Consider the following 1,118,444-nt stretch of genomic DNA (forward strand, 5'->3'; position numbering starts at 1 on the left):
CGAGGGAAATGAACGCTGCCAAAAAACCACATTTTTCTTTCAAAAATGTTCTATTTCTTGAAAAAATCATAGGGTTTTTATGCCTTTATGAGAAAGAACATTTGCATAGTTCTACTCACAGAGGCTTTTCCCTATACATAAACACGGCTCATTGATGCTTAACGTTGCTGAGCCAGTTGAAAATAAATTAAATTAAAATAAAATAAAAAACTAGATCAGGTGACTAGTTTGAGGTGATTTTTCATGATTTCTTTGAAAAAATTACAACTAATCCTAATTATGTATAATGTCAAGATAGCGATAAAGTTTATGCGACAAAGTTTGAGATCTTATCAAAATATGAACTTTCGTCCAAGACATCAACTTTCTATCGTTCATAATTTCTGGAATATAAGGCATTTTTGTATGGAGACTTCTGACTCGTAACATTTTTGTGTGTAAACTCTCGCGTTAGACATGTTCTTGACATGTTTTTTAATAGAAAAAAGTTAGCAGAGCATGTAAATCTCGATGATTTATAATAAAAATGTTACGAAATAAACATTAATAGTAATTGTTCAAAGAAAAACATGAAAAAGTTGTTGTTCGAAAAACTTTTTCCCTGTTAAAGTGCCCATCTTCCGATGTAGGAACGACTTGTTGGAAATTGTAAGGGCTGCTCAAATATTTTTTTCGAATTTAGAAAAACATGTTTTCGAGAAAAATTATTTTTAATTTTCAAAATATTTTTTTTCCAATAATTATTTTTTAAGTTTTTTTTAGCAAAATTTCCAAAAAAAAATTGTATTTTTTAATGAAAATTTAAATAATTTCCTACATTTCATCCTTTGACCAAAATTTGTTACTTATTATAGTTTTTGAGTTATATTTTTTTTGTGAAATATCAAGAAATTTGTTTATTGTCTTTTTCAAAAAGAAGTCCTTTTGAATATTTCAAATATGTAAAGTTGCTTAAAAGACCCATGTGTATTTATTAATTTATTCCGTTCCTGAGGAAAATATGTCGCCCTACTAAACTCGAGTAGCTTTTTATAAAACTAGAGTTAAGAGTTTGGCTCCTCAAAACATATGTAACTGAGCCTGTAAATATAAAATAAAAAAACCTGTTCATTTATTACCAGTCCTCAAAATTAATGAGTGGTAAATTATGATGAATAATGAATAATAAATTTTCAGCAGTTGATGGTGACAAGCTTATAACGCTTTGCTTCGCTGTAAACATTACTGATAACCCAGCGAACTTTGCCAGTTTAGGGAACTGCTTCGTGTGACCACCATTCGGAATGTTTTCACATAACGGCCATTTCGTTAATAATAGGATTTTTCGTTAGTAATCGGATTTTTCGCGACTATTCCGCCGTTCCATGTCAAACCGATATATTCGATCTCAGATTTTCGGCTCATGTCTTTACAATTGTTACTCAGTTATTTCCTGATGGATTTATGAGATTTTTGCATCAATCGATCTGAGCCATCCATAACTATTCATCACAATGATGAAAAATGTACAGGCAAACCTGTCTTTGCGGGAGGATAGGGACCATATAAAAAAAATCGTACAAAACCTCCAGTAGCTTTGAAAAATCGGTACATCGGTACATAATTTGAAAAAGCTTTTTTTGTGCGGTAGATAGGGACCACATAAAGAAAGTTTCCCTAAGAAAATATCTCAAATCCACGCCATTCACCGTTCAATTTCCATTGGTTCCCCTGCTTTGCGATGGGACAGTTTTACTTTTCGGTTGCGTGTGGCTGTGTTGTGCTTTTAGCTGCATGTCGAAAAATGTTGCTGTTGGAAATCATGTCCTGCGCAACTTTGAGAATTTGTTGAAAGGATGAGAATGATTTGAGAAGTGGATAATTTAGACGCAAATATGCTTTTTTCGCACTGAAAGGCATATAAAATATCGAAAAAAACTAAACGAACGATAACTCTGTCAAATATGCTTCTTTTCGCATACCGCACAAAAAAGTCGCACGAGAACAAAAAAAATTGCACAAGAAAAAAATAACACAAAAAAAGACCACACAAAAAAGGTTTGCCTTTATATCATATGATACCAACTACAAACAATCGAAAAATTTCCAAATGGAAATACCTCGATCTGATCAGTCGAAATTGAAGATACAAGCTTCCTTTCGTACTCCCAATTATTGTTCAGCCATTTTCTGATAGATTTACGAGAGTTACAACACATACTTCAAAACCAAGGTGCCTGGAGAAATCGCCATTGCAAATACATGAAGGTAGGGGAAGCATTTATCCCCACCGAAATGTGAGATCCAGATTGAGAGATCCAAAACGAAAACCAATGTGAGTTCCCACTCGAGAACAGATCGTCCGGTTAATTAATGTCTGTTTTCCCTCATGCGGCGAGAAAAAATTGGAAAAGTAAAGGAATATTTGAAAAAGTTATTAGAGTTAGTCCAATTGAAATTCGCACTGAGGCATATCGTGTTGCGTTAGGTTTGAAGTGAAAATTGGAAATGAGTTGAATAAATACTCAGAAAGTAAATATTATAAAAGAAAACGACCTTTTCAATTTCAAATATGTTTTCTCTATAATAAAATAACATGGTTTTTGTGATGAGAAAAAAAATGATAATTGTGTTCGATAATGATAATTGTCTTATATGGTCCGGGAGGTGCATTTAAGTGAAAATTAGCATTTAAGCTCGACAGTTATTCTCTAGACAAAAACTGTCTTCGACAAAGTTGTTACATATTATAGAGCGCTCATTTTTATGTTATCAAAAATAGGGTGACCAATATTGTCGATGAAATAAAAAATCTAACTTTCTCATCTTTATAGATAGAGGTAAACATAGTTCGACAATGTTGTAGTCCCAGTAATTTGAGACATCTTTGTAGAACAATGTTTTTTTCTATCTCGTGAAATAACCGATATAGTGCCTTTTTTCTAAGTTACGTTGGGGTTACCATGAAAAACACTGTTTTTTTACTCTATCTTTTGTATTTCAAATTCTACATATAGATTGTCTTCGGAAGACTTTTAGAACTTACTAATACCTACATTTTGCGATGCAGAACTTATCAATATCTTAATACTAAAGGGTGTGTCACATCAAATTGCATCACGGAAAAAACGCTGTAGAAATTTAATTTTTAGGAATTATATCTTCAGCTTTCGCTTATAATCAGATAAGAGTGTATAGATCACGTTGGCCATGCTTCACTGTCAATTTTTCGTAAATTTGGAAAAAGAGCGTCGTGAATTAATCCTGTGCTCTCATTTCGAGAATCCGGAGTTGTCACATCGGGACATCGGTAAGGTGCTGGGAATCGTCCAATCCACGGTCAGCAGAATACTAAAACGATACTTCGAGAACCTAACCATCGACCGGAAGGTGAAGAACGGCAAAAATGGATGCTCCGTATAAGGAAGGAAATAGGAAGGTGCGAGCATATGGGCTTGGGCTCGAAGTATGAATAAAAAGAAAATGCCAAAAGTTGTTTAATAGTTTTTATTTTACTGTCTAAAATTTTCAAAAGGATCGGTCTACTGGGCGAGTTTCTACAGCGTTTTTTCCGTGATGCAATTTGATGTGACACACCCCTTACTCAAAGTTATTGATGTTTTTTACCCAAAAACTCATGAATTCAATTTAAATTTACTTAAACACAAGAAATAACATAGTTTCGAGAATCGCATATAATATAGAGTGAAATTTTCATTTCAAATTTTTTATGTTTGCCCCAGAAAGAATGACAATCAAATGAAAAGAGCGTGTTTTTTGGGAAGAAATATCAATAACTTCAAGTGGAGTTGAGATATTGACAAGTTCTGCATCGCAAAATGTTTTTATTAGTAAGCTTTAAAAGTCTTTCGAAGACAGTTTGTATTTAGGATTTGAAATATGAAAGTTAGATCAAAAACAGTTTTTTTCATGGAGACCCTAACGTAACTTAGAAAAAAGGCACTATATCGGTTATTTCAAGAGATAGAAAAAAACCTTGTTTTACAAGGATGTCTCAAATAACTGGGACTACAACATTATCGAACAATGTTTACATCTATTCATAAGGATAAGAAAGTTAGATTTTTTAATTTCATCAAAAATGTTGGTCACCCTATTTTTGATAACATAAAAATGAGCGCTCTATCATATGTAACAACTTTTTTTAAGACACTTTTGGTCTGAAGAATAACTGTCGAGCTCTAAATGCTAACTTCCACTTAAATACATCTCCTGGACCATTGTGCATTGGCGAGTTTTTTTTTCTTAATTTCGGAATCGTACGTCAACTGTGCGGTCGTGTTTCGGACACCCCTCCCGTGATTATTTTACTATATTCAATGTTCAGGTTTCAAGCAATTGCAACATAATACAGTGTCTTTCAGATTAAACGCTCACGCAAAAAAAAAATCGAGAAGCTCCTTATAATTTTTTTTCGCTCCGTCGATGGTAACACTGCATTCCCCACTTCGGGACGATAATATTCGGCTACTCGTTCAGTCTGATCGGATGGTTTTTAGTGTCTAGATGTACAATTTACAAGAACGTGTAGTGAAATCGTATTACTCGAGCACCCAAACCCTTAATGAAACTTTGTCCTCTTATGGTAAGAATTTCAACATTTCTAGTCGTCGATTACTTCCTCTGGGGGTACGTGAAGGACCGTTGCTATGTTAAAAAGCCACAAAATTTGGAGGAACTTAAAGAAGAAATAACTCGGATTTTCGACAGCATCGAAGTCGTAATGTTAGAGTTGTGCATGAACAGTTTTGTTCACCATTTAAAACACTTTATCGATAAAAGGTAACATCTAAAATTTCCTAAAATAAGCTTTATTTACGTTTTTTTTAAATAAAAATCGTTTCACTTCTGTAGAAGTTATTAAAATTTGTTGCATGAGCGTCTAATCTGAAAGACCCTGTATTTATCGCAATAACGATTTTGCGTATAGGCCTGGTTTAGATGGCTTACCATCAACACGAATGAACAGTAAGAAGTGCAACGAAGTACTTCAGAATCATTTACTGATGTTTTTGCATAAAAAAAATATGATAATTGGGTCATTTGGCATCAACTCATAAAATCCGGAAGGTTTCATGAATAGGGACTTCAGATTCTGGACTGGTCTAGAACTTATGAGGAGTGATCATACGAATAGTAGATGCAGCTTACAAGCAGTATGAGTGATTTGAAGAGCTTACTCTGAGTAGAACGAGATTCACTCTAAAACATGGCACAGCTTGTTTGAAACCACCCCGAATGGGTTATTTGAACTAACTGAGAACTAAAGATAACCAACGAATTAGAATCTTCTTGTAATTCATGTGAAATTTACGTGAATTTTGTAAAGGAGTGAGAGTTTTTCCATCTGGTTCTATAGTTCTGAAATACTGGAATTTTAGTTTTTTGAATGTTTCGCACCGGGACACAACAATAATGTCCGAATGGCCAGGATTATAAATGAAGATAGCTATTATATCCTACACTATATACTTCAATTCAACCGACTTCTTACATATCTCTGGAAATTCAGAAAAAAATGAAGGTGTTCTATAGTTGTGAAAAGCAATGTATACGTTTGAAATCACGTAATGATTCGATACATGCCTCATTTTCAATTTCGTAAAGTGATCCCCCTATATGAAAGCAAAGACGTAGTCAGACGTCAACAAAGTTAAACCAGATGATCGGACTACCGTTACTTGATGGTATATTGGACCTTTAAAAAAATAATAAAAAATATATAAATGCGTATATTGAAAAAAAAATCAGATAAAATACATGAATAAGTCATTTTCCACACAGTCTTTATTCAAAATCAAGTGTTTTTTGTCCAAAAAAGTAAAACTGGAAAACTGAAACGGAAAAAAATAATACAAAAATGCTTTGAAATGTGGTTCAAATGCTTGCTAAAATATTTATATCTTAAAAAAGAATATTTTGAAAACAATATGATTATTTCCAACGACACAAATCTTTTTCGAATAAGGTTCAAAATATGTAAGGTTTTTTTTATGGTTTTTCTATGTTCCAGGTTGCTTCATCGAGCCAGTGCAGCGGTAACTCTATCTGATAGCCTACGGAAGGAAAAAACAAACCCCCGACAAGTGATATGACACGACTGCAGCGCTAAGATAGAGCAAACGGTGTCAACCGCAATGCAGCTACAGAAACGTTAACAAACAAACCTAGCGTATCCCCTCGAGATGCGGCTGCTTGTCCTTCAGGCACCAACAAAAAATCACCATGCATTTGTATGAATCGGAACGACATGAAATTTGATTATTAATTGTTTTTACGCTATGGGCAAACATCATGTACATACATTTCGTGTTCATGCATGATTTTGAATAGAGTAAAATGTTCCAAAATAAATAATTCATGATTATAAATTGTGTCTTCATACTGATAGAGCTTTGATCCAGTTGGTAAATGATTCTGGTGAACTGTTTGCTTTCCAATGAGTTTCAGTGTACAATGTCAAATCTGAAGAAGTACATTGAAACCATGCCTCAAATACCCGACTTGCATCGCATCCCAAAGACACCACCATCACGTCCTCTAGAATGCACCCGAATATGTGCATTCGAGAATCCATTTCCGCCGAAATCCCAAAACCTCCGCACGGCGGGCTATAAACTAGTGGAGCGATGCATCATCTTCCAAGTCACGAACGGTTTCCCGGTGGCGTACTTAACTACATTCTGCTGCTGCTTTACGATCACGATCCATGTCACGACGGCCAGCAGTCATCGTAGATCCACCCGAGCAAGTCACCCCCGCGAGAGATCATTCATAAGCTCTTTTTCGACTTCCAGCGCAAGCGAGTGCAACACCCCTCTCCCCTCGCCCTTTCGGGACAGCAGCACCCACTTAACGCCCACTTCGATTCAGGACGATAAAATGCAATCTTCATAACTTTGATGCACTCTTCTGTTTATCCCCCCCCCCTTTTCAGAGCAACCGGAGCACATCCCGTTCATACAAGCTAAACAGACAGGGCGAATATGAAATATTACATATAAGGTAGGTATTTTATTCGACCGAAGCAACGATACGAAACACGTCGGTTGGGAACAAACCGGAACATGCTTTCGGTACGGGAAGCTCGTATTTTGCGGACAAAAAGAGAACGGAGCAGATGAGTTAGTACTTTGCTGCTTACTAACTCACTTGCTTTCTCGTTATTTATTTGGATGCATCGGTGGATGCAAGGCGATCTGCACGGAGAATATGTGGAAATAACACGTTGATTGAATGCTCCGGTATGCTGAACACAGGCGTTTTTTTTTGTTTCGCTATTCCATAAGGTGATTCATTTGAAAGTTCTTTTTTGAGAATAATAAAATTATGGAATGTTGCGTCCAAGACATATCCAGATTGTTGACGTATAATACGGAATTATTTTATTCAGTTAGCTTGTTCATTATTTTTAATATTGTTTTATAATAATACGATACGAAATTGGAGAATTCAATCTTTAGTGGATATTTTTGGTGTCAGACGTTCGGTCTCAGCAGTTCGTAACGGGACACTCGTTGCTGATCCCACCAAATGTTAATAATTACTCTAAAAATGATCTTACGGTAAAAGACTTGAAGGGGGTTTCCAACACTTTCTAGCAAACGCTGGTTTGATATGATGTTAGCTTTGAGCTAGAAAAATTATTCATTTCAGTTTATGTTTTAACAAATATTTGATTTACCTACAAATTTAAGAAACCGATAGCAATTAAATATGAGTGTGGGTCGTCCGATTCTACGTTGCTGTATTTATGACTAAATTTAGGTTTTATTAATTAACTATCCAGGTTAACTATACTATTAACTATGTAGGTTTGATCAAATTTACTTACTTTCAGGGTAATAAGATTAGATTAATTAATAGGAATAAGTATTGATTAAGCGAATAAAGGAGGAAAAAAATTAAAGTAGGTTGTGTCCGAGATACGACCGCATTTTGGACGCAGAACTACGATGTTATTTAAAATAATTCTGTGAAATTTTAGAAATAACTGTTTAGTAGAATGGTTTGATTACCCTGAAATGTTTTTTTTTCTATTGTAGGATCAGTTGACGATAGTTGATTCATTCTTGCCTTCGCAGAACAATACACTAACTGATCGTATGTCGCAATTTGTTTCATGTCAATGCATTGAAAATTTACCTCGAACGCTATTCCAGTGGTCTTTTCCACAATTGACATGGACTCGGCTACAGTAGATTATATACTTATTGCACCAGCTCCATTATTCCACATCTCATTAGTACATCAATCTTTCTTTGGCACCGTATGGAAAGAACAACAATGGCAATACTTGTAAGTGTGAAATATAATGCTACATGTTCTTTAGTATTGTCTCAGTGGAATCGCACCTCTAGACATCGATCGTACAACGAAAACCAACTAGCACCAAACAAGCGTTCAACATAGCATGCATATAGAGCCATACATTGGTGGCTTGAAGCTACTAGGAATATAAACATCTCTCATCATTTTGCGCTATTCTCAAAAGAAACGCCTAACTTGATGATTCCCAACACAATTGTGTACCACAGAATCTTAATGCATTGGCGTCAGTTTGATGCAATGACTGCGAAGCCAGAGACATCAGCGAGATAATAATTTGGTCGCGTCTACAGCTCAATCCCACTCTCTGATCTCTCTTCATTTGTCGAATACATCTTTCGCCTTTTACAGCTGAATCCAAAACGAAGACATGTGATGACGCAAAACATGGAAGAACAAGCTGTAATCATTGCTTTGAATACAGCACGATACTGAAAGCACGACAGTGGAACTCCATACAAATCATTTGTCGAAAATTGTCTCCTTTTTCACCGCTTGTTTACATCGAGGAACATATTTTTTTCCACTATGTTTCGTAGGAGAGTGTATGCATACTGACAGATTTCTACTACGAGGTGTTTAATAAAGGTTGAGTGATGGGAATGTTTATGTTTATATATGAATTATCGTACGATTCAATTAAAGGCATCCATAAATTTGAGCAAATATTGATAAAAGATTTCTAGCAGTTCTTGATGTATATTGCTTGATTTGGTTACTGTGTAAGTTGTTTGAAACGTAGGTTTAGTGTAATGATTTTGTTTTGAGGTTTATATTCACAAATATACAAGTATTACTAATATAAATTGCATGTATATGATGCGCCTAGCCAGCTCATACATGCAAACGTGGAGGCGATATACATGATAATTATCGTTTATATAACATCATAACATCCAATTTCGTACGCATATGCCAGTTATACACATCATACATTACTCCAATTTTAGATTTTTTTACGATTTAATGTTTGCTGGGCATTTTCTGGGCAGTCCCGAAGGCAGTTTTGAAATGTTAAAATATGAATGTTATTTGATTACTTGAAACATGTAGTACTGAACTTTATTTAACCATTTCTATATGAATTTCGCGATATTTGCACTAAAACACAATCGACAATCAGAAATGACGTATCCGATTACAACTCTTTCGTATAGGGCAACAGGGCGAACATCCTATGTATCCTATGTAAGAGCTTTAACTGCCCTAGAATCATAAATCAGATAGCCGTGCGAGATAGCTGCGGCTTGATAATCCAAACAACCGGAGTTCAAATCCCATCGGAACAATTTTATAGCCATCACATTTATATCCCTAAAAGTAAATTAATTAATTCCCTATTTTTACAAACATAAATTTTTATAAAAATTCTATATACATACAAAAATGGTGATTCCCGGGGCTGAACATTTTACTTTAATATTTTCCGCCGTTTTTTTATGCCATGAATCGTATATTCTTTTTTTTATAGTGACATTCAAAAAATTTCGGCTGGTTCGTCACTTTTACTTCCATTTTTGGAAGTATGTCGGGAGTGAGAATTGAACTCGTGATCTCTGCGTGAGAGGTATGGATGTTACTACTACGCCAGATCGCCTCCACAATTGTATATTCGTATGACAACAAACTTAATAGGTATTACCTAATAACCTTGCATGTACAGTAAGTTACCTCTAATTCGATATCTAGGTAATTGGACAGACCTGTAATGGAACACGAATAATTGGACATTGTCTAATTGGATATTTTCGTAAACATCGAGTTTGGGACCCAAATTATGACCCCAGATTGATAGTCGCCACCAGACGTCGACACTGTACCACTGTCATCGTGAATGTCCACTTAGAGGGCACAATAACCTCTAATGCGACATTTAGTAGTGCCTCGGTATCGAATTAGAGGTAACTTACTGTATATACTATTTAGGCGCATCATATACCACCCAAAATATCGGATATTCGATGCTCTATATACGATAGTTATAGCAACTTTAACTTTCACTTTTCTTGAAACCGGAAATACTCAGACTTAAAAATAATTTTTAACGTAATTTTCCAAACATACATGCATTTACAGAAATCTATAATAATAATTATAATTATCACAATCATTTTTCGACATTCTTTGTTTTTGTTGTCTGTAGTAAATCGTATATACCAATTCGCAAGCAGATATCAGGTATGAATATCGCCTCCACTTTTGCATGTATAAGTCAGTTAAGCGCATCATATACCACCCAAATATGGGATATATAATGATGTATATACGATTATAATGTTTGCTGGGCAGTAATGCTGTGAATGCTGTTGCAAGTGGAAAATAAATGTGTGTTCGTTGCTTATGATGTGAACATAAAGAACAATTTAATACAGAAATTTACATTCAATGCGACATGCCGAGGCACCACTCAGTGTCGTATTGGAGGCGATTTTGGCCTACATGTCGCATTAAATATAACTTACTGTATATTTAAACAATACTGTATATATAAACAAACTTTTGCGTTAGATTTAAGTACGAAGTAATAATTGCATTCTTGTGGTAAAGCTAATATATTCTGCTAATCCATATTTTTGAGGAGTTCGGATTGAGCGTCGATTGCAGACAGACGCGTTTGTGCTCTGTGCTATTCCTCACATGTTCTTTTGTTTTCATGTTTTTCTGATTTAAAACCAAGTGCTTCGGTTTTACGAGAAAGTGATACGGAATGAAGAACGGATTCATTGGAGTTTTTCGAAACTTTTTAGACAACTAAAGAAAGCAATTGATTAATGCAACTGCTGAAAACTATTTTGTTTTTGCATGACGATTGCGTAACATGGAGAGACATTTTTTGGTACAGTCCGTCTTGTTATGATATAGGGGTAGTGGGGGCAAATTGGTCATGGGGGGGCAAAGTGGTCACCTGCTTGTTTGGTAGTATATCTATTGACTATAGATGCCGTATTGATAGTCACCTTATGTTTGAAGAATTTAATGACTTTTGAGTCACTCTGTACTTCAGTGGAGCTCTCGCATGTCAAAATACAAATGAAAACAGAAATTACTCTCTCGATAGCCATTTGGCCGTAGTTCTTTGCGCATGGTATCTAAGGAATTTCTCATGAAATTTAGTTTATTCAATCTGATATGTTGGACAAATCATCAGTTTGGACGACTGTTCACATATTCTAGGAGAGGTGATCAGATAATTTGTTGAATCTCACCGATTAATTAGCATACAAATTATTTTCATGTTTGGGGGCAAAGTGGTCATAGGTGAATAACAACTTACAATGTTATGTTTACTAAAGCTGATATACCTCATCACATTCTGCTCTTGAAGAAGATCCTTTCTTGGTTTTGACCCTGGATAAATATGCCACTCCAACTAAACCAAGCCTCATTATGCGGAACGTTATGTGTTTCTTACTACGTTTTTGTATGCAAGAGAAAATTAAAATTGAGACTCTAGGCGAACAGACCAAGCTTATTTCATACATGTACCTATTGTAACAAATATAATTTAAACAAATTTGGACGAAAAAACGCATAAATCTCTCCCATTTAGCTTGATATGTGTGGGTGACCACTTTGCCCCGACTAAAGGGTGTGTCACATCAAATTGCATCACGGAAAAAACGCTGTAGAAATTTAATTCTGACGTAGGACTACGTCTAACCGGAAGATATAGGGGGTGAAATGGAAATCTAGGCACTGAACAAGTAGGAAAAAATGCAAGATTTGGAACGCTTATAACTCGAGCATTTCTCAATAGATCGCAAAGGTTTTTGCATCAATTGATAGGAAATATATCTACGCATCTATCATAACGAATAACATTTCATTTTTCTTGAGATAAATAATTGAATAATTGTGAAATATCAAGCATTGTCAAAATGCACTATGTGCCCATTTTTGATTGGTCCATTTTGTGCTCCTCAGATCGTACCGACCAAAACGGGCAACCAGAGCAGCAGCGAATTAGAATGAAGCACGATTGGAAAAGAAAAAGGAAAAAAAAATGAACGAAACATTGGTCGCAGTCTCACACATGCGTAATTTTCGAGCCAGCCAGTCAGCTTAAAAATCCCCGCTCCGCTGCCGTAACGATCATTCTCATTCAAACCGTACACCACATCGGTTCGCATCACAACACATCAACAAACTAACACAAGCAGCCATGTCTGGACATGGCAAAGGAGGAAAAGTGAAGGGAAAGGCAAAATCCCGCTTTAACCGTGTTGGACTGCAGTTTCCCGTAGGTGTATTCGCCAATTGCTCCGCAAGGGTAGCTAGGCCGAGCGCGTTATTACCAGTGCACCAGTCCACCTAGCCGCCGTTATAGAGTTTCGGCTGCCGAAGTGATCGAGTTGGCTGGCAAAACTGCTAGCGCTTTGGTTCGGTGGGCATCAAGACAACAACAGGCAGACGCAAACGCAATCACAAAACGGCAGCAGGTAGCAGAAGAAAGAAGTTTGTTCTTCATACAAACTGCTTTGGTGGCAAATCCAGAACAAGGCGGCATCGAGGGCGTTCGAAATGGTTTTTTTCAAAACCACGAGTACTAAGTTTTCTAAATTGGAACCATTCCATAGAACAAGGCGCTTTTCAGGGCCATTAAACCTTCCAAAAAAGAGTTTAGGAAATACAGTTCAATGCTTTCTAAAACAATATCCAAAATAATAATAAAACACAAATTGATTTTTTCATAATTTGTTTGCCAGGATATGATGAGTATGTGAATTTGGCAGTTGTTCTGAGCTTATTGAATTTCACCAATTCTTAAATTGCTTCTAGATTGAAAGTACAGTAATTTACACTTATCTCGACATTTAGCTAATTGGACGGACATGTGATGCGACTTATTTAGTTGGACATTTTTGTAAACATAGAGATCCAAATTATGACCCCACATTGAAAGTCGACACTGTACCACTGTCATCGCAAATGTTCAATTACAGGTTAAAATTACCTCCAATCCGATAATGAGTGGTGGTAATGCGACGTGCCATTGAATGTAATTTACTGTAAAATATGTCACAAGCTGGATGGGAAGAAATTTTCCAACTGTGAAAGCTGTGGCGAGTGGCAAATGCAATCGCTAAACAGAAAGGTTTAGCCGAACAAGATGGGGATATCGAGTGATTACAAAACAATAAACTCTTTAGATTGAAGATAATTTTGTGATCCTGAAAAGGACCCTTTTTAGCCTGCATGTGAATCCAACGAGCGAACAAATCGTAATGAATGTATTTTTTTGCCATCGCTCCCTTCTAACGCTCATTCGTTCGTCTCTTTGGACTCGCCCCTCTGGCTGAATCTGCTGATTTGTCTCTATCCTGTGAGTGTGTACCGCTAGAGTATAAAACACGCGGACCCCAAAAAAATATCTTATTTTCTTTCAAACCGTAAACCCGTGTGGTTGTACGGCATTGGCATCGTGGACGGAGCACCAGTATACCTAACAGCGATTATAGAGTTTCGGCCGTCGGAGTGCTCGAGTTGGCTTGCAAAGCTGCTCACGACAATCAGAAAACCCGCATCAAGAACAGAGCAGCTTCGGTTCGGCGCTCATCAAGACAACAATTAGTTTCAGTGAGTGGCAAAGTGTTTCTCCGGCACGTCGCATTAAATGTAATTTACTGAACAATATGTCACAAGCTGGATGGGAAGAAATTTTCCAACTGTGAAAGCTGTGGCGAGTGGTAAACGCAACAGCTAAACAGGAGTGTTTAACCGAACAAGATGAGAATATCGAGTGATAACAAAAACACAACACCAAAGGTTCTTTTCAGAACCATCAACATATTCATAAAGAGTAAACAGTAAACTAATCCGTTTTTCAGGTAGATAGGTAGGTATTCACGTAGAAGAAGAAAATAAAACAATATATTTAAAATATATATTTAACAAAAGCTTTCCCCTTTGTATAGTCCTACGTCACTCCGGTTATGTCCCCGACATTACCCACCCGTCTTTTTTTCTAGGAATTATATCTTCAGCTTTCGCTTATAATCAGATAAGAGTGTATAGATCACGTTGGCCATGCTTCACTGTCAATTTTTCGTAAATTTGGAAAAATGTCGTCGAACGAAATAGAGCGTCGTGGATTAATCCTGCGCACTCATTTCGAGAATCCGGAGTTGTCACATCGGGACATCGGTAAGATGCTGGGAATCGTCCAATCCACGGTCAGCAGAGTACTAAAACGATACTTCGAGAACCTAACCATCGACCGGAAGGTGAAGAACGGCAAAAATGGATGCTCCGTCAGTGAAAAAGATCACAAGCGTGTAGTTAAGCAGTTTAGACGTGATCCGAGAAGTTCGGTCCGGGATGTCGCCAATAAGCTGAATTAATCAAGTTCATTCGTCCAGCGGACCAAGCAGCAGGAGGGCCTGCGTACATACAAAGTTCAGAAGGCTCCTAACCGCGACGAAAGGCAAAACATGGTGGGGAAGACGCGAGCCCGGAAGCTGTACACCGAAATGCTGACGAAGCCGCATTGCCTGGTAATGGACGACGAAACCTACTTCAAAGCGGACTTTCGTCAGCTGCCGGGCCTGTTGTTCTTCTCCGCAGAGGACAAATTCAGCGTTCCGGAGGAGATTCGCAAGCAGAAACTATCCAAGTTTGCCAAAAAGTTCATGGTGTGGCAAGCGATCTGCTCTTGCGGAAAGCGGAGCGCCCCCTACGTGATGACCGGCACGGTAAACGGGCAGGTTTACCTTAAGGAGTGCCTACAGAAGCGCTTACTACCACTATTGAAGCAGCACGAGGGTCCGACCATCTTCTGGCCGGATCTCGCTTCGTGCCACTATTCAAAGGACGTGTTGGAGTGGTACGAAGCCAACGGGGTCACCTTCGTGCCAAAGGAAATGAACCCGCCCAACGCGCCGGAGCTTCGCCCAATAGAGAAATATTGGGCGATTTTGAAGCAGGCCCTCCGGAAGAACCCAAAAGTTGTCAAATCGGAGGCGGACTTCAAGAGAAAATGGATTTCTGTTCAAAAAAAACTACATCCTGACGTTGTACAGAACTTATGGACGGGGTAAAGAGGAAGGTGCGAGCATACGGGCTTGGGTTCGAAGTATGAATAAAAAGAAAATGCCAAAAGTTGTTTAATAGTTTTTATTTTACTGTCTAAAAATTTCAAAAGGATCGGTCTACTGGGCGAATTTCTACAGCGGTTTTTCCGTAATGCAATTTGATGTGACACACCCTTTAGGTGACCACTTTACCACCAAGCAAAAAAAAAGTTCGATTTTCACCTTTTTTCTAATGATGAAAAGTGTACTATTTTGAATTTTTATATTGAAAGCCATTTGCTATCTTGAAGAATAATAAGTTGAACTATAATATTCTTCGAAAAACGGGATTTAAATCGGTATGTGGGCGCTGGAAATGGGCATATTCCTTAGGGTTACCACTTTGCCCCCACTTCCCCTACGTTATTTTTCTTCGCGTTTGTGTGTGCTTGCAAAACAGATAGTGAAGTGGCAGTGAAATGAAATCTACTGAAAGTAGAAGATCAAAGTTTATGAGTTAAATCTATATTAGGCATTTTCGCCTCAGGTGAACCCGGACCGCTTTCCGGTTGACTCGGTCATATTCATGTTCCATCGTGTTCTTTTTTCTTTCACCGAGTGATGCAAACTGTAAGAGTTTGTGTGTGCGTTAGTCGTTCATAATCAAAGCCGAATCGTGTGTAAAAGGCTTGGTGGCCACAAGATATATAATGGAATTTTATTCGAGTGGTATTATCACGATGATCGGAGACATAATAGACATAAGCAGTCAATTGTCAAGCAAATATATCCCACAGCTAAGTTTTCTCTATCTTTCTAATCAATTCTAATCAATTTTATCTTTTGTCATATATTTTATCCAAAAGTTTTCATTATCTAGTTATAATTTGTTAAAATTCCTTGTATATTCTGATGGGAAATGTGTAAGTGTGTAGAAGAAAAACTCCAGCCCAGTGCATACTAACGAATAACTCTCACTTATATTCCCTCAGTCATCTAACCGTCGATTTGCTTTATTTGCTTTTAAAACAAAGTTTTAAAAACATAAGAATCGTCATTTTTGTTGAAAACCTAGTCGTATCTTTTATGTTCTTGAGGAGCACAAAATTCGAAAAATGTAAAAGTTTTCTTGGTAAATGGCTATCAATCGTAATAAAATATTCATTGCCATCATTTAAACAGAAATTCAACCATTGGCTTGCTTTTCTTGTGAGTTTTTCATTGTTTTGTTTGAGATATTTGTGTAATTTTGGGCATGCAGTATTGTGTACGGCTTACAAAATATTATGGTGTAATTAATGGGTGAAAATTGAGAAAAAATTAAAATTAAATTACAGTAATTCATAGAAAAGATTTCATCTTATTCCGCCGAACAGTTGAGAGTTCACGTTTTTAGAATCACACCACTAACCGCAGTGAATCCTGATTTTTCTTAACCATTCCCACTAACAACTATCCCTTCCATGATAAACGCTAGGGAACCACGCTATAGAGGCGACCCATCTGGCCTTCGGGCGGCGAATATCATACTAACATTCCTTCCCTTCCCCTGGTGACTAAGTACGTGTCCGACGTTGTTATTGACCATTTGAAGCTCGAATCACCGAAAATTGCACAACGAGAATGATTTACTAGTCCCAAGCGTCATTCTGTGTGTTCTTTGTGCAATTTGGTTAATTCAGGTCAATCACGGAGAGCAACTACGAATTGTACAGTCTACCCAAGCTCAAGCTCTGCTAATCCATATTTTTAAGCTCGTGATCACTGGAATAGCTTGCCAGTAGTTTTCTGAATGAGACTGTTTTTAAATTTCCAGACCTATGCAAAAAGTTTACTGTGCAATTCTTTCTCGCACAGAGGTTGATCAAAATGTGTAGTATCATAGATTTAGAGGTTCAGATACATAGAGAATTATGCCAAATAAAAATTTAAAAAAAAACATTTTAAAATGTATTTTTAGGGAAAATCGATAGATAGAGTTTATACATTAAGTATCATGGTATAAACATTTATTTAATCCTCACTTTGCACCTGTTGTTTATACATGGTCACGCATAATTTAGCCTGGATTTCGTTTAACAAATGTACTGAGGCATTTCTCCCTCGTATTTTTACAAATAATTTTGAATTGATAATTGCGTTCACAGTTTCTGTAGCGAGATGGCTTCAAACATTTGTCTTGTTCGTTATATTGCGAAAAATACGATTTTCATCACTACTATGTTTGACACATTTGACAGTAGCAAAAACTGTTCGAATTGTCTGATTGAGTTTGTTAATTATTGCACAAAATGATCGAATATTTAAAAATTTGTTTATCTTGTTACAAAATCTGTATAAAATCTGCATGGATATCCAATAATCTGTAAACTGTATAGCCAGATTCTTGGTCAAAACTCTATATCATTACAGATAAATATGTATATGTGGCAACACTGCTCACTTGCCGTTGTGCAGACCGGAATATGTTTCCCTAAAACGTACTTTTAAACTGAGAAGCCTGGGAAAGTCGTCATTTCGGATACTAGAGGTGAATGAACTTTCCCGTTTCGAGAACTACGTAAACATGAGATGTGTAATAATTTCAAAGGGAAATGTACAATACAATGTTCGTTTGACAATTCTTCCGTTCACATATTTTGGTAGTCCTAGGCATCATATCAAACGTAAAAGGACGTTCATAAAATTTATTTGTAACGAAGAACATAATCTATTACAATAACTTCGATGCATTCTAAAATAATATTCGAAGTGGTAAACAAGTGGATTGCATAATATAATTGTGTAGTCGAAAATATGCGGCCGTGTCCTAGATACAACCCCTTACAATTAAAAAAAAAATCAAAGCTCGAAAGTCAGTTGGCTACAGCTACGCAAAGAACTGAATTCTCATAAAAAAAATCGTATCGGAATCTGTCTTCAAATCCCATCTGGAAACAGTACCTCAAATGAATCACAATGTAGATCTAATTATATCTTATTGGATAGAATCAATTTCCGAATTAAAATTAAACCCAATGAAAACCCTCGTGGAACGAGATTGAAATGTTACTTTTTTTACATGTTTATACCTTGAAGATGCTTCATATCCATTCGAAACTGTTACGTTTTACCTTCAGCTAGCATTTCAATGTTGATGTTTGCCAGCATTTTGTGAACTCACGCCGATGCGTTGATCCACAAAAAGCGCACATATTTGACTTCGAATGACGAAGCGTTACAGGCATGTTTACATTGGATGGAGGATTTTGCTCTCTGCCGTATGTCTGTCACACAGGAATACAAAAAAAAAATAAGCGAGAACCACTGTGAAAAAGAATGTCAAGATGTGTTCCATTCGTTTTTGTGCCACAAAATATGTCCCCTCGTACCAAAGCTGTCGAAATCGTCCCCAATGGGAGGCAACGGCGGCGTTGGCGGCGCGGTAGCCCCCAGCAGACAGATCACCATCAGAGATCGTTCTAATGTATCTAATTAGGCTTAGTTGTTGACTCAGTGTCAACATTTCTTCTTTTATGCCTCGGATCAACGTGACGTTATGATGTATTCATGCAAGTGAGCGCGGTTCCCTCCCTCGGAAAAATTCCAACGCAGGGCGCCATGAGTAAACAGATTTTGTGTAACGCGCAAACAGGGTTCGTTCGCTTAATTAAATAATAAACTTTCGACTAAATCTGTGGAAATGAAGTTATTTCCAACGTTCGGCTACTTTTTCCCGCTTCAGTTGGGGAAAATGATATTAGGGAAATTGCTTTGCGAAAAAACCTTTAAATCTCCCCTCAAATGGATCTCATCAGAGTGAAAAAGTGCTGCTTATTTGATGCCTAAAAAGCAAATAGGATCAATTTATCCCATTAAACTGTAATGAGTCACCGCTGCCGCTCAGAGGCGGCTCGAAATCAAGCGAATCCTGTTTACTTTGAATGAATCAATCCTTGAACGGTTCGATTGAAACCCACCCAACGGATCAGCGCGCATTTCCATCGATGGTTGGAGACGAAAAAACGAGAAAATATATATAAAAAAAAAAGAGAAAACAAACCACAATTCCTCATCAACACGGTCACGGCACATTGCCCCCATTCGCCAGCTGATCCCCCGACATCGTATAGCCTCTCTTTTTTTTCATTTGCAATCGCTGTCGTATTTTGCATACCACGCTTCACGCTTCCTGATTGATTGCTTCCGATTGGCTGAGTTTGATTTTTGTAGAGGAGAGGCATTTAACAATTTTAATTACACCAATGTCAGAGGTTCCCTTCCCTTCTTCTGTTGTTCTTCGGGTTACGTGGGTTACGTGTGCATGAGTTTTCTTTTCTGTTGGATTTTTGTTCATTGTATTTTAATCAACCAACCTACACTGTTATTACGAGTTCAATTGGAATAGGGACCGATCGAAAAATAGGGAACTGTTATCACTCCCTAAAATATTGAAGTATATAAGGAACCAGTAGATATCCCCTCCTTTTTCTGAAGAGAATATGTCACCCTTCTAAACTCGAGTCGACCGCGAGTAATCGGTTTCCTATATTATTAACATTAGAATTAAGGAAAAATGTATATATACTAGTAATAATACAGTAAGGAGTTCGGCTCCTTTAAACCTATGTAACTGAGCCTGTAAAAATAAACGATTTAAATAAAAATGAGGAACCAGTAATATATTAGGTTGGGGAAAAAGGAATCCATTATTATCACGATAGTTGGCTTTAGTGATCACTATCTCGCGTAATATCGATCGTACAATTTCAAGTTTAGGCTCGTTGTAAAGGTGACATTCCACACAAAAAAACATTCTTTGCTGTTTTCTGCTTGTTTCATTCAATTGTGAGTTACAGAGTGTTAACAATTAAGGTCAATAAGAGAAAATTCGATACATTTTACACTTTTTCTTTCGAAAAGGCGAAAAATGCAAGCTAGGCCGCTGAAATTGTGAATGGTGTTAACGGTGCTGATACTGTAACATACTCAATACGTGCAACTATGTTTTTAATTTTTTTTGTTAATTTTTAATTATTTAAAACAAAAATATTTGTTTTAGTGCAATACACTAAATTCAGATCTCTGCAACTTCCTGAATGATAAGTGCCGAATCGAAACCTGTGTAATGGGGGGATAGATCAAGACTACAATTTTCGGATATTAAACGCATCAACTCGCTCGGGATACTTTTTAAAGACTGCCTATCATTTTATTTCTAGGTAGGATATATATGAATTCTTTGGACAAAGTGTAATTGTGTTAGTGTTATATTCACTGTGGGTTCATCCCATTTCGTATAATTGTTACATCCGGACACCCAGCCTTCATCGATGTCCTCATCGAATTCAAATAGTTCACAAAAGCACGAGTAATTTAATTTTCAACAATGTTTTCTTCTTCCTCATTGTCATCATTGCTACGCACTGTTTCCTCCGAATCCGCCTCAAAACCCGGAACAGTCTTGATCTCGTAACGATCATTAGCACACACCTTGGACACGATGAATGGTCCTTTGTATCAGGGCTCCAATTTACGACTTCCGCCCGGAACGTACTGATCCTTAGCCACCAGGACCAAATCGTTTACTTGATACATCTCTGCTTCACGTCGATGATCGTCGAAGTATCTCTTTTGCCGCGCTTGACTCATCTGCGTGGCGTGCTACACTAGTTCACGTAGCTTTCTTGACGGCATCCGGACATCGTCACTTTCCACCTTTATTACCGCAACCAGAGAAGTTGGCGAAACTCCAGTCGTTGCCTTCGGTGCCGTATTTATCGCACTCTGCACTGTTTTCACCTTTTCGTCCCTCTTTCGATCAGCTTCATCCACCATGGTACGAATGGCAGTCAATACTGCACTCTACTTGCCCGTTTCCTCTCGGGGCTCCTACCAACACAAGGTTTATGCCATAGTCTCCACAGTACTTCCGAAGTATATTCGGGGTAAATGCGGTTCCTCGACCGGTCACGATTCGGGACGGTAACACAAAAACACTCGACATTTCCTCTAGCATCCACACCACTGGTTGTGTATTGGTTGACTTCACTGCCTTCATCAGGAAACGGTCCTAAGTGATCCATATGCACTGTATAGAACGGTATGGGCGTCTTAGGGATCTTGTTGAGGAATCCCTCAGAACGGCCTTGGTTCAACTTGAAAAACGCAAACTTGGGGCACGATACTGTCGAAAACGCTCAACGCTTGCCACCACAGCTAACATTTCGAGCTCATAACTGTGATAAACCGCTTCTGTCTTCGAGTTTTCCTTGCTAAAGTAGCTCACCGGCTTCCAACACTCATCCACTTTTTGCAACAAAATCTCCGCCATTCCAAGCATCCGTGTGCAACTCTGCATTGTGCATTCTTTATCCGCTCAAACGCCTGCTGTTATTCTGCTGCCCACACAAACTCGACCTCTTTCCGCAGTAAGCGAAACAGGGGTTCCGCAATAATGTAGTTCTGCACAAATCTTCAGAAGAACCCTGACAGCCACAGAAACTGCTGGACCGTATGCACTTTCTCCGGAACAGGAAACTAAGAAACAGCCTTAATTTTCTTCTGACCTTCCGCACGAATCCCAGAAATTCGACTTGGCCTTTGAAGAACTGATTCTTTTTTAAGTTTATCGTAAATCTTTCTTCTCGCAATGCAACCAACAGTTTCTCCAACTCAGTCAACAATTCTTCTCCACTATTGCCCAGTAGAATCAAATCGTCAATGTATGCCACCATTACGATTTCCTGCTTCCGTAACTGCTCCACGATCTTATTCCGTTCGACAAAGCGAATGGCATGCGAATGTAACTATAATGTCCATTTACCGTCGAGAACACCGTATAGTTTTGGCTCTCGGGCTCTAGTGGAATTTGATAATATCCGCTGCAGAGGTCAACCGTCACAAACAGTATCGCACCTGTCAGTTTTTGGAGACACGACTCTATGTCTGGCATCGGGAACTTGTCTTTCACAGTACACGGGTTCAACAAGCGGTAATCAACTGCCAACCGAAATTCGTTGTTTTTCTTCGGAATCAAAACAACTTGACTATTGTAAGGTGACTCGGTTTCGGCTATTATTCTGGCTTCAAGCATCTCATGTACAAACTCCGACAAAACACTCACTCGCACATACTCCAGCTTACAAGTTTTCACGTATATAGGCTCATCACTGATCAAACTGACCTTCACTTAGGTTGAAGTAGCACAACTCATCTCACTCATCTGCATGGCAAAGCAGTCTCGATAGTTGTTGACCATCACTGTTTATCTGCTCTTTGGTTATTGGGTCTACTTCGGATTATACATCGATCGTATACATGCGAACCACAGAGTCATCATTACTACCTCTCGCCCGAGAATGTTCACCCGATGGTGATGAGGGTTTAGCTGCAGCCTACCATTCAAACTTAACGTCCCCTTTGCGTTTCACCATCACTAGTCCGTCACGATCGATGATATCTTCGCCCAAAATCACTGCCGTATCTTGGGACCAAGTCGGCACCACCTGAAGCTCCACAGGTAAAATCACACCGTCAACCTGCAAATCAGCGCACACTTTCGACGTAACGTTGGTCTCTATCTTTCCGAATCCTCAGAGGACTTTCTGGCTAGGTTTCACTTCTCCCACATCCTTCGCCATCTTTTCCTGTATGGTCGACACCGTTCCTCCTGTGCTCTCATCGCAACACCATCCACCAGCACATTTTTGACGAAAATACTCTTCTGGTCCAACATCTGCATCGTCTTAGAGTTTAGACCTTTTGATTCCCGTTTGTGGCTAGTCTTAGGACACTCTTTCTTCATGTGATCTTCTTTTTTGCATAGATGGCACACCACATTAGGACAACGTCATGCAATATGTCCCGGTTGGTGTCACTGGAAGCAAACATCAACGAAAGACTCACTGTTCCGTTGACTAGAGTGTCCAGGCGGGCTAGGTTCGAATTTGGGGAGTACTACTGCATAAACACGATCGATCCACCTCTTCAAGCAACTTCTCCACCGTATCTATCTTGCCTATCGTCATCCCCGCACTTTTCACATATTGACGAAGCCCACTTGTAATGTACGTTACTGTGGTTTCTTCATCGAAGGCCACCTTTTCTCTCTCGAATGCCTGTATCTTATACACATACTCCTCTACAGTCTCTCCGGACTTACATTTGCAAGAGGAATTTTTCTTCGACGGAAACCCCTTGACGATTTCGGCTTTGAACGATCTCCACTCTCGCCAAGCCTTCGGACAACCGTCCAACCACAACTTCGCACAACAACCGAGATTCAATCTAGCGCAGTGTAATCGTATGTCCGATGACCACTCATACACATAACCAATATCGTCTATAGACTTTACTCATGTTTCGGCCGACAAACTTGACGGTATCTTCGGGTCAAACTTCAGGATCACTGTCACTCATAACACTCGCTCCAACGCGAGTCGTCGGTTAGAGTCAGAGTTACTTAACGGATACTACTCTGTCAGAGCTATCCGTCTATTGTCCCCAGCGCACAATACCCCTTTCAGCCAATACTCAACTGTACTGACGTTCTTGCTCTGGGATTAGTAGCAAGAAAGTAACTCTACTAAATCCACCACTTCAACTAAGGACCGTATCGTTAATTATGGGTACGCTCAAAACACAGCTTTATTTCAAATATTGCATTTATTTTTCAGTTCTGATATCAAAATATTGTATCTTATGAATGAAAGAAAGGAGTAACAGTAAAAAATAATCAAGATTCTGATTTTCGCGCCAATGATCGCACCTGCTTCTTGATGTCCCTCATTAGGTTCTGGACAACCGTCTCATCGACTTGTTTGCTCACATTTATCCAATCCTTTTTGAACTGCTCAAGGTCATCGGCTGCCTTGTCCTTCTTCCGCAGTCGTCCCTTCATCAAAGCCCAAAATTTTTCAATAGGTCTTATTTGCGGACAATTTGGAGGATTCATCTCCTTTTCCACAAAATCGACATTATTCTCGCGATACCAATCCAAGGTCAAACGTGCATAGTGGCATGATGACAAATCAGGCCAAAATAGTGTCGGACCAGTGTGCTTTCGGATGAGCGGTAACACACGCTTTTGGAGACATTCTTTCCGGTAAATTTCACCATTCATATTCCCGAGAGTGAAGAAAGGAGATGATTTCATGCCACATTGACAAACAGCTTGCCAAACCAGCACTTTCTTACCGAATTTTTCGCAAAAAATTGACTTCTCCGCGTTCGGGACATCTGTTCCTTGCTTTACAGTGTAAAACTGTGCCCCAGGAAGAGTTTTGTAGTCCAGTTTGACGTAGGTTTCATCATCCATGACGATGCACAGTTCGCGTTTGCTTAAAATCCCATCGTAAAGCTTACGGGCACGGGTTTTCACGGAACTTGCCTGAATTTGGCTGCGTTTGGGACATTTTTGCTTTCTATATGCCTTCAGTGAGTTACGTTCTTTGGCACGTTGAACCATACCGATTGATGTTCCACACTTTTTTGCGCAATCCCGTATCGATAATTCCTTTTTTCTTTCAAATTGCCTGCAAATCTTTTTATCCAAGTTTGGCTTGGATGGCCCAGGTTTTCTGCCGCGACCGGGTAGATCCTTCAATGTATTATGCATACCAAATCGCTTGATAGCGTTTTGGACCGCATGGACGCTTACTCCTTCCGCCTTCGCCAATTTTCTCATTGATATTCCTGTTTCGGAGCAGTATCTGGTCACAATGGATTTTCGTTTTTCTTCTGTTAGCCCTCTCATGATTGCACTTTTAGGAAAAAACGATCTTTTAACAATGCTAACTGAACGCTAACTGTGTCAACAACAGGAGAAAAATAAACAGCTGTCAAAACAAGCTATAGTCTTTTTCAGACGGAGACTCTAAGGCGTACCCATAAATAACGATACGGTCCTTAGCTTTACGCTCACACAAAATAAATAGCTACACAGCTCGATTCTAGCTATATTGCACTTGCTGGCACTTCGAATGATTAGGCGGCATGCGGTTTTGCTTATCAGTCTCGATCCCGTGCCTCACACGCACTCTAGCGTATCACCACCGCGACATTCCCACACGAGATATACTCGCGATTAACATCACCGACTAGTTTTACACGCTCTAGTTCGGCATTACCCGAGTTATCTATCCTGTCTACAGTATGTAATGGGAGATAGATCAAGACTACAGTTTTCGGATATTAAACGTATCAACTCGCACTGGATACTTTTAAGAGACTGCCTATCATTTTATTCTTTCTTTCTTTCTTTGTTTTTAAGAGGCTTTAAACTTTGCAGTTCATTCGCCTCTAACATTTTTTTTTTCGCAGACTTATCTCACTTCTTAACTAGGCGAACCTAGCCAGAATTTTCACCTGCCCCCGGGCTTCTGAATGCCAAAGGGGGACTAGGCTCTGCGGAATGCACGTATCTGCATGCTCGTGCTGTTTCAGTCCTGACCGAGAAATTGTCGGACAATCGCGCAGGTGCTAAGGATGACCGACTTTTGGATGCCGGCCAATTCCTTCTCCATGTTCAACACCTTTAGCGCTTCCAGAAGTGTCTTCGGGACAATTCCAGTTCCAGAGAGAACGACTGGAACAATTCTTGGGACCTCCCTTAGCCCCCACAGTTCCTTGAGCTCCACGGCCAATGGACGGTACTTGCAGATTTTGCGACCGTGGGTCTCCTCCAGATTCTGGTTCAGTGGAATAGCGACATCGATGATGGTGACTTTGCGGTCGCTCTTGTCGTAAACCATTATATCTGGACGGTTGTGGTGGATCGAGAGGTCGGTCAGAACAGTGCGATCCCAGTACAGCTTGAAACGGTCATTTTCCAGGACAGGTGCAGGCAGGTACCGGTAGTTTGGTACGTTGTCTTCCAGTAGAGCACATTGGAGCGCCAGTTGTCGATGAACAATACGGGCCACGTTGTTGTGGCGCTCGGTGTAGGCTGCGTTGGCCAAAACGGGACAGCCTCCCATAATGTGCTCTGTTTTCACCTGGTTGATGGCACATCCGGCAAATGTCATCAACGTTTTGATGCCAGACGTACCGCCTGCAGTTTCTCGTCGGCATTATCCTGTCCTGGATGGCTATCATGTCAGCTTCTACTACTGAAGAGAGTTCACCACGCGTTAGCCACAGATTAGATGCGGCCTTGTCGACGTGTGGCCGATCCAGTTGATGGGGGTAGGCACCATGCACTGCCTTCTGCTTCCAAGCTGCAATCTTCTCCTCCACTGTCTGCAGATTGCAGTTGAGTTGGTACTCCGCTTGCGCCAAGTGCAGAGCGCTGTATCCTCTGTCGGCGGCGCAGACAGCCCGGTATAGCGCGTTCTGCGAAGTACTCGCGCAGTTGTCGTACCTGGGCAACACACAGTGCAGATATGTCGACTATTCCAAGTCCCCCTTCTTTGCGTGGCAGTGAAACTCTCTCCAGTGCCGATTGAGGATGGTGCATTCCGGCCTCTTTAAATGCTTTCCTCATCCTCCTCTCAAGGTCCTCTAGGTCAGTTTTGCTCCATTTGACTACACCAAAATTGAAGGTCAGCAGGGGAACCGCGAATGTGTTGATCGCGCGTACCTTGTTCCCCGCGTTGAGGAAAGTCCTCAGGACACAGTTCACTCGACTCAAGAACTTGTCTCGCAGCTCCGTCTTGATGTCGGAGTGGCGAATCCCGCTGAGCTGTCGGAATCCAAGATATTTATAGGATTCGCCACGAACCATGTCTCTTATGAACTCGCCGTCATAGACCTCGTAACCTCCGGATTCGGTAAGCTGCCCTTTCAGCAGATGGACACAGCGGCACTTGTCAAGGCCGAACTCCATGCAGATGTCCCTGCTTATGTCTTCGACAACCCGGATAGCTACACCTAGACGCTGACGTGAATCAGCGTAGACCTTGAGATCATCCATGTAGAAGGTATGGGTCACTTCTTCGTGGGCGCCGTCGCCATACCTTATTTTATAGCCATGACCGTTTCTATTGAGCATCCTACTGAGGGGGTTCAGTGCCAGACAAAACCAAAGCGGGCTGAAAGAGTCGCCTTGGAATATCCCCCTCTTTATCTTTATCTGCAGCATTTTTTTGTTTTTAATTGGCAGACTTATCTCACTTCTTAACTAGGCGAACCTAGCCAGAATTTTCACCTGCCCCCGGGCTTCTGAATGCCAAAGGGGGACTAGGCTCTGCGGAATGCACGTATCTGCATGCTCGTGCTGTTTCAGTCCTGACCGAGAAATTGTCGGACAATCGCGCAGGTGCTAAGGATGACCGACTTTTGGATGCCGGCCAATTCCTTCTCCATGTTCAACACCTTTAGCGCTTCCAGAAGTGTCTTCGGGACAATTCCAGTTCCAGAGAGAACGACTGGAACAATTCTTGGGACCTCCCTTAGCCCCCACAGTTCCTTGAGCTCCACGGCCAATGGACGGTACTTGCAGATTTTGCGACCGTGGGTCTCCTCCAGATTCTGGTTCAGTGGAATAGCGACATCGATGATGGTGACTTTGCGGTCGCTCTTGTCGTAAACCATTATATCTGGACGGTTGTGGTGGATCGAGAGGTCGGTCAGAACAGTGCGATCCCAGTACAGCTTGAAACGGTCATTTTCCAGGACAGGTGCAGGCAGGTACCGGTAGTTTGGTACGTTGTCTTCCAGTAGAGCACATTGGAGCGCCAGTTGTCGATGAACAATACGGGCCACGTTGTTGTGGCGCTCGGTGTAGGCTGCGTTGGCCAAAACGGGACAGCCTCCCATAATGTGCTCTATGTTTTCACCTGGTTGATGGCACATCCGGCAAATGTCATCAACGTCTTGATGCCAGACGTACCGCCTGCAGTTTCTCGTCGGCATTATCCTGTCCTGGATGGCTATCATGTCGGCTTCTACTACTGAAGAGAGTTCACCACGCGTTAGCCACAGATTAGATGCGGCCTTGTCGACGTGTGGCCGGTCCAGTTGATGGGGGTGGGCACCATGCACTGCCTTCTGCTTCCAAGCTGCAATCTTCTCCTCCACTGTCTGCAGATTGCAGTTGAGTTGGTACCCCGCTTGCGCCAAGTGCAGAGCGCTGTATCCTCTGTCGGCGGCGCAGACAGCCCGGTATAGCGCGTTTTGGTTGGCGCGTTTTGGTTGGCGCGTTTTGGTTGGCGCGTTCTGCGAAGTACTCGCGCAGTTGTCGTACCTGGGCAACACACAGTGCAGATATGTCGACTATTCCAAGTCCCCCTTCTTTGCGTGGCAGTGAAACTCTCTCCAGAGCCGATTGAGGATGGTGCATTCCGGCCTCTTTGAATGCTTTCCTCATCCTCCTCTCAAGGTCCTCTAGGTCAGTTTTGCTCCATTTGACTACACCAAAACTGAAGGTCAGCAGGGGAACCGCGAATGTGTTGATCGCGCGTACCTTGTTCCCCGCGTTGAGGAAAGTCCTCAGGACACAGTTCACTCGACTCAAGAACTTGTCTCGCAGCTCCGTCTTGATGTCGGAGTGGCGAATCCCGGTGAGCTGTCGGAATCCAAGATATTTATAGGATTCGCCACGAACCATGTCTCTTATGAACTCGCCGTCATAGACCTCGTAACCTCCGGATTCGGTAAGCTGCCCTTTCAGCAGATGGACACAGCGGCACTTGTCAAGGCCGAACTCCATGCAGATGTCCCTGCTTATGTCTTCGACAACCCGGATAGCTACACCTAGACGCTGACGTGAATCAGCGTAGACCTTGAGATCATCCATGTAGAAGGTATGGGTCACTTCTTCGTGAGCGCCGTCGCCATACCTTATTTTATAGCCATGACCGTTTCTATTGAGCGTCCTACTGAGGGGGTTCAGTGCCAGACAAAACCAAAGCGGGCTGAAAGAGTCGCCTTGGAATATCCCCCTCTTTATCTGCAGCGTTCTAGACTGCAACACATTTTCCCCATCACTGAGGTGCAGAGACGTACTCCACTGCCTCATCGCATGCTGCAGGAACCTAACGACGACGGGATCAATTTTGTAGAGCTCCAATACCCGGACGAGAAACGAGTGAGGTATGGAGTCCTATGCCTTCCTATAGTCTATATAGGCCATACTTAGGTTCCGCTGGTTATATACCGCCTGGCCGACTATGGCTGCGTCGATGATGGCCTGGTCTTTGCAGCCATGCGTATTTTTCCTGCATCCTTTCTGCTCTTCTGCGATGATGTGATGCTGTTCGCAGTGAGCAGAAACTTTGGCGGTAATTATGCTGCTCAGTATTTTGTACAGACTCGATAGGCACGTTATCGGTCTGTACTTTGATGGGTTCAATGTGTTGCTGTCTTTCGGGAGGAAGAAGGTGACGCCACGGGTGGCGAATTCAGGAAGGTTGTGTGGGTCACGTAGCACCTTGTTCAAGCACTCAGCTATCTTTGGATGTGCGACGGTCAGCTTTTTGTGCCAAAGATTCTGGACACCATCGGGGCCCGGTGCTGCCCAGTTCCTCAGGTATCGCGAGGCTTCGCGGACATCGTTCTCTCCGACGATGATAGCTGGCATCTCTCCAATTTCACCACAACTCTCCTCCTCCCGTCTTAACCACATTTGCCCGTCCTATCCTAAACTTTTGGCGGTCGCCACAGCAGCACAGTAAACTTTCAGTTGCAGCTCCTCCATGTTCTCAGCATCAACCAAGTGCAGCGGAAGAACGTGCTCGTTCATGAGCTTTACTGCACTTGTCAGCCTGCGGGAATGCTGCAACTTCGGGATCCTGGGGCGCGACAAAGGGTCCGTGTCGCGGAACTGTGAGATCGCCTCGTCGTAATGGAAGACCAGATCGCGTAGTAGTTGTTGATCTGGCTGTGGATCTTCCGGCTCAGGGGGTTGTTGTACTGTGGCCTCCACTGGTGCTGATTCGCGTGCCCCACTCGCGAATGAATTGCTCAGCCGTACTGAACTTCGTCTCGACACATCGCTTGCTCTGCTTGTTCTGGAGCTTAGTTCTCTCTGCACCTGCTGCTTGATCTTGTCGACTTGCGTTTGGGAGAGCATATTGTTGCGTACAATCGCTCTACGCCTCGCGTTCATCGCGTTTTGGTCAAGCCTCCCGACGAACTCTGGATACGCTTCCTCGAACATTGCGAGTATTCGAGGGCGACCGCTCATGTCCGTCTCCAAAGCAGTGCAGATGTAATAGGCGCGGATCACGAATTCGTTCATTTCGTGTGTCCACATGATCCGTCGCCTAGTAGTACCCACAAGTGTGGACGACTGTCGTCTGACAGTCGCAACACGTCTCGTAGGCGCAGCGTTTCTTGGGTGATGTCGATGGCTGCTGTTTCCGTGTGGCGGTAGCTCTTCGGGTTGAACCCGGCTGGTGGCCCGCTCTTGCACATCGCCCTCCAGCCGCTGGCCGCTCGCTCTTACGCCCGTTCCAGGACCAGCTCCAGTTCGGGGACCCTCCTCGGGCGATCGCATTCTAAGTATTCTTCGTGAACGTAGCTCCATTTTCTGGGTGTATCTCCTTTGCCCGGGAGACAGCGGGTTGGCAAGGCCTCCATGACCCGGGAGGCCTTCCCCGGGAGAGATATAGCGCTCTGACTCGCTCGCACCCCCTCACTTAGCCACTTTCGACACCCGTTCTCGGAGCCAAGACCAGGTGTGTGTTTCCAGTTCACGCCCGATCTAAAAATGTCGTCATATGATCTTCGTGGAGGCGTGAGATAGGAACATTTGAGACCAACAGGTAGGCTCCTACCCTAGTGTTGATCCCCATTTGAGAACAATTTTTTATTTTTTTTTTTTATTTCTAGGTAGGATATATACATATAAATTCTTTGGACAAAGTGTAATTGTGTAAGTGTTATATTCCCTGTGGTTTATCCCATTTCGTATAATTGTTACACCTGTATAGACAATGTTTTTTGTTTTGCAAGTGGAAAAGTTTTGAATGTCAGGAAATGTGTTTGTCAACGATACAATACTCTCGTTAACTGGGCAGATTTCGGTTCTCAACAGAGAGATTTTAATAAATCCACTCATTACCGTAGTTTAAAATTTCCAGGAAAACATAAATAACCAACTCACTTTACGCCATATTGGTGAAAACAAACAAATTTTACACACCGGAATCGTAAATGCTGAATTCTCAACAAAATTCAAAACAATTGGCTACAAAAAAACTGTACAGTTGAACATTTGAAGCAACGCTAAACCAATGGATAAAGAGAAACATCGTCACGTATGATAAATGCAAAGCGTGAAAAAAGTCACTTCCAGTGTTCCAGTCATGGTGGGTGTGAATTCCGTCGTATTTTGTAGATCTGTTTTGCTTCGTTTTTTTTTTTGTTGTGCTACTGTTTTACGCCCCCGTAAAACTGTTGGACAAAACTGGACAACATTAAAATTACATCGAATGGGATTTCCCCCCGAATTCGCTTCCGGTGTTGAGGGCATGGAACAGTTGAGGCACTGAGGTAGGAGACTGTCTGGTTTCACACGACGTTGATTGTGAAATGTTCATTTAGAGCGTGCCTTTTTTATTTTTATTTTTTGTTCAATGTATGTATGTTGTTTGGTACACCACACGGAGAGACGCCCGTTTGGTTTGCCCCACTTCACGTGGTTTTAATTTGCATAATATTTGAATGTAGAACGAACTTTGAAACTGTAACATGGACCATAATTAAGTTCTTTTTTATTTCATTTTCGTGCTCCTTCTAAGCATATGTGCGACTGTTATGAGTTTCATTGTTGGAGAAAAGCACAACCTTCCGGGATCGGTGTTGATTTACGGCAGTATGGAGTCTGTGACCAATCACAACCGACAACGCTTCGACTGGTTGATTTCGATCCTTTCCTTTCCGTTCGGCGTCATCTCCGGAGATACCTGACACCGTGTACCGCTATACCGGGGACAATGGCGATCTCACCAAAAACCGCATAGCTTTTCACGCCCTGCGCGAGTTTTTCATCAAACAAACAAACAAAACCGCACTTTTGCACCCAGTCTTTCGAGCCTGCACAATCCCACGCGAGTCATCCAGTTTGAAGGGACACGAGAGAGCATAGATACATATTTGTTTTCAGGTGAACTGCTTTTGTGACTTCATTTTGGTCGCGTCGAAGCTGCGGCGGATGCACCGATCCGGCTGCTGAAAATTTGTTTGTTTGTCTTCTATCCGTCCGGGTTTGTGGCTGGCTTAGTGGGGTAACTCTGGAGGCTCGATTGGTATGTGAACTGTGGGCTATGCGTTGTGGAGCTGCGTGTGGTGTGCCGATGGAGCTGGCGGAAGTCGTCAATCGGGAGATCACAAATCATCCCAGAATAGCTCTGACTAAACAATGCTGACACTGAACGAGTGGGAATAATTGAGTGCGCTTAAAAGATTAACACCGTTCAAATGCGAGAGCGGTGTCAGTGACAGTTTAGCGTTGATATATTTTGTTGCTTTCTGCTGAGCTAGCAATTAGTTTTATTAATGGATTAAATTGGAATTTGAATCAGCACATATTTATGTTAGTTATATTTGTTTTTTATCGTATTGGATTGTCCCTGCGGCGTAATGGCTATATTTTACCAACAATGTGTGCGCATTGTTGACTGCTACGGTATGAGGCTCGCTCTTATGGTAAAATTTCCCATTGAAGCCAGCCAAAGAATCCTTCGTACATGGGTACGATGATACACACCCATAAACCAGTCAACGCGGCATTATAAACTGCCTCTTGCAGACGGCTAGAAATGATGACTTACGAGCGATTCGAAAGGGCAACGGTGCGTTTTCACGAACCGTCTGGTTTTGCTGAGTGTCGCTCAAATTCACACTTTCACTCTGCCTTTTGGCTCAAACGCAAATGGCTGAACGTGTGAAAAAATTGGCTTCAAAGCATTTTCAAGCGTTCGAGAAATGCAATTTTCAGTCAATGTCACGCTTCATTCAGGTTTTCAAATTCACGATTGACATTTCTCTACAAAGTGTAAATATATTGTGCTCTATTTACTTCAAGCTGTTGTTATTGATACGGTGACTACGGAGCTTTCCCAGCCACAATGACCGGCGAATGCATTTGGATTAGTAAACTGCGTACTTCCCACGAATGGAGATTTTTTTAATTAAAAACAGGAAGTGGGTTATATCTGTGGTATAACCGCAAGGGTGATGTAGGACTTTATGCAACGTATTTCCGAGCGTGCCACGTCACGCTTGTGAATAAACGGACATCTCTCACAAGAATTTTCCATCGAAAGATCGGTGAGGCAAGGAGATCCGATGTCGATGATACTTTTTGTACTCTATCTCCATCCGTTACTTACACGACTAAAGCGAATCTGTGACGGAGATTTATGTGTTGCGTACGCAGATGACATCAGCGTAATTGCAACATCTACAGATAAAATCGAACGCATGAATGAGTTGTTCAGCCGGTTCGAATCGGTTGCAGGTGTGAAATTGAATAGACACAAAACGACTGCGATTGATGTGGGAATGATCGACGAAAATCGGTTGGTTGTGCCGTGGCTTCAGACAGGAGTGGTGATAAAAATTCTGGGGATAATGTTTACAAATTCAATACGAGCAATGATTAAACTGAATTGGGATGCGGTGGCTACGCGTATAACGCTAAATATCTGGCTACACTTGCTTCGGGATCTCACACTTACACAAAAAGTGACTCTGCTAAATACGTTTGTGTCATCGAGAATGTGGTATCTAGCATCAAACATTGGACCGAATAATGTCCACATAACAAAAATCACGTCTGCTATGGGGTCATTCCTGTGGAGAAGTCTACCAGCACGTGTCCCGATGCAGCAACTATCGCGTAGCAAAGAAAACGGTGGATTGAACTTGCAGCTACCAGCATTTAAATGCAAAGCGCTGCTCTTCAACCGACATCTTCAAGAGATCGATTCGATGCCATTTTATAATTTCATCCGAACTCGATCAAATCCTCAGATAGCAAATATGCCTTGTCTAAGAGAAATAGTGAAACAAGTACCCCTCCTTCCACTTCCACTCCAACAAAACCCATCCAGTGAGCTGATCCATCGTTTCTTTATTGAGAAAACAGAACTTCCAAGAGTGGAAAGAAATCACCCAGCAACGAATTGGCGTCAACTGTGGAGAAATATATCGTCGACAGGGCTATCCTCGAGCCTAAGAAGCTCAATGTACCTTTCCGTGAATGAAAAAGTGGAACATCGAAGACTGTTGAACATCATACAGCGTGCAGATGGATCTAACTGCCTTCACTATTACCCACAAGTATAGTGAGTGCCCGCGTGTGGTAGCAGCGTGGACCTTCATTCAACGAAAGTTATCTACCGCACTTGGCGGTTGGCAGAGACCATCATTCGATGAAGTGATGCGTCCAACACTAAAAAATATTGAACACAATAGACGGAAAATGTTCCTAAAAACAACAGTAAATTATGTAAAATTCGTGAATAAGGCTGACAATAACGTTGATGTGAATGCGTTAAACTTAAATAGAAGTTTAACATAAATGAATAAGGTTTTATTTTTAAAAAGCTGAACTAATTATTGTATGAAAATAAACATGAAATAAACAAAACTATGACTATTAAACAAAATTTTCTTAAATGCGATTTTCAGCAATACTTGGTCAAATTCTGAAGGGTTGAGGCTTGAAGGAGAATTGGAGAGATTGGAGAGATTAGGATTCTCTACGCTAGATGGTAGATTGAATCGAGTTGCAGATTCCTTCTGTAAACGATTTCTGGACAGTAAGGTGTTTCATTGATCAAGGAAAAATATTTTCAGAAATGGCCACCAACTATCCAGTCCCTGGTCACGATAGCCGGTTGAAGTTATGTATCTATAATAACTATCTTCATTTATGAGACTTGTTTATACATTTCGTTGTTTCAATCAGACGCAGGACTTTGAAAAACCGAAATGTAAGTGTTTTATCTATAATTATTATGAAACAATTGTATTTCGGCACCAGAAAAGAATTTGTAATTCTTTTAAAAAACTTGGCCCGTAATGTAATGTAACGTATATACATTATGCTGCCAATGAATGTATGGGAAAAAAATCGACTCTAAAATTTCAAAAGTTACCCTATGGAGGGTGGTGCAAAGCGGTCAAAGTTTAAGATTTTTTGAAAATCGAAATTTCGAGATAACAGTAGATCTCGACGAGTAATGCAATTTTAAGATATTTGGCACCAAACATTTTCTTTGAAAATCCCGATTTTCGACGATTTTTCGTTTTTCAAAAACACTCAAATTTTAACATCTGTTACACTAATAGATGAAGTTCAAATGAGTTAATGTTTTGCATAGGGTATATTATTGTGCAAATCAAAATTTAGCAGCAAGTTCCGAATGAAAAATCGAGATAACTATTTCTATTGGTACCCAAAACCATACGTTTCATCTCGTATTCCGTAAAAAGCTGATATCCCAGAGTGTCGATTTTTGACAAAAACAAATTTCGAGATGACACTAGATCTCGACGTTTCATGCAATTCAAAACATTTGGCATCAATATTGTTTTTGGAAAACCCCGATTTGCTTTACTCCCCCCTTTGGTGATTTTTCGATTTTAAAAAAATCCGCTTTGCACCACTCTTCCTTGAGTCTGATTGAGCTGATATTTGGCATAGTATGTTTTTTCGAGGTGGTGAACACTTTTTATGGGGTAACTTTTTGAAATTAGAGATGACCATTTTCATTGATGCTTCTGAATCAGGGCGCTTTTTTATCCGGACACTTTTTCATTACATTCAATGTTATGCCAAAACCATGACATTTTTTGCATGTTGCATTGATGTGACTGATAGTTACTATTGTGTCAATTTAATTTTGTGTCAAACATGGTACCTAACTGTGAACAAAAAAATGTAAAAATTCAAAAATCAATGTGAATTTCACAAACCAATGTCCGTAATAAAAAGCACATTCAGAAAATGATTTTAAATCCGGACGGTCAAAACTTGACGATTAAATTTCTCATTGAAGGAGTCGCATAAGGGTATGTTAGATGCCTTAGTATGGAGTGTGGAGCAAAGATTTTCGATCAGGGAAACCGCAAAACTCTTCGGTATACAGGACGGGGTCGATTATATGACCCGTTTGTATGTACGTGGGTAACTTTGTAACTTGGTCTGTAGCGCTGTCCCACATTAATAGAAATCTAACCTTTTCCTGTTGACCGATTGATCTGAAATTTGGAACACACCTTTATATCTGCAGTCATTATAAAACTGCGTTTTTCATAATCTTGAAAATCCAAAATGACGGCCACTATGAAATGGCGGATTTCATATTTTCTCTAAACCCCATCAATATGGGTATCAAACGAAAGGGCTTGACTAGTAGAACACAGTTATTTATGAAAAAGTCAAATACAGCAAAAAATGGCGCCATATATATGCAAAAAATTGCGCCATATATATTTTTCCAACCCTTATCAATATAGGTATCAATGAAAACGCTTGATTAGTAGAATACAATTATTAATGAAAAATGTAAATCCAACATTGCGGCCATTACAAAATAGTGGATAACATATTTTCTCGGAACCTCATCAATATGGGTATCAAACGAAAGGGATTGACCAGTATAACACAGTTGTTTCTGAAAAATTCAAATTCAAAATGGCCGCCAGCACAAAATGGCGCTATATATAATTTTTTTCCAAATCTTATCACTATGAGTATCAAATGAAAGGGCTTGATTAGTAGAATACAATTATTGATGAAAAATGTAAACCCAAGATGACAGTCGCTACAAAATGGTGGAATACATATATTCTCAGAACTCCATCAATATGGGTATCAAACGAAAGGAAGTGACTAGTAAAACACAGTTATTTATGAAAAATACAAATCCAAAATGGCCGCCACCACAAAATGGTGCCATACATTTTTTTTTCAAAATTGCATCAAAATGTGTATCAAATGAAAGGGCTTGACTATTAAAACACAGTTATTTATGAAAAATGCAAATCCAAAATGGGCCACGTCAGATTTCCATTACCTACTTTTAGTTGCTTCGTTACATGCCCAACGAGTTTATTTTATCCTCATCAATGCCATGGATTAATGAAAAAAGGGGTGTGATAATTACTAACTGCTACTTGCCTAATTATTTTCTAGCTTTTAGTACATCATTTGTATTGATATTATGTTTAATCATAATGAAACCGCTGAACTTAAAAAGTGTTTTTTAATTATTTAATTTTTAGGTTTTTAGTACATTATCTGCATCATTAGTATATTTCTCTACAATAAAACCATTCATCCATTTCTTCAAAATTTTGGATTTGCGTTTTTCATGAAGAACCGTGTTCTACTAGTCAATCTCTTTCGTTTGATATCCATATTGACGGGGTTTTGAAAAAATATGAATTCCGCCATTTTGTAGCGGTCGCAATCTTGGATTTATATTTTTCATCAATAACTGTATTCTACTAGTCAAGCTCTTTCATTTGATACCCATATTGATAAGGTTTTGAAAAAAAATATGGCGCCATCTTGTAGTGGCGGCCATTTTGGATTTCCATTTTTCATGAATAACTGTCTACTAGTCAATACCTTTCATTCAATACCCATAATGATGAGGTTTAGAGAAAATATGTAATCCGCCATTTTGTAGCGGCCGCCATCTTGGATTTACATTTTTCATCGATAACTTTGTTCTGCTAGTCAAGCCCTTTCGTTAGATACCCATATTAATGGGGTTCTGAGAGCATATGTAATCCGCCATTTTGGATTTACATTTTTCATAAATGTCTGTATTCTACTGATCAAGCCTTTTCATTTGATACTCATATTGATAGGATTTTGAAAATATATATAAATGGCGCCATCTTGTAGAAGTCATCTTGTGAAAATACAATAAATAATTGAACTAATAAAAAAACTTTTGTACCAAACCCGTTTCCATTTAGTCCCGCTACTTATGACGCTCCCGTTAATAAGTTCTACAATAATTAATAAATAATTTCTCTCAAAGAATTGCAAAAAAAACAGGTGTCCGGATTTAAAAGCATGATTAAAAAAGTGTCCGGATTTAAAATCACGACACGATGAAAGAAATTTCAAATTTTGAACAAATATAACATGACTTTGTGGAGTTCTGTGATTCATAACATAGACTTTAGACCTAACAAGGCCTTCTAATTTCATAGGAACGCTAATTTTTAGTGCTATGATATGTCTATATTTTTTAGTAGTTGAAGTTATATTCGTAAGCGCTTAAGCGTCCGGATTTCGATGCATTACTATATACATATTTCGCATTAATTTCAACGTGTTACTAAAGAGCTGGTCGATCTTCAATCTCGATCATTTCAAACAACCCATTCGGAGTGTTTTTAACCGAGAGGCCGCATGTAGCGATTTGTATCTTATTCTAACACTCCGACACTGCGTGTTATCTACATTCTCTCTTCGCACGATCACTTCCCATTATGTCTTAACTGGGATTTGAATCCCCTATTCAATGAACCGTACCATGGTCACCCGACTTTTAGAAGCGATCATAAAATTTTTGTTGAAATTGAACAATCAATGGTCCAATTATGTATGATAATTTGAATAATTAAAATGTCATATAGCTTAAGGAGATGCTATTCTTCCCGAACAAGCTAGCAATTTTACGAACGAACAACCGAATCATTATTGACCCACTCAGAAATCCTGATTCTCGTTCGATAGGCTATGAACGCAGTATCAGAGTAAGTGATTCGCCATGTTCCATCATCGCCGCCGTCACCTGTCAGTCCAAAAACCGACTATATGTAGTTCCTATCGCATCCCCCACGGGGTGCCCACGGCCAAATCGGGCGAATTATTTTCCCCTTGGGTGACCGCGATAAAGATGTCATCCGCAATTATGGTAATCGCCACGCACCCTAAAAAGCCATCCGTCGGCGATACTTTTCGCACTCGATAAACAGTCTGTCACAGCCGGTATCAGATAGTGTCACTCATTTGTGGTTCGGCTCGGTACCGCGAAGGCGTGATTAATTTAAATATGTTTATATTTGTTGTATTTCCCGATGAATCAATACGTCGGCACTCCGGGACTCAAGGCGACAGCTATTCACATTCGTCGCCCGAAAATCTCCTTGAAACCGATTCTAGGCGCTTGATGTGTGTGGATTAGATAGCGACACTTCACATCGTGAATGTTATCAAGCTTATACACCCTCGAAGCGACCAGTGTGGAACTTGCTGTAATGTGTGATGTTTGTTTGTTCATGTAGTGCTCCGAGCGGAAAATGGCTGAGAACTGACACACTAGCGAAGGATATTTCATCCCAGGGGCTCCGGAGTAGGAGACGCTATCTAAAACGCTAATGGCGTAAATGTTATCTGCTACTCTCTGATTGCTGACTGTGAGCAGTTTCCATAGCCGATACGACGATATGTACTTTTTTATCGCTCACTGTTTCTCCGTTGTTGGATTCAAGCTTTGCGGTTTGTGGTTACGAAAGAACGAAGCTTCGAAGCGGCGAAAGAGCAGCACAAAATGCATTAAATGGTTTAACTTTTGCTTCGATTATCATAATTTCTTGATCTTCTGTAGCAGTATATCCACTAATCGAATGGCAAAAGTGAATCGAGCCCGAGACTGAGTGCACTCCCGGGGCAAAGAGCGAACGGAACCACACATGGGGATGGCACCGATTGCGGGGTAAAACTTTCACCCTGCTAAATGGCAAATTTCTGAGGCGCGACAGGGATGCATTCTTGGCTACGGCCACTATGGTTCTCGCTTCCACTCTTTTGCATTCACACAGTCTGGGAAAATTTTCCGGAACCATCCCTGCCGAAAAATAAGTTTCTCTGCGATCGGGACTAAAAAGCATCGCTCTCCCCATGGGCTATCACGAAATCGAATCTCCGACAGCTCTTGCTCCTTGTTCGATAAGGTTCTGATTTAGTTTTTGTATTCTTCCTCGTCGCTCGGCTCAGTTTGCGGTATGGTGAAGGCAACTTTGTCTGCTAGTTATGACCCGAAATAAGGTTAGAGCTAGGCGACAGATATTCGGAGCGTAAGATTTTCGCTGCCACATCCGGGGGCTCTATGGATGTGGATGTGGATTTTACTACCAACCAGGGGTACGATGATGGATATGTATGGAGGAAACTGTTACAGCCGCCTTGGCGTTCATTCCGGTAAGATCGGAGAGACAGACTGTGGTGTGTGTTTTGGAACCGAGCGAGTTCTTTGAGTTATTTTGTTGTCGGCAGTTCGTGCTCCACCAAACCGGGAAAACTTCTTTGGCCTTTTGTAGAAAACAGGATGTGTGCTTTTCAAAGATTGTGTAGCGTTTAATGTTTTTTTTACATCGTGTCGTACCAGCTTTTGAACGTTGTGTTATTATTTTCAATAATCTGATATTTAAAGCAAATTTGCGCATTTCATTGGAACACTTTGTATAACTCGAAAAAAAATTATTGCACCTACATTTTTTGTTTTGTTTGTAAGTTTGAGTATAAAAATACAATACAAAAGGGGTTGAAAAGTATTTTATACCTATAAATCAATAGTATTGTAGCGAGTAAATAGTATTGAAGGGTGCTTCGAATAGAATTTGGTCCCTTATTTTTATTCACTGCTGTGTGGAGGCGATCAGGCGTAATGGTAACATCCATGCCTCTCACGAAGAGATCACGAGTTCAATTTTCACCCCCGACTTTCTTCCAAAAATTGAAGTGAAAGTGACGAACCAGCCGAAATGTGTTGATATATAATATTTTTTTCTCTATTATAGTGACTATAATAGAGAAAACAAATATTCACTGCAGCGCCCCTAGTTGTCATATCGAAAAACTATTGACAGTGTTTTGATCCGGATGTATTGTTTATTCAGTAGTGGAAATTTCATCAAGTTTGAAGGTCACATTCAAATGTTATCGACGATGGAACGCGAGATGCGGGAAAAAAATTTGCACATTCACGTTGAGAACCCGACGTGGTCAGGAGGAAAGATCGAAAATTCCTGAAATTTTCAAAATCGAACCAATATGGCATAGAGGTGGAACACATGCCCGGAGAGGCTTGCCGTCATATCATGCTAGCAAACACCCCAACAAGGCGCTGAAACAAAACCTGGTTGCTAAAATTGGTACATAAGATGCATAGGATGGCCGGTGATAATGTTTACCTTGCCGAGCGTATAGGGAGTGTTGCGTGTAGGTTCAAATTTGTTTAGGCATATAAGGGGCCTGGCCGGGTAAGGGAGTAAAAAGTGCCCCCAAACCAAATCACTAGCCGTATGGCAAATATTCTATAGGATACTAAATAAGAAATTTTGGCGGTTTTTTTGAACCCCTATGTAGGATCTATAGTGAAAAACGTACTTTTTCGTTTATTCCACGCCATCCTCAAAAGCTTCGAGACAAAAATTTAAAAAAAATATACTGCATGTTCATCTCACTGCGGTGTATCAAGAAAAATATCAAAAATTGAAGTACAGGTCGGACTCGATTATATATAGTCGACCATTTTTTTTCAACAATTATTTTCAAATCCTATACATAATCGAATCTCAAGAAAACAATTTTTTCATTAATGTATAAATGTCAAACATTGATAGAAAAATAGCATATTTTTTGTGATTCGATAATGTATTAGATTCGAAAATTAACGTTGAAAAATATTGAAATTTTGATTTTTTTTTTGGGATTCAGAGATTCAGTACTACTCTAATTTATATTAAAATGTATTCCTACGGCTTTTCTAGATATGTGTGATTTTTTTCAGTGTTGTGCGGTACAAAAAATTTTGTTTTTATATTTCCAAAGGGCGAGAGTAAAAGTGCCCCCAAACCAAATCACCAGCTGTATGGAAAGTATTGTATAGGGTGCTAAATATGAAATTTTGACAGTAGTACCATATATTTTTGTCCTTATATGGTACACCATAGGATCTACGGTGAAAATGCATTCTCAATAACTTTGAGACAAAAATAAGAAAAAAATACTGAAAGTACATCTTACTAAGGTGTATCAATAAATATCTTCAAACATTTTTTCTTCAAAAAATCTAATAATAATAAAAAAATTATAGGAGGTTGTGTCCAAGATACGACCGCATTGTTGACGTAGAACTAAACTGTTATTTTTTATAAGTTGCTTGTTTATACCTTCGGATATTATTCTATAGTGCTGTGAAATTTTAGAAACAACTGCTTAGTAGAATAATCTCTGAAATGTTTTTTCATTGTAGAATTAGTTGACGATAATTGATTGATGATTCATTCTTGCCCTCGCAAAACAATACACTAGCTGATCATATGTCGCAATTAATTTCATGTCAATGTATTGAAAATTTACGTTGAACGCTATTCCGGTGGCCTTTTTCGCAATTGACATAGACTCGGATACAGTCGATTATATACATGTTGCACCAGCACCATTATTCCACATCTCATAACTACATCAATATATCTAACTACTAGGAATATAAACACTTCTCATCATTTTACGTTATTCCCAAAAGAAACTATTCTGTTTATATCACTGGCCTCGAAAAAAGTTGCATTACTTTCTCATGCTCGAGATAAGCGCAGCTGCCACCCTTAGTGGAGGAAATTTTTTACTGCCAAACGAAACCTAATCACATACAACATTCCAGAACGACATTCAAGATGCTTGGTATTCCCCAAATGACACAACCTTAATGCCTGCTTCGCCATAACGACAGTTTAATGCATTCATGCAATTTCAAAGACACCAACAAAACAAAACAAACAATGTTAACTGCTTGGAAAAAAACTGAATTATGTCACACAGCTCGACTGCGAATTCGCTGATAAGTTTGTCAATAGCGACAGCCTTCACCACCAGTGGGGGGAGCTTGATTTTGGTTACAGCCTGGGTAACGGCGCTTACATTTTCGACCGACACGCCGAAGTCGCCTACTTCGCTGTTGTTCGATGCGGTGTCACTCACGAAGGCTTGATTCAGTGCGAGCGCTTTTCACTGCACCAACATCGCGTGCTTCACTAGATGACGCTTGCCTCGAAATTTGATTGCCCCTGGCAATGCGTTCGCTCTTTGCAGTGCTCGAGGCAGCCTTCCTCTTCTTCTTGCTCATCACACACTACGCGAAGCGTCCAATTTATGACGCGGATAGAAAAATAAACGATACGAATAACGCCAAAAACGAACTGAAAAAACCACACGACGATATCCAAGTTGGATTACCACTGGTGGGGTCCAATCTTAGATCGAAGCGCAGCAAAAGCAAAGTGAACTGGATTGCTCAACAGTCCGATGCCGAATGAAAGTTTGCCTCAGCGAGATCCACTGTTTATACTCTAGGCAAGTATTCCCCTTCATCGTTCTTCTTTTCCTTCGTTCACGGAGACTTTAAATCCTACGATTTCCCCTTCGCTGCTCGTCGATAAGTTGCTCGTTATTGACAGCTCTGTTCGGGAAAGCACACAAATGGTCAGAACAAATGTATGGGAAAATGGAAACGCTTAAAGTTTTCATGTATTTTAACCATTAGCAAACCAGGAGATTCTAATGTATAGCATATTAAACAAATCTTAGGGAATTTCCGATTCGTTTACTATGTAAATCACCAAAATCCGTTCGCGGCAAAAATAGTTATTAACGTCAACTTTATTTCATAAAAACGTGACCTGTTTTCTGATTTGGCACCCTTAATGAAAGACGTAGTTCTACGTCAAAAAAATTAAATACGTGGTACAAAATTTTTTTTATATATTTTCTGGCATTTCGAATTTAAAAAAAAATAATTTTGAGACCCATTCCTGCTCTTATTTTTATTTTAATGCGTTAGTATATGTCTTTTTTTTTTCTACATGTAGCATAATTTTTTCCTGAATTTTTCAGAACATTGCGAGACACAAATTTTTGTTTTCAACGGTCTGCATTATTATTTTTATCTCCTTGAAATCGATTTTTTTTCCATTGTAAGAATAAAATGAAAAAAATAGTAATAGTTTTCATTTTTTCAAATGCTCTTCTCATTGATCCGAATGATCTTTCCACAAGGACTTTATGTTTTCTCACAGAGCTATATCGTACTGCTGACTTCTATGAATTTGGTTAACCGTCTAAATCCAATGAAAAGATAATCTCATATATTTTAAGATACGAGATTTTTTTTGTACAGCGCAATGCTTTAAATATACCGACAAAGTTAAGACATATAAAAAACAAAATTTAAATAAATATAAGAGCAGTATTGGGTCTCTAAATTCAAAATAAATTAAAAATGTCCAAAGGCCAACATTTTTTTTGTGCAATCTTCTTAAAAACTCAAGACAAAATTACGCTACATGTGGAGAAAACAACTCATACGAACGTATTTGAATAAAAATTACAGAAAATTTTTGTTTTCAAAATTTCGAAATGCCTGAAAATATGTATTTTTTTTGTGTACCACGTGTACACTCTAAAAATTCTGAAAAAAATCACACATACCTAAAATAGACGTAGGAAGTCATTTGAATTCAAACTAGAGTAGTACTGAATATCAAAATCAAAAAAATTAAATAAAATTAATTTAAAATAGAAATAAAAAACTAATTTAATTTTTTTTTGATTTTTTGATGAAACAAATTGTTTGAAAATATTGATCGATACACTTTAGTAAGAAATACTTTCAGTATTACTTTTTTTTCATATTTTTGTCTCAAAGCTATTGAGAATGGCGTGAAAAAAAACGAAAAGGTGCATTTTTCATCATAGATCCTATGTTGTACTATATAGGAACTCATATATATGGTACTAATGTCAAAATTTCATATTACAATATTTTCCATACAGCTGGTGATTTGGTTTGGGGCACGTTTTACTCCCGTATCCAGCCAGGCTCTTTGGAAGTATAAATAAAAATTGTACCGCGCAACACTGGAAAAAAATTACACATATCTAGAAAAGCCGTAGGAATACAATCTATCTATCTATATATATAAAAATGGATTTCTGTCTGTCTGTCTGTCTGATTCTTATGGACTCGGAAACTACTGAACCGATCAACATGAAAATTGGTATGTAGGGGGTTTTGAGGCCGGGGAAGGTTTTCGTGATAGTTTGAGACCCCTCCCCCCTTTCTAAGGGGGTCTGCCATACAAATGAAACACAAGTTTCTGCATTACTCGAGAATTATTCAAGCAAATGAATCCAAATTGAGCATATTGAGGTATTGGGGTGCAATAAATGTTTCTATGGTGGTAAGACTCTAACTAACTCGACGCCTAACTTAGTTAGTTAGACTCTTAGACTATAACTCGACGCCTAACTTAGTTAGTTAGACTCTTAGACTCTAACTAACTAAGACGCCTAACTCGAAAACTTATCAAGCAAATGGATCTGAATTTGACATGTGGAGGTTTTAGGGGGCAAGAAACGTTTCTAAGGTGGTCCAACTAAGGTGGGAGCTGCCATAGAAATTAAACATAGATTTCTGCATAACTCGAGAACCAATCAAGCAAATGGAACCATGGAACCAAAAATGGTGGTTTGACACAGGGTGCTGAACAACTCGAGAACTAATCAAACAAATGGAATTGAACTTTGCATACAGAGGTTTAAGGGATCGATAAACGTTTCTGTAGTGGTTCGACAATTCTCCCTCCTCTCTAAGGGGAGGCTACCATACAAATGAAACACAAATTTCTGCATAACTCGAAAACTAATCAATCAAATGGAGACAAATTTGGCATGTGAAGGTTTTTGAATATGAGAAATGTTTCTATGATGGTATGACACCCCTCCATTCTCTGAAATGGAGATGGGGTCCCGTAAAAAATAAAACACATATTTGAACATTCCAACCAAACGTGACAATTGAATTTTTTTTTAATGTGCACTCCTATATCTTCTTCTATCTATATAAATAAAAATGGATCACCGAATGTGTTGATAAGAGCGAAACTCGAGAAAGGAATTGTCCGATTTGGTGCTGTCTTTATTCTATCATATTTTCTGTATCAAACATTTATTTCATGTAACGGAGAAACATGTTATTTGCAAGTGGTTGAAAAATCTTGAGCGAGCACTGTGTCTGAAAATAATCTGTTATTATAATGACGAGTTTTGGTAGAAGTACTAGGAATTTTATAGTGAAAGGTAATTTTAAAGGGTACATTTTCTAATCAATGAACATTTCTGCGATTGGACCTATGAACGTGCGCTTAGTAAAAAAACGTGAATGTGATAACGAAAAATATGGGCGGGACGAAGTTTGCCGGGTCAGCTAGTATATATATATATATATATATATATATATATGTATATATATATATATATATATATATATATATATGTATACATATATATATATATATATATATATATATATATATATATATATATATATATATATATATATATATATATATATATATATATATATATATATATATATATATATATATATATATATATATATATATATATGTATGTATATATATATATATTTTTTTAAGATGCAAACGGTATATGAAACTCAAAACAAGAACTAACAACTACAAAAGGACATTCGATGTTCAAAGTCATCAAGTTAAAAGAAAATTGGGCTGCGCAACATTTCTCCGTGAAGCCAATGATTCCAGTCCTATCAGTTTGCAGCGATCCCCGGGATGACGTTTATGCTCTCGGGTCCAAAATTTGAAGAATTTTCTATTTTTTATAGGCATCGTGTATAATAGCTGCATTTATCACAAGATAACCTTTGACTGATGATAGGCTGAGTACATTGTTAATAGTTGCAGATATTTGATCGATACTAAGATTTCGTTGACATTTTTCGTCGACAATCTCATAGAATTTCGTCCTCTAATTTCGTTTCTAACCAGGGCAATGAAAAAAACGTGAAGAACGGCTCTGGAATCCACCGATGAAGTGGTAAACGCAGGTCACCAGGGATTTTTGTATCGTTCAAAGTTGGATTGAAGAAATGTTGTACTTTTTTCCCACTCCAATAAAAATAATGTTTGTGCATACGTTCTCATAATATTAACCACCAAAAATAAAATTATTATGTTTGATGGTTACCTTCATGTGTAACAAAAAAATTGGAGAAGGTAACAAAAAAATCTACCGATTTTTGGATGATTTGGTGTGGAATTTCTCTTTGTAATAGATTACATACATAATGTCTTGAACCATTTTTTCTACTGTAAGAGTATCATTTTCAACCAATTATTCAAAATGATTTTACCCGTGTCATGCGACATAACGTGACAAAACAACATATAAATTTCAAACAAGTAAGATAAGACATGACAGTTCGGCTGAAAAGTTTATATGGTAACACCGCAAAACTTTTTTTTTGCAATATTCAATTTCATTATTCAACATATCTGCCTTCGAGGGTGATACAGCAATCATAGCAATTGTTGCACCTTTTCGATACCATTTTAATGGTACTCTTTCTGTTTTTCCTCAAAATAGGCCTCAGTTTCGGTAATCACTTCATCATCGGTCTTAAATTGCTTGCCAACGAGCATTCTCTTCAGGTCTGCGAACAGAAAATAGTCGCTGAATGCCAGATTCTGAGAATACGGTGGATGCGGAAACAATTCGAAGCCCAATTCATGCAATTTTGCCGTCGTTTTCATTGATTTGTGATTTTTCCATTGTTTCACAATAACACAAGTTGCTTCACTCTCAATGCTGTAACTCACGAACCAATCGACTGATTGCTGTCAAATGATGACACGTATCCATTGAAAGATGGTGCTTTGTGATAGTCAAGTAGATTTTTTGCAAGAGGCGCCATCTAGACGTCAACCTTATAAACTTTTCAGCCGAACTGTTAGTGGCGACTCAATTTTAATCAGCAAACATGGCTTTTTATATCCACTGTCTTAAACGGAAATGTTAAAAGTGCTGTGGCACTTAATCCTATCGCAAGGGCCTTCGGAAGTAGTTACCCTTAAACCAATAGAATACCATTTTATGCGACGATAAAGACTTCCTCCCTTCTAAATTTGACGCAACCATATCCATAAGCTATAATTCCTATGGGATTGTCTCTGTCTGGAGTAAAGAAAAAAAAATCTAAACAGGTAATAAAATTCCAATATTTCTCTCAAAACTCCGCCGCAGTCTCCATTCGATTCCACAGATAACAGCAGCTTTGTCTCAAGACGCTTAATTCTGCCATGAAACAATGTGAGGCAACCATTTCTGGATCTTGGTTCAGAGATTACAATTTTACTGCTCGGTAGATAACGTTAAATTTTTCACTTCAATTTGTCTTAAATTGAAAACAGCTCGTAAAACATGACACATAAGAAGTACTTCGCCCTGGGACAAGTGCCACTTTCGGACGAATTATTGCTCATATAACGTCGTTCGGGGCAAGAAAGTGTTGAAGTGAAAATAAACATTTTGATTACTCACCGCTTCCAACCGATACACGGGTCCAACTTGGAATGACCCGTCCGACAGAGAAAACCAAGGAAACCCACAAGAAAGCAGGATTGATGGGATTTTCGGCTTTCCCGTTTGCCCCTTCATTCACACCCTCGTTAGGATTTATGCCTGTAACGTTTCACTTTAATAAGCCCATTTTATCTCCAACTCATCTCACTCTCCCTGGCCGACTGGTCGGAAAAAGGATCACCAGCATATGTGGATGGCAATACTTAAGGCCTCTCCAATCGGTTCCTTCCGTTGAGTCCTGCCCATCGTGTCGATTCATTTTTTTTCTGCTTTATTTTCATCCCATCGCTGTAATGTTATCAACACTAAATTTATCGACTCATAAAGCATCCGGTGGTGATGGTAGGGGGGAAAAAGAAGGGCAATGCTTCTAGTGAAGGAATGCTGCGAGCAAATGGCTTCGTTTGAAGTACTAGAAAAGGGATGGCCTTCGTAAAATGGACCCGTATTTTTATCCAGCTTTTTTCTTGTTCATACCGATCGCCGCTCACTGAAACATTACCGAACACAAATCAAACCGTGAAAATCTAACCCCGAATCAGTAATTGAAGAGGAAAGGGAACGGGGGTGATCGATACGGATTTCCACATGCCGACAGATATCAAAGTCAATTTTCTGCCCGAGGATTGGCTCTTTTTCATTTATTTATTTATTTATTTGCACCCAAAACCAAGACCGATGCGGTTTCATGCGGTGCCGTTTGAGAAGTAACATCAATTTCGTTTGCTAGGGGAAGGGGGCCGGCATTGCGGCATGAACGGAGTGTATGTTCCGGTGAACGATCAAAACAACAAGCAAGACGCTAGGCCCGAAACCAGCGCGCGTCCTGAAGCGTATTGGATTTCCTGGAAGCTTCTATGTTTTGATGGGACATTGACCGGAACGGGAAGAGCGAAGTGAATTAACTTGATGGGGAATTCTGTTAACTGTAACAAGGAAAAATTCGTTGAAATTTTTAAGCGAAATAAAAAAAGATAGCCTTAGAAATGTATTGCAATCGCTCATGATGGAGTTTTTGCAATGTCATCGTGTGGGGCTACTTTGGAGCTTTTTTCTAGTTTTTTCACTTCATGATATTATTATAGGGCGGATTCGATTATATTCAGTTTTTGATTTCTTTTCATTGTATACCTATGATAGAACCCCGTATTTATTTATGGATGAATCCTGTATTGTAATATAAAAGAAGAATTTCATTTATAATCCATCCGCTTAAAGCCGGAAAACATCTTACTCACATCAAAAAAAATAAATTTATCCAGGATCTCTAGGAAGTGATAGACGATCATATCATAAAAATAAAATAAGTTAAAAAAAACTTTTTAAGTTAAACGGTTTAGTTGTGATTATACATAATAATGTACTAAAAGCTAGAAAATAATTAGGCAAGTAGCAGTTAGCAGTTATCACACCTCTCCTTCATTAGTCAAGGGCATTGATAAGACTGAAATAAAATCGTGGGACACATCATGAAGTCGCTAATTGTGGAAAATGGAAATCCAATGTGCCCCACGATTTTAATTTAGGCTTATCAATGCCCTAGACTAATAAAGGAGAGGTGTGATAACTTCTAACTGCTACTTGCCTAATTATTTTCTAGCTATTAGTACATTGTTATGTTTAATCATAATTAAACCGTTCAACATAAAAACTTTTTTTTACTTATTTTATTTTCTAGTTTTTGTTACATTATCTGTTTCATTAGAACATTTCTCTAAAATAAAACCATTGTACTGTATTCTATCTGTCAAATAATTTCATTTGATACCGATATTGAGTGGATTGCAGAAAATACATAGTGTGTTCTCCAAGTCAAGTTCGTTCGTTTGATACACATATCTCAATCAACCTTTTTTTGAGATGATAGGTGTGATCCAAATTTCAAATCAATCGGTCAACAGAAAGGGGTTCAAATTTCCATTAATGTGGGTCAGCGCTACAGACAAACATGTTACAAACATACAAACATACAAACATACAAACATACAAACACACAAACATACAAATATACAAACATACAAACATACAAACATACAAACATACAAACATACAAACATACAAACATACAAACATACAAACATACAAACATACAAACATACAAACATACAAACATACAAACATACAAACATACAAACATACAAACATACAAACATACAAACATACAAACATACAAACATACAAACATACAAACATACAAACATACAAACATACAAACATACAAACATACAAACATACAAACATACAAACATACAAACATACAAACATACAAACATACAAACATACAAACATACAAACATACAAACATACAAACATACAAACATACAAACATACAAACATACAAACATACAAACATACAAACATACAAACATACAAACATACAAACATACAAACATACAAACATACAAACATACAAACATACAAACATACAAACATACAAACATACAAACATACAAACATACAAACATACAAACATACAAACATACAAACATACAAACATACAAACATACAAACATACAAACATACAAACATACAAACATACAAACATACAAACATACAAACATACAAACATACAAACATACAAACATACAAACATACAAACATACAAACATACAAACATACAAACATACAAACATACAAACATACAAACATACAAACATACAAACATACAAACATACAAACATACAAACATACAAACATACAAACATACAAACATACAAACATACAAACATACAAACATACAAACATACAAACATACAAACATACAAACATACAAACATACAAACATACAAACATACAAACATACAAACATACAAACATACAAACATACAAACATTCAAACAGATTACAGGGCAAGCTAAATAAAACCGTTTAAAAATCCTTTACGCATATGAGCGAACCTCAAAAATGACAGAATTATTGAGCTTTTTATTGTTCTGGGATCTGTTTGTCTTAAGCTGACTCTACTTCAAAAAGTATGGTACGTAGGATCATTCTTTTGCTATCATTTGAAAGATGAGAAAATTTGATATAGAATATAGTTGTGAAACATCTAATTAGTAGAAAAAATAATCATAATTAACCTGATTGTTTCTATCAACCAAAGCTCTCAAGCCGCTCTACAATTTATTCTTTGACAGCCAACTTCTATCTTTCTTAATTTCGCTGGAGTATTGCTATAAACGATTCCTGGGGAGAATTCATTCAAAATCTTAAAAAAGTATTATTTTTACTCCACTATACTTCTTCTTCTTCTTGAATGGCGTTAACGTTTCCTGTGGAACTTTGGCCGTCTCAGCGTATGCATTAACTAGCGTCATTCATTAATACTTAGTTGAGATTTCTTAAGGCAAATAACACGCCTTGAATGTATTCCGAGGGGCAAACTCTTTAATATGCGTGACCACAGTGCAAGTCGAAGGAAATTTCTCTGACGAAAAATCCCCCGGCCAGAACGGGAATCGAACCCGAGCACCCGGATGGATTTTTATGTGTATCGTATGATGATTCTATGCGGCCAGGACAACTTCAGTCTACGATGTCATGATTGTGACTACAATTTATGGTCGAATTGGACACAAAGGAATAGAACGAACGACTGCAATTCCTACGCCACAATCAACAGAAGCAGCGTGAGGAAAAATAAATTCACTTGCTAGATGCTGTCATGAGCAAAGCCGACACAGCCTTTGATATTGCCAGGCTAGAATACAATGAATCGTCGTGACAGTACGTGTGTTCGAGCAAAAAATGAAGTCTTTAATGAGCCTCATTACGATATTACATGACATGACATTTTTTGGAATTGAATGGACTACCTCATACAGTTATTTTTAGTTTGGTTAGTCGTCAAAATACACCCTGATCAAATCGATAGTTTAATTTCCTCGGAAATTCCAGATCCGTCTACATATCAACTACTCACCTTCATTCTGAAGTCCGATAGTGTCAGAATTGTTCGAACGAATCGCAATCTTTCATTCTGTAATCCATTCGACTCAAGTCGAAACACACAACTCGACAAATACGACATTGAGTTTCGTGTTCCAGTTCTGTGAATCAAAAATGGCAATGAATTAGCGTGGAATAATCACGCTCTTAAAACCAAAATTATGTTGAATTTGAGTCAAACGGCTTTCAGAAGGCAAACGCCGATTTCGATCGAATTTCAATTTAATCGGTTTCCGGAATATGGGTCACAGTTCGATATTATTACCTCAAGCAAGGTTCATGGCCCATTTTTTTTTGTTTAACTGCCAAAATATTCACTAGAAAAAATAGCAGAACAACGTTTGTCGAGCCATCTAGTAGAACTATAAATTGTCTGATATTTAGCCTTTTTCATATTTTCATATCAGAAAAAGCAATTGAAACGGATCAATTGAGGACACGATAATTTTGGGCTTCCTCAGTTAATTCAATCACGTCAAGAGTATAGTTAAACGAAACAATTTTCCAGGCGGAACTTTCAGATTCCCCTTTGTTCGAGACTCAACCGGTACGAGCAATCAAATTCGCCAAAACAAATTCCCGAAAATCACGAATTCCACTTTTATAAATTAAGCCCAAGCATCCCTAATTAGAAATGAAATTACATCGCAACTGAAATAGCAGTTTCGTGGTCAAAGTAGTGATGAAACGGATGATGGTTTGGCCGGATAACGGATATTCGGATATTTATTTCCGAATACGAAATAGAGATTGCATTTTTTTATTCATTCCACGCCGACAGCTTGGAGAAGTCGCACGCGCTTTGTGTACGTCCCGTTAGTGTAATTGGATACCGTTAGTGAAGCTATTTTTTCCCGCATTGGTACTTATTAGTGTCGCGCGTGAGCTAAATACAGTGTTCGCGATAGCAGAGAAGAAAAGTTCACTTCAGCCAAAATTGGCAAAGCGTCTGGCTTTTGGTTTTCACCATATCATCGCCATTACTATCGGCATCAGACATCGGTGGTCAATCCCACACAGTGTGAAAGCGTGAAGAAGCACTTTTTGGTGGTGGTAGTGTTCGATTGCCATCTCACTTGCGCGGAGCGCCCAGCACGCAATCAGCCGAGCGTCAAGTTCGGCTGCACCGGTGGGTGCGTTTAGGTATTTAAGAGTACATAATTTTTAAGATTTGATAGTTTTAAGATTTAAAAAAATATATTGTATTTTTTAACTGCCGCATAATCATGGCAGAAGGGGAAAAAGAGTTTCCTAATATGGAAACCTCTGACTCCGAAAGTAATACCGCTTTAGTTGTGCAAACGGCGGCAGGAAAATCGCTAAAGCGAAATACCACTTCGGAAGAAGAGTCATCCCACTTCAAAAAACCCCCCTCGAAAAAACTCGCAACCCTCTCCTCTCAATCCCCTGAACCATCCACTTTAACTCAACCCCCGATCTCGCATCCCTCATCTGTGGCTTCCGATCCCCCTCAATCATCCACCTCCTCACCCCCCTCTATCGTCACCGTTTCCGCTCAACCATCGACCTCGTCTTCCTCCTCCGCTGTCTCCGCTCCCCGTGTCAAGATCTATCCGGAAGATGCATCTGGAAATTGCTCATGGGTTGTTTTCTTCCGGCCCAAACCAAACGGGAAACCGCTCAATGTAATTCAGATCATGAAAGATCTGTCAAAAAATTATTCCTCCGTGGTTGAAATTTGTAAAGTTAGACCGAACAAACTACGTGTTGTCGTGGCTGATCGCAAGCAAGCTAACGAGATTGTTGTCGACAACCGGTTCATACTAGAATATCGCGCATATGTGCCCTGCCATATCGTAGAAATTTCGGGGGTGATTACAGAAACGGGTCTGACGAGTGAATTAATAAAACAGGGAGATGGCAGATTTAAAAAGCTTCCTTTGACAAAAGTTAAAGTTTTGGACTGTCATCAAAAAGTGTCCCAGGAAGAGGGAAAAACAAAATTCACGCCGTCCGGCTCGTTTCGAGTAACTTTTGCTGGTTCCGCCCTCCCTGACTACGTTATGGTGGACAAATTGAGGCTTCCAGTACGACTCTTCGTGCCAAAGCCCATGACTTGCAACAAATGCAAATCAGTTGGTCATACAGCAGATTATTGCGCCAACAAGGAGCGCTGTGCCACTTGCGGAGAGCAACATGTTGGGAAATCCTGCAGTGCGACTGAGCATAAGTGTCCATATTGCGGGGGATCCCCACTCAGCTTGTGAAACTTATAAGAGTCGCTGGGATAAACAGAAGCGCTCTTTGAAGGAACGCTCAAAGAGCACTTTTGCGGAAATTTTAAAGGGCGCTTCTCCACTGGCTCAAGAACAACAACCAATCAACACACATAATGTCTTCGCCACGTTGCCAGTTGACGAAATAGAAGCGGACACAGCTAACGGGGGCACACCATTTATTTTCCAAGGAAATCCCCGGCGCAAAAATGTGACCATTCCCAAAATTCAACCACAAGTCCCTCCGGTGATAACCCCTGTTAGCTTGCCTAAAAAATCGAGTGCAACGGATAAGCAAAATCAGGTTCCTCCTGGCTTCCGTGGGAATAGTTCACCTTCGAATGACCCAGCACTTGAGGGGACATCAAAAAACCCAAATGTCCCTGTTTTTCCGTCCAGTTCAACTTCCCAATCGGGATTTATAAAGTTGACTGACATTTTGGATCAAATCTTCATGTGTTTTAATGTTTCCGACTCCATCAGAACCATTGTCACCGCAATGCTTCCACTATTAAAGACAATTTTGCAGCAATTGATGCAAACATGGCCCCTCCTTGCAATGATTATCTCTCTTGATGTCTAATTTAAATAGAGAGGTCGGAGATATCACTGTTCTACAGTGGAATTGTCGTAGTCTTATCCCTAAATTGGATACATTCAAATTTTTAATTCATAAGTTCAATTGTGATGTTTTTGCTCTGTCCGAAACATGGCTTTCTTCGCGAGATGATCTCTCTTTCCACGATTTTAATATTATACGCTTGGACCGCGATGACAGATACGGAGGGGTGCTATTGGGGATCAATAAGTGCCACTCATTTTTTCGAATTGACCTTCCACCTATTGGAGGGATCGAAGCTGTTGCTTGTCATGCAAACATCAGAGGCAAAGACCTTTGTATTGTCAGCTTGTATTGGCCTCCGAGAGCTGCGGTTAGCCGCAAGCAACTTGTTGACATGTGCTCACTTCTTCCTGAGCTACGATTGATCTTGGGAGACTTCAACTCTCACGGAACTACCTGGGGGCAATGTTGGTGATTGACGAGAGAATCGACGAAAGCATCCAACTTTTTTCAGCATGTGAAAACAACTTCTTCAATCAATGTGTTCGTCTCGCATCATACGATACCACTCAGTGAGTGAGCGAATCCAAACATGTGGTAGACAAGTTCATTCTGTCTCGTAAGTAGAAAGAACAGCAGGTCTGTCGACCAATGATTCGCTCTCCGTCGATCGGATTTGTGTGCCGATGAGACAGAGAAGGATCGCCAAGCGATAATTTTCCCGTGATTTTACTCATTTGAACAATTATCATACCGACAGCAAGCGTTTTAAAGGGCCAATGCAGCAAATGTCTGTATATTGTGATGCATACCGTACAAATATTAATAAGCAGGGAACAAAGCGGCGATTTTTATTCGATCAGTTGTTTTTGAATGTCCCCTACTTATTCTTAAAATTTATCAGGTGTAATACATATTTTAGATTAATGTGGGTTAATTGTATATGCGATAAAAGATGTTATGATTTGTAAATGCTTGTGGTACAGTAGTTTGCTTCCGAAGAATAGCAGCATAAAGGACATTGGAAAACCGCCAGCAAGTAACTTTTAACGACCAAAAAAAACAGGACCACCGGTAACGTAAAGAAGAAAACATCGAATAAAAAAGTCTGGTGCATGAGAATATACACACAGATATGATATGAAATTGATAGCAAGAATTTTTATGTTATCCGGATGGTCAATATTTACCAGTTTTCGCATGGAGTATAGCGTTTCACCAATCGATGGAAAATAAATACGATACAGTAATATTCCGAATATACATATTTCAGTTTTTGCGGAATGTTCCTTCAGGAAAGATATGAAGTTCTAATGTAAATCCGAAAGAACTTTTCACACCATCAAATAACGTTACGTTCCAGATTGTATCCATTATTTCTCCCAACAAAACGTTTTTAACCTGTTTTTAACCCTAATATACTCGCGCAAATGGTCTCCCAGACCGAAAATCAATAATTTTGTTTTAAAGAGGATGAATTAAATCACTTTAAAAACTGAGTTAAGGCGAAGAACACATATTAATAGATTATCACGTATTCTGCAAGGAATATTGAACAGCTTTTCTTCTGTTAAGAACTTAATAACAGAAAAGGTTACAATTATGATTCTTTGGGGTTATATTGAAATTATTTTAATATAAGTTAAGAAAGAGTAAGTACAGGTCGGACTCGATTATTCGGAGGCTCGATCATCCGGAATTTTTGACTCGATCATCCGGAGTATTTTGGTTTGGATTTTTTTTGATCGAAAGTTTTGAACAATTTGTTAATATACTTTATAAATATATAGTTATTTGAACAAATTTGTACGAAGCTAGATAGAGGAGAGAGCTGCAAAAGGGGTTGGTCTATACAATTAGTTTCGATTATCAGCAGTAAATTTATATACGTTGGCAATTCCAAATTTAAATGAACATCGATTTAATATTTAAACATACCTAATATGATAATTTAATGAAACATGGATGTAGTTAGGATGAGCAGTGTCTGTTTAGTATGTTTTAATTCGGTTGTTGGGGTAGGAGTGTTGAGATTGTTGCAAAGAATACAAAATAAGTGATTAATCTTTGAATCCGCTTGGATAGTCCTTTGATTTATTGGATTCTCAAAAGATGTCTATTTCGCATCTTCATATGTTACGATATTATCGCAGAATAGATTTAATTTAATTTAATTTTTTTCTTGCAAATTATTGTTTAATTTGGTTTAAAAATAAATTCATGAGTAACGATGTGCATTAGAGTGCCAATGAGAATGGTCATCTCAAATTTACGAATGGGACTTCCTGAAAAAAAAAAGATTACCTCGAAAAAATACACCATACAACATTTTAGCTCATTCAGACTTTACTTGCTGTTGTCGTAAAGACGCCAAAGTTTGAGTCTTCCGAAAACCATAGAATCACCGTTCATGCGTTTATGCGTTCTTCTACAGCCGACAACGGGATCAATGGAATCATTCGGTACCTCGTCCCAAGCCTCGGCCACCCAAAACATACCATCCCTAATGTTGATTCGCTTAACCATCTCATCGAACTCTCCTTGGCTCCTGGATGCCAAGCTTTTGCTTGTATTTGGACTTGATCATTTGAATAATATTTTGGTTCATGAGCTGTAACAAGGCAATGTTTTTTTTCGAATTTCAAAACATTATTCCTTCCCCATGGGGCGCTAGTCAATTTGTGGCTAAGATACTGCATTGTACAAATAAGTCAGTGTAAATAATAGTTATTTTACGTTTACCGAGAGATTTCCTTTTAATTTTCATATGATTCAATTATCCGGAAAATTCGATCATCCGGAGTGAAAATAAAATCATAATTCCGTTTCATCTCTAGTCGAGAGTGAGCAGTCTGAGAAACTGATCATCCATTGCAGACCATTGGACAAAACGATTTCTTCAAAGATTTGGTGTTTTTTGCGAAAGCCATCAAAGTCCAGCGCGGATACAACCAGGTTACAAAACTAGAGGGACGAGATCTAGCTTCATGAGGATGCATCGTATGCCTTTTCGAAATTTACAATAAATCGGTCTAGCCAGCAAGTAATCAACTACCCATCCCCTCTTGGATGATGCCTACACACGCTATTAATGATTTTTCCACACGCTACCAATGATACATCATTGATTTTTTATACAAGTTATCTCAAAAGCTTATTTCAATAAGTGCGATCGTTTGCCCCATAGGCTGCGAACTTGTGCCTCCACTATTGGACAAAAATCCGCTTTTGACAATTTGTATTATAATAAATATTGGACAAGAAAAATTCGAAGCATTTATAGATTGCGTTTCGAAGGTTATATATAGTTACTATTTAGTAAGCAAACTGAACCCTATTGGCTTTCCTTTTAAAAGTTATTAGACGACAACTGCGCACCTGCGAGCATTAGCACATCGAAAAGTTATATTTTCATCGCATCGCATTTTTGCCTTGCGATTCAATTCTTTTCTGAGAGTGACACCACTCTATCACAAAGCGATTCGATCCAAAGCTCCGAGGCTAAGCACCCAATCGGATCAGGAAACGAAAGTAAAGCGACGGCAGAAACTAACGAACGAATCATAAAATGATACAAGCAAGCATCGATGAACACGCGCACAAATACCAAACGATGACTCTCACGCTGTGTTCATTCAGTGTTTTCGTTGACACGTCAGTTTTCTTTTTCATGAGTGATTTAAAACATATTATTGTGTGCGTTGAATGAATCAAATAAGAGAATTGAACGAGCGCTCGTTGATACGATTGGAACCATCCTTGCCTGGGGGAACAGTACGACGACAACCGTTCATTGTTGATATATGACCTTTGTAACAGCTTCAATATGACCGTTTTGAATACTGGGGAAACAACACGTGTACCTAAACCTCCTGTTAAACCAAGTGCTCTTGACCTCTCGCTTTGCTCGAATTCACTATCGTTAGATTGCAAGTGGAATGTAATTCAGGATCCCAACGGTAGTGATCACATGCCAATCAAAATTTCCATCACCAATGGGTCAAATTCTTCTGAATCTATAAACATGGCATATGACCTCATAAGACACATTGACTGGAATAAATATTCGGACGCGGTTGCTCTAGCTATCAATGCCATAAATGGTTTACCTCCATTAGAGGAGTATAACTTCCTTTCTCGTTTGATTCATGATAGCGCAGTTCGCGCTCAAACGAAACCCATCTCAGGTTCCACCATTCGCCGGAGGCCTCCCAATCCATGGTGGGATAACCAGTGTTCCAAGCTTTATCAGGATAAATCGAACGCATTCAAAGCTTTTCGGAAACGTGGAACCCTTGAAAATTTTCAAACGTATTTATACCTTGAGAATCAGTTCAAAAATTTGATCAAAGGGAAAAAAACGTGCTTATTGGCGAAATTTCTTGGGAGGTTTGTCACGAGAAACGTCAATGAAAAAATTATGGAAAGTGGCTCGAAACATGAGAAATCGTTCTTCAACGAATGAAAGCGAAGAATATTCACATCGGTGGATTTGTGAAAAAAATAGTTCGAGATATACCACAAGAAAGGTGCGATCTTGATTCCGAGTTTTCGATGGTAGAATTCTCTCTTGCTCTCCTTTCTTGTAACAATTCTGCCCCAGGATCGGATAGAATTAAGTTCAACTTGTTGAAAAACCTCCCTGATGTTGCGAAACATCGCTTGTTGAATTTATTCAATCGGTTTCTGGAGCATAATATTGTTCCAGATGACTGGAGATAAGTACGAATTATAGCTATTCAAAAACCCGGAAAACCTGCGTCCGACTTCAATTCGTACCGCCCTATAGCAATGCTGTCTTGTATATGGAAATTGTTGGAGAAAATGATCTTGTTTCGCCTTGATCGATGGGTTGAAACGAATGGCCTACTCTCAGATACACAATATGGGTTCCGCAGGGGCAAGGGGACGAATGATTGTCTTGCGTTGCTTTCTTCAGAAATTCAAATGGCTTACGCCGAAAAAAAAACAAATGGCTTCAGTATTCTTGGACATAAAGGGGGCCTTTGATTCTGTTTCAATAGAGGTTTTGTCAGACAAATTACACTCTCGGGGTCTGCCGTCTCTATTGAATAATATGTTATATAACTTGCTTTGTGAGAAACATTTGAACTTTTCTCACGGAGATTCGGCAGTAAGTCGGTTCTCTTACATGGGCCTCCCCCAGGGCTCATGTTTAAGCCCCCTTTTGTACAACTTCTATGTAAGCGACATCGACAATTGCCTTACACAAAATTGCAGCCTAAGACAACTTGCAGATGATGGAGTGGTGTCTGTCGTAGGATCAAACGAATCCGACCTGCAAGGACCCTTACAAGATACTTTGAACAATTTTTCAACCTGGGCCATTGGGCTAGGGATCGAATTCTCCACGGAGAAAACAGAGATGGTGGTTTTTTCTAGGAAGCATAGACCAGCAAAACCAAAGCTTCAACTTTTGGGTACACCGATCACTCATGCTATGTCATTCAAGTATCTTGGGGTCTGATTCGACTCCAAATGTACTTGGGGGGCCCATATTAGGTATCTGAGTAAAAAATGCCAACAAAGAATAAACTTTCTCCGTACAATTACCGGCACCTGGTGGGGAGCCCATCCCGAAGATCTTATAATGTTGTATCGAACAACTATTCTCTCAGTGATGGAGTATGGCAGTTTCTGTTTTCAATCAGCTGCCAAAACACACTTCATTAAACTCGAGCGAATTCAGTATCTTTGTCTCCGTATTGCGTTGGGATGTATGCCTTCAACGCATACCATGATCCTCGAGGTTTTGGCAGGCGTACTCCCACTAAAAAGATCGCTTCAATTTATTATCTCTTCGGTTCTTCATCCGGTGTAAGGTTATGAATCCATTGGTGATCGGAAATTTTGAGCAGCTGATCGGGCTAAATTTTCATTCTGGATTCATGACTTCATATCATGAATTCATCTCCATGCAGGTTGATCCTTCTTCGTATATTCCCAACCGTGTTTGTTTTCCTGACTACATCAATTCCTCTGTACATTTTGATCTGTTCATGAAGGAGAAAATCCATGGAATTCCAGATTATCATCGATCGGGGATCGTTCCTACGATCTTCAATGCAAAGTATGGGCGTATCAATTGTGATAATATGTACTTTACTGATGGGTCCTCTATGAATGAGTCCACAGGATTTGGAGTGTTCAACGAATTTTTTAGCACCTCCCACAGTCTTCAGAATCCTTGCTCAGTGTATATTGCTGAATTGGCAGCAATACACTGGGCGCTGAACAGCGTCGCCTCACGACCTGTTGAACACTATTACATTGTAACGAATAGTCTTAGCTCTGTCGAAGCTATCCGTTCAGTGAGGCCGGAAAAGCACTCGCCGTACTTCCTTGAGAGAATACGAGAAATTTTGAGTGCTTTATCCAGACGCTGTTATGTCATCACCTTTGTCTGGGTCACTTCACATTGCTCAATTCCGGGTAATGAGAGGGCTGACTCATTAGCAAAGGTGGGTGCGATTGAAGGCGATATTTATCAGCGTCAAATCGCCTTCAATGAATTTTACTCTTTAGTCCGTAAATATACAATCGCTAACTGGCAACGCAAATGGAACGAAGATGAATTGGGCCGGTGGCTCCACTCAATTATCCCTAAGGTTAGCCTCAAACCATGGTTCAAAAGTCTGGACTTGAGTCGGGACTTTATTCGAACCTTCTCTCGACTCATGTCCAATCATTGTTCGTTAGACGCGCTACTTTTTCGTTTTAATCTTGCCGACAGCAATCTCTGCGTTTGTGGCCATGGTTACCACGACATCGAACACGTTGTTTGGTCGTGCGAGTTGTATCTTGTCGCCAGATCGAATTTAGAAAACTCCCTTCGGGCTTGAGGAAAGCAACCCAATGTGCCGGTGAGAGATGTGTTGGCTCGGCTAGATCTTGATTATATGTCCCAAATATATGTTTTCCTTAAAGCCATCGATCTTCGAGTGTGATGTTCTTACATCCTTTACCCCTCCTTTTCGTCCTTCGCGAACTATCAGTTCCCTTCCTACTAACATTAGAATAAGTTGAATTGTAAATACATATTAGATGTAAGGATAGTTTTAAGAATTGAGTGTGAAGTGTCAGTGTGAATGAGAATGTGAATGTGAATGTGAGTGCGAGTGTAAACACACATCTCCTTACATCCCATCCTTTTCCCAATCAAAGTGTGTCACCCTTCTAAACTCGAGTCGACCGCGAGTAATCGGTTTCCTATTTTATTAACCATAGAATTAAGGAAACATGTTAATATTTTATAGTAAAAATATATTTAAGAGCGTGGCTCCTTTAAACCTATGTAACTGAGCCTGTAAAAATAAACGGATTAATAAAAAAAAATAATAATTTTTTTATTATATTTTTTTTCTTTTGGAAAAAATATCCTATGAATAGTGTTCACGTTTCCTACAAGGGATTTTTTTTTCTAATAACGTTTTCATATTATAAAAATGAGATTTTTCTGGATTTTTTTCAGAGATATAATACCTGTCAAAGGAAACATAATAGGTTAAATTGACTCAAACGTTACACGCAAAGCCCACGACACATTTTGGAACTGTCTCTTTGCAGTAATGTTTATAGCGAAAGATTGTTCTCTGTAGCTGCCCTGGTGTAAACGAAGCAAAGCGTATTTGTTTGTTAATATCAACTGCTGAAAATTTACTATTCATTTACATAATTTACCACTTGTTAATTTTGAGTACTGTTGACGTAGAACTACCTCTTTAATTTCTATATAGGAGGGTCACTCTACGAAATTGAAAATGAGGCTTTCAAACGCATATTATGAAAATCGTTATTGTGACATATCCTTTGTTGTATATCATTAGACAGGAAATTTATCCAGCATTTTTTCTACTTAAACATAAACAGTGAATATAGTAAATAAAAGTAAACAATTTTACGATTAAAACGGGTATGTTATTTCGATTCTACTAGCCATTCATTTCCCCCACAACGCAACGAGTAATCGTTTTGCCTACAATTCGAGCATTAGCTAACAATGTGAGTTGATGCGTATTATGAATTATTCTCCATTTAATAGGCATTTATCAGTTGGCAGAATCAATGGAGGGATGATCTTGGATGGTTTTAGTTCATTTTCCTCAAAGATTTGGTGAGAAGCTGTTTCAGAAGGTTAAGCGTTGATAGAGATTTTATTAGATTGATGTTCAGGTTTTTGTCCAATCAATTCATGCTCAATTCCATGTTTACAGTGTAACAATGTATGTAATTGTGTGTAAAACAATGTATGTAATTGTTGTCCAGGATATCATAGTATTGAACATGGAAAAAATTGAATGAAATATTTACGGTAACCTAACCATGTACCGACAGGTTCGACGAATAGACCGAAAAAATATGTTAAGCATCCAGTAAGCGAATATTTGCTTGTCATGTTTTGTGTCTCGGGCTTCCCGCTTAGCAACACATTTGGCCTTTCATTTTTATTTATATAGATAAGAGATATATAGAAGATAAAGGAGCGTTATTTCGCCTGAAAATCCATTTCCACCTTCGAACAAAGATCAAATATGGAATGGGCTAACAACGCTTTTCATGATGTGATTTTGGAACATATGGGAATTCAATTTTCCGAATTTTCCGACCTTCTTTCAGAGTTTTCCTATGTTTCTTTCCGCTATATTGATCTTCGGGAAAAGGCGAATACTGCAGAATAACGACGGCTCAAATCGGACCATTGTTTCCTCGGATTTTCCGCTTAGCAACGCCTTTGGCCTTCCATTTTTATTTATATAGATAGGAGATAGATAGAAGATAAAGGAGTGCGTTATTTCGCCTGAAAATGCATTTCCACCATCGAACAAAGATCAATTTCGTTAGTGCAAACATGGAATGGGCTAACAACGCTTATCGTGAGTAAATTTCGAAAATAGGGGAAGTCAATTTTTCGCAAATTTTCCTTCAGAGTTTTTCGAAAATTTTCCGATTTTTCTCTTACCTTAGCTATTAATCTACGGGAGGAGAAGAACACAACAAAATAAAGACGGCTCAAATCGAACCATTCCTTCCTCGGGTTTTCCGCTTAGCAACACATATGGCCTTTCATTTTTATTCATATAGATTACACGTTGAATAAATTTTATCTGTCGAAAAAAGTCAAATATTTGGCTTCGGCCAAACAGTATATGAGCACCCTTGGGAGTAATTGTGTTATTATATTGTCCGCTTCATTTCTCTGAATTCACTTGTCCGTTCTCCATTCCTTTCCCTATAAATAAGCAGAGTTTAGCACCCGATGAGAACATTTTACTACTGCAGCTACACGAATTTCTCAAGAGAGTACTCATGTCCATAGGATACTTAATGGAAATCACAAGTTGTTACAGGGAGCCGACCTGGCGTAGTGGTAACATCCATACCTCTCATGCAAAGAACACGAGTTCAATTCTCACTCCCAACATTCTTCCAAAACTGGAAGTAAAAGTGACGAACCAGCCAAAATGTGTTGAAAGTACTATAATAGAAAAAAAAATAAAACAAGTTGTTACAATCCACCACAAATCCCCCTCCCCCTTGGTATAAACAGTAAAATAAGTTGAAATGTAAATATACAATAGTTATACGAATAGATTTAATAATTGAGTGTGACCATCAACATTGTAACAATTCCCTTATACCGTTCTGAATCATATTTCGGACGCTTAAGGCATATGATGCAGAAAACAGATCTAAACTTTATGCACAGGTATTATTTGGTTGATATGTTTAATAAATTAGTTCATTATGCCTTTAAGCTTCCTACTTTGGTACCTATTTGATTGAAAACGTAAAAAAAACATCGAATAAAATGCTTTTCAAATGAAGCGAATAAGAATCAAACTTCGGACACTAAATCATATTTCGGACAGATTGAATTCAAATTTCGGACACTTGGACTTGGACGAAAATTACATTACACTTGATTTTATTTTATAGTAAACTGCGAAACACTTACCAAGCAATCACAGTAAACTGTTATCGATGATGAGAACTGATGAAAAACGGGATAAATTTAAATATTTATGAATGGGTAAATTCTATGTGCTCACGCTAAGGAAAAGTCAAACACAAACGATAATGAGTAGTGTTGTGAGATTTCTGCCGATTATGTTATAGTTCGAATGTAGTTCTCATGTGAAACGGTAGTGAAACCAAGGGATTACTCTAAAGAAGCTATTGTGATATTAATTTAATAGTTATATCATCAGTGCATTAAGCATTTCAAGATATTAGAACAAAGTGTCCGAAATATGATGCAGAACGGTATCTCATTCTTTTCCTGAAAGAATATGTCACCCTTCTAAACTCGAGTAAACCGCGAGTAATCGGTTTTCCTTCTTACTAACCATAGTGTTAGGAAAATTGTATATGTATAGTTTAAAAAATATATTCAAGAATTCGGCTCCTTTAAACTAATGTAACTGAGCCTGTAAAAATAAACGATTTATATAAAAAAAATAAAAAAAAATCCACCATAAATAATGTTCCGGAAAACATGATAACGTAGGAGAAAATGCTATTTTTATCCATTACTAGCTGACCCGACAAACTTTGTTATGCCCAAAATGTATTTTTTTTTGTTATCAATACTTTTACACATTCACGTTTTCTTGCAAAGCGAACGTTCACAGATCCAAGCGCCAAACTGTTCATTGATTGATCTTCGATATTGACCCGTTAAAATGTCCCTTTACTATAAATTTCCTATTAACTCAACCAAAACTCGTTATTGTAATATCGAATTATCTTCAGACAAAATTCTCGTTCAAGATTTTTCAACCATTTGCAAATAACATGGTTCTCACTCACAAGTAATAAAGGGTGTGTCACATCAAATTGCATCACGGAAAAAACGCTGTAGAAATTTTATTTTTAGGAATTATATCTTCAGCTTTCGCTTATAATCAGATAAGAGTGTATAGATCACGTTGGCCATGCTTCACTGTCAATTTTTCTTAAATTTGGAAAAATGTCGTCGAACGAAAAAGAGCGTCGTGAATTAATCCTGTGCACTCATTTCGAGAATCCGGAGTTGTCACATCGGGACATCGGTAAGATGCTGGGAATCGTCCAATCCACGGTCAGCAGAGTACTAAAACGATACTTGGAGAACCTAACCATCGACCGGAAGGAGAAGAACGGCAAAATGGATGCTCCGTCAGTGAAAAAGATCACAAGCGCGAAGTTAAGCAGTTTAGACGTGATCCGAGAAGTTCGGTCCGGGATGTCGCCAATAAGCTGAATTTGTCAAGTTCATTCGTCCAGCGGACCAAGCAGCGGGAGGGCCTGCGTACATACAAGGTTCAGAAGGCTCCTAACCGCGACGAAAGGCAATACATGGTGGGGAAGACGCGAGCCCGGAAGCTGTACACCGAAATTCTGACGAAGCCGCATTGCCTGGTGCTGGACGACGAAACCTACATCAAAGCGGACTTTCGTCAGCTGCCGGGCCTGTTGTTCTTCTCCGCAGAGGACAAATTCAGCGTTCCGGAGGAGATTCGCAATTAGAAACTATCCAAGTTTGCCAAAAAGTACATGGTGTGGCAAGCGATCTGTTCTTGCGGAAAGCGGAGCGCCCCCTTCGTGATGACCGGCACGGTAAACGGGCAGGTTTACCTTAAGGAGTGCCTACAGAAGCGCTTACTACCACTATTGAAGCAGCACGAGGGCCCGACCATCTTCTGGCCGGATCTCGCTTCGTGCCACTATTCAAAGGACGTGTTGGAGTGGTACGAAGCCAACGGGGCGCCGGAGCTTCGCCCAATAGAGAAATATTGGGCTATTATGAAGCAGGCCCTCCGGAAGAACCCAAAAGTTGTCAAATCGGAGGCGGACTTCAAGAGAAAATGGATTTCTGTTCAAAAAAAACTACAACCTGGCGTTGTACAGAACCTTATGGACGGGGTAAAGAGGAAGGTGCGAGCATACGGGCTTGGGCTCGAAGTATGAATAAAAAGAAAATGCCAAAAGTTGTTTAATAGTTTTTATTTTACTGTCTAAAATTTTCAAAAGGATCGGTCTACTGGGCGAATTTCTACAGTGTTTTTTTCCGTGATGCAATTTGATGTGACACACCCTTTACATATTTGATACAGAAAATATAATAAAATGATGACATCTCGAATCGAACGATTCCTTTCTCGAGTTTCGCGCTTATCCCTTTGCTTGATTAGATCTCGGGATATGAATAAAGGGCCTGGCCGGGTAAGGGAGTAAAAGTGCCCCCAAACCAAATCACCAGCTGTATGGCAAATATTCTATAGGATATTAAATAACAAATTTTGGCGGTCTATTTGAACCCCTATGTGATTTGACGTAGGATCTATAGTGAAAAACATACTTTTTCGTTTATTTCACGCCATCCTCAAAAGCTTCGAGATAAAAATTTGAAAAAAAAATACTAAATTTGCATTTTACTACGGTGTATCAATAAAAATTATCAAAAAAATAATTTATCAAAAATTGAAGTACTAGAAACATATTGAAATTTTGAAAAAATTTTTGGGATTGAGAGATTCAGTACTACTCTAATTTATATTTAAATGTGTTCCTACGGTTTTCCTAGATATGTGTGAGTTTTCCAGTTTTTTCAGTGTTGCGCGGTACAAGAAATTAGTTTTTTTATGCTTCCAAAGGGTCTGGCTGGGTAAGGGAGTAAGAAGTGCCCTCAAACCAAATCACCAGCTGTATGGAAAATATTGTATAGAGTACTAAATAAAACAGTCTGGCAGTAGTACCATATATTTGAGTCCTTATATGGTACACCATAGGATCAAAATATATGGTACACTATGGTGAAAAATGCACCTTCTCGTTTTTTTCACGCCATTCTCAATAGCTTTGAGACAAAAATATGGAAAAAAAATACTGAAAGTACATCTTACTAAGTTGTATCGATAAATTTTTCTTGATACACCGTAGTAGAATGCACATTAAGTATTTTTTCAAATTTTTATCTCGAAGCTTTTGAGGATGGCGTGAAAAAAACGAAAAAGTACGTTCTTCACTATAGATCCTACGTCAAACCACATAGGGGTTCAAATAAACCGCCAAAATTTGTTATTTAATATCCTATACAATATTTGCCATACAGCTGGTGATTTGGTTTGGGGGCACTTTTTACTCCCTTACCCGACCAGGCCCTTTGCATTTCAATTGTATGGCAGCAATAATCAAACTGATTATGATTTCTGTTCGTGAGACTCGAATAGCTGTACCGGAACTCGAAGAAGATAGAATATGTCACAGTGTCACAGGTAATATAGAGTAAGTATAGAGAATGGGCCATTTGAAAGGATTGAAGACAATGATTTTGAGGAAGATGGACAAGTAAGTGAATGCATACAGATATCAACTATAAATATCAGCTCTGTAATATCAGCAGAAAACAATTCACACAGAATGAAAAACAGTATATGAGCTAAAAAAAGTGATTTGTACTGCGCATTCTTATAACTCGAATTATTAACGAGTTATAAGAATGTGCAGTACAAATCACTTTTTTTAAGCTCATATACTGTTTTTAAGAAATGAACGAGAAATTGCTATGAGAAAAGCTTTGCAACAAAAATCTCGATATGTTATGTTGCATTGTGTAATAACATGTTGTATTACAGCTCATGTGATAAATGTAATAAATGTTTCTCTATATATTTTGCAAGTAACAGGGAAAACAAAAGTGTTTAAATTATATATATTGGAGATTTTTTATCACAAAAAAAACAGTTCCGAATACATCACCCGAATGTTTTTTTAATGATGTTTATAGGTTATTGTGTTATAATTTATCTTATTTTCATGAAAAAATTTTTTTTTTGGTGTCCGGTATCCGGCTGGATAGTGGTTAACCATCCGGTCAATGTTCACTATCCAGCCGGATACCGGATAGTTACCGGATATCTGTTTCATCTCTAGTTAAAAACCATATCTACCAGTTTCGTTGTAATTTGTTACATTGCTTATGAAATGTCAAAATAGGTCATAGTCTTTTCATCCACTCACAACCATCTCTATTTGGATGGAATATTTTGTCAACGGCAATGGCAATGGCAATGATTACAGACCTCCAGTGTCTGGCAGTATCGATAACAATAAATAACAACTTTCTTCTCCTGCTGAAATCATTGTTGCTTTGAAGCTCCGACTATCAATTGAGAACGCTATTTTCCCTCCGTCAAAACATTGCAAACCTGCCTTCACTCTGACAAGTCTTACCATCAGCATGAAAGACGGCGATGTAAACCAAACGCGTCGTCCACTTGAATCCAGCTGATCCCAAGTTCCACTTCTCGGAAACTAACGAAATCGTTGTATTTATTTTCTACAGCGTCAATCCGATATGCCAAGTCGCCAAGATTGACGACCATCGTTTGGGGCCGCATAGTAGTGCTAGGCGTCGTGCGGATGTGTGGATGTGGTTTCACTTTTTCCCTATCCATTTTCGGAGACCTCACTCTGCGGAAAATATTCGCAGTAGATAGCAGCCGCTATCTTGCCCACCCGCTCGGGAGAGGCAAAATGATAGAAAATTGAGACTATGACACGTTGAGACCGGATGAGTGATGAAGTGAATGATGATAATCCGATGCAGAGTGGATTGAGCGATAGACGAGATAAATCGCTGCAGCGTAGGGGGAAAGGAAGAAAAACAAACTGAACACGAGTAAGAAGGATTGCGAAGCATCCCGAGGATTGATGACGCTAGAGAGTTGCTATGAAACTAGCAGTCAGGCTAACGTCAACAACTCCATTCGTCTGAGATTTGATAACACCAAAATAAAACTGGTGCCAATCAGAGCCAGGAATTGATTGGGGTCTAGAGGGTTGGGAAGAAACAAGCAGGTTCCATCGGAATTTGGCTGAAAAATTCAATTACAATCACTTTACATTTCGAAAGACATATGTGTACAATTTTTCAATCAATTAAACCTTTTTTCACGTGCTCACAGGTCCCTGATTGACATTAACAGGTGACACAGATGGGTCGTTCATGAACTTTTTCCTTGACGCACCCTCGATGACAATATCACAACATTTTCAGCCCATCTACATCCAGACCAGGGGATTGATCCCTACTCTCTCAAAATCTCATTACGAGCTTCAACCGATGTTTCATGTTTTCCTGCAATCTCACGCTGGGCTGAGAGCATCCTTTCACTTCTCGAGCATCCTCACCGTATCGAAGTGAGAAAAATCTGTGCCTTTGGCACGTTCACCCAAATCTGAAGCGGAGATTTACACACCTTCAGGTTATATATCATTATGTTCTTTTTCCACAGTTCGGGCAGGTAATGTGTGTTCAACACAAGAAGTCGCAGCGGAGATGAGAAGAAAAACAAAACAGTGTTACACTGACACGAACAGCTTGGAGGGATTTTTGTTTTACGCAGGTTGAGGTATATTGAACATATGCACTGTTTCCATTTGTGTTTAGAGAGATTCCAGTGTGGCCATTGAACGGACAAAGGGAGAAACCGGAAACGCAGTTGCAGTGGGAGGCTGGGTGTGAAGAATTGCATTAACATCGAGTCTGCGGTTCAATGGTCAGACTGAATGTTATCAGGTTTGTTTGAAGTTCACAGAAGTTTGGGGAAACAAATGTGCAGAACAGAAATGGTTAGTTCTCCTACTCTAGATGAATAATAAGTTTTGTATGTGAGCAGCTGCTAAGAATCCCACATTACAATCGATATATCCTCAAGCCACTCCTTAGAAGGACCACTGGAGGTAAGAAAGATTAAGGACATTCAAGGAGAATTGAATTACAGAACAAATCATCCAAGCGAGACGCGATTGTTATGATATTATTTTAATTTCAAATGCGGGATACCGATCCGATACAAATTTTGTAAATGGCATCTTTCCGCTTTGATGGGGGTTCAGAGGACTGGTTGAAACGACGGTTCAGAAATTTTATTTCACTCTTCATTTTCTAACATGTATTGCTAAGTTTCCTGCAGATGAATCTCAATTTTAAATTGAATAACATACACGGTATTAGCTAGCTGATCCGAATGTTTTCAAAGGAAAGAATCATGTTTGATGAAAAAATCCTTTTACGCATTTGGAAATATTGAGGGGGGTTTCCGTAGCCACATTGATTGCGCGATCGTTTAGTAAGCGATCGATCTTAAGTTCAAAACTCAGGGCCCTCATTTGACCATCTTTGTGTTGTTACAGAATAACTACGTCCACGCAACAATCATCAGCGATGTAGATCGTTTCACGGTCGAAATAAGATCGATTCATCCATACAACTGCTCTGCTCTGCAAAACACATCGGGCTGCTGTTCTATAAATAACTCAACAATGATCAATCAACTGTCTCCGCTGACCGGTCTAACTGGATAATGGAAGAACAGAGAGAAAACTCTTACGCCTAAATGGCTACTGTGTAAATGTGTACCATATGAATTGGTATAGAAGGGAATACTCTAACGCCGAAAAATGGCAACTGTGTAATTTGCTAATTATAGATATGATAAACATGTGACATGTACACGATTAAAATTCAGCTCTGTTACAGCTAAAATGCTAATGAGCCTAAAATAAAACAAAAGGGATAAAAAAAGTTATTGAGCTTTTTTTAATGGATCTGTCTGCTGTAGAAGGGTCTATTTCAGTATTATACAAATGAAGCATAAATTTCTGCATAACTCGAAAACTAATCAATCAAATGGAGCCAAATTTGGCATGTGAAGGTTTTGAGGGATACGAAACGTTTCTATGGTGAATAAATTTTTCCATAAATCAAGAATTAATAAAGCAAATAGAGCCAAATTTGGCATATGGAGGTTTTAGGGGGACAACAAACGTTTCAATGATGAACAGATACTCCTCCCCTCTCTCTAAGGTGGGGCTGCCATACAAATGAGGCATAAATTTCTCCATAACTCAAGAACTAATCAAGCAAACAGAGCCAAATTTGGCATGTGAAGGTTCTAAGGGGCACGAAACGTTTCTATGGTGAATAGACACTCCTTTCCCCTCTCTAAGGGGAGACTACCATACAAATAGAACACAAATTTCTGCATAACTCGAGAACCAATCGATCAAATCAAGCCAAATTTGGCATGTGGAGGTTTTAGGGGCACAAAACGTGCCTCTGGTGATTTCAGATTTCTTCCCCCTCTATAGAGGGGGGCTGCCATACAAATGAAACCCAAATTTCTATATAATTCGAAAACTAATCGAAAAAATGGAACCAAATTTGATATGTGGAGGTTTGAGGGTGCAATAAATGTTTCTATAGTGGTTACATACCCCTTCCCTCCTCTCTAAGTGGAGTGCCATACAAATGAAAGAAAGTCTACATAACTCATGAACTAATCAAGCAAACGGAAAAAAATTTGGCATATGTGGAATTTAAGGGGCAATAATTGTAGATATGACGGTTTGACAGTTTCTTCCTGTCTAAAGGCAAAGGGGCTGCCATACAAATGAAACACAAACTTCTATATAACTCGATAACTAATCAAGCAAATGGAGCAAAATTTGGGATGTGAGGGTTTTTGGATACGAGAAATGTTTCTATGATGGCATGAAACCCCTCTCTCCTCTGAAATGGAGAGGGAGTCCAGTAAAAATAATACACATATTTCAACCAAACATATTCCAACCAAACATGATAATTGAAAATTAGGAAAATTCAAATTTGCATATGTTCTACAATTACATAATAACAAACATTGTTAGTCCATTTGATGTTTGGGCTAACGAAATTGATTTTTGTTCGAAACTGGAAATGGATTTTAATGTGATAAAACGCACTTCTATACCTTCTTTTATCTGTATAAAAAAATGGATCGCCGAATGTGTTGATAATAGCAAAACTCGAGAAAGGAATTGTCCGATTTAGGTCTTTATTCTATCATATTTTCTGTATCAATCGCTTAGTAATAAAACGTGAATGTGATAACGAAAAATAGATTTTGGGCGAAACGAAGTTTGCCGGGTCAACTAGTTTAAAATAAAAAGAAAGAATTCTAAAAGAAAGGAACGCATATGTATGTTTCGCAGTGGAAATCATCATTTAGATCAATTCTACAGATCTAAACGATAACATACAAACTCTCTCGAAATATATTCGTTGTTTTTACCAACCAAAATATTCTAGAAATAAATTAAACTGAAGTCGCTTTTTATGCGGTTTTTTTATACGCGTTTATATTTTACGCGGTTTTCGGAATTGACGCGGTTTTTTTACCCGGGTTTCGGAATTTACGCGGTTTTTTTTACGCGGCACGTATCAATCGCGTAAAAATTCAATATGCTAATTGATGTGACTTTTCACGAAATAAGTTTGTATTGTATCACTGATTAGCAGCTGAGAATTAAAAGAAGATACAGATAGCATGATTGTAGCATGCAGAATATGGGTAGCATTTTAAACTAATAATTCACTGTTTGTTGAGCTTGAGCTTGAGCTTGAGCTTGGGTAGACTGTACAATTCGTAGTTGCTCTCCTTGATTGACCTGAACCAACCAAATTGCACAAAGAACACACAGAATGACGCTTGGGACTAGCAAATCATTCTCGTTGTGCAATTTTCGGTGATTCGAGCTTTAAATGGTCAATAACGACGCCGGCCACGTCCTTACAGTCACCAGGGGAAGGGAAGGAATGTTAGTATGATATTCGCCGCCCGAAGGCCAGAAGGGTCGCCTCTATAGCGTGATTCCCTAGCGTTTATCATGGAAGGGATAGTTGTTAGTGGGAATGGTTAAGAAAAATCAGGATTCACTGCGGTAAGTGATGTGATTCTAAAAACGTGAACTCATATCTCAACACGCGGCAGAGGTCTCTAGGTATCCTGACAAGGAAAACCTGTAACAATAATTTCTCGCACGCATTTGTTATCAAAATTCAATCGCAACTGCGAAAATTTAACTGTAGGATACCTGAAAAGGTAACCGAGAGAACTCCTCTCAAACCAATCGGACCAGTGATTATTCAATGCGCGTAGTCTTTAACCCCAGAATAAAACAATGATAAGTTATGAATTATATAATTGAAGAACTTAGCATGGGTTCTTGCCAAATAATGATGTTTGCAATTCCTCCGAGGTATATGGTGATATTTTCACAGCGGTACGCACTCAAACTCGAACTACGCGTTGGTTGATGTTCATATTCCCGTTATTGTAGCAACAGAGGTAGAAACGAGAGAAGCTATACTCACCAAATAGAGCATTCTCAGAGCATTTCTCAGGCTCTGTGCCTATCGGCTCTCTCACTTAACGAGCAAGCATAACGAGTGTATCACACGCGAAGAAGGTGAGTTCAAAAACACACCCGGGAGGAAAAAAAAAATAAAACTAACACGCTCTCCCGAGAAAAAAAACTAACACATTGACATCGGGCACACAAAGCGAGAAAATTTCACCGTCGGCGTTAGCGTTTTCTATAATTTTAACTAATAGAAACCACGTTTGTAACCGGCATTATTATGAAATTTCTCCAAATAACGATACGGAGAACTTCGGGGACAACACTTTGCAATCACAACTAACGTTTTGCCACCACTTATAGAGAAACGAACACGAAAAACATTTAAGGAAGGAGCAAACGAAAAAGCGTCTACTCTCGATGACTACTCCCGCGAGACTCCAAACTAATAATTCACTGTTTGTTAGATTTTTACACGGATTGTAAAATCTACCCGGTTTATTTTTACGCGGATTTTGGAATCTACGCGGTTTTTTTCATGTACGGATTTTGGAATTTACGCGGTTTTTGTTTACGCGGCACGTATCCCCCGCGTAAAAAGCGACTCCAGTGTATAGGTAAGAACACCGTTTGCCGGGTCAGCTAGTATGCTAACCATTACGATTCTCAAAACCTTAATGGCTAAAATTAACGAAATTTGTTCAATAAAGTTTCACTTATGCATCTTAGTTAAAATGAGTTTTTTTTTCCCAAAATATATATTTTATTAAGGCACATGTGGCGTTAGCCTGACGGGGCCGGGAGTCCAATATTTTGACAATTTTTGTCTTACAACTATGTTAGTAATATGTAACCGATTACTCGCGGTTGGCTCGAGGTTAGTATTACAAGTGTTCTCATAATTGGTATGTCGCAGTCTTCGATGCTCTGTACGTGTGCCCGGCACGGGATACTTCCTATTGGGATGCAGCTGACCATTAATCAGCAACGCCCCCCTAGTCTGTACCCCATATCTAGCGTGGTGCGCCTTTCTCGCCTCGAGGAATCCAGGATAGAATGGTCACTAGCCGGCGCAATCATCAGCTCGTGTAGAGTTGTCATGAGCGGTACAACCTTTGGCTCTTGTTGAATGATCAGTGGACTGCACAACCTTCGGCCCGTGCATCTGTAAAGAGTGTGTGTATGTATTGCCGCGACTAAGTAAAAGTTTATCGATCGGATAGGAGGGATATGAAACGGGGGCACAGCGAAGGAAACATCATTAAACGTCGACATCGGCGTTTCTGAGGAACAGCTATAGATGAAGCAGAAGATCAGGATCCCGGTTACCTAAGATAAAATGAGTTGAAAGAGTTAAAATATTCTTATTCCGGACAATTTTTTGCAGTTTGTTTTTAATATTTTCAATTTTGACGAAGTTTTTTATTGAACGGATTATATTATGCAGACCAGTGCCTTAGAATATCAACAAATATTCACGAGAAACGAATACGATTTTGTTCCAGTGTAAATGACTTTTTTTCAGCTTGAAACACACTGCCCTCATTATATTGATGACAATAACAAACGAGATCATTTTGTTCATATCGCTGTTGCATGAGTAAATTTGCTATAATGAATGAATGCGACATTGAGTGGGGTCCATAACTTCGCTGTTATTTATATTTTGGATATTAAAAGCAACAAATTGATATTCATCACATCCGAAACGATATTCGTTCTGGCAGTGAATTTAGGTTCAAAATAAATTTTATTTGTCGAGACGGTAGCAACGGCATATGCAGAATGGATACAACGAGTGGTTTTAGCTACCGTCAAGTCATTTGCGACATCGGGAATTTCATAGGGTATTTCCGATCACGGCATCCGGCAACTGCAAAACCCGACCGCACACAGCAGCCTCAGGTTAGAAGTTAACAACAGCTGATATTCATTTAGCTGAAATGAAATTCAGTTCTGACGTTTCCGATAATCAAGATGAAAATGACACTGGGTGGAAAAAATAAACATCAAAACATATTGAAGGACAAAAGTTCATTTGCTCATATTCAATGGTTGCCTGGATCTGTCTCTTTGATTTTCGTTTAGAATATATAGGTTTTCGAAGCAACCTAGCCCGAAAATCTATGCATTTGATCTTAGCGAAGATGATTTTTTCCAACACTGATGTAGACTATTTAAATTTTTTAAATCATCTTTTTTTCAATTTGTATTGATCTCTATTATGTCTGTCATGATTTTGGAGATGATGGACTATTTTTATTTTGCCGTTTTTATAGTTGTACTAGCTGACCCGGCAAACTTCGTTCCGCCTAACATTTGTTTTTTGTCATCAATACCCTCAAACATTCACGATTTCTTACAATGATCAAGTTCATGGGTCCAATCGCAGAACTGTTCATTGATTGATCTTCTAATCGACCTGTTGAATTTACCTTTTACTATAAAATTCCTAGTATTTCTAACAAAACTCATTATTATAATATCAGATTATTTTCAGACACAATTCTCCTTCAAGATTTTTCAACCACTTGCAAATAACATGGTTTTCCGTTACATGGAATAAATGTTTTATATTTTTATTGGTATAGATAGAAGAAGATATAGAAGTGCGTTTCACCACATTAAAATCCATTTCCAGTTTCGAACAAAGATCAATTTCGTTAGCGCAAACATCAAATGAACTAACAGCACTTGTCACTATGTAATTGTAGAACATATGGGAATTAAATTTTCCGAATGTTCCCTTTTCCATTCAGAGTTTTCCGAAAATTTTCAATTGTCATGTTTGAATGGAATATTTTTGGTTGAAATATGTGTAGTATTTTTATGGGACCCCCTCTCCATTCCAGAGGAGAGTGGAATGTCATACCATCATAGAAACATTTCTCATACCCATCTCTCACATCCCAAATTGTGCTTGATTAGTTCTCGAGTTACGCAGATGGTTTTGTTTTTTTTAAATGTATGTTTCATTTGTATGATAGTTAACCAACCCCCCTCATAGCGAGAGGAGGAGAGTCTATTCACCATGGAAACATTTCGTGTCCCCTAAAACATTCGCATGACAAATTTGGCATTTGCTTGATTAATTTTCGGATTACGCAGAAATTTGTATTTCATTTGTATGGCAGCCCCCCCCCCCTTAGAGAGGAGGGGTGGAGTGTCTAACCACCGTAAAATATTTATTGCACCCTAAAACCTCCACATGCCAAATTTGGTTTCATTTGCTTGATTAATTCTCGAGCTATGCAGAAATTTGTGTTTCATTTTTATGGCAGCCGTATCTAACCACCATAGAATCATTTATTGCACCCTAAAACCTCCACATGCCAAATTTCGTTCAATTTGCTTGATAAATTACCGAGTAATGTAGAAATTTGTGTTTAATTTATATGATAGCACCCCTCCCCCCTCTTAGAGAGGGAGAAGGGTATTATATTTTGTAACGAATACTCGATGATTTATTATAACGTATTTATTATCTTGTCTTTACTCTTCAAACGTACATATCAAACTGATGGCGGGCTCTCATTGTTCTTCTACCGCACTCTTCTGCTCTATTCATGCTAACGCACACACACTACTAAACGATAGTTACGAGGGGTGCATTCATAATGCAACAGAGGGGTCTCAAACTATCACGAAAACCTTCCCCGGCCCCAAAAACCCCCACATACCAATTTTCACGTTGATCGGTTCAGTAGTTTCCGAGTCCATAAGAATCAGACAGACAGACAGAAATCCATTTATATATATATATATATATATATATATATATATATATATATATATAGATTAGTTAAAAAAGATAAAAGTAGTCTACAAAAGTGTGAGCGTCGCGCGCGTAGCACAGATATAAAGGACATTAAATTGAAAGTTTTTTAAGTGCCGGTCTAAGAATTTTTCGTAAAGGAAATTTTCTCGATTTCTCTGAATTTCATAGTCAATTCAATCCAAAACAAAGCTGGCAGCTGGACTTTGGTGGACTTTGATGGACTTTGTTGGACCACTTGGCTGCAAGGGCCTTGTCGGGACCTTATCGGCTCTTTGGCGGACATGACTAAGTATTGGCTTGACTTTTGAGATTGCAATTTTTTTAACAGATATACTGTAAATAAAATCAGATCGTTTTTTATGTTTGCTAAACTGATTTCAATGTTGAGAATAAAAATTATCTTTTAGATAACTCGTCTTGCTCAAACCTCTGTAGGGGATGGAGGCGGGACCATCATCATCATAAAAAAAAATCCATTGCAAATCAAAGGTGGCGTTCGTTCTATGCATACAGTGAAGAGAGAAAATATGACAACTTAAGCTCCTCCCGTTGATAGCTTTTTTGGATATCGGTTTGGTAACGGTTTGGGATTTCAGGCACATAGTCTTGCTCCAGCCACCATTTCAACTTTATATCAATGTGAATCAGTAACGTCTAAAACAAATTGGAGTTTACTAGTTTACTGGAGACACAAAATGCTCCCTAGACAAACCCCTCCCCCAGAATTCCTCTTAGAGAAAAATCAAGGTTTTTTGCGCAAGTCTCGTCGAGAGCCGTTTTATCCATCGGGTCGGCCAAGTTGAACTTTTTTTTGTCGGAGAAAATCACATGCGAGAATTTCAGTTGAATGGATGTTTAGTGGTCTGAGAGCATAACATTTAAAAAGCAACCAAGAAGAAGCACAATGTTGAAGAACTTTGTCAAACCTTTTTCCAATCTTGAGACCATTTTTGATCTATAATGTTTTGGGAACGTTTCAATGCCCGCCAAACCGTTGAAACCAACTTAAGTACAGCACGAATCGATCAACTCATCACTGTATTCGATGCTTTTTGATAATTGACGCTCATCTCTCTCTCTCTCTTTTCGGCCATATTTTGCGGGGGTTTTAAGGAAATTTGAGACAACACAGTAACTAAGCTCTATTCCTCTTGCAATTTTCCTGATCTCCCATCCTGTCTCCGGGAAAGCCAAAATTTGTCCTTGTTCTTGTTCACTTAGTTTTTTTTCTGTTTACCTATATTAACAAAATACTGTGACCTGAATCATGATAGTGATATAAGTAATGAATCTCGCAATAATCAAATAAGAGAACCAAGTGATCGTATCTTTTTGAAATGGGATATTTACTTACTATATCTCGAATTCAACACGCGTGTGAACAGAAGGGTTCTATTTGGATCTTTTATTTGTATTAGTGTCACAATTAATCGATTGTAATGATTCGTTTAGGGTGGCTCACAACACGGGAAGAACGAATAATCGAGGGTGATCGTATCATTATGAAAAACACTGTAGTAATAAATATGGCTGAGAAATGTGAGAGATAGATGGGTCTCGTGTCGTTACGTCTCTCTGTCTCTTCGAAACAACACAACAAAGCAACAATCATTATATTTTTTTGCTTCTGTTCACCTGTTTTGTTTACAACTTCTTGCCAACAGATTTCGATGATTCGCATACCAATCATATAGTTTAAACTAATACAGCTGGTATCATATAGTTTAAAAATTAGAGCGTGGCAACCATGGAATGCGTCGGGCATATGTCGATTGGGTGAACGAACAAGAGCAGCAAAATGCTGAATTTTCGCATCAAATTTTCTTCAGCGATGAGGCACATTTCGAGCTCGGTGGCTATGTGAACACCCAAAATTTCCATTTATGTGGCTCAGAAAATCCACACGTGATTGTTGAGAGGCCATTGCATCCGCCAAAAGTCACTGTTTGGTGCGCATTATGGTCTGGTGGAGTCATCGGGCCGTATTTCTTTGAAAATGAGGACGGCGAGACGGTAACTGTGAATGGTGAGCGCTATGGCCGCATGTAAACCGATTTTTTGTTGCCACAAATTGAAGATATGGATACGGATGACATGTGGTTTCAGCAGGACGGCGCCACGTGCCACACAACACGACCGAACATGGCCATATTGCGAACGAAATTTGAGGGACGCATAATTTCGCGTTTTGGTGATGCCAATTGGCCGTCCAGAACATGCTATTTGAACCCGCTAGACTTTTTTTTGTGGGGTTATGCGAAAGACCGTGTCTAGGCCAACTTTCCGCAAACTCTTAAAGATTTGAAAAACAACATTCGTGAAGTTATGACCGAGATACCGCCCCATATGTGCCGAAAAGTCATCGAAAATTACCTGTTCCGGATCAAGGTGTGCGAGGAAGCCCTAGGTGGGATGATGTTGTATTTCACACATAATGGCATAAACCAAACTTTAATTTGAAATAAAAATTTCATCGAAATTCGAATTCTAAGTGTGTTTTATTTCAATTTACTTTCGGAATTTAAAGTTGGATAACCCTGTACATACACTGTGGTGGAAGTAAAGATTGCAATTTATGCTGCGCCCGATGGCAACTTGCTCAAATGGTCTGAGCGGAAAACTACACTTTTCTATTTCTATTAACCAGTTTCGCTCCTGCCAATGAGTGGTCAACGTCTCTCTAGAGACTCGATAGTGTGTCATGTTGCGAATAAAATCGTGGTGCGATTCGGTTCGCAACGTCATATACAAGAGGAAACTCGAAGAAATGATAGAGAGTGTCGGTTTTCGTGCCGATTCATGCCTGTAAAGAGCGTTTGTGTATGCTTGCACACGCACATATTGTTAGTTTTTCTGTGTTGCCAAATGTATATTAAAATGATTACAACTAGGCGGTTTTACGGGTTTGTTAATTAGAAGAGTGGAATAATGTTGGTGATGGGACATAAATTATAATCGTCGTGTGTTATCGTATATGAACTGGAACCTTTACCGGTATAGCTATAACAATAAGGTGAAAAATAACGCTTGAGATGATTTCTCATTATTATTGTGTTCGTCGTATTATTCACGTGCGTGAAGCAATGAACCATGACGTAAATATCTCCAGTTGATTCTACAAAACCACGGCTCATTCCACAACAATAAAGAATTCTTCTAAAGATTTATTTCAAAAATTTCGATTCATTCTAAAATAATACCCGAAACGATAAACAAGCAGATTGAATAATATAATCTCATAGTCCTACTTTGGATATGCAGTTGTGTCCCACACACAACCCCTTACAATTTTCATTTCATCCTTAGGGTCCATCATTCAGAACTAGGGTAGTTTGGGTAGTGTTTGATTTTCGTGTTTTTTTTAGATTTATTACCCAAAGAGACCCCAGACATTCATATTTTTTCGGTATGTTTAGACTTTTTTACAAGAATTATCAGATATTTGAGATACACACGACAAAATAATTAGAGGAACAGAATGCGAAGTCGGAAATTTCAAGTGATTTTTGACATGCTGTATCTTCGTGAAAAATCAACGCATATCGATGGGATGCACATCATTTTGAAGCTACATCTTTCAGGTATTACAATATTTTACGTACATATTTTTATATTGGTGTGTGTAGGTGTAGTGGACAACAATATCGGGAAGAAATGAAAAATCGATTTTCTTTATTTTTCAAGAAAATTCTGGACTAATCCAATCTCTTGCCAACCAACTCAACAGCTAATCCAATTAACCTTATCAATCAGCTTTTTTGGTTCCAAGAACGTTCCTGTAGGACCTTCCCACACAGAAATATTTCAGTTTGAATGAAAAATTACCCCTTCGTCTCCGATGATGAATAATTCAATAAACAACCATCGCATCGCAAATCGAAAGGCAGTTTTGAAAACTACAATAAATTCTGCACAAGGATAATTTATTACTTAGACGAAAAAAAAAATATTTAAATTTTTTGCACCGATTTCAAAAAAGTGCCAAAAACAGGATTTTTATAGTGTTCTACAGAATTCGCTGTAGTTCTGCAAATATCGCAGTTAGTTCTAATGTTTGCAGGCAAATGTTTAGCCTAGTGTATTCTCTAAACATCTGTGAACGTTTCATATTGATACGTTCAGCCGTTTTTTCTAACCGATTTTTCAAAGTTTGGAGTGAATTAGAGGAGTATTTAATCACAATCGTATCAGAAGTACAAAATCCTACGTGACTCTCTGAACGAACGATTCATAACTTTCGTTTTCATGCGTTTGTATGTACAAATATTGTAAGGAGTGATGATACTCACACATGTTCATACGCATTTCCACACATACACGCACTCCACACCCACAAACTCTTGAAGACGAAAGTTACGAATCGTTCATTCTGAGAGTCGCTTAGGATTTTATACTTCTGGTACGATTTGCGATTAAATGCTCCTCTAATTTACTCCAAACTTTGAAAAATCGGCTAGAAAAAACGGCTGAATGTATCAATATGCAAACATTAGAGTTAACTGCGCTATTTGCAGAACTACAGTGGATTTTGTAAAACACTATAAAAATCCTGTTTTTGGCACTTTTTTGAAATCGATGCAAAAAAATTTATTTTTTTTTCCGTCAAAGTAACAAATTATTCTTGTGCAGCATTTACTGGAGTTTTTAAAACTGTCTCTCGATTTGCGGCACGATGGTTGTTTATTGAATTATTCATCATTAAAGAAGAAATTTTTCATTCAAACTGAAATATCTCTGTTTGGGAAGGTCCTACAGAAACGCTCTTGGAACCAAATAAAAGCTGATGGAGAAGGTTAATTGTATTTGCTGTTGAATTGGTTGGCAAAAATTTGGGTTAGTCCAGAATATTCTTGAAAAAACAAAGAAAAATCGATTTTAAATTTCTTCCCGTTATTGTTGCCCACTACACCAACATTTACCAAGATAATAATATGTACGAAAAATATTGTAATACCTGAAAGTTGTAGCTTCAAAATGATGCGCCTCCCATCGATATGCGTTGATCTTTCACGAAGATACAGCATGTCAAAAATCGCTTAAAATATCCGACTTCGCGCTCTGTTCCTGTAATTTTTTTGTCGAGTGTACTTTTGTTTTTTTTTTCATTTTTGAGACAATTTTTTTTCAATGTAGTGTTGTTAAATTTTAAAAAACCATGCGTCTCCATTGACTCACTATATCGGAACTACCATTATGGAGACGAATGATTTTTTACGTAGGACTACGTCTTTCATTTCGGTACTGGGGTGGTATGTTCAATGTTCCGAAAACGAGGAAGTCGTAAGTATTCGTTCGAGGAGCTTTCACTCGCTTCATTGCTCTATCCCGTATCACTTTTTCTCGCTTATTTCTCTGGATATTTTCCAGCTACCGACAGTCGAAATTGGGCCCCACAAGAAACTGAGCGCTGGGCGACGAACGTGTTGAATGGTGAAAAATCACTAAACTAGGTAATTTCGAATGCTTTACATCTGCTCATCAAAATAAATACTGAAAAAAGTTGGGGCGGTCGTTAACCGACCCTAAAAAGGTGCTGTTTATACTCCCTAATTGTTTAACGCATTTACTCAGAGGCGTTGCCATCAAGGGCTCGGCTCATCGGGTGGCACTCACTACCGGGGGAACACATTTGATAGTGTTATTATAAGGCGTTGATGAACTCACGTCCGGCGTAAACGTGTTGTTGCACGTGTTTGTGTTTGTGTGTTTGTGTATGAACATGCGCGTGTACCTGTGCGTGGGCGTTTGTGTTTGCGATTTGACCGTTCAACATTGACCGTTATCCGTTGTCCGTTGAGCTTTATTTTCATATGTTACTTATGTCATTTCCAGCTGATTGAAAGTAGATTCGCTGCGAACGATTGAGGGTCAGCTAAAGGCCATGATTGGCGTAGAGCAGCTCCATTCTGAATAATTAATTTAATAAAAAGTCGAACCTGTAATCAAATTTTATGTCCTTCCATTTTTCCACAGCTTTCGTAGCTTCAAGAATAATCCACTTTGTCACAAGAGTTTGGTTTTAGAACTCTAAAATTCATGTTTGTGATAGAACAATGAAATGTCACAACAGAGAGGTGCAAAAATGAAAAAAGATGCATAAAAATTCATAATATAGTGTTTTGTTTGGCCTTTTTTGTTTTTTTTTTCCAAAAAAATCTTATTTTTTAACGATTCAGATGATCGACATATCAAATTATGTTCATTCTTGTTACTTCTGCGTAATTCACATATCGTAAACAATACACATTTTTACTTTTATCTTCTTCGAACCTTGATACATTAAAGTCAAAGATTAAATAGATAGAGCAGCTTGCGTATTACGTATATTGTAATTTGATCGTGGCGACCCTTAAAATTTGATTATAAGTAAAGATGATAAACAATAATTATTAACAGTTTGGTGCAGCATCTAATCTAATTTTTTTATTTTTAGACTTATCTCACTTCTTAACTAGGCGAACCTAGCCAGAATTTTCACCTGCCCCCGGGCTTCTGAATGCCAAAGGGGGACTAGGCTCTGCGGAATGCACGTATCTGCATGCTCGTGCTGTTTTAGTCCTGACCGAGGAATTGTCGGACAATCGCGCAGGTGCTAAGGATGACCGACTTTTGGATGCCGGCCAATTCCTTCTCGATGTTCAACACCTTTAGCGCTTCCAGAAGTGTCTTCGGGATAATTCCAGTTCCAGAGAGAACGACTGGAACAATTCTTGGGATCTCCCTTAGCCCCCACAGTTCCTTGAGCTCCACGGCCAATGGTCGGTACTTGCAGATTTTGCGACCGTGGGTCTCCTCCAGATTCTGGTTCAGTGGAATAGCGACATCGATGATGGTGACTTTGCGGTCGCTCTTGTCGTAAACCATTATATCTGGCCGGTTGTGGTGGATCGAGAGGTCGGTCAGAACAGTGCGATCCCAGTACAGCTTGAAACGGTCATTTTCCAGGACAGGTGCAGGCAGGTACCGGTAGTTTGGTACGTTGTCTTCCAGTAGAACACATTGGAGCGCCAGTTGTCGATGAACAATACGGGCCACGTTGTTGTGGCGCTCGGTGTAGGCTGCGTTGGCCAAAACGGGACAGCCTCCCATAATGTGCTCTATGTTTTCACCTGGTTGATGGCACATCCGGCAAATGTCATCAACGTCTTGATGCCAGACGTACCGCCTGCAGTTTCTCGTCGGCATTATCCTGTCTTGGATGGCTATCATGTCGGCTTCTACTACTGAAGAGAGTTCACCACGCGTTAGCCACAGATTAGATGCGGCCTTGTCGACGTGTGGCCGGTCCAGTTGATGGGGGTGGGCACCATGCACTGCCTTCTGCTTCCAAGCTGCAATCTTCTCCTCCACTGTCTGCAGATTGCAGTTGAGTTGGTACTCCGCTTGCGCCAAGTGCAGAGCGCTGTATCCTCTGTCGGCGGCGCAGACAGCCCGGTATAGCGCGTTTTGGTTGGCGCGTTCTGCGAAGTACTCGCGCAGTTGTCGTACCTGGGCAACACACAGTGCAGAAATGTCGACGATTCCAAGTCCCCCTTCTTTGCGTGGTAGTGAAACTCTCTCCAGTGCCGATTGAGGATGGTGCATTCCGGCCTCTTTGAATGCTTTCCTCATCCTCCTCTCAAGGTCCTCTAGGTTAGTTTTGCTCCATTTGACTACACCAAAACTGAAGGTCAGCAGGGGAACCGCGAATGTGTTGATCGCGCGTACCTTGTTCCCCGCGTTGAGGAAAGTCCTCAGGACACAGTTCACTCGACTCAAGAACTTGTCTCGCAGCTCCGTCTTGATGTCGGAGTGGCGAATCCCGGTGAGCTGTCGGAATCCAAGATATTTATAGGATTCGCCACGAACCATGTCTCTTATAAACTCGCCGTCATAGACCTCGTAGCCTCCGGATTCGGTAAGTTGTCCTTTCAGCAGGTGGACACAGCGACACTTGTCGAGGCCGAACTCCATACAGATGTCCCTGCTTATGTCTTCGACAACCCGGATAGCTACACCTAGACGCTGACGTGAATCAGCGTAGACCTTGAGATCGTCCATGTAAAAGGTATGGGTCACTTCTTCGTGGGCGCCGTCGCCATACCTTATTTTATAGCCATGACCGTTTCTATTGAGCGTCCTACTGAGGGGGTTCAGTGCCAGACAAAACCAAAGCGGGCTGAAAGAGTCGCCTTGGAATATCCCCCTCTTTATCTGCAGCGTTCTAGACTGCAACACATTTTCCCCATCACTGAGGTGCAGAGACGTACTCCACTGCCTCATCGCATGCTGCAGGAACCTAACGACGACGGGATCAATTTTGTAGAGCTCCAATACCCGGACGAGAAACGAGTGAGGTATGGAGTCATAAGCCTTCCTGTAATCGATGTAGGCCATACTTAGGTTCCGCTGGTTATATACCGCCTGGCCGACTATGGCTGCGTCGATGATGGCCTGGTCTTTGCAGCCATGCGTATTTTTCCTGCATCCTTTCTGCTCTTCTGCGATGATGTGATGCTGTTCGCAGTGAGCAGAAACTTTGGCGGTAATTATGCTGCTCAGTATTTTGTACAGACTCGATAGGCACGTTATCGGTCTGTACTTTGATGGGTTCAATGTGTTGCTGTCTTTCGGGAGGAGGAAGGTGACGCCACGGGTGGCGAATTCAGGAAGGTTGTGTGGGTCACGTAGCACCTTGTTGAAGCACTCAGCTATCTTTCGATGTGCGACGGTCAGCTTCTTGTGCCAGAAGTTCTGAACACCGTCGGGACCCGGTGCTGCCCAGTTGCTCAGGTACCGCGAGGCTTCGCGGACATCGTTCTCTCCGACGATGATAGCTGGCATCTCTCCAATTTCACCACAACTCTCCTCCTCCCGTCTTAACCACATTTGCCCGTCGCGATGTTCTACTGGGGTCTCCCAAATACCAGCCCAGAAGTTCGTCACATCGCTAATATCTGGCAAACCTTCGCGGTAGTCGGGCTTCTCGTCGCTAATGTGGTCGTAGAACGCTTTTTCGTTATCTCTGAACATCCGATTTTGTTCCTGGCGCTTTGCAGAGTCAGAGTAACGTTTCAGCCGTTTAGTTAGGACGCTCAATTGCTGTACCAGTGTGTCGAGTTTTTCCGTCAGCTGGTGAGCTCCCAGCTGGCGAAGTTCAGTAGGCCGCACGATCACAGCAACTTGGCGACATAATTTCGCCGATCTGCTGCCTCTTTTGTACGCCATCAGTCTTCCAATTGCGGCGCGCTTGTTTAGGATCCGTTGCTCCAATCTCCTTCGCCATGGAGGCTCACGCCTTTCACGGAGATGTTGGAGCAGTCCGCCTCTTGGCCTAATACGGTATCCTAAACTTTTGGCGGTCGCCACAGCAGCACAGTAAACTTTCAGTTGCAGCTCCTCCATGTTCTCAGCATCAACCAAGTGCAGCGGAAGAACGTGCTCGTTCATGAGCTTTACTGCACTTGTCAGCCTGCGGGAATGCTGCAACTTCGGGATCCTGGGGCGCGACAAAGGGTCCGTGTCGCGGAACTGTGAGATCGCCTCGTCGTAATGGAAGACCAGATCGCGTAGTAGTTGTTGATCTGGCTGTGGATCTTCCGGCTCAGGGGGTTGTTGTACTGTGGCCTCCACTGGTGCTGATTCGCGTGCCCCACTCGCGAATGAATTGCTCAGCCGTACTGAACTTCGTCTCGACACATCGCTTGCTCTGCTTGTTCTGGAGCTTAGTTCTCTCTGCACCTGCTGCTTGATCTCGTCGACTTGCGTTTGGGAGAGCATATTGTTGCGTACAATCGCTCTACGCCTCGCGTTCATCGCGTTTTGGTCAAGCCTCCCGACGAACTCTGGATACGCTTCCTCGAACATTGCGAGTATTCGAGGGCGACCGCTCATGTCCGTCTCCAAAGCAGTGCAGATGTAATAGGCGCGGATCACGAATTCATTCATTTCATGTGTCCACATGATCCGTCGCCTAGTAGTACCCACAAGTGTGGACGACTGTCGTCTGACAGTCGCAACACGCCTCGTAGGCGCAGCGTTTCGTTGGTGATGTCGATGGCTGCTGTTTCCGTGTGGCGGTAGCTCTTCGGGTTGAACCCGGCTGGTGGCCCGCTCTTGCACATCGCCCTCCAGCCGCTGGCCGCTCGCTCTTACGCCCGTTCCAGGACCAGCTCCAGTTCGGGGACCCTCCTCGGGCGATCGCATTCTGAGTATTCTTCGTGAACGTAGCTCCATTTTCTGGGTGTATCTCCTTTGCCCGGGAGACAGCGGGTTGGCAAGGCCTCCATGACCCGGGAGGCCTTCCCCGGGAGAGATATAGCGCTCTGACTCGCTCGCACCCCCTCACTTAGCCACTTTCGACACCCGTTCTCGGAGCCAAGACCAGGTGTGTGTTTCCAGTTCACGCCCGATCTAAAAATGTCGTCATATGATCTTCGTGGAGGCGTGAGATAGGAACATTTGAGACCAACAGGTAGGCTCCTACCCTAGTGTTGATCCCCATTTGAGAACCAAAATTATTTTTTTATTTTTATTTTTTTCTTTTTTCAACTTTTTTCAGATTTTTGTACGGTTTTTGGAAGAACTATCGTTGTTGATGAAGAATTGCGTATTGTGACAAGTAGATATTTATTTTAATTATATGAGACTAAATTTGAAATATCTTGAAAACGGTTTATATGAAGTTCATTGTTACGAGCTTCATGATTTTAATCATGAACTGACGAATTTCATGCCAACTCATCTTAGGAGTTGGAAGTACCATTTTAGATAGCAGCGAAACACATGGGTCTTTTAAGCAGCTTTCTGTACTTGAAATATTCAAAATAGGAATTAGACTACTTTTTAAAGGGGCCAAAATTGTTTTCTTATTTTTTTGGAAAAAAAAATATAACTCAAAAACTATAATACCTACGAAATTCGGGTCAAAAGAAGAAATGTAGGAAATTGTTTTTCCTAAAAAAAATACCAATTTAAAAAATAAATTAGCCTGAAAACATGTATCTCAAATATTAGAATTCATTTTTCTCAAAAACGTATTTCTATTTAAATTCTCAAAAAAAAAATATATATGGATAGCCCTTACAATTTCCAACAAGTTGCCCATACATCGGAAGATGGGCACTTTTACAGGGAAAAAGTTTTTCTAACAACAACTTTTTCATGTTTTACTTGAAAAAATTACAACTAATACTAAATTTCTTCGAAGTCAAGATAGTAATATAGTGTATTCTACATAGTTTAAAAAAAAAAAAAGTTTCACTCGTTTCATTTTCGTGTGTAAAGGGTGTGTCACATCAAATTGCATCACGGAAAAAACGCTGTAGAAATTTAATTTTTAGGAGTTATATCTTCAGCTTTCGCTTATAATCAGATAAGAGTGTATAGATCACGTTGGCCATGCTTCACTGTCAATTTTTCGTAAATTTGGAAAAATGTCGTCGAACGAAAAAGAGCGTCGTGAATTAATCCTGCGCACTCATTTCGAGAATCCGGAGTTGTCACATAGGGACATCGGTAAGATGCTGGGAATCGTCCAATCCACGGTCAGCAGAGTACTAAAACGATACTTGGAGAACCTAACCATCGACCGGAAGGTGAAGAACGGCAAAAATGGATGCTCCGTCAGTGAAAAAGATCACAAGCGCGTTGTTAAGCAGTTTAGACGTGATCCGAGAAGTTCGGTCCGGGATGTCGCCAATAAGCTGGATTTGTCAAGTTCATTCGTCCAGCGGACCAAGCAGCGGGAGGGCCTGCGTACATACAAGGTTCAGAAGGCTACTAACCGCGACAAAAGGCAAAACATGGTGGGGAAGACGTGAGCCCGGAAGCTGTACACCGATATGCTGACGAAGCCACATTGCCTGGTAATGGATGACGAAACCTACGTCAAAGCGGACTTTCGTCAGCTGCCGGGCCTGTTGTTCTTCTCCGCAGAGGACAAATTCAGCGTTCCGGAGGAGATTCGCAAGCAGAAACTATCCAAGTTTGCCAAAAAGTACATGGTGTGGCAAGCGATCTGCTCTTGTGTAAAGCGGAGCGCCCCACTTCGTGATGACCGGCACGGTAAACGGGCAGGTTTACCTTAAGGAGTGCCTACAGAAGCGCTTACTACCACAATTGAAGCAGCACGAGGGCCCGACCATCTTCTGGCCGGATCTCGCTTCGTGCCACTATTCAAAGGACGTGTTGGAGTGGTATGAAGCCAACGGGGTCACCTTCGTGCCAAAGGAAATGAACCCCAATAGAGAAATATTGGGCGATTATGAAGCAGGCCCTCCGGAAGAACCCAAAAGTTGTCAAATCGGAGGCGGACTTCAAGAGAAAATGGATTTCTGTTCAAAAAAAAAAATTACACCCTGACGTTGTACAGAACCTTATGGACGGGGTAAAGAGGAAGGTGCGAGCATACGGGCTTGGGCTCGAAGTATGAATAAAAAGAAAATTCCAAAAGTTGTTTAATAGTTTTTATTTTACTGTCTAAAATTTTCAAAAGGATCGGTCTACTGGGCGAATTTCTACAGCGTTTTATCCGTGATGCAATTTGATGTGACACACCCTTTAAATTCTCGCGTTTAACATGTTCTTGACATGTTTCTGAATAAAAATGAGTTAGCAGAGCATGTAAATCATGATAACTTATACATACAAATGTTACGAATTAAACATTAATAGTATTTTTTCAATGAAAAACATGAAAAAGTTGTCGTTCGAAGAACTTTTTCCCTGTAAAATTGCCCATCTCCCGATGTATGGACGACTTGTTGGAAATTATAAGAGCTATTCATATAATGTTTTTGATAATTAAAAAAAAAATACTAGAGAAATGAATTTAAATTTTTTGAATAATTTTTTTTTCAGGTTATTTTCTTTCATTTATTATAGTTTTTGAGTTATAACTTTTTGTGAAAAAATGGTCCTTTTGAAAAAGTAGGCTATTCATATCTATTTTTCAGAATTTTTAGAAAACATGTTTTCGAGAAAAATGAATTTTAATTTCAAAATATTTTTTTCCTAATATTTTTTCAAAAATTTACTCGATATTTTCCAATGAAAACAAAAATAATTTCCTACATTTTATTCTTTGACTCAAATTTTGTAGATCTAATAGATTTTGTGTGAGAATTTTTTTTGAAATTTTGAGTTTTTTCAATTTTTTCCGAAAATCTTACCTTTAAAACTATAAGATCTACAAAATGTTGGTTAAAGAATGAAATGTAAAGAATTATTTATGTTTTCATTTAAAAATATCAAGCAAATTTTTTTACATGAAAAAGCTGTTGTTAGAATAAACATTTTCCCTGTAAAAGTACCCATCTAACGATGTATGGACGACTTGTTGGAAAATTCATATAATTTTTTTTTTGAGAATTTAAAAAAAAAACTTTTTTGAGAAGAATAAATTTAATTTTTTTAAATATTTGTTTTCTGCGAAATTTGTTTGAGAATTTTAAAAAAATAGTTTTTTGAGATGAATAAAATTTTTGCAGACTTATCTCACTTCTTAACTAGGCGAACCTAGCCAGAATTTTCACCTGCCCCCGGGCTTCTGAATGCCAAAGGGGGACTAGGCTCTGCGGAATGCACGTATCTGCATGCTCGTGCTGTTTTAGTCCTGACCGAGGAATTGTCGGACAATCGCGCAGGTGCTAAGGATGACCGACTTTTGGATGCCGGCCAATTCCTTCTCGATGTTCAACACCTTTAGCGCTTCCAGAAGTGTCTTCGGGATAATTCCAGTTCCAGAGAGAACGACTGGAACAATTCTTGGGACCTCCCTTAGCCCCCACAGTTCCTTGAGCTCCACGGCCAATGGTCGGTACTTGCAGATTTTGCGACCGTGGGTCTCCTCCAGATTCTGGTTCAGTGGAATAGCGACATCGATGATGGTGACTTTGCGGTCGCTCTTGTCGTAAACCATTATATCTGGGCGGTTGTGGTGGATCGAGAGGTCGGTCAGAACAGTGCGATCCCAGTACAGCTTGAAACGGTCATTTTCCAGGACAGGTGCAGGCAGGTACCGGTAGATTGGTACGTTGTCTTCCAGTAGAGCACATTGGAGCGCCAGTTGTCGATGAACAATACGGGCCACGTTGTTGTGGCGCTCGGTGTAGGCTGCGTTGGCCAAAACGGGACAGCCTCCCATAATGTGTTCTATGTTTTCACCTGGTTGATGGCACATCCGGCAAATGTCATCAACGTCTTGATGCCAGACGTACCGCCTGCAGTTTCTCGTCGGCATTATCCTGTCCTGGATGGCTATCATGTCGGCTTCTACTACTGAAGAGAGTTCACCACGCGTTAGCCACAGATTAGATGCGGCCTTGTCGACGTGTGGCCGGTCCAGTTGATGGGGGTGGGCACCATGCACTGCCTTCTGCTTCCAAGCTGCAATCTTCTCCTCCACTGTCTGCAGATTGCAGTTGAGTTGGTACTCCGCTTGCGCCAAGTGCAGAGCGCTGTATCCTCTGTCGGCGGCGCAGACAGCCCGGTATAGCGCGTTTTGGTTGGCGCGTTCTGCGAAGTACTCGCGCAGTTGTCGTACCTGGGCAACACACAGTGCAGAAATGTCGACGATTCCAAGTCCCCCTTCTTTGCGTGGTAGTGAAACTCTCTCCAGTGCCGATTGAGGATGGTGCATTTCGGCCTCTTTGAATGCTTTCCTCATCCTCCTCTCAAGGTCCTCTAGGTCAGTTTTGCTCCATTTGACTACACCAAAACTGAAGGTCAGCAGGGGAACCGCGAATGTGTTGATCGCGCGTACCTTGTTCCCCGCGTTGAGGAAAGTCCTCAGGACACAGTTCACTCGACTCAAGAACTTGTCTCGCAGCTCCGTCTTGATGTCGGAGTGGCGAATCCCGGTGAGCTGTCGGAATCCAAGATATTTATAGGATTCGCCACGAACCATGTCTCTTATAAACTCGCCGTCATAGACCTCGTAGCCTCCGGATTCGGTAAGTTGTCCTTTCAGCAGGTGGACACAGCGACACTTGTCGAGGCCGAACTCCATACAGATGTCCCTGCTTATGTCTTCGACAACCCGGATAGCTACACCTAGACGCTGACGTGAATCAGCGTAGACCTTGAGATCGTCCATGTAAAAGGTATGGGTCACTTCTTCGTGGGCGCCGTCGCCATACCTTATTTTATAGCCATGACCGTTTCTATTGAGCGTCCTACTGAGGGGGTTCAGTGCCAGACAAAACCAAAGCGGGCTGAAAGAGTCGCCTTGGAATATCCCCCTCTTTATCTGCAGCGTTCTAGACTGCAACACATTTTCCCCATCACTGAGGTGCAGAGACGTACTCCACTGCCTCATCGCATGCTGCAGGAACCTAACGACGACGGGATCAATTTTGTAGAGCTCCAATACCCGGACGAGAAACGAGTGAGGTATGGAGTCATAAGCCTTCCTGTAATCGATATAGGCCATGCTTAGGTTCCGCTGGTTATAAACCGCCTGGCCGACTATGGCTGCGTCGATGATGGCCTGGTCTTTGCAGCCATGCGTATTTTTTCTGCATCCTTTCTGCTCTTCTGCGATGATATGGTGTTGTTCGCAGTGGGCAGAAACTTTGACGGTTATGATGCTGCTTAATATCTTGTACAGACTCGATAGGCACGTTATCGGCCTGTACTTTGATGGGTTCAATGTGTTGCTGTCTTTCGGGAGGAGGAATGTGACGCCACGGGTGGCGAATTCAGGTAGGTTGTGTGGGTCACGTAGCACCTTGTTGAAGCACTCAGCTATCTTTTGATGTGCGACGGTCAGCTTCTTGTGCCAGAAGTTCTGAACACCATCGGGGCCCGGTGCTGCCCAGTTCCTCAGGTACCGCGAGGCTTCGCGGACATCGTTCTCTTCGACGATGATAGCGATGATTTATTTTTTAAAATATTTTTTTTCAGCGAATTTTTTTTTCAAAAAAATTTTGGTATTTTTTTCATAAAAATTTAAACAATTTTCTACATATCATATTTGACACCTTTCATTCTAAGCCCCTCAATTGTTTTATTTCAAATTTAAAGTTAATATCCTCAAAATTCCCAGAGTTCCCGGCAATTTTACTACCTTTAAGCTTCAATATCATTTTTATATTTCGAATATCTTAAATTCAATTCGGATGAAACCACAGCGATGAAAGCGTATGAAAGCTGAGAACCTTATCTCTGTTGAAAATAAGTACTTCTTGATTTTTTTGTTAAAAATTGTAACAAAGTCACAGTCACAGTTTTAACTTACAACACACCTGAGATTTGTGGTGTTTCACACCCAATTCTATCCCTCGTATAAATTCTAAACTGTTTAGTTATAGGAAAAGTCTATTTGTATGTTTGGCAACATATCACCTTAAAATCGTTTATAGTATCTATCTAATTATATATCGAGCATTGTTGGTTCCGAGGCGGTCTAGACGGCGAACTTAATTATCGATTTAAAAAGACACTTCATCACTTTACAGACACGAACGATGTGATACTTAGCCGCTAATACCAGACGCTGGTTCCTCGTGCCTGTGAATTAATGATATCGTCTAATGACTTCACAGCGAGACGGGCCGTTCTCAAGAAGAAGAAAAATAACTCTTCAACTTTTATAGGGCAATGGCAATAAGGTGCACACAAAGTTTTCGAGAAAACGAAACGACACTACACGTGTCAAAGATTACAACCACGTTGGCATGGCAATGGCGAACCGAAGGAAATTGTGCCACCGCTCTCAGTTTTCACTGAATTGAAGCAATCGAAAACAAGAGGAACTGATTTGTTGCTTTTCTCGGAATCTGATGAGGTCTCGCATGGCGTAATGAGTTCATGAACTCTCGGAGAAACCTGAAAATTTGTGGAATGCACAAAATTGCGAGACGCTATGATGTTTGAATTAAAGAGAAAGGAATTAGCGAAACAAAACTCAAGTTATGACAAAATGGCAAGTGCATTCAGTCGAAAATCCTCCATTCTGTCCATTCATTGATTTTTCAATTCTATAATCAGTGTTTTTTTTTGTTCTGTCGAAAAATTTTCCTTAGCGGTGAATCAATTTTTTTGCTGAACGGATACATTAAAATAATAACCTGAAACGTAGTTGTGACCAACATTTACATGAAAAGATCTTTAAAAAAATAAATGGCAGGAATTTATTTTTAGCCCCCAATAATACATGTTATATCGCTTACAATTTTTCTGGGTTTGTAAATTAAAAACCAAACGCTTAAAAAATCATCTTTTAATTATACAGTTGAAACTAGTTGGATTTGACGGGGAAGGGACCTGCATTTTTCATCGTTTGTTTTATTTTTTTGAAATACGAGATTTCCTTTCAATGCTGCCCGGAGATTGATAACCCATTAAGAAACAATCGAATTACAGCAACTTTCATACTTATCGGAGACGGACTGTTCTGCGGTCAGTATTCAGTTTTTCCGCCAAGTCATAATCCGAGATGCTGAGATCAGCCTTGACTACACGAATGGCCTTCAACTGCAGATGCAGAACCAGAGCAGACCGAGCAGAACTGCTTACAGCCAACAAGCTTGGAAATCCGACTACTGGAAGCGACGCTATTGCCAAAATGTCCAATGGGACCAAAGTGACCCATTTCTGAACGATCTAAGCTTAATTCTTAATTCTCAACTGGTGTAGCATAAGCTCTATGCTCTACCTAGGTAGAGATCCCAGGTCGCGGTGTGACTTTTGCTATGATCTTATTGGATGATTCCGACCCCTTTGCTTGCTCTGAATTTGAACTACCAGGTTCAGCCCACCCTGAAGATTGTTATCACAATTAAGTATCCTAGTGGTAAATCCAAGGTTCACCCATAGTTATGAGCCTACGTACAAAATATTTATTTATCCAGTCTTCGCAAAAAAAAAATTGTCGGACAGACTAAAATTAAACTATTGATTTTTACGCTAAACACATTTCTGGTCATACCAAATTCAAACAAGTAATACACTTCATTGAACCGTTGGCAACAAACACCCAATGGATTATTTTGTCCGTATAGAGTAAAGGGTGTGTCACATCAAATTGCATCACGGAAAAACGCTGTATAAATTCAATTTTTAGGAATTATATCTTCAGCTTTCGCTTATAATCAGATAAGAGTGTATAGATCACGTTGGCCATGCTTCACTGTCAATTTTTCGTAAATTTGGAAAAATGTCGTCGAACGAAAGAGGGCGTCGTGAATTAATCCTGCGCACTCATTTCGAGAATCCGTAGTTGTCACATCGGGACATCGGTAAGATGCTGGGAATCGTCCAATCCACGGTCAGCAGAGTACTAAAACGATACTTCGAGAACCTAACCATCGACCGGAAGGTGAAAAACGGCAAAAATGGATGCTCCGTCAGTGAAAAAGATCACAAGCGCGTAGTTAAGCAGTTTAGACGTGATCCGAGAAGTTCGGTCCGGGATGTCGCCAATAAGCTGAATTTGTCAAGTTCATTCGTCCAGCGGACCAAGCAGCGGGAGGGGCTGCGTACATACTAGGTTCAGAAGGCTCCTAACCGCGACGAAAGGCAAAACATGGTGGGGAAGACGCGAGCCCGGAAGCTGTACAAATGCTGACAAAGCCGAAAGCTTCGAAATGCTGACGAAGCCGCATTGCCTGGTAATGGACGACGAAACCTACGTCAAAGCGGACTTTCGTCAGCTGCCGGGCCTGTTGTTCTTCTCCGCAGAGGACAAATTCAGCGTTCCGGAGGAGATTCGCAAGCAGAAACTATCCATGTTTGCCAAAAAGTACATGGTGTGGCAAGCGATCTGCTCTTGCGGAAAGCGGAGCGCCCCCTTCGTAATGACCGGCACGGTAAACGGGCAGGTTTACCTTAAGGAGTGCCTACAGAAGCGCTTACTACCACTATTGAAGCAGCACGAGGGCTCGACCATCTTCTGGCCGGATCTCGCTTCGTGCCACTATTCAAAGGACGTGTTGGAGTGGTACGAAGCCAACGGGGTCACCTTCGTGCCAAAGGAAATGAACCCGCCCAACGCGCCGGAGCTTCGCCCAATAGAGAAATATTGGGCGATTATGAAGCAGGCCCTCCGGAAGAACCCAAAAGTTGTCAAATCGGAGGCGGACTTCAAGAGAGAATGGATTTCTGTTCAAAAAAAACTACAACCTGAAGTTGTACAGAACCTTATGGACGGGGTAAAGAGGAAGGTGCGAGCATACGGGCTTGGGCTCGAAGTATGAATAAAAAGAAAATGCCAAAAGTTGTTTAATAGTTTTTATTTTACTGTCTAAAATTTTCAAAAGGATCGGTCTACTGGGCGAATTTCTACAGCGTTTTTTCCGTGATGCAATTTGATGTGACACACCCTTTACGATGCGCTGTTTGCCGGAAGAAAACAAATTGTTTGGTTGATCTACCTGGAGCGTTTATTCGAAGCTTGCCCAAAATTTCTGCACAGCCAAGATTGTCATTAAGAAGGTCGAAAATCAGCAGTCTATGGAGAAACTCTCGCCGTTTTTGCGGTGCACAATGGTCCAGGAGGCACATTTAAGTGGAAATTAGCGTTTAGTGCTCGAAAAATAAATTTAAAGAGATTTTCGAATTTCGGATGTTTTCTCGAGCTCCGTAAAAATAAAATAAAGAATATTTTTACTATCCATTATATCATTATCTATCTTTTAACAATAAAACAAAAATTGAACGGATAAAAAATATTCATAACTAGAATAGTTAGGAGCTGATGAAGTGAGATGGTTAATAAAAAAGTTGTGCCATGGCGTACCCGATTCCTGCCCTTCTGGTTATCTGAAACAAACAAATCGGTCAGATTCTGAATCAGTAAAGATGCCGCTATCGCATGAACCTCGGACAAGTCGAACACATCTTTTTTGACAAAATGGCGGCCGTTTGAAAAACAAAATGCGGTGCAGATTGTATTCATATAAATTATACACGAATCAATTCATTAGAACTTGAGATATCGTGTACACCAGTTTGAAAAAAACTAGTATCGAGAAAAACGCGTTTGAAGTTCATTGTTATAGCCGTACCAGTTTAGATACCGCATCTTAGTGATGGCTCTAACTTGGTAAATAATAGGATTTTTGATAAATCCTTTCTAGGGTATATTCTTGAATGCCTAAACTTCAGAAATATGAAGGAAAAAAAAATGATGAGTGTTCATAAACTTTTTATATTTTTGCAGAAAAATCTGAACTTTTCGATAACATGTATAAAATTGGGGTCTCTTTAAAAAAATAATTATTCTATCAAAACACTTTTTATTTGCACTCAAGAAATCGTAAATCGGGGAAGCGGTTCGAAAATTACAAATTTCTAAATGAGCGTATCAAAAAAAAAACCTTTCTCAAAAACCCTAGTTCTGGATAATATGAAATAAACAAAAAATACGGATCTAAAATTTTGACATAGAACTACATATTTCATTAGTAGTGCCAAATCAGAAAACAGATTACGATTTTATGGAAAAAGTTAATATTTCAATATTTTTCGCTATTCTCGCTACGAATGAATTCTGATGATTTGTATACCAATCGAATCGGAAATCCCCTAAGACTTGTTGAATATGCAATACATTACGATTCCCCAATCTGTAACTAGTTAAAATTAACGAATACTGGGAGCATTCCCATTTTCCCATACATTAGTTCTGCTCAATTGTGTGCTTACCCGAGATGAAGAATAGAAAGTGGGAAGATTCACGGGTTTTAAATGGATTAAACTTTGATTGTATTAGTAGCCAGGAAGATAGGAAGTTCACATACCAGGCATATCAGTCAGTTACTCAAATGGTACAAAATTGAATGTGTCAACGAATAACGTTGAAAAGAAACTAATCACATATTTCCAAAACACATTTTTCACATCATGAAAACAAAATCACGAAATGTGTTTAGTGCAACTTCATGGAAGTTTATCTCTTGTCAGCAATTTTTATTACTTTTTTCACAATTGGGGTGTTGAAAGCTTCATTCGTCTAAAACTAAGACGCAATCGGAAAACTTTTCGTCTCAATCTAGGTCATACGAAGTCAATTAAATTTATTTTTAAGTGCATTTTACATGGAAAATTTGCAACCTTTTTTCCCATGCACTGTTAAATGTTTATCCATCAAAGGAACAAAAGATTATGTGACTCTGACTTTGTTCGTTTACGTTTTTGGTCGACATAACGAGAAGTAAAATTTAATTGAAAAACTATTTCGTTCATTTCATCTGCTTATTTTTACTTTTAATAATAACACTTTTCCTTTGTAGTGGACTATTATTCTTCTTCTTCTTCAATGGCACTAACGTTCCTAGAGGAACTTCGCCGTCTCAACGTAGTATTACTTGCGTCATTTTTATTAGTACTTAGTTGAGATTTCTATACCAAATAACACGCCTTGAATGCATTCTGAGTGGCAAGCTCTAGAATACGCGTGATCACAGTGCAAGTCGGAGGAAATTTCTTTGACGAAAAATTCCCCCGACCAGAACGGGAATCGAACCCGAACACCCGACATGTTAGTTATGACGCTAACCACTCGGCCACGGGAGCACAGTGGACTATTATAAGAAATGTAAAATACATAAACAAAATATGTGACGTCACAGATTTAAAAATCTTTCCACCTTTTATTTTCCATCTCGGTGCTTACCTGCCCGTGTTGTCTATAAGATTCTACTTATACATCTGTGAGTTACAATATTCAAACACCACTACGAATCAAATGCAGCTTCGTTTTTTTATTGAAACTTAAGCTTTTTCCGTTGACAACTCATTTGTCATAAAAGGAACGATTCATGAATTTTAGCACATATTCTTTTTTTCGCCATCGCTCAGTTAATGGATTTCATCAATGACTTATACCCATGCATTTGCTCTGTTCATTTCAACGTTATATCATTACGGATCAATAAGGTGTCGTGCACAAATTACGTAACGAGAGAAGGGGAGAGGGAGATCGGGATTGCGTTATTCACTGTGTGTTAGCGGCAGGAATTGTGCTACGTAATGGGGGTCCAAAATTCGTATACCAATCATCGAATAGATCGAATTGATATAGCAGTTAAGCACAATCGAAATATAGGTTGGGGAAAAAGTTATCCATTATTTTCTCGATAGCTGACTTTAGTGATCAATATCTCGCGTAATATCGATCATACAATTCAAGGTTAGGCTCGTTGTAAAGGTGACATTTCACACTAAAAAATCTTTTGCTGTTATTTGTTTGTGCACTCTGTTGTAAGTTACAGCGTGTTAACCATGAAGGTCAACAAGGAGAAAATTCGGTACATTTTACACTTTTTCTTTTAAGAAGGCAAAAATGCAAGCCAGATCACTGAAACTGTGAATGGTGTTTATGGTATCAATGCTGCAACAATAAAATACGTGCAATTTGATTTATTTAAAAGAATTTTTTTTTTCAATTTAAAAAAAAATAATTTTTTAGTGCACTGAAGTAAAATTCAGATCTCTACTGTCAAAAAATGGACCGTCTTGAAGCTATCGATTAACCAGAAACGTCCATAATTAGCCAACCAAAGGGGTGTTATATTCCATCAGGTTAACGCAAGACCACACAACTCCGAGAGCTTGATTGGGATGTTAAAATGAATCCACCATATAGTCCGGACCTGGCATCAAGCAATTACCACCTTTTTCTTACATTGCAAAATTTCCAGAGTGATAAGAAATGGGGATCAAGAGAAGACTGTAAAAATCTATTGCTAGAGTTTTTCGTCAATAAGGGCCAACACTTCTATGATAGAGACACAATGAAGCTACCTTTAGAATGGCAACAAATTTTCCAACAAAACGGAGCAACCCAAATCGGACAATCAGAAGCATATTAAAAATAGTTTTGAATTTCACCCAAAAATAATGGATTACTTTTTCCCCAACCTAATAATAATCAAGCGCATATTAATCGCACGCTTAGCATTCAAATGGAATGTTTTGTCCTACTGTGGAGAGTGGAAATATTGCAATTTAGGCTCCGCCCGATGGCAACCTGCTTACACAGTACAACCATTCCATACAAATGAAACACGAATTTCTGCATTACTCGAGAATTAATCAAGCAAACGAAACCAAATTTAGCATGTGGAGGTTTTAGGACGCAATAAACGTTTCTAAGGTGGTAAGACACTCCACCCCATTCTGTAAGGGGGGCCGCCATACAAATGAAACACAAATTTTAGAAATAATATATATATATATATATATATATATATATATATATATATATATATATATATATATATATATATATATATATATAAGTTACCCACTGGATCAACCACGAGCCCAACAAATAGTCCACGTAGTGGAGGCGATCTGGCGTAGTGGTAACATCCATGCCTCTCACGCTGAAGGTCACGAGTTCAATTCTCACTCCCGACATTCTTCCAAAAATGGAAGTAAAAAGTGACGAACCAGCCAAATGAGTTGAAAATCACTATAATACAGATAAAAAAAAAAAAAAAAATAGTCCACGTACCCTAACGAGTTATCCAGCGAATCGCCCACAAGCCCAACAAATGGTCCACGTACCCTAGCAGATAGTCCACGTGCCCCAAAGAAGGTCGTTCAACCACATAGCGATCACCAGCACCAAGTTTATCGGGAACGCAACATCAGCAGTGACGAGTCCAGAGGCCAATCAATCGCATATCGCTACATCATCGATCAGAGTGCTTGGTGCACGCATATTGCACCATCGACATTTCAAGCGCACCGAAACACCGATGAACGAAATCCATTGATCAGCAACCCCGATGCCAATGACGAAAAAACCGCAGTCAGCAGAACGTGGCAGCCGGATGCCTGGTTAGGGTCTTGAGTTTAGTTTTAAGTTAGAAAAATAAAGTCAGTCTTTTCCCAATATATAACTGTGACGGTTCGGTCCTTGTAGTTTTTAAAAACTCCCCCGAACCTCCAAACCCGTTAACTGGCGCAGTCGATTTACGAACTTGTTCCCGCGGTTCAAGTAAAGTGAAGTTAAGTTTAAATGAATAATTGAAATAAATGAAATAAAGAGGCCCAAATGTGAAGTTTGTTTTGTGCAAAAGAAGTGAGGAAAAGAATGCTAAGTGTTCCAACCCAAGAACATTAAGTGATTCATATGAATTGTGGAACATTAACGGAAGACAATACTTGTGTTTTGAGCACATAGGAAAGGACTCAAACAATACTAGTATTTTATAAGGAAAGCAGAAAAAGTGTATTATGTACTCGAAAAAAAAAAGAACCAAGTGTGATTAGTTGTAACACCGGTTACATGCAACGTTCATTCGTAGCTGCTTTGCTACTTTGCGTGACGCGGAGAAAACCTGAGCGACGGACGGAAAGAGCAACCAGAACGGAACCATAAAACCAAAAGAAATGCTGGTATTATTATTAATATTGTGAGTGTCTTATAATTTTTTAAAACCATTTTTATTTGGATAAATTTTACAATTACAATTTACAACATTTACATGTATTAAAAAAGGAAAATTAAAAACAAAACTAAATCTTGGCTGTATAATCCACCGGTAAAGTGCTAATCTCATACCGTGTTGGATGTTGATCACGTAGCAGAGCGAATATCTGTTGTAGACGTGATCAGCGCAGCAAGATAAAGTTATGACAATCACTATAAAACCAATCCACCGGGTTAAAGGTGCGTAATCTAATCGTACAGCAGAGCGCATATCTGTTGAAAGTGCGAATAGCTCGAGGAAATCTGCTAAAATAAAAGCGTCCCACCGATTAAAGGTGTCTAAAACAAAAGTCGATCCACAGAGCAGAGCGCATATCTGCATAACTGTGTGCAGCAGAAAGTACTTGATTAAAAATAAAACAGTTCAAAATCGGCGTATATATTTTTTCCTCCAAACATTTATTTCATTAATTTCAATTTAATTATTTATGGATTAAGTAATTTTAACATATAACAACAAATATCTAATATTTCTTTTTCCAAGTATTTTTGATAGATGAAAAAGTATTGTCCTTACAATTTGTGTGAAATGAATCCAGAAAACGAAGACTTTAATCCCTCTCAAATACCTCCGTTCCAAAACCTTAACACATTACCTCCAACCCAACCTAATCCTCCACCCCTTCCAAGCAGAAATAAACGCTAACGAAGAACAAAACGACTCTTTATCAGATGCAGCCACTCAACATTCTGCAGACACTGATGATTCAGAGTTTATTTCTTGTACAGAAAAATCTGTCAACATGTTCTCTAATCAAATTATTTTAAATATTGGTCCTAATGCAAATGAATCCACCGGAGAACAAATATTTCCTAAGGTTTTCAGACATACGTTCACTAAAATTAATTATGGAATTCCCATCCTACTAAGAATTTTTAAAGATTGTATGGATCCAAATCGCGTGAACAGTATCTATTGCCCCGAAAACCTTATAAGCACGCTTCAAATAGTCTACAAAAACTACTTTTCTCGTGTTAAAACATTCAAAATACTAATCTCTCAAAAATTACTCATATACCTCAAAACAGTGGATGAACAAAATGAAATTATAGAAACTACACATGAAAGAGCTCATAGAGGGATCGAAAATTTATCAGCCATAAGTCAAAAATATTTCTTTCCCAAAATGAAGAAAAAGATAAGAACATTCGTAATTTTATGCAATATTTGCAAATCTGCCAAATACGAAAGACATCCATACAAACTAAAGATAGCCCAAACTCCAATACCTAAAAAACCGCTAGACATAGTCCATGTTGATATATTCATATGTCAACCAAACACATTCATATCTGTTGTAGACAAACTATCAAAATTTGGAATGCTCTTCCCAATCAAATCGAGATCGATTCCGGATGTCCGTTCAGGATTGACAAAATTCTTCTCAACAATGAACCAGCACTAAAGTCCGTTGAAGTAAGAGGTATGTTAGAAGAACTAGGAGTCGAAACATATTTCACGCCGTCCAATAAAAGCGAAGTGAATGCAATTGTTGAACGATTCCACTCAACAATTGAAGAAATGTTTCGCTGTTGTAAATCGAAACATGAGGGTTTGAGTAAAAAAGAGTTGTTTAGAGTCACCGTAGCACTTTATAACGACACTATTCACTCTTCAACCAAGATGCGACCCAAAGAAGTATTCCTTGGAATAAAAGAGGGAGAGGTGAGACCCAATAATATTGAAGAAATTGTTAGGAAAAGAAATGAAATTTACAACGAAGCAACATTAGCCCTCATAAAAAAACAAAAACAGGATTTACAGCACCACAACAAGAACAAGGAAGCTGACCCACCACTGGAAACGGACGAATCAGTATACGTCGCGCGCCAAGGGGTCAAAAGTAAAACGAAGGATAAGTATAAACGGTATCAAATCGCAAGAGATAACTCAAAAACCTTTCAAGATCAAAATGGAAGAACGATACATAAAACAAAAATAAGACGTCAGAGGAAATGACGTCTCGAAACCCAAAGTAGTACTCACATATTTTTTCTATTCCAGATTAGCCCTTGATGTTACAGCAGAAGTGACGATAACAGACCTCACGCGACATGATGGAATAATAGCGTTCAGCGAGAGAGAAGCGAAGATTATCACATCTCAACATTTCCATCTCCACATCGTGGACTTGGAAAAGTTCGAAAGTAGTTTCACCAACCTCCAGTATACGTTAAACCAGTTCGAACGACAAAATTTCACGAAACCATACCTTAAAACATTGGACATTAGGTTGAAACCCATACACCGACAGAAACGAGGACTCTTAAACCCATTGGGAACGTTTATCAAATCATTGACCGGTAATTTAGACGACGACGACTTACAATTAATCCGACAGACGATAGAAAATTCCAAAACCAAAACCAACACACTTATTGACAACAACAACCGACAAATTAGAATCAATCAGCAATTCGAGACAAAAATTAACGATTTAATTAAACACGTAAACGAAAACCAAATTGAGGTTTTAAGAAGAATATCGAGAATTGCCAATAACGTAAACACAGAATATGAAAATCATCTAAAAGGAATAGTTCACGATCTATTTTTCAATCTAGATCTACTAAACAACCAACTAAGAGACATTTTTGAAATTGTACAACTATCGAAAATAGGGATTTTATCTAGGGCAATATTAAACAATAATGAAACAGAGTTTGCACTAGAAAAATTAGAAGAACAAAATGTTCACATTAACAATATTGATCAAATTTATGAATTTCTTAGTATAGAAACACATCATGAAAGTACAAAAATAATATTTGTAATCAAGATCCCAATATTTATGTCAGAAAAATTCCGATATCTTAGATTTTAAACATTACCAAGAAAAAACAAAATTATATCAACACCTTTCAATATTGCCATTGTCAGTAAAGAGTTAAGTTTTGCCACAAATATGGCATGTACCATTGTCGAACAATATAGAATTTGCAATAGACAGGAGATTGCAAATATAACAGGCGACGATTGTATCCACAACGCCCTTCGAGGAGACGACGCATCCTGCCCGTACGAGAATCATCGAGACATCATGAACATCACACTCATCGACAGCCACACTTTGATCATTAAGAACGCAATCCAACCAGCGGTACTGAGCTCGAACTGCAATATCAAAAACCGAATGATAACAGGAACGATATTAGTAAAATATCCCAATTGCTCTCTCATCATAAACGGCGCAAAGTACGAAGACGAAAAAACAACACACAACCATGAAATCAAAGTCATCCCAACCATAGGAGTGGATTTTATTTGAAGAGAAGCAACAACTTTCCGGAAGAGGTAAAACTAGAGAATAACACCACAGCCATAGCGTCTTCTTTCTCCACAGATCAAGAACAAATAGAACCATCCTTGAAACATCAACCAAATCTAAATTCACCTGTAACTGAGGACACCCATCAATGCAAAATTCATCAAACAAAGGATAATGCACAATTTAAAGATTCGGGACGAATCTTCCCCCCGGGAAGGAGTAGTTACCCACTGGATCAACCACGAGCCCAACAAAAAGTCCACGTACCCTAACGAGTTATCCAGCGAATCGCCCACAAGCCCAACAAATGGTCCACGTACCCTAGCAGATAGTCCACGTGCCCCAAAGGAGGTCGTTCAACCACATAGCGATCACCAGCACCAAGTTTATCGGGAACGCAACATCAGCAGTGACGAGTCCAGAGGCCAATCAATCGCATATCGCTACATCATCGATCAGAGTGCTTGGTGCACGCATATTGCACCATCGACATTTCAAGTGCACCGAAACACCGATGAATGAAATCCATTGATCAGCAACCCCGATGCCAATGACGAAAAAACCTCAGTCAGCAGAACGTGGCAGCCGGATGCCTGGTTAGGGTCTTGAGTTTAGTTTTAAGTTAGAAAAATAAAGTCAGTCTTTTCCCAATATTCAACTGTGACGGTTCGGTCCTTGTAGTTTTTAAAAACTCCCCCGAACCTCCAAACCCGTTAACTTATATATATATATATATATATATATATATATATATATATATATATATATATATATATATATATATGTCCCATATATATATATATATATATATATATATATATATATATATATATATATATATATATATATATATATATATATATATATATATATAAGTTAACGGGTTTGGAGGTTCGGGGGAGTTTTTAAAAACTACAAGGACCGAACCGTCACAGTTGAATATTGGGAAAAGACTGACTTTATTTTTCTAACTTAAAACTAAACTCAAGACCCTAACCAGGCATCCGGCTGCCACGTTCTGCTGACTGAGGTTTTTTCGTCATTGGCATCGGGGTTGCTGATCAATGGATTTCATTCATCGGTGTTTCGGTGCACTTGAAATGTCGATGGTGCAATATGCGTGCACCAAGCACTCTGATCGATGATGTAGCGATTTTGGGGCCGGGGAAGGTTTTCGTGATACTTGTGACCCCACCCCTCTCTCTAACGGGGGGCTGCCATACAAATTGAGCACAAATTTCTTCATTGCTCGGGAATTCATCAAGCAAATAAAACGAAATTTGGCATATGGAGGTTTTAGGGTGCAATAAATGATTCTATGGTGGTTAAACTCTTCACCACCTCTCAAAGGTGGGGGGGTGCCATACAAACGAAACACAAATTTCCGCGTTGCTCCATAATTAATCAAGCAAACGAAACCAAATTTGGCATGTGAAAGTTTTAGGGTGCAATACATGATTCTATGGTGGTTAGACTCTCCACTCCACCTCTCTAAGGGGGGGCTGCCACACAAATGGAACACAAATTTCAACATAACTCGAGAACTAATCAAGCAAATGGAACCAAATTAGGCTGTTGCTTATCGGTCCTCCCCCAACAGCTCCCGCAGGTGAGTGTGGACACGATTCGGCTGTCAGTGGTCTGGCTGACACAACGTAGTTATGAAGAAATCAAATTATCTAAAATCTGTCAGTGTCCATGTGCTATATGAAACGTCCCATACCAGAAAAACAAAAAGAGGAAAACACAAAGCAATGGACTAAAATAGAAGGAATAAATATGAAAGAAAAACTAACATTTAGTTCAGCGAATATTTCTAAAGTGTAGGCGAAGATAATGAAAAATATCTATAAGTGTGTTAAAAATTTAAAAAAGATTGAATTTGGCCAAGTTTTTCAACTATCCACAACCATTAATGAATTGTACTGATGTGGTACGGCAGACGCATAGGAAGAATTCATTTATTTATCTATAACTAGCTGACCCGGCAAACTTCGTCCCGCCCAAAATTATGCTATATGTTATTTGCAAGTGGATGAAAAATATTGCACAAAAATTGTGTCTGAAAATAATTAGTTATTGGAATGTTGAGTTTCGGTAGAAGGCGGGACGAAGTTTGCCGGGTCAGCTAGTTTTCTATATATTAGCAAACATAGCGCTATTTGTACGAAACGGAATCAAATTTTAGCGTCGCACCAATACTTACCCAATTTTTGCAAAGCATTTCGGCTGTTTCATGATCGAAAGAAACTTCACGTCAATAAATAATCCCTGCATAATTATTTATTCACGGTTTTTATCTTTTAAACTCCCTTTCCAACTCACCCTCATAACAATTGTTTCTATGGCCTTTTCTACTTCTCTTTCTCCCTTCGGTACTATATTTTCTCATTGTCCTAGTTTCAAGTTCGCTTTTCCCATTTTGTTTCCTTCTAACGGCGCGGGTCTCAATCAGTACCACTTCCAACATATTTTCGTTTATTATTTCCCGTTTTTTCTGTTCGAATAACTCCGTTCTAAAAAAAACAATCTCTCAAAATGGTTTAATCTTATTTTCCTCCTCACCATGTGGTGAATATTTGAAGTTCTTAACGTTCTTCCATACACTTGAATTTCTCTTTTTTGTCCCGTTTCTATTTTATTATTATTTTACATTGAGTTTATCTTGAGACCTTCCGTCATCTCTGTTCATATTTTAAAAATTGTATCCCCTTCGGACTATTTACATCTCACAACGTCTTTCCCTTCACTGGTGTAACTTTTGTTCTGTTATTATTTGTAAATGGTTTCGATTGAAAATTGAAGTGGTTTCCTCGTGTACTGCCTTCGTCGTTAATCATTATTTGTTCCTGTCTCCAATAGCGACTCTGGTTTTTGTTCTTTTTTTTTTTTTGTTAGTATTTTATGTATAAAAATTATTACATATCATCTGTTTTGATTATTACTGTTTTTATTCGTTCTCCCTCCCAACTTTCGCGTCCGCGTTCACACTCAACATTATTTACAAACATTACTGGTTCTCGTTTTCTTCTCGCTTGCCTTAAACTTTAGCTTTAGTTAGATAGAAGATTTCAATGTGTCGTAGATTGAATTGTAAGTTAGTTTAGGTAGATTCAAAGTGTAGCTTGTGGCCGAAGTTCCACACTTCCGTTCGGCCATTCTACTCGTTACATATACATTTGAATTGTTTTGGTTTCTTTCGTTTGATTTCTAATTTGTAGACATTCACTTGAGTGTTCCGCTGGATAGATCACGCGGATCGATTCCTGTTTCTGTTTATTGTTGCAACATCGTTGATGACAAGATGGCGATGAAAATGAGTGTTTATGAGCCGTGGGCGGGTCGTTTCGGATTTGACTTCTGCTCAAAACTTAGGACGAATCTGGGCCCGGATTTCCTATCAAAAACGGGTCGCGTTGTGCAGCAGTCGCTCGGTTGGTCCGCTTGGCAGACCGGACGAGATCACCGATTCCGGCGTGCTGCAGTGGGGTGGTCGTTCCGGGAGGGTGTGCAGAAGGCTCGACGGCTGGAAATAAGACGGTTCATAGCTGAAGGTTGCGATCAATGGGGGTTGTTCAGCAGCTATGTGGATTTATCGGGATATAACTCGGTGAAAGTGGCCAGAGGGCAAGATGTGCCGCTTGGGCCGGGGAGCGGCTCACTTTCTTGGGATAGAGTGATTGCTGGTTGAGGCGGAGGAGGTGGTAGTGGAAGCAGAAACTAAAAATCAAGATTGAAAATGAAATATAAAATAAAATAAGTTTTTCTATACCATCATTAGTTCGATACTTATTTCGTTACGCAAATTACAATCGATTGTGATCATTTCCCTTCCCTTTTCAATCATTCAATGCGTGATTTATCGAGAACGAGAACGAGAAAGGATTTGGGTTCGAAATTAACAAATATTGAGCCAACCCTTGAATGGTTCATTTTTTTTCTCTCTTATTTCATCCCCGCAGCATCCCCACCCTCCTTCACCACAACAAAACATCAATCAAGCAATTTTGGTGTACGACCTTCAAAGGCAACCACAGCCGGAGAGATGGGGTGAGCGTGAACGAGATTTCTTTTCAAATCAAACCCACAACCTCCCAATGACACGCCGGTTAGGGGTTTGTCCTGATTGTGCGGGAAGCCATTAAGAAATGGATTCGAATTTTACAATCGCTCTTTGCTCCCATTTCCGTCGTCCCACATTCGACGGTTTTCAGTCCAACAGCGCGCACAGTATCAATATGTGATCGGTTGCGTTTTTCCAGGACCGGCATTCCGTCTTGGGCTGGGATGAGGATGTGTGTGAGCAGCTTCACCCCGAAAGTGGAGCAGATGAAAAGCGGATGACGGGTTTGATTAATTACCATCGGCTGATTGCTTCTGGATTGTGTTCGAAGGCAGTTATCGGGTTGCGGAAACCGGTGCGTGGGCGACATGTGATTGGATCGATTTTGTTTATACCTCCCCGAACGTGTGCGACGCGTTTCACGGCGCGACGCAAATGATATGGTTACGTCAATTTACACGGGAATCCATTTCATTAGGGTGAATTATGCGTCGATAATTGACTTGATCAATGAAATTTGTTGTCGTATCTACTTGGGGAGGTTGATTTCGATATAATTGTAATATGGAGTAGAAAATATGTAATTGGTTTCGGTTTGATGCCTTTTGGTTTCTTATTTTCGTTGAACGATCCTCATTGAATTGCGACGTACTAAAACCAGAATTATCAATACGCCGCACCTGAATAAACTTCATACAATTCTCTTCGCAGATAGTATGACTCATAGTTGTGCAGGGGTAAAAGATAAGGTCGGAGCGATCCCGAATAAATAAATTAATCTGTTGCTTTTACGATCGTATGACTCAAAGTTTATTTTTATATAGAGATAGGGTCTAGGTTAAGAAAAGCTTATCTCGAATCCCTTTAGCTTGATTGAGGAGGCAATAGAATGTAAGATAAGAGAAACATGAAATAGTATATATGAAAAAGGAGAGAAGAATAAAGGGGTCTGCTGGTTGGTGTCGGCCGGTGAGTGTCGGGAGTTGTACGTTAAGGAGAACAGTTGTTTCCCTTACAATCAAAATAAAATCCAGTAGCCTAGACCGCTAGGCTAGGTTGGCGGTTCCAAATGATGTCTAAATAATGAGTTTTTTGAAAATCGAAAAATCACCCAAGGGAGGAGTAACGGAAATCGGGGTTTCGAAAGCCCCATTATGTGGAACGTTATGTGTTTCTTACTACGTTTTTGTATGCATGTGAAACTTTAAATTGAGACTCTAGATGAATATGCCAAACTGATTTTATACATGTATCTACTATATCAAATATGATTCGAACAAATTTGGACGGAAAAACGCACAAATCTATCCAATTTAGCTTGATATGTACAAGTGACCACTTTGCACCCACTAGGTGACCACTTTACCTCCAAGCAAAAAAAAAGTTCGGTTTTTCACCTTTTTGTATATCCATAAAAAATGTACCATTTTGAATTTTTATAGTGAAAGCCGTTTGCTATCTTGAACAACAATGAGTTCAACTATGATATTCTACGAAAAACGGGATTTGAAGCGGTATGTGGACGCTGGAAATGGGCACATTCCTTAGGGTGACCACTATGCTCCCACTTCCCCTAGCTATTTTTATTGGCACCCTAAACCATACTTTCGTTTCGTATTCCGAAAAAGCTTTTCCCCCAAGAAAATAACTCCAATCCACGCCGTTCACCGTTCAATTTCCTTTTGTTTCCCTGCTTTGCGATGGGACAGTTTGCCTCTTCGGTTGCGCGGGGCTGTTTTGTGCTTTTAGTTGCATGCTGAAACGTGATGCTGTTAAGACACGTCCACATTACGCCAATCGGCCTTGGCCGCCCGGTAAAGCCGACTAAATGTGGACGTACCGCCCGGGCTTGCCGACGTGCCGGAAACCGACTCGAATCAAACCGAACCCAACCCGAAATAAGTGGGTCCGGTTCGAGAAAGTCGAACCAAAACAAAACGAAGTAAATTAGCGTGCTTCGTGCATCCGATGGGACTTCGGCTTCGTGAACCCGATGGGGCGTCCACATTACATAATGAACCGAATATGACGCCTGGTACAGGCCGATCGACATCATTCGGCATAATGTGGACGCGCCATTAGATATCATGTCATACGAAAACTTAGAAAAACTTAGAGCATTTGATGGAAGAAGGGGAATTATTTCAGAAGTGGATAATTGAGACGCAAATATGCTTTTTTCGCACTGAAATGCATATAAATCATCGAAAAAAAACTAAATGGACGATAACTTCGTCAAATATGTTTCTTTTCTTACACCGCACAAAAAAAAATCGCACAAAAAAAGCCGCACAAAAAAAATCGCACAAAGAAAACCGCACAAAAACAGGCTTTACTGTATATTAGAGTGCCAATGAAAATGGCCATCTCGAATTTTCAAAGCGAACTTGATCAAAAATGTTGATTCCCACGAAAAGCTATCCTGTGCAAAATATCAGCTCAATCAGACTTCATTTACTAGTGTGGCACAGTGGTCAAAGTTTGCGTTTGCATACCCTGACTCCTCCCTCTACAAAATATCAGCTCAATCGGACTTCATTTACTAGTGTCGCACAGCGGTCAAAATTTTAGTTTTTGGAAAATCGAAAAATAACCCAAGTAAAGGAAATCGGGATTTTAAAAAAATGATGCCAAATGTCTTGAAATCGCCTGAAACGTCGAGATCTACTGTTATCTCGAAAAACAATTATGTCAAAAATCGACTTTTCAGGCAAAAACGACCGGGTGTTGAAAAGTCAATTTTTGATAACAATTTTTTGTTCGAATTAACAGCAAATCTCGACGTTTGATAGTTTTGTTCTTTGTCGCAAAACATTTGACCGGTATTTTTTTTATTTTTTCATTACGGTGATGATTTCCATTTTAAGGTTGTCCGAAAAATCAGCTTTTTCCACTTTTTTCAAAAAAATAACTTGAAGAAAATTATAACTTTTGAACTACTGAGCCGATTCAGATGGTCGACAAATCAAAATATTTTGAAAAAATACCAGAGTTGCACAAATTTGAATTTTTGGTTCCATTATTATTGATCGTATTTGTTTTTTATAGTTTTCATGGTCTCTGGACCAAAGGCACTATATTTTTTTATATATATTTTTTGAAAGCTGAGAATTTTTTACATATCATATCTCGAACCAGAGAGACGTTTTTCTTTTGTTTTTAAGTTATGATTTTTCAAAGTTAACCGTAATTATTTCGCAATTATTCATTGTATTATTTATAGCTTACATGGTCTCGGGACCAAGGGCGATATATTTTTTTATATTTTTTCTTGAAAGCTGAGTTTTTTTCACAAAACATATCCAAAAGTCAGAGAGTCGTTTTTTGGTTTGTAGAGACGACTAGTGGGTAGGAATTAAAATTCATCTGTTATATTTTTCATACTTTTTACTCTAAAGAACGAGAATCGTTTTAAGATGATATAATTTTCATTTTCCGGTTTAAAACTATGATATAACTGAGTTCTGGAAATTTTCTTCACATGATTATAACGGGTTTTAAGTTTTTTTCCATTGCTTTATAGCTTGTCGTCTCTATTTTTTTTGCATTTACCTGAGATACCTTTACCTGGTACATGTTTTTCATTGTCCTTAATATCTACCGATAACTATACTGATTCCTATTTTCTACTTATTTAGCTACCTGTGCAAAAACATGTCAACTTTGAAAAATCATAACTCAAAAACTAAAAAAACGCTTCTCTGAATTTTGGATATGTTATGTGAAAAAACTCAGCTATCAAGAAAGAATATAAAAAATAGCGCCCTTGGCCCTGAAACCATGCAAACTATAAAAAACTAATACAATAAATAATTACAATAAATAATACAATAACTAATACTATAATTATTTTTTTCAAAAAAGACTATCTAATTGACTTTAATTTTATGTGTCGATCATCTGAATCGGGCGGGAGATAAAAAGTTATGAATTTTTGTGTTGGAAAAAGAGGAATGATTTTTCGAATCATCGGTTAATTTTGGAAAATCATAATTCAAAAACGAAAAAAACGCCTCGCTGGTTCCAACATATGTTAGGTGAAAAATTCTCAGCTTTCCAGAAAAAATATAAAAAAATATAGCGCCTTTGGTCCCGAGACTATGGAAACAATAAAAAACGACTACAATCAATAATAACGAGAGCAGTATTCGAATTTTCTGCAGGTATGGTATTTTTTTAAAAAACTTAGCTTTAATTTGATATGTCGATCATCTGAATCGGTCTAGTAGTTCAAAAGTTATGAATATAAAAAAGGGGCATTTTTGAAAAACAAGAGAAAAAAGTTGATTTTTCGGACAACCCTAAAAAGTTATTGGTCACCCTACTGAAAAAATAAAAAAAACGGGTCTAATGCTTTGCGATAAAGAACAAAACTACCACTTTTCACAAAAATCTGAGAGCCACTATATCGGTTTGGCATGGAATGGCTGTATATATAGATTGGTCTACCCAACCTGCCATTTTTACCAGACATCGCTCTCTCAGGGTTGATAAACGACTGGATGAAGCTTACCATCGGTACTTCGTGTACTTGCAGGCATCAAATATACTCTACTCGTGGACCTTAGCTTCTTGGCCAGTAACTCCTATCCCTACCTCCTCGCGGTGCCGACCGGGGTACGAGTAATCGTAGTGATGATCGGGTATACAACCCCGGTGGGATCTTGGTCGTAAAAATGAAACGCACGTAGAAATTCGAGACAGGACAACAGGACTTGACCCTAGCAAAGAACACGGACAAGAGATGGGACACTCGAGACATGGAATTGCCATTCTCTCAACTTTATTATTACTCATTCGATAATATTGAGAGCCCGTAATTTCAACATCGTAGCGCTACAGGAGGTGTATTGGAAGAGTTCGATCATTTCTAAACCATCTACCAGAGCTGTGGCAACACACATGAACTGGGTACAGCCTTCACCGTGATGGGGGGAATGCAGAAACGGATTATTGACTGGTGGCCAATCAACGAAAGCATGTGCAGATTCATAATGTGAGGCCACTTCTCCAACATCAGCATCAATAACGTCCACAGCCCCCATCTAGAGAGCATCGAAGACGTTGAAGAATAGTTCTGCGCGCTGCTAGAGCGTGGATATGATCGCTACCCAAAACACGACATCAATATCGTCATCGGTAATTTGAACGCTCAGGTCGGCCAAGAGGACGAGTTCAGTTCAATAATTGCCAGGTTCAGCGACCATCCGCGAAACAACAAAAATGGCCTTATACTTATCGACATCGACTGGTAAAGATGACTTCGCAGCGGAGTTCTTCAAGGTAGGTCCGGGAAACTTGTAGAGCGTATACACCGATTGAAAGTCAGGATCTGGGACACAGAACTGCTACCAGAGGAGTGGAAAGATGGGGTAATCTCCCGTCAAGCAAAAGGTACTTCCTAGATCTTTCGTTTATTTCACTTATTCGTGGCATAATCACCGCTGCTGTATTAATGGGTTTTAAATAAAAAATGAGAATAAAGAGCGTAAAATTTTCTTTCTCCAAGAAAATTGCTCTTTGGGCTCCCTAGAAACAGTAGGCGTGTTTGGTTTTGCTAGTTTGAATTTAGTCAAAGTAAAGATGGCGTCGAAACAGTACGTGCTCCGCGAACGCATTGTACGGTTCTACGAAACGCATTTCCAGCAAGGAAAAAAGTTCACGGTGGCACATTTTAAGGAAGAAAATGTTCCTGTCAGTACGGTATATCGTATCCTGGGTTCCCTGAACGTAGAGCGGAAGGTCGGAAGTGGTCGTCCGGTGACAATAATGACGAAGCAGAGGAAGACATCGTTATAGAAGCTGTTTGACAACAAGGACGCAACCAGCCTGCGTGACGCCGGTCGGAAATATGGCTGCTCCCACGTATTGATCCATCGGACCCTCAAGATGGAAGGAATCGTCTGCAGGAAGAAGACGAGGTCGCCGGAGTACACGGAGGAGCAGATTGAGAAGGTTAAATCACAGTGTCGGTGGATGACCAAAAAATACCGCAAGACGTCTTTCGTTCTGGACGACGAAAGCTATTTTCCGCTGTCCAAAACGCATATTCCAGGAAATGATAATTACTACTCCAGCGACAAGTCATCCACACCACCTGAAGTGAAATACAAGTTCAAGCACAAGTTTGAAAAAAAGGTTATGTTGTACATCGCCATTTCCGACCGGGGTATTTCACCTTGGTTTAAGCCGAGCGGTCTGGCAATCAACCAACAAATCTATCGAGAATATTGCCTCGATAAAATCCTGCTGCCGTTCCTGAACGAACATCACTTGTCTGGCCGGACAAGGCGTCTTCCCATTACGCCAAGAAGACGCTGGCGTATCTTGAGGAGGAAAAGATACCGTTCGTGCCGAAAGATCGTAACCCAACAAACTTGCCCCAGTGCCGCCCAATAGAGGATTTCTTTAGCTCACTCAGTGCCCTAGTGTATAAAAACAATTGGAGGGCCAAGGACACGAAGCAACTGACTACAAGAATCCGGAATTGTATCCGGAAAATGGACGTAAGTGCCGTACAACGTTCTTGTGAGAGCATCACGACTAAGTTGCGTCGAACAGCAGACCACGGCCCTTACTCAAACATTCACTGACAATTTTTTGAAGAAAATACATTATATTATTAATAAAAAATAATGAAATCGATGAAAAAAAAAGTTTTGAAAATTGAAAAAATTCTCATTTTTATTTAATACCCGTTATCATCACTATGAAGGAGAAAAAATGTAGTCGAAGGAGCTTGAACGGAAAAATGTCCTGGATTCAATCCAACGTGTCGAAGATTTCGTGACGAACTTCAATGATGAACGTGATGCAAATGAAGTATCAATACGTCTAGCTCGACTGGATACTCTCATGGAAACGTTCGAATCGATCCAAGGAGAATACGAAGTATTTTACAATAGTGCTGAATTTGTGGCGGTTAATGCAAAAGTGAGAGCGAAGGTTGAAGAGAAATTCTTTCGTGTAAAAGGTGGTCTCGTCAGCAAGCGCCCTACTCTTCCTCTAACTCCAATAGACTCTACGATCCATCATGGTGTCCCAGCCATTTCTCATGTTGCCAGTGTGAAGCTCCGTACCATCGAATTACCACAGTTTGATGGTAACCTGAATGAATGGTTGACATTCCACGATTCCTTTTCCTCGTTGATTTACGCGTCACCAGTAATCCCCTGTATGCAAAAAATCCAGTACCTACGCTTCCACCTTGCGAAGCGATGCCCTCAAATGGATTGAGTCCTTAACAATTACGGCGAATTATTATGCAGTAGTTTGGGAAGCCCCTCGAAATCGATATTCAAATATCTACTTGCTAAAAAAGAAACATCTACAGTCTCTGATGGTCCACTTGAAGTTGTCGGGAAAATCTGCTGTAGGGCTACGTGCTGTTCTGGATGACTTCCAACGACATGTGAAAATATTGAGCAATTTGAGTTTTCGAAAAATCAATCCACACGCATAACAGAGTAGTTTTATACAGCTTTCTTACATCGCTCGAAAATCAACAAGTACCAGTATTATGTGCTATAAGCTAAATTTACATTTGAATCACATTCTTTGCAAAGTCCAAACATGCCTTTCATGATAGTCTTTTTGCCGATAATGTCCTTCAACTGGACAGATCATTTCATTGTAAATTTGCATGGTTATGCTTGTAGGCCAAAAAACAACAAAAATGCATTTTCCCAACACGAATGGTCTCCTATGCAAATATGGGCAGTGTGTTTGTAAAGTCCGCCAACTGCCGGACTGCTCCTACCGAAGCCTGTATTGCTCTGTTCGTCTGCTTCAGTACAAAAGCTGTACACATTGAGCTGGTGGGAGACTTATCCACAGCCTCCTTTCTCTCCGCTCTCCAACGGCTCGTAGCTAGACGAAACAAGCCCGATAATATTTTTTTCGGACAACGCCAGAAACTTCGTCTGTGCACGAAATCAATTGCACGTAGGGGAACTGAGGGGGATGTGGTCACCCTAAGGAACATGCCCATTTCCTGTGTCCACATACCACTAAAATTCCCGTTCTTCGAAGAATATTGTAGCTCAGCTTATTGTAGTTCAAGATAGTAAGCGGTTTTTATTATGAAAATTAAAAATAGTACATTTTTCATTATTAGAAAAATAGTTGAAAAATCGCTAGAACAGATAGATTTATGCGTGTTTTCTTGAATAAATTTGTTTAAATCTTTATTGAAATAGTAGGTACATGTATGAAATGATCTAGGCCTCTTCACCTAGAATTGTAATTGAAATTTTCTCATACATACAAAAACGTAGTAGGAAACACATAACGTTTTTGAAAATGAGGCTTGGTTTTGGTTGGAGTGGAATATTTTTCCTGGGTCAAAACCACAAAGCGGACCTCTTTAGGGAGCAGAAAATGATAAGGTATATCAGCTTTTGAAAACAGAACATTGTCAGTAGTAATCCTCCACTGACCACTTTGCCCCCAAACAACGAAATGCGAAATACGCGAAATAATCGCTGAAATTGAACAAAATATCTGTCTCCGCCCAGAGAGGTATCTGAACGGAGTTCCGAAGAGTTGTGTATAGAGTAGAGAGTCCTGTCTACAGCGCCAATATGTCTCCGCCCAGATAGTTTCTGAGCAGAGTTTCGAAGTAGAGTAGACTGGCTACCCGATGTAGTAGAGAAATGATAAGATCGAATATAGACAAGATGGCTGATCTATACTGATCGATGAGTTTATTGCGACTGACCGAGCTCTGAAGGAAGGAAGGTCTTGTATTATAGAGACTTTAAACTTTTGCAGTTCATTCGTCTCTAGCCTTGAGAAAGGCCCTTTGAAAACTCTACTCTATTCTACTCCAGCGCTACCACCTCCACCCTCTTGCCTCGAGAAAGGCACTCGATCCCTCGCCGTCCAGCTCGTCCAGCAACGATGTTGTCCAGTCGGTGTCCACACAAAGAATGACCGAGCTCTGAAGGAAGGAAGGAAGGTATTGAATTAGAGAGACTTTAAACTCTGAGAGTTCATTCGTCTCTACCGAGCTCTGAACATTTCGTGCCCTATTTATATGATTGGCCCATAGCCCTTCGAATAGTCTATAGCAATTGTTTCTTTGGTCGGGTTCCTTCTCGAAAGTTCGCTATAAACAATTACGCGTTGTATAGCGGGTTCGTTTCCATCCGTTCCTGTTCTATGACAATTGGGTTGTCATTGTTTATTTGTTGTGATTGTTTATACGTTGTTTTGTCATGCTGTTGTTTTGTGTTTTGTGATCCGTCGCTTGTGTGTACCCAAATAATTAGTGTTCTGATTAGGTAATTGTTCCTGGTGTTGAGGTAAGTGAAAACAAATATCTTGTGTTATTAACATACTTATCGATACTGTTTTTCAGGTGCGGATCTAGGCCTGATGCTGTTGCTGTTGATTTTATATAGTGTTTTAGTGCTTATATTTTTTATGTTGAGTGTCTTGTTTTGTTTTGTTTTAATAAAGTGTTGAAAGTAGAATTTGTGTTCTCGTTTCTTTTATATGTTCAATATCTGTTCTCCTCCACTAGAATATGTGAACAGTCGTTCAAACTGTTGATTTGTCGCAAATATCAGGTCAAATAAACTAAATTACACTAGAAATACCTGGAATTCGAAACGCATAAAACAACGCCTGATTGGCTACCGAGAGAGCGTTTTTTGTTTTTATTTATTTCTTGACATGCGACAGCTCCACTGTAGTACAGGGTTACTAAAAAGTTATGAAATTCTTCAAACATAAGATGACTATCAATACGGTGTCAATAGTCAATAGTTATACTACTAAACAAGCAGGTGACCACTTTACCCACACTACCCCTACTTTATCAAATGTTCTCAAATCCTAAAGAAATCGATTATATCGCTACCGCTCTCGCAAATGAAGGAATACGATGGAATATGATCCCCCGTGCGCCCCCAGCTTCGGCGGCTTGTGGGAATGCGGTGAATGTGGCAAAAAAACATTGTCTTCGTCAGATAGGCAGCACCTCTCTACTGTACGAGGACTTGGTCACGATACTGTCGCAAGTATAAAGTGCGATGAACTCTTGACCATTAGCACCATTATCGGAGGATCCTAACGACTTCGAAGCCCCTACCTTACCCAGATATGAAGGACGTTTCAGTGAACCGGCTGAGGAACAGGCACCCGATTATCCAGCAGAACCAGCAGCAGTGTTGGTACCAGTGAAAAACAGAGTACCTTAAGAAGCTCCAACGACAGGCCACCATGCATCAGCGTCCCATTGATCTCAAAGTCGGCCAAGTGGTCAAGTTTTACCACCAGTGCGATGGCCACTAGTTCGCCTCTTGGAGCTGCATCCTGAGTAGGGCGGAGTGACTTTTGTGGTTACAGTACGTACCTCAACTGGTACGACATTCGAGCGAGCTGTGACGAAACTTTGTCCATTGCCTACGATGGACGAAGAAGAGACGAGTATGCAGAGTAATACATCACCCAACCCGGATGACATCGGGACGAACCAACCGGAGCTATTGTGAATTCCAAACCCGAAGACGAAGAACTACCGCCGTGCGGGACTTCTTTTGAAATGCGCGGCTACTTTTGACATAAATTTTTTTCAATAGTTTCTTATAAAATTACATATTTAAAACATGTATTATATGTGACAATTCGTTCATACAATACCTTCCTACCATTTCACTTTGACTGTTTTTTTAACCGCAACTACTCCTTGCCAGTAAATTAAAAAACTCCAAACGTCGAGCGGTAGTGATTTGAAGCTCCAGAAACAATGTTTCTGTGAACATTGTTCCTACAATTCTAAATACTGGTAAGTGTGTAAACTTATCAGAAAACTTTTCGTTTGTCATATATCAACAGCAGCAACGTTATTTTATCGTTGAAACTAGTTATTTTTGAAGAAAAAATTGAAAGCGATAAATTTTCCACCGTCAGCCATATTGTAAGGTTATGTAAGGTTTAGTTAAAAAATGGCGAGGAACTATCGGAAGGATAATAATGCTCGGAAATATACTGTAGTTTCTGCAGTAGATTCAAGGGCGTGCCTGAAAAAGTCAAATCCGAAGAAATGTCTCACACAGAAGCCGCAAGGCAACTCAATTGCAGCCGATAAACAATATACAACAAGCTATGCGAATCGTACTAGAAACAGCCTGGACATCAGAAAATTTTCACCGAGGCGGAAGAATTATCGTTTTCGGACCATCTCGGCTGCTTGTCTGAGTGGGGCTTCCCTGTTGCAACCGATGATCTGCGGGAAATATTTCGAATTTATTTGACAAAGCAGGAAAGGAAAGTGCTAACTTTCGTAAATAACAAACCTTCACGGAACTGGGTTGCACGATTTCAGCAACTGAGCAAACGTTTTGCACAAAATATAAAGCTAAATCGCGCAGCAATAACACGTGAAACAATCGCAGAGTACATGGCCAACTTAAAAGAATGGCTGGAAGGTGTTCCGGCTTCCAATATGTTTAATTACGACGAGAGGAATTTGTCAGATGATCCGTGTAAGAAGCTTGCCAACTGCAAGCGTGGCTCAGAGTACTTTGAAAACGTGAGGAACTTCAGTTAAAGCGCGCTACACATACAGCGTCATCGTCACCGTCCCGTCAACTATTCTCTTGGACTTATTTTGCCGACGTCAAATTTGCCGGTGATTGTGTATGTGAATGCTACCATACGATTTCTATGGGAGAATATTTGACATTTCATTCCATTACGTTACGTTCACGGTGACGGGACGTTGTATGTGCAGCGCACTTAATCCGCAACTTCCGTTATGTTTTGCGGAAGTGCAACTGGAGAACTGTTGCCACCATACGTGGTGTTCAAGGCAGAACATTTATGGGATTCTTGGACACTTAATGGCCCTCAAGGAACACGCTACAATCGAAGTACTTCTGGCTGGTTCGACGAAAGAATTTTCGAGGACTGGTTCAAGACACTTTTTCTTCCAGCTATAAGGCATATGAACGGGCCAATTGCGCTGATCGAAGACAATCTGCGTGGCGCGCCTTTCGTGAGGGTTCTATGAACGCAACTATTCCCGAAAGTCGCCTCGGAAGCCTTATCAGTGAACGTTTGAAGACACTAGCACCACACACTATATAAATTCTAACATCGGGCTTCCAGAAGTGCGGTATAGTACCATGGAACCCCCACGAACTCATTAACCAGCTGCCATCCGGTAGCTTAAATCTCGAGATGATAGGAGACTCTTTCAAACAATTTCTAAAGGAACATCATAACGACGTGATGAGCTGTCCAGTTAGGCCTCAACCGAAGAAAAGATTAAAGATTTTTCCTGGAAAAAGTGTTTCTCCTGATGAAATTCCAAAACGTGATTCGAAACTCACATCTAAGACACCCGGTAAAAGGGGAGAAAAGTCCTAAATCAGCGGTAGCCAATATGCGGCCCGCAGCCTGATTTGAAGAAAAAAAATAATATGAGCGAAATAAAGAATATAGTTAAAAATTCTTGTTAATGGTGTGTGTTCAAGCTGATCATTTTCTGTTTTTTTCTGTTTCTTCCATGCTAATTTAACCTTCTGAAAATTGTTCTCGTTAGTACTCAAAGGATATTTTCACGTTTTTGGTTCTGTTCTGCTTACACTCGCATAAATTCGGGCAAGTAACGTCAGTAAAACCGTGTTTTTACGTTGTCAGTTACTCGGTTGTGAGTAAACGTCAAACGATTCGAAGAATTACGAGCGTACCCATACCATGAATTTGACATTTGATTTGTATGATTTGCATATTTTTATCGCTGTGAAACCTGCACTAGTAAAAAAAGGAAAGTGGCTGACGAAGGACATGTGTTCCAGGGAAAATTTTCTGAAATATACTTTTTTACGTGTATAAATCTTGGTTTAATTGATTTTTTAATGAAGCTGCTGCTGTTTTAAAGGTACAATCTGAAACGAAAATATGAGTCAAAACATGCGTCAAAAAAGAACAAGTTGGAGCGAAAATTGCTTGCTTGCAAGTTTTTAAGAACGAGCTGCCGACTATGTATTTTAATCAGTGATGATAGATGAGAGAAGGATTTCGAAGTTACCGAGGAATTGGGTTGCCTTTCTCCTATGGATGTAGGATTCGAGGATGTCTTTAAGGATGTCGTCCAAATCATCAATCAACTCGCACACATTGGATCATCGTGAGTTCCAAGCTTCTTTTCTTCTTTTCTCTTTCACTCGGAAACAAACTCAAGTACAAAAAAACAAAGGGGAAAATTCAATTTTACCCATTTTCTGACATTGAGAATTTCCCAAGTGTCGACAACTAGGAAAAATGTTGATGCATTCCAGTCGATTTATGCTGATTTTTCTCGCAGATTTTGGTACTACAAAGCACATGGAAGAATTCTCCAATTGTCTCTACCCTATTCAGTTTCGATGATGTACATACCGCTGAAAACATGCAGATGACTCATTGAAACGCAGTGTGATTTAGAGTTGCGAAACAAATTTGAAAACCAGATTATACTCCAGATTTGTTCCAGAAGTCCGATTTCAAGAACTAATAAGACATGCTCATTTTATAACTTCTATGTTTGAATCCACAAATATTTGTTAGCAAATGATTCAGTTATGAAAGAAGTGAAATCCAAGTCAAGGAACAGAATCACTTACTATCTCTCACATTCAAGCTGATTTACATAAAATGGCTCAAGAAAAGTACATTGTACATACATTGAATAAAATAGCAATAAGTTTTATATTTCGAACGAATGCCTTTTCCATTGAATAAATCCGTAAAGTCATGCTTGCACATCAAATTTAGGTGAAAACAATACAAGAAACACAGTACATAGATTATTTTTTGATGACCCAATAACATTTTTTGTCCACATTGGTATTTACAAAAAAAAGTGCCACCTCGGGACAGCAACTGTTAATTTGTTTCATTTTCCAAAATGGAACACTAATTGGACACCTGCAACGATGAGTTAACTGCGACACGGTGAATTTCGGATGAAAACGCAAACACGTAGATCGATCTAACCAAACGCCTCACCTGCCTCGTAAAACATGCAGTGCGACATGCACACAATAAAAAAAACTCACTAATTAGCCCCAATCAAATTGGAATCGAATAAAAAATCAAACCATTTCGCTTTTCGGTTTGCTTGGCGCATTTAGTTCACCAAATTGCCGTTGCATTTTTTAAAGCAGTTAATAATCAAACCGAGTTACTTTTTTATTCTACAAATCAATCAACCTCAAACCAGACCAAACCAATTCAGATCAGTAAAAAACGCAAATCCATAAAAAAAATATGTATGAAAACCAACAAAAATTAAACCGAGAGTAGAATCAATGAATATTTAGGAAGCCATTGAAATGATGTCCGGAGAGACGCACGGGAGATAGGAACATTGAGGAATAACGATAATGAACATTCGCGTTCCAATGGTTCACCGTTGCGGGGGTGTGAAATTGGAATCAGACCGGATTTCTAAGCGCGAGGATCGATTTTTGTTGTCGGGGAAGGAAAAAAAAGTTCTAATCCCGGCCCTGTGCGGACATGGCCCGAAACAAGCACGGTGGCGGTAGTGAATGGGAACAGTGGAACTTACCGCTTCAGTTGAACATAATGATGGATTGCTGACTGGCACGTGGCCAGCAAACAGGGGCGGGGGTGGGAAACGTTCCGTGAGGCCTGCCGCCGAGGTGGGTGGTGGGACCAGTATCCCCAGCGGCGCCGACTGCTGCTGCTGCTGCTGCTGATGTTGATGCTGTTGCTGCTGTTGGCTGTGCGAAATAGGAATGCCAGGCCTGGTATTTGTGTAAACTAAATTTGTTGAATGTACTGACGGATGGTGTGCCAAATCAATCTAAATTATGTTTTATTTCGGTGTGCGATGGGTTGTGAATCCAGTTCCGCGAGAGAGGATTCCGGTTCATTGTTCCGTTCGGAATGAGTGATGTGTACATGTAATCATATTAAAATTGTAGATGTATGAGATATTTATATAGTGCTGAGAAGAATAAAACATTGTGATATGCATTTCGAACGGGAGAACTGCTCTTGTGTTGCCGAATGGACAGCTATGGAGTACATTTCTATGCTTTGAAATAATATGCTCAAATGTTCAATAACTTCGCCTTAATATTCTTGTTTTGTAATTTCACTGCATGATGCAATGAAACCGTGATTATTTGTTTATTATGGAAGTTGTCTCGATTTCTGAGCACTGGAAAATAGTAAAGTCTGCTTCATTTAATATTGGAACAAATTCTTTTGCTCATTGTGGCGCTCATAGTGGACGGATTTGGAAACTTTTTTCACCCACGTGTCGGGAAATTCATTACCTTTCACCATGTATTTATGTCATAACACCAAACGATAGCATTTTGTAAACAACCGCCATGGAAGCCGAACGGAGAGATAAAATTGTGCACAGTTTTCTTGAAAATCCATTGTTGTCGGCATCTAAGCTAGCTAAACAGCTTAAAATGCCCAGAAATACCGTATGGCGTGTTATCAAGCAGTACAAAGAAACATTGACGACGGTTCGGAAGCCGCATTCGAAGCGTCGGAGTGGAACTGTCGACCGGAAACTGCGTGGGAAAGTCATCAAGGCCGTCAAGAGGAATCCCAATCTTTCAGACCGCGATTTGGCCAATAAGTTCCAGGCCGCTCACAGTACGGTGCCGGGAAGGAATAAGGTCATTCCGAGCCAGCAAACAGCCAAATCGGACGCTGAAACAGAACAATGTGGCCAGAATCCGTGCTCGAAAGCTGTACGACCAAGTGCTGACCAAGTTCGACGGATGTATTCTGATGGACGATGAGACCTACGTGAAGGCGGACTTTGGGCAAATCCCAGGTCAAAAATTTTATTTGGTGACGGCTCGGGGGGATGTACCTGCAAAATTTAAGTTCGTGTTTGCGGATAAATTCGCCCGCAAGTACATGATTTGGCAGGGAATATGCAGTTGTGGACAGAAAACCAAAGTCTTTCTCACTGACAAGACAATGACATCAGAAGTCTACTAAAAAGAGTGCCTACAGAAACGGATTCTGCCGTTTATTCGTGCCCACGACCGTCCAGTAATGTTTTGGCCGGACCTCGCAAGCTGCCATTACAGCAAAACGGTTATGGAATGGTACGCAACGAACGGGGTCAGCGTAATACCGAAGGACCTCAACCCCCCAAACTGCCCCCAGTTCCGGCCGATAGAGAAATACTGGGCAATCACGAAGCGGAGGCTTAAGGCAAAGGGAAAACTTGTTAGGAACATGACTCAAATGAAGAACTGGTGGAATCAAATCGCCAAAACGGTGGACGAAAAGGGTGTGCGCCGCCTAATGTGTCGTATTACGGGAAAAGTACGAGAATTTATTCGAAACAGCAATGAATATTTTTTTTAATTTTTTTTTATGAAAGAGTAAAGAAAATGCTACATTTGTATGAAAAACAAATTATGAATTCGTTAATAAATGACTGAACTACACGCAATTGTTTGTGTTCCAATATTAAATGAAGCAGACTTTAATGTGGATATTAGGGTGTCAATGAATGTTTGAGAAAAAATCGACCATAAAATTTCAAAAAAATTACCCTATACAAAATGTTCACCACCTCGAAAAAGCACCCTATGCCGAATTTCAGCTCAATCGGACTTAAGGGAGAGTGGCGCAGAGCGGTCTGTTTGAGTTTTTTTGAAAATCGAAAAATCACCCAAGAAGGGAAGTAAAGGAAATCGGGATTTTCGAAAAAAAAATGTTTGATGCAAACTGTGTTGAAATTGCATGAAACGTCGAGATCTAGTGACATCTCGTTTTTTTTTCAAAAATAGGCATTCTGAGTCTTAGTTTTTTTCGGAGTACGAAACGAAAAGTATGGTTTTGGGTGCCAATAAAAATAGTTATCTCGATTTATCATTCAGAACTCGCTACGAAATGTTGATTTGCACGATAATATAGCCTATGCAAAATATAAGCTCATTCGGACTTCATTTACTAGTGTCACAGAGGCTAAAAATTGAGTTTTTTGAAAACCGAAAAATCACCGGATATCGGGGTTTAAAAAAAAATGATGCCAAATATCTTAAAATTGCATGACACGTCGAGATTTACATTTATCTAAAAAAAAAAAATGTTTTGTTAAAAATCGATTTTCAGGCGGAAAAACGACCAAGCGCCAAAATACATTTTTTTTTACAAAAAAAATTCGAGGTGACTGTAAATCTCGACGATTAATGCAATTTTAAGACATTTGACATTAAACTTTTTTTTGAAACCTCGATTTTCGGTGATTTTTTGTATTTCAAAAAGCTCAAATTTTAACGTTTGTGACACCAGTAAATGAAGTCCGAATGATATCGTGCAAATCAACCTTCTGTAGCAAGTTCCGAATGAAAAATCGAGATAACTATTTTTATTGGCACCCAAAACCACACTTTTCATTTTGTACACCGAAAAAAACTAAGACCCAGAATGACGATTTTTTGACAAAAAAAAATTTTTTCGAGATGACACTAGACGTTTCATGAAATGTCAAGACATTTGGCATCAAATTTTTTTTTTCGAAAACCCCAATTTCTCCCCCCTTGGGTGATTTTTTAATTTTCAAAAAACTCAAACTTTGACCGCTTTGCGCCACTCTCCCTTAAGTCCGATGATATTTTGCGTAGGGTGTTTTTTCGAGGTGGTCTACATTTCTTATAAATAGTGTAACTTTTTGAAATTCGAGATGACCATTTTCATTGGCACCATAGCCTACATTGTATGGGCTCATTGGAAAATGACACTCCAGAGCAACAGAGCGTGAAGTCGAAATTTTTAATTGATGCTTTAACTTCGTGAAATATCAAGGCATAAAGATGGGATGTACATCATTTTAAAGCTTTAACTTTCAAGTTTTGGAATATTTCACGAACACATTTTTAACTTGGTGTATTTGTTATCGGGAACAAAATCGATTCTTTCAATGCTTTTGTGGATTAAAACAATTTTTTACGACCTAAGTCAACAGTACATCCGATTAACATTATCAAACAGATTCCGCTTGATTTCTGTAGGAACCTTCAATACAGAAATATTTTTTGTTTGAATGGAAAATTACCTCTTCTTCTTTGATGATAAATACTTCAACAAACAATTATCGCACCGCAAATAAAATCGCAGTTCTGAGAACTCCAATAAACTCTATACAAGTCGGACTCGATTATATGTGATTCGATTATATACAATTTTGGACTCGATTATATACAGTTAAAAAATACATATTTTTTTCAATGTTTCAAATATGAGTTATTGCACCAAAAAATGTTACCTTTCAACGTTAAGGTGTAAAATTGAGTGGGTTTTATGCACTGCGTTTCACAACTATAGAACTATAACTATAGATGGAATCATCAGAATCATTTATTGCTGTTTTTACATCAGAAACAGTGTGATAATTGGGCAATCTGGCATCAATTCATTAAATCCGGAAAGTCAAGGCATGGTTTATTAAATTATAGATTCTGGACTGGCCAGCTTGTTTACCAGATCAAACCTCTATCAAGAACTTATGAGGAGTGATCCAGCTTACAAGTTGTATGAGTGATTTGAAGAGCTATAACGAGCAGTAAGTTGACCTACGAGTTAGAAACTTATTGTAATTGATGTGAAATTGACGTTAATTTAGTATAGGAGTGGGAGTTTTTCCATCTGGAACTTTTTTTATTGTTTCGCGTCTGGACACAACAATTAAGTTCAAATGGCCAGTCTTTTAAATGAAGGTAGTTATTACATCGTACACTATATACATCAATTCAACAGACTTCTTACATATTGTCGGTAACTCAGAAAAAATGAGTGGATTTATAGTTGCGAAACGCACTGCCGTTCTACGCATAGTTGTCCCATGTTACTTTTTGACAATCTCCACTTTTCTTCATAAAGCGATGTTTTTATGCCTAGTCTACCGGAAAAACACAAAAAAAAGTTGTAGTTTACTCCAAGCTCTTATAAAAACAACATCAAGTTCAATTGTCTCACGTTGATATTTTATTCATAATATATTTTTTTTGTAGATCCATATCGAATAAGTCGGTTCAAGTACAAGATTTTTATGTCACGCTTTCAGCAGGGCTAATATACTCATTTCTGGTTTAGAAGAATGAACTAATTCTCAAACAAATAAAAAAAAAAGTTTAACAGAACACATGTACACATTGTTAGCGAATGCCTAATAACAACGAGATATATAAAGGGTGTGTCACATCAAATTGGTTCACGGAAAAAACGCTGTAGAAATTCGCCCAGTAGACCGATTCTTTTGAAAATTTTAGACAGTAAAATAAAAACTATTAAACAACTTTTGGCATTTTCTTTTTATTCATATTTCGAGCCCAAGCCCGTACGCTCGCACCTTCCTCTTTACCCCGTCCATAAGGTTCTGTACAACGTCAGGTTGTAGTTTTTTTTAACAGAAATCCATTTTCTCTAGAAGTCCGCCTCCGATTTGACAACTTTTGGGTTCTTCCGGAGGGCCTGCTTCATAATCGCCCAATATTTCTCTATTGGGCGAAGCTCCGGCGCGTTGGGCGGGTTCATTTCCTTTGGCACGAAGGTGACCCCGTTGGCTTCGTACCACTCCAACACGTCCTTTGAATAGTGGCATGAAGCGAGATCCGGCCAGAAGATGGTCGGGCCCTCGTGCTGCTTCAATAGTGGTAGTAAGCGCTTCTGTAGGCACTCCTTAAGGTAAACCTGCCCGTTTATCGTGCCGGTCATCACGAAGGGGGCGCTCCACTTTCCGCAAGAGCAGATCGCTTGCCACACCATGTACTTTTTGGCAAACTTGGATAGTTTCTGCTTGCGAATCTCCTCCGGAACGCTGAATTTGTCCTCTGCGGAGAAGAACAACAGGCCCGGCAGCTGACGAAAGTCCGCTTTGACGTAGGTTTCGTCATCCATTACCAGGCAATGCGGCTTCGTCAGCATTTCGGTGTACAGCTTCCGGGCTCGCGTCTTCCCCACCATGTTTTGCCTTTCGTCGCGGTTAGGAGCCTTCTGAACTTTGTATGTACGCAGGCCCTCCCGCTGCTTGGTCCGCTGGACGAATGAACTTGACAAATTCAGCTTATTGGCGACATCCCGGACCGAACTTCTCGGATCACGTCTAAACTGCTTAACTACGCGCCTGTGATCTTTTTCACTGACGGAGCATCCATTTTTGCCGTTCTACACCTTCCGGTCGATGGTTAGGTTCTCGAAGTATCGTTTTAGTACTCTGCTGACCGTGGATTGGACGATTCCCAGCATCTTACCGATGTCCCGATGTGACAACTCCGGATTCTCGAAATGAGTGCACAGGATTCATTCACGACGCTCTTTTTCGTTCGACGACATTTTTCCAAATTTACGAAAAATTGACAGTGAAGCATGTCCAACGTAATCTATACACTCTTATCTGATTATAAGCGAAAGCTGAAGATATAATTCCTAAAAATTAAATTTCTACAGCGTTTTTTCCATGATGCAATTTGATGTGACACACCCTTTATTCTGCAAAGTATTGCAGATTACTCCCTTCTTCATAAAACGATTGTTCTATGCATAATCTATCGGAAAAATACAAAAAAACGTATTGCTTGTTCCCAGTATTTCAAAAAACAACATCAAGTTCAATTGTCCCATGTTGATATTCTAGGCATATTTTTAAGCCTGTAACCAAGATTGATTGATTCAAATGAGGGGATCTTTTCACATTTCATTAAATAATAGTTCTCTGCTTATAAAAACCCAGTGTATTGCTAAACCGGAATGCTTAAAGCTTTTGGTAGACACATTTGCTAGAAAACTCTGAATGCGTTTTTCTCAGTTGCAACTATGCGTAGAACGGCAGCGCAGTGGAGTCAAAATCGTAGTTTTTAAAGATTTTGCTTGAATTTTCACCAGGAATTGTTTATATCGATATTGTAGCGAAATTAAGATAGATAGAAGTTGGGTGTCAAAGAACAAATTGTAGAGCGGTTAGAAAAATAATTTAATTGATAGGAACAATCAAGTTCAATGTGAATTTTTAGGATAAAATTAATAATAACACATTGAAAATTACAAAATGTTATTTAAATCCACTAATTTAGATCTTTCACAACTATATTCTGTACTAAATTTTCTCATCTTTCTAAGGTTTGAGGCAACAGAGTCCGAAACAAACAAAAAGTTCTATAACTGGGTCATTGTTGAAATTCGAACATATGCGTAGAAGGATTTTTTTCATCAAATATGATTCTCTATCACCTCCCGAATGAATTCGGATTTTTATATGCGAAAGGTATTTTATGACTTCAAGGGGATGTATCAAAAATTAAATTCTTCTTTTATATTCAAAAAACGAAAAATATATGCATAAAAACCGATTAGAGAAAACAATTTTTTTGATTCATTACAAACAGGATTCGATTTAATAGAGTGAAAATAAATCCGAAACAGTAAATAATCGAGTCCGCCCTGCATTAGGTTTATCTGTTGCTTTGACGAAATAAATTCATTCACATTTTTTTTGCACTGATTTGGAAAATAGATAATTTTGTAAATATTACAGTAAGTTCTAATGAACGATTCGTAGCTTTAGTTTTCATGAGTTTTTGGGTAAGGAGCGTGTGTGGGTGTATTTGTGGAAATGCGATTGTCTTCACTCCTTGCAATCCTCATACCCACCAACGCATGAAACCCAAAGTTACGAATCGCTCATTCCGAAGATACGCATATCCTTTTGTACTTCCGGTACGATTTGCAATGAAGTAACCCTCTGATTTAGTTCAAATTTCGATCGTTCGGCAAAAAAAATGACTGAACGTATCAATATGAAATGTTCATAAGGGTTTTGGGGTTTTGTGGCCTATTATCTAAACATTTTTCTGTCAACATTTTAAAGTTTTCCAATATTAACAAACTTACAGAAGATTTTCCAAAACACTACCAAAAACTGTTTTGGAACTTTTCTGAAGTCGATACAAAAAAAAATTTTTTTTTTTCGTCAAAGCGACAAATCAACCTTACAGAATTTTTTATAGAATTTTCAAAACTGCCTGTTCTTTAAACTTATGTAACTGAGCCTGTAAAAATAAACGGATGGATAAATAAAACTGCCTATCCATTTGCGGTGCGATAATTGTTTATTGAATCGTTCATCATCGAAGATGAAAGGGTAATTTTCCATTCAAACAAATGTATCTCTGTACTGAAATATCCAACAGGAACGTTCTAGAAATCAAATGAAATCTGGTTGATAAGTTCGATTGGATTACCTCTAGACTTAGTTATACAGCCATTCCAAGCCAAACCGATATAGTGGTGCTCAGATTTCCTGGAACTTTTGCTTTTTCAACGTAGGTATTATTTGCGTCATTTTTATCATTAGTACTCAGTTGGCATTTCTATGGCGAAGAACAAGCCTTGAATGTATTCTGATAGAATATAATATTTATTGGTGAATAAATGAGCATTTTTGTCACAATAATAAAACTGATTTTCTCCTACATTGAATGTTTTTGATGATAGAGATTATTGGTATAGATTTTTGGAAGAAAAACTACAGATAAAAAGATTTTTACCACTTCTGGTACAGACGAAAATGTGACAACACTCACCCGAACTCGATCACGGAGCACAAACATAACTCAAAAAATCATCGACACTCTCTTTTGGTCATAACTTAGCTGCAAACACACCCTCAGCTGTATTTGACAATGTGGAAGATAGTTCAGAACCTCATCTATCGGATTCTGTAGCAAACTCACATTGGAACGTTTTTGCAGTTGAGTTTTTAACTAAAGAGAAAGTTGATGAAGAAAAATCGATCAAATAACTTACACCCCTTTCATTCTGAGCCCCTCAAGTGTGATTTTGTCATTTTTTGGAGAAAAAAGAGGAAAAAAATATTTTTCGTACCACCCTAAAATGGAAACGGGAACCCTAAAGTAAAAATAAAAAAAAGACAGGTCTAATATTTTTCGATAAGGAACAAAACTTCAGTTCTTCACGAAAATGTGGAAACTACTATAACTATTTGGCATGGAATTGTTGCATGTACAGTGATACAAACTCGTAATCGCACCCCATTACGCAGATCTCTTTTTCCTTCATTTGAAAGTCGAAAAGAAGCTTTTGGAACATTCTATTTAGACGAAGTTATAGTGTCATATGAGACTGGAAAGGTTTGCTATCTGTTTTCAGAATAATGGTTTATATTTCTCTGAAAAAGGCGAATGTATTTGCGAGTGCATGAAAATTGACTCAAACTCATATTCGTACGGTGGTTGAAATTCCAACTCGATTTCGACGGCGATGATCAATTACAGATTTAAATCTTTAGTATGGTACCCTTTTTCATTGCAACAGTCTCTGGATGCTTTTAGCCATTAGCTTTTTTGTGTATTCGGAAGGGTATCCCTTTTTTCATCAAGTGGTTTTTAAAATCGTTATTTTTATAAATTTAATGGTTTCTTACTTTCCTAGTCTGATTACTCCCTAGGTTTTTTACCGAGATTGATGTCGTGAGATTGTGGAGGAGTATCAATGACTTTTAATGCAACCATGTACGAACTTTATGTGCCTTGTACTTTGGGTCATTGTCTTGGTAAAACTTGAATCCCTTGATCCCATCCCATTTTGTTGACACTTTGCTTTTCATTTCATTTTCCTTCAGAAAAATCGAGATATTGTCGAGATAACACCAGATCTCGACGTTTCATGTAATTTGAAGAAATGTAACATCGAAATGTTTTTTAAACCCCGATTTCGAACGTAAAAAAAAACTAAGCTTTGAGCGTTTTGAGGCACCCCTAAATCATGTCCGATTGAGCTGAAATTTTGCACAGGTCATTTTTTTGGGAACAATGATTTTTTTTTGGGAACTATGATCGGTTCTCTGAATTCGATGATGATTTTTTTCCATACATTCATTGTCACTCAGGCCAGAAGTCCCAGAAGGTCGATTTTCGGCCAAACATTTTTTTCCGCTATAACACCAGATCTCGACGTTTTACACATTTTTTAATTATTTGGCATCGAAAAAAAATTACTATTTTCCTAATTTCATGTAGGGGAAGACGGGGTAAGACCGCTCAGCGGGGTAAGACGGGCCACTTCTAGTTTTATATACGAAATCCTCAGTTTTTTGGCAAATATGTTACGCAAAAAGCATGATTACCCTATTTTTGTCGTTTCGAAATACTTGGCAACACCTGAGCGCACGAAATATCAAAATTGTAAACGAAACAATATTTTCGTCCATTGCGGTTGCAAGCGATCTAATTTCCAAGGCAACCAAAATAAGGATTTTTCCAGCAAAAACTGTGTATTCAGTTGATTGTCAGTGTCCCAATCCTTCAGTAGATTGTTCCGGTTCTTTCTGCGTTAAAAGGTATGTAAAATGTAATATAAAATGCGTGAAAATTGCAAAATGTGCTCTGGGGGGAAGACGGTCCACTTTCGACGGGGTAAAAGCGCCATACTTCGTGATATTGAATGATTTTCAAATCAAATAAAATACCATCTTTTTGCTCGTCTCTTTACACACAAATGCCCCGAAAGTACATAAGGAAGTCGTCGAATAATCGTCCTTATAGATACCGATAATTTGGTAATTTTTTCACGAATATTTGCAAAACTCTGCACGTGGAATATTGATGGCCATTTCAGAAGTTTGTGTGTAGTTTATGAACAACCCTGAACATTTAGTACCTTAGACAACACTGTTCCTGTTATTTTTACTAGACTATACTGTTTGAAAATAGCATCTCTCCGTTTTACTCCGTCCTGGTCCTTCTTACCCCGCCAGCGAAATAAAAAGCAACTTTTTATCAATTCAAAAATTAATGAAAAAACGCAAAAAAAAGTTATACAATCAACAGTTACACATTTTTAGTAGTAGATTATTAGATACTCAATGATATGTAGTACAACAAATAGGGGAAATCCTGAAGGACGTTTAAATGAAAATTGGTTTTCTTAGGGGGACGGTCTAACCCCGTCTTTCTCTAGTCCTCCCTTGGAAGATTTTCGCGGGTCAAAATTTTCAGCGCTTTGTGGCACCCCTAAATCATGTCCGATTGAGCTGAAATTTTGCACAAGTAATTTTTTTGGCCAATAAACACTTGGCCAAAAACTTTTTCTGAACTTTTGCTTTTTCAACGTAGGTATTATTTGCGTCATTTTTATCATTAGTACTCAGTTGGCATTTCTATGGCGAAGAACAAGCCTTGAATGTATTCTGATAGAATATAATATTTATTGGTGAATAAATGAGCATTTTTGTCACAATAATAAAACTGATTTTCTCCTACATTGAATGTTTTTGATGATAGAGATTATTGGTATAGATTTTTGGAAGAAAAACTACAGATAAAAAGATTTTTACCACTTCTGGTACAGACGAAAATGTGACAACACTCACCCGAACTCGATCACGGAGCACAAACATAACTCAAAAAATCATCGACACTCTCTTTTGGTCATAACTTAGCTGCAAACACACCCTCAGCTGTATTTGACAATGTGGAAGATAGTTCAGAACCTCATCTATCGGATTCTGTAGCAAACTCACATTGGAACGTTTTTGCAGTTGAGTTTTTAACTAAAGAGAAAGTTGATGAAGAAAAATCGATCAAATAACTTACACCCCTTTCATTCTGAGCCCCTCAAGTGTGATTTTGTCATTTTTTGGAGAAAAAAGAGGAAAAAAATATTTTTCGTACCACCCTAAAATGGAAACGGGAACCCTAAAGTAAAAATAAAAAAAAGACAGGTCTAATATTTTTCGATAAGGAACAAAACTTCAGTTCTTCACGAAAATGTGGAAACTACTATAACTATTTGGCATGGAATTGTTGCATGTACAGTGATACAAACTCGTAATCGCACCCCATTACGCAGATCTCTTTTTCCTTCATTTGAAAGTCGAAAAGAAGCTTTTGGAACATTCTATTTAGACGAAGTTATAGTGTCATATGAGACTGGAAAGGTTTGCTATCTGTTTTCAGAATAATGGTTTATATTTCTCTGAAAAAGGCGAATGTATTTGCGAGTGCATGAAAATTGACTCAAACTCATATTCGTACGGTGGTTGAAATTCCAACTCGATTTCGACGGCGATGATCAATTACAGATTTAAATCTTTAGTATGGTACCCTTTTTCATTGCAACAGTCTCTGGATGCTTTTAGCCATTAGCTTTTTTGTGTATTCGGAAGGGTATCCCTTTTTTCATCAAGTGGTTTTTAAAATCGTTATTTTTATAAATTTAATGGTTTCTTACTTTCCTAGTCTGATTACTCCCTAGGTTTTTTACCGAGATTGATGTCGTGAGATTGTGGAGGAGTATCAATGACTTTTAATGCAACCATGTACGAACTTTATGTGCCTTGTACTTTGGGTCATTGTCTTGGTAAAACTTGAATCCCTTGATCCCATCCCATTTTGTTGACACTTTGCTTTTCATTTCATTTTCCTTCAGAAAAATCGAGATATTGTCGAGATAACACCAGATCTCGACGTTTCATGTAATTTGAAGAAATGTAACATCGAAATGTTTTTTAAACCCCGATTTCGAACGTAAAAAAAAACTAAGCTTTGAGCGTTTTGAGGCACCCCTAAATCATGTCCGATTGAGCTGAAATTTTGCACAGGTCATTTTTTTGGGAACAATGATTTTTTTTTGGGAACTATGATCGGTTCTCTGAATTCGATGATGATTTTTTTCCATACATTCATTGTCACTCAGGCCAGAAGTCCCAGAAGGTCGATTTTCGGCCAAACATTTTTTTCCGCTATAACACCAGATCTCGACGTTTTACACATTTTTTAATTATTTGGCATCGAAAAAAAATTACTATTTTCCTAATTTCATGTAGGGGAAGACGGGGTAAGACCGCTCAGCGGGGTAAGACGGGCCACTTCTAGTTTTATATACGAAATCCTCAGTTTTTTGGCAAATATGTTACGCAAAAAGCATGATTACCCTATTTTTGTCGTTTCGAAATACTTGGCAACACCTGAGCGCACGAAATATCAAAATTGTAAACGAAACAATATTTTCGTCCATTGCGGTTGCAAGCGATCTAATTTCCAAGGCAACCAAAATAAGGATTTTTCCAGCAAAAACTGTGTATTCAGTTGATTGTCAGTGTCCCAATCCTTCAGTAGATTGTTCCGGTTCTTTCTGCGTTAAAAGGTATGTAAAATGTAATATAAAATGCGTGAAAATTGCAAAATGTGCTCTGGGGGGAAGACGGTCCACTTTCGACGGGGTAAAAGCGCCATACTTCGTGATATTGAATGATTTTCAAATCAAATAAAATACCATCTTTTTGCTCGTCTCTTTACACACAAATGCCCCGAAAGTACATAAGGAAGTCGTCGAATAATCGTCCTTATAGATACCGATAATTTGGTAATTTTTTCACGAATATTTGCAAAACTCTGCACGTGGAATATTGATGGCCATTTCAGAAGTTTGTGTGTAGTTTATGAACAACCCTGAACATTTAGTACCTTAGACAACACTGTTCCTGTTATTTTTACTAGACTATACTGTTTGAAAATAGCATCTCTCCGTTTTACTCCGTCCTGGTCCTTCTTACCCCGCCAGCGAAATAAAAAGCAACTTTTTATCAATTCAAAAATTAATGAAAAAACGCAAAAAAAAGTTATACAATCAACAGTTACACATTTTTAGTAGTAGATTATTAGATACTCAATGATATGTAGTACAACAAATAGGGGAAATCCTGAAGGACGTTTAAATGAAAATTGGTTTTCTTAGGGGGACGGTCTAACCCCGTCTTTCTCTAGTCCTCCCTTGGAAGATTTTCGCGGGTCAAAATTTTCAGCGCTTTGTGGCACCCCTAAATCATGTCCGATTGAGCTGAAATTTTGCACAAGTAATTTTTTTGGCCAATAAACAACATGGTCAGTTTTTGAATTTTGACATGACCATTTTCGTATTCACCCTAATGTATATACAGGGCGGGCTCGATTATATATAGTCTCGGATTTCTTGTCACTGTATATAATCGAGGAGGTGGTTTGAATTTCAACAATGACAGAGTCTTGGAATTTTTTTTTGTTTGTTTCGGACTCTGTGGCCTTAAACTGCCGCTACTATAATAAGGACGCTACTGTGACGATTCTGTTGCTTTCATTTGAAAGATGATAGAAATTAGTAAAGGATATAGTAATGTTACATCTAAATTAGTGGGATTTCAAGTGAAAAACTTAAAAGGTAGTAATTTTTGATATATTATTTTCAATTTTATCCTAAAAAATAATATTAAATTTGATAGTTTCTATCGATCAATTAAAGCTCTCTAACTGCTCTACAATTTGTTCTTTGACACCCAACTTCTATCTTCTTTTATTTCGCTGTAATATCGATATAAATAATTCCTGGTGAAAATTCAAGCAAAATCTTCGAAAATCACGAATTTTACCCCACTTTTGTATCGATATTGCCAAATTGTGAAGTATAGAAGTTGGGCGTCAAAGAACAAATTGTAGAACGGTGAGAGAGTTTCAATTCAATTGATAGAAACAATCAAATTTAATATAAAGTTTTAGGATAAAATCATAATAACCCATTAAAAATATTAACTTTTAAGTTTTTCACTTCCAAAATGTTTTTTAAAATTCACTTATTAAGATGTTCCACCACTATATCCTGTACTAAATTTTCTCATTTTTCAAATGAAAATAACAGGATCAGCTTACGTAGCGTACTTTTTAATGTTGACCCAGTTTGAGGCAACAGAGCCCCAAAAAAAAAAGTTCTATAACTCAGCTATTGTATGCGTAGAAGGATTTTTTTTTCTGTGAGAAAGGTGTTTTCTGACTTCAAGAGGATGAATCAAAAATTCTTCTTTTATATTCAAGAAACCAAAAATACATGCATAAAAAACGAATAAAACAATTTTTTTGACTCGATTATATACAGGGAAAAGAAATCAAAGACTGTATATAATCGAGTCCTAGGAAATTTATAGTGAAAGAAAATTGTGAAAGGTCAATTAGACGATCAATCAATGCATAGTTCTGCGGTTGGACCCAAGAACGTTCGTTTTATAAGAAAACGTGAATGTTTGAAAGTATTGATAACAGAATATCCATTTTGGGCGGGACGAAGTTTTCCGGGTCAGAAGCAGTAAATAGAAACATAAAAAAGCAGAGTTTTAAAAACTTTCATTCGATACATAATGTATAATTTAGTTGTTGTAGATAATGACATAAACTATGAATCTCTTAGAAATTATATGATACTAGCTGACCCTGCAAACTTCGTCTCGCCCAAAATGGTTTTTTGTTATAAACACTTTCAAACATTCATGTTTTCTTACTAAGCGAGCGTCCATGTGTTCAATCGCAGAACTGCTCATTGGTTAATTGTGACCCTTGCAAATCCCTTTAACTTTAGATTTCCTAGTACTTCTACCAGCACTCGTCATAATGAATGTCACGATATCCACGCAAAAACGGTTGGAGAGAGGATTTCAGAACATGTATGTAATCTTTGAATGATGTGAAAGCTATCTTGAGCTTTCCAGTTGCACAGAATCCCACCCAAACCATGCACGAGCCTCCACCAAAATTCCTGGTTGAAAAGTACTGTTCCTTCTTCCGTAAATCGTGCCAATACCCGTTGAAACTATCAGGACCATGCAAATTGAACTTTTTTTCGTCACTGAAGATAACCTTGCGAAGTTAAAAGTAAAAAAAATTGAGGAACTTTTCGTTATGGTATATAGCAAGGCGTTATACTATAGGTGGACCGCAATGTCAAAATTGCTGTTCGACCATTGCTCGTACAAAAAAACAGTGCAGAAGGATGTTTTTAGTATATATTTTCGCTTCTAGCCGCGCCTTTCTTTCCAAGCAAGACGTACTTCTGTTTGGCTCTCATCGGCAGGGAAGATCTGGAAAGGGCTGTTACAAGTAATTGGTTTTGCAAAAAGGCTAGAGAAAAGGAGGTTGACAATGATTGCAACAGATTCGTGTTAACTTTTCAAAATAGTTACTGTTACAGTTGTTGTACTAATTTGCCATATATTACAGGAAAGTAACCAGCAGCGTTGGATATTATAATCAAGGGAAATCCTGAGCCTTGAATTTTGTGTTTTTTGTTTTGTAAACACCCTGGCAATACTGCTGATATTTGAGATATAAATTAGATTAAGAGAGTGCACTATTTTTCACGAATATATATTTGCTTATTTTTTCTTCAGTTATTTTCCTCAGCGAGTTGATATGAAACCATAACCACACAACCAAACAAAAAGTAAATAACTCTGAAAGCTACGTCACGCTACTCGTCTCACGTCTTGTCATGAAAGTGTCAAGAACGAAACACCTATCGTTTCAGCATCTTGGTATATAGCAAAGTGTATTCTTTTGAAAACGTCCTTCGTCATGACATACCATGCCCCACTGTTGATTCATGTGAGCTTTGGCAAAACTCAGACGTCTTTCGATGTGAGATGGTGTAAGATTAGGAGCTTTAACCTTTTTAGTTCTCTTTATGTAAGGACTTTTTACCAAAATTTGACGAATTGTCTCCAATGAAACATTCAAATTCAAAGATTGCTTCATTTGCATAAGCGATTTTGAAATATTCGAAGCTGTTCTAATTATTTCCCGCTTATCCGGTCAGAGAACTTCGATTTACGTGAAGCTCTCTTCATTTTACCGTATCCTTGGGGATTCGTCAAATGATTGAGAAATACTTGATGGGATCGTCCAATCCGACAATCCGATTTCTCTAATTCCAACATTTTCTTGGTGAAATGCATCGATTTGTCCTTTTTTCTATCCGTGAGCACTTTTCCTTTCGGAATTTTCCAGATTTATTAATTAAACTAACTAAAAACAACGGAAAACGTGAGTGGTATTATAGAAACTTGACACTTGAAAAATACAGAAACATTTGTTTACGCTCAACGCTTGCACACACACATGTAAATCATTCAGTATATGATAGTTACCAATACAAATACACTAGAATATAAATTGAAGCGTTGTTTGTTTACAATGACACAAAACAGCAAGATCATACCCTGGTCTTATAGAAGTTGGACAGAGTATATAGCGGTAACCGATAACGTAGTTGAGACGCGATTTTTTTTTTGTTCGATTACTTCGGGCTATCGACGAAGAATAAAAACGAGTTGAAGTTGAAAAAAATTTGGTTGGATACTGTTGAAAAAATGAAAATATTGTTTGTGATAAAGGGCCTGGCCGGGTAAGGGAGTAAAAAGTGTCCCCAAACCAAATCACTAGCTGTATGGCAAATATTGTAAAGGATATTAAATAAGAAATTTTGGTGGTTTATTTGAACCCCTATGTGGTTTGACGTAGGATCTATAGTGAAAAACGTACTTTTTCGATTATTTCACGCCATCCTCAAAAAATCCGAGATATAAATTTGAAAAAAATAGTGAATGTGCATATTACTACGGTGTATCAAAAAAAATTATCAAAAAAAAATTCATCAAAAATTTTAGTACTAAAAAATATTGAAATTTTGATTTTTTTTTTTTGGGGTTTAGAGATTCAGTACTATTCTAATTCATATTTTAACGTATTTCTACGGCGTTTCTAGATACGTGTGATTTTTTTCAGATTTTTTTCAGTGTTGCGCGGTACCAAAAAATATTTTTTTTATATTTCCAAAGAGTGGTTAGGTAAGGGAGTAAAAAGTGCCCCCAAACCAAATCACTAGCTGTATGGCAAATATTGTAAAGGATATTAAATAAGAAATTTTGGTGGTTTATTTGAACCCCTATGTGGTTTGATGTAGGATCTATAGTGAAAAACGTACTTTTTCGTTTATTTCACGCCATCCTCAATAGATCCGAGATAAAAATTTGAAAAAAATACTGAATGTACATCTTACCACGGTGTATCAAGAAAAACTATCAAAAAAATATTTCATCAAAAATTTTAGTACCAAAAAAAATATTTAAATTTTGAAAAAAAAATTTTGGGATTTAGAGATTCAGTACTACTCTAATTCATATTTAAATGTGCTCTTACGGATTTTCTAGATTGATAAATATCTTCAAGCTGTTTTTGTTCAAATATCTAATAATAAAAATAAAATAATAAAACAATAATAATACACAGTACAAAAAAATGTTATAGATTTTCTGGCATTTCGAAACTTTGAAAAAAAAATATAACTATGAGACAAATCCGATTTGTTTTTTTTTTTAAATTTCAATCTTTCAATTGAAAACCACGAATACAATAAAATAATCGTTTACAAAAAAATCAAAATAATAATGCAGACGATGAAGAAAATTATTTTTGTGTCACACATTGCTCTTAAAAATTCAGTAAAAATTACGCCACATGTAGAAAAAAGACACATACGAACGCATTTAAATAAAAATTTGAGCAGGAGTGGGTCTCAAAGTTATATATTTTTTTCAAAATTTCGAAATGCCAGAAAATCTATAACATTTTTTGTACTGTGTATTTTTTTTATTTTATTTTTATTATTAGATATTTGAAAAAAAAAAACAGTTTGAAGATATTTATCAATCTAGAAAATCCGTAAGAGCACATTTGAATATGAATTAGAGTAGTACTGAATCTCTAAATCCCAAAAAAAATTTTTCAGAATTTAAATATTTTTTTTAGTACTAAAATTTTTGATGAAATTTTGTTTGATAATTTTTCTTGATACACCGTGGTAAGATGTACATTCAGTATTTTTTTCAAATTTTTATCTCAGATCTATTGATTATTATTTATTTATTTGTGACACTTTACCACTAAAATGCGTGGCATTCGTGTCATAGATCTATTGAGGATGGCGTGAAATAAACGAAAAAGTACGTTTTTCACTATAGATCCTACGTCAAACCACATAGGGGTTCAAATAAACCACCAAAATTTCTTATTTAATATCCTTTACAATATTTGCCATACAGCTAGTGATTTGGTTTGGGGACACTTTTTACTCCCTTACCTAACCACTCTTTGGAAATATAAAAAAAATATTTTTTGATACCGCGCAACACTGAAAAAAATCTGAAAAAAAATCACACATATCTAGAAAAGCAGTAGAAACACATTAAAATATGAATTAGAGTAGTACTGAATCTCTAAATCTCAAAAAAAAAATTTCATGATTTCAATATTTTTTTTGGTACTAAAATTTTGATGAAATTTTTTTTTGATAATTTTTCTTGATACACCGTAGTGAGATGCACATTCAGTATTTTTTTTCAAATTTTTATCTCGGATCTTTTGAGGGTGGCGTGAAATAAACGAAAAAGTACGTTTTTCACTATAGATCCTACGTCAAACCACATAGGGGTTCAAATAAACCGCCAAAACTTCTTATTTAATATCCTTTACAATATTTGCCATACAGCTAGTGATTTGGTTTGGGGGCACTTTTTACTCCCTTACCCGGCCAGGCCCTTTGATGGATGGAGCGAAGAAGGAAGTGCGGGAATTCGGAATGGGAGAGGAAATTTATATTAATTAGGCCTTTATTTCCTGAAAGTTTAAAAAATTTCCGATGAAAAACGTAATTTTGGTGTCTTAACTTTATGTGTGCAATTTTTATCGAATACACCCTTTGTCACTTTGTTTGTCCATTTGTTTATTCACTCTAAGTCGAGAAGCTGAGCAAATGATCGATATTGCAAATGTAGCCCAATGATACATATTTTTAGATTATGCCGCCCACAATGTGTTCTTTTGTGAAATGGGACGTTTCCGTTATGCGTTGAAATTATGTTTTGGAAAGTTCTTATGGGTCAATTCTGGCGGTTCCACTACATTTACGCTTCGGGTTAAAACGTGATTGCACAAATTTCTCATTAATTCAAGTGAGATACTACCACGAACATTGCTGAAGTGCACTGCAAAAATGTAAATTTGGCGAAATCCGCCCAATCGGGAACGTCAATTTGGATGTTAAACACCGACCGGTGTTCGGTGGCACGGAATTTCAATATCAACTCACCGCCACCGATTTCCACTGATGCTTATAGTGGCTGTGCGCAACGTTCTGTGAAGCGAACCTTGAACGGAACGAATGACCGTTTCGTTGAAATCAGAATAACTCATTTCAATTATCGTAAATCTTGATTCTCGCGGCCAGCAACGCTTCCGGTGTTAGATCTAACAACAAATTAAGAAAATTCCCACTGTCAGCAGTTCTCCGCTGTGACCGAAAAGGATCTCGGGACGTCGAATTACCTGCGCGTAGATCGTTGGCTCGCTCCGTTTTATGTCGGACTGCCGCGGTCGACCGAGGGTTGCACTGACGTACATTTGCTGCTTCTGCTGCATCTGACCGCCGGCCATGCTCGTCAGGTCGGCGTACGTTAGATCGTGCTGTGCGTTTCGGCAGCGGCATACGGAAAGGAACGATACAATCATTAACTCAACTCACCAACCATTTTCGGCTGACTAACTCACCTTGTGGCCATCGCTTCCGTACCCGCCTATCACCGCCGTCGGGATTATGCCGCTATGCACGGGAATGTAATTTTGATTATCAACCAGCGCCGTGGGGTAGACATTCTGCTGCATACAGCTGCCATCGCGCATCGTCGCGTAGAACGTCCGGCTGTCGTAGGTCCCACCGGGGGGACCAACACCGGCCGGTCCCAGCAATCCGCCGCCTCCTCCTCCAACGCCCAAACCAACCTGTTGATGCTGCTGCTCGGCCAGCGCCGCGGTTGCATACAATCGCGGATGGGCACCGCTGTTGAGCCACTCGAACGCTTTCTCATCTTCTTCCAAAAGGTGTGGAAGTTTCCCTGTGAAATGCAGAGAGACTGAAACTTATGGCGGCACGAGAGTTCTTGGTGTGTACGCTGGTGGGGACAATTTCGAAGTTATCGTACCGACTTCTGGATAATTATTTTGTTGTTGATTATCAATAATTGATTCGTGTTCTACTGTACGGTCGTATCAGATAAATTTATTCGAAAGAAAATTTGAATTGCTTCGGGTAAGAAGAGGACTTGAGCTTCAAACAAATAGTGCGATGGGGCAGCTCCATTTCGACACATTTATATATTGTTTTCATTATATGTTCAAATATTACTAGACACGTTGGCTGCTGAAGCGATCATCTTAAATCATCTCGTAAAAACATCACCACGCAACGCTCACAGCGAACCCCGGTCAATCACGCTTACCTTGCGGGATGATGTCCGGGTTTTTCTCGATGCTGTCGATGCTTCCGTTGCACTGCTGCTCCGTGAGTGGCTGCTCGGGCAGAGACTGGCTAATGCCGGAGGCATCGTTCGTCGATATATTGCTACAGTCTCGATCCCTGCCGGCCGAGCCCCGCAAACGGGTGATGCAAACGATAATGGACGCTATCGAGATGATGGCCGCCACCACTCCGAGCAGCGTGCCGATGAAAGGCTTTATTTGATGCAACGTCGGCGCGTACACCAGCGATAGATCTGCAAAATGAAGTGAGTCCAATTTAGGCGAGCATTATAAACAGCGGAAGGAGCCGTCTTTTTACGACGGGACACAGGAGACTTTCAGCGAAGCAATTAAAACTTTTGATTATTGGACGATTTTCGATCATTTTTGCAACCAATTTCGGCGCTCGTTACCTGGCAACGTCTGGAACCGAGTGATGAATTTACGTTCCGTTCGCTGGAAGCTGTCGTTTGATGTTGTTGCCCCAATTTATTGACCACAAGTCTGGATGGAACTAATTTTTAGAGGGGGTGGGAGAGGAGCGCTCGCATGCAGTAGCTGTTTCATCTTGCTTCGACTTTGAACTCATCTAGCTAATTACTCCACCTGAAAATCAATTGAAGTTCAGAAAACTTCACTCACCAGTTTGCTTTTCCGGATTCTTCAAAGTAAAAGCCTGTAGATAGGTTGGTTCGCTCGAACCCTTGGAGTTTTTGGCTGACAGGAAAATATTATAACCGATGCCCGGTTCCAGTCCCTTCAGCTCAAAGACCGGGAGCCTAAGAATGAGACAACGGTTCAAACATGAATGGTGCGGAATCTCTGCCGGCTAATTATTGCTACCTTGTCCTGATGGTTCCGATCAGCTGGCGACTGCCAACGACGTACATCTCCGCTTGGAACTCCTGCTGCAAGCCCCCGTCGAAACCTTCCAGACATTCGATTTGAAGCATGTCGAACGTTTGGTTGAGAATGGTACAGTTGGACAGCGAGTCGGGTTTGCCTGTGGAAATTGAAGAGTAAGGAGGTTTTGTTGGGAGCAATCAGCTTGTATTATAACTTACCCGCTGGAATGAGACTGAAAACACAAGGATCGGCTTGTGTTCCAATCTCGTTACTTCCCCAACATAGCAGAGTCCCATAATCCTGTGGGAACATGAGGAAAGGATCGCAATTACGACATTGCTTAAGAATTATATTGCGATTGAATAATATTGTTCACCATGTCAAATTTAGGTTATCAGAGCTCCCGGTCACAAAAAAAAAGTTGAATGAATATACACAATGACGAAAATATGATTTCCTTTCTAATAGGGCAGGTATTTTCAAACTATTTTGAGTGAGAGACCCCCCTACCTGAATGAAGTGATACCATCGATCCCTATAGCCAAATTTTTGTTTGAAATTGCTATCTCTTGTTTTTTTTCTACACACAATATACACACCAATTTTTTGATGAAAATTCAACAAAATAAATAGACATAAAAATCTGTAAATATCAAGTGTAACTAATATTTATTCATACAAATTACATACAAAAATTCAGTGTGATAGATGAAGCTGATGACTATCTACCAATCTCTTTGAATTCGGTTCAATATTGGTGAGTCGAAGCCTTAAATCTCCCATTCGTTGATTTGCAATCGGTGTCATTGTTTTGTCAAAATGTTTATTACTACACTGAAGCCTTTTTCGACAAGGTATGATGATGGAAAAGCGATATGGTATTTTTCAGCAACGTTCAACAATGCAGGAGACTGTGTTCCAATGTTATGTTGCAACCAGAACTTCTGATAGCCTTTGTTGAACTTCGGTAATCTTTTCTTCTTGCATTATGACATTGGCTTCTTGCATGGCTAAGATACTGTATGGATTTATTATCCACTAGCTGACCCGGCAAACTTCGTCCCGCCCAAAATTTGTTTTTTGTTATCAATACCTTGAAACATTCACGTTTTCTTACTATGAGCAAGTTCATGGGTCCAATCGGAGATCTGTTCATTGATTTATTTTCTAATCGACCTCATTGTATTTACCTTTTACTAGAAAATTCCTAGTATTTCTAACAAAACTCATCATTATAATCATCATTCTCCGTTAAATGGAATAAATGTTTTATACAAAAAAAAAAACGATAGAATAAAGACAGTCCAAAATCGGACAATTCCTTCCTCGAGTTCTGCTCTTATCAATACATTCGGCGATAATTTTTTATTGGTATAGATAGACGAAGATATAGGAGTGCATTTAATCGTGCATAGAACATATGGTAATTTAATTTTCCGAATTTTCCAATTTTCCTTCAGTTTTCCGAAAATTTTCAATTGTCATGTTTGGTTGGAATATTTTTGGTTGAAATATGTGTAATATTTTTAATATTTTTTTGGGACCCCCTCTCCATTCCAGAGGAGGGAGGGGTTTCATACCATCATAGAAACATTTCTCATACCCAAAAACCCTCACATCCCAAATTGCGTAGGAGAGCACCCCTCAGAGAGAGGGTAGGAGTGTCTATTCACCATGGAAACGTTTCGTGTCCCCTAAAACATTCCCATGACAAATTAGACTCCATTTGCTTGATTAATTTTCGAGTAATGTAGAAATTTGTGTTTCATTTGTATGGCAGCCCAGTTTCCGCATTTGTTAAAATTATCACAAAAGCTTCAAGACGATGTTCTATTCTCATATGTTGCTCACTTTTATGCATTACACAAGGATTTTACTGAGAAGTTTGAGGAAATCCTAAATTTACAAATTCCTCAATCTCTATGTACATAAAAATGGATTTCTGTCTGTCTGTCTGTCTGTCTGATTCTTATGGACTCGGAAACCAATCGACACGAAAATTGGTATGTAGGGGTTTTTGGGGTCGGGGATGGTTCTTATGATAGTTCGAAACCCCTCCCCTCTCTCTAAAGGGGGGCTACCATACAAATGAAACACAAATTTCTGCAAAATCAAAATTAATCAAGCAACCCAAACCTAATTTGGCATGTGAAGGTTTCAAGATGCAATAAATGTATCTATGGTGGTTAGACATTCCTCCCTCCCCCCTCTTTTTCCACCATTCATATTCATACTATACTATAAATTCAAATTATAACGTACCCTCGATATAACGTACACATTTCCAAAGTGAAAAGGAAAATTTTTTTCAATATTTTTTTTTCTGATAGAACAATGAATTATCTGTATTGTGATGCTAAAACAAGTTTTGTACTTTCAATCAATCCCGAAATACAGCTGGTTTTGTGATTCCGGATTCTAAATCAACAGTACGAAGGGAAACATCATGAGAAAGGCTGGCTTCGTCTTCTGATTGAAGTTATACATTAACTTTACTAAAAAAGCAACACAATAAAGTATTATAGACTACGTTTGTGAGTACTTTATTATGCTTCGATATAACGTACAATTCTATACAACATACAATTTTGAAAGTGGAATGTACGTTATATCGAAGTTTACCTGTAATATGTTGCTTGGTAGCAAAATTGAACTGAATAATACGAGGGTCTGTAAAAGGATAAAACGACGTTTCCTCTGCAAAGTATCGTCGACTAGCTGGTAGCTTGCGTCCAGAACCGTGCCGAGTGCAAAGGGTTAAATTATATGTGTGGCAAATACAGATCAAATCAAAACCTGCCTGAAGGATTTGTACGCTTAAACACATGATCTTACATGAACTTTTTCACCCTGTTTTACTTCTCACTTCTTTCCATATTTTACGAACTTGTGTACGCTCATCAACTTGTTGAGTTTGAAAAGTACAAGAATAATACTTTCTATTAAAATATTAGTCATTCTTATAACAAGTTGGAACACGTAACACAACTTATACAGTATCTTGAATATTTCAAATAAGAACTTGTGTGAATCAATAGGGGTCCATTTCTAGACCTCGTCGACCCCCAAATTCAGTTTTGGTTCATGTCGACCCCCGGGAAACTGATATCGACCCCAGAGGGTCGATATCGACCACTTTGAGAAACCCTGTAATAGGGTAATGATATATCCTTACTACAAAAACTGTTTTTCAATGCCCTGGCAATGACTAGACTAAACTGATAAACTGATATTACAAGTCGCTATGTTTTCTAAGTTTGTTAGTTCGTGGACGGCGGATTGTACAACTGAGAAAGATAGATAGGACGATGAGATGCTACCGCAAACACTTATTTAGATATTGAGATATCGTGTTTTAAACTTGATTAAAAAAGTTTAACTTCATTTGAAGAGCAAGTTTCTGTATTGTATTTTTTGCCAAATAAATGTATATAAATGTATTTTGAACTCTATTACTTCGTTTCTAATATCGCGTTAAAGATGAACTCTATCGTATGACCAAGCTCGAAAGCTGTTTGAAATTGTCAAAAGTGGAATGCAAATTATGTCTTGAATACTAAACAAACACTTAATAATTTTTGTAAAGAAATCAAAGCTCATCATTATAATATAAATTAATTATCAAACACAATTATCGTTCAAGATTCACTTGCAAAAAAAAACTTGTTACTCCATCACATAGAATTCACATATATACATATATAATACATATTTGATACGGAAAAGTTAATTTTACGATGGGGGTTTTACAAGATCTGTAGAACGAATTCCGTGCCCTAAAAGCAAAATTGCTCGGAAGGAAATCACTGTTTCAGGAGACAAACTATTGCAAGATTGAGCTTGAGCTTGAACTTGAGCTTGGGTAGACTGTACAATTCGTAATTGCTCTCCGTGATTGACCTGAACCAACTAAATTGCACAGAGAACACACTGAATGACGCTTGGGACCAGTAAATCATTCTCGTTGGGCAATTTTCGGTGATTCGAGCTTTAAATGGTCAATAACGACGCCGGCCACGTCCTTACAGTCACCAGGGGAAGGGGAGGAATGTTAGTATGAGTTTCGTCGCCCGAAGGCGCCCGCTGCGTACAGGAATTACAGAAGCTTGAACAAAGCCTTATATTTTGTTCACCAAAATCACATCTAAACAAATTTGCGAGTCAACCCAAATGAATTTTGAAAATACATTGATAGTCAAAGGAAAGAGTCTGGACTGCCCGTCGTGATGAAGCGTGACAAACAGGGAAAGTGTTTATGAGTTGTTCAGGGATCAGTTCAAGAGTGTCTTTGTTAGCGAATGTCTCGGTGACGATCAAGTTTCTGCATCTGTCAGTAATGTTCCCTGCCTCTCATCTGTCGCAGCCTCTCCTGAAATAAACGCTACGGTTGTACAAGGTTCCTGCTGTAAATTAAAAAAATCCTGGACTGCTGGACCCGACGGTATCCATCTGTCATTCTGAAGATGTGCTCTACTACTCTCTCGTTACCTTTGAGTATACTATTCCGTCGCTCTATTCTATGTGAACTTTTCCGAGTGCATGGAAGAAGTCATTTGTGTTCCCAGTCTTCAAAAAAGGCTGCAAATAAGATTATAGAGGAATCGCCTTTACATAAAGTGACCAGATGATAAGAGGTCTAACGCGGGACACAAATAACAAAACGTTATGTATATACGTTATGGGAACATATACCATAGTTTAGCGAGTCAGAACTGATATGTATTATTTTTTTCTAAGTATCGGCACTCAGTTGTGATTTTTCGGTGGTTTAGATTTTGTTTGCGCCTGAAAATCACTCGCTCAATCAGAGCATTTACGCCTGGCAAGCACGGTTCGAATTCTACAATTTTCTTTGAAAAAGAAATTACGAATATTACCGAATGGAATGCTCGAATTTTTTCTTAAATCTTTCGTTTATTAAGCCTAAAACGAAACTTATTCAAGGCTGTTGATTCGCAGCAGCAGCACTGTCAAGCAACTTGATGATTTTTTCATACTGCAAGCTCCACCCCACAGCGAAGGAGTTGGACATCCTGAGGCACTTAGTGTCCGCCAGATATAGCCAATCTGGTATTTACAACATCATATCCCTGCTGCTCCTTAAGCGGGGACATCGAAGCAACTGGCCAAACGGTGAAGGAGAATCTGGTCAAACTGGACATTTTTATGTGGAAGCGTCAGATGAGACCGGCCGTATCTGAGCAGCAAGCAATCACTCAGAAGGAGTAGCTTGAGGTGCTGGTGAAAATCCTCTTTCCGGCCAAAGAAGTGAAAAACTTCTTTTTCACTGGTGAAAAACTTCTTTCCGTGCTTATAATGAAAGACGAGACGTACTTGATGCTAGAATTTAACGAATGGCAGGGGATCGGGTACTTTATGTTCCCCAGGTAAGCGATGACTTCGAATATATCATCCACACCAACTTCTCGAAGAAGGTCCTTCTCTGACAGATGTGAAGCGAATGTCCAAGCCGCTCTTCTTTCTAATCATATTGTGAACGGGGAGATATATAGTACGAAGTGATTGCCGGAAGTTGCGAAGGTGATGTGGTCTTTATGCCGAATCTGGGATCAGCCCATTATGCCAAAAGATCACTGGAGGATGGATCGGCTGGAGATAAACATTGTCGCGAAGACCGCCAACCTTCTCAACACTCCCCAGCTGCGACCGTTAAAAACTTTTGGGTGAATGATCAAAATGGAGAGACAGTCGACCACCAAAGCCACGAAAATGTAAAAAAACACGCCGACATACATCTTTTCATCGACCATGGTTGGGGTTCCGACCAACTTCCGTAAGACCGCCCAGCGCTTCATTCACGATACTTCATCAAACAACCCTCCCTCTTCCTGTCGAGTATAGACTAGTTTCTCCGGCTTATTTAAAACGTTAAGCCCTGACCGAGCTAGGAACCAAAGATGATCTTTTCGTTTGACTCGCGTCGGTCCCTGCGGATCAATAGGGGACTTTTATAAAAATCATTTTCCATTTTTGTTGCTGTCGCTTCCAGTTGACACTCTCTAAACAAAAAGCCCACTGTCGGTGCGATGAACCCAGCTCAACGTATTAGTCTTAGGATGTATTAGAAGCGCTCTTGAACAGTCTGCCAAATAAAAGTTTGTTTTTTGAGGTTCATCCATTTAAGAAAATCAACATGATTAGATTGTGATATTGAAATATACTGATATCGCGGGACATTTTCGTTTCTTTTGCCAAACGCGGGATGTTTCGCGGGACATTTTGTTGAAATGCGGGACGTCTGGTCACTTTACCTTTACACATCATGTATTGCTCGTTCTCTAGAATCGCGACAGCAGATCGATGCAATATGTACTGATTTTTCATCGGCTTTTGACAAAATCGCAGTAGCTTAACTTGAACAACTGGTGTTCCACGGCCCCTTCCTCAGTTGGTTACGTTCTTCCCTCCTCAATCGTGAGATGTCAGTGAAAATAGGCGAATCCACTCCTTTTCGTGTGTCATCTGGCGTTCCACAAGGGAGTCATCTCCGTCCGTATATTTTCCTGCTGTATCTCAATGACGTTAATTTACATTTGAGATGCTTCAAACTATCCTATGCAGACGACTTTAAGCCTTCCTTCCTGTGAAGTCTACCGAAGATGCAGAATTTCTACAACAGCAGCTGAATACTTTCGCGGAATGGTGCACAACCAATAGAATGGTTTTGAATCCTTCGAAATGTTCTGTCATTTCGTTTACACGCAAGAGATCTTCCATTATTTTTGAGTACAAGTTGCGCAGTGAAATTTTAAACCGTGTTAATGTCCTTGGGATCATGTTAGATTCCAAGTTAACCTTTCGAGATCACATCTCATACATCACCTCTAAGGCGTCTAAAACTCATGGTTTTATTTTTCGTGCAACAAAACATTTCGATGCCTGTATAGTATGGTCTCCGTACTACAATAATAGTATCCAGTGAATTGAGTCGATTCAACGGAAATTCGTTAGTTTTGCCCTCCGAAAATTGCAGAGGAATGACCCATTGAATCTTCCTAGGTATGAAGATCGTTGCCAGCTAATTGATTTACAATTATTAGCTTCAAGAATAGAGGTAACCAAGGCATTATTTACTGCCGACCTTATTTCTTCAAATATAGACTTCCCTGAACTCCTTCGGTTGATTAATTTATATATTCATCATCGTGTATTACGCTCACACAGCTTTTTACACATACCACCTGCCCGAACCAATTACGGTTACGGAACCTGTAACAAGTATGTGTCGTGTAATTAATCGTTGTAGTTCATGTTTCGACTTCCATCTGTCTCGTGCGTTCCTTAAAAAGCTCTATTCTGTGACACTTGTGTAATAGTTAGATGTAGCTCGTAGTAGAAATAGTAGTAGCTGTAGTAATAGCAGTAGATTTATGTTGATTAGGGCAAACGTTAGGCCTGTTGACATTTGTAAAATAAAATAAAATAAAATAAACAAAGGGGGTAGCGAAATATATTATTTTAACCATTTGCGGTCGGAATTCATTTTCCTTAGAAGGGATTCTCTTATATTTCCACGCTAATAATGTTTTGCTCATACCGAGTACCGTTACCTATTATTCATAGAAACTTCTTATACATTCGTGAAAAATTTCACTAGGCATTGAAATTCTTTAGAAAAAATGTAATCTATGACATCGTTGAATAAAGTATTTAGTATGATTCCTTGCTATGGAGGCTGAGAGCAGACAAACGACCGCAAAGGGTTAATATATTCTAGTATTTATCGTATGTACCCTTCATTGATATTCAATCGCGTTGGCGGAGATTTTATAGTGGGAAACCTGAGAATGTAACCGAGAGAACTTCTTTTTTTTTGCTTGCTAAATAAATATATAAATCCTTTGACCATTGACCATACAATAATTAAACAGAAAAAAACAAATCGCCAGCTATTTTGCCGCAAAACATCAGCGTCTGGCCCACTGTGAACTTATATTGATTCACAAATGGCGTCGCATTAGTGTTAGTGAACGTGTCCGTACATGTACGTTCGTACGATCACCTGATACGATAGAGAAAAGATGAGTACTTTTACATGGAAAATGTTTTTCTAACAACCATTAATCCAAGTTTGTTTAAACTCAAGATAGCGATATAGTGTATTCGATAAAGTTTTAGATCTTATTAAAACATGAACTTTTGTCGAAGACGTTAACTTCATATCTTTCATAGTTTCTTGAATATATGACATCAGAAAGAGTTTTTCTAACAACTTTTTCATGTTTTCTTCGAAAAAATACTATTAATGTTTAACTCGTAACACCTTTATGTATAAATTGTCGCGATTTACATGTTCTGCAAACTTTTTTTCTTTTCAGAAACAAGAACATGTCAACCGCGACAATTTACACACAAAAATGTTACGAGTAAAACATTATTTTTACAGTAGTCTCCATACAAAAATGTCTTCTTCTTCTTCTTCTTCTTAAATGGCACTAACGCTCCTAAAGGAACTTCGCCGTCTCAACGAAGCATTAATTGCGTCATTTTTATTAGTACTTAGTTGAGATTTCTATGCCAAATAACACGCCTTAAATGCATTCTGAGTGGCGAGCTCTAGAATATGCGTGAGTACAGTACAAGTCGGAGGAAATTTCTTGACGAAAAATTTCCCCGACCAGAACGGGAGTCGAACCCGAACCCCCGGCATGTTAGGTGTAACGCTATCCAGCACAGAAAAAAAGTCATATATTCCAAAAAATATAAGAGATAGAAAGACATAAGTTCATATTTTTTCTTGAGATCTAAAACATTGTCAAACACACTATATCAGCATCGAGCCCAATTTTTTTTTCAGTGCCATTTAAATATGAAAATTTAAACAATTCCAACATTTCATCCTTGTTTGAAGATTGCAAATATGCAAAGTTGCTTAAATGCTTAATGTCTTTAAACACACAACGTTTCACTGCTATCTGTGATGTTGCTGCCAACCCCTAAGACTAGTTGGCAATTCGTCTATAGTGCCACGAGTACAATGGTCTGTTGCTTGGCGACACTTTGGCCACTCCTGTTCTATTGGATCGAACAGTATTGCCAGCCGACAAGAAAAAAAAATTGGATTTCTCATTTGGTCAATAGTTAGTTTAAAAAAAAAAAATATATATATATATATATATATATATATATATATATATATATATATATATATATAAATATATATATATATATATATATATATATATATATATATATATATATATATAACACTCTTCATTGCAATAGGTGCGTAGAAATATTTCCCATCGATAGATGCAAATGTGTCCGCGATCTATCACGAAAAGACGTTCAAAACCTTTCGAGTTTCGTTGCATGCACACTTTTTAGGTTTCCATTTCGCAGGAACTAGTTCTACGTTCAAAATCATTCGAATGTACCAAGAATCTCAAAATGAGAGCGAACCGCTAATTCTTTAGGCATCCAATCTTTGTTCACCAATGCTGCATATGTTTGTTTTCTGAAACCATTTCACTTTAAGGACACGAAATTCGTTCTCCAGATCTTGGAAAACCCTATCGTAGAACCCTGGAAACACTTCGTTGATGCTTGTTAAATTGGAAAACTTTCTGGGATTCAACATTGCAGCAGCATTAAGCCTCGAATTATTTAAATCGACTCTTCCTCATTTGCTTGATCAGCTTCACGCAAGAACTGCTACGAATATTCTTAAAAAATATCCGCTTTGGCCATTTATTGTTCTGATAGTTTCTTCTGCGTAGAATGTTTAGATAAAAATCTTTTAGCTTTTAGCTTTAGCATGTAGCATCGTGAATTATGATTTTTTAAGCCTGGAACAAACAATTATTCTGTTGATCTGGGGCAAAATATACTCTGAAAAAGCAACAAAGATGATGTCATCGAGTCATTGAGGGCATTCAGAACACTTACTGCCAGTCAAGCAGTCTGAATTTTGTCACAGTTATACTGAATTCTTCTTCATGTATAGTACACTTCCAAAAGCTTCCAAAAATCTGTATCACAATCTGTACCATTCAAAATATTTATTGCCTTGAAAAATCTGTACAAAAAATAGTACTCAAATCTCAATTTATACATTTGTTTGATAACTATTACACACACTTTTTCTAAACTTTGACTGCATCAGTTATTAAAAATTACGAGCTGTCCTATGCTGTTCAATCAAATGGATTTAAGATTGTGATCATCGTATCGTTACTTTATCAATTTAGATGTTTAGTTTTTTTGTTGTTCTAATCGGAAAAAATCCTTTACAGCTACCGAGGAGTGAGGCATAGTAAGTATATTAAAATGCGAGCGAACTGTCATTTCTTCTCATGCAACCGATTTTTGTAGAGCAGGAATTTTATTACGGAGCATTCTCATATTTAGGCACAGTATAGTGTGCATTCCCCATCATAAAAATATGAAAACACTTCAAATACTTCTGTAATCTATGTAATCTGTACCGTACAGAAACTGTACTAAAAAATCCAAAAAGTCTGTACCTTTCCAGAAAAATCTGTACGTGTGGCAACACTGGTCCTAGGATGAATTAAAGTCGCAGCTTAAGTTACGCAAATACTTTGTACTAATTTACCTGTATGAAGCTCTAAAGTTACAAAAAAAAACAAACCTCAAGGCATGTTGTTTTGTTCCCGAGGCATATATATCCGAAACCTATGCGGCACCATTTGAATGCAAGTGAGAGACATAGCAAGGATGACCATAATTCAGCACGCTACACCTCACAAGAATCCCTTTTGTCAAATCTAGGTAATTGTTCTCCTCACCGTTTCGCTTTCTTTTGTTCCATTTTTAGCGAGGGTCCGATTTATGGCACCAATTTGAATATTTTACACTCACTCTAAAATAATGCCAACCAAGATCAGATTACTGGCGGGAAAATTGTTTGTAGTGGCCCCATTTCCGTGACCCGTCCTCATTCCCGACATCAGACCAACAACAGAAAACTCTTCACGGGGATACCATTACCTACTTTCTTTGTCAGACTGCATCGGACAGAGAAAAAGGTTCCACCTAGGAAAGCTCATTTTTCTTGCGGTCCGCACACTGTAGCATCTCGGGGAAGGAATCCCGATGCACCTTCTGCCGTGTGCACATTTCTGCCAAAGAAACACCTTTTTCCATTACGGTGGTTTCTTTCCATTCGGCGGGTCGTCCGGAGAGTATCGCGGTTGCTTGACATGGGACAGGTCGCCAGGACGAGCTCAGTTCTGATGAGGTGGGTTCGCGTCTGTGTATGTGCGCTTTATCCACACGTTCCACGAAGTTGAAGCACTAACGAAGTTTGACCCTCGAGGAAATAACCTGCCACGACTCTCGCTATCCCACCATAATAACGCCAACGTCCAACCCGTGAAATTCACGCTAGGTGATGCAAGATAAGACATCTCCGACATGCCTCGTATACATGCTGCGGACTTTCCTACCCACGTTTATATGAAAGGGGATTGCGGGTGGAAGAGGGCAACCTTCTTAATATGCATAAAAAAAATCCAAAGCGAACAAGAGCACACACCATTTTCAGTGCGGTCGAGGCAAGGTAAAGCAAACAGCTATTATGTTTTCAATTATCATAATTTCTTGTTTACCGTCTCGTTTTCGTGAAATTTCTTCGTCCGTGTGGGAGGATGAAGCTGGCGACGCGGGTTTACCCCTTTTTCACGCTATCAAGCGGTCGGCCAGCATTCGAATGCAGTTTTACATTTTTTGTTCTGCAGGTGGGAACGAACGAGTCAAGATGCCGGTGACTTTCACCATCTGATTATGTTTGTAATCTGTGACGGAGAGCTGCGGGCAGTGGGAATAATTGAATTCGAAAGTAGTGGTTAATGCAATGGAAATTGTTATCATTCCGCTCGTATTCAGATCGGGAATCGTATAAAGGAAAAACGTGAATGTTAAATAATTTTACTATAACATTTCTATACAAGCACGGGTTTCATTCAGGAGTAATGCATTTTTAAGTTTCTGTAATTACGTCAAATCGTGCTATGAGTTTGTGACCGGCGCCTCCTGGTGAACCCAGCTGAACCAACGTTCGTCTTGCTGCACTTTTAATGTGTCACACTGACACGTGATCACACTATTTCCAGTGCCATGAATATGGAAAAAATGCCTTCCCCAATGGGTGCTCACATCCATCCTCGGCCAGAGCACTGGACACTGCTCGCCCGTAAGGAGAGCTTTCGCTCCGTGCTCCGAAAGGATGGAATGTCATGAATAAATAAATGCTGATATGATCACGGTAATGGTTCGTGCTGCGGAAGGAGACATTTCGAGGTTGGTCGGGAGGATGGATGGGCCTGCTGTAATCAGAAAGCGTCACCTATCGCCAGAATGAAGTGTGTTTCGGTCGTTCGGAGTGTCGTAAGGATTGCCATTATTATTATAATACACCAGCCGTCACGATTTCGATGGTGGCTGCTGCTGCTGAATGATGATGATGAGCACGATGATTCTGATGATGATGAGGCGAATACTGATGTGAGCACACCATTATTTGTGGCGGTTGGGAGTAAAAATCGCAACTCGGCGAACGGAAAGACTCTTTGATGGATGACCCCCGTCACACTGCGAATTTCTGCCCCCATCTACTCTTACCACCGAAAACCTTGAGATAGGGCCATGTTAATGTGGGAATTGAGTCTGATACACTCCGGTTGTTGCCATGGTGGCAACGGGGATGAGGGTGATGTTGATGATGATGGCGATGACGATGTTTGCCTCGGATTCGTGGAAGTGATATAATTATTCGTTCCAAGCCACCGACAGGAGCTTGTAGATTCTCGGATTTTCTCGCGCGAACGCTCAACCCCGAGTGACATATTAGACAATCTGTTGGGACTTGGAATTTGGATGTAAATCATGCTAACAGCGTGGAACGAATTCGCAACAGCGATGGGACAATCAATTTGGCCACGAATGGAGACGACGGGCGCTCGCTTCGGATCTCGTGGATATTAAGCCATCTTGCGATGATGGATTAGCTACTGATAAGTGACGAACGGGAACCTGAATTTGGGAGGGAAAAATATTTCCCAAATTTGACATGTTTTTCAGAGCCCCACCCCTCCTCTGTTACGATTAGATAGAGCGCACACGTTGTGCAACGCCGTTTGAATCAATCTTCCTTACACTTACACTCTCGCTGATCGGTTTGAAGCGGAAGATGCTCTTCGCATGCTCGCTGCTCACATGCGTCGAGGGTATGTCCAGCGTTTCCGACACCGAGGTGTTATGCTTCCACACGAAAGTGACATCCGTTGGATTCGCCTCTAGCTCGCAGGCAATTTTAGCCAGCTCGTAACGACCAACGTGGTACGTCGTGACCAGTCCGGGCCGGCAAACGGGGGCAACTGGAAAAGGAGAGTAAATTGATTAGACCACGAGACCATGAAGTGTGACGATGTAAAGCGATTTGCGTGTAACCAATTAATGCTGTACATTGTGCACTGACTTCTGGAATACATTTAGCAAAGGCTCATTACAGTCAGTTATTACACGGTGCGACAAATAAATACACTCCTGTCGAAGAACATAGCGTAGGTTGCACGTATGATCGAGTATGGTTCTATAACGTTTTTCCTAATACCAATCACCAAAACACATTTACTCGAACAATATTCGCCCGTGATTCATTAACTAGAAGGTCATTCATCCATGTGTCACAATTACCCAAATGTAACGTTTATTTCAATATTACATAATTAAGAATAAAGAAGAAGAATGAAAAAAAATATAGGAGGTTGTGTCCAAGACACGACCACATTGTTGACGTAGAACTGTTATTTTTTTCAAGACGCTTGGTAATAACTTCGGATATTGTTTCAGAATGCTGCGAAGTTCTAGAAATAACTGTTTAGTAGAATGGTTTGGTCGCCCTGAAATGGTTTTGACGTAGGATTACGTCTTTCGGGAACATGTTGGGGTATAAATTGAAAATCGAAAATCGAGCACATCGTGAAAATTGTCCAATTTCAAACGCATATTGCTCAGTCATTTCATGATGGATTGATGAAATTTTTGCGTCAATCGATTTCGCCACTCCAAAACAATTTTTTATATTGAAGATAATAATATATATAATGAAACTAACTATCGAACTATTGAAAAATTTCAACCCCTATCCTAACGGAAATAACCACATCTGATTGGTCCAAATTTACGACACGTGTGGCGGGTCCCTAACAGAGACATCAAAACCAATCTACCTGGGGGAAATCGGCTTTGCAAATACATGATAGTAGGGGGAGCTTTTGCTCCCACCGAAATGTTGCTTCGTGGAATTGCATATCAATGACTGATCGTGTATTGTGAAAAATTTATCACAAGTGTAAGTGTAAAATATATGGTAGCAGTTGTGTTGAAAATTATTTGATATATGAAACGATTTATTTCAATTTTCATAAATAAAAACCAAGGTGTGTTCCCGCTCGAGAACGGGTCGTTTGGTCACCAAATCATTATCAAAGAGTTTAACGATGTAATTCTTCAAACATATCCAAAATCAACAGATAGCCTAACGGAATCCTACGTCAACCATGCGGTTGTGTCTCGGACACAACTCTCCTATGACTTTTTTCTTGTAGAATCAGTTCACGATTATTGATTGATGATTCATTCTTGCCCTCGCACTTTGTTTCATGTCAATGCGTTGAAAATTTACCTCGAACGCTATTTCGGTGGCCTTTTGACATACACACGGCTACAGGCGATTATACACTTGTTGCACCTGCACCATGTGCTCCCGTGGCCGAGTGGTTAGCGTCATAACTAACATGCCGGGTGTTCGGGTTCGATTCCCGTTCTGGTCGGGGGAATTTTTCGTCAAAGAAATTTCCTCCGACTTGCACTGTGATCACGCGTATTCTAGAGCATGCCACTCAGAATGCATTCAAGGCGTGTTATTTGGCATAGAAATCTCAACTAAGTACTAATAAAAATGACGCAAGTAATACTACGTTGAGACGGTGAAGTTCCTCTAGGAACGTTAGTGCCATTGAAGAAGAAGAAGACCTGCACCATTATTCCACATCTCATAGCTACATTAATCTTTCTTTGGCACCGAATGGAAACAACAACAATGGCAATACTTGCAAGTATCAAATATCATGCTACATGTTATTTAGTATTGTCTCAGTGGAATCGCACCTCTAGACATCGTTCGTGCAACGAAAACCAACCAGCACCAAACAAGCGTTCAACATAGCATACATACAGAGCCATACATTGTTGGCTTGAAATGACTAAGAATATAAACACTTCTCATCATTTTGCGTTATTCTCAAAAGAAACGCTTCTGTTAACATTACTGGCCTTGAAAAAAGTTGCATTACTTTCTCATGCACGAGATAAACGCAGCTGTTATCCTTAGTGGAGAAAATTTACTGGCTAGCGAAACCCAACCACATATAAAATTCTAGAACGACATTTACTTTCTTGGTGACTACATAAACGAAATAAATTCTGTCTGTTAACTCAATAACCTCGAAAAGAGCTGCTTCATTATGATCAAGGTTAGCGCAAATGCAATCTTTTTTGAAGGCAGTTTTGCGATTGGCAACCGAACCCAAATAACACACAACATTTCAACTCGACATTCACTATGGTTTAGCTTGATATTCCTCAAATAATTATGTGACGCACAACCTTAACGCCTGCTTCGCCATAGCAACAGTTCTATGAATTGATGCAATGTCATAGGCACCAACGAAGCCCTCATGAGGACGCAAAATAAGCGATGTTAAGTGCTTTGGATATAGAAAAAGTCTGAATATATGCCTCAGCAGCGATCCATTATGCATACCCTAGCGCAAATATTCCTCTTCCGCTACCTCCCTCTATGTTTATATTTACTATCGCAGCTGCATGATTTGCACCACCAAACAATCGTCCATAATTAGCATTAGCATTGAGCAAGTTGCACAATATCGTAGGTGGTACGAATTCAGAACTGTTAAGTTAAAAAGTAGCCTCCATCCGTTGCTGATGACCGGTAATATATCTTAGATGAATGCATGTTTTCTCCAACAGTTAAGAACTGTCCTGGCCACGTCCTTGCAACTGCTAAGGAAAGGGAAGGAATGTTAGTTTGACATTTACTTAAGAGAGATGCAGAGAACTCTACGACCTCTCATAAATATCTCGGGAATTTAGGAATGTGTTAGTAGGGAAGGTAAACCATAGGATACACTCAGCCGTTGTTACTGGCGTAGCTTGTAATTATTAATAACTATAAAAGTAACTATAACTATAACTATAACTATAACTATAACTATAACTATAACTATAACTATAACTATAACTATAACTATAACTATAACTATAACTATAACTATAACTATAACTATAACTATAACTATAACTATAACTATAACTATAACTATAACTTTAACTATAACTATAACTATAACTATAACTATAACTATAACTATAACTATAACTATAACTATAACTATAACTATAACTATAACTATAACTATAACTATAACTATAACTATAACTATAACTATAACTATAACTATAACTATAACTATAACTATAACTATAACTATAACTATAACTATAACTATAACTATAACTATAACTATAACTATAACTATAACTATAACTATAACTATAACTATAACTATAACTATAACTATAACTATAACTATAACTATAACTATAACTATAACTATAACTATAACTATAACTATAACTATAACTATAAGTATAACTATAACTAGCCGTGGAGCTGCCGGCCTAGAATAGCACTTCGGGTCTTGGTCCCTGTCCCTGTCGTAGAAGGCGACTAATCGGGTGACAACGCGAGTAAGGGCGCGGTAAAGCCTATGGAGATTGCACGGGGGAAATACCGTGTACAGGAGCAACGTAGGGAGTGCCGAGCACATCAGGGTTGACGCCAGTAAGATCCTGATTACGACATACTGGTACGACACGGAAAACGGACATGTTAAGGATGAGAACTACTTTCGACGCTAAAGGCTGACAATCGTGCTATCCTGTTCCCTGAGTAAGGAAGGGTGACACCTTCCTGAAACGGCGTGTGGGCTAATAGCGCGGTTGCCCCCGTCCCGGTAATAACTTGGCAAGTCTTCGGGTACGTTCGATGCTCGTCTAGGCTCAGGCACTAGGTACTAGGCGTCAGATGTCACATTCCTGACTTGCGCTGATCTGGCTCTGAACACGGTCCCCATGAAGGACCGTGTCAACCCCCTGCATGGCCTCACTGCTTGCATAGATAACCATGGGATCACTGATAGCGACTATGTGCAACGAGCGGAGATAGCGGCCCGGAGTTGGGACCCAACAACAAAAATGAGTTTCCAAACAAATTCAACAGAAATCGAGAGCGAAATCGAAGAGGTAGGCATCTTTGCCAGAAGGGGACAGGTGATGAGATCTCCGCCGCTGAGCCAACCACCAGCACCAAAATCCACAAGCGATAAATACATCGGAGAGCAGCCAAACCTGCAACACGAGAAAACTAAGCTGGGTGAGGCCAAAAGGGCATCTGATGAACTCTACGAGTACATTAAGCCTCGCAGTAACGTTCACGCCGTCATAAGGACCTTGACGATTAAAATCAAATCGGCGCTTGCAGCAGCCGAACGCGAGCAACAATTCTGGAGAGCAAAAGCTGAAAAGGCGGAGAACGCACTGAAAGAGAATGTGCAGAGTAAGCCGATAGAAGCGATCTCGACACCAATGAGTGACAGTACCCCGTTAACCGCGAAAAGGAAAAGACTAACTCCTGAAGAGAAAAGGGCAGCAAAGAAACAGAAAGATGGTAGCGAAGTGGCTAATGATGAAAGCAAACAGAACAACGAAGAGATAAATGAGTGGAAAAAGATCGAAAGAAAGAAAAAAGAAGAGAAGAAGAAAGAAAAATTAAAGCCTAGGCTGGAGAGGCCAAAGCCGGACGCTCTGATTGTGGCTACAGCGGGCGCTGCAACATATGCTGAGATCTTGCGGAAAGTAAAAGAGGATCCGTCCCTGAAAAATCTCGGAGAAAACGTGGCCAAAGTAAGGCGAACTCAAAATGGACAATTGCTGTTCGAATTAAAGAAGGACCCAACGATTAAAAGCTCAACTTATAAAGAGCTTGTCGAGAAATCGTTGGGCGAAACAGCGAAAGTGAAAGCTCTGTCCCAAGAAACAGTGGTAGAATGTAGAAACCTGGATGAGATCACTACAGATACCGAATTGAAAGAAGCCCTGAATGAACAGTTTAAGCTGGGAGAAGTCCCCATATCAATCAGGTTGAGGAAAGCATTTGGAAATACCCAAATAGCAACCTTAAGACTGCCAAGAACCGCAGCCAGCAAGCTGTTGGAGGCTGGTAAGATGAAAGTCGGATGGACGGTGTGCTCCCTGAGAGCTATCCAGCAAGTATCTAGGTGTTTCAAATGCATGGACTTTGGCCACCAAGCAAAGTACTGTAAAGGACCTGACAGATCGGAGCTCTGTATAAGATGCGGCGACAAGGGGCATTTGGCAAAGAATTGTACGAAGCCCCCAAGGTGCTTGCTCTGCACGACTGAGGAAGAGAAGGACCACGCTACAGGGGGACCGAGATGCCCGGTCTTTAAAAGGGCGATGGCAGCAATAACCAAATGGAGGTAACCCAGATAAACCTGAATCACTGCGACACGGCGCAACAATTGCTATGGCAAGCCGCATCAGAAACCAAATGCGATGTAGCGATCATAGCAGAGCCGTATCAAGTACCTCCAGATAACGGAAACTGGGTGACCGACAAAGCTAGAATAGCTGCAGTGAAGACAACGGGAAGATACCCCATCCAGGAAGTGGTATCCAACGCATATGAAGGGTTCGTGATAGCCAAAATAAATGGAATCTTCGTATGTAGCTGCTATGCCCCCCCGAGATGGACGATAGAGCAGTTTGATCAGATGCTCCACAATCTAACCGAAGATCTCGTAGGAAGGAGCCCTATAGTCATCGGCGGAGACTTCAATGCCTGGGCAGTGGAATGGGGTAGCAGATTTACCAACACGAGGGGCTTTAGTCTGCTGGAAGCTCTGGCAAAGCTGAATGTGAGACTGGCCAATGAAGGTTGCACCAGCACCTTCCATAGAGATGGTCGAGAATCAATTATTGATGTCACATTTTGCAGTCCGACACTGGCATCAAACATTAATTGGAGAGTGTGTGATGATTATACTCACAGCGACCACCAAGCAATTCGCTATACCGTCGGCAGCCAGAACTTAGTAAAAAGACGAATAATGAGAACAGAGGGTCGAAGATGGAAGTCGAAGGAATTCGACAAAAATCTCTTCCTGGAAGCACTCCGAGAGGAACGATCAGTCAATAACACGAGCGCCAGTGAATTGACAAGTATAATGGTGAGAGCATGTGACGTCGCCATGCCGAGAAAAAGAACACCGAAAAACGAACGCTGCCCAGTTTATTGGTGGAACGAGGTGATTAACTCCCTTCGCTCGGACTGTCTCCGAGCGAGAAGGAGAATGCAGAGGGCTAGAACTACTAGCGAAAGAATAGAGCGTAGAGAATTATTCAAAACGGCAAAAGCCGCCCTTAAGCACGAAATCAGATCCAGCAAGAGAAACTGCTTCAAAGAGTTATGTCGCGATGCCGATGCGAACCCTTGGGGCACAGCATATAGGGTAGTGATGGCCAAAATCAGAGGCCCATCGATGCCCCGTGAAAGCTGTCCGGATAAGCTGAAGAAAATCGTAGAAGGTCTCTTCCCGAAGCATGATCCGATTACCTGGCCAGCAACGCCATATGGCGATGATGAAGAACGCGTCGAGAGAGTGTCAACAGAGGAGCTGATTACGGCAGCAAGAAAATTAAAAGTCAACAAAACACCTGGCCCCGACGGAATCCCAAATGTGGCGGTTAAAGCCGCAATACAAGCGAACTCTGACATTTTCAGGGCAACGCTGCAAAAGTGCCTGGATGAGGGGTACTTTCCAGACATGTGGAAGAAGCAGAGACTGGTGCTACTGCCAAAACCAGGGAAGCCACCAGGGGATCCATCCTCGTATAGACCGATTTGCCTCCTTGATACCCTTGGGAAACTGTTAGAGAAGATCATCCTCAACAGGCTGTCGAGATGCACAGAAAGTGAACACGGACTCTCGAGGATGCAGTTCGGATTTCGGAAAAATAAATCTACGGTGGATGCCATCTTGTCAGTTGTCGAAGCAGCTGAAAAAGTGTTGAAGCAGAAAAAACGTGGAAATCGATTTTGCGCAGTAATTACGGTCGACGTAAAAAATGCGTTCAACAGTGCCAGCTGGGAAGCTATCGCCGAAGCGTTGCACAGACTGACGGTACCAAACTATGTTTGTAAGATCCTGAAAAGCTATTTCGAGAACCGAGTTTTGATTTATGACACAGACATGGGACAGGAGTCATTTAACATAACAGCGGGTGTCCCACAGGGTTCCATCTTGGGTCCAACACTATGGAATGGAATGTACGATGAAGTGCTGAGGTTGAAGCTTCCGCAGGGTGTAGTGATTACCGGCTTCGCCGACGATATATCCTTGACGGTAACAGGCAAGTCCCGAGAGGAGGTAGAAATGTTGGCTACTGAGGCAATACAAACTGTTGAAGATTGGATGAACGATGCTAAACTGAGGATCGCACACCACAAAACAGAAATGGTGATAATCAGCAACCACAGAGCAGTACAGCAGGCAGAAATAACAGTTGGGGCGCATACTATCGTCTCCAAACGCGAACTTAAATACCTGGGTGTTATAATAGACGACCGACTCAATTTTAAGAGCCACGTGAAATACGCGTGTGAAAAAGCGGCTAAAGTTTCCACGGCGTTTGCTAGGATAATGCCCAATAATGCAGGGCCAAGCAGTAGTAAGAGGCGCCTTCTGGCCAGTGTAGCCACTTCGATATTGCGATACGGTGGTCCGGCTTGGACAGCAGCGCTTAAATTACAACAAAACCGTAGACTGTTGAACAGAACTTACCGGATGACGGCGATGAGAGTAGCCAGTGCCTATAAAACGATATCTGCGGAGGCGGTATGTGTCATAGCCGGATTGGTTCCCATCGAAATCACTCTGAGCGAAGATAGTGTGTGCTACAATCTGAGAACGACAAGCACACAGAGCAATAGAGCAGCTCGAGTAACAGCAAGAGCCGACTCCATGAGGAAGTGGCAGCAGGAGTGGAACAGCACCCCTAACGGTAGATGGACCCACAGACTGATCCCAAATATAATCAATTGGGTACAAAGAAAGCACGGTGAAGTCAATTTCCACTTGACGCAATTCTTATCCGGACATGGTTGCTTTAGACGGTACTTGCACAGATTCGGCCATGCAAGTTCACCGTTTTGCCCTGAGTGTGATGGAATAGAGGAAACGCCGGAGCACGTGGTTTTCTACTGTCCTCGCTTTGTCCAAGAAAGAGAACAAATGTACCGGGAGATCAGCCCAGATGTGAACGCTGGAAACGTTGTTCAACGAATGTGCGAAAAAGAGAGCACGTGGAATGCGGTTAATTCTGCTATTACCAAAATACTCACGATGCTCCAACGAAGATGGAGAGAAGAACAAAGAAGTAGCAATTCATAGAGATGAGTGCATGAGCACAGCCTCCTCCCGAAGTAATACCAAACGGTGGTTCCGGGGGGGGAAAGGCAAGGCGCATAGGAGGTGGTTTTAGTGAGTAAGAATCTCACACTACCCAGTCAACATGGCGACTGGGTGTCTATGAAGATCTCCACCTTCTTCACCAAAAAAAAAAAAAAAAAAAAAAGTATAACTATAACTATAACTATAACTATAACTATAACTATAACTATAACTATAACTATAACTATAACTATAACTATAACTATAACTATAACTATAACTATAACTATAACTATAACTATAACTATAACTATAACTATAACTATAACTATAACTATAACTATAACTATAACTATAACTATAACTATAACTATAACTATAACTATAACTATAACTATAACTATAACTATAACTATAACTATAACTATAACTATAACTATAACTATAACTATAACTATAACTATAACTATAACTATAACTATAACTATAACTATAACTATAACTATAACTATAACTATAACTATAACTATAACTATAACTATAACTATAACTATAACTATAACTATAACTATAACTATAACTATAACTATAACTATAACTATAACTATAACTATAACTATAACTATAACTATTATTATAACTGCAGCGACCTCATAACAAGAGACGGATTTGTTTACCCATGTTTGTGATAGGGACCGATCGAGGAAAAATAAACATATCTTTATCGCACAATCCTTTGTGCGGATCGTGTGAATCATAGAATACATTTTATGATAGGCTCGGGTAGATCCCGAATAAATAAATACATCTCTCTTGACGATCCTTGTTTGTGGATCGTGTGAATCATAGGTCTAGTTTTACGATAGAGTTTTGTTTATGTTTTGGTGTTACGATAGCGGGGACCTTATCGTAAGTTCGTTTTGTTCATTATAAACAAAGTAGGTAATAGATTGAACCAACTCTACCTGAATAGTCAGTCGGTAGGAATTAGGATACATTAGGTTTCGTTAAGATGAATCAGAAAAATAAAAGGAGTGGATCATCAGCTACGCGGAAGGACGGTTGGTGCTTCCTGTTAATGGAACAAGTAGTGTTTTATTTAAAATCAAAGAAAATGCCCTAGGTCGCTCGGCCAGGTTCGTTCATAACAACTATTACTTGATGATACAAAAGTACTCCAGACTACCGAATATTGTCTCGTTAAGTGCTGTGTAAAAAGAATTGGTTTGTTAAATTAAGATATAATTTTAATTTATAAAGGGGTAAATCTGTGGGAGTGACATTGCTCTAATTCTCTCTTATCCCATAGGCACAACCCACAATACCCAATGATCTAAGCGAATATTTAATTTAGTAATATAGAACGATTACACCGAGTGCAGAATTGTATCTCCTCGATGCTACCTAAGCAGGCGTCGAATATGCCACGCACACAAGGCTACACACAGCTGTCGCTTGAAGCAGGCAAAGAACAAAATGGGTGGGTTATATCTATGATACAACCGCAAGGTTGACGTGGGACTTGCATGCATTTGCAATGCCGATTTCCCCAGAACACATTTCAGTCGGAACAAAAATACCCCCGACATGCATGAATGGGCCGACCATGCCAATTTCCTCAGACACCTTGGTTCTGAAATCTGTGTTGGGGAAATACATTTCAGCCGAAACAAAAATTATCCCGACTTGCATGTGTTTGCAATGCCAATTTCTCCACGCTCCTTCAATTTACAGTCTGTGTTAATGAAACAAATTTCAGTCGGAAGAAAAATACCCCAAGCCTGCATGAATTGGCAAGGCCAAATCCCCCCGATACCATGGTGCTGAAAACTGTGTTGGGGAAACACATTTCAGTCGGAACAAAAATACCCCCGACTTGCATGAAATCGCAATTCCAATTTCCCCATGCTCCATGGATTTGAAATCTGTGTTAGGGAACATATTTCATTCGGAAAAAAATGCCTCCGACTTGCATGAATTTTAATGCCAATTTCCCCACGCTCCTTGGATTCCAAGCTTGTTTTAAGGAAATACATTTCAGTCGGAACAAAAATACCTCCGACCTGCATGAATTTGCAATGACAACACCCCGAGACACCTTGATTCTGAAGTCTGTGTGCAATGCTAATTTTCTCACGCTCCATGAATTTGAAGTCTGTGGTAGGAAAACACATTTCAGCCGAAACAAAAATACCCCCGACTTTCATGTATTTGCAATGCCGAATTCTCCAACACTACTTGGTTTTGAAGTCTGTGTTAGGGAACACATTTCGGTGAGAACATATACTTATACTTCCATACTTCCATGTATTTGAAATGCTGATTTCCCCAAGACTGCTTGGTTATGATGGCTGTGTTGAGGAAACCGTAAAACGGGCCAATCAAAACGAGGTAGTTAGGGCGATTAGATAACGCTTAACATTTTACAGTTATTCAATTGTTTATCTAATGAAAAATAACATTATATTAATTGCGATAAATGCGTAGAAATATTCCCTATCAATTGATGCAAACATCTTTCCAATCCAGTTAGAAATGTTCGAGTTATAAGCATTAGGAATCTTTCAATTTTTCCTGCATGTTCTGTGTTTAGGTTTTCATATTACCCCACATATACTCCGGTTAGACGTAGTCCCACGTAAAAAAAATCATCGACAGTAAAATACTTTTTTAAAAATGTCCCACACTCATACTGCACTCGAACCGAAGAAAAAGCCGAAAAATAAAACCGAGCTAATCAAACATGTGTGAACTGATTGAAAGATACGCAATTTCAGCCGAAGTCAAATGTGTACTCGGAAACGAGGAAACGATGAGCGATTCAAAACGCATTAAAAAAACACGAAGGCTGCTCAAGCGAGACTCCACCACCAAACAATCGTCCATCATAGCATCAAAATATTAGATGATTGTTGCATCGCGACAGGACCAATGCACACGTGAGCAGATACAAATGGGGTTTCAGCGAAGCAAAGATGTGCTATTTGTACATATGGGTTATGAAGCACGCACGTACGCACACAAAGCCTTATATCGATGGCTTGAAGCAACTAAATATACACACACACTTATCTCCGCTTTACGCTCTGCTCAACAGAAGCCCTTTCTATTAATATTTCCGGTCTTGATTAGCTTAGCTTTCATTCTTGGTGGACATAGATTTGCTACTGTCATGCGACACCAAATCATACACAAAATTCCAGACCAATTATTTTATTCCCCACACAATTGTGTAGTTCAGAACCTTAATGGAATGGCATCAATTCGATGTAATGATTGCAATGCCACAGACATCAGCGAGTAAGTCATTTGGTCACGTCCACAGCTCAATCCGAAACGAAGACATGTGATGACGCAAAACAAGGCGGAACTAGTGATGTTCATTGTTTCGTATCTAGAACGATACTGAAAGTTTGCCTCAGCGAGATACAAGATTTATGCTATAGCCAAATATTCTCCTTCGTTCTTAATCTTCTTCTTTTCTTCGTTCACGGAGACTTTAAATCATTCCCCTTCGTTGTTCGTAAATTGCTCGTTATTGACAGCACGGGTGGAGAAGCTCACAAATTAGCAGAACAAATGTATGGGAAAATGGAAATGCTTCTAGTTTTCATCAATTTAACACCACGGGATTATAATATATAGCATAATAAACAAATCTTGGGGAATTTTCGATTCGTTTGGTGTGTAAATCGCCAAAATCCGTTCGCGATAAAATAGTTATTAATGTTAACTTTATTTCATAAAAAGGTGACCTGTCTTCTGATTTGGCGCCCTTAAAGAAAGACGCAGTCCTACGTCAAAAAATATCTACAAGGTCAACCAATAGGGTTTTACAACTGGCTATGTGTACTTGGAACACTCTGACTGAACCAAGGCATACTCAACTGGGGATAGTCGGCGGACTATGAAGAAATTTTCCTTCGTACTCAATTAGAAATGAGTTTTGGCTTCTTCCAGTAGTTTCTCCGTCAAAATGACTCAACAGTCATTCGGGTGTTTAGTTGCTATCTCATTGTACGACTCGACTATCGCATTTCATTCTTCCCCGCCTAGTGGACGTGAATGCATATTGTAGTCATTTTCCCCAAAATGAATTCGTTTCTCTCTGTCTCTCATGTATCACGTATGCATGGGTCGATGTTTAAGTTCAACGTGGTTTGACTAGATACTAGTAGATGTACCAGAGCTAGATTTTTTTGTATCGAACACAAAAATTACTCACACGTATAAAAAAGCGTGCAGTGTTGTGTTCAGAAACACTGACAAATTTGTGAATTTTGTTGATATAAACCCATTTTTCTGTATGTTTTTTTTTTTCACAAAATCCAACTCGGAGACAAAGTGAACTAAAATTTTGTTTAGAATTCTTCCCAAACTAAACGCCATTTTACCCGCTATTTAAAAATACTAACGCGAGCACCTTCATAGCATACTTGATAACTGTCTGAGTTCGTTGGTTTCAGTTCACGGTGGGTAGACAATAAACTGTCCATTGCAGGCGTAACTACTTTTTTTTATCATAAATAAAGTTTTCGTTTCACTATTTATAGATGTAAAAATAAGATTGTGTACGCGGGTAACAAGATTCATGTCAGGGGGAGTAGAAGTGTGGATTGAAGTCAGGTTGAATGAAGAGGCAGATTTGTATGCATCAGTCACATCAATTAGAATAACCATTGACCATTGTCATCCTCGCTCTCAACGCTCGTCAATTCATTTTCCACTCAATTTAAATGATGTTGACGGCGAATGCCGAAGTAGTTCTAGTCGAAGTCGATTTTCATTTATCATCTTCGAAGATTTCGTACCCTTTTTATTACCATTAATTGTTTTTTTTATTTTGTTACATTGTCCTAACTGACTGAACACCGACCATATGAAAAGGATTTTTTTTCGAACCCAGTTTTTTTTTCGATCTTTGATATGTATTTCATCGCACTACATAGGTATTGTGTCAGCCAATAAGCAGTCTTATGCTTTGTTTTGCTTGTTCTGATGTGTAAGTACGAGTTTTTTGAAGGGAGTAAAGATTTTATGTAACTTGTTTGAAACTGGCAGTGCGAAAAGAGCACTGCTAAAGGGTGTGTCACATCAAATTGCATCACGGAAAAAACGCTGTAGAAATTTAATTTTTAGGAATTATATCTTCAGCTTTCGCTTTCGCTATATAAGAGTGTATAGATCACGTTGGCCATGCTCCACTGTCAATTTTTCGTAAATTTGGAAAAATGTCGTCGAACGAAAAAGAGCGTCGTGAATTATTCTTCTACACTCATTTCGAGAATCCGGAGTTGTCACATCGGGACATCGGTAAGATGCTGGGAATCGTCCAATCCACGGTCAGCAGAGTACTAAAACGATACTTCGAGAACCTAACCACCGACCGGAAGGTGAAGAACGGCAAAAATGGATGCTCCGTCAGTGAAAAAGATCACAAGCGTGTAGTTAAGCAGTTTAGACGTGATCCGAGAAGTTCGGTCCGGGATGTCGCCAATAAGCTGAATTTGTCAAGTTCATTCGTCCAGCGGACCAAGCAGCGGGAGGGCCTGCGTACATACAAGGTTCAGAAGGCTCCTAACCGCGACGAAAGGCAAAACACGGTGGGGAAGACGCGAGCCCGGAAGCTGTACACCGAAATGCTGACGAAGCCGCATTGCCTGGTAATGGACGACGAAACCTACGTCAAAGCGGACTTTCGTCAGCTGCCGGGCCTGTTGTTCTTCTCCGCAGAGGACAAATTCAGCGTTCCGGAGGATATTCGCAAGCAGAAACTATCCAAGTTTGCCAAAAAGTACATGGTGTGGCAAGCGATCTGCTCTTGCGGAAAGCGGAGCGCCTCCTTCGTGATGACCGGCACGGTAAACGGGCAGGTTTACCTTAAGGAGTGCCTACAGAAGCACTTACTACCACTATTGAAGCAGCACGAGGGCCCGACCATCTTCTGGCCGGATCTCGCTTCGTGCCACTGTTCAAAGGACGTGTTGGAGTGGTATGAAGCCAACGGGGTCACCTTCGTGCCAAAGGAAATGAACCCCAATAGAGAAATATTGGGCGATTATGAAGCAGGCCCTCCGGAAGAACCCAAAAGTTGTCAAATCGGAGGCGGATTTCAAGAGAAAATGGATTTCTGTTCAAAAAAAACTACAACCTGACGTTGTACAGAACCTTATGGACGGGGTAAAGAGGAAGGTGCGAGCATACGGGCTTGGGCTCGAAGTATGAATAAAAAGAAAATGCCAAAAGTTATTCAATAGTTTTTATTTTACTGTCTAAAATTTTCAAAAGAATCGGTCTACTGGGCAAATTTCTACAGCGTTATTTCCTTGATGCAATTTGATGTGACACACCCTTTAGTTTAAAAAAAAAATCCATTGCTTGAATCATTCCCACCCTTCCATCAAATGCAAAATTTTATGCATGACATGATTTTTAATGACAAGAAATTCCGAAAAAAAACTCCCACGCCTTCGATTAATTGTTCGAGGTTATCATGTAACTATGATATCGAGTATGACAGTTTATTAAGGATACTCAAGTAAGGATTTAATTGGATTAACTTTCAGATCTAGATATAGAGCAATTCCACCTCATCAGTTGGCGCAGACTCGACCCTCTCCGATGTTTTAGAAATTTGATACTCGTGATGGTACTACCTAAAATCATAATTTTCATTATCAAATGAGCAATTTAAATTACGACTAATTTTTCAAAAGGACGTATTCAAAATCATTGAGCTTTTTTGACGTAGGACTACGTCTTTCATTTCTATACCGGGGTGTAAAATCAAAGTTTCGAAAACGAAAGCGTTACGCCGGAGACCGAGATTTTGAGCGTTAATAGCTCCTAAACAACTGAACGAAATGGTATGATAAACACTTCATTCGAAAGATAAAATGTCTACGCGTTCAATACTTGTTACATTTTGATCCAAAAACTTGTTTCAATAGTCTTAAAATTGCTTTCAAAACAGGCTATTGAAATCACCAATCGGTATATAAGCGAGCGCCGCTCGGAAATCCACTCAGTTCTAATTGAACAGCGATTGGAGCATGTTGTCGCTGTTGTGGTAAAGCTCTTCGTTTATCATGAAAGCGCGGATGAACGGTGTCACCAAGAGCCTGTTTGTGCACCTTAGGCCAGACACGAATCCATCTGGAGGAGAGTGATGCCACAAACGGTTCCCCGGAAAGATCTCGAAGCAGCCGCTACACACACACACACACACGCGCGGACTTCTTTCCGTTTGGATGCCATTCAGCATCGAGAAAGATCCGGAAAATAATCTGCCAGTTCCTCTGGGAATTCCAGTATCGAGGGAAATGTGGAAATATCTAATCGTTACTGAAAATAATCTGCCAGTTCCTCTGGGAATTTAAAAATACATTCATGTGAAAGAGTTTATTTGAATGTTTTCTATCCATGTAACTCTGTGACCAAATACATTTGGTTTTGTGATTTTTCAATCAATCGCAATTAACAGGATAGCTTCTGAAGATTATTCTTCCCCATCAGTAGGATATTTTCATATCCAATATTGCATGCATAAAACCTTGTACCTCCAACGTAACGCTCTCGTTTTCGAAGTCCCCCAAATATTCATTTATTTATTCATTCACAATGGATTCCGATTCAACTTCAAACAAAGGATCACTGAATCAACGATAGCCCTACGTCACCATTGCGGTTATACCATAGATATAACCCACTTTCTGTTTTTTTTCAAAAAAATTGAAATTCTAAACCCAGATTTTTGTTTGACAAAGTTGTTGAAAAATTAACGAACTTTCTAGGAAAAATAACGTTTTAAATGTACTGTTAAAAAGTCATACTCAAAAATAGAATTAAATATTAATAACTTTTATATCTCAAAAGTATGATTTATCATCAGCGAAAACTATTGTGGTCGAAACGCCTTGATCCGACGCGAATGGTGGCCAAGCAAGGATTATCGGTCAGGTAGGATTCACTCTGTGTATGATTAGATTGGCCAGGACAATTTCAGACAACACAAATTGATTGCGACTTTCCAAAAGCTCCGGCCACTTAGTTAAAAGGTTCTGATGCATCAATTCCATTGTCCGGACCTGGCACCAAGTGAATACCATATGTTCCTGTCTATGATTTTGCCGGTGAGAAATTCGCCCAAGAATCTTGTGAAAATCGACTGTCCCATTATTTTACCAATATGAACGTAGGTTACTGTAAGAGTGGAGTAATGATTCCTCCGAAATGGAAACAAATAATCGAACTAAATGGAAGCGAATCATTCTTACTCTGCTGAATTAAGTACTGAAATTGGCGTCAAAATAATAGATTTTTCCCCCTAACTTAAGACTATGGAAATCTTCGTATTCAGGAATTGATCATTAATAATGTATTCGTGATTATTTCTAGTACAAAATACCCTAAATTATACTCATATTTTCGTCCACAAAAGCTGTACTTCGCATTCTTTGCAAACACAGGCAATCTGTAGAATTCTCGACCGGAACCTACAAAATTTTGTTTGTCCCGAGAAAAGGGTAGCAGAATAAAAACAATGGTTTACACGCTTCCCGCAACCCAATTAAACGCCCCAAACTTACACTTGATATCCAGATGAACCGGATTACTCTCGCCATCGCCCTCTCGGTTGCTGCCCACGCAAGTGTAAATACCGGCCCTCGAGCGGCTCACATTCTGCAGCACCAGGCTCTGGTTGGACACGATTATCCCCTCCGAAGGATTGCTGAGTAGCTCATTTCCCTGAAAGTGAAAAACGAATTAGTAGAGTAAGTCCGGATCCGAAACACCACCAGAATCCGTAACAAACATCATAATCATAACGGCCCAATTGCACGTAAACCGGTTTGTATGAAGAGGAAGATGTCGGGGTCGTGTTTTATAATAGGATAATGGAGAATTTTAGCGATTCGTTTATACTTAATAATGTATACGTGGTGAGGAGCAGAGCCTCCACCCGAAAAGATGCAGCTAGGCATAAAAAACAAGATAATTGCGGTAACCATCGATTAAACGTTTGATTCCAGAGACACACTTAATCTACATCTTTATCCTTCACGGCGGATGTTTGGGTCCGTTTCGGGATGATTAGAATGGTTTTATAGAATGATTAGATTAAATTCAAACTTTGATCAATCGGTCACCAAAGCAATGAATAAGTTTTCTTTGCTACAACCATCGTCTAATATATGTTATTTTAAGCGGGAAATCAAAACAATTTCCCTTAATTGTTCAATGCGGAAGGAACGGAACACTGCTTGCCATCATAAAACCGAACGATATCCGTTAAGCATAGAGGATATGAGCATTATTGTAGCCTCCGGTGTTTTGGCCAAAAAAAATTGTCGCGGTGAATCTCTTTCACCCTGAACTAAGAGTGCACGAAACCCTTCTGGAAAACTGTAAAAAAGGCAGTTGCTTTATCACGACACCACACGGAGCAGCTGGATTAATTTATTTTTCGCTACGTAAGGTGTGTTGTGTTACTGCATCGAGGGGGTGGAGGGTATTGCTTCAGAAGTGTTGTCATAAAACAGCACTCTAATGGCACACATACTCTACAAGCTCCCCCACATACGCATTCAAACACGTACAGGCACGATGTTTTGTAACGCAATTTACCTGATGTCGCCAGATAACTTTGTACACCCACGGGTTTGACTTGATGTTGCACTCGAAGTAGACGTCAGCGCCCTCCCGGATCGACGAAGTGTTGTTGTAGTTGGTGCCGTACTCGAGCGACACGACGGGAACGTCTGCGGAATAAAAAGGTTCAAGAGTTTTAATATACACTTCATTGATTTTCATACAGCGCGGCTGTTCCCTAGCTAATGGTGATGTTATTGGAAAAATCAGTAGGAAATGGTTGGAAAAAATTTAAATAACATACTTGAATGAAAGTTGACTTTGATTCCACTATCAAAATAAATTCAGTTCGCTTTCAGTGCAGTGTGATGCATGTTATATCAAATTGTTTTCCAGAACTTTTGATATGTTTATGAAAAATGTACAACACCAGTTACAGAGTAACTGGGAAAAATGCGATCGATTGTATTGTTCTCTTTTTTTATTCTTACTTTTTTTTCTTTCCTATGAATGAGTCAGAAGTGAAGCAAAGGACATTCTCCAAACTTCATCTCAGAAGGTCGGTGTTAATTCAGACAGGACTATGTGACATTTTTTGATTTCGAGAAAAAAAAACTAATTTGAAATTTAGTGATATGAGGTTTTCGTTGATCATTCGAAAAAATTTCGATCCGTTATTTCTGCTGCACGCTTGATTTTCCAAATCTGGTATATGTGCTATGTAGCGCAATCAATAATTCGAAATATCTGACTTTGTGACTTGGTCCCCCTTGACCAACACCGATCATTTGCAAAATTTGTCATTCCACTATATTCCTAACCGATATAGTGGTTCTCAAAATTTCGTGAAAATCGGTAGTTTTCGCAAAATATTAGACCCGTATTTCTTTTTTTTTTGTCAATAGGGAGGGTGCCCATTTTTTCACAAAAATGACTTTTTTCAAAAATTCATAAATTAAAACCATTGGACCGATTAAGATTATCGATATATCAAACTGAAGCCAACGAGCTAGTCTTCTTTAAAAAAAATTTTGAAAAACCATAACTCCAAATCGAAAAACACACCTGATTTTTGGATATTTTATGCAAAAGAAAAACCTCAGCTTCGAAGAAAAAATATGAAAAATATAGCGTCCTCTATTTTAAGCCATGTGAACTAGAAAAACAAAGACAATCAATAGTTTCGAGATCGACATCGAATGTTTTCGCAAGTGCTTTAAAGAAGACTAGATTCATTGGCTCCAATTTTAAATATATCGATCATCTGAATCGGTCCAATGGTTCTAAATATATGAATTTTTAAAAAAAAGGCATTTTTTGGGAAAAATTGGCACCTTCACGACAAAACAAAAAAAATACCTGTTCTTAATGAATGGATTACAGTGAATCTTCAATTTCCACGAATAAGGAGGTAGAAGACTGACAATATAAGATATCTTTAAATGTCCAACATTTGCAACAGAATTCTTTTTATTAACAAACTAGCTGACTCGGAGAACTTCGTCCCACCCACAATAGATAGATTTTTTTTATCCCATTTATTTATTAAAGGCTCATTAGCATTTTAGCTGTAACAGAGCCGAATTTTAATCGTGTACATGTCACATGGTTATCATATCTATAATTAGCACATTACACAGTTGCCATTTGCCAGTATTTCTTCTATACCATTACATATGGTACATTCACACAGTAGCCATTTAGGCGTAAGAGTATTCTTTCTGTTCTTCCATTATCCAGTTGGACCACCGGACAGCGGAGACAGTTGATTGATCATTGTTGAGTTATTTATAGAACAGCAGCCCGATGTGTCTTGCAGAGCAGAGCAGTTGTATGGATGAATCGATCTTATTTCGACCGTGGATCGATTTCCATCGCTGATGATTGTTGCGTGGACGTAGCTATTCTGTAACAACACAAAGATGGTCAATGAGGGCCCTGAGTTTTGAACTCACGATCGATCGCTTACTAAGCGAACGCGCAACCAATGTGGCTACGGAGACCCCCGAATAGATAGATTGATATAAATCATTTTGAACACTCAAGTTCCCACAGAAATTATTCTTATGGACTTAATCTATACTCGCGGTATATACTGGTCAACTTCGATATAACGTACATTTCACTTTAAAAATTGTACGTTTTATCGAATTGTACGTTATATCGAAGCACAATAAAAAACTCAGAAATATAGCTCATATTACTTTATTGTGGTATTGTTTGGGAAGAAATAGAAAAAAATGATGACAGAATCCAACTGGAAGGTGAAGCCAACCTTTCTCATTTCCCTGCATACTGTTGATTGAGGGTAAATAGAAAAATGACCGCTTACTTGTCAAAAAGTTTTTTCCCAGTAACAGAGCCATTTTCCGATGGAGAGTTCTGTTGGTAGTTATATCGACTATTCATGTTATTTTCGTTCAGAATTTTAATTGAAAAAAAAGATTATAAGCGTCATTTTCATATGTTTTATTTTGTGATTTTTTTATGTTTTATGTTTATGACCGAAATATTGTTGTGTTTTTGAATTATTTTCTCTTGAAAAATGCTAATAACTTAAAACTTCAGAAAAATTCCAACTCAAAAATTATAAGAACTTCATAATTTTGGTCAGACAATGAAATAAAGGAAATTGTCCAAGCTTTCATGAAAAAATAGCAAACGCTGTTAAAAAAAACCATTAAAAAAATATTTTGTAAATTAATATTAGTTAATATATGAATATTCCATACAAATACCAACAAGTCTTTCATACATTTGTAGAGGGGCACTGTTACTTTTGGTATTTTTATACGAATTATACGAAAAAATACGTTTCAAATAATTTTGAAGTATATTTTTTCAGTGTAATTTTATTTATGTACTAACTGACCCGGCAAACTTCGTCCCGCCCAAAATTATTTTTTTTTGTTATCAATACCTTCAATCATTCAAGTTTTCTTACCAAGCGCAAGTTCATGAGTTCAATCGCAGAACTGTTCATTGATTGATCTTCTAATCGACCCCGTTGAATTTACCTTTTACTAAAAAATTCCTAGTACTTCTACTAAAACTCATCATTATAATATCAGATTATTTTCAGACACAATTCTCGTTCAAGATTTTTCACTTGCAAATAACATGTTTCTCCGTTACATGGAATAAATGTTTGATACAGAAAATATGATAGAATAAAAACAGATCCCTCCCCTCTTCTCCCCTTCGAGAGGGGGGAGGAGTGTCTATTCACCATAGAAACGTTTCGTGCCCCCTAAAATCTTCACATGCCAAATTTGGCTCCATTTGCTTGATTAGTTCTCGAGTTATGCAGAAATTTGTTTTTAATTTGTATGACAGCCCACCCTAGGAGAGGGGGGAGGAGTGTCGAACCATCATAGAAATATTTATTGCATTCTAAAACCTCCACATGCCAAATTTGGTTTCGTTTTCTTGATTAGTTCTCGAATTATGCAGAAATTTGTGTTTCATTTGTATAGGAGACCCCCTTAGAGAGGGGAAAGAGTGTCAAACCACCTTAGAAATGTTTCTTCCCCATAAAACCCGGACATGCCAAATTTAGCTCCGTTTGCTTGATTAGTTCATGAATCATGCGGAAATGTATGCTTCATTTGTATGGCAGCCCCCCTTTTCCCTCAGAGAGAAGGGAGGAGTGTCTATTCGCCATAGACACGTTTTGTGTCCCCTAAAACCTTCGCATGCCAAATTTCGTATTTTCTTGATTAGTTTTCGAGTCATGCAGAAATTTGTCTTTCATTTGTATGGCAGCTCCCCCCTTAGAGAGGGGGTGGAGTGTCTATTAACCGTGAAAACATTTATTGCGCCCTGAAACCTCCATATACCTAATTTGGTTTCGTTCTCGAGTTATGCAGAAATTTGTGTTTCATTTGCAGCCTCCCCCCTAAAGAAGGGAGGAGGAGTATCTAACCACCAAAGAATCATTTCTTGCACCCTGAAATCTCCACATGCCAAATTTGGTTTCGATTGCTTGATTAATTCTAGAGTAATGCAGAAATTTGTGTTTATGGCAGTGTATGGCAGCCCCCCTCAGAGAGAGTGGTGAACTATCTTACCACCCTACAATCATTTAGTGCATCCTAAAACCTCCACATGCCAAATTTGGTTGCATTTGCTAGATTTATTCTCGAGTAATGTAGAAATTCGTGTTTCATTTGTATGGCAGCCCCCCCCCTAAGAGAGGGGGGAGGAGTATATAACCACCGTAAAAACATTTATTGCACCCTAAAACCTTCACATGCCAAATTTGGTTTCGTTTTCTTGATTAATTCTCGAGTAATGTAGAAATTCGTGTTTCATTTGTATGGCAGCCCCCCCTAAGAGAGGGGGGAGGAGTATATAACCACCGTAAAAACATTTATTGCACCCTAAAACCTTCGCATGCCAAATTTGGTTTCGTTCTCTTGATTAATTCTCTAGTAATGCAGAAAATTGTGTTTATTTTGTATGGCAGAACCTACATCAATCCTGATACTGACTGTTTAAATCCGTTGCTCCGTTCTTGAGTTAAATCGTGAGGAACGGACACCAAATCATGTTTATTCATATAGATCAAGTTTATAAATACATAGTAACATTTACTTGATTTATTTGAAACTCATTGTTGAAAAAAAAACAATATTTATTTGAAGTTCATTGTGAAAACAAACATAAACGAAACATAACCGTTATTGAATTGAATGTATGGTGAAAATAAAAACATTTTTCATTTGAAATTCATTTTGGATTATGTTTAAGCAATTGTTTATTTTTCTTCCTTGTCTTGAATTTCGGTTCTGAAGATTCCAACGCTTTGCCATGGAGCGCTGTTGCTTCGTTGCACTGTTGTGGGGTTTAAAAAAAAGATGATGGTTCCTCAAAAAGCTAGAAGCCCAATTTATTCCTACCAGTTTTGCAACTTGGTTGAATTCGTGCTGGAGGCTGTTGGCTTCCGCAAAATCAAACGTCAGTCGACGTGAATCTTTGAGAGTCATACCATAGAAAGCTTTGTCTAGTGCTCTGCAGTGGTCCACCAGATCCTCAGGCTGCTCACTCGTAAATACTTGTCTGAACCACCCTAGGTGCTCGCTGGCATATCCCAGCAGAAGTCGGAATGTCAATGAAAGAAGATACAAATCATAAATCACTTACTGATATGAGCCTCTTCCTCAGAGCTAATTCAGAAATACCGAGTTCTGCCGCAATCCGACGCTTCGAGACTCTCTCCCGAAGCCTCTGTCGGGCCATTTGAGCATTTCTGGAGTGCATTTCTTCAAATCAGTTCTCTTCTTGTGGGTCCCGTTAAAAATTTGGTTGAAAACATTCCTTTTTGGATTGGAATTATGTTGTTGAATTTATGTTGTTCATAATGTAGTGTGTTTTTTGAAACAATATGAAATCAGTAATTTCATAGCGGCGGCCAAGTTGGAGATTGAAGATTGAAGTGTACCAAATTTCAGATCAATCAGTCAACAGGAACGGGGTAACATTTTTATTAATGCGGGATAACCCTTCATCCTTACAAACAGTTCAAGTTGAATGAATCTGTTTAAAAAGTAGTTGGCTCGGTGCAATCTGGGTCTTAAAATTACTTAATCCAACCCTATTTACTGTTTTCTAGTTTCTGAACGAAGGATTTTCCATGTGAAACATGGTGAATTTTTTTTCGCCTCTTCCGCTTGAAAAGACTCATAACTTTTGCATGTTTTTTAGGATCCACTGGCTTTGTCGGGCTGCAACTTCCGGGTTTGCAGGTGATGGTAAGACTTTCCATCGCAATCGTTGTTGCTTATTCATTTCTATTTTAGAAACGATTGAAAATTCAAAATACACAAAGAGAAAGAAACCCCAATTGAGAGCATGACAAACACTTTTGATCAAGTGAGAATATGTTTTAATCTGTTCTTCCACGCTAGAAACCGTTGTGTTTGGGGAAAATTTTTAGAATGCCACACGAAAGTGTCAACAAGTAAATGATGATTGCGATATGAACATTAACTAATCAAATAACCCTATCATCCGTAATGAAATTATAAATAGAATACTGTCGTGTCTCGCTCTCGTGAATCTCCATGCGTCCAAAATGAACCAAAAAAATTTGGGAACTCGGTACGTGTAGTTTCCGAAAGGTCGGATACTATCAATTCAAATAACCTGGGAAGTACGACAGAGCGAAGTGCTGATCATATACTCGAATAGCTATATCGTGAATGAAGCGATGGCAAATCAGAGAGCAAAGCTCCCCTTTGGCCTGATTGATAACTAATCCGTATCACAGTGATGACGAAGGGAAAGAGATTCGGGGATTTAGTGGAATTTGTATAAATTTTGCAGATTACCAGCGCTACCACTGGCACATGTAGGGGGTGCAGTCTGATCGATGCTATTACCCTATCTTTTCTAGTGCAATAACTTCATCAATATATTCCAGCCTCTTTTGATGGATGCTGACTCCCCTAAGTGGAATCAAGCTGCATAAAGTGTTGTCATCACGATGAACTCTCCCTGCATATTTACTATGCCATAGAAGCTGATACTGATATCATCCATTACTCCACGTTGTTTATAGGTTCATAGGGTTGTGCACATGGAAGGAGGGTTGAATATCCCTTTTATACTACAGTCAAAGCTCTCTATAATGACATGTCTAAAGGTCCCTTCAAAATCGCATAGAAATTCTTGTCTTTATTGCGACATTTCTCCATAACGACCTTTCGCTATAACGACACATTATCGCTTCTATTTACTAAAACATAACATTCTCTATTGCAGCAATTTTCAATTTTACTCTACTCTTAGTATGTGTGTCAATGTCAGTGCCTACGAACGTAAATAGTCTATGTTGTGTATTATAAGGTTTAATCAACTTTGAGTATCTGTTCACGCCCAATTGATTTAAATTTTCGGATACTTACAAAAACAGAAATTGTTGTACAAAAATCCCGTCCTACAATAAAATTGCATTAAATTTGCAATAAATTTAGAAATGAATGTTTTGTTTGCGCAATTGTTATATAGATAAGGCTTTTGATATCAAATTCAGGCAATAACTTAAAGTATCGTTTGTTCCACTTCGAAAACATTCACTGTTCAAAATGGGTTGAAATACACGAAAATGTTCAACGCTAAAAATAAATTGGACCTAGTTCAAAGGTTCGAAAAAGGTACTCAAAAGACAACATTGTCTATTGAATTCAATGTGCCGCACAATGCGAATTCATTCATCATCAAAAATATGGACCAGAAAAAAGATGGACTAAATAGAGGGTAAGACTATTGGCTTCAATGATGTTTAATTGGTATATTTCGTCCGGCGATGAGATAAATAAAATCAATCATTAATTAAATCAGAACCTGACGAAGCATTCAACAATGAAACTATAAGCCCACCCAGCAAGCAGATGCTTTCCAGATTATCTATGCTAGTTTATTATTAAAAAAATCAATTAAAAAACTGATATTTTTTCCTATCTAGAAAAAAAATGGTATCGAACGAAGGAGCTGAAGATGGTTAGACATCAATTGTTTTTGTTTCTAATATAATTTGATTGTTTTTCGTGAGCTTGGGCGTCTCTCTCTCTCTCTCTCTCCTTTCTTTCTTTGTTTTTAAGAGGCTTTAAACTTTGCAGTTCATTCGCCTCTAATCTCTCTCTCTCTCCTTATAGCGACATTTAAGCTCTCTATAGCGACAATCTTTTACAGCGACAATTCTCTATAACGACGGTCCCTTGCGATGTCGCTATAGAGAGCTTCCACTGTATATCGATAGTCAATTTTGGTGTCTCACTTCAGGTTAACCTTTGTATGCGAGTTTGTGGCTTTGCCACAGTCTTGTTTATCATGTTCTCCACCTATGATCCGATAACAATGTAATCCCTTTTCCATTTTTGAAATAACTGAAGCCTGGAAATACTCACGATATATATCCAGCTTCCAACCATCTTCTTTGCCGGCGTCCGGAATAACGGCCATCTCCGCCCGGCAGGATAGATATTTGCCTTTGTCATTGATGGTAGGCCGGAACGATAGAATGGACACAGTGATGTTGCCTTCGGGGTCGGTCTAGAAATAGAAAAATCGAACGAAATATTGTTAGTAAGACACGTGAATTACCACTGAGAATGTTTTCATGCGATACATCCTCAGTTCCACGAAAAACCGGGAACTCTTTCTACAGTAGAAACCGTCGACCGGTCGCGCAAACTGGAGGAAAGTTTTCCGAAAAAAAATGAACAACCACAGGATTACAATTCAATTTGTGAACATTTCTTCCTAATTAGTCTTACGTTTAATGTCTCCTTCTATCAATTTGAATTTTCTAGATAAAATTGTTTCAAATTTATTTCTCAAATTATTTCCGCGGTATAATTCAATTGGTCTCTTAATACACAACATCGACCAATGTTTTATGGATGATAGGTGCGCACCGTCAGAGGGACGTAACACCTCAATGGGCATATGAATTTGAGGTTGCGAATTAAGCACACCTTCTATTTACGTGAATGCGTTCCTCTGTGTTTTATCAGTTGGTTGTCAAATGGAATCAAATTTCTGATGAAGCTCTTGTTGCATACGTTTAGCACCCACAGAATTAGACCTGCAGTCGCTGTACAAGCCTACAGATGTACCTCTCCGTGCGATAAAGTTTCGTAGAGCCATTATGCAGAAGCTTGTCAACGAGTTATCCACCTCAATAAGGACGGCTCTCGTTGTGAGACATGTTAATATAACACCTCAGTACTTTTCGGCTCTTCGTCCTAAAAGTAACTCAATTGGGCCAAAACAATCGGCTCCCACGTGTGCAAACGGCCTGGTATACGCAGAGAATCTTCCCGCAAGTAATTCTACCATTTCCGGCGGTTGAGGAAGGACATTTCGGTTGCTGAACCATTGACAGTTTCTGCGGATTTTAGCGAGCAACTTCCTTAGGCATTTTTGACGCACTTCATTGACCACGATTTCTCCAACATTGTGATTTCCTTTTGATATACATCTCCTTACGCTTGCCGATAATGATATTTTTCAGCATTCCGTAGTTCTTCACTAAATAAAGGCCCTGTGATGAGTGTACCCTCGCGAATATGACATTAAAGATTCGAGCAGAACCGATGAACATATCCCGTCACTGCAAGCGTCCGTAGAAAACCTGCAGACGTCTATTATTGGTACATGGAAATAGGTCCCCGTGCAAAAATGGGCCGGGTATCTTCGTCCTGTATCAGGAACTCGGAACCTTTATACCACCTACTATCTAACTTTGAATTGGATCGGTCATCGTGTCCCGTCATCGGCTACATTGATTTAAGTCGGAGGGCATCTCCACTCGCGTTGTTCTTTTGTCTCTAAGAATGCGCTTATTGACGAATTTCATGCCAACTCGACAATAAAAATTCTCAAAAAAATATATATGAATAGCCCTAACAATTTTCAACAAGTCGTCCATACATCGGAAGATGGGCACATTTACAGTTTTTTTACAACAACTTTTTCATGTTTTCTTTGAAGAAATTACAACTGATCTTAACTTGATTAAAAAAATACCTTTTTGAGAAAAATTATTTTTAATTTTTGAAATATTTTTTTTTCAACGAAATTTTTTTTCCAAAAAAATTGGAATTTTTTTGTGAAAATTTAATTTTCTACATTTCATTCTTTGACCAGACTTTATAGGTATCATAGTTTTAAGTTATAAATTTTTGTAAAAAAATAAGGAAAAAAATGGCTTTTTCCAAAAAGTAGTCTTATTCTTATTCAAATATTTCATTTATGCAAAGTTGCTTAAATTACTCATGTCTCTACACTCACAACGTTTCACTACTATCTGAGATGGTGCTGCCAACTCCTAAGACGAGTTGGCATGAAATTCGTCTATTCTTGATCCGACGAAAGAACTCCAAAGTTTGTTGTTATCCCGTAACACACATAATACGTTCCGTGAATCAGTCCAGAACGTTCGCAGTTAAATTTTTCATAACCATTGCCGCTAATTTGGTTCCGAGAACTGCGGCCTGAAGCTCCAACCGTGAAATAGAAGTATATTTAAAAAGTGCTACCCGAGTCTTGGCAGCCAAGAACGTCGTTTGATTCTGTTGCAAGCGGACACGGTCCGCGGAGGAGCGTCGAACGACAATGAAGGATCTCTGTCAAGGCAGTAGGAGAAGGAGTTTGGATTGGCCTCTTGGCCCTTTTCAGGGCCAGAGACAGTTGAAGTGCAAAAGTTTAATGTCTCTATAATGCAACACATCATCATCGTCATCATCATCTTGGCAGCCACTAACATTCGCCAACGCATTATACCGCCCTTCCTTTTGTAAATCACAGGAATATAACTGCCAACACCAGTGCCACAACTTATTGAAATTTATTCACGAATGGAGGAATTGACTTTTTCCCAGCGTCGGTTATTTTCTTATTCTCTTATGTTGAAACTCAATTCTCTTATGTTGAAACTCAATACTCAATGACCAGCGCAGTCACCGAATCTGAACTATATAGAGAACCTATGGCAGATCATGAAAAGGTCGGTGTACACGGAGAAGTCGAAGAATAAGCAGCAAGTGTGGGATAGGATCCAAGCCTGTTGGCACGCCATCCCGGTCACCACGTGGCAGAAGTTGGTGGAATCCATGTCGAACTGGGTATGTGAAGTGTTGCGTTACATGACCAAGTACTAATCCTAGAAGCTTTTTTCGGAATGCATTTTCTTGTTTTTTTTTACCATGAATTTTAAAACAGGTCTTAATTTTTTTCGCGTCGTTTTAGTTGTTAAGTATCCTTGAAACGCAGTTTTTAATGAATGAATGACTGTTGCTTTAACTACAGATCACGATATCGTATTGGCAAACGGCCGATTGAAGGTGCGCCAGATACCTGAAACAGTAGGCATCTCAAAAGACCGCGTGGATCATATCCCGCATGAAATTTTGGGCATGAGAAAGCTGTCGGCGCGATGGGTGCCGCGTTTGCTCACTCCGGACAACAAACGCAACCGTGAAATCACTTCAGAGCATTGTTTGTCGCTGTTTAAGCGCAATCCAAAGGAGTTTCTGCGTCATTCCGTGTCCGTCGACGAAACATGCACCAGACACACCAGTACACACCAGAGACCAAGGAACAGTCGAAACAGTGGACTTCACCCGGCGAACGTGCTCCGAAGAAGGCGACGACTGTCTAATCGGCCGGAAATGTGTTGGCCACCGTTTTCTGGGATTCACAAGGTGTGATCTACATCGGCTGCCAGGAGACAGGTCACAGGGCTCTATTACCGAATTATTGGGCCGATTCGACGCCAAAGTGCACAAAAAACGGCCCCATTTGGTGATGAAAACGTGTTATTACACCATGACAACGCACCGGCTCACACCTCCGCCGTCGCCACGGTCAAGTTGGTCGAATTACACTACGAACTGCAGCCCCATCCACCGTATTCTCCAGATTTGGTCCCGTGTGACTTTTTTTTTGTCTCCAAACTTGAAAAAGTCACTCGCCGGACAGAAATTTAAGCCAAATGAGGAACTCGAGAAAACGTATTTTTCAGATGGATTAAAGAAGTTGGAGCATCGCCGGGTCAAGTGTATCGAGCTAAAAGGAGACTATGTTGAGAAATAAATGGCCACTTTTCCAAAATTTCTGGTTTTTTTTTGTAGGCTAAGTACTTATCGGACTGCCCTCATATGTTGCCAACTTTCTTCTTATTCTTCTGTAGGTGCATTGTACCACTGCGACCATTAGTTTGATCTATTGTAGTGCACTCCAGTTTGCTATGTATGCAGTGTCAGCTCGTCCCATCACTCAGGGAATAAGTGATAGTCGCACCAGAACTTTGCATATCCCCCCTCCCCCTCCCCGAAGGTATTACTTCATTTATGAAGTTCTTTACCTATTCAGCAGACCAAATCTCGTTATGTATAAGAACACCCCTTCCAAGAATTCGCAGTCTTCGCTGAATTAGTGTACTGCTTTGACACAGTAAATGTTCCGAAGTCTCAGCTTTCGAAATTGCAGAAACGACAATTATCATCTGCCAGTTTTCCGATTTTTTTAAAGGTGATACCTGCTCGGACAGTGTCCGGTCAATAAACCGGTTAATGTACTCAAATCTGCCTTATTTAAGCTGAGTAGGTTGCGTGTTATTCTGTTACAAGGTGTAATGAATAATTTGGATTGTCTTGGTGTTGCTAGATAGTTGATAGTTTACATGTGCATGCTTTTACTGCATTGAGAGCTGCTTGGCTATTTGAGAAGATACAGATATTGGTATACCTGTATTTTCTAGTCAAACAAATATTTGTACATGTTAGAATAGCTTGTATTTCTGCCGGAAAAACTGTAGGTCACTGTCCCATTGGAATTGACATGTCGATTCCTGGTCCAGTAATCCCAGCTCCCGTAGATTTACCAATTTTAGATCCATCGTTTTGGGACCATCTTCTACCCATTCGTTGCGATTGAATTCAATCACTTTGAAGGGAACACTGAAGTTAGTCTTTGTTTCCATCCAGTCTTCATTCATGCTTACTATAGTGTTCAGTTGAAAATCTTTCAGGATTTGTAAATACCCTGTGAGATCTCCTTCTAGAAAATGTTCTATACGTTTCAGCCTAAGAGCACCTTTTTCCGCTTCAAGTTGCACATATTGGTGCAAGGGTAGAAGGTGTACACCTCCCAATCTATGAGGTGGAATCTTATACTTTCTTTTTCTGGTAAATGGAATTATGACTGTTTTTGAAGGATTAACACTAAGTCCTTCCAAGTTACACCATTTGAGTGTGTAGTTAAGGGCTGTTTGCATTCTATTGGAAATAGTATACTCACATTTACCCCTCACTAAGATGATTATGTCATCAGCAAAACCAATGACTTCGTATCCTAAATTAGCTAGGTTATTAAGAAAATTAGACAATTAGAGACCACAACAGAGGAGACAGAACTTCATCTTGAAGGCAACCTCTAGTTTGTTTCGTTGTTGGAGTAGATCCTCCTAATTTAGCTGTTATTAGTCGGTTGGTTAGCATGGCATGTTTCCAGTTGGAGATGCAGATGTCAAAACTAAATTTTTTCATAGCCTTATTTATAGAGTTGTAGGATTTGTCAAATGCTCCCTCAATATCAAAAAAAACTGTAAGTGAGATTTCTTTAGCATCAAAACGAGCCTCTGTATCTGTTTTCAACAAATCTTGGTGGACTCCCGAGCTGCGGAAACTTCGCAACCATCTCCGAAAAGCACGCAACCGATATTTCCATACAAAAAAAATGTAGCAGACAAAGCAACACTTCGCGAGATTGAATTGGAATATAAAGTCATTCTTTCTGCAACGCATGAAAACTATTTGCATAGAATTCAGACTACCGTCAAACAGGATCCTTCTCGCTTCTGGGATTACATCAAGCACCTGAAAGCTGGCAAGAGCATCCCTGGCTATGTAAACTTGCATGGAATGACATCTCGCTCAAATTCGGAAGCAGCCAATCTTTTCGCTACTTTCTTTGAGAGCGTGTTCAGTAAGGCGTCACCCGTTCAACGACAAAACTGCTTTGAGTATGTTACTCCGCACAACATTCATGTTCCATGCATCCAGTTTTCTCAAGACGATGTTCGAAAAGCTCACGAAGACATCGATTCGAAGAAAGGTTCCGGAACAGATGATCTGTCTCTTGTGCTGTTGAAGAACTGTGCCGCTTCACTCTCGATGCCTATCGCTGCAATTTTTAACCGCTCACTTCAGGATAAAGTATTTCCACTGGCATGGAAAATGGAATCCATAGTACCGATTCATAAATCCGGAAGATACAGTTGTGTCACCAATTACCGTGGTGTTTCAATACTGTGCAGCCTAAGTAAAGTGTTCGAAAAACTGATTCACGCAGTTTTGTACAGAGTTGTTTCACCGATGATCTCTAACAGCCAACACGGTTTCATGAAACGACGTTCTACAACAACAAATCGTATGTGCTATGTGTCAGAAATATAACGGCTGTTAGAATCTAAGCAGCAAGTGGACTCGGTATATGTAGATTTCGCGAAAGCTTTCGATACAGTGCCGCATAACCTCATCATTAAAATATTGAATCACTTAGGATTTCCGAATTGGATTACTGAATGGCTGCATTCTTATTTATCAGCCCGCAAGGCTTTCGTCGTGGTGAATTCCGTGCGCTCTAGGACATTCAACATTCCATCTGGTGTGCCTCAAGGGAGTGTCCTGGGCCCATTGATATTCATCATATATATCAACGACCTGTATAAGTTGCTTTCGTCATCCAAACTTGGTTTCGCCGATGATTTAAAAATTTTCCGTGTGATTACATCCATCAGCGATTGTGCCACAATACAAGAGGATATAAATCGTCTACTGATCTGGTGCGGTGACAACGGTATGCGCGTAAACAGTAAGAAATGTAAAACAATATCATACACTCGCTGCAAAAACTTCATTAGTCATCATTATTATATGGGATTGGATTCTCTGGAACGTGTGAATTCGATTTGTGATCTGGGAGTAACGATCGACTCTAAATTGAAGTTTAACGAGCACATAAGTATCGCAACCGCCAAAGCATACACTGTACTTGGTTTTATTCGTCGTCATGCCTCAGGTTTCACCGATGTGTATTGCCTCAAAACGCTGTACTGTTCACTGGTTCGCAGTATTTTGGAATATGCTTCTCCGGTTTGGTCTCCATTCCAAGTTACGCAAATGCTTGCAATAGAGCGGATTCAGAGAAGTTTCATGCGGTTTGCCTTGCGTCAGCTCCCATGGAATGACCCAGTCAACCTTCCCAGCTATCCTGACCGCTGCAAGCTGATCAATTTGGAAACCCTATCTGACAGGCGTAAGAAACTACAGCGACTTTTCATCTTCGACCTCATAACAGACAACGTGGATTGCCTCGAACTGCTACAGCAGGTTCCGTGGAATATTCCTCCTCGCCGATTTACGAATTCTCCATTGTTTCTAATACCTTTCCACAGAACGATCTATGGTTTTAACAATTGTTTTTGTTTGTGTTTGCGATCGTTTAATGATGTTTGTGAGGAGTTTGATTTTACTTTGACCAAAAATGTATTTAGTGTTAGAATAAGAAATTTAAATTAATTTATTATAAAAGTAAACATTCTGTACGACGTTGTCGAAGATGGTGAATAATAAATAAAAGACTTCCCAATTTTTTAAATTAACGTGTGAAGCGCTGTTTCAGTTGCTTTATTTGCTTGGTAGGCAAACTTAAATTTGTTCAATGGTCTCCTATTCAAATATGATGATTTGATATGGAGATCAATGACCTTTTCCATCATTTTTGAGATGGCAGATGTTAGACTAATTGGTCTATACGCTTTGGGAGTCGTCCTGTCACGTTTGCCAGCCTTGGGAATAAATATAACCCGGACTTCTCGCCATTTACTAGGAATGTAGCTTAGTACCATACTAGCTCTAAACATCTCCATTAGAAGAGGGACAGTGATATCCTTGCTTTTTTGTAACATCACCGGATAAATCCCGTCTGGTCCTGGAGATTTAAAGGGCTTCAAGGAATCCACTGCCCACTCAACCCTTGACTTCGTGAATACCGTCCTAGCCAATTCATTAGCTCTATTCTCGTCTCTGATTAGACAAGATTGAGCTGTATTGAAGACCTGCGCGTGTCCGGAAGTCAATTGGATTGAGCCTTAGAAGTGTATTTCCATCATGATACTAAGTGTTTCCTGGGAATCGGTTGTATATTGACCATTTCCTTTTTTCAGACTACCAAGTCCGTTGGTGTGATGCTTAGATAGGGCTTTATGAAGTCTTGCTACAACAGGTAAACTTTCTACCTGTTCACAGGTGAACTTCCAATCCCTTTTCTTAGATTTACGGTTTTCTTTGTTACATTCTGTTAGACAGTTTTGTGATCTGGCCAATCAGAGGTTTTTGCTTTGTTGAAGAGTTTTCTAGACAATTTTCTAAGCCTTTCAAGTTGTTTGTTCCACCAAGATGCATTTGAATTTGTTTTTGCTTCAGTGGACAGTTATCTTCTAAGGTAGATTTAATATTGGTTTCAAATTCTGATGAAACTATTTCAAGCTGTTCAGTGGAAAAAATACTTTCCACTGATATCAAAATTTTCTCCTGAAGTTAGGAATGATAACTATCCCAATTTGTTTTTCTCGGATCTCTGAATTGTTCGATCAAAGATCCCAGAATTATAATTAAACATTAGATGTTTATGATCAGATAGAGATTCTTCATTTGACACATGCCAATTTTGTATCTTATCTGATAGTTTAGAACTACATAGTGTTAGATCAAGAACTTCTTGTCTAATAGAGTTAACAAACGCTGGGTCGTTTCCTTGGTTACAAATGCTAATATAATTTGACATTAAATATTCAAGCAAACATTCACCTCTAACATTGACTTCGCTACTGCCCCAGACCATATGGTGGGCATTGGCGTCACATCCAATGATGAATTGTTTTTGATATTTAATTTACAGTGTTGTATCAGCGCAGCAAACTGCAAATGGAGGAACTTCAACGTTGTCTCCTGGGAAACAAGCCGAAGTGACGATGATAACGGTTTTCCCTCGGGTCGTCGGAACCTCCAATTGTATTGCCACGATGTCACGATTGATAAATTGTGTGATCGGTACATACCTAATGTTATTCCGTATAAGAATTACTGCTCTTGGTGCAGTTTGTGTGCTGTCACAGAGAAGCTTACATTTTGTGTAGAGATTCCTCGAATCCTAGAATTATAGAACCAAGGCTCTTGAATAAGAGCCAAATCCAAAGTTGCGTGAATGAACCTTCTGCTTAGGATACTGCTTCCTCCCTTGGAGTGATGAAGGTTCACCTGAATAAACTTTTTTCTGTCCAGCATTTTGTTCGTCTCCATTATGCAGGGAGAGGCTGCCGGAACCCGAAAAGCTTGTTAGGATTGTTCATGTGAGTCCCATGAGTTGCGAGGTAAAGAAGGGCAGCTACATCAGTGACGCGCTTAATGCAGTAAGGGCGGGAAATACTGTGGAGGCAGGGTATTTGATGACACCCCCCCCCCCAACATTCAACCCTCGGCACGGGTCGCGTAACACCTTGGCTTAGGGGTTCATCCATTACGTTCTTTCTATAACAACAATAGGTAACAGCTATTACAACCATCCGCCTTTTTTGGGGCTTTGGACCCACTGCTCTGGTTCTCAATAGTTTCAGGTTCTTTTTCGGACATGCTACTATAGAGATCCGTCATTCGCAGGCGGAGTTCCAACTTTAACAGTATGCCAATAGTTCGACATTCGCCACATGGAATATATTAGTAAGGTCAAACGTGTACACCTTGAAAATTCAAAAGTGTACAAATGTATTACTTATGACTGCATTCAGCGAGCGGTTTTCCTGAAGAGTATATAATCAAATCAATTAAAATTAGTTGATTCGTTTAAACGCGAATTCTATTGAATGGCTTTTTTTGTTCATAACCAGTGTGGCATAAAAAATGCTGACAAAGGGTGGCTGTTGAATGTAAGCAAACATCTTTGCTCGGGTGGAAAACCATGGCTTGCACGACTGAATAGATTAAATTGCACTATCTACGGAAAACACTCAATTTTAGGGCCATTCTGGTAGACAAATAGATCATTACCTTGCAGCAGGCGTCAAATTACGATAAGACACGTTGCACAGGACCCCTCCAACATCGAAAACAGAAAACACAGTGCGGGGGAGAAAATCACGTCGTTAGAGCGCACGTGATCGCACGGCAAACATCGAGTCGTTAAATGATTATTCGCTAGTTCAACTGATTCCTGTTACTTCACTGTCGCCTTAAGTTGTACTAGATACAATTTGGAACAAATCACAAATACGCAAACAAACACTTAAACGTCGTTGAAAAGTTGATTAAATAGACAGTAGAACCATGACCGACGTCACGGTAGCAAGGGGCCATCATGGACAAGGTTTCCACCACCACAACACCGCTTCCGGGCGGGATGATTCGTGAACTCCATGGAACATTATTCCGGTAGCACTTCATCAAAGCAATTTATCTCAACAATAGAAATTATGGCGTTCAATAATAAACAATAATCCCACTCGATGTCATCCTTCGCTTCTAATCTGCGCGACCAAAGTGCTCGCGTTTTTGGTGCTGCTCTCTGGTCCACCCCCCTCTCGAAACACGGTGAGTAATTCCTGTCGAGCACTTTTCCACTCGTTCACTTTTAATCTCTACTCACACTCTTCGCACGTTCCGCCCATTCATTCCTGCGTTAAGGGGAACCGAACCCTCTTTCATTTCGGAAACATGAATTATTGTTGGCTGCTTTAAACAATTTGCTGGAAATTGTTGCCATCAGGTTTAAATAATTACTCGTTTTTATTGTCTGTTTTCATCCCATCCTCCAGCGTCATTATCATCGAAATAATTAAATAACATGCGCATGAGTAATAAATTTGAATTTGAAATATTCAGTGCGAGTATACTGAATTGTTTGCTGTCGTTTTCCTCCCCGGTTATCTAATTGAGGGTTTGACTTTGTTCAACTGTATGGTGATTAAAATAATCCAAACAAAGAATACACTATTCTGACGATATTATAATCGTGCAATTATGAGTACATCATTGATGAACTGGTCAGAGCTACGCGTACAATTTTGATGTGTTCATTATGTATGGATCAAATGTTACCCACGAAACAAAAAACTTCAACTCATCGAAACCAATGGCAACGCTATCATGCAAAACAACTACTCAACGCCACCCACACCTCCACTTACACTCCACTGACCGACGAAAGTAATGAACAATTTTCAATTTTGTGGTCGCAGAACGGTAAATCACAAACGATTCTCGCCAGCCCCGTCGGGAAGAGCGCGATTACGTATCGCTCCGACCACCAGAACGACATAATTTCAGCAAACCAATCGTGTTCAATGGAAAATCGGGAACACCGTCCACGATAAACTGGCGCGTGGCGCACTGGAAGGAAGTGCCCCACCCACGTAGTGTTATCCCGATAACCCCGGAAAATGATAAAAAAAGACCACCATGGTCCGCAGAATGTAGAATTTTTGTCGATTGGTCCGGCCCGTTTGTGCGTTTCGGAGGCGCAAATAGATCGGCGCGTTTCCTGGGATCTCGCGGCAGCAGGTATGGGAACGGGGACTCCGCTATATATTCAAATTGAATGCGGGTCGGAAAGAATGACTATAATGGTGATATCATTATAATGGTATTGTCATTACATTAGGGAAACTTTACAGTGGGTGTTTTTCCTGTGATGAAAATTATTCTGAAATGTTGCATTATAATTATACCACAAATACAATGTGATGGATATAGTGACTATTAAAAAAAATTGCTTTCCAAGCATCAGAAAATTGGTGCAAAATATATTGGTGCCTTGAGTGCATGTAAGTTCCGATCGTAAAAAAACAATGGGTAGGTTATATATAGGGTTGGGGAAAAAGAAATGTCGTATTTCTGATCGAAATTTGACGCTTTATTTAACATACTTAAAATTATCCAATTGAGGTCAAATATGCGCCGTTTTGTTCGCAAACTTGTTGTCATTTAGAAGGCAACTTAATTATCTCCCCCTTATAAAACCCCCCCTCCTTATTTGCAAAAAAAATCAGAAGTCAGTTTTCGCAAGCTTCTTTTGAGGCCAACTTAGTATCACCATGAGCGTTTTGCATGGACCGGAAGAGATGATAATCACTTGGAGCCAGGTCCGGACTATACGGTGGGTGCAATAGGACATCCCATCCGAGTTCCCGTAGCTTCTGGCGGGTCATAAAAGATGTGTGAGGCCGAGCGTTGTCCTGGTGGAAAACAACACCATTCCTATTGATCATTTCTGACCGCTTCTGGTCAATCGCCTGCTTCAAACGGTCAAGCTGCTCACAGTAGAGAACTGAGTTGAGAGTCTGGCCATAGTTGAGCAGCTCATAGTGGATGATTCCCTTCCAATCCTACCCAATACACAGCAAAACCTTCCTGGCCGTCCATCCGGGCTTGGCGATGGTTTGGGCCGGCTCACCGCGCTTCGACCACGACTTTTTGCGCTTTAAAGGGTGTGTCACATCAAATTGCATCACGGAAAAAACGCTGTAGAAATTTAATTTTTAGGAATTATATCTTCAGCTTTTGCTTATAATCAGATAAGAGTGTATAGATCACGTTGGCCATGCTTCACTGTCAAGTTTTCGTAAATTTGGAAAAATGTCGTCGAACGAAAAAGAGCGTCGTGAATTAATCCTGCGCACTCATTTCGAGAATCCGGAGTTGTCACATCGGGACATCGGTAAGATGCTGGGAATCGTCCAATCCACGGTCAGCAGAGTACTAAAACGATACTTCGAGAACCTAACCATCGACCGGAAGGTGAAGAACGGCAAAAATGGATGCTCCGTCAGTGAAAAAGATCACAAGCGCCTAGTTAAGCAGTTTAGACATGATCCGAGAAGTTCAGTCCGGGATGTCGCTGTATTAATATGTAATAAGCTGTATTTGTCAAGTTCATTCGTCCAGAGGACCAAGCAGCGGGAGGGCCTGCGTACATACAAGGTTCAGAAGGCTCCTAACCGCGACGAAAGGCAAAACATGGTGGGGAAGACGCGAGCCCGGAAGCTGTACACCGAAATGCTGACGAAACCGCATTGCCTGGTAATGGACGACGAAACCTACGTCAAAGCGGACTTTCGTCAGCTGCCGGACCTGTTGTTCTTCTCCGCAGAGGACAAATTCAGCGTTCCGGAGGAGATTCGCAAGCAGAAACTATCCAAGTTTGCCAAAAAGTACATGGTGTGGCAAGCGATCTGCTCTTGCGGAAAGCGGAGCGCCCCCTTCGTGATGACTGGCACGGTAAACGGGCAGGTTTACCTTAAGGAGTGCCTACAGAAGCGCTTACTACCACTATTGAAGCAGCACGAGGGCCCGACCATCTTCCGGCCGGATCTCGCTTCGTGCCACTATTCAAAGGACGTGTTGGAGTGGTACGAAGCCAACGGGGTCACCTTCGTGCCAAAGGAAATGAACCCGCCCAACGCGCCGGAATTTCGCCCAATAGAGAAATATTGGGCGATTATGAAGCAGGCCCTCCGGAAGAACCCAAAGTTGTCAAATCGGAGACGGACTTCAAGAGAAAATGGATTTCTGTTAAAAAAAAAACTACAACCTGACGTTGTACAGAACCTTATGGACGGGGTAAAGAGGAAGGTGCGAGCATACGGGCTTGGGCTCGAAGTATGAATAAAAAGAAAATGCCAAAAGTTGTTTAATAGTTTTTATTTTACTGTCTAAAATTTTCAAAAGGATCGGTCTACTGGGCGAAATTCTACAGCGTTTTTTCCGTGATGCAATTTGATGTGACACACCCTTTAGTTTTCTTTTATAACTTTAACTTTCTGAGTGTTTATTCAACTCAATGCGAATTTTAACTGGACTAGCAGCATTTAATACTATATGTAGAGCATATGGGAAATCACTTTTTCTAATATTTCTTCACTTTTCCAATTTTTCTCGCCGTATAAACTTTCCCTGGGTGAAAATAAACACAACAAAACAGACAGCTTAAACCAAACGACCCGTTCTCGAGCGGTAACACTTCTTCTTGAACGGCGTTAACCCTCTCTGTGGAACTTTTGCCGTCTCAACGTATGCATTAACTAGCGTCATTTATTAATACTTAGTTGAGATTTCTTTAGCCAAATAACACGCCGATGGCAAGCTCTAGAATACGGGTGACCACAGTTCAAGTCGAAGAAAATTTCTTTGACGAAAAATCCTCCGGCCAGAACGGGAATCGAACCCGAACACCCGGCATGATAATGTGAGACGCTAATCAGTCGGCCACGGGTGCACCCTCGAGCGGGAACACACCTTGGGTTTTATTTATGAAAATTGAAATAAATCGTTTCATATAATTTCATATTTAAATTTTGCACTATACACGATCGGTCATTGATATGAAATTTTACGAAGCAACCAACATTAAAGTTCCAAATTTAAATTTTATTTGCTAGAATTAATCGTATCACTCACCTTACTTGCAATATAAAAATGCCCCCGACTTACATATATTTGCAATGCCGATTTCTCCCGGGCACCTTGTTTTTGATGTCTCTGTTAGGAAACACATCTCGGTACGAACAAAAATTCCCCCTACTTTCATGTATTCGCAATGTCGGTTTCTCCCGTGCAGCTTGGTTTTGATGTCTCTCTAAGGGACCCGTCGCATGTGTCGTCAATTTCGACCAATCAGAAGTAGGTATTTCCGTTAGGATAGGGGTTGAGTTTTTTCAATTGTTCGATAGTTAGTTTCATGACATATATTATTTTGTTCAATATAAAAAATTGTTATTGAGTGCCGAAATCGATTGACGCAAAAATTTCACCAATCCATCATGAAATGACTGAGCAATAAGCGTTTGAAATTGGACAATTTTCACGATGTGCTCGATTTTCGATTTTCAATTTGTACCCCAATATTTTCCCGAAAGACGTAATCCTACGTCAAAAATATAAAAGAAAATTATCTTTTCCATCTAAATATGTTTTCTCTATAATAAAGTAACATGTTTTTACTGATTAGAAAAATTGATAAATGTGTTCGGCATTGATATTTTTTTTATTACATTGGTGAGTTTTTTTTTATTTCATCCACACGGAACACAGGAGGCATCTCATCTAGGATCACAAAGGGTGGTTTTCATCATATCTCATTCCACTACGGCTTCTTCTATCGTGATACGCACTATCCAACGAATAATTTCCATCCTTCTGTAATCCTTCTTTATTCAAGGTTGTACGGCATCATCGTCCACTGCTGATATCGTACGAAAGGAGTAAAATATGTTTAAGAGACGACCCTGCATCTGTGAGCTACAATTTTTACAAAGCCGACTTTTCTAGCATCTCTGATGTCTTGATTGAAATCATTTGGGACGAAATTTTAGATAATGACAACGCTAACAGTGCAGTACAGACGTTCTATAATGTTTTGGCCTATGTCATTGATCGACACGTTCCCAAAAAGGATAAAGGACAACCCTGGCAAACTTTGGAGCTTCGCCACCTTGAATCGCGAAAAAGAGCTGCCCTGAGGAGATTTTCAATACAACGAACTTCTAATGTCAAGAATCTTTTACCGGCGTATAAACAGCGTTTACCACAAGCTCAGTCCAAGTTTTTTTAGACGATATCAACGTAATCTACAAAACAATTTTAGAAGAAATCCTAAATCGTTCTGTAAATTTGTCAATAAACAGCGCAAGGAAGATGGATTGCCTTCTACAATGTCACACAAGGTTACGGCAAGTTCAGATACAGAAGAGATATGTCGTTTATTCTCGAAAAAGTCCTCCACTGTGTTCTCTGATCGCTAACTATCTACAACGGAAGTTGCTTCCGCTGCCAGGAATTTTCCGTCAATGAGCTACTCCTTCAGCAGCTTCGATGTTGCGGAATCCCAGATTCTCACCGCCGCCACTAACTAAAACTTCTGTTAGTCCAGGCCCAGATGGTATTCCATCCATGCTATTGAAAAGATGCATAAATAGTTTAGCGACGCCATTGTTGTATCTCTTCCGGCTTTCCTTGACTTCGGGAACTTTTCCTGAGCTTTGGAAAATAATCGAAATGTTTCCGGTACACAAGAAAGGTGATAAGCAAAACGTCGATAACTTTCGCGGTATATCATCGCTTTGTGCTGCTTCGAAACTTTTTTGAATTAGTAGTGATGGAACCCGTCTTCTCGTTTTGCAAACAGTACATAACTGATGACCAGCATGGATTTATGCCGAAACGCTCAACATCGACGAACCTGTTAGTATTTTCAAATTATGTAGTGGATAGTTTGTCACGGCATAGCCAAACTGATGCCATCTATACGGACTTGACTGCTGCATTCGACAAGATTCATCACGACATCGCAATCGCAAAACTGGAAAAGCTCGGATTCACAGGAAGGATGTTAGATTGGTTCAAATCCTATCTCAAAGAACGAAAACTTCGCGTTACCGGTGATAGCAGCTCCAACATTTTTTCTGCAGCTTCCGGTATTCCTCAAGGAAGCCACCTCGGACCCCTGGTCTTCCTAATCTACAGGGTTTTCCATTTCGGGCTTCCGAAAGTATACAGCCCTGCGCTGACAACCGTTTGACATAGCTGTCAACCAAAGCGTCATATCGTTAGTTGAATGTCTGCCATTTTACAATATGGATCGTTTTAGCATCGCACAACATATTAATTTTGTTAAATCTATCTATATATATAAAAATGGAGTGATGTCTGTCTGTCTGTCTGATTCTTATAGACTCGGAAACTACTGAACCGATCGACATGAAAATTGGTATGTAGGGGTTCTTGGGGCCGAGGAAGGTTTTCGTGATATTTTGAGACCCCTCCCCCCTCTCTAAGGAGGGGCTGCCATACAAATGAAACACAAATTTCTGCATTACTCGGAAATCAACCAAGCAAACGAAACCAAAGTTGGCATGTGAAAGTTTTAGGGTGCAATAAATGTTTCTATGATGGTTAGACAGTCCTTCCCCCACTCAAAGGGGGGGCTGCCATACAAATGAAACACAAATTTCTGCATTACTCGAGAATTAATCAAGCAAATGAAACCAAATTTGGCATGTGGAGGTTTTAGGATGCAATAAATGTTTCTATGGTGTTAAGATACTCCTTCCCCCTCTCTTAGAGGGGGCTGCCGTACAAATGAAACACAAATTTTTGCATTACCCGAGAATTAATCAAGCAAATTAAACCAAATTAGGCATATGGAAACTTTAGGGTGCAATGAATGTTTCTATGGTGGTTAGATACCCCTCCCCCCTCTCTTAGGGGTGGCTGCCATACAAATAAAACACAAATTTCTGCATTACTCGAGAATTAATCAAGTAAATGGGCGGGATGAAGTTTGCCGGGTTAGCTAGTTATAGTATAAAAATGATGAAAAACCGGCAAATGTTTTTCGAGCATTACCGTCGGATTTTGGTCGTCATGGACGGCCTACAGAGCACACAATCGCTAATGTAGTGCGTAAATTCGAACAAACTGGATCCGTAGCGGATATTGTGACGCCTGTGCATCATCTGAAACTAAGCCCTCTCTCTCGTCCAGCTGCCCGCATGGACTCTTTATATTCTCTCCCAAGGATGGCTCAATTTCAGCCTTTCTATATTAGCTAGTAAAGGAAAACACACTCTTATAGGTTACCTAACGAGACGGCGTTTATTAACTCGATTCTGACCTACTTCCCTAGCTCCTATTTTGTATTACAGTACTCACAGGTGTATTGGGTATTGTGTCAGGGCCCGCCGCTGCCTCTGCATCCGCTGGACCAGTTCCAGACCGAAACGTTGCACTGGTTAGGGGTGTTCTGTATCGCCGTATCCTCCGCCTCTTCTGGACCAGTTTCTAACCGGAATATTGCCCCGGTTGGGTATAAGAATGCTCCTTCTTTCGGCTCGATATCTCCTCGAACTCCCGTTCCTTGACTGGTGCACAGGAACCGGGATGTTCCACTCGTTTTCGTTTGTCGGCACAGTTATTGCTAGCGCGTACCACAGAACTCGCGCACAAATGAACTCCGATGTTTTATCTAGTGGAGTCTGAACACAACTTTTCAGACAGGTTTATCAACGATGATGGATGGAATATGTCTATTCTCTATCTCGTGTCTCAAGCAAGTCCCCTCTTCTCCGGCCGGAATTTCCTCCAACCAGCCGAGTAATAATTGGGATCGATTTATCCCGCCAGGAATCCACTCGTACTAATCGTAAAGCCTTTTATTTTGTGGTGTGTAGTGGTTGCTGTATATAAACCCTGGTTTCGTGTAATGTTTGTTGCCTGTGCGCCGTCCTTTTAATTCTAGCTAGCTCGTCTTTTATTAACTAAATTTTAATTTCGTTTCATATAGCTTTTATTTTTATCAATTGGGTGCATAGTTTCATTGTTGTGTAAATGTCCCTAAGTAGCTTTTTTTTTCCTATATTTTAATGCCGTGGGTTGAAATAGAACCCCGAACAATATAAACGAACAGGTGACCTGTCACACTACCGCACCGCTCGGGTAAAAAAAAATAATGCAGTTATTTTTTTTTTTAATTAAATCTCTAAATTACATAACTAAGACATGCATAACGAAATATCAACGAATTTGAATAAATTATATACAGACGAAAAATTATCATAAATATCTCAAATATATATTTTTTGAGTATCATTGAATGAATTGATTCTTTTGTTTGGATCGATTTTTATAGGACCATGTCAAGGTCATCGATACGCGTCGGAAAAACGCACTCTTACTATCACTGCAGATGCGGACAATGATCAGAAACAAGAAACAATCGTTTACTCTTTCCTGTACCTAAACCTACAATCAGAAATACTGAATCAAGAGAACAAACCTCGCCTCATCTCTTATTTTTTTTTACTGTCACAAAAAATCCGTTTGGACAAAAATCATACTCTCTCATTAAATCGCCATTCATTCAAAACATTCATACACCCCCATCATTCATCCATCATCTCATAGAACATAATTAGAAAAACTACTTACGACTAGCAATATATTAGGGTACCCTATTCTAATTTGATTGTTTTATCTACGCATCTCATGAGAAACGTGATTATAATCGATTAAGTATCCAGTGTTATACTCCAATATATTTGTCGCACTCCTCTCACATCGAGAGTATAAATGTCAAACATATGGAATAAAACCACTGTGTATTTTTAATTTGTAAATGGTGGCTACATGTATACGCAACCTTACAAAACGAATGTCGACTTGTTGACGTTTCTGATCTACTGTCTATTGTTTCGTGATTGTTCAGCGAGAACGTCAAGAGCGGTTCACATGTTACGCTGTTCTCGTGTGGAGAACATGAAAAATTCGCGATTATGATGACGCCTACACAGGTAAGTATATATCCCCTAATGAAATGTTTATCTTTCTTTTAGGTTCTTCTCGTGATGGAAGGTATCGGAAAAGGATAATGCGAAGAAACGAAAGGAAGTATCCGATCATGATGTTCCCGCGTTTTTCATTCCCGCTATTCAACTTTTGAGGTTAATTACTATGGACGAAATAAACGATTGATTGATACTCTTTTATCCGGGCTTCAAGTGGATAACCGGCCATACTCCAAGACTCCGACCAGAGAGGTCCTCCAACTCATACGACGACGTACCACGCTTACTTTTGACCCGACATGGCAGGAACTGACGACCATATTTGGCATTTTTTTTTCCCAAAATATATTTTTTTATTAAGGCACATGTGGCGTTAGCCTGACGGGGCCGGGAGTCCAATATTTTGACAATTTTTGTCTTACAACTATGTTAGTAATATGTAACCGATTACTCGCGGTTGGCTCGAGGTTAGTATTACAATTGTTCTCATAATTGGTATGTTGCAGTCTTCGATGCTCTGTACGTGTGCCCGACACGGGATATTTGGCATTGTAACTATCGGCCGCGCTAGATTGCTTCATGTTTCTACGATAGACAAGCTGACCAGGGACGAATGACTTTACAAACTTCCGATGACGTAGGTTGTATTTGGAGCTAGACGACTCATGAGCTTTAACTAAATTCCTACTGACGATATCATATAGATCTGCTTCTTACGCTCTTCTCGTTGCTCTGATTGGGTGAGTGATTCTTCGTGACTAGCCAAACAGTGATCCGATCCGACTTCTGACAACTCGTGACCGCGCGTGATGAAAAACGGAGTGTGACCTGTCGACGAGTGAACACTAGTATTCAGAACCATTTCAATTTCTGGGATCTTTGTGTCCCACAATCGCTGATCCTCCTGGACGTACGTCCTAATTGCGGCGTTGATCGTTCGGTTAACTCTATCTACAGGGTTGGCCTGCGAGTGATATCTTGAATTGAGCCAGTGAGTTATCTTGAACCGATCCAAGAGTTGCTTAAACTCTTTTGAAAGGAAACAACTCGCGTTATCCGTAATAATGATTTCTGGTTCTTAGAAACCACTGGTCCTTTAGAATGGAACACAAGGATGAACTAACGACATTTCTGACAGGCTGTATCATGACCCACTTTGAGAAGTAGTCGGTCGCGACCAATATGTGCTGGTTTCCGCGCCGACTGCGGGGGAGGGGTCCGATATAATCGACTGACACGATCTGCCATGGACGACTGGCTAAGCGCATCTTTCCCATTTCTGGAGCTACCGGTACCGAAGCTGCTTTGACTTCTTTGCAGGTAGCACACTGCTGACAGTATCGGCGAATTTCAGTTGCCATTCGGGGCCAGTAAAATCTCTGCCGTACCCGGGCGAGTGTTTTATCGTATCCTGGATGGAATACTTCGTCGTGGCAGTTCCTAAGAATCTGGGCGATTTCTCCTGCTTTTGGGACCTGCTTCCATTCGAATCGGGAATCATATGGGTGGTCTTGGCTGGTCACAAATTTGTACAACCTAGAGTTTTCGATTCTAAAATCGACGTAATCTTCCGGTCGTTCCGCTACTTTCTGCCGCATGGAAGTATACCAAGGTGTTTCCGGTACATCTTGAACCACAGCAACGCTCCGCGATAGGACGTCAGAGACCACATTCTCCTTGCCTTTGCGGTGAACTACCGTCATGTTATACTGCTGCAGATCAAGCGCCCATCTACTACACCTGGATCCAACCTTCCATTTAGTGGTGAGGATGTGAGTGAGAGCGGAGGAGTCGGTCACTACCGTAAAGTGATAGCCTTCGATGTAACCACGGAAAGCATCGATAGCGAGAATTGCTGCCAAAGCTTCTTTCTCTGCTGCGTTGTAGTTCTTCTGTGGCGTCGTCAACTTATGCGAGTAGTATAAAATGACACGTTCTCCGTCCTCTTGTTGCTGAGTTAGCACGGCAGCAACCGCCACATCACTCGCATCCGTTTGAATCGCAAGCTCACGTGAAAAGTCTGGACTCCCGAGAATAGGGGCTGAGATAAGACGCTCCTTGATCTCGCAAAACGCCTGTTCAGCGTCATCATTCCAATGAATGACCTTCGACTTAGTCTGTAACAGGTCAGTCAGGGCGGACGTTGTCCCACTGAAGTTTTGAATAAATCGGCGATAATAATTTGCCGTTCCTAGGAATCTTCAGAGCTTGGTTACCGAAGTCGGTCGTTCATATTCGACGATTGGCCGGATTTTTTCAGGATTCGCTCGAAGACCATCAGTACCCAGAAGATAACCTAGGAATGGAATTTCGCTCACTCCAAACTGGGACTTCTCCAAGTTTATACTAAGGTTAGTCTCTTTCAGACGGCGCGCAATTTCAACGAGAAGCTGCACGTGATGCTCGAACGTCGAACGTGACTACGACGATGTCGTCAAGGTACACGAAAACGTACGGCTCCAGTACACCATGACCTAGAACATTGTCCATTAATCTGGCCAGTGTGGCCGGACTTTTTACTAGACCGAAAGGCATTCTGGTGTACTGGAACAACCTTTTGCCCTGCACACAGAATGCCGTGTATTTTTGTGAAGTGGGTTCCAGCGGAACCTGCAAAAAGGCTTCTGATAAGTTGATTGTACTTAAATACTTCGCTTTGGGAAGCTGTCCCAGGATGCGACCAGGGTGGGGCAAAGGGTATGCATCACGCACAGTTCTCTCGTTGATTTTGCGCGCGTCTAAACAGAGTCTAACTTTAGTAGGCTTGATTACAGGTACACAGTTCAACGACCAGTCCGAACTGCTCCGTTCAATTATCCCTACATCTAACAATCTCTTCAACTCTTTAGCCACCAACTCCTGCATCTTCGGGGACATTACACAGGGAAATTGTCTAACCGGTGGTTTGTCTTTCCACTCCTCATTAATGACGATGCGATGTTCAGCAAGTGGTGTGATAGTTAGCTGATCCGCCTTTGCTGGGAGAAACAGCCGTTTTATCTCCTCAACTTTTTGACGTTCGTCATCTGACAGAATCGTTTCGACTCTAAGTTGATCAATTGTTGCTACGTTCCTGAGATCCTGCAACAACTCTCTCTGAAGTATAGTGGGCTGAATCTGAAACTTTCTCCAGAAATCCATACCACATAAACAGTCGAGAGATAAATTCTGGATAACCAGGGTCGGAACAATCTTGATCATATCCAGAAAACGAAATGGAAGGTAAACTTGACCAAGAATTTGGAGTTTATCGCCACTAGCTGACTTCAAGCAAATGTGTTTAGGTGCACTGCAAAGCTTCTTAGTCTTTAATCGGGCAAAGACGCTTTCGCTAATTATAGTGAAATTGCTTCCGCTGTCCAAAAGAGCTTTAAGAGGAAGGCTATAAATTTTAACATCCACAAAAGGACGATTATCATTTGGAAATGGATAAGTAATGTTACATATTTCTTCGGTCCGGGAATAACTGTCTTCGGTGGTGGTTTCCCAGAAAACTGGTGTGGTTTTAAGGTTGGTTGGTGGAGTTACGCTTCCGAATTCTGCGAACGGCGATTTTCGCTCGCTCGTGGTCCGTTTTTTTATACAATACGGACAAAAGCTAGTAGGAAAACCATGTAAACCACATTTTTCACAGAAAAGACGTCGCAATTGACGACACATTACCAAATGATGACCAGGAGTCCCACAATTGAAACAAGTGTTGGGTCCTGGGGGTCTATGTCCTTGAACTTCCTGCTCAAGAGTGAGTTGAGGACGAGAAGAAGTGCCAGATGGACCGGCAATTGGTGATTTTGGTTTGTTTGAATTCGAATTTGGAGACAGTTTTTGCGAGTGGTGAGAGGCACCAGTATTAGTCGGTTGTGAATTTCTCGACTGGCTCGACAAATTTTGTTGGTTTTTATGTTGGCTTTGTGGCTCCTTAAATGGACCTGAAAATCGATTCTGTTGTTGTTGTGTTGGTGACTGAACTGGTTTCGGACAGTCTCTGCGAGGCGCGTCCTGATTGTCGATCGCTTGGACAGTCTTCTCATTTCCGAATATCTTGTTATATGCTGAGAAATTCAGCGCGTCTAGCTTCTGACCCGCTCCCACGAGTGTTTCAAGGTTCACAATCGGAATGAAAGTCATCTGCCTTTTGTAGTCGACTCTCATGTTTTGCTGCAATATTTGGACCTTTTCGTAATCCGGAATCTGTATGCACATCGTTCTGAATAACTTTTCCATCTCAAAATAGTATTCGTGAAACGATTCTTGTTTCTGCTGTCTCCGCTGAAAGATCTTCATTTTGATTAGCGCATCTAGGTCCGGGTGCATATAAGTTCGACGCAATTCGAACACTAGATACTCCCAATTCATCAACCGTCCGGTTGATCGTTGCGTCATATACCAATTCAGGGCTGATCCCGTGAAGAGATGTATAGCAGATTCGAACAATTCCCGATCGGATACATGTTCGGCAAGTGATAGGGCTTGAACTAATTCTAGGAATTCGTTCAGCCCTAAACCTTGATCACTTCCACTGTACTTTGTGATATTTCATTTGGATACCGGTAAAGTATGGCATGATTGATAAGGTGAAAATAACGAAGCATGGGCGCTATTATGAACAGGTTGCGGATTGGGCACGGAAGCACCAGCAGGGGCGGTATTTTGCGTGCGAGATACAAATGGATGAAGTGAATTTTGATCAAATGGATAGAGCTTTGGCTCATTCCGAGGATGAGAAAGTCCTTCGGTTAGATTGAAAGGTGGAAAATTTTGACTGGGATTACAAGATTCAAAAGGATTAAGGAAAGAAGAAGAGATACGGTCAGTTTGTACAGCAATGTTTCTAACTTCCTTTCGTTTTGATAACTCTTTCGATGTCGTAGATCCTTGCATGTAGGGAACGGATCCAATCAAAATTGATTTGTCTCTTAACCATTGACTGAATAGCTTTCTGTCCGCTAGTGTTCTGTTGATTTAACTCATCACTATCGTCCTCACTCAAGTCAACTTCGTTAATCGCTTCTGCGGAAGGAGATAGATTCTGAACTTCCTCCGGTGTTTGAACATCGTCTTGTTGACCTAAAAACTGACCCAAAACTCCGACAATTTTTACTAGCAAGCTTTGTATCCCACTGTGGAGGTTAGGTGAACTTCTGGAGATTGTAAGTAAGCGAACTATTTTCGCTCCGTAGTGTACTAATCGGTGATGCAAACGTGTTGTTTCTCCTCATCTTGTTCTAAATCTACCATGTTAATAAGATTCGTACATTGATTCGAACATTCAGTAAGGTCGTTCGTGGGATCAACTGGAAGGAACATAGAAGTTTCGTTATTCCCTTCTCCCTCCGCCTTCAAACGATCTCTCAAAAACTTCCGTCTACGGGCGAGATTCATGTCTCTGGTAATAATAACGCATCTTGCCGTTAACTCATAATCGAGTTCTTCTTCAGTGAGATAGTCGACTCTCATGCCATAGTACCATTTCATCAAACGAGTACTTGCTTCGTCGTAAGTAAGAACTGATTGTGCCATTTTTGTCTATTTTTTTTAATTACGAAAAACCTAATGAATCAACTAACGAACAGAATAAAGAAATAAATTTGTATTAAACCAAAAACTTCAGTTAGTGAAGTTAAAATTAAAAAAAAGGTAAGCATGCATATCCGAAAAAACCCAAAAATTCAACCAAAAATCCGGAAACTCACAAAAATTTCAAGAAAATATTATCAAATATCACGATTATTGCGAATGCCGTGTAACAAAACCTGATCCGAAACTCAATACCGATGACTGACGGAGTAGATACAGGATTTTCAACTCTGTTTCCTATGAATGACCACTTCCGACAACACAGTATATAGTATCGGCGAGTTGTCTTATCGTCATCTGCTTTAACCTGCAAATTTCCTTCTGCAATCGTTCCTCAAAAAAGAATCACACTACGCGACAATTGAAAAGAATTTCTAATTCGTTGAAATTTCTCCGGGAGACCGGTAGAAAAATGGATTTACTTCCGGTTTGGGAAGTAAACCTCTTTTTCTTTTGCGTTGGGCGCCAGTGAAACTAAGCCCTCTGTCACGTCCAGCTGCCCGCATGGACTCTTTATATTCTCTCCCAAGGATGGCTCAATTTCAGCCTTTCTATATTAGCTAGTAAAGGAAAACACACTCTTATAGGTTACCTAACGAGACGGCGTTTATTTGCTCGATTCTGACCTACTTCCCTAGCTCCTATTTTGTATTACAGTACTCACAGGTGTATTGGGTATTGTGTCAGGGCCCGCCGCTGCCTCTGCATCCGCTGGACCAGTTCCAGACCGAAACGTTGCACTGGTTAGGGGTGTTCTGTATCGCCGTATTCTCCGCCTCTTCTGGACCAGTTTCTAACCGGAATATTGCCCCGGTTGGGTATAAGAATGCTCCTTCTTTCGGCTCGATATCTCCTCGAACTCCCGTTCCTTGACTGGTGCACAGGAACCGGGATGTTCCACTCGTTTTCGTTTGTCGGCACAGTTATTGCTAGCGCGTACCACAGAACTCGCGCACAAATGAACTCCGACGTTTTATCTAGTGGAGTCTGAACACAACTTTTCAGACAGGTTTATCAACGATGATGGATGGAATATGTCTATTCTCTATCTCGTGTCTCAAGCAAGTCCCCTCTTCTCCGGCCGGAATTTCCTCCAACCAGCCGAGTAATAATTGGGATCGATTTATCCCGCCAGGAATCCACTCGTACTAATCGTAAAGCCTTTTATTTTGTGGTGTGTAGTGGTTGCTGTATATAAACCCTGGTTTCGTGTAATGTTTGTTGCCTGTGCGCCGTCCTTTTAATTCTAGCTAGCTCGTCTTTTATTAACTAAATTTTAATTTCGTTTCATATAGGTTTTATTTTTATCAATTGGGTGCATAGTTTCATTTTTGTGTAAATGTCCCTAAGTAGCTTTTTTCCCATAAATAGATGTGTGTTTTGCCTTTTTTTTCCTATATTTTAATGCCGTGGGTTGAAATAGAACCCCGAACAATATAAACGAACAGGTGACCTGTCACACATCGTAATGTGCGTTCGGCCGAAAATATTGCTGCTGTTGCTGCCAGTGTGGAGGATGACCCGAATGTTTCGATTCCACGGCGTGCTCAGCAATTGGGCTTGTGAAACACATCATTGTGGCGAATTTTGCATTTGGACTTGCACCTACATCCATATAAATTCCAACTGGTACAAAAATTAGAGTGTGGTGACCATGGAATGCGCCGGGCATACGTCGCTTGGATGAACGAACAACAGCAGCAAAATGCTGAATTTTCGCATCAAATTTTCTTCAGCGATGAGGCACATTTCGAGCTCGGTGGCTATGTGAACACCCAAAATTTCCGTGTATGGGGCTCAGAAAATCCACACGTGCCATTGCATCCGCCAAAAGTCACTGTTTGGTGCGCATTATGGTCTGGTGGAGTCATCGGGCCGTATTTCTTTAAAAATGAGGATGGCGAGACGGTAACTGTGCGCTATGGCCGCATATTAACCGATTTTTTTTGCCACAAATTGAAGATATGGATACGGATGACATGTGGTTTCAGCAGGACGGCGCCACGTGCCACACAACACGACCGAACATGGTCATATTGCGAACGAAATTTGAGGGACGCATAATTTCGCGTTTTGGTGATGCCAATTGGCCGTCCAGATCATGCGATTTGAGCCCGCTAGGCTTTTTTTTGTGGGGTTATGCGAAAGACCGTGTCTATTCCAACTCTCCGCAAAATCTTGAACATTTGAAAGACAACATTCGTGAAGTTATGACCGAGATACCGCCCCATATGTGCCGAAAAGTCATCGAAAATTACCTGTTCCGGATCAAGGTGTGCGAGGAAGCCCTAGGTGGACATTTGAATGATGTTGTATTTCACACATAATGGCATAAACCAAACTTTAATTTGAAATAAAAGTTTCATTGAAATTCGAATTCTAAGTGTGTTTTATTTCAATTTACTTTCGGAATTTAAAGTTGGAAAACCCTGTACTTCAACGACATTTGCTTGGCATTAGAAGGATCTCGCGTTTCGTATGCGGATAATTTAAAAATCTATTACCGTATTAGTTCTGTAGCCGACTGCTGGTTTCTTCAACGACAACTGGATATTGTAGTCGAATGGTGCGCCACGAACTGTATGGTTATAAATCCATTAAAATGTTCCACGATATCCTTCTCTAGAAAAAGAACCGATCACGTTCGAATACGTTCTCTCTGGTGTCCCCATTCCCCATTCCGCCCTATCAAACTGGCATTAAGAGAATCGAGTCCGTTCAGAGAAGATTCATTCGGTACGTACTTCGCCTGCTTCCATGGCGCAATCCTCATCAGCTTCCTAGTTACGAAACCCGATGCTTATTGATCCATCTGGATTCACTGCACCGCAGAAGAACGCTAGCTAATCTTTGTTTGTAGCGGATACACTCACTGGTCGCGTCGATTCTCCAGAAATTTTAAGCCACCCAAATCTCAACGTACCACCTCGACGGTTGCGGAGAGTTCCTTTTCTGCGGACCATACTTCGGCGAACTAACTATGGCATGTACACAGCAATAGCAAGCCTTCAGCCGGCATTCTACACAGTTTCTTCGGCATTTGATAATTATATCATTTGGACCACTGTAGTCTGTTGATGCCAGAACAAATAAACAAATAAAGAGTAATTCAAAATATTTTTTTTAATTGTGATAGACGCGTAGAAATATTTCCTATCAAAAATACAAACACAAAAACGAGTTTGTAATGAGTAATGATGGAATGCTTTATTCCAGTATATTCCTCTTGCTCTAAGCTCGTATTGATTGAAACATTCAAACACTTCACTAGGAATTTATTGTGCTACACAATACGATTAATGTCAGCCAAAACCAAACTCCGAAAACCCACAGTTTTACGCTCGTCATCATTAATGCATGATTTATTCCCACCCCGCGGTTACCCGAAAATGGAAAGCGGGAAACATCGTCAACCAGAGTTCAGCGAATAATTATCTGTGCAATAATTATTTCGTTCACCGAAATGAGGCAGACGTGGCAACCACAGCAAAACAGTTTTGGCTGAGGACGAAATGATTATAGTTGATGTGGGTTACAGCTGTGGTGGGCCCATTTCACTCCCATCGGTCCCTGGCCCTTTCCAGGTTCACGGCAGCGATAACCGAGTGATGGAAAATGTGGGTTCTTGGAAAACTCACTGGTTTTCAAACATCTGTTCGGATCGGATAATCCCGAGAGACGAATAATGAAGCTGCGCTTTGAACTATGCATAGCAAAAAAAAAAACAGTTGAAGCTTGACAACGTGGACGATACGGCGCTACGGTTGAGGGTTCATTCGCGCAAACATAATGCCCTCGATGAGCTGAAACCCAATTCACACCTAATGGTGGACAATTAAAAAGCGAAACTACGCCTCGTCTACTGTTCTCACGCAATTTGTTTTAATTTTATGACCGTTTCTTCTCGATGGGGTGCTCATTGTGCACTTGGCCCATTTGGAGTGCCGTTCTAATCCAAAGCGAACGTGGCAAGAAACAGAACCAAAATCGGAAGTGCTTGGCTGCTGCTGTTCCAGTTCAGTCCGGGCTCATCCGACCGGTGATAAATTTACGGTTGTTGTTATTGTTATTCGACGGAATTTGCATACAAATTGCATGTGTTATCGAGGTCGGGACTCAGAAGGAAGAATAACGGCAATGCAAACCAACGTTGTCGTGTCGGGTTGTTGTTTTTGCTGTTGACACCAGGCGCCTATCATCTTCGATGGTTTTTTGACGTAAAGCTACGTCTACCTTTACTGATGTCAAATCAGAAAAGATGTCACGTTTTTATAAACATGTTTTAAATTATTACCTGCTTTTTTCTGCGAAAGGATTTTGATGATTTACATACTAATCAAATCGGAATTGCTCTAATATTTGTTTCATATGCTGTGAATCTGAAAAATAGTTGAAATTGCAAAAATGAAATGGAAGCATTCCGGCACATTCCACATATGGAGACTGTTGGAGATACTTTTTCATTGGTTCCTTATATTATTGAAATGACTTGAAATTATGAACTTAACAATTCGAAATTTGTTTTACATCAAACTTTTATTAACACTGGCAACGAATACTGCGTGCTCTTGCAAGCGAATTCATTGGATGATTATACATGACTAATTTCGAATCTGTGTGGGCCGTATCTTTATAGGCTTTGTAGCGGGAAAAGTGAGAAACTGGGAGAGTAATGCATCTTAGCTGAACTAAACGTGCTTCAAGTGAATTAGGATTTTATAGCGAATAATAATGATAGCTTCAACACAGACGAATTCCGAAAAAGAAGGTTGGGTGGTACCAAAGACATAAAGGGCCTGATTACGAACATCACTGTCACGTACGCTTTCACGTCACTTACACTTCACATAGGCCCCTATTCTGTATTTCGATCGATTCGAAATATTTCGAACGACTTGATAACATTGCATTCTATCAGTCTTATTCTGTATTCCGACGGATTTCCATTTCGTTCGAGTTTTAATTTCATGTTCCCTATTTCGAAAGTTTCGGCCATTTAATGTTCGTTTCGAAATGGACAAAACGTTAGAAATAGGGAATGCGAAATTATAATTCGAACGAAATAACGGTTTCGAACGAAAGGCAAATCCGTCGGAATACAGAATAGCGCTGTTAATCTTTTTGTGTTTATCATAATTGTCACGGACAGTTGCGTGTAAAAATAAACTCCGTGAAGTGAAAGAGTTTATTCCCGTTTATAAGAGACATGTCAGTTGGATAATTTCGGGCGTTTGAACGTTATGTCGGTTGCATGATTTCGGACGTTTGAACGTTATGAAGGTAAAATTTATACAGTGTATGAGATAATATTCCATTTCATTATGCGTATGTTTTAGAACGACAAGTTTGCGATTATATCTCGATGATTCGGTATTTCAATGCCAACTGTTCGGATTCATCCCATGATTCATGGTGCGTTAGATCGCTCGAACGAATCGCTCGCTGGTTCGAAGATGAGAAATACTTGGTTGCTCGTGAATAATGTATTTGTTGAACAAATGGGAATGTAATTTTATTTCCTCTTTCTATAAATTATTCTAGAGATAAAACATGATTATTATGTATAATAATGAACATCTCGTATATTCTTTTTCTTAGCTCTGTCTAACTCGTCTGAATAGTGATAAGCATTTATTATAGGTCAAGGTTAGAATCATTTTGCAAGAACCATTTCTACAATTTTGTTGAATAATAATACCTTTATTAACTCATAGAAAATTCGAATTCATCCACCTCACGATCAGTATAATCTGAGCTACTTCTATACGAGATTCTGAATTTCAATCCTTTTATCCTTCCTATTCTAGTGTAATTTGATGTACGGGAGACGAGATTTGATTTAATTATTCAAACAGAAACTGGTTAACAGCATCGGTCAGAAACATAATCTTCATATAAAACATCTGATGGATTTCAAGGAATTTTCTAAAAGCAGAAAATGATGCAGATTTTCTTCAGACGGATACCAAAAATATGAAAAAAGAATTTCAAAACAGTATCTTGTGAATGCTTTGCCATGATAGACTAATTTTTTCCTTGTTTGAAACTTATTATCAGTTCATCTTGTTCGTTCAGAACGGTCGGCCGTTTTTCGTCAAAGATATTCCTTCTGACTTGCATTGTGGTCACACACATTCTAGAGCTTGCCACTCAGAGTACATTCAAGGCGTATTGTTTGGTATAGAAATCTGAACTAAGTACTACTATAAATAATGCAAGTAATACGACGATGAGAAGGCGAACGTTGGGAACGTTAGTGCTATTGAAGAAGAACATGGAGAGAGCGATGTGCGTTAACGATGAATTCCAGATGATTGTTTTTTCTTCGAATCACAATTTCTCGCGTCATTGTGCTGACACCTTCTATGATTTTAGTAACGCTTGCGCACTGAATCTAGACACGTGCTCTTCTGCAGATTTTTTATCAGAATTGATGACAACAACGTGATTGTCGAACAAGTGTGATTTGAAGTATTTCAATAACTGTGATGTGCTTATTCAAACATGCTTCCAGCATAGACGAAGCAAGGCTACTTGCGAGTGTGTGGATGAAAGTTCGTTCTAGCGCCATCTGTCATTTAACAACATAAATAAATTCGTTCTGTTTGAAAAACGACCGACGGTTAAATTATTTGAATATTGTTTGTACAAAACTACTAAAATCACGATTAGAAATAGGGCGTGGGGGTTTAAATTTGTGGTTATATGTATTGTTTGAAGCAAAATTTAAGAACAAAAAATATTCAGATTTTTTTTTCTGCATAGAAAAATACATTCACCTGCGAGACGTTATCATTAGCAACGACGAACCGCTTTTTCCAACTCAAAACGCAATGTAATTGTCGTTACAATACAGCATTGTGTGTTTAAACAAAAATGAGGTCTCTAATTAGGTTTATTACAACATTACACGTATTTAGTCCCACACGCTGCTGGTTGTATTCGGTTGGATAGCAATAGCGAGGATTACGTCATATACGCGTTTTTTCCGTTTTTGAGTTATGATTTTTCAAAGTTAACCGATGGTCCAAAAATCATTTTTCACTTTTTTTCCAAAGATGTCTTTGTTCAAAAATGTATTACTTTTGAACGATTGGACCGGTTCAGATGGTCGATATATCAAATTAAAGCCAATTAGCTAGCCTTGACGCATGACGCATTTGCCAATTGATTGAATTCTAGTCGCATACATCCAGTCTAGTCGCATAGAAATATTGAACGAAGACTGAAAACATGTTATATTTGAAAAATCATAACTTAAAAACGAAAAATAACACATCTATGATTTTTGGATATGTTATGTAAAAAAACCTCAGTGATTGGCTTTAATTTGATATGTCGATCATCTCAATCGGTCCAGTAGCTCAAAAGTTATGAATTTTTCTGTTGGAACAAAGGAAAAAATTGATTTAAAACTCAAGAACGAAAAAAATACGCCTCGCTGGTTTCGACATATGGTATGTGGAAAATCCTCAAATTTCTAGAAAAAAATACAAAAAAATAAAGCTCGTTTGGTCCCGAGACTATGAAAACAATAAAAAACGAATACAATCAATAATAACGAGAGCAGAATTCGAATTTTCTGCAGGTATAGTATTTTTTCAAAAAAGACCAGATTGGCTTCAATTTGATATGTCGATCGTCTGAATCAGTCTAGTAGTTCAATAGTTATGAATTTTTGGAAAAGTCATATTTGGAAAAAGAGGAAAAAGTTGGTTTTTCGGACAACCCTAAAATAGAAACGATCACCCTACTGAAAAATAAAAAAACGGTTCTAATGTTTTGCGATAAAGAACAAAACTACCGTTTTTCACGAAAATCTGAGAACCACTACATCGACTAGTTTTGGTAGAAGAACTAGGAAATTTATAGCAAAAAGGAAATTGTAAATGGCCAATTAGAAGATCTATCAATGAGGGGTTCTGTTATTATTATTATTTATTGGAGGGAAAAGCCCACAAAGTGGGCGCAAAACCTCATCTTTTACATATCAACAGACTACATAAAATCCTACAGATACATTTACCTAAACCTAATCTTAAACTAAACGGGAAAACATTAAAAAGGGTCTGGATACAAAAACAATCAATTAATAAGAAGAATACTAAGAATAATAATAATTCTTAAGCCTAACACGGGACACATTGAAATCGAAACAATTGTAACACTTATTGAACGCCTTGCACATGCCGGTTACCGGCTCATTTGCACCGTAGTTCGTACGAAAGACTGGGACGTTTAAAAATAGTAAGAACGTAGATTCACGCGTCTGATGTTGATGTTCAGTTGTTGCAATAATGCACCACAATCAATATCAGATCGCAACAGATCAGCGATAAATATAGATTTCGAAACGTCGCAGCGAACGCTTAGTAACTGTAGTTCCATTAAAATGCATCGGCATTTATAATCTGGAAGATTGAGCCGATTCCTCCAAGGTAACCAACGAAGAGCAAACCGTACGAATTTTCGTTGGATGGATTCGATGCGATTCACACCGTTACCGTAAAAAGGAGCCCATACTACCGAGCAGTACTCAAGTGTTGAGCGAACCAAAGATGAGTAGAGAGCTTTCAAACAAGAAACATTACTGAATTCTTTGGCGAACCGAAAAATGAAACCGAGTTGACTTGACGCCTTGGCGGAAACGTAATCAACCTGATCCTTAAAGATTAGTTTCGAATCAAGTATGACACCCAATTTTTTTATGTTTGACTCACGATTGATAATATGATCCGTCAGGTAATATGCGAAACAGATTGGCGATTTTTTCCTGCAGAACGTGATAACTGCACATTTTGAGGCGTTTAGCACCATTCTGTTCTTGTGACACCAATCAATCAATACAATTTGAAATCGTCGGCGTAAGACAGCTTCATGCAACGAATAGAAAAATTAACGTCGTTCAAATAGAGTAAAAAGATGAAGGGTCCTAGGTGACTACCCTGAGGTACGCCAGAAGATACTGGAAACGATTCGGAAATATGATTACCTATTTTTACTGCCATATGACGACCGGTAAGGTATGAGCGAAGCCAATTAAGAAGAGAGCCGTGGAAGCCAAGTAACTCTAATTTGGCAATTACAATGTCATGATAAATTTTATCAAATGCAGACGAGAGATCGGTGTAAATAGCGTCGACCTGATGTCCCTTTACCATCTCGCGTATGATTGAAGAGGTGTATTGTACAAGATTTGTAGCAGTAGATCTCTTCGGCATAAACCCGTGTTGCTCGGAGGCAATGTAGCTGGAACAATTGTACCTCGAACAATCCAGCACCAACAGTTCAAATAGTTTAGAGACTGTTATTGAACCCACGAACGTTCGCTTGGTAAGAAAACGGGAATGTTCGAAAGATTTATATAAAAAAATCAATTTTAGGAGTTACTAAGTCCGCCGGGTCAGCTAGTGTACAATAAATAAGTATATGTGACATCATGGTGAAAGATATGAGAGAGTCAATTTTGATCTTCCAGTTGACCTTAGAGGTTTGAGCTTAGAGGCGAATTATCTATATAAATTGTGATATATAAATAAGAAGAAGATCGTGATGCACACTCAATGCAGTGAGTACATTGACATAAATAAACAAATCACGACATATTGTGTGTAGAATAAGGGGGATCGATTCAAGACCACCTAAACTTGCTATTAAAAATATCATTTGAGGGGCTTAGAATGAAAGGGGTGTAAGTGATTTGATCGATATCTCTACATCGACTCTCTCTTTTGGTCATAACTTAGCTGCAAATACATTCCCAGCTGTATTTGACAATGTGGAAGATAGGTCAGAACCTCATCTATCGGATTCTATAGCAATCTTAAATTGGGACGTTTTTGCAGTTGAGTTATTAACTAAAGAAAAAGTTGATGAAGAGAAATCGATCAAGTCACTTACACCCCTTGCATTCTAAGCCCCCCATTTCAAATGTCGATGAATTCCAAAATAGAATCCGAAGTTTGTAACGAGATCCTGTCTCACAGGAGGAATTGGATCCTCGTTAACACCTAAACGTCAGCATAAACCACAACTTCCAAGAATCAGGGCACACACACAACTAAGGCATAAAAAGCACCGGGTTTCCCCGCACTCACCGTATTTTGTTGCTGGAGTTAGATGTCATCATATCACCACGATCAGGGAGTGATCTTTCCGCCAGCCGGAAATACTCAACGGCACTCTCGTCGTGCCGTACCGCCGCTCGCATCGCCCGGAGCCGTGGGGATTTCCTGCTGCCTCTGCTGCGTCGCCCGGGGCCACCCGCGGCGTCTCGATCCCGTGGGGATTCTCTGCCTATCTCCAAGTAAACTTTTGCGGCGCTCTGGTGCCGCAAATACCACACGACTCGGCTGGCACTCACTGCTGCACGGAAACTCGGCCTATCAATGAACTGGCCTGACTAAGAAACACTGCCAAACGTGGCACACTAGGGACGCGCTTCGACGGACTAAGAGCCACCAAAATTGCTTTCCACAGCGCGCTTGTGTTGCAAATGCGGCGCGGCTACCTGATATTTAACTACACACGCGGGAATTGGGCCGCTTAATGCAATGACCCCATAAAACGCTGCCAAAAGTGGCACACCGAAAAAACACTGCCAAACGGGGCACACCAGACAAAATGCAAAACGCACTTAGCACCACAAAACTTATCTTCCGCAATGTGATCGTATCGCGGATCCAGCGAGACTATGCGGTTTTCGCACTTCTGGTGCTACGAGTCCAGCGAGGCTTTCAATATAATAATGGTGAATCACTCGCGCGCACCTTTTCCGGTGTTTCGTTTCGCGACTACTTTCACTAGCGGTTCGGCCGCTACCAAAAACCAACGAACCTTACCGACATGCCACGTGGCAGAACTCGATCCAAAAAAATACACACTCCGAAAAAAGCGTCCGTTCACTCGGAGCGTTAGCCGCAAAAGAGAACGAATACCGCTTTTGTTCTTCCTCCACGGAAGTGATGCTTGACAGCCGCTTTGTTGTGCGACTGTTTTATGCGCACGATAGGTGATGACATTTACTGTCATATAAGTGTTATACAGTACGGTGGGTGCTGTGTTGTGTGTGCTATTTATTACTAATTATTTTGTTTTTATGCTGACAAAAGCGCCACGAATGTTACAAGTTACAATTGCGAATTGAATGAAATAGTTTCGTAGTCCAACGTCAATAACGCGGTCGTCTCGTTGACAAAACGCCCTATTATGTTTTTCTAGGGTAAATCAAAAGTAATATGAACTTTGATGCTCATTTTCGGAATTGTTTTTTTTTCAATTACTGGCTGTCTAAACAGGGTAACGTTGGCAAAGTTAGCTTTGATTTTTCGCTCCATATTTTAGTACTAGATGAGAGACGAAAAAGCATTCTTGTTGATCTTCAGAGATAGAGATTTTCCCACATCTCTTCCTCCCTGAAAAAGAATTTTCGGTGAAAAGGAAGTTACGAAAATTCGAACATTGTACATTGTCATTGAAAACTGGATTGATTGACTGAATACTTATCACGAGTTCAATTCTCACTCCCGACTTTCTTCCCAAAATGGAAGTAATAAGTGACGAACCAGCCAAAAGTGTTCAAAGTCACTATAATACAGAAAGAAAAAAATTATTTCGCAGCCGAGCGAGAATTTCGATCTGTGTCTTCAAATATGTATCAAGGTTTTTGTTGAGAGAGAACGAAAAACTGACAAAAATGACAAAATCCTGTTTTGTTCCGTTGTTTTGACTAGACAAACTGGCTTGTTGAAAACACCGTGAATAATCAGAAAATATGAAAACCTCTAATTGTTGGCCTTAAATTGACAGACAGCTACAATAAATCATCAAAAATTATCAAATGTCCAATCTTTGAAAAATACTTCCAACTCATCTGAAACTGGATAAGCTTGATAAGAGATAGCTGAAAAAACCCATCGAATGATTTGCATGTTTTAAACCATTTTTCAACTTACCGTTTCGTGGTGTCCTTTCATTTGGTTGCTCCCCTTCCACCAGGTGATGATGGGAGCCGGCCGTGAGCCGTGGACCTCGCACTGCAGATCGTACGTGTGATTGGCGGACAGGGGCCGATTTTTGCCCTGCAGTCGCACCATCAATGGACGCACTGGAAGGAAGGAAGGAACGAGAGGAGAGCAAACGAAGAAATGCTTTAGTATAATAAGACTTTTTCTTTCGACGACGAAAATTGGCCCAAGGCAAAGACATTGATGCGGAGTCATTCCGACAAATCCTTCCAAGATTACCTAATGGAGTGGATTGTCGTTGCGTTTTCTGAAGTTGTTTTCATTTCAGCATGATGAGACACTCCGTCGGCAAAGCCCAGTTCAGACACGACTGGGGCTATAGGGAACACTGCGTCAATGTTCATTACTTCGCAACGAATTTCCCCTTCAGCCGAATGGTTAGCGGGAACAGGGGCGGAAAGCGGTTCGGGCGAAAGGCTGCCTTTTATCTAATCCACTAAAATGTGATAATTCTATTGCGGAGGCTATGGACTGGCTGTTTTCGCCATTATAGCGTTCTGCCGTTTTGATCCGGAATGGCACGGATTAGAGCGTAATTGAAAAGTTCCATCATTGTCTCGATGGTTGACGGGAGGAAATTTTCCGAAAGACAAGCAGTTTTGCCCTGAAACGGCGACTGCCGGCTGGCGAAATCTGATAACGATAATGATATTGGAACAGAGATAGCATAGCTGGTGCTTCCGGGCCAGTTAGATTGTTTGTGGATCTTTCGAAAGATAATATTGATTTTTCCGGAGGCGTACATTTCCGTGATTCGGATCAGTGCTGCCGCAATCTCTTGTCACCCTATCGCACGGAACAGTGATACTAACTGCTTGCCGCTTGGAATCGCTAGCAACAAGAAAATTCAATTTGAATTAAAAACTGCCTTCCGTCCGTTCAATTAAAACACGGGACAGGAACAATAGACACAAACACGTCCTCAGCCCGGCAGCCATTAAATTTTCGAGAATCGCAAAACAAACTTTAGATGAACGGAGCACTGAAGCAGTAAAAATATTTGCAGATCCTCACCGACGAGTGCCGATACCCACCGGGACGAAGCGAAAGCCACTAAACCACCCATTTCCTGGCGAAGTGATCTGTTGCCACCGCACGGCAGCTTCCACCAGAGCATTTTCAAAAGTAACAATTTGATCATCATGGCGCGATGACCAAAAGCGGGAGAAAATGAGCAAAAATCTGTTTGCTCAATGTGGTTGTGTGTGTGTGTGTTTATGCGCACAATGGACTCCGGCTTTGAAAGCGTGGACGAGCAAAGGCGAAAAAAATTGATTAATCTGCTATCACAGAAAACAATAATAAACTTTTGCGTCTGAACCCCCCAACCGACCGCTTTTGGTCGGTCGATTCGAGAAGCCACTGCAATGGCTGCCTACCGACCCGACAACCGACAAGCGTTCAATTACGAAAAGTTTCCCAGCGAAGGCCAGGACAACAAAAACAAGGACTTTGGGGCCAACGGAATAAGCATTGCCTTCCATCCCAGAGTAGGACAACTGCTTTCCTGCTGCCCTCAAGGATAGAGTTGTTGACCCGTTTATTCGGATAGCTCGAAGAAATTGGTGCATTTCAAAGTTTTTTTCTTCTTCAACATTTAGCAGGGGAAAAACTTGAGTGTTTGTTGAATAAATAAATAAATTATTACTCAACATACCTGAAGGGTAACATGTGTATATGTTTACTTTCATTGGAGCGAAGCCGAGTGAAATAGTTCATATACTTGCTGAAGTTTTAATAATATTTTTCTCGTACGTCATACAGAGTGAGTCTTGTTTTTCTAATGATTTATAATAGGCAATTTCCACAGAATATGTTCGGCTCATGAATCTACAAAGCAAGTTAACTATTTCATCAAAGTAGAAGAATCCGGAATCGGACTTTTCATGAGATTAATTTCAAATATTACACGAATTTTTCTACCCAAGCTCAAGCTCAAGATAATTCCAAATGTTACACTAATATTCTTTGTAACAGCAATTGATGAAGACGACGGAGATGAATATTTGCATCTTCTTTTTCTCTTGAAATGGCATTTACGTTACTAGATAAACTTCCCCATCCTTAACATAATATTATCCACGACAAATTATCCAGTACTTGATCATACATTCAACAAAAATGTTAGCGGAGTAATGCACACAATCTAAGACGGATTTCGCGCCAACTCGTCTGTCTGGAAATAGCCCTAGGCTACAGCCCTGACTTGGAAGGAAGCTGTCTTCTCTTGCATGAGTTCGAAAATAATCAGGAGAATGTAAACAAGAGCAATTATTTCGGAGGCAATCACTATCTACATCGTGAGAAGAGGCTACGTCACTCCACTCGACGAAGAGCGAATCATCTTTAGGAAGAGAATAAGCCATCACCATTGAAGTGTGTGGTTGGACCCGTTTCTCCCGATCGGATGGAATCCTAAATACCGGCTGCAATTAATTATTGATTTAAAGTTATGTTATGTATTATGTTAATGTAAATAGAGTGTTTAATGTATATCCGATGTAGACTGTAATGTTGTGAAAGAAACCGTGTTTGGTGTTGTCATATGTTGGACTATTAGTACGGTTAGCCCTTCAAAAGGAAGGCTACCAATATAAGTGGTTAAAAAAAAAAAAAAAAATTAAATTTTACACGGTTATACCCCGACATTGGTCCTTCGAACCGGATCTTATTACTTTGGATTCGCGCTCGATGTCGGCGAGCTTAATCTCGGTTAAAAAATTACTAAAAGGAACTATAGTTGGTTGGACAATAAGACCATTCTTTGTGTTGATAATTTGCTGCCATTGTTCCGATATCGTAAATACTGCCACGACGTCTCCATTGAAGTTTATAAGGAATTTATGCTGTACACTGATTTCGAGCATTTGAAGTGATCGAGCTCTCCCGCTAAGACGACCGAAAGGAGATACAAGCATTTAAATGGTTACATCTGGTTGCTAATAATTGAGCATTGGAGAAGGAAAAGTGACGAAGAGGAGGCGCCGTGTATATTTTCCCAGGTTAGTGCATAGAGCATATGTCTGCCGAAGCTAGATTATACGGAAATATACACAATTTGATGAAATAAAAATTCTCTTCGATTCATTTATTGTTCCTTCCCTGGTTTTGGCACTCCCGGCCAAAAATGCATTACTGAGAAAACTGTGCATTCGAAGAACGTCAACTGAGATTATTGCATTTTATACGTGGTGGACGCTGTTGTTTCTCTAGGTGAGTTGCCACAGTATATGCCCAGCCGAAGGCTTTCTTGTGGATACTACAGCCAGTGTTATTATCCTCCCCCCTCGCCTATTACCACCTGCATCGATTGATTAAGGATCCATTGAACTGAGACTTGGTACTTGTAGCTTCTCGGTGCGTGTTGAAACTGTAATTCTGAAGTCATAGGGCGAATTCGATAACTGGTCAGGTTAGTTAGAACAGTATATGTTCACCGAAGCAAGAGGATTTGTGGAAAACTACACCTTTTCTTTCGTCATTCTGGTTCACTGCAACGATGCCTCCCACCGCGACGTCCACCAAGAAGACCCCTTCGCTAAAGATGTTGATGGCGAAGTTGAAAGACATACAGTCAACATTCAACGACATCTGGCGCTATGTGCAGGAGTTTCAAGTGGATTCCACTGCGTCGCAAGTAGAAGTGCGCTTGGAGAATATTGATGAGTTATGGCAAACTTTTCGAAGTACAGTCACCGAAATAATATCCCATGATGATTTCGAAGAAGAAGACGATGTTTACGAAAAGGATAGATTAGAGTTCAATAATCGTTATTACCAGGCCAAAGCTTTTCTGATGGATGAACTCAAGAAAAGAAAGGAGCCGGCGCAGCAGGATCAATCCCTGAGGGGTGACTCATCTGTACTTTCTACGGTCGACCATGTTCGGTTACCCCAGATTAAGCTGCAATCTTTCAGTGGAGACATAGATGAATGGTTAAGTTTTCGGGACCTTTTTACCTCACTTATACATTGGAAAGGAGACTTACCAGAGGTAGAGAAGTTTCACTATTTAAAGGGATGTCTCCAAGGTGTACCGAAGACTCTGATTGATCCACTACCCATAACAAAAGACAATTACTTGGTAGCTTGGGAGATGTTGATGAGTCGCTACAACAATAGCAAGCAGCTGAAGAAACGTCAAGTACAATCACTGTTTATGTTGCCCACGCTCTCCAGAGAATCGCTATCTGATCTTCATAGTCTTCTGGAGGGTTTTGAGAGGACTGTCTCGACCTTAGATCAGATTGTGAAACCGATGGAATACAAGGATCTTCTCCTAATAAATATTTTAACATCACGCCTTGATCTGACTACGCGAAGAGCTTGGGAGGAGTTTTCATCATCGTTAGAGCAAGATACGTTGAAAGAATTGACCGAGTTTCTCCATCGACGAATAAGAGTTCTGGAATCCTTGCCATCATTGCCATACAAGGGTACCCATCAACAGTCTGTCCTACTAAAACCGAGATTATCGACAGTAAAGGCTAGTTTCGGTAGTTTTCAAGCAACTAAAGGGCGCTGTGTCGCATGTTCGGCGGATCACTTATTATACCAATGCGGTGAATTCCAAGCGATGTCAGTTGCAGATAGGGATTCCTTATTACTCAAACACGGTTTATGCAGGAACTGCTTCCGACGGGGACACCAAGCTAAGGAATGCATCTCCAGTTTTTCTTGTCGGAATTGTAGCGGGCGCCATCATACATTGGTATGTTTTAAACCGGAAGAGGATGCTAGTCCAAGGGTAATACCGGCATCCACCGCATCTACTTCCAAGGATTCAAGGGAAAGTCCAACTCCGGTATGCAGTAAGACAGTGAGCAATCTCCAAGTATCGGGTGCAGCTTTGCGTTATACATCTCAAGTTCTTCTCGCCACTGCGGTGGTCATTGTAGAGGATGACTTTGGTAATCGCCATCCTGCACGTGCTCTACTAGATTCAGGGTCAGAAAGCAATTTTATTACCGAACGGTTGAGTCAACATCTGAAGGTATATCGAGAGAAAGTGGATATTGCTATCGTTGGAATTGGACAGGCATCGTCAAGGGTCCAACAAAGAATAAGGGCAGTGGTACGCTCACGTGTGGCGAGCTACGCACGAAGCATGAAATTTCTCGTACTTCCGAAGGTAACAGCAAATTTGCCAACTAGAAACGTGAACACCGATGGTTGGAAATTTCCCGAAGGAATAGAACTAGCGGACCCTTCATTCTGTGTCTCTCAGGAAGTAGATATGGTTCTTGGTATTGAGTCGTTCTTTGAATTCTTCGAAACCGGAAGAAAGATTTCACTCGGAGGAGAAATGCCTTTCCTGAAAGACTCAGTATTTGGATGGGTTGTGTGTGGAGGACAATCAATGACGGATCAATCGACAAAAATGAGTTGCAACGTATCCGCTTCCGAGAAATTGGAGGATTTGATAACAAAATTTTGGTCCTGTGAGGAGGTCAACCCAGTCAACCTTTATTCGCCAGAGGAGACTCAATGTGAATCGCATTTCATGCATTTTGTAAATCGTGAATCCAGCGGACGTTACACTGTAGCTCTACCAATGAAGGAGGACGTTGTGCGAAGATTGGGCAAATCAAGGGACATCGCATTAAGGCGTCTACTGTCAACCGAAAGGAGACTTGCAAGGGACGTAAATTTAAGGGAACAGTACGTGCTGTTCATGGAGGAATATATGCAGCTAGGTCACATGCAAAAGATTACTGAAGCCGATCAAGACTTAACCGAACGATGCTATCTACCACACCATCCAGTAGTCAAGGAGACTAGTACCACAACAAAAATTCGAGTAGTATTTGATGCGTCATGCAAAACATCCTCGGGAGTAGCTCTAAACGATGGATTATTGGTGGGACCGGTTATTCAGGATGACTTACGTTCGATAGTTCTTCGCTGTAGAATCAAGCAAATTATGCTCGTTGCTGATGTCGAGAAGATGTTTCGACAGATTCTAGTTCGATACGAGGACCGGCACTATCAGTCCATACTTTGGCGCCCTTCACCAAATCAGGAAGTTGATACCTTCGAACTTAATACAGTCACTTACGGAACAAAGCCAGCACCGTTTTTAGCAACTCGAACGCTCAAACTACTGGCAATGGATGAGAGAGAATCCCTCCCCCTAGCAGCCAAAGCAGTGGAAGAAGATATATATATGGACGACGTGATAACGGGTGCAAATACAAAGGAGGAGGCGTTGGAGCTTCAGATCCAGTTGAACGAGATGTTGAAAAGGGGAGGATTCAGGCTTCGAAAATGGGCTTCAAATTGCCCTGAAGCTCTACACGGAATTTCTGGAGAAAGTCTGGCAATTCGTGACTATTTTGGAATCAATATCAGCCCTGATTCGATGGTGAAGACCTTAGGGTTGAATTGGTCGCCCCAAAGGGATGAATTCATGGTATCGTTCAATATTTCCCCACTGGACAAAACTAAACCTATCACCAAACGACAAGTGTTATCCATCATAGCTACGCTGTTCGATCCACTAGGTCTGATTGGAGCGGTCACAACAACAGCAAAAGTATTTATGCAGCAAATATGGACATTGCGCTGCAATAATAATCACAGTTTTGATTGGGATCAGCCACTACCTTCAATGGTGGGTGAGAGCTGGCGCAAATTTTATGAGCAGCTTCACAGTATGAACAACATAAGGATAGATCGCTGTGTCATTATTCCAGGAGCAGTTTCGGTACAGCTCCACTGTTTCTCAGATGCTTCAGAGAAGGCCTATGGTGGCTGCATATATGTGCGTAGCGAGAATTCCGAAGGGAAGATAATTGTGCGATTGTTGACGTCGAAATCAAAGGTTTCTCCACTAAAAACGCAATCTATACCTCGGTTGGAACTTTGTGGAGCTCTACTAACCGCCCAATTATTCGAGAAGGCCATGCGAGCTACTCATTTGAATGTACCGACATATTTTTGGACTGACTCAACATGTGTGCTACGGTGGATCCAATCAGTTCCCACGACTTGGACCACGTATGTTGCCAATAGAGTAGCCAAGATCCAGAATATCACAGAAGGATTTGAATGGAGGCATGTTTCCGGAATTCAGAATCCAGCAGATATGATATCGAGAGGAATCTTCCCAAACGACATCCAGCAAAATGAAATTTGGTGGTATGGACCTCATTGGTTAGCTGAAACATCGATCAAATGGCCTTCTATAGGTTTTACCCAACATGATGAAGCGGAAGATGAACGACGACATTTGGTAATCGCGGCTCCTACAACAACTTCACCCACGGCTGAATTCAACGAGTGGTATTTAGAAAAATTTTCATCGTACTCGAATTTACTTCGGCGCACAGTTGTTTGGTTGCGTCTAATGGAGTATCTGATAAAATCTCCGGATAAAAGAACTGGGTTTATCACAACTGATGAGCTTCATCGCGCTGAACGAATATTAGTACGTTGTGTGCAAAAGGAATGTTTCGTTGAAGAATGGAAGGCATTATTGAAGAATGATTCGGTACCCCGAAATTCTCCGCTCCGGTGGTTCAACCCATATGTATCCAAGGATCAAGTTTTGAGAGTTGGTGGACGGTTGCGGAATGCTGCCGGGTGCGATGATACTAAACATCCAATGGTGTTACCAGCCCGTCATCGCTTCACGCGAATGCTATTGAAACATTATCATGTACGTCTGTTCCACGCAGGGCCACAACTTTTATTGAACACTGTTAGACTTCGTTTCTGGCCGCTAGGTGGACGGAGTACTGCCAAACAAATTGTGCATCAATGTATCAAATGTTTTCGTTCGAAACCATCACTAATACAGCAATTTATGGGTGATTTACCAGCCGCTCGTGTAACCATATCCAGACCATTTTCAAAAACCGGTATTGATTATTTTGGACCAGTTTACATAAGACCCGGACCTCGTCGTACAGCAGTCAAGGCTTACGTTTCGTTATTTGTATGCATGTGCACTAAGGCGGTACATTTGGAACTAGTGAGTGATTTATCTACAGATCGATTCATACAAGCCTTACGAAGATTTATGGCGCGAAGAGGAAAGTGCACCGATATATACTCGGACAACGGCACAAATTTCGTTGGAGCTAGGAACAAGCTTCGAGAGTTCATGCGGCTACTTCGGGATAAACAGCATAGTGACAAGATATCAAGAATGTGTGCAGATGAAGGCGTTCAGTGGCACTTCAATCCCCCTAGTGCCCCACACTTTGGAGGACTTTGGGAGGCAGCTGTACGATCAGCGAAACATCACCTATTGAGAGTGATTGGAGAAAATCCAGTGTCGATAGAAGACATGACGACTTTGCTGGCACAAGTAGAAGCTTGTCTTAACTCCAGACCAATAACTCCTATTTCGAATGATCCGTGTGATTTGCAACCGCTAACTCCTGCGCATTTCCTAATTGGTTCTTCACTGCAAGATTTACCAGAACCGGATTTATTGGCGATCCCAAGCAATCGGCTGCACCATTGGCAACTTATTCAACAAAGGTTACAACATTTCTGGAAGAGATGGCAAGGAGAGTATTTGTGTCAACTGCAAGGACGTTCGAAACGCTGGAAACCACCGATACCCATTCAAACTGGCAAACTGGTCATCATCAAGGAAGATAATCTGCCTCCATTGCGCTGGAAGATGGGAAGAATCGAGGAGATTCACCCGGGAAGCGATGGAATAGTGCGTGTAGTAACGTTGAAAACAGCTACAGGTTCGCTTCGAAGACCCATCGAAAAGATTTGTTTTTTGCCAGAATTAAATGAAGAAAATTATTGAGAATTATCCAATTTCGAGCATACTATCATCTACCTATCCGTTCCCGCTCCCATATGGTCGAAGAGGATATTTATGTCTTTTCAGAAATCCACGCTATTTCTGGGTGGGTGAGGATGTCTGGAAATAGCCCTAGGCTACAGCCCTGACTTGGAAGGAAGCTGTCTTCTCTTGCATGAGTTCGAAAATAATCAGGAGAATGTAAACAAGAGCAATTATTTCGGAGGCAATCACTATCTACATCGTGAGAAGAGGCTACGTCACTCCACTCGACGAAGAGCGAATCATCTTTAGGAAGAGAATAAGCCATCATCATTGAAGTGTGTGGTTGGACCCGTTTCTCCCGATCGGATGGAATCCTAAATACCGGCTGCAATTAATTATTGATTTAAAGTTATGTTATGTATTATGTTAATGTAAATAGAGTGTTTAATGTATATCCGATGTAGACTGTAATGTTGTGAAAGAAACCGTGTTTGGTGTTGTCATATGTTGGACTATTAGTACGGTTAGCCCTTCAAAAGGAAGGCTACCAATATAAGTGGTTAAAAAAAAAAAAAAAAAATTAAATTTTACACGGTTATACCCCGACATCGTCTATGGGATTGGCATGACCCTTTCAGAACTTGATGAAACTTTCTGGGCGTGAAGACCTTACCTAATTAAGCAACTTGGCATACTTAGTTTTCCGAAATCATAAAGCTGTAGAGCTGTTTAGATTGTGTTTCTAAATCATCAATTCATGAAGAAACAACTCTTCCATTAGAGGAAAGCGGAAAAGAAGAAATCGTTTTTCAACAATGACTGACCACAAACCGTTGTAATTTGGAAAAAAAAATTGAATTTCTGTTACGTATCGAAAGAACATCATACAAAAAAGTCACAGGAGGGTTGTGTCTGAGACACGACCGCATAGTCGACGTAGGATTCCGTTAGGTCATCTGTTGATCTTGGATATGTTTTAAGAATTACATCTTTAAACTCTTTAATAATGATTTGGTTTTGATGTCTCTGTTAGGGAACACATTTCGGTAGGAACAAAAGTTCCCCCTCCTTCATGCGATACATCACTCCAATAGCAAACACTCCAATTAGCTAATAGGTTTATGATTATAATTAGTACGTAAGCGTCATTAGGGTTCTGTATACCTGTTGATATGTTGAATTAAAATAATATAAAAAATGTATTTGCAATGCCGATTTCCCCCAGAAAGCATGGTTTTGATGTCTCTGTTAGGGAACACATTTCGGTGGGAGCAAAAGCTCCCCCTACTTTCATGTATTTGCAAAGACGATTTCCCCCAGACAGTTTGGTTTTGATATCTCTGTTAGGGAACACATTTTGATGGGAACAAAAGCTCCCCCTACTTTCATGTATTTTCAATTCCGATTTCCCCCAGGCAGCTTGGTTTTGATGTCTCTGTTAGGGACTCGCCGCATGTGTCGTCAATTTCGACCAATCAGAAGTGAGTATTTCCATTGGGATAGGGGTTGAGATTTTTCAATTGTTCGATAGTTAGTTTCATGACATATATTATTTTCTTCAATGTAAAAAATTGTTATGGAAAAAAAATCGGTTGACGCAAAAATTTCACCAATCCATCATGAAAGGACTGAGCAATGAGCGTTTGAAATTGGACAATTTTCACGATGTGCTCGATTTTCGATTTTCAATTTGTAGCCCAATATGTTCCCGAAAGACGCAATCCTACGTCAAAAGACAAGAAAACTTGAGGAACTTTTCAATCATGCGGATTACAATATCAGGAGCACACAAATTTAATTGCTTTATTCCCGTAGATGAAAATAAAATCACAGCTAAAAGGTATTCAAATTCAGTAGATGATCCCAAAATCTTCAAAATGTAAGATAAAAAGAAAAAAATAGGAAAGATATGATGATTGTATCTCTTAGAATATAAGTTAAAATGTACATGGTATAAAAATGTCATAAGTTTTATTACATTTGCTTTGAAATAAAGACCTCTAAAACACTAATTCAACTTTTTTTTTTATAAGTATTTATTTGTTTTGAGTTGGCTTTCTGCACTGAAAAAATAAATAAACTTAATTTCAATAAAATATTGAAAAAGTTTTTGTTAGAAAGCCTTTTTTGGCTTAGAACGACTTTTAGTTTTTAAAACCGATTTTTTTCAGTGTAGGTTTTCAAAAACTAGTTTTTTAAATATTTTTTTCTAAAAATTCAATTATTTTCCGAAAAACTTTTCCATAGATACCTTTTTTGTAGGACTTACCATTTTTAAGTAAAAAAATGTTATAGAAAATTGTCAAAAATGTTTGGCTCTTTCCATATGTTAGTCTAGATAAATTTTCGGAAACCTAAGTATGTCAAGTTCCTTAATCAGGTAAGGTCTTCATTTAGTTCTGAGAGGGTCATGCCAACATCTGGTCGAGTTGGCGTGAAATCCGTACTTAATTTTAAGAAATTTATGAGAAAAAATTATCTTTGTGATAAATAAACACATATTAGTTTCAATAGAGTGAAGACTTTTTCCGTTTTTTCTGGTACAGATTCTGTACGGTACAGGGTACAGATTTTCATCATAAAGTACAGATAGCTACAGTTTTTTGTTAGTATAAAATTTTTAGCAAAACTATTATTTGAAATCACTAGACAACCTTCCTTTTGCTGAATATTTTGAATGTGATAATAAACTGCTCAACTGGGAAGAATTCCTTGCAAGGATTTTTTCATGAATTGTGCCATTATTCACTATATTTCAATAGTGTTATATCTATATATACGAAAAATAAATAATAAATAATTAATAAATAAATAAATATAAAAATGGATTTCTGTCTGTACGTCTGTCTGTCTGATTATTATGGATTCGGAAACTACTGAACCGATCAACATGAAAATTGGTATGTAAGGGTTTTTGGGCCCGGGGAAGGTTTTCGTGATAGTTTGAGTCCCCTCCCTCCTCTCTAAGGGGGGGTTGCCTTACAAATTAAACACAAATTTCTACATTACTCGGGAATTAATCAAGCAAATGAAACGAAATTTGACATGTGGAGGTTTTAGGGTGCAATAAATGATTCTATGGTGGTTAGACTCTCCACCCCTCTCCCTAAGGGGGGGCTGCCATACAAATGAAACACAAATTCCTGCATTACTCGAGAATTGATCAAGCAAATGACACCAAATTAAGCATATTGAGGTTTTAGGGTGCAATAAATGTTTCTATGGTAGTTAGACTTTCCACCCCCCTCTCCAAGGGGCTGCCATACAAATGAAACACAAATTTCTGCATTACTCGAGAATTAATCAAGCAAATGAAACCAAACTAGGCATATGGAGGTTTTAGGGTGCAATAAATGTTTCTATAGTGCTTAGATTATCCACCCCCTCTCTAAGGAGGAGCTGCCATACAAATGAAGGACAAATTTCAGCATAAATCGAAAAATAATCAAACAAATGGAGCAAGATTTGTCATGCGAATGTTTTAGGGAACGTTTCCATAGTGAATAGACACTCCTCCTTTCTCTCTGAGGGGGACTGTCATACAAATGAAACATACATTTCTGCATAATTCATGAACTAATCAAGCTAACTGAACCAAATTTGGCATGCGGAGGTTTTAGGGGGAAAGAAACATTTCTAAAGCGGTTCAACACTCCTCTCACCTATCTGCGGGGGGTGGGGGATCTGCCATAGAAATGAAACATAAATTTATGCATGACTCGAGAACTAATCAAGCTAATGGAACCAAATTAAGCATATGGAGGTTTTAGGGTACAATAAATGTTTCTGTGGTGGTTCAACGCCCCCACCCCCACCTCCTCTCTAAGGGGAGGCTGCCATACAAATGGAACACAAATTACAGGGGGGAGTCTTTATTCTATCATATTTTCTGTATAAAACATTTATTCCATGTAACGGAGAAACATGTTATTTGCAAGTGGTTGAAAAATCTTGAACGAGAATTGTGTCTTTAAATAATCTGATATTATAATGATTAGTTTTGTTAGAAATATTAGGAATTTTATAGTAAAAGGTAAATTCAACGGTGTTGATAGGAAGACCAATCAATGAACAGTTCTGCCATTGGACCCATGAACTTGCTCATAGTAAGAAAACGTGAATGTTTGTAGGTATTGATAACAAAAAACAAATGTTGGACGTGACGAAGTTTGCCGGGTCAGCTAGTATTAAATAAAGTTTTTACTCTGCACCAAACAAGGGGGAAACGGAAGTCGAAAACCAGGACTACATTTTGGGACTATTTCGAAAGATATCACAAGTCGGAGAATTATGAAATTTAATTTTCATTAGTTTTTACTCGTGGACTAACGATATGCATCGGCTAATATTCGTCCTAGAGTAATTCATTGCTTAAAATAATATCACTGATTAATTAAAATCATTTCGTTTTAAAATAAAATCGAATGTGATAAATTGTTGAAATAATTGAAATAATAACATTGTATAAAATTGATTAGATTCCTTCGGGATGAGATTTCTCTACGGATGATTTTCAATCCCAATTTTTACCCATCTGATTACAAACATATACGGGACGACATTAGGTCATTAGGACAAAAATACATTAAATTTGAGTTTATTTTTCTTTTACTTCACTTTCCGAGTTTCAACAATGTCCGGAAGATTGAGATGGACATTGTAATTATTCACCGCGTTAAACCATACATTGTTGTTCTTACTGTTACACGCTTCAAATCGAAGTAGTTCAAATAAATCCAATTAAAGACATACATTATGTATTCATCAGATAAAAGCTTCTGCGGTCGAGTCACAAAAAATCATAGACCATTTCCAGACGGTCGTACGGTCCAGTTGCTCTGGTGCTTGTCATACCCTCATATATTTATACAATCCCACACTCAGCCATCGTTTTTTGGGAGCTCCAACCAGGCTGCCAATCGAATCTTAGAGGAGCTCTCCAATTTGGATCGTGGACGAGGGGATCGAAGAAAAAAAAACGTAATAAATTCTAGACTTTCGAATGAGCACAAAAACTGGCCGCTGCGTCCTTTCGGAATGTTTGACAGACGAAAACTAGGACGAATGGTGGGCTCCGGCCGGAATGTGTGTCTTCCGGGCTGAAAATATGTTTCACGAGAAAAACATGTGCGGCGGCGAATTTGCAGCGTACCTATATTGCGACAAGAACAGGCACAACATATGTTGGATCGAGAATAAATGTCACTAAGTGGACGGACGAAATGGGAGCGAAACAAAAACCTTCCAAATATGCATCAAAAGTTGGTGGTTGTTAAACAAGAACCCTTGTATGCTGTGGGAAGAAAACCAAGATTTGACCACAAAGGTACCACAAGTCAACATGTTCTGCGATGAATAAACTTGGGCTCCGCTCGAGATTTCCGCGGCGGTATTTTAATTGCGATAACTCAAATCTGTGGCCGGATATCGTATAGTATGTGTCTAAGCTCATTGCCATGAACGCGAGTCTGTTTCCCATAGATTCGCATTCACGAAGGAAAAAAACTGCTTCCGCCGTAGACTCCGGGCATCGACTGGGGATAGCATGGCGGGAGATCCGCAGGATCCAAGCAAACTAATAGCCAAGAATGCTAGCGTCTATTTTTGTTCGCTTTTAACTGCGGGGGAAAAGCATTGGGAACGATTTTAGAAAAACGAAAACGAATTTAGCAGGGAAATATGCTGACTCTCAACTCTGAAAGCAACCTCGGTTGATACGCAATCACTGCTCGGAATCAAGCAAAAGTTCAAGTCCCACAAGAGAATGGATGGCACTTAACTTAAACTTCGCTCGAAATTGAGTTTTGATAGCGGTTAAAAGCTTTTTACTGTCCGCTATCCACCGCCACCCGCGGTTTGCCGTTGCGAGCCTGCGGTAACAGCTGAACTAATTGTCAGCCGATGGGCGGCGTTGGGTATAGTGCGAGAAATAAGCAATTTCGCCTTCCGCCCGGTTGGAAGCACGAGAGGAGAAAATTAATCAAATCAACATTCCGCAGCATCATGCCACAGAAGGAGAGGACGAACCAATCGTTAGAAGTGTCATCATCATGCTCTGCGGCATCATCGGCGCGGGCATCACTTTCTGATTGTGAGAGGCTGTCGAACATCATCGTGGCCCCCATTCCTGGCATCCGTTTTCCTCCCCATAATAAGTTATTATTTATGAATAAATTATCCGTTTCACCGTTCGAGCACTTGGCAGCCGCTTCATCTGAAGAGTCGGTGGCCTTGTCGCTTACACACAATAAATGACGTTTCGCAGACTCAGAAGGATTGAGCGGTGCTTGTGCGGTATTTGACGAAGATTGAAACAGTGGTTGCTGTGAATGGTATCGAGAAATACTTCGAAATCATGATTATATCCTCGAATAGTATGAATATTCACGAATCAGTAATCATGGTTTATCATATCTGTGGTAGTTATGGTTTTGTTTACCGAAAACTAATTGCCTTTCGCATCGAGACACTTCATCTTACTTTGAAGACTTTGGGAAAATCAAATCGACGCAATTATTTTCTCTGGTAATGAAATTCCTTGAATAAGCTCTGTTATATATTTAGGTGATTAGGTTGGTAATCATCTGAATCATTTAAATGGTTTATTGAAAACATATTCCTACAATCATACAAATGATGTCAATGTTTGCGCTCGTGCAAAAACCAGTACAGGACGGACCCGATTATATACAGTAGGGTGGCAATGAATGTATGGGAAAAAAACAACCCTCAAATCAAAAAAAGTTATCCCATACAAAATGTTCACCACCTCGAAAAAACACCCAAAATTTCAGCTCAATCGGACTTAAGGAAGAGTGGCGCAAAGCGGTCAAAGTTTGAGTTTTTTTGAAAATCGAAAAATCACCAGAGAGGAGAGTAAAGGAAATCAGGGTTTAAAAAAAAAAAAAAATTCTATACCAAATGTCTTAAAATTACTTGAAACGTCGAAATCTACTGTCATCTCGAAAAAAAAATTGTCAAAAATCGACACTCTGGGACTTTTTTTGAGTTTTTTTTTTTCGAAATTCGAGGCAAAACATATGGTTTTAGGTGCCAATAAAAATAGTTATCATGATTTTTCATTCGGAACATGCTGCGAAATGTTGATTAGCACAATAATATACCCATCTCAATTATTAGCTCAATAGAACTGCATTCACTTGTGTCGCAGATTTTAAAATTTGAGTTTTTTTTTTGAAAAACCGAAAAATCACCGAAAATCGGGGTTTTGAAAAAATGGGATTTTAAAGCGATTGAGCTAATAATTTGTATTGTCCAAGGGTGTCGATTTTTGAAAAAAAAAATTTCGAGATGACAGTAGATCTCGACGTTTCATGCAATTTTAAGACATTTGGTGTTTGGCATTTGGTGTCCACATACCACTACAATTTTCGTTTTTCGAAGAATATTGTAGCTCAGCTTATTGTTGTTCAAGTCGGTGCTTGGAAATATCTATATCACATCAATCTTTTTAGCTGAATTTCTGACCACATTCGATCATTATACCATTGCATTCGGGATACCGTAAATGAACCAACGCCAAACCTCACAATCACAGCAAGCCACTCACAGTTGATTCATTCAGTTTCGTTCATTCTCTTTTTCGTTCTGCACTGCGTGCACGGAATGTGAGCAAAAGGAAACATCGCAAGTTTTGTCATTCATTGATATTAATATACCAGTTCATCCAATATCCGTATCGTTTTCGAACACTGACGAAACAGAGAAATTGAGGAAGATAAGGAAGTACAGAATGCTCATGATAGTGACAAGAAATTAAATTGTTTTTTTATCCCATTTATTTATATAAGGCTCATTAGCATTTTAGCTGTAACAGAGCCGAATTTTAATCGTGTACATGTCACATGGTTATCATATCTATAATTAGCACATTACACAGTTGCCATTCGCCAGTATTTCTTCTATACCATTACATATGGTACATTCACACAGTAGCCATTTAGGCGTAAGAGTATTCTTTCTGTTCTTCCATTATCCAGCGGAGACAGTTGATTGATCATTGTTGAGTTATTTATAGAACAGCAGCCCGATGTGTCTTGCAGAGCAGAGCAGTTGTATGGATGAATCGATCTTATTTCGACCGTGGATCGATTTCCATCGCTGACGATTGTTGCGTGGACGTAGCTATTCTGTAACAACACAAAGATGGTCAATGAGGGTCCTGAGTTTTGAACTCACGATCGATCGCTTACTAAGCGAACGCGCAACCAATGTGGCTACGGAGACCACCTAAATTAAATTGTTAAAGCAAGCAAGATTTCCGTCTCAGTTAAATGCTTTGATTTTACATGGTGAATATGCAATTCCAATTCTACTTGTCAGAAATGCTTTAAAAGACTCCAATTCCGATGTAAAAAAAATACCATCTTGACTCAAATTTCGAACTTAACTTTTTTTAATTTTTGACTCAAATTCCGAACACACGAACATAAAAGAATGGTGTCCAAGACACGACCGCAATGGGAATGATTCGAGCTTCCTCTTGCAAATGAATCACATTTTGCTACAGGATTGGCGGATGAAATTGCCAACATCCAGCTTTGGCTGACGAAGTTTGCATTCGCTACTCGGATCGATTCTGCAGCACCCGTGGCCGAGTGGTTAGCGTATCACATTATCATGCCGGGTGGTCGGGTTCGATTCCCGTTCTGGCCGAGGGATTTTTCGTCAGAGAAATTTCCTTCGACTTGCACTGTGGTCACGCGTATTCTAGAGCTTGCCCCTCGGAATACATTCAAGGCGTGTTATTTGGCTTAAGAAATCTCAACTAAGTATTAATAAATGGCGCTAGTTGATGCATACGTTGAGACGGCAAAAGTTCCACAGGGAACGTTAACGCCATTCAAGAAGAAGAAGAAGAAGAAGAAGAAGAAGATCGATTCTGCAGAAAGCTTCCCCGCCTTCCAAGCCTATGCAATCCTTAGTTGTGAGTGTGCATGCAGATCTTGCTCGTTTGTTGGCATTTCCGCTTGCGCCACTGATTTGTGTTGCTTTTTCGGAGTAACTTCAAAAATAACTGAATAAGCAAGGCACTGTCTCAATGAGAAAATCACACACCTACCGGGATATTGAAAATGAACAGTCACAACATTCCTGACAATTCAATGGCAACGAATAAATGTTTATGAATTCTCATGACTCGTACTTTAAGGAAAGCTCAGGTAGCGCAGAATGAATATGAATGAACACAGTTGTAAATGTCGAATGAATGATAGCAGCATCGACAAGCAAAATAAACGCGTTACACGTTACGCGTTAAAATTATATGTTCTATATTACTTGACAAGACTAATATTTCCAAGCCCTGTTCAAGATAGCCAACGATTTTTATTATGAAAATTTACAATAGTACATTTATCATTATTAGAAAAAAAAAAGTTGAAAAACCGACCATGTACATTATGTTGATTGGTCCAAAAAATGACCTGTGCAAAGTTTCAGCTCAATCTCACATGGTTTAGTTGATTTTTTGATCCTCGAAAATCTTACAAGGAGAGGGTACATAAAATTTGGAAGGTGGAATTTTTTTTTGTTGCCAAATGACATAAAACGTCGAGATCTGGTGTCATCTTAAAAACAATTTTTTGGTCGAAAATCGTCCTTTTGGGACTTGGGTAAAGAACCGACTATGTACAGTTTGTTCATTGGCCCAAAAAAAAATTACCTGTGCAAAATTTCAGCTCAATCGGACTGAAAACGCTAAAATTTTGGATTTGACAGGCACTTCGTACTATAAATTTCTCCGTTCACGGCCAGTCCGGAGCTAAAGAAAAGCGGCTTTGACATCCACTTCTCGCTGATTGTCAGCCACAACAGCACCTTCTTGAGGAACTTGGTGTGTGAAATAAACTTCACTTCGGAGCTTACTTCCATCGTGGGATAAGTAAAATACGAAGTGCCCTGCCAGTCGTTGCCATCCAGAGTGAGATAAGTCTCGACGTCCATCACCACCGTCACGTCGCGATTCGCCGGGAAAATCGACTTGACCTTCTATGTATGTCCATGTTCGCCAGGTACTTTTTCACTGTTTGGCCGGTTGCACCGACCTCTCGGCCAAGTGCACGCAGCCCTTTTCCCTTGATCTTCCCCTTCAGCATCCCTTGGCTTCCTGTCGTTCAGGGTCGTCGGCCATCCGGAACCGGGCTTCCTTTCGATGCTCTGACTGTTGTCCAATAGTGCCAAAATGTTGTAGATGCCGGAACGGACGTATTCGGCGTTCAAAAAGTGCCGCACGATGTCCGTTTTTGACGCGGCGGGGTACCGTTCTTTGAACGCGCACACTTCTGAACGAAGTAGGTTCACTGTTTTCGTCATCACGGTTAGAGTTCGACTTATAGAGCTGTCAATTTTTTTCTGCTGACTCATGGGTTACTATGATTGATGCTGCTCATTCATGAAAAATCGGCAATTTTTGTCCATTTTTTTTAATACAAACGTAATGTATGTAATCGAATTTTTTTTAAATTGTTTTAATTGTTATTAGTTATTAATTAGTTCATAAAAATATATATTTTTGTAATATGAAGGAAGAATTCAATTTCTGATTCATTACCTTCAAGTAAGGAAACACCTTCCTCGCGATAAAGAATTACATGTATCCGGAATCTTTCAGGAGATGATAGAGGATCTTATTTAACAATTTTTTGTTAAATCCTCTTACGCGTATGGTCGAATTTCAACAATGAAAAATTTACTTAACTTTTTATCAATAACTTTGATTAGAGTTGAGATATTGACAAGTTCCGCATCGCAAGATGTTTGTATTGGTAAGCTATAAAAAACTTTCGAAGACAGTTTGCATGTAGAATTTGAAATATAAAAGTTAGAGCAAAAACCCCTTTTTTTCAAGGTGACTATAACGCAACTTAAAAAAAGCGCTATATCGGTTATTTCAAGAGACAGAAAAAAACTTTGTTCTACAAAGATGCCTAAAATAACTTGGGCTACAACTTTGTCGAACTATATTTAGCTCTAGCTATAAAAATAACAAAGTAATACTTTTTATTTCATCGACAATTTTGGTCACCCTATTTTTGACAGCATAAAAATAAGCGCTATATCATACACTCGACAAAAATAATTAGAGGAACAGAATGCGAAGTCACAAATTTTAAATGATTTTTGGCATGCTGTAACTTCGTGAAAAATGAACGCATATCGATGGGATGCACATCATTTTGAAGCTACAACTTTCAGGTATTAGAATATTTTTCGTATATATTTTTATTTTGGTGTATATAGGTGTAGTAGGTAACAATATCGAGAAGAAATGAAAAATCGATTTTTCTTTTTTTTTCAAGAATATTATGGACTAACACAATTTTTTTCCAACCAACTCAACAGCAAATCCAATTAACCTCATCAGTCAGCTTTTTTTTGGTTTCAAGAACGTTCCTGTAAGACCTTCACACACTGAGATATACCAGTTTGAATGAAAAATTCCCCCTTCGTCTTTGATGATGAATAATTCAATAAACAACCATTGCCCCGCAAATCGAAAGGCAGTTTTGAAAGCTCCAATAAATTCTGCACAAGGATGTTTTGTTACTTTGACGAAAAAAAAATTATTTATATTATTTGCATTGATTTCCAAAAGGATCTAAAACAGGATTTTCATAGTGCTTCACAAAATCCACTGTAGTAGTAATCGTACCAGAAGTATAAAATCATACGCGACTCTCAGAACAAACGATTCGTAACACTAGGCTAAAAATTTGCCTGGAAACATTAAAACTTACTGCGATGTTTGCAGAACTACAGTGGATTTTGTGAAGCACTATGAAAATCCTGTTTTAGATCCTTTTTTGAAATCAATGCAAATAATTTAAATATTTTTTTTTTCGTCAAAGTAACAGAACATCCTTATGCAGAATTTATTGGAGCTTTCAAAACTGCCTTTCGATTTGCGTTGCAATGGTTGCTTATTGAATTATTCATTATCAAAGACGAAGCAATAATTTTTCATTCAAACTAAAGTATCTCGGTGTGGGAAGGTCCTACAGGAACGTTCTTGGAACCAAAAAAAAAACTGATTGATTAGGTTATATGGATTTGCTTTAAATATTGGTTGGTTGGCAAAAATTGTGTTAGTCCAGAATATTGTTGAAAAAACAAAGAAAAATTGATTTTTCATTTCTTCTCGATATTATTGCCTACTACACCTACACACACCAAGATAAAAATAGGTATGTAAAATATTCTACTACCTGAAAGTTGTAGCTTCAAAATGATGCACCTCTCATCAATATGCGTTGATTTTTCACGAAGATACAGCATGCCAAAAATCACTTAAAATTTCCGACTTCGTACTCTGTTCCTCTATTTTTTTGGTCGAGTGTATGATTGATGCTGCTCACTCATGAAAAATCGGCAAATTTTGTCCATTTTTTTTAATACAAACGTAAATGAAAACACAGCGTTTCACAACTATAGAACCACTCATTCTTTTTCTGAGTTCCAAGGATATATAAGAAGTCGGGTGAATTGAAATATATAGTGTAGGACATAACGACTATCTTCATTTAAAAGACTGGCCGTTTGAACTTTATTGTTGTGTTCAGGCGCGAAACATTCAAAAACAAAAATTCCAGTGTTTCATAACTATAGAACCAGATGGGAAAACTCTCACTCCTTTACAAAATTAACGTCAATTCCACATAAATCACAATAAGCTCCTAATTCGTTGGTTTTCTTTAGTTCTCGATCAACTTAAATAACCCATTCGGGGTGGTTTTGACCAAGCTCCGCCATGTTGTAGTGTGTATCTCATTCTACGCAGAAGATACTGCTCGTTTAAGCTCTTCAAATCAATCATACTGCTTGTAAGCTGCATCTACTATTCGTACGATTACTCCTCATAAGTTCTTGATTGAGTTTTGATCTAGTAAATAAACTGACCAGTCCAGAATCTGAAGCCTCTATTCATTGAACTATGCTATGACTTCCCGGATTTTATGAATTGATGCCAAATTACCGAATTATCACATTGTTTTTGATGTAAACACAGCAGTAAATGATTCTGGAGTACTTCTTTGCACTTCTGACTGTTCATTCGTGTTGGGGGGGTTGGTCTGCCATACAAATGAAGCATACATTTCTGCATAATTCAAGAACTAATCAAGCAAACGGAACCGAATTTGTCATGTGGAAGTTTTAGGGGGCAAGAAACTCTAAAGAGAAGGTAAATTTTATTTAGAACTATTAATGCCCTAGACTGATGAAGGAGAGGTGTGATAACTGCTAACTGCTACTTGCCTAATTATTTTATAGCTTTTAGTACATTATTATGTTTAATCACAATTAAACCGTTTAACCTAAAAAGTTTTTTTTACTTATTTTATAATGTGATAAAATGCACTCCTATATCGTCTTCTATCTATATAAATAAAAACTGATCGCCGAATGTGTTGATAAGAGCAAAGAGCAAGAAAGGAATTGTCCGATTTACGACTGTCTTCATTCTATCATTTGTTCTGTATCAAACATTTATTCCATGTAACGGAGAAATATGTTATTTGCAAGAGAATTGTGTCTGAAAATAATCTGATATTATGATGTCGAGTTTTGGTAGAAGTACTGAAATTTTATAGTAAAACATAATTTTGAAGGGTAGATTAGAAGATCAATCAATTAACAGTTCTGCGATTGGATCCATGAACGTGCGCTTAGTAGGAAAACGTGGATGTGATAACGAAAAATAAATTTTGGGCGGGACGGAGTTTGCCGGGTCAGCTAGTAAGCTATATAAATCTTTCGAAGACAGTTTGCATGTAGAATTTAAAATATAAAAGTTAGGGCAAAAATCCGTTTTTTCATGGTGACTCTAACGCAATTTTAAAAAAGCGCGGTTATTTCAAGAGACAGAAAAAAACTTTGTTCTACAAAGATACCTCAAATAACATGGGCTACAACATTGTCGAACTATATTTAGCTCTAGCTATGTAAATAACAAAGTTATATTTTTTATTTCATCGATAATTTTGGTCACCCTATTTTTGACAGCATAAAAATAAGCGCTCTAACATATGTAACAACTTTTTTTTTTATCCCATTTATTTATTTATTAGGCTCATTAGCATTTTAGCTGTAACAGAGCCGGGTTTTAATCGTGTACATGTACATATGTTTATGTTTCTATAAACTGTAAATTACACAGTAGTTAGTAGTAGCCATTTAGGCGTTAAGTTTTCTGTTCCATTATATTATGGTAAATTACACAGTAGTAGCCATTTCGGCGTAAGGGTTCTCTTTCTGTTCTTCCATTGTTCAGCAGACCGGACAGCGGAGACAGTTGATATTGATCATTGTTGGGTTATTTATAGAACAGCAGCCCGATGTTTCTTGCAGAGCAGAGCAGTTGTATGGATGAATCGATCTAATTTCGACCGTGGATCGATCTCCATCGCTGATGATGTTTGCGTGGACGTAGTTATTCTATAACAACACACAAATGGTCAATTGAGGGTCCTGAGTTTGAACTCACGACCGATCGCTTAGTAAGCGAACGCGTAACCAAGTGGCTACGAAGACCCCCTGTAACAACTTTGTCGACGACAGTTTTGGACTAGAGAATAACTGTCGAGCACTAAATGCTTATTTCCTCTTAAATGCACCTCCTGGACCCTTGTGCAATTGTTTTCGCCAAAAAAAATTTTTTCACAGCTAATTGCATGTAAATGCTGACCGCGACTACACTTGAGGTAGTGCATGCAAAAAATCCAAATTAGGACCTCTTTTTCGAGTACTTCGGCTGGTATTCTACCAATGACCCGTGTAGTGTTGTCTTCCAAGACCTTCATCGACGAAACGAGACGAAGCTTCAATCGGCAATAGACGAGAAACGTGAGAAACGAGCAACGTAACTGTAGTAAAATCAGTCTAAAGTTACGACCTACGCAACTAATTTATTGGTCCAAAACCGGAGCCTAATTGCTCACCAAACGTACAAGTTAAAAATAATGCGTTATCTGTCACCCCGTATAACAATAGATTGATTGATCCTCATTTTTCAATTTGTTGCATTAACGATAAAATGTAAATTGTGGGTATCACCATGGCACCACTTGAAAATTCGATCAACCGAGTAAGTGTATTCTTTGTGAAATTTTAATTAAAAGTGATATCCGGAATTCCTACAATGATCACCGCGCGTGTCAATTACACTATCAAAAACTCTAATAGATATAATCATCATTTTGCTGTTAAAGTTGTCCCGATAAAACGCTAACTGCACAGCAAACATTTCGGCTTTCAGTGCTAAAATTAATGATCATAATCATTTCGCCGAAAATTTCCGCAACGTGTCGGCCCGCGTGCTCGTTATTTCCAACGACTCATTGCACCGGAATCGGGGCCAAACTCTTCCCGAAAGTTGCGGCTATAAAAAACCAATAAAATGCTGCCACAAACACAAATTGTCGGTACTCACAGCACCGAGTTCGCTGTCACCATCACATCAAATCGTCACAACCAGACCCCAGCCCCCTTTGAAAACCACCCAAGTTGTCGAAACTTTTCCCCTTTGGTAGCTGTCGTTGGTAGGCCTAATTAAGACGCATCTTGGCGTTTGATGGCAGATTAATTGTAGGGGCACGGGTGAAAAGAATTTGAACTTTTGATGTTGTGCAGATCGGTTCGGGTGCTTTCTTTTTGCTTCCAAAAATTTCACCACCGTCAAATTCGTATCGACACAACTTTCATCCGATCCAATTTCCTAGCCAATGCTAATCGTAATCTTAATGGCCAAAATTGATTCCGCGCGCCTTCTAGCGCTGTTTTCCGCCGCAACGTCGCAACCAATGGCACGAAAAGCCTCCGCGGGCTTCATCCCGGAATGCTTTTACTTTAATGGTCTAATTAGATTTTGATTGTTCATCGTCGTTCATCGAAATTGACGAAATGGAACGGACGGATGGGCGGATGAATAAACGAATTTCGCCTGCTACCCTTGCGCCGTTGTGGTTACGTAGCTGATGCCACATCAGTTCGACGCCGATGCTGTTTGGCAAAACAGCGAATGGGTGTTGAACCGTTCTTCGCAGCGCGGAGTCCTGCCTGCGCATCTGGAAGGATGAAGCGAACCATCCTGGCAACATAATAATTGAGGTAATTCTAAGTGCGATAAATAAATAATCCATTGTATTTCGAAAACAGCCGAACAGCACACGGCTTCGGAAGGATTTGTAGGTACGAGTGGCCGCGCACCCATTTCGGGTAGCGGTGGTTTTTTCCCTTATCAGTATTGTGAACACAACGATCGTTCACTGGAAAATCTGGTCGAAGTTTGGGAGTTAAATTGGGTTTATTCAGAGCTACTCACAGTTCATATCGAGCGTTATCGAGGCTGAGATGGGGTTGGTTACGTTGTTGTTGGAAGCTGCACACGTGAAAATTGCCTTCAGATGCTTCCGCTCGAGTCGGTTAAGTATCAGTGTGTTTTTCACACGCCGTTCGGAAAGGATAGTCGACGAGTGATTCACTATCTCGTTGTCGTACCACCAGTTGACGGTAGGCGAGGGACGACCTGCAGAAAAAAAAATTGTTGTTAGCTTTCAATTTAGAAAGGTTATGTCTACTGTTTTTGTTGAAATAATATATTTTCTATGAATTTTATGGAAAAATAACAAGGTAAACATATGCACGACTAAACAATTGGCTTCTGAGCACCAATATCTCCGCACCCAACTAACACCCACTCGTATAATACTAGTCATAAAAAAATAATTTCTTGTTTATAGCATATTAGTAGACAAAAAAGGAGGGTCAGATATAAGAGGGATCAACACTACGGTAGGAGCCTACCTGTTGGTCTCAAATGCGTCTGTCTCCATGTTAGGGGCGGCGCCCCGAAAAGGTTCCTCTGGCAAGGTGGGACTCTAATATACCTTGCCAACCTACTGTCTCCCGTGCAAAGGAGATACACCCATGAAATGGAGCTACGATCGAGAAGAATATTGAGAATGCGATCACCCGAGGAGGGTCCCCGAACTGGAGCTGGTCCTGGAACGGGCGTAAGAGCGAGCGGCCAGCGGCTGGTGGGCGAGTTACAAGCGCGGGCCACCAGCCGGGTTCAACCCGAAGAGCTACCGCCACATGGAAACAGCAGCCATCGACATCACCCAAGAAACGCTGCGCCTACGAGACGTGTTGCGACTGTCAGACGACAGTCGTCCACACTTGTGGGTACCACTAGGCGACGGATCATGTGGACACACGAAATGAACGAATTCGTGATCCGCGCCTATTACATCTGCACTGCTTTGGAGACGGACATGAGCGGTCGCCCTCGAATACTCACAATGTTCGAAGAAGCGTATCCAGAGTTCGTCGGGAGGCTTGACCAAAACGCGATGAACGCGAGGCGTAGAGCGATTGTACGCAACAATATGCTCTCCCAAACGCAAGTCGATGGGATCAAGCAGCAGGTGCAGAGAGAACTAAGCTCCAGAACAAACAGACCAAGCGATGTGTCGAAACGAAGTTCAGTACGGCTGAGCAATTCATTCGCGAATGGGGCACGCGAATCAGCACCAGTGGAGGCAACAGCACAACAACCCCCTGAGCCAGAAGATCCACAGCCAGATCAACAACTACTACGCGATCTGGTCTTCCACTACGACGAGGCGATCTCACAGTTTCGCGACACAGACCCATTGTCACGCCCCAGGATCCCGAAGTTGCAGCATTCTCGCAGGCTGACAAGTGCAGTATAGCTCATGAACGAGCACGTTCTTCCGCTGCACTTGGTTGATGCTGAGAACATGGAGGAGCTGCAACTGAAAGTTTACTGTGCTGCTGTGGCGACCGCCAAAAGTTTAGGATACCGTATAAGGCCAAGAGGCGGACTGCTCCAACATCTCCGTGAAAGGCGTGAGCCTCCGTGGCGAAGGAGATTGGAGCAACGGATCCTAAACAAGCGCGCTGCAATTGGAGGATTGGGCGTAAAAAAGAGGCAGCAGATCGGCGAAATTATGTCGCCAAGTTGCTGTGATCGTGCGGCCTACTAAACTTCGCCAGCGTCCTAACTAAACGGCTGAAACGTTACTCTGACTCTGCAGAACGCCAGGAACAACATCGGATGTTCAGTGATAACGAAAAAGCGTTCTACGACCACATTAGCGACGAGAAGCCCGACTACCGCGAAGGTTTGCCAGATATTAGCGATGTGACGAACTTCTGGGCTGGTATTTGGGTAACCCCAGTACAACATCGCGAAGGGTAAATGTGGTTAAGACGGGAGGAGGAGAGTTGTGGTGAAATTGGAGAGATGCCAGCTATCATCGTCGGAGAGAACGATGTCCGCGAAGCCTCGCGGTACCTGCGGAACTGGGCAGCACCGGGTCCCGATGGTGTTCAGAACTTCTGGCACAAGAAGCTGACCGTCGCACATCGAAAGATAGCTGAGTGCTTCAACAAGGTGCTACGTTACCCACACAACCTTCCTGAATTCGCCACCCGTGGCGTCACATTCCTCCTCCCGAGAGACAGCAACACATTGAACCCATCAAAGTACAGACCGATAACGTGCCTATCGAGTCTGTACAAGATATTAAGCAGTATCATTATCGCCAAAGTTTCTGCGAACACCACCACGTCATCGCAGAAGAGCAAAAAGGATGCAGAAAAAATACGCATGGCTGCAAAGACCAGGCCATCATCGACGCAGCCATAGTCGGCCAGGCGGTATATAACCAGCGGAACCTAAGCATGGCCTATATCGATTATAGGAAGGCTTATGACTTCATACCTCACTTGTTTCTCGTCCGGGTATTGGAGCTCTACAAAATTGATCCCGTCGTCGTTAGGTTTCTGCAGCATGCGATGAGGCAGTGGAGTACGTCTCTGCACCTTAGTGATGGGGAAAATGTGTTGCAGTCTAGAACGCTGCAGATAAGGAGGGGATTATTCCAAGACGATTCTTTCAGCCCGCTTTGGTTTTGTCTGGCACTGAACCCCCTCAGTAGGACGCTCAATAGAAACGGTCATGGCTATAAAATAAGGTATGGCGATGGCGCCAACGAAGAAGTGACCCATACCTTTTACATGGAAGATCTCAAGGTCTACGCTGATTCACGTCAGCGTCTAGGTGTAGCTATCCGGGTTGTCGAAGAAATAAGCAGGGACATCTGCATGGAGTTCGGCCTCGACAAGTGCCGCTGTGTCCACCTGCTGAAAGGACAACTTACCGAATCGGGAGGTCAATGACGGCGAGTTTATACAAGACATGGTTCGTGGCGAATCCTACAAATACCTTAGATTCCGACAGCTCACCGGGATTCGCCACTCCGACATCAAGACGGAGCTGCGAGACAAGTTCTTGAGTCGAGTGAACTGTGTCCTGAGGACTTTCCTCAACGCGGGGAACAAGGTACGCGCGATCAACACATTCGCGGTTCCCCTGCTGTTTTGGTGTAGTCAAATGAAGCAAAACTGACCTAGAGGACCTTGAGAGGAGGATGAGGAAAGCATTCAAAGAGGCCGGAATGCACCATCCTCAATCGGCTCTGGAGAGAGTTTCACTACCACGCAAAGAAGGGGGACTTGGAATAGTTGACATATCCGCACTGTGTGTTGCCCAGGTACGACAACTGCGCGAGTACTTCGCAGAACGCGCCAACCAAAACGCGCTATACCGGGCTGTCTGCGCCGCCGACAGAGGATACAGCGCTCTGCACTTGGCGCAAGCTGCAATCTGCAGACAGTGGAGGAGAAGATTGCAGCTTGGAAGCAGAAGGCAGTGCATGGTGCCCACCCCCATCAACTGGACCGGCCACACGTCGACAAGGCCGCATCTAATCTGTGGCTAACGCATGGTAAACTCTCTTCAGTGGTAGAAGCCGACATGATAGCCATCCAGGACAGGATAATGCCGACGAGAAACTGCAGGCGGTACGTCTGGCATCAAAACGTTGATGACATTTGCCGGATGTGCCATCAACCAGGTGAAAACATAGAGCATATTATGGGAGGCTGTCCCGTTTTGGCCAACGCTGCCTACACCGCAGCCACAACAACGTGGCCCGTATTGTTCATCGACAACTGGCGCTCCAATGTGCAATGTGTGTTTGACATACGCTACAGGTGAGCTAGATGCTTTTGTATCATACACGAAAACTACTCACACGTATAAATTAGCGTGAATGTGTGCACGCTGTTTTGCACCCTAATACTAACGCGAGGACCTTTATAACATACTTGATAAATGTCTAAGTTCGTTGGTTTGAGTCTACGGTGGATAGACAATAAACCGTCCATTGATGGGGTAACTTCTTTTTTGCGTCAGAAATCATGTTTTCGTTTCTCTTTATATGAACGTAAAAATAAGATTGCGCACACGGGAATAAATTTCGTTCCTAGGGGAGTAGAAATGTGTATTGAAGTCAGTTGAATGAAGAGACAGATTTGTATTCATTAGTCGAGTCAGTTAAAATAACCACTGACTGGACTAGTTCATCAGTCATCCTCGCTAGTCAACGCTAGTCGATTCATTTTATAGTCGAATCGGAAATTTCCTAAGATTTGTTTGTTATGCTATATATTACAATCCCCTGTTGTGTAAACGGTTTCAATTGATGAAAACTAGAAGCATTTCCATTTTCCCATACTTTTGCTCATTTGTGAACTTCCCTGCCCATGCCGTCAAAAACGAGTAACTTATCGGCAAGCAACGGCGAGTTCCATTGGACTAGAACTAGAGAAGTGCATGAAATGACCTCCCTGGATACCCTAGAATCGAATTTCGACCGATATAGCCAAAAATATCGAGAAAGGTGCTTTACTTCCGAACACGCATTGACACAACATCTTTACACACAAAATCTGTAAATATTAGGTTAAGTTAGGTTGAGTAGGTAGCTGTTTTATTATTATTTTATAATTCAAAACATTAGATGTTTCAACATTTAAAAACCATTATTACTTGTTTTTCATAATCAACTTTCAAATAATTAATTAGATGCAATTAGATAAACTATAGAATGAAGATGAAAACCGAAAGGTCGCACTTAGTATGTCAGATTATTGTAATTATCAAAATCGAAATGTAAATAAAACTGAATTAATGCGAAAAAGGACAAACGTCCGGTAGCGTTCTATATACGAAGAAATGAGCATTGCTTGTTCTTCCTTGTTTTGCGTCATCACATGTCTTCGTTACGGCTATGGACGCGACCAAATTACTTACTCGCTGATGTCTCTTGCATTGCAATCATTACATCAAACTGACGCCATTCCATTAAGGTTCTCAACTACACAATTGTGTGGGGAATCATCAAACTAGGCTATCATCGGCTCACCAAGAAAATAATTGTTCAGACAAAAGTGTATGATTTGGATTCACATTAAAGTAGCAAAACCATCTTCATCAAGTATGATAGCTAAGCTAATCTAAACCTTAATTAATTATAAAAAGGGGTTCTGTTGAGAAGAGCGCAAAGCGGAGATAAGTGCATGTATATTTGATCGCTTCAAGCCATCGATATATGGCTTTGTGTGCAATGGCCCTGTCGTGAAACAACAATCATCTAATATTTTGATGCTATGATGGGCGATTGTTCGGTGATGCAAATTATGCAGCCGCGATAATAAATATAAACAAAGAGGGAGGTAACGGAAGAGGAATATTTGCCTTAGCGTATGAATAATGGATCTCTGCTGAGGCAAATATTCAGAATTTTTCTTTTTTCGAAGCAGCTATCATCACTTGTTTTCCGTTATCATAAAAAGCTTCGTTGGTGACCCTATGGCGAAGCAGGTGTTAAGGTTATGCGCCACAGTATTATTTGAGGAATATCAAGGTAAACCATAGTGAATGTCGTGCTGGTATGTTGTGCGTTATTTGGGTTCGTGTGCCAATCGCAAATCGCCTTCAACAAGGATGACATTTGCGCTAATCTTGACCATAATGAAGCAATGCAACTCGTTTCGAGGTTATTGAGGTTAACAGATAGAATTTATTTCCTTTATTTAGTCACCAAGAAAGTAAATGTCGTTCTAAAATTTTGTATGTGTTTGGGTTCCGCTTGCCAGTAGTAAAACTTTCTCCAGCTGCGTTTATCTCGAGCATGTAATGCAACTTTTTTCGTGGTCAGTAATATTAACAGAAACGTTTCTTTTAAGAATTGTGCAAAATGATGAGAAGTGTTTACATCCTTAGTCGCTCCAAGCCACCAATCTATGGCTCTGTATGAATGCCATGCTGAACGCTTGTGTGACGCTGGTTGGTTTACGTTGTGCGAAGGATGTTCAGAGATGCGATTCCACTAAAACAATACTAAATAACATGTAGCATGATATTCGATACTTGCAAGTATTGCCATTGTTGTTGTTTCCATGCGGTGCCAAAGAAAAATTGATATAGTTATGAGATGTGGAATAGTGATTCTGGTGCAACAATTATATAATCGGATGTAGTCGAGTGTATGTCAATTGCGGAAGAGGCCACATCCATCGACATGAAACGAAGTGCGACATGCGCTCAGCTTGTGTAGTATTCTGCGAGGGCAAGAATGAATCATCAATCAATTATCTTCAACTGATTCTAAAATTAAAAAAAAACATTTTAGGGCGACCAAACCATACTACTAAACAGTTATTTCTAAAACTTCGCAGCATCCTAAAATTATATCCGAAGTTATTAGCAAGCGACTTGAATAAAATAACAGCGTAGTTCTACGTCAACAATGGGGTCGTGTCTTGAACACAACCTCCTTTAATTTTTTCGTGATGAAATTTATTTTGAGTCTCATGTAATACGAAGTCCCCATCTATCGAGAATAACGAGGAAACGCAATCCGATTCGGCCGCCGAACCGTCGTCGGAAGCGGCGACCTCTTGCAAGCAAATCTGGATTCCACCGATTACCCGGTCAGTTTGAAACAAAGGAGACAATCCTTTAGTAAGGTCGTTTGCTCGCTTGCTCGGTTATTTTTGCTTTAACACTAAACCTACCGATGTTTCATGTATACCTATTCCTGCCTACGATTTATATAGTTTTGTTGAGAAACGTGGCGTACAATTTTTCTCCTGTGTATTTCTACATTTTGGGGTAATAATTATTAGCAAAATAATGAAATTACTATTTTTGACACAGAAAATAGCACTGTAACTTGGAATGGTTACCGCTTGGATAATCAGCAATATAATTTATTCTAATCATTCACTATTCATTAACAAATACAACAAAATATATAAAGCAATGAAAAAATTTGTAATGAAATGGTTTTGTATCTCAACCACATACACAAATCTTTCTGATATCATATGAATGTTTGGTCAAGTGACCCGTTGCGGTAGTTGGGGCAGATTACATATTTTTCTCCGTAAAAAAAGACGGGTGGGTAATGTCGGGGACATAACCGGAGTGACGTAGGACTATACAAAGGGGACAGTTTTCATTCAGGAGTTGAACTGAGACGAACTCTACGATCTGTCGAGAAATAAACGAGCTATAAGCGTTCTGAAAAACCAACAGTAAATACAGGGACGGATGACCTTCGGATTAAAGTCTTTTAAAATAAGAACAGAGCAGCAGGAAATACATAGCTCATCATTTTGCTCCTTAGTTATGTTTCTATACAATGCAGATGTAACGTCAGTCAATTTTCAACATCAGTTATCAACTAAAGAAAGCAGTTCTTGCTACCGAGAAAATTCGTTAATGCCATCCTGCATACAATGTGTTGTAATTTGAAGCCACTTTTAATTCGGAAACCATACATGGGTTTGTGAAAACTGAATGATCAATTTAAAAAACCCCAACCACCAATAAGTTCAAGAACAAGCATAAACAAAAAAAAACAGTTTATATTATATGTCATATTATTTTTTTTTATCTGTATTATAGTGATTTTCAACTCATTTGGCTGGTTCGTCACTTTTTACTTCCATTTTTGGAAGAGTGTTGGGAGTGAGAATTGAACTCGTGACCTTTAGCGTGAGAGGCATGGATGTTACCACTACGCCAGATCGCCTCCGCTATATGTCATATTATGTCACTTTAGAATGCATTGGTATTGTGAAAAACTTTTAATAACTCTTCTTTGAATGGTTTAATGGCCCTGAAAAGCGCTGTGTTTTATGGTGGCTGGTTTTGCCACCAAAATAGTCTGTATAAACAAACGTTTTTCTTTCTTCTACCTGCTGCCGTTTTGCGATTGCGTTTGCCACTCGCAGAAACTAGTTAATGCCACCGAACCAAATGGGCTCTGTTCTGCAGGCGGGTTTTCTTATTGTCGTGAGCAGCTTTGCAAGCCAACTCGAGCACTCCGGCGGCCAAAATTCTATAACCGCTATTAGGTATACTGGTGCTCAGGCACCAATCCGTTGATGCGATGCGATGTTAAACGATGCCGTACAACCACACTGGTTTACGGTTTGAAAGAAAATAAGATATTTTTTTGGGGTCCGCGTGTTTTATACTATAGCGGTACACGCTCACAGGATAGAGACAAATCGGCAGACTCAGCCAAAGGGGCGAGTCCAACGAGACGAACGAATGAGCGTTAAAAAGCAGCGATGGCAAAAAATACATTCATTACGATTTGTTCGCTCGTTGGATTCACATGCAGGCTAAAAAGGGTCCTTTTCAGGATCACAAAATTATCTTGAATCTAAAGAGTTTATTGTTTTGTTATCACTCGATATCCCCATCTTGTTCGGCTATACCTTTCTGTTTAGCGATTGCGTTTGCCACTCGCCACAGCTTTCACAGTTGGAAAATTTCTTCCCATCCAGCTTGTGACTTATTGTACAGTAAATTACATTCAATGGCACGTCGCATTACCACCATTCAGTGTCGGATTGGAGGTAATTTTAATCTGTAATTGAACATTTGCGATGACAGTGGTACAGTGTCGACTTTCAATGTGGGGTCATAATTTGGACCCCGAATTCTATGTTTACAAAAATGTCCAACTAAATATGTCGCTTTACAGGTCCGTCCAATTAGCTAAATGTCGAGATAAGTGTAAATTACTGTACTTTCAATTTAGAAGCAATTTAAGAATTGGTGAAAATCAAGAACTTCAGAACAACTGCCAAATTCACATACTCATCAGATCCTGGCAAACAAATTATGAAAAAATCAATTTGTGTTTTATTATTATTTTGGATATTATTTTAGAAAGCATTGAACTGTATTTCGTAAACTCTTTTTTGAAAGGTTTAATGGCCCTGATAAGCGCCTTGTTTTATGGAATGGTTCCAATTTAGAAAACTTAGTACTCGTGGTTTTGAAAAAAACCATTTCGAACGCCCTCGATGCCGCCTTGTTCTGGATTTGCCACCAAAGCAGTTTGTATAAAGAACAAAACTTTTTTCTTCTCTACCTGATGCCGTTTTGCGATTGCGTTTGCCACTCGCCACTCGCTGCAACTGCCTGTTGTCTTGATGTCCACCGAACCGAATGTGTTCTGTTCCGAATGCGGGTTTTCTTATCGTCGCGAGCAGCCAGCTAACACGATCACTTCGGCGGCCGAAACTATATAACGCCGGCTAGGTGGACTGGTGCACTGGTACTAACGCGCTCGGCCTAGCTACACTTGCGGGGAACTCCAGATCAACACGGTTCGAGCGGGATTTTGCCTTTCCCTTCACTTTTCCTCCTTTGCCATGTCCAGACATGGCTGCTTGGGTTGGTTTGTTGATGTGTTGTGATGCGAACCGATGTGGTGTACGGTTTGGATCAGAATGATCGTTACGGCAGCGGAGCGGGGATTTTTAAGCTGACTGGCTGGCTTGAAAATTACGCATGTGTGAGACTGCGACCAATGTTTCGTTCATTTTTTTTCTTTTTCCTTTCCAATCGTGCTTCATTCTATTTCGCTGCTGCTCTGGTTGCCCGTTTTGGTCGGTACGATTTGAGGAGCACAAAATGGACCAATCAAAAATGGGCATATTGTGCATTTGGACAATGCTTGATATTTCACAATTATTCAATTATTTATCTCAAGAAAAATGAAATGTTATTCTTTATGATAGATGCGTAGATATATTTCCTATCAATTGATGCAAAAACCTTTGCGATCTATTGAGAAATGCTCGAGTTATAAGCGTTCCAAATCTTGCATTTTTTCCTACTTGTTCAGTGCCTAGATTTCCATTTCACCCCCTATATCTTCCGGTTAGACGTAGTCCTACGTCAAAATAGCAAGAGAGAAGTAAACACTGAAAAATATATTCGATGTATGTTTTGAGAAAATTAGTGTAGGCAAATGAGGTTGTGACAATGTAATTTGCAAGAAATTTTTGACGATGTGTTTAAAATGGGTCATTTGACCCCTCGTGGTAGGTTTAGTGTTGCTCTTGTTGCGTTCATACGTTAATACCGCGAATCGCAGATACGAATTTTCGTAGCACTTAAAAATAGCAAAACATTGCAAACAACAAGCCAAAAACAATACAAAAGATATCTGAGTACCTATGCGAACAATAAAATTGCTATCTATTATATTTCGACTCTGGTGGCGTTAACAGGTAAATACCCACACATTTTCTAATTATTATAGGGATGATCATACCTCAGATTCAAAGTTTACGTAAAGTTAGTTTAAGTTTATGTATTCCATGCAATCGCGGAGTCTACCAAATATAGCGACGATGTAGTGTGTTTAATCGTAGTAGATTGTGTTAATTTAATCAAAAGTAAGAACCATCCTAAAATATATCTATATTTATGGTTTTTGAAACTACGTGAACTTAAAAACAGAGTTTCGACACAAATGCTCGTTATGCAGGCTCGAACATTTGTGGTTGATTTGACCACATTCATAAATCGTTTGCATCGACACATGGTGATTGAAATTCAAAAACAGATTCGCTATTCGAAAAGCGAAAGTTTGTGGAGGAAGATTTTCACCAGATGCAGATGCATTGGAAGACTTTAGATTGTACCTTTTTTCTAGAGTAGAGGAAATCCAGCTGACAATACAGCAAATCTACAATTGAGATGAGTCTGGTCTGTTCTTTGAAATGTTCGCTAGGGAAACCCTTATTCACGCAGGTAAATAATCACTAATAATTTGTTGTGCAAAATCACAAGCTTATCATTACTGGTGAGCGAAATGTCCCATGTTGCAAATCTATTAAAGATCGAATCATATTCATGCCATGTATCAATATATCAGGTACACATAAGATATCTCTGATTGTCGGTAAACAAAGAAACCATGATGTCTTTAAAATTTGGGATTACCTTCCATTCATTTTCGAGGATCGTGGAGCGCCTGGATGAATCGTAAATTGTGCAGCGAATGGTTTCACGAATGTTTTATTGCTGAATTAAGGCAGTTTACATCGAAGATGGGTATAGATCCAAATGATTTTCCTTTGATGGATAACTATACTGTCCAAATATGCATGGTTGACGTAAGCGCCACCTGTGTTTTTTAACCGAATTAAAATAACAAAAATCATGAAAGCCGTTCGGCCCGCTTTTTACCATCAATATTTATTAAATGGAGACAGGTTGTTCAATATAAACTGTTCACAGATTATTCAGCTAAGAACAAAAAAAAATGTATTCCATCATTTCATTTTTGTATGAATTGAAGTACTTCTGAATAACTAAAAAATGCTATTGACTGCGCTTTACAACCCGCCGGAAATAGATTGCACAGAATCACTCGAACATTTGTTATCATCATTTAGGAGTTTATACAATTTTATTTATCTCCTGGGTGACTTCAACACAAACCTCTTGGTAAACTCACCCAAGTCGAATAGGTTACGTAACATTTGGTCAGCTCATTCGGTACAATGCTTGGGCAGCGAGCCAACGTTTTTTTCACACGGTGCATCACTATTGGACTTGATTTAAACAAAAGATGCTTCTAAAGTCACGTGCTTCTAAAGTTCACGTGCTGTCCAACTACGATCTAGTGTTTGCATCGCTTGAATTTAAACATAATATATGTCCAGGAACATTCAGTTCCGGGACTATAATGCCATACAATGTGATTTATTGATAGATGCTTTTTACTCAGCAGAATTGAGTTATTTTTTACAATTCAAATGACTCCAACCAAAAAATAGTGTTTTTTTTAACAATTTGATAACGGATTTACAAGATATGTTCGTTTCTATTCGTATAATCCACTCTAACAAAAAGATCAATCCTACTATAAGTAGAGAAATTGTTAATCGCGATCTGTTATACAAGAGATGGAAAAAGTTTAAAACCCCCACTGCTTTGTTGGATTTTAAAAGGGCATGAAACAACGTAATGAAAATTATACGATCTGCCAAACGAAACTAATTTTCAGCTAGACTAACAAGTCTGCCAACAAAAGAATTAAGGAAAAATGTTGAGAATACACCGGAAACACAAACTGTCAATAAGTTCACTGCTGATGAAATCAACCAGTCTTTTTGCAGCAGTTTTACTGATAATCACAACAAGAAAAAAATAATACTAAGGGATCAACGAATGTGGAGCGTGAACTTTTTTACTTCGATAGTATCAACCAAGTAGATGTTATTTATGCTATGAATACAATCAAACCAAATCCTCTTGGACTGGACATGTTGCCATTAAAGTTTTGGAAGATGGTGTTCAATTTTTGAGTAGAATTTTTTAACAGTGTGTTTGAAATATTTTTCTTTCTAAATAGTTCAATAATTTCGGACATCTGAATTTTGCATTACGATTTTTTGAAAGAAAGAGGATTTTGAATAATACAATTTTGTAATCAATCGAAATCAGTCGTAATTTGAATTGGTCATTTGGTATAGAAAATTTTGATTTTAGTTAGTTTCCACCATAAGTTCCAAGGTTCAAATCGGAGAAGGTCGCGTCAAAATTTGCTGTTCTTCGGCTGATTTGGCGTGGAATTGCTCTGTGTTACTTTGTGTGTATATTTTCAAACAAATTAGGAATCGCTTGAAGCGATCAAAAATCGATGCTTCGACCACTTTAAGCAAGCGACAAAACATCTTCCTTGAATAGTGCAGCCCCGAAACTGCGTCATAAATTGACGTCGCAGCCATGGCGCGCACCGTATCATTCACAGATAATTAAATTCGGTAAAAATAAATAAAACCATATCATGGGCATAAAGTTCGCATAATGGTACGGCGGCGCTGAATTTAATTAAGCAGTATGAGATTTAAACAACAGGAAAAAAAACCCGCTTAATGATCAGTCAGTTTCAACTTCGGTTCTTTACTAGCGGGCGGACGGGTTATGCGCCATTTTTCGCGCTGAGACAGGACTGGGGGTACAGAGTGCCCAGATGAAATGAAAAATTTAATGCTATCCCGAGTGTACTCTGTTTTAATGCTTAATTAATTGTTTTGTTATCGTGGAATAACCGTCCAGAGAGCGCGAGGGGGTAGTCAAATGTTGACCGCCAACCGAATACAGTGCTGAGAAAAATGCCCAATCGCAACTGTGGGTCTAAACGTTTGATAAATTAATATATTTTTTTCCACCCGCGCAACATATTTAATCGTTTGCAGAGAGGGTGCCGTATTAATGGGGTGAATTATATTGCGCAAAAAATAACTAGGTTTCAATTCCAGCGTTGAAACAGTTTCAGTTCGCAACAGTCACGGTGGGAGGTGGTGATGAAAAGGATGCTCCCTGGGTGGTGTGGTGGCTCCAACCTTGCATTGTCATTGATTAGTCTGCTTCGCACGCCAATTGACAGATTGGAAAATGCTATCGCACTGAGCCCGGTGACAGTAAATTGGTAAATGAGTTTAAATTAATTTATCGCTTATCGGTCATAATGCCGGATTAAGTGCCGACGAAATCGAGTAGCACACAATTTGAAATATGTGGTGAATAAAGTCCAACCATTGCCAAGCGTGGGGCGGTTTTCTCGTTTGTAAAAATTCCATCGGTAGCAACAGTTGCAAGAGATAGCATAATGGGATACGAAGTGCCTAGGTGTTATGCTAGAATGTTCAACCGGAAAATTTATTGGATGTTGTCATTCGATCGGTCCACGCAATGCTATAAATTCAATAATACATTTGGCTCTGCTAATGGCTTTCCGAGAAACATTAGGCAGGATAATAATACAAATTACGAAATCGAGCTATTATCTATTATATTATGCTTTATAATTAATTCCGGGTTGGGAAACAAATCTCGGGAAGCTGGGCTCAGCTAACTGTCAAAAATATTACAACAGCTCGGGGCGTTTGATGTAAATTATTTGGAATCGATATTTGTCATTACATATCGTGTGACTTTGGAGGTCAATAATTGTACGGTGCTAAACTCGAGGGTCAGAGATGCCAAAATTATACAATTATCATGACTTTTTGGCACGGTCTTCAGATATACAAACAACCTTCTGGTTTGTCTAATTTGCTAGGACAATACTGATTTTTTTAAAGTTTTCATTGAATTTTCATCATTAAAGTTGAAAATCAATGACATGGAGTAAACGGAACACTGGATCTCTGTATCAATATTAGTTGGATATTGTTGATGAGAACGGCTTACAACAAACACAAAAATATATAGGAGATTGTGTCCAAAATACGACCGCATTGTTGACGTAGAACTACGCTGTTATTTTATATAATTCGCTTGTAAATAACTTCGGATAACATTTTATAATGCAGCGAAATTTTAGAAATAACTATTTAGTAGAATGGTTTGATCGCCCTGAAATGGTTTTTCTATTGTAGAATCAGTTGACGATAATTGATTGATGATTCATTCTTGTCATCGCAGAACAATAGAACAATACACTAGCTGATCGTATGTCGCAATTTTTTTTCATGTCAATGCATTGAAAATTTACCTCGAACGCTATTCCGGTGGCCTTATTCACGATGGCCATAGACTCAGCTACAGTCGATTATATACTTGTTGTACCAGCACCATTATTCCACATCTCATAGCTACATTAATGTAACTTTGGCACCGCATGGAAACAACAATAATAATAATACTTGCAAGTATCAAATATCATGCTACAAGTTACATAGTATTCCCTCAGTGGAATCGCACCTCTAGACATCATTCGTACAACGTAAACCAAGCGCCAAACAAGTGTTCGTCATAGCATGCATGTAGAGCCATACATCGGTGGCTTGATGCTACTAGGAATATAAACACTTCTCATCATTTTGCGCTATTCTCAAAAGAAACGCTTCTGTTAATATTACTGGCCTCGAAAAAAGTTGCATTACTTTTCCATGCTCAAGATAAGCGCAGCTGCCATCCTTAGTGGAGAAAGTTTTGCTACTGGCAAGCGAAACCAAATCACATACAAATTTCCAGAACGACATTTACTTTCTTGGTGACTAAATAAATGAAATAAACTTTTTCTGTTAATCTCAACAACCTCGAAAAGCGCATTAGCGCAAATGCAATCATAGTTGAAAGTAGCTTTGCGACTGGCACGCGAACCCAAATAACTTATAACATTCCAGCACGACAAGATTTTTGGTATTCCCCAAATATCTTTTGGCGCACAACTTTAGCGCCTGCTTCGCCATACCGTCTAGGTCAGCTTAGCTGTCATCCTTGGTGGAGAGAGAGTTGCGCTACTGCCATGCGAAACTAAATCACAGACCAAATTCCAGAACATTTATTTTCTTGGTGAGCCAACGATAACCTAGCTTGATGATTCCCCACAAAATTGTGTAGCTTAGAACTTTAAGGCAATAGCGTCAGTTTAATGCAATGATTGCAATGCCAGAGACATCAGCGAATGAATAACTTGGTCGCGTCCACAGCTCAACCCGAAACGAATTCATGTTATGACGCAAAACAAGGAAGAACAAATGATGTTCATTGCTTTGAAAACAGAACTAGACTAAGAGTTTGCCGCAGCGAGATCCACTGTTTAAACTTTAGACAAATATACCCCTTTATTCTTCTTCCTTTCTTTTGTTCACGGAGACTTCATATCATCCGATTTGCCCTTCGGTGCTCGTCGATAAGTTGCTCGTTTTTGTCAGCTCTGTTCGGGAAAGCACACAAATCAGCAGAACAAATGTATGGGAAAATGGAAACGCTTATAGTTTGCATGAATTTTAACCATTTTCATACCAGGGGATTGTGATGTATGGAAAATCAAACAAATCTTGGGGAATTTCCGATTCGTTTGGTATGTAAATCACCAAAATCCGTTTGCGGCAAAAATAGTTTTTAAAGTTAACTTTATTTCATAAAAACGTGACGTTTCCTGATTTGACACCCTTAATGAAAGACGTAGTTCTACGTCAAAAAGACACTCATATAGTGTTTCTACCTCCTTTTTTATTTGTAAAATTGTTGTGGAACTTATTGCTTGATACCAAATAGAGTGCAATTATGGATTCAAATTATTTTGATTTCTCATTTTAGGAGGAACCCGACACATAATACGCCAAAAACTTATTTCTACAATTTATTATGTCATTTGAGATTTGATCAAGTGTTTCAATCTTTTGCGACGTATTTAGGATAAGTTTGAAGATGTATTCTAAAAACTGTGAGACTAAAAACATTGTCTATTAAGGCGCTGGAAGTTGTGTGCGTAAATCCTTCTAAAGCTGACGGAACATTTATCTCGGGAACTGGATGGCCATCTTGTCATTGTATTTATTTTAGCTGAAATATGCTTCAGCTTCCCGATACGTAGAAATGCATTCTTCAAAGCGTAGCATATCGATTTTGTTAAATTCAAAAAAATTCCATAATGATGGCTCTAATGGCTATGGTTCTATATATAACAGCGAGAAACAAATTTTTCACTATATACAGTAATTTACCTCTAACTCGACATCTAGCTAATCGGACTAACTTTTTTTCATTGTTTTATATTTTTTGTATTTTCTGAATGTGAGAGAAGGATTTAATTTTTGATTCATCCCTCGAGAGTCAAAAAACACATTTCTCACATGAAAAATTACATATATCTGGAATCACTCAAGAGGCGATAAAGGATCATAGGATCATATTATTGATTTTTTCTTTTGTTTCTGGCTAAGTTTGCCACAAACTGGATCTACTGATAATTCTGTTGCTTTCGTTTGAAAGATGAGAAAATATAATTCAGGAAACAGTTATGAAACATTTGAATTAGTGAATTTATGTAACATTTTGGAATTTAAAAAATCTTAAAAATTAGTGACATATTCCAAATTTATTTTTTTAATGTATGAACGGAAGTGTCATTTTACCAATGAATTGCTGCCGGAGAACCCTTGTTTTACAGAGAATGTAAAGTAATGAGGCTTAATGTTGCATATGTGAGACATACGTGTCAATGGCTAATAGCAGTATACTATTTTTTTCATTTTGTAGAAACAGAAGTTTGAAATCAACTATTACAGGTAAAACTGATTTTGAAAAGCATATCCAAACACCGAAACATTGCAAGAATATCCAAATGGCATCCATATCCAAATCTATGCTGGTGCAAAAATCAAATCTCGCCGCTCGAAAGATTTGGGCTTTTGCGTTTCATAGCGCGATGCATCATTACAACTTCAAATTCATGGATTGTACTCCGGCACTATTTCGCAAGTTGTTTTATGACTCGGAAACCACCAAAAATATTATATCTTGTGCTCGTACAACGACAGAAGTCATCATCTTTGGACTATTTTCACCACATGAAATTTTTATCTAAAAAAATGACAATGATGTGGTCATAATTAAAGCTGTCAGATGTGTCCTGATTTTTAATCAGACGGTATCCCTATTTAGGGTGGCAATAAAAATGGTTATCTTGAATTTTCAAAAATTTAGCTATTTAGCCCCTTGAGTGATTTTTCGGTTTTTCAAAAACTCTAACTAAGACTTCAATTTAGCGACAGTAGTAAATAAAGTCCGATAGAGATGAAATTTTTGTAGCATAATCACATTCATCTTTTCTTATTTCCCAGCCCAGCGTTAGTAACCAAAAATGAAGCAATCATTCATTCTGTTCTGTTCGGTTGAGATCGTTGAGTTGATTGAATTTGACGTAGTGATAATTCTTTAGAGGAAACTGCTTCGGATGGAGCGCTGTGCTTTCCGACTTTTTATCACCCCATGGCGACCGTGATCATCAGACCTTTCACTTTTTGCATAAGGTATTTTTTCGCGGGAATCAATATTTTCCAGGTTCAGGTTTGAAAATTAGAAGGTGCCTCTTTTCCCATACATTCATTGGTACTCTAATGAATAAATTCTAATGAAGATTTTTTTTTATTTGACGTATCTATCCTCATCATGTATCCTCATCATGCCATACAAAATTGAAGAGTGTAAAGAAACTCTCGATATGTGTACAAAATTGTTAGCCAATTACACGCCGTTGAACTCACAGCTTCGCTTACATAGAGAGTTTGGAGTTCTTTGTTCTCATCTTCACCACCAGCAATGATTAGGACGAATCAAATCACCTTCATACCCATCAGCAGTAGGAGCGTACGAGGGGGGAGGGGGATTTCTTTGATTCGCCCACAATCCGAGCAGTGTGTATTGCTTAATTGAAGTCTCGAGAAAGTGCTTAAACACACTCTCACACACTTCTCGCTCTTTCGCCTTTTATGTTGGATTTTCCTCTCGTGCTGTTTCTCGTAAGAAACAGCTGCGGCATTGGGATGGGTTCCCCAATGGTGCTCTTCTCTGGCTGTGGCTCGGGAAGGTCACGAGACAAACGAGGGGCTCGTCTGGTTGGCGGGGTCTAAAATCGATTAAGGGAAATCTTAATTATATTTGCTAAATGGATCGGAAAATCCCAGCCCGGGGCGGAAATTGCTTCCTGCTGCCGTATTTGTTTGGGTGGCTGCGGGAATGGGCGTACGATTTCGTCCGGTATATCTTCCCAGCGCTACGCTTTCGTTGGTCAACTTGGCCGCGATTTCGAAGAATAGGCTTATCACAATGGTTTCACCGCATTATAGGCCAGCACACGAGTGTTTGCAGCGGCGGGAATGCGATAAAATTGCGATTTAGTTCGCTTGCTTCCATTTGTTTGAGCAACGACTGATTTGCGCATTTTTCGTGGAATAAATTAAACGTTTTTTTTTATAAACAGGCATCATCCTGAACGCAAACAAGTGGCAAAACAAATTAAATTTAAGCGATTTCCCGAAACATTTAACGCCAACATCAGGCAAGGTGAAAATGAACGCCGCAGCACATCATTCGAATGAGTCACGAGACAGAGAAACCCCCGCGCAGATGTGTTCTTCAACCATCCGTACCGCAATGGGTGGGACAGCCGTTTGGGCGATGGCTCCGTTATCAATCAAGTCGGTCCCAACGTCAGCAGCCAGTGAACTGATCTCCAGACGAAGGTGTTAAAGTGGAACACATTTTTGGGGAGATCTTTTGGAATTTCACTTACCGCCACTTGCCACGCAGGTGAAGTTTACAGAGGCGCCTTCGTTATACGGGCCCAGGATGTAGTGTGGAATGCTGTGGCCGTTGGCATCCACGATTTGTAGCTTCTCCGGTGGGACTGTGGGATGAGATAAGAGAACAGAAACATACATGAGAGATTTTGATTATAACAGATTGAATAGTTTGAATCCGTAGTCAGACGATGGGATGGTTGGAATGCTCGCCAACATGCGAAAACAATTTGAAGTATGGAACTTATCGCACGAAATTTGAACTTTCTTTGCCATTAACTCCAGCGGAATGGTAATGCTTGGATGGAGTTAGTTAATGTACCGAGTTTGAATTTGATTGAAACAAAGGATTCGTGTTCATTCAAACTTGAACATTTTGACACCTCAACCTTTGATTGTGCTACTCGTACATTGCTCGGTTGAATCTTGGTTGTTCACTCCCCCTTACGTACACAGATGTCGTTTGTTTCAAATCCGACATTCAAATTCAGATTCAAAGCTTCGCTCAACGTCACTGAATACGTGTTCATATTATTTTGCGGAAAAACAAATCCAAAAACGAAAACAAGAAAGATGTCAGATGTTTATATATATACTAGCTGACCCGGTAAACTTCATCCCGCCCAAAATTTGTTTTTTTGTTATCAATACCTTCAAACATTCACGTTTTTTACTAAGCGCAAGTTCATGGGTCAAATCGCAGAACTGTTCATTGATTGATCTTCTAATCGACCACGTTGAATTTACCTTTTAATATAAAATTTCTAGTACTTCTACCAAAACTCATCATTATAATATCAGATTATTTTCTGACACAATTCTCGTTCAAGATTTTTCAACCACTTGCAAATAAGATGTTTCTCCGTTACATGGAATATATTTTTGATACAGAAAATGTGATACAATAAGAACAGCCCTAAATCGGACAATTCCCTCCTCGAGTTTTGCTCTTATCAACATATTCGGCAATCCATTTTTATTGGTATAGATAGAAGAAGATAAAGATATTTCGTTAGCGCAAACATCAAATGGACTAACAACGCTTGTCACTATGTAATTGTAGAACAAAATGGGAATTTTAATGGTAAATAGACACTCCTACCCTCTCTCTCAGGGGATGTGGGGCACTGTCATACAAATGAAGTATACATTTCTACATAATTCAAGAACTAATTAAGCAAACGGAATCAAATTTGGCATGTGGAGGTTCTAGGGGGCAAGTAACATTTCTAAGGTGGTTCAACACTCCTCCCATCGTTCTAAGAAGGGGGGGGGGAGGGTTAGTCTGGCATACTAATGAAACACAAATTTCTGCATAACTCGAGAATCATTCAAGAAAATGGAGCCAAATTTGGCATGTGAAGGTTTTAGGGGACACGAAACGTTTCTATTATGAACACACTCCTCTCCCTCTCTAAGGGGGGCTGCCATACCAATGAAATAGAACAATTTGGGGTGTGCAGGTTTTTGGGTACCAGAAATGTTTCTATGATGGTATGACACCCCTTCCTCCTCCAAAAAGGAGAGGGGCCCCCTTAAAAAAAAGCACATATTTCAACCAAACATATTCCAACCAAACATGACGATTGAAAATTTTCGGAAAACTGAAAGAAAATGGGAAAATTCGAAAAATTCTAATCGCATGTGTTCTACAATTACATATTGACAACGTCAAATGTAATCAAAACAAACCATTTGATGTTTGCGACATGGTTGCCACATATAGAATATTATGTATTTTACAGATTTTTCAACAAATTTCAAATACAGAATATGTATATACAGAATTACAGGCTTTCAGCAAAAATAAATTTATTACAGTGCATACGCAACGAGATGGCTTTGGTTGGAGGCAGTTATTAAGCGAAATCTTATTGAAAAAGAAAAGAGCTTAAACTATTTTTTTCGTTCCAAGCTATGTATGACCATAATCAATCCGCCAATCGTATATTGAATCATTTAGACGACCCTATGGCTAAACCGATTAACAGTTCCTAAACTTTGTTCTACCGCTCATCAATAACTATAATCGCTCCTTTCAATCAGAAATTTCTCAATTTTCGAACTTTGTGATGAGAAAAGACTGTTATCGTTGATCATGTTGGGTAACTTATGTTTGGAGAGCTACGTGATGCTGACTTTGATGTGAAAAATTTTGAAGACTTTCTGAAAAAGCTCTAGGATGTTTGCGTTGGTATCTGTCTCCGCCTAGATAGGTTCTAAGCGGAGTTCCAGAAGTGAGATGAGTAGAGTAGAGAATCCTGTCTACAGCGCCAAAATGTCTCTGCCCAGAATGTTTTTGAGCAGAGTTCCAAAGTAGAGTAGACTGGCTACCCGAAGAGTGATAAGAGATGAGATCGAATATAGTCAAGACGCTTGATCTATACTGATCTAGAGTTTATTCGCAACTGACACTGTTCTGAACATTTCTTGCCCTATTTATACGATTGATCTCATAGTCATTTGAATAGCGCAATTGTTGTATGGGTTGCGTCTAGAATGTTCGCCATAAACAATTACGCTTTGTATAGCGGGTTCGTTTCCACGCGTTCCTGTCCTTTGACAATTTGCTTGTTATTGTTTCTGTGTTGTGATTGTTTATACGTTGTGGTGTTAAGCTGTTGTGCTGTGTTTTGTTAACTGCTAGTGTGCAATACAAATAATGTTTTTATCAGATGTTGTCCGGGTGAAGAAGTTAAGTAACAATATTATTCATATTAAATAGCTAGACTAATTACTTTTTGTGTACAGGTGCTGACTCAGGCTGATTTGCTGCGGATTTAAGGATTTTTTAGTGTACAGTGCTTATAATTTTGTGCGTTGAATAAAGTGTTTTGTGAAAATAAAAATTTGTGTTGTTTCTTTGTCCGGGCCGAAACAGTATCGATACAGAAGAAGCTGAAAAAGGATTGGATGCAGCTAGGAATCGATCTGTCATGACATCTATATTGAACTGGTGAAACATAGCTGCAGCCTTAATAAACCGTCCAAATTTCGTCAAGCTACCAAACCTTAATGATTTGATGCGACAATTTCCTCAATTCGTTGAAACATGTAATAGACAAGGCTTGGATTAAGAATTCAGGCTACTCAAGTCGAATATTATGGGGCAAAAAATGGGTGACCCGGATATAACTTGGTCCCAGCTGTTGGATGTTAAAAGGCGTGATGGGAAATTTTTGTATCCATTGCTAAGCTCGTTTGTAAGACATTTTTTGAGGCTCCGCAAAGCTTATGCGATTTATCCTTACACTTACACTTACAAAAAGTCATTTTTGATGACATTCATTAGCATGTGTTGAGCGAATATTTTTGCGTTACAGGGCCATCAAAACAAAATCCGGAAATCGGTTGGCTCCCACAATTATGGACTCTGTTTTGAGAGCGGAGAACTATGTATCGGCTCAAGGAGGAGCGTTAAAGATAAAGTTGAAGGAAAATGCGAAGGCAAAGTTCAACAAAACCATGCAATTCAGAGGCGAAAGACAATTATATGATTTTTTTTATTGTATTGACACGACTTTCATAACCCATAAATAAGAAAAATAAGTTCAAAGTGAAAATAAACCTTTACTTTCATTTGTTTCCCTTTACTTTCCGATACAGATGTTTGGCTAAAAATACAGATGTTCAGATTTTTTCAGAAAATTTTATAGACTTAAATGTGGTAACCCTTGTTTGCGGTAACGAAATTGATCTTCGTTCGAAAGTGGAAATGGATTTTAATGTGATTAAACGCACTCCTATCGAGTTTTGGTAGAAGTACTGAAATTTTATAGTAAAAACTGATTTCAAAGGGTAGATTGGAAGATCAATCAATGAAGAGTTCTGCGATTGGACCCATGAACGTGCGCTTAGTAAGAAAACGTGGATGTGATAACGAAAAATAAAGTTTTCCGGGTCAGCTAGTATTGCATGTTATTATGATATATGTTATGCAACGGATTCGAGTTCGTAATAGAATGTTGTTGACATGGAGCTCTTTTTGTATCCAGTATTATTCAAGTAGTTCCAGACGCTTTTCGCTATCAGATTCTACATCCCTCATCAACGACTTCAAGTTCAAGAATTAGATTTCTTATTATCCATTCAATTGAATTCGTTCATAGTTTACAGATTCTCAATTGCAGATTTATGTTTAGTATTCCAATTCAAATTCCAGGTGCAAAAAAATATATTTAGGATCGTTTTCCTCAAATGCACCATCTTTCTTAGTAGAACTTCGATTTTTCTATCTAGTCAATACAGTGAGCAGTGTAGGACCCATTAAGGGGGCTTCCTGTCTGGAAGATCGAAAAATAATTAATTTTCATGATTTTATTTCGGATGTTAGGAGTAAAGTGTTCGGGTATTTTAGTTATTGTTTATGGTAAATTTGAAGATGTATTTCCCATTTTTTGAGTGCATGAATAATGATGATTACGCTGTTGACAGCTGGATTTGTCTGAAAATCGGTACCTAGCTAAATGAGGCTGACCTAAGCATTAGTTCGTCCAATCCTGAACTTGATTTTTTTCTCATCAAAGTGGAGTTCTTCGTAGATATTCATAATTCCTAAAGCAAACAAAGATCCGACAACTCGAAGTCAATACACTTTCTGTCAACACTTAGCAAGATGTTTGAAGGACTCATCCTCAACAGAACACATAACAGCTACACTGCCGTTCTACGCATAGCTACCCCCATGTTACCTCTTGACGATTTTCACGTTGCTTCATAAAACGATGTTTTTATGCCTGGTCTTCCGGAAAAAAACAAAAAAAAAGTTATAGTTTGTTCCCAGCTTTTAAAAAAACAGCATCAAGCTCAATTGTCCCATGTTGATATTCTATTCATAACTGTCCCACCATGATTTGTTAAGCCTGAAACAAAGATTGATTGATTCAAATGAAGGGATCTTTCCACATTTCATTGAACAATAGTTCTTTGCTTATAAAAAAATCCAGTGTATAGCTAAACCGAAATGCTTAAAGCTTCTGCATAGATTAACGATTAAATCGTTAATAATGCTTAAAGTGCTTAAAGCACTATGCATAGAACGGCAGTACAGTTCCAACGATAGCACTCTAAGACAGATACAGAATTGTTTACCTCTAGTTGATGGCTCAGAAGGAAAGGGGTATAAGTGACTATAGAATGAGTTTGAGTTTGCCATAGAAACTGACAATTGAGGTTCTAATCTGTCCACATTGTCAAATAAGCTGGGTATGTGTTGCAGCTAAGCTATGAGAGAGAGAGAGAGAGAGAGAGAGAGTCGATGAAGAGAAAATCGATAATGTCACTTATACTCGTATCTCTTTCCTTCTGATCCCCTCAATTCGAAGTGCCAACACTGTTGAATGACCAGAAAGATGTCGCTTCGAGTTTGTTCAATTTTAGAAAGTTGTACTGCTATAAATAATTCGAAACTACATAACGAATGAATAACAATAATAACTGGAATTCCGCCGAAACCATTTCATCAGAACAGACAGCGTTCTGGGACTAATAACATCATTTTCTCCTCTTTCAGCTCCCTTTTATGGGGACGACACTGTGTTTATGGTTGACGGAAGTTGCATGAAAATTCTGGTAACGGGGTTAACGCAAATTTCAATCAAAAACATTTTATTCAAATATTAAAAGCATTAATAACCTGCGCTTATAAAATCGGTGTTCTATTTATAATAAAATAAATTCACTACTCAAGTGACCATCAACTTGTACAAATGAAGAGTATCTCGAAAAGTAGTTAAAAACTTTTTTTATGCTATAACACACAAACCGGTGCATATTTTTTTAGCGTGTGCTCAATGTGTTTTATTTGCCTGTCACAATAGTAAATTCGTATCAACTCTTTTAATTTTTGAAGTAATTTGCATTCGTAATTGAAGTGGTGATTAAAAACTCAGTGTACAAAAAATAGTTTAACCTACAACCATATTGAGATAAGAGTTAAAACACATAACATTCGGATAAAATGTACAAATAATGCTCAAATTTGGCTGGACGGGTGTACGAAAAAGAGGCTGCTCCCATTATATAAAAAGCACGAGATCCCAAGTCTCTTCTAGTCAGATATGGCTTCAGCACATTACCATAAATGGTTTTCGGAAAACAACATCGAGCTTATCGAAAAGACAATAACCCACTAAATTGTCCCCAACTGCGGCCTATCGAACCCTAAAGACCAATTGTCAAGCGCGTATTGAGGAAGGAAAATATAGAGTTCCTCACAATATGTCTGAATTGAAAAAAAAAATTGAAATTTTAAATGTATATTTGTATAATTTTAAATAAATTTGTAAAATTGTCTCATTTATTTTAAGTTCCAAATGTTTATAATGTTTTAATACACTCCTTAGTAGTTCAATTGACTGTACATATGATTCATGTACGCTTTAATGAATTCCTCGAATTCGCTCTCATCCATAGAAACAAGATGAAAATAATTAATTATAATGAAATCCAAATGAGTTCATTAGGATTTCAGTATGGATACTTGTAAAGCGAGATTCAAAGAAATTAAAAACTAAATTAACTTTCTTAGAATTTGACATAATGATGATTTTCTCTTGATTACGAATAGTGAATGCAAATTGGATTGATTAGATTAAAGGAAAACAATGAATACACTGCCTAGTGTAACTTATGTTCCATATTAACGTTCAATTTTCATATGCTGAATGTTGTGACATTGCTTTGCTAACTTTGCTGATATTGATGGGTATTCTGAGAAAATATGTGATCCGCCATTTTGCAGTGGCCGCCATCTTGGATTTACATTTTTCATAAATAACTGTGTTCTTTTAGTCAAGCCCATCCATTGGATGGATACCCATATTGATGAAGATTTGAAAAAAAAAATATATATAAAGGGTGTGTCACATCAAATTGCATCACGGAAAAAACGCTGTAGAAATTCGCCCAGTAGACCGATCCTTTTGAAAATTTAGACAGTAAAATAAAAACTATTAAACAACTTTTGGCATTTTCTTTTTATTCATACTTCGAGCCCAAGCCCGTATGCTCGCACCTTCCTCTTTACCCCGTCCATAAGGTTCTGTACAACGACAGGTTGTAGTTTTTTTTGAACAGAAATCCATTTTCTCTTGAAGTCCGCCTCCGATTTGATAACTTTTGGGTTCTTCCGGAGGGCCTGCTTTATAATCGCCCAATATTTCTCTATTGGGCGAAGCTCCGGCGCGTTGGGCGGGTTCATTTCCTTTGGCACGAAGGTGACCCCATTGGCTTCGTACCACTCCAACACGTCCTTTGAATAGTGGCACGAAGCGAGATCCGGCCAGAAGATGGTCGGGCCCTCGTGCTGCTTCAATAGTGGTAGTAAGCGCTTCTGTAGGCACTCCTTAAGGTAAACCTGCCCATTTACCGTTCCGGTCATCACGAAGGGGGCGCTCCGCTTTCCGCAAGAGCAGATCGCTTGCCACACCATGTAATTTTTGGCAAACTTGGATAGTTTCAGCTTGCGAATCTCCTCCGGAACGCTGAATTTGTCCTCTACGGAGTAGAACAACAGGCCCGGCAGCTGACGAAAGTCCGCTTTGACGTAGGTTTCGTCGTCCATTACCAGGCAATGCGGCTTCGTCAGCATTTCGGTGTACAGCTTCCGGGCTCGCGTCTTCCCCACCATGTTTTGCCTTTCGTCGCGGTTAAGAGCCTTCTGAATCTTGTATGTACGCAGGCCCTCCCGCTGCTTGGTCCGCTGGACGAATGAACTTGACAAATTCAGCTTATTGGCGACGTCCCGGACCGAACTTCTCGGATCACGTCTAAACTACTTAACTACGCGCTTGTGATCTTTTTCACTGACGGAGCATCCATTTTTGCCGTTCTTCACCTTCCGGTCGATGGTTAGGTTCTCGAAGTATCGTTTTAGTACTCTGCTGACCGTGGATTGGACGATTCCCAGCATCTTACCGATGTCCCGATGTGACAACTCCGGATTCTCGAAATGAGTGCACAGGATTAATTCACGACGCTCTTTTTCGTTCGACGACATTTTTCCAAATTTACGAAAAATTTACAGTGAAGCATGGCCAACGTGATCTATACACTCTTATTTATAAGCGAAAGCTGAAGATATAATTCCTAAAAATTAAATTTCTACAGCGTTTTTTCCGTGATGCAATTTGATGTGACACACCCTTTATATATATATATATATATATATATATATATATATATATATATATATATATATATATATATATATATATATATATATATATATATATATATATATATATATATATATATATATATATATATATATATATATATATATATATATATATATTGTGGTGGCGGCCATTTTGGATTTGAATTTTTCATAAATAACTGTATTCTACTAGTCAAGCCCTTTCATTTGATACCCAAGTTGATGTAATCCGGGTTTTGAGAAAATATATAGTTCGCCTTTTTGTAGCGGTCGTCATCTTGGATTTCCAAGATCATGAAAAACGCAGTTTTATAGTGACTGCAGAGAGAAAAGGTGGCAAAGAGGCAAATTTCTATTAATGTGGGACAGCGCTACAGACACGTTACAAACATACAAACATACAAACAAGGCAAGTTAAATAAAACCGTTTAAAAAGAGCCATATCCGAGATTTACTTGTGTCAGTGATTTACAGGCATTTTTGCGGGGTGTTCTAGGGACGACGAAAAAACACTAATACACTTCTGAATCTGCAGCTGTTTGCTAGTGCTCGAACGACACTAGTATGATTAATCGCCAGGGTGGCAAATGCATGAGTTGAGCTTTGTATAAAGTAGGGGAAGGGTGGTAAAGACTGACACCCTAAATAAAAGTTGATTTTTTTAGTGAATTTCACGTAAAATATATAGCTATCTCACCACAAATTGATAGTCTAGGTTCCTTTTCATAATGAAATTGGTCTTGAGGCAGTAATAAAAAAATAAATGTGTCCGGCATTTTTGAAAAAAATGAGATTAAGTCGGAAAAACAGACACTTGGCAGGAAAGATGGACACCTGGGGTGGGAAAGATGGACCCTAACTGAAAATTGAAGTTTATGTACTATATATGCCTAAATATGCCTCAAAAATTATCTTACAAAAAGGCTAGACTAAAATCACCTGGAAGGGCTTGTTATTTTTCTCATTTTTTTCATGCTTTCGGCATTCAGAATGACAAATTCGGATAACGTTTTAAAACCCGCTCTGCTGATTCATCCATAATATGTGGCTGCACTTGCAAGCGTAGTTAGTGGGCATCTGTTTATAAAAGAACGAGGAGATTATGAAATTACTTTCAAAACAAAATATTTGTCTTTTGTCGGTAGAGTGTCCGTCTTACCCGACTTGATTAGTATTTTATTTTCGTCAATCTTTTTGGAGTAAAAATGAGAAACCATCACCGCTGATTCAATAAAATGGAAGAGAAGTAACAAAAAGAACCCTAGAAAATTACTCGATAACAATGAGAACCTTATTTTCTGCAGACGAAAATTTACATCGAGTTGCTCTTTGTAGATTACTTTTTTGTTTTTATTTACAATTTTAACAGAAAACCAGCTAGGTTTTCAGGTGTCACACTTTGTTCTGATTAGATTAGTTAAATCTTTACGTTTTTGGCTCAGATGAAAGGTCATAATTGAGAAAACCAGTAAATATTTGATCCACGTTGTACACATGTTGGACTGATTTTCTAGAGCCGGTGTGGGACATATTCATTTGAAGGGGGACCCCGATCTGGAAGGGCCAAAAGACAAGTATTTTTTTGTGTCATTTGAGATTTAGTTAAGTGCTCGAAACTCTTGCGACGTTATTAGAGTCTGCAAACCTACGCGTATCTAAAAAATGTATTTAAGAAATACTGGGACTAAAATACAGTTAATTAAGGCGCTGGTAAGGTTGTTTGTTCCATTCAGTTGTGAGTTACAGGATGGTAACAATGGAGGTCAAAAAAGAGAAAATTCGGTACTTTTTTATATTTTTTCTTTTATAAATCCGAAAACGCAACCCATACTGCTGAAATTGTAAATGGTGTTTATGGTGCCGATACTACAACAGTAAAATACGTGCAATATAATTAATATTTTTATTTTTTTTTTATTTAAAAAATTTTTTTAATACAATACACTATATTGAGATCTCTACTGTCAACAAATGGATCGTTCGAAGCTAGCTATTGACCATAAACGTCCAGAATTGGCCAACAGAAGCGGCGATGTGTTCAATCAGGACAACGCAAGGTCACACCATTCCGAGAGTTGGATTGGGATGTTTTAATGCATCCAGCATACAACCCGGACCTGTCACCAAGCGATTACACCTTTTTCTCGCATTTCGTGATTTCCAGAGTGATTATAAATTGGGATCAAGAGTAGATTGTAGAAAGCTATTGCTAGAGTCAATAAGGAGAAAGACTTCTATTATAGACATTAAGCTACCTTCAGAATGGCCACAATTTTTTCAACAAAACGGTACATATTTGACCCAAATCAATCCGAAGTCGTATTAGAAATAATTTTGAATTTCACCCAAAACTAACAAATAACTTTTCCCCAACCTTATATTTGAAAAATTTCGTTTTCTTACTATGAGCAAGTTCATGGGTCCAATCGCAGAACTGTTCATTGATTGATCTTCTAATCGACCCCGTTGAATTGAAATTCCTAGTATTTCTAGCAAAACTCATCATTATAATATCAGATTAATTTCAGACACAATTCTCGTTCAAGATTTTTCAATCACCTGCAAATAATATGTTTCTTCGTTACATGAAATAAATGTTTTATACAGAAAATATGATAGAATAAAGACAGCCCTAAATCGGACAATTCCTTCCGCGAGATCTGCTCTTATCAACACATCCGGCGATTCTTTTTTTGGTATAGATAGAAGAAGATATAAGAGTGCGTTTCATCACATTAAAATCAATTTCCAGTTTAGAACAAAGATCAATTTCGCTAACACAAACATCAAATGAACTAACAGCACTTGTCACTATGTGATTGTAGAACATATGGGAATTCAATTTTCCAAATTTTCCCTTTTTACTTTAGAGCCTTCCGAAAATTTTCAATTGTCATGTTTGGTTTGAATGTTTGTAGTTGAAATATGTGTAATATTTTTATGGAGGGAGGGGTGTCATACCATCGTAGAAACATTTCTCATACCCTAAAGCCCTCACATCCCAAATTGAGCTTGATTAGTTTTCGAGTTATGCAGAAGTTTGTGTTTCGTTTGTATGGCAGCCCCTCTTAGAGAGGGGGGAGGAGTGTATTCACCATAGAAATGTTTCGTGCTCTGTAAAATCTTCACTTGCCAAATTTGGCTACATTTGTTTGATTAGTTTTCGAGCTATGTAAAAATTTGTTTTTCATTTGTATGACAGCCCACCCTTAGCGAGCGGGAGGTGTGTCTAACCACCATAGAAATAATTATTGCGTCCTAAAACCTCCACATGCCAAATTTGGTTTCGTTTGCTTGATTAATTCTCGAGTAATTCAGAAATTTGTGTTTCATTTGTATGGCAGCCTTTCCTTAGAAAGGGGGTGATGAGTCTAGCTATCGTAGAAACATTTATTGCACCCTAAAATCTCCATATGCTTAATTCGGTTCCATTTGATTGGTTAATTCTCGAGTTATGCAAAAAATTGTGTTTCATTTGTATTGCAGCCCCCCTTAGAGAGGAGGCAGGGGTCTCAAACTATCACGAAAACCTTCCCCGGTCCCTAAAACCCCTGCATACCAATTTTCATGTTGATCGGTTCAGTAGTTTCCGAGTCTATAAGAAACAGACAGACAGACAGACAGAAATCCATTTATTTATTTATATATATATATGTATATATATATATATATATATATATATATATATATATATATATATATATATATATATATATATAAAATACGAAAATGAATTGTAATTTTTTTTATTTTTTTCCAGTGAAATTAAGAAAAAAAGGAATATTTTTATGAAGGTTCCTTACCGTCCTCTAACCAATTTTTTTTTTTTGAGTATCATAGTTTTTGAGTTATAATTTTTTGTAAAAAATTAAGAAAAAAAATTGTTTGCCTGTTTTCAACAAGTTATCTAATTCTTTATCGAATATATAAGTATTCAATGTTGCTTAAATGACCCATGTATTTACACTCACAACGTTTCACTTCTATTTGAGATGGTGCTACCAACGGCCAGTTGAGTTGGCATGTGCGTTGAGTTCGTATAGTGCGTCTTTCATTCAGCCCGCATCAAGGGGTCAAGGAATAAAATGTAGGAAATTGATTAAATTTTCATTAACCGCTCTACAATTTGTTCGTTGACACCCAACTCCTATCTGTTATAATTTCGATGCAATGTCATTCTGAACAATTCCTTTTCAGTCTTTAATGAGAATATTAAAAAAATCACTATGCTTCACTGTAATCTAAAATATCCTAAACGTTGAAATATTACATTTTTTCTTGAAATAAGTAATATTTTAAATATAAAACACATATTTTCTTCAAACTGTACTTAATCGAGTACAAAATGGCATGTACAGGGGAACTTCGATGTAACGTACCCTCGTTATAACGTACCCTAACGTCACTCGATATAACGTACATTTTACCTCGATATAACGTACACATTTCCAAAGTGTAAAGGAATTTTTTTTTCAATATTTTTTTTCTGATAGAACAATGAATTACCCGTATTGTGATGCTAAAACAAGTTTTGTACCTTCAATAAATCCCGAAATACAGTTGGTTTTGTGATTCCGGATTCTAAATGAATCAAGCTTTAATCAACAGTACGAAGGAAAACATCATGAGAAAGGCTGGTTTCGTCTTCTGATTAAAGTTATTCATTAACTTTACTAAAACAGCAACACAATAATGTATTATAGACTACTTTTGTGAGTACTTTATTAAGCTTCGATATAACGTACAATTCGATACAACGTACAATTTTGAAAGTGAAATGTACGTTATATCGAAGTTTACCTGTAATCGAATCACATAAAATCGAGTCAGTATATAATCGTGTCTGTATATAATCGAGTCCGACCTTTAATTGGTGTAGTTGGATGGTTTGCAAACAAATGCTCATAGAAGAAATATTATTGTTATTGATCACTTGAATCTGAAAACCAAATAGGAATAGATTGAAAGATAATTTCAATAACAACAAATTATAATCGACGCCTACAAACAACTCCATTCGTATTAAGAAACCATTTCACAGTTTGTTCCACATTACCCACATTACCCTGCCCACAGACCTTTTCTTATCCTTCACTTAGTTTTACATAACAAGCAACAACTCCCAAGATCGAGCGGCTCCTAAATTACTCAAGCCTAAAGCCACTACCAGTAAATAGTAACAACAACAATAACAACGAAGGAGAGTAAAAAACGATGTCTCCACGCGCCCACCAAAAACAGGGTCCTTGAAGATGACGAAGGCAGCCATTTTCCAGCGCAAAAGTCATTAATCATGTCACCAACCGTTCCTTCCTCCGCTCGCAACTGGCCACAACCGAACCCTTGTCTTGTGTGTTCCTCTAGGTTGTGGAAGCCCCAAGTTCGGCTCCGTGTCCGAGAAGGACGTACAGATCCTCCGCTGGCCCGTACATCTGGAAACAATTATTTGTGTTTGTTTCCGGTATTTAAACATGGCCAAAACGAGCGAACAAATGAAATTCCAGTCTTCTCCATCGCCATGGGGAAGGGGAGTGGGAATGCATGGCATGATGAGCTGGGGTAAACAACATTCCGTCCGCTGGTCGGGGCGGCAACTGGAAGAAGGCAAGTAGGGCGAATGCGTCCTGAGAGACGACAGTTATTTTGGGGACATATTTTGAGGGTTCCGTTTTGTTTTCGTTGGCTGGAAAAACAACGCTTTCCGAAAGGAATTCTTCCGACCTGTTTACCTCATTGTGGGACCTTCGTGTTTATTCATGTGGGTATGTATGTGAACGGGACGGCGCTTAGCACTGCGAAACTTCACCACCGTTTTAGCTGCTGTCGGAATAATTTATAATTGCGGGACATTTTTTTTTGGGATGACACACTGCGATAATATTGGGGATGCAGTGGGTAGCGTCTGGAAGCGTCACTTGCGTAAATAATTTATGCCGACCGATGATAAAGAAAAGCGAGTATCGACACATTGGTAAACCAAATAACGAATGCAAGGTTTACAGAGCCATTCCTAGCTGTGACTTTGTGGTCGAAGTGTACTTGTCAAATACAGAGTCACTTTGTGTAATTTAACCTTTTCTCTATTCCCTCTCTCTCTGGGTGTGGTTCCTTTCCTCTCACTCTTTAGCCGGAATAACCGGCGGAGCCATGTTTCATGCTCAACCAGAGGTTAGCCGAACATTGGATGTGCCAGAAGTCAAAAGCCGCTGCTGATGTTGTGCTGTTGAATCCAAGCGCAATACAGTCCGATGGTGGCGGTAATGGTGTAAATTTATTGCAGTCAGACGTCACGACACGAGGTCGGTTTATTCGGAAGGGACATTGCCTGACGGGAACGGGAGTGTAAATGGAAATGGTACACACCGAGGAATGAAAAAAGGGATGCAGAACAAAACAGGCGAACCCAGGACTGGTCCCAGTCAGCAACTGGTATTTCAATTGCTTCACTAGTCAACCGTAATATATGGCAGTCTGGTGCAGTGGTATCAACGGTGGCCAAAATTTCCGGGCAAAATGTGTGAATAAAATTTATTGTCATAGTTTGGTTGAAAGAAACGAATTCCTGAAGTGAGTTACGTTTAGTCGGGAGTATCTCCAAGCTGACGTGAAGTATACTTATGCTCGGCTGGCATCAATTGGATAAGTCTCTCGGAGAGTAGAGCTGTCGATGGAAAATAAACAATAAACTTTGCCGGGAAATTCAATCCACAAAGCTCGAAGATTCAATTATGGTTATGCATATTTGATTAACCTTATCAGCGAGCTCGCACACGCCCCAATGCTTCCTTGTACAGTGTAGAAGAAGCACTCAAAGATCGACTCATGTAGACATGCAATATTGATGCTTGCGATGAAAGCTTTCGTGCGAGCGTATCCTTCTTTACGACTGTAACGACTAAGTTCTCCACTATTAAAATTCTGATATGTGTGGACACTAGTAGAAGGCTATTTGGACGAAAATTATTGTAACTTTTTTGTAACAGCGCACCGATTATGTCATATCTCATACGCCATGCAATTTGGACGCATATCTCGAACTCAATAATCCAGTCAAGAAATTTACTCCGCAATAAGTTACAAACATCCTTCAGATACGCAATTCAGTTCTCAACCCGAATTGATTCAGTCGGATGCTGGAATCCTGTCTGTGTAAAAACCGATGAAAATTTGCAATTGAATGAAGCAAAACAATTGTGTGCGTGGGGTGGTGCTGTGTAAAGCCCAGCCGTGCAGAACATCTTTCCTTCCCAGCATGAAATCTTGTTGAAATAATTGAATTTGCCATCGAAGAGAAGATGAACTCGGAAGAGGATACAAGTGTAGTGGCAATAGAAGTTTTACTATGAGAACTCTTCACCACACGAAGGTTGGCTTGCTTACGCCATTCTCTACAGAGATGGACTCAAACTGTGTAGTTAGAGTGTTAACTTCGAGCGTAAACCTCTTTCGGCCCAATCCCATATTCTTGTGGTTGATAAAAACCGAAGAACGTCATATATGATATTGTTGTTTCCTTCAAACTGATGTGGGTTCATCGTTCACTGTTGTTTAGAAAGAATAAATTCGAGCAATTAGACAGGAACAATTAGCAATTATCACAGGACTGTGGTTTATCATATTTTGAATCGAAATTGTCAGCCTCGAGGTAACGATTAAAAGAGACGGATGCTATGAACTAATACGTGAGATTAATGTCTAGTATTCCGATTTTTTTGTCATATATCAGACCAATGTGTTCATCTCACTTGATTCTACCGATGTAACTGACTTTTCACAGTAACATATGCCAGACGATCAACAGGTGCAGAACTTCGTCTACACTGAAACGTTGGCAGAAAAGATCATCCTTATTCTTCTTTGGCAAACAAAAAATGCTTTTTTAATGTGTTACAGGGTTAAACGCACTCCTAAAAGCACATGTATTTACGAGTGTTAAAATGTTTGTATGTATGAAACAGACCTCTCATTCTATCAGGCTGAATGTCAGCTTGGAATTTAGCCCGAAAAAAACTCCCAAACGATGTCAAGTACCCCCAAAATTGATATTTAGTATCGATCTGGCGTAGTGGTAACATCCATACCTCTTACGCCAATGATCACGAGTTCAAGTTTCACTCCCAACATTCTTCCAAAAATAGAAGTAAAAGTGACGAAACAGCCAAAAAATCTTGAAAGTCATTATAATAAAGAAAAAAAAAATAGCACATTGTTTGACGAATCGTTCATCACTGATGTTTACGCATTGAAATCATTATTTTCTGCTCTTGTGCGTAGCATCTTATAGCGAATTCGTTTTTAAAACTGAGTCAGTGCCAAACTGACTCTGTAATAAAAAAACGTTTTAAGTTTCACGAATACGGTGGTTTGTTGGTGTGCGTTATATATTCTGGCTTGTTTATATTTGCGACGACAAATGTACAGTGTCGACGTCTGGTGGCGATATTAGTGCTTGGGAGATAAACTATTCTCTATCAGATCAGAAGGGCCAAGTGCAGTGTAAAAATATAAAAGTTTCAATGAAAATTTCACCTTCATATTGTTTTATTACCTAACATATGAAGTCCTGACACTCACTTAACCATTTGTCAATGCATTTACTGTTTGTTTCACAAATAATTACTATTATAATATAAAATCGTCATCAGAAACAGTTTTCGTTCAATGTTTCTGCGATATCGAAAAAAAACCTCCTATTTCATCACATAAAATAAATATTCGATACATTGCACAAGAAGCACACGAAGCTTAATGTCGTCTACGCGAATGTACTCTTCAAAATCAGAATCCGAATTGGATTACGATTCCAATAATACAAAAGCAAAAGCAGCAGGTTTTCCATTCTCATAATCTTTATTTTTAGATTTTCCAAAACAATACTCAGAACTTGACAGTCTAGTATAATTGTATTGGTGAACCCGAGTGCCAACACGTGAATCATCTCAGTGCGAAACTAACAGCTTTCGGGGCGAACCTAGTGCGACACTAGGTTGAAACTGAGTGAATAAAAAAACGTTTTGACAGCAGTTAGTGTGGCACTGGGGTTGAAACTGAACAAAAACGAATTCGCTATTAGAGTACGCAACTCCATTTTGGGCGCCGTATCACATGGCCCAGATCGTCAAAATTGAGCCCATTCAAATCACTTTCTTCGCTTCGCCCCTCCACAGTTACCATGGCTGGACCCAGCTAACCTACCTCCCTACAGATCACGATGTCTCCTAATTGACCATGAGAATCTATCATCCAGGCGAATGAAATTGCAACGGATGCTCATATTATGTTCATATAATGACAAACAGACTATTTTGACTATAACATAAGCAAGGACGTTTTCAAAAATAGGATAAGGAATATAATTTGATAATAGTCTGTACGATTTTCTTCGAAGACAAAGAAATATTTAAATAAATAAATATACTGGTACAGCATTCACTGAAGTGAGAGGCGAATTTGTGTATATTGTATATGCCATAGCAATATAAGAGCAATATTAGAGAGCAGAATGAGAGGCAACTTGCAAATAAGCACGTATTAACCAATTCGCCACGGGTATCCTGTACCATACTTTGTCGCTTTTCGTATACTTTGTTACATACACGACAACCGTCGCGAAATGGTTGAAGGTTCACATTGCCTACGCTCTCCGATTTACTCTCTGAAAACATTTTTCGTGTCTATTCTTAGATCCAACTTAATTTTGTAATCGGGTGTAATATTCTCGTGCATAACAGTTCATAACAGCATAACAGTACCAGTAGTTATGTGTATTGCGTGGTAGTGTGTTACATTTTTACATCCAAGCCTTTGTACAATCACTGTTTATTTTAGGGAACAATGTCAAGCTAACATTCAGTCTGAAAGAATGAGAGTAAAACCTTTAAAAAGATGCTTTTATTTGTGCATTTCACTCTTCAATACAAGAAAAAGCATTTTTTCTGCCAAAGATGATATCATTTCTGCCAACGCTAGTTTGGGTGTAGGGATTGAACTAAAGCCTGCTTGGTAGTAAGGCTGTTTCACACAACCACGTTATCCACGTGCAATAAAGTGTTTCTACAAGGCAGCAGCAAACAGTGTTTGCAAGGTGGCACTCATTGCCAATTCACGCACTGCGCTGAGTTTTTATCGAGAACGTTTTTTTCCTTCTATGTATCACAGAGCCCTTTGATGTTCATTCGTCCGTAGCCTTAAAAAGGTCAATTATTAGATCGAAATCAACTCTTTTGTAGTTTAGGGGCTGATGTCACACACCTATAAATTTATATGACACTAGCTGACCCGGCAAACTTCGTTCCGCCCAAAATTTATTTTTCGTTATCACATCCACGTTTTGTTACTAAGCGCTGTTCATGGGTCCAATCGCAGAATTATTCATTGATTGGTCTTCTACTCTACTCTTTGAAATTTCCTTTTACTAAAAATTCCTAATACTTCTACCAAAACTCGACATTATAATATCAGATTATTTTCAGACATAATTCTCGTTCAAGATTTTTCAAACACTTGCAAATAACATGTTTGTCCGTTACGTTACATGCTAAATTTGGTTTTATTTGCTTGATTAATTCTCGAGTAATGCAGAAATTTGTGTTTCATTTGAATGAATTTTCGAGGATAAAAAAAATCAAAACTTTGAGAGCTTTGAGGCACCCCCAAATCATGTCCGATTGAGGTGAAATTTAGCACAGGTCATTTTTTTGGGCCAATAAACAAAATGAACATGGTCGGTTTTTGAAAGTCGATGATGAAATTTCTTCCATACATCCATTGCCACCCTAATATAGATATATCTCGACGGTATTTTTCGCAGCTGACACTCACACAGTAAAAGGACGGCATTCATTTCAATCTTCCTTTGGAAACACAAAAAAAAACAACAATGTGTGCGTGTGAATGCGCGCTGACTGGAGTGAGTCTGTGTAATAGAAATCATAAATGACATTTTTTACTCTTGCGCGTTGGAGTAATCTGCTAATGAGCGAAATCTCAGTGTCCGTGGAACAAGGATCGTAGAATTGCGCCTCGCCGTTACATAAGTTGCTCGTCAATTACGGCATGGGTACGAAATTACAGAAATCACTAGAACCATTGTAGTGGAATATAGGAATGCTTTGAACTATCGTCAATTTAAGCCATACGTGAACTAGGGAATTGTAATGTAGTAAATCAAATCTTAGTTTCATATTAAAATAGTATCTGTAAATTCGTAATCGATGAAAATTAGTACAGGAATTAAAAATATCTCATATAAACGTGACATGTTTTTTGACTTGTCCTTTAACCGAAAGACGCAGTCCTTTGTCAAAAATTGTGCCCAGCAGCTGGATAGCCAGCTGAAAATTTTACTTGAAATTGTTTTACTTTTACCACTTTTGTGATAAATAGTATTTATTTTAGATACACAGGTGGATACAGTTTTTTTCCCAAAAAATAATTGGTGTTCTTGAAAATTCAAAGGTGATATAAATTCGTGAATCTAAGCGAGAGTGACGGAGGCATAGTAACCCTGGTGGAACCTGACCATTCAAGAGCAAGAGTCTAATTCTGACCGAAAATACATAATTTATGATTAAACAATGTTTTATTTAAAACATAAAAAGAACGCTAGGCCTATCATTTTTACAGTCGGGTTGATGCAACTCAAATGCAAACCTTTTATCAGGCAGTGTGTACTTCTGTAATTTCGATATTTGCTGCTAATAATTCAATATGTTACAATTCAGACCGCGCTCTTACTTCACGGGTATAATTTTTACTGAATTTTTCATAAACCTTCACAACAGATAAAAATACACATTCACAGATACTCTATCAAACACAACAACAACTCATCAGCCAAATTGTCGAAATCCTACTCTGAACACGCGGAATCGTTTTTCATAAGCATCATTGCAAGAAACAAGCTTAAAATATGATCCCAATCCTGTTTATGTTCGAACTGGAGAGGAGAAAAAGAAAATAAAAAATAACAGGAACACGAACGAACCGCAGAACCGAGTCAACATTTTAAGCGAACGAACATTGCACCTCTCTCGGGAAATGCTCCATGGTGATTTATGAACAACGGCGAATTGCGGCGTAACCCGGTACATATGTTTTCGCGATTGGATTGGATTTCCATCGTGGCCTCACCCCAGGCTGGGGCTTCGCACTGTTGGAAATTGAAGAAAATTGCTGACGGAGCAAAATAATCATTCCCAACTCCCAGCGCTGACTCGCGTTTCACTGCAGGTCATGAGCCTGGAAAAGTGAAAAAGATGGGGCAGCACAAACGGTACTTACTTATCACGGAAAGCTGCACGCGGGTGTTTCTGGTGGGACTCTTGTGGAAATCAACCCGGCATCGGTAGACCCCGCTGTCGGTGCTCTTGGTCTGTCGGATTTCCAGCACCGCCGGCACCAGATTCGGATAGAAGCTGGCCCGCCCGTCGAAGGACGAATTGGAACTCCGATGTGAACCCTCGCGGGTATCGCGCGCATCGAATCTGAAATTGTGCGGAAGAGAAGAAGAAAAGAAATCATAATCAATTACAACTCCTGACAACTTCATTTTTCGTTCCTTCTGCTTCCAACGCGTTTCATCAATGCTTCACGCAGAGGATGAAGTCATTTTCATTACCAACACCATTTGCGAATAGATTCCGGCGTGAATAAACAAAAGCCGCCGAGACGCAATACTCATCATGAATTACTTTCTCATTAAAATTTAATCAAAAACGCAAATTGAAAATAATGAAACAGAGGTCGTCACGGTAGAAGATGAGGTCCAGCATCTCCAGCGTTTGCTTGCGCTTCTCGGGCGGTCGATTGTGGCCAAGAACGGAAATTTATAATGCAATCACATCAAGTAATGGAGACGTTTCAGTTATGTTCGGTCCACTGAGTTTCCGCAATCGAAATAATAACGGAACTGAAAATTAAGAGAGCCAAGACATAAGGAAAGCGATGAGAATGAAAGCTGCGGGGCGTTTGGAGAAAAAAACTTAACGTTATGATTTCACAATATAACTCGAAAGAATTGGGATTAGTTCCAAAGCATAGGGCAACACCCCTTTTGAATGATCTTAATTATGCTTTATTCCTTTTTCATTCTTCTTTAATTGAAATGAGCTCATTTTGGCCAATTGTTAGTATTATAGCTGAACAAAGCGAGTTTTTGACGTAGGACATCGTCTTTCAAAGTTACAAAAACGAGAGCGTGACGCTTAGAATGCAAGGTTTTGAACGTTAATACCACTTTACCGGCTGAACGGAGGATATGATAATCATTTCATTCGAGAGACAAAATGTCCAAAACTTAAAGGATTGTTATTTCTTGACCCGGAAACTTTTTTGTCAATAGCTTAAAAATCGCTTTGAAAACAAGTTATTGAAATCACCCGAATCAGTATATAACTGGCGCCCGCTCGGAAATCCATCCAATCGTTGTTGCGATGTGAGATGAAGAAGATCACGATCACACGCCTATGCGTTATGCTGTTCCCTCACAATTCCATTTCGTTTCTGCAGCCGAAATGAAAGGAGCATTTAGAGAAAATCGAGGTATCGACGATGATTCGATTCCGATGGGTGCCATTGATTATGGATTTGACAGTGAAGAATACGGAATTTTTGATACGGTGTAGTGAATATTTCACTATATCAAAGAAATCATATTGATAAAAGCATTATGCCCTGCTCTTCCAATTCCATTTCTTTTCTGCAGCCGAACTGAACGGAGCCGCATTGTTTGGTGAAAACAGAAGTTCTATTATCGAATGCTCACGGATGCCGCTATCGACCAATGATTCCAATTGTCGGGGCTTGGGGAGAGGGTATTATTTGCGCTGGATATTTCCGAGGAGGAATCGTTCCTCATTTGAGCGTTGATAATACTTTTCTAAAAACTTTTTTCAATAGCTCAAAAGTGCTTGGAAAGCAAATTATTTAGATCAATTAAAAAAAGCGATAGCTTCTTGAAATTTTATTTCAGTCTCGATTGGTCTGCAGTTGATGCATGATGCGTCAACTGGCCAAGCTCTGTCTGTTTCTCTTGCCGTGTTAAACGGGCATGCAAAATCATTTGCTTGTAAATGAACCCAAGGGGTTAGTTATGATTTCGTGCCCGAATTTTCGCAGTTAACTTGTTTCCGTGATGATTTTTTGTATCACGGAAAAGATATTTCGAATGTACGGATGATTGAACAAACACGTCTTGATGATTCGAGTGTCGAGCGTCAAAACGAAACCACAAGCGAAAAAAAATATTATGTTGTGTATACAATATTCAAACAGACCGCTTCCAAGGGAAAAAAAATATCCATTCATCCATTCATTGAGAATTGTTTCAGATGCAACTTCAAACCTATGATTACTAAGCCAAGAGTAGGCCTACGTTAACCTTGCGGTTATATCACTGATACAACCCACTCCTAGTTTTTTCGTTTTGGGTGAAAAAAAAATGCAGATTTGAATAACGACATCCTCAACAACTGGAAGCTCAGGGTTTAGTTTCCATGGAGTCCCGTTCATAGACTATCGAACGCTCAAACCATGTAAGGATCAAATGAAGGTGTTCAGATTTTGTTGAGGAAGCAAAACACAAAAAACCGCAGTTTCAACTGCGAAGCTGTGAAATATTTCGGAGAAACACAGGTGTGTTGTTAAAATGATTGTCGCAAACTCGATGGAGTGCTCAGTTTAATGCTGGGAAATCAATTTATGAGCTGATCACAGCCACTGGAGTTTCACGCGACTCAAATACTGGATAAATTGCACAGTCCCTCCAACCAACAGTTTGAGATTTTATACTTCTGTGTTATCTGCACTCTTGATGCGTTGTACTACAATGAAGTAGATATTTCGCAGAATATTCGCAAACCAGAGGACAATCTCTAAGTGAAGTTGTGATCAGACTCAATGAACTGGTAATCTGAGTCACAATTTGACATTCAAAGAGAGGTGGTGATGCAGTTTCTTGCAATCCAATATACTGTTTCTCTACCTAAATGGTCAAATATTTTACAAAAATGGGGTTTTCAATGTTTTTTACTGAAATTAAAACAGACCGAAAAGTGCAACATTTTTATTCCGATGCCGATTTTCCGAACAGATTAAACAGACTTTTCACAGTCCATCCGTTTTACCCCATTTTACACCACAAGTACAATTATTTCAATGATTTGAATTTTCCACTCAAAAATGAATTCATTTTTCCTAACATACCTAATATCGCTTCTCTGTTAACTCACAAACCGAAATATAACCATCAGCGAATAGAATTTTGATATTAAACCACTCAAAATGCCTCATATCGAAACAGCTAAAATTACATCCACACGAGGAATCATGTATGATTTTCGGTTTTTGTTTCCCTTTTTCCACATTTGATCAGTGTTCATTGCCACCCTATGAGCCTCAATATCATAGAATAACATGTAGAAGGTTTTCTTATTAACAGAAATCTGAAATTCAAAATTTAACTATACAAATCAACCACCTGTCCATATTACACCCACTGTCCATATTACCCGCGGTTCCCCTACACTTAAGAGATGAAATAAGTTCGAAGGGAGATGTAAAAAAAAATGTCGTAATAAAATACAAAGTATTGGATCAACCTACATGTGATTCGCTCACACTTTTATTCTCAAAGTGAATAAAAAACGTAGAATTCAATCATAATCGAAAAGTGTCCCATGAAATCACAAATTCTATTTGAATGCGGTTATTCATTATCGATCGCGAATGAAAAGTCAGAAGAATAATTTCGAGAAGAAACGTAAATGTTCGAAATCATTTAAAACAAAATAAAATTATGGACGTGACAAAGTTCGCCGGGTCAGCCAGTATTATAATAAATACGTTCCTTGTTTCGATACAGTCGATTTTTTTTATTCAAAAACGGAAATTAAGTATTATTAGAAGGGTGACACCCTAGTAACCCGCACCGGGTGTCACAGGAATACATTCAAATCAAAACAATGTGTATATAAGCATAAACAAAGTTATTCCTTTAGGTTATATTATCACCGTTTTTTACAATAACTTATGGTAATGAGGAGGCTATTCAACGACATAGAAACCGTATTCACTATTCACAAAAAAAAATCCAAGAAAGTCGACTTTCACATCGGCAGTCGATCATGGACCTTTTCGTTGATCGTTGGTCTTTTTCAAGACTAGTCGCGAATGGACTTTGTAGTTGGAAGCTTCCATAATAGAAAAACATGAAGTAATCTCGCTCGGGTACCGTATGCGTGATAATGTATGCACCAATATCAAGATTAAAAATTCTGAAAAACTAGGGATAGGTTATATCTGTGATGCAACTACAAGGTTGACGTAACTTTGACTCAGTAATAATTTATTTAAAATTGTATCTGAATCATTCTCAATAAATAAAAATTTTTGAAAATCACTGAAAAGTCGAAGCAAGTGCGTGTATAGCGCTTAATTCATGCATATTCTGAGGTGAAAAATTTTGCACGTCCGTTCAACTTGGTAATAAAAGAGAAACGGGATTAGCCAGAGCGAGCATAATTGACATGATAGATTTTGATTTTTTGATTTCAATATTTTATTTTCAAAGCAATTTTTTTGGATAAGTATGTAACAAACACCACTCATAGACCATTCATCTTTCGAATGAAATGTTCGTCATACCACTTCCCTCAACCGGCAAAGAGATATTAACGATCAAAATAAGCTCTTGATAAAATTTCACTGCACTGATTCCATCTCGAATTATTATCCAAAAATCGTTTTTCTCTAGTTAACCCTTCCGCTACGAGCGTCGTCTATAGACGACATCTGCGCGATGACATGTGTGTACGAGCGTCGTCTATAGACGACATCAGGGTGACACTGCACATCGATCACACCAGCGTGATATACATACTATTGAAAAAAGTTTTTGGATTAATAAGTAACAATCATACAACTCTTGGGCACTTCATCTGTGGAAAGAAGTAATTATTATACCCCTCCGTTCAGCCGGCAAAGAGGTATGAACCATTTGCGTTCGTTTGTCTGCTCTCAGCCCCTATAGCCAGGAATCATACTGAACACTTTATTCAACCATGTAATGGTTTGCACATTTTCTGGACAAATTTGAATGTCTAGTGAGCCTGTTCACGGATTAATACAGAGTTTCTATGAATAAAACATAACGGTACTCGGTATAAACAAAGTATTAATAACGTGGAAAGATGAGAGGCTCTCTTTCAAGGGGAATTAATTCCGACCGCAAAGGGTTAATGTTCAAAATCATGCACTCCAAGCGTAACGCTCTCGTTTCCGAAACTTAGTTACACCCCGGTACAGAAATGAAAAACGGAGTCCTATCTTAAAAAAAAGGATTCAGAATCAAAATGGAATGTGATATCAAAATGGATCATGTCCTTGTGCATCATCTGTATGTCACAACTTTTTAATGAATAACAGTGTTTTTTATTCAGGTTTTATCACAAATTATCACTGCATCAAACCTTCAACCATTCTCCCAGTTCCATGTGTATGTAGGAGAACCCAAGAATAATAGATTAATGTCAGGCTCTCGCAAATAAACACCTTCTGCAATGTATTACTCTTCATCACAATGCAGTTGATTGAAAGTGGAAATATAGTTGTGAACGAAACATTGCACCACCCGTAAGGATACGCCCCAAAGCATCGCATCCAACCGCTCCGTTCCGATCCATTCTTTTTCCGAACCGGGGGATGCACATAAATCATGCTCGGGACCGAAACTGGGGGAGGAACCGACATCGAGTGGACAACAATCAACCACTGTTTACTTTTGCAATAAACATAAAAACAATGCTCGCCAGTCGCACACGGGATCTCGGCAATCTAGGTCGACCGGAAATTAAACAAGGTATTCATCTACGGTTTGTTCTCGCCAGAGACAGCGGAGGAAATTGCACGAGATTGTGATGCCCTGAAAGTTATCCCTCGGTCTCGCCAGCCGCTGGACAGTGAAGTAGAATAATGACCGCTATTTGCCGTTAAACTGGATGGCATTTGAGATGAATGTTTGTGGGTCCTGAGTGTATGTATGTGCGTACACGAGTGCGGACACGGAGATGTGACATTATTATTGCTGTTGTTGCCGCAACATTATCCAACTTCCGGTTCTACCTCTGACGAAGTGACAAGTCAGGAAGCAGCAGAAAGACGATTGATGGCAATTTCTTCCAATAAACAACTTTTTTTTCTCTGCTGAAAGCATCTGGCTATTGTGATGCCTTGCGGAGGCGGGTGGCGTATAGCTGTAAAAACAAAAATAATTGTGATAGATTGATGTTACACCATTTGCCGATTGTAGAAAACATGCAAGCTGTGACCTGTGCCCCGTGGGAATTATACTTTTCCTAGGAATTCGAATTCGTTTGTAAATGTAATGTTGTACACTTGGTGGAGAAAATATTTCCTGGAATAGCGGATTCTCTTGTACTGAATAACATTCTGCTTTGAACATAGTGACGTCAATCGCTTAATTTTCCATCATTTTCCGGGTCAATATCCATTTCCTACCTCTGTACCGTTTTTTATACTTCTATCAGTCGCTTGCCAAACATCCATCCCAGCCTTCCTCGAACATCAACTTTTACTACAATCCGGAAAGTAGCAGCCCAAGTACCGATCAAACAATAATAAATAAATAAATAAATTGCGATAATATTTTTTTTTTATACACTCGGGATCACACCCGATAGCTTCTGGTAAGAGATACTGTCCCCCTCCTTCGAGGCCTCGTAGATTGATAAAGTTTACTTTTCTTTGTTGGTCGAAAATTATGTCTCACTGTTATTAGCCGAACACTTCCATTCGCTGTGGCGTCATTTCAGTGGGATACGGAACAGCTGCGCGTTCTAGATTCACGGCACCGATGTGAGATCGTCATTTTTATGAGTTTGCAAATCGAATAAAGGGTGTGTCACATCAAATTGCATCACGGAAAAAACGCTGTAGAAATTTAATTTTTAGGAATTATATCTTCAGCTTTCGCTTTAAAATCAGATAAGAGTGTATAGATCACGTTGTCCATGCTTCACTGTAAATTTTTTGTAAATTTTGAAAAATGTCGTCGAACGAAAAAGAGCGTCGTGAATTAATCCTGTGCACTCATTTCGAGAATCCGGAGTTGTCACATCGGGACATCGGTAAGATGCTGGGAATCGTCCAATCCACGGTCAGCAGAGTACTAAAACGATACTTCGAGAACCTAACCATCGACCGGAAGGTGAAGAACGGCAAAAATGGATGCTCCGTCAATGAAAAAGATCACAAGCGCTTAGTTAAGCAGTTTAGACGTGATCCGAGAAGTTCGGTCCGGGATGTCGTCAATAAGCTGAATATGTCAAGTTCATTCGTCCAGCGGACCAAGCAGCGGGAGGGCCTGCGTACATACAAGGTTCAGAAGGCTCCTAACCGCGACGAAAGGCAAAACATGGTGGGGAAGACGCGAGCCCGGAAGCTGTACACCGAAATGCTGACGAAGCCGCATTGCCTGGTAATGGACGACGAAACCTACGTCAAAGAGGACTTTCGTCAGCTGCCGGGCCTGTTGTTCTTCTCCGCAGAGGACAAATTCAGCGTTCCGGAGGAGATTCGCAAGCAGAAACTATCCAAGTTTGGTAAAAGTACATGGTGTGGCAAGCGATCTGCTCTTGCGGAAAGCGGAGCGCCCCCTTCGTGATGACCGGCACGGTAAACGGGCAGGTTTACCTTAAGGAGTGCCTACAGAAGCGCTTACTACCACTATTGAAGCAGCACGAGGGCCCGACCATTTTCTGGCCGGATCTCGCTTCGTGCCACTATTCAAAGGACGTGAGTGGTGCGAAGCCAACGGGGACACCTTCGTGCCAAAGGAAATGAACACGCCCAACGCGCCGGAGCTTCGCCCAATAGAGAAATATTGGGCGATTATGAAGCAGGCCCTCCGGAAGAACCCAAAAGTTGTCAAATCGGAGGCGGACTTCAAGAGAAAATGGATTTCTGTTCAAAAAAACTAAAACCTGACGTTGTACAGAACCTTATGGACGGGGTAAAGAGGAAGGTGCGAGCATACGGGCTTGGGCTCGAAGTATGAATAAAAAGAAAATGCCAAAAGTTGTTTAATAGTTTTTATTTTACTGTCTAAAATTTTCAAAAGGATCGGTCTACTGGGCGAATTTCTACAGCGTTTTTTCCGTGATGCAATTTGATGTGACACACCCTTTAATCGATAATCTATCATCAGGATGGGGGATGGTTTGTCTGAAGAGGTATTTGTAGGTATACACTATGTCACTTTGCATGGTTATGTAGATTCGGAGACAGAAAGCCACTGTCAACTGCACTGCCCAAATATGCATGGTTGACATAACCAACAAAACTCTCAGTTTTGGAAAACGCGGTATCTAGCTGAATAATCATGACCGTGAACAATGTATAAGAAATAATATGTTCATTCAATAAATATTGACTGTCAAAAGTGGGTCGAAGGGGTTTTATGAGCTTCTGTTTTGATTTTAATTCTATTGAAAAACGTCTGCTGTGCTCCCTTGGCCGAATGGTTAGCGTCATAACTAACATGTATTAGTGATAAATCTAATAGATATACATACTTAGTGTCCAGGGACGGTAGAAAACGACTTGTTCAAATTAACGGGTGTTAATTAAAAAATGAGAATTTTTTCAATACCTTTCAGTAACTCAAATAAAGAGCGTAAAATTTTCTTTCTCCAAGAAAATAGCTCTTTGGGCTCCCTAGAAACAGTAGGCGTGTTTGGTTTTGTTAGTTTGAATTTAGTCAAAGCAAAGATGCATTCTTCGGCATAAGCTTCGAGTAACCGGTCGTGTGCTGTGAGCGTCTCCGTTGAAGCATTGTTTTCGGTTACCGTTGGCTGTTATTATTTTTTTTTTGTCGCCCGGGTGTGCTTTTTTCGCGCGTTTTCGAATTGTTCGAGATATCGTGGAACGCAGTGTGAACTCGGAATTGGTGAGAAAGGCTGAATCGTCAAAGCCTGGCAAGGCCAGCCGGCTTTCAGTTATCGCCGATTTGTCGCCATCGCAGTCGAAGTCGGACATCGGTGGTCAGTTGCACGCACACAATACCAGCGCGATTCGCTGCTAACTTACAGCAGTGTGAAGGAGAGCATCACTTCTTAGTGGTGTGTGATAGTGCCGAGCGCTCAAGCGCTCCGATTGAGAAGCAAGCAGCGGTTGCCAGTTCATCAGCACTGGGGTGCATTGTGGTGAATAGAAATAAATAAGATATAAGATTTATTTTTTTTTAATTTTTTTTTTTAATTATTATTATTATTATTAAAAACAAATTATTAGAATATAAGTACGAATTACAGAATGGCAGAAGGAGGGGGAGGATCTCCAGATATGGAGATCTCTGATGATGACTCCCCTCTGGTTGAAAAAAGTTCTAATAAAGGAACAGCGAAGACACTTAAACGCGTTCCTACATCAGAGGATGTTTCGTCCGGGGACGAGTCTGCTAACTCTAGCAAGCCCCCCTCTAAAAAACCTGCAAATACCTCCTCTCCAACCCCCCTCGCTCCTACAACAGCTCAGATTTCGCCTCCCCATCCTGTTGTCCCCGATCCCCTTCAATCCTCGTCATCTCCTTCTCGTCCTGTAGTCTTCTCTCCACGTGTCAAGGTCTATCCTGAAGATGCACCTGGAACTGGTCCGTGGGTTGTTTTCTTCAGGCCTAAGCCAAACGGAAAAGCACTTAATGTTATTCAGATCATGAAAGATCTGGCAAGATACTCCTCCGTGACAGAAATTTCGAAGGTTAGACCGACCAAACTGCGTGTTGTCGTAGCTGATCGGAAAGACGCAAACGGTATTGTCGTCGACCAGAGGTTTACCCTGGAATATCGTGTCTACGTGCCTTCCCATGACGTAGAAATCTCGGGGGTGATAACCGAAACGGGTCTGACGTGCAAATCAATTATGGAAGGAGATGGCAGATTTAAAAAGCTGCCTTTGATTAAGGTTAAAATCTTAGAATGCCGACAACTCGGCAAAGTCTCCCAGGAAGGGAAAGAATCGAAATTTACGCCGTCCGACTCGTTTAGAGTCACTTTTGCTGGCTCGGCCCTCCCTGACTACGTTATGGTGGACAAATTGAGGCTACCGCTGCGACTCTTCGTGCCAAAGCCCATGACTTGCCTGAAATGCAAGTCAGTTGGTCACACAGCAGCTTACTGCGCCAACAAGGAGCGCTGTGCCACTTGCGGAGAGCAACATGTGGACAAATCCTGCAGTGCGATTGAGCAAAAGTGTCCATATTGCGGAGGAACTCCGCACGTGCTCTCGGCTTGTGAAACTTACAAGAGTCGCTGGGAGAAGCAGAAGCGCTCTTTAAAGGAACGCTCGAAGCGCACTTTTGCGGAAATTTTAAAGGGCGCTTCTCCATTGGCCCAACAGCAACAACCTTTAACCGCAAACAATGTCTTCGCTTCGCTGCCAGTTGACGAAATGGAAGCGGATACAGCTAACGAGGGCACACCGTACATCTTCCAAGGGAATCCCCGGCGCAAAAATGTGACCACTCCCAAAGTTCAAGTACAAGCCCCTCCGGTTATACCCTCTGTTAGCATGCCTAAAAAATCGAGTGCAGCGGACAAGCAAAATCAGGTTCCTCCTGGCTTCCGTGGGAATAATTCACCTTCGAACGACCCAGCACTCGAAGGAACATCAAAAACCCCAACTGTCCCTATTTTACCGTCAAGTTCAACTTCCCAATCGGGATTTATAAAGTTGACTGACCTTGTGGCTCAAATCTTCACATGCTTTAATGTTTCCGACTCCATCAGAACCATTGTCATATCAATGCTTCCAGTATTAAAGACAATTTTGCAACAATTGATGCAAACATGGCCCCTCCTTGCAATGATTATCTCTCTTGATGTCTAATTCAAATAGAGAGGTCGGAGATATCACTGTTTTACAGTGGAATTGTCGTAGTCTTATCCCTAAATTGGATACATTCAAATTTTTAATTCATAAGTTCAATTGTGATGTTTTTGCTCTGTCCGAAACTTGGCTTTCTTCGCGAGATGATCTCTCTTTCCACGATTTTAATATTATACGCTTGGACCGTGATGACAGATACGGAGGGGTGCTATTGGGGATCAATAAGTGCCACTCATTTTTTCGAATTGACCTTCCACCTATTGGAGGGATTGAAGCTGTTGCTTGTCATGCAAACATCAGAGGAAAAGACCTCTGTATTGTCAGCTTGTATTGGCCTCCGAGAGCTGCGGTTAGCCGCAAGCAACTTGTTGACATGTGCTCACTCCTTCCTGAGCCACGATTGATCTTGGGAGACTTCAACTCTCACGGAACTGCCTGGGGGGAACAGTACGACGACAATCGTTCACTGTTGATATATGATCTTTGTAACAGCTTCAATATGACACTTTTGAACACTGGGGAAACAACACGTGTACCTAAACCTCCTGCTAACCCAAGTGCTCTTGACCTCTCGCTTTGCTCGAATTCACTATCGTTAGATTGCAAGTGGAATGTAATCCAGGACCCCAACGGTAGTGATCACTTGCCAATCAAAATTTCCATCACCATTGGGTCAAATTCTTCTGAATCTATAAACATGGCATATGACCTCACAAGACACATTGACTGGAAAAAATATGCGGACGCGATTGCTCTAGCCATCAATTCCAGAGATGGTTTACCTCCATTGGAGGAGTATAACTTCCTTTCTCGTTTGATCTATGACAGCGCGGTTCGCGCTCAAACGAAACCCATCCCAGGTTCCACCATTTCCCGAAGGCCTCCCAATCTATGGTGGGATAGCCAATGTTCCAAGCTTTATGTAGAAAAATCGAATGCATTTAAAGCTTTTCGGAAACGTGGAACCCCTGAAAATTTTCAAACGTATTTAGCCCTTGAAGATCAATTTAAAAACTTAATCAAAGGGAAAAAACGTGCTTATTGGCGAAATTTCGTGGGAGGTTTGTCACGAGAAACGTCAATGAAAAAATTATGGAAAGTGGCTCGAAACATGAGAAATCGCTCTTCAACGAATGAAAGCGAAGAATATTCACATCGATGGATTTTTAATTTTGCACGGAAGGTTTGTCCTGATTCCGCTCCTGTGCAAAAAATTGTTCGAGATATACCACAAGATAGGTGCGATCTTGATTCCGAGTTTTCGATGGTAGAATTCTCTCTTGCTCTCCTTTCATGTAACAATTCTGCTCCGGGATCGGATAGAATTAAGTTCAACTTGCTGAAAAACCTCCCTGATGTGGCGAAACATCGCTTGTTGAATTTATTCAATCGGTTTCTGGAGAATAATATTGTTCCAGATGATTGGAGACAAGTACGAGTTATAGCTATTCAAAAACCCGGAAAACCCGCGTCCGACTTCAATTCGTACCGCCCAATAGCAATGCTGTCTTGTATACGGAAATTGTTGGAGAAAATGATCTTGTTTCGCCTTGATCGATGGGTTGAAACGAATGGCCTACTCTCAGATACACAATATGGGTTCCGCAGGGGCAAGGGGACGAATGATTGTCTTGCGTTGCTTTCTTCAGAAATTCAAATGGCTTACGCCGGAAAAAAACAAATGGCTTCAGTATTCTTGGACATAAAGGGGGCCTTTGATTCTGTTTCAATAGAGGTTTTGTCAGACAAATTACACTCTCGGGGTCTTCCGCCTCTATTGAATAATATTTTATATAACTTGCTTTGTGAGAAGCATTTGAACTTTTCTCACGGAGATTCGGCAGTAAGTCGGGTCTCTTACATGGGACTCCCCCAGGGCTCATGTTTAAGCCCCCTTTTGTACAACTTCTATGTAAGCGACATCGACAATTGCCTTACACAAAATTGCAGCCTAAGACAACTTGCAGATGATGGAGTGGTGTCTGTCGTAGGATCAAACGAATCCGACCTGCAAGGACCCTTACAAGATACTTTGAACAATTTTTCAACCTGGGCCATTGGGCTAGGGATCGAATTCTCCACGGAGAAAACAGAGATGGTGGTTTTTTCTAGGAAGCATAGACCAGCAAAACCAAAGCTTCAACTTTTGGGTAAACCGATCACTCATGCTATGTCATTCAAGTATCTTGGGGTCTGGTTCGACTCCAAATGTACTTGGGGGGCCCATATTAGGTATCTGAGTAAAAAATGTCAACAAAGAATAAACTTTCTCCGTACAATTACCGGCACCTGGTGGGGAGCCCATCCCGAAGATCTTATAATGTTGTATCGAACAACTATTCTCTCAGTGATGGAGTATGGCAGTTTCTGCTTTCAATCAGCTGCCAAAACACACCTCATTAAACTCGAGCGAATTCAGTATCTTTGTCTCCGTATCGCGTTGGGATGTATGCCCTCAACGCATACCATGAGTCTCGAGGTTTTGGCAGGCCTACTCCCACTAAAAGATCGCTTCAATTTATTATCTCTTCGGTTCTTCATCCGGTGTAAGGTCATGAACCCATTGGTGATCGGAAATTTTGAGCAGCTGATCGAGCTAAATTTTCACTCCGGATTCATGAGTTCATATCATGAATTCATCTCCATGCAGGTTGATCCTTCTTCGTATATTCCCAACCGTGTTTGTTTCCCTGACTACATCAATTCCTCTGTGCATTTTGATCTGTCCATGAAGCAAGATATCCATGGATATTCAGATTACCAACGATCGAGGATCGCTCCAACGATCTTCGATGAAAAGTATGGGGGTATCAATTGTGATAATATGTACTTTACTGATGGGTCCACTATAAACGAGTCCACAGGATTTGGAGTGTTCAACGAATTTTTTAGCACCTCACACAGTCTTCAGAATCCTTGCTCAGTGTATATTGCTGAATTGGCAGCAATTCATTGGGCGCTGGACAGCGTCGCCTCACGACCTGTTGAACACTATTACATTGTAACGGATAGTCTTAGCTCTGTCGAAGCTATCCGTTCAGTGAGGCCGGAAAAGCACTCGCCGTACTTCCTTGAGAGAATACGAGAAAATTTGAGTGCTTTATCCAGACGCTGTTATGTCATTACCTTTGTGTGGGTCCCTTCTCATTGCTCAATTCCGGGTAATGAGAGGGCTGACTCATTAGCAAAGGTAGGTGCGATTGAAGGCGATATTTATCAGCGTCAAATCGCCTTCAATGAATTTTACTCTTTAGTCCGTAAAAATACCATCGCTAACTGGCAACGCAAATGGAACGAAGGTGAACTGGGCCGGTGGCTTCACTCGATTATCCCTAAGGTTAGCCTCAAACCATGGTTCAAAAGTCTGGACTTGAGTCGGGACTTTATTCGCACCTTCTCCCGACTCATATCCAATCACTGTTCGTTAGACGCGCTACTCTTTCGTTTCAATCTGGCCGGCAGCAATATCTGCGTTTGTGGCCGAGGCTACCACGACATCGAACACGTTGTTTGGTCGTGTGAGGTGTATCTTGTTGCCAGATCGAATTTAGAGAACTCCCTTCGGGCTAGAGGAAGGCAGCCCAATGTGCCGGTGAGAGATGTGTTGGCTCGGTTAGACCTTGATTACATGTCCCAAATATATGTTTTCCTTAAATCTATCGATGTTCGTGTGTGATTATCCTTATATCCTTATACCCTCCATTTCTTCCTTTATGAGTAATTGGTCCGCTTGCTATAAACAGGAGAATGAAATGTAAATTCACAATAGATGTACGAATAGATTTAAGAATTGAGTGTGTGTGATTATCAACATTGTAATAATTTCCTTATACCCCATCCTTTTCCCGAGAAAAATATGTCACCCTTCTAATCTCGAGTTCACCGCGAGTAATCGGTTTCCCACATTACTAACCATAGATTTAAGAAAATTGTTCATATATATAGTTTTAAAAATATATTTAAGATTTCGGCTCCTTTAAACTTATGCAACTGAGCCTGTAAAAATAAACGAATTTATAAAAAAAAAAAAAAAAGCAAAGATGGCGTCGAATAAGCACGTGCTCCGCGAACGCATTGTACGGTCCTACGAAACGCATTTCCAGCAAGGAAAAAAGTTCACGGTGGCACATTTTAAGGAAGAAAATGTACCTGTCAGTACGGTATATCGTATCCTGGGTTCCCTGAACGTAGAGCGGAAGGTCGGAAGTGGTCGTCCGGTGATGATAATGACGAAGCAGAGGAAGACATCGTTAAAGAAGACGTTTGACAACAAGGACACAACCAGCCTGCGTGACGCCGGTCGGAAAGATGGCTGCTTCCACGTATTGATCCATCGGACCCTCAAGATGGAAGGAATCGTCTGCAGGAAGAAGACGAGCAGATTGAGACGGTTAAATCACAGTCTCGGTGGATGACCAAAAAATACCGCGGGACGTCTTTCGTTCTGGACGACGAAAGCTATTTTCTGCTATCCAAAACGCATATTCCAGGAAATGATAATTACTACTCCAGCGACAAGTCATCCACACCGCCTGAAGTGAAATACAAGTTCAAGCACAAGTTTGAAAAAAAGGTTATGTTGTACATCGCCATTTCCGACCGGGGCATTTCAAAGCCTTGGTTTAAGCCGAGCGGTCTGGCAATCAATCAACAAATCTATCGAGAAGAGTGCCTCGATAAAATCCTGCTGCCGTTCCTGAAGGAGCATCACGCGGATGGGAAGTACGTCTTCTGGCGGGACAAGGCGTCTTCCCATTACGCCAAGAAGACGCTGGCGTATCTTGAGGAGAAAAAGATACCGTTCGTGCCGAAAGATCGTAACCTAACAAACTTGCCCCAGTGCCGCCCAATAGAGGATTTCTTTGGCTCACTCAGTGCCTTAGTGTATAAAAACAATTGGAGGGCCAAGGACACGAAGCAACTGACTACAAGAATCCGGAATTGTATCCGGAAAATGGACGTAAGTGCCGTACAACGTTCTTGTGAGAGCATCGCGACAAAGTTGCGTCGAACAGCAGACCACGGCCCATACTCAAACATTCACTGACATTTTTTTGAAGAAAATACATTATGTTATTAATAAAAAATACTGAAATCGATGAAAAAAAAAATTTTTTATTTGTGAAAAAATTCTCATTTTTTATTTCACACCCGTTAGAACGAGTTACGTTAAAATCGAAAGATGTGAAGCAACGGTTGAAAACGCGACACATACTTGATACGGGCTCATTATACCCGTAATTAGTACGTGAGGAGGGGATACAGAGAAATATATGAGTGCGCAAGCTTCGTGACCTTATATTAAAATTGATGGATTCGAGAAGATCTGAACAGTCTATATTCGAGAGAACTAGGTCAGCTATTGTCGTGTCAGCGGCGTCTCTCCGTAGGGTCAGTAAATCGAGCCCAATCAAATCACAACGATCTTCATAACTTGGAAGATTTGAAGGATCTTTCCATGGCAAATTACGCAGAGCGAAGCGAATAAACTTACGCTGAATTACTTCAATGCGCTGGACACCATTCTGGTAGCGAGGCGACCGTACGACACATGCATACTCAAGGATTGAGCGAATCAATGCACAGTAAAGAGACTTGAAACAGTGTATGTCCTTGAAGTGTTTTGTGATGCGGAAGATAAAACCCAGGAGTCTGGATGCCTTATTGGTGATATACGAGATGTGCTCTCTGAATGTGAGTTTCGAGTCAAGGATGACACCAAGCTATTTGATGATTTCAACGCGACTGGAAAGCACATTGCGTAATTTATACGAAAACACAACAGGTGAACGCTTCCGTGAGAAAGATATGACTAAACATTTCGATGGATTCAGATCCATGCTGTTGATATCGCACCATTCAACCAGCTCAATAAAGAACCGTGAAATCCGAGACGTCGAAGACCGCGATAGAATGATTTATTTTGTCGAACGCAGCCGAGAAATCCATATACACAGAGTCAATTTGCAGGCGTGATTGTAGAGACCGAGCAATGAATGAAGTGTATAATACCAAATTTGTTGAAGTGGACCGTGTGTTAGTTGAACGTTCACAATCTTGACGTAGGCTAGTATGTTGCTGTTCCTGTGATCGCAAGAAAGTAACGAATTTGGAAGAAATTTTCTATAATATCCGGAAGAGGTGCTCTGGATTTGCTGCAGTCGTTATACTAGTTCCGAAACAAGAACTGAGAGTGATACGAATCTGCCAACCGCGTGTCAGAACGGTTGTCAACCTGTCGTTCTGGTTCGATGCTCGATGCCCGATGTCTGGCATGTCTTGTTCTGGTTCGAAGCGTCCTGGTTCTTCTAGCTGGATAGCAGAAAAACGCGAGCGTTTTAAAAACTAGGTTCTCCAATCGAAGGCCCATTTTGAGTGACCTTCGATGCAAAGAAATTTGCCACGAGAAATTTGAACGTGAGCAAAGATTCGAAATTAGTTTTTGGTGTTGGTGATTTTCAGAAAAGGAATGAAGCTCGTTCATTTGTCAATATCGTAAGCATAGTCCTGTCAAATGTGGTCAGTAGAATCAAATTAGCTTAAACGAATTTTAGTACGAGTATCAGCTAAAAGATGAGAGAGGAGTACCACAGGATGTTTGCTGTGCTTTTTACCTAAAACATTAGACTATGATGCTTTTCATGTCATATTTTTTACAAAAGGATAATTGAATAAAATGAAACTGTTCGAGCATTGATGTGTAGCAAAACAATTGCTGAATGAAGAGCAAATCACATTGACAGTGTTTTTTTACAAGTTTTTACTCGAATCTTGATTCCAAGAGCGTCATTTTGTGGCTCGACAACTCCGCAGAACAGAACAGATGTGTGAACTGCAACCATAAGACTTCTTCGAGTGTTCAGTCAAACTCAAAAATAGTTCAATTAGGTTTTAAATAATCTTAAAAATAGGTCAAATATGCCTAATATGAAACAAATCATCTTCTAAAAAGCGTCTTTTAAAACGAAATATCCATATGACTACATTGGGGCATTAACTCACTTGATTTGTTTACGAAGAATCAGCTGAAGGAAGTTTCAAAACCTCGGCATGGCATTCAACATTCAAGGAATGATTTTCCGGAGGAGATGCGTAACTACGTAACTATCCCAAAATCAGGGGTGTGTCCTTTTTGATTATGATTTTTCAAAGTTAACAAGTTTTTAGTCTTCGTTTAATATTTTTTTGCGGCTAGACTACATCTATACGACTAGAATCCATTTTTTAGAAAATGTGATATCAGCAAATGTAAAATTAGCTTATAGCTCACTTCAATGTGAAATGTCGATTATCTGAATCGGTTCAGTAGTTCAAAAGTTATGAATTTTTGAACAAAGTCAGTTTTGGAAAAAAGGGAAAAAATATTTTTTAGACCATCGGCTTTGAAAAATTATAACTCAAAAACGAAAAAAGAACCCATCTCTGCTTTATCGATATTTTATATTAAAAAATGCTCAGCTTTCAGGAAAAAATATAAGAAATATAGCACATATTGGTGTAACCGAACGAAGGAAACTGAAATGAGAACAATAAAGTTTGACTTCTCGCACACCGAGTATAACCGAGGTTTAAGCTCAAATTAGAAGATTATTGAAGAAAATTCGTAAACATTTGTGAAAATCCAATAACCATAAATATGAAAGGAAACCATTTTACATAAAAAAAATACTCTAAACACATTTCCGAAAAACCTTCAGAAAGAATACACATGGACATATTCATACATTGTTTTTTGTTATTTATTGATTCATCAAAACTTGAAAATGTTCATAAAATCGAAAAAAATGATACTTAAAAAATACTGTTTAAAAATCACTGAGAGAATACGTAAGTATAATCGAAGTGCCCAGACAAACCATAAAAACTCATTCAGATCCATTCATCTTAAAGATTTTCTCAGCAAATTAAAAACACAAACAGACTATGCAGCATCCTCCGAATCCAACAGACAAATAGAATGGACATATTCGACCGCTATTGAAATATTTAATACAAACAAACAAACTCAGAACCATGGGTACGAGATCAATTGGTCAACTATCTTTAGCATTATATAATAGCATTGTACATTCTTCAACACAATACACTTTTGCAATTTGGAACTTTTGCCGTCTTAACGTATGCATTTTAACCAGCGTCGTTTATTAATACTTAGTTGAGATTCCTTAAGCCAAATAACACGCCTTGGATGTATTCCGAGGGGCAAGCTCTAGAGGATACGCGTGACCACAGTGCAAGTCGAAGAAAATTCCTTTGACGACAAATCCCCCGGCCAGAACGGGAATCGAACCCGAACACCCGGCATGATAATGTGAGACGCTAACCACTCGGCCACGGGTGCACTAAAAACTGTCTTAAAGCAGACTGCTTCACTCTTTCAAGATACTTCAGGGTACCATTTGACCAGGCAGGCTTGGTATCCTCACGACTGATCGATTGCTTACAGTAGAATACTGGACATGATCGATGCAGGGAGGTTAGCGTCACAATCTTGAAAAATATCTATCCACTCGATTGGTGCGAAGAAATTCTCGCGTAACTTTTGAAAAGGTCCAATGTAACATTTTCGTCAACTCGAGAAAAACGAAGTTGAAGACCCAAACATTATCCCGCGAATTGTCTTAAAAGCTTTCGATCTTTATCGCTACTTTCACCACTAGCAGTCAAGAATAACGTCACGTTGAGTGTAGAAGGAGGCTACTCAACAATCAGGCCAGAAATCAAGGAAAATCAACCGTCAAAAGTGTGGAGGCGATCTGGCGTAGTGGTAACATCCATGCCTCTCACGCTGAAGGTCACGCTTTCAATTCTTACTCCCGACATTCTTCCAAAAATGGAAGTAAAAGTGACGAACCAACCAAATGAGTTGAAAGTCACTATAATACAGATAAAAAAAAACCGTCAAAAGTTGATGAACCTCAAACTCAAAAACATCCTGTCAGAAATCTAAAATAACCAACCAAGTGCGGAGGATGGCACTTTTGACGTAGGATTACATCTTTCGGGAACATATTGGGGTACAAATTGAAAAACGAAAATCGATCGCATCGTGAAAAATGTCCAATTTCAAACGCTTATTGCTCAGTCATTTCATAATAGATTTATGAGATTTTTGCATCAAATGATTCGTGCACTCTATAACAATTTTTCACTTTGAATAAAATAATATATATCATGTAAATAACTATCGAACAATTGAAAATTCTCAACCCCTATCCAAACGGTCCTAATAGGTGGAAATTGACGTTATTTCTTTTTCGCGCCCGTTTCGATTCTTTCGTTCACCGACAAGCCAAATATCTACATCGCGAGCGAGTGAGAGGCGCCTATTTCTTACAACTGACATTTACGTAGCATTCGTGGATTTCTCATCAAAACGTTCTTCGTGAGGACACCGACAGGACAACATCGTTGCTGGACGAGCTGGACGGCGTGGGATCGAGTGCTTTTCTCAAGGCAATGAGGGTGGAGGTGTAGTACTGGAAGAGTAAAGTTTTCCATGGGCCTTTTTCATGGCTAGAGACGAATAAACTGAAAAAGTTTAAAGTCTCTATAATTCATTACTTGACCTGACCTGGATTTCTCATTCACGTTCAACGCTCAGATCGACTAACATCTGGATTTCTAGTGTGCATTGCTGGTATTTTCCACATCAACCAACACGACTGGATGCGGCAAAGGATGCAAAGGAGAGAAGCGAAGCTCATCGGAATGAACCAGCCTACGGCTGAAAGTCTCTATAATAAAGAACAAAAAAATAATTTCCATGTTTATTTTAAGATATTTTAAGAAAAGGATTCATTTCGAAAAGCGCATTCGTTCAAATACCCAGTATGATCCAAATAACACAATTTCCAAAACACCTTCGGAAAAACAACCTGACAAATAATTCCATTTCTTTTCATTTCTCTGAATCCCTGAATTCACCCCATCGGCTTCGTCTTTCAATACCTCATTAATTGTTTCGACATTGAATCTACCTTCACTTGTCAGTGTGTCACCTCGTACAGACAGCATCCAATTACCAGTACTTAACACCATAGTTCAGTACTCTCAGCTCCTCACCCCATTACGGAGAGAAAGGGAAAAAAAGTAATGAAACAATACAAAATACTTACGTGTACAATGGTATCGTCTGTCCACCCTTGTACCAGATGACCAGAATCGCCCTGTCACCGGCGATCGGCGATGTGATGTTGCACTCGAGGCTTCCAGTCATGCCTTGAACCGCCTCCGCCATGTGAAGTGGTGCTGCAGCGGAAGGAAAAAAAAAGAAAAAAAAATGATCAGAAAAAACCATGGCCGGAAGCAGAAATAAGGATCTTAAATTTAATTTATTGCTTCAATATCAGTTCGACGAAAGAAAACGAACGGGCAACAGAAGGAAAGCGCAAAATCTCATTGGACGATAAATTTTATTTAATTTTCTTGTGCCCTTTGCTGCGCTTACTTATTTCTTTCTCACCCACTCCCACACACCAACACTGTGTGTGTCTCTCTCTCTGTCTGTCTCGCAAATTGCCGGCAAATAGAATTACAGATGGGAGGACAGCTGCAGAATGCAACTCCGCCAGATAATAACACTATGCTTGGTAAACCGGCTGAGAGCTGACCGGAAAAATACGTTGCTCTATTTTACTATGGGAGGAAACATCGTGAAATGGCGACAGGCGCGCGATTATTTTTTTTTTGTTTGCCATTCGCGAATTTAATCGAATCCGAAACTCTTGGTTTTGCTTTGCCCAGCCACACGATGTTACGGTACGATCTCAGACACATACATAGAATAGAGTTATTTTCACCTGCTTCGCTGAATACCATTTGTGGGAAGAAACAGGTTCCCCCTTTTTTTCTATCTCACAAACCTCATTTCCCATCCACGGGATTTCCAGTCCAATGAAACGAGAAAGAAAAAATACCGGCAGCTATTGAAAAAAAAAAGTAGAACGAATGGAACTGTTTCTTTGGCTCGTTTTCACCCCTATATTGCAATTCAGATCCCACGGATCCTGGTAAAAACTAGCGCAGTAAAAAGTTGCTTTTGTACTTTCACCTTCGCGCGGGGCCAAGGAAAAGTGTTAATGAGAGCGAGGTGCTTCCGCCGGTGTGAATTAAAGGTTGAATTTTCCGCATTTTTCAGAGAGGGATATTTTTTCCATTTCTTCCCGGATTCGGAACTCGGCACTCGGTTGGCTTGATTTGTAATTTGAATATTCGTTAGTTTCTGGGCGGTGCTTTTTTGTCCGTGGTTGTTTCATGCTTCATTGGTCAGACGGTCCATTTTCCACTCGGCTTGGTGGCTTTTGTTTCAATTTGCTTCCTGTTACCGCCACTGATCGAGAACAGCCGTTAGTGAAACTCAATTTATTACTAACGAAGATGGAAATTGACCTCATTGGAAGTAATGACCGTCGGGAATTTCTTTGATTGGTCTAACGAAACGAATGCTGTAGACTCGATATGATAAGGTCATGAGATGCGATGATGATTCCAGTGCATCACACCCATACGGTTCGGTTTTTTTTCACGTAGGACTACGTTTAACAGGAAGATATGGGGGGGAATAATTGTAAAATGACGAGCCTAATCTGAACGCGTTAAATCCTACGTTATGTTTGGTTCGATTTGTACTCCTCAAATTGTACCGACCAAAAGGAACAACTAGAGCAACAGCGAAACACAATTTGAATACAGCAATTCCACTGAGAAAGCAATACAATCGTAACTACCCACCGTGCATATAGTTATATTCAGGAGGAATAGGAAAACAAAGACACTATATGAATAATCGCAATAATCGCAAAACCAAGCAGCATTAGAGAAATCGGCATTGCAAATACATGAAGGTCGGGTGTATTTTTGTTCCGACTGAAATGTGTTTCCCTAACACAGACTTCAAATCCATGAAGCATAAAGAAATTGGCATTGCAAATCGGGGGCATTTTTGTTCCGGCTGAAATGTGTTTCCCCAACACAGACTTCGGAGCCAAGATGTCTGAAGAAATTGGGATTGCAAATTCATGCAGGTCGGGGGTATTTTTGTTCCGACTTAAATGTGTTTACCTAATACAGATTTCTAAACCAAGGCGTCTGGGGAAATTGGCATTTCAAATATATGCAAATCGGGGGCATTTTTGTTTCGACTGAATTATACAATCTTTTTACTCACAAAGCAAATATATTGAATTCAATTGAATTCGGAAATTGTTTCATTCAAACAAAAATTTAATCAATACAAACAAATGATTGCTAAGCTAATGTAGTCCCACGTCAACCATGCGGTTATATCATAGACTAGCTGACCCGGCAAACTTCGTCCCACCCAAAATTTGTTTTTTGTTATCAATACCTTCAAACATTCACGTTTTCTTACTATGAGCAAGTTCATGGGTCCAATCGCAGAACTGTTCATTGATTGATCTTCTAATCGACCCGTATTTCTAACAAAACTCATCATTATAATATCAGATTATTTTCAGACACCATTCTCGTTCAAATTTTTTTAACCACTTGCAAATAACTTGTTTTTCCGTTACATGGAATAAATGTTTTATACAGAAAATATGATAAAATAAAGACAGCCCTAAATCGGATAATTCCTTCCTCGAGTTCTGCTCATATCAACACATTCGGCGATACTTTTTTATTGGCATAGATAGAAGAAGATATAGGAGTGCGTTTCATCGTGCGTAGAACATGAGAATTTAATTTTTCGAATTTTCCCTCTTTCCTTCAGAGTTTTCCGAAAATTTTCAATTGTCATGTTTGGTTGGAATATTTTTGGTTGAAATATGTGCAATATTTTTATGGGACTCCCTCTCCATTCCAGAGGAGGGAATGTCTCATACCCAAAAACCCTCACATCCCAAATTGTGCTTGATTAGTTCTCGAGTTATGCAAAAGTTTGTGTTTGTGTGTCCCCTGTAATTTGTGTTTCATTTGTATGGCAGAATTTGAGAGCGCGTTATGGGCAGGTGCGTTGTTGTTCGTGTTTTTCGCCGCACATGATTTCCGACGCGCACTACAAACCACGTTCCATTCAAACCACTGCTGCTCGCTAATTACTATAGTGACAAATACGTGTTTTCGTACGTTTATAGCAGACACTTCAAGCTACCGAACGCACTATTCGTTTTCCCCCCACCCCTCTAGGATGCCCTCCAGGCGCGCAGTATCGTTATTTAATAGCCATACCTGGTATCCCATAGGCTTTATTTTGACATATCAATCATCTGAATCATTCAAGTAGTTCAGAAGTTATGATTTTTTTGTGGTGGAAAAAAGGGAAAAAATAATTTTTTCAAACCAACGGTTGACTTTGAAAAATCATGACTCAAAAACCAAAAATAGCGCCTCTCTGTTTTTTGGATATGTTATGTAAAATAATCTCATCTTTCAAGATTTTTTTTTAAATATATAATTTTTTTTGAACATGCCATGTAAACAGTAAAAAAACAAATACAATCGATAATTACAAAATAATTGTTTTCAGCACTCCCAATTTGTCATTTTATTCATGATGGCATATTATGAAGAAAACATTTTTGAACAATTCTAGCGATGATTTGTTGGTTTAGTACAAGTTATGGTCGTACAACTGGATATGTAAAAATCAAACAAGAACCAATCTGAATAGAAAAAAATTAAACAGAAACTTACACGAACAAATATGTCCTCTCTCTTTACTAATATGAATCTCAATGAACCAATGATCAATACAAACACCTTATAAAATAATCACGGAAAAATGCAAAGGGATATTAAACTCGTTGCCTTTGAAAGGGACACTATCCTAGATCAGTTGGCAGGCGCCTAGGAATAGCTACCCTTTGACCACCCATGATCTAAACCTAGGTAAATTATCCATTGTGTGGAACACAAAAAGCCCAATTCTTATCGAGTGCACCTGATTGAGGGATTTTGAATACACTAACCTATCATTATTGACTCTCAAGCTTCTGGCTATACCACTTAGGTTCCCAATTGATCGGAATCCTTCGAACATTTGACCCATTCAGCCTTTGGATAGCATAATGTACAATTCTCTAGCCGCAATATGCCAACCTGCGAAAATACGGATGAATTTGCTATCGTTGCTGATCCTGCCTTTAAGCTAGTTTATTTCCGAGTAAACATTGCTTGAATAGCAACGGACTTCGACTTTCATCTCAGGAAAATGAAAATGCTGTTTCTTTTTCATGTCAGTTCGAGTGGCACACTCGAATGCAAACGGACTCCACAATGCGGACAAATGTCGTTAATACTTTGGGTGGGTCTCCCTTCCGAGTAGCTTTGATTGGATGCTGCGAATGGTAGAGAGAAAAAAAAACGAATCGATATACTTTTCCGTCCCCACAAAACGACGATGTCGATGGCGATTACGATGGGATGCTTATTAAAATGAAATTGAATTTTATTGCCTTTCAAGACGTTTGCTTGAGCCCCACGGTTCAGGGCTAACCTAGGCAAGATTGTAGGGTTGTTGGATTATCTTGATGAGATTTTTGACCTGCACCCCACCGAGCTGCGGGCTAGGTTCATCGTTTTCTGTAAGCCTTTGGGTGGTTCAGATTTTGCATTCAACAAATTCGAAGCCAAGACGAGTAATCCATTTTGGATCAAGAGCGGCACGGCGACTTCAAATTATGACGGTTAATCGATACGACCGTTGATGCGCAATTTCTGGTTTAGTGCTATTCAACCGGTGCCACAAAAATTATCCAAATGAACTCTTGCATGGGATAGAGTGCTCGGGAACTCGTCTGGTATTTTTCCTGTTTTTCCTGTACTCATTTTTGTACATTTGCAACAGAACAAGACGATCCGAGAATATGCCTCGTTAGACACATAAAACATGATTGTACAGACTGTTGATGCATACAGCACAACGCCTCCGCACAAGAGGCTTGTGTAAAAGCGAACTTTCGATACCATCTAAGGCTTTCTTCTGCCTCCCGTCCGGTTGGAACCGGTAAAATGCAATACATGCTGCTGCAGCATATAGCCATAGAACAAACCTTTTGGACCGAGAACTAGACATTCATGCCATTCCTTCCGGTTTGTCATCGGTGATTTGTGTTGTGTAGTACGGAGCAGCCTTGTTTGCTTCTCGGGCAGCAACATGTTCTGAACATGGGAACATTATCGAAAGTGAGGGAACAAACGACACGCAACACAGATATTTCGAATGACAGAACAAAAAGTGGAACGGGAATGTTTGCAATTCTTGTCAAATATAGGATGCACAACTAATCAGCATTACCAAGTTTCAGTTTCTAATGAACTAAACCAGATAAGTCAACAGAATTTCAGGAAAACGCACTGATGTGAAACTATTTGCCAACTAAGTGAGAGTTCGATTCTTATATCTAAACAATGACACTCCCAAATTTAGAGTTGACTATGACAGGTGGAGTGGAGGTGGTCCAATGGAGGTCCAATTTTTTATCAATTGAGGGGCTTAGAATGCATGGGGTGTAAGTGACTTGATCGATTTCTCTTCATCGATTTTCTTTTTGATCATAACTTAACTGCAAACACGTTCCCAGCTTATTTGGCAATGTGGACGATAGGTCAGAACCTCAATTATCGGTTTCTATATCAAAAACAAATTGGAACGTTTTTGTGCGCTGAGTTATTCACGAAAGAAAAAGTTTATGAAGAGAAATCGATCAAATCACTTACACCCCTTGCATTCTAAGCCCCTCAATTATAATAGTTTTTTTACCGTTTCTAAAGGATAAAAAAAGTGCAGATGAAGAGTTTTGCTCAGATGCTTTGTCAGACTATAGCAGTTATTCAGAAAGCGAATGTGATGGTGATAGCAGTGATGATGATGATGATAATAGCAGTGATTCTTCTATCAACACTCGGAAGCCGCGAAAATTATTGCCACTGCAATATAGCGATTCAGAAGATAATGATGACACAAATCAATTATTTTGGAACCATTCGAAGGCAACCCAGGCATAAAAATTCTACCAAAATCTGAAGCAAGTGTAAGGGACATTGTCAATTTAATTATTGGAGATGACCTTTTGGAATATTTGGCTACAGAATCGAATAGATATCACTATCAAGTAATCAATAAATATAAAAATATCTCAAAGACGCAAAAATGGGTGGATATTACGTTTCCAGAAATGGAAATGAAACGATTTTTAGGTCTAATTGTTCTAATGGGCCAAGTAAAAAAAGATACACTTCATGATTATTGGTCGACTGATCAATGCATCGAAACTCCGTTTTTTGCAAAAGTAATGAGCAGAAATAGATTTATACAGATATGGCAGAGCTGGCACTTTTGTAATAATGAAGATGTATCCACAAATTCAAACAGACTTGTAAAAGTTCAGCCAGTTTTAAATTATTTAAAGAAAAGGTTTGTTGATGTATATAAACCTTGTCAACAATTATCATTAGATGAATGTATTATTCCGTGGCGAGGTAGAATATCATTCCGAACCTACAATCCTGCGAAAATTGCAAAGTACGGCTTACTTGTGAGAGCAGTCGGTGAAGCACACACAGGATACATTTGTAATTTTCAAGTGTATGCTGGCCAAGGAATGAAACTGGAAAACACTATTCTAGAAGTTATTGATCCGTGTAAAAATCTTTGGCATCACGTTTATCAGGACAATTATTATAACAGTGTCCATATAGCTGAAGTACTCCTGCAAAACAAAGTACGGGTATGTGGAACCATTCGGAAAAATAGAGGTCTTCCACAATGTCTTCAAAACATAACCCTTTCAAATGATCAAGCTACATTTCGTAGAAAAAACGATATTCTATTACAAATATGAAATAACGGTAAACGAAATGTAAACATGATATCTACCACACATTCGGCGCGAATAATGGAATCTGGAAGTGTAAATTGAAAATCACATATATCAATTCAAAAGCCTGAGTCGATAATTAGTTACAACAAGTATATGAAGGGCGTAGATCGTGCAAATCAATATCTGTCGTAAAGGGTGTGTCACATCAAATTGCATCACGGAAAAAACGCTGTAGAAATTCGCCCAGTAGACCGATCCTTTTGAAAATTTTAGACAGTAAAATAAAAACTATTAAACAACTTTTGGCATTTTCTTTTTATTCATACTTCGAGCCCAAGCCCGTATGCTCGCACCTTCCTCTTTACCCCGTCCATAAGGTTCTGTACAACGTCAGGTTTTAGTTTTTTTGAACAGAAATCCATTTTCTCTTGAAGTCCGCCTCCGATTTGACAACTTTTGGGTTCTTCCGGAGGGCCTGCTTCATAATCGCCCAATATTTCTCTATTGGGCGAAGCTCCGGCGTGTTGGGCGGGTTCATTTCCTTTGGCACGAAGGTGACCCCGTTGGCTTCGTACCACTCCAACACGTCCTTTGAATAGTGGCACGAAGCGAGATCCGGCCAGAAGATGGTCGGGCCCTCGTGCTGCTTCAATAGTGGTAGTAAGCGCTTCTGTAGGCACTCCTTAAGGTAAACCTGCCCGTTTACCGTGCCTGTCATCACAAAGGGGGCGCTCCGCTTTCCGCAAGAGCAGATCGCTTGCCACACCATGTACTTTTTGGCAAACTTGGATAGTTTCTGCTTGCGAATCTCCTCCGGAACGCTGAATTTGTCCTCTGCGGAGAAGAACAACAGGCCAGGCAACAGCCAGGCTGACGAAAGTCCGCTTTGACGTAGGTTTCGTCGTCCATTACCAGGCAATGCGGCTTCGTCAGCATTTCGGTGTACAGCTTCCAGGCTCGCGTCTTCCCCACCATGTTTTGCCTTTCGTCGCGGTTAGGAGCCTTCTGAACCTTGTATGTACGCAGGCCCTCCCGCTGCTTGGTCCGCTGGACGAATGAACTTGACAAATTCAGCTTATTGGCGACATCCCGGACCGAACTTCTCGGATCACGTCTAAACTGCTTAACTACGCGCTTGTGATCTTTTTCACTGACGGAGCATCCATTTTTACCGTTCTTCACCTTCCGGTCGATGGTTAGGTTCTCGAAGTATCGTTTTAGTACTCTGCTGACCGTGGATTGGACGATTCCCAGCATCTTACCGATGTCCCGATGTGACAACTCCGGATTCTCGAAATGAGTGCGCAGGATTAATTCACGACGCTCTTTTTCGGTCGACGACATTTTTCCAAATTTACGAAAAATTGACAGTGAAGCATGGCCAACGTGATCTATACACTCTTGTGGAGGCGATCTGGCGTAGTGGTAACATCCATGCCTCTCACGCTAAAGGTCACGAGTTCAATTCTCACTCCCGACATTCTTCCAAAAATGGAAGTAAAAGTGGCGAACCAGCATAATGAGTTGAAAATCACTATAATACAGATAATAAAAAAATCTATACACTCTTATCTGATTATAATCGAAAGCTGAAGATATAATTCCTAAAAATTAAAATTCTATAGCTAATATAATTCTATAGAAAAATAATTAAAAGATAAGAAGTCGAACATGTTTCGTATGTAAGTTTTGTAATATTCCCTTACATAAGGGAGACTGTTACGAGTTACCTTGAATTTATTTCATGAATGTAAGTTAAACAGGCAATAGATTGTTTAAAACAAATACAAAATAAAGTATAAATATCAATAAAATTCCATTACTTTAAAACAAAAGAAATAAGCACAACACAATGCATAGTGAAAATTTAGCCGATACTGGGAGTAAATTCGGGCGCGACTTAGCCGGTACTTACTGAGTGGCAGCCTCAACCACAACCGGTCGATAAAGTGTTAAGAAATTTCAACTAAGTATTAATAAATGACGCTAGTTAATACATACGTTGAAACGGCAAAAGTTCCACAGGGAACGTTAGCGCCATTCAAGAAGAAGATGACAGGTGGATATCTGTTCAAACTAAAATGGTTTCCATTATCAAATTTATTTATTTATTTATTTATTCGGTTTCGTCAAGCAAATACAGTGGTGGAAAAATATATAGACGTATCCATTTTATAACGATATTTGATGAGTTGATTCAATGTTCTCGAGCTCAAAATGTTACTATCTATTAGGGATTGTATTACCGTGCCAAAATTTCAATAACCGGTTATTCGGTAACGAAAATTTCATTACCGGTAAAACCGGTAAATTATCGGTAAAAACATACTTTAAAATAAACCACTTTTTTGAAGAAACAGCTTTTGTTCATAAGGATTAGTTTACAAAAAAACATGTTGCATGTTTTTCGCTGGTTAAAGTAATAGAACAGAAAATGTTAATTTTGTCGTAGATCGGATCTCACTCATTGACAAAGTTTCCAGAAGAAAGGAAACGCCTGTTCAGAGTTCAATTATGTTGGGTAGAAGAGTATCGAATACCATTGTCATGTTTTGCCTCTGATGTCCTCTTTACGAGAACTTTTGTCCAAGAGTTTTCATCAATCCGTTTATAGACGTTGAGCTTGGGCTGAATGTCGATACCTTTGACTGTTGCAATCGCCGTACAAGTTTGATGCTCCTTGATGCTCAACTGTTTTGCAGGTTTCCCATCGTCCAATAGATTTTTTCCTCCCGTTGTCCAGCTACTGAATCGATATCATCATCGTCAAATTTGATCAAGTTAGAAAAAAATTCAAATACCTGCTTCATCAATGCAGTCCGTGACGTTTGATAGAAGACGCCAAAGTCATCATTAATTGTGTCCCGACCACGAGCAGAATGATTATTCATATGCGGGAACAAATCTGCATGTACGAAGCGTTTTTCTGCAATCCTTCCAATCAGAGCTCAGAGCAACTGATGGTTGCTCCGATAGCTGTTCTAGCATAATTGCAATCTGACGTCAGCTTCATAAAGGGTGCATTTCTTCCGCAATAGCAGTTCAGCAGCGACCAGAACTGGTTCGAGGGCAGCATCCAATTCCATTATCGCTGTCAGTTCTTCATCGCTGAAGCTTAACTTGTGTTTCGTTTTCAGATCTAGCAGCGATTTTTGAACTGAAGTTCGGAGGACGTAGAATCGGCGCAACACTGCCAGTTGTGTCGAGCAACATTTCAAAGCGACATAAAGGCAAATATTATTTATGGCTCAAAAATAAAAATTACCGAAATTATCGGTTATTGATTGTAAAATTACCGGTAATTCGGTAAGGGAAAATGACCCGGTAAAACCAGTTAACAGTCCCTACTATCTATCTGAGATAGCGAAAATAATCAACTACACTGCGTTTTATTCACAAATAAATTATATTTTAGTGTAACGAAATATAATGGAAAAACATGATGAAAATAATTATAAAAGCACATTTTTTGTTGTAATACATATATACCTCAGAGGGTTTTATTGCAAAACATCAATATTCCGTAATGCCTCCACTTTTTTTCAAGAATTCAATCAATCGATTTAGCATTCAATTAACATGACTTCTTAGAACTTCTTCATCGATTTTTCCCCATTCGGCATTTATGGTTTGTTTCAGTTGTGAGACATTCTGAAATTGTCGTCTCTTACGATACACGTTTCGGGACAGAATTCCCCAGAGGTTCTCAATCGGATTGAGATCCGGTGAGATCCGGCAGGCCAATAGCTTCCGGCTTTCTAATCGGAAGCGTGCAATTCCGTTGTTAGAAACTAGTCAGGCAATCTTTTCCAGCCATTTTGTCTCTCTTTCGTCTCTTTCTTGCGTCAGAATCCGAAACTTCGCGGCGCACAGCTAGAGATGTCTAATTTTTTAATTTATTCGATTATCGATTAATCGTGGAGCCATTTTTAAATATTCGAATCATTCGATTGATTCCTTTTCGGTATTCGATTTATCGAGGGAATATTTATTTCTTGTAATCAAAATGAACAGATATTTATAATAAAAAAGATTATGAAGTCAGAATTTTAAAAGTTACATTAAATATAATTATAAAATAAACATGGTGCAGAATGAAAATGGTTTTTGAATGCAATGGCATTTCAGTATATTGATAAATTTACCATTTCATGTTTTTTTTGCGGACGAATGAAAAAAAAGCACATCATGAAAATGATGCACAATATTTTTCAGTTTAAAATTACGTGTTCTTCGAATGTTTTCGAAATAGCAGATTTGTTTGAAAATTTCTGCTTGATCCCCATAACTACTAGTTCAAAAGAAATATATTTAAAGAACCATTGACCACAAGTATAGTATATTTTCCCTGATACTCTGAATTTGAATATTACCACTTTAATACGGAAGTTTAGACCATCTCCTTCAATTCCGACTTTTACTCCTGCAGAAGCTGGATTCTTCTTCCCAATCTCCTCCACCACTGGGAATTATATTTATACTTCATCCGTAAATGGTTCAGCATATTCGATGAATTTCGACAAAACATCATGACGGTTAAATAAATTTTGCACTGTATTTTGACATAGGATATTTTTTTTATCCCATGTATTTATTTATTAGGCTCAATAGCATTTTTAGCTGTAACAGAGCCGGTTTTTAATCGTGTACATGTACATATGTTTATGTTTCTATAAATTGTAAATTACACAGTAGTTAGTAGTAGCCATTTAGTAGACAACAATGAGTTTTTCTGTTCCATTACATTATGGTAAATTACACAGTAGTAGCCATTTAGGCGTAAGGGTATTCTTTCTGTTCTTCCATTGTTCAGCAGACCGGACAGCGGAGACAGTTGATATTGATCATTGTTGGGTTATTTATAGAACAGCAGCCCGATGTTTCTTGCAGAGCAAAGCAGTTGTATGGATGAATCGATCTTATTTCGACCGTGGATCGATTTCCATCGCTGATGATGGTTTCGTGGACGTAGTTATTCTATAACAACACAAAGATGGTCAATTGACGGCCCTGAGTTTGAACTCACGATCGATCGCTTGGTAAGCGAACGCGTAACCAAGTGGCTACGAAGACCCCAGACATAGGATAATGTCTTAGATTTCTATATATGGGGGTCACTCTACAAAAAATGTAACGATTCATTAAGAGATCGTCGCAAAATCGTTATTGCAACATATGTTATGTTTTATAAGGTAAATGATTTTGGTTTGTCCAGTCGAAAATATGATCATGGTTTGCCCACTTTTTTGAATGCTCTAATTCAGCGCTCCTGTGTCAAATAAGGCCTTCGAATGTTTCGAAACATATAAATGAAATTGCCTTTTACATGATTTATAGTAGTTTTATAGTATATTTTTACGAAATCACATGTATCCTAATAATCCTTCAATTATAAAATGCACCTTCTATTTGTGTCAATGCGCCCCTCATTCGAGATAACTTTTAATCGATCACCAGATGATTATTTGGCACGTATTCAGACCTTTTCTGGATTACAATACATAAAAAATATTGTAAACATCATGCTTGCTCGCCATTTGTATCGGATTTACATAGCTAAACCATTGAATTAACGCATTTTGATGAACTCAATTCTGATCATGAGTTGTCCAATTCAATAATATTGTTTTGTCCACATGATTTCTATGGCAACCGCTTGGCGCGCTACAGTTTGTTTATGTTTGTTTATGGTGTGCTTCGCGCATAGCAAAAGTATGATTTTTCTGTGTTGATTGTGTTGAGGTGAACACTTCTAAAATGCCCAAGAAAAGGCAATATTCTGAAGAAAGCCTAAATTATGAATGAATCAATATGATGACAGTAAACTCAAGCAATGATAAATGCAACATCTAATTGTGAATTCGAATGTTTTCATTCATAAATGGAGATTTCTAAAACCGGACAAACCATGATCATTTTTTTGGGCAAACCATGATCAGAGGTGGTCAAACCATGATCATAATTCTTCTTTAACCCTTTCACGACCACGGGGACGCCGATGTCCCAAGCAAAAATCATGGATTAATTAAATATTCACGTAACCATTGTAAATTATTTTTTTATTTTAATATTTCGGAATGTACCTTTTTATTATTTTTACTGGCAATACATAATAGCGACCATAGGGACATATTTGTGCCATAAATTTAACAAAAAAAAAGGTAAAAGTTTTTTGAATTTTTAGTATAAATTATGTTTTTAGGGTGCCTATTGATTCATAACATATAGCTAAATTGATTTAATAAGGTACCGTAACCTTATGGTCCTGAAAGGGTTAAGGAAAATCGTTAAAAAACATAAAAATTTGAATAATTTCAACACCTTATGGTAGTATTAGCAACTAGAGACTTGGGGCTTTTCAACAAACCCAAACTCGTATCGATTATGTATGATTTTCAATCGATTTGCATTTACTAGTTGCGTAAAAACACCCCAAATTGGACAAACCAAGATCATTTACCCTACCATTAGGCAGGAAATTTATTGCAATTTATATAGTGAAAAAGTAAAACTCGCTTCCCTCCCTGACGCAACGAGTAAGCTTTTCGCCTACAATTCGGCGTTAGCTCACAATGTGATTCGATGCATATCACGAGTTATTCGAGCATGTTGTTTGGTTATGTAAAAATGTGATTGATGGATTTAACTGGCTGCTGATTTAGAAGTTCGATAGGGTATACTTACGCATATCAGATTATGATAGCTTGTGTAGTTACGATCTTAATACAGGTCGGACTCGTTTATATACAGACTAGATTATATGTGATTCGATTATATACGATTTTGGACTCGATTATATTCAGTCTTAATTTTTTTTTACATGTCAAATGAGGGGCTCAGAATGCAAGGAGTGTAAGTGACTTGATCGATTCCTCTTCATCAACTTTTTATTTAGTTAATAACTCAACTGCAAAAACTTTCCAATTTAGGTTTGCTATAGAATCCGATAGATGAGGTTCTGACTTGTTTTCCACATTGGTAAATACAGCTGGGAATGTATTTGCAGCTAAGTTATGACCCAAAGAGAGAGTCGATGTATAGAAATCGATCAAATCACTTACACCCCTTTCATTCTAAGCCCCTCAAATATGATTTATTTAAAGAAAAAATGTTACATTTCAACGTTAATGTGAAATTTAAGTGACTATTATATGTACAGAGGAGTAAAATTCGTGAGTTTTGAAGATTTTGCTTCTATAGCCTACTTTTTTAATGTAGAGCCAGTGTTTGAGGCAACAGAGTCCGAAACAAAAAAGTTGTGTAACTCTGGCATTGTTGAAACTAGAACATATGTCTGAGAATTTCAGAGAATTTTTGGATAAATTTATTTTTTTTCATGTGAGAAATGTGTTTTCTGACTCTAACCGTTCGAGTGCGGAGCAATACATGCCAAAATGCGAATGACTTTGGGTGTTTTTATAAATGCTTTGCCATTTTTAAAATCCATCAAAAATGGATGGAAATTAAGCGATAGAATCTAGATAGACCCCCAATAGACCCACAATATGTTCCCGAAAGACAAAATCCTATGTTGAAAGGTGCCACCCGCGGTAACAAAAGGAGCTTTATAGCGCTCCTCCGCGCTCAACAGGTTAAGGGGATGAATCAAAAATTTAAATATATGCATAAAAAACGATTAAAAAAATCTCGATTATATACAGTAAAAATTAATCTGAGACTGTATATAAACCAGTCCGCCCTATATTATGATCCCCATATATGTCTTCCTTAGAAGCCCGCTTCACTTCCTTGAACGCACTTGGCCACTCTCTTTTCCCTTTTCCTATACTGCTGTTCTACGCATAGTTGTCCTATGTTCCAAAACAGGAATTGGGTTATATCTATGGTATAACCGCAAGGGTGACGTATATAACGTACATTTCACTTTCAAAATTGTACGTTGTATCGAATTGTACGTTATATCGAAGCATGATAAAGTACTAACAAACGTAGTCTATACAACATTATTGTGTTGCTGTTTTAGTACAGTTAATGAATAACTTCAATCAGAAGACGAAGCCAGCCTTTCTCATGATGTTTCCCTTCGTACTGTTGATTAAAGCTAGATTCATTTAGAATCCGGAATCACAAAACCAGCTGTATTTCGGGATTGATTAAAGGTACAAAACTTGTTTTAACATCACAATACAGATAATTCATTGTTCTATCAAAAAAAAAAAATACAGAAAAAAAATTTCCTTTACACTTTGGAAATGTGTACGTCATATCGAGGGTTATAACGTTATAACGAGGGTACGTTATATCGAAGTTTCCCTGTATAGTGGTTCTCAGTTCTCGTGAAAAGTGGTAATTTTTTTAAAACATTAGACTCGTTTTTTTTTCAGTAGGGTGGCCATTTCCATTTTAGGGTTGTCCAAAAAATCAACTTTTTCCTCTTTTTTCCAAAAATGACTTTTTTCAAAAAATCATAATTTTTGAACTACTAGACCGATTCAGATGATCGATATATTAAATTAAAGCCAATCACCTTTTTCGAAAAAATACTATACCTGTAGAGTAAACATGTTTTCAGTCTTCGTTCAATATTTCTATGCGACTATGATCGATATATCAAATTAAAGCTAATTAGCTTTTTTGAAAAAATGACACTTTTGCCAATTAATTGAATTCTAGTCGCATAGAAATACTGAACGAAGACTGAAAACGTTGACACTAATAGAAGGTGGATTTTATAAACATTTGAAACGTTTGAATCTATAAAAATATCACATAGAACTACAAAAAAAAGGCAATTTTATTTATATGTTTGGAAACATTTGAATACCTGATTTGATACAGGTGCGCTGAACTAAAGCACTAAAAAAGTGGGCAAATCAGGATCACATTGTCGACTCGACAAACCTACATCAAATACCTCATAATTGATTAACTTATTGATATAATTATTGTTTAAACAAAAGCTACTCTACGAACTTATTCCCCAACACAATAATTCATTTATAAGATACAATAGCAATCATCGAAATTGATTCAAGTCGCTACATATAACAAGATAGTCTTGGATTAGAAATTATAATTAGGTATTGATAATGTAACAATGCTTCAGTCGTTATAAATCATTGTAGGTGCATGGCGCATTTAAGTATGATTTTTTAAAGATTACATGTTTAAGCCATCGTTCAAAAAAATCAAATATAATCAATAATTACAGAAACAAAATTTCGCGCATCTCTATCGCATTGGGCAAGCAATCTTTGTGATTGTGGCGATGGCTACCACGGCATCGAGCATATTGTCTGGTCGTGTATCCGGTTCCATGCTGCTCGCTCTCAGCTCTCTAAAGCTCTCAGCTCTCTAAAGCACTGAGAGCACAAGGCAGACAATCGGATTTCCCCGTCCGGGGTATCTTAGGTAGCCGTGAACCTGATCTTCTGCTCCATCTATACCTGTTCCTCAGAAACCCCTATGAAAACGTTTAATGATGTTTCCTTTGTAGTGTCCCTGTTTCATATCCCTCCTATCCGATCTATGAACTTTTATAGTCGCGGCAATACATACACACACACTTTACAGATACATGGGCCGAAGTTATGCAGTCCACTGATCATTCAACAAGAGCCAAAGGTTGTACCGCTCATGACAACTCTACACGAGCTGATGTTTGTGCCGGCTAGTGACCATTCTATCCTGGATTCCTCGAGTCAAGAAGACGCACCACGCTAGATATGGGATACAGCCAAGGGGGGCGTTGCTGATTAATGGTCAGCTGCATCCTAATGGGAAGTATTCCGTGTCGGGCACACGTACAGAGCATTGGAGACTGCAACATCCCAATTATGAGAACGCTTATAATACTAACCTCGAGTCAACCGCGAGTAATCGGTGACATACGAGGGTCACTATTTATATTTCGGGAATTGGCAACACTGATGTCATGTGAGTCCATCTGATGCTAAGATAAGATCAGACAATAGGGGGTCTTTTACGGACCAAATTTCTGTCAGATACGGACCAAATTTCTGTCAGTCGTTCTGATTTCTGATTGGTCGATTTCGATAAATTTTGTAAACAAAGTCGATTTTTCCAGTGTTGCCAATAAAAATAAATTACGTTGGGTTTGTATTGAATTTAGAAAAAAAAATGAATTTAATTGATATTACGATACTTAGTTTAGAGGAAATGTGAAGGAATTGTATACACGTTTTACCTAATTATTTTGTTACTATATTTTGATTGAATTGAAAAATTTATATATATATATATATGTATATATATATATATATATATATATATACATCCATTTCATGTCAAACCGATATAGTGCTCCTCAGATTTCCATGAAAAGTGGTAGTTTCTTTCTTTATTGCAAAATATTAGACCCGTATTTTTTATTTTTTCGTTAGGGTGACCTTTTCTTATTTTAGGGTGGTCCGAAATGAGTTTTCGGACAACACTAAAATGGAAATGGACATAAGTTTAGTTTAATAATAATCTATTTGGTTTCTGATACTAATATATTTTATTTCTACCATGCCATGCTCCTGCTATCAAATTTTCGTTTCTTTGTTTTTTTGTTTTCTCCGCTTTTTAAACGAAAAGATATAAATTTTTTTATAATGTCATTCCTTGTTTTTTCACAATGGAATAAAGTGGATGGCAAAACATACATTTCTCCTGCCATTTTCTTCGGCAAATCAGCTTCGTTAGGTTCCAAATGCGATTTCATATTTCGGAATAGAATTTCCATTGCTAAGAAGAAATTAAAAGTCTCATCATTCACTATGCAGATGGGAGAGTTAGAAGCTGTAGCTCGCAAATATGAAAAAAGAGACGGTTGATACAATCTAGGTTGTGTTTTGCTGACTACCAATCTCTTGTTACACTGCTGACATGTTCTTTCCCGCTGAATAATTTTTTTGATGATGAAACCAGCTATATAGAACAACGAATTTTGTTCTGTTCTGTCGAGAAAAGTTTTCGCTTCATCGACGGTGTACTCATAGTCGAATTCAATATTCATATCATCCACATTATCACTAGAATTAGATGAAGCTGAAATTCGATATGATGTCGATGCTGCTTCATTGTCCATCAATTTCTGGGCTGAACATTCTTCACGCCGCTTTGATAGCAAATCTATCAATCCAATAAGATGTTGTTGTGTATCGGCTGTATACGAAGCATTCGGTACTACGGTCATGTATTGCGAAAGAGTCACAATTTTCAAGTTATTGCTGAATTGCAATGGAGTTGGGCGTCGTTGCTTTGCACGAATCAATGAGAAAAGACTCTCCAGACAATCTTGGACGAACCGCGATGTAAATATTTGTGGGTGTCCTTCATGCAAAAGCCGATCTGTCAACCTCACAATTGCATTCGTGCAAACGATTACACTTGTTTGCCATGGTTTCCAATGTCCGTGTCCTACTTGGAGATCATACATTAACCGCACCATGGTCTTCAGATGAGCGATATCCTCGTCATATTTCATAGGATCATTCAAACAAAATACTGTTTTCTTCTGCCCTATTATTGATAAGCTCGAACCATCGAGCAAAGTCTTCTATGAAGCATGCGGTAGTAAGAAGCTCCGGTAATTCTCGTATTTCCGCATGAAACTTCAATGCTGCAGCCACCGTCCTGTTGCAATATTTTGTTGCGTTGCATACTTTCATTTTATCTATTGAAGATGTTCTGTTGTCAAAGCACACATCCGAGGCCGTTAGTCTGTGACAAAGCCGCAACGTGTTGTTTATTTCGGAGTTCACGATTGTGGTTAAATGGTCTCGATGAACAATATTGGATGTTAGCTTTTTTTCACGAACATACCAATCCGGAACTTTCAGGTAGACATTGTTCAACCAGCCATGTACTGTATTTTTAAATACGTGTACGGGATCGGGTATGATCTCTAGCATTCTGTTCTCAGCGTTTGGATGAGGTATCGCAGCATTTAATGTCTTATTTTTGCGACGAATATCGATCCCCAAATCCTTCCACATGCGCTGGTTTTCGGACCCGGAATCTGTTGTTATAAAATGGACACGCAAACTGATTCCCTCTGCTCTTGAAACTGCAGACAATACAGCATTCTTCAAAAACTCTTTTTGTATAGAGTTGCCGGTGTACTCGAAAGCAACCACCTGTTTCCAGCGCGCTGCGATTCCAACTAGCATGAATACCAAAGCTTTACAGGCTAAAGTTTGGGACATAGGAAGCGTTGTTGTTCCAACAAACTGCTTCGTATTTTGGCAAAACTCATTTGCCTCGTCTATGCTCATTTCGTCTAGAACCAATCCGCAGTCCTTTTCTTCAACCGACATTGTGGAGACTTTATGTTGTAGCAGCTCGAATATATCTTCAAGAATACCTACAAAATATCATTTCATATATTAACATGCGATGAGACATATGATTATAATTACATACCAGGACTGAAACGAACTCCTTCAATTTGGCGTAGTAGAGTCCTCGTGGATGGGAACGGGAAGCCTTTTTGAATAAGCTTGTCGTATCCACCTTGACATGCAAACCGAATTTGTAAATTTTCCGTAATCGTTTCATTGGACCAACGTTTCACTTTTTTAACCTCTCCTGTTAATAGCTTAATTTGATCTTCTCTGAAAAGCTTCTTCAAGGGTTGTTTTCCACGAATTCTCGAGGTCAGATATCCGCATTTTTTCTTCCATTGTTTTACAATTCTATTAACGGTTACATCAATATAAAATATTAGAAAATAACATATTTTTTGACACACTACCTTTTCAGCTTGGAAATTTGATGTTTCAAACGAAATATTTCTTCCTGTAGTTGTTTATCTCCTTCATATACGTCAACCAAATCATAATTGTTCTCAATACTTTGTATCTCTTCCCATTCCTCATTCGCGGATGCAGCTAAGGTCGGAATTTTCGTAACTCCATTTTCATTGTATTTCCCATCAACAAAATGAGCCTGTATATATACTAGTATTAGGATATGTTTTAGAATTAGTTTTTAATACTTACGCTACATATTCTTGTGCTTGATTTGATTTCAAAGAATGGAACTTCTAATTCACTGTTCACGCAAAATCGAATCCATTCTTTCCGAATATTTTTGTCTTGAGGGAACCGATAAAATTTATACTCAGGATGAGTATCCGTCCTTCGCTCACAATTTAAGGCTTTACACTTCATTTTTATTTTTGAATTACGTTTTGTATGAATAAAATGGCTTCCTAACGTTGTTTTGGTTGTATTCCTGCTCATATAATAAGATAGAATGTTTTGGTTCAGACAATGAGAATCTGCATAACGCTGTAACGGTTGTCAGATTAGATTTATTTGCTAAAAAAAATCCCAAATTTGTTTTGGAAATGATTATATTATATATATGGGTATTTAAAAGACTTATTTTATCCTTTTAAAGCATATTTTTGAGATTGTCTATTTGAAAATATGCAATAATCATTGAATTCGCACCAACCAAATGTTACGATTCATTAAAATAGAAATTTGAAAAATCCGATATTTTATAATATTTGGCAGCTCTGGCATCTTCATGTCATGGCTTCGTTTTTGGACGACGAAGAAGAGTAAGAAGCCAGTTGTCTGGTCTTGTCTTAGATCTGATGGTTCCATCGTAAAGCTTGACATTTTTGACGATATACGTACTCAGAACATTTTGTCATACGGACGCTATTTGTTTATTTTATATTTAGTTGAAAGTTTGGTCTCGGCAAAAAAATGGAACTGAATCGTGAACATTATCGTGCGATGATTTTTTACGACTTTCAACGTGGATTATCACAACAAGAGTGCGTCAATGAACTTAATTTGACTTTTGGCGATGAAGCTCCATTAAAAACTACTGTGTATCGCTGGTATAGTGAATTCAATCGTGGTCGTAGTTCGCTGTCCGACGAGTTTCGTGAAGGTCGTCCAAAATCGACTGTAGTGCCAGAAAACATCGATGCTGTGCACAAAATGATTAAGCAAGATCGTCATGTAACCTATTGTGAGATTGAGGTATCCCTAAGCATTAGTTCCACCAGCATATATGCGATTTTACATGAACACTTAGTTGTGCGAAAATTATGTTCACGTTGGATCCCACATAATTTGACAATCGCTCAAAAAAAAGGCTCGTGTCGATTGGAATATATGCTTTGAAAATTGGTTTAAGCGCATGCAAAAGTGTATCGATCATCGTGGCGAGTACTTTGAAAAACAATAAAAATATATTCGCAGCTTAACTATTTGTTTTTGTTCCTATTCCCGAAATATAAATAGTGACCCTCGTATTACTAACATAGTTGTAAGGCAAACATTGCCGAAATACTGAACTCCCGGCCCCGCCCTAAGAGCCTTAATAAAAATATATATTTTGGATAAAAAAAAACAAAATCCAAATTTCATCGCATGTGTAATATTTTTCAAAGAAAACTAGAAATTCAATTTGTTATGTCGATCATCTAAATCGGTCCAGTAGTTCAAAAGTTAAGAATTTTTGAAAAAATGTATTTTTGAAAAAAGGGGAAAAATTGATATTTGCGATAAGGAAAAAAAAAACTACAACTTTCCACAAAAATCTGACAATCGCTATATCGGTTTGACATGATATAGCTGATATGGCTAATATGGCAAATATAAAATCAAATCGAAACGAATAATGTTAATTTCTTACCCCGAGACATCTCGCAATGGATATTGAAGCCACAAAAGCGACGAAGCCACTCAGAAATCATTCAATGTATTTTGAATCATTTCGAATGGATACATTTATGTTTTGAATTATTTCATGAGTAGCAGGATCGCAACAGTGGTTGATTTCCGCCGTAGAAAAGCACGAATCTTCTGTGCTCATCCTCTTATAAGCTCTGAGAATTAAATATTGATTCAAAGCCGCTTATAACCGATACAAACTCAGCAGCACTCTCACGATGAGGCGTTGCATGTCATTGAATTAAATTCATCCGATTAAGCAGACAAGATTTGAGCAATCTCCGAAACACACAATCATAATGATTCTCTCATAGCTCCCCGCGCGCCCAAATTTGGTTCACATATGGGCTGAACGAGGAGCAATCTTACGCGCTGTTGATAAACAACCGTCGCACGTCTCTCGTCTCTGCTCGCTCCCACCAGAAATCATGTATCTTTCGGCAGTCGTAGCGTGGGAGGGGGCGGGTGTTTGTGGTTCCGCTTCCAGCATACGGTTCAAATCGGAATCTTCCGTGCTGTTGGAGGCAGCAGCAGCAGCAGCAGAAGAAGCTCCTTGGGGAAACGTTGGAAATTATGTACCATGAAACGCTCATAATGATTATTCGATGCTTCTGGCGCGCGGGTCCACACAGAAGGATGGAAAGAATCTCTCGGAAGACGGTGGGATAACAATATCCGGAAAAATGTTATCGGTTTCAATTATCTTCATGCCTCACTGAGAGTTGGTGCAAGATGAGCACTGGGATTAGTGATGAGATTCGAACAATGCAGCAATGCGTGGTTATATATTTGATCGAGATAAACTTGTTCTAAATGGGGCGAAATTTGGGTTCGATTGCCCAAGAACAAAAATTGATGATTTCACACTCGAATGCTTCGAGAATAAAATGAACGCAATTTCAAGTCCAACGCGACATATGGTCCAAAAACCCAGCGTTCAGCCCTAAAATCTCATCAAATAAAACCAACGAGGAACATTAATTTTATTTACTTTTTATTATCTGCGAACATATTTCGCGCGCAAACAGCGGGCGTCAGATAAATATTAGTTTTACAGTTGCCAATCGCATGCTTCGAATAATTTTATATTTGTTTTTGACCTTCATGAAATTTAATTCAATTTACGATCGCTTCTAGCATATTAAATCGCAATATAACTGCAGACGCCAGCACTTCCATTCCCTTATCAATAATTCTCGAAAATGTTCTGCGTTCCGTGCCTTGTTGACAATCACATGCTTCCTTTTATCCCGCTCCGTCCCCTCTCCGTGACCCCAGGGGAGGCATTGTATCAAACTCTGAAATTGCCCTCACACACACCGAACACCCCCGACATCCTCATACGTATCAGAGCATATCGGTCTCATATTTATCATTTCCACTTGTATACACGTTTGATTGAAAATTTATGACACAAGTACATACAACCACACACCCACACACACATCCAGAGACATGGTTGGAATTTTGGGCCCAACGTTGTCAGAGGAAGAGTCGGAAAAGCCGACAACGATTCATTCTGGTGACATCAAGTGAAACCGTCTCCCCCGAGGGGAGGCTTTGTCAGCTTTGGCTTTCCCGCTGGTGTTTGTGATAGTTGTTGTTGTTGTTGTTGTTGATGATGATAAAGATGCTGTTGATGCTGCTGCTGCTGCTGTTATTACTGTTGTCACAGTCGTTATCGTATCGGCATTGTTTCACCTCAAGATGTTACCAAGTATTGGTAGCTTGAAAATAAAAGGCGCCACGACAGGCTGTGGGCTGAAATGAAAGCGTTCTGGAGTGTTCCATAACTCATCGCACGGATGGTTCAATGTGTGTTCGTTTTGTGAAATCTGGAATATGTTTTCGGTTTTCAATGATTTCTGGTGCGATTCGGTGCGAAGGTATTTTTTGTAATTTGTTTGCTGTCGACAAATGAATGATGTATTGCATACATGAGTTTGAGCTTAGATAGACTGTACACTTCGTCGTTGCTCTCCGTGATTGACCTGAACCAACGAAATTGCACATACTGAATGATGCTCGGAAGTAGCATTCCATTCTTATTGTGTAAGTTTCGATGAATAGAACTTTAACCCTCCTGTACTCGCGTGCAAAATCATAATACTTTTTTAAAACTCCGACACAAATAACGAAATTCGACTTTTTTCCTGTTATTAGTTCAGAGTAAGCAACTAAATATAATTCATGAAAGTATATAGGGCTAGAAAATAACATAAAAACGTATGATTCGATTGTGGTTTCATTGGTGTGAGAATCAGAACATACCTTAACTGCATGCTCGAGACAAACATATTTCTTACGTTTTATGCAGTTGTAGTGTGTTTTTCGGGTCTTTCTTCGAAAAGAATAATGTATAACGACTGTCTAGATCATTGGTGGCTAAGTATAGACATGATACGGGCCGCATCAAAATTTTCATTATAGCCGCGGGCCGCAATAATTTTTTTCTTACTACTGTTCATTATGAAATGTAAAATATACGTATTTGACTGGTACTTTTTTGACTCACTTTTTTATCAGAAAGCATTCAGTTTTATACCTGTAAAATTCATAACTCGAGAACAAAATGAGATACAAACCCAAAACGTTCATTGAAGGTGTAAAAGTATCCAGAATAGCAATTTTGGCAAAATTATTCGACCATCTCTTCTTCACGCAGAGTCGAAAACGCTGAGGCTAATCGTTAATCGCAGCTTCTCGATAGAATTCTTTGAAGATTGGGAATTCCAATGAGAACGTCCACAGGCGAGCTCCTCGAACTTGGCCCAAAGTGAACAATCCGATGGATTGGCAAATGGTCAACCATTTGCGGAGATAAAGTCTGGTAGTTTTGTTACTAGTCTCGATTTTCAACTATTCTAGGAGTTTACTGCAACGTTCCAAACATATTCGCTTCAATTTGGGCGTCAATAAATGACTCACACATCGACAATTAATTTAGCCAATTCATTTCGACTGATGAACGCTTTTGTTTGCGAAGAGGATTGCGTTGAACGCGTTCATGAACAACATAGATGACATTGTGCAGCCGTACCGACCGAAACTTGGTGAGAGTGAAGGAGAACATCGAACTAAACGACCTACAGTGTTACCACTTTTCTTCGTTCCAAATTCGTCGCGATTGAACTGACAGAATTATGGCTATACTTGATCATGGGAATACGGTATCACGATTAAATTAGACGTTCTTTCAATCATCAAAAATATTCTACAATATTTTTTTTGTTTGTTTTAATATAGAAAATCCTTAAATATAAATATACTCCAACACCGTTTCGATTTCACACGAACTACTTTTCTTGAGCCATTTTATCTAAATCAGCTTGAATGTTAGAGATAGCGATGCAAAACGTGTTTTTCAAATGACTGTCAGTGATTTTGTTCCTTGACTTTGATTTAACTTCTTTCATAACTGAAAAAATTGCTAACAAGTATTTGCGGATTCAAACAAAAAAGTAATGAAATGAGCATGTTTTATTAGTTCTGGAAATCGCGCTTCTGGAACAAATCTGGAGTAGAAATCCAGCAAATCATGGTTTTCTAATTTACCACGCAGCTCCAAATCACACTGCGTTACAATGAGTTCCATCTGCATGTTTTCAGCGGTATGTACATCATCGAAACTGAATGGGAAAATTGAAGAATTCTTGCATGTGCTCCAAAGTACCAAAATACATACAAATCAAATGTCAAATTCCATGGAACGGGTACGTTCGTAATTATTCGGTTTTTTTTGACGTTTACTCGCAACCGAATAACTGACAACGTAAAAACCCGGTTTTACTGCCATCACTTGCACGAATTTATACGAATGTGGGCAGAACAGAATCAAAAATCTGAAAAAGTCCTTTGAGTACTAACGAGCAGTGTCTTAGAATATCAACAAATATTCACGAATAACGAATGTGATTTTATTTCAGTGTAAATGATTTTTTTCAGCTTGAAACACATTGCCCTCATTATATCGATGACAATAACAAAAGAGTTCATTTTGTTCATATCGCTGATGCATGAACAAATTTGCTATAATGAATGAATGCGGCATTGAGTGGGGTTCATAACTTCGCTGTTATTTATACTTTAAATATCAAAAGCAACAAATTGATATTCATCACATTCGAAATGATATTCGTTCTGGCAGTGAATTTTCCAAACACGGCATTAAGCAGCTGCAAAGCATCACGGGCTCATAAAACATTTGGATAGAGACAAGCAAAAAACCGCGAGCGATCCCTAAACGCGGTAACTATTGTATTGCAAGCAGCAATACAATTAAAGTTCGAACTAAATAAAAACCATCCGCACACAGCAGCCTCAGGTTAAAAGTAAACAACAGCTGATATTCATTTAGCTAGAATGAGATTCAATTCTGACGTCTCGAATTATCAATATGAAAATGACACTGGGAGAAAAAATAACCTTCAAAACATATTGAAGAGCAAAAGTTCATTTGCTCATATTCACTGGTTGTCTGGATCTGTTATTTTGATTTTCGTTTGGAGTATATAGGTTTTCGATGCAACTTTGCCCGAAAATCTATGCATTTAAGCTTAGCGATGACGATTTTTTTCAACACTGCTAACGAGAACAATTGTCAGTAAGCTAAACTAGCACGTTCTTGGTAAACTTATCAATAAATTATTAATTAATTGAATTAATGCCTGTTTCTGATGCGGAACCTCCTGCGGCTTGTTTTGTTGTCGATATTGTTCAGCCCATATATTATAAAAAAAATCCCGAAACTGTAACTGTAAAAAACAACCATAAGCCACCGATTAGTTTATACTTTACAGTTTACAATTCTTACACAAGAGCATTTCTTTCACAAGTGTATATGTGTATGACCATTGTTTATAGCGAATAACTATACGAAATCCAAACATTTGTATTTTTCTTTCGCGCGTATGAATATAACAACGTATTATATTATTAATCCGTTCCATCCGGTGACAAAAATAACTAAAATCAAAAAAAAAATAGTGTGGCAATGATCCTATGCATTGTATTCAATAAATATTCCACGCCACTAACATTAATTTATGCATTTCATTGAACAATATTCTAAAATAGGAAAAAGTCACTTGTCCAAAAAAGTTACTCCTATATTCGCGTTGGTGTCTCAGACCGAACGTGGTAAAAAAGTGATATCCCCTTGGTACCAACACATGCGATACGCCAAACGATGACGAACGACGAACAACGAAGCTAGAGAGAATCACAAAGTCGTAATGTTGATATTTTCTGAGAAATGAACGATTTATTGATTTCTCGGTCTCACAGACCTATGCGCGAGTATAGGAGTGTTAAATAGTCGATAACGACGCCGACCACGTCCTTACAGTCACCAGCGGAAGGGAAGTAATATTAGTATTATACTCGCAACCAGAAGGGTAGCTTCTGTAACGTGGTTCCCTTGCGATTATTATGAAAGGGATAACGGTTAGTGGGTGAAAGGCAAGTGATTTGATTATTTGAACGGGAACTATCGACCACTCGAAACGAAAACCCGAAAATATTATTTGTCACAACACGCGGCAGAGAATATCTTTGGGAACCCTGAAAATGAAAACCTGTACAAATAATTGGAACAAATATATATTTCATTATTTATCACACGTATTTTTTATCGAAATCCAATCGCGACGGCGGATAGTTAACTGTAGGAAACATTAGAAGATTACCGAGAGAACTCCTCTGTACCCAATCTGACCGGCGATATATTCAGTTATTCATCGCGCGTGTTCTGTATCGAACTTCAATCACGAATGCGGAGAGTTATCTTTTTGGAAACCGGAGAAGAGAGCTATCTTTGGGATACCTGAGCGAGAGTACCCAAAAGAGCTCCTCTGAAATCACTCGACTCAGCGATGTATTCCGTTATTTATCGCGCGTAACCGAGAGACTCCTCTAGAAACAGTCGTCCCGGGAACATGTTGCGTTATAAATCGCGCGTACGCTTTATAGAACTCCAATCGCGATGATCCACAGCCCCCGCTACCGGCAGGGTATTTAATTAAAATCCTTCGACCATTAATCCGTCGAAACGGATCGTGTCACTCCTTGCCTTAGCGGTTTTTTACGTAATAACCATGGATAACGGTTAATATCCTCCTCCTTTGGGGGGATTTAAACCCCTGGCTATGGTTCTCAATAATTTCAGGTTCTTTTCGGACATGCCACTAAAGAGATCCGTCATTCGCAAGCGGAATTGAATTATGTATTGCATATATGAACTGATTAGTTACACATTTCCATTAACCCTTTATAAGGCCGTGGAAACTAGGCAACGAATCGAATCAAACTTACGTAAAACACAATCCTTACAATCCTTTGATCACAAATAAACTACTGAATCAGTTGAAAAAGTTGATGCCAATAAAGCATAAACGTGAATCTGTATCGTCTTAGTTCAGTGGCCATGTGTGTGACAAAGTATGCGCAAAGAGTTAATGCGTGCGAATGCGTTGCAAATGTCTATTGTTCCACACTCTCATATTTTTCTTAAATTGCTATGGCACATACATTTTATAAATGCTGTTCTAGTATGAGAGACCAGCACATTTTTTGTTATTTTTAAGCTCATTTATGATGTTATAAATCAGAATGTCAAAACATGTGCTAAAAATTAATTTTGGGTGTAGGTCTTAAATAGAACGTAGAAAAATTTGGATTTTCAACGAATTTAAACAGAATTTTCTGTAGGTGCTCTAAAATCGTAGTTTGTTTACATAAAAATTGTACACTTTCAGCAGCCCTAAAAAAAGGAGGATTGCCACACACCCTTAGAAGTGTTTGATTAGCCAATTCATTAAAACAATATTCAAAGTGCAGCTAATAAAATGTTGTTTTCGTGGATGCCAATATATTGGGTTGCCCGAATAGTAATTGCCGATTTTTCCATTACAGTGAAACCTCTTTTTTGAGAATTTATTTTTTAGCGATTTTTTTTGTGCGATCGTGCAAAAAAATGCATCAAAAATCTCGTGCGATTTTAAGGACTCGGTAATTTTTTTTCTATCTTCGATATGTATTTCATCGCTCTACATAGAGACTGTGTCAGCTAATTCCCATTGTCATGTTTTGTTTTGTTTGTTTTACGGTTTGTTTGTTTTTTTAGAAGCTTATTGAAAGGAGCAAAGAGTTGATTTTATTATCTGCGCAAATGAGTAGGCCGCTTATTAAAGTGGAAAAAAAATGAAATCGATGTTGATCACAAATGGAATCATTAAGATTTGGGTTATTTTCTTAAGGAAACCTTTTTTTATGCGGACACTATCCACCGCATAAACCGCATTTTTTTGTGTATTGTGTAGCGAACACTATTTTTTAAAGCTAGTGGTGCAGTTTAGTACGATTTTTTTTTATGCAAACACATTTTTTTTGTACATAGAATGAACGAAAAAAGATGGGATGTACATCATTTTAAAGCCTTAACTCTCAAATTTTGAAATAGTTTACGAACAAACCTATTGTGTGTAGATGTAGTGGACAAAAATATCGGAATAGAATAAACAGGCGTGTTTTTTTAGATTTCTCAAAAATTATGTAGTGTTTGAATGAAAAATTCCTCCTTAGTCTGTGATGATTAATTGTTAATTAAATTATATTCGCATCGCAAATCGGACTGCAGCTTTGAAAACTCCAAAAAAAATCTGTACAAGGATGATTTGTAACATTGACAAAAAAGTGGTATTTTATTTTATTTGTATTCTATTTGCAAGGAAAAAATCGGCAATTACTATTCGAGCAACCCAATAGTTACCACTACATCATAGAGGGTTAGAGCTTCCAAGCTAAAAAATAAATAGCTGTCTCAACACCACACTACAGAAATGTTTTAGATAAGTATTTTCTCTATTTCGTCCTAAACCTATTAAGAAATTCTTTAGAGCAAATAAAAGGTATATGAGAGGACTTTACAGAAAAAAATCTATGTGGTCTTAGCACGTTGAGCCATGACCGAAATAGGGGACTGACAATGAACTTTCTGACACACGTCGGTCCCAACGGATTGATATTGGACTTTTCTGAATATCATTTTCTAACTTTGTTGTTGTCCTTACCAGTGCCTACACTCTCCGAACAAAAAGTCTACTGTCGCTCCGGTGAGAACTGTGCGAAAAAGACGGAAAATTCAGTGTCAGTCACCATGGACCGACGTGAGGCTTAACGTGTTAAATTTCCTCTTTCAGGCGAAAGTTTCAAGTATGTTCGTTTTTTGTCACTTTCAATGTGTTTAACTAAAACATACCTTAGTTGTTTTCGGCTAGTTCACGACCACTTCACAAATCGAAGGTTCCCGGTTACATACCGTTTCAATTATTAGTTTTATGGATATTGTTCGATTTACAATCAAAACTTCAAAGCTGAAATAAACAAATTAATTCATCATAGTTCCGTTTTTGTGGAAAAACTGGGGCTATATCCACTCAATCAACGGTTTATCAAGCCAATTATCATTACTAAACTCATAAAATTTAGTTCGCAGCTGCGCTATATATTCTTTGTTCACATTTATTGAAATAAAAGTGAAAACCAATAGGCAAGTTTAATTAAATGCACTATATAACAATACCAAATAGAATAAACATTGAATAAGCTATCGAACATTGTTCAAATTTAGGTTCCTCTGATATGATTGTGAAGACACTTAAAAACATTTTTTCGTACCATGTACCAAAATCACCTGACAGAATTAACGACTAAACGTATCAATATAAAAAGTTCACAGATGTTTAGGGAATACCCTAGTCTAAAAATGTTGATTGTATATAAAACATTAACAGATTTTTTTTATTCTATTATATACTGCATTGAATTATATTAAATACCTTAAATACCTTTTTTCTATATAAACTAAACTGAACTTCAAACGGTTGTAAAAGTTGTAGTGGTAGAAAGAATCCGGAGCCATTAACTATTAATACTTTCAATTTCAATAGTAAATTGTTGAAAGAAACATGAGACAATACGAAAAACTCGATATTCTCTGGTTTTCTTGTAAAGATGTTTATAGATGTACATTAAAATCCTTGTTAATAAAACCATCCCTACGGGAATATTGATCGATCGGTCACCGGTCACCTCTATGGACAGCATACCGCTTCTGACGAGAAAGCAACATGTTCTGAGTGAATAAAATTTTTAAGCTGCGCGAAAAATGGCCAAAGATTGTGGAATACAACTGTACATATAGAATTCAATAAATGTATGTCTGCCTATAAAAAATATTGTTTTTGTTTTCCTAAAAATTGGTACGAATTTTCCTGACAACCCAATATGAACTATTCTGATTTTGGTTGGGACTCAACATAGCTTCCATTAAAGATCATGTTTAATAATGGTTCAATCAGAGAAAAAATCCCATGTCGAAATTTTTCGGTTCCGCAAACAATCCAGTCATGGTTATCACGATAACACGTACACGCAATAGGCCAAACAATGGATTGAAAGCAATGAAAAAGAACATTTTTTCAATTGGTTTTCCCACTAGAAGATTATTTGTTCACCTATTTAATGAATTGCCTCAGCTTCCTCCGAATTTTTCCTGTTAAACAGAAAAAATGTGAGTACTACACATGAGTTAAAAAAAAAAACGATGAATTGAAAATTTATAGCTTTGCCGAAAATTTGTGATATTATCAAGAAGAAATTATCACCACTGGAACAGGAACATTTTCAAAAGTAACTGATGTCAACACATTACCGAATTGATCATTATTCTGTGATGCTATAAAATCAGCTGAGATTCCGGATTGTGCTTTACGAGTCAACATTGCCGATCATTCAATCCCACGACGTTATGTTTTGGCTACACCTTGTGTACTTTCGGATAAAAATACTATAGCAATATTAAAAATAATCACAAGAAGAAGAAAAATACGTAAATTGTGATAAGACCCAAACACCAAAGACAGCCCATTGTTGCCAAAAATATTGTATCTTCGGAGAAGCCGGTGAAGTTTATGGCCGCCACGACAATCAAATCGCATTTCCACCACATTTTCCCCGATCGTTATGGCATTTCCTGGGGACCACTTGTGGCGGGGGTGGCTTGAAAGAGGGCCTAGAGGACACGGAATCGTCCTACACATAATGCACGCATGGTGTCACATAAGCCGCCATCTCCCGTATGGGAACTTTGGATGCCGCCAGTGCGATGTGGAGGAATTTTTGAAGCGGAATCGAAATATGAATTTACGAGCCATGGTCTGAGTGGAAAGGAAATGGTGGTAAACGAGAACGTAACCAGCAGTGGTGAGGGTGGTTGGGTGGTTGACTAGACAACTGTTTTCTTGCGAGAGCCCAGACATCTGTAAGAAAATATCAATTACAAATCGAATGACATGCAAGACAAACTGCTGTCAAGAAACCAAGTTACGCACCTAGAGGACAACAAAAATAACGGAACAACGCGAAGACAAGACCAGTGATGTTATTTATGGATTCGACTCACCCTCTCAGCTGCCAATCCTCGGGGGTCGGAGGGAGCATTATACTGATCTCCACCGACGTCACCGAGTTTCACTTTTATTGTCTCCAGAAGGAACGCCCGCGTGTATAGTCGGAATTTTCGCTTCGTTGGCCTAACCGACGCTCAAGGGGCTGGGGCGTCGCAATTTTTTTTTTTTTGCTGTCGCTATTGGACAAGCCCGTTAAGCATTTGAGCCAGCTAGGAATTTTATTGTTCGGGACAGTAGAATAGCTAGCTCAAATGGTGATAAAATACAAGCTCAACAAATAAAAATCGTATTGTTGCCATGTTTATGAGGTACTGCCACTGTGTAACCCCGGGTCCCTTCCATACGGGAATGGACCGTTGATCATTGCCCGGAAGCAATGGCGCGAAGGTCGAAGAAAAGGTCGTCAAATTAGATGATGTTCATGCCCGGTCAGGTCCGCTCTGTTACGCCGCTGGACAATTTCCGAACGCTATCGATAAAATAATTTAAACGAAAGAATGTTGTATCGAATAAGGTGTTCTCTTACCAATCGAAGTTCGAGAAAGATACTAAACGAGAAAGATAGTGTAAAACATGGCATTGTTTTCATGACTGTATCAGTTAAACATTACAGCAATTTGATGAATTGGTGGAGTTAAGCCAATTGGAAAGTTTATTATTTGATTAACATTTAATAAACCTACTATTGTATCTCGAATAATTTTCGCAAGAGTAGCGATTGGTCCAAATTTCGAAACCATATTGTCATGGTCTCATCCCGTGTGTCCCCATCGTAGAAATAATTCCCGAAAACGCCGTCACTCCACCGTCATCAGTATTTACAAAAAACAAAGATTTCGTCGACCCCACTACTCCTCTTCCGAATCTGATGCTGCTTTGGTGGGTGTATCGAAAATCATCAAAACCAGTACCCGACATCGGGAATGGCCCCAAATCTACATTCAAAACTACCCACTCGACCAGTGCTGGAACGTTTCCCCGCTTCAGTCCATAATTATCAAACCACGAGCTCACCCCATGGTACTCGCAAAACTCGGGCTGTGGAAAGCGAACCGGTCGCAGTGTTGAATAATGATGCTCATCGATGAGCGGCAAGAGCCAACTGTGTAAACCAAAGTGGGAGGGGGTGGTGTTTATTGAAACCCAATGATGTGATAGCTGCGAAAACGTGATCTCATCATTTTATGCGCGAATCGAACAGCGCACAAAGCTGACACTGAAATAATGTTTGAAACACAAAGAAGAAAAACTTCTGTCATCGCGGGCATTACAGTTACAATCTCTGGAAAATCCCTCGAAAATTTGTCACCTTCCGATTGTTTCCCTACCAAGCGGAACTATTCTCACCAAAGCCGCAGATTTGTACGCGCTGCGATGAATGAGTGGGAAAAAAGTAACTTTGTTCCATTGGACAGAAATATCCCGACTCACTCCAGCTTCGAATGGAGACGAAAAAAGAGAAAGAAAAAAAAACTTCTCGAACAGGAAAAAAATTATCAAACTTCGACCTCACCCGACCTTCCGAAGAGCGTTCGTTGCCCCTGGCCGTAGAAAAAAGATGGAGATCTTCTCGCGTTCGACACAAAAAAAAGACTTGTGACAACGCACCTCCAAATTGAATGGGACCCTCGTTCAGATAAAACGGGGTGAAAGCAAACATCTCAAACATAAAGCAAATGTGCGGAGCACTTTGGGACAGCAGAAATCAAATAACAGAATTATAACGAACTTCGACATTCCAGATCGAGTGGTGGATGAGACAAAATGAAACGATACAAAAACTAAAGAGCGGGACACCACTCGTCTGCAAATGGAATATTTAATTTGGCACAATTCAATTATACTAAGTGCTGATCCATAATTCTACAAGCGTCGTTGCGGTCGACATTATTTTTTCTCACTCCGCCCCGAGTTTTTGGAGCTGAACTTCGAGAGGGTGAACTACTGTCATGAAGCGGTATGAATAACATGGCTACAAAAAAGGTCTGAGCTTAAAACAGTTCGCCCCCTAGATTATTCGTGTAGCAATCAGTAGTCTAGTGGGGATTTAGATAAGGTTTATTTAATCCACTGGCGGCCGATTCATTCAATCAATCACTGCCAGAGCAGTGATTTGTGGCAAGATGAGAAAACTTCACCGTAGTCCATCGCCCCTCCGAAAAAAGTTGATCGGAGCGGGGATGTTTTTCGGCTTCAAGAGGGATTTTTTCCCTTTACAAGAGATGAATATAAAAAAAATCTATAATTTATTCTGGTCTGGTTGGTTCGTTCTATCAGATGCGATTTTAATATATGATTTAACTTCTTTCGGTCGGATAGTTTTGATGGGAAAATAATGGAAACAGTGACTTGTACTAACAACACTAGATGGGCTAGGCATGAGTGGACACGGAATGGAAATTACCCAACATGAACGATTTCTGTGAGTACGCCAGATATTGTGATATTGTTCTGGCTAGGAGTTTATTTTTGTTAAAAAAAGTCATCCATCATTGTACACTGGTACACGCGTATTCCCGAACCTGTCACTCAGAAAACATTCAAGTCATGTTAGTTGGGATAGAAATATCTCAATTAAGAATTGACGCACGTAATACTACGTTGAGATAGCGAAGCTCTTTTAACACTAAACCTACCACGAGGGGTCAAATGACCCATTTTAAGCTTTTAGTCTAAATTTTCTTGTAAATTACATTGTCACAACATAATTTGTCTACACTACTTTTCTTAAAACATACATCCATCGTATTTTTCAGTGTTTACTCCTCTCTTGTTTTTTTTTACTGAGAAATATATGTAATCTGTCCTAACTACCGCAACGGGTCATTTGACCCGTGCAAAAATTCATATGATATCAGAAAGATTCGTATACGTGGTTGTGATACAAAACCATTGCATTACACATTTCTGCTATTGCTTTAAATATTCTGTTGAATTTGTGAATGAATAGTGAATGATTAGAATAAATTGTATTGCTGACTATCCAAGCGAGCTAACAGTAACCATTCCTAGCTCAGCCATTCCATGCCAAAACAATATATTGGTTCTCAGATTTTCGTCAAAAGTGATAATTTTGTTCTTTATCGCAAAACATAAAACCCATATTTTTTTATAAGGGTGCCCATTTCCATTATAGGGTGGTTCGACAAATCATATTTTTCCACTTTTTCTCAAAAATGACTATTTTCAAACATTTATAACTTTTGAACCACTGAACCGATTTAGATGATCAACATATCAAATTGAAGCCAAACAGCCTTCCTTTATCAAAAAATAGACTAAAAAATATAGCGCCCTCTAGTCCAAAACCATGATAACAATAAAAAACGACTAAAATCAACGCGGAGGGGATCTGGCGTAGTGGTAACATCCATACCTCTCACGCAGAGATCACGAGTTCAATTCTCACTCCCGACATTCTTCCAAAAATGGAAGTAAGAGTGACGAACCAGCCGAAATTTGTTGAAAGTCACTATAAAAGAGACAAAAATAAAAGACTACAATCAATAATTATGAAAATAAAATCAATCTTTTTCGCAAGTTCAATTCCAACGGCTAGCGCATTGGCTTCAACTTGATATATCGATCATCTAAATTTGTTCAGTGGTTCAAAAGTTACAATTTTTTTTTAAATGTCATTTTTGGGAAAAAGTGAAAAAAATCGATTTTTCGGACCACCCTAAAATGGAACTGGGCGCCGTAATAAAAAAAATAAAAAAAATACGGGTCTAATGTTTTGTGATAAAGAACAAAATTACCACTTTTGCCGCAAATCTGAGAACCACTATATCGTTTTGGCATGAAGTGGCTGAGCTACAGTGCTATTCTGCGTGTCAAAAATTGTAATTTCATTATTGACTAATAATTGTTGTCCTAAAAATGTCGAAATATGCAGGAGAAATATGGTATGACACGTTTCTCAACAAAAACCATTTAAATCGAATCATTCTTCACTAACTATTCATAAAGAGTCACTTGACCCGCTGTGGTAGGAATAGTTATACATGAAACATCGGTAGGTTTAGTGTTAAGAACGTTATTGCCATAAACGAAAAAGAATAAGTGTTATGGAAATCTACTGAAACTGAACCAATTTTCAGTCTATTGTATCCCCGAAACCTTCATATATCCTCATACTAATACGTTAACCCATTAACGACCAAGCCTTGAAAAATATAGTTCATTTTCCGGGAAATGACTGTTCGAATAATCGAACATTGGCCGAAACTCGCAGTTTTTTTTTGCAAGTACAAATACTGCGAACTAAAAGTCACTTCAATTAGCTAATATGCGGCATTCATAAATGCATTAAAATTACATTCCGGGACGAACAAGCACAGGAGAATGAAACTTTCTAAGTATAAACCTGTTACCTTATTACTGGCAGGCTTATTCTTTCGAACGAAAGCTATTGCTGTCATTTTTATTGTTGGCCGTGGAGAAATTATAATGCTTAAGATTTTTTCCTTTCCAATTAACCATTTCCCGAGAAATAGAATATTTCCCAAAACCTACAAAGTAAAAAAACACTGCGGAAAAACTATGATATTGACTTGTAGTTCATTATCCAGTAGAATAGAATTGGTATATAAACAGCAGAAAAAAAATGTTCGTTATGGCCAACGTTCGATTTTTTGAACACTCAATTTTTCCGGCTGTTATTTTCCTGTAGGAGGCTCATTCGAATATTTTTTGCACTACAATACAATATGTCTTCAAAATACATGTGTGCATAAAAGTTTCCTTTTTTTATTTTATTGATTTATTTATTGAATTTAAAAACACCTCCCAGGCATAATTGCTTTAAATCTTATTTATTTCTCAATAAAGTTAACAAAAATTAAATTAAATGGATGAATTAAGCTATCTTTTGGTGTAAAAACAACAACATATGGTTGCTTTCCAAAGACATGAAAAATTATCAAAGTTGCTGATCGATTTTTCGAACGCTTGGCCTAAAATGGGTTAAACATCTTTTTCCGGTTGATTATTTTTGAGAAACTAAAGAAGTTCAGTGAAAATAAGAGTTCTTTCCATTTTTTGCATTTGCTTCACTATAACTTCGTGATAAAGTATGCATTAAAAAAAGAGTAATTTCGGATGGCAATGGAAAAAAGTCCACAAAAGATAGAGTATTTGTTGTTGGATTGTCCAGTCCAAAATATGACCTTGGTTTGTCCACTTTTTTAATGATAGTCCAGCGCACCTGTGTCAAATCAGGTATTCAAAGGTATAAATAAAACTGTCTTTTTCATGATTTACAGTAGTTTTATAGAATACTAGCTGACCCGGCAAACTTCGTCCCGCCCAAAAATTATTTTTCGTTATCACATCTACGTTTTCTTACTAAGCGCACGTTCATGGGTCCAATCGCAGAACTATTCATTGACTGATCTTCTAATCTCCCCTTTAAAATTACCTTTTACTATGAAATTCATAGTACTTCTACCAAAACTCGTCATCATAATATCAGATTATTTTTAGACACAATTCTCGTTCAAGATTCTTCAACCACATGCAAATAACATGTTTCTCCGTTACCTGGAATAAATGTTTGATACAGAAAATGTGATAGAATATAGGCAGCCCTAAATCGGACAATTCATTTCTCGAGTTTTGCTCTTATCGACACATTCTGCGATCCATTTTTATTTATATAGATAGAAGAAGATATAAGAGTGCGTTTTATCACAATAAAATCCATTTTCACTTTCGAACAAAGACCAATGTCGTTAGCGCAAACATCAAATGGATAAACAACGCTTGTTATTGTAGAACATATGCGAATTGGATTTTTCCTATGTTCCCTTCAGAGTTTTCCTTCAGAGTTTTCCGAAATTTTTCAATTGTCATGTTTGGTTGGAATATTTTTGGTTGAAATATGTGTATTATTTTTATGGGACCCCGTCTCCATTCCAGAGGAGGGAGGAGTATCATATCATCATAGAAACATCTCTCGTACCCAAAAACCCTTACATCGTAAATTTGGCTCCATTGCTTGATTAGCTCGAGTTATGCAAAAGTTTGTGAAACCTTTATATGCTAAGCTTGATTCCATTTGCTTGATTAGTTCTCGGGTTATTCAGACCCCCTTCCCCTCCCCTGTAGAGAGGGGGAGGATTGTCAAACCATCTTAGAAACGTTTCTTGCCTCCTACAACCTCCTCATGCCAAAGTTGGTTCTGTTGCTTGATTAATTTTTGAGTTATGCAGAAATTTATGCTTCATTTATATGGTAGCTTCCCCTTAGTAAGGGGAAGGAGTGTCTATTTCCCATAGAAACGTTTCTCGCCCCCTAAAACCTTCACATGCCAAATTTGGCTCTATTTGTTAGATTAATTCTCGAGTAATGCAGGAATTTGTGTTTTATTTGTATGGCGAGGGGTTCCATAAAAATAATACACACATTTCAACCAAAAATATTTCAATCAAATATGACAATTGAAAATTTTTGGAAAACTCTGAAGGAAAATGGGAATATCCGAAAAATTCAATTTGCATATGTTCTACAATTACAAGCGCTGTTAGTCCATTTGACGTTTGCGCTAACGACATTGGTCTTCGTTCGAAAGTGGAAATGGATTTTAATGTGGTAAAACGCACTCCTATATCGTCTTCTATCTATATAAAAAGAAATGAATCACCGAACGTGTTGATAAGAGCAAAACTGAAGAGTGGAATTGTCCGATTTACGGCTGTCTTTATTCTATCATATTTTCTATATCAAACATTTATTGAATGTCCTAAAGATCGATGCTGACATAATTAAATACCTCAATTTTGTATGCATTGTGTTTAATTGTACTATATGCTTAGGGTGGCCGTCTTACCCCGTCCTCCGCTACGTTGGTAGGTTATGGTTGTTATGCTATTATGGTTCTACCTCACGTTTTAACGCTGTGTAATTGCATATCATAGGGCGCTTTTAAACACTCAGCAGTGTTGTGAAATAGCACTATGCGTGTCCGACCGAAGCATATTTGTTTGATCCACTCTGTTGATAATTCTTAGGGGTTAAGTTTCATTTGAAGAGAAGCGAAAACTGCATCACAGCCGTCACCTCAGAGAGAGCAGGCAGTTATTTTCCAACCGGGAAGGGCTCAACAACAGACTTATCTAGAGATGAAACGGATATTCGGTAACTATCAGTATCCCGTCTATCCGGCCAACATTTGGTATCCGGCCATATACCTGATATTAGAGAAAAAACAATAATTTCTCATTAACAGAAGATAAATCACAACCGGAACTTGTAATGCTTGTTAATTATTTTTTGAATTGTAGTTCATTAAGTGTACCCTCTCTCAGGTTATGATCTCTGAAGTTCTTAGTTTTTTAATCTTGAATACAAATAATTGGTTGATGTACTTTGCATATTGAAATTGTTTGGCACAAAATCGGTCTGGAAGGCTGACTTGGTTAATAAAACGCTATGATAATCTACAAAATCTTTAAAAAACAGAAAAACTCGATTTTTTTTCTTTCCAATATTGTTATTCTCTACACCTGTACACAAAAAGATAGAAACATTCAGGTATTACATCTCAAAACTTAAAATGAAGCTTTGAAATGATGTGTATCCCATCTTCATGCGTTGGGTTTTCACGAAGTTACAGCATTTCTAAAACCACTTAAAAATTTCGACTTCACGCTCCGTTCCTATAATTTTTTGTCGAGTGTAGAATTAACGACAGAGTATTGCATACTAGGAATGAGATTTAGAGGCATAGTTTTATTTAAAAAAATATTATTAAAATATTACTTGAATCCTATTAACACTTTTCCCATGTGACACCGACTATTACCATAATAGGTACACTTATTACGAATCTCCAGGAACACTTTTACCATAATGGGTACATAGAAGTGACATGTTTTTAACACAATTGAGTCGTTTATTCATTGAAATATCAGTAAGAATCTTCAAGAACAGAGTTCAAACTGCTAGAAAAGTATACTTTTGTATAATTTTGAATTCAAATAGATTATTTATTCGCAAATCCCTGAATGTTGGTGACGGTGACCGGAATAAATCGCCACAGTAAACAACTGCAACAGAAACAACCGCTTAGAAAAAGTGTAGTAGGCTAGAAATATTTGGCGCGGGAAAAACATCATGTGCCTCACATTTCTATTATAAATTTATTCTCTTGTTCTCGTTTTTCGAAATTTATTCTGAGGACAATGTAATGGGGACGAAGTCCCCATTTGGCGAGGATAAGGAATCGAGGCGGCCCATGCCGCCAAGATGACGCAATCCGAGTCCACCGCCGACCCGCCGTCGGAAGCGGCGGTGTCTCGCACGCAAACCTGGGATCCACTGATTGCCCGGTTAGTTTGAAACATAGGATACGATCCTTTAGCAATGTCCGACCGAGCTCTAGCGAGCGTCGGACGGTATACGTCTGCCCGGGGCGTTACGTTTGCCTGGGGCGATACGTTTGCCCGGTTAATTCTTGTTTTGAAATACAATACCGCGCCACAATATTTATAGCCTACTACACATTTTATAAGCGGTGGTTTCTGTTGCAGTCGTTTTCTGTGGCGATTTATTCCGGGAACCGTTGGTGACACATGTCCTCCATAATTGGTACACTTACCCTACCTGAATTAACAAAGGTGTGCTGAATCAGAGCATTCAAAAAAAATGGACAAACCATGATCATATTTTCGACTGGACAAATCAAAATCATTTACCTTACCCTAAAAGCAACAAAAGTCGTCTTTGTTTTTATAAAAAATAAATCAATGATACTGAAATGGTAAAATGGTCTACTAATTACCTACTTTAGGTGACTGGAAAACATAAAAGTTTAAAAATACGCTCATCAGTGTAGTCCTACGTTAGAAAATTGGCATCGTAATTCGTCAATCGCGCTACATTTGTCAGGGAGATTCTTCTTGCTCAACTACCAGCAGTACTGATGGCACAGATTTCCCAATACCTAATTACCCGCTTGTTCGCATAATAAATGGCAAACACAAGATACGCATGAACCCCCTGAGTCACCGCCTGAGGCCTATGCTAATTTCTAACAGAACATCAAATATACATATGACAACGAACCGGGCCTGCCTAGCATCGAATCTGCCACATTCCCAGTGCCTATCCCATTGTCCATTGTCATCCAGTCGCGTATTTCCGAAAACACATTCCTCACTTTCGATCGGTGAGGCTGGACCGGGCGTTGAGTGATGATTCTGTCCCGGAAGAATAGATGGTCGTCAATATTTGGCTCTATCGTTAGTGGAAAAACATCGAACGGAAAATTTCCTAAAGCAAGCAAACACATTCCAACGCTGGCTGAACACTGCTGTGCGAGAGTAGATTGCGAGTGAATGGTGTCACAGATAAAAAGTTTCCCTCATTTCTACCCTCGCGTGAATGGCAAGATGGTTTCCAAGTGAGCAGGAAACACTTCAACAGCAGCTTCTGGTGTAAACAAAGCGAACGATATTCGCAGCATGGATTTGTAACGGAAGTCATTTTTCTCAGTGTAACAATGAAACGGTTTTGTGGCTTTAAGCAGCACAAGTTGCACAGAAGAAGCGGGAAAAAATGCGCTGACAACATACCTTCCCACGTTTCCAAAACTTGTGCACTCTCGAACATTGTCGCACTGGATGTGCTGTTGCACTGGCACTTTCCGGCACCGAAAAGCTTGACACCAGAGCCAGCAGAGGAGTGCCAACACCGTCATCATCGCAACAGACATGTGATGCTGTTTCCCACGAATATTTGACTGCGTCCAATCGCGTGGTCATTGTTTGTGTCTCCGAAAGCTAACCGGCGGAAGGGGGAAGAATTGTTCAAATTTCGAACAAACGATTCTAGCTGTGCTCCGAACGCAGTATATAATCAGAGGCTACCTCCTGGTAAAACAACGCAGTGGTGAATCGGGATCGTAACATTCAACCACAGCAACACCCCAAAAATTAACCCACCCTAAAGCATTCAATTTGGAATTAGGAGCGGAGTGTTTCGAGTGTCAAAAACTTAAAACCATGTACAAAGTTATGCATGATAACTTTGTAAGCCGTTGCCATTGCTTTCAACAGATAGTAAAAGGGGTTTAAAACGTTTACAATCTCTTAATTCCAGAATATGCTCCAAATCAATGAAAGTGATTCGTGCCAAAAAAAAATCAGGCAAAATAATGGTTGTTCACACTACCGTAGTCATATATTTCTGGGAAAAAAGTGCATTTCATTATGCGGATATTGGACGCGAAATACCCGCAGTGTTAGTAAGCCGTTTAGCGCTGTTATCACACGATTTTTGTAAAAAAAAAACGTCCGCATTGAGTGCGAGCGGAAAGAGAGGAAACGGGTCGCTGATATGAATGATTCGATTACCTCCTAGCCCCCTAAAATAGCGGTGCCGATGTGAACGGCGAACAGGTCATCCTCTAAATGGCTCTACAGAGAGTAATAAAGTGATAGAATTTATTGGGGAATATTTTTTACAAATGTATGTGTGCGTTTGTTTAGAATGGATGCAGCTTAGCTCGAATCGGTTCCAGGCGAATCGTTTCTAAAGGATAGATGATTTTTGTTTATTGACATTTTGTTTATTGTATCACAATTTTCAACTTGGCCAGGGTGATACATTTATAATTTAACAACCATGTTTGTCAGTATAGTCAGTATAGAACATGGGACAATTGAACTTGGTATTGTTTTTTTTAAATACTGTGAACAAAGAATATACTTTTTTTGTATTTTTCCCAAAGATTATACATAAAAAAATTGTTTTATGAAGAAATTTGCCAATAAGTAACATGTGGGAACTATGCGTAGAACGGCAGTTTAAGACGTTCACGCCGGCGCTGTAATTCATGCTCCTCGCCATCTGGCGGCTGCACTTAATACTTTTAGCTTTATCGGATGGAACTTATTCCAGGTAGTGTTTGCCGATTGAACGTTTTTCTGAATAATTATTTTTCATTTGTTCAAATATGATCTTGCAGATGGTATTTTGGTACACAATGACACAATAACGACCACGAAGTCTAGTACGAACCATTGGTGGTACGCGCCAGTGGGAACGTGTTAATAGCATAAAAAATAAACACAATTGGTGTCCAAGCGTCTCACCAAGTGGTAGGGGAAAAGCGGTTAATATGAACACCCTAAGAGATATGTCCACATACCGTTACAATCTCCGTTCTTCGGATATATAGCTGAACTAATTGTTGTTCAAGTATCTAACGGTTTTTATTTTATAAAATAGAAATAGTACATATTTCAAAAAAAAAGTAAAATCGAACATTTTTTAGCGTGCGGTTAAAATGATCACCTGGTGGTTTTGAAAAGAGCACCTGTACACAGGGTTGCCAACTATAATTTTAAAAGATCTGGAATAATCAAAATAAAAATCAGGATGGGTTGTCCAGAAAGTTTGTGCCGTTTTTTAGAAATACAAAAGCATATTTTTTATGGGCAGACTTACATATATTCAATTTTATTCTATACTACCTGACCCGGCAAACTTCGTCCCGCCCAAAATTTATTTTTCGTTATAATATTCACGTTTTCTTACAAAGTGCAAGTCCATGGGTCCAATCGCAGAGCTGTTCATTGATTGATCTTCTAATCTACCTTTTAAAATAACCATTCACTATAGAATTCCTAGTACTTCTTCCAAAACTAGTCATTATAATATCAGATTATTTTCAGACACAATTCTCGTTCTAGATTTTTCAACCACTTGCAAAAAACATGTTTCTCCATTAGCTTGATTAGCTCTTGACTCATGCAGAAATTTGTGTTTCATTTTTATTGCAGCCACATCCACAGCTCTTATATTTATTTAAATGCATTCGTATGTGTTGTTTTCTCCACACGTAGCTTAATTTTTTCTTTAAGTTTTAAGGCGATCGCGGGAAAAAAAAATTTTTTTGGCCTTTGGGCATTTTTTATTTATTTTGAATTTGATGACCCAGTACTGCTCTGATATATTTTAAATTTTGTCATATCTAAATTGTGTCGGTATATTTAGAGCATTGCGCTGTACAAAGATTGTTTTTTCTCGTATCTTAAAATATATGAGATTATCTTTACATTGGATTTAGATGGTTTACCAAACTCATAGAAGTCAGCAGTACGATAGAACTCTGTGCTAAAAAATAAAGTCCTTGTGGAAAGATCATTCGGATTAATGAGAAAAACACATTATTATTATTTTTTTTTTATTTTAATCTTACAATTGAAAAACAGGAATACAATAAAAGAATCGATTTCAAGAAAATAAAAATAATAGTGCAGACGATGAAAAAAATATGGAACGGATTTAAATGAAAATAAGAGCAGAAGTGGGTCTCAAAGTTATATTTTAATCAAAATTTCGAAATGCCAAAAAATATAAAAAAATGTTTTGTACTGCCAAACACTGAAAAATTTTTTAAAAAATCACACATATCTAGAAGAGCCGTAGGAACATATTTAAATATGATTAGAGTAGTACTGAATCTCTAAATCCAAAAAAAAATGTTTTTTTCAAGATTTCAATATTTTTAGTACAGGTCGGACTAGATTATCCGGAGACTCGATTATCCGGGATTCGATTATCCGGAATTTCAGACTCGATTATCCGGAGTATTTTATTTTTAATTCCGGAAATTTTGAATAATTTGTACAATTATTCTATATTGAATAGCCAATATGGGTATCAAATGAAAGGGCTTGACTAGTAGGATACAGTTATTTATGAAAACTGCAAATCCAAAATGGCCGCCACCACAAGATGGCGGATTACATATTTTCTCAGAACCCCATCAATATGGGTATCAAATGAAAGGGCTTGACTAGTAAAATACAGTTATTTATGAAAAATGCAAATCAAAGATGGCCGCCACCACAAGATGGCGCCATATATATTTTTTCACAACCCCATCAATATGGATATCAAATGAAAGGGCTTGACTAGTAGAACACAGTTATTTATAGAAAATGCAAATCCAAGATGGCGGCCACAACAAAATGGTGGATTACATATTTTCTAGAACCCAATCAATATGGGTATCAAATGAAAGAGCTTGACTAGTAGAATACAGTTATTTATGAAAAATGCAAATCCAAGATGGACGCCACCACAAGATGGTGCCGTATTCTTTTCCCAACCCCTTCAATATGGGTATCAAATGAAAGGGCTTGACTAGTAGAACACAGTAGATCATGAAAAACACAAATCCAAGATGGCCGCAGTTCCCAAATAACTGATTACTTTTTAATTATTTCATTCAGCTTGCCTTGTTTGTATGTATGTTTGAGTGTTCGTAGGATTGCCCCACATTAATTGAAATTTGACCCCGTTCCTGATCACCGATTGATCAGAAATTTGTAACATACCTTTAATTCTATTGCCATTATGAAACTGCGTATTCCATGATCTTGAAAAATTCAATTTGGCCGCCGCTAAAAAATGGCTGAATGGCTTGACTTGGAGAATACACTACATTATCAACAACACAAACATGAATGAAGCAACGGATGTGACAACTACTAACTGTTACTTGTCTAATTATTTTCTAGCATTTAGTACATTAATCCGTATAACCTCAAAAGCTGTTTTATTTGTTTTATTTTCTAGTTTTTAGTAAATTATCTGTACACTTAGCATACTACAATGGTATCTCTACAATAAAACCATTCAACTTTTTTTTAATTTTTATTTCTTACCTAACTTTCTTCGGAATATTTTAATTATTTACTGTATTCTATTAGTCAAATCATTTTATTTGATAACAATACAGGGTAACTTCGATATAACGTAAATTTCACTTTCAAAATTGTACGTTGTATCGAATTGTACGTTATATTGTAGCCGTGGGCTGGCCGATCCTCTATAAGCGCGCAGCTTAAGCGCCACTCCCGAAGGAGATTGCCCGCCAAGATCGTGTGCCCGGTAGAGACTCCCTTTGAGGGCGAGTTCAAGTATGACTACTTCCGTAATTGAAGTACGGATCGTTCCAGCCAGGCTACGATACCCTAACTAAAACTCCACAACCAGCTAAAACCTCATCAACCTTTATTTAGCTTCAAAACGATCCGTAGATTGCACCTGTGCCTGAATGCATATCATCACAGGCCAGGTCGCTATTCCCCGCTAGAGAGCGTAAATCAATGGAAGCACTTAACATCCGATTTAAATTTCACCAAGCGAAAATCGGCAACAGAAAGAATTACAAACACGCAATACTATCATTCTTCCAAACACTAAACATCATAACCACTTACAGAATATCATTACAGTGAGGAATGTATTTTCTTGAAACATCATAACATGGAACATTTTAATTCTAACATTTATTAACGTTCATCTTTCTCTTAGGCCTAACTTTCTCTTTCTATTGTTTCTGTGTGTGTCTTCCTAAGTGTATTTCAGTCATGACTGTTTCGTTGTGCTTTATATCTTGTCTTTGTGCTTTGTGTTTGGTGCTTTATATCGTTGGTCAATAGCTTTTATGGGTGCTACATTGTCCGGGAATGACGACACCGGAACAATGGCTACCAACTCCTTTTGTTGGACGCGCCTTTCACTCGCAGTCCAACTATTATCGATCTTTCGGTTCGAATGAAAAATCACCGTGGCGTCCTCACTGGACGCCACCTTCCACAGAAGCAGAATAAAGGAACGGACTCACCGGCTTGCTTTAAATTTGTTGCTGTTGGTCCTCGATGTAACGACAGCCGGACAGAGCTTTGTTCTTTGAATCGGCACTTCCGTTTACGATGCGGCGGATGCGTTACGTCGTTGCGTTGTTACGTTGCGATGAGACGAAGGCGCTGTCTGTGGAGAGTAGTGTAGCCTTCGGCTAATACGTTGGTATAAGCACTGCGTTCGCACATGATTTAAAATTTTAAATGAGTTACCTTTCTAATGATAGCACAGACACACAATCTAACTACTTTCTTACAAACAGACACCACTCACGATCGACTAACTAAAATTATAAAGATTAATATCTGGAACAACGAAAACTTGCTAACTTATTACTTAGCATGGACGAATGGACGAAAGATGGGTAAAACCGCACACTTCCACCGTTTTCAGCTAACAGCAGTAGAATGTGCGAGCCAGAAATTCCTCAGATCAGGGAAAGTGAAATCAGGCCTACGTACGTAGCTTTTCCCGAAAGCTTATCGGCCGCACTCGGAAATCCAAGATTAAAGCAGGCCGTCTCGTTCTAGTTTCGAATTACCGCATTCCAGCCTTCACGATCAAGAAGAAGCATACTAGAAAGCTCTCGCGGAAATCTCTCCCAGACTCTCTGATCTGAATTCTCACGCGGGAAACGAATAAGCTTTACGCCGCTTGAAGATCAGCTCAGTCCATATCTATAATCTACCTTAGGGCAAATACATATAGAGTATGTTTTGCCCTAAAACATTTAAACTGCTGACCGCTACATGTAGAAACATACAACAAGATCATATTTTCGACTGGACAAAACAACATCATTTACCTTATCAATCTAATTTGTGCGGAGACAAACACAGCCTAATAAGCACAGCTGAAATCTGACTATCCGTTCTCTTGTGATGATAAGTTATACGTACGAACTGAACCTTTGTTCTATGCACAAGCTATTGAATAAATGAGCGATATCAGTGAATTGCATCTTTGGATCCTTTGAATTGTGGGTATGGACCTTATGAAAAATTCAGCCTTATACAAAACTACGATCACATTTTATCCTATGCTATCAGATGATTGATATTCTTATGAATAAATTTCCTCCTATTTCTTATATAATCTCAAACAAACTTCTAGGACGCACCCACAAAGCTAACAAATTATGGGGGTATTTCGGTTCACGTCATTTGCTAACATTTCTAGGTATGAAAATGGAGTTTTTTTCTGCTTATCTACAAAATTATATGAATGTTTCAATCCCTACTTCAGACAGCAACTTTTTCAACATGTGTAACTGCGTTAGCATTACAGAAACAAACGATGTGCGTTACAATTAATCGAATCTCAAACACAAACGTAGCCCTCGCTGCACCAGTTTATCGGAAAAACCGTTCCATTTCTTCATCCCAACAAACAGTTTCTGTTTCGCCTCCTTTCAGTCCAATTCAGTCCGATTCAGGGTCAGCGGAATCGACTTTCGGAAGGCTCGTCGTCGTATGACCTAATTTGGGCACCATCATATTCAGTTAGCATCGAAGAAAGGATCAAGTAGATTCCTTCTTTTGTTTTGTTCGTTCTGCTGGAGAGCGCTATAGATAAACAGCGAAACTCTATTCATTTCGCGCTCGGAATTGGGTCTCCGGAATAGGGAGACACCCTGGCGGAAGTTCATGCCAGGCGGTTCGCTGACGAACGGAACGGAAGACAGTGTGCTGCTCACGGCCGGAAGTGGAGTCGCCTGTTGGCGATCAAGGCCCTACACTGTTTCGACAGAATACCTATCCCCGCTAGCGAAACATCTTTGTCCGGAGGAAGTAAAATAAACTTTGCAACTCTTCGCCTTTTCTGGGGTGCGCTTTGCTTAATTAACATTATAATAAAGTTTTGAGAATAATTTAATTTGAATTATTTCTTCTTTCGGATCGTGATCCACTCTTTGTGCGAAACTAGATACGAAGGCCGTGGGCGGGGAGCAGACGGATAGAAATGTTGGCGGAACTTTCTTCCCAAGTGTGCTTAAATAGGTTTAAATTCGAGCAATTTGTAGCGCACAATTGGAACGCCAGATTTGCAATTGCCGAAGTGGAAACTTGCGATGGAATTCAACGCTTCGATGACCCCCACGAAGAAAGGGAGAACATTCAGAGTAATTTTCGAATGTCAAAGCGTAAAGTAGTTAATCAACGCTGCAATTCTGTTCAGTGCGATTTGCCAGAATTCCATTTCACCCATTCACTTACTAGTCACTGTCACTTCCTGTTCGGTGCTGATAATCGTTACCGAGGGGAGAACCATGCAAAGAATCCCTGAAAAATCCAATAAATCACTTATGCGGAGACAGTTCCGGAAAAATCAAATCTCATTTCCACTCTTTGGCTCCGTTTCGATCTGCGAATATACAAGCACAGACACATGTACACACCAGCGAATGGTGAGCCGGATCGCGAAAAACAGTTCCTGTACCACCTGACGATGGTGATGGTGATGATGATGATGATGGAGGAGGAGATGATGACGCTGATTGCAGGAGATGCGCAATCGAAACGAGGAGAAGAGGACACTTGCTTCCTGGGCCAGGTTTGCTGGGAACATACCGTCGAGATTGGCCGCCTGCTTACGGATCTCTGTTCCGAGAGTCGAAATAGTTGAACTCGGGTTTTTGGGGAAGTGAATGTCAATGGAGCTATTCTGTCGGAAAAAGTGCTTGTTCCAGTGCACACATTCACATGACGGTGGGTGACACATACGCAGTGGTGCCCTCGGGAATGTACACCGCGCGGGTCGAGGCTTAGCCTTCCGACATCCGGCGAGTGTAGAAGGATAAACTTGGCTGGAATCTGAGTGGCATTTTTCAATAAGTTTCCGAACGTTGTGCACATATTGAAGCAGAATGAAACGTTCCCCTTCCGCACCGCCCGCACAGGGGAAGCTTCTGCCGGAGCACTCTGGGGACTGCTGACAGGGCGTCTTCGCTTTGAGCTGGCCCGGATGATGGTATTGAATTGGGATTTTTGCCGCTAGTCACAGCTTTGAGCAAGGATTTTTGGACAAGTATCCACTCTGCCATGGTTTTCGTTATGCTTTCGGCCACTCTCTCTCTATCTATCCTGCACTCTGCACCACTCGTTTCGATATGTCAGCAGGTTTTCCAATGTGATTACTGGCCAGAAGATAGTGTGGCCTCTAGTGTATGTGTGGTTCGTTTTCCGTCGGTCAGGAAGTGATTATGATGATTTTGGTATTTTACGGAAATGCCGCGGTGCCAGTTTTGGTAAATTGATTGCTCCTCGTTTGCAGTGTGCATTTTTGGGGGCGCTTCTTGTCAAACCGTGATGTGGACGGAACCATTGCGGAATACTGATATTAGATGTGTATTTTATAAATATTCTCTATCTTTGCTTATCCTGAATACCATATTCCATATCCACATATCATTATTTCACTGGATACATTATTTAGTAACTGCTTCAAATAGAATTAAAGAAAACCTAACGAAGCCGCTGTAGTTTTTGCCCAAAACACAGTACCGTTTTTTCGACCGTTTTGGATTGTCCCGTCTTTTTATCAATTCGTATTCGTATTCGTTATGTAAAGGGAATCTTTGATATAACGTACCCTCGTTATAACGTACCCTCGATATAACGTCACTCGATATAACGTACATTTTACCTCGATATAACGTACACATTATCGAAGTCCAAAAAAAAAATATTGTTTTTTATTTTTTTTTTCTGAAAGAACAATAAATTATCTGTATTTTGATACTAAAGCTTGCGTTGTAACTTTAACCAATCCCGAAATACAACTGTTTTGTGATTCCGGATTCTAAATGCATCAAACTTCAATCAACAGAACGAAGGAAAACATCATGAGAAAAGTTGGCTTCGTCTTTTCATTGATTTTATTCATCAACCTTACTCAAACAGCAATACAATAGAGTAATATAACCTACGTTTCAGAGTTCTTTTCTTCGATATAACGTACAATTCGATACAACGTACAATTTTGAAAGTAAAATGTACGTTATATCGAAGTTACCCTGTATAAAGAAAAGTCGCAGGAGGATTGTGTACGAGACATGACCGCATAGTTGACGTAGGATTGCGTTAGGTTATCTGTTGATTTTGGATATGTTTGAAGAATTACATCGTTAAACTCTTTGATAATGATTTGGTGGCCCTGAAAAGGGCCGTTTTGTTTGGTTGTTGGGTATTGTGTGTTCACTCCACCAGTGTTTACCGAGTGATGATGACAGAGGGATGGTAAACAGTCGTTGTATGGTGCGTATCAGATGAAAGATACCGAAGTGATGAAAATGATGAAAATCGCCCTCTGTGATCCTAGACGAGATGCCTCCTGTGTTATGTTATGTATAGAACAACTCACCAATGCACTATGGTCCAGGAGGTGCATTTAAGTGAAAATTAGCATCTAGAGCTCGACAGTGATTCTTTAGACAAAAACTGTCTTCGACAAAGTTGTTACATATAATAGAGCACTCATTTTTATGTTATCAAAAATAGGGTGACCAAAATTGTCGATGAAATGAAAAATCTAACTTTCTTATCTTTATAGATAGAGGTAAACATAGTTCGACAATATTATAGCCCTGGTTATTTTAAGTAACTTTGTGGAACAATATTTCTTTCTATCTCTTCAAATAACCGATATAACGCCTTTTATCTAGGTTGAGTTAGGGTTACCATGAAAAAAAAGGTTTTTTTGCTCTAACTTTTATATGTAAAATTCTACATCAAAACTGTCTTCGAATGACTTTTAGAGCTTTCCAATCCACGCATTTTACGGTGCATAACTTGTATGTATCTTAATTCTACTCAAAGTTATTGATGTTTTTTCCTCGAAAACACGACCTTTTCATTTGCTAGCCGTTCTTTTTGGGGCGAACATAATAAAAAATTATTGATGGCATTTTAAAGAGAACATTTGATTCTACATAAGGTGTAACTTCCAAAAGAGTGTTATTTTTTGTATTTGAGTAAATTAAATTTGAAATTATGACTTTTTGCATATAAATGAACAAGTTGCAACTTTTAAATGTATATAGTAAGCGTAAACTTTAAAGCAGCATCACTTCAGTTCAGTCTTATAGCCACTCAACATGGAGGTTCAAAGAAGACACTTTTTTGTTTTTGTTTTCGGTGGACGAAATATAGAAGACGTTATACAATTATTACGAGAAAAATGCCAAGATATATGTGTTTTGAGTGCCATAAAGTGCCTGAAATGCCAAATGCTGAGCCAAAAGATGAAGCGTAACCGTGTTCGGGAGATTACAGAAAAATTTTCTGCTGAAGAACTGGACTTCGCAACAGCTTCGGATCCAGTATTATCTCTTAGTAATACGCAAACACCAGAGTATTCCGATCTTCTGATTCCGGAAAATGCTAAGCATTTGATTTTGTAGTTTTTTATTTGTATGATTTTTATTTATTACTATGAATTTAATTTCCATTATAACAACTAAAACAGGTTAATATGTACATATGGAAGATTATAAAAATAAATTTGAATAAAACAATAGGAACAACAAAAGTTTGGTAAAATAATGTCATCAATCAACTCATCGCCAGTAAAATATGTCAATATATTACTAAAAAATAACACGTCGAGCTCCGAGTTGTTCTTCATACGGTTTCTATTCAGGAAGCATTTGATAAATTGTTGGTCCCCGTTTTTCTTTTTATACAATAAATATATTTTATTGTAGAAAAAGAAAATAGTCAGAAATTTTTCTCGTAATAATTGTATAACGTCTTCTATATTTCGTCCACCGAAAAAGGAAATCAACAATGTGTCTTCTTGAGCCTCCATGTTGAGTGGCTATAAGACTGAACTGAAGTGATGCTGCTTTAAAGTCTACGCTTACTATATGCATTTCAAAATTGCAACTTGTTCATTTATATGCAAAAACTCATAATTTCAAATTTAATTTACTCAAATACAAAAAATAACACTCTTTTGGAAGTTACACCTTATATAGAATCAAATGTGCTCTTTAAAATGCCATCCATAATTTTTTATTATGTTTGCCCCAAAAAGAACGACTAGCAAATGAAAAGGTCGTGTTTTCGAGGAAAAAACATCAATAACTTTGAGTAGAATTAAGATACATACAAGTTATGCACCGTAAAATGCGTGGATTGGAAAGCTCTAAAAGTCATTCGAAGACAGTTTTGATGTAGAATTTTACATATAAAAGTTAGAGCAAAAAACCTTTTTTTTTATGGTAACCCTAACTCAACCTAGAGAAAAAGCGCTATATCGGTTATTTGAAGAGATAGAAAGAAATATTGTTCCACAAAGTTACTAAAAAATAACCAGCGCTACAATATTGTCGAACTATGTTTACCTCTATCTATAAAGATAAGAAAGTTAGATTTTTTATTTCATCGTAAATTTTGGTCACCCTATTTTTGATAACATAAAAATGAGTGCTCTATTATATGTAACAACTTTGTCGAAGACAGTTTTTGTCTAGAGAATCACTGTCGAGCTCTAGATGCTAATTTCCACTTAAATGCACCTCCTGGACCATAGTGCAATGTAATGTAAGATATTTAGTAATACCGAACACAATCTTCAATTTTTCTCATCAGTAAAAACTTGTTACTTTAATATAAAGAATCCATAATTGAAATGGAAAAGGTTTATTTTAAATTTTTATTTTCTGAGTGTTTATTCAACCCAATGCGAATATTAATTGGACTAACAACACCTTATATTATATGTAGAGCATATGGAAAATCTCTTTTTTATAAAATTTCTTCACATTTCCGATTTTTCTCGCCGTATAAACTTGCCTTGGGTGAAAATGAACACAAGCTTAAACCAAATGACCCGTTCCCGAGCGGGAACACACCTTGGTTTTTATTTATGACAATTGAAATAAATCGTCTCATATATCAAGTAATTTTTAACACTAACTACTAACTGCTACCATATACAATTTTACACTTACACTAATGCTAATTTTTTCATAATACATGATATGGTCATTGATATGGAATTTCAACACTAAAGTTCCAAATTTAAATTTTATTTACTAGAATTAATCGTATCATTCACCTTACTTGCAATATAAAAATGCCCCCGACTTGCATATATTTGCAATGCCGATTTCCCCCGGGCACCTTGGTTTTGATGTCTCTGTTAGGGAACACTTTTCGGTAGAAACGAAAGGTTCCCCTACTTTCATGTATTTGCAATGCCGATTTCCCCCAGGCAGCTTGGTTTTGATGTCTCTGTTAGGGACCCGCCGCATGTGTCGTCAATTTCGACCAATCAGAAGTGGGTTTTTCCGTTATGATAGGAGTTGAAATTTTTCAATTGTTCGATAGTTTGTTTTATGACATATATTATTTTCTTCAATATAGAAAATTTTTTATGGAGTGCCGAAATCGATTGACGCAAAATTTCATCAATCCATCATTAAATGACTGATAATTAACAAATAAGCGTTTGGAATTGGATAATTTTCACGATGTGCCCGATTTTCGATTTTCAATTTTCAATTTGTACCCCAATATGTTCCCGAAAGACGTAATCTAATCCTACGTCAAAATATATATATATATATAATTGAAACTCTTCTTCGTTTCAAATTTCTGGTGTTCTTCAACTCCTATGTCTTTCAATGGTGCCATCTGAGCTGCGCTTCCTGTAGCAATCACACAATTGAAACCGATCGAAGTAGTTTAAGGATCGGGGACCGGTTCAGAGCGGGTAATACGGATTGAGCAAAATGATACAAGCGAACTGAATAAAATAATTTAGTAGTCCTGCTTCAACAACGCAGTCTTTTCTTGAATACGACCCTCTATATTTTTTTAAGAACACTTTGCACCTCACTAGTCAAAATTACTTCTTCCCTTTTATGTTGAGTAATTCTAATAAAACTATTCAAATTAACAGCAACTTTTACGGCAGATACATAATCTCTTTCAACGAGGCGAATAAACCTTCGTAAGGTTTCACTGGTAGTTTCACTGACCAATCACTGGTGAGAAGAAATTTTAAATATGGATTTCCACATATGACAAATATGGGCAATATGACACACATATATATATATATATATATATATATATATATATATATATATATATATATATATATATATATATATATATATATATATATATATATATATATATATATATATATATATATATATATATATATATATATATATATATATATATATATATATATATATATATATATATATATATATATATATATATATATATATATATATATATATAAATGAATTTCTGTCTGTCTGTCTGTCTGATTCTTATGGACTCGAAAACTACTGAACCGATCAACATGAAAATTGGTATGTAGGAATTTTTGGGGCCGGGGAAGGTTTTCGTGATAGTTTGAGACTCCTTCCCCCTCTCTAAGGTGGGCCTGCCATACAAATTGAACACAAATTTCTACATTACTCGGGAATTAATCAAGCAAATGAAACCAAATTAAGCATATTGAGGTTTTAGGGTACAATGAATGATTCTATGATGGTAAGACTCTCCACCCCCCTTTCTAAGGAGGGGCTGCCATACAAATGAAACACAAATTTCTGCATTACTCGAGAAATAATGGAGCAAATGAAATTAAATTTAGCATGTGAAGATTTTAGGGTGCATTAGGACGAATTACTCGAGAATTTATCAAGCAAACGAAACCAAATTTGGCATGTGGAGGTTCAAGGATGCAATAAATATTTCTATGGTGGTTAGACACTCCTTCCGCTCTCTAAGGGTGGGCTGTCATACAATTGAAATACAAATATCTGCATAACTCGAAAACTAATCAAGCAAATGAAGCAAAATTTGGCATGTGAAGGTTTTAGGGTGCAATAAATGTTTTTACGGTGGTTAGATAGTCCGCCCTCTCCTCTAAGGGGGGCTGCCATACAAATGAAACACAAATTTTCTGAATTACTCGAGAATTAATCAAGCAAACGAAACCAAATTTGGCATGTGGAGGTTTTAGGATGCAATAAATATTTCTATGGTGGTTAGACACTTCTCCCGTTCTCTAAGAGGAGGGCTGCTATAAAAACGAAATACAAACTTCTGCATAACTCGAGAACTAGTCTAGCACAATTTGAGATGTGAGGGTTTTTGGATATGAGAAATGTTTCTATAATGGTATGACACTCCTCCCTCCTCTGGAATGGAGAGGGGGTCCCATAAAAATATTACACATATTTCAACCAAAAATATTCCAACCGAACATGACAATTGAAAATTCTCGGAAAACTCTGAAAGAAAAAGAGAAAATTCGGAAAATTAAATTCCCATATGTTCTACAATTACAGTGACAAGTGATGTTAGTCCATTTGATGTTTGCGCTAGCAAAGTTGATCTTTGTTCGAAACTGGAAATGGATTTTATTGTGATGGAACGCACTCCTATATCCTATTTATCTATACCAAAAAAAGGATCGCCGGATGTGTTGATAAGAGCAGAACTCGAGGAAGAAATTGTCCGAATTAGGGCTGTTTTTATTCTATCATGTTTTCTGTATAAAACCTTCATTCCATGTAACGAAGAAACATGTGTCTGAAAATAATCTGATATTATAATGATGAGTTTTGTTAGAAATACAGGGTTTTCCATTTCGGGCTTCCGAAAGTATACAGCCCTGCGCTGACAACCGTTTGACTTAGCTGTCAACCAAAGCATCATATCGTTAGTTGAATATCTGCCATTTTACAATATGGATCGTTTTAGCATCGCACAACGTGTTAATTTTGTTAAATTATACTATAAAAATGATGAAAAACCGGCAAATGTTTTTCGAGTATTACGGACGGATTTTGGTCGTCATGGACGGCCTACAGAGCACACAATCGCTAATGTAGTGCGTAAATTCGAACAAACTGGATCCGTAGCGGATATTGTGAAACCTGTGCATCATCGTAATGTGCGTTTGGCCCAAAATATTGCTGCTGTTGCTGCCAGTGTGGAGGATGACCCGAATGTTTCGATTCCACGGCGTGCTCAGCAATTGGGCTTGTCAAACACATCATTGTGGCGAATTTTGCATTTGGACTTGCACCTACATCCATATAAAGTCCAACTGGTACAAAAATTAGAGCGTGGTGACCATGGAATGCGTCGGACATACGTCGATTGGGTGAACGAACAACAGCAGCAAAATGCTGAATTTTCGCATCAAATTTTCTTCAGCGATGAGGCACATTTCGAGCTCGGTGGCTATGTGAACACCCAAAATTTCCGTATATGGGGCTCAGAAAATCCACAGGTGATTGTTGAGAGGCCATTGCATCCGCCAAAAGTCACTGTTTGGTGCGCATTATGGTCTGGTGGAGTCATCGGACCGTATTTTCTAGAAAATGAGGACGGCGAGACGGTAACTGTGAATGGTGAGCGCTATGGCCGCATGTTAACCGATTTTTTTTTTTGCCACAAATTGAAGATATGGATACGGATGACATGTGGTTTCAGCAGGACGGCGCCACGTGCCACACAACACGACCGAACATGGCCATATTGCGAACGAAACTTGAGGGACGCATAATTTCGCGTTTTGGTGATGCCAATTGGCCGCCCAGATCATGCGATTTGAACCCGCTAGAATTTTTTTTGTGGGGTTATGCGAAAGACCGTGTCTATGCCAACTCTCCGCAAACTCTTGAACATTTGAAAGACAACATTCGTGAAGTTATGACTGAGATACCGCCATATGTGCCGAAAAGTCATCGAAAATTACCTGTTCCGGATCAAGGTGTGCGAGGAAGCCCTAGGTGGACATTTGAATGGTGTTGTACTTCACACATAATGGCATAAACCAAACTTTAATTTGAAATAAAAGTTTCATCGAAATTTGAATTTTAAGTGTGTTTTATTTCAATTTACTTTCGGAATTTAAAGTTGGAAAACCCTGTACTAGGAATTTTATAGTAAAAGGTAAACTCAACGGGGTCGAATAGAAAATCAATCTATGAACCGTTCTGTGAATGGACCCATGAACTTGCTCATACTAAGAAAACGTGAATGTTTGAAGGTTTTGATAACAAAAAAAACAATTTTGGGCGGGACGAAGTTTGCCGGGTAAGCTAGTTAACTATAAAACTATTTCATAAAAACGTGCCATATTTTCTAATCTGGTACCATTACTGAAAAAAGTAGCCCTGCGTCAAAACTAGCTGAATTAGATTAGTCATTCCATGTCAAACCGATATGATGGATCTAAAATTTTCGTGAAAAGTGGTAATTTTGTTCTTTATTGGAAAACATTAGAAAACATTAGTTTTTTTTTAAATTTTTTCATCAGTGTGACCATTCCCATTTTAGAGTGATCCGAATGATCACGTTTTTCCCATTTTCCCAATTCTGGAGAAAGGGATAAAAAAATGAATAGTACTGAACCGATTAAAATGGTCGTATTTTATGGTATAATGGTCGTATATATATCGTATGGTAGTGGTATTTTAATAATTTTAACACTTTGGTGTGATGGAATAGATTTATGAACAATCTCATCAGAAGTATCAGAACTACCGTTTGCATAAGTGTCTCATGTTATTTGAATAATCGCACAAGTGTCTCCAGCGACAAAATCTTTGTTCATCTAAAGTTAAAAGTTCTGATCATTTCGAATCACAGAAATCATTATTTGACTAACTACTGGTTTAAATTATGTTGAAGTAGATATTTTTAAAAAGCAGAATAATTGTTAGCATGTGTGTCTTATGTCATCTGAATAATCTAATGTAAAAAAACTTTGTTAAAAGTGGAAAGTGTTGATCTTTTCGGATACACATTGCTGGCAATTATTACACATTTATGGTTTCAATGGCAAAAGTGTTTCATATTCAACGGATAATAAAAATAAATTTATGTGTTGATTATCCTTCATATGATTTACTATTGGAGACTGTTTAGAATGATTCCACACGAAGACGAATTATAAAATATAATTTATATATAAAAACATCACATCACAACACATTGTTAAGTTAATACATGTTTTTTATTTGTTTATTTTTCATAATCTTGCATGTACCATAAACATCACTTTTTCAAGAAAAAATAAGTCCGACCAGTACGACACATACCGCACAAAAAAAATTGAACAAAAAAAATCCCAAAGAAAAGAAGCGCAAAAACAGGGTTTCCTGTAATACACTCGTCGGTTCTGTAGCGTGGTTGCCCCATACCTAATGGAGGGTATGATATGGTAATCCCAACTAACCATATAAAATATGATATGCGCGGTTAGAGGGGTCGCATCTACAGTGTGGTCCAATATGTTCATGATTGAAGGGATTATTATTTAGTGATGAATACCACTGGTAAGTAATGTCGAAGATGGACACCAGCAAAGAGATAGAACACAACATTTTAGAGTTCACTTCGATAGAGGCGAAAACGCTAGCCAGGCAACTTAAAATGTTAATTATGTTTATGGTTCTGAAACTGTAAGCGCCCATTACGCGCAATTTCGATTTCATTAATTCCATTCCAGTGATGTTCATGTCAAATATACACGACTTTCTGATCGGTCAATTGACGGAAATGTCGATAAAATGAAATGATTATCATCAGAACCGTTATAAAATTACCGTCGATTACATCGAAAATGCGAAATTGTGTAATTCACGATATGTATCAATAAGATGTAATAAATCCGACTCTGTTGCAGTTGATAATGCTATAATGACCCTAAATAAAATAAACAAATAGGATAAAACAAATTGAAGTCAACATTTCATAATTACTGAAAATCCTCAAAATTTGAGAAAGAAAGTTTGGTAAAATTAAAAAAGTTGGCTAACCAATTATATTAAATTTTTCAGACACAACCGAACACTGCGTAGAACTGTAATCAATCAATAATCTAAGATCCGTATAGAACAGGGATTTTGCCAATCTATAATGTTGTTCGAGATAAACATGCACTGCCAAAATACTTTTACCTGCATTTCATCGGTCACTTTGGTACCTTCTTTTAGCATTGTTACCATTAATTATTAGCAACGAACTTACCTGAAAGAGAAGAAGAGAATGGAACTCAAGTTTAATTTTTTTTTGTGATAAATGGATTTCAGTTTATCGAATGAGAAAATATATTTTATTGGCTGGAATACTGCAAAAATAACTAAGATAAATCACTCCTGAAAAGGTTCGATATTTACCAGCAGCCACGGGTGAATTTTTAATTTACACCAGCTAACCCGACAAACTTCGTCCTGCCCAAAATATTTTTTTTTTTCATCAATACCTTCAAACATTCACGTTTTTTTTTTAAACGCAGGTTCATGGGTCCAATCGCTGTTCATTAATTGATATTCTAATCGCTCCTTTAAAATTACCTTTTACTATAAAATTTCTAGTACTTCTACCAAAACTCATATGCTTAATTAGTTCGCGAGTTATTCAGCCCCCCTTCCTTTAGAGAGGTGGAGGAGTGTCAAACCAACATAGAAACATTTAGTGCCCCCTAAAACCTCCATATGCCAGATTTGGTTCTGTTTGCTTGATTGGTTTTCGAATTATGCAGAAATTTATGTTTCATTTGTATGGCACAAATTTATGTTTCATATGTATGGCAGCCCCCCTTAGAGAGTGGGGAGGAGTGTCTAACCACCATAGGAACATTTATTGATCCCTAAAACCTCCACATGCCAAAATAATTTTCGAATTATGCTGAAAATTGTGTTTCATTCGGCAATCTTTAATGCTTCCTTTAATGCGAAGCGAATTTGAGTTCCGGAAATGATAAAAAGTTACACCCATATCTTGCCGCCACTAATTATTTATGCGTAGGAGGAACGTGGGATCGGAATTTAATCCTTCAAGCATGTCTTCAGCCAATTAATTGTGATGAAATTTTTGAAGAAAGTTGAGCTTTTTGGCACTTGTCGTGTAAAGTCGTATCCAAAACGAACGATCTCGTGAGAGATTTTTAATTCACGGGCTAGCTTCCTCAAACTTGAATGACGATTTCCGAGCACCATTCTTTTTGTTTCGCGGTTTTTTTCGTTCGGTGAATGGTCGTCCTTGATGTGACATATCGTTCATCTCTTCTGGACCATCTAATGAGGCATTTAAACCTTATACCATTCATACACCCGTTTTTCGACATAGTTGACATTTACAACGTTTCGACACAAGACATTTTGTACGCAACATAATATCTACATAGGATCTATAATGGAAAAGATTCTTTTCAATTTTTTGCATACCAATCTCAACAGATTCGGGATAAAAATTTGTAAAAAAATATTTTGAGAGTGCATCTTACTATGGTGCATCGAGAAAAAATTTCACCAAAATTTGAAAACATTTGAAATATTGAAGTTTTTTTGGGGAATTTCGAGATTCAGTACTACTCTAATCCGTATTTAAATGTGGTCCTACGCCTTTTCTAGATATATGTGATTTCTATTTCAGAATATCAACGCGGTATTCATTTCAGAATTTTGTTGCGCGGTACAAAACATGTATATTTCCAATTTTTTCACAATTTTGAGATCCAGTACTGGTTTAGTTTATATTTAAATATGTTCGTATGTGTTTTTGATATTTGTGAGAACTGCGCGGTAAAAAATATCAAATAAATTATAAAAATTAAAATAAAAATAATTTTCTAATATTTTGATTACTCTCCTGAAATTTATAATTATACTAAACTCATTTGTTCATAAAATGTCACCTTATCACCAGCACTATGGAAAATATTGTAGAGGGCACCAAATTAGGAAATCAGTTTTTTTTATCCTCACATGGTTCACCACAAGAGATGTAGAGAAAAACGTAATTTTTCTTTTTTTTTCTCGTGGAAATGAAAATTTGAGAAAATACTCAAAGTGCGTCTACCGTGGTGTACCGTGACAAATTATAAAATAGAGAAAGTACCATTTCCATTTCCAAGCTATTGAGAATGACGTGGAAAACACTACGTTTTTTAAGAACTATGGTTGAATACGAAGTTTGGAAAAAAAATAAAATTTTGTACCGCATAACTCTTCTTAAATACTGAAAAAATGGATGGGTTACATGTATGATATAACCGCAAAGTTGACGTGGGACCTTCGTTGTCTTAGTAAGCAGTTGTATTGTATAGATTAAACTATCGATTAAATGAAACAAATCTCCTAATTCAATCGAATTCATCTCTAGTATCTGAAATGACAATTTTCCCAGGAAGTACGTTTATGTTTATGGGAAACATGTTCCGGTTTGCACAAAGACAGGCGAGTGCAAAAGTACTCGTAGCTTGCACATATTTGCAAAGTGGATTCCCCCGGGCAACCTTGTTTTGAATGCCATCATAGGGAAACACACTTCGGTGGAAATAAAAATACCCCCTGACTTGCATGTATTTGCAAAGCGGATTCCCACAGGGTAAAGATGAACCAGCCTTTGGCTGAAAGTCTCGTTAATAAAGAAAGAAAAAAAAATTCCCACAGCTACATTGATTTTGAAGTCTGTGTTGGAGAAACCGTAAATCGGGCCAATCAAAGTTTGGCAGTCAGGGCGTTTAGATAACGCTAGACATTTTACCGTTATTCAATTGTTTATCTCACGAAAAATAACATTCTATTAATTGTGATAGACGCATGGAAATATATATATAATTGATGCAAACATCTTCCCGATCTATGAAGATATAAACCGGCAACATAAATGAAGATTTTGGACTAGGAATTCTCTCTAGTGTCAAAGGGAGCCCGTCAGGATCTATTACATTGATGAATTGAAGTCTGGTTTTTTAGTGACTTATTTACCCCAGTTTGTTCATACGATTTGAACATGAAAAAATAAACTGATTCTAAATGTTTCATCTTTTGCGAGAAGTATCAACAGCAGTAATTTTCAGCTGCAACTAAAAGCGTTTGGATTGAACTACTCGCGCATATTATCGTATCCTCGTGAGAGATCGAAAGTTGAAGTGTAGTTGTTCCGAAAACTATGCTCACGAGCGTCGGCTTTTCATATGTTGCAAATATTGGAACTGCTGGCTGCTGTCGAATAGTTTTTTTTCCTGTGCCTGCGGAAATCTCGATAATGTAAATATAAATATTCATGCCTCGCAGAGTTGAAACTGGGAAACGTCGAATCGGTGAATATATCTGCATAAATATGTGTGGACGTGAATGTGTATTTGTATCGGGCCGGATTACGATTACGTTACTGCCAATGTGGGGTGGGAAGCCTGCGAAATCACACGTGGTTTGGGTGTATCTTTTATCGGATGGTGAATAAATTATTAGATTACCGGCAGACATTTCAATATCGGAATAACTGTTCGGCACCCCGGCAGCCGAGGAAAGGTTGAAACCCTGCTCAAGCCGAGTTTGATTGGAAATGTACGCATGGAAAAGGGGCCGTCTGGAGTGCTGCAAAACATTCAACGGAAAGCAAGATTTGCTTCTAGGAAATGAGCATCGAACGATTGCAATATCCTCCAGAGAGGAGATAATTCGCCGAATTCTTTTTTTTTTATTTCCACCTATCTGCAGGATCCGCATCGATACAATTGGTACCATTTTCAGGTACGCTAACTCCTTTATGTTCGGAATGGATTTGCATTACCCCTGTTCTTCTCCATTATCATGGGCTAAACTCATCCCGCCCGTACATCAACTTGACCTTTCTCCACTTTGACGCGAAAGAACCAAGAAGAACCGAAACATGCAAAGTGGAAAGTAATTTACCCCAGCAAAATAACGTCACGTCCACTCCTTAAAAATCACTCACACCATAATCACCAGCAATGGAAATGGGCGTCCAAATGGGAAAATGATTCCTAAAGAAACTTTTCTTCCTTTTTTTTATTATTTCACTTTGAGACTTTCCCTTTTCGTCGGTCATTTTCCGACCCACAACTTTCTATCCCTTCTTCCCGCGATGCATCAACCAAAAAGCATCATCTCCACCAACCAGAACACATTGGTTAGGGAGGAAAGTGAGGCTGGTGGCCGAACAGGACGACATCTATTCTTCCTCTCGCCGTCGGCTGATAATGGAGAATATTTTCCGCTTCGGCAAAGTTTTCCGCCGCAAAACGACGCGCCGGGGGAAGATTTCCATCGGACTCTGCCTGCCTCGCTGGAGGAGGCAAGTCACAAATGTCAAGCGGAACAATCTCTCGCCTTAATGAGCAACCATAAAAGCGGAAACTTTGCGTTAACGTGACGTGACCACAGCCGCCAACATGGCCACGGAATGAGTCCACCAGCGGTATCGGCGTCGAATTTGGGTTTGAGTGGAAAGATTTTTTTTTACTGCAAGCCGGATTAGAAGCGCAGTCACATTCGGAACTATCATCGTAACGAGTAATTTGTGGAATGAATGAAGGAACCTTATCTATCAAACACAGTATATCTCTTGTAAAACTCCTTCTGTTACCTGAGAATGAATAGCAAAACATGAATAATTTTAGCAAGACCGAAACTGAATAACGGATCAGACAAGTAATTGAATTCATTTTCCTCTGATAGTGCGGTGTAAAAGCGCCGGTCTCACAGCGCTGTGAAGCTCTAAGGATCAACAGACGCTGCTCACAGTAATCGGCGCTGGCTCAGGATTACTTCCAACGGCTTGTACTGATATCCTGCATGATTTGACGAAACGCTATGATCCGATTGGCTTCAATTAAGTATCGACATGCTCGAATGCAGTGTACATTAAACCACTTCGGAAAATTCCTTTTGGTTGGGGTTTTACCACCAGCGCTATGGCACAATAATGATCCGTTGCTACGGAGCCTGAATAGTAGGATACGATCCGCACATTTGGTCTGTGATGGATTTCTTTCCTCCTTCCACCACTCATCTCCTGAGCTCATATGGGGTAAGACCCTCGAAGTAGACACAAACACACTCATATCCACTCATTCACGGTTCCAAATCGCTTTTCACTTATCGACAACTACCGATCGGAATGCATCGCATTGGCAGCAAAGCCCTCCTTGACACATCGAAGCTTTCGGAGCCTCGCAAAGACCACATCGTGTCGGATACAGAGCTTCTTGTCCCACTGCCAGGCGTGACACGTTTGGAGGGGAGATCAATTTATCATGTATTGAAATTTGTCATCTAATAGTCTGTTTATTGCCGTGCGATACAAGCCTTTCGAAGTTGAACGAACGAACGAACGATGGGAAGCGGCTTGGTCGTCGTGTCTTGTCTTCTCTCAATACTCGCAGGAGCCATGCTTATATGTAGCGTTACGTGCATCATCAACAGAATGCCGTTTGCGCAAGTACAAGCGACCCCCTTCTTCTGTTACGGTGGAAGAGTTAATCCAGAATTCATGCAGTGGACCACTAGTTCACTTTTAATTAATCAAATTTAAATAGTTTGACGACGAGACTCAATAACGATTAGCTCTCCGTGAATGCACCAAGGGAAATGTTTGCGTTTATTGGTGACCGATGAAGGTATAATTTACTACGGATCATGATGAAAACGTCGCAAATTTGGCTTCCCGATTGAAAAAGTACTGAAAACACTTGCTGGATCCCGGGCATATCGTACGTATATCACATTCGAACACACGACGTCTGATTATCGCTCTGAATACGAGTGGCCGCACTGTCGTAGTGAAAAGTTCAAGTAGGGGAAAAGGGGGGAATTTGAACCACCTAAGTCTCTTAATATTTCCAAACCAATAAGGTCTAAATAAAAAATGTCACATTGTATACTGAGCTACACTTATTTTCTCTCAATCAATAATGTTTAATCATTATATCAAGCTTCAAACTACCAAATATATCATAAAATAAAAAAAGTAAAAAAAATTTTTTAAGTTAAACGGTTTAATAGTGATTAAACATAATAATGTACTAAAAGCTAGAACATAATTAGGCAAGTAGCAATTAGCAGTTTTTTTTCTTACTGAATAATTATCAATTCGAAAACATTGCAGAAATTTAAATGAAGAAACTTGACATTAATTTCTCACGGAGGCGATCTGGCGTAGTGGTGACATCCGCACCTCTCACGCAAAAGGTCACGAGTTCAATTCACATCCCGACATTCATCCAAAAAATGGAAGTAACGTGACAAACCAGCCAAAAGTGTTGAAAGTCACTATAATACAGAAAAAAAATGTTTATTCAACAATATAAATAGAGATAATATTTAGTAAATATCAAGTTTAATAAATAATTATCAATACAAATCACTCACGAACTATAAAAACATTCAAATCGCAAACCAATCTATCAAAAACTACCAGAATATTAAAATACGGTTCAATATTGGTTAGTTAAAGCCTTAAATCTCCGCGTTCGTTGATTTTCAAATGGTTTCTTCGGTTCTGGGTTGTTTGTAACCACCATGAAGCCTTTTTCGACAAAGTATGACGATGGAAAAACGAGAAAATATTTTTCAGCAATGTCTCATATCGCAGGACACTGTGTTTCAATATTTCGTTATAACTGGAACATATGATTGTACTCCTGCCTCATCTGTGCTGATGATAATCAACCTTTCTTGCATTATCAACATGAGCCAAAGTGGATGTGATATAGCACGGATTTATTATTCATTGATTCAAATTTTAAAGATATACAAACATTTTAGTAAAATCCTTGTGTAATGCGTCCACGTGAGTGACATATGATAATATAACATCGTCTTGAAGCTTTTGTGATAATTTTGACAAATGCGGAAACTGTGAATATCTTTAATATATTGAACATACCCTAACAACAAAGCTTCATTACTGGGTAATGTAGACTCGTTCAGCAGGAGAGTAAATCTGTTGGTCTATAATAAATTGAATAACATTTTTCCCTCTTCGCGACCCATGTTAAGTTTCCTGAAATAATCTAAAAACAATTTTTTGCTACGTCATGCACATAGGTGACCAAGCATTTATTCTTAATTAAATTCTATTTCAATCACTTTATTCTAGTTCATTTCATTTAGCTATGTAAATACCTGTGCTCCCTTGGCCGAGTGGTTAGCGTCATAACTAACATGCCGGGTGTTCGGGTTCGATTCCCGTTCTGGTCGGGGGAATTTTTCGTCAAAGAAATTTCCTCCGACTTGCACTGTGATCACGCGTATTCTAGAGCTTGCCACTCAAAATGCATTCAAGGCGTGTTATTTGGCATAGAAATCTCAACTAAGTACTAATAAAAATGACGCAAGTAATACTACGTTGAGACGGCGAAGTTCCTCTAGGAACGTTAGTGCCATTGAAGAAGAAGAAGAAGATGTAAATACCTTGTAATTTCTTGATTTAAATAAGAAGTTGAGTACATTATCATTCAAGCTCCAATGTATTTCAGAAGGCATATGAACTTGGACAAGTTTGTTATACAGTAAAATATCAGGAGCATGTTTCGACATGAATTTGATGATGACTTCCTGTATATTCGTGTATATGTTCAAAATACAGAAAAATGTTGAACATGCCTTAAGGACTCGTACGCTCAAACACATTATTTTGACGAACCTGTTCAGGTTTTTTACTTGCCGAACTTTTCATTTTGTACTTTTTGTACTTTTTTATTGCACGCTCATCGTCTTGTTGTTTTTAAAAAGTACATTAATAATGTTTTCTACTAAGATATTGATCATTCTCAGGGTTGCCACATATACAGAATATGTTATTTTCTCAAATTCAAAGTTAAATGTTAAATTAATTACAGTTCATTTTTTCTGTCTACCTTCTTGCTAATAAACTTTGTTTTTTTTATCGTTGAGTCATTAAGATATGTACCCTGATTTATAAAAATGCTGAACCATATGAAATGGCTCCTCACTTCTCCATTCCTGCTAAAGACGTTTTTGGGACACTTTTTGATAATTCCACTTTCATCAGCGTGTGTTGAGAGAATATTCTCGCTTCTCAATGCCAACAAAACAAAGTTCTGAAATCGGTTGGCTTCCACAAAAATAAACTCGGCTTATCGGTTCAAGGGGGAGCGTCAAGGATGAAATTGATGGAAAATTTAAGAAAAGCAAAGTTCAACAAAACCATGTATAAAAATCATACAATTTATTATGAGAAAACTTTTTGTTATTACTTATTTTGTTGTATTGATATGACTTCATAACATCATAAAAAGTATGTCATTTTCGCGATTTTTTCCAACCATAAAATAAATTACTATGATTAATCTGATATTACAGTTTTATTAGGTATATATTACTCCACAAACAAAGAATATATTGGTGTCAATTGTACTGTCCCCCGAATAGCCGCAACCAGCTTGTTGAACTCTTGCATGAGAAACCTTGTAAATTAGTGGGAGTTCTACAAGTTTTTCTAATGCACCGATTTCAACCAATGATTTTTGACGTAGAACTACGTCTTTCATTAAGGGTGCCAAATCAGAAAATAGGTCACGTTTTTATGAAATAAAGTTAACGTTAATAACTATTTTTGGCACGAACGGATTATGACGATTCACATACCAAACGAATCGGAAATTCCCAAAGATTTGTTTGATATGTTATACATTACAATCCCATGGTGTGTAAATGGTTAAAATTAATGAAAACTATAAGCGTTTCCATTTTGCCATACATTTGTTCTGTCCATTTGTGTGCTTTCCCGAACAGATCCACTAATAACGGGCAACTTATGGACGAGTAACGGAGGGGAAATCGTAAGTCTTAAAGTCTCCGTGAACAAAGGAAAAGAAGAAGAACGAAGGGTAATATTTTCCTAGAGTATAAACAGTGGATCTCGCTGAGGCAAACTTTCATTCTTCGTGAGGACACAGACTGAGCAACATCGTTACTGGGCGAGCTGGACAGTGAGGAGTGGAAGAATAATACGAGGAAAAGTAAAGTTTTCCAATGGCCTTTTTGAAGGTTAGAGACGAATGAACTGAAGAAGTTTAAATTCTCACATGTCTTAGTTTCGGATTGAGCTGTGGACGCGACTAACTCGCTGATGTCTCTAGCATTGCAATCATTGCATCGAACTGACGCCATCACACTAACGTTCTTAGCTACACAGTTGCGTGGGGAATCATCAAGCTAGGCTATCGTCAGCTCTCCAAGAAAACAAATGATCTGGAATTTTATCTGTGATTTGGTTTCGCATGACTGTAACAAAACTCTCGCCACAAAGGATGACAGCTAAGCTTATCTAGACCGGCAATATTAACAAAAGGGACTTCTGTTGAGAAGAGCGCAAAACGGAGATAAGTGTGTGCATATTTAATTGCTTCAAGCCATCGATATATGGATATTTGTGTGTGTACGTGCGTGCATTTTGCATACGTATTGCGTCGATCCGAGCGTGGAGACAAGGAGGGGAGATAGCGGGAGGGGAATATTTGCGCTAGGATATTAGTAATGAATCTCTTCTGAGTCAAATATTCAGCCTTTTCCAAGCAGTTGACATTGTTTGTTTTCCGTCATCATAAAGGTTTTGTTGGTGCCTTCGACATTGTATCAATGCATTAAAATGACCATATGGTGAAGCAGGTGTTAAGATTGTGCACCAAAAAATTATTTGGGGAATACCAAGTTATTCAAGTTATTCAAATTTTTTGCCAGTTGCCAGTTATAATAAATTATTAATTTTTTGCCAGTTGCCAGTTGCAAAACTCCCTTAAACTAGGATTGCATTTGCGCTAAACTTGATCATAATGAAGCAGTGCCATTCTTTTCGATGTTGTTGAAATTAACAGAAAGAGTTTATTTCGTTTATTTAGTCACCAAGAAAGTAAATGTCGTTCTGAAATTTTGTATGTTATTTGGTTTTGCTTGCCAGTAGCAAAACTTTCTCCACTAAAGATGACAGCTGCGCTTATCTCGAGCATGTATTGTTTTGCGAGCACAAGAATGAATCATCAATCAATTATCGTCAAATGATTCTACAAGAAAACAAAATTCAGGGCGATCAAACTGGTAGAATGGTTATTTCTACAATTTCGTAGCATTATGAATATTCGCAGTTATAAACAAGCGACTTGAATTGAACTACAGCGTAGTTCTACGTCAACAATGCGGTCGTGTCTTGAACACAACCTCCTATAATTTTTTACGTAGTCTTGGATATATTTCCTGTCATCGTACGTAGGATTTTTTTCAAAATATTTAGTTTTGACGAAATGGCAACTTTTTTTGTAAAAAAATTGCGTTATTGCCTCAAAAATCGAGACAAAAACATTCACCAAAATTTTAATTTTCAAAATATCAAGAAAATCCTACGTACGATGACAGGAAATTCAGTGGAGAATCTGGAAAAAAAACTATTTCATCAAAATTGGATGGACTACTCCGGAGGTAGAACTCCCATCATTTTGCAAAACATGGTTTCAAGAAAAACTTGTTTTAAATTTTGGATCCGCGTTCCTTACTCAAAGACTTAGATCCACTTATTGGCTTGTAACTTTGGAATGGAGCATCGGACAAAGCTAGGACAAAAACTGCAGTAACATTGACAACCCAGAGAAAATTTTAAGCCAGAAATATTTGTTTATTTTTTTTTTTGTTTCCATGGTGTACTACCCCCTTAACCCTTTCGTTACGAGTGTCGTCTATAGGCGACATCAGGGGATATTGCACATCGATCACACCAGCGCGATATGCATACTTTTCGGCTCAGGGCTCCGTGCTTCGTAGCACTCCGACGGAGCACACTGCCGTAATGAAGGGCTAAACAAAACATAAATAAGAAAAATAATTTAAAAATGAAAATAAACATTTCCATTTTTCTCGTTAGTTTTTTGATACACATTTTTTATGAAAATTTTACATGATCAAATGTGGCAACCCTAGACATTCTTATAACGGGGTGATTCACATAACACAACTAATGCAGCATCTCAAATATTTCAAATAAGAACTTGTGTTATTTTATAGGTGTATATATTCAGACCCCGTCGACCCCCAAAATCAATTTCAAAATCAAATTCGTTTCTGTTGACCCCTGAGAAACCGAAATTGACCCCAGGGGGTCGATATCGACCACTTTGAGAAGCTCTGCCCTAGACTAATGAAGGAGAGGTTTGATAACTGCTAATTGCTACTTGCCTAATTGTTTTCTAGCTACATATATTAATCATATGAGATAATGTACATTATTATGTTTAATCACTACTAAACCGTTTAACTTAAAAAGATTTTTTACTTATTTTATTTTCTAGTTTTTAGTACATTATCTGTTTCATTAGAATATTTCTCTACAATAAAACTATTGTACTGTATTCTATCAGTCAAATAATTTCATTTGATACCGATATTGAGTGGATTGCAGAAAATACATAGTACACACAATGACAAAATGAAATTAATTGCATTTTAATTTTTGCATGTTGTGTGGGGTGACATGGACACGCTTTTGTGGGGTGAATTGGTCCTACAGATTTGAGGTTTTTCTTTGGTCTAATTGATTCCAGATGCCGCTGAATTACAAAAAGAGGATGGGCAGACAACGTTGGAAGAATAAGGAGCTTGAAAGAGCAACACAGGCCATCAAGAACGGATTTTCTTCGACCAAGCATCGAAAGTGTTTGAAAATGCTCGAACAACAGTGAAAAAATCCATGCAGAATTCGAGATGGTCTCAATCCAATTTTTCTGGTCTGGAATATGGCCAAGACACCTGGTATCGATCCCAGAACATTGTTACTGATTGTAACATTATTCCAAAATACTTTACATAAACATAAGTATGTTTTTTTTCGATGAAACACACACTGGACCAAATCACCCCCAGATGGTTCAAATCACCCGGCATCAAATTTTAATCTCCAACCATCATCTCTTGTATTTTATGATATATTTGGTAGTTCAAAGCTTAATATAATGATTAAACATTATTGATTGAGAGAAAACAAGTATAGCTTGGTATACAATGTGACATTTTTTATATAGACCGTATTGGTTCGGAAATATTAGACGATTAGCAAATTTGTACGGCTGCAGTCAAATTGGAGACTTATGCGACCGAAATTTGTTATTCTGGTCAATCGATGGCGCATACTATCGATAGGTTAAAGGATTAAAACCTGTACCACCTTGATTCGATATACCTTTTTTGTCAACGAATTGTCAACCTTTGCTCTGACATAGGAGTACGTCTTGCGAGAACATATTGAGGGTACAAATTAAAAAAACTTAATATCGGTCGCGTCACGATGATTGCCCAATTTTGAGCACTTGTTGCTTAATCATTTCTTGATGGACTTACGAGATTGTGTAGACTCCAGAATGCATATTGACAGCACTGCCAGCTATAACTATCTCGCCATACTCGTTCATCAATACATCATGTGAAGTGATGTATTTTTTTTATAAGATGGGGCTTGTGTAAGGGATTGGAATCATGTTAAATCGAAAGCGGACAGAGACGACCGCGCTGGTATAAATGAAAGCGGATCGAGACGACCGCGGTGGTATAAATTGAAAGCGGATGGAGACGACCGCGCTGGTATAAATTGAAAGCTGATCGAGACGACAGCGCTGGTATAATTTGAAAGCGGATCGAGATGACCGCGCTAGGTTTAAATGAAAGCGGATCCAGACGACCACGCTGGTATAAATTGAAAGCGGAGCGAGACGACCGAGCTTGTAATGTTATGAAAGCAGAAGAAGGAATTGAATGATAATATAATGCTGCTTTATAAGAGGGCAACATAAAATTTTTGTGGAAGAACTGAAGAGAGTCAAAGTTTCTTTCTTTTATTCCCAGTATTTCGTTTTTTTTAGAGAGGGGAGAGGATGTGTAGACTCCAGAATGCATGTTGGCAGCACTGCCAGCTATAACTGTCTCGCCATACTCGTTCATCCCACCTTTTTTATATACCCCTTTCATAGCAACCCTTGAGCTCGGTCTGACAGCTCATATGAACCCGGCACACACGGATAATGTGCCCCCGCCTTGTTACAGTCATTGCAGAGATAAGACGTGTTTGCGAGTCCCAAGGCAAAGTAGCATACCCCACGGAGCAGAGTAATCCACACAGAGATCTTGTACCAATCGATTCGGAACCTCCCTAAAAATCTATCGCAATATAGATTATTATGAAATTTCCGATGAAATATGTTAAAATAGGATTGAAATGAGAGCGTCTAATTTCCCATAAAGTGTAGACAGCAAGACGTTTCACCCATGTGTGCTCTACTGAGATTGTAGCGTATATTGTTCAAAGATATGAAAAAATCCACATGCAACCAACATCGTAACGTAATCCTATGTCAAACACCGTTTTGTCCCATATTCCGAACACTTAAGCTTTGATGGCCATTAAACAGTATCTCAATACTCAAAATGGTATTCTTTCGTGAAATTAATTTGATTTTTGGATACAATCGAGCCTTCTTTTTCATTTTACTACAATAAAATTGATTTACAAATACATATTCATGGTGAAAAACTGAAAATATGTTTAATCACTTTTGTCTCAAATTTCGAACATCATTTTTGTCACTGGCTCATATTCCGAACACTTTTGTCTCAAATTCCGAACAGCAAAAATGCAATTTAAAAAAAAAATCATAACTTTTAAACTGCTGGTCCGATTCATATGATCGATATATCAAATTGAAATCAATTAGCTAGTCTTTTTAGAAAAAATGTTATGCTCCCAAAAAATGGATGTTGCTTTTGTAATTATTGATTATATTTGTTTCTTATAGTTTACATGGTTTCGGGACCAAGGGTGTTATATCGGTAACGATACCTGTAAATGATGTTAAAATGAAGTCTATAACCCAAAGAATGTCAGGTTTTGAATATTAAATCATTTATAACATTTATAAGTAAATTTACATTTAAAAATGAAGTATTCGCAATTTGATTCATGCGTAGAAACTTGATTCATATTCCGAACACTACTTCAATATTGATTTTAATGATAATTCCTGCAGAAAATATCATTTTATTTCGTCCATTTATTGTAGATTCTAACCATTTCTAGCACTTAACATGAAAATAACAAACAAAATAATTGAAAAAGCTACAAAAACTGAAAAATCAACGATGCTTGTTTTTTTACAGAATTTGCTAACGCAAACATTTTATCATTGGTTTTGACTGTCACTTTTTTGCAAATGTTTAGTATTATAAATTATAGGCTGTAGCGATACTTGTAAATGATGTTAAAATGAAGGATATAATCCAAAGAACTTAAGGATTTTGGTTATTCAATTATTTATAACATTGAAGTTCAGTAAATTTAGATTTGAAAATGAAGTGTTCGCAATTTGAATTACCTGTAAGTGATAACAAAATGAAGCCTATACCTCGAAGAATATCTGTGTTTTCATTATTCAATTATTTATAACATAAAAGTTTAGTAAATTTACATTTAAATTCTGAAGTGTTCGGAATTTGAGACAGAACGGTATGCACTCTCCCTTAAGTCCGATTGAGCTGAAATTTGGCATAGGGTGTGTTTTCGAGGTGGTGAACATTTTGGTTACTTTTTTAGGGTAACTTTTTGAAATTTCAGGGTCGATTTTTTCCCATACATTCATTGGCACCCTAGTGTATATTGACATAAGAAAACGAATTGCGATACATGGCCAGCTTGTGCATTTCTCTCGCGAGAGCAGGAAAGAAACATCAGTCGAGCCATGATATGATGAGTAAGAATGTTCCACCTCATTTGGTTCAACTTTGGGTACACCTGGGCTATAGTGGATTAAGATCCATTATTTGCGGTAGCGCAAGCAACCGATCAAATAAATGGACAGAACAAATAAATGGAAATGGGAATGTCTTGAATTTTCATCAATTTCAAACAATTACGGATTAGGGAGTATCAACGCATAGTATTTCAAACAAATTTTATTAGAATTTTCAATTCGACTGGTATGTGAATCATCAAAATCTGTTCACAGAAATATCAAAATGGTTTATTGGCAATGGATATTTCATAAAACGTGACATTTTTTTCTGAGTCCAACGTCAAGAACCAGGGGTTGATTATATTTGTGATGCAACCGCAATATTGACGTAGGATTACCGTTGGCTTAGTAATCACTTATTTGAAGTTGCATCTGAACCAATTTTCAATGAATGAATGTTTTGAAAGATTTATGAAAAGTTCAAGCAAGTGCAAGCATAGAGCATCTTTCATGCACATTCTGCGGATCCATGAAAAATTTAGCACGTCGGTACAACAAAGTAGCAAAATAGGAATGGGATTGGCCAGAGCGAGCATTATTGGCCCATCGAATAATCATGATAGATATAGATTTTTGTAATTTTTTTTATTTTCAAAACAATTTTTGAGCTAAAAAATTTAGATTTTACCGCACTGTGGTCTTTTCACGCATATGGACGATGTAAACCAGCGAAATCATGTGGTCTTTTTGATATGGTAAAATATTCTCTATCCCATTTCATGATCAAACATTTCATATTGCCCGCTTTTGTACACATTGTCACAATTCACTCGATATCCATCTCGATTTATTATCCAAACATCGTTTTTCGCTGGTTTAGGCTTCATTCAGATGCGTAGCAAAATAGAAACGTAAATGGTCTGAGGGAGCTTTGGCTGGTAGCTCCATCCACAGCGCAATCATAACTGAGTGGATTTCCTAGCTAGCACCCGCTTGTATACAGATTTTTGTGATATCAATAGCTTGCTTTCAAAGCAATGCTTGAGCTATTGAAACAAGTTTTGGATCAATAAGCAACAAGCATATAACTTGTAGACATTTTGTCCTTCGAATGAAGTGATTACGCTCAAAATTTTATTCCGTATCGTAACGCTCTCGTTTCCGAAACATTGAACTAACACCTTAATAAACGTATGAAATATACATCCTCTCAAAACTGTGCTAGTAGAGTCCAACTAGTTGGATATTCTTACTTTTATGTATACCCATTCCATGCCAAACAGATGTAGTGGTTCTCAGATTTTCGTCAAAAGTGGTAACTTTGTTCTTTATCGCAAAACATTAGACCCGTATTTTTTATATTGTCATAAAAAAATGCCTTTTTTGGAAAATTCATAACTTTAGAACCACTTAACCGATTTAGATGATCGATGAATCAAATTAAAGCCAATGAGCTAGCCATTTTAAAAAAAAATATTCAACTGGCAACAAAAATGGTTTTTATTTTCGTTTTAGTTTATTGTAGTGTTTTTTTATTGTTTTCATGGCCTTGAACTAGAAAGCACTATACTTTTTTTATTTTTTTTCTGGAAAGCTGAGGAATTTTTACATAACATATCTCGATATCAGGCATGCTATTTTATTCGTTTTTGAAATTTTCCCCCTTTTATCCAAAAATGACTTTTTGCAAAAATTCATAACATTTGAACTACTGAACCGATTTAGATGATCGACATATTAAAATGAAACCAATTAGCTAACCTTTTTTGAAAAAAATATCAAACGTGCGATAAGATTGGATTCTAGTCGCATTGGTCTAGTCTGGTTACATAACAATATTGAACGAAGACTTAAAACATGTTAAAGGGCCTGGCCGGGTAAGGGAGTAAAAAGTGCCCCCAAACCATATCACTAGCTGTATGGCAAATATTCTGAAGGATAAATAAATATTGTAAAGGAAATTTTAGCGGTTTATTTGAACCCCTATGTGGTTTGACGTAGGATCTATAGTGAAAAACGTACTTTTTCGATTATTTCACGCCATCCTCAAAAGATCCGAGATAAAAATTTGAAAAAAAATACTGAATGTACATCTTCCTACGGTGTATAAAAAAAAAATTATAAAAAAAAGACGGGTGGGTAATGTCGGGAACATAACCGGAGTGACGTAGGACTATACAAAGAGGACAGCTTTTGCTAAATATATTTTTTAAATATATTGTTTTATTTTCTTCTCCTACGTGAATACCCACCTATCTACCTGAAAAATGGATTAGTTTACTGTTTACTCTTTATGAACATGTTGGGGGTTCTGAAAAGAACTTTTGTGTTGTGTTTTTGCTTTTTTTTTTACAAACTTTCTCAATTTTTTCTTTTTATTTTTATCTGTATTATAGTGATTTTTAACTCATTTGGCTGGTTCGTCACTTTTTACTTCCATTTTTGGAAGAATGTCGGGAGTGAGAATTGAACTCGTGATCTTCAGCGTGAGAGGCATGGATGTTACCACTACGCCAGATCGACTCCACATCAATTTTTTCTTACTATCTCATAGTTGATTCTTGATTTTTTTCTGAAGGCTTTGTACTTATTAAATGTTCAACGCCGGGCATCTTTCGGCGTATGCACATATCGTACAATCAAAATGATGGCTGTGATAGGGAATGCATAGGTGGTCATCAGCTTATTCACTATCATATATTTCACTATTGAGCACATTACCATACCTTAAACTGTGGTTTCGAAGACGAATGAATTGTAAGATTTGTATCTCCGCAAACAAAGTAAATAGAAATGAAAAAGAACTGAGGTTTTGGAGACGAACTCTACGATCTGTCGAGAATTAAACTAGCTATAAGCGTTCTGAAAAACCAACAGTAAATTAACACAGGAGTAAAGTCCTTTAAAATAAGGACAGAGCAGCAGGAAATACATAGCTCATCATGTTGCTCCTTAGTTATGTTTCTATACAATGCAGATGTAACGTCAGTCAATTTTCAACATCAGTTATCAACCAAAGAAAGCAGTTCTTGGTAGCGAGAAAATTCGTTAATGCCATCCTGCATACAATGTGTTGTAATTTGAAGCCACTTTTAATTCGGAAACCATGCATGGGTTTGTGAAAACTGAATGATCAATTTAAAAGACCCCAAACCAATAAGTTCAAGAACATAACATAACATAAACATAATAAATCGGTTTATATTATATGTCACATTATGTCACTTTAGAATGCATTGGTATTGTGAAGAACTTTTAATAACTCTTCTTTGAAAGGTTTAATGGCCCTGAAAAGCGCCGTGTTTTACGGTGGCTGGTTTTGCCACCAAAACAGTCTGTATAAACAAGCAGGCCAACTCGAGCACTCCGGCGGCCGAAATTCTACAACCGCTATTAGGTAGACTGGTGCTCCGGCACCAATCCGTTGATGCGATGTGATGTGAAACGATGCCATACAACCACCACCAACACTGATTTACGGTTTGAAAGAGAATGAGATATTTTTCAGCGGATTCGCGCATTTTGTACTTTAGCGGTACACGGTCACAGGATAGAGACAAATCGGCAGACTCAGCCAAAGAGGCGAGTTCAACGAGATGAACGAAAGAGCGTTAAAAGGCAGCGATGGTATAAAAATACATTCATTACGATTTGTTCGCTCGTTGGATTCACATTCAGGCTAAAAAGGGTCCTTTTCAGGATCACAAAATTATCTTTAATTTGAAGAGTTTATTGTTTTGTTATCACTCGATATCCCCATCTTGTTCGACTAAACCTTACTGTTTAACGATTGCGTTTACCACTCGCCACAGCTTTCACAGTTGGAAAATTTCTTCCCTTCCAGCTCGTGACATGTTGTACAGTAAATTATATTTAATGCGACGCGCCGAAGTGTCGCATTGGAGGCGATTTTAACCTGTAATTGAACATTTGCGATGACAGTGATACAGTGTCGACTTTCAATGTGGGGTCATAATTTGGATATCTATGTTTACAAAAATGTCCAACTAAATAAGTCGCATTACATGTCCATCCAATTTGCTAAATGTCGAACTAATTGTAAATTACTGTACTTTCAATCTGTTATTTAAGATTTGGTGAAAATTGAATAATCAGGAAAGTCCCCAAATATCAATAAGCTTAGAACAACTGCCAAATACACATACTCATCAGATCCTGGCAAACAAATTATGAAAACATCAATTTGTGTTTTATTATTATTTTGGATAATGTTTTAGAAAGCATTGAACTGTATTTCCTAAACTCTTTTTTGGTAGGTTTAATGGCCCTGAAAAACGCCTTGTTTTATGGAATTTAGAAAACTTAGTACTCGTGGTTTTGAAAAAAACCATTTCGAACGCCCTCGATGCCGCCTTGTTCTGGATTTGCCACCAAAGCAGTTTGTATAAAGAACAAACTTTTTTCTTCTGCTACCTGATGCCGTTTTGCGATTGCGTTTGCCACTCGCCACTCGCTGTAACTGCCTGTTGTCTTGATGTCCACTGAACCGAATGTGTTCTGTTCCGAATGCGGGTTTTCTTATCGTCGCGAGCAGCTTTGCCAGCTAACTCGATCACTTCGGCGGCCGAAACTATATAACGCCGACTAGGTGGACTGGTGCACTGGTACTAACGCGCTCGGCCTAGCTACCCTTGCGGGGAACTCCAGATCAACACGGTTCGAGCGGGATTTTGCTTTTCCCTTCACTTTTCCTCCTTTACCATGTCCAGACATGGCTGATTGGGTTGGTTTGTTGATGTGTTGTGATGCGAACTGATGTGGTGTACGGTTTGAATGAGAATGATCGTTACGGCAGCGGAGCGGGGATTTTTAAGCTGACTGGCTGGCTCGAGAATTACGCATGTGTGAGACAGCGACCAATGTTTCGTTCATTTTTTTTCTTTTTCCTTTCCAATCGTGCTTCATTCTATTTCGCTGCTGCTCTGGTTGCCCGTTTTGGTCGGTACGATTTGAGGAGCACAAAATGGACCAAACAAAAATGGGCACATAGTGCATTTGGACAATGCTTGATATTTCACAATTATTCAATTATTTATCTCAAGGAAAATGAAATGTTATTCGTTATGATAGACGCGTAGATATATTTCCTATCAATTGATGCAAAAACCTTTGCGATCTATTGAGAAATGCTCGAGTTATAAGCGTTACAAATCTTGCATTTTTTCCTACTTGTTCAGTGCCTAGATTTCCATTTCACCCCCTATATCTTCCGGTTAGACGTAGTCCTACGTCAAAATTTTAGTACTAAAAAAAATATTGAAATCTTGCAAAAATTTTTTTTGGGATTTAGAGATTCAGTACTACTCTAATTCATATTTAAATGTGTTTCTACGGCTTTTCTAGATATGTGTGATTTTTTTCAGATTTTTTTCAGTGTTGCGCGGTATCAAAAAATATTGTTTTATATTTCCAAAGAGTGGTTGGGTAAGGGAGTAAAAAGTGCCCCCAAACCAAATCAATAGCTGTATGGCAAATATTGTAAAGGATATTAAATAAGAAATTTTGGTGGTTTATTCGAACCCCTATGTGGTTTGACGTAGGATCTATAGTGAAAAACGTACTTTTTCGTTTATTTCACGCCATCCTCAATAGATCCGAGATAAAAATTTGGAAAAAAAACTGAATGTGCATCTTACCACGGTGTATCAAGAAAAATTATCAAAAAAAATATTTCATCAAAAATTTTAGTACTAAAAAAAATATTTTAATTTTGAATATTTTTTTTTGGATTTAGAGATTCAGTACTACTCTAATTTATATTTAAATGTGCTCTTACGGCTTTTCTAGATTGATAAATATCTTCAAACTGTTTTTTTTCAAATATCTAATAATAAAAATAAAATTAAAAAAATACACAGTACAAAAAAATTTTATAGATTTTCTGGCATTTCGAAATTTTGACAAAAAAATATAACTTTGAGACCACAAATCCGATTTGTTTTTTGTATTTTAATCTTTTAATTGAAAACCACGAATACAATAAAATAATCGATTTCAAAAAAATGAAAATAATAATGCAGACGATGAAGAAAATTATTTTTGTGTCACACAATGCTCTTAAAAATTCAGGAAAAATTACGCCACATGTAGAAAAAAGACACATACGAACGCATTTAAAAAAAAAATTGAGCAGGAGTGGGTCTCAAAGTTATATTTTTTTTTCAAAATTTCGAAATGCCAGAAAATCTATAACATTTTTTTTGTACTATGTATTTTTTTTATTTTATTTTTATTATTAGATATTTGAAAAAAAAACAGTTTGAAGATATTTATCAATCTAGAAAAGCTGTAAGAGCACATTTAAATATGAATTAGAGTAGTACTGAATCTCTAAATCCCAAAAAAAAAAATTTCAGAATTTAAATATTTTTTTTAGTACTTTTGATTGATAACATGTGGTAAGATACATTCAGTATTTTTTTCAAATTTTTGTATCGGATCTATTGAGGATGGCGTGAAATAAACGAAAAAGTACGTTTTTCACTATAGATCCTACGTCAAACCACATAGGGATTCAAATAAACCACCAAAATTTCTTATTTAATATCCTTTACAATATTTGCTATACAGCTAGTGATTTGGTTTGGGGGCACTTTTTACTCCCTTACCCGGCCAGGCCCTTTGCAAAATAATAACTTTTGCATGTTCGGCTTCAATTTGATATGTCGATCATCCAAATCGGTTGTGTAGTTCAAAAGTTATGAGTTTCTGAAAAAAGGCATTTTTGAGAAAAAGTGGAAAAAATTAATATTTCGGACATTGGAAATTGGCACCCTAATGAAAAAATTGAAAAAAAAACGGATCTAATGTTTTGCGATAACGAACAAAATGACCACTTTTAACGAAAATTTGAGAGCCACTATATCGATTTGGCATAGAATGGCTGTATATGTGTAATGGACAACAATGTTGGAGCACGGAAAAACATTTTTTTTCGTATTTTTAATGTTTTTGGTCCAATCAACTATTTTTGGAACCGAACCAATAACGAAAACAGGATGGATATAAGGGTTGCTATGCATTAGGACACATATACATACGCATTTCGTAATTTTAACACACTCCCGACACACAAGCTCATGAAAAAAACAAAAACGGTGCACTCACGACCTTTAATACTATATTTCACTCCCAATACAATTTGCGATAAATACCATAGATTTGACACCCTTAGATTTAAAACTATTCTAACAAAGCCATCTGAATTTATGATAGGACTGAGGTAAGGAAGGAATAGTGAACAGATTGATGAAACTTTGATTCTTATATTGCGCGGAAGCCAAATGGTAGATGAATAAATCAATTATCATAATTTTCTTGTCCTTTCATAATTTGTCATATAATAAGGAAGCAGTAAAAAGGTTTTTTTCAGATACTTTATGTAACGTATTTTTCAATTTACTGAAAAGTCCTTCACGATCGTATACTGAAAAACAAAAAAAAAAGTCTTCAATAGAATCCATTTTGTTATACTCTAATACACCCCTTTGTAGAATTTACATGATTAGGGTGTTTTTCGCACGTAGTTCACCGGATTAGGTAAACAAAAATATGTTTACCGATTTGATGGTAACGAGAAAATTATACATTTTTTCAGCTCCGATGATTTTCCAAGTAAGTTCCACTTGTTTGCTCCACCGATAACAATTTTATCCTATCATAACTTCATCAATAATTCATCATTTTTGATTGACCTCATCTTCTGTGGGTCCAGTAGTGATGATGGAAAATCAACTCACCCAACTTCGGATTGAAACATCCGAATTGCATCGAGTCTGTTGACATCAAAGTCAACAGACTCGATGCAATTAAGATTAAAAGCATTGCGCGGAAACTCGACATGCTGCTGCTGGTGCAGTTGATGGCGAGGACGGAAAAATTAAATATTTCACATTCACTCGATGGAAGTTGGCCATGTTTCGAGCGCTGTCTATACGTTTCCCGCTGACCCCGATTCCGACGTTTGCCGGAAAAGCGTATCTTCCGGCCAGAGAACGATTGTGGTACACAAATAAAGAAAAACCAGTTCCAGCTGAAAAACGCGCTGCACATGTGTGCCTGTTCCGCTGTAGTTAAGCCCAATCCGATGCCACATTCGGCCAGTCTCCGCTTCTCATCCCAGCATTGGGGCAACGAAGAGTGCTGACTGTGATGACAGCCAGCCGACTGCGAGTGCGAGGAATATAAAATTTCGAATGCATTATTCATGGAATAATAATAAAATAAAATAAACTTCAGCACCATTCGGTGTCCTCGTCTGGATGGGATGTGAACGAATTTTTCCGCAAGTTCCACATTCGGGGAGGCTGAACGGTGCAGTCGCACTGTCTCCTACATACTCCACATCCCCAAATTTTTGCGCCACCAAGTCGATAAAACTGTTTGGGGTGGTCTGTATAGTCTTATTGAACGCCACGATCAATTGGTGCGTATTTTTATTTCGCCAAGGACTTTCCTTTATTGTTTCCCCCGGTGTATTTTTCCTAAAGGCAAAGCTTTCAGATGCTGATCCGCATCCGAAAAAAAAGGATTGAAGGGATTCGGGTTAAGCTGGGAATATTTTATGGCTCAGACGAAGGTGCACCTAGCACGATATTCGAAACGAAACGCTGGGTTTATTCGGCCTGAACAAGAACAAGCAGTTCAATGAATGTTATGAGCAAATTCTCCGACGATATTTCGAAGCACGTTCCATCCTCTGCCAGCCACTATAGCATGATATTGATAATGTCTAATTAGGTCAAAATTTATGATATCAAGAATGAAGCAGTTCGAACGAACGAATAGGATAAGATTCGGTAGAACCCGAATAATGCATTAGATTGACCAAGCAGGCAACGGACAATGACTGAATAATGCATGTAGACCGAAATTCAGCACGCCACTTGGTCCAGCTTGTTCTGAGTTTGTTTACATGGTGCTACATTATCGACCAGTCCGTCTGGTAGAAAATTATTGCCTTTCCACCGAAACTAGCTACACAATCACCGCCCCAAAATCCTGCTGGCCAGGCCACTTCCTTCCTTATTAGGCTTTCATGTTGACCCCAGAATGTCCATCCATCTACCAAGTATATTGAGTGTCAGGACGATGATGTGGCTGCTGAGCTCTCGAAAATCTCGCCCCGATTATAGCGTATCCTGTTTCCATCCACAAAAATGGACCACCAACTTGGAGCATACAAGCGACGTGTGTTATTATACCCATGCTCATACACTCACTCACCTATAAATATATAGCTGTAGATCGAACGTGGTTGGAATTAATTTTACATATATTATCCCTCCCACTCTGTTCCCTTGTGGTACATACCCGGCAATTTTTCACCAAGGATCATATCAAGAGTAGAAGCAAGCTACGCAAAGGAAAAACTTTACCTTGTCTGGTCAGGGAAATTGGGTTAGGTAGCGGTTGACCCATCGTATTTATCCTCGAACCATCGGGGGAGAGACAGCCATAGCAGGAAAGAATGAGACCAACCGACGTCCGGTTGTACCTAGGTGTATGTACCTATATCAAAGTAACATTCGATAAAGTAAACAATAAACTTTAAAAAGCCATCGTTAGTGTCACTTGCCGCCGACGGAAAGGGATAACTGTTGCTGTCCCACATCTATCCTCTTTGAAGTGACCAGCCTCTCTGATGCTTGATGGGACCTCTAGAGAAGGGCAGCTTGAACCGCACTTTCCGACACTTGATGGTAAGTGAGAGGTACAATGGATAGAATGTGTGTACTGTATTTTTAATCTAGTAGGGATAGGTTTTGAGCTGTGATGTGTGCTAGAATTTGGACATTGCAAAATGATAAAAAAATTAATGAATAATCCTTGAACTTTTGCCTCCTAATCTGTTGGTCGATTCTCTACCGTTTCCACGAAAAGTATGGCTCACGTTGCAACATAATTCAAAAAAAATACACGACTCAACATGAAAGGCATGGAAAAATTTAGAAATGAGTTCGTTGACCATTGACCGTTATTTCCATTATATAAACTTCTACCAAAACTCATTATGATATAAAATTGTTTTCAGACAGAATTCTCGTTCAAGATTTTTCAATCTTTCAAATAACATGTTTCTCCGTTACATGGAACACATGTTTGATACAGAAAATATACTAAAATGAAGACAGCTCAAATCAGACTATTCTTTTCTCAAGTTTTGCGCTTACCAACACATTTGGCGATTCATTTTTATTTACATAGTTAGAAGATATAGAAGTGCGTTTTTTCACGAGAAAATCCATTTCCACTTTCGACCAAAGATTGATTTCGTTAACGCAAACATCAAATGTACTAAAAACGTTTATCAATATGTAATTGTAGAACATTTGGGAATAAAATTTTCCGAATTTTTCTATTTTTCTTCAGAGTTTACCGAAAGTTTTCCATTGTCATGTTTAGTGGTTAATATGGTTGGTTGAAATATGTGTAATATTTTTATGGGACCCTCCTTCTGTTTTCAAAGGATTACATTTCTTGTACTATCGATGGGGGTGAGATTGGGTCAAAACGGAGGAAGTTAATATTAGTAATATCTTGACAAATATTGCGAATATTTTTGAACACTGTAAACCGTTTAGTAGGAGACATATTTTCACTACTTTCAATGCATAAAACTTAACTGTAGTACAAATAGTTGTTGTTTAATGATTTATCATAGTTTGATGTATTTACACATCAAACTCATAGCGTTCGGAAATATTCGCAATATTTGTCAAGATATTACTAATAGTAACTTCCTCCGTTTTGACCCAATCTCACCCTCATCGACGGTACTCTTAAATCCTAACACTCAAATTTTGTTTTCGTTTGCTCTATAATAATATTATAATTTTTTGTATGGGCTTCATTTATTTGATTAGTTCTCGATTTATGTAACCCATCCTCCCCTTAGAGAGGGGGAGGTGTATCGAATCACCATAGAAGCATTTCTTATCCCCTAAACCCCTCTACTTACCGAATTTGGCTCTATTTGCTTGATTAGATCTCGAGCTATGCAGAAATTTATGTTACATTTGTTTTGCAGCATAACACCAACCCGTATTTTTTTTTTCATTAGGGTGCTTTTTCCCATTTCAGGGTGGTCCGAAAAATCGACTTTTTCCTCTTTTTTCAAAAATTCATAACATTGAACTTCTAAACCGATTCAGATGATCGACATATCAAAATAAAGTCAATTAGATAGTTTTGGCGAGAAATTAGATGAAAAATATCACATTTGCAAAAAGATTGGATATTAATTCTGCAATTATAGTTAGTACAGGTAAAACTCAATTATCCAGAGACTCGATTATCCGGAGTATTTTATTTTAGATTTTCGGAAATTTTGAATAATTTGTTATGAGACTAAAATAAAATCGTGGGCACGTTGGATTTCCATTATCCACAATTAGCGACTTCCTCATATGTCCCACAATTATATTTTAGTCTTATCAATGCCCTAGACTAATGAAGGAAAGGTGTGATAACTGCTAACTGCTACTTGCCTAATTATTTTCTATCTTTTAGTACATTATTATGTTTAATCAAAATTAAACCGTTTAACTTAAAAGGTTTTTTTTTACTTATTTTATTTTTTTGGAATTAATTGATCTTCAAAATGGACGAACAGCAAGATGAGTTTCTCGAACTAATTTATGGTTTCCATAAAAATTCTGCAAAATTTGCAAGCGTTCTTTATCTGCTCATGTTGAAGTGGAAAATGAAACTACACTCTGTCCAACTTATATAAGAGCAGGTGATGATCTTGCTGCTTTGTGTCATTGTAAAAAGACAATGCTTCAATTTATATTCTAGTGTATTGGTATTGGTGACTATCATACACTGCATGATATTCATATTTGTGTGTGCAAGCGCTGAGCGTAAACGAATGCTTTTGTATTTTTGAACAGTTTTATTTAGCTTACCCTGTTTTTCAAGTGTCAAGTTTCTATAAAATCAGTTACATTTTCCGTTGTTTTAGTTGTTTTGATCAATACATCTGGAAAATGCCGAACGGAAAAGTGCTCACGGAGAGAGAAGAAAGACAAATCGATGCATTTCACCAAGAAAATGTTGGTATCAGAGAAATTGCACGTCGGATTGGACGATCCCATCAAGTAGTGTTCAATTATTTGACGAATCCTCAAGGATACGATAAGAAGGACAGAGCTCTACGTAAATCGAAGCTCTCTGACCGGGATAAGCGGGAAATAGCTAGAACAGCTTCAAATACCTGAAAATCGCTTATGCAAATAAAGCAATATTTCTCTGTCCAACTTTTATAAGACCAGGTAATGATCTTGCTGCTTTGTGTCATTGTTAACATACAATGCTTCAATTTATATTCTAGTGTATAGGTATTGGTGACTACCATACACTTCATGATTTTCATATGTGTGAGTGCAAGTGCTGAGCGTAAACGAATGTTTTCGTATTTTCAACTGTCATGTTTCTATAAGACCAGTTACATTTTCCGTTGTTTCAGTTGTTTTGATCAATTAAATCTGGAAAAATTCTCGTGGAATTGAACAATCCAATCAAGTAGTGATCATTTATTTGGCGAATCTTCAAGGATACTGTAAGAAGAAGAGAGCTCCACGTAAATCGAAGCTCTCTGACCGGGATAAGCGGGAAATAGCTAGAACAGCTTCGAATACCTCACTATCGCATGTGCAAATAAAACAATATTTCAACTACTTAACTGCTCGGGGGACAATTCATCAAATTTTGGTAAAAAGTCATCACATAAAGAGGGCTTAAATGGTTAAAGCTTCTCATCTTACACCATCTCACAACGGAAGACGTCTGAGTTTTGCCAAAGCTCACATGAATCGACAGTGGGACATGGTATGTTGTGACAAAGAAAGTTTCCAAAAGAATACATTTTGCTATAGACCATAACGAAAAGTTCTTCAATGTATAGGTTATCTTCACTGACGAAAACAAGATCAATTTGGATGGTCCTGATGGTTTCACCGGGTACTGGTGTGATTTACGGAATAAGGAACAGTATTTTTCAACCAGAAATTTCGGTGGAGGCTCGTGTATGTTTTGGGTGGGATTCCGCGCAACCGGAAAGCTCAAAATAGCTTTCACATCATTCAAGGATTACACACATATTCTGGAATCCTCTCTTCTTCCGTTTTTGCGTGGATATCGTCACAAAAAATCACATTCCAGCAAAACAATGCTTCTATTCATACCAGCAAGTAAACTAATCAATTAAGGACCAAAAACTTATTTTTTTTTGGACTTACCGGCTCGTTCTCTAGACTTGAGTCCTGTTGAAAATCTTAGGGGGGTTCTTGTACGCAGAATCTACACTGAGGGGAAACGGTACATCACGATTGAAGAGCTGAAGGTCGCAATTTCGGAAACATGGAAAATAACGAGAAATTCGCTCAGCAACATTTGGTAAACAGTATTCCAACGCGAATTTTCAAGGTTATTAGCCGAAATGGCAAGGTTACCAATTATTGCGATGTAAATCAGCCGATCGTTTTGAATTTTTCACTGATAATACTTATGGGTTCTGAAATGGTATTATAGAAACTGGACAGCTGAAATTATCATAATTAAGCACAATAAATCAACAAACAACACCTTTGAACGAAATTGACGTTAAATATACTTTATTCTAAGCATTTAATATTATATAAATATATCTTGTTGAAATTCTAACTGTTTATGTTGCAACGAAATAGAATCAGGGTGGTCTTATAGAAGTTGGACAGAGTGTACATAAAAAGGGATGTAGCATACTAACTAACCTCAATTCCAATTAAACACAAAACATCCTGACCCTCATTCTTTCTCATCCTCAATTCCGCATTCTTATACATAACCACTTTTCCGCATACCATATCTAACAACATTTACATTCGTCAGCAACTTTTGATTTCCTTACGGGAATCCCCCAAACCAACTAATTTCATAACATCGGCTGAACGCTATTATGGCACACCAAACTTCCCTGTATACGACCTCCAACAACTAACAACAATAACATACCGCCCCGCTCGACGCTTGTTGTAGACAACAATAATGATAATAAATAAACATGTAATATCATATGCGAACTTAGCTCGTAAGTTAGTTGGTAAGAGAAATACACTCTTGTGACAGACATCGACTAGTGCATGTCTTTTTAAATCCGAAATCCGAGCATGCCAAAGGGACAGGCATGTATCATGGCAACCGCGTATCATGATCCTGTATCATGGCGACCATTGACACTCTGCCTGGCGGACCAGGCAGAGCGTGAACGACAGTGAATTAGTGTACGGTGACCTGTGATAGTTTACGTATACGTCAGGGACAACTGTCAATATATCAAATACATATCAAACAGTTTAGCATACTTGATGTACCATACTTCACTAAGAGCATTTTGTAATGAATTTTGAACATTGCTTCTGAAAGATTCTTGTTCTATCAGTGTTCTTATCAGTGTTGATGAAACCAAACGTTCATATCTAATTCGATAGATCCCCAGAATTCCATTCGAGCCCCAATCCTGTTTCATCAAATATAACTTGAGTTACAGTACCGCTTTCGAGCCAATCTCATTATATATGAGCCGATCACGCAGGTGAAGCTATTAATACTTTAACGAACTCCACTGGTCAACAAATTTATAAACCATAAATCCCATTTGTAGATGGCACAGCATTTTATTGAAATTTCTCCAATCGTGCGCGAGGCGATACGGTTGGTGGCTCAGGATAACGAAAACAATGTGCAATGATTTGATCCAACTATGACGAGCCGGGGCTATGCATATTCCAGAAGCAAACGAGCCCACCTGATACATTATTTGCGGCTCAAATGCGTAGGCAATTCTCACGGAGCTCATTTCTATTCAGTGTTTCACATGTCCTGTTGCCACCGCTCGACATCCTGTATCTCCTGCAGGGTCCCATGAAAAACAATCTATTTGTTTGTTTTGCCAATACGCTACACCAATCGGTAGAATGATTCGAACTAATGATTATGGTGATGATGCTGTTTCATTGTTAGATTCGCATGTTACGACGCATTGTACACGTGGCTTTTGTACGGGGAAGTGTGGTCTCCAGCGGTCAACAGAATCAGTTGGGTTTGGAGGGGTGGCGAATCACAGCATACAATAATTTGAGGAATTCAATTACACATTATACATCGTGAAACGAGAGCAAAAATAATTGAAACCAATAAGCGCATAACTTCAACGGTTATTATACCATTTCGTGTCACGGCATTGGCATTCTTTTCCCTTCACTCCTTGAACCCGCGGAACCATTACTAAATGAAAGCCGTTCTTTTCTATCACATCCTTTCGGGTCGTTTGGGTGCTCTTTGTAACCAGTGAAACTTATTGGCAGCATTCGGCATTCGGTGGAGGAAAAATCTGGCTCGCATGAGAATAAATGAGGAAAGAAGGGGGCGAGTGAGTATGAGAAAGGGAAAAAACAACAACAAGAATTATACACTAAGCAGTAATTGTGATTAGGGAGATTTGTGGCGTGAAATATTATAACGGGCCTGTAATATTTCACCACAGATGATAGCGGCTTTCTCGACGTTTTTTTTTCCGGTGCTGGAGCAAAAGCTCTGCGGCGGCAGCCTTGGGAAAATTCGTGCGTTTCACCCAAATTCACTGGTGGGAGCGTAATGGGGAAATTTATGACAGCAATATTAGGACAGCGGGAAGTTACGCCATATCGGATTGATGTATCTCGAATGGTGGCTTCTACAAAGTTTTTTTTTCTTCTCTTAGCTCCTTCATTCCTCGGATTCTGTTGGGGGGAGAAACCGAATGGGATGATATATTGCCGTCAATTTTTAACAAATGGGTAAATCTTTCCCCGTGAATCGAGATGAAGAAAGTTTTTATATCGACGTAAATTGCGATCTTCGTGGCATCGGCAGTAGACGCAATATCTCCGAAACTGATGGGAGTTTGATTGGTATATGATAACCACCGTGTCGGGCTATCGCTATTGATTCTGGTCGCAAAACGGTTGATCGGACGTATCATCGAATTATAATGTCCATTATGCAACGGAAATGCATTGCTTCGTGACCAGTGGGACGTTATGCAACCAGACATTATTCACCATGGTATGTATAAGATACCAACCGGGGGGACGACTCCAATGATAGGCATGATCCTTTTGAATTTGGCTCACCGGACAATGAAAGCGCTTGACATGGAAACTTGCAACAGATGAACTCACTCCCCCGTAATTTCCGGCTTCCGTCGATGCATAAACTTTTTAAACCGGTGTGTTGAAACATTGCTGGTGGATGCTGTGGACAGCTGGGGAAGGTGTGCCTGTGGAGCCCAACAAAATTGATAGCTGCTCGTTTTGATGTAATGACACGTAAACCGTACGAAAGTGATGGCCACTGCAGGTGGATGGGTGGATATGTGTTTTTGTCTGTATGTGGCACGAGTCTGCTCGGCATCGTATTATTTTTACTGTTCCCGCACCTTTTTATTTAAATCGAGTCATAAACAGGGGAAAGTAGCGATGCGGAAATTGATACGATTCAACTTCCGTTCGCCAGCCGGCGTTAGCTACAATGAATGAATATTATTTCCAGGAACTTATTTAATTTGATTGGGTAATGAAATTATTATGTTGTTAATATACGAGAATATATTTGAGCTCATACCATATAAATCTGCGAGTTTATTCCCAATTGACAGAGTGTGTAATAAAAGCAGATAAAAATAGTTATTTCAAGACTTTTTTTTAAATATAAATGCAGGAGATCTCACAAAGTGCAAAATTCGTTTGACAGATGACCGAAATGACCGACTTATTTATACTTGGAGAAGTAACAAAAAAAAAGTTGAAGTAGAGTTGCTCTTGTACATCCCTCAAATAACCACTGGATGTAACGATATAATTGAATAATAGCAAGCAACTAAATCCCAATCACATTTTTGCTATGAAATTGACCTGATTGGCCCAAACTGATGTAAATGCATAAAAAACTTATTTCGAAAAACATTGCATCGGCGTTGAAAAAAGCATAGTGTTTCGATCACACAATGGCGATGTCGTCCACATTTTGAAAAATATTAACTTGTAGACAGAAGTAGATTCGCTCCTTACTTTTATTGTTATCCTTGTCTTTCTTGAACAAGATGAATTCGGCAACATTTACAATACAGGTTGAACACTTACAAATCTGAGAACGAAAATCTTGTTGGGATTTTATGTAATTATTGAATGTAACAGGCGCACATTAGTAGATATTATGATTTTTGTAAGACCATTGTTAAAGCCTTCCTTCTTAACATAGGCAATTGCTCGAATTTTCCTCAGTAGAAGAACCAGCATCTTTCGCATGAAATGAAATCCTTAAGGGAGTATTCTAGTCTAGAAATTTGAAAAAAAAATCTTTTTCCTTCATATTTCTGTAGTTTAGGCATTCAAGAATATACCCTAGAAAGGACTTATCGAAAATCCTATTATTTACCGAGTTAGAGCCATTTTAGTGATGTGATATCTAACCTGGTACGACCATAACAATGTACTTCAAAGGCGTTTTTTCTCGAAACTAGTTTTTTTCAAACTGGCGTACACGATATCTCAAGTTCTACTGAACCGATTCATGTCGAGTTTATACGGATACAATCTGCAGACATCTCGCTATCGCATGAACCTCTAAAATATGAAATTTTTCATGTTTTACTATTTTCAAAAAAGTCGGGAAACGTAAGAAAAAACGTTTTAAACCGCTTTTTGTTTTTTAAACGGCCGCCATTTTGTCAAAAAAGCTTGTTTTTGACTTGTTCGAGGTTCATGCGATAGCGACATGTTTACTGATTCAGAATCTGTTCAATTTTTTTGTTTGAGATAACCAGAAGGACTGGAATCGTGTACGCATTGGCACAACTTATTTTTTAACCCTTTCACTTCATCAGCTCTTAACTATTCTAGTTATGAATATTTTTCTAACTACAATTTTTGTTTTATTGTTAACAGACAGATGAACAAATAATGATATAATGTATGGTAAAAATATTCTTTGTTTTATTTTTATGGAGCTCGAGAAAACGTCCGAAATTCGTGTGATTCTACACTAGAATAAATTGTAGTTCCAGTTTTCTACAATATGTGTCAAAATTGATTAGTGTCTATCAATTGACCTTAAAGATTGTATTCGAAAAAAGCAATACTCTCTTTTGTATATAGCTTGTTATTGCGTGCGTAAAAATTGATTAAATTTTGGGTAAAACTTGTTTTGAGTGTAATGCTTACATGGGTAAAATTTCGTCACAATCAGTCAAGTGGTTGTCGAGATGGTTTCCAAGCAAGAAGTGCTTCGACAAAACATTATGGATGCGGCCGAGGAAAATCCAGGTCAGTCCCACAGGAGGATCGCGAAACAGGTGGGTATCGACCATTCGACCGTGTTCCTTGTGGTGAAATCGTAGTAGACCCAGACGACCCAGCGTCGAGCTGGCAGCAGGGTTGCCATAATAAAATCTGTGTTTTTCGTCTCAAAAAAAACTTTCTATCTTAGTTTTTTCTCAGAAAATCTGTATAGAAATCTGAATTAAATTTATAACTTCAATTTCTAAGCATAATCTTAAATTATCGTCAAATTCATAATAACTATGCAATCAATGATACTGAGATTGCATAGTTATTATGAATTTGACGATGTTAATGGTATCCACGTTGAAATTCGCATTCACTGTGTTTTAGTAGAGAAAAAAAAACTTTTTTATTTATTCATTGTAAAGTTAGCCGATGATACAGACTTTTACATTTTTTCGCCTTAGATTGAACATGAGAAAACCAGTATTTCACGCTCCATATGAATGCCAACATTACTCTCATCAGACTGACCTGAATGCTATATGAATAAAAATATTATTTATTTATTTTTTTATTTATTATCACATCATCCGACTATAAGTCTTAATGAAGAAAACAGAACTAAACGTAGATTGGGAAAAGCTACCTTGGACAATAGTTAGGTAAGACTCAAAGCGGCAGAAAAACCCAATATCTTTTGAAAATAACATATAAAAAAGCATACAATAAAAATGACTAGCAACTATAACAACACTATACTGAGTATACATATTAACAGTCACACGCAGAATAAACTAAAAGGGCAAGTAATTTCTACGACGATTATATTAAGATCAAGCCATAACTAATATTGGATAGTTATTTTGAAAAATCTGTAAATCTGTATTGAATCCTAACAAATCTGTAATCTGTAACTACAGATTCTTGGTTTCAAAAAGTCTGAAAATCTGTATTATTCTGTAGATATGGTAACCCTGGCTGGCAGCGGAAGAAAAGCGAAGACGATCGACCTCGTGAAGGCAAGAAAGGTAAGGAATTACATCAAGCGCAATTCAAACACTTCGATTCGGGACGTGGCCAAAAAGGCCAATTCCTCCGTCTGGTTCGTCCAGCAGACAAGGAAGCGGCTTACTTTGAAGACTTAATGTCTTCAAAGTAAGGAAGTACAAAACCGATAAACAGAGAACGGTGGTCAAATCTTGCGCCAGGAAGCTGTACCGCGAGAGGTTGGTGCAGCCAAAATTCATGGTAACGGACAACGAGACGTACATTATAGCGAACGCCAAGCAGTTCCCCGGCCTAGAGTTTTTCGTCGGCCTGAATATTCCGGAGGAGTTCCGGAAGAAGAATGTTGACAAATTTGGCAGGCGATCTGTGGGTGCGGCAAATTCAACAAGCCGTACATAACGACTGGCACCATCAACAGCCAAATGAATGAAATAATGTCTCCATAACCCTTCCTCCGGTCCCACGGTGGTGACACTCTGTTTTGGTCGGATCTGGCATCGTGCCATTACACGAAGCCGGTGAAGTAGCGTTAAGTCCGAAATGCGGGCATTTAACCTATGAAAGAAGGCTGAATAAACCTACATTACAAAAACATAGCTAATAGGGGAAGTGGGGGCATAGTAGTCACCCTAAGGAATATGCCCATTTCCAGCGTCAAACAGCGTCAAACAAACCGATTAATCCCCGTTTCTCGAAGAGTATTATAGTCCAACGCATAGCAGACGGCTTCTACTATAAAAATTCGAAATAGTACACTTTTCATCATTAGAAAAAATCGAACTTTTTTTTTGTTGGAGGTAAAGTGGTCACTCGCACATATCAAGTTAAATGAGATAGATTTATGCCTTTTTTCGTCCAAATTTGTTCAGATCATAGTTGATACAGTAGGTAGATGTATGAAATAAGCTTGGCCTATTCACCTAGAGTCTCAATTTAAATTTTCTCATGCATACAAAAACGTAGTACGAATCACATAACGTTCCGCATAATGAGGCTTGGTTTAGTTGAAGTGGCACATGTATCCAGGGTCAAAGCCACAAAACGATCTTCTTCAAGAGCAGAATGTGATGCGGTATATCAGCTTTAGTAAACAGAACAGTCGAGTAATTGTGAAAAGAACTTCAAAAATTGATTGTTTATTTTCAAAAACAGTCACATATAAAACTTACTCAATAACCATCTCAGTGTTTCAAAGTAGAGAGAGTCTGAAATAAATGTTTGTGTGTGTTTAGCGCTTGTGAGGTGGCAAAGAATTGTGTCACTTGTAGCAAATTCTAGCAGCTAATCTGCCTCAATTTCGATATTGGTATTTGCATATGTCATTCGCGTTGACCGTGTCATTGAGCACACGGTGTGTTCGATTTGTGAGTGAAAATTATAACAATGAATTTTCTGGTGGAATAAACACATCCTTTAGCTCATCGTTTTAATATTAAATCGTTGACGAATTTCATGCCAACTCGTCTTAGGAATTGGCAGCATCATCTCAGATATCAGTGAAAGGTAGTTATGTAAGCGACTTTGCGCACTTGAAATCTTCATAAAAGAATTAGGCTACTTTTTGAAAAGGACCAGAGTTTTTATTTCTTGATTTTTTACATTTTTTACAATTTGTTGTTTGAATTTTCATAAAAAAAATCTTTTTTTTTAATTACACTGAAAAAAAAATCATTTCAAAAATTGAAACTGATTTTTCTCAAAAATGTGTTTTCTAAGAAATCTCAAAATAAAAATATGAATCTCAATTTCCAACAAGTCACCAAAACACCAGGGAAAGAGTTATCCTAACAACAACTTTTTTCATATTTTCTTTCAAAAATCACTATCAATGTTCAATTTTGGTATTGTTTAATTGTAGTGTATATATCATCACGATCGACATATTCTGCGAAGTTCTTTTCTATTTAGAAACACGCCAAGAATATGTCAAACGCGAGAAATTAAACACAAAAACGTTACGAGTAAATCATTATTTTTTCAGGAGTTTCCATACAAAAATGCTATATATTTCTGAAACCATAAAAGATAAAAAGTTGGCGTTTTCGACAAAAGTTCATATTAACCCTCCTGCACCCGCGTGCAAAATCATAACACGTATACTCGCACCGAAAGTTGAACTTTTCTGTAATGTTGCCATTGTGTATTTTCAGGCTTTATTGACATTTATTTGAAAAAGAGGGTATGATTGAATGAAACAACCCCAAAAAATATGTTTTGTTCGTCTTTATTATGTTTTAATAGTCATCTAATTTAGCCTCCTCAAAACAGAGTAATTTTTGATACTCCAACACAAATAACGAAATTCGAACTTTTCACTGTTATTAATTAAAAGTAAGTAATTCAATATAATTCATAAAAAAGAGGTTGTGGTTTCATTGGAGTAAGAATAAGAACATAGCATAACTGCATGCTAGAAACAAACATATTTTTTACATTTCATGCAGTTGTAGCGTGTTTTTCGGGTCTTTTATCGAAGAAAAGAATGTATGACGACCTTCTAGATTATTACCAGATGATAAAGGTTCTGGAATATAATTTTTTTATATTACTAATATTCTTTGTCTCTCATTAATTCTTAGTTTACCAAGAATAGGTAAACTAAGAATTAATGCCTTTTTTTAGATGGGGCATAAAAAGATGATATAAAAGGGTTTCTAGGAACTTCCTTCTCTTTTTTTCTTGTCTTTTCTTGTGTTCATTATAAAAAAAATATCCCCGAAACTGTAACTGTTAAAAATTAACATAAACACCCGATTAGTTCATAGTTTATAAACCTCTACGCTTCGTATATTATGAACCTGTCCATATCCCCCCCCCCCCCACTACATGTCCATTATACCCGCACCGATAAAAATGTTCTACTTTTCGGCTTGTTTTAATTTCAGTAAAATACATGGAAAAACACTACTATGAAAGCAAACTATTGAGATCGCAAAAATCTATAAATATTGAAGAAATAACAGAATTCTTTAAATACACTTGAAATTCCTCCTCAGTTGTGACAGGTCACCTGTTTGCTCGGGTTGTTTGAGGCTTCTCCCCTCCCACGGTTATAAATAAATTGCATTTTTCATTAAAAAACGGTGGAACACACTCATAGCTAGACAGGACACATATACGAATATATAAAATTGGTGAAAAACATGAATATAATAAATAAGAAAAATAAATAAATTTGAAAAGATGTCTAGATATTAGGAAGACGGCATAAATATATATATACACACAACACAAACTTAGGTGTTATACACAGCCCATACAACACAATACGACACACTTTTTCATCGCAGCGGTTGGTACGACTGTACGAGATGCGGTGTGACTCGACCTGATGGTGACTCAGCGGGCTCCTCGGAGTTCCGCCATGATGAACTCGGGCACTTGCTTGAGCCATCGGAAGAAGAACAGACGCGCTCACGGAAAAAGTATATATTGAACCTCGAATTGTGAAGTGAGAGTTTTCACTGAACTTGGTTGGACAAAATAAAAGCACAAAGACGAAAAGTGCCAGTGAGGCGAACTAGACCCACCAAAATCGTCTAGTAACGAAAGACAGTTTAACTTTGTCGTCATCCGTGCTCCTGTTGAAGAGCTGGCATCCAACCGAGCAGGTGAGCTCCCGGATTGAACCCGGATACTATCCTGACAGAACGGAGTTAGATACTCCGGTGAACCCACATTCTGGTGAAGGGATCGCAAAAAACCCGTGAAGCAGAATCGACGTAACCGGATATTTCAGTAAGCATCAGACCCAGATTCAGAACGGTCCTGGACGGAACCGAAGCAGCGACCAGAGTAGTCAACGGCACATAAACACCTGTGAGTAATTGAAAAAAAAGTTAGAGAAATAGGGACGTTAGGATTCGGTAAATAAAAGCCGTCGAAAATTATAAACCACGTGTATTCCCCCCTTTTCGAGTTAATCTTACTGGCTGTGATTGAGCCGACCCTGAGAGGACTTGAGGAGTCCATGCGGGCAGCTAGGGCGTAACAGGGAGATGTTACACAGTCATGATTGTTCAGTGGTTGATGCATGTCGTCAAATGGCTTTGAAGGTACTATAAAGATTGTGCCCGCCCTGACCAACCTCAGATTCTATTTTGCTGGAAAAATTTTTCGCCTCAGAATATGCGCAAACAAAGTGTAGTGCAGAGCTTGCAGTGACAGGTAAAAGCAAACCAGAAGAGAAATATGAAATAGAACTTAACCCTTCGTTTTACATACCGTTAGGTGAAAAATTGAGTTGAATAACAGGTATGAATTGTTGATTTTAGGCGTTATCAAATGGATAACGGTGTCAGTATCTGGCACGATAAGTATATTCGCGATCGTAATGCATCGAAATTCGGACACTTAAGCATTTACGAGAATATCATCAATAACTAAAATATTGATGAAACAATACCATTCCAATAGAATTAGAAGGCATTCATGGACGAGGTCTGTTCAAAAAGTATCGCGACTTTCGAATTTACGCGGGTTACGTATATTCGATTCAAGATTTTTTTTTGCGGCATTATGTTTGTTCTCATATATCTCACTTATGCTGACAAGCAGTGTTGCCACATTTAAATCTGTATCAGAGGGGCTCAAAATCTTTCTAATCTGTACTGTTTTTCCAAAAATCTGTATCATCGAAAATATTCATTGTAGAGAAAAAAAAAATTTATTGGCATGAAAAAATACTCATTTCTTTACAACAGATACTACATTTACTTTGCAATTCATTTGTGTGTTTGATGATGCTTATACATAGTTTTTCTGAATCTAGATTACATACTATCATTTATTAAAATTTTCGAGCTGCCGCCACGATGTTTGATCAAATCTTTTGATGTCAAAATAGCGTTCATCGTATCGTTGCTGAGCCGATTTCGAAGCTTATTTTTGTTCTGATTATATTCAGTTGCAGAGAAGTGAGGCATAGGGAGAAGGTTACAAACAAGACATACAAGCGCCGAATTGCGAGCGAACCGTCAATTCGTTCTAGACATCCAATTTTTGTCCACCAACCCTGCACATGCTCGTTTGCTGAAAACGTGATTTCGTTACGGATTAATTCTATTTTTAGGGTACAGAATTAATTCTCCACATCTTGTACATTTCCATTGTAAAATCCTGGAAAAACTTCTAGCACAACATTAACTCTTTACGGTCGGAATTGATTTGCATTGCAAGAGATACTCTTATCTTTTCACTTTTTTCACAACTTCACAAGATTTTAACCGAGCTTTAACATACTGTGATATGATTAATTTCGTTCCAAGAATTTTTAGTGTTCTTTACAATGTTGTTTTCCAGATTCCATAGATGCATCATGATTTCAAAATGAATAGTACTTTTTCCTTTAACAGCTTCATCCACAACTCTATTTGAGTCCATTTCGTTCAGACTCTATCTGGAACAGTTTCATCATAAATTCAACGTTACACTTTAAGAGTTTACATTTGCAAAGATTCATTTGCCTGCTAGCTCTTCACTCCGCTCGATTCACTTGCAATGGGCAACAGCATTACACATGTATGACCTTGCATGCCCTGAGCATTCCGAGGCTCTCTTTTAGAATCGAATCTGAATACAGCAGGAAAGCAATTCGTGAACCATAAAGTTTCAACTTGATCTATTCAGAATTTTCCAGTCCATTGACTTCAAACCGGTCGTAAACATATGCTACCCACTTGCAGTGGGTAACATACGGTCAATCCACTCACCATGGGCAAGAAGTGATGTCATGCGGAAAATGAGAAGAAGAAGAAGAAGAAGAAGAAAACGTGTTCAGGCTCACCGGGGCTCTACTCAGTGTACAAATAGTGAAGCAGCTCATCATCCTTTCCGGTGGAAATGTGTTTCTATGTCTTTTTTTTTTCGCTCCGCACTTTTTTTATTGCACTGTGCAGCTTCCCTTTCAGCAATTACGACCAATAGAGTGGTTCATTTTTTGGCTTCCAGGCTTATTCTTGTTAACATTTTTGATTACTTCCCATTCATGTGGAAGGGTGAACGGAACATGGGCTGGCAAAAAATGAAAGGCAAACAAGTGAAACAAAAATACAGCGCCCGGTGGTAAGTGTTCCTTTTGGGCCTTTGGTTTTTCGACTTCCCTGATTTGTTGGCTTCATTAGCAATCCCTCCAGCAGTCCGTTTTTCTTCCCTCTAAAAGAGGTTTTTACCGATGCACAAGGCCAAACGAAAAAAGTCAAACACAAATTTCAAACTGTTTTGAGCGAAATTTTAGATCACAACTCGACAGAAAAAAAAACCTCCATGGATAGTATAAAGCTATACTTTACTATGAATTGGCCAATGCCCAACGAACGCCTCTGCTTAGCAGTGTCTATCTCGAAGTAATTAATTTTAATTGACTCTCGAGAGGTATATCCTCTCGAGTATATAGAGAAGCGTCATTAGGTATAAAATTGAATCTAGCGAATCAAACGAGGTTCAGACGAAGTGGGCTAATCCCATCCTGCTTTATCCAATCGCTCAAACATAATTCTCCATTGTCCCGATGGCAGCGAGTGGGAGTATTCCCCTTGCAGTTCCGGCTTCCACGTCGACATTTAACCGACACTGCAGCTGTGCTGCTGCCACTGAAGGCACCCACCAAGGGGTTCGACCCCTAGGCAAGGTGTCATCGAGATGAATGCTCATGCTGCTCATAAAATTTTCACCGGATGTATATTACCAATAAGATGACAGATTTCAGCTGGGACGAGTGACTGGTCCCACCGAGGCAGCACTCGATGCGTACTTGTTCCGAATACGACTAGCACACGTAACATCAGGGATTTCAAGAATGTTCCACCGTCTTGTGCCGTTTCGTCGTGCTAATGCACAACTGCACAACCATTGCCCAATTAAATAGATTCTTCGTTCTGATGTCACTGCACAGCGCCTTGGAGTTAGTTTAGGTGCTTCCAGTTGTATCCATAGAATTTTCTCCGGTTGCTTTCCATGTTCTTTATCATCCGAACCAAAATCATTGCTTTAGAATCGTTGAAACCACTTTTCACACATGCTTACCGATGGAGCATAGTCGTTGGAAATTTTGATAAACAAACGATGACTATCAGTTGCATTTTTCTTCAGAAAAAAAAAATATTAGAGGATTATATCCAAGACACGATCATGTTGTTGACGTAGGAATACGAAATTATTTTATTCAACTCGCTTGTTTATCACTTCGGGTACTATTTCACAATGCAACGAATTTATATAAATAACTCTTTAGTAAAAAAAAAATTGGTGGTCTTGTGTAAAGACGATGGGTTCCGTGGTTTTGTAGAAGCAGTTGAAGATGGTTTATTGATGATTCATTATTCCTCTTGTGAGAATAATACATAAGCTGGCGATGTGCCGCAATTTGTTTCCTTATGCCAATATGCATTTCTTAATCACTTTGGCAACGCATGAAAGTAACCAAATGTGTGCGTTTGATGCAAAAATACAGAGGCACTTTCCGCCAGATGGCACGGAAATCAATGCAGTGGTCCACTGAACAAAATTGCATCACTGTGTGTTGGATCAATGGCATGATCTGGTCGGGAGCAGTGTTGCCACATTTTCATCTGTACTGGAAGGGTTAAAAATGTATTTCAACCGCATACTATCAGTTGCCAAAATTCTCGACCTACCCCACGTTGTTTATTGAAATGTTTAGATCTCAAGATTGCGTGTGTCATGCCCTCGCTGAGCCTATTTAAAATATTAACTATGTTGTTGTTATAATTAGAAAAAAATTTCTCGACTTTCGCCGAAAAGGGAGGCATGTTAAGAATATTGAAAATGTGAGCGAACTCTCAATCCTTTTCAGGCATTCGAATTTTATTCACTAATCTTGCTCATGTACGGGAAAAACTACTTTAAGGTCACGGTATTCGATGTCCAGCTCTTGCATCTTCCCATCACTCAAAAAATCTGTACCCATCTGTACTTAATACGAGGGTCACTATTTATATTTCGGGAATAGGAACAAAAACAAATAATTAAGCTGCGAATAAATTTTTATTGTTTTTCAAAGTACTCGCCACGATGATCGATACACTTTTGAATGCGCTTAAACCAATTTTCAAAGCATTTATTCCAATCGACACGAGTCTTTTTTTTGAGCGATTGTCAAATTATGTGGGATCCAACGTGAACATAATTTTCGCACAACTAAGTGTTCATATAAAATCGCATATATGCTGGTGGAACTAATGCTTAGGGATGCCTCAATCTCACAATAGGTTACATGACGATCTTGCTTAATCATTTCGTGCACAGCATCGATGTTTTCTGGCACTACAGTCGATTTTGGACGACCTTCACGAAACTCGTCGGACAGCGAACTACGACCACGATTGAATTCACTACACCAGCGATACACAGTGGTTTTTGATGGAGCTTCATCGCCAAAAGTCAAATTGAGTTGATTGACGCACTCTTGTTGTGATAATCCACGTCGAAAGTCGTAAAAAATCATCGCACGAAAATGTTCACGATTCAGTTCCATTTTTTTGCCGAGACCAAACTTTCAACTAAATATAAAATAAACAAATAGCGTCCGTATGACAAAATGTTCTGAGTACGTATATCGTCAAAAATGTCAAACTTTACGATGGAACCGTCAGATGGACTCACATGACATCAGTGTTGCCAATTCCCGAAATATAAATAGTGACCCTCGTATAATAACTCATGAGTAGCACTTGTGATATCTTAGAATAAATAAACACACGACGAGATGTTTTCTTCATGTATGTCTCTGACTGTCTGGTTTATTTCCATGTCTCTGCTTAAATACTAGTTTACACTTATTTTCTTAACTCTACACAAAACGTAACGTAATTTACTGGGCGGAGCATCGCACAGGGAAATGGTACAAGTAGAAAGTGAAAGGGATAGAACGAGGACGGAGAAATGTTCTTGTGCTTGCAATTGGGTTTCCGCCTTGCACGCACAAGCATGTCTCAAGTAGGTCATTGAAATAAAACACTGACGCTTGCGTCGTGTGACGAATTGTACACACGGTTCAAGTATCATGTTTACTTCTTTGGTGGGAATGTTGTTTCTGCGATCATAAATTGTTTGATGGGTGATAAACAATTTATGACCTGTGGTTAAGGAGGGTTTGGGATCTCGGATAATTGAATTTCACCAAGTGTGAAATGAGATGAAACATTTGTAATTTAAGTGTTGGAGGAGGTCTGTGGGAAAGTTCAATTTTGGAAGGCGTAGTGCCACATTAAGGACAAAAATCTGAATTCTGTACTGTACAAAATCTGTACTGAGAAAAATCGAAAAAAATATGCACCTTTCCAGATGAATCTGTGCTTGTGGCAACACTGATCCGAAGGCGCATGGTTCACCTGTGAAAACAGGGTTCTGGACACTTCACATTGCAAGTCCACAGCGGAAATTATTTTGGAAAAATAGTCCCGTGAAGAACTGATGAATCAACATCTTCTGCCTGGTAAACGGTGGAATAATACACATTGTGACAGGAGTGAAACTTAAACACAAGCGTTGTATTTTCGTTCAGGTTGTGACAGCCCATAACGAAACTCCTTTCGATCATAGGAACAGTTAGAAAATGACTGATCGCTTCTCTGCGAAGCAGCTATTTTATACATACTGGCTGGCAGGAGGGGAAGGGCTTGCGAGGCAAAGATTCTTTTCAGGAACGGGACAGTGTGATATCACACAATTTCATTACTCCTATGTATTGATAAAAAAGGTCAATTTAAACGATTTACGGATTAGAGAATAATAATGTGTAGCATACCAAGCATACAAATTATAGAGAATTTCTGATTCGATTGGTATACGAATCATCAATATCCGGTTGCAACAAAAATGGTTAATAACGTTATAAATGTTTCATAAAAACATAACCTTTTTTTATTTATTATTATTTTATTGAAAGACGTAGTCCTACGTCAAAAAAATGCAATGAAATCAACATTTTTTTCCTTTCTTTTGGCGTGGGATTACGCCTAACCGGAGTATATGGGAATATAACTGCCTCGTTTTGATTGACCCGATTTACGGTTTCCCCAACACAACCATCAAAACCAATCAACCTTGGGGAAATCGGCATTGCAAACACATGAAAGTAAGGTGACTTTTGTTCTCACCGAAATGTGTGCCCTAACACAGACTTCAAAACCATGCAGCGTTGGAGAAATCGGCATTGCAAATACATGCAAGTGGGTGGTTTTTTTGTCTTCACTTCAAATCCATGAAGCGTGGGGAAATTGGCATTGAAAATTAATGCAGTCGGGGGTATTTTTTGTTCCAACTGAAATGTGTTCCTCCAAAACAGACTTCGACTTTGCAAATAAATGCAAACTGCGAGTACTTTTGTACTCGCTTGCCGTTGTGCAGACAGGAATATGTTTCCCTAACACGGTCTTCTAAACATAGGAACCTGGGAAAATCTTACATTCTCAGTTCATTCGTATTCAGCCTAGAGGCAAATGAACTTTCAAGTTTTAAGCCTCTATAGTATAAAAAGTTGAAGTTGAAGTTGTTGATTCATACCGAGACCGAGGGTACTTCAGCACCCGTATATTTTTCTTGCACTCCGAAAAGTGTTTTACAAAAGCGGGTACGAAAACAACGCTTTGGTTCGGTCATTCAAGATTGCCTTGAAGGATATGCCTTCATATCTTCTGCTCACTGAATTTCTATGCATACCATTTGATGATTAGGCAAAATGTTGTTAACCATTTGCTGCGATAACTGCGATAACTGCGATAACTGCGATAATTCTTCCGTTCACATATTTTGTCCTAGGCACCACACCAAACATAGAAGGACTGTTATTAAATTTACTTGTTACGAAGAAAATAATCTATCACAATGCATGAATTGACCTTACAAGGCATTTGTGCAATCTTTTTACTCACAAAGCAAATATATTAAATTCAATTGAATTCGGGAGCTGTTTCATTCTATCAAAACTTTAATCAATACAAACAAATGATTGCATAGCTAAGGTAGTTTCACGTCAACCTTGCGGTTATATCATAGATATAACCCACCTATTTCTTTTTATTTTCTTCTTTATTTCTTTCTTTCAGAATTTCTTTCTTCCTTTCTTTTTTTCTTTCCTTCTTTCTTTCTTTAACTTTTTCAAAGCTTTAAGTATTGGGATTCATTTGTCCCAGAAAAAAATGTTAGATAATGATGAAGATTTGAACTAAAGAGACTTTAAACTTTCTCAGTTCATTCGCCTTCAGCCTTGCAAAAGGCCAGTTTGGTCAAAAATTGGCCTTGGGAAAGACCATGAATTTACTTGAAAAAGTCTTAGAATTTTTTTCCATCTTCCTATCAGCATTTTAATTCCAAGTCGGATGAAAGAATCGATTTGTTGCCACCCTCAACATCAATATTATTTTGTTCAAAGCGGTTAAGCCAATCTAAGCATTATTTTTCGAAAGAACACGTAAATTAAGTCTCTTAGTTATTCTATCTCCCTAAAGTAAAGAAAGAATAGAAGAGGGTGATCATGAACCAACCCCTAAAATTGTGTAGATCCTAAAATATTAGTCTGAATTGTAGAAATATTCTACTCGAGAAAATTGTGACATAAAGACACATAACGTATGGGTAAAAAATATGACATTTTGATCAAATCTAGCTAAGAGTATATTTTCTTCATAATCTGTCAAGTGATGACATCGGAGCAAGAACAGAGCAGAAAAACATAATGTGCCCCGTCTTGGAAAATCCGACTGCGTCTCATGGATGGATCAAGAAGCACGTGGGAATGCATCATTCGTGGTGAAGTCATCCAAAGAGACCAAGAAGACCCAGAGGCGGTCAGACATCGGCAGAACCCATGCATACAAAGTCCGAAATGCACTGAATCGGACCGACAAACAATACACGTGGCCAAAACCCACGCTAAGAAGCTGTACCGAGAATGGCTTATGATGGACGACCTTCATCAAAATATATAGTTTACGGTGCCACATTACGGTTGGATCTGGCTTAGAACGAATGATTGGCTATCATTCTTTATGTTTTACTTATTTCCAATTCAGTGTTTAATAAAACTCCTCTACTATGTTCTCTACCAGTTAGTGTCGATTACGAGTGTACTGAAAGTGGAAGACAAAACCCAAAAAAGTTTTTATTTCACGACACACCTATAATTTGTCGTTGACAGTATTCCTGATCTCTTCAATTTTTTCTTGCATTCTTTAGAACCGGGATATATTATTACTCATACATTAGTCCACTAAATTAATTTCAAAATTCCTTTTTCGTTTCTTTTCGACAGGGAGGCGCCTCTAAAATATTGATCAGGCGATTGTGTGACGACGTGCGTGTTAATTTATTCGGACATCTGCCATCAAATTATAACTTTTCCCGGTGTTATCTCATTTGAACCAGACTTAAGATGATAACGTAGTCCGAGAGTTGAATAAGTGGTTGAACCAGAAAATTTAATGAGAACAGAGAAAAGTAACAAGGAACAAGTCATACTCATACATCATCTTTATTTTTCCGAACGATTCTCAAACTCAACCTAGTTTCATCGCAGGTGGAAAACTTTGTGGTTACTAACCTACCCATAGATTCCAAAAAGGGAATTTTTATCTGGAATGAATTTATGCATACCACTGAATAATTCCAAAATCCATTATAGATTCAACCTTCCACTAAACGACACTTTGGCTCTTATTCGAACCTTCTGTATTTACGTAATTTACCATAAATTTCTACAACATTAACCACCCACAATTACTAGATTAGCCGAAAAGCTGATTCAGTTTTCCCCCCTCCTGCCTTCTTTTCTTCACCTCCTCTCCCCATCCCTTGAGGGATTAAACCGAATGTATCTTCTCATGCGCGAAGGATTGTGACTTTTTCCTTTCCTTTTCCTCTTCGATAACGTGCACTCCCCCATCGACACAAGGAGGAGAAAGTGGAATGATGATGGACCGAAAGTTCTTCTGTATATATCTGTCTCGTCCGCAAAAAAAAACTTCACAAGGAGTTACGTCACCTCGCGCGCGCGGCCTGCCATTAATGTAAATATCGACCAATGTAAATTATCTCCTCATTTCGCATGCTTGGGGATTTTCATAAAAGATAATATTTTTTCATGTGAATAATTTATTGCCCCGGGTTCACTCAGCTGAGCGAACGCTGGCAAATATGAAAAGTGAGAGAGAAGTTTCGAGCTTCTCCCGAGGGCCCGGAGGCACTAGGTACCAAAAGGGGTGGCAGGGCGGTTCACGGGGAGGAGGCAAAACTTTTGCTCGATCCCAAATTTTTCCACTTCGGCAAGCGCTGAGAAAGGAATGACTTTTTTCCTTCCGCTGCGTTGTTCCGTTCATCAGCTGGTAGTCTCCTTTTGGCAGCCGAGTTTCCATCGGCACGCTCCATTTATTTTTTTTCCGGCCAACCCATCCCCACCGGACGCTCCCCCAAGAGCTGGCGGTTTCGAAGGGGAGAGAAAAAAAACTTAAAAATAACAGCCGAAATGCAAATAAGCAATGTTCATGTTTGCTTTTTTGGCAGGCTTTCTGGCACTGTTTAAATTGGTACTCCGTCTCCGCACTGCCGGATGTGAGGACCACAGCACTTGTCATTCCAGCCCTCGCACGGTTTACGGTGGGTGTCTACGGGATGGTGAGGAAGTGAAAAGTGCTTACCCCTTCGCAAAAAAACGACACATACAGTGGAAATAGTCAATTTGAAACTAAATGACAAATTCAACAAAATATTATCTGGCTTCATTAAAAGCGTTTGAGTGATGGGATTTGGGATATTTTTTGTTGAGTAAATGTCGTTGATGAGTGTTTCTTAATAGTAGCATTCTCTGGATGATCATTCTGTCTTTTGAGCTTTGTGGTACTCCAACATGTAATGATGGTACAATTTCCGATAACAAAATACTGCTACCAGCAACATTCTTTTTCGTTACAAACACCACACTTGTGTGCTATATTTGAATATCAACTATGCAAACAACTACGGAGGTAGTAAAATTTCCCCTACTAAGCTGAAATCATTGGCCTTCCGCAAATAACCTTTTTTTTCTCCGCAATTCCGCTCGCCTGATGGCGAAAAGTTAATCTCCAACTGGAAACAAACATTTGCTCAGGTTTATGAAATTTTCATTACCCTAGAAAACCGTACGCGTATATCGTAACGGGGGCGCTGCTGTCGAACGGAAAACACGGGACCGGAATGAATAAGGAAACAAGGGCGGGACAAACTGAAACATAATTAAGCGAAACCAGACTGGGTGTTACAAAGTCGCACTGCTTTCTCAATCAGTGCTCGGGCTGGTTACTCCCCTTTTTTACGCTCCTCCATTCAGAGTCGGTGGGTGGAAAAAGAAACCATACAATTCGCACAACTAGTTATGATATGCTTCGACAGGACACCCGTTACCATAACGGACGAAACGTTCTTAAGTGTTGCGTGGGAAATTTGTGCCCGATGCATCTGTGCATGGGAGACTGAGAGAGAGAGAGAGAGAGAGAGAGAGAGAGAGAGAGAGAGGGGGAGAGAGAGAGGAAAAGAGCTATTTCATAAAGTTATATTCGTTATTTTATAATGAAGGTAACTTCCGCACACAAAAACGAGCGGTTAGCAGTTAACATTAACCGTTGCTAAGGTATTCTATGTATGCATGTAGCTGCATGTGGTGCACCCGTGGCCGAGTGGTTAGCGTCATAACTAGCATGCCGGGTGTTCGGGTTCGATTCCCGTTCTGGTCGGGGGAATTTTTCGTCAAAGAAATTTCCTCCGACTTGCACTGTGATCACGCGTATTCTAGAGCTTGCCACTCAGAATGCATTCAAGGCGTGTTATTTGGCATAGAAATCCCAACTAAGTACTAATAAAAATGACGCAAGTAATACTACGTTGAAACGGCGAAGTTCCTCTAGGAACGTTAGTGCCATTGAAGAAGAATAAGAAGATGTAGCTGAATGGCAAACGTTGAATAATTTTAAATAGTTACTAGCTGACCCGGCAAACTAAGTTCCGCCCAAAAAAATTTTTTTTTGTTATCTGAACCTTTAAACATTCACGTTTTCTTACTAAGCGAACGTTCATCTGTCCAAACGCAGAATTTTTGATTGATTGATCTTCTAATTGACCCTTTACAATTTCCTTTCACTATAAATTTCCTAGTACTTCTACCAAAACTTGTCATTGTAATATAAAATTATTTTCAGACACAGTTCTCGTTCAAGATTTTTCAATCACTTGCAAATAACATGTTTCCCCCTCACATGAAATACATCGTGTCTGGCCACGATAGAGACATTTAATGCACCCTAAAATCTCCATATGCCTAATTTTGTTTCATTTGCTTGATTAATTCTCGAGTAATGTAGAAATTTGTGTTTCACTTGTATGGCAGCCCTCCCTTAAGGATGCGGGTGGAGTATCTTACCACCATAGAAATATTTATTGCACCCTAAAACCTCCATGTGCCTAATTTGGTTTAATTTGCTTGATTAATTCTCGAGTAATGCAGAAATTTGTGTTTCATTTGTATGGCAGCCCCCTTTTAGAGAGGAGGATGGAGTGTCTAACCACGAAAGAAACATTTAATGCACCCTAAAACCTCCAGATGCCAAATTTCGTTTCATTTGCTTGATTAATTTTCGAGTAATGCAGAAAGGGCCTGGCCGGGTAAGGGAGTAAAAAGTGCACCCAAACAGAATCACTAGCTGTATGGCAAATATTGTAGAGGATATTAAATAAGAAATTTTGGCGGTTTTTTGGAACCCCTAAGTGGTTCAACATAGGATTTATAGTGAACAACGTACTTTTTAGTTCATTTCACGCCTCCTCAAAAGCTTCGAGATAAAAATTTAAAAAAAACTGATCTCACTACAATCAAAAATCATCAAAAATTGAAGTACTAAAAAACATTTAAATTTTGAAAAAAAATGGGATTTAGAGATTCAGTACTACTTTAATTCATATTTAAATGTGTTCCTACGGCTTTCCTAGATATGTGTGATTTTTCTCAGATTTATATTTTTTCAATGGGTCTGGCTGGGTACGGGAGTAAAAAGTGCCCTCAAACCAAATCACCAGCTGTATGGAAAATATTGTATAGGGTACTAAATATGAAATTTTGACAATAGTACCATATGTTTGAGTTCTTATATGGTACAAGGATCCATGGTGAAAAATGCACCTTTTCGTTTTTTTTACGCCATTATCAATAGCTTTGAGACAAAAAGATGAAAAAAATACTGAAAGTACATCTTGCTAAGGTGTATCCATCAATATTTTCAAACAATTTTTCCATCAAAAAATCAAATACTAAAAAAACTTGAAATTATTTTTTTTAGTTTAATTTTAAATTTATTTCTTTTTTTATTTTGAGATTCAGTTTACTTTGTATTTGTTTATATTCAAATTTCTTCCTCCGTCTATTTTAGGTATATGTGATCTTTTTAAGAATTTAAGAATGTTTTTCGAGGTAAAAAAAATCATCAAAAATCAAAAAATCAAAAATAAAAAAAATCAGGCATCTCGAAATTTTGCAAAAAAAATATTACTTTGAGACCCATTATTACCCTGATTTTTATTTGAATGCGTTCGTATGTGTTGTTTTTTCCACATGTAGCGTAGTTTTTTCTTGATTTTTAAGAGGATTGCACAAAAAAAATAATTTTTGGCCTTTGGGCATTTTTAGTTTATTTTGAATTTAGAGACCCATTTATGTTTATTTAAATTTTGTCGGTATATTTCGAGCATTGCGCTGAACAAAGATTTTTTTTCTCATATCTTGAAATATATGAGATTATCTTTACATAGGATTTAGACGGTTTATCAAATTCATAGGAGTCAGCAGTACGATAGAGCTCTGTGAGAAAAAATAAAGTCATTGTGGAAAGATCATTCGGATTAATGAGAAGAACACTTAAAAAAATCCAAATTATATATATATTTTTAATTTCAAGAAAATAAAAATAATAATGCAGACGATGAAGAAAATTATTTTTGTGTCTCGCAATGCTCTTAAATATTCAGGAAAAAATTACGCCCCATGTAGAATAAAAGAAACATACGAACGCATTTAAATTTAAATTAGAGCAGAAGTGGGTTTTTTCAAAATTTCGAAATGCCATAAAATATATAAAAGTTTTTTGTACCGCATATTTATTTATTTTTTCATTATAAGGTTTTTTGATGGAAAAAATGCTTGAAAATTTTGATCGATACGTCTTACTAAGATGAACTTTCAGTATTTTTTTTTTATTGTTGTCTCAAAGCTATTGAGAATGGCGTGAAAAAAATGAAAAGGTACATTTTTCTCTAAAGATTCTATGGTGTACCATATAAGGACTCAAATATATGATAATACTGTCAAAATGTTTTATTTAGTACGCTATACAACATTTTCCATACAGCTGATGATTTGGTTTGGGGACACTTTTTACTCCCTTACCCAGTCAGACTCTTTGGAAACATAAAAAATATATTTTTTGTGCCACGCAACACTGAGAAAAATCTGAAAAAAATCACACATATCTAGAAAAGCCGTAGGAACACATTTAAGTATGAATAAGAGTAGTACTGAATCTCGACATCCCAAACAAATTTTTTTTTCAGATTTTCAATATTTTTGAAGTACTTAAATTTTTGCTATTTTTGATAATTTTTCTTGATACACCGTAGTAAGATGCATATTCAGTATTTTTTTCAAATTTTTATCTCGAAGCTTTTGAGGATGACGTGAAATAAACGAAAAAGTACGTTTCTCAATATAGATCCTATGTCAAACTACATAGGGATTCAAAAAACCCGCCGAAATTTCGTACTTAATATCCTAAACAATATTTGCTATATAGCTGGTGATTTAGTTTTGGGGCACTTTTTACTTCCTTACCCGGCCAGGCTCTTTGTGTTTCACTATTTTGCACGTATTCAGACCTTTTCGGGATTATACCACTTACAAATATTGTAAACACCATGCTTGCACACCGTTTCTATCAGATTTACATAACTAAACCGTTAAATTACCGCATTTCGATGACCTCAATTCTGACCCTGAGTTGTCCGATTCACTAATGTGAATTGGACAACTGCAGCGCTGCAGTTTGTTTATTCTGTCCTTCGCGCAGAGCAGAAATAAAGTTTCTCTAAGTTGAGTGTATTGAGGTGAACACTTTTAAAATGCCAAAGAAAAGGCAATATTCTGAAGAAAGCCTAAATTATGAATGAATCAATATGATGACAGTAAACTCAAGCAATGATAAATGCAACATCTACTTGTGAATTCAAATGTTTTCATTCAAAAATGGAGATTTCTAAAACCGGACAAACCATGATAATTTTTTTGGGCAAACCATGATCAGAGGTGGTCAAACCATGATCATAATTCTTCTTTAAGGAAAATCGTTAAAAAAAACATAAAAATTTGAATAATTTCAACACCTTATGGTAGTATTACCAACTAGAGACTTGGGGCTTTTCAACAAACCCAAACTCGTATCGATTATGTGTGATTTTCATGAAGAAAAATCGATTTGCATTTACTAGTTGCGTAAAAACACCCCAAATTGGACAAACCAAGATCATTTACCCTACATCAATTTTGGCTAATTTTTTGATAATTTTTCTTGATACACCGTAGTAAGATGCACATTCAGTATTTTTTTAAATTTTTATCTCGAAGCTTTTGAGGATGACGTGAAATAAACGGAAAAGTACATTTCTCAATATAGATCCTATGTCAAACCACATAGGGATTCGAAAAACCCGCCGAAATTTTCGTACTTAATATCCTAAACAATATTTGCCATATAGCTGGTGATTTGGTTTTGGGGCACTTTTTACTTCCTTACCCGGCCAGGCTCTTTGTATTTCATTATTTTGCACGTATTCAGACCTTTTCGGGATTATACCACTTACAAATATTGTAAACACCATGCTTGCACACCATTTGTATCAGATTTACATAGCTAAACCATTAAATTACCGCATTTTGATAACCTCAATTCTGATCCTGAGTTGTCCGATTCACTAATGTGGATTGGACAACTGCAGCGCTGCAGTTTGTTTATTCTGTCCTTCGCGCAGAGCAGAAATAAAGTTTCTCTATGTTGAGTGTATTGAGGTGAACACTTGGTTTGTTTCATAGAGACAATCACACAGAAAGAGTAATTCTCTCTGTATAAAAGATTTTCGAGTTGCTTTTGATCGAGGCTTCGTTGTGATGTAACAAAACAGCTGATTGTGCAGAGCGGAATAAAGAGTTGAAAAAGTACCGTCGGCAGTTTCACATATGAAATTCAGACCCAAAATAAAAGCTGTTCGCGTTCAGTTCACTTGACCAATTAAACGATTTTCTAAATCAAAGTGTCCGAAAAACCTGTATCGGTTGTGCGTGAACAAACAGAAAACATATTACCTTTGCAAAATCACTCGAAAACGAAAAAAACACCTCTCTGATATTCGAAAAATCACTCGAAAACAAAAAAAAACCTCTCTGATATTCGGATATGTTATGTGAAAAAAACCTCAGCTTTCAAGAAAAAATATAAAAAATATGCTGACCTTAGTTCCGAAACCAGCCGTAGGCCGTAGGCGAAACCAGTATAATTACAATCAATAATTACGAAAAAAAATCTGGTTTGTTTTCAAGTGTAATGTTTTTCAAACAAAACTATCTCATTGGTTTTAATATGATATATCGATCATCTAAATCGGTCCAGTAGCTCAGTTATGAATTATTGAAAAAAGGCATATTTGGAAAAAAGGCGGAAAAGTTGATTTGGACCACCATAAAATGGAAATGGCCACCCTGACGAAAAAAAATGAAAAAATACGGGTATAATATAAAACTATCAACTTTCATGAAATCATCATATCGGTTTGACATAAAATGCAATTTTGCGCTTGACCCATTATCACCCCCACTCAGCGTAAATAAGAGATTATTTCGAAAATATTGAAATTCGAATGGAAAAAAATGTTGATGTTTAAAATGTTTAAATGACTAATCTGGCAAGACTTTAAATAATAATTCTATCCAATATTTACAATTTTCGTAGTTCTGCATTATGGGCATTATGAGCATGAGATTTTTTCAGAGGTGCTATTTGATGGCTATTTACACATCCAACTTTGATGAATTATTAATTAATAACTATTTGTACTACAGTTAAGTACTATGCATGTGTCCTATCAAACGACTCACAGTTTTCAAAAATATTCGCAATATTTATCAAGATATTACTAATAGTAACTTTCTCTATTTTTGACCCAATTTCACCCCCATCGACGGTATTTAAATTTTTGAAGAATTTTTTTTAATAGTATTTCTTGGTAAACCATTGTAATGCACTTTCAGTTTTTTTTTCTTCAAATTTCCATCTCGAAGCTATCGAGAATGGCGTGAAAAACATTGAAAAGTACGTTTTTTACCGTAGATCCTATGTTGAATCTCAAAATAGACAAAATTTCTTGTTTAGTACCGTATAAAACATTTTTCATAGAGCGGGTGATTTGGTTTGGGAGCACTTTTTACTTCCATACCCGGCCAGGCCCTTTTATCCCAATTTCACGTTATTAGATCTTAGTGTTGCAAAACATCATGATATGTCCATTTGTCGTCGTTCGCTACAACTGAGGTTGTGTCATTCTGCTACGTGAAAGATTGCACACAAGAATCTTGATTTTAAGGCGTATTAGATATAACTCATTCCATAACCGAAGCTAGGTCATCTGCCACAGGGTCTTGGAATGGACTTGAATGGACTTTAAAAAAGTTGGAAGAAACTGCACACAGCACACGACACGATGATATTTCTCGATGGATTTGATGAGATTCGTCTATCGTTTAAGGCCAGTGAATTGGCCGGCTTGATCGTGCGGAGGAAGTATGAAGCTTATGATGTAATTATTTTCCCATTTCAATCAATTTTTCGAAGTGTAAAATATTTTAAAATATATTTAAACCAAAGTTTTCGAAAAAGATAATTTTTTCCTATATTTTATAACATAACAAGTTATAACAAGTAAAACAAGTTGTTTTCTGAAAGATCCTACGACTTTATAAGACGTACAATAACACCAACCACATTCCTGGATGTTATTTTGTTTCGATCTCTACAGGAATATCAAAGATAAATTAACAGTTCGGCTGAAAAGTTTATAAGGTTAATTAACAGTTCGGCTGAAAAGTTTATAAGACTTTGATGCAGTGGTACTTACAGAAACGTGGCTTCATTCTGGAATATCAAGTGCTGAATTATCAAGTAACTACGTATTGTATCGCTGTGATCGTAATTCACTCAGCAGTCACTTGTCCCGTGGCGGTGGTGTCTTGAATGCAGTGAAATTTGAGCTTAACTGTAGTTCAGTGCATCTAGTAGACTGTGAGAGTTTGGAGCAAACAGCCGTGCGCATCATTCTACCCCGGTTCTCATTGTTCATCTGTAGCATCTACATCCGCCCGAACAGTCATGTGGATACCTACGCCCGTCACGTTGAATCCATCTATCAAATTCAACAAATGGCCAACCCTGATGATATGATCGTAATCCTCGGTGACTATAATCTCCCGAATCTAGTGTGGACCTTCGACGATGATTTCAATTCATTTTTACCTCTTAACGCATCTACGGAGCAGGAACTAGCATTAGTAGAACCAACACTGTCGTCTGGGTTATATCAAATTAACGACCTACTGAACGCCAACGGTAAGCTTCTTGACTTGACATTTGTTAACAACCCTGACCGTGTAAGTCTTGTCGACTACCCATCGGCGCTCCTCAAAGTGGACGATCACCATAAGCCGCTGGCTTTAATTGTTAACTTTTGTTCCCGAATGGAAGATGACTCTTCTTCTCGCTCTGAGCTTGATTTTTCTCGCTGTGACTATCATACTGTAAATAACAAAATTGCTTCTCTGGATTGGGACCGCATTCTTGACCATACATCAGTTGACAATGCCGTATCTACATTCTATGAACAATTGAACGAAATTATTAGAGAAACAGTTCCGTTGAAGGCCCAGCGTTCTAGGAATTTTAATCAATCCCGGTGGACTCCACAGCTTCGAAATCTCCGCAATAGGCTGCGAAAAGCGAGAAAACGATTTCTTCACGACAAAACTCCAATACGCAGAAGAGAACTACACGAGGCCGAAGAAAAATACAAGAACTTGCAGCTTGAAAGCTTCCGCAAGTACATAAATGCTCTTCAAAGCACATTCAAACAAAATCCAACTTCTTTCTGGAGTTTCGTACGGAACCGGAAGAACTTGACGCGGATACCGGACAAAATCGTTTATCAATCCAGCAACTCCGACTCACCACTTTCGTCTGCCAATCTCTTTGCCGAATTTTTCCGAAACATGTATGAAAGCAATTCATCTCAACCAACCCGCCAGTATATTGACAGTCTGCCATCTTACAATTACAATCTCCGTTTCCCAGTACTTGTGTTTGATGAAGATGTGGTGCATAAAGCACTCAGTTCAGTAGATGCAACGAAAGGACCCGGTCCGGATCTTATTCCCCCGGTCTTCATCAAGAACTGTGCAGCGATGCTCGCCAGACCAGTTTCTATGGTTTACAACCAATCTCTGCGCGAGGGTATTTTTCCCGAGACTTGGAAGCTTGCATCGATAACTCCAGTCCACAAGAAAGGCAGCTTTCACGATGTCGAAAACTATCGCCCGATATCGATTTTAAACTGCCTAGCAAAAGTGCTCGAGAGTCTAGTTCATGGTGCACTATGTCCGATTGTACAGCCTGTGATTTCAGAGTTCCAACACGGCTTCGTTAAAAAACGCGCAACCACCACGAACCTTATGGCATACACTCACATGCTAATCAACAAAATCGAGAAGCGGCAACAAGTTGATGCTGTTTACGTCGATTTCTCCAAAGCTTTTGACAAAGTACCCCACGACCTTGCTATTCTGAAAATGGATCGACTTGGTTTACCATCCTGGATCATAAACCTTTTAACCTCATACTTATCATCCCGCAAAGCTTTTGTCAAGGTCCACGGTACTAGATCCAACGAATTTACGATTCCATCTGGTGTGCCACAAGGAAGCATTCTTGGTCCTCTGATTTTTGTATTATTCGTTAACGATCTGTGCGAAAGGTTATGTTCGGAGAAAATTTTATATGCGGATGATTTGAAAATTTACCGAGTAATACATTCAAATTTAGACTGCTGCATACTGCAAGCTGACATTGAGCGATTAACGGTTTGGTGCCAGGAAAATGGAATGCATGTAAACGCTGAAAAATGCAAGGCCATCACATTTACGCGCACTCGCTCCCCTATTGTACACGGATACATGTTGAATCTCTCGCCACTGCAGAGAGTCAATAGAATCAAAGATCTGGGAGTTCTTCTTGACAGCAAGCTGCGTTTCCATGAGTTCGTCTCGGTCACAATTTCAAGAGCAAATGCGATGGTTGGATTTTTGAGACGCAACACAGCTCATTTCGATGACGTCTACGTTCTGAAGTCGTTGTACTGTGCTTTTGTTCGCAGCGTCTTGGAATACGCAGTACAAGTATGGGCCCCATATCACGCTGTACATATCCAGCGCATCGAACGTGTTCAGAAACGCTTCGTAAGGTATGCTCTACGTGGCCTGCCCTGGAATGATCCAACCAACCTACCACCCTATGAACAGCGCTGTGCACTTATTGGAATGCAAACCCTGGAAAGCCGACGATTGATGCTACAGAGAATTTTTTTTTTCGATGTATTGACAGACAAAATTGACTGCAGCTATCTACTTCGAAACGTTAGCCTACACGCACCATCCCGACAGCTACGCCACCATCGAGTCCTGGCGATGCCTAATCACCGTACCATATATGGGCAAAATAATCCATTAGACGCTTGCTGCCGCGTCTTTAACGAGGTATCTGAACTGTTCGATTTTAATATTAGTAGGTTAATCTATAAGAATAGAATTAAGTCCCTATAAGCAGTCTGTACAACCATTAGGTCGAAGACGTTTGACATTAAATAAATAAGGCAACACAGTAAACCTTTTTTTTTGCAAAATTCAATTTTATTATTCAATATAACTGCCCTCGAGGGCGATACAGCGATTATAGCGATCTCGCAACTTTTCGATGCCATTTTTATAGTACTCTTTCGATTTTTCCTCAAAATAGACCTCAGTTTCGATAATCATTTCATCATCGGTCTTAAATTTCTTGCCAGCGACCATTCTCTTCAGATTTGCGAACAAAAAATAGTCGCTGGTGGCCAGATCTGGAGAATACGGTGGATGCGGAAGCAATTCGAAGCTCAATTCATGCAGTTTTGCCATTTTGCCATTTTTTTTCACAATAACAAAAGTTGCTTCACTCTCAATGCTGTAACTCACGAACCAAACGACCGATTGCTGTCAAATGTTGACACGTATCCATTAAAAGATGGTGCTTTGTGATAGTCTAGTAGATTTTTGCAAGAAGCGCCATCTAGACGTCAACCTTATGAACGTTTCAGCCGAACTGTTATCTACTTTGAGTGGCTTAGATAAATTGTATTACCAGAAAAATTAGAAGTTCAATGAGTGTAGAATCGAGTAGCTCGATAGCTCGAAGGTTTTTTTTTTGCTTCGGAATATTTCCAACGGATAGATCGATTTCAGCTGTAAAATTTTTGCATCTTACTAGCTAAATATCCACATAGTGTTGTACTTGCTGGCAATAATGGGTCTGGATCTGTTGCAGTAACGGAATATGAATCATTCGCTTTGCATAGTCCGTATGATTCTGCTGCTTCGTGATACATGGATAGGTTCGATATGTAATGAGCTATACTGGCGTTCTACGCATAGTTGTCCCATGTTCCAAAATTAGCAACTGAGAAAAACGCAATCAAAGTTTTCTAGCATATTTGTCTACCAGAAGCTTTGAGTATTTCAGTTTGGCAATACACCGGGTTTTTTATGAGCAGTAAACTATTGTTTAATGAAATGTGAAGAGTTCCCCTCAATTGAATCAATCAAGCTTGATTACGGTTCAAAAATACATGGTGGGACAATTATGCCTATAATAACAGCATGGGACAATTGAACTTGATGTTGTTTATTAAAATACTGGGAACAAACAATAAGTTTTTTGGTGTTTTTGCCGAAAGAGTAAGCATAAAAACATGTTTTTATGAAGAAAAAAGTGATCTGCAACACTTTTGCAGAATATAAATCTTATTGTTATTAAGCGTGCGTTAACAAGGTGTGCACGTGTTCTGTTAAACTTTTTTTATTTGTTTGAGAACTAGTTCGTTCTTCCAAACCCGAAATGAGTGCATTAGTCCTGCAGAAAGCGGGCATAAAATTTTTGTACTTGAACAGATTAATTTATTATGAATCTACAAATAATAGATAGAGGGACAGTTATGTCTAGAATATCAACATGGGACCATTGAGCTTGATGTTGTTTTTTGAAAAGCTGGGAGCAAACAATAATTTTTGTTGTGTTTTTCCGAAAGATTATGCATGAAAACATCGTTTTATGAAAAAAGTGAAAATTGTCAAAACAAACACGCTTACACTCGTGACCCGTCTTCTTTACCTGAATCTACCATTTGACAGGGTGTTTCGCTTCCAGCACCCCGATTATCATCTTCTCGGTACGCAGTCAGCAGTTCAAGTAATTATTGAAACACCCATTCGAGGGAATTGACATTCATCGGATGTTTAGATATCACAATTTCCATATAAACGTTGAGTATCTGTATGACGTCGCTTTTCCACCAGTAAAACCTTTTTTTGGTGCGGTCTTTTTTGTGCGATTTTCTGTTCTTGTGCGGTTTTTGTGCGACCTTTTTTTGCGCGGTGTATGAAAAGAAGCATATTTGACGAAGTTATCGTCCATTTATTTTTTTTCGATGGTTTATATGCATTTCTGTGCGAAAAAAAGCATATTTGCGTCTAAATTATCCACCTCTGAAATCATTCCCCTCCTCTAATCAAATGCTCTAAGTTTTTCTAAGTTTTTGCATGAAATGATTTCTAGCAGCAACACGTTTCGACATGCAACTAAAAGCACAAAACAGCCACGCGCAACCGGAAAGGCAAACTGTCCCATCGCAAAGCAGGGAAACAAAAGGAAATTGAACGGTGAATGGCGTGGATTTGAGTTATTTTCTTGTGGGAAACTTTTTTTATGCGGTCCCTATCTACCGCACAAAAAAAAAGTTTTTTTTTCAAAATGTGTACCGAACACGATTTTTTAAAGCTGCTGGTGAAGTTTTGCAGGTTTTTTTTATGCGACTTTCTTGTGCATACCCTATCCCCCGCACAAAAAAAGGTTTGCCTGTATGTCGTTTCTGTCGCTGTATTCTATTCCAATTCCAAAACCTTATTTGCTAACCCATGTTCAAGTTAACTCTTAACTTGAACAATCCCAAGCCAGAGAGAAAGTTTAACCGTTGTCATTTTCCGGAAAATAAGATAGAACAAGCTTTAAGATCGTGTTTCCGGCGAAAGAAGCTCTGACGTACACACACATGAAACTCAATGCTGATGTAACGTGTCAGGTGGGAAAATTCCTACGACAATAATAACGAACAGGCAAGACTCATTTGAATACGCTTCTCGTTGCTCGTTGTTTCATCCCGTTCGCCGGAAAACAAAACACCCCGAAGGAAAAGAAAACTAGAAACAAGACGCCATGACGCTAACAAGAGAAAAAAAAACCCTCTGAGACAGGGGCTCAGTACACATGCCAAGGATTCAGACTGAGACAGAATTGAAGGACAAAGTGACAGAAGCGAATTCATCCGCTCGTTTTCTTTTCGTTCTCCACGGGCTGTTCTGTGGGCGAACTTCGACACAACCTCTCATGTAATATAACCAACAAAAATTAATTTCTATGATGAATAGCAAATATAAGGATTAGCTTATTTTTTCTCTCCGGAAGCCACAGCCAAATAGTATAAGTTCGGTGCTGCAACACTGAAAGGTTCGCCTCCATTTGGGAAAAAATATCTTTACTTCACTGAGGTTTCAAGTTGCTCAATTTCCGCTCAATTCAATAAATTCACAAAGGAAAATGTAAGCGCTTGAAAGAAAAAGATAAAAATAAAAATAAAAACAGTTCACTAAAAACAAAGCCTCGAGATTTTTTTCTCCTGTCGAGCAAAAACCTTCTCGTGTCGCTTTGACAGTGCTCCAAGTGGGGTTCTTTTCAAACATTCCTCCCAAAGCATTTTCCTTTTGACTGGCGGCAGTCGTCGCCAAACCGGTTGTGCAGGAGGATAACTTCTCCGCTAGGGATAAACAAAATGGAACAAAACACTCTCAATGCCATCAGAGTCCCCGAGTGTCTGCCAGCACGTGTGTATCCGTCGGTGTTTGTCTGTGTCAATGAGATGCCAGAAAACGAAAATGACAGCCATTCGGGAAGGGTTTTGCAAAAATGGGAAAAAAGTAGCACACGGGGAACTGGGGTAAAAGAAAAAGGGGTTTGAACGCACATTCAACAGAGTACCGGAGGTTATTGGGGGACATTATGAATGGGCTGACTCCCGGCAGGAGAGGAAGGACCGGGTGGTGGCTCCATGTTTAGTGATCGTTCCTGTCATCGGGTAACGATAATGTGAATAATAATGCTTATGCTTACGTTGACAGCTTTCCACTGTTGAGCGCCAAATGAAACGTAAGCAGCTGGGCCCAGCTGACGCCGTCCGATTCGATGTTATTATTTCGTATTCAATCGATTGCGGGTTGTTCGCATTATGGTTATGATTGCGGAATTGAATTTGCTTATTGAAAAAGACAGGAAAGATACTCGCAACTAGAGTATACTCGTTATACATTCATGCTAGAAACATTCGGTAACACGATCGTACAATATCGAATCACGAAATGCGAATTGATACTCGAAAACGAAATGAGGCACAAAGCCATAACATTATTCAGAGTGTGAAACTATGATTTTGGAACTGGTCGAGCAGGACCGGCATGCAAGCTATCAGGAGATAGCTAATGCAGTAAGAATCAACCATATGACAGTTTGGAGTTATTCGAAAAAGGCCGTATGAATTAACGCATAAGAGCGTGAATCTCCGAATTTCCATCAGCGAGGCATTACTAATACGCAACGAAATCGGTCCATTTCTTAAGCATATCATCACAGGCGATAGAAAATGAGTAAGACGCAGGAATATCGTTCACAAAAGTTCATGGGGTGAAGGGGTGTCGGAGACTTAACCGTAGAAACGTAGGACTATAACAAGGTTGTCAATTCTGTATCTCATACATCTCCACCACTCCCAAAAACATCATTCCCCAAGAAATAATCCACAAGTTATATCAAGCTGCATCACAGAACATTCACAGAACGGCAATAGCAATCACAGAACGAATTTTGGCTTTAGTTTTCAACCGATGCTCACAGCTCTCACTGTGGGAGAAATACTTCATCCCATCTGGCTTGCATTATGTTGTACTTTGACGCCACTTTTGACTCAAAAACAGTGCGCGAATGCGTGAAAATTGAATGATCGATCGGAAAGTCTTCAACCATTAATAAGCTCAAAAACACTCCTAAATTCACACAAGCTTTCTCTCGAGAAACAAATTATAAAAAAATAACTTCCTTTTCATTATTCCACATTATTTTGTGCTATATCAGGTTACGATTCTCCTCTTGATGGAAGTAACAGGAAACAATAATGGTTCTCTGTGGCTATGTTGTTGCTGTCGTGTTCATTCATAGAGACTTTGCACTTCTTTGCATCTTCTTCGTCTCTAGCCTTGAGAAAGACCCTTGGGGACAACTTGAACTAAACTCTTTGCCATGAGAAATCCCGCTTCCCGCTCGCACCCGCAGGCAAACAATATTGACTCGAAGACCTCCAAACGGGAAGTGGCGCTGCAACTACGCTCTCGCTCCTTCAGTTCTGCATTGTGTGCCGGTTAGAAAATGAATGATCGGTTCGTGAAGTGTTGAATTATAGAGGCGGTTAAACTTTTCAGTTCATTCGCCTCTAGCCTATCGGTTCGGGACGGAACGAGTGAAATTTTTTCAAGAATCATACAGGGGTGGGGCTTGCAATGCAATGAATCGCTTCTCTTCAGACTTCCATTGTATTGTAAATTCTTCGTATGGATCAGTAGCATCAGGATAGTCATGAAGGCCAAGACCTGTTCTAAACGCCACCCGCCTCAAACAACATTGATCGCTACCTAGAGAGAAATGGATCCAGACTACATTACTAGTAGCTGCCGTGCATTCCGAAAGCGTGTGGAGGCCGTAGTTGCAGCAAGTGGAAACTCGATCGATGATTAACCTTCCTATATTCGCGCATAGGTCTGACAGACCCAGCATCAATGAGGTGAATTAAATGAACTATTAAACGACTATTAAAACTGAATGAAGTTGAAAAAAAATATATTTTCTGGAGTTTTTTCATCCTATTATACCTTTTTCTTTAAATAAATACCAATAACGCCTCAAAATACACAATAGCAATATCACAGAGACACACCCAGTCTGTGAGTATACGAGTTACGATTTTTCGCAGGAGTATAGAAGAACTAACATAGTTTAAGACTCTTGGAAACATCTCCCTTTTGAATAAATGTGAAAAATCAAAATCAAAATTTTTAATATTTTTTTAAATTTTGACATTGCTCAATGGTGCAGACATTATCACGCATACGGTAATTGCTTCATCATTTTCAGTGAATATACACTGATGCATCATGAATCTTGCCTACTGAAAACAGTTTGGAATTCGATTCGACTACACACGTCCTATTACGGTACGATCTGTTTCGGGTTCAGAGAGGTGTATTCATGCACTAAACTACTGAACCTAGCAGAAAATGTGTCCCGGAAAAACACTTTTCACCCAGCAGTGGACTTATTTGATGTCCCAACGGTTATTGAATAGCAGAATTATCCTAGTCAGGAGAAATGAATGTTGGCTTCTTCCACCAGTTTCTCCGCCAACATGACTCAACAGTCATTCGGACGTTTAGTTGCTATCTCAGTCTACGACTCGACTATCGCATTTAATTCTTCCCCGTCAAATTGTCTCCATTGCATATTGAAGTGACTCCTCCCAAAATGAATTCGTTTCTCTCTCTCATGTATCACGTATGCATGTACCGATGTTTGATTTCAACGTGACATATACAACAGGAGAGTTAGATTTGTTTCTATCGAACACGAAAATTACTTACACATATAAAATAGCGTACAATGCTGTATTCAGAAACACTGACAAATTTGTGAATTTTGTTGATATAAACCCGTTTTTCTGTATGTTTTTTTTATCACCAAATCGAACTCGGAGACAAAGTGAACTAAAACTTTGTTTGGAATTCCATCAAAACGGCAAGCTATTTACAAATACTAACGCGAGTTCCTTTATAGTGTTCCTGGTAACTGTCTAAGATCGTTGGTTTGAGTTCACGGTGGGTAAACAATGGAGCCGTCCAATAATGATATAACTACTTTTTTGTATCGGAAATCATGTTTCGTTCCTCTTTATAAGGACGTTAAAATGAGATTTTGTACGCGGGTAACGAGATTCGTATCAGTAATAGTGCGGATTAAAGTCAGTTGAATGAAGAGGCAGATCATTAGTCACGTCAATTAGAATAACCATTTGCTAGAATAGTTGATCAGTCAGCCTCGCTCTTAGCGCTCGTCAATTAATCCCTAGTCAATTCAAGGCAAGTTGACGGCGAATGCCGAAGTAGTCCTAGTTGAAGCGAAACTTCTGAGAGAGAAGAGTCGATTTTCATTTTTCATCTTCGAGGATTTCAGACCCTGGCATAATAGCGTGTGTGAGTATTAATGCATAACCGTGCTTTTGTGGAGGCGATCTGACGTAGTGGTAACATCCATATCGCATATCGCATCACGCAGAGATCACGAGTTCAATTCTCACTCCCGACATTCTTCCAAAAATGGAAGTAAAGGTGACGAACCAGCCGAAATGTGTTGAAAGTCACTATAATAGGAAAAAAAATAACCGTGCTTCGGACAATAAACTATCACTAATCTCCCGCCATGGCCACGGGGGCTTCCCTCCCTTCATATCGCCAGGGAATCCAAAGGACGATCAACAACCAAAATATACGACACTTTCACGGGACGAATACTATGTCAAGCTATCCCCTGCTGCAAACATTACAAAAGCTCATCCTATTAGTACCAAGAGATGTTGCCATCATAGTCGCTAATGGAAACGGTACCTTTTTTACACAACTTATCGCAAAATTCGATCAGTTGTTGGTCGAAATTGGGAATGAGCACGATTAAATTTGATTCCCTCCAATAGGAAGCTGTGAAGCAGGATAAGCTGATGGACTCCCTCTGAACTGCCATAAAAGCGAAAGAGAACTTGGGATTGCCGAAAAGAATGTGCGGATTGTTACGTTGGAAGCTACCTCGATTGCTGCTAACATAGGCGAACTAACCACTAACCTAACAACGTACAATATGGAATACAACAAGGTGACCCAAATTATACACACATTAACGACCAAGCAGAATAAAATATTTTTTCGACGAAAGCCGTTGGTGTTATTTTGATTATTGACGCCGAATATATCCCCACGTTCGGAATTATTTAAATCTAAAAATCGATTTTGGGAAGGAAAGAATTCTCCCGAATCTGCTGGTCACGCAACGCTCTATGAAGGTAACAAAAACAAAGGTTGCGCTGCAACTATCGAGCGTGTTGGTTCCTAAGCGGTTCAGTTGTCGACTTTGTATCATTTTTTATTCGAGAATAAAAATTTTGTATCGTGAGATATTTTTATACGAATTTTTTTTTGTTCAAATCGGTTGCGTGACTTATGCGCCGCCCTGTATGTACAGCGCTAAAAGTGGTCACTGTCACTGCAGCTACTATGACTACTAATGTTAAAACTTCGAAGAAAACAAAGGATAGAAAATTGTCATATACGTGCATATGGATGCCGGGCAGAAATTCGATCGAAGAAAAAGAATTTTTTATCCTGTACGTTAGCATGTAGAGATATCATTATGTTAATTGAAATTCCCATCATTGGAACCTCCATTCTCGCTCGATGAAGATGAAATACAAATACAATCTGCGATAATCAAAAAATCGTTACGGACAATTTTACCGCCTACTTAATCGATCAAAGCGTATTGACGAAGCTCAGCAAGAGGGATCGTGCTTCGTCAGTCGGCATTTGACCAAAATTTTCGTCAATAAGAAGCGACTAACGTTGCACGTCAACCATGATTGGGTCGAATATAATGTCAGCGATCGAACCCAAATATTGTCACCGTGCATTCGATTTATCGACCTTATATATGCGTTCATCGAACAATTTGACTTAGCAGTTACTCAGCAATACCGGAACAAGTCCGCCGGTCTTTTGCATCAGCTTGCACATGAATCGGTAAGTATTGCCTTCAAAGCGACGGATGGGAGCAGGCTTTTCCTGTTCGCCAAGATGATCCCAAAAGCAGATCTTCTTCATCTTGGTCAGGCAGTAACGCTTGAGCGTGTTCGCGCTTCTGAACAATAGTACTATGATACATCTAAGAGAACCATGTGATATTTAATTGTTCACCGATAATATCCAGTTTCTGGTGAGTTATACAACCGAAAGTTGATAAAATACGCACAATATCTACCACAAACAATCTTCATGCTACGTAATATCTAAAACGAGTATCAATGAATGGGGAAATTTAGACAAGTTCAAGCTCACCTATTTTTCAATCTTTTCCCCATCGTTTTTAAACCCACCGTGTAAAGGGTGTGTCACATCAAATTGCATCACGGAAAAAACGCTGTAGAAATTCGCCCAGTAGACCGATCCTTTTGAAAATTTTAGACAGTAAAATAAAAACTATTAAACAACTTTTGGCATTTTCTTTTTATTCATACTTCGAGCCCAAGCCCGTATGCTCGCACCTTCCTCTTTACCCCGTCCATAAGGTTCTGTACAACGTCAGGTTGTAGTTTTTTTTGAACAGAAATCCATTTTCTCTTGAAGTCCGCCTCCGATTTGACAACTTTTGGGTTCTTCCGGAGGGCCTGCTTCATAATCGCCCAATATTTCTCTATTGGGCGAAGCTCCGGCGCGTTGGGCGGGTTCATTTCCTTTGGCACGAAGGTGACCCCGTTCGCTTCGTACCACTCCAACACGTCCTTTGAATAGTGGCACGAAGCGAGATCCGGCCAGAAGATGGTCGGGCCCTCGTGCTGCTTCAATAGTGGTAGTAAGCGCTTCTGTAGGCACTCCTTAAGGTAAACCTGCCCGTTTACCGTGCCGGTCATCACGAAGGGGGCGCTCCGCTTTCCGCAAGAGCAGATCGCTTGCCACACCATGTACTTTTTGGCAAACTTGGATAGTTTCTGCTTGCGAATCTCCTCCGGAACGCTGAATTTGTCCTCTGCGGAGAAGAACAACAGGCCCGGCAGCTGATGAATGTCCGCTTTGACGTAGGTTTCGTCGTCCATTACCAGGCAATGCGGCTTCGTCAGCATTTCGGTGTACAGCTTCCGGGCTCGCGTCTTCCCCACCATGTTTTGCCTTTCGTCGCGGTTAGGAGCCTTCTGAACCTTGTATGTACGCAGGCCCTCCCGCTGCTTGGTCCGCTGGACGAATGAACTTGACAAATTCAGCTTATTGGCGACACCCCGGACCGAACTTCTCGGATCACGTCTAAACTGCTTAACTACGCGCTTGTGATCTTTTTCACTGACGGAGCATCCATTTTGGCCTTTCTTCACCTTCCTGTCGATGGTTCGGTTCTCGAAGTATCGTTTAAGTACTCTGCTGACCGTGGATTGGACGATTCCCAGCATCTTATCGATGTCCCGATGTGCCAACTCCGGATTCTCGAAATGAGTGTACAAGATTAATTCACGACGCTCTTTTTCGTTCGACGACATTTTTCCAAATTTACGAAAAATTGACAGTGAAGCATGGCCAACGTGATCTATACACTCTTATCTGATTATAAAACCAAAGCTGATAATATAATTCCTAAAAATTAAATTTCTACAGCGTTTTTTCCGTGATGCAATTTGATGTGACACACCCTTTATTTGATATGATTATAATAATCAAGATCCTCAGCCGGTTTCACCAATTTCAGGAATAGCCAGGCAGAGGCATGTTGTATGTTGTCGAACCGATTGTAGCACACGAGTCAAAGCGTTTGCCTACTTGCATGTCATGATCTACGAACTGCTCTAACGGCCGAGAAGCGCGGAACTGTGGTCTCCAACTGATTTCTCGTAAACCCGGAATTAATTCGATGGGGATGATCAAAACAGTAGTACATGGCCTGAAAAATTCCAGTATTTTTAATGAAATCAATCGTTTTTTGGACTAAGCTGTATTCATTCCTCAACATAGTTTCCTTCGAGGGCAATACACTTGGTATAGCAAGTTTCCAACATTTCGATTCCCTTTCTTTAGTACGAAGCGTCTATGTCTTCGAAATATGCCTCAGTGCTACTCTGCGGACTGCCTATTGAACTCAGGAGTGTGGTAATGGCCCACGTTTCATCCATTGTCAAAAAACGTCGAAGAAAGTCCACTCGATTGCGCTTAAATAACGCCAAACCGTCTTTTGAATCATCATCGCGCCGCTGGTTTTGGTCGACAATCAGCAAACGCGACACCCAACGCGCGGACAGATTTTTTATGTTCAAAATGTCGAGCAAAATGGGATACATGGGATACTCGTTCTTTCGAAATGCCTACGGCCTCAGCTAACTCGCGTAACTTCAATTTACGTTCGGTTAAAACGAGTCGATGCACTTGTTTTACGATATCTGGATTCGTAGCCACTTTTGGGCTTCCAGAGCGAGGTGCATCAAATTTACGGCCCATTTTAAATTTACTAAATCACCGATAAACTATTGTTCTCGAAGGAGCAGAAGTGGAATAATATTTCGTCAACCACTGCATTGATTGTTCAGGAGTTTTTCCCATCAAAAAACAATGTTTAATCGAAATACGACATTCCTCTCGAAATGAATCTTCTTCAATTGTTAGTGGCACCATCTGTTGAAGAATCCCGGGACTTTTCAGCCCATGTAGTATGTTCCAGTTGTTCTGTATGAGATGATGGTTTGACGTTGAAGAAAAAGCAATCACCAGTGATGCCGTATCGTTTCGTTATTATTCCGTATTTTCGTCCAATAAACTATGGGCAAGAGGAGGCATGACGGGGTGTTTGGTCCATGCCTGGTCTACATGGATTTTATTTGGGTTGTCTCGTGATATTGATGAAATATTGCAACTGTTCCGTCCATGGAACGTACGGAAGGGAAAACAAATCAGATCGTTAGTCCCACCCCTTTTTCTCTCTTCGTGATGCAACAGCCGGTCTGCACATAGCATAAAAGCAACGCTCCGATGATAAGCCGGAATTATTCCAAACAACATAAAAATCATAGTCCATGCAGATGACATTACTCATATCTCTACGAGTTGCTTCGGCTTAAGTCAGAGAAAGAGGCTTCAAAAACCTTAGACTTCATCCATAACTGGGCTCTTAAAACAGGTTTCAAAATTTCCCTGGAGAAATCCAAACACATGTACATTGGAAAACCTCTCAGAAGGAGAACCAATGTTCAGCTTAACAAAATACCGATCCCCACAACGAGGACATTGAAAATACTAGGAACTACTTTTGATAAGAAAACTCAACTACCACATTTCCAAATGACCAAAATAGCCACCAGAAAGAAACTAAACATAATCAAGGTTATTGGAGGCAGCCTGGCTTGTGGTCATAGAAAGACACTGCTGAATGTTGTAAACGTTTGGTTGGTCCCGCAAATCCTTTACGGAATATGCACCTTCAGCCCTGGAGGGGACAGGGTGATGAACGGTTGTGTCCCATTCACCCGAATTCCATTCACCCGAAACACGTTTACCCGAAGCACATTTACCCGAATGTAACACATACTCGAATGACATTCACCCGAATGTAACAATTACCCTAATGCAACATATACCCGAATGGACATTTACCCGAATGCAGCGTTCACCCGAATGCGACATTTACCCGAATGGGATGTTTACCCGAATGAAGAAGGAAAAATTCCGACAAATCAGTTTATGAGTTTTGTCGAGTCTGCTACTAGGAAGTTACGAAGTAAACCGAGAAATTGTAATGAGGAAATTCGAAAAAGATATTGAAGACTTCGCTGTGTCATTTTTAGAAATAAGTGTAGGCACAATTAACATGCTGTCTTCTTTCCTTTCCGTATTGCTCTTTAAGACCAAAAAAATCAATCAAGAGATCATTCAGAAATGAGCATGGGTTATGAAATGTTCCGAAAATTAAACAGGTAACTTTAACATAAAAATGTTTAATGGAAATGTGAAAAGAATAGATAAGAAAAAATGGTACTGGTAGAAAGTTGTCAAGTTCCCTTCTACCACCTGGCGACGAAAGCCATCACAAATAAAGCCATCCGTAACTTGTCACTTCCCGATAGTGAACACAATGTCCCACTAATACGTAGGGTTAAAACATGGTTCAAAAACCTTACAAACAAAGACCTCTCCAATATTTCTGAACGTTCGTCTGCTACGGAAAGAAGTTGGAACGTCGAACCGCCGAACATTAACCTCGATTTTCTCAAGGCCATTAGAGCGGGAGACTCTTCTCCAAAAATCAAAGCTTGCTTTAATAACCTCATTGCATCCAATTTTTAAACCAATCACCAGGTACCGCTCTGAATCATATTTCGGACACTTTGTAATGATATCTTAAAATGCTTAATGCCCTGATGATATAACTATGAAAAAAATATCACAATGGATTCGTTGGATTATCCCCTTAGTTTTATTATCATTCTATATGAGAATTACTATTGAATAATAACATAGTACGCAAAAATCGGATCGCACCATCTTTTGATTTTGCCGTTCACTTAGCGTGAGCATTTCAATTTCTCTCGTGTTTCATCAGTGGTCATCATCGTTATAATTTTTATGCATTGCTTGTTGAGTGTTTCGCAGTTGACTATAAAATAAAATGAATTGTAATTTTTCTTCAAAAAATTATAAAATAAAATGTCCGAAATTTTTCCCCTTCGATTCATATTTCGGACAATTAAAATTGGTGATACTACAATACATATACAATAAACAATGTGTGTTTTCAGGTTTATTATGGATGCGAAGCGTGAATACAATAAGGACAAAGTTGAAGACGCTTTGGATGCCATTCGAGCTGGATCATCCATCGACCGTTGGAAGGAGTCACACTCAAACCCAGTCCAAAAACCAACGGTTCTGACGGAAGCAGAAGAAGGAGATCGCTGCTTTGATGGAGGGACCGTTCCCAGTCGGGTGTTCAACATGGATGAGAGCACATTTGAGATATATAAATGTATATACTAGTAATATTGTAACTAATAACAATAAAAATCATGTTAACTAAGAGCAATAGAATACATCTTTTGAGAGACGAACAAAACAGATGAAAATCAAAACGGGTTGTAGAGTATATTTTGGGGGTACCCCGATCTGGAAGCTCGAAAACATCGAATTTTCTTTTTTTGCATTTTTGGGAAGCTTTTGTCCTCAGAAATTTGTTTTCCATGTTTTCTCAGCTGATGGTATCGATATCTCAGCTGGCAACTCGACCGATTTGGCCATTTTGGCAATTTTTCGAATTTTCATAAACCCCTATGTAACGCTTTAGGTATTGTTCTGAAGTTTCAAAATTTTCTAATATTATTCTGGTTCTGCGACTCGCCATTGCATCTACATCTTAAAATATACATGAAACAATAACCGAAATACCCGAACACTTCACTTTTCTCATGTTTGATCATTTTATTGCATTAGTAATTATACAGAATTGCAAATTTAGCTTAAAACCATACGGAACCGTTATGCAAACAGAGTGTCCGAAATTTGATTTTTTTTTGACGTAGAACTACGTCTTTAAGGAAGGGTGCCAAATCAGAAAATAGGTCACGTTTTTATGAAATAAAGTTAACGTTAATAACTATTTTCATTGCTAACGAATTCTCATGATTTGCATAACAATCGAATCGGATATTCTCTAAGATTTGTTTGATATGCTATACATTATAATTCGATTATCTCAAAACGGTTTAAATTCACGAAAACTGGAAGAACTTACTTTTTCCCATACATTTGTTCTACCGATTTGTGTGCTAATCCTATCCATATTTCGAATGCTTATAACTCGAACATTTTCTTAACAGATCGGAAAGATGTTTGCATCAATTGATAGGAAATATTTCTACGCGTCTATCGCAATTCACACGTTAAGCCCCAATTTTTTCTTGCTGTGCTTTTCATTCAGCGCGCATCAAGCGCAATATGCACAATATCAGTGTCGGTCCCAGTTCCCAAAGATAATTATTGTATAAGTAGAAAATAGTCAGCAATTTGACTAGAAAGTAGTCACATTTTGTAAAACATCCGAAAACAAACCGTATACATTTTTATGTTAATATTTTGTAACTGTCAGTCCCAGTCAGCACTTTTCTACCAAAAAGCTCTACGTCGGCCCCTAGGGACCGACGCTGGGCTCAACGTGTTAATAAAATGTTATTTTTCATAAGATGAACAATTGAATAACTGTAAAATGTCCAGCGTTATCTAAACGCCCTAACTGCCAAGTTTTGATAGGATTTGATAGGTTCGAGAACTACGTAAACACGAGATGTGCAATAATTTCAGAGGGAAATGTAAAATACAATGATCGTTTGATAATTCTTCCGTTCACATATTTTGGTAGTCCTAGGCATCATATCAAACGTAAAAGGACGTTCATCAAATTCATATGTAACGAAAAACATAATCTATCACAAAAATTGCGATGCATTCTAAAATAGTATTCGAAGTGGTAAACAAGTGGATTACATAATATAATTGCGTAGTTCTACGTCAAAAATATGCGGTCGTGTCCTAGATACAACCCCTTACATTTTTTTTATAAATAGTGTCCGAAGTTTGATTTTTATTCGCTTCAATTGAAAAACATTTTTATTCGATATTTTTTAAATTTTTTTTAATCTTTTCAACCAAATACGTACCAAAGTGGAAAGCCTGAAAGCATATTGAACTAATTTATTCAAAATATCAACCAAATAATATCTGTGCATAAAGTTTAGATCTGTTTTCTGCATCAAACGCATTAAGTGTCCGAAATATGATTCAGAACGGTATATACAGATGGTTCAGTCAGTCCCGATGGAGTTGGATATGGAATTTTTGAGAGTAGATACACAGGTACCACAGGTAGATTCCTTCCATGCACCCGTTGCCTCCATGAGTGGAGTAACATAACACCCCACAGTTCCCAGCAAACGAAATAGCAACACTGCGACCATGTAGCGTGTCTGATACAGGAAAACCCGATTTCAATATCACATACAAAGCGAATTTCATTGTGAATAAACAAGCAGCAAAAATCCCTCATTCAATTTGTGCCCGGGCTTCGTTTGATGTTTTTCACAGCAAAGCCCTACGATGGGCAAAATTCGAAATGTTGGCGGAAAAAATCAAGCTTTATTGACTGAAAAGTCGAGTGCGAATAATTTTGCGTTTGTTCTTTTTGAATGTTTTCCCCTGAAAAGCTTTTTTTCTTGTGCAACACAGCTATTATGCCTTGGTTCGGCTTGATCGAGCCCGCTTAGAAATGGACGCACACCTATTTTTTATGATATGATAGAATGTTAGTTTGTCCAGTCGAAAATATAATCTTAGTTTGTCCACTTTTTTTAATGCCACTAGTATAACTCCAGTACATTTACCCTACTCGTACGTTTGCACCCTTTCTCTCGAAGGATGAGCAGAATAAATTGACGAAAAAAGCGAACACATCCGTTATTGCAAATTCCGCAAAATCAAAGCAAAGCTTTTAGGATCCAATGAGACGAGGAGCGGACACAGAAATTATTCTACATGTCGGTATGCAATTTAGCTGACTAACGAAGCTGTAAAAGCGGAATGCACCCAGATACGCCACTCGATATATCAGGCTCAGCGTTGTCACGAGCAATGGCGGATAATTGGTCATGAACAGTCTTGTGATTCATTGTATCAATTGCAACATTTCTTCCAAATAAAACTCTGACGAATCAACTCAATTAGCGCAATACTGTTCGGGAATTTGGATTTGGGAATATGGCACCACACTTCGATTCACCTTTCTATATTTTTCTATTGGTCTTTGAGCTGTGCTGGTGAATTTAATAATTGTATGAACATTTTCGTTACATTTAGTATATATATGTATATAGAAATCAATCTGCAGCTGATTCAGATGAATACACGTATTAATGATAAGATCTATAAATGGAACCAGAGTACTATTGTAGTGGAAATTCCTGAGAATTAATTGGATTTAATGGTTTGCATTGTATTGAATGATACGCAGAAATTCAATCTGACACTCACATCCTAACCTTATCAGATTATAGTGTGGTTCTGAATAGCTGCTAGATTACTGTTGAAATAAAATATGATCGCAAATAACGTGTTTCAGCAAAAACTCGCTAACAAAGTTCAAGTCACTTGGAACCCACCGCTAGTGCTCGATTTTGTAATATTTTGATATCAATTTGGTTTGAAACTGTGTTCTCTCTGTAGTGAAAATTGTCATTAACGAAATCAGCTTTTGAACTTTTTCCCATTAAAATCTCTACAAATGAAACGACATTTCCGATGTGAAACGAATCGTTTTTCGCTCTAGGATTGTTACCCCTTTTAATATCCTTCGATAGAAATTATCACGGCAAATCAAGCTCTAAAGAAATATTTAAATTCATACAATGCAGAACAAATCGTTGACTCTTGAAAATACAGCTACAAAAAAGAATCTCTCCTTATCACCACTTTTATAATGCCGTGCGGAGATGATAGCCACTCAATTATATTAGCTCGTAAAAACCCCGGGCAGCGTATATAAACTCTAGGAGCAGCGGTTCAAGAGGTTCATGAGATGGCCCGAAATGGACACACGTCCAGTGCTGACCGTGATAATGTCTTCCCAGCTCGAGGGGCCCATTTCTTCTCGTTCCGCAGACGCTTACGATGCCAATCACGTCCGGACGACATAATGTTAGAGAAAATTTTGAATATACTTTTGTGACCGTCCGCACGGTTTGTCCCCTCCATGTGTCCACTCTGTCTCATTCATTCTGGCTGAAATGGCATGATCTGGGCATTCCCGAATGGACACAATCCGAGTGGTGATGCCCCGAGTATTACCATTGTGGTGAACCGTTTTTTTTTTTTGTTCTGTTTCTTCCGTAGCGATAAGGATTATACATGTGTTTCGACATCTCTATATTATTACTATCAACATAAACAATCCGCCTCGTATTTTTATTCCCATAGTTCTCATGTTGGTACAACAAATTCCACAAACAACCATTCGTTCTCGTTGAAATCGTTGGCCCTCAGAAACTAGCATTTGCGAGCACCACCACTTCCGGCCATCGCCACTCAACTCATATCGAATATGACTGCAGTAATAAAATATGATGGACATTCCATTTCTATGGGCAATTTTCCACCCCCAGCCAAGGTACTAGTGCCTCGGAATGACCAATTCTATAGCCCAGTAAATCTCGGTGCATGAGGGGGTGAAACGTTCGGCTGACGTCGGTGTTAAACAGTCGCTTAGTGGGGGGCGCTGGGTTAGGAAGCAACCAAAAAAAAAGCTATATGTATTTGCGCAACCCAACCAGAAGGAACCGAGCTAAACGTTTGGAGGGGGTGAATATTGGCCACTACACACACTCAACCGTGTACTCACCCTCGGCAAGGAGGGGCTAGCCTCGACACGAATAAAAACGTTGATGGGCAGCAGTTTCAGGATGTTATTATAAGGCCATTTATTCGGGTTGGGGTTTGTGATGTCGTTGATTTTTCTCTCCTGGTTTGCTTTTATTTCCTTCTTCTTAGAACTTCTTCTGCTTTTGCCTAATTACGTGCCAACTATGGATGACTGTGATGCTGATGATGATGATAATTTCCCTACAGTGCTTTTGACACGTGTGACGATAAGTTTGATGGAAATTCGTATCGTAACGGTAAGAGCACAGGAAAACCGAGCATTGCTTAGGGGAACTCACTTTATTTTATTTTACTATTTTATTTATTCAAATTGGAAAATTTGTGGGTTATAACAATTCGGCTGAAAAGTTATAATTTTCATTCAAATTTTAACAATTAAAAATTTCTTCCGGGTCTAACAATCTGATAGAGATTAATTTGAACCACAAATACGGATAAAATATCGGGACGTTTGTTTTCCGACAAGGCGAACGTAATTTGAAAGAAAGGCGATTTTGATCCGATTGTAAAATCTGTACGCTCCTATGCTCATATGAATGTAGAGTTCAGCATATCGGTGAAGAGTAATAAAAAATGGGTGGATTATATCTATGATTTAACCGCAACCGGAATGTGTCTTCCCAATACAGATTCCGAAACCAAGAAGTTGGAAAAATCGGCATTGCAGATACATTCAATTCGGGGTTTTCATTCAAGGAAATCGGGGTTTTCAACAAAAAAGGTTATGCCAAATGTCTTAAAATCGCAGGAAACGTCGAGATTTACCGTTATCTCGAAAAAAAATCTTCAACAATCGACTTTTCAGACAAAAACGACCAAGCGCCGAAAAGTCAATTTTTGACAAAAAAAAATCCATTTACGTATGATGCCTTGATCATTTCATTAATTTATCGTAGAGACTTCCAAAATGTCAATCGAACAATGTTTTTTACATTTCATTCATTTTTCTTAATTTTATTTTCCCAAGTGAAAGTACCACTCGAACCGCAAATTTGTATGATTAGGTGACCTTCAGGCATTCAGTTTTGATTTTGACATGCACGTTGAACACATATTGTTGAATCAATCGACGTATTCACAAATGAAAAGTTCGTGCCAATGCGGATCTGGGAGAGTATTTAAAAATTTTGGAATATGGTCAGATACTGTATTAGTTTATATACTACCCTTCTGTTTTGTTCGTTCCCATTTCAAACGAAATGAAGGAAGGTGTTTATAGCTTGTGGTCGATATCTGAGGGAAGTCGTTTAATCAAAAATTTAGAACGGAGCCAAATAAACGAAAAGCGTTGACAGCTTTTGACGATTCTCTCCATCAGTACTTTATTGTAGAAGTCCCGAAAGAGGCAGATATACAGGGTCTTTCAGATTAAACGCTCACGCAACAAATTTTAATAACTTCTACAAAAGTGAAACGATTTTTATTTTTAAAAAACGAAAATAAAGCTTATTTTAGGACATTTTCGATGTGACGAGGTCGTTTTTTCGATAATGCGTTTTAAACGGTTAACAAAATTCGTCATGCACAACTCTAACATTACGACTTCGATGCTATTGAAAATCCGAGTTATTTCTACTTTAAGTTCCTCCAAATTTTATGGCTTATTAACATAGCGACGGACCTTCACGTACCCCAGAGGAAGTAATCGACGACGAGAAATGTTGAAATACTTACCATAAGAGGACGAAGTTTCATTAGGGCTGCGGTTGTTGGAGTAATTCGATTTTTTTTTTGCGTGAGCGTTTAATTTGATAGACCCTGTACATGTGATACAATAATCAAATGCAGCGTTCGTTGAACGGGCAATGAGAGAGGAGAGAGGAAATATTGTGATTAAAGCATCGCCATTTCTTAATAGTTCGCAGAGGTATTTGCATCAATCAATAGAAGACATTTCTACGTATCTATTACAACAAAGAAAATTATACATCCTTTGAGACTAACTATTGAGCAACTGGAAAATGTTAAGTATTATATAAATGAAAATCCCGCATTCTGATTGGTTCATTGGCACAAAAAAAAATCATAGGAGGTTGTGTCCAAGATACGACCGCATTGTTGACGTAGAACTAAGCTATTATTCTATATAAGTCGCTTAGGGGCTGTCAACATACCACGTGGACAACTTTAGGGGGGGTATGGGTTACGAAAATGTCCACGCTTGTCCACGGTGAGGGGGGGAAGGGGTTTTGATAATGTCCACGTGGACACGTTAAGTATTTTTTAAAGTAAAACATTCAAGTTAGAAATCATTATTGAATGAGATCTGTTTTGTATTTACACGATTTTTAAACTTCACGCCCGCCCTGAGTACTCAGCATTCATCAATAAAAATACTGAACTGCCTGAGAGTGCTGCTCGGTCAAACATCCATATTTTTTCATATGACCTCTTTCCTGAAATGTATATTCTGAAGGTAACGCACATGAACTAGGATCCAATTTATTCCAATCGGTAATAGAGGGCCATTAAATCCGCCAGGATAAAGACACCCAATAACACAAAGAATGTTGGATTTTTTGTAGTATTAAAAATCACAACTTAAGTGCGGGTTGAACTCAGCTTTTGCTCTTGATGACAAAACTGGTTTGTTTTTGAGAACTCCCAAGGATTTCTGAACATTGAAACGAAAAACAAATTCTTCCATGAGTGTACGGGCCGTATCTCTGGAGATCTATTTTTTGCAATGATGTTCTTCATTGATGTCTGGTAATTTTTGTAATACGCTTCTTTTGAGTTGTCTGGAAAGTTCATGCTGCTACTGCTGATTAATTAAAAGAAAAGATTAATCTTTCATGCACATGAATTAGTAGATTCACTACAGATGTCGAAAATCACAGAAACGAAACCTCACGAAAAACATGTATGTAACATGCAAATATGCAACAATGCATGGACTACATATTAACCCATATTACAGAACCCGATCGGATTTGACATATCGCAATTCGAACGAAATAAACTTTTGCATTCTGCATTTCAAGGTTGCAACATTTGTACAATCCGATAGGATTTTACTCGATCAGATTAAGAGGGATAGAGACACGAATTTCGGACGTTTGTTCGAGCTCCGAAAAAGTAAAACAAAGAATATTTTTACCATCCATTATAATCACTATTTGTTTATTTATCTTTCAACGATAAAACAAAAATTGAACGGAATAAAATATATCCATAATTAGAAGCAGATCGAGTGAGGGGGTTCAAAAAAAAGTTTTGCCATGGTGTACAAGATCCCAGCACTTCTGGTTCTCTGAAACAAACAAATCGAACAGATTCTGAATCAGTAAAGATTTTTTCTTCCAAAAATGTTTATTAATCAGACTCAATTACTTATTATCTAACGTTTACAGAGTCAAATTTCACCTTAAAATCAGTAAAGATGCCACTATCGCATGAACTTCGGACATGCCAAAAACGTGTTTTTTGATAAAATGGCGGAAATTTCAAGAAAAAAATGCTGTTTAAAACATTTTTTTAAGTTTCTTATTTTTTTTTCAAATAGTAAGGTTACGAAATTATGATTTTTTATTGGTTCATGCGATAGAAAGATACATACAGATTGTATTCATATAAATATAGATTAATTGTTATGGCCGCACTAGATAAGATATCGCATCACTAAAATGGCTATAACTTGGTAAATAATGAGATTTTCGAAAAGTCTATTCTATGATATATTCTTAAATGTCTGAATTGGAGAAATATGAAGAAAAAAATTGATTTTTTCTCAAATTTCTAGACTAGAATACCCTCTTAAAGAACGCAACATTGTGCTAATTTCAAATACGACCGGATTCCGGAATAAGGGTTTATTTTACCGAAAAACACTTGAAGGGACTTATCTCAATCTGCGATTCGTTTCATAAACGCGACGAAAATACATATTTGTAGCGAATTGTAAAGGGCTAATCATTTACAAGAATGTTGAGTTAAAAAAAACATAGCAAGTGAATGGAACCCCGAAGCAGGTTTTCGCTTAAAGAAAGTTATGGCTGGGTCTGGTAGGACTGGAAGAAAATCTGTATTATGAGCTTCTACCAAGCAACTAGTTTCGATGAATTCCAACAAGACTGCTAGCAGCTGAGCGTATGGAAATCAACGATCCAGAACGCTTCTAGGGCACTTCTAAAACTCCACCCGCCTTACACACCAGATATTGCATCTTCAGACTGTTAAGATTCTTGTAAGAACTTCAACTTACTGCATAGCATAAGTTCTGAGAGGATGGAATTCTCAAATTGCATGAAGGATGCTGAAATATTCAGGAAAAAACGGTGCATCTATGACCGAAAAGATGTAGGCCTACAAAAATATGCTTTTGGTTTTTTCCTTAGAATGAGCACGAATTTTTCAGGACAATATTTAGCATGATTTAACAATTAAGGGTTGTAGGTCAACGGAATCACGATGATACTACAGATGTTTTGTTTTTTCTAGGTTCATTATAGCCATCAGGCACTACCGAACCTGTAAAAGCGAAAGTCATTGATGTTTAGACGAGAAAATTCTGTTTTCAAACAAATTGCTTGATTTCATTGTCTGATTTTTTGAAAATTCAAACAGCCAGCTAGCTTTAATGAAAATATTCGAGAATAAGCCCACAATCGATATTTTAAAATGGATATGGAGATAACGTAAATGGAATTCGGAAGAAAAAAATTAGCTCCCGGACAATGTTGAAAAAATTCGAAGATTTCAAGACAAATCGTTACCATTGGTAAGGCTATAATTTTTATCAATAAACATATGGAATAGAAAATAGAAACAAACTTGAAATGAAATTTAAGCGAAAAATAGAATTTATTGATTTTCCTCAAAACCAGAGGAATGTCCACGTGGACAACAGGGGGAGGGGTAGAAGGAATGTCCACGCTTGTCCACGAAGGGGGAGGGGGGTGTCTAAAATCATGCTTTTTCTGTCCACGTGGTATGTGGACAGCCCCTTATTCATACCTTCGGATATTATTCTATAATGCTGTGAAATTTTTGAAACAACTGCTTAGTAGAATAATCTCTGAAATGATTTTTTCATTGTAGAATTTGTTGACGATAATTGATTGATGATTCATTCTTGCCATCGCAAAACAATACACTAGCTGTTCATATGTCGCAATTTATTTCTTCATGTCAATGCAATGAAAATTTACCTCGAACGCTTTTCTTTTTTTTGCCTTTTTCGCAATTGACATAGACTCGGATAGACTCGATTATATACATGTTGCACCAGCACCATTATTCCACATCTTATAACTACATCAATATATCTTTGGCACCGCATGGAAACAACAACAATGACAACACTTGCAAGTATCAAATATCATACTACATGTTGTTTAGTATTACCTTAAAGGAATCGCACCTCTAGGCATCGTTCGTACAACGTAAACCAATCGCCAAACAAGCGTTCGCGATAGCATGCATACAGAGCCATACATTGGTGGCTTGAAACTACTAGGAATATAAAACACTTCTCATCATTTTGCGCTATTCTCAAAAGAAACGCTTCTGTTAATATTACTGGCCTCGAAAAAAGTTGTATTTCTTTCTCATGCTCGAGAGAAGCGCAGCTATCACCCTTAGTGGAGGAAGTTTTGCTACTGACAAGCGAAACCACATACAAAATTCCAGAACGACATTTACTTTCTCGGTGACTAAACAAGCGAAATAAACTCTTTTTGTTAATAACAACCTCGAAAACAGTAGCAATGCTTCATAGCGCTAATGCAATCCTAGCTGAAGGCAGTTTTGCAACTGGCACGCGAACCCAAATAACTTATAACATTCCAGTAAGAAATTCAAGATGCTTGGTATTCTCCAAATATTTTTTTGACGCACAACCTTATGATGACGGAAAACAAACAATGTTAATTGCTTGGAAAAAGACTGAATTATGCCACACAGCTTGTACTCTGCTGTAACACCCATCGATGCGAATTCGCTGATGAGTTTGTCAAGAACGACCGCCTTCACCACCAGCGGGGGGAGCTTGATTTTGGTTGCTGCCTGGGTAACGGCGTTTACATTTTCGACCGACGCGCCGAAATCGCCTACTTCGCTGTTGTTCGATGCGGTGTCACACTCGCGAAGGCTCGGTTCAGTGCGAGCGCTTTTCACTGCACCAACATCACGTGCATCATTGGATGACGCTTGCCTCGAAATATTATTGCCCCTGGTAATGCGTTCGTTTTTTGCAGGGCTCGAGCCTGCCTTCCTTTTCTTCTTGCTCATCATACACTACGCGAAGCGTCCAATTTATGACGCGGAAAGAAAAACACACAATACGAATAACGCGAAAAACGAAGAGAAAAACCAAACGACGATATTCAAGTTGGATTACCACTGGTGGGGTCCAATCTGAGATCGAAGCGCAGCGAGAGCAAAGTGAACTGGATTGCTCAACAGTCCGATGCCGAATGAAAGTTTGCCTCAGCGAGATCCACTGTTTATACTCTAGGCAAGTATTCCCCTTCATTCTTCTACTTTTCCTTTGTTCATGGGGACAAGAAAAATAGTTATTAACGTTAATTTTATTTCATAAAAACGTGACTTGTTTTCTGATTTGGCACCCTTAATGAAAGACGTAGTTCTACGTCAAAAATTATGCTCTCCCAGTTGTGCCCTTAAAGAGCAAATAATATGGCGATAATGTTGCAACATATCACGTTGCATCAAACAGACATCACAATTTTCAGTATCATATGAACAATTTGAATTCAACTGATTTTTTAAAAGGGCGTACCCAAAATCATTCAAAAAATATTAACTCAAAATCCAGATGTCTGATTAAAATATGATGTTTGACAAAGTCGAAGAAAATTAATGAACTATTCAGGAAAAAAATAAATAAATACACTGTAAAAAAAATTTACTAAAAAAATTAATTTAATATTAGAAACATTTATATCTCGAAACACCTTCACTTCAATATTCTGTATATTTTTATTGGAAACCCCTACTAATTCAACAATGCTTGACGCAAAGTGGTGTCGTGTCGGAATCGCCAAAGTTGAGTTTTTGAATATTTATGAAATTTCAATAATTTATGAAATCGTTGCCATTTAAGAAAGATAACATGAAAAATAGAACCTGCATGCGACTTTTCCAGAAATTCATGCGAGTACAAAACCACCCGCACCGTGCATCTATTTTGCAATGATGTTTTCAAAGCAATTTTCAAGCTATTGAAACATGTTTTCAGGTCAATAATTAACAATCATATCTCCTGGAAATTTTGTCTCTCGAATGAAGTGATTATCATACCACTCCGTTTAGCCGGCAAAGATGTATTAACGTTCAAAATCTTGCACTCCAAGCGTCACGCTTTCGTTTTCGAAACTTTGAACTTACACCCCGATACACAAATAAAAGACGTAGTCCTACGTCAACATATAAAAAAAAAATATGGAAGGGAGTTGTTCTAAGACATAAAAGTTTTAAATGTTGAATTCAATTCTTGAGTAAGATTTTTTGACAGTGTATTCAAAATGTTATTTTTCCAAAATAGTTAATAGATTTTCCAACAATTATGTGAAACATCATGCTTCAATCGGACATCTAAATTTTCAGTTACGGTTTTTGAAAGAAAGATCAATTATTTGAAATACGCTCTTATTAAAAATCAGTTTGGTTAAAATTTGCTGTGATTGATTTTGCATGAAATAGCTCTATGTTAAAGATGAGAGTTAATTTGAAAATCGATCGCTCGCGCAGCTCTGTGCATGATTATGTGCAATTGTTGAAGTATGTTGTACACAGAGAACAAACACTGCCACATGCGAACGGACACTGTGGTGAGAGGAATTATTGCAATTTATGCTCCACCTGATGGCAACTTGCTCACACGGTGATAGCGTAAAAGCAGAAATTCCTATTTTTCTACTGCTTTTAATTTTGAACAGTCTGTGTTTTATTTTATTGTTTTAAAATAGCAGTTCATGTGTTTTCGGTTTTACGAATAGAGTACCCGACCTAGATTATGAAATCCATTCAATTACGCGTTCCAACCATGTTTCCTATTAACCGTTAAATTCGAGTTCAATTCAATTCATCTGTGAACTGTGGACTCTCTCTGCGGTTGAGTTTCCCTTCCACTTCTACCGACCCCGGAAATACGTCAATGAACACACTTCCGCTTGATACAAACTGTCGCACTAAACAGGACCAGTCTCAAACCGCAAGCGGTTGTGCATCCTACTCAAATAACATTTATTATTATCTGCTCTATTTCCACTAGATTATCAGTGGTAGTGTAACGCAGAAGCCGGAATGCTCCGGGGGATATCCCACGGAGACGAGAGGGAATAAAAAGTTATCTTCATGTCTGCAGCGGCCTTCGGCTACAGCTTTGGGTCTCCGGTGGCCAAGAAACACCGGAGACAAGAACAATAAATGGGCCAGAGAGTAATGCGAGTGGAAGGAGACCAGCAACCCCAAAAGGAAACGATCAATTTTGAGATTTTTATTGCATCATACCGAAAAGATATCGTTGCGAAAAACTGACCATGCGTGTCGTTCGGCATTAGAAGGCAGACAGATGTGGCCTTGTTCCGCAATCTATTTTTACGCCTTCCTGTCCGGCACTCCCTTCCTTCCAAGAACATGCCTAGTGGACCAGCGCTTCGTACAAATTCGATATGCGGTTGGTTTGGATCGGATAACAAGATTCAACCATTTCCAAGATGGGTGGGAAGCGAACAACGAGAAATTTGTTCCACAATTTCAAAAATCCGAAGATTTTTTTCAAATAGAGCCCCGTCCAAATGAAGGTCAACCGCTGACCTTATCCCCTTTTGTAGCCTTCCAAGTAACAGTATTTTTGCGAAAGCTTCCCTCCTCTATCCCACTGTCCGAATCCAATTCGATGTCACTGAAGCATAAATCGGAATTGATTGTAACGTTTCCCGTGGTCCTTTCCTACCTTCGACCGTACCCAGACGTGCTCAGACAAACCCTGAATGGGGCAACAATCCTATTCCAATTTCCTTCCTCCGAAAGGAATGCTCGTTGTCTCGGCCAGAGGGATACATATCTCATTCCATTTTACGACTGCAACTTTTCACCGATTAGTTGACCAACGGCCGGATTCGCCGGAACCGCCCGGGAGCACATTCTTTCGGTCCCCCCGAACACGTGCATTGTTTGGTTGCTGTCTGGCAATATCTCTGCTTAGAATACCGACCAGGCCCGGTGGCCACGTGGAAGATTAATGGCCAAAGCTGGGCCGGGAGAATGGCAGCATGATGGGGCACAAAAAAAAACATTCCCAGCGCACCGGCAGCCTCACACAGCAACAGACATGGATCCGATAGTAATACGTTGTGCACAAACCAATGAGGATATTGAACAAACAATCGAACATTCTTTGGATTGTTGGAAGCCAAACGAACAGTGAAAGCAGGTCACATTTCACAAGAAAAGGGGGTGTGGCATTGTACCACGTAGAACCTCTAGTGAATGTGACATTTGCCTAAAGAGAGAACAAATCGAATCGGAAGTGCCAGAAAGGACTTGGGATGGCATTCGACTTGAAGGGTTTGCATGAATAACGAATGGCTACAAATTGGAGCACAATTTGTACTGAGTGCACTTACCCCGAACATGCAGTAATCGTTTGAGGATGCTTACTATGCTTTTCCACTAATTCAATTTATGTTTTAGTTATTTTTGCTGCACACATGAAAGGCGGGGGAAGGAAATCCATTGTTTTAACCGAGCGATGGCTGAGATGGTTGATAATTCGCATTGTCTAAGTGCGACCGTGTAATAATTATTACACTGGGTTCAACACATCACGCAATCTTAAGTGATCTGTGAAAACACCGAAAATTATGTGAAAATCGTTTCCAAAAACGATCCATTACGTTGGTATCCAAGAAACAAACCACCAAGCTGGGGTTCCATCATTCGTAAGTCCGGAAACATCCTAATAGAAGCAGTTTGATGAGGTAGAATTAAGCTGGTTGCGAACTAAGTTTCCCTTTGTCATCGCTGGTTGCCATAAAATCGGAGTCAATTGAGCAATATAACCACCAACACAACTGAACAAGCTCCTATTGTCGTGTCACTGTAATTATATATACCACCGTTATTAGTAAAAAGCTAGTACTATCGGTCTCTTTGTATTTTGCTCACCTGTATACCGTGTTGTTTCGTTTGAGAAGAACCCGAGGATAACCCATCCAACATTATCGAGTTTGTGAATTGTTGCAAAAGTGTACACTTTCGTTGCAGAAAAATTTTCGGTAATGCTGTGGCAAAGGTGAAAAAGAAACTGTTTTTCTGTTCGTTTGAGTGTACCGAGACGTATTCAAGTTCACACAAACGTGAAGCTGCTCCTAGCAATGAGGCTATTATGAAGGAGCAACAGTCGTTCGACCGTTCGATTAAGGAGTCCAAGGAGGAGTCGATGCAAGTACGCAACGCATTTGAAAAGTTTGAAAAAATCGTGTGGAGCTCTTGATGCTGGTTACAACTACCAAGTACATTGAAGAGTCTCAGGAGTTCCTCGTTATTCGGTTTGATGGCATGAAAGCGGACGTGAAAACATTCAGGGTTGACATGGAGAAATTAAAAGCGGAAAATGTTCGTATGCAAGAGGAAATTGACGAATGGAAGGGAAAACATCAAGTAATGACTGGGAATATAGATCGCCTCGAAGTGGAATTAGACAAGACACAGCGGACAACTTTATCAAGGAATTGTAGTGGTTTTGGGATTGCCTATCGTCGAAAATGAGAACACAACACACCTCGTTAGTAAGGTTGGCATGAAAATACGATTCCCGAACAATACTGATTCGATTGTAACTGCTCATAGAGTGGGCCTGAAAGGTACTGAAAAACAATATGACCCGGTTCTCGTTTCGTTCAGCAATGAGAGATGGAAATAGAAGTTCTTCGATTGCAAACGGTCCCATGGTTCTCTACCAGTGTCGGCAGTATTTGAAGGATTTGCGGAAGGTACGAAAACGATCCTTGTGCGTGATGAACTTACAACACTTGTACGAGAGCTGTTACAGGAGGCTAAAGAGCTGCAAGCTGTTTTCGATATAAAGTATGTCTGGCCAGGCAGGAACGGCAGGATACTAGTTTCTATTACGTTTCGTTATCATGGATCCTGAGACTGCCACAAATAATAATTTCTATTTTGATACCATCGATGATCTCAACAAAAATATAACTAAAATTGCGAATCGTTTTTCTCTCAAAATCCTACAAAATTCGCTCACGTTTGCTGAAGACTGAAGAAGGACGGGAAGCTGCGAGGAGTATTTACACGGCATGGTGTCCTATTTGTGAAGAAAGTTGGCGATGAACAAGATATCGTCATATCTACGGATGATGATTTCCATCTATCGTGAAGCCCCTCCTTATAAGCTTTTGTTTATCCCTTTTTCCTTCCCTTTTTCCTTCCCTGTATTCCATGATTCCCCACCTGAAAGTCTGTTTCGTGTTGCTGCTGTTGGTGCTAAATGATATGCTGCTGCTGCTGTGCGACCTGTTTCGCGATCTGTTCACTGTTCCTGTATTTGGCGATCCACATATGTCTTGTTACTGTTTGTGCCAAAAATATGATGTTAATGTTTTGTTTTGTATAATGTTTGTTATAAAGGGTGTGTCACATCAAATTGCATCACGGAAAAAACGCTGTAGAAATTTAATGTTTAGGAATTGTATCTTCAGCTTTCGCTTATAATCAGATAAGAGTGTATAGATCACGTTGGCCATGCTTCACTGTCAATTTTTCGTAAATTTGGAAAAATGTCGTCGAACGGAAAAGAGCGTCGTGAATTAATCCTGCGCACTCATTTCGAGAATCCGGAGTTGTCACATTGGGACATCGGTAAGATGCTGGGAATCGTCCAATCCACGGTCAGCAGAGTACTAAAACGATACTTCGAGAACCTAACCATCGTCCGGAAGGTGAAGAACGGCAAAAATGGATGCTCCGTCAGTGAAAAAGATCACAAGCGCGTAGTTAAGCAGTTTAGACGTGATCTGAGAAGTTCGGTCCGGGATGTCGCCAATAAGCTGAATTTGTCAAGTTCATTCGTCCAGCGGACCAAGCAGCGGGAGGGCCTGCGTACATACAAGGTTCAGAAGGCTCCTAACCGCGACGAAAGGCAAAACATGGTGGGGAAGACGCGAGCCCGGAAGCTGTACACCGAAATGCTGACGAAGCCGCATTGCCTGGTAATGGACGACGAAACCTACTTCAAAGCGGACTTTCGTCAGCTGCCGGGCCTGTTGTTCTTCTTCGCAGAGGACAAATTCAGCGTTCCGGAGGAGATTCGCAAGCAGAAACTATCCAAGTTTGCCAAAAAGTACATGGTGTGGCAAGCGATCTGCTCTTGCGGAAAGCGGAGCGCCCCCTTCGTGATGACCGGCACGGTAAACGGGCAGGTTTACCTTAAGGAGTGCCAACAGAAGCGCTTACTACCACTATTGAAGCAGCACGAGGGCCGGACCATCTTCTGGTCGGATCTCGCTTCGTGCCACTATTCAAAGGACGTGTTCGAGTGGTACGAAGCCAACGGGGTCACCTTCGTGCCAAAGGAAATGAACCCGCCCACCCAATGAGCTTCGCCCAATAGAGAAATATTGGGCGATTATGAAGCAGGCCCTCCGGAACCCAAAAGTTGTCAAATCGGAGGCGGACTTCAAGAGAAAATGGATTTCTGTTCAAAAAAAACTACAACCTGACGTTGTACAGAACCTTATGGACGGGGTAAAGAGGAAGGTGCGAGCATACGGGCTTGGGCTCGAAGTATGAATAAAAAGAAAATGCCAAAAGTTGTTTAATAGTTTTTATTTTACTGTCTAAAATGTTAAAAAGGATCGGTCTACTGGGCGAATTTCTACAGGGTTTTTTCCGTGATGCAATTTGATGTGACACACCCTTTAATGAAGAATGTAGTTTCTGAAATGCTCTTTTATTATCCTCCTTTGATAGCTAAGTCTGTTTATTTATCTAATGGCTAATACTACCAATTTTAACACCTCGACAAACTGGTACATTCCAGATACTGTGATGAAAATAAGCTCTCTGTATGCTGTGTGAATTGCCAAAGTATTTGTGCTCGTTCGCTTTGTTAAATTGAGAAAATGCGTCTGATTGTTGAAATAGGTAATGTAGACATTTTATGTGTTAGTGAATCGTGATTGAATGAAAATATTGACAATTCTATTATATCTATTGATGGATATGAAATTGTTAGGCATGACAGAGTAGGTCGTTTGGGCGGTGGCGTTTTAATTTATATAAAAAATGGTATAACCTGCAATTTGATCACGAAGTCCAACAATCAAAACAGAGTTACTAATACTGAATTGATTACCATTGAACTACTACTGCAGAATGAAAAAATACTATTGACTACGCTTTACAACTCACCGGAAGTAGATTGCTCTGAATCACACGAATATTTGTTATTGTCTTATGCAAGTTCATACAATTTTAATTATTTCATAGGTGATTTTAACACGAATCTTTAAGTAAATTCACCTAAATCGGATAGATTACGTAACGAGCTATCTACTCATTCGGTACAATCCTTGGACAGAGAGCCAACTTTATTCTTCAGAAACGGTGCATCTCAATTGGACTTGATTTTGACCAACGATGCTTCTAGAGTTCTGAGATTCTATCAAATAGAAGTTCCTGTACTATCAAACCATGATCTTGTGTTTGCATCTCCTGATTTTAATCATAATATATATCCCACGAATTTTCAGTTTCATGATTATAATGCCATATAGTTTGACTTATTGGTAAATGCTTTCTACTCAGCAGAATGGAGATATTTTTACAGTTCAAATGACTCTAATCAAAAATTGGAATTTTTTTAACAATTTGTTAACAGATCTACATGATATGTTTGTTCCCATCATACAACTCATTCTAACCAATCCTTGGTTTGATTCTACCATAAGTAGAGAAATTGTTAATCGTGATTTATTATATAAGAGATGGAAAAAATTTAAAAACCCTAATTATCTTTTGAATTTAAAAAGTGCAAGAAACAAAGTAAATGAGCTCAGACGATCAGCCAAACGCAATCATTTTTCAGCCAGGCTGGATACAAATCTATCAATAAAAGAAACTATGGAAAAATGTCAAGAAGATAGGAATAAATACACTGGAGACACAAGTTGTCAATACGTTCACTGCCGATGAAATCAATAATTCTTTCTGCAGAAATTTTACTGATAATAACTCAATAATTCATAATTCTAGCGAATCAACGAATGTTGAGCGTGAACGTTTTTACTTTGATAAATTTGAAAAAATCTAAAGTTATACCTAAATATAAAGAAAAAAACACAATTTAACTCATTGGAAAACTTGAGGCCTATCAGCATCCTAAACAGCGATGCTCAAAATATTTGATTATATTGGAGCTAAAGCGTTTGACAGTGTCTCTCATGAAATACTGTGCTACAAACTAAAAACGAAATTTACATTTTCGGATCATGCAGTTAACCTTATTAAATCCTATCTATCCTCAAGGTGGTTTTGAATAATGGAGTTTTCTCTTCATTTCTCTCAATAACATCAGGAGTTCCACAGGGTTCAGTATTAGGACCTATTTTATTCTCCTCATATATAAATGACCTCCCTTGTGTAATTCAGAATTGCGCAATTCATCTCTTTGCAGATGATGCACAAATATATTATAGTTGTTTAGAAAAATCTGAAATTGAAATCTTTCAGGAAATTAATCGAGACATAGCAAGAATTAATGAATGGGCTTGCAATAATAAACTAGCATTGAATGCAAATAAAACAAATGCAATTTTTATTGGTGGTTCTTTCCATGACTTTTCAGACATTCGTATCGAATCTATATTCGAATGGGATAAATATGTAATGTCACAATGTGGAAAAATGTATGCCTTTTTGCGAATTCTTTCCAGAACTTCGTCATTTTTATCCACTGCTACAAAACTGATGTTATTTAAAAGCTTATTTTTTCCATATTTCTTAGTGCGCGATTTTCTACTTAGTTCTATTCATGTGACAACCTTCAATAAATTGAAAGTCGCCTTAAATTCATGTATACGCTACGTTTTTAACTTAAGGAGGTATTCTAGCGTTTCACATCTTCAGTATCTATTTATAGGATGTCGATTAGAGAATGTCAGCAAACTTCGTTGTTGTTCACTTTTACATAACATTGCGACTACAAAACAACCCAGTTATTTACCCAGCAAACTTCAAATTGCGAGGAGCAGTCATTATAAAAAATATATACTACCGCGGTATCGTACATCGAAGTATGGGAACTCATTTTTTGTTCGAGGTGTCGTACATTGGAATTCATTACCTGCCTTTCCTTCTAATCAAAAATCGTTTTTGCTTTCAAGAAAGGATGTAAAGAGTATTTTAGATAAGTTAGTTGAATGATATATTGTAAAGAGCATTTTTTGATAAACAGTGTTTGGATATTATGTGTATCTTAATAATCTCCAATAAAAATTAATTAGTGGCACTTTCTACTAGGAACTCACTTAATGTAACATAAAAAAGACTTGGTCTTAAGTTACAAAATATGAATAAATATAATAATAATAATGATAATAATAAAATTAACATAAGAGGAATGAATAACCCGAACAAATTTGACAGCAAAATGGAGTTTTTGAATAGATATGTTGGAGTGTTTGATGTTTTTGTGGTAGGAGAGACTTGGGTGCAAAATGAACGTACGAATCTTTTCAAGATAAATGGTTACAAGTAATTTTTTTTTTCCTGTTGTCCTAAATGTTCTAGGGGTGGATTGGCAGTTTACGTTCGGGAAGCTATCGTGTTTGATAAGCTGGGAAATGTACATGCAAATGGTTTCCTCACGTGCACCTGTGGCTAGATGCAAGTGGAACCCCGTTTCACATTCACGCTATTTATAGACCTCCTTCGTTTGATTCATCAGTTTTCTTCAGGAATCTGGAGTCTTTGCTATCAGCTTCAACAACCAATCAGTTTCATGTCATTGTTGGAGATGTTAACGTCCCGACTAATCAAACTGAGAGTTGTGTTACAAGTGAATATGTTAACTTGTTGAAATGCTACAATTTTTCAGTTTCAAACACTTATCCAACATTACCAGCCAGCACCAATGTTCTATATTATGTAGTTTGTTCCGAAACAGTGCTGAATAACATAGTGAATGAAACTATATTCAACGATTGTAGTGACCACAACTTTGTTCTATCCATCTTCAATGTGCACAAGGATGTCACATGTCGAACGTTCAGTAAAATCATCACCAATTACCGCAAGTTAACAGAAGCTTTCAAAGTAGAGACAGTATGTATACCTGAAGGAACCTCTTTTGAACGTTTGGTGTATGTGTTGGATTTGTATAACCGATTAGCTGACCTGGCAAACTTCGTCCAGCCCAAAATTTGTTTTTTGTTATCAATACCTTCAAACATTCACGTTTTCTTACTAAGCGCAAGTTCATGAGCCCAATCGCAGAACTGTTCATTGATTGATCTTCCAATCGACCTCTTTTACCTTTTACCTTTTACTAAAAAAAATCCTAGTACTTCTACCAAAACTCATCATTATAATATCAGATTATTTTCAGACACAATTCTCGGTCAAGATTTTTCAACCACTTGCAAATAACATGTTTCTCCGTTACATGGAATAAATGTAAATATGATAGAATAAACACCCCTCCCCTTAGAGAGAAGAGAGGAGTGTATATTCCCCATAGAAACGTTTCGTGCCCCCTAAAATCCTCACATACCAAATTTGGTTCCATTTGCTTGATTAGGTTTCGAGTTATGCAGAAATTCGTTTTTCATTTATATAACAGCCCACCCTAAGAGAGGGGGGAGGAGTGTCTAACCACCATAGAAACATTTATTGCACCCTAAAACCTCCGTATGTCTAATTTGGTTTCATTTGTTTGATTAATTCTCGAGTAATGCACAAATTTGTGTTTCATTTGTATGGCAGCCCGCCCTAAGAGAGGGGGGGAAGAGAACCATAGAATCATTTATTGCACCCTAAAATCTCCACATGCCAAATTTGGTTTCGTTTGCTTGATTAGTTCTCGAGTAATGCAGAAATTTGTGTTTCATTTGTATGGCAGCATCCCCTTAGAGAGAGGGGTGGAGTGCATAACCACCGTAGAAACATTTATTTCGCTCTAAAATCTCCATATTCCTAATTTGGTTTCATTTACATGATTAGTTCTCGAGTAAAACAAAAATCAAGAAGCAAAAATCAAAGGTCACTGTCCCTGGATGTCCTTTGATTTTTGGAAATGGTTATGGATGAAGGATGATATTCTTCAGAGACATAATTTTTTTTTCTCATGATGGTAATATAAGAAACCTGTTACAGTACGTCTCCCGACGAGTACAACAAGTGAAAAATCTGTGTAAAAGGGACTACTATGATAACCTGTTCCGGAATGCCGATCGAAAAAGTATGTGGAATAACTTGAACGAAATTTTCGGGCTAGAAGATCAGGATTATTCAGTAAAGATCGGCGTGGATGGACAGTTAACTTCACATGGTCCTGCCGTTGCCAATCGTTTCAACGAGTTTTTCAGTTCCATTGGACCCCAGCCGTTAAAATATTAGAACAACTTCTGGTATCGAGAATTACCAACTTTTTCAACCACAATAATGTTTTGTATAGCCATCAATAGGGAAGAGGGGGGCACATTCGGACACTTTTTTATCCTTGATTTTTAATATTTTTTGTGTTGATGCGAATGATTTATTCGAATTTTTGAAAATTGCCTTTTGTGAATTTTGTAATTTTATAATTTGTAATTTTTGAAAAGTGCCCCGAATGGGCACTTTCGGACAACGATTTCCAGCATATTCTACATTTTTCTGTTTATTAGTATTTTTCTGAAAGGAAACTGCTCGCTATGAGAGTCAGTAAAAATTCGTGATTTTGCTTTCTTCCGTTTTCGAGTGGTGGTTTTCCGCTGTGAAGTTTTTGGAAAAGGTTCAACATTTTTCGGGGACAAAGTTGCTAAAGTAAAATCTCTCTGTGCTGTAGATGTAATGTTTTGCAGCATTATTGTATTACCCGATGAGTCAGTTGCTACCTCCGCTCCAGTAGGTGAAATTATTTGAGCATTCAAAATCCTTGTCCGAAAAAACCTTTCTTGGGAATGAATAGCAACCATCATTTAGCAAGAATCATTTTGAATTCAGCTAGTATATTACTCAGATTGAAAGAATTATTATAAAACCGATGCAACTATACATGAAAGGTCGTATATAGAAATAGTATAGTAGCTCTGGGAAACTGAGAGCTTTTGCTTGAAAGGGCCCATAACTGAAACACCCAGCGGTTGTAAGCGATTTGTGACATAAGGTGGAAAAAATACATGAATTGTGAAATTTTCTCGACAATATTTAATTGTTTCCAAAGTGCAATGACTTCTTGATTGTTTTTTAATTTTTTGAAATTGATTCGTTTACGTTGCTTTTTGCTACCTTTTTCAAATGTTCCAGAACATTGAGAAACAGTTTTCCCGTTATGCAACCGTTAGTGGGGAAATTAGCAAAGACAATGAACCTAGTTGGACCACCTGTGAGCTGGAATCATGAAAACGTTCTATTAGAAACTAGTTCGATAGCTTTTTCCATCTCATCTTTGTTGATGCTGGTTCTATCGGTTCTCTTTTTGTAGTTTTGAACCATCATTAGGTCTGACGCCTTTAAATACCTTGGTGTAACTCTCGATGCCGCGCTTAGTTGGGAAAATCACATTATTAAACTCCATAGAAGCCTAAGTTCAGTTTGCGGAATGTTGTGGAAAGTTTCTCAATTCCTGCCGCACAAACAGCTCTGCACCATGTATCATGCATTCTTCCAATCAAAGCTGCAGTATATGGTGTCAATTTGGGGAGCAGCGCCTAAGGCTGCCAATTCTACAACGTGTCCAATACAGATGCCTAAGAATTGTTCAAGTAAACCACGACTGTATTCATCTGTCTGTTTATAATCTGAAGTCAGTCCATCTATTTTATCAATCCCTGCCCTTCGTGAATTTCGTGAACTTCGTGAAGCTACGTGCAGAGAAAGCAAGGAGCTCTTTCTAATCGGCGTCCGAGGACTGAGGCAATGAAAAAATCATTCACGTATTATGGGAAACATCGCTAGAATCAACTGCCACTTAGTCTACGAACTCAACAAAACATGACAGACTTCAAACATCAACTTAGAATGCGTATTAGAGAAAATATTCGTAACTACATCACCTGAGTGCCTGAGGTGTTGAATCTCTGTGAACTCTACTGAGTACTGCTGCTCAACACCCCCTTCAAATAGATTAATCTAACTGGGGGTGCAGTCTACCCATCCCAACTCCATGGATTAGCCACAACAGCTGTTCGAAGGAACCACCATAATTATAATTCCTGTGTGCATAAAATATATTGTATAATGTTATCAATATTTATCTATATATATATAAATGGATTTCTGTCTGTCTGTCTGTCTGTCTGTCTGATTCTTATGGACTCGAAAAGTACAGAACCGATCAACATGAAAATTGTTATGTAGGGGTTTTTGGGGCCGGGGAAGGGTTTCGCGATAGTTTGAGATCCCTCCCCCTCTCTAAGGGGGGGCTGCCATACAAATGAAACACAAATTTCTGCATTACTCGATAATTATTCAAGCAAATTTAACGAAATTTGGCATTTGGAGGTTTTAGGGTGCAATAAATGGTTCATGAAACATTAAACACAAATTTCTGCATTACTCAAGAATTATTCAAGCAAATGAAACCAAATTAGGCATCTGAAGGTTTAAGGGTGCATTAAATGTGTGACAAGTCACCTGTTGGGTTTTCGTTGTTGGTTTGAGATTCACTCCACCCACGGTATTTATTAAAATTATTGTTAAAAAAAAAGAGAAAACACTACAGCAAAATTTAAAAACAGCTAGATAGGTTCCTTCGCATAAAATTTAAAAAAATATCTTTATTATTCCAATAAATAAAAACCTAATAAAAATAAAATGACAGATTAAAAAAAATATATAGATATCTAGGGTTAAAGGACGGTACATAGTCATACACAACACGAATCAAGGTTTGTAAACAGCACAATCAACATTACACGACACATTGAAAACATCGCACAGGTTGGCACGACTGAAGGCGGTAAAAGGAACCCGAACGAGTAGATTTTGGCGGGTAGAGAGAGTTCCGGGGGGATCGATTCGGGACTTACGAGAGCGACCGCACAAAGACGAGACGCATTCTAGAGAAATCCAAATCCAAAAGTTATTTTATGGAACAAAATTCCCCACGATCAAGTCCCTTCACAAATTGGGAGTCGCAAGCCGTCCAACTAATCAACACCAAGTTGTGTGGCGGTTTCGTGCTGAGATCCATCGAAATCATCAGATGTTTGTTCCTGGTGAGACGTGGTGGATCATCGATCGAGCCGAGAACCAGAGCTGAGATCCCGAGGAAGAGAACGCCTGAAGACAACGCAGTGACGAACCGGATCTAAATCTCCGCCGGAAAGACGAGCCAATGCGAGCAACCAAGGAAGGATCAACGGCGGGCCCTGACACTGACACACGACACTTGTGAGTACCCTGTAAAGAGTGAGGAGCTAGGGAAATAGGGCAGGAGAGAATTTTTAAATAAAAGTCCGTCTTGTTAGGAAACCTAAGAACATGGTGTTTTCCCTTTTCATAACCTGGCGAGACCATAGACGACCCTGGGAGGTTATAAGAGAGTCCATGCGGACAGCTAGAAACAAACAGGTTAAGTTTCAAATGTTTCTATGGTGGTTAAACAAAAATTTCTGCATTACTCGAGAATTATTTAAGCAAATAAAACCAAATTAGGCATCTGAAGGTTTAAGGGTGCAATAAATGTTTCTATGGTAATTAGATTCTCCACCCACCTTTCTAAGGGGGGGCTGCCATACAAATGAAACACAAATTTCTGCATTACTCGAGAATTATTCAGGCAAATGAAACCAAATTAGGCATCTGAAGGTTAAGGAGGGGGGGGGTAAATAAATGTTTCTATGGTGGTTAGACACTCCTCCCCTCTCTCTGGGCGGGTACTGCCATACAAATGAAACATACATTTCTGCATAATTCAAGAACTAATCAAGCAAACTGAACCACATTTGGCATGTGGAGGTTTTAGGGAGCAAGAAACATTTCTAAGGTGGTTCAACACTCTTCCTATCTTTCTGAAGAGGGGAGGGGCAGGTCTGCCATAGAAATGAAACAGTTTTGTTAGAAATACTAGGAATTTCATAGAAAAAGGTAAATTCAACGGGGTCAATTAGAAGATCAATCAATGAACAGTTCTGCGATTGGACCCATGAACTTGCCCACAGTAAGGAAACGTGGATGTTTGAAGGTATTGATAACAAAACACAAATTTTGGGCGGGACGAAGTTTGCCGGGTCAGCTAGTGTTATAATAAATGTAATAAATGTAAAAAAAAACAGAAAAGGTGGAGCTAGATGGCTAAAGAAAATTGAAAGAATGATAAACTGTATTTTGTTCAACTAATCCGATAACTGGAGGGATCACTTTGGACTATCATCAAATAACATCTAAACGGAACCAACGGAGAAGTAGATCTGCTCTGAAACTTCACTAGAAAAAACGTTAAAAATGGTCTTGTATATTTGGTTTGTAGTAGTATCAATACAATTCAAGTACATTGAATTGGTCATTCTACTAAGTTTCCATTCATTCACATACTCATCCGTTTTTCGCAAATTGTATTCGAGAGCATTTTTATAGCTTGCGTATACCCGGTTGGCTAGGACACTTCCAATCGTAATGAGCAATGCTAGAGAGGAAACATTCCAGAAATACCAGAGAGTTTGGACATTCTCTCAGATCCCTGGTTTCCTCTGAAGTGCAATAATTACTGGTATCCTTTTGTCTCACTCCCAACTGAAATTGGAAGCATGCCCGAGAAACTAGAAATAATGAGCCGTGAGCAACCCAATACAACACACTCGAATGCAAGCGCCAGAGGATGGAAGTTAATTAGAAGGAAAACTTTCGTAAACAGATGAAACTTGTGCCAAACATCTCCCGGCGGGGGGTTAGTAGCATGTGTCTCGCAGCCTTATTTTAATTAAACACATTATTTTCCGATGCTTGTCTTCCGTTTATTTCCGCCGACCTTTCCCACTTTGGAGGAAAAATTACAGTAGTGTTCCACTGAAATCATTGAATGTGGGTGTTGGTGGAATCCGCCATTTCGAGGAATCGGAATAGAATCGAGACAAGCAAACAACAACAAAAAAAAACAAAAGACAGGAACCCTAGATGATTCCAGCCTGACTACTGACAATAGTTCCGTTTATCTTCGTCTAAACAGAAAACCAATTACGGCCATGCTATTTCTGAAATTGACTGAATCAAACATTATTATTATTATATAGAGTTATGGCACTTCTCAGCATTGAGCTGGAATATTCACCTACCCCCGGGCTTCTTAAATGCCAAAGGGGGATTAGGCTCTGTGGTATCTTTTTTTTTTTCTTTTTTTCTCTTTATAATAGTGTCTGCACAATCATCGTGTTCTAATTATGGTGATTCAGGAACCGTCGCACTATGTTACACGTTCCAAGAATCACCGCTTTCTGCATAACCGCAAGCTGCTCTGTTACTTGCAGCTCCTCCAATGACTGCGTGAGAGAGTGTGGAACTAAACCAGTAGCAGAGATCACTACTGGTATAATACGGATGCCTTTCAAATGCCACATTTGTTTTAGTTCTTCTGCCAAGTCGTGATACTTGGTTATCTTGGCAGCAAACGTAGATTGTAGATTGTGGTCTAACGGTACTGCAATGTCTATTATCAGCACTTCTTTCTTATTTTTATCGTAGACCACAATATCAGGGCGATTAGCTGGTATTCGGACATCCGTAATAATCTCGCGATCCCAGTACAACTTGTAGCAGCTATTTTCCAAAATTATTATTATTATTATTATTATTATTATTATTATTATTATTATTATTATTATCAAATTCACCTACAAACTGATGAAATATTTGTTTATGCTTTGTTGAGCTCCGAGCAGCCAACCTTGCTCGAATTGGCTTGATGTTTGTCCTCTTGACCCAGAAGGCATTTCGAAATCGAAAAATAAAGTACTACTGATGATTGACAAAGCAATTTCGTCCGTCTACTGAACCTATGTCAACAGTACTGTCTATCAATCGCGATGGCCTTTGGATTGGCCATCTTACGGATAGTCTCGCATTGAACCGCACACAATAATACATTCTCCGTCGGAGCCTTTTTCCGCCCTTCTGTTTCTATTTTCAAATTCAGTCCGAACCGAGAATGGAACCATCCGACGGAGACAATATTTGCATATCGTCCTGGAGAAAGTTGTGGTGCTAAGCAAGAAACCCACTCTTGGCTGCTCGCTTGACAAGAAGAAAAAAAAATACATTGGAATTCATATCCAATCACTATAAAATATGGATCCCAAGAATAAATAGAAATTCTTTGTGCCGCTCGGAAGGAGATTTTCCACAGCGTGTCTGGCGACAAGGATCCCAATCGAGATGCTGAATCTCTTCGAATGTCACTGTCCCCTGATTCTGTTCGTTTCGTCTATCCGACTCTCTCTCTCTCTCTCTCTTTCTATCCCGCGTTCTTTTCCCCGAAACAAGTAATGATAATATCGCTCAACAGAATTGTCTCCTTCATGGATGACTGGCGCAGAAACTGAATATTAAAATCGCTTCAGTGCTGTAAGGGCGCAGGGAAATGTGAAGCGATACATAGATCGTTTCGGCGGGATATTTGTCTGTTCCAGAAATAGGGTTGTTCAAAAGCAAATGGCAGGACAAGATATTTTCCTCAGTTTGATTTTCGTTAAATATAGAAAAATCGCTCGAATTACCATTCTACAACCGATCTCTCGAAGGAACATGCAGATCTCAAAAAACTTAGTACAATTACAGGAACATTCCTTTCATCTCTGAAGCAAACCGATTTAAATTTCAGGTTACATGTTCAATCTTAGACAATAGATTTATAATTTATATTTTCTATTTCAGACTTTTAATTCCAGACTTGAACTTTTTTTTTCCTGATATTCAGCTCCCAAATACGAACTCCACTCATATAGAATAATCAGATCCAGTTCCGAATTTCAGACAGTTAGTTTCAAATCCCCATACTGTTTCACAAATTTTGCAGAACAGTAAAGCTACATTTTGACGTAGGATGACGTGTTTTGGGAACATATTGGGAGTACAAATTGAAATCGATCGCATCCAATTCCAAATGCTTATGACTCAGTCATTTCATGATGGATTCATAAGATTTTTGCGTCAATCGATTTGGGCACTCCATAACAATTTATAACTTTGAAGAAAATAATATATACCACCCAACCAGCTATCGAACAATTGGAAAATTTCAACGGGAACATCTCTTCCTGATTGGAAGATACAATCTTCCTCTTATTATTGGTCAGTCGTTTCCTGATGGATTTACGAGATTTTTTCGTCAATCAATTAGGGCACTCCATAACGATTCATTACAGTGAATAAAATAATATATTTTATGAAACTAACTATCAATCATTTGAATGATCTCCAAACGAAAACTCCGGATTCTGATTGGCCGATTGGACACCACACATCCAAGATTGTGTAATGAAATATGAGTTTGATTTCCTGTTGATGTGCGTCGCATATGGCATATGTTTTTGTAGTCCAAGCAGGCTGTAGTGGCAAAATGTGCTCATTATCTGTGCATACATTGAGCGCATATGCGACCCATTCTTTGTACACTTCGTTCAAAGACAAGCCACATATTTGCAGTTGAGTTGATATAAAAGGAGATAGCATTCGTGGATCTCGTTCGTTGCGCTTTGGACATTTGACTGATGAGGTGTTGCCATAGCGTTTTATAAAAGAGATTACAAATCTAGTTTTCTATATTCGCATAACCGATTGAAAGCCTTATGCAAACCTTTCTTAATGCTTCAACCGGGACTAAATAAAAATTTGTATTTCAGTATAACAGAGAGATAGACGAAGTCAAGGGGGAGGTTATTATCTGCCAAGCTTAAACAGACATTACGACCATTGGTGGCTCAGTTTGGTGGTATCTGATACCGGAGGTTTTCACTGCTCCTGGCGTCTTTCGCTGTTTTTTCCGGATCGTAATTACTTTATCTTGCTGATCCATCGCTTTTTGGCGGTGACTTTGACCAACCGCTGTCGGAGTTGATTGCAGAAGGAATACGCTTTTCCTGGCCCCCTTTTAATGGCTTCGTCAAGAGAGAGGTGCAAAGAGAAGGAGGATGCAATTTTGTACTAATATCTACGAGCGTTTTTCTAATCATATCCGAAATTTCATGATGCAGCCAAGCATCCAAAAAAATTTTAATTGACATTTATAAAACATTTTAGTGACATTTCTGAAAACAGACAGGAGTGTGTTTTAATAGGAGTATCGGTAAATTTATTCGCTTTTTTTCTAAAAATTAATGCTTTATTCTGCATAAATGGTTACAAATTTAATATTTCAAGTATTGATCACTGCTATTCACAACTTTTTCCCATCTTTCTGGCAATTCACGTATTCCTTTGCGGAGATAATTTGGCTTCAATTCATACGGTCCTATATTTCTCCGCAATCCCATTGCTTTTAAACTGTCAGATATGGTTTGCTGAGCAACTCCAAGTGTATCTGAAAGGTCTTTTTGCGTTTGTAACGGATCTTGATCGAGTGAAGCCTCCAATTCTTCATCGTCAAACTTTTTTGGCGGTCCGGAACGTTCTTCGTCTTCAAATTCCAAATTACCACTTTTAAACCATGCAAACCACGTCTGGCACGTTCGCTCAGCTGGATCATGGTCACCATAAACTTTCACTCAAATGCGATGACTTTCCGCAGCTTTTTTCTTCATACTGAAGTGATGAAGTAACACTCCCCGCGAAAACACGTTTATGCTTCAACTTTTTGACAAGTACTGAAAACGACGCGCAATGACAGTAGCTTTCCAACGAATGTCTGGAAATTTTATTCACTGGAATAATAATCAAGTTACGCCATCTGTTGTAAAATCGAAGAAACTTACCGGTACACCTAATAGTAAATCGATCATTTTTTATCTGGGTGTACACAAGGTACAACCAGCCCTCATCATGGCTTCCAGCAGCTCAGGTCTGACCAGAAAGTCCACAAACTTTACCAAACATTACCAAAATCAGTATGCAACGGGTAGCCTAACGTAATCCTACGTTAACTATGCGGTCGTGTCTCAGACAACCCTCCTGTGACTTTTTTTGCAAATCGCCTGTTTTTTCCACTTGGACGTAATTTAAAACATAGTTCATTGTGCTGCTTGTTATTTATATTTCTACTAGCTGACCCGGCAAACTTCGTCCCGCCCAAAATTTATTTTTCGTTATCACATCCACGTTTTCTTACTAAGCGCACGTTCATGGGCCCAATCGCAGAACTGTTCATTGATTGATCTTCTAATCTGCCCTTTAAATTTATTTTTTACTATAAAATTTCAGTACTTCTACCACAACTCGACATTATAATATCAGATTATTTTTAGACACAGTTCTCGTGCAAGATTTTTCATCCACTTGCAAATAACATGTTTCTCCGTTAAGGTAGGTTTAGAGTTCCCGGAAGGTGAACGCGGACAAACAGTTTTTTGTTAATAATTCATCAGTCCATGTATAAAACGCGCGGAAAACATCGTGAAACGATAGGAAAAAACATTTTCTAGTTGAAAAACATGTTTAAACGCAATTCATATTGATAAAAGTGGATTGATTCAATATTTCACAACGATTCTGAATTTCCACCGTGGAATCGCGATGTTGGTGAACTCACCATAGTTCACCGACTTCGGTGAACGGGAACGTGAAAACAGTGGTGAATATAGACGACAAAATGTTTCCTCGTTCATGTTCACGTTCGAATGTCTCAAGGCATTATGAAAATTATTTCACCGTGAACTGTTAAAGGATATGTTTAGCAATTCTCAAGTTTTCAATGAAAATTTTGATATGGATGCAATTTAATTCAATCGGATCTCTGCACGAGATGAAAAACTTCGTTGCCCGAAGGTTCGTGAACAACTGTATATTTTATCCGAATTACTTTATTGAAGCTCGATGTTACTGAATCCACGTTTACTGCCGAACTTTTAATATGAACATGAACGTTAACAAAAACGTTCTATTCACCACGATTTTTTGAGTTGTTTGTTCGCAATGTAGTTCACCGTGAAATGATCGTACTATTCCACCACCTGTTCAAGTTTACGTTCACGGGCACTCTAAACCGGGATTTACACTGAATAAATGTTTCATAGCGAAAATATGATAGAATGAAGACAGCCCTAAATCGGACAATTCCTTTCTCGAGTTTTGCTCTTATCAACACATTCGGCGATCCATTTTTATTTATATAAATAGAAGATAAAATATGAGCGCGTTTTATCACATTAAATTCCATTTCCACTTCCGAACGAAGATCAATTTCGTTACGCTTGTCAATATGTTAAGAATTTTCCCATTTACCTTCAGAGTTTTCCGAAAATTTTCAATTATCATGTTTGGTTGGAATATGTGTATTATTTTTATGGAACCCCCTCTCCATTCCAGAGAAGCCATCATAGAAACATTTCTCGTGCCCAAAAACCCTCCCATCCCAAATTTGGCTGAATTTGCTTTGTTAGTTCTCGAGTTATGCAAAAATTTGCGTTTCATTTGTATGGCAGCCTCCTTTTAGAGAGAGGGTAAAAGTGTCGAACCACCATAGAAACGCTTTTCGATCCCTAAAACCGCTATATGCCAAGTTTGATTCCATTTGCTTGATTAGTTCTCGAGTTATTCAGCGCAGCAGTTATTCTTTAGAGAGGGGAAGGGAGTGTCAATGCAGAAATTTATGTTTCATTTGTATGGTAGCCCCTCTTTAGAAGGGGGCAAAAATTTTCAGTTTCAGTTTCATTTCTATGGCAGCCCCCCTTAAAAAGGTGGGAGGGGTGGGAGTGTTGAACCACCTTAGAAATGTTTCTTGCCCTCTTAAACCTCCACATGCCAAATTTGGTTCTGTTCTGCTCACACTCGCATAAATTTTTATTTATTTATTTATTAATAAATAAACTATCGGACAGACTAAAATTCAATTATTGAATCCTTATATCAAACACATTTCTGGACATATCGAATTCAAACAAGTAATACACTTCATTGAACCGTTGGCAACAAACATCCAAGAAATTATTTTGTCCATATAGAGCAGTGATTTTCAACCGGTGAGGAATTTGGTCATTAAAAGGGGGGAATTGTGCAAGGGATTATTGCACATTCGTTCGATTTGAAGATGACAATGATTGGCAAAAATGGCCACAAAAATTTTATTGGATACGCTAAAATTTGCGATCCTCGGCAAACATTCCCAAATCTCAAATGTAATGTTCAATTGAACAACTTCGCGATGTTTGAAAGACTTTCGTCAGTGAATGATGATGGAACAGGCGACGAAACAATACATAAGACCATATAAAAGGAAATTGTACAGCATTTGTCAAGACTTTTTACAACAATTTAAACTTCAAACATGTTTTCTTTATATCAAAGAACAAATTTAAACATGAATTGAAATGCCTTCCGACTGGCAGTGACAAAAGTTTCGGATCAATTTCCGAACGAACTCATCGATCTACAAATGATCGGAAATGATATGCGGAAAAAGCATTACGAGTGTTGTTGTCTTTTGCGTAGAACTTATGTGAATCTGGATTTCCTACAATGCTGATGATGGGAACAAAACACCGTAACAGAGTAGATATCGAAGACATGAGGTGTGCTTTTCGACAACGTTTTCAAGAATTACGATTTTGGCGGAAATCGTTCTGGCGCAGGTGCCATACTGACTTGACCAGCTTTATATACTTTTTTTCGTAATCAGATACAAGTATAAAATTAAATTTGTTACGAATATATCTTGAAAACCGTTTGTATTCTTACATTACTTTACTGATATGCTTCAGACTTTCTAACAAAATACTGATAGGGGTGAAGCACTGGGATTAATTTTCGTAAAGGGGGGAATTGAGCAAAAAAAGGTTGAAAAACACTGGTATAGAGTACGATACGCTGCTTGCCGGAAGAAAACAAATTGGCTGGTTCCCCTACCTGGAGTTGATTCGAAGCTTGCCCAAAACTTCAACAAAGTCAAGATTGTTGTTAAGAAGGTCGAAATTAAGCAGTCTCTGGAGAAACTCTCGTCCTTTTTGCAGTGTCGGTAAGTGAATCAGTGCGCAGCGTTCTTCATATGTGGTCAGATGTTGGTCGTTGCGCCAGGGGAGATGACGAAGAGCATATCGAATGAAACTTTTCTGCACACGTTCCGTTTAACTTAATAGGTTTGCCATTTCAAACATACACATCGGACAACACTGAACACAACTTTTATTATAAAGATAAGAGTTGAAGCTTCAACTATCAGTGCGTATTGAATCCTCAAAATCAAAACAACATTTTTCCCATCACTCCAAAAATGGAAAATTTCGTTCCAACAAAGCCGGTTTTGCTGGGAATTCTTTTGCATTACTGCAAACAAAAGAAGACAACAGCTGAGACAAATCGGATTCTTGTGGAAAGTTACGGCAAGTATGCTCTGTCGGAACCAACATGCAAAAATTTGTTTCGCCGATTCAAAAGTGGTAATTTTGACCTCGAAGATGAGGAGCGCCCCGGTGTACCAAAAAAAATTCGAAGATGAGGAATTGGAAAAGTTACTCGATGAAGATCCATGCCAGACCCAAGAAAAACTTGCAGAAATGTTGGGAGTAACACAACAAGTAATTTCACATCGTTTAAAGTAACTCGAAATGGTTCAAAAACAAGGCAATTGTGTCCCATATGAGTTGAAGCCGAGAGACATTGAAAGGCGCTTTTTCACCTGCGAACAACTGCTTCAGTGACAGAAAAGAAAAGGTTTCCTGCACCGAATCGTGACTGGTGACGAAAAGTGGATACGGTACGATAATCCTAAGCGTAAAAAAGCTTAAGTTAAGCCCAGCCAGTCATCAACATCAACCGCAAAACCGAATATTCATGGTTCCAAGCTTATGCTGTGTATCTGGTGGGATCAGCTCGGAGTCATTTATTATGAGCTACTCAAACCAAATGAAACTATCACAAGAGAGTGTTACCGACAACAATTGATGTGTTTGAGCCGAGCCCTGAAAGAGAAAAGGTTACAATACGCCGATAGACACGACAAGGTGATTCTGCAACATGACAACGCTCGGCCCCATGTTGCAATTGGCGCCAAAAACTACCTGGAGAACATCAAAAGGGAAATCTTACTCCATCCGTCCTTTTCACCAGACATCGCTCCCTACGATTACCATTTGTTCCGGTTGATGACACATGTTCCGGCTAAGCAGCGATTTTCCTCTTATGGTGATACCAGAAAATGAATCGATGACTGGATTGCGTCAAAAGACCGGTCCTTCTTTCAGCGTGGAATCCGTATAGGAAAAAGTTGTAGCTAACGATGGATAGTACTTTGAATAATATGTGAAATTACATCTCCACATCTCCCAAAAATATCATTACCCAAAGAAAAATATAACAATTATACTATGTAGCACCACCCGCAGAACAGCTACAGAAAATCCGAACCGAACTGGTAGTGTGGTGGCGGCGAAAACAAAAACCGCAGAGGAACAAATGTTCACTTTGAGATTGCAACCAAACAATACAACTCTCACCGCAAGAAAATGCTTTCTTCACATTCAGCTTAACATGAGCCGACACTTTACGCGCGGAAACAATGCACGAATTCGCGAAAAAAGTATGATCAATCGAAGAAAGTCACCAATAGGCCTGCAATAAATCTGAAATTCAAACAAGCTCAACAATAAAATTTAAAAAAAAACTTATTCGCTTTTATTATTTTGAATATGTATCGAACAAATTTAAAAAAAGGCGAGTGGGTAATGTCGGGGTCATAAACGAAGCAACGTAGAACTACACCAGGACATTTTGAAATACTGTTGTATATTTTCATTTGTTCGAATTTTGCTAATTGTGCGTGAAGTAATCTACTCGGAAAATAAATTAGATGACTGGAAAAATTTACTTTTTATGAACATTTTGGTGGTTTTGAAAAAAAACCTTCGGTTTGTCAATGGCGATTGTGTTCCTGGGTCATAACTTGCTGTCAATGATGTTACTGGATAATGGCCGATGCATTTTGATGAGTTTTTTTTCTATTTCTACACAATTCCTCAATTTGTTCTCACTTCCATTTGACTTCTTATCCTTTATGTTACTGGGGCTTTGTCAGGCGCTGTCGCTCCTCGAACCGACTTCTCACAGACCTTTTGGCCTGAAATATACCTTGCCATGCTGCTCGCTCTCAGCTCTCTAGAGCACTGAGAGCACAAGGCAGACAATCGGATATCCCCGTCCGGGATATCTTAGGTAGCCGGGATCCTGATCTTCTGCTTCATCTATACCTGTTCCTCAGAAACGCCGATGTCAACGTTTAATGATGTTTCCTTCGTTGTGTCCCCGTTTCATATCCCTCCTATCCGATCGATAAACTTTTACTTAGTCGCGGCAATACATACACACACTCTTTACAGATGCACGGGCCGAAGGTTGTGCAGTCCACTGATCATTCAACAAGAGCCAAAGGTTGTACCGCTCATGACAACTCTACACGAGCTGATGATTGCGCCGGCTAGTGACCATTCTATCCTGGATTCCTCGAGTCGAGAAAGACGCACCACGCTAGATATGGGGTACAGACTAGGGAGGCGTTGCTGATTAATGGTCAGCTGTCGGGCACACGTACAGAGCATCGAAGACTGCAACATACCAATTATGAGAACACTTGTAATACTAACCTCGAGCCAACCGCATGTGCCTTAATAAAATATATATTTTGGGAAAAAAAATACCTTGCCTAGGCTGATCGGATAGGACGACAACTCTCTCGTGGAAGATTTCTTCAAATAGTGATTTACTTTAAATTGTGTTCTTGGCAAAATCATCATCAAAGAGCCTTGCGTTAATCCTGATAGTTCTCATTATCTTTCAACGCAGTTGCCGATCGCAAGTTCCACAACGACGTGTACTTTGAGTAATTTTTATGGCAGTTTTCGTTTGGGACATCGTACATGGTATATTTAGTCAATTTTAACAAACAACTTTCGACAAGCAAAACTGATCGTAACGAAATGTGTACCACCTGTAGAGAAATATTTCCAAAACAAATTGCTATCAAAACATAACAGAACCGACCAACAGGGGCGCTGCTATAAAAGTGCAAGATTTCAAATTATTAGAACTTTAAAGATTCTACAAGAGTATGTTCGAGGCTCATAAAGCTAGACGTCTAATGGCAATTACTATTGAATATTTGATCAATATTCACTTAAACACAAAGCAAAACATATGAATAATCCACTCAATTTGAAATGAATGTTTGAAAAGCGGATTTTACACTCTAATAATAAGCTAGTTTCGTGGACGGTTGCCACGGAAGTCGGACAGATAAAAAGAATTCTCACAATGTTTATTCCGCAGAAAATGACGCCTCTCGACAGCAATAAAAGCTCATTCGAGCATGTTGAACATTCCTAAAATTGGAAGTGGAATTTTCATTTCTCCCTAAGCAAGCGCTTAGCTTCTTGGAGCCAAATCCCAAGTCCTGCCTCTTCCACGGGCTTGCCCGTTTGCTTCACTCCACGTTCCAATTGATACGAGTCGAGGGAAAATTCCACCCACGGAGAAATGGAGCGTCACTCAAGGAAACGGAAAATAAGAAAAAAACGGAATACTGTATTTGCGTTCGCTTTGTGGAATCAAAGCAAACTTTTCAAATTCGGCGAATTCTCCCAGAAGCCACAAAAAAAATAACCGCTCCAGCATTCGAAACGGAACGGGAAAATACACTACTGAACCGGAACACCGCTGGAAACAATCGAACGCTTGCTTGGCAGGGGACACAGGATCCTTGAGGAGAATGAAAAGGGAAAACGAAATCTGGGCCAAAACAGCAAAATAACCACCATGCGAGAGCAGCCGAATCTGGCAGTAATACTTGAATCAACTGGATTCCGATCCGGGGAAGTTTGAGGAATGGTGTGTAGCGCGAAGGAGAAGGATGGGAAGGAAGAGAGTATTGTCCTCTGGTGAGATTTGAGCGGAAATACCAACAACCTCTGGCGAGTAGCCACCACCGGGCACTCGTGTGAGGTAAACTCCAAACCACGGTTCGCTTGTTTGTTTTCCGAAAGCTTTTATGCAAATGCAGAAGGCATTAAATTTTACTGCATTGGAATAACAAACGGCCCGGGAACCGACGGTGGTCTGAAAATGCACATCGGAATGGCTACGAATGGCTGCAAGCAATGGTATTTATTAGTAGGCAAAAAATCGAACCTCCGGGGTGAATTCCAGTTTCATGTTTTGTTTTTTCTTGTGTTTGAAAATTAGGAAGAGTCCGCTATTTACTCATATTCCTTCCATTGTAAACCCGGTCGACTCAATCAGCGAGTGGACCCTCATCCCCTAAGTGAGATAATCAGATTTATTTTTATTATCAAAACGACCTTACGAAAGACTAACTAGAGTAACTGGGTGTGTTAGTTAGAATCGTTAAATAAAATGATTTTTAATCATAAGGCTGATGTGAAGTTCCTATGAGCATGATATTTGGAACACTGCTTCTGCGTGTCACATATAAATTACAACACAACTTAATCAAACAAAAAATAGCAGTATTAAACCCCATTGTGGAATGCTGTCGGAACGCAGCAACGTATTGGCTCCGCATTCCGGTGCCAACCTCTGAGAGCAGATCCATGACCTGATGGTAACGAATCGCTCGGATAATGGATGGTGGGAATGCGTAGGCAGCTGGCACACATTTCCGCATTATTTCGTACGAACAGTGGGCGGCGTGAACAAAACAAGTCAACGAGATGTTGATGATTCTGACAGTGATTGAATGCATGCAAGATGTATGAACACCAGACCGGAGCAACCACCTCCGGGTGCTGGAAAAAGCTATTGCGTGAAGAAAAATTTAACTGAATTAAGGAAAAGCTTTGCTTCAAGTGCCACAAAATTGGTGCTTGTAAGTATGAGAAAGTCGACCGATAGTTTTAGAAAGGCTGAATATTGAACCTGAGTGTTGAATTATGGACAGCAATCTTTGTTGTAATCATATTCGCTAAAATATGTTGGGCTGTTTACAGTATCATACGGGAATATATAGAAACATAATCTGAATAATTAAAGAGGAAGCTATTCCTCCTGGTGAGATTTTATGATCACATTTTTGAGATCAAATGATTAGATAACAGTGAAAAATAAAGAAAAAAAATTATCCATTTTATTCCGGATATTCACTTAATATTTTTGTGACCACCCTTGGCCCAAGCTTCCATAGCTAGACATCGAAGTAGCATTGATTCAACAAACTTAGCTATAGTTTCTGGTACAATTTTGTTCCGCTCAGTTGCAATAACTTGCTGTAATTCATGAAGGCTTGTTGGTTTATTTTCTCGAACCTTAACATTGAAGTCAATAGACTGCGCTGTCCACTCCAAAACTAGGATTATTTTTTCCGTAGACGTTTTCGCTTCAATGCGTCCAGATAAAACTCTTTTGTCATTATTCCGTCAATGAATTCGAGTTCTCCGACGCCACAAGTCACACTCCCTCCATATATGGCTGTTGGCTTCTAACTTTCTTTTTAGACTTTCACCGGTTTGATGCCATTTGCGTGAGATATCGTAATGAATCGAAATCAGGACACTTACGATGATAACTTCATCCACTAAAAAAATTATCATATCATAGCATGAAAAATTATCGTTCCTATAGAATTATAAGGCATTCATTTCAATTATGAATCACAAAATTCCACAAAATCATGTTATATTTCTTCAAAATTTGCAAATTTCTTCATTATGCCGTGATTTGAAATCCGGACGCTTTTTTATTCATGATTTGAATTCCAGACACTTCGTCATTTAATTCCGGACACATTTTGTCAGCAGCATTTCATTGAGAGTAATAAGTTATTGATTTTTATAGAGATTATTATTTCATTGTTATTCCATTATACATCAATAACATCAATAATCAGTATACATCATAATGACCATCAATAATGACCGAAAGTTATGAAATTCATTTTATGATTTTTTTAATATAAAAATACTCTTATGCAACTCCTTCAAAAAAAAATTCATCGCTAACGTTTGATCCGGGCGGATTTAAAGTCATCTTATCAAATTGATACAATACAGTGGTAGACATTCGTTTGGCCACAGGGAACGTTAACGCCATTCAAGAAGAATTCGTTTAGCCGCATCCTAAAATTTCAATAAAAGATAATTTGTGCGGCAAATTTCGAGTCCAATCGGTAGCTAATATTTAGTATGTCCACCTCCATTTCGGATCACTTTGAAAACTCGATTAGGCATCGAGTCAGACAGCTTTTAAAGTGTTATCATATTGATTATAGCCCAACATTCCTGAATTACTGCCTTGAGGCTGGAAATATTGTCAAATTGTCATCCGTTTGCATAGACCATCTCGGCCAAGATTCTCCATAGGTTCTTTATGGGATTGCAATCGATAATACTTTGATAATACTTTTCGGAGTTCATTCGGGTGAAAATGAAACAAATGAGAAGCTTGCTGTGATAGGAAACGGCTCCCCACACTGTCAAACTTCCGCCGGAAAATACAACATTCCTCCATTCTAGTTTCCATTCCATGTATTGCCGGGCGAAAATGAGATGGTTCTGCTTATGGGTGGCGGTCAGTTTCGGCTTCCCTTGATGTTTCTTCCACATGATGTTTGGTGAATCATTCAAGATGCGCGCAATATGCCTCTTCGTTACTGGAACAACCGATTCTGCCTTAATGTATGAGCGAAACATCGTTTCCTGGTTGCTTCGTGTCTTATTCGACCTTTAAGATGCAAAGTAACTTTTGTGTTCCCATTTGTTGGTCGTTATATCCCATATTTCTGGCATTATTTAAAGAAATTCCGTACCACTTTCTCAGATAGACCAATTTTTGTTACGATCGAGCGATTAGAAAACTTTTGTTCCCTGAATATCTTTATTATTTTCCGCCCCTCTTCCGTCAATAGAATACCTTTCGCCATTCCTTCAAATGCTACGTAAATCACTAATCTGACCAACTTCTTACGTTGCATAATCTGACCAACTTCTTACGTTTCAAAAAACAAAGATAAAGGCTTGGTGATTATGCGAAAACTCGATTTTTATGCCATGCGGCTAAACGTATGTCTCGGGAAAAAACGACGTTTGAATGTTTATATCCACCGATGCCGCCTTGTGTGTGTGATTGTGACGCACGTCCTTTCAATAAAATTGACTTAAATATACTATCACTACAGCAAACAAGTATCCCGATAAGAAGAACATTCCTAGTTGTTTTGTAAGTGTTTCAATTTTTTTGTTTTCAAGTGCGGCTAAACGAATGTCTATCTCTATAACATATACCCGAACGCAACAAATACTCAAACGATAAATTTACCAAAAGAACATTTACCCGAATGCGCCAAAAGTCCCAATGCGACATTTACCCGAATGCAACATTTACCCAAATGTGACAAATACCCAAATGTGAAATTTACGCGAATGCAACATTTACCCGAATGTAAAGTTTACTCGAATGAAGAAGGAAAAATTCCGACAAATCAGGTTATGAGCTTTGTCAAATTTCCTGGTGATGAATAAAATTTCATCAATACATAAGGTAAATGATTTTGGTTTGTACAGTCGAAAATATTATCATGGTTTGCCCACTTTTTTGAATACTCTAGGTATTCGAATGTTTCAAAACATATAAATAAAATTGTCTTTTTCATGATTTACAGTAGTTTTATAGTATATTTTTACGAAATAACATGTTTTAAAAGATTATAAAATACACCTTCTATTTGTGTCAACGTATCCCTCATTCGAGCTTACTTTTAATCGATCACCAGATGATTATTTGGCACGTAATCAGACATTTTCTGGATTATAACACTTACAAATATTGTAAACATCATGCTTGCACACCATTTGTATCAAATTTACATAGCTAAACCAATAAACTAACGCTTTTTGATGAACTCAACTCTGATCATAAGTTGTCCAATTCAATAATGTTGTTTTGTCCACATGATTTCTATGGCAAACGCTTGACGCGCTGCAGTTTGTTTATTGTGTCCTTCGCGCATAGCAGAAATAAAGTTTTTCTGTGTTGAGTGTGTTGAGGGTAACAGAAGAGAAGTGGAACTTGAGAGAAAAAAGTGGCAACGATTTGTGGCAAGAAAATATAAACAGTGAAAAAATTTACAGATGGTTTACGCTCTTAGAATTTAACATAATGTTAAGATGTCTCTAAAACGGTGGGAGACATCATATATAAGGTGGGAGGTTCGTATATAATGTTATTAAAGTTAGCATCATCATGATAAACACGGCGAATGGGATAGAAATTACGAACTGAAAATTGAATAAAATATATATATAGACACTGGAAGTGCTGTGGACAAATATTAAATATAATGCATTTTTATCGGTTAATGTATAATGTCGTTAATATTTGCATTATCAAAAAAAACCCCATATGTATTGTAATCATAACTTGCTGTACTATTCATAACAACATTTATGGTTGTATTACACCAATGATTACCAATGTGTAATTTACGAATGAAGCTTCGCCATAGAAACTGGACATTAAATAGAAAAATTAAAATGTGGTAAGAGCATCAGTTGAAATATTTTAAAGCATTCTCATCGGAATAAATCGTGTTATATATGTTATAGATATATTCCATGTCAAACCGATATTGTTCCTTATCGCAAAATATTATATCCCATTCCCTTTTTTTCCAAAAATAAATTTTTGACGTAGGATTACGTCTTTCGGGAACATATTGGGGTACAAATTGAAAATCGAAAATCGAGCACATCGTGAAAATTGTCCAATTTCAAACGCTTATTGCTCAGTCATTTCATGATGGATTGATGAATTTTTTGCGTCAATCGATTCTGGCACTCCATAACAATTTTTCATATTGAAGAAAATAATGTATGTCATGAAACTAACTATCGAACTATTGAAAAATCTCAACCCCTATCCTAACGGAAATACTCTCTTTTGGTTCCCTAACAGAGACATCAAAACCAAGCAACCTGGGGGTAATCGGCATTGCAAATACATGAAAGAAGGGGGAGCTTTTGCTCCCACCGAAATGTGTTCTCTAACAGAGACATCAAAACCAAGCTGCCTGGAGGAAATCGACATTGCAAATACATGAAAGTAGGGGAAACTTTTATTCCCACCGTGAAGTGTTCCCTAACAGAAACATCAAAACCAAGGTGCCTGAGTGAACTCAGCATTGCCAATATATGCAAGTCGGGGGCATTTTTATATTCCAAGATGGGTGACTAATTCTAGCAAATAAAATTTAAATCTGGAACTTTAGTGTTGGTTGCTTCGTGAAATTTCATATCAATGACCGATCGTGTATTGTGAAAAATTTAGCACAAGTGTAAGTGTAAAATTGTTGTGTTCAAAATCACTTGATATATGAAACGATTTATTTCAATTTTCATAAATAAAAACCAAGGTGTGTTATCGCTCGAGAACGAGTCGTTCGGTTTAAGCTGTCCGTTTTGTTATGTTCATTTTCACTCAAGAAAAGTTTATACGGCGAGAAAAATTGGAAAAGTGAAGAAATATTAGAAAATGTGATTTCCCACATGCTCTACATATAGTATAGGTGTTGGTGTTGTTAGTCCAATTAAAATTCGCATTGGGTTGAATAAACATTCAGAAACTAAAAATTATAAAAGAAAATTACCTTTTCCATTTCAAATATTTTTCTCTACATTAAAGTAACATGTTTTTACTGATGTGAAAAATTGATAATTGTGTTCGGTATTGGTAATTAATTATTATAAATTAGTGAGTCTTTTTTTTCATCCATATATAACACAGGCGGCATCTAATCTAGGATCACAGAGGGCGGTTTTCATCATATCTCGTTCCACTTCAGCATCTTTTATGTGAAACGTACTATCCAACGACTGTTTGCCATCCTTCTGTCATCATCACTCGGTAAACACTGGTGGAGTGAACAATACCGAACAACCAAACAAAACGGCTCTTTTCAGGGCCACCAAATCATTATCAAAGAGTTTTCTGATGTTAATTTTCCAGCATATCAAAAATCAACAGACTAACGGAATCCTACGTCAATTATGCGGTCGTGTCTCGGACACAACCCTCCTGTGACTTTTTTCCAAAATTCATATCTTTTGAACTACTAAACCGATCCAGATGATCGACATATCAAATTGGCCAGTTAGCTAATCTTTTTAAAAAATAATAGTACACTTGCAAAAAAAGAATTTCGTTTTCTTAATTATTAATTGTATTTGTTCTTTATAGTTTTCATTGTCCAAGGGCGCTATATTTTTTACATTTTTTCTCGAGAGCTGAGGATTTTTTAGATAACGAATCCAAAAATGTGTTCTTCATTGTTTTTGAATTTTGATTTTTCAAATTTAACCGATGGTTAAAATAATCATTTCTCTCCTTTTTTCCTAAAATGACGTTTTTCAAAAATTCATAACTTTTGATCTACTGAACCGATTCAGATAATCGACATAGTTAATTGAAGTCAATAATTTCACACTCAAGAACGAAAAAATCTTCAAATTTCAAGAAAAAATATAAAAAATATAGCGCCCTTGGTCCCGAAACCATGTAAACTATCAAAAACATATACAATTATTAATCACGAAAACAAAATTCATTTTTTTTTTTCAAAAAATTCTAGCTCATTGGCTTTAATTTGATATATTGATCATCTGAATCGGTCTAGCAATTCAAATGTTATGAATTTTTGAAAATAGGAAAAGGGGAAGAAATTAATATTTCGAACTAAGGGTTCACTTCAGAAAATTATGATCTGATTTTGATTTTGAGTAAAAAATGTAAATTTGTAAAAAATCCTCAGTTTTCAAGAAAAAAATATAGAAAATTATAGCGCCGTTGGTCCCGAAACCATGTAAATAATAAAAAATGGATACAATCAATAATTACGAAAACAAAATTCAAATTTCTTGCAGGTTTGATATTCTTCCAAAAAAGTCTAGCTAATTAACTTTAATTTGATGTGTCGATCATCTGAATCGGCTTAGTGGTTCAAAAGTTATGAGTTTTTGATAAAAGCCTTTTTTCGGAAGAAGCGAAAAAAATCGAATCACCCAAAAAAATAAAACAATACAGGTTCAATGTTTTACCAGAACGAAAACAAGTTACCAATTTTCACGAAAATCTAAAAACCACTATATCAGTTTGGCATGGAATGGCTGAAGTAATACTGCAATAGTTCACAAATTTCAAAGTTCGCGTTTCTCTTGTTGTCTTTCATGTCTTTTGGTGCGGCCATAATAATTAGGATTACTGCATTTGGATTGATGCTAGAAAATATAAGTATCATTAACTTCCTTGAATAGTGGATGTGATTCATTGTATATATGTATATATGATTTTAAACCAAAACGTTTGTCAAACTAACTGCAAAACTAAAAACTTGTATACTGTGCTTTAATTTTTTGAGTTTAACATTCGAAGACCCTTCAATAAAAATGGCATTGGAACAACAGAGTAAAACTGACATACAGTTATGACGGATGATTGCTTTTTGATTGGTGCGTGCTTCAACTAGCGAACCGTCAATTAAAAAGCACTCCAAGAAGCGAATATGTACTGTAAAACTGTAAAATATATATAAAAATTATACAATCGAAGACTCTTTTTGTCGTTTATGAGTTTGCTTTTTTAAAGTTACTACTAGGCATGTTTACGGATTAATAGAAAGATATGATATGTTGATCCTTATTATAATAAATAAGTTTGAAAGTTAAGAATTGGAAAAAAATCATAAAATTCATGTGAATGGAGACGACTTTTGTGTACAGCACATGCCACTGGGGCCTTTTGCTGATTAAGTACGTAACATTTCTTCCAAAATGTCATAACTTTTCAATCATTGAGTCGATTTCAAAAATCGACACATCAAATAAAATCTTATTCTTCTATAAATCAACTTTAATCTGTCATTCAAACAAACTCAGAAATTAAATACTACAGAAAATTATAAAGCTTAGAAAATTTGTCACTTAATTTTCCACAATTCACTTTTTTACATCAAATTTCTATCTTGTCGCAATTTTAAACCTCTCAAATTGAATTGTCAAAATGATAGGTACGAAAAGCAGGAAAAATCAACAAATAATTGGGGGTAAATAATAAAGCAAAGGTAATCATGGATTGGAAAATGGAAAAAACATTCCCTTTTTAATTTCTCTTTCGAATTTTGATAAAATTGCACTGAATAGTTCTAGAAGGACAATATTCATATTCGAATAAACTTATGTAATTATAAACATGTTTATATAAACCTTCCCATCTTATCATTCTTCATTAAATACCTTGCGTCACGATCCATACACTCTCAAATCAAGTGTGCCTGAAAAAATTATATTCTTCACGTAAACAAACGATGAAAATGTGGACACTTTTTAGTCAGTGAATTGTATGGAGTTCCACTGCTGTGGTAACACTTTTAAAATACCCAAGAAAAGGCAATATTCTGAAGAAAGCCTAAATTAGACTCGGGTCTGCAATTAAATACATCAATCGTATTTGATCTTCCGATAACCGATTGTTCTGATGTCAACAGAGAGTTACTATTTAAATATTTTAACAACTGGCCTCCAACAAGTTTCCAAATTCTGTCTAATATGTGTAGAATCATATGCAATGCGTTTATGATTTTGTGTTCTAGCACGATGCATGTGACGTCTTTTTCTATGTGCAGCATGTTGATGAGACGAGACTCTTCGACTTGAATTGTCCCAGCAACTATTTGGACTAGTTTAGCCAATGTAAAACTAGTTAAGTTAACACAGCGATTTGACATATTCGAATACCTTCTTTATGTCAAATATTTGTCACTTCATGATAAAAATTAATTACATCAGTTCAATTTCTCCTTTGTTTCAAAATCGTAACAATTAATATCAATGATCTCCCAGATATGCCATCACAGATAAATGCTGCAGAACTTCAAATTAAAATGAAGCGGATGGAGTTATCCAATTCCAAGGTACACCTCGGCGATAACGGCAACAATATACTGAAGAAATCTCCCCCACTTTCCGCCGTTCTGGATTGCTTTCCCATTAGGTCCAATCTTATCGCGACTACTTTTGTTGACATCATCCAGGAACCAATTTCAATTTATTCCCGCGCCCCATTACTATAAATAAGAGGCTATCCAAACGCCTCGGCTAAATGGACTCGAAACCATTATGATCGAATTCATGGAAAAATAACAAGGGAAGGCGCAATTCATTCCATCATCACCACCCCCTCGCCCACGGTTCAGGACTTCGCCGGAAGTGACAAAAGAAGGAAAGGATTAGCTCCAACCATAGCTCTGGCGCTAGTTGCGTTAGTGGGGGCTCGGAATGGTCGGAAAAACAGAACAGGACAAGCAGTTCGGAATAGCTCTAAGAAAATCACAATGGGTTTCCTATCGCGATAAAAATTTCAATTTTCCTTCCGATTTACGTTCAGTCTATGGCAACTTTTACGCCTTTTATCGCCGTAACACCACGGAACGGGCCCGAAAACACCGATACGCATTGGTTTGGTCCTGCGAGGGGAGAACGGACTGTGTTGCGTGTGTTTGTGTCGAAGCATGATGCTTGTGGCGTCTTTTTAGCGTCTCTTTATTATCGGAGTGGTGAAAATGATGGAGCCCCATCAGAAGGATGCTGCGAGAACGAAGATTGATGAAAACATAGTTTCATCATGTCGCGGCAGAATGGATCGTTGATACCCATAGTACTGAACATGTAAGCACTCTCAAAATTCCTGAGTGTGATACGTTTTGAATTCTATATTCATTTCATAGTTTTATTGAAAATACGCCGCGCCTGAACCTTGTTTATTTTTTCAAATTATAAATGTTGATAGCAAAACAAGATCAAATGTTTACATCCACCGAACATCAGCTACAATCGATATCGAAAAAAAAATTCACGCTCTCACTCAATACGCAAAAACGAAACATGCACCCCAATGGCAAAATGAAACATGTTTTCCGGATACCTGTTTTGTCGGTGGAATTAGTTCAATCTATAGCATTCCATTGATGCAAATTTGATCACATGTAAGCCTTCATAGTGCCACACTAAAATTTTGTTCCACATTTGAATATTCAACAGCGGATAGCAGCCTGAAAAATAGGTGACACTGTTTTCCCCAAAGCATTGGTTTTCGATTGAAAATTCTGTCCACGTGCGTCAGTCCATCCTCCAATTTCGAGGCAGGATTGCAGATTACACCATTATTTTGATGTTATTGACAGGTTGGCAAAATATAGCTGCTGATGCTGCAGTATCGGTACCATAGAAACCTGGCGATCACACCGAATAAAAGTTTAATTTGTACTGAAGAAACGAAAAGTTGCGAACAGAAGACTGTAAAAGGAACACATTTCGAGGAATCTCATTGAAGATATCGTAAACATGGCAATGAGATGACACAAGGCGGAGGAAAAAAATGATTTCGTTTGCGTCATTCGTCGGAGAGGAATTCAGTCTTGCTAACTCACATGGCTCGAATATTTTACACGACGTGGTTGGATGGCAAGTTTGCACTTCACGAAAATCTAAATATGGTAAATAACTTTCCACTTCCTTGAAGTTTCATCTTTCCACGTATTTCTGGGGTTGCTAAATATGGCTATCTATGTTTTTCAAAATGGAAAAAAATTGGTATGCATCCGAACTAGTCAACTTGAACTGTTAATTTGAAATTATATTAATAAGGCGTCTGTAACACAACAAGGGGCTGATGACGCCATGACGTATACAAACAAGCTTATGCCTAGTCTGGTTCTATACACTCCTAACGGAATTCAGTGAAATTTTGAGAATATTTGCACATGGCAGTATTTTTCGTGTTTAAAGTATAAATCACAAACAGGCTAGTTAGAAAAAGGTCAGTTGACGATCCAACTTACAAATCTACACCTTGGCGGCGCTGCGGTGAAAGTGATGATGATGTTTAATTTTGCAATGTGAGTTCATAGAAGGTTTGTAGTTCTTTCCATAAATTACAATGCTATAATCATTAAAAAAATCTTGATTGTGATTGGAGTAATTTAATTCTGCGCAATTCCATATATAACATGTTATTTTCTTGCCTTTTTCAGTTCTGAAAACTGTATAAATATTGGCAATGGCTAATTCGAAAATAGGAAATTCGAAAGCACAATCAAAAACAAGTTAAAAAATGCATAGTTCCTACATGTGAAAACTAGCTTGGAAAGCCCGGATGTAAAATATACGTGATTGGCGAACTAACGCAAAACGTAAATGATCGGTGGGAAATCTGGATTTTGTTTTTGAACCAAGAAAATGACAATAATGTAAGAAAAAGCTCAACAATAATTCACGTATATTTTACTTCCGGGCTTTTCAAGATAGTTCTCTCATGCTCTCACGTCTTTCATTAAGGGTGCCAAATCAGAAAGCAGGTCACGTTTTTTAAAATAAAGTGAACATTAATAACTATTTTTGTCGCGAACGGATTTTGACGATTTACATACCAAAACGTTTCGGAAATTCTCTAAACTTTGTTTGTTATGCTATATCAGTCATTCCATGCCAAACCGATATAGCGGTTCTCAGAGTTCTATGAAAAGTGGTAGTTTTGTTCTTTGTTGCAAAATATTAGACCCGTATTTGTTTTATTTTCCATTTCCATTTTAAGGTGGTCCGCAAAATCAACTTTTTCCACTTTTTCCTAAAAATGAGTTTATTTAAAAATTCATAACTTTTGAACCATTAACCGATTTAGATGATCGACATATCAAATTAAAGCCAATGAGCTAGCCTTTTATTGAAAAATATAGAACATGCAAAAAAGATGGATTTTATTTTCGTTATCATTGATTCTAACCGTTTTTTGAAAATTCATAACTTTTGAATCACTAAACCGATTCGAATTAATAACATATCAAATTGAAGGCAATGGGCTGAAAAAATATGACACTTGCGGGAAAAATTGTATTCTGGTCGCATAGGTCTAGTCTAGTCACATAGGAATACTGAACGAAGACTTAAGGCATATTAAATTTGACAAATCATATCTCAAAAACGAAAAAAAATCTTTAATCTAGAATACTATGAAAAACTAACTCAATCAATAATTATACAAAAAAAACCCAAAGAATTGTATTTTTTCAAATAAAATCTATTCATAAGTTTCAATTTGATATGTCGGTCATCTGAATCGGTTAAATAGTTCAAAAGTTATGAATTTTTATAGTGGGAAAAAGGAGGAAAATTGTTTTTTCGAACCATCGGTTTACTTAGATAAATTATATCTCAAAAACGAAAGCAATAGCATGTAAAAAATACTCAGCTTTCAAGAAAAAATATACCGCCCTCCAATCCAAGTCCATGAAAACAACAAAAAAACCACTACAATCAATAATTACGGAAATAAAATCCATTTTTTGCCATTTCAATCTTTTTTATGAAAGGCTAGCTCATTGGCTCCAATTAAATATATCGATCATCTAAATCGGTTCAGTAGTCCAAAAGTTATGAATTTTTGAAAAAGGTCATTTTTGGGAAAAAGTGAAAAAGAATTATTTGTTAGACCACCCTTATAAAAAAAATAGAAAAATACGCGTCAAATATTTTGCAATAAAGAACAAAATTACCACTTTTGACGAAAATCTGAGAACTACTACATCGGTTTGGCATGGAATGGCTGATATATTATCATCCCCTGATATGTGAACGGTTTAAGGTGAAGATGGAAGCTAGCCACAAATGGCTGCCACAGTGGCGCTCATTTCTTCCATCTCCCTCTCTTACCCCCCGCCCGAAAATCAATAATTTTGCGAAACAGTGTGAAGAAAATGATCATTTGCACACACTTCCCACCAAATAATATTAACCAAAATCTAATCGATTACTTACCAAATACTAAATTTTCTGCCGTCGCAATGTATAGTGGAAAACGTCGTAAAACTCGAGCTAGTGCTCTGAAAGTTAACTTTTCATTTTTCAACATTCCACAATGGTTTTGTTTGTATTGGTGAAAACATCTTTATTTTTTCGACACTGACGCCAGACAACATCATTGAAACAGATATGAAAACTACTCAATAAAATGTTATTCCTGAGTCATAGCGTTCATGTCATGAAAATCAATAAAATAAAATTGTGTTGATATCAATACAATTATTATTTTTACGTTTAATGGGTCTATAATGTAAGTTTTAGAAACATGAACATTGGTTAAGAAAATTATATTGCAGAGCTCGGAACACTGCCACGGCTGCCTATGCCTTCAAAAATAGTAAACGGAAAAGTATTACATTCAACCAAAATGCCTCGGCCAACGAAGAGAAGGGTTAAGGCTCTCCATCGTGAGTATACGAAAACAATACGATCAACGAAGGAAATATTGAGGAATTATCAATATCGAGCTACTGTGCGGAAGAACTTGTTGATAATAAAAGAGCCTCAATTCGTTTGTGTTATAAATTTGCTCATGTTACGCTCAGAATTTTACTCCATATACAAATACACCTTCTATGTGCAATTGTTCATACATTTAACTTGAGTATTGAATTTTTTTTTTTTTTCATATGTATTCTAAGACTCGTGTCAGTGAAGCGCCACACAGTTTGATAAGTGAATTGATCTACTTACTTACAAAGATCAAAACAAACGAAACAAATTGCTAAAAATAAAAACAAAACACTACTACCCCATTTTTACACGTGGTTTTACCAATACTACTACAAAGGCTTGCTTCCTCCTTCACCTTAAATTGATGAAAACTAGAAGCATTATCATTTTCCCATACATTTGCTCTGCTCATTTGTAAGCTTCGCTACCCATACCATCAATAACGAGCAAAGGCGATCAACGGGGAGTTATTTAAAATCCCCGTGAACAAAGGAAAGAAGAAAAAGTAGAATGAAGGGGAATATTTGCCTATGAATTGGATTTCGCTGAGGCAAACTTTCAGTATCGTTCTAGATACGAAGCAAGGAACATCGCTTGTTCTTTCTTGTTTTACGTCATCATATGTCTTCGTTTCGGAATGAGCTGTGGAAGCGACCAAATTACTTACTCGCTGATGTCACTAGCATTGCAATCATTACATCAAACTGACACCTTTCCATTAAGGTTCTGAACTACACAATTATGTGGCGAATCATCAAACTAGGTTATCATCGGCTCACCAAAAAAATAATTTTTCAGGAATTTTGTGTGTGATTTGGTTTCGCGAGACAGTAGCAAATCTTTCTTCACTAAGGATAATAGCTGTGCTTATCTCGAGCATGAGAAAATAATGCAACTGTTTTCGAGGCCAGTAATATTAACAGAAGCGTTTCTCTTGAGAATAGCGCAAAATGATGAGAATTGTTTACATTTTTAGTCGCTTCAAGCCATCAATGTATGGCTCTGTGTGCATGCAATGTTGAACGCTTGTTTGGTGGCGGTTGGTTTTCGTTGTACGAACGATGGTGCGATTCCACTGAGACAATACTAAATAACATGTAGCATGATATTTAAGAACTGAAAAGTTTAAACCCTTTTAAAGCCAAAAGGAAGAAGAAGATGATATTTAATATATTACCATTGTTGCTGTTTCCATTCGGTGCCGAAGAAAGACTGATGTAGCTATGAGATGTGGAATAATGGTGCTGGTGCAACAAGTATATTATCGTCTGTAGCCGAGTGAAAGTTAATTGAGAAAAAGGCCACCGGAATAGCGTTCAAAGTAAATTTTCAATGCATTGACATGAAACAAAGTGTAACATGCGCTTAGTTTGTGTATTGTTCTGCGAGGGCAAGAATGAATCATCAATCAATTATAGTCAACTGATTCTGATCTACAATAAAAAAAACCGTTTTAGGGTGACCAAACCATTACACTAAACAGTTGTTTCTAAAATTTCACAGTATGCTAAAATAATATCCCAAGTTATTAACAAGCAACTTGAACAGCGTAGTTCTACGTCAACAATGTGGTCGGGTCTTGGACACAACCTCCTATATTTTTAACTTGTTTTTGATAGCTTTCGAAATTCCTTTTATGATTCAATCATTGTCAATATTTATAAAGTTTTCACAACTGAAAGAGGTAAGAAAATAACGTGTTATATATGGAACTAGCTGACCCAGCAAACTTCGTCCTGCCCAAAATATTTTTTTTGTTATCAATACCTTCAAACATTCACGTTTTCTTACTAAGCGCAAGTTCATGAGTCCAATCGCAGAACTGGTCATTGATTGATCTTCTAGTCGACCCCGTTGAATGTACCTTTTACTCTAAAACTCCTAGTACTTCTACCAAAACTCATCATTGTAATATGAGATTATTTTCAGACAAAATTCTCGTTCAAGATTTTTCAACCACTTGCAAATAAATGTTTCTCCGTTACATGGAATAAATGCTTGATACAGAAAACATGATAGAATAAAGACTGACCCCTCCCCTCTTCACCCCTCAGAGAGGGAGGAGGGGAAAAATCAGGATCATTTCAGAATAAACAGGATAAATTGAGTGTTCGTCAGGATATCAGGGAGCGTGCTAAAAAGTCTGGAAAATCCTGAAAAATCAGGAAGGTTGGATCTCTGACTCAGACCTATACGCGAGGATAGGAAGTTTAAAAGTGAGATTCGGTCGCGATTATTTTCATAAATTTCTATTTAAATTCATTTGAACCATTGAATGTCGTCAGTAAATGGTAAGAAAGTGAGATTTTTGTATATTTACTATGAATTCAACACACGATTGGGCCAAAGTCATGGATAATCTTAAAAAAAATTAATTTAGTTTATGCATATAGGTTATGAGTTCTAACTTCCGGACATATTCCAGAAGCTCATTAAGTTTATTGATATCACTGATTATGCAGGGGACTCTGTTCGGCCGATACGAGAAGGATCTGCAGTATTTGACGTGCAACATATGCCACCCATCGTTTGCCTAGTTAAAAAAAATGTCAATTACAACACTTATACCAAGCCATTTTTACATGTAATGAATGAAACAATGTAAAATGATGATTTTCTAACCTTTTCAGCGTAGAAAGAATACTTGAAACCGGGAAATTTGAAGGAAAAATCTGATTTTTCTTCAAAATTTCACGAATTTCAAACCAAAAAAAAACAAAACATCATCATTTTACTCGCTACCGTCAATTGACCTCAATTGACGAATTAACGTTAGATTTACAACCACATGGCGTAGCGAGTAAAATGATGATGTTATTTTTAGTTTGAATTTGTTTGAAATCTGTTGAAAAAGCTGCCTTTTTCTTTCAAATTCCCGGTTAAAAATATCATCGAGAAGTATGATAACAAGTTCTCCTTGAAGTATATGCCTAGATTCGGTAGAAAACCTGGTTTCAGTCAGCCCATGTTGGATCGTAAAGTAGTGACTTATATCAAACGATACCGATATCGGTTTTGACCAAAAAAAATGAAACCAGCATTGGAATGATTTAGAGAATCAAGGCCAGGAACTCCTTGAAGATATACAAGAAGCGGAAAGTGCATAAGAAAACCGTAGAACAACAATCTCGAGCCAAAACTGTATAACAGACTACTGAACAACAGCGACCAGTGCATCCTGATGGAAGACGAAACATTCGTCAAACAAGATTCATGAACGCTTCCAGGGCCGCAATTCTACACGAAATCGGTGGAGGAGGAGGTGGACGATTCTGAATGCACAATTGCGCTGGAAAAAATTGGATAGACGGTTCTAGCATGGCAAGCTATTTGTACTTGTGGTCTACGATCTCCTATTTTCTTCACAAAAGGTACAATTGCTAAAGACTTTTCGATAACGTCCTTATAGAAAAGAACGTTTCGTTTCAACTTCTTTGATACAGTCCAAGTGTTTTCGTTCGAATAATACTTACAAACTTGCCCAGACGGGACAAAGCTTGTGTTGAGGTGTTGACTGTATTCCCTATTGATCAAAACAATTTTAAATCATTACTTTTGGGGGTCAATAGGACTCATTTATCGCTCCAGCGGGAATTGAAGCCCCAGAAATCTCGAATCGAAAATGACTCCCACAGTGTGCGGAAGACGACGGAAGAAAAGCTTTGATCCCCGATCGAAGCCGGATAAAACATGGCATTTTCCCCTCCCCCTCGATGTACTGCCCCCACCCGGCGCCACCAATCGTCATCGTTTATAACGGCGGACGTCTATGCCCTAAACCTGAAGGCTGACGTTACCACCATGGGAGACGAAATTCAATTAAGGATTCAGTAATTGGAGGAAAGAGCTCGGAATAAAATTTTATTACAGCTCGTTCACTTTTGCCTGTTTGGTATTTTTTTATTCGTTTTTTGCCAACCATTGATTTCTCGTTGCGAGAGTTACAGAGGGAAACAGAAACGGACGTGACGCCTTCGAGTGAGACAGTGAGACACACCGAGCGGTTGGTTTCCAATCAATCGTCGTTACTCCGGCGGTTTGACATTTGACGTGTCATTTGTTATCGGCGACGCGTCACTCCTTCGCAGAGCGGCCGGATCAAACCGAGTTAGGACGGAATAAATTGAAATTAAATAAACGATACGACCCCGGTTCAGAGCAGCGACTCGAACACCCGGACGAGCAAAAGGGGGGATAACTCTATGTAGAAACATAAAGTTGCCACGCCGGAGAGGGCCCCAAGAACGTCGAATTGCTTGTGACCTTCTGCGACGAATTCGAAAACAGTCAGCGTGTTTTATTTCATTTCATTTTAGTTCTTTTTTATTTGTGGCTCTGCAGCTGGCAATGAATTTATCTGACAGCATTAATTTTGGTGAGTTTAAATTCAATTTGTAGCGTACATTACTGTCGAAAGTGCCGAGTGCTTTTATTTCGTTCAAAATTGAATCTTCCCCGGATCGGATTCTTCCTTTGATCCCGGCGAATCCAATTGATGAAGTTACACTGAAATGATGGACAACCACTCACAATGATGTGATTACGATTCTACATTGGACTATACGAATATGATCAGTAAGTCCAGGAATTTATGGGGCAAAAATTTACTTATATTTTTTTTTAAGTAAACATACATTTATTCAATTTTATATGTACCCTTTGGTTCCAAAACTGTTCGCCATATTCAACGCAGTTCGAAAATATCACCCTCCATGATCTTATTTGGTTTCTCGTCGAAAAAAAAGTCACTTCACTAAGCTGTACAAAGAACTCGTGATGCAAGGATCTGGAAAAGTGATAATTTAATACCCAAGCTCTGAGAAAAATATCAAGCTATCAAGGACAATAAACTTCTCCCGAAGAAGTCATGTTCTGTGCCTGATGGGATTGATGGGTCTGGAAAGGAATTCTGTGTTTTGAGATATTCGATTCTTTCCGATAGTCAAAGTATTCTAAGATGAAAATTAGGCTACTCAGGGCGTCGACTGAAATTCCGAAATAAAATTTCCCGATATTCCCTAATCTTCCAGTAATTTGCCAGCAAAAATGCAGACTGGACTGGAAACTGGAAAATATTTGTAAATGCTTTGAAAATTCAATAAGCTAGAACAAGATTTTTTTTTTAAAGTTGGTTGATATCTTCCAATAAATGAAATGTAGTTTTTAGATTGAGTTAAATCACGACTGAGAAGAGACGTAAAAGATAAGCAATATAGTTTAGTAAGATTATAGTATAGTGACCGACACAAAGAAAAAATTACTCCCAATATAAATAAAAATTTTCCGAAAATTACTTTTTTTTTTTCCAAAAATGCCTTTTTTCAAAAATTCATATGTTTTGAACTACTTGACCGATATCGATGGTCGACATATCAACTTAAAGCCGGACGTGACGTCGATTAGCTAGTCTTTTTCAGGAAAATATTACACTTGCAAAAAAAATGGATTTTATTTTTGTATTTACTGATTGTTTGTGTTGTATACTGTTTACATGACATTGCACAATGGTCCAGGAGATGTAATTAAGTGTAAATTAGCATTTAGATTTAGAGCTCGACAGTTATTCACTAGACAAAAACTGTCTTCGACAAAGTTGTTACATACGATAGAGCGCTCATTTCGATGTTATCAAAAATAGGGTGAGCAAAATTGTCGATGAATTTCAAAATTCTTATTTTCTTATCTTTATAGATAGAGGTAAATATTTTTATTCGACAATGTTGAAGTCCTAGTTATTTGAGACATCTTTGTAGAACAAAGTTTTTTTCTATCTCTTAAAATAAACGATGTAGCGCCTTCTTTCTAAGTTACGTTGTGGTCACCATGAAAAAAACTGTTTTTTGCTCTTACTTTTATATGTCAAATTCTACATACAAACTGTCTTCAGAAGATTTTTTGAACTTACTAATAAAACATTTTGCGATGCAGAACTTGTCAATATCTCAACTTCACTCAAAGTTATTCATATTGAACAAAGTTTATTGACGGCATTAGAAAGAGCATATTATATACATATATATACATGATGTGTGATTTTCAACACAATGTTTTTTTTGTGTTTGAGTAAACTAAAATTGAAATCATGAGTTTTTGGGTAAAAAACATCAATAACTATAAGAAGGATAAAGATATTGACAAGTTGTGCTTCGCAAAATGTTGGAATTGATAAGCTCTAAAAGTCGTACCAAGACAGTTTTGATGTAGAATTTGAAATATAAGAGTTAAAGCAGAAAAACCCGTTTTTTCATCTCTATATTTTTTTCTTGAAATCTGGAATTTTTTTACATAACATATCCAAATCAGAGAGGATTTTTTCGGTTTTGAGTTATGATTTTTCAAAGCTAACCGGTGGTCCGAAAAATAGTTTTTTATCCAAAAAATACTTCTTTTCTAAAATTCAAAATTTTTGAACTACTGAACCGATTCAGATGATCGACATATTAAATTGAAACCAATAAGTCAGTCTTTTTCGAAAAAAAATTACGTTTGCGGAAGATTGGGTCCTAGTTCCATAGATCTAGTCTAGTCTCACTGGAATTTTGAACAGAGACTGAAAACATGTTGACTTTGAAAAATAAAAAACTCAAAAACAAAAAAAAACACCTCTCTGATTTTCGGATATATTATGTGATAAAACCTCAGCTATCAAGAAAAAATATAAAAAGCTAGCTGACCCTGCAAACTTCGTCTCGCCCAAAATGGTATTTTGTTATAAATACTTTCGAACATTCACGTTTTCTTACCAAGCGAACGTCCATGGGTTCAATCGCAGAACTGTTCATTGATTAATTTTGACCCTTTACAAATTCCTTATACTATAAATTTCCTAGTCCTTCTACCAGAACTCGTCATTATAACATAAAATTATTTTCAGACCCAATTCTCGTTCAAGATTTTTCAATCTTGCAAGTGATAACATGTTTCTCCCTTACATGGAATACATGTTTGATAGAGGAAATATAGTAAAATGATGACATCTGAAATCGGACAATTCCTTCCTCGAGTTTTACCCTTACCCCTTTGCTTGATCAATTCTCCAATTAGGCAAAATTTGTGTTCCAGCCTTAGAGAGGGGGAAGGAAAGTCACAATCAAAACATTCCTTGTACCCTAGAACCTTCACAAGCAAAATTTGGTTCCATTTGCTTCCTTAGTTCACGAATTATTCGTTTCATTTTATCTGCATGTTTATCATTTCGGATATTATTCATGGATGGAAAGAAATTCCATAAATCATTCATTGCTAGATTTTACTAGATTCCAGAAACAGTTTTGAAAGCAGCGATTCTTTCTTGTCTTTGCGGGAACAATTCACGAACTGGTAATATGTCGCAATTTGTTTCTTCATGTCAATGCACGCATTGCACTGAGTATTTATCGCGCTCCTGGCGGTCACAGGCCATTAAATATTTGTTCCACGAGCATCGTAATCCACAGCTCGAGGGGAAATGAAGATGACACAAAATGAGCAGAATGGGACAGACAATTCATTCTCACTTGACGTTCGCCGGCAACGATGATGTTGCTTCGATGACCACAAAACGGGAAGTGAAAATTTCCTCAGAGGATAAGACATATGTATACGCTAGCGACAACGTACTTACTGTGCAAGGTGGAGTTCACGTCGCAAATATTCTCTTTTCGTTATCCCCTTCGTTGTTTCTATTCTTCTTCTTTCTTCTTTTTCTTTGCTTACAGAGACTTCCGATTCATTCGACTGCGATATCCTTTTTGTTCCTGTTTTTATTATTTCAAATTCAAAATTTCCTATATTTTTTTTTAAAAGATCAGTTTCTTTTAGAAATTCTTTAAAATTATTTTCCTGAGTTTCATCGTTAGAATATCTCTTAAGTTTTGTGCTATATTATTTTTAATTCAAGCGTCCTTTGTATGTTAACAAATCCAGTAGTAAGTGACATACAGAAATGTGGGCCTCATTGCAAGAGCACAGAGGTTTTTCTTCCCTATGAAGTAGGTAAGTATGAGTGACTTTGGTGTGGCCGATTCGAAGATGAGTGAGAAGCCGTCTTTCCTTACTGTTATTTCTGTCATGCCATGGAAGAGTGGTGTTTTTAATTTTTTTGAAGAAAAGTTGTTCTACTGTTTCTCCATGTCCCAACTTTGGCGGATATGCTTTTTTCCAAAGTTTCGCATCAGAGCGAGGAATGGGAATATTTTGGGGTTCTTGGGTTCCTACCGGCCAATTTGTCGGCGGCAGTAATTCCAGCAATTGCGGTATGAACGAAAACCCAACAGAAGGTGATATTTTTATTAGAAACTGCTTCTTCTATTAGAGTGATCCATGTGTGAAGGTTTTTACCTTTTTGGAGAGCCTTGGAACAACTCGCGGAACCAGAAAATGTAACAGTAGGAAGAGAATCGTGAATGCACTCTTGTGTAACCGTTGGTTCAAAAGCGCAATTTAAGGTCGACCAAAATTCACAGAAATGTATGAAAAATAAATTAAACTTTTTCCAAGCCGCCGGTTACTGGATAATTTCCAGATATGCACAAATGGTTGAAATCCTAGGTAAATAATACCCACCGCGACACACTATCCAGTTGGCCTACCGTCATCGAACGGGGTAGCCAATTAGGCAAAGCAAAAATATATTGTTTCCCCGCACATAAGCTGAATAAGAAGAAAAGAAAAAGAATTGCGCGACGGAAAGTTAAATTTGAAATTTGATAAAGATTGATTTTGTGAATAGAGGTGGTGGAGGAAAAGCGATAGAAGAGATATAAGGTTAGTTGGAAATTGAAATTGGAAATAAAGGTAGTAACGTTCAATTCGGTTTTACAGAAGATAGGATCGTAGAACAAAGGACGGATAAGAAAAAAAAGGAAGAGGAAAGAAGAAAATTCTGGAAAAAAAAGGTAATGTGTGATATGGTCTCTCTAGAATATCTAGCCCAGATACTAATACACTGGACAGATCCGTCCAGCAGGCCTTTTTTCACGTATAGCGTCATTCACAGCTCGACAAGCTGGTCAGTTTTACCAGCCATTTTGAGCGAAGTCTGCAATTCGTATACGCCATTGCAAATTGACGTCAAAGAGACTTTGAAGCGCTAAAATTCTCCGAGGAAGTTGTACATAGCAGCTGAGGAAATAGAAATAGAGAATAGAAAGAATAAAAAAACGAAACATTGTACAAAAAAGGTGATGGGTCTGAGCCTAGGGTCACGGACGGGAACTTGACACAGGACTCTGATTGTGTGTAGTGATTGCATTTGAATTGAGTTTTTTTCATTGATCAAAATCTGTATTTTTTCTCTTTTGAAACCATGGAAACCCTAAAACCTGTTTTTTGTATGAACTTGTATCTTTCAAACGGGTTAGATGAGATAACGTGGTAGAATCCGGAACCACATTCTGTTCAAAAAGGTACACCAAAATACCATTGAAGTCATTACTACCCGTTTCTTCTATTTATCCAATTATGGAGAAGAAGACAAGGAGGCATCATTTATCTTTTTTAAACATAAGTCTAAATAGTAATGTTCTAAATAAATATAAGCCTAAGTCAAATAAATCTATGACTACACGAATATAATATAGATAAAAGTGGCATTTCTCCTTCGTTGGCACGTTGTCCGAAACTTTTTCTGGGGGTTGCAATAAGATAAGAATAATTCATAATAGGCATCGATTAACATTGTGAACTAACCCCCGAATGTAGGCAAAAAGATTTCCCGTTGCGTCATGGATGAAAGCGAATGGTTAGTGCAATTGAAATAAACATACCCATTTTATTCGTCAAATTGTTGACTTTTTTCACTATATTTTCTGTTCGTCTTTCAGCAAAAAAATGCTGGATAAATTTCCTGTCTAATGGTTTACAACACAACATATGTCGCAATAACGATTTTGCGTAATATGCGTTTGAAAACTCTTAATGAATCGTTACACTTTTCGTAGAGTTACCCCCCTATACAGAAATCAAAGACATAGTCCTATATCAGAAAACAGATAATCGTGCTCCTTTACGACCACTATCCCTTCGTTTTTGTCGTCCGTGATGACTCCTAAGGCGTCATTAGCCCTCGTCCTCAATCGGTCGGGAGAAGGTGGGTTAGCACTGCACAACCTTTGAGCATATTCAGCGAGGGGGCTTAGCAGGTGGCCTCGATAGGTGCGTGAGGTCCGCTGGAGGTGCGAAAAACACGAAGGTACTTCTGTTTGCGAAAAATAGAGTTTTGAAAGTAGCCGGCTAAGGAATAAGCGACCCTGAGAACCCTATCCCCGAATCGTAAGAGTTACACTTGAGTAGCGATTAGAAGCGAAAAAGCTTCTGCGCTAATAATTGAGCATTGGGGAAGGAAGTGAGAAATTACCAGTATATTGGTTTTCGAAAATTTCGCAACCGACACCGTCAGAGCTTACAGAACCATCAGTGTAAACTTGATGTTCAATCTGGAATTTGGTTTCTACGAGGTGATTAAAACAGACTTTTACTTTATATTGGAGATCTCCTGCACGAACCTCCTCGGATAAATCAAGGTTAACATTCCAATTTCTTTCCATGACCCGCGTATGTGCACATATATCGGGAAGATCCTGATTCGTGTGTTCTTTGAATCTGTCCTTTGCTCGAGATATGATTGGGACATTATGGTTGCGGTCAGGAATTGAAAGGCAACGGATAACTCTATTGGTTACAATCTTCGTAACGAGTCGTTCAAATGGTAGTTGTCCACTTCCTACGTACTCCCTACGTACGATGATAGGAAATATATCCAAGACCACGTAAAAACACAGTTGGATGATATCGGTCCACTAGAAAAACTTCAAAACACCCACCAGTTTACAGGGTTTTGGCTGCAAAGGTTCAACAAACTGGTTGCAGCTGTTCAGGAGACAGTCCAATTGGCACCAATTTATTTTTTGTTTGTTGAATTACGTGTACCTAATAAGGACTTTTGATTTTTCCGGAGCAATTTTAAAACCAATATTTTAGGCCCAATCAAGAACGGAATCAATTTTAAAACCAATATTTTAGGCCCAATCAAGAACGGAATCAATTGCTTTTTGAAGTCTTTTCCTTGTTACTGATGCAGCGACGCTAACTGAAACTAGCACAATGTCATCTGCATAAGCAAGGATTTTTACATTATCGGGAATTTTTGCAAAAATGGATTGCAGAATAATCATGAAGAGGGTTGGTGATATAACCGAGCCTTGGGGAATTTCACTTTCTTCGATTACTAACGAACATTTGGTATTATTAACTATGGTTCTTAAAGTTCTATTTTCTAGAAAACTTTCAACATAGAAACCTAGTCGATCGCGAACCCCCCAGTCAAAAAAAATCTTTAATACTGGGTACCGACGTACTCGATCAAATGCCTTACTTAGATCAATTGATGCCACATCTACATGGTGATCTTTTTCAATAACGTTATGTATCCTAGCCTCTAATTCTTCGAGGTGATCTTCAGTGCATTTTCCAGCACGAAAAGCGAACTGTCTTGGATCGAGTAGCTTATTAGACTCTAAGAAGGTTTTTAAGCGTCGATTTACTATCCTTTCTAGAACATTTCCGACACAACTCAAAAGAGTTATAGGTCGGAAATTATCCAGAATATGTTGGTTTTTGTTTGGTTTCGGGAGTGAAACTATTAAACCTTCTTTCTAGCTATTGGAAATGTTCCCGCTGGACCATACCACATTATAAAGTTTCAAAAAAAAGCATTTTTTCCATGGTTGGTTTGGTTTCTCAACATAGGATAGCTAATCTCGGCTTGTCCTGTAGAGCCATGGTTAGCTCTACTAAGTTCTCACCTAAGATCAATGATGGGAAAGTCCCTGTTGAAATCGTACTCCAAATCTGAATTGAAGTTAACGGTCACATTTTCACATTCGGCTTTTCTGGTTTGGAAAAGACTTTTGTAGTTCTAGCTGTACGAAGCTCTGGCGAAATGTATTGACCATCAATTAGGAGATTATATTGATTTCTTCTCTTTTTACCATTTAGCCTTCCAATTTTACTTCATAGCTCTTTCGATGATATTTGAGGACTGATGACTTCAACAATTATTTTAATAGAGCTTCTATTAGAGAAATTCCATAAGGTGCACAGCAAAGCTAGATTTGCCATATTTAAAGCCAAACAGGACAATTGGGCCAAATTTGTTGAAGACATCAGTCCTCAAACGTCATCGAAAGAGTTATGGAGTGAAATTGGAATGCTAAATGCTAAAAAGAGAAGAAACCAATATAATCTCCTAATTGATGGTCAATACATGGCTTGGCCATTTGAGTTGGTGTGCCTCAATCATCGTAATGCGTTTCTTCTGCATTTAATAGCAGTTTTTACCTCGGGGGTCAACCATAGGACCACTTCCCAGGATTTCCACTGGTTCTTGGGATGTATTTTAAAGCAATTTCAAGGATGATTTTGGGTATCCAACTGGGAACTAGTCCAATCTGCATATTCAAATTTCCATTTTGGACTTCCGGAGAAGACTGGCCAAGCTAAATAATAATGGAGGAATGATCACTATTACAGTTGTCTTCATAGACCTTCCATGATAGCTTTGAAGCAAGTGGACTAGAAATAATATTCAAACCAATGGCGGTAGTAAGCCCAGTGAAAGAATGTAAACTGGTATGTTGGCCATTATTCAAAATGTTTGATGTTAACATAGTTATAACCGTGAGCTTTATTTCATAAAAACGTGACCTGTTTTCTGATTTGGCACCCTTAAATTTGATGAAAAATGGACCACCCTAAAATGAAAAAGGCCACCCTAAAGAAAAAAACAACAAAATACGGGTCTGATATTTTGCGATAAAAATTAAAAATTACTATTTTTACGAAATTTGGAGAACCACCATATCGGTTTGGCATGGAATGGCTGATTTTCAGACCATTGTATGGGCGGAAGAAATTTAACCGGCGCCGATAATATTTAACACTTCAATAAATCCTGAAGCTAATTTGATTCACAAAAATAAAAAAGTAAAACAAAATTTACGAAATTGAGACACTTTTTCCATCAGACTCTACCTACTGTGCGCTGGTTCAATTATGTAATCCCGTTTTCATGTAATCTTGTAGCATTTATTTCGTACGCTGCATCACTGATAACCTTTCACCTGATCCAAAATGGCTCGCAAATGTTCGCTCCTTATAATCGTTCCAACCCGGCTGAAAGCCCCAATCCTTTCCGTCAACCACACTAAAAGCCTCGGTTGAGTAGTCCTCCGTCTTCCTCAACACAGTATAGCGACCCCAATCCAATCCTAAAAGTAACCTCAATTGGTTTGTCAATATCGAATACTTTTCCACGACCCGGAATCTCTCGGTCTTGATTCCTGCCACCTCTCCTCATTCGCTGATGCTTATTTCCCATCTCGTCTGGACTCAAGCAAATTCGCCAGAAAAAAGGGGAAAGCTTTCGATTTAATCTCGCTACGACATTACTTATTTAGACCCTTAATTCCCCGAGCACTCTTACCGTCTCTCCCGCTGCGCACAGCACAACTCTTTGCTTGGGTTTATGTATTTTATGCACGATACCAAAACCCTGCTCCCCGTTTTGTTTCCCAATTGCACCCCAGCGCTTCGAACAGCTTCGGACCCATCGATTCCACGACACACTCCACCAGCTGAGCGAGCACCAATGCAGTGATCAAACTGTACAGCTGAGTCCTCATGTATTATTTTTCATTTTATTACATTGACTCATGTGCTGTTTTATTTAGTCTGCTATAAAACCCCATTTTCCACTCACAGCACAGGGGAAGCAGAGCACTTGGCAGTGCAAGCTCTCCCTCGGAGACACCCCGCTGAAATCAATACCCTGACCTAGATGGGGCCTTCGAAGCGGACGGAATCCAATCTCCTGCAAGTTAAATGACGATTTATCACAACAAACGCTGCTTGGAAGCAATTTTCCCTCGCTCCAACCGAAACGTTCGTCACGAAAACTCGATGAGTTAGCAATTTGGGCGGAACGAACCGGATTAGGAAACTACTCAACGGTAACTATATCTAGAGTGTAACAAACTTTACACAAATTATTCTGGTATGTCAGCAGCTTAAGAGGTAACTTATTAAAACCGGCGCCATTTACAAAGCTAGCACATTTTAGCCCTCTTGCAGATGCAACAATATCTCATTTTGTAAAGTTTTTATCAACTATACTTCAGTGTTGAAATTAAGCTTCCAACATGCCAGTATGTACTATCAGCAAGTGGAAAGTTTTGGCTCCCGTCCTCTCGCAAACACAACGAATAACTGCATTACATCAGGGCAACTTCTAGCAATAGCAATAGCTTTCCCTTCCACCATCGAACCCTTTTTTGGGTAAGTCCCATCAATTTGGCGCACACGAGATGAAGGTCTCCCTCCGTGTTCCAGTTTGTACGTATACTTCGAGCGCGATGGGCTTCTCTAGCATCCTCACTCATAAAAGTTTCATTTGGGGGCGAAGGGGCCGGGAAGAAGAGCACGAGATTCTTACCTTTTTCGCCTGTGTGCATATTTACAAGAAACAAGACTTTCGCGAAAACTATTCCCATGAAAAATAACCCCCAAGACGCACCCGAACTCCTAGTAAACAACATCTGCAAAAAAAAGCACCCAAAGCTCCGACGTCAGTTACAAGTTGAAGGTAAAAAGCTTCTGGGATTTAGATTTATCATAAAATATTTATAACGTCTACTCGTTTACTCCCCATTTCTGTTGCATACAAACAACAAATGCGAGAAGTTGCCGCAACGAATGAATCATCCAATGGCTCCGGATGTACGCAGAACGAATGCTGGCATGGTGATCTGTAACCAGACGACCCGGAATGTGACCTAGAGCGGTGGAGAAACGTGTCCGTGAATTGGTGGGGAAATATTCATATCCTGTTTGTCTTATCGCGTTCGATGCGGTGCCACCTCTGTTGTTTCTGCGGCGAGAGACAAATATTTTTCGGGCGCACGGCGGGTTTGATTCCGTGGGAACTTTGTCCGAATTTGGTATCCAAGCGTGTTGGTGACGAATGAGGTTGGTACATACCTGGAAGAGAGAAAGAAGAAAAATAACGTCAAATTGGATGAGCGAAATTTGAAAAAAGCGTAAGGCCAAGTAAAATTTGAAAACTATTTGCATCTTGCACAAAAGCTTTTACGAGGGTCACTATTTATATTTCGGGAATTGGCAACACTGATGTCATGTGAGTCCATCTGACGGTTCCATCGTAAAGTTTGACATGTTTGACGATATACGTACTCAGAACATTTTGTCATACGAACGCTATTTGTTTATTTTATATTTAGTTGAAAGTTTGGTCTCGGCAAAAAAATGGAACTGAATCGTGAACATTTTCGTGCGATGATTTTTTACGACTTTCGACGTGGATTATCACAACAAGAGTGCGTCAATCAACTTAATTTGACTTTTGGCGATGAAGCTCCATCAAAAACCACTGTGTATCGCTGGTATAGTGAATTCAATCGTGGTCGTAGTTCGCTGTCCGACGAGTTTCGTGAAGGTCGTCCAAAATCGACTGTAGTGCCAGAAAACATCGATGCTGTGCACGAAATGATTAAGCAAGATCGTCATGTAACCTATTGTGAGATTGAGACATCCCTAAGCTTCCCTAAGTTCCCCCAGCATATATGCGATTTTACATGAACACTTAGTTGTGCGAAAATTATGTTCACGTTGGATCCCACATAATTTGACAATCGCTCAAAAAAAAGGCTCGTGTCGATTGGAATAAATGCTTTGAAAATTGGTTTAAGCGCATGCAAAAGTGTAGCGATCATCGTGGCGAGTACTTTGAAAAACAATAAAAATATATTCGCAGTTTAACTATTTCGCAGTTTTTGTTCCTATTCCCGAAATATAAATAGTGACCCTCGTATTCTGCCATGTATAAGAAAAAGTTCATCCAGCACATTGTTCTATTTTACGTCTGGAAACATGAATAATTTCTAAAATAAAAAATAAAAACTAAAATGAAAGCAAAGCTTGCCAAAAAATGTTTATCCACCCAAATATCTTTAGTATCATTATGTTGTGTACTACGCCATTCATATAACATTCCCGAACGTGAACATGGAATACAGTTGTTATTTACTAGAAAACCTAAAAAAAAACAAAAAGCAATCGTCAAATTGCTGATGTCGTCCGACTTAGTAAAGATTGCTAAAATAGTTCAAGAGTTAAAAAAATAGCAGTTCTTTCATATCGGCAACGTGATCAGAGTATCCATTAAAGACAGCTTCTCGAATTGACTATCGTATTCTTAAATTTCAAAACAAATACAGAGTAACTTTTTCAGTGTAAATGAGTGTCACATGCACCTCAGGGCGAAATCGACTTCATAAACAAGGTTAGAAATATCGAGTGGCGTTTAAGAGCATAATAACATGAAATTAGCGTTTCAAAACCTTCTAATTTCATTTAACGTCGAAATCTACTGTCATCTCGGAATTTTTTTTTTACCAAAAATCGACACTAGGATTTACTCGTTTTTCGAAATACGAATAAAACGTCAATGAAAATGGTCATCTCAATTTTTCATAGGAAACTTCCCGCGAAATGTTGATAAAATACCCTATGCAAAATATTAGCGCAATCGGACTTCATTAGCTAGTGTTGCGAACGTCAAAATTTGAGTTTTTTGAAAACCGACAAATCACCCAAGGAGGGTGTACATGAAATCGGGGTTTTCAAATAATTTTATCAAATGTCTTTTAATGTAACCACACCATTGGTTTGATCCGGGCCTGTTGGAAGAATGCTGCTGTTTTCTTCGCAGAATGCTTCGGGTTCTTATCCTGCTGGAAGGTGTAGTTATCCTTCAGCCTCATTCTCAGCATGGATTCTTACAGGTTCTCGCACGAAAAGCCCACGAGAAACAGCACCACACCATAATACTTCCACCACCGTGTTTCATAATCGGTTACCGGTCCTGGTCCGGTCCCCGTCGCTCTTACAACACATTCGAAGTCACCTTTTCTTGTTAAACAGTTCGAACTTGGACTCATCCGACCAAATAACGCGCTTCTAGAATTCCAGCGGCTGGTTGACATGATCCCTCGCAAACTGAAGTCGTTTTGACGTGGGACTACGTCTAACCGGAATATATGGGGGATAAAATGAAAACCTAAACATAGAACAAGCAGGAATAAAATGAAAAATTCCGAATGCTTATAACTCGAACATTTATTACTGGACCGGAAAGATGTTTGCATCAATTGATAAGGGATATTTCTACGCATCTTACGCAATTCATTAAATGTTAATTTTCATTATATAAACAATTTAATGACTGTAAAATGTTAGGCATTATCAAAACGCCCTAAATGCCTCGTTTTGATTGGCCCGATTTGCGATTTCCCCCAACACAGCCATCAACACCAAGCAGCCTTGAGGAAATCGGCTTTGCGAATACGTGAAAGTAGGAAGACTTTTGTAATTCGTTCCCTAACACAGACTTGAAAACCAAGGTGCCTGAGGGAAACCGGCATTGCAAATACATGTAAGTTGGGGGTATTTTTGTTCCGACTGAAATGTTTTCCCTAACACAGACTTCAAATCCATGGAGCGTGGGAATATTGGCATTGCAAATTCATGCAAATCGGGGGTATTTTTGTTCCGAGTGAAATGTGTTTCCCTAACACAGTCTTCAAATTCATGGAGCGTGGGGAAATTGGCATTGCAAACACATGTAAGTCGGGGGCATTTTTCTTCCGACTGAAATGTGTTTACCTAACACAGACTTCTAAACCAATCTTCTTACTCACAAAGCAAGTATATTGAATTCAATTGAATCCGGAAATTGTTTCATTCAATCAAAAGTTCAATCAATACAAACAAATGATTGCTAAGCTAAGATAGTCCAACGTCAACTTTGCGGTTATATCATAGACATAACCCACCAATTTTTTTTTGTTGATATTGCTGATCATCGGTCGCTTTTTGGCGAAGTAGCTCTTCAGGTCCCGTTCCACCAAGCGTCGTCGAATGGTGCGATCGGAAAAGACGAGATCGAACCTTTCTTCAATCGCTCAAATGGTCGTTCGTGGGTTTTTCTTTACTTCCCGGTTGATTAGCGTCTCCTTTCTTGCTACAAGAAAAATGTTTGTGTCAGATGTAAACAACCAGATGTCAAAACTGAGGGGTTCATCGATGAAAAAACACGGTGAAACAAATTTACACAAGTGGTTTTTTATGGCATACCCTAAGAGTGGCCATTTAGGAACAAAAGTCATTTTTTATTTTCCTAAAAAATAAATCAACGATACTGAAATGGCAAAATGTTCTGCTAATTACCTTATTTTACGTAGTATTGACTGGAATACCGAAAAGTTGGAAAAAAACCTTCAATATTGGAACACTTTGGTTTCAAATAGGGGTGGATTTTTTTTTTGTGCCCATCACTCTAGGTGTACGAAAATATTTCATTCAAATTGCTTGTTTCTTACTCTAGATATTATTCTAGAATACACTGAAATTTCAAAATTAACTTAGAATAGTTTGGTGACCCTGAAAAGAGCTGAAGGTTTGTGTGGTGGCGTAGACTCTGTGAACACAAAACTACCATAACAACTTAAATCTACTATTTAAAACGCATGAAAACAACAGTGTGTGCTCGAGATGCTAAAATACACAAGCACTCTCCGCCAGATCGCAGGAAAACTCACACTTAGTATCAATTCATCGAGATTCGCCATAGATAGAGGTTGTGAACGAAATTTAGTAGTCGGTTTATTCTCGATGTCAATCGTATCACGCGTAACAACTGAAGGGGGTATCCTAGATTATAAATTTTGTTTTCTTCATATTTCTGATGTTTGGACATTCAAGAATATACCCTTGATAGGACTCACATTATTTATTCACATTATTTACCGAGTTATAGACATTTGAATGATGCGGTATCTAATCTAGCAGAGTAGTGCGAGGCAAAAGTGTGCTCCTAACTGTTGTCGTCTAATAACTCTCGAAATAAAAGCAAATAAAACTCAGTTTGCTTACCAAATTGTAACTATACACTGGAGTCGCTTTTTATGCGGGGGATGCGTGCCGCGTAAAAGAAAACCGCGTAAATTCCAAAATCCGCTTAAACAAACCCGCGTAAATTCCAAAATCCGCGTGAAATAGAACCGCGTAAAAATAAACCGGGTGAATTTTCAAATCCGTATAAAAATCTAAAAAAAAGTGAATTATCAATTAAAAATGCAACTCATATTTTAACAATTTCTGATTTTTTTTTGTATGCTGCAATCTTGATATCTGTATCTTCTTTTATTTCTCAGCTACTAATCAGTGATACAATACAAACTTATTTCGTGAAAAGTCACATCAATTAGTACATTGAATTTGTACGCGGTTGATATGTGCTGTGTAAAAAAACCGCGTAAATATCGAAATCCGCGTAAATTCCGAAATCCGCGTAAAAAAACCGCGTAAATTCCGAAATCCGCGTAAATTCCAAAAACCGCGTAAAAAACGACTTCAGTGTATATATTACCTTCGAAACGTAGTACAAGAATTTCTCAAGTTTTGTTTGTAGTTGGACAAATACCTATTTTATAAATGACAAATGCGAACTTTTATGACGCACTTAATGAATTAAACTTCTGAGATAACTTATAACAAAAATAAATACTTTATCATTACTAGCATCATTCTAGCGAGAAGCATCATTCCTAGAGTATGTAGGCACCATCCAGTGGGGAGGAGGGGGGTGTTGTATGATGTTTTATGGGTGGAAAAGGGTGATTGTTAAGGTCGAACATGATTTTGTTATGTGCTGATTGATTCTTGGCACCTAGGAATATTACAAACAAGCAATTTTTCAATTAATCGAATTTCTAAAAACTCTTGAACTTTTTCACAAAAACGAATACGCACTATTATCTACTATAGAATGAAGGTTTCCTTGACAATGTAGCTTCGAACTTTTCAGCTAATTCATGTAACTAAATCGTCATCCCCAAAATTGAACAAAATAGATCGAAACAACGCAAAACTCTTCTTACCTCATAACTTCATGCCACTTTCATGAAATGTATCTTATTTATATGTATGAGCTGCTGATGCAATAATGTGTAAAACAAATACACTGTTGCCGAATTTTTATGCTCGTTTGTTTTGAAAACGCCAATGCGCACTTTTGCCCCGTGCGCACCTTTGCCCCGCTCTACTCTACGGCACTGACCCAAAACTCCAAAGCGTTTTTCTCGAAACTAGTTTTTTCAAACTGGCGTACACGATATCTCAAGTTGAACTGAACCGATTTATTTCAAATTTGATGTGAATAAATCTGTACGCATCTCTCTATCACATGAACCAATAAAATGAATTTTTAATTTTACTATATTGAAAAAAAATGACATAAAAAACCTGCAAAAAATAGGAAAATTGTCAAGCGGCTGCCATTTAGTCAAAATAAATGTTTTTGACTTGTCCGAGGTTCACGTGATAGCGATTTTTTTATTGAAGATAATCAGAAGGGCTGGAATTGTGAAAGGCATGGTACAACTTTTGTTAACCCCCTCACTTCACCAGCTTGTAACTATTGAAAGATTTAAAGATAAATAAACGAATAATGAAATAATGGAAAGTAAAAATATTCTTTGTTTTATTTGTTGAAGGCTCGAAAAAACGTCCAAAATTCGTGCCTCCACGCTAGAATACCTCCTCAACTCGTTCGTCACCCAACGCGACGTTTTTAGACGAAGATTAAGCTTAGTTTTTAGGCAACGTTTAAGTTATCTACCATTTTTTTTTAATTTGAAGACGAATTGACAACAAGAACACATGCCAATCTCATATACAGGGTCTTCCAGATCAAACGCTCACGCAAAAAAATCGAATAGCTCCTTATAATTTTTTTTTCGCTCCGTCAATGCCGTAACACTGCATCCCCACTTCGGGACGACAATATTCGGCTACTCGTTCAGTCTGATCAGATGGCTATTAATGTCAAGAACGTGAATTTATAGTGAAATCGTATTACTCGAGCAAACGTAGCCTCAATGAAACTTTGTCCTCTTATGGAAAGAATTTCAACATTTCTTGTCAATGATTACTTCCGCTGGAGGTACGTGAAGGACCGTTGCTATGTTAATAAACCACCAAATTTGGATGAGCTTAAGGGGGTAGCACATTATGGAAACTTCGAGAAATTAAAAAAAATATTTCTGGCCTAAAATGTTCTCTGGGATATCTACTTTACTGTAGTTTACAGGCTTGTCCGATGCTCCTTTCCAAAGTTCCAAACCAATTAGTGGACCTAATTCTTTGCGTAAGGAGCGCGGATCCAAAATTTAAAACGCGTTTTTCTCGAAACTAAGTTTTGCAAACTGGTGGGAGTTCTACCTCCAGAAAGGTCCATCCGATTTTGATGAAATAGATTTTCCTAGATTCTCTACTAAATTTCCTGTCATCGTACGTAGGATTTTTTTGATATAAAAAAGATAAAATTTTGGTGAATTTTTTTGTCTTGATTTTTGACTCAAAAACGCAATTTTTTACAAAAAAAATGTCGCCATTTCGTCAAAAATGAAAAATTTGAAAAAAATCCTACGTACGATGACAGGAAATATATCCAAGATCACGTAGAAAAATCATTGGTTAAAATCAGTCCACTAGAAAAACTTGTAGAACTTCCACCAGTTTACAAGGTTTTAGCTGCAAGGGTTCAAAAAACCGGTTGCGGCTATTCAGGGGACCAATTGCCACCAATATATTTTTTGTTTGTTGAGTGAATATACCTAATAAAACTGTGACATCAGATTAATCATAGTATTTTATTTTCTCGTTGAAAAAAAAATCGCGAAAATCACATAGTTTTATGATGTTCATAGTAGACCACCCCCTTAAAGAAGAAATAACTCGGATTTTCAACAGCATTGAAGTCGTAATGTTAGAGTTATATTCAGTTATATTTAGGTGCCTATTCTATCAAATTCCTCTTAAAAATAATATGCAATTTGAACGAGGAAGGTGTCACCCATTATCTGGGTGACGTGGCGACGAACGTGTAAACGAACATAATTTGCGAAACAAGATACACATTAAAGCTTTTCACATACTTTGCCACATACACGGCCCAGACCGAAAAGATTATAGATTCACGTTTGTGCTCTCCTTTTTACCCTTAGAAAACTATTTCCAACTTGATTTTATAATTAGGTGTGATATTATCACGCGTTTATGCAACAGCACCAGTGGCTATGTGGATAACGTGGTCATGTAAAACAGCTTTGCATTCCAACCAGCCTTGGTTTCAATCCCCGCTGACATCGTTTGGACTTTTGTTTTGGGTACAATCCCGGGCTGACGTTCAGTCTGAGAGAAAGATATGTCTGCTCCCATACATACACAAACATTTTGAAGCTTTCGAAAAAGGTGCTTTTATTTGTTCACTTCACCATTCAGCACACGAGAAAGCATTTTGACGTAGGACTACGTCTTCCATTTCTGTACCGGGGTGTAAGTTCAAAGTTTCGAGAACGAGAGAGTGACGCTGGACTGCAAGGTTTTGAACGTTAATACCTCTCTACCGGCTGAATGGAGTAATATAATAATCACTTCATCCGAAAGATGAATTGTCAACGAGTTATATGATTGTCACTTATTGGTCCAAAAAATCGTTTCAATAGCTTAAAAGTTGCTTTGAAAGCAAGCTATTGAAATCATAACAATCTAGCTCATTGATGATGATTGGCGATCGCAATGTGTTCCCGAACACGGACGCAAAATCTAGGCATCTGGAGAAACCGTCATAGCGAATACATGCAAGCTGTGATTTGTTTTGCTTGCTTGCATTAGTGTTTGGGAAAACATAGCGGACTCACGCAAGGCGTGAGTACTTTCACTCGCATCATTTTCTGTTCTGCTTTCGCATGGAACAGTCATGAAAAATTGTTTGCATGTGAATGCGTCGGAGCGAAGGAATGTTCGCACCCATTTAGGTGGAATGGAACAGTCATGAAAAATAGCCACATCACAATAAAAACGAAATGAATTTTATGCAAGGTTATATAGACTTTATTTCGCTTTCAACGTGAAATGGCGCCCTCAGTTTCTATTCTGCGTATGGAGTGATCATGAAAAATCTCGTGTTATTCTCACGAAACCAAAAATGAATCATGTATCAAACATCTTTAGTTGCTTTTACAAGGCCACTCAAATTTCATCGGTTCGTTTCGTGACCACCAACAAGTTCGAAAGAGTTGAATTTTATGTTAATAACAATTCCATACTTATACTCATCAACCTACATACTAACAAGAAAAATTTCAGCAATCTTTCAAATTAAGAATCAGATCAGATCCAATTTCAAATACTGTAGAACCTCCATTATCCGCGATGCGGATTATCCGCAAAAGCGAGTTCCCTAGTAATTCTATAGATCTTCCCGAAAATTGTCATTCAGTGGTAGAGTTTTGCGCTTTTGTTTTGTTGTCATGACTTTCACATTATCTGAACATTGGTGTACAGATGGATAGTTTAATGCTTCATGTATTGATGAAACAAAGTTTTCATACTAAAACATATTTTTTGTCGTGTTTACACCTCATTTTTAACCCTTCATTGCGTTATCCACGATTTTCGTTATACGCGGTGACCTAGCCCGACTATTCCGCGGATAATCGGGGTTCTACTGTAAATTATTATCGAGCCAACGGTAGTCCTACGTCTACCTCGCGGTTATATCACGGATATAACCCACTTCTTGATTTTTCTGCTGAAGATGGAATGTTGTCTGCCAACGCTAGTTTGGGTGTAGTGTCTATCCGATACATAATTCGCTCTTTATTGACAGTTCGGGTAGGTAAGCATAAAAATGCGTAGAACAAATAATGGTAAATGGGAGTGCTTCTAAATTTTATCAATTTAAACCATTTACTGATTCGGGAATTGGTATTCATAGCATATCAAACAAATCTTTCAGAATTTCAGGTTCTATTGATATGCAAATCATCAAAACCGGTTTGCAGCAAAAATAGCTTTTGTACCTTAAAACTATTACATGAAAACGTGACCTATATTCTGAATTGGGACCCTTACTGAAAGACAAAGTTGTACCTTAAAAATTATATTTCCTGGAGAAAAAAATCAACCGTTACAGAATAACTGAAATTGTATTAATTTGGACTATGCATGTCTTATACTAGTTTTATTTTATTCTTGAATCGTTACGTTGCACAATTTATATACGTCAATTCGAAAACTGAGAGAATATTCTAGTAAAAAGTCATTAACGACACCGACTACATCCTTAGTTTGATATTTGCAGCCAAAGTGGTTGCCTCTAGAGCGTAGTTTTCCTGCGATTTTGTGTGGTATATGTTGTGATCTTATAATCGCTTATAATAAAGTTCACTATGAGATTTCACAAAACAAAACAAAAAATCACAAACCACTTCCATACTACATACTGAGCAATGTGGGGGTAGCTACTTTATTTAGAACGAGTTTTAGACATGGATACCCCAAAACTTTAAAAAGTCCGATGACTCTGTAATGGCGTAGAATGTATCATAACCATAGTAGGATTTTTTTTTTTTGAAAAAGTCTTCAGCGGAGATGAAGATTTATTGTCCAAAAAAAATATCTTACTATGCATATGATGCAATCTCAGTCATTACAGAGTCATCGAACTTTTTAAAGTTTAGGGCTATGCATGTCGAAACATGATTAAAGAATTGTTAGCCTCAGGATAGTAACCATCATATAGTTTTCCATACAGGAATGCGAATCAAATCGATTTCCTTCATTTTTGCTTACTTTCCGATTGATATTCTTAAATGAATCCACATTTCATCTTTTTTTTTTCAATATGGGGAAATGCGGTTGAAATGAACACCCTAAGGAATACTCATTTACTGCATCCGCATACCGCTACAATCTCCGTTCTTAACTAATTGTTGTTTAAGATATGAAACGGTTTTTATTATAAAAAATACAAATAGTACATATTTCATTATAAAAAAGAAAAGAAATAATCTGGGCCTATTCACCTAAAGTAGTAATCAGTGTGTCTTGAATAGCTTCATATGTTCTAAGAATAGGATACTCATGAAGTGTCAATTGGTTTTCAGTTAAATTTCGAAATTTGAGTACCGATTCATTTTACCAAACCTGGTCATTTTAACCGCATTTCCCCTACTTGTGTTCTTTGTATATCATCATCAATGAAAATAATTTAACAGTAAAAAATCTTTTTGTTATTTTAGTCCAAGTAAAAATAGACTTGATACTAAAAAATACACAACCATACTGTTTTCAGAGCCATATCAAGAAATGACTAAGTTCGCCTTTAAATCCACCGTGTGATGCATAATAACCGTTTTCGCCGTTAAGGAGAAAAAAAACAAAACAACACAAGACCAACTCGTGTCAACCCTCTCAGGAAAACAACGAACTGGAGCGCAATTTTCGGTGGTAGCATAATCATTATTCGTACTGCATAACGGAGACACAACTCCCCTCTGGGAGTGGAGTGTGCTTCTGGAAGCTGCTCTTTAGCCATCCAATCGTGAAATTCCACACAGAGGCTCAAGCAAGTAATTTGCAGATGAAACCTCTAAAGCAGACAAGTACCTTCCTCCGTACGACATGGTGTCATGGTTACTCCGGAGAATTCCGCTGGCTACATACGGAAATAGGAAATGTGGGACGTGTTCTACCTGTGACTACCACTTTCGGTACCCTTATCGTGTGCATCCCCCGCATTCATCTAGTGGGACGTTGTGTTAAGCCAGAGAAAAACAAAAACAGTCGGGCGTATGTACAATGGTGGACGGAATGCATATTTTATGTGCGTTACTTGTGTCTCATATTCCAACTACCACTTCATCATACCGATAGCTGTCAATCGATGTAAGGCACACCGGGGCAAGTTGAAATGATTTTTCTGAAGTTCAACTTAAAAGTTATCTTAAAAAATCACTAAATCACTAAATTGAAATCTGTTTGCAGCATATACATGGTATAACAGAAGACTTTTGATAAAAAATAGGGATTCAGACTGGGTATTTCTAAAAATCTCAATTTTGAAAATGTTTAGTTTTCATATGCATTGTTTCAAATTGTCCGTAGAGCGGGGTATGTTGAAACGCAGAACTATCATGAGTTTAATGTAAGGTTTTGCCTCTATAAATGATTTATGAAACACTAAATTAAAGGAATATCGTATAATATCATATAACCAAAATGGACAACTTAAAAAAATGGGTTTTGGTGCACGTGATATGTTTGCTAATAGTCTGATACACACAAAATGGGCCACTTAATCTAAATATTTTAATGCAAATGACCATTTGTTACATGTTGTTTAGAAAAAAGGGAGTCTAAAATAGTAAAAAATTGCGTTACGTAATATTTGAACGACCCCTAGTTGCAAAATTAACAAATTTTACTTGTACCATGTCTGAACATTCAAAAATTGTGTTGAACATACTGAGGGACGAAATGTCATCATCATTCGTTCATACAGCAATCATCGACAAATAACGTTCGGCATCTGCAGCAATTTCCCGAATTTCAACTCGCCCCGGTGTACTTTATATGAAATTTTGTTTCACGGCAACGCTTTTTTCGGAATGCATTTAATTGAAATCGTTCTGCTGTTCTGTCGGTCGATCGATCGGTCTGTCTGCTAGTCTGCCCTCCCGTGGCGAAACCAACGCAAACAACAGCACTGATTCGGTGAAATATAAATAATACGGAAATTATCAAAGAGAAGATTAGAATATGTATAGAAGGATAATGAATTGAAAATGATAAAAATTCAAATGATTTAATGTATGTATCATAATGAAACTTTCTATATATTATCTTCTCCCTTCATTTTAGAACCAACGAATACATTAAAAACCCACGTTCTGTTATATATTGTTGTGTCTTATATTCTCAGTTCACGTACACTCGATTCCCACGTGTCTCACGGTTGTGGAAAAAAAGCTGACACGAATAGGAAATATGCTTCCGGCCTAGTGCCTTTCTCACAGCGACGATTCTGCTTCCTAATTGTGGGGAGCCCTATTTACTCTCTAATTAGACCCAGGTTCCTTCCAAAGCAGCCTCCGGGGTGTACGTTCGCATTGCGTTGAGTTTTGTACGCCGGCAAGGTGAGCCGCTGCGTAATTAGCAGAAAATTTTCATATGTTTTGAATGGCTTTTTTTTGCAACAGTTTCAACAAAAGTAGAACAGCACTGTTCTTTCACGACTCTGAAAATGTTATTTCAGTGCAATATTGGATTGAATAAAAACGATATTTTTGGCTTGTCGTATCGGGAATTCTGAGCAATTCGTTATACACTGCGTTTCACAAAGATAGAACCACTCATTTTTCCTGAGTTTTCGGAGATTTTCCATCTGGTTCTATAATTATGAAACACTGAAATTTTAGTTTTATGAATGTTTCACGCCTGAACACAACAATAAATTTGAAATGGCCAGTTTTATAAATGAAGATAGTTATTGTATTCTACACTATATACTTAAATTCAACCGACTTCTTACATATCTCTAGAAACTCAGAAAAAATGAGTGGTGCTATAGTTGTGAAACGCAGTGTAGGCGTATGAGTTTATCTTCATATGGAGCAACAATTCCCCACAGAATCGGACAACCAATTACCAACCTTATCTGATGTTTTTGAAAGTTTATGCAAGCGGTGGTTACAATCCCAATTTTTTTCTAGTTATTATATGATCAAATTTAGTTGAGACTTTTTTAATGTTTGCGTATCCAGAATAGTGATAACGGGTGAGTTATGAGTGGCGGAACTAAATTCATGCCTCGTTATCCGCCACACGTACTAAAGCCTGTCCACGTTAAATTTCGGACACTTTACTTTCAGTGTAGTTTATGAAATATTTCACTAATCAATGAAATATTTCACTTACATGATAGCTGAAACCCTCCTCTTTATTTCGATGTCCAACATGTTTACATTCTTCTTCAGTTTGGTAAAATGGCGTCGAATCAAGTGGAAATACGCAAACGCATTTTGCTCGAACGGCAGCAATATCCAACACTGTCGGTACGCGATCTCACCAAAAAGCTAAAACTGCCGAAGAGTACCGTGTTTAGTGTCAGCAAATCGTTTGACCAGCGCTTAACTGTGGATCGGACGGTTGGAAGCGGAACAATTCGAAAAGTATGCTCCCGACAGATAGACCGAAAGGTGGTTACCTTTATTGAGAAACATCCCAACCTTTCAGTTAGAAATTTGGCTCGAAAGGTTGGAAAATTAAAATCATATGTACAAAAAGTGAAGCAGAGGCATAGACTAAAGACGTACAAAGTGAAAAAGGTGCCCAATCGTGATGATAAGCAAAACTTCACTGCAAAAAAACCGTGCTAAGGTGCTCTACACCCAGTTTTTGCAAAATTGTTCATGCACCATAATGGACGATAAAACTTATGTTCTCGAAGACTTCAAACAGCTTCCGGGTCTCTCTTTTTATACTGCAATGCGAAGGAATGCCGTAGCCGAGTGATTCCGGACCAAGAAGCAGTCTAAATTCTCCAAAAAATACTTGGTTTGGCAGGCCATATGCAGTTGTGGCCGAAAATCCAAATCTTTCGTCTCTACCGACACTATCAATAAAGATGTCTACGAGAAGGAATGTCTCCAGAAGTGGTTGCTACCATTCATAAGAAGCCACGACTCTTCAGCGTTGTTTTGGCCAGATTTGACCTCTTGTCACTATGCAAAATCCATCCTGGAATGGTATAATGCACATGAGGTCAAATATGTCACAAAAACAACAAATCCACCGAACTGTCCAGAACTTCGCCCAGTGGAAAAGTACTGGGCTCTGATTAAGCGAAAACTATTCGAAACTAAGAAGAAAGCGAATGGCATTAATGATTTGAAGAGGAGATGGAAAAGCGCCGCCGCCAGCTTATCTGATGATACTGTACGGAACCTAATGGCAGATGTTCCCAAAAAAGTTCGTGAATTTTACAGACAACGTAATTAACATCGAAATAAGCTTTCCTTGTTTTAGATTTGAGTCTATTTTACTGAAATAAACAATCGGTTTTGCTGTGTTACGTGAATTTTTGTTTTACTGGCATCATCTTGGTGTCCGAAATTTAACGTGGACAGGCTTTATAGAGAAACAATCAACTGTTAGTGTTCTCCTCTTTGTGGGCGTTGTTCGTGCCAAATGTGCTTTCGCTTGTTTACAATGAAGGTCGCGGAACAGAGTTATTTCCGAGAGCGCATCTTTCGGATGCTTAGACAGCATCCCCAATGGTTGAGGTTACTACACAAAAAACTGTTGGCCAAAAATGGATGCTTTTGTAAAAAAGCACCTTAACAGGTAAGCCATGTATTCTGGCCAGACCTAGCTTTGTGTCTTTACGAAACGCCACTCTGTATTGGTTGACCGCCGATAACACAAACCCCCAAACATACTCCAGGCGCGGTCAATTGAGTCTTATTGGACCATACTGTCTCAGTCGGTGTACCAAAATGATAGGGAAGCCACCACAGCTCAACAACACCAATCCTGTATGATGTGCCAAAAAAGTAGTCCTCAAGGTGGTCTGGCGAGGATAACGGGGGTTTCGGGAATCTTGAGGAAGATTGAAGATGAAGGGCCACTAAATGTCTATTTGTTTCACATCTCAAACGCGCATTGTACACCCAAACTAGCGTTGGCAGAAAACATGTCATCTTTAGTGTGCTGGAGAGTTAAATGCGCAAATAATGAGCTGTTTTAAAAGTTAAAAAATGGTTTGTATGTATGCGTGCAGACATCTCTTTCTGTTTTCTTTTCTCATTTCATTTGAGATTGTGCCAAAAAAAGTCCATACTACTTCAATGGGGATCGAACCTAGGCCGACAGGAATGCAAAGCTATTTTACACGACCACGCTATCCACATCGCTAATGATGCTTGAGCAGTTCTTCAGAAAATACGTGATAATACTGCACCTGATTATAAAATGAAATTGGGAAGTGTTTTCTAAGAGTAAAAAAGGAGCGCGTGAAGGAGAACAATATCTATCTCGGTCTGGGCCGTGTATGTGGCAAAGCATGCGGAAAGCTTATTTGTCTTTTATTTCGCTCGCTCGTATTACTGTACCATGTATATTATACAAATTCTTACCAGTATTTGTGAGTCATGACATTTTCTGTTATGTTATGTCTCATTTGATGTCATAAATTGGGATGACAAAACATGAGCTAAAAATCAATTTTGGGTGTATGGAGTGTGAAAATCCAATGAAGAAATGAATTTAAAAAAGTAGGTGGGTCCGGGCCTAGGAGCACGGCCGGGATCATGACATAGGACTGTGATTATGTGTAGGAATTGCATATGAATTGAGTTTTTTAATTTTTCAAAATCTGTACTTTTTCTCTTTTGATACATCAAACGTACACAAAAATATAATTAAAACCATTACTACCCTTTTCTTCTGTTTATTCAATCATGCAGAAGGGGAAAAGTAGTCATCATTTATCATTTATAAACACAAGTCTAAAAGTTCTACAGAAGCCTAAATCAAGAAGCCTCAAGTCCAAAGCCATGAAAATAACAAAAAACAAATACAATCAATAATTACGAAAACAACATTTTTTGCAAGTATAACATTTTTCTAAGAAAAACCTTTAATTTGATATGTCAATCATCTGTAGTTCGAAAGTTATAAATTTTCGAAAAAAATCATTTTTGGGAAAAAAGCGAAACAAAGAATTGTTCGAACCACCCTAAAATGGAAATGGATACCTTAATAAAAAAACGGGTCAAACATTAGTGCGATAAAGAACAAAATTACCACTTTTGACAAAAATCTGAGAACTACTATACTATATCAGTTAACGCCAACTCGAAAAAAAACACCCTATGCAAAATTTCGGCTCAATCTGACTTAAGGGAGAGTGGAAAATTTCCAGAGTGACCAGAAATTGGGATCAAGAGAAGGTTGTAAAAATCTATTGCTATGGTTTTTCGCTAATAAGGACCAAGACCTCTATGATAGAAACATTATGAAGCTACCTTCAGAGTGGTAACAAATTTTCCAATAAAACGGTGTATATTTGACCCAAATTGGGCAATGTGAAGCATATGAAAAATAGTTTTGAATTTCACCCAAAAATGATGGATTACTTTTTCCTCAACAATATATATATATATATATATTTGAAAAAATGGAGTTCTGCCTGTCTGTCTGATTATAATCAAGCAAATGGAGCCAACTTTGGCAAGTGGATGTCCTATGGGACAAGGAATACTTCTATGGTAATTCGACACTCGGGATGACAACATATGTGTTAAAAATTTATTTTGGGTGCGCGCGCCGGTGATGAGACAGTCTTTTTTTTTTATCTGTATTATAGTGATTTTCAACTCATTTGGCTGGTTCGTCACTTTTTACTTCCATTTTTGGAAGAATGTCGGGAGTGAGAATTGAACTCGTGACCTTTAGCGTGAGAGGTATGGATGTTACCACTACGCCAGATCGCCTCCACTACAGTCTTTTTAACACGATTCTCTCCGAATTACAAAATTTTGACGTAGGACTACGTCTAACCGGAAGATATAGGGGGTGAAATGAAAATCTAGGCACTGAACAAGTAGGAAAAAATGCAAGATTTGGAACGCTTATAACTCGAGCATTTCTCAATAGATCGCAAAGGTGTTTGCATCAATTGATAGTAAATATATCTACGCGTCTATCATAACGAATAACATTTAATTTTTCTTGAGATAAACAATTGAATAATTGTGAAATATCAAGCATTGTCCAAATTCACTATGTGCCCATTTTTGATTGGTCCATTTTGTGCTCCTCAAACCGTACCGACCAAACGGGCAACCACAGCAGCAGCGAAATCCAATGAAGCACGATTGGAGAGGAAAAAGAAAAAAATTAACGAAACATTGGTCGCAGTCTCACACATGCGTAATTCTCGAGCGAGCCAGACGATCATTCTCATCCAAACCGTACACCACATCGTTTCGCATCACATCACATCAACAAACTAACACAAGCAGCCATGTCTGGACATGGCAAAGGAGGAAAAGTGAAGGGAAAGGCAAAATCCCGCTCGAACCGTGTTGGACTGCAGTTTCCCGTGGGTGTATTCGCCAATTGCTCCGCAAGGGTAGCTAGGCCGAGCGCGTTATTACCAGTGCACCAGTCCACCTAGCCGCCGTTATAGAGTTTCGGCTGCCGAAGTGATCGAGTTGACTGGCAAAACTGCTCGCGCTTTGGTTCGGTGGACATCAAGATAACAACAGGCAGACGCAAACGCAATCGCAAAACGGCAGCAGGTAGCAGAAGAAAAAAGTTTGTTCTTTATACAAACTGCTTTGGTGGCAAATCCAGAACATGGCGGCATCGAGGGCGTTCGAAATGGTTTTTTTCAAAACCACGAGTACAAAGTTTTCTAAATTGGAACCATTCCATAAAACACGGCGCTTATCAGGGCCATTAAAACTTTCAAAAATGAGTTTACGAAATACAGTTCAATGCTTTCTAAAACATTATCCAAAATAATAATAAAACAGTAATTGATTTTTTTCATTATCCTGTTCTGAGCTTATTGATGGTTGGGGACTTTCCCGATTATTTAATTTTCACCAATTCTTGAATTGTTTCCAGATTGAAAGTACAGTAATTTACATTTAGTTCGACATTTAGCTAATTGGATGGTCATGTAATGCGACATATTTAGTTAGACATTTTTGTAAACATAGAGTTCGGGGTCCAAATTATGACCCCACATTGAAAGTCGACACTGTACCACTGTCATTGCAAATGTTCAATTACAGGTTAAAATCGCCTCCAATGCGACACTGAGCGGTGCTTCGGCACGTCGCATTAAATGTAATTTACTGTACAACATGTCACAAGCTGGATGGGAAGAAATTTTCCAACTGTAAAAACTGTGGCGAGTGGTAAACGCAAACGCTAAACAGGAAGGTTTAGCCGAACAAGATGGGGATATCGAGTGATAACAGAACAATAAACTCTTTAGATTAAAGATAATTTTGTGATCCTGAAAAGGACCCTTTTTAGCCTGCATGTGAATCCAACGAGCGAAAAAATCGTAATGAATGTATTTTTTTGCCATCGCTGCCTTTTAACGCTCATTCGTTCGTCTCGTTGGACTCGCCCCTTTGACTGAGTCTGCCGATTTGTCTCTATCCTGTGAGCGTGTACCGCTAAAGTACAAAACGCGCGGATCCGCTGAAAAATATATCATTCTTTTTCAAACCGTAAATCAGTGTGGTTGTAGTGTGGCATCGTTTCACATCACAATATACCTAATAGCGGTTATAGAAATTCGGCCGCCGGAGTGCTCGAGTTGGATTGCAAAGCTGCTCACGACAATAAGAAAACCCGCCTACAGAACAGAGCACATTCGGTTCGGTGGCAACAACTAGTTTCAGCGAGTGGCAAACGCAATCGCAAAACGGCAGCAGGTAGAAGAAGGAAAAAGTTTGTTTATACAGACTGCTTGGTGGCAAAACCAGCCACCGTAAAACACGGCGCTTTTCAGGGCCATTAAACCTTTCAAAGAAGACTTATTAAAAGTTTTCACAATACCAATGCATTCTAAAGTGACATAATATGACATATAATATAAACTGATTGATCATTCAGTTTTCACAAACCCATGCATGGTTTCCGAATTAAAAGTGGCTTCAAATTACAACACATTGTATGCAGGATGACATTAACGAATTTTCTCGGTAGCAAGAACTGCTTTCTTTGGTTGATAACTGATGTTGAAAATTGATTGACGTTACATCTGAATTGTATAGAAACATAACTAAGGAGCAACATGATGAGCTATGTATTTCCTGCTGCTCTGTTCTTATTTTGAAGGACTTTAATCCTGTGTTAATTTACTGTTGCTTTTTCAGAACGCTTATAGCTCGTTTAATTCTCGACAGATCGTAGAGTTCGTCTCCAAAACCTCAGTTCTTTTTCATTTCTATTTACTTTGTTTGCGGAGATACAAATCTTACAATTCATTCGTCTCCGAAACCACAGTTTAAGGTACGGTAATGTGCTCAATAATGAAATATATGATAGTGAATGAGCTGATGACCACCTATGCATTCCCTATCACAGCCATTTTTTTGATTGTACGATATGTGCATACGCCAACAGATGCCCGGCGTTGAACATTTAATAAGTACAAAGCCTTCAGAAAAAAATCAAGAATCAACTATGAGATAGTGAGAAAAAATTGAGAAAGTTTGTAAAAAAAAGCAACACAACACAAAAGGTTCTATTCAGAACCGCCAACATATTCATAAAGAGTAAACAGTAAACTGATCCATTTTTCAGGTAGATAGGTAAGTATTCACGTAGGAGAAGAAAATAAAACAATTTATTTAAAATATATATTTAGCAAAAGCTGTCCCCTTTGTATAGTCCTACGTCACTCCGGTTATGTCCCCGACATTACCCACCCGTCTTTTTTTTTAACGTGATTTGCTCTAAATTAAAAAAGAAGAATCCAGTGCATCCATATTTAGAATACACTTATAGTATATTTGGTTTGTGTATTTTTATTTTTATTTGTACACTATAGGTTCCTATGTTTAAATTAGGGTATGTTCCTATGTTGTTAGGTATGTTTAAATATTGTAATCGCCACATGCTTCTTGTTTTTCATGTATGAGACTATTTTTTCCACATTATAATTCATTCACAAGAAATATAATTCAGGTTGGACTCGATTATATACAGACTCGATTATACGTGATTCGATTATATACAATTTTGGACTCGATTATATACAGTTTGGAAAAAAATATTTTATTTTTATTTCAAATATGACTATGAATATGAGAAGCTGAGGTTGAAAGTATCAAGAACAATTCCGGCTTACCCGGGAGTCTCGGACTATCATCGCCAAATACACAACTCTAACTAAAGTACCATTCGAAGAATCCGTATGCGAGAAGTTTATGGTAATTTCCGTTACTGCCGGATTGAGCAGCGGTTTTTCTCCTATGATGATACCAAAAAACGGGTCGATGACTGGATTGCCTCAAAAGACCAGTCCTTCTTTCAGCGTGGAATCCGTATGCTACCAGAAAAATGGGAGAAGGTTGTAGCTAGCGATGGACAGTACTTTGAATAATCTGTGACTTCTCTTCTTTTTAATAGGAGTACCGGTAAGTTTCTTCGTTATTTTTCAAAAATTAATGCTTCATTCTGCAAAAATGGTTACAAATTTAATATTCAAAGTATTGCGCATCGTCACAACTTTTCCCATCTTTCTGACAATTCACGGATCCCTTTGCGGAAATAATCGGCCGGTTTGTCGGCTAACCACGAATCGATACAATTTTGACTTCATCAAAGTTGAACAAGTGCTGGTCAACCAGGCTATGTTGCATCGATCGAAAAAGGTAGTAACCGGACAAAGCAATGTCTGGAGAATACGGCGGGTGGGATAGGACCTCCTATTTCAGTGTTTCCAAGTATGTTTTGACCGGTTTCGCGACATGCAGTAGAGCATTGTCGTGCTGCAAAATATCAAATATCGTGTCTTTGCTTGTATTGTGGCTATTTTTCCTTCACTGCACGGCTCAAACGCATCAATTGTCGTCGGTAGAGGTCCTCCGTAATGGTTTCATTCGGTTTTAGCAGCTCATAGTACACCACACCCAGCTGGTCTCACCAAATAGACAGCATAACCTCCTGGCCGTGAATATTCCGCGAGGCCGTCGATGTTGATGCATGGCCGACGTATCCCTATGTTGCCCGACGTTTAGGACTTTCGTAATGGACCCACTTTTCATCACCAGTAACGATGCAAAAAAATCTTTCTTTCATGTCCTTGAAGCAGTTGTTCGCACGTGAAAAAAACGGCGTCCAACGTAAACAATGTCCTTTCTTTCGGATCATTCCCATTGCTTTTAAACGATCGGATATGGTTTGCTGAGCTACTTAAAATGTATCTGCAAGCTCTTGTTGCGTATGTGATGGATCTTGATCGAGCCTCCAATTCTTCATCTTCAAACTTTTTTGGCGGTCCGGAACGTTCTTCGTCTTCCAAGTCAAAATTATCACTTTTAAACCGTGCAAACAACGTCTGACTCGTTCGTTAACTTTCACCAAAATGCGATGATTTTCCGCAGGTATTTTCTTCATATTGAAGTAATGAAGTAACACTCCCCGCAAAAACGCTCTTGTTGGTACGAAATTCAACATATTCAAAGTGGCAAAAAACTATGTTGTTTACGTTCAACTTTTTGACATATACTGAAAAAGACGCGCAAAGACAGTAACTTTCCAACGAATGCCTGGAAATTTGATTCACTGGAATAATAATCAAGTTACGCCATCTATTGTAAAACCGAAGGAACTTACCGGTACACCTTATGTAATAAAGAGTTGAAATTTTCAAAAAAAAAACGCTGGAAACTTATTTGTACTCCCAATACACTACATAACATTAATGAATTGACATATCCAAATTAGGGATTGTTAACTGGTTTTACCGGTAATACCGGGCCATTTTCCATTACCGAATTACCGATAATTTTACAATCAATAACCGATAATTTCAGTAATTTTTATTCTAACATTATAAATAATATTTACCTTTATGCCGCTTTGAAATATTACTCGAGAATCAAATAAAATCGAAAAAACACACCGATTCTAGGTCCTCTGGGCTTCATTTCAAAAATCGCTACTCGATCTGAAAACGAAACACAAGATAAGTTTCAGTGATGAAGAACTGACAGCGATGGAGGAATTGGTTGATACCCTCGAACCAGTTCTGGTCGCTGTTGAACCCTTAATGAAGCTGAAGCTGATTGCAATTTGTGCTAGAGTAGCTATCGGAGCAATCATCAGATATTTCGAAGCAGCTGCTTGATGTCCTGATTGGAAGGATTGCAGAAAAACGTTTCGTATATGCAGATTTGTTCCCGTATATGAATAATCATTCTGCTCGTGGTCGTAACACAATTCATGATGATTTTTGCGTCTTCTATCAAATGTCACGGACTGCATTGATCAAACAGGCTTTTGAAATTGTTCCTGACTAAATCAAATTTGACGATGATCATATTGATTCAGTAGCTGGACAACAGGAGGAAAAAATCCTGCGAAACCTGCAGAACAATTGAGCATCAACTTGAACGACGATTGCAACAATCAAAAGTATCAACGTCCAGTCCAAGTTCAACGTCAATAAACGGATTGATGAAAACCCTCGGACAAGAGTTTTGGTATAGAGGGCATCAGAGGCAAATACATGACAAAAAAAATCTGTATAAAAAATCTTTATCGAAAAATTAAGGAAAAAAATTAAAATGAAGGTTTATTTTCATTTTGAATTTATTTTTATTATTTATGGGTTGTTGAAGTCGTATCAATGCAACAAAATAAATCATAAAAAGGTTCTATTCTTCTAATGCTCTGAATTTTATGTCGTTTATACATGGTTCTGTTGAACTTTGCTTTCAAACTTTTCGTCAAGCTCCTCCTTGAGCCGATACATAGTTTTTTTGCTTTCAAAATAGAGTCTGTAATTGTGGTGGCAAACCGATTTCCGGTCTTTGTTTCGTTGGCATTGTAAAGCGAAAATACTCGGTCTACAGACGCTGATGAATGTTGTCAAAAAGGCGCCAGCTGGGACCAATTCGTTCATTACCCAAGCCTTGTCTATTACTTCAACAAATTGAGGAATTTGGCGTATCAAATCATTAAGTTTTGAAAGTTTGACGAAAATTTGAGGGGTTTATCAACGCCGCAGTTTTGATAACCGGATCGCTGAAATCAAATTTGAAATTTCTTTGAAATCTGTTTCACAAGTTCAATATAGAAATCACAACAAATCGAATTAAAGTTCAGCTTCCTAGCTGCATCCAATACTTTTCCAGCTTCTTCACGATGCCAACGAAAATATCCTCAGGCTTCTTCCGAAAGTGTTCAAAATCTTTCACATCATGTTCAGCTTTAGCGAATCGTTGCACGTAACTCTCAAAACATGAGATACCCGACATGATCAACAATAACACATTTGTCTCATTATAAAGTTCGCAAAATTGAGAACTCTGATTGAAAAGTGCAATTGACTCCATTGATGAGCGATAAAACAATGTTTAGTAACAGCATAATCGATTTAGTCATAGGATCGTTTAAATGAGTCATGATTGATTATGGTCATACTTAACTTGGAACGAAAAGAATAGTTTAAGCTCTTCGAATCGCTCAAGATTTTGCTTAACAACTGCCTCCAACGAAAGCCATATTGTTGCGTTGTGTTCTACTTTTTTGTAAATCAAGGTATCAATGTATGCACTGTGATAAATTCAATACTTAAAATTGAATTTAAAAAAAAAATCCGTAAATTCTGTATTCTTGCTGAAAATCTGTAATTCTGTATATACAGATTCTGTATGTGGAATTTGGCGCGAAATCTGTAAAATACAGAATATTCTGTATATGTGGCAACCCGGATGACAATGGTATTCGATACTCTTCGTACTGTACGCCCAACATAATTGGACTCTGAACGAGCGTTTTACTCTTTTGGAATGTTAATGAGATCCGATCTGGATTAGAAGACAACCAAATTAACATTCTCTGCGTCCTTAAGTATTACTTTAACACTTGGTTTACACGTCATTTTGACGCATTTCGAATTTTATATGGAAAATAACAAAAATCGGCAGCATTTATATTCCATCTCCACATATTCTACTTTTATGCATTAATCGAGGTAAATATATATTGATGTATATTTTCTTTTTTCTTCCTTCAAATTGACACGTGTTCATAGAGAAAGATATATAATAAACGTCCGTAAACCTAGTGTTAATCAGCAAAAACTTGCAAAATGTTTATTTGTAAACTAATCATTATAAATAAAAGCCGTTTCTTCAAGTAAATGGTTTATTTTAAAGTATGTTTTTTACCGATAATTTACCGGTTTTACCGGTAATGAAATTTTCATTACCGAATAACCGGTTATTGAAATTTTGGCACGGTAATGCAATCCCTAATCCAAATATAATATGTTTCCTGATCATTGACAATCGTCACAACGTTTTATCATTGATTGTACCAGTACGAAATCGCACTGGGATACTGATGGGAAATAGAACAAAAACTGAGTTTTGTGTTTGCCCGTGGTACTGGAGTCTGCATTACCGCTTAGTTGGTTCGGCCATTTCAATCTGTTTCAATTAAATTTAGAACTACGTTTCAACCAATTAAACACATTCAAGCCGTAAAACTTCGCAGCTCCGCCTATGCTCCTCCTCAGTATTTTTTCTTTATTTTTAAACAAAAAAAAATCTGGCCACTTATCCCGAATAAAAATAAAAACCGCCTGTTGATAGAAACTTTCATCGTTGCTCCCAGTGGAACTCACATTTTTTTCCTCCTAATCTACCGCAGATTACTCCTCCTCATAGCGGTCCGGCCGCTTCCCCGAACGAGCACGAAACAACCACACCAACAAAAGGTTCAAGTGAACCCAGGCGGACAGTACTTTTTCTCCCTGGCAGATGGAGCTGCCTTCGGGAGTGACCATAAGTTCGTGTCGGATTCTTTTCGCCGCGCTGATATGTTTCACTTTTACTTGTAATGTGTGCGTGTGTGTATTTTTGTTCGATATCATAATAACAAAGTTTTCCTCTTCGCACCAGCACTCGACGAAAGGCAACTTTCGACAAATCCAATATGGACGGCAGAGTTTTTCTTCTTGTTTCTAGTTTCCCGGCAGCTTCAACTTTCACGAAACGTTGTTGCATTAGGAAAGCACTAGTGCGAAATAGGTCGGGAAGTTTATTTTCGTTTTATGAACACTGGACTTGCCACTAATCGACTATCCAGCAAACAGTTCGGAAGTTTATCAACCAGAAGAGACTTATTCGCGCGAAGGACATTGTAGAAATAGTTCATGAAGAGACCTCTCGACGCTGCATTTTTAAGTGCGAACTTCCAACAAATTACAGTAATCCCACGGAAGTCAGGAAGTCAATAATTTACTTCCGTTCACCGGAGTGCTCGCGGTAGCCTCCGTAATAAGAAAATGTAATAAATCGCATTAAACGAGCACTCTCATGCAAGAGGCGTACCTCGGTCCTCTCCCGACAAACGCCCCATTTCTTTGTACGGCACCCGGAGACGTGATACTTTGTGCTTTCACTCCATTTTCCAGTCACATAATCCAATTATTAATATGAAATCCACTTGCAAAACGTTTCAATTATATACTTTTATACCGACTCACCACTGCAGACCGGTCGAACCGGATGCCTTGCGAGGCACCGGAACCCGGGGCGTGCCTTGCGCCGGGAAAAGTGTTGGCTCGCGGAAAAACTTTTTCCTACCTTGACTCGTTCGTCCCGAGTTCCCAACTCTGTCAGGCTGGGAAGAAAAATCGAGCCAAACGACAAATAGTTCGTTCGTTCGACTTCATGCACGCCACGGAAGCTGCTGCGGAACTGTGGGCGCAATCAACCCAGATCGCCCCAATGTGTCATGGCTGAAAATTTATCTAATTTTATTCAGTCCTCGATGACTTCCCAAAATGTGGGTATTAGTTGAAATTTTGATTCACGGCTCGGGCACAGCCGGTTTCGTGTCCAAGTCCCCGGCAGTAATCATCATCTCATATTTCAGCAGTTACGGCACAAGACAGGTGCGTTCCCAGAAAGTCCCTTCGTGGGTGCAGAAAACTCAAACGTGATAAAAAATATGACCCGGGAAGCACTAGAAGGTGAATAAAGTTTTTACACGCTATTCCAACGTAGCCTCTGCACGAAATGTGTAAGAAAGGTCGATCCTTCGAACCAATTTACACGAAGAGGCGGGATCAAGAGGACGAGCGAGGACAAATGATGGCTGCCATACGAAAAGAGAAAAAGTAGCAAGTGTCGTTCCATATCCTTGTTTTCTCTCTCCCGATGAAAACAAAAATTTGAAATAATACAGTGGTGAAACGAGGAGAAACTCGTCGAAGCCGGTTCCGTTCTTCGTGCTTATCGGGTCCGAGTTCTGGTGCAGATCCTTGCATCAGCAAAGCAGCTAGAGTTCCCAGACTCACGCCCTATGACGAATTCACATTCCCGTGCGGACTATTTTTCAATTCTGACTAGAAGTAATACTACCATAAATAATTTAAGTTTATTCCGATATTTGAGTTTGACTTGCGAAATATATGACGCTATCGATTGAATACATCATATTGTGCGGTAAGTTAAACCAAACAAGCAGAGTAGTAAAGAAATAGATACAATAAACGAAATAATATATGCTTAATAGTCACCTTTCGATTGGTACAAGAGGAACATAAATATTAGGTTGGGTAAAAAGTTATCCATTATTTTCTCGTTTGCTGGCTTTAGTGATCAATATCTCGCGTAATATCGATCATACAATTTCAAGTTTAGGCTCGTTGTAAAATTGAAAATGTTGTAAAACTGTGAAATGCCACTACAAAACCTCACTTCTTTTGCTGTTTTTTTTTGTTTTCACAGTTTTAAGTTACAGGATGTTAACAATGAAGGTCAACAAAGAGAAAATTCGGTACATTTTACACTTTTTATTTAATAAATGCGAAAATGCAAGCCACCTCCGGGCTGGAGGAAAGCAGTCCAATGTGCCGGTGAGAGATGTGTTGGCTCGGTTAGACCTTGATTACATGTCCCAAATATATGTTTTCCTTAAAGCTATCGATCTTCGAGTGTGATTGTTCATACATCCTTTTCCCCTCCTTTTCGTCCTTCGCGAGCTATCGGTTCCCTTCCTACTAACATTAGAATAAGTTAAATTGTAAACATATATTAAATGTAAGGATAGTTTTAAGAATTGAGTGTGAAGTGTCAGTGTGAATGAGAATGTGAATGTGAATGTGAATGTGAATGTGAGTGCGAGTGTAAACACACATCTCCTTACATCCCATCCTTTTCCTAATGAAAATGTGTCACCCTTCTAAACTCGAGTCGACCGCGAGTAATCGGTTTCCTATTTCATTAACCATAGAATTAAGGAAACAACATGTTGATATATGCTAGTTGAAATATAGTTAAGAGTTTGGCTCCATTAAACTTATGTAACTGAGCCTGTAAAAATAATCGGATTAATAAAAAAAAAAATAAAAATGCAAGCCAGGCCGCTGAAATTGTGATTGATGTTTAGGATGCCGATACTGCAACAGTAAAATACGTGCAATTTAATTTATTTTCCAATATTTGTTTAGTTTTTTTTTTTTGTTATTTTTTTAAAATTTTTATTTCAAATTATTTTTTAAATTTTTTTTTCAGTGCAATACACTAAATTATGATCACTACTGTCAACAAATGGACCGCTTAAAGCTAGTGATTGACCAGAAACGTTCAAAATTGGCCAACAGAAGAAGTGTTGTGTTCCATCAGGACAACGCAAGGCCACACAATTCCGAGAGCTTGATTGGGATGTTTTAATGCATCCACCGTATAGTTCGGACCTGGCACCAAACGATTATCACCTTTTCTCGCATTGGAAAATTTCCTGAGTGATAATAAATTGGGATCAAGAGGACCAAGACCTCTATGATAGAGACATTATGAAGCTACCTTTAGAATGGCAACAAATTTTCCAGCCAAACTCGGACAAATCCAAATCCAAAGCATATTAAAAACAATCCAAAGCATATTAAAAATGGTTTTGAATTTCACCCAAAAATAATTGATTACTTTTTTCCCAACCTAATATATCATTTCTGGCACAAGAAAACACTTTCTTCAGAAAGAGTTTACTGTGCAACATAGACAGTCGACTGAGAAGTTTTAAGTCTAGGGCAGCTATACTCCAGTGGGGGTTCGTTCTACGGACAATGTGAATAGAGGAATTTATTGAGTACTAGCAGACCCTGCAAGCTTCATCTCGCCCAGAATGGTTTTTTTTATAATTACTTTCAAACATTCAGTGCTCCTGTGGCCGAGTAGTTAGTTGCCCACATTATCAGGCCGGGGGATCGGGTTCGATTCCCGTTCTGACCGGGAGATTTTTCTTCGAGGAAATTTCTTCCGACTTGCACTGTGGCCACGCGTATTCTAGTGCTTGCCACTCTAGAGCACATTCAAGGCGTGTTATCCGGCATAGAAATCTGAACTACGTACTACTAATGAAAATGGCGCAAGTAATACCTACGTTGAGAAGGTCAAACTTCCACTGGGAACGTTAGTGTCATCCAAGAAGACTTTCAAACATTCACGTTTTCTTACTAATCCATGGATTTAATCGCAGAACTGTTGATTGATTGATTTTGACCCTTTACAAATTCCTTTTACTATAAATTTGCTTCTACCCAATTCTCGCCACCACCCCCCTTCCACTTGAAGAGGGGGGAGAAGTGTCTAACCTCCATAGAAACATATATTGCACCCTAAAACCTCCACTGGCAGGGCATGTGGAGTGAAGATGAGTTCGGTCGCTGGTTACACACGATTATCCCTGAGGTCTCGACGAGTGCTTGGTATAAGGGATTGAATGTAGATCGTGATTTCATTCGCGTGATATCTCGGCTTATGCCCAATCACTACAACCTAAACGCGCATCTCTATCGCATTGGGCTCGCAGCAAACAATCTTTGTGATTGTGGCGATGGCTACCACGACATCGAGCATATTGTCTTGTCGTGCTGCTAGCTCTCAGTGCTCTAGAGAGCAGACAATCGGATATCCCCGTCCGGGATATCTTAGGTAGCCGGGATCCTGATCTTCTGCTTCATCTATACCTGTTCCTCAGAAACGCCCATATCAACGTTTAATGATGCTTCCTTCGTTGTGTCCCTGTTTCATATCCCTCCTATCCGATATATAAACTTTTACTTAGTCACGGCAATACATACACATACACATATACTCTTTACAGATACACGGGCCAAAGGTTGTGCAGTCCACTGATCATTCAACAAGAGCCAAAGGTTGTACCGCTCATGACAACTCTACACGAGCTGATGTTTGTTCCAGCTAGTGACCACTCTATCCTGGATTCCTCGAGTCAAGAAGACGTACCATGCTAGATATGGGGTACATACTAGGGGGCGTTGCTGATTAATGGTCAGCTGCATCCCAATAGGAAGTATCCCGTGTCGGGCACACGCACAGAGCATTGGAGACAGCACATCACAATTACGAAAACACTTGTAATACTAACCTCGAGCCAACCGCGAGTAATCGGTTAAATATTACTAACATAGTTGTAAGGCAAACATTGTCGAAATATTGAACTCCCGGCCCCATGAGACTGACGCCATATGAGCCTTAATAAAAATATATATTTTGGATAAAAAAAACATAAAACCTCTACATGCCAAATTTGGTTTCGTTTGCTTGATTAGTTCTCGAGTAAACCCCAGCCCCAAAAACCCCAACATACCAATTTTTATGTCGATCGGTATTTTTCGAGTCCATAAGGTCCAGACAGACAATCAAAAATTAATTTACAAAAATTTAATCATTATACAGCCATTCCATGCCGTACCGATATAGGTTCTGTGGTTCAAAAATTATGAATTTTTGAAAAAAGTGATTTTTGGGAAAAAGTAGAAATAATTGATTTTTCGAACCACCCCAAAATGGAAAAGGTCACCCTAACGAAGAAAATAAAAAATACGGGTCTAATGTTTTGTGATAAAGAACAAAATTACCACTTTTCACGATAATCTGAGAACCACTACAGGGAAACTTCGATATAACGTACATATTACTTTCAAAATCGTACGTTGTATCAAATTGTACGTTATATCGAAGCATAATAAAGCACTCAGAAACGTAGCCCATAATACAATAATGTGTTATGGGCTACGTTTCCGAATTCTTTATTATTTATATTTATTTTATTATTATGGCTGTTTTAGTAAAGTTATTGAATAAATTCAATTAGAAGACGAAGTAGGCCTATCTCATGATCTCAAGATTGGTTCATTTAGAATCCGGAATCACAAAACCAGCTGTATATCGGGATTTATTGAAGGTACGAAACGTGTTTTAGCATCACAATACAGATAATTCATTATTATTTTAGAAAAAAAATATTCGATTTTTTTCCTATACTTTTTGTAAATGTGTACGTTATATCGAGGTAAAATGTACGTCATATCGAGTGACGTTATATCGAGGGTACATTATATCGAAATTCCCCTGTATATCGGTTTGGCATGGAATGGCTGGCTGGTATCGAGATACACTCTGTCCAACTTCTATAAGACCAGGTGATGATCTTGCTGCTTTGTGCCAACAAACAATGCTTCAACTTATATTCTAGTGTATTGGTATTGGTGACTACCCTACACTGTATGATTTTCATATGTGTGTGTGTGCAAGCGCTGAGCGTAAACCAAAGGTTTTGTATTTTTCAAGTGTCAAGTTTCTATAAGACCATTTTTCCGATTTTTTTTTTTTTTTATCCAAAATATATATTTTATTAAGGCTCATATGGCGTCAGCCTAACGGGGCCGGGAGTTCAATATTTTGACAATGTTTGCTTAGACTATGTTAGTAATATGTAACCGATTACTCGCGGTTGACTCGAGGTTAGTATTACAAGTGTTCTCATAATTGGTATGTCGCAGTCTTCGATGCTCTGTACGTGTGCCCGACACGGGATACTTCCTATTGGGATGCAGCTGACCATTAATCAGCAACGCCCCCTTAGTCTGTACCCCATATCTAGCGTGGTGCGTCTTTCTCGACTCAAGGAATCCAGGATAGAATGGCGGCGCAATCATCAGCTCGTGTAGAGTTGTCATGAGCGGTACAACCTTTGGCTCTTGTTGAATAATCAGTGGCATAATAAAAAATTACATTTTTCCGATGTTTTAGTTTTTTTCATCAATAAATCTGGAAAATACCGAAGGGAAAAGTGCTCACGGAGAGAAAAGAAAGACAAATCGATGCATTTTACCAAGAAAATGTTGGTATCAGAGAAATTTCTCGTCGGATAGGACGATCTCATCAAGTAGTGCCCAATTATTTGACGAATCATCAAGGATACGGTAAGAAGGAGAGAGCTCCACGTAAATTGAAGTTCTCTGACCGTTTTTGCGTGGATATCGTCACAAAAATTCACATTCCAGTAAAACAATGCTACTATTCATATCAGCAAGGAAACTAAGCAATGGATTAAGGACCAAAAACTTAACTTTACGTACGCAGAATTTACACTGAGAGAAAACGGTACACCACGATTGAAGAGCTCATGGTCGCAATTTCATAAACATGGAAAAATATCGAGAAATTCGCTCAGCCGCATTTGGTAAATAGTATTCCAACACGATTTATCCAGGTAATTAGCCCAAATGGCAAGATGGCCAATTATTGACATGTAAATTTGCCGATCGTTTTGAATTTTTCACTGATAATACTTATGGATTTTGAAATGGTCTTATAGAAACTGGACAGCTGAAATTATCATATTTAAACACAATAAATGAACAAACAATTCTTTTGAACGAAATTGACGTTAAATATACTTTATTCCAAGCATTCAACAATGTATGAATTTATCTTATTGAAATTCTAACTGTTTGTGTTGCAACGAAAGGGAATCAAGGTGGTCTTATAGAAGTTGGACAGAGTGTATAATATTGAATGTGTACGGAATAGGCAAAGCGATTATAATATAATTTCAATTAATAAATTCTTGTAAAATAAACATCCTTATCCGCAGAGCACAGCAATAGCCGGATGTAATTTCAATATAATCTATACTTTCATTGTCCAGTGGACAAACGTTTCAGTAATTTTCCAACATTTAATAAGCTACTCAACTATATAATATTAGATGTGTACGGAGCAGCCAAAACCATTATAAAACAATTTCAATTCAGAACTTCTTGTCAAAAACTTCCTAATCCGACCACTGAGAGCACAACAATAGCCAGAAACGTATAATTTAAATATGTATAATCTAAACTTTAACTATCCAGTGGACAAAATTAGCTACTCAACCATATAATATTGGAAGCCTTGGGTATACTCATCCCTAACGACAACTATCGGTCCAACTTGATACTGTTTACTTCCCTTTGAAATTACTTTGTGAACACGAGAAATCACGTACACATTCAGCTCAGCAATTTCATTTAAACTGCATACCAAACAAAACATCCACGGAGAACTTTTATTTTCAATTAAACTTCGAATTAAAACTCACGAATTTTATGTTTTCAGTTTCTCATTCCCAGTAAAATAGATTGCACGTGTAAAATGTCGAAATACGGAATTGTTCCCGCAGACAACAGCATCAATTTCGTGGGTTTTCTGTTGCATTTCGTTGCGGTAAAATGCTATTTACGGTTGCAGAAGTTGGCCGATGTTGATTTCGTGGCAAGAAGTAGAACCAATTCAGAACGTCATGTTTCCACCAGATATCTGGTTAGACGCAAAGCATAAAGAAAATGTAGCAGAATATTACGGAGTGAACTACTTACGGAGTGAATTTGAATAACAAATTAGATTTAATTAAGCCCATGTCATGAGAAAATTTGAACACATGATACTTATTTGCGAATCAAAATACAAAAGGCACTTAGAACTAAACCACTGCTAAAGTAAATAATGGTCACAAAATTTCTGGTTTCCGTAAATATCCACCTACATTACATTATTCTTACTCGATGGGCTCAGAATTGGATTCGTAACGCACAGCATCAATGTTGTCACAGACCGATAACAACAGGTTTTAGAGTCGGTCCCAGACTACGAATTGGAACACACCTTTATCCTTGCAGTCATTTTAAACTTTGTTTTCATGATCTTGAAAATCCAAGATGGTGACCGCTACAAAATGGCGGACTACATATTTTCTCAAACCCCCATCAATATGAGTATCAAATAAAAAAGTTTGTCTAGTCAATTATTTATGAAAAATGCAAATTCAAAATGGCCCCCACCACAAAATGGCGATATACATATATTTCAAAACCCCATCAATTATGGTATCAAATTAAAGAAAAGTCAAGTTCTTCTACATCTATTCATGAAAAATGCAAATCCAATATGGCGGCTGCTACATTATTTTACTACTATTTTGCTACTTGCCTGATTATTTTTTATTTTTTGTACATTATCTGTATTATAATGTTTAATCACAATGTAACCGTTTAACTTATTTTTCTTCTCTTTTCATATGTCACTAACGGTGCGGAGCCTGCTGTGCAAATTAGACGCCCGCAGATCATTCGCTCGAAGTCTATATATATAAAAATGGATTTCTGTCTGTATGTCTGTCTGATTCTTATGGATCCGGAAACTACTGAACCGATCGACATGAAAATGGGTATGTAGGGGTTTTTGGGGTCGGGGAATACTGCCATACAAATGAAACACAAATTTCTGCATTACTCGAGAACAAATCAAGTAAATGAACCGAAATTTGGCATGTGCAGATTTTAGGGTGCAATAAATGATTCTATGGTAGTTAGATATTCCTCCCCCTTTCTTAGGGGAGGGGGTCTGCCATACAAATAAAACACAAATTTCTGCATTACTCGAGAATTAATCAAGCAAACGAAACCAAATTAGGTATATGGAGGTTTCAGGGTGCAATAAATGTTTTCACGGTGGTTAGATACTCCACCCCCTGCCTAAGGGAGAGCTGCTATACAAATAAATGACAAATTTCTGCATGACTCGAAAACTAATCAAGGAAATGCCAAATTTGACATGTGAAGTTTTTAGGGGACACAAAACGTTTCCATGGCGAATAGAAACTCCTCACGTCTCTCTGAGGGAGAGGGGGGTGCCATACAAATGAAGCATACATTTCCGCATAATTCAAGAACTAATCAATCAAGCAAGTATTATGGGGAATAAACATTTCTAAGGTGGTTCGACACTCCTCCCCCCTCTCTTAGGGGGTCTCCCATACAAATGGAACACAAATTCCTGCATAACTCGAGAACTAATCAAGCAAACGAAACCAAATTTGGCATGTGGAAGTTTTAGGATGCAATAAAGGTTTCTATAGTGGTTCGATACTCCTCCCTCCTCTCTTAGGGTGGTCCGTCATACAAATGAAAAACAAATTTCTGCATAACTCGAAAACTAATCAAGCAAATGGAGCCAAATTTGGCATGTGAAGATTTTAGGGGTCATGGAACGTTTTTATGGTGAATAGACGCTCCTCCCCCTCTCTAAGGGGAGAAGAGGGGAGGGGTCTGTGTTTATTCTATCATATTTTCTGTATCAAACATTTATTCCATGTAACGGAGAAACATGTTATTTGCAAGTGGTTGAAAAATCTTGAACGAGAATTGTGTCTGAAAATAATCTGATATTATAATGATGAGTTTTGGTAAAAGTACTAGGAATTTTATAGTAAAAGGTAAATTCAACGGGGTCGATTAGAAGATCAATCGATGAAAAGCTCTGCGATTGGAGTCATGAACTTGCGCATAGTAAGAAAACGTGAATGTTTGAAGATATTGATAACAAAAAAAACAATTTTGAGTGGGGAGAAGTTTGCCGGGTCAGCTAGTGTAGTATACATGTGAATGTACATAATATTATTCCACATATTGGTTGCTCCGTGGAATTCCATTGCAATAACCGATCATGCATTACAATACTTTTAGTATAAGTAGTCAGTATTAGTATAAGTGTATGTGTAGTAATTCTGCTGGAAATAACTTTAAAACTGGTACATATTATTTAAATCTTCAAATCGACCTTGAAAAAAGCAATTTATGAGCCTCGCTACCGTCGAGTCGCTAGCTGGTTGACTCACGAATCGTGTCTAAAGTACGCGTTTGTTTTTCCTTCTACGTTTGATTGTTTACGGAAAATTTAAGGTGAAGGTGGAAGGAAGCCACAAGTGGCTGCCACAATGGCGCTCACTTCTGTCATCTCCCTCCCTCACCCCGATATCCAAAAAAAATCAATAATTTTGTGAAACAGTGTGTAGAAAATGATCGTTTTCGCACACTTTCCATCAAGTAATATCAACCAATCTTCAATCGATTTCTCTAATGGTATTAAATTTTCATCTGCCGTCGCGAAGTAAAATGAAAAACGTCGGAAAACTCGAGTTAGTGCTCTGAAAGTTAAAGTTTCATTCTTCAATTTTCCGCAATGGTTTTGTTTATATTGGTGAAGCATTTTTATTTTTTCGACACTGGTGCCAGGCAACATCATCGAAAAAGCTATAAAAACCACTCAATAAATTGTTATTCCTGAGTCATACCGTTTCATGTGATGAAAATCAATAAAATGAAATTGCACAGATTTTTTGTTAAGTTAAGTGAACAGCTCATGCTTTGCATCTTAATTCTAGCTTAATAAATTGCATTATTAAATGTTCGTTTTATTTGATATGATTTTTATTCTAATTTGAATGTTAGACAGTTCTATTTCTTTTTTAATTATTAATACAAACTACCTATTTAACCTATATTTAACCTAAACCTATGAAAGTACTATACAGATTCCGGACAATCAAATGCTCGGAATAGGAGCACCTCTCTCCAAATTTTTGAATATATTTGTGGAATTTCACTTCCAGGGTATCTAGGCGGGCTCTTTCGTGAACCTCCATTGTTCTTGTCCAGGGTGGCAGATTCAGAATTATCTTGAGGAATTTGTTCTGAATTCGCTGAAGTTTCAGTTTGTGTGTCCTGGCACAGCCGCTCCAGACTGGAACCGGGTTCAATTACAGGATGAATGATCAGTTTATAGACAGCCATCTGATTATTCAGACAAAGTTTAGAATTTCTGCCAATCAACCGGGGCAGTATATTACATTTCGTGATTTTATAAACGTGAGACATAGAAATCAGGTGTGATATTGCGCATTTCGAAACGAGTGATTTTTGTTCGTTTCGACCGCTTCGACTTAGCTTTGTTTACGAACCCAAAAATTTTACATTTCTCTACGAGACAAATTTTTCTCTAAATCTAGTACACTGAAAATATTAAATTGAAAAAGATACATAATACTAAAACAAATTCGGTTTGAGTTTGAATTTTCTCGAAACGAGTTACTCGTTTCGAAATGCTCAATGCCACCCCAGATGACTGTCTAGAGTGAGTCCTAAATAGACCACTTCTCTGGACCATTCGATAAGTGAGTCGACGAACCGAATTCTTACGTTATCAGACGGAACAAGTCTACGAGATCTCGAATGCGGAAACAGAATAGCCTGAGTCTTCGCCACATTGATAACAATTTTCCAACCAATACCCTGTTAGAGCATCCAGCCCACCCTGTAATTTGCGAGTCAGAGCACCGATGACGCGACCTTGAAACAAAATCACAGTATCATCGGCAAATTGGGACAATATTCCATCACCGGGAAGCAGTGGGATGTCCGCAGTATAAATGTTGTACAGAATGGACCCAAGGATACTTCCTTGGGGTACACATAGGCAAACAACTGCTACTACTATATATATTTATTTTTTTCGTCCCACCTCTTTCCCCTACATAGGTTTGAGCTGAACGAGTTATCTTGTGGATAATTATATGGAGGAGTTTCTTTGTAATATCAAATCAACCAGTAAGCATGTTAAAAACAAAAACCGGTCCGCTTGTACCACTGGCATAGATTGTTTATCAAAGAACAAGTAAGGGCATTATCTGAACGCTAAATATTCCATGGCATGTCAAGAGAATTTCCAATCCGGGAAGACACTTGACCGATCGGGAATCGAACCCAATGCCTATATCAGCATTAGCCATGAATTTACAAGGGATTTCCCGCTTTACTAGATTCCCGAGAACGATCTACTAATGCGATCGCTTTCGAGTCCATGCAGCTGAGCAACCCCGAGCCTAATTATAGCCGACACTTCAGGCCCAGTAACTCTCCCAAGGCATGTCAAGAGAATTTCCAACCCGGGAAGACCCTTGACCGATCAGGAATTGAACCTAATACCTATGTCAGTACCAGCCTTGAATTTACAAAGGAAATCCCGCTTTACTGGATACCCGACAACGATCTGTTAATCGTTTTCGAGACCAGACAACTGAGCAAACCTAAGGCTAATTTCAGCCGATACTTCAGGCCCTTCATTCAAACTGGGATATAATCGCTTCAATCTGAATCTGCAATGAGATCTGCCACAACACAGAAAGATTTCCTCAATCATCTGTTAAAAAGATAAATTTACAAGAATTCCGGTTGATCTATCCCTAGCTTGTTCGCAATTTCCACTTTCAATCCCTTAGAATGAATATAATTTTCTTCAAAACAGAACCATTATTTTTAGCCAATGCTCAATTTTAAGCTTCTCTATGCCGCTTCACGTGCACGATGCTCAAACTGTTGTAGACTACTCGAAATGTATAAAAAAAAATTAATTAAAACGAGTACAAACAAATAAAATACCACCATCATCATAGTCTAATTTTGTCTAAAAGACAAAGGCACAAAAAAAATTAATCCGTCATAGCTTCGTCATCTTACATACTAACATTGATTACACACCAGGTCAAAAATCTAAATCATGCTTCAAAAACTCTTTACAAATATTAGGCGCGTAGTTCCGTTGTAAGCGCGTAGTTCCAGTTGTATTCATTGTATCGAGTCATACTATAGCTTGTTGGAAAGGTATTTTTGCGCGCTATAATATAGTCCTTGACAGTGTTTTGTTTGGTTAAGTCGTTTGTGAGTTATAGTGTCGCAAATATGGAGCAAAATAAAGAGAAAATCCGACATATTTTACAGTACTACTATGACAAAGGCAAAAATGCATCTCAAGCTGCCAATAAAATTTGTGCAGTTTATGGACCCGATACAGTTTCCATTTCCACCGCACAACGATGGTTTCAACGTTTTCGTTCTGGTGTAGAGGTCGTCAAAGATGCGCCACGCTCCGGAAGGCCTGTCGTCGAAAATTGCGACAAAATCGCTGAATTAGCCGAGAAAGACCGGCATAGTAGCAGCCGTAGCATCGGCCAAGAGCTGGGGATAAGTCATCAAACCGTTATTAACCATTTGAAGAAGCTTGGATTCACAAAGAAGCTCGATGTATGGGTGCCACACACGTTGACGCAAAAAAACATCTTTGACCGTATCGACGCATGTGAATCGCTGCTGAATCGCAACAAAATCGACCCGTTTCTGAAGCGGATGCTGACTGGCGATGAAAAGTGGGTCACTTACGACAACATGAAGCGCAAACGGTCGTGGTCGAAGCCCGCTGAAGCGGCTCAGACGGTGGCCAAGCCCTCATTAACGGCCAGGAAGGTTCTGCTGTGTGTTTGGTGGGATTTTCAAGGAATAAATAATCTATTATGAGCTGCTTCCCTATGGCCAAACGCTCAATTCGGACCTGTACTGCCAACAACTGGACCGCTTGAAGGTAGCACTCATGAAGAAGAGGCCATCTTTGATAAACAGAGGCCGCATTGTCTTCCATCAGGACAACGCCAGGCCACACACTTCTTTGGTGACGCGCCAGAAGCTCCGGGAGCTCGGACGGGAGGTTCTTTTGCATCCGCCGTATAGTCCGGACCTTGCACCAAGTGACTACCACCTGTTTTTGTCCATGGCGAACGAGCTAGGTAGTCAGAAGTTAGCCACAAAAGAGGCCTGTGAAAATTGGCTATCCGAGTTTTTTGCCAATAAGGAAACGAGCTTCTATAACAGGGGTATTATGAAGTTGGCATCTCGTTGGGAACAAGTCATCGAACAAAACGGCGCATATTTGACTTAAAACAGATGATTGTAACTAATTTTATGAACAAATGAAAATTCAAAAAAAATACCGCAGGACTTTTTTGACAGCCTAATACTACGAAACATTCGAAGGCTTGTTGCTGTCTTTGCCTCATTGGGTAAGGTATTATACAGTCGATATCCCTTATAAAAAAATGAATTTTGGATACACGACATTTGGAAGTTCATGGTTCTGAGGTCGCTTGCTTGTCTTGTATTATATCGATGCATGTCTCTTCCATACATTATAGTATTTCGTAGGTAATTCGGCGTCATATTATTAGTCATTTTGTATATAAACGTGAGCGTGCAATATTTAATACGCTGACTGACTGACATCCATTGTAGGCATTCTAGCATGAATCTCCGCGGAGTTCGTCGATCACATCTCAATATCAGGCGCATAGCCTTGTTTTGCAACATTTGCATTCTTTGCATCTGTCTCTTATTTGCAAGAAATAGCACAGATGCACAATAATCAAAATGCGGAGCGATCAGCGCTTTGTAGATTGTTATTTTGCTTTCAAAAGTCAAGAAACGATTTATTCTACAAAGCACTCCATATTTTTGAGCTGCCTTCTTTATAGTATAATTAATATTATCTTCAAAAAGCAGCGTTTCGTCTAGAATAACGCCAAGATATTTGATTGATGATACTCTTTCTACAGTTTGCCCATCTATACTTATACTTAGACTGCCACTATCAAGACTGCGTGTCGATACTACCATGTATTTCGTTTTACTTATATTTAATTGAAATTTTTTCCATTTTAACCAGTCATCTAAGTTTTGTAGTTCAAGATTAATTTTTCTGTAACAATCTTGCAATGTATCTGCCACAACAAATATCGCTGTGTCGTCAGCGAACAAATTCACGTCGCTGTCATTTAACACCTGTTTGATGTCATTGATATAAAGCAAGAAAAGTAACGGCCCCAGAACACTTCCTTGAGGCACACCCAGATTCACTGATCCCGCCGATGATTTACTGTCCCTATAAATAGTGATTTGTGTTCGCCCGCTTAAGTGGCTTCAAACCACGTCAATACAGGTCCAGTTACATCATAACTGGAAAGCAGATTTATCAATTTACACCGGTCTACTGTCTCGAAGGCCCTTTTCAAATCAATAAATACCGTCAAAATAACTTTCTTCTCCTCTATAAAGGGTGTGTCACATCAAATTGCATCACGGAAAAAACGCTGTAGAAATTTAATTTTTAGGAATTATATCTTCAGCTTTCGCTTATAGTCAGATACGAGTGTATAGATCACGTTGGCCATGCTTCATTGTCAATTTTTCGTAAATTTGGAAAAATGTCGTCGAACGAAAAAATGCGTCGTGAATTAATCCTGTGCACTCATTTCGAGAATCCGGAGTTGTCACATCGGGACATCGGAAAGAAGCTGGGAATCGTCCAATCCACGGTCAGCAGAGTACTAAAACGATACATCGAGAACCTAACTATCGACCGGAAGGAGAAGAAGGGCAAAAATGGATGCTCTGTCAGTGAAAAAGATCACAAGCGCGTAGTTAAGCAGTTTAGACGTGATCCGAGAAGTTCGGTCCGGGATGTTGCCAATAAGCAGAATTTGTCAAGTTCATTCGTCCAGCGGACCAAGCAGCGGGAGGGCCAGCGTACATACAAGGTTCAGAAGGCTTCTAACCGCGACGAAAGGCAAAACATGGTGGGGAAGACGCGAGCCCGGAAGCTGTACACCGAAATGCTGACGAAGCCGCATTGCCTGGTAATGGACGACGAAACCTACGTCAAAGCGGACTTTCGTCAGCTGCCGGGCCTGTTGTTCTTCTCCGCAGAGGACAAATTCAGCGTTCCGGAGGAGATTCGCAAGCAGAAACTATCCAAGTTTGCCAAAAAGTACATGGTGTGGCAAGCGATCTGCTCTTGCGGAAAGCGGAGCGCCCCCTTCGTGATGACCGGCACGGTAAACGAGCAGGTTTACCTTAAGGAGTGCCTACAGAAGCGCTTACTACCACTATTGAAGCAGCACGAGAGCCCGACCATCTTCTGGCCGGATCTCGCTTCGTGCCACTATTCAAAGGACGTGTTGGAGTGGTACGAAGCCAACGGGGTCACCTTCGTGCCAAAGGAAATGAACCCGCCCAACGCGCCGGAGCTTCGCCCAATAGAGAAATATTGGGCGATTATGAAGCAGGCCCTCCGGAAGAACCCAAAAGTTGTCAAATCGGAGGCGGACTTCAAGAGAAAATGGATTTCTGTCCAAAAAAAACTACAACCTGACGTTGTACAGAACCTTATGGACGGGGTAAAGAGGAAGGTGCGAGCATACGGGCTTGGGCTCGAAGTATGAATAAAAAGAAAATGCCAAAAGTTGTTTAATAGTTTTTATTTTACTGTCTAAAATGTTAAAAAGGATCGGTCTACTGGGCGAATTTCTACAGCGTTTTTTCCGTGATGCAATTTGATGTGACACATCCTTTAGTCTATTTCCATTTTAGAAGCAACAAATTAAGAGCCGTTTCACAAGAGTGGTTTTTCCTAAATCCAGACTGTTCATCTACCAGTATTTCATTTTCCGTTATATGTTCCTACAGTTGATCTTTGACAACGATTTCTAGGATTTTTTCGTACATTGGTAATATATTAACTGGTCTACGGTCTTCTGGTTTGGTCGATTTCGATTTTTTTGGAATCGGTATGACAACGGATTTCTTCCAACTATGTGGGCATTCACCTCGAATCATCGACTCATTTACTATATATAGTAGATTCTTTTTGATTAAATCAAATGCATCTACCAATACCGTTTTATTGATATCATCAACACCCGCACAGTTTCTTAAATCCATCACAACCTTCCTCAGTGTTTCCATACTGATGGTTCTAAAGCATCTCCATTGTGAAGACAAACTAGGAAAAGCAAGATTTAGTCGATTTGTAGGAGGCACAATACCATTTCCTCCACACTTGACGTGAAAAATTTGTTCAATTTTTCAGCTGTTATGAAATTACTTTCTGTATTACCGTCAAATTCAATGTGTTTACTTCCGCCTGGATTACACAAATCTTTTATTTTTTTTCCACAGCTTCTTTGGATCATGTTGAACTGCCAATATTTCACTTTGAATTAATTTGTTTTTGGAATTCTTTAGTTCACGAACATAAATATTTCTCCAAACTTTGTACATGTCCCAATATTCAATACTGTTTGTACGATTAGCTATTTTTAGGTAATGATCCCGTTTTCTTCTGGTAGAAGCTAGCGTAGTGGTATACCAGGCTTTGTCTCCGCTCTGTCTTTGTGCTGGAATGCCCGATCCTCTAGGGGTCAATATTTTTTTCATTGAAGAGCAAAGTGCTTCCTCAAGATTTTTTGCAACATCATGAAGAGAGGAGTGTTCTCCAATCGGCATTATTTTGTTCTGTAAAACAGATTCCAATTTGCGTTTCGAATAATTGTTCCAGCACTTATATAACTTGTCCTTTATTTCGATAAACTCAACATCAGAGAAGTTATAGATCATACCAATTGTTTCATGATCCGAGATTTTGCTGTCATGAAGAATCTCGATAACACCATCGTCAAAATTAGTAAAAACTAAATCAATAGTCGTCGAAGTTGTCCTTGTTATTCTGGTGTGGTAATTAATTCTCTGTTTGAATCCAGCGGCTTGGGTAATTGCTTTCAATTCATGAGATTTCTTACGTTCGGCCCAATCAATATAAAATCACCAGTAATGATTATTCTCTTTTGTTCATGAATTTGTATGTGTTGGATCCACAAATCTTCCAGAAATTCTAAAAAGTCTCTATCGCTACTACTAGGCGAATGGTATATGCCAGCGTATATCGCAGCCATTTTGCATCCTCTGACTTCTACAGCTAGAAACCAATTGTCCCCGTATGTATCATTATAGATTTCTTTAAATTTCATCAGGTTCGAAATGTACATAGATACACCTCCAGTATGTACAAATCTCGACAAGCAATTTACCATTGAATATCTTATCTGAATATTAGATCGGTTGACACCGTCAAGTGTGTTTCAACCAATATTAGTATTTTCGGTTTTTTGTTGGATACCAAGATTTCAATTTCGTCGAAATGTGTGCGTAATCCTGCCACATTCAGGTAAAGTATATCATATCTTTGATATGCTCCTGTATCTATATCGAAATGCTCTGAGCACACATTATGAAGGCATACCCGAAATGTCCTATCAGAGAGATAATTTCTGATGATCTTTTGGAATACATTAGAAAATTGAATCGCTGAACTAATATACACTAGACCATCGTGCCACACATCATCGAAGGTCTTTTCAATGTCCAAGAGCGCCATTGCTGTCGTTCTGGACAACGACTAGTTCCGCTGTATAATATTGGTAACTCTAGAGAGTTGATGGATGGTAGACCTTCCCTTACGGAAACCAAATTGTTCCCCAGGAAAAATACCATGCTCAGCTGCAAAAGCAAGAATTCGACTTTGGATGCATTTCTCGAACAACTTAGAGAGTGCACAGAGCAAGCTCGTTAGTCGCCTCGTTAGCTTGGCTAAATCGTTCCGGAAAAGAGCGGCATTACCATCACGTACGCGGACCTTGACCCCGATTTAGATGAAGATCAGGCAGCAACCGGCAGGTGATGTTATAAAATAAAATTGTGTTGATACAGTAATGCTTTTGAATCCTGACGCTTTTTAATCCGGACACATTGCATTACATTCAATATAAGACCACAGCCAAAAAATGCAAAAAATGTTATGGCTTTGGTATTATAATGAATGTAATTCAATGCGTCCGGATTCAAAAGCATTACTATATCAATACATAGAGATTATTTGTCATAGAAATCTCTACTAAGTACTAATATCACTACAATTATTATTTTTACGTTTAATGGGTCGATAATGTAAGTTTTAGCAACTTTAACATTGGTTAAGAAAATTGTATTGCAGAGCTCGGAACACTGCCACGGCTGCCTCTGCTATCAAAAATAGTAAACGGAAAAGTATTACATTCAATCAAAATGCCTCGGTCAACGAAGAGAAGGGTTAAAGCTTTCCAACGTGAATATGTGAAAAAATACGATCAACGAAGGAAAATATTAAAGAATTATCAACTATAATCAACTGTTAGATGACCTGCCCTGGGGTCCTAAAACACCTTGTTTTTTTCAGTTTACTGATTACAATAAGTTTAAATTTGTGACTTCCCGTAGCGTGGCTACAAGGTAAGATCGCAATTCTTTTCTTGATATTTTTATGCCCTGGAACATTCTTTCAGTCTCAATGGCTAAAATTATCGATCTTCGTGTGTGATTGTCCTTACACCCTTAGTTTTTCCTTTTCCTTTTCCTTTGTGAGAGATCGGATCCCTTCTTAAGAATAAGATGAAATGTAAATACATATTAGATATAAGATAGGTTTAAGAATTGAGTGTGATGAATGTGATTGGGGTGTGATTGAGAGTGTGAGTGTGATCATTGTCAATATATCCTCATATCCCCTCCTTTTCCTGAAGAAAATATGTCACCCTTCTAAACTCGAGTCGACCGCGAGTAATCGGTTTCCTATATTATTAACATTAGAATTAAGGAAAAATGTTTATATACTAGTAACAATACAGTAAGGAGTTCGGCTCCTTTAAACCTATGTAACTGAGCCTGTAAAAATAAACGATTTAAATAAAAAAAAAATGGCTAAAATATGAGTGGAAAATTTGCCCATGTTACGCTCGCGTATAATCAGAATTTTACTTCATATGCAAATACACATTCTATATATTTATATTTGCAATTGTTCATCGGAACACATCGTTTAACTTCAGTATTGAATTGTTTTTTTTTCTTCAAATGTATTCTATGACTCGTGTCAGTGAAGCGCCACATAGTCTGATAAGTGATTTGATCCATTTACGTACCAAAACCAAAACAAACGGTAAACATAAGAACGCGTGGTTTCACCTATACTACTACAATGGCTTGGTTCCACCTTCACCCTAAATGTTTCGATCCATTAGTCTCTGACATTTAAATTGAATTTTGTCAAAGAAATCGGCAATCACTATGTGTGATTTTTCGAATCACCGGAAAACTCTACTAAACAGTTAATTATATAGGGTGTGTCACATCAAATTGCATCACGGAAAAAACGCTGTAGAAATTTAATTTTTAGGAATTATATCTTCAGCTTTCGTTTATAATCAGATAAGAGTATATAGATCACGTTGGCCATGCTTCACTGTCAATTTTTCGTAAATTTGGAAAAATGTCGTCGAACGAAAAAGAGCGTCGTGAATTAATCCTGTGCACTCATTTCGAGAATCCGGAGTTGTCACATCGGGACATCGGTAAGATGCTGGGAATCGTCCAATCCACGGTCAGCAGAGTACTAAAACGATACTTCGAGAACCTAACCATCGACCGGAAGGTGAAGAAGGGCAAAAATGGATGCTCCGTCAGTGAAAAAGATCACAAGCGCGTAGTTAAGCAGTTTAGACGTGATTCGAGAAGTTCGGTCCGGGATGTCGCCAATAAGCTGAATTTGTCAAGTTCATTCGTCCAGCGGACCAAGCAGCGGGAGGGCCTGCGTACATACAAGGTTCAGAAGGCTCCTAACCGCGCCGAAAGGCAAAACATGGTGGGGAAGACGCGAGCCCGGAAGCTGTACACCGAAATGCTGACGAAGCCGCATTGCCTGGTAATGGACGACGAAACCTACGTCAAAGCGGACTTTCGTCAGCTGCCGGGCCTGTTGTTCTTCTCCGAAGAGGACAAATTCAGCGTTCCGGAGGAGATTCGCAAGCAGAAACTATCCAAGTTTGCCAAAAAGTACATGGTGTGGCAAGCGATCTGCTCTTGGGGAAAGCGGAGCGCCCCCTTCGTGATGACCGGCACGGTAAACGGGCAGGTTTACCTTAAGGAGTGCCTACAGAAGCGCTTACTACCACTATTGAAGCAGCACGAGGGCCCGACCATCTTCTGGCCGGATCTCGCTTCGTGCCACTATTCAAAGGACGTGTTGGAGTGGTACGAAGCCAACGGGGTCACCTTCGTGCCAAAGGAAATGAACCCGCCCAACGCGCCGGAGCTTCGCCCAATAGAGAAATATTGGGCGATTATGAAGCAGGCCCTCCGGAAGAACCCAAAAGTTGTCAAATCGGAGGCGGACTTCAAGAGAAAATGGATTTCTGTTCAAAAAAAACTACAACCTGACGTTGTACAGAACCTTATGGACGGGGTAAGGAGTAAGGTTGGGCTCGAAGTATGAATAAAAAGAAAATGCCAAAAGTTGTTTAATAGTTTTTATTTGACTGTCTAAAATTTTCAAAAGGATCGGTCTACTGGGCGAATTTCTACAGCGTTTTTTCCGTGATGCAATTTGATGTGACACACCCTTTAAAATTTCGTTCCTTTCTAAAATACTAAAGAAAGTAATTAACAGGCAAATTGAATGCATTTATTTCCTAATCCTGCGTTAACAATGCGGTCGTGTTTTGGACATCAGTTTCCTAATTCTGTGTGTGAGAGAGTAGGTTCAATTTACCATCCAATAATTCGCACCTTTTTTTACCTAGGCTCTCACTAATCGGTCATGTGTTGGTTTTGTGTTCCCACATTTAATTAGAAACTTAAAAAGGTCAGAATTGATGCAGACCCCATTCCTTCGGTTTTCGGATGAATGCGTTGCGGTCGATTTGGAAGAGATTGGGCGCACACGTTACTAATGAAGCCACGGTCGGAACACGATGAGCAATACGATTACTATGATAAACAAAAACAACGAAAAATGCAACAAAAAAGTAACCCCAAATAAAATACCGTCAATTAGTGGCACTGTCTCCTTCCAGCTCGATTCTGTGATATGCCTTCGGAACAAAAATGACGGCGACGAACGAAAAGTGTCCTCTCAACATGAGCAACAATGATCTCGGCTTGCACCACCATTCACCATCCATCCTACAACTCATTTATGTCTAATGACCAGCAAAGCTTTTTTGCACTTGACTCTCGTTTTTTAGTCGGACATCCATTCGTTGCTTACATTCCGTCCGTCATTAATTTTCTCCGTCCAACCGGCTTTGTATTGCCCTAATTAACCACCCACTCACCCACGCTTGTCGGTATGTATCACTTCTTGGTTATTCCCACTTGTGTGCCAAGGGGACTTGAATTAAATGAATCATCATCGTCGTCAAGCGTGAAGAGTGGTAAAGAGTACCAAAACATGTCTCCCCGGATAAAAATGTATGTGATGGATGTGACGATTTGTATGCGGCCAATGTTCGTGTATATCGACGCAGACACTCCCAGCTCCATCGAATTTGTCAGGATATCGGGGTGCTGCCACAACTGGACATGTTTGGAATAGCAATTTGAGCTCTGAACGGGGACAAAACTTGAGATGCCAACTAATTAAATGGTAATAACGTTGGCGAATACATGAAGCTCACTATTGTGGGCTGCAAAACTGTTACACCCTTCTTTTCTCTGAATTTTAAGCAGCTGCTCTAAGTAGAAACCCTAAACATAGAGTGCTTCTCGCTCATTAGACCAACTGACGTCAGCCTCGGAAATTGGAGTCCAAGTACCAGTCTGAGCAGTAGTACCGACTTACGGCCATAGCATAATTTACAACCTTGTCTTCAAGAGGATCACGGATTCAGGGTGTCATTTTATTCAGAGTAGCGTATTGTCGTATTCATGCTCCTCTTTCGTGCCCACCCACACGGAACACATGACAGCTCAGTCACTTGAGTTTTTCTCATTCACCATCCCGAACCACGTTGATCGCACAAGCGCGAACCAAAAGCAGGCAGGGGCGGTTGTACCTGTCTCATTAGGAATGCTTCCTGCTGAGGATGATATACAAGACGACACTGAGATGGGCACAAAACCGGGACCTTCGTTAAGTGAGTACGCCTCATAAACATCACGTTCTGAGTAAACCTGCTCGACTCGATGCTGGCTCATCAACGCCGGCGAACACGGAGTGCACACCAGGGTGGCTCGAAACATCGATTGCCCACAGGCTCAACCGACAATTTTGGGGTGTAGAATCGTCCTCTCGCCGCCACAGGCGCTTATTTGTCAAAGGATTTCGAGGGTAAAAATAAGAATCAGCCAGACATTTTGAAGCTTGGTGACAGCTATGTTTTTGGTCGCATGTTTTTTTACCGTTGATTGTATCAATTGTTGTTCGTTAATGGTTGTTGCATTATAAGAAATTTTAGTTTCATACCAAAAATGAGGAGTGATATAAATTTTGGGGCACCTCACGCTGTTGACTTATTGTTAACGTTGGCACTGCAAAGTATTCGTTCCTCACACTTTTGACGTAGGATTACGTCTTTCGGGAACATATTGGGGTACAAATTGAAAAACGAATATCGATCGCATCGTGAATAATGTCCAATTTCAAACGCTTATTGCTCAGTCATTTCATGACGGATTGATGAGATTTTTACATCAAAACATTGCGGCATTATATAACAATTTTTCACCTTGAATAAAATAATATATATCATGTAATTAACTATCGAACAATTGAAAAATCTCAACCCCTATCCAAACGGTACTGATTGGTCGAAATTGACGTCATTTCTTTTTCGCCTGCTTCGCTTCTTTCGTTCCTCGATAAGTCAAATATTTGCATGTCGAGTGAGTGGGGGGCGCCTATTTCTCACATACCAATTGATATAAAAGGACGGTAGCATTTTTGGATTTCTCATTCTCATTCAACGCTCAGATCGGCAAACATCTGGGCTTCTAGTGTGCAGTGCTCTACAAATCAACCAACACCATACGGTGCGGCAAAGGAGAGGAAGCCATCGTCAACCAACGATGGATGCGGTGCGGCAAAGGGAGCAAAGAAGAGGAAGCAGCGGAGAGCATCGAATTAAATCTAGTGTGCATTGCTGGTGCGTTCCTCTTCACATCAACAATTGGATGCGGCAAAGGAGGCAGAGGAGCGAAGTGCATTGCATCGCATCGTATCACACCCGCTATCCGTCGTTTAGCTCGTCGTGGTGGTGCCAATCAAACCCTCGCAAATCGACGCACAGAAGCCGATGGCGCCAAAGTCAAGGAAAGCATCAGCGAATCCGTAAAAGCTACCGCTCCCAAAACTAAACTGCTGAAACGCAGCAGAATCCGTACAACCCATTAAACCATTCCAGTCCTTCTCAGGACTATCAATTTGTTTTGAAACAAAAGAGTTTATTTTACTGTTTTCCACTTACCACAAAAACTATATAAAACCGATCAAAAATACTGTTCATTGACGTAGGATTACGTCTTTCGGGAACATATTGGGGTACAAATCGAAAATTGAAAATCGAGCACATCGTGAAAATTGTCCAATTTCAAACGCTTATTGATCAGTAATTTCATGATGGATTGATGATATTTTTGCGTCAATCGATTTCGGCACTCCATAACAATTTTTTATATTGAAGAAAATAATATATGTCAATAAACTAACTATCAAACAATTCAAAAATCTCAACCCATATCCTAACGGGAATACCCTGATTGGTCGAAATTGACGACACATGCGGCGGGTCCTTAACAGAGACATCAAAACCGAGCTGCCTGGGGGAAATTGGCATTGCAAATACATGAAAGTCGGAGGCATTTTTATATTGCAAGTAAGGTGAGTGATACGATTCATTCTAGCAAATTAAATTTGAATTTGGGACTTTAATGTTGGTTGCCTCGTGAAATTTCATATCAATGACCGATCGTATATTGTGAAAAATTTAGCACAAGTGTAAGCGAAAAATTATATATGGTAGCAGTTGTGTTAAAAATGACTTCATATATGAAACGATTTATTTAAATTTTCATAAATAAATACCAAGCGCTCGAGAACGGGTTGTTTGGTTTAAGCTGTCTGTTTTGTTGTGTTCATTTTCACTCAAGAAAAGTTTTTACGGCGAGAAAAAGAAAAAGTGATTTTCCATATACTCTACATATAGTATTAGTTGTTGTTAGTCAAATTGAAATTCGCATTGGGTGAATAAAAACTTAGAAAGTAAAAAATTATAAAAGAAAATTACCTTTTCCATTTCAGATATGTTTTCTCTATATTAAAGTAACATGTTTTTATTGATGAGAAAAATTGATAATTGTGTTCGGTATTGGTAATTATCTTATATTACATTGGTGAGTTTTTTTTTCTTTATTTCATCCATACATAACACAGGAGGCATCTCGTCTAGGATAACAGAGGGCGATTTTCATCATATCTCGTTCCACTTCGGTATCTTTTATCTGATACGCACTATTCAACGACTGTTTACCATCCTTCTGTCATCATCACTCGGTAAACACTGGTGGAGTGAACAAACAATACCCAACAACTAGACAAAACGGCCCTTTTCAGAGCGACCAAATCATTATCAAAGAGTTTGACGATGTAATTCTTCAAACATGTCCAAAATCAACAGATAGCCTAACGGAATCCTACGTCAACTATGCGGTCGTGTCTCGGACACAACCCTCCTGTGACTTTTTTTAATACGTTCGACCTCTGAAGCTTCGCGACTTTATGACCTTATTAAAGGATCGTACCATATGTGTCAAACTAACCGGGCAATCAGTGGAACACAGGTTTGCTTGCGAGAGACCGCCACTTTCGACAGCGGGTCGACGGCCGACTCGGATCCATTCCCTCGCTAAATAGAAACTTCGCCTTTCGCCTCCATTACATTGACCTCAACATAAATTTCATTACAAAAAAGAGACTGGTGTGTATTGTTGGGAACATAACCGAAGAGACGTAGGACTACACCAAGAGCTGTCAATTTAAATATTTTTCGGAATATTAGAGTAGTTTTTCTGTACCTATTAGCAAAATTACATCTCCAACGCTCCCAAAAACATCATTCCTAAACAAATAATTCCCAAATTATATTATTGCGGTTGGAAAATGAATAAATGTTTACGGTTATTTCTGCTGCTCTTACTTCCTCCCCATTTTTTTGAAATCAGCCGAAAAACAGCATTTTTTTTATTCAATTTAAAAAAATATCATGAGAATCAAGTTCTTGAAATATTGGAAAAGCATACTGCTATGCATAAAGAAAGTTCACAAGCATTATTTTCACTGTAAAAAATTGTAATGTATCGAGAACAGTCAGTCCTAGGATAAAACGCTACATATTGTTCTTCATGTTGAATCATTTTTTTATGTTGCTCTCCTTAACTGGTTACGAATGCACATAGTTTTGAAATTTCATAAATTTTTCAAAAATTTATATATCCATTTTGCGAGTTTGATACGGCACCACTGTACTTTGCAAACTTTGTTAAATTGGAAGGGTTTTCCAATAAAAATATACACAAATATAACAAAGGGTGCGTGTTCTGAGGTATAAAAGTTTTTAATAAAAAAAAAATTATAGGAGGTTGTGTCCAAGATACGACCGCATTGTTGACGTAGAACTAAGCTGTTATTTTATATAAGTCGCTTGTTTATACCTTCGGATATTATTCTATAATGCTGTGAAATTTTAGAAACAACTGCTTAGTAGAATAATCTCTGAAATGATTTTTTCATTGTAGAATCAGTTGACGAGAATTGATTGATGATTCATTCTTGCCCTCGCAAAACAATCGTATGTCGCAATTTATTTCATGTCAATGCATTGAAAATTTACCTCGAAGGCTATTCCGGTGTCCTTTTTCGAGATTGACATAGACTCGGCTACAGTCGATTATATACATGTTGCACCGGCACCATTATTCCATATCTCATAACTTCATCAATATATCTTTGGCACCGCATGTAAACAACAACAATGACAACACTTGCAAGTATCAAATATCATGCTACATGTTATTTAGTATTGTCTCAAAGGAATCGCACCTCTAGATATCGTTCGTACAAACTAAGCGTAAACCAAGCGCCAAACAAGCGTTCACCATAGCATGCATACAGAGCCATACATTGGTGGCTTGAAACTACTAGCAATATAAACATTTCTCATCATTTTGCGCTATTCTCAAAAGAAACGCTTCTGTTAATATTACTAGCCTCGAAAAGAGTTGCATTACTTTCTCATGCTCGAGATAAGCGCAGCTGTCTCCCATAGTGGAGGAAGTTTTGCTACTGGCAAGCAAAACCTAATTCTTTTTGTTAATAACAACCTCGAAAACAGTAGCAATGCTTCATTATGATCAATATTAGCGCAAATGCAATCCTAGTTGAAGGCAGTTTTGCGACTGGCACGCGAACCCAAATAACTTATATACATTATACATTCCAGTAAGATATTCAAGATGCTTAGTATTCCCAAATAATTTTTTGGTGCACAACCTTAACGTCTGCTTCGCCATAACGTCAGTTTAATGCATTGATGCATTCTCAAAGGCACAAACGAAGCCCTTATGAAGACGGAAAATAAACAATGTTAACTGCTTGGAAAAAGACCGAATTATGCCACACAGCTTGTACTCTGCTGTAACATCCATCGATGCGAATTCGCTGATGAGTTTGTCAAGAGCGACCGCCTTCACCACCAGCGGGGGGAGCTTGATTTTGTTGCTGCCTGGGCGTTTACATTTTCGACCGACGCGCCGAAATCGCCTACTTCGCTGTTGTTCGGTGCGGTGTCACACTCGCGAAGGCTCGGTTCAGTGCGAGCGCTTTTCACTGCACCAACACCGCGTGCATCATTAAATTACGCTTACCATGAAATTTTATTGCCCCTGGCAATGCGTTCGTTTTTTGCAGGGCTCGAGCCAGCCTTCCTCTTCTTCTTGCTCGTCGCACACTACGCGAAGCGTCCAATTTATGACGCGGAAAGAAGAACACACGATACGAATAACGCGAAAAACGAACATAAAAATCAAACGACGATTTCCAAGTTGGATTACCACTGGTGGGTCCAATCTTAGATCGAAGCGCAGCGAAAGCAAAGTGAACTGGATTACTCAACAGTCCGATGACGAATGAAAGTTTGCCTCAGCGAGATCCATTGTTTATACTCTAGGCAAGTATTCCCCTCCATTCTTCTTCTTTTCCTTTGTTCACGGAGACTTTAAATCTTACGATTTCCCCTCCGTTGGTGGTCGATAAGTTGCTCGTTATTGATAGCTCTGTTCGGGAGAGCACTCAAATGGACAGAACAAATGTATGGGAAATTAGAAACACTCAAAGTTTTCATGAATTTTAACCCTTTACTAACAAGAAGATTCTAATGTATGGCATATTAAACAAATCTTACGGAATTTCCGATTCGTTTAGTATGTAAATCGCCAAATTCCGTTCGCGGCAAAAATAGTTATTAACGTTAACTTTATTTCATAAAAACGTGACCGGTTTTCTGATTTGACACCCTTAATGAAAGACGTAGTTCTACGTCAAAAACGATTTTTGAGTAAGAACAGTGCATTTAAAATGTTATTATTTCTAAGCAGTTCATTAATTTCCCAACAATTTTGTCAAACATCTTATTTTGGTCAGACATCTGTACTTTGAAAAAAAAATCGGTGAGCAACAGATCAGCGGCCGGCTGATTTGGCGTGGAATAGCTCTATATATTTTTTTGCCGGGAAAGTGCTTGTGTGAATTTAGGAGTTGGTCCGAACGTATTGGTGACGAAGTATGAAAAAGTTCATTCGCTCATTTCTCCACATCTAATTATAAATCACTCTTGTATCTGCTTGCAATAATAATGGCGAAGGGAATGCAGCAAGCAATCGTGAGATTGCACGATGAATCATTTTACACTCACCGACCATCTTCATTCGGGACTGAGAGTGAACATAACAAAACAAAGAGTGGAAAACAACATTCAATGCATGAAAGCTCCTTTGGAAGGATCGCATGAAACAAAATAACGAGTGAGTCAAAATATATTCCCTTCTACTTCTACTTCTACTTGTCAGCATTCAAGTGCATTTGTTACCGGCAATGCAAATGAATCTACCTTCCCGCACACCAATAACTTGCGTTAATATGGTCTTTTGCGTTGGCTTAGATCATTATATACTAGAAACAAAAAAACGCCATTGCAATAGTGCACAAGAAACAACTCGATTTCACCTATCTACTATATTTAACTGCCGCGATCAAAGCTCAATTATTGCTATTTGAGTGAAAAACGAATAATTTTACAGAGACACTCGCTGGCTTAAGCAACAGTTTTCAATTTGATTCTATCACCATCTAACGTCATTCCGAGAGGCAAATGAGAGAATGAAAAATTCTCTGAGAATAGATGAGCGGAATCGAGACAGTGTTTTTCCGTTTAACTCGAGAATGAACTTTGCGAAGATGATAAGTGAATGTTTTCTGTCTAAAATAAAGTGAGGCATAAACGGAGAATAGAAGGGTGAGTTTTATCGGTGAATGAGTGTTGTTGAACGAATTTTGATGCGATTTTGCCCATACCTGCTGGTGACTGTTTTCAATCGATCGTTAATTTTTTGTGAATTGTGGCGCATTGTTTCCGGGTTGAAGTGGCATCAAGGTGGCAGTACATTTCAAACTGGATGTGAAAAAGTTACATGAGGGTTGGGTCCGATACATGACCTCATAGTTAACGTAGGATCACGTTAGACTACTTGTTGCATATTGATTGTGGATGTTTTAAAAGTTTCATCATCAAACTTAAATAATTGATTACCAATAAAGCCCTGAAAAGGACAACTTAGTCTGATTGTTGGCTACCATTGTTTGTTCACTCCACCAGAGGTAAAATTAAGCGATGATAGCAATTGAACTAATAATAATCAAATAGGACGATCCGTTCTCGAATGATGCACGAAACAAAAAATGTTGACGATTGATTTCAATATTTGTAGATTTAAATGATTTGTTTCAGCTTTGAAACTATTTCAGCAAAACTGCGACCAGATAGTGTTACACTTATGTTTCAGGGGAACTGAAGACAATACGGGCAGGTTAAGAAAAACTTCGCTAGTATCTGTGGGAACTTTTTCTCCAAAACCTCAATGCTGTTGCAAATTGAACCAATCAAAACGTGAGATTTCACACAGCACAAAATCAAACCAAACACATATTGCATTGCACAGTCGCGCATTCTCATTGAATGAGCAACTGGGACCAATTAGGGCACTGGGTTTTCGTTTTGATAATGCTTCACATTTTTCAACTGTTCGATAGTTAGTATCATAAAATATATCATTCTCTTCATTGTAATAATTTGTTATGGAGTGCTCAAATAGATTTTTGCAAAAATCCCGTAAATACATCAGGAAATGATTGAGCAATAAGCGTTCCGAGTTTCGTTTTTGTTTTTCAATTTGCACCTCAATATATTCCCGAGAAACGTAATCCTACGTCAAAAGATATTTTCCATCGGTAAGAGATGTGTTCTTTGGTAGAGCTTGAGCTTGGGTAGACTGTACACTTCATAGTTGCTCTCCGTGATTGACCTGAAGCAGCGGAATTGCACAAAGAACACACCGAATGACGCTTGGGAGTAGCAAAACATTGTCATTTTACAAGTTTCGGTGATTCGAATTTTAAATAGTCAATAATGACGCCGACCACGTCCTTACAGTCACCAGGGGATGGGAAGGAATATTAGTATGATATTCGCCACCCAAAAACCAGAAGGGTCGCCTCTATAGCGTGGTTCCCTATCGTTTATCAAGGACGGGATAGTTGTTAGTGGGTGGAGGGAAGAATCAGGATTCACTGTGATGAGTGATGTGATTAGGAGTTTATCCATTTCTTTCTTTCCATAATAACCATAAATAGCAGCTATTATAACCATCTTCCTTAGGGGCTTCGGACCCTCTGCTCTGGTTCTCAATAGTTTCAGATTCTTTTTCGGACATGCTGCTATAGGTATTCCCCATTCGCAGGCGGAGTTGTGTTCTTCGGTAGATTACTGAAAGTGAAAATTAGTTTCGCATTGCTTGCTGTCGCTGTCGCAATCACCACATCGAATCAAATAGGTTCGGATGTTCTGTAACCATTCGGAAAAAGTGGTGCATTGCATAATTTGAGGATAATTTTTTTTTAAATTGTGTTCTTAGGAACGTTGGAGATGGAATTCTGCAAAGAGAGTTCCTCAAACTGCAACTATCTTAACGCAGTCACTGGCATTCTGTACTCAATTATTCGAGCCACTCTAATCAAAGAGCAGCAATGAAATATTTATTACATGTTCGTTCTGTTACTGGCAAGTGACCTGGCTGGGTGGTCAGAAAAAAAAGTTTCGATACAATGGGAATTCCCAAGAACATTTTTTTTTCAGTTAAATTCTGTGCTTGTCGGTGGGTTTATTAGTGGTTTACTATATGTATTGTCAGGTTGTGATGAATATTGCTGTCATTTACGCTGTGGATATATTTAATAGTCAGAAATTCACACAGTCGAAGAAGAGGCAGTATGCTATTAGAACTGTCGGAGTATAAGTCTGAAGTACAATGAAGGATTATTAGTCTATATATTATTTTTAGACATCTATACTGTAATTCATGTTACTTATTGTTCTTACTTATTTTTGGATAACTATTGAGTGACACCAGAAGTTTTTTTTAATTTGTTTTACATGCATGTCCTCAAACTGCTGTTCCATATTGCGATAGTGAGTTTATACATGCAAAATAAAATTATGTTACAAAGGAGGATACTCTTTTCTATATACAACAAATTGAGGAATTTTTTCTTCCTAATTATCTTATTTGGTGTGTTCATGTTAAACCTGTGTTCAGATGTTTATTTAAAAGCCTTGTCAATCAAAATATTCGCAAACTTTGGCTCAGGACAAACGAAGACGTTTTTCCTAAGTGAAAAAAAGAACATGTATTCGGTTTTCGACACATTAAGTGATAACAATACAATACAATCACATCAAACATTTTCTTACTTCACATACCTTACGATTACTATTCACGCAAATGAGAAGTTCTTCAGAACACAACAGAAGAGTGGGAAATAACTGAGCTGCACTCTCTACACCGGAATATATTTTCCATATTAAACACCTCCTTCTAATCCACAGAACAGGATTATCTATCACCGCAGGCTTTCCCACAACCAGCAAGCGTACCATACAACCTTTATTAAAACTTTATGAATTTCTAACTACAGCCAAAATTTTGAATCAGTCATGGGACCCTGTTTCAAACGAATTGGTCCTCCCCTCCCTCACCACCATTAGAAGGGTTTATAGCTCAGGATGCTGGAAAACGATTGCTCGGAGCAAAACCGAAGAGAAACTTTCCCCGCCTCTTCTCACCCGTGCTCGACAGATATCAAAGTTTCCGATTCCACCACTTTCCGGCAAAATTCTATCCATTCTATCTTCTTCCATTATACATCCCCTTCTGAGCTTTTTCGGGAAGCCTTAATTGGCTTCCCGGAATCCATCAAATGCACATTATTAAATTTTGCTGCTTTTTCGCCAGTGTCCGATGCGGGAGGGGAAAGCGAAGACTAACGATGAACAACAACAAGAGCCAGAAAAAAAACAGCAAACAAAAAGCAAATATTTAATAATACCAAAGTGAGTATCTGCGGGCAACAATTTATGTTTCGGTAAATTGTCAGACAGGACCTGGCTGAGTTCGGACGGAATAGAGTGAGTCATTGAGTTGCCGGAAGCACGAAGAGAAAACATTGAGAGTGGGAGAGATCCCCCTCGCTTCGCAACAATCTCGAGTAAATTTATGCGAAACTTCATTGAGTGACGTACAAGGGGTTGACGTTGGAGATGGTACGATGGGAGATCACTCAAGGTGTCCTACAGTAGAAATAGAAATGGATACTTTCGAAGAAATGTATAATAACATTATTTTATTAGGCTCGTGAAAATGAATACAACGAAATACAGAATAATAAATGTGCAATTTGGTTCATTTAATGATAATACTTTTTTCGATATCTCCGTTAGAAGTCCCAAGAATGCTGGGATTGACGACAATTCGAAATCATTTATCGAAATAGTGTTATGAAAATGCAAATCGCATATTTCGTTCTGCCGGTTCACGATTCACATTTATCTCATTGCTGATCTTTTCTGTGTTTACCCCATTCCCCACGACAGTTCCGTTTTTCAAAATGTGCGAACGAACTGTGCGAAATACCCAGAGCAAGCAGCTTTCATTCAACTTCACATCCATTCATTGTCAGCATAAGTAACGAGCGGTTGAATCCATGCGGAAATTTATCGATTTTTCCCCCCTGCTGCGGGAAGACTGATTCCAAGACCCACTACCGTTTTGCATCCGAATAGGAAATTATGGGTACCACTAGCAGACATGTGGATCCTTGCTACGAATGTGAACTTCCGGTGCCGAACCGGCAGCGTGCCGTAACAAAGCGGATGTTGTCTGATGCGCACAAACAAGTCGCGAGCGGAACATCCGCATCGCGTTCTGTCACTGTCAGCTCCACTGCCACCTCTTTGCCACTTTCGGGAAGCAAACAAAGCCCCAGAAGTTAAGAAGCAAGTTTCAGTAGCTGCCTGGTCGGGGTTTTGTGTGCAATGTGTCTATAAGAACGGGGGGAGCTTTATTGCGGAAGGGTTGAAACATTGACGGGACAATGAGAAGTTCCTCAGGAGTATTCGGTGGCTCCCAAGCGTTAACACCGCGTCGTAGAATTATCTTTTGCAGACTTTCGAAGATGTAAGCACAATGCAGTATAATAATGGGTTAACAATGGTTTTGTAGTTTTGAAACAACATTGAGAAATGTCGACGTTCGGTCCCATAAAACTGAATAAAAATGAAATGTGATAACTAATACTAATACTAATACTAATACTAATACTAATACTAATACTAATACTAATACTAATACTAATACTAATACTAATACTAATACTAATACTAATACTAATACTAATACTAATACTAATACTAATACTAATACTAATACTAATACTAATACTAATACTAATACTAATACTAATACTAATACTAATACTAATACTAATACTAATACTAATACTAATACTAATACTAATACTAATACTAATACTAATACTAATACTAATACTAATACTAATACTAATACTAATACTAATACTAATACTAATACTAATACTAATACTAATACTAATACTAATACTAATACTAATACTAATACTAATACTAATACTAATACTAATACTAATACTAATACTAATACTAATACTAATACTAATACTAATACTAATACTAATACTAATACTGCCACAATCGAGCGATGATGGCAATTGAACTAACAATAATCAAATAGAATGATCCGTTCTCGAATGATGCAAAAAAAATTGACGATTGATTTTAATATTTGCAGATTTAAATGATTTGTTTCAGCTTTGAAACTATTTCCAGCAAAACTGTTATCAGATAGCGTTACACTTACACTTTGGGGAAATAGGAGATAATACGAACAGGTTGAGAAGAACTTCGCTTGTATCTGTGAAAACTTATTCTCCGAAACCTCAACCATTTTTTGACAGTTAAATATACTGTTTTTCGAATTAATCCGTCGAATGTTGCAGGAAAAGTGCTTTTACATAAATAAAACTAGCTATGTTTTTATAATACAGTAACACTAAATCACTGAAATCGCGGAACCCGGTGTTTATAATTGCTGCATAGGCAATATTAACCGCCGCTTTTTTCAGATGGCAACGGAGGGAGCGAAAAATGGACCAATCAAAACGTGAGTTTCGCACAGCGGAAAATCAAACCAAACGCATATTTCATTGGACAGTCGCGCATTCGTATTGAATGAGCAACTGGGAAAGCATAAATTGCTTGCGTCAATCGACCAATCAGGACAATGGATTTTCGTTTTGATAATGCTTGACATTTTTTAGCTGTTCGATAGTTAGTTGTATCATTCTCTACCAGAGAATGATATAACTATTTCCAGAAATAGTTAAATCATTCTCTGGAAGAATTTTTCCAGAAATGACTTTTTCAAATTTTGATTATTGACGAAGCCATTCAGCCAGAAATGAGCCTCATCGATGAAGATGATTTTTCGATGAAACTTACTGTGTGGGCACAGTATTGTATCAAAGCATTTAAAACATTCGCAGATAGATAAGTACGGTTATATTTTAAATGTTTATTTGAGGTTATTGAAATAATATTTGAAAATTATTTATATTTTTACAACTAAACCAATATAGTAGTTATCAGATTTTTGTCAAAAATGGTAATTTTGTTCTTTTTTGCAGAACATTAGAATATATTTTTCTCTGTCTCGGTCGTGTATTTGGCAAAATATACGAAAAACTTTCATATGCTCTTATTTCAATGTGTCTCCTGTTTTCTCTCGCTCATATTGGCTCTAGCATATATATTAGGCTGTCAAAAAAGTCCTGCGGTATTTCCGCGAGGTGTCGTTGTAAGCGCGTAGTTCTAGTTGTATTCATTGTATCGAGTCATACTATAGCTTGTTGGAAAGGTATTTTGCGCGCTATAATATAGTCCTTGACAGTGTTTTATTTGGTTAAGTCGTTCGTGAGTTATAGTGTCGCAAATATGGAGCAAAATAAAGAGAAAATCCGACATATTTTACAGTACTACTATGACAAAAGCAAAAATGCATCTCAAGCTGCCAATAAAATTTGTGCAGTTTATGGACCCGATACAGTTTCCATTTCCACCGCACAACGATGGTTTCAACGTTTTCGTTCTGGTGTAGAGGTCGTCGAAGATGCGCCACGCTCCGGAAGGCCTGTCGTCGAAAATTGCGACAAAATCGCTGAATTAGCCGAGAAAGACCGGCATACTAGCAGCCGTCGCATCGGCCGAGAGCTGGGGATAAGTCATCAAACCGTTATTAACCATTTGAAGAAGCTTGGATTCACAAAGAAGCTCGATGTATGGGTGCCACACACGTTGACGCAAAATAACATCTTTGACCGTATCGACGCATGTGAATCGCTGCTGAATCGCAACAAAATCGACCCGTTTCTGAAGCGGATGGTGACTGGCGATGAAAAGTGGGTCACTTACGACAACGTGAAGCGCAAACGGTCGTGGTCGAAGCCCGCTGAAGCGGCTCAGACGGTGGCCAAGCCCTCATTAACGGCCAGGAAGGTTCTGCTGTGCGTTTGGTGGGATTGTCAAGGAATAATCTATTATGAGCTGCTTCCCTATGGCCAAACGCTCAATTCGGACCTGTACTGCCAACAACTGGACCGCTTGAATGTAGCACTCATGAAGAAGAGGCCATCTTTGATAAACAGAGGCCGCATTGTCTTCCATCAGGACAACGCCAGGCCACACACTTCTTTGGTGACGCGCCAGAAGCTCCGGGAGCTCGGATGGGAGGTTCTTTTGCATCCGCCGTATAGTCCGGACCTTGCACCAAGTGACTACCACCTGTTTTTGTCCATGGCGAACGAGCTAGGTAGTCAGAAGCTAGCCACAAAAGAGGCGTGTGAAAATTGGCTATCCGAGTTTTTTGCCAATAAGGAAGCGAACTTCTATAACAGGGGTATTATGAAGTTGGCCTCTCGTTGGGAACAAGTCATCGAACAAAACGGCGCATATTTGACTTAAAACAGATGATTGTAACTAATTTTATGAACAAATGAAAATTAAAAAAAAATACCGCAGGACTTTTTTGACAGCCTAATATTATACAAATGATATACATGTATTGGAGAGTAGAACATTTTCTGTTATTTTTCAGCTCATTTAATGTTATAAATCGGGATGCCATAACATGTGCTAAAAATTAACTTTGGGTTTAGCCATTTCGGTGTAGAGGAAAATGTACAAGCAGATGAACTTGCAAAATGCGACTCAAACTCGCCCTTCACTGGTCTGTTGGATTTCTGACTGGAAAACCGGGTAGTGATGGCCAATTAGATGGCTGTACAACATAAAAAGTGAAAAAATTTATCACGCCGAGTATTAAAATTACTCAACAACTTCTGAGTCTTTATAAGAAAGACTATCACATTCACTGGTCTCATAACAGAAAACTGTCCGAGAAAATACCTCCTCAAGAACATAATAGGCTTAGTACAAAATGATATTTGTCGCCTTTGTAATTTCGAAAGTGAAAGTTCGGAGCATTTGCTCTGAAATTGCGGAGCACTTTAACACCTTGATAATGCTATTCTGGAGCCCTAGGATGTTTGGTTTGTGTCGCCAATCATTTATTATAAATTTGACCAGACATGATTCCTGATTGGCACCTACCTCGCTATAGCTCTCAGTCTACTTCTCCATCAATAAGCACTAAATAAGCTTGGAGCGTAGAAGAAAAAATTATTCATACCACAATAGTTCAAAATATGCAGTGGTTCACACGCAACAAGGGAAAAACATAATTTTGATCGAGACTTATCATATAGCACGACATACATATCTACTTTATCACGCATTTAGTAATCAAATCTAATCAGATCACCATACCAACATTAGCAATCATTATTTTTTGATAATTTGAAATTATCGTACTCTATTATTTTTATGATAGTGTCATCAATGGACCATCTGTATTCTATGTGTTGTGATGATAGTGTCATCAATAAAACATCTTGCTTCAAACCATACCCAGTTTATTACCTGAATATTCGATAAAGAGAAAAATGAATCGATCATAACATCATCCATTATGAATGTAGGTTTGAGCACTTTTTCTTCCAAGCAATAAGTTCAAGTACTAATAGATTGATCGTTTCCATTAAAAAGGTTTCATACTACAAATTTCATTTGCCTATGACCGTGAAAAATACCAATAAGAAGATCAATTAATGCCGGGATTGAGTTCAGGGTCACGTTTTGAAGCGATCACGGACACACAACCACTTGGCTATTGGGACCACCCTAACTTAACGAATTATTGATTCCGTAAAACTGCTCACTTCGGAAAACTGTTCAATTTGCGGATGACTTTCTAATGGACAACCGCCAGTTCGGCGGAATGGGTGACAAAGTTAGACGGTTGTTAGAAACGACAAAACTTTTCATTTTTCTGGGGGTGGAAATAGATACTAATTGCGTCTTCGATGGGCAGCAAGTTTATTAAATTGTTTGTTTCGGAGGTAAAATATTTGTTCCGCCATTAAACGATCCGAAGTTCAGAGAGATTCAAGTGTGACTCTGTTATGATATTCAATTTTTTTTCTAAAAACTTTTAATTGGCAGCGGTTCACCGAAGTTCTCGATGTTTGATTCCAGTATTCGTATATTAAAGTGTTTGATTTCCGTAGCTGTTCATTTCCCTGCCTATCATCGAGAATCATCATCACACATGCATGCTGTAAATATACATTCCAAATTTAGGGGGCACAACGCAATCGTCCTACATGGTTAGCGTTGGGGAAGAAATCATCTTTGTTTAGAAAATAACGGAACGAAAAAGGACAATCTCTTCCCATCGCCTACCATCATCTTTAACACAGCGTAACACAAAAAAAACGGACAAGACTGAATTCGAGGGTGAGAATTTCTGGAAGCTTTGAGTAATTTATTCATATTCTCCGTAGTAATCTGCTGGCCTTTTTCGGTTATTGTGCTGCTGTTACTGCTCACGATGTCGTTGCCTTTGTCCGCAGCTGCTTCGTCGTGACGTACATTTTCGGTGGTTCTGTGGATTCATCGCAATTTGCATGCTGGACAGACGATGATATGTATTTATATATTTAAAAGCGAACTTACTCCACCAGCTTTCCATGCAAACAAATGTTTGGGGCATTCATCTGTAGCTTGAGAGCGTTGTGAAGTACTGAGCAAGGACACGGATGGATGACAGAACGGTGGAATTTCACAATGCTGGTAGTGTTTTCTTCTGCACGGATACTCTCTTGTCATGCCAGAACCGAATTTTAAGCAGTCTCAAGACACAATTTCTGAGATAATGTTGCAATCCGGTGAGTAATTTATCAATATTTCTATGGATTCGCATCAACCATAATTGTGACCATAACATTTAATATAAAACAGGAAAACAATATTGATCAACTATCTTCCTAAAAATTATTATCGTTATTCTCTTTGAAATAATGATAGTGCCCCCTTCTCATTCCCCTACAAAAGTTTGGGCCTAACGGGTTATCTTTAACTTTTCTCCTTCTTTAACAATCCATCACCATTTGCGCTTCACACCAACGCAACATCAAAAATAACTCCGTCAACTCGAATTTCAGTGGGACTAATAACGTCTTCAACGATGTTACTTCAGGACATATGAGAATTAAATTTTCCGAATTTTCTCATTTCAATTTATATAAAACAGGGATGGCCAAACTTAAAACAGGGATGGCTTGCAAGCTACGTGTAAGGGGCTGTCCACATACCACGTGGACAGAAAAAGCATGATTTTAGACACCCCCCCCTCCCCCTTCGTGGACAAGCGTGGACATTCATTCTACCCCTCCCCCTGTTGTCCACGTGGACATTCCTCTGGTTTTGAGGAAAAAATCAAGAAATTCTATTTTTTCGCTCAAATTTCATTTCAAGTTTATTTCTATTTTCTATTCCATATGTTTATTGATAAAAATTATAGCCTTACCAATGGTAACGATTTGTCTTGAAATCTTCGAATTTTTTCAATATTGTCCGGAGGCTAATTTAATTCCATTTACGTTATCTCCATATCCATTTTAAAATATCGATTGTGGCCTTATTCTCGAGTATTTTTATTAAAGCTGGCTGGCTGTTTGAGTTTTCAAAAAATCAGACAATGAAATCAAGCAATTTGTTTGAAAACAGAATTTTCTCGTCTAAACATCAATGACTTTCGCTTTTACAGGTTCGGTAGTGCCTGATGGCTATAATGAACCTAGTAAAAACAAAACATCTGCAGTATCATCGTGATTCCGTTGACCTACAACCCGTAATTGTTAAATCATGCTAAATATTGTCCTGAAAAATTCGTGCTCATTCTAAGGAAAAAACCACAAGCATTTTTTTGTAGGCCTACATCTTTTCGGTCATAGATGCATCGTTTTTCCCTGAATATTTTAGCATCCTTCATGCAATTTGAGAATTCCATCCTCTCAGAACTTATGCTATGCAGTAAGTTGAAGTTCTTACAAGAATCTTAACAGTCTGAAGATGCAATATCTGGTGTGTAAGGCGGGTGGAGTTTTAGAAGTGCCCTAGAAGCGTTCTGGATCGTTGATTTCCATACGCTCAGTTGCTAGCAGTACTTGTTGGAATTCATCGAAACTAGTTGCTTGGTAAAAGCTCATGATACAGATTTTCTTCCAGTCCTACCAGACCCAGCCATAACTTTCTTCAATCGAAAACCTGCTTCGGGGTTCCATTCACTTGCTAAGTTTTTTTTTAACTCAACATTCTTGTAAATGATTAGCCCTTTACAATTCGTTACAAATATGTATTTTCGTCGCGTTTATGAAACGAATCGCAGATTGAGATAAGTCCCTTCAAGTGTTTTTCGGTAAAATAAACCCTTATTCCGGAATCCGGTCGGATTTGAAATTAGCACAATGTTGCGTTCTTTAAGAGGGTATTCTAGTCTAGAAATTTGAGAAAAAATCAATTTTTTTTCTTCATATTTCTCTAATTCAGACATTTAAGAATATATCATAGAATAGACTTTTCGAAAATCTCATTATTTACCAAGTTATAGCCATTTTAGTGATGCGATATCTTATCTAGTGCGGCCATAACAATTAATCTATATTTATATGAATACAATCTGTATGTATCTTTCTATCGCATGAACCAATAAAAAATCATAATTTCGTAACCTTATTTACTATTTTTAAAAAATTAAGAAACTTAAAAAAATGTTTTAAACAGCATTTTGTTTCCGCCATTTTATCAAAAAACACGTTTTTGGCTTGTCCGAAGTTCATGCGATAGTGGCATCTTTACTGATGTTAAGGTGAAATTTGACTCTGTAAACGTTAGATGATAAGTAATTTTTTTTTTTTTTTATTAATTCGTTTATTTTTACAGGCTTAGTTACTTAAGTTTAAAGGAGCCGAATTCTTAAATATAATTTTAAAACTATATATATATAAACAATTTTCTTACATCTATGGTTAGTAAGGTGGAAAACCGATTACTCGCGGTGTACTCGAGTTTAGAAGGGTGACATATTTTTAGGAGAAGGATGTGATATAAGGAAATTGTAACAATTTTGATGAACACTCAATTCTTAAATCTATTCGTATATCTATAGTTTATTTACATTTCAACTTATTCTACTATTCATAGCAAGGGGACGAATTACCCGCAAAGGAAGGAAAGGAGGGTATAAGGATGTAGGGACAATCACACACGAAGATCTATAGCTTTAAGGAAAACATATATATGGGACATGTAATCAAGGTCTAACCGAGCCAACACATCTCTCACCGGCACATTGGGCTGTCTTCCTCGGGCCCGAAGGGAGTTTTCTAAATTCGATCTGGCGACCAGATACACCTCGCACGACCAAACAACGTGCTCGATGTCGTGATAACCTTGGCCACAAACGCAGAGATTGCTGCTGGCAAGATTGAAACGGAAGAGTAGTGCATCTAACGAACAGTGATTGGACATGAGTCGGGAGAAGGTGCGAATAAAGTCCCGACTCAAGTCCAGACTTTTGAACCACAGTTTGAGGCTAACCTTAGGGATAATCGAGTGAAACCACCGGCCCAATTCATATTCATTCCACTTGCGTTGCCAGTTAGCGATGGTATTTTTGCGGACTAAAGAATAAAATTCATTGAAGGCGATTTGACGCTGATATATATCGCCTTCAATTGCACCTACCTTTGCTAATGAGTCAGCCCTCTCATTACCCGGAATTGAGCAATGTGAAGGGACCCAGACAAAGGTAATGACATAACAGCGTCTGGATAAAGCACTCAAAATTTCTCGTATTCTCTCAAGGAAGTACGGCGAGTGCTTTTCCGGCCTCACTGAACGGATAGCTTCGACAGAGCTAAGACTATCCGTTACAATGTAATAGTGTTCAACAGGTCGTGAGGCGACGCTGTCCAGCGCCCAATGAATTGCTGCCAATTCAGCAATATACACTGAGCAAGGATTCTGAAGACTGTGTGAGGTGCTAAAAAATACGGTGAACACTCCAAATCCTGTGGACTCATTCATAGAGGACCCATCAGTAAAGTACATATTATCACAATTGATACGCCCATACTTTGCATTGAAGATCGTAGGAACGAACCCCAATCTAAGATAATCTGGATTTTCATGGATTTTCTCCTTCATGAACAGATCGAAATGTACAGAGGAATTGATGTAGTCAGGAAAACAAACACGGTTGGGAATATACGAAGAAGGAACAACCTGCATAGAGGTGAATTCATGATATGAACTCATGAATCCAGAATGAAAATTTAGCTCGATCAATTGCTCAAAATTTCCGATCACCAATGGGTTCATAACCTTACACCGGATGAGGAACCGAAGAGATAATAAATTGAAGCGATCTTTTAGTGGGAGTACGCCTGCCAAAACCTCGAGACTCATGGTATGCGTTGAGGGCATACATCCCAACGCAATACGGAGACAAAGATACTGAATTCGCTCGAGTTTAATGAGGTGTGTTTTGGCAGCTGATTGAAAACAGAAACTGCCATACTCCATCACTGAGAGAATAGTTGTTCGATACAACATAATAAGATCTTCGGGATGGGCTCCCCACCAGGTGCCGGTAATTGTACGGAGAAAGTTTATTCTTTGTTGACATTTTTTACTCAGATACCTAATAGTGGTCCCCCAAGTACATTTGGAGTCGAACCAGACCCCAAGATACTTGAATGACATAGCATGAGTGATCGGTTTACCCAAAAGTTGAAGCTTTGGTTTTGCTGGTCTATGCTTCCTAGAAAAAACCACCATCTCTGTTTTCTCCGTGGAGAATTCGATCCCTAGCCCAATGGCCCAGGTTGAAAAATTGTTCAAAGTATCTTGTAAGGGTCCTTGCAGGTCGGATTCGTTTGGTCCTACGACAGACACCACTCCATCATCTGCAAGTTGTCTTAGGCTGCAATTTTGTGTAAGGCAATTGTCGATGTCGCTTACATAGAAGTTGTACAAAAGGGGGCTTAAACATGAGCCATGGGGGCTTAAACATGGGGGAGGCCCATGTAAGAGACCCGACTTACTGCCGAATCTCCGTGAGAAAAGTTCAAATGTTTCTCACAAAGCAAGTTATATAACATATTATTCAATAGAGGCGGCAGACCCCGAGAGTGTAATTTGTCTGACAAAACCTCTATTGAAACAGAATCAAAGGCCCCCTTTATGTCCAAGAATACTGAAGCTATTTGTTTTTTTTTCGGCGTAAGCCATTTGAATTTCTGAAGAAAGCAACGCAAGACAATCATTCGTCCCCTTGCCCCTGCGGAACCCATATTGTGTATCTGAGAGTAGGCCATTCGTTTCAACCCATCGATCAAGGCGAAACAAGATCATTTTCTCCAACAATTTCCGTATACAAGACAGCATTGCTATTGGGCGGTACGAATTGAAGTCGGACGCGGGTTTTCCGGGTTTTTGAATAGCTATAATTCGCACTTGTCTCCAATCATCTGGAACAATATTATGCTCCAGAAACCGATTGAACAAGTTCAACAAGCGATGTTTCGCCACATCAGGGAGATTTTTCAGCAAGTTGAACTTAATTCTATCCGATCCCGGAGCAGAATTGTTACATGAAAGGAGAGCAAGAGAGAATTCTACCATCGAAAACTCGGAATCAAGATCACACCTATCTTGTGGTATATCTCGAACAATTTTTTGCACAGGAGCGGAATCAGGACAAACCTTCCGTGCAAAATTAAAAATCCATCGATGTGAATATTCTTCGCTTTCATTCGTTGAAGAGCGATTTCTCATGTTTCGAGCCACTTTCCATAATTTTTTCATTGACGTTTCTCGTGACAAACCTCCCACGAAATTTCGCCAATAAGCACGTTTTTTCCCTTTGATCAAGTTTTTAAATTGATTTTCAAGGTCCAAATACGTCTGAAAATTTTCAGGGGTTCCACGTTTTCGAAAAGCTTTAAATGCATTCGATTTTTCTACATAAAGCTTGGAACATATGCTATCCCACCATAGATTGGGAGGCCTTCGACGAATAGTGGAACCTGGGATGGGTTTCGTTTGAGCGCGAACCGCGCTGTCATAGATCAAACGAGAAAGGAAGTTATACTCCTCCAATGGAGGTAAACCATCTCTGGAGTTGATGGCTAGAGTAATCGCGTCCGCATATTTTTTCCAGTCAATGTGTCTTGTGAGGTCATATGCCATGTTTATAGATTCAGAAGATCTCGACCCAATGGTGATGGAAATTTTGATTGGCAAGTGATCACTACCGTTGGGGTCCTGGATTACATTCCACTTGCAATCTAACGATAGTGAATTCGAGCAAAGCGAGAGGTCAAGAGCACTTGGGTTAGCAGGAGGTTTAGGTACACGTGTTGTTTCCCCAGTATTCAAAATGGTCATATTGAAGTTGTTACAAAGGTCATATATCAACAATGAACGATTGTCGTCGTACTGTTCCCCCCAGGCAGTTCCGTGAGAGTTGAAGTCTCCCAAGATCAATCGTGGCTCAGGAAGGAGTGAGTAAATGTCATCAAGTTGTTTGCGGCTAACCGCAGCTCTCGGAGGCCAATACAAGCTGACAATACAGAGGTCTTTGCCTCTGATGTTTGCATGACAAGCAACAGCTTCGATCCCTCCAATAGGTGGAAGGTCGATTCGAAAAAATGAGTGGCACTTATTGATCCCCAATAGTACCCTTCCGTATCTGTCATCGCGGTCCAAGCGTATAATATTAAAATCGTGGAAAGAGATATCATCTCGCGAAGAAAGCCAAGTTTCGGACAGAGCAAAAACATCACAATTGAAGTTATGAATTAAAAATTTGAATGTATCCAATTTAGGGATAAGACTACGACAATTCCACTGAAAAACAGTGATATCTCCGACCTCTCTATCTAAATTAGACATCAAGAGAGATAATCATTGCAAGGAGGGGCCATGTTTGCATCAATTGCTGTAAAATTGTCTTGATTACTGGAAGCATTGAGAAGACAAGGTTTCTGATGGAGTCGGAAACATTAAAACACTTGAAGATTTGATCCAAAAGGTCAGACAACTTTATAAATCCCGATTGGGAAGTTGAGCTGGACGGAAAAACAGGGACAGTTGGGGTTTTTGATGTCCCCTCGAGTGCTGGGTCGTTCGAAGGTGAACTATTCCCACGGAAGCCAGGAGGAACCTGATTTTGCTTGTCCGCTGCACTCGATTTTTTAGGCAAGCTAACTGGGGGTATCACCGGGGGGACTTGTTCTTGAACATTGGGAGTGGTCACATTTTTGCGCCGGGGATTCCCTTTGAAAATAAACGGTGTGCCCCCGCTAGCTGTGTCCGCTTCCTTTTCATCAACTGGCAACGTGGAAAAGGTATTGTGTGTTGAGATTGGTTGTTGTTGTTGTTGGGCCAGTGGAGAAGCGCCCTTTAAAATATCCGCAAAAGTGCGTTTCGAGCGTTCGTTTAAAGAGCGCTTCTGTTTCTCCCAGCGACTCTTGTAAGTTTCACAAGCTGAGAGCGCGTGTGGGGATCCTCCGCAATATGGACACTTATGCTCAGTCGCACTGCAGGATTTCCCCTCATGTTGCTCTCCGCAAGTGGCACAGCGCTCCTTGTTGGCACAATAATCTGAAGTGTGACCAACTGACTTGCATTTGTTGCAAGTCATGGGCTTTGGCACGAAGAGTCGCACAGGTAGTCTCAATTTGTCCACCATAACGTAGTCAGGGAGGGCGGCACCAGCAAAGGTGACTCGAAACGAGTCGGACGGCGTAAATTTCGTTTGGTCCCCATCATGGGAGAGTTTCCCGAGTTGGCGACAGTCCAAGATCTTTACTTCCATTGAGGGAAGCTTCTTGAACTTGCCTTTTCCTTCTTTTTTTATTTGTTCGCTCGTCAGACCCGTTTCAGTTATCACCCCCTCAATTTCTACGTTATGGGAGGGTATAAATGTTCTATATTCGAGAGTGAAGTGTTGGTCAGCAACAATCTCGTTTGCGTGTTTCCGTTCATTCACGACAACCCGCAATTTGTTCGGTCTAACCCTGCGAATTTCAGATACAGAAGAGTATCTGGCCAGATCTTTCATGATCTGAATCACGTTAAGGCTTTTTCCTTTTGGTTTTGGCCGGAGGAAAACAACCCACGGGCCAGTTCCAGGTGCATCTTCTGGATAAACTCTGACACGTGGAGCGGAAACAACAGAGGGAGAAGACGAGGACGACGACGAGGATTGGGTTGGATCGGAAGCATCAGAAGGGGGAAGCGAAATCGATGATGGGAGAGGGGGAGTGGAAGTAACAGTGGGTTCAGAAGGGAGGCTTGCTATTTTCTTAGAGGGGGGCTTGGAAGGATGAGCAGATTCGTCCCCAGAAGAATTATCTTCTTTTTGAGGGACTCGTTTATGTTTTTTCCCAGATCTTGTATGGGATTCATTATCGGAGATCTCCATCTCTGGAGATTCTCCACTATTCTCCATTTTACAAAAAATTATGTCTTATTTTTAATCTATTATTGATTTTAACAATAATCTCAAAAAAAAATAACAAAACAAACAAAAAAAAAATATGATGATAATATTAAGCAATGAACATATGAGTTGAATAATAATATTAATATTAAATATGTGTACCTTAATATAAAAGTTGTTCCGATACTGCGCTCTACTGCCCTAACCAGGGAGAGACAGAGGCTACGCGCTATGGATCAACACAATAGCGCAAGAATAGCTCACACGGTCACGCGATGATAATTTCCGTTAACGACAGCCACACGATGGCGATCCCGTTATGCCGATGTTCAACAGCCGCCAAGGGCTGCAAGCTGCAAGAGCGCTGCTTCCTTTGTTCCACTTCACAAAAGGTCAATTCGAAAGCGGACAGCAATGACCTTCACTCGTACACTATACCAATAGCACAATAGTAAAAGTGGCAACGCACAATACCGACACTGAACTTTACTCGTCAAGAGTTGGATAGCGAATGTGTGATGATAAGTAATTGAGTCTGATTAATAAACGTTTTTGGAAAAAAAAATCTTTACTGATTCAGAATCTATTCGATTTGTTTATTTCAGAGAACCAGAAGTGCTGGAATCTTGTACGCCATGGCACAACTTTTTTTTGAACCCACTCGATCAGCTTCTAATTATGGATATATTTTTTCCGTTCAATATTGGTTTTATCGTTGAAAGATAAATAAACAAATAGTGATATAATGGATGGTAAAAATATTCTTTGTTTTACTTTTTCGGAGCTCGAACAAACGTCCGAAATTCGTGTCTCTATCCCCCTTAATCTGATCGAGTCAAATCCTATCGGATTGTACAAATGTTGCAACCTTGAAATGCAGAATGCAAAAGTTTATTTCATTCGGATTGCGATATGTAAAATCCGATCGGGTTCTGTAATATGGGTTAATATGTAGTCCATGCATTGTTGCATGTTTGCATGTTTTTCGTGCGGTTTCGTTTCTGTGATTTTCGACATCTGTAGTGAATCTACTAATTGATGTGCATGAAAGATTAATCTTTTCGTTTAATTAATCAGCAGTAGCAGCATGAACTTTCCAGACAACTCAAAAGAAGCGTATTACAAAAATTACCAGACATCAATGAAGAACAACATCATTGCAAAAAATAGATCTCCAGAGATACGGCCCGTACACTCATGGAAGAATTTGTTTTTCGTTTCAATGTTCAGAAATCCTTGGGAGTTCTCGAAAAAAACCAGTTTTGCCATCAAGAGCAAAAGTGAAAATACGGTGTTCGACGTTTCGTGGCTTCAGTTCATACGGCACCTAATTATTCCCATTGCTTTTAAACGATCGGATATGGTTTGCTGAGCAACTCCAAGTGAATCTGCAAGTTCTTGTTGCGTTTGTGATGGATCTTGATCTAGTAAAGTCTTCAATTCTTCATCTTCAAACTTTTTTAGCGGTCCGGAATGTTCTTCGTCTTATAAGTCAAAATTATCACTTTTAAATCGTGCAAACCACGTCTGACACGTTCGTTCAGTTGGAGCATGGTCACCATAAACTTTCATCAAAATGCGATGACTTTCCGCAGCTTTTTTCTTCATATTGAAGTAATGAAGCAACACTCTCGGCAAAAACTCTCTCGTTGGTACGAAATTCAACATATTCGAAGTAACAAAAAAATATGTTGTTTACGCTTCAACTTTTTGACATATACTGAAAAAGACGCGTGATGACAGTAGATTTCCAACGAATGTCTGGAAATTTGATTCACTGGAATAATTATCAAGTTATGCCATCTGTTGTATAACCGAAGAAACTTACCGGTACACAGGCGGGTCGCTGCAATGACTACGCAGGCGACCAGTCGCCCGTAGTCGGCGCTTTGACCACTCCTGATATAGCAGATCTAGGATATAGGGTTGTGCTATTCCACCTGAAAATCCATAACTATTTTCGAACCAAAATAAATTCCCAAATGGAATAACAACGCTTATCATGAAGCAATTGTAGAACTTATGGAAATTCAATTTCCCGAATTTTCCCTTCGAAGTTTTAAAAAAATCAGATTTTTTCGACTTAACATTAATCTATGGTCAGAGAATAAAAGACAGCTCAAATCGGACGATTCCTTCCTCGAGTTTGATGCTTAGCATCACATTTGTTGAATCTTTTTCATTTATAGGGATATGGAATCATTATCAGACACAATTTTTGTTCAAGATTTTACCCGACCTGCAGAGAATGTAAAAGAGTAAACCTTTTACATAGAACACATATTTGATATGTTAGAGTTGATTTTGATATATGATTTTTGTTTCAAAAGCGTGCTTATTCCACCTGAAAAACCAATACCATTTCACGAATGCATGCTGTAATATCATTAAAATGAATTACTTTTTGACATGACAATAGTAAAGGCTGTGTCGGCGTTGCTCGCGTTAGTGTCTCGCAAGAGAATGTAGTCCTTCTTACACCGCTTCTGTTGATTGTGTCGTAGGAATCGCTGGCGTTCGCTCTCTGCTTCGCGTACATGTCGACCATGAATTGTTGACACAGCTCTTGATAACGTAGAATGACGTTTTCCTGACGGCGTTGAATCTTCATATGATATACATAGAAATCCATCGAGCGCACGCTCTTGTTTGTTTCGTCTCCTCTGTTCATAATGTTCATAAACATTAATTCAACAAGAGTAATTATGTTTATAGTGAACTAGCTGACCCGGCAAACTTCGTCCCGCCCAAAATTTATTTGTTGTTATCAATACCTTCAAACATTCACGTTCTCTTATTATGAGCAAGTTCATGGGTCCAATCGCAGAACTGTTCATTGATTGATCTTCTAATCGACCCGGTTGAATTTACCTTTTACTATAATTTTTTTAGTAATTCTAACAAAACTCATCATTATAATATCAGATTATTTTCAGACACAATTCTCGTTCAAGATTTTTCAACCACTTGCAAATAACATCTCCGTTACCCGTCACCCGTGCCCCGTAAAACCTTCACATGCCAAATTTGGCTCCATTTGCTTGATCAGTTTTCGAGTTATGCAGAAATTTGTGTTTCATTTGTATGACAGCACACCCTTAGAGAGTGGGAGGAGTGTCTAACCACCATAGAAACATTTATTGCACCCTGAAACCTCAATATGCCTGATTTGGTTTCATTTGCTTGATTAATTCTCGTGTAATACAGAAATTTGTGTTTCATTTGTATGGCAGACCCCCCCCCCTCTCCCTAAGAGAGAGGGGAGGAGTATCTAACTACCGTAAAAACATTTATTGCATCCTAAAACCTGCCAAATTTGGTTTCATTTGCTTGATTAATTCTCGAGTAATGAAGAAATTTGCTTTTCATCTGTATGGCAGCCCACCTTTAGAGAGTGGGGTGGAGGGTCTAACTATCATAGAAACATTTAGTTCACCCTAATTTTTTTTTTGGGGTTTTGAGTTTCATTTGTATGGCATCCCCCCTTTAGAGAGGGGCATTTGTATGGCAGCCCCCCCTTAGAGAGGGGGGAGGGGTCTCAAACTATCACGAAAACCTTCCCCGGCCCCAAAACAACCCCACATACCAATTTTCATATTGATCGGTCCAGTAGTTTCCGAGTCCATAAAAATCAGACAGACAGAAATTTATTTTTATATATATATATATATATATATAGATGATGTTCCTATGGCAGGATCTTGTTGCTAAATACTTGTGCAATATCCGTCTTGTTCTTTCAGAACAGCTGGGCAATTTCCCGTCAAAGGAATTTCTTCTGATTTGCACATTGATCACATATATTGTAGACCTCGTCACTCCAAATACATTCAAGGTGTGTTCCTTGGCATAAAAATCTCAACAAAAATTACACAAGTAATACAACGTAAAAAAAATGCGTTTTGTTTGAAGAACGAACGCTGGATAAATGTATTATTTAGATATCGTTTATAAAAATTGAATTTTTAAATCACGATGGAAAAATAGGCAATGGGGGTTAGAGAGTGAAAATTTGTGGTTTTATGTATGTTTTGAAGTCGAATTAAAATAAAAATGTACAAAAGAAATATTCAGAAAAATTCTTTTTTTTCTACATAGGGTCACACTAATCAATACTAAATATTCGGTAATCGGTATCCTAGCGGTATCATATATAGTTTACGACCTATTGTCATGCCTATTTTTTGTTGCACATAATTTCATTGAAATAGGTCGAGCCGTTTCGGAGGAGATCGACCACGAACCATCGCGCCACGAGATTTATATATATATATATATATATATATATATATATATATATATATATATATATATATATATATATATATATATATATATATATATATATATATATATATATATATATATATATATATATATATATATATAGATAGATAGATAGTAGATAGATAGATAGTGCGGTTTGTTTTATACTGCAGTTTATTGCGAAACCCATATTATATGACTTTGGCATATGTTATTGTTGTCCAAAAATTCGTCTACAAATTAAAAAAGAATATTGATAGATCATGTAAAAGTGGTCTACAAACTAAGTTTGAGCTTCATATAATAATTTATCCGCAAGTTTTCCTCCGCAAGAAGGCTAGGAACATCGCGTTGGGTGACGAACGAGTTAAGATAATTAGATATTAGAATTTACTTTTGTAACATCGAGCAGAAGAAGTAAGCAAGATTTAAATTGTCCATGTCTGTCAACGCACACAACGCTCAAATTATTCTTGACTTCATATTTTTTTCAATCCATTGCAGAAATTACAAGAACACATATTTTGGACACTCAATGTTCTTTACATTGTTGAGAGGCGGTCTTGGACCACTATCCCCTACATCAAAGTATGTTGCTCTGTTCTAGATCTAGATTTGGGCATCATCGAAAACCAGTAAAACTTCAAAGCACACCAGATGGAAGGACCTCCCGGGCATTACATCAACAAGCAATGTTGTACTGCCACTGGCTGCTCAATTACCCAAGTTTGTTTGGCTCGAACCAGTTATAAAATTCGAAACACACGCAAAGGATTGAAACGGAGAAAGTCTCGCAAATTCCATCCGCTCAGTACGCAACCGCAAATAATTACGGGAGCCCCTGACACCCGAAAGGACCAGAATCCGCACGAAACCGGGGTGTGTGTACAATGTACATCTTCCAATAAGCCATGTCAAAGCCGAGATCCTTTCCATCCGCATCCTAAAGCGTACTTTGGTTTGACCAAAATGCCAAAAATCCTCTCTCGCTGGCTCCGGTTACCTTTCAGCAGATCCGTCAGTAGATGGAGATTACACACGATTATCTGCTCTGTCTGAAGTTCGTAAGTAAATACACTTGACGCAGCTGTCAGCGGTTTTTACGGACGCATACACGAGAAGAACGCAAGGACTCCCACTTTGATGTATGTTTTCGTTCCTCTGAATAAATCGGTGCCGCACGGACACGACACACAGATGGCGTCTGTTATATGAGCTGTTGTCGTTAGGAATGAAGTGTGACCAGTGGTCTGGAGTGACTTCGAGTCAAAGATGGATCAGTGGGATAGTTTTTCGGACAACGAGAAATCGTGCGATGGTAAAATTCAGAATGTAGTTATCGCTTTGGATCGTTCACTGAACTCGGAAAATCTCACTGTGCACTCGAGCAACGTTGCACGACAATCGGGCCCCGACGGCATCTGCCCCTTCTTCTCTCGAAAGCTCTTCATTAAATATAGCTCACCAGCTACGGCAATTTGTAAGACTTTAGCCACCACCGCCGCCAACATCGAGTCGAATTCGAAGTAAACGAAGAGCGTACGTCAAATCCATAGTGACAGCATTTGCAACAACAGCAGCGACATGATCCTGCCAACCCCTGGATAAACACGGGAGACGGCATTTATGCTTGGATATACTCGTCCACAGATTAGCCAACAAAATCTCGTGGGCGGGAAAAACATTATCTAGTGAAGGAAAGTGCGTTCGAGCGAGCGAGCAACTACGCCATCGATGTGACGCCAACAAGACGCTAGTCTCCTAGGCGGGTACAACGTCTCATCCTTTTTTTTCGAAATTGTGGCCGTCACGACGAGGAATTCCTGCATATAATTTGGGTTTGTTTTACATTTTCTGCGGAAGGGCATTGGGTGGACGATGATACGAAACGGGATCAGTACACACCAAAATTCTCATCCCTAGCTTCTCAGCTTGTTAGCTCGCTTGTTTTTCATTTGACGGCATTCAATCGACATCATACATGGCAGCAAGGAATACATAGAATGGAGGCAAAATCATTTGAGTAAATTCCAGATTCGGACATTAATTTTCCATGCGAACGAAGCTGAAAGAGGAATGCATTTCGCTAACAGTTATTAGTGTGGAGTATAACGATTAGAAGTAACAAACTAGACGAACATAAATGATATGAAAAGTATGTTCCAGTTAGTATTTGACCGCTTCTTTCTAGTTACTGCAGCGCCTGTAGTTATCGTGACAAAGAACTAATGACAGCGTTTTTATCTTCGCTTATTTTACGTCGATATAGGTATTTCCGCCACGTTTAATGCCAATCACCGACATCAGAGAGGCGTCTCCACCAACTGTATCCTACCTATTCCACTCAACAGCTCATGAGTCAGGACAACAGCTTTACTTCCCTTCGGAAGAAAGACGAACCAAAGATTTTTCACCTCGGAAAATCCCAACGACCCCAGTTGGAATTGAACCTATGCGGCCGGGTTGTGAGGCTACTTTACTCTAACCACACAACCACTGGCGCCGTCGAAAGGATAACCGGAATATATGGTGGGGTGGTAAAATGAAAACCTAAGCACAGAACATGCAGGAAAAAATGAAAGATTTCGAATGCGTATAACTCGAACATTTCGCAATAGATCGGAAAATGTTTGCATCAATTGATAGAAAATATTTTTACGCATCTATCACAAAAATAAAAATAGTATTTTTCATGAAATAAACAATTGAACAAATGTGAAACATTAAGCGTTATCTAAACGCCCTACCTGCCACGTTCTAATCTATTTTCGGTTTTCCCCATGCACAATGGTCCAGGAGATGCATTTAAGGGGAAATTAGATTTAGCTCGACAGTTATTCTCTAGACAAAAACTGTCTTCGACAAAGTTGTTACGTGTGATAGAGCGCTCATTTTTATGTTGCCAAAAATAGGATGATCAACATTTTCGATGAAATAAAAAATCTAACTTTCTTATCTCTGTAGATAGAGGTAAACACAGTTCGACAATGTTGTAGTTCCAGTTATTTAAAACATCTTTGTAGAACAAAGTTTATTTCTATCTCTTGAAATACCCGATATAGTGCATTTTTCCTAATTTGCGTTGGGGTCACCGTTAAAAAAACTGGTTTTTTGCTCTAACTTTTATATTTAAAATTCTACATACAAACTGTCTTCGAAAGACTTTTAGAACATACTGATACAAATATTCTGGGATGCCTGGACCATTGTGCAATGCAGACTTGAAAATCAATGTGCCTGGGGGAATCCGCTCTGCAAAAACATGCAAGTTGGAGGAATTTTTGTTCCTATCGAAGTATGCTCACTAACACAGCCATCAAAGCCAAAGTGCCTTACATTACATGGCGTTTGTTCAAATCCTTTACATACACAGCAAATATATTGGATTCAACTGAATTCGAAAATTGTTTCATACAATGAATAATTTAATCAATACAAACAAATGATTACTAAGCCAACGGTAGTCCCACGTCAACCTTGCGGTTATATCATACATATACCCACCTATTTTTTTTTTTTGTTATATACTTCGTATTGCTCGATATGGGTCAAATATGCACCGTTTTGTTGGAAAATTTGTTGTCTTTCTGGAGGTAGCTTCATAATGCCTCTCTCACAGTATCCTTGGTCCTTATTGGAGTAAAACTCTAGCAATAGATTTTTTCAATCATCCCTTGATCCCAATTTCTAATCACTCAGAAAGTTTTACAATGCGAGAATAAGGTGGTAATAGCTTGGTGCCAGATCCAGACTATATTGCATGGATGCATTAAAACATTCTTGCGTTATCCTGATGGATCTCCTCTGTTGGCCAATCGCTAGCTTCAAACGGTCTCTTTATTGACTGTAGAGGTTTGAATTTAGTGTATTGTACTAACAATTTTTTTTGATAAAAATTTTAAAAAAATTTAAAAATTAAAAAGAAATTAATTTCAAAACAATAAATTGCACGTATTTTACTGTTTCAGTATCGGCACCATTAACATAATTCACAATTCCGGCGGCCTGGCTTGCATTTTTACCTTTATAAAAAAAAAATGTAAAATGTACCGAATTTGCCCATTGTTGACCTTTCTGTAACCTTTTCTGTAACACCCTGTAACTCACAACTGAATAGAACAAACAAAAAACAGGAAAAGATTCTTTTTGGTGAGAAATGTCACCTTTACAATGAGCCTAAACCTGAAGTTTTATGATCGATATTACGCGAGATATTGATCACTTAAGCCAACTATCGAGAAAACAATGGACTACTTTTTCCCCAACCTAATACACTCTGTCCAACTTCTATAGGAGCAGGATCTTACTGCTTTGTGTCATTTTAAACAAACAATGCTTCAATTTATATTCTAGTGTGTAGGTAGTGGTGACTACCATACACTGCATCATTTTCATATGTGTGTGTGCAAGCCCTCAGTAAACAAATGTTTTTGTATTTTTAAAATGTCTAGTTTCTATAAGACCAGCCACATTTTCCGTTGTTTTAGTTGTTTTGATCAATTAAATCTGGAAAATGCCGAAAGGTAAAGTGCTCACGGAGAGAAAAGAAAAACAAATCGATGCATTTCACCAAGAAAATGTTGGTATCAGAGAAATTGCTCGTCGGATTGGACGAGCGCTACTTGATGGGCTCAATTATTTGACGAATTCTCAAGGATATGGTAAGAAGGAAAGAGCTCCTCGTACATCGAAGCTCTCTGACCGGGGCAAGCGGGAAATAGTTAGAACAGCTTCAAATACCTCAAAATCGCTTATACAAATAAACCAATATTTGAATTTAAATGTTTCTCGGGTGACAATTCGTCAAGTTTTGGTAAAAAGTAGCGCTCAATTATTTGACGAATTCTCAAGGATACGGTAAGAAGGAAAGAGCTCCACGTACATCGAAGCTCTCTGACCGGGGTAAGCGGGAAATAGTTAGAACAGCTTCAAATACCTCAAAATCGCTTATACAAACGAACCAATATTTGAATTTAAATGTTTCTCGGGTGACAATTCGTCAAGTTTTGGTAAAAAAAAATCCTCACATAGATATGGCTTAAAATGTTAAAGCTCCTAATCTTACACCATCTCACATCGAAAGACGTCTGAGATTTGACAAAGCTCACATGATCCGATACATGGTGTGTTATGACAAAACATGTTTCCAAATGAATACATTTTGCTATATACCATAACGAACATTTCTCCAATGTATAGGTTATCTTCACTGACGAAAAAAGTTTAATTTGGATGATACTGATGGTTTCAATAGGTACTGGTGTGATTTACGGAAGAAGGACCAGTATTATTCAACCAGGAATTTCGGTGGAGGCCCGTGCAAGATTTAGGAGGAATTCTGTGCAACCGGAAAGCTCAAGATAGCTATCACATCATTCAAGGATTACATACATGTTCTGGAATTCTCTCTCCTGCCGTTTCCGCATGGATATCGTCGCAAAAAATTCACATTCTACCAAAACAATGCTACTAAGCACTGGATTAAGGACCAAAAACATATTTTTTTGGACTGGCTGATTTGCTCTCAAGATTTGAATCCTGTTGAAAATCTTAGGGGGATCCTTGTGTGCAGAATCTACACTGAGGGAAAACGGTACACCACGATTGAAGAGCTCATGGTCGCCATTTCGGAAACATGGAAAAATATCGAGAAATCCGTTCAGTAGAATTTGGTAAATAGTATTCCAACACGAATTTTCCAGGTTATTAGCCGAATTATTGACCAATTATTGACATGTAAATTTGCCGATCGTTTTGAAATTTTCATTGATAATACTTAAGAATTTCGAAATGATCTTATAGAAACTGGACAGCTGAAATTATCATATTTAAGCACAATAAATAAACAATCAACTCTTTTGAACGAAATTAACGTTAAATACACTTTATTCTAAGCATTCAACAATGTATGAATGTATCTTGTTGAAATTCTAACTGTTTGTGTTGCAACGAGATAAAATCAGGGTGGTTTTATAGAAGTTGGACAGAGTGTATAATGTCGATCGAAATATGCATTGAGTATATCTTAATCTGTAGATTGAGTACTGCAAAAAATTTTATTACATGCTGTGGAAAATCGGTCAACAGTAAATCACATAAAATCGTAATCAAGGACATATTACATCATATTACGAATTTGACATATCAAGATCCGCGATGGTGGTGGTATGATGATTTATGGAGGCAAATCAATCTCTACCAGATTGGCAAGCCCGATAGCAGCTTTAAATTGTTAGAATTTGAATGAAAAAAGTTGTTTGATTACTGGAAACAGGGAAAACTGAACCCTTCTTAAGCGTTTCTATATAAATTTCATGACATATCCACTAAAATTCAATCGCCAACCAGGAATGATATATCCGATTCTTCGTATTATATGTACGAGTTGTAACTACTCAAGAATTTTATTTTATTTTCCAATTAATTTTCTACTCAAGTCAATTCATGTTGACGGCGAATAATAATAATTGCTGAATAAATTTCACATCTAATGGTATTTAGTATAACATATATCGCAATAACGATTTAGCGTAATATGCATTTGAATTGTCTTAATTTTTCGTTACATTTTTTTTATAGTGGGGTCAATAAATAAATCAAAGACGTAGTCCTACGCCAAAAGGCGATTCGTGATGTGAAAAGCTTAGATATAACTTCATGAAGATTTTCCGCCATTCCTTATCTTTTTCTAAGCATGTAGAAAATCGTAGTGGATCGTATAAACGTATGACAATGATCGTAATAGATGCTTGCATAAGTCGCATATTCATCCAAATTAAATTGCAAGCAATTGTCAGGTATGTATATCACCTCCACTTTTGCATGTCATCCATGAACAAGTTTGTGACTTCGTGTGAACGAACCCTTAAAACCTTTTTTACGATCTGTCAATGTTAAAACGTTAGTCAAAATCAACATTTTCAGTTGCAACTTTGAGAGTGCTTACTCCAATTTTCGGCCGTAATAATCGTCCCAGCCTGCAGGCTGTGCATAGTTTTGTGACCAAATTTGAGTCTACATTTTCGCTGTTAGATGTTCCCGTGCCAACGAGTAGCCGCTCCGCACGAAGCAACGAAAATATCTTAGCCACAAGTGAACCCATCCGAAATGACCCAAATCAGTCAATTTCACGGTGTTCTGAAGAATTTGACATTTCCCAAACCTCATTGTGGCGTGTTTTGCGAAAAGATCTTGCACTACATCCTTACAAGACCAAATTGACTCAAAAACTAAAGCCACTTGACCATATGGAGCACCGAAACTTCCCCGATTGGACTCCGGCGAATCTTGAAAAAAGGATGATTTTCATCCCAAAATCATCTACAGTGATGACTAAATGGCATTGTCAATAATAAAATTATGCGTTATTGGTCAGATGCAAACCCACATATGCTTCAAGAAACACCATTGCATCCACAAAAAAATAATGTTTGGTGTGGTTCTCATGCCAGAAGAGTCATTGGGCCGTATTTCTTCGTCGATGAGAACGACCGTCATGTTACCGTTAATGGAAAGCGCTATCGCGACATGTGAAGGAAATTGAAACTCATTGAAGAGCTCTTGGTTCCGTACGTCTACAGACTACTTGATATTATGCGAAACAGTTTAAGTTTTCAGAAATGTGTAATATGTGTAAATTCTCACGTTTGACATGTTGTTGATATGTATCTGAATACACTCGACAAAAAAAGTTATAGGAACAGAATGCGTAGTCGGAAATTTTAAGTGATTTTTGACATGCTGTCCCCTCGTGAAAAATCAACGCATATCGATGGGATGTACATCATTTTGAAGCTACAACTTTCAGGTGTTGAAATATCTTACGTACATATTCTTATCTTGGTGTGTGTCGATTTTTCTCTGTTTTTTTCAAAGATTTTCTGGACTAACACAATTTTGTACTAACCAACTCAGCAGCAAATCCAATTAATCCAGCTTTCATTTGGATGCTAGAACGTTCCTGTAGGGACTTCCCATGCAGAGACATTTTAGTTTGAATGAAAAATTAGGGTAATTTTTCATTCAAACTGAAATCGTCTATAATGATGAATTATTCAATAAACAACCATCGCACCGCAAATCGAAAGGCAGTTTGAAAACACCAATAAATTTCGCACAAGGATAGTTTGTTACTTTGATGGAAAAAATCTATTTAAATTTTTTGCATCGATTTCAAAAAAGTGTCAAACACAAGATTTTTTAGTACTTTACAAAATCCACTGTGATCCTACAAATATCGCAGTAAGTTCTAATGTTTCATAGCCTAGTTGATTCCCTAAACATCTATGAAAGTTTTATATTGATACGTTCAGCCATTTTTTCTAGCCGATTTTTCAAAGTTTGGAATACATTACGCGACTCTCAAGATGAGCGATTCGTAGCTTTCGTCTGCTGTAACTGAATGTGAGCAGGGTCCCATCAAAATATCACATATATTTCAACCAACAATATTCCAACGAAACATGACAATTGAAATGTTTCGGAAAACTATGAAGGAAAACGAGAAAAATTCGGAAAATTGAATTCCCATATGTTCTACAATTACATTGTGACAAAATTGGTTAGTCCATTTGATGTTTGCGCCGACGAAATTGATCTTTGCTCGAAAGTGAAAATGGATTTTCAAGTGGAAAAACGCACTTCTATATCCTATAACTATATAAAGAACGGATAGCCAAATGTGTTGTGTAATGTGTAAAAAAAGTGTAAGCGCAAATCTCAAGGAATGAATCGTCCGATTTGAGATGCCTTCGTTTTATTATATGTTCAGTTTCAAACATGTAACGGAGAAACAGAAGAACCACAGGTTATTTCCAAGTGATGGAAAATCTTGAACGAGAATTCTGTCTGAAAATAATTTGATATTATTATGACGAGCTTTGGTATAAGTACTAAGAAACTTATAGAAAAAGGAAATAGCAAAGGTTCGATTAGAATATCAATCAATGAACAGCTCTGCGATTGGACCCATGAACATTCGCTTATTAAGAAAGCGTGAATGTTTGAAGGTATCGATAACAAAAAATCCATTTTGAGCGGTTACGAGTTAAACATTAATAATAACCCACCAAAAAACACATGAAAAAGTGGTGGTTGAAAAAACTCTTTCCCTGTAAATTCTACAATTATTTTCTTCAAAATATTTTTTTTCAACTTCCTACATTTAATCCTTGAACCATATTTTTACATATATTATGGTTTTAGAATTCTGAATATTTATAAAAAAAATAAAGAATGAAATAGTCCAATCCTTTTCCAAAGATTTCAGGTATCCAAAGTTGCTTAACCTTCCTATACTCGCGTATAGGTCTGACAGTTCGAGCACCAATGAGGTGGCTGAATCAAATGACTATTAAAACTGAATGAAGTTAAACAGGAAATATTTTCTGGAAATTTTTCACTCAATTATATCTTTTTCTTTGAATAATTACCAATACACAATTTTTTTTATCTGTATTATAATGACTTTCAACTCATTTGGCTGGTTCGTTACTTTTACTTCCATTTTTGGAAGAATGTCGGGAGTGAGAATTGAACTCGTGACATTTAGTGTGGGGGCATGGATGTTACCACTACGCCAGATCGCCTTTAGCAAAAATACACAATAGCAATATCAATATCACAAAGACGCGCACACTCCAGAGTATACAAATTAAGATTTTTCGCGCGAGTATACTGCCGTTCTACACCCAAAATTGATTTTTAGCTCATGTTTTGTCATCCCAATTTATGACATAACATAACAGAAAATGTCATGACTCACAAATACAAGTAAGCATTTGTATAATATAAATGGTACAGCAATATAAGATTTGTATTAATCTTATATTGCGAGCGAAACAAAAGACAAATAAGCTTTCCGCATGCTTTGCCACATACACGGCCCAGACCGATATAGATATTGTTCTCCTTCATGCGTTCCTTTTTCAGTCTTAGAAAACATTTCCCAACTTAATTTTATAATCAGGTGCAATATTATCGCGTATTTGCTGAACAACTTCTTAAGCATCATTAGCCATGTGGATAGCGTGGTCGTGTAAATTAGCTTTGTATTCCAGCCAGCCTAGGTTCGATCCCCATTGACGTCGTATGAACTCTTTTTTGGCACAATCCCAAATGAAATAAGAAAAGAAAACAGAAAGGGATGTCTGCACGCATACAAACAAGCCATTTTTAAGCTTTCAAAATAGCTCATTATTTGCGCATTTGACTCAATAGCACACTAAATGGCATCATTTCTGTCAAAGATGACATGTTTTCTGCCAACGCTAGTTTGGGTGTACGCATAGTTGTCCCATGTTACATTTTAACAATTTTCACTTTTCTTCATAAAACGATGTTTTTATGCCTAATCTTCCGGAAAAAAAACATAAAAAAAGTTATTGTTTGTTCCTAACTTTTAAAAAACAACATCAATCTGTATATTTTGATTCTAAGTGTACCTGGGGAAGACACATTGCGTATTTGAAACAGAAATGCCAGCAAAGAATCAATTTTCTCCAAACAATTACCGGAACATGGTGGGGTGCCCATCCAGGAGACCTCATCCAGTTGTACAAAACAACGATATTATCAGTGTTAGAATATGGCAGTTTTTGCTTCCGATCAGCTGCCAGGATTCATATTCTCAAGCTGGAGAGAATACAATATCGTTGCTTGCGTATAGCAATGGGGTGTTTGCATTCGACACATACGATGAGTCTCGAAGTTTTGGCAGGAGTACCCCCGCTTACTCTTCGGTTCACAGAATTATCCTACAGATTTCTCATCCGTTGCAAGATCATGAATCCATTGGTAATTGATAACTTCGAAAATCTACTCCAACTGACTCCTCAGTCAAGTTTTATGTCTTTATACCATGAGTACCTTACCCACGACGTGCACCTTTCACCAGGCATCTCCAACCAAGTTTGCTTCCCTTACTTCTGCAATTCCTCTGTCATTTTTGATCTGTCCATGCGACAAAAAATCCATGGAATCCCAGATCACCTACGCTCCGATTCTATTCCGCCGATATTTTCGGCAGAATATGGGAAAGTTGTATCTGATACAATGTTCTTTACTGACGGTTCATTCATAAACGGGTCCACTGGCTTCGGCATCTTCAATGAAAATTCCAGTGCCTCTTTCAAACTCAAAGATCCTTGTTCCGTGTATGTCGCTGAACTGGGTGCGATATATTACGCATTAGGGATCATTGAAACATTGCCCATCGACCACTATTTTATTTTTCAGACAGTCTCAGCTCAATAGAGGCAATCCGCTCAATGAAAGGTGATAAACGCTCATCTTATGTCCTAACAAGAATAAGACAACTATTGAGTGTTTTGGTCGAAAAATTATTCAAGATTACCTTAGCATGGGTTCCCTCTCATTGCTCGATTCCGGGGAATGAGAAAGCGGACTCGCTAACTAAGGTGGGCGCTTTAGAAGGCACACTTTTTGAAAGGCAAATTGCTTATAATGAATTTTTCCACATTCCTCGTCAGTATACGCTCGTAAGTTGGCAGCGCATGTGGAGTGGTGATGAGTTCGGTCGTTGGTTACACACGATTATCCCTAAGGTCTCGACGAGTGCATGGTTCAAGGGATTGAATGTAGGTCGTGATTTCATTCGCGTGATATCTCGGCTTATGTCCAATCACTACAACCTAAACGCGCATCTCTATCGCATTGGGCTCGCAGCAAACAATCTTTGTGATTGTGGCGATGGCTACCACGACATCGAGCATGTTGTCTGGTCGTGTATCCGGTTCCATGCTGCTCGCTCTCAGCTCTCTAGAGCACTGAGAGCAAAAGGCAGACAATCGGATATCCCCGTCCGGGATATCTTAGGTAGCCGGGATCCTGATCTTCTGCTTCATCTATACCTGTTCCTCAGAAACGCCGATGTCAACGTTTAGTGATGTTTCCTTCGTTGTGTCCCCGTTTCATATCACTCCTATCCGATCGATAAACTTTTACTTAGTCGCGGCAATACATACACACACTCTTTACAGATGCACGGGCCGAAGGTTGTGCAGTCCACTGATCATTCAACAAGAGCCAAAGGTTGTACCGCTCATGACAACTCTACACGAACTGATGATTGCGCCGGCTAGTGACCATTCTATCCTGGATTCCTCGAGTCGAGAAAGACGCACCACGCTAGATATGGGGTACAGACTAGGGGGGAGTTGCTGATTAATGGTCAGCTGCATCCCAATAGAAAGTATCCCGTGTCGGGCACACGTACAGAGCATCGAAGACTGCAACATACCAATTATGAGAACACTTATAATACTAACCTCGAGCCAACCGCGAGTAATCGGTTACATATTACTAACATAGTTGTAAGACAAAAATTGTCAAAATATTGGACTTCCGGCCCCGTCAGGCTAACGCCACATGTGCCTTAATAAAATATATATTTTGGGAAAAAAAACATCAATCTCAATTATCCCATGTTGAAATTTTTGACATAACAGTCCCACCATGTATTTTTGGTTGATCCATAATAAATTAATCAGTTCAAGTACAAGAATTTTATGCCCCGCTTTCAGTAGGGCTAATGCACCCATTTCTGGTTAGGAAGAACGAACTAGTTCCCAAACAAATAAAAAAGTCTAACAGACCACACCTTGGTGGCAAGTGCCTAATAACAATGAGATTTATATTCTGTAAAGGTTTTGCAGATCACTCTCTTCTTCATAAACGATGTTTTTATACAAATTCTTTCGGAAAAACACAAGAAAAACTAAACTGAAATGCTTAAAGCTTTTGGTAGACAAATATGCTAGAAAACTTTGATTGCATTTTTCTCAGTTGCTGATTTTGGAACATGGGACAACTATGCGTAGAACGGCAGTATAAGAGTGTTAAATGACCAATATCTTTAAACCCACAACGTTTCATTGCAATCTGAGATGGTGTTGCCAACTCCTAAGGTCGAAGACATAGTGAACGCGCTGCGATGCGGATTTCAATGCGGCGAAACTGTTTGTGGAGTGTTTTGCCGCGAGTGAACGCAAGTGATGATTGCCAGACGATTTTCATAAATATCCTCGCCATCGAACTCATCGAATGAAAATAAAAATTGGGTTGTTTACTTATTATTTTCGCTTTGTTTGATAAGTCATATAACTTCATTCTAATTTACATAATGCATACGATGAAAACGTTACGTTAAGGGCTTTCCATTTACCATGTTCACAGATAAATAAGATCTCACAATTCAACTGTTTACAAAATGAAGACATGTTATCATATCTGGCATCCTTCTGCTGGGTTGTTCACATGCAGAATGGAGTAGAATGAAATATCAAAAACGGAGGCGATCTGGCGTAGTGGTAACATCCATACCTCTCACGCAGAGATCACGAGTTCAATTCTCACTCCCGACATTCTTCCAAAAATGAAAGTAAAAGTGACGAACCAGCCGAAATGTGTTGAAAATCACTATAATAAAGAAAAAAAGAATATCAAAAACGCGCGATCTAAAGCGATCAGTATGTCATAGTACGCGATGACCTCCAATTAATCGCTTCGCATTGCACCGCCCCGCGTTTACTATGTACTCGGCCTAAGACGGGTTGGCATGAAATCCGTCACGTATAAAATACGCCAAAGGCATGGATTTCTGCCAACGGTTGGGATCAATATCATGCCAAAACGAATTAAGGAGTGGATTCGTTGGAATCCTAAAAACAAAAGAGAAATCAATGTCCAAGGATTTGAATACTTCACAATTGTCGATCAGAAATATCATCAAACACGTTTTGAAATTTGAAGCATACAAGAAACATTTGATAAATGGCTTAACGGGCAAACAGAAGCGACGACACACTGATTATGAAATATTTTTCCAATGAAAAAATGTTTCTGTTACTAGCTAATCACAACCAACCAAATGATGGTTTGAAGTGGAATTTCTCTGAATGTTAAGCTCCCACAGTTATTCATTGAATCGACTGTAAAAAATAGTGGAATTGGAAGCTTAATTACTTAGTAAAATCGGGAGTACAAAAGACTACACGTAGCAACTTCAAAAGGGAACAAACATTTCTGCAAGCATTCCTTCATATCATTGAAGAAACTGATGGAATTACATTTTAAAACACTGACCACTCTTCATCCAATCGCTGCTTTTGCCTATCTGCAAAAAATAATTTGAATAGTTTGCGCGAGAAATATGCTGATACACTGTTTCTCTTACTTCGCTGATGCAACATTCCGTTCGCACACAACTAAAAAATGAGGAACGTTCAAGTTTTTTCTATGTACGATTTAAAAAAATTCGCTAAATTTGAGTCGTCTAATTTATTACCGTTCTACTCTCTTTTTTCTTGTTATAAAAACTATTAGCTTTTTCACTTGTATACGTCAACCCCATGCTAAAGTCCTGATATAATCTGTAATCAACATCGTTTAATACTGCCTTTGCAAACATTGGGCTTGTCCTGCCACGAATCTGCCATGTCACCGCAAACCAGTAACGTCGGTTAGGATTCCATCTTTACAGCATCTCGGCAAATTGGAAAATTTACAAGCTAATATCCTTGTTGACCCACATCTGGTCCCTTTGATCGCAGAACATCGCACACATTAAAGCTGTATCCAATTTAAACGCAAACATTATTCTTTATCCTCCCTTGAAGAGGTGAAGCGGAGGGCGTGGTGTAATCTCACCGTCCACAGCCGTTGTTCGGTGGTTCCCAGGCAGCACCTCTATCATACCACCGGACATGACCACCGCGAAACCCACATCGGACTCCGTGTCTCATTAGCTAATTTGACCGCCGACCGTTCTTGAAGGGGAAGAGCCAACGCACACAAAGGCATACATAAAAATAAAATGAGCCATTCCGGCCACTCCGTACAGCTCGGATGCTAAACATCAGCACTTGATGGCAAGAGGTATAAATGTACAACGTGTAAAATTACCACTTGAAGAGCTGTTCTAGCAACTCGCTTAGACCGCAGGATTCCCCACTGCTGGCCTCCGCTAACCTTGAAACTTTCCTGCTAAATATATATAACAGAGAGGTCTGCTGCAATAGATCTTCCGTCGGATTATGATTGAGAATGCGGGGAATGAGAGTGAGCTGCAGATTATGTGGTTTATGGTCGGTGCGAGAGACAAAAATTGGACACTGCTACTGGATAGTTGCATCTTGAACAGAGTTACATCGTTAATTATTCATCAAACATCCCGACATTAGGTCCGCTGCAGCAATTTACATACATTTAATCAATTTTGTTGTTTATTTTTCATCATTTTTCGAAGAAACATCTCCCATACCAACATAGTCCGTATCTATTCCCGGGAAATGACATAGATCTTCATGAAACTGAGAATGAGACATGGCTCAAAACCTGGCTCGGAAACCTTTTGCATACTCAATTTTACGTTGTTTAACGCTGAGAGAATGCAATTAGAAACGGATGACAATAAGAACTCCGCCTGCGAATGACGAATCTCTACAATAGCATGTCCGAAAAATAACCTGAAACCATTGAGAACCAGAGCAGAGCGTTCGAAGTCCCTGAGGAGGGTGGTTGTGATAGCTGTTATCTATGGTTATTATGGAAAGAAAGAATGGATAAACTCCTAATCACATCACTCACCACGGTGGATCCTGATTCTTAGCTCCCCCCAACTAACATCTGTCCCTTCCTCGATAATCGCTAGGGAACCACGTTTTAGAGGCGACCCTTTTGGCCTTCTGGCGGCGAATATCATATGAACATTCTTTCCCCTGGTAACTGCTACTCCCACGCTACTCCCTAGAGAATTTTTTTAAAAATTGTTCAATAATTTCAACAACGAAAGAGTACTGCTGCATGATCCAACTTTTGAATGACACGGATAGAAAAAACCATGGCTGTCAGACTGACATATGCATTTCTCCGTTTGAATTCAACACACTTTCCAAGCTTACATAAATATAAAACAGTTTTAAGGCCGTTTCTGTAACTTCTAGTAAAAAAAATTTGTGTGCACTGAATTTTTTTTATGCAATTGATGCGTGCGCGCAGAAAAAATCGAGTGCAAAAAATCGCAAAAAAAAAATTTCGAGAAAATCTCGCAAAACAATTTCTCCGTCATCGGCGCGCGTTCGTTACAACCAGTGCGAAATCATGTAATTTTAAGATAAAAAAAACGCGTGAAAAATCACGCATAAAAGTCGCATAAAAAGAGAATCCAGTGTACGTAAATAATCGTATATGATGACAATAAATGTCAAAAGTGAGAATAGAGTACAGTAGTCGATTGCTAACTGGACGTTCTTTAACTATACTGCTCTTTAACTGGACGTGCGTTATCATGACAGTGGAACTCCATACAAATCAATCGTCGAGATGTGTTCTCTTTTTCATCGCTTGTTTACATCGACGAATAATGTTATTTTCCGTTATGTTTCGTCGGAGATCGTATGAATAACTGACAGATTCCTATACGAGGTGTTTAATGAATGGTGGAAAGGTGGAAATGTTTATGTTTATATATGAATTATCGCACAATTTTGAATAAAATTTGAATGAATAAAGGTTGTCAACAAAACTGGAATTAGGTTCATTTTTAAATTGTAAGAGATTTCCAGCGTTTTTTGCTGTTTATTGCGTGATTTGATTATTGCAGAGGTTATTTTGTTCGAAGGTTTAATATAATGATTATATTTTGAGATTTCTCTTCACAAACATACAAATATAGCTAATATAAATTGCATATATTGGGCGGAATATGATGCGCCCAACCAGCATATATATGCAAACGTGGAGGCGATATACATCAAATCGTATAACTTAGCGTTATCGAATCACAATCGTATATAATGTCTATCAAAGCATATCTAAAATCGTATAAAATGCGAAAAATCTGATCTGACAGCTTAAATCAAACAAACTTCGGTTTCATGAAATCGATCAAACCAACGCTGTGCGAATCGTTACAGTATCGGGTCCATAAACTACACGAATTTTTTCGGCCGCCTTCGTTGCAATTTTACCTCGCAGGTAGTAAAAACCTAAAATATGGCGAATTTCTTGCTTGGCGGACTCCATCTTTGACGCGCTATAACTTGATACTGAAAAGGACAATTAAAACAGTGTCAAAACGGCACTTGTAGCACAGATTGTCGTCTTTAAATAGCCGTATAGTATGACCCGATGCGATAAGTACAACAGAAGATATGTTTAAGTGTTGCCATATATTGACAATATACGACATTTTTTTCCCCCAACACAATATATGTACGAGCTTTAACTGCTTTATATTTCAGAAAGCCGTACGTGATAGGTGCTGCTTGATGATCCAAACAACAGGAATAAGTTGCTAATATAAATAGTATATTTGTCCAAACCAATTCACAAGTATTTACCATGTATGTATATTAGGTAGCAATGGATGCATTGAAAAAAAAATCATCATCGCATTTAAAGAATCGACCATCTACATTCTGTTTATTAGCCCAAAAACATTATCTATGCAAAATTTCACCGCAATCGGACATGATGTAGGGGAGCCTCAAAGTACTCAAAGTTTGGATTTTTTGACCACTCAGGCTATGTCCCAAAAGGTCGATTTTCGGCGAAAAAATTGTTTCCGAGGAAACACCAGATCTCGACGTTTCACGCATTTTGAAGTCATTAGGCATCGGAAACATTTTTTTCGATTTTCCCTTATTTAAAAAAAAAAAAGAAAAATCAAAGCGTTTTGAGGAAGCCCTAAATTATGTCCGATTGAGCTGAAATCGTAAATCTCTAGGAACATTGAACGAAGACTGAAAACATGTTAATTTTGAAAAATAATATCTCCAAAGAAAAACTGATTTTTGGAGTCTTGCAAAAAAACCTCAGCTCAAAAAAAATATGAAAATCGGTCCAGTAGAATATATAGAAGCACCTCAAAACTTATTAAAAAAAAGTATTTTTTGGAAATAATAAGAAAAAATGAATTTTCAAACCACCCTAAAATGGAAATGGCCACCTTAATGGAAAAATAAAAGAAAATACGGGTCTTATATTTTGCGATAAGGAACAAAACTTTCAGTTTTAACGAGGATCTGAGAACCACTATATTGGTTTGGCATAGAATGGTTGTATACAAATGAAAAGAAATTTATTTAAACTGGAATGCAAAACACACTAACAAAATATATAAACATTGGCTATTTCTATACTCGCACATCCTGATTATGGTTGTTCTAGTTAATCCTATTGAATTTTTAAGATAAGCTCCTTACGAAGCTTCCTTCATAGGAACGAACCGTATGTTCTATCGTTAAGGATTATCCTCTAGAGAGAGATTGTTGTTGTAGACCGATACTGAAAGAGGAAAGTCTTCTTTCTCAACTTGCGAAATTTTAAGCCGCTTGTTTATCGTATCCGGTAAACGTTAAAATCCGGTTTAAATACTAGAAAGACTTTTTAGTGGTGCTAAGGGCTTCTTGCGTAAATTATTAGGTGTTCAACTTAATTCGTTTTGGTTTTTTTTGCATGAAAAACGCATTTGTTTGAATTACGAATTACAAATTATTCAAATTATAGGCCATCGCTAGCCACTACTTTTCCCAGCTTTCTGGCAATTTACGGATTCCTCACGAAAAAAACCTTCATCTTTTGAAGCCAAATATAAATCCAACCAATTTTTTTTACCCTGATACTGGACTGTTGAAGCTAGAGATTGTAAATGGGCAAACCGAAACATCTTAAATAAAGTTTTGAACTTAAAAAGAATAGCTTTCACACATCTGAACTCTGCAGCGCATTCAAGATTGTTCATTTCAGAAAACGGTATTTTTCATTTATTTTTGCATTTCCAATTGTGAATGGTTATGGTTAGGGTTATCCTTAGGTGATCGTCAGGTCACATCTCACCATCAGTGTTGTCACATTTTCAGCTGTACTAGAAGGGTTAAAAATCTTTTGATCTGTACTTTTCCTTCCAAAAATCGGTACCCAAAACTGTATCATTGAAATATTGTTTGCATTAACAAAATATCACTCAAGCGTACAATTACTCATTCATTTTAAAAAAGAAGGCAGTGATTCGCAGAAAATACTAGCAAACCGTTGAACATTTTGAGGCATTCGATTATTAACGCACCTCTTCCTGTACATATATGTTTCCTGTAACAGCGATTTTTTTTTATCCCATTTATTTATTTAAGGCTCATTAGCAATCTAGCTGTAACAGAGCCGAATTTCAATCGTGTACATGTCACATGGTTATCATATCTATAATTAGCACATTACACAGTTGCCATTCGCCAGTATTCCTTCTATACCATTACATATGGTACATTCACACAGTAGCCATTTAGGCGTAAAAGTATTCTTTCTGTTCTTCCATTATCCAGTTGGACCACCGGACAGCGGAGACAGTTGATTGAGTTATTTATAGAACAGCAGCCCGATGTGTCTTGCAGAACAGAGCAGTTGTATGTATGAATCGATCTTATTTCGACCGTGGATCGATCTCCATCGCTGATGATTGTTGCGGGGACGTAGCTATTCTGTAACAACACAAAGATGGTCAATGAGGGCCCTGAGTTTTGAACTCACGATCGATCGCTTACTAAGCGAACGCGCAACCAATGTGGCTACGAAGACCCCCTTTACAGCGATTTTAAAAATATCAAAAAAATCAGTACCTCTGCAGACAAATATGTACATGCTCATCATATGTGGATGAATTCAGGTTTTTCCTTAGAGACTTAGCTTGCTCGTCTTGGAATGCAAAATTGATGCATTCATGGATGCCGTATAAGTGATTTTTGTTCGCCGTGTGTTCATATTTGCAAAAAAAAAAAAGTTCAGGTTTTGGCCAATATTCGAGTTTTTAAAAAGTCATTTCCCGGAAAATCAAAGATGGAGAAAAATAATGCTTGAACATTGGGATCTCTTTGGCACCAACAATCAAAAATACATCAAAGGCTTTCGTCAAAAAATATTTTTCCAAATCTTTGTAGTTAATGGATTTTATTTATTTCGTCCCAGTTAATTATTTATAGTTTGTCCCAGTTGGGGTATTAATTAATTGGTTGAGATTCCGATGTTTTACAACACGTGTTGATTGAAATTTTTCGGAAGAATTCGAGTGCCAAACTAGAAATGAATTATCTGGCATGTTCCTGTAGTCCTTCATTTCGTCAATGTTTGAAAACAATCCTATAAAAAGCGTAATTTTGTTGAGCAGCTTTGTGTGTTCAAATTAAATCGAAAACACACTTTATCTAAAGGGTGTGTCACATCAAATTGCATCACGGAAAAAACGCTGTAGAAATTTAATTTTTAGGAATTATATCTTCAGCTTCCGCTTATAATCAGATAAGAGTGTATAGATCACGTTGGCCATGCTTCATTGTCAATTTTTCGTAAATTTGGAAAAATGTCGTCGAACGAAAAAGAGCGTCGTGAATTAATCCTGTGCACTCATTTCGAGAATCCGGAGTTGTCACATCGGAACATCGGTAAGATGCTGGGAATCGTCCAATCCACGGTCAGCAGAGTACTAAAACGATACTTCGAGAACTTAACCTTCGACCGGAAGGTGAAGAACGGCAAAAATGGATGCTCCATCAGTGAAAAAGATCACAAGCGCGTAGTTAAGCAGTTTAGACGTGATCCGAGAAGTTCGGTCCGGGATGTCGCCAATAAGCTGAATTTGTCAAGTTCATTCGTCCAGCGGACCAAGCAGCGGGAGGGCCTGCGTACATACAAGGTTCAGAAGGCTCCTAACCGCGACGAAAGGCAAAACATGGTGGGGAAGACGCGAGCCCGGAAGCTGTACACCGAAATGCTGACGAAGCCGCATTGCCTGGTAATGGACGACGAAACCTACGTCAAAGCGCACTTTCGTCAACTGCCGGGCCTGTTGTTCTTCTCCGCAGAGGACAAATTCAGCGTTCGGGAGGAGATTCGCAAGCAGAAACTATCCAAGTTTGCCAAAAAGTACAAAAAGTACATGGTGTGGCAAGTGATCTGCTCTTGCGGAAAGCGGAGCGCCCTCTTCGTGATGACCGGTAAGGTAAACGGGCAGGTTTACCTTAAGGAGTGCCTACAGAAGCGCTTACTACCACTATTGAAGCAGCACGAGGGCCCGACCATCTTCTGGCCGGATCTCGCTTCGTGCCACTATTCAAAGGACGTGTTGGAGTGGTACGAAGCCAACGGGGTCACCTTTGTGCCAAAGGAAATGAACCCGCCCAACGCGCCGGAGCTTCGCCCAATAGAGAAATATTGGCGATTATGAAGCAGGTCCAGAAGAACCCAAAAGTTGTCAAATCGGAGGCGGACTTCAAGAGAAAATGGATTTCTGTTCAAAAAAAAACTACAACCTGACGTACAGAACCTTATGGACGGGGTAAAGAGGAAGGTGCGAGCATACGGACTTGGGCTCGAAGTATGAATAAAAAGAAAATGCCAAAAGTTGTTTAATAGTTTTTATTTTACTGCCTAAAATTTTCTAAAGGATCGTTCTACTGAGCGAATTTCTACAGCGTTTTTTCCGTGATGCATTTTGATGTGACACACCCTTTACACGGAAATTTCCTCGCATCGATTGATGTTATTCGTTTTTTTAGTAGTTGCGTTATTATTAAAGAGTTAATAATGTATTGTATTGTATTGAGTATTCTTCTTGACAATCAGATTGGATTTTTTCCAATAATTTTTGTTTTTTTTTTATTTTCGGGAGTTTTGCGGATACATTACTCCACAAAATATATTTTGACGAAAGCCATTGGTGTAATTTCGATCACTGGCGTTAAAGACACCTTAATATTTTTTTCAATTTCCATTTTGCGGGAAATGCCGAATAATCGAAAAATCTAAAATGGCCAAAACCTGCATTTTAGGATATAGGATAAACTAAACAATAACAATAATCTATTATAAACACTTGCTACAATATTCGCAGTATCATGGTAGTTGGTTTAATACTACAAAAACCATTGTTGATTTTTTTTTCAAAATTGATGGGGAAAATTGGAATCCTTGTACAGAATTTATTCAAAGTTCTGTACGATCATCATTTATAGAAAAATGAATAATCCAAGACGAAAACATATTTCTGCAGAAGAACTGAAACTGGAACATTATTACTGAAAAATTCTTAGAAGCAAATGTGAGTTCAATAATTAGGCTTAGTAAATTCGCCATTTATTTGGATAAAAAAAACACATATTTGTTAAATCTACTGAATTTTGGAAAAATAGAGGAATCGATTTTTTTATCAAATATATTTGTACATTACGCATACATCAATCCAAAAATATCCAAGTGAGATATTCTAAAACTAGGAACTTGTAACCTCAAAATCGGGACAGGGTTGCCACATATACAAAATATTTTGTGTTTTACAGATTTTTCGTCAAATTTAAGATACAGAATCTGTATACAGGGAAACTTCGATATAACGTACCCTCGATATAACGTCACTCGATATAACGTCACTCGATATAACGTCACTCGATATAACGTACACGTAGTACGTAGTGTAAAGATTTTTTTTTCAATTTTAATTTTCTGTCAGAACTATGAATTATCTGTATTTTTATACTAAAACATGTTTTGTACCTTTAACCAATCCCGAAATACAACTGGATTTGTGATTCAAGATTCTGAATGAATCAAGCTTTAAACAACGGTACGAAGGGAAACATCATGAGAAAGGCTGGCTTCGTTTTCTAGTTGAATTTATTCATTAACCTTACCCAAACAGCAACACGATAAAGTAATATAAGCTACGTTTTTGAGTTTTTATTATGTTTCGATATAACGTACAATTCGATACAACGTACACTTTTGAAAGTTAAAAAAATTTTGAAAGCAACGTTACGAGTTGATTTTCGTTGGAGGCAGTTGTTGAGCGTAATATTGAGTGATTTGAAGAGCTCAATCTATTCTTCTCGTTCCATGTTGAGTATGACCATAATCAATCCGCCAATCGTATATTGACTCATTTATACGATCATATGACTAAACTGATTATGTTGTTTTTAAACTTTGTTCTCTTGCTCATCAATAACGTGAATTGCACTTTACAATCAGAATCTTCTCAATTTGTCAAACGTTTAATGAGACAAGAATGTTATTGTTGATCATGTTGGGTAACTTATGTTTAAAGAGCTACGTGCAATGATTCGCTGATGCTGACCTTGATGTGAAAAATTTTGAAGACTTTCTGAAGAAACCGGAGAATGTTTACATTGGTATCGATGCAGAAGAAGGTGAATAAGCATTGGATACAGCTAGGAAGCTGACCTTCAAATCGATTTGTCGAGACTTCTATATTGAACTCGTGAAACAGATTTCAAAGCGATTTGATCTCAGCGATCCGATTATCAAAACTGCGGCATTGATAAACCCTCAAAATTTCGTCAAGCTATTAAACCTTAATGGTTTGATGCGCCAGTCTCCTTAATTCGTTGAAGAAGGTAATAGACAAGGCGTGGATAACGAATGCAGGTTACTCAAAACGAATCTTTTGGAACAAAAATAAAGTGACTCAGATATAAATTGATCCCAGCTGTTGGATGTCAAAAGGCGAGATGAAAAAATTGTGTATCCATTGCCAAGGTCGTTTGTAAGACACATTTTGATAACATTCATCAGCGTGTGAACATTTTACAGAATTAAATGTGGCAACCTTGCAGGGAGAGTAGAAGTGTGGATTGAAGTCAGGTTGAATGAGAGGTAAATTTGTATTCATTAGTCACATCAATGAGAATTGACGAATTTACGTTCGATTTACAACCAGATGGCGTTGCGAGTAAAATCATGATGTTTTGTTTTTTGGTATGAAACTCGTTTCATTTTTTTAGAATTTCCCGGTTTCAAGTATTTTTTCTAGGCCTAAAAGGTTAGATAATCATCAGTTTACATTGTTTCTTTCATAAAACATGAAGAATGGATTGCTATAAATGTTGTAATTTACTTTTTTTTACATGGTAAACAATGGGTGGCACATGTTGCACTTCATATACTGCAGATCCTTTTCATGACGGCCGAACGGAATACCCTGCATAATCAATTATATCAAACTACTTAATATTATATACACTGCATCGCCATTACCCACAGCATGAGCTTCTGAAAAATGTCAGGAAGTTAGTACAGGTAAACTTCGATATAACGTACATTTCACTTTCAAAATTGTACGTTGTATCGAATTGTACGTTTTATCGAAACATAATAAAGTACTCACAAACGTAGTCTATAATACATTATTGTGTTGCTGTTTTTGTAAAGTCAATGAATAATTTCAATCAGAAGACGAAGCCAGCCTTTCTCATGATGTTTCCCTTCGTACTGTTGATTAAAGCATGATTCATTTAGAATCCGGAATCACAAAACCAGCTGTATTTCGGGATTGATTGAAGGTACAAAACTTGTTTTAGCATCACAATACAGATAATTCATTGTTCTATCAGAAAAAAAATATTGGAATTTTTTTTTCCTCTACACTTTGGAAATGTGTACGTTATATCGAGGTAAAATGTACGTTATATCGAGGGTACGTTATATCGAAGTTTCCCTGTATTCATAACCTATATGGATTATCAAACTTAAACATTTCGAAAATCATCTATGACTTTGGCATCAAATGGCGTGTTGAAACCATTGTAAATATACAAAAATCTAAATTTCTTACCATTTACTGAGGACATTTGAAGGTTAAACGAATTTGAATAAAAATTAATAGAAATAAACACAACCAAATCTCGTTTTCAAGCGCGTAGAAATACAAACAACATCACTTTTTTAATACTGAGCTCTAATGTAGATGTCGCATGAGTTGATGAAGCATTGTGTAAAACCGTCAATTGACTAGAATCATCCTCGCTATCAACGCTCGTCAATTCATGTTCTAGTCAATTCAAATCACATTGACTTCGAATGCCAAAGTAGTCCTAGTCGAAGCGAAGCTACTGAGAGGAGAGTCGATTTTCATTTTTCATCTTCGAAGATTTCGGGCCCTGCGAACAACCATCGATTATTGCGCTATTTTGGTTCAATGTCTAACATATTTTAAAACACTCATTGCACACATCGAGCCCAAACAAATAAGATTATTCAACAAAACCGCTCATTTTTGTCGAACAACTTTCCCTTGGTTTCCATCTTGGGTGATCCTCAATGAACGAATGCATTCATTTCTAGAAACCTTAGAATTCACTCCGATCTGAAACACCGTCAACACATGTTGGTAGCTTCCATGTTCTTCGGCAGAAACAGCAAAAACACAAACCGGCCCATAATTTGTCAATGAAATCCTTCCTCCGAAAATCCCCCAAGGGACCTGGTTGCGATTGGATCCGGTCGCCCGGAACAAGCATATAAATTACGCCCCATCGGGCTGACATGACATAAGTCGGCAATGGATGTGATATTTGAACTTGGCTCCCTCCCCCTTTTCTCTGCCATCCTAGAACCAAACTTAAAATTGTATGGAAGCAATATGTATGGGGAAACTTGCTAATGCTTACTGTTTTCATATTCACTATCCTTCACGATGATTGAGGCGTCTGCTGGCGGAAGTAATCCTGGAAACACCGATAGAAACAACACATCCAGCAGGACTCGCTTGACGAAGGCAGCTCCTCTGTGGCACTTCATGCTGGCTGCTTTTTTTATTCTTCAAATCAAAACACTTCGAAATCACGAACACGTCGACCACATAAACACAATCACGAACACCTTACTCTGCCGGAAAACACTTTGCCGCATCCGTATAAATCGTCGGTGACCACTGGACCGCGGGAAAGTTTTGAGGTTTCGGCAAGATTTATCTTACGACTTATATCTTCTTTTCGTATACTTATTCGACTTTTCCTATTTTAATTACACACTCCCGCTGGAAAACTAAGGATTTCACGAAAGGCGAACCGAGGGGAGAAAACTTTTGTACTTTTCTTATCGCTCGATTTCTGCAACCATTGATTCTACGAATCCCTTCCGGGGAAAGAAAATTAATTAATTTATCACTTCACACCAGCAGGGATCACATTTGCCCCGTTCTACTTAGACGCTGCGTTCGCTTATTTTGTGTATCTTTCTAGCAGGAAACGGACCAGTGGGAGGACGGTGTTTTCTTCTCGTTTTTCATCGACACAGTAAAAGTACTACGGGATAAACACGGCCAAAGTCGGGCAGTGTCCTGGGGACTAGCGGATGCGGTTCGTCGATGGCACACAGATGGAGCACAAAAGCACATTCCAGGGAGGGACGCAATCTTGAACACTTTCACCATAAATTTACCACCAGAAGCGAGAAAACTGAAGGCGGACTGAAATTGATTTCCCGGACGGCGCTTAGCACTTATCGCGGTTTTCGCCCCCTGAGGCGGAAGAACATCTGATCGTCCTTCCTTGCCGTGGTATTATCCCGGTTTCCACCTTCGCACGACTGTCGCAAGATCCGTCGACAGTTTTCAGCAGATATGGATTTTATCTTTTAATCCTTCGCTTCCCACCCAGCATCAATCCGAACCAGTGCGTCTTAGGTGATGTAAAACACTTTCATTGTAATTTTTCCCTTTTTTTTACAACCGTGCAAAATGTAATCCTTGTTTTTTTCCACTAATCCTAATTTCTGCTGCTGTCCACCAGCACGAAAGATAAAAGGATACGGATAGCACCCATCAACTTCACCCCAAACGCCGTCATCCCTACCGCTGGCAATCTGTTCGAAGCATCGCAACTACGTCCGAAGGAATACAGCCAGTCTGGTTGGTCATTCAGTTAATCCAACAAATCCGCCAGCGAGTTTGACATACCGGCTCCGGAACGTGACCGCACGGTTTAAAAGTAAAACTCTCACTAATTTGTGCAGATTTCTGCCGAAAGATATGATGTAATGGATCCAAAAATGCGTTCCCTTATTTCGGGATGGCACACTCCAGTGTTTCTGCTCTGATCTCCCGCTCTCGGCTCCGATGGTTCGTTCTCCCGTCCGAAGCTTACACTTCCACGCCAACAGCATCCGAAACGCAATCTCTCATGCCACCAAAAGGAAGGGAGGGGGGGGGGGGGGTGTAAGTTGAGTTCGCCGGAGAGACCGACAGGAGCCGAGGAAAAGTCATGCTTGAGTCCAGCATCTACTCGATACGGTAAATAAACGAGGAAAATAAACAAAGCATTATCCTGATGAACCTTCGAGTATACTCTCGCTCTCAAGCGCGGGAGAATGTGAGCAATTGGAGTCACCGGGTAGAGAGCGATAAGATGAATCTCAACGAATACGGGAGGAAAACAGAGAGATCTTTAGCGAGAGCGAAAAGGGTTTGATAAGAGCATCATCCTCCGTTCGCCAGCATCCCTCGCCTGAGCGGTACAGCGCGTACCCCAACTGGTAACAACGGCTGGAAACGGTTCAACCGGATTTCCCCTTCGTGGAAAACCCGAAGTGTTCGGAAGAACTCAATCCGTTTACATCCCGATAAGCTTCTCCTGCAACAAGGGAATCTTGTAGCATAAGTGACAATACGAGGCAATTGTATCACAGTATAATGTGTTTCCACCGATGTGACACTAGCATCGGAAAGGAGAAGTAAACACCATTCCGCGTGTTGCTGAAATTGTATTACTTTCATGTCGAGATCGAATGACTCGTTTAATTCATTCAGGCTGAAGAAAGGTCTGATAAAACACGAAAGTGTTATGGGCACCTTACACAATTAAAATTATTGACAATAAGTGTTTTCAATATCGTGACAGCCAGGCTTTCGACACACGATCTAACCTCAATCAATAGTTTGCCACCTTACACAGTGTATATCGTCATCAACCTGGGAGTACGAAAGTATCCAAAATGACAATGGCATTTGAATTTGGGATCCAAACTGTTCTCCGTCAGATTAGAAGAATCTAAAGCAATATTAAGTGGCTCAGATTTGAATGAAAATTTTTACTTAGCGTTATATAATTACTTGAAGCAAAAAGTCCTGACCCTAACTTAACCTATTTCCTCTAAATTTTCCGATATTCCAACTATAACATATTATTATAATATAAAATCAATTTCAGACACAATTTTCGAATAATGGATTTCCTCACCACTTGTAGAAAACAGTGATTTGCATTCACATAGGATACTAAGTTGATTCGAAAAAGTTAATTTTAATTCATAATTTACACTTTGAAATTCGTGTTTCCTTTTCAAAATCATATCATGATACTCGCTTCACAAATACAGGCTGTTCCTGTTAGTTTCACAGATGCCAGTTTTTTAGTTTTCGAATATATAAAATAAATAACTTATATAAAATATAAGTTATCGATGAAAAGAACATGTCACTTACACCTCTTTCCTTTTCAGCCTCGCATATAATCTTATTCATTGAATAAATATAACAATGTAACAATATAAGTTATAATTTTTTTATATAAGTTATATTGTTGTATGGTTATGTTTATTCTAGTTATATTGTTATATTGTTATACACTCATACCTCGCTATACGGCCGCTCTTTATACGGCATTTCGCTATAACGGCCCTTTTCAATTCAGGCACGTTTTCGATTTACGGCCTAAAATGTTTTGTTATTACGGTAAAAAAAATTGAGAATTGGTTCAAAAATCACTTTTGTGGAGAAGGGAAAAAATAATTGCGAGACAATAACTTGAACAACAAAAAAATAGATATGTATACATACACATATTCCATGTAACATGTAGTTGTTTCATTTTTGTTTATAGATAAAATAAATTTTAATTTTTAATTTAAATTTAAATAAAATTTAATGAATTAAATTTTTTATTCAAATAAAATAAAAATAAAAAGATAAAATGCATTTTGAATGATAAACCATGTTACATATCTAGAAAATTAGGAACCGATCTGATTGAGTTTCTATGAATTTGTATTAGCATAGTTGATTCTTTATACGGCTTTTCGCTTTGCGGCCAAATTTCGTGGAACGTATCTAGGCCGTAAAGCGAGGTATGGGTGTATTTATTCTATGAATAAGATTATATGAGAGGCTGAGAAGGAAAGGGGTGTAAGTGACATGTTCTTTTCATCGACTCGTACTTTCGGTCATAATTTAGCTGCAAACATATTTCGAGCTTATTTGACAATGTGAACGATAGGTCAAATCCTCAATTATAGGTTCTATAGCGAACTCAAGTTGGAACGTTTTTGCAGCTGAGCTATTCACGAAATAAAAAAGTTGATGGTAGGAAAATCGATCAAGTCACTTCCACTCCCTTTCCTTTTGAGCCCCTCATATATAATTTATAGATCATATTCACCCTACACTTTGAATTAACGCACGTTTTTTCCACCTGTGATTTTCCCAGATCTTCGCATACTCCAAATTTCATATCGTAATATTCGCCGTTTCCTAGCACAAAAAAAATGACCGAATCCAGAACATTGAAAAAAAAAATCCTAAAATGCTGTTACGTTTCATCCACTCTCTCAACATCACATTGCCTTGTTTACCTTGATGTTTTGATTTGTATTGCGAGAAGTATCGTATTTTGCTATTAAAAGTATCAGCTTTCCAAACCAAATGCTTTCATTTACGATTCTTAGAATTTCTGAAGGTTTAAAATTCAATTGCAATCGCAAAAAAGGACTAACAAAAACGAAATTGCTTTCAATTTATAGCCACGCTTGCAAATCTGGCAACTCAGTCTCGAAGTCCGTGAGGTAAACGTCATCATCATGGATTTATATGAAATGTCACGTTATTGATGATCGAAAATCAGAAAATTCCGATTTCTGTGTCGTCGGCTGTGTTCATCTGTGATTTTGCTCTCAAATGTCACCATATTGTCAACAATATTGACCGTGTAAGGTCCGTTTTAGCTTTGTTTCTAGTATGATTATCTAATAGGAACTTCGTAACTAAGGACTACGTTTAACAGAGAGGTATAAATCGACTTCTTCTCGACCCGACCCCAGTTCTTGACATACTGCGGAGATGTTTGCATCAATCGATTAGAAATATTTCTGAAACCGGAATTCACAGAATAATAGTTACTAGAGATGCACGGATTTTCGGTAATTACCCGGTTTCAGGCTTAAGTGCGCTACACATATAGCGTCACCGCCCCGTCAACTATTCTCTTGGACTTATTTTGCCGACGTCAATGTTGCCGGTGATAGTGTATGTGAATGCAACCATACGATTTCCATGGGAGAATATTTGACATTTCATTCCTTTACGTTGACTTCACGGTGACGGGACGTATATGTGTAGCGCACTTTATCCGGCCAATATTTGCTATTCGGCCGGATACCAGATATTAGAAAAAATCAATAATTGCTCTCATTAACATCAATTATTCATAATTAAAAATAATAATAAATTAATATTAACTCAGTACATTAATTTATTAACACTATTACTTCTATTATATATATATATATATATATATATATATATATATATATATATATATATATATATATATATATATATATACATATAAAAATAGATTTCTGTCTGTCTGTCTGTCTGTCTAATTCTTATGGACTCGGAAACTACTGAACCGATGAACATGAAAGTTGGTATGTAGGGGTTTTTGGGGCCGGGGAAGGTTTTCGTGATAGTTTGAGATCCCTCCCCCCTCTCTAAGGGGGGACTGCCATACAAATGAAACACAAATTTCTGCATTACTCGAGAATCAATCAAGCAAATGACACCATATTTGACATGAGAAGGTTTTAGGGTGCAATAAATGTTTCTATGGTGGTTAGACTCTCCACCCCCTCTCTAAGGGGGGGCTGCCATTGAAATGAAACTCAAATTTCTGCATTACTCGAGAATTAATCAAGTAAATGGAACAAAATTTGGCATTTGGAGGTTTTAGGGTGCAATAAATGATTCTATGGTGGTTAGATACTCCTCCCCCCTTAGGTGGGGCTAAAATGTTGGGCGGGACGAAGTTTGCTGGGTCAGCTAGTTAGTAATAAAAATAATATTATAAGTACTCAAAATTAATTATTTTTTGTTACTTTTTTTGTCAAGAATCGACTCTGGGACTTTTTTTTGGAATGCGAGGCAAACTTATGGATCGGGTGCCAATGAAAATGTTCATCTCGATTTTTCATGTGGAACTTCGTGCGAAATGTTGATTTACACAATAAAATGCACAATTAGCTCAATCAGACTTCATTTTCTAGTGTAGTTGACGTTGAGAATTTGATTTTTTTGGAATCCGAAAAATCACCGAAATCAGGATTTAAAAAAAACTGTTGATGCCAAATGTCTTGGAATTGCATGAAACGTCGAGATTCATTGTTATTTATTCAATTTATTGAATCAACAACTTCAACTTCTACTTTTAATACTACAGAGACTTTAAACTTGAAAGTTCATTCGCCTCTAGCATCTGAAATTACGATTTTTCAAGGCTTCCTCAATTGCATATTCCGGTCTACATAAAGGCAAGCGAGTACAAAAGTACTCGCAGGTTGTACAGATTCGCAAAGCCCCCAGGCGCCATGGTGTTGAAGTCCGTGTTAGGGAAACACATTTCAATGTGAACAAAAATACCCCCGACTTGCATGGATTTGTAATGCCGATTTTCCCAGAAACATTAATTTTGAAGTCCGTGTTAAGACAAAGACATTTCGGTGTGAACAAAAACGCCCCCAACTTGCATGTATTTGCAATACCGATTTCCCCAGGCTCCTTGATTTTGAAGTCTGTTTTGGGGAACATGTTTCAGTGGGAACAAAAATACCCCTGTCTTACATATGTTTTCAATACTGAACTCCCCCACGCTCCTTAGTTTAGAATTCTGTGTTGGGGAAATCGGGCCAATCAAAACGTGGCAGTTAGGACGTTTAGAAAACGCTTAACATTTCACAATTATTCAATTGTAAAGTGCTCCTTTAATTCACTTCAAACTTCGGCTAAAGAAAACGGCTAAACGTAACAATATGAACCATTGACGGGTATTTTGATGATACACTAGGCTAAAAATTCGCCTACAAACATTTGAACTTACTGCAATATTTACAAAATTACAGATGATATTCTAAAACACTCGAAGAAACAACTGATTATGGCACTTTTTTGAAACCGATGCGAAAAATATAAATAATTTATTTTTCGTTAAAATAATAGGGTAAATGATCTTGGCTTGTCCAATTTGGGGTGTTTTTACGCAACTAGTAAATGCAAATCGATTTTTCTTCATGAAAATCACACATAATCGATACGAGTTTGGATTTGTTGAAAAGCCCCAAGTCTCTAGTTGCTAATACTACCATAAGGTGTTGAAATTATTCAAATTTTTATGTTTTTTAACGATTTTCCTTAAAGAAGAATTATGATCATGGTTTGACCACCTCTGATCATGGTTTGCCAAAAAAAAAATGATCATGGTTTGTCCGGTTTTAGAAATCTCCGTTTTTGAATGAAAACATTCGAATTCACAATTAGATGTTGCATTTATCATTGCTTGAGTTTACTGTCATCATATCGATTCATTCATAATTTAGGCTTTCTTCAGAATATTGGCTTTTCTTGGGCATTTTAGAAGTGTTCACCTCAACACAATCAACACAGAAAAACCATACTTCTGCTATGCGCGAAGCACACCATAAACAAACATAAACAAACTGCAGCGCGCCAAGCGGTTGCCATAGAAATCATGTGGACAAAACAACATAATTGAATTGGACAACTCATGATCAGAATTGAGTTCATCAAAATGCGTTAATTTAATGGTTTAGCTATGTAAATCCGATACAAATGGTGAGCAAGCATGATGTTTACAATATTTATAAGTGTTGTAATCCAGAAAAGGTCTGAATACGTGCCAAATAATCATCTGGTGATCGATTAAAAGTTAGCTCGAATGAGGGGCGCATTGACACAAATAGAAGGTGTATTTTATAATTGAAGGATTATTAGGATACATGTGATTTCGTAAAAATATACTATCAAACTACTATAAATCATGTAAAAGGCAATTTCATTTATAAGTTTCGAAACATTCGAAGGCCTTATTTGACACAGGAGCGCTGAATTAGAGCATTCAAAAAAGTGGGCAAACCATGATCATATTTTCGACTGGACAAACCAAGATCATTTACCCTAAATTAACTTCGTACAGAATTTATCGGAGTCTTCAAAACAGCTTTCCGATTTGCGGTGCGATCATTACTTATTGATCATTCATCGTCAAAAAAGATGGGAAAATTTTCATTCTAACAGAAATATCTCTGTATGGAAAGATCCTATAGGAACTTTCACTAAACATACTGAAAGCTGGTTGATAAGGTTAATTGGATTTTCTATTGAGTTGGTTGGCAAAAAATTGTGTTAGTCCACAAAACCTTTGAGAAAGGTTTTGCGGGTTCCGCCGCAAGCATAAGTGTTGAAGTCATTTTATAAATTACTCACCATTCATGTACTCTGCATCCGAAACTAGCAAGAAGGTTGCTGAAGACATTCAAAAGCAAAGGATTCAATTTCTCAGACTGCTCAACGTAAAACGTAAAATGAAAAATCGTAAAATACGTAAAACCGTAGAGACATTTACTAATATGAGCGTCTTCCTCCGAGTTGCTTCGGAAGTACCAAGGTTCGCCGCAATCCAACAGTTAAATGCTCGCACTCTCCATTTTGAGCTTTTCTGGGGGTGTATTTCTTCTAGTATAAAATATACACTGTATGATAAACATTTTGATTGAAAACACTTTATAGATGGTGCGAACTTTTGCTCCACAAGCAATTTTTCAAGTAATCTGATAGCTATGCAAAGCTCTTGAAAGTTTAATAAAAAAACTTATACGCACTATGAGCTATTAAAGAATAAAGGTTTCCTTAGAACTTTGGTTTCGGACTTTCAAAACATGTTAAGTAGCTCAATAGTTATCTCCAAAATTGAAAATATTAGATCAAAATAACGCAAAACTCTTCTTACCTCATCACTTTTATGAAATGTATCTTGTTTACACGTGCGAGCTGCTGGTGCACTAATCTGTCGAACGTATACTGTGTTGACAGATTTTCATACACGTATGATTCAATATGATCAATGCGAACCTTTGACCCGTGCGCACCTTTGCCCCACACTACTCTATGTGTTCTCAAGTACAATTATTGATTTTCTAAGAAACAATGTTTCAACGACAAACAGGTTAGCGTAATTTTGGAAAAGAGTACTTGCATTCAAAGAAAGACCACGATTGGATTTCAAATCGATCATGAAAAGTTCAGTAATTACAATTTTCCACTCTCTGACACTTGGTTCACTCTGTATGAACAAGTTATAATAATATATTCGATTAACATTTCAATAACTATGACTTATCTGAAAAGCAAATACATTGTGTTTCAATATGAGTTACGTGGCTTCTTTCTAGTCCACATGGTCGTATGCACTTAGTCCCTCTGATTGAATGTTCGATAAGTTTTTGCTGATCAGTCAAAATAAAATCATGCCATAAAACTGGCTGTTAGCAACATAAGTATGATCTGATACAAGTAGAATTTGCGTTGAGAAATTTTTCATTGTTTGCTACTATTAATTTTTTTTTCTTATTTTGTTACTTAGTCCGGTCTGACTGAACACCGACCACATTATCGCAGAAGAGCAGAAAGGATGCAAGAAAAACAGACATGACTGTAAAGATCAGGCCATCATCGTTGCAGCCAGACAAGCTGTATACAATCTCCATGCCTCACTCGTTTCTCGTCCGGGTATTGGAGATCTATAAAATTGATCCCGCCGCCGTTAGGTTCGTGCAGCATGCGATGAGGAAGTGGAGCGCGTCTTTGCACTTCAGTGATGGCTAAAATGTGTTGCAGTCTAGAACGCTGCAGATGAAGAGAGGGATATTCCAAGCCGACTCTTTCAGCCCGCTTTGGCTTTGTCTGGCACTGGACCCCCTCAGTAGAATGCTCAAGAGGAACGGTCATAGCCATAAGATGAGGTGGCGACGGTCGAATGAACTGTGTCCTGGAGACTTTCCCGAACGCGGAGAACAAGGTACTTGGCACTTGGCGCAAGCGGAGTAGCAACTCAACTTCAATCTGCAGACAGTGGAGAAGATTGTAGCTTGGAACAGGAGATACTGTATAGTGCCCACCCCCATTAACTGAAGCTGCCACAGGTCGACAAGGTCGCATATCTAACGCGTGGTGGACTCTCTTCTGTAGTCTGGCATCAAGATGTTCATGACAATAGCCGGATGTGCCATCAGCCCGGAGAATACATAGAACACATTATGGAAGGCTGTCCCGTTTTAGCCAACGCAGCCTACACCGAGCGCCACAACAACGAGGCCCAAATTGTTCATCGACAACTGGAATAATACGTTTAATTGAACATTTTTTAAACCAAATTATGGCCCCACATTGAAAGTCGCCACCAGACGTCGACACTGTACCACTCTCATTGCCAATGTCCAATTACAGGTCAAAATCGCCTCCAATGCGACACTGAGTGGTGCCTCGGCATGTCGCATTAAATGAAAATTACTGTACGTAAAAGTTGATTATTTTATGATCCCATAAAGCTGACCGTTTTGAGTGGCTCAACTCTGACTCGAAAGCGCCCAAAATATTGTTCTTGATTTTATCGTTCCGGGTATTAAATCGTAGTATATAGTACTCATTTTGCGTGTATCAGACTCCTCCCCCAAATCTGAAATGTACCAGAACCCCTTTTTCCAATAGTTTGCAGTCCTGTTGAAATTACATATTGTCCAAATCCATATCATCCAATTCGGGCCAAAAATATTGGGTTATCATTGAGCGGTCGCGAATCCCATTCACAGTAACATGCCGGTCTTGATCTTCACGGAAGAAGTACGGCCCAATGACGCCGCCGGACCATAAACCGCACCAAACCTTAATTTTTTCGAGATGCAATAGTGCCTCATGGAGTATGTGTGGATTGCTGCCTGACCAATCACGCATATTTTACTTATTGACGAAGCCGTTCAGCCTGAAATGAGCCTCATCGCTGAAGATGAATTTTCGATGACAATCCGGCTCATTTCCAAGATGTTGATCAGCCCAATTCACGAACATACGACGCTTCTGGTGGTCAAGCGGATTCAGTTCTTGCGTCAATTTGATCTTGTGAGGATGTAGGTCAAGATCTTTTCGCAAAAGTCGCCGCAACGAAGTCACAGAAATGCTCAACGCTTGAGAACGACTTTATGCGCTAGCGGCAGCAATATTCTCGACACTACGGACACTTCTTTGTCTCACTGGCACAGGAACATTTTATGCACTCAATTGTTGATCTGGCATGACTATTATGACCACCATAAATTGGACGTAGCGCTCTTAAAGTTGAGGACATTGACTCCGAATTTCGGTAGTAAATTTTGGTAATGCCGATTAGTTGTTGTATCGTATATCTTTCCATTATGAAATGGCAAACCTTACTGAAGAGAAATGTCAAAAGAGCGGGAAAAAATACGACGTCGTTTGCTGTCCTTATCAGTCTACTTTTGTGTCGTTCCTAATAAAATACCCTTTATATGCTGCAAACAGATTTAAATTTAGTGATTTTTGAAGAGAACTATCAAGTTGAAATTCTAAAAAACCGTTTCAACTTGCTCCGAATTCCTTACTCAGATTATTTAGTCATGTGTAGTTTGCTCAGCCTAACCTGCTTTGAAAGTACATTCAAAACTATATTTGTTTGAATTTCTGTGGCTCGTTAGACCGAGTAAACTAAACCGGAAAAAATATGAGTTTAGTTTAAGCAATTCGATTGCGTTGAACAAGGTTGTTCTCATTCCATATAGTAGGAAAATACATAATAGGCACTATCAAGTATACTAAACTAGGCGAGGTCGGAACGATACAATCGGGTAAAGTGGTAATTCAATAATTTCCTCCGCACTTGACATCATAAGCGCATTGCAAGTTTCATTCATTAGCACAACTGACTAATGGCACGAAAATATGTTCTCCCATGTTTGAAAAGTGTAGCGGAAGACCGGAGAAAAAGTATAATTAATGAATTTATTCATAGTCATTATGATTATTAGTAGCCGCTCCGGCTTGCTCTTCCCTCCAAAGGTGGGGGGAGGGGGTAGCTGGGAGTGGGTGGCCAGTGGGCGTTGAAGGCGCTTGTCCCATTCGTACCATTATTCCCATCATCACCCTCATCTGGTTGGAACTCCTCGCCCTTTCTTCCCATTTTGGCTAAATGAATGCTCGGGTAGCGAAAAAATGACCATATTTATCGCCGACGCTCAACTCCGTTGTTAATTCGATATATCCGCGTGTTTATTCCAGTTCTTGTTGTTTTTTTTTCCTTCTCTCGCATACATTCTGTGTACATATTTCAGCCGTTTGTTACTGGAAACCGAATAATTTTTCACTTTTATCTCTCCCCCCGCACGTGATCTCCGTCGGTAAGCATTGCATTGACAGCAGAGCGACTGTTACTTTATTTGTTGCTATACGCCACAACCAGCTCTCTCTCTCCCTCTGTAATTTTCCGCCTGTATCATATGAGGAATTGAATCATTTCCGGTCAGCTACACGTTTTGTCACACGTTCATGCAAAATTTACTTGTGAATCTCCAGTGGGGTAATTAATAATGTAATCGAAATTCGATAAAAACGAAATGCTTCTCCTACGATGACGATTGGTCCTCGGTGAGGATGAAATCATTGGGTTTTTGGTTTCAGTAATACCCACTGGTTAGCTTAACATCCCACTTCCTGACTGCCGCATGCAAATTTGTAACCGGAGCTGTCGCTGCATGAATCAAAAAGAGTAACGAGTGAAATTGATAACGTTTGCAAATGAACTGGAATTGTAGGTCGTAAATATTCGCGTGTACTCGATTCATTATGGAAAAATACCGCTTCGGGGGACAACAAATGACACTAATGTGGGAGGGGGACAGTAGACGCCTTTTTCATGATTCGACGGCAGATATTATGACTTTTAGTCAGTCTATAATCGCTTGGGTAATAAGTGAAATTTGGTGAATTATATTAGGTGTACAACTTGACGATTTCATGGCGAATGTTAGCATTACGCTGAAACTGGATTATAAAGAACATGGAAAACCACCGAAACAAATGCAAGACACACAACTGGAAGAACCTACCTTCTGAAATTATCACTGGTGAACAGTACCGACTACAATTGATACGTTTCAACAGATCTCTGAAGACTAAACAGATCGAAACGACGGAATAAATACGACAAGATAATTTTACAGCATAACAACGCAACGCATGTTTATGGATCTGTCAAATGTTTTTATATTAACCCTTTGCGGTCGTATTAAATTTGGACATGGATATCGTACTGGTCGGTATTATTTTTCCTTGAGATAATAGATGCAAGATTATGAAAAATAAACACAAACATTTTATTTATTTATTTTGTGAACTATATATATGTATTAACTTAACAATGTATTTCAATGTGATGTATTTTATATAAAAAATATATTTTTTAGTTCGTCTTCGTGCGAAATCTTTCGAAATAGTCTCCAAGAATAAATCATATATAATCATTATCCGTTGAATATGAGACACTTTTGCCATTAATGCAATAAATATATAAGTAATGCCCGCAATGTGTATCCGAAAAGATCAGCACTTTTCAATTTTAACAAAGATTTTTTCACTGATTATTCAGATGACATAAGACACTTATGCATACAATTATTCTGCTCTTTGAAATCAACTACTTCAACATAATTCAAACCAGTAGTTGCTCAAATATTGATTTCAGCGTATCCGAAATGATCAGAATTTTTAACTTTAGATGAATGAGATTTTGTCGCTTGAGACACATATACGATTATTCAAACAACATGAGACATTTATGCAAACAATAGTTCTAATATTTATGAACAATCTTTTCCATCACACCAAAGTGCTACAATGGCTAAATTCTGCAGTTATGATTTTTTGTCCCACATTCTTATGCATTCAACTCACTGTGCGTTATCTTGAGTGGGTAACCACTTTTTTGATACTGTGTACCGTTATCTAGTACTCATAGGAGCACCGTATTGATTCGTGAGCAGGTTCACTAGACATCAAGCTTCGTTTAGGAAAAGCATAAACTGATACTTGGTTGGGTAAAATGTAAGATTAGCATGGTTTCTTGCTGTGGCGACTGAGAGCAGACAAACGACCATAAAGAGTTAAAATACAAATAATTTATTATTCTCCTCAGAAAAATATTGAAAAAGTAATTCCATTCAGGGCTCTGCATAATCATAGTCAACTGAGGATAGTCAGCTGACTATCTGACTGACTATATCCGTAGTCAGTTAGTAATGACTTTTGGCGGCGTTTGTTTTCACGCAGTCTCTCCGCCAGTCGGGCGTGTAGTCGCTATCTCCATCTACCGACTCGACTATATCATTTCATTCTTCCCAGTCAAATTGTCCTCATTGCAATATGAAGTGACTTCCCCAAAACGAATTCGCTCTTCTCTTTCTCTCTCCCATGTACGTGTGCATGCATCGATGTTTGAGTTCAACGTAGTTTGACATACGCTACAGGTGAGCTAGATTATATTGTATCGTACACGAAAATTACTCACACGTATAAAATAGCGTGCAGTGTTTGTACGCGCTATTTTGCACGCTATTTACTAATACTAACGCGAGGACCTTTATAGCATACTTGATAAATGTCTAAGTTCAAACCAACGAACGATGGGTAAACAATAAATCGTCCATTGATGGGGTAACTTCTTTTTTGCATCAGAAATCATGTTTTCGTTCCTCTTCATATGGACGTAGAAATGAGATTGCATACGCGGGTATACATTTCGTTCCTAGGGGAGTAGATATGTGGATTGAAGTCAGTTGAATGAAGAGGCAGATTTGTATTCACTAGTCGAGTCAGTTAAAATAGCCACTGACTAGATTAGTTCACCAGTTATCCTCGCTAGTCAACGCTAGTCAATTCATTTTCTGACAAGTCACTTTTTTTTTGTGGGCGACTGCCGAAGCAATTCTAATCGAAGCGAAGCTACTGAGAGTAGAGTCGTCACTTTTAGACCCTGTTGGTCAACCTCAGTGGCCGTTTTATTCCACGATCTCTTCACGTCTGCAGCACACGGATTCTTTGGATGGTACATTGGTTGGAGTTGTGTTTTTCGACGATGCCCGAGAGTTCCGGATATGCCTTAATTATCCTCAATACCTTCAACCTCAGCTTCCGATCGTGAGTTCTACTACGATGCGTCCTCTGATCCATCCGAGCAACAGTTATACGTTCATGGAAACGTTTCAGAACATCATATCCGGTTCATTTAGCCAACAAATTTTATTTTTAATGGGGTGTCCAAAGTCAAAGTTCTTCTCTCGGCTTCTATCCTGTACAACTTTTTTCAAAACAAACCGGATGAACGTGAAGTTTTGATCATCGAAAGATTCAAGTTTTCCAAACAATCTGCTGTAAATAGATTTCAGATACGCCTACTACGACCACTACAAAAAAAATTAACTGCGATTCCGGTTTCTCATTGAATCAAACCTTGAAGAATTTTAACATCGATATTACCCGGGCTAACTAGAGTCGTGGCTATCTCTCTCCGATTTCGTGGGTACCCCGTACTCGCCAGGTCCTGCCCCACTTGGTCCAACTATAAACATACAGAATAATTGTCCGGTATCCTTGCAACATGTCCGGCCAAGCGTATCCTTCCAACTTTGGTCCCATTATGAATGCTGGGTTCTCCGGTGAGTTGTGTAAGCTCGTTGTTCATCTTTCGCCTCCATACGCTGTCCTCCTGCACACCGCCGAGGATGGTCCTGAACACACATTGTTCAAAGATAATCCACCCGATATTAGCACACAGCACTGTATTTTATCCATCGTAGTCTTGATCAGTCTTGTCTTCCAATCTTCCCGGGGAAGCCGTTTTCGTCCGTGATTCTCCATAGCTCTTCCAGGATATCCATAGAAATTGTTATTCTTCAACAGTTTGATGGCATCGCTTCCATCGTTATTTTGGTCCTCTGCCTGTACGCCATTCAGGTGTTTATCGAAGTACTGCCTTCACTTTTCGATCACAGTGTCGTTCGTCAAGATACTCGCATCCTTATTTCGACACATTTCTGCTCGTGGCACGAAGCCTTTTCGGGATACATTGAGTTTCCGGTAGAACTTTCGTGTCTTATGAGAGCGGTACAACTGTTCTAGTTCCTCGCACTTCTCTTCCTGGCGGCGTTTGTTTTCCCAAAAGAGTTGGGTTTGCTGTCTCTTTGCGCCTCTGTTTATATCGTTCCTCGTTCTGACGGGTTGTTTGATGCAACATTAGCTCCCGCGCTGCGTTTTATTTTTGTGTAACACCTGCCGACACTAATCATCGAACCACTCCTCCCGTCGTCATCGTTCCACGTGTCCTAGGATGTTCTCCGCAACGCTGTTGATGGCTGCTTTATTCATGATCCAAAAGTCCTAGAAAAAAGCTTCGCTAATTTCGTCCTCTTCCGGCAGCAGAGATACAAACGAATGTGCGTAGTTACAAACAGATACAAACGAATGCGCGTATTTTACGGCGACATTTGCTTGCTTTAGTCTCCTAAGATTATACCGTCGCGGGCATTGGTACCGAATGTTTTTCACAGCCGAGAGTTTTGGGTGCATCTTAACCATCACTAGGTAATGGACTGAATCAATGTTAGCACCTTGATAGGTTCTGACGTCAGTTATGTCCGTCGGTTGTCTTATATTCTCTATGATTTGGTGACCTCCAGGTGTATTGGCGAAGGAATTTGTGTTGGAAGAAGGTACCGAGTACGGCCATTTGGACTGCGGTTATATTCGCGTCTCAGCTGCACGTAGAACTCGCCTTGGTCATCATCGGGACTTGCAAGGCGAGTGATGTGCACAGGGTTGCTTTTATTTTCAAAAATCAGGGACAGTGAAAATAAAAATCAGGAAGAAATCAGGATAGCTCATATTAAGTTGTCCGGAAAGTTCGTGCCGATTTTCGAGAGAACAAAAGCATAATTTTTATATGATGTATTCAATTTTATATGCATAGTACTGTTTTACAATACTTCGTCATTTTTTCGCAGCTTAAAAATCCTATCCTTCTAGAACATGTTTGCTTTGTTACCGAAAACGTTTCAATGTATTTTTTATACTATCCATAGAGTTGAGGTTCTTGCCTTCTAAAGAGCATTTTGTACAGGGTCTTTTAGATTAAACGCCCACACAAAAAAAAGACGGGTGGGTAATGTCGGAGACATAACCGGAGAGACGTAAGACTACACCAAGGGGTGTCTATTATTCGAATATCATGAAGCATAGATCCCAGAATGACCAACTTTTCATGTACAAAATTACAGAAAAAAAATCAAAGGATAAATAAAACCTCAGCACTCAGCAAACACTCAAACGTTTAGATTCAAATACGAAAAAAATCAAAATTTGTCGTGCAAATGTCGTGCGGTGCGAATGTTGTAGGGGTTATTGTTCAGCCGGCAACGAACACATACTTGATGGCAAGCATATCACAATAGGAATTTTAGAGAAAATATTTAGTTTAGGAAGTTTAGAGAAAATATGTAATCCGCCATTTTGTGGTGGCGGCCATTTTGGATTTGCATTTTCATAAATAACTGTGTTCTACTAGTCAACCCCTTTCATTCGATACCCATATTGATGAGGCTTTGAGAAAATATGTAATCCGCCATTTTGTAGCGATCTTCATCTTGGATTTTCAAGATCATGAAATACGCAGTTTTATAATGACTGCAGAGATAAAGGTGTGTTCCAAGTTTCAGACCAACTGGTCAACAGGAAAGGGGTCAAATTTCAATTAATGTGGTACAGCGCCATAGACAAACATGAAAAAAGGGGTGGTCACATCGAAAATGACCTAAAATAAGCTTTATTTTCGTTGTTTAAAAACAAAAATCGATTCACTTTTGTAGAAGTTTGTAGAAATTTGTTGCGTGAGCGTTTAATCTGAAAGACCCTGTAGTTTAGCTGGTGGAATAACATCTCTCAGCCAGAATCCAAAATTGTTTGTCGTGTTGTCGAAGAGGTATGAAGTTTGGCGTTACCCTGATGGAACACGACGACTATCACATTGACTAATTCTGCTTGGTAGAAGCTCATAATATAGAATTTCCTTCCAATTCCACCAAATAACTGACTTTGGCTCTATTTTGGTGAAAATAAGCTTTAGAGTTAGCTAACGATGGCTCACTAAACGAATGAAAAAGTAAGTATTATAAAGTGCGGATCAAAGAGCTTTCAAAAGGGATTCCAGTATATTTATTACGGTTAATCATTCTGATAAAGTGAAACGTTAAAAAATCAGGAGATATCAGGGTCATTTCAGGAAAATCAGGCAAAATTGAGTGTTTGTCAGGATATCAGGGACCATGTCAAAAAGGCTGGGAAATCCCGAAATATCAGAAAGGTTGGCATCTCTTCATGTGCACGTTGATGATGCTGATGTTGAAGAATTGGTCCTTAATTCACAATCTGCCACTAACACCAAAAATGCGGTCGTGTCTTTTACATAAGCCCCTAAAAATTTTACTTTATAGTTTTAAACAACGTTTTCAATGCTTATTATTTATTTTAACATTTCAAATTCAAGTTAACCGGAATGATTTTTAATCTCGGAGAATCTCTCACGAGACAATTGGGTTGGGCCCACGAAGGTATTGTAATACAATGCCGGCTTCTCCAGCCAGCTTATAATTAGTCGTATCGATCCAACCACTGAAAAGAACAAAAATCATTCAAGGTTTTTCGAAGCATAGAAAATATCGTTGACACTCACCTATCCCTAGTGGTGACTTGCGCGGATGAAGCGACAACTTGCATTTTCCGGTTAATGTTAGCAAACTTGCTGGGCAGATTGATTTCCTGCGGTACGGTAGCAAAGTTTAGCACCACGATAACATACCCGGATTTCTGCGATTGTCGCTTGTACGCGAGAAGATTATCATTAATCAATTGCATGTCAAAGTCTCCTTCGGTCAGAATTCGACGCTTGCGGTATTTGGTAAGCTTCTTGAACGTCTTGAGGTGGCTCTTCCTTGCATTCTCTTGTGCCTTTACGTTCAGCTTTTTGTAATTACTGGCCACCGGGAGCCAAGTTTTATTGCCTTTGGAAAATCCAGCATTCTTGCCGTTGTCCCATTGCATCGGTGTGCGAGCAGGATCACGAGAATACAACGCAAAGTCTTTCTCGCCCGCCCTCAAGCCAGCCGGATCAACGGTTTCGTTGAAAGGAATATACTGATCAACCATTCCGATTTCCTCGCCATAGTACGTGATGGCGATATCCGGCAATGTTTGCAAGGCGATATTGTACAAATCAATCTTCTTTTCTCCGAGACGCGTTCCGAGACGGTTGTTGTCGTGATTACCTAGCACCCAGTTCGAACGTCTGTTAGTGGGTTTTGCATCTAGCCACAACTTAACATAGTGTGCAAAATCGGCTGCAGTACTGTTCTTGTTTATGTTACTTATCAGTTGGAAGTTGAACGGAATTTGAGACCCGTTGACAGTACTGTTTCCGAAGAATTCAACCACTTTGGGTAAGCTCGTGTAGCCTTCGGTCATCATCAAACGAGTCTGTCCATCCTGCTTAGTGTATTCATCCAGCACTGCACGCCACCCGTAGACCAGGTCGTAAGTTTCCGGCTGGTCCATAGTCTGCGTGTGGGTTAGGTAAGCGGGGTTCTCCGGGTCATCAGTTGCTCTACTCAAAGGTTCGTCACGGTAGCGGCCCTCGAATTCGGCACTTTCGACCAGATAGGGAACGGCATCAATCCTAAAGCCAGACACTCCTTTATTCAACCAGAACCGTAGCACATTTTTCATTTCCTCAACTACAGCAGGGTTGCGATAGTTCAAATCTGGTTGCTGCTTAAGGAACTGATGAAGGAAGTACTCTTTGCGGATATCATTCCACTCCCACGAGGATCCTCGGAAAACACTGATCCAATTTGAAGGAGGTACCTTGGTGCCATTTTCAAGTGTTACACCAGGATGCCAGATGTAGTAGTCCTTGTATCCCTCTTCGCTATGCACGGAACGATTGAACCATTTGTGCTTGTCACTGGTATGGTTCGGGACAAAATCGAGAATTAAACGGAGACCAAGCTCCTTGCACTTGGCGGACAATCTCTCGAAAGCACTCATATCACCGTACTCCGGTTGAATAGCGCTGAAGTTGGAGATATCGTAGCCAAAGTCGTCCATTGGTGAGGCAAAGATTGGCGAAAGCCACACTCCATCCATTCCCAACTCCTTGAGATATTTCAGATTCTGGGTAATACCTAGGAAACAGAACACCGAATAATTTGCTGTAGCCGAACATTTTCTTGCCAAACTTTCGACACTCACCGTCGAGATCTCCAATGCCATCACCATCAGAATCTTTGAACGAACGGGGATAAATCTGGTAGAAGTTTCCATGTTCCCACCATTCAAGGCCAGTGGATAATCCGACCAAAAAAGTGGCCATTAAAAAGGCGAACGCCTTCATTCTGAGTCCGTTTTTCGATACTACACTTTATTCAGGACTATTAGGAGAACCTGAATGGTATCGCTTGAATGAGACGCAAGCTACTTTATAGTAATCGGGGAACTTATTTGAAAGTGTAATTCAGGTATATTTTTTCCGAACAAATATTATTTGTGAATTAACACAAGTGTTCCAGATGCAAGTGTGCAACCAACTCGATGAAGCCGATGCCCCATAAATGTTTGTTTTTCCTCGTTGATATTTGTTGTGATCACATTCCTCTCACAGATGTGACGCTACCAGCGGTATATCTCTAGTTTGAAACAATACATGTGGATTACGGGAGATTTTCAGCTTTTGATTGCTTCCCGAATACGAACCGGTTATCTGATGGAATCCACCGTTCTGAGAAGTTATCCAGAATTTTTGGAATGAAAAACTGGATTTTGTTTTGAAGTTTTTGTATCGATGTAACGAAACGAAAAAGTTAACATTATTCATGATTCTGACATTGAGTATCTTTATACAGATATATATTATACTAAGTGACCTGGAAAACTTCGTCCCGCCCAAAATTTATTTTTTGTTATCGATAGCTTCAAACCATCACGTTTTCTTACTAAGCACACGTTCATGGATCATGCAAAATTCGTCATTATAATATCAGATTATTTTCAGACACAATTCTCTGATGTTTTAAACCACTTGCAAATAACATGTTTCTCCGTTACATGGAATAAATATTTGATTCAGAAAATATGACAGCCCTAAATCGAACAATTCCTTCCTCGAGTTTTGCTCTTATCAACACATTCGGCGATCCATTTTTATTCGTATAGATAGAAGAAGAAATAGTAGTGCGTTTTATCATATTAAAATCCATTTCCACTTTGAAACAAAGATCAATTTCGTTAGCGAAAAATTCAAATGGACTAACAGCCCTTGTCACTATGAAATTGTAGAACATATGGGAATTTAATTTTCCGAATTTTCCCTTTTTCCTTCAGAGTTTTCCGAAAATGTTCAATTGTCATGTTTGGTTGGAGTATGCCTGGTTGAAATATGTGTAATATTTTTATGGGACCCCCTCTCCATTCCAGAGGAGGGAGGGATGTCATACCCAAGGCTCGTAGAAGTATATCCTAAGGTGGGCCAACTTGCTAAAACCACTCTTCAGCCATCTTGGAAGTCTACTGTGTTTTGTTTGTAAACAAAACACAATAAGCTTGTGCCCAAGCTCGCTCGTGATCAGTCTGTCTCTTTCACACTTCAAGGAAAAAATTCCCCTTCTGCTTTCTTCCGTACTGTTTTCATATACCGCTCCCCTAACCAACTTAGTGACGAAACGGCCTCACCTAGTACCATAGACCCGTCTTGGTCATACCATCATAGAAATCATAGAACCATTTATCGTACCCAAATACCCTCACATCCCAAATCTGGTTCCATTTGCTCGGTGAGTTCTCGGGTTATGCAGAAGTTTATGTTTCATTTGAATGGCAGCCCCCTTCCCCTTAGAGAAGGGGTAGGTATGTTGAACCACCATAGAAACATTTATTTCTCGCTAAAACCTCCATTTGCCAAATTTGGTTCTATTGGCTTGATTAGTTCTCGAGTTATGCAGAAATTTGTGTTTCATTTCTATGACAGAAGAGGAAAGGGGTATCTAACCCCCATAGAAACATTTATTGCCCCTTAAACCTCCACATGCCAAATTTTGTTTCATTTGCTTGATTAGTTCTCGAGTCATGCAGAAATTTGTGTTTCATTTGTATGACAGCCTTCCCTTAGAGAGGGGGAGGAGTGTCTATTCACCATAGATACGTTTCGTGCCCCCCAAAACCTTCACATGCCAATTTTAACTCCATTTGCTCGTTTAGTTTTCGTGTTATGCATAAATTTGTGTGTCATTTGTATGGTTAGGGGAGCGGTATATAAAAACAGTACGAATGAAAGTGTTTACCTGAAGCATGGAAGAGTGAGGTAATCACAAGCGTTCGAAATTCTTCATTCTCTCAAATAGTTTAGTAATATTCAGCTGTTACTAATCCTAGTAGTTTCGTTTAAAATATAACACAATGGAGTTTCAAGATGGCTGGAGAGGGGTTTTGTCGTATTGACCAACCTGGTAGTATAAAGTTAAAATTCAAGCAAATTTATTTTATCTCCTTCAGAATATGATCCAAAACTATTTTTAATATGCTTCGGATTGTCCTAATTGGGTCAAATATACACCGTTTTGTTGGAAAATTTGTTGCCATTCTAAAGGTAACATCATAATATCTCAATCATTAAGGTCTTAATGATTGAGACATTATGCCATTATTAAGGATTAAATTTCACGTATTTTACTGTTGCAGTATTGGCACCATAAACATCAATCACAATTTCAGCGGCCTGGCGTGCATTTTCGCATTTATAAAATAAAAAGTGTAAAATGTACCGAATTTTCTCTTTGTTTTATATCCCTTTTGTTTATTTTAGGCTCATTAGCATTTTAGCTATAACAGAGAAGAATTTTAATGGTGTACATATCACATGTTTATCATATCTATAATTAGCACATTACCAAGTTACTATTTTTCGGCGTTAGTGTATCCCCTTCTATACCATTGCATATGGTACACATTTACACAGTAGCCATTTAGGCGTAAGAATTTTGCTTCTGTTCTTCCATTATCCAGTTAGACCGGACAGCGGAGACAGTTGATTGATTTCGTTTCTTTGTTTTTAAGAGGCTTTAAACTTTGCAGTTCATTCGCCTCCAATTGATTGATCATTGTTGAGAGTTATTTAAAGAACAGCAGCCCGATGTGTCTTGCAGAGCAGAGCAGTTGTATGAATGAATCGATCTTATTTCGACCGTGGATCAATCTTCATCGCTGATGATTGTTCCGTGGACGTAGCTATTCTGTAACAACACAAAAAGATGGTCAATGAGGGCCTTGAGTTTTGAACTCACGATCGTTTGCTTACTAAGAGAACGCGCAACTAATGTGGCTACGGATACCTTCAATTTACATGTTATGTTGAAGAAATACATGATGCCCCAAGCAGGTATGCTCATTCCGCCCCGTACATTTATGATCAAAAAAAATGAACTAATCTTTTACATGCAACGGTAAAGGAGCGCAATAAATCAGTGGAAATGTTCAGAAATAGTACCAGTACGAATTGATATGAAGAGCAGATTCAGAAATTTTAGTATGAAGCGCACAGAGCTTATTTTGTTGATTGCTTTTTCATATGGGTTTTGTGATAATCAGTCATTGTGAGATTTCTCTCAATATCTTTATAAAACAATTGAATTTGAGTACGGTTTTCACGGAGATACTTAATAAGAGAATTTCTAACACAATTGTTCGAAAACAAGTGAGGGGCTCAGAATGCAAGGGGTGTAAGTGACTTAATCGCTTTCTCTTCATCAACTTTTTATTTAGTTAATTACTCAACTGCGAAAACTTTCCAATTTAAGTTTGCTATAGAATCCGATAGATGAGGTTCTGACCTATTTTCCACGTTGGTAAATACAGCTGGAAATGTATTTGCAGCTAAGTTTTGACCCAAAGAGAGAGTCGATGTAGAGAAATCGATCAAATCACTTACACCCCTTCCATTCTAAGCCCATCAAGTGTCATTGGTTCAATAACAAGCCAAAACGAAGGGTGCCCTATTTCGCCCCGCCTTGTCATATTGCCCCTATCTACCCTACTTTTTTGTTAATATTTCATCAGCCCATATAAAAAATTCAAACGAGGATATGTTAAGCAACTCTCGACTTTTCAGTGAAAATTTCCATATGGATGCAATTTCATTCAATCGGATTTCTGCACGGGTCGGAAAACTTCGTTGCTTCGCGAACAACTGTATATTTTATCCGTATTACTTTATTGAAGTTCGATGTTTATTTACTTCACGTTACTTCGCTGGTGAAACATTCAATATGAACGCGAACACGTGTACAAGAACTTTCTATTCACCATGATTTTCGGAGTTGTTTGTTCGCAATGTGGTTCACCGTGAAATGATCGTACTATTTCACCAACACGTTCACGTTCACGTTTACGGGACCTCTAATCCAGGCTTTATTGACAGCACAGATAGGTAAGCACAGAACCAATCAGATACGAAGATTACAACACTATTCGTTAGGGTCATTTCGGATAGAAAAAAAATGCAGATTCCGCAGAATAAAACGAAAGGACAAACCGGATTATTTAAATAAAAAAGCGAAAATTTATACTTCGTAACACTTGCTTCATTATCCGCAATACAACCTAGTTCGATTTCAGCCGCTTTCCATCGGGAACGAGCTGTCGGAATAGCATCTCAGCATCGAGTTTCACTCCTGCGGGATTCTCCTCCAAGAGAGTCGCCTTCACTCCATTATGTTCGATATTTCGGAAATTGCAGCAGGGGGTTTTAGTAAATGTCCAATCATTGGGAAGGGAGGTTCCGCGTGTGATGTACAATGTTTGCTGGTTCAAAAGAAGTCCATCAATTTTAGTAAGAGGTTTCCCATTGGCCGTAAGAATGTTAAACGTTTGATCGTTCAATCCAAACAAGCTGTGGATCTCTTCATTTAACTGTTCGAGAGTAAGATTATTACCGCAAACGGATGTTAGTAAAACGGATGCAAATCTTGAGAGTTTTCTCTGATACCGCGGAACGATTTCATTATCTAGAACCAAATTGATCCACGGGCTGGCAGGAATCGGACGATCTTTTGTCGAGCAGATAACAATGTTAAGCTGAACACCCTTCAACTCCTGCGACTCTTCAATCAACACTTCTTTAGTGGCAGCTTCCGGACCATGTGGGAGGAAAGGGGATTTAACTGTATTAACAATAAAATCCTGGTGACTTTCCGCAACACTTTTAATATCGCCCTCTTTGCTAACCGTGTAGTAAATGATAACAGGATCCGTTGGAATCAATTTGGCTTTTTTCTTCAGCTTTTGGATGCGATTAATGATTTCCCGAGCGACACCTTCCTTCATGAGCTCTTCGTTGGGGGTCATATCGAGCAACACTAAAACATCATTGTCGCTGTGTGCTTCATAGTTCTGCTCCCCGGATTGCTTCTCGTCAAACTGGTAAATCAGTCTCAACTCGTTCAGCTCAATGCGATGCCCAATTACACTGAAGTGACCAACCTTCAGCTGTTCCGCAATTTGCTCATCGGTCAGTGCTTTCACGGCTTGAATAACCTGCTTGAAATCATTTTTAAGTCTAACCCCTAGAACCTTATGGTCTGGTTCAGCCCTTAGTTTAACGCCGTATTTTTGCTTATCAGAGCTTAGCGTAATCTTACGTACGTTCAATTCGTCTAAAATGAAATTTTCGAGTGACTTAATATCGTCCAAATATTCCTTGCTCTGATGAATAACGATAACTTCAGTCAGTGGATACTTGATCGGAACGGTTCTTCTATCCCTCATGACACGGCCCAATTCCACAACCGCTTGCATTCTTGAGACGGCTCTTTCGATCGGAACATTGATGTATTTCTTGGCCGAAGCAGGCATCATCTGGAAGTGAACACTACCCTCAATCTTCTCTTTATTCAACAGCCTCAGTCGTTGGAACATGAATTCAGTCAAATACGGCGTAAACGGAGCCATCATCTTAACCATAGCGAGCAGAACGTCATAAAGAGTATCGAGTGCGTGGTAACAGTCATCAACGCCAAACTCACCCTTGATACGCTTCCGGTTCATGCGCACATACCAATTTGTCAGCTGATCGATGAACTTCGTCAGTCGCGGAACCACGGTGTACAAGTGGTATGCCTTCATCTCAAGTGAAACGAATTCCAGCAAGGATTCCTTGAATGAGGTAATCCAAACGTCCATCACGTTTGTGGAGCGGTTCTCGGCATGACGAACGGCATCGTACCGGTAGACTACTTTATCTTCCTTCTCAAATCGATCGATATTTTGTAGCAGGAAGCGGAACGCATTGAACCATGGTAGAAACACATCCTTGATGATATCCTTCACACCTTCCTCTTTGAATCTAAAATGGCGCAGGTAAAATTAGTAAAATAAAAAAGGGTGGGTTATATCTATGATATAACCGCAAGATTAACGTGGGAATACCGTTAGCATTTAGTATTCATTTGTTTGTATTGAATAAATTACTGATTTAATGAAACCATTTTCGAATTCAATTGAATTCAACATATGAATATAACATATTTGCTTTCAGGGTGTCGATTCAAAATCCGAAAATAAATTCCCTGATTTTCCTTGATTTTCCAGTAATTTTTCAGAAAAATTCCAGGTGTAGACTAATGATTAAATTCTCTGAATGTATTTTATCTGTAGCTCCTAAAACATTTAGTTAGCTTAAACAATGAAATTTAAGAACGCCTGTCGATATTTTCCAATAAATGAATTGTTTGTGATTTTTAGTTGAGTTTAACGACGACTGATAAGTGTCGTAAAAGATTTTAAAAAATGGATATACTAATACAGTTCAAAGTTATTTTGAAGAAGTTTCAAATACTAGTACAGAATGAGATCAATTTCATGAAACTACTAAGATTTTAACGAAATGCTTTATCTCGCAATCTTTCGGTCCCCTTCTGTACGTTTTGCAAAATTTTCCTCGGTTTAGCTCCAGAGATTCAACATCTTTATTGATGCTATCCTTCTAAAGTAAAGTATAGTATCATAAACTTGTCGCATAGCACAACTGTTTCCTCCCACGTATTTTCATAAAAACATTCGCTAATGGAATAGCCCTCTCAACGTTGAGGTTTCTAACGAGATACAGAAGACCAATTTGGGTAAAAACTTCCCTAAACCTGTCCTTTTCAAAAACGGTCCAGTCGTTCATTTTTTGGATCATAGTGAGCAAACTTGTTGCTAGCAATATTCTTTCAATGATAAATCTGCTGGAGCTCAACTGATACGACCAGAACCCGTCAAATATCAAAAAGTCAATAGTCAAAAGCTTCTCGAATCGTTTTCCCTCCATTTTCTATCGGAATCAATGATGGAAAGATACATCAACGCAGTGCTCCGCATCTCAGACGAAATTTCAAGATTTGTGAGTCGTAAAATTTTGGTGAGTTTTTTAATCCTTTGATGAACCGTGTAGAATATGCAATCCGAAGCTGCCCAAATTCAAGAGCTTTTTCTTTCTTCATTTTGAAAAACCAGTTGCAGCTCGCGTTATATGACCAATTCACGTTTATACCGTCCATCGACACAAAAAAAAAGTTTGTTCAAATATATAATTCCCATGCCTTCTTCAAAAGCTGCAAGTTCATTCCTGATGCTTGAGAATGTCGCAAGAACATTGACGTCATCATGAAGCTCATTTTATCACGCCATAGTTAGACCTTCTCAGCTTCCTGGTTGTAAGGAACATTCTTCTCACTACAACCATGTATCTTTCAGCAGTGTGGAGTGATTTGTGCTACATAACTGTTTCCAGGCACCACAGGAACTCAGCTTTCATAGTATGATTTTCAAGCATGATTTATCGATAGTTTTCGAAGAAGAAAAGGAAGGGAAATTCCTTTGAAGCTGAACGGCAGATACTGATGCCAAAACTGCCAGAAAAACATCGCGAATGTATAAGCCGTCTACTTTTGCGTTATTTACCCTTCGGAAGGACTAAGTTCACCTACAGGCAAAAGCAAACTGAAAAAACCTACAGAGGGTCAAACTAGTCAAATACACCTTTTTTTGGTATCATTAACTTTCTAATTACTACAATAATCAAAATTCTAATTGACGGAATTTCATTTTTTCCAGATTGGTGATGAACTTTTCTGATATTCCCTGAATTTCTCTGACATTGTTTGAATTCCCTGATATTCCCTGATTTTCAAGGTAGTCGGCACCCTGGTTTTGTTAGTAAAGAGTTTGAACAAATGTCATGTATTGTAAGGCACCTTGATTTTGATGGCTGTTTTAGGGAACACATCGATGGGAACAAAAGTTTCCCCTACTTGCATGTAAAGTAGAACCCCGATTATCCACGGAATAGTCGGGCAAGGTCATCGCGTATAACGAAAATCGCGGATAACGCAATAATGGACTAAAAATGGAGTGCAAACACGTAGAAAGGACATTTCAGCATGAAAACTATGTTTTACCAAAACAGAAATCATTAAACTATGAGGACAGTGGACAGATATTGCGAAAGCCATGACCAAAACAAAAGAGTATGATTAGGGGGTCTTCGTAGCCACTTGGTTACGCGTTCGCTTACTAAGCGATCGATCGTGAGTTCAAACTCAGGGCCCTCAATTGACCATCTTTGTGTTGTTATAGAATAACTACGTCCACGCAACCATCACCCGCGATGGAGAACGATCCACGGTCGAAATAAGATCGATTCATCCATGCAACTGCTCTGCTCTGCAAGAAACATCGGCCTGCTGTTCTATAAATAACCCAACAATGATCAATATCAACTGTCTCCGCTGTCCGGTCTGCAGAATAATGGAATACAGATAGAATACCCTTACGCCTAAATGGCTACTACAGTGTAATTTACCATAATGTAATGGAACAGACAAATCCAAAAACGCCTAAATGGATATTACTACTACTGTGTAATTTACAATTAACAGAAACATAAACATATGTACATGTACACGATAAAAACCCGGCTTTGTTACAGATAAAATGCTAATGAGCCTAAGAAATAAATAATTGGGATAAAAAAAAAGTGTATGATTATACCACTCACTGGCAAGTTCCAGGAAGGTTTATAGATTTACTATGGGGCTTTTTTTGAAATAAAGTTAACGTTAATAACTATTTTTGCTGCGAACAGATTTTAACGATTTGCATAACAATCGAATCGGAAATTTTTTAGATTTGTTTGATATGCTGTACATTACAATCCCATAGTCTGTATATGGTTTAAATTGATGAAAAATTGGAATTCCCCATACATTTGTTCTGTCCATTTGTGTGCTTTCTCGAACAGAGCTGTCAATAACGGGCAACTAATGCAGCCGCTAGAATAGAAACAACGAAGAGGGATAGCGAAAAAAAAATATTTCGAAGTAAAATCCACCCTTGCATAGTAAGTAAGTTGTCGCACGGTGTTGGGCTTTGTGTATGTTGCTTAATGTGATTTGAAGTGAAAAAGAATGTCAAAACAAGGAGACTTACACGTAAAGTGGCAACGTGCGTACCGAGATGCCCATCCGGTAGAATCTGGTCCTGAAGCTCTGCGTAGAGCAAACGCGGTTGGGAATGAATGCAAATCTGAATCCAAGACGTTTGAAGACTTGCAAATTGTTTTTAATCGGAAAATCAACGAGTCTAAAGCGCTCAAGCTCCGAAAATGCAGTGGATACAGCATGTTTTCAGCGAGGTAAAAAATTAAATGATATTTTCAGCAAAAAATGCATTGCAAACATTTCTTTGACAGGCCGCTACGCAAACTCAAACAAAACCCAAAGATCCAGAACCACAAGCTTCTACATCGACCGATGTGACTAATTTATCTCATGATACATGTGCCGGTACGTCCTCAACAAAACGATCTGATCCCGAAAAGAAACATCGTAGCACTCCCTCACAAGACCGCATTTATGCAGAACTTTCAACACTGCGAGCCCAAGAAGATGCGCTTGCAACTGCCAGAGATGCTGGGTTGAGTGATGATGATCAGAAGATGAAGAAATTCAAAGATCAGTTTTTACCATTATTCCAACGTCTTTCGTTGCAAATGTTCATCCCAATCCCGCAAGGCATACGTAAAATGCCTTACGACATGTATTGTCCATCGGTTGCCAAAGATCTTCAAGGCCGCATATGTTCAGAATGTGGCCTATACTTTGCTTCGAAAAAAGCCGTGGATGGTCATTCCAGATCTATACATTCTATACGACGCAGTGCCAATACCAAGATTAAACCATCTTGCGTTTCAGCCAGAAGAGGCAAAGAACTTCTATGTGTTCTACTTGACAAGGAAACGGGTTCAGAGGACGTAGAATGGATCGACACTGATAACGTGGATGTTTTAGGAGTTCTTCTTTTTGGCTTTAAGAGGGTTTAAACTTTTCAGTTCATTCGCCTCTATGCTTTAGTAGTTTCTGAGTATATCCCAACATTTGATAACAAAATGAATACTGAAAATCGTTCTGTCCGTGAGTGGATCACGAATGAATTTACAACGGACCGACTTTTCTTCGATATGTATACATTGACTTTGTACACTTATCACTTTGTGCTATAGTTTTGTTAACGACTGTATTGTTTTACAAACTGCTTTTGACGTAGGACTACGTCTTTCATTTCTATACCGGGGTGTAAAATCAAAGTTTCGAAAACGAAAGCGTTACGCCGAAGACCGAGATTTTGAGTGTTAATAGCTCATAAACAACTGAACGAAATGGTATGATAAACACTTCATTCGAAAGATAAATTGTCTACGCGTTCTATACTTGTTACTTTCTGATCCAAAAACTTGTTTCAATAGTCTTAAATTTGCTTTCAAAATAGGCTATTGAACAAAAAAAAAATAGTAAAAATAGTTCTAATTGAACAGCGATTGGAGCATGTTGTCGCTGTTGTGGTGAAGCTCTTCATTTATCATGAAAGCGCGGACGAACGGTGTCACCAAGAGCCTGTTTGTGCACCTTAGGCCAGAAGGGAATCCATCAGGAGGAGAGTGATGCTACAAACGGTTCCCCGGGAAGATCTCGAAGCAGCCGCTACACACACACACATACACGCACGGAATTCTTTCCGTTTGGATCGAGAAAGATCCGGAAAATAATCTGCCAGTTCCTCTAGGAATTTAAAAATACATTCATGTGAAAGAGTTTATTTGAATGTTTTCTATCCATGTAACACTGTGACCAAATATGTTTCAATCAAGTGCTATTAACAGATGGTTATCGAGTTAGCATTAACCACTGGTGGGCTTCCAGTATCGAGGAAAATGTGGAAATATCTAATCGTTACTGAAAATAATCTGCCAGTTCCTCTGGGAATTTAAAATTACATTCATATGAAAGAGTTTATTTTAATGTTTTCTATCCATGTAACACTGTGACCAAATACATTAGGTTTTGTGATTTTTCAATCAATCGCAATCAACAGGATAGCTTCTGAAGATTATTCTTCCCCATCAGTAGGATATTTCCGTATCCAATATTGGATGCATAAAACCTTGTGCCTCCAACGTAACGCTCTCGTTTTCGAAGTTCTCCAAATATTCATTCATTCAGAATGAATTCAGATTCAACTTCATACAAATGATCTCTAAATCAACGATAGTCCTACGTCACCCTTGCGGTTATACCATAGATATAACCCACTTCCTGTTTTTTTAAATAGAATTTAACTTTGTTAAATTAATAAGTAAACCACGAGTGAGACTCGATGTTGTACGAGAAAGGGTTCAGAAATGCTCGAATTATAAGCATTCAAAATCTTTATTTTTTTCCTATATGTTCTGCGTTTAGGTTTTTGTTTTGCTCCCCATATATTCCTGTTAACCGTAGTCCCACGTCAAAAACGAAACAAATGATAAGCGATACCAACCTCAAATTTTCAGCTCGTACAACCGGAGAGTTAATCAAATACAATCGCAATGCATCCGCTCCGTATTTGTTCACGACTTCCATGGGATCCGGATAGTTCTTCTTTCGTTTGCTCATTTTCTGCCCATCACCGGCAAGCACCAGACCCGTGCAGTTGAGATTCTTGAATGGTGGCTTATTGAAAAGAGCAGTCGACACCACAAGCAGCGTATAAAACCACCCACGTGTTTGGTCAATTCCTTCGGCAATGAAATCCGCAGGGAAATTATTGCTGAGAAAATCTGACGCATTTTCGAACGGATAGTGATTCTGGGCGAACGGCATAGACCCGGACTCGAACCAGCAGTCAAACACTTCCGGAATTCTCCTCAGTGAGGGATTACCCGGAACGGCAGACGGGATCTCAATATGATCGATACTCTCACGATGGAGATCGTCTACTTTCACACCGGAATACTTCTCCAGTTCTTCAATGCTCCCAATGCATACGATCTCCTGTCCATCGGGGGAAATCCACAGCGGAATCGGTGTTCCCCAGTATCGATTGCGACTGATAGCCCAATCGCGTGCATCACGCAACCAATTCCCAAAGCGCTTCTCCTTGACATAATCCGGAACCCAGTAGGTCTGCGAGCTGCAACTGAGCAAATGCTTGGTCATATGTTCAACGCGAACGAACCACGACGGGACAGCTTTGTAAATTAACGGTGTATCCGACCGCCAGCAGAACGGATAGTTGTGCTTCACCTGGCTAACCAAAACTAATCGACCTCTCTCCTTGAGTAACTTCGTAATATTTTTATCAGCATCCTTCACGTATTGCCCCTTGAAATCGGTGACGGGATCAACGAATTTGCCACTCGGATCAACCGGACAGACAATTTCCTGATCCCGAGTGATCACACCATTTGCCAAACACACCCGATAATCATCCTCACCGAAATACGGAGCCTGGTGAACCACTCCCGTACCGGATTCTTCCGTAACGTAACCGTCAACCAACACTCGGAAGGCAACTTGATCGTATTTACGAAAGTAATCGAACAAAGGTTCGTACTTAAGTCCAGCCAGCGTTTTACCGGGAAACCGTTCCAAAATTTCGTAATTTTCTGGACTTTTTAGCAGAGATTCAATACGACATTCCATCATAACGAACACCTTGCCTGTCTTGATCTCCCTGACTTTGGCGTAAATCAACTCGGGGTGGACACAGCAAGCCAAATTAGACGGTAGAGTCCACGGTGTTGTTGTCCAACCGACGAGAGCAGCCTGAAAAATTTAGCTCATCGATCAATAGGTGGTTTTATTGATTCATACCTTAACTTACATTATCCTTATCGCCCACAATCGGGAACGAAATGAACACGGCCGGATCGGTCACTTCTTTGTAGTTCTGCCCAGACTCGAAGTTCGAAAGGGCCGTCGTACAAGCCGTCGAGTATGGCATCACCTTCACGCCCTGGTAAACCAACCCTTTGACGTACAGTTGCTTGAACACCCACCAAATCGATTCCATATACCACGGATACAACGTTTTGTAGTCGTTCTTGAAATCGATCCAACGCCCCATCCGGCCCACGATTTGCTCCCACTCGTTCGCATATCGCATGACAATCTTGCGGCACTCGTTGTTGTACGCTTTTATTCCCATCTTGGCCACATCCTCCGGGCCACGAATGTTCAGCGTTTTGTCAATTTCGTACTCCACCGGAAGTCCATGACAGTCCCACCCGAAGCGACGTTCCACGTGATAGCCTTGCTGGTGGGCATAGCGAGTCACAATGTCCTTAACCGTGCCGGCCAGAATGTGACCGTAGTGAGGCAAACCGGTGGCAAACGGTGGACCGTCATAGAACGTATATCTGGAAAAGGTATGATTTTTACATAGAGCTTTTACTATTTTGCATTGCACTTAGTAAATTAATCAACTCAGGGAATGTTTCATGATGCAACCTTTCTCTTCACAAGTAGGCGAAGAAAATGTGACATAATTCTGCACTAGCCTAAACCAGACGTAACACTTTTCTAGTTTTACCTTGGTTTCCCTTTGGACTGCTTCAAACAAGACTCGAAAACTTTTTCATCTTTCCAGTATTTCAGCACCTTTTCCTCCTCGGCCGGAAAGTTGATAGTCTCCGGTAGCCGATGTAACTCTTCCGCCGCTATATTATCCATAACTCTCTACGATCTGCGAATCACACGGAATCTTTCACTGACTTTTTTAAGTACGATCCAGCAAGATTCACTCCAGAGTACAACCAATGGATGTTTTACTGAGAAAAACCCTCCAAATCTATGAGAAACTTTAGTAGCACATTTCATCAGACAAGAGAAAACACACGAATGTGACAGCTCGGCAAAATAAAGTGCCAGCGTCCGTGTTACGTATTTGCACAAATGCCATGTGTTCGATTCAGTGTGGCCGGTTTGGTGTGTTTCATGGGAATTACATACATCGGAACAATTATTATTACAGAATTACGAATTACGAGATAATGAAGGTCAGTTATGTTTTCTTTTCTGTTGATAACATTTATACGGTGGGACATAATATCCAGGAATATTAGCGTTATCTTTCAGCACCAACTGGCTGAACAGCACAACATTTACTGCAACAAGGGATGTGAGATGTTATATCAAAATAATGTCTAATCGCCCATTGCTCAAGTAGTGAAAAAATGTGTTCACGATTCCGATTTGTACCCGAGAAACAAAAAGCATTCGTTGGCTATTTTATAAGAGATCTGAAATATTAGTGAAATACAGATAAATCTGTTGATATGACATCCCTGCCTATCTTTTTTGCCGGTCAATTCAGCGAGGGATAGGAAAGTAATGAAAATGTTGTTTACTTTCCGTACTGTACAGTCACCCTTAGAAAAATCCTCGGTCGAAAACTACTAAATACATTTTTTTTCCCAAAATATATTTTTTATTAAGGCACATGTGGCGTTAGCCTGACGGGGCCGGGAGTCCAATATTTTGACAATTTTTGTCTTACAACTATGTTAGTAATATGTAACCGATTACTCGCGGTTGGCTCGAGGTTAGTATTACAAGTGTTCTCATAATTGGTATGTTGCAGTATTCGATGCTCTGTACGTGTGCCTGATACGGGATACTTCCTATTGGGATGCAGCTGGCCATTAATCAGCAACGCCCCCCTAGTCTGTACCCCATATCTAGCGTGGTGCGTCTTTCTCGACTCGAGGAATCCAAGATAGAATGGTCACTAGCCGGCGCAATCATCATCTCGTGTAGAGTTGTCATGAGCGGTACAACCTTTGGCTCTTGTTGAATGATCAGTGGACTGCACAACCTTCGGCCCGTGCATCTGTAAAGAGTGTGTGTATGTATTGCCGCGACTAAGTAAAAGTTTATCGATTGGATAGGAGGAATATGAAACGGGGACACAACGAAGGAAACATAATTAAACGTTGACATCGGCGTTTCTGAGGAACAGGTATAGATGAAGCAGAAGATCAGGATCCCGGCAGGATCCCCGATATCCCGGACGGGGATATCCGATTGTCTGCCTTGTGCTCTCAGTGCTCTAGAGAGCTGAGAGCGAGCAGCATGGAACCGGATACACGACCAGACAACATGCTCTATGTCGTGGTAGCCATCGCCACAATCACAAAGATTGTTTGCTGCGAGCCCAATGCGATAGAGATGCGCGTTTAGGTTGTAGTGATTGGACATAAGCCGAGATATCACGCGAATGAAATCACGACCTACATTCAATCCCTTGAACCATGCACTCGTCGAGACCTTAGGGATAATCGTGTGTAACCAACGACCGAACTCATCTTCACTCCACATGCGCTGCCAACTAACGAGTGTGTCCTGACGAGGAATGTGAAAAAATTCATTATAGGCAATTTGCCTTTCAAAAAGTGTGCCTTCTGAAGCGCCCACCTTAGCTAGCGAGTCCGCTTTCTCATTCCCCGGAATCGAGTAATGAGAGGGAACCCATGCTAAGGTAATCTTGAATAATTTTTCGACCAAAACACTCAATAGATGTCTTATTCTTGTTAGGAAATAAGATGAGCGTTTATCAACTTTCATTGAGCGGATTGCCTCTATTGAGCTGAGACTGTCTGAAAAAATAAAATAATGGTCGATAGGCAGTGTTTCAATGATCCCTAGAGCATAGTATATCGCACCCATTTCTGCGACATACACGGAACAAGGATCTTTGAGTTTAAAAGAGGCACTGGAATTTTCATTGAAGATGCCGAAGCCAGTGGACCCGTTTATGTATGAACCGTCAGTAAAGAACATTTTATCAGATCCAACTTTCCCATATTTTTCCGAAAATATCGACGGAATAACATTGGAGCGTAGGTGATCTGGTATTCCATGGATTTTTTGTCGCATGGACAGATAAAAAATGACAGAGGAATTGCAAAAGTATGGGAAGCAAACTTGGTTGGAGATGCCTGGTGAAGGGTGCACGTCGTGGGTAAGGTACTCATGGTATAAAGACATAAAACTTGACTGAGGAGTCAGTTGTAGTAGATTTTCGAAGTTATCAATCACCAATGGATTCATGATCTTGCAACGGATGAGAAATCTGTAGGATAATTCTGTGAACCGAAGAGTAAGCGGGGGTACTCCTTCCAAAACTTCAAGACTCATCGTATGTGTCGAATGCAAACACCCCATGGCTATACGCAAGCAACGATATTGTATTCTCTCCAGCTTGAGAATATGAATCCTGGCAGCTGATCGGAAGCAAAAACTGCCATATTCTAACACTGATAATATCGTTGTTTTGTACAACTGAATGAGGTCTCCTGGATGGGCACCCCACCATGTTCCGGTTGTTTGGAGAAAATTGATTCTTTGCTGGCATTTCTGTTTCAAATACGCAATGTGTCTTCCCCAGGTACATTTAGAATCAAAATATACACCCAGGTATTTGACAAACATAGAGTGTTGGATCGTTTTGCCGGATAGGTAAAGCTGGAATTGGGCGGGTTCGTGCTTCCTAGAAAAAACGACCATTTCAGTTTTCTCCGTAGAGAATTCTGTAACGAGAAGAGTTTGAGTTGCCATGAGAGAAATTCATGTGCTTTTCTGACAGTAAATTGTACAGGAAATTATTCAGAATTGGTGAAAGTCCACGATTATGAAGCTTCTCTGAGAGAATTTCCATGGAAACTGAATCAAATGCCCCTTTGATATCGAGAAAAACGAAAGCCATTTGTTCTTTGCGAGCAAATGCGATTTGGATTTCAGAAGATAGCAGCGCGAGACAATCATTCGTCCCTTTACCTCGGCGGAAGCCAAACTGCGTATTTGACAGCAAATTGTTCGTTTCGACCCACTTGTCCAAACGAAGTAGAATCATTTTCTCTAACAATTTGCGAATACAGGATAGGTGGGGTGGGGTGGGGATCTTGGATTACCTTCCATGTGCAATCCAGGGATAATGAAGAAGAGCAGAGAGATATGTCTAGCATGCTTGCCCGTGCAGGAGGGTTGGCTATCCTAGTTGCTTCCCCAGTATTTAAAACTGTCATGTTGAAGTTGTCGCACAGATCATAAATCAACGTGGCACGGTTGTCATCGTAGAGTGACCCCCATGCTGTTCCATGGGAGTTGAAGTCACCTAAGATTAACCGCGGCTCCGGCAATGCCTCGATAATATCAAAGAACTGATGGCGGCCTACCGTAGTCCTGGGAGGAATATATATCGAAGCAATGCAGAGTTCTTTGCCATTGATTTGTATCTGGCAAGCGACAACTTCAATGGCTGTAATCGATGGGATAGTGACTCTATAGAAGGAGTGACGTTTTTTGATCCCCAATAGTACGCCACCAAACGAGTCGTTACGATCTAGGCGAATAATGTTGAAATCGTGAAAATTCAGCTCGTCGGCTGAACAAAGCCATGTTTCACAGAGAGAAAATACATCACAGTTAGAACTGTGAACTAAAAATTTAAATTGGTCTAGTTTAGGGATGATGCTTCTGCAATTCCACTGTATGACAGTGGTCAAATCCTTGACCTCTTGCGCTGAATTAGGCATCGAGGGAAATGAACGCTGCCAAAAAGCCACATTTTAATTTCAAAAATGTTCTCACAACCGGAAGCAAACATAATACTATGCTTTTAAGAGGATCATTTATATTTAAAGCATTTAAAATGTTATCCACAAGGTCTGAAAGCGCAAGCAGGCCAGGTAGTGGCTGTTGCTTCGACCGCGAAAATGGAACAGACGTGTTCGTTGTTGTTCCGGAAAGTGCTGAGGACCCCTGGTTGGTAGCATGAACACGTAAACCGGGAGGTACTTGCTTCGGTCTATTCTCAGCACGTTCAGTTCGAGGCTTCATTCCAACTTGGGAAGTTTCGGTATTCTTTCTGGGGAGTGATGGAAAAGAAGTTATTTTTCTTTTCCTGATGGCACCCTGCGATGTACCGGAACATCCGGCATTGGGAGCGTCAGCAACAGGCTCGTCGTTCTGCAGAATGGAGTAGGGATTGTCCTGTGTCGTTGGCACGGAACTCTTAAGCATTTCTGCAAAAGTCCGCTTGGAACGTTCCTTTAAGGAACGCTTGAGTTTTTCCCCTCGTTGTTTGTACACCGGGCATTGAATAAGATCATGAGGAGTCCCGCCGCAATGAAGACACTTGTGCTCTTTCGCGCAAGGATTCTCATCATGGCTCTCTCCACAATCTGCGCAACGTTTTTTATTGCAACAATAGGCGGCCGTGTGACCGAGTTGCATACATTTGTTGCATTTCATTACCCGGGGTACAAACAAAGTGCCCCTATTGCAACGTAATTTGGAAAGGCGGAACCCTCAAAAGTCACACGAAAAGAGTTTGTCCGATTGAGAATTCTTTTGTCATTTTTATGTGACACAGATTTCAGTCGATCGCATGCAATAATCTTCACAGTTTTTAGTGTGGAGTTCTTGAAGCGACCGACACCATCGATTATCTCTTTTCGGGTCAAACCCTTTTCGGTTATTACGCCGTCTATTTCGACGTTGCAACAGGGTACGTATACACGATACTCAATCGCAAAGAGGTCGCAGCGCGTTATTTTGTTCGCTTGGGTTCTGCTTGAGACGACAACTCGTAGTTTGTCTGGCCCCATCCGTGTAATTTCGGTAACGTCAGAAAAATGTTGAGTTAGTTCCTTCGAGATGCGAATGACATTGAGAGGTTTGGATTTTCGTCTAAAGTACACAATGAATGGGCATTTGGAGCCTTCAGGGTATTCTTTAGGACGAAAATCCTGTTTCTCGACGATTTCCTCATCTTCGGAACTATCAACTTCGTAAACAGAATTTTCTACCTCAATTTCTGCTTCATCCTCCTGCTCTTCAGGAGGAGGTTCGGTATCAGAAATATTCAATTGCGTCAACGGGGGGTCTTTTCCGCCCTCAGCCATATTAGAAAAATCGGCCAACTGTTCGATATGAACAGAATATAATAATTATCAAAATGAATAAGTAAAAAAAATATTATAAGGTTATGCTGCGGATAATATTTATATTAATTTATTTTATTTATATAAAATTCTAAAATGAAAAAAAGTTCCAATAAAATTTCAACGGTAATGTAACCAAGAAAAAATAGACACCCCTAATGCCAACGTTTGCCGATTTGGTAAACACACAGATGAACAATGGTGTAAATCGAGCACAGATGGTAGAAGGAATGATAGGAGGACAAAAGAAAAATAAACTTATACTTACCGCTGCTGTGTGGCGTGTGTGATGAATCTGTCTGAATTGTATCCTCTGCGTCTCGGTCGTGCACCACTTTGAGCTTCGCTCTACTCGCAAGCGCAACCGATGAAAAAAAACACAGTCGAAAACACAAATACATTTGGTAATGCAAAATTAGTAGAATGTACAAATTTTTTGTACATATTGTCAACAAACCCGCATCCCTACCAGAGATTAGTATATTTTACTCGATAACATTAGTAAGCTTGGATATTGTCATATCTGAAAATTGGTGAGAAAAGCGCGTATTAAACATTTTCATTGTTCCCATAAGGCAATACGGAGGTATAATAAGGATATAATTCTGATACCTGCATTTTCGGCGAGAAAATGTAGCCGATATTGGGCTTCCGAATCATGGTTCTGCTTGACATATGTGTTTATTAGTACGGTCGAAAATGACTATAGATTGGTAGTATTTACCAAAAAAATTCGTTATATTTACTAATTATTTCTCTCAGTGCAGGGAAGCCGGACGATTTCTTCAAATATCTTGCACTCGGCACGGACAAAATAAACCGTTTTGTTAACATAGAACTATGGAGTAATTTCAAACGAAATCGTCCTAGAAATACAGATTTTAAAAACATGTATTTTTGATTCGAATGAATGTTTGTTTTCCGTTTGGGTTGGACAAAAAAATGAATTTTCCACAGCAATCGGGAATTCTTTGACTCGAGCGTAACTTTTGAAAAGGGTGTATCGGGTATTAACTAATTAACTCAAAAACTATGAGACCATGTTCTCACTGCAGCGGGCGTCAACGTGGCGTGAGCGGGACGTGTTCACTTCTCGCAACGACATTTTAATTCACTCACATTGCACCGTGCCAGCGGCGTGTCTTCTGTTTTAAGTCAAATATGCGCCGTTTTGTTCGATGACTTGTTCCCAACGAGATGCCAACTTCATAATACCCCTGTTATAGAAGCTCGCTTCCTTATTGGCAAAAAACTCGGATAGCCAATTTTCACAGGCCTCTTTTGTGGCTATCTTCTGACTACCTAGCTCGTTCGCCATGGACAAAAACAGGTGGAAGTCACTTGGTGCAAGGTCCGGACTATACGGCGGATGCAAAAGAACCTCCCATCCGAGCTCCTGGAGCTTCTGGCGCGTCACCAAAGAAGTGTGTGGCCTGGCGTTGTCCTGATGGAAGACAATGCGGCCTCTGTTTATCAAAGATGGCCTCTTCTTCATGAGTGCTACCTTCAAGCGGTCCAGTTGCAGTACAGGTCCGAATTGAGCGTTTGGCTATAGGGAAGCAGCTCATAATAGATTATTCCTTGACAATCCCCCCAAACACACAGCAGATCCTTCCTGGCCGTTAATGAGGGCTTGGCCACCGTCTGAGCCGCTTCAGCGGGCTTCGACCACGACCGTTTGCGCTTCACGTTGTCGTAAGTGACTCACTTTTCATCGCCAGTCACCATCCGCTCCAGAAACGGGTCGATTCTGTTGCGATTCAGCAGCGATTCACATGCGTCGATACGGTCAAAGATGTTTTTTGCGTCAACGTGTGTGACGACAGGCCTTCCGGAGCGTGGCGCATCTTCGACGACCTCTACACAAGAACGAAAACGTTGAAACCATCGTTGTGCGGTGGAATTGGAAACTGTATCGGGTCCATAAACTGCACAAATTTTATTGGCAGCTTGAGATGCATTTTTGCCTTTGTCATAGTAGTACTGTAAAATATGTCGGATTTTCTCTTTATTTTGCTCCATATTTGCGACACTATAACTCACGAACGACTTAACCAAACAAAACACTGTCAAGGACTATATTATACTACATATTATTTTATTATATTATAAAATACCTTTCCAACAAGCTATAGTATGACTCGATACAATGAATACAACTACGCGCTTACGACACCTCGCGGAAATACCGCAGGACTTTTTTGACAGCCTAATACAAATTGTTAATTTGTGTTTTGGAATGAAAGAATGAAAATTGATTTATTTTTAAATATTCCAACATCGTTGGACGAACCGGGACAAAAATCGGACATATCGGATATGCAAGAGAGAAGCGGAGAAGTACAAATATCGCCGGCGTGAAGTGTTTTCGTTTGCACGCCAAAACCACGCTCACGACACGTCAGCCTGGTGTGAAGACATCGGTAAAAACACACACGATTAATCGTAAGCATTACACGCCCCGCCCCCAAGCCACTCTGACGCCCCGCTGCAGTAAGAACAAGGCCTGAGTCGTACCAAAATAGTGTCTTCGAAAGAGTTATAAAGTATTGATGTTCAAACCAAGGCGCCTAGAAGTATATCCTAAGGTGGGCCAACTTGCTAAAACCACTCTTCAGCCATCTTGGAAGTCTACTGTGTTTTGTTTGTAAACAAAACACAATACGCTAGTGCCGAAGCTTGCTCGTGATCAGTCTGTCTCTTTCACGCCACAAGCAAATAATTCCACTTCTGCTTTCTTCCGTACTATTTTCATATACCGCTCCCCTAACCAACTTAGTGACGAAACGGCCTCACCTAGTACCATAGACCCATCCAAGGCGCCTAGAGGTATATCCTAAGGTGGGCCAACTTGCTAAAACCACTCTTCAGCCATCTTGGAAGTCTACTGTGTTTTGTTAGTAAACAAAACACAATACGCTAGTGCCGAAGTTCGCTCGTGATCAGTCTGTCTCTTTCACGCTACAGGCAAATAATTTTCCTTCTGCTTTCTTCCGTACTGTTTTCATATACCGCTCCCCTAACCAACTTAGTGACGAAACGGCCTCACCTTAGGATATACTTCTATGCGCCTTGGACCCATCTTGGTTCAAACGTGAAAAAATATACACTGAGAAAAAAAATTGTTCTTTTTTTTTATTTACGAAAAAAAAACTGAAATTTTGCATATCTGAAACATGTATTTTTTCAATTTTTCTTTATTTTTTCATATAAAATAGAAGTAATGTAGAAAATTTGAAAAATCAGTCCAAGATGGCGAAACTATTGGGTTGGGGAAAAATAAATGTCGTATATTGTCAATATATGGCAACACTTAAACATATCTTGTGTTGTACTTATCGCATCGGGTCATACTATACGGCTATTTAAAGACGACAATCTGTGCTACATGTGTCGTTTCGACAGTGTTGTGATTGTCCTTTTCAGTCTCAAGTTATAGCGCGTCAAAGATAGAGTCCACCAAGCAAGAAATTCGCCATATTTTACGTTTTTACTAACTACGAGGTAAAACTGCAACGGAGGCGGCCGAAAAAAATCGTGTAGTTTATGGACCCGATACTGCAACGATTCGCACAGCACAGCGTTGGTTTGATCGATTTCATTCTGGTGTAGTGACTGTCGAAGATACACTCCGTACACCACCAATCGTAGTGGAAACCGATAAAACCGTTGAATTCATCCAAGTAGACCGGCATGTTAGCACTCGCTCGATTGGCCAAGAACTGGGTTTGGAACCATTTGCAAAAGATTAGATTCCAAAAAAATCTGGATGTATGGGTGCCACACGAGTTGACGCAAAAAAATCTTTAAACCGAATCAACGCCTGCGATGCACTGCTGAAACTGAACGAACTCGACCCATTTTTGAAGAAGATGGTAGCTGATGATGAAAAGTTGATCACGTACGACAACCTAAAGCGAAAAAAGTCGTGGTCGAAGCGCGGTGAGCCGGCCCAAACCATCGCCAAGCTCGGATTGACGGCCAGGAAGGTTTTGCTGTGTGCTTGGTGGGATTGGAAGGGAATCATCCACTATGAGCTTCTCAACTATGGCCAGACCCTCAACTCGGTTCTCTACTGTGAGCAGCTTGACCGTTTGAAGCAGGCGATTGACCAGAAGGGGCCAGAAATGATCAATAGGAATGGTGTTGCTTTCCACCAGGACAACGCTCGGCCTCACTCATCTTTGATGACCCGCCAGAAGCTAGGGGAGCTCGGATGGGAGGTCCTATTGCACCCACCGTATAGTCCAAGTGATTATCATCTCTTCCGGTCCATGCAAAACGCTCTTGGTGACACTAAGTTGGCCTCAAAAGAGGCTTGCGAAAAATGGCTGTCTGAGTTTTGACGTAGGACTACGTCTTTCATTTCTATACCGGGGTGTAAAATCAAAGTTTCGAAAACGAAAGCGTTACGCCAGAGACCGAGATTTTGAGCGTTAATAGCTCCTAAACAACTGAACGAAATGGTATGATAAACACTTCATTCGAAAGATAAAATGTCTACGCGTTATATACTTGTTACTTTTTGATCCAAAAACTTGTTTCAATAGTCTTAAAATTGCTTTCAAAACAGGCTATTGAAATCACCAATCGGTATATAAGCGAGCGGCGCTCGGAAATCCACTCAGTTCTAATTGAACAGCGATTGGAGCATGTTGTCGCTGTTGCGGTGAAGCTCTTTATTAATCATGAAAGCGCGGATGAACGGTGTCACCAAGAGCCTGTTTGTGCACCCTAGGCCAGAAGGGAATCTATCAGTAGGAGAGTGATGCCACAAACGGTTCCCTGGGAAGACATCGCTACACATACACGCGCGGCTATTAACAGGTGGTTATCGAGTTGGCATTAACCACTGGTGGGCTTCCAGTATCGAGGAAAATGTGGAAATATCTAATCGTTACTGAAAATAATCTGCCAGTTCCTCTGGGAATTTTCAAAATATATTCATGTGAAAGAGTTTAATTGAATGTTTTCTATCCATGTTACACTGTGACCAAATATGTTTCAATCAAGTGCTATTAACAGGTGGTTATCGAGTTGGCATTAACCACTGGTGGGCTTCCAGTATCGAGGAAAATGTGGAAATATCTAATCGTTACTGAAAATAATCTGCCAGTTCCTTTGGGAATTTTCAAAATATATTCATGTGAAAGAGTTTAATTGAATGTTTTCTATCCATGTAACACTGTGACCAAATATGTTTCAATCAAGTGCTATTAACAGGTGGTTATCGAGTTGGCATTAACCACTGGTGGGCTTCCAGTATCGTGGAAAATGTGGAAATATCTAATCGTTACTGAAAATAATCTGCCAGTTCCTTTGGGAATTTTCAAAATATATTCATGTGAAAGAGTTTAATTGAATGTTTTCTATCCATGTTACACTGTGACCAAATATGTTTCAATCAAGTGCTATTAACAGGTGGTTATCGAGTTGGCATTAACCACTGGTGGGCTTCCAGTATCGAGGAAAATGTGGAAATAACTAATCGTTACTGAAAATAATCTGCCAGTTCCTCTGGGAATTTTCAAAATATATTCATGTGAAAGAGTTTAATTGAATGTTTTCTATCCATGTAACACTGTGACCAAATATGTTTCAATCAAGTGCTATTAACAGGTGGTTATCGAGTTGGCATTAACCACTGGTGGGCTTCCAGTATCGAGGAAAATGTGGAAATAACTAATCGTTACTGAAAATAATCTGCCAGTTCCTCTGGGAATTTTCAAAATATATTCATGTGAAAGAGTTTAATTGAATGTTTTCTATCCATGTAACACTGTGACCAAATATGTTTCAATCAAGTGCTATTAACAGGTGGTTATCGAGTTGGCATTAACCACTGGTGGGCTTCCAGTATCGAGGAAAATGTGGAAATATCTAATCGTTACTGAAAATAATCTGCCAGTTCCTTTGGGAATTTTCAAAATATATTCATGTGAAAGAGTTTAACTGAATGTTTTCTATCCATGTAACACTGTGACCAAATACATTTGGTTTTGTGGTTTTTCAATCAATCGCAATCAACAGGATAGCTTCTGAAGATTATTCTTCCCCATCAGTAGGATATTTCCGTATCCAATATTGGATGCATAAAACCTTGTGCCTCCAACGTAACGCTCTCGTTTTCGAAGTTCTTCAAATATTCATTCATTCAGAATGAATTCAGATTCAACTTCATACAAATGATCTCTAAATCAACGATAGTCCTACGTCACCCTTGCGGTTATACCATAGATATAACCCACTTCCTGTTTTTTGCAGGCCAAACTGAAACGAGAATTTTCGTTTGGATGCCATACAGCATCGAGAAAATTCCGGAAAGATCTAATCGTTGCTGAAAAATAATCTGCCAGTTCCCTGGGAATTGAAGAATACATCCATGCGAAAGAGTTTATTTTAATGTTTTCTAATTATATGGCGAACACAGCGACCAAATACATTTGATATCGTAATTTTTCAATCAAGTGTAATTAGCTGTAAAGCTTCTGAAGATTATTCTTTCCCATCAGTAGGATATTTTCGTATCCAATATTGGATGCATAACATGAAAAACGGAAAATGTTTCGTATCGCGAAAATTATATAATTTTCAATCGATTATTGCTCAGTCGCCGAAATTTTCATACTCAGAGAGTTCATTCTCCTCTAGTTTGCCTTCCAAATTGCCATCGTAAACCACACCTTCTCTCGATTCAATCACGCACGAAAAGCATACTGAAATGATATTCTGGTGGTGAAACCGATTCATTTTTCGTGAGGCGTCGTGCACAAATTACGTAACGCGATAAGGGGGGAGGGGGTAGATGTTGCGTTACTTTCTGTTTATTAGAGATAGGAAATTGCGTTACGAAAGGGGGGGGGAGAGGTGGTTCAAAATTCGGATTTTTAGCGTTACGTAATTTGTGCACGACGCCTGAGGACATCGACAAGACAACATCGTTACTGAACGAGCTGAACGGCGAGGGATCGAGGGATTCATTACCTGGCCTGACCTGACCTGAAATGCAATCAGTTTGTTTTAACTGTGAGGGAGCGCAGAAAAGCCGATGCTGATACTCTCGTGACCAAGAGAGTATCAGCATCGAAATACGGTTCCTCGGGAAGACATAGAAGCAGCCGCCACACACACACATACACGCGCGCAACTCTTTTCGTTTGCTGGTTATCGAGAGGAAACCTGGAAAAAAATGATCGTTGCTGAAAAATAATCTGCCAGTTCCCCTTGGAATTGAAAATTACATTCAAGCGAGTTTATTTTAATGTTTTCTATCCATATAATACTGCGACCACATACATTTGGTTTTGTGATTTGTCAATCAAGTGCAGTTAGCAGGAAAGCTTCTGAAGATTATTCTTCAGAACAAGGTTTTTTGTATCCAATATTGGATGCATAAAACCTTGAGTCTCCAACGTAACACTCTCGTTTTTGAAGTCACCCAAATATTTATTTATTCATTCATTCAGAATGGATTTAGATTCAACTTCAAACAAACGATATCTAAATCAACGATAGTCCTACGTCACCCTTGCGGTTATACCATAGATATAACCCACTTCCTGTTTTTTGCAAATAAGGAGGTGGAGGGGGGGGGGTTATAAGGAGCGGATAATGGAGTTGCCTTCTAAATGGCAACAAGTTTGCGAACAAAACGGTGCATATTTGACAGAAATTGGATAATTTTAAGTATGTTAAATAAAGCATCAAATTTCGATCAGAAATACGACATTTATTTTTCCCCAACCCTATATTTAACTTTGTGTTAACTTGCTTGAAAAATCACAAAACGAAATGCATTTGATCGCAATATTATATGAATAGAAAACATTAAAATAAACTCTTTCCCTTGAATGTAATTTTCAATTCCAAGGGGAACTGGCAGATTATTTTTCAGCAATGATGACATTGGAGGCGAATAAACTGAAAAGTTTAAAGCCTCTTAAAGCCAAAAATAATAAGAAGAAGAACGACATCTTTCCGGATTCTTCTCGATGCTCGATGCCCGCTAGTGGTTAATGCTAACTCGATAACCACCAAACGAAAAGAGTTGCGTGCGTGTATGTGTGTGTGGCGGCTGCTCCGATGCATCAAACGGAACCAATTTTCGATGCAGGTACTCTCTTGGTCGCTTTCTATTCTCTGCCTGATGGATTCCCTTTGGGCTTTAGGGGGAATTTTAAAGATCCCTACGTAACAATCGGCCCGTCTGCGCTCCCTCACCGCGCTTTCATGATGAACGAAGTTAGCCTCATCACAACAGCGACAACATGCTCCAATCGTTGTTCAATTATAACTGAGTGGATTTCCGAGCAGCCCGCGCTTATATACCGATTGGGGATCTCAATAGCCTGTTTTGAAAGCAATTTTAAGGCTATTGAAACAAGTTTTTGGATCGAAAAGTAACAAGTATATAACGCGTAGACATTTTATCTTTCGAATGAAGTGTTTATCATACCATTCCGCTCAGTTGTTTAGGAGCTATTAACGCTTAAAATCTAGGTCTCCGGCGTAAAGCTTTCGTTTTCCAAACTTTGATTTTACACCCGTGTATAGAAATGAAAGACGTAGTCCTACGTCAAAACATTTTAAGACATGTGGATTAATACAAAACGTTACGATATTATTTTTTTGTCTTAATACAAACTTTTAACATATTATTCGTGTTGCACAATTAAAACACAAACCCTTTTTAAAGTAGAATTAAAACCCCAACAACACAAATATATCTCGTTGATTCAACCGGACGTTATGGGTACAATGTATTTAACTTGTTTACGTTATGCCTAGATTGTACGTGACGTCTGGTATCTTCAAAGTACCTCTGTATATGTATGTAAAGTTACTCAGATTTAAACATCGTTGACATTATCTGCTCGTTTATTACTTAAGGTAAGGCCGTACACTGTTTGCCCGGAGGTCAAATATTTGACACTTTTTGACAGATAGTGTCTGGTTTAAAATTTGTACAAACACTATTTTTTTTACCACTATTCAGCTATCAACAGTGGCAAACAATGTCAAACATCAAACATGGAAAAAAATTGACTGAAATATTCAAGGTACACTAAGCGTGCTCATACACTGTTTGACCGAAGACAAATACTTGACTTTTTTGACAGATAAAATTTGATCAACGTGTACTGATCAAAAATATTCGACACAAATACACGACAAGCAAATATTCAGTTATTGTATGCCTAAAATATTTTTTCGGTCTCTTTTTTGAACCTGTCGATACATGTGTTTATCATGACACTAGCTAACTCGGTAAACGTTGTTTTGCCATATAAATTATTCCTAGTGAATATTTAAGTTGTTAAATAAAAACATAACTAATGTATTGTAAGTGTGTTTGAATGTTTTTACGGCCTATGAAATTAATCGTACGTAATCAATGCAGGATAAATTTCTCGTGGATATCGAGAAAATACGTGAAGGTTTTACTGTTTATGGTATTGCACCGTGGGAACATAGTCTTCCCGAACCCGAGTATGATCACGATCCATTGTTTGATGAAGATCAAACGGATATGTGGCTCTATAGACGATAACCGTCGACGAAAATGAATCAAAAAACATTTCAAACATTTTTTTCAATGCATTTTATTCACGTGACTGACATGTTTGATCTCTTAAGTGTTAAATGTGTATGAATGTTAAAATATGTTTTTGTCGTGAAATGGAAAAAAAATAAAGAAAATCATTATTAATTTCGTTGAGTTCCAGACCCATTGGTGAAAAATACGCGTTTGTCGTTTTCAATATGGACGACTAAATTTATAACTGCTGGACCCCGTTCGTATATTGGGAAATCAAAGATACGCCAGACAACTACATTGGAGCTGATGTATCGGCCAATTTGGTAACTCATTATTTCGTCGTTGTGATTCAGTCTAGGAGTGTTCACATCAGTGTTCTGTATTTGAAACACAGCCATATTGCTTTCTTTATTCACGGACTTGCAAATGTATTTATTGCTCTTCACGGAACTGCAGAGCTGACATTAATATGAGCATTGAATGTTTGCTCAGCTGAGGCAAATATGGTACTACCCAACGATTATCAGTCCGTAAATGTCTGCGTTTTTTTTTTGGTATTTGTGAATGATTATTCACCATTATTAGAATTTCACGGTTAACAAATTGTATATCTCCCTACACTTCTGATTGTGTCGTTGATGAATTCTTTAGGAAAGCGATTCGTATCACCACCAAAACTTCATCCATAATATAAAGAATAATATGAGATAATTTTCGTTCAGTATTTTTCCCCACATGCGGAGAATGTGTTATTCTGTTACACAGAACACATATTAGAGCATATTTTCATTTTATTCGGTAGAGTCCTCTTTTCATTAGTTATTTTTTATTTTCGCTTTACAGAAATGAAACACGAAGCTCAATGTTGAATTGCGTGGCAAGGTTGCCACATTTCTACAGCTTAAGTTGCGATCCGTCCGGGAAATTCTGATTCGATCGGATTTCAGAATACAGGAGAGTAGTTGATCAGTAAATGAATCTGGAGTTTCTGAGGAAATTAAACTATTCTTTTGGTCAGGGTGTATTTTGTCGATCAGGGATTGTTGACACAGCTCAAGACATCGTAGAAGTTGTCCTGACCGCGTCGAATGATCATACGACACACATTAAAATCCATCGAACACACTCTCCTATTTTTTTCGTCTCCTCCAGCCACATGTGCAAAAATATTAACTCAAAAGGAGTAATGATGCTCTTAATGATTGAACTTATGTTGTACTTATGAGTACTTATGACTGGATCTCGTTCTTTGATGTTTATGCAATATCCGTGTTATCTCTTAAGAGCGGCCGGGGGATTATTCGTCGAAGAAATTTCTTCTGACTTATGCTGTGGTAACACATATTGTAAAGCTTGTCACCCAGACTACTTTCAAGGCGTGTTTCTTGGCATAGAAATTTCAACTAAGTAATAATAATAATGACGAAAGTATTACTATGTTGAGATGGCTAACGTTAGGAGCATTAGGAACGTTAGTACCATTGAAGAAGATAATTGAGGGCGTCATATAAACGGTGTGTGTCGACGATGCACTTCAGATTATTGTTTCTTTTTCGAATCACAATTTCTCCTACCTTGATTCCAGCAATGCCTTTCAAAATATGCGCATCTGATTTACACATGGGCTCTCCAGCCGGTGTTTTATCAGGATTGATGACAATAGCATGATTTTCATTTTGCAATTCGAGCATGTGTGATTAGAATAATACCAATAACTTATTGTGATCATTCAAAAAGACTTCCAGTTTAGGCGAATTGAGGTTACTTGCGCATGTGTAGGTAAAAGATCGATGAATATAGTGCCATCTGATGTTTAACAACGTAAATAAATTCATTCTCTTTGAAAAACACGATCCATACCAAATAATGGATCCGACGGATCCATTATTTGGTATTGTTTATACAAAAATACTAATATCGTGATTAAAAATAGGAGATGAGGGTAAAAATTTAGGGTTATATTAATTTTTGAAGCCAAATTTAGATAAAAAATACAAAAAAAATGTTATGGGTTGTATCTAGGACACGACCGCAGTTTTCGACGTAGAACTACGGAATTATAATATTCAATTCACTCGTTTATCAATTCGGATATTATCTTAAAAAGCATAGAAACTTTTATAATATCTATTTAGCTAATTAATTTTTTATTACTTCAGTTGACTCGAAAGAGTCGAGTAGAGTCGAAAACTATCAGCACTTCTCGTTTATTTGGTTCAATTCGCATCAGACTTTCTCCTTCCCGCTCAGATATCGATCACAAACTATGAACCCTTTTGCTCCTATATTCCGCTTGAGAGGTGATCGAACCCCACAACATGCAACAGTAATGTTACCCTGCCGGTTTTTGAAAGCATACTTTCATAAAATATACGTTTATCTAAATAAATGCAGTGTATATCTTTATTCCAAAATTCAGGATACATTTCCATATCCGCACTAGTACAAAAAATTCTCGTATGCTGTTCTTCTTGTATCGAACTGTGTGTATGTGTGTGAAATCAGCATTAGGCTTAATTTTATCCGCTCGTTGTGTTATGCTAGCTCACTCGCATCTGTGTTTTCATTCTATTCTGTTTCTGGTTTCCGCCTCTAGCCCTGAGAAGGGCTTTTGTGGAAAGAAATTCTATTCCATACTCCTCCTTCGCCCGACAAGAAAACAATCTGTTGCTTCGATGACCAACAAACGAGAAGTGGTGTGGCTTAAAATAGCGGATGGCTTTTTTAAACCAAATATGTTGCTCGTTATTGACAGCTCTGTTCGGGAATGCACACAAATCGGCAGAACAAATGTATGGGAAAATGAAAATGCTTCCAGTTTTCATTAATTTAAACTGTTTAGGTATCAGTGGATTGTACTGTATAGTATGTCAAACGAATTTTGGATAATTTTCGATTCCATTGGTGTGCAAAGTATCAGAATTCGTTCGCTGTTAAAATAGTTATTAACGTTAACTTTATTTCACAAAAACGTGACCTGTTTTCTGAAAGACGTAGTGCAATTATGCAATTTTTTGACGTAGGACTACGTTTAACCTTTCAATATAGGGGCCCATTTCAATATTTCGGTGTGATAAAAGTGTTCAGTTTTTGGACGCTAATACCTCCTCAATTAATGAATGAATTTTGATTCCAAATACACACATTGATAGGGAATATCCTTAGCAATTGTTTATATGGTACACATTACGGGTTTTCAGCTCATATAAAATTCAAATTGATGAAAAATTGGAAGAAATAATTCCCTACTTTCCCATACATTTTGTCTGCCCTTCCGCAGCAAACAGCTATTCATTACAAGCAACCACGGGTACGGGTGAACCGTATGGATAAGGCGAAGGAGGGAGACAAAAAAGGGATTATAAATAAATATAGGCGGTCGCTACAACGTTAACTATATGGCTATATAAAGTGAGCGATTGTGGGGCTTGGCCACATTCTATCATCGGACGCCAAGCAGGAAAGACGCTATCTTGAAATTGATTTAGGGAGCAGAGATCACGAGTTCAATTCTCACTCCCGACATTCTTCCAAAAATGGAAGTAAAAATGACGAACCAGCCGAAATGTGTTGAAAGTCGCTATAATAGAGAGAAAAAAAATTGATTTTCAGCATAAGAGATTGCTGCATTTGCCGGGGATGTATGCGGTGCGATACCGCAAGCGTGAGAGGCAGGAGTTTCAATGGGATGTGGAGCAGGAGAGCCTATCGAAGTGTGTTGAAAGCGGTGGAAGTGTCGCGCCGGGTGAATGAGTGGCTAATCGCGCTCGATTTGATAGAATGCTGGAGTTTTTAAACGGGTTCATTTAGCTGTGACATATTTGTATGTTTGTATGTAACATGTTTGTCTATGGCGCTGTACCACATTAATTGAAATTTGACCCCTTTACTGTTGACCGATTGATTTGGAAATTTGAAACACATCTTTATCTCTGCAGTCATTATAAAACTGCATATTTCATGACCTTCAAAATCCAAGATGGCGACCGCTACAAAATGGCGGATTACATATTTTCTCAAAGCCCCATCAATATGGGTATCAAATGAAAGGGATTGACTAGTAGAACACAGTTATTTATGAAAAATGCTAATCCAAAATGGCCGCCACCACAAAATGGCGGATTACATATTTTCTCTAAACCCCATCAATATGGGTATCAAATGAAGGACTTGACTAGTAGAACACAGTTATTCATGAGGAGTGCAAATATTACGATATGCTTGCCATCAAGTATGTGTTCGTTGGCGGATGAACAATAACCCCTGCAACATTTGCACCGCACGACATTTGCACGATAAATTTTGAGTTTTTCGTATTTGAATCTAAAAGTTTGAGTGTTTGCTGAGTGCTGAGGTTTTATTTTATCCTTTGTTTTTTTTTCTGTAATTTTGTACATGAAAAGTTGATCATTCTGGGATCTGTGCTCCATGATATTCGAATAATGGACACCCCTTGGTGTAGTCCTACGTCTCTCCGGTTATGTCCCCGACATTACCCACCCGTCTTTTTTATGCATAAGACTTCAATTATCGGTATCAAATACACAGTAACTGGTATAATATATAGTTTACGACCTATTCTCATGCCCCCAAGCTTTTTGTGCATAATTTTATCAAAATCGGACTAGCCGTTTCGGACGGGTTCGACCACGAACATCGTGACACGAGATGTTTTTTTCATCTTAATTCTGTTTTAATAGTCATCTAATTCAGCCTCCTCAAAACAGAGTAATTTTTGGTATTCCAACACAAATAACGAAATTCGACTTTTTTCCTGTTATTAATTGAAAGTAAGTAACTGAATATAATTCATGAAAGTATGAAATTTTATGAAATAACATAAAAACGGATTTATTGATTTAGATTTCATTGGTGTAACAATCAGAACATAACATAACTGCATGCTCGAGCCAAACATATATTTTTACATTTCATGCAGTTGTAGCGTGTTTTTCGGGTTTTTCTTCGAAAAGAAGAATATATAACGACCTTCTAGAATCTAGATAGTTTCTAGATGATAAAGATACTGGAATATCAAGTCTGTTTCAAAGATCGAAAGTGATAAAAAAAATGAGACACGTCCGCTTCGTACTAACATATACGATACGCTAAGCAATGACGAACGACGAATGAGGAAGCTGATGTTGATATTTTCTGAGAAATCAACGAATTATTTATTTGTCGGTCTGTGAGACCGATGTGCGAGAAAAGAAAGGTTCAAAAACGCTTAACATTTTAAGAACCGGGAAGAAATCTTTTGACTTTTGACTTTTGACTTGTGTGAAGTTGCTTGCTTTGCTTGCAAGTTTTTAAGAGGCTTTGAACTTTGCAGTTCATTCGCCTCTATGTGTGAAGTTAGCGGATTAAAGTTCAGCGGATATAAGTTTTTGTTGCGTTCAAGTTTCTGTTCAACGTCTTGCTGGATTTGATGAATAATTAATGATTTCAGTTGAAATAAACTGATTTTTTATCCAGTAACGACCTTCAAAATCTTGCTCACTAGATAGCGAATTGAATTATTCATCCATCCACACAATTCATTTTTTTCTTGATCGTGACAGAAAAAAGTTATAGACTGAAACGTGAGCATGGGTCAATACAGGAATATATACAGAATTTTGAAAATCAAAAAAAATTGTTCGAATAGAGTCATCGAAGTTATTATATAGAGAAGTTATTATATAGAGAAATAACCTTCCAGCCACAATTTTATTAACCCTCCTGTACTCGCGTGCAAAATCATAACATGTATACTCGCGCACGGTGTCACAGACCGAAAATTGAACTTCTCTGTAATGTTACCATTGTGTATTTTTCAGGCTTCATTGGCATTTATTTTAAGAAGAGGTTATGATTAAATGAAAAAACTCAAAAAATACGTTTTGTTCTTCTTTATTATGTTTTAATAGTCATCTAATTCAGCCTACTCAAAACAGAGTAATTTTTGATACTCTAACACAAATAACGAAATTCGAGATTTTCACTGTTATTAATTAAAAGTAAGCATTCAGTTGCTTACTTTTAATTAATAACAGTGAAAAATTCGAATAATTCATGGAAGTATAAAGAGCTATAAAATAACATAGAAACGTCTTAATCGATTCTGGTTTCATTGGAGTAAGAATCAGAACATAGCATAACTGCATGCTCGAAACAAACATGTTTTTTACATTTCATGCAGTTGCGTGTTTTTCGGGTCTTTTATCGAAGAGAAGAATGTATACCAATTTTCTAGATAATCACCAGATGATAAAGGTTCTGGATTATAAATTTTGCATATTTATAATATTCTTTGTCTCTGTATTCTTTGTAAACTAAGAATTAATGCCTTTTTATACATAGGGCTTAAAAAGATGATATAAAAGGATTTCTAGGAACTTTCTTTTCTCTTGTTTTCTTATTGATATTGTTCTTTATTAAAAATATCTCCGAAACTGTAACTATTAAAAATTACCATAAGCCACCGATTAGTTTATAGTTTACTGTTTACAATTCTTCCACAAGTGAAATTCTTTCACAAGTGTGTATATGTATGACCATTATATTTAGCGAATAACTATACGAAAGTCAAACATTTATATTTTGCTTTTGAACGTATGAATCTAACAACGAATATAACGACGGAAAGTTAATATATGGATCCGTTCAATCCAGTTACAAAAGGGACTGAAATCAAATAAGAATAGTCCGGTAATGATCTTATGCATTATATTCAATAAACATTCCACACCACTAACATTGAGTTGTACATTTCATTCAACAATATTCTAGGATATGAAAAAAGGCACTTGTCCAATAAAATTACTCCTATACTCGCGTCGGTGTGTCATACCGAAAGTGTTAAAAAAGTGGCACACGTCTCCTTTGTACCAACACATGCGATACGCTAAACGATGACGAACGACGAATAACGAAGCTAGAGAGAAACGCAAAGTCGTAGTGTTGATATTTTCTGAGAAATGACTGAATTATTGATTTCCGGTCTGACAGACCAATGCGCGAGTATAGGAGTGTTAATCGGAAAAGGGTCTGAGAAAAGTTATAGGCTAAGTTGTATGGGAGAAATTAATTATTTTATAGAAAATTGAAAAAAGTTATTTGAGTGGACCGAAAACACATTCTCGAGATAGTGCTTATTCGATAAAGAATATTTTTATTTATCTTTAGCCAAATTTTCATTGGTCCGAAAAGGGTATGAGAAAAGATATTGACCAAAACGTTCACGACTTGTACGGGGGAAAGGGTCTGGCTGGGTGAGGAAGTAAAAGTAAAAAGGGAGTAAAAATTTGCATTGTATAGAAATTTTGACTATTTTTCAGAACCCTATGTAATTCACCATAGGATCTATGGGGAAAAATGTACCTTTCAATTTTTGGCACGCCATTCTCAATAGCTTCGAGATAAAAAATTGAAAAAAATACTGAAAGTGCATCTTACTATGATATATCGAGAAATGTAATCAAAAAATAAATTTCTAAAAAATTTAAGTACTAAAAAAATGTTGAAATATTGAATTTTTTTTGAGGATATAGAGATTCGGTACTACTATAATGCGTATTTAAATGTGTTTCAACACCTGTTATAGATATGTGTGATGTTTTCAGATAATAATAAGATAATTCTCCTATATGGTTCACCATAAGAACTATAGTGAAAACATGAGTTTTTTTTTGTTTTCCCCATTCTCAATAGGCTTGGAAATGAAAATTAGAGAAAACACTCAAATTACTTCTACTACGGTGTACCGCGACAAATCATAACAAAATTCTATACCCTGCGTAAATAAATACTGGGTGTATAGAATTTGTTAGATTTTCAAAACTGTTTTTCGATGATTATTTATTGAACTGTTTATTATCAAATACGAATTCGAAATTGTTCGTTCATACAAAATATCTCAGTACCGAATGGTCCACAACAACGTTATAGAAATCAAATGAAAGATAGTTGATAACGTTAATTGGATTTGCTATCTTTGAAAAAACAGAAAGAAATCGATTTCTCATTTCTTCCCGATATTTTTGTCCACTACATCTACATACATCGAAATACAAATTTCTCTGTAAAATATTCCGTGTAAATCCATATAAATTATGCTTCGAAGAGATTTATATCCCACTAGCTGACCCGGCAAACTTCGTCCCGCCCAAAATTTGTTTTTTTGTTATCAATCCATTCAAACATTCACGTTTTCTTACTAAGCGCAAGTTCATGAGTCCAATCGCAGAACTGTTCATTGATTGATCTTCTAATCGACCCCGTTGAATTTACCTTTTACTAAAAAAAATCCTGATACTTCTACCAAAACTCATCATTATTTTCAGACACAATTCTCGTTCAAGATTTTTCAATCACTTAAAATAACATGTTTCTTTTTTTTGTTTGTTTGTGTTTCATTTATTTGGAAGCCACCCCTTAGAGACGGGGGTGGAGAGTCTAACCATCATAGAAACAATTATTGCATCCTAAAACCTCCACATGCCAAATTTGGTTTCATTTACTTGATTAATTCTCGAGTAATGCAGAAATTTGTCTTTCATTTGTATGGCAGCCCCCCTTAAAGAGGGGGGTGGAGAGTCTAATCACTATAGAAACATTTATTGCACCCTAAAGCCTCTATATGCCTAATTTGGTTTCATTTGCTTGAGTAATTCTCGAGAAATGCAGAAATTTGTGTTTCATTTATTTGGCAGCCCCCTTTAGAGACGGGGGTGGAGAGTCTAACCATCATAGAAACATTTATTGCACCCTAAAACCTCCATATGCTTAATTTGGTTTCATTCGTTTGAATAATTCTCGAGTAATGCATAAATTTGTGTTTCATTTGTATGACAACCCCCCCTTAGAGAGGGGGGTGGAGAGTCTAATCACTATAGAAACATTTATTGCAGCCTAAAACCTCTATATGCCTAATTTGGTTTCATTTGGTTGAGTAATTCTCGAGAAATGCAGAAATTTGTGTTTCATTTGCATGGCAGCCCCCCCTTAGAGAGGGGGGTGGAGAGTCTAGTCACCATAGAAACATTTATTGCACCCTTAAACCTCAGTTGCCTAATTTGGTTTCATTTTCTTGAATAATTCTCGAGTAATGCAGAAATTTGTGTTTCATTTGTATGGCAGCCTCCCCTTAGGAGAGGGGAAGGGTCTCAAACTATCACGAAAACCTTCCCCGACCTCAAAAACCCCTACATACCAATTTTCATGTTGATCGGTTCAGTAGTTTCCGAGTCCATAAGAATCAGACAGACAGACAGAAATCCATTTATATATATACGTTGATATTTTACGACTTTAAAGCATTTCAAAAATCGCATAAAAATTTCGTCTTCGCACTCTGTTCCTTCATTTTTTTTGTGAGTGTGAAAAAGTTCTATTTCCATTTTCGATAAATTTATTAATTTCCCTCCTACAACTTGTATACATTTTGGCCCATACCTTTTCTCAGACTCTTTTCCGGCCAACGAAAATTTGGCTGAAGATGTATAAAAGTATTCTCTATCGAATTAGTATTATCTCAAAAATGTGTTTTAGGTCCTTTCAAATAACTTTTTAAAATTTTCTTTAAATTAGATAATTTCCCCCATACAAGTTGTATAACTATTCTATAACTATTGCTATAATATATATGCTATAACTATTCTTAGACCCTATTCCGACCAATGGAAATTTTGCTGAAGATAAATAAAAATATTCTATATCGAATAAGTACTATCTTGAAAATGTGTGTTGAGTCCTTTCAAATAACTTTTTTTCAATATTCTTTAACACAATTAATTTCTTCCGTACAACTTGGCTTATAACATTTCTCATACCCTTTTTCTAATAATCACATTGTAGCTGGAAGATAGGTAATATATTTCTCTATCGAATAACTTCAATAACTCTATTTGAACAACTTTTTTTGATTTTCTAAATTCTGTATAATTTCCTATATTGACCCACGCACACGTTTTAATCTATAACTTTTCTCTGTCACGATTATGAAAAATATGAATTATGTGGAAAAATGAATGATTCAATTCTCTATAATGAGCATGATTTTGAAGGTTGTTGCTTGATAAACTATAAATTTATTTCAATTGAAATAATTAATTATTCATTAAATCTAGCAAGACGTTGAACAGAAACTTGTACGCAACAAAATTTTTTATCCGATAATTTCTCACAAGTTCGTAAAGAAGGAACGCGAAAACGAGAAATCTCGTGAGCGGTCCGTAAAGTGTTAAAAAGGCACACTTAAAACAAGACCATTTTAAAACATTACAGAACCGACTATAGGAGCGCAGCTATAAAAAGATTAGTGATTACGGATTCTGAGTAAGCTTTGATGGTGTCACTAAATGGGCTTCTCTTGCTTTTCAGACCGATGACTACAACTACGGCATTTTAAAACTTGTCTATAGTATACACAAACTAAGAGCAATGAAAAACGGAATGGAGTAAAATTCATTGAATTACTCATTCGTAATAGAAAATAGATATCGTGCTATCGCCTCTGTGACTCTCTTGCCAACTTGTTTTCATTTTGCTTCAATGAATTATTACTGGTTTTTCCTGGAATGGAACAACAAAGCTTTCGTTGCGGTTAGGTGACGTAAAAAGGACTTTGTCTGGTCCATCATCTATGCCCTTTGAATGAAAATACACTTACAAGTAGTACAGTTCAACATTCTACGCACGATTCGCTCTCGTTTTTTTCTTGACAGCTCTTCTGTTCCGCCTGACAGCTTTTTCGATTTCATTTCACTATCATTTACTTTTGATGGACGTCTATTGTTACCGATGTTATCATTCTTTTCGGTCCTCAATCTGCCTCACTCAAGGGGTAGCTATGCGTCCTTATCGATTTTCTTGAAGCTTTTGTCGTCGCTATTATTGCTCAACATTAGCATCAATTAGGCGGTAATCAAATTTCAAGCCATTCTTATTCAGCATCTTCCGCTTGTTAAGCCCGTATATCACAGTCGACTGAGCAAATCCTGCAGCAGCACTGTCGTACACAGTATCGTCTTATTTATATCCAGCATTTCATCGCAAACATTTGCCTCGCAAAAATACATCACTCAGTCAGCAGAGTGTCAGTACGAATGAGATATCGGATAGAGTACGGAGGCAGCAGCTGTATTACCACTCGGCTCGTGAACACCAGTGGGGGCGCTCCAACCGCCCCCATATGGGTGAAATAAATATTCTCCAAACATTGTCATAAATTTGACAATTCCATTACAACTCCAGTCATACTTCGCATCGTTTGTTACTGCTGCTGAAGCGTGGTCCTCTTTGGTACCCAACGTTGCTAGCCGATGTCGTGACATCGTGAAGACAATAATTTCTAACGCGGTTATCCACCCTTGGTTATTGCTCATCTGTTATGGTCACGTTTAAATTTTATTACCGTTTTATTCGAATTAAACTCATTTCCGATTTCACAGTTGGTGGCAAACTTTAATTTTGTATCCGATGCTGAGGTACATGAAAAATTATTTTAAGATCCCCTCAAAATAACATAAATTAATGAAATAGGTAAGCAGTGCTTGGGTTTAAATCAGATTTAAATTCGTCTTCGAACAAATGTTGATGGCAAATCTAAAGTTGGAAGTATACTGTTTGACCGATGCCAAATATTTGACACTTTCGAACTTTCTTAGATTATGGGAGCGCGCATAAAATATTTTGAACAAAGATTTAGGTGTAAGGTTTAGCTATGAACAAGATAAGTCACGCATTTTTCGTCCTTGGATAAAATACGCATTCGAATGTGACTTTCTCAACAGTATGGGCAAATGAATAAAACTTATTTTTGTGTATTTACTCGTAACTGAAATATTATTGAAATAATATTATGAAATCCTTTTGGGCCAGCTAAATGAGACAATTTGTCATTTAGGAGGAAATAAAAAATCATCTATCACCGTGACAATGACCCTGGTATTTCTGGTATGAGACAGCGATGTCGTTAAAGCGAAATTGATCGAATTGAAGTATGAACGCTTGAACATTCACGCTATTCGCCAGATTTGGCTCACTCTGATTGTCATCTGTTTCCATCAAGCGTTTCCTACCGTATGGAGAAATTTCAAAAAATCATTTCAGAGATGGGATACATAGTTTAGAGAATCGATGTCGATGAAGTACAGCTTCCAATTGAAGAACTAAGTAATTTTTTGAATCATAAACTTATTTCTCTTTTCATTTCCGGTTCTCGAAGGTTTCAATCGGCCTTGCATTTAATGCATCAATTTTTCTATTCACGAAAATTTCATCACGTCTCCGTTTATCAGAGCCACTATCATTGGAAAAAAGTTTAATCTCCATGGTAGACTTCGCGGCTCTATGAACAATGTCTCGCAAATAAACAGATTGGAACAAAAAGTCCACCCCGTCTATCTTTCCCAAAATTGACCGGCAACTAAACGCTGCAGATCAAATTTTCCCGAGCAACAATAGACATAATTTTAATCATATCCCAGCACACAACATTTCGAGGCCTCTGACAGCTAAAGATCTACTACGGTCCCACGAAACAAAGGCCACTTTGGAAACAGCGTCCGAATCTTTTGCGTTTATCTTCGCTAAAGCTACCTCGCCGCCAAGAAAACCAACTCCGCACACCAGTCACTCAGCAGCCGTAAATCTCTAGGTGATAATTTATTCATATCTGATTCACCCTTGCCCGGTTCCAAAGGCACAAGGCGAAAATATTCGAGAAACTCCGCCCTCCCCCACCGCCAAGACCGGAAGAAGGAAACACGCAGAGAGCTGTAAAGCAAGGCGAAGAAATCATGTTTTCTTAATTACAAAGGCTTCTTTTCCACATTATGAATATGAGTTTTGTACAATTTTTGCTCGATTTTACTACCCGGATCCGGGAAAAGGCGTGAGGAGCTGGGATCGGACCGGAAAAAGGACAGATTTACACAATCGAATAACAACAATAGAGAGGAGATACTTGGCGCTTTCCAAATTCCAATGATACTAAATTAAACAACAGCCGCCGGTGGCACTATACAGCCAGTATAAAGGGTAGTTAGATGATTCGGGGGAGACGTCTGCCGGAGCAGAATCTCGAACCAGGCGTTGCTTTTTTCCGGCATCACACGAGAGAAGTTTATCCGGGGGCTGTGGTGTTAGCAGTATTGTTTATTTTAACTATTAAAATTATGCTAAATACACAGTCTGGGCTGGGTTTTGTGCTGGAAGGTTTCGCACAGTCTGACGAATAATAATTAGATAGAGATTTTTGTTCAAACAAGATGAGTTTATTGTAAAAGTTAGTAATTGGCTAACAGTGCCACCTAGAAAGTTTTGGGTAGAAGATCTACATGTAAATTAAGAAAAAGGCAGGGCTCCTATGGGGTTTGAAATAATAGTTTTGAACGTCGACAAGAATGATTTATTACAGAACAAACTCTTATATTCATTCCCAGAAACTCGTTGGTTTTGGATGGAAATCATCATCAGAGATACAGCATTCAGCTGTCACAGCCAGAGATTGAGATTTGTATGAAGAAAAAAACTTGAATTCATTCATTACATCTTTTTAGGATGCCACGCTCATCATTAATATCATATCCTTTTTTTTATTTTTCAGTAGTGTATCGTTGAACGAAAAAGTCTTAAAACGGGCCATAATTGATTTCCATTTAAGAAACATCCATGGATATTTGTCACTAGATGGTGTTGATGATCGAGCAACACCAAGTATGTCAAAGAAACGTGCACCTATAAGATTTTAGGTTTCAATTTTTGTAAACAATGTTTAGTAATTCACCAATCATATAAAAAATTGTATTGGTTTCTAATTTAGCGGTATTTCTGATAAAATTTGTCGTTTCTATTTTCTGAAACTAGGGGTGGGTTACATCTATGATATAACCGCAAGCTTGACGTAGGACTTCCATTGGCTTGCCAAACATTTGTGTGAAATTTTCAATGATTAGATATTTTAAAATATGCCCTCGTCGCCGTCGTCGTTGTTTGGATGATAGCCTGGATATGTTACGATAGTGCCACGATGCCCGATTATGTAGTCCTTGTTAGGGAGACACATTCCGGTGTGCACAAATACGAGTGGGTACAAGTATGCACCAAGATTGAGGATTTCGTCAGGCTTCTCAGTTAGAGAAGCTAGACTAGAGATAAAAGAACTGCAAATGTCTAAAGTTTCTATAGTCAAACACTGACGTGTTAATTTAAAAAAAATCTAAATTTTCTTTTCTTCAAAAATTCAAAATTTGTTTTCTTCATTCTTTGTTTTCTTCATCATTATCTAATCTAGTACTGCTTTAACAATTAACTTCAAAAGCGTTTTTCTCGAAACTATTTTTTTCAAACTGGCGTACACGATATCTCCAGCTCTACTGAAACGATTTATGTCGACTTTATATGAATACAATCTATATCTATCTCTATCGCATGAATCAATTAAAAATTAGTTTTTTTTTTAATTTTACTATTTCAATAAAATCGGGAAGCGTAAAAAAACATGTTCAAAACAGCAAACATGTTTTTGACTTGTCCGAGGTTCATGCGATAGCGACATCTTTGCTGATTCAGAATATGTTCGATTTTTTAGTTTCAGATAACCATAAGGGATGGAATCGTGTACGTCATGGCACAACTTTTTTTTAACCCTTTCACTTTATCGGCTTGTATTCTAATTACGAATATTTTTTTCCGTTTATTTTTTTGTTTGATTGTTAAAAGATAGACAAACAAATAATGATATAATGGATGGTAAAAATATCCTTTGTTTTATTTTTTTTCGGAGCTCGGAAAAACGTCCGAAATTCGCGCCTCTACACTAGAATACCCCCTTAAAGGAACACATTCCGGTCTGCACAAATGAGCTTGAGCTTGGGTAGACTGTACAATTCGTAGCTGCTCTCCGTGATTGACCTGAACCAACCAAATTGCACAAAGAACACACAGAATGACGCTTGGGACTAGCAAATCATTCTCGATGTGCAATTTCCGGTGATCCAAGCTTTAAATGGTCAATAACGACGCCGGCCACGTCCTTACAGTCACCAGGGGAAGGGAAGGAATGTTAGTATGATATTCGCCGCCCGAAAGCCAGAAGGGTCGCCTCTATAGCGTGGTTCCCTAGCGAAAACCATGGGAGGGATAGTTGTTAGTGGGAAGAGGTAAGAATCAGGATTCACTGTGGTAAGTGATATGATTATGTAAACGCAAATTATCGATCATTTTACGAAGTCGAACTCCGGAAATCTTACGTGGCAAAGATTATCTTTAGGTATCCTGAGAAGGAAAACCTGTGAAGCTTATCGGACCGGCTGTATATTATATTATTTATCGCACGTACTCGCAATCGGGATGGTGGAGCCTAAGAAGGTAACCAAGAGAAATCTTATAAAATCAATATAACAAGAAATGTAAATTGTTTATCGTTGCGCATTTTCTTTATGAAACTCCAATTGCTACGCCGGAGAGTCATGTTTAGGAAACCTGAGAAGGTAATCGAGAGAACTTCTTTAAATTAATCGATCCGGATATAAATTATGCTGTTCATTGCATGTACGCTATATAGAAATCCAATCGTAAGAGCGAAAAGTTATCTTTGGAAACCTTAGAAGGTAACCGAGTGAAATCCTCTAAAAGTTTTTTTCATACTTTCTGAAGAACTTCCATTAATTGAAAGCGTAAAGAACATACAAAATATGTACATACATATATAATAAATACACATATAACTTTACAACAAACTGCATTACCTATTTTTTAAACACATAGTCGACTTAGTCGAAGTTTGGCCAGAATATGTAGAAATGTATTCCTCTACGCGTATTCAAAGATGCCAAAATGATGGACCTACGTTTTCCAATATTTGGGGGGCTCAAGCATAATTTCACAACATTAACTTTCGGTATGAACATCTCTAGATATATTTGCTTGGCCCATGATATCCATTTTAGAAAACACGGCGCTGTGAAAGGAGACGAGTGCAAATATCTGAGCGAAGAGCAAAACCACACCAAAACTCTTTGCTTCTACACAGCCACACCACACATATAAAAAGAAAATGAGAGAGAGAGGGATTATGGCGATCGAAAGCGATGAATGCGAACGATGACGTATCACAAACCAGCCACAAAATTATTGAAATGGAGAGATATATGGACTAATAGGTAGATAGGTAAAGAAATTGCGAAGAGAGAGAGAGAGAGAGAGAGAGAGAGAGAACGAAACACCACTAGCTGATAAGTGGATCCCACTCTCCAAAGGTCCAACATCCGCTCAGGAACATATTCGCGCCACTTCTACTTCGTCCAGCCATTGACCGCTGCGGAACCCTCATTTCACTGATGATCTGAATAAAAAAAACATTAACGGTCTCCGGGATCCGCATTCAAAGAATGCTATATGTATATAATATATATAATATGTATGAGATGTGAAAGTGAAAATAAAAACTTAGTCCATAGCGGTATATCCTCAGCCAACCATATTAGCAATTCCTTTTGTTGTGATATGTTCACTGCGGCGGTGTAAGCAAATATCGCGAGCAGAGAGCGACGATTAAAACACACTGCGCAACCGAGAGCGCGACGACTGAGAACGAAACCGAGGCCGAGAGTGCAACGAACAAAAGCAGATTGAGAAAGCATAACGACTAGGAAACTCTCACTAACAGCGAACTGGAAAAATGGCTTCGTTTGACCCGGTGAACCATTACTCATTTTTATTTCTGCGATTAGCGATGGAATTAAGCCAAATTTCACTTATTTTAACTTCTGTAGAACAGACAGCACATTTTTCATCCATTTCACAAACTGTAACACCTTTGGACGATAGAAATCCGCCTAACCGCAACCGCACAAACAACACATCACAGAGCGAAAAAGCGCACGTCCACTCCGGTACGTTTCTCAACCCGACCACATTCCGGTCTGCACAAATGCATACAGAAATAAGAGTGCCAGCGGTTTGTATATGAAGTAACGGTGATGATAACGGCTCGGTGCCCACTTTTGTAGTCTCTGTTTAGGAAAACGCTTTGTGACATGCACCACTTCGATCAGGTACAGTGATTCGCCTCCAATTGGACATACGGAGGCACCACTCAGTGTCGCATTAAAAGCGAGTGTGGCCTGTGAAACTTTCCATGATTGATAGAAACAATCATTATTCTTATAAATACCTATCAATGTTTTTCTCATTAAACCAGACTATAGTCCAAATTTTATCATCTCCTCTAAATCAATTGTGCCAGCTGATAGATGCTTGCAGAGATGCCAACCTTCCTGGTTTTTCAGGATTTCCCAGACTTTTTAGCACGCTCCCTGATATCCTGACGAACATTTAATTTATCCTGATTTTTCTTAACTGATCCTGATTTTCCCTGATTTTTGTACTCTTTACATTATTCGTAAATTGGGAAAAATTCAACAAGTCTTCCACTGCTGATATGCTTTCCTCATTTGTTGAGTAAATATTTATTCTAAAGCATGGATGATGAATTCAGTGAAAATTTGAATATTGATTTCTCTGCAATTGGCTGTAGTGATGCTGTTGGTTTTTCGGAAAATATATAAACGATAAAAAAGTTAGGCGAAACACTAGCATTTCCGCTTATGCGAGGATTTATACCATGCTTATTAATTCATTTACATATCTGGTCTTCGCCCGAAGGACGATTTACTCTGTTTCTAGTGGGATTTGGAATGGATTCTGTATTATGAGCTACTACCAAGCAACCTGATTCTCACATGTAGGGGAGCCGCGGGTAAGACGGACAGTGGGGGTATAATGGACAGGTGGTTGATTTGTATAGTTGCATTATGAATTTAAAATATCTGTTGATGGGAAACCCTTCTACATGCTGTTCTATAATATTTAAACCTATGACAATGAATACTGATCAAAAGTGGAATAGAGAAACAAAAACCGAAAATCGAACATGATTCCGCGTGTGGATGTAACTTTAGCGGTTTCGATATTAAGCATTTTGAGTGGTTTAATTGCAAAATTAAATTCGCTGATGGTTATATTTCGGTTTGTGAGTTGACAGAGAAACTTATTAGGTATGTACGGAAAAGTAAATTCAATCGTAAGTGGTAAATGTAAATTATTGAAATAATTGCACTGGAAGGGTTGAATGGACAGTCACTTCCATAATCACATCCAATGCATGATGGAAAGTGAAGGGAAGAATATTAAACTCTTTTTTATATTGCTTTCTCTTTTTGTTCTATTTCAGTTACTGGACGCACAAACACTGAGAGAGAGTGAAATTATTCCTCTCGCGAGCGATAAACCTCTACGCTTCGTATATCATGAACCTGTCCATATCCCCCCCACTACATGTCCATTATACCCGCATCGATAAAAATGTTTTGCTTTTCGGCTTGTTTTATTTTCAGTAAAAACATGGAAAAACACATTTTTATAAAACATTTGGCCAGTTATTTCGAAAGCCAGTATATTAACTTGTATGAAACTTCTTTTAAAATTTGAAAACATGAGTTTCCAAAGATACAATTGAAATTCTCCTTCACATGTCCGTCTTACCGCCATCTCCCTTATGGCTCGCAGACGTTTATGACGAGGAAGCAAACATGTTCTGGGAGGATAGAATATTTAAGCTGTTGCAAAGTTGGCGAAAGATTGTGAAACAGAACGATGGATATAAAATTAAAGTATAATGCTTTGATTGAAAATGCTGTTTTTGTTTTCCCAAAAATCGACATTAACTTTTCGGACAACCCAATATGAGCTATCCTGATTTATCCTGATTTTTATTTTCATTCTTCCTGATTTTTTCAAATTATAGTTGGCAACCCTGGATGCTTGTTGTCGGCAAATTTATTTATTTATTTATTTATTTTTACAAATGTGAATAGGCCTAACATTTGCCCTAATGAACACAAAACTTACAACTACTTCTTACTACTACTACTGTTTACGACAGGACTATGGAAGTGTAACAGAATAGAGCTTTTTAAGGTACGCACGAGACAGATGGAAGTCGTAACCAGAGATTCCAACCTTCCTGATTTTTCAGGATTTCCCAGACTTTTTGGCACGCTCCCTGATATCCTGACAAACACTCAATTTTCCCTGATTTTTATAAAAGATCCTGATTTTCCCTGATTTTATACTTTTTGCTTTTTGCATTTTTTTACTTTTTACTTTTTGCTCAGAGAAAAAACCCATATAAATATATTGGGAGTTTTGCTGGTTGTGTATGAGAACTGTCATAAGGCCAGGCGCAAATTGAGACGCGTATAGCGCGAGTAATCTGCCGCGATATAGCGCCTGTTTTTGTGACTAATGAAAACAGATAGAACGGCGTAAATTGGCCAGATGACGCGAGAGTGTGGAGCGCTCGTGAGACACGACTCGCGTGACGCTGTGGCTGAACCACAGTTTCTCGTGCTGGTCGTACCGGTCGGGTGATTGTGTTAGTAAATAAATATATCGCGCAAATCTGTGTGAATCAGACGTTGTATGCGAGTGGCACGTTATTTACACCAAACTGCGACTGAATATGCGCTCCACCAGCTACGTTTGTGGCACGTATGAGTCGTGTTGCTAGTCTCGTGTTCGTTTACGAGCGCTATACGCTTCTCAATTTGCGCCTTGCCTAATAGTCTACATTAAAAAGCTTTCCGGTACGCGCTCATATAATGCTTACTCTGCCTTTCGATTATACTTTATCTGTTCGCATTTTCAAAGGGACAGTGTCGACATTTTTTAAATTTTGAAGTTAACGTGAAAGAAATATAATCTATAAGAATCATATGCCCGAAGGTTCTCGCAATTCAATCTCAATAAAACGAAGATTAGAAACAGAATTGGAACGGAAACGATGAAAGGAATATTATCGACCAAAAATTATGTACAGTTAAATAAAAACGATACAGGTTTCATTACATGTTCGCAGCAAATAACATCCAATGTACAAGAATTTTAGAAGTAAGAACGTGTAAGCATGTTTTTTATTAAACTGTAATTATTATTAAAAGGTGTTTTATTGATTGAAGAATATATATTAAATTGTTTGTAAAACAAGAAGTTGTAAGAATGATCCGTGAGACACGACAAATGAATTTGCAGGTACACTACATATGTTTAAAATCTCCGTTCATGTGCATCAGTTGAAACATGGTTACCTAAATCGTTACGACATGTGCGTTTCATCTATGCATCGATTTTTTTAAAGCAAATCGTGGCGGGTGATGAAACCAGGTCAATTTAAAAAAAATCAGGTTCAGGTGGTATTGGAGAGAAATTCTGTATTGTGAGCTTTTACCAAGCAACCAGTCGATACATTCCTACAAATACTGCTCGCAACTGGACAAATTCGCTTCCCTAATTAGATAATGTTTAGGATTGTTAGGCTACCTTAAAGATTTCAAGACTTCCTGAATTGATTGCAAAACAACACTGTGCATATAAAATTCAAAAAATAATACTTTTGTTCTCTCAAAAATGAGTATGAACTTTCCGGACAACCCAATATGAACTATCCTGATTTTCCCTGATTTTTTTTACATTCTCCCAGATTTAAAAAAAAAATAGATGGCAACCCTGGTCGTAACATAAACTACAACGATTGAACACAAGACACATACTTGTTACAGGTTCGTTATAACTGTAATTGGTTCATGCAGGTGGGAGATATAAAAACTTGTTTGAGCATAAAACCGGACGATGAATGATTAAATTTATGATTCGAAGGAGTTCAGAACAGTCACGGTTTAGAATTACAACGCGCATCTTGTATTCAAAAATAATAGAAGATTTTTTCCTTGTAAACGAAATAAATGGAGATACTCTTGTAATTCGCGTTGATGGCATTTAGTTTCGTATGCTGTCATTGGGAGGCGAAAATGATGATGAATTTTCATGTGGAATAATTAGTTTATTTATTATCAGAATAAAAATAATGAACGAAAATTTACGAAAAATGTAGACTTCACACTTAAATGTTAATGTTACAATGTTTTCTTAAGTTCAATATTATTCTTACGATACATGTTTAGTTTAAGCTGTTTATTATCATTGTTGTGTCAATTATTTCGCAGTGCTGATTCTATATACGCCTCATGCGATTGTTTGCATAATTTGTTCTGGATGTTTTCGTTAGAAACAAATTACGTGTTCTTAGTTGACGCCCAGGTACATACACCCAAACTAGCGTTGGCTGAAAACATTTCATCTTTGGTAGAAATAATGTCATTTCGTGTGCTGGAGGGTCAAATGCGCAAATAATGAACTGTTTTAAAAGCTTAAAAAAAGGTTTGTATGTATGCGAGCAGACATCTCTTTCTGTTTTCTTTTCTCATTTCATTTGGAATTGTTCCAAAAAAAGTCCCTACGACGTCTATGAACGACATGAACGAGAATATGTCTTTCTCTGCCTGGGCCGTGTATTCGGCAAACTATACAAAAAGCTTTCATATTCTTTCATTTAAATGTGTATCCTGTTTCACTCGGTCATATTGACTCTAGCATATATATTATACAAATAATATACACGTATTGGGGAGTAGAACATTTTCTGTTATTTTTCGGCTCATTTAATGTGATAAATCGGGATGCCATAACATGTGCTAAAAATTAAGTTTGGGTGTAGTAATGGAATGTCAATGCGGTAAAATGCTTTACTGAAGTCAGTGTGAAGAGTTTCTACGTGTTTGCCATTTTCCATTGCATTCAAAATAAAAGTCACAAATGCCAACAGATTAGTTGCAGTTGAACGGACTTTGACGGGACCATATTGCATACACGTTATTCTATTCATTACTTGTTGGAAGACTTTTTCGTTCAGACCTAGTCCTACTTCAAAAATTGTAAAGTTTACGGCACGGATGCTGTAAATGAACGCAGGACGCAGAAGTTGTTTGTTTGATATTGTTCCGGATTATTTTAATGTTAAACGTCGACTTTGCTCTGGTCGGCCAGAAACTGAAAAGTCGAAGAAATTTTGCAACTGGTCGAGCAAGACCGACATGCAAACTGCCAGAAGATGTCCGATGCACTAAGAATCCGCTCTTTCTATTGTAAATGGATGTCTAATAGTAAGATGAAGCTCAAATCACTGTCAAATTTACCGAATTGTCGTGGCTTATTTTCAACTCAGTTGGATAATCCAAAGTCCTCTAAGGCCAAATTCTGTCACGAATAGTCATAATTCAGCATCACTAGGACACGATGAGCTAATCAGGAAAGCTGTTGAAACTCACACCGACCAGAGCTTCCCTCATCAGGTGCAACATTCGCTAAGCAGCGGAAAATTAAATTATTCCAATTTCTTGTTCCTGCTTATCGTTAACTTACGTTCGCCGCCGCACTCCCCTTGGCGCGATGACGAAAACTTAAGGTAAACAAGACTTTTGGCTCTGGTGGGAATTCTCATCTCGTTTCTTGTTGTTGTTGTTTTTGTTGTGAGTGCTGATATGAGCATACGTATACGAATGTGTGGTGTTTAGCAGTGGTTTTCATACTCAAACAAGACATCCTGCGGGGAGCGAGCAGGAAATTGGAGGCTATATCCTAAATGTGCCCTCTGAGACACCGGCTTCCTTGTTTTGTGCGTACTTCCGATGATGACGATAATCAGGCTTGCTCAAACGAGTTGCTCGCCGAGATTTGAAGGTGTTGTTGCCAAGTTACGGGGGAGTACAAACAATGTCACCAATGTCACCTGCGAGATTTGCCAGGCCCGCGCTAAATGATTAATTTTGATTAGAGAAACAACCTGGTTGGATTGTGACGAGCCGCCAGGATGAAGAGGGTAGTAGGGGATATCAATTTGAGGCTCTAACTTTAGCGTAACATGGAAAACTCGTTTCCTTTTGGCTACGGTTGCTGTGGAAATCTGTATGAAACTTGTACGATTGAAGCAATTTAGTCCCGGTATGGTTTCGGCATAGGCTCTTGGTTTGGCTAAGATACCACTCGGTCTAATGATGGAAGGATATTCCTGTTCTGATCTTGTTTGCCATTATCATGATATATTGAAATGAGTTTTACGAGAGGAGTCCATACATTTATAGTTCGAAAGCATCTAATCAATTATTGAGAATCGTGTTGGGAATTGATCATTCGAAGAAGGTAACTGTGCGAAAATAAATGAATGATGGTGTTCAATGAATTGAAGGTTTTTGAAATTCGAGTAAAAAAAATCATGGTTGTTGTTATGGCTAATGGACCTACTCAAACATAATCACAACCTGTATGCACATGAAATTATTCTCTAAAAAAAGGTTGATATCTTTGTATGTGATTCGCACTGAGAGCAGCATCTTATTGCATCAATTCATGGAAATACAACTCAAATTGCCCATACAGGAAGTCCAGATGAGTCAATATTTTCAAATTAAGAGCCGAATCTAACGAGCTAGATTCGTCATTTCAATATGGCAAATTTCCAGAACTATCCTCTCGGAACAGAGGCTCAAGGATATCTGCTAGGTATAATCACAAGAGTTCTTCATCATGGTACATCGAAGAGAGAGAATTGTTATATCTCGTGCGACGTTTTCAACGCTAGCATACAGTATCATTTTCAATCGCCAAAAAAAACACTGAGCAAAAAAAACCCGACTTCATGAAGCATTTTGCCTTTGCCCGCCTTTTTCTCGCAATTCTTGCTTTTCCCGAATATGGCCACCCTGATCTCAAAAAAATTACCATTCGCTATGGAACACTCATATTTTCTCCAACCCAAACGGAATACAAACCTTCATTCGTATCAAAAATACATGTTTTTAAAATCTGCTTGTTAGGACGATTTCATTTGGAATCACTTTATGAGTAATGGCTTCTTATTGAAAACAAAAAAGGTTATATTAGGCTGTCAAAAAAGTCCTGCGGTATTTTTTTTTGAATTTTCATTTGTTCATAAAATTAGTTACAATCATCTGATTTAAGTCAAATATGCGCCGTTTTGTTCGATGAGTTGTTCCCAACGAGATGCCAACTTCATAATACCCCTGAAGCGAGCTTCTATCCTTATTGGCAAAAACTCGGATAGCCAATTTTCACAGGCCTCTTTTGTGGCTAACTTCTGACTACCTAGCTCGTTCGCCATGGACAAAAACAGGTGGTAGTCACTTGGTGCAAGGTCCGGACTATACGGCGGATGCAAAAGAACCTCCCATCCGAGATCCCGGAGCTTCTGGCGCGTCACCAAAGAAGTGTGTGGCCTGGCGTTTTCCTAATGGAAGACAATGCGGCCTCTGTTTATCAAAGATGGCCTCTTCTTCATGAGTGCTACCTTCAAGCGGTCCAATTGTTGGCAGTACAGGTCCGAATTGAGCGTTTGGCCATAGGGAAGCAGCTCATAATAGATTATTCCTTGACAATCCCACCAAACACACAGCAGAACCTTCCTGGCCGTTAATGAGGGCTTGGCCACCGCCTGAGCCGCTTCAGCGGGCTTCGACCACGACCGTTTGCGCTTCACGTTGTCGTAAGTGACCCACTTTTCATCGCCAGTCACCATCCTCTTCAGAAACGGGTCGATTTTGTTGCGATTCAGCAGCGATTCACATGCGTCGATACGGTCAAAGATATTTTTTTGCGTAAACGTGTGTGGCACCCATACATCGAGCTTCTTTGTGAATCCAAGCTTCTTCAAATGGTTAATAACGGTTTGATGACTTATCCCCAGCTCTTGGCCGATGCTACGGCTGCTACTATGCCGGTCTTTCTCGGCTAATTCAGCGATTTTGTCGCAATTTTCGACGACAGGCCTTCCGGAGCGTGGCGCATCTTCGACGACATCTACACCAGAACGAAAACGTTGAAACCATCGTTGTGCGGTGGAAATGGAAACTGTATCGGGTCCATAAACTGCACAAATTTTATTGGCAGCTTGAGATGCATTTTTGCCTTTGTCATAGTAGTACTGTAAAATATGTCGGATTTTCTCTTTATTTTGCTCCATATTTGCGACACTATAACTCACGAACGACTTAACCAAACAAAACACTGTCAAGGACTATATTATAGCGCCTTTACCTTTCCAACAAGCTATAGTATGACTCGATACAATGAATACAACTAGAACTACGCGCTTAAAACGACACCTCGCGGAAATACCGCAGGACTTTTTTGACAGCCTAATATTATTGAAAATCTGTATGATTTTTTTCCGTAACAACCTTAGGTGATGGCGGCCCGTAGAATTTCTTTTGTAGGGGAGCTGGAGGAAATGATCAGTACGTGTAACGAGGATTCTAATGAGATTTTTTGTGTGAGTATTCTTCCGCCGGACCGAATAATATCCTCCCAACTCTCTATGCAATTGTTTCTTAGCTCCGGTACTTTGCAGGTTTTGGAAAATGTTCGATTTTTTCGGGAAAAGGATAATTGGAGAGAGTAGTTTTTAAGCATTGACATTTCTCCACAATTAACGATAAAAATAACAGCATATGCTTTCGTTTGAAAGAAAAAGCCTGTCAGTAATAAGCAAAAATTACATGAAATAAGAAATGCCACATCTCACCTTAGGAGGATTAATTTGGATTTATACTCAGAGACCTCCATTCTCCTGTTCTTGTTCTTCCGGGAATCCAAAATTGATGCATTTATGAATACCGTATATTTGCTAATCGAAGTGACTTTTAGTTCGCAGTATGTTTGTACTTGCAAAAAAAAAAAGTGCGGGTTTCGGCCAATGTTCGATTTTTCGAACAGTCATTTCTCGGAAAATGGAAGATGGTAAAAAAATAATTCTTGAACATTGGAGTTCCTTTAGCGTTAATAATCGAAAATACAACAATGGCTTTCGTCAAAAAAATAATTTTTACAGCTTGGTCGTTAATGGGTGAAAAATGAACACAAACAAAAGTATTAGTCACTCGTTTTTGACGTTACGGGAAAGTAAGCACCCGAATCGGCAGAACAAATGTATGGGAAAACGAGAATACTTCCAGTTTTCATTATTTTTAAATGGGTTCAGGGATTAACGATTTGTAATGGACAGCATATCAAACAAATCTTAGAGCATTTCCGATTCGATTGGCATGTAAATCATCAGAATTCGCTCGCTGTGAAAATAGTTATAAACGTTAACTTAATATCATAAAAACGTGACCTGTTTTCTGATTTGGCATCCTTCCTGAAAGACGTAGCTCTACGTCAAAAAATGCTACCGATTCGCACGTGAGTAGAGCAACAACTGGACTTGATGGTTTGTCGTACCGAAAATGCGCTATTTATATCCTAGCGAGAGCACTTGGACGCAATGGCACACGATGAATAGTTGTAATTGGTGTTTTACCATTGAATTGAACCCGACGAGTAACCGTTGCGAAGATGCTTTTTATAATCTTTCAAACACTCTCACGGTGATACACGATGAATAGTGTGATTTGTGTTTGCTGCTCATTGGGACGGAGGTATGGGGCCACTGACAAATAAAAATGAATTGTATATAGTTTGTTTGTTTCTATTATAGAGAATCCAAACTCTTGCAGTTCTGTCGCCCATTGCCTTGAAAAAGGCCTTTTTAGAAGAAAAAAAAGAGGTTTCAAAAGGCCATTTGGGAGCCTCGTCTCTGCTGTTGTCCGGTCGCTTGCTGGTTGACTGATGAATTGAGAATGAAAATTATTCCTTTCGCTACTTTTGTACCTGATGCCATTGCCTGTGTTGGAGGTGCCGAGGAACTCAAAGTTTGAGTTTGAGTTTGAAAATTATATTTTCAGCTATGAAAAATGGCTATGTTCTCATAATAATCAATAACTCTCTGATAAACATTAGAATCAGCATGTGAGTAGATTTTGGCCAAATATCTGAAGTAGTTTTATTTTTTCAAATTTAAACTAAGATTAACTTTGATAAAAAAAAGTGGTTTTGGTACGGTGGTACGGGTGACAACAATGTCCACGTATCTCGAGGATCGGGAGGGAAGGGATAGAAAATAATGTTCACGTGAACACAGTCAATAAATATTGGAAAAGAATGCTTTCACATCTATATTCTAGAATAAACTCAATCTGTTCTGCATTTTCAGGAATTTTCGCACTTCCGCTCCCCCTGAATACTTTGTGTTTATCAATAAATGATAAAACATTTTATTTTATTTTATTTTTTTGAGAAAAAATAATGAAACTACAAAACTTTCAATTTTGAACCTTTCTTCTATATTTCTGATAGTTTTTTTTTATTTTACATACAGGATGATGTGAGGTTGGCTTACATTTTGATTATGAACGTTTTTCAGACACGCATAGTCCAAAATTTAAAAAGTTTAGTGACTATAAAATTGACAATGAATAAATAATAAACCACTCTATGAATGTGTGCAGTAGAATTTTTTCATCAAATATAATAATGTATCACGCCTTAAAAGATTCTCAACACACTACATCAAATGTAATTAATCCTTTTTTAATGTTAATTTACACAAATTCAGTTGCATGTTGAATGGAATGGACATGTCTGACAACTCTGTTGTCCTAGGGATGAGTTGTTTGTTATTTACAAATAAATAACATAACATGCAAAGTTCAGCGGGACAATATGACTTAGTTCCCGAAATCTAGTGAAAATGTGAATAGTCAGACTCGAAGGCGGCTAGTCATAAGATGACAATTGGATTGAAAAACGGATTGCAAAAAAAACATCGTTAAACGTCGTATTTCGAATATACAGCTCGCTTTCGATTTTCTTGAAAAGGTCAATAATTGTAGATACTCCCTTATAAAAACAATCAGTCGCTTTTGAAATTGGCTAAATTACAGTGAAAATCGAGGTACTGATTGTTTTGGTGTGGAATTGCTCTATAGTAAACTATGCGTAAAGATATATAAAGGTATAATATAAATACTTGCGGGGGAAAATCAAAACAACATGAATGGAATCCGGAAGAACCGAAGAGCGATACAAAAAAAATCTTTGACAATGTCAGTGGAAGTCGAGGAATAGAAAACAACCCAACAAATATTAAATCGTATAACTTGCATATTCTTAGTCGTATATAAAGTGGGATCAAATCCCAATCGCATATAATGTCGATCAAAATAGGTATCGTGTACACTAAAACCTGTTTTTGTGCGGTTTTTTTTGCGAATTTTTGTTGTAAGGTTTTCTGTTCTTGTGCGGTTTTTGCGATTTTTTTTGTGCGGTATATGAACGTAAGCATATTTGACGAAGTTATTGTCCATTTAGTTTTTTTTTCCAAGGTTTATATGCATTTCAGTGTGACAAAAATCATATTTGCGTCTCAATTATCCACTTCTGAAATCATTCCCTTCCTCCCATCAAATACTCTAAGTTTTTCTAAGTGTTTGCATGACATGATTTCTAACAGCAACTCGTTTCGACATGCAACTAAAAGCACAAAACAGCCACGCGCAACCGAAAAGGCAAACCGTTCCGTCGCAAAACAGGGAAACAAAAGGAAATTGAACGGTGAACGACGTGGATTTGAGTTATTTTCTTTTTTATGCGGTCCCTATTTACCGCACAAAAAAAGTTTTTTTCAAAATGTGTACCGAACACGATTTTTTAAAGCAACTGGTGAAGTTTTGCACGATTTTTTTATGCGGTCCCTATCCCCCGCACAAAAAAAGGTTTGCCTGTATATCTAAAATCTTATAAAATGCGAAAAACATGTTTTTAATCATTACGACAGATTAAATCGTAATACAAGGGTAACTATTTATATTTCGGGAATAGGAACAAAAACAAATAGTTAAGCTGCGAATATATTTTATTGTTTTTCAAAGTACTCGCCACGATGATCGATACACTTTTGCATGCGCTTAAACCAATTTTCAAAGCATTTATTCCAATCGACACGAGCCTTTTTTTTGAGCGATTGTCAAATTATGTGGGATCCAACGTGAACTTAATTTTCGCACAACTAAGTGTTCATGTAAAATCGCATATATGCTGGTTGAACTAATGCTTAGGGATGCCTCAATCTCACAATAGGTTACATGACGATCTTGCTTAATCATTTCGTGCACAGCATCGATGTTTTCTGGCACTACAGTCGATTTTGGACGACCTTCACGAAATTCGTCGGACAGCGAACTACGACCACGATTGAACTCACTATACCAGTGATACACAGTGGTTTTTGATGGAGCTTCATCGCCAAAAGTCAAATTAAGTTGATTGACGAACTCTTGTTGTGATAATCCACGTCGAAAGTCATAAAAAATCATCGCACGAAAATGTTCACGATTCAGTTCCATTTTTTTGCCGAGACCAAACTTTCAACTAAATATAAAATAAACAAATAGCGTCCGTATGACAAAATGTTCTGAGTACGTATATCGTCAAAAATGTCAAACTTTACGATGGAACCGTCAGATGGACTCACATGACATCAGTGTTGCCAATTCCCGAAATATAAATAGTGACCCTCGTACGATATAACAAGCATGGGTTTAAACTATCGTAAAATCGATTTAATAATCAAACATATATACATACCAGGCAGGCTGTAATCAATCGTATATACGTATAACAATATTTTCGCAATTCGCAAGCATTTTCCAGGCATGTATTTCGCATCATATACCTCCCGAAATATGGGGTATATCATGTTGTATATACGATAGCCGTACATAATAAAAACATAAAATCTGAAATAGAATAAATCTAAAATGGAACATAGATGCAATACAATTATTTGCTTGATTTAAAAAAAAAACCAAAAGGAAAAATGTTCACATGGTTAACAGGGAGAAGGATACAACAATTGTCCACGCTTGTCCATGGAAGTGGAGGGAAGTCGAAAATTGTCCTTTTTCTGTCCACGTGGTATATAGAGTGACTCTCGAGTGACGTCTCAAAAACAAATTTAATCTGCTCTGGACTGTCTAACTCTTCAAAGCGATATTGACGAAGTTCTGTTCTTTTGTCGCGAAAATGGAATGAGCATGAATCCAATAAGAAAAGTTATCTCTTTTACGCTGGACGCAATTGATCATCCGTATTACATCGGTAGCAATTCAAATTCCGTCTAAGACAACGATGTTAGTTATGTCCATTAATTTAGTATGTACGGGACTCCCTGCGAAATGTTTATTTGCACGATAAAATACCTTCTGCAAAATATTAGCTCATTTTTAATCAAGTTCGCTTTGAAAATTCGAGGGTCACTTTTTTCTCATACATCCATTGGCACTCTAATGTTCATATCCGGAATACTACTCATATTCTTATTTGTAGTTGCAACTGAGTGTTGTACTCTGCCGCTGCAAGTTGCACCGGCGGCAATCACGCAAAAATCATTTTTTGCAATCATTGTAGCCCTGAAAGTACATAAGGAAGTCGTCACGAATGCAATGGATGTTGGATAAGCTGAATATGGCTAAAGGAACAATGGATAACGGCATGTCCATCAGGACAGCATCAGTCAGTTTTGGAATTTCTAGAACCACCAACAAATCAAACGCAATAAATCTCCCACGATGAAGCTGGGATCCATTGATCCAGTTTTTACCACTAATCAGGAACAAGAACTGGTGGAGCATTTGCTGCAGCTGGAGAATCGATTCAACACCATCACAGTGCGAGATGTCAAGGAACTGACATTCGAGCTGGCCGAACGAAACAACATATCGATTCGGAACTAGAAATACCTACTTCGGGATCATTTAAACCAATTTTGATAAATTTTAGACCCACGTATATAATTGTCCGATAATTAGGTAAATGTTTTACGATTTTTTTGAAAACTCTGCACGTGGAATATAGATGGCCTTTTCGGAAGCTTGTGTGTAGTTTATGAACAACCCTAAACATTTAGTACTTCAGACAACACTGTTCGTGTTATTTTTACTAGACTAAACTGTTTGAAAATAGTATCGCTTCGTCTACCACGCGGGTGGTTTTTCTTACCACTCCAGCAAAATAAAAAGTATTTTTTCATCATTTCTAAAATTAATGAAAAATCGCCAAAAAAGTTGTACCTAAAGGACGTTTAACTGAAAATTGGCTTTCATAGGGGGGCTATCTTACCCCGTCTTCCCCTACCCATGAGTATCCTGTCTTATCGCTGAAAGGTGTATCGACGCTTGTCCACGGAGGGGGAGGGGGAGTCGAAAATCGTGCTTTTTCTGTCCACGTGGTATACGGACAGTCCTCATAGAATTCGATGGAATAACTTTGAATACAACTACCGAAGCCAAAGGCCAACTTCTTTCGAAGCAATTACAGTTGAACAAATCCCAAAATGTATCCTGGATGCTTTCAGCGCGTATCTTCGTATGACATCAATCTCCCGACAATCGTATTTTTAACCGAAGAAGTTCAAAAAGGGATCACGTTTGGTGTGCCGCAGGGAATCGTAGTTGGTCCATTCATTTTCATTTTGTTTATGAACGATGTGTGCTCTCGAGTGACGTCCCTAAAACACCTTAATCTGCTCTGGACTGTCTAACTCTCCAAAGCGATATTGACAAAGTTCTGTCTTAAAAGGCGAACACGAAATTATTGCGACACCGAAAATGTCATGCCAATTATCTTATAATGTTTATTTTTTTTTTATCCCATTTATTTATTTAAGGCTCATTAGCATTTTAGCTGTAACAGAGCCGAATTTTAATCGTGTACATGTCACATGGTTATCATATATCTATAATTAGCACATTACACAGTTGCCATTCGCCAGTATTCCTTCTATACCATTACATATGGTACATTCACACAGTAGCCATTTAGGCGTAAGAGTATTCTTTCTGTTCTTCCATTATCCAGTTGGACCACCGGACAGCGGAGACAGTTGATTGATCATTGTTGAGTTATTTATAGAACAGCAGCCCGATGTGTCTTGCAGAGCAGAGCAGTTGTATGGATGAATCGATCTTATTTCGACCGTGGATCGATCTCCATCGCTGATGATTGTTGCGTGGACGTAGCTATTCTGTAACAACACAAAGATGGTCAATGAGGGTCCTGAGTTTTGAACTCACGATCGATCGCTTACTAAGCGAACGCGCAACCAATGTGGCTACGGAGACCCCCTATAATGTTTAGAATCAAACTAAAATTTTAGGGTATATATATATATTTTATTTACTATATTTACTTCAAAAATCAAAAGAAAAGTTAATCGATGGAGCCTTGAGTGTAAAATTGAACGCATTTTCGCTTGATGCCCTCCATCAAAGTCTTTACAGTGTCATCCGGTACCAGTTTCTCAGTTTTTTTCCATTTTCTTAACATGTCCTTCTCGTCTTAGACTGTCTTCTTGCTCTTTCGTAGTTCCCGCTTCATTATTGCCCAGTACTGCTCCACCGGGCGCAGCTGAGGACAGTTTGGCGGGTTCATGTCCTTTGGAACAAAATGGACAGAATTGGCCTCATACCACTCCAGGACACTTTAAGAATAGTGGCATGATGCCAAATCTGGCCAAAATAGCGGAGCTTCGTCGTGCTGCTGCAAGAACGGCAAAAGGCGCTTCTCGAGGCACTCAGATTTGTAGATCTCGCCATTTACTGTGCGAGATATGAAACGAGATATTTGGAGGCGAACTTCGACATTTTCTTCTTCTTAATTTTGTCGTCCACATCGAACTTGCTCTTGCCGGTGAAAAACTCCAACCCCGGAATTTGCTTAAAATCGGTTTTTATATACGTTTCGTCGTCCATCACACAGCAGCCATATTTTGTCAGCATCTTCTCGTAGAGCTTCCGTGCCCGAGTTATAGCCGTCGATTGTTGCCGCTCATCGCGGTTTGGGAAGTTCTGTACCTTGTATGTATGTAGTCCAGCTCTCTTATTTGCATTCTGGACGTTGCTCTGCGACATGCCGATCTTTTTAGCCAAATCACGGCTTGAGACGTTGGGATTTGCTTTAATCATCCGCTTCACCTTTCCCTCCGTCTTTTTGTTCTCCGGTCCCGGTTTTCTTCCAGCTCCTTTGCCGTGGTCCAACGTCAACCGCTCCTGGAACCGCTTCAACACTCTGGAGACGGTTGAATGGTGAATGTTCAACATTTTTCCCAACTGCCGGTGCGACAGGTCAGGAAATTCCAGGTGTTTGGAAAGAATTTGTTCTCTCGACTCGCGTTGGTTCACCTCCATTTTCGTTGAATCGAAAAACACGACTTCGAGTTTCACAGCGTGTAGACAATACACATCAATGAGAAAGTGTGCAAAATTTGGTTGATTTTTACCCAATGGTAAAAAAGTTATGCCCTGTTGAATGTGTCGCAATAATTTCGTGTTCGCCCTTCACTCTCGCGAAAATTGTATGAGCATGAATCCAATACAAAGATATCTCTTTTACGAGACGTCTTCTTCTTCTTCAATGGCACTAACGTTCCTAGAGGAACTTAGCCGTCTCAACGTAGTATTACTTGAGTCATTTTTATTAGTATTTAGTTGAGATTTCTATGCCAAATAACACGCCTTGAATGCATTCTGAGTGGCAAGCTCTAGAATACGCGTGACCACAGTGCAAGACGGAGGCAATTTCTTTGAAGAAAAATTCCCCCGACCAGAACGGGAATCGAACCCGAACACCCGGCATGTTAGTTGTGACGCTAACCACTCGGCCACGGGAGCACGCTACGATACGAGACGTCCGGACGCAATTATTCATCCGTATTACATCGGTAGTAATCCAAATTCCGTCTAAGACTACGATGTTAGTAGTGTCCATGAGCATGGAATGTCAAAATGTGCTTTTAAGAATAGGATTCGAAGACAAGAAACAAATAAAAATTATCGGAGACGTCCTCACTAATGCTTGAGCCACTTGGAATCCGGATCCACTGCTCATATTCATATTTGCAGTCGCGGAATAACCGACAGTTTTGTTACAAACGAGACTATGGCCTCGAAGCAAGGAAGAGAGCCTATATGGCCGTGCATGACCAAAGTGAAAACGTAGTGAAGAAAACTTTGAATTGTTTTTCAAAACCACACCGAAATATTATTTTGAAATAAAATTCTTAAAAATACAAAAGATACTTTATTCTGATTCCTTATACTGTCCTAGGAAATCGTCCAGTATGTAATGAACTCATTCACGATACAGAGTGTGCTCTAGCAATCAATAATGTTTACGCGCAAATAGCTATTAATATTTGTCCAACGAACCATGTGCAAATTACGTCCCTCCTCAGCCTCATCGCCTAACGCAAACTTATGGCACCGAATGTCGCAATCATTTAACATTTTCGCCCGCCGACACCCATATTGAACTGCACACAAAAGAAAACCTAGCGTGAAACTGTTTTATCCAGTTTTTATTGATAGCCGTTGGCTTTTACGAGCGCAACATCACGACGAACTGTCATCATGACAAAGCATCACTTAATCTCACGTAAAGTCTATAACAACCGCACTCAGAACTATGTTTGCTTTCCGTCCTTCTAAAACGACACTTTTTTTCGTGTCGCTATCAAGTAAAAGCTTAATTTATTTGCCAATCAAGCTCTTTTGTTTGAGAATTAATTTGCAACGAATAATCGCGTTCAGGGAAAATTTAGCGGGGGTGGGACGTATCAAAACAAGACTGTTGGTAAACTTCACCATGGCCGGTGGGTAGGTAGATCGCGAAAATCCACGCTTGTCTGGAAGTCAGTTAATTGTGAAATTCGATTTTTCACGTGATTGCCGCCGATGCAACTTCCAGCAGCAGGGCAGGGCACACCATTACTCATGGGTACAAAATGGATGCACGATTCTCTATTGTTGTGAATTTCCGATTTTCCAGAGCACTAGCAAGCGAATTCGGTAGCTAGTGCCGTGCTGTGAATGCACTACGAGTGCACCACTGCCGGAACTGTGGATGTGAGGGATCAAGTGGTGGCGTCCGCTAGTGGAAGGGTGATTTGTCGCGCGTTAGTCGTGCCACATGGACACCGGGCTGGGTACTGATGTTTGAACGAGATTTGAACACAAAGTGTAGCTGTAGCGACCTGGAACATAACTTCCGGTCAATTGAGGACTAATCGAGCATAGCGGTGCGATGCCAAAATGGTTTCGATGATGTGTCGATACTGAACGGCGATCGTCGCTACTCAGAAGCAGATTTTCTCAGCTGTTATCCGCTAAGGACAGGGTTCAACTTGTTCAACTTATCAACTCAATCCACTACCGCCATGTCAGATTACAACACACATTGTGACAGAAAAGGATGAAATCGGTCACTAAATATTTATTACTCACTCAAGTTTTTTGTATCGCATTAGGTTGGTTCTAAACCGACCCCTAATTTGTAAAGGTCATGAAGTACCTAAGACATCAGATTGACGACTTCAGCTTTTAATTGTAGAGTGAGACTCTTTACTAGCTTGTATACCAGATAATGAGTGGAATAAAAGAAAAATACAGAGGCCAAACCATGTTCGACATGTAAAAGTAAAATTTTCATCAATTTTTTGAAAAATGTACCTATAGTGAAATTCACTATCGAATGACATTAAACAAGCCACAATGTACAATCTATCAGGATGAAAATAGATGTTAGATAGATAGATAGATAGATTGATGCTTCAAGTTAATGGGATCTCTGTTGATAATTGGCACACAAAATACACTTATGTGGTTCATCAACTGTTTTTTTTTATTTTCACTAAGATGAGCAGCGAGAAAACACTGAATAGCATGGGAATAGGTTAACCATAGTGCTCAAGTTAAACGGCATTTCACAACAAGGATTCCAAATGATAGGCCATCCCGTCCCTACTGCCTTTGCAACTTCCCATCGCCGACAATCTAATGAAAAATCCAATTTTATACTCAACTGTAGATGCACCGACGGTGAACACGCAAAAATCAAATTTTGCAATCACTGTAGCTAAAGCGTTTAGCCAAAAGTGAATTATTGTAAGAGCTTCTTAACTATCAGAGAGAAGTCCACTGAGGGATGCCTTATGAAAAGATTCGCTGAGCTCTAGAATGTTATTGATCATAGGAAAATAATGTCTGACAAAAGTGCTTGGAGGCTAATAAAAATGATAGAGCATTCATTTTGCACCCATTAGTGTGCCCTGTCCTATCACTGGTAGTTGTATCGACAAACTTAAAAGCTCACCTTATTACTTGAACAATAAAGAATTATCCAGACCACTTGCGATTACGGGGGTCGTTTGAAAAATCCGTGCAATATCAGAGAGATGGCACTACTGACGCGTATTGAGGATATGTTTAGTGAGTAGTATCTCTTGGAAGACTACACACCAAGTTTCAGCCAGATCGGTCTGTTGCTTTGTGGTTAGCACTCGTTTGAATCGAGGAAGTCGTGTGATTTTTGTTTACATCACGAATACGCACAAGCTCACGAACCCCAAGAAGTTGTTTGTAAATTTTATGGAGATAAGGTTCCAACTCGTTTTACATCCTCCGAAGTTACGAAGTAAAATGAGAAATTACAATAAGGAAATTCGAAAAGTTGTTTAAGACTTTGCTGTGTCTTTTTTAGAAATTAGTGTAGGCACAATTAACATTGAATTGACTTCAAATCATTCTTAAATGAACATGGGTTATGGAATATTCCGAAAATTGAGCAGGTAACTTTAACATAAAAAGTTTAAATGAAAATATGAAAAGAACAGATAAGAAAAAAAGTGGTACTTACGTATTCACCACCGCAGTGCAGTTTAAATTTATAATCTAAATTGCACTTCAGTGCCATAACACGTATGTACCAAAATTGTCAGCTTTCTTTTAAGTAAACGGGCTGCGTCATCCATATGAATGGATAAACTTCATAATCTATATAAATAAAAATAATTTGGTGTCCGTTCCTCACGATTTAACTCAAGAACGGAGCAACGAATTTGAACAGTCAGTAGCAGGATTGAAGTGTATTAGCCCGCGACAGGTGTATATGTCAAAAAAGAAATTATATACTACGAATATAGATCGCGCACAAAAAAAATGATTTTCGGAGAACGTGAGTGTTCGAAGCGGGACGAAGTTTGCCGGGTCAGCTAGTACGTTATAAAACTGCATTCTTTCCCTTTTATTTTTTTTATTTTTGAAAAGTATATACTGTACTGTACTGTATATTCAAAATTAAATCAAATCTGTTACACATTAAGAACTTCAAAACTCTCCGTATTTATCAATAAACGGTTTTAGCCGTCTAAGAATGCTGCCTAGTCAAACGTATATATATTTTTTTCTCAAATCATTGAACTCTTTCAGTATTCTAAAAATACCTCACGTAACCTCGTGTAAATGGACAAACTATTTCCTATGATTGAACTTTTCTAATTACGGGGTCTGCATAGACCCTCATAGCCCAAAACTATAAAAATTAAACAATACCATAATGGTTGAGGTTTCATGATATGAGTAAATGGTTTTTCATCAAATATAATTTTCTATACACATTGTTATATCTCGAGAACAGTTAGTCTTAGGATAATAATGTCTGTACACTTATCCATACAGAATTGCGTGTAAAATTTATTTTTCAAAGTATTTTTATTCGTCAATTACCACGAATCAATATTTACATTTGTATGAGATTGTCCACTCACCTTTAGTCGTCAAATTTAAAACAAATGAGCCAGTATTCCAATAAAAATATACATGGAATTAGGTAGCTGATTCGGATTATTTCAGGAAATGATAGAGATTAGCATTTCACGAAAAAAATCCTTCTTCGCATATGGTCTATTCTTAACTAGGACAGAGTTGTTGAACTTTTTTTGAGCCCAATTTTATGTATTGAACAGACTCTAATTTAAAAAATACGCTACTTAGAATGATTATCCTGCTCATTTGCAATTTTGCATATGTAGAATGTAGTTGCAAAACGTTTAAATTAATTTCACCAAGTGCTTTTCAGAAGTAAAGAAGAATCATGAAATGTTGTGTTTTTATGGATTTTTATTAATTTTACAAAAATGCATGATAAACTGAATTGTTTCTATCAATCAAATTTAAGTTCTCCAACTACTCTTCAATTCCTTGCTTGGAACCACAAGAATTATCTTCCACTATTCCATTCCATTCGCCACTAATCTTCCACTAATTTAAATGTTTTATAACAGATTTTTGTGCAAAATTTTCTCATCTTTCAATCGCAAATGAATCGTTCTAAGCAGCGTACTTTTTGAATGTGAGTCAAATTAAGGCAACAAAAATCGATCTAAAAAAAGTTCAATAATTGTTTCTTAGTTGAGACGTGACCACAAGCGAGGAAGGTTTTTTTCATCAAATAAGATCCTCTATCACCTCCTGAAATATTGTGGATCAGCTATTCAATATATTAACAACCTTCTCAACTGTTTGAACATTACTTTAAATTTCCATAGTAAGTTGATGAATTTCCCAAAATCGGGCAGCAGGTTTCAAGCTATGATTTTTTGGAAAATGAAGCATTTTTTAAATGAAGAGTATCGGGTAATCAATAAATTTGGCGTTGAATTGTTCTCTTGTAAACTATTCGAATTTCATAAGTAATGTTTCAAAACGGATTTGAGCGGAGGAAAACCAAAACAACAGAAATGGAATTTGGAAGAAACTAAAGAGCTAAAAAATAAGGGCAAGGTTAGTATAAAATCAATAGTAATCAATAATTTCTGATGTAGTTTTTCCCCGCGAGCACTGCGATATCGAAAGTGAGCTTTGAGTGATTTTTGAAACACTGTAACTCTGTTATAAAATAATGCATTCATCGAAGCAAACACTGGTCCTTGCATAGAATATTTTCAAGTTTGTGGTGGTCAGTGGACTGTTTTGACCATCGATTTGCTGTGCGTTCATTATTTCATTGAATATTCCTTATTCAAAATTGAAGGATAATTTTTCATTCGATAGAGAATACCTCTGTAGGAAAAGGTTCTACTGCAACTTTCTATGAATTAAATGGAAACGAAATGAAATTATTATTGGGAATATATTTTTAAAATCTATACAAACTTTGAAAGCAAACCAAAAACGTTTTATTTTTTTCTTGCGATGTCTTTTGTCTACAACCCATGCACATATCAAACTAAAAATATGTACGTACGATAACCCTAAACTAGAAATTTGTAGCTTGAAAATGAAAATTTTGAAAATCTTCATGTCATCATTGATATCGAAACTACAGCGTTCCGAAATCATTGAAAAATTTCGACCCTTTACTTCTCAATCCTTTATAAAGTACAGATCTATAAATATCAGTGAATGTTTCCAACTTTATCTATTCTTTTTTTGAAATTCTTTTTTCTGAATAAAAAATAATCTATGCATATGGAATTGTTCTGTTTGTTTGTGTGCGCTTCAAATACTCGGAAAGTTCGGCACTGATGGAGCTTATATTATGACACAATATACAATCCACTTCAAGAATGGTTTTTGCTACTGACAACGCCTCAGGAAGTTTTAAGATTTCCAGTTGAAATAAGCACAATTTTGAAATAAAGCTGTGAAGGTAAATTAACTTTCTAGTATTGAATATGTTGCCCAAGATCAATTTTTGGAATTCTGTGCTTTATTTTCGGATTCAGGTTGTTCAACTGTATATTGCAGGTTTTTGTGTTGGCAAACCAGATAGCCTTTATATAAGCGTGACAGGATGCAACTAATAGAATTTGTAGAAAAATAAACTTGAATGGAATTAAAATTCGATTTGCGCGCAATTTACATATTTCCTCATTTATTTCAATAAAATAAGAAAAAATGTTCACGTTGACAACAGGGGGAGAGGTATGAAAATGTCCACGCTTGTCCACGGAGGGGGAGGGGGGAGTCTAAAATCGTGCTTTTTCTGTCCACGTGGTATGTGGACAGCCCCATATCAGGGCTCGAAATCTTCGAAGGTGAAAAATGAAGACCGACTCAACTCTCAGTAGCTTCGCTTCGACTACAACTGCTTCGGCAGTCGCCGTCAACAAAAAGTAAATTGACCAGAAAATGAATTGACTAGCGTTGACTAGCGAGGATGACTGATGAACTAGTCCAGTCAGTGGTTATTCTAACTGACGCGACTAATGAATACAAACCTGCCTCTTCATCCAACTGACTTCAATCCACATTTCTACCCCCCTAGGAATTGTTACCCGCGTGCGCAATCTTATTTATACGTCCCTTCAGAAAGTGAATCGAAAACTTGATTTCTGATACAAAAAAGTAGTTATCCCATTAATGGATGGTTTGTTGTCTATCCATCGTGAACTCAAACAAACGAACTTAGACAGTTATCAAGTATGCTATAAAGGTCCTCGCGTTAGTATTAGTAAATAGCGTGCAATACACACTGCACGCTATTTTATACGTGTGAGTGATTTTCGTGTACGATACAAAAAAATCTAGCTCACCTGTAGCGTATGTCAAACCACGTTGCTCTCAAACTTCGATGCATGCATACATGATACATGAGAAAGAGGATCGAATTCGTTTTGGGGGAAGTCACTTCAAAATGCAATGAAGACAATTTGACTGGGAAGAATGAAATGATATAGTCGAGTCGGTAGAGGGAAATAGCGACTAAACGCCCAACTGACTGTTTAGTCTTTTTGGCGGAGAAACTGCGTTAAGAAGTCATTTCCAACTGAATACGGATATAGTCAGTCAGATAATCAGCTGACTATCCTCAGTTGATTATGACTATGCCGAGCCCTGCTCTATAAAACACTGATCAGAAATAAATATACAAATACTTCCCAATAATAAAATTTGAGTATCATTCGAATGTATCCTTTTTTCGGGTAGATGTCACATTCGGGTAAATGTTACATTTGGGTAATTGTCGCATTCGGGTAAATGTCGCATTCGGGTAATTGTCAGTTCGGGTAGATGCTACATTCGGGTAGCTGTCGCATTCGGGTATTTGTTACATTCGGATGAGTGGAATTTGAGTAAATGTCTTTCGGGTGAGTGGGTTTTCGGTAAATGTGACACAATCGGTAAGCACCGTAGTGAACGTGTCAAATAATTACGATGCAAAAATAGGAGGTCAGTTTAGGACCACATTTTTGAGGCTGCTTCAGGACCACTCCGATTTTTTCAATTAATGACATGTCGTGTTGGCAAGACGTAGAATCATTTTACATAGATTGTTCTGATGAGCATATTATAAGAAATTTGTTTTTTGTTTTGTAATTTCTCACCATCTAGAAAGAACAATTAACTCATTACATAACATACGGGCAAAAATCTTTGTTTTTACTTTTTTTCAAACACTGAAAACGATTATTAACGATCGATTAACTGTTTCACAAGAAATTGTTTTCCAACGTTTTTACTGAAATTAGAACAAACCGAAAAGAAGCTAATTTTTTCTTATGTGTATGAACCAGCATTGCCAACAATAATTTTTAAAAACCAGAGAGCTTCAGCTTGAACTAGAACTTTGGTTGATTGTACATTTCGTAGTTGCTCTCAGTGATTGACCTGAACTAACAAAATTGCACAAAAAACACACTGAATGAAGCTTGGGAGTAGCAAACCATTCTCATTGTGCATCTTTTAGAGATTCGAGCTTTGAAGACGATGCCGGTTACGTCCTTACAGTCACCAGGGGAAAGGAAGGAATGTTAATATGATATTCATCGCATAATTTTTAAAAATCAGAGAGAATGAAAATTAAAAAATAGAAGGAAATCACGATTGCTTAGGGAATGTGGCTCTAAATCAACCCCCAAAGGAAACGTCCCTAATATCCTGAAAAAACGGGAAATTTTGCATCACTACCCTCAATCATTTCGCTTCTGACTGCAATCAGCTGCACGAAAATTTGTAAACCACTATATCGGTTTGATATGGAATAACTTTAAGAACATGTTCATCTGTCAAGTATTTTTACATTTGGCGGTTTGATTTCCGCTTGAAAACGCGAGGCATTCCCCAAAAATAGAATAAACACATTATCAAAAACTTCTCTCTGTCCATCTTACTTCCACTGACAGCTGTCTATTTCACCCCATCAGTACAATTATTTCAATCATTGAAATGTTTGACCAGGGGATATTACCTTCAAGTAAAAAATGGGGACCGATTCGAGATTGCTTTTATGTTAACAGCGAACTTTTTACACTCTAAAAATTGCATTGACAACTGAATGAGATTTCCCAATGAGTGGTGCCTCGGCATGTCGTATTAATTTTTAATTACTGTATTATATTGTTATTTATGTTCGCATCATAAGCAACGAACACACATTTATTTTCCACTTGCAACAGTATTCACGGCATTACTGCACAGCAAACAATGAATCGTATAACCTGCGTATGTACCGCATTATATATCCTATATTTGGGTGGCATATGATGCGCCTAAGTGACTTATACATGCAAAAGTGGAGGTGATATACATATCCGATATCTGCTAGCGAATTGGTATATACGATTTACTACAGACAACAACAAAAAAATTGGATGTAGCTTGCCAGAATGCATTCAAAGCGTGTTATTTGGCATAGAAATCTCAACTAAGTACTGATAAAAAATGACGCAGGTAATACTACGTTGAGACGGCAAAGTTCCTCTAAGAACGTTGTGCCATTTAAGAAGAAGAAAAAGAAGAAAACTCATATAGAGCAATTCCACGCCAAAATCAGCCAAAAACAGCAAATTTTGACGTGACACTCTTTTATTTCATTGAAATTTGGTACATATGATGAAAGCTATCACAAATCAGAATTTTGCATCACTTCAAGAAGCATTTTCCAATGGAATAATACAAAAAAAAATCGATGTAGGGGTGTTTACAGATATAAAAGTTTCAATATTAAAATCAATTTTTGAGTAAGATTCTTCAACAGCATATGTAAAATTACACTTTGTTAATAAAAATGACAAATGTTATTTTAGATATACTGTTAAAAAAATCTAATTCTAGAATATCGTATACGCATGTGATTAACTCGTGTGTATTTGTATGTGTAGTTGACAAAAATATATAACTATCTGAAGTCACAAACAGCATATCTGAAATAGCGTCGTTGTATGCTTTGCAGCGATCCCCAGACTCTTTATTTCTACAACTAATGCCCTCATATCTCCACTACCGCTCGTCTGACTGACTGGTTCTGGTAGCATTGCAACACGAATCCACCGCAGAACCATTCGTACATCCTGCCGTATTATCCAAATATTATACATGCAAGTATTACAATTTTCACATCGTCTCTTGCACCACGGCATAGTTAGTGAAAATGATGCGGAAACATTCAAATGAGAGAAACAATTTTACTCAGCCTGCATTTTCATCCATTCCCTACAGACCCGAGTTGACTACCAGTCGCCAGTCACTAGCGTTTTTGTTTTTTACTGTTTTGTTTTATGTTTTATCGCGCGATAGCGATTGTGGAAAATACAAGTCAAATCCACCGCCATCGCCATTGCAACGTGTCACCTAGGGACATGGATTGACGTTGAGTGGCAGCTTGGGGATGTTTGCAAGTGACTGGTTGGGTACCTTCTGCATTCGGCTAAGGACAAAAAGATACATAAGTCTACAATTGAATGAGTCATCCCTTCCATGAATGTAGCGCACATAAACTACCGATACTCGCGGCATTTCAATTTTATATTAAACCACAAGTATCAACATATCGATAGCGAGTGTCTAAACAACTTCCCAAGGCTGATCCAAAAACGCAAAATGTCGAGAAACTGACAATCGGTTACATTCTGCGAACAGCTGACGAACACTTGGTGGAAGCTATCCGTCGTAACATTATGGAGGGCAACCGGTTTTCTGTTTTGAAAGTACTGCTTCCAACTGAGCAGACGCGTTGGAAGCGTTCCAGGGGAGTTTTTCTCCTATCGTTGGAATAGCTCCCACCGTTATGATACGATGCTCGAGCTGATGTAACGTGGGGTAGATAAGTTACAGTGAAACACGCACAACGTGTCTCGTGTTTCATGGTTTAGAGGCCTAGACGTATAATTATATTGCACTACCCAAAATATTGCGCAATAATATTGAACGTCCATGGGCCGTTTAAGGGAGAGTTGATTGTATATACAACTTATATACAGGTATGTATTCCCTACTTTATAAACAAATAGTTCCTTCATATCTTTCTTTCCCCCATTTATTCCTTCCTACCCAAACCTCACAATACTATCCTTCAATTGGCTCTTTAAAACGTCCTTCTAAACTTCACTACTAATCATAAATCATCAAATAACTAAATTCTCAGGTATTCTCGTTTACATTCTGTCCAACTTCTATAAGATCAGGTGATGATCTTGCTGCAATGCTTCAATTTATATTCTAGTGTATGGGTATTAGTTACTACCATACACTGCATGATGTTCATATGTGTGTGTGCAAGCGCTGAGCGTAACCCAAAGGTTTTGTATTTTCCAAGTTTAAAGTTTCTATACATTTACATTTTTTTTAGTGCACCCGTGGCCGTGGTTAGGGTCTCACATTATCATGCCGGGTGTTCGGGTTAGATTCCCGTTCTGGCCGGAGGATTTTTCGTCAGAGAAATTTCCTTCGACTTGCACTGTGGTCACGCGTATTCTAGAGCTTGCCCCTCGAAATACATTGAAGGCGTGTTATTTGGCTTAAGAAATCTCAACTAAGTATTAATAAATGACGCTAGTTAATGCATTCGTTGAGACGGCAAAAGTTCCACAGAAAACGTTAACGCCATTCAAGAAGAAGACATTTACATTTTTCCGTTGGTTTAGTTGTTTTGATCAATAAATCTGGAAAATACCGAAGCGAAAAGTGCTCACGGAGAGAAATGAAAGACAAATCGATGCATTTCACCAAGAAAATGTTGGAATCAGAGAAATTTCTTGTCGTAAAGGGTGTGTCACATCAAATTGCATCACGGAAAAAACGCTGTAGAAATTCGCCCAGTAGACCGATCCTTTTGAAAAATTTAGACAGTAAAATAAAAACTATTAAACAACTTTTGGCATTTTCTTTTTATTCATACTTCGAGCCCAAGCCCGTATGCTCGCACCTTCCTCTTTACCCCGTCCATAAGGTTCTGTACAACGTCAGGTTGTAGTTTTTTTTTGAACAGAAATCCATTTTCTCTTGAAGTCCACCTCCGATTTGACAACTTTTGGGTTCTTCCGGAGGGCCTGCTTCATAATCGCCCAATATTTTTCTATTGGGCGAAGCTCCGGCACGTTGGGCGGGTTCATTTCCTTTGGCTCGAAGGTGACCCCGTTGGCTTCGTACTACTCCAACACGTCTTTTGAATAGTGGCACGAAGCGAGATCCGGCCAGAAGATGGTCGGGCCCTCGTGCTGCTTCAATAGTGGTAGTAAGCGCTTCTGTAGGCACTCCTTAAGGTAAACCTGCCCGTTTACCGTGCCGGTCATCACGAAGGGGGCGCTCCACTTTCCGCAAGAGCAGATCGCTTGCCACACCATGTACTTTTTGGCAAACTTGGATAGTTTCTGCTTGCGAATCTCCTCCGGAACGCTGAATTTGTCCTCTGCGGAGAAGAACAACAGGCCCGGCAGCTGACGAAAGTCCGCTTTGACGTAGGTTTCGTCGTCCATTACCAGGCAATGCGGCTTCGTCAGCATTTCGGTGTACAGCTTCCGGGCTCGCGTCTTCCCCACCATGTTTTGCCTTTCGTCACGGTTAGGAGCCTTCTGAACCTTGTATGTACGCAGGCCCTCCCGCTGCTTGGTCCGCTGGACGAATGAATTTGACAAATTCAGCTTATTGGCGACATCCCGGACCGAACTTCTCGGATCACGTCTAAACTGCTTAACTACGCGCTTGTGATCTTTTTCACTGACGGAGCATCCATTTTTGCCGTTCTTCACCTTCCGGTCGATGGTTAGGTTCTCGAAGTATCGTTTTAGTACTCTGCTGACCGTGGATTGGACGATTCCCAGCATCTTACCGATGTCCCGATGTGACAACTCCGGATTCTCGAAATGAGTGTACAGGATTAATTCACGACGCTCTTTTTCGTTCGACGACATTTTTCCAAATTTACGAAAAATTGACAGTGAAGCATGGCCAACGTGATCTATACACTCTTATCTGATTATAAGCGAAAGCTGAAGATATAATTCCTAAAAATTAAATTTCTACAGCGTTTTTTCCGTGATGCAATTTGATGTGACACACCCTTTATTAGATGATCTCATCAATTAGTGCTCAATTATTTGACAAATCCTCAAGGATAATAAGAGAGCTCCACGTAAATCGAAGCTCTGTGACCGGAATATCATTCAAGGATTACATACATGTTCTGGGATCCTCTCTCCTATCGTAATTCACATTCCAGCAAAACAATGCAACTATTCATATCAGCAAGGAAACTAAGCAATTAAGGACCAAAAACGTAATTTTTTGGACTGGTCGGCTCACTCTCGAGATTTTAATCCTGTTGAAAATATTAGGGGGATCCTTGTACGCAGAATCTACACTGGGGGAAAACGGCACACCACGATTGAAGAGCTCAAGGTCGCAATTTCGGAAACATGGAAAAATATCGAGAAATTCGTTCAGCAGCATTTGGTAAATAGTATTCCAACACGAATTTTCCAGGCTATTAGTCGAAATGGCAAGGTTGCCAATTATGGTTGCCAAACATGTAAATCAGCCGATCGTTTGGAATTATTCATTGATAATCCTTATGAATTTTGCAATGGTCTTATAGAAACTGGACAGCTGAAATTATCATATTTAAGCACAATAACACAAACACAAACAACTCTTTTGAACGAAATAATATAAATATATAAATTAATTTTTTTTTATTTTAAGCATTCAACAATATATGAATGTATCTTGTTGAAATTATAACTGTTTGTGTTGCAACGAGATAGAATCAGGGTGGTCTTATAGAAGTTGGACAGAGTGTACTCTACCAATCGTTCTTGTCCCGAGATCATTTTCCTCTACTTCCCGACATACGTATCCGTCATATCACTCTTCTTCCTTTATTCATGTATTCGTGTGTATCACAGATAGGGTAGCCATAATCAAGTCTGTATTTTTGAACTAAAAAAATCTTTTTATCTTGGTTTTTTTCCCAAAAAATTTGTATTGATATCTGTATTGAATTTATAAGTTCAGTTTTTGGCCATAATTTGCATTTCACCAAAAATAAATTCACAAATCTTTATGCAATGGAATTCTCTTCACTCATCATGACTAATGTTTTGTAATATTGAAGCATTTTATTCGTAGTTCATAATCGTTAGTTACGCTAATTTATGATCCACGTCGTGCAACTTGATAAATCTATAAAATGCGATTTCCAAACACGGAATACAGTAAAACCTGTTTTTATGCATATATTTTTTCATTTATTTATTTTTTTTTTATCATACGCTCAACAATTCATGTTCGACGCAGGCTCTTGCATCTGTACATCTTATATCGAATATAAGAAAGCAGGACATCACGCTAAACATTTAATGTAAAAAAAGATTCATTTCATGAATTAAATCAAGTCATTCATAATATTGCAAGGTTTTTTCAAAAAATATGTAATCTGTAACTACAGATTCTACAGATTCTTACAGATTAAAAGTCTGAAAAATCTGTATGAATACAGATTATTCTGTAGATATGGTAGCCCTGATCACAGGTATTGTGTTGTGTGTGTCAACAGTTTCGTCAACTCCAATTGGTCGGTGTTAAGTCAGAGGGGACCAAGTCTCAAAATTAAAAAGTTCGAGTTATTGATTCCATTAGGCTAAGCATTTTGTAAGATACATACCACATTTATCATATTTGGAAAATCAAGCGCACAGCAGGATTAATGGATCGGAATTGTTTCAAAGTTCATGCTCGTTTTTCTCGAAATCATAAAAATGTCGTATGATCCGGTCTGACGTAACACCGACCAATTTATTTAAATCAATTACAACCAGCGGGAAATATCATCATCACTGGAACCTAGGGTTTTGTATATTCGTTTGATTCGTAAGATTTCGTCACGAACGTGGGAAATTCATTCGTTCTCTATATGGTCATAATATTTCAACTTGGGGTACGAACCTGGTATCCTAGTATCATGGGGGTCCGGTCGGCTAACTCGCTCGGCCACGATCGCTATTGTTATGCTTTCGAGACCACGAAAACTTTAAAAAACAAATGCAATCAATAATAACGAAGACAAAATTCAAATTTTCTGCAACTTTGCAACAACTATTTTTTCAAGAAAAAACAGCTAATTGGCTTTCATTTATTATATCGATCATCTGAATCGGCCTAATGGTTCGAAAGTTATGAATTTTATTTTGAAAGTTATGAATTTTCATTATGAAAATTATGAATTTATGAATGGTTCGAAAGTTATGAAAGTTATGAAAGTTATGAAAACTTATGGTTACGTTTGCTAACACCAGTATCGAGAACACAGTCAATGATGAAAACTGTTTATCATTGAAATAATTATCATCGAAAATAACAACACTTGGACTGAATTGAAGTTGCAAGATTCTATGTTAGTCATTCTCGGAAGAAATCTCTGTCTGAACTTGTTGAACTATCACGATGAAATGAGTTCTGATAAGATTTTCCTGTCCCTGAACTTTGTACATGTGTGTCTTTTCGCATGAATCGTCAGTTTCGTTTGGACACAATTCTTATTTCGAAATATTTAATTCCTTTCCTTTTGTTTCGCTCCCTAACAACACCATGCCTCATATTGTGTATTGAACCTTTTCGAACGTTTTGAATACATCAGTCGAAATGATATCAACTTTTTTTTTCAAACCTTCACTTCTAGATTAGAATATTTGTTTGGAACAGGAACAAAAAATATTCAAATCGCAATACTATTGCTTATGAGTATTTTATTCCCAATGAACCTGGAATCTACCACCAATTATACCAGTATTTCCAAAATTTTCAGGGCTTTTCTCCTATTTAATTGTCTTTAATGCAGACTCAGTCAATCAGACGAGTCTTTGTTTCATGCGATGAATTTAACTTAGGCTGTCGGTAATTTCGGTAGTTGTTTTGCTTTTTTTTTTGTTTTTTGAGACATTCAGGTTCTCGGTAAACAGGTGAAACACACCGAAACTTTTTTTTGACAAAGTAGACACATACAAGATTGGCTCTGATTATTAGATGTTCCACTATGCACTCGACGAATTGGATAAACATCTGACAAGTAGCATGATCACAAAAATCATAAAGGGAAGCATTTCCATTTCGGTTAAAAATTGTTCGTATTACCTTTGTCTAATGGAAAATGTTATGAAATTTATGATTACAAGAAAATATGAATCACACGACTTTTAACGTAAGATTTGACTTGGATTTCTAGCATAAGAAAGTTGTTTGAGCATTTTCGCCATTAATGTATGTTCGAAACAATGTCACTGAATATAAGTTTCAAATTCTTGGTTTTTTATGTCATAATCACGATTGTGTTTATAATGCTAAATATCCGGGTTTGCAAATCATTCCTGTGTGCCCAAAATGGCATACTCCAGATTCAAGAATCCCAAATTTGGTAAATCTAGCTTAACTCTAACTCCTCCTTTAACTCTTCGATTTTTGATACGTTATTTAATTCTTTAATTCTTAAATTCTTTAATTCTTTAATTCTTTAATTCTTTAATTTTTTAATTCTTTAATTCTAATTCTTTAATTCTTTAATTCTTTAATTCTTTAATTCTTTAATTCTTTAATTCTTTAATTCTTTAATTCTTTAATTCTTTAATTCTTTAATTCTTTAATTCTTTAATTCTTTAATTCTTTAATTCTTTAATTCTTTAATTCTTTAATTCTTTAATTCTTTAATTCTTTAATTCTTTAATTCTTTAATTATTTAATTCTTTAATTCTTTAATTCTTTAATTCTTTAATTCTTTAATTCTTTTATTCTTTTATTCTTTAATTCTTTAATTCTTTAATTCTTTAATTCTTTAATTCTTTAATTCTTTAATTCTTTAATTCTTTAATTCTTTAATTATTTAATTCTTTAATTCTTTAATTCTTTTATTCTTCAATTCTTTAATTCTTTCATTCTTCAATTCTTTATTTCTTTAATTCCTCAATTCTTTATTTCTTTTCGCCGTCTGAGCGATTTTAGTGTTAAAGACGAAAGCGTCCGAGATAAACGAAAATGCTTGAAGACGAAGAATTAGAGACACTTCTCGATCAATATTGGTGTCAAAGGCAAACAGAGCTTGGAGAATTATTGGGAGTAACTCAACAAATTATTTTTGAACGACTCAAAAATCGCCTCAGAAATCATGTTCCATATGAATTGAAAACGAGAGTTGTCAGCAGTTTTGCATGTCCGAAATGTCGCTTGAACGGCACGAATAGGAGTCGTTTTGCAACGAATCGTTATCGGGGACGAAAATGAATTCTCTATGGCAATTCAAAACGCAAAAAAATTGTATGTGAAGGCCGGCTAACCAGGGCCATCAAGGTCGAAGCCGAATATCCACGGTTCTCGAGTGATGCTGTGTATTTGTTGCTAAAAACTGGTCTACCAAGATTATTCGAACATACACGAGTCGATAATATTCCATCATGACAACGCTCGACCTCAAGTTGCTGTTCGAGTTAAAAAACTATTTGCCCACCATAACCCAGACCTTGTCCCTTCTGACTACCACTTGTTTCGATCGATGCAGAACGCATTGAATAGAATACGCTTTACAGGGTGACAAAAAAGTCCGGTCACACAGAAAAATCTCAATATTTCAAAGAATAAGAAGAAAATCTGAATCTGGCTTTCATAGCTTTATTCAGTAACTCATAAAGATACTTCACAGACGATATCTCGGAATACACCACCTTTCTCTGATCGAACCAACTTCAGACGTCTCGGAAAGTCGTCGCAAGCGACGCGCACGTGCTCCATCGGTATCTCGTCCCAGATTTTCGTGATAACTCGTTTGAATTGCTCCAAATTTGTTATTTTATAGTCGTTCAGCTTCGACATCATGTATTCCCACACGAAATAATCCAGTGGATTCAGATCCGGAGACGACGGAGGCCATTCATTCTTCGAAATGAAATCGGTCAAGATTTCCTCACACCACGCCTGAACAACCTTTGTGGTGTGGGATGGGGCGCCATCTTGCTGGAAGCAGTAGTAATCGTCTTCAAACAATAGTTCAGCTTGAGGCAGAACATTTTTCTTCAAAACCGTGTCCAGGTAGTACGCTGCGTTGATTTTGACCCCTTTATTGATAAAAATAAGAGACAGTTTACCTCTCTTGCAAATGGCTCCCCAAACCATCACTGACGTCTTATTTTGGAACCGGGAAACGTTCAGCTTGTCCGCAGGAGCTTGCTGGAGGCTCACACTCCAAACTCGATCATTTTGGCGATTGACTGTTTGCTCCAAAACGAACAGCTTCTCGTCCGAAAAAATAATCTCGTCATCTGCGCGCCAACCGAGCAACTCCCGCGACCGTTGGTACCTCTTGTCCTTTGTAGCTTTGGTAACCCCATGAACCACCTGTTTTTTGTACGGTGTAAGTTTTAAATCCTTGCGCAGAAGCAGGCGGATTGATTCTCGGTTCATTTTAAGGTTCCTGGCCAGCTTCCGTGCAGATTGGGCGGGATTCCGGCGAATCCGGTCTCGTATAATCTTGGTCGTCCATATCGTGCCTTGTCCTCGGTGCCTTCGGTCTCTAGGTACCGATTTATGGTCCGGTACACGAATTTTCGGTTGATTCCGAGTGGTTTTAGGTGTTTGAATATGTGTCCGGGTTTGTACCCTTTCACATATTCAGCGATAACAGCTGCTCTTAACTCTGCCATGGCTCACAACTCAATGTAAACAAACTGCACAGAAACGAAACTCTGCCACTTTGGGCAGCAAAGTTAGCCCTTTCATTTGACATATAGATGGCACCAGAGAGATGCAACGTGTAGGCTACAGGTGACCCCAAAAAAGTGTGACCGGACTTTTTTGTCACCCTGTACTTCAGGTCCGGGTTTCAAAAACTGGTTGGATTCATTCTTGGCTGCAAAAGATGAACGCTTATTCCGCAACGGAATCCGTAAATTGTCAGAAACATGGGAAAAAGTACTAGTGACCATTCTATCCTGGATTCCTCGAGTCGAGAAAGACGCACCACGCTAGATATGAGGTACAGACTAGGGGGGCGTTGCTGATTAATGGTCAGCTGCATCCCAATAGGAAGTATCCCGTGTCGGGCACACGTACAGAGCATTGGAGACAGCAACATCCCAATTACGAAAACACTTGTAATACTAACCATACCTCTCCCCACTAACAACCATCCCTTTCATTCGAATCGCAAGGAAACTATGCTATAAAGGCTACTCTACTGGCAGCGTATACAATACTAACAATCCTTCCCTTCCCCTGGTGACTGTCAGGATGTGGCCGGCTTCGTTCAAATCACCGAAACTTGCGCATCGAGAATAGTTTGCTGCTCCCAAACGTCATTTAGTGCATGGAGAGCAATTACGAAGTATACAGTCTACCAATGCTCAAGTACGAAAAAAACCGAACAATTTCAACTCGCATGTACCGTACAATGTACCGGGTATTGAAATACTTTTTGATATTTTTATCTCTTGAAAATGATAAAAACAACCTTCATTTTGACTTCTCAACTTTTTCCCTCAAAATCTCACCGAGAACGAGTTGATTTTATGATTCTTTGTTTCTATGTGACATTAACTTCATGCTTACATTGTAATGACTAGTTCACTATCCTAATTACAATTCTACAAAAAAAAATCGAATAAAAATTGAGTTGATGGACCTGAAATCACTGATCTGAACAGGATCATGGGCGTCTCCGTAGCCACATTGGTTGCGCGTTCGCATAGTAAGCGTTCGATCGTGAGTTCAAAACTCAGGGCCTTATTGACCATCTTTGTGTTGTTGCAGAATAACTACGTCCACGCAACAATCATCAGCGATGGAGATCGATCCACGGTCGAAATAAGATCGATTCATCCATACAACTGCTCTGCTCTGTTCTATAAATAACTCAACAATGATCAATCAACTGTCTCCAGTGTCCGGTCTAACTGGATAATGGAAGAACAGAAGGAAAACTCTAACGCCTAAATGGCTACTGTGTAAACGTGTAACATATGCAATGGCATAGAAGAGAATACTCTAACGCCGAAAAATGGCAACTGTGTAACATGCTAATTATAGATATGATAAACATGTGACATGTACACGATTAAATTTCGGCTCTGTTACAGCTAAAATGCTAATGAGCCTGAAATAAACAAAAGGGATAAAAAAAACAGTACTTCATATTTGCATTCAGACTTTACTATGGTTTATTATTAGTTCACTATTGAAATTTTGAAGGCATTTTTTTCATTTCCGTGTCAATAACATATTCAAAACGCGATGGTTTTCATGAAATCGAGCATGTGGTTTGGTCTTGTTTAAACTTTCGTTCTGCCAGGGCTCATCTACCGGATTCACTCAGGACACTAGGAAGGCAATCTGATTTACCGGTTAGAGACATCTTAGCTAGCCGCAACCTCAACCTTACCAATTTCTCAAAAGAAATGATATCTCTGTTTGATTCCTTCCCTCCTCATCAAACCAAACTACCCCACTCGCTCCATGCTAGTCCTAGATCATAATCCTGTCCAATCAATCTAGTGTTAGAATAAGTTATTATTAAATTGTTAGTCTTAATTATATAGAAAATAAAATATATTTTGAGGTGAAATTTGACTCTGTAAACGTTAGATTATAAGCAATTGAATCTGATTAATAAACGGTTTTGGAAAAAAAAACATATTTAAAACCCACAATCACATCTTGCTTCTCTGTAAAATGAAGCCTCTTCTCACGGCGACAAATCAAGTTGGGATGCCAATTAAATCGATAATTGATCATCTCTTGATGGATGTTGATCACCAGAAGACTTCAACGTGAGAAACATCCACAACAAAAACAAGTATAACCACTGGATCAAACATAGGGAAAAAGCGGATGAAAAAAAAATAAAAGCTTGGACGTCACACACGTAACGTTGGATTCTAGCATCGAACTTTCATTATCAATTTAGATGTAATTTATCATCCTCAAAACGCAAAAGTTTCGCAACACCACCCACTAACGGAACCTTCGCAACGCTGTGATAACACATAAACACACCTCTAGTATAAGGTTCGAGACGTGTGAACGAATATGTGCCAATGGCACAAACAAAATCCAGCCAAGTTTGTCGAACGAAGGCGAAGAGAAACTGGAAAAACTTTCATAATTATACGATAAGAAAACACCAACCAGTTCGGGTCGAGGAAAACTTAAGATAATGCCGCCACCTTCAGCCCCTGGTGGAACGACAACAACAGCGGGAAAAAAAGACGGGGGAATAGTGAAATGATGGAAAAATCTCATTTTCTGTGATTTTCCCACCACGACCTCTCGTACTGATTTCTATATGTATGTTTCGTGCGCTTTTCGAGCTTCCCCCTCGACTCTTGACTTCCTGATCGGGCGCCGGTATCAGCGATTCTCATCATCTCCATCATCATGGTGGCACGGTAATGAACAAGATTGTAATCTGAACTTCAATAAAACTTTGCATAGTGGTTTCTATCCGGTAAGGTTGGGGTTCTGTCATTGATATTTGATTTTTTTTTACATTCAGTCGGGGACAATCGTAATTCCTTTTTTTTTGCGAAAGATTTGACAACCCATTTCACAAATTTATTTGGTATATTGTATCTGGAGCATTCAATAATTCATAGCGATCATGAGATTTGTGCGTTTTTACGTATTCAATATGATTTATCGACGCTCAAAATGCGCTCAATAATTAACCGCAGATTTGTGAACGTAAATCTCCTCCACGATTTCGGATTTTCGGTGTTGATGAAAAAACCTGCCATTTGCCTGCAATTTTCCTATTGTTCATCAAGCCGCTCCTCGTATAGTATGCTTAATTTATAGCTCCAGCATACAATACATAGTCTGGAATTGGCACTTTATTGCGCCCGACTGAGCCATTCCCCGCTGGTCGCGCTTTTATGAAGAGTCCTCCGACGCTCGTGGTAGGTAACGCCAGGCGCTCGTGAACAAAAAGGGTTTGACACTCTCGGAAACCCACAACCATGCTGGTGTACACACACACGTATGCTCTTTCATGCTCAGATCTCGACGCCAATTACTTTAATGAACAAAACGACAATTAAACGAATGAAGCGAGAAATTGCAGCTCGTTATTAAGCGGAACCATTCAGAGGGTGGTTGCAGTCGTTTGGTTTAAAAATTAAGAAATTGGGGGCCAGTTTACCGATGTTTTGAACTGTCGTTTCGTTTCTCACTTGTGAGAACTTGTATGTCTATTAATTGAAATAATTGAATGGTAGAACCATTCTAGCATCCCCCTTGGGTATTCTTCTCGGTCCTGTCGCCGATGAATTCCCAATCATACATCATCGCAGCAGCATACAACACAAAAACTGTCCGAATTCCGCTGTAGATTGATCAGTGCGGGAGTATGCTGATTTCCAATGGCAGCTCCCTTTGAAGTGTGCCAATCTAAAAAATACTGCAATGATTTTCCCGCTATCCGTTGTGCTTGACTGCCTCTTTTTATATTTTTTTTATTAATTTTCCAATGACGAATGCGCAATTCACCGGAGCTGCAACTCTTGAAGAGCGCAATTTTCTGCCACTTGGGGCAATCATTGAAAATTTGGCCGAATGTTCACAGTGCTCATCCACACGCACGCACTCCATTATAAACAACATGAATGGCTGGCACTATTAAGCGAATTAAGAGAACGAAAAAATCACGGAAATTGTTTATTGGTTGATTATATTTTTTGCTGTGATGGATACGAACGTGCGTACGTTTTTCGTTCTATAACGCCCGTTCCTTTTGCTTTCGACGCTTTCGACACCGCGAGAAAAAATTGTTCTCCTATATTATTTCACTAAAGATTGAACGCATACAAATCCGGACAACAACTCTTTTTGGGGTTTAAAAATTCGTCTTAGTAGTTCTAGTTCAATGTAACAGGTATGCATTATGATCATTGTACAACCATTGTTTTAATCTTCCTTCTTAAGCGGGGACCCCGTGTCAAAAATATCGAAAAATAATGAATTTTAGTGATTTTTTTTGTCGGATGTTAGGAATGAAGTGAAGTGTTCGGGTATTTTGGTTATTGTTTAAGGTATATTTAAAGATGGGGTTTTTGAACGTGAAAAATTGCCAAAATTGCGATCATTTTTGTTAAAAATGTGTTATTTTTCATGAAAAATGGCTGTTTAGAAACTGATAAAAAATCGAAAGAATGAGATATCAAAACACGGCTATATAACACTTTGGATAATTCATTTGCTGATAAAAAAAATCAGCCAAATCGGTCAAGTAGATCCTGAGATATTGATTCCACCAGCTCAAAAACATGGTTTCGAGGAAAACGCGTTTAAAAATACCTCATACCTCATACTTTTGACTGTAACTTTCTAATGAAATCAAATATCGAAAAATCCTGAGGATCTAAGCTACCCAAAAATGCGAAAATGTTGACCAGCATTCCTGAATTGGTCTTAGTTCCGATTTACTTCCTTGGGAACCTGTTTAACGCTATTTTCACTGTATAACTGTTTTGTGGAATTTGAGTAGTGATAGCTTGCCAAGTCCGGCCAGAATAGGCAATTTATCTCTGTCTGCTCCAGAAAAGGAAGTAGTCTATTCCGTAGACACGCCTACTGGTTAATTCACTGGTTCACGAACAAAAAGTGGGCAAGAAAGACGCACCTTGCTAGATATGGGGTACAGACTAGGGGGGCGTTGCTGGTTAATGGTCAGCTGCATCCCAATAGGAAGTATCCCGTGTAGGGCACACGTACAGAGCATCGAAGACTGCGACATACCAATTATGAGAACACTTGTAATACTAACCTCGAGTCAATCGCGAGTAATCGGTTACATATTACTAACATAGTCTAAGCAAACATTGTCAAAATATTGAACTCCCGGCCCCGTTAGGCTGACGCCATATGAGCCTTAATAAAATATATATTTTGGATAAAAAAAAAAATGGGCAAACATAAAAGTATTGCCCGACGTTTTGTATTGTTGTAATGGACCCACCCTTTCTTTTAAGCCGTTGGGGCAGTTGTTCGCACGTGAAAAACGGCGTTCGAAGTCTCGTGGCTTCGATTCATACGGCATCCAATGTCCTATCTTTCGGGTCATTCCCATTGCTTTTAAACGATCGGATATGGTTTGCTGAGCTACTTCAAGTGTATCTCCAAGTTCTTGTTGCGTTTGTTACGGATCTTGATTGAGTAAAACCTCCAATTTTTTATCTTCAAACTTTTTTGGCGGTCCAGAATGTTATTCGTCTTACCACTTTTAAACCGTGCAAACCACGTCTGACACGTCCGCTCAGGTGGAGCATGGTCACCATAAACTTCCACCAAAATGCGTTGACTTTCCGCAGCTTTTTTCTTCATATTGAAGTAATCAAGTAACACTCCCCGTAAAAACTCAGTCTCATTGGTATGAAATTTGATATACTGAAAAAGACGCGCAATGACAGTAACTTTCCAACGAATGTCTGGAAATTTGATTCACTGTAATAATAATCAAGTTACAACATCTATTGTAAAACCGAAGAAACTTACCGGTTCACCTAATAACTAATTATACTCATATGATGCTTCTATGAATAAAGGATAACGGTACTCAGTAAAATTAGAGTGGAAACATAAGAGGATAGTCACGATGCTGAATAGCTACGATACATCGGATACAACAGTTGTAGTGAAAAGGATGAAACGTGGCGGCATCGTCTACGTTAGTAATCCAAATTTTATTTTAAACTACTATATGAATAGGATAGTAGCAAAATGTGTACCAGTGCCTCTTTCAAACTCAAAGATCCTTGTTCCGTGTATGTTGCTGAACTGGGTGCGATATACTACGCACTGGGGATCATTGAAACATTGCCCATCGACCACTATTTTATTTTTTCAGACAGTCTCAGCTCATTAGAGGCAATCCACTCAATGAAGGTTGATAAACGCTCATCTTATTTCCTAACAAGAATAAGACAACTATTGAGTGTTTTGGTCGAAAAATTATTCAAGATTACCTTAGCATGGGTTCCCTCTCATTGCTCGATTCCGGGGAATGAGAAAGCGGACTCGCTAGCTAAGGTGGGCGCTTTAGAAGGCACTCTTTTTGAAAGGCAAATTGCTTATAATGAATTTTTCCACATTCCTCGTCAGTATACGCTCGTAAGTTGGCAGCGCATGTGGAGTGGAGATGAGTTCGGTCGTTGGTTATACACGATTATCCCTAAGGTCTCGACGAGGGCATGGTTCAAGGGATTGAATGTAGGTCGTGATTTCATTCGCGTGATATCTCGGCTTATGTCCAATCACTACAACCTAAACGCGCATCTCTATCGCATTGGACTCGCAGCAAACAATCTTTGTGATTGTGGCGATGGCTACCACGACATCGAGCATGTTGTCTGGTCGTGTATCCGGTTCCATGCTGCTCGCTCTCAGCTCTCTAGAGCACTAAGAGCACAAGGCAGACAATCGGATATCCCCGTCCGGGATATCTTAGGTAGCCGTGATCCTGATCTTCTGCTTCATCTATACCTGTTCCTCAGAAACGCCGATGTCAACGTTTAATGATGTTTCCTTCGTTGTGTCCCCGTTTCATATCCCTCCTATCCAATCGATAAACTTTTACTTAGTCGCGGCAATACATACACACACTCTTTACAGATGCACGGGCCGAAGGTTGTGCAGTCCACTGATCATTCAACAAGAGCCAAAGGTTGTACCGCTCATGACAACTCTACACGAACTGATGATTGCGCCGGCTAGTGACCATTCTATCCTGGATTCCTCGAGTCGAGAAAGACGCACCACGCTAGATATGAGGTACAGACTAGGGGGGCGTTGCTGATTAATGGTCAGCTGCATCCCAATAGGAAGTATCCCGTGTCGGGCACACGTACAGAGCATTGGAGACAGCAACATCCGAATTACGAAAACACTTGTAATACTAACCTCGAGCCAACCGCGAGTAATCGGTTACATATTACTAACATAATAAGAAAAATTGTATTGAACTCCCGGCCCCGTGAGGCTAACGCCATATGAGCCTTTATAAAAACATATATTTTGGAAAAAAAAAAAAATTGTACGAATGTTGGTGGGATTTCTTGTAGATTTATTGCCTTTATTCGAGAGACTTTCAGCCGTATGCTAGTTCGTAAGACTTGAGTTCATTCACGTGTGGTGAACACGAAGGAGAATTATAAAATATATTTCTTATATAAAAACACATTATTCAGTAGATGCATATTTAAAATTCATAAAAATAAACAGATCTTTTTTAGCTTTCATAGTCTTACATGATACATGCAGTGATATATGCTCTTTCAAGGTAAATTAATTCCGACCAGTACGATGCCCATATAAAAATTTATTACGACTGCAAAGGGTTCAAAAGTTTTGCTCTTTACTTTTACTCTCGAACGGATAGACCGAGATTTTGTTCGAGCGTAGCGAAACCAGGATGTGAACAAATGAACTTATCATGACAACCAATAATAACTGTGATTCTTTAAAATTACTCAAAAATGCTTTATAAACCGCGTTTAGAATATGTCCAGATTCATTCGTGTTCAACTTTTCTCTTACTCGTAGTGTAGCGGAATCTAGCAATCAAAGCTCGAATTACAGTTTAAAACAATAAAATATTGGGCTGCATCGTTGGTTTTGTTGAAAACAAGAAAAATATTGAGAGCTAAAGTGAATGTTATTTATTGTACTATCTAGTAAAAATATCAAAAAATTATTCTGATATTCAGTATTGAAATAATACGAACATTTGTCCGTCATGAAAAATCATGTGAGTACGTATAAGGAAACCAGACTAGTATAGATGGATATCTAGAGGCGAATGAACTGAAAAGTTTGAACCCTCTCAAAGCCAAAAAAGAAGAAGAGATAGATAAAGCAATTCATTTTGATGAACGACTCAGTCGCTAACCGTTCACCGAATTGAACTAATTCTTTTGAACCGTTCTTTCGCTCTTTTTTTCAGCGAAATTACTACCGTTATGAAAAACAATCTTGAATGATGGCTGAAACCCAATAATCATAAGTTGCTTCATAGCCTTTCATGACATGGCATTTATATCGTTAGATTAGATGGGATAGTTCCTAATTTGTAAAGATTTTTAATACAAGAGAAACAAAGAAAAAGAAGTATTACATGTCTTTAAAAGCCGCAAATTGTGTGTGAAAAATATGTTTTTCGCCTATTATTTCATATTTTCTGTTGGGACTCAATCTAGGTTCCATCAAAAAATCCCGCAACGAAATTTTTAAATTTTCACAAACATTCCGGTAATGGTTATCACGATAATACGTACATGTAATAGGCCAAACAATGGATTGAAAGCAACGAAAAAACATTTTCAGATGGTTTTATTTAGCTTGCCCTGTTTGTATGTTTGTAACATGTCTGTAGCGCTGTTCCACATTAATAGAAATTTGTTGACCCATTGATCTGAAAGTTGGAACACACTTTTATCTCTGCAGTCACTATAAAACTGCGTATTTCATAATCTTGAAAATCCAAGATGGCGGCCGCTACAAAATGGCGGATTACATATTTTCTCAAAACCTCATCAATATGGGTTTGTCCAAAACCCCATCAATATGGGCATCAAATGAAAGTGCTATTAGAACGTAGTAGATCAGGAAAAATCCAAATCCAAGATGGCGCAGTCTCCAAATAACCAATTACGTTTTTAGTTGGTTTCATTCAGTTTGACCTGTTTGTATGTATATTTGAATGTATGGGAGTAGGTACCATGTATTTTTGCAACCTCCTCAATTTCGGTATGAAATGAAATGATTTGACTAATAGAATACAGTACATCATAAAAATATTCCGAGGAAAATTAGGTAAGAAATACAAAATTTAAAAAAAAAGGTGAATGGTTTTATTATAGGGAAATATGTTAATCATACAAATAATGTACTAAAAACTTGAAAATAAAATAAGTAAAAAAACTTTTTAAGTTTAAGGGTTTCTTTGTGATCAAACATAATTGTAATAATAGATAATGTACTAAAAGCTAGAAAATAATTAACAAGTAGCAGTTAGTAGTTATCATACCCCTTCCTTCATTAATCAAGGACATTTATGAGACTAAGATAAAATCGTGGACACGTTGGATTTCCATTATCCGCATTTAGTGGTTTCATCACATGCCCCGCGATATTATTATATGTGCCCCGCGATTTTATTTAAGTCTCACCAATGTCCTTGATTACTCATGTTTCCCAAAACTTAAATACAGTTTCTTACAATTGAATATAGTGTTTTCCGAATTCATAGGCGAAATGTTTTACAAAAAAGTGTTTTTAAATGTTTTTACTGAAACTAAAATAGACCTAAAAAAGGTTTTTTTTTCACTGCGGGTAATATGGACATTAGGATACAAATGAAAATGGTCATCTCAAAAAAAGTTACCCCATAAAAATGTTCACCACCTCGAAAAAACATCCTATGCAAAATATCAGCTCAATCAGACTTAAGGGAGAGTGGCGTAAAGCAGTCGTTTTTGTTTGAGTTTTTTGAAAATCGAAAAAGAACCCAATGGTGTTTTCGAAAAAAAAATTATGCTAAATATCTTAAAATTGCATAAAACGTCAAGATCTACTGTCATCTTGAGATTTGAGACACTTTGAGATTTAGTCTTTTTTTTTGGAAATACGATGCAAAACGTTTACGTGGTTAAAGGTGCCAATGGTAAACATCATCTCGATCTCCATATGAAATTTCTTGCGAAATGTCTTGATTTTTTTGAAAACAAAAAATCACCGAAAATCGGTGTTTTCTAGAAATTCTTATAATTGCACAAAACTTCGAGATTTACTGTTATCTCAAAAAAAATATGTCAAAAAAAATTTAAGGTCGATTTTTCCCATACATTCATTGGCACCCTAATGGACATATAGTGGGAGGAATCAGGAAAGGTTTGTAAAATACTAAGCGTCTACGTTCATCACTCGCGAGAGTTTTTTCTCTCTCTATCTTATCGTTTGTTTGTCCAGCAACTGAAATAGAACATACAGAGAAAGCGATAGAAGAAAAAAGTTGAATACCCTCATTTGAGCTAACCTTATTTGGTACGTATTCAGACCTTTTCTGGATTAGAGGAGATGTGTCTAAAACGCGCCTACCGGGCAATTTGACCCGCTTGATTTTCTCGTAAACCAGCAAGAATAGAAATGCAATGGATATAGGCAAACGTGCTAGTCAATGATAGAATCGTACCATGAAAGTTTTACATTTGTAACATGCTTTAAAAAAATAGGAAAAATAATTTTCTTTGGAAGCGATTTTCGATGAAATTTTCTACATCATTTCTATAAGGTTTTTGTTGCTTAAAACCGATTCAGAGGTGATAACTGTGGGTCATATCTATTGAGTCGAGTTCCCAGTGAATATCTCAGATGAAGAAAATGGTAAGAAAGGTTTCTTTTCTTTCTCAATTTGATATTTTCCGCATCAGCTTACCATCGGGCAGTATGGCATACCCTCGATCGGGAAAATTTGCTCGCTTTCGGCCGTAAAATTCTCACGAGAGAAATAGCTTGTATGTGAGGGATGCCAGATGCATGGCACGAATAAATGTCTTCAAATGTAATCATACTGAACAAAAATGAGCAAACCATCACGATATTTCTAAATCATGTTCGATAAATCACACAAAAAATTGTTTTCACATACTTTGAAATGACCTCAATATGTTTCCACAAAATTAAATGTCTTGACAACGAGAACATGTCTTCACATCTGGCATCCATATTATGTGCTCAGAGAATGCAGGAAAACAAGAGCGCGGACTGGAGAAATAATGCACGAATACTGGAAGAACACGCTCACCAGAAGAACGGTTTCTTCTCTTCGCTGGTGGGCATGAATGGAATAGATTGATGGTATCTCTCATTCATACAAGCTGTTTCTCTGAGCTTTATAGTCTCTGAGAGAAACAACTCATGGGCATATTATACTTCTGCTGGGCCATTTAACACCGTATGATTGGAAATTTAGAATTTGGGCGCTTTACAAAATAAAAAGAATTTTCTTTGACGAAAAATTCCCCGGCCAGAACTGGAATCGAACCCGAACCCCCGACATGATAGTGTTGGACGCTGATCACTCGACCACGAGAGCACGTTGTAACACTTACAAATATTGTAAACATCATGCTTGCACACCATTTTTATCAAATTTATATATCTAAATCATGTGATTAATACATCTCGATAATTTCAATTCTGATCATGATTTGTCCGATACTTTGAAGTTGGTTTGTTTTGTTTGGTCGTACTTAGCGCGAAGCAGAAATTAAATTTCTATCGAAGACGAGACGTGACAACTTACGTGGCTACTTACTCTTACTCTTCGACCAAGTGCAAGCAACAGGGATGCCGAACCACTCGAGATGTCAAGTTTCCAAATGTGATAAAGTTTCTGAAGACTATTGCTCTATTGTCTGGTCTTATTTTAGATTTCTCTGTGTTGAGTGCTGTTCACCTTTAAAATGACCAAGAAAATGCAATACAGTAGAACCCCGATTATCCACGGAATAGTCTGGCAAGGTCACTGTGGATAACGAGAATCGCGGATAACCCATCAAAAGACTGAAAACAAGGTGCAAAAACGAAGAAATGATATGTCAGCATGAAAACTAGGTTTCATCAATATAAAAATTATCTAGCTATCCATAAGTATGGTCATTAGGGTGGCAATGGATGTATGGAAAAAATTTCATCATAGAATTCCAAAAACCGACCATGTACATCTTGTTTATTGGCCCAAAAAAAAGACCTGTGCAAAATTTCAGCTCAATCGGATATGATTCAGGGGTGCCTCAAAGCACTCAAAGTTTTGATTTTTTGGCCAAAAAGTCGATTTTCGGCCAAATTTTTTTTTCGAGATAACACCAGATCTCGACGTGCACTTTTAAGTCATTTTGCATAAAAAAAAATTTTGATTTTCTAAATTTCCTTTACTCCAACCTTGGAAGATGTTCGAGGATAAAAAATCAACACTTTGAGAGCTTTGAGGCACCCCTAAACCATGTCCGATTGATTGAAATTTTGCACAGGTCATTTTTTTGGGCCAATAAACAAAATTTACATGGTCGGTTCTTTAAATCCGATAATTATTTTTTTCCATACCTTCATTGCCTCTCAGGCCCAAAAGGTCTGAATTTTTTTCGAGATGACACCAGATCTAGACGTTTCATGCATTTTTAGTTCATTTGGCATCGAAAAAAAAATTTCGATTTTCCAAATTTCTTTTAATCCCCCCTTGGAAGATTTTCGATGATCGAAAAATCAAAACTTTGAGCGCTTTAAGGCACCTCTAAATCATGTCCGATTGAGCTGAAACTTTGCACAGGTCATTTTTTTGGGCCAATAAACAAAATGTACATGGTCGGTTTTTGAAAGTTAACATGACCATTTTCGCTGCCACCCTAATGGTCATGTACACCAGTGGTCAGATAAGGTGGATTTCGGGAAGGCCTCTAGAGTTACTATGGTACTTGCTCCGCTCGCGGATAATCGGGTTCCACTGTATTCTAAAGAAACAGTAAACTCAAGCAATGAGAAATATGAAATTCGAATTTTTTCATTCACAAATGGTGATTTTTAAAACCGGACAAACCATCATCAGAGGTGGACAAACCATGATCACGATTTCTCTTTGAAGAAAATCGTTAAAAAACATAAAAAAATGGATAATTTGAACGGTGGTATTATTAGCAACTAGGACCATGGGGCTTACCAACAAACCCAAGTTCATCTTGAGTGCTTATTATCGAAGCCGCAAAAATAACATTTATGATTTTCGGTTTTCGTTCCCCTTTTCCACCTTTGATCAGTATTTATTATCATACGGTGGTTAAACGGTTCTAGAAAAAAAAACGTTATATATAGTTGTTCAAGTAGAATCGCATGTAGATTCCATTTTTATGTTACTCTACTTAAATGGTTACGATTTCACAAAGCATTGAAATTTCATAAATTTTCAACTCATGGTGAGTTTACCACAGCACCACTGTGCGTTAAACTTTGTTGAACTGGATAGGTTCTCCAATAGAAAAAAATATACCAAAAAAATAGAAGGAGGGAGGGGAGGGTTGTTTGTTTTGAGTTTAATACAAAATTCAATTTTTGAGAAGGATTTTTCACAGTGCATTTAAAATATTGCATCTAAAATATCCTAAATAGTTGGTTCATCAACTTTCCAATTTGTCATACATTATATTTTAATCAGACAACTGGATTTTTAGTTACGATTTTTTAAACATAGCGATCATTACTCAGTGCAATGCGTGCATTGACATAAGGAAAAATTTGCGACATATGACAAACTTGATAATGCTGGAGTACCAAAATTCTCTCCGTGCCATCCGCTCTCGAAGCAAATTGCAAAAAGGTTTTATTTAATGATTTTTTATGTCGAGAGCCAAAGAAATCAAACTACGAGCTGTTGTTCCGCTTTTTTGGGCTTCAGAGGAAAATCATTCACCATATAAATGAGTATCAATAAAAAGCAGAATTATGCGTCGTTCACTATCTATCCCCGGTTCTAAATGAATAGAAACTCGCGCATCATGGGCACTCCGGTACTCGTTCGCGTAAACGGACGCATCTCCTGCTCCTATTTCGACAGCTTTTGTACCCTTTTTCCCGTAACTTTTCTGGCAGACGCTTTTGGCAGAGGACTGTTATGTTCGCATTAGGCAAGTGGCATCGCGGCAATAACCGGAGTCTGAGAATGCAGAAATAGCGCGAATAGTTACGATTTTTGTCGTTCTGCCGTTTACTGTTTGCCTCCGACTTTGCCTGTCAAGTTTGATATTTGGAATTTTTATGATAGCACTATACTCTAGCTAGGCGCGAGTGTTTTTGAGTGACAATAATGTATAGCACAGGAAATATATTTTTTTCATTTCTTAGGGACTATAATAGGGTTTCGTTATAGAAACGAATGCGAATTGCACCAATGGTAGGCTCCAAAACCTGAATGGTAGTGTTTAAGAAACATAATGGATTTATTTGCAAAATTCACTATTGCATGCGTCATAATTCTGGAGCAATCTGGAGCATTATTTGATTATCTTTTTAAGAAAGACTCCGCAAGCCCTGAGAAATATGCGACCCCATCTAGAGTTGATTGCAATGGGTGCTTAGGTAAGGGGTATAAATGATTTATGAGGGTTTTGATCAAAATTGGAAGCTTTTTTTCAGAAAAAAAAGGTTACCGTGTACGAGATTTACAATATTGTCCATCGTAAATCGTTGACTTTTCCATATCTTTCAGGCAGCAAATGCACTCCGTCTTCGAATGATGGATCTCTATTCGCGTTGACGGCATTGAGCTTCGTTCACTAGTTTAGGGCTAAGATAAGTTCAAACAATAGGGGGTCTTTTACGGACCAAATTTCTGTCAGATACGGACCAAATTTCTGTCAGATACGGACCAAATTTCTGTCAGTCGTTCTGATTTCGGATTGACTGATTTCGATAAATTTTGTAAACAAAGCTGATTTTTCAATGTTGCCAATAAAAATAAATAGCGTTTGATTTGTATTGAATTTAGAAATGGCGAATTCAATGAATATTACGATATTTAGTTTAAAGGAAATGTGAAGGAATTATATGCAAGTTTATGTATGTGTTTTTTCACAATGGAGTAAAGTGAACGGCAAAACACTCATTTGTCAAATTAGCTTCGTTAGGTTCCTAGTGCGATTTCGTATTTCGGAATATAATTTCCATCGCTAAGAAGAAATGGAAAGTCTCATCATTTACTATGTGGATTGCAGAGTTGTTAGCTCTAGCTCGTAAATATGAAAAAAGAGATGGTTGATACAATCCAGGTTGTGTTTTGCTGACTACCAATTGTTACACTGCTGACATGTTCTTTCCCACTGATTTATTTTGGTGATGTAAAGAGCTACGAATTCTGTTCTGTACTGTCGAGGAAAGTTTTTTCTTCATCGACGGTGTACTCATAGTCGAATTCAATATTCATGTCATCCACATCATCACTAAAATTGGATGAAGCTGAAATTCGATATGATGTCGATGCTGCTTAACTGTCCATTTCTGTCCATTTCTGGGCTGAACATTTTTCTCGCCGCTTTGATAGCAAGTCCATCAATCCAACAAGATGTTCTTGTGTATCGGCTGTATGCGAAGCATTCGGTACTACGGTCACGATTTTCAAGTTGTTTCTGAATTACAATGGAGTTAAGCGCCTTTGTTTTGCACAAATCAACGAGGAAAGATTCTCCAGACAGTCTTGAACGAGTTGTTATGGATATCATTATTATATCATAGATATGGGTATTTAAAAGACTTATTTTATCCTTTATCCTTTTCGAGATTGCCTTACTGAAAATATGCAAAATCATTTAATTCGCACCAACCAAATTTTACGATTCATAAAAACAGAAATTTAAAAAATCCGAAATTCTATAATATTTGGCAACTCTGGCATCTTTATGTCATGGCTTCGTTTTTGTACGACGATTAAGAGTAAGAAGCCAGTTGTCTCATCTTGTCTTAGGTTTAGGGGAGCCAAAAATAATAATTGATTTTCAAGCGGAATGAATACATTTTCTTAAACTAAAACTATAAACGAAAATTAAATCTTCATATCAAATTAGTATTCTATTCAAATGAAAAACACTTCTTTTTGCAGGTGGTCAAAAAATCTCATAAGAAAATTGTTTTTGAAGACAACTTTCTATTATAATGAAAAGTTTCAGTAACAATGTCGGAAATGTATAGACAAATGATTAAATAAGACTCAGGAACACGTGTTTCAAGTAAATAAATAACATGATTTCAAAACTTTCATTCAATTTTTAACATTTTAAAACAGGCTTCGTGTCTTCTAATCTGATAAGGATTAAACTATCGAGTTTGGGACCCATATTATGGTCCCTTATTGAAAGTCGACACGGTACCTGTCATCGCGAATAGTCCTTTGAATAGCGCAATTGTTGTATGGGTTGCGTCTAGAATATTCGCCGTAAACAATTACACTTACAGCGGGTTCATTTTCACCTGTTCCTATCCTTTGACAAGCTAGTTGGTATTGACTATTATTGTCATAATTGTTGTTTTGTGTTGTGATTCATGTTTTGTGCTGTGGTAAGTACTTTGTATGATACAACTAATCAATATTCACAATCAAACAATAACTATCAACTATATATAAATTTCTTGGTACTTACGTATTAGCGTCACCGAAGCCGAAATTCGATAGATAGATATTTTGATATTTTAATTTTCGCACGGGCACTCATTTATCTTTTGTATTGTTGTTGGCTTGTTGTTTACACTGTTTTGTTATTTTTTAGTGCTACGAAAATGCGTATTTGAGATTTGCGGTTTTTACGTATGCCACCGTAGAGTCGCAAAAATTAACCGGGCAATCGTATCCCGTCCTCGTCGTTCGCTAATGCTCGGTCGGACCAAACTGAAGGATCGTCTCCTATGTTTCAAACTAACCGTGCAATCGGTGGAACACAGGTTTGCTTGTGAGAGACCGTCGACAACAAGGCAACAATAATGCAAAAGACAACTGAGTGCTCGTGCAAAACATAAAATTGCTATCTATTGAATTTCGACTCCGGTGACGCTAATATGTAAGTATCATATTCTTTTGTATAGAATGCACTTATACATCTTCCTCTCCAGGTTTGGATTTATGCGGAGAATTTTGATTAAAACATTAGATCGTGTTTTTTTTGTAGTTGTAAGGTAACATGTTTAGTTGTTTCATATTTTTTTATGAATATAGTGTTTTATATGAATAAATTGTGTGTTTTTTTATGTTTTGGTCCGGGCCGTGATACATGTGTTGAATAAAAATATATAGTTCGAGAGCTTTTAAAGAAGTTTTCTCAGTGATCTTCTCAGGTCACAATGAATATTATTTTCGAAATCTTGTTTCGCCGAATATTTGAAGGTTCGCGTTTTCAGAATCATAGAATCACACCATAGTGAATAATGATTCTTTTTACCCATTCCCACCAACAATTTTTCCTTCCGTGGTATTTATTAATAAACAGCAGAAACTTAGTTGCGCACATAATATAACTTTTTTTTGCTACCTATTCGATAAAAAATCAAGTATTCCTGTATCATAAGTAATTTTCTCGTTTCGCTCGATCATACAAATATTTAAAACAATGACATCCTATAAAAATGGAAAGGGAAAACGAAAACCAAAAATAATAAGAGATTCTGTATACGGATGTAATTTTTAACGGCTCCGATCTTAAGCATTTTGGGCACTTTCATTTTGAAATTCAATTCACTAGTGGTCAGTGGCGTAGCATGACCGGGTTACACCAGGGGCAGGAGTCTTGGGTATCACCCCCTCCATTCAAACTTTGTGTTCAAGTATTTTGGCGTAGCCTAGGTTCGCACGAGTTCCAGCATAACGGTTGTGTATCATGAAGTGCTAACCGAAGTAGAGTTCTCTCGCTCTCGTTTGTGTCATGCATCGTAGCATGTAACAACAAACGAATACCACTTGGGAAAAAAACTTCTGCACGATAATATTTGAACAAACGAAAATGGATTATTCAGTGAAATTTTCAATCGGCAAACATAGTTTATACTAGTTCCAACCCGAAAACTGATGAACTCGCTCCAAGGCCCTGGTATCCCTCTCCCAACCAGTGTTGCCACACGTACACATTTATCTGGAAATGTACAGATGTTTTCTTTATTTTTGGTACAGATTCTGTACGGTACAGAGTACAGATTTTCGTCAAAAAGTACAGATCGGTACAGATTTTTCCGCGTGTGAAATTTCTTACATTTAAAGAAAGCAACATTAAGATACATGACGACTTTTACGCCGCAGTATCGCTTGGTGCTGTTGATAATAAAGGATTCCATAAGGATTCCATAGGGTTCCTATTTCATAAGGACGAATTTCGTTTCCAGGGTTCTATGATGGGAATATACAAGATCTGGACAATGAATTCCGTACCCTAAAGGTGAAATTACTCCGTAAGGAAATCACAGTTTTAGAAAACGAGCATATGCAGGATTGATGGACACGCATTCGCACGCATTTTCGTCGCTTCGGTGCCTTGTTTGTATCGTTCTCACTACAGCTTATTCCTCCAACACCAACACAAATTTAGCGTAGGCAGCGTAGAAAGGGCTCAGGCTGTAAATTTTGTCGATATGTGAACTTTTTGAAGTTTGAAGTATTATATACTTCGCAATGTGAGTGTTGCTTGGGGTGATTTTTCAAACTCAAACTCAGTTCCAAACTCTCTGTATGATCTGGAAACGTTTCTTTAAAGTCTCACTACACGATGAACTTGAACACATTCAATGCAGTCCAATGCTTGGCATCGTAATTTGAGTAGTACATCATACCAGAAGTGCACCCGTGGCCGAGTGTTTAGCGTCTCACATTATCATGCCGGGTGTTCGGGTTCGATTCCCGTTCTGGTCGGGGGATTTTTCGTCAGAGAAATTTCCTTCGAACTGCACTGTGGTCATGCGTATTCTAGAGTTTGCCCCTCGGAATACATTCAAGGCGTGTTATTTGGTTTAAGAAATCTCGACTAAGTATTAATAAATGACGCTGGTTAATGCATACGTTGAGACGGCAGAAGTTCCACAGAGAACGTTAACGCCATTCAAGAAGAAGTGAACATACCAGAAGTACAAAAATTCGTACACAGACTACAAAAGACTGTTTGTTCTATTTCTAATGAATGTCTCGCGATTTTTTTAACATTGGACGGACCTTTTTAAAGATTTCCCAGCTTCGTTAAATCAAATTGTTCCTCTCGCAAGCGATAAACTTCTTACATTACCTGTCCGTCTTACTTCCGCGATATGTCCGCTTTGCCTACATCATGAAAAATGTTGGAAAACCCTTTTTTCGAGAATCACTTGACCGATCATTTAAGAAAAAGCACACTAAACTTCAAGAAACTGCTTCTATGTTTTGAAAAACATAGAAAACTACAAAAATACCATCGAAGTTCTTTTTAACTTGTCAGGCTTACCCACGCTTCCTATACGTATTTTAATATTCGAAAATCAGGAATTTGCAACTTAAAAATTGCTGTATATTTCATTAGTAAGGAAGATACAGCATTACAAAAATGGCTAAAAATTCGATGCAGTTTACTCCCCGACAAATCAGAGTGCAATTACAAAATGGCAATAAGGAATTTAAAAAGAATTCTTTTGTAAGTATTTTGGAACGTATAATTATATTCCTTCTGTGGTTATGTCTAAATTGGTACGATGTCAGCAAATGAACAATCGAAGTGTTGTTTAACACCAACTGTGACTATCCCCCTCATCCCCTCAATTGACAAATTCTGAGGAATGTGATAGGCAAAATGGTTTACCACCGTTGAGTGGGATAGTCAACGATAGATGTTGCATTCGATGATTCGTCCCTGTTTTACTTTGTAACTCAATAATTCATAGGCACCCGTGGGCGCTCTTATTCATAGATCGTAATATATTTGGCTAGATAAAGTACGAACCTTCATTCCAATATTTGCGTGTGATAATCGTATCACCGCTGGTATATTTTCCGGGAGCTAGAGACACATTATTCAAATGCTATCCACGAATCGAAAGAGCATCTCGCATCGCACCTCCCCCGCCACTACATATGCTCACTAATAAAATACCAACTAAAATTAGCATCGTGTTGACATGCGCAAATATCCAAAGCGAAACAAATCAAAACGTATGTTTGGCCGTTACTGACACAAGCGGAAAACTGTTATCCGTTGACCAAATAGCGCCTAAGTGCCATCAAGTGGTCATTCGACGGCCGCCGAAACCACAGCCTTCGACCTAGATTGTCACGGCAACACATGGATGACCGCAGTAAAACACATCACTGGCCCATCAAATGTGCGGCAGCAGACTCCAGGGAACGGTAACCGAACGTATGGCTCTCATCGGGACGCCCGCTAATCGAATTCCATTTTATTTCAATCCCGGCCAGCACTGCTCTAATTCGGTTTGACATGCGACCATGTGTTCTTGGTTCGGGCCGCGTGACGATCGACGTTACAATTCACCGCTGTCCATTGCAACTACACACGCCCCAAAGTGCCAATATAAATTCCAATTATTTTTTATTTCCCATTCAATATATTCGCATTAATTCCTGACATTTCGACATAAATAACGATATATTTATTGTCTTCCCAGTATACAGCCCGTGGGAGACCGGATGGTTGTTTTGCTTGTATTTTCTATTCACTTACTTCTTCTTCTTCTTCTTCTGCTTCTTCAATGGCACTAATATTTGTAGAGGAATTATGCCTTCTCTAGGTTATATTACTTGCCTTTGAATTAGTTGTACTCAATCAAGATTTTTACTCCAAACAGCACGCTTGGAATGTATCCTGAGTGGCAAACTAGAGAATACGCGTTAGTCACAGTGCAAGTCGGAAGCAGTTTCTCTAGCTTGAGCGGAAATCGAACCTAAAGGTCCCGGCATGATATGCTTAACGCTGACCACTCGGTCACAACAGTCGCTCGTTTTTATTCACTCGCCTTATAGGCAATATTGTCTGCTTTATAGCATTTCTAACGCGCTCCGGCGGTAGGAAACCACCGGATATGATGCTTTCGCGTCCACCTACGCAATTGTTGCGTAGGTAAAGTTGTCCAACGAGATCGTTGGAGTTTTATTAGCACCGCATTTATGTACTCGTTTTTCTTGTGACCCATCGAACCTGCGCTCACTGCTTGCATTCTACTCCACGAATGATTGACTGTTTCGAGTTGAGTTTTTATATATTCTTGCTTTTATCCGACGGTATGTTTCAACCAGTGCCAATTAAAATTTTGCAACACTCAACTTTGGTTCCGGCAACACTAACAAAACATCATTATTTACATGTTGCACTAGTAAAGTTATCTTTAATACTAGCAGACGCGGATAATAAAAACGATGTAACGAAAAATAAACTGAAATGTACGTCATTTTTGTTAACATTGTATTATGGGAGTTGTCCGATTTGCTAATTATTGTTCATTTGCTGGATTTATTTTTAAGAATCAACAACAGTCACATCGTAGAACAGCTGTTATAATTAGACTTATCTGTGAAAAAATATCATTTTTGTAGTTTCTTAGCATTTATCGCTTCGTTTGATCCAAAGGTTTTTCCGCCGATGCCTCGATAATGTTGAAATAGTAATTTAAGAACTAGTGACGTACTTTTCCGGGCTTAGCTCACTAGAACAATTGAAGAGACAAATTCATGTTGCTCATTAAAACAAAATAAAAAATAAATATGGAAAAGTATAATATAACATTTTTTCCATTTCTTTTTACTACGAAATGTTTCTGCATTTAAGCATGCGGGAATGCAGAAATGAAATGATGAGATATTTTGGATACATAGAGGGGAAGGTGGTTCTGACCCGACACCCTAAATTTCAACGACCATTATTGACATAAAATTATTGGGTTTAGGCAACGGCTTTAGCATTGAACTGTATAGAATAACTCTTCAACTATGTTTTAAACTGGTCGATGGGGTTCATGAGAGTTAAAAAGGGAAAAACAGCGCCCATACCGGAAGTCCTTTTTTCGAAACTTCAAAAAATGTGGCCTTGAACCGACTCTCTATTGTTTGCAGTTAATCTACTCCCGATTGGCTGGAAATGACATACACCCTCAATTATACAGCCATTCCATACCAACCCAATATAGTGGTTCACAGATTTCCGTGAAAAGTGTTAATTTTATTCGTTATCGCAAAATATTAAACTCGTATTTTTAATTTTTAAATAAGGGTAACCATTTCCTTCTTAGGGTGGTCCGAAAATATTTTTTTACAAAACTTAATAACTTTTGAACTTTGAAGCCGATTCAGAAAATAGACATATCAAATTAGAGATGGGCGAGCGCTCACGAGCCGCTCATATGAGCCGGTACGTCAGGAAGAGCGTACGATCCACGGTTCTTTGAAAATGAGCCGCGGCTCTCAAATGAACGGCTCTCATATGTACGACTCTTGAATGAACCACGGTTCAAAACAAGACCCACGGTTCTTTCATGAGCCGTGGCTCTTTTTGAACCGCGGTTCATTTAAGAGCCGTTCATTTGAGAGCCGCGGCTCATTAAAGAACTGCGGTTCATAAAAGAACCGTGTTTCTTTTAATCGGATTTATTTTGCTGTTTGTATGTTTGTAAATTTTGGCGGATTACAAATTTTCTCGAAAACCCATAAATACGGGTATCTAATGAAAGGACTCGACTAGTAGGACACAGTTATTTATGTAAAATGGAAATCCAAGATGGCGGACGTTACAAAATGGCAGACAATTAATTTCGTCAAAACCCCATCAATATGGGTATAAAATGAAAAGGCTTGACTAGTAGAATACAGTTATTCATGAAAAATGCAAATCCAAAATGGCCGCCACCCCAAAATGGCGAAATATGTATATTTTTTTTCAAAACCCACTCAATATGGGTATCTAATGAAAGGACTTGACTAATAGAACACAGTTATTTATGAAAAATGGAAAACCAAGATGGCGACCGTTATAAAATGACAGACTACATATTTTGTCAAAACCTCATCAATATGGGAATCAAATAATACAGTTTATCATGAAAACATTCCATTCGAAATATTCTAAAAACGTTTGGGATATAAAAACGGGGAGAAAACGTGTCGTTATCGAAAACTGCTATACTCTCCCGACTGATAATTGGACATGATCAACATTATATGGATCAAGTGAAACCAGTTCTAGTGATTATAAAAAAGCTCTGTATGAATTGATTTCGGAGCTGGTAAAGCGATCTACAAATCTTAGTCAGACGAATTTGTAGCCTAACAAATACTGCTAGATCCTCGCTTCAAGCTGCAAGGTTTTGAGGATAACAGAAAGTACAACTATGCACACCTGTCGTTGACAAGGATGCTAAAAATGACATGTATAGAATACACACCTACGAAACTACCACAAATCGTTGGTAATTAAGCGCTGTCATCTGTATGGGAGGAATTTGATGCATTGGTTGGCAATCTTCGATCCTCACATGATTAAAAAGCTTCTGCAACATACATTGTAGATAAACATTTAGCGGAACCACATTTGCTGAGAATAAGCGATCCTTCGTTTTGGTGGAATGAAAGGAAATCTATCTCTCCGAGGCCCTATCTTTTTTTTTTAAGTATTATGTATTCTGGCGACTTTAGTACCATGTGAGCGAGTTTTTCCGACAGCAAGACAAGTTTGCAGTGACAGATGTAGTAGACTTTCAGATAACATTGAAAAGATAATGTTTATAAATAAAAAAAATAAAGAAGATTATTGTGACGGAAATATATCAGAGAAAACTTTCAGTAAAGTAATATTTTAACTTTTCTCTGCACTGATTATTGTTTCAAACTAATTTTTTACGTCTTCCATAACATATCCGAATAAACCAGTTTTTGAAAAGAGCCGTCGAGCCGCTCAAATGAGCCGGCTCTTTACATTGAGCGCACGGCTCTGAGCCGCTCACTGAAATGAACCGTTTTGACCATCTCTATATCAGATAAAACGTAATATTTCTTTCTAGAAATGGCTTTCTAGAAGTATTACACTTGCAAAAACAATTGTTGATTTTGTTTTCGTAACAATTGATTGTATTTATTTTTTAAAGATTTTAAAAGATGTTAAAGATAACATAACATATCTAAAAATCAGAGATGTGATTTTTGTCGTTTTTAAGTTATGGTTTTTCAAAGTTAACCGTCGGTTAAAAAATACATTTTTTTCTTCTTCTTTTCTAAAAATGACTATTTGAAAAAATCGTAACATATCAAATTTAAGCCAATGAGCCAGTCTTCTTAAAAAAATATATCATTTGCAAAAAAAAATGGATTTTGTTTTTGTAATTATTGATTGCAATTGTTTTTTTTTATAAGCGTTATATTTTTTCTTGAAAAATCAGAGATGTGTTTTTCTTCGTTTTTGAGTTATAATTTTTCAAAATTACCTTGTTTTCAGTCTTCGTACAATATACCTATGCGAATAGACTAGATCTATGCGACAGTGTAATATATTTTTTAAGGAATAGCTCATTGGTTTCAATATAACTTCAATTTGAAGCTATAAATTTAAGAAAAATTTATTTTTGGGAAAAAGGCGAAAAAATAATTTCGGTTAACTTTGAACAATCATAATTTAAAAACGAAAAAAATCACATCTCTGATTTTTGAGTATACAGGGTTTTCCATTTCGGGCTTCCGAAAGTATACAGCCCTGCGCTGACAACCGTTTGACATAACTGTCAACCAAAGCGTCATATCGTTAGTTGAATGTCTGCCATTTTACAATATGGATCGTTTCAGCATCGCACAACGTGTTAATTTTGTTAAATTATACTATAAAAATGATGGAAAACCGGCAAATGTTTTTCGAGCATTACGGACGGATTTTGGTCGTCATGGACGGCCTACAGAGCACACAATCGCTAATGTAGTGCGTAAATTCGAACAAACCAGATCCGTAGCGGATATTGTGAAACCTGTGCATCATCGTAATGTGCGTTCGGCCGAAAATATTGCTGCTGTTGCTGCCAGTGTGGAGGATGACCCGAATGTTTCGATTCCACGGCGTGCTCAGCAATTGGGCTTGTCAAACACAACATTGTGGCGAATTTTGCATTTGGACTTGCGCCTACATCTATATAAAGTCCAACTGGTAGAAAAATTAGAGCGTGGTGACCATGGAATGCGTCGGGCATACGTCGATTGGGTGAACGAACAACAGCAGCAAAATGCAGAATTTTCCAATCAAATTTTCTTCAGCGATGAGGCACATTTCGAGCTCGGTGGCTATGTGAACACCCAAAATTTTCGTATATGGGGCTCAGAAAATCCACACGTGATTATTGAGAGGCCATTGCATCCGCCAAAAGTCACTATTTGGTGCGTATTATGGTCTGGTGGAGTCATCGGGCCGTATTTCTTTGAAAATGAGGACGGCGAGACGGTAACTGTGAATGGAATGCCACAAATTGAAGATATGGATACGGATGACATGTGGATTCAGCAGGACGGCGCCACGTGCCACACAACACGACCGAACATGGCCATATTGCAAACGAAATTTGAGGGACGCATAATTTCGCGTTTTGGTGATGCCAATTGGCCGTCCAGATCATGCGATTTGAACCCGCTAGACTTTTTTTTGTGGGGTTATGCGAAAGACCGTGTCTATGCCAACTCTCCGCAAACTCTTGAACATTTGAAAGACAACATTTGTGAAGTTATGACCGAGATACCGCCCCATATGTGCCGAAAAATCATCGAAAATTACCTGTTCCGGATCAAGGTGTGCGGGGAAGCCCTAGGTGGACATTTGAATGATGTTGTATTTCACACATAATGCCATAAACCAAACTTTAATTTGAAATAAAAGTTTCATCGAAATTCGAATTCTAAGTGTGTTTTATTTCAATTTACTTTCGGAATTTAAAGTTGGAAAATCCTGTATTATGTGAAAAAACAGCTTTCAGGAAATTAATATAAAAAAATATAGTGCCCTCTAGTCCAAAGCAATGTAAACAACAAAAACAAATGCAACCAATAATTACGAAAACGAAAATCAACTTTTTTGCAAGTATAATATTTTTTCAAAGAAGACTGATTGGTTTATTGGATTTAATTTGATATGTCTATCATCTGAATCGGTCCAGTAGTTCATAAGTCATGATTGAAAATAAATTGGAAAAAATTTATCTTTCCGACCACCCTTAAATAAATATGGGCAACCTAATGAAAACATTAAAAATACAGCTCTAATATTTCGCGATTAGGAACAAAATTACCACTTTTTACGAAAATCTAAGAACCACTATATCGGTTTGGCATGGAGTGGCTGTATAGAAGATGTAATAGTTGTACTACAACCAGAATAAATTTGAACTCAATATCTCCAGAAAGCTGTGCTTTATTAAAAAAAGTTGACCAGTCCTCAATGAAAGACTTGTTATACATTTAAATCGTATATCTTTTAATACTCTCCTATCCGCTTCACCCGCACTTCCCCTGTACAATTTTTGTAACAGTTAAATGATTGGACTGTTTTAGTTTTAGAACGATGGTACAAAAAAAGATGGTGTGCGGGAAATGCAAGAATAAGTTCGTATGAGCATCATATGAAATCAGTCTCAACAGTTTTAAGGGTCATTGTGCTCAATATGCCTCTGGAAATAGATATCCCGAATGGCCGAAGGTTTACTAAACTGTGTGTTTTGGATTGGATTGTTTATGTGGTGAGCCGCCGTTCATTTACTCGAAACAACATAATTATTCTCTTATGTTCATTGTAATATTTTATGAAAGCTTTTCAGGAGCGGCGGCATTTTTATTTCCCGAGTTAGTGCTCTCCACGCAACAAACGTTGGATGGTGCTACCACAAATTGAACCACTCGATTTTACTTGAATTCGAACCCAAACAGGAAGAAAAAAGGTGCTTTCCACTAACAGCAGTGAGTACGGCAAACTGCCAAACGAGAAATGGGAATACACCATCGAGGCAAACGTTCCTGGTATTCGTAGCTTTTGCTGCCCTCTTGAAAGAACTTTGCGCACCCCCTTTGTAACCCCCAGTACCGCTTCTTTGTCTTAACCCGTGAATCGCGCCCGTGCATATACTGGCACATTTCGTCCATTTGTGGTCAAACTTAGCGAGAAATGAAGCTCATTCCGAGCACATCCATTTCTATCCATATCGGTAGCGCTGTCGTTTAGTCGTCAGGGCAGTGCGCTTCTTCAAGGATAGGGACACTTTGGTTGAATCAAATCCGGGAAATTGTGACTCATGAATAGGGTCGGGATCAGCTTTGGAACGAATGTAAATTTTTGAAATGCTGATAATATCTGATAACACTATGAAACAGTGAGTTAGATTTTTGACGTAGGACTACGTCGAACCGAAAGATATAGGGGGTAAAACGAAAATATAGGCTCTGAACAAGTAGGAAAAAATGAAAGATTTCGAGCGCCTATAACTCGAGCATTTCTTAATAGATCGCAAAGATGTTTGCATCAATTGATAGGAAATATTTCTACGCATCTATATCAATAAATAACCTTTTATTTTTCTTGAGATAAACAAATGAATGATTCAAGATGGTTAAAATGCACTATGTGCCACTTTATGATTGGTCCAATTTGTGCTCCTCAAATGGTTCCGACCAGAAGGAGCAACCAGAGTAACAGTGGAATATAATTAGAATACAAGCAAAAAATTGTGATTCTACCGCCAGTCGAATGAAATAAGTTTGGCAGTTGCTTTCCGGAAACATCATTCATTTTCTAATCGCGAAGAAGGGATGATATTTATGCTAGGGCCATCGTAGCGCATGCAGTGGCAGAAGTGGCAGAAACGGTACCGGCAACAACGACGACAGTGGGAAACGAGTTTAAATTTTGTTGCGCTTTTTCAGATTGCAAACTTTCCATCGACCGATAGTTTTGTACGGTTTGGGCTAGTGCAAACACAGACCCAACTGAATCGATGCATTGTGCGCATATGCATACCTTTGTGTACTGATCAAGCAGCCGATAAAACTATTGGACGATCCCCGACACTACCCACAAGTATTGTTCTTTTTTCGTACAATACAAGACCTATATTTTACGGGTTCTTAATGTCTTTTAAAAAAGACGGCTACTAGTCTCTGTAAAATGCCCAATTGGACAATTCCCTTGCGGATCCCAAATGGTTTGTTTTTCCTCTCGTTCCCGATTAATGTTTCCACTCCGTCAGTCAGGCGTCGTTTCCTTAGCGAGCTAAAACCTTTCTTATTCGTGCAGTTTATATCCAAATGAAGCTTTCATTGTTATATTCAAAACGTATTCACTAGAACAAATGTAAACTGTGGGATGAGAAGTCCTGCATGAGTAATTAGTTACTGGCGCTGGTGATGTAGTGGTGAGCTGGACTGCTGTCCTTTCATTCGAAACAAGACAGAGGAAGGTTATGGTATGTCAACAGTTTGGTCATGTACTTCGTCAGACGCTGCAGGTTAACCGTCGCGAAACGTTTTCGAGCAACCCTTATTTCGTCATTAATATTACATTGTTGATACAACCAGTCTCGTTTGCGTGTATCTGAATTTACTTTGTTCAGAAAGAACACATGATTACGACAATAGAACACAATTGGCGATCTAACGCAGAACGTAAACGATTGGTGAGACATGTAGATTTTGTTTTTGAACTAAGAAAATGATGATAATGTAACCTTAAATTCAAAAGCAAATCACGTATATTTTACTTCCGGGCTTTCCAAGGTAACTCTCACATGCAGGAATCATGCATCTTTCAACTTGTTTTTGATTGTGCTCTCGAATTTCTTTTGGATTCAACCATTGTCAACATTTTTCACTACTGAAAGAGGTAGGAAAATAACATGTTGTATATAAAATTGCGCAGAATTGAATTTCTTCCAAACTCATCGCAATCAAATAATCTTTTATGCTTATAACATTGTAATTTATGGAAAGAACTACAAACCTTCCATAAGCTCACATGGCAAAATTTAAAACCATCATCACTTTCACCGCAGCGCCGTCTAGGTGTAGATTTATACGTTAGATCGCCAATAGAACGCGTTTAATTCAATTTAAAAAACTAGAAGTGGCTTATATCTTTGATATAACCGCAAGGTGGACGTAGGACTAATGTTGACTTTGCAATAAATAAGTAACAAGCATATAAATCTTACACATTGCATCTTTCGAATAAAGTGATTATCATACCACTTCGTTTAGCCGGAAAAGAATTATTTACGCTCGAAGGGGGAATCAATTCCTCCTTGGAAATACCCAGCGCAAGTAGTACCCGCTCCCCAAGCCCTGACAATTAGAATCATTGTTGATCCGGAACAGGATTATTAACACTTGAGAAGGAATGGATTCCTCCTCGGAATTACACAACAAAAATAAGACTCCCTTCCCAACAATTCCAACTTCCCAATAACGACGATCGATTGCAGCATTCGTGAATGAATAATTTTATAACGCTGCTTTCATAAATGTGATTCCTTCGATATGTCAGATAATATCCACTTCGATAATATCCACTACAGGCAGGAAAAACTAGCGATTGGAAACGCCATCGTAGACGGGATAGCCCGTACCGCTCCGTTGTCGTTGATTCGTTCGAGAACTCACGAACTGATCGGACAAGTTTGAGAATCGATCCGATAACGGTGTTTTTTTTCACGCAGATCTATATTGTGCTTTTTTTCATCAGTGCTTGCGAGTGAAGCGAGCTCAATTAAAAGTGGTGCACGATCGAGACGCTGAGGATCCAGTTCAGATCAACACACAATTCATCACACGCTACACAGCAGCGGCAAGTAGAAGTTTATTTTTCTATTGTTCCATATATCATTCCTTCAACCTCCTGTGTACGATTTACACCATTGTCCAACATTGTATTTACCAAATCGGCAAGCGTTGGCATTAGGGGTGTACATCTTTCTTACATTACCGTTGAACTTTTGTTGAAACTTTTTTTCATTTTTGAATTTTATACAATAAAAAATTGAAATAAATATAATTTATATATACCTTGAATACAAATATAATTTATTTACTCATTTATTTTTTTCTATTTTTTATTATTATTCTACACTGTTCACATCGAACAGGTGACTAATTCATTATTATGGCTGAGGGTGGGGAGGATCCCCCATCCACGTCATTGAATGTTTCTGATGCTGACCCACCTCCTGAAGAGCAGGAGGATGAAGCAGACGTTGAGGAGGAAAATTCTGTGTATGAAGTAGAAAGTTCTGAAGATGAGGAAATTGATGAAAAACATGATTTTCGTCTAAAGGAATACCCGGAGGGATTCAAAGGTCCATTCATTGTATACTTTAGACGAAAATCAAAACCTCTTAATGTCATTCGCATCTCAAAAGAACTAACGCAGAAATTTTCCAAAGTTACTGAAATTACTCGGATGGGGCCAGACAAATTACGAGTTGTCGTCTCTTGCAGGACCCAAGCGAATGCAATAACGCGCTGTGATCTCTTTGCGATTGAGTATCGCGTATACGTACCCTGTTGCAACGTTGAAATAGACGGTGTAATAAACGAAAAGGGTTTGACTCGAAAAGAGATACTCGATGGTGTCGGTCGCTTCAAGAATTCCTCACTTAAAAGTGTGAAGATTCTTGAATGCGATCGACTGAAGTCTGTGTCACTTAAAAATGACAAACGAGTTCTCAATCGGACAAACTCTTTTCGAGTAACATTTGAGGGTTCCGCTCTTCCAAACTACGTTGCAATAGGTGCGCTTCGTTTACCTGTTCGGTTGTTTGTACCCCGGGTAATGAAATGCAACAAATGTATGCAACTCGGTCACACGGCCGCCTATTGTTGCAATAAACAACATTGCGCAGATTGTGGAGAGAGTCATGATGGGACTTCTTGCGCAAAAGAGCGCAAGTGTCTTCATTGCGACGGGGCCCCCCATGATCTTTCTCAATGCCCGGTGTACATACAACGAGGGGAAAAACTCAAGCGTTCCTTAAAGGAACGTTCCAAGCGGACTTATGCAGAAATGCTTAAGAGTTCCGCCCCAACGACTCAGGACAATCCCTACTCCATTCTGCAGAACGACGAGCCTGTTGCAGACGCTCCCAATGCAGGAAGTTCCGGTACATCGCAGGGTGCCATTAGGAAAAGAAAAATTACTTCTTTTCCATCACTCCCCAGAAAGAAGACCGAAACTTCCCAAGTTGGAATGAAACCTCGTATCGAACGTGCTGAGAATAGACCGAAGCAAGTACCTCCTGGTTTAAGCGGTTCTTCTACGCACCAGGGGTCCTCAGCACTTCCCGGAGCAGAGCCCAGGTCGAGGCAACAGCCACAATCTGGCTTGCTTGCGCTTTCTGACCTGGTGGACAATATTTTAAATGCTTTAAATATAAATGACCCTCTTAAAAGCATAGTATTATGTTTGTTCCCGATTGTGAGAACATTTTTGAAAGAAAAATGTGGTTTTTTAGCAGCGTTCATTTCCCTCGATGCCTGATTCAGTGCAAGAGGTCAAGGATTTGACCAATCGCAGAAGCATCATCCCTAAACTAGATCAATTTAAATTTTTAATTCATAGTTCTAACTGTGATGTATTTTCCCTCTGTGAAACATGGCTTTCTTCAGCCGACGAACTGAATTTTCACGATTTCAACATTATTCGCCTCGATCGAAATGACTCGTTTGGTGGCGTACTATTGGGGATAAAAAAATGCCACTCCTTCTATAGAGTCACTCTCCCATCGATGACAGGCATTGAAGTTGTCGCTTGCCAGACACAAATCAATGGCAAAGACCTCTGCATTGCCTCGATATATATTCCTCCAAGAACTATGGTTGGCCGCCATCAGTTTTTTGATATCATCGAGGCACTGCCGGAGCCGCGGCTAATCTTAGGTGACCTCAACTCCCATGGAACAGCATGGGGTTCACTCTACGATGACAACCGTGCCACTTTGATTTATGATCTGTGTGACAACTTCAAATTGACAGTTTTGAATACTGGGGAAGCAACTAGAATAGCCAACCATCCTGCACGGGCAAGCATGCTAGACATATCACTTTGCTCTTCTTCGTTATCCCTGGATTGCACGTGGAAGGTAATCCAAGATCCCCACGGTAGTGACCACCTGCCAATAATTTTATCGATCGCCAATGAATCAGGTTCTCGTGAGTCAGTCGATATTGCGTATGACCTCACGAAAAATATTGACTGGAGAAAATTTGCAGAAATAATATCTGAAGCACTTGTTTCAATGCATGAACTTCCTCCACTCGAAGAGTATAATTTTATATCGAGTTTGATTTACGAAAGCGCACTTCAAGCTCAAAAGAAACGTGTTCCTGCTACCACTTTACGACGTCGTCCTCCATCACTTTGGTGGGACAAGGAGTGTTCAAAGGTCTACCTTGAAAAATCACCCGCTTTCAAAAAATTCCGGAAAACTGGACTAGTGGAATGGTTTCGAAAGCACCAAGCTCTAGAAGCCAAACTAAAAGGTCTGATTAAAGTAAAAAAGCGTGGATATTGGCGAAAGTTCGTCAATGGTTTGTCAAGGGAGACCGCTATGAGCACTCTTTGGAATACGGCTAGGAGAATGCGTGGCTGGAACCATACAAATGAAAGTGAGGAATACTCTGACCGTTGGATTTTCAAATTTGCAAGAAAGGTTTGTCCCGATTCCGTTCCTGCACAAAGCGTCGTACGCGACATTCCACTCCAATGCGACTATGAGAATTTTTCGATGGTGGAATTCTCAATTGCCCTCCTCTCATGTAACAATTCAGCTCCGGGGTCGGACAAGATTAAATTCAACTTGTTGAAGAATCTTCCCGACTTGGCAAAACAGCGTTTGCTGAACTTGTTCAACAAGTTTCTGGAGCTGAATATTGTCCCGCATGACTGGAGACAAGTGAGAGTGATAGCCATACGGAAACCCAACAAGCCGGCTTGCGATCACAACTCGTATAGGCCGATTGCAATGTTATCCTGTATTCGTAAATTGTTAGAGAAAATGATTCTACTTCGTTTGGACAAGTGGGTCGAAACGAACAATTTTCTGTCAAATACGCAGTTTGACTTCCGCCGAGGTAGAGGGACAAATGATTGTCTCGCGCTGCTATCTTCTGAAATCCAAATCGCATTTGCTCGCAAAGAACAAATGGCTTCCGTTTTTCTCGATATCAAAGGGGCATTTGATTCAGTTTCCATGGAAATTCTCTCAGAGAAACTTCATAATCGTGGACTTTCGCCAATTCTGAATAATTTCCTGTACAATTTACTGTCAGAAAAGCACATGTTTTTCAATCATGGCAGCTTGAAATCTTCTCGATACAGTTTTATGGGCCTACCACAAGGCTCCTGCCTAAGCCCCCTCTTGTACAGTTTTTACGTCAATGATATAGATGATTGTCTAACTAGAGACTGCACGCTGAGACAACTTGCAGACGATGGAGTTATTTCCATCACGGGTACTAATCCCGCCGTTCTGCAAAAATCCTTGCAAGATACCCTGAACAATCTGTTCACGTGGGCTCTCAAGCTGGGTATCGAATTCTCTACGGAGAAAACCGAAATGGTCGTTTTTTCTAGGAAGCACGAACCCGCCCAATTCCAGCTTCACCTATCCGGCAAAACGATCAAGCACTCGATGTTTTTCAAATACCTTGGAGTATATTTTGACTCTAAATGTACCTGGGGAATACACATTGCGTATTTGAAACAGAAATGCCAGCAAAGAATCAATTTTCTCCAAACAATAACCGGAACATGGTGGGGTGCCCATCCAGGAGACCTCATTCAGTTATACAAAACAACGATATTATCAGTGTTAGAATATGGCAGTTTTTGCTTCCGATTAGCTGCCAGGATTCATATTCTCAAGCTGGAGAGAATACAATATCGTTGCTTGCGTATAGCCATGGGGTGTTTGCATTCGACACATACGATGAGTCTCGAAGTTTTGGCAGGAGTACCCCCGCTTACTCTTCGGTTCACAGAATTATCCTACAGATTTCTCATCCGTTGCAAGATCATGAATCCATTGGTGATTGATAACTTCGAAAATCTACTCCAACTGACTCCTCAGTCAAGTTTTATGCCTTTATACCATGAGTACCTTACCCACGACGTGCACCCTTCACCAGGCATCTCCAACCAAGTTTGCTTCCCATACTTTTGCAATTCCTCTGTCATTTTTGATCTGTCCATGCGACAAAAAATCCATGGAATACCAGATCATCTACGCTCAGATTCTATTCCGCCGATATTTTCGGCAGAATATGGGGGCATAGTTAGATCTGATAAAATGTTCTTTACTGACGGTTCATTCATAAACGGGTCCACTGGCTTTGGCATCTTCAATGAAAATTCCAGTGCCTCTTTCAAACTCAAAGATCCTTGTTCCGTGTATGTTGCTGAACTGGGTGCGATATACTATGCACTGGGGATCATTGAAACATTGCCCATCGACCACTATTTTATTTTTTCAGACAGTCTCAGCTCATTAGAGGCAATCCGCTCAATGAAGGTTGATAAACGCTCATCTTATTTCCTAACAAGAATAAGACAACTATTGAGTGTTTTGGTCGAAAAATTATTCAAGATTACCTTAGCATAGGTTCCCTCTCATTGCTCGATTCCGGGGAATGAGAAAGCGGACTCGCTAGCTAAGGTGGCACACTTTTTGAAAGGCAAATTGCTTATAATGAATTTTTCCACATTCCTCGTCAGTATACGCTCGTAAGTTGGCAGCGCATGTGGAGTGGTGATGAGTTCGGTCGTTGGTTACACACGATTATCCCTAAGGTCTCGACGAGTGCATGGTTCAAGGGATTGAATGTAGGTCGTGATTTCATTCGCGTGATATCTCGGCTTATGTCCAATCACTACAACCTAAACGCGCATCTCTATCGCATTGGGCTCGCAGCAAACAATCTTTGTGATTGTGGCGATGGCTACCACGACATCGAGCATGTTGTCTGGTCGTGTATCCGGTTCCATGCTGCTTGCTCTCAACTCTCTAGAGCACTGAGAGCACAAGGCAGACAATCGGATATCCCCGTCCGGGATATCTTAGGTAGCCGTGATCCTGATCTTCTGCTTCATCTATACCTGTTCCTCAGAAACGCCGATGTCAACGTTTAATGGTGTTTCCTTCGTTGTGTCCCTGTTTCATATCCCTCCTATCCGATCTATGAACTTTTACTTAGTCGCGGCAATACATACACACACTCTTTACAGACACACGGGCAAAAGGTTGTGCAGTCCACTGATCATTCAACAAGAGCCAAAGGTTGTACCGATCATGACAACTCTACACGAACTGATGATTGCGCCGGCTAGTGACCATTCTATCCTGGATTCCTCGAGTCGAGAAAGACGCACCACGCTAGATATGAGGTACAGACTAGGGGGGCGTTGCTGATTAATGGTCAGCTGCATCCCAATAGGAAGTATCCCGTGTCGGGCACACGTACAGAGCATTGGAGACAGCAACATCCCAATTACGAAAACACTTGTAATACTAACCTCGAGCCAACCGCGAGTAATCGGTTACATATTACTAACATAGATAATAAGAAAAATTGTATTGAACTCCCGGCCCCGTGAGGCTAACGCCATATGAGCCTTTATAAAAATATATATTTTGGAAAAAAAAAAAAAATATATCCACTACAGCATATCATAAATGGCAATCGCATGATTTCAACATGCACAAAATGTTATGGCTGCGGTATGATATTGAATGTAATGCAAATTGTTCGAATTAAAAATTGTAATGGGTTGTATCTAGGACACGACCGCAGTTTTCGACGTAGAACTACGGAATTTATTATTCAATCCAATTGTTTATCACTTCAGATATTATTTTAGAATGCATCGACATTTTTGTGATATCTTATCGGCTATTTAATTTTTTATTACTTCAGTAGACTCGAAAAAGTCGAATAGAGTCGAAAGCTATCAGCACTACTCGTTTATTTGGTTCAACTCGCATCAGATTTTCTCCTTCCCACTCAGATATCGATTCCAAACTATGAACCCTTTTGCTTCTATATTCCGCTTTAGATGAGATCGAGCCCCACAACATGCAACAGTAAGGTTACCCTGCTGAAATTTGAAAGCATACTTCCATGAAATATACGTTTATCTAAATAAATGCAGTGTACACCCAGATTTTTTTACGCGAGGGATACGTACCTCGTAATAAAAACCGCGTTATTTGCAAAATCCGCGTAAAAAAACCATGTCACCTAATGATAGATATCAAATAGGACTATCCTTACGTAGAACGAAAGTAAAAAGTTGAGTGTTACTCGCTTCCGAAAACCCGTAGTTTTCTCCTGCAATTTCGTTGGCTACTGGTAGCTATAGTTCGGCTTTCCTCACGAATGAGGTCATCTGCTGTTGTTAGAAGATTCCCATGTGATTTGTACACTCTACTGCCGATACACGTGCAGTACCACTGTTGGACCGTCCAGAGCTAAGTAGACAGGGAAATCCATCCACGAATCGCTGCCCGTAAAAACCCCGCCCCGTTGCACAGCTCGGTGAGCTACCCGTTACCTAAAACCTAAAATCCACGTAAGAATCGTGATAATGTGCGGCACTAATTTCCTTCATAAGCGCTAAGCTCCGTTACAAACACTAACTACCTTAATATGCTCTGAGGGAACATAAGAGAAAAATGTGAGCTGAGGAGATGTGATATTGCACTGGTCTTGAGAAAGGCAATTGGAAAACCTTACTCTACTCCTGCACCACACCTCCACCCTAATTGCCTTGAGAAAGGCACTCGATCCCTTGCCGTCCAGCTCGTCCAGTAACGAAGTTGTCCAGTCGGTGTCCACGCAAAGAATGTGCTGAGTGTGGCTTCAAATCGCGGATGACTTATTTAAACCAAATATGTTGAAAACGGACAGAAACCAATGTATCAGTTGCTCGTTATAGACAACTCTGTTCGAGAATGCACACAAATCGACAAAACATGGAAAACATGATGTATGGAAAAATGGGAATGCTTCCAGTTTTCATTAATTTAAACTGTAAATGCATTAGTGGATTGTACGGTATAGTATATCAAACGAATCTTAAAGAATTTCCGATTCCATTGGTGTGCAAGGTATCAGAATTTGTTCGCTGTGAAAATAGTTATTAACGTTAACTTTATTTCACAAAAACGTGACCGGTTTTCCGATTTGGCACTCTTCCTGAAAGACGTAGTTCAACGTCAAAACAGTCCGGATTCAAAAGCATTAATGTAAAAAAGAGTTGACTCGACTGAAAATTTTTCAGTTCGGCCTGCAGAAACGGAATGAATTGGGAAAGAACAGCATATTTAATGCATAAACGTGTGAGTGTGGGCTTCCCGTCGCACATTTCAATAACGATTTATGGGTTTCCAAATGGGCGCGCTACATACGGATACGGATGATTTCAATAACCTGTTTTCAAAGCTACTTTTAAGCTATTGAAACAATTTTTCGAGTCAATAAATAGCAATCATATCACTTTTGGACATTTTATCTTTTATATGAACTGATTATCATACCATTCCATTGATCCGAAGCAGAGTGCAAAGGTAGCTTGCGGATCAGCAATTCGGTCGACTTCTGATAGCGACGGTTCCCGGTCGGTTAGCGATGTGGCTTCTTCACACCTTCTAGCGCGCTTTTCCGAGCTGCTTTCGTGGTGCCTTACCGCCGGTAGATTTACGAGCTGTCTGCTTAGTCCTCATTAAACAAGTTCAAACGGTACGAGAGTAGAGGTAGAAATGAACGAAAGCAAAGGAAGCGTCATGTTTTATATTCATCCGTTCGGTTCAACTGCAGAAGAGAAATGGATTTGGAAAAGAAGAGCATAATAAATAGGCGTCTGGAAAGACCGTCCTCATCTCACATCGCCGCATCAACTGGATGGATTTCCAGAGCGTATGCGAGTTTATATACGGTTCAATCTGTTTTCTAAGCAATTTTAAAGCTATTGAAACAAGTTTTCGGGTCGATAATTAACAATCATATAACTCGTGGACATTTTGTCTTTCGAATTAAATGATTATGATACCACTCCGTTCAGCCAGAAAAGAGATATTAACGTTCAAAACCTTGCAGTCCAGCGTCACTCTCTCGTTTTCGAAACTTTGAACTTACACCCCGGTAAAGACGTAGTCCTTCGTCATAAAATCAAGATAGCAGTAAATCTCGACGAGCCCTGTGATTTTAAGACATTTGGCATCAAGAAAAAATTGAAAATCCCGATTTTCGGTATTTAAAAAACTTAATTTTTAACCTCGGCGACACTGGTAAATCAAGTCCGAATGAGCTAATATTTTTCATAGGTTATATTATCGTGCAAATCAACATTTCGCAGCGAGTTCCGAATAAAAAATCGAGATAACTACTTTTATTTGTACCCAAAAACATATATTTCGTTTCGTATTCTGAAAAAATAGTCCCAGAGTTTTTTTTTGACAACAAATTTTTTTTAGATGACAGTAAATCTCGACGTTTCATGCAATTTTAAGACATTTGGCATCAACAATTTTTTTTCAAAACCTCGATTTCCTTTACACCCCCCTTGTGTGATTTTTCGATTTTCAGAAAACTCAAATTTTGACCGCTTTGTGCCACTTTTCCCTTAAGTCCGATTGAGCTGATGTTTTGCATAGTGTTTTTCGAGGTGGTGAACCTTTTTATGAGATAACTTTTTTGAAATTCGAGATGATCAGTGGCACCCTAATATATACACACTAGAGTGCCAATTGAAATGGTCATCACGAAATTCCGAACGAGACTCCCTGCAAAAGGGTAATTCCCGCGATCCTAAACTAAATTCAAACTCAATATTCATTTAATAGTGTCACAAAGACGCCAAACTTTGAGTTTTTTGAAATCCGTAGCCTTGGGTGCTCCTGTGGCCGAGTGGTTAACATCCCACATTATCATGCCGGGGGTTCGGATTCGATTCCCATTCTGGACAGAGGATTTTCCGTCAAAGAAATTGCTTCCGATTTACACTGTGATCACACATATGCTAGAGCCTGCCACTCCAGAATACATTCAAAGCGTGTTATCTGGCATAAAAATCTCAACTGAGTACTACTAAGAAAAATGACGCAAGTTATTCCTACGTTGAGAAGGCAAAAGTTCCACTAGGAACGTTAGTGCTATCCAACTCAACCTCGGGCGATTTTACGATTTTCAAATCCAAATTTTAAAAAAAATTGTAAGGGATTGTATCTAGGACACGACCGCATGTTTTCGATGTAGAATTACGCAATTATTATATGCAATCCACTTGTTTACCACTTCGAATATTATTCTAGAATGCATCGAAATTTTTGTAATAGATTATGTTTTTCGTTACCAATAAATTTGATGAACGTCCTTCTACGTTTGATATGATGCCTAGGACTACCAAAATATGTGAACGGAAAAATTGTCAAACGAGTATTGTATTCTACACTAGCTGACCCGGCAAACTACGTCCCGCCCAAAATTTGATTTTTGTTATCAATACCATCAAACATTCACGTTCTCTTACTATGAGCAAGTTCATGGGTCCAGAACTGTTCATCGATTGATCTTCTAATCAACCCCATTGAATTTACCTTTTTCTATAAAATTCCTAGTAAAGGGTGTGTCACATCAAATTGCATCACGAAAAAAACGCTGTAGAAATTCAATTTTTAGGAATTATATCTTCAGCTTCCGCTTATAATCAGATAAGAGTGTATAGATCACGTTGGCCATGCTTTACTGTCAATTTTTCGTAAATTTGGAAAAAATGTCGTCGAACGAAAAAGAGCGTCGTGAGTTAATCCTGTGCACTCATTTCGAGAATCCGGAGTTGTCACATCGGGACATCGGTAAGATGCTGGGAATCGTCCAATCCACGGTCAGCAGAGTACTAAAACGATACTTCGAGAACCTAACCATCGACCGGAAGGTGAAGAATGGCAAAAATGGATGCTCCGTCAGTGAAAAAGATCACAAGCGCGTAGTTAAGCAGTTTAGACGTGATCCGAGAAGTTCGGTCCGGGATGTCGCCAATAAGCTGAATTTGTCAAGTTCATTCGTCCAGCGGACCAAGCAGCGGGAGGGCCTGCGTACATACAAGGTTCAGAAGGCTCCTAACCGCGACGAAAGGCAAAACATGGTGGGGAAGACGCGAGCCCGGAAGCTGTACAGCGAAATGCTGACGAAGCCGCATTGCCTGGTAATGGACGACGAAACCTACGTCAAAGCGGATTTTCGTCAGCCTGGCTGTGGCCTGGCCTGTTGTTCTTCTCCGCAGAAGACAAATTCAGCGTTCCGGAGGAGATTCGCAAGCAGAAACTATCCAAGTTTGCCAAAAAGTACATGGTGTGGCAAGCGATCTGCTCTTGCGGAAAGCAGAGCGCCCCCTTCGTGATCACCGGTACGGTAAACGGGCAGGTTTACCTTAAGGAGTGCCTACAGAAGCGCTTACTACCACTATTGAAGCAGCACGAGGGCCCGACCATCTTCTGGCCGGATCTCGCTTCGTGCCACTATTCAAATGACGTGTTGGAGTGGTACGAAGCCAACGGGGTCACCTTCGTGCCAAAGGAAATGAACCCGCCCAACGCGCCGGAGCTTCGCCCAATAGAGAAATATTGGGCGATTATGAAGCAGGCCCTCTGGAAGAACCCAAAAGTTGTCAAATCGGAGGCGGACTTCAAGAGAAAATGGATTTCTGTTCAAAAAAAACTACAACCTGACATTGTACAGAACCTTATGGACGGGGTAAAGAGGAAGGTGCGAGCATACGGGCTTGGGCTCGAAGTATGAATAAAAAGAAAATGCCAAAAGTTGTTTAATAGTTTTTATTTTACTGTCTAAAATTTTCAAAAGGATCGGTCTACTGGGCGAATTTCTACAGCGTTTCTTCCGTGATGCAATTTGATGTGACACACCCTTTATTTCTAACAAAACTCTCCATTATAATATCAGATTATTTTCAGACATAATTCTCGTTCAAGATTTTTCAACCACTTGCAACCACTCGAGTTCTGCTCTTATCAATACATTCGGCGATCTATTTTTATTTATATAGATAGAAGAAGATATAGGAGTGCGTTTCATCGTGCGTAGAACATATGGGAATTTAATTTTCCGAATTTTCCTTTTTTCCTTCAAAGTTTTCCGAAAATTTTCAATTGTCATGTTTGGTTGAAATATTTTTGGTTGAAATATGTGTAATATTTTTATGGGACCCTCTCTCCATTTCAGAGGAGGGAGGGGTATCACACCATCATAGAAACATTTCTCGTACCCAAAAACCCTCACATCCCAAATTGTGCTTGATTAGCTTTCGAGTTATGCAGAAGTTTGGGCACACAACGACAAGCGAGCACAAAAATACTAAACACCAAAAAATACCCCCGACTTATATATTGATTATATATTGATTTTTTCTTCAACAGTTCACTATTGAATGGTTCCGGATTAATTCTACCAATACAACTTTTCAGTCCGTTTGAAGTTCGGTTCAGTTCTTATAACAAAGGGTTTTTCTAGTGTCGCCATTTGGAGTTTTAATGAGTTAGACTTACGGATTTCTGAACAGTTAGAAAAACTCAATTAAAAAACAGTTGTCCTCAAAGTCCTACGTTAAGTTTTCGTCCATAGCCTTCTACTTTTTTTCAAATTCCTGGGCCCAAATCCACAGAACTTCTGCGCCAGTACGCACTTATGATGCTATGTCATCCAATTATTTTTTTTTTTTTTTTTTATTAAATCGTTTATTTTTACAGGCTCAGTTACATAAGTTTAAAGGAGCCAAACTCCTATTTGTATAGTTACAAGTATATATAAACATTTTTTATTAATTCTAATGTTAATGAAGTAGAGAACCGATTACTCGCGGCTTGCTCGAGTTTAGAAGGGTGACATTTTGTTTCAGGAAAAGGATGGGATATAAGGATATGTTGACAATGTTCACTCTCACATTCGCACTCACATTCATCATACTCAATTCTTAAGCCTATCTTATATCTAACATGTATTTACATTTCACCTTATTCTATTGTTAGTAAGAAGGGATTTGATTTCTCGCGAAGGGAAAGGAAAAGGAGAATATAAGGATATAAGGACAATCACACACGAAGATTGATAGCTTTTAGGAAGACATATATTTGGGACATGTAATCAAGGTCTAAACCAGCTAACACATCTCTCACCGGCACATTGGGCTGCCTTCCTCTAGCCCGAAGAGATTTTTCTAAATTCGATCTGGCAACAAGATACTCCTCGCACGACCAAACAACGTGTTCGATGTCGTGGTAACCTTGGCCACAAGCACAGATATTGCCATCGGCAAGATTAAAACGAAAGAGTAGCGCGTCTAACGAACAGTGATTGGACATGAGTCGAGAGAAGGTGCGAATAAAGTCCCGACTTAAGTCCAGACTTTTGAACCATGGTTTGAGGCTAACCTTAGGGATAATCGAGTGAAACCACCGGCCCAATTCATCTTCGTTCCATTTACGTTGCCAGTTAGCGATGGTATTTTTACGGACTAAAGAATAAAATTCATTGAAAGCGATTTGACGCTGATAAATATCGCCTTCAATTGCACCTACCTTTGCCAATGAGTCAGCCCTCTCGTTACCCGGAATTGAGCAATGTGAAGGGACCCAGACAAAGGTAATGACATAACAGCGTCTGGATAAAGCACTCAAAATTTCTCGTATTCTCTCAAGGAAGTACGGCGAGTGCTTTTCCGGCCTCACTGAACGGATAGCTTCGACAGAGCTAAGACTATCCGTTACAATGTAATAGTGTTCAACAGGTCGTGAGGCGACGCTGTCCAGCGCCCAATGTATTGCTGCCAATTCAGCAATATACACAGAGCAAGGATTCTGAAGACTGTGGGAGGTGCTAAAAATTTCAAATTTCAGTAAAGTACATATTATCACAATTGACACGCCCATACTTTGCATTGAAGATCGTAGGAATGATCCCCGATCGATGATAATCTGGAATTCCATGGATTTTCTCCTTCATGAACAGATCAAAATGTACAGAGGAATTGATGTAGTCAGGAAAACAAACACGGTTGGGAGTATACGAAGAAGGATCAACCTGCATGGAGATGAATTCATGATATGAGCTCATGAATCCTGAATGAAAATTTAGCTCGATAAGCTGCTCAAAATTTCCGATCACCAATGGGTTCATAACCTTACACCGGATGAGGAACCGAAGAGATAATAAATTGAAGCGATCTTTTAGTGGGAGTACGCCTGCCAAAACCTCGAGACTCATGGTATGTGTTGAGGGCATACATCCCAACGCAATACGGAGACAAAGATACTGAATTCGCTCGAGTTTAATGAGATGTGTTTTGGCAGCTGATTGAAAACAGAAACTGCCATACTCCATCACTGAGAGAATAGTTGTTCGATACAACATTATAAGATCTTCGGGATGGGCTCCCCACCATGTGCCGGTAATTGTACGGAGAAAGTTTATTCTTTGTTGGCATTTTTTACTCAGATACCTAATATGGGCCCCCCAAGTACATTTGGAGTCGAACCAGACCCCAAGATACTTGAATGACATAGCATGAGTGATCGGTTTACCCAAAAGTTGAAGCTTTGGTTTTGCTGGTCTATGCTTCCTAGAAAAAACCACCATCTCTGTTTTCTCCGTGGAGAATTCGATCCCTAGCCCAATGGCCCAATCCAATTATTGGCATACTGTGATTTTAAGATGACAAAAAAAAATTCCTGTGAATTTCGTACGAGACGAGATAAATACAAGCCTCATCACTGACAACAGCATCTCAATATGCTAGATATTGCCATATTGAACAAACATTTAAAAAAATTGTAATTCAGTTTCCAAACAATGTTTTTATCTGATTTATGACTGATATATGATATAACAATTAGATACAACTGTTTATATGATGCGTTTTATAAATCCTAATTTTTTTCAAGTATGTTGCAATCATTACGAAAAGCACTATTACAGGAGAAAAATAACAATGGGAACAATGGGAAACGCGCTGGCGGTCATATTCCGAAGACATGAGTTTACTGTATGCTCATGGGAGCATCCATTATGATTGTATTAACATTGAACCAAACATTTTTTTTTCATCTTTTTATTGGTAAATGAAAATACACAAAAAAAATCTAAAAAACTCAACCAGCTGTCGGAAGCTCTTAAAATTCAACAATTTTAGTGAACGACTCAATTTGCATGCAAAATGTTTCCACAGCAATCGGAACTGGTGAAAAACAAATAAAACTAAAATATATACCAAACGTGGCCCCGGAAAACCACACCAAAAGCAGTTGCGAGAGGGAAACAATTTTTTTTATCCCCACTTAACCACTTTCGACTTTTATTTTAAGTTTTGGCTCGTTGAGCGGATCCTCGCGCCAATACCCCTCACCCCGAACACTTCGGACAGCACTAATTTGTGACGATAGCAGAAGGCACAACGCTTAGCAGCACTACAGGAAAGCAGTTGGAGAATCAAATTACCGCTTTTCAATTTAAATAAATTCCTCTCCGTTTTTCGACACACACACACGTTCTCTGTACGGATACTTTGTGTGTTTTGTGGCTTCAGTGTCCGGCACGGTGGATCCTGTCCGACTGTGTGTGTCTACAGTTAATGGAAACCAATAACCTATCGTCGCATTTCCATCGAAAAAAGAGCAATGAGTCAAACGGTTTTTGTGATGTGGCGATGGTTCGATGAAAATTGGAACTTTGCACTGTAAAATACATCAACTTTTGATGAATGCGATAATGGACCCAGGATAGAGGCGGGATACAGTAATGTTGGTTTTTTGCTCTCTTAGATATGCATTAAATTGTAGCTATAGCACAACCACTTCGAGATTATTTCAATACATTGTGACATATTTGCGCAATTAGTGGTTGTGAACACACAATTCTTTGTCGAATATCTGCAACCCAATCATTCGCAGCATTTTCACCCGAATGCACAAAAGATTATTTTACAAAAGTTCCCAAGCTTGTACTAAATGCATGGATTAATCTATCTTTCAGAATGCTGTATCCACCTAATGCAATAAGGATTGTTATACAGAATCACAAGGATTACCGCTACCTGCGAAGATGGCTGCTCCTAGCTACACGCACCTTGGGAAAAGCCCCAAAAGTTTCATCTTCAATGTAAATTCATTATGCAGAAACGCTGATTTTGGATTCGAAAAAGCTGTGCTCTCACCGATGGAGAACAGAAGCCATGTAAAATAGTTTCCACCGAGTTTCGGAGCGACAGAGTGCCAGCAAACTTCCCATCCGTTTTACATCATTTTTCTAACTCATTAGAAAGAACAAACTTTCCAATGGATGGACAAATTTACGTTCTCCGTTAGATAGGATGTTGTTTTATCAAATTTTCCCGGCACTGCAGGACGAAATGCCTGTCGGTGTGTATATGATAATACCACTCAGCAAGAAGCGAACCGAAGCCTGACAATATTCTCGAGCACAGGCGTGCAGCCTACACTCGGTGATGGTCTCGGGAGATGAATATACACTAGAAAATGGACAATATGTCCACAAAGCCGTAAAGGAATTCAATTAAAGCATAATTTATCATTAGGAACACTGCATGAGGTGCGTCGATTTCATGTGATGAACTATCTCCATCTGAGGCACGAATGGAAGAACTAACGGTTTTCCGTGACGATAATGAACGATTTATTCTTACGAAGTACAGTGGAAAGAAATAAAAAAAAATAAACTTATTTCACATGTAGATATTATGTTGGGGAAAAAGTTATCCATTATTTTCTCGATAGCTGGCTTTAGTGATCAATATCTCGCGTAATAAAAAAATTCTTTTGCTGTTTTTGTTTGTTCCATTCAGTTGTGCGTTACAGAGTGTCAACAATGAAGGTCAACGAAGAGAAAATTCGGTACATTTTACACTTTGTATGGTGTCGATACTGCAACAGTAAAATACGTTCAACTTAATTTATTTTTCATAATTTTCTTTTTGGCAGACTTATCTCACTTCTTAACTAGGCGAACCTAGCCAGAATTTTCACCTGCCCCCGGGCTTCTGAATGCCAAAGGGGGACTAGGCTCTGCGGAATGCACGTATCTGTATGCTCGTGCTGTTTCAGTCCTGACCGAGAAATTGTCGGACAATCGCGCAGGTGCTAAGGATGACCGACTTTTGGATGCCGGCCAATTCCTTCTCCATGTTCAACACCTTTAGCGCTTCCAGAAGTGTCTTCGGGACAATTCCAGTTCCAGAGAGAACGACTGGAACAATTCTTGGGACCTCCCTTAGCCCCCACAGTTCCTTGAGCTCCACGGCCAATGGTCGGTACTTGCAGATTTTGCGACCGTGGGTCTCCTCCAGATTCTGGTTCAGTGTGATAGCGACATCGATGATGGTGACTTTTCGGTCGCTCTTGTCGTAAACCATTATATCTGGACGGTTGTGGTGGATCGAGAGGTCGGTCAAAACAGTGCGATCCCAGTACAGCTTGAAACGGTCATTTTCCAGGACAGGTGCAGGCAGGTACCGGTAGTTTGGTACGTTGTCTTCCAGTAGAGCACATTGGAGCGCCAGTTGTCGATGAACAATACGAGCCACGTTGTTGTGGCGCTCGGTGTAGGCTGCGTTGGCCAAAACGGGACAGACTCCCATAATGTGCTCTATGTTTTCACCTGGTTGATGGCACATCCGGCAAATGTCATCAACGTCTTGATGCCAGACGTACCGCCTGCAGTTTCTCGTCGGCATTATCCTGTCCTGGATGGCTATCATGTCGGCTTCTATTACTGAAGAGAGTTCACCACGCGTTAGCCACAGATTAGATGCGGCCTTGTCGACGTGTGGCCGGTCCAGTTGATGGGGGTGGGCACCATGCACTGCCTTCTGCTTCCAAGCTGCAATCTTCTCCTCCACTGTCTGCAGATTACAGTTGAGTTGGTACTCCGCTTGCGCCAAGTGCAGAGCGCTGTATCCTCTGTCGGTGGCGCAGACAGCCCGGTATAGCGCGTTTTGGTTGGCGCGTTCTGCAAAGTACTCGCGCAGTTGTCGTACCTGGGCAACACACAGTGCAGATATGTCGACTATTCCAAGTCCCCCTTCTTTGCGTGGCAGTGAAACTCTCTCCAGTGCCGATTGAGTATGGTGCATTCCGGCCTCTTTAAATGCTTTCCTCATCCTCCTCTCAAGGTCCTCTAGGTCAGTTTTGCTCCATTTCACTACACCAAAACTGAAGGTCAGCAGGGGAACCGCGAATGTGTTGATCGCGCGTACCTTGTTCCCCGCGTTGAGGAAAGTCCTCAGGACACAGTTCACTCGACTCAAGAACTTGTCTCGCAGCTCCGTCTTGATGTCGGAGTGGTGAATCCCGGTGAGCTGTCGGAATCCAAGATATTTATAGGATTCGCCACGAACCATGTCTCTTATAAACTCGCCGTCATAGACCTCGTATCCTCCGGATTCGGTAAGCTGCCCTTTCAGCAGATGGACACAGCGGCACTTGTCGAGGCCGAACTCCATGCAGATGTCCCTGCTTATGTCTTCGACAACCTGGATAGCTACACCTAGACGCTGACGTGAATCAGCGTAGACCTTGAGATCATCCATGTAGAAGGTATGGGTCACTTCTTCGTGGGCGCCGTCGCCATACCTTATTTTATAGCCATGACCGTTTCTATTGAGCGTCCTACTGAGGGGGTTCAGTGCCAGACAAAACCAAAGCGGGCTGAAAGAGTCGCCTTGGAATATCCCCCTCTTTATCTGCAGCGTTCTAGACTGCAACACATTTTCCCCATCACTAAGGTGCAGAGACGTGCTCCACTGCCTCATCGCATGCTGCAGGAACCTAACGACGACGGGATCAATTTTGTAGAGCTCCAATACCCGGACGAGAAACGAGTGAGGTATGGAGTCATAAGCCTTCCTGTAATCGATATAGGCCATGCTTAGGTTCCGCTGGTTATATACCGCCTGGCCGACTATGGCTGCGTCGATGATGGCCTGGTCTTTGTAGCCATGCGTATTTTTTCTGCAATCTTTCTGCTCTTCTGCGATGATGTGATGTTGTTCGCAGTGAGCAGAAACTTTGGCGGTAATGATATTGCTTAATATCTTGTACAGACTCAATAGGCACGTTATCGGTCTGTACTTTGATGGGTTAAATGTGTTGCTGTCTTTCGGGAGGAGGATGGTGACGCCACGGGTGGCGAATTCAGGAAGGTTGTGTGTGTCACGTAGCACCTTGTTGAAGCACTCAGCTATCTTCAGATGTGCGACGGTCAGCTTCTTGTGCCAGAAGTTCTGAACACCATTGGGGCCCGGTGCTGCCCTGTTCCTCAGGTACCGCGAGGCTTCGCGGACATCGTTCTCTTCGACGATGATAGCTGGCATCTCTCCAATTTCACCACAACTCTCCTCCTCCCGTCTTAACCACATTTGCCCGTCGCGATGTTCTACTGGGGTCTCCCAATTACCAGCCCAGAAATTCGTCACATCGCTAATATGTGGCAAACCTTCGCGGTAGTCGGGCTTCTCGTCACTAATGTGGTCGTAGAACGCTTTCTCGTTATCTCTGAATATCCGATTTTGTTCCTGGCGCTTTGCAGAGTCAGAGTAACGTTGCAGCCGTTTTGTAAGGACGCTCAATTGCTGTACTAGTGTGTCGAGTTTTTCCGTCAGCTGGTGAGCTCCCAGCTGGCGAAGTTCAGTAGGCCGCACGATCACAGCAACTTGGCGATATAATTTCGCCGATTTGCTGCCTCTTTTATACGCCATCAGCCTTCCAATTGCGGCGCGCTTGATTAGGATCCGTTGCTCCAATCTCCTTCGCCATGGAGGCTCACGCCTTTCACGGAGATGTTGGAGCAATCCGCCTCTTGGCCTTATACGGTATCCTAAACTTTTGGCGGTCGCCACAGCAGCACAGTAAACTTTCAGTTGCAGCTCCTCCATGTTCTCAGCATCAACCAAGTGCAGCGGAAGAACGTGCTCGTTCATGAGCTTTACTGCACTTGTCAGCCTGCGGGAATGCTGCAACTTCGGGATCCTGGGGCGCGACAAAGGGTCCGTGTCGCGGAACTCTGAGATCGCCTCGTCGTAATGGAAGACCAGATCGCGTAGTAGTTCTTGATCTGGCTGTGGATCTCCCGGCTCAGGAGGTTGTTGTACTGTGGCCTCCACTGGTGCTGATTCGCGTGCCCCACTCGCGAATGAATTGCTCAGCCGTACTGAACTTCGTCTCGACACATCGCTTGCTCTGCTTGTTCTGGAGCTTAGTTCTCTCTGCACCTGCTGCTTGATCTCGTCGACTTGTGTTTGGGAGAGCATATTGTTGCGTACAATCGCTCTACGCCTCGCGTTCATCGCGTTTTGGTCAAGCCTCCCGACGAACTCTGGATACGCTTCCTCGAACATTGCAAGTATTCGAGGGCGACCGCTCATGTCTGTCTCCAAAGCAGTGCAGATGTAATAGGCGCGGATCACGAATTCGTTCATTTCGTGTGTCCACATGATCCGTTGCCTAGTAGTACCCACAAGTGTGGACGACTGTCGTCTGACAGTCGCAACACGCCTCGTAGGCGCAGCGTTTCGTTGGTGATGTCTATGGCTGCTGTTTCCGTGTGGTGGTAGCTCTTCGGGTTGAACTCGGCTGGTGGCCCGCTCTTGCACATCGCCCTCCAGCCGCTGGCCGGAGGGTACAGCCGCTTCTTAATTTTTTCATTTATTTTCTAATTTTTTTATTTTTTTTTTTAATTTACATTTTAGTGCAATATACTAAATTGAGATCTCTACTGTCAACAACCGTTTGGAGCGAGCGATTGACCAGAAACGTTCAGAACTAGCTAACAGAGGCTTTGTGTTCCATCAGGACAACGCAAGGCTACAGATTTCCGAGAACCTGATTGGGATGTTTTTATGCATCCACCATATAGTCCGGACCCGACACCGAGCAATTACCACCTTTTCCACGCATTGCAAAATTTCTAGAGTGATCAGAAGTTGGAATGAAGAGAAGATTGTAAAAATCTATTGCTAGAGTTTATCGTCAATAAGGACCAAGACCTGTATGATAGAGACATTATGAAGCCTTTAGAATAGCAATAAATTTTGCAATAAAACGGTGTGTATTTGAACAATCCGAAGCATATTAAGCATAGTTTTGAATTTCACCCAAAAATAATGGATTACTTTTTCCCCAACCTAATATATGATCGCGCCACCGGTGTTACGCGCCGGCGGGAACGTGTTAAAGAACACTGCTGACGGATTTCGCGCCAACTCGTCTATGGGATTGGCATGACCCTCTCAGAACTTAATGAAACTTTCTGGGTGTGAAGACCTTATCTAATCAAGCAACTTGGCATACTTAGTTTACCGAAAATTTATCTAGACTAACATATGGAAAAGGCAAAATATTTTTGATCATTTTTATAAAAAAATTTTACTCAAAAATGGTAAGGCCTACAAAAAAGTGATCCATGGAAGAGTTTTTTAAGAAAATGATTGAATTTGCAGAATAAAATACTGAAAAAAAATATTTTTTTTGAAAAAAAATCTGAAAAAAAAACAAAATTAAAAATGACGATTTTGACGTGAGAAACGAAGAGCGTGAAAACCTCCGAAAAAGTTCGAGAGCAGTGAACTGCGAGCACTTTTGATCGAAGATGACACTTAAACCCAACAACAACTCGCGGATCATATTATTATGAATCAAGAGGTCATTTTCATACGTTTTAGGGCCATGGGAAGATCATCGAAAGACCGGTAAATGAATACCACCTATGCTAAAGAAAGACAGCAGGAAACTCGAAAAATTACTTATGAAAAAAAGGAGTAATATCTCCATGGGATTGTATTGGCTATGAAACGTGGATTTATTCGTATAACACTATGCGTCACAGATCTTGAGGATCCATCAACATCGGTTGCACGATGAAATCGCTATGGACGGAAGACAATGCTCTGTGTTCAGTGGGATCAGAGGGGCTTGATCTACTATGAGCTACTCAAACGTGGCGAAACCGGTAATACTGAACAACGCTATCGACATCAATTGATCGACTTGAATCGAGCTTTGGCTGATAAACGACCAAAATGTTAAAACAGGCAACACAAAGTGATTTTGTTGCATGATAATGTCATTTGGTTGAGAAATTCTTCCACATGCGGCTTGTTCACCAAACTTGTCTCTTTCCGACTGCAACGACCAAGCGCCAAAAAGTAAATTTTTTCGAGATAACAGTGAATCTCAACATTGAAATCCGAGTGAACTAATATTTTGCATTGGGTATTTTATTCTGTAAATCAACAATTCGCATGAAGTTCCATATGAAAAATCGAGATGACCATTTTCATTGGCACTCTAAGCCATACGTTTTGTTTCGTATTCCGAAAAAAAAGTCCCACAGTGTCAATTTTTGACAAAAACAATTTTTCAAGATGACATGAGTCGAGATGAGACACCTGGAACTTTCCAAGATTGTTGCTAATCGAAGTAGTGTACGAAGACGATAGTTGCACATGGTTATTATCGACTATTAAAAAATCTTTTGTTTTAATTTTGCCCACTATTGATGTTTGGTTTAAGACTATAATAGAATAACAATGAAATAAAAAGATCTATTAAAATCAATAACGAAAAAAAAAATTAAATGCTTCTAACAAAATGTGTCCGGAATTCAAATCATGATCAAAAAAGTGTCCGGATTGCAAATCACGGCACAGTGAAAAAAATTACAAATTTGAAACAAATATTTTCATGAATACCTTGTAATTTCTATATGAACTTTTTCATGCTAAGATATGTCATTATTTTTCAGTACCGTCGATGGGGGTGAAAATGGGTTATAGGGGTGAAATTGGGTCAAAAATGGAGAAATTTACTATTAGTAATATCTTGACAAATATTGCGAATATTGAAAGCTGTGAGTCGTATAATAGGAGACATATTTCCACACCTTCCAATGTATAATATTTAACTGTAGTACAAATAGTTATTATTTAATAATTCATCAAAATTTTATGTGTAAATAGCCATCAAATAACACCTCAGAAATCTTATTATCCCTGGATTGCATGTGGAAGGTAATCCAAGATCCCCACGGTAGTGATCACCTACCAATAATTTTATCGATCGCTAATGAATCAAGCTCTCGTGAGTCAGTCAATATTTCGTATGACCTCACGAAGAATATTGACTGGAGAACATTTGCGGAAATAATATCTGAAGCAATTGTTTCAATGCATGAACTTCCTCCACTCGAAGAGTATAACTTTATATCGAGTTTGATTTACGAAAGCGCACTTCAAGCTCAAAAGAAACGTGTACCGGCTACCACTTTACGACGTCGTCCTCCATCACTTTGGTGGGACAAGGAGTGTTCAAAGGTCTACCTTGAAAAATCATCCGCTTTCAAAAAATTCAGGAAAACTGGATTAGTGGAATGGTTTCTAAAGTACCAAGCTCTAGAAGCCAAACTAAAAGGTTTGATTAAAGCAAAAAAGCGTGGATATTGGCGGAAGTTCGTCAATGGTTTGTCAAGGGAGACCGCTATGAGCACTCCTTGGAATACGGCTAGGAAAATGCGTGGCTGGAACCATACAAACGAAAGTGAGGAATACTCTGACCGTTGGATTTTTAACTTTGCAAGGAAGGTTTGCCCCGACACCGTTCCTGCACAAAACGTCGTACGCGACATTCCACTTCAAAGCGATTATGAGAATTTTTCGATGGTGGAATTCTCAATTGCCCTTCTCTCATGTAACAATTCAGCTCCGGGGTCGGACAAGATTAAATTCAACTTGTTGAAGAATCTTCCCGACTTGGCAAAACAGCGTTTGCTGAACTTGTTCAACAAGTTTCTGGAGCTGAATATTGTCCCGCATGACTGGAGACAAGTGAGAGTGATAGCCATACGGAAACCCAACAAGCCGGCTTGCGATCACAACTCGTATAGGCCGATTGCAATGTTATCCTGTATTCGTAAATTGTTAGAGAAAATGATTCTACTTCGTTTGGACAAGTGGGTTGAAGCGAACAATTTGCTGTCAAATACGCAGTTTGGCTTCCGCCGAGGTAGAGGGACAAATGATTGTCTCGCGCTGCTATCTTCTGAAATCCAAATCGCATTTGCTCGCACAGAACAAATGGCTTCCGTTTTTCTCGATATCAAAGGGGCATTTGATTCAGTTTCCATGGAAATTCTCTCAGAGAAGCTTCATAATCGTGGACTTTCACCAATTCTTAACAATTTCCTGTACAATTTACTGTCAGAAAAGCACATGATTTTCTCTCATGGCAGCTCGAAATCTTCTCGTTACAGTTTTATGGACCTACCACAAGGCTCCTGCCTAAGCCCCCTCTTGTACAGTTTTTACGTCAATGATATGGATGATTGTCTAACTAGAGACTGCACGCTGAGACAACTTGCAGACGATGGAGTTATTTCCATCACGGGTAATAATCCCGTCGTTCTGCAAAAGTCGTTGCAAGATACCCTGAACAATCTGTTCACGTGGGCCCTCAAGCTGGGTATCGAATTCTCTACGGAGAAAACTGAAATGGTCGTTTTTTCTAGGAAGCACGAACCCGCCCAATTCCAGCTTCACCTATCCGGCAAAACGATCCAACACTCTATGTTTTTCAAATACCTGGGTGTATATTTTGATTCTAAGTGTACCTGGGGGAGACACATTGCGTATTTGAAACAGAAATGCCAGCAAAGAATCAATTTTCTCCAAACAATTACCGGAACATGGTGGGGTGCCCATCCAGGAGACCTCATTCAGTTGTACAAAACAACGATATTATCAGTGTTAGAATATGGCAGTTTTTGCTTCCGATCAGCTGCCAGGATTCATATTCTCAAGCTGGAGAGAATACAATATCGTTGCTTGCGTATAGCCATGGGGTGTTTGCATTCGACACATACGATGAGTCTCGAAGTTTTGGCAGGAGTACCCCCGCTTACTCTTCGGTTCACAGAATTATCCTACAGATTTCTCATCCGTTGCAAGATCATGAATCCATTGGTGATTGATAACTTCGAAAATCTACTCCAACTGACTCCTCAGTCAAGTTTTATGTCTATATACCATGAGTACCTTACCCACGACGTGCACCCTTCACCAGGCATCTCCAACCAAGTTTGCTTCCCATACTTCTGCAATTCCTCTGTCATTTTTGATCTGTCCATGCGACAAAAAATCCATGGAATCCCAGATCACCTACGCTCCGATTCTATTCCGCCGATATTTTCGGCAGAATATGGGAAAGTTGGATCTGATAAAATGTTCTTTACTGACGGTTCATTCATAAACGAGTCCACTGGCTTCGGCATCTTCAATGAAAATTCCAGTGCCTCTTTCAAACTCAAAGATCCTTGTTCCGTGTATGTCGCTGAACTGGGTGCGATATATTACGCATTAGGGATCATTGAAACATTGCCCATCGACCACTATTTTATTTTTTCAGACAGTCTCAGCTCAATAGAGGCAATCCGCTCAATGAAGGTTGATAAACGCTCATCTTATTTCCTAACTAGAATAAGACAACTATTGAGTGTTTTGGTCGAAAAATTATTCAAGATTACCTTAGTATGGGTTCCCTCTCAATGCTCGATTCCGGGGAATGAGAAAGCGGACTCGCTAGCTAAGGTGGGCGCTTTAGAAGGCACACTTTTTGAAAGGCAAATTGCTTATAACGAATTTTTCCACATTCCTCGTCAGTATACGCTCGTAAGTTGGCAGCGCATGTGGAGTGGTGATGAGTTCGGTCGTTGGTTACACACGATTATCCCTAAGGTCTCGACGAGGGCATGGTTCAAGGGATTGAATGTAGGTCGTGATTTCATTCGCGTGATATCTCGGCTTATGTCCAATCACTACAACCTCAACGCGCATCTCTATCGCATTGGGCTCGCAGCAAACAATCTTTGTGATTGTGGCGATGGCTACCACGACATCGAGCATGTTGTCTGGTCGTGTATCCGGTTCCATGCTGCTCGCTCTCAGCTCTCTAGAGCACTGAGAGCACAAGGCAGACAATCGGATATCCCCGTCCGGGATATCTTAGGTAGCCGGGATCCTGATCTTCTGCTTCATCTATACCTGTTCCTCAGAAACGCCGATGTCAACGTTTAATGATGTTTCCTTCGTTGTGTCCCCGTTTCATATCCCTCCTATCCGATCGATAAACTTTTACTTAGTCGCGGCAATACATACACACACTCTTTACAGACACACGGGCCAAAGGTTGTGCAGTCCACTGATCATTCAACAAGAGCCAAAGGTTGTACCGCTCATGACAACTCTACACGAGCTGATGATTGCGCCGCCATTCTATCCTGGATTCCTCGAGTCGAGAAAGACGCACCACGCTAGATATGGGGTACAGACTAGGGGGGCGTTGCTGATTAATGGTCAGCTGCATCCCAATAGGAAGTATCCCGTGTCGGGCACACGTACAGAGCATCGAAGACTGCGACATACCAATTATGAGAACACTTGTAATACTAACCTCGAGTCAACCGCGAGTAATCGGTTACATATTACTAACATAGTCTAAGCAAATATTGTCAAAATATTGAACTCCCGGCCCCGTTAGGCTGACGCCATATGAGCCTTAATAAAATATATATTTTGGATAAAAAAAAAAAAAAAAAAAAACACCTCAGAAAAAATCTCATGCCCAGCATTATATAGAACTACTTAAATTGTAAATATTGGATAGAATTATTCTTTAAAATCTTGCCAGATGAGTCACTGACTGATTTTGAACATCAAAAAAATGGCTCCATTCATATTTCAATATTTTCGAAATAATCCCTTATTTACACTGAGTTGGGGGTGAGAATGGGTCAAGCACAAAATTGAATTCCATGCCAAACCGCTATAGTGATTGTCAGATTTTCATGAAAATTGGTAGTTTTATTCCTCATCGTAAAATATTAGACCAGTATTTTTTTTCATCAGGGTGGCCATTTACATTTTATGGTCCGAAAAATCAACTTTTCCCCCTTTTATCCAAAAATGACCTTTTTGAATAATTCATAACTTTTGAACTACTGGAGCGATTTAGATGATCGATATATCAAATTAAAGACAATGAGCTAGATTTGTTTGAAAAACATTACACTTTAAAAAAACAGATTTTGTTTTCGTAATTATTGATTGTAATAGTTTTTCATAGCTTACATGGTTTCGGAACTAAGGTCACCATATTTTTTATACACAGAGAGGTGTATTTTCGTTTTCGAGTGATTTTGCAAAGTTAACATGTTTTCAGTTTGTGTTCCATATTCATATGCGACTGAACAACATCTATGCGACTAGTAAAATGCAACACAAAAAGAGTTTAAAAGTCATGAATTAAAAAAGTCATTTTTGGAAAAAACGAAAAATGATTTTTCGGACCATCGGAATTTGAAAAATTATAACTCAATAACACAAATAAACGCATCTCTGAATTTTGGATGTGTTATCTAAAAAAGTCTTAGCTTTCAGGAAAAAAACCTTAAAAATATAGCGCCCTTGATCCCGAGACAATGCAAACTACAAAAAAAAATACAATCCGTAATTACAAGACCAAAATCCAAAATTTTGTGCAAGTATAATATTTTTCGAAAAGATTATTGGCTTTAATTTAATATGTCGATCATCTGAATCGGTGCAGTAGTTATAAAGTTATGAGTTTAAAAAAAAAGATTTTTTGAAAAAAATGAGGAAAATGATCTTTTGAACCACCCTAAAATGGAAATAGTCACCTATTCAATTTGATATGTAGATCATCCGAATCGGTACAGTAGTTCAAAAGTTATGAATTAAGAAAAAAAATCATTTTTTAAAAAGAAATGGAAAAAAATGAAAATGAAAAAAAGGCGTGATGAGCAACCCTAAAATGGAAATGATTACCCTAATGATAAAAAATACGGGTTTACTGTTTTGCGATAAAGAACAAAACTACAACTTTTCACGAAAATCTGAGAACCACTATATAGGTTTGACATGGAATGGCTTTATATAAACATGTCCATCGCACTTCTAGGTGGATTGACACTATTTTCGTAACTCAAATAATCATTCAGACACTTACATGTTGTTAAATTATCGTGAAATTATTGAGAATTGATTTCTAAACACAATTCTTCATAGAAAGTAATATTCACTAATTTGACCCATATGGTCCAAAGTTCGAAAACTACCTTTTTTTGGTAAGTGAAGTTATCATCATAAGCGCTTGAGTGTCCGGATTTCAATGCATTATGGTATATAATACGAAAAATATATGTTACGTACATGGAGAAATAATCCTCATAAACCAATATCAATTGGAAACCTGACATCTCACCTGTTGTTCGCGCTAGATCGAAAAAAAAGCAAAAACAAATAATGAGAATCCAGTAGTCCGGTCTCGTCTCATGTCTCAGGTATTTCCGTTTCGGTATTGGTTTAACTGTCAGATCAGCAAATCACACAGATGCCTTATTCACACATTGCTAAATTGCAAAGATAGTGAAGCACCTAAAACATTACTTTTTGGAAGACTTAAACATTGCATAATACAGTAAGACTCATGTACAATATTTTTTACTTCTTGGTTTAGTGCATGGATGTAATGAAAGAAAAATACAGAAGCCAAGCTGGAAGTACTTTCTATAGACATGTTCAAACATAGTGCTCACTTAGCAAAGGTAGCAGGAATAAAGTTACTTGCAAAAGAATTGTCATCGTTTTGACAGCGGATTAGACACTACGGAAAATTCGGCAGGTATATCCATTCCTGAATCCAAATGGGTTCATAACCGCTCTCCCCTAATGATTATTTTGCCCGTCGCATTATGGTTTCATCAAAGCACCGATATGGATGACCTCCACGTGTAAAACATTTCACCAAAAAACGAACCCTTCTTCATGCAGATTTTGGGGCAACCATTATGTGCATATGGACAGCGGATCCAATGAAAATCATCAGCGTCCGCTGTCAGCCCAACTAAATGGATTATTCATACTCCATCAGTGATAACAACCGTAACCATTCTCCAGTTCGGTTGCACCTAAATGATTCTACGTAATGTGCTACATCGATGTCAGTAAGCTTCATTCAATAATCCGTTGGATTTTGCAATTCCAATCAACCATTGACTTTCACTAATGGTCAAGGATGGAATATGTCAACATGTGGCGGATGCAATGAATGGCCTATTTGTATAAAGCCATTTATACACCCAACAAATGATACAGGATAGATATGTAAAGATTCGAATACTACAGATGTGATAGATCTGTTTCATACAGCCGATATTCTACAAACTGACTAAGTCTCGTTGGTTATATTATTAATCATACATGCGGTCGTTTGTCTGTTCTCACCCACCACATCAAGGAACATTCCTAATCTTAAACTTTATTCAACAAAGTATCAGTTCACACTCTTAAAACGAATCTTAATGTCTAGTGAAGCTTTCCACAAATCAAAACGGTGCTTTTATAAACGATAGATTACGGTAATCAGTATAAACAAACGTTATCACCGATGCTAGAGGAAAAAAATAAATAAATAGAAATCTTCATGTATTGCGGCACTGTGTATATGTAAAAAGCAAGGATTGTTCTATATGTTCAAACAGAAAGATATAAGGCGGGAAACGTCACACTAATTATGTTTGTGGTTAGGATTGGGCGATCTTGGATCGATTTTTAGAAGATCGATCTTTTCCATTTCGATTTCCGATTTTTTGGATTTATTCATTGTACCCGAGAAAATCGTGAAGATCGTTTTTTTTTCTTCGACTTTTTCGATCTAAGAGTTTTTTTTTCCAGTGCACATCGATTTAAATCTCACCACCTGACAAATTTTATGAACATAATTTCAACATTTGGATAGCTTTCGAGAATGTCAAATAAGTCATGGTGAACAGGATTGGTCGATTTGGATCGATATTTGTGGAGACGATCTGGCATAGTGGTAACATCCATACCTCACGCAAAAATCACAAATTCAATTCTCACTCCCGACATTCTTCCAAAAATGGAAGTAAAAGTGACGAACCAGCCGAAATGTGTTTGAAGGTCACTATAATAGAGAAAAAAATGGATAGATATTTAGAAGATCGATTTTTTCCTCTCCGAATACCTACTCCAAAAAAAAACAGTTTTGTAAGTTTGGTCATTACAAAACCAGTGGTCACAGGTTATATTTAGGGGAAGACAGGGAAAGACCGCCCGGCGGGGTAAGACGAACCACTTCTAGTTTTATAAGAAATCCTCAGATACATTAATAACATATTTATGTCATTTCGAAACACCTTGCAACACTTGAGCGCACGAAATATCAAAATTGTGAACAAAACAAAGTTTTCGTCAATTGCGGTTGCAAGCGATCTAATTATCTTGAAAAACCGAAATTAGGATTTCTCCAGCAAAAACTGTATATTCCGTTAGTTGCCAGTATCCCATTCCTTCGGTAGATTATTCCGGTTCTGCCTGCGTGAAAAGGTATGAAAAATATAATATAAAAATGCGTGTAAAGTGCAAAATAATGCAAGAGGTGCTTTGGGGGGAAGACGAACCACTTCCGACGGGGTAAAAGCGCCACACGTTCTGATATTGAATGATTCTCATATCAAATAAAATACCATCGTCTACTTCCACACAAATGCCCCGAAAGTACATAAGGAAGTCGTTGTGGATGTAATAAACGTTGGATGATATGAATATGGCTAAAGCGGCAGGGGATAACGATATATTCATCAGACCAGCATCAGTTAGTTTTCCACCTACAAATCAAATGCAGTAAATCACCGACGATGAAGCTCGGATACATTGAACCAGTTTTTACCACTAATCAGGAACAAGAACTGGTGGAGCATTTGCTGCAGCTGGAGAATCGATTCTATGCCATCACAATGCGAGATGTCAAAGAACTGGCATTCGAGCTGGCTGAACGAAACAACATATCGAATCGGAACAAGAAATACCTACTAATTTGGTAAATTTTTCACGAATATTTTCAAAGCTCTGCACGGGGAATACGGATGGCCTTTCCAGAAGTTTGTGGGTAGTTTATGACAACCCTAAACATTTAGTGCTTTAGACAACACTGTTCCTGTTATTTTTACTAGACTAAACTGCTTGAGAATAGCATCGCTTCGTCTTACCCCGTCATGGTCTGTTTTACCGCGGTTGGTCCTTCTTAACCCGCCAGCAAAATAAAAAGTAATTTTTTATCATTTCGAAATATAATGATGAAAACGCCAAAAAACTTATACAACTAACAGTTAAACATTTTTTAGTAGTAGATTATCATATACTCAATGATATGCAGCTCAACAAATAGGGGAAATCCTGAACGTTTAACTGAAGATTGGTTTTCTTAGGGGGCGGTCTTACCCCGTCTTCCCCTACACCATCACATTCACTAGGCTGACAGTGAAAATTGTCACGAGATGGGATGATGACATCAGGTTCAGCTGATGCATTCTTTTCAAAAACTGGAACTACTACCAAAATTTCGACTAAATGCCAGACGTATGACACGATTAAATTCAACGGGATTATTGAATTTCTAATAATAATTTTCAATTAATTTATTTAATTGAATAATTCCATGACGGTTCAAAATAATGGACTGGAAAAAAATTGTTTTGAGCTTTCAAGTTTTTTTGTGACTTTTATTCTGATAATCAAAATGAAATGACTTTAATGTTTGAATAGAAAAGTGAAATGTTCATTCCACGTTTAAAGACAACACTTCTATAGAACAAGTGAATAAATTGGAAATTCGATTTTTCAAAGATCGATTCAGAAAAGATCGATTCAGAAAAGATCGATTCAGCAAAGGTCGATTCTTTGGTACCAATGTTCACTAAAGTTCACAAAAAAAATAAATAAATCTTGTTTATCTTTCATAATCTTACAGGGTTGCCACATATACAGAATGTTTTGTATTTTACTAATTTTTCGCCAAATTTCAGATACAAAATCTGTATATACTGAATTACAGATTTTCAGCCAACATACAGAATTTACAGAATTTATTTTAAAATGTAATTTTAAATATTAAATTCATTACAGCGCATACATAGATATATTGATTTATATATATGTTGAACGCAACGCAAAGGGATGGCTTCGAATGGAGGCAGTTGTTAAGCGATATCTTGTTCTATTTGAAGAGCTTAAACTATTATTTTCGATCCAGGATAGTATGACCATAATCAATCCGCTAATTGTATACTCATTTGAACGATATTAGGACTAAGTCGATTATGCTGTTCAACCGCTTATCAATAACGTCAATTGCACTTTTTAGTTAGAAAGTTCTCAATTTCACGAACTTTAGATTGGAACAAGAATGTTATTGTTGATCAAGTCATCCAGACTTATGTTTGGAGAGTTAAGTGCAACGATTCGCTGATGCTAACCATGACGTGAAAGATTTTGAAAACTTTCTAAGGATGTTTACGTTGGTGTCGATTCAGTAGAAGCTAAAAAAGGATTGGATGCAGCTAGGAAGCTGACCTTCAAATCGATTTGTCGTGACTACTATATTGAACTTGTGAAACAGATTTCAAAGCGATTTGATTTCAGTGATCCTCAAAATTTCGTCAAGCTACCAAACCTTTATGATTTGAAGCACCAATTTCCTCAATTCCTTGAAGAAGCTAATAGACAAGCTGTTGGATGTCAAAAGGCGTGATGATAAATTTTTGTATCCATTGCTAAGATCGTTTGTAAGACACTTATGGACTCTATTCGGATAAAATTGAAGAAACATATGAAGTCAAGGTTCAACAAAACCATGTATAAACATCATACAAATCAGAGACAATCCTTTTAATTATTCAACCCATAAATAAGAAAAAAATATATTCAAAATGAAAAATAAACCATCATTTTAATTTTTTTCCCTTAATTCTTCGATACAGATTTTTTTTGCTTCAAATACAGATATACAGATTTTTTCAGAAAATTTTACAGAATTAAAAGTGGCAACCTTGCTTACAGGTTATGTTTTTATTTCTTTTCGTAGCAACTCAATTCACCAGAGAGAGAGAGAGAGAGAGAGAGAGAGAGAAAGAGAGAGAGAAGATGACTAAAAGAGCATGTCGATCAAGTGTTCTGAATCAGGGCTTGACAATTTTAAAACTAAAAGATGAAAATGGCTTTTCCTTTCTTTTCATCCAATTTCGATTATGTGTATTCCCTACGCATACTGAAACATCGATTCTTCAGTTTCGTTTTCACTGATGTTTTCTTTGAATTTGAAATCAGACGCTTTCACTTGACGATACTACTCTGTTCAATATAATATGAATGGGCTATATGTCACTTTCAGTTTCACATGTGAAAGGACAATCACTACTTTCAATTGAAAGTTTCATTCAATTTTATTTCTTCAAATTGGAATTCCTCAGATCGTCTTTCAAAAAAAGTGCAATTAAAAGAGGCATATAAAAGCATAATAGTCTTACAGCCAGCGCTGACAACTGGATAAGTGGCATAATGCACATTCCTTCACATCGTTTTTTTCATCAGTTTGAGTTAATACGGTTCGAGCTCCAACGAAATTTTCATTCGAAATAAGACAATTTCATTCGATATTAGAACCTTTCATTTTTATTTGACGATTTGATAATTTCGTTTCAGTGAGAAGAACGAAAGAAATGAACGTGAAATAAAACGAGACTGCACGTCGGTGAAGTGATATAGGGAGTAGCACTATTTTCAGCCTGTATAAGTTTGCATGAAATTGCAAGGCACAGGCTAATTATTGAGTGACGATGTAAGACCCTGGTTCTGGTTTACATTGATACATTGAAAAACTCATGACAAGAGTTTTCTCACCCAACTTGTCCGAAAGGTTTTTATAATATTCTTTTGTTATAGTTCTACCGGTATGACTATAGTCAATTCAAAAAATTAGTTTTGCGTCCCAAAAAACTAATGCTCTATCCTTCCAGGACGATCCCGACCTCATATTTTTTTTGGAGGCTGAACAACCGGGCCCGAACTTTTCAACAAGGAAATTTCCTTCGACTTTCACTGATATAGGCATATTTCTCGAATTTCCACTCAAAAATACATTCCAGTTGTACTATTCGACATCAGAATAACAACTAAATGCTTAATCCTTCTATAGTCGCGCACAGGTCTCACAGACCGAGAAATCAGTAAATCGACTTTGCGATTCTTTCTAGCCCCCTCATTCGTCGTTCGTCATTGTTTAGCGTATCCTAAGTTTTGTCACGAAGGGGACGTGCGTCCCTTTTGTACTATAATCGGTCTGTGACACCGACGCGAGTATAGGAGTAACTTTTTTGGCAAATGCCTTTTTCCTATTCTAGAACATTCTTCAATGAAATGTAAAAAATAATGTTAGTGGTGTAGAATATTTATTGAGTTTAATGCATAACATTATTGCAGGACTATTCTTATTTGATTTGAGTCCTTTTTATCACCGGATTCAACGGAGAAAGAATAAAGACGTCATTAGATTCATATTTTCCGAAGCAAAATACAAATGTTTGACCTTCGTATACTCGCTAAATACAATGATCATACATATTCACACTTGTGAAGGAATTGCACTTGTGGAAGGATTGTAAACTATAACGGCGCTAGAGAAACTAATCGGGGACTGTTGATTATTTTTTACAGTTTCGGGGATTTTGTTTTATAATATATGGGCTTAACTTAATATCGACAAGAAAACAAGTCGCAGGAAGTTTCTAGAAATTCTTTCATATTATCTTATTATGTCCCATCAAAAAATCAGGAATTAATTCTAAGTTTGGGTAAGAACACAGAGACAAAGGATAGTAGAAGTATGTAAACTTGATATTCTAGAATCTTTATCATCTGGTAACTATCTAGAAGGTTGATATATATTTCTCTCTTCGAAAAAAAAGATCCAAAAGCATATTACAACTGCATGAAATGAAAAACAAAATATTTGTCCTGAGCATGCAGTAATGATATGTTCTGATTCTTAACCCAATGAAACCTAAATCGATTAATACGTTTTTATGTTATTTCATAGCATATACTGATTATACTTTCACGAATTATATTCAATTGTTTACTTTTAGTTAATAAAAGGTAAAAAGACAAATTTCGTTATTTGTGTTGGAGAAACAAAAATTACTCTGTTCTGAAGGGGCTGAATTAGATGACTATTAAAACTGAATGAAGTTCAAGATAACATATTTTTTGGATTTTTTCATTCAATTATCTTCTTTAAACAAATACCAATAAACATATATCTTCTTCAAATAAATAACGCCTAAAAAGTACAACTTTCGGTCTGTGACACCGTGCGCGAGTATACGAGTTACGATTTTGCGTGCGAGTACAGGAGGGTTGAAAATTTATGCAAGTAATACAGTGATTTGATTCTAATTGGATTTACCGAGGCAACACTCAGTGTCGCACTAGAAGCGAGTGTGACCGGTAATTGGACATATCACAAAACACAACACAATGTGAAAAACAAGTTAAAACAGAAGAATCATTGAAATCTAACAAAAATTAATGAAAATGGTTGAAAATATTCCTATAGTTCATCGTTATTCGTGTCGCATTACAGGTCTGCCCAATTAGCTAGACATCCGATTAAGGGCAAATATCTGTACATTGTTGAAAAGGCGTAGCTCTAGAAACGTTATTACAGAGTAACTTCGATATAACGTACATTTCATTTTCAAAATTGTACGATGTATCGAATTGTACGTTATATCGAAGCATAATAAAGAACTCAGAAACGTGGATTATATTACTGTTTGTAAAATGTACGTTATATCGAGGGTTCGTTATAACGAGGGTACGTTATATCGAAGATACCCCAAAAAGTAGAAGAAGTAATAAACACTTGTTTTTTTTGTTTGTTTTATTTAAACTTAACTTTTTAACTTAAATTAACTTAAACTTAAACTTTTCTGTTTCTAATTCGTGTAATTGTGCAATTATTTTTATCACCAACCAGTCTGTCGTTGCAATCTGCCTGACACGAATGTTATTACCTAATTGAACTAAATCAATTAGCTTCAATTTCTGACATCCGGGACATTGTCGTCTTTGTTCTGAGTACGTGTGTACACTTTGCATAATTACCAATCGGTGACTGGATCGCTTGCCGCCGATGAAGTACATCATGCACGGCTGATAGAAGACACCGCTGATGAGGAAGCTGATGATAACTATGGATGCGCCAGAGGGAAAATTTCGCCATTTTAATGAATGAAGTCATGAAGTGGTAGGGGAGGTGTGGGTAATACGGATATGTTGAGAAGAACTTTAATTATATCTTTGAAAATTCATGTTTCCCAAAACTTTAATGCAGTTTCTTATAATTCAATATACTGTTTTTCGACCTAATTGACCAAATGTTTTACAAAAAAGTGTTTCTCAATATTTTTAAAGACATTAAAACGGACCGAAAAGTACAACATTTTTTTCGATGAGAGTAATATGAACATATACTGTGGGGGAATATGGACACGTTTGTAATATACAAAGCGTATATCATCGTTCGTGAGAGGAATAATTTTATTCAACCAAGGTCTGAACTCATCACGAATGTCCATTTGAAGATAAAGACTCAAATTAATCCACCTAGAAGTGATATTGTGCTTTTCAGCAGTGTAAAGGGACAGATCCACAACTATTTTACTGTTCGTTCCAGTCAGCTTCTAAGCAGTGCACCTTTGGCGATTTGATTTCCGTTTATAGACGCAGGGCATTCCTTAGGAATAAATTAAACAGACTTTTCATAGTCCATCAAAAAACCACTGGCAACTGTCCATTTCACCACACCAGTACAATTATCTCAATAGTTAAAATTTTCCACTCGCAAATAAATTTACTGTTCCGTACATATCTAATATCCCTTCTCTGTTAACTCACAAACCAAAATATAACCATTAGCGAATTAAATCACTCAAAAAGCTTAATATCAAAGCCGCCAAAACCACATCCGCGCGCGGAATCATAGATGATATTCAGTTTATGTTTCACTTCTCCAACTTTTGATCAGTATTCATTGCCATAGGGTGGTTTAAATATTATAGAATAACATGTAGAAGGTGTTCTCATTAACACAAATCTGAATTTCAAAATGTAACTATAGAGCAATTCCAAATGAAATCGACTAATGACTAAATATTAGTATTTTTAATTTGAATGAAAATTTGTATTCCATTTGTGTTGAAGGGAATATGAGATTACCACAGCAAATGGAAATTTTTGACTCAAGTGTAACTTTTAGAGCACTTCAAATGAAATCGTCCTACAAATGCAGATTTTAAAAACAAGTATTTATGATTCAAATGAAAGTTTGTATTCCGTTTGGGTTGGAGGAAATATGAGTTTCTTGGGAATTTTTTGACTCAAGCGTAACTTCTCAAAAGGGCGTATCGATTTGAGTAAGAGAAATCTTCGATAATTTATTTCTCAAAAACTATGAGTCCTACCGAAATAGTGTCTTAGAAAAGTTATAGAGCATTGATGTCCAAACGTAAAAAAATATACACTGAGAAAAAAATTAGTACTTTTTTTATTTACAAAAAAAACTTTATTTTGCAATATCTAAAATATATATTTTTTAATTATTTTTTTTTAAATTTTTATATAAAATAGAAGTCATGTAGAAAATTTAGAAAAATGGGTACAACATGGTAAAATTATTTTAAATTTTCGAAACATCGAATTTTTGTATATTAACAATTATTTTGAGGCACACATGATGAATCCTGATGTAATTAAAAACAAAAAAGATTGTTATTAATCTCCTTCTAAATGCAGCCATTCTCGAGATATTTGAAACAAATATTTCTAATTTATTGTCTTTTTTATAGTAAATAGGCTCTTTTAATATGTTTGTCGTGTTATACTGCCATGTTAATGAAATTTTATGAATTTGCTTATAATTTTCAACAACTTTTCCAAATACATCATTATGATAAAAATATATGTTTAGAAGTAACGTTGAAAAACATTTGAAGACATGTGGGTTAATACAAAACGTAGCGATAATGTTTTTCAACGTAACGTTTTTAAATTCTGTATTTAACTGCACTATAGTGCAATTCCAAATGAAACCGACAAATGACAAAACATAAATATTTTGGATTCGAATGAAATCGTCCTACAAATGCAGATTTTAAAAACAAGTATTTTTGATTCAAATGAAAGTTTGTATTCCGTTTGGGTTGGAGGAACAATGAGTTTTCCACAGCAATTGTATTGATGTTACTATAAAAAATACAATAAATCAGAAATATTTTTTTAAATACACCAAGAATGGCTGTATTTAAGAAAGATTGATAATGAGCTTTTTCGTTTTAAATCACATCAGGGTTCATAATTTGTGGTTAAAATTGATTGTTAACATATAAAAATTCGAAGTTTCGAAAATTCATAAAAAATCGATGTTCCACAAAGTTCGTCAAGAATAGTTTTATCATCTTCGACTTATTTTTTAAATTTTCTGCATGACTTCTTTTTTATATGAAAGAAATGAAAAAAAAATAAAAAATATGCTTTTTAGATATTGCAAATTAAAGGTTTTTTTTCGTAAATAATAAAAGAGTATATTTTTCTCAGTGTATATTTTCTTCACATTTAAACATCAATACTCTATAACTCTTTCTAAGACACTTTTTCGGCACAAGTCATAGTTTCTGAGATATAAATTATTAAAGATTTCTCTTACTAAAATCGATACGCCCTTTTGAGAAGTTACGCTTGAGTCAAAAAATTCCCAAGAAACTCATATTTCCTCCAACCCAAACGGAATACAAACTTTCATTTGAATCAAAAATACTTGTTTTTAAAATCTGCATTTGTAGGACGATTTCATTTGAAGTGCTCTATCCAAATCAACCACCTGTCCATATTACCCCCACTACTATTACCCGCAGTTCCCCTACCTGTATTTAGAGCCTTCGCTTTGACATGCATTGAAATGTATTTCAGATAAATAGAGCCACACTGTTTCACATGAGCGTGTAAATATTATTTAAAAAAACTGTTTTAAATTAACTTATACCTTTTCAAAGCATCTATCGCGGGTGCGCATCGAAACTTTCCATTCGAGCTACAAATGACCTTCTCCTATGAAATATGAACTTTCCATCACTACACATATCAAAACTCGACGATGAAACTTTGAATCGAATTAATTTAGATCACTTCGCTCTCTTCCGGCCAGGTCAGTGCGCGCCATTGATTGCACATAAAAGGAGACTGTGATCTAAGTGTTCCATCGTGTTTCTGGCAGAAAATATGTTTGACTAACAATGCGTGAAAACCCATACGTAATTTGGAGCAGTCCATTATTCGAGGTCTGTTCAAAAAGTATCGCGACTTTCGAGTTTACGCGGGTTACGTATATTCGATGCTAGACAAGTACGGCTATTTTGAATGTTCAGTAAATTTTTAACAACTGCTTTTCTTACCTGTGTTTTGGTTCACCTTCGATTTTTCCCTATTGCAAAAAAGGATCAAAGAATCTGTGTTAAATTTTGAGTGAAAAATGGAAATGCTTAATGGAATGGGATAGAGTGGATCACTCTATCTACAAGAGCTGTTTTAAAAGTATCACGATTTTTGTATACCCACGGATTACTTATATTCGATTTTAGTTGTTGACATGCTCGGGCTCGGGCGTAGTTCTACGTCAAAATATAGCGCCCTTGGTCCCGAGCCAAGCAAAGTATAAAAAAATACAATCAATAACTATGAAAACAAAATCAATGCGTCTAATGTTTTGCGGTGAAGAACAAAATTATCACTTTTCACGGAAATCTGAGAACCAGTATATTGGTTTGGCATGGAATGGCTGTAAAGTTCTATCGTAATTATTGTGAACGCTCAGGTCGGCCAAGAGGAGGAGTTCAGACCGGTAATTGGTAGGTTCAGCGCCCACTAGCGAACCAAGGAAACCGGCTAAAACATAACGACTTCGCTGCCTCCAAAAACATGGCCATACGTAGCACCTTCTTCCAACACAGCCTCCAATACCTTCACATCTGGAGATCACCACAGCAAACAGAAACACAAATTGACCACGTTTTGATCGATGGTCGGCACTTCTCGGATATCCGGGAGATTTTTGGTCAAAGAAATTTCTTCTGACTAGCACTGTGGTCCGCAATATTGCAGAGCATATTACTCCGAATACATTCAAGGCGACCAGAAATCCCAACTAAGTACTAATATAAATGACACGATCCATGAAATACTACGTTGAGAATCACAATTTCTCGTGTCGCAGCGCATTCGCCTATCATGGGATCATGCAATGTCTTCAACAACATGTGGATTGGATCTACACAATTGCTCGTCAGTCGGTTTTTTTTATCAAAACTCATGACAATAGCGTGATTGTCATTTTGCAATCCGAGCATGCTTGATTTGAAGAATTTCAATAATACGTAGTCCCCATTAAAAAGGCTCGCTGGCGATGCGGCTGGCTTCAGGCGAATTGAAGTTACTTGCGCATGTGTGGATGAAAGTTCCATGAAGCACACGTAGCGCCATCTGAAAAAAATTTGGATATTTTTATACAATAAGCACTAAAATCGAGATTAAAGTTAGGGAATGGGGGGTGAAAATTTTGGGTTATATGTATTTTTTAAAGCCAAGTTAGAAAAGGGGTTGTATCTAGGACACCACCACATTCTCGACGTAGAACTATCGAATTATATCATCCAATCCGCTTGTTTATCACTTCGGATATTATTTTAGAATGCAGCGGAATCTATGAAATATTTTTTAATATATTTTTACTACTTCAGTAGTAACAATTTTCATTTGAATTTTTAACAATTTAAAACTGCCTTCGGGCCTGCTAAATATACATATGACAGTAAATCTCGACGAGTAATGCAATTTGAAAACATTTGAGGGGCTTAGAATGAAAGGGGTGTAAGTGATTTGATCGATTTCTCTACATCGACTCTCTCTTTTGGTCATAACTTAGCTGCAAATACATTCCCAGCTGTATTTGACAATGTGGAAGATAGGTCAGAACCTCATCTATCGGATTGTATAGCAAACTTAAATTGGAACGTTTTTGCAGTTGAGTTATTAACTATATAAAAAGTTGATGAAGAGAAATCGATCAAATCACTTTCACCCCTTGCATTCTGAGCCCCTCATTTGGCATCAACAATTTTTTTTTAAAAACCCCGATTTTCAGTGATCTTTCGTATTCAAAAAAAAACTCAAATTTTAACCTCTGTGACACTAATCAATGAAGTTCGAATGAGCTAATATTTTGCATAGGGTATATTATCGTGCAAATCAACATTTCACAGCAAGTTCCGAATGAAAAATCGAGATAACTATTTTTATTGGCACGCAAAACCATACGTTTCGTATCGTATTCCAAAAAAAACAAAGTCCCAGAGTGCCGATTTTTGAAAAAAAAATTAATTTTCGGGATGACATTAGATCTTGACGTTGCATGCAATTTTAGGACATTTGGCAACAAATTTTTTTTCCAAAAACCCTGGTTTCCCAGAACATGCAACAGTATAGTTTTTCTACTGAGATTGGGAAGCCATTTCGCAATATCTTTCATTCTTGTATCAAGCTGTGTGTGTATATGTGTGGAATCAACATTAGGCATGAATGATGTGTCGTTACCGTCGTTACCAGTTACCAGTTGAATGATGTGGTCGTTACCAGCTCACATGCAACTGTGATTGCATTCCATTCCATTTCTCATTTGGTTTTCATTCACCTCTAGCCCTGAGAAGGGCTCTCGTGGGGAAAAACTCTACTCTCTACTCCTCCTTCTTAGAAAAGATTCCCGCTTCCCGCCATTCCCGCACGATGCTCGCGGGCAACGATGTTGCTACGATGATCACCAAACGAGAAGTGGTTAGAGACGTCGGTTAATCGTTCGATTAATTCAAATAATCGAATATCTGAAGTTATTATCGATTAATTTTGTATCGAATAATTTGAAATCAAAGTATGAATACATCGAATAATTGTCACTGTAATCGCGATTAATGAAAGAAGGAATTTCTCTCAAGGTTAATGCATTTTTAGGCTAAGAATTAGGCTATATAATTTTTTTATCCAACATTTTTTATCCAACCATCTAATATCGTCAACCCGAAAGACCACACGACCAGAATGACAACGTGATACGTGATTATTTTAAGAAATAAATATTTGTTCGATTAATCGAATATTGAAAGACAATTATTCGAATGAATCAAATATTGAAAAATGCCCCAACGATTAATCGATAATCGAATAAATGAAAAAAATAGACATCACTAGAAGTGGTGTGTTTTCAAATCGCGGATGGCTTATTACTACCAAATAAGTTGAAAACAGATAGAAACGTATTAGTTGCTCGTTATTGATTGTACGAGTTAGCACACAAATTGACAGAACAAATGTATGGAAAAATTGTAATTCTTTCAGTTTTCATTAATTGAAACCATTTAGGGATTAGGGAATTGTAATGTAGAGCATATCAAACAAATCTTAGAGAATTTCCGATTCGATTGGTATGCATATCATCAGAATTCGTTCGCAGTGAAAATAGTTATTAACCTTAACTTTATTTCATAGAAACGTGACCTGTTTTCTGATTTGGCACTCTTCCTGGAAGACGTAGTTCTACGTCAAAAATACAACAAAATTAAAATTTATTCAAAACATTTTTATTTTACATAGGACCTTAGGACCTTGAACGGTGTTTAATATATTGTACTCGATACCGATATCATATAGGGTTTGGGAAAAAGAAATGTCGTAATTCTGATCTAAATTTGACGCTTTATTTAACATACTTAAAATTATCCAATTTAAGTCAAATATGCGCTGTTTTGTTCGCAAACTTGCTGCCATTTAGAAGGCAACTTCATTATCCCCCGAATTTTTTCGACCGCCTTTGTTGCAGTTTAGTTGCAGGTAGTAAAAACGTAAAATATGGCCAATTTCTTGCTTGGTGGACTCTATCTTTGTCGCGCTATAACTTGAGACTGAAAAGGATAATCACAACACTGTCAAAACGAGCACAGATTGTCGTCTTTAAATAGCCGTATAGTATGACCCGATGCGATAAGTACAACACAAGATATGTTTAAGTGTTGCCATATATTGACGATATACGACATTTCTTTTTCCCCAACCCAATATATAGTTTATGACCTATTCTCATTCCTACCAAGCATTTCAGCATTATTTCATACAAGTCGGTTGAGCCATTTCGGAGGAGTTCGACCGCGAACATCGTGACACGAGATTCATATATGGATGCTTCAATTGCCAAATCGATTAACTCCATAAAACAAGAAGCCGAGAAAAATGATAAAATATTTTATGTTGTTTTTAAAAATTCTTTTCAAATTACAAATTCGAAAATACGATGTAGATTATTATTACAAACGCATATTCCATCTGAACATATATAGAAAATATAAGATGGAATAAACTTGGAGTATTTGTTATTATTACTACAATTTTGACGGAGAACTACGTCTTTCATTAAGGATGCCAAATCAGAAAACAGGTCACGTTTTTATGAAATAAAGTTAACGTTAATAACTATTTTTGCCGCGAACGGATTTTGGTGTTTAACATACTAAACGAATCGGAAATTCCCTAAAATTTGTTTAATATGCTATACAATAGAATCCCTTGGTTTGTAAATGGTTAAAATTCATGAAAACTTTAAGCGTTTCTATTTTCCCATACATTTGTTCAGTCCATTTGTGTGCTTTCCCGAACAGAGCTGTAAATAACGAGCAACTAATCGACGAGTAACGAAGGGGAAATCGTAGGATATGAAGTCACCGTGAACAAAGGAAAAGAAGAAGAATGAAGGGGAATACTTGCCTAGAGTTTAAACATTGGATCTCGCTGAGGCAAACTTTCATTCGGCATCGGACTGTTGAGCAATCCAGTTCACTTTGCTTTCGCTGCGCTTCGATCTAAGATTGGACCCCAACAGTGGTAAACTTGGATATCGTCGTGTGGTTTTGACGTAGGACTACGTCTTTCATTTCTATACCGGGGTGTAAAATCAAAGTTTCGAAAACGAAAGCGTTACGCCGGAGACCGAGATTTTGAGCGTTAATAGCTCCTAAACAACTGAACGAAATGGTATGATAAACACTTCATTCGAAAGATAAAATGTCTACGCGTTCTATACTTGTTACTTTCTGATCCTAAAACTTGTTTCAATAGTCTTAAAATTGCTTTCAAAACAGGCTATTGAAATCACCAATCGGTATATAAGCGAGCGCCGCTCGGAAATCCACTCAGTTCAAATTGAACAGCGATTGGTGCATGTTGTCGCTGTTATGGTGAAGCTCTTCATTTATCATGAAAGCGCGGATAAACGGTGTCACCAAGAGCCTGTTTGTGCACCTTCGGCCAGAAGGGAATCCATCAGGAGGAGAGTGATGCCACAAACGGTTCCCCGGGAAGATCTCGAAGCAGCCGCTACACACACACACACACACACACACATATACACGCGCGGAATTCTGCACCGTGGAGTTGCCGGCCTAGAATAGCACTTCGGGTCTTGGTCCCTGTCCCTGTCGTATGAGGCGACTAATCGGGTGACAACGCGAGTAAGGGCGCGGTAAAGCCTATTGGAGATTGCACGGGGGAAATACCGTGTACAGGAGCCACGAAAGGAGTGCCAAGCACATCAGGATTGACGCCAGTAAGATCCTGATTACGACATACTGGTTACGACATAGAAAACGGACACGATACGGAAACGATTTCAACACGACGCTAAAGGCTGACAGTCGTACTATCCTGTTCCCTGAGTAAGGAAGGGTGACACCGTCCTGAAATGGCGTTTGGGCTAATAGTGCGGTTGCCCCCGTCCCAGTAATAACTTGGCAAGTCTTCGGGTACGTTCGATGCTCGTCTAGGCCCAGGCACTAGGTACTAGGCGTCAGATGTCACATTCCTGACTTGCGCTGATCTGGCTCTGAACACGGTCCCCATGAAGGACCGTGTCAACCCCTGCATGGCCTCACTGCTTGCATAGATAACCATGGGATCACTGGTAGCGACTATGTACAACGAGCGGAGATAGCGGCCCGAAGTTGGGACCCAGAAAAATATGAATAGTTGCAATAACACACCAACAAACGATGGAGAGGAGAATGTGTTCGCGAGAAGCGGACGAATGCTGAGGTCACCTGTCACTCGAGTAGCCACAACGAGTACAAGCAACACAAAACCACAAGAAGTGTTTGCTGCCCAAGCATTCCAAGGAGATCTTGGCTCCGTACAGAGCCAATTGTTTACGCTGACCTCAAGCGCATCCCAAGAAGGGCAACTTGGGAGGCTCAGCATCACGGACGTTAGGAAAAAGGTCAACGAACTTTACGAGTTCGTAAAGGACAAAAACAATGTCCACTTAAAAATAAAACATCTGGTGACGAGCATCAGATCGGTCGTCATGGTTGCTGAACGCGAGCATAAGGAGCTGCAGATGAGAGCAGAGGGTGCTGAAAAGGCTCTGCTCGAGGCGAATGAGAAACCCGTCGAGATACTTGAGACGCCGAAGGGTCCTCTGAACACACGATCGGACAAGAGAAGGAGGGACACCCCAGGAGAAGAAGAAGAGCTGAAAAAGGCCACAAACGATCTGAGTAACGCGAAAGGAGGTGAAAGCAGTGAATGGCGTACTGTCGATAACCAGGCAGAAAAACGCAAAAAACAGAAGGAGAAGAAGAAAAAAGTTGAGCAGGAAAAGAAGAAACTCGGACCTCGAGTGGAGCGAATCAAGGGCGATGCTTTGATCGTTGAAGTGTCAGCAGGAGTATCGTATGCAGCTATCCTTCGGAAAGTGAGAGACGATCCGGAGTTGCAGACACTGGGCGAGAACGTCGTGAAAACTAGGCGCACGCAGAAAGGCGAGATGCTCTTCGAGCTTAAAAAAGATCCAGCGGTTAAGAGCTCTGCTTTCAAACAACTCATTGAGAAGTCACTAGGGGAGGAGGCGAAGGTGAGAGCTCTCTCTCAGGAATCAACCATCGAGTGCCGGTATCTGGACGAGATCACGACTGTTGAGGAATTGAGAACTGCGTTACAGTCACAATGTGACCTTGGCGATGTGCCAATGACAATCCGGCTGAGAAAGGCATACGGTGGGACACAAACGGCCTCGATACGGCTCTCGAAACAAGCTGCGAATAAACTGGTGGAGAAGGGTAAAATAAAAGTGGGGTGGTCCGTGTGCCCGATGAAAGCTCCTCCTCGTATGGCCAAGCAAATGGAGAGATGCTTTCAATGCATGGGCTTCGGTCACCAGGCGAAAAACTGCGGTGGTCCTGACAGATCGAAATTGTGCAGGAAGTGCGGGACGGAAGGTCACGTTGCTAGAGACTGCACAAAGCAACCGAGGTGCATGTTGTGCAAGGAGGAGGACGGAAACGACCACGTCACAGGTAGCTTCAAATGTCCGGCGTACAAAAAGGCGATTGCGGGTTCGCAGTAATGGAGGTTACCCAGCTCAACCTCAATCATTGCGACATAGCACAGCAATTGTTGTGGCAGTCAACAACTGAAACTAAATGCGACGTTGCAATGATCGCAGAACCGTACCGAGTTCCTCGCGATAACGGAAAATGGGTGGTGGATAAAGCAGGAATGGCTGATGGGAAGGTTCCCCATCCAAGAAGTGGTGGAAAGCTCACAGGAAGGTTTCGTGATCGTCAAAATCAACGGAATCTTCATGTGTAGTTGCTATGCACCCCCAAGATGGTCAGCGGAGCAGTTTCACGAGATGTTGGACGTACTCACGGATAAGGTCAGCGGCCGCAAACCAGTCATCATCGGAGGAGACTTCAACGCCTGGGCTGAGGAGTGGGGAAGCAGATGCACCAACGCCAGGGGGTACAGCCTACTAGAAGCCTTCGCAAAACTAGACGTCACACTTCTGAACGAAGGCACTAGCAGCACCTTTCGAAGGGACGGCCGCGAATCCATCATCGATGTAACTTTCTGCAGTCCATCACTGGCGGCTAATACGAAGTGGAGAGTGTCGGAGGGATACACACACAGCGACCACCAGGCAATCCTGTATAGTGTCGGCCAACGGAACCCGCAGCGGTACGGAATACAAAAACCTTTGAGCGGAAGTGGAGGACAAAGGTTTTTGACAAGGAGCTTTTCGTCGAAGCACTACGCATAGACAGCAGAACTCTTAATCTGAGCGCCGACGGGCTGACAGGAACATTGGTGAGGGCATGCGATACAGCGATGCCGAGAAGACTGAACCCGACGAATGAACGACGTCCAACCTACTGGTGGAACGAGACACTCAGCATCCTCCGCGCTAACTGTCTACGAGCCAGAAGAAGAGTCCAGAGGGCACGAACCGATGTAGAGAGAGAGGAGCACCGCGCGTCTTTCCGAGCGACCAGAGCCGCCTTGAAACGAGAGATACGTAGGAGCAAATCGAACTGCTATAGGGAGCTGTGTCGAGACGTCGACGCAAATCCTTGGGGTGAAGCATATCGAATCGTGATGGCGAAATTCCGTAGTTCAACGACTCCCATGGAATTATGTCCGGAAAAACTCGAGGTCATTGTGAATGGACTCTTTCCGCAGCACGACCCACCGACGTGGCCACCCACACTGTACGATGAGGACGAAGCAGAGAACGCACAAGTCACCAACGAAGAACTCATCGCGGTGGCAAAAGGTCTAAAGTTGAAAAAAGCACCCGGCCCCGACGGAATCCCCAATGTCGGTCGATCCTTGCTTTCCCCGACATGTTCAGGGTGGTGCTGCAGAAATGCCTGGATGACGGTCTCTTCCCTGCGGAATGGAAGATACAAAAGTTGGTGCTGCTCCCGAAACCAGGAAAGCCACCTGGAGATCCAGCGTCGTATAGGCCTATTTGTTTGTTGGATACTTTGGGAAAGCTCTTGGAAAGGGTTATTCTCAACAGACTGGTGAAATGCACGGAGGATGACCACGGATTGTCGAAAATGCAGTTCGGGTTCCGGAAAGGAAAGTCGACAGTGGACGCTATTCGGACAGTTATCGAGAAAGCTCAGGTCTCGCTTAAACAAAAACGAAGAGGCGACCGTTACTGCGCGGTGATTTTGATTGACGTGAAGAACGCCTTCAATAGTGCCAGCTGGGAGGCCATCGCCGAGGCGCTACACAGATTGAAGGTCCCTAGCTACCTGTACAGGATACTGAGGAGTTATTTCCAGAATCGGATCCTGGTATACAACACAGACAGGGGACAGATAGTGAAGAATATCTCGGCGGGAGTTCCACAAGGTTTTATCCTAGGTCCTACGCTTTGGAACACGATGTAAGACGGTGTTCTAAGGCTGAAGCTACCCAGAGGTGTGGAGATCGTGGGCTTCGCGGACGACATCGTAACAACGGTAATCGGCGAGACGCTTCAGGAGGTGGAAATGTTGGCGACTGAGGCTGTAGACATGATCGGTAGTTGGATGGACAGCGTAAAGCTCCAGATGGCACATCACAAAACCGAGGTGCTGTTAGTGAGCAATCGTAAGGCAGTGCTGCGGGCAGAGGTATCGGTCAGAGGACATACCATCGTTTCGAAGCGGGCGGTGAAGTACCTCGGAGTCATGATCGACGACCGGCTGAACTTCAACCAGCACGTCGACTATGCATGTGGGAAGGCGTCAAAGGCCATCAACGTGGTGGCGAGGATCATGCCAAAAAGCTTTGGCCCAAGCAGCAGCAAGAGGCGTCTCTTGGCAAGTGTATCTTCGTCGATACTGAGGTATGGTGGCCCTGCCTGGTTGGCGGCTCTGGAAACCCACCGAAATCGGAGGAAGCTGAACAGCACATTCCGACTCATGGCCATGCGAGTCGTAAGTGCTTATAGGACCATTTCGACAGAAGCTGTGTGTGTAATCGCCGGAATGATTCCCATCTGCATCACTCTGGCGGAAGATAGCGAGTGCTACAAGCGACGGGAAAGCAGAGGTATCCGGAAATTGATGAGAGCGGAGTCGTTGGACAAATGGCAGTATGAATGGGATACGGCAGAAAATGGTAGATGGACGTACAGGCTGATACCGGTACTTTCGACCTGGTTGAACAGGAAACACGGTGAAGTTATCTTTTACTTGACGCAGTTTCTGTCTGGGCATGGCTGTTTCAGGCAATATCTACACCGGTTCGGGCACGCAGTTTCACCCCTCTGTCCGGAGTGTGGAGATATGGAGGAAACACCGGAGCACGTCGTTTTTGTCTGTCCTAGGTTCACCGAAAGGCGCGAGGGGCTGCCTGCACTTCATGTCGAGAATATTGTGGAGGAGATGTGTCGCGACGAGATGATCTGGAATGCCGTGAGCAGTGCAATCACACAAATCATGTCGGAGCTGCAGCGAAGGTGGAGGGCTGACCAAAGTGCTGACAACGTCCGACGGTGAAAGGTGAACAACGGCGACGGCTGTTGCAAGAGATGGTACCTCACGAGAGTAGCTGTGACGGGGTGCGCGTTGTGTTGGAGGGCACCACCTAATCGGCTCTCCGCTGGGAAGAGAAATCCTTCGAGGGTGACTGTGACGGGGCGCGCGTCAAGTTGGAGGGCGCTTCCTAATCGGTGCACGTCTTGACAGGTAAACGGATGCCGATTTAATAACTACGACGGAGTGAGTGTCAAGGAGGGCGTCTTCAAACTGGTGAATACCCCACGAGAGTAGCTGTGACGGAGTGCGCGTCAGGATGGACGGCACTGCCTAATCGGCGCTCCGTTGGGAAGAGAAATCCTGCGAAGGTGACTGTGACGGGGCGCGCGTCAAGTTGGAGGGCGCTTCCTAATCGGTTCACGTCTCGACAGGTGAGAAACCCCGCGAGGGTGGCTGTGACGGGTTGCGCGTCAAGTTGGAGGGCAATTCCTAATCGGTTCACGTCTCGACGGGTAAATTCAAAATGCCTGCGAAGAGGACATCAGCGCAGTGGAATTAATAACGAATGGAAAGAAAAAAATATTGAGAAAAAGGGAAGGACAACGCTAGTTAGCGTTGAAAACTCGAGAAGTGCATGAGCACAGCCGCCCCCTGAAGTAGTCGCCTAGATGTGGTCCCAGGGGGAATAAGGCAACGAGTAGAGGGCTTGGTTTTTGTGGGTGCGATCCCCACTCGACGTCTGGGTTAACCCTTCCCAGGTAAGGCTGGTAGAGCGTTCCTCACCTCTTTAAAAAAAAAAAAAAAAACGCGCGGAATTCTTTCCGTTTGGATGCCATTCAACATCGAGAAAGATCTGGAAAATAATCTGCCAGTTCCTCTGGGAATTTAAAAATACATTCATGTGAAAGAGTTTATTTGAATGTTTTCTATTCATGTAACACTGTGACCAAATACATTTGGTTTTGTGATTTTTCAAGCAATCGCAATTAACAGGATAGCTTCTGAAGATTATTCTTCCCCATCAGTAGGATATTTCCGTATCCAATATTGTATGCGCCCGCAATAGATTATTGCTCAGTCGCCGAAAGTTCCGAGCTCAGAGAGTTCATTCCCCTCTAGTTTGCCTTCCAAATTGCCATCGTAAACCACGCCTTCTCTCGATTTAATCACGTACAAAAAGCATACTTAAGCGATATTCTGGTGGTGAGATGCATTCATTTTTCGTGAAGACATCTACAAGACAACATCGTTGCTGAGGGTGCTCGACGGCGAAGTATCGAGATCTGCCCTGAAACGCAATCAGTTTGTTTGAAACAGTGAGGGAGCACAGAGAAGCCGATCCTTCAGGAGAAGAGAAGGTGACCATCGAAGTAGCCGTTACATACACACATACACGCATGGAATTCATTCCGTTTGGATGCCATTCAGCATCGAGAAAGATCCGGAAAATAATCTGCCAGTTCCCCTGGGAATTTAAAAATACATTCATGTGAAATAGTTTATTTGAATGTTTTCTATCCATGTAACACTGTGACCAAATATGTCTCAATCAAGTGCTATTAACTGATGGTTATCGAGTTAGCATTAACCACTGGTGGGCTTCCAGTATCGAGGAAAATGTGGAAATATCTAATCGTTACTGAAAATAATCTGCCAGTTCCTCTGGGAATTTAAAATTACATTCATATTCAGTAGTTTATTTGAATGTTTCTATCCATGTAACACTGTGACCAAATACATTTGGTTTTGTGATTTTCAATCAATCGCAATTAACAGGATAGCTTCTGAAGATTATTCTTCCCCATCAGTAGGATATTTCCGTATCCAATATTGGATGCATAAAACCTTGTGCCTCCAACGTAACGCTCTCGTTTTCGAAGTCCCCCAAATATTCATTCATTCAGAATGAATTTAGATTCAACTTCAAACAAATGATCTCTAAATCAACGATAGTCCTACGTCACCCTTGCGGTTATACCATAGATATAACCCACTTCCTGTTTTTCCAGTTCGTTTTTCGCGTTATTCGTATCGTGTGTTTTTCTTTCCGCGTCATAAATTGGACGCTTAGCATAGTGTGTGATGAGCAAGAAGAAGGGGAAGGCTGGCTCGAGCCCTGCAAAAAACGAACACATTGCCGGGGGCAATAAAATTTCGAGGCAAGCGTCATCTAATGATGCACGCGATGTTAGTGCAGTGAAAAGCGCTCGCACTGAATCGAGCCTTCGCATCGAACAACAGCGAAGTAGGCGACTTTGGCATGTCGGTTGAAAATGTAAACGCCGTTACCCAGGCAGGTTATAAGTTATTTGGGTTCGCGTGCCAGTCGCAAAACTGCCTTCAACTAGGATTGCATTTGCACTAGTCTTGATCATAATGAAGCAATGCTACTGTTTTCGAGGTTGTTGATATTTAAAAAAAGAGTTTATTTCGCTTGTTTAATCACCAAGAAAGTGAATGTCGTTCAGGTATTTTGTATGTGATTAGGTTTCGCTTGCCAGTAGCAAATCTTCCTCCACTGAGGGTGACAGCTGCGCTTAGCTCGAGTATGAGAAAGTAATGCAACTTTTTTTCGAGGCCAGTAATATAAACAGAAGTGTTTCTTTTGAGAATAGCGCAAAATGATGAGAAGTGTTTATATTCCTAGTAGTTTCAAGCCACCAATGTATGGCTCTGTATGCATGCTATGGCGAACGCTTGTTTGGCGCTTGGTTTACGTTGTACGAACGATGCCTGGATGCAATCCCACTGAGGCAATACTAAATAACATGTAGCATGATGTTTGATGCTTGCAAGGGTTGTTATTGTTGTCGTTTCCTCGCGGTGCCAAAGATATATTGGTATAATCAACTGTAACCGAGTAATGTCAATTGCGAAGAAGGCCACCGGAATAGCGTTCGAGGTAAATTTTCAATGCATTGACATGAAATAAATTGCGACATACGATCAGCTAGTGTATTGTTCTGCGAAGGCAAGAATGAATCATCAGTCAATTATCGTCAACTGATTCTACAATGAAAAAAAGCATTTCAGAGATTGTTCTACTAAGCATTTGTTTCTAAAATTTTACCGCATTATAGAATAATATCCGAAGGTTTAAACAAGCGACTTTTATAATATAACAGCGTAGTTCGACGTCAATAATGCGGTCGTATCTTGGACACAACCTCCTATAATTTTTTTCGTGGTTAGCGGAGTCAAATGGTTTGGCAAGTGAAAGCCAATTATTAATTTCAAATTCAGTATTTGAATAATTTTTTTATTACGAATTTGAAAATGTTTTTTCAGATATTAAACATCCACCTCTATTCCTGTATCTTACCCCTTTTATCATGTTATGCTTTTGGAAATTTCGGTCCCATTTATCAGGATAACGGCTTCTTTTTCGTCCAGTTCTTTTTTTTTGCTGCGATTCTATCTTGCTGTGATTAGATGACGAATCCGAATAAATACAAAACCGTTTCCGGTTTTATCGAGCTTTCTGCCAGTAATTTGTATTGAATTGTATTGTATTGTATTTGTATTGTACTATCCGATTCATTGTTTTCTCAACTCAAATAATTATTATTAACATCATCCATTTTAATGTCATAACGGTTTTTTTTTTGACGTAGGACTACGTCTTTCATTTCTATACTGTGGTGTAAGTTCAAAGTTTCTAAAACGAAAGCGTTACGCCGGAGAACGAGATTTTGAGCGTTAATAGCTCCAAAACAACTGAACGAAATGGTGTGATATACACTTCATTCGAAAGATAAAATGTCTACGCGTTCTATGCTTGTTACTTTTTAATCCAAAAACTTGTTTCAATAGCCTTAAAATTGTTTTCAAAACAGGCTATTGAAATCACACCAATCGGTATAAAAGCGAGTGTCGCTCGGAAATCCACTCAGTTACGATTGCGCAACGACTGAGGTACCATCGCCGGAATGAATGGATGTTTCCCTAACACTAAAGTGACCAGATGGTCAGAGGTCTAACGCGGGACACAAAAAACAAAAAGTTATGTATATACGTTATGTGACCATAAACCATAGTTTAGCGAGTCTAAACTGATCAGTATTATTTCTTTCTGAGTATCGGCACTCAGTTGTGATTTTTCGGTAGTTTAGATTTTGTTTACGCTCAAAAATCACTCGCTCAATCAGAGCATTTCCGCCAGGCAAGCACGATTCAAAATACAATTTTCTTCGAATTACCGATTATTTTCCAGCAACGATTAGATATTTCCACATTTTCCTTGATTGAAACATATTTGGTCACAGTGTTACATGGATAGAAAACATTCAAATAAACTATTTACATGAATGTATTTTTAAATTCCCAGAGGAACTGGCAGATTATTTTCCGGATCTTTCTCGATGCTGAATGGCATCCAAACGGAAAGAATTCCGTGCGTGTATGTGTGTGTGTAGCGGCTGCTTCGATGGTCACCTTCTCTTCTCCTGAAGGATCGGCTTCTCTGTGCTCCCTCACTGTTTCAAACAAACTGATTGCGTTTCAGGGCAGATCTCGATCCTTCGCCGTCGAGCACCCTCAGCAACGATGTTGTCTTGTCGATGTCCTCACGAAAAATGAATGCATCTCACCACCAGAATATCGCTTAAGTATGCTTTTTGTACGTGATTAAATCGAGAGAAGACGTGGTTTACGATGGCAATTTGGAAGGCAAACTAGAGGGGAATGAACTCTCTGAGCTCGGAACTTTCGGCGACTGAGCAATTATCGATTGCGGGCGCATACAATATTGGATTCGGAAATATCCTACTGATGGGGAAAAATAATCTTCAGAAGCTATCCTGCTAATTGCGATTGATTGAAAAATCACAAAACCAAATGTATTTAGTCACAGTGTTATATGGATAGAAAACAATCAAGTAAACTCTTTCACATGAATGTATTTTTAAATTCCCAGAGGAACGGGCAAATTATTTTCAGTAACGATTAGATATTTCCACATTTTCCTCGATACTGGAAGCCCACCAGTGGTTAATACTAACTCGATAATCACCTGTTAATAGTACTTGATTGAAAAATATTTGGTCACACTGTTACATGGATAGAAAACATTCAAATAAACTCTTTCACATGAATGTGTTTTTAAATTCCCAGAGGAACTGGCAGATTATTTTCCAGCAATTATTAGATCTTTTCGGAACTTTCTCGATGCTGAATGGCATCCAAACGGAAAGAATTCTGCGCGTGTATGTGTCGATCCTTCGCCGTCCACCACCTCCAACACGTTAGTCAACGATGTTGTCTTGTCGATGTCCTCACGAAAAATGAATGTGTCTCAAAGGTTAAGGTTAAGGTATTGTATTATAGAGACTTTAAACTCTTGCAGTTCATTCGTCTCTAGCCTTGAGAAAGGCCCTCAGAAAACTCTAATCTACTCCAGCGCTACCACCTCCACCCTCTTGTCTTAAGAAAGGCACTCGATCCCTCGCCGTCCAGCTCGTCCAGCAAAGTTGTTGTCCAGTCGGTGTCCACACAAAGAATGTGGAATGTGTCTCACCACCAGAATATCGCTTAAGTATGTTTTTTGTGTGTGATTGAATCGAGAGAAGGTGTGGTTTACGATGGCAATTTGGAAGGCAAACTAGAGGGGAATGAACTCTCTGAGCTCGGAACTTTCGGCGACTGAGCAATAATCGATTGCGGGCGCATACAATATTGGATACGGAAATATCCTACTGATGGGGAAGAATAATCTTCAGAAGCTATCCTGTTAATTGCGATTGCTTGAAAAATCACAAAACCAAATGTATTTGGTCACAGTGTTACATGGATAGAAAACATTGAAATAAACTCTTTCACATGAATGTATTTTTAAATTCCCAGAGGAACTGGCAGATTATTTTCCAGATCTTTCTCGATGTTGAATGGCATCCAAACGGAAAGAATTCCGCGCGTGTATATATATATATATATGTGTGTGTGTGTGTGTGTGTGTGTGTGTGTGTGTAGCGGCTGCTTCGAGATCTTCCCGGGGAACCGTTTGTGGCATCACTCTCCTCCTGATGGATTCCCTTCTGGCCTAAGGTGCACAAACAGGCTCTTGGTGACACCGTTCATCCGCGCTTTCATGATAAATGAAGAGCTTCACCATAACAGCGACAACATGCACCAATCGCTGTTCAATTTGAACTGAGTGGATTTCCGAGTGGCGCTCGCTTATATACCGATTGGTGATTTCAATAGCCTGTTTTGAAAGCAATTTTAAGACTATTGAAACAAGTTTTAGGATCAGAAAGTAACAAGTATAGAACGCGTAGACATTTTATCTTTCGAATGAAGTGTTTATCATACCATTTCGTTCAGTTGTTTAGGAGCTATTAACGCTCAAAATCTCGGTCTCCGGCGTAACGCTTTCGTTTTCGAAACTTTGATTTTACACCCCGGTATAGAAATGAAAGACGTAGTCCTACGTCAATAAAGAAAAAAAATGCTTCTAGTTGACACTCTAAAAAGAAAAAAGCCCAATATCGTTGCGATGAAACCAGATCAACGTAATAATCTTTGGATGCATTAGAAGCGCTCTTGAACAGTCTGCCAAATAAAAGTTTTTTTTTGAGGTTCATCCATTTAAGAAAATCAACATGATCAATTGTGATATTGAAATATATTGTTATCGCGGGACATTTTCGTTTCTTTTGCCAAATGCGGGACATTTCGCGGGACGGAATCTTACGCGGGACATTTTGTTGAAATGCGAGACTGTCCCGCGTAACGCGGGACGTCTGGTCAGTTTACCTAACACAGACTTCAAAACCATTGCCTGGCATTGCAAATTAGATGCAATCAATGAGAACTTTTGTACTAGTTGGCGTTTTTGCAAATCGGAATGTTTCCCTAACACAGGCTTCAAAACCATGGAGCCTGGGAAAATCGGCATGGCAAAATAGATGCAAGCAGTCGGTACTTTTGTACTCGTTTGCGTTTTTGCAAATTGGAATGTTTCCCTAACACAGATTTCAAAACCATGGAGCCTGAGGAAACTGGCATCGCGAGAAAGATGCAAGTTGTGGGTACGTTTTACCCGTTTGCGTTTCTGCAAATCGGAATATATCCCTAACACTGATTTCTAAATCATGGAGCGTGGGAAATTGGCATTGCAAATGAGATGCAAGCTGCGAGTACTTTTGTACTCGCTTGCATTTTTGCAAACCGGAATGTTTTTTCCCAACACAGATTCCGAAACCAATAAGTTGGGAAAATCGGCATTGCAGATCTTAGCAGTACTTTTATACTCCCATGCATTTTTACACTCCGGAATTCGTTTTACTAACACGGTCTACAAAAGCGGGTACAACTTCTACGCATACCGTTTGATGATTAGGCAAAATGTTGATAACTATTTGCTGTGATAACGACTACCATAATGCATGAATTGACCTATATTGGGATTTGTTTGCAATTGAATTCGTAAATTGTTTCATTCATTCACTAGTTTAATCAATAATTTAATCAATACATACAAAAGATAGCTCAGCGCAGCAGCGATATCGTACCCAATGAGGGAAATCCGAGGTGCGATTATTGCTAATTGAAAAAATTGTGAAGGGTTGTATCTAGGACACGACCGCGTTTTCGACGTAGAACTATGCAGTTATATTATGCAATTCACTTGTTTACCACTTCGAATATTATTTCAGGATACATCGATTTTTTTTAAATAACTTTTTAGTTTTTTTATTGTTACTCGTAGTAATAATTTTTATTTGAAATTCGAACAATTTCAAACTGGTAGGCCTAGCCTGGTAAACTGATAGAGAATAATATGGTTATCGCTACCAGACTGCAGATTTACATATTATTTATATATACACAGCGTTTCACAACTATAAAATCACTCTTTTTTTTTGAGTTTCCAAAGATATGTAAGAAGTCAGTTGAATTGAAGTATATACTGTAGAATATAATAACTATCGTCATTTAAAAGTCTGGCCATTTTAACTTAATTGTTGTGTTCTGACGCGAAACATTCAAAAAACTAAAATTCCAGTGTTTCATAACTATAGAACCAGATGGAAAAAATCACTCCTTTACAAAATTAACGTCAATTTCACATGAATTACTATAAGTTTCTAATTCGAAGGTCATCTTTAGATCTCAATCAGTTAAAAAAACCCATTCGGGGTGCTTTTGACCAAGCTGCGCCATGTTGTAGTGTATATCTTGTACTACGCATAGGATATTGTCAGTTTAAACTCTTCAAATCACTCATACTGCTTGTAAGCTACATCTACTATTCGCATGATCACTCCTCATATGTTCTTGATAGGGTTTTGATCTGGTAAACAATCTGACCAGTTCAGAATCTGAAGCCCCGTTTACGAGTTTAGGGGAACGTAAAAGATAATAATTGATTTTCAGGCTGAATGAACAGTTTTTTGATTCCAAATGACTTTATAGCAAATGAGAAATATAAGTTTAACAAATTTTTCTCTCAGTGTGACGATTAATCGATTATTTGGTTCGATTAATCGTATCGAATTACAAACTGCTGAAACGTATTCGATTAGTTGATGAACGAATATTTTCGAAAATCGGGGATCACTACAAGCGAGTACAAAAGTACTCAACACCAAAAAAAACCCCAATTCGCGTGTACTTGCAAAGCGGATTCCCCCAGGCACATTAATTTTTAAGTCCGTGTTAGGGAAACACAGCTCGGTGGGAACAAAAATATCCCCAACTTGCATGTTTTGACAAAGCGGATTCCCCCAGGCAAATTTATTTTGAAGTCCGTGTTCGGAAAACACAGCGGTGAGAAAAAAAATTCCCCCGTCTTGCATGTATATTTGCAATGCCGATTTCCACAGGTACATCGATTTTGAAGTCTGTGTTGGGGAAACCGTAAATCGGGCCAATCAAAACTTGGCAGTTAGGGCGTTTAGTTACGCTAGACATTTTACAGCTATTCAATTGTTCATCTTATGAAAAATAACATTTTATCAATTGTGATAGACGCGTAGAAATATCTTCTATCAATTGATGCAAACATCTTTCTGATCTATTAAGAAACGTTCGAGTTATAAGCATTCGAAATACGGGTAGGGTTAGCAATAAAATCAGCAGAACAAATGCAAGGGAAAAAGGAAATTCTTCCAGTTTTCATGAATTTAAACCGTTTAGAGATACGCGAATTGTAATGTATAGCATATCAAACAAATCTTAGAGAATTTCCGATTCGATTGATATGCAAATCATGAGAATTCATTCACAGTGAAAATAGTTATTAACGTTAACTTTATTTCATAAAAACGTGACCTGTTTTCTGATTTGGCGCCCTTCCTGAAAGACGTAGTTCTACGTCAAAAACACAAATGATTATTAAGTCAACGGCAGTCCTATGAGGCAAATTATTCTCTATCAGATTAGTCGGTCCGAAGGCAGATTTAAATTGCTAAAATTTGAACGAATTTTTTTTTTGCGTTATTTAATTACTTGAAATACGTTATCCATACCATAATTTAAGCTATTTTCTATAGATTTTCAGATACTCTCACCAAAACTAACCATTATAGTATAAAATTATCTTTAGACACAATTTTTGTTTACATTTTTTTTGTTTCATTTACTTATAGTACTAATTTGATTTGGAAAAAATAATTTTAATTCATAATTTTTGTTTTAAGAGTGGGTTCATTCCTTCTGCAAAACCCATAATGTCATGCTCACTCCCCCAATTCGTAATACCAAGCTCAATGCCGTCAACACGAATAACGAAATTAAACGAAAAACTTACAGATGTATCCGTAGGAGAGGAAAAGTAGTGCAGCGGGTTAACTAGATTTTCATTATTATATAATTACATTATAGTATGGAGTTAATCAGATTGGCTTCTGACATAAATTATTTATTATTCAATAGCTAAAAATTTTTTGTCATTTAGTGGTGTTGATTTATATTATTAAAGAAATTTGTTTTGAATATGTACATTAAGAAGCTAATCAAGTGCTTTGATATTAAAATTTAATAATATTCAAAAAAATGAGTTCATCGATTTGGCAAGGGAAGCAGCCACATATATAAATAAATAAATAATAATAAGAATAAGATAAGATAAGAAGATGAAGACTAGAAGAGAATAACGGTCGCCTGAAAAGCGTATTTCCGAGAAAAATGCGTTTAACACGTTGACTGCTGCGTGACAGCAAAACTTTCAATGGAGCCGTTTCACTCGTATTCAGACAAAATATGGAGAGTAAAAAGAAGACGAGTGCGGAACGTAGTACAGGTAAACTTCGATATAAAGTACATCTCACTTTCAAAATTGTACGTTGTATCAAATTGTACGTTATATCGAAGCATAATAAAGTACTCACAAACGTAGTCTATAATACATTATTGTGTTGCTGTTTTAGTCAAGTTAATGAATAACTTCAATCAGAAGACGAAGCCAGCTTTTCTCATGATGTTTCCCTTCGTACTGTTGATTAAAGCTTGATTCATTTAGAATCTGGAATCACAAAACCAGCTGTATTTCGAGATTGATTGAAGGTACAAAACTTGTTTTAGCATCACAATACAGATAATTCATTGTTCTATCAGAAAAAAAATATTGAAAAAAAATTTCCTTTACACTTTGAAAAGGTGTACGTTATATCGAGTGACGTTATATCGAGGGTACGTTATAACGAGGGTACGTTATATCGATGTTTCCCTGTAATGCATAAACAACATGAGTCAACCAACCTTTCGTAGTAAACACGCGTGACAGTCAACGTATTAAAGGGAGGTCTCAAGGTCTGGAGGGCAAAAAATAGGTTTTGGCGATTTATAATGTTATTTGAGATTTGGTCAAGCGTTCGAATCTCCTCCGGCGTGTTTAGAGTATGTTTGTAAGACGCTGGTAGTTGTGCGCGTAAGTGCCCTTTAAAAAATGGCGGAACATTTGTCTCGGGAACACAGGGAATACATTTTTAATGAAGCAAAATATTTTCAAATAAGTTACTTCATGTTTTTGGAATTGTGAAAATAAAAAAAAATCGATTTTCCAGTCCCTCCTTAACCCCTTGCCGTACGATTTAATTTCCAACAACAGGACCCAAGCACGAGCACAGTTAGTCGTTTCGATACTCTGCTGAGTGTGTGTTTTACTTACGATCCTAGCAGTCCCGCATCATCACACGCCTGAAGCATGTATCCATTTCACATCGATAGACGACGAGTCAGGTTCGATGCTGTACGTTCTGGCAGTCTAATCGCCACGAGTGTGGTTCGACGTTATATTTGAAGGGGTTAAAAACAGGCGAGCGAACTCAGATAGTAGATGTCACATATGTCACAAAATGTTAGTCAAACTGCTCCGAAAGATTTTAACATGATTTGGCCCTCCCATAATCGCGCTTCGGTCTCACAGACCAAAAAATCAATAACTCTGTTTTGCGGAAACTAAATTAAATGACTATTCAAATTGGACGAAGTTGAGGAAAATATATTTTCTGGAATTATTTCATTCAATTTAAAGATATAATTAAATAATTACCATTAACGCCTAAAAAGTACACAATATCAATATTACAGAGACACGTACAGTCTTAGATACCGTGCGCGAATATACGAGTTACGATTTTGCGCGCGAGTACAGGAGGGTTAATAACCTTTGTCGGAAGTCGTATCCGTCACGAATCGTCACTGAGTGTTACAAAGGCTCAAAATATAAATAGTACCCTTCGAAGGGACCAATTAATTCTTGAATAACAAAGTACATATACATTAGAATCATATGTTGTATGAAAATGTGTTATGTTCCGAATTTTCTTCGTATATTTTACACTATTTCAATGAGTTCTTTATCCGTCACTCTCACAACACGCCTAACGAAAATGCCCGTGCTTCCATTATGATCACTACTGGAATAGATGTTTTAAATTCAATTATACAGGAACTGCATGAGCAGAAAAACTGTGCAAAAAGTTAGTAACAGGAATGCAAAAGTCACATCCGCCCCAACGCAATGCACGTTTCCCAACCAAACCTCCCTATTTTGATGGCGGGCAAATGAGAAGAGAACAACGTTAAAAGCTTTTTGGTTTTCCCACCTTGCTAGCGGAAGGCAGGAGGAGGAGTACTTTGTGAGTGCAGCGATATTTTCACGGAACATCACCAACCAATACAGGCAAATGCATGCAATCAAACCCGTAGAATCTGTATAAAATTGGATTGATCACGAGAAGCGAAAACCCAATAGCGGTAAAAGCGTAAAAAACAGTTCACTCAACTGGATGAATTGAAGATGAGCCAATAATAAATTATATTTATTGATGCATTACACTGACAAAAAAGGACATAAAGAGAAATTCTGATTCATCTGCGGGGGCGGGATAAGTTGCTTCCATTTGGTCGGATCCGAACACGCGCGGCAGATGAAAGAAGAAAAATTCATAATTGCAATTACGAGGGAAAAAACCACCCGAGCTTCAAATGCAATTCTATTCTGTCGTCCCTAGCCTCCCGGATGCGTGATGGAATCTCGACAATTGCTCTGGTCTGCATCCGCGATACGTCCCAATTGATTCCATTGGTTTTTTTATCGCTTCGCACTCAATTTCTTCACAGTCAGTCAGAGAGTACACTCGGCTCATCAATTCACAGAGATACAAAAAAAAGGAATTGATAGGAACGCTCAACATTAAACAATAAAAGAATCTCTACACATTTTGCACACACTAGAAGCACTTGGGATTCACTGGATGAAACACAATTTAAATCAATTATCCCAGATGGTTTTTTGTCGGCACATCGTATTCATCAGCCCTAGAGCCATGGATTCATGATTGCAATGAGACTGACGGATTTTCTGTTGACTGTGCCGTTGCTCGCACATTTTTTCATTCGCGACGTGCAAGGATGTGATCCAGTTTTGCTTTGTACGGAGTTCCTACTGCAACTTCATTAGAAATGTCTCCGATTAGTGCTCGATGATGGACGGCCAATCGTTCGATGGATGCTATAGGACAGAGAAAATATGATGTAAAGTAAAGATGAAAAGAATCGACAAAGGCAAAGATGTTCTGAGATTGTGTATGTTAGCCCCTTTTTGAAATTTTTGAAATTTGACTTTGTTATATTTTCTTGTAGCCAATGAATTCCATTGGATATATAACATAAATCGTTGGCTTTCGTTACGAGGATCCCATGACAATCTCTGTTTCAAGATCAATTTACCTAGAATAGTGACGCGCAGTTTCTCCTCCGGATTTTCCAGGTGTAGGAACATGGTGGGTAGCATTTGCCGTAAAATTGTCTCCCAACGAAAATTGTCATCCTCGTTCATTGGGGACAGTTGCAAGCATCCCAAACACTTGGCCGCCAGTTCACGTATGTCAACACTGGGATCGTCCAACCGAGCAATACTTATTTGTGCAGCTTTCTTTAAGACTGAACAATGCGTCGGACCCATAGATAACAAAATTCCCAATGCGTATGAGCGTGTTGTAACGCTGCTATCCTCCGATAATCCTTCAATGATTTTTATGAATGATTCCACTAACTTCGTACACTGTGGAGAGATAAGAAGAAACAAACAATGAGGCTCTTTTAAACACTGTGTCAATGTTGTTCTGTTGTAACAGTAATGACAAGGTCCTATATGTCCCAGGGCACCCTAAACGTCACACCCGTTTCAAAAAGGACTAAGTAAAAGCACTTCACGATATCCGACTGCGGCAAAGCTATGTAGAAAGATCAAACAACTCTCTGGAAATTCAATAGAGTGAATTCTGCACATATCCGCGAACTGTTCTCGGAGATATGGTCAAATATTTGCTCAGAACGAAATCCCAAAAATGGCTCCCCAGTACTAACCGCAATTCCACAACAGTAAGCAATCATTATCATTCAACTCAACTCACAGTACCAACAGCGGCGACAAAAGCCTCCATCAGCAGGCAAATCGCGTTATGAAGTATACGAAAAGACTTTCGGTTTTGCAAGAATATGCCACTATCCGACAAAGGGCACGAAATATTATAAGGAGACTACATTATCCTTTTAGTGGAAAGGCATCACCAAGGAATGTCGATTGGTCCTTGCTTCAGGGCGTTTTCCTTCTCGCTACTGTTCGTCGTAAGTTGCAGAACAAAGGAAAAAAGGCGCTACATACAATGCATAATATCAAAAGTGGAAATATTAAACACCGTCGACTATATATAAGGTAAGTTGAGGTGATTTGGACCTCCCCTCCTTTATCTCAAAAAGTAGGGAAAGTTATTTTTTCGTGAATTTCACAAAAAAAAAATATAGCTATCTCACCACGAATCGATGGTCTAGGTTTCTTTTCATAATAAAAACTGTTTTTGAGGCAAAAATTTTACAAAATTAATGTGTTCGACATCTTTGAAAAAATGAGAGAGTCGGGAAAGATGGACACTAACTGAAAATTCAAGTTTATGTACTCAAATTGTTTTCGAAACAAAATGTTTGTCTTTCCTTTCGGTGGAATGTCCGTCTTACCCCACTTGATTAGTATTCTTTTAACGTCAATATTTCTGGAGTAAAAATGAGAAAACTTATTGCTGATTCGATGAAATGGAAGGGAAGTGATGGTAAAACACCCACGTAACGAAAAATAAACAAAAAAAATTAATTGTTAGCAATGAGAACCTCATTTTCTGCAGATGAAAATCTACATCGAACTGTTCTTCGTAGATCACTTTAATGGGGCGAGGGCGGATGGTAGGTGTGTCGAGCCACCATATAAACATTTCTTGCCCCTAAAACGTCCACATGGCAAATTTGGTTCAATTTGCATGATTAGTTCTCGGGTTATGCAGAAATTTGTGTTACATTTGTACGAGAGCCTCGCATAAATGGGGTTGGAGGGGTCTCAAACCCCTACTTACTCATTACGTCATATCACGCCGACCGGTTCAGTAATTTCCGAGTCCATAAAAATCAGAAAGACGGAAATCCGTTAAAATATATAGAATAGTTCGGCTGAAAAGTTCATAAGGTAACACAGTAAGACTATTTTTTTTGCAGAATTCAATTTTATTATTCAACATAATTGCCTTCGAGGGCGATACAGCGATTATAGCGATCTTGCAACTTTTCGATACAATTTTTATAGTACTCTTTCGGTTTTTCCTCGAAATAGGCCTCAGTTTTGGTAATCAGTTCATCATCGGTATTAAATTTCTTGGCAGCGAGCAAGTGTGAGCATCTCTGCAGGTCTGCGAACAGGAAATAGTCGCCGGGGGCTAAATCTGGAGAATACGTAGCTCAGTGTACTGTTCTTCGTGGTCGACGAGATCTAGAAATCGTTCCCTATTATTTAACACAAGTTCTTATCTCAAGTTTTCAAGATACTGTATAAGTTGTGTTAAGTGAATCAACTTGTAACATAAATGACTAATATTTTTGTAGAAAGTATCATTGTTGTAATTTGGGTTAATTAGCTACACTTGATATTTACTAAATTGTGTGTCTACTTATTGATGAAAAAATGATGTCAAGTTTACTCACTTAACAAACCGTAAAGTTAATGAATTGGTGAGTATTTTGTATGAATAAGATAAAAATGTTTTTTTTTAATTTGATCGATGGTTTCACTTCATTCTGAGAAAGGGGTCTCTTGCCCAAAATAGTTTGAAAATATCTGGCTTTGGGGGTACAAATAACTCCCACTTACAATACTTATGCCAAAACGGACACGGATAAATGGGAAGCATAACGGGTGTTAAATAAAAAATGAGAATTTTTTCAATCACATATAAAAAAAAAAAGTTTTTTCATCGATTTCAGTATTTTTTATTAATAACATAATGTATTTTCTTCAAAAAAATGTCAGTGTATGTTTGAGTAAGGGCCGTGGTCTGCTGTTCGACGCTACTTTGTCGCGATGCTCTCACAAGAACGTTGTACGGCACTTACGTCCATTTACCGGATACAATTCCGGATTCTTGTAGTCAGTTGCTTCGTGTCCTTGGCCCTCCAATTGTTTTTATACACTAGGGCACTGAGTGAGCCAAAGAAATCCTCTATTGGGCGGCACTGGGGCAAGTTTGTTGGGTTACGATCTTTCGGCACGAACGGTATCTTTTTCTCCTCAAGATACGCCAGCGTCTTCTTGATGTAATGGGAAGACGCCTTGTCCGGCCAGAAGACGTACTTCCCATCCGCGTGATGCTCGTTCAGGAACGGCAGCAGGATTTTATCGAGGCACTCTTCTCGATAGATTTGTTGGTTGATTGCCAGACCACTCGGCTTAAACCACGGCTTTGAAATGCCCCGGTCGGAAATGGCGATGTACAACATAACCTTTTTTTCAAACTTGTGCTTGAACTTGTATTTTACTTCAGGCGGCGTGGATGACTTGTCGCTGAAGTAGTAATTATCATTTCCAGGAATATGCGTTTTGGACAGCGGAAAATAGCTTTCGTCGTCCAGAACGGAAGACGTCCGCGCTATTTTTTGGTCATCCACCGACACTGTGATTTAACCGTCTCAATCTGCTCCTCCGTGTACTCCGGCGACCTCGTCTTCTTCCTGCAGACGATTCCTTCCATCTTGAGGGTCCGATGGATCAATACGTGGGAGCAGCCATATTTCCGACCGGCGTCACGCAGGCTGGTTGCGTCCTTGTTGTAAACAGCTTCTCTAACGATGTCTTCCTCAGCTTCGTCATTATCGTCACCGGACGACCACTTCCGACCTTCCGCTCTACGTTCAGGGAACCCAGGATACGATATACCGTACTGACAGGTACATTTTCTTCCTTAAAATGTGCCACCGTGAACTTTTTTCCTTGCTGGAAATGCGTTTCGTAGAACCGTACAATGCGATCGCGGAACACGTGCTGTTTCGACGCCATCTTTGCTTTGACTAAATTCAAACAAGCAAAACCAAACACGCCTACTGTTTCTAGGGAGCCCAAAGAGCAATTTTCTTGGAGAAATAAAATTTTACGCTCTTTATTTGAGTAACTGAAAGGTATTGAAAAAATTCTCATTTTTTATTTAACACCCGTAAGCAAATTAACTTCTACTCTCTATGATAGTAGGATGAATAATGTCCGATTTTGGGTGTTTTCAATTCCATAAACATGGCTAAGCAGTGCTCAATACTTTCAATCTCCCTGTCCGGATATATTCACATATCAAGTTGAACCAGTGACAGGACAAACCTTTGGTTTGATCGAAATCAACGGTAATCAAGCGGAATAAGTCATCAAACTCAATGAGGTCTCACTCATTGATGTAACTTCACTCCAAGGGGAATTTGTAAGTCTGGTATCTCAAAAAGTTTCACTGTTACTTGGAATTTCAAAGTTAGACTTTAAAGGCAAGATGAATCATTCAAGCGGCTGTTACAGCGTGTGGGAGTTGGTTTGTTGTTAATCCTTTCCCGTACAGCATCGAATCTCACTCGTGGTGCACTTGCATAACATAGGACGCTAGAACGCTCAGCAGAGTGATGAAATCACTTGATGTATGACGTATTAAATAAAAGACGAGTGGGTAATGTCGGGGACATAACCGAGGAGACGTAGGACTACACCACGGGCTGTCAATTTAAATAACTTATTAGTAACTTGTAATTTCCCTGTACCTATTAGCAAAATTACATCTCTACGCTCTCAAATCATTCCCGAACAAATAATTCACAAATTATACTAATCAGTCAGGGTACGTTTGTGAGAAGGTAATCTGGACTCGAAGTGTGTAACGACACGATTCACTTATACACTTTCAACCAGTGCTGAAAATAATCAATTCATTCATTTGCATTCGAGCGACAAATACCATCAGCCATCAGTTGACAAAACTTCTCTTCACACCAATATTGCAGGCTCATTGGCTACTTTGATGTACGAGCATGTTTCACTCATACGGATCTCTTCTCACTGTATCTCTTCCATTCGATAAAATAACCACACTTTCAGGTTTAGGTTTGTCCCTATCATAAACTAGTGGCCGACACTCAATTGACACCCGACGATACTTTGGTTTGTTTTTAGAGAAAAACAGAGGAACAACTGGCGAGAGTGATTTTTTTAATTTCTTTTATTCTTACGCTTCTCGCATTATTATGAGAATGTGATGCTAACACATAAGTAAGGCGCATTAGAAAATGCTCTCCCATCGCCTGCTCTGTGTATGCCCTGCTTACATGACAACGAATAAACCGAAATCATGCTTCAATGCGGAAAGCCGAGATTGTGAGAATGAATTATTTGTTTTCGTTCTGCCAAATACATTCATCACATTCAAATGAGAAGGAATAACATTCATTTGACAATGAACCCTTTCGGATCTCAGTTGACAAGGTTAGCCAAATTCAAACGATCGAGCAATGCTTTCTTTGGTAACAAATGGTATTCTTTGTCATTTTCGTCGATTTCCTTCGATTGAGACTGAATTTTCACCGCACTGCTCTCAAGTATGACAACTAGTAAATGCAAGTCGAGCTTTCTTCATGAAAATCACTTGTAATCAAAACGGATTTGATAAAATGCTCCAAATCTCTTGTTGCTAATAATACCATAAAGCGTTCAAATTATCCAATTTTTTATGTTTTTAACGATTTTCTTCAAAGAGAAATTATCATCAACTATGATCATGGTCTGGAGAACACGGCGGGTGGGATAGAACCTCCCATTTCAGTGTTCCAAGTATGTTTTGATCGGTTTCGCGAAATGCATTGTCGTGCTGCAAAATAACTTTCTCGTGTCTTTGATCGTATTGTAGCCGTCGCTCGCTATTTCTTAAAACAAAGTTCAGCATCATCGACAATGACGCCGTGCGTTTTTGTGCTCTTTCATATAACATGTGTTTCCATATAACACATCTTCAAAACAAAGTGTCAACGCAACGTGACGCAAAACGCGGCATTCTGAGCCCAGCATAAGAGGGAATTGCTAACGACGTTAATATAACGTTGCCAATCTCTCCTGTTCCGTTGACATTACGTTGAGTGAAAACTGGCTTTATTTGTAATCGAGAAACCGTTTATCTAATACTTACTATCGGTTGTTCTGCTCCCTGTGTCATGGAGTACAAACACGTCGTTGCCATCGAACGAACTGATTCTGCAGTTTGACCGGCCTCCCAATGCATGTATGGGGTAAGGATGTCTGAAATAGAAAAGCGAGAATAACGAAAAAAAATATCGATACACAAGAAAATATGGGTAGGTAATGTATGGTTGTTTCCGCGTTGTATGGAAACCAATAAGAGAACATAAAAGGAAATGATAAAAATAAAACAAAAGTTAAACTAAAAATTTTCATTTAAATGTTAAAATTTCAAAACTGCATTCCGGCGTTCTTCTCTGTTGGATCACTATCTAGATGGGGGCTACGGACGTTGATGATGCTGAAGTTAAAGAAGTGGCTTCGCATACTCAATCTGCACATTCTTTCTGTAACCATTTTTAAAGTATAGGGGAAAGGGGGGTAGTTTCGGACGGGGGCAGTTTCGGACAAGGCTTGTAAAAATTAAGTGGTACAATTTTTAACCAAATTAAAAATATAAGTAAGTTAACAGCCCTCCCACCAACAGCTGTCATATCATTTGACATCTCCTGGTCATTGATCACTTACGAAAACAACACAGTGCCCTTTTTCATACATGTTTCGAAACTTTTAAGCTTGAAGTTGTAAATATTTCCCTAATTTATTTGTGAACGATTTAGAAATTTAAGTACACCACCTCAGTTATTAACTAATATGAAATGAAAAAACGTGCATACAACGGGGAAATAAAGGTCTATTTATTAGATAAAATTATGATTTGTCTTCGGATGGTGGTGGGGCACATTCGGACAACGTTCACGGGGCACATTCGAACACTGTTTAATAACTCATAAAATTTGTGTCTGATTGTTGTTTACTAACAAACATCTATTTAGTCTGATTCTCAGACCTAATGATGGTTCGAAACTACAAAAAGAAAACCGATAGAACCAGCATCAACGAAGATGAGATGAAAAGAGCTATCGAACTAGTTTCGAATAGAACGTTTTCATGATTCTAGCTCACAGGTACACCCAGTTGGGCACAATTCATGTATCTTTTCCACCTTATGTCACAAATCGCTTACAACCGCTTGATGTTTCAGTTATGGGCCCTTTCAAGCAAAAGCTCTCAGTTTCCCAGAACGATTGGCTACTCAACCATCCTGGAAAAACTATTTCTATACAGGACCTTGCAGGTATAGTTGCATTGGCTTATAATGATTCTTTCAATCTGAGTAATATCCTAGCTGGATTCAAATTGACAGGTTGCTATCCATTCTCAAGGAAGGTTTTTTCGGACAAATGACTTCACCTACTGGAGCGGAGGTAGCAACTGACTCATCGGGTAATACAACAATGATGCAAAACATTGCATCTACAGCACAGATAGATTTTACTTTGGCAACTTTGTGTTGAACGGAAAATGTTGAACCTTTTCCAAAAACTTCACCGCGGAAAACCACCACTCGAAAACGGGTAAAAGTAAAATCACGAATTTACTGACTCTCACAGCACACAGTTTCCGTTCAGACAAATACTGATAAACAGAAAAATACAGAATATGCTGGAAATAAAAGGAAACGGAAGTAATTGTTGATAAACATAAAATTTTAATTTTTTTTTTTCGTTGTCCGAAAGTGCCTCCGGACTGTCCAAAACTGCCACATGGGGCACATTCGGACAAAAAGGCAATTTTCAAACATTCGAATAAACCATTCTTAATCGCATCAATGCACACCTCTAACACGCTCATATGATACATTGATGTCAAAATGACAACCAGGATGAATTCAGGATTTTTTTTCAAGTTTAAAAAAAATATTAAAAATTAAAGAAAAAAAAGTGTCCGAATGTGCCCCCCTCTCCCCTACTGGTTTTGGTAAACAAAACACAATACGCTTGTGCACGGTTTGTGAACTGTACAACAGTTCGGGCCTGATCACGTACGTCACTTCACGGTGAAAACAAATCATTTCGTTTTCACCGTGAAGTGATGTTCGTAATCAGGCCCTTCATGTCGCAAACGTTTCATCTTTCCTGCACGCGAAACGTTTATCTTCGAATAAAGTACTAGTAGCAGCTGAATACTACTGAAATTATTGAGAGAGTGATGAATTCATTCAAACTCTTGTGATCATCCTTTCTCTTCAGCATTTCAGATAAACGCTCTTCTGCTTTCTGCCGTACTGTTCTCTACCGCTCCTCTAACCCATCTTAGTAACCAAACGGGCACACATTTTTCCATAGATCTGCCTTGAGCTCACCGAGTAGTTTGATAGCTTTGACAATGACAGCTAATTTTGCAGCACATCTCATATCCTCTAGGCCGGAGCTTGCCTGAAACCGATGTATCATTTATTGAAAGTTTCGAGCTGCCGCACCAAGCGATACTGAGGCGTAAATGTCATCATGTACCTTAATGTAACTTTGCTCGAATGTAAGAAACTACATTTACTACACATACATCTGCCAGTCATTCGTGTGTTTGTGATGCTTATCATAGCCACTATGTTTAATCAAATCTTTTTATCTCAAAAGATCGTTTATGAGCCGATTTCGAACTTATTTTTGTTCAGATCATATTCAGAAAAAACAGCAAGTGGGTTATATCTGTGGTATAACCGCAAGGTTGACGTTGGTTTAGTGAACATTTGTTTGAAGTTGAATCTGAATCCATTCTGAATGATTGAATAAATGAATATTTGGGGGAATTCGAAAACGAGAGCGTTACGTTGGAGTCACAAGGATTTATGCATCCAATATTGGATACGAAAATATTCTACTGATGAGGAAGAACAATCTTCAGAAGCTTTCCTGTTAATTGCACTTGATTTAAAATTCACAAAACGAAATGTATTTGGTTGCCGCATTATATGAATAGAACATTAAAATAAACTCTTTGACTTGAATGTAATTTTCAATTCCAAAGGGAACTGGCAGATTATTTTTCAGCAACGATAACATCTTTCCGGATTGTTCTCGATGCTCGATGCACGCCAGTGGTTAATGCTAACTCGATAACCACCAAACAAAAAGAATTACGCATATGATGATGTTCAATGAGTACATGATTGATCAATGAAATATGCTTCGTTCTCTATTTTTTTTTTTCATTTCTTCAACATTATCCGAGAAGTTCTTTGTAACGCTTTTCAGTTAGCCGTGATCGTCATGCAACAAAATTCTATTTTTATTCCCAAATAAATTTACGCGCACCTATATGCTTGAACAGCTATCTTCGATTCTGGGACTTTAAGAGATGTACTTCCTGAGCCATGATGATAAAGCACGTATGTGTATGTGTGTGAGTGACGGCTGCTTCGATGCCTCGAACGGAATCAATTTTCAATGCTAGTTCCTTACTTGGTCGCCTTCTCTTCTCCTCCAGATGGATTCTCTTTTGGCCTAAGGGGGAATTTTAACGATCCCGACGTAAAAATCGGTCCTTCTGCGCTCCCTCACAGTTCGAAACATACTGAATGCGTTTCACCACCAAAATATCTCCTCAATATTGTAGCGGACCGGGTTTCAAAAGACTGGAAAACAAAAAGCTCATCTAAAAATACTAGGGACATTTACTCGACACACGGGTAACGTGAAACTTTCATGAATAATAAATGAACGATTACCGGCTCACATATGTATTTTGTGGAGCCGATCTGGCGTGGAGGTAACATCCATACTTCTCACGCTCAAGATCACGAGTTCAATTCTCACTCCCGACAATCTTCCAAAATGGAAGGTAAAAGTGACGAACCAGCCAGAAGCGTTGAAAGTCACTATAATACAGAAAAAAAAAAAAAAAAAAAACATGTATTCATGACTTTTACTCCTAACCTAACAATGACGACGAACTTTCTGGGTGGACTACTGATGTTACATTAACACAATTTATTGTTATATTTAGCCTTTGCTTAAACTAACGGGACATCACATGTGCATATGGACAATTAAACTACACAGGGTACCTGGGGAGTGCGGAGAGGACACAAGTTTCCCCACGCATTCCTTCTGCTTTCTTAATGTGCACTTCCGCCGGTTGTTATCGTCCAGTGGATCCGTAGAAGGCGCGATGATGACGGCGTTGCCTTATTCTTAGTGTGGTTTATTCGCCGGACTTTGTCAACGATTAATTACCCTGATAATTTAATTTCATTTAATATTAAATAGTCCCTTAATACTGTGGTATTACTACCTGTCGTAACTTGTAGCACGTTTGAGAAAATTAGCGTTTGATCGTCTAACTAGGAACAATAATCACACTAAAACAATCCGAATTTATTATCACAAAGGCCACACGTTATACAAAAAGAACTTACGACCCAAACACGCGAACAAACACACAATGGTTCCGCGACGTCGGACAGTTCTTGGCAAAATGGCCGAAGAACATTGTAGTCCTCAGATAAGCCGCATGGTATCTCGCGATACAGAGCTCAACCTCAGCCGAAGACAACTTCCCCAAAGCATCCCATTGTGTCCAAAGCGTCCCCTATCCTTAAATACAGCCTTCTCATTCGCTTCCCCTAACTCAAAGCCACGAAAGTAAGCGCTGCGCGAATAGACACTCATTGGCCGAATAAATTTGGCAATTGAGCTTTCGTCCTGCTCCAGAGGGGTGGGATGGGAAACCTAAGCTTCTAAGCGTATAATGGAGTATCTTTTAGTTAACCTTCAGGTGTGACTTAGTAAAGATACACTGTCAATGTTTCAGTGTGAGTTTATGATTTTTTAATATTTGAATCTGACCTTATTAATAATTACTAATTATCCGAACCAATAAACAAATAAATAAATATACACAGAAAGATTGTAAATAAATTAACTGAAAAATAAATATGCACCCAAATAATAAATAAGTAAATAAATAATCTTTAAACATTATGTGACGATAATAGTTGTGCCAACTGTTATATTATGCTTTTTGTCCGTTAACTTATCGAGAGAAGGTGTGGTTGACCATAGCAATTTGGAAGACAAACTAGAGGCGAATGAACTTTCTTAGTTTGAAACTTTCAGCGACTGAGCAATAACTGATGGAAAATTATATGATTTTCGCAATGCGAAACATTTTGTATAGAACACTGTATAGAACCTTTAGAGCCCCCGCAGACTGCAGACTGACTTGTCGACCGATATTTCGGTCGACTTCTTGATCAGTACGGAGAGGTATGCATGTGCGCACATTACACCGATTCAGTTGGGTCGGTTTTTGCACTAATAGGCCGATCCTACCAAACTGTCGGCTGAAAAAAAGTCTGTAGTCTGCGGGGGCTCTTAAACTTGAAGATTCATTCGCCTCTCGCATCTGTAATGACCATTTTCTCAGGCTCCTCGGTTTTGTAGTCCGTGTTGGGGAAACTAGTTTGCACAAATACAAGTGAGCACAAAAGTACCCGCAGCTACCATGTATTCACCATGTCTATTTTCCCAAGCTCCTTTGTTTTGAATTTGGGGAAAACGCATTCCGCTGTTATGGGGGGTTTACATTAGGGAGATCTATAGCTATAGATGGATTTATTCACGTGAATATAGGTGTAAACGGGTGAGAATAAATATGATACACTTATTCGAGGTATATATAACTTGAATAAATTCAGCATATGTAAACGCTTGTGAATTTCTCACTGGTGAGAAATCACTAAAGTTGGATGCAGTTCTACTTCAGGTGAATAAATTCACCGAAAATATGAATATATTCATTATAGAAGTTCACGATATTCATAACTTCGGTGAATTTATTCACCTGAAGTAGAAATTCATCCAACTTTTGTGATTTCTCACCAGTGAGAAATTCACAAGCGTTTACATATGCTGAATTTATTCAAGTTATATATACCTCGAATAAGTGTATCATATTTATTCTCACCCGTTTACACCTATTTCACGTGAATAAATCTATAGCTATAGATCTCCCTAATGTAAACCCGCCATTAGTCTGGTTGCTCCTTTTGGTCGGTACAATTGAGGGAGCACAAATCGTGGGATGTAGCGCGTTTAGATAATGCTTGACATTTCACAATCATTCAACTGTTTATCTCTGGATAAATAGAATTTTATTTTTGTGATAGATGAGTAGAAATATTTTCTACCAATTGATACAATGATACAAACATCTGTTCGGTCTATCAAAAAACGATCGAGTTATAAGCATTTAAAGTTTTGCATTATGTTATATATGTTTAGTTTTTAGATTTTCATTGTATTCCCCATATCCTCCCGGTAGCCGTAGTCCTACGTCCAAATCTTCAGCCAGAACTGTTGCTAATAGTCCATTCTGAGAGTCGTATAGCATTTTGTACTTCTGGTACGATTTGCGATAAAGTGTTCCTCTAATTTACTCCAAACTTTGAACAATCGGTTAAAAAAAAGGGTGAAGGTATCAATATGAAACGTTCACGGGTGTTTTGGGGATACCTTAGGCTAAAAATTTATCTGCAAACATCAGAACTTACTGTAATATTTGCAAAATAACAGATGATTTTCTAAAATACTCCCAAAAATCACTGTTTTTAGCACTTTCTGGAAATCGATGCAAAAAATTTAAATAAAATTTTGTTTTGTCAGAGCAATAAATGGTGCGGTGCGATTTATTATTTTTGATTGAAGTTTCAATTGCGGTCATTTAACCGCTCTGGTAGGTTTAGTGTTAAATATCTCGAGACCATTCGTCATATTTTGGAACGGGCAAATTCTGCTTTTAAAAACATATAAAATACAGCTATAAAAAGTGTTTCTCGATGACTGGATTGCTCGTTGGAAAAAGTGTATTTGCCTCAGAAGGGACCTTTTTTGAAGGAATTAATATAAATTTAGATGATAAATATTGCATTTTGTTTAAAAACACAAATCCCCGGTAATTATATATGCGAATCAATAGTAAAAATACAATATAAAAACAAAAATACAAACCATCGACAAAATCCCGCATGAGTAGATATTGCTCCTCGGGAGGAATCTGCATTGTTGCGCGCCATTGTAGCATCCCCTGTAGATTGTAGTTTCATCCCGCCAGTTACGTGCAGTATGAAAATACAGTGGAAAGTAGATAAAAACATCATGAAATTTCAATATTTATCGTTATCGGACAGTTTCTCCTCAGTATATCAACTAGATCGATTGTAAAATATAAATATAAAAATAACCAACAATGTTTGCCACTCACGCTGGAAATCGCACTGAAGAGTTTGATTCGCCCCTGTGGCATCGTGTGCACGAGCGCTGCACCGAGTGCTGACTTCAGCGGTGCATGATAAGATTTCCAGAAACCAAACCCGGACACGATTCCTGCGAGCAATATGATAGTTTCCGCAGCATCCAGCATCTCGAGATTGTCCACAGCAGCTATAATACCTTTCATATGGCGCTCGTGAAGGATTTCGACTGATGGGTTTAACTGAGTGAGAACGTTCATTACATGGTTCCTGGACTCTGTGGAATCTTCACAGGTAAAAGCTACAATTTTAACTAGTATCGTGTAGAGCAGCGCTTCATCACGCAAAGCTGCAGAAGCATCGACATCGTTGTTGCTGCTAGTATACACGCAATGGTAATCTTCAATGAGAACTTGGCAGAACATTACCAACTCATACCGGCAGGATTCGATCAGCTTGTGGCTGACTTCATGACTCGCCAGTAGCTTTAAAATTTCAGACAGATCCTTCAATCTCTCGGAATCCGCTGAGCTGTACATTGCTATTAGACTTTTCAAGTGCCATTCACTGTGAGACTTCATGAATTCAGTCTGTACGTGTTTACTCCACGTGCTGTATTCAAGTAAAACACTACACATCTTGACAACTTCAATTGCTTCCGCCACTATAGCTTTATCCCTATCCTTACAGATTCTGCACAGTACAGCATATACTTCCACGAACATCGGAGAAAGGGATTTTTCTGCGTGGATAAGTATCATTTTGAACAATTTGAGTGAATGTAACCGAATGCCTTCTTTCCACTCTTCCATTTCTTTCAAAACCGTGCCCACCATTACCAGACTACGCTGAACAATTGCGCGGCAAGCAATTGTGGGTCGTTCATATTCCTCAGGATAATTGGAAGGAATCTTATCGATCAACTTTATCTTTGAGAGCTCAGTTTCGTTTTCCAGGTAGTATTGCTCGCCTACTTCCTCCCAGCGTGCCTCGATATCTCCGCAAACTTCTTCATTGTCGTCATCTAAACTGCAATATGCAAATCATCATTAGTTTCGGAAAACTCTTGCTTATATTAAGCTAACCAGCACAACACCAGTGGAAGTATTCGAGGGAAAAATGAATAACGATCTTTAAGCCGCAAGAGCAACATACATCCAACTCGTCCACAGGATCTTCTCACAAAAGGAACGCTATCCATCAGAAGTGGAGAAATTTCCATAAATATTCTCGTCATCGATTCCGAGCTTGAGCTGATATAGAGTGCCAAAATGCCAAGTGTCTCGACGCCAGCTGCTCTGTTGGCCGAATGACGATGCTTCAATACAGTTATTGCTGGAGCTACCAGTGCTTCAACTCGAAAATGCATGCTATGTGTTGCCAGGGCAAGACGATGTACCATATCACAGCTTAGCTTTTGTGCCGCTGGAAAAGGATCCGTTAATGTATTCGCGAGAATATCAATTATGTTATCGTAAGCCCTATGTAATGGATTTCCCCGGATGTTTTCAGGGTCTTCATATTTATTAATTAAAACGTCTAGCTGTTCCAATAGCTGGAGACGAACTTCTTCACTATCCTCGAGCGTTTTCGCGCCACCAATTCGGCGGGTGATTATAGGCACAATATAATCCAGATAGCAATCTTTGGCAGGTAATTTATCTAGCAACTCTCCCATAACCGTAATTGCTAGGCTCCGAATTATCTCGAACCGGTCATCGTAGCATCGAAGAATGTGCGCATAGGTCTTCCTGAAGATCGCGTCGACAACGTCTGCTGCCAACTGAGATTCCATCACTTTGATAAACTGGTTGAGCACATTTTGGCGGGTTCCACGATCAGTGCTCCGAATATTTACACAGAATAGTTCCACAAATGTTTTATTCTTGTCGTCGCTCATTTTGTGACCGAGAATGGCGCTTGTTCAACTAACAATGGAAAAGAATCACATGAAACACTTGTTTAGAAGAAACAATCAAACATACCTGTTACCATGACGAGCACCGGCTGGCGGAATTAGCATGGACAATTATGTTCAACGACCGTTGCTAGTCGTTATACGATTTTGCTGTTGCTATCCGCAGTGGTCCCAGGAAAATGGATGAAGTCTAGTCGAGTGATTTTTTTACATAATATAGGGATGTTTGATCAGTAGTTCATATCTTTTTACAATTACTATACATTTTGATGTTTTTTTTAACAAATTCCATTGTGGAATGGTATTTGATCCAAACTGTGTAGAAGTAATATCATGAAAATAGTAAATTGGTCTTATTTCGATCCGCATAAGCCATCGTATGATGAATCAATCGTCAGTCGTTCAGCTTGTTGGTGTTTTGCGGAATCTCGCAGACCAAAAAGGGTACTCACACCTCAAAATATCAATATCGTTTTTTAATTAGATTTTAAAAGGCGTAGCACTTAAGGCTTTCGCCTCGCTGTAACATCTAGAGCCTTATAAATAACCAAGTAGTCTTCAAAAATTTTATAAGCTTTGTATCGTTATCGGTTTCTTGGGATAGGATGTCGTGAAGAGAATGAGCCAGACGAAATTTTTGTCGATGTTCTTTGTAGGCTCTACATTCGACGAGCATGTGTTTAACAGTGTGCTTAGTGATCCCCGATAATCGTTCGATTAATCGATTAATCGAATACTTCCTACAGAAATCGATTATTAATCGAACGAATACTGCACAACCAATAATCGAAGCGAACGAATAATTTACATCGATTAATCGATTCAAACCCAGAGCAAAAAAACCGTACAGCCGCTGCAGTTTTATCCTGAAAATCAATAATTATCTCTGACGCTCTCCTAAACTCCTAAAAGAAGCTCAATGCCCTCGATGCGAGATGAGCTTCGTTTACGAGTTTAGGGGAGCGTAAAAGATAATAATTGATTTTCAGGCGTAATGAACATTTTTTGATTCCAGATGGCTTTCTAACAAATGAGAAATATTAGTCTAACTAATTATTTCTCTCAGTGTGACGATTAATCGATTAATCGATTATTTGGATCGACTAATCGTATCGAATAAGAAACTGCTTAAAAGTATTCGATTAGTGGATGAACGATTAATTTCAAAAATCGGGGATCACTAAGTGTGTTGCACTCCGCAGATGATACAAACAAGACGGGTCTATGGTACTAGGTGAGGCCGTTTCGTCACTAAGTTGGTTAGGGGAGCGGTATATGAAAACAGCACGGAAGAAAGTAGAAGGGGAATTATTTGCTTGTAGCGTGAAAGAGACAGACTGATCACGAGCGAGCTTCGGCAATAGCGTATTGTGTTTTGTTTACAAACAAAACACAGTAGACTTCCAAGATGGCTGAAGAGTGGTTTTAGCAAGTTGGCCCACCTTAGTATATACTTCTAGGCGCCTTGGATACAAACTGGCTGTTCAGTTTTATCGAACAGGTACCGATGCGTCAACTTTGTGTGTGTGTGCGTGTTATTAAACATTGGAATTTTAGTTTTTTGAATGTTTCTCGTCTGAACACAACAATAAAGTTGATATGGACATGAAAACAGTTATTGTATTTTACACTATATATTTCAATTCAACCGACTTCTTACATATCTCTGGAAACTTAGAAAAATAGAATGGTTCTATAGTTATGTGTATTGGTAACTCTGAGTTGACCAAAGCTTTGCTAGACTGAATCTAGTTCGAATAATTACTTTCCTCACATGTTTTGTGTATAACTTATAGACGAATGAACTGCAAAGTTTAAAGCCTCTTAAAAACAAAGAAGTGATGTGAAGTGTACAACTCGTAACAAGAATTTGCACCATGAGAATGAGTATCTCTATGGCGTAAGATTTACGTTTCTCACTCTCTCGTCCTGGCGATTTTCCTCTCCGAGCGCGTTTACTTCGATCAAACTGAAGTAAAAAAATGCGCTACAGCAGATAGAATATGGTTTTAATGTTAAATTTTCCACATAAGATTGCTCATATGGTGTTTAAATTAATCTACAAGAGAATCTTTGGTAATGGTCTTCATACTACAAACAAAAATCACCAATTTTATGAGTTAATTCAAACGCGTTGTTGGCCAAGACTGTTACGTAAATATTCATCATAAAATTGTTCCATTGTGGAACTACATAATTTGTACAAGATTAGACTATTCAGTTTGTGGGGGGAATACTCATACGACCCAAATGGGTAATGATGATCTGCTGTCACAAAGCTGGAAAAGTTTTAGATGCTTTGTATTTACTTTGAGGGAAACTAATGCATTCAATAAAATTAAGTTTTGTTTTGAAATATTTTCTTATCTTGAGACTGGCTCACCATATTGCATTGCTACTAAAACTAACTTCAAGGATATTTTTTATTCATTTTCGACGAATATGGCTAGCCGTGTTATGAAACATCAGAACAATAGTAAGTTGCAAAAACAACATAACGATCACAAGGTTTTGATTCTGTTATTCCAGACGATATTGAAATATATTCCCTCTAATCATCATCAGATAACCTTGATAACCTTTGATGGTCATATTGATTTTGGTGACATTAAGTGGACGTTCATTGCCAGTTCATCCAGTCAGACGTTTATCCACTCTGATAATAATTGTGTGGTCCTCACGAATCATATAATCCAATGTAGTCAGCTCACTGAAATTTTACGCATACCGTTTGATAATTAGGTAGGATGTTGATAATCATTAGCTGCGATACCGTCTATTGTTCCTAAAGTGTTCATGCGACAATATGGAGACTGAATACCTGAAGTTAATCAGATTCAACCAAACAAATGTGCGGTCAAAGCAGTGTGTACACTTGAGAGATGCAACAAGTTCGAAGGAATGTGAAATTGGTCGTTCGAGAGATCTTCTGCCACATATATCAAAAGTCCACGATTTATGAATTACATACGTCCATACTAATTCATTACATTTACTTGCAAGGAAGAACTTAATCTTCAAGGGAGACGTCAGCAAAATAAAATCGACATAAGGTTATTGCACGAGAGTGAGTCAGCCACTCACTTCGGTCAATGCAATAGAGAATTAAAAATCCCATGACGAGTGTCATACGATCTCAGTTGATCTCTTTTGTACATATTGTACATAACAAGTACTCACCATCTGCTATATTAATCGTTTGTAGCTTGCACTCTCGATAAACCTTGAGTAGTAGAAGTAATGCCTCGAAAGTGCATGCAGCAGGGATTTCTCCCTCTTATTGCTTTCTTGAGATCTAGGTAGCTCATCGTACAAAGATTTCTCTCTGCGTACATATGAAGAATAAAAGAGCATCACCTGCTGGGAGTGATTTGAAAACATCCGACTAGAGGAATATACTTATTCATTTATCGGTTGACGCTTTATGGAAAATATTATATAGGGTTAATATAATACAAATACAAATAAGAAATTTTGACATTTTTTTTTGAACCCCATGTGGCTTCCATAGGATCTGTTCAGTCCACCGCTCAGCGCAGCGAACTGAATGTAAGATTGACATGATGGCGTAGGAAGTAAAGCAACGAGAGGACAACGAGCGCAAGAATACAACCAAAGGAAATAAAATTCAACCTCCAACATGAGCCCCACCCGTGGGCGCGTGGGAGCGGCACACAGCGAAAGAAGAGTGCATTGCGAGCGCAAGCAACCTGCTCTGAGTGCAGAGAGAAGACTTGAGTTTCAACCGCCGCTAAGCAAAGAAGTTTATTTCGCGTGCTAAAGTTATTTGAAGCAAGAAACTAAAAAGAATGTTTGAACTTGTTAAATATTGTAAATTTGGTGTAAATAAAATGTGTACAAAGGAATAAGTTATTTATTTGCTATCAACCGATTAATCCCTCATTCGGTCTGTGGTGTGGTTGGGTTTTGGATTGGTCCTTAACAGGACCAAAGAAGCGAATGGAATTTTCCATTTGCTTCGCATCGCACGCGGCACTGGGCCGCTCGGAATCATTTCCGTGGAAACGCATTCTGTCCTAAGTAGCATAACTGCTACTTTGGTTGAGATTGCCATATTCGTTGACCTTGCGTGTCAGCCGCATGGGCGGCTGTGGAAAAGTTTGGTTCGAACACGCACAAACATGATCGCAGCAAAATACAGTCCACTGCTTGGTGAAATAACATTTGGTCCTTCGAACCGGATGGAGGCCGGATGACATATGGATGGATTTGGATTTTTGTCAACGAATTGGCAAGCAAACTGTGCCATGAATTTGAGTGAGTGGATTGGCTGGTTGGTAGCAAAAAAATTGGAATAGTGAATCGAAAAAAGACTGGAAAAAGTGCTTGCAAATTGCAAAAAGTGAAAATTGGTGAATTGGAGAAAGACATTGGACATTGGTGAATTTAAGACATTTAATGTGCAACAAAAACTATTTCGAGTGAAATTGATTTTAAGTGCTATAAAATGCAGCGAACGCCTACTAAAAGTGGCAATGGAACTGCCAGCGAAACCGGTGCGCAATCCGGTAGCGGCAATGGCGCCGACATGGATGACTACAACACGCTCGCTAATCTTCGAGGGTTAGCAAAAGGTAAAATCACCCGCTTAAAGAACATGCTGGAGAGAGCGGTGGCGGAACAGACAGAGCTAACACCACCGCAAGTAAAAGTGTACATTAGGAAAATTGACGCTGCTTACAAAGAATTTCACAACTACCATGAACGGATCGTGGCGGTGGTGGCGCATGATCGGAAAGAAGAACAAGATTGTAAGTATGTTGAATTCGAGACGCTATACGATAACGTGTCGATTTTTCTCGAGACATGGCTCGAGAATTTTGCCGCGCCTGACTCTTGTCCTGCTGCTGGTCAATCAGCAACTCATCAGCCGTTGATTGTACAACAATCGTTTCCTCGTGCCATTCCTACATTCGATGGCAAATACGAGCAGTGGGAAAAATTTAAGATCATGTTCCAAGACGTGGTGGACAAGTCAAATGAACCATCACGACTCAAGCTCTATCATTTGGAGAAAGCATTGATTGGGGATGCTGCCGGTTTGATTGATGCGAAAACAATTGCTGATGGCAATTATGATCGCGCTTGGGAAATATTAAGAGAGAGGTTCGAGGATAAGAGGCGTATGATTGATAGGCACATTGTTGGTCTGTTAAGCATAACAAAGATAGTCAAAGAGGATCATTGCGAACTGCGAAAACTTATTGATACATGTGTGGGTCATGTCGAAAATTTAAAATTTCTGGGTCAGGAATTTTCAGGAGTGTCCGAACTTATTGTCGTACACATCCTTACTAGCGCTCTAGACAAAGAGAGCAAACGCGCATGGGAATCTTCAATGGAACATGGGTCGCTTCCGCATTATAATAACACAATCTCGTTTCTCAAGAATCGCATTTCCATTCTCGAAAGATGTCAGGTTTCCACAATTAGCAATGAGAATCAGTTTAATCGTATATCACCTAAAAGAAATGAAATATCTAACAAGCAACCTAATTCGCGAATAAATGCTGCTATGTTTTCAACTAACTGCGAGTTTTGTGAAGGAGATCATTTCGCGTTCAAATGCCCAATGCATTAAATTAAAGATTGATGAGCGGCTCAAGATGGTACGTGACAAGCGGGTTTGCTTTAATTGTTTGAGAAGAGGCCACCGTGGGTTGGATTGTCCATCATATAAATCTTGCTCGAAATGTAAGCGTAGACATCATAGCTTGCTTCATAGAGAAGGAGTTCGTCCATCGTTTAAAATTGAGAAAAGAGATACACCACCAGAGAATCAAAAACAGCATTTTACTCCAAGCACACTGACAAATCCATATGAAGGCTCATCGAAGCAGGATATTACTGCCGCTTATTCCAACACGCGTGGAAACGCAGCTCAGCAAGTGTTGCTGCTAACTGCACAAGTATTCATTTTGGATAAACATGGAAATCCGCATATATGTCGAGCACTTTTGGATAGTGGCTCACAAATCAATTTCGTTTCTGAATCGCTGCTCAATAAACTTGGAGTACATGTGGAAGAGAAGAATATATTAGTCACCGGAGTTAGCAACATCAAATCCAAAGTGCAGCATAAGGCTTGCATTCAAGTACTATCAAGGTTTAACAACTTCAGAATAAAATTGGATTGTTTGGTATCGCGTAAAGTCACTGGAATTCTGCCAACTTACGAGATTGATGTCGCTTCGTGGAACATTCCGTCAGAAATGCAATTGGCCGACCCTTCATTCTACCAACCTGGTCAGATAGATTTGCTGATCGGAATGGAGTGGTTCGATGATTTAATCAAATCTGGTCGAGTGAAACTCTTCGAAAACTCACCAACGTTAATTGACTCGCAATTCGGATGGCTTATTGGTGGAAGAGTTGATGGCGACTCTGTATCTATCTTCCATTCACATACCGCAATATCATCAGATGAGCAATTAAATCAACAAATTCAGCGTTTCTGGGAATTGGAAAACGTGGCCTCTGAGCAATGTGTGCCAACCGAGGCTGAAGAATGTGAAGCTCATTTTCAGTCAACATTCCGTCGCAATTCAGAAGGTCGTTATGTGGTTCAACTGCCGTTAAAAGAAACATGTAAGCAACTAGGAGATTCAAGACAGATGGCTATAAGAAGGTTTTACATGATGGAGTCTAAGCTATGCAAACAGCCAGAAATCAAACAACAATATGATGAATTCATTGAGGAATATGTACACTTGGGACATTGCAAGGAAATTAATGAGAAACAGGATAAAGATGGTATTCAAAAGTGGTATTTGCCCCACCATGCTGTGCTCAGACCATCAAGTTCTTCAACAAAATGTCGAGTGGTCTTCAATGCGTCAGCGAAGGTTGGCGGGAGATCTTTGAACGATGAGATGATGATTGGTCCTACTATTCAGCCAGATCTACTGACAATTATTTTGAGATTCCGCAAGCACCGATATGTTTTAAGTGCCGACATTGCAAAAATGTATCGGCAAGTCCTGGTTGATAGTTGCCACACTCCACTACAACGTATACTTTGGCGAAAGAATCCAATGGATCAGGTAAGAGTTTTGGAATTGCAGACTGTCACATATGGAATGGCAGCTGCTCCTTTTCTGGCAATAAGAGCTCTGAATCAGCTATCAAAAGATGAAGAAGTTTCATATCCACGAGCAGCTGAAGTAGTGAAAAAGACTTTTTACGTAGACAATGTTCTTTTCGGGGGTAATAATCTTGAAGAAGTTGTGAACGTTCAGCAGGAACTGATTTCACTTCTCAAACTGGGAGGATTTCATTTGCACAAATGGGCAGCTAACAACGATCAGCTTCTAGAACACATCGCAGAAAAAGATTTGGACAAATTGGTAAATATTGAAGGCACAAGCGCAAATGAAATGATCAAAACGTTAGGTTTAATGTGGGATCCTAACAATGATGAGCTTATCTTTTTATCGCAACCAGATTGTGCTACACCAAACCCTACGAAGCGTCAGGTTCTATCGATGATAGCAAGGCTTTTTGATCCCCTTGGACTGCTGTCACCAGTTATAGTTATTGCGAAAATGTTGATGCAGCAGTTCTGGAGAGAAAAAATAGGTTGGGATGACAAGATAAATGAAGAACTTACCCAACAGTGGAAAGAATTTCTAGCCGCATTGCCAACGGACGGGCAATTTCGCATCCCACGACAAGTTTTTATGAATGATGCAGTTAAGACAGAAATACATGGATTTGCCGATGCGTCAATAGACGCGTATGGCGCTTGTATCTACATACGCTCTTTATATGATAATGGCACCGCAAATATGAGATTGATAACAAGTAAATCAAAGGTATGTCCAATCACACCGCTTACTATTCTTAGAAAGGAACTTTTAGCTGCACTGCTATTACATCGATTGGCAATCAAAGTTGTTACTGCAATGGAACTAGAGCATGTTCCAGTAGTTCTATGGAGCGATAATCAAGTCGTTCTCGCTTGGTTCAATAAACCACTTGAAAGATTGCAAATTTTCGTTAGAAATCGAATCTCAGAGATCAAATCTAATGACACCGTTACTTGGAAATATGTACGATCAGCCGACAACTCAGCGGACATAGTGTCCCGTGGAATGTCTTCAGAAGCTTTAGCTAACAACCGTTTGTGGTGGAACGGACCATCCTTCCTGCGGACAATTGAGTATAAAGAGGAATTGCTGGAAGTAATGGACGAAAGCGAAATCCCAGAGCTTAAACCAGAGACAATTGCTAACGTTGCTATTGTGGATGAAACACTTTCGATCTTTGAGAAATTCGACTCGTTTCGTAAAACGCAAAGAATAATAGGCTACATTCTACGCTTTATTGCTAATCTTCGGTCCAAACCTGAGGAAAGGAATTTCTCCAAACGACTTTCACTTACTGAAATACGAGAAGCAACAAAATGCATGATACGAGTAATACAAAAACATGAGTTACATGATGAAATCGAGCGCATTCGTGCTGGCAAGCAATGCAAACGAATTGAAAATCTCAATCCGTACATTGATAGTGATGACATCTTGCGTGTTGGAGGCAGTGACACGAAGCTGCGTTACTTGCTTCAAATCGAACCCAAGACTAGCTGGTCAATTCATGGGCGATTTACCATCATGTCGAATCAATGTGGCACCTGCTTTTTTGAAAGTTGGTATCGATTACGCAGGGCCTATCTATGTAAAACAAACGACAAGAAAAGCGACTTCCGTGAAGGGATATATTTGTCTATTCGTATGTATGGTGTCTAAAGCTCTTCATTTGGAAGCAGTTGAGGATCTCTCGACTGATGGATTTCTTGCGGCACTTCGACGATTTGTTTCGCGAAGAGGAGTACCAAAAGAAGTGTATAGCGACAATGGTACAAATTTTATCGGCGCTAAATCAGCATTGAACGAGCTCTACAGACTGTTTCAGACATATATTACGAAAGATAAGATTAATAGTTTCTGTCAAAGAAATAAAGTGGACAACCATTCCCCCAAGTGCACCTCACTTTGGAGGTTTATGGGAGGCGGGAGTAAAGAGTGTTAAAACCATTTTGAATCGCGTTTATCAATCAGCTAATTTAACGATTATGGAATTTGCGACTCTTTTGTGTCAAATCGAGGCAATTTTGAATTCTAGACCCTTATTTTCCCATTCTTCCGACCCAAAGGACCCAGAAGTTTTAACCCCCGGACACATGATTATTGGCAGACCTCTAACAGCCATACCCGAACACTCTTTTATTGATATTCCTATAAATCGATTGCACCGATGGCAACGCATCCAACAGCTGAGACAGCATTTCTGGAATCGCTGGTCTCATGAATATTTGGCAGAGCTTCAATCAAGAGCGAAATGGACAAGAAAGAAGATCAACGTGGCAATAGATACAGTCGTTCTCTTGAAAGAAGACAAGGTTCCAACTCAACAATGGAAGATAGGCCGAGTTGTTCGAACCTACCCTGGTTCTGATGGCCTAGTTCGAGTTGTGGATGTACGTGTTGGTGATACTACATACAAAAGACCGATCCATAAGCTAGCGTCGCTACCCATTTTGGACAACGCATTGATTGAGGACAAGGATCAACAAAGCAACTTTCCTTCTGCCGTGGGAGTATGTTCAGTCCACCGCTCAGCGCAGCGAACTGAATGTACGATCGACAGGATGGCGGAGGAAGTAAAGCAACGAGAGGACAACGAGCGCAAGAATACAACCAAAGGAAATAAAATTCAACCACCAACATGAGCCCCACCCGTGGGCGCGTGGGAGCGGCACACAGCGAAAGAAGAGTGCATTGCGAGCGCAAGCAACCTGCTCTGAGTGCAGAGAGAAGACTTGAGTTTCAACCGCCGCTAAGCAAAGAAGTTTATTTCGCGTGCTAAAGTTATTTGAAGCAAGAAACTAAAAAGAATGTTTGAACTTGTTAAATATTGTAAATTTGGTGTAAATAAAATGGGTACAAAGGAATAAGTTATTTATTTGCTATCAACCGATTAATCCCTCATTCGGTCTGTGGTGTGGTTTGGTTTTGGATTGGTCCTTAACAGGACCAAAGAAGCGAATGGAATTTTCCATTTGTTTCGCATCGCACGCGGCACTGGGCCGCTCGGAATCATTTCCGTGGAAACGCATTCTCTCCTAAGTAGCATAACTGCTACTTTGGTTGAGATTGCCATATTCGTTGACCTTGCGTGTCAGCCGCATGGGCGGCTGTGGAAAAGTTTGGTTCGAACACGCACAAACATGATCGCAGCAAAATACAGTCCACTGCTTGGTGAAATAACAGGATCTATGGTGAAAAACGTATTTTTCATTTTGTTTGGGGTCGTTACAACAAACTAATGTTCACAGCAGCAATTTTCGTGTTTCGCAGATTGAAACTGAAATTTCATTTACTTAATTAATTTCATTTCTTTTTTTTTCAGATTCTACTTGCATTTTACAGATTCTTTATTAATTTTACAATTATAAGGAAGAAGGAAGATGAAGAAATCGACGACGAGAAAGGTAGAAATTCTTACCATAAGAGGACGAAGTTTCATTAAGGCTTCGGTTGCTCGAGTAATTTGATTTCACTAAAAATACACGTTCTTGTAAATTGTACATTTTGACACTAAAAACCATCCGATCAGACTGAACGAGTAGCCGAATATTATCATCCCGAAGTGGGGAGTGCAGTGTTACCATCGACGGAGCGAAATTTTTTTTATAAGAAGCTGTTCGATTTTGCGTGAGCATTTACTCTGAAACACCCTGTATGATTCACTATGAGAGCTATGGTTAAAAACGTATTTTTTTCACATCTTAGACCCTTCTCATTTCACCATTAGCTGTTCCTCATTCGAATGAATCATGCGACTTTTAGGATCCCAGATCAGTGCCTCGCCTCAATGGACTCATCGGCTTCGGAGTCTTCAATGAATATTATTGTACCTTCCATAAAACGCATGTTTCGTTTATGTTGTTGAACTCACAGCAAACGATCTCGCATTGGGGATGATTTTCAACAAGCCTGCAGTCCTTCTCAGATAGTCTTAGAGCGATAGAGACTCTTCGGTCAATGAAGCCTAGTAGACACTGTACTAGATTATACTGATCGAAAGATCTTATAAGAAAACCTTTGTATGAGCTTCATCGCATCTCTCAATACATGTAAATATATTTTTACATACATTTTACTCTCGCCCTTTAAAGATATTGAAAGAAAAATATCTGGAGGCACTGTTATTATTTCAAGTCGTTAAACGGATCAAGGCGCCTAGAAGTATATACTAAGGTGGGCCAACTTGCTAAAACCACTCTTCAGCTATCTTGGAAGTCTACTGTGTTTTGTTTGTAAACAAAACACAATACGCTATTGCCGAAGCTCGCTCGTGTTCAGTCTGTCTCTTTCACGCTACAAGCAAATAATTCCCCTTCTACTTTCTTCCGTACTGTTTTCATATACCGCTCCCCTGACAAACTTAGTGACGAAACGGCCTCACCTAGTACCATAGACCCGTCTTGAAACGGATAACCGTAAACGAAATGTCGGCTCACATCTTGCAACATTTATATTTGTTATGACAGTATTCGCGCTGACGGTGAAATAGTGTCGACATCTGGATACGACTTTAGTTTATATGAGGCCAACTATTCTCTATTAGATTAGTCGGCCCTAAGGCAGTTTTAAATTGCTAAAATTTGTATGAAATTTTTTTTCTTGGCGTTATTTGACTACTAGAAGTACGTTGTTCTGACCCTAATTTAAACTAGCTTCTATGAATTTTCAGATATTCTCACCAAAACATACCATTATAATATAAAATTATTTTTCGACACAATTTTTGTATGATATTTTTTCACTGCTTGTAAGCAGAACTGATTTTCATTTACATAGAGTACTAATTTGATTTGGGAAAAATATTGTTTATTCATAATTTTGATTTTAAAAGTGTGTTCATTTCTCTTGCAAACCCATATTGTCATGCCTACTCCCCCATTTTGTAATAAGAAGCTCAATGCCGTCAATGTCTCAGCGTCAATGCGGATATTTCAAAAGAATGCAGAAAGTCCCGAGAGTACACAATTGGGTAGAGTGGAAATGTATGACGTCAAATTATCCAGTTCAATTTTATGAGCATACCAGATAAAGGTCTGAAAAATGATTTCATGCGAAGAATAAAGTATATCACTTCAAATGGAATCGTTTATTATGGTGCTATTATGCCCTGTTTTATGGTTTACAATAACGCCATGTTTGTGATGAGATTGATAACAATGACGTCATCCAGTGTACATCACTTTATCATTTAGTGTGTTTGATTGCAGGCAAATTGTTTATTTACATTTTGCGCTACGCGTAAATCCTAGCAAAATTATCTCTCTGTGTCCAACCATATATTTATAAATATGTCGAAAAAATTAGAAGACTATTTAAGTTGCTGCAGGCTGTGTTTAGAATGGGAAACAAAGGATCTTATCGGTATATTCGATACTAATCTGGTGGGAGAAAATGTAACGTTGCAAGTCGCTTTGCACAAAACGACTGGTATTGATGTAAGTATATCTTCAACTCCAACAGTCAGCTTCCGGTTCAAAAAAAAAAAAAACGACGGCTAGGATTTTATTTTCCAATAATAATTTCACGTTAAAATATTTTTTCCCGAATTGCAGTGCCAAGAGGGCGATCATCTACCGGCGAGAATATGCAAGCAGTGTCTGACTCGTTTACAGGATGCGCACAATTTTATCGCGGTAAGCTGCTACAATCATTCGCTCTTGGAATCACTCAAACGGGAGGCCCTAGAGAACACGAAGCATTCGAAAAATATACCTAAGGTGGAAAACCAGAAAGCAGTAAATTATCTTAGTGTAACTATTACGGATTTCAATAATTGTGACCATAAAGAAGAAATGCTGGAAATTGAACGTCTGGAAAATGGGAGTGACGGTTATTTAGCAGAAGACACCGGAAGCGACGAAGAAGAAAATCATAGCAAATCGCCGGGAAATGAGGACCCAACGGATGCGGTAGACTTTATTCTACAAACTTTCCAGAACGAACCCAAGAAACCTGCACCGAGGAGGCAAATCATAAAGGATCCAGAGAGGAGACATCAGTGCGAAGTTTGCGACAAGTCTTTTCAACGTAAATCGAACTTGGTCGATCATTTGCGCCTGCATGCGAACGTTAAACTTTTCGCGTGTAGTTATTGTGACGCTGCGTTCGTTCAGGCAGGCAATCTGAAAAGCCATCTTCGGAAACATACTTTGGAAAAGCCTTATGGCTGCGACGTATGCGGTAAAAGTTACACTCAGTCCAGCGCATTGAAAACTCATATGAGGTAGATCAATATAAAAAGTCATATGAGGTAGATCATAACAAAATCTCCCATTTCAACAGGTCTCACACCAATACTCGAAATTATATATGCGACGTGTGCCAGAAAGGATTCACCAACAGTTCGGATTTGAACAAGCACAAAATAACGCATTCGGATTTGCGGTATTTCACGTGTGTACTTTGTATCAACCGCTTTTTCGCACAAAAAATTCACCTGAAGAAACATTTGCATGCGTTTCACGCGGAAGAGAACTTTGAGGATCTACTGCGCGAAGGAACTCTCAAAGAGGGTGTCCGAATAAATGGAACAGGGGCTAAAAGTAGAAAGGAAGATAGTGATTCTGACTGAATCATAAAGCACCTTTTATAGGGCAAATAAATGTGACAGTTTTTATGTTTGACAGTTTTAATGTTGAACGATCCTCACTAGATGTTGAACAGTTAGTTTCTTACTTCAGCAACATTCATTCGTGAGACCAAGGCGCTTAGAAGCAAAACACAATCCACGTTGACGGCATTGAGCTCCGTATTACGGAATGGGGGAGTAGTCATGACCGAGATGGTGGAGTTAACAGGTGGCTCACAATTTACACTATTTAGAAAAGACGTATGAGGGATGGCAAGACGAAAAGTTTGGACTTGTTTATGTTATTAATTACGTTGGTATGGTTACATTTGATTTCGTCGAAGGTATTCGAAGCAGTATAATAAATAAACAGTTGTCGTTGAAAATAGTAACCTAGTAACCTTAATGCATATGCTTCTGCCAGCTGGCTCGGCTAATGTGATTCAGGGAATGCTTTGATCGTGGTACCGCCTCTGGCGCATAATTTGCAGCTTTGTTTTTTGTGCTGGTTCATAACGGCAATCAACCTTGCCGGCGAAACTGTAGTCAATGTTTAGTATTGTTTGGATATCATCTATGTAAATAAATTCAAACTTACGGGATACGTCCGAAAGGCAATTCTGACATTACGATTTACCTTCCACTTCACTTTCCTTGGTCATGACTATTCGCTTTGACGGCGGAATGGTGCCGACATCTGGATACGACATTAGTTTGTATGAGGCCAACTGCAGTTTTAGATTGCTAAAATTTGTATGAAAATGTTTTTCTTGGCATTATTTACCATAGTCATGCCTACTCCCCCATTCCGTAAAACGAAGCTCAATGCCGTCAACTCGGATGGGTTTGCAGAAGAAATGAACACAGTTTCAAAATAAAAACTATGAATGAAAATTATTTTTCCTAAAAAAACTCTATGTGAATGAAAATTACTTTTACTTGCAAGCAGTGAAAAAATATCATACAAAAATTGTGTCGAAAGATAATTTTATATTATAATGGTAAGTTTTGGTAAGAATATCTGAAAATTCATACAAAAAAAAAACGGATGGGCAATGTCGGGGACATAACCGGAAAGACGTAGGACTACACCAAGGGGTGTCCATTATTCGAATATCATGGAGCACAGATCCCAGAATGACCAACTTTTCATGTACAAAATTACAGAAAAAAAAATCCAAGGATAAAATAAAACCTCAGCAAACACTCAAACGTTTAGATTCAAATACGAAAAAATCTAAATTTGTCGTGCGATGCAAATATTGTAGGGGTTATTGTTCAGCCGGTAACAATAAAAAATTATAGGAGGTTGTGTCCAAGATACGACCGCATTGTTGACGTGGGACTACGCTGTTATTTTATATAAGTCGCTTGTTTATACATTCGGATATTATTCTATAATGCTTTGGCGCACCTTACCGTCTGCTTCGCCATAACGTCAGTTTAATGCATTGATGAATTCTCAATGGCACCAACGAAGCCCTTATGATGACGGAAAACAAACAATGTTAACTGCTTGGAAAAAGACTGAATTGTGCCACACAGCTTGTACTCTACTGTAACACCCATTGCGAATTCGCTGATGAGTTGGTCAAGAGCGACCGCCTTCACCACCAGCGGGGGAGCTTGATTTTGTTGCTGCCTGGGTAACGGCGTTTACATTTTCGACCGACGCGCCGAAATCGCCTACTTCGCTGTTGTTCGATGCGGTGTCACACTCGCGAAGGTTCGGTTCAGTGCGAGCGCTTTTCACTGCACCAACATCGCGTGCATCATTAGATGACGCTTGCCTCGAAATTTTATTGCCCCTGGCAATGCGTTCGTTTGTTGCAGGGATCGAGCCTGCCTTCCTCTTCTTCTTGCTCATCACACACTACGCGAAGCGTCCAATTTATGACGAGGAAAGAAAAACACGATACGAATAACGCGAAAAACGAACAGAAAAACCAAACGACGATATCCAAGTTGGATTACCACTGGTGGGGTCCAATCTTAGATCGAAGCGCAGCGAAAGCAAAGTGAACTGGATTGCTCAACAGTCCGATGCCGAATGAAAGTTTGCCTCAGCGAGATCCACTGTTTGTACTCTAGGCAAGTATTCCCCTTCTTCTTCTTCTTCTTTTTGGCTTTAAGAGGGTTTAAACTTTTCAGTTCATTCGCCTCTAGAAGTATTCCCCTTCATTCTTCTACTTTTCTTTTGTTCACAGAGACTTTCAATCCTACGATTTCCCCTCCGTTGGTCGTCGATAAGTTGCTCGTTATTGACAGTTCTGTTCGGGAAAGCACACAAATGGATAGAACAAATGTATGGAAAAATGTGAACGCTTATAGTTTTCATGAATTTTAACCCTTTACACACCAGGGAATTGTGATGTATAGAATATCAATCAAATCTTAGGGAACTTCCGATTCGTTTGGTATGTAAATCGCCAAAATCCGTTCGCGGCAAAAATAGTTATTAACGTTAACTTTATTTCATAAAAACGTGACCTGTTTTCTGATTTGGCACCCTTAATGAAAGACGTAGTTCTACGTCAAAAACTTGATGGCAAGCATATCGTAATAGGAATTTACCGTCTGGTATCGTGATATAATGGGTTTTGCACTCCTCATGAATAACTGTGTTCTACTAGTCAAGTCCTTCATTTGATACCCATATTCATGGGGCTTTGAGAAAATATTTAATCCGCCATTTTGTAGCGGTCGTCATCTTGGATTTTTAAGAAATAGATGAAATACGCAGTTTTATAATGACTGCAGAGATAAAGGTGTGTTCCAAATTTCAGATCAACCGGTCAACAGGAAAGGTGTCAAATTTCAATTAATGTGGTACAGCGCCATAGACAAACATGTTACATACAAACATACAAATATGTCACAGCTAAATAAAACCGTTTAAAAACTCCAGCATTCTATCAAATCGAGCGCGATTAGCCACTCATTCACCCGGCGCGACGTTTCCACCGCTTTTAACACACTTCGATATGCTCTCCTGATCCACATCCCATTGAAACTCCTGTCTCTCACTCTTGCGGTATCGCACCGCATACATCCCCGGCAAATGCAGCGATATCTCTCATGCTGAGAATCAATTTCAAGATAGCGTCTTTCCTGCTTGGCGTCCGATGATAGAATGTGGCCAAGCCCCACCATCGGTCACTTTATAAAGCCATATAGTTAAGGTTGTAGCGACCGTCTATATTTATTGACGTGGGACTACGTCTAACCGGAATATATGGGGGGTAAAATGAAAACATAAACACTGAACATGGCGGAAAAAATGCAAGATTTCGAATGCTTATAACTCGAACATTTTCTACTGCATCGGAAAGATGTTTGTATCAATTGATAGGGAATATTTCTACGCATCTATCGCAATTAATAAAATGTCTTTTTTCATTAGATAAATAATTGAATAACTGTAAAATGTTAAGCGTTATCTAAACGCCCTAACTGCCTCGTTTTGATTGGCTCGATTTACGGTTTCCCCAACACAGACTTCAAAACCAAGCAGCGTTGGAGAAATCGGAATTGAAAATACATGAAAGTAGGGGGACTTTTGTTCTCTCCGAAATATGTTCCCTAACACAGACTTCAAAACCAAGCAGCATTGGCGAAATCGACATTGCAAATACATGAAAGTAGGGGCAGCTTTTGTTCCCACCGAAATGCGTTTCCCTAACGCAGACTTCAAGTCCAAGGAGCGTGGGAAAGTTAGCATTGCAGATACATGCAATTCGGGGGCATTTTTGTTCCGACTGAAATGTGTTTCCCTACCACAGACTTCAAATCCATGGAGCGAGGGAAAATTGGCATTGCTAATACATGCAAGTCGAGGGCAATTTGTTCCGATTAAAATATGTTTCCCCAACACAGGCTTCAGAAACAAGGTGTCCAGGGAAATTGGGATTGCAAATTCATGCAGGTCGGGAGTATTTTTGTTCCGACTGAAATCTGATTACCTATAAAGACTTCTAAACCAAGGTGTCTGGGGAAATCGCCATTGCAAATACATGCAAACTGCAATCAATACATACAAATGGTTACTAAGCTAAGATAGTCCCACGTCAACCTTGCGGTTATATCATAGATATAACCCACCCATTTTTTTATAATCTCTTTTTTGTCTCCCTCCTTCGCCTCGTCCATACGTTTCGCCCGTACCCGTGGTTGCTTGTAATGAATAGCTGTTTGTAGCGGGTGCGCAGACAAAGTGTATGGGAAAGTAGGGAATTCTTTCTTCCAATTTTTCATCAATTTGAACTTCATATGAGCTGAAAACCCGTAATGTGTAGCATATAAACAATTGCTGAGGATTTTTCCTATCAATGTGTGTATTTGAAACCAAAATCCATTCATAATTTGAGGAGGTATTAGCGTTCAAAAACTGAACACTTTTTCACACCGAAATATTGAAATGGGCCCCTATATTGAAAGGTTAGACGTAGTCCTACGTCAATAGTTTAAATTAGGGTCAGAACAACGAACTTCTAGTGGGTATATAATGCCAAGAAAAAAAATTTCATACAAATTTCAGCAATTTAAAACTGCATTAGGGTCGACTAATCTAATAGAGAACAGTTGGCCTCATACAAACTAATGTAGTATCCAGATGTCGACATCATTCCGCCGTCAACGCGAATACGGTTGGGCGAAATCTCGTTTGTGAACAGCCTGTCTCTCACGCTTCAAGTAAATAATTTTCCTTCTGCTTTCTTCGTACTGTTTTCATATACCGCTCCACTATACAAGTTAGGAACAAAACGGCCTAACCTAGTATAATATATCCGCCCTGCGTGAGACAAACCGGTTATGTAAACAGGGATGCCAGGTGATTTTTTCAAATGTCTTCACATGATACTAAAAAATGTCTTCAAATGTCTTCACAATCATATCGGAGGAAACTAAAATTCATAACTTACTTTTGGACAAACTTTGATAGCTTATTCATTGTTTATTCTAATTGGTATTGGTATATAGCGCATTTAATTGAATTCACCTTAAGGTTTAGGAGTTTATTTTAATAGATGTGACAAAGGATATTTTGAGCAGCTGCGAACTGTATTTTATGAGTTCAGAAATGATAATTGGCTTGATAAACCATTGATTCATTGAAACGGTGTGTAACCGGAAAACCTTCGATTTGTGAAATGATCGTTTGAAAGATCTAGGTTAATCTATTGTATAGTATAGGCCTAAAATAATAAAAACACAATGTCACAATCATTCGAACTCTCGAGTGCAAAAGAACTAATGTCTTCTAAAGACAACATGTGTTCAGACCGCGGGAAGTTCGCCAGAATTTGAAGTGAAAGTAGCTTTGTTGTTGAATTCATTCTGTATGCTTGTGGAAATATTTGGAAAAAGCGAGTGAATGACCATGGGACAAAAGTTTCCGTTGACCACTAAGAACGAAAGTAAACAAGTGACACTGATAACAAAAGTGAGCGAATGCCACTTAGACAAAAGTTTTACTTCTTTTGACGATATTTTCGACCAATAGCTAGAATTCCATGGAAATAAGATCTCCCGAAAACCCAAGTACGCTATCATACTAAAATGTCTTCAAATATTTCATAATGTCTTCAAAATGTCTCACAAAATCAAATGACTTCACAGTAAGCCAAATGTCTTCAAATTTAAGACACGTCTACAAACCTGGCCTCTCTGAATGTAAAGGCTGATTTAGACGATGCCAGTCAGCGCTCTAGTTGAAGTATCCAGTGAACAGAGAACAGACACTCTGTTCAAGTTACTTGTACCAGTATCGAACAAGTAATTGGCCTCTAACTTGAACAGCGTGTCTGTTCTCTATTCACTGGATACTTCAACTAGAGCGCTGACTGGCATCGTCTAAATCAGCCTTAAATAACCGAAATAACCCTAATGACAAAAGCAGGGATGCCAGATATGTGTAAATTGAATATAATTTTGTTTTATTATTTTCTTCGATGTTTTTTCAATTTGCAAGAATTTCCAAGTAATATGTAAGAAGAGAAAAATGAGTGTAGTCACATATTCAAAATTATAAAAGGATAAAATTGAGTATGATCTCACAGGGTACGTTTATGACAAGGTAGTCTGGAATCACTAGTGCATCAGTAATAGTGAGGCTGTGACGTGTTAGCTTTGCAAGTATCATGGGACTGTATTATAAGTTTGCCTAAATTAATGTATTTCTATGGTATTTTAGCTTAATGTATATATTTATTCATTGCAGCGTAAAGATAATCCAATCAGGTTTTCTTTCTAATTAAAACCTAGGGGAAGTTGCTACGGATGTTTTTAATGGGTTCAGCTCCTGCTTTGTGTCAATCAAGACATTTCGACGAACATTCCGGTTTTAATTTCCCGAGGCATGAGAATCGTTTGCCTTTCTGACAGTAGGAGCAACTAAAAATAAACTATTTTGTGTACTAATTGTAGAATCGGGATTTGTTTCAATTTACCTGTTCGTATCAGTTTTCGACGACATTGTACATCCCAGTCATCGATAGCACAGCAGCACAGGAACAACACATCCTGAGCACTAGTTCCGTTGTTTCAACTTTAATGGTTCACTAACTCTACTATCTCACTTATTATTGACGTATTTTCAAAAAAGGTAACAAAAAAGGTAAACACAAACACTTGTTATGAATTGCTTTGCGATCGCAGCTTTCCGTCAAAGTTAAGATGTCATAATTGAGAGTTTATAAGTGAATCGTGTCGTTACACACTTCGAGTCCAGTTTACCTTGTCATAAACGTACCCTGGTGATGGAGTGATTCTTGCTAGTATTACTGATAATGTTAATGCTACTGATCGTGTAAGGACCGCTTTAGGCTTTTATAAACATTTAGTCCAACATTTTAAATGCAGTGGATTGGAAAATTGTCTATCGTTGAATAAGATTCATTCATTCTATATTTTCTTTCTGCACTTCAACCATAATCAAATGAGCCTAAGTATTCTGAAACGCATAAATAAATAAGAACAAGCATCTCAGAATTCATCAAACATTGATCATAAATTGAATTATGATTTATTACTATTTTACCTTAAAATGATTGTGAAAACATGTGGAGACTTTTTCGTGCTGTGTATAGATGTTGAAAAAAAATCATCTGGCATCACCAGTCAGGAGAGAACCGAGGTCATAACAGAAACACAATCAAACAGCGCAAAGGCTTCGTGACGAACGGGAGCTTCGAGGAAGGTTGATTGTACGAGAAGCGATAAGCGCCTTTGTTGTGTTTCGCGTTTGTTTTTATTCCGTCTTATCACCCAAAATACCGCATAAAAATTCTAAAGTGGGTCGTTCAACGTATGTCGTCATAGTGGGAGGATTTACGGAGCATAATCGCAATGTTTACGTTAGTGAAATTCATTGTTCTATTTGTGGCTTCGGTGAGAACTGGATGGTGTTTGCGCGAATCCAACAGCCTGGAACGGAAGGTTCGTATTACATGACTAATATGTTATGGTTTCGTAACAGTCATAATATCATGAAAGAAAGGGCGATGATGAATATATCTCAATGTTTAAATTTACTCACAGCTTACAGCTTACTTGAATCCTGGATGTCCGGAGAATATCTGTTTGGGGAATAGCACCGATGTTACGTTGATTCACATTAGGGCCGACTCAGCGATAGACACGATTCATTATGTTTGGGATTTCACCGGAAAACCGACCATTTTGGTGGCTCTGACCAGTAAAAATGCTTCTCTCGTTATTCATTGGGATGACTTCTTCGCTGATAAATCAGAATCGGTTCAGTTCACTGAACAGCCAAAGTACACATTCATGACAATCATCAATAGGGTGAGTTTCGCTTGTTCATTCAGTCACTTTCAACGAACTTAAATTTTAATTGTATCTTAAAAAACTGCAGATTTTCCAATTTGATGATCCGGAGGATAAAGGAACTTTCGCCAACAATTCAGCAGTGTTTGTGTATGATCCTTATCAATTTGTATGGAATCGAACGTTGCTATGGTATAACGAGAAGGATGTGATTGCGGCCTTGAATGCTGGCAACGATTTTCTCGTCAAGGTTGTTCGATTGGATAAAACTTTTTGGCTTTGCTGAAAGCAATAACGTTTATTTTTCTTTGTAGCTCAATGCCTATTCGACACGAGACCACGGAATAGAGTATCCGCATCTGCTGCACTCTTCCAATGCAACCCAGATCGATATAGTGTTTAATAATGTCAGTTCGAAATTTGAACGCCCAAGGTTTGCCATCGAACTACTGTTTGTGGTATCAGAGCAGGCAGTGACCGGAACAGACTTTGAGATTACCAAACGAAAAAATCTGGACGACGAACATACACCTGGCATTTTTGAAATTATCGATGTGCTGTCACCGGGTGCTTTCAAATTTTCCGCTGGTGAGTGAAATGCGTTGAAACTTATCAAAGCTACAGCCGGATATCATTTACCTTCCATCCTAGTTCTTTCTATTTGATGGTTTTGTGTTCTTACGCAGGTGGTTACATCGAGTATCGTCCAGTGTCATACACCCAGCCAGAGCGAGATGTGTCCACCTCAACGGAAACCCACCAGAGCGAACCGACGGCGATCTTGTCCCCATCGGAGAAATTGAACACAACGCTGGCCTACGCAATTTACGGCCAGCGGTTGGATACCCTGCTGGTTCAGGGAATGAACATTTCGTTTGGTTTCAGCGGCGATGGTTTCTACAGCAAAACGAACTACACAACGATGACATTCCAGGTGGGCTATGGATTTCCTCCGATCGAAGAGCTGTCCGCTTTTGTTCTGATTGTGGCCGGCATCGGGATAGGTGTGCCGCTCATAATGCTCGTTATCGGTGGACTGTACGTTTTCATCAGGAAGCTAAGGAATCGCAGTGCAACACACGTTTGACTGATCTGATATCATTAGTGGTCCAACTTGGTCCAACCCTAGAACCAATTACGTCCGGAGAAAAATGAAATTGGATTATTTTAATCTTGTTTCATAAGTTGATAGTTGCAAGTAAGATAAATAGTATAATCATTATTTATAATAGGCAAATTGTTGAGGCGTACATATTGAAGATAATAAAGTTTAATTTTGTAGCAAAATCATCAATGAATATTTTATTCATGTTGTGTGCTGATTTCCAAATCATGAATGAATCATTTGTACCGACATTCATGTCGATGCGACAACGAAATGTTACTTCACTTATGTCAACAGATCCGGACGGTTTCCACAAATAACCATTATTCGCTGGTCATATAGCATAGCCCCGTCATTAGATGCAAATGCTTACGATCGAATCAGTTTCCTGCCAATTGCAGTGATAAGTACAGTTATTGAACATGCATCTGTGTAACGCAGTGTGGTTATTGAGGATGTTATTTTTTGGGGATTTTGTATAAAAGAAACGCATCAACTTGATGAAACAATAGTTTAATTCATTTAGTCGGATCTAGCATCTTACAAAAGCTGGCTGAAAACATGTGCTTGCGACGGATTCTGCCCTTTGCGACATTTATCCTCGCGTGTTTAGTTAACGACGTGGTCGAAAGTGTAAATATTTACCGAATTGTATAACTTTATTTTTTGTGCAGAATTATTGATTCTTTACTTTTTCTACAATAATTGATTCCGTATATAGAAAGCCACAATGGAGCAAATGACCAAGGCAAGTGAAATGATGCGAACGGTGTGTGTGGGCAAAACTAAGCCGCCCGTTGAGTTGATCGATGGTCTCGGTCGAGGTGAATTTCCCGATTACAAAGAGTTAAAATGTTATGCTAATTGTGTGCTGGAAATGATGCAAGCGGTAAGTTTTTGACAAACGAGGATGGATGATTTCAATGAATGTGTAATCGTTACAAAGTTTGTCATTTTTCTCTGTGAAGCATTAAGTTTAAAAGACCGTGTTAGCGAAACATATTCCTGTCTGCACAACGGCAAGGGAGTACAAAAATACTCGCAGTTTGCATTTATTTGCAAAATTGATTCCCGCTCCTTGGATTTAAAATCTGTGTTAGGGAAACATATTTCAGTCGAAACAAAAAAAAACCCGATTTGCATGAATTTGTAATGCCAATTTCCCAAGACACCTTTGTTCTGAAGTCTGTTTTGGGGGAACACATTTCAGTCGGAACAAAAAATACCCCCGACTGCATTAATTTTTAATGCCAATTTCCCCACGCTCCATGGATTTGAAGTGAAGACAAAAATACCATCGACTTGCATGTATTTGCAATGCCAATTTCTCCAACGCTGTATGGTTTTGAAGTCTTTGTTAGGGAACATATTTCGGTGAGAACAAAAGTCACCTTACTTTCATGTTTTTGCAATTCCGATTTCCCCAAGGTTGATTGGTTTTGATGGTTGTGTTGGGGAAACCGTTAATAGGGCCAATCTAAACGAGGGCGTTTAGATAACGCTTCACATTTTACAGTTATTCAATTGTTCATCTAATGAAAAATAACGTTTTATTCATTGCGATAGATGCGTAGAAATATTCCTTATCATTTGATGCAAACATCTTTATGACCCAGTAAGAAATGTTCGAGTTATAAGCGTTTGAAATTTTTCATTTTTTCCTGCATGTTCTGTATTTAGGTTTTCATTTTACGTCTAACCGGAATATATGGGTTAGACGTAGTCCCACGTCAAAAATGTCACATTGTATACTGAGCTACACTTGCAACGCGTTTATTTCGTTTGTCGATACTGCTGTCATTTATTCGATGTCAAACAAATTTACAAATTTAAAAACCCTTTTTTACATCAACAAAAGAGCAAAATCTTCACGCATATTCACAAAAATGTATTATTAGGTATTACACCGACGGATCATACTGCCGTAGCGAAAGGGTTAAGAAATTTCTGTACCACCTTATTTTCCTCGATGAATTTTACCGTTTTGTCATTGTCCGAGAACGATGTTAATATTAAATATACCGGTATATTGATATCCATGGATGAAAAAACAAGGGATATTTCCTTTCAGAGCAGAACGAAAGACAGAATCAAGGCGCCTCTATATATACCAGGTGAAACAATCATATGAAATGCACTTTCAGCCATATTGGAATTGCTGTCGGTATTGTTTACAAACAGTTGCCGGCAGCTCTCTACAAACTGCCACGACGCTTATTCGAACAATGCCTACTATGTTCTGCTTTCGCGAATTTATGTGAAAAAGAAGGGATGATTTTGTAGAATTTCATTCTCATCTAGTTCCACTACACTACATCCACTACTCTCGCATGTGAAAATGCAATAATGGCGTATCCTAGCAATAACAAAACAAACAACCCCCGCTCCACAAACCGTAATCCCCTTCTTATTGAAGTGATGATGTTGCTTCACCTGTTATACATTTATACAAGCGCCTTGGACAGAATGAATGAAACAGAATGAGTGGCTTGCTGTGATTCAAGGCGCGTAGAAGTATATCCTAAGGTGGGCCAACTTGCTAAAACCACTCTTCAGCCATCTTGGAAGTCTACTGTGTTTTGTTTGTAAACAAAACACAATACGCTTGTGCCCAAGCTCGCTCGTGATCAGTCTGTCTCTTTCACACTTCAAGGAAAAAGTTCCCCTTCTGCTTTCTTCCGTACTGTTTTCATATACCGCTCCCCTAACCGACTTAGTGACGAAACGGCCTCACCTAGTACCATAGACCCGTCTTGCTGTGATTGTGAGGTTTGGAGTTGTTTCATTTTCGGTATCCCGAATGCAGAGGTATAATGGTCGAATGGTCTGGAATTCGGCTGAAAAGATTGATGTGAAATAGATATTTCCAAGCACTGACAAGGAGTGATAGTTCAACTGAGTGTAAAAAAAAAATTGCGGATCATTCAAATTGGCATTTATAATAGCGTTTATATTTTAAACATTGAGTCGTGACAATATTGTGTCCAAATATTGATGATAGAGGAAAATCTTTGCAACAGATGCGGTACTACCAGACAACCATAAAATATAATCAGTAAATTTCACGAATTGCTTACAACATATAAATTTGTTTTCCATTTTTGATAATATTTTGATTTTGCTTGATAATAACGAGTCGCAACTGGTAAGGATTATTTGTTTCACGCATTAATTATAACTCCTATAATCTATATAAATAGGAAATTGTTTTACTGATATTACTTTAAATCTCTGGCAATTCAGGAATGGACTTTAACTTCAACCGACAATGTCAAACCACACTCGTGGTGATTAGACTCTGCCAAAATCTACAAAATCGAACCCGACGATCCGAATCGCAGGGCAAGTGGTTAATATACAGCCAATCCATGCCAAACCGATATAGTGGTTCTCAGATTTTCGCCAAAAGTGGTAATTTTGTTCCTTATCACAAAACATCAGACTCGTATTTTTTCATTTGCTCATTTCCATTTTAGGGTGGTCCGAAAAATATTTTTTTCCGCTTTTCCCAAAAATGCCTTTTTTCAAAAATTCATAACTTTTGAACCAATGAACCGATTAAGATGATCGACATATAAAATTGAATCCAATGAGTCTTTTATTGAAAAATGTTGAACTAGCAAAAAACGGATTTTTTTTTGGTAATTATTGATTGTAGTCGTTTTTAATTGTTTTCATGGCTTTGGACTAAAGGGCGCTATATTTTTTTATATTTTTCTGAAAAGCTGAGATTTGTTTACATAACATATCTCGATATCAGAGATGCTATTTTTTTCGTTTTTGAGTTATGATTTTTCCAAGTTCATCGATGGTTCGAAAAAACAATTTTCCCCATTATTTTAACAAAAAATTCATATTGGCTTCAATTTGATATATCGATCATCAAACTCGGTTCAGTGGTTCAAAAGTTATGAATTTTTGAAAAAAGTCATTTTTGGGAAAAAGTGGAAAAATTTGATTTTTCGGACCACCCTAAAATAGGCACCCTAATAAAAAAAATATACTGGTCTAATGTTTTGCGATAAAGAACAAAATTACCACTTTTCACGAAAATCTGAGAACCAGTATATCGGTTTGGCATGGAATGTATAAAAGCTAATTGAAAAACAGGAAGTGGGTTATATCTATGGTATAACCGCAAGGGTGACGTAGGACTATGGTTGATTTAGAGATCATTTGTTTGAAATTGAATCTAAATCCATTCTAAATGAATGAATAAATGAATATTTGGGGGACTTCGAAAACGAGAGCGTTACGTTGGAGGCACAAGGTTTTATGCATCCAATATAGGATACGAAAAACCTTGTTCTGAAGAATAATCTTCAGAAGCTAACTTGCTAACTGTACTTGATTGACAAATCACAAACCCAAATGTATTATATGGATATTTTATGCATAGATAACATTAAAATAAACTCTTTCGCTTGAATGTAATTTTCAATTCCAAGGGGAACTGGCAGATTATTTTCCAGCAACAATTAGATATTTCCACATTTTCCTCGATACTGGAAGCCCACCAGTGGTTAATACTAACTCGATAACCATCTGTTAATAGTACTTGATTGAAAAATATTTGGTCACAGTGTTACATGGATGTATTTTTAAATTTCCAGAGGAACTGGCAGATTATTTTCCAGCAATGATTAGATCTTTCCGGAACTTTCTCGATGCTGAATGGCATCCAAACGGACAGAATTCTGCGCGTGTATGTGTCGATCCTTCGCCGTCCACCTCCTCCAGCACGTTAGGCAACGATGTTGTCTTGTCGATGTCCTCACGAAAAATGAATGTGTCTCACCACCAGAATAAAACTTAAGTATGCTTTTTGTGTGTGATTGAATCGAGAGAAGGTGTGGTTTACGATGGCAATTTGGAAGGCAAACTAGAGGGGAATGAACTCTTTGAGCTCGGAACTTTCGGCGACTGAGAAATAATCGATTGCGGGCGCATACAATATTGGATACGGAAATATCCTACTGATGGGGAAGAATAATCTTCAGAAGCTATCCTGTTAATTGCGATTGATTGAAAAATAACAAAACCAAATGTATTTGGTCACAGTGTTACATGGATAGAAAACATTCAAATAAACTCTTTCACATGAATGTATTTTTAAATTCCCAGAGGAACTGGCAGATTATTTTCAGTAACGATTAGATATTTCCACATTTTCCTCGATACTGGAAGCCCACCAGCGGTTTATACTAACTCGATAACCACCTGTTAATAGTACTTGATTGAAACATATTTGATCACAGTGTTACATGAATAGAAAACATTAAAATAAACTCTTTCACATGAATGTATTTTTAAATTCCCAGAGGAACTGGCAGATTATTTTCCAGAAATGATGAGATCTTTCCGGAACTTTCTCGATGCTGAATGGCATCCAAACGGAAAGAATTCCGCGCATGTATGTGTGTGTAGCGATGTCTTCCCGGGGAGCCGTTTGTGGCATCACTCTCCTCCTGATGGATTCCCTTCTGGCCTAGGGTGCACAAACAGGCTCTTGGTGACACCGTTCATCCGCGCTTTCATGATAAACGAAGAGCTTCACCACAACAGCGACAACATGCTCCAATCGCTGTTCAATTAGAACTGAGTGGATTTCCGAGCGGCGCTCGCTTATATACCGATTGGTGATTTCAATAGCCTGTTTTGAAAGCAATTTTAAGACTATTGAAACAAGTTTTTGGATCAAAAAGTAACAAGTATAGAACGCGTAGACATTTTATCTTTCGAATGAAGTGTTTATCATACCATTTCGTTCAGTTGTTTAGGAGCTATTAACGCTCAAAATCTCGGTCTCCGGCGTAACGCTTTCGTTTTCGAAACTTTGATTTTACACCCCGGTATAGAAATGAAAGACGTAGTCCTACGTCAAAAATCCTCTTTTCAACAAGACGAATGAATGTTCAGAAGGGCACTAACTAATCTCTGGTGAAAAGCAATTCAAGGCATGGGTTTTCAAATAAACCGTAGTACTAAAATTATGCCCATTAGGAAAAAATCAGGGGGTCTCCGTAGCCACATTGGTTGCGTGTTCGCTTAGTAAGCGATCGATCGTGAGTTCAAAACTCAGGGCCCCCATTGACCATCTTTGTGTTGTTACGGAATAACTACGTCCACGCTACAATCATCAGCAATGGAGATCGATCCACGGTCGAAATAAGATCGATTCATCCATACAACTGCTCTGCTCTGCAGAAATATCGGGCTGCTGTTCTATAAATAACTCAACAATAGATCAACGACTGTCTCCGCTGTCCAGTCTTAACTGTGGATAATGGAAGAACAGATAGAAAACTCTTTCGCCTAAATGGCTACTGTGTAAATATGTACCATTTGCAATGGTATAGAAGGGAATACTCTAACGCCGAAAAATGGCAACTGTGTAATGTGCTAATTATAGATATGATTAATATGTGACATGTACACGATTAAAATTCGGCTCTGTTACTGCTAAAATGCTAATGAGTCTAAAATAAACAAAAGGGATAAAAAAAAAAGAAAAAATCTAATTTGAACACCATAGAAAACTTACGACCTATCAGTATCCGTTTTGCTACATCAAAAGTATTTGAGAACATTATAAACAGAAAAAACTTGTTACACCAGTTTCAATCTGGTTATCACACGAAGCAAAGTACAAAAACAACTATGCTTAAAATTGTTGACGATATAGGACTAGTGCTCGAGAGGGGTCGTCCTGTTATTCTTATTCTGTTAGATTTTCCAGAAGCGTTTGATACAGTGTCGCATGAAATGTTATGCTGGAAGCTTATGCGATTACACACGATTCGTCCAACGTTTCACTCGAATGTTAGACTCAAACATTTGACTCGATGAATCGACAAATGTTGTGACGAATGTGCTGCTACACGGTGAAGTGTTATCGAATCGTTGACCGCCGAACGCCTGTTTCATCACCGTACTATTGTGAAGTTTTGGACCGATTACGAACCGCGATTAAGAACAAAACGCCAGGTTTATTGACGAAAGGAGTGTTCCTTATCCACGATAATGCGCGGCTTGCAGAGAGGTTGTATAAAGCATTTCAACTAGAAGCTATCAGTAGTTGTTCAAATAATTTGATTTCTTTGTTTTGAGCAGCGCCTAATCTAATTCATTTTAACAATGTAACATTAGAAGACAGAAGTCGTAAATAATGAAATATAAATGTTGAATAAATTATAAATAAATAATAGTACAACAGGGCATTATTATAAATATTTTTTCTTCATACCCAGAATACGGCACAAATTGATAAAAAGACGGGACAATCCAGAATAGTCGAAAAAACGGTACTGTCCCGTTGAGAACGTTATGAGGATGTATCTCCTCTTCAAATAGGTCTCGGGCATCACTCCATGCATTAATCCTGTAAGCTTTGCTTTTATTTGAACAGATTCGCAAGGGCAAGGTGAACGCAGATGGTGCCATTAAACAGGTCGAAATGCTCATACCACCGGAGATTGGCGAACCAACAAAAAAGGCTTTTGACATATGCCGGGACTCTGGTAGGTCTTCATGATCGAGATAACAGTTGTGTACTCATGTATGTTCTCCTTTCCCCCTAGCCGATGGTATCAAGAACAACTGTGAAGCCGCTTATGCCCTGCTGAAATGTCTCCACAAAAACAACCCAAAGTATTTCTTCGCATGAGTTTCCCACACAGATAAGACTCGGATAAATTTGCTAGTGGTCCTGCATGTATTTAGCCAGGCAACTTATTGTTAGAAAATAAGTAAATAAAGCAAGTGAACAAAAGAAAATGCGATGTTTCATGTACAGTTCTCGCTCACTAACTGGTCTTGGTTTAATTGGTCTGCTTTTTAACTGGGCGAACGTTAACTGGTTCTTTGACCAGTTAAGAAGCAGAATTTCGTAAACAATCGACGCCATATTCAAATGGATGATTTTCTGTGAGGGGCATTCGAATGTAATTTAAAATGATATGAAAATTTTATTTTTAATTATTTTCGCATGACAAAAACATTGATTAAATTACAGAAAAATAATTTACTCAAATTATATTTCATAACTGTTGTCGCACTCAATGCGAAACTTCCATTGGAATCCTTTTGTTTATCCAATTTCATGATCAACGTGAATCAAACAATTCATTATAGTTCCCCACGATTTTATTTGACGTTTTACATGCCAGACCAGTTAAAACGCGAATGTGGATAACTAGTCTTCCCTTTTCGCCCAGTTAGCGAACAGTATATCATACTAGCTAACCCGGCAAACTTCGTCCCGCCCATTTACTTGATTAATTCTCGAGTAATGCAGAAATTTGTGTTTTATTTGTATGGCAGCCACCCCTAAGAGAGGGGGGAGGGGTATCTAACCACCATAGAAACATTCATTGCACCCTAAAGTTTCCATATGCCTAATTTGGTTTAATTTGCTTGATTAATTCTCGGGTAATGCAAAAATTTGTGTTTCAATTGTACGGCAGCCCCCTCTAAGAGAGGGGGAAGGAGTATCTTAACACCATAGAAACATTTATTGCATCCTAAAACCTCCACATGCCAAATTTGGTTTCATTTGCTTGATTAATTCTCGAGTAATGCAGAAATTTGTGTTTCATTTGTATGGCAGCCCCCCCTTTGAGTGGGGGAAGGACTGTCTAACCATCATAGAAACATTTATTGCACCCTAAAACTTTCACATGCCAACTTTGGTTTCGTTTGCTTGGTTAATTTCCGAGTAATGCAGAAATTTGTGTTTCATTTGTATGGCAGCCCCCCCTTAGAGAGGGGGGAGGGGTCTAAAAATATCACGAAAACCTTCCCCGGCCCCAAAAACCCCTACATACCAATTTTCATGTCGATCGGTTCAGTAGTATCCGAGTCTATAAGAATCAGACAGACAGACAGACATCACTCCATTTATATATATATATATAGATAGATAGATAGATAGATAGATAGAGAGCGGTCCGATAAGTACATAGCCTCATCGCCCGATGGTGTGTGTGAGAGATTACTTATCGTGTAGTACATTCTCGAAAACGGCTACTGTCAAAATTTCAGCCGAATCAGACACGTAGTTTTGATTTGACCGTGTGCGGAAGCGGGCGGGTCCGCGAATTTTAGAAAAATGGAAAGAATGGAAATTCCACCGTCACCACGGCCCACCGTATTCTCCAGATCTGACCCCGTGCGACTTTTTTTTTGTTTCCAAACTTGAAAAAGTCACTCGCAGGGCAGAAATTTGAGTCGAATGAGAAGGTCATCGCCGCCACGAAGGCCTACTTTGCAGACCTCGAGAAAATGTTTTTTTTCAGATAGATTAAAGAAGTTGGAGCATCGCTGGGTTAAGTGTATCGAGCTAAAATGAGACTGTGTTGAGAAATAAATCGCCACTTTTCCAAAATTTTTGTTTTTTCTTTGTAGCCTAAGTACTTATCGGACTGCCCTCGAATGTGGCGTTTTTTTAGTGTTCATACAGTGGTCGACGCACTCTATATTCCGTCATTTTTGGGGGAAATAAAATAATTCATTACTCATTTTTACTCTTGAAGGATATATTTTATTAATTTTTATAAAATTCATCCATCAAAACGTACGATTTCTCGATGAGTTTGAAAATGGTGACCCGAAAACGACACCTAGTGGTCGGATCGGAATTGTTTTGACAGCAGTTTGTTTTGAATTGTTTCCTCTTGCATTGCTGAATAGTTAGTTGCAGTTCAAAAATCGCGAAGTTTTTGGAATTGGCTAAATCAACCGTGTGCATTCTCAAACATTTCCCTGAGCGACATACTATCGATCGGGAGAATCATGGCAAGCGTCGTAGCTGAACTAAGAATCGTAAGTTGTATCTGAAGGTGTTGAGAGCGATTATGGCAAACCCAGTGCCTGTAAAATTTGGCAACTGGAGAAGTACTACAGTAGTACGGAGACAACGCAGTGGATTTCTTCGAAATGAACAAAAAAAGGATGAAAATTCCGCCCAATTGAAAAATACTGGGCTATTCGCGATGACAGTGGTACGTTGTCGACGTATAGTGACGACATTCAATTATTAGCCATAATTTGGTTCCAAACTCGATAGTGTAATCTCTACCAGATTAGAAGACACGAAGCCGATTTTAAAATAAACCCCTATTGAACTGACAGGAGCCAACATATCGAGTTCCCCACTAACATTTTCTCTTTGTTTCGAATTCCATTTAGTCGGCGTTACCGGGCGGCCAAGGCCGATTGGCGTAATGTGGACGCGTCTCAACGTAACAAAGAGTGGACAACGATATTCGATGCATGAATATTCCATTGGGAGAATCGCACGAAACAAAATAACGAATGAAACAAAATCGGCTCACTCTGCGTACATGTATGATTCTATTTGCTCTTCTATTCACTCCCTTGTTAGTACTCAAGCCTTGTATCTATCAGCAATCTATATGTTGAACGTATAAAATTCAACATTTTAAAAATTCCGTTTTTTCAGATATAGGGTTGGGCAAAAAAATTTTTGTCGTATTTCTGATCGAAATTTGACGCATGACGAAATTTAACATACTTAAAATTATCCAATTTAAGTCAAATATGCGCCGTTTTGTTCGCAAACTTGTTGCCATTTAGAAGGCAACTTCATTTCCAAAACCTTCCTGGCCGTCAATCCGGGCTTGGCGATAGTTTGGGCCGGCTCACCGCGCTTCGACCACGACTTTTTTTGCTTTAGGTTGTCGTACGTGATCCACTTTTCATCACCAGTCACCATCTTCTTCAAAAATGGGTCGAGTTCGATCCGTTTCAGCAGTGCATCGCAGGCGTTGATTCGGTCTAAAAGATTTTTTTGCGTCAACTCGTGTGGCACCCATACATCCAGCTTATATGGAATCCAATCTTCTGCAAATGGTTCCAAACTGTTTTATGGTCTATACCCAGTTCCTGGCCAATCGAGCGAATGCTCACATGCCGGTCTACTTCGATGATTTCAAAGATTTCATCGGTTTCCACGACGATTGGCCTACCAGTACGGGGTGTATCTTCGACAGCCACTACACCAGAACGAAATCGATCAAACCAACGCTGTGCTCTGCGAATCGTCACAGTATCGGATCCATAAACTACACGAATTTTTTCGGCCGCTTTCGTTGCAGTTTTACCTCCCATGTAGTAAAACGTAAAATATGGCGAATTTCTTGTTTGGTGGACTCCATCTTTGACGCGCTATAACTTGAGACTGAAAAGGACAATCACAACACTGTCAAAACGACACTTGTACGAGGGTCACTATTTATATTTCGGGAATTGGCAACACCGATGTCATGTGAGTCCATCTGACGGTTCCATCGTAAAGTTTGACATTTTTGACGATATACGTACTCAGAACATTTTGTCATACGGACGCTATTTGTTTATTTTATATTTAGTTGAAAGTTTGGTCTCGGCAAAAAAAAAATGGAACTGAATCGTGAACATTTTCGTGCGATGATTTTTTACGACTTTCGACGTGGATTATCACAACAAGAGTGCGTCAATCAACTTAATTTGGCTTTTGGCGATGAAGCTCCATCAAAAACCACAGTGTATCGCTGGTGTAGTGAATTCAATCGTGTTCGTAGTTCGCCGTCCGACGAGTTTCGTGAAGGTTGTCCAAAATCGACTGTAGTGCCAGAAAATATCGATGCTGTGCACGAAATGATTAAGCAAGATCGTCATGTAACCTATTGTGAGATTGAGGCATCCCTAAGCATTAGTTCCACCAGCATATATGCGAATTTACATGAACACTTAGTTGTGCGAAAATTATGTTCACGTTGGATCCCACATAATTTGACAATTGCTCAAAAAAAAAGGCTCGTGTCGATTGGAATAAATGCTTTGAAAATTGGTTTAAGCGCATATAACCGTATGGCTCGATGCGAAAAGTACAACACAAGATATGTTTAAGTGTTGCCATATATTGACGATATACGACATTTCTTTTTCCCCAACCCGATACTTGATGAAACCGCACGTAAAAAATGCACCCAATATAATAACAATGAATTTTTTATGTTCTCCCATATTATTTATTGTTTTCTTCAATATATTTCAACTGACAATGAAAGTTGTCTCGAATTCAGAATAACTGTGCTGTTCGAAAAGAAAATTATTATATAAGAACAAAAAGTGCGTTGTGTATTTCAATTGTTTATTTTGTCTGAGCATCAATTCATTTAATACATCACACATGCATAGTCATATGGTTAAAGCAACTGAAAATTATTTTAGGCCCCTAAAAGCCCTCTCCACGGATACCTGAATAGAAGGGGCTGCTAAAACTACCATCGCTAAACGATATAGTATTCGTGAAGTAATTCTCTGCTATTTCCAATACCTAAATGAATCGAATTGAGCAGTTGAGGAAAAGTTTTCCAATCTATTCTCCCACCCTCTAGCTTTTTTTCGAAAGACAAATGAGAGAATGCAAAATTCTCTGAGATTAGAAAATTTCGATGCGATTTTCCACATACCTGACTGACAGTGAAACATTTTTTTTCCAATTCATTTATTTGTAAGGCTCAATCACATGAGCTTTGCGGAGCCGCTAATTCAAGGTTTGTTTATACAAAGTTTCAACTAATTGCTATGTTTAGTAGGATTCGACCGAATACTCGCTAATACTATTTTTGTGGGACAGGACAGGTTAGGGATTAAGATAAGGAGCACCGTTGTCTCAACATAGGGTTTCAACACGCACTGTAGCATTGTGCATAATGACCAGGGATATAATCTAGTGTTCGACTAGCTGTCGAGGGTGGGCAACGGTGAGATGAGGGGACAAGACAAACAAACTAATAACGAAAAAGAAAAACACAAAAGCATTAAATTTTTATACTAGACCGTTTCACAAACATACAGATCAACTGCATATAGCAGATGTCGCGAGTTCCCAACACGTCTCTAACAGGAACATAGGGTTGTTTTCCTTGGGCCTCGAGGGAATTCAAAAGGTACTCTCTGGCTGCGTAATTATCCGTACATTGCCAAACTGCGTGATCGATGTCATCGTAACCGTTTCCACACCGACAGACATTGCTTTGAACAAGATTTATTCTGTGGAGATGCACATCTAGCGAGTAGTGGTTGGACATAAGTCTACTCATTACACGTATGAAGTCACGATTTACGTCCAAACCTTTGAACCACGCTCTCGAAGAAACATTTGTAATAATTGAATATAACCACCGCCCAAGACTTCCAGTGTCCCAATCGGATTGCCAACTCAAGAGGGAACTCTGGCGCAGTAATTGGAAAAATTCATCGTATGAAATCTGTCTATCAAACAATTCGCCTTTCTGGGCACCCACCTTTGCGAGAGTGTCCGCTTTCTCATTGGGGACCCATACAAAGGTTATCTTATAAGATCTTTCGATCAGTGCACTCATCTGCTGCCTCACTTTTGTGAGGAAATAAGATGGGTGCCTACTAGTTTTCATCGACTGAAGAGCCTCAAGCGAACTGAGACTATCCGAGAAAATGAAGTAATGGTCTGCAGGCTTGTTGGAGATCATCCCCAATGCTAAGTCGATTGCTGCCAACTCAGCAACATAAACGGAACAAGGTTCCTGCAGTTTGCGGAAGGCGCTCGAATTTTCATTGAAATATCGAAGCCAGTGGATCCATTGAGGCGAGACCATCAGTGAAGTATCTTTTCATGCCATTGACTTTTTGGTACTTTCGGTTAAAAATACGGGGAACGAAAGTTGGTCGAAGCTGATCTGAAATCCCAAGTATTGCTTGTGTCATCGACAGATCGTATTCAATTGAGGAACTGCTGATGGTGAATTGAGCACGGTCTGGAGTAAACGATGGAAGACAAATATCCGACGAAATATAGTGGTAATAAATTCTCATAAACCGAGATTGTATATTTAGATGAAGAATTTTTTCAAAGTTTTCAATCACAAGTGTGTTCGTGACTCCGCATTTCACCAGTATTCTGAGAGAAAGTTCCCAGAATCGGTTCTGTAGAGGAGTTACTCCTGCCAGAACCTCGAGGCTCATGTTATGCGTTGAGTGCATACAGCCGAGAGCTATACGCAGACAATGATATTGAATTCGTTCCAATTTTAGAAGGTGACTTTTAGCTGCTGAGAGAAAGCAGAAAGAACTCCAGAATAGATAGAATAGTTGTTTTATAAAGCGTTATGGAATCTCCCGGATGAGCTCCCCACCACGTGCCGCAAATCGAGCGGAGAAAGTTGACCCTCTTTTGACATTTTTGCTTCAAATACGTAATGTGGGTATTCCAAGTGTATTTTGAATCAAACCAGACACCAAGGTATTTGAAGGTCAATGATTGGGTAATGCTTCTGCCCAAAAGCTTAAGTTGTAATTGGGCTGGGAACCGCTTTCGAGTAAGCACTACCAGTTCTGTTTTCTGCGGCGAGAATTCGATCCCTAAGTTCCTTGCCCAAGAAGACAAGTTATCTAGGGAATTTTGCAATGGTCTCTGCAAGTTTTCGGAATGGGGACCTCTGACGGAAACCACACGATCATCTGCAAGTTGTCTTAGCGTGCATTGTTCTGCCAAACAAAGGTCAATATCTTTCACATAAAAATTATAAAGAAGGGGGCTGAGACATGAGCCTTGGGGTAGACCCATATAACTATTTCTGGAAGTTGTCAGTTGTCCAAGGGTGAAGTTCTTTCGCTTTTCTGACAACAAATTGTACAAGAAGTTATTCAAAATTCCAGGAAGTCCACATCTGTCCAAATTGTCTGACAGAATTTCTATGGAAACCGAATCAAAAGCTCCCTTAATATCCAAGAATACTGAAGCCAGTTGCTCCTTGTGCACAAAGGCCAGTTGAATATCTGTAGAAAGCAACGCTAGACAATGGTTTGTTCCTTTGCTCTTGCGAAACCCAAATTGTGAACCCCAAAAGTACTCCTCCATAAGAATCATTTCTATCCAGGCGAATAATGTTAAAATCGTGGAAGTTGAGTTCTGTATCAGAAGAAAGCCATGTTTCAGAAAGGGCGAATATATCACAGTCATAATTTTGAAGTAAAAATTTGAACGAGTCTAGTTTAGGCACTAGACTACGGCAGTTCCATTGTAGCACATTGATCATATCTCCTACTACGTTAGGTGAATTATCCATCGAAAGATATGATTGATGCAAGGAGGGCCATGAAACAGTCAATTGCTTAAGATAAGACTTCAGAGATGGACGCAAAGGAAGAAATAAGGCTTCTAAGGGGGTCTTGAATATTGAGGGTGTTTAATATAAAGTCCACAATGTCCGAAAAAGCTATCAATCCACGATTGGACGCGAATTTTCTGTGAGAAGATCGAGGGACATCCGTATAATCGTATAATCCTTACTGCAACCAGGAACTGGCTGAGAAGGAGTCTTCGGATCCGTTTTTTAACCATTACCCTTGGAATTAGACAATCTTCTGAGGATCATTTTAGCTTTCTTGCGGTGCATCATTGGTAAAGAGAGTTTTCTTTTTTGAGAATCATCCTTTGTCGAAGATTCTGGTGCAGCCGTAGTGTGATCCTCATCAGAATCAGAGTCCAAATCTTGAGTTGACAAAACCGAAAATTGGTTTTCATCATGAGCGGCTGATGCGGCCTTGAGCATTTCTGCATAAGTTCGCTTGGAGCGTCCTGTGATAGAACGCTTCACTTTTTCAGAGTGCTGTTTGTACCTTGGGCACTCCTGTAATGCGTGAGGATTCTCGCGGAACTTGTTGCCGCAATGGCTGGAAGAATGTCCCAAATTTTTACAGATGGTGCAATTGTAGACCCGCGGTACAAACAAGCGCACCGGAAAAAAAACACTATCTTCACTATCACATAGTTTGGGAGAACACAACCAGCGAAAGTTACCCGAAACGAGTGTGAAGGCTTATAGACTTTTTGGTTGTCTTCCAAAGATGCTGCATGTAGTTGCCTAACATCCAGAATCTTCACAAGAACACCAATTAGCGAGTTTTTAAAATAACCCGATGCTTTTTTCAATTCTTCAACACTCAGACTCGCATCGGAAACTACGCCTTCTATCTCCACATCTCGAGAAGGGATGTAAATGTGGTACTCCCTGTTGAAAATCTCGTGGTCAACAATCTTGTTCGCCACATCAAAAGTCGGTGCTTCTACACGCAGTTTGTCCGGTCTCTCTTAACGTATCAAGACATCCGGATACTTACGCAGCAAATCTCTTGAAATGTCAAGAGTTCTCAATGGTTTCCCTTTGGGCCGAAAGAAAACAACCCATGGTGCCTTTGAGGACTGTTGGTAATATCGCGTCCGCGCAACAATAGCATCAGCAGACGCCATAACGGTTGGCGTCGGAGCGCAACCGCCTATAAAGACAAAAAAAACTCACACACACACTCACACGCACACACTCGCGCAAAAACTCAACTTAAAACTAACTTAGAGTAAAAACTCAACTTAAACTAAAAATTAGCTCAAATAAAAAATCTTCTTGAAAAAAAAACAATAATTTCTTTAAGAAAAAAAAATAATAATGAAAATAAAAAAAAATCAGTCTGATGAGTCCGAACAACTCGAACAACCCTATTCGGAGAGCTATACAGCGCCGCACGCTATGGTATAAGCACAATAGCGTAACGGCAAAACCTATTCTTTTGTACTTCTCTGTTTGATGTTTGGTGAAGATACAGATGTGACGCTCAATGGAGCCAATCCACAGATCACCGGTCCAACGTCGCTGGAGAGGTGCTGCTTCCTCGCTGTTCTAGATGCTTTGGCACTTAACTTGTTTCTTAACCAAAAGGCGAAGGAAAAAAAAACGAACCAAAAATCACTTTGGTGGAGGAGAAAAAAAAACTTTCCAGCTTCGATATTGTAGCGGAGGACGGACAATGTGTGTCCGTCTCTTGCAAATAATCGACGAGGAATGACAGTATAACATATGATAATGAAGATAAATAATATAAGCATATAAGGGACCGGATACTTCACGTCTACCACCTAGGAGATAAGCGATGACGTCAATATATCTCCCACACCAAATTCCCGAAAAAGGTCCTGACGATCAGCGAAAAGGGAATATGCGAAACGCTGTTCTTTCCTTCGAGACTTGCGTGCAAGGGGATATACAGTACGAAGTGCTTATCGGAAGTTGCCGCGTTCATAAAGAAGTATCACGCGAAGGTGGATGTGGTTTTTTGGTCGGACCTAAAGGGTGTGGACAAAAAACCACATCCACAAATTCAGCGTTCCGGAGGAGATTCGCAAGCAGAAACTATCCAAGTTTGCCAAAAAGTACATGGTGTGGCAAGCGATCTGCTCTTGCGGAAAGCGGAGCGCCCCCTTCGTGATGACCGGCACGGTAAACGGGCAGGTTTACTTTAAGGAGTGCCTACAGAAGCGCTTACTACCACTATTGAAGCAGCACGAGGGCCCGACCATCTTCTGGCCGGATCTCGCTTTGTGCCATTATTCAAAGGACGTGTTGGAGTGGTACGAAGCCAACGGGGTCACCTTCGTGCCAAAGGAAATGAACCCGCCCAACGCGCCGGAGCTTCACCCAATAAAGAAATATTGGGCGATTATGAAGCAGGCCCTCCGGAAGAACCCAAAAGTTGTCAAATCGGAGGCGGACTTCAAGAGAAAATGGATTTCTGTTCAAAAAAAAACTACAACCTGACGTTGTACAGAACCTTATGGACGGGGTAAAGAGGAAAGTGCGAGCATACGGGCTTGGGCTCGAAGTATGAATAAAAAGAAAATGCCAAAAGTTGTTTAATAGTTTTTATTTTACTGTCTAAAATTTTCAAAAGGATCGGTCTACTGGGCGAATTTCTACAGCGTTTTTTCCGTGATGCAATTTGATGTGACACACCCTTTAGCCTCGGCCCATTATGCCAAGAGATTACTGGAGGAGATGGACCAACTGAAGATAAACGTTATATCAAAGACCGCCAACCATCCCTACGTCACCCAGCTGCGACCGATAGATTTTTGGGCGAATCTAAATCGAAGGAACTACTTTAAAAATTGCGTGGCCAAAACGGAGAAGCAACTAATCGCCAAGGCCACGAAAGAGCTTAAGAACATCCCATCCTTCCATTAGCCATGGCTAAGGTTCCGGCCAACTGCATTTGCGCAAAAGGCTTAATAAACGTAGGATTTAAGGAAAAAAATTTCCTATTCAATTATCTTCTGTAGTTTTTTTTATAACCATCCGAAATAAGTCCATTTACTTTAATGCATACGTTACATAAGTATGAAACCGGCGTTTTCCAACAAATGGTTCTAACTGTCAATGTAGACCATGTCGTCTGTTGAGCCTGGAAAGTTCGATTTGCGGTTAGCATTGATTTGATTACTACCATTTGAAGAAAACTGTGGCAGAATAGCATCGAATGCTTGTCAAAGCTTACGGTGAATATGCTCTTGGAAAAATCGTAGTGCTTTGAAAAGAAAAAACAAAAATTGTGTTTTTGACCTAAAAATCATGATTCCACATGAGCTGAACGAGATACAGCAGGTAAACCGAAAAATTACATATGATTGCTATTGACGGAAGACAAAGCGTTTCGCCAGGCTTCAGAAGCTCATAGTAAATCCCTGCGGATCGATAGTAGATTTCCTGAAAATCATTTCTCAACTGTTGTTTCCAGTGCCGACAAAAAACAAAAAATACAGAACATTTTCTTCTAAATCAGAAAAAATCTGAGACATATTGAAGGCGTACCAATTCTAAATTGGCATGGCTTTACTCTGATACGGATTATACTTTTATCACCATACACTGTACTTTATTAACACAAGAACTACCAACCGGCCAAAATGACCGGTTATATAATTTGTTCGCCAGATTTTGCATTGAATTTTTTTTTTATATTTTTTAATTATGCTGTGACTTTTATCTAAATTCATGTATTGATTCATGTTGTAAATAATTTTGATTTCCCACTTCCCTTTTTTGTGATATACATTTGTGGTATACCGTCGGTATTTGTGGTCGGTATAAATGACCGGTCAAAATGACCGGTAGTGATTTTTAATGCTTCTAATACTAAAACTGCTTATAAACTGCCACTACGGTGCCAGCCAACCAACATATCCGGAACAATTACTGCTTTTAAATCGCTGAATTCTGAAAAGTTCACAATTTTTTTGAATTTTGTAATATATTGTGATGCTATTTTATTTATACTATTTTATTGACAGTTGTTGTATACGGTAGTAATAGGTACTGTTGAAATTAGTGCAGTTGAAATACTTACAATATTCTTGACAAATGGGCTGATTTTTCTTAAATTAACAATCATTGTATTTTCCAGTGTAAAAAAATACGTAAATCATCACTTCTTGCAATCATCATAACCACAAACGCATGAAAACGAAAGTTACGAGTGTCGAGAGTACGCATAGAATTTTGTAATTTTGGTACAGTGTGCAATGAAGGGATTCTCTAATTTACTCCAAACTTATATCGATCGGCTAGAAAAAATGGCTTAACGTATCAATATGAAACGTTCACAGTAGTTCAGAGGATACACTATGTTAAAAATTTACCTACTTTTATTGAAATTTACTACAATATTTGCAGAATTGCAGAAGATTACAGTGCGATCTCAATCTATTGAATCATACATCATCAAAGACGAAAGGGTAATTTTTTGTTCAAACAGAGATATCTCTGTACAGGAACGTACTAACAATCAAATGAGAGCTGTTTGATAAGGTGAATATGATTTGATATTAAGTTGGTTAGAGAAAAATGATATGATAGTCTACAAGAGGTTTGAAAAAACCAAAAGAAGTCATTTTTTTATTTCTTCCTGATATTTTTGTCTACTACAACTACATACACCCGGATAAAAATGTGTTCATAACATATATCAAAACATAAAGTTTAGAGCTTCAAAATTATGTACAACGCATCTTCATGCGTTGATTTTTCACGAAGTTACAGCGTTTCAAAAATCACCTAAAAATTTCGACTTCGACCTCTGTTCCTCTAACTTTTTTGTCGAGTATACAGGTAGCCAGATAAAAATTTGTTATACTATATTTAATGCAAAAGGATGTATGTATCATGTACTTGCAATATTAGAATGAAATAAATTTTGTTTTCTGTAAAACTTTTTTCAATATTTTATATTTTAACAACTGAGCATCACACCGATCAAAATGGACCGGTTCGGTAGAAATAGATATATAACAACCGTCGGAAGTTCTAGTGTTAATTGAACATTCAAGTATATGATTTGTCAAATCACATTTCTCAAGCAGGTATCACCTATTGCACTAAGGGTTAAACTCTCCGTTAAATGATTAGGCCTCTCATGACAAACTCTTAATCAAGCAATTGAGTTCTCTTCGTTTCAACGACTTGAACTGATTGTAACAATCGGTGGAATGAATATACATAAATTTATAATTGATACCTACTGAAGATGTGGCCCCTTTTCACGCTAGTAAAAATCAATTATCACCCACAAATGAACATCAGTACCGACACTCCTCAACTATAAATCGTGAACGCTGATGCTACTGCTCACTCAGTGCAATTTCAACACTCAATCTCAAGTGCATCTAGATTGGAAAGAATAACGACGAACGGAGGGTTCCACCCTCAGCAATAATCATAAACGTGGCAGAAACCACTCCCCCATCAGGAAAACAAGCATGAAAACCAGCGTGTGCAACAGCAACGTGATAGCAGGATGATAGACGTTAACCAAATTTCAGTACTATTTTCGACCCTAATCCTGTGCTCCCACCTCGCGGGATATGATTGCGTAAGTGTTATCTAGAATGGGGGGCAATAACGATAAATTTATTAGTGTCTTCATATAAAAAAAGAAGTGGCTGGAATTGATCGATCCATTTCAAACCACTTGTATGCTTTCTTCCAGGGAGCGACTAAGGAGCAGATGATGAAAACCGGCCGAATGTTTCGACAGGTGTGTCAACCAAAACACAAAGTTCCCGATGGTAACGATACAACGTTGTAGTATTGTAGCAGTTTGTAGTTGGCGGAACCTCTCTATTATTATAGATATACTGGATGCTGGTAGAAATGGTGTGTTTGCCGATACTAAAGATTTCAAGTGCTACGTTAGTTGTTTACTGGACATGATGCAAGTGGTAAATCGTATAATTTATAACAGATTGATACAGACGAAATCGCCAAAGTTTTTTTTCTGTATGGAATTGTACAATTTTAAAACTGTTTCACTTTGGGAGAAATATAACGCAAATCTTCTACTTTTTACTCCAGACACGAAAAGGAAAGGTAAACTACGAAAGCTCATTGAAGCAAATTGATCAATTCATTCCGGACGATATGAAAGGAGACTTTCGTAAGGGATTGGACGCCTGCAAAGACGCTGGTTCGTACCAATCGTATTTTGATTTGAAAGGCGAATTCATTGATTCGATTTTCTCAGCTCAAGGCATGAAAAATCATTGCGATGCGGCTTTCACACTTCTCAAATGTTTCCACGCCAACAACCCGCAGTTTGTCTTTCCCTAAAGTTGTAATAAATTGGTTTGATTATCGGGTAGATGAGTTCGTCAATATACACGTTTAGATCAATCGAAAATTGGACCACGATCTGTGTTTAGTACACTAGAAGACATTTGTTTAGCCGCACCTTTTCAATAAAATAATCCATTGTTTTCGCTCTTGCAGAATATATACTATTTATTATTTTAATAAAATTCCGAATTCATTTTGACGTAGGACTACGTCTTTCATTTCTATACCGGGGTGTAAAATCAAAGTTTCGAAAACGAAAGCGTTACGCCTGAGACCGAGATTTTGAGCGTTAATAGCTCCTAAACAACTGAACGAAATGGTATGATAAACACTGCATTCGAAAGATAAAATGTCTACGCGTTCTATACTTGTTACTTTCTGATCCAAAAACTTGTTCCAATAGTCTTAAAATTGCTTTCAAAACAGGCTATTGAAATCACCAATCGGTATATAAGTGAGCGCCGCTCGGAAATCCACTCAGTTCAAATTGAACAGCGATTGGAGCAAGTTGTCGCTGTTGTGGTGAAGCTCTTCGTTTATCATGAAAGCGCGGATGAACGGTGTCACTAACTAAGAGCCTGTTTGTGCACCTTAGGCCAGAAGGGAATCCATCAGGAGGAGAGTGATGCCATAAACGGTTCCCCGGGAAGATCTCAAAGCAGCCGCTACACACACACACACACACATACACGCGCGGAATTCTTTCCGTTTGGATGCCATTCATCATCGAGAAAGATCCGGAAAATAATCTGCCAATTCCTCTGGGAATTTAAAAATACATTCATGTGAAAGAGTTTATTTGAATGTTTTCTATCCATGTAACACTATGACCAAATATGTTTCAATCAAGTGCTATTAACAGATGGCTATCGAGTTAGCATAAATCACTGGTGGGCTTCCAGTATCGAGGAAAATGTGGAAATATCTAATCGTTACTGAAAATAATCTGCCAGTTCCTCTGGGAATTTGAAAATACATTCATATGAAAGAGTTTATTTGAATGTTTTCTATCCATGTAACACTGTGACCAAATATTTTTCAATCAAGTGCTATTAACAGATGGTTATCGAGTTAGCATTAACCACTGGTGGGCTTCCAGTATCGAGGAAAATGTGGAAATATCTAATCGTTACTGAAAATAATCTGCCAGTTCCTCTGGGAATTTAAAATTACATTCATGTGAAAAAGTTTATTTTAATGTTTTCTATCCATGTAACACTGTGACCAAATACATTTGGTTTTGTGATTTTTCAATCAATCGCAATTAACAGGATAGCTTCTGAAGATTATTCTTCCCCATCAGTAGGATATTTCCGTATCCAATATTGGATGCATCAAACCTTGTGCCTCCAACGTAACGCTCTCGTTTTCGAAGTCCCCCAAATATTCATTCATTCAGAATGAATTCAGATTCTACTTCAAACAAATGATCTCTGAATCAACGATAGTCCTACGTCACCCTTACGGTTATACCATAGATATAACCCACTTCCTGTTTTTGTCAAGAAAATTACTCAAAGATATGAATATTTAATGAGAATTCAAGCCGCTGTGCGTTTAGGGTGTATAACTTACGAGGTAAAGCATGAGTCGTTTGATATCCGGACGACAAAAACGGATCTATCTATGAACCATGTTAACACGTTGAGTGCCACGGGTTTATAGCTACTTCATGGAAATTTTTAAAGGTATTAGGGCCATCGTTTCTTATCGTAGTGGAAGGTATTTTTGTTCCAAAGGGAACGTGAAGTATCCGGTCCCTAGCAAGTAGATCTCCTCATTCATCATAACCACGATGTCGCGCTTCACCGGAAAGCTGTTTCCACTGGCACCTACAGTGTTTAGGATGTTCCAAGTTTGAATATTTCAAATGAAAGAATCGATTTCGGTCTCAAAAAAAGAAGATATATAACAGACTATTGGGAAAAATATTTTTTTTTTCAATAGTCTTATTGTACGGTTGCGATATCGTATAAGGGACGATGAAACATTTTCGGTCTAGAAATGAAAATAACAATTGTCAACTATTGAAAATAAATATTCCAACATAAACACGATCACTGTCACTTGTTTTGTGTGTTTGTTTTGGCATTTCATCTCAAATAGATACCCCAACAATGTCTGCCAATATTGAAAGTACCGTCGATAGGGGTGCGGTTGGGTCAAAAACGGAGAAAGAGTATAGCTCATTGGCTTCAATTTGATATGTCGATCCGATTCAACCGATTTAAATGGTTCTGTAGTTCAAAAGTTTTTGAATTTTTGAATAAAGACATTTTTGGAAAAAAGGTGAAAATTTAATTTTTTGGACCATCGGTTAACTTTGAAAAACCATAACTTCAAAACAAAAAAAAACACCTCTCTGATTTTTGAATATGTTATGTAAAAAATCCTCAGCTTTGAAGAAAAATTATAAAAATTTGTAGCGCCCTCGGTCCCGAGACTCTGAAAATTATGAAAAACAAATACAACGAATAATTATGAAAACAAAATCCATTTTTTTTGCAAGTGTCATATTTTTCCAAAAAAGATTGGTTTATTCCCTCTAATTTGAAATGTCGATCATCGAAATCGGTTCGAAAAGCTATGAATTCTTGAAAAAAATATTTTTTGGAAAAAAGAGGAAAACAGGTGATTTTTTGGAAGTTGTCACCCTAATAAAAAAAATACGGGTCTAATGTTGTGCGATAAAGAACAAAATTTCACTTTTCATGAAAATCTGAGAACCACTATATCAGTTTTGCATGAAACGGCTGTTTTGAGAATCGAAAGTTTTGAGGATTCAAAGGTTTGTCACTTACTTTGTATTCTTTGCAAGAATCTCAACACCCCTACCCCAACTTTTTCTTTTCCCTAATACGTTCATGATTATTTGAATGGTCATATTATATATGCTACACTGTGGATAACCGAATTTAAACATACTAAACGGGCCCTGCTAATCATACAACCATTTTTCATTAAATTATGATATTAGGTATGTTTGAATATTATATCAATGTATTCATTTGAATTTGGAATTTTCAATGTATATAAATATACTGCGGATAATCGAAACCAGGGTTTGACAATTTCGAAACTAAAAGATGAAAATGACTCTTTTACTTCTTCCTTTCTCTTCAGTCAATTTCAATTCCGATTGTGTGCAGTGTTGCCACACGTACAGTTTTATCTGAAAAGGTACAGATTTTTCGTTATTTTTGGTACAGATTCTGTACGGTACAGAATACAAGCATTAACGTTGCGTTCGAAGCGTTTCCAGAAAAAATATACTTAGCATTATACAGAACTACTACAAAATTAAATAAATAATTGAATGATTCTTTTATGTCTTGTCTAGATTAATTATTGTTGTTTTTTAACATCAAAACGTTTCTACATGTGAATTTCAAAATTTTTGAAATAATCTCTTATTTACGCTAAGTGGGGGTGAGAATGGGTCAAGGATAAAATTGAACATATTCAACTAAATAGCAATGTACATGCAACAATCACCAATACACTCGCAATTAGCAGCGATTCTCCAAACTCAACGCCTATTACACCGCCTCTAGACGTGGCTTTTTTTTCGGACTAATGAAGAGAAATTGGAGGGAAATTCTTCACACGTGTAAGGAGAAAATCGTTTACTTTGCGACAAATTTGCAAAAGCCACATTTTCCAGGATTGCTGAAACCGCCAAGCTTTAAAGGTAATCAAAAGAGCAACATGATTTCTTTTGTTATATTAAATCGTTTATTTTTACAGGCTCAGTTACATAAGTTTAAAGGAGCCAAACTCTTAACTATATTTTAACTAGAATATATTAACATTTTTCCTTAATTCTATGGTTAATAAAATAGGAAACCGATTACTCGCGGTCGACTCGAGTTTAGGAGGGTGACACATTTTCATTAGGAAAAGGATGGGATGTAAGGAGATTGTAACAATGTTCACACTCTTACTCACATTCTCATTCACACTCACACTTCACACTCAATTCTTAAAAACTATCCTTACATCTAATATGTATTACAATTCAACTTACTCTAATGGAAGGGAACCGATATCTCGCAAAGGACGAGAAGGAGGGGAAGAGGATGTAAGAACAATCACACTGGAAGATCGATAGTTTTAAGGAAAACATATATTTGGGACATGTAATCAAGATCTGGCCGAGCCAACACATCTCTCACCGGCACATTGGGCTGCCTTCCTCCGGCCCGAAGAGAGTTTTCTAAATTCGATCTGGCAACAAGATACCCCGTGGGTCTTCGTAGTCTAATTGGTTGCGTGTCCGTTACTAAGCGAACGATCATGAGCTCATAACTCAGGGCCCCTCAACTGACCATCTTCTTAGTGTGTTATTCTAGCTAGCTATTCAATCATCATGTGAGGGTAATCCCAGTCCCTTACCGCTCACATTTTCGGTCTGCTGCATTGGTAATTGGCACTATTAATAACGCAGCAAACGAAGCCTCATATCAACAGTCCCGCTGTGAACAGCCCATCTGTGAACATTCGAACAATAGCAATATTCTTACGCCGAAAAAAAGGCGACATGTGTTGTGCATCGATAGAATAGAAATTCTCTTGCGCCTAAACGGCTACTGTGTTATAGATAAAAACAAATGTTCTAGAGGCGAATGAACTGAAAAGTTTAAACCCTCTTAAAGCCAAAAAGAAGAAGAAGAAAACAAATCTTCATCGATAGATAGCGATACTCTTACGCCTCAAAGTGGTAACAGTGTAATATACAACAAAAGTTATCTTAAGATAAAAAATGTACACGAATGAATTCGGCTCTGTTACAGCTGAATTGCTAAATGAGCTTAATAAAATAAACTGTTGGGATAAAAAAAACAAGATACCCCTCGCACGACCAAACAACGTGTTCGATGTCGTGGTAATTTTGACCACAAACACAGATATTGCTGTCGGCAAGATTAATACGAAAGATTAGCGCATCAAAGTTAGCGATTGTATTTTTACGGACTAAAGAATGAAATTCATTGAAGGCGATTTGACGCTGATAAATGTCGCCTTCAATCGCACCCACCTTCGCTAATGAGTCATTACCCTCTCATTACCCGGAATTGAACAATGTGAAGGGACCCAGACAAAGGTGATGACATAACAGCGTCTGGATAAAGCACTCAAAATTTCTCGTATTCTGTCAAGGAAGTACGGCGAGTGCTTTTCCGACCTCACTGAACGGATAGCATCGACAGAACTAAGACTATCCGTTACAATGTAATAGTGTTCAACAGGTCTTGAGGCGACGCTGTCCAGCGCCCAGTGAATCGCTGCCAATTCAGCAATATACACTGAACAAGGATACTGAAGACTGTGGGAGGTGCTAAAAAATTCGTCGAACACTCCAAATCCTGTGGACTCATTCATAGAGGACCCATCAGTAAAGTACATATTATTACAATTGATACGCCCATACTTTGCTTCGAAGATCGTTGGAATGAACTCCGATCGATGATAATCTGGAAATCCATGGATATCCTGCTTCATGGACAGAACAAAATGCACAGAGGAATTGATGTGGTCAGGGAAACAAACACGGTTGGGAATATACGAAGAAGGATAAACCTGCATGGAGATGAATTCATGATGTGAACTCATGAATCCGGAGTGAAAATTTAGCTCGATCAGCTGCTCAAAATTTCCGATCACCAATGGGTTCATAACCTTACACCGGATGAGGAACCGAAGAGATAATAAATTGAAGCGATCTTTTAGTGGGAGTACCCCTGCCAAAACCTCGAGACTTATGGTATGCGTTGAGGGCATACATCCCAACGCAATACGGAGACAAAGATACTGAATTCACTCGAGTTTAATGAGGTGTGTTTTGGCAGCTGATTGAAAACAGAAACTGCCATACTCCATCACTGACAGAATAGTTGTTTGATACAACATTATAAGATCTTCTGGATGAGCTCCCCACCAGGTGCCGGTAATTGTGCGGAGAATGTTTATTCTTTGTTGACATTTTTTACTCAGATACCTAATATGGGCCCCCCAAGTACATTTGGAGTCGAAACAGACCCCAAGATACTTGAATGACATAGCATAAGTGATCGGATTACTCAAAAGTTGAAGCTTTGGTTTTGCTGGCTTATGCTTCCTAGAAAAAACCACCATCTCTGTTTTCTCCGTGGAGAATTCGATCCCTAGCCCATTGGCCCAGGTTGAAGAATTGTTCAAAGTATCTTGTAAGGGTTCTTGCAGGTCTGATTCGTTTGATCCTACGACAGACACCACTCCATCATCTGTAAGTTGTCTCAGGCTGCAATTTTGTGTAAGGCAATTGTCAAAGTTGCTTACTTAGAAGTTGTACAAAAGGGGGCTTAAACATGAGCCCTGAGGGAGTCCTATGTAAGAGACCCGACTTACTGCCGAATCTCCGTGAGAAAAGTTCTCACAAAGCAAGTTATATAACATGTTATTTAATAGAGGCGGCAGACCCCGAGAGTGTAATTTGTCTGATAAAACCCCTATTGAAACAGAATGAAAATCCCCTTTATGTTCAAGAATACTGAAGCCATTTGTTTTTTTTTGGCGTAAGCCATTTGAATTTCTGAAGAAAGCAACGCAAGACAATCATTCGTCCCCTTGCCCCTTCTTCTTCTTCTTCTTCTTCTTCTTCAATGGCACTAACGTTCCTAGAGGAACTTCGCCGTCTCAACGTAGTATTACTTGCGTCATTTTTATTTGTACTTAGTTGAGATTTCTATGCCAAATAACACGCCTTGAATGCATTCTGAGTGGCAAGCTCTAGAATACGCGTGATCACAGTGCAAGTCGGAGGAAATTTCTTTGACGAAAAATTCCCCCGACCAGAACGGGAATCGAACCCGAACACCCGGCATGTTAGTTATGACGCTAACCACTCGGCCAAGGGAGCACCCTTGCCCCTGCGGAACCCATATTGTGTATCTGAGAGTAGCCTATTCGTTTCAACCCATCGATCAAGGCGAAACAAGATCATTTTCTCCAACAATTTCCGTATGCCAGACAGCATTGCTATTGGGCGGTACGAATTGAAGTCGGACGCGGGTTTTCCGGGTTTTTTAATAGCTATAACTCGTACTTGTCTCCAATCATCTGTATCAATATTATGCTCCAGAAACCGATTGAACAAATTCAACAAGCGATGTTTCGCCACATCAGGGAGGTTTTTCAACAAGTTGAACTCAATTCTATCCGATCCCGGAGCAGAATTGTTACATTAAAGGAGAGCAAGAGAAAATTCTGCCATCGAAAACTCGGAATCAATATCGCACCTATCTTGTGAAATATCTCGAACAATTTTTTGTACGGGAACGGAATCGGGACAAACCTTCCGTGCAAAATTCAAAATCCATCGATGTGAATATTCTTAGCTTTCGTTCGTTGAAGAGCGATTTCTCATGTTTCGAGCCACTTTCAATATTTTTTTCATTGACGTTTCAACTTGATTTCGGAATTCAAGAAATGTGGCAACTACCCGATTACTGTGAAGAGCATCTCACATGTTCCAAGTTCGCCAGATAAAAATGATTACATTTTCCAGGAATTCTTCAATTCGAACCGAGAGATAGTTGTTGAGGGCGGCACAAGAAAGCGACGAAAGAAGTTTGATTTCTCTTCAGGAACCAGCTTGCTTTTTTGAATCTTTCTCACCCCCAACGACGGTATTTTTAGGTGAAATCTCTGGTTTGCACTGATAGAACGTAATTCAATTGACGCTTTGAAATACAACATTCGTCATGTTATCACATACGGTTTCCATTGCATTGCTGTCAAAAATGATGAAAAATTTTACCTTTCACCGAGTCAGACGAACCATATATCAGAAAACATATTCAAATGAAAAAGGCGAAGAATTTACTAAAGCCGAATTGAGGGCAATCAAAACAATTTGTATGTGTCAACTCAATTTGAAAAATTTTATGTTTTCAATGAAACACCCTTCATATACCTATATAGTTTCCAAGAATACGACATTCAACAACAGGTGCAAAGCGCTTGTCAGCAATTTCTCACCAAATTGCATTCACAATTCTACGAATCAATTGCCTCTATTCAACGTGACGCTTCAATTCTGACATCAGTTATTATATTTCAGCTATCTGTTCATTATCACAAAGATACATGATAATGCAATATTTTGTTTCTTTCCATCATATACAATTGTTCAGTGTTCATCGATCATCTAACGTATAAATGATTCCGTTTCGTTAAAACTCCCCATTCAGTTTGGGATCTTCTATCGGTGTGAAAGTTTCGCCTCCTCCAAGTTATGATGCATTGGTCGCATTTTGCTTCGTTAGTAAGCATGGCCCTAATCGAACATGTGCTGTGCTCCATGACACTGGAACATATGCACAGAACTGGCGCATCGATGAGAAGTATCTGTCAGCCCAAGTTCGGAATCACGGACGGTGAGTTATCATGAACTCAACGATCACCGATATGAAACATTTTGAAATTTCAGATGTCGCTGCAAGTCCAGCTCGAGGGGAGTTTCCGGATACGCGGGAGTTCAAGGTAAGCATGATCATAGCATTTCTGTTATAGTGTTATGATTAGAGAATGATTATTATGCGTTTCCACTAATTCCAGTGCTATGCTTCGTGCCTGATGGAACTTACGCAAACTGTAAGCTGAACACAAACACATGCTTGAATTGAACACTTGGTGCGATAACATGTGCTCACTTTCTGCAGTCGAGAAAGGGCAAATTGAATTATGATGCAGCCCTGAAGCAGATCTTGCTTCTGCCTGACGAGTTCAAAGGTCCCTTCCAAGTTGCATTGGATGCTTGCAAAACAGTTTCAGATGGAATCGAGGATAGGTGTGAGGTGGCATACGCATTGCTGAAATGTTTCTACGCAGCGAGTCCCACGTTTTATTTTCCGTGATTTTACCCTGGAACGCAATTAGAAGGTTGTTTTTTTTAGTGTTTTGAATAATAGCAATACCATTTGTGTCATTTGTTCCGAGTACCATGATGATGCTAGTTCCCTTGTTGGCAGGTCTAATATTTAAATCGTAATTGAAGTTTTGATGAACCTCATTTCCTATCTAATTTCACGTTAATATTTTGTAGTGGAAATTTTTTCGTTCGATGCATGTATACCAGGTGTATGAAAATGAAATGGATTGTTTTCATGAAAAATAACTCGGATGACCTAAAACATTTTATTCAAATCAATGATCAATGTCCATTTCCTTAACGTTTAAAAGCCATGGGATGAATCCTGAAGAAAGGAATATTGGTTTCACATGATTTGGAAGACATACAATGAGAAAACAGGGAAAGCATATGCGAAATTTTGCTTGCTAACTGAAAAGAAACGTCATTTCCGCATCGGATATTGACCGTGGATGAAAAAATTGATTTGAATATTTGTTGATCCCGGTTAACCAGTCACATCGACCGCAAGGTCAGATCACTTCGGAAAGAAGACAATGTTGTGTGATTTCTGCGATCAACGTACGATTTTTTGGCGCAACTGAGAATGTTGAATTGAACCGTGTTCTGCTCCAAAAAAGATAGAAACACATCCAGATTTTTAACCGATTTTTTACACAGATTTTCGAATTAACGCGTTTTTTTTCACAATATAACATCTCTCAGTTCAGCTCAGTTTTTAAGAGGCTTCAATTCATTCGCCTCTAGTTCTACGATTCAATTCTGTAGAAATGCTAACCGAGGCAGAACTAGTGGCAGCAACTGAGGGGATTTACTGTCATCAGTGGTTCAAAGGATCACTGAACTAGATGTTGACATTAATTCCAGGTGAAAGGTCGTTCTCAAGAACTGGCGCCAAAATCAAGAGTGGGCTTCGTCTAAATGAAGAATGTATGACACGACTGGCTTTTATGGAATCGTTGTCAGCTGAGTTATGGACAGTTATCAGTTGTTGAATTTACAGTAATGCTTAATGAAACGACTCCATGACGTCACAAAATGAATTTCCTGGAATATGTTTTTTTCTGGACTTTTTTTAAATTTTTTCTGTGGTGTTCATGCTGAGGAACAAAACAAAATGCTTTTGATGTTTGAATAGAAATAATGAATTTGTATTTCATATGTCTAATTAAACACGACACTCCCATAGAATAAGCAGATAAATTGGAAAAAAAAATCTTTGATTATTCAAAGATCGATTCAGCAAGGAACGATTCTTTGGTACCGATTCTTTAGACCGTAGGGAACAGTGGATCGATCCCTACGCCGGTTGGGGAATCGATTCGATAAGATCGATCTTTTTTATTCAATCCTAACGCTCACTCTACGACTCGATTATCTCAATTCATTCTTCCCCGTCAAATGGACTTCAATGCATATTGAAGTGACTCCCCCCAAAATGAATTCCTTTCTTTCTCATGTATCACGTATGCATGTATCGATGTTTGAGTCCAACGTGATTTGACATATACTACAGGTGAGCTAGATTTTTTGTGTCGTACACGAAAATTACTCACAAATATAAAATAGCATGCAGAGTTGTGTTCAGAAACACTGACAAATTCGTGAATTTTATTGATATAAACCCGTTTTTATGTATGTTTTTTTTTCACAAAATTTAACTCGGAGACAAAGTGAACTAAAATTTTGTTTAGAGTTCCTCCCAAACTGCACACTGTTTACTAATACTATCGCGAGGACCTATATAGCATACTTGATAACTGTCTGAGTTCGTTGGTTCAAGTTCACGGTGGGTAGATAATAAACCGTCCAATCATGATGTAACTACTTTTTCGAATCAGAAACAAGTTTTCGTTTCACTTTATATGGATTTAAAAATAAGATTGTGTACGCGGGTAACAAGATTCATGTCAAGGGTAGTAGAAATGTGAATTGAAGTCAGGCTGAATGAAGAGGCAGATTTGTATTCATTAGTCACGTCAATTAGAACAACCATTGACTAGAATAGTCCATCAGTCATCCTCTAGTCAATTATAATCATGTTGATGGCGAATGCTGAAGAAGTGCTAGTCGAAGCGAAGCTACTGAGATGAGAGTCGATTTTCATTTCTCATCTTCGAAGATTTCTAGCCTTGTGTATAACATTTAAAACATTTATTGCGCTATATGTTTGAAATACTTTTTGAATAACTATTAAATTACATTGTTATTCCGATAGTACCGATAGTAAAGAGCTGATGAAAAATCATTGAGATTCTCAATTTATGAACGCTATCAATTTCTTGCAAATTGCCTTCCCGTCCATTTGCTGTTTAAATATTCCCAAATAAATACGAAGGTGCTGATTGTAAGTCCAAATCCTAGGATCATGAATGCGCCCGTCACATGAATCAGTAAAAGTGGTGCCGCTTCACTGTCACTGTTTATTGGTCCGGTTTTGAAGATATTCTGTTGTACGTTCACGTTTATATATCGATTTACTATCTAGACGTTGCTCAAACACAAAAAAAAAATTATTCATTTTTACGCTTGAAAGTTTCTCACCATACCCTAAGCTCCCAGTAGTATTGAATGCCCGACTGTCTGATTCTCATCAAAAACTCGTCGAATCTTCCTCTGAAGGGACAAGTCTTGGTGACGAGTGCTGCGGTAGTTTCCCAAGCCAAGTCGTCCTTAAGCAATCGCAGTACTTTGGATGATTCCGCATCAACGAAGTCAACTGGCCCGAAGTGGCCAAATTCGGTACGTTCGCCAATGAATCCCATGTCTCGAGTTCTCCGATGCTGCGTGAAGAAGTTTCTATCGCCTACGAGATAGTTTTTGACTAGGGTTCTCAGGTGAGGCTGCAAAAGATTAATCCAATATAATTGTAACGACCGAAATGTATACAGCTACCTGTGAGGCGTTCATGATCGCGAATATCCACGCCAGATCTGATCCTGCGAATGGAATGCCGCTGGCCGCAAGATCTATCGTATTGTCGATTCCATGCCCGTACTGAGGAATTGTCATTATGGTGGCTAGGCCAGCTCCGTATAAGTTACTAATCATAAAACCGGCGAACAGCAGTGAGGTGTACAGGAAGGCACAAGAAAGGACATCGTTTCGCATATATGCGGTTTGCTCCATGAAGAATCCTATCAGGGTTAGCACTGAATCGCTAAGTGTTTTATCCCGATCCTTAGTTTTATTCATCTCACGAAAGCGAATCCTTTCGATCAGCCATACTGACATCATTCCAGCAATGAACGCCACAGCTACGGCTATCCAAAGAGATCTGGAAAATGTTAGGAACGGGGTTCGCCATGGTGCGACCATCCGTGCTCTCGGTACGAGTACAGTTACACCGGATCTTCCGATTGGAGCGGTAAAGGCGGCAAATCTGTAAACCTCAAGCCTAAAAATTGCTCAATGAACTTATTTATGAATAAATTCGTGTTTTTTTTCTACCAGTAGTAAATGGCCGCTACAGCGAAGTCTGCCTTTCGCGTAGCAACAGCTCCTAGCAGACCTGTCCCTGTGTGGTTGTCGAAGACTGCTCCCCATAGTTCAGTCTCATCTGCACGGAGTACAAACTAATTTATATTCAACCGCAACTGAGTGGACCTGTTACCAAAATATGCTTCGATGGTACAATTGTATCTATGGCAAAATTCTACCAGCAGTGAAGGTTCCGTTCCATCGATGAACAATGGTGTATCGTCTGTTCCATACTGTGGATCATATCGAGCATTTGCTTTCTCGATTGTCTGTCATTGAAAACATAACAAGCGTTATTTTATAGAGATTGTACATAGATTGACAAACCGTTTCCTCATAATATCCAAATGGAGGATACATGACTGTTCTGAATCTTATTGGGATACCGTTCATTTGGGTCTTTTTCGGAAAATAATTCGGAGGAATGATGGGACGAACATCAACGATCGTAGAACCTCTTGTTCCATCGCTGAAGATTTCTGTTGTGTATGCATCGATAGATTCATTCTCATGTTCGGCAACATGATAACCTATGATAACCGTTTCGGGAAGTTCTGTGGTTTTCGTTTAGTTTTCAATTCTAGAACATTTGAAAACATTTTTGATACCTTTTATGCTTGGATGATCGCATATTCTTTTCAACGTTCCGGTTACTGGTGAATCTGATAAAACTATTAACTTCTTCTTGTCCGAACGCTGGTCTGATTTGTCGTGAATAGTTATAAATCCATCTAAGAATGGCCACAGGGTCGGTTCTTGGACAATGAATGCTCGACACCCACTGTCCACCCCATATTGAAAATTCTGGTAAAAATTCACATCACCATTGAAAACTATTCTCGGAAGTGCAACATTGAGAGGAATGTGATCATGTTCGGAATTCACTACACAAACGCAATAGTATTCGGAGAGAAATGTTGAGGCGAGGTAATCGATTAGTAATGCCAACAAAGTGCCATTGTTTGTAGATAAAATATCACGCAGTAGATTCATAACTAGGATCTATAGCAATTGTTTTGTTATGCCCAAAAAAGTTCGTTTAAATATCTTGTGATTTTGATTGTCAGTTTGATTGGGACAATATATGTTTTATTTATTTATTGGTAATGATGACATAATCAACTCGCCAATCGGTAAGAATAATGGTAATGATGGAAGGAGGCTCACCCGGGAAGAATGAAATTTGCGAAATTGGCCTGGCGAAATTGGTAGCTAAAAGGTAGGTAAAACGCATTGATCAATTGACTGGGACCGTATAATTATTATAGCAACGTACAAATGCCAACGTTACGCAACCATGTATATAAATTCTGTCAAATATATACTAGGAGTTTGTATTTTTAAATATTTCCGCTGAACATTTATACATTTATATGTCACGTACAGGAAGATCATCCATCTTTTGAACTGATGAAAAAAATCGAGAAAATAAAAGAAATGGTACTCGGAAATTGTGGGACTCGGAAATTTAGGTTTGAGAGCTAGCCCGTGAAATCAATATCTTTCATATGTTGGTTGATGTTTTGGGCATGAGCGAAGTCGCAGCATGACAAGTGCCAAAAGAACTCATTTTTCCACAAAAAATTCCTCGTAAACTAGTGGCTGAAGATATGCTTGAACGATAAAATTCCACCATTTCCATTACTCAAACTTATTCCAAAGGGGCCACAAGCACGTTTCAGTGTCAAATCAACTCCCCGAATGAAAATATACTGCTGATTGCTTGTTGTCTAGAGCAACACTTAAACTCTAAACGTGCTCAATATCTAAGTAGTTTTTCAGTATCTTTTAGCAAAATAACATTTCCAACTCACCCAAAAACAACGTCCAAGGAACAACAGAAAATCCGAATCGAATCGGGTGTGTAGTTTTACCTTCAGTTTTTCACCGAAGAACGCAGTTCTCACCGCTGAAAAATACCTTCTTCACGTCCGACTTGAAATACGCTGCACTTTGACGACTCCTCTAACCCGGAAACAATGTTCGAATTCACGAAAATTTATTGATCGATCGAAAAAAGTCGCCAATAAGTCATTCACGATTTATCAGTCAAAAACTCCAGCAAAAAATTATTAAAATCATTTCGCTTTCGATTACTTCGGATTACTGAAATGACGATTTTCCTAGGCTTCTCAGTTCAAAAGTACGTTTTAGCGAAACATATTCCGGTCTGCACAACGACAAGCGAGTACAAAAGTACTCAACACCAAAAAATACCCCCGACTTCAATCTAATTGCAAAGCGGATTCCCTCAGGTACATTAATTTTGTCCGTGTTAGGGAAATACAGCTCAGTGGAAAAAAATACCCCTGACTTGGACGTTTTGACAAAGCGGATTCCGCCAGGCACATTAATTTTACAGTCCGTGTTAGGGAAACACAGCTCGGTGGGAACAAAAATACTCCCGACTTGCATGTATATTTGCAGAGCGGATTTCCACAGGTACATCGATTTTGAAGTCTATGTAGGGGAAATCGTAAATCGGGCCAATCAAAACTTGACAGTGAGGGCGTTTAGATAATGCTTGACATTTTACAGTTATTCAATTGTTCATCTCATGAAAAATAACATTTTATTAATTGTGATAGACGCGTAGAAATATTTCCTATCAATTGATGCAAACATCTTTCCGATCTGTTGAAAAATTATCGAGTTATAGGATTAGCACACACATCGGCAGAACAAATGTATGGGAAAAAAGGAAGTTTTTCCAGTTTTCATGAATTTAAATCGTTCAGAGATTAGCGAATTGTAATGTATAGCATATCAAACAAATCTTAGAGAATTTCCGATTCGATTAGTATGCAAACCATGAGAATTCGTTCACATTGAAAACAGTTATTAACGTTAACTTTATTCCATAAAAACGTGATCTGTTTTCTGATTTGACACCCTTCCTGAAAGACGTAGTTCTACGTCAAAATGGTATCAGAAAAATCGCTCGTCGGATTGGACGATCCCATCAGGTAGTGCTAAATTATTTGGCGAATTCTCAAGGATACGGTAAAATGAAAAGAGCTTCCCGTCAATAGAAGCTTTCTCACAGGGATAAGCGGGGATCAGTTAAACTTATAAAGCAATCTTCGAGTTAAAATGTTTCCCGGGAGACAATTTGTCAAGTTTTGGTGAAAAGTCCTTATATAAAGAGGGCTAAAAAGTTAAAGTTATATTACACCATCACACATCGAAAGACGTCTGAATTTTGCCAAAGCCCACATGAAACGACAGTGGGACATGGTATGTTATGACAAATAATGTTTAGAAAAGAATACATTTTGTTATATACCATAACGAAAAGTTCTTCAATGAAAGACGGCACTTTTATTTACTTTTAACATTGCTAGGTTATCTTTAGTGATGAAACAAAGTTCAATTTGGATGATCCTGATTGTTTCAACGGGTACTAGCGTGATTTACGGAAGGAGGAACAGTATTTTTCAACCAGGTATTTTGGTGGAGGCTCGTACATGGTTTGGGCGAGATTCGGTGCAACTAGAAAACTCAAGCTAGCTTTCACATCCTTCAACACGAATAGCAAGGATAACATACATGATCTGGAATCCTTAAGAATCCTACAGTTTTGCGTAGATATCGTCACGAGAATTCACATTCTAGCAAGACAATGCCGCTATTCATACCTGTAAGGAAACTAAGCAAGGAATAAAGACCTAAAACATCAATTATTTGACTGGCCGACTCGCTCTCCAGACTTGAATATTGTTGAAAATCTTTGGGGGATCTTAGTATGCAGAATCTACGCCGAGGGAAAGTAGTACATGACGGTTGATGAACTCAAGGCCACGATTTCGGAGATAATGGCAAGGTTTGAAATGGTCTTATAAAAACTGGACAGCTGTAATTATCATATTTAAGTTCAATAAATAAACAAACGATTGTTTTGAACGGAAATTATGTTGAATATGTTGTTGAAATTCTACTGTTTGCGTTTCAACGAAATGTATTCAAGGTAGTCTTGTGACCCATTCCAGCGTGACGTGACAACGGTTTGACTCACTAAAAACAGGTTTTTCTCGTTTTCATGTATAAATCACACGATTTCCAAATGATCAACAATTTTAAAGTGAAATTGAGAAAATTTCCTACAAGAATCTTCAGTTGGAGAATATTTTGCAGTTGAATTCGCTTGTTGCCAGCCCAATACTTTTGTGACGTGACAACACCTGTCATTTTGCGGGTTCCGACTCTTGAACATTAATGTTGTATTTTCAGTTCCGTTTCAAAACATACAAATAACTTTGATCTATGATTTGTCAATGAAAGATGAACGTAGATTCCTGTATACACAGTTTGTCAAAAAACTCGCAAGAACATGCATTTTGACGGCATGCATTTTGTGACGTGACAACGCGCTCTGTGCGAATAAACAGTCTCCACGAAGCGTTGTCACGTCACACAATTAAAAAGTTGTATTCTATTAGAATTCCACCGTATTGTAGTACTATTTTTTATGTTTTTTTTATTACTCTGAATACTTCTTACTTTCCTCTGAGATCTCCCCTACCCCTTCCAAAAGTCCATCCTATAGGGGAAGGTGGTCCTAACGCAACCGGTGGTCCTGAATCTACCATCCTTTGTATCTTAGGAACAGTGCTTGCTACTGAATTTTCAATAGTATCAAATGAAAGGTGTCATAACGCAGACAATTTGATAATATGGTGACTTTTTTCTGGCTCTCTTCATTCTAGCGTTTTAGCGCCATTTTACATTTTCATTCCTTAAACACAGAGAAGAAAAATATTCGACCTGTGTGCAAAATGAGTTCTATGTTCTTTTAGATTGTGAAACATTGTGAAACAAGGCAATTTTTGTTGGTTATGGTATCTTCATCAAAATAAGCTGTATAAATTGAATCTACCTGTTACCTGTAATACACGGTATGTCTTTATTTGGGAAAAATCGTAGTGGTCCTAAACCGACCATGTGCATTTGTATGTGCACTTTCTTTGTATAACTCCACACACCTTGCTCTAAGGCTAAGTTCTTTCCACTCAAACATTATCTCCATTACCTCACTTAAATCCTATCTCTCACTATCAAACTTTTTTTTTGTATTTCTCCTCGCGCACCCATGGATATAACTATGCCAACATTACCATTCACGATCGTATTGTGGGATTTCATGCCATTCCCGTTTTCTATATACGTTTTTAACGAACCGGAAGTCACCATCCTCGATTCCAAAATGGCATTGGAATACGATATTCGATTTCCGCTGGTAAGCCCATATCGTATGGGGTTTCCATATTTTTTTAACATTCAATACTACCATAAGCAAACCGGAAGTTGAAATAAGATTATATCTTACATTATGGAATCTACGTTTATATATTGTTGATAAAACATAGGAGAAAGATCATTTGTATGTTTCGAAACGGAACGGTAATTAATTAAATTAATCATTAATGTTCAACAGTCCAATTCAAGTGTTGCCGCGACACAAAAGTGTTTGACTGACAACAAGCCAATCTAACTATAAAATATTCTCCAACTGATGATTCTTGTTGGAAATTGTCTTAATTTTACTATAACATCGATTAATTTTGTGTGCTTTATTCTTGAAAACGCGGAAAAAGTGTTTGTAGTGAGTCAAAATGTTGTTACGTCACACTGGAATGGATCGTATACTTTCGTGACGTGACAACAACTTCTGAAGACAGTTGATGCTCCTCTATTTGTGGACCGATCTCAACCAAATTTTGTGGGTTGTTGGCCTTCATTGTTTGCTCAGAGAATCCCAAGTATAAAAATGTTTGAACCTATGTACATCTGATAAAGTAAAAAAATGCTCTATTGTTGTGACGTGACAACGCTTCAAAATACCTGTTTTTCAAATGCTTGTTTCTCATAAATTACAAAATGAAACGTAGGTCTACTCACGGCTCTTCAAACAAGCATTTAACCACCCATTCAATGGTATATAGACATTGAAGTTTGGTTAAGCGTGTGCAGAGATGTCTTAAGAAACATAAAAATAGTGAAAACCTGAAATATGTTTAATATAATTATGTAGTTTTTTAAACTCACCTCTCTCAAAGGTTGGTGCATTAATATTAAATTTGTTACAAAAAATTCATGATATAACTAGTGCTTATTCAAATAACGTTTTCAATTTTCTCCTAAAACTAGATTTGAAATTTGGTTCTCTGGTGTATAACCTCATGGAATGGGTCTTATAGAAGTAGGACACAGTGTAGTCCTATGTAAAAAAAACTATGGGTGGGTTGTACCGAAGATATAATCGCAAGGTTGACGTAGGGCTACCGTTGGCTTAGTAATCATTTGAGTGTATTGATTAAACCCGTGATTGAATGAAACAATTTCCGAATTCAATTGCGAACAAATCCCAATTTAAGTCGATTCATGCATTGTGATAGATTACGTTCTTCGTTGCAAGTCTGATGTATGGCATGATGCCTTGTTCATTTCATTTATTTATCGTGGGCTTCCAAAATATGTGAACAGAAGAATGGCTAAACGATCAATATATTTTACATTTCTCTCTGAAGTTATTGCATCTCCCGAGTGTACGTACTTCTAGAACCGTAAATTTGCTTGATTTGATGAACTTCAGGCACTTTCGGCACAATCGACGTTATCGACGCGATCGTAGCAAATGGTTATCAACACTTCACCGAACGGTACACGTAGAAGTTCAGTGAGCTGAATACATGAAGGTATATCTTCCAATGCAGTCATGAATAACCGAGCCAAAGCATTGTGTTCACACCGATTTTGAAGTCCGCACACATTCCGGAGTGCAAAAATGCATGCGGATACAAAAGAATTGCATATATTTGCAATGCCGATTTCCCCAGACTCGTTGGTTTTGAAGTCTGTGTTTAGGAAACTCATTCCGGTCTGCAGCAATGCAAGCGAGTACGACAATAATATTTAATAGAGGCGAAAACGCAAGCCAGACCGTTGAAATTGTGAATATTGTTTATGGTGCCGATACTGTAACAGTAAAATAAGTGCAATTAAATTTTATTTATTTTTATTATTTTTCCTTTTTAAAAAATTAAATTTTTGTTTTAATTTTTATTAGTGCAATACACTGAATTGAGATCTCTACTGTCAATAAATGGACCGTTTGCAACAAGCGATTGACCAGAAATGTCTAGAATTTTTTTTTTTGAATTCCATGCAAAAATAATGGATTTCTTTTCATAGAAATGAGTAAAACAACCACCGTTCCATTTAAATGTGTGCAGAAATAATTTATTTGTGCTTGAATGAATCACACTACCAGTATAACCAGTTGTCGGTTGTTGTAAGTACACAATTTTAACAGTTTCTGATAGGATAGTCTCGTTCATGCCTCACTGTTCTCAGTTATTTCCCTGCGCAACATGTTCACAATTCCTAGCAAAATCCTTACAATAATTAAACCCTATCACTATCGGACTAGACAGTTACATCCTTTGTGGTTGCATATGGCTTGGACGGAGTAAACACTGGTTGAGAGGGGCACCAATTGTAATTATTGGATTTTAAAATGACAACATGAAATACGATGCATTTCACCACTTCTTCCATAAACTCTACAAAAATCCATGTTCATTGAGAAACTCATCGCTGATTTCCTGTTCGTTGATGTTAATCAGATTGCCGAAATCCTGCTCATCGAAATTGACCATATCAGGCAGAAAGTATGGGATGGTTTCGACGATCACATTCGGCCCAGTATGGATCGTCTGGTGACCGTTGTTACTGAAGAACGGTACAATTATGTCGTCGTTGGCGGGCTGTGGAATCTCGTTATCTGAGAAGATCTAATTAAAAACAGAAAAAAATTAGATTCGTTTCTATACAGAAGGGTGGGGATGCTGGAAATGAGCTAACCTCGTCCACGTTCATGTTTGTAAACATTCCTGTACCAGTATCGGTGTTTATGATTGAATCGAAGTTGAAGGCGCAACCATCCACCAAATTACTTGTTTTAATCAGCTGATCTTCATTGATAACGATCGCAGGCGATTCGTATGTATCAGAAACCCCACTATCAACGGATCCTGTGTCGTAACTGCTTGCATTGTCAGACGAATCAACAGTAGAGCTTGGAACTACTGAACCATTCAAATTGCCCTCCATTTGCTGATCGTTAACTGCAACATGGCTGCTGTTATTGTTGTTTCCATCGATGCTACCTCCAATAGAATCATTGTCAACCGATTTTTCACAAAGGTCAGCATTCATATCCGCATCATCAGGAGTTTTGCGCACTCTATTCCGACTACGTATTGAAGATCCAGCCGAATTACCTTTGTTGCGATGCCGTACCCTGATGCGCTTCTTTTCGCTCTTGGAAACATCCATGGAGAGCTCCCAGTATCCCCCCTTCCCTTTTTCATCTTTGGCGCGTGATACCTTCGTGAAGTAAAAACTCAGCGAGAGATTGTGTCGAATTGAGTTCTGAAAACAAAAAAAAAAAATAAAAGTTTAGTCTACGTTTGATGGATTGATGTCACCGAAAAAGTCTTACGTTCCAATTCTTGTGCACCTTATAATAAGTAAATTTTTCCTGTATCCATTTACAAATTTGTTTCAAGGTCATCCGTCCCTCATCTAGCATCGCCATTGCGATGATTTGCGCATAATTGAAAGGTGGTTTTTCCGCCGAGTTCGTAAGCGAGGTGTACTGTTCTTTTCTTTTGTCGTACGATTCTCGGCTTCTGCAAACATATATAGAGGAAATTATCGTGGCATGTCAGCGGGCTATTAGGACCAATTCCCCCCTTCATCATAACAAAAAATTAAAACCAGACAAATGCATGCATACCTTCGCACTTGGGCAATGAATTTATTAAAACGAGCCGTCGGCAGATCGGTGAGCGGCACATCCGAAGGTGTTAAGTTTGTGATGTTCTTGAGTTCTGTCAGCCAGGACAGATTGGTAAGCTCGGGCTCTGAGTCACCATCGTCGTCCATTTCCTCCGGCTCATGATCGTCCTGACTGTTTCCCGTGATGTTGAGAGAAGATTCGTTCGGGATACTGCTATTGCTGGCACTGTTGGTATCTTCGGTGTGCTCTTCAACGGTCGTTGTCGTCGAAGCTGCTGGTGACCCTGGCGGTGTACACGATGGAATGGTTTCAACATTGATTGAAACAGTGTCATTCAGGTCAACTGGCCCGTCCATGGTGGACACTGATAGTGGGATGGAATTGTGGCCGTTCAGGACGTAATTGTAGGCTGTAATTGGAAGAAGAATCGTCAATGTTGATTCGTTATCCATTACGGAGCATGTTATGGATTTTGCGGCATGAATTTTACATCAGATGTTGTAACGCTAGTGTCCTTTCTATCACAGTTTTTTTTTTCGCATTTTTGATACTACCATTGCGAATCGGAAAATTGACTCTCTTGATTGGTTCATAAATTGAGTAGAAATGAATCGAAGATAAGATTTTTTTTTACATATTGAAATGCCCTGAACGCCCTGATAAAAGTTATTCCTAAAAACTAGAAGTGGGTTATATCTGTGATATAACCGCAAGGTGGACGTAGGACTACCGTTCGCTTAGCAATCAATAAGTAACAAGAGTATAACTCTTACACATTTCTTCTCTCGAATAAAGTGATTATCATACCACTTCGTTTAACCGCTCGAAGTAGCAATCGATTTCTCCTCGGAAACATCCAGCGGAAAAATACCCCCCTTTCCAACCTTCGACAATTGGAATCATCGATCGATAGCGGCATTCGTGAGCATTCGATAATAAAACTGCTACTTCTACCAAAAAATGCGACTCCGTTTAGGCCGGCGGCAGAAAGGAAATGGGATTGAGAGAGAAGAACATCCATCTGTCTATGTGCTTCGTGAGCTAGCGTGACCATTCTCATGTCACGTCACAAACACAATTAAATGGATTTTTTCCCTTCTTGTTCTTCTTCTGCTTCTTGTTGAATTATAGAGACTTTAAACGTTTGCAGTTTATTAGTCTCTAGCCCTGAGAAGAGCCCTTGGGGACAACTCAATCCAAACTTTATCTCCATCTGCCTTGTCAAAGACCAGCTTATATACAGATTTGTGATTTCATTAACCTTTTTTCAAAGTATTTTTAAGCTATTGAAACAATTTTTCGAGTCAATAAGTAACAATCATATAATTCTTAGACATTTTATCTTTCGAATGAAGTGATTGTCATACCACTTCGTTCAGCCGCCGAAGAGTTATTAACGTTCAAAACCTTGCACTCCAAGTGTCACACTCTCGTTTTCGAAACTTTGAACTTACACCCCGGTGCAGAAATGAAAGACGTAATTTCCCAATGCGATAGCTTACGAGTCCAGACTGCTGTGCAAACTTAAGACTAATTATATTTCAGGCCCTTCATTTTGTTTGATTTTCCGTTGAAGTCCTTTGCTAGATTTCAAAACAAGGCAATGTGACCAATAATGAATTATGATGAGGATTACATTGATAGTTAGCGCCATTTGTTGACAAATTTGTGGTTTTGGTTTCATATTTATAAACCTGACAATAAACGTAAAGTAGTAAAAATTTTTGTTAATAACATATCAATATGTTGTAACTTTTCATATGCCTTTTTGCAACTAAAAATTTTTGCAACTAAGTATATAAACGCAATTGACCCTTCTGCAGGTTCCGGAGTATTCCGGTGATTCCATGAGCGGTCAATGTGGCCCATATAAAAAAGCTTTTTGATAAATATCACGCAGAAAGAGCTGTTGCATAGTATGTTTTAAGTGATTGGCAGAATTGACCGCATTCAGAACCCACCATCAGAATGTGTTCCAGAAAAATGGTCACAACTCGGTTGATTTTGGCAAAATGACTTATTGGATGGCACTAAAGTTCCCAGTGGAACTTTTGCCTTCTCAACATAGGTATTTCTTGCGTCATTTTTATTATTACTTGGTTCAGTTTTCTATGCCGAATAACACGGCTTGAATGTATTCTGGAGTGGCAAGCTGTTGAATACGTGTGACCACAGTGTAAGTCGGAAGTAATTTATTTGTTGAGAAAACACCCGGCCAGAACGGGAATCTAATCCGAACCCCCGGCCAGGGTTACCTGTATTCTCTGTATTTATACAGATTTTTCAAATTTTTTTAAACCAAGCATCTGTAGATACAGATTACAGTTTTTTTTGGTTTTCATACAGATTTACAGACTTTTCAAAACAACGATATGGCTTGAACTCAATAATTTTTTTTTATAGTACAGCTTTCTCATGCTCAATCTAAGGCGAAAAGATGCAAAAGTCCGCGTCATCAGCTAGCTCTACAATAAATAAATAACACTGTTTATTTTTTTCCTACTAGAGCATAATAAATAGTAGTGCCAATCAATGATACTTAAGCTAAGATTATGCTTCAAAATTGAACTATTTTTTGGTTTTCATACAGATTTACAGACTTTTCAAAACAACGATATGGCTTGAACTCAATAATTTTTTTTTTTATAGTACTGCTTTCTCATGCTCAATCTAAGGCGAAAAGATGCAAAAGTCTGCGTCATCAGCTAGCTTTACAATAAATAAATAACACTGTTTATTTTTTTCCTACTAGAGCATAGTAAATAGTAGTGCCAATCAATGATACTCAAGCTAAGATTATGCTTCAAGATTGAACTTATAAATTTAACCCTTTGCGGTCGTATTGAATTTCGACATGTTTGTCGTACTGGTCCCATTATTTTTACATAACACAGCAGTGATGTATAACTTTGCGAGATTATGAAAGAAGAACAATGTTGCTTTATTTTTTTTTGTAAACTTCTGATAAGTATTTACTAAACAATGTTTTTATGGTTATGTTTAAAAATATTTGCTATAATTCTATTTCGTGTGATATATTTCGCATATATCACAAAAATAATTAGTTTGACGTCTTTTGCCTATTATCTTTACATGGAGTTTTCCATTGATCCTTTCCTCAAGCATGGATGACAACTTTTTTTATATTGAGTACCGTTGTATAATATTCATAGTAGCACCGTTTTGGTTCGCAAATAAGTTCACAAGACATTAAAATTCGTTTAGAAAAATTGTGAACTGGTACATTGTTGCATAAATGGTAATGTTAGTATACTTCTTTGCTGTGGTGGCTGAAAGCAAACAAACGACTGCAATGAAGATACAGATTTCGATACAGATTTTCTAAGAAAAAAGCCGGGTGGGTAATGTCGGTGACATAACCGGAGTGACGTAGGACTATACGAAGGGGACAGCTTTTGCTAAATATATATTTTAAATATATTGTTTTATTTTCTTCTCCTACGTGAAAACCTACTGAAAAATGGATTAGTTTACTGTTTACTCTTTATGAACATGTTGGGGGTTCTGAAAAGAACCTTTGGTGTTGTGTTTTTGCGTTTTTTTTTTACAAACTTGATTCTTGATTTTTTTCTGAAGGCTTTGTCCTTATTAAATGTTCAACGCCGAGCATCTTTCGGCGTATACACATATCGTACAATCAAAATGATGGCTGTGATAGGGAATGCATAGGTGGTCATCAGCTCGTTCACTATCATATATTTCACTATTGAGCACATTACCGTACCTTAAACTGTGGTTTCGGAGACGAATGAATTGTAAGATTTGTAGTCTCAGCAAACAAAGTAAATAAAAATGAAAAAGAACTGAGGTTTTGGAGACGAACTCTACGATCTGTCGAGAAATAAACGAGTTATAAGCGTTCTGAAAAACCAACAGTAAATACAGGGACGGATGACCTTCGGATTAAAGTCCTTTAAAATAAGAACAGAGCAGCAGGAAATACATAGCTCATCGTGTTGCTCCTTAGTTATTTCTCTATGCAATGCAGATGTAACGTCAGTCAATTTTCAACATCAGTTATCAACCAAAGAAAGCAGTTCTTGCTACGTTACTCCGGCCCCGTCAGGCTAACGCCAAATGAGCCTTGATAAAAATATATATTTTGGAAAAAAAACTGCCAAATTCACATACTCATCAGATCCTAGCAAACAAATTATGAAAAAATCAATTTGTGTTTTATTATTATTTTGAATAATGTTTTAGAAAGCATTGAACTGTATTTCCTAAACTCTTTTTTGGAAGGTTTAATGGCCCTGAAAAGCGCCTTGTTTTATGGAATGGTTCCAATTTAGAAAACTTAGTACTCGTGGTTTTGAAAAAACCCATTTCGAACGCCCTCGATGCCGCCTTGTTCTGAATTTACCACCAAAGCATTTTGCATAAAGAACAAACTTTTTTCTTCTGCTACCTGATGTCGTTTTGCGATTGCGTTTGCCACTCGCCACTCGCTGCAACTGCCTGTTGTCTTGATGTCCACCGAACCGAATGTGTTCTGTTCCGAATGCGGGTTTTCTTATCGTCGCGAGCAGCTTTGCCAGCTAACTCGTTCACCTCGGCGGTCGAAACTATATAACGCCGGCTAGGTGGACTGGTGCACTGGTACTAACGCGCTCGGCCTAGCTACCCTTGCGGGGAACTCCAGATCAACACGGTTCGAGCGGGATTTTGCCTTTCCCTTCACTTTTCCTCCTTTACCATGTCCAGACATGGCTGCTTGGGTTGGTTTGTTGATGGGTTGTGATGCGAACCGATGTGGTGTACGGTTTGAATGAGAATGATCGTTACGGCAGCGGAGCGGGGATTTTTAAGCTGACTGGCTGGCTCGAGAATTACGCATGTGTGAGACTGCGACCAATGTTTCGTTCATTTTTTTTTCTTTTTCCTTTCCAATCGTGCTTCATTCTATTTCGCTGCTGCTCTGGTTGCCCGTTTTGGTCGGTACGATTTGAGGAGCACAAAATGGACCAATCAAAAATGGGCACATTGTGCATTTTGACAATGCTTGATATTTCACAATTATTCAATTATTTATCTCAAGAAAAATGAAATCATCAATTGTTATCATTACGAATAACAATGATAGATGCGTAGATATATTTCCTATCAATTGATGCAAAAACCTTTGCGATCTATTGAGAAATGCTCGAGTTATAAGCGTTCCAAATCTTGCATTTTTTCCTACTTGTTCAGTGCCTAGATTTCCATTTCAACCCCTATATCTTCCGGTTAGACGTAGTCCTACGTCAAAACACAGATAAAAAGATTTTTTGTGACCAAAAATACAGATTTTATTTTGGTAACCCTGCCCCCGGCATGATAATGTGTGACGCTAATCGCTCGGCCATGAGACCACAAATGGATTAAAATCAGATATGAATTGTATTGAATTTTCTATTCATAGATTATAATATTATTTTCAAAGACGGGAGCGAATTGTAATCTTGGGAAATCTATAGAAATCTTATAATACAGGTTATTCCAATACATAATTATTCCATACATAAAGTAAACTGTCATCAATAGAAATCGATAAATATGAAATGAATCGATCGCGAGATCGAGACTATAGTGTTTAGTAATCTTAGAAGGTAATCATAAAAATCCCTGTATTAATCGAGTTTTACGAAAAGAAGTACATACAAAAAACATGAAAAAATTCGTGAACCGAAATGTGCCCGCAATGTGAATGTGTGTGTGTGATTGCGTAGTTGAGAGAGTGAGTGTGAGAGAGAGAGATAAATTTTGTTCCTGTTGTTCTTGTCATACCATTTGTCATGCCGTGTGGCAGTCAGGGGTTAGACATCAATTGAATATTGGCTACCCAAAATCAAAATCAATATGGCGTCATTTGTTTACCAACATATCATTTGCGAGGATTGAAATCGTTGAAACCACGGAGATAGATAAAAATAGAGAAAAATGCATTGCTTTATTTCTAATTGCATGAGCGATTTTCGTATTTCGGTTTCACATGGAGGCGTTTCGGCACATAGGTATTAGAATGAAATTGTGGAACATTGTTCTACATACAATAAAGTATTTTTTTTACAGATTCCCACGAAATAAGGTAAAATTTCAAAAATGGTGTGATGCAATCACTGCTTTTGCGTCGAGTTTCGATGAAGTAAAGCGAGAAAATGCACGAGTTTGTTCCTTACATTTCCTACCATCCGATTATAAGCTTCTGAAAAGCGTTCGAACATTTCTTCCTGATGCGGTACCGAGAATTTTCCAGGCAAATGATAACTCTGATACAATTTCTAAGGGTGAACACTCCTTTCGTCAGCTTCAAAACATTAAGCCCGTGCGAGAAATATATTCGCCAATGAAAACCTTTACGGCCATATCAAGCTCTTCATATCACTCACAGTCCAATAACAACCTCAATTATGTCGTTTCTACGAAGCAGACAAATGGCACATCTGCCTTAGCCGCTGAGGCAACAAAATCTTCATTCAAGAATTCCGATGCACCTGTTGTCGAACACAAGCAGTAAGAGATAAGTTTTTTTTAAATGAAGAGCAATGATTCAATAAGACCAATCAGCAATATGCAAGCAAACCGGACGATAGATTGTTTTCCTATGCTAATCCAGGAACGAATATCTTTCGCTTGGTATATTTACATATTCCTGATCGGTTATCTTATTTTATTGCTCTAGAAATGTTTTCCTACTTAGTATAATGTAGATCATGAAAAATTCTTATGCTTTCATAAAAAATGAGTTTTATAGAGTTGATAAATAAGGTTTTTTTTATTTCTTTCCAAAGCATTCGCTATGCAGGACATACAGCTGATCCGAAAAACATTTCCGCACTACGAGCATTACCGAAGTTTAAGAAACAACTAGAGAAATGCCGCGCCAACCGTACTCACTCCGTATACGTTGTCATGGACGCTTGCCATATGATGAAGTTAATACGCAATCATTTCGCTTCCCAGGAATCATTCCTAACGATGAACGGTGTGGTAAGCTGGAAATATTTAAAAGATCTCTACGATATCCAGGTTTCATCAGGAAGATATCTCACGAAAAAATTAACGCATAACCATATCACCTTCAATGATCAAAAAATGAAAGTGTCGCCAGTCTGTGGCAGACGCTCTGGAAACCTTGCGGTTTGACGAAAGATTCGTTGGTGTAGAACCGACAATTGAGTTTTTGTCCCTATTTAATGATATTTTTGACTTGATGAATAGCAAAGACCCCGTAGCTAACGGCTTTTAGGAACCTTGGAGCAAACAAAATTTCGATGAATTCGAAATCGCATTGGAGTTTATGTATGATTCAATCCACAGGACGGGATTTCTTGGAATATTGGTAAATATCAATAGCTTCCGGCAAATGTATCTAGAATACGTGGATGAGAAGGGTTTATTAGAAAGCATACCTACCTACCGTTTCTCACAGGACCATGTGGAAACTTATTTTGCTGCTATAAGAGCTATGGGGGGAATTAACAATAATCCGAACGTTGTACAGTTTAAAGCAGCTTTTCGGAAACTCCTCAAACATAACAGCGTAATTGGTTCGTCAAAAATGAATTGTACTATTCTATACGACACGCATATTTTAATATCAAATATAACATACACAAAAATGAATGAAAACACCGATAAATAGGAAACATGTGACGACTTTTCGATTCAGAAAAGGTTAATAGATTGTCTCCCATTCGACGATGACGTTGATGATCCAGTAGCAACTGCTGCTGATGTGCATGTGCAAACATGTGTAATCAAAAAGCTGAAGTGCGGAAAGTGCCTGACAAAGTCTGTCGCGTTACCGACCAAATCATCAGATCATTGACAGACGAAAAACCGGACTTTAACATTGCCAAATATTACAACCTGATTATGGACACCAGTATGAAGCACACAATATCTCATTTCCCAAATAGGTGTATTGATCATAAATGTGATCTTATTAAGGAGATCATCGATAAATATTTGTCAATGTTTTTACGCGCATACAGCAAAACTATTGTTCCGCATAGGGAATACAAAAGAAACAAGCTAACGAAATTAATTTTGTTTGAGGGCAGTGATTTTTTCCCTTTCTATGAATATTCTTTTTCTTTGCCCAAAAAAAGGCTCCTGATCGCAGCAGATTTTGTCTTCCGTTTTATTAGCCTATCTCAACCGGTGAGAGTTTGAGTCCTTATGCTATCATAATTTATATTAAATCCGTTATATTATTCCAGCGAACATTATCACGATACATCGACGTGACGTATCCCACTGTACAGCTCGAGCCCACATTCATCAGTAAGGTGAACACTGCCGTACAATTTTCAACGGTGGCCATCACACTGGGAGCTCTATAGAGCTACGTTGATCATCCATATCTACATGGACTCTGGAATCTAACTAAAGTAGCACACAGCAGCGACCGCTCTAAGCTACGAAGTTACCAAGTTACCAAGTTACGAAGTTACTTCGAAAAAATACTCGAATTCTTTGACTTCTTGTATTGATGTATCTTGCGCGTCAATTCTGCCCTCTTTTTTGGCACTCTCGATTCCAGTTTGTAATGGAAAAGTCCAATTCCACTCGAGCCAAGCTCAAACTTTGCCTCCATATAACCTTCATTATCCACTTGATCAACCACTATAAGACTATATACCTATATACTATATACCTAGAGACTAGTTGTAAACAACAGTAATGGATAGAACCAAAATGTCAGTAAACCGCAGCAATATTGGGAACACTGGCAATATGAGGGATTTGACGATTTAGTCGTACCCCTGGTGGCAGTCGATGACCTTTATTTGCTTCACCTTCATTTTGTTATTACAATAATCGCTCTTTTACACTAGATTGCCCAAGCAAGTCATTTTAACTGCTTTCCAATTTCAATTGAAAAAAATTATTATGACACAATTTCTTAAAAAGTGGTGACTTTTCGTACAACTTATTTACACGTTTATACAAAGCTGTACAAAAAAATAACAAAAAGTCAAGAAATTGTGTCATAATAATTTTTTTTAATTTAAATTGAAAAGCAGTCAAAATGATTCATTACTGTGTCATTATTATTTTTCTAATTGAAATTGAAAAGCAATCAAATGACTTGCATGGGCGATCTAGTGTTGAGGACCAGGCATCAAGAGTTTCTTTTATCGTTCTATTTTTTTGACTCTGTTGAGCAGAGCCTGCGCCGGCGGTTGTGTAACATTTACCCGAATACCATTCACCCGCAACATGTTTACCCGAAGTGAATTTACCCGAATGACATTCATCCGAATGTAAAGGCGCGTCCACATTATGCCGAATGATGCCGATCGGTCTGTACCAAGCGGCACATTCGGTTCGTTATGTAATGAGGACGTCCCATCGGGTGCACGAAGCCGAAGCCCCATCGGATGCACGAAGCCGTCACGAACACACGGAGCACAATGTCGTCAAGTTGACGACGTCAACGCTAATTTACTTCGTTTTGTTTTGGTTCGTCTTTCTTCGAACCGGATCCACTTGTTTCGGCTTGGGTTCGGTTTGATTCGAGTCAGTCTTCGGCACGCCGGCAAGCCCGGGCGGTACGTCGGCTTTACCGGGCGACCAAGGCCGATTGGCGTAATGTGGACGCGTCTTAACAAATACCGAAATACAAAACTAATAATTTAATTATTTGAAAAATGAAGCTATATATATTGGGTATATATAGCTGTAAATAGTACATTCGGATAAGTGTTGCATTCGGGTAGATGTTACGTTCGGGTAAATGTTGCATTCGGGTAAATGTCCATTCGGGTAGATATTCCATTTGGGTATCTATCGCATTCGGGTACCCGGGTGGTTGGAATTCTGGTGAATGTATTTTGGGTAGATGTCGTTCGGGTAACTGTCTTTCGGGTAAATGTGACACAATCGCACCAAAAATGCTTCTGGGAGATGAAACTTGATCACAATAACTTTCTGATTGAAGAACTTTTGCTACGTTTTCTTCAAATAAAACTAATCCAGAAAAACAAGTGGTCACAAAAAGTCGTTTCCACAAATAATTGTGTTGCCGACTGAATATTATCGAGAAAAGTCATAGCAAAAAAGAAACGGATACCTTAGTAATGATTAATAGAATTGTTCACATCACCAACTAGCATTTGCGGGCAGAAACTAAGTTAAGGTCATGATATTTCGGAACATGCTGCACCTTGTGTTGAATTAGAATAAATCGAATAATGACAAAACTAATGAGCAAAATAAAAGGGACTAAAATACACAACACTTTTCCTGCTTTAGAGTAGATGTAACTTATGTCAAGATGAAAACTGTTTGCTTTTGCCAATTGCCGATAATTCACAAAAATAGGTATCTTTGTATCCTTAAATAAATAATACATTAAAGCTCGATTTACCCCTCTGCATTACTCCGCATTGCTTGAATAAATAGCCTCTTCAAATTGATAAGTAAATATTGGTTCAAAGTCTTTTTCACTATGATATGTTTGTTTATTCAACGACGTAGTATCAGTTAGGTACAAATACCAACCGCCCGAATGAATTCACAATATTCTAGCAAGATGTTTTTACCTACAGATAAATCTGTACTAGCAATTTCATCTTTGCTTGAAAGTGTCTGTAAGGTTCAAATACCTGTATAATATCTCTAAAAATAAATAATAAATTCTAAATCTTTTGTCTACACAGTCTCCAGGAACATGCTGGGAACATACGCTACATGTCTTCTTCTTACGCTCAACGGTTCACAGCACCTTCGGGATGTGGTTCTGCCTTCCGGCTACCCCATGGTTTCACTGATTCTGGAAGAGCATAAAGCGGATAAAATTGATCAAAAACTGGTTGACTCAATCGATCTTGGTTGCGACGCCTTTATTATGGACCAAAGACTGGCGCTAGCGTTTTTGGATCTTTTCATCGCCAGCCACGATTTGGCACTGTATAGAAATGCGAACAAGACTGTGATCGTGCTGGGTGATCCGGATTACGCATCCGATATAGGTTCTTGGAGGAACATTTTTAATCATCCAGTGTTGCAAGAAATACCACGTGCGTTGTTTGTTCACTCCACAGGGGAACAAATCAACCTGTTGACTCATAAATTTAAATCATCTCCCGAGGAAGCAGTATCATTAGTTTATCTGGACACGTACTTTGCTGCTAATGGGTCGTTCCTTCTGGGTAGCGATCTTTTTCCGGATAAAACGTTGGACATGGAACACCGGATGTTCCGCTTGGCAAGCTTTCGACTTATACCACATTTTATTTACACGCCGATTGATGACGTTCAGTGGATCGCTAAGTATCGCAATCAAACGGTTAGAATCGACGGTATGGGTGGATTGTTGATGGTGGAGTTTGCCAAGAAGTATAACTGCACGTGGGATCTTTCCATAGGTGAGATAAAAGTCGTAGCCATGCAAGTTTTTCAGAGTATTGTTGTGATTTTTACAGACCAAGCCGGTGAATGGGGTATCATCAACGATAACTGGACAGGCGATGGTATCATAGGGGCCATTGCGGAACGTCGAGCGGATGTTGGTGTCGGTTCCCTCCTAACATGGCAGAGTGTATACAAGTTTCTTGGGTTCACCTCTACGATCCGAAAAGTTGGCATATCGTGTATAGCCCCCAAGCCAAGGTGAGGAACTCAAATTCCTATATTGAATAGCAAACTTGAATAAATTCGCTTAGTACAGCTTGATCCCATCGTGGCAAACAATCAAAATGGTCTTTAGCGGGGAAGTTTGGATCTGCATCGTTATAAGTGCTGTGTGCAGCACAGGCATGTACAGGTTATTTACGTATGCAAATCCGACAGCTGACTCCGATGAGAAAGACGTGATTTGGAGCATGATGAATATTTTGGCAATATTTCTCTTCCAACCGGCAAACATATTGAAGCGGAATGTACCGGAGTGCGTACTCACAGTTGCTCTTTTTATTTTCTCCATCAATCTGGGAAACATATTTGTTGGGAAAAACGCAAGTTTGCGGACGTTTCCTCTTTTCAATCCTCCTATCGATACGTTCGAGGACATCGCAAATAGGGACATGATATGGGTTCAAACACATGAAGCCTGGATACACTCCCTTTTTCTTACGCAGAATGTGAGTTCCCAAAAGTGTGCTATGAATATCCAACGAATGTGAATATGCTATTCTATTCTAGCCATATCTCATGAAGGTTTTAAACAACTATCGGATCCATACAGTCCCAGAGCTGACTATTCTAGCCGACCAAGGCGAGGTCTCATTTGGCGTAAGCAAACTCAACTATGGCCATTACATGATAGGGGACTTCATAACATCTAGCAACGTTCTACTGTATCGGCTAATGAAGGAGGATCTATATTTCGAGTACGAGGTATCGATGACCACCAAGACCTGGCCGTTGCGGAATCAACTCTCCGATCTTATTTTACGCGTAGTGGAATCTGGCATTCGTGCATACCAGGAACCAATAGTTGCCAAACGATACATGGATTATGGGGTGCAGATCAAAATATTTCACTCGCAGGATCGAGAGCAGAGCGCACCGCATCCCATGGGAAGTGAAGATTTACTGTTGGCATTCATGGTACTGGGGGCTGGTCTTCTGTTAGCATTCATGGCATTTTTGGGTGAATTTATTACGTACGGATATTATGGGAAACCTTTGCGAATTTAATTTGTTTTCCATATCAAACGATCAGATATATGAGGATTTACTGAAATACACATGCGATTGCAGATGAGTAACGTCGCAATAAACCGTTTCGGCAATTACGCTCAAAGATTCCGAAATTTTTGAACTGTCTCAATTCGCTCGAAGTTTTCGGTCATGTGTCTCACTTCCACGATTGTTTCGCTTTGCGCCATTCAATGTTAGTTTTTCCCAATAACGTTTAGGTATAGGGGAGATGGGGGTAAGACGGACATGTTAAGGAAAACTTCAATTGTATTTTTGGAAACTCATGTTTTCCAAAACTTAAAAGCAATTTCTTACAGTTTAATATACTGGTTTTCGAAATAATTGGCCAAATGTTTTATAAAAATGTGTTTTTTCATGTTTTTTACTGAAATTAAAACAAGACGAAAATAGAACATTTTTATCGATGCGGGTATAATGGACATGTAGTAGGGGAATATGGACAGGTCAATAATATACGAAGCGTAGAAGTTTATCGCCCGCGAGAGGAATAATTTCGCTCTCTCTCAGTGTTTGTGCGTCCAGTAACCGAAATAGAACAAAAAGAGAAAGCAAATAGAAATAGAGTTCAATATTCTTCCCTTCACTTTCCATTACGCATGGGATGTGATTATGGATGTGACTGTCCATTTCAACCCAACCAGTGCAATTTCAATAATTCAAATTTAGCACTTACGAATGAATTTTCTTATCCGTACATACCTAATATCATTTCTCTGTCAACTCACAAACCTAAATATAACCATCAGCGAATTCAATTTTGCAATTAAACCCCTTAAAATGCTTAATATTAAACTGCAAAAATTACATCCACATGCGGAATCATGTTTGAATTTCGGTATTTCACTTTTGATCAGTATTCATTGTCATAGGATGGTTTAAATATTATTGAATAGCATGTAGAAGGGGTTCCCATCAACAGAAATGTGAAATTCATAATGCAACTATACAAATCAACCACCTGTCCATCATACCCCCACTGTCCGTCTTACCCGCGGTTCCCCTAGTGTTTACTGTTGATTTTTAAATTTGAAAAAAAACCGCTTCGTGGACTCTTTTTGACATCATTGAAGACATAAAAACGAATTCACTGCGTGAACTGAAGGTAATTCCTATTTTGAAGGTGATAATGTAAAATAAGATGGTAAATAAAGCATTTTCTTTAAAAATACAAATTCCGGATAAATATTTGACAAAATGTATGTTACGAAAGATGAAATAAAGTATAAAATGTTAACAAAAGTCTACGGTAGGTCTGCTACAGTGGCAGACATCCATTTGTACATGTTGGACAGATTATTTTAATTAAAAACATCCTAGCCAAGATTCTCCAGAGGATCTCAATAATATTGCAATTTGAACTACAAACTGGCCAGTCCAATATCGAGAAATTCTTCTCAGCTTGGTTTGAGACTGCTTGGAGAAAAATTGAAAAAATGAAAAACTGAAAAATTGTGTCCTCATTTGTATCGTTTCTAATGTGATCGATTAAGACGTCTTCCAGAAGTTCCAGAAGCCTTGCGGAATTCATTCGGGTTGAGATGAAAATCGGTAGTTTTACATGCTAAGAAAAGGCACTTCACGCCATCAAACTTCCACCTCCAAAGTTCCGTTGCGATTTCACGGTGCTGGTTCGACCCGAATAATTCCAATAGAACTGTAACAGTCAGGTCCGTTCAATTTTTTTCTCGTCAGAGACATGAAGCCATTCCGTCTTCCAGCCCATGTATTTCGGTGTGATCTACAGCCAGTTCTGCTTATGGGTGATGGTAAGCTTCGGTTTTCCTTGATGTTTCTTTCATTTGAGGTTCAACGATTCAATTAAAATTTAGACAATTTGTCTGGGGTCACCGTAACATCCAGTTTCTCCTTTTGTCTAAGAACAGGACAGCCGGTTTCGCGTAGTTTCATGTCTTTTTTGCTCTACTTAGTGTGCCCTATGGTCGGACGCTTAATCTCATATTTTGTACCGGTTTTAAAAACAAAATCCGTACCATTTTCTCAGATCTCAGTAAAAGACTTTGTCCGCTGAGCACCATTCGCCATTCCTGAAACTTCATCGTTTGCTATCAAAAAATCAAATAAAAACCCTGCATTATTGCAGATTCAATGTTGTTCAGTCATCGTATCAACTTTTTTTTATGTTGCGTATAGCACTTAAGAAATCGCGATAACTTTACGAGACCTTTTTTTTTATTTGCCTTGGCGAATTTCTGGTCCAACTCGCTGTTCGATTGTTCACATCCGCCCCAACCAGTTCGGTGTATGTGTGAGTACGAATTTTATTGTTCACTCTAACTTTGTTCCATGAGGGGTCTTCGTAGCTACATTGGTTGCGCGTTCGCTTAGTAAGCGATCGATCGTGAGTACAAAACTCAGGGCCTTCAATTGACCGTGTTTGTGTTGTTACAGAATAACTACGTCCAACACGCAACAATAATCAGCGATGCATATCGATCCTCGGTCGAAATACGATCGATTCATCCATACAACTGCTCTGCTCTGCAAGAAACATCGGGCTGTTGTTCTATTAATAACACATCAATGATCGTATCAACTGTCTTCGCTGTCCGGTCTAACTGGACAATGGAAGAACAGAAGGAATACTCTTACGCCTAATATGGCAGCTGTGCAATGTGCTATTTATAGATAGATTTATAGACATGTGACATGTACATGATTAAAATCCGGCTCTGTAACAGCTAAAATGCTAATCAGCCTAGATAAATAAACACATGGGATAAACAAAAAAACCTGATCCTACGACAAAAAAACTCAGTTTAAAACACGTTCTTGATATTTTTTTTCGAACATTTCTAAAATTTACGGCGACGTGGAATAACCGTGAAAGAAATGGTTCTGAAAGTTCATGAATCACAATTAAAGATATCGCTGATAATGTCGCCATATTTGGCTTATGCCATGAAGTCTTGACGTAGGATTACGTCTTTCGGGAACATCGGTCCGGTTGCGAACATTGTCCAATTTCGAGCGCTCCATGACCATTTCAAGATGGATTCACTAGATTTTTCCATCAGTCGATTCGGGCACTCCTTAACAATCCATTGCGATGAAGAAAATTATGAATTTCATGAAACTAACTATCGAACATTCGAAAAATGTCAAGCACTATTGGTACATGCAATCTGGGAAAAATCATACATAACTTCTCTTCAATTCATTTTTCGTTTGTCTCAAAAAAGTGAGCACATACAAAGATTAATATAATCATGGATTATTAATTTTTACAACTTTTCACACGAATATAATACATAAAAAATAGCGCTTATTGCTTAATCATTTCCTAATGGATTTGCGAGATTTTTGCATCAATCGATTTCTGCACTCCCTAACAAATTATTACAATGGATGAAGTTTTATATTTCATGAAACTAACTATCAAATAATTGAAAAATGTAAAGCATTATTTGAGCGAAAATCCAGCGTTCTGATTGGTCGATTGGCCTCAAGCAATCTGTGCTGTGTCTGTGCACGCTTTGATTGGTGACAATTTGCTCTTCTCCAGTTTCACCCGCAGGGGTGTCCCAATATGCGGCAACGCAAAAATGTACCGATCCCGTTAGCGTGCATCAGTATAGAAACAAGTATGTACACTTGTTATATTGGTTGCTTCGCGAAATTTCATTTCATTAACTATGCATTGTAAAACGTTTAGTATAAATGTAAGTGTAACACTATCTGGTAGCAGTTTTTCTGGGAATATTTTCCAAGCGGGAACAAATTATTAAAATCTTCAAGTATTAAAATCAATCACCATGAACGTTTGTTCGTGCATCAATCGAGAACGAATAGACCGATTTGAGCTATTTATTTTATTGTATTATTGGTCCAAATGAAGTTTGCGTTTATACGTTTAGCTTCGTGTTCCATTGGTTTAAGGCGAAACAGGCAATTGTGAAATCATTATGCACCATACATATTCACTTTTTATTATATTATCCGTACAGAACGCAGAAGGCATCTTGTTCAGGACCACAGAGGACAGTTTTGAATATATCTCGTTCCACTTCTGCCTCTTTTATCATGGCATGCACCATTCAACGACTGTCCATCATCCTTCAGCCATAATCGCTCGATTATACCACTAGTGGAGTGAACAAACACTATCCAACGATCAAATTGAGAGTCCAGATTATTATTGAAGAGTCTCATAATGGAATTTCTCAAATATATCACACATATAAATTAATTTGCAACATATAGCCATAACATAATCGTATGTTAACTATGCGGTCGTTTTAGGACACAATCCTCCTGTAACTTTTTAAATATGCTTTATTCAAAAACTGGAAGAGACAGATAACGTCCACATTCACGGAAATAGCAATTAGAGATGAAACGGATATCCGGTAACTATCCGGTATCCGGTCTAGCCGGATACTGCGTACAGGGTGCGCAACGAATTTTTGCAGTAAATTTCAAATAGCAATTTCTAATGCTTGCGGAACAAGATTCAGATGTATCTGGCAGCACTGGATAGCTACTTCTGTTAGGTCAGATGTAGGCAAACAGTGTTGAGTAAACAGGAGTAATCAGGATCAAAAGGTGAATCGAAAGAATAACAGGTGGCCCATGTGATGATTCTAGGCGTAGTCTCCAGCGAGGGGGATGTAATGCCCCCGTATTTCTTTGATCAAGGACTAAATGTAACAGCCGATGTATTCTATGGTCTGCAGGATGCTGTTGTCCCGTGAATGGAGAAGGTTGCTTCTGGCCGTAATTTCATTTTCCAACAAGTCGGAGCACCTGCTCATAATGTCAAAAAAATACAGTTAAAAATACTTGCTGAAAATGTTCCGGAGTTTTGGGAAAAGAAAATTCGGCCCCCTAGTAGTCCCGATATCAATCCTTTGGATTATTTTGTGTGCGGCGTCGTCGAGCGGGATATCAATAGAACGCCTCACACCACACTCAGGTCGTTCAAAGCTAAGATCATGAAGGTGATACAATACATGTCGTTTGCTGCAAAAATTCGTCACGCACCCTGTATATTAGAAACAATCAATAATTTATCATTAACACAAAATAAATCACGAGAAAACAGCTCATTAATATAATTTATACATCATTCAAAATAAAGTTTGATTACTGAAATACCAGTTTTTTCTCAAAATTTAATTAATATCCACTAATAACATTGATTTATTATCTCTATTACTTTCATAATAAATTTTTAATAGTACTCAATATTGATGATAATATGATTGATTTGTAATGAAGTAAGTGTATCCTCTCTCAAATTATCCTCATGAAGATAGTGCCAAGTTTATGTTGTTTTAAATATTGAATTAATATTACTTACTCTTACTCGAACTGTATTGAAATTATTTCAGTATATATCTATAGAAATCCTAATATATTTCCACTGTTTAAAAAATTAACAATTCGTTAATTTTTTAAACAGTGGAAATTTGAAGAAACCACATAACTTGAATCTAAAGAAGCTCCTCTCTTTCTGAAAGTGAAATGTGATCATAAATTCATTGCCATTTTTTTTGAGGCTCATTCGTTCCCTAAAACTCGTTCATGACAATTTTTCCGTACAGCCGATGATTTCAGTGGCGAATAAGAAAAAAAATTTTGAAGCCACTTGAATTTGAACAACAACAACAACAACCAAAGATCTACGAGCTACCCTTTTTTAAATTAAAACTTTGAAAAGTTGTCAAAAATTAATTTCGAGTTAAAATATGAAAATACCGTCCTTCCATGCCAGATCAGTACAGTGGTTTTCAGATATTCGTGAAAATTTAAGTGTTGTTCTTCATCGAAAAATATTAGACCCGGACCACCATTGAAGGGTGGTCCGAAAAATAAATTTTTACCTATTTTTTCCAGTAATGACTTTTAAAAAAAATCATAACTTTTGAACTACTGTACCGATTCAGATGATCGACATATCAAATAAAAGATAACTAGATTTGGAAAAAATATTACACCAGAAAAAAAACCGAATTTTGTTTTCGTAATTACTGATTGTATTTGTTTTTCATAGTTTACATGATCTCGGGACCAAGGGTGCTATATTTTCTTGAAAACTGAAGTTTTTTTTACATAACATATCAAAATTCAGAGAGGTGTTTTTTTGTTTTTGAATTATGATTTTTCAATATCAGCGTTTTTATTTTTAATGATCGTTTTTAGTCTTCGATCAATATTCCTTTATATATGGGGGGTCTTCGTAGCCTAATTGGTTGTGTATCCGCTACTAAGCGAAAAATCATGAGCTCATAACTCAGGGCCCCTCAACTGACCATCTTTGTGTGTTATTCTAGCTACTATGTCCACGCAGCAATTATCATGTGACGGTAATCTTAGTCCTTTACCGCTCAAATTTTCGATCTGCTGCATCGGTAGTTGGCACTATTAATAACGCAACAATGGAAGTCCCGCTGTGAACAGCCCAACTGTGAACATTCGAACAATAGCAATATTCTTATGCCGAAAAAGGCGACATGTGTTGTGCATCGATAGAATATGAAATCTCTTACGCATAAACGGCTATTATGTAATAGATAAAAACAAATGTTTATCGATAGATAGCGATACTCTTACGCCTAAAAAAAATGGTAACAGTGTAATAGATAATTATCTTAAGATAAAAAATGTACACGAATGAATTCTGCTCTGTTACAGCTGAATTGCTAAATGAGCCTAATAAATTAAACTGTTGGGATAATAAAAAATATATTCCTATGCGACTACACATCTATGATTTTTTAATATGTTATGTAAAAGAACTCCAGTTTTCAAGAAAAAATATAAAAAAATATAGCGCCTTTGGTCCGGAGTCCATGTAAACTATAAAAAAACAAATACAATCAATGAATACATTCATTGCTTCGACAACTCGCAAGCAGATCGGTCGAACCTATATTTGATCCGATACAGGTGTTTTTTTTGCATCCGTTTCTAGTGTGTATTTTTTCATCTGGTGCGCTGCGAGCGAAGTAAAGCTCATAAAAAGTGGTGCGCTATCGAGACAATCCGGCAGCAAGACACATCATCACACACGCTACACAGCGGCGGCAAGTAGAAGTTTATTTTCCTCTTTCTTCTTCCATCATTCTGAATAGCTTCTGTGCACGATTTACACCATTGTTTAAACTTTGTGTTTACCAAATCGGCAAGCGTTGGCATTAGGGGTGTCCATTTTGATACATCACCGTTGAACTATTATTGGAACTTTTTTCATTTTCAAATTACACATAATAACAAAAATTGAAATAAATAAAATTTTCAACAATAACTAATATAGAAATATAATTTCTTTTACTAATTTGTATTTTCCAAACTATTATATTCTGTTCATCGAACAGTTGTCTACTTCTTCGTTTTTATTAATATGGCAGAGGGCGGGGAGGATCCCCCATCCACGCCAAAGAATATATCAGATAATGAACCTCCTCCTGAAGAGCAGGAGGATGAAACAGAAGATGAGGAGGAAAATTCTGTATACGAAATAGAAAGCTCTGAAGATGAGGAAAAAGACGAGAAGCAGGATTTTCGTCTAAAAGAATACCCTGATGGCGCCAAAGGCCCATTTATCGTATACTTTAGACGAAAATCCAAACCTCTTAACGTCATTCGCATCTCAAAAGAGTTGACACAGAAATTTTCCGAAGTTACCGAGATTACTCGGATGGGGCCAGACAAATTACGAGTTGTCGTCTCCAGCAGAACCCAAGCGAATGAAATAACGCGCTGTGATCTCTTTGCGATCGAGTATCGCGTATACGTACCCTGTTGCAACGTTGAAATAGACGGTGTAATAAACGAAAAGGGTTTGACTCGAAAAGAGATACTCGATGGTGTCGGTCGCTTCAAGAACTCTTCACTTAAAAGTGTGAAGATTCTTGCATGCGATCGACTGAAATCTGTGTCACTTAAAAATGACAAACGAGTCCTCAATCGGACAAACTCTTTTCGTGTGACATTTGAGGGTTCCGCCCTTCCAAACTACGTTGCAATAGGTGCACTTCGTTTACCTGTTCGGTTGTTTGTACCCCGGGTAATGAAATGCAACAAATGTATGCAACTCGGTCACACGGCCGCCTATTGTTGCAACAAAAAACGTTGCGCAGATTGTGGAGAGAGCCATGATGAGAATCCTTGCCCGAAAGAGCGCAAGTGTCTTCATTGCGGCGGGACTCCACATGATCTTACTCAATGCCCGGTGTACATACAACGAGGGGAAAAAATCAAGCGTTCTTTAAAAGAACGTTCCAAGCGGACTTATGCAGAAATGCTTAAGAGTCCCGTTCCAACGACTCAGAACAATCCCTACTCCATTCTGCAGAACGACGAGCCTGTTGCTGACGCTCCCAATGCAGGAAGTTCCGGTACATCGCAGGGTGCCATCAGGAAAAGAAAAATTACTTCTTTTCCTTCACTCCCCAGAAAGAAAACCGAAACTTCCCAAGTTGGAATGAAAACTCGAATCCAACGTGCTGAGAATAGACCGAAGCAAGTACCTCCTGGTTTAAGCGGTTCTTCTACGCACCAGGGAGCAGCACTTCCCGGAGCAGCACCCAACACGTCTGCTCCTTTTTCGCGGTCGAGGCAACAGCCACAATCTGGCTTGCTTGCGCTTTCTGACCTGGTGGACAACATTTTAAATGCTTTAAATATAAACGACCCTCTTAAAAGCATAGTTTTATGTTTGCTTCCGATTGTGAGAACATTTTTGAAAGAAAAATGTGGTTTTTTGGCAGCGTTCATTTCCCTCGATGCCTGATTCAGTGCAAGAGGTCAAGGATTTGACCACTGTAATACAGTGGAATTGCAGAAGCATCATTCCTAAACTAGATCAGTTTAAATTTTTAGTTCACAGCTCTAACTGTGATGTATTTTCTCTCTGTGAAACATGGCTTTCTTCAGCCGATGAGCTGAATTTCCACGATTTCAACATAATTCGCCTCGATCGAAATGACTCGTTTTGTGGCGTACTATTGGGGATTAAAAAATGTCACTCCTTCTATAGAGTCACTCTCCCATCGATGACAGGCATTGAAGTTGTCGCTTGCCAGACACAAATCAATGGCAAAGACTTCTGCATTGCTTCGATATATATCCCTCCCAGAACTACGGTAGGCCGCCATCAGTTCTTTGATACTATCGAGGCAATGCCGGAACCGCGGGTAATCTTAGGTGATTTTAACTCCCATGGAACAGCATGGGGATCACTCTACGATGACAACCGTGCCACTTTGATTTATGATCTGTGCGACAACTTCAAATTGACAGTTTTGAATACTGGGGAAGCAACCAGAATAGCCAACCCTCCTGCACGGGCAAGCATGCTAGACATATCTCTATGCTCTTCTTCGTTATCCCTGGATTGCATGTGGAAGGTAATCCAAGATCCCCACGGTAGCGATCACCTACCAATAATTTTATCGATCGCTAATGAATCAAGCTCTCGTGAGTCAGTCAATATTTCGTATGACCTCACGAAGAATATTGACTGGAGAACATTTGCGGAAATAATATCTGAAGCAATTGTTTCAATGCATGAACTTCCTCCACTCGAAGAGTATAACTTTATATCGAGTTTGATTTACGAAAGCGCACTTCAAGCTCAAAAGAAACGTGTACCGGCTACCACTTTCCGACGTCGTCCTCCATCACTTTGGTGGGACAAGGAGTGTTCAAAGGTCTACCTTGAAAAATCATCCGCTTTCAAAAAATTCATGAAAACTGGATTAGTGGAATGGTTTCTAAAGTACCAAGCTCTAGAAGCCAAACTAAAAGGTTTGATTAAAGCAAAAAAGCGTGGATATTGGCGGAAGTTCGTCAATGGTTTGTCAAGGGAGACCGCTATGAGCACTCTTTGGAATACGGCTAGGAAAATGCGTGGCTGGAACCATACAAACGAAAGTGAGGAATACTCTGACCGTTGGATTTTTAACTTTGCAAGGAAGGTTTGCCCCGACACCGTTCCTGCACAAAACGTCGTACGCGACATTCCACTTCAAAGCGATTATGAGAATTTTTCGATGGTGGAATTCTCAATTGCCCTTCTCTCATGTAACAATTCAGCTCCGGGGTCGGACAAGATTAAATTCAACTTGTTGAAGAATCTTCCCGACTTGGCAAAACAGCGTTTGCTGAACTTGTTCAACAAGTTTCTGGAGCTGAATATTGTCCCGCATGACTGGAGACAAGTGAGAGTGATAGCCATACGGAAACCCAACAAGCCGGCTTGCGATCACAACTCGTATAGGCCGATTGCAATGTTATCCTGTATTCGTAAATTGTTAGAGAAAATGATTCTACTTCGTTTGGACAAGTGGGTCGAAACGAACAATTTGCTGTCAAATACGCAGTTTGGCTTCCGCCGAGGTAAAGGGACGAATGATTGTCTCGCGCTGCTATCTTCTGAAATCCAAATCGCATTTGCTCGCAAAGAACAAATGGCTTCCGTTTTTCTCGATATCAAAGGGGCATTTGATTCAGTTTCCATGGAAATTCTCTCAGAGAAGCTTCATAATCGTGGACTTTCACCAATTCTTAACAATTTCCTGTACAATTTACTGTCAGAAAAGCACATGATTTTCTCTCATGGCAGCTCGAAATCTTCTCGTTACAGTTTTATGGGCCTACCACAAGGCTCCTGCCTAAGCCCCCTCTTGTACAGTTTTTACGTCAATGATATGGATGATTGTCTAACTAGAGACTGCACGCTGAGACAACTTGCAGACGATGGAGTTATTTCCATCACGGGTACTAATCCCGTCGTTCTGCAAAAGTCGTTGCAAGATACCCTGAACAATCTGTTCACGTGGGCCCTCAAGCTGGGTATCGAATTCTCTACGGAGAAAACTGAAATGGTCGTTTTTTCTAGGAAGCACGAACCCGCCCAATTCCAGCTTCACCTATCCGGCAAAACGATCCAACACTCTATGTTTTTCAAATACCTGGGTGTATATTTTGATTCTAAGTGTACCTGGGGGAGACACATTGCGTATTTGAAACAGAAATGCCAGCAAAGAATCAATTTTCTCCAAACAATTACCGGAACATGGTGGGGCGCCCATCCAGGAGACCTCATTCAGTTGTACAAAACAACGATATTATCAGTGTTAGAATATGGCAGTTTTTGCTTCCGATCAGCTGCCAGGATTCATATTCTCAAGCTGGAGAGAATACAATATCGTTGCTTGCGTATAGCCATGGGGTGTTTGCATTCGACACATACGATGAGTCTCGAAGTTTTGGCAGGAGTACCCCCGCTTACTCTTCGGTTCACAGAATTATCCTACAGATTTCTCATCCGTTGCAAGATCATGAATCCATTGGTGATTGATAACTTCGAAAATCTACTCCAACTGACTCCTCAGTCAAGTTTTATGTCTATATACCATGAGTACCTTACCCACGACGTGCACCCTTCACCAGGCATCTCCAACCAAGTTTGCTTCCCATACTTCTGCAATTCCTCTGTCATTTTTGATCTGTCCATGCGACAAAAAATCCATGGAATCCCAGATCACCTACGCTCCGATTCTATTCCGCCGATATTTTCGGCAGAATATGGGAAAGTTGGATCTGATAAAATGTTCTTTACTGACGGTTCATTCATAAACGAGTCCACTGGCTTCGGCATCTTCAATGAAAATTCCAGTGCCTCTTTCAAACTCAAAGATCCTTGTTCCGTGTATGTCGCTGAACTGGGTGCGATATATTACGCATTAGGGATCATTGAAACATTGCCCATCGACCACTATTTTATTTTTTCAGACAGTCTCAGCTCAATAGAGGCAATCCGCTCAATGAAGGTTGATAAACGCTCATCTTATTTCCTAACTAGAATAAGACAACTATTGAGTGTTTTGGTCGAAAAATTATTCAAGATTACCTTAGTATGGGTTCCCTCTCATTGCTCGATTCCGGGGAATAAGAAAGCGGACTCGCTAGCTAAGGTGGGCGCTTTAGAAGGCACACTTTTTGAAAGGCAAATTGCTTATAATGAATTTTTCCACATTCCTCGTCAGTATACGCTCGTAAGTTGGCAGCGCATGTGGAGTGGTGATGAGTTCGGTCGTTGGTTACACACGATTATCCCTAAGGTCTCGACGAGGGCATGGTTCAAGGGATTGAATGTAGGTCGTGATTTCATTCGCGTGATATCTCGGCTTATGTCCAATCACTACAACCTCAACGCGCATCTCTATCGCATTGGGCTCGCAGCAAACAATCTTTGTGATTGTGGCGATGGCTACCACGACATCGAGCATGTTGTCTGGTCGTGTATCCGGTTCCATGCTGCTCGCTCTCAGCTCTCTAGAGCACTGAGAGCACAAGGCAGACAATCGGATATCCCCGTCCGGGATATCTTAGGTAGCCGGGATCCTGATCTTCTGCTTCATCTATACCTGTTCCTCAGAAACGCCGATGTCAACGTTTAATGATGTTTCCTTCGTTGTGTCCCCGTTTCATATCCCTCCTATCCGATCGATAAACTTTTACTTAGTCGCGGCAATACAAACACACACTCTTTACAGACACACGGGCCAAAGGTTGTGCAGTCCACTGATCATTCAACAAGAGCCAAAGGTTGTACCGCTCATGACAACTCTACACGAGCTGATGATTGCGCCGCCATTCTATCCTGGATTCCTCGAGTCGAGAAAGACGCACCACGCTAGATATGAGGTACAGACTAGGGGGGCGTTGCTGATTAATGGTCAGCTGCATCCCAATAGGAAGTATCCCGTGTCGGGCACACGTACAGAGCATCGAAGACTGCGACATACCAATTATGAGAACACTTGTAATACTAACCTCGAGTCAACCGCGAGTAATCGGTTACATATTACTAACATAGTCTAAGCAAATATTGTCAAAATATTGAACTCCCGGCCCCGTTAGGCTGACGCCATATGAGCCTTAATAAAATATATATTTTGGATAAAAAAAAAAAAAAATGAATACAAATACAAAATCCAAGATTTTTACAGATGTAATATTTTTTTTTAGAAAATTGTGCCTAATACTGGATATGTCGACCATCTGAATCGGTCCAGTAGTTTAATAGTTAGGAATTTTTGAAGAAAAAAAAATCATTTTTGGCGAAAAGGGGCAATTTTTGATTTTTCGGACCACCCTTAAACGGAAATGGGCAAAAAATTAAAAAAAATACGGGTCTAATATTTAAAACTACCACTTTTCACGAGAATCTGAGAACCACTATATCGGTTTGGCATGGCATGGCTCAATATAATACTCAGTGGAAAATACTTATAAAGACTTGAAATAATTTTCTTGATTACTGAAATCCAGTAGTAAGATTTTCCCTCTTTTGGATGAATTCTAGAGTTGCAGAATTTGTCTCACACTCTACTATTGATTACCCATACATCGATGCGGTTAACGATTTTTTTGTTCAAATATGCAAATCATGATCGTTACGCAATGAAAAGGCAATACTCACTATTGAGGTCATTGTTGTAGATAATGATGGTGCCGGGAAATTTCAGTAGATTGTTCAGCAAAGCATCATCATCCTCCAGTTGCGTCATTTTGGTGGCACAAGCCTTTCTATCCGTAGTTGTATATCGATCAAAAATGAAGTCACTTACACGAAATCACAGCTCTGCCATATATCTAGATTTTTCATTCGCTTCCTCTTTGTAATCTCGGATGGCACATTTCAGCATGGATTTATTTCCATAAATGACGAATCTCAGTTATTGGTGAATTACTGAAGGGTATCAATTATTCAACGTGGTTCTTTTTTCACTGGTGGCACAAATTCGATTTCAATGTTTTTGATTTTCATTCAAAAATTCCGTTTTCACTTTCACTAAGCGTGCACTTATTTTGAAAATTTATCCGTTATAATATGTTGTAGTATGAATTTACCATACGAAGGATGAATTAGAATCATCAAATTCACAATATTTCCAACAATGCGCACTAAATTTTCTCCTCAAATGACCAACGTTGAGGTGGCCATCTTTTGTTCGTCATAGGGACGTGGAAGAGCCGAACATTCTGGACGCCTGCTCTCGGACTGGCGCGACGTGTCAACGGACACTCGGACTGGTCAAAGGCTCTCTGTGTTGCACAAAGAGACGCCACAAAGGGTTCCTGGCTCGTGCAAGCTCTCCGTGGGCTCTCTTGGGTGTGCTAGTCGTTCGTGGGAGCCTTTAGTTCAAACTTTGACCTGGTGAAGGTCTGCAAGGATATGCGCGCTTGTGAGGTGAAGAGAAATGGTGGACTAAACAACTCTGCATACAACGTGTGTACCCGAGTACAACTGCTGGTGCTACGTGGACATACACGGGCACAGGCTAACGAGTGGAAAGGATAAAAAACAGAAAAAATAACACCAACAGGACCCTGAAGCAGGTGAAGCGTGGCGAGCAAACGCAGCGGAAGTATATAGAACTGGGGTGATGATTTCGAGCTGGACGGTCTGACGTCAGCCTTGCTTACCATAGGTGGGGAATACCCAGGCGTATGATTCGATATTCGATTTTGATGCAGATTGTTTTCGTATCGTTTGACTGATGTGGTGTATTGCAGTTAACCGTTTCATACATAAGCTTGTACTCGTTATACCATTTCCACAGTTTGACGGAAACTGCTGTTACAGTCGAGTTACATAAATTTAGACTTTGCCAAAATTTCACTTATCTGTTTCTTCCAATGAACAAAAACGTACAGCTTTTGTGTATGAAGAACGACCATAAACTTAATCCTATTCCGAATAAGCGACATAAAAGACGGCTCATTATGTCATTGCCCAATAAAAGCCGCCAAAACGCACGCCACCGCGTTTCGTGTAAGGTGCATTCAAGCGGATCCTTCGTGGCACCAGCTGTAGAATGGACGCGGCGTGTGAAACTGTGCCGATGTGGCGCAGCGAAGCGTTACCGGCGCGAGGATTCCTGCGAGGGCAAAATACTTTTGTACATAAGACGGTCCGCTAACGGCCGTGTTCATCTCACATAATGAAAGGGAAAGAGAGAGAGAGATGGGATGGAAGGAAATATAGTTTTCCTGGCTACGACATATTTATTCCGAGCGCAACATATGCATAAAGTTTGAAATTTTAATTATTCGGAACTTTTAAAGTGAATTGCACATATGGCAAACGTCGCTGAGGTGGAATAATCTGCTCGGGAAGAATTCGCTGAAGAATTTGAAATTTAAATGTCTGCATCAATGGTGTTTCACTCAGGGAGTTTAATTTTTAAAATATTCTTCGATGGTCATTGACTTACGTATTGAATGCAGTTGGAAACATTTATCCATTTGTAATTTTCTTGTTCGTTGATGTTACAATTAGAAACAAAAATATACAGTGGATATTGCCACATGACGTTGCGTGCTTCACATGCGAATTATGAAGATGCGGACAATAAAGAACAAAAAATCAACTCATTATGTTGAGATGTTATGCAAGTTTCTTTTAAATTCCAGAGGCATTGTTGATAAGTCACCGGAGAACATATTGTTCACACCCGTTTACCACATAAAACGACGACTAATATTTGTTGTAAAATTTGTTGCCATTCTAAATGTAGCTTCATAATGCATCTCTCATAGAAGTCTTGGTCCCTATTGGCGAAAAACTATAGCAGTCGATATTTACAACCTTCTCTTGATCCCAATTTCTTATCACTCAGAAAGTTTTGCAATGCAAGGACTTTTCGCATGGTGTCGATTCCGGACTATATGGTGGATGCATTAGAACTTCTCATCCAAACTTCAGGAGTTTCTGGCGAGTGTGAGACGTGTGTGGGCTTGCGCTGTGTGGAACACCACACCTCTTCTGTTGGCCAATTCTGACCATTTCTGATCAATCGTTAGCTCCAAACGGTCCAGTTATTAACAGTATGGATCCGAATTTAGTGTTTGACTATACGGAAGCGACTCGTAATAAATGATTCCTTTCAACCAAATACAAAACATCCTTTTCTCACCAAATACACCAATATTGTCGTATGTGACGATTTCATTCCGTTTAGCCAAGGCTTCGCAATTGGAAACCCGATCCTTCATGTTTTATGGTCTCAATTGATGTGGCACCCAAACATCGAGCTTCTTTTTGAATCCAGCTTTGCGCAAATGGTTTATTTCCTGGTCGATGCTAAAGGCACGGACAGAAGCTTGACGTAGGATTGTGATTATTGGGCATAACTGCTTTTGAATTGTGTTTTTGTAACTATTCAGAAATACGTAAATTTGACTCATTCAAGACTCAACATGGTGGCCCTGGAAGAATCGTTTGTTATATGAACTGAACTGACCTTCAAAAAGGTTGTACGAGTTGTAGTGACATAAAGAACTCATTAATTGTTAATTAAAGTGATTCCATCATGTTTTATGGTCTCAATTGATGTGGCACCCAAACATCGAGCTTCTTTTTGAATCCAGCTTTGCGCAAATGGTTTAGTTCCTGGCCGATGCTAAAGGCACGGACAGAAGCTTGACGTAGGATTGTGATTAATGGGCATAACTGCTTTTGAATTGTGTTTTTGTAACTATTCAGAAATACGTAAATTTGACTCATTCAAGACTCAATATGGTGGCCCTGGAAGAATCGTTTGTTATATGAACTGAACTGACCTTCAAAAAGTTGTAGTGACATAAAGAACTAATTGTTAATTAAAGTGATTTTATGTACATTTATGAGCATCGATATATGAAAACCAGAGAATGTCTAGTTTTTCGTGTAAATGTTGGAATCTCAGTCACAGCTGATTGTAAAATAGAAAGTGCCCAGCCAACAGAGTTACCATATCTACAGAATAATCTGTATTTATACAGATTTTTCAGACTTTTAGAAACCAAGAATCTGTATATAAAGATTACAGATTTTTTTTTTGGTTGTCATACAGATTTACAGATTTTTCCAATATTAATTATGGCTTGATATCAATAATATTTTTTCCAAACTCACCAAATTTATTCCTATAGCATTTGAATCAGTCTGAATGAGAGTAATTTTGGCATTCATATGTAGCGTACTGCTTTCTCATGTTCAATCTAAGACGAAAATATGCAAAAGTCTGTTACATCGACTAGCTTTACGATAAATAAATAACACTGTTTATCTTTTTCCTACTAAGGCACAGTGAATGCGACTTTTTACGTGGACTCCATCAACAGCGTCAAATTCATAATAACTATATCGATCAATGATACTAAAGCTAAGATTATGCTTCAAAATTGAACCTATAAATTTAACCCTTTGCGATCGTAATAAATTTCAACAAATGTGTAGTACTGGTCGCAATTATTTTTACTTGAAAAAGCAGTATATGTATAACTTGTGAGATTATGGAAGATGGACAAAACTCCTTTATTTTTTGTAAACTTCTGATAAGTATTTACTAAAAAATGTTTATATGTTTATGTTTAAAAAAATATTTGATATAATTCTTATTCATGTGATATCTTTCGAAATAGTCCCTAAAATAGTTTTCGCATGTATCACAATAATAATTAGTTTGGCGTCTTTCGCTTTTTATCGTTCTGTTTGAACATACAGAACAATGCTATTTACATCTTCAGAGTGCTGCAATACTTGGAGTTTTCCATTAATCCTTTCCTTTCATAGTAGCACATTTTAGTTCGTGAATGAGTTTACAAGAAATTGAAGTTCGTTTAGAAAATGTGTGAACTGATACATTGTTGCATAAATTATAATATTAGTATACTTCTTTGCTGTGGTGGCCAGGGATGCCAACCTTCCTGATTTTTCAGGATTTCCCAGACTTTTTAGCACGCTCCCTGATATCCTGACGAACACTCAATTTATCCTGATTTTTGTGAAATGATCCTAATTTTTCCTGATTTTTGTACTCTTTACGTTATTCGTAATATATATACTGGTATTCATGCATCTTACAATCTTGCAAATTTTCTAGACGCAAAGCTGTACAAAAGCTTCTAATTTATGAAATTAGAAGATTAAGTTTGTGGAACAACATTGCTCTATTGAGGATAATGTGTATGTAGATGTATCCCCAGAGATATTAATGTAGAAATACGGTTCAGAGTGTAAAATTATTCAAGAGAAATTTTTTCAATCCACAGTCAATATAAAAAGATTTTGTATGCAATTTGTTCGTCTGATTCAAAGTAGAATCAACTTTAATGATGGGACTATGGTAAATATATCTATAATCGTATTAAATATCATAAAAATTAGGAAAAATTCCACAAGTCTTCCACTGCTGATATGCTTTTTTCATTTGTTTAGAAAAGATTCATCTCAAAGCATGGACAATGAATTCAGTGAAAATTTGAATATTGATTTCTCTGCAAATGACTATAGTGATGCTATAGGGTTTTTTCGGAAACAAGCATCTCCGCTTATGCGATGATTTATACCAGGGATGGCCAAACTTTTGGTCATTGCGGGCGACTAATTGAACAAATGTCAGACTGCGGTCTACCAACGATGACAGTATCAATGATTCATTAGAAAATGTATCTAGTATCAAAAATTGAAACAAAGTTTAAACTAAAAGAAAAACATGAATAATAGTAATACTTATTCAATGAAAATAATTCTATAGAAATAGATTAATTATCGATTAAAATAGAATTGATAGGTAAAACATTATTTTATTCAGAGTCTTAAAGCTAAATATCGAAGAATGTTTGAAGAAAATCGTATGTTTGTATGTTTATAAAGATTTTTTTTTCAAGGACACAGAAGTAGAGTGTTATACTCCCTAATTACAGAGAGGTATAACATCTATCATCAGCGGAAAAAATATGACGTTGTTAGAACAATTGAAGGATGAATAAAAAATTAAAAACTCCACTTTCATCGAGCTAATGTACATCGCTAGCAGTCGATCGCCATAATAATAAAATTATACGTATTGCCATTTGAATTACCACCTTTTTTATCGTGTTATCCAGATTTGGCAACCACAACAGGTATTTGTTTGTAAAATTGAAATAAATGTGCAATTAAAAATGTTATTTGACGCGTTCCACTGGTGTTATCAAAATATAGAAGAGATAATAATAAATACGTCAGTTGTGATGCATAGTAAGATACACTATCCAAGATCACCTGGCGGGCACCTTCAAGAAGCTACGCGGGCGACCGGTAGACCGCGGACTACGCCTTGGCCACCCCTGATTTATACCATACTTATTAATTCTTTTACATATTCGGTCTTCGCCCGAAGAAAGATATACTCTGTTTCTGGTGGGATTTGGAATGGATTCTGTATAATGAGCTACTACCAAGCATCCTGCTTTTTACATGTATGGTTCGCAGCAGTTTTCGACGAGGAAGCAAACATGTTCTGGGAGGATAGAATATTTAACCTGTGTGAAAGAATGCGAATGATTGTGAAACAGAACTATGGTTATAAAATTAAATGATAAGATACATGATACAGATTAAAAATGATGTTTTTGTTTTCCCTAAAATCGACATTAACTTTTCGGACAACCCAATATGAGCTCTCCTGATTTATCCTGATCTTTATTTTCATTCTTCCTGATTTTTTAAAATTATAGTTGGCAACCCTGGTGGTGGCTGAGAGCAGATAAACGGTTAAGGGGCTAGTACACTATGGAAACTTGAAAAAAATATCTGGCCTAAAATGGATGTCCCAGGTTTGTCCGAAGTTACAAGCCAATTAGTGTACCTAAGTCTTTGCGTAAGGAGCGCGGATCCAAAATTTAAAACGCGTTTTTATCGAAACTAAGTTTTGCAAACTGGTGGAAGTTCTACCTCTGAACGGTCCATCCGATTTTGATGAAATAGTTTTTTTTTTCCCAGATTCTCCACTAAATTACCTGTCTTCGTACCTTTTTTTGATGTTTTGAAGAATAAAATTTTGGTGAATGTTTTTGTCTCGATTTTTGAGGCAAAAACGCAATCTTTGACGTAGAACTACGTCTTTCAGGAAGGGTACCAAATTAGAAAACAGGTCACGGTTCTACGAAATAAAGTTAACGTTAATAACACTGTGAACAAATTCTCATGATTTGGACATCATTCGAATCGGAAATTCTTTAAGATTTGTTTGATATGCTAAACATTACAATTCGCTGATCTCTAAACGATTTAAATTCATGAAAACTGGAAGAACTTCCTTTTTCCCATACATTTGTTCTGCCGATTTGTGTACTAACCCTATTTCGAATGCTTATAACTGGAACATTCCTAATAAAGGGTGTGTCACATCAAATTGCATCACGGAAAAAACGCTGTAGAAATTTAATTTTTAGGAATTATATCTTCAGCTTTCGCTTATAATCAGATAAGAGTGTATAGATCACGTTGGCCATGCTTCACTGTCAATTTTTCGTAAATTTGGAAAAATGTCGTTGAACGAAAAAGAGCGTCGTGAATTAATCCTGCGCACTCATTTCGAGAATCCGGAGTTGTCACATCGGGACATCGGTAAGATGCTGGGAATCGTCCAATCCACGGTCAGCAGAGTACTAAAACGATACTTCGAGAACCTAACCATCGACCGGAAGGTGAAGAACGGAAAAAATGGATGCTCCGTCAGTGAAAAAGATCACAAGCGCGTAGTTAAGCAGTTTAGACGTGATCCGAGAAGTTCGGTCCGGGATGTCGCCAATAAGCTGAATTTGTCAAGTTCATTCGTCCAGCGGACCAAGCAGCGGGAGGGCCTGCGTACATACAAGGTTCAGAAGGCTCCTAACCGCGACGAAAGGCAAAACATGGTGGGGAAGACGCGAGCCCGGAAGCTGTATACCGTAATGCTGACGAAGCCGCATTGCCTGGTAATGGACGACGAAACCTACGTCAAAGCGGACTTTCGTCAGCTGCCGGGCCTGTTGTTATTCTCCGCAGAGGACAAATTCAGCGTTCCGGTGGAGATTCGCAAGCAGAAACTATCCAAGTTTGCCAAAAAGTACATGATGTGGCAAGCGATCTGCTCTTGCGGAAAGCGGAGCGCCCCCTTCGTGATGACCGGCACGGTAAACGGGCAGGTTTACCTTAAGGAGTGCCTACAGAAGCGCTTACTACCACTATTGAAGCAGCACGAGGGCCCGACCATCTTCTGGCCGGATCTCGCTTCGTGCCACTATTCAAAGGATGTGTTGGAGTGGTACGAAGCCAACGGGGTCACCTTCGTGCCAAAGGAAATGAACCCGCCCAACGCGCCGGAGCTTCGCCCAATAGAGAAATATTGGGCGATTATGAAGCAGGCCCTCCGGAAGAACCCAAAAGTTGTCAAATCGGAGGCGGACTTCAAGAGAAAATGGATTTCTGTTCAAAAAAAACTACAACCTGACGTTGTACAGAACCTTATAGACGGGGTAAAGAGGAAGGTGCGAGCATACGGGCTTGGGCTCGAAGTATGAATAAAAAGAAAATGCCAAAAGTTGTTTAATAGTTTTTATTTTACTGTCTAAAATTTTCAAAAGGATCGGTCTACTGGGCGAATTTCTACAGCGTTTTTTCCGTGATGCAATTTGATGTGACACACCCTTTAGATCAGAAAGATGTTTGCATCCATTGATAGGAAATATTTCTACGCGTCTTTCACAATTAATAAAATATTGTTTTTCATGAGATGAACAATTGAGTAACTGTAAAATGTCAAGCGTTATCTAAACGCCCTAACTGTCAAGTTTTGATTGGCCCGATTCACGGTTTCCTCAAAACAGACCTCAAAATCGATGTATCTTTGGAAATCCGCTTTGTAAATATACATCCAAGATGGGGGTGTTTTTGTTCCCACTGAGCAGTATTTCCCTAACATGGACTTCAAAATTAATGTGTCTGGGGAAATCCGCTTTGCAAATACATGCAAGACGAGGGTATTGTTTGGTGTTGTGTACTTTTGTACTCGCTTGTCGTTGTGCAGACCGGAATATGTTTCCCTAAAACGTACTTTTAAACCGAGAAGCCTGAAAAAATCGTTATTTCAGATACTAGAAGTGAATAAGCGAGAACAACGTAAACATGAGATAAATTGTGCAATAAATTCAAAGGGAAAAAAATTTTCGTTACTGAAGTAGTAACAATAAAAAAATTCGATGCATTCTAAAATAATATTCAAAGTGGATTGCATATTATAATTGCGTAGTTCTGCGTTGATATTGCGGGCGTGTTCTAGATACAACCACTTTCAATTTTCTACAAAAAAATGTCGCCATTGCGTCAAAAATCAATACTTTGAAAAAAACCTGCGTACGATGACAGGAAATATATCCAAGATTACGAAAAAATATCATTGGTTGAAATCGGTCCACTAGAAATACTTGTAGAACTGCCAATAGTTTACAAGATTTTCGTTGCAAGGGTTCAACAAATCGTTTGCGGCTATTCAGAGGGCAGTCCAATTGACACCATTTTTTTGGTTTTTTGTTGAGTAATATATACCTAATAAAACTTTGATGTCAGAATAATTATAGTAATTCATTTTCTCGTTGAGGAAAAATAGCGAAAATCACATGCTTTTTATGATGTTCATAGTGTACTACCACTTAATACAGATTTCGATACAGATTTTCTGAGAAAAAACTCAGATGAAAAGATTTTTTGAGACTAAAAAGACGGGTGGGTAACGTCGGGGACATAACCGGAGTGACGTAGGACTATACAAAGGGGACAGCTTTTGTCAAATATATATTTTAAATATATTGTTTTATTTTCTTCTCCTACGTGAATACCTACCTATCTACCTGAAAAATGGATTAGTTTACTGTTTACTCTTTATGAATATGTTGATGGTTCTGAAAAGAACCTTTGGTGTTGTGTTTTTGTTATCACTCGATATTCCCATCTTGTTCGCTTAAACCTTCCTGTTTAGCTATTGCGTTTGCCACTCGCCACAGCTTTCACAGTTGGAAAATTTCTTCCCATCCAGCTTGTGACATGTTGTTCAGTAAATTACATTTAATGCGACGTGCCGGAGAAACACTTTGCCACTCACTGAAACTAATTGTTGCCTTGATGAGCGCCGAACCGAAGCTGCTCTGTTCTTGATGCGGGTTTTCTGATTGTCGTGAGCAGCTTTGCAAGCCAACTCGAGCACTCCGACGGCCGAAACTCTATAATCGCTGTTAGGTATACTGGTGCTCCGGCACCAATCCGTTCGGCCTAGTTACCCTTGCCGAGCAATCAGTGAATGCGACCAACAGGGAACTGGAGACTTGCACGGTTCGAGTGAGACTTTGCCTTTCCCTTAAATTGTCCTCCTTTGTTACGTCCACGATGCCGATGCCGTACAACCACACGGGTTTACGGTTTGAAAGAAAATAAGATATTTTTTTGGGGTCCGCGTGTTTTATACACTAGCGGTACACACTCACAGGATAGAGACAAATCGGCAGACTCAGCCAGAGGGGCGAGTCCAACGAGACGAACGAATGAGCGTTAAAAGGGAGCGATGGCAAAAAAATACATTCATTACGATTTGTTCGCTCGTTGGATTCACATGCAGGCTAAAAAGGGTCCTTTTCAGGATCACAAAATTATCTTCAATCTAAAGAGTTTATTGTTTTGTTATCACTCGATATCCCCATCTTGTTCGGCTAAACCTTTCTGTTTAGCGATTGCATTTGCCACTCGCCACAGCTTTCACAGTTGGAAAATTTCTTCCCATCCAGCTTTGTGACATGTTGTACAGTAAATTACATTGAATGCGACGTCCCGAAGCGCCACTCAGTGTCGCATTGGAGGCGATTTTAACCTGTAATTGAACATTTGTGATGACAGTGGTACAGTGTCGACTGGTACTAACGTGCTCGGCCTAGCTACCCTTGCGGGGAACTCTAGATCAACACGGTTCGAGCGGTATTTTGCCTTTCCCTTCACTTTTCCTCCTTTACCATGTCCAGACATGGCTGCTTGGGTTGATTTGTTGATGTGTTGTGATGCGAACCGATGTGGTGTACGGTTTGAATGAGAATGATTGTTACGGAAGGAAGGAAGGTCTTGTATTATAGAGACTTTAAACTTTTGCAGTTCATTCGTCTCTAGCCTTGAGAAAGGCCCTTTGAAAACTCTACTCTACTCCAGCGCTACCACCTCCGCCCTCTTGCCTTGAGAAAGGCACTCGATCCCTCGCCGTCCAGCTCGTCCAGCAACGATGTTGTCCAGTCGGTGTCCACACAAAGAATGATCGTTACGGCAGCGGAGCGGGGATTTTTAAGCTGACTGGCTGGCTCGAGAATTACGCATGTGTGAGACTGCGACCAATGTTTCGTTATTTTTTTTCTTTTTCCTTTCCAATCGTGCTTCATTTTATTTCGCTGCTGCTCTGGTTGCCCGTTTTGGTCGGTACGATTTGAGGAGCACAAAATGGACCAATCAAAAATGGGCACATAGTGCATTTTAACAATGCTTGATATTTCACAATTATTCAATTATTTATCTCAAGAAAAATGAAATGTTATTCTTTATGACAGATGCGTAGATATATTTCCTATCAATTGATGCAAAAACCTTTGCGATCTATTGAGAAATGCTCGAGTTATAAGCGTTCCAAATCTTGCATTTTTTCCTACTTGTTCAGTGCCTAGATTTCCATTTCACCCCCTATATCTTCCGGTTAGACGTAGTCCTACGTCAAAAACACATATTTTATTGTGGAAACCGTGCCTGCCAGTCGTTGCCATCCAGGGTGAGATAGTTATCGTCGTCCAACACCACCGCCACGTCGCGATTCGCCGGAAAAATCGACTTGACCATCTTATTCAGCAGCTGGCGCTACGTCATTGCCTGCAGCTAAGAGACCAGTGGACGGAATTTTGCGCTTCCTCACTTAGCTCGATCTTCCTCTTCAGCATCCTTTCGAGCTTTTTGTCGCGCAGAGTCGTTGGCCGTACGGAACCGGGCTTCCTTTCGATGCTCTGATTGCTGTCCAATAGTGCCAAGATGTTGTAGATGTCGGAAAGGGCGTATCCGGCGTCCACAAAGTGCCGCACGAAATCCGTTTTCGACGCGGCGGGGTATCGTTCTTTGAACGCGCACACTTCTGTACGGAGTAGCTTCATTGTTTTCGCCATCACGGTTAGAGTTCGACTGATAGAGCTGTCAATTTTTTTCTGCGATTCATTGGTTACTATGATTGATGCTGCATGGGTAGTTTCGTCAGTGGGTGTGAAGGTATACCCATGAAAAATCGGCAATGTTGACGTAGGACTACGTCTTAGCTTTCTATATAGGGGGATCACTCTACGAAAAATGTAACGTTTATTAAGAGTTTTCAAATGCATATTACGCAGAATCGTTCTTACGATATATGTTATAATATATACCATTAGACGGGAAATTTATCCATATTTTTTTTTGCCTGAGACATCAACAGTGGAAATAATAAAACAAGTGAGCAATTTAACATATAAAAGAGGTATGCTTTGCGAGCGAATGCGAAAGTAAATCATGTATTATGCATTCTTTCTTCCAACTTCTTTCCGATGAATGTTGTATGTATCACAAAATTGCGTGCAATAATTTGTTCTATCTAACAAATTAGCAAGATGTTAAAGTAAACAGATGCAAGATTTCATGCATCACCGAAACTTCATGCAAGATTTCATCAAAGCAACGAGGGATGTGTCACCCATACAGCGATCGTTCATTGATTAGGAGAAGGCAGCGATTATCATGCGAAGACTTATTGAGATCGGCATTACATCGCATTACAAAAATGAAACGAAATGAAATATTTATATTCTTCATGACTCATATTCCTTCTATGATAGATTGAGCAGTAGAACCAATACGACTTGATTGTGATAGTCTGCAAACGAACATTATTTCACTAAAAAAGCTATTGCTCCCGATGCCTAATAATAGGAATAAGACAATGGAAAGAAATCACATTACCACATTACCATTACCATTAAAAATAAAGCAACTTCATGATTTCATGTGTATTTTACCTCAAAATATCACGAAATCGTGAGTATTTTCAAATTGTTTTTTCGCAAGTGTTCTGAACAATTACAATCCTACGTCAAACTTCCGTCCGTGCCCCTAGGAAGTTTGCCCTTCTACTTTTTGTCCATTCTTTTTAAGCAAACGTTACACGACATACTGTGGTTTACATATATCGATGTTCATAAATGTACATAAAATCACTAGTAATAAACTGTTCATATAGGAATACCGATCGATCGTTCACCTGTTTTGTTTGTTCATTTAATTTGTATGAATAGGATAAGAAGCCATCATCTTTCAGTGCATTCTTAAACTTAAATTTGAATAGCTAGTTTGCCTGTGGTGGTTCGTAATTAGAGATGAAACGGATATCTCATCCGGTATCTGGTCTATCCGGCCAATATTCACTATCCGGTCAAATACTGGATATTAGAAAAAAATAAATAATTTCTCATTAACACAAGATAAATCACAATAAAAAGCTCAACCACATCATCCATACATAATAAAAAATAAGGTTTGATTACTGAAATGCCAAATTTTTTTTAAATCAAATTAATATTTCCTTTTTTTATTTGCAGGCGGTGACAACCGATTGTTTTTTGCTTCATACATCAGACTAGCTTAAAAGAACAGTCTTTCGTTGTGAACACTACAGCAATTATCCGAAAGATAAACTTTGGCAAACCTTTTTGTTTTATTCCATCTGTTAATTTTATTAGGCTCATTTAGCAATTCAGCTGTAACAGAGCCAAATTTATTCGTGTACATTTTTATCTCACGATAATCCTATCATATCGATACACATGTCGCCTTTTTCAGCGTAAGAATATTTCTATTGTTCGAATGTTCACCAGTTGGACCATACAGAGCGGGACTGTTGATATGACGCTTCCATTGTTGTGTTATTTATAGTACCAAACACCGATGCAGCGATGCAATTACCGATGTTTGTTGCGAGGACGTAGTAGCTAGGAAGATGGTCAATTGAGGGCCCTGAGTTATGAGCTCATGATCGTCAATCCTCGATCAATGAACCTTGACTGCTTAGAGTTTAATGAGTTGAATGAAGGATCGTGATTGCGATCGATTTGAAATATTTTCACATAACAGTCGATTTCGTTAGTAATGGGATTTTTTTTCCCGAATGCGACGCTGACTATTATTTTGATTTGCAGTTTCGTTGACACAGTACAAGAGATGTCGTGAGCTTCGCGTGTAAGGTTTGACTCAGTTTCGTCTCTTTTGCTTCGTTGACCAGATGTTAAGGATGGCGGGGAGTTGTTACTCTTGTATAAGCTTTTCTTCCAGGCTGATTCCGTTTCAAGAACTCCTAAATAGTCTGACTCGAGTCTCGGGTCCAAACAGGTTGCAATTCAGCCACTTTATGCCAAACCAATATAGTGGTTCTCAAATTTTCGTGAGAAGTGGTAGTTTTGTTCCTTTTCGCAAAATATTAGACCCGTATTTTTTATTTTTTTTATTAGAGTGCTCATTTCCATTTTAGGGTGGTTCGAAAAATAATTTTTTCCCCGTTTTTCGAAAAATGAATTTTTTCAATAATTCATAACTTTTGAACTACTGAGCCGATGTAGATGATTTACATATCAATTACCACACTTGCGTACAGATTGGATTCCAGTAGCATAGATGTAGTCTAGTCGCAAAGGAATACTGAACGAAAACTGAAAACATGTGAACTTTGAAAAATCCTAATTTAAAAACGAAAAAGAACACCTCTCTGATATTCGAATATATTATGCGAAAAAACTTCAGTTTTCGAGAAAAAATATAAAATTTGTGGCGCCCTTGGTTCCTTGGAGACTATGTGAACAGTAAAAAAAACAATACAATAAAAATTTTGCAAACAAAATCAAGTTTTTAGGAAGTGTGGTATTTTTCTGAAAAATTGGCTTCAATTTGATATGCTGATCGTCTAAATAAAAAAAAGTTATGAATTTTTGAGAAAAACATCATTTTTGGAAAAAAAGGGACAAAATTGATCACCATAATAAAAAAATAAAAAAAAAATACGGGTGTAATATTTTGGGACAAGGAACAAAACTACCACTTTTCACGAATATCTGAGAACTATATCGGTTTGACATGGAATGGCTGAATTAGGGAATTTGGATCTTCTGTCCAATCCAGCGAGCATCTTTATCTCATTCGAGGTAAGTTTGTAAATTACGAACGTTGTACGTAAGATAGCTTATTGACATCTATATTCGAATATGACTTCCAGCATTTGACTACATCGGCTGGTTCGGAAGAAAACAATTGGAAAGTGTATATTTTGATCACTTTTTGCATCAATGGAGCAATGGAATAATGATTCCACTATCCCATAAAGCGCAACATCCATCGTCGCACACTGTGCGACGTCTCTGACGATACATGTTATCCTGTATAGAAAAAGTGGTGTGTAAACGATCCTTGGTTGCTTGGAATAATTACCATTATGGACAATTATGTCGGCCATAGAATGAACGAACAGTGCATTTAGTTTCTTGAACTGAACCATGGTTTTCGTGAAAAGCGTGCACAATTTGCAGACGTTGTTCTGCCGTGAGATTTTTTTTTTATTATTAATTATTCAAATTGTCAAATTAAATTGAACACAAAGCAAGTGGCTGCTGTAAAAATGGCACTGCTATCAGAAAGTATTGCCAACTTGTTTTCCCTTGTTGGGTGTGAACCACTGCTTAAATTTCTATACCTCTATAAAACACCCATTACTACCATAGTTATATAATGAATTGTGTGAAATCAATTAGTAAAATCAAATCAAAACGGTGTCTGCTGCGAAAGTTTATAAATTTTGACGAATACAGTGATACTTTTTAATCCGGACACTTTTTCATTACATTCAATGTTGATGTTGAATTAATATGACTGATACTTACTTTTGTATCAATTTAGTATAATGTTAAGGATTGTACCTAGCTGTTGACAAAAAAATGACAAGAATCAAAAAAAATTTTTGTGTTTTACAAACCCATGTCCGGAATAAAAAGCATATTCAGTTTTAAATCCGGACGGTGGACGTTTTTGAAATTTCTTATTGAAGGAGTTGCATAAGAGTGTCCGGAATTAAAAGCAAACGTGTCCGGAATTCAAATCATCAATGAAAAAGTGTCCGAATTTAAAATCACGGCACAACGAAGAAATTTACAAATCTTGAACAAATATAACATGAGCAATGAAACACAAATTGCTAGATGTGAAATAAATAATTTTGGGAGGATACTGCCAAGTCTTGGATGAGCGCGAAATTCCTCCAAAACAATACTTTTCAAGGTAACTCGAAAACCGAAGTGGAAATAAAAAGGGATCTTGATAGCAAAAAAAAGAGACATGTGCCAACACACGCATCGAACCGAGTTATTTTTGACGAAGGGATAAATGTTGCAGGTGTTGTGTGGGAACTAGGAATCAGTGAACGAAAGGAAAATAAAATTATTAAAGAGAAAAAAAAGGGGAAAGCTTGCTGCCACATCACCACTCCACCCTGGCTCCGTTCATTTGTGTGTACTTTTTGTTGTTGAACGACCTGTACAGGTGTGGGTGTTTATTTATTAATCGGATCCTGCCTGCTTGGAACGAAATTGGTTGTGGTTTTTCTCGAGTACATAAAAGATAGTTTCCCGCTAGGTATTTTTGGGGTGTTTTATGCTGAGTAATGATTCAGCCGATAGAATAATCCAAATCGGTCGAACCTGTAGCATTTGAAATTTTGATGGATGTGAAAAATTTCTACTGTGTGCCATATACGGTAATGGTGGCGATTAGAATTTCCACACGATACTAGAATAAGTAGGATATATTTTTGGGCAAACCAATCCGCGATGAATTGGCACATCATGTCGCATCCTTTAACGCCACCCTCATTGCGATTTTCAATGGAATGGGGAGGGCGTATCTGAATATGCGCAGAATGTAGGAATTGTGTGTCGAGAGAGGCACTCAGAGAGCGCGGCGTGAGTTTCACATCATTTGTAAGTACAACTTTCGTTTTCTATGAATTGAACTGAATGAAAATAATGCCAGTTTTCAGTATTATAGATTTCGGACAATCGCGAAGGTGGAAGTTTTTGTTTAGTACTGTACACCCATTCTATTTGATCATGAAATGCACTTGTTCATGTAAAAATTCAAGTAATGCAACACAAAGCTAGTTTTACACATTTACTCGACTTTTTCCAGCTGCGATTCGGGTACGGATGCTTAGGAACGAAAACTATGATTTCGAATGATCTATGAACCAAGAGAACGAGGATGGAGGCTGTATCAAAACATCAACTAAATCAACAAACGATGAGATTAGCATGTTAGAAATGTTTGTTTCATAAAAAGTGAAATTTGGATTACTCTCAAAAATAGATCAACGATCAGTTGAATAGATAGTTCAATAAGATTAAAATCTAACGAAAACTATCGTTAGAAAATGAAAATGAATTCGATCACCAAGTAGTAGTCATTAACTGACATTCATAATAGTTCACTATAAACTTAATTTATCCTGTCACCCGGTCTTTGTCTTCCTTGAAATGATTCTCGACATTTCAGAGCCATGAATATATTTCATGTATACAGGGTGTAAGGTTATTCAGTGCAAATATTTTGAGGTGTGATAGAGAGTCATATTTGAAGAAAATGTCGTATCGTGCATATGGTCAAATCTCAAGTATGATAGAGTTATTGATCTTTTCATGAGACCAAATTGTTTGGCTTAACCTGGCTCTAATTCAAAAAGTACGTTCTTCGAACAATTCTGTGGCTTTTATTCGGAACAAATTGTTGTAAAAATCGGAGCTTTTTTGTGAAGGATTGATAGTTTTCTATCTGGTAATATAGTTGTACATTCGAGTTTTTGTTTCTGAATGTATCGTGCCTAAACAAAACAATGAAGTCCAGAGTCTTATAAACGATTATACTTATTTTATCGTACACGGTATACATAATTTCAACCGAGCTCATGCATAACTCTGGGTACTCAAAACAAAAAAAAAAGAGTAATTCTAACACTATAAAACATAGTGAATGAACAGTCTAATAACGTAAAGTCTTCGTGTTTTGTCTCATTTCACCAAATATTGATCGTTTTTTATTCCATCGGCCCGTTAATTCCAATGGTAGGAGGAGGAATCTGAACTGTCAAAAAACTACACACTACGAACTGCGAGCGACAGCCACACCCAAACTAGCGTTGGCTGAAAACATTTCATTTTTGGCAGAACTGATGACATTTCGTGTATGCGAGCAGACATCTCTTTCTGTTTTCTTTTCTCACTTCATTTGGGATTGTGCCAAAAAAAAGTCCATACTACGTCAATGGGGATCGAACCAAGGTCGGCTAGAATGCGAAGCTATTTCACACGACCACGTTATCCATATAGCTGCCAGCGCTGTTATCTTTAAGCGTGATAATATTACGCCTCATCATAAAATGAAGTTGGAAAGTGTTTTCTAAGAGGATGAGACAAGAACGAGAATATATCTTTCTCTGTCTGGGTCGTGTATTTGGCAAACTATACGGAAAGATTTCATATGCTTTCATTTAAATGTGTCTCCTGTTTCGCTCGCTCATATTGGCTCTAGTATATATATTATACAAATGATATACATGTATTGGGGAGTACAACATTTTTCTGTTATTTTTCAGCTCATTTAATGTGATAAATCGGGATGCCATAACTTGTGCTAAAAATTATCTTTGGGTGTAGTGAGAATAAGTGTACATGCTTCGATATTGGATCAATCTTTTGAATAAGTACTAACCTTAAACTACTCGTGTCAACGTTAAAATAATGAAATGAAATGAAATTAATAAAAAAAACGTATTATTCAAGTTGAATTGCTTAAGAATAAGACGCGGCTAACAAATTACGTTACGCTGAAACGTTGATGTGTCCTTCTTCCGATATATGGTGATTTTATAGTAAATGGGCTATATTTTTTTAAGAATATAAAAAGTTTGGAAAAACACAAAAATATCAAAATTTTGAACTCAAAAACTATATGACCTGCAATATTTTCATCAAAGACTAAAATGTAGGAAATTGTTTGAATTTTAAAAATATTAAATTGGATTTGAAAAAAATAAAAAGCAGGAAATATTTTAGAATTAAAAACCCAATTTTTCTTAAATTTTTTTTATTTCTGAAAAAATATACAGAAACAGCCTATACCATAAGCAACAAGTCAAACATGGGGGAAGGGTGGTAAAGACGGATACCCTAAGTAAAAGTTGATTTCACCACAAATTGATAGTCTAGTACTCATTTTATAATAAAATTTGTCTTTGAGGCAGAATTTTTGAAAAAAGGAATGTATCCGGCATCTTTGAAAAAATATGATTGAGTCGGGAAAGACGGACACTTGGCGGGAAAGACGGTCACCTGGGGTGGGAAAGATGGATACTAACTGAAAATTAAAGTTTATGTACTCGATAAGTTTTGGAGGTCTTCAAGTATGATCTTACAAAAAGGCTAGACTAAAATCACCTAGAAGGGCTTGTAATTTTTCTCATTCTTTCATGTCTAAAACAGCTTCCGACGTTCGGAATGACAAATTCGGATTACGTTTTAAATGCCGCTCTGCTGATTCGTCCATGATATGTGGTCGGACTTGCAAACGTAGCTAGTGGGCATCTGTTAATAAAAGAAATAGGAGATAGTCAAATTGTTTTCAAAATAAAATGTTTGTCTTTTGTCGGTTGAGTGTCCGCCTTACCCGACTTGATTAGTATTTTATTTTCGTCAATATTTCTGGAGTAAAATGAGAAAACTTCACCGTTGATTCGATAAACTGGAAAATAAGTGATGGTAAAACATTCACGTGACGGAAAATATCCCAAACAATTACTCGATAACAATGAGAGCCTTATTTTCTGCAGACGAAAATTTATATCGAGCTGCTCTTTGTAGATTACTTTTTCCTGCACAGTAAGTGGTATAAGGTATTGATACAATGTACTGCAAGTTTGTACATCATTAAAATTTTTTGAATGAATTATACTTATATATGAATGTATGAAATATGAATATGAAATAACAATATAATTTATCAATTATACAGGGGTGTCCGTCTTTCCCACTTTCCTCTACATTATAAGAACAGCACTGCTGCAGGGAGAGTTTCTCTAACAACAACTTTTTCACTTTTTGAAAAATTATTACTAATGTTTTATTAGTAACTTTTTTTGTGTTTGAATTCATGCGATTGACATTTTCTGCAAGCTTTTTTCCTAAATATGTTGAAAAAAGCTTGAATAACATTTGATATTTTTTAATGAAAATTTTAACAATTTTCTAAATTTTATTCATTGACCAAAATGTTGTAGGTGATATAGAGTTATTTTGTTTGTTGAAATTGAGGAAAAAAGTGTAGTAATCTAAGGGAAATCCTTTTTCAAAATGTCATCTGACTTTTTTTAAATTCAAGTAAGCAAAGTTGCTTAAATGGCCAATGTTTAAAATCCGTAAAATTCCATTGCAATCTGAGATGATGCTGCCCATGGTTGGTCAAATTGGTATACACGGAATTTAGTCGTTGATGAGCTTCAAGCGTTCCGGATTTTTTTTCCGGGGAAAAGTCGCCGATGAGGTAATCGTGAGATCAATTTTGTGACGGTGATAGTAGTGATGATATTGTGTTAGTTAATTTGTTACGTTATATCCAATCGTTCACGTCGTTGATGGAGAAGAGGATAGCATAACGTGCAATGCCAACTTATATCAATTTTTTTTGGAAAACGTATTACACTGTGCATTTCAAATTTCCAAGAATCCGCGCTGAATCATTTGCGTCCAATCCATAATCATACAATCGCAGAAATGTTTTGTGCAGAGTGACTTCGACTCAATGACGAGAAATGCTGATGTGAAATTGAACTTTCATATCAGTTTAACTAAATGGTAAACAATGTAATCTCTTCCGATTATCGCGATTAGGACTAGCAGAACGGGTGTAAATATCATTAACGCTCTCATTTGATTTGACTGAATGGGCGATTCATTTCAGTTTTTCTTCAATATTGACCAGTGAAAGCGATAATTTGTTTGCGTAATTCAGTACCAAATTAACGTACATCGGAATTGATGAACATTTGACATCGTTAGATTGAATGTTTGATATTGTTTAATCAAGCGTCTAATTCTACCATTTCAAGAGTGTTCTTATGATTAGAAATCTATGCTCTTGTCAAAATAAATTATGATGGGATCATTCAAATGATCAAAACGAATGATAAATCCGATAAAGTAACTATAAAAACGAGTTTTCTACAAATTGTTGGCTGAAGTAAAGATGTTCAATATCAGTGACGACAGCTGGCTGTTCTTAGTGGATTCGCAGATCTCTGCGGTTTCCACGCTGCTGAATATTATAAGTATGTTACATTGGCTAGATGAGATTGGTTTAACTTTCTCGTGTCAGTATTACAGTATTTCATTCAATCGTACTGCATCTGCATCGTCGTAAATAGCACCGAGAGTATGTTTAATTCAAAACATCAACATCCAACGATTTGGATAAACCTAGCTGACGCGAACGATAATATTCTTATGGCCAGTATTGAAAATGGTTGCCAATCTTTCGTTCTGACCAACGATGCTGCGCCACAGTTCCTGGATCGATTTCAATATATTCATGATCGAACGATGCAACATTTTCCGAATAAGCAACTCATCATTCTCATCAGTTCCGAATCGAACCGTTCTGCAATGCAACGATTTGTCAAACATAAGGCCATTCACGATGTGCCAAATCTATTATTTTTGTTTCCAGCCAGTGCGGATCGTATTGATCTGATTACGAATAGATTTACAAGTCGCGAAAATTCCCATGATTTGGAACTTCTGGATATTTACCTTCCCTCGCAGGATGCTTTCTTGTATGGGAACAATCTTTTCCCAGATAAATTGATCAATCTGGAAGGCAAATTCGTGCGATTGACTCTTTTCAAATATTTGCCATACACTCTTTGGAATGCGGTCAATTCAACGGATAATTCCAACGCATTTTACAACCAGAAGCCAGTTCTACATATAGATGGCTCCGATACGAAAGTGTTTCTGGAGTTTTGCGCAAGATTCAATTGTAGCTTTGATATATCGTTGGATGAATCTAACGAATGGGGAAATATTTTCGACAATGGGAACTGGGAATGGAATTATGGGAGCGGTTGTCGAACGAAGAGCTGACGTAGGAATCGGAGGACTCTTTTCGTGATATCGTGAAAGTGCGTTCTTGGCACAGTCTACACAGATGTCCAGAACTGGAGTGACCTGCATTACACCAAAGCCAGGGTTGCTGAGTTGCTGGATGATCCCGATACTGCCATTCTCCATATATTTGTGGATGGCCGTTCTGGTGACGTTTGTGATTTCGACTATAATCTCACTCTTCATGGATTATATGCACGATTTGATGCTAGAAACTGTAAGAGCGAATAAGTTCAATAAACGAGCGTTGATTCCATTATTTTTTTTTCCAGAATCGTCTATTGGATGTGTCTGAGTCATTCATGGTAGTCGGCAGCATTTTTATTCTACAATAAGTTCTGCTTCAAATAAATCACAACCAGTATATTTCCCAAATGGTTCTCTTTGCGTCGATTCTTTTTGTAGGTATTATGGTGGGCAACGCGTATTGTGGTTGATTATCTAGTATCATGACAATCCCGCACTACGAGTCACCTATTGATACACTTGAAAAGCTCTAGTGCGCAGACTCAGATAATATTCCTGCTCTCGTAGATGGTTTCGAAGTACGCAAACGCTAGGGTGCAACTAGCTATAACCATATCAGGTTATCGGGAGAGCAGCGGACCGATAACACTGCAACCGTCTCATCTACTGGGCGCGTTTCTTCTGTTAGCAATAGGATTGGTTATTGGATTCCTCGTATTCTTGTTGGAAGTAATGTATAATAATCTCCAGCAAAGAAAATGGGGATCATCGAAGAATTTTAGCGCACGATTTAAAAACGAAAAATATTTATATGTAAATCTTTCTCTAAAAAAATCATCATCAAAATGATGTGAAAAATCTTCGCTCAGTTTCATTTTTAGTTTATCCACAATTTTGTCATCCATGCCGTTCGTGTACGCGTTCGACGAAATCCCCTTCGCAAACTAAAGCATCTAGCAGTGGAAATGAACGATTCCTCGCGCAGTATAAGTCGTATTTAACTTGAAGATCACCGTACAGGCGATGTGTGAGTCATTTATTGCAGCTCCGATTGAAATAAATGCGATTGGAACGATGCAAGACACTCTCAAAACGGTTCAAAAACGTAGATAACAGACTTCATCTCCGTAAATGATTGGCCATCCGGAAGCTCACACCTCAAACCACTGGATTATTCACTTTGGACCAAGTTGGAGGAGCTTGCTTATGTACGTTCTTGGTATAGTTATCAAATTCGCAATCGTTGAAGAATTTTATCAAGAGGATTTATTTTAGATATTTTTGCAGCTTCAAAAAAATAGCTTTTGTCTAATTTTTTTTAAATATTGAGTTACGAATTTTCAAACGACTGACAGTACGTATTTTTTGAAATTTTGAATACAAAAAGAAACAGACACGTTCAACACTCCCGTAAAGGCATTTTTCGAGTAATTTATAAATTTTGAGTTATAAAATATTTTATTATAAAATTGAGTTTTGCTGAAGAGGTATAAAATAACAGTCGGCATTAGTTGTCAGGATAAGTTCATTTGTTTACACAGTGACTTCACTAAAGCAAGCGCGTCGCGATCCTGCACGCTCGAAACATATATCCCGGTCTAACCGTTCGTGAGTTATCGAAATTCTAAGGCCCTGATTGTGTCGAATCGAAACGCGAAGCAGAATGCAGTTATGGACTGAAAAGCGAAACTTTCGTTACTTCTGGGCAGGGCCTGATATCTTCGAAGAAAAACACATGAAAATCGACTCTCCTTTCAGTCGCTTCGCTCTGGCTATACTTCCATACACAGTCGAAGCAAAGCGACTGGAAGGAGAATCGATTTTCTTGTGTTTTTCTCCGAAGATGTCGGGCCCTGAATCTGGGACCATGCACCACAAAACTTATTAGGAAGCGTGCCTACGCAAGAGACTGTTCCCTTTTCTGGAGCAGCATGAGATAGATTGCATATTCTGGTCGGACTTGGCAAGCTGTCTCATCGAGGTCCTAGATTAATGAAGGAAAGGGTGTGATAAATGCTAACATGCACTTGCTTAATTATTTTTTAGCTTTTGGTACATTATCTGTATTATTATTATGTTAAATCACAAAGAAGCCGTTCAATTTAAAAAGTTTTTGTATTGTTCGATATCTCGTATAGTATCGATCAAACAATTTCAAGTTTATGCTCGTTTACATTTCACAATAAAACATTCTTTTGCTGTTTTTTTTATTGTTTCACTCAGTTATAAGTTGCAGGGTGTTGACAATGGAAGTCAACAAAGAGAAATAATTTTTTTGAAGTTAAAGATGCACTTCGAACAGGTTGGCCCGTCGTCGAAAATGTCGATAGAATCACAGAAATAATCGAGGTTAACCGGCCTGTTAGTAGTCGTAGCCAGTGTTGCCATACTTACAAATTTATCTGGAAAGGTACAGATTTTGTCGTTATTTTTGGCACAGATTCTGTACGGTACAGGGTACAGATTTTCGTCAAAAAGTACAGATTGGTACAGATTTTTGCCACGTGTGAAATTTCTTTCAGCAACATTAAGGTACATGACGATTTTAACGCTGCAGTTGCTTTTTTTTGAGTATTTTTTGTCTCAGATCAACAGATTGAATCGATTGTTCCAGGCCTGAATTTACGATGTTACACGAAGAGCGGAAATATTTTTATTTGGAGCTGATCAAACAAATGATGACTTGACTTGTTTGTAACGTTCTCACTATACCTCACACCTCGGTAACTGACGAGCGATTTTTTCTGAATATAACCAGAACATAAATAAGCTTCGAAATCGGCTCAGCAACGATACCATAAACGCTATTAGAGATCAACAGATTTGATTGATCGTGGTGGCAGCTCGAAAATTTATAATAAATGATGGTATGTAATCCAGATTCAGAAAAACTATGTATAAGCATCATAAAATATACGAATGACTTGCAAATGTAAATGTAGTATTTGTAATGAATACATAAAATACATAAATAAATACTTGAGTCATATACAATAGTCTTTTTTCTGCAATATAGTAGGTTTTTGTTTACAACGAATATTTTCGATGGTACAGATTTTGAGAAGAAAAAGTACAGATGAGAAGGATTTTTAATCCATCTGGAAATGTGGCAACACTGTAGCACTGCATTGGCCAGGAGCTAAAGATCGACCATAAGCCATTTGCGGCAGGCTAGATTAAAAAAGAAGCTCGATTTTTGGGTGCCACACCAATTAACATGATAACAAAAACACATGATGGATCGATTCTCCATCTACGAAGCCACAGCCAAACGAAATGAAATCGACCCATTTCTTCATCGAATGGTGATTGGCGATAAGAGGTGGGTCACATACGCCAATATTGTGCGAAGTCGATCGTGGTCAAAGCGTGGTGAAGCAACCCGAATGGTGGCCAAATTCGGTCTAACGACCAGGAAGTTCTACTGTGTATTTGGTGGAACTTGAAATGAATCATTTATTATGAGTTGCTTCTGTATGGTCAAACACTAAATTCAGATCTCTACTTATGTTGTTCATAATGTAGTGTAGTGTCTAAATAATGTAGTGTAGGGCCATTCATTTGATACACATATCCCAATTAACTTCTTTTTTTTTGATGACGGCCATTTTGGACTTGTATTTTTCATAAATAACTACTTATCAAGTTCTTTCCATTGATATCTATATTGATTGGGTTTTAAAAATACACATATATCGCCATTTTGAGCTGGCGGTCTTCTTCTTCTTCTTCAATGGCACTAACGTTCCTAGAGGAACTTCGCCGTCTCAACGTAGTATTACTTGCGTCATTTTTATTAGTACTTAGTTGAGATTTCTATGCCAAATAACACGCCTTGAATGCATTCTGAGTGGCAAGCTCTAGAATACGCGTGACCACAGTGCAAGACGGAGGCAATTTCTTTGACGAAAAATTCCCCCGACCAGAACGGGAATCGAACCCGAACACCCGGCATGTTAGTTGTGACGCTAACCACTCGGCCACGGGAGCACTGCTGGCGGTCATTGGATTTGAATTTTTTATAGATAACTGTGTTCTACTAGCCAAGCCCTGTTATTTGATATCCAAATTGATGTGGTTCTGAGAAAATATGTAGTCCGCTAGTTTGTAGCGGCTGCTATCTTGGATTTTCAAGATAATGAAATACGCTATGATGACAGCAGAGATAAAGCTGTGATCCAAATTTCAGTTCAATCGGTCAACAGGAAGAGGATCGAATTTCTATTAATTCGGGACAACGCTATAGACATACAAAGTTACAAAATTACAACATATAAACCGGTCAAGCTAAATAAAACCATTTAAGAAGAGTGTAATTGCGATTTGACTAAAGGATTTCAAGCGGAAAAGGAATTTGGCAGCCAAAAAAGTGAGAACTTTTATTCAGAAGATGATGGACCATGTACGAAGAAATGATCGAGAAATGGCTTGTGTTAAGAATAAAACTGAAACGATAGTGTTCAAACAGAAAGATAAAACGTGAGAAACGCCCAACTAATTATTTTGCGATACATGCGAAAGATATCACACGAAGAAGAATTATAGCAAATATTTTTGAAACACAAACATAAAAACATTGTTTAATAAATACTTAACAGAAGTTTACAAAAAACAAAAAAAAATCTTGTTTATCTTTCATATTCTCACTGCTCTTTCATGTAAAAATAATTGCGACCAGTACGACACACATATCGAAATTTAATACGAACGCAAAGGGTTGAATTTATAAGTTCAATTTTGAAATATAATCTTAGCTTTAGTATCATTGATTGGCATAGTTATTTTTAATTTGACGATGTTGATGGTATCCACTTAAAAATTCGTATACACTGCGATTGAGTAGGAAAAAGATAAACAGTGTTATTTATTTATTGTAAAGCTAACCGATGACGCAGACTTTTCCATCTTTTCGCCTTAGATTGAACATGAGAAATGATATAATTACTCTCTACACGCTACATTCGAATGATAAAATTACTCTCATTAAGACTGATTCGAATGCTATATGAATAAAATTGGTGAGTTGGGGAAAAAATATTATTGAGATCAAGTCCTAACTAGTATTGAATCGTTGTTTTGAAAAATCGTGAAATCTGTTTGAAAACCAAAAAAATCTGTAATCTGTATCTACAGATTCTTGGTTTTAAAAAATCTGAAAAATCTGTATAAATACAGATTATTCTGTAGATATGGTAACCCTGTTCTTGATGTTATTGTTTCGAATATTAATTCCTAGTATGTAGTGTCCAGTGCTCCCTTGGCCGAGTGGTTAGCGTCATAACTAACATGCCGGGTGTTCGGGTTCGATTCCCGTTCTGGTCGGGGGAATTTTTCGTCAAACAAATTTCCTCCGACTTGCACTGTGATCACGCGTATTCTAGAGCTTGCCACTCAGAATGCATTCAAGGCGTGTTATTTGGCATAGAAATCTCAACTAAGTACTTATAAAAATGACGCAAGTAATACTACGTTGAGACGGCGAAGTTCCTCTAGGAACGTTAGTGCCATTGAAAAAGAAAAAAAAAGAAAAATGTAGTGTCCATTTTGCGTGTATAGACTACTCCCCCACGTACACCAAAACCTTTTTTTTTTCAAATGTTTATATGTAATTCCTTCAATTTAGTGTTTCATATATTAGCTGTAGATAGTTCGAGGAGCAAAATCGCACATTAAACTCATGATAGTTCCGCGTTTCAACTTACCCCGCTTTACGGGACAAGTGGAAACAATGCATATGAAAACTGAACATCTTCAAAATTGATATTTTTCGAAACATCCAGTGTGAATCTCTATTTTTTATCGAAAGTCATCTGTTATACCTTGTATATTAAGATGACTTTCAAGTTGAACTTCGAGAAAATCGTTTCAACTTGCCCCGGTATACCTTATAATGTACTCACTGAAACTAATGAAAACAACGATGTGATAGGATGTCCAGTATTTAGTTGCTAATATGCCTCCATATGCTTATGATAATACCACTTTTTTTGGAAGACGGTCCTGGACAATCAAGTTTAGTGAAATAAAACTGAATTAAACATTCAATCGAAAGCAGCGAACATGACGCATGTGAAATGAAACTTTTCGACAATAATAATAAATATAGTCTATTTAAGCAGTTACAAGCGTCAATTGAAAGCGTTTGTTGTCCAACTTCAACGGAATCAACAACAGAAAAGGGGGTCTCCGTAGCCACATTGGTTGCGCGTTCGCTTAGTAAGCGATCGATCGTGAGTTCAAAACTCAGGGCCCTCATTGACCATCTTTGTGTTGTTACAGAATAGCTACGTCCACGCAACAATCATCAGCGATGGAGATCGATCCACGGTCGAAATAAGATCGATTCATCCATACAACTGCTCTGCTCTGCCAGACACATCGGGCTACTGTTCTATAAAATAACTCAACAATGATCAAACAACTGTCTCCGCTGTCCGGTGGTCCAACTGGATAATGGAAGAACAGAAAGAATACCCTTACGCCTAAATGGCTACTGTGTGAATGTACCATATGTAATGGTATAGAAGGAATACTGGCGAATGGCAACTGTGTAATGTGCTAATTATAGATATGATAACCATGTGACATGTACACGATTAAAATTCCGCTCTGTTACAGCTAAAATGCTAATGAGCCTTAAATAAAATAAATGGGATAAAAAAAAACAACAGAAAAAAATGAAATAGAAGAATAGATGTTTCGGTATGCGTAGAGAATACACTCAATTGAAAATTACTCTCACTTAAAAGACACACTGAAAAGAAGTGTATCCACGATGACAACGGCGCGATGTCGATATCTGGATACAAAATTAGTTTTCCATTGAAACTTATCATTATAATATAAAATTACCTTCAGATACAATTTTTGCAATCGATTATTTCACCACATGTTTTCCATCCGCATTGATTTTATACAGAGAAGTTAATTTTAATTCATATTTTCTATTCGAAAGGTGTTCATTCTGCCTGAAAACCTATTATTATCTTTGACGCTTCACCAAACTCGTTGAACGTAGTTCAATGGCGTGCCGTTCATTTCGTTTTCACCGTGAAGTGTATACGGGAATAAGGCCCATAGTAATTTTCATCTTGGAGCTGAAGAGATGGACAGCTCCATTTCTTTATACATTTTTTTTTCTTTTTTTGTTGTTATTTCGCCATCTTAAATTTGGAAACGCTGCTTTGTTTACAAGTAGCTATTGTTGTACATCAGCCGGTTCATCCCCCAGTTCCGCTTGGCAACGAGTCCGTTTCAAGACTGATAGTTCTTTATTAGAGCGTGGTTTCCCCATATCCGTGAATTTGACGAATGTAACGTGCGAAAACAAATACAACAAACAAAATTGACGAAACCAACTTTGTTACAATCACAAGCTCTAAAAAAATGCGATAGATCAGCACGGAAGCCGGAGCACATGTTTCCGTTCCAACAGTGATTTTCAAGCGATTTTCGAATGATAAATTAAAGTTCACAGTACAACTTTAAGCCAGATTATTTTTTGAAAATTTCTTCTAGAAGCCATTGAGCTTTATTTACAAGAAACTAATACTAACAAGAAAGTAAAAAACGTGTTTATCACTATGTTCGGAGAAATTTATAAAATATTTAAAAAAGAATCTGTTTCTTCGATTTCAATGATTATATTCACATTCAATGTGAACAGAACCCATATAACATCGTTCTGAACACGATTCATAGGCTCATTTACTTATATTAAGTTAGTATTAAGCTTTAGTAAGCTAAATAAACCTCTACCCTAGAAATAAAATTCCGTTTTTGTGTAACCCAGACTAATAAGAGGTATAATTATAACTATTTCTGCGGCTAACATTAATCTACAACTGAAACTACTATTCCCATTTTTGTTATGCGGGACTCAATAAAAATCATGGCCAAACCATGGAAACGTTCATAAAGTTTGTGGCAACGGGTGCGAATGTCCTTGGACGAAGAGGAACTACTCCGGAAAGGAATGATTGAAATAACCTAATATTCTAGCTGTGTTATGCACACATGCTTTTTTGATGTTTTCCATTTCCTTTGTTGCAAATTGCTGTATATCACTTCGAGCAAGAATACAAAAAAACCACTAACCAATCCGATAGCTAGCAGAAGGAACGCGCCCAGCAGATGAGATGGTTGCAGTTTTATTGGTCCACTGCTATCCCGATGGCGAGATGTGGCTATAGCCAGTTGTACCCTACCGTTGGCGTATTCTGAAACTACCTGCGAAAACGGGAAGATTAACGGAGTCTGCGCACTAGAGTCCTTAATACTCACCTGTTGCTCCCAATAGCGTTGTATGCCGCTTTGGAAAATGGCCAGAATTAGCTCATCCAAGCGTTCTATCATGGGCCACGTTTTGGTGGACATGGCCACGCAGTTCTCCCAGTATATATCCTCTACCATCAGATGGTAATCATGTGATGCCTCTTCATCAATGTATTCGCCGATGGCAAAGTGTCCATATGGTAACCGTTCGATGCTGTAGCTGATATCTCTTCTTTTAGTATGTCCATGCAGGACCTCTTTCGTATGGGTCTGGAAATTTTGTAGCAGTTTAATAATTGTTGGTTGTGTTGCCATGAGGATCGAAAAAATCCAAGCATCATGTGTAGACGCCCAGATCATATCGCTGTCAGCCAATTCTTGTATTGTATCGATTGGTGGCTCGTAGCGCGGGATTGTCATAACACTAGACAATCCTCCACTATACGCGTTTCCCACCATAAGACCTACAAAAAGAACTGACGCAAAGAGAACCATCTGTGAAACGAATTTGTTGCGGTTGATTCGTAGCAGGACTGTTTGCAGAATGAAAATGCTGCCGACTACCATGAATGATTCAGACACATCTAACCGATGATTCTAGAAGAAATCATTAAATTAAAAGTTGTTTTTTATTTCAACTCACTCAATCTTACAGTTTTCAGCATCACATTGTACACCACATAATTCATGAAGAGCAGGATTATGGTCGAAATCACAAACGTCGCCAGAACGGCAATCCACAAATATTTGGAGAATGGCAGAATCGGGGTCATCCATCCACTCAGCAGACTTGGTTTTGGCGTAATACAGGTTACTCCAGTTCTGGAAATTGGCTTAGACAATGCCAGAAACATACTTTCATGGAACCATGAATACAGCGCGCCCACGCCTACGTCAGCTCTACGTTCGACAACTGCCCCTATAATTCCATTTCCTGTTCGATTGTCGAAAATTTCGCCCCATTCTCCGGTTTCGTCCAAGGATATATCAAGGCTACAATTGAATTTAGCGCAGAACTCCAAGAACACTTTTGATTCGGTACCATCTGTGTGTAGAACTGGTTTCTGGTTGTAATATGCATTGAAATTATCCGTTGGATACACCTCATTCCAAAGAGTGTATGGTGAGTAATTGAATATAGCCAAACGCACGAATTTCCCCTCCAGATCGTTCAGTTTATCTTGAAAAAGGTTGTTCCCAATGAGGAAAACATCCTGCGAGGGAATATAGCTATCAAGGAGGATCAAATCATGGAAATTCTCACGACTCGTAAATCTATTCGTAAACAGATCAATACGATCTGTACTGGCTGGAAATAGGAATAATAAACTTGGCACATCGTGAATGACCTTATGTTTGATCAAATGTTCCATTGCAGAATGGTTAGATTCGGAACTGATGAGAATGATGACTTTCTTATTCGGAAAATGTTGCATCGTTCGATCATGAATATATTGAAATCGATCCAGGAACTGTGACGCAGCATCGTTGGTCAGAACGAAAGATTGACAACCATTTTCGATACTGGTCAGAAGAACATCTTCGTTTGCTTCAGCTATGCTTATCCAAATCGTTGGATGTTGATGTTTCGGATAAAATACACTCTCTGTTCCATATCCAACGATACATGTGCAGTACGACTGACTGAAGTACTGAAAAACTGACACAAAACAATTAAACCAATATCGTAAAAGCGATTGCTACATACTTATAATATTGAGCAGGGATGAAACCGCCGAAAACTGTGAATTTTCCGGAAGAAGCCGACTATAATCACTGGTATTGTACATTTTTACTTCTATTGAAGGTTTACGGAAAACTCATTTTATAGTTTCTAGGATTAATACATTATTGCTTTTGGTCGATTGGATAATGGAGCATTTATTTGACTGTGTATTAAATTCGTTCCTGAACTGTTCAGCTTGTTGTTATACACCCAGTGGGATTAGAAGCTAATAATTCAATTTTCTACCGATATACGTTAATTGGATAATCACTTACGCAAGCAAGTTATCTCTTTTGCGAGTAAACAACAAATGGTTTAAATGGATCGCTTGTCTCAGTGTCGACATTGTAACTATTAATGGTATTTATACCAGCGCTACTAGTTTGATATACAACAACAATCGGAACAGCGAAAACGTTATCCTTTCGTATAATATATGTGATTATACACAGCAGTATTTATTCACCAAATCAAATATGAATGATGAAAATACTGTGGCGTGGCGTGGTTAGATGTGTGTATTTATCAGTCATCACAAATTGGTTAGTTGATTTCTGGAAATTCGATTTCAGTTACGCTACTCTGAGTATTTATGATAATTTTTCATTGATTGTATCCTTGAGCATAACAATGGATGGTGATATTACTTCTGGATACTTCTTCGATTTGGAAACCAATTATTTCAGTCGAACCGTCTCCGTACAACACCAGTGCCATTTTAATATAAGTCAGAAGAATCCAACGTCATACACTGCGTTTCACTATAGAACCACTCAATTTTTCTGGATTTCTACAGATATGTTGGAAGTCGGTTGAATTGAAGTATAAGGTGTAGGATATAATAACTATCTTCATTTATAAATCTGGCCATTTGAGCTTTATTATTTCTTAGGTCATCTGTAGTTCTCAATCAGATCAATTATCCCATTCGGGATGTTTTCGACCCAGCGGGGCCATGTTGTAGTGTGTATTTCATTCTACGCAGAGGATACTGCTCGTTTAAGCTCTTCAAATCACTCATACTGCTGGTAAGCTGCATCTATCATTCGTACAATCACCCCACATAAGTTCTTGATAAGGTTTTGATCTTGTAAACAAGAATCTGAACCCCATGTTCATTAAACCATGCTATGACCTTTCAGATTTTATGAATTGATACCAAATTACCCAATTAACATATTGTTTTCGATACAAAAACAGCAGTAAATGATTCTGTACTTCAATTCAACCGACTTCTAACATATCTCTGGAAATCCAGAAAAATTGAGTGATTCTATAGTTGTGAAACGCAGTGTATCATGGTTCTCTGTAGTCAAAAACAAATCCTCCAAATCATCTATGACCAGCATGCTTCATGCAATGCTTACTGTTTGACCACTTGTTTAGAGGAAGTGGTCGGAATCTAAGAACTGAGTTGTCGGAATTGGATTGTTTGATAAGTAATCTATGTATAATGGCCCAATGCGATGCATGACAGTAACGTGTATAAGTTTAAGAAAGCCCCCAACGACGAATGGGTAACTGTACACGATGAACCGCGATCAGTCTAATCATTAGAGATCACTGATGATTCGACCAGCACTCTGTCAGTTTAAGGTTATCGACAGCCGTCTGCGGTTTCGAAAGCTTGTAGAATTTATCACGCTTGTAGAATTTATCGAAAGCTTGTAGAATTTATCACATCCTAACATGTTCATCGCCCAGCGATATCATTTCATAAAATATGGGTTTCGTAAGAAACAGTAGGACAAATCATCTGAAATATATTAAATGTGCAATTTAATTCGTTCTGTTTCCACAAAATGGCTCAAGGGGCTATAAATAGTCGACGGCGACAGCTGCAATTTGCTGGATCGTGGAATGTCGACATCTGTCAACCACATATTATATACAAGTCTTTGAGGGGGTCTTCGTAGCCTAATTGGCTGCGTGTTCGCTACTAAGCGAACAATCATGAGTGTGTTATACTATCTACTACGTCCACGCAACAATCATCATGTGATGACGATTCCAGCCTCTCACTTCACGTGCGATCTGTTGCATCGGTAATTAGTGCTATTTATCACACAACAACGGAAGCCTCATATAAACAGTCCCGCTGTGTATATAGTCCAACTGTGAATGTTCGAACAATAGGAATATTCTTACGCCGAAAAAGGCGACATGTGTTGTTTATCGATAGAACAGGAATACTCTCACGCCTAAATGGCTACTGTGTTATATACAGGGTCTTTCAGATTAAACGCTCGCGCAAAAAATCGAATATCTTCTTATAATTTTTTTTCGCTCCGTCGATGGTAACACTACATTCCCCACTTCGGGACGATGATATTCGGATACTCGTTCAGTCTGATCGGATGGCTTTTAGTGTCAAGATGTACAATTTACAAAAATGTGTATTTTTAGTGGAATCACATTATTCGAGCAACCGAAGCCCTAATGAAACTTTGTCGTCTTTAATTATTTATTTACTATGACTCTACATCTCATTGAGATTAGATCTGATTCACTACTCTTCTCCAATAAACCCGGTCCATGGCTGCAGTTCTCCAACTCCTGGCTGCACCGATTTTTGCCAAGTCCTGCTCCACCTGGTCCAACCACCTCGCTCGCTGGGCTCCTCTCCTTCTTGTACCTACCGGATTAGATACGAACACCATCTTTGCAGGGCTGCTGTCCGGCAATCTTGCAACATGCCCTGCCCATCGCACTCGTCCAGCCTTGGCGACTCTATGGATGCTTTGTTCGCCGTAGAGTTGCGCCAGTTCGTGGTTCATTCTCCTTCTCCATACTCCGTTTTCCTGTATATCACCGTATATTGTTCTGAGCACTTGGCGTTCGAAAACTCCGAGCGCTTGTGAGTCCTCTTCAAGCATCGTCCATGCTTCGTGCCCATAGAGAACAACCGGTCGAATTAGGGATTTGTACATGGTACACTTAGTACGGGGTCGGAGCTTGTTAGACCTCAAGGATTTGTGGAGCCCATAGTAGGCACGACTTCCATTGACAATGCGTCTTCGAATTTCACGGCTGTTGTTGTTGTCAGTTGTTATCAACGAGCCAAGGTAGACAAATTCCTCTACCACCTCGAGCTCGTCGTCGTCGATCACAACACTACTACCAAGAAGAACTCTGTTGCGATCAGTCCCTCCAGCTAGCATGTATTTAGTCTTAGACGCATTGATCACAAGCCCAATCAGCCCTGCTTCGTGTTTCAGTCGGGTATACAAGTCGGCTACCGTCGCATGTGTTCTTCCGATTATGTCCACGTCGTCGGCGAAGCAGATAAACTGACTAGACTTGTTGAAAATCGTGCCCCGCATGTTGAAGCCCGCTCTCCGCATAACACCTTCCAGCGCCACGTTGAAGAGCAGACAGGAGAGTCCATCGCCTTGTCGAAGTCCCCTGTGAGTCTCAAATGATTCCGACAGCTCACCTGAGATCCGCACACTGCACCGCACACCGTTCATCGTTGCCTGAATCAGTCTTGTCAGCTTTCGGGGAAAGCCGTGTTCGTCCATGATCCTCCATAGCTGTCGGCGGTCGATTGTATCATATGCGGCCTTGAAGTCGACGAAGATGTGGTGTGTAGGGACCTGATACTCGCGGCACTTTTGGAGGATCTGCCGCAGTGTAAAAATCTGGTCCGTCGTCGAGCAACCGGGCATTAATCCGGCCTGATAACTTCCCACAAATGTACTTACTTTTGGCGATAGACGGCGGGAGAGGATCTGAGACAAAATTTTGTAGGCACCATTCAGGATTGTGATGGCACGATAGTTTCCACAATCCAACTTGTCGCCTTTTTTATAGATGGGGCAGATTACCCCGTCCTTCCACTCCTCCGGTAGCTGTTCTGTGTTCCAGATCCTGACTATCAACCGGTGCATACACTCTACAAGTTTTCTGGGACCTCCCTTGAAGAGCTCCGCTACGAGGCCATCCTTACCAGCTGCTTTGTGGTTCTTGAACTGATTAATGGCCTTCTTAACTTCACCCATCGCCGGGGGCGGTACGTCATCGTTGTTCATTGCACCGGTGTAGTCCTCCTCAACGCCGTCTTGGTCTCCTGTCTGCGCGCTGTTCAGGTGTTCATCGTAGTGCTGCCTCCACCTTTCGATCACCTCGCGTTCGTTCGTCAAGATGCCTCTTTGCTTGTTTCTGCACATTTCGGCCCGCGGCACAAAGCCTTTGTGCGAGGCGTTTAGCTTCTTGAAAAACTTCCGCGATTCTCGAGAACGATAAAGCAGCTCCATCTCCTCACACTCTTTCTCTTCAAGGCGGCGTTTTTCTCCCGAAAGAGATGTGTTTGCTGTCTTCGCATCAGTTTGTATCGTTCCACGTTTTGTCGAGTCGCTCGTTGCAGCATGGCTGCGCGTTCTGCATCCTTCTCGTTCAGGAGCGCTCGGCACTCGTCGTCAAACCATTCGTTCCGTTGTCTTCGTTGTGCATACCCGATGACGGTCTCTGCTGTGCTGCTAATTGCTGCTTTTAAGGTGTTCCAGTATTCATCGAGGGGAACAGCATCCAGTTCGTCTACCCCCGATAACAAAGCTTCAAGACGCTGCGAGTATGTTGCAGCAATGTTCGGCTCCTGTAGTCGTCGTAGGTGATACCGTGGTGAGCGCTGGTGTCTTATGTTATTGACGACTGACAGTTTAGAACGCAGTTTGACCATCACCTGGTAGTGGTCTGAATCCATGTTAGCGCCACGATAGGTTCTGACGTCGATGATATCTGAGAAATGCCGACCGTCGATCAAAACGTGGTCAATTTGTGTTTCTGTTTGCTGTGGTGATCTCCAGGTGTAACGGTATTGGAGGCTGTGCTGGAAGAAGGTGTTACGTTGTAACGATGTTACACATTTACCATACGGTTAAAAAAAAGTATTAACTGTAGACTAAGGGCGATTACACATTATCCGGTTTCTGCCGGACCGGTTTCAAAAAGCGTCGCTGGGTTTGGACGGAAAACCGGACAACAATGTGAAAGAGACCTCGTGCTACACAAAACCGTACATCTCTCACAAATACAAACATGCATTTATTTATAAGTGGATTTGACAGGTAAACATTGCTTCAAATATTCCGATTACTTGCAGCTGACTGCAGACGGAAAATCTTAAACCCATAGCTGCTGCGGCAACCACGAGCGTTCTCATATGTTTGTTCCTTGGAAAGTTCATAAGGCCGATTGTTGGAGTGTAGCACACATGAGCATGATCAAAGTGAGACCAGACCTCACGGACATTACGCACATCCTGCATCATAACGGCGTTCTTAACGTACCTATCATGAATACTTCCGCCCCACTTCAGAATACGTTTACAAAAACTAACTCTAGTCCAGTTGCGGTTTACTCATTCATACGCATAATTATTTTGTTTCCAAGCATACACGAATAGCATGATTTATTTCACACGCTCTGTTGCCACATATTTTTTCAACAGTCTCAGAAACACGGTTAGATAAAAGTGCAATTTGATGAACCAATAATAATAACATTCCGTAATAAGCTAGAGGCACTATTTATTTATATGTATAATGTGTTCACTTCCTGTGATTATTTTGGAATTTACTTACAAGAGAATGTATGCACATCTATTCATTTTAGAGTGTTTTTTATTTCATTATTACAGAAAAAAATTTTACGATTAAAATAACATAATTCGTTCAAACACTATTCCATTGCTGCTTCCGCTGATCCTCGTCCAAGAACGCGCTCAACATATGCCGCAATTCCTCGAGCACGTAATCCTGGGGCAATGGCAGCTTCTCGAGCCCAATTCGCATCACAGCTATAAATACGCGGATCCGGAGCAAAGAATGACCGAATCAGATAAGCTGGAATTTCGTTCTGACAGAACCGATGCTTTGGCGTCGGGCATGGGAACATTTTGACCACAGAGCACATATAGGACAGTTTGGGCTTGAGTGCCTCGGTTTCGTCGTCGATCGTGTCCCGGGTCAGGTCAAACTGGAATACCCAAAGAATATTAGACGAGAGAATTATTTTTAGTGTGTTCAAATTAACAAAAACTAACCTTCTCATTCAGCTCGATTAAGTCGCTCAAAATCCGCCCCTCGATGAACCTGTTGGAGATTTGTTTGACCTCCCCGATCTTGTTCAGTAATAATTTCTGCTTGTCGAAAAACACCACTCACCGTTAATAACACAGTCCGTGGCAATATGCTCAATGATGACATCGTGCACCTGTGACCATTGCTTCTCTTTGAGCAGAAATTTACATCACAGAATTAGTTCCACAGCACTGGTAGTTGTTGAAGAAGTGAAATAAAAATTTCAGCATCCACATCACTTGCAAATTATCAACTGGTTTCAAAATCAACAAACAAACGTCAATAGTGCACACATACTATTACATAAGACGAAAAATTGCCTGAATTGCACTAATACTAACAGCATGACAAAAAACTGTCAATTCATGTTGATGGCATAGAGCTTCGTACGCCGCTTTTGGGAAATGATAGTTATAATGGATTTTCAGGTGCAATAAACTCATATACAAAATAAAAATTATGAATGAAAATTATTATTTTCTGATGAAATATGTTCGTTTTGTAACAAAGTAACACGTTCTTTTGCAAGCAGGGAAAAATCCCTGAACAAGAATTGTGTTTAACAATGATTTTATATTATAATGATGAGTTTTAGTGAAAATATCAAGAAAATTATACAAAAATGGTTAAGTAAAAGTCAGTACTTCGTGTTTGAAGTAATAAAATAACATGAAGTAAAAATTTTCATTAAAAAATTGAGTAACTTAAAACTGTTTTGAGGTCTAATAATCTTATAGAGGATGATTTGCTTCCCCAAACTGATGTCTCCACCAGACGTCGATACTATACTACTGTGATCGCGAATAATGCTTGTCCGGTCACCGGACATTGTAGTCGCAGTAGACGGCTGCATCACGGCGCCGTGAAGAGGTTGGTACGGTCGAAATTTGCCATTTGGGTTTCAAACCGGTCCGGCAGAAACCGGATAATGTGTAATCGGCCTAACGCTATAGCTTCGATACAACTTTTACGAGGTACTAGATCGCGGTCTCTATCCTGTTTTACCGAAAAACGCCAGAAGGGTTTTGTCAGCGATTTAAATCCACATGCGGTTGTCTGTGTGATCGCTGACGAAAGGGATTCTCGGGTCGATCGCCATGGGTCAATATGGGGTTTGAAAAGGATTGAAAGGTCTCTTTCAGTTCAACCGGCTTAGAGAACGGATCTACGTTTTGAGTTAGTAGGAAACAATAGGAGTTCATACACAAAGAAAGTGGTTATAAGGTGATAGAAATTATGCAAGTATAAAGTGATTAATTATTGAAATTTGAATTTGAATTTAGATCTAGATAAATCAAAAGAATCACAGTGAAAGTCGAGAAAATTATAGAGAAAGATTTTATTTTGAGTGGTGTATTAGTTAAGGTAACTATACAAAAAGTATGAATTTACAATTAGGCCTAATTGAGTTTGCGCTTGAAGATGAAATTCCTTCAATCGAAGGTGCCAATCTGGGAGTGTTGAAATCCCTATACTTTGACCGGTTCGACCTTTGGCATCCGGGAAGGCCGTGTGTGTCGCGCACGATAAGCCCGAATAAAGTCACACAACAATCCGGAGAAAGCGCATACACCATTACGTGCGTTACCATCTAGCGAAGACACTACTCAGCGTAGCAGCAAGTGCACTTGTTCTCGACCACCGAGGGAAAGAAAGAAACTCCTTAACTCTAGTACAGAAAGAAAAACTTGCAAGTACTAGAGTTAAGGCAAATTTGTGATTAGGGATAATTTGAATTTAATAGAAAACAATTGTATATATACTGTATTTCACGTTATAATTTATGTTGATTGAATTTCGGCTGTTTTGAGGCCCTTCATTGTTCGGTTTTCGGGTTCGAGGTAGCATAGGCTCTGGGAAGGCAAACCTTCAAAGGCCTTTCCATCCTGGATGTTGTTGAATACCAATTAATTGAATTCTATTCCTTGGTGAGCGCCAAGACAATTCAAGTGTGGGTTGAAGATCGTAGGCAGGAACTCGCCCTGAGGTCTCACGGTCGGGCACGGGAAACTGAAGAGACAAATCTCGCTTCTTCACGGCAAGTGTAATAACTTGCCTGGCGCTTAAGTGAAGGTTGTATCGCCTCCTTGTCCTCGATATCCTTCCTCCCGTTACAACGTATGGCCATGTTCTTGGAGGCAGCGAAGTCGATAAGTCTTAAGCCGTTTTCGTTGGTTCGCTGATGGCCGCTGAACCTACCAATTACCGGTCTGAACTCCTCCTCTTGGCCGACCTGAGCGTTCAAATCACCGATGACGATTTTGATGTCGTGTTTTGGGCAGCGATCGTATTCACGCTCTAGCTGCGCGTAGAATTCTTCTTTATCGTCATCGGTGCTAGCTAGTTGGGGGTGTGGACGTTTTTTTTTATCCAAAATATATATTTTTATTAAGGCTCATATGGCGTCAACCTGACGGGGCCGGGAGTTCAATATTTCGACAATGTTTGCCTTATAACTATGTTAGAAATATGTAACCGATTACTCGCGGTTGGCTCGAGGTTAGTATTACAAGTGTTTTCGTAATTGTGATGTTGCTGTCTTCAATGATCTGTACCTGTGCCCGACACGGGATACTTCCTATTGGGATGCAGCTGACCATTAATCAGCAACGCCCCCCTAGTCTGTACCCCATATCTAGCGTGGTGCGTCTTCTCGAGGAATCCAGGATAGAATGGTCACTAGCCGGCGCAATCATCAGCTCGTGTAGAGTTGCCATGAGCGGTACAACCTTTGGCTTTTGTAGAATCATCAGTGGACTGCACAACCTTTGGCCCGTGTATCTGTAAAGAGTGTGTGTATGTATTGCCGCGACTAAGTAAAAGTTTATAGATCGGATAGGAGGGATACGAAACAGGGACACAACGAAGGAAACATCATTAAACGTTGACATTGGCGTTTCTGAGGAACAGGTATAGATGAAGCAGAAGATCAGGATCACGGCTACCTAAGATATCCCGGACGGGGATATCCGATTGTCTGCCTTTTGCTCTCAGTGCTCTAGAGAGCTGAGAGCGAGCAGCATGGAACCGGATACACGACCAGACAATATGCTCGATGTCGTGGTAGCCATCGCCACAATCACAAAGATTGTTTGCTGCGAGCCCAATGCGATAGAGATGCGCGTTTAGGTTGTAGTGATTGGACATAAGCCGAGATATCACGCGAATGAAATCACGACCGACATTCAATCCCTTAAACCAAGCTTTCGTCGAAACCTTAGGGATAATCGTGTGTAACCAACGACCGAACTCATCTTCACTCCACATGCGCTGCCAACTAACGAGTGTGTCCTGACGAGGAATGTGAAGAAATTCGTTATAAGCAATTTGCCTTTCAAAAAGTGTGCCTTCTGAAGCGCCCACCTTAGCTAGTGAGTCCGCTTTCTCATTCCCCGGAATCGAGCAATGAGAGGGAACCCATGCTAAGGTAATCTTGAATAATTTTTCGACCAAAACACTCAATAGATGTCTTATTCTTGTTAGGAAATAAGATGAGCGTTTATCAACTTTCATTGAGCGGATTGCCTCTATTGAGCTGAGACTGTCTGAAAAAATAAAATAATGGTCGATGGGCAATGTTTCAATGATCCCTAAAGCGTAGTATATCGCACCCAGTTCAGCGACATACACGGAACAAGGATCTTTGAGTTTGAAAGAGGCACTGGAATTTTCATTGAAGATGCCGAAGCCAGTGAACCCGTTTATGCATGAACCGTCAGTAATGAACATTTTATCAGATCTAACTTTCCCATATTCTGCCGAAAATATCTCCGGAATATAATCGGAGCGTAGATGATCTGGGATTCCATGGATCTTTTGTCGCATGGACAGATCAAAAATGACAGAGGAATTGCAAAAGTATGGGAAGCAAACTTGGTTGGAGATGCCCGGTGAATGGTGCACTTCATGGGTAAGGTACTCATGGTATAAAGACAAAAAAATTTACTGAGGAGTCAGTTGGAGTTGATTTTCGAAGTTATCAATCACCAATGGATTCATGATCTTGCAACGGATGAGAAATATGTAGGATAATTCTGTGAACCGAAGAGTAAGCGGGGGTACTCCTGCCAAAACTTCGAGACTCATCGTATGTGTCGAATGCAAACACCCCATGGCTATACGCAAGCAACGATATTGTATTCTCTCCAGCTTGAGAATATGAATCCTGGCAGCTGATCGGAAGCAAAAACTGCCATATTCTAACACTGATAATATCGTTGTTTTGTACAACTGAATGAGGTCTCCTGGATGGGCGCCCCACCATGTTGCGGTTATTGTTTGGAGAAAATTGATTCTTTACTGGCATTTCTGTTTCAAATACGCAATGTGTATTCCCCAGGTACATTTAGAGTCAAAATATACTCCAAGGTATTTGAAAAACATCGAGTGCCTGATCGCTTTGCCGGATAGGTGAAGCTGGAATTGGGCGGGTTCGTGCTTCCTAGAAAAAACGACCATTTCGGTTTTCTCCGTAGAGAATTCGATACCCAGCTTGAGAGCCCACGTGAACAGGTTGTTCAGGGTATCTTGCAAGGATTTTTGCAGACGGCGGGATTAGTACCCGTGATGGAAATAACTCCATCGTCTGCAAGTTGTCTCAACGTGCAATCTCTAGTTAGACAATCATCTATATCATTGACATAAAAACTGTACAAGAGGGGACTTAGGCAGGAGCCTTGTGGCAGGCCCATAAAACTGTATCGAGAAGATTTCAAGCTGCCATGATTGAAAAACATGTGCTTTTCTGAGAGTAAATTGTACAGGAAATTATTCAGAATTGGCGAAAGTCCACGATTATGAAATTTCTCTGAGAGAATTTCCATGGAAACTGAATCAAATGCCCCTTTGATATCGAGAAAAACGGAAGCCATTTGTTCTTTGCGAGCAAATGCGATTTGGATTTCAGAAGATAGCAGCGCGAGACAATCGTTCGTCCCTTTCCTACCACCGCATGGCTGTGGACGTTGATAATGCTGATATTGAAGAAGTCTTATGGTAAGAATTTCTACATTTCTCCTCGTCGATTACTTCCTCGGGGAGGTACGTGAAGGACCGTTGCTATGTTAATAAGCCACAAAATTTGGAGGAACTTAAAAGAAATAACTCGGATTTTCAACAGCATCGAAGTCGTAATGTTAGAATTGTGCATGAAGAATTTTGTTCACCGTTCAAAACGCGTTATCGAAAAAAGGGGTGGCCACATCTAAAATGTACTAAAACATGCTTTATTTTCGTTTTTTTATGAATAAAAATCGGTTCACTTTTGTAGAAGTTATTAAAATTTGTTGCGTGAGCGTTTAATCTGAAAGACCCTGTACAACATGAGAAAAAAATGTACACGATAAATTCGGCTCTATTACAGCTGAATTGCTAAATATACCTAATAAAAAAAATAAACCGATGGAATAAAAGAAAAAGACGTGCAGACGTATTATATCGATTGCGCTAAAAAAAAAAAACAAAAAAGCATAAGCATCCACCGTTGAAAGTTACTTATTTTACTGTGCCGCGTCGCGCTATATGTGTCCCGCGAGGAGGCGAGAAAACACATTCAAAATCGATTACTCTCAACTCGTCGTGAAGCCGTCAGTTGAGAAACTTTTTGGTTTTTGTACATCTGTTCTCGGTTTAACACGTTCGTGGCCCAAAGTGACTTTTCTGAGTTTCCTGCGGAGCCCAACTTGCGGATTAATTATTAAATGAAGATCAAACTTAGTTTGTAGATAACTTTTACATGATCTAGCTATATTTTATTCAATTTGAAGATGAATTGACAACAATAGCACATGCCAAAGTCATATTATATGAGTTTCGCAAAAAGCTGCAGTACAAACCATCCGCACTATAAATGAATGAAAAGTATAGTATAAACATTATAATGATATGGTTATAATTTTATTCTTTTTCTACATATCCTATAGTTATACTTAGGTGCCTATCCTATCAAATTCCTTTTAAAAATACTATTCAATTTGAACGAGGAAAGTGTCACCCATATCTGGGTGAAGGGGCGACGAAAGTGTTAAAAAGAGAAGATATCAAACGATTTCAATGTCACAGAGGTGAAGGCTGTGCGTTCGTAAGGGTTAGTGGCTTAGCGCTTGCACACAAAATCGACGACGAACATGACGGGAAGCATGAAGTGGAGAGTGAGGGGAAAAACACAAACTTCGCACACAGGCAGTGTTTGCCAAATGATCCATTCACTGAAAAAATCGCTTTCGTTCGTTCAAATATGATCATACACAAATAATTTCCCAGCGGCATTCTTTTGTTGTTACATCATGAAACAGCAGGATCGTGCGGAAATCAGATCCTTATTTTTAAGTCTCGGAGAGTGCAAACTATATGGTTATTTAGCTCGCTTTTTAGCTTTTCCATATTTTCCAACGCCGCTATTCCTTGAAAATATGTATATCCATATAGACCGCATAGTTTTACTAGCAACACGGCTCTCTTTTCCCATTCGTTGCTCTCCGCAAATGGTGACCGAATGATGACGTAATTTTTCTTATATCATTTATTGCTTTGCACTTGTCTGTGCAGTGGGTTTCGCTATAATAGATCGGGACGATATATGCGGTTCAAACTTGTATGCAGGCTTCGAAAATGGTTTGCGATGCTTGATACAGCTCGAATATGCAAACAACAGTCTTCGTTCCTCTCTTGGTTTAATCATTTAGTGTAACACAAGTGATTACTGTCATTCATACAAGTATCTGAATGATCCTCTCATATTTGGTTATATGTTCGTGAGAGGTTACTTGCATGACACATTGTGTATCATTCGATTTTGATCGAAATCCAAACACTGCACACAGGCATATCATGTGCTCGAAATAAGAAACCTATATACCAGAAGAGTTACGCAAACGTGACGAAGAAATCTGGAAAGGTTAACAGGCGAACTACCGGTCATCATCTCAGAAAACCTGCTGTGTCGAGGCTACGAGACGAAAAAAATACCCAATCATAAGTCCGCCGCCCCACCACTAACATCATCGAAAGATTTCCCAGAACTACCGAAAGCCACGAACCAAGATAAGCCGTCAGGTTCGAAAACGCTTATAAATAGCCAGCCCAAACCCGTTACGGGGTCGGCAGGTATACGATACAAGTAGCCAGTCTGTAGCTCAAACACAACGAAACAAAACCTCATCGTCTTTACTAGCGCCACCGCAGGCTGTCGTGGTAGTCCTCGATTTTTTCAAAAAGCCTGTGCTACGATCGCAAAGTAAGAGTAGCAATAGTAATGAAACTGACAATTCTACCACATCCATAAGCAGCAGACAGAACCGAGGACGACCGGCTGGTAAAAACCCCGCCGGGAGGACACCGACGACAATAGGATTGAGGTAATGTTTAAATGGCCCTCACGTCGTACAACATCTCATCTATCAACATCGCCACTATTACGAACCCCACGAAACTGAATGCGCTACGAAACTTCATCAACAGTCAAAACCTCGATATCGTGTGCCTGCAAGAAGTGGAAAACAAACAGCTCTCCATGCCCGGCTACGTCGGTTTTCCCAAATGTAGACCACACGAGAAGAGGAACGGCTATCGTTTTCATGGAACATATACAGGTCACATATGTCGAGATAAGTCTGGACAGCCGACTGATCGCGCTAGGAGTGCAAGACACGACGAACTACAATATTCACGCTCCCTCCGGCTCTTCGCAACGCGCCGTTCGGGAGAACTTTTTTCACGAAACGCTTCCTTACTATCTTCGTCATCACACACCGCATGTAATCTTGGCCGGAGATTTCAACTGCGTGCGTCGAACATGCGATTCAAGCAGCCCGAATGCGAGTCCCGCTCTCAAAGCAGTCGTCCAACAATTACAGCTGCATGACGTAAACTGAGCCCTCGTGATAACCTACAGTCGCTTCACGATGTGAAGCATCTGATATCAAGAAGCATGAAACATGCATGAACGAATTACGTCAGCAGAAATTTAGTCTGCAATAACAGCGAGCACGCCACGAAAATCTCCTGGCTGTGACGGTATACCGAGAGAGTTCTACCACCGCATGTTCGACGTCATCCACGACGTCATCAACGAGGCGCTCAGCGGCAATATTCCTCCAGCTTTCGTTGAAGGTATCATCGTGCTTGTTAAGAAGAGTTGCGACCATACGGCAATACGGTGATTAACGACTACAAGCGCATGTCTCGGGTCCTCAAATCCAGATTGGAGCGAGTGATAGCACGTTCTGAGCGATGGGCAGAAACGCTCGAACTCAGAGCACATCTTCCAAGCCACTCTTGCGCTGAAGGATCGGATAGCGAGTCTCCATCACTATCGTCGTGCCAGAAAACTGATTAGTTTTGATCTCGATCATGCGTTTGATCGGGTTCGGCACTCTTTCCTTTTCGAGACCATGCGTTCGCTCGGTTTTAATCACGATCTCATTACTTTACTCTCGCGCATCGCCAATTGATCCACTTCACGGCTGTTGATCAACGGTCATCTCTCTCGTTCTTTCGAGATAGGAAGATCAGTACGCCAGGGGGACCCGTTGTCAATGCACCTTTTCGTACTGTATCTTCATCCGTTAGTCTACAGGCTCGAACGGGTGGCGTGGCGACGATTTACTGGTGGCATATGCGGATGAAACTAGTGTGATCGTCACATCGACGAGCAAAATTGAAACGATGAATGGGTTGTTTTCTCGCTTCGAGGGAATTGCCGGCGCAAAATTGAATTTGTGGAAAACGATCGCGGTTGATGTTGGGGTTAGCAAAGACGGAACTATAAACACCCAGTGGCTGCACAAAGCTGAGGTGATCAACATTTTAGGTGTTATCTTCACAAACTCGATTCATTCAATGACGACGTTGAACTGGAATACGTTGGTGGGAAATTTTTCCCAAAAGATGATCATGCTTAACATGTCTGGTACTTCTAAAATATGATATCTTGCGTCTATCATATCACCTTTGGGAGTACATACAGCGAAAATAACACAAACGATGGGAAAATTGAGTCTGGAGAGGGACAGTTGCTCGTGTCCCGATGATACAACTTGCGCGCAGCAAGGAAAATGGAGGTCTGAAGCTCCAACTGCCAGCGCTGATAGCTAAATCGCTTGCAATCAACCGTCATCTACAAGAGATCGAATCCCTTCCTTTTTATAATTCATTTCTTTTCCAAACAAATCCTCGACCACGAATTCCAATAGACCTACCCGACCTAAAATTAATCCTTTCACACATATCCCAAATTCCTCACCAAATCCGACAAAACCCCACCGCTGATCAAATCCATCAGCATTTTGTGAATCAAACCGAAATACCAAGAGTGGTTCGAAATAGCCCAGCAATAAACTGGCGGTGTACGTGGCGAAATATTGCGTCGAGGCAGCTTACTTCAGCACAACGGACAAAACTATACTGGCTCGTGAACGAGATTTGTTTATACTGCGACAACCGAACTGTAGAAACACTCATTCACAAATTTTGCGCTTGTGCTCGCGTTAGACCGGCTTGGACGGTTATTCAACAGAGGATTTGAGGCATCTTAGGTGGATGGAGGAGACTCGATTTCGCGGACTTGGCCAAATCTGTCTTAGCCGGGATAAACGAATCGTGAAGAGTGAGAATTTTAAAACTTTTTAGTAACTATATCTGCTCCATTAATAGATGTAACGGTAGAATTGATGTAGCTGAATTAAATTTTCATTTAGATGTAGAAACTTAACGAATTGATGAACAAACCAAAATGATGTAGAATTTGAAATTTGGAGATAGTATGTAAAGCCTGTCCAACCAGTAACATCCAAACCGAAGCCGGATATCCACGGTGCCAAAGAAATGCTCTGTATTTGGTGGGATCAAAAGGGTGTGATCTACTATGAGCTGCTGAAACCTGGTCAAGTGATTAATGGAGGATTCAGTGATTAATGGAGGATTGCAACAATTGATCCGTTTGAAGCGAGCTGTTTCTCAAAAAAACATCCAGACTATGCAACCAGACACAAGACGATAATATTCCATCATGACAATGTACGGCCTTACGTTGCTACTATTTGGAAAATAGCGGATGGAAAATTCTGGTTCACCCGCCTTATAGTCCAGACCTTGCCCCTTCGATGCAGTACGCTTTGAGTACAATACGCTTCACTTCAGAACAGGATATCTAAAATTCGCTGGATTCATTGTTGGCTTCGAAAGATGAAATCTCATTTCGCGACGGAATGGAGAGGGGATAACATAAAAATATTACATATATTTCAGCCACACATATTCCAACCAAACAGGACAATTGAAAGTCTTCGGAAAACACTGAATGAAAATGGGAAAATTCGGAAAATTAAATTCCCATATGTTCTTCAATTACATATTGCCAAGCGTTATTAGTCCATTTGATGTTTGCGCTAACGAAATTTATCTTCGTTCGAAACTAGAAATGGATTTTCTTGTGATAAAACGCACTCTTGATCTTCTTTTATCTATACATATAAAAATGGAATAAACGAAACAATTAAACAAATAAAATTAATGTTTTGTCATCCCTAGAATAAAAAAGTAACACTGGAAGTGATTCCACTTAAGAAGAAAATCTTGTTGTTCAGACAAACGCGGACGAGGAAAGAGATGCTACTAACTTGGGGTTATCGGACTTATTATTATTTATTCAACGCACCTGGTTAGCAGCGATTATCGAAACTTCGAACGCATGGGTACAATAATTCAAATCCCCCAAGGGAAGCATTAACCCTTTCGCGTACAACGTCAATACATCGATGATATCTCGAAAGGTTACAGTTTTATTATGTAATCGAATATTTGTGAGCATAGGATTAGTTTCCCACAAATTGCCAGAACCTCCGGCATCATATGTGTTACGCTCACCCCTCGGCCACGGGAGCAACGTACGCTTCCATGGATCAGGAATCGGTCGAATTTGTCGTAATAAGCTTGTGGAGAAGACCTTAGTACCGCGCAAGGCCAAATACCTTCTCTTGCTCTTTTTCTCAGACTTTTTTTGTCTTAGAAATCCTCTAGCTCCACGTAAGGTGAAATATCTTCTCTAGTTCTGTTTTTTAGACTTCTTTTCCAGTAGAAGCATCAGGATGCATGGACATACAAAGTAGGATCAAGGCTGAATAGAAACAGCGACCTAAGTTCCATCTTCGTTCCAAAACGGCTCAATGAATTTCCACAGATACTTAACCTCGAGAAATGTCTTCATGGCGAATTCCAGGTGTGCCAGTTTTCATATCCAATGAAACATTCGATCGATGGCATTCCAAATTACCCATGCATGATACCTCGACGGGGATCTTCAGCTGGAGTACTCATTATTAGTGGTAGCGTAAAGAGATTCTATTATACAATATTTTGATACTGCGGAATAAGAGAAGAAGCGGAAGTGGAGTAGAAATTATGAAAAAGAAATGCATAGTCGGGAAGCTCATACGGTGAACTGGCGAATTAAAATTTTTGAACATCTACCGCATTTTTTTTTTTAATTCATTTATTTTTACAGGCTCAGTTACTTAAGTTTAAAGGAGCCGAATTCTTAAATATAATTTTAAAACTATATATATAAAAAATTTTCTTACATCTATGGTTAGTAAGGTGGAAAACCGATTACTCGCGGTGTACTCGAGTTTAGGAGGGTTACATATTTTTAGGAGAAGGATGGGATATAAGGAAATTGAAACAATGTTGATGAAAACTCATTTCTTAAATCTATTCGTATTTCTATAGTGTATTTACATTTCAACCTATTCTACTATTTACAGCAAGGGGACGAATTACCCGCAAAGGTAGGAAAGGAGGGTTTAAGGATGTAGGGACAATCACACACGAAGATCTATAGCTTTAAGGAAAACATATATATGGGACATGTAATCAAGGTCTAACCGAGCCAACACATCTCTCACCGGCACATTGGGCTGTCTTCCTCGGGCCCGAAGGGAGTTTTCTAAATTCGATCTAGCGACCAGATACACCTCGCACGACCAAACAATGTGCTCGATGTCGTGATAACCTTGGCCACAAACGCAGAGATTGCTGCTGGCAAGATTGAAACGAAAGAGTAGTGCATCTAACGAACAGTGATTGGACATGAGTCGGGAGAAGGTGCGAATAAAGTCCCGACTCAAGTCTAGACTTTTGAACCACGGATTGAGGCTAACCTTAGGGATAATCGAGTGAAACCACCGGCCCAATTCATCTTCATTCCACTTGCGTTGCCAGTTAGCGATGGTGGTATTTTTGCGGACTGAAGAATAAAATTCATTGAAGGCGATTTGACGCTGATAAATATCGCCTTCAATTGCACCTACCTTTGCTAATGAGTCAGCCCTCTCATTACCCGGAATTGAGCAATGTGAAGGGACCCAGATAAAGGTAATGACATAACAGCGTCTGGATAAAGCACTTAAATTTTCTCGTATTCTCTCAAGGAAGTACGGCGAGTGCTTTTCCGGCCTCACTGAACGGATAGCTTCGACAGAGCTAAGACTATCCGTTACAATGTAATAGTGTTCAACAGGTCGTGAGGCGACGCTGTCCAGCGCCCAATGAATTGCTGCCAATTCAGCAATATACACTGAGCAAGGATTCTGAAGACTGTGTGAGGTGCTAAAAAATTCGTTGAACACTCCAAATCTCGTGGACTTGTTTATAGTGGACCCATCAGTAAAGTACATATTATCACAATTGATACCCATATACTTTTTATCGAAGATCGTTGGAGCGATCCTCGATCGTTGGTAATCTGAATATCCATGGATATCTTGCTTCATGGACAGATCAAAATGCACAGAGGAATTGATGTAGTCAGAGAAACAAACACGGTTGGGAATATACGAAGAAGGATCAACCTGCATGGAGATGAATTCATGATATGAACTCATGAATCCGGAGTGAAAATTTAGCTCGATCAGCTGCTCAAAATTTCCGATCACCAATGGGTTCATGACCTTACACCGGATGAAGAACCGAAGAGATAATAAATTGAAGCGATCTTTTAGCGGGAGTAGGTCTGCCAAAACCTCGAGACTCATGGTATGCGTTGAGGGCATACATCCCAACGCGATACGGAGACAAAGATACTGAATTCGCTCGAGTTTAATGAGGTGTGTTTTGGCAGCAGATTGAACACAGAAACTGCCATACTCCATCACTGAGAGAATAGTTGTTCGATACAACATTATAAGATCTTCGGGATGGGCTCCCCACCAGGTGCCGGTAATTGTACGGAGAAAGTTTATTCTTTGTTGGCATTTTTTACTCAGATACCTAATATGGGCCCCCCAAGTACATTTGGAGTCGAACCAGACACCAAGATATTTGAATGACATAGCATGAGTGATCGGTTTACCCAAAAGTTGAAGCTTTGGTTTTGCTGGTCTATGCTTCCTAGAAAAAAACACCATCTCTGTTTTCTCCGCGGAGAATTCGATCCCTAGCCCAATGGCCCAGGTTGAAAAATTGTTCAAAGTATCTTGTAAGGGTCCTTGCAGGTCGGATTCGTTTGATCCTACGACAGACACCACTCCATCATCTGCATGTTGTCTTAGGCTGCAATTTTGTGTAAGGCAATTGTCGATGTCGCTTACATAGAAGTTGTACAAAAGGTGGCTTAAACATGAGCCCTGGGGGAGGCCCATATAAGAGACCCGACTTACTGCCGAATCTCCGTGAGAAAAGTTCAAATGTTTCTCACAAAGCAAGTTATATAACATATTATTCAATAGAGGCGGCAGACCCCGAGAGTGTAATTTGTCCGACAAAACCTCTATTGAAACAGAATCGAAGGCCCCCTTTATGTCCAAGAATACTGAAGCCATTTGTTTTTTTTCGGCGTAAGCCATTTGAATTTCTGAAGAAAGCAACGCAAGACAATCATTCGTCCCCTCGCCCCTGCGGAACCCATATTATGTATCTGAGAGTAGGCCATTCGTTTCAACCCATCGATCAAGGCGAAACAATATCATTTTCTCCAACAATTTCCGTATACAAGACAGCATTGCTATTGGGTGGTACGAATTGAAGTCGGACGCGGGTTTTCCGGGTTTTTGAATAGCTATAACTCGTACTTGTCTCCAATCATCTGGAACAATATTATTCTCCAGAAACCGATTGAATAAATTCAACAAGCGATGTTTCGCCACATCAGGGAGGTTTTTCAGCAAGTTGAACTTAATTCTATCCGATCCCGGAGCAGAATTGTTACATGAAAGGAGAGCAAGAGAGAATTCTACCATCGAAAACTCGGAATCAAGATCGCGCCTATCTTGCGGTATATCTCGAACAATTTTTCGCACAGGAGCGGAATCAGGACAAACCTTCCGTGCAAAATTAAAAATCCATCGATGTGAATATTCTTCGCTTTCATTCGTTGAAGAGCGATTTCTCATGTTTCGAGCCACTTTCCATAATTTTTTCATTGACGTTTCTCGTGACAAACCTCCCACGTAATTTCGCCAATAAGCTCGTTTTTTCCCTTTGATTAAGTTTTTAAATTGATCTTCAAGGGCTAAATACGTTTGAAAATTTTCAGGGGTTCCACGTTTCCGAAAAGCTTTAAATGCATTCGATTTTTCTACATAAAGCTTGGAACACTGGCTATCCCACCATAGATTGGGAGGCCTTCGACGAATAGTGGAACCTGGGATGGGTTTCGTTTGAGCGCGAACCGCGCTGTCATAGATCAAACGAGAAAGGAAGTTATACTCCTCCAATGGAGGTAAACCATCTCTGGAATTGATGGCTAGAGCAATCGCGTCCGCATATTTTTTCCAGTCAATGTGTCTTGTGAGGTCATATGCCATGTTTATAGATTCAGAAGAATTCGACCCAATGGTGATGGAAATTTTGATTGGCAAGTGATAGCAAGGGAGGCTTGCTATTTTTTTAGAGGGGGGCTTGGAAGGATGAGCAGATTCGTCCCCAGAAAAATTATCTTCTTTGTGAGGGACTCGTTTATGTTTTTTCCCCGATCTTGTATGGGATTCATTATCGGAGATCTCCATCTCTGGAGATCCTCCACTATCCTCCATTTTACAAAAATTTCTGTCTTATTTCTAATATATTATTGATTTTAACAATAATCTCATTCTTCGCCGATTGCCCGAAGTAACCAGACGAAGGAAAGTCGCGTCTAAGTTTCGTTATCGGTTACCGCGTGATTGTTGTTTTTTTTGCCGCTGAAGAGTTCATTTCGCTATCTGGATAGTGAGTGGAGTACCCTGAATGAAAGCGGATAGAGGCTTTCATCATCGGAAAACCAAGGATTGGTTTTTATTTTGTCGCTGCTTCGCCGACATTGGAGTTTTCGCCGAATCATCGTGCCAACAGTACCAGTGCGGGTAAGCTTTTACCGACGACTGTGTGTAGTGGTGTCGTAAGCACATTCTCACCACCAACGAGCTTTCAGCGCGCTCCCGTTCATCTGCACTGGAGTGCGTTCATAGGTGAATAAGATTAAATATACTCAGAGAAAATATTTATTAATTATAAGTTTTTTTTTGTTTTTGTGAATTATTTTATTGTGAAATATTGTTTAAAAAACAAAAAATAATTAGAATATAAGTGCAAATTTTAAAATGGCGGAGAGTGGGGGACCTTCGGATATGGAGGTCTCTGACTCCAGTTCCCTCCTAAGTGATAAAAAAAAGTCACTCAAACGCGTACCAAATACGGAAGATACTTCTTCTGGGGACGAGTCAGCTAACCCTACCAAGCCTCCCTCCAAAAAACTAGCAAATCTCCCATCTGCCCTTAACGATCCCACTTTACCTTCAACCTCGTCTTCTCCCTCTGTTCTCCTCGCTCCTTCTCAACCTTCACCTTCCCACCCTACTGCCCCTGATCCCTCTCAATCCCCGTCCTTGCCTTCCTCCCCTGTTATTCCCACCCCGCGTGTGAAGGTCTATCCAGAAGATGCGCCCGGAATTGGTCCCTGGGTTGTTTTCTTCAGGCCTAAGCCTAATGGAAAAGCGTTGAGAGTCATGCAGATCGCGAAAGATCTGGCTAGGTATACCTCCGTTTCGGAAATTTCGAAGGTTAGACCAAACAAATTACGAGTTGTCGTGAATGATCGAAAAGACGCAAACAAGATTGTTGTCGATCAGTATTTTACAATTGAGTATCGGGTCTACATTCCTTCTCACATAGTCGAAATTGAGGGTGTGGTAACCGAAACGGGCTTGACGTGCGAATACATTACGAGTGAAGGTACTGGCCGTTTTAAAAAACTGCCCTCGACGACTGTTAAGATCTTGGGTTGCCGCCAGCTCGGAACAGTCTCCCATGAAGGAAATGACACTAAATTTACGCCGTCCAACTCGTTTCGAGTCACCTTCGCTGGTTCAGCTCTACCTGACTACGTGATGGTAGATAAATTGAGGTTAGCCGTGCGACTTTTTATTCCAAAGCCAATGACTTGTCTAAAGTGCAAGTCAGTTGGTCACACGGCTGCTTATTGTGCCAATAAAGAACGATGTGCCACTTGCGGAGAACAACATGAGGGGAAATCCTGCAGTGCGACTGAGCATAAGTGTCCATATTGCGGGGGATCCCCACACGTGCTCTCAGCTTGTGAAACATACAAGACTCGCTGGGAGAAACAGAAGCGCTCTTTGAGGGAACGCTCTAAACGAACTTTCGCAGAAATTTTGAAGGGCGCTTCTCCACTGGCTCAAGAACAACAACCAATCAATACACACAATGTCTTCGCTACGTTGCCAGTTGACGAAATGGAAGCGGATCCAGCTAACGGGGGCACGCCGTTTATTTCTCAAGGGAATCCCCGGCGCAAAAATGTGACCACTCCCAAAGTTCAAGGACAAGTCCCTCCGGTGATACCCCCCGTTAGCTTGCCCAAAAAATCGAGTGCAGCGGATAAGCAAAATCAGGTCCCTCCTGGCCTCCGTGGTAATAGTTCACCTTCGAACAACCCAGCACTCGAGGGGACATCAAAAACCCCAACTGTCCCTGTTTTTCCGTCCAGGTCAACTTCCCAATCGGGATTTATAAAATTGTCTGACCTTGTGGATCAAATCTTCACGTGTTTTAATGTTTCCGACTCCATCAGAACCATTGTCACCGCAATGCTTCCAGTACTAAAGACAATTTTGCAGCAATTGATGCAAACATGGCCCCTCCTTGCAATGATTATCTCTCTTGATGTCTAATTTAAATAGAGAGGTCGGAGATATCACTGTTTTACAGTGGAATTGTCGTAGTCTTATCCCTAAATTGGATACATTCAAATTTCTAATTCATAAACTCAATTGTGATGTTTTTGCTCTGTCCGAAACCTGGCTCTCTTCTCAAAATGATCTCTCTTTCCACGATTTTAATATAATACGCTTGGACCGCGATGACAGATACGGAGGGGTACTATTGGGGATCAATAAGTGTCACTCATTTTTTAGAATTGACCTTCCACCTATTGGAGGGATCGAAGCTGTTGCTTGTCATGCAAACATCAGAGGCAAAGACCTCTGTATAGTTTGTATTGGCCTCCGAGAGCTGCGGTTAGCCGCAAGCAACTTGTTGACATGTGCTCACTCCTTCCTGAGCCACGATTAATCTTGGGAGACTTCAACTCTCACGGAACTGCCTGGGGGGAACAGTACGACGACAATCGTTCATCGTTGATATATGACCTTTGTAACAGCTTCAATATGACCGTTTTGAACACTGGGGAAACAACACGTGTACCTAAACCTCCTGCTAACCCAAGTGCTCTTGACCTCTCGCTTTGCTCGAATTCACTATCGTTAGATTGCGAGTGGAATGTAATCCAGGACCCCAACGGTAGTGATCACTTGCCAATCAAAATTTCCATCACCATTGGGTCGAATTCTTCTGAATCTATAAACATGGCATATGACCTCACAAGACACATTGACTGGAAAAAATATGCGGACGCGATTGCTCTAGCCATCAATTCCAGAGATGGTTTACCTCCATTGGAGGAGTATAACTTCCTTTCTCGTTTGATCTATGACAGCGCGGTTCGCGCTCAAACGAAACCCATCCCAGGTTCCACTATTCGTCGAAGGCCTCCCAATCTATGGTGGGATAGCCAGTGTTCCAAGCTTTATGTAGAAAAATCGAATGCATTTAAAGCTTTTCGGAAACGTGGAACCCCTGAAAATTTTCAAACGTATTTAGCCCTTGAAGATCAATTTAAAAACTTAATCAAAGGGAAAAAACGTGCTTATTGGCAAAATTTCGTGGAAGGTTTGTCACGAGAAACGTCAATGAAAAAAATATGGAAAGTGGCTCGAAACATGAGAAATCGCTCTTCAACGAATGAAAGCGAAGAATATTCACATCGATGGATTTTTAATTTTGCACGGAAGGTTTGTCCCGATTCCGCTCCCGTGCAAAAAATTGTTCGAGTTATACCACAAGATAGGTGCGATCTTGATTCCGGGTTTCCGATGGTAGAATTCTCTCTTGCTTTCCTTTCTTGTAACAATTCGGCTCCGGGAACGGATAGAATTAAGTTCAACTTGTTGAAAAACCTCCCTGATGTGGCGAAACATCGCTTGTTGAATTTATTCAATCGGTTTCTGGAACATAATATTGTTCCGGATGATTGGAGACAAGTACGAGTTATAGCTATTCAAAAACCCGGAAAACCCGCGTCCAACTTCAATTCGTACCGCCCAATAGCAATGCTGTCTTGTATACGGAAATTGTTGGAGAAAATGATCTTGTTTCGCCTTGATCGATGGGTTGAAACGAATGGCCTTCTCTCAGATACACAATATGGGTTCCGCAGGGGCAAGGGGACGAATGATTGTCTTGCGTTGCTTTCTTCAGAAATTCAAATGGCTTACGCCGAAAAAAAACAAATGGCTTCAGTATTCTTGGACATAAAGGGGGCCTTTGATTATGTTTCAATAGAGGTTTTGTCAGACAAATTACACTCTCGGGGTCTGCCGCCTCTATTGAATAATATGTTATATAACTTGCTTTGTGAGAAACTTTTCTCACGGAGATTCGGCAGTAAGGCAGTAAGCTGCCTTATGTGACTTGAGTCTACCGTGACTTATGTGACTTGAGTCTACCGGTCATAACCGAGGAAATATTACATACTGCAGCAAAGAAATTAAAATCGTCCACAGCTCCTGGACCCGATGGAATTCCAGCTGTCGTATTCAAAAAATGCATTGAAATAACTTTGCCACTGTGTCGCATATTAAATCTCTCACTACAACAGAAGAAATTTCCCACGCTCTGGAAGGAATCTTATATGTTCCCTGTTTATAAGAAAGGCGATAAACATGACGTGCGCAATTACAGGGGAATCACATCTCTATGTGCTGGCTCTAAGTTGTTTGAGACTATCATGTACGGTCATCTATTTTCTCAATCGAGAGCTTACATCTCCACGGATCAACACGGATTCTACCCGGGTAGGTCAGTGACAACAAATCTGCTCCAATTCACTTCCGAATGTATTAACCACCTGGAGAATGGCAAACAAGTTGATGCCATCTACACCGATCTGAAAGCCGCCTTCGATAGAATTGACCACCGGATTTTGCTATGTAAGCTCTCTAAACTTGGTGCCTCGGCTGCTTATGTGGACTGGCTCAAATCCTACCTTTACGACAGGAAGCTTTGTGTAAAGATTGGCTCATATAGTTCAACATGGTTTCAAAACCATTCCGGCGTCCCGCAGGGCAGTAACCTCGGACCACTACTATTTGCACTCTACATCAACGATGTCTCAGCTCTATTGGGTGTTGGTTGTAGACTGATGTATGCTGATGACCTCAAAATCTATAACGTAGTCGACAGCCCAGCTGACTGCGTTCACCTACAATGCCTGTTAAATCTGTTTGTCGAATGGTGTAAACTGAACAACATGATGCTCAGTATTAACAAATGCTCCGTGATAACATTTTGTCGCTCTGCCAATCCGATCCACTGGGAGTACAAAATTGATGATATAGTTATTGAACGAATGCATCAAGTAACAGACTTAGGAGTTCGGCTTGACTCTAGGCTGACCTTCAATGATCATCGCTCCATAGCTATTGATCGTGCCAATAGATTGCTAGGACTCATCATGCGGACAACTAAAGAGTTCACTGACATGCATTGCCTCAAAACGCTCTACTGTTCGTTGGTTCGATCAATCCTTGAATCCTCGTTAGTGATTTGGAGTCCCTATCAAGCTATTTGGATCGACAGGATTGAACGCATACAACGACGATTTGTTCGTTTCGCCCTGCGCTTGCTTTCTTGTAGGGATCGCATTAATCTCCCTCCTTATATTGATCGGTGCCGCCTGCTGGGAATGGATACCCTTGAACAACGACGCTCTGTTCAACAAGCAGTCTTTGCAGCGAAGATTTTGAATGGAGAAGCTGACTGTCCCAGCCTACTTGCAAAAATGTCACTGAACGCTCCCACCCGGATTCAACGACGAACTCTGGATCAGATGCTGGCTGTTCCATTCCACCGCTCGCTATTCGGTTACTTTGAGCCGATGTCCACTATGACAAGAGCATTCAACGAAGTGTCACATTTGTTTGATTTCGATATGTCTTCGACAGTGTTTAGACAGAAAATCCTCCGCTCTAGACATCCTCTACATCATTAGGTTAAGTTATTTTCATTAAGACTATGAGTCAGATGGATTAATAAATCAAATCAAATCAAATCAAATCAAAGTCTGGTCTCTTACATGGGCCTCCCCCAGGGCTCATGTTTAAGCCCCCTTTTGTACAACTTCTACGTAAGCGACATTGACAATTGCCTTACACAAAATTGCAGCCTAAGACAACTTGCAGATGATGGAGTGGTGTCTGTCGTAGGATCAAACGAATCCGACCTGCAAGAACCCTTACAAGATACTTTGAACAATTTTTCAACCTGGGCCATTGGGCTAGGGATCCAATTCTCCACGGAGAAAACAGAGATGGTGGTTTTTTCTAGGAAGCATAATCCAGCAAAACCAAAGCTTCAACTTTTGGGTAAACCGATCACTCATGCTATGTCATTCAAATATCTTGGGGTCTGGTTCGACTCCAAATGCACTTGGGGGCCCATATTAGGTATCTGAGTAAAAAATGCCAACAAAGAATAAACTTTCTCCGTACAATTACCGGCACATGGTGAGGAGCCCATCCAGAAGATCTTATAATGTTGTATAGAACAACTATTCTCTCAGTGATGGAGTACGGCAGTTTCTGTTTTCAATCAGCTGCCAAAACACACTTAATTAAACTCGAGCGAATTCAGTATCTTTGTCTCCGTATTGCTCTGGGATGTATGCCCTCAACGCATACCATGAGTCTCGAGGTTTTGGCAGGCGTACTCCCACTAAAAGATCGCTTCAATTTATTATCTCTTCGGTTCCTCATCAGGTGTAAGGTTATGAACCCATTGGTGATCGGAAATTTTGAACAGCTGATCGAGCTAAATTTTCAATCTGGGTTCATGAGTCCATATCATGAATTCATCTCCATGCAGGTTGATCCTTCTTCGTATATTCCCAACCGTGTTTGTTTTCCTGACTACATCAATTCCTCTGTGCATTTTGATCTGTCCATGAAGCAGGATATCCATGGAACATCAGATTATCTTCGATCGAGGATCGTTCCAACGATCTTCGATGCAAAGTATGGGGATATCAATTGTGATAATATGTACTTTACTGATGGGTCCTCTATGAATGATTCCACAGGATTTGGAGTGTTCAACGAATTTTTTAGCACCTCCCACAGTCTTCAGAATCCTTGCTCAGTGTATATTGCTGAATTGGCAGCGATACACTGGGCGCTGGACAGCGTCGCCTCACGAACTGTTGAACACTATTACATTGTAACGGATAGTCTTAGCTCTGTCGAAGCTATCCGTTCAGTGAGGCCGGAAAAGCACTCGCCGTACTTCCTTGAGAGAATACGAGAAATTTTGAGTGCTTTATCCAGACGCTGTTATGTCATTACCTTTGTCTGGGTCCCTTCACATTGCTCAATTCCGGGTAATGAGAGGGCTGACTCATTAGCAAAGGTAGGTGCAATTGAAGGCGATATTTATCAGCGTCAAATCGCCTTCAATGAATTTTATTCTTCAGTCCGCAAAAATACCATAGTTAACTGGCAACGCAAATGGAACGAAGATGAATTGGGCCGGTGGCTCCACTCGATTATCCCTAAGGTTAGCCTCAAACCATGGTTCAAAAGTCTGGACTTGAGTCGGGACTTTATTCGCACCTTCTCCCGACTCATGTCCAATCACTGTTCGTTAGATGCGCTACTCTTTCGTATTAATCTTGCCGGCAACAATCTTTGTGTTTGTGGCCAAGGTTACCACGACATCGAGCACGTTGTTTGGTCGTGCGAGCTGTATCTTGTCGCCAAATTGAATTTAGAAGACACCCTTCGGGCCCGAGGAAGGCAGCCCATGGTGCCGGTGAGAGACGTGTTGGCTCGGTTAGACCTTGATTATATGTCCCAAATATATGTATTCCTTAAAGCTATCGATTTTTGTGTGTGATTGTCCTTATACCCTTAGTTTTTCCTTTTCTTTTTCCTTTGTGAGAGATCGGATCCCTTCTTAAGAATAAGATGAAATGTAAATACATATTAGATATAAGATAGGTTTAAGAATTGAGTGTGATGAGTGTGATTGAGAGTGTGATTGAGTGTGTGAGTGTGATCATTGTCAATATTTCCTCATATCCCCTCCTTTTCCTGAAGAAAATATGTCACTCTCCTAAACTCGAGTCGACCGCGAGTAATCGGTTTCCTATATTATTAACATTAGAATTAAGGAAAAATGTATATATACTAGTAACAATACAGTAAGGAGTTCGGCTCCTTTAAACCTATGTAACTGAGCCTGTAAAAATAAACGATTTAAATAAAAAAAAAACAATAATCTCGAGAAAAAAAAATAACAAAACAAAGAAAAATTATGATAATAATATTGAACAATGAACAAATGAGTTGAATAATAATATTAATAATAAATATAGCCGCCTACTGCCCTAATCAGGGAGAGACAGAGGCTACGCGCTATGGAGACAACATAATAGCGCAAGAATAGCTTACACGGTCACGTGATGATAATTCCCGTTAACGACAGCCACACGATGGCGATCCCGTTATGCCGATGTTCAACAGCTGCCATGGGCTGTAAGCTGCAAGAGCGCTGCTTCCTTTGTTCCTTTGTTCCACTTCACAAAAGGTCAATTCGAAAGCGGACAGCAATGACCTTCACTCGTACACTATACCAATAGCACAATAGCAAAAGTGGCAACGCACAATACCGACACTGAACTTTACTCGTCAAGAGTTGGATAGCGAATATCTACCGCATTTATTCAAACAGATATTTCTGTCATCAAAAGTTACAGAAGGCTTCAAACATCAGTGAAGGACACCTACCTCTGTCCTATAGCAACGGTAAACAAATGATTTAGTGTTTTTATAACTATATATCTGAACGACACGGAACGTGATCCCATCTCTGATCACAATCTCAATTGTATTTGTATATTAGGCTGTCAAAAAAGTCCTGCGGTATTTCCGCGAGGTGTCGTTGTAAGCGCGTAGTTCTAGTTGTATTCATTGTCTCGAGTCATACTATAGCTTGTTGGAAAGGTATTTTATAGTCCTTGACAGTGTTTTGTTTGGTTAAGTCGTTTGTGAGTTATAGTGTCGCAAATATGGAGCAAAATAAAGAGAAAATCCGACATATTTTACAGTACTACTATGACAAAGGCAAAAATGCATCTCAAGCTGCCAATAAAATTTGTGCAGTTTATGGACCCGATACAGTTTCCATTTCCAATATATAGAATATATAGAACCTGAAACTTAACAAATAAAGATATTATTTATATTTGATTCTCCACTTATCCCTTGGCTTCTATGGCCAAATGATTTTCACATGTCGTATGGAGCATGTGCATATGTTGTTCGATTCCCAGATAAATTTCTTCTGGTTTGCACTAGAACACCGGTATATCAATGATACAAACTATTACTCATTTTTTATTAGGCTGGCTTTGGCAGCAATGTTCCAGATTTCACTAATTTTGGGAACCCCAAGGACTGTCAATAATTTTTCATACAACCGTGATTACGATTTCAAAAATTTCTAATCATGGTTTACTCTAGTACAAAACTATTATGTGCATCTGATAAAATAATTATTAACTATTTACTAATTACAATTACAACACTAGTCATGTCCAGGCCGAACCAATTTCCATTCCTATTGGTGCTTCATTCCCTCCATTGAACACCTGTAATTGTCATTTATTTGCTACCCGTTCAGCAATTGATGTAAGCCGTTTGCTGTTTATGACTTGCGCTTTCCATTCTTGTACAATTTGTTTAGTAATCGTCTTCCTTTCCAAAGATTTGGTGATCAATTCGACCACGAATGTAACAGATGCCACCAAATATCCAAAGGCCAGCATGACCAAACCACCACCTATGTCTCCCACAGCTAACGGCAACAATTCACTCTGCTGTCGATCTCTGGAATGCTCAATTGAAATCTGTACCCGATAGTTCATATAACGGTACACTTCAACTATTTCAACGTACTGATAGAGACTGGCATCCCGAATCCACATCGCTAGGTAGTCGAACTTATCCAATAGTGGCCAGGTTTTGGTTGCATAGCCGGTGTCGTACTCGAAGTATACATACTCAGTCATAAGCCGATAGTTTTCGATGTTCTCACCTGTAAACCAGGTGCCCACCATATAGTGGCCGTAGTGTAGTACAGCCATTATGAGGGCTTCTGTGCCCTCATTCGCAATCGCACGAAGGGATTCGATTGGAGGAACACGAAAAGTGGTCAAGATCTTTTGAACATACGGCTGCAAAACAATACTTGTGAAATATATTTAGGGAATATTTAATGCGATAATAAATTATTACGTTTTCTGTTCCTATTAAGGCATAAATCCACGCTTCATGGGGAGCATTCCATGGCAAATTGCTTATGGCCAAATCGTGTATGGTATCTATGGGTGGTTCAAAAAGTGGAAACGCTCTGATGCTATGGGTTTTGCCCAGGTACCCATAGCCAACAACTAGACTAAACATAAGAAGAGTTACAGAAAACATAACCTCGGAGGCTCGACTTCGTCTTAAGGAAGCAGGTAGCAAAAGAAGAGTACTGAAAACGGTGATGAAACTTCGTGATAGACTTCGAGGCCCAGTTGACCACGATCCAATCTCGTTAGGCATTAGGTACTCGAATAGCGCACTTATGATCATCGCAACTAAAATCATGATCCAAACAGTTCTCGTGAACATGAGAAAAATGATGGTCCAAGATGGAATAAGTCTGGGGTGGAGAAGAAAATCCATTCAAAAACATGTTTCGCGCAATTAACGCACTTACTTTGGTCTGGGCGCAAGGCAGGTGATTCCAATCCACTGAACCGGTGTCGAGAAGCTGAAGAACTTGAATAGTTGATACCACCCACCAACAGCCGCGAGTGCAAAATCTACCTTGCGCTCGACCAGCGCCCCGATCATTCCGTTCCCGGTGCGGTTCTCGAAAGCTTGCCCGTACTGGTAGTCTTGATCTAGAAGAATTCCGAAATATTGGTTGGAACAATTTGGGGTCTATGGTACTTGCCAACGGACAGATCCCACGTGCAGTTATACCACAGACAGAATTGTATCAGAATATATCCGTCCAGTCCATCGATGGTGTGCGATTGGTTCAGGTATCGCACAATACCGTCATCCACTTGACGCATCATCACCCATGGTAGCAAATGGAAGGATGCCAACTTTACTGTCTTACCCATCAAATCATCATACTTATTTGGAAAAAGGTTGTTCCCTTCCAAAAACGTGTCATTTTCGGGGAAAAACGAGTCTAACCGTAGAAAATCCAGTGCTTCCGGTGGGTTGCCTACGTATCGATGGGTTATAAAATCGAAGGCGTTCCCGTGAGGTTTTATTATGAGCAGATTTGTAACCTCCAGTATTGTTGGATGGGTTTGAATTTCCTTCAGCAGATCTTCAGATTTTGGAGCAGTAGATTGGAGGACAATCATAATATATTTTTCCGGCCTGCGGAAGATGGTGTCGTCGTGCATCGTAATGTAGTTTTCGAGGAACGGAAGAGTTGCTTCTTCATCTAGCACAAACACCGTGCACCCCAGCTCGATAGCTGCTGCCATTGGTTTGTTGAACCAAATATCCGGTTGTCGTTGGGCAACCACCACAAACGGTAACGATGTCTGTATGTTGAGCGTTGGATTTTTTGATAACTTTGATCGGTACAAAACCCTGCAGATCGTATATACTCCAACAAAGTAGGTAGTAACTAGAAAAGTTATGTGGTATTATGAATATTCTTATTACAAATACTACTGTTACCTATTTGATTTATTAGTTTTTCTTGTATGCTGTCGAATTTATCCATCAAAATGGTCTCTCTAAGCGGATCCATTGTAAGTTAGACTCCACAGAGCTGAAACGTTGGAGAAATTGAAGTAGTGAATATTTTTATTACAAAAAGAGGTGACGAAAAAGTGGAGACCGTGTTTACTTCTATTCTCACGTAGTTGTTAATTTTAATCATGATTGATTGAATACCTGCATTCGATACTAATTATACACTCACGGAGGCAAACTGAGAATAATAAATAGATATGAACGACTAATGCATCAGTTTATGTTTACAAACCGAAAGAAAAATAATGTTTAAACACCATTCCTTATCACTATTTGTTAAATGGAATTTAAATCTGTTCTAAGCAGTAAAACTAAATGTACGAAATATATCAATACATACCAAGAAACTCGGAAGCAGCAGAATTTCGGCAGAATTTCAATGCGTAATTTGAAATCCAAATAAAATAAACATTAATACTGCCTGATATTGTTTTTATTCCGGAATGATATCACACGATTTCACACCAATCAACTGCGGTTTTCTAGAGGTATGTAACGTGCAGACATCAATTTATAGCTAAGGAAAAATGAAGAAAATTGTAACGCAAACATAATATCGTTGCGCAATTATGACATACATTGGCAAACTTTTTGTTTGACGGTTATATCACAATAAATGTTCAGTTGCATAAGTAAAACCAACGTGGAATGAATATGTTTTGCGAATTTGCTGAAATGAATGGCTACAAAGCATCGCCATTTGAAGAGAATAATTATTTTTTTCTATGAAGCTGCGTCTATTGTTGAATGCGTAGTAAAAATAATCACTCACAGACAATTTACTGACTACTCTCCATTTATAAAAGTAAACATGGATGTCAATCATAGAAACGTAGTTTTGCGATTCATCAAATTGATTTGGAGTGATGCTTTTTTTCTCAAACTAGGAAACACGTATGAGAGATTTGTTGTGAACAGTTTTGGTCTGAACCAGACCCCAAAATTGTAAAGGTACCTCTTCAAAATTGCGTTGGAGCACAAATTGAAAATCGAAAACATCGTAAAAATTTACCAATTTCAATCGCAAATTTCATCAATTCATCATGAAATGACTGAGCAATAAAGTCATTTCATGATGGATTGATGAAATTTTTGCGTCAATCGATTTCGGCACTCCATTACAATTTTTTATATTGAAGGAAATAATATGTCATTTTTATATTGAAGAAAATAATATATGTCATGGAACTAACTATCGAACAATGGAAAAATCTCAGCCCCTATCCTAACGGAAATACCCACTTCTGATTGGTCGAAATTGACGACACATGCGGCGGGTCTCTAACAGAGACATCAACATCAAGCTGCCTGGGAGAAATCGGCATTGCAAATACAAAAAAAGTAGGGGGAGCTTTTGCTCCCACCGAAATGTGTTCCCTAACAGAGACATCAAAACCTAGGTGCCTGGGGGAAATTGGCATTGCAAATATATGCAAGTCGGGGGCATTTTTGTATTGCAAGTAAGGTGAGTGATAGGATTAATTCTAGCAAAAAAAAATAAAATTTGGAACTTCAATGTTGGTTGCTTGGTGAATTTTCATATCAATGACCGATCGTATATTGTGAAAAATTTAGCACAAGTGTAAGTGTAAAATTGTAAGTAATATGATAAGTAATATATTTTAGTCTTCTCCTATAAATTATAGGAGGTTGTGTTCAAGACACGACCGCATTATTGACGTAGAACTACGCTGTGGTTTAATTCAAGCCGCTTGTTTACAACTGCGGATATTATTTTATAACGCAACGAAAATTTTGAAATGACCATTCTAACAGTTTGATCGCCCTGAAATGTTTTATTTGTATTGTAGAATTATTTATTATTTATTTGCTCGCAGAACAATACATGATCGAGATAAGTGCAGCTGTCATTCTTAGTGGAGAAAGTTTTGCTACTGGCAAGCGAAACCAAATCACACACAAAATTCTATAAAGACATTTACTTTCTTGGTGACTAAATAAACGAAATAAACTCCTATCTGTTAATCTCCATAACCTGGAAAAGAGTAACACTGTTTCATTATGATCAAGATTAGATTACAATTACAACAACAAGATTTTGCGACCGGCACGCGAGCCCAAATAAATTAATAACCTAATATAACTTATTGAACAACTTGGTATTCCCCAAAAAAATTTTTGGTACACTACCTTGACACCTGCTTCACCATAGCGTCAGTTTAATGCATCATCCTTGGTGGAGATAGTTTTGCTACTGTCATGCGAAACCAAATGACACACAAAATTTCAGAACAATTATTTTCTTGGTGAGCCGATGATAGCCTAGTTTAATGATTCCCCACACAATTATGTAGTTCTGAACCTTAATGGAATGGCGTCAGTTTGATGTAATGATTGCAATATCAGAGACATCAGCGAGTGAGAAATTTGGTCGCGTCCACAGCTCAATTCGATACGAAGACATGTGATGGCACAAAACAAGGATATTCATTGCTTTGAACACAGAACGATACTGAAAGTTTACTTTCCTTCCTTGTTTAAAACTTTAAACTTCTTCAGTTCATTCGTCTCTAACCTTCAAAAAGACCCTTGGAAAACTTCACTTTATCCATCATATTACTCCTCCACCCCCATTGCCTTGAGAAAGGTATTCGATCCCACGCCGCCCAGCTCGTCCAGCAATGATGTTTTTCAGTCGATTTCTTCACGAAGAATGAAAGTTTGCCTCTGCGAGATCCACTGTTTATACTCTAGGCAAATATTCCCCTCCGTTCTTTTTCTTTTCCTTCGTTCACGGAGACTTTACATCTTACGATTTCCCCTTCGTTGCTCGTTATTGACAGCTCTGCTCAGGAAAGCACACAAATGGACAGAACAAATGTATGAGGAAATGGGAATGTTTCCAATTTTCATCAATTTAAACCATATACAGACTATGGGATTGTAATATATAGCATATCAAACAAATCTTAGGGAATTTCCGATTCGTTTAGTATATAAATCGCCAAGATCCGTTCGCGGCAAAAATCGTTATTAACGTTTACTTTATTTCATAAAAACGTGACCTGTTTTCTGATTTGGCACCCTTAATGAAAGACGTAGTTCTACGTCAAAAATACATCGCACATACACTTATAAACTAATTCTTGATCGAAACGTATTTTTTGTGATGTTAAAGTCAAATTTTTCGAAAACTTCGTTAAATAAACGACAACATTCATCCAGTGAGTTGTTCTGTCCATATTGAGTCCTGTAAGTTTGTGGTCGGAGAAACTCAACACGTCGGGTCGGTCTCAATGGTGCGTGAAATCGAATTTTTCCTAGTAGTTCGGCACAGTCGATGTTGTTGGAAACGACGTCAAAGATTAACACCCATTGAAGAATTATTCTCCTATTCTCTAGTGTTGGTAGACGAAGGAGTCTGCAACGGTCCTCGTAGGCAGGCAGGTGTTGAGGATCGGACCATGGTAGCCGTCGAAGAGCGTAGCGGATAAAACACTTTTGCACGCTTTCGATTCTCCGGATGTGAACGTTATAGAACGGCGCCCATACTGGAACAGCATACTCTTGTATATTGCGAATTATAGTACAGTACAAGGTTTTCAGGCAATACACATCTTCGAAAGATAGGGTGTTCCTACGAATGAAACCGACCATTGAGAAAGTCTTGGCGGTAGTTAATGCTACGTGTTCCGCGAATCTAAGTTTGTGATCCAGATAAACACCGAGATCTTTTATTACGGTGACTCTTTCGATGTTGGAGGATGACATTTTGTAGCCGAAAGTAATTGGTGAACGAGAACTGGAGAATGTTATGACATTGCACTTCCGTACATTTACTTCCATGCCGTTTATATCTCACCATTCACTAAGCACATCAATATCCGACTGAAGGGCGCAACAATCCAACGGAGGCATTATGCTTCGAAAAACCTTCAGATCATCAGCATACATCAATACATCAACAGATTTCATCATTCTACACATGTCGTCAATGAATAATACGAATAAGAGTGGGCTCAGATTACTTCCTTGGGGGACTCCGGAAGAAATATCGAAGAGTGAAGATTGTGTGTTCCCAATACGTACAGACGCACTTTGTCCTGACAGATACGTCCAAATCCACCGCGTTAACCAATCAGGGAGGCCAAGCCTTTTCAAATTTTCGACGGCAAGACGATGGGGAACCTTGTCGAATACTTTGGCCAAATCAACATATACAGCATCTACTTGTTGTCGTTTTTCCATTCTTCCAATTAAATTGGAGACGTAACACATTAAGTTTGTTATTGTAGAACGTTTCTTAACAAAACCATGTTGTTCTTCGGCGATGACATGATGCACGGACTCGTATATAGCATCATGCACCATGATTTCAAGTATCTTCGGCAAACAGCTGAGTATTGATATTGATCGGTAGTTACTTACTCCGTGGATATTACCGCATTTGTGAATCGGAGTTATTGCCGCTATTTTCCATAAACTCGGGATAACGCAGTCGTTAAGTGACCGATTGAAGATCATGGAAACAGGAAAGGCGAGGGAGGCAGCACAGTTTTTAACAAAAAGAGGGGGAAGTCTGTCCGAACCTGCGCCTTTTGAAGCATCGATGGATACAAATTTTCGGATGATATCTTGTTGACTGAAGGATACTCGTGGTATACTGAGATTGTAGTGCGGCAAACTGTTCAGGTACGATTCTGTCAAGGGTGGTGAGTTATTACTTAGCACACCTTGAAAGAACGACGAGAACAGGTTTGCAGAATCCAACTCAGTTTCAGCTGACTCTCCGTTGAAGCGAATGTTGATGGGTATACCTTTTGATTTTTTGCGACTTGCGATGTAGTTCCAGAAGGTTCTCGGATTAAGCTTTATGTCGCCCTCAATGCGATGCATATAGCTGTTAAAGCAGCATGCCATCTGCAGGCACTTTAATTCGAAAGCAAGCTTTAATGAAGCAAGAGAGACTTATGGTGAGGGTCAATTCTCATTAAAGGCATAGGCGGTTCAAGCAGGTCCTCCGGCACATTCGTGAGAATGAGATCCAGTAGCCGCCCGTTAAAGTTCACGAGATTATTTATCTGCTGAAGTCCGATAGACATTAATTTCTCAACTAAGGCTATTTCTGGCTCCGACGACGCATTAATAGATAGCAATGAGTTTGTATCCTCATCAAATCGCCAGTCCAAGTGAGGCAGATTGTAGTCACCCATTATTATTATCAAATCTCTTTCGGACGCCTGATCAAAAATTTGTTGTACGCTGGTTGAGTGTGCGTCATACAGTGCCACATTAGAGTTTGGCGGAAGGTAGATAGAGCAAATGAAAATCAAGAGAGATTGCAAATTAATTCGAACGATCGATTGCTCTAGATGCTGGCAATTGTCTACTAGAATTGATGCACTGTCGAGTGATTGTTCCACTCCGATCAACACCCCACCGCCTCGTTGGAACGTACTGGAGACAGAGTTTCGGTCACAACGATACAAGCAATAGTTATTTGCCAGTTCACTGTTCAAAATGTTTTCATTCAACCATGTTTCAGTCAGTATCACGATATCATAATCGCACATCGAAAGCGCCAGAAACAGATCGTTTGTTTTGGTGCGAAGACCCCTCACATTTTGGTAATACATTGTGAAAGGGTATTGTACGAGATTGGATGACGATTTGTTGTCGATTAAAAGTTCACGATGTACCATCGGTTCTGTAGTAACAGGCGAAATTGAGTTTGCAAATAGAGCGGTTCTACTGGATGAACAGTGCGTTCGGTTGGGTTGGTTCGAAACGAAACGGAGTGCGCTTTTTAGTGTGATCAAAGTCGAATTGCCGGAAGGTTATTCCTCTTTGCCAGGTCTCTGCTGAAAGTGCCGCCTCTTTGTGCCGTAAGCCAATCGCAACTTTGAGCGACACAAAAGTTAAATCATCGAGAATTTTGCCTTTCGGAACTTTGTGACGTCTACGGTTTCGTTGGTGTTGAGGCTAGTGGCTTCAGGAGCAATACCAGACAGGTACAAATAAAATTTTTCTTTCTCAGCCAATTTTTCCGCAAGAGGAATTGTGATATTCGGTGCTATGTCTTTCGTTCCACGGTACTCACATTGGATTTTTGAGCTGTGGTCCTCGACATCCAATAGTCGTCGCTTTTTCCTCAAAGTTTGACCGGCATTAGTGTTACTCGATCGTGGAGTCATTTCGTTGATCTTCGGTTTATTGATAAATGTGTTCAATTTGGCTGTGTTTTGTTCGATCTCCCTCCTTAAATCTTGCAATGTTTTGGTGTATTCATCGCTCATCAACTGCTGTGTCGTGTTAAATGATGATACTGCGCTCCCAAAAGTATTTTTTTTTCAAATCGTTTATTTTTACAGGATCAGTTACATAAGTTTAAAGGAGCCGAGCTCTTTACTGTATTGTTACTAGTATATATACATTTTTCCTTAATTCAAATGTTAATGATATAGGAAACCGATTACTCGCGGTCGACTCGAGTTTAGAAGGGTGACATATTTTCTTCAGGAAAAGGAGGGGATATGAGGATATGTTGACAATGATCTCACTCACACTCTCAATCACACTCATCACACTCAATTCTTAAACCTATCTTATATCTAAAATGTATTTACATTTCATCTTATTCTTAAGAATGGATCCGATCTCTCACAAAGGAAAAGGAAAAGGAAAAGGAAAAAGAAAAACTAAGGGTATAAGGACAATCACACACGATGATCGATAGCTTTAAGGAATACATATGTTTGTGACATGTAATCAAGGTCTAACCGAGCCAACACGTCTCTCACCGGCACCATGGGCTGCCTTCCTCGGGCCCGAAGGGTGTCTTCTAAATTCGATCTGGCGACAAGATACAGCTCGCACGACCAAACAACGTGCTCGATGTCGTGGTAACCTTGGCCACAAACACAAAGATTGTTGCCGGCAAGATTAATACGAAAGAGTAGCGCATCTAACGAACAGTGATTGGACATGAGTCGGGAGAAGGTGCGAATAAAGTCCCAACTCAAGTCCAGACTTTTGAACCATGGTTTGAGGCTAACCTTAGGGATAATCGAGTGGAGCCACCGACCCAATTCATCTTCGTTCCATTTGCGTTGCCAGTTAACTATGGTATTTTTGCGGACTAAAGAATAAAATTCATTGAAGGCGATTTGACGCTGATAAATATCGCATTCAATTGCACCTACCTTTGCTAATGAGTCAGCCCTCTCATTACCCGGAATTGAGCAATGTGAAGGGACCCAGACAAAGGTAATGACATAACAGCGTCTGGATAAAGTACTCAAAATTTCTCGTATTCTCTCAAGGAAGTACGGCGAGTGCTTTTCCGACCTCACTGAACGGATAGCTTCGACAGAGCTAAGACTATCCGTTACAATGTAATAGTGTTCAACAGGTCGTGAGGCAACGCTGTCCAGCGCCCAGTGTATCGCTGCCAATTCAGCAATATACACTGAGCAAGGATTCTGAAGACTGTGGGAGGTGCTAAAAAATTCGTTGAACACTCCAAATCCTGTGGACTCATTCATAGAGGACCCATCAGTAAAGTACATATTATCACAATTGATATCCCCATACTTTGCATCGAAGATCGTTGGAACGATCCTCGATCGAAGATAATCTGATGTTCCATGGATATCCTGCTTCATGGACAGATCAAAATGCACAGAGGAATTGATGTAGTCAGAAAAACAAACACGGTTGGGAATATACGAAGAAGGATCACCCTGCATGGAGATGAATTCATGATATGGACTCATGAACCCAGATTGAAAATTTAGCTCGATCAGCTGTTCAAAATTTCCGATCACCAATGGGTTCATAACCTTACACCGGATGAGGAACCAAAGTCCCAAAAGTAATGTTTGCCATTATTTTAGTGCAGGCATTACACATCCAAAATAAGTTGGACTTCTTGGCTACCATTTCACGCTCAGCTGTAGTGAGTTTAACACACTTCAGATGAAAAAAGGAACGGCAAAATTCTTTACAGATGACACCATTCTCCTTCTTCAACTCAATAGCACAGGAGTGACACATCATTTGGGATTCCATTGTGTTATCACGATCGATGTAAATATTTGATTTTGATTTTGCAAATTATCAATGTTAGGTACACTAAATTAGATGAAACTGAAAAAAACAATCTAGATTATGATGAGATGCTCCAGTTGATAGAAAAACATGAAAAACAAACAGAAATCACAGATTAGTATGGAACCGATACTCAGACTATATGAATACGTACACTTTGTTTACAAAAAGTTTGTTTACAAAGAGAAGAGTATATGGTAGCAGTTGTGTTAAAAATGACTTGATATATGAAACGATTTATTTCAATTTTCATAAATAAAAACCACTGTGAACGGGTCGTTTGGTTCAGGTTGTCTGTTTTGTTTTGTGCATTTTCACCCAAGGAAAGTTTATACGGCGAGAAAAGTTGGTAAAGTGAAGAAATATGAGAAAAAGTGATTTCCCATATGCTCTACATATAGTATTAAGTGTTGTAAGTACAATTAAAATTCGCATTGGGATCAATAAACACTCAGAGAGTAAAAATTATAAAACAAAATTACTTTTTCCATTTCAAATATGTTTTCTCTATATTAAAGTAACATGTTTTTACTGATAAGAAAAATTGATAATTGTGTTCGGTATTGGTACCGTCATCCGGGGGCAAATTGATCACCGGGGTGAAATTGATCAAACGTATTACAAACATAAATTTTCAGAGGCATTGTGCAATTTATTTTTAAATTTTTCTAATCTGAAATGTTCAATAACCATCTGAAGGTTTTTTTTGTCAATGGTTCTCAACGAATCGCTTTTTATTATGGATGAAAATTAATATTTTTTTTGAATAGCATTTTCGTTTTCATTTTTTGTTATGGTAAAGAAACATATTTTGAATAATAATAATAATCAAATACTTGCAAAAACTTTTCAAACAAGTGAAAAAAACTATTTTGCAAAAAAGCCCCACGAATGACCAGAACCGAATCCCATCATGCGACATATCGATCAATTTTCCCCCGGTTTACGGTAATTATATTATATTACATTGGTGAGTTTTTTTTCTTTATTTCATCCATACATATCACAGGAGGCATCTCGTCTAGGATCATAGAGGGCGGTTTTCATCATATCTCGTTCCACTTCTGTATATTTTATTCGATACGCACCATCTAACGACTGTTTACCATCCTTCTGTCATCATCACTCGGAAAACACTGGTGGAGTGAACAAACAATACCCATCAACCAATCAAAACGGCCCTTTTCCAGAGCCACCAAACCATTATCAAAGAGTTTTTTTTTGCATTTTGCATTCGATTGAACCTCATTGCATTCGATTGAACCTCCATTGGATACTAGGCTGAAACCTAACTTGTGATAATTCAAACGCGAAGACAATGATTGCTGCAATTAATCCGAGGCCTAAAATGAAAAATCCCCCAAGTAGGTCATTCAAATTGAGAGCGCGAGGAACATACGATTCCCGTGAACGAGAATTAGTAGCCACCGTTTGAACATTATAATCAGTGAACTCGTAAATGGCGTTTAGTTCTTGGTAGTAACGAATTGTGGACTCCACGGTTCTCATTATTAGCGTGTTATAATGTTCCATCAGGGGTCACGTTTTGGTGGCCATGGATACTTCGTGGTCGTAGTACAGTTCCTCTCTCATAATTTGATATTTATGAACATTTCCTGCAGTGATCCATCCACCGATCATCAGATGGTCGTTTATCAGGCGTCCGATTGCGAATGCAGCATTACCCTGGTCAGCCAAGTCTTGTAGCACCGCAGAAGATCCCGTTTGAAATTTGGACACCAACTATTTAATTGTGGGCTAAATGAAAAGATAATCTATAATGAATACTATCAAACTATAGCGTAATTTTAGCATTACATTACAAAGTGATGGAGATCCAAACTGGAACTGTGAAAACTAAAAGCATGACTTTCCATGTAGGTTGAGCCCTGGAATATACAAGTGATAGAAACATTGCTTCAGAGGAACAAATAAGTATTACATAGGTTTCGGTGTGAGGCAAATGACACTATCTCTTTGAAGGGGCTTGGAAAAAGTCAAATACTTCAGTGGAGTATGCCAACCGCTTAACCCTCCGAATCCAATATCTGCTCGCCTGTTCAACAGGTTTCCGAGAACTCCGTTACCGGTTCTGTTAGAATAGATTGTACCCCACTGGTTGACCTCATCTGAAAATTGAAATCGTTTAACTGAACAACACATACGCCACAATAACGTACCGAGTATCAACTCTACCGAACAGTTGTAACGCCGGCAAAATTTCTTGATCAACAGACCATCACTTCCATATACTTCATACATCTGATTTCCCGACTTTACTGATGGGTAACTACTATAGTTCTGATGCATAATAACCATCGGAGGAACATTGAATGCCGCCACTCGGATAACTTTTCCCTGCAGATTGGTGATCTTGTCTGGAAATAGTTGCCTCCCATGGCGAAATGTTTTGTTTGCGATATCAAATACGTCTAGTAGAAGCAGATCGACCGATTCTTCGGCGGTTCCGACGAAACGATGCGTTATAAGTTCAATATATTTCATATTCGCAGTCGGTTTTAGCATGAGCAGATTCAAAACCTCTACGAGATTGGGATGTTCGCACAATTCACGAAGAAGATACTTTTCATCAGATTGGCTGCTATCCATGAGCATCACGATAGTTTTGTTAGGATCCCTGAACGTTGCTTCGTCATGATATTCGAAAAATCTTTCCATGAAGCTGATGATTGAGTCTTGATGTACGATGAACACATTGCAACCCATCTCTATTCCTGAAAGCAACTGATCGCTAGCGAAGTAACCTTTCGATCTTTTGTTTAACGTTAAGGACACAATTGGAATTGGTGATAATATTCTAACGTCCCATAAAACACCGTTCGGGCGGCCAAATATTCTGCAAATTGTAATGGTAGTTGGTAAGTAAACTGCAACTGAGACACAACATTAATCTGTTAACGACATAGAACAGGGTGTAAAACCGTTAAAAATTACTGATATGGCTAATCAATACTTCGTAAGAAGACTTGTAAGTATCCAAATCGCTACCAAGGCTGAAGTGTTCCATATCGAGGCCAGAACGTTCATGTACACGCAACATGTGATGCCCCCGGTTATGTATGCATGTCGTATCGGTTTTATGCTGATGATTCAATGATGATCATATGTTTATCGTTGTTTGTTTGTTCATAAGGTCATTCTCAGGACGACTAACGGCTTTTTATGTTGCTGTAATGATTCGTGGGAAAATCGGTCGAACCCCATAACAACCTTACCCAAACTGTTCAAACATGTAAACGTTTCGATTGAGTTGATGGTTATTTGATGTTGCTGCAATTTCGCTGTCTGACCATGGATTGTCGCAAGTTTCAATTTCTTCCATTCTAGATCATTCCCGGAGCACAATTACGTGTTTGACCAACATGAACTTAATCGATTAATATACGCCATTTTTGCCAAAATTGACTTTTTGGCAGTTTTTGAGTCCTTGAGTCCTACATCGACTATCAAAATTTCATAGAAAGTTAGATCTACGAACCCCCATAAATAGGGGTTGCAAATATTCGTTTGTTTGAGGAACCCCATAAAGTCCATGTTTCAAATTATCACCACGGGCAACGCTGTGATAGATATACAATTATATTCATTGTTTACATCCGATTCGTAAGAAGCATGCGCTACTAAATTTATCTTGAATGTCTTGTGATTCGGATTGGGACCCGGACATGACCACGAAATGTTAGCGTGGCGTTCGGCGGACAGCAAAATACAAAGCGGGAGTCATAGAAAGGGCCAAAAAGTTCGTAAAAACTTAGAGGATCCAATGGTTGATTCTTATACTAGATGGTGCCAGGAACCCATCTAGCCTAAAATTGCTCTCCCATCTGCCATATAAGGGTAAAAACTCATTATAAAACAATTTATTTTTTCGTAATTACATTTTGTATAACATCATTTCAAACTCGTAAAATGTCTTCTATTGAAACAATCCAGACATAAAAAACTTTTCGGAGCATTTCGGACAGTGATAAATTGTAATTGGTAGAATAATACAAGCAGTGATGTCAAACTATGAGATCGAAGTACCCTACTATGTATTGAGGCCAGTAGAAAACGAAAAACACATTAGTTTTAACGTGAAACCTGTGCTGTAGCGCACACGTTTGAAACTTTAGAAGATTCTGCGTGTGCAGTGCTGCACTCATGGCACCAGCGGAATAATTTTTGAGTACAGTGCGGCACTCATGACCGTCAGAGTGTTAATAACACAACAATGATCATATCAACTGTCTCCGCTGTTCGGTCTAACTGGACAATGGAAGAACAGATGGAATACTCATACGCCCAAATGACTATTGTGTAATGTACCATATGCAATAGTATAGAACGAATACTCTTTCGCCTAATATGGCAACTGTGTAATGTGCTATTTTTAGATACAACAAAATCATGTGACATGTACACGATTGAAACCCGGCTCTGTTACAGGCTAATGAGCCTAAATAAATAAACAAATGGGATAAAACAACGCCATCGGAAGAGAAATATCTCGGATGGATTTGGTAAACCATTCAGAGGAAATACCTATGGGTAAAATATTCCGAAATTACTACAGCACGGACTCGATGATATACAGTTTTTGCTTTCCTTTCACTGTATATAATCGAATCCTGTATATAAGTCTAAAAAAATTTTCTTTATTTGTTTTTTTTGCATGTATTTTTCGTGTTTTGAGAAAAAAGAGTAATAAATTTTGGATTCATCCCCTTAAAGTCAGAAAACACCTTTCTCACATGAAAAAAATTGATTTATCCAGATTCTCTCAGGAGGTGATAGACGAGCATATTTGATGATAAAAATCCTCCTACGCATATGTTCGAATTTCAACAATGACAGAGTTATAGAACTTTTTTTTTGTTCCGGACTCTGTTGCCTCAAACTGGCTCTACATTTAAAAGTACGCTATGGAAGACGATTTTATGGTTTCATTTGAAAGATGAGAAAATTTAGTATAGGATATAGTAGTGGAACAACTAAATTAGCGGATTTTAATAACATTTTGGAAGTATGTTTCACTTCCAAAATATTATTAAGTTAATAGTTTTTAATTTGTTATTACTAATTTTATCGTAAAAATTTATATTAAACTAGATTGTTTCTTTAACTTCTTAGATTGGTTCTTTAACCACTCTACAATTTGTTCTTTGACGCACAACTTCTGTCTTTCTTAATATGACTGCAATATCGATATAAACAATTCCTGGTGAAATTCAAGCAAAATCTTAAAAAATCACGATTTTACCCCACTGTACATGTAATAGCCACTTAAACTTCACCTTAACGTTGAAAGGTTACATTTCTTCGTGAAATAAGCCATATTTGAAATATAAAAAAAAATTTCTCCAAACGAGTCCAAAATTGTATATAATCGAATCACATCCGACCTGTATAACGATTTGAGAGGGGAATCATCTCTCGGAAACCTCAAGCTGAGAGCTGTAATTGACCTTGTTAGACAACACATTTCGTCGTTTCCCATAAAAGTATTCCACTACACTACCGCACAGAAAACTACAAGAGACTACGCGAGAAAACAACTATTTCGTTGGAAAGTAGTAGCCGGAAAATCCTCAATGACCAAAAAATCCACTTCAAGTTTTCGCAGCTCTTTTATCGCAATGAAAAAGAATCACATACGTGATGCCAACAGCAATACTTCTGGCTTCTGAAATTGAAACCAGGTCAACTGAGTCTCTCTGCCAATCCTGCATAACCATATGGATAAGTTCCGATCAAAATGAAGAAAATCGAGGACATCAGAAAGTTGAAAGTCTGTATTCCGGATATAGATTATATAACATAGAAACCCGGGACCAACATGGTCAATGATGCAATTCAAGTAACAAGGTCAATGATATGAAATGTCCAATAAAAAACATTTGAATGTTTACTCGCAAATAAAATTGATTTCATTTAATAAATATACAATATTGACGTAGCCATGTGAATTATGTTAAATTTATGAATTATTGAATTATGAATTAATGAATTATGATAAAAAAGGGTTATGAGCTCAGAACCCTTTTTTAGTAGCTGCAAAAAAACTATTTTAAGTATTGCTTAACTGTAAAATCTGGCAACAGCGAATATGGTAAGCGCGTCGGTTTTCCGAGCCGAAGATTGCGGAGTTCGGATCCCGCCATTGTCTAAAGTATTTTCGGGTTGAAAATTTGTTCGACAAACTTGAGCAATGAGCATATCGTTGTGCTTACCGCATGATGCATGATTGGATACTGAGCACAACTTATAAATAACCCCATTCTTATTTGGTATTAACATTAATAGTGCATAAAATTGAATTGAATCACTTCAAACCATTGATTTTTCGTTTGTTTGAGAAACCCCATAAGTCCATCAACTTTAAAATGTTATATTTTGAGCTTAAACTATCATATTCATGAGAAAGTAGTTTCACATTATATGTTTTGAGTGTATTAACAGAACCTGATACCAACAAATAGGAGATCGAGGTAAAAATTTTGAATAAAACAGTTTTTCGTCGTTTTCACGCAAGTGCCTCGAATGGACTTATGGGGTTTCTCAAACAAACGATTTAATTCTGGTCAAGGATAATTATATTGAATATGTCGTATTTCATCTTCGTTAGTGAATTTATTCTAGGCATGTGATAGTATGGATGCATATATCTGTACGATTGTATGAGTTTGGAGATAAAATAAATTCTTCACAACTTGAATGACATGCATCACTATTTCCACCACAGTCTTGGGATCTGATAATTTAGGAAAATCATTTGATAGATTATTTGTTTTTTTTGCATGTATTTTTCGTGTTTTGAGAAAAAAGAGTAATAAATTTTGGATTCATCCCCTTAAAGTCAGAAAACACCTTTCTCACATGAAAAAAATTGATTTATCCAGATTCTCTCAGGAGGTGATAGACGAGCATATTTGATGATAAAAATCCTCCTACGCATATGTTCGAATTTCAACAATGACAGAGTTATAGAACTTTTTTTTTGTTCCGGACTCTGTTGCCTCAAACTGGCTCTACATTTAAAAGTACGCTATGGAAGACGATTTTATGGTTTCATTTGAAAGATGAGAAAATTTAGTATAGGATATAGTAGTGGAACAACTAAATTAGCGGATTTTAATAACATTTTGGAAGTATGTTTCACTTCCAAAATATTATTAAGTTAATAGTTTTTAATTTGTTATTACTAATTTTATCGTAAAAATTTATATTAAACTAGATTGTTTCTTTAACTTCTTAGATTGGTTCTTTAACCACTCTACAATTTGTTCTTTGACGCACAACTTCTGTCTTTCTTAATATGACTGCAATATCGATATAAACAATTCCTGGTGAAATTCAAGCAAAATCTTAAAAAATCACGATTTTACCCCACTGTACATGTAATAGCCACTTAAACTTCACCTTAACGTTGAAAGGTTACATTTCTTCGTGAAATAAGCCATATTTGAAATATAAAAAAAAATTTCTCCAAACGAGTCCAAAATTGTATATAATCGAATCACATCCGACCTGTATAACGATTTGAGAGGGGAATCATCTCTCGGAAACCTCAAGCTGAGAGCTGTAATTGACCTTGTTAGACAACACATTTCGTCGTTTCCCATAAAAGTATTCCACTACACTACCGCACAGAAAACTACAAGAGACTACGCGAGAAAACAACTATTTCGTTGGAAAGTAGTAGCCGGAAAATCCTCAATGACCAAAAAATCCACTTCAAGTTTTCGCAGCTCTTTTATCGCAATGAAAAAGAATCACATACGTGATGCCAACAGCAATACTTCTGGCTTCTGAAATTGAAACCAGGTCAACTGAGTCTCTCTGCCAATCCTGCATAACCATATGGATAAGTTCCGATCAAAATGAAGAAAATCGAGGACATCAGAAAGTTGAAAGTCTGTATTCCGGATATAGATTATATAACATAGAAACCCGGGACCAACATGGTCAATGATGCAATTCAAGTAACAAGGTCAATGATATGAAATGTCCAATAAAAAACATTTGAATGTTTACTCGCAAATAAAATTGATTTCATTTAATAAATATACAATATTGACGTAGCCATGTGAATTATGTTAAATTTATGAATTATTGAATTATGAATTAATGAATTATGATAAAAAAGGGTTATGAGCTCAGAACCCTTTTTTAGTAGCTGCAAAAAAACTATTTTAAGTATTGCTTAACTGTAAAATCTGGCAACAGCGAATATGGTAAGCGCGTCGGTTTTCCGAGCCGAAGATTGCGGAGTTCGGATCCCGCCATTGTCTAAAGTATTTTCGGGTTGAAAATTTGTTCGACAAACTTGAGCAATGAGCATATCGTTGTGCTTACCGCATGATGCATGATTGGATACTGAGCACAACTTATAAATAACCCCATTCTTATTTGGTATTAACATTAATAGTGCATAAAATTGAATTGAATCACTTCAAACCATTGATTTTTCGTTTGTTTGAGAAACCCCATAAGTCCATCAACTTTAAAATGTTATATTTTGAGCTTAAACTATCATATTCATGAGAAAGTAGTTTCACATTATATGTTTTGAGTGTATTAACAGAACCTGATACCAACAAATAGGAGATCGAGGTAAAAATTTTGAATAAAACAGTTTTTCGTCGTTTTCACGCAAGTGCCTCGAATGGACTTATGGGGTTTCTCAAACAAACGATTTAATTCTGGTCAAGGATAATTATATTGAATATGTCGTATTTCATCTTCGTTAGTGAATTTATTCTAGGCATGTGATAGTATGGATGCATATATCTGTACGATTGTATGAGTTTGGAGATAAAATAAATTCTTCACAACTTGAATGACATGCATCACTATTTCCACCACAGTCTTGGGATCTGATAATTTAGGAAAATCATTTGATAGATGATAACGTATGCATTCGAATTCTGGACTGATTTTAGCGATTTTTCGTGCGATTATCCTGCTACCTGGAGGTAAATCCACCTATTCATCGCCAATAGTAACAACCCTGTTGTGTACAGAAAAATAAGTGGGTAATATCTATGATATAACCCGCAAAGTTGACGTAGGAGTGCCGCTGGTTTAGTAATCTTTGGTTAGTATGGAATAAATTATTGATTGAATGAGCGTTGTGTTTGATTGAGCCAATCAAATTGTGAGAGTTAGTGCGTTTAGATGATGCTTGGCATTTCACAATCATTCAATTGTTTATCTTTAGAAAAATAATTATTATTGATTGTGATTATTAGTAATTATTAGATGCGTAGAAATATTTTCTATCAATTGATGCAAACATCTTTGCGATCTATCAAGATCTGCTCGAGTTATAAACATTTGAAGTCTTTAATTTTTTTTCCTACATGTTTAGTGTTCAGATTTATATTTAACCCCCCATTTAATTCTGTATCCGAAGGGTGACGATTTTTTTGTACAAGGCTTGATGAATATAGAATTTAAATAAAACTTGTTCGATTTATTTACCATCTGTAGTTTTTTTTTCACCGCCATCCGAATTACTCTGTGACAATTTATGACATTGAGAAATACGAATAATTTTTATTTCTTTGAACTATTGTAACAAATGTTCCTATTTGCTAGATTTTGTTTTGATTGGCGATAGTTCAATCGCGAATACAATTACTGCAACGATCGATCCCAGGCATACAATAAAAAATCCCCCAAGAAGGTCATCCTTATTAAGTGCGTGAGGTGTATATGGTTCCTGCAAACGGGAATTAGTGGCCGCTGTTTGGACGTCGTAATCACTACTTTCGTAGATAGCGTTTAGTTCTTGATAGTACCGAATTGTGGCCTCCTCTGTTCGCATCGTCAGCGTATCAAACTGTTCCATCAGAGGCCACGTTTTTGTGGCCATAGATATTTCGTATTCTTCGTACAAATCTTCTCTCATAACTTGATATTCGTGGATATTTCGTGCGGTGAACCATTCACCAAGCAAGAGATGATCTTTATTAAGGCGTCCAATTGCGAAGGCAACATTACCCTGATCAGCCAACTCTTGAAGCACCGAAGGGGAACCGGATCGAAAATTGGACACCAGCTTTTTGATTGTGGGCTAAATAGAAAGAGAATTTATCATGAATAGTACTAAACTCTTCATATAATTTTCGCATTACATTCTCCGAGAGAATCAATGAGAACACCCACGCTTCATGGGTTTGCCACCATGTGAGATCACTCTGTGCTAGATCATCTTTGGTGTCGATGGATGGTCCAAAAATTGGAACTGTTCTTAAACTGGCATTCCTACTTGTGTAAATATTAACTACATTGAAAGCAAATAGTAACAACGCTACGGACAAAGTAACATCCGATACTCTTTGAATTCTCAGGTTGGCCGTTTGAAGAAGAAAAATAGCCAACAAATTCACGCAACTCCAAGTGAAATCTCGCTGGCTGATCTTTGCTCGACTTAATCGATCCATAAAATGATGCAAAAATAGAATAACGAGGAAAATCATAATGATGAAGATCCAAACAGGGACTGAGAAAGCTATAAGCATAACTCTCCAAGTAGGTTGAAGTCTGGAATGTGTGAATTTAGATAAACATTGCATCAAATGAACAGACCATTAGTACCTAGGCTTCGGCGTGAGACAAGTGACACTATCCCTTTGAATTGGTTTGGAAAATGACAGATACTTTAGCGGACCGTGCCAACTGCTTAACCCTCCAAATCCAATATCAGCTCGCCTTTCCACTAGATTTCCAAGAATCCCATTGCCAGTTTTGTTTGGATGAATCGTACCAAATTGGTTGATTTCGTCTGAAAAAAAAACATCATGTTCTTGGATAGCATAAATAACCCAATAAAGTACCAATAATCAATTCCACTGAGCAATTATATCGTCGACAAAACTCTGTTACTAACAGCCCATCGTTTCCGTATATCTCATACATTTGATTGCCTAACTTAACCGAAGGGCAACTATGCTCTCTTTTATGCAGGATAACGAGCGGAGGTAGATTGAAAGTAGTGACACGAATAGACTTCCCCTGCAGATTGGAGGTCTTATCTGGGAACAGTTGCCTTCGATAACGAAACGTTTCGTTTGCAACATCAAAAATGTCTAACAGAAGTAAATCGATGGATTCTTCAGCAGCTCCGACAAAACGATGTGTCAAAAGTTCAATTGATTCCATAGTGGCAGTCGGTTTCAGAATAAGTAGATTCATAACATCTATAAGATTGATATGATTGCAGAGTTCATCGAGAAGATAGTTTTCATCTGATTGGACTCCATCCATAAGCAGTATAATAGTTTTGTTAGAATTTCTGTACGTGGCTTCGTCATGACACTCGATGTATCTATCCATAAAGTCGATGATAGAATCTCGATGTACGATGAACACATTACAACCCAGTTCTATTCCTGATACCAACGGATCGTTAGAAGAACTCTTTTTCCCTAACGTTGAACTTTTGTTTAATGTTAGGGACACAGCGGGAGTTGATGATAGTATGTTGATGTCCGATAAAATGCCGCTTGAGCTTCCATATATTGTACAAAGAGTTATGATTCCCGGCAAATACACTGAAACTTTAAAAAAATATTATGAATTAATATTCGTATTTTGTTTGAAATCGTTCGATATTACTTATATGGCTAATCAATACTTCATAAGAGTTTTTACGTGTTTCTAGATCGGTACCAGCGCCGAAGTATTCCATGCCGATTCCAAAAAGCTTATGCGCACGCAACAAGTAATGTCACCTGATATATTTGTATATCGTATCGACTTTATACTGATATATGCTTATTATTATTCTTTGTCATGAGATGTTTGGTCATGTTGACATAACTATGACATGAAAGTTTGTTGATAGGTTTAAGCAACATACGATGTACGCTCTGTCTAGATTCATTAATTTTGGTGTTGGTGGCTTCTGGTCAGGCTTTTATCCGCTATGAGAATGATATTGTGATCGTTAGTTACATCTTCAAATGGCGTTTTGAATTACCGATCCGAAGCGTTGTGTTCGCGAGGTAGTTTTTGTAATTCTTCAATGATTTGATTGTCATTTACAGTACTTCTACTTACTCGACGATTTGTCTACAGTTTAACTCTTGCAGATCCCGATTGCGCTGCTGTCGCAATCGTCCAGCAGCTGCATGTGCTTCTCATCCCTTCTCCACTGCTTTCCACAAATAGCCTCCTCATTAGCCCGCTACCTTCTGAATCGAAAAGGTTAAGCTTCGACTCATCCGCTCATCCTAGTTTGGACATTTCTGACAAATTCATTTTTTGTCAAAACAAACGTTGTTCTGCCATATAAATTAGTCTTAATGTAATGTTGTAATAAACCTCATTAGAGACTTCATTTTTTGTTTGAACGCACATGCTGTAATGTCATGTGCATTGCGTTTGGTCTGGCAATAGCAAAGGCTGTGTCGGCATTGCTCATGATAGCGTTGAATAAATGTAAATGTATTCTTCCTCACGTCGCTCATGTTCATTGTGTCGTAGGAATCGCAACCGTTCGCTCTCCACCTTCGCGTATATGTCGTTCATGAATTGTTGGCTCTGCTCACGACATCGTAGAATGACGTTGTCCTGGCCGCATCGAATCGTCATATAATACACTTAAAAACTCATCGTGCTCCCTCCACTCTCTTGTTTCTTTCGCCTTCTCTAACCACATGTTCATAAATATTAATTCAAAATGAGAAATGATGTTCATAATGAATGAAGTACCTGTGGCGGGGTCTCGTTGTTTAATGTTTTTGCTATATCAGTTGCGTTCCATCAGAACGGCTGGGGATTTTTCGTCAAAGAAACCCTTCTGACTTGCACGCGTATTCTAGAGCTTGTCACTCAGAACATATCGAAGGCGTATTGTTTGGTGAAAATTCTCAACTATGTAGTAATAACAATTGCATTAACATTAGACACGTTTTTTAAATTTTTTTCATTAGAGTGCCCATTTCCATTTTAGGGTGGCCATTTGTGAAATCTTTTTTTTTTCCACTTTTTCCAGAAAATGACTGTTTTTAAAAAATCATAACTGTTGAACCACTGAACCGATTTAGATGATCAGCATATCAAATTGAAGCCAATGAGCTAGACTTTTATTAAAAATATATATTGAACTCGTGAAAGAAATGTATTTTATTTTCATAATTATTGGTTGTAGTCGTTTTTATATTGTTTTCATGGATTTGGACTAGAGAGCGCTACATATTTTTATATTTTTTCTTGAAAGCTGAGAGTTTTTTACATAACATATCTCGGTATCAGAGATGCTATTTTTTCGTTTTTGAGATATGATTTTTTCAAAGTTAATCGGTGGTTCGAAAAATCATTTTCCACCGTCATTCTTTTCCAAAAGTTTAAGTATTCATTGTAGGCAAGTCAAAAATGTTGAAGTGGTTATCAATACACAACGTTGGTTTTAATATGTACAGTATCAAGAGTTGAGTCTTGAACATAGACCCTGTATAAACAGAGTGTAGAAAGTTTGGAATTCAGTGAATAAAAGGTTAAAAAGAACAGGATCATATCTCTTCCTGTGGAATGAAATAAATCAGTTTCGAATAATATTATATTGATTTAATTGAACGTAATCATTTTCCACCTTTATCCAAAAATGACATTTTGCCACAATTCATAATATTTGAACAACTTTACCAATTGACATATTTAATTGAAGCCAATAAGCCTTCTTTGAAAAAATATAACACCTGTGGAAAGATTGAATTATAGTCGCATAGGCCTAGTCAAGTCACATAGGAATATTGAAAAGACTTAAATATGTTAAATATGCAAAATAATAACTCAAAAACGAAAAAAAACCATCTCTAATATCGAGATATTATCTAAAAATCCTCAGATTTTCATAAAAAATAAAAAAAATAGCGCCCTCTATCTTTAACCGAGAAAACTGTGAAAAACTAACTCAATCAATAATTACAAAAAATAAAATCCGAATTTTTCGCAAAGGCAATATTTTTTCAAACCAAACTAACTCATTAGCTTGAGGAAAAATAATTCAGAGATGACAGCAAATCTCGATGTTTTATGCAATTTAAAGACATTTGGCATCAACACATTTTTTTCGAAAACCCCGATTTCCTTCACTCTATGTACGGTATCAAGAGTTGAGTCTTGAACATAGACCCTGTATAAACAGAGTGTAGAAAGTTTGGAATTCAGTGGATAAAAGATTAAAAAGAGAACAGGATTATATCTCTTCCTGTGGAATGAAATAAATCAGTTTCGAATAATATTATATTGATTTAATTGAACCTAATTGTTTGCATATCAACTCGACGTAAGAAAAGGAATCAGAACTTTGATGAATACCATACATTATTACACATTATTTCGGTTCTACATTTTGCCTTCCTTGACAAGTGCACTTGATAACGACTACTGCATTGTTTGTTGATGTTTATTTTCTTTCCAATGCGTATTCATCATGGATCAGGTCAGTATGTCGTTCCACTTTTCCAGCTCACAAATGTTAGAATTGTTTTTCTTCAATTTTTTCTCGTGTATGTTTGTACGAATACATATTTAAATCGAGTGCAAACAATAAATACGAGTTATGGTTTTATTGAACTCGATAACATGCATTTCGCGTGCATCGAGTGCTTTGGAGTTCAGTTTCCAAACGATGCTATCAGCTACCAGACACAAAGGTGGGCCATATTTAGTTTGATGAGTTAAGTTTGTTATGTTGTGCTGCTCCAATAAGGAATCATTGATTTGTCACCGGATCGATTCGCTAGTAGAATAGTAGTAAAAGCTCACTGAATACTACACTAAAGTGTCATTTTAAACAGTATATTGTCAATTACGGCGAACGCATACCATGTCCAACTTAGAAGTAGTAAGACTGCTGGGAGAATTCAGACACATTATCAACAACACTACGTGATATCAATTTATCCAAGCTTCTTGTATACTGGATTGTGGATTGTGGTAATCGAAACTAAGATAAGACAGCCGGCTACTGCTTTTGGATACCCGAGCGCGGTGGTCGTGTGTTTGAGAAACAACTATTTGTGCCAAAAAACGAATGGAAGTTCGCCGTTTTTGCTTGATAAAATAAAATTATTGAAAAATTATGACATAAAAAATCTTAGATGTTCAATTTCATTAATTTAACATTTCATATTAATAGTTAACATTTTATATTAATAGTTAATAGACATATTATAGGGTGTCCGAAAAAAGTAACTTGGTTAGAGTGTCAGCTGGTCCATATCATCCTAAAAACGAAATGAGAAAATCGATAAGGAAAGCGCGTAAAATTGATCAATATTGTTTGCTTGCAAGTTTGCTTGTTTGTTTTTAAGAGGCTCTATAATTTACTATCTAGATTCAAAATAGTTTTAGTTTGGTTTTTGTATCATAGAGACTTGAATTTTAACAATTCCCTAGCCTTGAGAAAGGCCCTTTTGAAAAACATAACCTAAACTCCGCTTATGCGTTGAGAAATCGGACAAATATTCTGCGATGCGTTGTAATGAATGAAGAAAATTAATTACGAACAAATTACTCAATGGTTTTGTGATTGTTTGAATTTTTGATGGCATACATACTTCTCGAAAATCCGAAACATTTACTGTATCCCGCTAACGATTCTAAAGAACATGGTTCATAAAAATAGACAGATTTCCCTGAAAAATTGTATTATACAATTTTTACAAAAATTCTCGGCATGATCATGTGTGACGTTAACCACTTGTAACCCGTGACGCCGGGGAAGAGCGCGAGTTCGTCGCAACCGGGGATTTTGCGCAGATAAGCGGTCGGCTTAAGCGCCACTCCCGCGAGGGAGACCCACCGCCGTGTTGTACCTTAATGCCCGGTAATGAGAGGCTGAGGGCGGGTTTTGTCACTTCACAAACCCGGTTAATTCCGCGACCTTTTCTGCGCTCTCGAGAGGACCCGCGACACCGTTGGTCCACGATCCGCAAGACAACCACAAACTGAGAACCTCGGCTGGTTCCAGGAACACCTTTTATGCCGAGAATCTCATCATAGGACCAAATACCTTCAATCCCACCCACCTTGAAGTAGCTTCAGAGGTCGAAGCGGGGGTTCGAAATTTTGCTACAGCAACAGAAGAGGAGTCCCAACCCTGGACTCGAGACCTATTTCCTGAAAAAGTCGTTGATGTTTAGGCCGCCAGTTATTAAATGCAACAAAAGTTCTTTCCTGAATCTCTTACATTACCATAACATTTATTTACTCAGTATTATCCAACATCAACATAGAAAATTTGTTATATTTTCTAACTCATATCATCAATCAATCAACAACATTTAACATAACATATACATATAATACATATAATTTAAACATTAAATCAACAACATAATTTACTTAATAATTTTGGTTTTGGGATTTGCAATTCTCTACTTTACTATCTAGCCTATCTCTTCATCTTCTGTGCACTCACTGCAATACCGACGGCTATTGCTCTATTTTAAGGTCTTGTTCTGTGGCATTGTTATTTGTGTGGCGTTCATTCTATCTTCTACTCTACATGCGCATGTGTTAGTTGACAATAACCACAATATTTTTTCATGACAATAGCCGGCGGCTTCTTGATGCGTGGGGGAAGTGGATGACGAATACCGATGAATGCTCAATACCCGTGTTATTAGAGCATCGGCGATTTCTCTACGCGTGATGTCTGCGCTTGATGAAGTATTGCGCAGCCACCTTTCCAACGTGCGGCTCGATTCCAGCGATGGTCGTGGGGTCAAGAGCGGCTCTTCCTCCTAGCACACCAAGAGAAAACACACCACACAAAACCACATTTAAAATAAAGACAAGCCACGTGCCACATTTCATATAAAGCTCATCTAAATTTAAATCTGACGGATGCACAGGAGGGTATCTACACATTAACTAACTTATCTATCTAAATTATAAAACTACAGATAAAAGAGAACAAAAAAAAATGAGTGGGTTATATCTATGATATAACCGCAAGGTTCACGTGGAACTACCTTAGCTTAGCAATTCGTTTGTATTGATTAAATTCTTGATTGAATGAAACAGTTTCCAAATTCAATTGAGTTCAATATATTTGCTCTGTGAGTGAAAAAAAATGAACAAATGCCGTGTAAAGTCAATTAATTTATTGTGATTGATTGTTCTTCGTTACAAGTAAATTTAATGACGGACCTTTTACGTTTGGTATGATGACTAGAACAAAATATATGTGTAAAATATATGTCATTCGCTTCTAGTGGCTGCACGATTTTCCCAGGTTCCTAAGTTTAGAAGATCATGTTAGGACAGACATATTCCACTCTGCACAAAGGCAAGCGAGGACAAAAGTACTCGCAGTTTGCATTTATTTGCAGAGCCTATTTCCCCAGAAACCTCGGTTTTGAAGTCTGTGTTAGGGAAACACATTTCAATCGGAACAAAAATACTCCCGATTTGTATGAATTCGCAACGCCGATTTCCCCACGCTTCATGGATTTGAAGTCTGTGTTAGGGAAACACATTCCAGTCGGAACAAAAATACCCCCGACTTGCATGAATTTGAAATACCGATTTCTCCAGGCACCTTGGTTTAGAAATCTCTATTAGGGAACACATTTCGGTGGGAACAAAAGCTCCCCTTACTTTCGTGTGTTCTTTTTCTTCTTTTTGGCTTTAAGAGGGTTTAAACTTTTCAGTTCACTCGCCTCTAGGCTCTTTCGTGTGTTTGCAATGCCGATTTCGCTGCTTGGTTTTAAAGTCTGTGTTAGGGAACATTTTTCGATGAGAACAAAAGTCCCCCTACTTTCATGTATTTGCAATGCCGATTTCCCCAAGGCTGCTTGGTTTTGATGGCTGTGTTAGGGAAACCGTAAATCGGGCCAATCAAAACGATGCAGTTAGGGCGTTTAGATAACGCCTAATATTTTACAGTTATTCAATTGTTTATCTAATGAAAAACAACATTTTGTTAGTTGCGATAGATGCGTAGAAATATTCCCTATCAAGTGATACAAACATCTCTCCTATCCAGTACGAAATGTTCGAGCTATAACCATTCGAAATCTTTCATTTTTTACTGCATGTTCTGTGTTTAGGTTTTCATTTTACCCTCCATATATTCCGGTTAGACGTAGTCCCACGTCAAAAAAGAACTTTTAGCACACTAGCTGAGTCAAACCTAGTACTGACCACTACCTTTCGATAGAAATCTCGCGGATTCAAAAATAGGCCGCTTTGCCTCTTCCACGGCCAAAGTTGGAATGGGTGAATATATAATGTGATCCTCAGATCAGCCCAGCATTCTTTAGAACCGGAACTACGTAATTATTAGCGAAGTTAATAATTACGTAGTTATTACCGAAGTTCTTTGTGGTTGCATCCGTCTCGCTTTGCTGCATTCGCGGTTTTTACGCTCCCGAATACAGTTCAAATCGAGTTGTTCGCCGGATTTGGGGTTTCAAGAACAAAAAACCCGCCGAAAGACTGCTTTATTGGGGGAAATTGTGTTATCGAAGAAAGGAAAGCATGAGTCTTCTAAAAATGTATTGGGTGGGTGTCTTGGCTAAGAACAGCCGCCGAGTCAACATCCAGCACCCATTATGGCTAGTTGCTCAAATACAAAAATAGGACAGGCCCTTGCGCTGCCATTCATCCCATACAAACATAGAAAAGACCGTCAATTTTAGATACAGAATTTGTATATACAGAATTGCAAATTTTCTGTGAAAATAGAGAATTTACTTCTTAATGAACCGAAAATGTTATTAATTGTCCTGAGGTGAACACTTTTAAAATGTCCAAGAAAATGCAATATTCTGAAGAAAGCCTAAATTATGAATGGATCAATTTGATGACAGTAAACTCAAGCAATGATAAATGCAACATCTACATAGAATTCGAATGTTTTCATTCAAAAATTGTGATTTCTAAAGCCAGACAAACCATGATCATTTTTTGGACAAACCATGATCATAATTCCTCTTTGAGGAAAATCGTTAAAAAACATAAAAATAATAATTAATTTAATAATTTCAACAACTTATGGTAGTATTAGCAACTAGAGACTTGGGGCTTTTCAACAAACCCAAACTCGTATCGATTATATGTGATTTTCATGAAGAAAAATCGATTTGCATTTACTAGTTGCGTAAAAACACTCCAAATCGGACAAACCAAAATGATTTACCCTAATAAGTTGAGATTTCTATGCCAGGAAAGTCGGAGGAAATTTTTTTGACGAAAAATTCCCCCAACCAAAACGGGAATCGAACCCGAACCCCCGGCATGTTAGTTTTGATGCTAATCACTCGGCCACGGGAGCTTACCTGGTAATTTGATTCAATTCAATTCTTTGTTTTTAAGAGGCTTTAAACTTTGCAAATCTGGTATACTTTATTAAAAAACAGGAAGTGGGTTATATCTATGGTATAACCGCAAGGGTGACGTAGGACTATCGTTGATTTAATGATCATTTGTTTGAAGTTGAATCTAAATCCATTCTGAATGAATGAATAAATGAATATTTGGGGGACTTCGAAAACGAGAGCGTTACGTTGGAGGCACAAGGTTTTATGTATCCAATATAGGATACGAAAAACCTTGTTCTGAAGAATAATCTTCAGAAGCTAACATGCTAACTGTACTTGATTGACAAAACACAAACCCAAATGTAATTTTGAATTGAATGTAATTTTCAATTCCAAGGGGAACTGGCAGATTATTTTCCAGCAACGATTAGATATTTCCACATTTTCCTCGATACTGGAAGCCCACCAGTGGTTAATACTAACTCGATAACCACCTGTTAATAGTACTTGATTGAAAAATATTTGGTCACAGTGTTACATGGATAGAAAACATTCAAATAAACTCTTTCACATGAATGTATTTTTATATTCCAAGAGGAACTGGCAGATTATTTTCCAGCAATGATTAGATCTTTCCGGAACTTGCTGGATGCTGAATGGCATCCAAACGGAAAGAATTCTGCGCGTGTATGTGTCGATCTTTCGCCGTCCACCTCCTCCAGCACGTTAGGCAACGATGTTGTCTTGTCGATGTCCTCACGAAAAATGAATGTGTCTCACCACCAGAATATCGCTCAAGTATGCGTTTTGTGTGTGATTGAATCGAGAAAAGGTGTGGTTTACGATGGCAATTTGGAAGGCAAACTAGAGGGGAATGAATTCTCTGAGCTCGGATCTTTCGGCGACTGAGCAATAATCGATTGCGGGCGCATACAATATTGGATACGGAAATATTCTGCTGATGGGGAAGATTAATCTTCTGAAGCTATCCTGTTAATTGCGATTGATTGAAAAATCACAAAACCAAATGTATTTGGTCACAGTGTTACATGGATAGATAACATTCAAATAAACTCTTTCACATGAATGTATTTTTAAATTCCCAGAGGAACTGGCAGATTATTTTCCAGAAATGATTAGATCTTTCCGGAACTTTCTCGATGCTGAATGGCATCCAAACGGAAAGAATTCCGCGCGTGTATGTGTGTGTAGCGATGTCTTCCCGGGGAGCCGTTTGTGGCATCACTCTCCTCCTGATGGATTCCCTTCTGGCCTAGGGTGCACAAACAGGCTCTTGGTGACACCGTTCATCCGCGCTTTCATGATAAACGAAGAGCTTCACCACAACAGCAACAACATGCTCCAATCGCTGTTCAATTAGAACTGAGTGGATTTCCAAGCGGCGCTCGCTTATATACCGATTGGTGATTTCAATAGCCTGTTTTGAAAGCAATTTTAAGACTATTGAAACAAGTTTTTGGATCAAAAAGTAACAAGTATAGAACGCGTAGACATTTTATCTTTCGAATGAAGTGTTTATCATACCATTTCGTTCAGTTGTTTAGGAGCTATTAACGCTCAAAATCTCGGTCTCCGGCGTAACGCTTTCGTTTTCGAAACTTTGATTTTACACCCCGGTATAGAAATGAAAGACGTAGTCCTACGTCAAAAAAGCAAATGATTTAAGGACTGGAAGAAGGACAAGTGAAATATCTGTCGAATATGTCTATGTGAATATAAATATGTCTAGTCTGGTCGTTGTTTGATTAATTGCGTAACTATGAGGTTCATATCGTACAGATTCATATAGTGACAATCAAGAGTAATTATAGCATTATTGCGAGATGGTAAACACATCTCAGAATTGTATTGATATACTGTGGAAGAAAATATGATGACTTTCTTCAAATTGTGAACATAACCTCATTGGCATTAAGATGGAAAAATTCCACATCAGCTTCGATAGGCACACATTCAAGCATTCATATGAAGTATTAATTAGTGACATTAGTCAGTATAATTTCGTCTAGTGTGGTGACTCTAAAGTTCATCAATAATTTTCACTTAGTTTCAGTGTATTTGCCAGGCATTATTACTGCTTGCAGGATATTTGGCAGTACAAACGATGAGTTAGAAGATACGAAAATGTTATCGCTTGTTCCAACTGTATCCTTAAGGATGAACGATGGTTCGCAAATCGATTCTTTTAGCAATCCGTTATTATCTGGCATAGAGCTGAGTTGTAATGTGTTTTTCATACATCAAGATTCCATCCTAAACTTCATGGATCAATTCATTGAGTGTCACGATGAAGCCACTTACAGAAATTCAGACAAGACTATCATTCTCCTCATGGACAACGCACAACCTAATGAAGAGAATCTTCTCGAACAAATAAGCGGGCGTCCCAATCTTGTAGAAGTTATGAATTTGCTGATTCTCAAACCTATTGTCAATATGGATTCGATTGATCTTCTAACCCATCGTTTAGTTGGGCTTGCCGAAGAATCCACCGACTTGCTTCTGTTGGATGTCTTCGATGTGGTCAACGAAACATTTCGCTATGGAGCGCCACTATTCCCAGATAAAAGCTCCAATTTGCTTGGAAAACCTATTCGATTGGCGACGTTCAATGTAACTCCGCATGTTTTTATTGAGAAAGGCGAGACTAGTGATCCACTAGTAAAATTAGGAAATGATGGGTATCAAATTGATGGAATCGGTGTTCTGCTGATGGTGGAATTCTGTCGACGATACAACTGTTCGATTGAACTGGTCTTTGGTAAGTGATTATGTGAAATGATATAATTGAATGTAATAATCTTAGATTTCAGACGAAATTAATATGTGGGGTAAAGTCAATGCTAACAAAACCGGTGACGGAGTTCTTGGGAATTTGGTGGAAAGGAGAGCTGACATTGGCATTGGAGCGTTGCATACTTGGTACGAGTACCTAAAGTATTTGAGTTTTTCTAAGCTCATTCAAAGAAACAGTGTCAGCTGTTTTGTGCCGAAACCAAAGTAAGATTGATTTTCTCCTTATTTAAGATTGATTTGGATTCAAACATTTCAGACTTCGGCCCGCATGGAAAGACATATATTTCGCCTTCTCAGTTCCTGTTTGGTACTCAACCGTAGTCGTTTTCTCCATTATTGTGTTTATTCATCATTCAATCGATCGACTAAATTTATCAAAGATTGATCAACGCAGCATTGCTCGAAATTGCTTGAATTTGTGGGCAATATTCCTCCAACAAACGGCTTACATACGCAGACGAACTGTTTCTGATGTTGTCCTATCTGTAACGCTGTTGGTGTTCACCTTCAATTTAGTTAACATCTACTCAAGCAGGTTTTCAAGTTTAAAAACGATTCCAACTCTTCTCCCATCCATCGACACCTTAGATGACCAAGCCAGAAGTGGTCTCTCATTGTTGCAGACGCATGAAGCATGTGTTTTCTCGTTGATTCTACTGGACAATGTAATACAAAAATTGTAATCCGTATGCACTGTTAACTAAGATTGATTCTCTTACTATTTAGCCTATAATTCAAACTCTGTTATCCAGATTCCAAGCCCGATCTCCTTCAATTTTGCGACTGTTAGCTGATGAGGGTAACACTGCATTCTTAATCGGACGTTTGAATAACGGCCATTTCATGATCGGTGAATGGATCACCACGGAAAATGTTCATAACTACCAGCTCATGAGGGATGATCTGTACTTTGATTACGAAATATCCATGGCCACAAAAACATGGCCCCTAATGGAACAGTTCAACGCTTTGACGATGCGAACAGAGGAATCAATGCTTCGTTACTATCAAGAATTGAACGCCATTTACAAATCCAGTGATTATTTTGTTCAAACAATGGCCATTAATTCCCGTATACGAGAACCCAACGCACCCCACGCACTAAACATAACTGGCATTTATGGTGCTGTTTTCGTTCTAGGCCTAGGTCTCTTGGTTGCGCTGATCATGTTTATGATGGAAGTACTTATGATAAAATCAAAAAGCAGGAATCAAAATTTGTCCTTGGTATTTTTTAATAGCTTCAATAGCTAGACTACAGAGGTTATATTCAGAAATTTCCAATACATATCAGTATGTTGAGAATATAGCTAAAAGTGGTCTTTTCAATGAAAATAAATCCTTTATTCAGCTGAAATTTTTGAGAGAACAAATCATTGAAAGAACTGTTCACCGCTTTTCGTTATTCTGTTCTGGAGTGATGCGTTTTCCACAGAGAGAGCTTTCAATCGATTGATTGAAATTCGAACGGACCAAAAGCAGTAAAATCAGAAAAAGGTAAAGCCTCTAAACTACTTTTTTCGAATTATAGCCGGTACTGCTATATGAGTTCAAGCGTTGTCATGTAAAAAATATTACTACCTTTTTGATTCGGCTGGAAAGCGGCATTTTCATCGTTCCCAGGGATCATCACCAAGCGATATACGTCGAGGAGTGCCTGGAGAAAAGATTGTTGCATTTCCTCAACGAAACACGACAATCCCTTACTGTTTTGGTCAGATTCGGCATCATGCCATTATGAAAAGAAGGCAATGGAATGTTACAACCCTCCCAACACCCCAGAGCGAAACACCAACACAATTGTTGAGCGGAACTTAAGGAAGACGCAACTGCAGGACGAGAAATGTGAAAGATAACGAAAAACGATTCCCTTGTTGATGTTAGTGGAAGAATTATTTAATCGTCTCGCATATCATGGAGATATTCTTGAGCACCTTGACTAGATACAGGTACAGCAAATTAATTTGATAATGTCTCTAGTTTTTCGAATGTTCATGACATATATGAGGATTTCGAGACACATCAATCTCAAACATTCCTGGTAATACGAAAATGGTGACTAACTCAAATGCAGAAATAATCGCATTGAATGAATTGTTTGTCTTCCACATCAATTTTTAATTATTCCATGAAATTTAAGGTGCCTTGGAACACCTAATTACAATCGATAAACCCTCAGAGTAAAAAAGGCTGGGCACCACTAATTTCAATCTTGCAAGATAAACAAGAGTGATTCAAATTGATTATACTGACCGCGATTATTATCTAAGCCTATTACCCATTGTCTAACAAATGATTTGATTACTATGTAATTAAATTGATTGAATAGCAGTTGAGACTGCCCGGGCCTATTGAGCGAATACATCTGCTTGTTCATGTTCATAAAATTCTTGTAATTGAAATGGAACACTTGAGCTTGGACACGAATTCGAATACATTTCGAAGTTTATACGAACAATTGATAAGTGAGATTAGTTAGTATCTGTCCTAGCAAAACGGATTCGATATTATGTTCTCATGTTTCTCAGTTACAGTATATTTGCTTGGGACTATGACTCTCTGTAGAATATTCAGCAATCCTAACGATCTATTGGCAGAATTGAATATACTATCACCGATTCCAATAGTTATCTTGGAGTTAAATGGAAGTTCAGGAATCATTCTTACCGATGATCCACTGCTCACTGGGATAGATCTCGGATGCGATTCGTTCATCGTACATCAGGATTCCATTATCAACTTCATGGATCAATTTATCGTGAGTCATGATGAAGCCACTTACAGGAATCCTGATAAAACGGTAATTTTACTCATGGATGGAGTCCAAGTTGTAGAACAGAGCCTCCTCGAAGCACTACGCGATCATCCCAATCTAGTGGAAATTATGAAACTACTTATTCTGAAACCATCTGCCAATATGGAAGCCATTGAACTTTTGACACATCGTTTTGTTGGGACTGTTGAAGAATCCATCGATTTGCTTCAGTTGGACACCTTCGATATTCCGAGCAATACCTTCCGTTATGGGAAGCACTTATTTCCAAATAAGACCTCCAATCTACGAGGGAAGCCTATCCGGGTGACGACATTTAATATTCCACCATTCGTGATTCTGCGAAAAAACGAATATTCTGATCCTTTGGTAAAGTCTGGTAATCAGATCTATCAAATGGATGGAGTCGACGGGCAAATGATGGTGGAGTTCTGTCGCCGGTACAACTGTTCGATGGAATTACAAATTGGTATGTTCTGTTGTGACAATGCTACTGGGTGTAATACAACTAGCTTCTAGAGGATGTTGATATGTGGGGAAGAATTAATGCGAATGGAGTATTTGGCAATCTGGTAGAAAGACAATCCGATGTTGGATTAGGAGCGTTGGGTAATTGGAACGATCCATTCAAGTATCTGATCTTTTCAAAGCCTCTGCAAAAAGGTGGTATTACTTGCCTCACACCGAAACCGACGTAAGTAATCCAAATCGATAGATTCATCTTATCATCTAAATGGCATATTTCAGGCTTCTACCATCGTGGAGAGTGATGTTAATAGCTTTCTCAATTCCGGTTTGGATCCTAACATTTTTAGTTTTTTTCATTATCGTTTTTTTGCATCTTTTGATGGATCGATTGAACCAAACTGAAATGAACCAACAGAATATCGCTCGAAATTTCCTAAATTTATTGGCTATTTTCCTCCAACAAACGGTCAACATTCGAAAGCCAAATCCGTCGGGTGATATTTTAAATGTCATGTTGTTGATGTTTACTTTTAATTTAGTGAACACTTATTCAAGTAGGAATGCTAGTTTGAAAACTATTCCACTTTTCGGACCGTCCATAGATACCATAGAAGACCTAGCTCAGAGCGATCTCATATGGCTGCAGATGCATGACACGTGGACACTTTCATTATATTCGTCGGAGAACGTAATATGAAAATAACAAAAAGATTCAATATTACTTATAATATACTTATTCTTCCTTTTAGCCCACAATCATAAAACTGATATCCAAGTTCCGAGCCGAGTCCCCTCCAATGCTGAGAGAGCTGGCTGATCAGGGAAATGTTGCTTTTGCAATCGCTCGCTCGAATAACGGGAATCTCATGATCGGCGAATGGATAACCGCTGAAAACATTCACAAATATCAAGTCATGAAAGAAGATTTGTTCTATAATTACGATATATTCATGGCAACAAAAACCTGGCCTCTGATGGAACAGGTCAACATGTTGGCGATGCGAACAGTGGAAGCCAATATCCGTCAATATCAAGAATTAAACGTGATTTATAAATACGGTGATTACTACGTTCAAACTGTAGTCGCTAATTCTCGTTTGCGGGAACCGAATGCACATCGTCCTCTGAATGTGACTGACATTCTAGTTGGATTTTTTGCCTTAGGAGCTCGAGCGCTTTTGGCAATTATTGCATTTGTGATGGAGAACTCGTCGTTTAAATCAAAACGAAAGATATCAAAAATATGTTTTTAAGATCAATACTCAAATCGAACATTGGCGACATATGATTAGATCCCACAAATAAAGAAAAACACTATGTATGACAAGTTCTTAGATTCCATTGATCGCCCTCTAACGGGTGTAAAATAAAAAATGAGAATTTTTTCAGTCACATATAAAAAATAATAATTTTTTTTTCATCGATTTCAGTATTTTTTATTAATAATATAATGTATTTTCTTCAAAAAAATGTCAGTGAATGTTTGAGTAAGGGCCGTGGTCTGCTGTTCGACGCAACTTTGTCGCGATGTTCTCACAAGAACGTTGTACGGCACTTACGTCCATTTTCCGGATACAATTCCGGATACAATTCCGGATTCTTGTAGTCAGTTGCTTCGTGTCCTTGGCCCTCCAATTGTTTTTATACACTAGGGCGCTGAGTGAGCCAAAGAAATCCTCTATTGGGCGGCACTGGAGCAAGTTTGTTGGGTTACGATCTTTCGGCACGAACGGTATCTTTTTCTCCTCAAGATACGCCAGCGTCTTCTTGATGTAATGGGAAGACGCCTTGTCCGGCCAGAAGACGTACTTGCCATCCGCGTGATGCTCGTTCAGGAACGGCAGCAGGATTTTATCGAGGCACTCTTCTCGATAGATTTGTTGGTTGATTGCCAGACCGCTCGGCTTAAACCAAAGCTTTGAAATGCCCCGGTCGGAAATGGCGATGTACAACATAACCTTTTTTTTCAAACTTGTGCTTGTATTTCACTTCAGGCGATGTGGATGACTTGTCGCTGGAGTAGTAATTATCATTTCCTGGAATATGCGTTTTGGACAGCGGAAAATAGCTTTCGTCGTCCAGAACGAAAGACGTCCCGCGATATTTTTTGGTCATCCACCGATACTGTGATTTAACCGTCTCAATCTGCTCCTCCGTGTACTCCGGCGACCTAGTCTTCTCCCTGCAGACGATTCCTTCCATCTTGAGGGTCCGATGGATCAATACGTGGGAGCAGCCATATTTCCGACCGGCGTCACGCAGGCTGGTTGCGTCCTTGTTGTCAAACAGCTTCTTTAACGATGTTATCCTCTGCTTCGTCATTATCGTCACCGGACGACCACTTCTGACCTTCCGCTCTACGTTCAGTGAACCCAGGATACGATATACCGTACTGACAGGTACATTTTCTTCCTTAAAATGTGCCACCGTGAACTTTTTTCCTTGCTGGAAATGCGTTTCGTAGAACCGTACAATGCGTTCGCGGAGCACGTGCTGTTTCGACGCCAATTCAAACTAGCAAAACCAAACACGCCTACTGTTTCTAGGGAGCCCAAAGAGCAATTTTCTTGGAGAAAGAAAATTTTACGCTTTTTTTTTGAGTTACTGAAAGGTATTGAAAAAATTCTCATTTTTTATTTAACACCCGTTACGTGGATTACATTTAAAAAAGATCACTGACATTTCGACATGTCATTCAGGAGTTGAACAAAATATCGTTCAAATTGTCATTTGGTCTTTTCAGGATTGTGTCACATTTACTCGAAACCCACTCACCCGAATGACAGTTACCCGAAAGACATTCACCCGAATGTAACAAATACCCGAAAGCGGCAGCTACCCGAATGTAACATTTACCCGACTGTAACAGTTACCCTAGTGTAACAATTATCCGAATGTAACATCTACCCGAAAGCGACACTTACCCAAAAGAAGGATATATTCAAATAATACACAAATTTTACTATATTTGTATTTGTATATTTAATTCTGATCAGTGATATATAAAGATCATATTTGTCTCATACTTTCATTTCCATTCAAAAAGTATTTTTCGTGGGAAGTACAGTTCGTGAAATACTGGCATTGAATAAAATCCTTTTCAAAATAATGAAAAGTGAAAGAATGCCGCTTCCGACGGCGGGTCGGCGGCCTACTCGGATTGCGTCACCTCGGCGGCGGCTTGGTGCCGCCTCGATTCCTTATCCTCTTTAAATGGGGACTTCGCCCCCATTACATTGATCTCAAAATAATTTTCATCACGAAATAATAAACTCATGATAAAAATTGCGCTGCGGCGGCAAATACGTAAGAACCATTTTTTCTTATCTCTTTTTTTCACATTTTCATTTAAAATTTTTATGTTAAAGTTACCTGTTTAATTTTCGGAATATTTCACAACTCATGCTCATTTCTGAACGATCTTTTGGTCTTAAAGAGCAATACGGAACGGAAAGAAGACAGCATGTCAATTGTGCCTACACTAATTTCTAAAAATAACACAGCGGAGTCTTCAACATCTTTTTCGAATTTCCTCATTACAATTTCTCAATTTAATTCGTAACTTCCTAACAGCAGATTCGACAAAACTCATAAACTGATTTGTCGGAATTTTTCCTTCTTCATTCGGGTAAACATCCCATTCGTGTAAATGTCGCATTCGGGTAAACGTTGCATTCGGGTAAATGTTCATTCGGGTAAATGTCCATTCGGGTATATGTTGCATTCGGGTATTTGTTACATTCGGGTGAATGTCATTCGGGTATGCGTTACATTCGGGTAAATGTACTTCGGGTAAACGTGTTTCGGGTGAATGGAATTCGGGTGAATGGGACACAACCCTTTTCAGAATTGGTACACCTTTTCTTCTACTGCAAGAGTAATTTCATCTCATCTCATGATTGTTCGTAAATTTCCGGAAGAAAAAAAATGTCAAAACTCTTCTATAACGTTTTTTTATTAGATTTTATTGTTGAAAATAATTAAATCACACCTCAGTGATGCGAGAATGCACTCTCCACTAGACGGTATGGAAACACACATGGAGATTTTTCCATCGAGCCTTCAGGGTTGAAATCGAGATTGTATGTTACATCAGCATAAAAAGGCAGTTTGAAAATCTCGAAGTTAACTCTTACGCTTAACACTTAGTCGACCAAAAGCCTATCAATCGGCTTTTTGTCTCCAACCATTATTGATAAAAAGCCCATTAACAGGCTTTTACAACTGACGCTTACACACCGATAGTCGACTAGTAGCAAGGATAGAAACTAAGCGATCATGATTCGACCCTTGCTAAATCGCAAACTGCACAGATCGCAATCTGTACAGCTTGCGATTAATGATTAACCCTTTGCGATCGTTATCAATTTTATATGGGTGTCGTACTGGTTGAAATTAATTTCCCTTGAAAAAGCATATATCACTGCATGTATCATAAGTTATATTTACATTTTCTAAACAATGTATTTTTATATAAGAACTAGCTGACCCGGCAAACGTTGTTCTGCCATTTAAATTTCTAGATAGATTTGTGAATGACATTATCAGTATTTATTCGTTAATATATAGATATTCGCCTACGCTTGCGATCGTGTAGTTGGTGAAATCTCTATGAAGGCGATAAAGATTTCGAATCACCGCATGGACCATACACCATTATTGTGATAACAGAATGGAACAGTTATTCATAGTCCGCAATCCAATTGGTTTGAAACACGATGGAATTTCACGATCACTCGATGTCGTTTAAATACATGGGAGACATAGTCCTAATCCTAATTTTTTGACGTAGAACTACGTCTTTCATTAAGGATGCCAGATCAGAAAACAGGTCACGTTTTAATGAAATAAAGTTATCGTAAATAACTATTTTTGCCGCGAACGGATTTTGGCGGTTTGCATACCAAACGAATCGGAAATTTTCTAAGAACTGTTTTTTATGCTATATATTGCAATCCTCTGGTGTGTAAACAGTTTAAATTGATGAAAACTAGAAGCATTTCCATTCTCCCATACATTGGTCATTGTGAGCATACATTGGTCATTTGTGCCGTCAATAACGAACAACTTATCGGCGATCAACGAAGGGGAGTGATTCAAAGTCTCCGTGAACAAAGAAAGAAGAAGAACGAAGGGGAATATTTACCTAGAGCATAAATATTGCATCTCGCTGAGGCAAACTTTCAGTATCGTTCTAGTTAGGAAGGAATGAACGTCGCTTGTTCTTCCTTGTTTTGCGTCATCACATGTCTTCGTTTCGGATTGAGCTGTGGACGAGACCAAATTACATACTCGCTGATGTCTCTGGCCTTGTAATCATCACATCAAACTGACGCCATTCCATTAAGGTTGTGCACTACACAATTGTGTGGGGAATCATCAAACTAGGCTATCATCGGCTCACCAAGAAAATAATTGTTCATGCATTTAGTGTGTGATTTGGTTTCGCATGACAGAAGCAAAACTATCTCCACCAATGATGACGGCTAAGCTAATCAAGGCCGGAAATGTTGCTTCTATTGAGTAGAGCGCAAAACGGAGATAAGGGTGTATGTGTAAAATAATATTCGAAGTTATTAACAAGCGACTTGAAAAAAAAAACAGCGTAGTTCTACGTCACAAAAGTGGTCGTGTCTTGGACACAACCTCCTATAATTTTTAAATTTATTTTTTTTTTAAATAAATTTCCTTGCATTTCCACCAAAACTTTATACAGAACATAAAATCATCAAGCGTCAAGCACAATTTTCGTTCAAGATTTATCCCCCCATTGCAGAGAATGTGTTGCTATTCCACATCGAACACATTTTTGATATATAGAATTAACTTTCATTAACACTAGGTTAACTGAAATTGTGTTCGCACGATGCGCGGTCTGTGCCATTTTTATTTTAGTGTAAACCAGACTAGCAAGCTCCTTCATTTCAGCACAAAAATTGCTCAAAAATTACCTTTTAATAACACAGACATTTAGAAGTATGCGTTCTTATAATGCAGCTTAAGAAGTAAAGTGTATTTCAGTTAGAACTTGGTCGCTTATTTTTATCCACTCCAGCGTCCCTAGTTGTCACATCGAGAAACTATTGACAGCGTTTTGATTATTCAGTGGTAGGGGAAAGGGGGGCACTTTCGGACGGGGGCTGTTTCGGACAACGCTTGTAAAAATTAAGTGGTACAATTTTCAACCAAATTAAAAATATAAGTAAATTAACAGCCCTTCCACCAACAGCTGTCACATGGTTTGACACCACCTGGCCATTTATTACTTACGAAAATAACACAGTGCCCTTTTTCATACTAGTTTCAAAACTTTTGAGTTTGAAGTTGTAAGTATTTCCCTAATTCCTCTGTGAATGATTTAGAAATTTAAGTGCACCACCTCAGTTAGTAACTAATATGAAATGAAAAATGCGTGCATACAAAATAAAGGTCTATTTATTAGATAAAATTATTATTTGTCTTCGGATGGTGGTGGGGCACATTCGGACTCTGTTTAATACCTTATAAAATTTGTGTGTGATTGTTGTTTTAGTCTGATTCTCAGACCTAATGATGGTTCGATACTACAAAAAGAAAACCGATAGAACCAGCATCAACGAAGATGAGATGGAAAGAGCTATCGAAATAGTTTCGAATGGAACGTTTTCATGATTCCAGCTCACAGGTGGTCCAACTAGGTCCATTGTATTTGCTAATTTCCCAACTAACGGTTGCAACACGGGAAAACTGTTTCTCAATGTTCTGGAAAATTTGAAAAAGGTAAACAAATCAATTTCAAAAAATCTAAAATCAATCAAAAAGTCATTGCACTTTGGAAACAATTAAATATTGTCGAGAAAATTGCACAATTCATGTATCTGTCTGTCTTTCTGTCTGTATGTCACAAATCTCTTACAACCGCTGGATGTTTCAGTTATGGGCCCTTTCAAGCAAAAGCTCTCAGTTTTCCAGAACGATTGGCTACTCAACAATCCTGGAAAAAACTATTTCTGTACACGACCTTTTAGGTATAGTTGCATCTGCTTATAATCCTTCTTTCAATCTGATTAATATCCTAGCTGAATTTAAAATGACAGGTTGCTATCCATTCTCAAGAAAGGTTTTTTCGGACAAGGATTTTGAATGCTCAAATGGTTTCACCTACTGGAGCGGAGGTAGCAACTGACTCATCGGGTAATACAACAATGCTGCAAAACATTGCGTCTACAGCACAGATAGATTTTACTTTGGCAACTTTGTCCCCGAAAAATGTTGAACCTTTTCCAAAAATTTCACCGCGGAAAACCACCACTCGAAAACGGAAGAAAGCAATACCACGTATTTTCACTTACTCTCATAGCAAGCAGTTTCCTTTCAGACGAATACTGATACACAGAAAAATGCAGAATATGCTGGAAATAAAAGGAAACGGAAGTAATTGTTGATAAACATAAAAATTGTTGATAAATGAAAACTTGAAGAAAGTGAAAGAAGTGGTGCTTGAAAATTGTCATATCAGCTTAAGAGAGATGTCTAGTGAATGTTTCATTGCATATGGAACGGAATATACAGCATATTGTTTTGGGTGTGAGACGCGTGGAAGCCAGGCTCGTTCCGAAGGACTTGAATTTCGTGCAAAAACACCATCAACAGACAGTTGCTGAAGAGATGATTTCTCAAGCCCAAAGTGATCCAACCTTCGCAAAAATAGTCCGAGTAGCGCTTCGAAGACGAGAAAAAACCGCGTCAAATCCACTCAAAAGTGAAGGTGATGCTGACTGTTTTTTTCGATTGTCAACGCATAGTGCACTATGAGTACCTTCCACCGGGCTAGACAGTCAACAAAGAATATTATTTATCCGTTTTGAAGCGTTTGAGAGATGCTGTACGTCGCCAACGACCAGATATGAGGGCCGATAATTCTTGGATTTTGCATGATAATAACACGCCATCGCACCGAGCTAGAATTGTACTGAATTATTTGACCTAAAATCAAGTAAAAACCACCGAGCAAGCACCGTATTCACCTTTTTAAAGATGATGATGGTCCCACCTCATTCCCCTACGAAGGTTTGAGCAGGACGACGAATGAATCTTATTGATAATAATTGAGTTACTGTAATTCTTCATTACATCATACTAACCAGTGAGCACATCAAATTGAAAAGAAAACGGACTGGTTATCCCGCAGACATAGATTACTAATCGAAAGAACCATTTAAGCCTTTATCTAAAGTATTCATTCCATGGCATGTCGAGAGAATTTCCAACCCGGGAAGACCCTAGACCGATCGGGAATTGAACCCAACGCCTATGTCAGTATTAGCCATGAATTTACAAGGGAAATCCCGCTTTATCAGATCCCCGGCCACGGCCTGCAATTGCGATCGTTTCCGAATTCTAGTAGCTGAGCAAACCCAAGCCTAATTCTAGCCGATACTTCGGGCCCATTACTTTACATATCCCAAGGCATGTCAAGAAAATTTCCAGCCCGAAAAAATCCTTGACCGATCAGGAATTGAGTCTTGAATTTACAAAGGAATTCCCGCTTCACTGGATACCCAACAACGGTCTGTTAATCGTTTTCGAGACCAGACAGCAGAGCAAACCTAAACCTAATTCCAGCCGATACTTCAGGCCCTACATTCACCTTGGGGTATAAACGTGTCAACTTGAATATGTAATGAGATCCGCCACAGCACAGAAAAGTCTTGATATAATTATCTGTTGAGAAGATGAATTTACAAGTATTCTTATTGAGCTATCCCTAGCTTACCTCAGGTTCACCTGATGGCCCAGTGCGACTTTTTTTTTGCTTCCCTAGTTGAAGTTGCCACTTCGTGGAAAAAGTTTTCAGTCGATCGATGAGATCAAAGAGAATGTGATGAGGGAACTAAAAATCATCCTTTCGTTAGCCTACCAGGGATGCATGGAGGCCTGGGTCAAGCGTTGACACATGTGTGTTGCTTCAGATGAATCGTATTTTGAAAGAGATAAAATAAATTTGCCTGAAATTTAACTCTATTTTGTTTTATTCAAAAAATCTCGGTACTTTCTGATCATAGGGTACGTGAAAATGGATTTTTAGACAAATAGTCGGTAACAAATTTTACCTTGTCTTCACCTTGCGTAGAGTAGGCTCAAGTTTGTTTACGCAGATAAATTTGCCCATAAGTTGATGATTTGGCATGTATCTGTATTTGTGGAATGACGACAATGGTTGTCATTACTGTAGCAACAATTACAAGGAGGAGCGTCTTCAGAACAGGATTTTGCCATTTATTCTACCACACAATGGTCCAGTGAAGTTCTGGCCTGACTAGACAAGCTGCCATTACAGCCGGGATGGCATCAAGTGGTAGAAAGAGAACAGAATTGACTTCCAAATTGTTCGGATTTTCGAGAGATATTGGACAATATCAAAGGCAAATAGAAGAAATGTGGCAGAACCATCAAAAATACAATTCAAATGCATCACTTTTCCAAGAAGATAGCAAAAACAGTTACCAGCAGTACTGTGCAGAAAATGATGGATGGTATCAAACCAAAAGTTCGAAAATTCATCCGAACAGATGACGAATAATTTTCATGTTTATAACCTTGAAGTTGATAAACCTACAAAATAACATCCTTCCTTTTTTGTATGTATTTCTATGCTGAGAAATGTCCTACTTTATGCGACCAAATTCTAGCTGAAACAGTCTTTAACTGTAAAACATCGTACGGCCATTCAAGGCCTATTTCGGCGCCCCTCCGCCCCTCTGTATTGGCTCCATGCATCTATTTTGCATTGAATGGAGAGGCGAATAATCAAAAGGTTATTGATGTTATGTGGTGTTGGGTGTTTCAATTTTGCGAAAATCAGAGAGAGATTATTGGTTTTATTAATGTACGGACAGAAGCAACTACTCATGATGGGTGTTTTTTTCCTCAAATGAAAGATGAAATATAATAATTGGGAAATGTGATTGTAGGAAAAAATGCTATTCACACACATTATAGAGCTTGCCACTCAGAATACATTCAAGTCGTGTTGTTTGGTATACAAATCTCAACTAAGTACTACTAAAAATGATGCAAGTAATACTACGATGAGAAGGCGAACGTTGGGAACGTTAGTGCTATTGAAGTGCTATTTTCTATGAATCACAATTTCTCGCGTCATTGTGCAGATACCTGGTGCCTGGCAATAGACGTAGTGAGGTTACTTGCGAATGTGCGGAAAAAAGTTCGATCTAACGCCATGTGTCATTTAACAACAAAAGTAATTACGTTCTATTTGAAGAACCACCGACGGTTAAATTATTTGCATATTGTTTGTACAAAACTACTAAAATCGCGATTAGTAGTTTTGTACAAATTTGTGGTTATATGTAGCAAAAATTTTTTTGTGGTTATATGTAGCAAAATTTAAGAAAAAAAAGTTCAGATTTTTTTCTGAATAGAGGCACTCTAATCGGTATTAAATATTTAGTAATCGGTATCCTAGCGGTATCGTATAAAGTAAAGTTTACAACCTATTCTCATGTTTACCAAGTTTTTTGTGTATAATTTCATCAAAATCGGTTGAGCCGTTTCGGAGGAGTCCGGTAACAAACACCGTGACACAAGATATTTATATATATATATATATATATATATATATATATATATATATATATATAGATATATATATATATATATATATATATATATATATATATATATATATATATATATATATATATATATATAGTTATGATTTATACACCATAGATGGTGTAAAAAAAACAAACTTTTATTTACCGAACATTTAATTATAAAGTCAACTTAGATACTAACTCTAGTTCCCTGTCGCTAAGCCTTTTATAACTATCAATTTCTAAGTCAGCATAATTCAATCTTGGTTGGTTCCCGTTCATGATGTGTCGTGTTGCATCTGGTTCTCCGGATTCTGCTGACGATGTCTTCTATGGCGATAGAGCTGGAATTTGTTTTGGTATCGTACGGTTCGTTGGAAATGTTTACATGATGACTGCGTGGCTCGATGATTATCTGACCTTGATGTGTAGTGTGGATTGTTGTGCTGCTGGGCTGGTTTCCGTACATAACTTCCCCCGTCTTAGATTGAACCGTCCCGGTTCAACATGTTATGACAAGGTTTCGGCTCCCGTTAACATGTTTGGGTTGATGGTTATTACCGAACGAATTGATCTCGTTTCTTTGATTATGAACCAAATTATTATTGATACAATTACTGACAACATTATAATTGTTCCAAATGTGATAGTCCGACTTTTCTGCGTCATTATTTCCATATGTTCCATTCTGTGGCGGTTTTGAATATGCAATTGTTCAAAGGGTGTCATTTCTTTCTTTATTTCGTTGATGTGAGCTGAGTACAGGGGTAGAACTGCCGGTTTGATTTCTGTATTGTAGTTTTGAGTTTTGTGCTGCACTCCGTTCAAATAAATTGAGCAGTTCTCGAACGTTATGAGAAATGTGCCTGTTAGATTTCTCGGGCCAAAACCACAATCGTTCAATAGTGTTACTGGTTTTCTTGCGTTTTTCATTACTTCATTACATCATTACTCCAAGATTTTCGATTGTCTTGATTTCTGCTGTTTTTGATGATTCGATAAAGGTGCAATTACTTGTATTTCCTCTTAATATTGTATGTATGCAATTGTCAGTGGAAACATTGAACAAATTTTGGATGTCACAGATGAAATTTTCTTCGATATTTGAACATGAGTATGTTACTAAATATGATTCGTTGTTGCTTATAACAGCATTTGTTGCGTTTATTGCAATAATTTTGTTTCTTACGGGTATTGTTTCTAATTTGAGTAGTTCATAATCGCCTTGTCTTAATTTTGGTATTTTAACGAGAATTGTTATGTTTAACCCGCTATGGAAAGCTATCGGTTTTAAAAACTCGTAAGTTTGATCATAGCTTTGAATTTTAATGCCTTGTGATTCTAGGATTTGGGTTGCGAAATCCATTTCTGATGGTAGCAGGAGTAGCTTGGAAATTATTCCGACTTTCATGAGTTGTATAGATTCGAAGAGGTCTTCCAGCTGATGCCTAACTGCGTCGATGCTGAATATAATACTATGTATGTGTATGCTCGTATTTTATTGAGTTTTCTGAGTTCAACCTAGCTTGTTTGATAATATCATTGATTGCTATAGATTGTTTAAATGCATGTATCATCAAATTGTTTATTCTTTCTTCAAATAATTTGTTTATTGCTATTTGTTCGTTATTTTCTGTGATAAGTGCATTATTTGAACTTTGTATTGTCTGAATTTGATTTTCAATTTTTAATAAATCTTCGTTGCCTAGGTTTCCAGTTATCATTTTGATGGCTGATCCTAAAATGTTTAGTGACCTTTTCGTCCTTTTCCTAGGTATTAAGTTTTCAATTACAAAATTTGCTTGATTATGTCTTTGTTTGATGATTTTAACAATTTCACAAAATTTTGGATTTTCTTCTAATTTAGCTATTATTGGTTCGTATTGTTTTAATACAATTTTGAATGAATTCAAATTAAATCTATGTAATAATGTGTGGAAACCTTCTTTTATGAAAACTTTCCCTGTCTGCGGCAAAAACGCCAGGATTTTGATTTAGGTCCATGATTTCCATGTGGGATGAGTGGATAGGATTGGATGGGATCAGGAATAAGAGGATAATTGTGATCATCCTTCTGTTGTCCTGTGAAGTAAAAATCATAGTTAGTTTCCAGAGTATGATGTGAGGGCTCAAACGGATATTCGTCTATGATCCTGCAAAGTAGAAAAATGTCATTAATAAAGTGTTTCATAATAAACTTTAGATTATTCGTTTCCTTTTTAATTTACTTTTGTGAATTTTTCGGTTATTTTCATCAATTATGTTAGTTTCCCTGTTTTCTCTTACTTTGTTTTCTTTATATCTTTCTTGATGTTTGAGATTATTTCTTTTTCTTTCATATACAGTTTCATTATCTCGAAAAATTTCATAATCTTCTCGGGATTGGTTTAATTTTTCTATTTCTTTACGTTTCCGTTCCATAATTCTTTCTTTGAATTCTTTATACATTTTTTCTTTCATTCTAATTCTTTCGTCTAGGTCTTCAGGGATCGTCGTATCTTGCCTAAATCCGTAAAATAATTCTCTAGGGGTGATATTTGTTTGGGTATGAATGGAATCATTGTAAATTGCAACGGCTAAGTTAATTTTGCTCGATTCAGGAAGATCTTTGGTAAGTTTATATTTCGAAAGAATATTATGTAGTTTTCTTAGTGTTCGATGAACAATTTCTATAGTTCCGTTTGATGAGGATTGACCAACGCTGGTGTAGTGATATTGTATTTGATTTTCTTCTAGAAAGCTTTTCACAGTAGTAGAAGTAAATGCGGCTTCCTGGTCCATTATGAGTAGTGCTGGTTTACCAAGAGTTGATAGGAAATGAGATAAAGCTCTGAGAATGTGTACAGTATTACGCGTACGAATTGGTATAGCGAATGCAAGTCTGGAGAATTTATCACAAAAAGTGAGATAATTCTTTTCTTTTATTATGAAAATATCCATGTGAACTATTTGTAATGGTTTCGATGGGGTTTCAGTAAGTTTATATTTCTGTTTGTATGGATGTCTTTCGTATTTAGATTTTTGACATAATTTACAAACGTTAATAAATTTTGTAACTTTAGATTTTATTTTTGGGAAAAAATATTTTCTTTGAATGTGTTTCGAATGCAAGTTTCGATAATACCTCTGTGATTATAGTTATGTTGCGTTAGAATAATTTGGTCTTGTTCCTCTTCGTCTGGTACATCAATTAAGAGTTTTTCGGTCCAAAGTATTTTTAATGATTTGGCTCGAGAGAAGTAGTTTTTGTAAATGATTTGCAATGATTTAAGGATTTCAGTGTGACAGTAAAGTCCATTCACACAGTTAGATGATGCATAGTCTTTTAAAATATTTATAAGAATAGCAGGACTGAAAATTTGTGTTTTGATGGTTATTCGATGATAGTTTGGAAAAATTGTTAAACTTTCTCGACTATTTTCGTTTTATTTTTCGAGGATGATTTGATTTCTAAATTCATTGAGAGGTTTTTCTGTGCTTTTAATGAAGTCACTATCATCAGAGTCTGCTGAATGTTGAGTCATACTTTCATCTGTTGTATTTGAATTTATTTCGCTGTTCACTGATTCCTCTGGTTCAATTCTGGAAAGGGAATCAGCATTGTTATTTAGAGTACCTTTTTTATATTTGATTTCGAATTCAAATTCCTCTAATTCAAGTTTCCATCTCAGTAGCTTGCGATTCAAGTCATTTTTTGTCTTAGCCATAAAAGAGGTTTATGGTCTGTACGGATTTCAAATTTGGTACCATAGATGTATGGCCTGAAATGTTTGGTTGCAAAAATTATGGCTAATAATTCTTTTTCGGTGGCTGAATATCTGCATTCTGTGTCGTTCAGGGTTCTAGATGCGTATGCAATTGGATGTTCTTTTCCATCATTTGAGCGTTGTGATAAGACGGCACCTAACGCAAAATCGCTTGCGTCTGTTTCAAGGATGAATTGTTTTTCGAAGTTTGGATATTTGAGGATGGGATCTGTTACTAACAGTTGTTTGCAATCTTTGAAACAATTTATAAATTCTTCGTCATGGACAATCTTTGCATCTTTCTTAAGGCATTTTGTCAATGGCTTCGTGAGTTTGGCAAAATCTTTAATGAATTTCCGATAATATCCCAATAGTCCTAGGAATCCTTTTATCTGTGAAGTAGTCTTGGGTATCGGCCAATTTAAAATCTTTTCTATTTTATTGGGATTAGGTTTTATACCATCTTGAGTGACGATATGGCCTAAAAATTCACATTGCTTCTGAAGAAATTCACATTTATCCAACTGGATTTTTAAGTTTGCATTAATAAGTATTTGAAGCACTTTGTCTAGGTTTTCAAGATGTTGTTGTAATGAATTACCAAAAATGATTATATCGTCTAGGTAAACTAAACAACATTTACCTATCAGATCGCTCAATATGCTATTCATCGCTCTTTGGAAGGTAGAAGGAGAGTTTTTCAAACCAAAAGCATGCGGATAAATTCAAAATGGCCTTTGTCTGTACTGAAAGCTGTTTTTGCTCTGTCTTTAGGTTCTACTTCTATCTGATGAAAGCCGGATTTCAAATCTAAGGTTGTAAAATAAATACTGCGACCTAACCTGTCCAATATTTCTTCAATGTTTGGTATAGGAAATTTGTCATCAATGGTTTTTTCATTCAATTTGCGATAGTCAATTACAATGCGCCATTTTTGTTTTCCACTAGCATCAGATTTTTTTGGTACAATCCAGATTGGTGAAGTCCATGGTGATATGGAATTTTGAATTATTCCATCTGACAGAATTTCGTTAATTTGTTTTTCAACTTCTGCTTTATAAATATGAGGGTACCTGTATGTTTTATTGTGGATGGGGATATCATCAACTGTTTTGATTGCGTGCTTTATCGCTGTTGTGCAAGAAAGCTTATGATTTTCATTGTGAATGATGCTACTATTTCGTTTCAAAATTTTAAACAATGATGATTTTTCTTCAGAGTTGAGGTGTTCTGTTCGGATTAATTTATCTAAGTCCAAATTTAATGGATGGGATTCTAATATTGTGTTATTTATTTCCATGGCTTTGGCAATTGGAAGAACCTTTGCTGGTTTGGTCCAAGTGAAGGTAACTGATTCGCCAAAGTTTCTTGCTTGAACGCTAATGAATTCATTTCTTGCATGATATAATCCTGATGGTATTACAGCGTTATTAATGCGTATGTCTGAAGGGAGAAACACGTCGCCGTTTTGCTGTGAAACAGGGAGTTTAATAGTTTGTACTGAATGTGCATTAAGAGTGATTTGAGGTGGGCCTAATGTTCTTATTTGCATGGGAATTGTTTTTTGTGGAAGAATTAATTTATGATTATTAACGTCAATTATTGCTTTAAGATCTGACAATGATTCGTATCCAATGATGCCATCAAAAAACGTATGAAAATTAAGAAGATAAAAAGTAAAGTTTTGTTCAATCCCAAACAGAGTTGTGGTGAATTTTTTATCAGAGATATGTTTTCGTGCACTATTTTTAATGTTTATTGGTTTGCATGATTCTTGTCTTATATCCGGAATAAGACGTGTTGAGATGAAGTTTTTATTAGAACCGCTAGAATTTTTGCTTTTTTACCGAGAATATTTATGATTATGTAAGGAAGTCCATTTATAGCATTCAACTCGGAAAGAGAGTACCTGGGGAAATTTGAAAATTTGTCTCCGATTCATTTTCGTATTCATATTCATGTTCGTTCTCAGAATGATCTTCAAATGGTTTTTCAGATTCATCTTCTGCATCGTGATTGTATATTCTGTTCTGTTTTGATCTCAATGATGGATCAATTTCCATAGGTTCTACCTTTTGTCTGTCAGAAGGTGGTTTCTGTCGTGATACAAATTGTGTCGGTCTGTTGTCAATTGATTTGTTGAATGGTTTTTCAAAATGCTTTTTATTAGATTGAGGATGTTGCTCGAAAGCTGAATTTGTTTGAGTTTTAGTTTTCTCGGCATTTTGGAATCGAGTCAAGAAAGCGTATGCTGCTTCTAAATCACTAGGTTGGGCTGTTTGCGCATAACCGAAGTTAGGTTTGCTAAGTCCGTTTATAAATGCAGCTAGGCATTCCTGTTCTAGAAAATGATTGATTGCCTCCCAGTGGTTGGAGTAGATTTCATTTTACTTCGCTAGAGATTTCATGTTAATCATGATTTCTCTTGTACGTTTATAGTATATGTGAAGAGAGTCAGTCATTTTTAGAGACCAAAATTGCGTTTGATAGGTGGCAATATTATTGCGATCACCGTATACACTTTGTGAAATTTCTGCTACTTCTTCGAATGTTGATGGGTTACCATTTACACATATTGTGTCTCGGGCTCTTCCATCTATTTTATTAATCACCGCTTGTTCATAGACAGAAAATAATTCTGCTGTTACGTGTGATCTAAATAAATTTAGAGTTTTTCTTGCAGTTGTCAACCAAGACGCTAACTGCTTATTGTTTCCATCAAACGATGGGATCGTTCTAATTGGATCGGGAATCCTATAGAAATCAGAGCGCCGGTCCTCCACAGCGGGGGCCTGCTGCTGATGTTGTAAAATTTGTTGCTGTCGCTGCAGCGTATTATTTTCTTGCTGGAGAGCGCTTAGTCTCTGTTCCAGACTTTGTACTGTTGCTGGCTCCACATTAAATTTTAATGCCTTTACTTTTGGCAATGGATTGAATTTTGGCATATAGCACTAGGTTTTAAAAAGAAAAACGACTCCCCTGCGATAGGTTCTGGAACCACTCCTTCGAATTGAAATTCACTAAATCACTTTGAAATGTCTTATTGAAGCACCGCAAATCCTCCACGTGTTGGGAGATGGTTTTTCACCGAGACGCTTCACACCGCGAATAGAAAATCACGTAGTGGACTCTATTCCACAGCACACTAAATGTTCATTAAAACAGTTCCGAATTTTCACGCACTGAAAACGTTTTTGCGATGTAGCGCCGCGTCTTTCAATTTGTCACGTATCGGACACAAACACTGCTCTAGCGAAAGCGAAATTGTTTCCACGTTTCGATTCTAAGTTCCGATTTAATTTAGCACTTAGCGCAAATTCACTTCAACGCGATTTAGGAAGTGACCCGTACGACTGCGCCAGTTATGATTTATAACCATAGGTGGTGTAAAAAAAACAAACTTTTATTTACCGAACATTTAATTATAAAGTCAACTTAGATACTAAATCTAGTTCCCTGTCGCTAAGCCTTTTATAACTATCAATTTCTAAGTCAGCATAATTCAATCTTGGTTGGTTCCCGTTCATGATGTGTCGTGTTGCATCTGGTTCTCCGGATTCTGCTGACGATGTCTTCTATGGCGATAGAGCTGGAATTTGTTTTGGCATCGTACGGTTCGTTGGAAATGTTTACATGATGACTGCGTGGCTCGACGATTATCTGACCTTGATGTGTAGTGTGGATTGTTGTGCTGCTGGGCTGGTTTCCGTACATAACTATATATAGAAGATTATATTTTATAGTTCTCCTTTGTGCATATCACATGTCTTACGAACCAGCCTGCGCCTGAAAGCCTTTCGAATAGAGGCAATGAACCTACAAGACATTTTTAATCTTTCGTACACATTTTTGTACTCCTCCCCTGTTCATATCGTAATTTAAATTAAAATTTGGATTACTAACGTAGACGGTGCCGCCTCGTTTCATCCTTTATAGTATAACTGTTGTGTCCGATGTATCGTAACTACAGGTAAACTTCGATATAACGTACATTTTACTCTCAAAATTGTACGTTGTATCGAATTGTACGTTATATCGAAGCATAATAAAGTACTCACAAACGTAGTCTATAATACATTATTGTGTTGCTGTTTTAGTACAGTTAATGAATAATTTCAATCAGAAGACGAAGCCAGCCTTTCTCATGATGTTTCCCTTCATACTGTTGATTAAAGCTTGATTCATTTAGAATCCGGAATCACAAAACCAGCTGTATTTCGGGATTGATTGAAGGTACAAAACTTGTTTTAGCATCACAATACAGATAATTCATTGTTCTATCAGAAAAAAAATATTGAAAAAATTTATCCTTTACACTTTGGAAATGTGTACGTTATATCGAGGTAAAATGTACGTTATATCGAGTGACGTTATATCGAGGGTACGTTATAACGAGGGTACGTTGTATCGAAGTTTCCCTGTATTTAGCATCGTGACTATCCTCTTATGTTTCTTTTAATCTTTTGTTTATACTGAGTACCGTTACCCATTATTCATAGAAACACCATATTATCTCGTGTACAGGTTCACAAGACATTAAAATTCGTTTAGAAAAGTCTAAATTGATACATGGCTGAATAAAGTATAAGATTAGTATGATTCCTTGCTGTGGTGGCCGAGAGCAGACAAACGACCAGAACGGTAAAAATGGTATGGTGGCTGAGAGCAGACAAGTGACAGCAAAAAGTTAATCTTCTCCATTCCAAACAAAATGATGTTCTCTTGGTTACTCTGAGTTTATAAGGGGAAAGTCGGGAAAGACGAACTGGATAGGAATGATACCTACATATGATTGATAAATTACATTATCATTTTTATTGTTAACTAGCTAACTCGGCAAACTTCGTCCCGCCCAAAATTTGTTTTTTGTTATCAATACCTTCAAACATTCACGTTTTTTACTTAGTGCAAGTTCATGGGTCCACTCGCAGAACTGTTCATTGATTGATCTTCTAATCGACCCCGTTGAATTTACCATTTACTGTATATTTCCTAGTACTTCTACTCAAACTCATCATTATAAGATCAGACTATTTTCTGACACAATTCTCGTTCAAGATTTTTCAACCACTTGCAAAAAACATGTTTCTCCGTTACATGGAATAAATGTTTGATACAGAAACTATGATAGAATAAAGACAGCCCTAAACCGGACAATTCCTTCCTCGAGTTTTGCTTTTATCAACATATTCGGCAATCCATTTTTATTGGTATAAATAGAAGAAGATAAAGACATTTCGTTGGCGCAAACACCAACTGGACTAATAATGCTTGTCAATATGTATTGTAGAACATAAGGGAATTTAACTTTCCCATTTTCCTTCTGACTTTTCCGAAAATTTTCAATTGTCATGTTTGATTGGAATATTTTTGGTTGAAATATGTGTAACATTTTCATGGGACCCCCTCTCCATTCCAGAGGAGGAAGGAGTGGCATACCATCATAGAAACATTTCTTATACCAAAAAACCCTCACATCCCAAATTGTGCTTGATTACTTCGCGAGTTATGAAAAAAACATTTCGTGCCCCCTAAAACGTTCACATGCCAAATTTGGCTCCATTTTCTTGATTCATTCTCGATGCAGAAATTTGTGTTTAATTTCTATGGCAGACCCCCCCCCCCTTCTCAGAAAGATGGGAGGAGTGTTGAACCACCTTAGAAATTATTCTTGCCCCCTAGAACCTTCTTCTTCTTCTTCAATGGCACTAACGTTCCTAGAGGAACTTCGCCGTCTCAACGTAGTATTACTTGCGTCATTTTTATTAGTACTTAGTTGAGATTTCTATGCCAAATAACACGCCTTGAATGCATTTTGAGTGGCAAGCTCTAGAATACGCGTGATCACAGTGCAAGTTGGAGGAAATTTCTTTGACGAAAAATTCCCCCGACCAGAACGGGAATCGAACCCGAACACCCGGCATGTTAGTTATGACGCTAACCACTCGGCCAAGGGAGCACAAAGAACCTCCCCTAGAACCTCCACATGCCAAATTTGGTTCCGTTTGCTTAATTAGTTCTTGAATTATGCAGAAATGTATGCTTCATTTGTATGGCAGTCCCCCACCTCTCCTCAGAGAGAGGGGAGGAGTGTCTATTCACCATAGAAACGTTTCGTGTCCCCTAAAACCAAATTTGGCTCCATTTACTTGGTTAGTTTTCGAGTTATACAGAAATTAGTCTTTCATTTGTATGGCAGTTCCCCCTTAGAAAGGGGGGTGGAGTGTCTGACCACCGTGAAAACATTTACTGCACCCTAAAACCTCCACATGCTAAATTTGGTTTCATTTTCTTGATTAATTCTCGAGTAATGCAGGAATTTGTGTTTCATTCGCATGGCTAACAATTTGGGGTGAGATAGCTATATATTTTTTGTGAAAATCACGATAAAATTCAACGTTTACTTAAGCTGTCTTTGCCCTAATATATCGCTAGACCGAATCTAGATAGGAGAATCCAACGACTCTTCCCACTCGGTTTGTGTGCAAATCGCAGCAGTAATATCGAGAAATTTCTCAATTTGGAGCGGAACGGTACTCCGGTCACGATCTGCTTTAATGGAGATCCGATCCGCTTTAATGGAGTATAATCTTCCTTTTTTCGGGATAAATGGTTTCCGTCCGATTTCCGGTTCTTGCCCATTGCATGGGACAGGACACGTGTACAGCACCAGTCTGTCCGGGGTTCTTAAAAAGAGTAATTCCAAATGAAATCGACAAATGACAAAACATGAGTATTTTTGATTCGAATGAAAGTGCGTATTCCGTTTGGGTTAGAGGAAATATGAGTTTTTCACAGCAATTGGGAATTTTTTTACTCAAGCGTAACTTTTGAAAAGGGCGTATCGATTTGAGTAAGAGAAAATTTTGATAATTTATATCTCAAAAACTATGAGTCGTACCGAAAAAGTGTCTTAGAAAGAATTATAGAGTATTGATGGTTGAATATGAAAAAAAATGTACACTGAGAAGAAAAAATAGTACTCTTTTTTTTTATTTACAAAATAAAAATTCAATTTGCAATATCCAAAATACATATTTTTTAATTTTTTCATACAAAACAGAAGTCATGCAGAAAATTAAAAAATGGGCCCAAGATGGTAAAACTATTTTTGACGAACTTTGTGGAACATCGAATTTTTAGGAATTTTCGTTGTTAACAACAACAGGAATTGTATGTTAACAATCATTTTTAGCCACAAATTATGAATCCTGATGTGATGAAAACAAAAAAGGTTATTATCAATCTCCTTCTAAATGCAATCATTCTCGAGATATTTAAAAAAATATTTCTAATTTATAATCTTTTTTATAGTAAATGATCTCTTTTAATATGTTTGTCGTGTTATACCGTCATGTTCATGAAATTTTTTGAATTTTCTTATAATTTCCAACAATTTTTTTGATTGATTGAAGTTTGTATTAAGATAGAAAAGATTTTTTTGTTTCGCTACGTTTTGTATTAACCCACATGTCTTCGAATGTTTCGTAACGTAACTCCTAAACATATGTCTTTACCATAACGATGTATTTGGAAAAGTTGTTGAAAATTATAAGCGAATTCATAAAATCTCATGAACATGATGGTATAACACGACAAACATATTTAAAGGGCCTATTTACTATTAAAAAGACAATAAATTACAAATATTTGTTTAAATATCTCGAGAATGGCTACATTTAGAAGGAGATTGATAATAACCTTTTTTGTTTTAAATAACATCAGGATTATGATTTGTGATTCAAAATGACTGCTAACATACAAAAACTCGAAGTTTCGAGAATTCCTTAAAATTCGATGTTCCACAAAGTTCGTCAAAAATAGTTTTACCATCTTGGGCCCATTTTTAAAATTTTCTACATGACTTCTATTTTAATATGATATAAAAAAGAGTACCAATTTTTTTCTCAGTGTACATTTTTTTCATATTCAACCATCAATACTCTATAACTCTTTCTAAGTCACTATTTCGGTACGACTCATAGTTTTTGAAATATAAATTATCAAAGATTTCTCTTACTCAAATCGATACGCCCTTTTCAAAAGTTACGCTTGAGTCAAAAAAATCCCAATTGCTGTGAAAACTCATATTTCCTCCAACCCAAACGGAAAACACACTTTCATTGGAATCAAAAATACAAGTTTTTAAAACTGCATTTCGAGGACGATTTCATTTGGAATTGCTGAAAATGTTTTCGCGAAGAATATTGTTCTGCTCGTTTGTGCGTCTTTGTTCGATGGCTCAACTAAAGTTCCCAACCCGATCATGGCGGAATTCTCTCAAGCCCGCCAATTCATGTTCGGGTTACATCGCCTGTTGTATAATTATACCAACCGTTGCGATGTGTTGAACTTATGCCGTCATCTAGTTACTTTTTTAAATTTTCTTTTATCTTTTGAGTTATTTTAGATTCTATTTATTTTAACTTTATTTTTATTTTCCTTAAAATATAAGTAATCCTAGCTAGCTTTACAATTGTTATATTAATGTGTTTTCATTATATTCAAAAATAACGAGAGAGTTTACGGTTAGGAATGTTAGTACCAATGAAGAGATAGTTGACTTCAGTGAAGACGACGTACCAACATTGGACACCCCAAAGAACCGGCTTGACGTTTACAAATAACACAGGCTAGATACTTTTCTCGCCTAATACATTTTATAAAGATTCTCTAGGACACAACAATTCGACAACAAAATGTGTCTATAGTATCCCACGTGGACTCCCTGTATTCCAAATTTAAAAACTCTAAAATTACCGATTACAGATGATGTTTGATAAGATAATATCTAGCCGAAAAAATAATACATTTTTAAGTCATATGCTGACAGACAGATTTTCATTAAAAACAAGCATTAGGAGATGCTTTGTATCTTCTTCGAGACACACCTTGTCTTTCACTCTGATGAGATCTTTGTCGCCATCTTTGTTGAGACAATGTACCTGTAACAATTATATAACATATCTATGCGTAATTTGTTACTTCCTTGAACGACTAAGAAAAATCTGTTGTCGTCTAGATTTTAATTTAGTTTGCAAAATCTCAATGATGAATGCAATCACCGCAGCAAACAACCCGAGGCCTAGAATAAAAAAACCTCCAAGAAACCCATCCAAACTAAGAGCCCGTGGTGCGTTGGGTTCACGCAACCGAGAGTTGATGGTCGCTTTCTGAATGTTCTGATCGCTATTTTCATACATGGCATTCAACTCTTGATAGTAAAAAATACTAGCCTCCGCCATCCGCATTGTCAGCGTGTTGAGTTGTTCCATCAGAGGCCACGTTTTAGTGGCCATTGATATTTCGTAATCATAATACAGCTCTTCGCTCATGATTTGATAATTGTGAACGTTTTCTTGGGTGATCCATTCACCGATCATAAGATGATCATCAATGAGACGTCCGATTGCAAATGCAACATTACCTTTGTCAGCAAAACCTCGCAGTATTGAGGGCGGCTGCGGTTGAAATTTTGAGAGCAACTCAATGATTGTAGGCTGCAAGAAAATAAGCTGATGAGTAGATTCAACTGGTCACAGTTCTAAACATACATTATCTGAAAGAAGCAATGAGAATACCCACGCTTCATGTGTCTGTAACCATATGAGGCCACTCTTTGCTAGGTCATCTAGAGTGTCGATGGATGGTCCAAAAAGTGGAACTGTTCTCAAGCTGGCATACCTACTCCAGTAAATGCTGACTATATTGAAAGCGTAAAGCAACAGCGCCACCGATACAATAACATCTGACGCTTTCCGTAGTCGAAAAATGGATGTTTGTTGGAGGAAAATTGCCAACAAATTCAGACAGCTCCGAACGTAATCCTGTTGGATGACAGGTCCATTTAATCGATCCATTAAAAGATGCATAATAACCATTGTGAAGAATGCCGCAAAGGTGAAGATCCAAACAGGAACTGTGAAAGCAATAAGCATAACTTTCCATGATGGTTCAGGCCTGAAATTCGCAGGTTCAGATGAATTATGGACTTGTGGTTAAGCATTCATACATAGGCTTCGGTGCGATACAAGTCACACTTTTTCTCTGTATTGGCTTGGAAAAAGCTAAGTATTTTAGCGAAATATGCCAACAGCTTAGACCTCCGAATCCAACATCAGCTCGTCTTTCCACCAAACTCCCAAGAATTCCGTTACCGGTTCTGTTCGAATGAATTGTACCCCATAAGTTGACCTCATCTGGATAACAAAGTAATGTAATTAAATAATATGAAAACCACAATTACGTACCAAGTATCAACTCCACCGTACAGTTATAACGTCGACAGAACTCGGTTATCAAAAGACCATCGTTTCCGTATATTTCATACATTTGATTACCTGACTTTATTAGAGGATTTCCATTTCTGTCATCGAAAAATTCTGTCTTGTGCAGGCAAACTATAGGAGGGACATTGAAGGTTGCCAATCGAATAGATCTACCCTGCAGATCTGATGTTTTTTGGGGGAACAAATGCCTACCATGGCGAAAAGTTTTGCTTGCTACCTCAAATGTGTCTATCAGAAGCAAATCATTGAATTCTTCGACAGTCCCAACAAAACGATGGGTTAAAAGTTCAATTAAATCCATATTGAAATTCGACTTCAGGACCAGCAGGTTCATGATTTCGACAAGATTTGAATGTTTGTGCAGTTCTTCCAGCACATTCGGTTCGCTAGATTGAACATCATCCATTAGCAGTAGGATGGTTTTGTCAGAATTCCGGTAAGTAGCTTCATCATGGTACTGAATGTAGTTATCCATAAAACTGATTATTGAATCTTGATGTACGACAAATGCATTACAACCCAGCTCTATTCCTGATAGCAACGTATTGCTAGAAGAAACAATTTTTGAACTTTTGTTTATCTTTAAGGACACGGTTGGAATTGATGAAAGTATCTTGATTTCCGATAAAACACCGTTTGAGCTGCCAAATATTCTACAAATGGTGATAATTCCAGGCAAGTACACTGCAACTGAGAATATATTGAATAGTTAGCAAAATGGGATTTGTTTTGGGATATTTGAGATTTACTAATATGATTTATCAATACTTCATAAGAACTCTTGTATATATCCAAATCAGTATCCATATTGAAGTATTCCATGCTGATTTCGGTTTGTCTCTGTGCACGCAACAAGTAGGATTATCCGATATATTTGCATATTTTATCCGTTTCACCATGATAGTTGTTTACTATCAATCAATCAAATCATTATGTTGATAAGCTACTAATCTTCTTTTTTGTGATGGAGTATCCAGTTCCAGTTACAATTGCGAAAAAGAGGAATTGTAACCCAAGTGTGTCGTAACTTACAATGTTGGCCAACAAACAAATTCAGATGTTGATAATTTTAGAGTGGAAATCGTTAAGAACTACTGCTAATGTCACTTCAAATTAACAGCATACTTTACATTTTTTGTGATCCCGAATGAATCAAAATACATGGTCTCATCTAGTGGTCGAGTAATTAATCAAATTGCGGTGGTAAATTTTAGTTCAACTCCTTGAACACTTTGAATAGTTATTGGATGGAACCTAGGACTAATTATGATCGAACATTCTCGTTCAGTATGGTATGAAGTTGCTCCCAACGTTCGTAATGGTTCAATCATGTTCTACACTGATGGGTCGGAAATGGGAATCAGAAAAGGTGCCGGAGTGTATGGTCCCAGAACAAAAACCTCCGTGGATATGGGAAACTGACCAACACTTTTTCAGGTAGAAATAGCTGCAATAATAAAATGTTTAAATGTCTGCCTCAAAAGGAAATATAGACATGCTAACATCTGCATATTCTCAGTCAAGCGGCACTTAAAGCTCTAAATGCTTTTAAATGCTCTTCAAAAATTGTCGGGAAATGCATTTTCCTTTTACGGCAATTAATTCAGATAAGCTCGGTACAACTGTACTGGATTCCTGGTCATTGCGGTATAGAGGACAACGAGCGAGCAGATGAACTTGCCAGGAACGGCTCAAACTCACCGGGAAGACCGGGAATGAACGCATTAGTTCACACCCAACAGGGGAAAAATTGCTTCAATTTGATATGTCGATCATCTAAATCGGTTCAGTATTTTAAAAGTTATGCATTTTTGAGTCATTTTTGGTAACAGGAGAAAAATGATTTTTCGGGCCACCCTAAAATGGAAAAGGGCACCCTAAAAAACAAATAAATACGCAAAATAATATTTTGCGGTGAGGACCAAAATTACCATTCTTCACGAAAATCTGAGTACCACCTTATCGGCTTGGCATGGAATGGCTGTATAGATATACAAAATTCGCTAAATAAACGAACTTTCAATTCTACATGATCCCCCAACCAACATTTTTGGCAAATATTAGGTTAGGGAAAAAGTTATCCATTGTTTGCTTGTTGGCCGGCTTTAGTGATCGATATCTCGCGTAATATCGATCATACAATTTCAAGTTTACTCTCGTTGTAAAAGTGACATTTCACACTAAAAAAATTCTTTCGTTATTTTTTGTTTGTTCCATTCAGTTATAAGTTTCAGGGTGTTAACAATGGAGGTCAACAAAGAGAAAATTCGGTACATTTTACACTTTTTATTTTATAAATGCGAAAATGCAAGCCAGGCCTCTGAAATGGTGATTGATGTTTATCGTGCCGATACTCCAACATTAAAGTACGTGCAATTTAATTTATTTTCAAAAAATCTGTTTTTTTTTAATTTTTTTTAATGTTTTTTTTAGTGCAATACACTAAATTATGATTTCTGCTGTCAACAAATGGACCGTTTGAAACTAGCGATTGACCAGAAACGTTCAGAATTGGCCAACAGAAGAGGTGTTTCGTTCCATCCGGACAACGCAAGACCACACAATTCCGAGAGTCCGGAGGCGATCTGGCGTAGTGATAACATCCATACCTCTTACGCAGAGAACACGAGTTCAATTCTCACGCCCGTCATTCTTCCAAAAATGGAAGTAAAAGTGACGAACCAGCCGAAATGTGTTGAAAGTCACTATAATAGAGAAAAAAAAATCCGAGAGCTTGATTGGGATGTTTTTATGCATCCGCCATATAGTCCGGACCTGGTACCAAACGATTATAAACTTTTTCTCGCATTGGAAAATTTCCAGAGTGATAAGAAATTGTGATCAAGAGAAGATTGTTAAAATCTATTGCTATGGTTTTTCGCTAATAAGGACCAATACCTCTATGATAGAGACAATATGAATCTACTTTTAGAAAGACAATACATTTTTCAACAAAACGGTGTATATTTGACCCAAATCGGACAATCCGAAGCATATTAAAAATATTTTTGAATTGCGCTCAAAAATATTGGATTACTTTTTCCCCAACCTAATAAATCTGACGCATACTAAAACACACCAAACCAGATAATAACTGTTCAAATCCGCAGTTCCGAGTTAAATCGAGACGAACGGACACTAAATCATTTTCAGTTATATAAATTTCATATTTGATGTCTAATCCATGTACATTCTGTCAAATGTATACCAGGAATTTGTCATTTTAAATCTTCCCGCTGAACATGTTTCCTTTTTTCGAAGTTGATTTTACTTTCAGTGGTCTTAATGTCAAGTATGATCTGTCATCAAAGCATCATTAAGAACAAGTTAACTTTTCTTTGCACGGTGATTTTCGATATGGATAATTCTATTGGTCAAAGATATTGTGTGAAATTTTGTGTTGCAAACAAAATTTCTTGTGCTGAAATGTTGAAAATACAACTACACAACTTGATTGTTGGGAAAAGTATATTGTTTTCTTTTCCCATAATTCTCCAATTCTGAAACCTCAATCAATTATAAGAACGCGTACTTGTCGTCCAAAACTCATTTTAGCGTAATGGCATTTGCAAAGTTGCTTGTAATATAACAGGGATAGATACAAAGTTATATTGATGGTTGTAATATCGCATGTACAGTAAATTTTATTTTCTTGGAATATATCAAAGATAAGATATCGCAAAGATATCGAATTAATTTTGTTTTCATGTACCGTCTTATATCATGTTTCAATTTCGTTTGGGATATCTCGATCACAAACACAATGCTAGCGACAGCTAATCCGACACCTAGAGGGAAGAACCCTCCAAGAAGATCATTTAAATTGCGAGCGCGAGGTGCGTTCGATTTTGTCAAACGAGAATTGGAGGCAGCAATTTGAATGTAATAACCGTTGTTTTCATCAAGAACTTTCAATCCTTGGTAGTGACAAACTCCAGCTTCCGCAGTTCGCATTATCAGCAAATTGAACCGTTCCATCAGAGGCCACGTTTTAGTGGCCATAGCAATTTCGGTATCATAGTACAGCTCTTCTTTCATAAGTTGATAGTTGTGAACGTTTTCTGCAGTGATCCAGTCACCGATCATAAGATGATCATCATTCAATCGCCCAATTGCGAACGCAACATCGCCCTGGTCGGCTAATTCTCGCAGCACTGATGGAGGCTTGCCTCGAAACATGGATACCAGTATTTTGATTGTTGGCTGAATTAAAAGAAAAGAAGAGAACTTTTCCAATTACTAGTAAGAGATGATTAAAAATGTTGTATTACATTTTCTGTTAATATCAATGAGAATACCCAAGCATCGTGCGTCTGCAACCATATGAGACCACTTTGGGCTAGGTCTTCGGCGGTGTCGATGGATACCCCAAAAAGTAGAACTGTACTCGAGCTAGCATTTCTACTTGAGTAAATGCTAACTAAATTAAAAGCGTAATACAATAGTGCCACCGACAAAATCACGTCTGAAACATTCTGCTTCCGAATGTTAGCCGCTTGCATGAGAAAAATTGCCAACAAATTCATGAAGCTCTGAGCGAATTCCTGTTGGACTATCTCGGTTTGATTCAGTCGATTCATTAGAAGATGCATGTACCAAACAACGATGAAAACAACAATGGACAAGATCCATACAGGAACTGAGAATGTAATAAGTATAACTTTCCATGAAGGTTCAAGTCTAGAATACGAGGGTTCTAACGAGCTATGAAGAGGTAACTAAGCATTCTTACACTGGTTTTGGAGTGAGGCAAGTGCAGCTTTCTCGTTGAATGGGTTTGGAAAATGTTAAATATTTCAATGTACCATGCCAGCCTATTAACCCTCCGAATCCAACATCAGCTTGCCGTTCCGCCAGATTCCCAAGAATACCGTTGCTGGTTTTGTTTGTTTCGATTCTTCCCCACATGTTTACTGCATCTGGAAATGGAAACTTTAGTGAAGTAGTGAATGACATCAATATCTTAATTACACACCAATTCTCATTTCTACCGAGCAATTGTAACGTTGGCAGAACTCCACCATCATCAAACCGTCGAATCCACCCATTTGGTATGATTGATTGCCTGATTTCACAAGTGGATCACTATACTCACTTTTCCGCAGAATGACATGTGGAACGATATTGAAGGATGCCACTCGAATCGACTTTCCATGAAGATTGGTGGTTTTATCAGGAAAGAGTTGTTTCTCATAACGAAAGGTTTGGTTTACGACATTAAAGATATCTAGGAGGAAGAAATCGGTGGACTCATCAGCATTTCCAACATAACGATGGGTCCAAAGTTCAATCGATCCGAAATTGGCAGTTGAGTTTAGAATTATTAGATTATTAGCATAGTTCAACGAGTTCAATTTGACTCTGTTCGTCAAATTTAAAATGGTTTTGTTAGAATCCCTGTAAGTAGCCTTGTCATGGCATTCAATAAACTCATCCATGAAGCTTGCGATTGCATCTTGATGCACGACAAACAGATTACAGCCCCGCTCTATTCCTGAAAGCAATGGATCTCTTGTTGATTCAACTGGAAAAGTTTTATTTAGTGTTATGGATGAAATTGGAATGAATAAAGATATGTTTATGTCCGATAATATTCCGTTCGAGCGGCCAAATATTCTGCAGATAGTCATGACTCCTGGCATATAAGCTGCAATTGAAAAAAAGCAAATAACCAAGTTTATAAATGTATGATTGAAAATAAACCAAAATTACTGATGTAACCAATCAACACTTCGTAGGAACTCTTGTATGTATCAAAATCGGTACCGAAGTTGAAGTATTCCATACTGATTCCTGACAGCTTTTGTGCACGCCGCAAGTAAGATTATCTCATATACGTGCACATCATATCGGTTCCATCTTAATGACTGTTTACTGTCTCTTCATTAGCTCGATCGCGATATAATTATGTTGTTAGATATGTGAGAAAATTGGATAGTAACTTGAATATTAAATATCATTGATCGCAATCTGTGCCGTCAACTGACTTCGCCCAGTTGGAAATTTACAAGAATAATTATAGATATTATCTCTGGTGCGTTAGTTTACACTTATAAACTATGTTTCTTAACATTAGAATTACTAAGTTTTATTTAGTTTCCAGAGATACATTCTGTCAAAGATATACCGGGTATTTGCGTTATTCAAGACATGCTTTATTCTTTATTCTTTATCATCTAAATTTATATTATCGCCTTCATAAAAGGCTAAACAATAAACTTTTTCCAACGAACAATCCAGTCATCGGAACACTTTTTATAGAAGGAATCACCTTCAGTTCACGCAGCGAGTTCGTTTCAAAGTGTCAAATGTGATTGTTGTCTCGTTTGCATGTCATACTCGTACACCAATGTCTCGTCACCAGTAGTTGTGCGTTGTATGAACGTGGGATCAGAATTGATTCGTTCAAGCATGTCTTCATCCACTTGATTGCGATGATTTTTTGAAGAAAATTGAGCTCCTTTAGCTCTAGTCGTGCTGCGAATATTCTCATGTCCAAAACATCAACCAAAATACGACGAATGGTGAGATTTTTTTCGCGGGCTAGCTCTCTCAAACTTAAATGACGATTTTCGAGCAACATTTCTTCTGTTTTTTCGATGTTTTCGTCAGATGAAAATGTCCTTGACGTGGCAAATCGTTCATTTCTTCTCGGTCGACTTGGAATGCTTTGTACTATTCATACACCAGTACGTTAACTCAACTATATGAGTCACCAAATGTATTCTGCAACATTTTCAACGTTTCGGCACAAGATTTTTTTTGCAATACAATATCTTCGACCAATAGAATTATACATATCGAAAATCGCTGATCATACATTATTGGTATGACCATTAGTTAATTTTGGAATATCTACTTGAAATAATGAAACCATTAAAAACACAGTGAGGTAGGAAGCTTCCATATACAGATACAGAACATCCCATTATTCAAATTCGAATTTTATCAGGGGAGTTTTCCCCAGATAAACAATTCTCGTTCAAGATTTTTCAATCACTTGCAAATAACATCTTTCTCCCAGGAATACAGAAAATGTAATAAAATGATGTCATCTTAAATCGGACGATTCCTTCCTCGAGTTTTGCGCTTACCTTTCTGCCTGATTAGTTCACGTGATATGCAGAAATTCATATTTCATTTGTATGGCAGCATCCCAACTTTAGAGAGGGGGAGGAGTGTCGAACCACCATAGAAACATTTATTGTCCCTTAAAACCATCACATGCCAAATTTGGTTCCATTTGCTTGATTAATTCTCGAGTTATGCATACCCGCACCCCCTCCCCCTTCACTGCAAAGTTTTCAAGTTATGCAGAAATTTTTGTTTCATTTGTATGACTGCCCCCCCCCCCTTAGAGAGGAAGGAGGAGTGTTGTACCACAATAAAAACATTTGTTGCCTCCTAAAACCTTAACATGCCAAATTTTGTTCCGTTTGCTTGCTTATTTCCTGAGTTATGCAGAAATTTGTGTTTTTAATATGGCAGTCCCCCCTTAAAGAGGGGGGAAGAGTGTCGAATCACCATAAAAACATTCCCCACCCTCTATATCCACCTCATGACAAATTTGACTTCAGTCCCATATCAATAGAAAGTTAGCCCCCTTCCTGTTGACCGATTGATCTGAAATTTGGAACACGCTTTTATCTCTGCTGTCGTTATAAAACTGCGTATTCCATGATCTTGAAAATCCAAGACGGCGGTCGTTACAAAATGACGGACTACATATTTTATCAAAACCCCATCAATATGGGTATCAAATGAAAGGGCTTGACTAGAAGAACACAATTATTTATGAAAAATGTAAATCCAAAATGAAAACTTTTTTTTTTTCAATTCATCAATATGGGTATGAAACGAAAGGGCTTGACTAGTAGAACATAGTTATTTGTGAAAATGCAAATCCAAAATGGTGATATGTTTTTTTCAAAACCTCATCAAAATAGATATTAAATGAAAAAGGCTTGACTAGTAGAACACATTAGACCATGAAAAATCCAAATTCAAAATGGCCAGTTACTTTTATTCATACAACTCTCGTACAGTGCAATTCCACCCCAAAGCTGCTGACCCGACCCTCTACGATTTTTGTGAAACTTGGTACAAAACTATCTAAATTACAATTTTCATTATTATATGACCAATTTAAATTACGACTGATTTTTTGAAGGGCGTGATTAAAATGATTAATCTTTTCGAAAAATTGTAACTCAAAAACCAGGTGTCTCATTAAAATATTATGTTTGACATAGTTATTGGAAAATCAATAAATCGTTTGAGAAAAATCACATTTTGAATGTACTGTTAAATAAACATTCTCAAAAATAATATTAAAAACTTTTATATCTTTATGTCGTCTAGAGTAAGTTCTTCTAACATATCGTCCAGGTCTTCACTTGCGTGTAGTTTCTAAATATCCGAATCGGAACTCGATGAGATAATACTCGAAACTTTTCTTCTAACGCTTCTCCCGTCGTCACTACTTCCCTCGCTTTCAGATTATTACGCCGCTCGGTGAACATTTTGAGGATGAAAAAAAAATTGGGCCTATCCGAGTTGGGCAATTATGATTCTCATTCTCAGAAAAAAATGGAACTTGCTTCTTATTTTAGCTTTTTATCTACCAAACGCAAAGAGCAATGAAAACAAATCATGTGAAAAGACGGAGTTGCCAAATGTGATATAGTTTGTAACGATTATTTTCCCACAAAAGTGACATATGTTCTTGGTATGATATATACTCAGGATCTTCGCAATCGATTGAACAGAATATTACATATGCTCCATTAAAATTGCAGTTATTCATCGTCATCGAAAATACTATATAGAGCAAGTACGTTCGGTTGAATTTCATTTTTTTTATCATTGGCAACATTGTACAATTGGCTGAAAAATTATTTTTATATGTTTACTAATCAGCTGACAACTGATTGATTTCATTCGGATTCAACAGAAAAGTAGTCCTGAATCGAACCAGAATTCATCATTATCGTTACCCGCTTATTTCTCTTGCGCACCGAGAGTTGGGTTTGGGCTCCGCAAGAAACTCGATCAATTCGCTCTGGGCGACGAAAGTGTTAAAGAGATTTAAACCGTCGATCTTCCGTGGTGATTGTACAACTATCGATAGTTTTACTGCTTCCGCTAATTATGAGTTTAATCTAGCATGTTTGAATAATATTTGAGCTGAAGATTTTTCTGCATTGACAATTAAACACAATTTTTTTGCCTTTTTTATATTTATTCTACAACGTGATCACAATTTAACTCTAAACATTACATCTAGCGATTATCCAAAAAATATTGAACCATTATTTTGCTTACTGGGAATTGGTTACATGTTCCCAATTTGATTGATTGCATTCATGTGCGGCTCCTATCTTCCCTGAAGCTTTTTCATATGTGAACGCGTGTTTCCCATTTTGAGAAGTTCATGATGTCAACAGTGTTTTTAGCTTCACTTTCCAATCATTCAACACAATGTCATGGATATTTTTCTCTTATTTTGTTATGTCAATTTTTGGATCTTCTTCAGAGAACTTGTGCGTCCATGTTTGAATTCGCAGCCCTAAAACCAAATATTCTCATACGGTGGCGCATACTCACCGAAAATTTAGTCCACATCGCTTTTAATATCAGTATTGCTCGACGCAATTCACGAAAACTCGTATATACTTGAATCACTTTTGTTGATACTTGTACAATTCAAAACTAGCAGGGGTTGCATTCTCCTATTATGTTACAATAATGGACCATAACTGTCTGGACAATATTTGTTCGTTTTCAACAGTTCAATGAGTAAGTGATTAACAAACATCATTTATAAATCATCATAAATAAAATATGTACAAGTCAATGAATCCACCACCATTTTTTTCGTTTCGAGGTCTTAAATTTCTAAGGTTTTATATAAAGCTCCTTGTCTTGTGCACTTGATCCAAACAACTTCCGCCACGAATACCACAAAACCGGAGGCTAATCCAAACATAAGCAAAAATAAGGGACCAGACAGATGATGTACCTGTAGCGCTACTGCTCCTGGATTATCATGAACACGAGAGAGTCCAACGACCTTCTGCACAGTGTATGCTTCTGGAAACTGTGTCGATACAATTTCCTCCCAGTACCGCTGGATGCCACTTTGGAACACGCGCATAATTATCACATTCAAATGCTCTAGCATAGGCCAGGTCTTAGTGACCTGTATCACACAGTGTCCCCAGTACAAATCCTCGAGCATAACGCGAAAATTGTGCACAACCTCATTCGTAATGTAACTTGATATTCCGTAATGACCATAGGGAAGTCGCTCGATTGCGTACGCCATGTCTGCGAGTCTGGCATGCTCGAGTAATGCAGTTTTATTCATGGTCCGAAAGTTGGATACAAGTTTCATAACAATGGGCTAAAAAAAACCAGATTATGTTGGACATACTATTCTGAATGTCACCAGAAAAAAACATAGTACCTCGTCCGAATCCTCCAAAGCATACACCCACGCATCGTGTGATGCTCCCCATATTAAATTTCGCCCTGCAAGCCGTTCAGCGGTATCAATCGGTTGCTCATAATGGGGAATTGTCATGATGCTGGATAAACCCCCGCAGTAACTGTTGCCGATTATTAAACCCCCAAATAGTAAAACACCGACAATCGTTACTTGAGGACCGGTTTTGTATTGCTCAATTCGCTGAACAGAACCAATTATCAATGATGTCCCGACTGATGTGATCACGTCGGAGACCTCCAGCCTGGTTTCCTATAAAAACAGGTTGAACAGGTTACCGATGAAGACGTAAATGGAAGACTTATCATATTACGGTATATCGGATAACGTGATTCGTCATATAATTCATAAATAGGAGAGCAATGGAGGTTATCATGAACGTCATAAATGTAACAGTCCAGACTTGCTTGGAGAAAGGTAGTATCGGCGTCATCCATGATGGAAGTAGCCTGTAATTTTAAACAATATCTATAACAAATCGAATATACAACAAAATTTCACCTCTGCTTCGGAGTAATGCAAGTAACCCCCGTCCTGGACGTCGATTGAGAAACCGATATCGATTCGAAGAACCAGGCCAGATTGCCACCCATGCCGATGTCGACGCGATGGGAGCTTATAGCGCCCATAATACCAGTTCCAGAGTGGTTCTCATATACTTCACCCCATTGGTACAACTCTTCTAAGAACACATTCAGGCTGCAGTTATGAATGCGACAGAACTCCAGCAGCAGCCTCACCTCTGTACCATCCACCATGAGTTTTAAGTCATTGCCCACGAATGCGTTTGCCTTGTTCGCATCACTCTTAACGAAAAAAAAACAAGTATTATGTTTTTACATAGACTGGTTCATGAATAATTGCATTAACACTAGAATTACTGATAATCATCATAAACCTACTTTTACCAAACCGGTCATTTTGACCAGTGTGATATTTAGTTGTTAAAATATAAAAAATCAAAGGAAATAAAGTATAATTTATAAACATCATGACATTGTTAAGAAATTTTAAATTAAATTTCAAGATAAAATCTTGTGAACAAATGGTACATTCGGTCATTTTGACCGGTTGGTAGTTGTAGTGTTCAATACTTACCGTCTCCGCCCATGTTGTGTATGGTTTGTAGTTTATCATCGCCATTCGTAAAAATCGACCCTCCAGATCAATCATTTTATCTGGGAAAAGATTACCATCACCACGAAAGTGTCTGCTCGCGGTGAAATACGTATCCAACTGGATCAGCTGGTCGTAGTCAAAACGTCCGGAAAATTTGTTTGTCCACACTAATACCTCGCCATTATCTGCGGATGGGACCAGTAACAATAACCGAGAAATATCCCACACTATCCGATGGTTCACAATGCTTCGCAGCTGGTCTAATTTTGCTCCGTGGTCCAACGCAACAATAAATGCTTTATTTGGGAAGCGTTGATTAGTGAAATCCTGCAAGCGTTGGTAACTATCCAAAAAAGGTATGACTGAGTTTTGGGTAAGTATATATGTCTGAAAAAAAAGGTTCTGTACGGAGGATACAACCTACATCGCTATTTATATGATACCTGACATCCTAGTTCCTGGCTGTCCATTTGGATCGATTCTGTGACTGTCTCGAGATTAACAGTTATGAATGATGCAATGAATGAAGCTTCCAGCAGTATACCATCTGAACGATCGCTCCGAACAAAGCAAAAACAATATGTTGTAGATAAATACTGTAAAGCTAACGGCAATCTAATAACATTCTAGATCATTAGTTGAAACATTATCATGTATACCAATTAGATTAAGGAGATCAGTAATGGGGCTTGCGCCAGCAATTGTTGAATTTATCACTATGGGATCGAACATGTTTATCATGTGAGACTAGGATTGGCTGCGCTTGATTTTATAACATTTTCTTTGCGGCAAATTCATGAAATGCGTACCTGTTGTCAGGAAATGAATAAATAATAGCAGTATACGAAAGAACCGATTGCAAAATGTGCTCTAATTTGATGAGCAGAAAGGTGATCAAATAATAATCGTTTTTATTCGGAATTGCTTCAACGCTGAGCAGGGGAAGTAGAAACTTTTTCGTACACGGAACACACTCATACAGCAGATGAATTTAGCTGACATCAACATTAACATAGGGGGTCTTCGTAGCCACATTGGTTGAGCGTTCGCTTAATGAGCGATCGATCGTGAGTTCAAAATCTCAGGGTCCTCAATTAACCATCTTTGTGTTGTTATAAAATAACAACGTCCATGCAACAAATATCAGCGATGGAGGTCAATCCACGGTCGAATGAAGAATGAAGATTCATCCATACAACCTGCTCTGCCCTGCAAGAAACATCGGACTGTTGTGCTATTGATAACCCAACAATGATTATGTCAACTGTCTCCGCTGTACGGTGAACAATAGAAGAACAGAAAGAATATTCTTACGCCTAAATGGCTACTACTGTGTAGTTTACTATAATGTAATGGGAAAACACTCTAACGCCCTAATGACTACTACTGTGTAATTTACAATTTATCGAACCCATAAACATGTTATATGTACACGATTAAAACCCGGCTCTGTTACAGCTAAAATGCTAATGAGCCTAAATAAAAAAAAATGAGTGGGTTATATATATGATATAACCGCAAGGTTGACGTGGAACTACCTTAGCTTAGCAATCATTCGTTTGTATTGATTAAATTCTTGATTGAATGAAACAGTTTCCAAATTCAATTGAGTTCAATATATTTGCTCTGTGAGTGAAAAAAATTAACAAATGCCGTGTAAAGTCAATTCATTTATTGTGATTGATTGTTCTTCGTTACAAGTAAATTTAATGACGGACCTTTTACGTTTGGTATGATGACTAGAACAAAATATATGTACGGAAGAATTATCAAACGTTTGATGAACCAGCCTAAGGCTGAAAATCTTTCCAATAAAGACAAAAAAAAATTATCAAACGATTATTTTATTTTACATTTCCCTCTGAAGTTTACATCCCAAAAGTGTACATACTTCTCGAATCTCGAATTTGCTTGAAACTGGGAAGTTCATTCGCTTCTAGTGTCTGCACGATTTTCCCAGGTTCCTAAGTTTAGAAGATCATGTTAGGACAGACATGTTCCACTCTGCACAAAGGCAAGCGAGGACAAAAGTACTCGCAGTTTGCATTTACTTGCAGAGCCGATTTCCCCAGAAACCTCGGTTTTGAAGTCTGTGTTAGGGAAACACATTTCAATCGGAACAAAAATACCCCCGATTTGTATGAATTCGCAATGCCGATTTCCCCACGCTCTATGGATTTGAAGTCTGTGTTAGGGAAACACATTCCAGTCGGAACAAAAATACCCCCGACTTGCATGAATTTCAAATACCGATTTCTCCAGGCACCTTGGTTTAGAAATCTCTATTAGGGAACACATTTCGTTGGGAACAAAATCTCCCCCTACTTCTCAGTTCACTCGCCTCTAGGCTCGTTCGTGTGTTTGCAATGCCGATTTCGCTGCTTGGTTTTAAAGTCTGTGTTAGGGAACATTTTTCGATGAGAACAAAAATCCCCCTACTTTCATGTATTTGCAATGCCGATATCCCCAAGGCTGTGTTAGGGAAACCGTAAATCGGGCCAATCAAAACGATGCAGTTAGGGCGTTTAGATAACGCCTAATATTTTACAGTTATTCAATTGTTTATCTAATGAAAAACAACATTTTGTTAGTTGCGATAGATGCGTAGAAATATTCCCTATCAAGTGATGCAAACATCTCTCCTATCCAGTACGAAATGTTCGAGCTATAAGCATTCGAAATCTTTCATTTTTTCCTGCATGTTCTGTGTTTAGGTTTTCATTTTACCCTCCATATATTCCGGTTAGACGTAGTCCCACGTCAATAAACAAATGGGATAGAAAAACATTAACATGCTCTAGTTTGTGGGAATGACACATAAACTCAAATATTCTTTCTTCACTCGAGAAGGGTAGTGCGAATACTCGTCTGACTGAAACAACGCTTTGTTTTTCAGTTGTATGACTAGAGTTTTTCCTAGAGTTGAACATTTTTTAAAATTTTTCTCAATAACGTCCTTGGTGTGCGAGTGGACCGAGAAAAGGGGTCATAGACCACAAGAAGAAAGGACAACTACCCGCAAAAGGCAAGTGGCCAAGGTCAGCTCGGATTCCGAGGGTTATCGCTGCCATCAAAAGGAAGGTTCGGGCAAATCCAGTGCCCTTAATAAGGAAAAAGGCCAAGGAACACGGTATCAACGACTTAACGGCCCAGAAGTTCGTAAAGAAAGATTGCGGGGAGAAGTCGAAGGCACGGAAAATAACTCACATGATTAACAACCGCATCCGGGAGGTACGATTCGAACGATGTAAGAAAAGCTTAAACTTCCTCAAGCGAAAAATTTCTGTCCACCTACAAGAGCATGTTTACCTTCGATATTGATTCTCTCCCAGTAAAACCTGTGGCCGACGAGCATAAAAACGTGTATCTGACCAACCATCCTGCTAGCGTGATGGTGTTTGGATTGGTGACTTCCGATGGCAAAAAATGGATCTGGTGTTCATTCCAGAAGGCGACAAAGTAAACACGGAAGTTTACATCGGGATTTTCAGTAAGTATGTTCTTCCGTGCATTAAAGAACAGTACGGCCATAAGTAAAAACTGTATTTCAACAATATGGGATCTGTGTCACATCTCAAACCTCACCTAGAAGTGTTTACAGGAACATCAGTCGTTCTGGACTAAGTGGCCACTATCCAGCTCCGAGCGTAATCCGCTGGTACTCACTATGGTGCTTCATGATGGCCTAGGCCTGTTCAAAACGCCACCCGAGTACAGTAACTATTAGACAGACATTGATCCATACCTGGAGAGAAATAAATTCAGGCTACATTATTAGGACGTGTCGTGCGTTCCGGAAGCATGTGGCGACCCTAATTGCAGCAAGTGGACGCTCGATTGATGATTAACATAGACTCTCAGAAACATCTCCTTTTAAATAAACAAAACAAAAATCGAAACCGAAAATGTCTTCACAAATAGCCGTATGACGGTGAAAAAATTGGCGGAACATGATGTTTATCTCTATACTCTTCCAAACCGAAGCAGTGTAATACTGAGGAGCAGAGCAATACAAAAGAGCAACCTTCCAATCCAGATGTAGATGAACCGATAGTAGTAGGAAATACTTTAGAAGCAGTTCCATCAACAATCTCAGTCGTTTCAGCATCTTCGCAAGATTCCCAAAACAGCTACACACAAAAATATTTCCGAGCGTACAACATTGAGTTATTCAACAAGCGAATCACCGGTATTAACGTTTCACCGATAATGACGAGAAGACTAGGGCAGGCTAGTTACCCCGAGCAAAAACTCAATGAAATTTCTAAAGGTATTAAAAGAAACCTATTTTCCTTTTCACATGAAGAAGACGAAGAGTCAAATTATAAACAAAAGACAAAAGAGCTTGATGAGATTATCAAGCAACTCAAAAAAAAATATTCTCCACACAGAGAAAACAAGGTCAGAAAATGTTAGAATTTTAACAATTTTGTTTAAGTCTTGATCCGTGCAAGAAATGGAAGAAGAATTTAACGTTAATAAGAGGTAGATTCTCTACACCACGTAGTAAATATGAGGCAAGTTTAAGTGAAGATGTTAAAAATCATGTTTCGGAATTTTATAATGACAACGATATCAGTCGATCATTACCTGGAGAAAGAGACTATGTTTCTGTAGCCAAACATGGGAAGCATCAAGACATTCAAAAAAGGTTATTATTTTTTTTATTACTATTACTATTACTATTATTAATTCATCTGACAGAAATAGTCTCAATGAATAATATATCACGTTTTAAAACACATGCAGTCTTCTTATTCTATTTAAAAATTGTGACGTGGACATTACAAATTCAAACACTGATTCAACAGACGAAAACATGCGGACCATTGGACAAACAGGTTGGTTGTATCCATACAAAGTACGATGAAATCCCGGATGCATTAGGGATCGATATCTCAAGTGTTTCCCGATCAAGTATTTCAAGTCCAAGCAAGCGACATCTGTCAGGATATGCCGGTAGGTTCAATGGATCACACCACGGAAATTTCTGAGTGCAAGCCGTACAAACCTCTTTTGCACACGTTCAATTCTTAGGTTCCACACTTAGGTTCCATTATTAGGAGCAGGGCTCTGCATAGTCATGGCCAACTGAAGATAGTCAGCTGACTATCTGACTGACTATATCCGTATTCAGTTAGTAATGCCTTTTGGTTTCTTCACGCAGTTTTCCGCCAAAACCACTAAACAGTCAGTCGGGCGTTTAGTCGCTATCTCCCTCTACCGACTCGACTATATCATTCCATTTTTCCCAGTGCAAAATTGTCCTCATTGCATTTTGAAGTAACTTGCCTCAAAACGAACTCGTTCCTCTCTTTCTCTCTCCAGTGTATGTGTGCATACATCGATGTTTGAGTTCAACGTGGTTTGAAATACGCTACAGGTGAGCTAGATTCTTTTGTATCGTACACGAAAATTACTCACACGTATAAAATAGCATGTATTTATGCGCTATTTTGCAAGCTATTTACTAGTACTAACGCGAGGACCTTTATAGCATACTTGATAAATGGTTTGAGTTCATGATGGGTAGACAATAAACCGTCCATTGATGGGGTAACTTCTTTTTTGCATCAGAAATCATGTTTTCGTTCCTCTCTATATGGATGTAAAAAAAGATTACGTACGCGGGTATAAAATTAGTCTCAGGGGGAAATGGAAGTGTGGATTGAAGTCAGTTGAATGAAGAGGCAGATTTGCATTCATTAGTCGAGTCAGTTAAAGTAACAAACAAGTGACAAACAAGTGAGCGAACAAGTGAGCGAACAAGTGAGCGAACAAGTGAGCGAACAAGTGAGCGAACAAGTGAGCTTTTTGGCAACGCGGGTCCTTGAAATCTTTGGCAATCTTGAATAGGAAGCGAAGTTGTCGGTTTGCCCTAGAGATGATCGAAGTATAATGAGAATGGAAGGAAAGCTTAGGATCCAGCACTACGCCAAGATCTATCACTTCGACTACTCTCTCAAGGGGCTGTCCACATACCACGTGGACAGAAAAAGTAGATTCTAGACACCCCCCTCCCCCTCCGTGGACCAGCGTGGACATTTCTTATACTCCTCCCATCTTTGTCCACGTGGACATTCCTATCTTTTTTGGAGAAAAAAATCGAATTTTTGTTCTTATTTGTTTTTTTTTTGAAAAACCAAGAAAGTTGTAAGGGTGTATCCGAACCATGACCACATAGTTGACGTAGGGTTACGTTACGATATTTGTTGTATGTTGATTTTTAATATCTTCGAACAAAATGAGATTCTAGATTCGAACAACATCATCGTGAAATAATCAAGGTGCGAGATTGTGTTACTTGTTAGGTTTCAGGGGTATAGCTTGCGATACGTTAAGGAGCAGGGAGGTCCAAAATTTTCTGGCATTATACAATTTGTGAACAATGCCATACTATAAATCTATTTACTATTCTTTTTATTCTTCAATATTACCCGGTAAGTTATTTGTATCCCTCTTCAGTTTCTTCCGAATTCTTCAAATTATGTTGTCTACAGTTAGCTTCTGTGCATGAAAAAAAAATAATACTATAACTGTTCCTGATAATGCGTACACATTTAGCATCTCGAAATTGTTCAGTAATTTCGTTTAGGATTTACGAAATGGTCTGCAGTTAATTGCTCTACTCTCGTTTGTGCGAAGCTTCCGTTTTACCAGCATCCCAAGATCAGAAAAGTCGCAAATTAACTCAACTCCGATCACACTTTCTCAAAGCTTACGCTTGTCGAAAGTTCACAAATGCTACAGTAAGTGTATTTGATAGTTTCGACCACATGTTTGTCGAGCTGTATTTATTGGAATTTATCGACTGATTGTTTGTAAGAAGCTCATAACAGGAACGTCAGACCTCATGGCTCCTCGACAATCTGGCTAGCAATTTGGGAGGAGCTGTTCCTGATATAGAAGATGACCTTTTGCGGGTGAAGGCTGACTATGGGAATATATAACGGTTTATGTCGATTATCCCAAGAATTTTCTATTTAAAATTGTTGTAAATTATAAGACTTTTCATCGCCCATCACGATTTTTTACAAAAAAGGCGTTTTTTAACATTTATAGAACGAGTCGTGGATAAAGATGTTGTTCATTGAGTTTATTTTGGTCAAATAATGTGGAACCCATACGCCGTAGCAAATTGCTAGCTGCACCAGATGCTCAGGGACGGTGGTTTTTGGATATTTGTTGTGAATCTGTTTATTGATCTGTCGTGCACCGAATATTATTCTTAATGAATTCTTCGATTTGATTAACACCAATGGCGGCACGAACTTTCCGGTCCAACCCATAGAAGAGTATTTCACAAATTACCACATATCAATAGAGGGCAATAAAGAGCTTCGTTGCTAGTAACACTTCTTCAAAGATACAAACCGTGCACCTTTAAAAGAATTTGTTGTTCGTCTTCCAGTTTTGCAAAACCTTGGAAATTCTGAAGAGAAGGAAACGAAGTGGTTTTTGTATCATGAACAATAACTGGATCAAATCGATTAGAAACTAGTGCGAGTCGGTTCTGGAAATTGCATTCTACCTACTTAAAAGTTTTTTTTTTGTTTTGACACGGGCCAGTCGCCACATACATGCATACAGATTAGACGTAATATGTTTAAAAAAAATGTGTCCACGTGGAAATTATCTATACCCCCTCCCCCCTCATCGTGGACAAGCGTGGACATTTCGTTACCCCTACCCCCCGTAAAGTTGTCCACGTGGTATGTGGACAGCCCCCAAGAACATTCTCAACGATGTGATAATCAAAAGTGATCAGGTCATTGGATCGATGAAAGGCATGGCATTTACCGATGCTTATAACAAGTTTTTTCTTGCGACGCCAGTGAACAAACTCATCGAGTAACCTTTGAAGGTGTAGACAATCCCCGATGCAACGTGCCACGACATAGATCTTCAAATGGTCGATGTTAAGTCAGACCGGACCATTTTACATTTTTATGATTACGAGCTTGAAGTTTGGTGCGCTAAGGGGTTTTCATGGAGCGTTCAAAACAGTTTAGATAAGCTTTTCCTGCTGTACGCGTGATTTTCCAAATCTGATAAATGTGGAATGTAGCTTACAAAATGTTTAGTTCTGCGACTTGGTTCTCTCTGACTTAACGGCGATCAAATATAAGCTAAGCAGCGTATATAAGCTTGTTCTTGAAGCCTAACGAAGATGCAACGTCATCGAAATATGGCACAAACAGTAAAGGTTCCAAATTGCTTCCTTGTGGGACGCCAGATACGCTAACAAACGACGATGATACGCTAGAGCCATGCTTGACACGAAGCTTCCTATCAGTTAGGTACGACGACAACCACGACACCAATCTGTTCGAAGCGCTCATCCGTGGTAATTTACTCAGTAGCACTTTGTGCTCGATTTTATCGAAAGCCGCCAAAAAGTCTGTGTAGATAATGTCTACCTGTACCTTTTGTTCCAAACTGGACCCTTAATACATGTGATTTGTAGAGTGCAGTATTTAGATGCTTGTAGTCATCGCTTGCATGATTGTAATTGACTTGTGTAAAGTTGGATCGATGGGTTCGCATACGTCGCGGCCATTGATTTCGTACACGTTTCGCCCTTCCGGAGGAGAGGCGTACCCCAAGGAGGTGACATATGGCAACGTTTCATAGAAACGTTCGCAATCAGCCATTGGCGAATGATGTCGCAAAATTTGAATGCCATGTTATGGACGTTCGTACAATCGTACAATCGAATCTCCAAACAGAGTCGGACAGATGAGCAGAAAGGCTGTTAAAATCAATTTAGCGGTAGTTAATTTTCTTTTCTTCTGCATTTTCCACCGAAAGCGAAATCACCGATTTAGCTGGTATGTTGAAGCGAATGCTCAGAGCAGGGTGATGCGGATCTACGGACACTAGTAAATCATCGGCGGTCAATACCTCAGCATGGCTTTCTTCGGATAAAAAAACCAAATACAAAGTACGGCGCAGGTGATTTAGTTGTACATTAATTTGCCGCTTCGCTTGCCGGAGTAAAAAGTATCGGGTTGTCAGGACTAAGCTGTTGTCGTCGTTAGACCATGCTGAACGCGGCTGGTTATAGTCACCACAAGCAAGAAGAATAGCATCGGAGTTGGCGGACGCACTAAGTTCACGAACGGTGGCGATATGATCTTCTATCAGAACAACATTACGGCTTTTGTCGGGCGGGATGTATATATTGCATATCAGGAAACGATGGCCCCGAATATTCGCAGAAACACACACCTGCTCCTGCCGGTTTTCATTAAGCGTGTCGATGTGTGAGCTCACGTGTCGATTGGCGACAGCTATCAGAACACCGCCAAAGATACGCTTGTTGCTATTCAGAGGACACCGATCACATCGAAAATCGTTGTACGATGATCCGAAAATTTGCAGTGAATTAATGCTATCGTTTAGTCCAGTCTCCGTTAGCAATATCACATCATAGCCGCAGTCGAAGGAGATACGAAATGCATTGTCCAGCTTGGTTCTTAATCCTCTAACATTCTGACTGTACAATTCGTAGTTGCTCTCCGTGAATGACCTGACCCAACCAAATTTCACGCTTGGGACTAGCAAATCATTCTCGTTGTGCAATTTTCGGTGATTCGAGCTTTGAATGGTCAATTACGACGCCGGCCACGTCCTTTCAGTCACCAGGGGAATGGAAGGAATGTTAGTATGATATTCGCCACGCCTCTATAGCGTGGTTTCCTAGCGAATATTATGGAAGGAATAGTTGTTAGTGGGAAGGAATAAAAATCAGGATTCACTGAGGTAAGTGATGTGATTATGCAAGTGTGAACTATCGACCACCCGTCGAAACGAAATTTCTAATATCCCATGTGTCATAATACGTGACAATATTATTCTAGGTATCCTGATAAGGAAAACCTGTAAAATTAATTATTTATCGCACGTACTCTTTATCGAAATCCATTTAAAATTTAAAATAAAATTAAAAATGAATTTAAAATTTGGGAATTTAGAGTTTTAAAACTTGAGAGCTTAGATAAATTAGCACATGGAAATTTATAATACACTATGTATTGAATGACTAAATATTCATTGTTAATTATCCACTGTAGTCATTTTCAATTCACATTTCATATTAAATCAGCACATTAATAGCACGACACTAAAATAAAAGACTATTCCTACCTTCAATCAGACGTGTTAATATCCAGTGATAATAATCCCTACAAAAACAAATATTCGTACCTTAAACACTTAAAATTGGTTAAGCGACTTTCTCCTCACTTCCTCCTATACCACACATAAAAATGCCTTTACAGAAAATATGTTAGGGGCTGTCCACATACCACGTGGACAACTTTAGGGGGGGTAGGGGTTGCGGAAATGTCCACGCTTGTCCACGGTGAGGGGGGAGGGGGTATAGACAATATCCACGTGGACACGTTGAATGAATATTTTGAAAAAAAACTGTTCACATCTGTGTTCAACAATATATGGAAATTTCTGCATTCTGAACATCTATATTTTTCATATATGTGCTGAACATCTATATTTTTCATATAGTTGAACTTCTTTGCTGAAATGTGAGGATGTATTTTGGAGTGTATCTTTGAGGCAAGCGGAATGAACCATAATCAGTTATCCCCAAAACTGGTCTTCACCCGGAGAAAATCATCTTTGTATCTGGTGCGATTCGAACGGAATTCTGCATCATGCATCATAAATTCCAGCAAGTTCAAGTACGCGACTAAACGAACCAGAATCAGTGATTTATAATTAGTCAATATGATAGGTAAGCTGTTCCACCAGAATTATGCCAAATCCCATGTTTCTTTGACAGCTTGAAAATTTTTTTTGGAGTTTGACTGGGATGTGGTACTCGGTGGAGTACCTATTTGGGCCGTACTCACCAGATATTGCATCTTCAGATGCCGTTGGAAAAGGGCAAGAATTTCGACTCACGGAATGGCATAAAAGTATCCTGCACAGTTTTTTGACGAGAAAACAAAAGGTCTGTGGATTTGTGGAGAAAAAACATACATGCACATACAGTACCCTTCAAGAAGTTAGAACCACTCAAGTTTTTAGCAATCAGGAAAAGCTCAGTTGAACGAAGTGTAAAAAGTGGGAAACATTAACTATCTTCGTTAATTTTATAAAGGAGTGATAATGTGAAATGGGGAGTAACATCTGGTTCTAAAGTTATGGAACACCGATACTTCATTTTTTTAAAGATTACAAAACAATTAAGGTTACAAAATTGTTTTATGAACGAAAATAGTCATTGTATACCATTTTATCATTTGGACCGATATCTTTCGCATCTCTAAAGGCTAAAAAAATGAGTGGTTATATAGTTATGAAACGAAGTATAGAATCGTATAAGTGTGTATCCTAAAAATTATGCTTTTGTTTTCCCCTAAAAATTGGCAAAAATATTTCGAATAGTCCTACATATCCCAAAACTTACGAAGTTGTACAGAAAGATCATTGGTAGATTTTTGTAGTGCAGATTGATGATTAGAAAAGTTAAGTGAACAGCATTAACTATTAGGGACAGATTTTTTTTGAGCGTTTATAAGATTGGCTATTTGAATTTAATTGTTCTATTCAGGCGCGAAACATTAAAAAAACTAAACCGCCAGTGTTTCATAACTATAGAACCAGATGGAAAAGTCAGAAGTAGAACGAAGTATTTCGGAATCATTTGTTACTGTTTTTGTGTCAAAACCACCGCGATTATCGGGTAATTGGGCACCAGTTAACGAAGTCCGGACGGTCTTCAGGGACTAGGGACTTCCCACATCAAAACCCATTCGAGAACTTGTGATGAATAATCTTATGGAGGGTGGATGTAGCTAAAAAGCAGTATCATTATTTGAACGGACATTGAACTAAAATGAGTTACGGATTAGAAACTGGTTATAATTCATGCAAAATCGATTTAAATTTTGGAAAGGAGTGATAGTTTTCCATCTGGTTCTGTATTTATGAATAACCGGCTTTTTTTTTAAATTTTTAGCGCCTGAACAAAACAATAAAGTTCAAATGGCCTGTCTTACAAATGTTATTATATCCTACACTATATATTCCTTTTCAGTCGGAAGCTTAAAGAACATTCCAGCTTAAAAACTGGAACAGCTCAACCAGCTTACGTTGATTTATGAAAGAAAATGTTGACTAGTGATGTTTCTAACTAAACAGTGATACAAATAACTTCACGGGCAATGTTAGACAATAAACCAAAAATTGACTACGAAGCGCTATTACTAATGAAGCTAACATTTATATCAAGTAAAAACAGAGAATAGAAAATAAAAACGAATTTAAAATGGAATTTATACGCAACACAATGTTTTCGCCGAATTTTGTTTCCAAGAAGAGAAGAAATGTCCACGTGGACAACAGGGGGGGGGTATAGAAAATGTCCACGATTGTCCACGGAGGGGGAGGGGGGTGTCTAAAATCACGCTTTTTCTGTCCACGTGGTATGTGGACAGCCCCTTATATGACCTACACTTTTGATCATTATCCTCGCATTGATGTGTGAATATCCCATGCAACCGTACACTACACACACATACATACACTATCGAATACATCATACATCCCAACACAGCGGCAGAATTGAGAAACACAAAAAAATCTGCCACATAGATATTTTCAAACCTCCGGAAACATCCAACATCGCTGCGTTTCATTTTAATCCAGTGCGAGCATGGTATTGAGCGGCTTCGGCTCCCTCCCGCTCCCTCTCTTTCTCATAATAGTGATACTTTCACTCAATTTTTAATACACAATAACACACACACACGGCAATAACACGACAAACCGAGAAACATGACGCAACACGAAACGAAACCAATCTGAGGAACAATTCACTTTTGGATCGCCATTTCTTCGCAATTATTCGAGGAATTTAAGCAAATTCCATCGGACTTCAATGAACCTATACGGTTAGCACACTTTTATAGCAAACTAGTACTTCTTTTGATCGAAACGCGAACAATTTTATCTAAACACCAGCGACACTAGAAGCCAAAAACAGGAAGAGGGTTATATCTATGGTATAACAGCAAGGGTGACGTAGGACTATCGTTGATTTAGAGATCATTTGTTTGAAGTTTAATCTGAATTCATTCTGAATGAATGAATATTTGGAGAACTTCGAAAACGAGAGCGTTACGTTGGAGGCACAAGGTTTTATGTATCCAATATTGGATACGGAAATATCCTACTGATGGAGAAGAATAATCTTAAGAAGCTATCCTGTTAATTGCGATTGATTGAAAAATCACAAAACCAAATGTATTTGGTCACAGTGTTACATGGATAGAAAACATTAAAATAAACTCTTTCACATGAATGTATTTTTAAATTCCCAGAGGAACTGGCAGATTATTTTCAGTAACGATTGAATATTTCCTCATTTTCCTCGATACTGGAAGCCCATCAGTGGTTAATGCAAACTCGATAACCATCTGTTAATAGCACTTGATTGGAACATATTTGGTCACAGTGTTACATGGATAGAAAACATTCAAATAATTATTATTATTATGATTATGTTTGGTTTATTTCGGCCGGCTTTAACCTTTTAGGTCATTCACCGTATCTCGGAAAATGTATGGTTTTACAAATGTAAACAATAATACAATTACATGACATAATGGAAAATGAACAACATATTTAACAATATTTTCATCGTTGTCAATCAGTATATAACGAAACCTCCTCGTACAGGGGCGTTGCGGAGACGAGACGGGCAGCGGTCTTACAGCATAGATTGTCTCGTCCGTTTGTCTTATCTTCATCCTAGCAAATCCTGATTTTCAGTACAACGCATGTGATATTTCTGGAAAAACGCAAAGGAACAGTATGCGTGTTGATTACGAGAATAGAAATGGTACTCACGCGGGCTACACTCAGGTTCCCCGCAGCACCTGCCGCCGGAGGCTCATCAGTTTAAGTCGGAACTTCTCCGGATAGGGATGCTACAGGGAAGGTGCTCTTTTAAATTTCCCAAAACAGGCCGGCATCCTTCAGGAACGACAGAAGAACCTCCTCTCTAACAGGGTCATTGCTGAGAACATCCCTTATTGATGTTGATAGTTGGTAATGTTCTCGCAGGTCATGATACTCCGCACAGTTGATTAGCATATGTTCGACTGTTAATCTGGTGTTGCATGTTGTGCAGATTGGTGGATCACATCTGGTGATCGTGTGAGCGTGGGTGACCCTCGTGTGTCTCGCACGCAACCTGGACAGGACCCTTTGTTCCCGTCTGTCGTCCCTATCGTTCCATCGGGTCAAATCGCCTTTAACTTTGCTTAACAAGCCTGTCGAGCTTCTCCAGTGTCGCGTAAAGTGAATGATGGTCTCGTTTTTGAAGTTTTTAAATATGTCAGCCGCAGGAACGGTGTCCGTCGCGAATGCCTGTGCCGACCTACCAACTGCCGCCAGTGTGTCCGCCCGCTCGTTGCCATGAATGTTGCTGTGACCGGGGACCCAACACAAAGTTGTCATCGCTGCGCAGTTTACCTCTATTGCCTGAATGAATGGGTGCCGTGACTCTCCCGCTTCCAAGGCTGAGAGCACCGACAGCGAATCGGTAAAAATGACCACTGGAGTATTAGCTGGAACACGACCTACAGCATTTGCTATGGCTGCCGCTTCCGCCGAAAAAACCGAGCACAACTTTGGCATTTTGAGACATAGGCCCCTTCCGATGCCGCTGATTCCGATGCCGACTGAATTGTTACACTTGGATCCGTCAGTGAACACTTGCATGTGGTGGGTGAATCTGGTGTTCACCAGTTCCGCGAACTTCGCTGTTGCCACGCTAGAGTTGGGGTTTGCCCCTAGTGATGATGCCAGGCTGGTGTCGATACTAAGTCCACTCTCGAACCATGGACGTTTGCATACACGGTGCAACCGGGCTAGCTTCGGAAGGTCAGTTCCAGTAAAACTGCGATGGATCTCTTTACTCACCTGGATCAGCACACAGTCGTTCCCTGTGGTTTTTTCGAGATAACTGAGAGCACGTTTGATAATGGTGACCGCAACGATCCAACGGAAAGGAAGAACACCTGCCTCAACACAAGCATCAGTCGCCGGAGTACCGGGCAAAAGATTCGAACAGAGCCTCACCGATCTGTTGTAAAGTGGGGCAAGTACACTTGTTAAGCCGCTTCTGTTGGTGCACGTTGCTTCCACCCCGTAGAATATGCGACTATTGATAAGAGCTCTGCTGATATTCAACCCGGTATGTCTGTTCCATCTAGGGTGACGCGAACTGATCGTGCGTAGCAGTCTTAAGCGGCTCTCGCACTCTTGTTTGATCCTGCGAAAATGTGGTATGAAACAGAATTTCCGGTCGATGGTCACACCAAGTATCTTAGGTTCGCGTCTGAACGGGATGTTGACGCTTCCCAATTTCACCGGAACACCAGTTGCCACATGGTGTGTGTTGCAGCAGTGTGTTATCGAGCACTTTTCTGCAGCAATCGAGAATCCGACTGATTCAGCCCAGCGTCCAATCGCGTTTACTGCTGTTTGTATTTTTCTACGGACTGGGCGAACCCTTCTTCCTGACACTACGATGACAATGTCGTCCGCATACATGAAGGCATACACATCCCTTGGCAAGCACTGGAACATGGAGTTGACGCTAACTAAGAACAGTGTTACAGCAAGCGCGGAGCCCTGAGGAACACCGTTTACCTCCACAAATTCATCGGACTGGCATCCCCCAATCCCAACTCTGAACTTGCGGTTAGCTAGGTAATCCTGCAGGAATACGCCGAGTCTACCTTTTACGCCCCAATCGAGAAGCTGACGAAGGACTCCCTCACGCCAGACGGAATTGTAAGCCTTGGCAATGTCGAGAATGCCTATATCGATGTGATGGCCCGAATCGACAGCGCGCCAGATCGTCTCGCTTAGTGATCCTAGGTAACCACTGGTACCAAAACCCTGTCGAAAAGCGAACTGCCGGTTGTCCAAATATTTGCCGTCTTCCAGGAACTGCATCAGTCTACGATTCACCATACGCTCCATGATTTTTCCTACGCAAGGTAGTAGACTGATGGGGCGGAAATCACTAGGGGACCTCGTCTGCGTTTTCTTGGGAATGGGAATGACTAATGCAGTTTTCCACTTCGTCGGGATTGTACCGTTGGTCCAAATTTGGTTGTACAAGTCCAGTAGAACCCTCTTTCCATCTATTGGTAGGTGTTTTAAAAGATGGTAGCTGACGTTATCCAACCCTGGTGAACTGCCTTTGGCTGTCGAAAGGGCATAATGCAGTTCAGCTCCAGCAAATGGCCTGTTATACATCTGCGCAGAATCGGGCGGGAAGACGACAGGAGATTGTCGTTCTATTCTTCGTTTACGTTCTAGAAAGCGCGCGGGCAGAGCAGTGTCAGCTGATAGCGAGGCGAAAAATACTCCCATTCGGTTAGCGATCTCGATCGGATTTGTGATGGCGACATTGTTTTCCACTATGGTGAAACCAGTGTTTCTTCTTTTTCCGGCTAGTGCATTCACTCTTCTCCAGAGCTCAGCGGTCGACGATTCTGGGGAAATACGGTCTAGAAATGCTTCCCAGCTATTCTTTTTAGCCACTATGATGGCCGCCCTGGCCAAGTTTTTCACTCTGCGAAACTCTTCCAATTTCGCTGTGTAATCGCGATGGTTCGTCGGTATTTTGCGAAGAGCTCGGAGTGCCTTACGTCGAGATTTGATGGCTGTTTCCACCTCTGGGCACCACCAGTGGACGGCTCTCTTTGGAGGAGAACCACTTGTGCGAGGAATATGTTCACTCGCCACACGAACGATGATGTTTTCGAACTCTTCAAGTGAAATCCCTCGATCCATCTCATTCGGGGTTAGTTCGCTTGATATTTCATTTTCATAACCATCCCAATCGGCCTTTTCGTATATCCACCTACGTCTCCGAGTGGTGGCCGGACGGCAGCTGCCGTGGCTCACCATTATAGGATAGTGATCACTGTGGCACTTATCTGGAAATGTTGACCAGCTGAGTGAATCAACTATTTGGTGGGAGGAGATAGAGAGGTCTATTGCTGACGTTGATCGACCCCGTGAGAAGGTGATGCTGCCGTCGTTCAAAATTATCGCGTTCCGACTCTCTACAATATCTGCGATTTCCAACCCCCTTCGGCTGTCTCTAGCAGATCCCCAGAACGTATGGTGTGCATTAAAGTCACCCAGGAGCAAGAATGGTGAGTCGATCTGTTCTATTAAGCCGTTAAGCATGGTGCAGAAATTGGGCTGGTTTCGCGGTACATAAATAGATACAACCGTAATGGCTGAAACAACATCTTTCTGGCTACTGCAATCAGTTCAGTGTCCAAATCTACAGAGGTGGACGGGATATCAGAACGGACCGCAATACCAACAGATTGGAAAATGTTCTCCCCGATTACCGCCTCCCATGAATAGCGGCTACCAAGCCAACTCGATGGGTTTGTATCACTACGAATATGCGTCTCTTGTAGAGCTAAGCAGAGCGGATCTGTACGTGCGATGATGTTCTGCAAGTCTCCCAAGTTATTGCGGAGGCCATTCATGTTCCACTGAATAGCGAGTATGATGTTTGAGTTCCTACTGGTACTGGACGATGTTGGACTCGATGATAACGAGTGCTCTGGAGGAACGTAATCGGAAGCAGTGGACGTGTTCGAGTTGTATAAACATAAGGAACTTACCCGGGAACAACCCGGGTTCCCCGCAGCACCTGCCGCCGGAGGTTCATCATTTGTACACGGCACCTCCCCGGACAGGGATGCTGCGAGGACGGGTGTTGTGTGTGTTTCGTTGCTCGTTACATTTGTGATCTCCGCTCTTCTACATCGCGTCAACGGATGAATACGAGGCAGGTAGAGAGAATTGACGAGTGGAATTGAAGATATGTATGGCATGGATTCTGTTGTACTGACATTTGCTGCTGTTTGTGAAGGTACTGAAAGCAAATAGGGAAGGGCGCCAGTTGTGTTCGTGGAGGTATTTATAGGAGAACTTACCCGGGAGCAACCCGGGTTCGCCGCAGCATCTGCCGCCGGAGGCTCATCGTTAGGAGTCGGAACTTCCCCGGGCAGGGATGCTGCGGAGATGGGAGCTATACTGACTACACTAGATGCTTCTTCCTGAGTTGAGATTATTGTTGTTGTTGTTATTGTGTCGTGCGTAAGATTTACTTCGAGTGTTCTGAGTTACGTTGTTTGTTGATGTAAAACTGTTGGAAATGGAGATATTCGATGACCGGTCGCAGAGGTGGTTTCACCATCAACGGGTTGGAGCAAGACGTCCCGGATGGATTCACTTTCCTGCTGCGCTTCTTCAAGAAGTGAGGGTGGTACTCCACATTCCCATCCCTCAAACCGGTTGCTTGTGTTGTTATGCTGCAGGCTTATGTTGGTTGTAGTGTTTGATTTGGGCTTTGGCGTAGGTTTATTGTTATTTCGTCTTTGCATTATTGGGTCGGTTAGGTGATTTAAACAAGTCTTGGCTGGTTTCGGAATCGGTTAGATCCACCTCTTCCACTGCAATGTTGTTGACAGCTTGTCTGGTCATGATTGGACTTCTTGCGTTGTTGGATACTTTTTTGGGAGGTGGTGATATGCCAGATGTTTGTTGTTGCGAATGAGAATGCTGCTGTATTGTTCCTCGTTTCGATTTCTTCCTAATTCCTTCATGTTCTGGTTCGCTGGTCTGTGAGTTCGATCGTGATCTGCTTTGAAGCGACGTTTCGATGAATTTTTTCATTTTCTGACTTTGTAATTCAAGCTTCTCAATTTTCGTGTCTCTGTCTCGGATTAGTTGTAGTAATTCATTGATTTTGTCGTCTTTCTCCTTGTTCTGTTCGATGATGGTATTCATTTTCTCTTCCAGTGCTTGTCTTTGTTCCAATTCCTTTCCAAGTTTAGAGATTTCCGCTTGCTTCTCTTTTAATTGGTTTGACAGAGTATTTAATCTGGCATGGTCGAGACGAGGTTGGGCAGCTACCTGTGCATAACTACCATTCCCAGTCGCTACACGTTTTCTCGCATTCACATACGAGAGATTGTAGTCTATCTTCGTGCGGATTACTGCAACTTCGGTTTTAAAAATCTCACATTGACGGCTGCTAGGTCGGTGGTCGCCTTTACAGTTTCGGCAGAATGGTTGTTCTTCGCACGTTTCTCTCTCTTCATGTTCGTTGGAGCAATTTATAGCATCTTTTTATATCATTAGGGCAGTTCAATCGTGGGTGGCCGTATTCGTAGCACTTGAAGCACAACATTGGGTTCGGATATTAGGGACGTGTTCTTACGCGAAGTACTCCTACTTTCACTGTCTCCGGGTAAATGGATTTATTAAATGTCAGAATAATAGCTGGGGTGTTCTCTTTATTGCTTTTTAAAATTCTCCTCGCTTTTATAACCCCTTGACCTTTCAATTCCTTTTCGATCACTTCCCCACTGAGAGGTAATAGATCGAAGGAAGATATGACACAGCGGCTGATGTTGAGTGTAGGATGTAATACAATCGATACTTCCGTTCCGTCGAAAAGTTGGGACATTTGGAGTAGTTTTTTAACCTGGGTGGCACTTCTCGTTCTCAATATATATCGAGTGCATTTTGCCTCACTTTTCAATACTCTTCCCTATGATGAACGGATTACATGGTAGGTTGGCTCCGTTCTTTCCCGTGAGCAGAAGGGTGGTGACGGCTCCAAATTCATTTCTTGACCCGCCGGGATCGTCCCCGCTACTGCATGCCATGTGTTTCTGTACTAAGCAATTTTTTCGGGTTCGTCACTTACTGCTAACTTAATTATAGTGGATAAAAAAAAATTGGTGGAGACGCTTGGTCTTTATCGCACACTAATTTTGAATGTTTGAATCCAATGGAGACGCGAAACACTGAAGTAGCTCTCTTTTGGTCTTGGACCCTGTTACTTCGGTGTGTGAAGTAAGACGGTAGCAATAATTCCACTCACGTTTACGACGCAATGGTTTCAAATATGATATCGCCGGGTGGCGGAGAACTAATTCGAACTATCTCGGGTGGCAGAGCCCAACTTTTGAATTGAATTCGATAAACACTTCTAAACTTAGGATAGTTTAGCAGAACGACCGATTGGTATGGAGGCTCTACATGAACTGACATTCAAATAAACTCTTTCACATGAATGTATTTTTAAATTCCCAGAGGAACTGGCAGATTATTTTCCGAATCTTTCTCGATGCTGAATGGCATCCAAACGGAAAGAATTCCGTGCGTGTATGTGTGTGTGTGTAGCGGCTGCTTCGAGATCTTCCCGGGGAACCGTTTGTGGCATCACTCTCCTCCTGATGGATTCCCTTCTGGCCTAAGGTGCACAAACAGGCTCTTGGTGACACCGTTCATCCGCGCTTTCATCATAAACGAAGAGCTTCACCATAACAGCGACAACATGCTCCAATCCCTGTTCAATTAGAACTGAGTGGATTTCCGAGCGGCGCTCACTTATATACCGATTGGTGATTTCAATAGCCTGTTTTAAAAGCAATTTTAAGACTATTGAAACAAGTTTTTGGATCAGAAAGTAACAAGTATAGAATGCGTAGACATTTTATCTTTCGAATGAAGTGTTTATCATACCATTCGGTTCAGTTGTTTAGGAGCTATTAAAACTCAAAATCTCGGTCTCCGGCGTAACGCTTTCGTTTTCGAAACATTGATTTTACACCCCGGTATAGAAATGAAAGACGTAGTCCTACGTCAAAACACGGAGCGCGAACGAACACGATCAGTCCGCACCGTCGCTCAACCCGAACTCGGTCCTCAATCCTCTAACATTCTGGTAATAAATCCACACGGGGTCATCAAAGGAAGTAGAAGTATGCTGCAGTTATAAAAGCTGCTATTAATAACGTCATTGCGGGAAACTAAGGAAATTTAAGGGTTTAAGGCAGTATTCTAGTCTAGAAATTTGAAAAAAAAATCAATTTTTTTCCTTCATATTTCTGTAGAGTAGGCGTTCAAGAATATACCCTGGAAAGGACTTATCGAAAATCCTATTACTTACCAAGTTAGAACCATTTTAGTGATGCTCTATCTAACCTGGTACGGTTATAACAATGAACTTCAAACGCATTTTCCTCGAAACTAGTCTTTTCAAACTGGCTGTACGTATCTAAAGTTCTTCTGAGCCGATTCGTGCCGAATTTATATGAATACAGTCTGCAGGCATCTCTCTATCGCATGAACCTCTAGAAAATTAAATTTTTAAAATTTTACTATGTTTATAAAATCGGGAAACGTAAGAAAAAACGTTTTAAACCGCATTTTGTTTTTCAAACGGCCGCCGTTTTGTCAAAAAATATGTTTTTGACTTATCCCAGGATCATGCGATAGCGGCATATTTACTGAATCAGAATATGTTCGATTTTTTTTTGTTTCAGATAACCATAAGGGCTGGAATCGTGTACGCCATGGCACAACTTTTTTTTGGACTCTCTCACTTCATCAGCTCCTTACTATTCCAGTTATGAATATTTTTTCTCCGTTCATTTTTTGTTTTATTGTCGAAAGACAGATGAACAAAAAATGATATGATGGATAATAAAAATATTCTTTGTTTTATTTTTACGGAACTCGAAAAAACGTCCGAAATTCGTGTCTCTACACTATAATACCCCCTTAAGGGAATTATCAGGAAATGAATCCAAATTGCTAAAAATGTAAAATGTAAACCTTATACTTTATAGTCTCAAAAAATATTCCTTTATCATTGAATGCAAAGAATTTTTAAAAAAAATACTATATAAAATATCAAATAGATCAAAATACTGTTACCTTCGTGAATGTAAAAATGCCCAACACTCATGATCAGAGATGCCAACCTTCCTGATTTTTCAGGATTTCGCAGACTTTTTAACACGCTCCCTGATATCCTGACGAACACTCAAAATATATAAAAAACGGAAACGGAAAAAATATAAACGATCAAAAAGTTTATATTTTTTTCATTTATGCATTTCCGCTTATGCGAGGATTTATATCATGCTTATTAATTCTTTTATATATCCGGTCTTCACCCGAAGGAAGATATACTCTGTTTCTGGTGAGATTTGGAAATGATTCTGTATTATGAGCCACAATGAGCCAACCTGTTTCTCAGATGTATGGCTCGCAACAATTTTCGACGAGGAAGCAAACATGTTCAGGGAGGAATATTTAAGCTGTGTGAAAGATAGCGAAAGATTGTGAAACAGAACTATGGATATAAAATTAAATTATAATGCTTTGATTGAAAATGATGTTTTTGTTTTTACCAAAAATCGACATTAACTTTTCGGACAACCCAATATGAGCTATCCTGATTTATCCTGATTTTTATTTTCATTCTTCCTGATTTTTTCAAATTATAGTTGGCAACCCTGCTCATGATTACAATACAACACAACAGTTAACATTTCCTAACAATATAAAAGCTAATTTGCAAGAAAAGTTGTTGTGATTAGCGATTCATTCGAAAATTTCGCGGATTGCGTTGAGGCATTCCAATAGTTGTTTATTTGTTTATTTATTGGAGGAGGGAAAAGTCCATATTCTGGTAATATTCCTAGTAAAAGTTATGGCTTCTGTATTCACTTACCCTGAATTTAAACTTGTTCCGTTGTACTTTATTATATATTCCAATGTCATAAAAACATGCATTTTATGTGATAAATGACTGTTGCAATTTAGGGGAACGAGTCTGGGCAACCTTCCCCTATGCTTCCCCGGTTTGGTTTCTACTCTACGTTAGAAAGATTATTGCGATCAACCAAATTCTGAATAGGTTCATGCGGTTCGCCTTGTGTCAGCTTCCATAGAATGATCGAAATAATCTTCCTCGCTTTCCTGAACGATGTAAGTTGATCGAGTTGATCACAAACGTAAATTAAAGATAGCCTTTCATAGATAAAACAATTTTCTTCAGTTTGTAGTGTCAAAATCTTCTTTTTTTTCTTTTTCAACCATTTATTTGTCACTATTTTGACATGTCTTCCACCTATAAAGTCAATGATACGTAAACATTTTTTTTTTGTTTATTTAACTCATTTGATCATCGCCATTTTCGTGGCGGTATGTCGCTGTTCTTGCCCTTTCAATTTAATAAGCAATGATTTCTGCTCAATCATAAATGCAATCAATGAGGCGAGCACACCAAATAGTAGAGTGATAAATCCTCCCAAAAGATCGATCAGTTCAAGAGTACGAGGTTTATAAGATTCCCGCAAACGAGAATTGATGGCCGCCGTTTGAACGTAGTAATCACTACATTTGTAAATTATTTCCAATTCTTGGTAGTGTCGGAGCCGAACTTCTGCCTTTCGCAATGTAAGCTTGTTGAACTGCCCCATCAGAGGCCACGTTTTAGTGGCCATGGATACTGTATATACATAATACAGATCTTCTTTCATAAGTTGATATTTCTGGATGTTCTCTGCTGTGATCCATTCACCGAGCATCAGATGGCCATGTTCCAGACGTCCCATAACGAATGCAACGTTACCCCTGTCAGCCATCTCTCGTAACACTGAAGGAGGCTGAGCTTGGAAATTGGAGATCAGTGTTTTGACTTTGGGCTGAATGGACGAAAAGTTTTGTGATTGAGACCATTCCAAATTCATCATTTTTCTGTATTACATTTTCCGATAGAAGCAATGCAAGTATCCAAGCCTCGTGCGTCTGCAACCATATTAGGCCACTTTGGGCTAGATCGTCCAGCGTGTCGATAGATGGTTCGAAAAGAGGAACTGTTCTTAAACTGGCATTCTTACTTGAGTAAATGTTTCCTAAATTGAAAGCAAAAAGCAACAACGACACAGATAAAAGCACATCTGAAACTTTTTGTTTACGTAAGTGGGCCGTTTGCAGCAGGAAAATGGCGAATGTATCGAAGCAATATCGAGCGATATTATATTGTCTTTTTTTGGTTTGGCCTAGTTGATCCATCAAGAAATGCATGAACACAATTATGAAATAAACCGCGATGGTCGAGATCCAAACAGGGACAGAAAAGGCAATAAAAATTACTCGCCATGGCGGCTGAGGCCTGAAATATGCAATTTAGTTGAGTAAATGAATTACAAAATATTACTTACCTTACATTGGTTTCGGTGTGAGACAAGTGACAGCTCCTTTTTGAGTGGACTGGGAGATGGTTAGGAATTTTAGCGGCTCGTACCAGTTGCCTATCGCACCCAACCCAACATCGGCGCGTCTTTCCGCTAGATTTCCAAGAATTCCGTTACCTGTCCTGTTCGCATCGATTCTACCCCACATGTTGACCTCGTCTGTAAACCAATTGCACTACACCTCACCATATCTATACCACGGCTACTTACCGATTATCAACTCTACCGAACAGTTATACCGTTGACAAAACTCCACCATCAAACGACCATCAACTCCATCCATATCGTATGCTTGGTTTCCTAGCTTCACCAGTGGTCCACCAGACTCGCTTTTCTGCAAAATGATATGTGGAACGATATCAAAGGTGGCCAGTCGAATGGACTTTCCCTGAAGGTTGGAAATTTTATCAGGGAAAAATTGATTTCCATAACGAAACGTATTGTTTCCGATACCAAAAATGTCCACCAAAAGTAAATCGGTGGATTGTTCGACAGGTCCAACGTAGCGATGGGTCAATAGTTCAATCGATTCCATATTGGCAGTAGGTCTCAGAATAAGCAAATTCATAATTTCCAGGAGATTGGGATGATCGCATAACTTGTTGACCAGGATCGGTTCGTCGAATTGTGCACCATCCATCAGAAGTATGATATATTTGTCAGGATTTCTGTAAGTGGCTTCATCGTGGCACTCGATGAATTGATCCATGAAGCCGATGATGGAGTCTTGATGTACGATGAACACATTACAGCCGAGTTCTACTCCTGCGAGCAATGGATTGAAGACAGTGTCCCGGTTCGGCTCTATTGATACTGTAGGAATTGGTGGTAGTATTTTTAGGTCTGATAGAGTACCAGTAGAGCCATCATATATTTTACATACAGTATGTATTACTGGTAAATAAACGGTAACTGAGAGAGAAAGAATATACAGGTCGGACTTGATTATATGTGATTCGATTATATATAATTTTGGACTCGATTATATACAGCTTGAATTTTTTTTTATATTTCAAATATGACTTACTTTACTTTACAGATAGAAGTTGGGCGTCAAAGAACAAATTGTAGAGCGTTTAGAAAGCCGCGTTTAATTTAATTGATAGAAACAATCAATAATAATTCCCTACCAAAATGTTATTTAAATTTAAAGATGTTTCACAACTAAATTCTGTACTAAATTTTCACATCTTTCTAATGGAAGTAACAGAATCGTTTTCTGTAGCGTACTTTTTCATGTAGAGCCAGTTTGAGGTAAAAGAGTCCGAAACAAACAATAAGTTCTATAACTCTGTCATTGTCGAAATTCGAACATATGCGTAGAAGGATTATCAAATATGATCCTCTATCACCTCCCGAATGAATTCGGATTTTTTATATGAGGAAGGTATTTAATGACTCTAAGGGGATGAACCAAAAATTAAATTCTTCTTTTATATTCAAAAAACGAAATATATAAGCATAAAAACGATTAAAGATTTTTTTTTGTCAGTGAAAATAAATCGAAAACTGTATATAATCGAGTCCGTGCCATAATTACAAACTGTGCTCGATTATATACTCGATCATATATGATTCGATTATATACACTTTGAAAATAAATATATTTTTTTATATTTCAAATATGACATATTTCAAGAAAAAAAAACACAACATTTCAACGTTAAGGAGAAATTTAATTGGCTATTATTAGTATAGTGGAGTAAAATCGTTATTTTAGAAGATTTTTATTGAATTCTCACCACGAATTGTGCATACCAATATTGCAGCGAAAATAAGAAAGATAGGAGTTAGAGGTGGAAAAACAGTGGAATACAGTGGTTTAAGGGCTTTAATTTGGTTGATAGGAACAATTAAGTTTATTATGAATTTTTGAGTTGAAATTAACTATCTACTATCTTTTCAGTTTTTCACTTCCAAAATGCTATTTAAATCCACTACTTTTAGTGCTTCACAAATATATACTGTACTAAATTTTCTCATCTTCTAAATGGAAAGAACAGAATCGGTCCACGTAGTTGAAGTTTAAGGCAAACAGATAATAATAAGAAAGTACAATAACTCTGTCATTGTTAAAAGTCGACCATGTGCGTAGAAGGAATTTTTTCGTCAATTATAATCTTCTACCACCTCCTGAGAGATTCTAGATAAATTTATTTTTCTTCATGTGAGAAAGGTGTTTTCTGATGGGGATGAAGCAAAAATTAAATTCTTCTTTTATACTCAAAAAACCAAAATATATGAAAAGAATTTTTTTTTTGACTCAATTATATACAGGATTTGATTATACACAGTAAAAACAAATAGGAGACTGTAAATAATCGATTCCACCCTATGCCAAAAACGGGAGAAATGTTAAGGACTTCTTGATAATAATACTATTCTTTGTTATTTGTGTATGGTAAGTTTTGACGAGAGTGCTGGCAGCAACGTAATTTAATTCAATTTAATTGTGGAAGCGAAAAGCAGTTTTCCTCGTATTCTACATCATAAGGCCAATTAGTCATTTCTTCAACCAAAATCTAAACTGGAATTTCCTTGAATGCAATTATTTCTGGAAAAGTGTGGGAACGAATTTTGGTAGATTGATAAGAACTTGTAAACATTTACGTCTTGTTTCTCACTTGAAGGCGATCCTGAAAACAACCCGATGCTGAATACGTAAACTTATAAATCACAGACACGTTGTAATGTCCATTATGCCAGAAAAATATGAAAAAGTAAATCTTTCATATTTTTCTGTTACCTTCGATTTGCAATCAAAACATCGAAACGTGAATTAAATAAATATCCACATATCTAAATACTTACGAATCTCCGATAACAGTTTTTCAAATTCAGTAATATGCGAAACTTCAGAGAAAGTCGTCGTCAAGTTCTCCATTTCCAATTGAGAATTTTCTGTTCACAAACTAAGCAACATTGCACGGAACATAAACGAAAGCCTTTGTTTTATGGAAAGGCTGAGTAAATATCGATTATTTTGTTTGTATAATGAAATCATGCATTATTAAGTATTGGCTAAGTTTTGATACAATATTACTCTGCATGATATGAGGTGCGTGAAATTTTCCCTCGGCTCACCACACCTTTTGGTCGACAAATTGATTGATAAATAATAATCTATTTTGATAAGTGAAACAATAAACTATCATATATACTGTCATATATACTCTGTTTTATTCGCACGACAAAATTCGTTCACAAACACTTACAATACAGAACACATAATCATCATTTCATAGAAACAATATTTATTCCAAAAAATCATTGAAGGTCGAAGTTTCTTTCCTGTACCATCGCTCGTTTTGCCTTGAAGGGCGACATCTCCATCGTGAATACAATTTTTGAAACAAGCAATTCCAGCCCCAGGATGAAAGGTCAGTCAAATTCAGAGCGCGTGGTTCATTGGGTTCCCGCAAATGGGAATTAGTAGCTACCGTTTGAACGTAATTATTACTGTATTTGTGAATCACTTTTAGTTCTTGGTAGTGACGAATTTTAGCTTCCGCCACCCAGGTTTTTGTAGCCATAAATATTTCGTAATCGAACATTTTTTGCCGTTATCCATTCCCCGATCATAAGATTCCCATTATTCGTACATCCAATTGCGAATGCACTGTTTCCCTGATCAGCCAACTGTCTCAGAATTGGAGGTTGCCGGGCTCGAAACCTGGACACCAGCTTCTTTATTGTGGGCTGAATGGAAGAATAGACATGTTATAATCAACAGTTCTGCTTATTGCAAATTAATGTATTACATTCTCCGACAGAATTAATGAGAATGACCATGCTTCATGCACCTGCAGCCATATGAGGCCACTCTTGTCTAGTTCCTCTATACTGTCGATGGATGGTCCAAAAAATGGAACTATCAGTAAATTAGAATTTCTACATGATTAAATGGTAACTAAATTGATAGTAAACAACAACAGAGCTACAATCAAAATATCTTTTGAAGCATTAGGTCTACGAATTTTGACCGTTTGTTGAAGGAAAATAGCCAATGAAGTCAGAAAATCCTGATCGATATGCCTGGTTTAATTTCATTTGTTGTAATCGATCCATTAAAATATTCATAAATACGACAATGAAAAAAAACCGCGAGAGTCAAGATTTAAACAGGAACCGAACGATTTATATGACAAGATGAATTATTATACTGACCAGCTTACAATGGTTTTGGTGTGAGACATGTTACACTACCTCTCTGCATGTGCTTAGAGAAGGTCTGGAACTTTAGCGGGTCGTATCGATTTACCATCGCTTCGAATCCAATAACGGCTCGCTTCTTCTTGAATGGCGTTAACGATCCCTGTGGAACTTTTGCCGTCTCAACATATGCATTAACTAGCGTCATTCATTAATACTTAGTTGAGATTTCTTAAGCCAAATAACACGCCTTGAATGTATTCCGAGGGGCAAGCTCTAGAATACGCATGACCACAGTGCAAGTCGAAGGAAATTTCTTTGACGAAAATCCTCCGGCCAGAACGGGAATCGAACCCGAACACTCGGCATGATAATGTGAGACGCTAACCACTCGGCCACGGGTGCTCGCCTTTCTGCTCCAGAATTCCGTAGCTGGTTTTGTTTGCTTCGATTTCATCCCACAAATTGACTTCGTCTGAAAAATGTTGGTATACAATAACAAAATATTCTCATTATACGAGCTTACCTATTATCAACTCCACCGAACAGTTGTATCGTCGATAAAATTGGACCATCGTTTGACCGTCGACTCCGCAAATCGGTAGATTATCTGGAGGATCTAACGAAGCGCTGGGTTAAAAATTTAATTGATTTCTTATTTGCTGTTGGCTTCAGGATAAGTATATTCATGATTTCATTGATATAAGGGTGCCCGCAAAGTCCTTTCGGAAGTTTCTGTTTATCAGCTTGTGTCCCATCCATTAGCGGTATGACGGTTTTGTTAGGATTTCTGTAAGTGGCATCGTCATGGCACTGGACGAATTGATCCATAAAGCTGATCATGGAATCTTGATGTATGATGAACGCATCACAACCGAGTTCTATACCAGCGAGCAATGGATTACTGGCAGAATCGAAACGCATGTTTTCCTTCAACGCTATGCATACTATTGGAATCGGTGATTATATAATCAGTTTCATCGAAACACTATTCGTACTGCCAAATAGTCTACACATAGTTATTATTCCAGGCAAATAAGTTGTGACTGAGAAAATAAAAACAAATATTATGGCGATAATAATATCGGAGGAAAAATATACTAACTAATATAACTTATTAAATCGTTGACGAAGTATTTAAATTACTGGTCGAGCCTATGTCATCCATTTCAAATACAAAAATCTATAGCACAAAACAGTTATACTGAAGTCAACGAGAGTCAACTGAACCACAAATCAATGGTATGCTAATTTCTGTTCTGTACTGTATCACACAATCACCGCAATCACATTGTAATTAAATCATGTGTCAGGTACCGGCTCAGAAGTAATTATAATGTTTAGAGGAATCGATTCGATGCACTTGTGTTTGCTCGATTGAAACTAATTGCTAGAGGCTCATTAAATCAGTTTGATTTTATTTATTCAAAATAATGTACGCTTTTCTATTTTTTGCATGTAAAGAATGAACGCAGTCTACAACGTTTAACGTTGTTCACATTAAATTTAAATGCGATTTCTTAATTTGAAGTTGTCAGAGGTAATTATCAGAAGGTTGTTTAAACCATAAGAATGTATGAATATTTATCAATGATCAAAAATCAAAATTTATCAAAATGCTCTTCAAGTAACGAATGCATTTAAAAAATAGACTAATTTCGGATGGCGAACGTCGAAAGAAAACATTACAAAACGTCGAAAGAAGTCCACTCGATTGCGCTTCAACAATACCAAACCGGTTGTTGAATCATCAACGCGTCGCTATTTTTGGTCGACGGTCAGCAAATGCGGCACCAATCGCGCGGATAGATTTTCATGCTCAAAAAGTATCCAACTCGCATAGCTTCACTTCACGATCGTTCAAAACAAGTCGATGCACTTGTTTTACAATTTCCGGACTCGTAGCCTCTTTTGGCCTTCCAGAGCAAGGTACATCTGCAGTGGTCGTACGGCCCATTTCAAATTCACTAAACCACCGATAATCTGTTGTTCTCGAAGGAGCAGAAGTGGCATAACATTTCTTCAACCACTGCATTGATTGTACAGGAGTTTTCCCATAAAAAAACTATGTTTGATCAAAATACGATATTCCTTTTTTTCCATTTTCCATACGAATGCTCAGGTAGTGACACTTAAGCAACTGTAGTTTGTGAACAAATAAATGAAATGTCATGAAACTTCACACATAAGGTAGTGACAGATGAACCTCTCGAAATGAAGATTGTTCATTTTCAGTGGTGCTTTCGGTTGAAAAATTTCGGAACTTTTCAGCCCATGTAGTAGATTATCCATTTTAGGTTTCCCCAAAAATTTTCTATCGGTCTCACCTAGGAAACTTTGGTAGGGTTGGCGAACGTTTATCTACAGTCAGTCCATCTGGTCTAGTGGTCTTTTGGCATAATGGCCAAGGTCAGGTCCATCCAAGAAACCACATTCTCCTTCGCGCACTACTGACGAAAGTGGGACCTTCCGGCAGACATTTTGTACTGTATATCTTCCTGTACACCGAAAGACCCGACGGGAAGAACAGCGGCTTGGACATTCCCTTCTCGTAGATCATCATTCACAGAAGGACCTTCTTCGGGAACTTGATGTGGGGGATATGTTTCACGTCTTCGCTTATTTCTTTGGTGGGGAGCGTAAAGTACCCTCTGCCAAACGTTGCCGTTCAGCGTCAAGTAGGCCTTGTCATCTATTATGACTACGACGTCGCGCAGCAGTGTTTTTCATCAGCACCTGCGGTCGCTCCTTCTGGGTGATTGTTTTGCTGAAACGAGACTTGACAACTGACTTTTTACTCTACTTTTTGTTTTTTCTTCACAAGCAATTTTTTTGCCTGAGACATCAATAGTGAAAATTGAAAAACAAGTGAACAATTTAACGAATAGAGTAAGCATGTTCTATGCCATCTTTCTTTCAGCTTGATTCCCGTGAATGTTGTAAGCAACACAAAATTGTGTGCAATAATTCGTTCGATCAAATAAATTAGACATCCAGTCAATGTGTAGGAATAAGGGTGATGTAGATGGTGGAGTGGGTTAGTGAGATGACTACAATTCCATAGAGATGAAATCATTATTTCAACGATACCAAGGTTATATTGTCATGGCTCACAGTGTCAGTGTGTGTGGCATGAAATATAGTCCGCAAACGAACAAATTTCACCGAAAAACCTGCTTCCCATGTCTTAGAATAAGACTAATAATAAGACAATGGACAAAAATCACAATACCATAGGTATCCATAAAAAATCAAGCAGCTTTATGATTTCATCTGTATCTTGCCACAAATATCACGAAATCGTGAGTATTTTCAGCTTTTCTTTGGTCACTCATATACTTCATATTCAATGTAATCAATGACGACACTTCGTCTACCATTCCACGCTGTTATGTGTTACACTAATATTCATTAACCATTTTCAGTTAGTCAGTTGAACCTTTTGTAAGAAGCTAATTTTGTTTTTTGTTCGAATCAAACTAGTCGAAATGTCACAACATTTGACTCCTATTTACAACCGGATTTATGATCACAATAAACGCAAGTGCGAAAGTGGTGTTAGACGGCACAGAACAGACGTCTGAAGCTACTGGCCCATCATTCACCGTGCTGAACTTGGATGCTTATGTGGGAAATTCGAACATGCTGGACAATAAAGTTGCGGATGATTTATCTTACCACACCAATTGTTACAACCCGTTTGAGGGATATCCGTACATATAACAAACAGCCCTTTCCAGAGCCACTATTTGGAGTTTCAAAAGTGTTTAAATAAAAGATTATTGAACAATGAAAAGAATTACATTTTAAAAACAATTGAATAATCACAGTCCTACGTCAAACCTAAGTCCGTGCCCATGAGCTCAGACCGTTTTATTTTTTTTAATATTTTTCATTGAAAGCTTGGTATTTTTACATAACATATTCAACAATCAGATATGTGTTCTTTTTCGTTTTTAAGTTATGATTTTTCAAAGTTATCCAATGGTCTGAAATAATAATTTCTCACCTTTGTTCCGAAAACGACGTTTTTCAAAAATTCATAACTTTCGAAGTACTGAACCGATTCAGATAATCGACATATTTAAAAGAAATCAATGAGCTATTCTGCTTTAAAAAAATATTAGACTTGCAAAAAAAAATGCAATTCTATTCGCGTAGATCTAGTCTAGTCACATAGGAATTTCGATAACCAAAAACGAACAACAACGCATCTCTGATTTCAGGATATGTTATGTAAAAAATTCCCAGGTTTCAAGAAAAAAAAAAAAAAAAAAAATATATATATATATATATATATATATATATATATATACAGGGTGGGCCATTTAAAGTGGAAGGATTTGTTTTTGCAATAGCAAAGTAAAGAAGTGGAATTTTCAAATTTTTTTTTGAAATTCATTTATTTTGGTCCAAGGAGATTTGTTCTAACTACTTTTTGATTATGATATCTCGTAAATGACCGCCTCTGGCCTTCTGGCCTTGACCGCAAAATCTGCCCTTTTTTCGGCATTTTCCATCACTTTGCCCAATGTTTCGGCCGATATGGCAGCAATTTCTTGTCGGATATTGTCTTTCAGCGCAGCCAGGGTCCTTGGTTTACCAGTGTATACCTTGGATTTTAAATATCCCCATAAAAAAAGTCAGGAGGCGTCAAATCAGGTGATCTCGGTGGCCAGTCATAATCGCCGTTTTTCGATATTAATCTTCCGGGGAACATTTCGCGCCATAATTTGGTCGTGGCAGCCGCTGTATGGCATGTAGCGCCGTCCTGTTGGAACCAGTAATTGTCCAATTCATTTTCACGAACAAATGGCAATAAAAAGATGCCTAACTCTTGCGAACGATGGCGACCTGATGTCGATGGAGTCTCTGCAACACTGGCTCGAACGGCATCAATATTCTCGTCGAAACGTCTTGGTCGTTGTCTGGACAGATGACTGGCATTACCAACACTACCAGACGATATAAATTTGGCAAATAATCGACGTATAGGGTTGTCTCCAGGCGATGTTTTAACTTTATTTTTATTATTCCACGCACGTTTAGTTAACACAATTGAGAAGTTATTTTGAATGTACAGCTGAACAATTTCAGCGCGTTGTTTAGGTGTGTATTGTTCCATGGTTAAAATTGTACTGAAATGACGCTTCCAACGCGGTATGACATTTGTTAATCTGACATCTCTGTCAAAAGTTATGGGGTTGCCAGATGCTTCCACTTTAAATGGCCCACCCTGTATATATATCAATATATGGCCCTTACGAAAAATTAAAAAAAAGCTTCTAATATTTTGCGATGAGAAACAAAACTATCAATTGAGGGACTCAGAATGAAAGAGGTGTAAGTGATTTGATCGATTTCTCTTCATCAACTTTTTCTTTAGTTAATAACTCAACTGCAAAAATGTTCCAATTTGAGTTTGCTACAGAATCCGATAGCTGAGGTCCTGACCTAACTTCCACATTACCAAATACAGCTGGGAATATGTTTGCAGCTAAGTTATGACCAAAAAAGAGAGTCGATGTAGAGAAATCGATGATGTCACTCACACCCCTTTCATTTTGAGCCCCTCAATTTTGATGGCAATCTGAGAACCACTATATCAGTTTGGCATGGAATGGCTGCATTTATATACCTGATATGAAAAAACAAATTGAACACAACACTAATCTTCTAATATATAAAAAATCTCGTTTCATAGTGTTTGTGGTCAAACATCTCCGAGAATTGCCTTCAGTTCACGCAGCGAGTTGTTGTCCCGGATCTCCGACCTACAGTTAAAATGCAATTCATAAATTTACTCCATCCATGAACAAATGTTGAATACTGTTGAGCGCGAAAAATGTTTAATCTTTTTCAACTTTGAAAAAGTTCTTTTTTTACAAGATTTCATTGACACGCTAACGAAAATACTTATGAACAGCTTCAAACTAACTGTAAGATTTGGGACTTCGCTTGCGAATGACTGATCTCTATAGTAGAGAACCAGAGCAGATGGTTCAAAGCCCCTAAGGGAGATGGTTTTAATAGCTGTTATCCATGGTTATTATGCAAAGAATGAAAATGGTAAACCTCTAAACTAGGAATCCCCATGTGATCAGTTGAGGTTAAGCGATATATCGTCTATTTGACGAATATAGAAGGAGTTTTCACCAAAAAAAATGTGAAACGTAATACGAGTGATGAATAAAAAAATATAGTTCGATAGTTTTAAAAGGAGTTAAAGGACATCCCTCACCGCAGTGAATCCTAATTCTTCTTACCCATTCCCACTAACAACGTTTCCTTCCATTATAATCGCAAGGGAACCACGCTATAGATGCGATCCTTCTGACTGCGAATATTATACTAACATTCCTTCCCTTCCCCCGGTGACTTTGAGAACACTATCGGTGTCGTTATTGACTATTTAAAGCTGATTCGGTTGGAGTGTTATCGAAAGATTCATTAAGGCACTTCATGAAATCTAAATCATCACTCTTCAGTTGATGATGTTGTAACTCAAATCAGCAGCCTTTTCCCAAATATAATAAATTTTTCATGGCTCAGAAGGTGACACCCGGGGCGGACAGCCCCCCACGCACCAAGTGTACTAAGCCACTGACAACGATACAGCATGGTTGTTTATAATGAATCAGCGTTTTGTTAAGAAACACTGCTATGTTTTGTTTCGTTCCATCCTTGTGTTGATCATCCAATTTGGCAAAAAAATCTTACAGAACGGACATGGATTTTTATCTAGGCTAGAATGCGAACCAATCAATAGGTTGTGTTAAAATTATCATTTATTTCTCCAATCCTCCACAACTCGATTGCCAGAGATAAATTTTCTTTCCTATGTGCCAATGGATTCCGCTTTTTGATTGAACCGGCGTTATCTCCATAATAAATATAATCGTTGCAGCGAAAAGTCCTAGTCCTAGAATTGCAAACACTCCGAACATACCACTTAAATTCAAAGCGCCAGTTGCATTGGATTCCCGCAAGCGGGAATTGATGGCTGTTGTTTGAACATGGTAATCACTGGATTCATAAATGGCGTTCAGTTCTTGGTAGTAACCAATCAGGGCTTCCGTTGTTCTTATTGTCAACGTGTTGAATTGTTCCATCAGAGGCCATGTTTTTGTAGCCATGGAAATCTCGTAATCATAGTACAAATCATCTTTTATGAGTTGATAGCTGTGGACGTTTTCTCGGGTGATCCAATCACCGAGCATGAGGTGGCCGTTATTCATCCGACCAATAATTAATGCAACGTAACCCTTATCAGCTAACTCTCGGAGTACTGCAGGTGGCTGAGCTTGGAACTTAGACACTAGTTTTTTGATAGTGGGCTAGATGGAAAGAGAAGGTTCATACATTACCAGTTCAAACTTGTCGTAATTTTTCGAGTTACATTTTCCGACATTCTTAATGAGAATACCCATGCTTCATGCGTCTGCAGCAAGGTGAAACCACTCTTGGCTAGGTCGTATATGGTATCGATGGATGGTCCAAACAGAGGAACTGTGCTCAGACTAGCATTCCTACTCGAGTAAATGTTGATTAAATTAAAAGTGAACATCAACAGCGCCATAGATAAAATAACATCTGAAACATTTCGCCTGCGAATATATGCCGTTTGTTGAAGGAGGATTGCCCACAGATTCAAGCAAATTCGAATGAAACTCTGTTGGTCAGGATCCGATGGATTTAGTTGATCCATTAAATGATGCATAAACAAAATGATAAATAGAACTGCTACGGTTGAGCACCAAACAGGAATAGAGAAAGCTATAAGCATGACTTTCCATGCAGGTTGGAGCCTAAAATGTGATAATTGAACTAATATTGTAAAACGATGTAATAGGAAGCATTCATACCCAGGCCTCGGCACCAAACAAGTAACACTGCCCCTTTGAGTGGGCTTAGAAAAACTAAGAAATTCCAATTGTTTGTACCATTGATTCATTCCACCAATTCCAACATCAGCCCGTCTTTTTGCCAGATTTCCGAGAATTCCATTTCCAGTTTTATTCTTCTCGATTGTACCCCACATGTTAGCATCGTCTGGAAACAGGAAGCATTACGCCCACTCTACATCACAAGCATCTGAAATTACCGATTATCAATTCCACCGTGCAGTTGTATCGTCTGCAGAATTCCACAACCAACAGTCCGTCGTTTCCACTCATTTCATAAATTTGATTTCCGGCCCTCACCAATGGATTACCAGACTCACTTTTCCGCAAAATAACTAGAGGAGGAAAATTAACGGTCGCTAACCGAACAGATTTTCCCAGCATATTGGAGATTTTATCAGGGAATAATACTTGTCCATAACGAAATGTTTTGTTATCGACATCAAAAACGTCTAGTAGAATCAATTCGACTGATTCTTCGATAGTTCCAACGAAACGATGTGTTAAAAGATCAATCGATTCCATATTTGCAGTCGGTTTCAAAATAAGTAGATTCATGATTTCTACAAGATTGGAATGTTCACATAGTTCGGCGAGAAGATTCTTTTCATTAGATTGCATCCCGTCCATGAGCATTATGACAGTTTTGTCAGGATTTCTGTACGTGGCATCATCGTGGAACTCGATGAATCGATCCATAAAATTAATGATGGAATCTTGATGTACGATGAACACATTACAACCCAGTTCTATTCCTGCGAGTAGAGGATTATTTGTGATACTGATCTGTGAGCTTTTCTTTAGCCTCAAGGTTACAGTTGAAAAATATGGCATTTTCAAGTTTGCCATAACATCAAATTCGCTGCCTAATATTCTACAAATAGTCATAATTCCTGGTATCACTGTAACTGAAATAATGTTTTATATGACATAATAGATGAATCAGACCAATGTATACTAACTGATATGATTGATTAATGTTTCGTAAGAATAACTAAATGTATTGAAGCCGAATCCAAAGCTGATGTTTTCCATCTGAATAACAAATAGGTTATGTTATATAACAAAGAGGGTTGTTAAATTTAACTCCATATTAGTGTCGATTAAACCCTAATGTCTGTTTATCATCTCCTAATTGAATCCATAAGGTTGTGTTTATGTATATTTGAACAGTTTTAATTAATACAATGATGCCTTCAAGATAATTGGAGTTGTTATAACATGAGCTATCTTTCGTCAGTTCACCTAACATATCAATTAGTGGAAAATCAGTTTTATAACAGTGAATAAGGGATCCATCGTGTAACATGAATAGTTAAATTTTGTAACATAAACTTTGTCATTCATGAAGTGTACTTTTGTACATACACTTGATCAAAAATTAGAGAAGCAAAGCGTGACATCGAAATTTTCAAGTGGTTTTTGGAACTTAGTAACTTTATTTTTGAAATTTACAACTTAATGTACGTTTTCGTAGTGGACAAAAATATCAGTAAAAAAGTTTTTTTTGTTTAAATATTTCCCTAGATTTGAAAAAAAGTCCCTAACCAAGTGGATAACAGAATCAATTAACTTAATAAGTAAGGTCTCATTCAATTCGTAGAACGTTTCAATAGGTCGTACTCAGGTCGTACAGAAATATTCTTGATTGAACGGAAAAGTACACAATCATCTTTCACTATGAACATTTCTAAAATATTTCATGTTTTGTACTTAGTTTAAAAATCTACTGCAAATTTTTAATACAATGTATCCCTAAAACTTCTGCAAAATTTTATTATTTTATAATATTAGTGGGATGAACGATTCCATTTCTCGTGCATTTTGTCTTTAGATGTTTTTATGAAAAATGAATCTATTTTCTTTCATCTTCGATATTTTTGTCTACTACAAAAACATATCAAGTTACTGGTGTGTACGCATTATATTCCAAAACGTTTTTGTTTCTTCGGAACAGCTCACACCTCATCTGCATGCGTTAATATATCACGAAGCTAGAACTTTTCCAAAATCATTCCAAAATTTCGATGTTGCACACTCCACCAGAACCTCTGTTTCTCTTGTTTTTGTCGATTCTAATCACTCACTTTATTCCGTTCGTTATTCAAAACTTATGAATTCATTCTTCACAAGTAAGAATCAACAACAAGTCTGGTAGCAAATGACATCCATTAGTGACTGAGAAATCCAGAGACCTTTCGTGTACGCAAAACGCATGTTATCAGTGGAATCTTTCACATGTGTTCCATGTTTGCACTATCGATATCCTCGTTCAAACATTTACGGAGCGAAAAACACAGAGTGGCAATACAATTTAAACATTCTTGATATGGTATGTGATATAAACTGGGTGGAAAAAAGTTCACATTCGTGCCGAAGAGCGGAAAGACCCGTTGACATTATTGCTTACATCGGAAAATAATTAAATTTTAATGAGTAATGCAGTTGTTTCAAACTATTTCTGGCGAAAGCTTAATCAATCATGCAAGATTAAAACTGCTATTTCGACGAAATAATTTATAGTGATTCAATTGGGATTATAATTTTTGCAGAAATGTTCAAATGATTGTGGTGGGAAATCTTCCTTTCACAAACTCGTTTATTTAAATAAACGGTGTAGGAACATTTTATTTCATTATTTCTGGCTGAAAATGACGGCTTGTTTTGGTCAATAACATTTTGTCATTTTGAATGTCATCATGTCGATCTCATTGAAACATTCGCCCCTATATCCTACATTCTTCTCCTTAGTCGACTCTAATTCCTCCTCAGCGCTCCCTCAATGTGTCGATGAGGAAGGCGATTTCTCAAAACTGGGTGACATCAATAGTGCGATCGGAAGTAAACTAAACAAACAATCAGTCATATAAAACACAATGCTAAAGAAAACTCAATAGATAGACGTGAACAACTGTTCTTAGAATTGAAATTTAGAAAATCCGCTGTTAAACACACGAATCACGCAAGATAACAGATAAGGGACAAAAATGTAACTCACGAATTAAATCTACGTTGAATTATATGTAAACTATAATTGAATTCATTAGAAAAAAAATACAGCCTATAGCTAATACATTAAAAACGTGTTTGCTCTTGGGATCAATAATCTCCCGTGAAATTTTCGTGTGTTTCAATGAACTTTAAGATTTTCTTCCACTCTTCAGATAAATATCTGGGATAAAACTACGAATGGCTCCGAAACATTCCGGAAAACGAGTTGCGTAAAGCAGGTAAAAGAAATGACCCCTCAAGATAACCTCCACAAAACACCATGCAACACTAATTTTGTCTACAAGCACCCGCCCTTTAATCAAAAGATTCCTGAACGGATTATCGCTAATAATGAGTGAAGTGATAGCGCTGTGATTCTACAACCAAAATCCCGGTTCTTTCTTATCTTCGTGACAAGTAGTTTCGTTTGAAACTATTGTTGAGAAGTTCACTCTATGGTGAAAGTGGAGTTTCGAATGATATGAGCGGGTAAGTCATAAGAAACAATAGTTCCCTTTCATACGCGCGGCGAATGACGTGGGTGGCTCAAGTCACAGTGCTCCAAAAGGAGGCTGACATGACTATAGTTTGTCATTAGGTGAGATTCGAGGTCGTATTCTGTTATCGACTCGGGTATCAAACAGGAGCTGAAAAGTAAAGTGACTTCCCCAATGAAGCGGTGAATTTCGCTATCTAGAGATTCGCCGAGCGGAATAAAGGGGGAACAAATCATCTACTGCATACCTACCATCTTACTATTCATCGCCTATGAGCTCAGCTATTCATCTATCAATCAAATTGTTACGTTCAGTTAATGTTCAATCGATCTGGAAATACCAGGGTACCACTCACACAGACATTGCAACCAATGGATAAAAATGAACCTACAATGCCGATGTCTACGTTCGTGTCTACGGATGATGAAAACGATTTGAAATGCTCCAGAGATTATCTCGATAGGACCAATAATCATGTGGACACGTTAGATCAGAAATTCTCAAACAATTTTGGACAAAAAACAAAAGATCCCCTTTTCAGAATGAATCCATACCATCGGCCCCTATAGCCAAATCTTGACAAAAGGTTATCTTATCTACACAAATTATTTATCAATTCAAAAAAAAACTTTGCGGCTGGTTATTTGAGTAAGCATGACATCTTTTTCTCATCAATAAATACACTTAAAATTCTGGAGTCTCGACCGAACACTCGTTGGGTGCGGATGAGTTTTTCTTTGCTCCGCGTCTGATTTTTTTTTCTTCTTTGTTTAGCGCGTTTCAACCTGTTTCGGCTCTATTCGCTGCTAGGAATAGTTTGTTGGTGGAAGTTATCGTGAAAATGGTTTCTGGTTTCGTTGTGTTAATGGTGTTGTAATGAAAAAAAAAAGTTCAAATTCAGTTAATCAGTTTTGTGGTTATTTTACTGGATTATGGCGTTGTTTTTTTTTTCTATTTACATTTCCGTGTATCTTTTCCTGTGATATCCTATGGTTAGTTCCTGAAAGTTAATTTTCATTCCTTCCTTGTTCATATCGAAAACAAAAAAATTCGCAAATTTGTGTGGATCCAAATGAAAAAGCAATAAGAAGAGCATTTGTTCTTAATTCTGGAAATCGCGCTTCTGCCACAAATTTAGAGAAGAAATTCCAAAGGCCATGATATAAAATTTGTGACGCAGTTTTGAATCACACTGTATTTCAATGACTTCCATCTGCATTTCAGGAGCATTTTTATCAAGGAAACTGAATGAAATAGAAAAAGTTTTGAGAATTTCCAAATCTGCGAGACAAGTCAGTCTTCATCGCCTGGAGTGCGTATAGGTATTTCCTAGTTGACGTTTTTTTCTAGTTCAAATTGTTCAGATGGTTTGTGATGTTCGTTCGAAAATTCTCGCCCGGTTCAAATCTAAAAGATGAGCTTGGAAATGACAATGATTCAATGCGAAATTCAATGGAAAAAACCGCGTAAACTCCTAATCCGCGCTACGGAAAACCGCGTGAAAAGCAACGTCAGTGTAGCTAATAAAACATATTTCTATTAAAAAATATAGCTTCGCAAACTCACTATCCGATGCCACACCTTTGATCGAGCAGTATTTTTTCCGCTACAATGTAGCTTGCTTCCATGCAAAACACTTATGAATTTACAACACTTATAAATTTATAACACTTATGAAATTATTTTTTCACAAAAAAAACATTCTGAGGTCATTTAAGGAGGATAAGGAACCGAGGCGTCCCCAAGCCCTTGTTAGATGGAGCTTATCCCATTACATTGATCTAAGAATAAATCATAAATTGCATTACGAAGAAATAAATTCATAATAAAAATGCGCTCCGGTGGCGTTAATAAGTAAGTACCAACATTGGCATATTAACATTGCATATTAACTCATGCTTTCTTCAGTTCTCCTACATTCTTCACTACTTTAGGTTGTTTTAGAAGGTGCCCCTTCATAATGGCCCAGTATATTTCTATTGGGCGCAGTCCCGGAGTGTTTGAAGGATACAGATCATTCAGCACGGATCGACATCATTCGCTTTATATCACTCTAGCACGCTCTTCATATCCAACTTATCCGTGGCAGTCACATTCAAGATTCCTGGAATCTGGTTAAAGTCCGCCTTCACGTATGTATCTCGTCATCCATTACACAGCAGTGTGGTTAACTTCTGGTCGTACATCTTCCAGGCAAGGCTTTTTGCGACCGTATTCTGTTTCTCGTCACGGTATGGGGACATCTGAACCTTAAACGTACGTAGTTCAGCTCGAGTTTTGATATTGTGCACGAATATGAGCAAGAGCACATGAAACTTTCTAGCCACATTTCGAACTGAGACTGAGACATTCGGTTTCCGTTTAAAGGCCGCAATCGCACGTTTGTGATCGTTCTAGTTGGCCTGACGGCTCTTTGACGTGGGACTTCGTCTAAACGGAGCATATGGGGGTGAAATAAAAACCTAAACACAGAACATGCAGGAAAAAATGAAAGATTTCGAATACTTATCACTCGAACATTTCTTAATTGATCGGAAAGATATTGCATCAATTGATAGGAAATATTTCTACGCATCTATCACAATAAAATAAAAGTTATTTTTGATAATTTTTTGAGATAAACAAATGAATAACTGTGAAATGTAAAGCGTTATCTAAACGCCTTACCGATGGTTTCTATGCATTTCATGACGAAAAAAGCATATTTGCGTCTAAATTACCTACTTCACAAATCATTGCCATCCTTCCATCAAATGCTCTAAGTTGCGCATAACATGATTTCTAATAGCAACAAGTTCCGACATGCAACTAAAAGCACAACACAGCTACGCCCAACCGAAAAGGCAAACTGTCCCATCGCAAAGCTGGGAAACAAAAAGAAATCGAACGGTGACGGCGTAAAGGGTGTGTCACATCAAATTGCAACACGGAAAAAACGCTGTAGAAATTCGCCCAGTAGACCGATCCTTTTGAAAATTTTAGACAGTAAAATAAAAACTATTAAACAACTTTTGGCATTTTCTTTTTATTCATACTTCGAGCCCAAGCCCGTATGCTCACACCTTCCTCTTTACCCCGTCCATAAGGTTCTGTACGTCAGGTTGTAGTTTTTTTTTGAACAGAAATCCATTTTCTCTTGAAGTCCGCCTCCGATTTGACAACTTTTGGGTTCTTCTGGAGGGCCTGCTTCATAATCGCCAATATTTCTCTATTGGGCGAAGCTCCGGCGCGTTGGGCGGGTTCATTTCCTTTGGCACAAAGGTGACCCCGTTGGCTTCGTACCACTCCAACACGTCCTTTGAATAGTGGCACGAAGCGAGATCCGGCCAGAAGATGGTCGGGCCCTCGTGCTGCTTCAATAGTGGTAGTAAGCGCTTCTGTAGGCACTCCTTAAGGTAAACCTGCCCGTTTACCGTGCCGGTCATCACGAAGAGGGCGCTCCGCTTTCCGCAAGAGCAGATCACTTGCCACACCATGTACTTTTTGTACTTTTTGGCAAACTTGGATAGTTTCTGCTTGCGAATCTCCTCCGGAACGCTGAATTTGTCCTCTGCGGAGAAGAACAACAGGCCCAGCAGCTGACGAAAGTCCGCTTTGACGTAGGTTTCGTCGTCCATTACCAGGCAATGCGGCTTCGTCAGCATTTCGGTGTACAGCTTCCGGGCTCGCGTCTTCCCCACCATGTTTTGCCTTTCGTCGCGGTTAGGAGCCTTCTGAACCTTGTATGTACGCAGGCCCTCCCGCTGCTTGGTCCGCTGGACGAATGAACTTGACAAATTCAGCTTATTGGCGACATCCCGGACCGAACTTCTCGGATCACGTCTAAACTACTTAACTACGCGCTTGTGATCTTATTCACTGACGGAGCATCCATTTTTGCCGTTCTTCACCTTCCGGTCGATGGTTAGGTTCTCGAAGTATCGTTTTAGTACTCTGCTGACCGTGGATTGGACGATTCCCAGCATCTTACCGATGTCCCGATGTGACAACTCCGGATTCTCGAAATGAGTGAACAGGATTAATTCACGACGCTCTTTTTCGTTCGACGACATTTTTACAAATTTACGAAAAATTGACAGTGAAGCATGGCCAACGTGATCTATACACTCTTATCTGATTATAAGCGAAAGCTGAAGATATAATTCCTAAAAATTAAATTTCTACAGCGTTTTTTCCGTGATGCAATTTGATGTGACACACCCTTTAGATTTGATTTATTTTCTTGGGGGAAAGGTTTTTTATGCGGTCCCTATCTACCGCAGAAAAAAAGTTTTTATCAAATTGTGTACCCAATACGATTTTTTAAAACTACTGGTGAAGTTTTGCACGATTTATGCGATTTTTTTGTGCGGTCCGTATCCCCGCATAAAAAAGGTTTGCCTGTATGTTGTGGTACATACGAAAATCTGGACTGCATTTTGGGGACTATACGAAAGATATAACAGGAAGAAGAATGATCGATTTCTCTTCATCGATTTTCTCTTTTGATCATAATTTAACTGCGAACACATTCCCAGCTTATTTGACAATGTGGACGTTTTTGTGCGCTGAGTAACTCACGAAAGAAAAAGTTGATGAAGAGAAATCGATCAAGTCACTTACACCACTTGCATTCTAAGCCCCTCAATTAAAAAAAAATGAAGAAATCTTGTTCATCCACAATTTTACAAGTTATACATATACTGCATAGAATCTCACAACGTTATGCATCACTTCTTCAAGTTAAAATAATTGCAACCAGTACGACACCGAGTGTGGAAATTTAAAACGATCGCAAAGGGCTAAAACTTTCCGCCGCTGTTATGAAAATTATCTTGTTTATACGTGTGTGTTAATGGTGCAATAATGTGTTAAACGCATGCGGTGTCACAAATTTTTTATGGTTATATATTTCAAAAAGTCCAATGCGAACCTTTGCCCCTCACTACTCTAACCTGTTCAGAAGAGAAGGATGTGAATACTGACATCGCAGGCGGCTTCATTCCTGTAAAATGAAATAGAAACAAAACAAGAAATAAAATCGTTTAGAGAAACGCACGTAGGTATCGTTTTCCCTCAGAGACGAATGAACTCTCAGGGTTGAAGCTTTTTTTTAATTGAACATCATCATCACCGTGTTCCTTCATTGTTTTGGAAATAACTCCACGTAGTTTCGTTTGCTGCCTGTTCATAGATGACGCATCAAAACTCAGACAAAGAACCGGCGAAGAACTGAATGTCAACGGTGAGATGCAGTAGACGAGCGATGTGATGCTCGCAGAACCTGATTCACAAATACGACAGCTTTGGATCTCGGGTCGTGGATAAACGAAGAAATTCGCAATGAAGGATATCCACACAGTATCGTTTTTGAGACTTCCAACGCAGAAGAGGACATACAATAATAATGAATTCGTTTTTGTTCAGTTTCAGCCTAGGTTCGCACTAATTCGAACCTAACTACTGTCAAAAGGTTTTTTTCTATTCACTCAGTTTCAACCTAGTTTCGCACAAGGTTCAACCCGAAAGCTGTTGGTTTCGCACTGAGATTTTTTACGTGTTAGCACTCGGGTTCACCAATACCACTATACTGAACTGTCAAGTTCCGAGTATTGTTTTGGAAAATATAAAAATAAAGACTATGAAAATCGAAAATTTTCTGCTTTTACTTACGCGTTATTGGAGTAGGGATCCAATTTGGATTAATATTTTGAAGAGTATATTCGCATTTATGGCATTAAGCTACCTGTTTTTTTTAGGCGAAAATGATTATGGATTTTCAGGTGGAATAAACATGCTATCAAAATAAAAATTATGTATGAAAATATGCTTTTAAGAATATGTATTCTATATGATGAAATAAGAGGTAGTTTTTCGAAAATTCGAAAACATTTTTAACGAAAACTGTGTCTGATGACGATGATTATATATTATAATGGTAAGAGTTTGTGGAACAAACAGGAAATGGTTAAGTAAGTGTTAGGGCTACATGTGTTAAGTTATTAAACAACATAAAGTAGAAATTTTCATTTAATTTACTTTAATTTTTAATAATTTTACACTGTACTCGGACTTGCTGATCTGATAGAGTAATTTTCCTGCCAAGCACGAATATCGCCATCAGATGTCGACACTGTCATTCACAGATGTCATTCGTGAACCCAGGTTCAAAAACGAATTCGCTATAAGTTGCAAAAAGGTTCCGAAATTATCAATTGGCTTTTTTTTCTCGACTATAAAGCAAATCAATCAAAAGGTTTTATAAAAATTTTCATTTATTTCTCCGATCGTCCACAACTCGATTGCCAGAGATATATTTTTTTTGCAATGGATTTCGCTTTATGACTGAATCGTCGTTATCTCCATAATAAATATAACCGTTGCAGCGAAAAGTCCTAGTCCTAGGATTGCAAATACTCCGAACATACCACTTAAATTAAGAGCGTCTGTTGCATTGGATTCCCGCAAACGAGAATTGATGGCTGTTGTTTGAACATGGTAATCACTAGATTCGTAAATGGCGTTCAATTCTTGGTAGTGACCAATCAGGGCTTCCGTTGTTCTCATTATCAACATGTTGAATTTTTCCATCAGAGGCCATGTTTTTGTTGCCATGGGAACCTCGTAATCATAGTACAAATCATCTTTCATGAGTTGATAGTTGTGGACGTTTTCTCGGGTGACCCAATCTCCGATCATAAGATGGCCGTTATTCATCCGACCAATTATTAATGCAACGTTACCCTTGTCAGCTAGCTTTCGGAGTACTGCAGGTGGCTGAGCTTGGAACTTAGACACTAGTTTTTTTATAATGGGCTAAATGGAAAGATAGTGTATGAATATAACCAGTTCAAGCTTTTTGTAATTTTTCGAGTTACATTTTCCGACATTCTTAATGACAATACCCATGCTTCATGCGTCTGCAACAATGTAAAACCACTTTTGGCTAGGTCGTATATGGTATCGATGGATGGTCCAAAAAGGGGAACTGTGCTTAGACTAGCATTCCTACTGGAGTAAACATTGATTAAATTAAAAGTGAACATCAATAGGGCCATAGATAAAATAACGTCTGAAACACTTCGCCTGCGAATATATGCCGTTTGCTGAAGCAGAATTGCCCACAAATTCAAGCAATTTCGAATAAAACTCTGTTGATTGAGCTCCGATGGATTCAGGTGATCCATTAAATGATGCATAAACAAAATAACAAGTAGAACTACAACGGTTGAGCACCAAACAGGAACAGAGAAAGCTATAAGCATGACTTTCCATGCAGGTTGGAGCCTAAAATGTGATGATTGAACTGACATTTTAACATGATGTAACATGAACTATTCATACCTAGGCCTCGGCACCAAACAAGTAACACTGTCCCTTTGAGTTGGCTTAGAGAAACTAAGAAATTCCAATTGTTTGTACCATTGATTCATTCCACCAATTCCAACATCAGCCCGTCTTTTTGCCAGATTTCCGAGAATTCCATTTCCAGTTTTATTCTTCTCGATTGTACCCCACATGTTAGCATCGTCTGGAAACAGGAAGCATTACGCCCACTCTACATCACAAGCATCTGAAATTACCGATTATCAATTCCACCGTGCAGTTGTATCGTCTGCAGAATTCCACAACCAACAGTCCGTCGTTTCCACTCATTTCATAAATTTGATTTCCGGCCCTCACCAATGGATTACCAGACTCACTTTTCCGCAAAATAACTAGAGGAGGAAAATTAACGGTCGCTAACCGAACAGATTTTCCCAGCATATTGGAGATTTTATCAAGGAATAGTACTTGTTCATAACGAAATGTTTTGTTCTCGACATCAAAAACGTCTAGCAGAATCAATTCGACTGATTCTTCGACAGTTCCAACGAAACGATGTGTTAAAAGATCAATCGATTCCATATTTGCAGTCGGTTTCAAAATAAGTAGATTCATGATTTCTACAAGATTGGAATGTTCACATAGTTCGACGAGAAGATTCTTTTCATTAGATTGCATCCCGTCCATGAGCATTATGACAGTTTTGTCAGAATTTCTATACGTGGCTTCATCGTGGCACTCGATGAATCGATCCATAAAATTAATGATGGAATCTTGATGTACGATGAACACATTACAACCCAGTTCTATTCCTGCGAGTAGAGGATTATTTGCGATACTGATCTGTGAGCTTTTCTTTAGCCTCAAGGTTACAGTTGAAAAATATGGCATTTTCAAGTCTGTCATAACATCAGTTTCGCTGCCTAATATTCTACAAATAGTCATAATTACTGGTATCACTGTAACTGCAGAAATGCTTAATATGAAACAATAGATGCTATGAATCAGACTAATGTATACTAACTGATATGATTGATTAATGCTTCGGAAGAATAACTAAATGTATTGAAACCGGATCCAAAGCTGATGTTTTCCATCTCAATAACAAATAGGTTGTGTTGTATACCAAAGAGGGTTATTATATTTATTTCCATAATAGTGTCGATTACACCCTAATCTGTGTTTACCATCTCCTAATTGTATCAATAAGGTTGTGTTTATGTACGGTTTTAATTAATACGATGATGTTATCAAGATCATTGAAGTTGTTATAACATGGACTAACTTTCGTCAATTCACTGTACATATTATGTATTAATAGTGTATTAAATAGTGAAAATTCAGTTTTTAACAGTGAGTAACGGATCTAGCGTGTAAAAGAAAACTTGAATTTTGTAACATAAACTTTGTCATTCATGAAGATATACTATTGTATATACACTTGAGAATAAATTCGAGAAGCAGGAGTGACATCAAAAATTTCAAATGATTTGTGGATCTTGTAATTCCGTAACGAACTTACGCGTGGAGATGAGATGTACGTTATATTAGGTTGGGAAAAAGTTATCCATTATCTTCTCGTTGGCTGACTTTAGTGATCAATATCTCGCGTAAAATCGATGCTACAATTTCAAATTTAGGCTCGTTGTAAAGATGGCATTTCCGACTAAAAAACATTTTTTTTCTTTTGTTGTTTTTGACGTAGGACTACGTCTAACCGGAAGATATAGGGTGTGAAATGGAAATCTAGGCACTGAACAAGTAGGAAAAAATGCAAGATTTGGAACGCTTATAACTCGAGCATTTCTCAATAGATCGCAAAGGTTTTTGCATCAATTGATAGGAAATATATCTACGCATCTATCATAACGAATATCATTTCATTTTTCATGGGATAAATAATTGAATAATTGTGAAATATCAAGCATTGTTAAAATGCCCTATGTGCCCATTTTTGATTGGTCCATTTTGTGCTCCTCAAATCGTACCGACCAAAACGGGCAACCAGAGCAGCAGCGAAATAGAATGAAGCACGATTGGAAAGGAAAAAGAAAAAAATGAACGAAACATTGGTCGCAGTCTCACACATGCGTAATTCTCGAGCCAGCCAGTCAGTTTAAAAATCCCCGCTTCGCTGCCGTAACGATCATTCTTTGTGTGGACACCGACTGGACAACATCGTTGCTGGACGAGCTGGACGGCGAGGGATCGAGTGGTAGCGCTGGAGTAGAGTAATAGAGTAGAGTAGAGTTTTCAAAGGGCCTTTCTCAAGGCTAGAGAGGAATGAACTGCAAAAGTTTAAAGTCTCTATAATACAATACCTTCCTTCCTTCCGTAACGATCATTCTCATTCAAACCGTACACCACATCGGTTCGCATCACAACACATCAACAAACCAAAAAAGGAGGAAAAGTGAAGGGAAAGGCAAAATCCCGCTCGAACCGTGTTGATCTGGAGTTCCCCGCAAGGGTAGCTAGGCCGAGCGCGTTAGTACCAGTGCACCAGTCCACCTAGCCGGCGTTATATAGTTTCGGCCGCCGAAGTGATTGAGTTAGCTGGCAAAGCTGCTCGCGACGATAAAAAAAACCCGCATTCGGAACAGAACACATTCGGTTCGGTGGACATCAAGACAACAGGCAGTTGCAGCGAGTGGCGAGTGGCAAACGCAATCGCAAAACGGCATCAGGTAGCAGAAGAAAAAAGTTTGTTCTTTATACAAACTGCTTTGGTGGCAAATCCAGAACAAGGCGGCATCGAGGGCGTTCGAAATGGTTTTTTTCAAAACCACGAGTACTAAGTTTTCTAAATTGGAACCATTCCATAAAACAAGGCGCTTTTCAGGGCCATTAAACCTTCCAAAAAAGAGTTTAGGAAATACAGTTCAATGCTTTCTAAAACATTATCCAAAATAATAATAAAACACAAATTGATTTTTTCATAATTTGTTTGCCAGGATCTGATGAGTATGTGAATTTGAAAGTTGTTCTGAGCTTATTGATAGTTGGGGACTTTCCTGATTATTCAATTTTCACCAATTCTTAAATTGTTTCCAGATTGAAAGTACAGTAATTTACAATTAGTTCGACATTTAGCTAATTGGACGGACATGTAATGCGACTTATTTAGTTGGACATTTTTGTAAACATAGAGATCCAAATTATGACCCCACATTGAAAGTCGACACTGTACCACTGTCATCGCAAATGTTCAATTACAGGTTAAAATCACCTCCAATGCGACACTGAGTGGTGCTTCGGCAGGTCGCATTAAATATAATTTACTGTACAACATGTCACAAAGCTGGATGGGAAGAAATTTTGCAACTGTGAAAGCTGTGGCGAGTGGCAACAAATCGCTAAACAGGAAGGTTTAGCCGAACAAGATGGGGATATCGAGTGATAACAAAACAATAAACTCTTTAGATTGAAGATAATTTTGTGATCCTGAAAAGGACCCTTTTTAGCCTGCATGTGAATCCAACGAGCGAACAAATCGTAATGAATGTATTTTTTTGCCATCGCTCCCTTTTAACGCTCATTCTTCGTATCGTTGGACTCGCCCCTCTGGCTGAGTCTGCCGATTTGTCTCTATCCTGTGAGTGTGTACCGCTAGAGTATAAAACACGCGGACCCCAAAAAAGTATCTTATTTTCTTTCAAACCGTAAACCCGTGTGGTTGTACGGCATCGACATCGTGGACGTAACAAAGGAGGACAAGTTAAGGGAAAGGCAAAGTCTCACTCGATCCTTGCAGATCTCCAGTTCCCTGTTGGTCGCATTCACTGATTGCTCCGCAAGGGTAACTATGCCGAACGGATTGGTGCCGGAGCACCAGTATACCTAACAGCGATTATAGAGTTTCGGCCGTCGGAGTGCTCGAGTTGGCTTGCACAGCTGCTCACGACAATCAGAAAACCCGCATCAAGAACAGAGCAGCTTCGGTTCGCCGCTCATCAAGGCAACAATTAGTTTTAGTGAGTGGCAAAGTGTTTCTCCGGCACGTTGCATCAAATGTAATTTACTGAACAACATGTCACAAGCTGGATGGGAAGAAATTTTCCAACTGTGAAAGCTGTGGCGAGTGGCAAACGCAATAGCTAAACAGGAAGGTTTAACCGAACAAGATGGGAATATCGAGTGATAACAAAAACACAACACCAAAGGTTCTTTTCAGAACCATCAACATATTCATAAAGAGTAAACAGTAAACTAATCCATTTTTCAGGTAGATATGTAGGTATTCACGTAGGAGAAGAAAATAAAACAATATATTTCAAAATATATATTTAACAAAAGCTGTCCCCTTTGTATAGTCCTACGTCACTCCGGTTATGTCCCCGACATTACCCACCCGTCTTTTTTATTTGTTCCATTCAGTTGTGAGTTCCAAAGTGTTAACAATGGAAGCCAACAAAGAAAAAAATCGGTACATTGCACACTTTTTATTTTATATACGCGAAAATGCAAGTCAGGCCGCTGAAGTTGTGATTGATGTTTATAGTGCCTATACTGCAACAGTAAAATACGTGCAACTCTATTCATTTTTTGACGTAGGACTACGTCTTTCATTTCTGTACCGGGCTGAAGTTTAAAGTTTCAAAAACGAGAGAGTGACGCTGGAGTGCAAGGTTTTGCACGTTAATACCTCTTTACCGGCTGAATGGAGCGGTATAACAATCACTTCATCCGAAAGATAAAATGTCAACGAGTTTTATGATTGTCACTTATTGGTCCAAAAAATCGTTTCAATAGCTTAAAAATATCTTTGAAAGCAAGCTATTGAAATCATCATTGCTCATTGATGATGATTGGTGGTCGCAATGTGTTCCCGAACACGGACGCAAAATCTAGGCACCTAGAGAAACCGTCATAGCGAATACATGCAAGCTGTGACTTCTTTTGCTCGCTCATGCAAGACGTGAGTACTTTTACTCGCATCAGTTTCTGTTCTGCTTTCGCATGGAACAGTCATGAAAAATTGTTTGCGTGTGAATGCGTCCGAGAGAACGAATATTCGCATTTACGCATTCGACTTGTTGTTCCCGTGATGCAATCCAATTGACGAATTTACGCAAAGCTGAATCAGCTCATGCGACACCTACATTAGAGTTCTGAACCACAAAGGTGATGATGTTTGTTCATTCTACGCACTGAAAATAAAGATTCGGTCGTGATTATTAATTTTATTTCTATTTAGATTTATTTCAACCATTAAATTTCTTCAGTTAGAGATTTGTATGTTTACGATGATTTCAACACGCGATTAGAGCGAAGTCATTGATAATCTTCGAAAATAAATTCGTCAATAGCATCAGTTCCTGTTCTGCTTTCGCATGGAACAATCATAAATAAACGATAATATAATCACGATAAAAAAGAAATGATAAAATGGTTGAATGAAATGATAAAAGGTTGTATAGACTTTATTTCGTTTTCACCGTGAAGTGGCGCCCTCAGTTTCTATTCTGCGCCTGTAGTGATCATAAAAAATCTCGTGTTATTCTCACGAAAATAAAAATGAATCATGTATCAAACATCTTCAGTTGCTTTTACAAGACCACTCAAATTCCGACGGTTTTTTCGGGACCACCAACAAGTTCGAAAAAGTTGAATTTTATGTTAATAACAATTCCATACTTATACTCATCCAACCACACACTAACAAGAAAAACTTTCAGCAATATTTCAAAATATTCGTTCATTCATTCATTTAGAATTGGTTCAGATGTAATTTTAAATAAATGATTACCGAGCCAACGATAGTCCTACGTCTACCTTGCGGTTATATCACAAATATAACTCACTTCTTGATTTTTAATTTTTTTTTAAATTTTTTTTTAAAATTATTTTCAGTGCAATACGCTGAATTATGATCTCTAGTGTCAACAAATGGACCGTTTGAAGCTAGCGATTGACCAGAAACGTTCTGAATTGGCCAACAGAAGAGATGTTGTGTTCCATCAGGACAACGCAAGGCCACACAATTCCGAGAGCTTGATTGGGATGTTTTAATGCATCCAACGTATAGTTCGGACCTGACACCAAACCATTATCACCTTTTTCTCGCATTGGAAAATTTCCAGAGTGATAAGAAATTGTGATCAAGAGAAGATTGTAAAAATCTATTGCCATGGTTTTTCGATAATAAGAACGAAGACCTCTATGATAGAGGCATTATGCAGCTACCTTTAGAATGGCAACAAATTTCCCAACAAAACGGTGAATATTTGACCCAAATCGGACAATCCGAAGCATATTGAAAATTGTTTTGAATTTCACCCAAAAATAATGGATTACTTTTTCCCCAACCTAATACATACAATTTAAAGTCACGTTATCCTAATTTTTGGAATTTACAACATGATATGTGTTTGCGTAGTGGACAAAATTATCAGGAAATTTTTAATACATCTCCACAAATACACACACTAAGTTAAAGGTGTGGTCCGATGACATTCTAGAAAGATTTTGTACAATTTACACCTACATTACAATTTAAGTAATTTTTGATTTTTTTTACATTTTTCAACAATTTACACATTAGGGGTCTTCGTAGCCACTTGATTACGCGTTCGCTTACCAAGCGATCGATCGTGAGTTCAAACTCAGGGCCCTCAATTGACCATCTTTGTGTTGTTATAGAATAACTACGTCCACGTAATCATCATCAGCGATGGAAATCGATCCACGGTCGAAATAAGATGGATTCATCCATACAACTGCTCTGCTCTGCAAGACACATCGGGCTGCTGTTCTATAAATAACTCAACAATGATCAATATCAACTGTCTCCGCTGTCCGGTCTGCTGAACAATGGATGAACAGAAATAATACATTTACGCCTAATTGGCTACTATTGTGTAATTTACCAGAATGTAATGGAACAGAAAACTTAACGCCTAAATGGCTACTACTAACGACTGTGTAATTTACAATTTATAGAAACATAAACATATGTACATGTACACGATTAAAACCCGGCTCTGTTACAGCTAAAATGCTAATGAGCCTAATAAATAAATAAATGAGATAAAAAAAACAATTTACACTTCATCTGCGCGTTAATATGTCACGAAGTTAGAACTTTTCAAAAATCATTCCAAAATTTGAATATTGCACACTCTACCAGAACCTCTGCAGCTCTTGTTTTTTTTCGATTCTAATCACATATTTTATTCCATTCGTTTTTAAAAACTTATGAATTCATCCCTTCACAAGTAAAAATCAACAATAAGTCTGATAGCAAATGGCATCCAGAAGTTACTGAGAAATCCAATACCTTTCGTGTACGCAAAACGCATGTTATCAAGTTCAGTGCAATCATACACATATGTTTCATGTTTGCACTTGAATTCGATATGCGCTCGCTCAAACATTCACGGAGCAAAAGCACAGAGTGACAATACAGCTTAAACATTCATGATATGGTATGTGATATCTACTGGGTGGAAAAATGTTCACATTCGTGTTTGAAGAACAAAAGTAACCCGTTGACATTATCGCTTACATCGGAAAATATTCAAATTTTAATGATCAATGCAGTTGTTTCAAACTATTTCTGGTGAAAGCGAAATCATCCATGCAAGATTAAAGCTACTATTTAGACGGAATCATTCGGAATCGTTCGAATTAGAGTTTTTGCAGAAATAATTATCGAATAATTAACGATCACGATTTAAATAAAAGCCTTAGAGATCCACTATTTTTGCATGAAATTGCAGGGCTCATCACCGTAATTAGATCGATTAGATACACGGTTTTGTTCGACAACTGATTGTCATTTTTAATTAGAACTCGCCCTCAACGCATCATTTGTGTTATTTCCTATTAGTTTTTTCTTGCAATGTTTAGACCTAGTTTTTTAGCAATCGAAGCTTACCCAATGATCACACTCGACGATTTATATTGTGCTATCGGCATTTCGACAATAGTGTGAACCAGAACATTAAAATTCTCGGAAAAGATTCTACGAACTCAAAACTGCGTGTGATTGGCTGTTACAGTATCAGAGGAGTAAACATTATTCACATATTCAGTCTCTTGGCTCGCGTTTAGGATCTTATCGGAGATAAACTGTAAAATATGGCGTTTTTTTTGTTTGGAATTGTATCCAAAAAAAAACCTAAACGGTGCCAAGCAGTGATTGAATCAAGGCTGTTCCCCATGATCACGCTGTCCACACAACATCTGGTGCCGTCTTACCAATGCACGAGAATATTATTTTATTTATTTATTTATTTATTTATTTCTTTAATTGTTTCACATTACGTAAGACATGTGTCAATAACGATTTTTACAAGGCATTTACACAAGTTCTAGCAAACATTATTATTTATAATCTCTGTTGAAGTAATCTAGTGCTGCCTTTTTGGACTATGTTTCCGACTCTATTCGTTTATGTTCTTTGGGTTGCGCGTTCCTCTCACAAAAAATGACTCACCGGGCCTGATTCTCGAATACACTTCACGGTGGAAACGAAATAAACGGCACGCCATTGAACTACGTTTTACGAGTCAGTGAAGTGTCGAAGATAATAATGAGTTTTCAGGCAGAATGAGCACTTTTCAAATAAAAAATCATTAATGAAAATTAACTTCTTCGTATCAAACTGGTATTCAATGTGAGTGGAAAACTTTGTTTTCTTCATGTGATATAATAATCTCATACAAAAATTTAATCTGAAGATAATTTGATATTATAATGATAAATTTAGTGGGAAACTAATCTCGCATCCAGATGTCGACACTGTACCGTTGTCATCGCGAATGCGTTTCGTACCGTTTCCACCGTGAAGTGTATTCGTAGTGTATTCGAGAATCAGGCCCACCATATAAAGTAGAACGACGTGATGGGACTACGAAGTTGAGCGAGCGACGTCCTTGGAGCAGCTTCAGCTTCCGGACAAGACTGAAGGGTTCATTACGGTGAATAATTCTCCACAATTGCAAACATGTCCTCTTTTCATAGGAACAACAATTATTTAAGGCACCTTCCAATTTTAACATCATAGCCTTACTCATGCCAAGATGGATGACATCGCCACGAATAGAGTGTGGCAATATTAACGACTTAAAATGCAAGAGTTTCGCGTACTGAGGTAGATCTAACGTGGTTGCACGCATAGTACGTAGGCCAGTAGGCCTTTACTTCACTAGTATCTCATTGTTCCGGGTAGGTCATCAATATATGTAGAGAATAGCAAAGGTCCAAGCACTGATCCTAGCGGTAGATACATGATTACAATATAAAGGGTTGTTCAATAAGAGCGCTACAAGTTTTTTTTTAATAAAACAAAAACGGTTTTGGATATCAATGAAATTCTTTATTCATATGAATGTACATTTAATGCCATTATGTATGGAACTCGATTTCTTTTGCGTGGCCACCACGGGCACGCTTGCAGAGGTCCAGACGCTGAACTAAATTTTCGACGGTTCTCAAGCATAAGTCGGCCGATACTGCTGCAATTTCACGTTCGATATTCGTACGAAGTTCATCAATCGTTGTTGGCTTGTTGGCATAGACCATAGACTTGACATAGCCTCACAGGAAATAGTCTAACGGCGTCAAATCGCACGACCGAGGTGGCCAATTGATTGGGCCATTTCGTGAGATAACACGCTCACCAAACTTGGTTTTCAATAAATCGATTGTTAAATTCCCTGTGTGGCTTGTGGCGTCGTCCTGTTGAAAGACCATATCATCCAATTCGGGCCAAAAATATTCGGTTATCATTGAGCGGTAGCGATTCCCATTCACAGTAACGTGCCTGATCATCACGGAAGAAGTACGGCCCAATGACGCCACCGGACCATGAACCGCAACAAACCGTATTTTTTTTGGGATGAAATTGTGGCTCATGGAGTATGTGTGGACTGCTGCCTGATCAATAACGCATCTTTCGCTTATTGACGAAGCCATTCAGCCAGAAATGAGCTTCATCGCTGAAGATGATTATTCGATTAAAATCCGAATCATTTTCAACTTGTTGCTCAGCCCAATTCACGAGCATACGACGCTTCTTGTGGTCAAGCGGCCTCAGTTCTTGCGTCAATTTGATTTTCTAAGGATGTAGGCCCAGATTTTTTCACAAAATTTGCCACAACGATGCCCACAGAGATGCCTAACGACGTGTGAGAGACTGAATTGGGTCTTCCTCAATTGATGCGCTAGCGGCAGCAATATTCTCGACACCATGGGCACTTTTTTGTCTCACTGGCACGGGAGCATTTTGTTCTGTGCACGTGGATTCAAATTTTTCCACTAGACGCTCGATTGTTTATCAGGCAGGACGATTATGACGACCATAAATTGGACGCAGTGCTCTTGAACTTGAGGTCATTGACTCCGAATTTCGGTAGTAAATTTTGATAATCTCGACTCGTTGTTGGATCGTATATCTTTCCATTATGAAATGACAAACCTTACTGAAGAAAAATATCAAGAGTGCAGGGAAAAATATGGCGTCGATTGCTGTCCCTATCGGTCTACTTTTGTAGCGTCCCTTTTGAAATACCCGTTACTACCGATAAACGTTGCTTCGGCCGGAGAAAGCTTAACCATATGCCACAGTAAACATTCGGAATGAGTCCGCGAACGTCATTTTTTTTAACAAAAAAACATTCAGAAGTCGCGATACAGAACAGACCTCTTATGTCAGAACCAATACCCGAACCATCTTGATCATCGTTACATCGTCATATCATCAAAATACACATTCACAAAAGCATTTCAATTGTCCATGAACTACGTTACATGACGATTCGGCGGAAATCCATAGATTATTTCAAAGAATGAATTCATGAGTGAAATATTGGTAAGGCGAATGGTAACTCTACTACGGTTATTTGTTATTCAATATTCTGTATTCCGTATAACTCATATCTCGATTGTGTTGATTTGACCGTACAACACATTCATCCTAACAAATCAGAACAACGAAGGAACGAATATTGTCTTAACTTTATTTATTCGAAAAACAAGGACTTTGTTCGTTCGTAGACCAACTGTGTTTACACAATCCTACACACATCATTTTGATTTTACCTTCGTTATTTCCACGATAAAAACAATCATCGCCACGAGCATCCCCGGGCCCAGCATGAAAAATCCACCCAGAAGGGCAGTCAAATCCAAAGCGCACGGTGCATTGGGTTCCTGCAAGTGGGAATTGATGGCCACCGTCTGAACATAGAAATCGCTGTGTTTGTAAATGACGTCTTGTTCCTGGTAGTAACGAATCGAGGCTTCTATTGTTCGCATCGTTAGTTTATTGAATTGTTCCATCAAAGGCCACGTTTTTGTGGCCATGGATACTTCGTGTTCAAAATACAGATCTTCCTTCATGAGTTGGTATTTCCGAACGTTTTCTGCAGTTATCCATTCACCAAGCATCAGGTGGCCATATTTCAAACGTGCGGTTGCAAATGCAACGTTTCCCTGATCAGCAAACTCTCGCAGATCTAGAGGTGAATGTACTTGGAACTTGGACACTAGTTTCATAATGGCTGGCTGAATGAGAAAACAGAAATTAGGGATGAAGTATTATTTGCGATTCAATTTCGAGGCTTAATTACATTTTCAGAATGAAGTAATGAGAATGCCCACGCCTCGTGCGCCTGTAACCATGGCAGGCCACTTTGAGCAAGGTCATCTATGGTGTCGATGGATGGTCCGAGAAGGGGAACCGTTCGTAAACTGGCATTTTTACTTGAGTAAATGTTTCCTAAATTGAAGGCAAATAACAACAGCGACACAGATAGAAGAACTTCTGAAACATTCCGTCTATGAAGACTAGCTGGCTGTAGTATAAAAATCGCCAATAAATTTAAACAGCTGTGAGCGAAATGCTGCTTGTTTATCTTTGTTCGTTTCAATCGAGTCATCAAAAGATTCAAAAACAGAATAATGAAAAAAACTACAATGGTCGAGAGCCATACATGTGTTGAGAATGCTATGAGCATTATTCTCCATGATGGTTGAAGTCTAAAAAAAGAGAATCAGAATAAATAGATTAATGAAATAAAATATATATGTTTCAGTTTGCTTACACAGGTTTCGGTGTGAGACAAGTGACACCACCTCTTTCACCTGGCACTGAGAAAGACAGGAACTTTAAAGCATCATACCAGCTACTCATTCCGCCAAATCCTATATCAGCCCTTCTTTCTGCTAGATTCCCAAGAATTCCGTTGCCGGTTTTGTTCGCCTCGATCCGGCCCCACATGCTTACCTCGTCTTAAAATGATAAATATAACAAATTTATATTGAGATATGTCAGCACCATGATACCATGATACCATACCAATTATCAGTTCCACTGAACAGTTGTACCGTCGACAAAATTCAATCATCATCAAACCATTGATTCCACTCATTTCATACATCTGATCCCCTGACTTCACCAGCGGATCACTAGACTCACTAGAATCTGTTTTCCGCAAAGTAACGAACGGAAGAATATTGAAGGTTGCTAGCCGGATAGACTTTCCCTGAAGATTGGAAAACTTATCAGGAAACAGTTGCCTTCCGTAGCGGAACGTTTTGTTTGCGATGTCAAACGTGTCTAGCAATACCACATTGGATGAATCTTCGGCAGTCCCAACAAAACGATGAGTTAAAAGGTCGATCGTGTCCATTCTTGCAGTCGGTCTTAAAATAAGCAGATTCATGACTTCAATCAGATTAGGATGATTGCGTAACTCGTCAAAAAGATTCTGTTTTTCAGATTGTGCACCATCCATGAGCAGTATGATTGTTTTATCAGGATTTCGATAAGTGGCTTCATCGTGCTGCACGATGAATTGATCCAGGAAGCTGATCGTGGATTCTTGATGTATGATGAACACAGTACAGCCCAGGTCTATACCTGCGAACAGCGAATTGGCATCTTGCGAATTGTTCCTTAACTCCAAAAGCACTGTTGGAATTGCTGGAAGTATTTTCAGGTCTGATAAAATCCCATATGAGCTGCCAGATATTCTACAGACTGTAACAATTCCAGGCAGATAAACTGTAACTGATAAAGAATTATCAAAAATGTATTCTATTCTGTTCTTCTATTCTATTCTATTATATTCTATCCTATCATTCAATAGTATTTCTGAATACAGGCGTCAGAACTGCAATTTCCTTCGTACCTCGAATAACTCTCTAGTTCGAATGTAAGTATGATTGCTGTTCTATTTTGTGCTCTGACAAGCAAAGTTTAATTAAGGTACACCGGGGTAAGTTGAAATTCGGGGTAAGTTAAAACGGAAATCATAACTTTTACTGTAGATGGATGGATTGACGTGATAAAAATATATGTAGTAAACATTATCTTTCAATCCACCTTATGACAGCCATTACCAAAATATTGGAATGCTTTAAAACCAAATCCGCTCCTTTGTTCCGTGAAATCAAAACAAACATTTTTGCGCGCTGACTCAATCGGTCTGAAAATTCTGTTATTTTCAAAAATATCGCCAGAATCGCACGTCAGGTAATCAGATAGGGATAATCAAGTGTAGTGGTTTTGAAAACTAAACTGAAAAATCCTTTTCCATATAGCTCGGAGTATTTAAACTCAACCCATGTGTTTTTCAACCCTGGGGTAAGTTTAAACCAGAGAAAATCGGCTATTTTTTAAACATTGCTGCAGATGCCGGACGTTATTTGTCGGTGATTGCTGTATGAATGAAAGATGATTAATTAAAAAAAATAAGAATCATTCATATTTCGTTCCTCAGAATGTTCTACATAATTTATGAACACATAGACATGATACAAGTAAAACTTGCTAATTTTGCAACTAGGGGTCGTTCAAATCTTACCTAACGTAATTTTTTTACCATTTTAGATTCCCTTCTCCCTACGTAACATGTAACAAATGGTAATTTGCATAAAAATGTTTAGATTTAGTTGGATTTATTTCTAAACAAGTTTCCAAAAGCCATCCCCTCCTCCTTTTTTGAGTGCGTTACGTAATATTTAAATACATGAATGATCTCATAAACCTCAAAAGTGGCCGTTTAGAGTGGCTCTACTCTGACATGAAAGTGTCCAAAATAGTATTCTTGATGTTATTGTTTCCTATATTGATTCCTTGTATAATGTGTCAATTTTGTGTGTATTAGAACACTTTCCCACATCTCACGTGTACCAAAACCCTTTTTTCCTAATGTTTATATGTAATTCCTTCAGTTTAGTGTTTCATAAATCAGTTGTAGATTGTTCGAGAAGCAAAACCACACATTAAACTCATGATAGTTCCGCGTTTCAACTTACTCCGCTCTACGGACAAGTTAATACACTGCATATGAACACTAAACATTTTCAACGTGGATATTTTTCGATACATCCAGTGTGAATCCCTATTTTAATCGAAAGTCATTTTTAATTTAGTGATTTTGACGTAGGACTACGTCTTTCATTTCTATAGCGGGGTGTAAAATCAAAGTTTCGAAAACGAAAGCGTTACGCCGGAGACCGAGATTTTGAGCGTTAATAGCTCCTAAACAACTGAACGAAATGGTATGATAAACAATTCATTCGAAAGATAAAATGTCTACGCGTTATATACTTGTTACTTTTTGATCCAAAAACTTGATTCAATAGCCTTAAAATTGCTTTCAAAACAGGCTAATGAAATCACCAATCGGTATATAAGCGAGCGCCGTTCGGAAATCCACTCAGTTATAATTGAACAGCGATTGAAGCATGTTGTCGCTGTTGTGGTGAAGCTCTTCGTTTATCATGAAAGCGCGGATGAACGGTGCCACCAAGAGCCTGTTTGTGCACCTTAGGCCAGAAGGGAATCCATCAAGAGGAGAGTGATGCCACAAACGGTTCCCGGGAAGAGTTCGGAGCAGCCGCCACACACACACATACACGCGCGGAACTCTTCGTTGGGATGCCATTCAGCATCGAGAAAATTCCGGAAAGATTCAATCGTTGCTGAAAAATAATCTGCCAGTTCCTCTGGGAACTGAATAATACATTCATGCGAAAGAGTTCATTTTAATGTTTTCTATCCATGTAACACTGCGACCAAATATTTTTCAATCAAGTGCTATAAACAGGTGGTTATCGAGTTAGCATTAACCACTGATGGGCTTCGAGTATCGAGGAAAATCTGGAACAAACTAATCGTTGCTGAAAAATACCCTGCCAATTCCCAGGGAATTGAGAAATAAATCGATGCGAAAGAGTTTATTCTAATGTTTTCTATCCATATAACACTGCAACCAAATACATTTTCTTTTGTGGTTTTTCAATCGATCGCAATTAACATGGAAGCTTCTGAAAATTATTCTTCCCCATCAGTAGAAAATTTTCGTATCCAATATTGTATGCGCGCGCAACGGAAAATGTTTCGCATCGCGAAAATTATATAATTTTCAATCGATTATTGCTCAGTCGCCGAATGTTTCAAACTCAGAGAGTTCATTCGCCTCTTGTTTGCCTTCCAAATTGCTATCGTAAACCACACCTTCTCTCGATTCAATCACGCACAAAAAGCATACTTAAGCGACATTCTGATGGTGAAACGCATTCATTTTTCGTGAGGACATCAACAAGGTAACATCATAATTGAACGAGCTGGACGGCGAGGGATCGAGGGATCGAGGTATTCATTACCTAGCCTGACGTAACCTGAAAGACATGTTGTTTGTTTGGAACTGTGAGGGAGGGCAGAAAAGCCGAGCCATCGGGAGGAGAAGAGATAGTGACCAAGAGAGTATTAGCATCGAAAAACGGTTCTCCGGGAAGACATCGAAGCAGCCGCCACACACACACACATACACGCGCGGATTTTTTTTTTCGTTTTGATGCCATTCAGCATCGAAAAAATTCCGGAAAGATCTAATCGCTGCTGAAAAATAATCTGCCAGTTCCTTGGGAATTGAAAAATACATAAATGTGAAAGAGTTTATTTTAATGTTTTCTATCCATGTAAAACTGCGACCAAATATTTTTTCAATTAAGTGCTATTAACAGGTGGTTATCGAGTTAGCATTAAACACTGGTAGGCTTCGAGTATCGGAGAGAATCTGGGAAGATGTTATTGTTGCTGAAAAATAATCTGTCAGTTCCCCTGGGAATTGAAAAATACATTCATGCTAAAGAGTTTATTTTAATGTTTTCTAACATATAACGCTGCGACCGCTGGTTTTGTGATTTTTCAATCAAGTGCAATTAGCAGGAAAGCTTCTGAAGATTTTTCTTCCCTATCAGTAGGATATGTTCGTTTCCAATATTGGATGCGCGCGCAACGGAAAATGTTCCGCATCGCGAAAAACATAATTCTCAATCGATTATTGCTCAGTCGCTGAAAGTTTCAAACTCAGAGAGTTCATTCGCCTCTAGTTTGCCTTCCAAATTGCCATCGTAAACCACACCTTCTTTCTATTCAATCACGGACAAAAAGTATACTTAAGCGATATTCTGGTGGTGAAACGCAATCTGTTAGAGGCGAATGAACTGAAAAGTTTAAAGCCTCTTTAATTCAACATCATCATCATGAAACGCAATCATTTTTCGTGAGGACATCGACAAGACAACATCGTTATTGAACGAGCTGAACGTGCTGGATGAGCTGGACGGCGAGGGATCAAGAGATTCATTACCTCAAATGAAACGCATTCAGTTAGTTTGGAACTGTGAGGGAGCGCATAAAAACCGATCCATCAGAAGAAGAGAAGACGACCGAGAGAGTATCAGCACCGAAAAACGATTCTGTTTGAGACATCAAAGCAGCCGACACACACACACATATATACGTGCGGAACTTCTTTCGTTTAAATGCCATCCAGCATCGAGAAGATTCCGGAAGAATATTATCGTTGCTGAAAAATATTCTGCCAGTTCCCCTGCGAATTGATAAATTCATGCGAAAGAGTTTATTTTAATGTTTTCTAATGATGAGAAAAGAATTAAAATGATTTATTTTAATGTTTTCTAGTGATGGACTTCGAGAAGAACCCGGAAAGATATCGTTGCTGCAAAATAATCTGCCAGTTCCCCTTGGCATTGAAAATAACATGCAAGCGAAAGAGTTTATTTTAATGTTTTCTAACCATATAACACTGCGACCAAATACATTTCGTTCTGTGATTTTTCAATCAAGGACAATTAGCAGGAAAGATCTGAAGATTATTCTTCCTCATCAGTAGGATATTTTCGTATCCAATATTGGATGCATAAAACCTTGTACCTCTAACGTAACGCTCTCGTTTTCGAAGTCCCCCGAATATTCATTTATTTCATTCATTCAGAATGGATTCAGATTGAACTTCAAACAAATGATCACTGAATCAACGATAGTCCTACGTCACCATTGCGGTCATACCATAGATATAACCTACTTCCTGTTTTTTAAGATAACTTTCAAGAACATCGAAAAAATCGTTTCAACTTACCCTAGTGTACTCTCTATTAATTTATCATTTTTTTAAATATCTTCGAAGAGTGAGCGTTGATTTAAATTTCGGGTCAAGGAAATCTCGGAGACGTTTGTTGTGAACTCCGTGGCCAAAATGTATACCACGTTGATTGCAGGTCTAGTAGAAAGTACATCTGCTGCTGATGTTTCTTCCAGTGGAACTAAGAGTACTGATTCTTCAGCGTCAAGACAGTGAATAGGGGAGAACATCTACATGTTCAAAATCTTCAGCGCATCCAGTTGTGTCTTCGGTACGATTTCTCTGGAGGCACACCTAACCGCTCGCCTTCGAAATGGTCAATGATCGTCTCCAGAACCTGAGAAAAACAAACATCGTCCGAAAAGAAGCTCAGTGCGGATAAGCATTTCAATCGATAAATGGTGATCGCGAACCGTTATCTTCAACGTGACCACAGTGCACAGTACAGAGCCCCGACAACCGAAAGATTTACAACCACATCAACAGCTATTACGCGATTTGGTCCACCACTACGACGAGGCCCAATTTGTCGATTTCTTAATTCTTATTCTTAATAATAGCTGAAGAGTGAACTTCAAAACACTTACGTATATCTGCTAACAGTTTCTCATATAGATTTATATACTTAACATCAGAAGAGATTGTCAACAAGGAGTCCATTTTGGATCGAGAATTGAGGTTCACAGTTCACAGATGAAATACGATTACTTCGGACATAACCTGACTGCTTCATTTTATGTAACAATTCAGTAGATATCAATAATTTAATTCGAAACATAAAATCATGAATCATAAAATATTTGTAAATCTTCAACTAAACGTTACTCAATGAATACAAGTATTGTCGGACAATCGACCGCCACAATATTGTCACGTTTACAATCCTTTCATATGTATATTTGACCGGGCAACCATTGCTTTTAAATGAACCAAGATAAACGTTTTTCCGCCTTAGCCGTTTACAAATGCTCTTCGAAGCTCCGGCCCTGAATTTCCTGCCTTTGCCTAACGGTAAACAAGTGCTTGCTTTTTTCGTTTCAAATTTATTGATTGATTGTGTATTGTTGATTATAGTCTGATTATTGTTTACCATTTAATTTAATTGCACTGTAAGTAATATACTCGTAGATATTCACGATATAGAATGGCTTAGGCTGGTATTGATGATAGATTCAAGCTGGTTGTACAGTTAAATTTGGCTCATTCGACTCGTAGTGGGGTAAATTTTCTACACAAAAAAATCCAACCTATTTCAAAGGCTTTGACTTCGAGATGGATGATTAGCTACAAATTTCTAGTTTCTCCATTTATACATATTACCACTTTGATGAGTGAAATAACCTAAAAATATATCGGGAAACAAGAAATAGATCTTTAGGTTGTTGTAGATTAATCCCTACAAGTATAACATCGAACCACATTCGTGGCGATTAGACTATTCCAAAACGTACAACATCGAACCTCACTCGTGGTGCATCGATGTGAAATGATTATGTAGCTTCTTACGTATGATGTTCGCTCAGCAGAGTAGCAGAATGACTCGTTGTACTCGTGTTTGGGGCGTGCTGTTGGAAATTAAATCGTACGACAAGGGGTTAAGATGATATTTATGTTATCAAACCAATAAAATATCCAATTAGTCATTCAGCATTCGTTCGTACCTAGCCCCCTTGAACATATCAGTGAGATATTTTCCTACACAGATATTCAGGGTTGAATATTTCGTACCATCGTGATAAGGCATGAATCTGCAATAATCTGGACACCCACAATTTTTCGCATAAACTTCTTTCCAAAGTGGCATCATTTCATTGAACACTGATGAATCCTCCAATTTCAGAGATGGTATACCTCCATTGGAGTAGTATAACTTCCTTTCTCGTTTGATCTATGACAGCGTGGTTCGCGCTCAAACGAAGCCCATCCCAGGTTCCTCTATTCGTCGAAGGCCTCCCAATCCATTGTGGGATAGCCAATGTTCCAAGCTTTATCAGGATAAATCAAATGCATTCAAAGCTTTTCGGAAACGTGAAACCATTGAGAATTTTCAAACATATTGAGGTTTGTTACGATACACGTCAATGAAAAAATTATGGAAAGGTGCTCGAGACATGAGAAATCGCTCTTTAACGAATGAAAGCGAAGAATATTTACATCGATGGATTTTTATTTTGTACGGTAGGTCTGTCCTGATTCAGCTCCAGGATCGAATAGAATTAAGTTCAACTTGCTGAAAAACCTCCCTGATGTTACGAAACATCGCTTGTTGAGTTTATTCAATAAATTTCTGGAGCATAATATTGTTCCAGATGATTGGAGACAAGAACGATTTATAGCTATCCAAAAACCCAGAATAATAGTAATGCTGTTTTGTATTCGGAAATTGTTGGAGAAAATGATCGTGTTTCGCCTTGATCGATGAACAATTGATTGTCTTGCGTTGCTTTCTTCAGAAATTCAAATGGCTTACGCCGAAAAAAAACTAATGGCTTCAGTATTCTAGGACAATAGAGGTCTTGTCAGGCAAGTTACACTCTCGGGGTCTGCCGCCTCTATTGAATAACGTTTTATATTAGGCTGTCAAAAAAGTCCTGCGGTATTTCCGCGAGGTGTCGTTGTAAGCGCGTAGTTCTAGTTGTATTCATTGTATCGAGTCATACTATAGCTTGTTGGAAAGGTATTTTTGCGCGCTATAATATAGTCCTTGACAGTGTTTTGTTTGGTTAAGTCGTTCGTGAGTTATAGTGTCGCAAATATGGAGCAAAATAAAGAGAAAATCCGACATATTTTACAGTACTACTATGACAAAGGCAAAAATGCATCTCAAGCTGCCAATAAAATTTGTGCAGTTTATGGACCCGATACAGTTTCCATTTCCACCGCACAACGATGGTTTCAACGTTTTCGTTCTGGTGTCTTCCGGAAGGCCTGTCGTCGAAAATTGCGACAAAATCGCTGATTTAGCCGAGAAATACCGGCATAGTAGCAGCCGTAGCATCGGCCAAGAGCTGGGGATAAGTCATCAAACCGTTATTAACCAAGCTTGGATTCACAAATAAGCTCGATGTATGGGTGCCACACACGTTGACGCAAAAAAACATCTTTGACCGTATCGACGCATGTGAATCGCAACAAAATCGACCCGTTTCTGAAGCGGATGGTGACTGGCGATGAAAGGTGGGTCACTTACGACAACGTGAAGCGCAAACGGTCGTGGTCGAAGCCCGCTGAAGCGGCTCGGACGGTGGCCAAGCCCTCATTAACGGCCAGGAAGGTTCTGCTGTGTGTTTGGTGGGATTGTCAAGGAATAATCTATTATGAGCTGCTTCCCTATGGCCAAACGCTCAATTCTTTTGCATCCGCCGTATAGTCCGGACCTTGCACCAAGTGACTACCCCCTGTTTTTGTCCATGGCGAATGAGCTAGGTAGTCAGAAGTTAGCCACGAAAGAGACCTGTGAAAATTGGCTATCCGAGTTTTTTGCCAATAAGGAAGCGAGCATCTATAACAGGGGTATTATGAAGTTGGCATCTCGTTGGGAACAAGTCATCGAACAAAACGGCGCATATTTGACTTAAAACAGATGATTGTAACTAATTTTATGAACAAATGAAAATTCAAAAAAAAAATACCGCAGGACTTTTTTGACAGCCTAATATAACTTGCTTTGGGAGGAACATTTGAATTTTACTCACGGAGATTCGGCAGTAAGCCGGGTCTCTTACATGGGCCTCCCTCAGACTGAAATTTGTACAAACACTATTTTGTTTGCCACTCTTTAATTATCAACAGTGACAAACAATGAAAACATCGAACATGGATAAAATTCGACTAGAATATTTAAGGTACACCCTTACCTCGCATTACGTCCTAGATTCGTTCCACGAAACTTGGCCACAAAGCGAAAAGCCGTATATGAAATCAATCATTCTAATACAAATTCAATCGGATCGGTTCCAAATTTATAAAATATGTAACATGGTTTGTAAATGCTATTCTGTATTCCGTTCGAGTTGTTTTTGCATTTCGTTTTGATCTGTTTCTCTTGGAACATTAAATGGGCAAAACGTTCGAAATAGGGAATGCGAAATTATAACTCGAACGAAATAATAATTTCGAAAAAAATGGATATCCGTCGGAATACAGAATAGGGCTGTTTTTTTCTTTTTCAATTCAAATAAAAAATTTACAACAAAAACAAAAAAATACGGGTCTCATAATTTGTGATAAAGAACAAAACTACCACTTTTGACGAAAATCTTAGAGCCACTATATCGGTTTGGCATGGAATGGCTGCATATATAATTATAGAAACATAGGTAAGAATTCGGCTCCATAAAACTTATGTAAATGAGGCTGAAAAAAACATTTATAAAAAAGTACCACTTTACACTAGAAAGGTTTAGAATGTAATGCTGGTAACAATTGTTTCATAAAACACCCAAACGAGATTATTAATTACAGCTAAATCTTTCGCGTCGATCTTAATTATTGAAAATTCACCTCTCCGGAAGCGAGATGTTTTGCGAAACTATCATCAATGTGTAATCAAGCGGCAGCAACTGTCGGTGGGCATGCAATATAGTGAAATAGAAAATTGTATGGTATAAATAATAGTACTGTTGATCCGATTTGCTTATTCGCTATACAGTTCTGATACGTAGGGTAGCGGGCACTACAATGAAGAACTCATACTATTTTTTCTTGGTTGTATGTCTGGTTTTGACGTGTTCGAAGGTGAATTGATGAATCTCCAGAATTGCAATGGGTAACATTTAACACATTTTTGTTCTTCCAGGGTGACTCAACAGAGGAGGAAAACGAAGAACACTCTAAAGATATGCTCCGCAGTTTGGCCTCCGAGTGCAAGAACACCGAGGGAGCGACCGACGAAGATGTGGAAGCTATGGTAGAGCACAAGATGCCGAAAACACAAGTGCAAAAGTGCTTCCATTCGTGTCTTCAGCAACAGTTTGGAATCTCCGACGGGGAGAAATTTTTGAAGAAAGGTTTCATTGAACTTAGCGAAATGCTGCTCAAAAAGGACGAAGAAAAAATGACTGTGGCAGAAGAGATTGCCATCGAGTGCGATGGTATTGCCAATCCGGATCGCTGTCAACTTGCGGTAGATATTATGAGCTGTGTAGAACATGGAATGGAGAAAAGAGGAATTCAAAAGCATCGTTGAATGTGAAGCTGCGTTGAACTTGTGGTCCCGATCTGTAAATACTTCATAAACACTAGCGTAAGAATGAGCATCAAAATGGATTGATTGAAAGATTAGTCATATTTCATTAAAACAATATATTACTGTGCTTAGGCAAAACTGTAGTTGCGTTCAACCTCTTGGAAGAGTGGTTTACAATCAATTTTAGCGTTCAATCTGGAACACAGAAGGAAAACTCCAGATAACTTTCTATGAAGGGAATAGATTTCTTCCGGTGGAGGACAAAGGCGATGAGCGATCATAACCGGAACCAGTGCGGCTATTTTTTTCGTTGTGCTCTGTCTCCCGAATTCGAAATCGCCGTCGACACTAAATATTTCGCCCAGAATAAGTACCGCATCAACATGTGCTTTTTCCATTGCTTGAGTTTCGTAACCAGTCAGAAAGCCCATGTTACGAGAAAGTTCCAAAATACGTTGTCTGTCGTTCTTGGTGGCCGCCTGAATGACCTGAAAAAAATTGCATGATAAATTTGTTTTGTTTAAATGTATAAAATCAATACTAACCCGCAAATAACTATCCATAAAAGGTTTCGGATAGAACCTCGTAGCGCCGAAATCTATCAACATAATCTGTTTACTATGACTGTCATACAGGAAGTTCGACCAATTGGGATCCGTCTGCATGCAGCGGAAAGTGAACAACTCATTCAGGCAAAGCTTCATCACTGATCGAGCTATATGATCCCGATGTTCTTGGCTGTAAGGAAATTTTAGATTCGATTTACGAGAACACACATTATTTAACGTACCTCATGTGGAAACACTTGTCCATCGGTACACCGGGAACCAATTCCGTCGTCAGAACGTTCTTCGATGACAACTCCTTTATAACTTTAGGTACACGAAATTCCGGCATATGGTGAATCATCTTCCCGAATTGCTCCGTATACTCAGCCTCTCTGATGTAATCTACCTCCCAGGCCAATTCACGTTTCGCCACGGCCACCACATTGTCGATAAAAACTCCCGCAGGGAACACATCCCAAACTTTCAGCATCGATACCAAATTATCGATGTCACTTTCTATACTCTGTGCCACCCCAGGATATTGAATCTTTATAGCAACCTCCATTCCGTCGTGTAGCACTCCGCGATGCACCTGTCCGATTGACGCTGCAGCGAATGGTTTCCGATCGAAATCTGCCAACTTACTACGCCAATCATCGCCCAATTCGCTGATCAACTGCTTTTCCACTTGCCAATCCGGCATGTAATCGGCTGCTTGTCGAACCCTGTCAAATGCCTTCACAAGCTGTGGTGAAACGATGTTTGAATCTTGAATGCTGAGTATCTGCCCCAGTTTGAGTGCCGCACCTCGCACTTTACACAGAGTGTCCACTATTCTTTCGGCGTTACTGGGACTGAACAAGGCTTCCTTTGGGTCCAGAGTGCCGCCCAATCCAAGAGCGCCCTTCGCTAGTTCATTCATAGTTCCAAGGCCAAGGCCCGCGAAGAGTCCTCCGAAAGAGGCAAGACGGGCTACCCTGGAGGACGGAACCTTTCGCTGCCTTGCAACGGAACTAAGCGAGGGTAACTCGATGGGAATCGCAGAGGAAGCTGTTTGGTGATCTAACGGCTGCTCGTATGATGATACGATTTTCATTACCTTTTCGATTTGCTTTTCATCGTTGGTGACAAGTGGAGTAGGCTTGAGTTCGGTCTTATCTTGCCTTGCAGGTGGAACAGATGAAGTGCCCTCGATGATAGTGGGTGGAGGAGTTTCCGCTACTTTTTGTTTATCGCTATCTAAAGTTAGTCTAACTTGTCGATTCTTATTGTGCTGCGATAATATGGCTTCCAGCTCCTTCAGGGTGATTTGGGAAATGTCCAAATTACCTAAAAATGAAGAGCATCGTGAAATCAGTAAAAAAAATTTAAGATTTTTTGGCAAAAAAAAATGAAAATTAAATTTGTCAATAATAGTCTAGAGAACTTTCCGATTGAAAATGAAAATTGCCAAATGCAAATGCAAATGAAATTGACAAATGACAAAACATGAGTTTGTATTCCACCGTTTGGGTTGGAGGAAATATTAGTTTTCCACAACAATTGGGAATTTTTTGACTCAAGTGTAACTTTTGAAAAGGGCGTATCAACTTTAGTAAGAGAAATCTTTGATAATTTATATCTCAAAAACTATGAGTAGTACCGAAATAGTGTCTTAGAAAGAGTTATAGAGTATTGATGTTAAAACGTGAAAGAAATAGTACTCTTTTTATTATTTACAAAAAAAAAACTTTAAGTTACAATATCTAAAATATATTTCTATTTTTTTAATTTTTCATATAAATTAGAAGTCATGTAAAAAATTTAAAAAATTAGTCCAAGATGGTAAAACTATTTTTGACGAACTTAGTAGAACATCAATTTTTTATGAATTTTCGAAACTTCGGATTTTTGTATGTTGACAATCATTTTTAGCCACAAGTTATGAATCCTGATGTGATTTAAAACAAAACAAAAACACTTCTTCAATTTCCTTCTAAATGCAGCCATTCTCGAAATATTTTGAAAAATATTTCTAATTTATTTTTTTTATAGTAAATAGGCTCTTTTAATATGTTTGTCGTATTATGCCGTCATGTTCATGAAATTTTATGAATTTGCTTATGATTTTCAACAACTTTTCCAAATACATCATTATGGTAAAAATATATGTTTAGAAATGTTTTTTTTTAATATCTCGGGAATGGCTGCATTTAGAAGCAGATTGATGAAAAGCTTTTTTAACGGGGTGGTCACTCAATTTCCATATTTGAATTCCCGCATTTTTCCCGCATGATTTCACGAAATTCCCGACTCTCAAAAATAAAAATTTAATAAAATTGTATCATTAGTTAAGGTAGTATTCTAGGCTAGAAATTTGAAAAAAAAATTCCTTCATATTTCTGTAATTTATGTATACAAGAATAACCGTAGAAATGATTCAACGAAAATCATGTTATTTACCGAGTTAGAGCCATTTTAGTGATGCGGTATCTAACCTGGTGCGGCCATAGTTTTTTTCAAACTGGCGTATACGATATCTCAAGTTCTTCTAAACCGACTCATGTCGAATTTATATGGATAAAATCTGCAGGCATCTCGCTATCGCATGAACCTCTAAAATATGATATTGTTTAGCTCTACTATTTTAAAAAAATCGGTAACGTAAGAAAAAACGTTTTAAATCGCATTTTGTTTTTCAAACGGCCGCCCTTATGTCAAAAAATATGTTTTTGACTTGTCCGAGGTTCATGCGATAGCGACATCTTTGCTGATTCAGAATATGTTCGATTTTTTAGTTTCAGATAACCAGAAGGACTGGAATCGTGTACGCACAATTTTGTTTAAACCCTCTCACTTCATCAGCTGGTCACTATTCTAGTTATGAATGTTTTTTTCCGTTCTATTTTCGTTCTACTGTTAAAAGATAGATGGCCAAATAATGATATAATGTAAACTAAAAATACTTTTTGTTTCATTTTTACGGAGCTCGAAAAAACGTCCGAAATGCGTGTCTCTACACTAGAATTTGATATTGATTAAATTAAACATTGATTTTTGAAAGCCGAATTGCGAAAATATTTCGCATGTCCACATGTGACAAAAAAATGGACGAGATTGTTTCTGGAATATATGCATCTAAGATCTGATGCGCTTTGAATTAAATTGAATTGAATTGAGTGAATATGAACCGTATGTTTCTATATCAATCCCCCTTCTTAAAACTAAGAAAATTAAATCGTCTGCCAGAGCAGTGCTGACTGGAAATAAATTGTCGTTCAAGCCCGAACTCAATTATTCCATTAACTATCGCAAATAAAATTATACAGAATACCTTTCTTGATAAAATAACGCTGGACATAAATGCTGAAATGCGTCCCATTTTTACTCCAAAACCTTGATTTATTTTAAGAACTTGTTTCGGCCCGTATGTTGAATCTACATTTCGACTATCAACCATTGTTTTTTCAAAGACACGAATGTTTCTATTCCCATATATTCCCATTCCCATAGAAAACCATAAGAGAAAAGAATATGAATTAATACACTATGATCAGAAAGTACCGGATTTGTTTTATTTAAATGTACCGTGCATGCGGGAACCAGTTTATTTGTTTTTCTTATGTTGGTACGACTTTAAGACGCACATCTGTTAGGTTTTAGTGCTATCCAATCATTAGTGTCTGCCGACAATTCAGAGATTTTGCATGATGATAACGCGCCATCGCACCGAGCCCGAATTGTACTGAATTATTTGACCAAACATCAAGTAAATACCATCGAATAAGCACCGTGTTCACCTGATATGGCCCCGTGCAACATTTTTTTCTGTTCTCCAAGTTAAAGTTGCCACATCAAGGAAAGAGATTTCAGTCGGTCAAGATAATTAAAAAGAATGCGACGAAAGATCATCCCTTCGTCGGCCTACCAGGAATGCATGGAGGACTGGGTCAAGCGTTGGCACATGAGTTAGCACAACACCAGCCGAGCCAAATAAAAAACACTCGAAATAACAATCAGCATAATATCAATCAGTCCGTAAACATTCTCACATCATGCCATCCAGACCGTTCCCGAAAACATTAACATAAATCGCCACCCGCATCGTTCCCAGAAATATGAAATATGCGAAATATGAAGATAAGCACAAATTGTAAACATCTTTATGAATATAAAAAGACAGAGATAATATTTGTTTAGATTATTATTAGTAAAACCTCAGAAGTGAATAAACGCACAAGCGTGCACCGAATAGTGAAATAGTTTTTTTTTATGTTCATTAGCGTGTAAGAAGTTAACTCATGTGTCTCAAATCGATCATATTTAAGGGGCTCAGAAGGAAAGGGGTGTAAGGTCGATTTCTCTAATCCAACTTTCTCTTTAGTTAAAAACTCAACTGCAAAAACGTTCCAATTTGAGTTTGCTAGAATCCGACAGATTAGGATCTGACCTATCTTCCAGATTATCAAATACAGCTGGGAATGTGTTTGCAGCTAAGTCGATGTAGAGAAATGGATGATGTCACTTACACCCTTTTCATTTTGAGCCCCTCATTCAAGATAAAATAAATTTGCCTGATATTTAACTCTATTTTGTCTCATTTAAAAATTCCCGGTACTTTCAGATCATAGGGTAGTTTTATGTTTTTAGGCGTTATTACAAATCCAGTTCAACTTTCAACACTTTCTAATTTTCTGAGTTTTCAAGGCTGCTGGGCGTCAGCCAACATCTTCATTGTTTACGTTTCTTCACTTCAAATTTCAAAACAAATTATATTGAAAACAAGAGTTCTTCATCATGGTACATCGAAGAGAGAATTGTTATATCTCGTGCGACGTTTTCAACGCTAGCATACAGTATCATTTTCAATCGCCAAAAAAAACACTGAGCAAAAAAAACCCGACTTCATGAAGCATTTTGCCTTTGCCCGCAATTCTTGCTTTTCCCGAATGTGGCCACCCTGATTTTATTTTAAATCGGATCAGGATTCATAATATGTGGTATATTTTTTGACGTTTTAACATCAATACTCTAAAACTCTTTCTAAGACACTATTTTGGTACGACTCATAATTTTCGAGATATAAGTTATCAAAGATTTCTCTTACTAAAATTTAAAAAAAAAATACCATTTGCTATGGAACACTCATATTTTCTCCAACCCAAACGGAATACAAACCTTCATTCATATCAAAAATACGTTTTTAAAATCTGCTTGTTAGGACGATTTCATTTGGAATCACTTTATGAGTAATGGCTTCTTATTGAAAACAAAAAAAAGGTTATATTCAAATTATGAAGAAAGATAATTGTTGTACAATGCAATTAACCAGATAAATTCACTTCTATTTTGGTGCAGACTAAATCATGCATGAAGCTATAACAAACTGCAACGGAACCGGATTAAAACTCATCTCATCAATACATATGACAAACACACTATTCATTGCAGTTCAGCGGTTAAGTGCGATACACAAGTAACGTGACATTGTCTTCTCATGTAAATCTTATTAACGCATTCGGATATACCGGATATACCCCATAATCGTCTTCGAGGGGAATTTCGCTGTTTTGGATCAGTGTTTCTAGCATGAAGTTTGAGATAGAATTTGGCTTTGTAATCGATCAGCAAATGAGTATTCGCTCCCGACAAAAACGTTGCATTTATTTAGTAGAAAAATAAATCTACCTTTAAAACTCTAGTAATCGTTTTGAGGCACCTAAAATCAAAACGCGCTAAATATTCGTGGTTTCAGAGCTCTTCGAAAAACTACTGTATAGTATCAAAAATGCTGCATGTACAGTAAAGTGAAACCTACCAATCTCAGCCTCCCCTCTCTTTGTATCTTTAGATTCTGCTTCAGCGCCACCAAATGTCCTCGATCCAAAATCAATCGGCCCTCTGGCAGGCATTCCTTTGGGTAGCGAAATTAGCGCCAGCTGTTTTAAACCTTCCACGACAACCGTCGTGCGCTCGATGGTTTCCTTCAGCGCACTTCCGGCATCTTTCAGTTCTTTGTTTGGATCTTGCATAATCCTTTTAACTGCATCCTCGCCCTGGCGCAGCTGTTGTTCCAGCAATTCCCGGATGCTCGAATTCGCCCACAAATGACGAGCATAATCACTCTGAGTTTTTCCAGCCGCTTCCGCTACAATTTTTAGTGCACGCAGTAATGCGAGGGCATCCTGTGCACGGCTCATTGCGATAAAATTTCACTTTGTACTTATAACGGTCAATTGAGGATTCCAAATTGTAATTTACTTCATAATACTGGGTATTTCACAACAATCTCGGTCGTTAGATAACTATGCCTGAACACTGACATTTGGTCGAGTAGCAGAAGTGCCAGATATTTGGCGTTGTATCTTTTTTGTTCTTAAATATGCAATCAAATTTAACAATTTTGCACTAAAACTTACTCAATTAATAACAACTTTTTTAGTAATTCAAAATATAGATTCAAATATTGGATGTAATAAAGTTCGTTCAGTACGAAACTGTTTCAGTGTGAATAAAAGTTGAACAACATTAATATCTGGCATCTGGCATCTCTTCTTGAAAAGCTGAAAACAAAACACACACATTTGCAGTGCACGATGTAAACAGAAAGGTGGCTCCAGATATTACGCAATTAATGAGATCAACAAAAAAGATTACTTCTTTATTATTCTTCTTATACCGGATAAATTCAGCTGATAATGAAAAATAAGCCTATTTCAAACCCTAGGATTGCTAACTGAGCTGGCTGACTGCGAATTTACGTGCCTCTTTCATTCGTTGATTTCGCATGCCGGCAAGCCGTCGGCAGCGTTTTGTTCGAGAAGCACGTGGTTCATTATTCATTGCGAGAATGTGTTCGTGAAGCGATCCGCGCTGCTTGCATGCAAGCTCGTTTGAGTTTATTTTCCATCTAATACCATTAGGGTAGGCTTACATCTGTGATTTTTGGTCATTCATGTTAGATGGTTCATATAGTGAATATATTCAGGAATTTAGTCACCAATGAAGCACAACCAGTGAATCATGTGACTCACCAGTGTGAAATTCAACTACTGAATGGATGTTTTTTGTTGCTATAGAACAACTTTTCAAAGTCGAAAACAAGCTTTAGAAACATTATATTGTGATACAAACTCGTAATCGTACCCCACTATGCAGATTTCTGTTTGAAAGTCGAAAACAAGCTTTTGGAATATCCTATTTAGATAATGTCATATTGTCATATGGGAGTGAGGAGTTTTGCTATCTGTTTTAAGAATACTGGTTTGTATTTCTCTAAAAATGGCGAATGTATGTGCGAATGTATAAAAAATTATTCAAACGCATTTTCGTACTCTGGTTGAAATTTCAACTCGATTTCGAAGGCGTTGATCAATTTTAGTATTCCATCTTTAGTATGATAGTCCTTGTTCATTGCAACTGCCTTTAGCTGCTATTAGCCATTATCTACGAGTTTTCCATTAAATTGTTTTTAGAATCGTTATTTTTAGAAATTTGATCGTTTCTGACTTTCCTACTCTGATTACTTCCATAGTTCATTACCGGTATTGATGTCGGGAGATTTTGGAACAGTATCAATAACTATTGAGCAATTGTAATGTAACCATGTGCGAACTTTATGTGCCTTGTGCTTTGGGTCATTGTCTTGATAAATTGAATCCTCGATTCCATCCCATTTTGTTAACATTTTGCTTCATATTTGTCTTCAGGATGTTCTAGTGAGCATTCTGATTCTGTAAACGCAAATCTCGAGGAAGGAATAGTCCGATTTGAGATGTCATCATTTTTTTATACTTTCTGTATCAAACAAGTATTCCATGTAAGGGAGAAACATGTTATTTGCAAGTGATTGAAAAATCTTGAACGATAATTGTGTCTGAAAATAATTTGATATTCTATTGACGAGTTTTGGTAGAAGTACTAGGAAATTTTTAGTAAAAGGAAATTGTATCAATTGTGTCGAAGTGTCAATTAGAAGATCAATCAATGAAGAGTTCTGCGATTAGATCCATAAACGTTCGCTTAGCAAGAAAACATGAATGTTTGAAGGTATTGATAACAAAAAAAACTAATAGGAGTACCGGTAAGTTTCATCTTTTTTTTTTTCAAAAAATAATGCTTTTTTCTGCAAAAATGGTTACAAATTTAATACTCCATGTATTGTCCATCGCTAGTCACTCCCATCTTTCTGGCAATGAACGGATCCTTTTACGGAAATAATCGGCCGGTTTGTCAGCTGACCACGAATCGATCCAATTTTTGACTTTATCAAAGTTGGAGAAGTGCTGGTCAACCAGGCCATGTTGCAAGTGTTAAAAAAAATAGTAATCGGACGGAGCAATGTCTGGAGAATACGGCAGTTGGGATAGGACCTCCCATTTCAGCGTTTCCAAGTATGTTTTGACCGGGCATTTTCGTGCTGCAAAATAACTTTATCGTGTCTTTGCTTGTACTGTGGCCGTTTTTCCTTCAGTGCACGGCTTAAACGCATCAATTGTCGTCGGTAAAGGTCCCCCGTAATGGTTTCATTCGGTTTTAGCGGCTCATACACCATACCCAGCAGGTCTCACCAAATAGACAGCATAACCTTCTGGCCGTGAATTTTCCTCGCGGCCGTCGAAGTTGATGCATGTCCGGGATATCCATATGTTGCCCGACGTTTAGGATTGTCATAATGGACCCAATCTTCATCGCTAGTAACGATTCGATGCAAAAAACCCTTTCTTTTATGCCGTTGGAGCAATTGTTCGCACGTGAAAAAACGGCGTTCGACGTCTTGTGTCATACGGCACCCAATGTCATATCTTTCGGATCATTCCCATTGCATTTAAACGATCGGATATAGTTTGCTGAGCTACTCCAAGTGTATCTGCACGTTCTTGTTGCGTTTGTGACGGATCTTAATCGGGTAAAGCCTCCAATTCTTCATCTTCAAACTTTTTTGGCGGTCTACGACGTTCTTCACCATGTCAAAATTACTACTTTTAAATCGTGCAAACCACGTCTGACACGTTCGCTCAGTTGGAGCATGGTCACCATAACCTTCCACCAAAATGCGATGACTTTCCGCAACTTTTTCCCTCATATTGAAGTAATGAAGTAACACTCCACGCAAAAACACTCTCGTTGGTACGAAATTCGACATATTCAAAGTGGCAGAAAATTATGTTGTTTACGCTTCAACTTTTTGAAAGATACTGAAAAAGACGCGCAATGTAGTAACTTTCCAACAAATGTCTGGAAATTTGATTTACTGGAATAAAAATCAAGTTACGCCATCTGTTGTAGAACCGAAGAAATTTACCGGTACACCTAATACATTGGGCGGAACGAAGTTTGCCGGGTCAGCTAGTATATTATAAAATAAAGAAGATGATTTTTGGACATAAAAATTTGATGCGGGGTGATTTGGACCGTTTGTGAGTTGATTTGGTCCAGTGTGTATTTCATCGTAAAAAACATACTTATGTTTATGTAGAGTAATTTGGTATAATTATACAATCAGTAACAGTGTTCTGGGATCGATACCAGGTGTCTTGACCAGGTTCCAGATCAGAAAAATTGCATTGAGTCCATTTCGAATTTTGCATGTATCTTTTCACTGTTGTTCGAGCATTTTCAAACACTTTCGATGCTTGGTTAAAGAAAATCCGTTCTTGATGACCTGCGTTGCTCTTTCAAGCTCCTTCCTCGTCCAACGTTGTCTGTCCATCCTTTTTTGTAATTCTGCGACATCTGGAATCAAAAGAAAAGCCTGAAACCTGTAGGACCAATTCACCCCACAGAAACGTGTCCATGGCACCCCACACAACATGCAAAATTTAAAATGCAATTAATTCCCTTTATTGTTATCAAATTTACAGTTTCGCTGCATCAAAATGTTCCTCTTCTGTAGGCGAACAGAACTTTACTGCACAATACACGAAATGTTTGTTCAATCAGAGGAAAAAACCTTAAAACCACGTGTTGAGAACAGCTCCAGATCCTGAAAATAAAAAATGAAAAATTAATTAAACACGAAAAATAAATCATACACAAATAACTCACGAATTGTACTTACCTCTATTTACTTACCTTTTATGAAACGCACAAAAACGCAACCCTCACATAAAACGCAACCATCACATAAAACGCAAACGTCACACAAAAACATCGAACGGAAATGATTACTGTCATAAATAACCTTGGACAATCACCACAAAAAGTTCATTCCAATAAAACCCATCAAGGAGTGAAGTGCGCAGTTGAAATTCGTCTTTCTTTTTTCGATCCGAAGTGGAGGAAAGTTTTCGCATAAGTGGTCGGTCGGAGCATACAGTGTCGGAAAGTAACTTTTTCAATTCACCGAGTCCGCCAGTCAGCAACATTCTCCCGTAACACCACGATTGAAAAACTCACATTTTCTGACAATCAATGTGCTTGCTGTGTTCATGCTACCGTTTCCCTCCATCTGTTAAGTTTTACCAAAGTTTTTTGACGTAGGACTACGTCTTTCATTTCTATACCGGGGTGTAAAATCAAAGTTTCGAAAACGAAAGCGTTACGCCGGAGACCGAGATTTTGAGTGTTAATAGCTCCTAAACAACTGAACGAAATGGTATGATAAACACTTCATTCGAAAGATAAAATGTCTACGCGTTCTATACTTGTTACTTTCTGATCCAAAAACAGGAAGTGGGTTATATCTATGGTATAACCGCAAGGGTGACGTAGGACTATAGTTGATTTAGAGATCATTTGTTCGAAGTTGAATCTAAATCCATTCTGAATGAATGAATAAATGAATATTTGGGGGACTTCGAAAACGAGAGCGTTACGTTGGAGGCACAAGGTTTTATGCATCCAATATAGGATACGAAAAACCTTGTTCTGAAGAATAATCTTCAGAAGCTAACCTGCTAACTGTACTTGATTGACAAATCACAAACCCAAATGTATTATATGGATATTTTATGGATAGAAAACATTAAAATAAACTCTTTCGCTTGAATATAATTTTCAATTCCAAGGGGAACTGGCAGATTATTTTCCAGCAACGATTAGATATTTCCACATTTTCCTCGATACTGGAAGCCCACCAGTGGTTAATACTAACTCGATAACCACCTGTTAATAGTACTTGATTGAAAAATATTTGGTCACAGTGTTACATGGATAGAAAACATTAAAATAAACTCTTTCACATGAATGTATTTTCAAATTCCCAGAGGAACTGGCAGATCATTTTCCAGCAATGATTAGATCTTTCCGGAACTTTCTCGATGCTGAATGGCATCCAAACGGAAAGAATTCTGCGCGTGTATGTGTCGATTATTCGCCGTTCACCTCCTCCAGCACGTTAGGCAACGATGGTGTCTTGTCGATGTCCTCACGAGAAATGAATGTGTCTCACCACCAGAATATCGCTTAAGTATGCTTTTTGTGTGTGATTGAATCGAGAGAAGGTGTGGTTTACGATGGCAATTTGGAAGGCAAACTAGAGGGGAATGAACTCTCTGAGCTCGGAACTTTCGGCGACTGAGCAATAATCGATTGCGGGCGCATACAATATTGGATACGGAAATATCCTACTGATGGGGAAGAATAATCTTCTGAGGCTATCCTGTTGATTGCGATTGATTGAAAAATCACACAACCAAATGTACTTGGTCACAGTGTAACATGGATAGAAAACATTCAAATAAACTCTTTCACATGAATGTATTTTTAAATTCCCAGAGGAACTGGCAGATTATTTTCAGTAACGATTAGATATTTCCACATTTTCCTCGATTTCGGAAGCCCACCAGTGGTTAATACTAACTCGATAACCACCTGTTAATAGTACTTGATTGAAAAATATTTGGTCACAGTGTTACACGGATAGAAAACATTAAAATAAACTCTTTCACATGAATGTATTTTTGAATTCCCAGAGGAACTGGCAGATTATTTTCCAGCAATGATTAGATCTTTCCGGAACTTTCTCGATGCTGAATGGCATCCAAACGGAAAGAATTCTGCGCGTGTATGTGTCGATCCTTCGCCGTCCACCTCCTCCAGCACGTTAGGCAACGATGTTGTCTTGTCGATGTCCTCACGAAAAATGAATGTGTCTCACCACCAGAATATCGCTTAAGCATGCTTTT

General features: G+C 38.7%; 24 protein-coding genes, 2 long non-coding RNA genes and 1 pseudogene across 34 annotated transcripts; 9 read left to right on the forward strand and 18 right to left on the reverse strand.

Moving 5' to 3' along the window:
• Positions 1–108,383: 108,383 nt before the first annotated feature.
• LOC129775988 (nephrin) lies at positions 108,384–606,006 on the reverse strand. Of its 7 annotated transcripts, none has more exons than XM_055781308.1 (18): positions 604,667–606,006; positions 307,127–307,259; positions 286,389–286,591; positions 265,942–266,055; positions 246,975–247,178; positions 221,809–221,960; positions 185,286–185,430; positions 177,412–177,545; positions 176,373–176,532; positions 159,329–159,543; positions 146,401–146,482; positions 146,180–146,339; positions 145,979–146,115; positions 145,318–145,590; positions 144,590–144,933; positions 144,368–144,505; positions 124,735–124,992; positions 108,384–109,828 (listed from the first exon to the last, which is right to left on the reverse strand). In XM_055781308.1, the coding sequence occupies exons 1-18, from the start codon at positions 604,794–604,796 to the stop codon at positions 109,691–109,693; spliced, it is 3,120 nt and encodes a 1,039-aa protein (XP_055637283.1). In that variant the 5' UTR covers positions 604,797–606,006; the 3' UTR covers positions 108,384–109,690. The 7 variants fall into 7 exon arrangements, with proteins under 7 accessions (XP_055637283.1, XP_055637286.1, XP_055637285.1 ...); XM_055781311.1 differs by having other exon boundaries at positions 144,590–144,906; positions 159,323–159,543; XM_055781310.1 differs by having other exon boundaries at positions 144,590–144,909; positions 159,323–159,543.
• A 16,673-nt stretch (positions 606,007–622,679) lies between these two features.
• On the reverse strand, positions 622,680–624,687 carry LOC129776439 (probable maltase). Its single transcript, XM_055782090.1, has 3 exons — positions 624,481–624,687; positions 622,907–624,413; positions 622,680–622,845 (listed from the first exon to the last, which is right to left on the reverse strand). Exons 1-3 carry the CDS (start codon positions 624,620–624,622, stop codon positions 622,755–622,757), a joined length of 1,740 nt encoding a protein of 579 aa, XP_055638065.1. The 5' UTR covers positions 624,623–624,687; the 3' UTR covers positions 622,680–622,754.
• Positions 624,688–628,782: 4,095 nt separating this feature from the next.
• LOC129776438 (isoleucine--tRNA ligase, cytoplasmic) lies at positions 628,783–638,508 on the reverse strand. The gene is made up of 4 exons (XM_055782089.1): positions 638,164–638,508; positions 637,456–637,990; positions 636,130–637,397; positions 628,783–630,619 (listed from the first exon to the last, which is right to left on the reverse strand). Exons 1-4 carry the CDS (start codon positions 638,301–638,303, stop codon positions 628,879–628,881), a joined length of 3,684 nt encoding a protein of 1,227 aa, XP_055638064.1. The 5' UTR covers positions 638,304–638,508; the 3' UTR covers positions 628,783–628,878.
• An 82,547-nt stretch (positions 638,509–721,055) lies between these two features.
• LOC129777786 (uncharacterized) lies at positions 721,056–754,644 on the forward strand. The gene is made up of 3 exons (XR_008743289.1): positions 721,056–721,123; positions 721,333–721,620; positions 754,342–754,644. It is a non-coding gene; the product is annotated as an uncharacterized LOC129777786 (long non-coding RNA).
• A 35,822-nt stretch (positions 754,645–790,466) lies between these two features.
• LOC129780928 (U4 spliceosomal RNA) lies at positions 790,467–790,670 on the forward strand (annotated as a pseudogene).
• A 4,545-nt stretch (positions 790,671–795,215) lies between these two features.
• Positions 795,216–811,618, reverse strand: LOC129778797 (dynein axonemal assembly factor 5). The gene is made up of 7 exons (XM_055785906.1): positions 811,087–811,618; positions 810,187–811,029; positions 809,113–810,130; positions 808,860–808,935; positions 801,956–802,065; positions 796,158–796,491; positions 795,216–795,939 (listed from the first exon to the last, which is right to left on the reverse strand). The coding sequence occupies exons 2-7, from the start codon at positions 810,999–811,001 to the stop codon at positions 795,821–795,823; spliced, it is 2,472 nt and encodes an 823-aa protein (XP_055641881.1). The 5' UTR covers positions 811,002–811,029; positions 811,087–811,618; the 3' UTR covers positions 795,216–795,820.
• Positions 811,619–816,646: 5,028 nt separating this feature from the next.
• LOC129774205 (uncharacterized) lies at positions 816,647–819,787 on the forward strand. Its single transcript, XM_055777912.1, has one exon. It carries the CDS (start codon positions 816,647–816,649, stop codon positions 819,785–819,787), a length of 3,141 nt encoding a protein of 1,046 aa, XP_055633887.1.
• Positions 819,788–823,077: 3,290 nt separating this feature from the next.
• LOC129776269 (zinc finger protein 436-like) lies at positions 823,078–830,392 on the forward strand. The gene is made up of 3 exons (XM_055781816.1): positions 823,078–823,563; positions 823,681–824,351; positions 824,411–830,392. Exons 1-3 carry the CDS (start codon positions 823,417–823,419, stop codon positions 824,697–824,699), a joined length of 1,107 nt encoding a protein of 368 aa, XP_055637791.1. The 5' UTR covers positions 823,078–823,416; the 3' UTR covers positions 824,700–830,392.
• Positions 830,393–830,647: 255 nt separating this feature from the next.
• LOC129776271 (uncharacterized) lies at positions 830,648–832,114 on the reverse strand. The gene is made up of 3 exons (XR_008743073.1): positions 831,736–832,114; positions 831,146–831,648; positions 830,648–831,089 (listed from the first exon to the last, which is right to left on the reverse strand). It is a non-coding gene; the product is annotated as an uncharacterized LOC129776271 (long non-coding RNA).
• LOC129776267 (glycosylated lysosomal membrane protein-like) lies at positions 831,498–833,774 on the forward strand. Its single transcript, XM_055781815.1, has 5 exons — positions 831,498–832,133; positions 832,236–832,502; positions 832,573–832,734; positions 832,799–833,072; positions 833,171–833,774. The coding sequence occupies exons 1-5, from the start codon at positions 832,044–832,046 to the stop codon at positions 833,569–833,571; spliced, it is 1,194 nt and encodes a 397-aa protein (XP_055637790.1). The 5' UTR covers positions 831,498–832,043; the 3' UTR covers positions 833,572–833,774.
• A 292-nt stretch (positions 833,775–834,066) lies between these two features.
• On the forward strand, positions 834,067–864,374 carry LOC129774206 (uncharacterized). The gene is made up of 8 exons (XM_055777913.1): positions 834,067–834,222; positions 834,311–834,478; positions 840,998–841,109; positions 841,170–841,249; positions 863,332–863,491; positions 863,545–863,597; positions 863,673–863,708; positions 863,777–864,374. The coding sequence occupies exons 1-8, from the start codon at positions 834,151–834,153 to the stop codon at positions 863,969–863,971; spliced, it is 876 nt and encodes a 291-aa protein (XP_055633888.1). The 5' UTR covers positions 834,067–834,150; the 3' UTR covers positions 863,972–864,374.
• On the forward strand, positions 854,021–855,204 carry LOC129776270 (general odorant-binding protein 72-like). 2 transcript variants are annotated; one of them, XM_055781818.1, is made up of 5 exons: positions 854,033–854,331; positions 854,449–854,527; positions 854,592–854,680; positions 854,814–854,925; positions 854,983–855,204. In XM_055781818.1, the coding sequence occupies exons 1-5, from the start codon at positions 854,257–854,259 to the stop codon at positions 855,066–855,068; spliced, it is 441 nt and encodes a 146-aa protein (XP_055637793.1). In that variant the 5' UTR covers positions 854,033–854,256; the 3' UTR covers positions 855,069–855,204. The 2 variants fall into 2 exon arrangements, with proteins under 2 accessions (XP_055637792.1, XP_055637793.1); XM_055781817.1 differs by having other exon boundaries at positions 854,021–854,331; positions 854,814–855,204.
• Positions 864,375–866,259: 1,885 nt separating the features above from the next.
• Positions 866,260–869,926, reverse strand: LOC129774207 (glutamate receptor-like; the record flags this gene model as incomplete). The annotated part of the gene is made up of 8 exons (XM_055777914.1): positions 866,260–866,469; positions 866,535–866,828; positions 866,881–867,382; positions 867,436–867,544; positions 867,599–867,734; positions 867,793–868,019; positions 868,074–868,467; positions 869,876–869,926. Coding segments are annotated over 8 exons (1,923 nt in total), but the record flags the coding sequence as incomplete, so codon positions are not given.
• A 4,793-nt stretch (positions 869,927–874,719) lies between these two features.
• Positions 874,720–903,144, reverse strand: LOC129776533 (uncharacterized). Its single transcript, XM_055782237.1, has 5 exons — positions 902,397–903,144; positions 876,266–876,677; positions 875,969–876,158; positions 875,329–875,898; positions 874,720–875,258 (listed from the first exon to the last, which is right to left on the reverse strand). The coding sequence occupies exons 1-5, from the start codon at positions 902,482–902,484 to the stop codon at positions 875,028–875,030; spliced, it is 1,491 nt and encodes a 496-aa protein (XP_055638212.1). The 5' UTR covers positions 902,485–903,144; the 3' UTR covers positions 874,720–875,027.
• A 28,516-nt stretch (positions 903,145–931,660) lies between these two features.
• On the reverse strand, positions 931,661–938,047 carry LOC129774208 (glutamate receptor ionotropic, delta-1-like). The gene is made up of 4 exons (XM_055777916.1): positions 937,966–938,047; positions 932,944–933,950; positions 932,300–932,887; positions 931,661–932,245 (listed from the first exon to the last, which is right to left on the reverse strand). The coding sequence occupies exons 1-4, from the start codon at positions 938,045–938,047 to the stop codon at positions 932,006–932,008; spliced, it is 1,917 nt and encodes a 638-aa protein (XP_055633891.1). The 3' UTR covers positions 931,661–932,005.
• A 1,480-nt stretch (positions 938,048–939,527) lies between these two features.
• Positions 939,528–940,408, reverse strand: LOC129779154 (nuclear pore complex protein Nup98-Nup96-like). Of its 2 annotated transcripts, none has more exons than XM_055786444.1 (3): positions 940,181–940,408; positions 940,060–940,137; positions 939,528–939,992 (listed from the first exon to the last, which is right to left on the reverse strand). In XM_055786444.1, exons 1-3 carry the CDS (start codon positions 940,220–940,222, stop codon positions 939,696–939,698), a joined length of 417 nt encoding a protein of 138 aa, XP_055642419.1. In that variant the 5' UTR covers positions 940,223–940,408; the 3' UTR covers positions 939,528–939,695. The 2 variants fall into 2 exon arrangements, with proteins under 2 accessions (XP_055642419.1, XP_055642420.1); XM_055786445.1 differs by having other exon boundaries at positions 940,060–940,128; positions 940,181–940,407.
• A 23,933-nt stretch (positions 940,409–964,341) lies between these two features.
• Positions 964,342–966,997, reverse strand: LOC129779153 (uncharacterized). The gene is made up of 6 exons (XM_055786443.1): positions 966,875–966,997; positions 966,457–966,550; positions 965,705–966,403; positions 965,465–965,651; positions 964,996–965,407; positions 964,342–964,934 (listed from the first exon to the last, which is right to left on the reverse strand). Exons 2-6 carry the CDS (start codon positions 966,527–966,529, stop codon positions 964,359–964,361), a joined length of 1,947 nt encoding a protein of 648 aa, XP_055642418.1. The 5' UTR covers positions 966,530–966,550; positions 966,875–966,997; the 3' UTR covers positions 964,342–964,358.
• A 9,146-nt stretch (positions 966,998–976,143) lies between these two features.
• Positions 976,144–977,331, reverse strand: LOC129774209 (uncharacterized). Its single transcript, XM_055777917.1, has 4 exons — positions 976,785–977,331; positions 976,610–976,733; positions 976,428–976,521; positions 976,144–976,347 (listed from the first exon to the last, which is right to left on the reverse strand). The coding sequence occupies exons 1-4, from the start codon at positions 977,329–977,331 to the stop codon at positions 976,144–976,146; spliced, it is 969 nt and encodes a 322-aa protein (XP_055633892.1).
• Positions 977,332–984,196: 6,865 nt separating this feature from the next.
• LOC129774210 (uncharacterized) lies at positions 984,197–985,601 on the reverse strand. Its single transcript, XM_055777918.1, has 4 exons — positions 985,449–985,601; positions 985,210–985,396; positions 984,747–984,876; positions 984,197–984,685 (listed from the first exon to the last, which is right to left on the reverse strand). Exons 1-4 carry the CDS (start codon positions 985,528–985,530, stop codon positions 984,197–984,199), a joined length of 888 nt encoding a protein of 295 aa, XP_055633893.1. The 5' UTR covers positions 985,531–985,601.
• Positions 985,602–996,068: 10,467 nt separating this feature from the next.
• LOC129774211 (uncharacterized) lies at positions 996,069–1,001,201 on the forward strand. Its single transcript, XM_055777919.1, has 8 exons — positions 996,069–996,672; positions 996,725–996,911; positions 996,964–997,372; positions 997,434–997,612; positions 999,273–999,949; positions 1,000,000–1,000,174; positions 1,000,228–1,000,636; positions 1,000,698–1,001,201. Exons 1-8 carry the CDS (start codon positions 996,069–996,071, stop codon positions 1,001,199–1,001,201), a joined length of 3,144 nt encoding a protein of 1,047 aa, XP_055633894.1.
• A 27,024-nt stretch (positions 1,001,202–1,028,225) lies between these two features.
• Positions 1,028,226–1,030,366, reverse strand: LOC129774212 (uncharacterized). Its single transcript, XM_055777920.1, has 6 exons — positions 1,030,294–1,030,366; positions 1,029,557–1,030,105; positions 1,029,387–1,029,500; positions 1,028,853–1,029,220; positions 1,028,294–1,028,784; positions 1,028,226–1,028,232 (listed from the first exon to the last, which is right to left on the reverse strand). The coding sequence occupies exons 1-6, from the start codon at positions 1,030,364–1,030,366 to the stop codon at positions 1,028,226–1,028,228; spliced, it is 1,602 nt and encodes a 533-aa protein (XP_055633895.1).
• Positions 1,030,367–1,059,264: 28,898 nt separating this feature from the next.
• Positions 1,059,265–1,063,231, reverse strand: LOC129774213 (uncharacterized). The gene is made up of 5 exons (XM_055777921.1): positions 1,063,159–1,063,231; positions 1,060,558–1,061,259; positions 1,060,320–1,060,506; positions 1,059,857–1,060,265; positions 1,059,265–1,059,795 (listed from the first exon to the last, which is right to left on the reverse strand). The coding sequence occupies exons 1-5, from the start codon at positions 1,063,229–1,063,231 to the stop codon at positions 1,059,265–1,059,267; spliced, it is 1,902 nt and encodes a 633-aa protein (XP_055633896.1).
• Positions 1,063,232–1,071,287: 8,056 nt separating this feature from the next.
• LOC129774214 (glutamate receptor 1-like) lies at positions 1,071,288–1,073,237 on the reverse strand. The gene is made up of 4 exons (XM_055777923.1): positions 1,072,604–1,073,237; positions 1,072,365–1,072,551; positions 1,071,899–1,072,307; positions 1,071,288–1,071,836 (listed from the first exon to the last, which is right to left on the reverse strand). The coding sequence occupies exons 1-4, from the start codon at positions 1,073,235–1,073,237 to the stop codon at positions 1,071,288–1,071,290; spliced, it is 1,779 nt and encodes a 592-aa protein (XP_055633898.1).
• An 8,972-nt stretch (positions 1,073,238–1,082,209) lies between these two features.
• Positions 1,082,210–1,084,087, reverse strand: LOC129774215 (uncharacterized). Its single transcript, XM_055777924.1, has 4 exons — positions 1,083,454–1,084,087; positions 1,083,215–1,083,401; positions 1,082,776–1,082,878; positions 1,082,210–1,082,686 (listed from the first exon to the last, which is right to left on the reverse strand). The coding sequence occupies exons 1-4, from the start codon at positions 1,084,085–1,084,087 to the stop codon at positions 1,082,210–1,082,212; spliced, it is 1,401 nt and encodes a 466-aa protein (XP_055633899.1).
• A 10,140-nt stretch (positions 1,084,088–1,094,227) lies between these two features.
• On the reverse strand, positions 1,094,228–1,101,322 carry LOC129774216 (uncharacterized). Its single transcript, XM_055777925.1, has 5 exons — positions 1,101,189–1,101,322; positions 1,095,501–1,096,214; positions 1,095,247–1,095,433; positions 1,094,773–1,095,181; positions 1,094,228–1,094,707 (listed from the first exon to the last, which is right to left on the reverse strand). The coding sequence occupies exons 1-5, from the start codon at positions 1,101,259–1,101,261 to the stop codon at positions 1,094,228–1,094,230; spliced, it is 1,863 nt and encodes a 620-aa protein (XP_055633900.1). The 5' UTR covers positions 1,101,262–1,101,322.
• A 3,912-nt stretch (positions 1,101,323–1,105,234) lies between these two features.
• LOC129779107 (general odorant-binding protein 19d-like) lies at positions 1,105,235–1,105,927 on the forward strand. The gene is made up of 2 exons (XM_055786377.1): positions 1,105,235–1,105,338; positions 1,105,400–1,105,927. The coding sequence occupies exons 1-2, from the start codon at positions 1,105,282–1,105,284 to the stop codon at positions 1,105,787–1,105,789; spliced, it is 447 nt and encodes a 148-aa protein (XP_055642352.1). The 5' UTR covers positions 1,105,235–1,105,281; the 3' UTR covers positions 1,105,790–1,105,927.
• LOC129779106 (atypical kinase COQ8B, mitochondrial) lies at positions 1,105,870–1,112,660 on the reverse strand. Its single transcript, XM_055786376.1, has 4 exons — positions 1,112,135–1,112,660; positions 1,106,580–1,107,666; positions 1,106,335–1,106,527; positions 1,105,870–1,106,277 (listed from the first exon to the last, which is right to left on the reverse strand). The coding sequence occupies exons 1-4, from the start codon at positions 1,112,514–1,112,516 to the stop codon at positions 1,105,918–1,105,920; spliced, it is 2,022 nt and encodes a 673-aa protein (XP_055642351.1). The 5' UTR covers positions 1,112,517–1,112,660; the 3' UTR covers positions 1,105,870–1,105,917.
• Between the last annotated feature and the right edge of the window lie 5,784 nt (positions 1,112,661–1,118,444).

This window comes from Toxorhynchites rutilus, chromosome 3 (assembly GCF_029784135.1).
Source record: "Toxorhynchites rutilus septentrionalis strain SRP chromosome 3, ASM2978413v1, whole genome shotgun sequence".
Taxonomy (NCBI): Eukaryota; Metazoa; Arthropoda; class Insecta; order Diptera; family Culicidae; genus Toxorhynchites; species Toxorhynchites rutilus.

Coding starts and splice junctions, on each gene's coding strand:
- LOC129774210 (XM_055777918.1), bottom strand. CDS start 985,530: ATGTATGAGATATACGGAAACGATGGGCTGTTAGTAACAGAGTTTTGT. Junction 985,397..985,448: donor CTCAGTGGAATTGATTATTG/GTACTTTATTGG, acceptor TTTTTTTTTCAG/ACGAAATCAACCAATTTGGT. Junction 984,877..985,209: donor TGTCTCACGCCGAAGCCTAG/GTACTAATGGTC, acceptor TTACACAAGTAG/GAATGCCAGTTTAAGAACAG.
- LOC129776533 (XM_055782237.1), bottom strand. CDS start 902,484: ATGACGCAACTGGAGGATGATGATGCTTTGCTGAACAATCTACTGAAA. Junction 876,678..902,396: donor CTACAACAATGACCTCAATA/GTGAGTATTGCC, acceptor TTCCAATTACAG/CCTACAATTACGTCCTGAAC. Junction 876,159..876,265: donor TTCATTGCCCAAGTGCGAAG/GTATGCATGCAT, acceptor ATATGTTTGCAG/AAGCCGAGAATCGTACGACA.
- LOC129779154 (XM_055786444.1), bottom strand. CDS start 940,222: ATGTCATCATTGAGCATATTGCCACGGACTGTGTTATTAACG. Junction 940,138..940,180: donor CACGGACTGTGTTATTAACG/GTGAGTGGTGTT, acceptor TTACTGAACAAG/ATCGGGGAGGTCAAACAAAT. Junction 939,993..940,059: donor TAATCGAGCTGAATGAGAAG/GTTAGTTTTTGT, acceptor TGGGTATTCCAG/TTTGACCTGACCCGGGACAC.
- LOC129774209 (XM_055777917.1), bottom strand. CDS start 977,331: ATGGGTTGCAATGTGTTCATCGTACATCAAGACTCAATCATCAGCTTC. Junction 976,734..976,784: donor TTCGGTAGAGTTGATACTCG/GTACGTTATTGT, acceptor TTCAATTTTCAG/ATGAGGTCAACCAGTGGGGT. Junction 976,348..976,427: donor GTTTGGATCTCCATCACTTT/GTAATGTAATGC, acceptor ACAATTAAATAG/TTGGTGTCCAAATTTCAAAC.
- LOC129776267 (XM_055781815.1), top strand. CDS start 832,044: ATGTTTACGTTAGTGAAATTCATTGTTCTATTTGTGGCTTCGGTGAGA. Junction 832,503..832,572: donor TCATGACAATCATCAATAGG/GTGAGTTTCGCT, acceptor AAAAAACTGCAG/ATTTTCCAATTTGATGATCC. Junction 832,735..832,798: donor GCAACGATTTTCTCGTCAAG/GTTGTTCGATTG, acceptor TTTTCTTTGTAG/CTCAATGCCTATTCGACACG.
- LOC129774206 (XM_055777913.1), top strand. CDS start 834,151: ATGTGCTTGCGACGGATTCTGCCCTTTGCGACATTTATCCTCGCGTGT. Junction 841,110..841,169: donor TGACATATGCCGGGACTCTG/GTAGGTCTTCAT, acceptor CTTTCCCCCTAG/CCGATGGTATCAAGAACAAC. Junction 863,492..863,544: donor CAAGTTCGGAATCACGGACG/GTGAGTTATCAT, acceptor TTGAAATTTCAG/ATGTCGCTGCAAGTCCAGCT.
- LOC129774212 (XM_055777920.1), bottom strand. CDS start 1,030,366: ATGGAATACTTCAACTTCGGTACCGATTTTGATACATACAAGAGTTCC. Junction 1,030,106..1,030,293: donor AGTGTTGATTGGTTACATCA/GTAATTTTGGTT, acceptor AAACTTTTCCAG/TTGAATCAACAAGAGATCCA. Junction 1,028,785..1,028,852: donor CATTGATATTAACAGAAAAT/GTAATACAACAT, acceptor CTTTTAATTCAG/CCAACAATCAAAATACTGGT.
- LOC129774216 (XM_055777925.1), bottom strand. CDS start 1,101,261: ATGGACTCCTTGTTGACAATCTCTTCTGATGTTAAGTATATAAATCTA. Junction 1,095,434..1,095,500: donor TTCAGTGGAACTGATAATTG/GTATGGTATCAT, acceptor TATCATTTTAAG/ACGAGGTAAGCATGTGGGGC. Junction 1,095,182..1,095,246: donor TGTCTCACACCGAAACCTGT/GTAAGCAAACTG, acceptor CTCTTTTTTTAG/ACTTCAACCATCATGGAGAA.
- LOC129775988 (XM_055781307.1), bottom strand. CDS start 604,796: ATGAAGTGCCACAGAGGAGCTGCCTTCGTCAAGCGAGTCCTGCTGGAT. Junction 177,546..185,285: donor TTGGAAGCTGGATATATATC/GTGAGTATTTCC, acceptor TTTATTCCGCAG/ACGTTCCCGTCGTGTCGCTC. Junction 109,829..124,734: donor CATTATGTTCAACTGAAGCG/GTAAGTTCCACT, acceptor CTTGATTTTTAG/TTTCTGCTTCCACTACCACC.
- LOC129779106 (XM_055786376.1), bottom strand. CDS start 1,112,516: ATGAGCCGTGCACAGGATGCCCTCGCATTACTGCGTGCACTAAAAATT. Junction 1,107,667..1,112,134: donor GAGAGGGGAGGCTGAGATTG/GTAGGTTTCACT, acceptor CTTCATTTTTAG/GTAATTTGGACATTTCCCAA. Junction 1,106,528..1,106,579: donor GACAAGTGTTTCCACATGAG/GTACGTTAAATA, acceptor ATTTCCTTACAG/CCAAGAACATCGGGATCATA.
- LOC129774211 (XM_055777919.1), top strand. CDS start 996,069: ATGAACGATGGTTCGCAAATCGATTCTTTTAGCAATCCGTTATTATCT. Junction 997,373..997,433: donor CGTTGATTCTACTGGACAAT/GTAATACAAAAA, acceptor CTTACTATTTAG/CCTATAATTCAAACTCTGTT. Junction 999,950..999,999: donor TTCGATGGAATTACAAATTG/GTATGTTCTGTT, acceptor ACTAGCTTCTAG/AGGATGTTGATATGTGGGGA.
- LOC129774208 (XM_055777916.1), bottom strand. CDS start 938,047: ATGAACAACGATGACGTACCGCCCCCGGCGATGGGTGAAGTTAAGAAG. Junction 933,951..937,965: donor CAAGAACCACAAAGCAGCTG/GTAAGGATGGCC, acceptor GTTTTGTGTCAG/TTTTTCAGTACTTCAGTCAG. Junction 932,888..932,943: donor ACAATGTGATGCTGAAAACT/GTAAGATTGAGT, acceptor GATTTCTTCTAG/AATCATCGGTTAGATGTGTC.
- LOC129779107 (XM_055786377.1), top strand. CDS start 1,105,282: ATGAAGAACTCATACTATTTTTTCTTGGTTGTATGTCTGGTTTTGACG. Junction 1,105,339..1,105,399: donor TGGTTTTGACGTGTTCGAAG/GTGAATTGATGA, acceptor TTGTTCTTCCAG/GGTGACTCAACAGAGGAGGA.
- LOC129776270 (XM_055781817.1), top strand. CDS start 854,257: ATGATAGACGTTAACCAAATTTCAGTACTATTTTCGACCCTAATCCTG. Junction 854,528..854,591: donor AAAACACAAAGTTCCCGATG/GTAACGATACAA, acceptor CTATTATTATAG/ATATACTGGATGCTGGTAGA. Junction 854,681..854,813: donor TACTGGACATGATGCAAGTG/GTAAATCGTATA, acceptor TTTTTACTCCAG/ACACGAAAAGGAAAGGTAAA.
- LOC129776438 (XM_055782089.1), bottom strand. CDS start 638,303: ATGGATAATATAGCGGCGGAAGAGTTACATCGGCTACCGGAGACTATC. Junction 637,991..638,163: donor CAGTCCAAAGGGAAACCAAG/GTAAAACTAGAA, acceptor TACCTTTTCCAG/ATATACGTTCTATGACGGTC. Junction 637,398..637,455: donor TTGTGGGCGATAAGGATAAT/GTAAGTTAAGGT, acceptor TAAATTTTTCAG/GCTGCTCTCGTCGGTTGGAC.
- LOC129779153 (XM_055786443.1), bottom strand. CDS start 966,529: ATGGATCCGCTTAGAGAGACCATTTTGATGGATAAATTCGACAGCATA. Junction 965,408..965,464: donor TGCCTTGCGCCCAGACCAAA/GTAAGTGCGTTA, acceptor TCTCCACCCCAG/ACTTATTCCATCTTGGACCA. Junction 964,935..964,995: donor CCTTAATAGGAACAGAAAAC/GTAATAATTTAT, acceptor ATTGTTTTGCAG/CCGTATGTTCAAAAGATCTT.
- LOC129774214 (XM_055777923.1), bottom strand. CDS start 1,073,237: ATGCCATATTTTTCAACTGTAACCTTGAGGCTAAAGAAAAGCTCACAG. Junction 1,072,552..1,072,603: donor CACGGTGGAATTGATAATCG/GTAATTTCAGAT, acceptor TCCTGTTTCCAG/ACGATGCTAACATGTGGGGT. Junction 1,071,837..1,071,898: donor CATTAAGAATGTCGGAAAAT/GTAACTCGAAAA, acceptor CTTTCCATCTAG/CCCACTATCAAAAAACTAGT.
- LOC129774205 (XM_055777912.1), top strand. CDS start 816,647: ATGGTACGTGACAAGCGGGTTTGCTTTAATTGTTTGAGAAGAGGCCAC.
- LOC129778797 (XM_055785906.1), bottom strand. CDS start 811,001: ATGAGCGACGACAAGAATAAAACATTTGTGGAACTATTCTGTGTAAAT. Junction 796,492..801,955: donor AGGGAGCAGAACAACCGATA/GTAAGTATTAGA, acceptor ATCTCTCCACAG/TGTACGAAGTTAGTGGAATC. Junction 795,940..796,157: donor ACTGCGCGTCACTATTCTAG/GTAAATTGATCT, acceptor TCTGTCCTATAG/CATCCATCGAACGATTGGCC.
- LOC129774215 (XM_055777924.1), bottom strand. CDS start 1,084,087: ATGCCATATTTTTCAACTGTAACCTTGAGGCTAAAGAAAAGCTCACAG. Junction 1,083,402..1,083,453: donor CACGGTGGAATTGATAATCG/GTAATTTCAGAT, acceptor TCCTGTTTCCAG/ACGATGCTAACATGTGGGGT. Junction 1,082,687..1,082,775: donor TGCAGACGCATGAAGCATGG/GTATTGTCATTA, acceptor CTTTCCATTTAG/CCCATTATAAAAAAACTAGT.
- LOC129776439 (XM_055782090.1), bottom strand. CDS start 624,622: ATGAAGGCGTTCGCCTTTTTAATGGCCACTTTTTTGGTCGGATTATCC. Junction 624,414..624,480: donor TGGCATTGGAGATCTCGACG/GTGAGTGTCGAA, acceptor TCTGTTTCCTAG/GTATTACCCAGAATCTGAAA. Junction 622,846..622,906: donor CAAGTCACCACTAGGGATAG/GTGAGTGTCAAC, acceptor TGTTCTTTTCAG/TGGTTGGATCGATACGACTA.
- LOC129776269 (XM_055781816.1), top strand. CDS start 823,417: ATGTCGAAAAAATTAGAAGACTATTTAAGTTGCTGCAGGCTGTGTTTA. Junction 823,564..823,680: donor ACAAAACGACTGGTATTGAT/GTAAGTATATCT, acceptor CCCGAATTGCAG/TGCCAAGAGGGCGATCATCT. Junction 824,352..824,410: donor GCATTGAAAACTCATATGAG/GTAGATCAATAT, acceptor CCATTTCAACAG/GTCTCACACCAATACTCGAA.
- LOC129774213 (XM_055777921.1), bottom strand. CDS start 1,063,231: ATGGAGAACTTGACGACGACTTTCTCTGAAGTTTCGCATATTACTGAA. Junction 1,061,260..1,063,158: donor AAAACTGTTATCGGAGATTC/GTAAGTATTTAG, acceptor TTTCTCTCTCAG/TTACCGTTTATTTACCAGTA. Junction 1,060,266..1,060,319: donor TGTCTCACACCGAAACCAAT/GTAAGGTAAGTA, acceptor TGCATATTTCAG/GCCTCAGCCGCCATGGCGAG.